This window comes from Macaca fascicularis, chromosome 18 (genome assembly GCF_037993035.2).
Source record: "Macaca fascicularis isolate 582-1 chromosome 18, T2T-MFA8v1.1".
Classification (NCBI taxonomy): Eukaryota; Metazoa; Chordata; class Mammalia; order Primates; family Cercopithecidae; genus Macaca; species Macaca fascicularis.
In genome coordinates, this window is record NC_088392.1 from 80325001 (window position 1) to 81310000 (window position 985000).

Genomic DNA, 985000 nt, shown 5'->3' on the forward strand with positions numbered 1-985000 from the left:
TCTGTAACACAGTTATCAGCAGTGAAAGTGGAAAAGGTACCTATGAGTCAAAATGACCCTCTGCCCCGCCCCGCCCCGCCCCACCCTACAAAAAGCCGTTCAGGAGTATTTGGGCTGGTTATGAGAAGTTTGTATTCCCGGGGACAGACAAATGTCTACCCTGGTTAGAAGCTGTGCTGCTCAGCCTCCAGGGTAGAAAGTTCCCCACACCCTCTACCCAAGGAGAAGAGAAGCAAATGGGGTGGCCAGGCTCCAGAATGTGGACTGTTTAGTGTGGTTTCTGCAGTCCAGGTCACCACCATGGGTGAAGCTCTTCCTTCCTTCTTTTCCACCCAAGTGGCCGAGGTCCTACGGCTGCTGTAGGGCCTCTTCCCTAGGATAAGTCAGTCCAGCCATTCCCCTTCCTTTTTTTTTTTTTTTTTTTTTTTTGAGACGGAGTCTCGCTCTGTCACCTAGGCTGGAGTGCAGAGGCGCAATCTTAGCTCACTGCCACCTCCGCCTTCAGGGTTCAAGCAACTCTCCTGCCTCAGCCTCCCAAGTACCTGGGATTACAGGCGCTCGCCACCACGCCCAGCTAATTTTTATATTTTTAGTAGAGAGGGAGTTTCAACTTGTTGGCCAGGCTGCTCTCGAACTCCCGACCTCAGGTGATCCACCTGCCTCGGCCTCCCAAAGTGCTGGGATTACAGGCGTGAGCCACCGTGTCTGGCCCAGTCAGCCCAGCCATCCTGACTTTTTGTTCTGGCAAAATTACTCTCTTCCACATCTACCTTCCAAGTAGCTAAATCAGAGATCTGGCCCTTGGGGCAGGCTTGAAGAATCCCTGCTTTTGGTCCTCAAGAGGTCCTACCAGGGTCTGGGACAATTCCAAGACTTGTGTTCTTAAAGAGGAAAGAAACCTCACATACACGGCTCTCGCAGAGCTCAGGCCAGCCCGTATCGGAGGCAAGGCTTGGGAGGCGGCCCTAAGGTTTGGGTGTGCCGTCTATGATAACAGCTAAGAGATCTGAAGCGAGTTGTCTGGGTTCAAACCTCAATTCCAGCAGCACTGGCTGTGTGATGTTAGACGACGTCCCCAGCCTCTCTGTGGTTCCGTTTCCTCACGGTAAAAGGGTCACAATAATAGAGCTGCTCTAAAAATTAAGTGAATTAGTGCATATAAGGTATTCAGAACAATGCTTGGCACATGGAGGAGTTCAACAGACACATACTGAACAGAGTAACTTAGCAATTAGTAAATATACTCATGCAGGCCAGGCGCGGTGGCTCACGCCTGTAATTCCAAAACTTTGGGAGGCCGAGGCGAGAGGACCACTTGAGCCCAGGAGTTTGAGACCAGTGTGGGCAACACAGCAATATTCCATCTCTAAAAACGTGTTTGTGTAACATATATGTATATATACACTCATATATTCACTGTGTATTTATAATATACAAAATAGCTGAAACACAGACTTAACTATTCACAATGGTTACTTCTAGAGAAGAGGGAATGCAAATTTCAGCTTTTTACCCCACATATATATTCTTGTATCATCTGAAATATTTAAGCAAATTGTAGGTATAAATTTGCCCCAAAACACATAGCAGAACAATGTAGTTTTGACTCAAAAATCTTCAAATCATGATGGAATTGTTCTGTGAAAGTAAAGTTATAGAGACAAAAAGTCTCCCTCCAGCCTAAATGCTCTTTCATATGACCTATATTACACAAAGCAATGCAGACACCCCAATCCTTTCCCCACTGTCACAAGAATTTTTCAGTGAACTGCATTCCCCTTTACAAACTAGATGATAGTTGGAGTTACCAGGCAAGAACATGGATCCAGTTCTGCTTTTTCAAAGCCCAATGTTCCTCACATAATAGCAATGCATTCTTCAACCAGTCAACTGCCCCCAACACCTGAGCTCTCTGTTGTACACAACTCAACGTGGCCTGGGAGAAAGCAGATGCAAATTTCACTTACTCAGTAACAACACATCCCACCTCATTCCTCTGCTGGGCTAGTTCTCAAGTCATCTTTTTCTAAGCTCTTTCATTCAGCTCTACCACACGTACCTAGGCTGAGTAAAATACTTTACCAGGTTTTTTTTGAGATGGAGTTTCACTCTGTCACCTAGGCTGGAGTGCAGTGACGCCATCTCAGCTCACTGCAACCTCCGCCTCCCAGGTTCAAGCGATTCTCCTGCTTCGGCCTCCCAAGTAGCTGGGACTACAGGCGTGCACCACCACACCCAGCTAATTTTTGTATTTTTAGTAAAGATGGGGTTTCCCCATGTTGGCCAGGCTGGTCTCAAACTACTGACCTCATGATCCACCCGCCTCGGCCTCCCGAAGTGCTGGGATTACAGGCATGAGTCACTGCGCCAGGCCTACTTTACCAGTTTTATTCCTGAATGAAACCTGTTATTACTATCAATAATGTCAATCAGTGCCATTTCATTCACCGTATGCCACACACGTACAAAACACTTTATACTCGCTCCACCTGTCTGCTCTTCTGCAATGGCCACAGTGTTCCCCATCTTACATGAGAGGCACAGACAAAGACAATGACTTCTCCAAGGTTCTGTAATTCACAATCAGTGGCAGAACCAACATGCCCAACCAGGTCTGGCCAAGGCCTGTGTTTCAGCCACACCACCTGGTTGCTGCCCCTAAGGCTCAATGGGCAAGTAACAGATCACTCCGATTGCAGAGGCTTCAGAAATGCCTTCCACCATGGTACAATGGACGGTTCGCTCTCAAGAGGGGAGGCGGGTGGGAATCAGCACACAGTTCTGCTAGGTTTCTCATGCAGGGCACAGACTATGTATTTTGTGCCTTGCTTTGCAGGTGAAACGTCTCCTGCCCCCTGTACAACAGCTTTCTTTGTCCTCTCCACATAAAAGTACCACTGAGTTCCTCAGGGGCAGGCAGTGATCACTGCCCTGTGCCACACCTGACTGATGTCCCAACAGGTGGACACACAGGCTCTTCTCTTATGGCCCAGGCTGCCCCCATCTGCTAAGCATCGAAAACTATACACAGGATTTGCAGAACATGAATGACATGGAGGTGACTGCTTTTTCTCCGTTGAAAACTTACTGCATTGTCCTAAAAAAGGGAATTCAGGAAAAGCTGAACATTTGAGGCTGGCTGGCTGTAATCTTCAGCTGCTGAGAAAGCCTCAGCCGCTCGGTTCCACTGTGGAAATCCAACTCCTCCCTCAAAGTCCAACTCAAGTACACCTCCTCTGCGGTGCCTGTCCCTTCCTCCCTTTCAGAAGCACGTGCTCCCTCTGCAGTCCCAGAGAATTCTATCGCCACCTCTGGAGCCACAGTGTCCCAGCCTACAGCCAGCTCAGTGCACAGCTGCCTCTCCCTGTGTGTACCTGCAGGCCCCACCTGGGCTGGAAGGCTGCCTCCTCCTCCTCCGCCCAGAGGCGGCACTCAGGAACTACTGAATGAGGGAGTGGATGAGCAAGATCAGCCAAGGGCCACAGGGAGTGGCGGGCAGCTCCCAGCAGGAACAGCCCCTGCCCTGCCAATCCGGATGTGCTGGCTCTGTTCTCAGCAGGGCTGCTAAAAGCTCCGTTATAACAGCTCCAGGCCACAACGGTCAACTTGGTGTCAGGCCCTAGAGACACCAAAACTCCTAACAAAGAGGCCGCGTATGCAGCATGCTGGTTAAAAGCACAGGCTTCGAAGTCAGAGCTTGAATTCCACTTATTACGTGACCTTGAGCAAGTTACTCAATGCATCAGTCTCATTTTGTCACCGGGAAAATGAGGACATTATCTGCCACACAGTGTTGCTGAAAAAGTAAGAGAGGTGACAGATGCAAAGTGCTTGGCACTTACCCACTCTTTTTTGTTTGTTTGTTTTTTGTTTTTTGTTTTTTGAGACGGAGTCTCGCTCTGTCGCCCAGGCTGGAGTGCAGTGGCGCTATCTCGGCTCACTGCAAGCTCTGCCTCCTGGGTTTACGCCATTCTCCTGCCTCAGCCTCCCGAGTAGCTGGGACTACAGGCGCCCGCCACCTCGCCCGGCTGGTTTTTTGTATTTTTAGTAGAGACGGGGTTTCACCGTGGTCTCGATCTCCTGACCTTGTGATCCGCCCGCCTCAGCCTCCCAAAGTGCTGGGATTACAGGCGTGAGCCACCGCGCCCGGCCCACTTACCCACTCTTACTGGTTTATTACAAAGAAGAGAACACGGGGCCGGGCGCGGTGGCTCAAGCCTGTAATCCCAGCACTTTGGGAGGCCGAGACGGGCGGATCACGAGGTCAGGAGATCGAGACCATCCTGGCTAACACGGTGAAACCCCGTCTCTACTAAACAATAAAAACTAGCCGGGCGAGGTGGCGGGCGCCTGTAGTCCCAGCTACTCGGGAGGCTGAGGCAGGAGAATGGCGTAAACCCGGGAGGCGGAGCTTGTAGTGAGCGGAGATCTGGCCACTGTACTCCAGCCTGGGCGACAGAGCAAGACTCCGTCTCAAAAAAAAAAAAAAAAAGAAGAGAACACGGGAACAGCCAAATGCAAGAGATGCACAGGGCACACCATGGGGCAGAGAGGTCAGGGCTCCCCTGCCGTCCCTGGAAGTGCCACCTCCCCAGCACCAAATGAGTTCACCAAACCAGAAGCTCTCCAAACCCAATATTTAGAGGGTTTTATGGAGCTTTCATAACATAGACATGATTAAGTCATTGGCCACCCGTGACTAGCTCAATCTCCAGCCTGTCTCGTCTCCCCTCCCAGAGGTAGGGGTGAGGCTGATATGTCCAACTCTTTACTCATGACTCATCTTTCTGGCAACCAGCCCTAATCCTGAACCTGTCCACGGGCCCGAAGCCACCTGTCATCTCATTATCATACAAAAGACACTCCTATCACCCCAGAGATTCCAAAAGTCTTAGAAGCTCTTGTGTCAGGTATTGAAACCTAAGACCAAATATTATAACCAATGATGTTCCTATCACTCAGGAAATTACAAGGGTTTTAGAAGCTCTGGGCCAAAAATCAGGAAGAATACTAAATAGACACAATATTGTATGTATCCCACTATCACAATAATTTTTTTTTGAGACAGAGTCTACCTCTGTTGCCCAGGTTGGAGTGTAGTGGTACGATCTCAGCTCACTGCAACCTCCACCTCGTAGGTTCAAGCAATTCTTGTGCCTCACCCTCCTGAGTAGCTGGGACTACAGGTATGTGACACTACAACTGACTAATTTTTGTATTTTTTAGTAGAGACGGGGTTTCACTGTGTTGGCCAGGCTGGCCTTCAACTCCTGGCCTCAAGTGATCTGCCTGCCTCGGCCTCCAAAAATCTGCGATAAGTCACGAGCCACCATGCCTGGCCACACTATCACAATAATTATACTGAGAGGATGGGGGAGAAAAACGTGGGCAACAGGAGGAGCGGGGAGGGTAAGCAACCTGAATCCTTGTCTTCCACAGTAGGACATCTCCCTGTCTTTCACACAATCTAGAAGAACGAGCTAAAACATAAACACAGTAACCTCCAAGGAGCATGGATCAGGGTGGAGAAGGGTAAAGTAGGGGATTGCTGGGCTTTGTTCTAAGCCTTGTTAATTTCTGACTCTTGGAGCTGTATGCCTGTACACCTTTGCTAAAAATGAGTATTTACCTGTAATCCCAGCACTTTGGGAAGCCAAGGTGGGCGGATCATGAGGTCAGGAGATCGAGAGCATCCTGGTTAACACGGTGAAATCCCATCTCTACTAAAAATACAAAATATTAGCCGGGCGTGGTGGCGGGCGCCTGTAGTCCCAGCTACTCAGGAGGCTGAGGCAGGAGAATGGTGTGCACCTGGGAGGTGGAGCTTGCAGCGAGCTGAGACCACGCCACTGCACTCCAGCCTGGGTGACAGAGCGAGACTCCGTCTCAAAAAAAAAAAAAAAAAAAAAAAATGAGTTATTTAATTTTTAAACAAAATCTGATACTTGACCAACAACAATAGTATATTAAGTGACACAGTTTTTTGTTTTTGTTTTTGTTTGAGAGAGGGTCTCGTTCTGTTGCCCAGGCTGGAGTGCCGTGGTGCAATTCTAACTTACTACAGCCTCAAATTATTGGGATCAGGTGATCAACCTCCTGAGCAGCTAGAATCACAGGTGTGCACCACCACATCCAGTTTTTTTTTTTTTTTTTTTTTTTTTTTTTTTTTTTTTTGGTAGAGGTGGAGGTCTCGCTATGTTGCTGGTCTTAAACTCCTGACCTCAGTGGATCCTACTGCCTCAGCCTCCCTAGGTGCTGGGATTACAGGTGTGAGCCACCACACCAGGCCCAAGTGTGTATTCTGAAATTTTTTGGAATCCAACCACTTTGAAAATGTATGGACAGCTATAAATCGTCTCCCCATAAACACACCTGGATGCATATACACAAAATTGTTGCACAGGATTTTGGGGACTTCATGCATTTCTGAAAGGTTAAAAACCTTAGGATTATAGATTTTGGTTTCTTTTTTTTTTTTTTTTTTTTTTCAGAGTCTCGCTTTGTCGTCCAGGGTGGAGTGCAGTGGCGTGATCTCGGCTCCTGCCTCAGCCTCCTGAGTAGCTGGGACTGCAGGCGCCCACCACCATGCCCGGCTAATTTTTTGTATTTTTAGTAGGGACAGGGTTTCACCATAGCCAGGATGGTCTCGATCTCCTGACCTCGTGATCTGCCCTCCTCGGCCTCCCAAAGTCTGGGATTACAGGCGTGAGCCACCGCACCCGGCCCTAGATTCTGGTTTTTTAAAGGAAATGTATTTCAAGTCAGAGCTTGTCATTTATTGCACAGCAAAATAAAAACTTCATTAAAAAAATCAGAAACGGCCGGGCGCGGTGGCTCAAGCCTGTAATCCCAGCACTTTGGGAGGCCGAGACGGGCGGATCACGAGGTCAGCAGATCGAGACCATCCTGGCTAACCCAGTGAAACCCCGTCTACTAAAAAATACAAAACACTAGCCGGGCGAGGTGGCGGGCACCTGTAGTCCCAGCTACTCGGGAGGCTGAGGCAGGAGAATGGCGTAAACCTGGGAGGCGGAGCTTGCAGTGAGCTGAGATCCGGCCACTGTACTCCAGCCTGGGCGACAGAGCGAGACTCCGTCTCAAAAAAAAAAAAAAAAAAATCAGAAACACCCACATGATAAAATGAGGTCCTGCTTGGTTTTAAACTACTTGGTGACCACCATCAGTTGTTTTCTTGACCACGGGATGCACCTAATTCCTAACTGTGAACAAAGGTACAAACACTGTTTATTGGGCTTTTGGCCTCAGCCTTGAAACAATCGGATTCTCTCAAACTCAGGAATGTGAATCGCTGTTGGGTGGATGCAGCTGTTTCCATTCTAGAAATTGACCTGGAATCATGTACTTTTCACCCATGAAGAGTCCTTCGTGTAAAACTTGAAAAGGCAAAGTCCCAAATTCCCCATATGGGTGTTTCTTCCAGTAGAGGAATTACTCTAATGACTTCTTAGCAAAACTTACATAATCAGGGCAGGCCATCAAAATACTCCAGAACACAAAGTTTAGCTCCGTTTCTGATGGACCTGTCTCCACTGTTATCAGTCTCACCAACAGCCTCACATCAAGTCAGAGGAACGGTTTTTTCATTTAAGAAGGATCTTCATGACTGGGTGCAGTGGCTCACGCCTGTAATCCCAGCACTTTGGGAGGCCAAGGTGGGCGGATCACGAGGTCAGGAGTTTGTGACCAGCCTGGCCAACATAGTGAAACCCTGTCTCTACTAAAAATACAAAAATTAGCCGGGCTTGGTGGCACGTGCCTGTAGTCCCAGTTACTCAGGAGGCTGAGGCAGGAGAACTGCTTGAACCCGGGAGGTGGAAGTTCTGGCAAGCCGAGATCGCGTCACTGCACTCCAGCCCGGGCAACAGAATGAGACTCCGTCTCAAAAACAAAAAAAAAAAAGAGGGATCTTCATGTTCCTGCCAATTTGTAAAAAAAAAAAAAAAATTGGTATCTGTTAACCAGAGGCAATAAAAAGCACCTCCCAGGCTGCTGTAGTAAGTGGATTGGTAACTGTGGTGGGAGATTCCAACCCCCGAGACCTGTGACTATGTCACACAGCTAAAGGGCTTTGCCACAGGCCTTAGGAGGAGTATCCTGGGCTATCCAGGGAGGTCCAATCTAATCCCAGGAGCCTCGAAGAGCACAGAACTGGCCAGACGCGGTGGCTCACGCCTGTAATCTCCACACTTTAGGAGACCAAGGCTGGCGGATCACGAGATCAAGAGATGGAGATCATCCTGGCTAAAATGGTGAAACCCCATCTCTACTAAAAATACAAAAATTAGTCGGGCGTCGTGGCAGGCACCTGTAGTCCCCGCTACTCGGGAGGCTGAAGCAGGAGAATCACTCAAATCTGGGAGGGTGGAAGTTGCAGTGAGCTGAGATCATGCCACTGCACTCCAGCCTGGGCAACAGTGCGAGACTCCATCTCGAAAAAATATTTTAAAAAGGGCATAGAACTTTCTCCGAGTGGAAAAAGAGAAATGTACACAGGGGAACTGGAGAGCCTGACCAGGTCCCTGGCCTAGCTAGTCCTGAGCTGATGGGACCACGTGCAAAGACCAGATAGAGGCCTCAGGAGCTGAGGGTAGCCCCCATCAGATGGCCAGCAAGGGAACAGACACCTCAGTCCTGCAACCACAAGGAACTCTATTTGGCCAAAAGCACTTGGAAACAATTCTCCAGTGAGGAATGCAGCCCAGCCCACGTGGTGATTTTTGCCCAGTGACACCCACGTCAGACTTCTGCCCCACAGAACTGTGAGATGATACAATTTCAATTGTTTTAAGCCACGAAATTTGTGGAAATGTGGTAAAGCAGCAACAGAAATGAATACAGTGATTTACGTGGAAACCCCTAGAAGAGTGTCTGGCATGGTGTTGACACCTGACAAGCGTTTCCTGATTTCCTTACATCGCAAGGCAGGGCTGGCCACACTCCATCCAAAACAATAGATGATAGACTTGTTCTGACAAAACAGATTCAGTGAATTATAAATGGCCCAGAATACCTACAGATTTTAGGTTTCAGGTAAGTGATTGCCTTTCCTTTCACTTAGAAACCTCCCAACGCTCATCTTACTGATAAACTCTAAGTACCACACAGGAGACTAAACACCAGACAAACTCAGCCCCAGATGCCCCCAGGGAGCCCGTCCCAGCACTCACTCCGCTGCACTGAAATGAGGTCCACGTCGGTTTATCCCACTAGACCAAGAACTCCAGCTCTCCATATGTGAGTCACCAGTGCTGCCTCTGCATCTCTGCTTCTAGGATGGTGCTTCTGCACTTCACAGGAAATCTGTATCAATGTTTGTCAACACTATATATGACAGTATAACTTAATATCTGCACAGAAAACATAAATTCTTTGAGGACCAGAGCCGGGTTTATTAGCCTTTATACTCCCACTGCCACTGTCTGGGACATCAGAGGCACTCGGTAGAAGTTGGTGAAGAGAAAGAAAAGGCAGAGGAGAGAGAGGAAAGCAGGACCAACACCGCAGACACAGATTCGGAGGTGGCTGGAGGAGAGGCAGGGCAGAGAAACTTCCTGGATGCTGGAATGGGGTTCACTGTGATACCTGCTGCTGGATTTCAAATGTCAAAGGTAACACTTTGCTAACCTTGACTTCTGACTGCCCTTTAGCTTTCCCAACCTCAAGACAGGGCACTTAGAAACTGCAATGTCAAGAAATTATGCTTCATCAAAGCATGGGAATGTTATTTACATGGACGTTCATTACTGCATTTTTTACATGGGACTGTAAATAATTGAAGAGATTGTTAAAGACAAAATCATGCACATTCAATAACTTTGTAAAATATTAATGATAACTGAAACACAAATTTTGATGTTCCCTAAAAATGCTAAAATATAAAACAATACTGGCCAATTAAAGATAGAAAACAATCCTAATGAAGCTCCCCAACAGACACATTAAAACTTCTGTGTACATTAAACATTTGGGATTTCAAAGGAAAACCCAGATTCATTCCATTCTTAATAGGGTGTTTAAAAAAAAAAATTCTTAGGTAATACAATATTTCATTTAAAATTTACAAAATTTCATTAAATTCATAATTTCCTTTGATCCTCAAAACAATCTCCTGAGTTAGAACAGATATTACTAATAACTAACTCCATTTTACAGGTAAGGGAACTGAAGTTCAGAAAGTACTTGAACTTAACAAAAGCTTTAATAGGGCCACATATCGAAACCAAATCCTCTGCTCAAAAGAACTAGCGTAAGTTATCTTTTACATATTATTCATACTTATATCCTGTCAATATCCAAAAATGTTTTGAGGCAGCCTGCAATAATAGACACCTATCCAATAAAAACATTAAAATGAAAAACGGGGGAAAAAAGCAGGTGACATGGGAGACAGAGGAAGGTAGATAGCAAAGACTGAGACTTATAATCTAAGAAAACTTCATCTCTGACCTTCCAGTTCCAGGGAGATAACGCTAAAGGAAACAAGATGGTTTACAGACTCATAAACTGACAAAAGAGGGGTTGCATCAGTTCTTAACTCTGAAACACTCCTGGCAGCCACAGCAAATCTCTAGGACAACATACCAATGGCATCAAAGCAAGAGTATACTTCAGTGATAGAGTGAATTAAGTTTCCTGTTTGGGACCCTGGCCAGGGCTAGAGAAAAGAACTCTGAAATGTAGAGCTCAAAAATACATCCTTGTCGTCCAGGCACACTGGCTCACGCCTGTAATCCCAGCACTCTGGAAGGCCGAGGCGGGCGGATCATGAAGTCAGGAGATGGAGACCATCCTGGCTAGCACAGTGAAACCCTGTTTCTACTAAAAATACAAAAAATTAGGCGGGCGTGGTGGCAGGCGCCCGTAGTCCCAGTTGCTTGGGAGGCTGAGGCAGGAGAATGGTGTGAACCCAGGAGGCGGAGCTTGCAGTGAGCCGAGATCCTGCCACTGCACTCCAGCCTGGACGACAAAGCGAGACTCCATCTCAAAAAAAAAAAAAAATAGGCCGGGCGCGGTCGCTCAAGCCTGTAATCCCAGCACTTTGGGAGGCCGAGACGGGCGGATCACGAGGTCAGGAGATCGAGACCATCCTGGCTAACACGGTGAAACCCCGTCTCTACTAAAAAATACAAAAAACTAGCCGGGCGAGGTGGCGGGCACCTGTAGTCCCAGCTACTCGGGAGGCTGAGGCAGGAGAATGGCGTAAACCGGAGAGGTGGGGCTTGCGGTGAGCTGAGATCCGGCCACTGTACTCCAGCCTGGGTGACACAGCGAGACTCCGTCTCAAAAAAATAAATAAATAAAAAATAAAAAATAAAAATAAAAATATATATATATATGCCCTCTGTCTTCTCCATACCCATGTGTCCCCTTCCGTGAGAGACTTCCTTTCATTTAATCCACATAAAAACCAAGCCTACTCTAAATGAAAAATACCTCGACACAGAAGCAGCATTAACTAGTTGTTTTATTAAAACATTAATAAAATCTAGAAAACCATAAAGAAAATCTGGTCACATTTTGAAGCCCTCTCCTAAGATCAGATTCCCCAAAAGAACAAAGTGCGTGGGGTATATAACAAAGATATTTTCCTAAATTAAGATAAGAATGCAAATCAAAATAAAGGCAAAATCCTACTGAGTGAAGCAAAAATTGTAATTCAGTAGCTCACAACTTGACCAAATGGCTATTTTTAATCCCTATAATCATCCAAATAACTAGGAATAGCAGAGAAAATTGTGTCTCCTTTCTACAGAGACACGTGGCTTTAAGAAACTCAAGCACATCAAATTCCCACCTTACCAAACAGATAAATTGGAAAGGAGCTTAGCATTTTATTTTTAAATTATTTATTTACCTTTTTATTTTTTAGAGAAAGGGTTTCACTCCATCACACAGACTGGCGTGCAGTGGCATGATTATAGCTCACTGCAGCCTCTAATCTTGGGCTCAAGTGATCCTCGCACCTCAGCCTCCCAAAGTGCTGGCATTACAGGTGTAAACCACAGCACCTGGCCTTACTATTTTAAAGAATTAATTACCATATTCCTTAGAATTGTAGCTCCTATATAGGTCATTCAACATGTGACGCAATTTTTTACAAGTGGTATTTTTTTTTTTTTCTTTTTTTTTTGAGATGGAGTCTCACTCTGTCACCCAGGCTGGCATGCAGTGGTGCAATCTCGGCTCACTGCAACCTCTACCTCCCGGGTTCAAGTGATTCTCCTGCCTCAGCCTCCTGAGTAGCTGGGACTACAGGCATGTGCCACCACACCCGCCTAATTTTTTGTATTTTTAGTGGAGGCGGGGTTTCACCATGTTAACCAGGATGGTCTCCATCTTCTAACCTCGTGATGTGCCTGCCTCGCCCTCCCAACGTGTTGGGATTACAGGTGTGAGCCACCACACCCGGCCACAAGTGGTAATTTTAAACTATTCTTCAAACCATTACACAAAGCCAAGTACATCTACTCAAGGCACTCTCAAATTTCCATTTACTCCCATTTTATTCCACAAAATAAAATGTTAAATTGGAACATATTTCACATGACACTTAAAAGATCAACAAAATGCTCCTGAAAAGTTCTGAGCTCAACTCCATTAATGAGAAAAAAACAAACCAACTGGACATAGTGAAGATGTGGCACATAAAACACAATTGTGAAGAATATGCAAGATATTCTTAAGGTTTCATCATAGATACTTGTCCTTAACTCTGAGATACAGTAATATACTCATGTAACTAAACTTGTTTAAAAGGAAAAAAAAGGGGAAGAAGAAAAAGAACTTCCACTTTAGAATCCACATTTTCAAAGGCCTCCATTATTTACACCATTGCCGGGAAGAGAATTGTACTCTGCTATTTGCTTGAAAGAATTAAAGGTGTAGGGCAAAGATTATTGGAAATTACGTAGTTTAGGATCCTCAAAGGTGAGAAAAATGAAGCCCAGAAGAGAAGGCCTTCCAGGAAAATTCCAGAGCCGGAGGTAGACCCAGCACATTGTTTCTGTTTTGAGACGAAGTCTCACTCTATGGCCCAGGCTGGAGTGCAGTGGAGCCATTTCAACTCACTGCAACCTCCGCCTCCTGGGTTCAAGCTATTCTCCTGCCTCAGCCTCCTGAGTAGCTGCGATTACAGGCGCACACCACTACGCCCAACTAATTTTTGTATTTTTAGTAGAGACTGGGTTTCACCATGTTGGCCAGGTTGGTCTCGAACTCCTGACCTCAAGTGATCCGCCTGCCTAGACCTCCCAAAGTCCTGGGATTACAGGCGTGAGCCACTGCGCCCGGCCGACCTGGTAAGTTTTAATCAAGTACTCTGAACTATGCAACAAACACTAGGAAGTAATAGAAAAAAAAATTAATCCAAAAACCCTCTGGAGAGTCAAAGAATTATAGATTTAAAATAGCATGAATACTTGGATTCATGGTATTGAAAAAGGACCTCGCATTTACCCGCATGTACAAACTGCCTGCCCACCTCTATCAGAGCATTTTTCAAGCTGTGCTACAGTTAACTATGTACTGCCCAAAGCCAATCTGTCCCTGCAGATCATAAGCTCTTAAAGACCAGGACTTCAGGAGAACAAGCAAAACTTCAGAGAGAAGGGAGCCACCGAAACACAGTTCATAGCAATGCGTCGGCAGGAGCTGATGACTGGAGGTGGGCGTTAGTGTTGGGGTCTGGGACAGCGGAGGGCAGAGAAGGCAAAAGGGCCTGCATGACACGCTACAGGGCTAGGAGCCACAGCTGCGGTGATTAGTTCAGTTTTGTCTTGTATGCCTGTTACTTATACACCATCTCTTGTTCAGAAAGAACTTCAGGTTGAGTATTTGGACTCCTTGAGCCTTCTGCTGTTTGTCTCCAGGACGTTTATCACTCTTAAAAGGGGAAAACTGTCCAGTTTGATTTTGCTTCCTGGGACATTACAGGTTTTTCAAAGGTTTGATGAAAGCATTCACTAAGGAGTGATTCCACTTTCTTTGGTGGCTGAGAAATACAGCGTCTGAGGGGCAGATTCAGGTCTTCCCATCAAGCTGAGGTCGAAGTCTCCCCACCCACGGACCTCACCCTCGCTCTCCCCTCATAAATCTGACCTCTAACTGTAACTGCCTTGGCCTCATTCCGTGGGTGTGGATGCTCCTGCTTGAAACGCATTTTCCAGCCCGCCAAATTCTTGGGACTGAGAGCTGCAAAGTTCAATCCGGCTTTCCAGATTTTTTCCTCCCCATTACTAACGGAAGAAACCAAGAAGCGCCGGGCAGAAGGGCCCTGCTCCCTCCAATCAGAGCCCAGCCCGGGGCCAGAGCAGGAAGCGCGGCGGTGGGACGCGCGGTGACAGCCCCTCGCCCCCCCGGGACCCGCCGGCCAGGGCAGAGGTGGGTGCGGCCGCTGCGCGACAGCTCCGGACCCGCGCCTCTCACTTCCTCCCGCCGGGCAAGTGAGAGGATAAATCACGGGGCGGGGGCAGTGCGCCCCCACCAACCGCGCCCCCAGGGCACGGACCCCCACTACACGCGCGTCCCAGGCGGGGTCGACCCAGACGAGCCACGGGGCGGCGCACAGCCCCACTAGCAGGGCGGCCAAGACCCACGCGCACGGGTCCACGCAAGGACCTATAGGTGACAAAACACTCAGGAAGCCGTCATGCGGGGACGGGAAAGAGCCCCCACCCAGAGTCACGGACCCCCTCATCCGAGGGTCCGCGCAGTCCCCTCGGTGGGTCTGGCGAAGCTGTCTCGCTGCCAGGGAGGGCGGGGAGGGCGGTGGAGTCTCCCACTCGCGGTGACCCGGACCCCGCCCCACTAGTGGGTCCTCGCAGGGCCCCCTCTGCCGCACACGGGGACCAGCCACGCCGCGGGGGACCAGGCAGAAGCCAGCGCCCGGGTCCATGCAGTCCCCTCCGCGGCAGACGCGGGGAGCCGGGGAGCAGTGGGGACCGGCCCCCACCCGCAGGGCGACCGGGACCCCCGCGCGGGCCCACGCGGCGTCGCAACAGGCGCGAAGCCCCCGGTACCACCCGAGGCCGAGACAAAGCCCAGGCGCACGGACCCCGGATCCCGACCCCGGACCCTGCGGAGCCCAGCTCGGAGCCGCCACGCCCGGGTCAGAGACCCCCGCCCCGTCCGGAGACCCCGTCGCCCGTCGCGCAGTCTCACCTCAGGCCGCTGCCTCGCAGTGCTCGCTCCTCGCCGCGGCGCCTGGGCCGACTGGAGCGCAGCTGAGCACCCGACAGAGCCGCGGCAGCCTCAACAATGGAGCCCCCGGGCGAGGCCGCCGCCGCAGCTTCAGCTCATGTTCCCCGCTCAGGATCCGGCTTGGATCAAGGAGCTGCAGCTGGCGCCGGGCTGCGGCCGGGACACACACCGCGCAGGCGCACACGGCCCCGCCCGCCGCCCGCCGCCCGCCGCCCCGCCCCCCGGCCAATGGGGAGCGAGCTGCGCGGAGTGGGCGGGGCCTGGGGGAACAAAGGGAGGTTGGGCGGGGCGGCGCTGGAACTGGGCGTGCGGGGTCCCGCGGAAGGACAGTACCCATGAGCTGGCCGGGTGCTGGCCTCCTAGAAGACCCAGCTCAACGTCCACTTGGAGTCTGCTCTACAGGACGCGCTCATCTCAAGCCCAGAACTCAGGCTTTTAGGGCAGAGAGCGAGAGACAGGCTTGCTTTACAGAAAGGGAAACTGAGGTCCAAGGAATAGGATTGCCTGCTGCCCGAAGTCACGTAGTCGCATTCACTCGTTCACCTTGTCATTCAGCAAACATTTGGAAGCACGTATGGTGGGCATTAGGAGTGAAATACGGCAGGGTGCAGTGGCTCGTGCCTGTAATTCCAGCACTTTGTGGGGCCCAGGCAGGCAGATCACTTGAGGCCACGAGTTCGAAACCAGCCTGGCCAACAAGATGAAACCCCGTCTCTACCAAAAATACAAAAGCTTAGCCGATCGTGGTGGTGCGTACCTGTGGTCCCAGCTACTGGGGAGGCTGAGGCAGGAGAATCATTTGAACCCGGGAGGTGGAGGTTGCAGTGAGCTGAGATCGTGCCACTGCATGCACTCCAGGCTGGGCAACAGAGTGAGACTCTATCTCCAAAAAAAAAAATTAATAGATGGGAAGTAGAAGCGAACTTAGGCCTTCCCTAAAGGAGCTCGGCCAAGGAGTACCTGAAATGTCTCTGCATCTCTTTAAGGTCTGATAAAGGAACCAGGAGCGAGCACTAATCACTTCCCTTTCCTGCCTCAGAGCTTTCATGTGTTTGCTGTTCCCCGCCTGAAATGCCAAGTACCAATGGTATTTATTTATTTATTTATAGAAATGGGGTCTCCCTATGTTGCCCAGGCTGGTCTCAAACTCCTGGCCTCAAGCTATTCTCTCGTCTCAGCCTCCCAAAGTGTTGGAATTATAGGCATGAACCACTATCCCCAGCCCTGATGGTCTTTAAAACCTCTTTCCTCATCTTATTTGAGCTTCCTGCATCATGTGATCCCACACCCTTGGCTTCCCTGTACTTCCATAGCTGCTCCTCGGTGGGTCCCGGGGACCCACCCCCTTCTCTGCCCAACTTGTACATGTCTGGGCTCAGGCCAAATGCCCTTCCATTTGCAGTGGGCACTGGTACAGGAAATCTCATGCCCTTCCGGGCTTCACAAACCATCCACATGATCTGCTGCCTGCCAGACATCCATCCCAGTCAGATGCCCAGCCCTGACCTTTCCCAAAGCCCCAGCTGGACACAGGGAAGCATCTCAAATTTTCCGCGGGCCAACACAGAGTGCTTTATTAGTGCCCTAACCTGCTCATCCACATTCTTGTGATTCTCTGTGAACAGCCCCTCCATCTACCCAGCTGCTCAGGTGAAAATCTCAAATCCTCCTCCAGTCCTTCCTCCCCGAACCTCTCATGCAGCCCTCTGCCTTCCTAGGACACTGAGCAGCCCTCACTCCCAGCGCCAGCTGGGGTGCTGTCTGAGTGGCTGCCTCCCACGTGGCATGAAGTGTGACCTCTCGCCCGGTGTGGTGGCTTACGCCTGTAGTCACAGCACTTTGGGAGGCTGAGGCGGGCAGATCGCTTGAGACCAGGAGACTGGGACCAGCCTGGCCAATATGGTGAAACTAAAATACAACAATTAGCCAGGCATAGTAATGCATGCCTATCATCCCAGCTACCCTACCCAGGAGGCTGAGGCAGAGGTTGCAGTGAGCCAAGATCACACCACTGCACTCCACCCTGGGCAACAGAGTGAGACTCTGTCACAAATTTAAAAAAAAAAGAAGAAGAAGAAGGAAAAGGAGAGAAGGAGAGAAGAAGGAGAAGAAGAAGAAGAAGAAGAAGAAGTGTGACCTCTCTAAGGCAAAGAAATGTCCCACTCTGATTCACTTCCCTGTGCAAAACAGGACCTGCACCCCGAAGGCACTCACTCAGGGATGCTGCTGGGATGGGTGGATGCACAGTTAAGGTCTTCATGGTGGCTGGGGCTGACCCCATCCCCATCACTCTTCCCACACACACCTGCACACTCACTCACTCCCACACTCGCACCCACCACTGAAAGCCTGGCCCCTAATCTGATTTGCCTAACAAGGTCCCTGGATGAACATAACATGCTTCCTTACCTCTCCCCTGCTAGGGCCCCACCGTGTTCTGGGATGTACTCAGGGATCAGGAGAACAAAACCTCAGGAAGTGAAAGGACATTCCAGGGTGTAGGCCTCTGCATCCCCCTCCATGCCCTCACCCCTGCCTGACACACCCTCACCCCTATACCTGGCCAGCTCCTACCAACCCTTAAAGTCTCACCAAGTTCAGAGGTGGCAGCCACACCCTAAAGTGACTGACCCCCCACTGACCTATGCCCTTGCATAGTCTTCCTGACCTTGGGTACGAGCAAAACCGGTGACTGGCTTCTAACCCATAGAGCCTGGCAAAAGCAATGGGATGTCACTGTCTGGTGCATCACCTTCGCACACTAGAGAGAACGGTTCCGCCTGCAGGCGCTGTCGGAGGGAGATGCTGTGCTGAGAAAGGACCTTTGGAGGGGCCCCGTAGGCAAGGAAGCAAAAAGCTGGGCCCTTGCCAAGCGGGTCCGAGGAAATGAATTCTGCCAATAACCTCAGCGGACCTGGAAATGGATTCTGCCCTGGTGGAGCCTCAGATGAGGATGCAGCCCAGCTGCTTAGCGTGAGATCCCAAGCAGAGGACCCGCTAAAATATGCTCAACTCCTAGCTTGCCAAAGTTGGCTTAAAGGTGTGTGTTGTTTTAAGCTTTTAAGTTTTTAGTTATTGCCTGTGAAAGTGTTAAAATATGAGACAATAACTTAGGTCCCCTCCCATCACACACATTCTTCTTTCTGGCATTCATCACAATTATAGTTATTGATTTAAAATCTCCCTCTTGGCTGGGCGCAGCGGCTCAGGAGTTCCAGACCAGCCTGACCAACATGGTGAAACCCCATGTCTACTAAAAAAACAAAAATTAGCTAGGCGTGGTGGTGCATACCTGTAATCCCAGCTACTTGGAAGACTGAGGCAGGAGAATTGCTTGAACCCAGGAGGCAGAGATTGCAGTGAGCCGAGATTACACCATTGCACTCCAGCCTGAGTGACAAGAACAAAACTGTGTCTCAAAAAAAAAAAAAAATTGTCTCTTGCCACTAGCATGAAGGTCCCATGAGAAGAAAAATGGAAACTCTTGCTCATAACAGTGCCCCAAATGCCCAGCACGGTGTAGTTCTAGGGCGGTTGGTTGATGGTGGACGCTGCTGGTTGGAGGGCCCAGCTGGCCCTGCCAGCTGCTTTCTCCCTGGTCATGTTCCATTAGAGAGAACAGAATAGTTTCTGGCCTTTCCAGAGCCCCTCTTAATGGGGATTGGCCAAGTGACATTGTCCTGCCCTGGGAGACATAAGTGGAAGTTGGCTGAAAGGTTTTTAGCCATGGTGTGCTGGGGCAGTTTGAACCAGGACGTGAGAGCTGACCGTCCATTGTTTGGAAATTTGCAAGTTGGTTGTTCAACACATTCAGTACTTAAAAATATAAACTCCCAAATTTAAAAATGCATTAGACCAGGTACAGTGGCCCACGTCTAACACGTTGGAAGGCTGAGGCAGGAAGATCACTTGAGCCCAGGAGTTCAAGATCAGCTTAGGCAAAAAAGGAAGACCCTGTCTCTACAAAGAATTTTAAAATTAGCTAGGCATGGTGGTGTGTGTGTGTAATCCTAGCCACTCAGGAGGCTGAGGTGGGAAGATCGCTTGAATCATCTGTGCAAGGCTCCAATGAGCTATGATAGTGCCACTGCACTCCAGCCTGGGTGACAGAGCCAGATACTGTCTCAGAAATAAACATATTTTATATATTAATAAATTTATAATAAATGTATATTTACATATACATTTATGTATTATAATTATATATTTAGACATAAATATATATTTTTATTTTATTTATTTATTTTGAGATGGAGTTTCACCCTTGTTGCCCGGGCTGGAGTGCAATGACGCGATCTGGGCTCACCGCAACCTCCACCTCCCAGGTTTAAGTGATTTTCCTGCCTCAGTCTCCTGAGTAGCTGGGATTACAGTTATGCACCACCACACCTGGCTAATTTTGTATTTTTAGTAGAGATGGGGTTTCTCCATGCTGGTCAGGCTAGTCTCAAACTCCCGACCTCAGGTGATCTGCCCACCTCGGCCTCCCAAATTTGCTGGGATTACAGGTGTAAGCCACCGTGCCCAGCCTATATTATATATTTATATATTATAATTACATATATTAATTTTATATAATTATATATAAATATTAATATAAAACAAAGATAATAACTCATCAAAATGCATTATTGCCTGATTATCTTACTCTTACTAAGTTCTTGAAGATTTGCATCTCCCGCGTCAGTAGGTGGAAATCCTAAATCATGGTGTGCTGCTGACTTCTCTCCCCAACTCCATAGTCAGCAATGTCATGGCGGTAGCTTGAAATCAGACGTGTATAAAATCAGGAGAATTTATACATAACATGGCAACTGTTACAAATCAGGACTTTCTCTCTTCCTCCTCTCGCCCAACATACCAGCACACCCCTGATTTTGAGGGAAGTGTTTGCTCTCTTGGAAAAGGAGAAGACACAGCGGAGGTTGCCTTTTTCTCAGCAGCAGGGATTATGATCACGAGCACGGGTGTGATATCTGCAGCTGTAGTGGCCACTGTGCAGCCATCTCAGACACTACAGGCGAGAGAATCAGAGGGATTCTGAACCTTGCACTACTGACCCAGTGAAACACCACCAGCCACCACTGACCCCCAGATCCTCTGTTGGGTAGAAAAAACAAATCGCTTTTTATCAAAGCCTCTGGTCATCAATTCTACACTTACTCACAGGATTCTGTAACTGAAGCATGTAGAATTAGTATTTGTTGAATTAGTAAATGAATAAACTCGGCCTGATTCTTGAACACGTACTTGGAAACCTCTCACCACATTCCTGCTGAGACATCCAGGTCTATGTCTACTAGGAAGAAGCTAACTACCCAATGAACCAGTCCAGGCAGAGTCTGACAGCTCTGATTAGCAGGAAGTTTTTCATCTTATGAAACTGACTTTTTCTTTTTCTTTTTTTTCTTTTCTTTTCTTTTTTTCTTTTTCTTTTTTTTTTTTTTTTTTTTTTTTTTTTTGAGACAAAGGCTCACTCTGTCGCTCAGGCTGGAGAGCAGTGGTATGAATATGGCTCGCTGCAGCCTTGATCTCCCAGACTCAAACAATATTCCTACCTTAGCCTCCTGAGTAGCTGGGACTACAAGCGCATGCCACCAAACCCAGCTAATTTTTTTGTTTTTAATTCTTTTGTAGAGACAGGGTCTTGCCATGTTGCTCAGGTCTTGAACTCCTGAGCTCAAGCAATCCCCCTGCCTCAGCCTCCCAAAGTGTTGGGATTACAGGTGTGAGCCACCATGCCCAGCTGAAACTGAAATTTTCTGATCTCTTGGGACCTCAAAAAAAGTCAAACCCTTCTTTTCCACCATAGCCCTTCTGATGTAAAGAGTTTTCATTCTCTGGAAAAACAAATCAGGGTTTATTGATCCAAGAGTTGGACCAACCCAGTTGGTGGAAACTCCTGACCTAGTTTGACACCGTGAAGGACTAGTTGATACCGTGAAGGACTAGTTGCCGGAATGAGTGACCGACTGGAGACTTCTTCCCAGGCTTCTGCATTAACACATCTTTTGAGGAAAAAATATAATCACGAACTATTCATATGCCAAAGAAAGCTTCATCTCCGTGACACCTTTGAGGCTGTCCTCTTCAAGGGAGTAAAGCTCGCCTCTGGCACCTGGGCACCTGGTGGAGATTCTGGGCCCAGTTTAGGATGTGCTGTCAGTTCGCCAGTGCAGTCAGAGCTCACAAGGCTGCTGCATGCTTTATCGATAACTAATCGATAATCACAGTTAATAATTGCATTAGTTATCGTTAATGCATGCAGTAGCCTTTCAAGCTTTTATTGCCTCACCCCACCTAAAGGCTTAAAACAACTCACATTTATTATCTCCTAGTTTCTGTGGATCAGAAGCTTAACTGGGTGCCTGTGGCTTAAGGTTTCTCCCAAGGCTGCAATCAATCCATGAGCTGGGGATGTGGTCCCATGAAAAGTCTGGACTCAGAGAAATGTTTCCAAGCTCACTCGCGTGGCTGTATGCAGGCCATATTTTCTCACCAGCTGCTGGTTCCATTGCTGGATTAGTCCATTCTCACAATTCTAGGAAGAAATAACTGAAACGAAGTCACTTCCAAGAGAAGAGGTTTTATTGGCTCCTAGCTCTGCAGTCTGTACAGGAAGCATAGCAGCATCTGCTTTGGGGGAGACCTCAGGAGGCTTCCAATCGTGGTGGTAGGTAAACAGGGAGCAGGCACATCACAGGGTGAAAGCAGGAGCAGGAGGATGAGGGAAGAGGCACTGCACACTTTTAAATGACCAGATTTCATGAGAACTCACTCCTTATCAGGACAGTACCCAGGGAGATAGTGCTAAACCATTCATGAGAAATCCACTCCCTGCGTAAGCCAATCACCTTCACCAGAACTCCACCTCCAACACTGGAGATTGTATTTCAGTATCAGATTTGAGTGGGAACACACATCCAAACTCTATCAGTTCCTTACTGCATGAACCCCACATAGGGTAACTCACAAGAAGGCAGCCCACCTCCCCTCAGCACAAGCAGGTGGGGGAGCAAGAGAAAGCGCCTGAGATGGAAGCCACTGTCTTCTTATAACCCAGGACTGAAAGTGACATGCCATTACTTTTGCTGTCTTCTGTTCCTTAGAAGCAAGTCAGTAGGTCCAGCTCACACTCAAGGGAAGAAGACCACACAAGGGCAAAAATACTGAGGAGTGGGGATTATTGCAGGGGCCACTTGCCACAGCTGCTGAAAACTGGTGTGTAAAAAAAAATGTTGGCTTGACTTGGTGGCTCACACCTGTAATCCCAGCACTTTGGGAGGCCAAGGCGGGCAGATCGTTTGAGCTCAGGAGTTCGAGACCACCCTTGGCAACATGGTGAAATCCCATCTCTACAAAAAATACAAAAATCAGCCAGGCACTGTGGCAAGTGCCTGGGGTCCCAGCTACGCAAGAGGCTGAGATGGGAGAATGGCTTGAGTCCCAGGAGGCAGAGGTTGCAGTGAGCTGACACTGGGTGACTGAGTTCCAGCCTGGGCTACAGAGCCAGACCCTGTCTCAAAAAGTAAAACTGAAAAAAAAAATAAAAAAAATCAGCCGAAGGCCGGGCGCAGTGGCTCAAGCCTGTAATCCCAGCACTTTGGGAGGCCGAGGCGGGTGGATCACGAAGTCAGGAGATCGAGACCATCCTGGCTAACATGGTGAAACCCCGTCTCTACTAAAAATACAAAAAAAAAAAAAAACTAGCCGGGCGTGGTGGCGGGCGCCTGTAGTCCCAGCTACTCGGAGGCTGAGGCAGGAGAATGGCGTAAACCCGGGAGGCGGAGCTTGCAGTGAGCCGAGATCGGGCCACTGCACTCCAGCCTGGGTGACACAGCGAGACTCCGTCTCAAAAAAAAAAAAAAAAAAAAAAAAAAGCAAAAAAAATCAGCCGAGCTCAGTGACTCATGCTTGTAATCCCAGAACTTTAGAAGGCTGAGGTGGGTGGATCACAAGGTCAGGAGTTCAAGACCAGCCTGACCAACATGATGAAACCCCGTCTCTACTAAAAATATAAAAATTACCCTGATGTCACGGCGCATGCCTGTAATCCCAACTACTCAGGAGGCTGAGGCAGGAGAATCGCCTGAACCCGGGCGGCAGAGGTTGCAGTGAGCCGAGATCACACCATTGCCCTCCAGCCTGGGTGACAGAGTGAGACTTCGTCAAAAAAAAAAAAAAAAGGCAGGGTCAGCCCTCAGACCCACTCCCCATCCTGTGATGTGCTGTCCTCATCCTGTGATGTGCTGAAGGGGGCCCTGGCGCCAGGTCACTGTGCTCTGCTGGGGCCTCTCAGACCATGGCCGTGCCAGGCTGAGTAGCCACTGGATGTTTCTGGTCAGGGCCACCCCACCCAGCAGAGTCAAAAGAGGACCATTTCCATGAGCTAAAGGGAGGCACCAGGGAGGGCAGAGGCTGGAGCTCCAGACTGGAGGCGAAGATGGCAAACCCAGGCATGAGGAGCGACAATGCAAAGCCAGCCGGATGCAGAGCCGCTGCCACCCCACAGCTGCCGTCAACCTCCTTCCTGCCTTTTCTGAATGAGACCTGTAGACTGAGCGGACCAAATACACACCAGGGGTGCCGCGGCTGCCTGAACCGGTTCTCGGAAGTGGAACTGGTATAGGAAAGGTGAAGCTCATTTGTTCAAGTTTTGATACATATTTACCCAATTACTTTCCAAAGAATAGAACAGGTTATCCTCCCACTAGCAGTAAGATTACAAATTCCTGTTTCATTGTACCTTCCCCAACGTGGATGGTTCTTTTAAACAAACTTTACTAAATGGACAGGCAAAAGGTGGCATCAGGAACTGTTTTATTTCCCTTTGATTATTTGTCATCCGGGATATTTCCTCAAGGGCATTTTTTGCCAGCCATTTCCGTCCATTTTTCTATTTTTCTATTCTTTGAAAAGGTAAGTTTCTGAATAAGATTTGAAGGAAGGCATAAACAGCAGTCATTACATTATCATTAGTATGATGTTGATGTCATAGAAAGGGGAAGGAGAGCACTGCAAAGACACCGTCCAGCCCAGCTTCATGGTCAGCACAGGGAAAGGGTCTGCATACATGGAGGAAAGAGAAGCAAGGTGGGATCTATTGAAATTTTAAAATACACAGCTTTGCAGATGCAGCTGCCTCCCAGAGTCCCCTGCCATCAGCCATGGTCAACCCCACCATGTTCTTTGACATTGCCATTGGTGGTGAGCCCTTGGGCTAGTCTCCTTCCAGATTTTGCAGACAAAGTTCCAAAGACAGCAGCAAACTTTCATGCTCTGAACCCTGAAGAGAAAGAATTTGGCTATGAGGGTTCCCGCTTCCACAGAATTATTCCAGGGCTGTTGCCCGGGTGGCGACTTCACAGGCCATAACGACACTGGCGGCAAGTCTGCAAGAAGAAATTTGATGACAAGGACTTCATCCTGATTCATCCGGGTCCTGGTGCCTTGTCCATGACAAATGCTGGACCTAACACAAACGGGTCCCAGTATTTCACCAGTGAAGCTAGGACTGAGTGTCTGGGTGGCAAGCACGTGGTCTTTGGCAAAGTTCATGGACACAGTGGAAGCCACAGAGCACCTGAGCCCAGGAATGGCAAGACCAGCAGCAGATCACCACTGCTGACTGTGGACAGCGCTGACGACTGGACTTGTGTTTTCTCTTAACCACAGCCCACTCCTTCCCTAGCTCAGGAACGCCCCCTCCACCCCATTGCTCACAGCGTCCTATCGTCTTTGTGCTCTCGCTGCAGTTCTTTGGGTTCCACAGTTTCCTTATTCCCCTCCACATTTAGCTGGACTGCAGAGTTACGGTTATGAAATAACAAAATAAATAAATAAATGAAATAGACATACCCTAAAATCCACCGATTCCACTTCCTGGTATTACCCCCAGCGAGGCACCCACGGAGACAGGATGCACGTGAGCATGCTCAGGAGAGCACTGTGGATGCCAAGGGCCAACTGGAAACAGCACAGAGGGCAGCAAGAGGGAGATATTCGTTGTGACATGCTGCACACGTGCTGGGAACTCCAGGCAGTTACAACAGCGGGCCGGTCCCCGTGTCTGGGGATGGGAAGAGCTGCACACTGCTGGGTGAGAAAGCAAGCTATGAACATTCCATGGAATATGACACCACTGTGCAGACCACCCACAGAGCAGAATCCCACTTGTGGCGTGTGGCTGTCACCCACAGGACAAGGCACAGGAGGATCCAGAGCAAGCTGAGGATGGGGCAGGAGAGGGGCAGGATTGGAGGCCGTGATTCCAGAAGATCCTGCCTTCTCCATAACGTTTACATAAAAATAATTCACAATGACAAAGTATTTACCTATTCCTTATAGAGCTAAGATGTTATTAAAACCTTTCTGGAAGATCAGGACTTTTTTTTTTTTTTTTTGAGACGGAGTCTCGCACTGTCGCCCAGGCTGGAGTGCAGTGGCCGGATCTCAGCTCACTGCAAGCTCCGCCTCCCGGGTTCACACCATTCTCCTGCGTCAGCCTCCCGAGTAGCCGGGACTACAGGCGCCCGCCACCTCACCTGGCTAGTTTTTTTGTATTTTTTAGTAGAGACAGGGTTTCACCGTGTTAGCCAGGATGGTCTCGATCTCCTGACCTCGTGATCTGCCTGTCTCGGCCTCCCAAAGTGCTGGGATTACAGGCTTGAGCCACCGCGCCCGGCCGATCAGGACTTTTTGTACGGAGAGCCTGGGCTGGGGTCGTGGATGTGCTGCTGTTGGCGCTGACACACCCGTTGCGCAAAGCAGAGTCTGCTCTGCCCTGCTGCCCAGTTGGGAAAGTCCTGGAATCAGCCCTGAACACAGGCTTCTTTGGCCACTTTTTTTGGACAGAAAAACACAGATGGAAGTCAGTGAAAAGAACATCACCTTTGTTCTTATATTTGGAAGGAAAATAAACATCCGAGCCCAGCAACAGCCACAACCAAAACAAGCGTCCGGAGTGCCCAGCTTATTAACAGCACAAAGCACTGAGGGGTGGGCTGCAGCCTGCAGAGACCAGCCTCCCCTCAGAGCAGGCTTCCCAGCCTGCAGACCCCCAGAGTATGAGCACAATGTCGGTGGTTATATGAGTCTTTTCCAAGAGAAGGGCTATCACTCTCTTCAGACGTTTCAGGGATCTTGAGCCCCAAAAGGTTAAGAATCAATGTATGGGGCACCATTAAATATCGTAGGCATGAAATAATATGAGATTGAGTTTTGTTAATTTTTCTTTTATTTTTTAGATACAGAGTCTCAATCTGTTGCCCAGGCTGGAGTGCAGCAATGCAGTTGTAACTCAGTGCAGCCTTGAACTCCTGGGCCCAAGTGATCCTCCCACCTCAGCATCCAGAGTGGCTGGGACCACAGGTATCCCTCACCACACCCAGCTAATTAGTTCATTTTTGTAGAGACAGGGTTTTAGTATGCTGCTCAGGCTGGTCTAAAACTCCTGGCCTCAAGAGATCCTCCTACCTTGGCCTCCCAAAGTGCTAGGATTACAGGTGTGAGTCACCACGCCCAGCCCACCACATCGAGTTTTTAATGTAAGCTGCACAAGAAATCAAGAAAATCTTAATGTTCACTCCAGAATTAAAAGGATCTTTTGCTTTTCACCTAGCTGGACAAGCAGTTGTCTACACTGAGAGCCCCTCACACAAGTTTCCTGACCGCCCTCACCCCTTGCAACCTTGGGCACTGACACTGAAACCTAGGACCTGCACTTCAAATCGAGCAATGCTGAGGGCAGGTGAATTTCAACTCCTGTTCTGAATGTGCTGCAGCTGCCCTCTCAAATCCAGCTCTCTGCAGACACAACCTCGGACACAGCAAATGCAGAGAGCTGACTTTCCCTGTTTATGGTTATTCTGTGTGTGGAACTGAGGCTTGGAATTGGAATCCCAAGGAGAGATGGTGCCCTGACTTCCTGCGTAATCTTTCCCACACCACGGGGCTCACCAGCCCTGGGCCATCAAGTGTGAATCCACTAAAGCCCCAGCTGCTGCCCTGGCCCTTCTGACTACAAACCCATTCACTTTCCTAACAGACATGCCTGACCTCATTAGTCAACAATGGGAAGAACGACATCTTAGTCAACTGCAAGCAATGCTCCTCGATTTTGTGAAAATTCACCTTAATCTTTTGCTGTAACCCAGCTCATGACCAAGGCATCATTGCATAGATTTGAGGCACTAGAACCCAAACCTGAACTGCTGGAAATGCAGATGCCCAGGCAGACCTCCTGGTCAGGCCTCAAATCCCACCTTCCGCACCTGTTCCTGGGAGAGGAAGTTTGTGCCCATGGTCATCTGTCCCTCTGCCGCTCCATTCAGATGTGTCCACGTCCCCATGGCCCCTCCATCCAAGAGAAAGCAACACACGTGTGTACCCAGGAAACACGTACAAAATGCCTTGCAGCCCTGTGGATTCTTACTGGCCAGATAGCCATGGACTGTGGAATGGAACATAAATACCACACGATGCAGTTCTCCTTGGCAGCAAAAATGAGCGAACAAATAACATAGACAATAAAATGAATAATTTCACAGGTACAATGAGGAGCAAACAAAATCAGGCACAAATGAGAACCTGCGTGATTCAATTCATAGAAAGTTCAAGAATACGCAAAACGAACCTGTTGTAACGGAAAGCAAAACAGTGTGATCTCCAGTGTGGGGTGGGTGGCACTGCCTTAAAGGGGCAAGGGGAGCCTAATGGGCATTGCAAATATTCTGTCCTGATCTGAGCAGTTTATAAAAATAAACATTCACACAAAGATCTGTGCGTTTTAGCATGTGCACATTATTCTGCAGTACAATTGTTCTTAATTTTTTAAAGCCCAGCATGAACCAACTGGTAGCCCCCGGGCAAGGAGCAGCCCCTGGGGCAGCCTTCTGAGCACAGGGTTGGACAAAACGGGGCAGGGAATGGACCTGGTGGAAAATAACCAGTGAGATGCTCAGAAAATGTTTGCTGAGTGGGACAGCAATCATTTACACCTTAGTATAAATAAATATAGAAAAGGTGTTTTTTGGGGGTTTTTTTTTGTTTTTGTTTTTGTTTTTGTTTTGAGACAGAGTCTTGCTCTGTTGCCCAGGCTGGAGTGCTGTGGCCGGATCTCAGCTCACTGCAAGCTCTGCCTCCCGGGTTCACGCCATTCTCCTGCCTCAGCCTCCCGAGTAGCTGGGACTACAGGCGCCGCCACCACGCCCGGCTAGTTTTTTTGTATTTTTTAGTAGAGATGGGGTTTCACCGTGTTAGCCAGGATGGTCTCGATCTCCTGACCTCGTGATCTGCCCGCCTGGGCCTCCCAAAGTGCTGGGATTACAGGCTTGAGCCACCGTGCCCAGCTAGAAATGTTTTTTCAAACAGGGAGACTGGAAGCTATTTGGAAATAGGAGGACATTTGGCTTTGGCAAACAGCAGAGCACACTGAAGTAAGTTATTTGCCTTCCTGACCATTCTGCTGAAGATGCTCTGGCTTTAGTCCTTTTCCGGGGCTTGGCGGTTCACAATGTATTTCAACAGCATCACCTCACTCGACTCGCACTGCACCCACTGAAACTTGGTAAGGAGTATATATCATCAAGGATCATTAGGAATAAAGAAACTGGAGCTCAAAAAAGAAAAGTTCCCGACAGTGACAGAAATTGAAAGTAGCAAAGCCAAAGTTCAGGGATGATTGTTTCCTCTACCAAAAAAAAAAAACAAAACAGAAATTGGATTAAAAACTGGAGTTTCTTTGATCCCTAAGTACCGATGTTTATAACGTATTCCTATAAGTGGGACTCAATTTCTGTCTCAGGCACTCGCTCTTGGCTGGGAGTAGGGGGTGAAGCCGTTCACTTCTGTCGTAGTCTGTCCCACTCACACTGCTGGAGCTGACCAGGCCGGCCCTTCCCTCGTGGGATTTGAGTCTCACACACCCTGTGAGACGGACAGGCTGCTGCCCTGTGACAGATTAAGATCCAAGGCTTGGGATAGTTATGTGAGTCGCCCGGTCACCCAGCTAGAGGAGGTAAAGCCAGGCTAGGAAACTAGGTCTCAGCTGTGCCCAGCACATGCTAAGACTTGGGGAGTGAGGAGGCATCCATACTTCCAAGAAAGAGCAGAGCCCACTGTGGCATCACCCCACAGATACTGCTGGGAGCCCAGGGAAGGCAATGCTGAGGTCCCTCCCTGAGGGTGTGGGTGTCAGGCGGAGCCCACTGTTCACAGCTGCACAGACTCTGTGACAACAAACATTTGGTGAATTGAACTAAAAAGCTAGGTTCCCAATCATGGTTGCCCGGGCACACAGTCGTTGTTGAATACAGATGGATGACACCTGTCCAGTGAGAGTAGAATGAATTTGTGTGCTGGATATGGGAATGTGCTGGAAGGCTGGGCATGACTCTCATCATTTTCTTCATTGTCTGTTGCGTTTGCAGCCAAGTCCCCTGGAGCTCAATCTGCCCTCTGCCCTCTGCCCTCTGCCCTCTCTCCCCACCCTCCTAGTGCAGCACTCCAGGATTCCCACTCAGCAGCAGGGCAGTGACCAGCTTTTACTCCCAGCCCAAAGATCTGCATGAGAACCAATGCACACCAGGTCTGTGCCGCCTCCCTGACCAAGTGGTCCCCAGGGCCTTGTTTCACCACCATCTCCGCTTCCACCACAGACTTGCTCCCGTCCAGGGTTCCTCATCTCTCCAGTCTCCCAAGCTCAAACCCAGGGTGATCTCCCACTGGGTCCCTTCTGCCATCACCATGCCTGGAAATGTTTGCTAGTCCGCACCCCACCCCCAAGTCCACACTCAGTGCACAGGTCTTTATTTATATTTTGTTAGAAGTGACAATGTCACTATGGTTATGTATGAGATCATGTCCTTGTTTCTTCAGAGACGCAAGCTGAAGAAATTAATTTGGAGGGGTTCAAATAAAAATAGAGATAAATAACAAATATGTCAAAATGTTAACAGTGGTTGAATCCAGGGGCTGGGTGTAAGTGTGCTCATTGTACTGTTCTCATATCTATGCACATATATGTGTGTGTGTGTGTGTGTGTGTATATATGTATATATATTTTTTCTTTCTTTAGAGAGGAGGTTTCACTCTGTTGCCCACGTTGGAGTGAGTGGCATGATGACAGCTCACTGCAACCTCAAACTCCTGGGCTCAGGTGATCCTCCCTCCTCAGCCTCCTGAGTAGCTGGCACTACAGGTGCTCGCCATCATGCTTGGGTAATTATTATTATTATTGTGTAGAGATGGTACTCTCACTGTGTTGCCCAGGCTGGTCTCAAATTCCTGGTTTCAAGCTATCCTCCTGCTTTAGCCTCCCAAAATGCTGGGATTACAAATACAAGCCACCACCCTCAGCCCTGTTCTTTCTATATATCTCTATATTTAGAAAATGAACTTTTTCACAATAAAAAGGTTGGAGGTAAGTTGACCTGAATTGATTGGACCCATTTTCTCATCGATCCAATTGGGGCTGTGAGAGGGAGGGGCACTGAATGGCCTCCCAAGGCTGTGTCTGGCCCAGTGCCTCTGGGGGAAACTGCCCCTGTGAGCCTGGGGCTGGGGGTTCCCAGCAGGAGGAGTCCTAGACTCTGGAAGGCAATTGCCTTTGGCTTCAACAGTCCTGCAAGTCACAAGGCTTGTTGATCACTTTCTGAGACCCATTGTGGAAGAGGCACAGGGTCAGGTCTAAGGAGATCAGGTCAGCCTGCTCAAACCAGGTGGGGTCAGGAGGAGCCGGCGGGGATCCCGCTGCAGCTCCAGAAACGCAGTTCCCAGGCGGCAGTCAGCAGTTGGGCACAAGAGGATGTCCGAACAAGCCTCCAACCCAGAAAGTTACACCTCTTACTGCCGGAGTCCCACCCCTCAACACAGAGCCCACCTCTTCAGTTCTGTAGTGAGGGGTTCTGGGAACGCCTGTGACTGCCCGCCTTCCTCGGAGGTCTCAGAGGCCCCAGTAGCATCTTCTGATGGGAACAACCATGAGAGCAGGGTGTGGACGGAAAGCCCCCAGCCCCAGCGAGATTCGCTCGCTGCCTCCTCACTCTGCGAAGGTCCCTACTACAGCTAAAAGGCAATTCATGCCGTCCAAAGGTTCCCTTCCCCTACCGTTCCGCACGCCCTTCTCACTGTCCCCAAATGCTCGTGGCACGGCCTTGAGAGCAGCGCAGCGGGCAGGAAGCCCAGGCGCCCCGGAGAACCTGAAGGGCTGCAGGTCGGGGTGTCTGCGGCAGCGTCCGCACCCCTGCAGGGCCCCAGCGGCTCGCTGAGCCTGGGGCTGGGCTCCGGGGGACTCCAGCGCTGGGGGCAAGTGGCGCTCACACCCGTCTCCTGACTCGCCCCACCCGTGGCCTGGGTTTAAAATCCACGCACCGGTCTTTCCGCGGCCAAAGCGATGCTGCCGGGGTAGGTGATGACCCCAACTGCCCCGACCCCTAGAAGTGCAAACCAAACAGGCTGACCCGTGACCACACGAGACCCGCGGAGCATCTGGGCTTCCAAGGTCCTCGGTACCGCCCGAGGCAGCGAAGGACACGCGGCTCCAGGCGGCAGGAGCCAGGGACCACCGCGGGCTTCCAGAGCGCGAAGCCGCGAGCCTGGGCGGTGGAGAGCCGGTGCCAACGTCCTGCCCTGCGCCTGTCAGGCATTCGCCGGGCTGGCGGGCGGGCGGGCGAGGGCGGGGCCGCCGCACTTTAAGAGACGGTGCAGGCAGCGAGGCCTCCAGGCCGGCGAGGGGATCCGCGCCATGGAGGCCGCCCGGGACTATGCAGGAGCCCTCATCAGGCGAGTGCCCCCGCGTCCCCTGAGCCCCGCGTTCCCGTGCGCTTCCAGTCGCCCTGCGTTCAGTGCCTCACATTCCCCTGTGCGCCTCTCGTGCGGTACCCCGCTCCGCTCATCCCCCCGCTCCCCGCATTCTCTTGCGCTCCACGACCCCGCGCACACACCCATCCGCCCCGCCGGTGCCCAGGCCGTCCAGCCGCGCCCGCGGGCAGAGCCCAAGCCCGTCCCGCGCCTCCTCACCCTCTTGCAGCTGGGCGCAGGTGCCAGGGGTGGCTCTCGCGAGGTGCGCGGGCGTCTGCAGACCGGGTGACAGCTGACGAGTGGCTGCATCTCTGGCCGCTGCTGCAGTCGCGGGCGCAGAAGAGGGTCCGGTCCCAGGAACCCCGAGCAAAGCCTCCACGGTGCGAGGGGAGCGGACTTCTGGGGGTCCTGGAAATCGCAGCGGGAGCTGGGCGCGGGAGTGGCCGGGGCTTGGCCCCTCCTGGAAGCGCGGGCTCTGGTCTCCGAGGGGAGCCCCCGACCGGCCGGCGGAGCCCGCCAGGTTGGTGGTGCTGGGAGAAGAGCTCCTCCTGCCTCCGGGTCCAAGGGCAGAGACGCTGCAGGGGAGCAGGGGGACAAGGGGCAGGTGGACCCTGCGGAGTCTTCCCTGCGCTTCGCACCCGCTCGTGGTCGAACAGGCAGCATAGGCTATTTTCGTGCTTGGGTTAATCTTCATATCCCAGCAGACCCAAGCCAATTCTTGGTAAAATCCTAAGTCGTTGCGTGGCAGCAACTGTAAAGTATAGGTCTGAAAGGGAGATCGTGTTTCTCTGAAGATCAAGTACCTGAAAAAAGGATAGAGAACCGCTTGCGGGCTTGAAGGTGCAGGCGTCCGGCGGCGCCGGATCCCACTGTGTGCTACGCGTGGCGGGCAGAGAGACCACACGGGTGAAAGGGAGCGTTCCGGCTACAAAACGCGATCTATGAGCTTCCCATCCCGGGTTCTTAAATGGGAGTTGTAGACACTGCAGGTTAGAAGCATGTTTCTCTTTTAAAACAAGCCCACGGTACAAGTCTGGGCGCTGGCAGGGGGAGCTGAGAAATACCTGCTTCGTGTGCGGTCGTTAACACGCTTAGGCCTAAAGGTCAGGGCCCTGTTTCTTTTGCGTTCTTCCAGCACCATCCAGCCCACAGTCCCACTTCCAGGAGGTGAGGACTTAGCAGTTTGGATGCGACCATCCAGTGAATTCACAACACACCGATGTTCCCCCGGTGCATGAGGGAAGGAGGTGTGGGCTGACTCTGCGCTAACCAATCCTGGGTGGCCTCTGAGCAGGATTCAGGCTGATCCTCTCCCTGCCTCTGACAATTACAACAACTCATCAAAATCCAAAATGCATCTGTATGGGGTCTCCGTGAGGTCAAGTGTGAAGTGGAAGTGACTTGCTTATGAGCTGTTAACAAATGAAACAATGGGAAACCCTGAGTCTCCTAGGACACGTTCCTTCTAGCTTGGCTCCTCCCAGGATTGAATGACTTCACCTGTTAGGGATGAACTGTTGTTGCAGTTCTTTGAAATCCACCTGCTTCCAGGCTGAACTACTGTCATTCTGTGAAATCTACCTGTTTCCAAACTAAACTGGAAGAAAACAATCTGTAATTCTTGTTGAAGGGAAGACGCTTTTTCTTCCCTGCCCTTCTCAAAAAACCCTGTCCGGGCAAAAGAGCCAGAGGCCAGGTCCTAACACATTTGCTAATTGTGCTCTTGCTGGACTTCTGCCTCCTGTCAGGGTTCCTTAATTTAAACCAGGTCCAGGATATCATAACTCTGTCTTTATCAGTAACTACATTTTGCCAAGGAAATAACTTAATCAATGTGCACAATTTCTAAAAATCAGGTACTTGTAGTCAGTGGTGAAACCTTAACCCAACAATTTGTTAGTCAGCTGGAATCATTAGGGGCCTTGGTCCTGAGGAAAGCAGCCTGAGGTCTCACAGCAAAGCTCCAGACATCAAGGAGGTCCACGCGCAGGTTGACGGTCACAGACAAAGTCTGCTCTGTTCGTGTGTCCTGCCAGTGAAAACATTCCTGCCAAACGCTGAAGTTGTTATGAAGCTGATACCTGTTATAAACCTCGTGTGAAATGGCTGCTTTCATAGCCATCCAGTACATCTTTCCTTTCCTTGAACAAGGAACTCTAGGTTTGGTGCTGCTATTTCAGTACAAATTTCACCACAGTCTTCTTAGAGACATTACTAAGGAATTAAGTTTGCTGTAAGTGAATCTCATCTTTCTGCTTCTTGAATCTAAATTCTTATTTTAATGAAGCTGCAAAGTGTTCAAAGACTTCATGGTCATGTATTGAAAACTTGATAACGTCAAGCTTTTTTAGGGAGCTTGCGAAGAACTGAGCCATGAGCCAGGCAGTCTTGTCGGGGCGAGTTCATCTGGGGGACAGGTGCGCTCCCACCTGTGTATGTCACATCCAAGAGCCCTAGGGCAGCCGGGCAGCAGGAAGCCTCATCGAGGCAGCACTCGCTTCTCTGCCTCCTGCCATTGACCCCACCACCCTCTGATGCTGTCCCTACAGCTCAGGGACTCTTCTCCAGGCCTGTGGAGCAGTTTCCCAGCCCTCCCTTCCTTCTCCTTTTCTTCCTAATGATGAGACGCAGGGTTCCCTTAGCCATCACTGCCCCCCGAATATTCCCGGGCACCATCTTACCTGTACTGCTGCCCCTCACCCATGACACCAAAACATTTGCTTTGAGGAAGACCTTAATCCTGGGCCCTTTTCCTCCATAGGTGGCATATAAAGAAAGCTTTTTAATTCTCTGTACAGCTCAGGGTTGTTTTACTGGAGAAGATTTCAGGTCTACTGTCAGTCTGTGGCTTGTTGGTGTATTTCACACACTTTTGGAAGTTGGCGGTGCCTCGCCTCCCTCAGGGCGGAATACAAAACCTTCCCTTCCTGCCCGTTTCTGGAAGACAGGCCGTTTCACAGCGTTCTGTGAAGTCTGACTTTTCCTCTCTGGATTTCTCTGAAACAGCCTATTTCCTTAAACAACCAGTTTCCTTGTATCTTCCCTGTTAGAGGTTATTTCCCTTTCTGTTTCCTGCGGTTGTCTGTCCCCACTTTCACAGGAATTGGGAGCGGCGGTTCTCACATGTGGTGTGTCTAAACGCAGGATCCTAGGGCTGCTCAGTGGCCCTGCTTTTAGGCACGGTGCTGATGGCCAGTGATAGAGATGACTCTACTCAGCGGGCTGGAGGTGAGTTGGGTGGAGACGGTGGCTTGTTCACGTAGCAACAGATTCGGTACCTGTAGGCCTGGCGTGCAGAACATCTCATTTAACCACTTTCTGTGTTACATATGAGATGGTCTTGATTTTACATAATTTGACTCAGAAATCACTCGCCTTCCTCTTTGACAAGAAGGTGGGAGTAAATTTCCTGTCCTCAGTGCCCCCACCAGCCTTTCCTCCAGCAATGACCCAGCTCTTGGTTGGGAAATGCTACAGGTGAGAACAATAGGTGTTTTTTCACTGACAATGGCGATCTTGAGGGCAGGTGAAGGCAGGGAGAACCAGAAATGGTTGCCAGCTCTTATCTTGTCAGACAGGTAAAGACCGCAGGAACTTGGAATTAATCATTTGGGCCAGGTCACTGGAGCACAGGTGCTTACGAAGGCGTGAGCATGTTCGTCCAATGAGGAAATGCAGGGCCAGGGCTAACTAGGTCAAAGCTGCGCCTTTAATCACTGGGGCTGCATCTAGCATTGGAAGACATGGACCGTGTTCTCTCATTTCTCTGATTTTGGCCTGGCATCTTTAACTCAGTAAATAGATAGTGTGCTGATAGGTTCTGCGTGAAAGTAGGAAATGCACCGCCAGACCCCATGAGACAGATGCTAGAAGCCTTGTGCAAGACTGCGTTGACCTCCTTCTTTGGGGGCAAAGAGAGGGTGTTTCTTCCTGCTGAGGCCGGGCCCTTCTCTCCTGCGGGAGCCGCCTCTTCTGGCCAGGTGCTGGGTGGAAGCTAGAGCTGGGCTCAGACTCTGGTCTAGCCTTTGCTGCCCTGACGACTCCCTTCCTGCTTTCACCAGGCCTAGGTTTCACTGTCTGTAAGGTGGATCCCAAGCGGTGCTAACGCAAGTCGCTAGCTCTCACACACGAAGGTTTGGCATCCAGTGGCCCTCGGGCCTTTCTCTCTCTCTCCTTGTGGGGACTTCAGCTCATTTAAGTCTCAGCTGCTGTGATGAGGTGGAGGTGACTCCTGGGTTCTGAATGTGAAATGTAACACGGCCGGTCCTCGCCGCCCTCTCCCCCCAGTCACCAGGGGTGAGAGTGTGCGAGAATTCCCCGTGGTGTCAGCACAGCAGTGTTGTTCATGGCATTGTGTAACTGAGAACCCTGCGTCAGTCTCTTAATCGAGGTGACAGTTCAGAAGCTGTGTGCCAGTCCTGGGGCCGTGTTGGGGCACAGCCCGGCTGGGCAAGGCTCTGATTGACTTGGTGGGCCCCTGGCAATGGTGTGTAGGTCATTCTGACAGGTCCGGACCCCAACCCAGCACATTTCCCTCCGGCTTGCCTTATTGAAAACAAATTGTGGCCGGGCCCGGCGGCTCAAGCCTGTAATCCCAGCACTTTGGGAGGCCGAGACGGGTGGATCACGAGGTCAGGAGATCGAGACCATCCTGGCTAACACGGTGAAACCCCGTCTCTAAGCCGGGCGAGGTGGCGGGCGCCTGTAGTCCCAGCTACTCGGGAGGCTGAGGCAGGAGAATGGCATATACCTGGGAGGTGGAGCTTGCAGTGAGCTGAGATCCGGCCACTGTACTCCAGCCTGGATGACAGAGCGAGACTCCGTCTCAAAAAAAATAAAAAATAAAAATAAAAAATAAAAGCATGCAGTGTAATCATGTGTTGAAGGCAGTTTTGCTTTGCTTTTCTTTTTTTGTTTTTTCATTTGGAGTCTCACTATGTCATCCTGGCTGGAGTACAGTTGTGCGACCTTGGGTCACTGCAGTCTTGACCTTCTAGGTTCATCAGGGCTAAGCAATCCTCTCACCTCAGCTTCCCGAGTAGATGAGAGTATAGGTGCACCACCACACCCAGATAATTTTTTTATTTTTATTTTTTTATAAAGACAGGGTCTCACTATGTTGCCCAGGCTGGTCTCGAACTCCTGGGTTCAAGCTATCTTCTTGCCTCGGCCTCCCAAAGTACTGGAATTACAGGCGTGAGCCACCATGCCCAACAGGTTTTGCATTGCTATCAAAAGTTTCATCTGGGAGGCTGAGGCAGGAGGGAGGACTCCTTGAGCCCAGGAGTTCAAGACCAGCCTGGGCAACAAAGTAAGGCCCTGTCTCTACAAAAATACAAAACTCAGACGAACATGATGGCTTGCACCTGTAGTCCCAGCTACTCAGGAGGCTGAGGGAGGAGGATTGCTTGAGCCCAGGATGTCAAGGCTGCAGTGAGTTGAGATCACACCACTGCACTCCAGCCTGGGCAACAGAGCAAGACCCTGTATCTAAAAGGAAAAAAAAAAAAAAGGTAAATGTTTGAATTAATTTTTTGATAAATGAGGACTTACTCCAAAGTGTCCTGTGATGTAAGCCCTGTTGGTCTTTTCTTTCTTGTGATTCCAGCCACAGTTCTGAGAGTGGTTCTGCTGTTCTTGGTTCATCCTAAGTTGATTTCAGAAACTTCATTGATTGCTATAGTGACCAATATCACACTTTTGAATTGATTTCTGGCTCACCCTTACTGTATAAACAGGTAGCTGTATGCACGTGTCTGAGGGCCTTGCTAACTCTGTGTAACTGCTTCATGGTCACTAGAAATCATTCTTTTGGATTTTTTAAATCTCTAAAACCCATGCATATTTGCAGAATATAAGTCTTATTTCTTGTTGGAGTTGAATGCCCTAACCATTCCTTCTCAAAGAGTTTCGGCAAGGACTTTGGATGTTCTAGTAAAATAGGAATAAAGATGGTTGTGTTTTTGGAATTATGTGTACATGTGTATATATAATTTTTAGTAATCCCAACCACTGAATTGCTTTATTTTAGATGCAAATATTAAAAATGCATTATTTTTAGCCGGGCGCGGTGGCTCAAGCCTGTAATCCCAGCACTTTGGGAGGCCGAGATGGGCGGATCACGATGTCAGGAGATCGAGACCATCCTGGCTAACACGGTGAAACCCCGTCTCTACTAAAAAATACAAAAAACTAGCCGGGCGAGGTGGCGGGCGCCTGTAGTCCCAGCTACTCGGGAGGCTGAGGCAGGAGAATGGCGTGGACCCGGGAGGCGGAGCTTGCAGTGAGCTGAGATCCGGCCACTGCACTCCAGCCTGGGCGGCAGAGCGAGACTCCGTCTCAAAAAAAAAAAAAAAAAAAAAAAAAAAAAAAGCATTATTTTTATGTACTTTCACACTTCTCATGAGAGACTCTTTTTAAAAAGTTTTACTTTTCACCTCCATTTTCAGGCCCCTGACATTTATGGGATCACAGACTAAGCGAGTCCTGCTCAGCCCGCTCACGCACCCAGCTCGCCCATTCCGGGTCTCCAACCATGACAGGAGCAGCCGGCGTGGGGTGATGGCAAGCAGCCTGCAGGAGCTCATCAGCAAGGTGCCGCAGAGCCCGCACCTCTCCCGCAGTCCACAGGGGGGCGCCCTGCACTCACACGGGGCCATGGTCTTGGGCTCATCAGCAAGGTGCCGCAGAGCCCGCACCTCTCCCCCAGTCCACAGGGGGGCGCCCTGCACTCACGCGAGGCCATGGTCTTGGGCTCATCAGCAAGGTGCCGCAGAGCACGCACCTCTCCCCCAGTCCACAGCGGGGCGCCCTGCACTCACGCGAGGCCATGGTCTTGGGCTCATCAGCAAGGTGCTGCAGGCACTTCTCCCCCAGTCCACAGCGGGGCGCCCTGCACTCACGCGGGGCCATGGTCTTGGGCTCATCAGCAAGGTGCCGCAGAGCACGCACCTCTCCCCCAGTCCACAGGGGGGCGCCCTGCACTCACGTAGGGCCATGGTCTTGGGCTCTAAGCCAGGGCCAGCACAGAAAGGTCAAGAAAAGCTGCATCTCACCAGGAGGAAACGGGGAGAGAAATTGGGAATGACTGCTGGTGGTTCTGGAGTTTCTTTTTCTTTTTCTGTTTTTGAGACAGGGTCTTGCCATACTGCCCAGGCTGGCCTCAAACTCCTGGGCGTAAGTGATCCTCCCACCTCAGCCTCCCAAGTGCCTGCCAGTTTCTCTCTTGGCAGTGGTGGTGAAAGTGCCGTAAAATTGATTGTGGTGACAGTGGTCCAACTCTGAGCATACCAAAACCAAGGCTCTGTATACTTTAAATGAGTGGATCGTATGACATGTGAATTATATATCAATAAAGCTGGTTTTAAAAGGGGAGGAAAAGAAAGAAGGAGAAACAACAACTTAAACTCATCAGACCTTCTCTTGGCCTCAGAGACTCTGAGAGTAAAGGTTAGGTATAAATGATCAAGGGGAACATTACATCTCTGTACCATAAAACATTGAGGTACAGAGACAAAAACCTTAAAACAGTCACTAATGGAGAATGTCACTTTGTTTCTTTGACAAGGGAGGATGCAGGGATGGAGCCGGCTTTGGAAGTCTGGGTTTAGTTGTAAAGGCCGGAATCTAGAACAGTGTCCTAGACCACCAAATAAGGAAGAACCCTAGCCTCTCAGGGAAGCGTAACTCAGACTCAGGCACCCATGGAAATGAGAAACAAGCATCCGACACACAGTCTCTGAAGCAAGAGAGATGCTCAGCTATGCACATGACGCTGTGGCTCTTACAGCAGCAAACATGCAGGAGTTTTGTTTTTATTCATCTAAATAAATAGGTAATCTTAGAAATTACTAATATTATTTAATGTAATCATTATCTCATGTATCTTAAGAAGACAGATCCATTAAAAATCTTAACTTCCTGGCCGCATTCAGTGGCATGTACCCGTAGCCCCAGCCACTCCGGAGGCTGTGGCAGGAAGATTGCTTGAGCCCAGGAGTTCGAGGCTGTGATGCACTATGGTTGTGTCTGTGAACAGTCACTGCACTCCAGCCTCGGCGGCATAGTGGGTCCGCATCTTAAAAAGAGCATTCTTCACTTCCCTGCTTCCGAGCAAAGACTGAGTCATAGACACAAGTCAAGGTTACCTTTACCATTAAAATTTTGTCAGAATCAGCCAACAGTTCTGAAAACTGTAACTTAATAAATGTCATTGGATGGTCACATGGAAATATCTGGCTTCACTCCATTTCTCTGATGCGTTGCCCACCTAGACTCTGGATGCCCTGGTCATCACCACTGGACTGGTCACTCTGGTGCTGGAGGAAGATGGCACCGTGGTGGACACAGAAGAGTTCTTTCAGACCTTGGGAGACAACACGCATTTCATGATCTTGGAGAAAGGACAGAAGTGGATGCTGGTAAGCAAAAACACTGTCACCCAAACAGCTACTCGGTAGACTTTGTACCTACAAAAGTTCACGCCCTACTTGGCTGCTGACTTGTCCACATTCTTTTTTTTTTTTTTTTTTTTGAGACGGAGTCTGGCTCTGTCGCCCAGGCTGGAGTGCAGTGGCCGGATCTCAGCTCACTGCAAGCTCCGCCTCCCGGGTTCACGCCATTCTCCTGCCTCAGCCTCCCGAGTAGCTGGGACTACAGGCGCCGCCACCTCGCCCGGCTAGTTTTTTGTAGTTTTAGTAGAGACGGGGTTTCACCGTGTTAGCCAGGATGGTCTCGATCTCCTGACTTCGTGATCCACCCGTCTCGGCCTCCCAAAGTGCTGGGATTACAGGCTTGAGCCACCGCGCCCGGCCTTTTTTTTTTTTTTTTTTTTTTTGAGACGGAGTCTCGCTCTGTTGCCCAGGCTGGATGGAGTGCAGTGGCGCGATCTCGGCTCACTGCAAGTTCCGCATCCCAGGTTCATGCCATTCTCCTGCCTCAGCCTCCTAAGTAGCTGGGACTACAGGCACCCGCCACCTCGCCCAGCTAATTTTTTGTATTTTTACTAGAGGTGGGGTTTCACGGTGTTAGCCAGGATGGTCTCGATCTCCTGACCTCATGATCCGCCCACCTCGGCCTCCCAAAGTGCTGGGATTACAGGCGTGAGCCACTGCGCCCGGCCAACTTGTCCACTTTCTAAATATGCACTTTGTAATCACCTAACAACTGGATCCACTGCCCTCAAAGGAATTCTTACAAGTGTTTCTAGGAAACTTAGTCTCTCTGTGAACTGAGACTATTTGACATAAAGCAAATAATTCCAAGGAACAGGTTTTGGCCAGTGAGTAGCTACAGATCCTGTAAAATGCACAGAATTGACTTGGCAACTCTTCATCATCTCTGTTCTTAGAAGGCTGGAAAATTAACACCGTCAAGGAAGTTAGGGAGAGGGGTGTGTGTGCATGCGTGCACATGTGTGAGTATGGAGATTTAGAAAAGTAAAGAGACAGAATGAAGACTTCGGTCTCTGGGAAAACTATAGATAATATGGCTCAAAAAACGTTCTCTGTATAAAATGCCTAAAAATGTAAAGCACAATATCAAAATATATCTTCATATAATAAACTGATCTCCAAGAAAGAGAAATCCTCAGTGCTTAAAATTTTGTGAGGCCAGCATCCAGAGAGGAACGCGCACACTGAAGCTGGCAGCTCCCCGGGCGTCTCCTCTGGGGTTCCCCCACCTGTGAGCACCCAGTGACCTCAGGGACAGATGCTGGGAGTACAGAGACAGCCTCCAGCTGACACAAAGTCGGGGGTGAGATTCGAGGGTCTGCGTAAAGCCCGGGATCTTAGAGCTCTCTCCTGGGAATTTCGGCCCCAAGCTGCCCTCATGAGGGTTCAGGCATTGCTGAGTCCCAAACCCCTAAGCTGAGAGTTCGGTTTTCAGAGATCTGGGGGAGCAGCATCAATGGAGGGGTTTGCTCATTGGATTCTCTTTGCTGCAGCCCCATTTCCAGGGTGGAAGTGCCCCAGGTAACTAGCAGGAGCTCAGGCAGTTCCCTTGGGATGAACGTCCATCCTGGCCTCAAAGAGTTTTCATTCCTAACGTTCTCACAATGCAAGTTCACAGTCAAAACACTGAACGTAAGGACTCAGGCGCCACATTCATGAGAGTAAGCAGAAGCGCCGGGCGCAGTGGCTCAAGCCTGTAATCCCAGCACTTTGGGAGGCCGAGACGGGCGGATCACGAGGTCAGGAGATCGAGACCATCCTGGCTAACACAGTGAAACTCTGCCTCTACTAAAAAATACAAAAAACTAGCCAGGTGAGGTGGCGGGCGCCTGTAATCCCAGCTATTCGGGAGGCTGAGGCAGGAGAATGGCGTAAACCCAGGAGGCAGAGGTTGCAGTGAGCTGAGATCCGGCCACTGCACTCCAGCCTGGGCGACAGAGCCTGACTCTGTCTCAAAAAAAAAAAAAGGCCGGGTGTGGAGGCTCAAGCCTGTAATCCCAGCACTTTGGGAGGCCGAGACGGGCGGATCACGAGGTCAGGAGATCGAGACCATCCTGGCTAACACGGTGAAACCCTGTCTCTACTAAAAAAGAAAATACAAAAAACTAGCCGGGCGAGGTGGCGGGCGCCTGTAGTCCCAGCTACTTGGGAGGCTGAGGCAGGAGAATGGCGTAAACCCGGGAGGCAGAGCTTGCAGTGAGCTGAGATCCGGCCACTGCACTCCAGCCTGGGTGACAGAACGAGACTCCATCTCAAAAAAAAAAAAAAAAAAAAGAGTAAGCAGAAGCAATAAAGTCAGGCCTGCCAGGACGGCAGATGTTGGAATCATCAGATACAGCGTATGAAATTAGTGTACTGAAGGCCGGGCGCGGTGGCTCAAGCCTGTAATCCCAGCACTTTGGGAGGCCGAGGCGGGCGGATCACAAGGTCAGGAGATCGAGACCACAGTGAAACCCCGTCTCTACTAAAAATACAAAAAAATTAGCCGGGCGCGGTGGCGGGCGCCTGTAGTCCCAGCTACTCAGGAGGCTGAGGCAGGAGAATGGCGGGAACCCGGGAGGCGGAGCTTGCAGTGAGCCGAGATCGCGCCACTGCACTCCAGCCTGGGCAACAGCGTGAGACTCCGTCTCAAAAAAAAAAAAAAAAAAAAAAAAGAAATTAGTGTACTGAAAATGCTCACCTAAGGCTAAATTTGACTGACTAGATAAATAAATAAATAAATAAAATGCTCAAAGAAGCATTAAAAAGTAAGAATAGCCCGGAATTGAAGACCAGCCTAGGCAACATAGCAAAACCCCAATCTCTACCAAAAAAAAAAAAAAAAATTTAAGAATTAGCTGGACAAGGTGGTACACACCTGAAGTCCTAGCTACGCAGGAGGCTGAGGCGGGAGGATCACTTGAGCCTGGGAGGTGGATGCTGCAATGAACTATGATCGCACCACTGCACTCCAGCCTGAGAGACAGAGCAAGACCCTATCTCCAAAAAAATAAAAAATAAGAAAAAACCAGCCTGAGCAACATGGCAAAACTCCATCTCTACCAAAAAATACAAATATTAGCCTGGCATAGTGTGCATGCTTGTAGTTCCAGCTACTTAGGAGGCTGAGACGGGAGAATCACTTGCACCTGGGAGGCTGAGGCTGCAGAAAATCATGATTGCACCGTTGCACTCCAGCCCCAGGGACAGAGGGAGACCCTGTCAAAAAATAAAAGTAAATTAAAAAGGAACAAGAGATAATAAGAACTGACTACACAGATTTGAAATAATCAAATAGAATTTTTGGAAATGAAAAATATAACAACTAAAATCAAGTAAATGGAGACTCAAGTTAGACAGAGCTGAAGGTAACGTTAAAAGATCTGAAAGATGTTGCCTGTGATGTAACACAAAGCAGTAGAGGTGGGGAACACGAAGGATGTTAGAGACCAGACTGAAATCTAATCTCTTCCTTTTTGGCATCCTCAGGTAGGGAAGGATTTTTTTAAAACAAGACACAATGCGCAAGTCTCTTTCTCTCTTTTTTTTTTTTTTTCTTTTTTTTGGGACGGAGTCTCACTCTGTTGCCCAGGCTGGAGTGCAGTGGCGCAATCTCGGCTCACTGCAACCTCCGCCTCCTGAGTTCAGGTGATTATTCTGCCTCAGCCCCCCAAGTAGCTGGAACTACAGGTGTGTGCCACCACACCAGGCCAACACAATGCACAAGTCATTTTTTTAAAAAAAGAAATCAATTCATTTAAGAATGTTGTCCATCAAAAGACACTATAAAGGAAGTAAAATAAGCCATGAAATGGGGAGAAGGTGTTTTCAACATAACCTGATAAAAGATTAGTATTCAGTAAATGTAAATAACTCATATAAATAAATTATGAAAACAACAAGTAATCCAATTTAAAAATGAGCTAAAGAAGCCACACACGGTGGCTCACACCTGCAATCCCAGCACTTTGGGAGGCCAAGGTGGGAGGACTGCTTGAGCCCAGGAGTTCGAGACCAGCCTGGGCAACATAGCAAGACTTTGTCTCTACTAAAAATGAAAAAAAATTGGCCAGGCGTGGTGGTGTGCACCTGTAGTCCCAGCTACTTGGGAGCTGCGGCAAGAGGATTGCTCCAGCCCAGGAGTTTGAGGTGGCAGTAAGCTGTGATCAAGCCCCTGCATTCCAGCCTGGGCGACAGAGCAAGTTTCAAGATAAAAAAAAAAAAAGGAGGGAGCAAGAGACAGAGACAGGCATCACCACAATAAACAATGATACCATTTTTACACCATTAGATGTGGTATTGCCAGATTCTTGATTTTTTTTTTATTTTTAAGATATAGGGCGGCCGGGCGCGGTGGCTCAAGCCTGTAATCCCAGCACTTTGGGAGGCCGAGACGGGCGGATCATGAGGTCAGGAGATCGAGACCATCCTGGCTAATACGGTGAAACCCCGTCTCTACTAAAAAAATACAAAAAACTAGCCGGGCGAAGTGGCGGGTGCCTGTAGTCCCAGCTACTCGGGAGGCTGAGGCAGGAGAATTGCGCGAACCCGAGAGGAGGAGCTTGCAGTGAGCTGAGATCCGGCCACTGCACTCCAGCCTGGGTGACAGAGCAAGACTCCGTCTCAAAAAAAAAAAAAAAAAAAAAAGATATAGGGCAACACACTCCTCTACTACCGCCAACAGCCACTTAATACAACAATATGCTTCATCTCAGAGAGTGAGGCACAGACCATGACCCAGCAGCAGCTTTCCTGGGCATGAACCTGAGACTCCGACACCGCCACATCAGCAGGTGTGTGTCAGAGCGTCCACGGCAGTAGTGCAAGTGGTGAGAGCAAACACTGGAAACAAATCATGTACCCCTGCAGTACACACGTGTGCCCAACAGCGTACTTCTAAGTAAATAGGCACAAATAAACTATAATGTGGTCCCTGAACAGAATGCTCTTCAGCTGTGGAAATGTGTGAAGTTCAGCTACAGGCATCCATGTGGATACACATCAGCTATGCTGAGCAAAAGATCACAGGATAATACAGTAAACAAGGCGTCCTCAAACTTTATCTCAGGACCTCTTTATGCTCCTAAAAATTAATGAGGACACCAAACGGCCTTTGGCATGATCTCGGCTCACTGCAACCTCTGCCTCCTGGGCTCAAGCAATTCTTGTGCCTCAGCCTCCCAAGTAGCTGGGATCACAGGCAAGCCACCACCACGCCCGGCTAGTTTTTGTATTTTTAGTAGAGACAGAGTTTCACCATGTTTCCCTGGCTGATCTTGAACTTCTGACCTCAAGGGATCCACCCGCCTCAACCTCCCAAAGTGCTGGGATTACAGGCGTGAGCCACCACACCCAGCTTGTATCAGTAAACTCTATAGACATCTGCCAGTCAGAGGTTCTGAACTCCAGAGACTTTGTCCCTTGGGGGACATTTGTTAATGTCTGAAGACATGTTAGACTATTGCATCTAGTGGGTAGAGACCAGAGACGCTGCCAAACATCCTACAATGCACAGGACAACCCCAACAGCAAAGACTTCTCCAGCCTCCAGTGTCAGCAGTGTCAAGGGCGAGAAACTATAAGCTATAGATAGATATAGATATTCCCAGCAGTCAAAATTGTTTTTTGTTTGTTTGTTTGTTTTTTGAGACGGAGTCTCGCTCTGTTGCCCAGGCTGGAATGCAATGGCATGATCTTGACTCACTGCAACCTCCGCCTGCTGGCTTCAAGGGATCCTCCTGCCCCAACCTCCTGACAAGCACCTGCCACCATGCCCAGCTTTTTTTTTTTTTTTTTTTTTCATTTTTAGTAGAGATGGGGTTTTGTCATGTTGGCCAGGCTGGTCTCGAACTCCTGACCTTAGGTGATCCACCTGCCTCGGCCTCCCAAAATGCTGAGATTATAGGCGTGAGCCACTGCCCCCAGTGGTTTTTGTTTTGTTTTGTTTTGTTTTTAATGTGTTTGCTTTTTGTTTTGAGACAGTCTTGCTCTGTCGCCCAGGCTGGAGTGCAGCGGCACAATCTCAGCTCCCTGCTACCTGGACCTCCTGGGCTCAAGTAATCCTCCCACCTCAGCCTCCCAAGTAGCTGGGACTACAGGCATGTGCCACCGTGCCTGGCTGATTTTTGTATCTTTTTGTAGAGACAGAGTTTTGCCATGCTGGCCAGGCTGGCTTCAAACTGCTGGTTTTAAGCTCCTGAGCTCTAGCGATCCACCACCTCTGCCTCCCACAGTGCTGGGATTACAGGTGTGAGCCACCACGCCCAGCCGATATTCAAAATTTAAATTGTTTGGAAGTTACTAATGAGCATATTTTTTGAAAGAAATTAAAATTCAGAAATTTTAAAATAGGTATTAATTCATTAAAAGTAATAACCCAATACAGATTAACTGAACTCACATTTTTTCTTTTTTTTTTCTTTTTTTTTTTTTTTAAGATAGTCTTGCTCTGTCACCAAGGCTGGAGTGTAGTGGTGCGATCTCAGCTCACTGCAACCTCCGCCTCCCAGGTTCAAGCGATTCTCCTGCCTCAGCCTCCCAAGTAGCTGGGATTACAGGCGCTGCCACCACGCCCGGCTAATTTTTGTATTTTCAGTAGAGATGGGGTTTCACCGTGTTGGCCAGGCTGGTCTGAGCTTCCCAAACGCGTTTCCCGGCTGAGAGCTCGCTGGCGCCCCCAAGAGGCCGCCGAGAGAAAACAGCCTCAGCTTTGATTTTTTTTTTTTTTTTTTTTTTTTTTTTGAGACGGAGTCTCGCTCTGTCTCCCAGGCTGGAGTGCAGTGGCCGGATCTCAGCTCACTGCAAGCTCCGCCTCCCGGGTTCACGCCATTCTCCTGCCTCAGCCTCCCGAGCAGCTGGGACTACAGGCGCCCGCCGCCTCGCCCGGCTAGTTTTTTGTATTTTTTAGTAGAGACGGGGTTTCACTGGGTTAGCCAGGATGGTCTCGATCTCCTGACCTCGTGATCCGCCGGTCTCGGCCTCCCAAAGTGCTAGGATTACAGGCTTGAGCCACCGCGCCCGGCCGATTTTTTTTTTTTTTTTTTTTGTGGGGGGGAGGGTTTTTTGTTTTTGTTTTTGTTTTTCTGGTGGTGGTGGTGGTGGTGGGTTTTTTGTTTGTTTGTTTGGGTTTTTTTGTTTGTTTGTTCGTTTGTTTTGAGATGGAGCCTCATTCTGTCGCCCAGGCGGGAGTGCAGTGACGTGATCTCGGTTCACTGAAACCTCTACCTCCCTGGTTCAAGTGATTCTCCTGCCTCAACTTTCTGAGTAGCTGGGATTACAGGTGTGCACCACCATGCCCGACTAATTTTTGTATTTTTAGTAGAGACGGGGTTTGGCCATGTTGGCCAGGCTGGTCTCAAACTCCTGACCTCAGGTCATCCGCTCGTCTCCGCCTCCCCAAAGTGCTGGGATTACAGGCGTGAGCCACTGCGCCCAGCTTCAGCGTTGATTTTTTGTTTTTTTGTTTGTTTTTGTTTTGTTTTGTTTTGTTTTTTTGAGGCAGAGTCTCCTTCTGTCGCCCAGGCTGGAGTGCAGTGGCCGGATCTCAGCTCACTGCAAGCTCCGCCCCCCGGGTTTACGCCATTCTCCTGACTCAGCCTCCCGAGTAGCTGGGACTACAGGCGCCGCCACCTCGCCCGGCTAGTTTTTTGTATTTTTTAGTAGAGACGGGGTTTCAAGGTGTTAGCCAGGATGGTCTCGATCTCCTGACCTCGTGATCCGCCCGTCTCGGCCTCCCAAAGTGCTGGGATTACAGGCTTGAGCCACCGCGCCCGGCCCAGCGTTGATTTTTAAAGTGAGAAGAGGGAGCTACAACTGCTTAGAAAGAGATGAGGAAGTCAACCTCACCCAAGAGTCCACCTCACAAAATCTTACTTTCTTTTTCCTTCTTTTTTTTTTTTTTTTTTTTTTGACAAGGTCTGGCTCTGTCATCCAGTCCGGAGGGCAGTAGCGCAATCATAGCTCACTGCAGCCTCAACCTCCTGGCCTGTTCGAGGGGTCCTCCTGCCCCAGCCTCCCAAAGTGCTGAGACTACAGGCATGAGCCGCTGCGCCTGGCCACAAAATCTTTCTTGAAAGACAAATTCAAGTCAAAGACAAATGCCTGGCATTTGTACCTTGGGGCAGCTTTGCTCTCTTTTTTATATATATATATATACATATATATATATATATATTTTTTTTTTTTTTGAGACGGAGTCTCGCTCAGTCGCCCAGGCTGGAGTGCAGTGGCGCGTTCTGGGCTCACTGCAAGCTCCGCCTCCCGGGTTCACGCCATTCTCCTGCCTCAGCCTCCCAAGTAGCTGGGACTACAGGCGCCCGCCACCTCGCCCGGCTAGTTTTTTGTATTATTTTTAGTAGAGACGGGGTTTCACTGTGTTAGCCAGGAAGGTCTCGATCTCCTGACCTCGTGATCCGCCCATCTCGGCCTCCCAAAGTGCTGGGATTACAGGCTTGAGCCACCGCGCCCGGCCTGCTCTCTTATATTTTTAAAGTGTCACAGGAGAGAGAGCTTTTGGGAGACAGATTCCCAGTCCACACATACCCCAGATCTATTCAAACAAATTCCGTATGATCCGAATTAGAGGCTGCAGCTGGAACCACAGGTGGGTTTGTCTGTATGGTGGAATGGGAATAAAGAAAGCTGGCCACAGTGAGGAGGGTTTGGATAATTTTAAGGGCGTTTACGTTTTAAGTTCCTATTCATGAGGTCACTGTCATTAGTGAATTTACCATTCACAGCTTCAGCGGCTCCCAACCCCAAAGGCTCACAAGACCTGAATTTGGGTCACGAGACCCGAATCCTGAGTGCTGCAAGATCTGTATGTGGCACAAGCCACTCAGGAAGAACCTCTCCTGGCCTGGCATTTGTACTGGGGGTGGCTTTGCTCTCATATTTTTAAAGCATTTTGTGGGGAAAATTCTATTCCGGTGCTATTTATAAACCTGGGGATGTGCAGAGACTGTCTCCTCCTACCCAGGGGGTCTCCTCCCACCCAGGGGGTCTCCCTCCACCCAGGGGGTCTCCTCCCACCCAGGGGGTCTCCCTCCACCCGGGGGGTCTTCTCCCACCCAGGGGGTCTGCTGCATGGCTTTGGGCTGTCCCATGGAGTTTGCTGTCATCCCGGGGATTATTAAAACACAGGGGTGCTCTGGGAAGGTGCCCACTCCCCCCTCACTTCAGCCATATGATTCTGGTACTTTCCACCCAGTAGCCCCTGTAAAATTGAACCAATGCTGCCTGCTTCTCCATTACCATCACTGTGTTATGGTGATGAGATGAGATTCTCTTGTCACCAGGTAACCATGGTGGCCTCCAGGGCATGTCGGTCCCCACCACTCATCAGAGCACAACTATCCACTGAGCAACGGGGTCCTAAAATCCAGGCCCTGACGCCACACCAGAGTCACCCTGCGTCCCGAACTGAAGGCAGATTAGGAAGAGATGTCTCGTGGCTAATCGAACACAGTCACAGTGTGTACAAATAGGTCCTGCCAAAAGCATCTCTCCATCAATTAGCCACGGAGCTGCTCACAGACCTTAAACAGACATACAGGAGAACCTGAAGCTGGCATAAGAGCGGAGTGATGACGTGGGAGGGTTAGGAAGGCTCCTGAAACCTGCCCCTCCCCCCATTGTCACAGGGCAGCAAGCACATCCCCACTTGCTCACCACCGAAGAGGTCGGGAATAGCAAGAGTCACCTTCGACTTGTACAGGCTGAACCCCAAGGACTTCATCGGCTGTCTTAACGTGAAGGCCACCATGTATGAGATGTACTCCGTGTCCTACGACATCCAGTGCACGGGACTCAAGGGCCTGCTGAGGTAACACACTCCAGGGGTCACCTCCGGGGGTCTGGAGACTGCACAGGTGCGGCACGGGCAGCGGGTCCCCACCCTGTTCCTCTGGGCTCCCAGGCTGGCTAGCACTGGTAGGGGCACTTGGAGTCATGTTGTCTGGAGCAGGTCACCTCTTACCCCACAAGCTCATTTCACACAACAGGAAGTCTCAAGCCAAAACAGATTTGTTTCTTCCAAAGACCATTAACTATTCATTAGAAACAAAAGCTAAATAATAAATATAAAGAGAAACCACATTCATTTTAAGAAACCACACTCATTTTAGAGCCCTTAATTCTAGGTGATGACAACTAAAATCAGAGCCATGGAGGTTGTGCCAGGTTTGTATAGAGCGGCCACCTAGACCCTGGCAAATCACACGCTTCCTGTACCCCTGATAACTTCAGCCTCACCAGTAAGGCGGCATGGGCATGTGTCTTCTCCACATAATGCCAGGGCACCGTCATCCCAAAGACGAGGGCCAGGCTGGCTGCACAGCATCCCAGGAGAGAGAACTTTTAGAAGAGAGATTCCCGATCCAACCATACCCCAGACCTATTCAAACAAATTCCGTGTGATCAAAAGGAGCCTTCCTGGGTGTTCCTGCTCCATAACCGGGTGGCACCCCTGCCACTGAGCCTGGGACTGAGAGAGACAACAGCAGTCCCTGCTCTAAGGAATCAGCTGTGTGACCTTTCACAGACTCCTTAACTTCTCTGAGCCTTGCTTTTATCTTTAAATGAGAAGGTTGGTCAGGTGTGGTGGCTCACACCTATAATCCCAGCACTTTCGGAGGCCGAGGCTGGCAGATCACTTGAGGACAGGAGTTCGAGACCAGCCTGGCCAACATGGTGAAACCCTGTCTCTGCTAAATATACAAAAATTAGCTGGGCGTGGTGGCAGGTGCCTGTAATCCCAGCTACTTGGGAGGCTGAGGCAGGAGAATCGCTTAACCCCGGAAGGTGGAGGTTGCAGTGAGCTGAGATCCACCACTGCAGTCCAGAATGGGTGACAGAGCGAGACTCTCTCAAAAATAAATAAATAAATAGAATGAGAAGGTTGCTTCCAAGCTCTTTACGATTGCCAAGGCTCTAAATACACCTATTTCTACTCCAGTAAATTGATCGTTGATCCTTAAAGAACTAATCTCTGGAGGGAGTGGATGGGAGAGCGGCTAACTGCAGTAGAAAGGTCTTCGAGTTGAAAAGTTTTGCAGCTGCTGCCATTCCAGTGCCCCCTGCACATCCCCCTGGGCAGGGCCGCCCGTTTCTCTTTGAGGGTGTTGGTTCCGTGCCCCGTGGCCTTGACAACTGCCCTGATCTGCGCTGAGCACAGCAAAGGGGAAATGCTCTCCTCTCAGGGGTCTCCCGGCCCCACCTGAGGTGGGACAGGGTGTGTGGCTTCTCTGTGGCCTCAGTTTCCCATTCAGAGCCATCAGTGGCTGACTCTAAACTACAGTCACTGTCACGTGTTGGAGTCTTGACTCCCAGGAGAGCTTCGTTTTTTTCTTTTTGCCGGGATAGGAGAAAATAGTTTGACACTTGGATTTTAAAAGTGAGGCAAGCAAGAGAGTTACAGCTGAAATAGGTATAATGAAGAAAGCTAACCTCACCTAAAATTCCGCCTCAGCAAAATCTTTTTTTCTTTTTCTTCTCTCTTTTTTTTTTTTTTTTCTTGAGACTGAATCTCACTCTGTTGCCCAGGCTGTAGTGCAGGGGCGCGATCTTGGCTCACGACAAGCTCCTCCTTTCAAATTCAAGCAATTCCCGTGGCTCAGCCTCCTGAGTAGCTGAGATTACAGGCACGCACCACACACTCAGCTAACTTTTGTATTTTTAGTAGAGACGGAGTTTCACCGTGTTAGCCAGGCTGGTCTCAAACTCCTGGCCTCAGGTGATCCACCCACCTCGCCTCCAAAAGTGCTGAGATTATAGGCGTTAACCACGTGCCAGGCCCTTTTTCTTTTTTTAAAGAAACAGGGTCTCACACTGTCCCCCAGGCTGGAGTGCAGTGGCACAATCATAGCTTACTCCTGCTTCCAACTCCTGGGCTCAAGCAGTCCTCCCACCTCAGCCTCTGAAAATGCTGGGATTATGGACGTGAGCCACCACACCTGGCCACAAAGTCTTTCTTGAAAGACAAGTTCAGCCTTCTTGTTACTAATTTTATTCTCTGATGGATCTGATGACACTGCAAGCAGCCACGGAACTCACAACAGCCCCACACTGGAGGCACCGCCTGCGGGGACCCTGTTGTGGGTGGTGGGAGCAGTGGACCCTCCTGATGAGACAGCTGCCCAGGCTCGGCTATCACATCCCCATGGGCTCGGCCACTACTGAATGTCCTGCTACTACCTTAGGAAGGGAAGGGGTTTCAGTATCAGGGTCTCTAGAACAGCCCAGCAGCCACTACTACCTTAGGAAGGGAAGGGGTTTCAGTATCAGGGTCTCTAGAACAGCCCAGCAGCCACTACTACCTTAGGAAGGGAAGGGGTTTCAGTATCAGGGTCTCTAGAACAGCCCAGCAGCCACTACTACCTTAGGAAGGGAAGGGGTTTCAGTATCAGGGTCTCTAGAACAGCCCAGCAGCCGAAGCCCAGGACGCAGCACACCTGTGCAGGTGCGGCCATCTGCTCCGCACAGAGCTTGCCGGCCACTCAACAAGCAGGCCATGCTTCAGCTGGCTCGTGGGAGCCGTGCTTCTTGGGGTGGTCTTGGGCCAGCAGCAGGGGGTCCCCAGGGAGCTCACAGAGACCTGCTCCCGGCCAGACCCACTGCTGTGGCAGCTGCATCTGTGCCAGCCTTGGGACACGTGTGCCCTGACAGTGCTCAGACAGCCACGCTCTAAATGTGAGCCTGGCCTCCTCCGAGTGCCTTTTGGTGGGGGAGTGAAGTATCCCCATCCTGTCTGTTTCTCACTTGCCCCAGATCCCAAGCTAAAGCCTCCCGATCTCACTCTGTCACAGGAGCCTGCTGCGGTTCCTGTCCTACTCCGCCCAGGTGACGGGACAGTTTCTCGTCTATATGGGCACATACATGCTGCGGGTGCTGGATGACAAGGAAGAGCGACCATCCCTCAGGTCACAAGTCAAGGGCCGGTTCACGTGTGGATAGGGATGCAGGCTGTTGCGGGCTCTTGAGCCAAACACTGGGTTTCATTTGGCTCAATGATGAGTGTTGAAGATGTTTTTATGTTCTGAGCCACATGCACTTGTAGGCACTGGTCACGCCCGTCAGGAGCAGTGCCCGGGAAAGGAAAGGGTCTGGTGGTACATGAAGTAGGGGCAGTGGGCAGGGTACCCTGGAGGGGAGGCGTGGAGGGCCCCGGGGGCCATGGGAAGGGACCACGCAGCAGGCGTGCCCAGGAGCAGTGTGCATGTGTCGGAGCCATTTGGTCCGTCATCTCCTGCAATAAACCCATCGCAAGAATGACCTTGTGTATGATACTTCTTGCATCTCCTTTATCTCTCAAAAGAGCAAAAAAAAAAAAAAACCTATCAGAACAGCAAAAAAAAAAAATTTACGTAGAAGCAAAACTCATCCAGGAATATTCTAACAGATATAATCCCTCATAAGTCTTTATTAGTGCTACAAAAATAGCAAGCTGCAAAATGTTATTGTATGTTTTTTTCACATATGAATCTTTAGTGGGCTCAGAGGGGCCCTCATACTGAAGGACTCAAATTTTGGAGGTCTTCAAGGACTTTTTTACTTTCTGCTTGTGAGAATGAAAGGACTTTACTTTTTTAGCCTCCTTTTTTTCTTTTCTTTTTGAGACAGGGTCTAGCTCTGTCACCCAGGCTTGGCTCGCTGCCACCTTGACCTCCCTGGGCAGAAGCCATCCTCCCACCTCAGCCTCCTGAGTAGCTGACATTACAAGTGCAAGCCACCACGCCTAGTGTTTTAATTTTTGTAGAGATGGGGTCTTGCTATGTTGCTCAGACTTGTCTCAAACTCCTAGACTCAAGAAATCCTCCTGGCTGGGGAGGGGGGACCCCCTCATATGGAAGCAAGAGCGGACCTCAGGCCCGGAAGCAGGAAGCTCTGGGCTACACCTTGTCCCCTCATCGGATGCCCTGGTTTACACCTCATGCTGCAGACACAGCAGCTGGTGGCTCTAGCAGATGCTAGGAGAAAAATCTTTCCCGATTAAGAAATGATGCCTTGGAGTCCTTTTCCTTCCCTAGCCATCAGCTCTGGCCATGGAAAGACACCACAGTGTGTCCTGGAACCCTAGAGGAAGATAAACTCTCCCGTCCCCTCCCCCGTTCCCGGGGCTCCCAGCGGCTGCTCGGCCGTTCCCGGCCTGGACGGTCCTCCCTTCACGGACAGTTTGCAGTCCCCTTTGAGAGGCCCCGTGACCAGCGTCTGCCTGAGTCCTGGGCTCTCACTGTGTCTAAGCCAGTTCTTGCAGAAGCTGGGCCAGGCCCCACAGCAGGACAGACAAAAGGAAAGGAGGTGGCGTTCCTCGAAGCACAGGCTCTTCTTTCACATCACAAAAAAACAGGCACTTCCAGTATTGTCCCTTCTTTCCTTCCAGAATGAGCTGCTGCTGCTGGTAGAGCAAGGGTTACAAAGACTGTTCAGACAGCCGTCTGCTGTGATTTCAAAACATTTCCTATATAAGGAGCTCCTGACAGCCCTGCCCCCTCGGGCCAGCAGGAGAGGAGGTGAGGAGGGCTGCAGCCAGGCGTGTGGCTGGCCTGGCCGAGGGGCGCTCACTCCTGCCTCTCACTGACTCTAGGCTTGCGTCACTTCCCAAGGATTCCACCAGCCTGGGCAGTGACTGCCTGGCTTCCAAAAAAGGAATTTTCACTCCAGTGCCTGATCCCGTTGACTCAGCCACTGCCCTCACTCGCTGGGAGGCCCTAGGCCTGAGTCCAGATGGTAGGGCCCAACCTGTTTGAAGGGAGGAACTGAGGAAGGAACAGGCCTGGCCTTCTCCCCATAGGAAGGGGGAGGAAATTCAGAAGGACCCCTTGGCATTTGGGAACTTCTGAAGGAGCTGCGGCCCACCTCCTCCCTGTTTCCTGTGCCCATGATTCACGGGGTGGCCTGGGACGGAGCAGCCTCTTTGCAGAACCCTCAGGGAGGCTCCAGGCCTCAGGGAGGAGGCAGCAAAGGCTGGTTTTGCTGTCATCAAAGGCTTCTGGGGGCCCTTGGCCAGGAAACTGGCGGAACTGAAACCCACTCCCTCAAGGGAAGGGTCCCAGCAGGCGTGGCTCTCTCTTGTCTCTGGTTCTGATCAGATGACGGGCACTCCAAATGTGACACTTTCTTGTTCTCATTTTAGTTTCTCTATCATCCGCGTTTAGCCTGCTAGCTCACACCAGGATGTGCCCCATGCGGGTGGGGTTGGGTGGGGGGAGCCACGGTGCTCCAGCGGGCGCTGGGGCCTGGATTCTGTGGGGCCTGGACACCACCACTACCTAAGCCTTCAGCTGAATTCCCCAGGGTGGAGTGTGTGTCCTGTTCAGGGGCTGAGTGTTCATCTGTGTGTCTTGGATGGGGCCAAGCTGAAGAGCTCGAATTGGAAATTATTCACTTCTAGAATCACATTTCAGAAAAAAACAAATGGTTCCCATGAGCCCAGGTTCCCCACTCCTGCAGTCACTGCATGGGCCTGGACGTCACTCCTGTGTTCCCTGTTTCAGGCGCACAAACACAGGTGGCTGCCATGAGCATCCCCCACACACGCATCCCAGTGTTTCCGCCACACCATCCCCAGGCTGGATTCACGGAGCGCTTTCTGCCAGGAGCAGGAAACAGGGTGCAGGCCTGGGATGAACTGAGGACATCAGAATGAAATGCTCTAAGAGCCATGACCTCATGACCAGAGACAGACTCTGGCTAAAATCACCCACAGTGACCTGACTTCGCAGCCCAAGCCGCTGTCTTCATCCATAAAATCAGGATCCAATCAACTTGGCCCAGGAACTCCATTCCCAAACAGATTTTCTTGGCCCAGACTTTAAAAATGTAAACACGGCCTCTCTTCCAGCCAGCACGTTTCAGCCGGCCGACCACAGCTTGCCCTTCTCCTGCACCACAAGGAAGGTGCTGCCACCCGCCAGGCCAGGAACCCAGCCCAAAGCCATGGCGTAGGCCTCTTAAGGACCAGGATTCCAAAACTGGGGTCCATTTCCCCAAAGGAAGTTCTCCTTTCTCCTCATGTGATGAGGTGGGGGCTGCTCATCAAGACACACATGGGGGTCGACCTCCACCTGGGATGGCACTGTCCCCATGCAGGGTTTCCTGGCTCCCACTATCTCCTGTGTTATAAATAAACGGTAGGGAAAGAAAAACTGTGGCAGCACCTTTCCCTACCACCACCTCCACAGGGACGGCTGTTCCTTGCTACAATTACCAGCCCCCTCCAGCAGCGGAGGCCACGGGGCGACCCACCCACGCTCCAGATCTGACAGCCCGACCCAGTGGACCAGGAGGACAGATCTTTTATGGTATTGTGGCAAAATCAACGTAACTTTTTTTTTTTTTTTTTGAGATGGAGTTTCGCTCTTGTCGCCTAGCCTGGAGAGCAATGGTGTGATATTGGCTGACTGCAACCTCTGCCTCTTGGGTTCAAGCGATTCTCCTGCCTCAGCCTCCTGAATAGCTGGGATTACAGGTACCCGTCACCACACCCAGCTAATTTTTGTGTTTTTGGGGTTTCACCATGTTGGCCAGGCTGGTCTCGAACTCCGGACCTCAGGTGATCCACCCACCTTGGCCTCCCAAAGTCCTGGGATTACAGGCATGAGCCACCATGCCTGGCCAACATAACATTTTTTTAAATGTAGCTTCCACCTCAGCCTCCCAAGGAGTTGACACTACGGGCGCACACCACCACACCCAGCTCATCATTTCTTTTTTTAAGATTTTTTTTAATTTTTTCAGCAACAGGATCTTACTATGTTGCCCAGGTTGCTCTCCAACTCCTGGACACAAGTAATCCTCCCACCTCAGCCTCTCAAAGGACTGGGATTATGGGCATGAGCTATTGCTTTAAAAATCTGATGGCCAGTGCAGTGCCTTTTATTCTGAGCCTCCACTCCACTGAGTGGTCTCCTCTGCTTCATGCCCCAGGGGCTCATGTGCCAAGGCGCTGGGGGACACACCCCAACTATGGGGAGTTGTGTTCCACCCAGGCCTCGCCTGAGATGCCCACTGGCTGTGACTGTTGGAGGCCAGTCTGTGAAGGTCACTGCAGCAACTCCCGCAGCCCACCCGTGAGGCATCTTCAGGACACCACTGCTGGGAGCCGGGTTCTCCCTGCCACTCCAAGCCCAGGCCAGGCACCAGGACCCCTGTGATATTTTGATATAATAAAAAATACATATTTGGCCTCTGCCCCCATTCCTGACATAGATGTCCTAAAATCTGTCATCTCCTGAGCAATAGGAATGGCTGACACAGAGCTCCTAAATCCTTTGGAATTTCCTGGGTTATGGGGGCATCTTTTTTTTTTTTTTCAAGACAGCATCTCGCTGTGTCACCCAGGCTGGAGTGTAGTGGTGTGATCACAGCTCACTGCAGCTTCCTGGGCTCAAGTGATCCACCCACCTCAGCCTCCTGGGTAGCTGGGAGTACAGCTGCAGGCCACCACGCCCGGCTAATCATTTTTATTTTTTGTAGAGATGAAGTCTCCTTATGTTGTCCAGGCTGATCTCAAATTCCTGGGCTCAAGTGATCCACCTGCCTCGGCCTCCCGAAGGGCTGGGATGACAGGCATGAGCCCCTGCACCCGGCCAGTAGCATCTTTTGAGGAGACTCTTGGTGGGCTCCTGCATGACCTCAGGATGGGGGCTGGTTGCCAGGGAAACCAGCCCTGTGATTAGTGAGTCAGGACTTTCAGCTGCATCCCCCAACCTCGAGGGAAGAGAGAGGAGCTGAAGGTTGAGTCCATCACCAGTGGCCAGTGAGGTAATTAATTATGCCTATGTAATGAAGCCTCCAGAAAAATCCCCAAGCTACAGGGCTCGGGGAGCTTCCAGAGAGAGAACACGTAGAGGCTCTGAGATGGTGGTGTCCAAGGAGGCCATGGAAGCTCCACACCCTGCCCCACATGCCTTCCCCATGAGTGTCTTCATCTGTGTCCTTTGTAATATCCTTCATAACACAACGGTAAACATATATAAAGTGTTTCCCTGAGTTCTGTGAGCTACCCTAGCAAATTAACCACCCTTAAGACGGGGATCACGGGAACGGAGATTTGTCACAGCTTGGGGCTTGCAATGGGCATGAAAAGTGAGGGCAGCCTTGAGGTCTGAGCCCTCAGCCTGTGGTGTTCGATGCCGTCTCCAAGAGGACAGCATCAGAGTGGAATTGAATGAGAGGACACCCAGCCGGTGTCTGCTGGAGAACGGGTTGCCTGTGGGGAGAAATCCCACGTTTTGGTGACCTGAGGTGAAATATTCTGTATGGAGAGTGAGAGTGGAGAGAAAAAGCAGTGTTTTTTCCACAGCCCCCCATGCACCCAGCCATTGTGACGTTACTGCTTGTGATGGTAACTTGATGTGTCCGCTTGGCCAGGCCACGGCACCCAGTTGCTGGTGAAACCCCAATCCCGATGCTGCTGTGAAAGGTGTGTTTGAAGATGAGACTAACATTTAAAGCCGTGGACTTTACCTAAAGCAGACAACCTCCAGGTTGCCCATTAGGGAGTGGCCTCATCCAGTGGACTGAAGGCCTTAAGAGAAAAGACCAGCATCCCCTCAGAGAAAGAATTCTGCCTCAGACTGCCCTGCGGGTGGCGCTGCGACATCAGCTCTTCCGGGGCTCCAGCCTGCAGCCGCCCTGCAGATTTCAGACTTCCCAGCCCCCACAGTCACACATCTGTACACACGGCTCACGGGAAAGACATGTGGGAAGACAACCAAGGCAGGATCACTTTCCAGCCATACACCAACACCTGCCTCAGTGGTATGTGCTTAGACCTCAGACTTACAAACGCTGTCTTCATCTGTGTGACTCACACCTGTAATCCCAGTACTCTGGGAGGCTGAGGCAGGAGGATCACCTGAGCCCAGGAGGTCGAGGCTGCAGTGAGTTATGACCACACCGTTGTACTCCAGCCTGGGTGACAAAGTGAGACTCTATCTCTTTTTTAAAAAAACAAAAAAGGAAACCATGCAAACTGCGGAGTCCTAATTAGGAAAAAGGAGCCAGGCTGGCGGGACCAGGTGAAAGCAGAGAGAAAGCAGATGAGCGATGGGTCTGCCTTCCTCCATGGTCCAGGACGGATAAACAAAGAGAGGAAGCCGCACGCTGTGGGTCTGTTTTTCTTTACCGCTCAGGACATGTGGCCCTCCCGAGCAGAAAACGCACAGAGCTCACAAACTTCCTGCTTATCAACAAACACCTCAATTTATCAAACACCTAGGCGGATAGAAAAACGGAAATTAGTTATCAATCAGCCCAAGTTCCATTCTATAAACTCCCCAGCCGGCCTTGGTCTCCCGGCAGGCAGCTCCTCTTTTGCTGATTCCGCCCACTGCAACCTTGCCACACATTTTCCTACTTCCTCTAATAAATCTTATTTTCTTTACCTACAGCTGTCTTGGTAAATTATTTTACCACCGCACCACTGGCCCAGTGAGTCACTGCTCACCCGCCACACAAACAAAATTAAAACCTAAAAGGTTCGACTCACTCCTATACCTAACAGAAGAATTAGGAGTCATGCTTTGACTTAGGATTTACTCCAAATGATATTTTACTTTAGGAAAAAATCATCTCTCTCCTCAAAGGATAAAATGCGCCAGGGAGCTGAGTCTCAGGTGTTATGGATGTGCACAGATACCCTCCTCCTCCAGACCCCCATGCTGTTCACCATCCTTGGCTGGAACATTTAGACATGGCAGCCGCTGCAACAGGAGCTCATTCAACTTTGTGCAGTTTTGTCTGTGTTAGGGTGTATTTTATTTTTTTTAGGCAAAGTCTTGCTTTGCTGCCCAGGTTGGAGTGCAGTGGCATGATCACAACTCACTGTAGTCTTGACCTCCCAGGCTCAAGAGATTCTCCCACCTCAGCCTCCCAAGTAGCTGGGACTACAGGTCCACCAGGCCCAGCTAATTCTGGGGAGGGTTTAGCCAAATATGTGGGTCTCTAAAACTTCTACCCACAGGTTATAATTCTATCCTCTTGCGTTACTTTTTAAAAAAATCCCTCCTGTCCAGCTTCCCTACCGCAGGGCAGTGCCTTTTGGGCTTGATCCAGCATCTCCCCAAAAGGGCCCCACCCCACTTCCTCCACAAGCCAACATGTAGAGACTTCTCAAGTCCACAAAGGGGGCTCTCCAATGCTCTGCCCTGAACCCACCCCAATCCTGCCCATTTTTTCCTGAAAAGAGTGAATGAAAATATTTACTATAAATCAGATACTACCACACCCTTTTGTTTCTTTTAAGAAACAAGCACAGTTGTTAAGATCTGTTTCAAATGAAGTTGGGTGATGGATACATGAGCGATCATTATTCTAGTCTCTGATTTGGGTATGTTTTTAACGTTCTAGAATGAAAGGGGTTTTTATTGATTGATTGAATTTTTTTTTTTCTTCCTGAGACAGAGTCTCGCTCCATCCCCCAGGCTGGAGTGCAGTGGTATGGAGTGCAGTGGTGCAATCTCAGCCTGCTGCAACCTCTGCCTCCCGGGTTCAAGCGATTCTCATGCCTCAGTCTCCCAAGTAGCTGGGATTACAGGCACCTGCCACCAGGGCTGGTTAATTTTTGTATTTTTAGTAGAGATGGGATTTCACCATGTTGGCCAGGCTGATCTCAAACTCCTGACTTCAGGTGATCCGCCCGCCTCGGCCTCCCAAAGTGCTGGGATTACAGGCAGGAGCCACCACACCTGGCCTATTGGTTGATTTTTTAAAATGCTTCCTCCCTCCCAGGGAACTGTGAATGGAGCCTTTCTTTAAAATATATATTTTTTATCTATATAAATATATATATGTATACATTTCAGATACGGGGATCTCATTATGATGCCCAGGCTGGTCTTGAACTCCTGGCCTCAAGTGATCCTCCTACCTCGGCCTCCCAAAGCGCTGGATGACAGGCACGATCCCGGTCAAGCCTTCCTTTAACCACAGCTCTGGAGACTGCGCTGCCGCTTGGGCGACCGGGGCTGCCAGGGTTTCCGGAGGGAACGGCCTCCTGACTGCGCTGGGCTTCCTCCAGGTGAGCTCAAGACCCGCAGGGCTTCCCTATGGCAAGCCGTCCAGGCTTTCTTCGGATGCAGGTGGCCGGAGAGCGCTCACGCAGGGTCAGTGCTGGCAGCCGGGGGAGCAGCACCGGCTCGGCCCGAATGAGCAGCGTCACACGGTGCACTGAGCTCCCCCGCCCGCGCCCGGACCTGCGCCCGGACCTCCGCCCGCCCCGCGCCTCCGCCCGCCCCGCGCCCGCCCCGCGCCCGCCCCGCGCCTCCGCCCGCCCCGCGCCTCCGCCCGCCCCGCGCCTCCGCCCGCCCCGCGCCTCCGCCCGCCCCCGCGCCCGGACCTCAGCCTGCCCCGCCCGCCCCGCCCGCCCCGCCCGGACCTCCGCCCGCCCCGCGCCCGGACCTCCGCCCCGCCCCGCGCCCGCCCCGCGCCCGCCCCGCGCCCGGACCTCCGCCCGCCCCGCCCGCCCCGCGCCCGGACCTCCGCCTGCCCCGAAGGTGGAGAAGGACGCGAGCTCCCCACGCTGCCCCAGGGGATGGTGCAGAGGCGTCCTCCCTGTCGGCGTCCCCACTCCACATTCCGGCGTCCTCGGAACAGCCGGCACAGGCCGGGCTCGCGTCAGCTGTCCGGCCGCAACCCCCTGCAGGGGCACTCCTTGGCCTGCTGCTGCCAGCCAGGCTGCCCCAGACGCAGGCGCTCAGGGAAAGGCAGGGGCCAGCCCGAGCTGCCGACCCAGCTGCTCCTCCGAGCAGAAGCCAGGTGAGGAGGCGAGGATGGAGGGAGAAAAACCTCATCCCACAAGGAAAGCTTGGTGACCCCGTCTCCAGGGGCAGAACTCCCCTCCCAGGAATGAGCATTGCACAACGTGGTTCCTCCCGTTGCATCTGGTTCTGAGCGAGTCCGCCGCAGCTGCAGGCCCGGGCACCCCGCCGAGCAGACCCCCCCGGACCTCCTGGGCCCCGTTTCTACTGCAAGCAGCTGGGGGCCAAGTGTGCGCCCGGGCACGTCTCTTGGCCTCTCCCAGGCTCGGCTCCCCCATCTGTAAGAAGGTGGACGATGTCCGCCCTGGACAGGACCGCGGTCGCGAGAGGTGCCCGGGCCAGGCAAGGGCCACGAGCGCGGATCTGCTGGTTTCTCCCTCGATTCCACGCGTGGGCGTGAAGCGTACTGTTGGGAGTCAGGCACAAGTGTGACTTAGTAAGGAAGGGCGAGCGTTGCTGGGATGGGTGGGGAAAATGTTTTCTGCATCACGGGGCCAGCTGGAGAGGGGAGTGGCCGCCGCAGGATTCCTGGGTGCAGCTGAGACAGCTGGGGCGGGGCGTGCTGGGCTCACACTGAGTTCAGCTCTCCAAATAGCCCTTGCGCCACTGTCCAGAACAGACGGTAAGAATTTCACGGGACTTCTGTCTGGAAGTTTGCGGTTGACAAGGCGTTTTTTACCTACATGATCACAGTAGCTTTCCCAGCAAGGCTGTTAGCTAGAGAAGGTGCCTGCCCTGCCCTGGAGCCTGAGAGAGGACGAGTTGCAGGCTTGTCCAAGAGAAAGCCCGGGGGGACCCAGCCACCCACCTCCCTGCCCCCTACTACCCTTCCTTCCAAAAAGCACTCAGGACCAAGCCTAGGACTCGCTACAAAGGTCGGTTCCTAGCTAGACTGGTGGGGACTGACTAGGAATGGAATCCAGGCAAACACCTGGCCCATCATAATCAGGTGCAAACCATTCTGACTCTATTTTTTAATGCCATCCTAATTTATAATACGTTAAACTCTGAGAAAGGCCTAGAGCGAGCCACTTTGCTAAGGCAGGCATTATTCAATTTTTCCTTATTCCTATCATCATATTCTGGGTCCTCCTCTCAGAAAGGGAAAGTCCTGCATGGCAAGTTTTCTGCCGTCTAGTCTCTCCATTCACAATCATTCGCTAAGGGCATTGGCATAGGAAGTAACACGCTGAGTCTCACGCACAACACACAGGAAATGTCCTCTTTAACCGTCAGGAACGTACATTCTAGTACCGGAGGTGGGACTTCTGAATGTGAAAGGCGGGATCCTCTGCTGGGGCAGGGCTTGGTGAGTGCAGAGGCTGTGGTGGGTACTGTCAGGCCTCTGAGCCCAAGCCAAGCCACCACATCCCCCGTGACTTGCACGTAACTGAAGAATCACAAAAGAAGTTAAAATGCCCTGCCCCGCCTTAACTGATGACATTCCACCACAAAAGAAGTGAAAATGGTCAGTCCTTGCCTTAAGTGATGACATTACCTTGTGAAAGTCCTTTTCCTGGCTCATGAACCTCCCCCACTGAGCACCTTGCGACCCCCACTCCTGCCCGCCAGAGAACAACCCCCCTTTGACTGTAATTTTCCTTTACCTACCCAAATCGTATAAAACGGCCCCACCCTTATCTCCCTTCTCTGACTCTCTCTTCGGACTCAGCCCGCCTGCACCCAGGTGAAATAAACAGCCGTGTTGCTCACACAAAGCCTGTTTGGTGGTCTCTTCACACGGACATGCATGACAGGTACAGACAGGAGGTGGTCGCTCAGCTCTCACAGAGCTACATGGTGATGTCCTGCCTACCTGGAATCTGGGACCTGAAAAAGAGCACATGGGCTCATCGTAGCCTGGAGGTGCAGACCGTGAAGATCGATTTAATCCAATCCACAGGGGTAAAAATAGCTTTAAAAAAGGATGAACATTCCATTGGTGCTTTTAACTGAGAAAGTGCAGCACAGTTTTGGATATCTTTGCTGGCAGCTGTTCATTATGAAACAGTTCAGCTGGTGGCAGGAAGGGCAGGAAGAAAGATGAGCAGATCCAAAAGATCCAGAGATGGGGAAGGGGCCGGGAGGAGGGGAGGGAAGTGGGTGAGGGTCTTTTCAGAGGTGAAGGGCAGAAGTCCCAGAGGTGGATGGGCTTTCTTTTTTTAAGCTGTTTTTACCCCTGTGGATTGATTGCGGTGAGCCAAAATCACACCACTGCACTCCAGCCTGGGCAACAAGAGCATAGTTCCGTCTCAAAAAAATAATAATTACATATAATGTAATATATTATTATATATCTCATATATATCTATATATATGTCTCATAAAATCTTAACCGTTTTTACATGTACAGGTCAGTAGCATTAAACATATTCACATTGTTCTGCAACAGATCTCCAGAATGTTTTCATCTTACAAGACTCATCTATTATCATCTATTACTTTTTTTCCTTCTTTTTTTTTTTTTTTTTTTCCTGAGACAGTCTTGCTCTGATGCCCAGGCTGGAGTACAGTGGCGCGATCTCAGCTCACTGAAATCTCCTCCTCCCAGGTTCAAACAATTCTCAGCCTCCCCAGATTCTAGGATGACAGGTGCCTACCACCACGCCTGGTTAATTTTTGTATTTTTAGTAGAGATGGGATTTTACCATGTTCACCAAGCTGGTCTCAAACTCCTGACCTCAGGTGATCTGCCCGCCTCAGTCTCCCAAGGTGCTGGAACTACAGGCATGACCCACCGCGCCCAACCTCATCTATTACTTTTTAATGGAAAAGTAATAAAAGAGTATTTTCAAACACGTGAGACCCAAAGGTAATAAAAGAACATTTTCAAACATGTGTAAGAGAGTTGTTCTGTTTCTGTTGCTTTCAAAACTCCCAGGGTGAGGGTGTCTTTCCTTACTTCACCTGCTCCCACCCTAAGTCTTGGGTTGGGAGATTCCAGAGTTGGTTTTCAACTGGCTCCCCCTGCCCATCCTGGAGCTTCTCTCCCCTCCTCCCAGCTCCTGCTTCAGCCACAAGTCCCTGCCAGCATGTGTTCAAGACCAGGGGCCAGGCTGTGGGGGTGGAGGTTGAAAGTCCACAAATGTGTTGGGGCGTGTGACAGTGGGGCTCTGGGGCAGCCCAGGAGTTTGGGCTCCTTACATGTGGCTTGATTCAACCCCCCAGTGTTGCAGAGGAAGACGCTGAGGCTCAGAGGCCACACAGCTAGTTAGGGGTTCATCAGGGACTAAGCCGAGGGTCCTGTCACCTCACTCAGAGCCCTTCCTACTAAAACGCACTGAAGACAGAAGGGTCATGCTCCGCAGGGAAAAGCACCCCATCACAGCTGTGCGTGGGATATGCACCCCATATGCTGAACTGCTGTACAGGCCAGTCAGCCACTTAGCATGAGACAGTTGTCAGATCACGTGTTACAGACTGGACTTGCTGCACTCTCTACACAAATATTTATTCTTGATTATGTACTTCATGGATAGATGCTCACTATCGTCTTATTAGAGATGAAATGGGGTGGCGAGGAGATGTTGGTTAAAGGAAACACAATTTCAGTAATAGGAGGAATAAGTCGCTGAGAGCTGTTACAACATGGTGACTGCTTAGTAACAATGTATCGTGTTCCTGAAAATTGCTAAGAGAATAGCGTTTGAGTGTTCTTGTCACAAAAGAGTAAGTATGTGAGGTAATGCATACGTTAATAGCTCGATGCAAGGCTGGGCACGGTGGCTCACGCCTATAGTACCAGGACTTTGGGAGGCTGAGGAGGGGAGATCACCTGAGGTCGGGAGTACGAGCCCAGCCTGAGCAACATGGAGAAACTCTGTCTCTACTAACAATACCAAATCAGCCGGGCGTGGTGGCACATGCCTGTAATCCCAGCCACTCGGGAGGCTGAGGCAGGAGAATCGCTTGAACCCGGGAGGCGGAGGTTGTGGTGAGCCAAGATCATGCCATTGCACTCCAGCCTGGGCCACAAGAGCGAAACTCCATCTCAAAAAATAATAATAATAACATCAATTATTACTAACATTATTACTGTTATTAATAACATCAATTATCCACAATTGTCCTCAAAGATTTAGAAAAACAAAAACAACAAAAGGGATCAATCAACATTTCCTAGCGCAACAAGTGGCCCATGCTGGGGCCAGGCCACTGATCTCGAGGCTCTGGTTGAGAGTTGCCTGCGTGTGACCGCTGATACGGCAGGACTTGTGCCCCACCACCTCCTGACTCATCATCACAGGAAGGAGGCCCGTGGAGGCAACTCCTCTGGGGCTGCCCTGCAGCTCACACTCGGCAGGGCCTCCCAGAGAGGCCACCTCAAGTCTTTGTGAAGTTGAGGCTCCTGCTTCTTAAAGTAAAACCAGAGGTGCTTCCTGTCCTTTGAAATTCTGAGCCTGGAAGGACTTAACTCATTTTAAAAATGGTAATAACTGAAAATCTAATGAATCTGCAGGCCTCTAAGGACATTGTCCTGGGTGTTCCCTGCCATAGGAGGCACTGTTGCCCCAGATCATAGCCCAGAAGGCAGTGGCCGGACTTCCCGGATAGATGCTTCCTGCCCTGGCTGGGAGTGCCCAGGGCAGCTGGGGAGAGTGGTTCCCGGGGACCTGGAAGGCTGGGAAGTGACCAGGGCCCTCCAGCTGGAGCTCACCCTCCATTCCTCTCCCTCAGAATTTACAGAGTCCAGTCACCCTTCCCCAAATTCCTCAAACTGTTGCTCACCTGTCAGTTGGTCTTAAATCAATGTAAGAGGCAAACTGTCTTCAAAGGGCTCATAGAGAATGTGTATTATGAAAAAACTATGCATGGATTTCAGAATGTTTTTACACCAAAATAAACTCACATGAACTTGTTATAACATGTCTGAATAAGATAGAGTTTGAGGCACTAAGAAGGATAAGACATCAGTTTGACAGGAGCTTCTATCAGAGCAACATCAGTTTTGTTAAAATTGAAACAAGAACAAATACCAAGACCCTCCTTGAATGACAAAGCTCTGTCACAGCCTTCCCTGTCATTACCCACTCTAGCAGCACAGCTGGCCCTCTGTATCTGTGGGTTCCACATCGATGGATTCAACTGACCGTGGATTGGAAATACCCCCCAAAAAAAATTACATCTCTACTGAACACATACGGGCTTTTTTTCTTGTCATTATTCCCTAAACAATACAGCATAACTATTTACATAGCATTTCCATTGTGTTAGGTATAAGTAATCTGGAGATGATTTAAAGTATACAGCAGGTTAGAAGCAAATGCTAAGCCCTTTTATATAAGGGACTTGAGTATCCTTGGATTTTGGCATCCAAAGGAGATTCTGAAACCAATCCCGCAAGAATACCGAGAGCCAGCTGTACTGTCCTAACACCACTGTGTCCTCCCATCTTCCACATGGTGCCATCATCCTCCTCCTAAAATCTCTTCCATGCATTTTATACTTTCTGTCTTGGCTGCCATTCCCCATCTGTTCACGTATGGTGTCCACTTTTCCACTAGATCGTCAACATGTTTGTCATAGTTGTTTTAAAGTCCTATTGGATAGTTCCAACATCTGGGCCAGGCCTGGGGTTGGTTCTGCTCATTGCTGTCTCCCAACAATAGGCTGGGTTTTCTCTTGCCTTTTCCTATAACTTCTGTAGAGAAAAACAGAAGAGATTGGGATGAATGATACTGATGCCTGGAAATGGGCGTGCCTCTTGTCTTGTATGGACATCACATCAGTGTGAGAGCTGGAGTCGATCTCGCCAGTGGTGAGCTGGGCTTGGGTTGTATGGTGGTGGTAGTAGCCCTCACAGGCAAAATCCCCTCCAGCAGCGGCTGCTGTGACCCTGGGCTTTATTTATGTTGACTCTGGGCTGTCAGATGGTTGTTTTTCTTTAAGAGCTTTACTGAGCTCACCTACCACACAATTGACCCATTTCAAGCATTCAATGGTTTTTAATATAGTCACAGATTTGTGCACCCATCACCACAATCAATGTTAGAACATTTTCATCACCCAAAAAGAAACCTCACCACCCTCACCTGCACCTGCCACTCTCCCAACCCTACCCAGCCCCTGACAGCCCCTCCTCTACTTTCTCTCTGCTTTCTGTCCTGCTCCTTTCGTAGAAATGGACTCATACAGCATGCGCCCCCCTGTGCCTGGCATCCTTCACTCGCACTCTGCTGTCCAGGCTCATCCCGTCTAGCACGCGTCAGTGCTTCATTCCCCCTTATTGCAGCACAGTACTGCATTGTGTGGGTGTCTGTGGGGCGAGGGGTTCTCCCCGCTCCTGCTCCATCCTCAGCTCTCCTGTCCCTGCTTGGCTGGCCCCGGAGGAGGCCTCCCTCCATGCTCTGGCTTGGCATTCAGTGTTTTTCTCCTGGTGGAGGCTGGGGAGATGCCAGATTCTCCTGGTCCAGTCCTGCTCCTGGTCAGGCCCCCTGAACCTGGGCCTGAGGCTTTCTCAGTGACCCCGGGGCTCCCTCTAGGCTGTCACACTCCTCTGGTACCTATGGGGAGTGGCCTGGCCTTGCAGGGGAGCTCAGACTGGGAAGTACAGCAGCCGCATCTGCACTCCTGCACCAGGAGGGGTTGCTCTGGTCCTTATCCCACTCTGGTTTCTCTCACCAAAGCCCAGTGGAGGCCCCGGGAAAAGAGCTGCCGAGGGGTGGGCTCCTGTGTCTGGGGCTTCCAGGCCCTCTGAACGGTGGGACGAGCACATGTGCGTTGCTCATGGAGCCTGTTAGCATTTGAGCCACTCTCCTTCCCACTTTAGAAGCCCCTGCTGGGCTTTGCCAAAAGTGGAACAGGTTGCATCTCCTCTCTCTTGGATAGGCCCTGTCCCTCCTTGGAAGTTGGCTGGAATTCTATGTCCACCAGGCCTGTGCCCACTGCTGTCACCCTATCTGTGGCACTCTGGGACAGCTATTTAGGGCAGAGTCTAGCTCTTTGTGTCCCTAGAGCCAAGAACAATGGATGGTATGCAGCTGACACTTAATATATGTGTACTGCATGAAAGAGAACTGATAAATTAGTGATTCTTAAACAGGGGTGCATGGCAAGATTTCCAGGGAGTGAACCCCCCACCACATCATCTCCACCCCATCACAGCTCCACCCCACCACATCTCCACCCCACCACAGCTCCACCCCACCACATCTCCACCCCACCAATCTCCACCCCACCACAGCTCCACCCCACCACAGCTCCACCCTACCTCATTTGGAAGCACTGTCAGCCTTTGATTCAAGCCAGGGGGTCCCTGGGTCGGGCTCCCCCAGCGTCCCCCATAGAGTGAGCCTCGTGCAAGGTCAAGGAGGTGTGCCTCTGTGTTGTAGGCCTCCCTCCGGGCGCCCACCCTGGAACTCTCTGAGCCCTGGGCCTGCACCCAGTGATGTGGGCCCCACCGCCTCCCTGCAGCAGGCCTCACCACCAGCACGTGTGCTCCCGCCAGCTCGGGGAGGGTGACCGCTTGGATGTAAAGAGTCAGATGTCCACTGTGTTCAAACAGGGCCCCGTGGTGCAGACAGGAGCTGCTAAAGTAAGGGGACCAGGCTGAGGGCTGTGGTCCAAATCAGCAGAGAATTCTGAGCGACCCACCAGGAAGTTCTCAGTTCAAACCCGGCCCACTACAGCGACATAAAAGTACGTGTTTGTCAAAGCATGAAAATAAAACATATTATTAGTAATATTCCATAACGTTAAACCCAGTCATGTGCCACTTGGGCCCCCATCTGCACACTCACCCCGGGCCCTGTAGATGCAGGGAGAGCCTGCCGTCGACAGCCAGCCTCCAGCGAGGGCCATCTTGCCTGATTCACACACCACCCTCAGCGTTGGGTGCTCTGGGATGCCACGTTACAGATGAGGGTCTCAAGGTGCACCGAGGCCAATCATAGGAACTACTGGCCCGTCATAAAGCACAGGCCTCCAGAGTCAGGCCCACCCCAGCAGCCTGACCTGAGAGCCCTTGTACTATGCTGGGTTGCCCCGTCCCAGGCACTCCCTGGGACTCTCTGGAACAGGCTCCTCTCACATCCATTTGGCCTGTGAGCATGGTTCTCTGATCAAATATATATTTTTTAAATACTCTATGTGAAATATTATTTTTCTTTAAAAAAAAATTTTGGGCCGGGCGCGGTGGCTCAAGCCTGTAATCCCAGCACTTTGGGAGGCCGAGAAGGGCGGATCACGAGGTCAGGAGATCGAGACCATCCTGGCTAACACGGTGAAACCCCGTCTCTACTAAAAAATACAAAAAACTAGCCGGGCGAGGTGGCGGGCGCCTGTAGTCCCAGCTACTCGGGAGGCTGAGGCAGGAGAATGGCGGGAACCCGGGAGGCGGAGCTTGTAGTGAGCCGAGATCCGGCCACTGCACTCCAGCCTGGGCGACAGAGTGAGACTCTGTCTCAAAAAAAAAAAAAAAAAAAAAAAAAAAAAAAAAATTTTCCAGGCACCGTGGCTCACGCCTGTAATCCCACACTTCGGGAGGCTGAGGCAGGCGGATTACCTGAGGTCAGGAGTTCAAGACCAGCCTGGCCAACATGGTGAAACCCTGCCTCTACTAATAACACAAAAATTAGCTGGGTGTGGTGATGTGCGCCTGTGATTCCAGCTATTTGGGAGGCTGAGGCAAGAGAATCACTTGAACCCAGGAGGCGAGGTTTCAGTGAGCCAAGATGGCACCAGTGCACTCCAGCCTGAGTGACAGAATGAAACTGTCTCAAAAAAAAAAAAAAACCAATATGAACTGCTTCATGAATTTGCATGTCATCTTTGTGCAATGTCACAGTAGTCTTCTCTGTATCATTCCAATTCCAGTATACATGCTGCCAAAGCAAGTACGAAATATTATTTTTCAAAAGAATTAGAACCCAAGAGAATACGTTAACTCGACTGCGCAAACACAGTCTAGCGTTTAGCAGGTCCCCAGACCGCCTTTATAAACTTCGACACCCCCATTTGTAACCAAGACCACTCAGGCTGACTGACCTCAGAATACTATGGGTCAGGGTTACATTCATCCACCCACCGATACTGGCCCCGGTGCCCACTCACCAGATCAGGAGGACCGTGGCTGCCCTTCCCAGAACCTACAGAGAGTAAATTCTGACAATGCTTCGCTGAAGGTGCCAGATAGCAGGACAGCTCACTCCTAGCCTAACTCAGAACTGATGCCTGCTCGCCTGGCTTGCCACTGGGAGCTGCAGGTTCCTTTCCCCAGCGAGGCAGTGGGGAGGAGCAAGTGTGTTTCTGTCCTTGAAGTCCACGTGGCAACACCCAGGGCCCAGAGAGAGGTCAACACTGGGGCACCCCAGCCTTCCCAGCCTCCCCATGGCACCCTCCCACTCTCCACTTCTTGTCCCTGCCTCTGCCTCTCCCTGCACAGTTGGCAGGTGGAATGCCCACTTCTTTCTGGAGAAGCTCCATCCTTTATCCTCCAAGAAGAACGTCACACAAAAACGCCAGGGTCTGATGTCATTCATTTTTCCAGATTTGGGGGTTTAGTTGAAAATGACACCACCCATGGCCATTACCAGCCCAGTTCAAGAGCCAGATCGGCCCCTCCGGGTCCCCTTCCCCGGGGACTTCTCAGCATTTGGAGAGGATGAGACCCTCCTGTCTTCATCCTCAGTGCAGCTCAGAAAAGGGCGGGAGAGGAAGAGACACCCATCAGCCATCTCCCACGGTCCAGGTGTGTGTAAACACCAGCACTCAAACCTGGGCAGTGAGCCTGGAATCCTTACTACACATGCATGAAACAGAAGCAGGTGTTCTGAGAAACAAGACTGTGATCAAAGGCATGGAAGAGACAGCAAGAAGAGGAGGAAAGCGGGCAGACAGGAGTGCATGGGTAATGTGGCTCACCCAGAGCACCAAGTCATGAATGCCATCACTGCCTTTGACTCAGGCGAGGAGCCCTGTCCTTGGCCTGCCCCCTCCTTACGGGGCCACTGGGATGTGCCCACAGCTCCTAGATGGCACCTCAGCCCCCAGACCTCAGGAGTCCCTGCCCAGACCTCCCCAAACCTACTCCTACGGCCCCTTCCTCCTGCAGGGTGGCCTGGGATGGCTGTGAGTGGGTGAGGACTGAAGTGTCCACAGGCATGTACCAGGAGACCCATCTCTGTGTGGGACAGAATTGGAGGTGGGGAGAAAGGCGGGTGTTGAAAGTGAGGACTGCAGGCTGAGACCAGCCGCCCCACTTCCATGTCCTGATGCAAATCAACGAGGAGCCCAAGAATTCTGATTTCTTTCTTTTTTAAATTTTCTCTCTTTTTTTTTTAAATTGAGACAGGGTCTCACGCTGTCATCCCGGCTCGAATGCAGTGGCATGATCACAGCTCACTGCAACCTCTGCCTCCCAGGTTCAAGCAATCAATCCTCCCACCTCAGACTCTGGAGCAAGCTGGGTACAGGCATGTACCACCATGCCTGGCTAATTTTTTAACTTTTTGTAGAGACAGGGGTCTCACTATATTGCTCAGGTTGGTCTCGAGGTCCTGGGCTCATGCAATCCTCCCATGTCAGCTTTGGGAAGTAACAGGATTACAGGTGTGAACCACTGTGCCCGGCCTAGCCTGAGAATTCTAAACTGGAACCCAGCTTTCCAGATACCACGGTGTATTTTTTAAGGTAGGAGAAGAGAATGTATCCTCTATGACTTTTGCGGCTTGTGTGCATTTGGCCACACCGCGTCACAAACAGCCTCGCCCAGGGGCAGTGAGGGTAGGGGACCAGAGCCTGGAGAGCCCCAGGCCAGGCGGACAGGTCAGGGCTTCACCTGCTGGCTCGCAGAAGGGGGTGGCCAACAGACACCAGGGAAGTCAGGGCTGGGATTCAAAGACAGGCCAAGGCTTCAGAGAGACCTGGAGCCATTTTAGGAAAGAAACGTGAATTCAGGCTTTGCACAGCAGAACTGTCCCCATGTCCTTCCTGGGGAGGCCTTGGTTCATTCTGCGGGGAATCCCTTGTGTCTTCCCTCTGATGGGAGGGAAGGGAGACAAGCTTTGCAGGGGGAAGGTTTCCTCCCGGTCTCCTCATCCTCCAGCACCGCGTTGCTCCAGACAAAGCGCACTCCGCAGGTACCAACCCCTGCAGACAGCGCAGAGCGCAGAGCGCAGAGCGAGCAGGAGCCCAGAAATCAGCAGGTCGTCTTGTCCCTTGTCAAATCCAAGTGACAACGGACTTCCTGAGGCCACGCTAACTAGACCTACTTTCTGGCTCGATCAGACCCCTGGACTTAAATTCCACCCAAGGACTAACACTGAAAGGGTGCCTATTTCAGCAAACGACCAAAGCTTCTAAAGTAGGCTCTTTTAAACCACTTGATGGCTGGATTTCTTAGAGAGAGAGACTAAAGCTGGAGGAAGGGTTCCTCCAGGGATGCACAGGCCCTCCGCTCCCCACACTAGACTTCGGGCCGGCCAGATGGGTTAAGATAGCCTCGTTGGAGTCAATAATTAAGCAATGGAAACAAACAGCCTAAATAAGGGTGTTGAGGACTCAGGAGAAGGTGGCTGGGTAATCTCAGGCTCAAAGTTTGAAATGGGAGCGCAGGAGCTGGGCTGTGGCCGCCTCCTCTGCTACCTGGGCGTGTGGCTGTGTAAAGAGGTGTGGGGACCCGAAAAAAGGCCGAGGAGCTGCACTGGGGTGGAGACAGCAGTGGGGAGGCGGGGACCCAAGGCTTAAAAAAAATTCCTTAATTTGGAAACATTTGCAAAACTCCAAAAGAAAAACTTTTAAAGTTCTCCACTCCCTTCCAAACACGCAAACATGTACACAAACAATTAGGATTTTCCCAAAGTTTTCATCTAAAAAGAAAGTGCCAGTGCAAATTACAGAACATCGTCGCTTCCTCCTGTGCGGCGTTTCCAAGGGCCTGGGAGGGGACGCAGAGGCTCCCCTGGAGGTCCCAGTCTGAAGCGTTCAAGTGAGGAAACTCCCGCAAAAGCCCTGATGCATGCACACCGACCGCAGACGCCGGAGCATCCCGCATTTTGGAGGCTGAAAGGCTCTCGGCGGTCCCCTACGGTAACCTTTTCCGTTAACAGAGGAGTCCGCTGAAGTGCATTGTCAACTAGAAACAGCTAGAATTAAAATCCAAGTCACCCGGCCCGGCATCCGCGGTCATTAAAATCCAAGTCACCCGGCCCGGCATCCGCGGTCATTAAAATCCAAGTCACCCGGCCCGCATCCGCGGTCATTCCTTTCCACCACGCAAAACTGGCCGGGAAGACGGACTCGCGCGCGCCCTCCCAGGCCGAAGCGCATTTCTTCGCTAACGCGTGAGGGGTCGGCTGCGTAGACCCGGCGCAGGGGGTGTTCATTTTCGGATCCAGCTCTATAGTCACCTGAGCTAAACCCCGTTCCAAAGGGGTGGGGGTCGTCGGAGCGGAAGGGCCCCTGTATCTCCGGAGACGGAAACAGCAGGACGGGGAGGCCCTAAAAACGTGCGCCCGGGGGCGCAGGGATCAGAGACCCCGAAAAGCTCCACCGCCGCGCCCCAGGGCCGTCTCCCCGCTGGGCTGGGCTCGCCGCGGGCGGCTGCAGGACTCCGGGCGCAGCGCTGGGACCCCGCGGACCACATCGGCTCCGCCGCCCCGACGCCCCGGCCCGACTCGCGTCTCCCTCGGGCGCGGCACCGCGAGGGGCAGCAAAACGGGGGTGGGGGCGGGCGCCGCGCCCCTTCCCGTCTCCTCCCCGCCAGCCCCTGGCCCGTCCTTTTCCGCCCGGCTCCCGGCAAGGGTCCCCGACTGGCGTCCGCGTCCTTCCTCGCCCGCTGCAGGCTGGGCCGCGGCGTCGAGCGGGGGCGGCGGGGCGGGGCCCACAGCCATTGGCGAGCGGCGGGGCGGGGGCGGGGGCGCGGAGAGTCGGCCCCGGGACGCTGGCAGCCGGCCGGCAGTTGCCGCCGTCGTCCGCAGAGCCAGTGCCCAGCGCAGAGCCGCGCCCGCCATGAGGGAGATCGTGCACATCCAGGCGGGCCAGTGCGGGAACCAGATCGGCACCAAGGTGGGCCTGGCGCTGCACGGGGCTTCCCCGCGGGTGGGCGGCTGCAGGGCCCCGGGTCTCCCGGCGCGACCCCCCACGGGCGCGCACCAGCTCTGCGCCCCTGGGTCCTCGGAGCCCGGTGCGGACCCGCGCGGGCCGCAGGGAGGGAGCGCCCAGGGCGTGGCCGGCCGGGGAACCTCCGCTCCTCGCTCCCCGCCCCCACCCCAACTGGGAGCGGCTGCCGGCGGCTCAGGCGCGCCTGGAATTCGGCCGCCGGGGCGCCCGGGGTGGGCGCGGATGCCGGCGTGCGGGGCTCTGGGTTCTGAGCGTCTGTCCCCCTCGCCTCGCCCTGCCCAAGTTCTGGGAAGTGATCAGCGATGAGCACGGCATCGACCCGGCCGGGGGCTACGTGGGAGACTCGGCGCTGCAGCTGGAGAGAATCAGCGTCTACTACAATGAGTCATCGTGTGAGTATCGCGGCCGCCGCGCCCTGCCCGGCCGGGACCCGCGTGGACGCTCGGGCGCCGCCTCTGCGCGCGGCTCGTTTGCTTCGGGAAAAGTTCTCCCGGGACGTAGCGGGAGGCCCGGCCACTCCCTTCGCTCCTCCGGGGCGGGAAATCCGCCGTCAGTTTATTATTCAAGCAGCTGGATTCGGCCTATCCCGAGGGCCAGAGCGCTGGTTCGCGCTGTGAAATCAGCGCAGCGGTTCCTGTCCAGCCTTCTCTGTCTGGCCGGGCGCGGTGGCTCAGGCCTCTGATCCCAGCGCTTTGGGAAGCCGAGACTGGAGGATCACTTGGGCCCAGGAGTTCAGGACCAGCCTGGGCTGTCCACACCCCGGCCCCCTCCCGCCCCGATCTCCAACGATTTTAAAATTCGTCGGGCGCGGTGGCCCGCCCCTGTATTACCACTTAACTGAGGGCTTGAGCCGAGGAGGTCGAGGCTGCAGTGAGCTGTGATCGTGCCACTGCACTCCAGCCTGGGTGACAGAGCGAGACCTGTTAATTAGAGCGTTTCTCAAGGATCCTTGGGAAAAACAAAGCTTTTTTTTTTTTTTTTTTAATCCCCAGTTTAAAATGTATCTCTTACTGGGGATTCTTGGCTAAAAATTTGAGAAACGCTCTCTTCAGTGACTCTTCTGGTCCCTTGCAGACCTCTAAAAAGACTTTAACCTCCCTGGAAGTTGAAACTGCAGGCAGTTCTGAGCAACTAGTGGAGTTTTATTAATTTATGCAGCAATGACTGGCCGGGAACATCAGGGCATGGAAGATGAAATTTCTAGAGGACACTAAGGACAGTTCCAGTATACACTGCACTTCCTGTTAACCCCTCGCCCAGCTTGGGTACATCCATTTTCGATCTGGGTGTGTGCACTGCAGGACAGGAGTTGAAGAGCAGGTCCTATTTGGAATCATTAACCTTGTCCTCACTGGGAACAAGTTCTAGCCCAATTGGCATGAAAATTCCACACAAGAACACTCTGACTCAAAATGAGAGTGACTCTGGGGAAACAGAGCCAGTGGAGTGCTCCCGGTAACAAGGTGCTCACACTGCACATGGGCACATGTATGTGTATGCATGGGGGAGGTGTCACAAAGCAGAGAATTTCATCCAAACCTGGCAATTTTCTGTAATACATAGTTTATTTCCATGGAGCTAAAGTCCTAAAACTTCCTAACAGGAAAGAGGTGTCAGGGTGAGCTGGAAAATACAGTAGGCAGGAAGTCAGGGGACTTGATTTCTCATCCTGCCTCTTCCTGGAACCTCCTCTGCCAGGTCATGCCTGGGCTCGTTCCTCATTCCAGTGTTAAGGTTCTGGGATTTTTTTTCTTTTTTTTTTTTAAGAGACAGGGTCTCGGCTGGGCGCGGTGGCTCACGCCTGTAATCCCAGCAGTTTGGGAGGACAAGGCGGGCAGATCACAAGGTCAGGAGGTCTAGACCATCCTGGCTAACGTGGTGAAACCCCATCTCTACTGAAAATACAAACAATTAGCCAGGCGTGGTGGCGGGCTCCTGTAGTCCCAGCTACTCAGGAGGCTGAGGCAGGAGAATGGGAGGCAGAGCTTGCAATGAGCCGAGATCAGGCCACTGCACTCCAGCCTGGGTGACAGAGCGAGACTCCATCTCAAAAAAAAAAAAAAAAAAAAAAGACAGGGTCTCACTCTGTAGCCCCAGGCTAGGAGTACAGTGGCACAACTGGGTTTAGATGATCCTGCCACCTCAGCTTCCAGAGTAACTAGGACTAGAGGTGCACACCACCAACCACACGTAGCTAATTTTTTTTGTTTTTTCGTTTTGTTTGTTTGTGTTTAGAAACAGGGTTTTGCTCTGTTGCCCAGGCTGGTCTCGAACTTCTGGGTTCAAGCGATCTGCCCACCTTGGCTTCCCAATGTGCTGAGATTACAGGGATGAGCCAGTGCGCCCAGCCAATTCTGTGATTGTAAGAAAGTTCCTGTACCCTCTCTGAAAAGACCCTGGGTGATCCATTTCAGGCAGCTAGAACTGGTGGGACTTGAAAGTCAATTGGTGGGAATTGAAGTCAATTCCTTTAGAAACCTGAAAGTAACTCTTGTGGATGGTTCTTTTCTCCTCCAGCTCAGAAATATGTGCCCAGGGCCGCCCTGGTGGACTTAGAGCCAGGCACCATGGACAGCGTGCGGTCCGGGCCTTTCGGGCAGCTTTTCCGGCCTGACAACTTCATCTTTGGTAGGTTCCATCTTTCTCACTTTCTTCTTTTTTTTTTTTAAATCAACTTAGTTTATATGCCAGATTTAAAGCATCATGTGTCATACAAAAAGTGTGAATGGAAATCAGTGGTTCCTAGACCCACCCCTCCTTATCCCTAGCTGGGTTCATCACAAGGAAGTTTTTTTTTTAAATCTTGACTTTTTTGGTGGGAAGGAACCTCTATATCTCTAAATGAAATTCTTCTACTGGTAGTTCTTGATTAAAAAACAAAAACCAGGCCAGGCACGGTGGCTCATGCCTGTAATCCCACCACTTTGGGAGGCCGAGACAGGTGGATCACGAGGTCAGGAGATCAATACCATCCTGGCTGACACGGTGAAACCCCGTCTCTACTAAAAACACAAAAAATTAGCCAGGCGTAGTGGCACGTGCCAGTCAGGAGGCTGAGGCAGGAGAATCGCTGGAACCCAGGAGGTAGAGGTTGCAGTGAGCCAAGATTGCACTACTGCACTCCAACCTGGGCGACAGAGTGAGACTTTGTCTCAAAAATAGCAAAAAACAAAAAAAGAAAAACTAAGAAACAGTTTTAGACATTAGCTTATTTCTCCCCATCATTATAAAGTTATTTGCCATTTGTTTTTGGTTCCTATATTGGTTTTATCAGAATTAGGTAAATCCTTTTTTTCCTCGCTTCTTCCACCTAAAAAATGATGGTAAACCTGTCTTTCTGCAGACTTCTAAAGAAAATTATATAAAATTAAATGAAGTGGTACCATTAGTGTTATCAAGTAGAACCCACAGGATAGGTGGCAGATTTGGAAGTTTCCCACCTGACTATTTTAATGTTAGAGACCACATATCTATTTACATTATTGCTTTTAAAAAAAAAATGCCTCACTCAATCAAACATTTCCAATACCTGTGAAAGGCAGTGTCTTCCAAGAAAATGTGAAGAATTTCAAGACTGATTCTGGCTTAAAAGCACTATGGTGTAGGAATCAAATACATCATGAAAAATCTACATTCCAACCCCTTTCTCAAAAGGCACCAGGAAGAGATAGTTTAATTGAGGATAACAGACAATCCCCATTATCCAAACCATTCCAGAGAGAAAATGATGGAAAACTTCCCAACATTTCCTATGAGGCTAGGTAGCTTCTACTAGAACATACAAGTAAAAGCTGTGTATCAAACTTACTGCAAAAATCCAAAATAAAATACTTAGAATATCAAATGCAGTTGCATTTTTTAAAAAAATATATTAGTAGCACATTGTGACCAATGTGCTATTAGATAGTGTAATGGTTAGGACTCTGGCTCTGCTGCCACACTACCTGAGTTAAAATTTTGGCCCTTCCACTCACTATGTGGCCTTAGACTTATTTAACTTACTTGTGACTTAATTTCCTCATCATAAGTGGGACTGTCTACCTCTTAGTAAGATGTAAGGATTAAATAAACACTTAGAATGTCTACTACAAAATAAGTGTTTGAGAAATACTAGCAACATCCCAGGAATGCAAGGATGGTTCAACATTAAGAAGTCTACTAATAGATTAAAGACAACATCTTAATAGATGCCCCCAAAAAGTGGAGTTTTTTTTGACTCCCAGCAGGAAACAATTTTTTTAAAGAGATTAAAGTTTTGGAGGCCAGGAGCAGTAGTTAATGCCTGTAATCCCAGCACTTTGGGAGGCCAAGGCAGGTGGATCACCTGAGGTCAGGAGTTCGAGACCAGCCTGACCAACATGGAGAAACCCCATCTCTACTAAAAATACAAAATTAGCCCAGTGTGGTGGTGCATGCCTATAATCCCAGCTGCTCAGGAAGCTGAGGCAGGAGAATCACTTCAACCTTGGAGGCAGAGGTTGCGGTGAACCAAGATCACGCCATTGCACTCCAGCCTGGGCAACAAGAATGAAACTCTGTCTCAAAAAAAAAGATAAAGTTTTGGATGTGTTCCCGATTTGTAGAGGACAAAAAAACTTCTATGTAAGCTGGAAATAGAAAGAAACTTCCTTTATTTACAGACTATCTACCAGAAACCCATAGCAACATTATACTCCCTGGTGAAACATTAGAAGCATTCCCAGCAGAATTAGGTATAAGAAACAGATGTCCATTGTCTCTACAGTTGTTCCATGTTCTGAAGGCTTTAGCCAGTGCACAAAAACCAGAGAAAGAAAATATGCAAATCATGTAAAGGAAAAGACAAAAGTGTTATTTGTTGATGAAATGATTCTCTTGGAGTTTCTAGATACACTATCAGCTGAAAAATGACTAGCACTTACAAGACTTTAGTAAGGGAGCCAGACACAAGATAAAATATTCAGAAATTAATTGTTCTGCTATCAGGTTACCAATCTTTCTGATTTGCCTGGAACTGGGAGGAGGTGTTCCCCAGGACACTAGACTTTGAGTGATAAAACTGTCAGGGTCCCAGCAAACTGGAACAGATAAATCACATTAAAAGCAATAATCACTGGCAAACACATTCTATTCACAATTGTAATAAAACTATAAATACCTGGAGACAAAATTTACTAGTAACTAGAGGTGAGGGGCAATTAAAACAAAATATTTTTCTCCCACCAGATTGGCCAGTATTTTAGAAGCTGCTAAGACCTAGTGTCGGTGAATGTGTTTGGGAAAATAACAGCTGTTCAGAGAACTACTTAGTAGATTGAGCAAATCAGTAATTTCCATCCAAGGGTTCCCGTTCACGGAATCTGTTCTGCAGAAATGCTCACACATAGAGATTGCAGATTGGCCTCCAGAAGAGCTGAATCCATGTGCATGCCCACGGCGGGTGTCCTCTTGCCCAGTGTCATCCTTGTCAGTTTGGAGGGACTGCTCTCTGAGTACTGTAATAAAAACCTGACTTGGATAACATTAATATTCTGTATTGTGAGGAAGGAAAAAGGACGACCCTACTTTATACAGATCAGCATTGAATAACTCACTTACTAAGTAGGTATAGACTCAGCAGCCACAGCTTCTTTCTGGACCACGTTCCCAAGTTAACGTAGCCAGGAAGAAAGCACCGCACTGGGAGAGGGAAACTGAGCAGCTGACCCTAGCTCTGTGCCCATTGGGGGTATCAGTTCCCTTCTCTGGGTGTCTTCACTTCACTGTCTGAAAGGAAGGACCCCCAAGCATCTTGGGGTCACAGACCCTTGTAAGAAGCTGCAAGAAGAAATGGCCCTGTCTCCCCACCTCCTTGTAGAATTCTGCCCAGTCTTGTGAGGTTCAGTGGATTTTTGGTGAGAATCTGAGCGGACAGCTAAGATTTCTTGAGTCTGAATTACAGTTGGTTGAGTCTACCGTAGTCTCAGTGAGCTTTACGAGACACAATTCGTGTGTTTCCAACTAACACACCTTTTAGAAATCACACCTCTTCTTTGATAGGCAGTGTGTGCACGTGGTGCACAGCTGGAAAGGCCATGCAGTGAAAACCCGCCTCCTTCGCTGCCTGCCTCCCCCGCTGCCTGCCTGCCTCCCCCGCTGCCTGCCTGCCTGCCTCCCCCGCTGCCTGCCTGCCTGCCTGCCTCCCCCGCAGGAGTCCTTCCTGAGATAGGGAAACAGTTACAAGAACGTCTGTGAATTTTTATAGATAAAGAAGATCTTAAAGTTTTAGTTATGTCAAGTATATACCTTCTTCAAACAAGGATATGAAACAACAGTAAAAGACAGGCATAAATGTAGCAGTTTACAACACAGAGTCAACTGTGAGCTCAGCTGTGGCTGAGAATTAATTTTAGCTCTGGGTTTCTGGCAACTAAATCCAAAAAAGGAAGCACAGCAGGTGACACAGCTGACATTGTCTCATAAAGGGGAATATATTTAAAAGGGAGATCTCCCCACCATCCTGAGTGATTTGTATTTATTTTTAATTTTTACTTTGCTTTGCTTTCTAAACTTTGCTTTTTTTCAGCAAAAACTAATATAACCACAGTCTTAGAAAGTTTAAAACTAGAGTTAAAAAAAAATTCCGTATGCCCATCATTTTAGTATAATCATTGTCAGCACTGAGGTATATTTTTCATCTTTGTTTCTTTCTTTTTGCTGGCTTCATTAGTTGTAATCATGGTATCATTTATATCTTTTTCCATTGGACATTATAAACCATATTCAGTTTCTAAAATCCATAATTTTTAATAGCTCCATAATGTGTAATTAATTCTTTATGCAACTATATAATGGCCAATAATCAGGAAGCTGTTTCTTTCCAATTTGTTCTTAAAATGAATATTGAACATCTTGATTCACTTCAATTTGTCAGTTTCTAACTTTGATTTCAGAATAGATTCTCAAAAAGCAAAATTACTGGGTCAAAGAGTGAAGAGATTTAAGCCCTTTTTACACACTTCCGGTTGGATTAATGCCACCAGCAGTGTCTGAGAGCACAGTTTTTGCTGCACTTTTGCCTGAAATTAAACTTTTCAAAGAAACGTAGCACCTGAATGCTTATTTTATGACAGACTCAGAGCTTTACAGACTACTTTATAGGAAGTGTAAGAACAGCTCTGAATTTGGCCCTTCTATTCTATGCTGACATAAATTGTCAGTGTAAAACAGAGAAACCTGCACACATATCACGCCAGGACTCACACACACAGGAGCCGGAAGACAGGATATGAAAATGCAACTCAGCGCACACTGCACTGTTTCCCAGGGGAAGGGTGGTTAGCTGAAACTCATGCCACACCCATTACTGCTTTTTGAGATAAAATAGGAAAAAAGTATCCAATTCTATATAGTTTAGTATGTTCACACTCAGACTTGTTATACAGGGCTTCATGTACCAGTGGCTGGTTTTATTTCTTAAAGGGTAGTAGGTGTGTAGAGATTCATGGTATTGTTTTTCGTATGCTTTTGCATGCCTTAACCGTGTCAAAAGAAAGATGTCAGTTGTCTAAAAGGTGGGGTCACGGAAAAAGCAGCTTTCATGGAGAAGGTTTCGGCAGGTCATGGCTGTCTGGCCCCGGCCCAGTCTGCCCCAGGCCTGGCAGCAACTGAGGGACCCAACCCAGTCTGGATGGGTGCCCCGAGGAGGCCTCACCCACCAGCTGTCAGCGCAGTGCAGCCCGGACCTGGCCAGGCCTCAAGAGAGTCAAAGCCATGAACTGATCTTTATGAAATGAGTGCATCACAAACTACTGAAGTGGTGAGAAGCTAGTTTCTCATAGCTGCCACTTGAGCAATTGTGAAGTTTTCTTTGGTTTATTTGAATTGAACATTGGGAGAGTGTAAGGTCTTTCTAGCTGTTGACAAATGGGGTCGCGAAGATTAAGACAAATTAAGACAGACCTACGGTGCCCATTTAGTTGTCTAACTGTCCCTGTAAGCCTTCAAAAACATTAGAAATGACCTTTGGCACATAAAAACTTCCCCAAAATTGCTTCTTGCATCTTTGCTTCGTCTGACATGCAACCCTATTTTTGATTGAGAATGTTTTAAGTTTTCAACAGGTTGTACTGACATGATACGTCTTTAATAGGAATTTTAGCAAGTTGACACCATTTTAAGAATTGTGACTTGTTTAAATGAATATGCTTATTTGTTAAAATAACATATTATGGAGAATGGAGAAGTATCCGGAATGTATAAACATTCTATATTGTTTAGCTAAATAGTTTTTAAGTCGTTCTCCAGTAAAAGAGGCAGAATTGTCTGTGAACTGGAGATGATCTGTCCTCACTGGCTTTATACCATATTGTTTCAGTTAGAGTTGGTAAATTACAATAAACCAGTGTCATTCCATTTCCAAATAGAGTGTGAAATTATTTAGGAACACTCACTCACATTAGTAGTGTACACTTTTAAGAGTGAAAGTTACCTGTAATCCCAGCACTTTGGGAGGCGCAGACGGGCAGATCACCTGAGGGTAATAGTTCGAGACCAGCCTGGCCAACATGGTGAAACCCTGTCTCTACAGAAAATACAAAAATTAGCCAGACGTGGTAGCAGGCGCCTGTAATCCCAGCTACTCGGGAGGCTGAGGCAGGAGAATTGCTGGAACCTGAGAGGCAGAGGTTGCAGTGAGTCGAGATCGAGCCACTGTACTGCCCCCTGGGTGATGGAGCGAGACCCTGTCAAAAAAAAGAAAGAAAGAAAGAAAAAACTTAGCAGTTGGACAGTGGCTCATGCCCATAATCCCAACACTTTGGGAGGCTGAGGCAAGTAGATCACTTGAGCCCAGGAGTTGAAGGTCAGCCTGGGCAACGTAGTGAGATCCTCTCTGTACAAAAAAATTTTTTTTAATTAGCTAGGCATGGTGGTGTGCACCTGGGGTCCCAGCTATTCAGGAGGCTGAGGTGGTAGGATCACTTGAGCTAGGGAGGTTGAGGTTACAGTGAGCAGTGTTCGCGCCACTGCACTCCAGCCTGGGTGACAGAGCAAGACCCTGTCTCAAAAAAAAGAAAGAAAAACTTTTCTGTAATGAATTGCTGGTTGCATAGCAGTCATGCCTATTTGATTGTTGGAAAGTTTTATGGGAAAAGAACGAAGCACCAGAAAGGTAAACATTCTTCCAGCCTCTTTCTGTATTTCTTTTTCTTCCAGATTCAGGGCTAGAAGAGGGGGCAGGAGTGCACAGACCCTTGATACTTACTCCATCACCCAGTGTGAGCTCGAAACCAGAGGGGGACTCAGAAAACCCTGGGTACCTATTGCAGCCCCACTGCCAAAGCTTAGAGTTGGCAGCCTCCTGCTGACTGTCTGAAGTCACTAACGTCACACCGTATCAGTACAGAAGATGTTCAGTTCACAACTCCCAAATATTTAACTGGAACATCTGTTGCTAGGAGACAGTAGCAAAATATTTTTCAGAAGTCACCAGCTTCCTACTTTCATCAAGAGCACAGAAAATTTCGTGGCTAATCATGCTATAAGTATTGAGGAAGCTGGGTAAATGGTGTGAGCTGCAGAGGGAGTCAAGTTCAGCGTCTCCGTCCACTTACAGCTAGCTCAAGGTCCGATTGATTGGGGTTCTATGTTTGCCAAAAGCCACCTACTATTTTCAGTTGTTGGTTTCTGCTATTTTAATGAAATAGGTCCTAGGCTATTTTGACAGCTGCCCTGGGTCTTTCCTTTGTAAAATGGGACAGTTCTAGCACTGAGTGTGGACCAGCCCTGAGCTCGTTCCTCCCAATGCCTATGTTGTAGTCTTGCCAGGTGCTGCCTGAGAAGTTGGGTGGGGAAGGGGTGGAGAGAAGTTGGTGGGGGCTTAGGAAGGACAGTGACTGTTTTTTTGTCTACTAAGAGAAGGCAGTCAGCCAGGTTTCACTGTGCAACACAGCTGGGCAGGAAGAAAGAGAATCCCTTGTTTGTAAGAGAACAGTCACATTCTAGACGCCGTCTACGGCTTGTGAAAAACACAAGGAAACGGCCACCTGAGAGTACTAAAATGGCCAGGCCCACGGGGTGTGCCGCAGGCACACAGCAGGCACCTGCCTAGCCCGGCCCCTCTGCAGAGCCACAGGGTCCTGCCGTGCCAGTGGCACTGGGCTTTGGACTGCCAAGTGGGGCAAAGGCAATAGGAGAGAAAGGCTGAGCTGACTTCTCAGTGGGACTGAGACGGAGATCTAGGGAGGCTGACGCTGCAGACAAGTGCGAGCGCCCACTGTGGTCAGTTTCAGCTGGCCAGTTCTGCTCTCTGGAAACTTCAGTGTTTAATATTTAAATGTGTGGTTTTGTTTGTTTGAGATGGGTCTGGCCCTGTCACCCAGGCTGGAGTGCAGTGGTGTGATCATAGCTCACTGTAGCCTCAAACTCCTGGGCTCAAGCAATCCTCCCACTTCACCTTCCTGTGCTAGGATTATCGTAGCTGGCCTTAAAAAAAAAGTGTTTAATGTTTCCATGTCAAAGTTAAAACAAACTGCTTGTACATGTTTTTTTCAAACAGTACACATAGATTGTATATACAGTGCAGAAAGGGAATGCTCTAATGCCTTCTACTAGTGGCCCCTGAGGTTTTATTCCCTAGGGGGATAACTGAGTGTGTAGACAGTTGGGCTGTGTCCTGTTGGCATTTTTCCTTTTTTTGAGACAAGAGTTTCGCTCGTTACCCAGGCTGGAGTGCAATGGCACCATCTCGGCTCACTGCAACCTCTGCCTCCTGGGTTCAAGTGATTCTCCCGCCTCAGCCTCTGGAGTAGCTGGGATTACAGGCGCCTGCCACCACGCCCAGCTAATTTTTTGTATTTTTAGTAGAGATAGGGTTTCCCCATGTTGGCCAGGCTGGTCTCGAACTCCTGACCTCAGGTGATCCACCTGTCTCCCAAAAGTGCTGGGATTAAGGCATGGGCCACCGCACCCAGCCCTGCTGACTTTTTTCTGTGTCCACGTGCACTTAGGCGAGCACACACAAAGCTGATTTTGTTTGGGGAAAATGGGATACTGCTACATACACCATTTTGCAGCCTTTTGAAAAGTTCACTAATGTATCTCAGACATCCTCCATGACAGTCACAGGGCCTACCATTGTATGTGTCATCATTTAGTAATTTCCCACTTACTGATGACATTTTAAAATTTTTCATTAAAGAAGAGCTGGGCTCAGGGGTTCACACCTGCAATCCCAGCACTTTGGGAGACCAAGACAGGATGATCACTTGAGTTTAAAAGTTTAAGACCAACATGGGCAACATAGGGAGACCTTCTCTACAAATTTTTGTTGTTGTTGTTAGACGGAGTCTCGCTCTGTCCCCCAGGCTGGAGTGCAGTGGCGCAATCTCAGTTCACTGCAAGCTCCGCCTCCCGGGTTCATGCCATTCTCCTGCCTCAGCCTCCCGAGTAGCTGGGACTACAGGCGCCCGCTGCCACGCCCAGCTAATTTTTTTTGTATTTTTAGTAGAGACGGTGTTTCACCGTGTTAGCCAGGATGGTCTCAATCTCCTGACCTTGTGATCCGCCCGCCTTGGACTCCCAAAGTGCTGGGATTACAAGCGTGAGCCACCGCGCCCGGCCAAAAAAAATGTTTTAATTGTCCCAGCTACTCAGGAGGCTGAGGCAGGAGGATCCCTTGAGCCCAGGAGGTGGAGGCCGCAGTAGCTATGATTGCACCACTGCACTCCAGCCTGGGTAACAGTGGAAGACCCCATTTCTTTTTTTTTTTTTTGAGACGGAGTCTTGCTCTGTTGCCCAGGCTGGACTGCAGTGGCCGGATCTCAGCTCACTGCAAGCTCCGCCTCCCGGGTTTACGCCATTCTCCTGCCTCAGCCTCCTGAGCAGCTGGGACTACAGGCGCCCGCCACCTCGCCCGGCTAGATTTTTGTATTTTTTAGTAGAGACGGGGTTTCACTGTGTTAGCCAGGATGGTCTCGATCTCCTGACCTCGTGATCCGCCCGTCTCGGCCTCCCAAAGTGCTGGGATTACAGGCTTGAGCCACCGCGCCCGGCCAAGGAAGACCCCATTTCTAAAATAATAATAATAAATTCCTTTATACTTTAATCTTCACTTGATTATCATAAAATACATGTTTTAGTTAAAATGTCACAAGCAGTATATAAAGCTAGAACTGAACTCCCTTAGGACCCCATCCTTCAAAGACAACTGTCTGTGCTTTCTTAATTGCATTGTACATGTTTTAATAAAGTAATTTTTTTTTTCATTTTGCTAGCTAGCTAGGTAAAACATTTCCATGGCATAGGACTTAAAAGGAACAAAAGGGTATACAGTGAAAAGTTGATCTCCTTCCTACCCCAAACTAGTGTTAAGATTCTTGAATGTCCTTTCAGATATGTTCAGGCAGACACATATATTCACATACATACAGTGGAGCCAACTGTATACACTGTTCAGTACCTTAGTGTCCCTCCCTGGCTCCCCAGCAACATATTTTGAAAATCTTTCCATTTCACAACTATGGCTGCCTCATTCCTGTTGATGGCTGAGAGTATCCTCTGCAAAGATACTGCCATGGATTTAACCAGTCTTCAGGTAATATGTAAGTTGTTCCCCTTTTTATTCTTATAAACTGTTCCTCAGTAAACATTTGTATATATGTCATTTTGCACATGTATGGGTCTACAGAAGTATAATTGCTGTGTCTAGGGGGATAATTTTGATAGCTGTTCCAGAGGCCACTGCCCTTGGCTGTCTCCACCAGCTCCTGTGGGAAGTGGCCTTCCCCAAACCCTCACCAGTGCAACTCAGGTGTTCTGATCTCTGTCAGTTTCATAGCAGAAAAACAGAATCTCCTTGTTTTAATTTGCCTTTCCCTTCGGAGAAGGGTTTAGCATTATTTCCAGCACCTAAGCTATTGGAATTTCCTTTCCTGTGAGCTGTATGTTTAGAGCCTTTGCCTGTTTTCCTAACGGCTGTTGTTTTTCTTACTGATTTTGTAGGACTTCTTTAGATATTTAAGGAGGGTATCCTTTGTATGTGATAGGAGTTATTAACAGTCCAGTACATTTTAACATTAAGTTCAATACACTGAATGAAGAATCCCAGACTTTTTCTTGCACTGAACACCTACAGTGCTTAGCACGATAAACGCTTCGTTCTCCCTCCAAGAGTAGGACCATTGTTTAAGGCTGCACTTGCTATGCACTGCAGAACCCAGGGGTGCCACCAGTAGACCTCACTGTGAGCAGGCCGGTGTCCCCAACTGCATGGGAGCCCCCTGTCCACTAATTAAAGATCGACAAGTGGAAGGCAGCTTGCTTCCCCGATATAGCACTTGGCAGCTCTCAGAGGCAGCCTTGGTGGTTTCACTGCTTCATAGCTCAGTGTCCCCAGGGTGTGTGCAGCATCAGGGATGGACCTGCCCACGTGAGAGCAGAGAAGCTGGTCTTTGGGCAGTGGTGTGAATTGTTGCCACCAGCCGTGTGTAGACAAAAGTCAAGTGGGAGTAAGTGGGGAGAGGTCTGTATAATGCAATGCAAGTTTTTATGATTTGAGTTAGTTAAGTCTGCAGCCCAAAATTTCATGAAAATATTTAAAACATTTTATTAAAAATTAAATTGATAAACTCATATTAGAAATTAGGTATTTCAATTTTCCCAACTCTAAGTATACTGAAGTAAATTGCCTTAAAGTGAAAGAATGAGAGTGTATTTAGTAAGTCTTGGTTAAGCGTTTTTGCTTTACATTCAGAAACAAGAAAAGAATGACTGATATAAAATGGCATGACCTGCAAGTCAGGTTGTTTCCAATTCTGCTTTCTTCAAAATCGAGTTGTTGGCCAGGCGCAGTGGCTCAGGCCTGTAATCCCAGCACTTTGGGAGGCCGAGGTGGGCGGATCACTTGAGGTCAAGAGTTGGAGACCAGCCTGGCCAATGTGGTGAAACCCTCTCTCTACTAAAAAATACAAAAATTAGCTAGGTGTGGTGCCAGCACCTGTAATCCTAGCTTCTCGGGAGCCTGAAGCAGGAGAATTGCTTGAATCTGGGAGGCGGAGGTTGCAGTGAGACAATACTGTGCCACTGCACTTTAGCCTGGGTGACAGAGTAAGACTCCATCTCAAAATAAATCAATAAACAAACAAAATTGAGTTATTACGTGAAAGATGATTGAAAATACTTTTTTTTTTTTTTTTTGAGACAGGGTCTTGCTCTGTCACCCAGGCTGGAGTGCTGTAGCACAGTCTTGGCTCACTACAACCTCCATCTTCTGTGCTTAAGTGATTCCTCCCACCTCAGCCTCCCGAGTAGCTGGGACTAAAGGCATGCACCACCAAAACCAGCTAATTTTTGTATTTTTAGTAGAGATGGGGTTTTGCCATGTTGCCCAGGCTTGAAAATACTTTTTGATAACAGGTCACTATTTGAATTTTGGGATGTAACTCTGAAGACAAAGAACTGAATGACATAGTAGAACATAATTCATTCCCATTTACATGTATCTGTAGACAAGATTTCTCATATATGTAAAAATTAAGAGGAATAGAGTTGATCCCAAGCCTTGGCCCATTCTGGCAGTATTTAATATTCACCCTTGGATAAGTGAACTAATAGAAAAAAAAAAAAAAAAAAATATATATATATATATATATATGTAGATAACATTATTTAAAACTTTGTAATCACAGGAAATTAAAAAGAATCAACTTCAACTGATTGGAATCATTTCTGATTTTAAATATATTCTATCGATATATTTAACAGAGTAAGTGTTTTTTAAAGTGATTATATTATTTCCAGAAAATAAATTATATGCAACTATTTGATTTATGAAAAATAATAATGTTAACTTTAAAATGAATGAGAAGTATTTAGTATCTAGTTTTTTCAGATGTTCATTAACCAAGTATAGTGGCACGTGCCTGTAGTCCCTGCTACTCAAGAGGCTGAAGTGGGAGAATCACTGAAGCCCAGGAGTTCAAGGCTGCAGTGTTCACCACCCTGGGTGACAGCGTGAGACCTTGTCTCTAAGTAAATAAATACAAATGTTGACAGCAGTGTATGAAAGCCATTGCATTATGTGAAACTTGTAGTGCCAGAAAAGCAAAAGCAAAAATTAGTTCCTCCCACTTCTCTTTAAGTGCATCTGTTCATATGGACATACAAACTTGTGTAATTTTTACAGCTGGGAAAAAATGCTTCCGCTAGTGAAATACTTCATTTTAAAATGAGATAAAATGAAAAATAGGATTTTAAATTTAAGAGCCAATCTTTCAGATTCAAATATTTTTTAGATAAAGGTATACATAAGCCTGTCTGGCAAAAATGCACCATTATGCAGAAAACAGACTAACTAGGTCTCTTTCTTGTTACTTGAACTCTGCATAAAATACAGACGTCTTTCAGGCATATTAAGCTCCTTTTTTCAACTGGCCTGAAAAGAATTTGAGGGCAGGAATTACTTCCTGTGCTTAGTATTTAATTATAGGGGCAGAATAAATAATTGATTCTGCAAACATTTTGCAACAGTAATTCTGGTTGATGAATGAGGGGCTCCATTAACATGAAAAAGTGTCAGTTTTGAAAATAAAATACTTAATACATAGTACAAAATTCAGAAAGCCCAAAGGAGAGAACTTTATTTTGTTGTTTTTTTGAGATGGAGTCCCACTCTTGACACCCAGGCTGGAGTGCAGTGGCACCATCTCAGCTCACTGGAACTCCACCTCCCGGGTCCCAGGTCCAAGCAATTCTCCTGCCTCAGCCTCCCAAGTAGCTGGGACTACAGGCTCCCCACCACCACGCCTGGCTAATTTTTGTATTTTCAGTAGAGATGGGGTTTCCCCATGTTGCCCAGGCTGGTCTCTAAGTCCTGACTTTAAGTGATCCACCCGCCTCGGCCTCCCAAAGTGCTGGGATTACAGGCATGAGCCACGGCGCCCGGCAGGTAACTTATTTTTTTAATGTATACCTTTTGTTCCCTTTGAATTCTACCATGTGCATGAATTAACCTATTTAACATGGAACAGCCAGTCCAAATGTATATACATCTTTAAAACTGATCAGTAGCTACTCTGACTTGCCTAAAAACGTACCAGTGCACCTGCTCACCTGCCCCGTTGGTGGGTGCCTGTTTCCCCGGCCCCTCCCTTTGGCTAACAGCGCACCATGGAATCACTTCACGCCCTCCTTGTCGGTGCCCAGGCACGGTGATGGCGCAGCCCCTTCCTGTTTAAACGGCACGGGACTCTCTTTGTTGCAGGCCAGACGGGCGCAGGGAACAACTGGGCGAAGGGGCACTACACGGAGGGCGCGGAGCTGGTGGACGCGGTGCTGGACGTGGTGCGGAAGGAGTGCGAGCACTGTGACTGCCTGCAGGGCTTCCAGCTCACGCACTCGCTGGGCGGCGGCACGGGCTCGGGCATGGGCACGCTGCTCATCAGCAAGATCCGCGAGGAGTTCCCGGACCGCATCATGAACACCTTCAGCGTCATGCCCTCGCCCAAGGTGTCGGACACGGTGGTGGAGCCCTACAACGCCACGCTGTCGGTGCACCAGCTGGTGGAGAACACGGACGAGACCTACTGCATCGACAACGAGGCGCTCTACGACATCTGCTTCCGCACCCTGAAGCTGACGACGCCCACCTACGGGGACCTCAACCACCTGGTGTCGGCCACCATGAGCGGGGTCACCACCTCGCTGCGCTTCCCGGGCCAGCTCAACGCCGACCTGCGCAAGCTGGCGGTGAACATGGTGCCCTTCCCGCGCCTGCACTTCTTCATGCCCGGCTTCGCGCCGCTCACCAGCCGCGGCAGCCAGCAGTACCGGGCCCTGACCGTGCCCGAGCTCACCCAGCAGATGTTCGACGCCAGGAACATGATGGCAGCCTGCGACCCGCGCCACGGCCGCTACCTGACCGTGGCCACCGTGTTCCGCGGGCCCATGTCCATGAAGGAGGTGGACGAGCAGATGCTGGCCATCCAGAGCAAGAACAGCAGCTACTTCGTGGAGTGGATCCCCAACAACGTGAAGGTGGCCGTGTGCGACATCCCGCCCCGCGGCCTGAAGATGGCCTCCACCTTCATCGGGAACAGCACGGCCATCCAGGAGCTGTTCAAGCGCATCTCCGAGCAGTTCTCAGCCATGTTCCGGCGCAAGGCCTTCCTGCACTGGTTCACGGGCGAGGGCATGGATGAGATGGAGTTCACCGAGGCCGAGAGCAACATGAACGACCTGGTATCCGAGTACCAGCAGTACCAGGACGCCACCGCCAATGATGGGGAGGAAGCTTTTGAGGATGAAGAAGAGGAGATAGATGGATAGCCGGAATAGAGGAGCCGCCCCAGCTCAGATCCTACAACACGCAAGTTCCTTCTTGAACCCTGGTGCCTCCTACCCCATGGCCCTGAGTGGTACACTGGTCCGTTGTGTTGGTGTCGGCCCCTCACAAATGCAGCCAAGTCATGTAATTAGTCATCTGGAACAAAGACAATACTTTAAAATAGCAGAGAATTACTTGCGGGTTCTACCCAGTCAGAAGATCACACCATGGAGACTTTCTACTAGAGGACTTGAAAGAGAACTGAGGGGCCACGAAATAAACTTCACCTTCCATTAAGTGTTCAAGCACGTCTGAGAATTAGCAGGGGAGTTAGAAACAGTCTTTTTCATCCTTTGTGATGAAGCCTGAAGTTGTGCCGTGTTGCCTTATATGAATATGCAGTATGGGACTTTGAAATAATTGATTCATAATAAATTACTAAACGTGTGTCTTCATCTCTCTAGCCATGTGCATAAATGACGTAAGCTACTTTGTATGGTTACATTGGCTACTCGGGTCACTGGTCTCTCCCTGGGGTGAACTCCTCCCCACTTCACGAAAACAACAGAGGAAAGGGCTGTTCTTTAAATGGAGGCTTTCAGCGGGGCGGCCAAAACTGTTGATAGCTGGAAGGCAATGTAGCACAAACAAAAGCCCCTCTTCCCATCCGCGGCCACCTTTTAGACGCCCACAGAATCCCAAGTCAGGTCCTGGGCTAGGGTTCCCCAACCTTCTAGCCAGAGGAGCCACAGGAAAGGCCTTTTGGCCTCCAGACAAAGCCAGGGGTGCTGGGTGGGAGCTGGGGTACCAACAGCCAGCCCTGCGTGGAAGGGATGGGCCCTTTTCTGCTGTGGCCCATCACACTTGATGGCTTCTACCACCGGCCACGCCTTTGGAGGTTCCAAAGACGGACTCCATGGGGCACGCATGGTAGGTAGCCCCGCTAGTGCCTGGTACAGACCTCACTGTTGACAATATTTCTGCTTTACTTCTTCCTGCCCTCTTGAAGCTGTGAACATGGGACTTGCTATGAGCACAGCATGTCACCCCCGGGTGGAAGCGTCAGTACCAGTGCCAGCCCCCCTGCTTTGCCTCCCATGTGGGCAGCCCCCCCAATCCCTCCTGTCCACCCGTCTGGGTTCCTGAGTGACCATCCTGGGCAGAGCCCACTCTGACCTGTGTTGGACAGGGAATGAGAGACAAAGCTTTGTCATTCAGGGCCACTGAGGGTTAGGGTGCCCCACAGTACAACCACAACACCCGTGGTGGTCTGTGATCCCAGGCCTTACATTCACTAGCAATTTTGTTAAGCTCCAGCCTTGGGAAGATGGAAACTTCATCACTAAACACAGCAGCATGACTTGAGGTGATTACGGATCATTTTGCAGAAATCTGAACTATTCTGAGACCACAATAAAAATAAATCTTACCAGCTCACCACTACATCTGTCCTGAAAACATGTTCCGTGTGACCATGGAGAGGAAAGATCCATGCGTGAGCAGGCCCCACATGGTGGTGGCACAGGTAGCCACGGCTCCTCCTAGCACAGAGGGCCACTTGCGCAGGCTGAGCAGCGGCTCTAGGCCACGCTGGCAGCCGTCCAGGGCCCAGAGCTTAAGGTGGCTCACCTCACCCAGAAACACGGGTGACACAGTGCTGTCTGGCTTTGTCACTCTTACTGTATCAAGCCTGACACACAGTGGGCCCCACTCTCATCCCCTGGGAGGACTCACAGCCAAGGCCTGTGAGAGGGCAGCCCACGCTGGCTCCACGTCTTGCAGTGGTTGGGTAAGGAGTAGAGAGTGTCTCCTACCTAATTGTCTACTGCCTGTGTGGTGAAAAGCACACCCGGCACCCTCACAACTGTGTGAGCCTCAGCCTGGAAACCATGCTTCATTGGGTACCTCCCAAAAACACCCCATGAGGAAAGGAAGTGGCCAGTGTGGCATGCCTGCAGGTGCAGAGGTCAAGCAGGGGATGCCTGTTCTCCTGGCATGCTGAGCTATGGAGTCCAAACAGCTGCTTCCATGGCCTGCCAGGGGACAGGTGGGCATTTCAGGATGCTGGAAAGTAGCCATGGATGGAGCATGCATGGCCTGGGGCCATGGCAGGGATGCCACTAGATTGTGTTAATTCTAAAGCCACTGTTCTGACATCAACACCACACAAGGCAAGCTGGAGTGCTGTTAAAATAGACTGCTAAAAATGTAAATAGTTAAAAATGCCAGTGTCTCCTCCATGTCCAAATAGCAGCAATTGATAGAAGACTTAGCAAATCTTCCTCATGCCATCTTTTTTTAGGAATTATGATAATAGGTTTGCAACACTACAGACTCACTTTTCTGGAAGCACATAACCAATAACTCCCTTCTAGTAGACAATAGGAGCAGGTTACCATTCAGTCCACTCCTGAGATGTCCCCAGAGAGCCAGGGCCCAGGGGACTCCAGCTTAGTTCCACTTCACCTTCTCTGAAATCCAGGTGACGGCTCAGGTCAGCCTGCCAGGCCTGCTACAGTTATGCGTTAACTTCTAGACCCAGGAGGTGTGGCCAACATCTGGCCATGACTGGCCTCTTGAGGACTGCACTGGGTGGTTATTGTGAATTCAGGCCAGGACCAACCCCTCAGGACCCATGTACTTTATATCCAGAGCTCAGTGCATCTTTGCAGGACATATAACTCTAGAAGGTTCCAACCTCCTGTGGGAGCTGATGAGAACCAGCGAGGCTGAGATTTTGAAGGACTCTCCTCTAAAAAGCAAGATAATTTAATTTCTTGCCATTATGTTTTCTAAAAATATCCAGAGCATGAACAGGGGTCCTTTATGTGTTCTGAAACAAGGTACAGTGTGGACATTTTATTATGTAAAGAAGCCATATTTACATAATACATTCATATTTTTAAGTATGTTACAGCTCCTGTAGAAAACCATTCCATTAAGACAGCAACAGGTGATCTGGATTCAATCTTTAAAATATTAAGTCAAATTAAAATGTTCTTATCAGGACTCCAATTTAATTTCACAGCCCATCTGCACAGGGGAACTGAGGAGAAACAGGAATGAAGAGTGGGCGACAAAGAGAAAGCATCTTCCCACACGCTAAGAGTCCAGTGCAACGATCCCTGCCGCACGGTCAGCCGACCCCACTTGGTGCCCCAGGGTCCAGCCTCGGCCACTCTGGGCTCAAGCTTTCCAGCCCATCTGGGAGCCCAATGAGGCTGTGGGACAGTGTGCATTTCCCTCAAGGCCTCCGGAAAGTCACCTGCCACCCACTGTGACCTCCGAGGCTGAAAGGACTAAGGACTCCTCTCCCCATCATTTCAGCTGGGCCAGTGGCTGGCTAAAGTCAGCGCAGCATTTCCATTCTTCTGAAGGCCACAGCCGAAATAATGCACCAGCTGAAACCACAGCGGACAGACTGAGACGGCCTCCCTCTGGGTGTCTAGTTGGCAACTTTCTCACCCGGGGGCTCCTCTTTCTCCTTTTCCCGCTCCTTGTTCCAGTCCTTAAGGCCTTCTGGAAGCGAGGTGTCCTCGTCCAAGCTGCCAGTGCCTTCCACAAATTCTTCATAGGTAGATTTTTCCGCAAATGGTCTGGGGCCCAAAAGTTCAACCATATCATTCTTATCTAATACTTCTTTTTCTAACAACAGAAGAGCAACCTGAAATATGAACAATTTCCATTAAATACAGTTACTCAGCAAAGTCTATTCAGAAATATTAATTTATTAAAATGAGTGACCCCATTCCACAAAAGGATTTAAGACCAAAAAGGGATTTAAGATATATATAAGGTTGCATAGTTTTAGAGTAAGATGTGCAAAATATCAAAGCAACCAATGTCCATCTGTAAGGGACACATTTCCATACTAGACACATTTCCATACATCTGCACAATAAACGCTGACCATCTATAATAAAGGAGGAAGCTGGCCGGGCGCGGTGGCTCGTGCCTGTAATCCCAGCACTTTGGGAGGCCGAGGCGGGCAGATCACAAGATCAAGACTATCCTGCTTGGCCGGGCGCGGTGGCTCAAGCCTGTAATCCCAGCACTTTGGGAGGCCGAGACGGGCGGATCACGAGGTCAGGAGTTCGAGACCATCCTGGCTAACACGGTGAAACCCCGTCTCTACTAAAAAATACAAAAAACTAGCCGGGCGAGGTGGTGGGCGCCTGTAGTCCTGGCTACTCGGGAGGCTGAGGCAGGAGAATGGCGTAAAAACCCGGGAGGCGGAGCTTGCAGTGAGCTGAGATCCGGCCACTGCACTCCACCCTGGGCGACACAGCGAGACTCCGTCTCGAAAAAAAAAAAAAAAAAAAAAAAGACTATCCTGCCGAACATGGTGAAACCCTGTCTCTACTAAAAATACAAAAAAGTAGCTGGGCATGGTGGCGCACACCTGTAGTCCCAGCTACTTGGGAGGATGAGGCAGGAGGATCACTTGAACCCGGGAGGCGGAGGTTGTAGTGAGCCAAGATTGCACCACTGCACTCCAGCCTAGCAACAGAGCAAGACTCCTCTCACAAAAAAAAAAAAAAAGGAGGAAGCTGTGCATGTTCTGTAAACATCTCAAAGACACACTCTTCAATTAAAAAAACAAAGATGTTCAGTGTGCGCAGCATCTTACGTTTGCTTTTCGGAGGCAACAGGAATGTATCTTTTTATGTGCGTTAAAGCACAATAGGCAGCCAGGCACGGTGGCTCACACCTGTAATCCCAGCATTTTGGGAGGCCGAGGTGGGTGGATCACCTGAGGTCAGGAGTTCGAAACCAGCGTGGCCAAAATGGCGAAACCCTGTCTCTACTCAAAATACAAAAAAATAACCAGGCGGTGGTGGGTGCCTGTAAACCCGGCTACTTGAGGCAGAAGAATGGCTTGAACCCGGGAGTCAAAGGTTGAGTGAGCCAAGATCACGCCATTGCACTCCAGCCTGGGCAACAGAGCAAGACTCAGTCTCAAAAAACAAAAACAAAAACCACAAAAACCAGACTAGGCAGGAGCCATTCGCTTAGGGCTTTTTCTGTACCCAGAACCTATCCATACACAAACAAACAAACTGGAACTTAACCTAGACGCATTCTTTGTAACTAATTTCAAATTAAGCTTCTACCAATCACGAACAGCCAACCAGCCAGCTAGTGGCAGAACTTGGGACCATGCATTGAACCACACAGATAAGGCAAACGCCCAGCAGCAGCCACTCAAGCAGTCATGCGCCGCTAACGATGTTTCAGTCAACGATGGGACAGTGGTCCCATGAGATTATAACACCTTATTTTTACTGTACCTTTTCTATGTTTAGATGTGTTTAAATACATTGTGTTACAATGGCCTGAAGCATTCAGTACAGTCACATGCGAACGGGTCTGCAGCCTTGGAGCAATAGGCCGTACCACAGAGCCTAGGGGTGTAGCAGGTGTAGTGCACTCTGATGCCTGCATGGTGACAAAATCAACTAACAAACTCCTCAGACCGTATCCCCATCCTTAAGCAACACGTGACTGCAGTTCCTTTCCTTTGCTTCTATGCTCAGCCTATAAAAGCTTGCTGCTCATGCTGCCAGAGCAGAGCTCTGAACTTCTAATTCTGAGAGCTGCCCGATTCCCAAACTGTTCTTTGCTCAAATAAACTTGTTTGTTAAATTTATTTTGTCAAAAGTTTCTTTTAAACGGTACATAAAAAAATATATGGCCAGGCGCAGTGACTCACACCTGTCATCCCAGCTTTTTGGGGCAGAGGATCACCTGAGGTCAGGAGTTCGAGACCAGCCTGCCCAACATGGTGAAACCCTGTCTCTACTAAAAATACAAAAATTAGCCGGGCGTGGTGGCACCTGCCCGTAATCCCAGCTGCTCGGGAGGCTGAGGCAGGAGAATTGCTTGAACCCAGGAGGCGGAGGTTGCAGTGAGCCAAGATGGAGGCACTGCACTCCAGCCTGGGCAACAGAGGGAAAGTCCGTCTAATATATATATATACACACACACACACACACACATATGTATTTATAAACAAAGGCAGAGATACAAAATGAAGGCAGGAAGGTTAATGTGACAATAGTTTACTTTGAAGTTCTATTCATTTGTTATAGCTGCACCATACATTTGACACTACATGTTTTACAGGCTACAGAAAAGGGTCCTCTACTGGATTACACACACGGAGGTGCGATGGTATCATGAGAGGAGGGAACAGTGTTTGTTAGATCATCTGCCTAGTGTAAAGAAAATTAAGCAGTTTAAATTATAAGCTGATCTCATAAAATAACATTTCTTTTTTTCTTTTTTGAGACAGTCTCACTCTGTCTCCTGGGCTGGAGTGCAATGGTGCAATGTTGGCTCACTGCAACCTCCACCTCCCAGGTTCAAGCAATTCTCTTGCCTTAGCCTCCCAAGTAGCTGGGATTATAGGCATCCACCACCATGCTTGGCTTATTTTTTGTATTTTTAGTAGAGACGGGGTTTCACCACGTTGGCCAGGCTGTTCTCGAACTCCTACCTCAGGTGATCCCGCTGCCTCAGCCCCTCAAAGTGCTGGGATTACAGGTGTGGACTTATTTCTTGAGATAACCCCTTACTTTGAAATTTAATCTATCTGTAGTTTGCAATAAATGTTATGTTTTTAAAGATATAAAATTATGAAAGTTTTCTTATCTTTTGAGTTTTAAAAAATATTATAAAATGCTTCAAATAGGTATAAAACTGGAAAGAATGGATAATCCCTATGTAACCACTATCAACAGTGATCAATTTAGAAACATTCTTGTTTCAACTGTCTAGATTATTTTTAAGAAAATCCCAGATGTCATATCATTTTATCCATATATATATATATATTTTTTTTAATCTACATCTCTAAAAGGTTAGGATTGTTTACAAAACCAGAATACTATAATGCTCTGATTTTTTTTTTTTTTTTTGAGACGGAGTCTCGCGCTGTCACCCAGGCTGGAGTGCAGTGGCTGGATCTCAGCTCACTGCAAGCTCCGCCTCCCGGGTTCACGCCATTCTCCTGCCTCCGCCTCCCGAGTAGCTGGGACTACAGGCGTCCGCCACCTCGGCCGGCTAGTTTTTTGTATTTTTTAGTAGAGACGGGGTTTCACCGTGTTAACCAGGATGGTCTCGATCTCCTGACCTCGTGATCCGCCCGTCTCGGCCTCCCAAAGTGCTGGGATTACAGGCTTGAGCCACCGCGCCCGGCCAATGCTCTGATTTTTAAAATATATTGTCTGCATATACGTAAGGAAAAAAAAAGCTTTACGATTCCTTCTTAGACAATTTTTAATTCTCAATTTGCTTATACACACACACACATACACACACCATAGTTGTGGGTGATCACTTAAATTTCAATAATTTAATCCAATATATCAAAAACATATATATACACACATATATGTGTGTGTGTATATATGTGTATATATATATTTTTCCCCTGAAACGGGGTCTCACTGGTCACCCAGGCTGGAACGCAGTGGCGTGATCACAGCTCACTGTAGCCTCTAGCCTCAAGTTCCTGGACTCAGGTGATCCTCCCACCTCAGCCTCCAAGTGGCTGGGATTACAGGTACATGCCACCATACCAGGCTCATTTTTAATATTTTTAGTAGAGATGGGGTTTCACCATGTTGCCCAGGCTAGTCTCCAATTCCTGGGCTCAACTGATCCACCCACCTCAGCCTCCCAAAGTGCTGGGACTATAGACATGTGCCACAGTGCCTGGCCAAAATATTATTTCAACATGTGATGATACAAAACATGATCGAGGTTTTTTTACATTCCTTTCTTCATGCTGCATCTTCAGTAACCAGCATGCACCTGACACATAACAGGTCTCGATTCGCAGTGGCCACCACGTGCTCAGCAGCCCTCTGCAGCTGCCTAGCAGGGCCGCACAGGCTCAAGGAGAGGGGAACCACCAGGGCTCTGCAGGCAGGACACCTGGGTCAGACCCTGGCTCTGCCGCTTACCCACTGTATGACCCTAAGCAAAGCTACTGCTCTCTCTCCGTAACAGCTTCTTCACCTGAAACTGAGGTAAGAGGTCACTAATGTTAGCCACCTCATGAGGTCACAGGGTTTTCAGAAAGGAAGCCTCAGGCAGTGCCTGGTACACAGGTGCTGGGTGAATGCTGGCAAGCCCTCAGGTGCGCACTCCATGCCCTCGCAGAGTCTGCAAGGTAATGGTTTCAGGAGCACAGGCCCCAGCCCCTCTCTTCTCCATAGCCTCCCTACCTCCTGGCTGGCTCTGCAGTATTCTGCACGTGGCTCATTTTCTCTGATGGACCAGAAAGTAATTCAAAACTTAGTGTTTCAAGAGCCTCACCATGCTAACCCAATTCTCCTTTCAATAAACAGACCTTGGTTGTGCAGCGTGAGTTGTGTGAGTACAGGCACTGGGACTGTGGATGGGCAGGATAACTGGAGAGATTCTCACAGCTCTGCAGACCTCCTCAGTGCCTCACAGAGAGCTCATCTGCACCGGGCTCTTCTGCCTTCCTGTCTTTCACAGCTCAACACCTGGCTATCTGGCAACCCCGACCCCTGTTCGTATTTCGACTTCAAATGCGCCTTGCTCAAATTCTCTTGGGTGTTGAGACCAAGCCCTTTATCACTCCCTTTCCTCCCCCTGCCCAGGGATGCCTTGGAGTCATTCTCAGGCTTTCTTCTCTTTCGTTCTCTATGAAGTCCTGGTTTTCCAGCTCTGCCTTTGCCTTTTTATTTCCATGACCATCCCTGCAGGCACCACCTGAGGAGTGTTGAGATGCTCCGCTGCTTCCAAGCTGGTCTGGTCTGTGTTCCTGTTCCAATATAGCTGGCATGCTGCCACCACACTCTCCTGAAATCATCTTTCATCATTCTGCTCAAGATTCTTTAAGGACTAATTAAGAACTACTATAAAATAAGGAGGCTGGGTTAGATCTTTTTTTTTTTTTTTTTTTTTTGGAGACGGAGTTTCGCTCTGTCGCCCAGGCTGGAGTGCAGTGGCGCGATCTCGGCTCACTGCAAGCTCCGCCTCCCAGGTTCATGCCATTCTCCTGCCTCAACCTCCTGAATAGCTGCGACTACAGGCGGCCGCCACCACGCCCGGCTAATTTTTTTTTGCATTTTTAGTAGAGATGGGGTTTTACCGTGTTAGCCAAGATGGTCTCGATCTCCTGACCTCGTGATCTGCCCGCCTCGGCCTCCCAAAGTGCTGGGATTACAGGCGTGAGCCACTGCGCCCAGCGATCATTTTTAAGATCACTTCTACTTCTAAAGCTGTATGCCTCAGCTTTCTACCTAGCTCTGGAGGGCCTGGGACTTGTGAGAGGAAAATAAAATCTAGGGACTCTAAACTCATTATGCCAAGGGGAAAAGTTAAGCTTGGAAACTGCACAAGAACTGCCTTCCTTTTTGTTCTTAAAGAGATGGTTGCAAAGACAGAACCATTTATCTCCCCAGGCGTCTTCCCCCACTCATTGCTCGTAAGGAAATTCCTTGTGGGCCCTAAAACCTTTACCCTGAAACAAAGTTCTGCTGGACCTCACCCTGACAATGTAAGTTAACAGCTTATCTCACAGGAACAGACAAACACCAGACCAGAAGTCAACCCTCTGATAACCTGAGACAAATGCGTATTTGACTCCTTCTTCTACTCTATGTTTACTTTATTGCATGTAAAATGCGGATTTACTGAACAAAAGATGCATGCATAACTGACATCCCTCTACCCCTCCTTTCACGTGTCACGTGGTTCAGTGGGCAAAAATCAAGAATGCAACCACTCACCTCACCGCCTACCCTCCCCTTTTTTCTCTTCCTCCTTCCCTTCCTGCCACTCTTTCCCGTTTAAATATTCAAGCCCTCAAAGCTCTCTATGGAAAAAGCAAAGGCCACAGATCCCACTGTAACTGGTGTTTCTTTTTCCCTGGGTATATCCTCAACTTTGACAAAACAAACCTCTAAGCTGACAGAGCTCTGTCTCAGCCCCTCTTGGGTCTACAGGGTCCACCACCCGCAACTGCAGCAGGCTCAGGGCTGCCTCCGGGCTCCACGCCGCACACTCCTCCTTCCCCTTCCTTCTGCTCTGTTACCTGCTCATCCTTCTGGGTACCTCGGCCCTATCTCCTACAGAGCCTTCCTGGACCCCTCTGCCCATGCTGGATTTTCCTTCCTCAAAGCCCTGCTGTATGCTTTCCGGCGTTTTGGGGATGCTGGCGCCCACTCATTTCACTGCACACTTTTGTAAACTGACAGCATGGATTCTTCTGCATCGCCTAACATAGCTTCTTGAAGACTTGCTGACTGAACAGCACAATCTTAGTGAAACTGCCTTTGCAAAATTATAACAGGAAGACAAATTTGGCATGGCTGACTGCCTCTTGCTTCTATCCTCACACACTCTACTCGCTCTTTCCCAGGTGTGGTCCAAATTAACTTCGGGAGGAATTTATAGTTTAAATGATAATAATACTTCCCCAAAACTAAACTGCCCTTGTAAAACTAATGAAAGGCCACCAAGTTAGGAGGATGAGAGGAGCCTGAATTCTACTAAGATGTAGGCATGGTTAAGTAATTACCAGCCATTATTCTGGAGGTCAGATTTGCAACTTCCCCAATTACTCCTGCAGATAATAACATCTCTATTGTAAAACTAAGGCTTGGCCTTTTGAGATAGCTTTTCAGCTTTTTGCATTTCTGACAACCAATGGCTCCACCTGGGCTCACCAACTGGTCCTGTGCCCCCCTCCAGGAACTGACTCGCACAGGAGGACAGCTTCCACGCCCTATGACTTCACCTCCGCCCCGCCCCATTCAAACAGCATTCGCCACTCCCTGGCCCTTACCCGCCAAACTGTTCTTGAAAAGCCCTGGTCTCCACGGAGACTGATTTGAGTAATAATAATAACAACTCCAGGCTGCCATTCGGTCAGCTCTGCATGAATTAAGCTCTTTCTCTACTGCAATTCCCCTGTCTTGAGAAACTGGCTGTACCTGGGCTGCAGGCAAAATGAATCTATTAGGTAGCTGTGTCAATCCCTTATAAAAGGCTTTTTCATTTGTGCTTTTCTCATTAGAGTACAGAATATTCAAAGTTTTTTTAAATTCTAATTTTTTTTCACCTGGACTCTGGAAAATTAAGAGGTTACCAAATGTGAGAAATCCACTGAGTTCAGAAAGGGTCCCTTCCTTTTGTAGGTGCTATCAAATGAGACACGACGACGACAAACACAATGCTTTCTCGTGGAAACTCAGGAGCAAGCCACAAGTAAGGTAATGTTCACGCACCAATTTCCTACTTATCAGTTCGGCTGCGTCTTTTACTTGCCCTTTCATCTTTCACTACCTATTTATTTTCGAGGTGAAAAACAATGGTAAACCAGGCAATCATGCTTCTCATTAGGAATACTGTGAACTATCTGGTGAGGGAGTCCTGATTTGTTTACTTTGTGGTTACTGACAGACTTCATTAACCATTCAGTCATATTCCTAAGAGTCACAGGAGCCGGGACAGTGTCAACTTCTGTTCACCACATTGCAACCCCCCCCATGAAGACAGAGCAGACAATGAAACATCAGAATGAATGGACCTATGGGTGAGCCAGAGAGAGGCAATTCTGCAGTCTACAATCCAACCAAAAGAGTCCATCTATCACTTCAATCTTTTTTTGCAAAACTGTAAATAATTATTCCCACAACTGGCACCTACCTTCTCCACGTCGGCTTTCTTCTCTGTGAGAAGAGCTACTGTTCTTTTATAAGCATCATTAATAAGGATTCGTACTTCATCATCTATCAATCTTGCAGTGGCTTCACTGTAAGGTTTCTCCAATACCATGTCCCCCTGACGTGGGAGGTCAAAGGAGATTTGCCCAACCTTTTCATTCATGCCAAACTGAACAATCTGAAAAATACATGATTAGCGGTGGTTATATATGATTGCTGTTCAACCAGACAAAATCTGCACAGCAGCCCGAGCCAGCTAAAGTGCACAAGGGTGCTCTGTGTAGCCAGCAACAGCAGCACGGTGCTTTAAACTCACAACTAGAAACAGAGCCAGAAGCCCAGGCATAACACCCACAACAAAGTTAGAATGCAGATCCCAACAACTGTATGACATTACTACCTGGTTTCTTTTTTTTTTCTTTTTAGGCAGTCTTGGTCTGTCGCCCAGGTTGTAGTGCAGCAGCACCATCTTGGTTCATTGCAACCTCTACGTCCCGAGTTCAAGCAATTCTCGTGCCTCAGCCTCCCAAGTAGCTGGGATTATAGGCATCCGCCACCACTCCCGGCTAATTTTTCTATTTTTAGTAGAGATGGGTTTCCGTCATGTTGGCCAGGCTGGTCTTGAACTCCTAACCTCAGGTGATCTGCCCGCCTCGGCCTCCCAAAGTGCTGGGATTACAGGCGTGAGCCACCCTGCCCAGCCACTACCTGGTTTCTTTTTGTTTTTGTTTTGAGACAGGGTTTTGTTCTGTCGCCCAGGCTGGAATGCAGTGCATGATCATAGCTCACTGCAGCGTTGACCTCCTGGGCTCAAAATATCCTCCCACCTCAGCTTCCCAAAGTGCTGGGATTACAGGCGTGAGCCACCGAGCCTGGCCTGATATTACTATCTGTACAAGGGAAAGCAGAGAAGAAGCAAGAAGCATCTGACAGACCTGAAGAAACAGAACCCCCAGCTGCCAACAGGTTCTTCCCAGGAAGGGTGGTACGCCACTCACGCTGCGAACACGTGAGACTGGAAGGACACCTGCATTTCCCCGTTCACCGAGTCCATGGGGCCCAGGGGACAGTCTGAAGAGGCTCATCCAGTGTGGACCCACGAGCCCCCAAAACTCCTCAGCACCACACAGGAGGCGCTTCTGCAAGTAAGACCCAAACTGACTGGAAAAAAGAGATGGCCCAGATAAGAGTGGGATCAAAAATAGCCAGGGGTGCTCGAAGGGAGGAAACCACATTACTAACACTTCACGAACACAGCCCGAAAAACTCCTGGACCTCCTCCCGCCTAAGAGAGCAGCAAAACAAATTTCATGTAAAAATAGGCAATAGAAAAATCCCTTATAAAGTTATAAGAAAAAAATCAGCTGAATAATGTCTCCAGATAAGAAAAGTGGGATGAAAAGATGTGTCAATACTACAGAGGAAATTCATATCTTAGTACTTCAAAACAGGCTAAAAGAAATCAGGGAGGCCGGGCGCAGTGGCTCAAGCCTGTAATCCCAGCACTCTGGGAGGCCGAGGCGGGCGGATCACGAGGTCAGGAGATCGAGACCATCCTGGCTAACACGGTGAAACCCCGTCTCTACTAAAAAAAATACAAAAAACTAGCCGGGCGAGGTGGCGGGCGCCTGTAGTCCCAGCTATTTGGGAGGCTGAGGCAGGAGAATGGCGTAAACCCGGGAGGCGGAGCTTGCAGTGAGCTGAGATCCGGCCACTGCACTCCAGCCCGGGCGACAGAGCGAGACTCCATCTCAAAAAAAAAAAAAGAAAAAAAAAAAAAAAAGAAATCAGGGAAATGACACATGATATGAAAGATCTACTTAAATCACAGCTAGAAAAGCTTCAATGAGGTGCTAGAAAAAAATACGTATCAAAGCCACCACACCCGGCCTGAAATAAACTTTAAATATTGTACTAAAAAAAGGTTTCTCAGGGCCGGGCGCAGTGGCTCACGCCTGTAATCCCAGCACTTTGGAAGGCTGAGGCAGGCAGATCACGAGGTCAGGAGATCGAGACCATCCTGGCTAACACAGTGAAACCCCTCCACTAAAAATACAAAAAAGTAGCTGGGCGTGGTGGCAGGCGCCTGTGGTCCCAGCTACTCGGGAGGCTGAGGCAGGAGAATGGCATGAACCCAAGAGGTGGGGCTTGCAGTGAGCCAAGATGGTGCCACTGCACTCCAGCCTGGGCAACAGAGCAAGACTCAGTCTCAAAAAAAAAGTTTCTCAGCCAAGCGCAGTGGCTCATGCCTGTAATCCCAGCACTTTTGAGAGGCGGAGGAGGGCGGATCACCTGAGGTCGGGAGTCCAAGACCAGCCTGACCAACATGGAGAAACCCCGTCTCTATTAAAAATACAAAACTAGCCGGGTATGGTGGCGCATGCCTGTAGTAACAGCTGCTCGAGAGGCTGAGGCAGGAGAATGGCTTGAACCTGGGAGGTGGAAGTTGCGGTGAGCCGAGACTGCACCACTGTCCTCTAGCCTGAGCAACAAGAGCAAAACTCTGTATCAAAAAAAAAATTTAGCCAGGCATGGTGGCGTGTGCCTGTAATCCCAGCAACTTAGGAGGCTGAGGCAGGAGAATCGCTTGAACCCGGGAGGCCGAGGTTGCAGTGAGCCAAGATAGAGCCACTGCACTGCAGCCTGGGTGACAGAGGAAGACTGTGTCTCTAAAAAAAAAAAAGTTTCTCTTCATAAGTTTTAATTGCTTTAAACATGGACTTCTTTTAAGAGATAATCCTTGCCTAAAAAGCCTAAAACAGTGAAGCAACAATAATATTGTTTCAGAGCCATTCATGGAATGTCAATTTCTCATGCAAATATGAACAAATGAGGAGGAAACGCCCTCCTTCATATACTCACTTGGGCATATGCACTCTGAGTTACTTTTCTCAAGTCATCTTGAGCACCAGTTGTAATTCTTCCAAAGAAGATTTCTTCAGAGACTCGACCACCTAAAGTCATACACATCCTATCCAAGAGCTGCTCTTTGGTATAGAGGTATTGTTCTTTTGGTAAATACTGAGCATAACCTAGTCCTTTGCCACGTGGGATGATGGATACCTGGTAAGTAGAAAACACAGTGTTGAAGATCCTACTACAGATGAAGACTTGATGAAAACATCTGTGTATAAGCAGATGAACTCAGTGACTAAAAATAAGCACAACAGCCGCACAGTCCATCAGCCTCAGTGGGATGTGCTCTAGTAGCAGTGACTGCTCAGGAGGGATATTTTCTCTCAGGATAGTTTCACCTTAGATTTTTGTTGCTGTTTTTGTTTTTGAGATTGAGATTGAGTTGCTCTGTTGCCCAGGCTAGACTGCAGTGGCAGGATCTCAACTCACTGCAACCTCCACCTCCCAGGTTCAAGCAGTTCTTCTGCCTCAGCCCCTGAGTAGCTCAGATCACAGGTGCCCACCACCAGGCCCAGTTAATTTTTGTATTTTTAGTAGAGAAGGGTTTCACCATGTTGGTCAGGCTGGTCTCGAACTCCTAACCTCGTGATCCTCCTGCCTCAGCCTCCCAAAGTGCTGGGATTACAGGCATGAGCCACTGTGCCCAGCTTCACCTTCGAGTTCTAAGTGGCTTTTTTTTTTTTTTTTTTAAATAAAAACAGGGCCTCACTTTGCTACCCGGGATGGTCTTAAACTCCTGACTTCAAGCATTTCTCCCACCCTGATCTCCCAAAGTGCTAGGATTACAGGCATGTGCCACCATACCCAGCAAATCTTTTTTTTTTTTTTTTTTTTTTGAGACGGAGTCTTGCTCTGTTGCCCAGGCTGCAGTGCAGTGGCACGATCTTGGCTCATTGCAAGCTCTGCCTCCCGGGTTCATACCATTCTCCTGCCTCGGCCTCCCAAGTAGCTGGGACTATAGGCGCCCGCCACCATGCCTGGCTAATTGTTTTGTATTTTTAGTAGAGACGGGGTTTCATCGTGTTAGCCAGGATGTTCTCGATCTCCTGACCTTGTGATACGCCCACCTCAGCCTCCCAAAGTGCTGGGATTACAGGCGTGAGCTACCGTGCCCGGCCCAATTTCTTGTCTTTTTGTAAAACTCAATTGAAAGTATTCCATCTTGGCCGGGCGCGGTGGCTCACGCCTGTAATCCCAGCACTTTGGGAGGCCGAGGCGGGCGGATCACAAGGTCAGGAGATCGAGACCACGGTGAAACCCCGTCTCTACTAAAAACACAAAAAATTAGCCGGGCACGGTTGTGGGTGCCTGTAGTCCCAGCTACTCAGGAGGCTGAGGCAGGAGAATGGCGTGAACCCGGGAGGCGGAGCTTGCAGTGAGCCGAGATCGCGCCACTGCACTCCAGCCTGGGCGACAGAGCGAGACTCCGTCTCAAAAAAAAAAAAAAAAAAAGAAAGTATTCCATCTTGACATTCTGACAGTTCTGATGCTGTGCAAGCGTGCGGGCTTCCTTCAACTCTGCTGCCGGACGTGGCCACGTCCTCCTTCAAAGGCAGGAGGTGCAGCCAGGATGCTCGGCGGCCTTTCCTTTCCAGTCCTCTTTTGCAAATACGTAAATTCCTTTAATTTTTAAAAAATTCAGTTTATTGGCCGGCGCGGTGGCTCACGCCTGTAATCCCAGCACTCTGGGAGGCCGAGGCGGGCAGATCACGAGGTCAGGAGATCGAGACCATCCTGGCGAACACAGTGAAACCCCGTCTCTACTGAAAATACAAAAAAATTAGCTGGGCGTGGTGGTGGGCGCCTGTAGTCCCAGCTTCTAGGGAGGCTGAGGCAGGAGAATGGTGTGAACCCGGGAGGCGGTGGACTGACTTGCAGTGGGCGGAGATGGCACCAATACACTCCAGCCTGGGTGATAGAGCAAGACTCCGTCTCAAAAAATTCAGTTTATTGAGAGGTGACATATATGGTTAAATGCACCCATGTGAAGTGTAGAGTTCAATGAGTTTTGACAAACATAATGTCAAGCCACAATTAAGATACAGAATATTCTCATGCCCAGAAAGTTCCCTTGCACCCACTGGTAGAGTCTTTCTCTCCACACCCAACCTCAGACAACCACAGACATGCTTTCTGTCCCTATGGATTAGTTTAGCTTCCAGAACTGCAAATAAATGAAATCGTATGGCACACACTTCATTGTGTTTGGTCTCTTTCCCTGTTTTTGAGATCCATAGATACTGTTGTGTGTATTAATAGTCATTCATTTTTATTTTTACTGCTGTGTGGCACTCCACTGCTACAAACATACCAAATATCCATTTCATTCTTGATGCAAGTCAGGGTTATTTTCAGTTTACTGATACTATAAATAAAGCAGTAACAGTCTTTGCGTGGGCACAGGTTTTTGTTTCTCTTGGGGAAATAAGAGTCGAATTGTTTGGTCACATGGAAGTGTTCGTCTACCTTTATAAGAAACTGCCAAACTGTTTTCCAAAACAATGGTACCATTTTACATTCCTTTTTTTGGCAGAGTCTCATTCTGTCCCCTGGGCTGGAGTACAGTGGCACGATCTCTGCTCACTGCAGTCTCCGCCTCTTGGGTTCAAGTGATCCTCCCAGATTCCAGTGATTCTCCTGCCTCAGTCTCCCGAGTAGCTGGGACTATAGGTGTTCACCACGTCTGGCTAATTTTTCTATTTGTACCAGAGACGGGTTTTGCCATGTTGGCCAGGCTGGTCTCAAACTCCGAACCTCCAGCAATCTGCCCGCCTCGGCCTCCCAAAGTGCGAGGATCACAGGCGTGAGCTACTGCATCCGGCCCCATTTTACACTCCTGTCAACAACATGCGTGCATTTCAACTGCTCCATATCCTTATGAACAATGAAGACTGTCTCTTTTTCATTTTAACCATTCCAGGAAGTATGTTCAAGTAGCTCATTACGGGTGAATTTGCATGTCCCTGATGAATAATGATATACCCTGTGTATGCTTAATGCCCACTCATATACCGTCTGGGAAACGCATGTTTAAATCTTTCACCCACTGTTTTACTGGGCTGTTTTCTTATTATTGAATTCTAAGAGTTCTTTATATGTTCTAGATACAAGTCCTTGCAGTACATATAAACGACAATATATATGTACTGCATATATATATATACACACACACACATACTGTCCTATATATGTACTCCAAGTATTTTCAGAGGGTGTGGCTTGCCTTTTTATTTTCTCAATCTGGTCTTTCAAAGAAAGAGAGTCTTAAATTTTGATGAGATCCCATTTGTCAACTTTTTCTTTTGTGGCTCATGCTTTTTGTGTCCCAAGAAATTTCTGCATACTCAAGGCCACAAAGATTTTTACCTATATTTTCTCCTAAAGTTTTATGGTTTTAGTTTTTATGATTTCAAATAATTTTTTGCATATGATGCAAGGGTTAATGTTCACCATTTTTCCTGTGAATACTCTTGCCGGAACCACCTGTAGATAAGACAATTCCTCCCCCTTGAATCATCCTGGTACCTCTGTTGGAAATCAACGAACCAAAAGTTTGTGGTTCACTTTCCAGGCTCCATTCCATCCCACTGGCCTGCGTGCCAGTCCTCCTACCAGCACCACACTCTCATCACTGTAGCTGCACACAGTCTTACTATTGGGGTGAGTAACTTACACTGTTCCACCCATTACTGAGAGGACCTTGGTCTAGCGGTAGCGTCAGTGCCTAGAAAAGGCATCCGTTACTTTGCGAGTTAGAGAATACTCTGCTCCACCACCTCTTGTGGAACCGCCCACAGTTATCCGGAGGCCTAACCGTCTCTCTGTGATGCTGTGTGTCAGTGGTCATGCTCCTGGTCTACTTTCATGTTCTACCCTGTACACCTGGCTCTGCCTTTTAAACAGCAGTAGCAGAATTAGTGAAAGTACTAAAAGTCTTTGAAATGCAGAAGTAATGGCGTAAGCTGTCTCCTCTCTCTCTCTGCCTCGGCCGCCAAACAGGGAAGGGCCCCCTGTCCAGTGGACATGTGACTCACGTGACCTTGTCTATCATTGGAGATGACTCACACGCCTTACCCTGCCCCCTGGTATTGTATCCAATAAATAACAGCGCAGCCTGGCATTCGGGGCCACTACTGGTCTCTGCATCTCGGTGGTAGTTGTCCCCCGGGCCCAGTTGTCTTTTCTTCTCTTTATCTTGTGTCTTTATTTCTACAATCTCAACTCCACACATGAGGAGAAAAACCCACAGACCCTGTAGGGCCGGTCCCTACAACCCTTTTGCCGGGTTCTCTGGGATCGCTACTGTGCATGTGTAGTTTAGTGGTTGGCCTGGGATTTGGGCAGTTCCTACTCAGATTCGGGCCTTGCCCCTTGGTAGTTTTCTTGCTTCTGGGATTTTCCTGTTAAATTTCCAGTGTTCTTCAAGTCCTGGACTATCTCCTCTACCACCTCAGGATAGTAAAGCCTATGTCTCATGCCACTGTAGTGTGGAGATTATGAAAAACCCTCAGGTAAGAAAGCCACAGGCTCCCAGTTCAAATCCACTGTAGCTGTTGCTTTATAGGAGCAAACTCTCCTCCAGCTCTGGCCTGCTTTTGGATACTCTGTGGTCCCTTTAAATAATTTTCTGTCCAAATTTGATATTTATCTATGGGACAGTTTGTACAACCATGGTTACCAGAAGTTTTGGCTAAAGCCTTCTAAATATCATTTCGTTCTCCTTTGCAGGAGTGTATCTTGCTTCTTGAGTGGCTGCAGCGAGCAGCCGCTCACACGTGCTGTGGCTGCCTAGTGCAGCCACCCTGCTTCACCTTTAAAAGCGGGTCTGCGTGCTCCAGATACCAGCCGGCAACCGCATGGCCTGCTTCATGGTATGCCACGGTCTTCTTCTCCTCAGGCTGCAGAACCTGCGTTTTTTTCTCTAAGCCTAACAAAATAAGAACAAAAAAACCCAAGCCACCATTTTAGTGACACTTACATTAAAAGACAATTATACAGTGCTATACATTGCCTTACCCAAAATGGGGTTTGGAGATATAAGTCCTTGCAGTACATATCAAGGACAATATTATATATATATACACATACCTATATATCGTCCTTTATATATACATATATGCAGTACATATATATTGTCCTTTATATGTACTGCAAGTATTTTCAGAGGGTGTGGCTTGCCTTTTTATTTATTTATTTATTTATTTAATTTATTTATTTATTTATTTATTTTTTTTTTTTTTTGAGACGGAGTCTCGCTCTGTCACCCAGGCTGGAGTGCAGTGGCCGGATCTCGGCTCACTGCAAGCTCCGCCTTTCGGGTTCACGCCATTCTCCTGCCTCAGCCCCCCGAGTAGCTGGGACTACAGGCGCCCGCCACCTCGGCCGGCTAGTTTTTTTTTTGTATTTTTTAGTAAAGACGGGGTTTCACCGTGTTAGCAAGGATGGTCTCGATCTCCTGACCTTGTGATCTGCCCGTCTCGGCCTCCCAAAGTGCTGGGATTACAGGCTTGAGCCACCGCGCCCGGCCAATTTTCTTAATTGTCTTTCAAAGAAAGAGAGTCTGCCTATCACAATCCAAAAATTCCTAATCAAGGCCAGGCGCAGCGGCTCATGCCTGTAATCCCAGCACTTTGGGAGGCTGAGGTGGGCCGATCACTTGAGGTGAGGAGTTTGAGACCAGCCTAGCCAACACGGTGAAACCCCATCTCTACTAAAAATACAAAATTAGCCAGGCGTGGTGGTGAGCGCCTGTACTTCCAGCTACTAGGGAGGCTGGGGCAGGAGATTCACTTGAACCCAGGAGGCGGAGGTTGCAGTGAACTGAGATCATGCCACTGGACTCCAGCCTGGGCTATAGAATGAGACTCTGTCTCAAAAATAAAAAAAATTAAAAAATTAAGTTAAAAAAATTTTTTAAAAATCAAATAGAATTCCCAATGTCAGAATAAAAGCAAAAGGTCAAGTTCAAAATACAACTACAGCAAAAATGCACTCACTCCCCCATCCCCAGGCCTGCTTTCTCACTTTTAAGCCACACACCCTGTGTTTTGGGAAACAAATTGAAATGTAAAATAAAATTCTGCATTGAGGTCATTTTAAAACATGCAAAATTACAGAAACCAAAACTCTGGAAAGGTCCTCAGTGCACAGTCAAGGTGTTCAGAATTATCAAATACTGGGCACAGGAAGATGCCTGCCGTAAGACACTACCTGTTGTCCATTCTGCCGGAAGGCAGGAGAGTCTGAGAAAGCAGGGAGCCAGTTCAAGACCCGGAGCTACCCCACATGGAGCCAGCCAGGCTGATGCTGGCGCACCCTCACCCAGCCAGCCGGCCCTGGGGCGCAGAGCGAGCCACAGAAGTGGCAGAGCAGACCCAGAGGGCAAACCCCAGAGACACAGGGCCCACAAGACCCGCGCTGGAGCCCACGTCCACCACAGTGCTGGCCGGACTCCAGTCTGAGCAGGATTCTTCTCTGGCCTGGATCAAGGTGGGCTCTGCCCCTCACTCTGTACCTCTGTGCTGTAAAAACTACCTGCACTATTTGTACTAAACAAATCATCACACAGTGGCAAAAGTAGTTTTGCCGTGCTCATGGTAATCCACCTGAGAGAATTTCTCAGCTGATGTTAAGAAGACTGGAAGACAAAAACAAAAGCTGTGTTCCCAATGACACAACCCAAGAGAAACACATGCCACAGGGCGGGAAGTTACAAAACGGGAGTTAAGTCTGTCTGCCGATGAACACTTCTGGCTTATCTGTAAAAACAGAAGCCTTTCCCCACAGTTCACCTCAGGAGTCATTCATTTTCTCAGTGCCTATCTCACTACACAACGCTGCCTGCGGGGCCAGCAACTGCCTCAGAGCCAAACCTGCGACTGGGTGGCTGCCTGCTCTGCCCCGCCCTCTCTGATCATTCTCCTTAACTTAAAAAAAGGCATAAATACACAGTTTTCACCTGTCTCTACAGTGAATTATTATATTTTGCTTCATTCCATTCACAACTCTCATCATCTGAGGTTCTTCTTTTCAATAACAAATTTATAAAATAAGAGGTCTGGTGATTCATTCATTCAATCATTGTTTACTGAGCACCTATCCCCGGCGAACCACATTGCTCTACCAGCCTCTACGTCCTCACTGGAAGCCCCACTAGTCTGGTTTTGTACCCTCTACTCAGCTGAACTGTCAAAAGTCACCCTAACACCCTCACTGCCAAATCCAAAGTTCCTCTTCCTCCTCCACACCCATGTGCCTTGCCCTGCTGCTGGCGCCTCATCTCCTGTCCCCTCCAGCCTACAGGTCCCTGTTACTGGCACATCTTCCTCGCTTGTCTGTTGACGCACCTTCAGTGCTTATGGTACACCATGAGCACTTGTGACCCTGCTGACACACCTCTCCCCTTGTACCAAATGCGGGCACTGGGTAACATTTCCTCTGCAACTCCCTCTCTCCCAGGAAAGTGGCTCCAAGTGCCCCAGTCGCCCACCTCACTCCACCTGGCACACCCTGGGACCCTGCCCTGGCTCACAGGCAGGACTGCTCATTCTCTACGAGCCAGCTGCCTCTGCGAGTGCCCCACGCTCCTGCAGTCTCTCAAGTCTGTCCTCATTTCTTTTACGGCTGTCACTGGTGCTCCCCCATGCTAAGCTGTGGGCTCACGGTACTCACAGTGATGACTGCAAGGTTCTCTGCCTCTAGATGCTTCCCTCCTCTTCAAAGCCAGATTCATTCTCCTAAAATACCACTGGTCATTATGTTACTTAGTGGCTCACACCTGTAATCCCAGCACTTTGGGAGGCTGAGGCAGGCAGATCACCTGAGGTCAGGAGATCGAGACCAGCCTGGCCAACATGGTGAAACCCCATCTCTACTAAAAATACAAAAATCAGCCAGGCATGGTGGTGGGCGCCTGTAATAGCAGCTACTCGGAAGGCTGTTCATTTGGACCCTGGAGGCAGAGGTTGCAGTGAGCTGAGATTGTGCCACTGCACCCCAGCCTGGGTGACAGAATGAGAACCTGCCTCAAAAAAACAAAAAACGAAACAAAACCAAAAAACCCCACCTTAATTCAATACTGGCCATAGGACAAAACTGTAAAAGCCTCTGAGCTTAACATTCAAGGCTTTCCAAAACTGACCAGTTTACTCTCCCTCCCTACACACAGGGTAGGTAGCCTGCCTCAAGTCCATTCTGCCAGGTCACGTCCAGGCCACACCCAGTTTTATCCTGGGCCAGGGGCACACCCCTCCTCTTCTGTGGAACTCTGCCTGGCGCAGGGCTTCCCCCTCCTTTGAATGCCCAAGGACTTGAATTGCTACTTGCCTTTGGGGATTAAATCAGAAGCCCTATGGAATGTTAAGAAAACACGTGCTCCCCTGTGCTGGCTGAGGAAGCACTTCCAGCTCCACGCCTGTTAGTTATTTTATTATTATTATTATTATTTTTTTTTTTTTTGAGATGGAGTCTCACTCTGTTGCCCAGGCTGGAGTGCAGTGGTGCGATCTCAGCTCACCACCACCTCTGCCTCCCGGGTTCAGGCAATTCTCCTGCCTCAGCCTCCCAAGCAGCTGGGACTTCCAAGTACGCGCTACCACCGGTACTTGTATTTTTAATAGAGATGGGGTTTCACTATGTTGGCCAGTCTGGTCTCAAACTCCTGACCTCGTGATCTGCCCACCTCGGCCTCCCAAAGTGCTGGGATTACAGGCGTGAGCCACCATGCCAGGCTGTTACAGATATTTTACAACCATCACCTGTATCTAGCACAGAGCACCATGTGATGAAACTTTTGTAAACAGGAAGGCTGTGAGCTTTTTAACAAACTTGATTGGTATAATTCACGGGTAGACACCTCACTGCTGGCTGCCTGTGCAAGCAAAGCATTTGTGAGCTGCCATCTCAAACTCACCCAGCACCACAGACCTCCATGCAGAGGGCAGGTGGCAGCAGATGGTGGGGAAGGAAGGAAGAGAGGCAGGGGAGGCATGGGAGGGGCCATGACACCAAGAGAACACAAGTATGGTGAGCCCCAGGGCTGGGCGGATACACTTTCTTGGCTTTCAGTTCTTGCCCAAACAGAGAAATCCCTGGCCTCAAATTCATTTTATCAGCCTTTCTACTTGAGTTATGTTCAGTTTCCTTACCACCAATCACTCGCTCAATTGCCTGTTCAAAGTGTTTCTGATTTATGGAATCTGACAGGTGCCTCGCAGCAATCAACGCAGCTTCATTACAGACATTAGCAACATCAGCACCTAAAAAATGAACATAGAACAGCTTACCCACCGAAATATGCCCAAACTGATCAGTCAAATCCATAGTTAATTTTTAAATCAGCAGTACAATGAATAAAGGTTTTGGGTGAGTAGAATTCTGTTTGACTTACGATAACCCTAAGCTATTCCAGCATTTAATGTAAGCCTGGTATAATTCTGGCCCTCTGAACTAAGATGAAAGTATTAGTAGTCAACAGATAATTACAGACAACTATTTACCTTAATAGACAATATGGCTCACATAATAGCAAACTAAGATAGCATCTAAAAATGCTCATTTAAATAACTTAGTTCTATCACCTGTGTTGGGAAAATGGCTTGCATAGATATTAGGTGAAGTACTGAGGTATGATGAGAAACCTAATTTTTATAATCACCTAGTACATTCAGTGAAACAACTAAATTTAAATATAGCTAAAAGCTTGTCAAATGCTTTTTAGATCCATCTCTTTAACTTTGCAGCTAAGGATATGGTAGCACAAATAAGCTACAGCACACCATCTGTGTTAAATAAACAAATATTACAACATTATAAATTTCAAAGACAAGTAAAAAGGTAAGACCCCTCAAACAAGATGATCATCTTCTGACCACACTATTGTATATAATCTTTTCATACTTCTCAAACTGTTCTATTTCATTTTGTGTTTAGAAGGAGAGAAATAGGGAATAGGAAAGGACCATATTTTACATTAAAAAATTATTGGAATAAGCACATGAAAAGATGCTCAACATCACCAGTCATTAGAGAAATGCAAATCAAAACAGCAGTGAGATGCCAAATCACACCAGCTAAGATGGCTGTAATAAAAAAAGACAGTGACAAGTGCTGGCAAGGATGTGGAGGAACTGGGACCCTCACACGTTACTGGTGGGAATGTAAAATGGCACGGGTAATTAAAACAACCTAGCGGTTCCTCAAAAAGTTAGAGATACAACATGACCCAGCAATTCCACTGCTAGGTATTTACCAAGAGAAACAATACGACCACGAAAAATCTGTACACCAATGTTCATGGCAGCATTATTCATAATAGCCAAAAACTGGCAACAGCCCACGTGGCCATCAACTGATGGGTGGATCAACAAGATGTGGAATAGCCAAACAACGGCACATTTACTTGGTCACGAACAGGAATGACGTTCTGATGCCTGCCACGATTTGGATCAGTCCTGTTCATTATGTTAAGTGAATATAAGCTAGGCACAGAAGACCACGTTTTTATTTTATTTTATTTTACTGGAGACAGAGTTTCGCTCTTGTCGCCCAGGCTGGAGTGCAATGGCGCAATCTCGGCTCACTGCAACCTCCACCTCCCGGGTTCAAGCAATTCTCCTGCTTCAGCCTCCCAAGTAGCTGGGATTACAAGCCCCCACCCCAACCACACCCAGCTAATTTTTGTATTTTTAGTAGAGACAGGGTTTTGCCTTATTAGCCAGGCTGATCTTGAACCCCTGATGTCAGGTGATCCACCTGCCTCGGCATCCCAAAGAGCTGGGATTACAGGTGTGAGCCAGTGCACCTGGCCAAAACCACGTTTTTATATAAAATGTACAGAATAAAAAAATCTAGAGAGACAGAAAGTTTGATTGATTGTTTTGAGATGGAGTCTCGCTCTGTTACCCGGGCTGGAGTGCAGTGGGGTGATTTAGGCTCACTGCAACCTTGCCTCCTGGGTTCAAGCCATTCTGCTGCCTCAGCCTCCTGAGGAGCTGGGATTACAGACATGTGCCACCATGCCTGGCTAATTTTTGTATTTTCAGTAGAGACAGGGTTTTGCCATGTTGACCAGGCTGGTCTCGAACGCCTGACCTCAGGTGATCCACCGGCCTCGGACTCCCAAAGTGCTGGAAATACAGGTGTGAGCCACCGCGTCCAGCCCAAAATGTTTTAAAATTATAGTGATGGTTGTACAACCCTGTAAATATACTAGAAACCATTAATTGTACACTTTACACAGGTGATTTTTAGTTAACTTTATTTCAACAGAGCTTTTAAAAAAACACTTAGGAATAATTCCTACAATATTTATAGAAAAAAATGACACACTGTCAGCAATTTGTCACAAAATACTTCAGAGGAAGCAGAAAGAGACGAGGGCATAGGTAAAAGTAAGGGTGGATGGGAATTAGTAATTGTTCCCGAAACCAGGTGATAGGTACAGATGGTTTCATTACACCATTCCCTCAAAATCTGTGTATGTTTGAAATTTCCTGTAATAACAAAGTAAAAATAGTCAGGCACAGTGGCTCATGGTTATAATCCCAGCAGTTTGGGAGGCCGAGGCAGGAGGATTACTTAAAGCCAGGAGTTTCAGGCCAGCCTGTGCAAAATAAGACCCTGTCTCCACAAAATCAGAAAATTAGCTGAGCATGGTGCTACGTGCCTGTAGTCCCAGCTACTCAGAAGGCTGAGGCAGGAGGATCACTCGAGCCCAGAAGGTTGAGGCTATAGTAAGTTATGATTACACCACTCAGTCCAGCCTGTGCAATAAATCAAGATCCTATCTCAAAAAAAAAAAAAAAAAAATTGAGAATATAAACTTAGGTAGCCCACAGTAAAGAAGTGAAAAGGTAACAAAGTAAACTGGTACCTGGTAACTATTCCTGATTTTAATATACTTCTAAATAGAGTCCTCGTTACTTTCCACTCACCTGAAAACCCTGGAGTTAAAGATGCCAGTTTTCTTGCCAATTTATCCTTCTCCAGGGTACTGTCCAGTTTTAGTGGTCGGAGGTGAACTTTGAAAATAGAAGCTCTTCCTTTTATGTCTGGTGGTCCTTTAGAAATCATTTTTAAGGAAAAGAAAATCATATTGAAACAGTCACACCTATACTCATGAGCACTGGACCTGCCCCAGCAAACATCATCTCACCAATAAATATCTGCCTGTCGAAACGCCCCGGCCTAAGCAGCGCAGGGTCCAGGATATCTGGTCGATTAGTGCCGGCCAAAATGACGACATTTGTTGTTGTATTAAAACCTGAAAGGTAACAAAAATGCAAACACTATTAAATGACAAGAGGCAGAAAGCAACGGTGCACCATCAGGAACATATGAGCACTGCAAATTCATAGCTACAGTAAACACATTTTCTATTCATTATCCAGTGGGTTTTTGTTGTGTTGTTGTTTGAGATGGAGTTTTACTCTTGTCCAGGCTGGAGTGCAATGGCATGATCTCAGCTCACTGCAACCTCTGCCTCTCGGGTTCAAGCAATTCTCCTGCCTCAGCCTCCCGAGTAGCTGGGACTACAGGCGTGCCCCATCACACCTGGGTAATTTTTGCATTTTTAGTGGAGATAGGGGTTCTCCATGTTGGTCAGGCTGGTCTCAAACACCTGACCTCAGGTGATCCACCTGCCTGGGCCTCCCAAAAGTGCTGGGATTACAGGCGTGAACCACTGCCCCGGCCTATCCAGTGTTTTTAAGTTACAAACTTGAATTATTTTTCTTACTATTCAGCTTTTCCTTGAAAATAATCATATGTTAGACTTAAAATTTTAAGAGTAAATTTCCTAAAGACAAATGACCAAATATTTAAATTTATTTAACTAGAAATTTAGAAGATAACGTCAATTTAAAAATGTCTTAAAATCAGATTAAATTTGCAAAGGATGCCTCTGACACACCGGGCCACGGGACAACCAACCGCCTATCTGAAGGCAGAGATCGACCTCTACCTCCCAGCTCCTCTCCACACTCAAGCGGCTCCGCGTTACTGCCATTCTCAATGTGAACGCCATGGTCCCAGGCCCTTCCCCTCAGGACCCTGGCACGGCAGGATCTCCTGGGTGCATTTCCCTCAGATGTGGTGCTCCAGTGTGAACGCAACATGGGCGGACCATTGCGGGAGGAAGGAGGATCTCTACCTTCTTATTCTGACCCTATGCCTGGCTTCGTCATTGAAGCCAGTTCAGTACTGGCACTGTGCTTCCCCTTTCTGCACAACCAACCAAGCATCCACATTTTTATCTTCCAGCAGGAAGAACACATGACATCCTGAGAAGTGCCTTTCCTAAATGAAAGAAAAGCTGGCTAGCATGGAAAGACGGCTACTCTCTTAGTAAAAAAGTATTTGAAATTTGCTAAATTCACATTGGGTTAGGCTTAGATTTTCCTTGTGCTTCAGAGATGGTGATGATTTAGAGAATGAGATGGTAATTCTTTTGTGACTCATTTCACCAATTCTTCTCTTATTCAAACACCAGACACAAACAGCATGTTAACACCAATATTAAGTTATGCAGGCTGCCAGGAAAAAAATATTTTGCTATTATTTATATTAGTATAAAAGAGCCTTTTAAAAGAACTGTTTGTTTTAGGGAATGCTTTTTTTTGTTTGTTTGTGATATTCAATATTGGAACAAGGACTCTCATTTTGGGGACATGAAAGGCATAAGAAAGTGCAGCTTAAACTCAGGAGGCTGAGGCAGGAGGATCGCTTGAACTCAGGGGTCAGAGGATGCAGTGAGCCGAAATCACATCACTACCCTCCAGCCTGGACGACAGAGCCAGACTCCATCCCAAAAAAAAAAAAAAAAAAAAAAAAAAGGGCAGTTAAAGATACAAAAGCCTTGACCACTCACCATCCATCTCCACCAGCAGCTGGTTCAGTGTGTTCTCCTGCTCACTCTGCCCTCCAAAGTTGCCTCTTCCTCTCTTCCTTCCCACTGCATCAATTTCATCGATGAAGAGGATGCAAGGGGCATTCTTCCGAGCAAGGGCAAATAAGTCTCGGACCTTGGCAAAAACAGAAAGAGAGTCATTTGACCAGAGAATATTATTTATCCTCTGAATAAGAAACGAAATAAATCGGCTGGGCACAGTGGCTCATGCCTGTAATCCCGGCATTTTGGGAGGCTGAGGCGGGTGGATCACCTGAGGTCGGGAGTTCAAGACCAGCCTGACCAACATGGAGAAACCCTGTCTCTACTAAAAATACAAAATTAGCCAGGCATGGCGGCGCATGTTTGTGATCCCAGCTACTCAGGAGGCTGAGGCAGAAGAATCACTTGAACCCGGGAGGCAGAGGTTGCAGTGAGCTGAGATCGCGCCATTGCACTCTAGCCTGGGTGACAAGAGCGAAACTCTGTCTCAAAAAACAACAACGAGAAAAAAAGAAATGAAATAAATCTTCAGCTTCCATGTGCAGACAATCTTTCTGTGATGCACACTGTAAGGTACATTTTTTTAAAGAGTTACAAGTAGCAAAGAAGCGGCAAATGAGGAGTAACCTGGGTAACTGAGTTAAGGTGAGCAAATCTTTCTCAGATCCCATAAATTACTGTATATGTAATAAACACTGATAATATCTGCTATTTTTGTAATACCAACAAATTAATATTACATATATGCCTACACAGAGACAATACAGTGGAGCTATAAACTTTACATCGAGTTGAAAAGTTCAGACTTCTCTAAGGTTCACATTTCACGCCTAAGGCAGTTATTAACAGGCTGGGACTACTAAGGGGTCTATGCAATCACACATGTACAATGAAGCCAAAGACCATCCAAGCTCACCAGCTCATCCCCAAAGAGGGGGTGACAGCCTTCGTCTGCCACCCACCCCACCACAGACCATCCTGATAGCACATACCCTCAGACAAACCTGCAGTCGGGAGGAGGAGGAAGAGCTACTCAGTGCCTCACCATCTGTCACCTGCCCCTTTAGGGAGCGTCAGAGACAACTCTCCACCCGCCCACTCCCACCCCCACCCCCCACCCCCACTTCACTGGCCAGAAGTCCAGGTCTTCCTGCCTGGATTTCTGGATGTTCATTCCCACACTGCTCTCAACACATCTCCTAAAATAACTCGTATCCTTCTCCAGCCTCCCCTCTGAACTCCAGATCTGTGACCTACAGAACCACACCTTCAAACTACATCCATCCTGTCCTGGTATGAACAGGAACTCAGCTATTCCACCAAGCCTTAAGGAGGAGTCTGCATCTTCCCCTACAGGCTGGCTGGAGCTGGGGTCCATCTCACACTCCACTGCTGCTACCAAAATAACTGCTGGAAAAGCCCCTGCTTGCTGAGGCTCAGGCCTCGTGGCAGGCACTCCACCCCGCTGTGCCGTGGGTCTCCCCGTGGGACATCACTATGTCCTCAGTGATTTCCATCCATGTGAATCTCGGTCTCTCAGTTCCCTGGCCACCTCTTCATTCACCTTTTATTTCACTCTGACAAGAACAGCACTGACAAGGTTGCCTTTTAAACCACCATCTTCAAGTCATCTCCTCTCTGAGCACCCCCTCCTATCATCTGGCCCCACACACACACTCAGGTATCTCATGCCAACTCTTTACCACTTCTCAGCTCTCCAACCCACCAGGCCCACCCTTCCCCACCACCACCCACAGCTCCTCTCCTGTCTTCAGTCTCCCCCCATCCACATTATATCTCATGGCCCATCATCATAAATGCCCAACTCCCCCTCATTCCCTATTTTTCTATGACTTACCTGCACAACAAGAGCAAAGTGTGAAACAGATTTGAAGGTGAGGCCGGACACGGTGGCTCACACCTGTAATCCCAGCAATTTAGGAGGCTAAGGCGGGTGCATCACCTGAAGTCAGGAGTTCAACACCAGCCTGGCCAACATAGTGAAACCCCATCTCTACTAAAAATACAAAAATTAGCTGGGCATGGTGGTAGGCACCTATAATCCCAGCTACTAGGGAGGCTGAGGCAGAATCACTTGAACCCAGGAGGCAGAGGTTATGCCACTGCACTCCAGCCTGGGCGACAGAGCAAGACTCCATCTCAGGAAAAAAAAAAAAAAAAAAGCCTCTTACACTTCAACAACCAAAAAAAAAAACCCAATTAAGAAATGGGCAAAGGATCTGAATAGACATCTCTCCAAGGAAGATATAAAAATATACAAATGGCCAATAAGCACATACAAGATGTTCAACATCACTCCTCATCATGCAAATGCAAATCAAAACCACGAGATACTATGTCACACCCATTAAGGTGGCTATCATTAAAAATTAGACAATAACCAGTGTTGGTGAGGGCGGGGAAACATCAGAGCCCCTTACACACTGCTGGTAGGATGGAAAATGGGCAAGTAGTTTGGAAAACAGTCTGGTGATCCCTTAAAATGTTAAACATAGAGTTACCATTCGAAAACATTATGTTAAGTAAAAGAAATCAGGCATAAAAAACCACATATTGTATAATTTCATTTACATAGAATGTCTGTACTAGGAAACTCTGCTGTGTAGTTTGCTTAGGACTCCCGATTTACATTTTTTTTTTTTTTTTTGAGATGGAGTCTCACTCCATCACCCAGGCTGGAGTGCAGTGGCGAGATCTCAGCTCACTGAAAGCTCCGCCTCCCAGGTTCACGCCATTCTCCTGCCTCAGTCTCCCGAGTAGCTGGGACTACAGGCGTCCGCCACCTCGCCCGGCTAGTTTTGTTTTTGTATTTTTAGTAGAGACAGGGTTTCACCGTGTTAGCCAGGATGGTCTCGATCTCCTGACCTTGTGATCCGCCCACCTCGGCCTCCCAAAGTGCTGGGATTACAGGCATGAGCCACCGTGCCCGGCCAGGATTTCTTCTTGATGTAATGGAAATGTTGTAAAACTGATTGCGGTGATGGCTGCACAAATCTGTGAATTACTAAAAGCTACTGAATCGTATACATTACAGAGATCAATTGTTTGGTATGTCAATTATATCTCAATAAACGTTGTCACCAAAAAAAAAAAAAAAATCCACCAATAAAGCAAACTCTTTTTTTTTTTTTTTTTTTGAGACAGCGTCTCACTCTGTCGCCCAGGCTGGAATGCAGTGGTGTGATCTCAGTTCACTGCAACTTCTGCCGCCTGGGTTCAAGAGATACTCCTGCCTCAGCCTCCGAAATAGCTGGGATCATAGGCATGCACGACCATGCCTTGCTAATTTTTCTATTTTTAGCAAAGACAGGGTTTCGCCATGTTGGCCACGCTGGTCTCGAACTCCTGACTTCAAGCGTTCCGCCCACTTCAGCCTCCCAAAGTGCTGGGATTACAGGTATGAGTCACCGCGCCAAGCCATCAATTCTTGAAATTGGTCTAATATAGGTAGCAGACTGCAGTCCTAGCTGGTGCGAGGGAAGGTGGGGTAGAAGTCACAGGCCTTCCTGAAGGCTTAGGCCTGGAGCTCAGGCCATGGACTGGTGAGAGGTCATTCTAGCACTCTAGGGCGAAGGGCCATCTCTAGCAAGTCCCCCCATCTGTGGGGAAGTGGTGGGTGTAAGGAAGCTGTACCATCAGAACAGAATGAGACTCACTCTAGCTGGGCCCACACCAACGAACATCTCCAAAAACTCGGACCCACTAACGGTGATGAAGGGGACATTGGCTTCTCCGGCTGTGGCCTTAGCTAGCAGCGTCTTCCCAGTGCCTGGAGGACCAGTGAGAATGGCACCCTTCAGATATGAAAAAAGAAATTACATTTAATGAGAATTTCAGAAAAGTAGATTGTGTATCCGCAAATAATTCCAAGATATAATTCTGTCTCTAAATCTTATTGATATACATTAAATATTAAACATTTGTGCTATGGTAGAACATTTTTATATTAGTAAGAATAAGAAAAAGATCATCAAAAATAATTTTGTTTCAAAAAATTTGGTAACAATGTGAAATTTAAAATATTTCCTTTTTTTCCTAGTGCTGATTTCTAGACCTTTAATCCAACAGTATGTAAAGGGCGACTTAGGCTAGGAATATACTAATAAACCCGCTAAGGTTTACTTAAATAATTCAAGAAGACAGAAACACCACACTCCTGATTTATGTAATTCTTTTACTCTTTACAAGTAAAATTAGTTTTTGAGCTCAAATAATTAATAAACCCAACTTCTGACTTAACTTTCATGTACAAATCAGCACATTTTTAGCATAGTTGGACATGCAACTTAAAACCTACCTGTGAATTTATTTCCACTGACCACCCACAAACAGTGTCCTCTCTTATTTATAAATAGACATACTACCACACTACCATATCCAAATACTGTGAGGAGGTAGATAATATGGTCAAATGATATTTTTTCTAGGCTTTGTAATAAAACCTTAAGGTATTTTTAAAATTTTGCTTTTCATCTTTAAAAGTTTCACAAATGAAGTAGAAATTTAACGACCAATGACGAACTTAACTACAAAGAAAGAATGTCTTTGCTCAAACAATACACCTTTTTTTTTTTTTGAGATGGAGTTTCACTCTTGTTGTCCAGGCTGGAGTGCAATGGCAAGATCTCGGCTCACTGCAACCTCCGCCTCCCAGGTTGAAGCGATTCTCCTGCCTCAGTCTCTTAAGCAGCTGGGATTACAGGCGCACACCACCATGCCCAGCTAATTGTATTTTTAGTAGAAACGGGGTTTCACCATGTTGGCCAGGCTGGTCTCGAACTCCTGACCTCAGGTGATCCACCCACCTCGGCCTCCCAAAGTGCTGGGATTACAGGCATGAGCCACCACACCTGGCCCTACACAACTAATGTAATAGTCAGCTAGGTGTGATGCAAATGGATACTAAGTAACAGTAAGTTATAAATTCATAAAATATGACTTTTTATCCATAGAAGCAAGACATAAAAATCAAGGAAATAATGACTATCTTTCAAAGGATTCCTTTAAAGTAAAATTTATTAATGGACTTTAAAAAGAAATATACAAGCCAGGTGTGGTGGCTCAAGCCTGTAATCCCAGCACTTTGGGAGGTCGAGGCAGGCGGATCACGAGGTCAGGAGATCGAGACCATCCTGGCTAACACAGTGAAACCCCGTCTCTCCTAAAAAATACAAAAAAACTAGCCAGGCGAGGTGGTGGGCGCCTGTAGTCCCAGCTACTCGGGAGGCTGAGGCAGGAGAATGGCGTAAACCCGGGAGGCGGAGCTTGCAGTGAGCTGAGATCCAGCCACTGCACTCCAGCCTGGGTGACAGAGCGAGACTCCGTCTCAAAAAGAAAAAAAAAAAAGAAAAAAGAAATATACATTTTTATTTTTATTTTATTTTATTTATTTATTTATTTTTTTTTTTTTTTTTTGAGACGGAGTCTCGCTCTTATTTATTTATTTATTTATTTTTTTTTGAGACGGAGTCTCGCTCTGCCGCCCAGGCTGGAGTGCAGTGGCCGGATCTCAGCTCACTGCAGCCTCCGCCTCCCGGGTTCACACAATTCTCCTGCCTCAGCCTCCCCAGTAGCTGGGACTACAGGCGCCCGCCACGTCGCCCGACTAGTTTTTTGTATTTTTTAGTAGAGACGGGGTTTCACCATGTCAGCCAGGATGGTCTCGATCTCCTGACCTCGTGATCCGCCCGCCTCGGCCTCCCAAAGTGCTGGGATTACAGGCTTGAGCCACCGCGCCCGGCCTATTTTATTTTTTTTTGAGACGGAGTCTCGCTCTGTCACCCAGGCTGGAGTGCAGTGGCACGATCTCGGCTCACTGCAAGCTCTGCCTCCCGAGTTCACACCATTCTCCCACCTCAGCATACCGAGTAGCTGGGACTACAGGCGCCCGCCACTGCGCCCGGCTAGTTTTTTGTATTTTTAGTAGAGACGGGGTTTCACCATTCCCAGGATGGTCTCGATCTCCTGACCTTGTGATCCGCCCGCCTCGGCCTCCCAAAGTGCTGGGATTACAGGCATGAGCCACCGCGCCCGGCCAGTTTTTATTCATTCACTTTTTATTAATTTACTTAATAGCTGCTCCATTTAACAAATATGAAGTTACTGTCCCATGCCTAGCCCTATGGGCACCAAGCCCTATAGGGTACAGCCCACCACTAGCACAGCGGGCACAAGTGTATTAGCTGGAAAGGGGAAGGTGATGGCGAGTGCTGTGTCCTCTCTGCTGGATCCTGTGCCGTGAACCTTGGTGCCAGCACAGGTGTCTTGTCCACATTCAACCCTTGAAGGGACACTGGGTGACAGCATTGTGTGACATGGTCAGTGAGCTACCGCGGCCCTAAAGCTGCTGAGAGATAGGGTATCTAAATCAGATTGGAGGAAGAGGAAAGACGAATCAAGAAAAGTCTTCCAAGAGGAGGTAACACAGATACTTTCAGGAATACATACACTATACTAGACACATTCACACAGAAAAACTGACCCAAAACAATCCTCGAGTTGGGCAGAGGCTACCCTAGTGAGCTGAGAAAGAGGAAGGACGGGAAAACAGCTATTTATAATAAGTAATCAAACTTCATAAAATTATAACTTCAGAGATCAAGAAACACTTCGAAAAGTTAATCTTCTAAAAGTTCATTTTACCTTTGGGATTTTTGCTCCTAAGTCTTGATACTGCTTTGGGTTTTTCAAGAAATTCACAAATTCCATGATCTCCAGCTTTGCCTCCTCACAGCCAGCCACATCTTTGAACTTCACATCAATTTCATCCTTTAAGACCTTGGCAGTGGTTTCTCCGACACTGAAGAGTCCACCCATCCCTCGGCCTGTCCGGCCGATGCCAGCAGGCCCTCTTCTGATGGTGTAGAGCAAGAAGGCGATGATGAGCACTGTGGGCAGCATGCTCAGCAGAAAAGAGCTGGGGACACACAGCGCAACATGGGTTAGGACTGGCTGCTCACCTCCAGCTTTCACATGTGGTGCAAGGTATCAATATAAACATATATAGCTACATCAAGGTATACCTTCCGCACTTAATACAAATGAGGGTAACTTGCAAGTGTTCTTCAAAGGCAACAGAATTCCCAAATAAGTTCCATGGCAACCAACTCTTGAAATAAATGGAGCATCTGCCCAGACTTTAAGTGGGGTAACTAGCATGGTCTTATTAAAGACAACCCCCAAAGAAGAAGTTCTGATGAGAGAAGAATCACCTAAAAATCCTGGAAAACTCTGTGAAATATAAACATAAATGACAGTTCAAAGATGGGAATGCCATTCTTTGATACAAAGGAGTTCTTTATGCTAAAATCCTTCCAAAGGTCAATTCATTGAATGTTAATACCCCAAACCGCTGCTTAATCAAGGTAAGTATAGATGTGCAGAAAATGAATGAATCAAAAAAAATAAAAATAAAAATAAAAAGCCAGGTGTGGTGGCTCATGCCTGTAATCTCAGCACTTTGGGAGGCTGAGGCGGGTGGATCACCTGAAGTCAGGAGTTCGAGACCAGCCTGGCCAACATGGTGAATCCCTGTCTCTACTAGAAATACAAAAATTAGCTGGGCATGGTGGCAGGGGCCTATAAGCCCAGCTACTCAGGAGCCTGAGGCAGGAGAACTGCTTGAACCGGGGTGGGGGCAAAGGTTGCAATGAGTCAAGATCACACCACTATACTCCAGCCTGGGCGACAGAGCGAAACTCCATCTCAAAACAAAAAGAAAATGAATGAGTCATGTGCAAAAACTAGTGAGTTACTAATAGCTTTTTTAAAATCTGGCCAAACTGAGAAAGGCCTGTTTGAGAATAAAATGTGTAGCCCTGCACCCAGGGACAGAACACAGTGAACCATAGCAGCACAGTAAACAGTCTCCAAAATATTATCTTTGAGATTACCCATCACTTTCAGCAATGTAGACAACAGGCACCCGATTTTCTCCTTCTATGCCCAGTTCCTGCTGTAAAGTTTCCAGATTCCGTTCAAAGGTGTCCACACTGCCAATATTAAACCAAACGTATTGCTATAAAAACAAAAAAACAAATACCCTAAGAATAAAGTGAAACTAAAAGGTTCAATTCACTAAAGGGTTCAACTTTTTAAGAATTTTTCAGAAATACTGAAAATTTATTAAAAAAAAAAAACAGTAATAAAAATTTGGCTTTAATAATGTGGTGATTAAACATCACTCACTGAGAACAGTTGGCAATTCTTGGCAAATAAGCATTTCCTTAGCAGCAATATCTCAGTGGCTCTAAAATTATAAACTCAAAAAACAGAATGAAAAACCTATTTGAAAACATAATCCTTTTTAAAATAAATACGCATTATTTTCCTCTTCCTCCATTCTCTAGGTATTTTATTTTAGCTCCCTATTCCCAAATTTAAAACTACTGTGAAACAGTGATAAGAACTAAAGTTTACTGGGTGTGTACTAAGTGCCAGGCATTGTTCTGGGCTCTTTAGATGCATTAGTTCATTCAATCCTGAGGACCATCCAAAGAAGCAGGTGCCATCACTGAGGACGATGTTCAAAATCCGAACACCGCACCCCTACTGTGCAACTGGAACAGATGTGCCTTGCTGTGCCAGGCACTCCCTCTTTATTCCCTGGAGCTGCAGAGACCCAGAGGGCCCAGCGCAGCGATGCCTAAGGGGCCAGATCAAGGCTATTCTACCAACCAGCATGTAATTATTTCCTATTGTACTGAGTGACTGTGAGCCCTGACTCCTGCTCCCATTCTACAGATGAGAAAACTTGCTCATGGTCACACACAAAATAAGCGGCTGGGATATGAACCCAGACAGTCGGGCTCCTGAACCAGTGTCCTAACCACAATGCCACATTGCCTCTGCACAACCATGAGGACACTGATGTTAACAGCTCACATTTATGGAGTTTAGTAGCTAGAAGACCCCATTTCAAGCACTGTGCATGTATTAGCTCCATTTTATAGTACAAAAATGGTTTCTCCTTTAACCTGCAATCATCTTTTTTAAAAAAAGTATTTTTAAAATCAAAACAGTAAGTCTATGATATAAAACTCATTAGAGAGGCTGGGCACAGTGGCCAGTAATCCCAGCACTTTGGGAGGCCCAGGCGGCAGATCACCTGAGGTGAGGAGTTCGAGACCAGCCTGATCACCATGGCCTCAGACGGTCTCTACTAAAAATACAAAAATTAGCTAGGCATGGTGGCATCTGCCTATAGGCCCAGCTACTTGGGAGGTTTGAACCTGGGAGGCACAGGTTGCAGTGAGCCAAGACTGTGCCACTACATTCCAGCTTGGGCGACAGAGTGAGACTCCATTTCAAAACAAAAAACAAGGCCGGGCGTAGTGACTCACGCCTGTAATCCCAACACTTTGGGAGACCAAGGCGGGTGGATCACGATGTCAGGAGTTCAAGACCAGCCTGGCCAAGATGGTGAAATCCTGTCTCTACTAAAAATACAAAAAATTAGCCAGGCATGGTGGCAGGCACCTGTAATCCCAGCTACTCGGGAGGCTGAGGCAGAGAACTGCTTGAACCCTGGAGGCCGAGGTTGCAGTGAGCCCAGATGGCGCCACTGCACTCTAGCCTGGGCGACAAAGTGAGACTCCGTCTCAAAAAACAAATAAAAAAGCAAAACCCTCATAAGACAGCAACATGTCATCACATATCCTTCCCACCAGTGTTACTGAGTGAGGAACATTACTGTGGTATTTCTCTCCAAGAATCTAAAAATAAAAGATGAAGAGTAAGTTTTATATTATGTAACAACGTAATATTATTTGGTAAATTATTCACTAACAAAGATACAAAAATCACATGGTTACAAAGCCCCAAAACCTGCTTAGAATAGATTAACCACAAAGGATGTAACATTCCCTAACTCAGCCCCTGCTATCAACTGGGCAATAGGCCAAATGCCTGGCTCCCATCACAGAAGCAGTGTGAACCCAGGACCAGCAGCAGGGGACCACCCAGGAGCATGTCAGAAATGCAGATTCTCAGAACACAATCCAGATAAGAACCTCTGCAGGGGTGGGGTCCCAGGACTCAAGTTTTAATAGCTTTCCAGGTAATTCTTATGCACACTAAAATTTGAAAACCACCACTGACTGACCCTATCTCATTTAAGCACTAAGCCCTTCTCTATTGTCATACAGAAGGTAAGCCATCTACCAGTCAAGAGTAGAACTGATGTGAGGCTAAAGCCTGTGTGTGTGCAGCACTGCTGCTCCATTTACAGCAGGACACTGAAAATCTGTTTCTGAAAGCTCAAAACAAGAAGTCTTTAGTAAGCAGGTAATATACATTCTCTGTAAAAACTCGGGATATGCACATAAAGAAAGCAAAGACATCCATAACCCCAACATTCAGACACAAACAGCATCAGCATTTCAGGCCTGTGCCTCAAGACTGTATAATACCACCTTTACAATCTTGAAATACAATTTTGAAAAGAAATCAACATAAACCTTAACTGTAATATAAAAGAGAAATACAAAGTTAGCACTTTATATACAACGGTATGAATTTCAACACATAAACGCTCGTGCCAACGCTGGAAAACAAGTTCCCGCCAATGTCAAAATTGCCCCCAGGGACAGCCCTGCCCCCAAGGACAACTGCTGACATGGAAACAGACACGGAACAAGGATTCCCTGTTAACCTGGTGCCTGGCATGGGCCTCTGGGTTATTTCTCATTTTTTGCTACGTATAGACAATGCGTGGGAGGACGTCCTTGCAGAGACATCTCACACACATCCCTACATTCTCCCTAGGCTCCCTTCCTAGAAGCAGACGGATGCGTGTGTGCGTGCTTCCCACAGTGCTAGAATACACATTGCCCACTGGCCTCATAACAAAGTGCCAACTTAAATCCCAGCACTGAAGTCTGAAGATAAAGCATGGTTATTAATAGGTGTTGCATAAGTAGGTAGAGAGAACAGGGGAAATTAAGACAATTAAAATGCCTTTCCTCAACACAGGGCAATACCAGAGCCCTATGACTTCACAGATACTCTGCTATTTGCTGACACGCTACTAAACAGAGAGATATAGTCACCATCACTTCTAGTTGTCCTTAAACGTTGCCCTGTCCAGGCAGGATGGCTAGAAAATGGTTAAACGCAATTATCCCAAGAGAGCTTGGCAAGTCCTGGGAGCCTCAGCTTTACCTCTCTCCCCTCCCTCCAGAATTCCCTCAATGCATTCAGCTTGCTCTGGGGTCTCTGGAAGTATACTCCAGACTGGTTGGAGAGGAAATACAAATTATTTTTAAAATAGGAAATCAAATAGAAATTAAAATAATATCACAAAATGGTTAGGAGATGGTGGGGATGCTTTTAAACTAATTTGATAAAAGCTGTCTCAAAACACAGGCAATTGAGATTTTAAATTTTTTTCCAAATCAAATAACTACTTCTCAGTCTTGAAAAGTTATAGACTATTCTGGAATACTGAAAACCGGGATTTCACTCACTGTCTCCTAAATGTAGTCAAAATGATTAACAGAAACAAAACAAAACACTCACCCAATCCCTGTATCACTAATCCATACACAACATTCCCATTTCCACTGTTAATGAGACCACCCCTGCCACACTGCCCAGTTCTGATAGATCTGGTGCGTATAACTCGTACGGTGTGAGGCAGGTTTTCCTTTCAGCTTTAAATCTGGAAAGTTAATTTACAACTAATTCACATCAATTAATAAAATGATTTACCCCATCAACAGGAGTTTTTCCTGGTGTAAAGGTCACTCGAACAAAACGCTTGTTGACGACTTCCAGTCTGTCTACCTAGAATTTTAAAAATAAGTTCACACATAAATTCACAGAAAATACTTGAGATACTCTTAAGCTCATTTAAAATGCGTATGATGTTTCAGCCATACAAGGAAAGAATAAAGAATCAGATAAGGATGCCCCCACATTCCCACCTCTAATTCTGCGGAAGCTCCCAGGCACGGCCCCTCCCAAAGGGGACTATGCTCTCACTTAGGGGCTGCACTGCCCAAACCACATCCTTACACTTGCACTACACGTGAAGGTAACCCTACACGATATGCACATTCCCTTCTGTCTGTTTTTAAACGTTAAAAATGGTCTTGTTTTATATATAAGCATCCTTCTACAACTTTCTTTTTCCCTTCAACATTGCATTTGTGAGGTTTACACAAGCTGACACTTCTGTGCTGTGGGGTATGCCATGCTATGACCACACCCAAGTTACTGATCCATCCTCCTGTTAATAGACAGCTAGGCTGTTATACATTTCTCACAAGCAATGCTGTCATGAACATTCCCATATCTACCTTTGTGGGCACATCTTAAAAAATTTCTCCAGGAAACATACCTGTAGATAGACACACTAATGCTGGGTGGCAGGGTATACATACCTTCAACTTTACCAGATATTGCCAAATTGCTCTCCAAAATGGCTCCTGAATTCACACTGCCATGAGCAAAATATTACTATTGCTCTGTAGGACACAGACTATTCCTCTATAGGACATAAACGATTGCTCTACAGGACATAGACTATTGCTCTATAGGACACAGACTATTGCTCTATAGGACACACCAACATTTGGTAGTATAAGACTTCTTAATTTTTGTCACTCTATAAATATAAAATAGTTTAAGTTTTTTTTTAAATTGAATCACCTAATCATATAGAATCCTTTTTAAATTTTTTTTAGACAGGATCCCACTCAGGTTGGAGTGTAGTGGTGCAATCATAGCTCACTGCAGCCTCAACCTCTCTGGGAACAAAAGATCTTCCCACCTCAGCTTCCTGAGTAGCTGGGACCAAGAGTGCAAGCCACCACCAGTGGCCAATTTTTTTTTTTTTTTTTTGGAAACGGAGTCTCACGCTGTGTCACCCAGGCTGGAGTGCAGTGGCGCGATCTCGGCTCACTGCAAGCTCCGCCTCCCAGGTTCACGCCATTCTCCTGCCTCAGCCTCCGAGTAGCTGGGACTACAGGCGCCCGCCACCATGCCCGGCTAGTTTTTTGTATTTTTAGTAGAGACGGGGTTTCACCATCTTAGCCAGGATGGTCTCGATCTCCTGACCTCGTGGTCCACCCACCTCGGCCTCCCAAAGTGCTGGGATTACAGGCTTGAGCCACCGCGCCCGGCCGGCCAATTTTTTTACATTTCTTTGTAGAGATGGGGTGTCCCTACATTCCCCAGGCTCGTCTCAAACTCCTAGATTCAAGTGATCCTCCCACCTCAGCCTCCCAAAGTGCAGGGATTACAAGTAGGAGCCACCACGGCCAGCCTACATAGGATTCTTAATAACACTGTTAAACACCACACCCCAAGGACTGTAGCTGATTTAGGAGCACGCGCACTCTGGGATGTGCTTATTTCCCACTGCTTGCTTTGTCAGTAAGTCTGGAAGGCAAGAATGACGAAAAGCAAGGGAGCCCCAGAGCAATCCCAGAGGGGCTGGAATCGGGGAGTGACTGTTCTTAAAGGCAGTCTCTGTCAGAGAGGAATGACTGGCACTGCTCCATCCCACAGACATCTGATGGGAAGACAGCAGGCTAACGCCAAAGAGCCAGAGGGTCAGGAGGAGCTGGAACTATGTAGAAGCTGCCTCGAGAACCTGCCATCCCAATCCAAAGGACGGCTGCAGCCCAGTCCACATGCGATGACCACTGCTTCTGAGCAGCTTCTGAGTGAGAGTCCCCACTACATCTGAGAATTACACATAAAAGATCCTCACTTTCATGAGATAAACACGTTTCAAAAATCCGACTAGATAAGAGGACTCTGGGAAGATGGTGGCATAGGAAGCACCAGGAACCCATCTCCCTACACACAGGACAACGGTACAGGCAGCATCTGTCCAATGTAAGCATTTTGGAACTCTGGAGTCCACTGAAGGTTTGCAACTTCCAGGTGAAACATAAACTGAAGTTAATCTCGGTCAACTTCAGCTCTGAGCACAGCGGCAGCTGCCCATCTGAGTAGATCACCATTTCTTACATCCCTACCTTCCTGTACAACCTTTAGAACGCATTTCAATTCTTTACACTACCTCAGTAAGTATTAATGTCGTCTTACTTTATCCGTTTCATGGACGAAAACCCAAGTATTAAGAGGTTAAGGGGTTTCCCCAAGGCTACACAGCAGGCCTAATCCTGGTGTCTATCACTATACTGCATCAATTCTAAGACACACATTTTTCATATTTTAACATCAGAAATGCAGATCCATTTTATAATTGATGGCATGTCATAATTTCATCAGCATCTTATTAGATTTGTCTTAGCAACTTATAAAATACCATGTGTCTTACAATCAATAGCATCTTAAATATGCTGAAATATGGTCTTACTTATTTCCCATTGGTTGTGGTGAATATAATCACACATGGGCAAGCCCAGCAAGCAGTAACAAAGGCTGCTCCGCAGACAGAGAAATGGCAGGGACCACATGCCCACCTGGCCCGCCCTTAGAGCCCCATCTGCTCTGACTTGACACACTCTGATTAGCTGCCAAGCCTGCAGGTGACTAAACGTAGTAAAGACCCACAAAGAACCCAAAGAGGCTGGCACACGACAGCACAGAGCAGAGGCAGCTGAGGGCACCAGAGAAAAGCGTGCAAGCAGAGGACTGCCAAGACCATGGTCAGAAGCAGTGGTGCCAAAACCCAGTTCTGGGAGATAGTGAAATAAAAGAATCTGGGGGTAAATGTGAGGACACCAGGTCAAAACACGGGTTCTCTGATTGCAGTACTTCTCAGCATTAGAAAAATCTGAGGGAAAATAACAATTTTACAATGGACGAGTCAGGTTAACCTGCTGTCACTTCTTTCATCTAATCTGATTAATTTCACCTTTGAACCACAACAGCCACCAATGCCATAAAATACTTACTACTCCTTTTGAAAGATAGTTATTGACAAAGTCCTTCCAAGTGATTTCTCTCCCGGATCTCTTGAGCAGGAAGTAAAACATGACTCCACCCCAGAACAGAGAAGTCCAGAGGAAGAACATCCTGAAATCCTTGTCATCCCATGGAAAGTCACCCTGGCCAGAGAAGGAGACAGCTTCTGTGAAGAACTAAATTCCACAATACGATCTATGCTCTGTGAGACACAAATCCCTCCAACACTACTAATGCCTCCCAACCTTCTCAGGGCCACTATCGTAACCTCAAAATTCACACAATGTATAGCATCAAACCTTCTGGAACCTGGACCACCAGTGAGAATCATCTTTCTTGCCACCTCGTTTTCCACCACCACCACCTCCTCCTCCTCCAGAAGAGCGTGTGGTAGCAGCTGGCTTTGACTCTGTTCCTAAACAAAGAGCACACATAGAAGCACGGCAAGGTTTTGGCTCTCTCAGCAATGTCTTCATGTAAACCGTTTAATACAAGACTTATTGCAGAATACACTGTGGCAAGTGATCAGTTACTGAGCGAAGCACCATGAGAAGGAATACAAATACAAAGCCTACCAATCAGGGAGGCTCCCAAGGGCTATACTTGCATCATCTCATGAAACATGCACAATAACCCAATAACCCAAGAAATTATAGGACTGTTATACCGTTCACAGAGGGAGAAAGAATAGCTTAAGTAACTTGTTGGATAATGGGTGGCAGTGTTAGGGGACAGTGAATAAGTCACATAGTTGGGATGCAAATTCCTCAGTCCTCACTCAAAGTTTAAAAGTGGGTTCTGGCCAGGCATTGTGGCTGACGCCTGTAATACCAGAATTTTGGGGGGCCAAAGCAAGAGAATCCCTTGAGCCCAGGAGTTCAAGACCAGACTGGGCAACAAAGCAAGACCCTGCCTCTGGCCAGATGTGGTGGCTCATGCCTGTAATCCCAGCAATTTGGGAGGCTGAAGCGGGTGGATCACCTGAGGTCGGGAGTTTGAGACCAGCCTGTCTCTACTAAAAATACAAAATTAGCTGGGTGTGGTAGCACATGCCTGTAACCCCAGCTACTAGGGAGGCTGAGGCAGGAGAATCACTTGTACCTGGGAGGTGGAGGTTGCAGTGAGCCAAGATCATGCCATTGCACTTCAGCCAGGGCAACAAGAGTAAAACTTCGTCTCAAAAAAAAAAAAAAACCCTGCCTCTACAAAAAAAAAAATTTTTAATTATCCAGGCATGGCCAGGCGCGGTGACTCACGCCTGTAATCCCAGCACTTTGGGAGGCTGAGGCGGGTGGATCACCTGAGGTCATGAGTTCAAGACCAGCCTGGCCAACATGGTGAAACCCCATCTCAACCAAAAATACAAAACAATTAGCTGGGCGTGGTGGCGGGCACCTGTAATCCCAGCTACTTCGGGAGGCTGAGGCATGAGAATCACTTGAACCTAGGAGGCAGAGGTTGCAGTGAGCCGAGATGGTGCCACACCAATCCAGCCTGGGTGACAAGAGTGAAACTCTGTCTAAAAAAAAAAAGGAAAAAAAAAAATTAGCCAGGCATCATAGTGTGCACCTGTGGTCCCAGCTACACAGGAGGCTGAGGCAGGAGGATCGCTCGAGTCCTACAGTTTGAGCCTGTAGTGAGCTGTGATTGTACCACTGCACTTCAGCCTGGGCAACAGGAAGACCGTATCTCAAAAGCAACAGCAACAACAAAACACAACAAAAGTAAGTACTCCCTTTCCCACTCCCACAAAGTATACATTGTTAACACTTTCTTCTGCAGGAAAGCCCATGGTTTTGACAAATGGCTAAAAAAAACACATCCACAGTTGGTATTCAACTGGCATCTTTGCTTTTTAGGGAAATGTATGTAAGGAAAACTGTAATTCAGTCCCTGTTGTTGTTGCTGTTGTTGTTTTAGATGGAGTCTCACTCTGTCTCCCAGGCTGGAGTACAATGGTGTGATCTCAGCTCACGGCAACCTCTGCCTCCTGCGTTCAAGTGATTCTCACGCCTCAGCCTCCCGAGTAGCTGGGATTACAGGCGCACACCACCATGCCTGGCTGATTTTTGTATTTTTAGCAGAGATGGGGTTTCACCATGTCGACCAGGCTGGTCTTCAACTCTTTACCTCAGGTGATCCACCCGCTTCGGCCTCCTAAAGTGCTGGGATTACAGGTGTTGAGCCACCGCACCCGGCCCAAATACACTTCTGATGTCTTCAGTGGCCATGAAGCAACCCCTCTAGTGTAGCAGGATGGGAGGCTACGGGCACCCGGTCATCCTCAGCGGCTGTGTTAACATGTGGCTCATGACACATTCACCCCGATGTGCTGCATACGAGGGCTTCTGCACCTCTGTCTCAAGCAAAGTCTGAGACAGGTATGACGTACACAAGCCTCAGCCCCCTCAATGAGGCCTAGGACTGGGAAACATGCAGTAAGCACACCACTAAAGCTGTGCAACACTCCAAACCACTCAGGGAGAAAGGAATGTCCACACAAAAGCCACCCGAAAGGTTGTATGGGTTATCATTACTCGGCCCCCACACCAAGACTCAAAGACTACCCAGCATGCACTGGGAGAACTCTAGGTGCTGCTCCAGTGTAGAGCCCCGGGGCTGTCACCAGCCCACACCAGCACTTCTCCCTCCCCATGTCCCGTGGCTCTTACTCCTTTGCATTCTTTGGGTGTGTATTTGTCTCTCTAACTAGATAACAAGCAAATTTAAAAACATGGACTGAGGCCAGGTGCAGTGGTCATACCTGTAATCCTAGCACTTTGGGAGGCTGAGACGGGTGGATCACATGAGGTCAGGAGTTCAAGACCAGCCTGGCCAACATGGCGAAACCCTCTCTCTTAAAGATTAGCTAGGCATGGTGGTGCACGGATGTAATCCCAGCTACTGTGGAGGCTGAGGCAGGAGAATCACTTGAACCCAAGAGGCAGTTGAGATCGTGCCACTGCATTCCAGCCTGGGTGACAGAGTGAGACTCCTTCTAAATAAAAAAAAAGAACTGAATTACAGTGTTCTTTACATTTCCCTAAAAAGCAAGGATGCCAATCGAAATGGGCACAGGAGACCCACCCAGTCCCCCAGCCACCGAGCTCTAAGAAAGTCTCTCCGTATCCCTAAGGTGAGGTAATGCTCTGAGGAGCAATTTTGAAAACACTGTCCTACAACACAACATGTATCAAATAAGTTGCATGTATTAGATTTCTAAGATTTTTCTCAATGTTTTAAATTATGTCCCAGGTATCTACTGAATATGCTTAGTTTGACCAGCCAAAACCTCTAAGGTGGCCTTAAATTACTTCAATTTGCAAAATGACAGGAAAATATCAACAGAAAATTAAGGTGAAATGAAACACAGGGTCTGTAGAATTTCATATGTACTTGCAACCTACAGCGTCACAACTGACTTACTATAACTTTCTTTTTTTTTTTTTTTTTTTTTTTTTCTGGAGGGTCTCTCTGTTGCCCAGGCTGGAGTGCAGTCGCACAATCACAGCTCACTGCCGGGCTCAGGTGATTCTCCCACCTCAGCCTCCCGAGTAGCTGGGACTACAGGTGTGCACCACCATGTCTAACTAATTTTTTGTATTTTTAGTAGGGACAGAGTTTCACCACATTGTCCAGGCTGGTCTCAACCTCCTGGGCTCAAGTGATCCACCAGCCTAGGCCTCCCAAAGGGCTGGGATTATAGGCGTGAGACACTGCCCAGCCTGATAACTCTTTTCTTTGTTCAGTGGAAACTATCACCATAATACATGAGGGGAAAACACAAAATTAAAATATAATCTTGTCAAAGGTACCTTTTTTCTCTCCCATAACTTCTTTAGGTTCACTAGCTTCTTTTCCATTTTTTCCATTAGGAAAGTATTTTTCAAATCCTGTTAGAAAAGGAAAAAAATACATATCGTCAAACTAAAATTCATCAGGTTTCGTGTCCATTTTGTTTTCAAAGCAGCTGATGTATCATTGAAAAGCACAAGCTGGCCAGGCGCGGTGGCTCAGGCCTGTAATCCCAGCACTTTGGGAGGCTGAGGTGGGCGGATCACCTGAGGTCAGGAGTTCAAGACCAGCCTGCCCAACATGGCAAAACCCCGACTCCACTAAAAATACAAAAAATTAGCCAGGTGTGGTGGTGGGCGCCTGTAATCCCAGCTACTTGGGAGGCTGAGGGAGGAGAATCGCTTGAACCCGGAAGGCGGAGGTTGCAGTGAGCCAAGATCACTCCAGTGCATTCCAACCTGGGCGACAAGAGCGAAACTCAGTCTCAAAAAAAGAAAAAAAAAAAAAAAGCACAAGCTAAAAGCATAACATTTCTTGTGTACAAGTACATCAAAGTCTAAATAATATAGTTCACAACCCAGAAGTGTTAAAGGAAAAAGCCTCCTTTTTGCACATCAATTTCATTATTTACAAATGTGTTACATTTGAAGATGACATATCTTCATCGCTGTAATCAGACATAAGCTGGAGGCAGGGGAATGGATTACAGAAGGAGACAGAAGACCCAACCTAAGAACGTAGAACACTACAGCCACACCTAAGCACTTACCTTTTGGGGGTCGGGAACAGAATCTTTGATAAGCAGCAATTACATCTGTCAAAAGAGAATTTCTGCTGGCCCTTGTTTGAGTTGTAACAAATCGGTAAAGCTGCAACATGACATAAAAATAAAACCATGGTTATATCAAGATAAAAAATTTAAAAGAGCTTCATTTCCTGGTCATAAAGTAGACTAAAGGTCTCTCTCTTCCACGGGTGGTTATGAAGTAACAGAGAATGACTCCCTTAGTGAGGACTAGCGTTACCTAGCACTAGGCCACTATTCCAGTAAAAGAACCAGGAGACACACATTATGATCCAGAAAACAAGAATATTTCAAAATCAGACATAATGTAGAATTGCAGTCCAATTATAATTATGTGACAACACATTCACTTTGATGATGTTTGCTTAATTTGTAGCATTCAAAAGACAAAACCTGGCCAGGTGCAGTGGCTCACACCTGTAATCCCAGTACACTGGGAGGCCAAGGCGGGTGCATCACAAGCTGAGGAGTTCAAGACCAGCCTGGCCAAGATGGTGAAACCCCGTCTCTACTAAAAATACAAAAATTAGCCGGGCGCAGTGGCAGCCGCCTGTAATCCCAGCTTCTCGAGAGGCTGAGGCAGGAGCATTGCTTGAACCCAGGCGGCAGAGTTTGCAGTGAGCCGAGATCGTACCACCGCACTCTGGCCTGGGTGATGGAGTGAGATTCAATCCAAAAAAATAAAAATAAAGTAATAGTTATAAAAATTACAAAACCAAATAAAACCACATCACACCCACTATAATCAAAAAGACAGACAAGTGTGGGTGAGAATGTGGAGAAACTGGAGCCCTGTACACTGTGCTGGTGAGAACGTAAAATGGTGTAGCCACTTTGGAAAACAGTTTGACAGATCCTCAAAATAGTAAATGCAGAGTTACCATATGACCCAGCAATGCCACCCCTACCCAAGGAAGGTGAAAACACATGTCCACACAAAAATATGCACACGAATGTCCACAGATGCCTTATTCATAACAGTCAAAAAGTAGGAACAACCCAAACGTTCACCACCTGATGATGAACAGATAAATAAAATGTGGTATACCCATACAAGAGAATACCAGTCACTCAGACAGAGGAAAGAGGCACTGACATGGGGATGAACTCTGAAAACATTACATTAAGTGAAAGAAGGCAGACACAAAAGGTCACACATTATGATTCCATTTATATGAAACGTCTAGAATAGGCAAATCCATAGAGAGATACATACCAGTAGTTGCCTAGAGCTGGGGGAATGGTTACAGAGAAATGCGAAGTGATTATTAATGGTCATAGGGCTTCTCTTTGGAGTGCTGAAAATTTCTGGAATTGGGGACAGTGATGATGGTTGTATAACTTTGTGAGTATGTTAAAAGCCAATGAACTGTACCTTTAAGATGAAGAATGGTTTGTAAATAAAAATGTCAATAAGAAACAAAACAGAATGAGATGATTTAACTTCAAATAAATACACAATTCTACACAGCAAAGCAGGACAGGAACACCAACAATGATTTTGTCTGAGTGCAATACTGGCCGGGGAGACTTTGGAGCTTATGTTGTGTTACACCCTGCCCAACCACCGGAACACTTGGCCTATGAAATAACCACTGATAACAGATAAGAACGCAACATAAGAGTTTTTTCCAATGTCAAATCCATTAAGTGTGTAGATTAAAATGAAATGTTATTCAAGCTAGACAAGTCAACAACTCCAGTCCAGGTGCTGTCAAGCAGTGGGGTGTCTAAAGGGGAATCAGAACCAGTTCCCACCCCTAAGCAGCACAGAAACAGGGAAGAAACTCATAGGGACAAATCAGTTACACTATGGCATAACAATGTAACCAAACAAAAGCTCTGAGTACAGGGAACCCGGGTGGCGCAGAGGTTATATTGCCACGTCTTAGTGTTAGTCCTTTCTGTTTCGCTGTAACACAGTGTCTGAAGCTGGGCAATTTACAAAGGAAGGTTTATTTAGCTCAGAGTTCTGCAAGAGGGGAAGCATGAGAAACAGGGTGCTGGGCTTATGGTGAGGGTCACATGCTAAGTCAAATTACAGCAGGAGAAGGTGCTCCATCAAAACATGGTGGGAGGCCGGGCACGGTGGCTCAAGCCTGTAATCCCAGCACTTTGGGAGGCCGAGACGGGTGGATCACGAGGTCAGGAGATCGAGACCATCCTGGTGAACACAGTGAAACCCCGTCTCTACTAAAACTACAAAAAAAAAACTAGCCTGGCGAGGTGGCAGGCGCCTGTAGTCCCAGCTACTCGGGAGGCTGAGGCAGGAGAATGGAGTGAACCTGGGAGGCGGAGCTTGCAGTGAGGTGAGATCCGGCCACTGCACTCCAGCCTGGGTGACAGAGCGAGACTCCGTCTCAAAAAAAAAAAAAAACAAAACATGGTGGGAGAAGGTCAATGGCAAAGTGGCCACATGCCATGAGGGAGGAACTTCCACTTTATAACAACCTAAGGTCTCTGAAACTAAGCCAGTCTCACCACAGCTCACAGAGCTCACTCACTACCTCCAGAATGGCACCAAGACACTCACGAGGGCTCCGCCCCCACGGCCCAAACACCTCCCACTGGGCCCCACCTCCCAATACCACCACCATGGGGAACACAACCTGAGTTTTGGTGAGGCCAAACTCAAACCAGAGTACCATATAAAGCAAACCTTCATCACCACAAAGTTTAGTACAGAACTGGGCACTGTGCGCACTCCATAAATACCGACTGAGGAGCCCTTTTCAGGCTCTATTTTCAAATTGTGCTGACATGGAATATCCCTAGCAATAATCAGTGACTGAATTTAACACCGAGGTTGTATTCTATGAAGAAATCATCAATGAAACTTCTTCTCCTCTGCATATCTAATCCAAGCTCTGCGTGTCTATCATTCAAGGAATAATGTGAGAGATACTAATTCACAACACCTAAGTTGAGTGCTCCGCATTTTGGAGAATTAGCCTTTACGTCTGACAACACGAGCACTTTTCAGTTGCTTTATCATCAGCCTTATTCCTCTGGGCATAATACCTGAGAACTCATCTCTCAACACATCAGAATCTCTTCCCAAGGAACCTCACCGTGAAAGCAGTACTTCTGTCTCTGATCTTCAACGGTAGCAGGAACAGAAAGGTAAACCTGTCCTGTCAGACTCCCTCACAGCACAATAATGCCCAGGTGTCACCAGGCAGATCTTCAGAGTACCAAAGAGTAGGTATCACCACTGCCCCCGCCTCCCCTCACAAATTAATCAGCTGCAGCTGTCAGCACAGAGAACTTCCTTCTATATCAGCATCTGAGTGACATTTACAGGGACGATAGTGTCACTCCAAAGGAAGGCCTCTGGGTAACACTTTTGACATAAAACTGCAAGCTCACAACGCAGATCCCTACCTAGAACTGTATGTCTGAGTCCAATATTCACAAGCAGCAAAAGAAAAGGGGTCAGGCTAGGTGGGGGCGGCTCCTAGCACTTTGGGAGGCCAAGTGGATTGCTTGAGGCCAGGAGTTTGAGACCAGCCTGGCCAACATGGTGAAATACCATCTTTACTAAAAATACAAAATTTAGCCAGGCATAGTGGCGGGCACCTGTAATCCCAGCTACTCAGGAGGCTGAGGCAGGAGAATCACTTGAACCCTGGAGGCAGAGGTTGCAGTGACCTGAGATCATGCCACTGCACTCCAGTCTGGGCGACAGAGAGAGACCCTGTCTCAAAAAAAAAAAAAAGAAGGAAAAGAAGAAAAGGGATCAGAGCTTGGTAAAACAGGGAAATGGATACAATGCAGGAAACTGAAAAAGGACCTACCGCAGGGCAGCGTGGCATGACCAGAGCGAAGAAACTGATCTAAGACTGGCAAGGGAGCCTCAAAGAGTAAAAGTCATGAATGCAGGCACTATTATTCCCCCCTTCCACGCACTTTTTTTTTTTTTAAAGACAGGTTCTGTCACCCACGCTGGAGTGCAGTGGTGCAATCACAGCTCACTGGAGCCTCAACCTCCTGCGCCAAGCAACCCGCCTTGGTCCCCCGAGTTGCTGGGACTACAGTCGTGAACCACTGAACCCAGATAATTTAAGAAAACAAAAATTCGTAGAGGCCAGGAGCTGTGGCTCAGGCCTGTAATGCCAACACTTTAAGGGGACGAGGTGGGAGGATCGCCTGGGTCCTGGAGTTTGAGACCAGCCTGGGCAAGATGATGAACCCCACCTCTCCAGAATTTTTTTTTTTTTTTTTGAGATGGAGTCTTGCTCTGTTGCCCAGGCTGGAGTGCAGTGGCCACTCTCAGCTCACTGCAAGCTCCGCCTCCCAGGTTCACACCATTCTCCGGCCTCAGCCTCTCGAGTAGCTGGGACCACAGGCTCCCGCCACCACGTCCGGTTAAATTTTTGTATTTTTAGTAGAGACGGGGTTTCACCGTGTTAGCCAGGATGATCTCCCTCTCCTGGCCTGGTGATCCGCCCGACTCAGCCTCCCAAAGTGCTGGGATTACAGGTGTGAGCCAACGCGCCCGGCCTCTCCAGAAATTTTTAAAAATCAACCATGGTGCTGTAGTCCCAGATACTTGGGAGGCTGAGGCGGGAGGATTGCTTCAGTCTGGGGCTGCAGTGAGCTGTGTTTGTACCATTGCACTCCGGCCTGCGCGACGAAGCAAAAGCCCGTATCTAAAAATAAATAAATAAATAAATAATTTAAAAAAAATTGTAGATCGGAGGGTCTGCTACACTACCCAGGCTGGTTTCCCCCTCCTGGACTCAAGCTTCTCCCGCCTCGGCCTCCCGAAGTGCTGGGATCGCAGGCGTGAGTCCCCGCACCGGCCTATCTCCCCTCACAGTGAAGACGCTGAGCTGACTACCTCAAGGGCGCTGGGATAGCAGGAGGCCAAGCCAGGTTCCCGTGGCCGACCCGGGGACCTCAACCACCACCCGTACACCACCTTGAGGATGAGGAACAGTCACCTAAACAGTGAGAGCGATTATTGGACACGTGAACCTTTCCTTGAGGCAGATCACGGCCATGGTTCTGTCCACACACTATCATTATGTCAGCAACATGTATCAGGTCCTGTGTGTGTATCTAGAGGGATGGCTACCAACAGAGGAAGAGCCTCCCGCTGATAGCAGGCTCTAATATGCAACGAACACAGAGTCCCTGCTCCGAAAATGTGACATTCTTAATAATAATAGCTAATTCTGCCAGTCCTGGAATGCCCGCAATGGCCCCATTCAGCAGACGGGAACACGGAGACTCGGAGAGGTTAGGCAGCCCGACTCCAAAACCCGTCCTTGCGACAACATCGTGCTCGTGCTGCTGACTCAAAACTACAGACGCCTTCCTTCCGTGCTCCCGGGACACGAACGCGGGGACAAGGACGGCCACCAAGCCAACATGACCTTCGAGGCTTCAGCCGCCCCAGTGAAGCGCCAAGACCTGGCTCTACTGGAGCTGCGCGTTTTCAAAACTCGAATCCCACCGGCAGGGCTGGGCGCGAACCGGCGCTCAGCGGTCGGCGAAGAGACAGCGCGGGGGGCCGCGGCCCTCGGCAGGGACGGCCCGCGTGGGGCGGCAGGGCGGGGGCCAGTGACCTTGACGCCCGCTCTCCCGAGCCGGAAGTGGGCCCGAGGCCGGGTGGAGGGCGCCGGGCGCCCAGGTAGGACTCACCGTCCGGAGGCAGGGCTGCTCGCCCGGGCCCACGCCGCCAGGCACGCGCAGCTGCTGTAGGCCGCGGGGCCAGCAGCCGCCCCAGCCCCACAGCCGCAAACAGCGGTGCGCCATGGCCGCCGCCGTGGCCCTCTCGGCCCGGGACGCTGCGCAGGCGCGGGCAGGCGACGACTGGAGGCCTCGGGAAGCAGGCTCCGCTCGGGGAGAGGCCGCCAGGCAGCGCAGCGCGCCCGCGGCTCACCGCGGAGCCCCAGCTCTCAACGCGGCGTCTCCCGCCGCCAGCCCCGCCCCGGCGCGCTGACGTCGACGTCTTCTCTCCGAAACCGGCCGCGACCTCAGCCGGTGCAGGAGAGCGGACCAAATGGTAGGAGCGTGGGGGCGGGACCGGAGGCGGGGGCCGACGGAGCGGCGTTGGGGGCGCGGCTGGAGGCGTGGCCGAAGAAGGACCTTAGAGGGCGAGGGGGAGCTGGAGGCGGAGCCGATGGCGAAGCGGGGACGGAGCCGAGGGCGGACAGGCGAGGGCGAGCGAGAGCTGGGGGCAGGGCCGATGGCGCACGTGGGGGGCGTGGCTGGAGGCGGGGCCAAGGAAGAACCGGGAGGGCGAGCGGGAGCTGCAGGCGAGGCCGACGGAGGAGTGGGGGGCGTGGCTGGAGGCGGGGACTAAGGGGAGACGCGCGCCTGGGATCCTGGGCTCCCGGGCCTGGGCAGCTGGGTGGGCCAGCCAGTTAGGAGCGAGGTGGAAGTAGCGAAGGCTCCAGCGGCGCCAGCTCAGTCGTCGGGTGTTGCTAGGCTCTGGAGACACCGAAGCGCACATTCCTGACCCTGGGAAGGCAATGCGAAGATTCACAAGCAGCAGGGAGTGTTGGGGCCGTGCAGCCTGCGCTCTGGGAACCCTGTCGGGGAACTGGTTCTTGGAGAGCAAGTCGAGTCTTTCAGGTAGTGGAAACTACACATTGTTTCCTGTACCGTGACAGCGGAGGAAAAAAAGAGAGGTCTTTGAACCGAGGTGGGGGATTGGGGGGTTTTCTGAGACGGGCTCTCGCTCTGTCGCCCAGGCTTGCGACGCTGGACCTCAGGCAAAGGACAGTAATCCTTGAGAGACAGGAGACAAACCAGGTGAGTCCTGTGATTACCCCAATGGCAGTAAAACAATAAGAAAAAGATATACCAGAAACACCATCATACCATGCTCGCACGAAAGAAAACTGAGTAGACAGATTTTAGGGCAAGGAAATTCCAAACAAAATTAATTTCAGGGGAAAGAATATCACTAAGGATGAATAGGATCGGGTTTCTTTTCTTTTCCAGAGACAGGGTCTCACTCGGTCACTTAGGCTGGAATGCCGTGGTGCAATCGTAGCTCACTGCAGCCTCCAACTCCTGGGCTCAAGGGATCCTCCCGCCTCAGCCTCCCAAGTAGCTGGGACCACACGCGCTCGCCACCACACTCGACTTTTTTTATTTTGCGTAGAGATGGAGTCTCACTTTGTTGCTCACGCTAGTCTCAAACTTCTGACTTTAAGCAATCCTCCTGACTTAGCTTCCCAAAGTGCTGGGATTACAGATGTGAGCCACCCACACCTGGCCAAGAGGATTTTTATTATAATAAAGGGGTCAATTCATTAATAGGACATAACAACGTAAACATCTTTGTTCCCATTAACAGAAGCTTAAAATACAGGGAGCAAAGACTGACAGAACAACAACTTCCAATTATATTTGGAGATTTCAAATCCTTCTTTTGATAATTGACAGAACAATTAGACAGGAAAATAGTAAGTATATAAAAGACTTACACACAACCAAAGAAATCGAATAGACATTTATAGAAAACTACTCATAACAACAGAATACACATTATTTTCAAGTTTTCACGGAACACTTATCAAAATAAACCATATTATAGGCCATAAAAATATTAAGAGGAATCAAGTCTTATAAAACGTATTTTCTAACCACAATGAAATTAAATTAGAAATCAGTATCAGAAATAGGCTGAGGTGAGAGGATCACTTGAGCCCAAGAGTTCCAGACAAGCCTGGGCAAAACAGAAAGACCTCATCTTCAAAAAAGAAAAAAAGCTAGACTAAGAAAATGAAGTAAAACCAAAGAAGAGAAAGAAGATAAGCGCGGCCGGGCGCAGTGGCTCACGCCTGTAATCCCAGCACTTTGGGAGGCCGAGGCGGGCGGATCACAAGGTCAGGAGATCGAGACCGCAGTGAAACCCCGTCTCTACTAAAAATACAAAAAATTAGCCGGGCGTGGTGGCGGGCGCCTGTAGTCCCAGCTACTCAGGAGGCTGAGGCAGGAGAATGGCGTGAACCCGGGAGGCGGAGCTTGCAGTGAGCTGAGATCAGCCCACCGCACTCCAGCCTGGGCGACAGAGCGAGACTCCATCTCAAAAAAAACAAAAAAAGAAGATAAGCGCAAAAATCAATAAAATTAAAAACTAAAAGAGAGAAATGAATGAAATCAAAGGATGTTCTTTGAGAAGATCAATACTCAGACCAATCAGGAAAAAAGAAAATGACACAAATTGGCCCGGTGCAGTGGCTCATGCCTGTAATCCCAACACTGGGAGGCCAAGGCAGGCGGATCATCTAAGGTCAGGAGTTTGAGACCAGCCTGGCCAACATGGTGAAACCCCATCTCTACTAAAAATAGAAAATTAGCTGCACATGGTGATGCACACCTGTAATCCCAGCTACTCGGGAAGCTGAGGCAGGAGATTCACTTGAACCCGGAAGGCAGAGGTTGCAGTGAGCCGAGATTGCACCATTGCACTCCAGCCTGGGCAAAAAGAGTGAAACTCCACTCAAAAAAAAAAAGAGAGAAAGAGAGAAGAGAAAGAGAGGAAGGAAGGAAGGGAGGGAGGGAGGGAGGAAGGGAGGGAGAGAGGGAGGGAGGAGATGGGCATGGTGGCTAACGCCTGTAATCCCAGCACTTTGGGAGACCGAGGTGGGTGGATCACGAGTTCAGGAGTTCAAGACCAGCCTGGCCAATATGGTGAAACTGCGTCTCTACTAAAAATACAAAAATTAGCCGGGCATGGTGGCACACACCTGTAGTCCCAGGTACTCAGGAGGCTGAGGCAGAAGCAGAAGAATCGCTTGAACCCGGGAGGTGGAGGTTGCAGTGAGCCAAGATTGCGCCACTGCACTCCAGCCTGGATGACAGAGCGAGATTCCATCTCAAAAAAAAAAGAAGAAGAAGAAGAAAGAAAGAAACCCCATCTCTACTAAAAAAAAAAAAAAAAAAAAAAAAATTAGCCAGACATAGTGGCAAGCATCTGTAGTCCCAGCTATTCGGGAGGCTGAGACAGGAGAATAACTTGAACTTGGGAGTCAGAGATTGCAGTGAGCTGAGATTGCACCACTGCACTCCAGCCTGGAGTGCCAGACTCCATCTCAAAACAAACAAACAAACAAAATTACAAGCCGGGCGTGGTGGCTCATGCCTGTAACCCCAGCACTTTGGGAGGCGGAGGCGGACGGATCACGAAGTCAGGAGATCGAGACCACAGTGAAACCCCGTCTCTACTAAAAAAACCAAAAAATTAGCCGGGCGCGGTGGCGGGCGCCTGTAGTCCCAGCTACTTGGGAGGCTGAGGCAGGAGAATGGTGTGAACCCAAGAGGCAGAGCTTGCAGTGAGCCGAGATCACGCCACTGCACTCCAGCCTGGGCGACAGAGCGAGACTCCGTCTCAAAAAAAAAAAAAAAAAAAAACCACGAGATTCCACTTCACACTCTAGGAGAGCTGTAATAAAAAATACTAGATAGTAAAAAATAATATAGATATTAAGTATTGTCAAGAGTGTGGAGAAATTGGAACCCTCATGTTAGTAGGACTATAAAATGCTTTGGAAAACTGTCAATTTTCATAGGTTAAACGTAGTCATATGACTCAGCATGTCCGCTCTGGGCATCTTCCCAAGATAATTGAAAGGATATATCCACACAGAAACCTGTACATGTGTTCATAACATATGTACATATGCTGTGTTCATAGCAGCATTATTCATGATCGCCAAAAACCAGAAAGAGCCTAAACATGTTATCAACTGAATGGATTAATGAAATGTGGTGTATTATTACAATGGATTGTTATTCAGCCATAAAATGAAGACCTGATACACGCTATAGCATGGATAAACCTTGGAAACAAAGAAGTCAGAGATAAAAGACCACATATAAGATTGCATTTATACATATGAAATATCCAGAATAGGCAAATCCATGGAGACAGAAGACGGTGATTAGGGATTGCCAGGGGCTGGGGGGGTGGTTGATAGAATGTGCAAGACTAATGAACGTGGCTGCCAGCAGCAGGCAGGATGGTGTGGACCATCTGAGCTTCTCGGTGTGTGCTTTTTCACAGTGTTTACCTTTTTGAACCATGTGAAAATATTACCTATTCAAATAAAATATAACACAATCTAAGACTATTAAAGGATGCTATTTTTTTCAGTGCTGAGATTACAAGTACTTTGAAAAAATAATTTTATGACTATGTATATTTTCCAAATATCCTGTAACAAATATGTAATAGTTTTAAGAGCAAAAAAATGTAAAACATTGAAATATAAAAGGTTCAGGATAACGATGGGGCCAGGTGCAGTGGATTATAGAATCCCAACACTTTAAGAAGCCAAGCAGGGAGGATGACCTGAGGCCAGGAGTTTGAGATCAGCCTGGGCAACGCAGCGAGATCCCCATCTCTAAAAAAATTTAAAAATTAGGCCAAGTGCAGTGGCTCATGCCTGTAATCCCAGCACTTTGGGAAGCTGAGGTTGGCGGATCACTTGAGGTCAGGAGTTCGAGACCAGCCTGGCCAACATGACAAACCCCATCCCTACTAAAAATACAAAAATTAGCCAGGCATGATGGCATGCACCTGTAATCCCAGCTACTCCGGAGGCTGAGGCAGGAGAATTGCCTGAACCCGGGAGTAGGGGGTTGCAGTAAGCCGAGATCAAGCCACTGCACTCCAGCCTGGGAAACACAGTGAGACTCTGTCTAAAAAAAAGAAAAAAAAAAAGGCCAGGTGCAGTGGCTCATGCCTGTAATCCCAGCACTTTGGGAGGCTGAGGCAGGCGGATCACGAGTTAAGGAGATCAAGACCATCCTGGCTAACATGGTGAAACCCTGTCTCTACCAAAAATAAAAAAAATTAGCTGAGCATGGTGGCGGATGCCTGTAGTTCCAGCTACTCGGGAGACTCCATTGTAATAATACACCACATTTCATTCATCCATTCAGTTGATAACATGTTTAGGCTCTTTCTGGTTTTTGGCGATCATGAATAATGCTGCTGTGAACACAGCATATGTACATATGTTATGAACACATGTACAGGTTTCTGTGTGGATATATCCTTTCAATTATCTTGGGAAGATGCCCAGGAGCGGACATGCTGAGTCATATGACTACGTTTAACCTATGAAAATTGACAGTTTTCCGGCCGGGCGCGGTGGCTCAAGCCTGTAATCCCAGCACTTTGGGAGGCCGAGACGGGCGGATCACAAGGTCAGGAGATCGAGACCATCCTGGCTAACACGGCGAAACCCCGTCTCTCCTAAAAACACAAAAAATTAGCTGGGCGAGGTGGCGGCGCCTGTGGTCCCAGCTACTCGGGAGGCTGAGGCAGGAGAATGGCGGGAACCCGGGAGGCGGAGCTTGCAGTGAGCTGAGATCTGGCCACTGCACTCCAGCCCGGGCGACAGAGCGAGACTCCGTCTCAAAAAAAAAAAAAAAAAAAAAAAAAAGAAAATTGACAGTTTTCCAAAGCAGGAGAATGGCATGAACCCGGGAGGCAGAGCTTGCAGTGAGCCGAGATCGCGCCACTGCGCTCCAGCCTGGGCGACAGAGCGAGACTCTGTCTCAAAAAAAAAAAAGTAAAAGAAAATTAGCCGGGTGTGGTGATGGGCACCTGTAATCCCAGCTACTTGGGAGGCTGAAGCAGAGAATTGCTTGAACCCGGGAGGCGGAGATTGCAGTGAGCTGAGATTGCGCCACTGCACTCCAGCCTAGGTGACAGAGCGAGACTCCATCTCAAAAAAAAAAAAAAAAAAAAAATTAAAAATTAGCTCAGTGTGCTGGTACATGCCTGTAGTTCAAGCTACTCAGAAGGCTGAGGCAGGAGGACTGCCTCAGCCCAGAATTCAAGGCTGCAGTGAGCTGTGATCACACCATTGCACCCCAACCTAGGTGACAGAACAAGACTCTGTCTTTCTAATTAAAAAAAAAGTTCAGTATAATTTTTTTTCATCAGTGTGGACGGAAACAAAGTTACAAAATGAAAAGTAAAAGCCTCTTCATTTCTCATATTCACATCTTAAAGGTAACTTTCTTTCTTTCTTTTTTTTTTTTTTTGAGATGGAGTCTCACTCTGTCACTCAGGCTGGAGTGTAGTGGCCTGATCTTGGCTCACTGCAAGCTCCGCCTTCCGGGTTCACGCCATTCTCCTGCCTCAGCCTCCCAACTAGCTGGGAATACAGGCACCTGCCACCATGCCCGGCTAATTTTTTTCTATTTTTAGTAGAGATGGTGGGGCTTCACCGGGTTAGCCAGGATGGTCTTGATCTCCCGACCTTGTGATCCACCCACCTCGGCCTCCCAAATTGCTGGGATTACAAGCGTGAGCCATGGAGCCTAGTTTTTTTTTTTTTTTTTTTTTTTTTTTTGAGACAGAGTCTCACTGTGTCACCCAAGCTGGAGTGCAGTGGCTGATCTTGGCTTACTGCAACCTTTGCCTCCCAGATTTCAAGCTATTCTCCTGCCTCGGCCTCCCAAGTAGCTGAGATTACAGGCACCTGCCACCATGGCTGGCTAATTTTTGTATTTTTAGTGTTTCACTATGTTGGCCAGACTGGTCTCTAACTTCTGACCTCAGGTGATCCACCTGCTTTGGCCTCTCAAAGTGTTGGGATTATAGGTATGAGCCACCATGCCCAGCCTTTAAAGGTAACTTTCTAGGTAGTTTTTTTTTTGTGTGTGTGTGTCCATACATTTTATATGTATTTGCAAGCATATAAAACTAATTTTTAGGCCAGGTGTGGTAGCTGATGTCTGTAATCCCAGCACTTTGGGAAGCCAAGGCTGGTGAATTGCTTGAGGCCAGGAGTTTGAAACCAGCCTGGCCAACATGGTAAAAACTCAACCTCTACTAAAAATAAAAAAATTAGCTGGGCATGGTAGCATGTGCTTGTAGTCCCAGCTACAAGGGAGGCTGAGGCATGAGAATTGCTTGAACCAGGAGGCAGAGGTTGCAGTGAGCCAAGATGGTGCCCTGTACTCCAGCCTGGGTGACAGAGCGAGACTCTGTCGTAAAACAAACAAACAAACAAAAAAACTTATGTTTACATGAATGAATGTGTACTTTATGCACCTTGATTTTTTCTTTTGCTTAACATATATTTTTATATGTTAATAACATATAGTTCCCCCCCAGTCATTAATAAGCTCTATTGTATTCTCTTGTAAAGTTTTAATAGTTTTCTCACCAAGCGTCATTTAGACTACTTCTCATTTCTTTTTATTTCAGAAGCCACCGTGAGCTTTTTTTCTGAGACAGGGTCTTGCTTTGTCACCCAGACTGGAGTGCAGTGCAACAATCATAGCTCACCACAGCCTTGAGCTCCCAGGCTCAAGCCTCAACTTTCCAAATAGCTGTGACTACAGGCCTGCACCACCACAGCTGGCTAATTTTTAAATTTTTTTGTGGCGGAGTTTCACTATACTTCTGAGGCTGGTCTCGAACTCCTGGCTTCAAGTGATCCTCCCGTCTTGGCCTCCTAAAGTGCTGAGATTACAGGCATGAGCCCACGCACCCAGCCAAGTATTCTTATTGGTACATGCATATATACACATGTGCCAGCGTCCATTCAGAGGATGGTTTCCTAGCAGAGAGATTGCTTGGTAAACAGTATTTTTTAGAAAATAATGTGTGTTTTATGGCTAGGGCTTGAGCTCGCTCACCCAGAGTTGCACTGTATATGGTTGCCCACTAGGCGTCAGGAGAGCCCCATGAATCTCTAGACAACGCCATGCATTTCCAAAAAACCTTCAAATGTGTTCACAAGGCTGGTCTGGATTTTTCTTTTTTTTTTTTTTTTTTTTTTTTTTTGAGACGGAGTCTTTTGCTCTGTCACCCAGGCTGGAGTGCAGTGGCGCGAACTCGGCTCACTACAAGCTCCGCCTCCCGGGTTTGCGCCATTCTCCTGCCTCAGCCTCCCGAGTAGCTGGGACTACAGGCGCCCGCCACCTCGCCCGGCTAGTTTTTTGTACTTTTAGTACAGACGGGGTTTCACCGTGTTAGCCAGGATGGTCTCGATCTCCTGACCTTGTGATCCGCCCGTCTCGGCCTCCCAAAGTGCTGGGATTACAGGCGTGAGCCACCGCGCCCGGCCTTGGATTTTTCAAAAAATAATTTTTCTATTCTTCGTAGTTCATCTCCATGAACAACCTAATGCTGTGTTTTCTCTAAAGTGAAGCTGACATAATCTTTTCCAGTTGTGTTCTTGGTTTGTGCAACTATTCCTGGCAACTGGCCTCAGGTAAAGGAATAGAAAAGACACAATGTCCAGTTGCTGTCTTCCAGATGATAATGAATAAGACCATGAATTATGTCACAGATGCCAGGGTGCTACCAATGCATGTTGCATGAATGACAATTGCAGAACATTTAGAAGATTCTGGCCGGGCGCGGTGGCTCAAGCCTGTAATCCCAGCACTTTGGGAGGCCGAGACGGGCGGATCACGAGGTCAGGAGATCGAGACCATCCTGGCTAACCTGGTGAAACCCCATCTCTACTAAAAAATACAAAAAACTAGCCGGGCGAGGTGGCGGGCGCCTGTAGTCCCAGCTACTCGGGAGGCTGAGGCAGGAGAATGGCGTGAACCCGGGAGGCGGAGCTTGCAGTGAGCTGAGATCTGGCCACTGCACTCCAACCTGGGGGACAGAGCAAGACTCCGTCTCAAAAAAAAAAAAAAAAAAAAGAAGATTCTTTATCACCCTTTTACTTGGTAGTGATCAAATATTTTTCTAGAAGTGTTGACCACAATAGTATACTCAAATCATAAAGTTTCTAGATGTTTCCCAATTGTGTCTTCTTGTAAAAAAATGTGATGATTGCTTTGGTACACCAAACTCCTTGTATAAGCCATCTTTTGAGTACAGTACCACAATCCCAGAAGGCATTATGTGAGAAGGCATTTGAAAGCTGAGAAGGAAATGGTTTGTGAGGAGCCTAGTGAGAAGCTCTGTAAGCTAGATCGGATAGAATTAAAGTGCCCAGAAATAGAAGTAAGGAGGAGAATGTAACATGTGTATTGAAAAGACTTACTTCAGCAATTTTTTTTTTTTTTTTTTTTTGAGCCTGTTGCCCAGGCTAGAGTGCAGTGGTGCAGTCTTGGCTCACTGTAACCTCTGCTTCCTGGATTCAAGTGATTCTCCTGCCCCAGCCTCCCAAGTAGCTGGGACTACAGGTGCCCGCCACCACACCGGCTAATTTTTTGTATTTTTATTAGAGACGGGGTTTCACCATGTTGGCCAGGCTGCTCTCAAACTCCTGACCTCAGGTGATCCACACGCCTCAGCCTCCCAAAGTGCTGGGATTACAGGTGTGAGCTACCACGTCTCACCTTACCTCAGCAATTCTATGTAGGTGTTGAAAAGAAGACACATACCACACAAACTAAAAGGGATGTGCTCTGTTTTTTCAGAGACAGCGTCTCACCTGTTGCCCAGGTTGCAGTGCAGTGGTGTGATCATAGCTCACCATAACCTTGAACTCCTGGGCTCAAGTGCTCCTCCCACCTCAGACTCCTGAGTATCTGGGACAACATGCTCACAGCACCACACCCAGCTAATTGTTCTATTTAAAAAAAATTTTCTTTTGGCCGGGGCAGTGGCTCGCACCTGTAATCCCAACACTTTGGGAGGCCAAGGTGGGAGAATCACCTGAGGTCAAGAGATTGAGACCTTCCTGGCCAACATGGTGAAACTCCATCTCTACTAAAATAATACAATAATTAGTTGGGTGTGGTGGTGGGCACCTATAGTCCCATCTACTCAGGAGGCTGAGGCAGGAGAATTGCTTGAACCCGGGAGGCAGAGGTTGCAGTGAGCCAAGATCACACTTCTGCAGTCCAGCCTGGCGACAGAGTGAGACTTCGTCTAAAGAAAAAAAAAAAATTTAGAAATGAGATCTGGCTATGCTGTCCAAGCTGGTGTCAAACTCCTGGCCTCAAGCTATTCCCCTCCCTCAGCTTCCCAAAGCACTGTGATTATAGGGATGAGCCACATGCCTGTCCTGCTCTGTTTTCATAATACTCTGGTACATCTTGTCCATTTGAGTCTCAAGGTGGTTGTGAATTTAGTAAGAGATCATGTCCTTGGATTCCAGTAATATTCTATAAGTTCTTAGAATAGCTAGGTGCTGGCAGGTAGCTAGGCACTAGCAGGTAGCTACTTCTGCACCTTGCTGTGACACCGTGGCAGGTTGAAGTCTCTGTAAATAAGATCTTCACTACCATTGTATTTACGGATCAGCGAAACACTACAGCCTGAGTTTTGTTATAGTCCTGGGGTAATAGATGAGGCAAATATCTATGACAAATGGGAAACATCCCCTCAGAATCTTCTTACCTATTGGGAGAATGGTTTTCTCTCTAAGTTAAAACAAACTTTCTGATACAGCAGTTTTCAAACTTATTTATTTTTAGCAGCAGTCTTTTATAAAAATGAAAATTTGAGCCGGGCGCGGTGGCTCAAGCCTGTAATCCCGGCACTTTGGGAGGCCGAGACGGGCGGATCACGAGGTCAGGAGATCGAGACCATCCTGGCGAACACGGTGAAACCCCGTCTCTACTAAAAAATACAAAAAAAACCTAGCCGGGTGAGGTGGTGGGCGCCTGTAGTCCCAGCTACTCGGGAGGCTGAGGCAGGAGAATGGCATAAACCTGGGAGGCAGAGCTTGCAATGAGCCGAGATCCGGCCACTGCACGCCAGCCTGGGCGACAGAGCCAGACTCCGTCTCAAAAAAAAAAAAGAAAAAAAGAAAATTTGACATGGAATTTCAGTGTATAGAATCTGAATATATGCAAGCAAAAAGTAGGACCACTGCTTGAAAAACTCCTCAGTTTACCCCCGAGCTGGTCAGTAAGGTCATAGGGCTTCCCGGATACGGCTCGAAACACACTAGACTAGACGGCTCTGTCAGTAATTACACTAGACGGAGCCCCCGCCGCCCCATGGCCAAGCCATGTTTACAATAGCTAGTTTACAACCCCTAGGAGTCACCCTTGACTCACTGAACAAGCAATGTTCAAGTGACTACCGTTTGCCACCACCTGGGTTAGACCCTGGGTACACAAAGATGAAGGAGGCTCAGGTCTCATCCTTGAGGAGCTCAGAGTCCATGCAGAACTACTTTCTAAACTTTAGGGAGCATTGTAATTGCCTGGGCTGCTCATTAATATGTATTGTTTCTGGTTTTCACCCCAGAAATGCCCATTCGAAAGGTATGGGGGAGCCTAGAAAGCTGCATCTTTAATCTAGTGGGAGAAACACAAACATAAGTGCAGTAATGAGGAACCAATGCGCTGGGTGTCAACGGAGGCAGCAGGAGGACTGCAGGATGACGGAGGGGCGTGACAGGCACCCAGGCGGGCATCATGAGGCAGGGAGGGCGTGCCAGCAGAGGGAGCCCCAAGGGGCAAGTCCCAACTGCCTGGCTGTTAAAGTCTTCCAGAGGAGTGAGCCAGAGCCAGACCTGAAAGGGCCGCACAGTAGGGCTGGTCATACAACAGCAACCTGAGAGGAGCTCGCTCACATGGTGCACTGCTTCGCATCACTGTGCTAAGGACTTCACACATGTTCTCATTTCATTCTCACAAGTCCCACCAGGTAGTGCTACTAGTATTCCCACTTCATGAATGATGTTGACATTTAGCGAGATTAAGTGACTTGTAGAAGGGGAACCAGGACTGGAACCCAGGTTTGTTCCTTTCCAAACCCATGTCTTTAACTATTAAATCCTATTGCCTCTTTTTTTTTTTTTTTTTTTTGAGACGGAGTCTCACTCTGTTGCCAGGCACGGTCTCTGCTCACTGCAACCTCCTCCTCCTGGGTTCAAGCGATTCTCCTGCCTCAGCCTCCCAAGTAGCTGGGATTACAGGCACGTGCCACCATGCCCCGCTAATTTTTTTGTATTTTTAGTAGAGATGGGGTTTCACCATGTTGGTCAGGCTGTCCTTAAACTCCTGACCTCGTGATCTGCCCGCCTCAGCCTCCCAAAGTGCTGGGATTACAGGAGTGAGCACCGCGACCAGCCTTTTTTTTGTTTTGTTTTGTTTTGTTTTTCGAGACAGAGTCTTGCTCTGTCACCCAGGCTGGAGTGCAATGGCATGGTCTCAGCTCACTACAATCTCAGCCTCCCACGTTCAAACAATTCTCCTGCCTCAGCCTCCCAAATAGCTGGGACTGCAGAGATGCCCCACCATGCCTGGCTAATTTTTATATTTTTAGTAGAGACAGGTTTCACCATATTAGCTAGGCTGGTCTTGAACTCCTGACCTCAGGCAATCCATCCTCCTTGGCCTCTGAAAGTGCTGGGATTACAGGCATGAGCCACTGTGCCCGACCCCTATTGCCTCTTAAAGGATGTAGACAAGGGAATGAACCAAAACAATCTGTAAGAGGTAAATTTCAGAGGACTTGAGGATTGGTTGGCTGTAAGGAGTGAGCAGTCACTCCCTCTTCTCCAGCCTGGGGTGCCTAAGTGATGCCACCGACCTGAAAGATTTGTGGAAGAGGCTGAGGAAGGAAGACTGCTAGCTGCCTCAGGAAATGCCTGCAAGTAGCTGGATGTGTGGGAATGAAGCTTGGGTAGAAATCTGAGATAGAGATGTTAGTTAGGGAATCAGTGGAAACTGTGAAACTCAATGAGTTCACTCAGAAAGAGAGGTATTGAGTGAGAAGAACAGAAAGATGGAGGATAAGTAGAGTGTGCAAAGGAGGCAGTGAAAGGGAGTGTCACGGAAGCCAAGGGAGTGGAGTTTCAGGAAGAGTCACCTGAGTTCAAGTGCGTAGAGAGGTCCAGAAAGATGAGGACTGAACAGTACCCACCGGAGTGGCACGTTTGATGGTTACTGACGACCTTATTAAGGAGTCAAGTTTCAGGAGCCCATTATAGCACGTCGCAGAAGAACTAAGTGGGACAACAGCAAGCTGGAGAGAGCAGGTATGGACCATTCTTTTGAATGACTAGAATGGGAAGTGAGGGGAACAATTGCAGGACATGACAGGAGGTGGAGCAGCCTGGAAGACAGACTCCCAGTGCTTCTCTGCACGGGTTGGCATTTGCCAGCATAAACTGCTAGGATGGCGAGAGTAATCCATCCTTTGCATTGTGAAAATGGGCTTTTGCAACCAGGCAGATGACTGTGGTTCTCAAGCCAAAGAAATGGAGAAGAGGCATCGCAGCCTTAAGAGATAAAGGCTAGGGATGAATTTTTCAAAATTCTCCATTTCCTGGAAGTCTTCACTCCTAGTTCCCACACCTGCTGGTGACAAGATACAGTCCTGATTTCCCTGCCTGAGAGGCCCAGCCGGGGTCCAAAGGAACAGCTGCATCCTGGTGCTGTTCCGCCAGCCGACAGGTGGCCACCCGCCCTTCTGGGTGGCATCTTTCCAGTTCTACAGAAACTATAAAACTGAAACAACAACAAAGGGACTGCTGGGCGTCGCTGAGTCAGACCCGTGTGTCACCTGGCCGCCCGCACACCCCATGCCTGCCTAGAGGGCCTTTCTGGGCTGCTGTCCTAGAGGGCTAACTCTCCGCAAGGGCTGAGGGGTAGGCCAGGTCCGTCTCTGCAGGAGCGCCCCTCTAACAAAGGGCATGGCTCCACTTACTATTTACTTAAGAACAGTACATCTGGCCGGGCGCGGTGGCTCAAGCCTGTAATCCCAGCACTTTGGGAGGCCGAGACGGGCGGATCATGAGGTCAGGAGATCGAGACCATCCTGGATAACCCAGTGAAACCCCGTCTCTACTAAAAAATACAAAAAAAAATTAGCCGGGCGAGGTGGCGGGCGCCTGTAGTCCCAGCTACGCGGGAGGCTGAGGCAGGAGAATGGCGTGAACCCGGGAGGCGGAGCTTGCAGTGAGCTGAGATCCGGCCACTGTACTCCAGCCTGGGCGACAGAGCCAGACTCCGTCTCAAAAAAAAAAAAAAAAAAAGAACAGTACATCTTTTTCTATTGGAGTGGTTGGCGATTGGGGATTGCTCCTTTGTTTCCCACAAAGCCCAGGCAATCCCCACCGGGTTTGTTTGGGGTGGGCAGGGTCCAGGTGGGTGAAACAACGGAAATGGTGTAACTCCTTTGGGGAACCACAGACAGAAGCAAGGGCTGGGAAGGGAGTTTTCTTTCTTTCTTTCTTTCTTTTAAGTTAAAAGACTTGGCCATATTTATAATCCAGGGTGGGATGCAGGGTGGAAGAAACCGAAATTTGAGTAGAGAAGACTGGCAGAGCAGATCCCCCCAACCCCGGCACCGCGGAGAGTTGGTGAAGTCGGCGTCATCTGAGGACAGAGGGCAGTGGGGAGCTTGGCCTGGGTCCAGATTGTGACAGCATCTCCTGCAGACGGGATATTCGCCTTGTGTCTGACACCGCGTCAGTACTCACGACCACTTGTGGGCCATCCAAGGCCATGAATGAGTGGTGACCCAGTGTGGGCCCCAGCAGCCCCGCTCCAGAGCCTGTGCCCTTAACCAGCACAAACCAACATGCAGCTCCACCGTATCTAACCAAAGGGCCCAAAGGCAATAGAGATCACACTTTTGGATTAATTTTCTCTACGTGGCAAGAAGCAAAGTCATCAGCCCAGAGAGAGAGGGGCCGGGAACTGACAAGGAGTTGTGGGGAGCATGGTCCAGGATGGGGGAGGGTGATGACCAAGGATGAATGTATTACCCGTAGGGGACCTGGATAAAACAAGTAAGATCATGCCTTTTCTCCAGCAGCACAGAGTCATTTGGGCTCCTACCAGAGAGGGCCGACTGCAGCACGGAGGGAGAGAATGGAAAGACCAGAGCAGGAGCAGCTCAGATTAGCCCTGATGAGGTGCAGGACAGGTGGGATGGGCAGGATACGAGGGCTGGGAATAGGAGCTAATGGAGTGTTTGGGGGCTGGGGGTGGCTGTGAGGTTAAAGAGAAGGTACCACTTGAGTGAGGTGGCAAAGAGGGAAGGACTGGAGGCAGTGCTCAGAGTGTGGGGGACCAGTGAAGGCTTAAAGATACATGTACATTCAGATGGGATTCAACAATTCAACATTTATAATAAAGAACCACGACCAAAGCTAAGGAGGGTCTCTGGTGGGCTGAGTTACTCTAGACTGAATGTTTGTGTTCCTCAAATTCATACGTCGAAGCCTAACTTCCAGTGGTGGTATTCAGAGATGGTACCTTTGGGAGGTGATCCGGTCGTGAAGGTGGAGCCTCATTAACAGGATGACTGCCCTTATAAAAAAAAGGGGACCCCAGGGAGCTCCCTCACCCCTTCTGCCACGTGAGAACGCAGCAAGAAAACACCATCTAAGAACCAGGAAGCCAGCCCTCACCAAACACCAAATCCACCAGGGCCTTGATCTCCTCAGCCTCCAGCACCCTGAGAACTGATTGATGTTTAAACCCATTTATGCCTTAAGTTGCAATTTTTTGAATTTTTGCTATCAGACCTTGGCAATTACTTTGAGCAGTAGGATATAAATAGCTCCCACATGCTTAGCGTTCCGATAATGGAACGCTAGGCATAAATGGGTTTAAGCTGCCCAGTCTGTGGAATTTTGTTGTGGCAGCCAGGGCAGCCTATGAGGGAGTGGCTGGCTATGTCCTTGAGAACTGTTTCTTTACTGTTTCTCTCTTTCTTCCTTTCTCTCTTTCTTTTCTTTCTTTCATTGCTTTCCTTTCCTTCTTTCATCTTTCTTTCTTTTTTTCTTTCTGTTCTTTTTTTTTTTTTTTGATGGACTATCACTCTGTCACCCAGATTGGAGTGCAATAGTGTGATCTTGGCTCACTGCAACCTCTGACTCTTGGGTTCAAGTGATTCTTCTGCCTCAGCCTCCCAAGTAGCTGGGATTACAGGTGCCTGCCACCACTCCTGGCTAAATTTTTGTATTTTTAGTAGAGATGGGGTTTCGCCATGTTGCCTAGGTTGGTTTCAAACTCCTGGTCCCAGGTAATCCGCCCGTCTCAGCCTCCCAAAGTGCTGGGATTACAGGCATGAGCCACCATGCCTGGCTTTACATTTTCTTTCTTGCTGGTGACTTTTACCCTCCTGTTGGCATTGAGATGGCCACACTAGTTCCAGAAGCTAACCAATGAAAAAAACTTGTGCTTTGGACCAAGGGCCTTTTTCCTGGCAGTCTCTCAGCAGACACCCTCCTGTCTCCCAGGCCTGTGCTGGGTCACATGAAGGCTCCTAAATGAACCTCAGACCCTCAGACCACAAGGCAGCCTTGCAGCAAGGGGGCGGCTTCCCTGAGGCAGTGAGTATGAGATGGGTACCACCACAAAGTCAAGGTTCTGTTAGGGAGGAAGAAGGTCCTCAGAGTGGGATACTGGAGTTTGAGATTTTTGAGGTGAAAGAGTTCAAAATGTGAGCAAGAGCCAAGATCACGCCATTATACTCCAGCCTGGGCAATAGGAGTGAAACTCCGTCTCAAAAAAAAAAAAAAAAAAAAAAAAAAGGGCCAGGCGCAGTGGCTCACGCCTGTAATCCCAGCTTTGGGAGGCCAAGGTGAGCGGATCACCTGAGGTCAGGAGTTCAAGACCATCCTGGCCAACATGGTGAAACTCCCTCTCTACTAAAAATATAAAAATTAGCTGTGCGTGGTGTTGGGCACCTGTAATCCCCGCTACTCAGGAGGCTGAGGCAGAGAATCACTTGAACCCGGGAGGTGGAGGTTGCAGTGAGCCGAGATTGTGCCACTGCACTCCAGCCTGGGTGACAGAATGAGGCTCCATCTTAAAAAAAAAAAAAAAAAAAAAAGATAGGCCCAGGGACCACAGGCCTCTGGGTAGGTCATTCTTGAGGATATTGACATCACCCAGAATTATGGCACAAGGTGGCAAGGGCATGGAGAGGGACACAGCAAGCCAACCTGCCAGACCCCGTAAGTGGAGGGGTGCTGCAGAGGAGCAGGTGACAGACAAAGAGGAAAGGGGGTGGGGTGTGCTTCTTTTCCTTCTCCTTGAACCCTGTTGACTATAAGCACCTTAATTCTGAGCAGGTTTCATCCTACTGCTCTGGGCAGGTGCCCATGTCTTTCCTATCTAGGGCAACAGCTTCTTGCCTGGCCTCCCTGCCTGCCCCTACTCCCTCTACTCCCTAGTTTCCAAGCTTCACTGCATTCCGGAATCCCCAGGGAGCTTCTCAAAGCCTAATGCCCAGGCCACACTGCAGTCCAGTTGAAGGAAAGTCCCTATGGCTGCTTCCAAGCACCAGCACTTGCCAGGACTCCTCGGGTTACCCATTATTACGCAGCCCGGGTTGGAACGACACCTCTGCCTGTCCCCACACTGCCCATTCTCTTCTCAAAAGCCAGGTGGAAGTGGTACAGTTCTTTTAGAATTTCTCTGGCAGGTCTTCTTGTTTTTACTGGAAAATCCTCCAAAGGAAAAAACAATAAAAAGGCAGTAAGAGCAAGTCATTCCCATTCATTCAAAAAACAGTTGTCTGGCTAGCACCGTGGCTGTCACCTGTAGTCCCAGCACTTTGGGAGGCCAAGGCAGGAGAACTGCTTGAGCCCAGGAGTTCAAGGCCAGCCTGGGCAACATAGCAAGACCCTGTCTCTACAATATATTTGGTTTTTATTAACCGGGCATAGTGCCTGTGGTCTCAGCTACTTGGGAGGCTGAGGAGGGAGGATCACTTGAGGCCTGGAGGTTGAGGCTGCAGTGAGCTATGATCACACCACTGCACTCCAGCCTGGGTGACAGAGTAAGACCCTGTCTCTCTCTCTTTTTTTTTTTTTTGAGACAGAGTCTCGCTGCGTCACCCAGGCTGGAGTGCAGTGGCGTGATCTTGGCTCACTGCAACCTCCGCCTTCCGGGTTCAAGCGATTCTCGTGCCTCAGCCTCCCGAGTAGCTGGGATTACAGGCATGCACCACCACATCCGGCCAATTTTTGTATTTTTAGTAGGAGACGGGGTTTTACCATGTTGGCCAGGCTGGTCTCAAACTCCTGACCTCAAGTGATCCTCCCTCCTCGGCCTCCCAAAGTGTTGGGATTATAGGCATGAGCCACCACATCCGGCTAACCCTGCCTCTTAAAAAGAGAAAAAAGGCCAGGCATGGTGGCTCACGCCTGTAATGCCAGGCCGAGGAGGGTGGATCAGGAGGTCAGGAGTGTGAGACCAGCCTGACCAACATGGTGAAACCCTGTCTCTACCAAAAATACAAAAATTAGCCTGGCGTGGTGGTGCTTGCCTGTAATCCCAGCTACTCGGGAGGCTGAGGCAAGAGAATCGCTTGCACCCTGGAGGCGGAGATTGCAGTGACCCCAGATTGTGCCATTGCACTCCAGCCTGGGTGACAGAGTGAGACTCTGTCTCAAAAAAAAAAAAAAAGAAAGAAAGAAAAAAGAAAAGAAAATAAAAAAGAAAAAAAGTTTTCAAGTCCCTAATATTTTCCAGGCACTGGGAATACAAAGATGAAAAATACATGAGTGTCCCCCACAACAAAGTCGAACAAAGACACTTCCTCAGGAGACAGAAGTATACACAGCATTGTGATAGGTGCTATGGCGGAGAACAGCTCCATGGCATCCAGTAGTCACCTCTAAACCCGAGGTGGGGAGGAGGCCAGAAGCCTTCCCAGAAAGTAGGCCCTTTCCAGCTTCGCCATCTTCATCTCCACCTGACTTTGGCCTCCCATAGACAGCCGAGCCTACTTCCTGGATCTAGCTTGAGTTAAACGGTTTTGCCTCACAAATCTCAAATTCTCAAATCTGTCTGAGCTCACCATGAATTATAAAGCCTTTTATAATTCATGTGACAACTCGTGCCATGAGCTGTGGCTCCTGTCTCCCTTTCTGGCCTCAACTCTTGCCATTTGCCACGGGACCCTACGGTCCAGCCTCCGGCTTCTGGGCCTTGTGTATTCTGCTCTCCTCCCAGGAAGATACCTCCAGGACCAGCACGGAGCAGGGCTCTTTGGGTGGAGGAAACTGAACCAGTGCCTGGGATGAAGAAGGCGAGGACGTGTGCAGGAATCACCATAGCTCAGGTAGCCTGAGGCCAGTGCACCTAGGACGGGGAGGGGTCTCCTTTAGTGTCAGCATCTCCCGGAGAGCTGTCCCCACGGCCACAGACGTCCCCGGGGCGCCAGGCCCTGCTCTAAGCTGGGACTCAGCCGACTCAGACAAGGGCCCTGTCCTCTCGCCCCATCTCATCCTGGAGAAGAGTACCCTCTTCTCAGAACAAGCATGTCACTTCCTTGCACTTTAACTTCGTTTGCGGCAGTGCAGGGTACTTTACAAAGCTATAAAGGAGTTTATCCTGGTGCAAAGGGAGACTCTTTTTCCTTACAGGATTTGCTTTAGAAAACTTGTAATCACAAATTCTTTTTGAGATATATGTAAATTTTTTTAAAGCTAAATATTTCCCCCCAGTTTTACAACTCAAGAATGTATTTTCTCAAGGACTTGAGAGTCCTCTCTTTGAAATGTCATCCCCGTCTCCCAGTTCCGTGGGAGGGTAGGAGTCCAGCTACCAGAGAACCCCTGGCTTCAAATTGTAAACCTACCTCCTGTAGTAAAGATATGAAAAATTCATTTTTCCTTTGGATAAAGGCAATTAGCAAACGCAAATGGCCACTGCATTTACTAATGGCCACTCCATCATCAGGCGAATTTAAGATGAATTCTGTGACAAATGGTGCAGTGGAGTCCCCTCCCCGGAGGGCTGTCTCGTTTACCTCGGGAGCATGTGTGGGGTAGGTGGCATCCTCCCGGCTGTTTGATACAGGCTGAGATTTCTGTCATTGCAGCCTATTTGCGGATTGCTTGTGATGCACATCACATGCTGGTTTAATGTTTGTTCAAGACCCAAACTGCAGTGGAGTTTTGAGGGTTGACAGGTTCGTTTTTCATCACACGTCCCCGACAGTAGAAACCGGCGTAGCTGGACAGGGCCTTGGGAGAATTTGGACAGTGGGAATAAAGACGAGCGTCGCTTCCTACGCCCGCCGCATCTGCAGCAAGCGCGCACCGTGAACCTCCGGGTAGCAGCGCAGATCTCGGGCTGCGCCACAGCCGCGCCCGCAGAGCTATTTTTAGCCGCCGCAGCCTGCCCGGCCACCAGACTGGGTGGGCGGCACCCAAGAGCGCCCCGCCCATCGAGGCCCCGCCCACGCCGCGCCGGGAGCTGCGCGGGCCGGAGCACCCGGCCGGGATCCCAGAGCCCGCGCACTGCGCCGGCGGCAATGAAGATCTGGAGCTCGGAGCACGTGTTCGGGTGAGGCCTGGCTGAAGGCCGCAGTGGGGCCGCCCGGACGCCGGCTCCTGCTCCCGAGCCCGGCTGGAGCAGTCCGGGAAAGGCCGGACCTCACAGCGGGCCTCGCGGAGTCCCCAGCCCTGCGCCGGCCGTTCCCAGACCGCGACCTCGGCGTCCCGGAGAGGGGCACGCCCTTCCCCGGGACCGCGGTCTGGGCGAGGCGCTGCGCCCGGTCCGGCCTCTCCCCCGGCGTGCGCAGGGGCTTGGCTGCAGGCAGAGAGGCCCCGCTGGTGGTCCACGACCAGGGCGGGGGCAGCCGGAGCGGGGCGGCCGGAGCGGGGACGGCGGGGGCTGGGGCGGCCGGAGGCGGGGGAGGGGGCGGGGGCCTGGGGCTCGCTGCTCTCCTTTGGGTCGGGAGCCGGGCAGGGGAGAGGCCTGCAAGCTGGCGCCTTTGCTGAGATTGTCATAAATCTTCTGCGCGTTTCACTGAGGGCCCACGGCGGGCTGTGAGCTCTGGAGAAAGCTGAAGGGAAAGAAGGCATTTGGGGGGCCCTGGCCCTGAACTCACTTTTAGGCACGGAAGGCCTCCAAGCCAGCGTGGAAAACCCCGAACTTTAAAAGTGCCCCCCCCGGCACACGGATGGAAGTAGAGGTCATTATCTTAAGTGAAGCCAGGCCCAGAAAGACAAGTATCGTGTGTTCTCACTCCTAAGTGGGTGCTTAAGAATATGTTCACATGGATGTAGAGAGTGAACATCAGACGATGGAGACTCTGAAGGGTGAGCGGGTGGGAACAGGGAGGATAATGAGAAATTGGTTAATGGGTGCAAGGCATCTTCCCGGCTAATGCATACCCTAGGAGCTCTGACTTGATTACTGCGAAATCTATGCATGTAACGAAATTGCACGTATACTCCATAAAATTGTGCAAATAAAAAGAAAAAAAAAGTGCCCTCCTAACCTAAGTGGTATCTTAAGTCAGTGATCTATGACACACTGAAATTATTCTTTAATATTTATTTACAGCAATAAAGATTTTTAAATTATCTGATCTCACTTAAGCATTAAGTATTTTATTTTTTGGGGAAAGAAAGTACTGCGTGGAAGGAAATTGTCATCCTTTGACTATTTTTTTATTTTTTTGAGACAGTGTCGCTCTGTCACCCAGGCTGGAGGGTTTTTTTTTTTTTTGGAAACAAGAGTCTTGCTCTGTAACCCAGGCTGGAGTGCAGTGGCGTGATCTTGGCTCACTGTAACCTCCCCATCTCGGGTTCAAGTGATTTTCCTTCCTCAGACTCCTAAGTAGCAGGGACTACAGGCATGGGCCATTACGCCTGGCTAATTTTTGTATTTTTAGTAGAGATGGGGTTTTGCCATGTTGGCCAGGCTGGTCTCGAACTCCTGACCTCAGGTGATCCACCCACCCCGGCCTCCCAAAGTGCTGGGATTATAGGTGTGAGCCACTGTGCCTGGCCTGACTTTAAACATGTAAAATTATTATAAAAATATATCAAGTGGTTTCAAAACCTCTGAAATTATTTTTCATGAAGTCTTTAGACTTGATGGGATCTACTTTTTTGTATGGCCTGTAGTGTTTCTCAAGTAGGGTTCCTTCAGCAACAAGGATGGGGCATCACTGAGCCGTCTGGATGCCGTGGACACTTAAGTCGTTGCATACCAGGGGTGCCCAAGCGGTTGGGGCTCAGTTTTCTCATGGAATGGCTGGGGTCTGCCCTAGAGGTTTGTTAACTGTCTGTGGACAAGCACAAATGAATAGCCAGCTGTGAAAAATCACAGTTGATGCTTTTGAAAATTGTTGCAGCTGCTAACTCCCATTTATTTTTTAAGGTTTACTGAAGTACACTTTACATACCATAAAATTATACACATTTTAAGTGTATAATTCATTAAGTTTGACTAAGTGAGACCATCACACAGTCCTGTCTTGGAACACTTCCATCCTCCTACAGAGGTGCCCCATGGGCATTAGCTTCCCATTTTACCCCATTTTCACCCCTGCCCCAGGCAACCAGGAATCTGTTTTCTGTTTTATGAATTTGCCTTGTTGGGACGTTGCATGTAAATGTCATCCTGCAATATGGGGTGTTTTATGTCTGGCTGCTTTCATTTCCCATGATCTTGAGGCTCACCATGTGGTAGAGTGTCAGTATTTCATTTCTCCCATCATTCATTTTGTATTCCTGGCACCCCGCCAGGGCCTGGTGCTTAGCAGGTACTCAGAAGGGGTGAGGAATCTCACACGGAGATCAGATGCCCTTCCAGGACGGGGGCAGCTATCCACCAAAGGAATCCTGGTCATCCCTGGAGCTGCTGTGGACTAGGTGCTAATTCTCTGCCATAGACTTTTGAACTTAAAAGCAAAGGGCTGTAATGAAGCCTGACAAATGTGGAATGTGGCTGGCTGTGGATGCTGTCATTGGCCTGTGGCTGGACGGGTTATGAATGATGTGGTACCATGAGGTGGCATAGCATCCAAATGACAGTACAAATTGGAAGTCTGGCTTCCTGGCTGGACTTACTGTGTAGCTTTCCCCTTGTTTCATCCATTGAAATCCCTGATTTTTTTTCCTTTGAGGATTATAGACCTTTCTTTTTCTTTCTATATTTAAAAAAAAATGTTTGTTTTACTGTTAGGTGAACATTTGATTGGAAATTAATAAATTTCCTTTTTTTTTTCCCTTTTTTTTTTTGAGGCAGAATCTTGCCCTGTCGCCCAGACTGGAATGCAGTGGTACGATCTTGGCTCACCGCAACCTCTGCCTCTCGGGTTCAAGCTATTCTTGTGCTTCAGCTTCCCAAGTAGCTGGGACCACAGGCGGGTGCCGCCACGCCGGGTGAATTTTTTGTATTTTTAGTAGAGACGGGGTTTCACCATATTGGCCAGCCTAGTCTTGAACTCCTGACCTCAAGTGATCCACCCACCTTGGCCTCCTGAAGTGCTGGGATTACAGTACTTTTGAAATGAAGACATAATTAGGCACACTTTTGATCTTACCAAGTTTTCTTCCTGTGTCCACGTCGAGAAGAAACTCTGCAGGCCCTGAGATCACTCACAGCAGACAGCAGTGTAAACACCCGGACAAAAGCAGCCTGGGGAAAGCCCATGGATTAACATGTGTGTTACCTAGACAGGGGAGAAAGTAGTTTAAATATAATTAAAAACATACGACCAAAGTATAGAAAGGGACATTTAAACATGAACAGGGTTTAAAATGTCTTCCTCCCTTGCTGGGCGCGGTGGCTCACGCCTGTAATCCCAGCACTTTGTGAGGCCGAGGCGGGTCGATCACCTGAGGTCAAGAGTTCGAGACCAGCCTTAACATGGAGAAGCCCCGTCTCTACTAAAAATACAAAATTAGCCGGGTGTGGTGGTGCATGCCTGTAATCCCAGCTACCTGGGAGGCTGAGGCAGCAGAATTGCTTGAACCTGGGAGGCGGAGGTTGCATTGAGCCAAGATCGCGCCATTGCACTCTAGCCTGGGCAACAGGAGCGAAACTCCATCTCAAAAAAAAAAAAAAAAAAGGGCCAGGCGCAGTGGCTCACGCCTGTAATGCCAGCACTTTGGGAGGCTGAGGCGTGCGGATCACGAGGTCAGGAGTTCAAGAGTAGCATGACCAACATGGTGAAATCCTGTCTCTACTAAAAATTCAAAAATTAGCCGGGCATGGTGGCATGCGCCTGTAAACCCAGCTACTCAGGAGGCTGAGGCAGGAGAATTGCTTGAACCCGGGAGGCGGGCGTTGCAGTGAGCCGAGATTGCACCATTGCACTCCAGCCTGGGTGACAGAGCAAGACTCTGTCTCAAAAAAAAAAAGTTTTCCTCCCAGAATTGAATGAGGTTTCAGGCAGACCTATAACAAAATAGTCAATAACAAAGCCTATCGCAGATAGATTTCCAGCAGAGTTCAAGGCTGCACACACCTTTGATTCTTACAGCTGCCAGGAATGTCTGGCCATGCCCGTCTTAGGGCAGGACGGGCTTTGGGGCATGGGGAGTCATGCTTAAAGCAGGCTTGCCTTCCAGCCAGGAGCAAGGAAGAGAAATTGAACATTACAGATGAGTTGAAGCCTGCTCTTTCCCCTCCCCACTGCTGTTCCACTGTTTCCCTCCCAGCAGGTAGCCATGAGGATTGAGTTTGGTGGGCATCCTTCTGAGGGCGTCTATGTTCCAGAGGTTCACTTTACTGCATCTGTGTACATGCATGTGTCATTATCACATGTGTCATATTGTCTTCTTTTCTTTCTCTTTTGAAATGGAGTCTCACACTGTCACCCAGGCTGGAGTGCAGTGGCAGGATCTCAGTTCATTGCAACCTCTGTCTCCCAGGTTCAAGCAGTTCTCCTGCCTCAGTCTCCCGAGTAGCTGGGATTACAAGCACCTGCTACCATGCCCTGCTAATTTTTATATTTTTAGTAGAGACAGGGTTTCACCATTTTGGCCACGCTGGTCTCAAACTCCTGACCTCAAGTGATCCACCCACCTGGGCCTCCCAAAGTGTTGGGATTACAGGCGTGAGCTACCACGCCTAGCCCTATTGTTTTTCGAAAATCCATCCGTATGAGATGTCTATAGATGCCTATGTAAATATATGTAGATATAGATTTTAATAGCTGTATGAATGTGCCACCATTTATTCTTTTTTTTATTGGAGGACATTAAGTTTTCCCCTTATTACAGATCGAACTGCAGTGACCAGCCCTGTGTCTATTTCCCACTCAATCAAGGGCCCACTTAGGCCCATGGATTTCAAGCTCTTCAGCCTCAGGACCTGTTGACTTAGCAAAACCCTAAACAGTTTTGCTTATGTGGGTTATATCTGTCAGGATTTACCATATTAGAAATTAAAAATGAGAAATTGAAAGAGTTAATTCATTAAATTTAACAATAATAAACCTATTATATTAACACAATGTTTCTGAATAAAAAACTATATTTCCAAAAATTAGTGAAAGGAATGGTGCTGTTTCTTTTCTTTTTTTTTTTTTTTTTTTTGAGATGTAGTCTTACTCTGTTGCCCAGGCTGGAGTGCAGTGGCACGATCTCAGCTCACTGCAAGCTCCGCCTCCCGGGTTTACGCCATTCTCCTGCCTCAGCCTCCTGAGTAGCTGGGACTACAGGCGCCTGCCATCATGCCTGGCTCATTTTTTGTATTTTTTAGTAGAGACAGGGTTTCACCGTGTGAGCCAGGATGGTCTCCATCTCCTGACCTCGTGATCCGCCCATCTCGGCCTCCCAAAGTGCTGGGATTACAGGCTTGAGCCACTGCGCCTGGCCCATTTTTTGTATTTTTTAGTAGAGACAGGGTTTCACCGTGTTAACCAGGATGGTCTCGATCTCCTGACCTCGTGATCCACCCACTTCGGCCTCCCAAAGTGCTGGGATTACAGGCATGAGCCACTGTGCCTGGCCGCTGTTTCTGTTTTTACTAATATCTACAGTATCTGGCTTAATCGGAGATAACTTGATTCTCATATCTGCTTTTGCAGTCTGTGTTTGGCAATACATAGTTTTGGTTGAAGTGTATGGATAAACCCCAGCCTCACACAAATACGCAGCTGGAAAAGGTGGGCGTATCTTGGTAGTCTTTTTAAGTAATTATGACTATTCTTTCCTGCTATGACAAAACAAACAGTAGCTTGTTAACACTTAGTTGGAACACAACACCTGAAACTATAATGAATAGAGTATTGAGCTCTGAGGCCTAGGTGGGGGGATCGCTTAAGCTCAGGAGTTTGAGACCAGACTGGGCAACATAGTAGGCCCTGCCTCTACAAAAAATACATACAAAAATTAGCCAGGTGTGGTGGCTTGTGCCTGTAGTCCCAGCTGTTCAGGAGGCTGAGGCAGGAGGATTGCTTGACCTCAGGAGTTTGAGACTGCAGTGACAGACCATACCATCTCTTAAAACAACAACCACAACAACAAACCCATTGGCCTGTCCTGTATATAAATGAATCTTTAACCCAAGTATGACTTGGAATCGTTTGGAATATAGGCCTCCACTGAGCGTGTAGCATGGGGCAGTCATCCAGCTCCTGGTAGCAGATAGAAGTTTTCTGAAATTTCAATTATCACTTTATTTATTTTTTTCTAGACAAGAGTCTCACTCTGTCACCCAGGCTGGAGTGCAGTGGCATGATCTCAGTTCACGGCAACTTCTGCCTCCCAGATTCAAACAGTTCACCTGCCTCAGCTTCCCAAATAGCTGGGATTACAGGCGCCTCCCACCACGGCCTGCTAATTTTTGTACTTTTAGTAGAGAAGGGGTTTTGCCATGTTGGCCAGGCTGGTCTCGAACTCCTAACCTCAGGCGATCCACCTGCCTTGGCCTCCCAAAGTGCTGAGATTACAGGCGTGAGCCACCGTGCCTGGCCAAATTATCACTTTAAAGCTCAAATTTTATCTTTGGCAGCAAATGCTATCAGTTGTCTTCCTTGAAGCACAGCCTTACTTTGTTAACATTCAAGAGATCATCTGCCAGATCCCCAAGTCTGAATAAGCAAAGTTTATCTGTTTATTCTTCTTTCTGTTGATTGCTCTTTCAAGAACAAGAGGCAGGCAGTGAGTGGAAAGCAGCAGAGAGACAGGGGCTGTCACAGTGAGCAGGTGCTGGCGCCCCCAGACCCCCCCATAGTCGAGGGACTTGGGCCACAGCAGCAGAGGTGCTTCTGGTGCACTTCTGTTCCCTCACACAGATTATCAAAGAGAAGAGTACTCAGGGGTCAAGCAGTCATAAAATTAATCACTTGGCCATGTAATGACAGATGTCCCTAAGAGAAACTGGCATTGTTTCCTGAGTGCACAGCAGTGAGGACTGCGGCGGCCACATGCGGTCTGGAGCCCTGCCTCGCTGCTGGGAAGACACTGGCTCTGTGCCTTCATTGCTTTTGCAGAATCAGTACAAATGTCAATACAGCAACAAAGGCCAGTTATTGGCTGGACGCGGGGGCTCATGCCTGTAATCCCAGCACGTTGGGAGGCCGCGGTGGGTGGATCACCCGAGGTCAGGAGTTTGAGACCAGCCTAGTCAACATGATGAAACCCCATCTCTACTAAAAATACAAAAATTAGTTGGGTATGGTGGCTCATGCTTGTAGTCCCAGCTATTCGGGAAGGTGAGGCACAAGAATTGTTTGAACCCGGGAGGTGGAGGTTGCAGTGAGTCAAGATCACACCCACTGCACTTCAGTCTGGGCAACAGAGTGAGACTCGGTCCTCCCCGCCCCGCCACCACCACCACCAAAAAAGGCCAGTCATGTCTCAGTAGCACTGTGACAACAGTTGTGGCCGGAAAAGGTCTTGGAGCCCCCAGGGTGTTGGCCCACACACTAGGGAGCAGCTGATGGAGGCCTTGGGTCACTTGGTGGTGGGGTGTAGCAGGCTCTTCATCTTGTTTTTGGCTGCCTACATCTTTTTTCTTCCTTTTTTTTAGAGATGGTCTTGCTCTGTTGCCTAGGCTGGAGTGCAGTAGCGCAATCATGACTTACTGCAGCCTCAAACTCTTTGGCTTAAGTGATCCTCACATCTCAGGCTCTGGAGTAGCTGGGACTACAGTTTTGTGCCACCATTTGGTGGTTTTTGCCACCAAAAAATACCTTTGGTATTTTTTGTTGACATAGGGATCTTCCTCTGTTGCGCAGGCTGGTCTTGAACTCCTGGTCTCAAGTGAACTTCCTGCCTTGGCCTCCCAAAATGCTGGGGTTACAGGCATAAGCCAACACACCTGGCCTGCCTAAATCTTTTATTTTTGTTTTTGTTTTGAGACAGGGTCTCACTCTGTCGCCTAGGCTGGAGTGCAGTGGTGTGATCTTGGCTCACGGCAACCTCTTTCTCCCAGGGTCAAGCGATTCTCCTGCCTCGGGCTCCTAAGTAGCTGGGACTATAGGCGTGCGCCATCACGCTCAGCTAATTTTTGTATTTTTAGTAGAGATGGGGTTTTACCATGTCGGCCAGACTGTTCTAGAACTCCTGTCTTCAAGTGATCCGCCTGCCTCGGCCTCCCAAAGTGCTGGGATTACAGATGTGAGCCACCGTGCCTGGCCTTAAATCTTTTTAAGACAATTTTTTTACTATGGAAATTTCAGAACTATGCAAACATGGAGGAACTAGAATACTGAGAGCCGGTGCCACCCCCAGGTTAACAGTTACCCTCAGGCAGCCAGTCCAGGGTCTTCTGTGTCCCCAGCCACTGCCCCTTCCCCTGAGTTATTTTAGGCAAATCCCAGACATCTTGTGATTTCCTCCTCCTTCATCTTCCCGACACTGTTGGTGCTTAGAGAGTCCTTTGTTATTCCTTTCCAGTCCCCAGCGCGGAAACCAGCTTCCCTTAGCCCGAAGGCAGACCCACCACACATGTGGCGTGGGTGTCGGAGTGTTTAGGACTCCTGTGTATGGGGAACCATCCATGCTGGGTGGCAGCACAGGCCTCTTGCCCCTGGGGGACCGGATTCCCCAGAGGTCTCCCTGACAGCAGCAGAGGAGGCTTCTGCCGCCTGGTTGGGGATCCCTGAGTAGGCAGTTCTCTGCTCCTCTTGAAAATAAACTTCAGCACATTCCTCTTCTGCCTAAACCAGGCAGCTGAGAGCCCTGACTGATTTCAGCAGGGGCGGGGTGTCCATTTTCAGCTTCTGGGTAAACTGCTCCCATTAGTGCCTGTGCCAGTTTGTGTCCACCAGCAGCACTTCTGTTTTCCTATTTCCTATACCCTTTCCAGTACTCAGCATTGCCAGACTTGTCTATTTTTGCCCATTGAAAGCGTGTCAGGCTATTTTTGTTCTGTTTTTGTTGTTGTTGTTGTTGTTTTAGACAGGGATTTGCTCTGTCACCCAGGCTGGAGTGCAGTGGTGCAGTCATGGCTTATTGCAGCCTTGACCTCCGGTCTCAGGTGATCCTCCTGCCTCAGCCTCCCAAATAACTAGTACCACAGGGGCGTGCCACCATGCCTGGTTAATGTTTTATTTTTTGTGGCGATGAGGGGGTCTTACTATATTGCCCAGGCTGGGCTTGAACTCCTGGCATCAAGCAATCTTCCCGCCTCAGCCTCCCCAAGTACTGGGATTTACAGGTATGAGCCACCGTGCCCAGACAAGGCTATTTTCTTTAGCCAAGGTGTGTGCTGTTGACTTGCTGTGCTTAGACTTTATCATTTTAGAGATGTTGAGATATTATGTTTATCATTTTCCTCCATTGTTCTGTTGATATATGTACTAACTTGTGTGGTCATCCTGCTGTAATTAGTAAAATTATTTATTATGTGCATATTTTAAGCAGATTGTATTTAGTTTAAATCATCAGCCAGAAAGATGCAAGTTTTTTTTTTTTTTTTTTTTTTTGAGTTGGAGCCTTGCTTTGTCGCTCAGACTGGGGTGCAGTGGGGCGGTCTCGGTTCACTGCAACCTCCACCTCCCGGGTTCAAGCAATTCTCCTGCCTCAGCCTCCCAAGTAGCTGGGATTACAGGCACCCGCCACCATGCCTGGCTAATTTTTGTATTTTTCTTAGAGATGGGGTTTCCCCATGTTGGCCAGGCTGGTCTTGAACTCCTAACCTCAAGTCATCTGCCCGCCTCGGCCTCCCACAGTGCTGGGATTACAGGCATGAGCCACTGCACCCAGCCCTAAGATGCAAGAATTTTATATGAAAGAAGCATTATTTGAGATAAGCTTAATGCAAAAATCTCTCAATGTTTAGATTATTTTGAGCTTAATGTTAGAAGGCATAGCCTATTCTGCTTAAAGTAATGATTTCTATGGGAACAAGTCTAAGGAACTTAACTGAGAAGCCTTCAGATTATTCATTGAGGAGGCTCTCCTGGGAGACTGGGACCCTTTCTGCGTCTCATGTATCTCTAGATTCTCTTTCCTTACATAGATCTGGGGGTCTACCATGTCCCTGACAGTTCTTGCCTAAACCTTAGAGAGACAAAAGGGCTCTGCTCCGACTGAATTCCTAGAGTGATCAGGACCACCCAGTCTTGGCTTCTTCACCCCTTTCTTCTCTTTATGTTGCCAGTGGAATGTGTCAAATTAGTGACACAATTGCATGGTTTGAAAAACTGAACATAAGTGTTCTGTTGTTGAGAGAGGATTCCAGGCCAGGCCCTGACAATTTAGAGGCCACCCAATGTAATAGAAAGAACAGGTTAGGGAGCTGCAAGACCTGGTTCTCATCTGGTCCCTGCTGCTGACTTTCACCTAGGACAAGAGTTTGATGACGGATGAGGGTAAAGTAAATTAATGATCACTCAGTTATATTAAAAAATGACCTCAAATATGGAACAAAAAACTTCAGTATCCTCATCATCTTTCATATTTTATTTGGATATTTCATTTCTAGAACTTTCTCCTAAGGAAGAATTAGATATGTTGAAGGACTAATGTACATAAATGTTCTCTACTGTTATAATTTATCGTGTAAAAGTGGAAGCAATCGACATAACATAACGCACCATAGAGGACTGGTGAAATACACATAGCCACAAGATGACCTAGCATACAGCCGTTTATAATCCTATTTCTGAAAATGGCTTCAAGATACAGGAAAATGTTTATCAGCAGTTATAAAAAGTGGATGGTAGGGTGGACGCGGTGACTCACGCCTGTAATCCCAGCACTTTGGGAGGCCAAGGCAGGCGGATCACAAGGTCAGAAGATTGAGACCATCCTGGCTAACATGGTGAAACCCCGTCTCTACTAAAAGTACAAAAAATTAGCCGGGTTTGGTGATGGGCACCTGTAGTCCCAGCTACTTGGGAGGCTGAGGCAGGAGAATGGGGTGAACCCGGGAGGCAGAGCTTGCAGTGAGCCGAGATTGCGCCACTGCACTCCAGCCTGGGCGATAGAGCGAAGATATGTGTGCATGTGCATGTATGTGTGTCTGCATGCATATGTGCACCCATGTGTGAATGTGATGGTACATATATGTGTGCACACATCCGGGCTTGCCTCTGGGCTGTGTCTACACATATGCTGGACAGACCTCTCTGGGCACCTCTGAAGAAATAATGATCTTGTCAGAGAATGTTTGTCCTTGCAGGAGGCTCAGAGGCTTCCTGGGAGAGAGCAAGCCCTGAAGAAAGGACGGATTAGGACAATTAGGGCAATGAAGTGACTTGCTAGCAACCCCTCAGCAGTCTGGGGGAAGGTCCATGCTGAACAGGTGTGGTGGCTCCTCTCTTGGCACCCATCAGACGTGTATCTGACCCCTGCAGGTTTCAGGCCTAAACAAGTGCAGAGCTCTGGAAAGCAATGGGTAACTTGCAATCACTCTGATGGCAGGAAATAAAACAAGGGGAGGCTGAGTGTGGTGGCTCATGCCTGTAATTCCAGCACTTTGGGAGGCCAAGGCAGGAGGAGTGCTTGAGGCTTTGAGTTCAACACCAACCTGGCAACATAATGAGACCTAAAAAATTATTTTAAATAAAAAGTTGGGCCGGGCACAGTGGCTCACGCCTGTAATCCTAGCACTTTGGGAGGCTGAGGTGGGCGGATCACGAGGTCAGCAGTTTGAGACAAGCCTGGCCAACATAGTGAAATCCTGTCTCTACCAAAAATACAAAAAAATTAGCTGGGTGTCGTGGTGGGCACCTGTAGTCCCAGCTACTAGAGAGGCTGAGGCAGGAGAACCGCTTGTACCCGGGAGGCGGAGGTTGCAGTGAGCCGAGAGAGTGCCATTGCACTCCAGCCTGGGTGACAGAGCAAGACTCTGTCTCAAAAAAAAAAAAGGTTGGCCAGGCGTGGTGGCTTATGCCTGTAATCACAGCACTTTGGGAGTCAGAGGCAGGCGGATCACTTGAGGTCAGGAGTTCCAGACCAGCCTGGCCAACATGGGGAAATCTGCCTCTACTAAAAATACAGGCCGGGCGCTCACGCCTGTAATCCCAGCACTTTGGGAGGCCGAGACGGGCGGATCACTAGGTCAGGAGATCGAGACCATCCTGGCTAACACGGTGAAAGCCCGTCTCTACTAAAAAATACAAAAAACTAGCCGGGCGAGGGGGCGGCGCCTGTAGTCCCAGCTACTCGGGAGGCTGAGGCAGGAGAATGGCGGGAACCCGGGAGGCGGAGCTTGCAGTGAGCCGAGATCGCGCCACTGCACTCCAGCCTGGGCGACAGAGCGAGACTCCGTCTCAAAAAAAAAGAAAAAAAAAATACAAAAATTAGTCAGGTGTGGTAGCGGGCGCCTGTAATCCCAGCTACTAGGGAGGCTGAGGCAGAAGAATCACTTGAACCCGGGAGGCGGAGGTTGCAGTGAGTCCAGATCACGCCACTGCATTCCAGCCTGGGCGATAGCGCAAGACTCCGTCTCAAAAAAAAAAAAAAAAAAAAAAAGATTAAAAAAGTTATTCAGGTGTGGTGGCACACGCCTGTAGTCCTAGTCCCAGCTACTGGAGGTGGGGCAACGGGAGGCTGAGGCAGGAGGTTCACTTGAGCCCGGGAGGTTGAGTCTGCAGCGACCCTGATGGCACCACTTCTCTCCTGCCCGCTGGGCGACCGGGTGAGACCCTGTCTCAGACAAACAAAAGCCAAGGGGCTGCCAGGTGCTGAGGTCTGCAGGTGCTGAGCCAGCGGTCGGGAAGGCTCGCGCGACTCCTCCGATTTGTCGGATGAGCCTTTCAGTAAAGTGAGGAGACTAGACGCAGGCCTGGCGGCCGCTTTTGCCTCCCTCCCCCTTACCCTGCGCCCCTGCCCGGCCCGGGGCTTGCTCACCGCCGCCTGTGCTCTCCCCGCAGCCACCCGTGGGACACGGTCATCCAGGCGGCCATGCGCAAGTACCCGAACCCGATGAACCCGAGCGTGCTGGGCGTGGACGTGCTGCAGCGCCGCGTGGACGGCCGCGGCCGCCTGCACAGCCTGCGCCTGCTCAGCACCGAGTGGGGGCTGCCCGGCCTCGTGAGAGCGGTGAGCTGGGCGGGGGCTGCGGCTCCGAGCGCGCCCGAACCCCCCACTCCCGCCCCCGCCCTCCCCCGCGTCCCTCCTCCCCTCGTCGGTCCGTCTGCTGCTCTGGCTGACATCGCGGTGGGAGGGCGGCGGGGGCCTTTCCCGAGATCAGGGGGCTCGGAGTAGGGGGGCAGTGGCAGGGTTTTCTTTGAGATCGGGGGGGGGGGCTTGGGGTACGGGGTCGGTGAGGGTGTCTTCTTCGAGATCGGGGGGCGTGGGGTGGGGGATCGGTAGGGGGGTCTTGAGATCGGGGGTGTTGGGGGGGCTTCTTCAAGATCGGGGGGCGCGGGAGGCTTTGCCAGGCGCCTGGCGTCTGGCATCCCCATCTGCTCTCCCAAAGGGCCCGAGCGTGCTGGATTAGCACCGCCACACACCCCTCCCCTGGCTTAATCGCCTCTAAAGCCCAGCGTCCGCAGCAAGCCTCATCCTCGGGCACCGGGGTTAGGCTTCACCATGGTTCAGCCCCCCGCGGCCTCTTCCTCAGAGCCAGGGAGGTCACTGGAAATGCGAATCTGAGCACGGCTCACCCCAACCCGGCGCCCGGATCTCGCCTCCACCTGCGGTCCACACCCTGGCCTGGCCCAGGCCCCTCAGTCAGCCCCGCTCCTGCTGCAGGGTCTGCACCTGCCGCCCCCAGCCCAACACCTCCACCCCAGCACTATGGTGGCACCTTCCTCTTTGGGGCTCTGCCCAGACCCCACCCGGCAGAGGGGCCTCCCGGCTCCACTGCCCGCAGCCTGTTGTATTTTGCCGGAAGCATAGTGCTGCCGGACGCTCCACTCTGCTGGAATTCATTTCTTTGCTCAGTGGCTCACCTGCTGGACACAGGGGTTTTGTCTCTGTCCCTTGCTGCATCCCATGATACCATTTCTTGAATAGTGAACTAATTAGTAAATGCAGTGGTATTCGGTGGTGATATGAAATAGAATTTTTAGCGTTCCACTATGCTAGTTTTGCTTTGTTTTTTAGATTTTGGGAACCAGTAGGACTTTGACATACATCCAAGAACATTCTGTGGTGGATCCAGTGGAAAAGAAAATGGAACTTTGTTCCACCAATGTAAGCAATGGCCTCAGATGAGAAAGGGGCTCAGTGTGTCTGGGTGGTGGCGCGTAAGGCCTTCGTTTAATTCTATTTCCAGCCCACCTTTGGCCTAGATGTTGATATTTTTCATAGAAAGGCTGAATTTATTTAGCAGTTTATCTTTTTATTCAAGTATAATAAGTATATAGAAAAATGCACATAATGATGAATTGTCACAAAGAACACACCTCTTAACTAGCAGGCAGGTCAAGCAACAGAATCTGACCAGGCCCTGAGACCCCTTGGGCACCCCCCACAGGATAACCGCTGTCTTGACAACCAGCAGACATTTCTGTTTTTTTAAAGATCGGGTCTTGCCCTGTCACCCACACTGGAGTGTGGTGGTGTGGTCAATAGCTCAATGCAGCCTCACACTCCTGGGTTCAAGTGATCCTCCCGCCTCAGCCTCCCAGATAGCTGGGACCACAGGCACGTGCCACCACCCCTGGCTACTTTTTAAAAAATTTTTTTGTAGAGATGGGATCTTGCTGTTGCCCAGGCTGGTCTGGAACTCCTGGTCTCAAGTGATGCCTCCCAACTTGCTTTTTTCTTTTCTTTTTTTTTTTTTTTTTTTTGAGACAGAGTCTCTCTCACCTAGGCTGGAGTGCAGTGGATCTCAGCTCCCTGCAACCTCCACCTCATGGGTTCAAGCGATTCTCCTGTTTCACCCTCCCAAGTAGCTGGGACTACAGGTGTGCATCACTAACAGGCATTTTTTTTTTTTTTTTTTCCGAAACGGAGTCTCGCCCTGTCACCCAGGCTGGAGTGCAGTGAAGCGATCTCGGCTCCTGGTTTCAAGTGATTGTCCTGCCTCAGCCTCCTGAGTAGCTGAGATTACAGCCGCATGCCACCACACCTGGCTAACTTTTGTATTTTTAGTAGAGATGGGGTTTCACCATGTTAGTCAGGCTGGTCTCGAACTCCTGACCTCGTGATCTGCCTCCCTTGGCCTCCCAGAGTGCTGGGATTATAGGTGTGAGCCACCGCTCCCTGCCCCAACAGGCATTTTTAAAGCTACTTCCCCACTTCATTCCTCTCTCACTTCTCTCAATTAAAAAAGTGTATATTGGTCTAATGCAAATGCAAAGAACATGTTGGGGAATATGCATGGGCTAGGAAAATTATTTCATAAAATAATCCTTATTTTCAGCAAATATAGAAATGGGCTACGGTGGGTGAAGTCAGCCATGCCCTCATCTGGCCTCCTTTTCTGTCCCCAGTGCCACGGCTGGCTCTAGCCACCACTCATTTACTGGTTCTGCCAACAGTATCAAGTGCCTGCCAGGTACCCAGCACAGTGCTAGGGATGGGGAATGCAAGGATTAAAAGATATTCCCTCCTGACTGGCTCTGTCATCCCACGGTTGGCAGCTAAACAACCTGCGTAGGTGGCAGCGAGCAGGAGCCCCCCTAAGTGGCTGTGTGAAGGTAGGTGACAGGGAGCCTGGCAGGACTTCTCCAGACACACTGGCAGTGGGTGCCCTTGAGCCTTAGAGAGCCACAAACAGATGGTGTTGGAGACTAAGAGGGGAAGGTGGTGTGGGAGGGAGGAGGCTGGAGAGGGGCAGGGACGAGACCACAGAAGAGGCAGAGGAGCTGGAGGTCGTTGTTGTGGTAAGAAGGCGCTGAGCATTTGTTGCAGGAAGGTGAGGTAGCCGGGGTGTGTGTTGGGAAGAATACCTTGGCAGGCTTGTGAAGAGAGGGTGGGGGGGATGTTGGAACCTAAGCCAGGGAGACCAGTAGTCCGGGCAGGTAATTGTCCAGGTGAGAGGTAACAGAGGCCACCTGGTGTGAGACATGGCGAGTGAGGAACGGGAGGCTCATGGTGCAGCTCCACTCTCTGGTTAGGGCGCCAGGCTGAATGGTGGCCCATCAGGGACATGTGTGAGAAGAGAGAGGTAAGCTTGCTTTGCACATCCCGAGTATGCAGCCCCTGCACAGCAGGCCCTGGAGTGTCCAGCCTGAAGCTGAAGGTTTGGCCAGCAGCGCTGCAGTGAGGGAGGGGCGACCTGGGCCCAGGGGCAGGCAGGGCTGGTGGGCACAGTGGGTAGGGACAGGGCTGAGGAGCAGGTCATCCAGGCGGCCATATGCAAGTACCCGAACTGGTACCTGGGCAGCTCCCCATCTTCTCAGCATCTTGTGGGAGGCCCAGTGTTTGAAACAAAGTGGAGCTGCTCTGGGTCCCGCAGCTCCCCTGCCCCAACCCGAGGGCCTCAGGAGCTCCTATGAGCTTCTCAGGCGGCCGTGGGAGTAGCCCGCCAGGATGCTTGGTGCTGTCGGCCAGCCACACTCTGCCCAGCTGGGGGCACCTTCTGTGGAAGGCAGTGGGTGCGTCCCTGTGTGCTGAGATGAGGCTCTGAGCCACCTGCAGGATGGAGCCTAGCTCCTTAGTGTACTACCTGGACCTCTGCCAGTGTCCCTGGTCCTGCTGGCTCCTTGTCCCAGGCTGCACAAAATCACAGGAGCCTCAGTTGGGGCCCCCTGGCTATTCCTCACAGCTTATGTATTCTGTTCTCTCTGCTCCCAAAATCAGTATTTACTTACAAAATTCCACCTTATGCTTTCAGAAAATTCAGTTGTATGTAAAAAGGAACAGTTTATGCTCCAGTGAAGTCTGATGGAAAGGAAACGGGGTTTGGAGCAAGCCATGTGCTTGCATCCTGAAGCCGTCGCTGGATGACCCGATGACTTGGGGATGCTATTTGCATTTTCTGAGTCTCACATTTCTCGTATAAAAAAGAAAAGAACAAACCTCAGAGAAGTAAGGTTTATGCAACACAGTGACTTGCATAAAATAGTGCACATAAAATGACAACAGCTAATCAGAGTTTAATTTGTAATTGATATTATTAGATATTTCTGTAGCATGAAATGCCCATACACGTGAGACTCTTAATAACCTGGCACTCAGTAGGAGAGAGATTTCCTACTAACCATTTGCACTGGGACAGTGAGGCTGGGGGAGGGATTCAGTGAGAGATGACTGAAAAAAATGAGTGTCACTACAGAAAGGTTAATTTGCTTTTCACTGCTTAAACTTTTTAAAACATGGTCTTTTATCAGAAGTGGCGTTTGAAGAAGAGGGTGAATTGGGTTAAACAATGAAGCAATTCTAGGGCTCTGTTGTCCAGTGTGGCAGCCACCAGAAACATGGCTATTTAATTTTAAGCTATTTATGGCCAGCCCGGTGGCTCACGCCTGTAATCCCAGCACTTTGGGAGGCCGAGGCGGGCAGCTCACCTGACTTCTCTGAGGTCAGGAGTTTGAGACCAGCCTGGCCAACATGGCGAAACCCCATCTCTACTATAAATAGATCGCACCATTGCACTCCAGCCTGGGCAACAAGAGTGAAACTCCATCTGAAAAAAAAAAAAATTAAGCTAATTAGGATAAAATTAAATTAAAAATTCCATTCCTCAGTCACGTGAGCCACATTTCAGGGGTGCATTAGCTGCATGTGTTTGTGGCTACCACATCAGACAGCATGCATAGGACATTACTGTTACCACAGAAAATTGTTAGCGTGGCTCTAGAGCTCCAGTGTTTACATTGCTTTTGATAGAAAAGGTAGACTGCGGTGGCTCGCGCCTGTAATCCTAGCACTTTGGGAGGCCAAGGTGGGCGGATCACGATGTCAGGAGATCGAGACCATCCTGGTTAACACAGTGAAACCCCGTCTCTACTAAAAATACAGAAAAAAAAATCAGCCGGGTGTGGTGGCGGCGCCTGTAGTCCCAGCTACTCGGGAGGCTGAGGCAGGAGAATGGTGTGAACCCGGGAGGCAGAGCTTGCAGTGAGCCCAGATCGCGCCACTGCACTCCAGCCTGGGCGACAGAGTGACACTCCATCTCAAAAAAAAAAAAAAAAAAAAAAGAAAGTATAAATATTCATAGGGAGTTAGTCTGTTTATAGGAAGTGGTACTGGAGGAGAAAAGAACCCTGCAATCTCCATGTGGATTCAGAGTCTGTCCCATCCAGTCATAGGAGACAGTGCTCCGTGGGCTGCCGTGGGTAGGTGAAAAGGTTTCTCTCACTTATATGAACACACAGGACTTTTTGTCCTTTTCTATAATACAACTTCTGATAGTTTTGGCAGCTTGACTGTACCTTGAAGGCCAGAGCCCAGCTCACGTGTGGAGTGGGACATGGGAAGAAGACAGATGACAGTTGCCAGAAGGAACAGCAAAGCCATGGTTTGCTAGGACTTAATGTGGTCGTATCTCCTATGCCTAAAAGTTTCTTCTGTTCTGACCCCACTAAGTGCTAATTTTGGGATGGAAGAGTATGGGCAGGCAGTTTTGGAAGAAATGCAAGAGAAATACAATCTAAACCTTTTTTTCTTTTTAAGATCACACTCACAAATTTGGTGTCAGTTAATGAGAGGTTGGTGTACACACCTCATCCAGAGAACCCAGAAATGTGAGTCATCTCCTGTGGGACTGACACATTGAATGCCAAGGGTGAGGGCAGGGCAGAACCTCGTCTCTCTCAGGGCTGGTCAGCCCCTTTTCTTCTTGCTCTTTTGCAGGACCGTGCTCACACAAGAAGCCATCATTACCGTGAAGGGGATTAGCCTCGGTAGTTATTTGGAAAGTTTAATGGCCAACACAATATCATCCAATGCAAAGAAGGTATGTACCTCAATCCTAGAAGTCCTGCGTGTGCTCTAGTTGTTAAGTGCCAGATTAAGAAGATGACATTTTTAGTCTCATAAGTCTTCCTGGCTGGACATGTTGGCTCATGTCTGTAATCCTAGCACTTTGGGAGGCCAACGCAGGCGGACCGCTTGAGGCCAGGAATTCAAGACCAGCCTGACCAACATGCTGAAACCCCGTCTCTACTAAAAATACAAAAATTAGCTGGGCATGATGGCACACCTCTATAGTCCCAGCTACTCAGGAGTCTGAGACATGAGAATTGCTTGGAGCCATGAGATGGAGGTTGCAGTGAGCTGAGCCACCACTGCACTCCAGTCTGGGTAACAGAATGAGACTCTGTCTAAAAAAAAATAATAAAAAATAATAAATAAATAAAATCCAGAGTGCTGGGGCTCTCCATTTGTGCTGAGCTCATAATGCTACAGCATTTCAAAACTCGGGTCAGGAAAGGCTGACCCAGGTCTGAGGGAAGTGCATCTGTGAAAGCCAAGGGAGCCGTAAAGTTACTCTTCTCAGTAGAGAAAGTATGGGGTAAACCTGGAGCGTAAACCCAGCCAAGGCAACTACCACTTCGAAGAGCCCAAATGTCATAAGCTCAGTTACCAAAGCAAACTAACCCACAACATCAGAGATACCAGGTGTTAACAGTGTCAGGTAGGCTATTCAGGACTTAGAGTCGTTTCCTATTTGATGGGCATTACCTGGCTTTGGCTGAACCTGTCCAGCGGTGATGCTTCCGTGGGGCCTGCCGCCGCCTTCACAGCTCTTCTCTGGCAGGATTTGGCAGTGAGCTTTGTAGAGGTGAGAGGAGAAAGGATGGATCCCAGGAGGCCATCCATGGCACTCCCTTTGTGTCTAGGGCATTGGAATGGAGGCAGAGATCGTTCTAGAAGTCCGGGTTGCCCTCCTCTCCAGCAGAGTTGATGGAAAGAGCTTGAATGTTTGGGAGGAAGATGTTCCTCACATTTAAAGGATGCCACTTGCCAGAGCAGGGCCTTTGCTTTTCACCTGGGCCCACCTGACAAGCTCATGTCTTCCCTTTGTCTGTTCCCCGTGCCCCTCCCTCTTTCTCTTCCCCCCTTTTTGGGGGTCAGAAGTGAGTCTTCATTTCTGGGATCAGTGGGTGATTCCTAAGGCTGTACTTCCCTTTCCAATGTCCTTCCGTGCTTAACTCGCCAACCAGTGGAAAACCATTTATGGCTTGCGTTTAGTCTCATCACCAACAGAAGAGCCTGTCTATCTAATTTTGTGGACTCCAGATGTGAGAAGTAGAGATTTGAGCAGCTTAGCTCAGTTCCGAGGAGGCAGGGCCATGAAGGTCAAAGCGGGAGAGCTTTGTCCATGCTGGAGGAAGGAGCCCGGGTCTCATCCATCGTTTCCAGTGCTTGGTTTAGGGCAGAAGCCCTAAATGTTTGCCAAACAAAATATTATAAGAGGAAGGGAATATTCAGTGAGGCCGCAGCTACCTTAGATCTTTTATGTGAAAAACTTGGGGTAAACTCAGTGAGGACAAATTGGCTTTCCTTTATTTCACTTTATTAGGGGTTGTGTTGAAGGCTTAGGAGAGAATCACTGCTTCCCCTAGCCTGGTGGGGAGAGGTGTTGTGCCTGGAAACAGCGGAGCGGCCTGAGGGCAGGTGCAGGGGATGGGGTTGGGGGTGTGTGGAGGTGTCGCCCTGGGCTTTCCTGGCCTCCTGGGGCAGCCTCAGCACTGGGATTTGGGAGGTGAGGGAGAGGACTTGCTGTACTGAGCTCAGCGGGGCGCTGGTTTGCTAACACAGCAGTGATGCTTAGGCACTGTTTTCCTTCCCCTTTCTGAGCTGGAGGAACTGCCTGCCTGTGTGAAGATCACTTGGAAAGGTCACTGCTGTGTCTCCTTGTAACTGCAGCGCTTCCCTTCTGCAGTTTAGCCCGTGGACTTGTCCCTTGCTGTCTGCAGCACGAGGCGGGAGGGCCCACTCAGTGCTGAAATCTTTCTGTGTTGCAGGGGTGGGCGGCTATCGAGTGGATAATCGAACACTCTGAAAGCGCTGTGAGCTAAGGAGGCCTGCGCCCGTGCTTGTGATAAATGGTGGTGAGTACAGTATTCACTCACCTAGGGGGGCCTTGCAGCCCCTTGTGACCCGTGTGCATGGTGCACATGGCGAGGGGACGCCGGAAATATGCAGCTGCTGGTGGCTCTCCAGCCCAGAGCTCCTTAGTTTTCCACGGTGACACAGAATCACTGGGTTCATCTTTCTATTTCATTCCTTGCTTCGTGGCAGGATCTAGATTCCAAGGCCATTTCCTTTTAGCAGTGAAAGCCTTTTCTGGCATTTCCTTGAGCTTCACAAACATTGCTTGGCGTCCTGGGCCATCAGCGGCTGGACTTCTAATGGCCCTGCCCCGATGACCAGCGGCCACCAGGGCCTGCTCCCTCGGGAGGATGTGCCTCCCACCAGAGGCTGCGCTGCGCTGCTCTGGGCCGCTCGTCCCCATCTGTCCCCATCTGTCCCCTGTGTGTGTGGCTCCAGGGATCCTTAAGAACTTCGTGCTGATTTTGCTCGAGTCACTGAAGCCATGCTTTGCTCTCCTTGAACCCGAGCCAGGGGGCGGCCTTGGGCCTCGCCTCCTTCGTGGCCGTACCCTGGGTTCAGCGCCTGTAGGGCACTCCCTTGCCTGGCGGCCTGTGTCTGTGTGGTGTGTGGTGTGTGCTGTGTGGTGAGTATATATGTGTGTGTGGTGAGTGCGGTATGTGGAGTGTGCATGGTATGTATATAAGTGTATGTGGTGTGGTGTGTGTATGCCGTGTGTGCGGTGTGCATGTGCTGTGTGTGGCGTGTTGTATTTGCTGTGTGTACTATGTGTGTTGTATGTATATATGTGGTGTGTGTGTGTGGTGTGTGTGTATGCTGTGTGTGATGTGCATAGGTGTGGGGTATGTGTGATGTGTATATATGTGTGTGTGGTATGTGGGGTGTGTGTGGTGTGAAGTGTGTGCTGTGTGTGATGTGTATATGTGTGGTGTGTGCTCTGTGTATGTGATGTGTATATGTGTGTGGTATGTGTCGTGTGTGCATGTTTGTATGATGTGCATATGTGTGATTTGTGTGTGCTGTTATGTGATGTGTATGTGTGGTGCATGTGCATGTGTGTATGCTGTGCATGTGTGTGATGTGTATTGTGTGCTGTGTGTGATGTGTGCATGTCTGTATGATGTGCATGTGTGTAATATGTGTGATGTGTATGTGTGTGGTGTGTGCATGTGTGTAAGATATGCATGTGTGTGATGTGTGTGTGTGGTGTGTCATGAGTGTGGTTTGTGTCTTGAGTGTGGTGTGTGGTGCACCCTCTGCCCCTCTGCGAGCTGACCCCGGTGTCTCCGCAGATGCTTCCCAGAAGAAAGGAAAGAAGCAGGTGAGGAGGTGAGGAGAGGACGAGCAAGGACCGGACGGAAGAGCGCGTCTGGCTGCGAGGGCGCGCAGGGCCGGGGAGAAGGATCGGGCTGGACTCATCGCGGGTCGCAGGTGACCCCGGGACTGGACGTCCCTCCCCTCATGAGCGTGCAACAGGGAGCAGCCCCAGCCAGCCCCGCCGCCGCCGTCTGCGTGGATGGAGGGCGCGAGGCCTTCGCCCATGTCCCTTAGGGGTGGCGCCCATCACCTTGCCTGCCATGGTGGCCCAGGCCCTTCTCTCCCTGCAGGTGGCCCGTGCCGCCCCCGCCCGCCCGCGCTGTCCTCCACTCAGGCCCGTCCACAGACGCTGGGGGGTGTACCGCCCTCCGGCCTCTCCCCCACCCCCGCCTTTGCTGGCCTCGGGCGGGCTCTCACTGTGGCACTCACGGGGCCTGGGGCCGTGGCTTTCTTCTTGGCGCCCAAATGCCTTTCCTCGAGTGGCTAAGCCTCTCCTGACGAGGCTCCTCACGCGGGGAGAGGGCTGGGGTCCAGGGGTCTCCGGGCCTTTTCTGCAGGCTGTGCCGGCCCCCTCCAGCCTGCCCCTGCCCTGGGGACATCCTGTGCCCAGGCTGGAGGCCCCGCCTCGCTGCTGGCCAGCCTCACCTGCTGGGGCTGGAGGCCTTGGATCCCTCACAGCAATGCGAGGTTTGAGTTCCTGTTTTTCTCCTTGCAGGGACAACGCCAAAGTTCTTTTTCCCACCATGTTTAAATCAAAGTTGTTTAAAACAACATTAATTTAAAAATATATATAAAAGCAACCCATGCTTATGGTTAAAAAAGAAAGTACAGGAGTCTGGAGTCCGTTGGAGGGTAAAGGACTCCCGCGCTGCCAGTGGCTCTTTTTCGCAAAGACTGCCGGAAGTTTTCTGTGCTTATGAAAGTGTGTGTGTGGCCTTTCTCTTCCCTTCCTTTATTAAACACAGATAGGCTCATGCTGGATAAGCCGTTTCGTGTCTGTCTTTTTTCTGCGTTTAAGCAGCGTCATCTTGAGTGGAGCTGCCGGTGCGCGGTCCCTGTGCCGCCTTCCCCGGGACGCAGCGCCCTTGAGCGGCCCCTCTTGCTCCCGCAGCAGCTCTGTAATGTCCCAGTGGGAATGGTCTAGAACTTGTCAACCTGGTGGTTCTGCTCTAGACAGAAACAAGGAAACATGGGATCTGGAAATCGTCTCTGAAGCAGGGTTGGAGCAAAAGGGTCGCACACTGGCTGGGGCACGCAGAGGTCCCTGCATATTTTGGGGGTACGATCACATTTTTTAGGCGAAGACAGTTGTAAATGTCAGACTCCAGCCACTTCAAACCTTTGGTGACCAAAGTGGGGTAAAAACAAGCACCTGCGTGCGTTGTGGTTATTCTTATATATATATTATATATATGCACTATATATACATTTTAAGAAGTTTTTCTTGAGGTGGTCAGTTCTTAAACCGAGGAAGTAGTAGTAGTTGATTTTAATTAGTGTAAAGTTGTTCGTCTTCGTAACTTCTGTGTTGGCTGGAAATAGGTTCATTCTTTGTTTTGAAAAGGAGTCAAGCGCAGTGGTGAGAAGGGGAAGAGGAGACAGGCGGCTCCAGCCGCGACTGAACGGCAGCCAGAGGCCGCCCTGCCCCGCTGGCCAGAAATGGACTCAGGGCGGACGTGCAGCTCTGTCCGCGAAACGCGCATCTGCACGGAGGTGAGTGTGGTCTGATCAGGCAGCAGGGACCTCGCTTGGGAAAACTGCGCAGGGCTTGGCCTCCGTGGCCCAGCGGTGTTTGTGGGGCGCCGCGCCCCGCACTGGGAAGAAACGCCCCCTCGGGCGGCCTTTTGCTCCAGTCGAAGCCCGCAGGCCGCGGCCCTGAGGACACCCGGTGCCGCTCGTGCGCGGGGTCCGGGACTCCCGCCGGCAGGAATGGATGGCAGTGAACTCGCTGCCTCTCGGCCTCAGTCTTTTGTTTTTTTGAGACAGGGTTTCGCTGTGCGGCCTCCGCCTCCTGGGATCAGGTCATCCTTCCGCTTCAGCCTCAAGAGTAGCTGAGACCACAGGCGCGCGCCACCACACCTAATTTTTTTTTTTTTTTTTTTTGAGGCGGAGTCTCGCTCTGTGGCCCAGGCTGGAGTGAGCGGCGCCATCTTGGCTCACTGCAAGCTCCGCCTCCCGGGTTCCCGCCATTTTCCCGCCTCAGCCTCCCGAGGAGCTGGGACCACAGGAGCTGCCACAGCCGGCTGATTTTTCGTGTTTTTAGTAGAGACGGGGTTTCACCGTGTTAGCCAGGATGGTCTCGATCTCCTGACCTCGTGATCCGCCCGTCTCAGCCTCCCAAAGTGCTGGGATTACAGGCGTGAGCCACCGCGCCCGGCCAGTATTTTCTTTTTTTTTTTTAAAGGCGGGGTCTCAAACTCCCGGGCCCAAGCCATCCTTGCACCTCAGCCTTGTCCCCAAATGCTGGGACCACAGCTGTGTGCCACCTCTTGGGGTCGCAGCCTCTCCCAGAGGCGCCCCTGCGTCTCCCGTGAAGACAGAAACGGGCGTGCCCCTCCCGCCGCACTGCTGTCCTTCCCGGTTTCTGGTGAGTGCTGCCCCCATTTTCCAAACACAGGCTCGAGTCCCCGGCCGACGTCTTCCTCCTGCCTTTCCCCTGGGGCTGTTTGGACATCGCACCTTCCTCTTGGCTGAGTTCTGGGTTTCCCTGCCCTGCTCTCCTGCGCGTACTCGTCCCTGGCGTTGCCACTCCTGACCTCGCCCGCGTGTCGCGTGCCCGCTGCAGAGGCCTGGCCCGGGGCCCGGGGCCTGGGGGGGGGGTTAGTCCAGAGATGCGTGGCGCGAGCCCCGCCGGCCGCACGTGGTCCCTCTGCCAGGCTTGGAGGACCCTGGAGGGGCCCTCAGAGTGGCCACCGCGGACGCCATCCTCCAGCCGGGTGCAGCCCCCGGAGGCTGCGGGTCCCGCTGCCGTCTCCCCTGCCACCTCGTGCGAGGCCCCGGCCGGGATCCCGGCCAGAGCTGCCCCCGAGGGCCTGACCCACCAAACCCGCGAGATGACAAATGCTCGTGACCGTCTGTTACTCAGGCGGTGAACTCATCGCCTCCTACTTGTCTGCAGTCGCCTTCCCTTTGGCCTCGCTCTCGTGCTGTCCCACTTCTTACCCTGCTCCAGAAATATTCCCGTCATAATGTCCCCGATTAGAAAGGTAGGGAGGGGGCGGGGCGCGGTGGCTCTCACCTTAATCCCAGCACTTTGGGAGGCTGGAGGCCGAGACGGGTGGATCACGAGGTCGGGAGATCGAGACCATCCTGGCTAACACGGTGAAACCCCGTCTCTACTAAAAACAAAAAAAACTAGCCGGGCGCGGTGGCGGCGCCTGTAGTCCCAGCTACGCGGGAGGCTGAGGCAGGAGAAGGGCGGGAACCCGGGAGGCGGAGCTTGCGGTGAGCTGAGATCCGGCCGCTGCACTCCAGCCCGGGGACAGAGCGAGACTCCGTCTCAAAAAATAAAGAAAGAAAAAAGGAAAGAAAGCTAGGGAGGATTCTTGTCCCTTTCTGAAAAAGGTCAAAAGCAAGGCCGAGGCGCCGGCACGGGTGACTGATGCAGCGGGCGGCGGTGGCCGCTCCGAGCCCAGCCTCAGCTCTGCGGAGCTGTCCCTGGCCGGCGCCCGCCCACCATGACCATCAATTCCTAGAGATTTATGTTGCCTTCAACTATTTTTTTAAACTATTCGCATATGTATTTGACCAGCCTGGGCTCAAAGTTCTTCCGTGCCAGGGCCGATGTCCTGCTTTGCCCTCACGGTCCTGGGTCTTCTCTAAGGGCTTTGGTGACTGGAGAACCGCCTGGAGTCAGAGCTGCCCGAAGGCGGCTAGAGGGCAGCTGCAGCCTCAGCTTGATGCCGGGCTAGTGGTTTCACCTTAAGCAAATGACCACCTTATTATTCCCAAGTTTTGCATCTGTGAAAGGCCGTTAATAGCAACTGTGTGAGAGGTGAGTGTGGGAGGAGAGAATGGGATGCTGAGCAGGATGCTTGCTGTACAGTAAGCCCTGGAAAACCGGCAGTGGTCAGCTACTGAAAAGCAGAGTTTCTAAAACTATGTATTAATAGTAATATAAGCATAGAATAACATCATAAAGTTTATTTTCATATTTTTCCTTATTTTATTTGCCAAATAACATGACACATTTGAAAGATTAATATTTACTTCAGCCTAACTGGTATAAAATCGTTAATCAAACTTTAACACTCATTTTTGTTTAAATTTAAGGGGTACAAACGCAGTTTTTTGGTTTTGTTTTGTCTTGTTTTGAGATGGAGTCTCACTCTGTCATCCAGGCTGGAGGGCAGTGGCATGATCTTGGCTCACTGCAACCTCTACCTCCCAGGTTCAAGCAATTCTCCTGCCTCAGTCTCCCAAGTAGCTGGGATTACGGGTGTCCGCCACCATGCCAGGCTAATTTTTGTATTTTTAGTAGAGATGGAGTTTCACCATGTTGGCCAGGCTGGTCTAGAACTCCTGACCTCAAGTGATCTGCCTGGCCTTGGCCTCCCAAAGTGTTGGGATTATAGGCGTGAGCCTGGCCAAATGCAGTTTTGATACATGGATCTGTCACGTAGTGGAGTCTGGGCTTTTAGTGTACCCATCACCCAAATAGTGTACATTACACATTAAGTTATTTCTCACCTCTCACCTCCCTCTCACCCTCGGAGTCTTCCAATGGGCATATACCACGTGTTCTTTAGCCATTCGTCCACTGATGTACATTCAGGTTGATTATGTCTCTGCCATTGTGAATAGTGCTGCAATAAACAAAATTGCAGGTATTTTTATGATTTATTTTCCTTTGTGTAGATACCCAGAAGTGGGATTGCTGCATCAAAAATTAGCGGGAGAGACAGTTGTGCCCTCGTGTCACTTCCTCCCATTGCTGACTCACTGGTGCTGCCCGTGGGGCTCTGCAGAGCACGCCTGCTCCCCCTGCCAAGTGGCTCCCTCACATCACCCCTTCCTTCCCACTCCTCCCTGCAACACATCCCACTACTTATACCTTCTGCATTGTATGGTGATGTGTGCCTGTAGTCCCAGCTATTCAGGAGGCTGAATTAGAGGCTGTCGTGAGCCATGATCAAACCACTGCACTCCAGCCTGGGCAAGACAGTGAGACCCTGTCTCAAAAAAGCTAAAACAAAAGAAACCAGAAAACTCCATACTATTTTCCACAGAGGTTGTAGTAATTTGCATTCCAACCCACAGTATATAAGCATTCCCTTTTCTCCACATCCTTGTCAATATCTAATTTTTTTGACTTTTTTTTTTTTTTTTTTTGAGACGGAGTTTCACTCTTGTTGCCCAGGCTGGAGTGCAATGGCACAATCTCGGCTTACCAGAACCTCCACCTCCTGGGTTCAAGCTATTCTCCTGCCTCAGCCTCCTGAGTAGCTAGGATTACAGGCATGCACCACCACACCTGGCTGATTTTTTTGTATTTTTTTTTTTTAGTAGAGACAGGGTTTCTCCATGTTGGTCAGGCTAGCCTTGAACTCCTGACCTCATGATCCGCCCGCCTTGGCGTCCCAAAGTGCTGGGATTACATGTGTGAGCCACCACACCCGGCCTTGACTTTTCAATGATAGTCATTTTGACTACCTTGAGATGGCATCTCATTGCAGTTTTAATGTGCATTTCTCTGATGATAGTGATGTTGAGCATTTTATTTATTTTATTTTATTTTTATTTTTATTTTTTTGAGACGGAGTCTTGCCTTGTAGCCCAGGCTGGAGTCCAATGTCGCGATCTCAGCTCACTGCAACTTCCGCCTCCCGTGTTCAAACGATTCTCCTGCCTCAGCCTCCCGAGTAGCTGGGATTATAGGCACCTGCCACCATGCCCAGTTATTTTTTGTATTTTTAGTAGAAATGGGGTTTCACCATGTTGGCCAGGGTAGTCTCGATCTCCTGACCTTGTGATCCGCCCGCCTCAGCCTCCCAAAGTGCTGGGATTACAGGCGTGAGCCACTGCGCCCAGCCGTATGATTACTCTAAAGAGTTAACTACCACACTCAAAAGAGGCAAGTAGTAAAAAATTAATGAGTACAAGCTCTGTACTAATAAATCCCTCTGCATTCATAAAGCAGCTTTGATGACAGGTCTTCAGGATCCCTGTTCTTCTGCACATCAGTTTGCTAATGGGAAAAGCCAGGTCGGGAGGCAGGGCTGTGCAGGTCACCCGACTTGGGTTCTAGTGGTGGGTAGAGCCAAGAGGAATGTGTGACAAGTGGCGTTTTCAAGCGGGACGTAGAAAGCCCAGACTGGCACAAGTCAACCATGCTCACAGCATGAGCTGCTGACTTGGCCTTCTCTATTCTAATGAGCTGTTTTAGGGCTGCAGTAATTTGTTGACTTAGAATTGTACTCCTGACTTAAAGACACAGGGCTGTATGTTGCATTTATCTGTTGAACTGCGCAGTTAACACACCATGTCAACTGATGGTTCCATCTTTACATTTATCACTTATTCTCATGTCTGTAGTAAGCCTGCTCATTCAGTCAGTAATTCCCTCCACAGTTATTAAGCACCTGTTACATGCCAGGAATTATTTTCTGAAGCTGGGGATACGGCAAGTGAAGCAATCTGACAAAGATGCCTGTGTTCATGGAACAATGTAGTAGAACGTTAGGTGGTACAACGGAAAAAATAAAATGCAGAAGGCGTAAGTAGTGGGATGTGTTGCAGGGAGGAGTGGGCAGGAAGAGGTGACGTGAGGGAGCCACTTGGCAGGGGGAGCAGGTGTAATCTCCAGAGCCCCGTGGGTAGCTCCAGCGAGTCAGCAATGGGAGGAAGTGACATGAGGGCACAGCTCCCAACTCTTTGACCTATTCAAAGATGGAACTTTGTGGAGAATCAGCTCTGCTTTGTCCTAGACACATTTGAACAGAGCTGAGACAGCCTGTCAGCTGAGAGATTGTGGGCGATTCCTGCCAAAGGGTGGCCATGTGTCTTAATCAGCTCTGAATAAAAGCTGGCCGCCATAGAGATCAAATTGAGTGAGGAGTTTAGGCAGCGATGGAGCCTTTGGCACTGAGGGCCAGAGAGAGAAGTCTCCCTGCTGGGATCTCATTTAGATACATGGGAGGTGCATATCTCAGGGACTCCCTGCAGCGGTGCTCGCTATCCTTGATCAAGCTGGAGAACAAGAGTTGTCTTTCCTTGTGTTTCCTTTTAGCGCAACTAGTGTTGAGCCTGCTGTGTGCGTGCACCCGACAGTCACTGGCTTCTCTTTACATCTCCAATAGGAAGCGCACGCTATGCTGTGGGAACAAAAACGTTTTGCCAGGTGCCTGCTATGGCCAAGGCAGATAAGGTCTTTCCCTCCAACAGGATCCAGAGGTGAACCACTGGTACTAACACCAAACAGCTGAAATAAGGGGCTGTGTCCCTTTTTAAAATAGTCAACTCATCTTTCTGAGGTTTTTCTTTTTAATTTTGAGAGATGGGGAGCCAGGTTCTTTACAGCAAATAGTAAAACTGAATTTGCCTTTGCCTCCAGTTTCGAGGAAGTGCAGCACATTTTGCACTTTTCTTGCTTTCATGTAATATTCATAATATTCAGTCACTTCACACTTCACTTTAGTGAAGGGCTGGCTTGGATTACACGCTGCTTCTCAAGTCACACTGGCTCAGGCTTCAAGTGTTTTTACTTGTTGATGCCTATGTAGTACTGGTTGTTTCACACAGTATCCTGAATCTCTCTCCTAGTTGAAAGTGACCTTAGAGAACACCTAGTCTAACACTCTTGCTTTATTTCATTTATTTATTTTTTTTTGAGACGGAGTTTCACTCTTGTTGCCCAGGCTGGAGTACAATGGTGCGATCTCAGCTCACCACAACCTCTGCCTCCTGGGTTCAAGCGATTCTCCTGCCTCAGCCTCCCCAGAAGCTGGGATCACAGGCATGCACCACCACGCCCGGCTAATTTTCTATTTTTAGTAGAGACGGTTTCTCCATGTTGGTCAGGCTGGTCTCGAACTCCTGACCTTAGGCGATCTGCCCTCCTCGGCCTCCCAAAGTGCTGGGATTATAGGCGTGAGCCACTGCGCCTGGCACACCCTTGCTTTTAAATTGAAGAGACAAATTCATAAATGCTCAGGAGCTGTCCCAGTGTTAGGTAGCTGTTTTGTTGCCATGCTGGAGCACAGTTGAGTTAGAACCATTCCAGGTACTTGAAAACTAGGTATTGCTGGGAAATAATCTACTTTGCTAATTACAGACTAGTTTTTTTCAGTCATCAGGACAAAAGGTTCTGGATCCTGAAAAAGCCTTTTTGCTAGTTGAGTACTACTTTGGAGTAGAGAGGCATCCATACTGCAGCTGCTGCACCTAGAGCAGTGTCCAACCAGTCATACCCAGAGCCCCTGGTCCAAGCCGACATTCTGTGCATCTGCCTTCTGTGGCAACTTTGAGATTGTGGTGGATGACCCCCTAGTGGCTTATCTCACCTCATGTTCCCCTTGCTAGGCAAGCTGAATTTTTAGGCTTCTTTTCCCTTTGGGATGTCTTAGATGAAAGTTTTATCACTTTAAGGCCTGGCACAGTAGCTTATGCCTGTAATCCCAGCACTTTGGGAGGCCGAGGCGGGCAGATCACTTGAGCTCAGGAGTTCAAGACCAGCCTGGCCAATATGGCAAAACCCCATCTCTAGTAAATACAAAAATTAGCTGGGCATTGGTGGTAGGTGCCTGTAGTCGCAGCTACTCAGAAGGCTGAAGCAGAAGAATCGCTTGAACCCGGGAGGTGGGGGGTGCAGTGAACCCAGATTGTGCCACTGCACTCTGGCCTGGGTGACAGAGCGAGACTCCATCTCAAACAAACAAACAAACAAAAAAACACCAAAAAACAGACACAAAGTGGCCGGGCACGATGGCACACACCTGTAATTCCAGCACTTTGGGAGGCCGAAGTGGGCGGATCGCTTGAGCTCAGGAGTTCCAGACCAGCCTGGGCAACATAGGGAGACCCCTGTTGCTTCTTTTTTTTTTTTTTTTTTTTTTTTTTTTAAAGTTAGCCAGGCGTGGTGGCATGCACTTGTAGTCCCAGCTGCTTAGGAGGCTGATGTGGGAGGATCACTTGAGCCCAGGAGCTCAAGGCTTCAGTGAGCAGCTTTGTACCACTGCACCACTGCACTCCAGCCTTGGTGAGAGTGAGACCCTGTCTCTTAGAAAAAGAAGTGACTGGGAGGGCATGGTGGCTCACACCTGTATTCCCAGCACTTTGGGAGGCTGAGGCGGGCGAATCACCTGAGGTCGGGAGTTTGAGACCAGCCTGACCAACATGAGAAACCCCATCTCTTTATACAAAATTAGCTGGGCGTGGTGGCAGGTGCTCATAGTCCCCAGCTACTCAGGAGGCTGAGGCAGGAGAATCATTTGAATCCAGGGGGGCGGAAGTTGCAGTGAGCCGAGATTGTGCCATTGTACTCCAGCCTGGGCAACAAAAGAGCGAAACTCCGTCTCAAAAAAAAAAAAAAAAGAAAAAAAAAAGGACTGACTGTTTTTCTGTAGAAGCTGCATTGCTCGGAAGGCTCTCCTGTGTGGACGTGGGCTGTCCCTCCCTTCTCTTCCACACGCCTCCCTGGAGGTTCCACACAGTGTCTGTTCAGGAGCCTGAGGTTCAGGTTAGAGCTGCAGAAATCCTCATCGTTGGCTTTCTACTCTCCCACCAACTCTTGCTGCTGGGAGAAATTGGGATGTGACGTTCTCTGCTGTCACCCTTGGGAAGGGGCTTAGGGATAGAGGCAGATCAGGGACAACAGATGATTGCTGTAGTCAGAAGGGAGCCCCAAAGCAAAGAAGAATGTATACAAGACGGACAAGCGTCAAGGGAGCCGCATCCCCTCAATTCACAGACAACCTGCCTCACTGCAGCAGCTGCAACCATTCCCAGCACGGGACTCACAGTGTCTGACCCTCTTGGTGCCAGAAGAAACCTGAACACTAGGCTGTGTCAAACATGCAGATGTTTCTTCCACTCTCAAGCCCTGAGGACATAAGCTTCCAGATGCCCCACATTTCCGGAGCGCTGTCCTGTCAGTTCTGGAACGCTTGCTGTCACTGCTTCCATCAGATGGGCTCCGAGGCAGCCACCAGTATCAGGAGCACAGCTGCAGTGCCCTGCACAGCAATGGCTAACATATTAGACACCACGTGTATGTTAACAGGATGAGCTGGAATAGTAAAAATTCAGTCCTCCAGGTAACTGCATCTGAAGTTTTTTTTTCCACCCAGGCTGGAGTACAGTGGCGCAATCTCGGCTCACAGCAACCTCTGCCTCCCAGGTTCAAGCGATTCTCCTGCCTTAGCTTCCTGAGTAGTTAGGACTACAGGGGCGCGCCACCATGCCCAGCTAATTTTTGTATTTTTAGTAGAGATGGGGTTTCGTCATGTTGGCCAGGTTGGTCTTGAACTCCTGACCTCAAGTGATCTGCCCGCCTCAGTCTCCCAGAGTGCTGGGATTACAGGCGTGAGGCACCACGCCCAGCCTGCATCTGAACATTTGATTCGTGTCGGCAGAGGCTTTTTTTTTTTGAGATGGGGGTCTCGCCATGTTGCCAAGGCTGGTTTTGAACTTTGGACTCAAGCAGTTCTCTCACCTTGGCCTCCCAAAGTGCTGAGATTATAGGCATGAGCCACCGTGCCCGGCTGGGTTTTATATTAAGCAGGTCTTAGCTCTTAAACTTTTTTGGGTGGGCAAAGGGAGAGGTTTCACATTGACATGCCTTTGGCTAACAGGAGGGAAGTATAAGCTATAATGAATGTGTGTGTGCGTGTGCATGGTGTGAGCAATGCACATTCTGCAGCTATATCAGGCGTCTTTATTTATTTGAGACTGGGTTTCTCTCTTGTTGCCCAGGCTGGAGTGCAGTGGCATAATCTCAGCTCACTGCAACCTCTGCCTCCCAGGTTCAAGCGATTCTCCTGCCTCAGCCTCCTGTGTAACTGGAATTATAGGCGCCCACCCCCACTCCAGGCTAACTTTTTGTATTTTTAGTAGAGATGGGGTTTCACCATGTTGGACAGGCTGGTCTCAAACTCCTGATCCACTCGCCTTGGCCTCCAAAATGCTGGGATTACCAGCATGTGCCACCATGCCTGGCCAAGGAGTCTTTAAATAACTCACGTGTGTAATCAAGTCCTTTCCTAAAGGTAGTTATCTTCATGAAACTGTAGACTGTGATTTACAACTGTACATCTTTTCCTCAACTGGAGCTGGTGAGAAAAAAGTTAAATATGTGTTACCCAAAGCTTTTCCCACTTATAGTATCCAAATTCTTTTTGTATCTTCAATACAGGAAGCAGGAGTCAAAGATTATGACTTGGACTTAGTCACTGGACATGTGGATTATGAGTTGGACACATACACACAAGTATCTTGACATACACGTATCACAGAGTAACTTCAGAGGAAGGGGCTCCTAAAAATGTCTGGCAACTGAGGGAAGAGCTTATGTAAATGGATTAATATAAAACTCAACATTATGTAATGTGTAAGATACTTAGAAGGTAAACCACGCATTCTTAGTTAACACAAAAACACAAGAACCTTCCTCTGCTCGTATTTTAGGAGTGTGTCCGTTGAGGGACACATTTTACAAAACAATGAAGTTTTCGGCGTCAACTGCATTTTCCTTTCGTGAAAAATTTCTCTGTAGCATGCAATGGTGTTTGATAACAGGTTACCCACAGTAGAATGACTTCCAAGATCTGAGTCAGTCTTCTCAAACCCTGCTGCTGCTTTATCAACTAAGTATGCACTACTCTAAATCTTTGATCGTTTCAACGATGTTCACAGCATCTTCACCAGCAATTTCCTCTTAAAAAACCACATTGCTCGTTCACAAGAACCAATGCCTTAATAATTTACGTTTTCTCATGAGACTGCAGTAATTCAGTCACATCCTCAGGCTACATGTCTAATTCTAGCTCACTTGCTACTTCCACCCCGTCTGCAGTTACTTCCTCTACTGGAGTCTTGGAATGAACTTCTTCCAAACTCCTGTTAATGTTGCATTTTGGCCTTCCATGAATCGCCAGTATTTTTAATGGCATCTAGAATGGTGAATCCTTTCCTGAGGGTTTTCAATATGCTTTGCCCAGATCCATCAGAGGAACCACTGCCTGTGACAGCTAAAGCCTTATGAAGTGTATTTCTTAAATAAAAGTAAAAATTACTTCTTGATCTATGGGCTACAGAATGGATGTTGTGTTAGCAGGCATGAAAACAATCTCCCTGTACACCTCCATCAGAACTCTTGGGTGACCAGGTGCATTTGTCAATCAGCAGTAATATTTTGAAAGCAATCTTTTCTTTCTGAGCAGTAGGTCTCAACAGTAGGCTTAAAACATTCAGTAAACCTTGCTGTAAACAGATCTGCTGTCATCTGTCGAGGCTTTGTTAGTCATTGGCAGGGCATTGGCAGGGTACAGGCAGAGTAGATTTAGCTTCAGACTCAAGGGCCTTAGGATTTTCCAAATGGTAAATGAGCACTGGCTTCTACTTCAGGTCACCAGCTGCATTAGTCCCTAACAAGCATGTCAGCCTTTGAAGCCGGGAAGCCAGGCATTGACTGTTCTCTAGCTATGAAAGTCCTACATGGCATCTTCTGTTTCATCTGCATTGCAAATGTGTAGTGTAGCCACGTTCTTCAAGATCATAGCTAGATCTTCTGAAGAACTTGCTGCAGCTTCTCCATCAGCAGTTACTGCTTTGCCTTGTACTTTATGTTACGGAGATGGCTTCTTTCCTTAAACTTCATGAACCAACAACCTCTGTCAGCTTTCAGATTCTTCTGCAGCCTCCTTACCTCTCTCAGCCTTCAAAGAATTGAAGTGAGCTAGGGCCTTGCTTTGGATTAGATTTGGCTTAAGGAAATGTGGCTGGTCTTTATCCAGACCACCCAAACGTTCTCAAAATGTGGTTCTTTATCCAGACCACTCAGACATTCTCCGTATCAGGAAATAAGGCTGTTTTGCTTTCTTATCATTTTTTTTTTTTTAAAGAGATGGAGTCTCACTCTCACCCAGAACAGAATCCAGTGGTGTGATCATAGCTCATTGCGGCCTCAAACTCCTGGGGCTCAAGCGATCCTCCTGCATCAGCCTCCTGAGGAGCCGGGACTACAGGCATGCACCACACACAGCTTGCTTTCTTATCATTAGTGTTCACTGGAGTAGCACTTGTTAATTTCCTTCAGTAACTTTCTCTTTGCATTCACAGCTTGGCTGTTTGGTGCAAGAGGCCTAGCTTTGGGCCCATCTCAGCTTTGAATGCCTGCCTCACTAAGCATAATCATTTCTAGCTTCAGATTTAAAATGAGAGACTCAACTCTTTCTTTCACTTAACACTTAGAAGCCACTGTACTGTAGGGTTATTGGCCTCATTTCAATATTGTTTCTCAGGGAATGGGGAGTCCGAGGAGAGGGAGAGAGATGGGGGAACGGTCAGAACACACACAACATTTATCGATTAAGTTTGCCATCTTATATGGGCCCAGTTCATGGCTCCCCAAAACAATTACAATAGTGACATCAAAGACCACAGATCACCATAAAAGATATAGTAATAATGAAAAAGCTTGAAATGTTGTGAGAGTTACCAAAATGTGATGCAGAGACACAAAGTGCGCACAAGCTGTTGGAAAAACGCTGCCGACTGACTTGCCTGCTGCAGGGCTGCCACAACCTGTAAAAATGCAGCACCTGTGAAGCGCCACCAAGCCACACATGATGGGGTGGGACACGCCTGGGCGTGGCTGGGGAAATAGTCACCCTTGTGGGTGTACAGCTCTTCAGATGTTTTGCACTAGAATGCAGGCATAAAGTCCCTTAATGTAATTTTTATTTCCAAACAACAATAATTTAAAAATCAGTTGGAGAGTGTCATCAGGTGCTTCTAGGTTCTGTGCGGTGAGCCCCCAGGTCCTGGTGCGTAGGGCTCTGGATGTCTCTTTACACGGGATAGAAACACGGTCACGTGGGAATGCCAACATGACTTACTGCTTATTGTGCGGGCTTTTCTGCTTTATCAATTATGCCTCCAGGAAGCTGTCAAAGAAAGCTTCATCCATCTCCCACAGGATTTGTCTCCATATTTGTGATACATAATAAAATGTTATGTACTCTTTACATACTCTCCTAACTCATGGCTGCTTGTCACTTGTGGTGGCTTGTCACTGTGGTGGTTAATTTTTCCAGTGCGGTCCTCGTAGACTGTATTTCTTTTTTTTTTTGAGGGGTAATCTTGCTCTGTCGCCCAGGCTGGAGTACAGTGGCACAATCTCAGCTCACTGCAACCTCCACCTGCCGGGTTCAAGCAATTCTCATGCCTTAGCCTCCCCAGTAGCCAGGATTACAGGAGCACACCACCATGCCCGGCTAATTTCTGTATTTTTAGTAGAGATGGGGTTTCACTATGTAGGCCACCATGTACAAAAATACAAAAATTAGCTGGGTGTGGTGGCAGGCACCTGTAATCCCAGCTACTCGGGAGGCTGAGGCACGAGAATCGCTTGAACTCCTGACCTCAGATGATCCGTCTGCCTCGGCCTCCCAAAGTGCTGGGATTACTGAGCTACCACGCCCGGCCTAGACTGTGTTTCTTCACAGGCTGCTGATAAAAGTACCCTGCATTCCCAATCGAGATGATTTCTGACAGTTAGTTAACAAAAGACATCACCGTCTTACGATAGGAACTCAACACAGAACGTATGATGGAAAGCCATTTTATTTTTCCCTAAATTTTAAAATAGAAGACTTTAATGGAAAACATTTAGTACCATCATGTCACCCTGAATGCCAGCAATACCTCGACTTTTACACACGCAGGAAGCCTAGTAAAAGCCCCGTCAGTAGTACACATTTCTCTGCGGTCCTTTAGCAGTTTTGCATGTACGAAATTTTCTGCTATATTGCTTTAGCAAACAGCAACAAGTTTTGTGTTTCCTATATGATGCCTAAAATCCAGTCCTATATTAATATAGTTAGAAAAATAAAAGGCTTAAAAATTTCAGAGTATGAGTTCTTGGTGCTAATAACAGAATCTCTTTAGACATAAGATCATTTTAAGCCTCCTACATAACCACCTTCTGGTTTCATTTGAAATACTTAAGAATTAAAATCTAGTAAGATTGTTAAATCAATGTACATGTTGATCATTTCTTTTCACTTGCCTTGGGAGAGTTAATTCCCACTGTCCACTGAATGAATGTCTTTCAAATATTAATAAGTATATTACAATATTTACAAGCATTCTTATACATTCCAACACTGACAGGGAGTTAAGCCATGGAGAGGGAAGCACAGGTTTCCCAATAGTGTGACTTTATGACGTACGGGACAAAAGGAACCGGTGCTCAGGCCTGGAGGGAGCTGAGAGGAGAGCAGGGATGATGGTTCAGAAATGCACACATGCTCTGAGACCAGCCAGACATCTATTTTGTTGTTGGATTAGAAGTAAAAGCTGAACAAGAAACCAGGACAAGGAAGGAAGAACTGGAAGCTATGCCTAAAGTCAGATTAGGCTAAGGATTTTAAAACCAAGCTCCACAAGCTCTTAGTGAATTACCCTATGGAAATTATCTAGCTTAGGTGAAGTGTTGAGGGGAGTGGTACAAAGGGGGGTTAAATGTAAGACTTTGTTTTGGCAACAAAAAATGATAGTAATTTGATTTCTACAACTTTGTGCCATGTGCCCTTTCTTACGCCAGTTTCTGCAGATTGTTTCATATGAACGTACCCTCCCCGTGACCTCTTTAATGCACTTGGCAAACTCCGTTAATGCTGTTGAAGAATGGATGTTCTATGCTGTGGTAAGAGGTGATCGTAATGCCCAAATCATCCCATACAGTATCATAAAGTGAAGTGAAAGACATTTACTAGATGTTTGCTTTGTGAATGTGAATGAAAGTCTTATTTTGGGGGTGTAGTTTCTTATGTTTTAATAAAAACAGTAGTCATTATTTTAAAAAGCACATTCTCCTAGGTGCATATTTATATACATATACAAATACCACTTCCTCCCCCTTGTGCCCTTCTGGGTAGTCATTTTAAAAACTCAAGCCTGGGGTCATCAAAGGGGGTAGATTTCTACTCCCACCTAACTGTCTGGAGTCTAGAGTTCAGATAGGCTCTTAGGAAGTTTTATAAATGAGATTCGCCCAGTACAATTCTTAAAGCTCTTAAACAGGAGTCTTTAAAATAATTTAAACACTTAAATTAAGTAATCAATAAGGGTTCTCTGGTGGCCCACTTTTACATGCAAATACAGACCAACTGTTAACATGCATTATTTTAGTCAACTGGTAAAGTTTATTTCATAAGTATAAGTAATTTTAAGCCATTTACTAAACTGTAAATTTCAACCCATTAAAAACTACCACCGGAGCAGTTTTGAGGTATTGCTGTTAATTTAGTAGAGAAATGTTACTGTATTTGATGTGGTATGAAATGCAGCCGCCATGCCTTTCATGACACGGTGCTGTCATGGTGCTGACTGCAGACATGTCCTATGGCTTTCCGGAAATTACTGTGCATGTGCATTAACAGATTTTCCAAACTTTAATGGCAATTTGGTTGGTTGGTCATTTGTAAGCATACCAGAATAATAAAGTATAGCCCATGGTATAAGTCAAACACACTGAGACGTTTGAGGCATACAGTGCTACCCTCCAGTCTACTTTTGTCAGAAACCCAACCTACTCACTCAAATCATTTACAAGGAAAACTAGTGCAGAAAGCACCCAAAAATGTTGCCTGTCGGCAGGTTAATTTTCTTCTAACTTTAAAAGAAGTAGATATTTTTTCTTTTAAAATTCATTTATAAAAATAAATTTCAGTTTTTGAGACCCTAGGTACCAAATTGTGGCTTAATTTACTCAAGATGGACGTACTATAAAGTGATGAAAAATGTAGCTGAAAACGCATGAGCTCCAGCTCATTTCTGCAGCGCGGCCAACAGCTGCCACTGTACGCGGTCACAACCCTTCGGTAACCAAAATATGCGCAACTTCTTGACAAACTTTTAGCCTTCCTTTGTCCTGAAACTCCCACAAAACTTCAATTCTGAGACCTCCATTATAAAACTATTAGTAACCATAATACATTCAAGATAGAGAATGAAGACCTGTCATCCACTCAGGAGACACTGATCCAGGGCACTGGGACAACACGGCCACTCAGGGGAAATAGTCACCCTTGTGGGTGTACAGCTCTTCAGATGTTTTGCACTAGAATGCAGGCATAAAGTCCCTTATGTAATTTTCATCTCCAAGCAACAATAATTTAAAAATCAGTTGGAGAGTGTCAGCAGGTGCTTCTAGGTTCTGTGCGGCGAGCCCCCAGGTCCTGGTGTGTAGGGCTCTGGATCTCTCTGTACACGGGATAGAAACACGGTCACGTGGAAATGCCAATATGACTTACTGCTTAGGGCTGTGCTGACATCGGCGTCTCTGCTAGACTGATTCTCACAGGAGAAGCTTTTGATTTTTTTGCCTTAGTCAGGAGATTATTCGAGGAACAGTAAAGAACTGAACTAAGGAAGTAGTTACTGGCTCCCAAAGCCACACAGACACAAAAGTAAGTTTCAAACTGTTGTCCTCTCTCAGTGCAAACGAGCAATTGGCGGACCTGTCACGTTTCATCAATTGATATGAACACAGCATTCAGTCTGTGGAACAATGTGATGCAGCAAAAATCTGATCTAATGCAAATTCAAGCCCATTAAATAAAACCACAGAAAGGAGTGCCAGCCCGGCTCAGTGTTCTCGCGCACGGACGCTGACTCTAAGCACAAAAGCAGCTGAAAGGCACGAAGCTCAGATCTCACTGATCGTCCTCTCCGAAGGGCAGTACTCCGAGGGGCCTGGTGGGGACGTGTAGAAAGACTGCGTTTTCCTTTTCAATCGGGCCCGTTTGTTGGCCAACACCAGACTGCGCCGGCTTGAACTGATGATTTCCGAAATGAACTTCTTGCAGTCCACACACACCTCCATGGTGCTCCAGTCCTCCATCAACTCTTTGGGAAACTGGAGTTCTTCATCTGATTTGTCCATAGACTTAGATTTTGAGGAGAACCTGGGGTAAAAACAACAGAAAACCAAACAGAAGCCCAGCATCGTTACTTATAGGTCTACTGCAGTAAGAAGAAAGTCTGTGAAATAAAGAGTAAATTTGTTGTCAAAACATCATGGAATGGATGAGTGATTTAATCATATGTCCTTCTAAAAAAATTTCTTATTGGAGACAAGGCTAAAAAATATTACTTAGAAAAGAAAGTAGGAGGCCAGGTGCGGTGGCTCACGCCTGTAATCCCAGCACTTTGGGAGGCCGAGGCAGGCGGATCACCTGAGGTCAGGAGTTTGAGGCCAGCCTGGCTAACACGGCGAAACCCAGTCTCTACTAAAAAAAAAAAAAAATTAGCTGGGCATGGTGGCAGGCCCCGTAATCCCCACTACTCGGGAGGCAGAGGCAGGAGAATTGCTTGAACCTGGGAGGTGGAGGTTGTAGTGAGCTGAGATGGCACCGCTGCACTCCAGCCAGGGTGACAAAAGCGAAACTGTCTCAAAAAAAAAAAAAAAAAAAAGACAAAAATGAAAGAAAGCAGGAAACATGTCTTATAAGATAGGCGCTGCCCAGGCCGGGCACGGTGGCTTATTCCTGTAATTCCAGCACTTTGGGAGGCCCAGGCAGGCGGATCACGAGGTCAGGAGATGGAGACCATCCTGGCTAACGTGGTGAAACCCCGTCTCTACTGAATATACAAAAAACAATTTGCCAGGTGAGGTGGCGGACGCCTGTAGTCTCAGCTACACAGGAGGCTGAGGCAGGAGTATGGCGTGAACCCAGGAGGCGGGGCTTGCAGTCAGCCGAGATAGCGCCATTGCACTCCAGCCTGGGCGACAGAGCGAGACTCCATATCACAAAAAAAAAAAAAAAAAAAAAAGGCGCTGCCCAGACTATCAAACAATACAGTCAGGATGGCTAAAGGTGACCCCAAGAAACCAAAGGGCAAGATGTCTGCTTATGCCTTCTTTGTGCAGATGTGCAGAGAACATAAGAAAAGCCCAGAGGGCTCTGTCAATTTTGCAGAATTTTCCAAGTGCTCTGAAAGGTGGAAGACAATGTCTGGGAAAGAGAAGTCTAAATTTGATGAAATGGCAAAGGTGGATAAAGTACAGTACCATTGAGAAATGAAGGACTATGGACCAGCTAAGGGTGGCAAGAAGAAGGATCCTAATGCCCTGAGAAGGCCACCATCTGGATTCTTCCTGCTCTGTTCAGAATTCCACCCCAAGATCAAATTCATAAACTCTGGCATCTCTATTGGAGACGTGGCAAAAAAGCTGGGTGAGGTGTGGAATAACTTAAATGACAGTGAAAAGGAGCCTTCCACCACTGAGGCGGCAAAGCTGAAGGAAAAGTGTGAGAAGGATGTTTCTGACTATAATTCGAAAGGAAAGTTTGATGGAGAAAAGGGTCCTGCTAAAGTTGCCCAGAAAAGGGTGGAAGAGGAAGATGAAGATGAAGAAGATGAAAAGGAAGAAGGAGAGGAGGAGGAGGAAGATGAATAAAGAAACTGTTTATCTGAAAAAACAAAACAAAACTAAAAACTTTTTTGTTTTTTTTTTCCCTGAGACGGAGTTTCGCTCTTGTTGCCCAGGCTGGAGTGCAATGGCATGATCTCGGCTCACTGTAACCTCTGCCTCCCAGGTTCAAGCGATTCTCCTGCCTCAGCCTCCCAAGTAGCTGGGATTACAGGCATGTGCCACCACACCCGGCTAATTTTGTATTTTTTTTTTTTTTTTTGAGACGGAGTCTGGCTCTGTTGCCCAGGCTGGAGTGCAGTGGCCGGATCTCAGCTCACTGCAAGCCCCGCCTCCCGGGTTCACACCATTCTCCTGCCTCAGCCTCCCGAGTAGCTGGGAGTACAGGCGCCCGCCACCTCGCCCGGCTAATTTTTTTTGTATTTTAGTAGAGACGGGGTTTCACCGTGTTACCCAGGATGGTCTCGATCTCCTGACCTTGTGATCTGCCCGTCTCGGCCTCCGAAAGTGCTGGGATTACAGGCTTGAGCCACCGCGCCCGGCCTAATTTTGTATTTTTAGTAGAGACGGGGTTTCTCCACGTTGGTCAGGCTGGTCTCAAACTCCCGACCTCAGGTAATCCGCCCACCTCGGCCTCCCAAAGTGCTGGGATTACAGGCGTGAGCCACCACGCCTGGCCAAAAAAACTAAAAACTCTTAACCACCCTTCTAGAATTCTTGGAAAATAGGGTATTCACCTGATTCCCAGTGAACATTAGCTAACCGTAGATGGCAGATCAGACAATAGGAAATTTAAATAAATTTATCTTAATCCCATGACACATCCTAAAAAACTATCTTTTGACCAGTTTTCTCATCATTTATGTATTTATCAAACAAGCCTCTCCCTCCCCAACAATTCCCTGTATTTGGGCAATTATTTATTGGGATTCCAAGGAGATGGAGTTAACCAGACCAACATCATAATAAATGTTTCCAGGAATGTCTGAGATAACCAGGAATTGTCTACTTATTTACTATTTTTTTTTTTTTTTGAGACGGAGTCTCGCTCTGTCACCCAGGCTGGAGTGCAGTGGCGCCATCTCGGCTCACTGCAAGCTCCGCCTCCCGGGTTCACGCCATTCTCCTGCCTCAGCCTCCCGAGTAGCTGGGACCACAGGCGCCCGCCACCTCGCCCGGCTAATTTTTTGTATTTTTAGTAGAGATGGGGTTTCACCATGTTGGCCAGGATGGTCTCAATCTCCTGACCTCGTGATCCGCCCGCCTTGGCCTCCCAAAGTGCTGGGATTACAGGAGTGAGCCACCGCGCCCAGCCTTATTTACTATTTTAACTAAACCAAACAGGATATAAACAGGTAGTCTATAGTAGGTTCAGAGTAAGTGTGGAAAACTGCAGCAGCTGTTATGTGCACTGCCTTGAGTTCACTGACAGTTCACACCCAGAGGTCTCAGAGGAGGGAGCCCAAGCACAGAGGCAGACGTTTCAGGCACAAGGTTCATGCTGGCCTCACAGCTTCCTCGCCTCACTGTCCACAAAGCCATGACACGTGGTTGGTGCATCAAAGCCCAGCCTCTCGGCCCTGCCAGCTTGAGGCTCGAGCTGGCCTACCTCCTTCCATCTTTCTTAAGGCCCAACACTAAACTTACCCTGCACTAAACGCAAAGGGACTGATACTCAGGTGATGTTTTTTCTTTTAAATTATCAGCTTTTGGCATAAAGCTTTATTTCTGCCTTTAGAATAATAGTAAAGTCAGTCAAAGCTATGGCAGAATATTGTAAACAGGATTTAAACAGATTCCTTTCAAAACTAGACAAGGAGGAAAGAAGGATAAGACTATTACATTCCAATTTCCAACTCCATTGAAACAAGGTCAGTTTTAAAGATGACTCTTATAGGACACAGTAAAATAGTTTTTTCTAAAGTAAAAAAAACATAAACTCTGATGAAAGTATCTTTCAAGTAGCTAGCCATTATTCCTTGAAGAGTTACCTTTGGGGAAGTTTTGGAGATTTGTGTGTAAAACTGTATTAAAACCAACCAACCAACCAACCAACCAACCAACCAACCAAAACCCCTTGAGCCAAAACCTGAACACCCCACCCCAGTCCTCAAGAGTAGAACTCTTCTTTTGCAAAGGATGATTTGACAACCCAGGCCCCTTACTCACCTGGCAATGCTCCGAAGTGGCCGATGATGGGCAGTGGAGGGTTTTTCTGACCTCATACTACTTTCACCTCTTTGCAGAGCAGAAGGTCCCAATGAAAAGATAGGAAGAGTGGAGTATGGCTTGGACGGCAGCCGCATCTGTTATCCCAAATAAAACTGACAATGAGCAGTACTGTTAAACAGGAGGTCACTAAAATTCAGCACAAGTATAAATGCACCAAGCTTAGCTTACCTTTTTGCAACACTGTGAGCACACCGGCCTGTACACAAAATCACAAATGTTACTTGGCGTGATACAGGGGATACAGCTGGGAGTTAGAGAAGCTTAAGGCAGTACAGTTGTAAGTTTCTACAATAAACTGCAAAACTCTCCCTTCTATTAGAAAGTAACACATTGACACACTGCGAATTGCCAAAAAGATAGTCTACAGAACTTTTACACTGTCTCCTATAAAGGATCAACTTACATCTGTTTGGAATTTTCTTATTTGTCTATCCAGGGATCATATGATAATCACATCTTATTTTTTTCTGTTCAAACATGACAGATTATTAGAATGACCTTAGTTACGTAAAAGAAGTAACATACAGAGAAACATTTCTAGGTTCAATATCAAATAAACATTTGGCTCACTCTCTTGAAGAAATCAGTATTCCTAACCTACAAGGACAGCTCAATGTAACGTCGCAGAATGAGTCATTTCTAACTTTACTCCTGTGTAGAAAGACGGTGACATAAGGAAGGTAATTGGTATTTCTCTTACGACTGTTACATTTATCTTTTCATCAGTTACAAAATACCTTACCTCTTACAGAACTGACAGGTATAAGACCAAGTGAAGAAGGAAAACCTCCTGGTTCGGCAACAAAAGCAGAGCTAAAAAATACAAATTTAAGAGGAAAAAAAAACATTGCCAACAGCAAATTTCCTAATATCCATGTCTGAATATGATTTACATCTCTATTATGGGGGAAGCTGAACAGACAAGAGGAGGAAGAAAATTCAGAAATGCTGTTTACAACAGCTGGCTCTGTGATGCTGACAATGTGGCTCTGTATTTAATTAGAATTCTATTTCAAAAGATAATAAAAGGCCACAGCTCTTAAGTGTCTCCTCATCATGGAAGGAATCTGCAGAAGATTCTGAAACCCTCCTCTGATTCTCAGATACATTTTCTTTTTTTTTGAGACAGAGTCTTGCTGTTTTGCCCAGGCTGGAGTGCAGTGGCGCGATCTCGGCTCACTGCAAGCTCCGCCTCCCGGGTTCACACCATTCTCCTGCCTCAGCCTCCCGAGTAGCTGGGACTACAGGCGCCCGCCACCACACCCGGCTAATTTTTTTGTATTTTTAGTAGAGATGGGGTTTCACCGTGTTAGCCAGGATGGTCTCTCGATCTCCTGATCTCATGATCCGCCCGCCTCGGCCTCCCAAAGTGCCAGGATTACAGGCGTGAGCCACCGCGCCTGGCCTTCTCAGATACATTTTCTTTACAGATCCTTTAAAAGCATAATGACTAAATGCTCACATGGCTTTTTTTTTGAGACAGAGTCTCACTATGTCGTCAGGCTGGAGTGCAGTGGTGTCTTGGCTCACTGCAACCTCCACCTCCTGGGTTCAAGTGATTCTCCTGCCTCAGTCTCCCGAGTAGCTGGGACTACAGGCATGCACCACCATGCCCAGCTAATTTTTGTATTTTTAGTAGAGACAGGGTTTCACCATGTTGGCCAGGATGGTCTTGATCTCCTGACCTCATGATCTGCCCACCTCGGCCTCCCAAAGTGCTGGGATTACAGGCGTGAGCCACCGTGCCTGGCCACACACATAGTTTTATGAAGACATATTGTTATTTGTTATGGTTGCTTGAAAACCTTCCAGTTTTTATTTCTAAGGGAGAAACGAAAATGCCCCCTCTTGTGAATGAGGCAGCACAGGTACTGTATACTAGGATATGAACATCACACATCCCAAATCCCCTCAAAGTCTGTGCCACCTGGCTAGCAGATAACTCTCCCAGGAGACCATGCATGGGACTGGCCATTCTTCTACTCTTCTGATCAATCAACCTTAAGCAGCACTACCTTTCCTTTTTTCAAGGCGGTGTAGATGTCTTTATACTGTTGGTATTTTTCCAGCTCTGCCTTCACCAGGACTTGGCGAATATGCATCACTTCTTCCACAGTAAGAGCGAGGCATTCCACTGGGTAGCAGAATTCCTCCTGAAATTCAAAATGTCACATGAATAAGAGATTCCTACCCCCTGTTCTGGAAGTGCAAAATTTCCCTTCAGATCAGACACCTGATTAGTAGCTTCAGAGAAGAAAAGAGGTTTCCCGATGACCACTGGGACAGAGCTGGCTCCCTCTGGGGACCACATCATTTCTAATTACACTAAGACTAAAGATGGTAGAAAACATGCGGGGACCAAGTGATCTACTGAAATGTCCAATAAATGAAAGTTCCTCACATTTCCTCAGGTATTTTGACTCAAGTAACTCTATTCCGTTAAGCAGGGCTTGAAATATTGAAAAAAAATTTTATTCTAAACCAATTTTGTGGTCAGTTTTCTTCTATGCTTATGAAAAAGACATTACTTAGTGTTGTGTTGTACATTATATACCAGCAGATAAAAAATAAATCTACACTGGTCCTTCTTTTGTCACCCAGGCTGGAGGGCAGTGGCGCGATCATGGGTCACTGCAGTCTTGACTTCCTGGGCTCAAGTGATCCTCCCACCTCAGCCTCCCAAGTATCTGGGACTACAGGTGCACGCCACCATGCCCAGCTAATTTTTTGTATTTTCTGCAGAGATGGGGATTCATCATGTTGCCCAGGCTGGTCTTGAACTCCTGGGCTCAAGTGATCTGCCCACTTCGGCCTCCCAAAAGTGCTGGGGTTACAGGGGTGAGCCACCACGCCCAGCCTGGCCCTGTTTTTTTTTTTTTTTTTTTTTTTTGAGACGGAGTCTCGCTCTGTCACCCAGGCTGGAGTGCAGTGGCCAGATCTCAGCTCACTGCAAGCTCCGCCTCCCGGGTTCACGCCATTCTCCTGCCTCAGCCTCCTGAGTAGCTGGGACTACAGGCGCCCGCCACCTCGCCCGGCTAAGTTTTTGTATTTTTAGTAGAGACGGAGTTTCACCGTGTTAGCCAGGATGGTCTCGATCTCCTGACCTCGTGATCCGCCCGTCTCGGCCTCCCAAAGTGCTGGGATTACAGGCTTGAGCCACCGCGCCCGGCCTGGCCCTGTTTTTAAAACTCGTTTGTGGTACCCAGAATAGCCAGAAGAAGGTGGTTAGTAATTTTTACTGACAAGCATTATTTAGTGATCAGTTACATCAGCACACCTTTACAAATCCTAATGGTAGGAGCGGAACTGGAACACGAAACTACCGGAGCGTTTATACCCAAAAGGCAGTCTCTGCAAGCTGTACCACAGTTCTCTAGATTTGTTGTTACTTTCAACAACTGCTAAATGTAGAGTCAGCACTGGAAAGACTAGAGGAATGTAAAAGAATTTCGTAATAAATATTTATGTTGGCGGTCTTGTGGTAATGGTTTCCCTACAAGCAGCTGCGGAAGATGTTGATGTAACTGATCTCACTGAAGAAGAGCCTCACACCCATCCGCTCCCCAGCCGGCCCCGCACTTGATTGGTGGATCTCAGAGAAAGCCAGAACAGTCTTGTGCATTCGGACCCTGCCAGGCTGCAAGGGGCCATTGTGGTGCAGTGACACTGAAACTGAATGTTCTCAGCACAAACACATTATAATTCACTCCCACACACACAGCACCGCTCATAGGCAGTCTGGAATCCAACACGCCAGTGAGAAAGCACATGACCATGAATGCAGTCAGTTTATGGAGTTTTAACAATCAGTTCTGTCTTTCAATCGGAGAAAAACAAAACTCAATCTAGGTTACAAACTTGTCAAACATTAGCATTTTGCTTAAAAAAGTAGTCTGAAGAACTACTGCTTCTTACTAAAAATCAATACAAAACCATCTCTGTTCAAGCAAACTTAAGGAAGATTACATTTGCTTAAAAATGCTTTCAGAAAAATCCTGCAATTGAATTTTTAAGATAAGGAGCTTATTAGTATAAGAGAACAGGGGGGTGAGTTTATTCAGAAAGATTATATCATTTGCTGTAAGGTGCCTAAAATATTCATTTAAAAAATCAATGATCACAGTTTTCTCTTTCAACAGGAACTACTTTCAGAGATGACAGAATTAAATCAGCATGCCTGATACCTACTCTGTTTTGCTCCACTCTCAGAAAAAGAGTAGTGTTAAGTGGGAACAATAAACTGAATTTTTGAGGGTTAGGCCATTAAAACTGTGCACTAAGTAAGTCGTGTTGGCTGAATACATCCAAATGATGGCATTTCTCAGCTTTTAATGTGTTTCAGAAGTTTTGCTATTATTTTTATTCATCGGTGATGAGTATGAGTAGGGTATACCTTCTGATGGCTAACTATATGACAAAATGGCTATGCTGCAACAAAATAATGTGGGGATCTAGCACATAACCAGGTAAACACTACTAGATTTATTCTGTAGTAAATAACCAGATAGCCAGATTTGTTATTGTGTGTGCTAGGAAGGCAGCGAATGGTACCAACTTAACTGACTTTATAACATGGATAACTGGGCTGGAAACCCCTCAGGCAGATGGTGATTTTTTGCATTTGTAGGGATACGCTAGCACGGCACAACCAACTAGGCAGCTTGCACCTCCTCTCTTCAGTCTTGAGTCACAAAAGGGCTTAGTAAAGCATACTTTCAACTCACTGACCCACATGAAAATCCAGTACTTCATGGGATATAATTGTTTCTGCTTTGTTTTGAGACAAGGTCTCGCTCTGTCACCCAGGCTGGAGTACAGTGGCATGATCTTGGCTCACCGCAACCTCTGCCTCCCGGGTTCAAGTGATTCTCGTGCCTCAGCCTCCTGAGTAGCTGGGATTACAGATGTGCACCACCATACCTGGCCATGTTGGCCAGGCTGGTCTTGAGCTCCTGTCCTCAAGTGATCCACCAGCCTCAGTCTCCCAAAGTGCTGGGATCACAGGCGTGAGCAACTGCGCCTGGCCATCATGAGATATAATTTAAAAATAGTAGATTTTTGTTTGTTTTCTTGTTCTTTTATAAAAAATTTCAAGCAGACTACCCTTTAGTGAAATAATTTCCATCTGGTCAAATGCTAATGTTTTAATCTTGGAGCCTTCCCAAGGACAACAAAACTTTAATGCAACATAAAAGAAAATGATAAATAGTTACTAAAATAGTTTTATTTTTTTCAGTTTACAAACATATTAATTTGACATCTCCAAAGCCAAATTAAACTTCCACAGACCTCGCAGAGCTATTAGCACTCTGGAGTGTGGGGGGCACTTAAGGCCCCAGCGAGAGCAGGAGCCCTTCCCCACCACGGCACTGCCTGTGGCTCCCACAAGTGTTTGGCCCATGTGAGTGGCCAGATGTGGCCAGGGGAAGAACCGCACTAGCACAATTCTAGTTCCCTTGCTTGCCCATGTGTCAGCGGGACTCCCAGATGCAGGAAAGGGAAGCTAAATCTTAGAGAGCGTTAATGAAGATAACAATGTGCTCTAAGACTTTAAACTCACTTCTATGCATGTCACTAAAATTGTCGAGGTTTTTTGATGATTATTCTGGCTATATTTTACCATTCAGAAGGGGTCATTAGGCAGCACGGAGATTAGGCAGCATAATGTAAAATTTTGGTTATTGTGCCACAGAGAGAAATGGGAATACTCATTTTTTTTCTTTCTTTTCGAGATGGAGTCTCGCTCTGTCCCCCAGGCTGGAGTGCGGTGGCTTGATCTCGGCTCACTGCAAGCTCCGCCTCCCGGGTTCACGCCATTCTCTTGCCTTAGCCTCCCGAGTAGCTGGGACTACAGGCGCGCGCCAGTACGCCCTGCTAATTCTTTTATCTTTAGTAGAGATGGGGTTTCACCGTGGTCTCGATCTCTTGACCTCATGATCCGCCCGCCTCGGCCTCCCAAAGTGCTGGGATTACAGGCATGAGTCACCGCGCCCGGCCAAGTAGTCATCTTTTATACAGTGTTCATAATTAGTAAAAACTTCATAAATTAACCAGTATTTGAAAATTACCAAAAATAACGGTTGCTTTTTGAGTTTTTAATAAACCAAAGAGAGGCAAATTTAAATAAAAACAGCAACTGTTAAGTTTACTCTTCTTAATCAACTATAAAACTCAAAGTGAAGGCCAGGCGCGGTGGCTCACGCCTGTAATCCCGGCACCTTGGAAGGCCGAGGTGGGCAGATCACAAGGTCAGGAGATCGAGACCATCCTGGCTAACATGGTGAAACCCCGTCTCTACTAAAAATACAAAAAAAATTAGCCAGGCATAGTGGCAGGTGTCTGTAGTCCCAGATACTTGGGAGGTCGAGGCAGGAGAATGGTGTGAATCCAGGAGGCAGAGCTTGCAGTGAGCCGAGATCGCGCCACTGCACTCCAGCCTGGGCGACAGAGCGAGACTCGGTCTCAAAAAAACCCAAAAACAAACAAACAAAACTGAAAGTGAATCCTTTCTCTGCCTAAGTGGTATATGGCCTCAGTGTTGAGATATCTCTGTTTGGGGAGAACTGATAATCAAATGCCAGCAGGTCTTCAGTGGAGGCAGCAGTGACAGGAGTTAAAAACCCACCTTGGCACCTGACCACATGCTGCCCAAGGGCACATCTAAAACGGGAAAAAGGACAGAGGTTTTTCTTGCATTTCATGACAAAGGTCAGAGAAAGGACTGTGTTATGTCTTATTTACACTGAGTCTCCTTTCCATATCAAGATGACTAAGAAAGAATAACAAAGAAACCAGCTGCGGAGTCATCTGTCAAGGACAAGGTTAGTAAATCCAGGGCTTTGGAGAGCCGGGCCCTGCCTACTGTGGCACAAAGGCTGCCCTGAGCACCTGCTGCCTGGTGGCAGAAGAGGCTTCAATATGGTCCTAGAGCTTTTTATTTCACTTAGAAATGTGAAAGTTCAAGTAATGATACATTATTCTGTGTAAAAAAACCTCAAAAAACAGTAATATAATGCAGAATTATTTAGAGTAGCTACATCAATAAAAAGGAAACTTGATATTTCTCTCTGCAGAGAAGTAATGCACACCCTGCTTGTCAAAACACAGCTTCATGACAGGTGCTGGGAGCACACAGGTTTCCTGAGCCCATGCCCTGGTTGTGCAGGTGTCTGTGGGTGGGCGGGATCCACCGTGGCTACCTGGCCTGGCAGGAGGCTGCTCTGCCCATGGAATGAGTGAGCAAATACTCTTCTGATGGTGGGGGGAGGCCCTAGAAGGAATGCACCCCACGGGTTCAGAGTGCCTGCTGCACATGGAGAAAGGTGGCAGCACTGACTCTGCTATACGATTAGGTCACCCGAGGAGACAAATACCCACAGGTCCCTCTCATCAGATGCTGCATTTTGAGTTTGTTGTCCTTTCCTAGGTATTTCCCTCTCAACTGAGACCACGGCATGATCAGTGCATCCTGCACAAGAGTGGAATCAATGATTGGAAGCAAAGTGCTATCTAAGCGGTTAATTCTCAGAGAGTGCAACAGTTGAGGTGTCACCATCAGAGATACAGAGAATGAAATAATCCCAGACCCAGCAGAAAGAGGCCAACCTTTGAGGATTTCCACCTGCTGGTAAAAGCTCTCTCACACAGATAATACATAGCCCCTGCTACCCCAAACATGGCTGCTTCAAAAGGATGAGAGCTGAGCAGAGAAGCTGTTTGTATGGTAGAAAAAAGTGGTCGAAAAGGCGTCCTTGGCCATACACTGGTTATCCTAGGAACCTGAACAACAGATAAAGGAAAAAGAAAATGGCAGGGGGAAAAGAAAAGGAGAAAATAATGCTGAACACAAGTGACCTACACATAGTGATTACAGATCACAAAAGGAAAACAGAACAAAAAACACCATGAGGATGGTACGGTCCGTGCCAACATCTGCATCCACACGTATAAATCAGTGATGAAACCACGAAGTCCCTCCTGGAGAATCTCAGCGTTCACACAGCAAGGATTTTTATCTAATTTAGGGTCCTGTGAACACTCTGAGTTTCCTCAATGGGGGTTGTTGTGACAAAGGACAGAGGCAACTCGTTACTGTGCCCAAGAAAGCATGGGGACATGTGCCAGGCAGCCACTTGCGCCTGCCTTGGATGGGTACTTACCCTCAGTTATTTGACCAAATGATGAAAAAAAAAAATACATTTTAAACAGCACAAGAAAAGGGAGGGAGATACAATAAAAATAAAAATTATCAGCCAGGCGCAGTGGCTCACGCCTGTAATCCCAGCACTTTGGGAGGCCGAGGTGGGTGGATCACCTGAGGTCACAAGTTAGAGATCAGCCTGACCAACATGGAGAACCCTCGTCTCTACTAAAAACACAAAATTAGCCGGGTGTGGTGGGGCGCATGCCTGTAATCCCAACTACTCAGGAGGCTGAGGCAGGAGAATGGCTTGAACCCGGGAGGTGGAGGTTGTGCTGAGCCGAGATCGCGCCATTGCACTCCAGTCTGGGCAACAAGAGCAAAACTCCATCTCAAAAAAAAAAAAAAAAAAAAAAAAAAATCAACAATAAAAACATTCCTGCCATTTTCAGTTAAGGAGTTACAAATACAAAATGATTCTTTGTTTTCTAAAATGCAGCTACATTTTAAAATTAATTACACTTATAAAAACAATACTTACCAAGCTACAGGGCATTACTACAAGGTATGATTTTATGGATTTCCCAAGATAAGCTATTAGCAAGAACATTTCGTTTTGTCTCCGCTGGTGCTCGGAGGCCTGCGTGGACTCTGCTCCCTGCCCTCAATCTGACCACTGTTGAGTGCTGACCAGAGGGGCTCTCCCACTGCCTGCTCACTGAGACTTTCCTCAGCGATTGCAAGCTAGTTTATCGTGCTCTCCTTCCTGCTCCACAAAAAAACAGTGCACAGCCTGACCGAGCACACACTAACAGCTCTGCTTTAGCAGGAAACAGACACGTTCATTGGCCTTTGGTGTCAGCTGAAGGTCTTAGCATAACTTCTGTTATAAGCTGAAACTACTTTATAGCTATCTGATAGTTCCTTTACATTGATAATTTTAAACTTTAAAAAAGTCTAACCTCAATAATGACATTGTATGATCACATAAAGGCCAGTTACCAGCTGAATGACAGACTGACTTCTAGGAAAAGCTGAGTGAAGAAGAGAATACCCTAATGATTAGACTTATGAAAAAAAACCACAAGTTCCCTCTTACCTATATATATATGTGTGTGTGTATACGCATATATACACACACACACACAAATATACACACATAGACACATATCTGTCACCTACGCTGGAGTGGAGTGGCACATTCTTAGTTCACTGTGGCATCAAACTCCTAGGCTCAAGGGATCCTCCCCCTGCGGCATCCTGAGTAGCTGGGATTACGGGCATGTGCCACCACATCTAACTAAGTTTTTAATTAAAAATTTTTAGAGACAGGGGTTTCTTAAGTTGCCCAGGCTGGTCTCAAACTTCTTGCCTCAGGCGATTATCCTCCCTTGGCCTCCCAAAGTGCTGTGATTACAGGTGTGAGCCACTGCGCCTGGCCCCTCTTACGTATTTTAAAGTTGTGATAACAGCTGTATATTTTGGTAAAAGCAACAACTTATTCACATGAAAACAAGTCTTTAGATTTTTTTAGTTTGAATCTTTCTGTTTTCCTGTTGGTAAATCACTGACAAGGCTATATTTAATCAAATAGCTGTGTTTTAGTGATTATTCCGGAGCTAGAAGAATTCTATCAGGAATGGCCATAAAATCATTGGTTCTTTAACTGCACTGTTTTGGAATAGAGATGAATGACCAAATATTCACCTTCTAAGCTCTTCAAAATCCTTGTCTTCACAATAACCACATTATCTCCCATCTGTTACTATTTTCATTGAAACTCTAATAATTCGTCACAGCCTTAAAAAAATGGACTTATGTATTCAATATATTCTATTATTTTTCATTCATTAATATTTGAAAACACATTAGATATTTGACTGTGGGTAGAATATTAATTACAGCTGTGCATCTTGCCTACAAATACTTCAGAAGCCAAGTGGGGCTACAGAAGAGTCTCTGGAGACCTCCACTGGCCGGGAGATCTCTTAATTCCTCCTGGCAGACCCTTGTGTGCTGCCCACCGTGCTGAGAAATAAGCACCCACTAGAAGAGCCTGCAAGTGTCTGGAAAACAGCAAAAACTGTTAGCCAGTTCAACCAAAATAACACCACTGGCCCCAAATATCACAAAACATACTAGAAAACAATGTACAGTAGTTATTAAGGGATCAAAATTCTCTCTCGCTTTATACTTCTGCCTCAACGAGATCATCTACTATAGTCACTTTATAACAGTTTTTTGAGTCAAGTTTTAACAATTTTTAAATGGATTAATAGCCTTTAAAAGAAAGCATTTCTCTAATAATAATCCATATTTTAAACCAGTGATAAATTTTCTGGAAAAAAAAAAAAGAGCTCAAAATGAACAAACACTGGTCAAGTTTCATTTAAGTTATGGATAGAGTGTGGAGAAGGTGTCACTCTGTTGCCCAGGCTAGAGTGCAGTGGTGCGATCATAGCTCACTACAGCCTTAACCTACTGGGCACAAGTGATCCTCTCACCTCATCCTCTCAGGCAGCTGGGACCACAGGTGTGCACTACCACAAATTATTATTTTTTTTGCAGAGACGGGATCTCACAATGTTGCTCAGGCTGGTCTCGAGCTCCTGGAGTCAAGCAATCCTCCCACCTTGGCCTCCCAAAGTGTTAGGATTATAGCCATGAGCCACCATGCCTGGCTGTTTTGTTTTCTTTAGCTATTAAATTATTCAAAGTTCATTCTAACTTTTGCAAGTTTTTTTCTCCTTATCATCTTCGTAAGAAAGCTAAGGATTCTTCTAGGTCTTCTAGCTGATCCCTAAGTTACTACGAAGTCTTTCCTGTACTTACAAGAGAGCGGGAACTCTGCCTGGAAGGCGGCAGGAACTGCCTCACGTTAGTAGGCGTTTCCTTTTCAATGGAATGTCGTCTCTGGGGCGGCTGCCGTCTCTCTGGCTGGGGTGTTGATGATATGGGTAGGAATTTGGGAGGCTCTAAAGATTTAACCAAATGAAATAAAACTTAATGTTAATTTTCTAACACAAAGCCCTTTGACATTTGTGACAAACACTGTATTCAAAGATGAGTTATTTATTTCATTGGATAGATATTTTAAGATGGTAATGGTAATCCTTAGGAGCAGACTCTGAGGGCTGTGACAGAAGAATCTTTGCAAAGTAAACTTGCTACAGAAATAGCAAGAAAAAAGGAAAAATATTAGGTGTGGCCAGAAAGATTCCCAAATCATACCAAAATTCTCAAGTGTACTTTTTTTTTTTTTTTGAGACGGAGTCTCACTCTGTCGCCCAGGCTGGAGTGCAGTGGTGCGATCTCGGCCCACTGCAAGCTCCACCTCCCGGGTTCACACCATTCTCCTGCCTCAGCTTCCTGAGTAGCTGGGACTACAGGCGCCCGCCACCTTGCCCGGCTAATTTTTTTGTATTTTTTTTTAGTAGAGACGGGGTTTCACCGTGTTAGCCAGGATGGTCTCGATCTCCTGACCTCGTGATCCACCCGTCTCGGCCTCCCAAAGTGCTGGGATTACAGGCTTGAGCCACCGCGCCCGGCCGAAGTGTACCCTTTTTTTACATTCTCCTCTTTAAAGATAAAACAAGGAAAACCCTTCTTTCTACATGTTTACCAAGACATTTTGTCCTTAGGTTTAAATTAAACCGTATTTAAACAGAAAAAGGAAGCTTCAGCTTTGATGTTAATACTGTACCATTGTCCTTCTCTGTCTAGTAATATTTTAAGATAGTGTTTAAAAGGAGAATGCTTTAGTGTCTGAATGGTTCTGGATTCACATTTTGAAAACATAAGGAGAACATTAGAAATAAATATGGTGCCAGAGTTTTATTTAGTGCTTCTTCCTACTCTGTCTATAAAGTAGAGCTGCTTCAACGTAGTGGGTGTGAAGAGTGAGAGTCAACACAAAGTTACATATGATCCATCTATTTAGACTGTCCCACCAAGAGAAACCACTAAAGGAAAACACAGATATAATTTCCACAGTCAAGAAAAGATACAGAAATCCATTATGTGATTCAATTGGGTCCCTATAATATTTAATGGGTCTGGCCAAATACCAATTGTGGATAACTAGTCAGCACCCACTGTTTTTGATATAATCTGTGTAAATAATAAAAACACTACCTAAAGAATTTTTATGTATGAGAAATCAAGCCAATATATAATACTTCATAATGTTCTTATAAATGAAAAGGATTATTAAAAGCCTTTAGAAATCCCTTAATTTTAGGTATCTGTGTTCAGAATCTATCTCCTAAAGAGTTACAAAGGTGTTTTCACTATCTACACAGGTTTTTGGAGATGGGTGTGTGTGGGTGGTAGATGGAGTGATAATAAATATGGTTGGTTTTGGCTTCTGGTTTAAATTTAGCCAAGGAGGTAATCTATCTAAAACAAAACATAACAGAACACTACACACACAACTGATTTATACTATTTCCCATGACTACTGTTCATAAACACAAACATGCCTGCTCTGTCGTAAGTCCCCGAGGTCTGGTGTGATGCCACACTTGGAAAATAAGTATTTCATCTCCCGATCAGTGAAATGCCTGGGTTAGTTCTTTCTACCCCAGATGATCACAGGGCACTCTGGGATCTTTGCTCCAGGTCAAGTGTGTTTTGTAATAAGATATCCGACTATAGTTCTTAGCACCACAACTACTCACTCTTCCTTGTGGACACGGCCTCCAGGACTGGCTCTTCAGGGAAAGAGGGAGACACGCTGCTGCTGCTGGTCGACTTGTGCAGGGTTTCTTCCTGAGCAAAATACAGGCGGAAAAATTGATTTCTTAGACATTTGTGCTCTCATGCTACTTAATAACATTTTCTTATTAAACAGTTATTTTAACATGAGGCACCAAATTATGTTAAAGGTTCAAGGCAAGCAGAAGACAAATTAGAAGGGGTTTTAAAACAAGACAGGTCTGGGTTTGTGCCTTGGCTCTGCCCTGATTAGAGTAATGTGAAACTGAGCATGCTTGTTTCTGTTTTTTGGAGACAGGGTCTCACTCTGTTGCTCTGGTGCAGGGCAGTGGTGTGATCTTGGCTCACTGCAGCTCCCACCTTCTGGGCCCAAGTGATCCTCCCACCTCAGACTCCAGTATCCAGGATCACAGGTGTGCACTTCCACACCCAGCTAATTTTTAAATTTTTTGTAGAGATGGGGTCTTCCTATGTTGCCCAGCTGGTCTTGAGCTCAAGCGATCCCCCCACCTCAGCCTCTCAAAGTGCTGGGGTCACAGGTGTGAGCCGGTGCACCTGGCCGGAGCATGTTTCTTATCTTAGTTTCATCATTGTGAAAGAGGGTATTTAATATCACTTTTTCCATAGGGTTATTGGAAAGATTAGATGAGGTAATGCATTCAAAATGCTTACCACATTACCTGGCACATAATAAAACAGTGGTTAATATTATTAGGGAAACATTTAATACATTTATAAAAGTAATACATTGCGAGCCCCATAGGAGCAGATGCTAGGTCTGTCTTGTTCACTGATGTATGTCCAGTACCAAACCCATCACTTAGTAAGTAATGAGTGTTTGTTGAATGAATGGATGAAAAAAATAAACATCTCATGAAATGTCATATGAGTCTAGAAAAATGTCTGCATTGTAGGCCAGGTATGGTGGCTCGCACCTGTAATCCCAGCACTTCAGGAGGCCGAGACGGGCAGATCACGAGGTCAGGAGTTTGAGATCAGCCTGGCCAGCATGGTGAAACCTCATCTCTACTAAAAATACAAAAATGAGCTGGGCGTGGTGGCGTGTGCCTGTAGTACCAGCTACCTGGGAGGCTGAGGCAGGAGAATCGCTTGACCTGGGGAGGCAGAGGTTGTAGTGAGCTGAGATCGCGCCACTACACTCCAGCCTGGGTGGCAGAGCAAGACTCTGTCCCAGAAAAAGAAAAGAAAAAGAAAAAGAAAAACGTCTACATTGTGCCAAATAAAAGTAAAATTCCTATTACCAGAGAGAAGAGATCCTGACTTGTTTTAGACTAAACACAAATGAAGTATAATATTTATTTCTGAAATATTTACTAAATACTATGTGAGATAAACATTTACTTGTAATTTCTACTTAGTGTCTATATATATATATATATATATATATATATATATATATATATATATATATATTTTTTTTTTTTTTTTTTTTTTTTTTTTTTTTGAGACGGAGTCTCGCTCTGTCGCCCAGGCTGGAGTACAGTAGCGCGATCTCAGTTCACTGCAACCTCCGCCTCCTGGGTTCAAGCGATTCTCCTGCCTCAGCCTCCTGAGTAACTGGGATTATAGGTGAGTGCCATCACACCTGGCTAATTTTTGTATTTTTTTTTGGTAGAGATGGCATTTCACTATGTTGGTCAGACAGGTCTTGAACTCCTGACCTCGTGATCCACCCACCTCGGCCTCCCAAAGTGCTGGGATTACAGGCATGATCTTCTTTTTTTTTTGGAGACAGAGTCTTGCTCTGTCACCCCTGCTGGAGTGCAATGACATAATCTTGGCTCATTGCAACCTCCGCCTCTGGAGTTTAAGTTATTCCCATGCCTCAGCCTCCTGAGTAGCTGGAATTACAGGTGTACACCACCACACTGGGCTAATTTTTGTCTTTTTAATAGAGATGGGGTTTTGCCATGTCGGCTAGGCTGGTCTTGAACTCCTGACCTCAAGTGATATACCTGCCTTGGCCTCCCAAAGTGCTGGGATTTTGGGTGTGAGTCATCACGCACGGCCAGTTTTCTTATCTTTTATACAAGGATCATAGCTGCTATCTATGGTCTTTGTGAAGACAAACTGATTTATATCTAAAGTCTAACATAGGCTGGGCATGGTGGCTCATGCCTGTAATCCCAGCACTTTGGGAGGCCGAGGCAAGAGGAGTGCTTGAGACTGGGAGTTCAAGACCCCTGTCTCTAACACACAAACAACAAAAACCCCAGCAACAATGAAAGTCTAACACAGGGTTAGCTCAATACAAAATAACCATTATAGCGACACCATGCCCAGTGTTTTTTTTTCCTGAGACAGGGTCTTACTCCACCACCCAGGCTGGAGTGCAGTGGTACAATCACAGCTCACTGCGGCCTTGACCTCCTGGGCTTAGGTGATCCTCCCACCTCAGCCTCGCAACTAGCTGCGATTACAGGGATGTGTTACCATGCCAGACTAAGTTCTTGTATTTTTAGTAAAAATGGGTTTTGCCATGTTGCCCAGGCTGGTCCTGAACTCCTGGGCTCAAGTGATCCGCCTGCCTCAGCCTCCCAAAGTGCTGGGATTACAGGTGTGAGCCACTGTGGTTGTTTTTTTATTTTTATTTTTTTTCCCAAGGAACTTGCTCTGTCACCCAGGCTGGAATGCAGTGGCAATGATTATAGCTCATCACAGCCTTGAACTCCTGGGCTCAAGTGATCCTCCTGCCTCAGCCTTCCAGTAGCTGGGACTACAGGTGTGCACCAAATGAAGTCTCACTCCGTCACTCAGGCTGCGGTGCAGTGGTGTGATCTCGGCTCACTGCAACATCCACCTCCCAGGTTCAAGCAATTCTCCTGCCTCAGCCTCCCGAGTAGCTGGGATTACAGGCATGCACCACAAAGCCTGGCTATTTTTTGTATTTTTAGTAGAGATGGGGTTTTGCCATGTTGGCCAGGCTGGTTTCAAACTCCTGAACTCAAGTGATCCACTCACCTCAGCCTCCCAAAGTACTGGGATTATAGGTGTGAGCCACCACGCTCAGCCAATTTATTTTTGTAGAGATGAGGGTCTTGCTATGTTGCTCAGGCTGGTCTCAAACTCCTGATCTCGAGCTATCTGACTGGCTTGGCCTCCCAGAGTGCTGGGATTACAGCTGTGAGCCACCCACCTGGCTCTTACAGCTTTCTTTAAGGCACTTAGCAATATGTATCAAAAGCTACACTAATGTGCATTCTTTCACTCAGAAAATTCAGTTCTGGCCAAAAAAAAAAAAAAAAAATCAAGACAGAAACGAAAGCAAAAAAGTAACAATGTTTACACAGTATTGCTCTTAATAATGGTAGAAAACTTGAAAATGAAAGCGAAAACATAATGTTCACAACAGTGTTGCTCTTTATAATGGTAGAAAACTGGAAAATGAAAGTGAAAACAATGTTCACAATAGTGTTGCTCTTTATAATGGTAGAAAACTGGAAACAGCCTACATGTTAAAAACTAGAGGACTGAGTAAATAAAATACAGTAGGTTATTCCTGTGGAACACCACACAGCTACTGGGCGTCATGTTGGAAAAGGACAGTCAATCAAATGGAAATTGCTCATGTTTTGTTAATTAAAAAGCAAGTCTGTGTCTTTGTTCTTAAAATAATTAAGGAGCTTTTTCTTTTTATATAAAACAGTTGAGTTTGTAATTGATAATGTAAATAATTAGCATCATTCTAATTTCATGAGTATTTGATCTATAATAATATATTAGCTGATCACAAAGCAATTCAGAACTAAATTATGGTTACTTAAACAGTAAACTGTTCTGTGTGATAATTTGGACCCACATTTAAGTTAAACCCCAAAGACAGCAATGGGTGGTAAGAAATTTCTGGTGGACAATGTCATCAAATGAAAACTCTGCAGGGGAGCACAGGTCATATCCTGGAATGGTGGAAGGCACCTCTTAAAAGAATATGGAGTCTCTATGGAAAGGGAGATTAAATAAGATCACATATATACAGAGTTTACCATATAGTAGGTATTTTGGTGGCTAGAAAGCATTTATTAAAATGTAAAACAAACAAACAAACAAAAAAACGTTGCTAGAATGAGTCCTGATAAGTTAACAGGTGAAATTTACATACACATGACAGCATTTCCTATATCAGGGTGAATAAAGTGTTCAGTTTGCAGTTGGAAGTGTCACTGCTTCCTCCTCATGGGGAAATTCTGGTATCTCCTTCAATTGTTTTGTGGATTTCATTACAGAGGGTGGGCAAAGAGGCTCATACAAGGGGCAGCAGAGGCAGGTGGACTCCACTGGTGAGTTCAGTACCAGCTGAGTACTAACTCAGTAGTGGGCCACTCCCTCTTGGAAAAGAAATTTCTCATTGCTCTATGAGGCCTTCAGGAGGCCCTGAAGGATAAGAAGGATGGGAGGTGGTGGGTGGGAAGGCTCTGGTCTCCATCTCCATTTCTAGCTGATTGACACTGTACTTCTGTGTAAGTCTGGTGTGAAGAAAAAGTTTTGGCACTTAAAAACATGTTTGGGCCCAGGTGCGGAGGCTCACGCTTGTAGTCCCAGCACTTTGGGAGGCCGAGGTGGGCAGATCACTTGAGGTCAGAAGTTCGAGACCAGTCTGGCCAACATGGTGAAATCCTGTCTCTACTAATAATACAAAAATTAGCTGAGTGTGGTGGTGGGCCCCTGTACTCCCAGCTATTCGGGAGGCTGAAGCAGGACAATTGCTTGAACCCAGGAGGCGGAGGTTGCAGTGAGCTGAGGTCACTCTACTGCATTCCAGCCTTGGCAATGGAGTGAGGCTCCATCTCAAAAAAAACCCCAAAAAACCATGTTTGGAAGCCAGTCATTAAATTTGAGGAGAGGGAAAATGGGGAAACAGCTGACACAACTGAGAGGCAAGAAAAAAAGAATAAAGTCAACCTTTTTTGAGACTGCCCTTTATTTGTTCTCTACTGTCTTCTACAGCCCTGAGTCTTCACTTGCTCTTTGCTCATGGTGCAGCGTCAGCCAGGAATTCACTAGACAAGTCAGCAGAGTCACCAGATGCCAGACATGCAGTAAGGAGCAGAGGTTTGAGTAAGACTGCATCTCTGCTCTTGGGAAGGCATGGGAGAAATACATCAACATGCGGTGGCACAGCCCGGTTCACATCCCACAACAAAATGGAAAGCCCTCTGCCGTCTTTTATACTCATTCTAAAACCTAAGTCCTACTACTCTTCCGTGTGGCTTCTCCAGCCTTTCAGCCCCTGTGGTGTTTACTCACTGACTGAACGACCTCCGCAGCCTCTGGACTTCTGTAGTGTCCAGTCACACTGTACACAGCCTAAGACACTGTCTGGAAGACACTGTGCTCACTCAGCACTTGGAATGATTCTCAGGTATGTTTTTTATATTCTATTTAAATTATAAACAGGAGGGCAAAGACCATCAAATTTCTGTCTCTACTTTTAGTACTTACTGAAGGCATTCAATAAATATTTGACTGGAAAAAAAGGAGTGGTACTGGAAAAAAAAAAAGAAGTTGGTGAAAAGAATAGGAGAAGAGTTTCAAAATGCACTAAAAAGTAGAGAACAAAAAATTACTATAAGATGTGAACGAAAAAAACCCTGTAATGTGATATGGGATGTATTTGACGGTCTCTGTATTTGTGGCCATTTGTAAGACAGCAGATATGACCAGAGGTAAGTAAATCTCGGTTTAGGAACAGATAGAATTCCTCAACATCTTTTCCAGTTTCACGCTTCTGGAGCTACCAAGTTTTGGAACTGGAAGAGACCCAGAGGTCACACCCAGAGGTCACAGAATCAGCTCCTCTCATCAGAGGGAGAACACACTGGTGGCTGACAAGGCCAAGTGTCCATTCCAGCACCCAGTCCATACACCCTGAGCGGGCCCAGGGCAGGTGCGACTCGGAGAACTGTTCTTTACTAATTCACACTGTAAGGAAACACAGTTTGAGTTTCCAGGTGTTCATTCATGTCTATATAAATGTCAGTTCATTAAATGGCTTTAAAATAGACCTTCTTCTGAGCTGGCTTTAACCAGCTGATGATCTGAAATCAGCTAATGTTAACAGAGTGTTTTAGAATAAACACAATTCATCTACCACTGTTAAAGAGAACTACTGTCTCATCAATAGAAAGTTTATTAAAACTTTGATTAATACAAACCCCAAACTTGAAACAGTTGATTAAAAATAAAGACTTCGGTTTATCTGTGTTTTCTAAATGTTAACATTTGAATATCATTTAGAAGTTTTTGGCTGGGTGTGGTGGCTCATGCCTGTAATCCCAGCACTTTGGGAGGCTGAGGCGGGTGGATCACTTGAGGTCAGGATTTTGAGACCAGCCTGGCCAACATGGTGAAACTCCATCTCTAATAAAAACATTAAAAAATTAGTTGGGCATGGTGGCAGGCACCTATAATCCCAGTTACTCAGGAGGCTGAGACAGGAGAATCGCTTGAACCTGGGAGGTCGAGGTTGCACTGAGCAGAGATTGGACCGTTGTGCTCCAGACTGGGTGGCAGAGCGAGACTCTGTCTCAAAAAAAAAAAAAAAAAAAAAAAAAAAAATTATATATATATATATATATGAATTTTAAAACTTCTAAATATATATAATATATATCAAAAAGGAATTATATATATATTTAAAAAGGAACATAAGGCATTCCCACATTTAATACCTTTGTTCTTTTCTTATACTTAAAAATAACAATTTTAGATTGAAGAGGAAGGGAGGAATATGCTTATTTCCATACCCTTGTCTAAGATCATTCACTCTGTTCCATAAATCTTTGAAATTTCTACCACCACGACTTAAGAACTATGATTCATCCAGGTTTAAACCAGTAGCTAGTGACAAAAGTCAGAGGTAGCTGGAATCCAGATCTCACATTTCTCTTTTCGGCAATGTATTGCTTGCTTCATAATCTAACTGATGAAAATGGCCTCTCTTTGATTAAGAATAGCGTGCCCAGCAAATCATCTCAAGATGTGGATTTGGGGCATTACCACTTTATCTTCAAAAAGAAGACCACAAAGAAGGTTACAGAGGCTGCAGATTTATCTGATCATGCCTTGCTGTGTGGTCTTGCCTCATGAGGTGATGGAAGAGGACTAGAAAAGGAGTTACAAGTAGGCCTGTGGGGTGCAGGAAGGTGGTTCCTGGCAGCTGCAGATTGGTGCCACCCAACCAAACTCTCTGTGAAGGGACTGTGATCTGTGTAGCCATGGTCACAGAGGTTCCCGGGCCTTTGAGTGCTATGACTGAGAAACTGAGTTCTTCATTTATTTAATTTTAATATAACTTAAATTTAAATAGCCACGTGTGGGAGTGGCTCCCGAACTGGAGCTCTGTCTAGATATCTGAGCTAGATGCTTTTAAAATGTAAATCGCTGTTCTTACAGGTTAGTGTGAATTTATCTAAATATTTGAGTGTCTACTGGGTGTTAGAAACTGGAGATATAAAGTAAATTTATCATGGTTCCTCCTCTGAGGGAACATGTACTCTGGTGGGACAGAGAAATAAGTGAATAATTACATGACAGGGTGTTAAGTGTTCCAGCGAAACAGAGGGATGAATGGGTTATGACAGAATCACAAAGAAGGGGTCCTGGCAGACTAGCGGTATCCGGGAGACTTCCTAAGACAAAGCGAGGCCGTGCTGACTCTGACAAGGACATGAGGGGAGATCGCAGACATGGCTAAGCACCACGCTGAGCACCGATGGGCTGTGCAGGAAGAGTCAACGGCTGCGTGTGGCTGAGGCATAAACCAGAGGCAGGGAAGGTGTGACATTAGGCCATAGGTGTCTGCAGGCGTGTGATCAGGGGATGCAAATTTTATTCTGTACGCGCCAGGGAGCCTTCCGAAGGTTTTAAGCAGGAGTTACAAAGAGCAGTGAGTGCAAGATGGAATTTGGGGAGCCAAGAAGAAAAGTCAGATAGACTGAAGAGACAGTGAGAGAGAGAGAGACCAACTGACATTGGTAATACAAATATTTCTTATTGTTATTAATATGTGAAAAACCTTTAGTAGCAAAATTATTATTGGTATTGCTTAGAATGGGGTGGAGACCAATGAGAGGAGAATTAAAGAATAATTCCTCAGATTCTACCTTGGGTGGAGCCAGCAACTAGGACAGCAAGCAGAAGATGAGAAACTAGGGGGTATGTGTGCGTGCACGCACGTGTGTGTATGTGCATGTGTGTAGCTAGGGTTTGTGTGAAGCTGGGGGGTGTGCGTAGCTAGGGTGTGTGTGTGCATGCACGCATGTGCAGCTAGGGGAGGTGTGTATGAAGCTAGGGTGTGTGTGTGTGCATGTGCGTGCGTAGCTAGGCTGTGGGTGTAAAGCTAGGATGCGTATGTATGTGAGTGTGTAGCTAGGGTGTGTGTGTGTACATGTGTAGCTAGGGTGTGTATGTGTGTGTGCGTGTGCATGCATATGTAGCTAGGGTGTGTGTGTGTGATTTGGCAAGTGGGTGAGGGAGAAGGGAGGGAAGAAGAGAATGTCATTTTACCTAAGTTGATTTTGAGGAAGGGGCAGTGGAAACCCAGCAGGCAATGCTGTATACAATACTGATATTGCAGATGGGGGCTTGAGATGGGTGTGGGAAGCATTAGCATATAGGTGGATGTTGACATCAGGAAGGATATGAGATCTTTCCCCCTCCACAAAGGGCAGTAGGTGGAAGATGAAATCTGGAGAATACTATTAGAATTTTCTTTTTTGGAGTTTTATCTGTCGGTATTATGATCACAAAAAGAACAGTCCTAAGTATGAGTATGTGGATTTTAGAGGGAGAAGAATCTATGCAAAATGTTTTTCTTAACTTTATTTTTTTGTTCCCCAAACAAACGGGAAGATATTAAGGTAATGTAAGTTGCAAAACTGTTGACTTGTTTTAACCCCACTTATAATTTAAGACTGTATATATGTGTGTGTGTGTATATATACATTTTTTTCTTTTTCTTTCTCTTTTTTTGTTTTTTGAGACAGAGTCTCACTCTGTTGCCCAGGTTGGAATGCAGTGGCGCAATCACAGCTCACCTCAGACTCGAACTCCCGGGCTCAGGGAATCCTCCTGCCTTAGCCTCCCAACTAGCTGGGACCAGAGGTATGCGCTACTGCACATGGCTAATTTTAAAATTTTTTATAGAGACAGGGTCTTGCTATGTTGCCCAGGCTGGTGTCAAACTCCTGGGCTCAGTGATACTCCTGCCTTGGCCTACCAAAGTGCTGGGATTATAGATGTGAGCCAACATGCCCGACAAAAATTTTAGTATTCTATAAATTATAGCCACTATATTGGTCTTTACTAATAACAGAAAGTAATCTACTATTTAATTTCCTGCAAATCAAATTAATTTTAATCCTAGCTTTATTGGTTGAAAAATGGGAAGAGATTAAGCAACAACTGAAGCCAGATAATCAGTAAACTGGGTCAGAGAGCATTAAGCACCCTCATCTTGGAGTCAAGCTGTGTGAACTGGGGCCTTACCTCAGACTCAGAGCTGTCCAGTTCGGCCAGAGTTGGGGCTTTGAGGAGCTTCTTCCGCTGTGCAGGCACCTGCTGTGCACTACTTAACCCGTTTTCTTTTGTTTGTGATGTCAAACCTCCATTCACCATAGATGACTCCATAAGATTCTTTGTAGATTCAGGGGTAGTTACATCTGGTAAAAAAGCAAAAGCTTACCTTTTCTTGAGCCAAGACAGGTTATCTATGTTGAAAGCATACCAGGTAACACAGCATTTCACACAAAAACACAAAGGCTTGACTCAGTAACACCTTGCCTATGTATAGAAAACTTTTTCTGGTTGGATATTGACTGTCAAATTCAATTAAAGGAAACTTTAAAATGAATAATTACATATTCATACGTGTAGATGAGAATTTATAGAGTTAAAACTGATAACTGACTCCAACCTGTTTATTTTCCAGATGAAGAAACTGGGGCTGAGAGAAGCTAGTTTACTTCACAGCCTCTAAGGATCTAGTGATATATGGATGAAGAAAGGACACACACAAAGCCTTACCAGACACATGGCTGTAAGATCTGAAAATGTTTTGGTTTAAGAATAAAAATGGCTAATAATCTATATTCATATAAACATATTTAATGTGAACACAAAAAGTCTGGGATACATTTCCTCTGATGTGTCTGATTTATATTACTAAGAGCTCAAATTTGGATGAGTAGGCAAAACGACAAATGACAGACAATGAAGCAGTCTACAGTGTGGTGTGATGGGGATGGTTTGGGTCTCTACTGCTATCTGCTCTCCTTTCGTCTGTAAAATGAGGATACTAACAGAGGCGGGCTTATTGTGAGCATTAAACAGGTTAATAATTGCATATAAAATTCTGTGCCTAGTACAGGCAGTGAACAATAAATGTTAGCAATTATTCCTACTGATTTTGATCTCTATTGGTGAATAAATAAACTAAGGCTCAGCTGGATTCGGCCAGAGTGGCACCATGGTGTCATGCCACAGCTGATCTGTCAGTCTTTGTCAGTACTGACTCTGATGGCCTGCTTTTTGGTACCACAGCCTGGAATCCTTGAAGGCAAATGGAACTACTTTCAAATGAAGAGTTAAAAATGGGCTAAATTTAGTAACTATAAAATCAGTGTATTTAGAAGTGAAAAAGAGCAGTTACTGCATGATGCAATTTATAGACCAGCACACTCAACTGCTCTTTGCATGCGGACAGTCTGTGAGGCTGCCGTAAATGGGGCAAAGGGCATGTTAAGTACTAAAGTGAAAAAGACTGACTGATGCTCTTTTAGAGGGGAAAGCACTGTAAACGAGGTTACTGTAAACATAAGAATGTGGCCCGGCGTGGTGGCTCACGCCTGTAATCCCAGCACTTTGGGAGGCTGAGGCAGGGGGATCAATTGAGGTCAGGAGTTTGAGACCAGCCTGACCAACATGGTGAAAGCCCATCTCCACTAAAAATACAAAAATCAGCTGGGAGTGGTGGTGGACGCCTGTAATCCCAGCTACTCAAGAGGCTGAGGCAGGAGAATCAAAGCGAGACTGTGTCTCAAAAAAAAGAACAACCCCCCCCTCCAAGAATGCTGTTTATAGTAGGATATTTCCCCCCAAGCAAGTAATATTTACACACCTTAAGGATGAGAGGTAGAGCTCCAGGACACATGTGGTATACAAGTGTGTTCTAGTGCAGCTTTCCCTGACATTATTTATAAGAACCATGTAAATTATTTCTTATTACAAATGATATATATCCTATTTAATATTTATGATTTCTGCTTATTTTTGAAGGATTTGAACAAGCTAGAAATAATGGAAGGAAAAGAAAAAGAAAAAAGGGAAAGAGAAGGGAGGGAGAAAGGAAAGAAGGAAGAACAGCTGTCTATTAATTTTTACATAAAATTATTAATTGAGAACTTGACAACACGTGCGTTTATTTTATTGTTACCTTCCCAGGCATTACATAGCTAGAACAAATAAAGAATTGGTGATGGTGGTGGGGAGTGCTGAAAGGGACAAAAGGAAAAAAGCAGCAAGGTTTTATACAAATTATAAATGTAAAAATCTTAAAATAAATATTTCAATAAGGAGATAAGAGAAATAGAATTGTTGATATTTTATAGGAATCTTCTAAAAGGAGATATAATGAGAAATAGAATTGTTGATATTTTGTAGGAATTTTCTAAGAGAAAGCACAAGTATTTCAAACGCACACACCTTCTACCTTTCCTAGCCACGTACTCACAGAGGCTCCCACCGTTGACCTGGCAGCAGGTCACTTTCTAATTATTACAACTGGAGTTATAATAAGAGAAACACAACCAGCTTTCCACGCTGGCCCCACATTTCCAATCAACAAAATCAGAGTTTCCCTAAGAATAGCACTGCATGCATACCATTGCACAGAGGAACACTCAAATAGTTTTGGCAGTTATTTATTTATTTACTTATTTATTTGAGACAGTCTTACTCTGTCACCAGGCTGGAGTGCAGTGGCGCGATCTCGGCTCACCGTAACTTCCGCCTCCTGGGTTCAAGCGATTCTCCTGCCTCGGCCTCCCAAGTAGCTGGGACTACAGGCACGTGCCACCACGCCCAGCTGTTTTGTATTTTTAGTAGAGTCAGGATTTCACCATGTTGGCCAGGATGGTCTCAATCTCCTGACCTCGTGATCCTCCCGCCTCAGCCTCCCAAAGTGCTGCGATTACAGGCGTGAGCCACCGCACGCAGCCCATATTTATTTTAATGTGCTGGGAAAAAAAATACTCTATTTTTTTGCTACAGAAAAGCATACTGTATTTTAAGATCCATGATTTTATTGCTTGAGAGATGTTTAAAGTTGTTTATGGCGCATTAAAAATTTTAATAGTACTGGTGACACTCAAGGCTGGCAGAAAATTATAAAGATGGTATATGAACTGAAGTTTAGGGAATGCTGTCAAATGACAGTGGCTGCCCTGAGTTCAGTCCATTCTCAATGCAGGGGATTTGAGAAATTGTCCAACAGCTCTCTAATTGCCTGAACCCTGTGCTATGAGATTGATAACTGTCATTTTAGCTAATTGACTGACAGTAGTGAAAGAAAACATCTGTATTAAATTCAAAGCTTTGAGAAAAACTGAATAAATAAAAAATGGGTTATGTAACAGCCAGGTTTCAAGATGATCTAAACACTGAATGATTTTATCTCACAACACAGATCTGCAAAAGACTTAATCGAACTTTTTTTTTTTTAGACATGGTCTCATTCTGTTGCCCAGGTTGGAGTACAGTGGTGCAATCATGGCTCACTGCAGCCTTGACTTGTTGGGCTCAGGCAATCCTCCCACCTCAGCCTCCCAAGTAGCTGGGACTACAGGTGTGCGCCACCACGCCTAGCTAATTTTTTAGTATTTTTTTTGTGTGTGTGTGTAGAGACAGGGTTTTGCCATATTGCCCAGGCTGGTCTTATTTTAAACTCCTGGGCTTAAGCAAACCTCCCACCTTACCCTCCCAAAGTGCTGGGATTATAGACGTGAGCCACTGTGCCCAGAAAATGTATTTTTAAGAAGCTTGATTACTTATATTTTTCTGTTTAAATGAATAAATTACCATTTTTACTTTAATGTATCACATGAGAAAAGCAAAACACTTGGATAGGCTTTGTATTTCTTATATATAAGATGGCATTTCTTAAAAAAAACTGGTGATATTTATATGTAAGCAAAATATTTAAGAGATGAAATATTTAGATATGGCTTTAGAAATCACATACCTTAGGTTTAGAACCTAAAATGCATACCCATGATATTAAATATATGTCTATTGCCTTATTTAGTGTGAGGAAATGTGACTGACATATAGATTATATACTTAATATCTGTATAGGAAAAACAAGTTATACTTACCATAAGTGATGTTGAATAAAGATTTTCACTAATAATTAATATTTCTAAGATATACTTAAGCAGTAGAATATACTTCATTATCTTGTACTTAAGTTCAGGGTTATCATCTACACTGTATGTTTACAATGTTTCTCACTAGTTTGTTCATTTTCTAACTCAGAAAATGCACTCCAATCTTTGCATTTAAGTTAGAAGAATGAATCAATCTTTTCTATTTATAATTCGGGCAATTTTAATTAATAGTTAAAATGCAACAATGAAAAACATAAAAGCAGCACAAGAAATCAAGAATGAAGCATTAGGAAGTCACAAAGTACACGAAGACATGAAATAAATTACAGCAAATGATAAGCAGTGAAACCAAATAAAAATTCTCTGCTACCCTTTTACACTAAGAAATTTAAGTACCAAGAGTTTTCTTTCCAAACAGAACCCATCGTATAGGCTGCAAGAACATAGAACACACAACATACCTGTACATGAGGTGTGTGAGCATGCATGGAGCATACTGTCAAAATCAGCAATGTGTGCCTAATTTAGATTAGCCAATGGCCAATGTGTTTAGGCAGCCAACCACTCCCTTCCTTATTGTGGTCCAACTAATAGAAGCATCTTTTGTAGATATTCAAAAAAGATAGAGTGTCTGTAATGTATATTGCCAACTTCTGGGGATTAGTATTGACATATGCATTACTATTTTTCTGCATTTATTTTCCAGATCAAATTTTTTACAAGGTCACTTTGCAAATGGCTGAAAAAATAAAAATTCCAAGTGAATAAAGAAAAAAGGAAAAGCTCTTCTGTGGTCAGCCAAAAATAGTAACTGAGTGATTGTAAAATATTATAGTCACGTCTGATACCTACACAAATAAGCAGAAGATTTAAAAACAGTTGGAAACTAGCTTTGTAGCTGGAAGATACTCAATAAATATTCATATACAGAATATACTAGAACTCTTTAAACATGAATTTGTAAGTAAGGTATGCCAACAATTCTTTGTATCTTGAGGCATTCCACGGCATTTAACAGAAAATCCTGAAAGAAAATATTTGTGCCAACATCTCATCTCATTTTATACTTAAAACAGTAGCTTCCAAAATTAAAAACTCTAACTTGCAAAATATTTTACTGGGATTAAGTTGGCTTTGAAAATTCAACTGGCTGGGTGAGGTGGCTTACGCCTGTATTCCTAGCACTTTGGGAGGCCAGTTGGTGAACTGCTTAAGCCCAGGAGTTCGAGAGCAGCCTGGGCAACATGGTGAAACCCTGTCTCTATTTCCTAAAATAAATAAATAAATAAAAGAAAATTCACTCATATATATTTAAAGTTTTAATTTAAAAAGGGTTGATTTTATAGACCAAATTTAGTCATTTCACTATTAATCTCTGTTTAACAGAAAGGTCTAAACTTGCACTACAAATCTGAGGCACGTAAGTATATATTACAACCAAAGCCATTACAATGCTCTTGTATTTTTATACTGTTTTATTTTTTTTTGGAGACTGAGTCTCACTCTGTTGCCCAGGCTGGAGTTCAGTGGTACAATCTTGGCTCACTGCAACCTCCGCTTCCCAGCTTCAAGCAATTCTCCTGCCTCAGCCTCCCAAGTAGCTGGGACTACAGGCGCATGCCACCACGCCCGGCTAATTTTTTTGTATTTTTAGTTGAGACGGGGTTTTACCATGTTAGCCAGGATGGTCTCGATCTCCTGACCTCATGATCTGCCCACCTCGGCCTCCCAAAGTGCTGGGATTACAGGTGTGAGCCACCGCGCCTGGCCTGTATTTTTATACTCGTAATCATGATTCAAAGTCATTTGTGATTAGGCTTTATCCACTGAGCACAAACATACAAAAGACAGTTCTTGCCCATCAACTGAGGTGCTGTCATCTGAAGTAGATAACCATTTTAAGTTTAGTTACTTAAATAACTGAATGCTTTAGAGAACAGGAAGTAGATGCATCAGAATTTTGTTTCTACAAAGTTTTTTTTCTATTCTCTTAGGGCAAAGGTCTGCTGTAGGCTTTAACCTCATTGCTCTAGAAGAGCCTGGGCAGTGACAGCCACCATAAGATGGGCACCATTTTCTAGAACCATGAGTATGGTGTGATGGTTCTTCCAAAACTGCTTGGGAGAAAACAGATTTACTGTAGTCTTGTATCTTTTTTACGTATATTGCTTTCAAATAGGCAGAATGTTTTATTTTACTGACCATGGCTTAGAAGAAGCCTTTCCATTTTCTTTTTTAACATGTTTGAACAAGCAGATGAATGAAATGTATTTCACAGAAACCACAAAAGCCACGTCAGGTGTAAAAGCGTTTTTGTTTTTTTTACCTGACAAGTCAAAACTGTAAGACATGCTAAGTGGCCGCATTGCTGAAAAAAAGAAAACAAACAATAAAAAGAAAATAATTCAGCTGTTAGGAATATACAAGGAGGACAAAAAAGGGAACGGATTAATGAAGACCCTCAGTGGCTACATGTCAGGCTCTAAGGCAGAAGCTAGTGAATGAAAATCTCAAATACATTAAAACCATGCAAGAGTCTTAGTTTCAATTACATCACTAAGACTTGAAATGGAGGAACAATAAAAGGAAAAAGTAACTTTTTTAAAAACAAGTTAAAAATGAAAGCATGATAAAAATACAAACATTTTAAATAATCACAGAATAGGCTTTCTCACTTAAATACAGATTTTTTTAAAAGTCACGTTTTAAAACATGATTTTGGGGAACATATAACATCTTTAAAATTTCAGAGTAAATCTATCCTTCAATAATTTATGTCAGGATGAAAATTTGGCTCTCGGAATAAAGGCGAAACAGTTTATAAAAAATTCTCAGTTCAGCTAGCTCAGCAGCATCACCACTATGTGTCAATAAACTATCTACTGTAGACCGTAAAACCTAGTAGTTGAAGGACGGTCAGACTGCCCGAGTTTGAACCTCAGCTCTGCCACTTACTGGCAGTGTGACCCCAGGCAAGTTACTTAACCTCTCTGTGCTGTAGTTACTTCATCTGTAAAATGAGAATAATCCTATCTTACGGAATTGTTATAAAGATTAAATAACTTCATGTAAAAAGGGTGCTTAGAATAGTGCTTGACACACAGTAAAAACTGAAAATAGTAGTCCTTCCTTATTGTAGTTTCACTTTCCATGGTTTCCGTTACTCATGATCCAAAAATATTACATGAAAAATCCCAGAAATAATTCATAAGATTTATTTATTTATTTTGAAATGGAGTCTCGCTCTGTTGCCCAGGCTGGAGGGCAGTGGTGTGATCTCAGCTCACTGCAACCTCCGCCTCCCAGGTTCAAGCGATTCTTGCGCCTCAGCCTCCTGAGTAGCTGGGATTACAGGCGCCCACCACCATGCCCGGCTAATTTTTGTTTTTTTGGTAGAGACAGGGTTTTTCCATATTGGCCAGGCTGGTCTCGAACTCCTGATCTCAGCTGATCTACATGCCTCGGCCTCCCAAAATGTTGCAATTACAGGCGTAAGCCATCATGCCCGGCCAATTCATAAGTTTTAAATTGCATGTTTCCTGAATATTACTTTTTCTATTTTATTATTAGTAATTGTGAATCTCTTACTGAGCCTATTTTATAAAATAAACTTTTTCACAGGTATGCATGTAAAGGAAAAAACATAGCATATATAGAGTTTGGTACTATCCATGGTTTCAAGCATCTACTCGGGGTCTTGGAATATATCTCCCCCTCAGATAAAAGAAGACTACTGTAATTCTCTTTCTTTTTTTTGAGACAGAGTCTCACTCTATTGCCAGGCTGGAGTGCAGGGACTGCAGTGGTGCAGTCTCAGCTCACTACAGCCTTCAAGCGATTCTCCTGCCTCAGTCTCCTCAGTAGCTGGGATTACAGGTGCCTGCCACTAGGCCCAGCTAACTGTTGTTTTAGTGGATATGGAGTTTTTCATCATGTTGGCCAGGATGGTCTCGAACTCTGACCTCATGATCCACCCACCTTGGCCTCCCAAAGTGCTGGGATTACAGGCGTGAGCCACTGTGCCCAGCCCATCATTTCTTAAAAATGAAGTTATTATGTATTTCCTGTTGAAGCACCCTACTTTTAAAATTTATTGCATATAATAACCACTAAATTGTATACTTTAAATGAGTGAATTTTATGGTATATAAATGCCATATAGCTCAATAAAGCTGTTAAAAAGGTTATTGCAGAGATGTGATGATTCAGGACAGTGAAGATTATCTATTTTCACTGCTGTAGTCCAAAGCTCTTAGCGGTACCTTTAGAAGAATGCATCAAAGAGAGAACGTCTTTCCTGTGACCCAGGCTCCTCAGCCTTCCTAGGATTGTTCAGAAACCACCACATCAGACACTGAAGCACAGGACTTCAGATATCCATTGGCCATTCTTCCTTTCCTCTCCAACAAAGCATAGTCTTTGTTTTCCATTCCAAAAACGAAATCTACCAGGACTGCCCATATTCTCCAAAACTGCTGAAGCCAAAGCAATGCCTCACTGAATATCTTTATCCTAATGTGTAAGTTAGGATGTATGTTTTAAAAGGCATTTTACTGTGTTTTAGTTATCTCACAGGAGATTGGTTAGCGATTTTGTGTTGACAAAAATAATCTTCCTTGAACTTATCTCAGAAAAGTATTCTAAAAAGAAAAAAAAAACTTCCACTCACCATTCAAAAACCTGTACTTCTAAACTCCTATATTACCTACTCTAGATTTTCCTAATTACGTAAAGCAAATAAAATATTACATATTGCCACAGCACTCTTCCATCTTCTCTAGTATCTTCTTATTCTGCTCTTTTTTTCTCTAGCACATGAATATCTCTTTTGAAATAAGGTTGACTACTGTGTTAAGAAGGGGATGCAATTATTTCTTGGGAGATGACATTTATATATTTTCCAATCTCTATACCAAAAAGAGAATAAAAATTGAGGATCATGTCAATTAAGATGTTTAGAAGAAAGAAAATAATCAGAGACATGAACAAAGACTGATGTATAAGAATAGTAATTTCAGACTTACTAGGAAAAAATGGAAAAAGCCAGCAAATCAGGAAAATAGGTAAATAAAACCCAAGTAGCTATCTGTTAGGACATCACAACCTTATAAATCATATTTGGAGTCATATTTAATGACATAGGAAGATGGTCATGCCAAATAAAACATTAGATGCAGAGAACAGAGTACTGTATATACAGTTTTCATCCTCATTTTGTAATGCACAAGTAAATTCACAGTGGATGCCTCTGGCTGTTGTAATTATGGGTAACATTTTCTTCTTTAAACATTCAGACATTTTTGCCATTGCTGCAGTGAGCTCCTACTTGCAATTACATGTAGGGGAAAAGTGATACAAATATTTAGGGAAACTTTTCTTCAAGTTAATTCTGCCGATATTATCATAACTGAATTCCCCAAAGCAAAACTGTATAGTAAGAACCAATGTAGCTCTGTAGGAAAAAATGACCAAAATCCCTTACTTTACAATTAGGGTTTAATATCAATTTGAACTCAGAATTCTAGAAGTAACACTCTTACAGAACAGTACCTTTCTATAACAGCTCAATTCTGGTTGTTGTGAAATACCAACTGTCAAGGTTAAAATAAAGACATACTTAACATAAAAATGATATTTAATTATTCTAAAGTAGGGTTTCCATTAGCAACTAAATATAATTTTAAAAAGTGAAACTGAAGAGTATGTATGTGACAAAGGCTTGCTATGAGAGATCAAATCACTAATCAAAAAGCTCCCCAGCAAAGGCCTAGGACCAGAAGGATTCGCTGGTGAATTCTACCAAATACTGAATGAAGAATTAATGCCAATCCCTCTCAAGCTCTTTCAAAACACTGAAGACGAGAGAACACTTTTTTTTTTTTTTTTTTTTGAGACGGAGTCTCGCTCTGTCGCCCAGGCTGGAGTGCAGTGGCCGGATCTCAGTCACTGCAAGCTCTGCCTCCTGGGTTTACGCCATTCTCCTGCCTCAGCCTCCTGAGTAGCTGGGACTACAGGCGCCCGCCACCTCGCCCAGCTAGTTTTTTTTTATTTTTTAGTAGAGACGGGGTTTCACCATGTTAGCCAGGATGGTCTCGATCTCTTGACCTCATGATCCGCCCGTCTCGGCCTCCCAAAGTGCTGGGATTACAGGCTTGGGCCACCGCGCCCAGCTGAAAGAACACTTCTAATTTTGTTTTACAGGCCAAAACCCCCAAAAGTACAGGCTAAAATCCTTAATGAATATAGATTCAAAATTCTGAAGAAAATACTAGCCAACTGAATCCATCAGCACAATAAAAGGATCATACATCATGACCAAGTGGGATTTATCCCTGGGATGCAAGGATAGCTTAAGACCTGAAAATCAATTAACACGATATACCACCATAATAGAATAAAGAATAAAAATCACATGATCATTTCGAATGCAGAGAAAGCATGTGACAAAATTCAACACCTTTTCGTAATAAAAACACTCAACAAATTAGGAACAGAAGGAAATTACCTTAACATAATAAAGGCCACATATGGAAAGCTGACAGCTAACATCACACTCCACAGGGGAAAACCGAAAGCTTTTCCTCTAAAATCAGGAACAAGGCAAAGATGACCACTTCTATATTCAGCATAGTACTGGTAGTTCTAGCCAGAGCAATTAGGCAAAAAAAGAAATAAAAGGCATCCAACTGGAAAGAAAGTAATAAAAGTATCCCTGTTTGCAGATGACATGATCTTATAGATAGTGTATTGAAAAAAAAATTTATGGAGTTTTCTATCTCTAACAAACTATCAAGGAGATTAGAAAAACAATCCCATTGACATCACCACCAAAAAGAATAAAATATCTAGGAGTAAATTTAATTAAGGAGGTAAAAGATTTATACACAAAAAGTACAAGACAGAAATAAATGGAAGAATAATGTTCATGAATTGAAAGACTTACTGTTAACATGTGAATACTGCCCAAAGCTATATACAGATCCAACAGAATCCCCATGAAAATCCTAATGGTATTTTTTACAGAAATAGAAGATAATCCTAAAATTCCTATGGAACCACAAAAGACAATGAATAGCCAACCAATCTTGAGAAAGAATAACAAAGCCGGAGACATCACACTTTCTGATCTTACAATATATTATAAAGTTACAATAAAAAAAACAGCATGGTACTGGCAAACAACAGTGGAACAGAACAAAGAGTCCAGGAATGAACCCACATATATACAGTCAACTGATTTTTTTTGTTTTTCTTTCTTTCCATGGAATCTTGCTATCACCTAGGCTAGAGTGGAGTGGTGCAATCACAGCTCACTACAGCCTTGATCTCCTGGGCTCAAGTGATCCACTCTGAAGCTTTGTCACCAGAAAGTACATTTAATTATTTCAACCCATGAGAGTACTCTGTACAGCCCAGTGCTGTACTATGGACACAACAACGAACAAGACAGACATGGGCCCTGTCATCACGAAGGTCACAAAACAGAAGGGCCAGGATTAAACAAGAAAAATCAATATGGAGTGGTGGAAGAGTTCAAGACTGGAAGCAAGAGGAGAGTCAGGGCTGCTGCGACAGATGACAACCTCGGCTAGGATAGTGGCTGTTGGGTTGAGAAGAGTGGAAGATTAAAAAGATCCAGAGAAAGTAAAATCAACAGGAGTTGGCCATCAGGTAAGAGTCAAAGATTATGTTAAGGTTTCTACATTGGGAAAACAAAATGAGATGGTTTGGGGAGAGACAGGATGAGTTCACTTGTGGACATGTTGGGTTTGTCTTGCTTGTAGGATATGAGAAGGCTCTATCTAGCAGACAGCTGGACGTATGAGTCTGAATTTTTAGAGACCTGCAATGTAGACTGTGAGCTGGAAGGGAGTCAGAAACAAAAACCATGGAAGAGGGTATGGTTGCTCAGGGAGAACAGAACCCAGGATAGAAACTTGAAAGTCCAAGAGTCTGAAAGAGGCAGAAGAAGAGATCAGAGGAGAAAACTAGCAGAGTGGGAGTCACAGAACCAGATCCTTTCCTGTTAAGGTATCACTATAGACTGTTTTCCTAAAGGCAGTTTCTCTGGATTCTTTGGGCATTTTTAGTCTTACAAACGGAAAGACAGTCGTATAAACAAAAATGTTTACAAACATCTTATAATACAGCCTTTCTATAAATCAAAATCAATATGTGCTTATAGTATATACTAAAAAATAAAAAATAATAACTCTAAAGGAAGTTTAGAAATAAGTTAAGTGGTATCAGGTAATAACATGCTTTCATGACATAATATCATATCTTTAAACCCATAATAAATAAACATAAGGTAAAACTATATATCTGTCATCTATATTTCTAAAATATAATACCTTGTCTTTGTATACGCAATACAATTTATAAAGTATTTTTACCATAATCCTATTTAATTCTTACATAATAGTCATATTGTAGGTTAAGAGGAATTTTTATCCCCCTTCTGCCAATGAAGAAAATGATGCTCAGAGAGGTAAAGAAACTTTGCTAAAACCTCAGTCTAGAGACTGGCAGAGCTCTTTCAATTATGGCATGATGTTCTCATATAGTTCAATATTAGAGAGGGGGAAGGATTTCCCACCCTATCAATTTCAAGTAAGTGTGAGGGGGTATGTATGTGAGAGAGTGAGAGTGAGAACGAGTGAGATACAGACAAATGAACAAGGAATGAGAACTCTTTACGTTAATAGGACTGGGTGTATAAAGATCCTTTTCCCAGGGGATGACTCTAGATTGAGTACAGGAAGCAGCGGACTCACCTAATCTGCTACGTCTAATCTCCTCTGGTGAGACAGGCCGCAGCTTTCTTTCTGCTTTAATTTCTTCTAATATTCTTTCATGGAGGCTCCGTGGCCGTGGTGGAGTTGGTTTCAGTTTTCTGGCTGAGACCTTGAAAGTAAGAAAAATGGCTAAAGACTTGAGTAATTACATAATTTTTACTGAAGTCCAGTCATACAGTACAGTATTATAAACTACATTTCATTGACTGAAACACTGCTTGATAAAAGACTACTTTCAAGTCATTAAATATTAAGGTTCCTAAAGCAATAGGGAGCTTACTGGATATCAGAGTGATTTGGTTATACATGCTCAAATTTTATTTTATTTTTATTTATTTTTATTGTTTTGAGACAGAGTCTGGCTCTGTTGCCCAGGCTGGAGTGCTGTGGTACAATCTCAGCTCACCGCAAGCTCTGCCTCCCAGGTTCAGGCCATGCTCCTGCCTTAGCCTCTCGAGTAGCTGGGACTAAAGGCGCCGCCACCACACCTGGCTAATTTTTTGTATTTTTAGTAGAGACGGGGTTTCACCGTGTTAACCAGGATGGTCTCAATCTCCTGACCCTGTGATTCGCCCACCTCGGCCTCCCAAAGTGCTGGGATTACAGGCGTGAGCCACTGAGCCCGGCTGCTCAAATTCTATTTTATGCTTATAGAAGGGGTCTCACTCTATTGCCCAGGCTGGAGTGCAGTGGTGCAATCTCAGCTCACTGCAACCCCTGCTTCCTGGGTTCAAGCGATTCTCGTGCCTCAGCCTCCCAAGTAGCTGGCATTACAGGTGCGTGCCAACATGCCTAGCTAATTATTGTATTTTTAGTAGAGATGGGGTTTCACCATGTTGGTCAGACTGCTCTCGATCTCCTGATCTCAAGTGATCCACCCTCCTCAGTCTCCCAAAGTGCTGGGATTACAGGCATGAGCCACTGTGCCTGGCTACACCTTTGAATGTCTAAGCTCAAGGGGTCCTTCTGCCTCAGCCTCCCAAGTGGTTGGGATTCCAGGCACATGCCACTGAGCCTGGCTTGCTCAACTAATTTTAAGCAGTTATAATTATGTTCCCTATATGCTAGCGTGATAGGTAATCAATTGCAGTGCAGGCTATTACTACTGCTGTTTTTTGTGTGTTTTTTGTTTTTGAGAAAGGGTCTTGCTCTGTTACCCAGGCTGGAGTGCAGTGGCACAATCATGGCTTACTGTGGTCTTGACCTCCTATGCTCAAGTGATCCTTCTACCTCAGCCTCCTGAGTAGCTGGGACAACAGGTATGTGCCACTGCACACAGCTATTTTTTTTTCCTTTAATTTCTTTGTAGAGACAGGGTCTCTCTATGTTGCCCAGGCTGGTTTTGAATTCCTGGACCCAAGCAATCTTCCCATCCTGGTCTTCTGAAGTGCTGGGATTACAGGTGTGAGCCACCTCCCAAAGTGCTGTGAACATCCCACTTTACTGTTTTTAAAACTAACATTTTTTAGTAACCCACCATAACCTTCTTAGATTGTTATTATCTTCATTTTATAACTGAGAAAATAAAGGCCCTGGGAGGCTGATGAGCTCCCTCAGAGACGTGTGGCTGCTAAATTGTGGAGCCAGTGTTCAAGTTCAGGTTCATATGGTCCAAGGTCTTTCTACTCTACCATGACCTACCATCCTACCATGACCACTCTGCCTGGGTGACACAGTGAGACTATCTCAAAAACAAAAAGAATATAATTTACAGCTGGGCTTCATCTTTAGAATAAAACGCTCAGAGGAAAAACCACCTAGGAAAGCTGAGTTCTAGAGATGACTCAACCCTAGAGTAGAATAATTCATTATGGTATCTCCAATCTAGAGAACTATGTCGAATTACATACTGGATTTAAAGGAGGTCTGGATCTGATGAAGTCGAGGATGATTTCATGAGCACTCTTTTTTAACCGAGGGGGAATATCACCATTCACCTAAAAGGAGACAAAAAGTAGAAGATTCATGTGACTATCTAAGACTCTCATGAATTTCTGGGTATAGCTGTTATCTCAAGTATGCCACAAAATTAGTGAAGTGTAATTATCAAGGATACATTTCAAATCAATAAAGTGGGGAGTAAATGGCTGAGTGATTCAGAGGAAAAACTGTGAAATTTAAGAAAATCCAAGTTTACCTTAATTCTATCACTTTGGGAAATTTCAACAAAAAGTTTCTAAAATTATGAATGTAAATGGAATAAATAATACTTGAACTTATTAAGTATTTTATGATTAAAAAAAACTTTTACCTCTTATTTTCCTCCTTGTAAAAAATGTAGGTAGGCCGGGCACAGTGGCTCATGCCTGTAATCCCAGCACTTTGGGAGGCCAAGGCAGGTGGATCGCCTGAGGTTGGGAGTTTGAGACCAGCCTGGCCAACATGGTGAAACCCTGTCTCTACCAAAAATACAAAAATTAGCTGGGCATGGTAGCAGGCACCTGTAATTCCAGCTACTTGGGAAGCTGAGGCAGGAGAATAGCTTGAACCCAGGAGGAAGAGGTTGCTGTGAGCCGAGATTGCGCTATTGCGCTCTAGCCTAGGCAACAGAGCGAGACTCCGTCTCAAAAAAACAAAAACAAAACAAAACAAAAACAACAAACAACAACAACAAAAAACCCCACAAAAACCTAGGTAATAGAAAAAAACCAGGGATAAGATTCACACTTTGTAAACGAAACTCAAGCGCACAGCAGAGGACATCTGCCTGCATCCACACAACTTCTAAGTAGAAGAGCTATTGTGGAGGACCAGTCTGACTCTGACTGTACTTGAATGTCCTCTCTTTTTAAAGCAATGTGTTAAAAACAATTTTTTTTAGAATTTTTTTTTTAAACCCAGAAAACCACAAGAAGTAACAACTTAAATTCCCATTCTGACCACTTAGAAGGCACAGTCATGACCAGTTTGTCCTATTTGTTTCCTGGTCTTGTTTGAACAAAATAGAACCTCAATGGTCACTCCCATGCCCAGTGCCTTCCCCAGACGTGACCACCATATTGAGTTCAGAGTGTGTGGCAAGCCTGCTGGGGCCTACTCAACATCCACTCTCCTCTTCCTCCCTGTGCTGGTCCTCCCTCTCCCCCAGCCCTGAATGAGGGCAAGACGGCCCAGAGCAAGCTTCAGGAATAACTGCTGCTGCTTGAGCCAAGCCAGGCATATGACTGCTAGTTTAACGAGGGTGACTGAGAAGTAGAACCAGTGGCCTAACATGGCACCACCCACTACTTGTGGATTTCATATTATGTAGATTTAAAAAAACCCCTTATTTTATAAAACAATTTAATCAGGCTTTTATATTACTCACTAGTCTACTCCTGAATAACATGTATCTTTCTGGCTAATTTTCACATGCTTTCTTTGTATCCTAAGAGCAGGAATGAGAATGGATTAACCGAGGCTAAGGCTATATGTTCCATTCCCAAAACAAGCATATTAACTGTAGTCTCCTCGGTAGTCAGAAGCTGTATCCTGGGTCCCAGTTACAGATGTGGGACAATGCTCCTGAGGGAGGCAGCAGGCCATTATGGACCTAAGTCAGTACGGGTGGAAGAAGCTCCCTTATCCAAATGCTTGGGACCAGAGTGTTTCAGATTTTTGAATATTTACATTATACTTATCAAAAAATCTGAAATGTTCCAATGAGAATGTCTTTTGAGTATCATACTGGCCCCCAGAAAGTTTGCTGGAGCACTTCAGATATTCAGGTTTGTGATGCTAAACCTGTATAAGGAGAAGTGGCTGTGTGAAAACCATTCTGCTGCTGGCTCAGTAAAATTATTTTCCTATAAGAAAACAAGCTCTCTGAAGTGAAATGAGAAATGATTCCTGGATGAACACAAATAGTAGATGCTTAAGTAAATAAGATCAGTTATAGAAACTTGGTATTATTTTTGAGCAACAATGCCTGAAACAAATAAAAAGCTTTTTTGTATTTTACTCAGTAGAGACAGGGTTTCACAAAGTCGGCCAGGCTGGTCCTGACCTCAGGTGATCTGCTTACCTCAGCCTCCCAAAGTGCTGGGATTTCAGGCGCGCGTCAGGGCGCCCAGCCCAACAAAAAAATTCTAATACATAAAATGATCTCCTTTGAAAAATTTAAAATGTCTACCCTGTACTCAATCTTGTTTCTGAAATAATTTTCTTTTTTTGCGACACGGTCTTGTTCTATCACTCGGGTTGGAGTGCAGTGGCGTGATCACAGCTGTCTTGACCTCCCAGGTTCAAGTGATCCCTCCACCTGAGCCTCCTGAGTAGCTGGGACTACAGGTGTGAACCACCATCCCCAGCTAGTTTTTAATTATTTGTAGAGATGGGAGTCTATGTTGCCTAGGCTGGCCTTGAATGTTTAGGCTCAAGCGATCCCAGCACTTGGCCTCCCAGTGTTGGGATTATTGGTGTGAGCCACCGCACCCTGCCTATTTATTTATTTATTTATTTATTTATATGGAGATGGGGTCTCACTAAGTTGCCCGGGCTACTCTCAAACTCCTGGGCTCAAGCAATCTTCCTATCTTGGCCTCCCACAAAGTGTTGGATTGCAGGCATGAGTCATTGTGTCTGGCCTTTTATTTTTATCTTAAATGAAACAGAACCATTAATGATGGCATAAGACCACAGCTAATAATCTACAAAACCAACTTACAGTTTAGTGATTGATATTGGTCCCTTAATGAAATTTCAAGAAGTGTGAGGTTAGGGCCAAACATTCTTCTTTGTATGTTGATACCTAGTTGTCCCAATATCAATTGTTGAAAAGACCTATTCTTTCTCTATTTAATGGTCTCAGCACCCTTGTTGTAAATGGATTGAACATAGGTGTATGAGTTTGTTTTTGTACTCTGAATTCTGTTTTTATATCCTACACTGTTTTGACTACTACAGCTTTGTTGTAAGTTATAAAATGGGAATGTGCAAGCCCACCAACTTTTTCTTTTTCAAGATTGTTTTGATTATTTGGAACTCCTTGAGATCCTGTAAGAATTTTAGAATCAATTTTTCCATTTCTGCCAAAAAAAAATTGTCATTGGAATTCTGACAGAGAATAATGTTTGACCCTTACCTCACACCATATATATAAATTAACTAAAAAAACTGATCAAAGACCTAAATATAAGAGCTAAAACTATTTATAAGTGTCTCAGGTTAGAACATAAGGGAAAATCTTCATGAACTGAATTTGGTAATGAATTCTTAGATATGACACCAAAATCACAAGCAACAGAAGGAAAAATAGATAAACTGTATTTTAGCAAAATTAAAACCTTTTGTGCATCAAAGGATACTATCAAGAGAGTGAAAAGACAGTCTACAGAATGGGTGTTTGTCTATACTTGCAAATTATGTATCTGTCAGGGGTCCACTATCCAGAATATATAAAGAACTCTTACAACTTAACAGCAAAAATACAAACAATCCAATTAAAAAATGAGTACAACACAGCCTTATAAAAAGAATGAAATCATGTCCCTTGCAGCAACATGGATGGAGCTGAAGGCCATTATCCTAAGTGAGCTAATTTAGAAACAGAAAACCAAATACTGCATGTTCTCACTTATAAGTGGAAGCTAATAACGGGCACATAGGGACGCAAAGATGGAAATAGTAGACACTGGAGAACTCCAAAAGTGGGGAGGTTGGGAGGGGCGTCAGGGTTGAAAAGTTACCTATCATGTACAATGTTCACTACTTAGGTGATGGGTACGCTAGAAACCCAATCTCCACCAGCATGCAATATACCTATGTAACAAACAGGCACATGCACACCCAAATCTAAATTAAAATTTTAAAAAATGAATTCAAAATGTGAACAGACATTTCTCCAAAGATATACAAATGGTCCACAAGCACATGAAAACATGTATGACATTGTAAGTCATCAGGGAAATGCAAATCAAAACCACAATGAGATATCGTATCACACTGTTAGGGGAGTCATAATTAAAAACAAAATGAACAATAACAAGTGTTGGCAAGGATGGGAGAAAGTGGGCCCCTCATACATTGCTAGTGGGAATATTAATTGGTGCAATTGCTGTGGAACACAGTTTGGTAGTTTCTCAATAAGCCAAACACAGAATTACTGTATGATCCAGTCACTCCATTCCCAGGTACATACTCCAGATAACTGTAAACAGGTATTCAAACAAAAATGTGTACACTACTATACACCGCAGCACTACTCATGCTAGTGAAAATGAAAGAATCCAATTGGAAAGAACCCAAATGTCCATTTGGGTCATGAATAAACAAAATATGATACACCTGTGCAGCCATAAGAAGGAGTAAAGTACCTCGCTGGGCATGGTGGCTCACGCCTGTAATCCCAGCACTTTGGGAGGCCAAGAAGGGCAGATCACCTGAGGTCGGGAGTTCAAGACCAGCCTGACCAACATGGAGAAACCCCATCTCTACTAAAAATACAAAATTAGCTGGGTGTGGTGGTGCATGCCTGTAATCCCAGCTACTTGGGAGGTGGAGGCAGGAGAATGGCTTGAACCTGGGAGGCGGAGGTTGCAGTAGCTGAGATTGCGCCATTGCACTCCAGCCTGGGCAACAAGAGTGAAACTACATCTCAAAAAAAAAAAAAAAAAAGAAGGAGCAAAGTACCTCAGCATGCTGTAATATGAATGACCCAGCGTGATGGCAGGCACCCATAATCCCAGCTACTCAGGAGACTGAGGCAGCAGAATGACTTGAACCCGGGAAGCGGAGGTTGCAGTGAGCAGAGATCACGCCATTGCACTCCAGCCTGGGCGACAGAGCGAGACTCCGTCTCAAAAAAAAGAAAATGCCCTGTGTGTTCCTCCAGATGCTATCTTTCATCTTCTTTTAAACACTGCTTAAAAGAAACTCGCCGGGCGCGGTGGCTCAAGCCTGTAATCCCAGCACTTTGGGAGGCCGAGACGGGCGGATCACGAGGTCAGGAGATCGAGCCCATCCTGGCTAACACGGTGAAACCCTGTCTCTACTAAAAAATACAAAAAACTAGCCGGGCGAGGTGGCGGTGCCTGTAGTCCCAGCTACTCGGGAGGCTGAGGCAGGAGAATGGCGTAAACCTGGGAGGCGGGGCTTGCAATGAGCCTAGATGGCACCACCGCACTCCAGCCTGGGTGACAGAGCGAGACTCCGTCTCAAAAAAAAAAAAAAAAGAAAAGAAAAAAAAAACGAAACTCATACTGTTTGCTCACTGTCACCATTGCTTCACCTACTACCATAAAACGTGGTGTCTCTTACTTTAATGAACGGATCAAACAATTTCTATGTTGCTAAATCTGTTAACCATTTCACAGTGCTCATCCGACCTCTCTGAAACACCACCTGCTCTTTGCAGCTGCACCTCCACCTCCCCTGTCTTTCCAGCCTTCTCTCTGGCTATGGCTTGTCCGTCGTTATTCCGCCAGATTCCCCTACTTCAGGTCCAAGGCCGCACAGGTTCTGTCCTGTCATCTTTTCTTCTCACCTTTCCAGTTTCCTGCATTCTGTTGTGTCGTCTAATGATGGCAAGTTGTTTTTGCTGTTCTCATGTTTCTTGGTCTTTGTGTATGTTGGGGTTTTTTCCCCCTACTTAGTTGCTTCCCTACAGGTTATCAGTGGCTCCCAAAATACTGGAAGCTTTGAGAGAACAGAGACTGTAATACGTCCTTCCAGAGTCAGAATAAGGTCTAGCACATAAAAAGTCCTTAACAAATATTTTAAAAATTAAAATAAAATTAACAAATACAAACAGGTAGCATAGATTTTTAAATGTTTAAAAGCATGAAATAAATGTAGATGTTAAAAATGAAAGAATATTTTCTTTCAGTCAAATTGGTCAGCCACAAAGGACACCCATTTGTATAAGGATGTGAAGCAATGGGCAAAACTTTCTGTTATAAATAATAATCATCACAGTATTTCTGAGGGCAGCTGGGGAACATGTACAGAGCACAGAGCACTGGGGTCAGAGAGAATGAGGCTGAGCCTCAGCTATGCCTTGTAACCAGCTGTCTGAACTTGGAAAGTTACTACCGAGCATCTTTAAATTTCAGTTTCCTCATCTGTAAAGTAAATCAGATTTGATATTTAGTTGAAATGTTTAGCTTATTAAAATTAACGAGCAGCTAAAATAGCCACTTAACTATCAAACCAAGTGACATGGCTGGGCATGGTGGCTCACGCCTATAATCCCAGCACTTCGGGAGGCCGAGGTCGGCAGATCACCTAAGGTCAGGAGTTTGAGACCAGCCTGGGCAACATGGTGAAGTCCCATCTCTACTAAAAATACAAAAATTAGCCAGGCATGGTTGTACGCGCCTGTAATCCCAGCTACTTGGGAGGCTGAGGCACGAGAATCACTTGAACCTGGGAGGCGGAGGTTGCAGTGAGCCAAGGTCACGCCACCGCACTTCAGCCTGGGCAAAAAGAGTGAGACTGTCTCAAAAATAAAAAACAAAAAACAAAGTGATGTTTCATAAGAACCTTCTGACATAAAATAACTTTGATTAAATTTCCTCAAAAATGTGGACAGAATTCATTAATCCATCCCGTAACTATTTATTGAGCAAGGTATTCAGTATTTGGTTGCATGTCAGGTCCATGTTCTTGTCAAAGGGGATAAACAGTGAGAATAACTAAGTTCTTGTCTTTGTGAGGGAGACAGACAATAAATCTGGAAATATATGGCAATGTCAGCTAGTGAAACACGAGAGTAAAGAGATGGAGAAGACTTTTCTAATGAGGGAAAACTTGAGCACAGGCCTGAAAAGTAAAGAGGCAAATTATGCGGCTATGGGAGAGGAGATTTCCTGAGAGAAGGAATATCCAAGGCAAAGGCTCTGTTACAGGAGCACACTAGGCACTGCTGAGACACTGGCAGAGATCAGGGCGGCGAACAAGAAGAACCCTGCAGGGAAGCACAGCAGAAGATGAGGCCTGAGAGGTAACCTGGACCCAGCCGTGTGGGCTGTGCCGGCCCCGGGAAGCACAGCAGAAGATGAGGCCTGAGAGGTAACCTGGACCCAGCCGTGTGGGCTGTGCCGGCCCCGGGAAGCACAGCAGAAGATGAGGCCTGAGAGGTAACCTGGACCCAGCTGTGTGGGCTGTGCTGGCCCCGGTAAGGACATGGAGTTTCTTCCAAGTGTGATGAAAAGCCAGTGGAAGGTTCTGAGCAGAGCATTGACATGACCACATTTTTTACTTAAGAAGCCTACTTGGTTGTTTTTGGGAAAAACAGATTGAAAGGGGCAAGCGTGAAAGCAGGAAGGCCACTTAGAGGTTACTGTCATAGTCTGATGAGAGATGATGGTGGCGTGGAATAGAAGATATTTTGGCCACGTGCCATGGCTCATGCCTATAATCCCAGCACTTTGGGAGGCGGAGGCAGGTGGATCACTTGAGCTCAGTCAGGAATTTGAGACCAGCTTGGGCAACATGGCAAAACTCTGTCTCTACAAAAAATACAAAAAACACTTGCTGGGCGTGGTGGCGCACACCTGTGGTCCCAGCTACTCAGGAGGCTGAGGTGGGAGGATCACTGGAACCTGGGAAGTTGAGGCTACAATGAAGCTGTGATCGTGCCACTGCACTTTAGCCTGGGTGACAGAGCAAGACCCTGTCTCAAAAAAAAAAAATCTCTCAAGTGGAGATGGAGGGAAGTGGTCAGAATCAGGGTATGTTTTAAAGGGAGAGCTGTCAGAATTTGCCAATGAACTAGATGTTCCACATCTAGGAACTTAAGGATTTCATGGTGGACATTTAAAAAGATTTACATACAAGGATACCCAAGATATGTTGCTTATAAAGGGATACAAGGTCATTTGTTTAATAAACTCCAGAATAGCCATAAGCTAGAAAAGAGACAGCCATTTAGAAATAATGTTGAATATATAATGACATGAAAAAAATAATCACGATATGTTAAGCAAAACAACCAGTAATAAAACAAAACATTCTATATTAACTCAGTATGCCCAAATAAAGTGCATAGAAACAAGGCTAAAGGTTATTGATCAACATGTTAACAAAATTTCTGTCTGGGTTATGGAATTATATGTTTGTAACTTTCCTTCTTTAAGCTTAATGTGCTTTCCAAATTTTCTACAACGATCAAGTATTACTTGTATAAAAATAAATAATTTTTAAAATTTAATATTAAAATTATTTTCAACAAATGCAATTACGGATGAATAACTATTTGAGTCCATTAATAGTTTTTTGTTTTTCTTTTTTGAGAGAGGATCTCACTCTGTCGCCCAGGCTGGAGTGCAGTGGCTCAATCTTGGGTCACTGCAACCTCCACCTCCTGGGTTCCAGCAATTCTCCTGCCTCAGCCTCCCTAGTAGATGGAACTACAGGCGTGCACCACCACGCCCAACTAATTTTTGTATTTTTTGGTAGAGACGGGGATTCACCATGTTGGTCAGGCTGGTCTTGACTCCTGACCTCAGGTGATCCACCCACCTCAACCTCCCAAAATGCTGGGATTACAGGAGTGAGGCACCACGCCCCGCCTGACAGTTTGGTTACTTACCATCACTTTTCGCAAGGTGTATCTTTTGCAGCGAATGTCATCCATTAGCATCTCATAAGGGGTGAGCTGATATTCAATGGGCAAAGGGTTGTACTGCCGCTCTTGGACCTTCTTGAGTTTTACCCCATTCCTCAAATCCCTCATCACCTGTACCCAGAATCGTGCCTGAAAGAACCAAGGATAGAGAGACATCAATGAATAAAAGTACTAGTTTCTTCTAAACAGTTAGTCATACAGAATAAATGAAGAGCCTGGATTACAAAACAACGAGTAAACCAACCAAAAACTATTTTAAAAATTAGATTTTGGTTACTAAAAGATGGGTGGAAAGAAAGTAGAGAATCCACAGGCTCCCCCTGCCGAGGCACATGGCTTTAAACCTAAGCTCCACCACCGTGGTAGGCTTCATTAAGGGCTCAGGTTCTTCATGCTTTCCTGCGTCTACGCCATTATGTGACTCTGCTCACTAAAGGAGACTACATTTCCCACACCCTGACTTTGGGTTTGGCTACATGATTTGCTTGGCCACTGGAACAGTGGTGGGTGTGATAAGACCAAGGGATTCAAAAGGGTATGTACAATGGGCTTGTCCCTTGTGTTTCTATTGTGGCCATGAGAATGTCAAGCCTGGGTTAGCCTGTGGTCCCAGGATAAAGATGAGATACCTGTAAAGTGGAGCTACCATAGAGGATCTGGAGACCCATGAGCTAGTAAGTGCTTTTGCTTTATGCAGCTGTGATTTTGTAGTGGTTAGTTACACAGTATTACTGTGACCACAGCTGACTGCCAGACAGCCACTTGCCAGCTATCTGACATGGAGCAAGTTGCTGCACCTTTCTGAGCCGTAGTTTCCTTATCAATAAAAGAAGTGGTACTTTTATTACTTGTTGAGAATATCAGAATCAGTGGATGGTGCTCTGTACATAGAAAATACTAAAAAAGGCTGGGTGCAATGGGTCACACCTGTAATCCCAGCACTCAGGGAGGCCAAGGCAGGTGGATCACCTGAGGTCGGGAGTTTGAGACCGGCCTGACCTATATGGTGAAACTCCGTCTCTACTAAAAGTACAAAAATTAGCTGGGTGTGGTGGTGTGTGCCTATAATCGCAGCCACTCAGGAGGCTGAGGCAGGAGAATTGCCTGAACCCAGGAAGTAGAGGTTGCAGTGAGCCCAGATCGCGCCACTGCACTCCAGCCTGGGCAACAGAGTGAGACTCTGTCTCAAATAAATAAAATAAAAAACATAAAATAATACAAAATCTGTTTATATTTATCTTATTATACTTTAAGTCTTTTGTTCTCCTGCCTATAATGTGCCAAAGTCTCTACTTGAGTGAAGTCCATCACAATATTTAGCTAAAAACCTGTAACTTGTTAAAATTAACAAGTGACATGGCTGAGCGCAGTGGCTCATACCTATAATCCCAGCACTTTGGGAGGTTGAGGCGGGCTGATCACGAGGTCAGGAGATTAAGACCATCCTGGCTAACATGGTGAAACCCTGTCTCTACTAAAAATACAAAAAATTAGCCAGGCGTAGTGGCATGTGTCTGTAGTCCCAGCTACTCAGAAGGCTGAGGCAGAAGAATCGCTTGAACCTGGCAGGCGGAGGTTGTAGTGAGCCGAGATAGCGCCACTGCACTCCAGCCTGACAACAGAGTGAGAGTCCATCTCAAAAAAAAAAAAAAAAAAAAAAAAAAAAGACATAATAGTTACTTAAATCTATTTACTGTAAAATCAAGTGAAATATTTCATAAGAATCTTCTATGTAAAATAACTGATTAAATTTCTCAAAACATCCTCAATAACGATTCATAATTAAAAAAAAAAAAGTTGGGTTTAGACAATGAGAAGCTACCAAAAAATATAAAAAGCATACCATTTCCCATCCTCTTGTTCCAAAAAGGATTTGAGGTACTTATGGTGTACCATTAGACACCTCCTAAAATATTCATATTTACAAAGATTCTTAGATTCTGCCATTAAAGATGTTCTAAAATAATATCCCTAAAATATCCGTATTTCTCTCTTGGGAATGCTTTCGTCCCAACTTCCACACTTCTCTTATTCATTCCTTTAAGATGCAGTCCAAATATCGTCTCATCTTTTAAAAGTCTCCCTTCAGGCTTTAAATTAGGGGACAGGGGACAGTTACCCACATTAGAAGCTTTAGCTATAATTTATAAAAGGATTCAAACACACTTTGTTCTTTTTGTTTTTTGTTTTGAGATGGAGTCTTGCTCTTGTCGCCCCATGTTGGAGTGCAATGGTGTGATCTTGGCTCACTGTAATTTATGCCTCCCGGGTTCAAGGGATTCTCTTGCCTCAGTCTCCTGAGTAGCTGGGATTACAGGTGCCCGCCACTACACCAAGCTAATTTTTTGTATTTTCAGTAGACACAGGTTTCATCATGTTGGCCAGGCTGGTGTTGAACTCCTGACCTCAAGTGATTCACCCACCTTGGCCTCCCAAAGTGCTGAGATTACAGGCATGAGGCACTATGCCTGGCCCATACTTTGTTATATAGTCGGTTTTGTGTGTATAATTGTTTAGTTAAAAAATCTTACGTACTACTTTTCAGAAATTAAAGTCGCAGTTATTATATAAAATAACAGACAACTGTCATCATATGCATTCCTGGAGATTATCATTTATCCCTTGTACCATTAGGAAGATTCTGAAACTAGAATCTGCTACTAAAGACATTCTAATTCTCTCTCAACTCTGCTCTTTTCATTCTAATCTTTCTAGGTAATTCACTTAGTGGTCTTATGAGGAGGAAGTTGGTGATCTACGCAAATATAACTCCCTCTGGAGTTAGTGCTTCTCTTGTCAGGCATGACACTGTTTTCAAATGAAGGTGGCTTACAGTAAGAAATTAAATTTTTACTTTAAGTTTATACTAGCTGTTTGCTAACTTTTGAACACTGGAAGTTATTTATCTGGTTTCAACGACTGGAAAACCAATTTAAAATTTATTGGCCAAGATGATATACACCTAGAATGACACTATCCAAGTATTCTACATAAAGGAAAATCAATAATCAATTTTATTCTAAAATGACAAATAATACCAGCTTTTAAGACAACGTAGGCAAGTATTTTTTTGTCTTGAAAGTTCCAAATATATTGAAGATATCTATCAATAAATTAAGAATATTGCAAACAAGAAACAACCCAAATGACCAGCAACAGATGAATAGATAAACTGCGATATATCCACACAATGGGATACTTCTCAATACTCTACGGATACAGACAACACGGATGAAATCTCAAAACAATTATGAAGAGTGAAAGAAGCCAAACCAAAAACAGTACATACCAGCTGGGCATGGAGGCTCAAACCTGTAATCCCAGCACTTTGGGAGGCCAAGGTGGGCGGATCACGAGGTCAGGAGTACGACACTAGCCTGACCAACATGGTGAAACCCCGTCTCTACTAAAAATACAAAAATTAGCTGGACGTGGTGGCATGCACCTGTAATCCCAGCTACTCAGGAGGCTGAGGCAGGAGAATTGTTTGAACCCAAATGGTGGAGGTTGCAATGAGCTGAGATCACGCCACTGCACTCCAGCCTGGGCGACAGAGAGAGACTCCATCTAAAAAAATAAAAATAAACCCCCAAAACAGTACATACCATATGATTACATTTATATAAAATTCTAGAAAGTGCAAACTAATCTATAGTCACAGAAAGCACATGACTAGTTGCCTGGAAACTGGGGAGGAGGGAGGCAGGAGGTAGGATTATAAAAAGGTATGAGGAAACGTTGGGTGTGATAAATAGGCTCATTATTTTGATTGCAGTGATGGTTTCATGGGTGAATATATATATATATGTACAAAACATATGTCAAAATTTATTAAGTTATACATTTTACATATGTGCAGCTTACTGTATATCTACTGTATCTCAATAAAACAGTTAGAAAATAATGTGACAAACAAAACCTATTAGGTCAAAAGCAACCCATTCATATAATAATGGCATGATTTATCTAGCACTCTTAACCTAAAAAGTCAGAATCCTGAAATGTGCCTTCCTCCTGACACCTGGACTTCAACAAACTTTTTTTTTTTGAGACAGAGTCTCCCTGTGTCGCCCAGGCTGGAGTGCAGTGGTACGATCTCAGCTCACCTCAACCTCCGCCTCCAAGTTCAAGCTATTCTCCTGTTTCAGCCTCACAAGTAGGTGGGATTACAGGTGCGCACCACCACGCCCGGCTAATTTTTGTATTTTTTAGTAGACATGGCTGGCCATGTTGGCTAGGCTTGTCTCGAACTCCTGACCTCAAGTGATCCGCCCACCTCAGCCTCCCAAAGTGCTGAGATTACAGGCGTGAGCCACCATGCCTGGCCTTGGACTTCCACAATCAAACACACTCTGCAACATTCACTGTTCTGTCCCCAAGGCTGTCATGCCTACCAACTCTAAGTTTTATATGAGAGCAGAGATTTTTGGAGTCACTAGGATTTAGTACTATGCCTAAAAAACTGTAGATACTCAAAGTGTGTCACGTGAATAAACCACATTATCTGTTTTACAAATCTGTCTTCTGTTTAGGACTGAGTGTTATTGGGAGAGAGACTCCATATTGTTTATTCTGCATTCCCAGGGTCCTCATCCAGATAACTGTTCATTGGATAAATAAATGTACAACGCCGTTAGTTTCACACTTAATCCTGAAAACATAGCTTAAACTTTATACACAAGAATATGTTAAGGCAGGGGTTTGCAACCCCCAGTCCACTGACTGGTACTGGTCTGTGGCCTGTCAGGAACTGAGCTGCACAGCCAGTGGTGGATGAGCAAGCATTATGCCTGAGCTGTCTCCTGTAAGATCAGTAGTGGCATTAGATTCTCAAAGGAGCACAAACCCTACTGTGAACTGCACACGTGAGGGATCTAGGTTGTATGCTCCTTTGAGAATCTAATGCCTGATGATCTGAGGTGGAACAGTTTCATCCTGAAACCACCCCTCAACCCCCAATCCTTGAAACTGTCTTCCACAAAACCAGTTTCTGGTACCAAAAAGGTTGGGGACCGCTGTGTTAAGGTATTAACATAAATAGAAATATTAATATTTTAAAACACTAAAATTCTCAGAGGCATTGGGGGTGGTTTTAATAAAACCAGAAAGCTTTTTAAAATGGGGAATAGATATTTCCTCAAATATAAGACTAAGCATTCATATTTATATATCAATTCATACTACAGTCCTTAATAAAGAGTGTTTTTTAATTTTTTTTGAGAGGGTCTCACTCTGTTGACCAGGCTGGAGTGCAGTGGTGTGATCATGGTTAACCGCAGCCTCAACCTCCTGGGCTCAAGTGATCCTTCTAACTCAGCCTCCCAAGTAGCTGGGACCACAGGCACATGACACCAGCCTGGTTAATTTTTTTATTATTACTATTTTTAATAATAATAAAAATCCTCCTATTTTAGTGATAGGGTCTCACTATGTTGTTCAGGCTGGTCTTGAATTCCTAAGCTCCAGCAATCTTCCTGCCTTGGCCTCCCCAAGTGCTGGGATTACAGGTGTGAGCTACCATGCCTGGCCAATAACTAGCATTTTAAAAAACATTATACAGGCTGGGCACAGTGGCTCATGCCTGTAATCCCAGCACTTTGGGAGGCCAAAGTGGGAGGATCACATGAGGTCAGGAGTTTGAGACCAGCCTGGCCAACATGGTGAAACCCCATCTCTTCTAAAAATACAAAATTAGCCAGGCGTGGTGGCACATGCCTGAAGTCCCAGCTACTTGGGAGGCTGAGGCAGGAGAATCACTTGAACCCAGGAGGTGGGGGCTGCAGTGCACGGGAGGCAGGGGTTGCAGTGAGCCGAGACTGCACCACTGCACCGCAGCCTGAGCAACAGAATGAAACCCTGTCTCAAAAAAAAAAAAAAAAAAAAATTATACTATGTCTTAGACAGTAAACAGATCAGAAAGCATTTCCAGCTCTTACCCAGTCAGCGTTTTTCAGCTCTTCCAAATCTGTGCTAGATTCATCACTCTTTTCCATTTCTTGAATCTTCTTAAGATTCTACAGGTTAAAATAAAACAGGCATAAAAATTTCATTAACTTACCTTCTCAAATTAAAATTCCTAACACATCTCTTCAGATAAGACATATATTCAAGTGTCAGTGAAGGAGATAGTATAGAATCTATTGCTTTGTAAACTCTAGGGCCAATTAAAATGGAACCCTGAGGATCCATTTTACTGAGGATGGACTGAGATTGCTCAGGTCTTGCCAACCCAACTTTTTTTTTTTTTTTTTTTAACGTAAGCTCTCTTTCTTTTCATCTCTACTACAAATTCCTTACTCTAAACACCATCATATTTTGCCTGGGCTTCTGAAGCAATCTGATCTCGGATGCTCTCCTCTCCTCACCCCACAGCTGGTCTCTGTCATTGTCTACTTTCATTCTTCCTTCAGATATCAGACTCAACAGAATCACCGATTCTTCAGAGAAGACTTCCCTTCCTCCCTGAGTACGTCAAAATCCTCCTATTTTAAAATTTTATAGCACCATTATACCTCTAGAGCTCTTATCCACATTGTAATTTTACACATATTAGTGCCTTCCCTCTAGACTTCATGAGGCAGAATCCCATCTTCAGAGGCCACACTGGCACTTGCTGATGTTCAATATGTATTTATCAAGTAATTTGATAAGTAAATTTTAATTGATAAAAATGCCTCAAAACTGCATCAATTCAATACTTGCAACTTTAAGAAAATCTTGGTTCCTAAAATATATTCACATATTAATTCTAAGTTTATGGTACACTAATTCTACTTACAGTAATTCAACCCTAATATATTTACTTTTTGCTGAGCTATGGGCCTGCCTGCACTAAAACTGAGTTTTTAAAAAATTTCCCCCTAATCCCCACATTGATCAAGACTGTTTAAATGCACTGTATGAAATCTAGCTTGTTTGATATGAAAATAATGAATACTTAACTTTATTTATTTATTTATTTATTTGAGATGGAGTTTTGCTCTTGTTGCCCAGGCTGGCGTGCAATGGTGCAATCTCGGCTCACTACAACCTCCACCTCCCGGTTCAACCGATTCTCCTGCCTCAGCCTCCTGAATAGCTGGGAGTACAGACATGCACCACCACGCCTAGCTAATTTTGTATTTTTAGTGCAGACGGGGTTTCTCCATGCTGGTCAGGCTAGTCTCGAACTCCTGACCTCAGGTGATCTGCCCGCCTCAGCCTCCCAAAGAGCTGGGTAACAGGCATGAGCCACCATTCTTGGTCTGAAATATTAATTTTTAAAATTTATTTATTTATTTTTAGAGATAGGGTCTTCCTCTGTTGTTCAGGCTGGAGTGCACTGATGCAATTACAGCTCATTGCAGCCTCAAATTCCTGGGGCTCCAGTAATCCTCCCAGCTTAGCATCCCAAGTAACTGAGACTACAGGTATACAACCCTATGCCTAGATAATTTTTGTATTTTCTACAGATATTCACTATATTGCCTGGGCTGGTGTCAAACTCCTCGGCTTGCGATCCCCCTGCCTCAGCCTCCCAAAGTGCTCGGATTATAGGCTTGAGTCACACCTTACCTCATCTCCTACTATTTCTTCCCACTACAGCCTTAGGGTATTTACACTGGCTGCCACCTTCTTCCTAGAATGCTTTACATTTCAAATACCCAGATTGAGTCACCTCACATCTGTTACACACTTGCGCAAACGTCCCCTTCTCAGCAGGGTCTATCTTGACCAAATTCCAAGCCCCATCCCCAGCTACTAGCAATTACTCTAGCCTACGTCTTTTCCCATATCTCCTCCTACCTTTTAGTGGTCTATATGACGTATTTATTTCATATGTTTACTGTCTACCACCTCCTGATGGATTCAGACTTTAGGAAAGAAGAATTTTTTTTTTTTTTTTTGTATTTTGTTCACTGATGGGATTCACAAATCTCCAAAATAGTGCCTTGCATAGAATAGGTGCTTACTAAATATTTCTTCATTAAGTAGACTAAGATACTTTCAACCATGCATGTTTAAATACTTAAACCTATTTAATAGCCCTTACCAGGTCAACTTTAATAAGAGGAAGCTCAATAAGAGGGAGTAATATTCAGAGAAAAATCTACGTTCTCCTCGAAATTCAGAATCCCCTAGGGAATTTGGGGAGAAGTATCTTCTCTGCCACAGAGAAACACATGCTCTGCATTTTAGGAAAATAAATCTTCACCCCAGGCTCACATTACATTTAAGTGTCTCATTCAGTCAATAGGTGGATGAATAAATAGATAAAATAAAATAAAGAAGAAAAAGAAATGCATTTCTAACACCATACAGAAGAAAAGAAGTAATTATAGTATTAAATATGTCAACAAGATTCAACCAGCAACAAATAAGCTGGTTTGAAACCTTAGCGCCCGAGAAAGTATGCATAAATGGATCAACCTTCTAACAACCCTCCTTTCCTTAGACATAATGGAGTGTAGGGTGGGGCTGACGCATGCCCACGTGGAAACACGTTCTTTCTGCCATATTCTCCCTTGTCACCCAAAGGCTGATCCCACAGAAGCAATATACTGTTTACCCAGGAGTTTATAAACCATAAAAAAATGAAAAAAGCTGAAATCATGATGAATAAACTCGTCTTTATAAGCCTATACTGTTTTTTGTGTGTGTGAGGTTTTTTTTTTTTTTTTTTTTTTTTTTTATTTTAATTCTAGACCAGGTGCAGTGACTCACACCTATGATCCCAATATTTGGGGAAGCTGAGGCAGGAGGACTGCTTGAGGCCAGGATGTGAAGACCAACCTGGGCAACATAGTAAGACCGTGTCTCTCCAAAAAAACCAAAAAATTAGCCAGGTATGGTGGTGCTTGCCTGTAGTCCCAGCTACTCAGGAGGCTGAGGTGGGAGAATCACTTCAGCCTGGGAGGTTGCGGCTACAAGTGAGCTAAGATCACACCACTGCACTCCCACCTGGGCAACAGAGAGAAACCCTGTCTCAAAAAAAAAAAAATAAAACAAAATATTAATAAAACAACAGACAAATACAACACATTTTCCTGGAATTAATGTAATGAAAGCTGCAGTAAGCTGCCCTGTTTCAGGAACAGCGTGCTCTTCCACTAGTGGCTAGAGATGTCTGCTAAAGGCTCACTACTTAACCCTCCTCAGGAACTGCCCTTGGCCAAAGGAAGCTGCTTTGTCAAAGTTACATCCTCCCTAGAGTAACCTGTATCCAGTCACTGGTCTGTGAGGAAGTACGCAGATCAGGCCTCCTTGCTTCCATTTGGGACATCTCTGAAGAACCACTCCCAGCTGCTGAGCTCCCTGTGGGATCGGCTGAGGCCTCTGCTGCATCTGTATCACATTTCAACATTTCCCTCTGCTCAATCCTGCTTTCCTTACCCCTTACAGGTGTTCCCAAAAGCATGCCCCAGTAAAACCTCCTGAATTCAAATTTTACCCCTAGGAGTCCCCCAAGGAAATCCTAGGGGAACTTAATCCACAGCATGGAACATTAAAAAAATATTACAACAGACATCTCAGACAAAACTTACATTAATTTCAAAGGTAAAATCCACTATTTCAAAGACATTTTAACTTGCACTAGATTATATATCCTTCAGTGGACAGCATTAATTTTGTCAAGAAACGCTTCCCGCTCCTTCCTCTGATAAAGATCCTTCTGTGGAGAAATGCATCCCATACGGTTTGAGCAGAGCTGACCCAGTACCTCACCTCCTATTTACAAGCTTAAGAACATGATCCAGACCAGCCAGCACAGCCTATCTCCTGGCCACTGTGACTGGTTACTAAGTGGGTATATGACCCCAAATCTTCCTCTAAGACTTTTTTGCCCCAATTAACAGAAAAGATTTCCTGCTAGAGTTGCTCAATTGGTAGAGTGTGAGAATAGGGCTGTAGACGGTAGTAAGAGACTGTCCTGGAAAGGGTTGGAGAGGAAAGGGAGGGAGCACGCCAGCCCTAATTACAGCTTTTGAGATTCTGGATCCAACTATGCCTAAAACTAGCTGTACCCTTAGACTTCCCAATTACGTGAGCCAATACATCTCTCCCCTACTCTGCCCATGCTTATTTGAGTGGGTTTCTGTCATTTGCAACTGAAAGTTATGATTTAATATGTCCTCACAGTCTACAAATATGAGTTCATGCTTTTATGTCTTAGGGGTACTTTGGTAGAATAGTGTGAGAAGCAGCAAAATATATTCAATCCAAACTCTTTTGCTTCAACGCTCACCAAAACAGGGCCCCTTTTCCACCCAACGTTAATTTTTACTATTCTCCAACACATCCCTGACTAAATGCAGTCAGGAGGATGTCACGGTTAGGCCTGCCTACATCTCTACCGTTATTTGTGCTGTGATCAAATCCCTCACTCTTTGCCACTAAGAAAAACGATCTGTTTGTTCTTTATAACATTGAAGGTAATTTAAATGGTCCAAGAATTTCACATTTCTTTGTTTTTCTGAACAGTAGCACAAACTGTAGCTCAGATACTTTCCAGCTGCGTGACTTTGGGCAAATTTTTAAATTTTGGATTTTAAAATCCTGTTTGATTTTCTCACATATTAAAGTGCAAATAATAACAGCTACCTTTTGGATTTTATAGAAGAAATACACCAGAATACAGATGAAACACAGCATTCAGCTCAGACCATAGTGAACATTCAGTAGGTATTAGTTATTATAAGTCAATGAATATCTATGAGGATTTGATTGTGAATACTTTTACTCCATCACAAAAATGTTTTATTCTAAGTGAATTTGTTTCACAAAATGATACCTCTCCTTAGCCTCTTCCTCAAATCAAAATCCTGACTCAGCAATAAATCAATGTAGATAGCTTAGAATCTATAAATACTGTAATCAAACAAGCTTGATCAAATATGTGGCTAGAAAGCTCAATTTTTCTAGTGAGCAGCAAAAACAAATGAGTTATCTGAAAGTAAATTACAGATTTTTCTTGTTTTAGATTCAAGCTTCTGCCAATTATACTTCAGCTTCTGAATGATTTTTTTTTTTTTTTTTTTTTGCTTGCAGAAATGTAATAACAGATGTCAACCTGTGCTTGAGATATGGTGAGAAAGTTCTAATTGGGAGAACCCACATGGCAATTATGCTTCCCATTTCTGACATGACCATTCTCAAGCTGGCAATTAGAACTGCTCTATGCCAACATTTTCAGTTCCTGGCAACTTAAACAAAATCCACTCTGTGAATCAGAAGTATGTCAAATGCTCGGAGAATAATTTTAATCCATTTGTGTAGGTCTAACATCAGCTCACATATAAGTACCCCTTTACTAATTAAATCCTTCTTATTCACATATATACACATATTAAAATAATATAATAATAAAGTATTTTTATGACAGCATTTTAATGATCACCATTTCCACCATTTAAATTATCTTACTTCCCTATGCCATGTGTACATGTTTTCAGTTAGAAATTTTAAAATGTATAATAAGGAATGTATTTCAAAAATTCCTGGAACAAATTTTTAATTAATTGTTGAGACCAAGTCTCACTCTGTTGACCAAGTTGCTGCAATGGTGTGATCATGGCTCACTGCAATCTCAACTTCCTGGGCTTAAGCCATCCTTTCACCTCAGCCTCCTGAGTAGCAGGGACTACAGGCATGTACCAACACACTCAGCTAATTTTTGTACTTTTAGTAGAGACAGGGTTTTGCATGTTGACCAGACTGGTCCTGAACTCCTGGGCTCAGTGGTTCGCCCGTCTCAGACTCCCAAAGTGCTGGGATTATAGGCGTGAGCAACCACACTGGGCAACAAACATTTGTAATAACTCAGTTAAAATATGCTAATGCAGGCCAGGTATAATGGCTCACAACTTTAATCCCAGCACTTTGGGAGGCTGAGGCAGAAGGACTGCCTGAACCTGGGTGTTCGGAGTGCAGTGAGCTGTGACTGCATCACTGCATTCCAGTCTGGGCAAAAGAGCAAGACCCAGTCTCAAAAAAAAAAAAAAAGAAAGAAAAGAAAAGAGAGGGGAAGGGAGGGGAGAGGAGGGGAGGGGAGAGGAGGGGAGGGGAGAGGAGGGGAGGGGAGGGGAGGGGAGGGGAGGGGAGGGGAGGGAAGGGGAGGGGAGGGGAGGGAAGGGGAGGGGAGGGGAGGGAAGGGGAGGGGAGGGGAGGGGAGGAAAGGAGAAGGGAAGGGAAGGGAAGGGAAGGGAGGGGAGGGGAGGGGAGGGGAGGGGAGGGAAAAGAAAAAGAAAAGAAAAGCAACAAATTCCTGCCAGGCACAGTGGCTCATGCCTGTAGTCCCAACTACTTGGGGGGGCTGAGGTGGGAGGATTGCTTGAGGCCGGGAGGCAGAGGTTGCAGTAAGTTGAGATTGCACCACTGCATGAGATTACCTCAGCATAGGTGACAGAGCCAGACCTTGTCTCAAAACAAAAACAAAAACAAAAACAAAACAAAAAAACCAAAGAAATACTTAAAGACTATTAAATACATTTCATGACTGACATTATTTCACAATATTGTCTATAATAAATTAAAAAATGAATATCAGACACGCAGATTATGAGCTATAACTTTTTAATTCAAATATATTTTATCTGAAAAGAGGGAAAAATATTTTATCATATTGACTAGTCCCAAATTAATATTTCAGAAATTAGGGTACAAAAACCCAGTAGAAAGTTATAGCAGTTGTTCTGATAAATGGAAGTCTCCCGGGCAGAGTTAATGGATAAGTACGAAAGAATATGATTTATGTTTGTGTCAAGCTTTATGGTGCATTCTTAAAGATACAGCACGCTTCTCCTCCCTGAGGGGTTGGTGGACGGTGGCCAAATAACAACTACAGCAATTATGAAAAAAGTCAAGAGCATTTCATGGAATAAAAAATGTAAAATGTTAAGATAAACTATAAATTCATATTCTGTACTACTTAATTCGAATTTATATGGTTCACTACAGAAATTAGAAAAACTATAAAGTCATAAAAATGAAAGCAATTCATTTCCAGGTTCTAGGAAAGAATTCCTAGAATTCCTCTATTCTTCCAGTATTTTTGTACCTATACACATATGTTCGCACACGTGCACGCACACATACACTCTCTCTGTTTAATGAATGTCTCTGCTCCACATAGCTGGACTGACATTGTCTCCTGATACATATCTGCCTTTTCTGTTTTTATACTCATCAGCTCTTCACACCTATAGAAATGCAGTGATGATAAAAATCACCATTAAAATATCACTGACAATATTTACAAATTATATCACAAAGAGATATTTTCCTAGTAAAGTCAAATTAGTAAGACCAACGACTCATTAGAAAAATGGACAAAGGAAATGAACAAGCAATTGACAAACGATTCTTAAGTATATGAAAAGATATCTGATCTAATTTATAATAGGAAAAATGCAAATTAAAACTGTTAAGGTACTGATGTTCACTTATCACTGTGAAAACACATTGTGAAGATGTAGGAGAACAGACATCCTCACACGTTGCTAAGTACAGTATCAACTAGTAAACCTCTATGAAGGACAATATTGTAATACTTTATAAAAATTATAAATGCACATTTCCTTTGACTCAGCAAGTCTACTTACAGGAATTTACCCTACAGTTACGCTCACACTCATGAAAAATAGATTAAAAATTATCCATGACACCACTGTTTGTAATAGCAAAATAATGGAAATTACTTAATAGCTGTCAATATAGGACTGGTTAAACTCATTACAGCACACCCACATAACAGATTATAAAGGCCTACAGATGTGAAAACTATTTACTGATATGAAATGATCTCTAAGACATATAATTAAATACAAAAGGAAAGTTTAAAAGTGAAAAGAAGAAAATACTGATACGCACTTGTTATACATAAAATCTCTCTGCAAAGATAAAAAAGAAATTAATAATATTTGTTGTGTATATAGGGAGAGTGTGGGTAGGAGACAAAAATAGAAGGGTACAATTTAATGTAATATTTTTATACCTCCTGGGTTTTGAACCATGTGAAATTTTTTGTTAAAAATAAATTAAGTTTTAAAAGCTGCAGGATCTGAAAGGTGGCAGAGTTCTTCCATGAGCTTTCAGTAAAATATTCTTGTGAAACATTCTAACAGGGAGAGCAGCGCTAAGAGCAATGACACGGAGAGAAGAGAGAGATTTATTCCTCACTGATGAGACCAGTGCTCGGCATGTTACCAACACTCACAACAAAACTAACAAATCAAACAGAAAAAAGACAGACAGCAGCAAGGACCCTGAACATTACAAATGATGAATGATCTCATTAAAATGAACACATGGCACACTTACAAAAAGACATCTGGTGGTGGATTTTCTGTCAAAAAGTGGTATGTTCAGCACTTGGAGGGATATAAACCTATTTTAGGTCTAGAAAGAAACTTCCAGCCAACTTAAATGCCAGAATTTTATTATTGGAGGTGTTGGCATGAGGTGAGGAATAGGCAAGGAATATGAGAAAGCTGATTAAAATACCCTTCAATCTGTGAACGAGACAGACGTCTTGGGGCTTTGTCTTTGCAAGCCTATTCAAGCGGAAAACAAGCCTAAGACATGTCACAAACAGGTGTCGCAGTGTGAGTTAGTTAACGTGCAACTGGCCCTATGACACCGGTGGATTTGGCTACTGGCTTGGTAAGAGATTGGGGGGTGGGAAATACATTTGATTTTTCAACCAATTTACAGACTATCAAGTGTGGCTATAAGATTTTAAAAACAGACAAAAACCAATTCATAACAGCCTAGTCAATTTAAAAAAACACTGTTTTTCCCCCAGCAACAGAAGATACTTTATATACATGTATGTAATTTTTCATTTTAGGTAAAATATTTTTTAGTTTTATTTAAGATAAACTGAGCTCAGTAATTTCATCAAGTTATGATTTCTTGCATAGGGCTAACTGAAATAATATATGTACAGGCATACCTCATTTCACTGCCTTTTGCTTTGTTGTACATAGCAGATACTGCAGGTTTTTTTTTTTTTTTTTTTTTTTGACATAGTTTTACTCTGTTGCCTGGGTGGGGTGCAGCGGCACGTGATCTCAGCTCAATGCAACCTCTGCCTCCCAGGTTCAAGGGATTCTTGTGCTTCAGCCTCCCGAGGAGCTGGGATTATAGGTGCGCACTACCACACCTGGCTAATTTTTGTAGTATTAGTAAAGATGGGGTTTCATCATGTCAGCTAGGCTGGTCTCGAACCCCTGACCTCAAGTGATCTGCCCGCTTTAGCCTCCCAAAGTGCTGGGATTATAGATGTGAGCCACCCCACGCCTGGCAAAATACTGTGCTTTTACAAATTGAAGGTTTGCAGCAACCCTGAGTTCGGCAAATCTGTTGGTGCCATTTTTCCTACAGCATGGGCTCATTTACATGTCTTTCTGTCACATTTTGGTAATTCTCACAATATTTCATGTTTTTAAAATTACATCTGTTCTGGAGATCTGTGAGGAGTGATCTAAGATGTTCCTACTGTCATTGCTTTGGGGTGCTCATGATAGTGTCCATATAAGACAACAAACCTAACTCATAAATGTGTGTTCTGACTGTTCCGCTCACTAGCCATTCTCCCATCTCTCTTCCTCTCCTGGGGCCTCCCTATTCCGTGAGACACAATGATAATTTAATTAGACCAACTAATAACCCCACAATGGCCTTTATGTGTTCAAGCGAAAGGAAGAGTCACAAGTCTCTCACTTTAAATCAAAAGCTAGAAATGATTAAGTTTGGTGAGGAAGGATGTCAAAAGCAAAGACGGGCTGAAAGCTAGGTTCCTTGCACCAAACAGCCAAGTTGTGAATGCAAAGGACAAGCTCTTTTTTTTTTTTTTTTTTGTTTTGAGACGGAGTCTCTCTCTGTCGCCCAGGCTGGAGTGCAGTGTCCGGATCTCAGCTCACTGCAAGCTCCGCCTCCCGGGTTCACGCCATTGTCCTGCCTCAGCCTCTCGAGTAGCTGCGACTACAGGCGCCCGCCACCTCGCCGGGCTAGTTTTTTGTATTTTTAGTAGAGACGGGGTTTCACCTTGTTAGCCAGGATGGTCTCGATCTCCTGACCTTGTGATCCGCCCGTCTCGGCCTCCCAAAGTGCTGGGATTACAGGCTTGAGCCACCGCGCCCGGCCAGGACAAGCTCTTAAAGGAAATTAAAAGTGCTACTCCAGCGAACACGAACGATAAGAAGGCAAAACAGCCTTAATTCCAGATAGAAAGTTTTAGTGGTCTGGCAGAAGATCAAACCAGCCACAACATTCCCTTAAACCAAAACCTAATCCTAAGCAGGACCCAAACTCTTCAATTCTATAAAGTCTGAAAAAGGTGAAGAAGCTGCAGGAGCAAAGTTTGAAGCTAGCAGAGATAGGTTCATTAGATTTAAGAGAAAGAGCTGTCACCACTCGATAAAAGTACAAGGTGAAGCAGCAAGGGCTGAATGTAGAAGCTGCAGTAAGTTACCCAGAAGATGTAGCTAACTGATGATGGTAGCTACATTAAACAACATATTTTCAATGCAGATAAAACAATTTAATATGGGAAGAAGATGCCATCTGGGACTTTCATAGCTAGAGAGAAATCAATGCTTGGCTTCAAAGCCTCAAAGAACAGGGTGACTCTCTTGTTAGGGGCCAATGTGGGTGATGAAGTTGAAGTCAATGCTAATTTACCATTCTGAAAATCTTAGGGCCCTTAAGAATTATGTTAACTCTACTCTGCCTGTGCTCTACAAATGGAACAACAAAGACTGGATGACAGCACATCTGTTTACAGCAAAAAAGATTCCTTTCAAAATATTACAGCTCACTGACAATGCATTTGGTCACCCAAAAGCTCTGACGGAAATATACAAGATTAATGTTGTTTTCATGCCTGCTAACGCAACATCTATTGTACAGCCCATGGATCAAGGAATAATTTTTACTTGCAAGTCTTATTTAAGAACTACATTTTGTAAGGCTATAGTGGTCGTAGACAATGATTCCTCTGATGGGTTTGGGCAAAGCACATTGAAAACTTTCCGGAAAGGATTCACCATTCTAGACGCCATTAAGAACACTGGTGATTCATGAAAGGGGGTCAAAATGCAACATCAGCAGGAGTTTGAAAGAAGTTGATTCCAACCCTCACGGATGACTTTGAGGGATCAAGACTTCAGTGGAGGAAGTAACTGCTGATGTGGTGGAAACAGCAAGAGAATAAGAAGTGGAGCCTGAAGATGTGCCTGAATTACTGCAATCTCATGAGAAAACCTGAACTAATGAGGAGTTGTTTCTTATGGATGAGCAAGGAAAGTGGTTTACTGACATGGAATCGACTCCTGGTGATGATGCTGTGCACATTGTTGACATGACAACAAAAGATTTCAAAAACTATATAAACCTAGTTGATAAAGCAGCAGGAGGGTTTGAGAAGATTGACTCCAATTTTGAAAGAAGTTCTACTGTGGATAATGTGCTATCAAACAGCACTGTATGCTACAAAGAAATCTTTTGTGAAAAGAAAGCACAGGTGATGCAGCAAACTTCCTTGTCTGATTTTTCAGAAAGGGCAAAAGCCACCCTAACCTTTAGTAGCCACCCCTTGATCAGTCAGCAGCCATTAACATTGGATCAAGACACTTCACCAGCAAAAAGATTACAACTCACTGATGGCTCAGAGGATCACTAGCATTTTGTAGCAATAAAGTACTTTATTCTTTTTTTTTTTTTTTTTTTTTTGAGACATAGTCTCACTTAGTTGCCCAGGCTGGAGTGCAAAATGGAGTAATCACAGCTCATGGCAGCCTTGATCTCCCAGGCTCAAGCAATCCTCCTACTTCAGTCTCCTGAGTAGCTGGGTCTACAGGCATGAGCCACCATGCCAGGTTAATTTTTAAAAAAATTTTTTCAAAAATATTTTTTGCAGAGACAGGATCTTACTACGTTGCCCACTCTAGTCTCAAACTCCTAGGAATAAAGTTTTTTTTTTTTTGTTTGTTTGTTTGAGATGGACTCTCGCTCTGTCGCCCAGGCTGGAGTGAGTGGCACAATCTCGGCTCACTGCAAACTCCGCCTCCCGGGTTTACACCATTCTCCTGCCTCAGCCTCCTGAGTAGCTGGGACTACAGGCGCCCGCCACCATGCCCGGCTAGTTTTTTGTATTTTTAGTGGAGACGGAGTTTCACTGTCTTAGCCAGGATGGTCTCCATCTCCTGACCTCATGATCCGCCCACCTCAGCCTCCCAAAGTGCTGGGATTACAGGCGTGAGCCATGGTGCCTGGCTGGAATAAAGTATTTTTTAATTAAACTGTGTATTTTTTTCAGATGTAATGCTATTGCACACAATAGATTATAATATATGTAAAGATAATTAATTTTGTATGCATTGGGAAACAAAAAAATTTGTGTGACTTGCCTTACTGCAATATTTGTTTTATTGCAGTGGTCTGGAACCCAACCCGCAATATCTCTGAGGTATGCCTATAAATCACTTAACAAAGTTTCTCTATATGTATTGGATTATATTGCGTAAAACATACTCATATAATACTTTGAAAAATTCATAAGCCATGCCTATTTCCAGTTCATTGTTTTACCCTATAATTGTAATGTCTAGTCAAATATTAGCAGCTAAAGATAAACTGACTCTAATAACTCATCCTCCCATCCTAGGATTTCATTAAATTTGGGATAAGATTTAACCATTCAGAAGCATTTGGCCAATGAGGTTTAAACCAAAATCCCATGTAAGTGAGAATCATTTAAACATTTAGAAAATCACAACATTGGCAAAATACTACTTTTAAACAGCACAGCTATTTATACTGATAGAGGGGGGAAAATGTTTTCTTCTCTCTAGGAAAACTTTAGAAATATTCTGGGAAATGAAAGATCAAAGAAGTCATTTTACTTTTTCAGTATAACAGATTGGAAGGCAAAGCTGAATAATTTAACATTAAGTTTTTCACAACAAAATCATTAAACCTAATTTGTACTTTTCTAAGTTTTTAATTTAAAACCAAAATAGCTAAATTAATATCTTAACAATATACATCCTTAAAAATGTACTTTCTTAAAATTCAACCCAAATTGTGCAGATTTTTTTTTTAAGAGACAGGGTCTCACTCTGTCACCCAGCTTGCAGTGCAGTAGCACTACTCTGACCCACTGTACCTTCCACCTCCCAGGTTCAAGTGATCCTCTTATCTCAGCCTCCCGATTAGTCCCAACCACAGGGGTCTCACTATGCCCAGGCTGCTCTTCAGCTCCTGGCCTCAGGTGATTCTCGTGTCTCAGCCTCCCAAAATGCTGGGATTATAAGGCATGAGACACCATGCCTGGACAATTGTGCAGAATTACACATTGAAGTAATAACAGGAAAGGCACAGTGGCTCATACATGTAATCTGAGTGCTTTGGGAAGGTAAGGTGGGAGGATCACTTGAGGCCAGGAGTTTCAGACCAACCTGGGCAGCATACGAAGACTCCATCTCCACAAAAATAAAAATAAAAAAAATCAGCTAACCACAGTGGTGAACACCTGTAGTCCTAGCTACTTGGGAGGCTGAGGCAGGAGGATCACTTGAGTTCAGGAGCTAAAGAGCTATGATCACACCACTACACTCCAGCCTGGGTAGCAGAGTGTGATCGTGTCTCTCTAGGAAGAAAAAAAAAAGTGGTCGGGCACGGTGGCTCGCACCTGTAATCCCAGCACTTTGGGAGGCCGAGGCGGGCGGATCATGAGGTCAGGAGATCGAAACCATCCTGGCTAACATGGTGAAACCCTGTCTCTACTAAAAATACAAAAACATTAGCGGGACATGGTGGCGGGTACCTGTAGTGAGGCAGGAGAATGGCGTGAACCCAGGAGGCGGAGCTTGCAGTGAGCTGAGATCAGCCCACTGCACTCCAGCCTGGGCGACAGAGCGAGACTCTGTCTCCAAAAAAAAAAAAAAAAAAAAAAAAAAAGTAATAAAGGCTATTAGTAAAATTTTAAAAATAAGGTTAAAAATCGTTCATCATGGGCCGGGCGCAGTGGCTCCAGCCTGTAATCCCAGCACTTTGGGAGGCCGAGACAGGTGGATCATGAGGTCAGGAGATCGAGACCAGCGTGGCTAACATGGTGAAACCCCGTCTCTACTAAAAAATACAAAAAACTAGCCGGGCGAGGTGGCGGGCGCCTGCAGTCTCAGCTACTCGGGAGGCTGCGGCAGGAGAATGGCGTCAACCCAGGAGGCGGAGCTTGTAGTGAGCTGAGATCCGGCCACTGCACTCCAGCCTGGGCGACAGAGCGAGACTCCGTCTCAAAATAAATAAATAAATAAATAAATAAATAAAAATTGTTTATCATGATGCTAGTTAAGTAGAAATGGGAGTTAAAGTATATAAGATAATACATCAATATAGAAAAAACAAACCCACTTATGTTATACATTTAAAAAAAATTAATATTTAATTCAACACTGTTGTCATTTCACCTGTTTAATTATACCCCTGAAGTTCTTTTCTCTTGCTGCTTTTAGAAAAAAAAAGTTTCATATCAAGCATTTATGGGGGATTGGAGTGGGGAGGAAACAATAAATGAACCTCATTAGTAATTAAAATCAGATCCCATGTGTACAGAACGTCGTGACTATCCGCACAGGACCTGCTTCCTCGCTCACACCAGCTTCATCTGGATTAAAGCCCCCCAGTAGCCACAGATTTATCAAGATTTCTGTTTTAAAGCAAAACTATCTTTAAAACAAAGGAGTTCTATTTCTTGAAACCTGAAGAACTAAAGACTAGCTTTTAGTATGTTATAACTCCATCTACTCATTCCTAGCATCATAAAGAAGATCTTCCCCAGGATGCAGTTTATTTTCTTTGCCACGATGCCTTGCTCATTAGGGGTGTCACAGAGCTCCCTGAGCAATGAGACTTAGAGATTGTCACATGCTCCGAAACTCACTACCTGGAACACAGAGGTGTTCAGTAATATATGCTAAACAAGTGTGAAAGCAGCACAGAATCTAGGGTCAGAATACTGAAGATACACACACACACAAGCAGATGTGTCTGATGCCGGCAGAAAGCCATTCAGAGCACGGGTAGTCACAAACCAAAGACTCTTCTGGTGCATCTTCCCATCAGATGCTTGTATAGTATCCCTGCATAGTACTTTCTGAGGCAGTGGTCCCAGTGTTGGAGAAGCCATTTCTCCCGCTGCCCTTCTACCTTGCTTGCTCTTGTCTCCTGGCCTTCATGTGTGCTGTTTACTATGCCTGGAATGCATTTTCCATCCACCATTTTGCCTCAGCATTTGGGTCTCAGCTTTGAAGTTACTTCTGGGAAGCTGGGCATGGTCCCCTTGGTTGCTTCCATAGCACCCTGTGCCCACTGGCCACGGACCTTCTAACACGGCGCTGGATGACCTGCTCCTACACTGTCCTCCCTGCTCTCTGGAGTTCTGCGAAGGCAGAGATCACGTTTGTCTCATTCACCATCGTACGCACGGTGAGAAAGGCAGTAAGAGTAGCACTTAAAACACGACTTCTGTGAAGACTCGATGAATATTAATGCACATAAAGTCTTACAACAGCATTTAGTGCAGAGTAAGTATGGAATAAACGTTAGCAGTATTAATCATAGTAGTACCCATCATATGGCAGACATTATATTTTTTTAAATTTAATTTAATTTTTTTTTTTTTTTTTGAGAGGAGTCTCGCTCACTCTGTCGCCAGGCTGGAGTGCAGTGGCATGATCTTGGCTCACTGCAACCTCTGCCTCCTGAGTTCAAGCAATTCTCCTGCCTCAGCTTCCCGAGTAGCTAGGATGACAGGCGCACGCCACCACGCCCGGCTAATTTTTGTATTTTTGGTAGAGACGGGGTTCACCATGTTGGCCAGGATGGTCTCGATCTCTTGACATCATGATCCACTGCCTCGGCCTCCCAAAGTGCTGTGATTACAGGCGTGAGCTACCGCGCCCAGCCATGGAAGACATTTTAAATAACCTGTATGACTAAAATGATTCTGCCAGCTGATCCTAGTTCCTCTGACAGCCAGCATCTCTCCATTCAGTAGGCTTTGTGATGTCTCCATATGGTTATTATGTTCTGTCAAGTCTTCATCAAAATCCCAAGTTCCTCCACTGTTTCTTCTACATTAAGGTTTGTAGACACCTCCTTCACATCCTGACCTCCTATCTCAAGATCAACGTTTACTGTCTATTATTTGTACAAAGTTAAAAATTAGGTCTAATTTTAAGTCCTTTTATCATCATGGGAGCTACTTTATTAAAGTTTGTTGAACCGCGCTTCAGTTTTTCTCTCTACACAATGAGTCGGGCGGTGAAGGGTAATACCACCAAATTCACAAGAACATCACAAGGATAAAAGTATTAACGTAAACAAAGGATGAGATACGCGGCGGTTATATACAAGGATAGGCCTTTTGGTAAACCTGATGTAGGTTGTCTGGGCTTAGAGCTGCCGCAGAAGGCTTTGGATCTTTCTTCCCCCAAGTACATAAATTACATTCGAAATCTTTTCAAAATTAATGAAAATAAAGCAGCATTCAATTTCAACCCCCAGCCCTCAGGTTCCCACCTCTGGAGAGCAGAACGAACATGAAGAGGCAGCTGTGTGTCCAGGAGGCCCAGGTGTGCATCAGCTGTGCACCACTCCTGGCTGCTCCTGGCTCCTGATAACTCCATAATCGGCCTCTTAAGGTTGATTCTATTCTCCTGTTTCTTCTTGAATAAAAATATGTTGGCCGGGCGCGGTGGCTCACGCCTGTAATCCCAGCACTTTGGGAGGCCGAGGCGGGTGGATCACGAGGTCAGGAGATCGAGACCATCCTGCTAACACGGTAAAACCCCGTCGCTACTAAAAATACAAAAAATTAACCAGGCATGGTGGCACGTGCCTGCAGCAGTCCCAGCTACTCGAGAGAATGAGGCAGGAGAACGGCATGAACCTGGGAGGCGGAGCTTGCAGTGAGCTGGGATTGCCCCACTGCACTCCAGCCTGGGCAACAGAGCGAGACTCCGTCTCAAAAAAAAAAAAAAAAAAAAAGAAGTTAAGGGCTTAGGAGACTCCAACGCTATTATTTATTAGGTTAAAAAAAACTTAATCTCGCTGATGGATGCCCCAGTGTTACCCTAAGCTTAGGAGGCAGCAAAGGAAACATACCTAGAAAGACTACAAGACACACTGTCTTGGGTCCCTAAATCTATGACAGGGCTGCCAGTATAAACATGGTCCCTGCCCTTAAGAAGTTCACTGTCTAGTGAGAGATGTAAGTATACAGTAATTACAACACAGTGTCACTGTTGTAAGTGACAGAAGACGCCAGAGTGGAGTGCTCATTGAATGAACATAGAGAAAAAAGAATGACTTTGATCAAAAAAAGCAATTCAGAATGGTAGACATTTGAGTTAGGTCTTAAGGAGAAGTAGACATTTCCTAGGTAGCGAAGAGGGGAAAGGGACATTTCAGGTAAGTGCAGAGGCCCTGGACATTCAAGAATGAAGGAAGTGTAGGTAGAATCAGCACGCATGGGGCGGTGATGAATGGTCAATCAAGAGCTTGGAGAGGTCAGAACTGGGCCAGATTGTGAACAGCTGCCCATGCCATGCTAAGGGGTTTACACTTTCCACCTACAAGTATCAAGAAGTCATGAAAAGGGAAATAACATTAGAGGGTTTGTCATGGCCCAGGCAAGAGATGTCAAACCACTGCATGAGGCAGGGTAAGGTAGACACAGTGAGAACATGAGGGAGGCTCTGCATTCTGGAGATAACTGAAGAGCATCAGGGGACCAAGATGCAAGACAGATGGTGAGAAACTAGACCACAATAGCTAAACCACAGATTATTTAATTCACTTAACAATGATCAAATATCTACGGAGTCCCCATTACACTGGGATATAACAGTGAATTAGAGAGAAAAGGTCTCTGCCCTCAATGAGATTATATTCTAGTGGCAGACATCAATGAATAAGAAAAGAGACCAACAAAACAACTACGGACCATCATGGCTGCTAAAAAAGAGATAACAGGGCAATGCGATTAAAACAGAAAAGGCAGGCTGGGCACGGTGGCTCACACCTGTAATCCCAGCACTTTGGGAGGCTGAGGCACGTGGATCACGAGGTCAGGAGATCAAGACTATTCCTGGCTAATATGGTGAAACCCCGTCTCACTAAAAATACAAAAAATTAGCTGGGTATGGTGGCGGGTACCTGTAGTCCTAGCTACTCGGGAGGCTGAGGCAGGAGAATGGCGGGAACCCAGGAGGCGGAGCTTGCAGTGAGCTGAGATTGCAGCACTGCACTCCAGCCTGGGAGACAGAGAGAGACTCTGTCTCAAAAAAAAAAAAAAAAGGCAGTGTGTGCTGAATACATAAAGGTGTCTGGGGTGGCCTGAGGAGATGTCCTTTCAGCTGAGGTATGAAGGGTGTGAGTGAAGAATCATACTTGAAAGGGTCAATGAAGACAACATTTATAAGAAGCACTTAATATGTGAAGAAACTAATTAAGCACCACAGGTACAGCCACACTTGAGACGAGTGTAAAGATCATTATAATCAGATAATCAGAAATGACAATCCACACCTGTGGAGCCTACTGTTGAAGAAATCCAAGATGAGTTAACGATATTAGACATCTTATCTCTCAAAGATCAAAATGTTTGAAATATTCTACCTTAGTTTGGGTGATGTTTATGTGTATGAATGATGCAAGAAAGTGCAAGAGGAGAGAAAATTTTCATCACTTTGAGTACATAATCTAGAGAACAGAAATTAGGACATTAAAAATCTATTTTACATGCCTTATAAAGTTCTTGCTGCGATATCATGAACACATGCTATACAATGCGCAATTATTTTCACTGTTCATTGATGACTAATGTTACTGCATTAGGAATTTATTCTGTACAAGGATTTTCTACCAGTAGATTGTGAAAATTATTTTATTTTTAGCCTATACTGACATCAATATAGTAGTAATGTCAGTATTGAATATTACAGCTAGCTTACCAATTTTAAAAAGTTAAATTTGTGTTTTTAAAAGGCCTAGAGCATGCTCAATTTTGATTAATTTATCTACAACAATGAACTGCTTTTCTATAAGATCTATCTCAAATTTAAGATATAAAATAAAACAGTATACAATAATTTCATAGAAAATTTTACCAGGAAAGGACTTATTTATCTGTATATACTTTGCCTACACTATAAGACTGATAACAAAAATGAGGAAAAGCTTGTTGAATAAATAGAACAAAAAATTTAGTCACACAAATTGTATTTTCTGCATAAAATTTTAAGACTAGATGGAAGCTTAACATGTCTTGCCCCCTCCCCCATTTTTATGTTTTTAGATACAGGGTCTCACTCTATGACTAAGGCGGGAGCACAGTTGTGAGATCATAGCTCACTGCAGCCTTAAACTCCCGGGCTCAAAAGATCTTCCTGCCTCCGCCTTCCAAGCAGCGAGGATTCCAGGATTTTGGGATCTTGCTATGCTGCTCAGGCTGGTCTCAAACACCTGGGCTCGGCCTCTCAAAGTGCTGGGATTACAGAATTAAGCCACTGAGCGCCAGGCCTTCCTCCCCATTTTTACTCATTTTTAAAGATGAGTAAACAGAAGTCTTGCAAATGCTATTTGATTTTAAGAAGTTACTTAAATAACGAATGGTATGATTCACCAATAAGGGGGATTTTAAAAAAGATCAGTGTTAATATAAATATTTCAAATTATGAAATAAATTAAAAAATGAGTTATTTGCTTTAAAGAAAGCTTTCAAAAAATTCTTCTAAACCAGTGTACTTCTATGATACATCAAGTTTCTACTATAATATCATCATACCCCCACTATGAAACGATGTATTACTGGAGAATTTGGCGAGCATACTGCACACTCTCAACATGGAAGCAATGATGGCTAGACCATGCTAGGAAAGTATCAGAAAAAAATCAACTGACTTTCTAGTCTTAAAATTATTTTATCTCAGTCTTTGACACTTCTATGATACTCTATCTTTTCCCATTTCACATCTCCCTCTTTTATTTATTTATTTATTTAGTTAGTTAGTTAGTTAATAGATGGGGTCTTGCCTTGTTGGCCATGCTGGTCTTGAACTCCTGGCTTCAAGCAATCCTCCTGCCTTGGGCTCCCAGAGTGCTGCGATTACAGGCACGAGCCACTGTGCCTGGCCTCCCTCTTATTTCATACCTGAACTTTACATGGTACCCCCCATCCCATTTATGTGCATATGCAGGACCCTCAACCCCAAACACCAGCATGTGCGTGCCCACACATTCCCTCATAAACCCTCTTCTCTCCAAAGCCAAATATTAGTCTCTCAGACTCACGTATTCTGTCTCCAAGACTGCTCAGAAACCTACATCAAAGTATCTATCTCCGTGTTCTTCGGAACTCTCTCTTTAGTTTCATCCAGCAGTGCATTTTATGTGACACTCTTAGAGGAAAGCAGCAATAACTTCTATGTAGTGGAACACCTTTGCTGGACTGAAGGGTGTGATGAGGATGAAAATGCTGTTAGCAGCACTGAGAACTTACTTCTATGTGAATCTCTAATCTCTCAAAGCCTTAGTTTACTAATTTACAAAGAGTCACAGAATCGTTACAAGAATCAAATGGAGTAAGGAAGAGAAGGCATTTTATAAAGGAGCTGTATGAATATAACACAGTAAAGTAGCAGGGGTTAAAGTTTTAGGTAATGATAAATAATTTTATGTAACAATAACAAAACTGGGGACTGATGATCAAAAAATTACCTGGACCACAGTAGATGAAAGGATACTACCATTAACACAATTTCATTTTCTCCAATAAAAAATTTTACATTGTAACTGCCCCCTGAGCACAGCCCAGGCTCACCAGCTACCCCTGCGGTACGGCTCTGGAATATGGTGGTGTCACTGGCAGCAGGGCACGGTGGCTCTTCTTTCATACAACCTGATGCACTCGATGGATTGCTTAGACAATGCCTCCAGCTATACTTAACTTACAAGGATATCCAACTGCTTAGGAGACACAGTAATGTGTATTTACTTTCAAGGATATCACATTGCTTAAGAGACAAAGTAACAGCAGGCCTACCCAAATCTTTATCATTCAAAGAATAACCTTAAAGGAGCTCATTGGTTGTTTAAGAAGAAAATCATCACACCATGAAAGGGATTAGAAAATAAACAAATTTGCTTTCAAAATAAATAGATGATGAACCAGGCACTGTGCTTTATAAAGTAGCCAGGTTCAGTAAATGCACTTAACACTTTACAGAACAAGTATAACATTGGAAAACAGATGGTAGATTTTATATTTTAATAAATTGCCAATTTGGCATATAAGAAATTTAGTATAATTAAAGTACTTTTGGACTATCAAATCAGATACATTATCAGCAACTGAGCTCAAATATTCTGACACTATGCTTCCACCCCAATTTATATGCACTCATGCACACACATATACACAGATATAAGGTAGTTTGAAACATTGTTGATAACCCAGTTTTTAATTTTGTTGAATCAGAGTCTAATGTTTCAAAAATTCCACTTGCTACACACTAACTCATAGGTATAAAGAGTGAGTCTTAAAATATATTTTTAAAGTATTTTGGGATCTTTAGAAAAAAGTCAAATTAACGAATAGTATTTTTTAGTGTGAAAACAGTATTTTTGAGAAAAGGTTGAAACCATTTACATACATAAACTAACATGTATAAAGATGTTCTATCATTTCAAGAAAACCTTATAGATTGTAGAGGTAAAAGAAACTTACGTTCCCGAAACCTTAGTGTTGACAGGCAATTTATGTGCTTTCTTTGTCTAGGAAATCACTCAAAATGAGAGAAGTAGTGACAGGAGCTTCGAAGGAAGAAGGGTGTTTCAACGAGGACGAAGGCTGATTACTGGCAGGCAGCAGAGGACAGACAGAATATTAGCAAACCCACCCCAATCAAAACAGGGAGATGTAGAGGAAAGACCAGCTTCCCACAGGAGGAAAGCAAGAGAAAGCACTACCCTTAAGGGAACAAGTGTCAGAAGAGCCTGAGGGGACTCTTTTCAAAATGGAGTGTAGTTTCCAGAGAATACTGGGAAAGGGTGATACGGAGATCAACAGAGTAGAAACAGAGGAGAAGGAGATATGCAAACAGGATGGAACTAATGCCTATAAAGTCCTAGCCTTGGGGTGGTGACAGGGTGAGAGATGTGGCTGGGGTGGTGTCCTAGCCTGTGGGTCGTGAGAGATGTGAGGGCCCAACCTCGGTCAGCCTGGCTAGTTTCTGCAGGCACTGCCACACAGCAGTTTCACTCCACCTGTCAGCTTTTTATTTAAATAAACTTTAATAATGTTTGAACCTCTTTCTGAAAGTGTGTTTGCATATCTGGCAAAGCAAAATTTTAATCAAGAGCAAAAAAATTTATATTTTTTTACATCAGATGAGTAATGTGCTGACAGAACAATGTTTAGAAAAAGGAACATCTCACACACAAGTGTGAATATCCAATCATCACACTTTGGAACTGCAAACGGATCAAGAGCAAACATTTTTTAAATGCTCACTGCAGTAGAGTAGTAAAAATACTAATATTGTTCTATTTAAGCTCAGAAACAGTTTCTAAGAATGCCAGTGTTGGAAGGACTTCAAGAGCTCATTTAATTTCTTCTATTAACCCCACAGGATCGTACATGTACACCCTAAAAATAATGCTCTGGGGAAGGCAATCTCAGTCTTAACAAGCTGGGAAAGGTAATGACAGCCTTAAAAAGTAATCTTTTCTACTATCTGAGAAAACCTAGTTGAGGACATGCCTTTGGGTGTTCACTCTGAAGCTTTTAATCAGATCCCACTTCTTCTGGTTCTGCTCAAGGAGAACAGCTAATCCATTACACACACACACACACACACACATTTATTCTTAACATATAATTCACCTTTTTTCCACTCTGTTGACAACTTTCCTCCTTGATCCAATTTAATAAAATTAAAACAAGAAAAAGGCAAAGTTTTTCATTGCCCTATCATAAAAAGACAGACTATAAGCAGTACCCTAGCCAGAGCAGAGGAGGGATGCTAAGAGCTCTTATTCATATACATACAACGGATCTATTTAAGGGTGATTTATTACGGGTGATCTGCCTGAGACATCCATCACCTACTTATTACCAGGACTAAGTACATCTTATTGGGCAAATAGTTTAGTTTTTCCTTTCTTGCTTACATATCCAGCATGTGTTCTTCCCCAAACTGTGGGTCATGGTAAGTTTTAGCCTAGTGCTTCTGATAAACCCTATATGTTAGTTATAAAAGAAAGGATACTGTGATAGTAAATTTTAGGTGTTGACTGAATTAAAGAATACTTAGAGAACTGGTAAAGCATTATTTTTAGGTATGTATTTAGGTGAATGTGTTTCCAGAGGATACTAGTGTGTGAGTCTGAGTGGACTAAGTGCTGCCCTCAGTTTAGGTGTTCACCATCCATTTGGACACCATCCATTTGGCTGGGGCCCTGGATAGAATAAAAACAGAGGAAGGAAAATTGGCCTCTCTCTCTCCTGGTGCTGGGATATACTTTTCTTCTCCTACCCTGGGTCTTTGGACTTGGACTGAGCTGTGCTGCTGGAATACCAGGGTCTCCAGCTTGCAGACAACCTGTCATGGGACTTCTCAGCCTCCATAATGACATGAGCCAATTCCCCTAATAAACCCCCTCTCATATATCTTGAACTCCTGGCCTCAAGTGATCCTCCTGTCTGAGCCTCCCAAGTACCTGGGATTACAGGCATGAGCCTGCACCTGGCCCCTTTCATATACCTATATATCTATATATCCCATTGGCTCTGTCTCTCTGGACAACCCTGACTAATATAGATATCCATTACCTGATATCCAACATGAACTGAGCTCTCACTTTCCGCCAGATGCTGTGCTATTTTACATAAGATCTTACTGAATCTTCACAACCAGCTATGTAACACATGGTGACTCACCTTTTAAATAAATAATAAATAAAACAAATGATCAGATGTGAGTGTCACCTCTTTTCTGAGCCTTTCTCCGTTTCTGGAAGAGGTCCCAACATATTTCAGAATGGACAGAAGAGAAAGAGGGGTGGAAAGCAAGTCACATGGGAATGGACTGAACTACTTCAGTAACATCTATTTCCATTTGCAAGGAATCTGTATGAAAATCTGTTTAAATGGTTCACACTGTTGATATTTTAATAGAATAGATTTAATTTTACCTAAGTTGCTTCTTTCCTAAATGACTTTCAGCACTCATCTAAAGGATGGTAATAAATCTTTTAAAACAATAGAGTGGACGATGTTGAAAATTTAGGTTTCTCTTCCAATAAATATCAAATGCATGCCAAGCCAATCAAACAATGCCAATAAATATCAAAGCAGTAGTACTCACCTCCTTTGCACTCTTAATTTTGGTTAGAAATGTATGGAGCTCCATTGTTTCTGCAAACAGTGCACGACATACTGCCTGATAATGATTTGGTGCATCTGATTCAGTAGGGAGATGAGCAGCACACAACTATAGAAGGGGAAAATAAAATAATGGTGCTTCGTTAATATTTGGGGGTTTTTTTTTGTACCTAAAAACAGACACGAACAGAGCGCAGTGGTTCATGCCTGTAATCCCAGCACTTTAGGAGGCCAAAGCAGGTGGATCATGAGGTCAAGAGTTCGAGACCAGCCTGACCAACATGCTGAAACCCTGTCTCTACTAAAAATACAAAAATTAGCTGGGCGTGGTGGCACATGCCTGTAATCCTAGCTACTCAGGAAGCTGAGGCAGGAGAATCGCTTGAACCTGGGAGGCGGAGGTTGCAGTGAGCGGAGATCATGCCACTGCACTCCAGCATGGCTGACAGAGTGAGACTCCATCTCAGGAAAAAAAACCCAAAAAAACAGACACACCCCTACATCTGTATTTTCATACTAGACAGCCAGGCAATTCCCATCATCCAGGGCTTCATGTACCACAAGACCACTGTAAAGTCTACACAATTACACGGGAAAAGTGGTCCACTAACTAACAGACCCAACAGCACAGATGAGTTTACTAGAATTAGCTTCTAGTAAATTTGAAAATGATAGGACATATGTAAAAGTTTTGGTTGGGAGCAGAAAGGGAAACACCATTTACTGTGTACTGATGATGGCTCCAGTTTTTAAACAGTTACCATTTATTAAGCAATTATCATGCCAGCTACAGTATCTGACATGTCATATATACGACATAATACCATTTACTCTTCAATGTAATGCTGAATTATCCTCATTTTATGGAAAAAGAAACTGAGGCTAAGAGAGTCACATGACTTGTCTGTCCACAGTTACATGGTTACCATGAGGGAGAAGGAGAATTCAAACACAGTCAGTCCCTAAGGGGTTCTGAAGCCAGGCTCATTCCAATACATGTTCAATTTTGTTCTGAAGCCAGGCTCATTCCAATACATGCTCAATTTTGTAACATAGTTAAATAAAAAGCATGTCAACAAAACATGTGGTTCTGAAGCCAGGCTCATTCCAATACACGTTCAATTTTGTTCTGAAGCCAGGCTCATTCCAATACATGTTCAACTTTGTTCTGAAGCCAGGCTCATTCCAATACATGTTCAATTTTGTAACATAGTTAAATAAAAAGAATGTCAACAGAACATGTGGACCTCAGGGAAGCTGCCTCATCAGTAGATGGGGAGTGGAGAAAAGAGGGCAGAGGGCAAAGTAAGGCCACGGGTGCTGCCTACAGCCCTAATGTCCTTTACCATACATAGTTCACAATAATCCTCATACAACTACTTGTGGGTAAAATGTGCAACTTAATATCATGCAAAGCAATTTAGAAAAATCAAACACCATTGAGTGTATCAGACTGGAAAGACATCCTATTAAGAGGCCCATACACAGGAATAATTTTATCTTTCTATAAAATAATTTTGTATCCACGTACAATCATTACATTTTAAAGTACTTCATTTGCACTAACAAGCTGTAAGTTCTCTTAATTTCTTACTACAGTCAGTAAACTGGACACTAATACAATAACTAAAAATATACATCTTATTTTTAATAATTTCTATTAATTAAAGAATAAATGACATCTTTGTAGTTTGTAATATCCTTAATAATGTGGCTTTTTGTTTTCATGTATAGTAAGCATCTTATACAATCTAATAGTTAGATCACTATCTTTCATAAAATACATTCTCAAGAAAATATCTCTAGTATGAATAGGAAACCTTCTTCACAGTACCAAAAAAAGCTAAACACTGATTTATCCGGAAGCATTAAAAGCAGAAATCTCACAAGTTTATTACTCACAGAGCCACTAATAAACATACATTTTTTGCTCAATTATTTTTGTATTTAGAAAACACCTTGCAATACAGAATTGCCATTCAAGGTAATGAAAGACAACTACTAAGGCTTTACCTTATGTAACTTACCCTCATCTTATATTCCAGTTACATAATGAAATGGCATAAAGCCACTGGGTTTCAAAGTTTTCAAATGCTATCCACAGTAAGAAACAAATTTATATATATTTACATATTATACACAAATGCATGCATATGTGCATGTTATACATACAAAAGCTTCACAAAACAAAACTTGCACATTCACTGTTGGGATTTCAGAACCCATTCACTGGTTGTAAACTGCAACTGTAAAAACACTGGTGTAAAGGTAATAGCTAGGTCTAAAGAACACTTTTTAAAATACATATGACAATCCTATACACAGACAATCTAAAGTGATACTACTAGAGTTAATAAGCAATTTCAGCAGTTGCAGAATACATGATTAACAAACAAAATCAGTTGTATTTCTACACACGGCCAGAGAACAATTGGATAATGAGGTCAAGAAAATCATTCCATTTACAATTGCATCAATTGTAAGGAATTGCTAAGGAATTTTGCTAAGGAATTTGCTAAGGAAATTTTGCTAAGGAATTTTGCTAAGGAATTTGCTAAGGAAATTTTGCTAAGGAATTTGCTAAGGAAATTTTGCTAAGGAAATTTTGCTAAGGAATTTTGCTAAGGAGGTGTAAGACTTATACACTGAAGAGTACAAAATATTGTAAAAGAAATTAAAGAACACCTAAATAAACAGAAAGACATCTTGTATTCATATGTTGGGAGACAATATGGTGAAGGCAACAACATTACCCAAAGTGATCAACAGATTGAATGCAATCCCTAACAAAATCCCAACAGCCTTTCTTTAAGAAATGGAAAGGCTGATCCTAAAATTCACATGGAATTGCAAGGGGCCCCTTGCAAAAACCCAATTTAGAGATCAGGAAACTGAGATTTAGACCAGGTAAGTAATTTGCCCAAGGTTACACAGCTAGTCGATGGCAGAAACGGAACCGAAACCAGGTAGTCTGACTTTGGAGCCCAAGTTCTTTTCCATTCTACTCTAAAATAAATGTAATTACCTTTATATTAAAGAGAATAATGCTCTTAAAGCACTTGAAACATAGAGCATGGTATACAGTAAGCAGCAACAAAATCCTTTTCATAGTTACAGAAAAGGGACATCAGGGGTTGGGGGACAAAATTAGGTTATATGACCTTGGACAAGTTATTTAATATTGCTGGGTTTCCATTTATCTCTAAGAAGAGAGGACGGGTTTATGTAACCTGTTCTATAAATCTGTCTCTCCTCTTGGCTCCACTACAGACTTCTAAATTAAACTGAAATGCTGAGGTTTTTGAAGGCTCAGTCTTGGATCTTTGGGTATCCTCTGCTTACTGTAGCTGCCCTTGTCTAGTCTAATGGCTTTAAATGCCACCTGTAGGTTGATAACACCTCAATCCCTATTCCAGGCCAGCCCTTTATGCTGAAAACGTATGGCTATGTACTTAGCATTTCCACTCAGAAGTCACAAAGACAGCTCAAACAACTCTAAAAGTCATCCTGTTTTTCCCCCATTAATATAGGGTCTTGCTATGTTGCCCAAGTTGGTCTTGAACTCTTGGGCTCTGGCAATACTCCTGCCTCAGCCTCCTGAGTAGCTGGGATTACAGGTGTGCGGCACCATGCCCAGCTGAGAGTCATCCTTGATTATTCTTTTTTTTTTTTTTTTTTGAGACAGAGTCTTGCTCAGTCGCCCAGGCTACAGTGCAGTGGCACGATCTCGGCTCACCGCAAGCTCCGCCTCCCGGGTTCATGCCATTCTCCTGCCTCAGCCTCTTGAATAGCTGGGACTACAGGCGCCCGCCACTATGCCTGGCTAATGTTTTTGTGTTTTTAGTAGAGACGGGGTTTCACCGTGTTAGCCAGGATGGTCTCGATCTCCTGACCTCGTGATCCGCCCATTTTGGCCTCCCAAAGTGCTGGGATTAGTGAGCCACCGCGCCCAGCCAATTATTCTTTATTCCCATACCACTCATATCCAATCCATCAGTGAGTCGTCTTGTTTCTACCTTCAAAATATACCACCTGACAGCTCTCTACTTTTCTCCATCTCCTCCACCATCATCACAGTCACAGCCACCATTTTCTTTCATTAGAGGACTCCTAACTTCCTCTCTCATTCATCTACACGGTTCTCCACTTGACAGGCAAAATCTTTTATAAATGTAATTTAGATTATGTTCATCCCCTGCTTAAAAGCATCCAATCATTCATTCAAACAATACTCACCAAGTGCCGACTACGTCCCAGGCACTGTGGCAGAAAGAAGACACAGTATTTGATACGGTTTGGTTGTGTCCCCACCCAAATCTCATCTTGAATTCCCATGTGTTGTAGGAGGCACCTGGTAGGAGATAACTGAATCATGGGGGCAGGTCTTCCCCGTGCTGTTCTCATGACAGTGAATAAGTCTCATAAGATCTGATGGTTTTACAAGGGGGAGTTTCCCTGCACAAGCTCTTTTTTGCCCTGCTGCCATCCATGTAAGATATGACTTGCTCCTCCTTGACTTCCGCCATGATTGTGAGGCCTCCTTAGCCACATGGAACTGTGAGTCCATTAAACCTATTTTTCTTCCCGGTTTCAGCTTATGTCTTTATCAGCAGTGTGAAAAAGGACTAATACAGTATTGAGCAAGTCAATGTCCTGTTCCTCTCAAAACTAGTAATGGGTATCTCAGACCCTTAAACATACACACACACACACACACACACACACACACACAAACACACGTTGGGAATAACAGCTACTATTAAGAAAAATAGGCCAGATGTGGTGGCTCACGCCTGTAACCTCAGCACTTTGGGAGGCTGAAGTGGGTGGATCACCTGAGGTCAGGAGTTTGAGACCAGCCTGGCCAACATAGTGAAACCCCGTGTCTATCAAAAATACAAAAATTAGCTGGACATGGTGGCGGGTGCCTGTAATCCCAGCTACTTGGGAGGCTGAGGCAGGAGAATTGCTTGAACCCGGGAGGTGGAGGCTACAGTGAGCCGAGATCACGCCATCACGTCACTGCACTCAGAGAGAGAGAGAGAGAGAGAGAGGAAAGAGAAGAAAGAGAAAGAGAAAAAAGAAAGAGAAGAAAGAGAGAAAGCAAGCAAGAAAGCAAGCAAGAAAGCAAGCAAGCAAGCAAGCAAGCAAGCAAGCAAGCAAGCAAGAAAGAAAGAAAGAAAGAAAGAAAGAAAGAAAGAAAGAAAGAAAGAAAGAAAGAAAAGAAAGAAAGAAGAGAAAAAGAAAGCAGGTGAGAGGTAGAAAATGAGGCCAGTGGTGAGGAGGGGCGATAATCTGGAAAGACTGGTCAGTAGGTGGCACCAGAGCGGAGAGCTCAATGAAGATTGGAGTGAGCCATGCACAGACCTAAGGAAAGAATGTCCCAGGTATGGGAGGGCCAGTGACTCCCACTGAACTTAAATCCCAATCTCTTCTGTGTTCCTCAAGTCCTTCATCATCTATAGCTCACACCTACCTCCCAAATCCCATTTGTGGCTCTTCTTTCCACTTTGTTTTGGTAATCCTAGACTTGTTTCTTTAAAACACACCAATCTTTTTGCTGATTCTTCACCCTCCAGGTGTTGATTTCAATGTCACCTGCTTAGAACATCTTCCCCGTTTGTCCTTTCTAGATGCACTACTCACCTCTAATTTCTCTGTTACTTTTTTTTTGAAATGGGGTTTCACTCTTGTTGCCCAGGCTGGAGTGAAGTGGCGTGATCTTGGCTCACTGCAACCTCCACTTCCCAGGTTCAAGCGATTCTCCTGCCTCAGCCTCCCAAGTAGCTGGGATTACAGGCTCACACCACTATGCCTGACTATTTTTTGTATTTTTAGTAGAGACAGAGTTTCACCATGTTGGCCAGGCGGCTGGTCTCAAACTCCTGACCTCAGGTGATCTGTCCACCTCGGCCTCACAAAATGCTGGGATTGCAAGTGTGAACCACTGCACCTGGCCTCTCTGTTACTTTTTAATCACTGCATTCTGCATTTTCTTCTTAGCAATTATTAGGATTTAAAGTACAGTAGTTCCTCCTAATGCACAGTTTCACTTTCCATGGCTTCATTTACCTGTGGTCAGCTGCGTCCGAAAATATTAAATGGAAAATTCCAGAAACAAACAAATCCTAAGCTTTAAATTAAATGCTGTTCTGAGTTGCATGGTGAAATCTCACACTGTCCTGCGCTGTCCTGCCCGGGATGTGAACCACCCCTTCATGCAGCATATTTGCTCTTAGCCTCAAGCAATCTACCTGCCTCGGCCTCCCAAAGTGCTGGGATTATAGGCGTGAGCCACTGAGCCTGGTCTGCATCCAGGCATTCGTTATTATTCAGTTTATTTCCATTGTGATTTCCTCTTTGACTCTTCGGGCATTTAAAAGTAGTTTCTTAATTTCCAAGTATATGTGGAAATAACAAAATCTTTTTATTATTCATATCTGGCTTAATTCCACTATGGTAACAGAACATCTCCTATGTAATTTTAACCCTTTGAAATTTGTTAAGACTTGCTTTAAGGCCTAGAATATGGAGAAATTTTTAAGGGTTCCATGTATACCTGAAAAGAATGTATACTCTGCCGTGGATGGGTGGCATGTCCTATTAATGTTAAGTCAGGTTTGTCATTCTCATTGTCCAAACATTCTATATTTGTACTAAGAGAGGTATTTTAAACCTCCCACTATGGTTGTAAATTTGTCTACTTCCCCTTTTAGTTTTGATTTATTTGTTTGAATGTTGTTCAATGCTACTGTTATAGGCTATGTTATTAGGTGCACATAAATTTATGAATGCTATTTCTCCTTAGTGAATTGAACTTTTTATAAGTAAGCATCCTTTTTTATCTCTAGTAATGCTTTTTGCCTTTAGGTCCATTTTATATTAAAATAATATCTGTGATACTTTTCTTTTGGTTAGAATGTTGTATTTGTCCATTCTTTTACTCAAGCTTTCTATGTCCTATTTATAGTGTCTACTCTGTAAACAACATATGACTGGATTTTGTATTTTTAATGTAGTATAAAAATCTGTGCCTTTTAAAAATTAGAGTATTAGGCTAGTACAATCCTCAGAAATACAGTGTTAGCCATGTATGTAGTTTTAAATTTTCTAGTAGCCACATCAAAAAAAGTAAAAAGAAGCAAGTGAAATTAACTTTGATTATAGATCTTAGTTAACCCAATACAATAATATATATTATTGTAATACTTCAAATTATAGCCAATACAAAAATTATTAATGAGGCTTTCTTTTTTTTTTTCCCAAGATGGAGTCTTACTCTGTTGCCCAGGCTGGAGTGCACTGGCGTGATCTTGGCTCACTGCAACCTCTGCCTCCCGGGTTCAAGTGATTCTCCTGCCCCAGCCTCCCGAGTAGCTGCGATTACAGGCATGCACCACCATGCCTGGCTAAGTTTTTTGTCTTTTTAGTATAGACAGGGTTTCACCATGGTGGTCAGGTCTCTAACTCCTGACCTCAAATTATCCGCCCACCTCAGCCTCCCAAAGTGCTGGGATTACAGGCATGAGCCACCGCACCCGGTCAACGAGGCATTTTACATCCTTTTTTCGGTACGAAGCATTTGGAATCCAGCATAGATTTTGTACTCTCAGTCCGTGTCAATTCAGACGAAACACATTTCAAGTGACTAACAGTCACATGTGGCTAGTAATTACTGTATTGAGCAGTATACATTTAGAATATTCACATTTAATGTAATCACCAATATATTTCGGTGTACAATTACCATCTTCTATCTGTTTTCCCTGTTCTATATTCCTTTTCAATTCTTTCCATCTCTTCTTTTGGATTACCAGTAATTTTATTAGCTTCACCTGCCCCCTTCCCTATTGGCCTGATATTTACAAATTATTTTATTTTTAGTGGCTTTTCTAATAAAGGTTAGGCTTTAGTGGCTTTCCTAATAAAGGTTAGCACTAATAAATTAGTGCTTTAACCTCTTCCCAGTCAATGCCGAGGTCTTGGAACACTAACTCCACTTACTCCCACACAATTTTATGCTATTGTTATATATTTTAATTCTAAATATATTCTACATCATGTAAGACATTATTATTATTTTTTGCTGTTAATATTCATTTAGATTTGTTTTCATGTTTCTTTTTTTTTTTGAGATGGAGTCTTGCTCTATTGCCCAGGCTGGAGCGCAGGGGCACAATCTTGGCTCATTGCAACCTCTGCCTCCCAGGTCCAAGCCATTCTCCTGCCTCAGTCTCCCAAGTAGCTGGGATTTCAGGCATGCGCCACCACGCCCAGCTGATTTTTTGTATTTTTAGTAGAGATGGGGTTTCACTATGTTGGCCAGGATGGTCGTGAACTCCTGACGTCAAGTGATCCACCTGCCTCGGCCTCCCAAAGTGCTGGGATTTCAGGTGTGAGCCACCGTGTCCGGCCCATGTTTAATTTTCTTTGCTCTTCAAATCATCTGCATCTCCTAATTTCTACCAGAGGTGGACTGCCTTCTGCCTGACGTATACTAATTTCTACCGGAGGTGGACTGCCTTCTGCCTGACGTATACTAATTTCCACCGGACGTGGACTCTGCCTTCTGCCTGACGTTTTAGTCAAGGTCTGCTGGTGACACATTTTCTGTGTTTGTCAGAGAAGATATTTTGCCTTTTTTAAAAAGAAACAAAACAGAACAAAACAAAAAAAGATCTTACTGTAACACCCAGGCTTGAGTGCAACGGCACCATTACTGCCCACTGCAGCCTCAACCTCCTGGGCTCAAGTGATCCACCCTGGCTGATACTTTACCTTTATTGTTGAGACATTATACTGGATAAATAATTCTAGATTTAATGTTAGAACTCTCAAGCTGGCATTCCACTCTAACATTACTCTTCCCCTGACTTACTTTTTGAAACGAGCACTGGAATGCCTGCCCAATCTGCCTCACAGTGTTATCATCAGGCTCCAGTAATAGAAGGGGGATATAAAGGCATTTTTCAACTACAATGTACCATATTAAAACACAACAAATTAATAGATTAGTTGGAATAAAAGACTATCCAGGATAAAAGTTACACATTAAAGAGGATCTTGCTTGCTAAGAATTGAAAACAAATTGTTTCGAGTTCTTAAACATCCCATTATTTGTATCAATCAAACTTAGTTTCACATTTCTACTTGAAACAAGGAGAGTTACAATTCTTCAGATAATTCTTGTCTTCTCTTCCAACAAAGTAAACAATGAGTCCATTTATGAATTGAGGTTTTCAACCTGCTAACCAAACCACAAACTCATATCTGCACTATATGATGAGGAATCATGGGTTTTATAGTATTTTAAAATGTCCATTTACTTGTAAAATGTTTCAGCAATTATTTTTCTTCTCATTCAGCTACATGGAACACTCAGAACAGTTACAGATGTGGAGAATTTTACGGGTCAGTTTTGATTAGCATGGAAACCAAGAAACAACAGGTAAGGTTGTGATATTCTCCAATAAAATTTCTAATAGAATCGGTAATCTTCAGTTTTCCTTCAATCTATAAAACCTTTAAAAATTTTTCTTTCTTTCTTTCTTTTTTTTTTTTTGAGACAGAGCCTCGCTCTGTCACCCAGGCTGGAGTGCAGTGGTGCGCTCTCGGCTTCATGCAACCTCCACCTCCCAGATTCAACAGATTCTCGTGCCTCCGCCTCCTGACTAGCTGGGACTACAGGTACACGCCACCACACCTGATTAATTTTGTACTTTTTTTTTAGTAGAGACAGGGTTTCCCCATGTTGGCCAGCTGGTCTTGAACTCCTGGCCTCAAGTGATCCACCTGCCTCGGCCTCCCAATATGCTGGGATTACAGGCATCAGCCATCATGCCCAGCCTTTTTTTTTTCTTTTAAATAGAGACGAGGTCTCATTATGTTGCCCAGGCTGGTCTCAAACTCCTGAGCTCAAGTGATCCTCCCACCTGGGTCTCCCAAAGTGGTGGGATTACAGGTGTGAACTACCATGCCAAGCCAATAACCTGTCTTCATAAGTACCCTTTTAACTATTCATTTTTCATATAACGATAGCAATAAGGGAACCACAGTAGCTCAAATTAAAAAATAAAAGGTATCCCTTCAAACTTCTAAATGTCCAATAATTTTTTATAAGTTAAGATATTTAATGTCATTGAATAAAAACTTTAAAATTGCAATTACTCTCTGGACCTCATCTTCCAAACCTGTAGTTTAAGACAGCAATCTGGCTATGACATGTTACATTACTGGTGCCAGGGCTGATTTTACAGATCTAGTTGGTTAGGTAGGTGTTCCTTTCCTCTTTCACCACTTCTTATGCATACTTCTGCCAACATACACACCACCAAAATACTGTTAGCTCACTTTCAGATGTATGAGTGGTTTTGCTTCTTAATGTAAAACCTTTTACTCTTCATGTTTTCAATCACTATTTATCAATGGTCTTCCACAGAACAAGCAGGTCATTTGTGGTCTGCAGAAAGTTTAACTGGCCTTTAAGTATGTTTACATATTTTTTAAAAATAAACCTTAACATCTAGAAAACATAAATAAAACACATCAAATTTCTATTTGTTTGTGTATTATATGTATGTATTTTATGTGTATAGCCTGTTGATTTAAGATGAGAAGCACTACACATCTTAAAAGAACTAAATAAGATATCCGAATTTCTTAAGAATAATAACTTGTATGGTTCTTTACACAGTCTTTGAGAGTTGTACCATCGAAGGAGGCCTAAGGAACGGGGCACTCAGCACACTTGAAAACTACCATTGTCACAGTGCCTCTATATTCCTGTCTCTGAAACGCTTTATGAAGAGATGGAAAATAAGAGATACACCATTGACACTGCTTATAAAACCTAGTAAATATCATATGTAAGTATATATATCATATATAAGTATAAAACCTAGTAAATATCATATATAAGTAACTGAAAACAGAACGCTTTTATGGTTAATTTGACAAATATGTTTGATGTTAATCTCTGCACATTTGGCATGGTAGATTTTATGACCTTCAAGTACACAGCAAAATTTAAAAGAGAAAAATTAAGTATAACCAACCAAACTTGCTTCATTACATATAAATACCACTAGGTAAGTCAAGAAAACCTAAAACAATCAGTTGTTATACTTGAGATGCCAAATCTTCATGTAGGTAAGTGGATCACAGTTGTTATTTACTCTAGAAAAAGGCCATACGAGGTCAACTGAAGACATAATGCCCAGTCAAGCTGACACATGATATGTAATGATAAGGGGCATATAATATCTAAAAGCGGTTTCTTGAGTTATGATTCAATCACAAATGTCCATGTTCAGGCTGCTGACAAGTCTGGGAATTATTATTAAATGCTGAATCACCATTCTTTCTTTACTATTTTTAAATAAATACAGATATGTGTCAACCATTCAATTTTTAAAAAATAACACTCTGGACACAGTGGCTCATTTCTGTAATCCCAACACTCTGGGAGGCCAAAGCAGGAGGCTCACTTGAGCCCAGGGGTTCAAAACCAAGCTGAGCAACACAGCAAGACCCCATCTCTGCAAAAAATTTAAAAACGAGCCAAGTGTGGTGGCATACACCTGTAGTCCCAGCTACTCACGAGGCAGAGGCTGCAGTGAGCCATGATCCCACCACTGCACTCTAGCCTGGGCGACAGAGTGAGACCATCTCTCCAGGGGGGAAAAAAAAGGAGAAATAGTAACTCTTGAAAAAAAACAAGTACTGCATAAAACGCTGCCTTACCTTCATGACATCTCTATACGACCGAATAGCTGAGATTTTCCTCTTTTCATCTTCTTCATCTTCCGGGCCTTCTTCTGCAGCCTCATAGCCCTCATCGTTGCTGCCGTCAGCTTCTACCGTGTTGGCCATGCGATCGATGAGCTGCTCTAAGGGAGGGCTTAATTCCCTTTCTTCATTTTCCTTCAAACCATAGTCCAGTGCTTTATAAATAATAATTCCCAAAGATTCAATGACCTAGAAACATTTAAAAAAGTGGTTAGTGGAGATGACTGAAGAGCTTTCTAGGACTAATTGTGAGGCATAAAATGGTTAGTATGATTTTTTTCCCTCAAACCAACATACAACACATACATAAACCCTTTTTATATTCTCTTAGATTTACACTTTGTGTTAAAAATCTATATTTGCCATACATTTATAAAATATTAACCGAGTTGATTTTCCACATGTCCAAAAGATATTTCTGAGAACAGATATAGTTATCAAAAAATATATTCTCTCAAAACTCTTATCCCAATTTAGATATTCACAGACATCCCAAGTATCTGAAAGACTGAAAACTCAGTTATGGGTAGCAATTAACTTAAGCCTAAACAACAAGAAAAATCTGTTATATCCATATACACACACTTCTCTAGTTCCATTCAATCACTGAAAACACATCTCTCTCAGACGATGCAAACAAATGAGAGACCTTTTGCAAACCCTGAATTTTCAAGGTAGCTCACAGATATTCCTCCCTACCACCCACCTCCATCAATATTACTACCGGGCAAATGAATCTCACGTATCAACAGTAGATACACCACTGTTGCATACCACCTTGACAACTGCTCCAGACTTTGGCCAATGCAGGAAATCCCACTTTATTTCTCAATACTGCCTTTCTGCTATTAAACAAAAAAATCACATATAAAACCTTTTAATTTTATTGTTTTCTCTCTCTCTCTCTCTCTCTCTCTTTCTTGCTCTCTCTCCAAAGAACACTGGCAGCCAGCACGGTGGCTCATGCCCGTAATCCCAGCACTTTGGGAGGCTGAGGCGGGCGGATCACTTGAGGTCAGGAGTTTGAGATCAGCCTGGCCAACGTGGCCCATCCCTACTAAAAATACAAAAATTAGCTGGGTGTGGTGGCGTGTGCTGGTAATCCCAGTTTCTTGGAAGGCTGAGGCAGGAGAATCGCTTGAACCCGGGGAAGCGGAGGTTGCAGTGAGCCGACACTGCACCACTGCACTTCAGCCTGGGTGGCCAAGCAAAACTCTATCTCAAAAACAACAACAACAACAACAACAACAACAACAACAACAACAACAACAACAGGCAATGAAGCCAAAGAATTAAAATTAAATCCTGACTTTTACAACACTAGTCAGCTGCCTCAGGGCAAATCATTTTAATGATGACTTTTCTCATCTGTTAAATGGGGATGTCAATGATACCTACATTTACTAAGATTCTGTTAAGACTATGCATGGAAGTACCTGGTACAGTATCTGACTTATTATAGGGACTCAATAATGTTCTCACTGCCCTCTCCTTCCTTCAGCCTACTCTTTTCCAATGTTTATCAGTTACTCCCAAAATAAATACATAAAATCATTCATTTTCATTATTTCATTTATAGCTGGTAATACCACATTTTTAAAAAAGTGCATCACGAATAAAAAATAAAGTCAGAAGTTTCTAACAAGTTAAACATAAGAGAATCATGACTGTAGCCCTTAAAAGCACTCACTCATTCAAAATTCTCTACAAAAATTCAAAAATTCTCTACAAAATCTGAAATCTACTTTACCAATGAAATAATATCTTCTCAATCCTAGCATTCAAAATGAATATTATCCTTAAAAATTCTTAACTTCTAAGTGTTTAAACAATACTGTTTAAAAATGTTTCTTACTGAAAATATGTAATATTTTCACTGGTTTTTATGGTCTGACCTGGCACTGTAGCCATTCTTTTCTTTTCTTTCTTTTTTTTTTTTTTTTTCTTCTTTTGAGACAAGGTCTCACTGTCACCTGGGCTGGAGTGCAGTGGTACAATTACGGCTCACTGCAGCTTCAACCTCCTTGGGCTGAGGTGATCCTCCCACATCAGACTCCCTAGTAGCTGGGAAAACAGGTACACACCACGAGGCCTGGCTAATTTTTTTTGTAATTTTTTTAGAGACAGGATTTCACCATGTTGTCCAAGCTGGTCTCGAACTCCTGGACTTAAGCAATCGGCCTGCCTCGGCCTCTCAAAGCGCTAGGATTACAGGAATGAGCCACCATGCACTGTTTTCTACTACAAAAATGAATTTAAACAATGGATCTTCTAAGTTCCAAGGCAATTGACTACTTTAGTCATTCCTCCTGGCAGAGTCCCAGGACAACCCCAAATTTGTCCACCAGCCTGTTCAGGAGAAGGTACCATTTCAGTGCTTCCCTGGCACAGGGTGCACATTGCTCTCATAGCATGTACCATTCTCACCACAGGCAGGTGCTGCTTAGGGCAAGGATTTTAACTTTCAAAGATGGCAGAGCCTAACACTGTGGTGTGCATTAGGAAAAAACTTGTTAAACTGAACCTAGAGCAGTCACTTTAACAATCAGAGCATCCCACTAATGAAAGTCTCAGAAATAAAAAAGTTAGATTACATTCTGTATACAATTTTTTAAGGCTGAGAAGGTCTTGTTGCAATTATTCCCAGTGAGAAATCACAATTAACTGAGTTTTACATGATTGGATGACTCTAACCATCTATATAACCCTATCCTTCTTTTTTTGTTTTGCTTTTTTTTGTATGTTTTTGTTGCTTTTTGTTTTTTTTGAGACAGAGTCTTGCTCTGTCACCAGGCTGGAGTGCAGTGGTGCGATCTCAGCTCACTGCAATCTCCACCTCCTGGGTTCAAGCGATTCCTCTGCCTCAGCCTCTTGAGTAGCTGGCAGTACAGGTGTGCACCACCACGCCGGGGCACTTTTTTATATTTTAGTAGAGACGGGGTTTCACCACATTGGCCAGGATGGTCTCGATCTCCTGACCTCGTGATCCACCCAGCCTCGGCCTCCCTCCCAGAGTGCTGGGATTACATGCGTGAGCTACTGTGCCCAGCCAACCCTACCCTTCTTCCTAGCGAGGGGGGAAAACCCTCTTATATAACCGTATCCCTCCCTCTAGAGCTGGGGGGAGAAAAATCACAAAACCATTGCAAATATCAAAACCAGCAATGGCTTCCAACCATAGCAAAGACCCAAGAATCACTCAGCAAGCTTGCTCTTTTCTCTACTCAGTTACTTTGCCTACAGGAGTGGATCCATTCTTCAAGAATTCATTTTATATCATCTTTCTCTTTAATCCAACACTCTTTTCTACCTCTCTAGGGCTCAGCTCCAAATAAAACAATCATTTTCCCACTTTCAAATGGACAAACTTACAGGAATCTATACTTATTTGCCCTTCCTTCCTTTCACAGTGGAGGAGTAGGTTTTCCATTCCAGTGTAAAGGTCAGCCCCACTCTCCTAACCCCTCATACCCTCCAGTGCAATCTCATTTCTGTGCTCCCTTTACAAGCAAACCTCCCGAAAAGGCGGTAGCAATGCTCATGGTAGCAATGATGATCTTATGAGGCTGCAGAAGAAGGCCTGGAAGATGAAGATGAAAAGAGAAAAATCTCAGCTATTCGTTTATATAGAATCATGAAGGTAAGGCAGCAGTTTATGTAGTGCTTGTTTTTCTCAAGAGTTGTTATTTCTTCTTCTTCTTTTTTTTTCTAGAGAGACAGGATCTCGCTCTGTCACCCAGGCTAGAGTGCAATGGTGCGATCACGGCTCACTGCAGTCTCTGCCTCCTGAGTAGCTGGGACTACTGGTGTATGCCACCACATTTGGCTAATTTTTAAATTTTTTGCAGAGATGGGGTCTTACTATGTTACTCAGGCTAGTTTTGAACTCCTGGGCTCGAGCAATCCTCCTGCCTTGGTCTCCCAAAGTGCTAGGATTACAGACATGAGCCACTATCTGTAACGAGCCCATCTCTCCTTTCTCTCCTTCCATTCACTGTTTAATTCATTTCCATCTAATGTCTTTCCTTCTGAAACCACTGAAACACAAATACTAAAGTCACAAACACTCTGGATTCTAGATTTTCTCTCAACAATTACTTCTCAATCTGTCTATAGATCCTTCCTCCTGCAACTGTTTAATTGATGGAGTTCTTCAGAGCTCATGCACTCTACTTGCTTCCACAATCTCTTGCAAAGTGCTCTTATACACAGCCAATGCTATAAATACAGTATGTATTCTGATCTTTCCTTAACTTATATTACTAATCTACAGTTTGTCTCTGGGATGCAGGCAATATATCATATGGTCTACTTAATACATCCATGTGAATAATAAGCACCTCAAACCATAATGTTTGTTTATGGTCTACTTTCTCCACTAAAATGTAAGTTCCAGGAGGTCTTAGATCTTGTCTATTTTGTTCACAGTATGTTATACAGTACTTTGGTTCATAGCAGATACTAAATAAGTATCTCATAATTAAATTGATAAGATGCTTTATAACAGTAATACATCTACTTCTGAGTTCCTTTTTGTATATATAAAATAAAATATGTAGTAGCAATCTTTTCAAAAAGTTATAGAATTTTATTCTTAAAAGTCTGGGTTGTGGCCAGGCGCGGTGGCTCACGCCTGTAATCCCAGCACTTCGGGAGGCCGAGGCGCGCGGATCATGAGGTCAGGAGATTGAGACCATCCCGGCTAACACGGTGAAACCCCATCTCTACTAAAAATACAAACACAAAATTAGCCAGGCGTGGTGGCGGCGCCTGTAGTCCCAGCTACTTGGGAGGCTGAGGCGGGAGAATGGCGTGAACCCGGGAGGCGGAGCTTGCAGTGAGCTGAGATCCGGCCACTGCACTCCAGCCTGGGCGACATCTCAGACTCCATCTGAGACTCCATCTCAGGGAAAAAAAAAAAAAAAATCTGGGTTGGGAGAGAATAGATGGCTTTATTGATCATCAGCCCTGCAGGAACACCAAATTTAACAACTATCACACAAAAGGCACCTTCGTAAGAACCAGAAATCAGTACCCGGTTTTAACCTCAGACTGAAAGATGCACCAGAGAGGGAAGGAAAGACAGCCTTGAATTGCTGACGCCACCCCTCCCCCACCTCCTGGCCTCGGCCATGGGCCGCAGAGAGAGAATCTATGTGCTTGGGAGAAGAAAAGCACAGCAATTGTGAGACTCTGCACCGAATTCAGTGTTGTCCTGTCACAGCGGAAAGTAAATCGGGCTGAGGCCAATGCCCACTTACAAAGGGAACATTTAGACCAGCCCTAGCCAGAGAGGAATCGCCCAAACGCCTATCCCAGTAGTGGGAACTTGAGTTCTGGCAAGCCTTACCACTGCGAGCTTAAGTGCTCTGGGGCTCTAAACGAACTTGAAAGGCACTCTAAGCCACAAGGACTGCAACTCCTGGCAAGTCCTGGTGCTGAGCTGGGCTCACAGCCAGTGGACTTGTGTGGTACGTGACCTACTGAGACACCAGCCAGGACGGCTAAAAGAGTGCTTGCACTACCCCTCTCCCAACGCCAGGCAGCACAGTCTGAAGCTCCGAAAGAGGCCCCTTTTTTCCACTTGAAGAGAGGAGAGGGAAGAATAAAGAGGACTATGTCTTGCATATCGGATACCAGTTTCAGCCACAGTAAGACAGAAACCACCCCTCATATTGTCTGATGCCCAATTTCTGCCACCAAAGAAAGAAAAAGTAAAAACTAAAAGGCAGAAATGAAATCCACAAGCAGACGGCCCGCGCCACACCCTGGGCCTGGCAGTTAAAGATCAACCCCTGACCTAATAGGTTATTTGCATTAAAAAAGCACTGTGAAGATCCCTGTCCTATTCTGTTCCCTTCTAATTACCAGTGTATGCAACCCCCAGTCACATACCCCCTGCTTGCTCAATTGATCATGACCCTCTCACACAGACCCCCTTAGAGTAGTGAGCCCTGAAAAAGGACAGGAACTGCTCACTCGGGGAGCTCAGCTCTTGAGACAGGAAGTCTTGCCAATGCTCCAGGTGGAATAAACCCCTTCCTTCTTTGGCTACTCTGTAACTGAAATTAAACATTTAATTCAACTGTGAATCTAAGTGATAAACCACAATAGTATTAGCATATTTGTGTTGTCACCAATAGAAAACAGATCTTTTCATGTTAAATTACAGTAGTTGCAGATGTCTCAAATAATACTCATCACCACTCTAAAATTAATTGCATCTGCCAATATCATGTAATTTAAGGTACATATGAAGAAGCATATACATAAAACTATATTATAATTTTATTGTGGTAACTATATTTTAGTATAGTTTATTTTATAATCTTAGAAATTGTGTTGTATGCATTTAAAGACATTAGGCTATGTGTGGTGGCTCATGCCTGTAATCCCAGCATGTTGGGAGGCAGAAGCAGAAGGATCACTTGAGCCCAGAAGTTCAAGACCAGCCTGGGCAACATAGTGAGACCCTGTCTCTACAAAATTTCTTAAAAAACTAGCCAGGCATTGCGGGTAGGGGGTGGGAGAGCATCAGGAAAAATAGCTAATGCATGCTGGGCCTAATACCTAGGTAATGGGTTGATGGGTGCAGCAAACCACCATGGCACATGTTTACCTATGTAACAAACCTCCACATCCTGCACATGTATCCTGGAACATAAAATAATAAAACAAAAAATACATAAAATAAAATGTTAGGAAAATAAAATCAATTTAGTCAGGTGTTGGTGGCCTGTGGTCCTAGCCACTCTGGAGGCTGAGATGGGAGGATCGCTTGAGCCCAGGAGGTCAAGGCTCTAGTGAGCCGTGATTACACCACTGCAGTGCAGCCTGAGTGACAGAGTGAGATCATGTCTCAAAAACAAAACAAATACATTATTATGAGAAGAAATTAATAGGTTTCATCAGAATACTAAAGAGGTCCCTAGCACAAACAAGGTTATAAATCTCTGATGTTAGAACATTTTAGTGGATGAAAACGTGGGTAGGATATAGAGTCATCGCCATCCTTCTTGTTTCTCTTGCTCTCCCATTGATAAGAAAGAATAAATCAAACTGAATGCTGGTTTTCTGGTTACAAAAAGAAAACTTTGTAAACTTAACTGGGATACTGTTATTGTCAGTCTCATTAACTCACAGTCCTTCCCAGAGGTCAGACAATTGTACTAACGTTGCTCCTGACAGAACTATTGTACAGCTGTCCAGCTACACTGATTTCTTACTCTTTCCTTTATATGCTCTACACTTTCTCGTCTCTAGGCCACTGTTCAATATCGTTTCTATTTTCTGTATAGCCTTTCTCCTGCATTTTGTATGTCCAACTCTACTCATCTTTCCATCCCCTTTCTCTAAAGAATCTCCTCTATGATGCCTTGGTATCCCTGATTCTACTATCACATCACAATCTCTATGAATTAATCAAAACAACTATTTTTTTCCTCAGAATCTTCATCATGTTAATTTGCATGTTTATGTGGTACATTTCACTTGTTACCTTGGATTATGGCTAATTATATACCTATCTTAATTCTCCAACAAGACTAAGCTCCTTGAAGGCAAAATCCTTCTGTAATTCCTCTTTATATCTTCATATTATTTTATAAACAGTAAGGACTCAAAAGTTAATGAGTGCATGAGCCAAGATATAAATTCTTTCCTCTCAGACATATATGGTTTAAAGTTAGATATGGAACTTATGAACATAGGAGAAATACCTGTTACTTCCATCTTTGTCATTCCAGCAGATCACTGTAGTGGTGATCCAGCCTGAACAGCTCTGAACCATCCTGGAGGAACTGCCAGCCCAAGGATACCTGGTCTGGTTAAATGTCCCAAGTCTACTCACCCCTCCTAACTTAAACCTGAGCCAGAAAGCAGTTCTAAAATTAACCCATACTCTTAGAAATACAGGCATAACGTGGCCGGGTGCGGTGGCTCACGCCTGTAATCCCAGCACTTTGGGAGGCCAAGGTGGGTGGATTACGAAGTCAGGAGATCGAGACCAGCCTGGCTAACACGGTGAAACCCTGTCTCTACTAAAAAAATACAAAAAAATTAGCTGGGTATGGTGGCGGGCGCCTGTAGTCGCAGCTACTTGGGAGGTTGAGGCAGGAGAATGGCGTGAACCTGGGAGGCAGAGCTTGCAGTAAGCTGAGATTGCGCCACTGCACTCCTGTCTGGGCAACAGAGCGAGACTCTGTCTCAAAAAAAGAAAAAAAAAAAAAAGAAACACAGGCATAAAAAGACTTGGCATTATTACACTGGCATGTGTACCAGCTGACTTATCACTTTCATTGGATTGAGGGAATGTCTAATATTTTGCCAGAGAAGCATATACCTAGTTCTTCAGACACTGTCTTGAACTGGAGACAAGGGGGGACTACCAGAAAAATGACTGAAATGTAAGAGTACCTGGACAGGTGACTTTGCATAGATATATACTTATTTATGCAAATTATAGGAGATTATTGGCCAAAACATGTGGAAATGCTTTTTAAAAAAAGAGAGAGAGAGAGAAAAGACAGCATCAGATCTAAAATATTCATCTGAGTTACTAGTCTCGAGGCCGATGGAAAACCGCTGCTCATGTGCTATCACAGTAGCACCAGCCCCCCTCCCCCTTGGACATTTCTGGGGCCTCTGACATTTGTTAAAATGAACATGAATTACAGTGTAAAGTTTTAGAGCTAAATGGAACAAGTGGTTTTAAAGCCCAACCAATTGATATGGGGTAGAAGAAAAGAGGGTACTCAATAAAACCACGTATTCTAAAATTTAAGGCTACTCCAATGTCATATCTACTTGTTTATCCTGTGTGGGGTCAACAGACACACAGATGGAACTGCTTGTTCTCTAGCTGCCAGGTCCGACCACTGAGGGCAGCCTCACTGTTGAATAGCAGCACACTAACACCAATGCTTCGTGCAGAGCACCCACCACCCATCCCATAACCAAGTCTTCCCGTCACTGTGTTATTCCCCTTCATCCAGCCCCTCTTTGTGCTGACTTTGACTTCCTAAAAGTATTGGAGTCCATATTTGTCTCCTTTGCTGGCGTGATCAAGTATGATTCTTCTTGTTATTTGCTAGAATGCAGCACTTTGCTCTACATGGAGTATGTGCTTTAAAATTCTTGTTTAACATGTGTAAATAGCAATAGATAGCATAAGTCTTAAATGTCAAATCTGCTGAAATGGAGATGACCTATATCAAATACCAAGGTTGTTGAGCACGGCGCCCAGCCCTTTCAGTACTCATCTAACAAACAGCAGCTGCTACTGCCTTTGTCGTCATGCTTCATTACCAAAATCCCCTCTTATCCAGCTTAAAAATTTTAAAACCAAAACTAGAAAAGTTTCTTCAAGTCCCCTTGTCAACCAAATACTGTGATTTCCTTATATCTGTATAGCAGTTTAGGAGTATGTTTTCCTCTATACATTAAATGATCCTAGGAAGCAGACATTAATTTTTCTCATTTTAAACATGAGAAAACTGAGGCAGTTAATATGTAACAAAGTCAGGCTGGAGTCCTCCTGACTTATGGAATTCCATATCCAGAATTCTCCTCTCCCACAGAACTGCACACCTGGACATCTCCCATTCTGCCATTCTTGGTCTAAAAGGTGGCATCAAGAATTAAATCCTATTCCATGTGTTGTATAATCATCAGAGAACACACCAAATGAGGACTTTCCTTGTTCCACACCACATAAATACAACCAGTTCAGTATTCAGATTTCTGGTAAGCTCATTAAATTATCAACCCTTTGGGTTTACAGTCAACCATAACGGCCAAGTCACACACATCATAATAGTTAAGCACACTTCTCCTTTAATGTGTGTTTCTTTTTTTTAGCTTGTGAAAGATGTTTTTCAGACCTGGTAAAAGGTTACATAAATCCATCTTATCCTATTTACTTATTTATTTTATTTTTTTGAGATGGAGCCTCACTTTGTCGCCCAGACCGAAATGCAGTTGCACAATCTCGGCTCACTGCAACCTCCGCCTCCCGGGTTCAAGCAATTCTCCTGCCTCAGCCTCCTGAGTAGGTGGAATTACAGGTGCCATCCACTACGCTCAGCTAATTTTTGTATTTTTAGTAGAGGTGGGGTTTCACTATATTGGCCAGGCTGGTCTCAAACTCTTGACCTCAAGTGATCCGCCTGCCTCAGCCTCCCAAAGTGCTAGGATTACAGGTGTGAGCCACCACGCCCAGCCCCTATTTATTTTGAACAATCATTTTAGCTTGGTAGAATCATGTAAAATCTAGAGTCTGCCACCTAACACATTCTCCATCACTCCCAGACCAAAACTGGCCAATCTGGGTATGCATTCTGAGTCTTTAGAAAACTGATTTAAAGATAAGTCCCAACTAAGAAGCCCTTCAGAATACCAGAGACATTTTCCCCATGCTGACACTGATTGCAACCTAACTTCATAACATGATCTCACATTTTTCCACTGTGTTCACAAAAATACTATAAAGCTTTAATAAAATACTTTGTCACAATCTCTAAATACTATCGTAATCCCACATCTAGTAACTCTATACCTCAAAAGCATAATTTTCTATTAACCTAGCTAATGTCCACTGTGCATAGTTCCCTTCACTAATTCAGTCAACAGACATTTCCTATGAGCAAAGTGTATGTGGCAATGGAGATACAGCAATGAAGAAAAGAGAGGAGGTCTATGGCCTTCATAGAGCTTTTCACTTGGGGAGAACAGATAATAAACTGACTCATATAACCAATTTAAACATTACAATAACGAGGTGTCATGGGAGCATATAACAGGGAACTACAACCTAGTCTGGGGTCACGGAAGCCCTCACTAAGAGAGTAAAGTTTCAACAGACACCTGAAAGATAAGTAGGAGTTACACAGGAGCAGAAGGGGTTATAGTAGAGTTCCAGAAACAGGAAGTACCGAGTATGAAGGACCAGAGGTCAAGAAGAACATGGAATGACTGAGAAAAAGCCTAAGGACTAGAGGAAGAGCGAGAATGAATCTAGACCAGCAGTTCGGGGTTGGGGGGTCAATTACACAATCATATAGGGTCTCATACAGGCTATCTCAAGGATATGGGTCTTTATCAAATAAAAGTAATACAGGATACTGATATGTTTTGTGGACCAAGATGATCTCACCTCATTTTTTTTTTTTTCAAGAGACAGGGTCTCACTATGTTGCCCAAACTGTCCCAAACACCTGGCGTTAACTGATCCTCTTGCCTCAGCCTCACACAGTGCTAGGATTACAGACATGAGCCACCACACCCAGCCTGTCTCTAAACAGAATTAAAAAATTACTCAGGCGTGGTGGCATGCACCTGCGGTCCCAGCTATTTGGGAGGTTGAGGCAAGAGGACAGCTTGAGCCCAGAAAAAACTGCAGTGAGCCATGTCGGCACCACTGCACTCCAGCCAGGGTAACAGAATGAGACTCTGTCTCGAAAACAAAACAAAAAAAATTGCTAAAAAATTTTTTTTACGTAGAAGATACACTGTGGTACTGGCAAAAGAAATAATAAAATAGATCAATGGGACAGAGTACAGAGCCGAGAAATGTACTCACACAAATAGAGTCAACTGATGTTTCACAAAGGAGCAAAAGCAATACAAAATGAAGCCAAGATTGTCTTTTCATCAAATGGTTCTGGAACAACTGTAGGTGCACAAGTAAAAATATGAATCTAGACATGGACCTTAAACCTTTCACAAAAATTAACTCAAAAGGGATGATAGAGCTAAATGTAAAATCCGAAAATATAAAAGTCCTAGAAGACAGGTAGCATTGGGTTTGACAATGATGTTTTAGATACAACATCAAAACACCAAGCTGGACTTTATTAAAGACATTTTTCAGAGAATAAAATGACCAAGTCACAGACTGGAAGAAAATATCTGCAGAACACATATCTAATGAAGAACTGGTATCCAAAATATACAAAGAATTATTAAAATCCAGTGAGAAAACAACCCAATTATATAATAGGCAAAGAATGTGAATGTACACTGCACCAAGGAAGATATATATACAGATGGAAAATAAGCATATGAAAACATGCTCTACATCATATGCCAATGAGGAACTGCAAATCACAACGAGATACTACTACACCCCTCCGAGAGTGACTACAATATAAAATACTGATAATACCAAATGCTAGCAAGGATGTGGAGCAACAGAAACTCTCGGGAATGCAAAACTGGGGGGACAATTTAGCAGTTTCTTACAAAACTAAACACACTATTACCAAATGATCCGGCCAATATGCTTCTTGGTATTTACCCAAATAAGTTTAAACCATGTCCATACAAAAACCTGCACATGAATGTTTATAGTCAAACTTAGAAGCAACCAAGATGTTCCTCAATAGGTGAATGGGTAAACAAACTGTGGTAAATCCAGAAAATGGAATAATATTCAAAGATAAAAAAGAAATGAGCTATCTATGTAACAGTAATGATGGACATGTGTAATCATATATCTGTCAAAACCCATAGAATATAAAACATAAAAAGTGAACCCTTATGTACTATCGACTTTTAATTTTTCTTTTTTTTTCCCTTTGACACAGATTCTTGCTTTGTCGCCCAGGCTGGAGTGCAGTGGCGCAATCTTGGCTCACTGCAAGCTCCACTTCCCGGGTTCATGCCATTCTCCTGCCTCAGTCTCCCGAGTAGCTGGGACTACAGGTGCCCACTACCACGCCCGGCTAATTTTTTGTATTTTTAGTAGAGATGGGGTTTCACTGTGTTAGCCAGGATGGTCTTCATCTCCTGACCTCATGATCTGCCCACCTCAGCCTCCCAAAGTGCTGGGATTAAAGGTGTGAGCCAACGCGTCCAGCCGACTTTTAATTTTTAATGTATCAATATTGGTTCATCAATTGTACTGCATTAATGCAAGATATTAATAACAGGAGAAAGTGACTTAAGATTATGTGAGAATTCTCTGTACTTTCTGAGCAATTTTTCTGTAAACATAAAACTGCTCTAAAAAAATAAAGTATTAATTTAAAAAAATATATACAGGTAATGTGGCTTAAAAAATACAGTGTTGGAGAATGGATTAGAAATGGGCTACAGCAGATGCAGGAAGATCAAACAGGAGGCTATTGCAGTAGAGTCAAACATAGGGCTGATGGTTTCCTGGGATGGGTAATAATAGTAGGTAGACAGAGAAAGAGTCTTTAGGAGGTAGAATAGACAGGACTTCACAATGCATTAAATGTAGGCAGGAAAAAAAAAATGATTCCCGGGTTTCTAGCTTGAGCTAGTAGGGATAGTGGTAGAATTTACTGATATGGGGAAAACTGGAGGAAAAACAGTTTGGACGAGAAAGATGGCAAGTTAAATACCTGTGGGAAATATAATCACAGACACTAGATAGGCAGCTGTGTGGGTGGCAAAGGAGAGCCATGGGCTAGGAACATACAGTGCGATTCCCTGGCGTATCACTGGTTAGTGAACTCACAGAGTGTATGAGACAGCCTAAGGAGAGAATGCAGACAGGAGAAGAACTAAACATTCAGTGGCTGGCCAGAGGATGACAAACCAAGAGATGGGACTGTAAAGGAGCAACAGGGTTGGGAAAGGGAGAAAAGGATGAAATCCAAAAACTGTGGTATCACAAAAACCAAAGAAAGAAAATATTTCCAGAAGGAATGCATCGTCATGTGTATTGAATGTGAGTAAGAAGAGAAACTCTACCACACGTCGACTGGATTCCGTGAGGTGGAGGTCACTGGAGGCTTTGGCAAGGGCAATCTGGGTGAGTAAACAGAAACTTGTACACAGCAGTCTCAGAAAATTCTATGAAGAAAAGGGAAAATACATGGCAGTAGCTGGAGATAAGACAGGGCGGAGGTAGGTGTTTTTTAGTCTGTCTTTTAAGACCAGAGTTTTAAGCATGTTTTGAATGGTGATGAAAAGAAGGTAGAGAGGAAAAAGTGGAAAATGATAGAAAGACAGGGATCGAAGTTACTGACAGTGATACAGCAATTATTCATGACTTCAGTCTGATAAACTAGATCCTCAAAAATGGCTAGTTATGACTCAGTGAACAAAAAGAGTAAAAAGTAATTTAAAAATTAAAATAAAAAGCTAGTCATTTCTCAAAAAAGAAAAATCTTCCCCTAGTAATTATTTATTTATTTAGACACAGGGTCTCACTCTGTTGCCCAGGGTAGAGTGCAGTAGCATGATCATAGCTCACTATAACCTCAAATCCCTGAGTTTAAGCAATCCTCCTGCCTCAACCTCCTGAATAGCTGGGACTACAGATGCACACAACCAGGCCCAGCTAATTTGTGTATTTTTTTTGTAGTGATGGGGTCTTGCTATGTTACCCAGGCTGGTCTCAAGGGATTCTCCCAAAGTGCTGGGATTACAGGCGTGAACTACTGAGCCTGGCCTTTCCCTAAAATTTAGATATGCCTCTGTTGCCTTTTTAAAGTGGTAAATAGGCATATGTATTTGCATCTGCATAAGAGTTAATCCTGCCTACAAAAACCTGCAATATCCTAACACTGAAAACTACACATTACTGAAAGAAAGTAAAGGTCTAAGTAAATGGAGAAATTATACCAAATTTATGGATTGAAAGACTAATACTGCTACAATGTCAGTTCTTTCCAAACTGACTTAAAGTCAACGCAATATTAAAATCCTAGTTAAGACTTTTAGAGAAACTGAAAAACTGATTTAAAAATGTATATGGAGGCTGGACGCGGTGGCTCACGCCTGTAATCCCAGCACTTTGGGAGGCCGAGGTGGGCGGATCACCTGAGGTCAGGAGTTCCAGAACAGCCTGACCAACATCGAGAAACCCCGTCTCTACTAAAAATAAAAAAATTAGCCAGGCATGGTGGCGCATGCCTGTAATCCCACCTACTCAGGAGGCTGAGGCAAGAGAATCACTTGAACCCAGGAGGCGGAGGTTGCAGTGAGCCGAGATCGTGCCACTGCACTCCAGCCTGGGCGATAGAGTGAGACTCGTCTCAAAAAAAAAAAAAAAAAATTGTATATGGAAATGCAAATTATCTAGAATAGCCAGAACAATTTTGGAAAGGAATAACAAAGCTGGATGACTTATACTACCTAATTTTAAGACTTACAATCACCAGGCATGGTGGCTCGTCTCTGTAATCCCAGCACTTTGGGAGGATGAGGCGGGTGTTGCTTGAGACCAGCCTGGTAGACACAGCAAAATCCTGTCTCTACCTAAAATACGAAAATTAGCAAGGTGTGGTGGCGGGTGCCTGTAATCCTAGCACTTTGGGAGGCTGAAGCAGGAGAATCACGTGGACCCAGAAGGCAGAGACTGCAGTGAGCCGAGATCGTGCCACTGCACTCCAGCCTGGGCAACAGAGGGAGACTCCATCTCAAAAAAGAAAAAAAAGAAGACCGGGCACGGTGGCTCACGCCTGTAATTCCAGTACTTTGGGAGGCCAAGGAGAGCAGATCACAAGGTCAGGAGATGGAGATCATCCTGGCTAACATGGTGAAACCCCGTCTCTACTAAAAATACAAAAAATTAGCCGGGTGTGGTGGCATGTGCCTGTAGTTCCAGCTACTTGGGAGGCTGAGGCAGAAGAATCACTCAAACCTGGGAGATGGAAGTTGCAGTGGGCCGAGACTGCGCCACTGTACTGCAGCCTAGGCAACAGAGTGAGACTCTGTCTCAAAAAAAAAAAAAAAAAAAAAAAAAAAAGACTTACAGTAAAGTTACAGTAATCAATACTGTTTAATACTGGCCTGGCCTAAGGGTCAACAGATAAACTGGGAATCCATAGTCCCACACTTACATGATAAATGGATTTTTAATGAAAGTACCAAGGTAGTTTAATGGGGAAATGATATCATTCAACAAATGGTGCTGAAACAACTGGATATATATCTGAAAAAAGAATAACCCAGACCCCTGCCTCATACCATATACAAAAATTATTTTAAAATGGATCATATATCAAAATATAAAAGCTAAATCTAGGAATATTCTAGAAAAAAAGGAGAAAATCTGCATGACACTAGTAGTGTTTGTAGATTTTTAAATGTTTTCTATTTCTACATAGTCATTGTCAATGAGGTAGACAAATACTTCTTACACAAGATACATAAAAACACTAAACATAAAATAAAAAGTTGACAGAATTGATCAAAATTAAAACTTTGTTCTTCAAAAGACAATAATAGCAATAAAAAGACAAGTCACATGCTGGGCAAAAATATCTATTTTACATATATGTTTATTTATCTTATCAAGAACTTGAGTCCACAATGTATTTTTTAAAAAAACAGAACTCAATAAGATAACCCAATAAAAAGTAGGCAAAAGATATGAACATATACCTTGCAAAAAGAAGATATACAAATGGCTGATAAGCATGTGAATAAATGCTATACCTTACTAGTCATTAGGGAAAAGCACATTACAATGAGACACCATTTTACACCCTCTAGAATGACTAAAATTAAAAAGACTGACAATAATAAGTATTGGTGAAGATGTGGAAAACCAGAACATGTACATTGCTGCTGTGAATACAAAACAATGCGACCACACTGTAAAGCTGTTTAGGAGTTTCTTACAAAACTCAAACATACATTTACCATATGACCCACCAATTACATTCCTGTTTACCCAAGAAAAAGAAAAAGCACATATCCATAAAAAGACTCATACCTAAACGCTCATAGCAGCAATCACCCAAAACTGTAACTAACCCAACTATTCATCAACAGAGGAATGGATAAACAAATTGCAATATATTGACACAATGGAATAATAGCCAGTAATACAAAGGGACACTATTACTGCACACTCAACACAGATGAATCTCAAAAACACTGCTAGCAAGAAAAGTCAGCACAAAAAACACGTTCTGTACAGTTCAATTGATGTGAAGTTGGAGCTGGGGGACTGACTGCACAGGAAACCTTCTAGGGTGATGAAATGATTGGAGCAGTGATTACATACTCATCAAACTGTACATTTAAATTATCAGCATTTTATTATATTTAAATTATACTTCAAGGTTGATTTTTTAAAAAACTGAACAAGTACTTCCACTGTGAACAGATTACCAGACTAGTAATCGTGAGCAGAGACTCTACCCACTATCCAATGTGTAGCCCTGGATCAATCTCTTACTCTTCGGTCACCCAGTCTATGGTCTTCCGTTATAGCAGCCCGAACAGACTAAGACAGTAAGAAAATACAGAATCCAAATACTAAAAGAAATACACAGGCTATAAATATGTGGAGTTCTGCTTATGCAAATGTTAAAGTTGAAGAACCACAGAGGTTTTGACTTTTTTCCTATAAGTAAGCCTCAGAGTAAATTATACTTCAACAGAAGTAAAGAAAATTTGCGGCGATAATCAACTGCCTCTGAAAAACCTCAGCAATCATCACAGGAACTCGACTGGCTTGCTTTGCAGAAACATACAATTTTGGAAATGGGTCCTTTTGAATTTTTTTTTTAAAGTTAGGCCTTAAAGGCTTTTAAGAGAAGGGGAGGAAAAAAAAACCCCCAAAACCATCAAAGACAATCAAATCTGAACCAAGCTATGAACAAGACAGGAATTTTCCACTGAGAGGAAAAAGTTTACACACACACACACACACACACACACACACACACACACACACACACTACTGACTAGTAATAAAGCCTACTTTAAAACCTGTGGGGCTGTGCGCACAATGGAATATTACTCAGCCTTTAAAAGGAATGAAATTTGTTACATGCTACAACATGGATGAACCTTAAAAACATTATGCTAAGTGAAAGAAGCTAGACACTAAAAGGCAATTATTATATGATTCCACTTACATGAACTATCCAGAACGGGAAATTCAGAGAAGCAGAAAGTAGATTTAAGGTTAGCAGCGCGAGAGGAGGAAAGGGGACTGGGAGTTACTACTGAAGGAATACAGAGTTTCAATTCGGAATGATGAGAAACTTTGGGAAACAGTGGCAATGGTTATATAGCAAATGCCACTGAACTGTACAATCAAGATTGTAAAAATGGTGAATGTTATATGTATTTTATCACAACATATAGAGGCTGATACAATTTCTTGGGGAGCATTACCATGCAGCAACATTGACAAAGGTATGATTCCCCTTACTTGCCAGGGGTTATGAAAATTTCCAAAACAAAATAAAGGTCCCAGGAATCAAGTTATCTCTCTACTCTTGCATCCGAACTAGAACTGCTTTGGAATTACCACCGTACTTCACTCTACCACTTCACTCTATTTCGAGCCCTGAGCATAGGCCAGTTTGCTTCAATCATCAAGCCTTTAAACCACCTGTCACCAGCATTTGACACAGGTGACCTCATCTTATTTTTGAATACTTTCTTCTCTTGATTCTACATTCTTCTAATTTTCTTCCTGTCTAGCTTGATGGCCTTGACAAGAGATGCTTTCACAGAGTGGGTCTTGGTGAAAACACGGTAAGAGGAAGTGGAAACAGGATAGAAACAGTTCCTTCTGGTTATCTCTGAAGTAATGTCCTTGAGAAGGTATTTGGTCAAGATGCAGGCAGGTGGACTTGGCAGTGGGACAGTGTCAAAGTTCTCTTCAGGTTGCTTCTATTTTCTTGAGTAAAAAAACATAAATGAGATTGAGAAAGGAGAAGAGGGTGCTGGAAGGTCGGAGAGAAAAGGTTTGAAATCGTATCCTAGCCATCTAATAATGTATTCTCTCTCTCTCTTTTTTTTTCTTTTGGAGATGGAGTCTCACTCTGTCACCTAGGCTGGAGTGCAGTGGTGTGATCTTGGCTCACTGCAATCTCTACCTCCCGGGATCAAGCGATTCTCCTGCCTCAGCCTCCCAAGTAGCTGGGGTTACAGGTGTGTGCCACTACGCCTGGCTAATTTTTGCATTTTTAGTAGAGATGGGGTTTTGCCATGTTGGCCAGACTGGTCTTAAACTCCTGACCTCAGGTGATCCACCTGCCTTGGCCTCCCAAAGAGCTGGGATTACAGGTGTGAGCCACCACGCCCGGCCTAGTAATGTATTCTCTTTTAAATGTCAATTTTATCATGTCCCTCTCTTGCTAAAACACTTCACTGCTTTTTTAAAAATGAACTACACTACAGCAAAGAATTTCCTCATAACTCTCAGTCACGTGCAGAAACATGGTCTTCAGGGCCAAGCATGGTGGTGGCTCACGCCTGTAATCCCAACACTTGGGAGACAGGTGGATTGCTTGGGTTTAGGAGTTCGATAAACGCTTTCTCCAGTGGGAGAGAAAGCAGTAGAGTCAGTTATTCCTGGTGTGGTGCGGACGACCCCAGCCTGTCCCTCAATACTGGAGATATTTTCTAAGAGAAAAAAACTTCCCTTTTCTTACTGCCACATGATTCCACTTACCCCCATGGGTGAAGAGTATATATCATTAGGCCTGCCTTTTCCCAGCACACTGCCTTACACGACAGGCGCTCTATTTTATACCCACTGAACTACTAAAGTAAGCAAACACTTTATTGAGTTTCCAGGCCAAGTAATGATAGAAAAGGACTTGAGAATTTCACAGGTGAGACCAGCAATCCCCAAGAAAGGGGAACAAACACACCCCACGTCATCAAAAGAGCGCAAAGCAATCACGGCATTTAAGTCAATAATCCTGTGTTAGTCATTTCCACAGAAAGTTCTCAAACTGCTTATTTAAAATATTACTATAGTACTTTGAACTAAAGTGACTTTCATCTAAGTTGCTTACAGCACTTGATTAGTAACCATTAATTAAGGTTTCACTCTATACAATGTATAATTTCCATTTTGAAAACAGTAAAAACAAGGCACTAAAAGGTTAAAAAAACCAAGATTAAAAGATGAAACTTTTAGAAGTAAAAAAGCCACACTATTTTTACTCTATCCTGATTAAATCTGAAAAATATCATTCCTGCTAACATTTTTCCTTAACTATACCTACCAAGTCCAAATTAATTATGACAGTCCAGGCGTGGTGGCTCATGCCTGTAATCTCGGCACTTTGGGAGGTCAAGGCAGGTGGATCACCTGAGATCAGGAGTTTGAGACCAGCCTGGCCAACATGGCAAAACCCTATCTCTACTAAAAATACAAAAATTAGCCAGGCATGGTGGCACACACCTGTAATCCCAGCTACTTGGCTGGCTAACGCATGAGAATCGCTTGAACCCAGGAGGTGGAGGTTGCAGTGAGCCAGAATCACACCACTGCACTCCAGCCTGGGCAACAGAATGAGACTGTTAAAAAAAAAAAATCATTAGGAGAGACTGTTGTTCTAAAATGCTTAGTTTCAGGAACACAGACAAGGAACTTGATGAACTACTTTTTCAATCATAGGTTTCATTAACAACTGTCTGCAACCCTAAAAGGTTCACATTCCCATAAAGTTTGCTCCTTAAAGGCAAATGAATTTCCTAACTCCACAGATGACTTAACTCTAACAAAACATCATGGGTACAACACAGCAGACCAAAATCCAAACTGAGTCCTTTCTATGCCAGTCAGTTTCATAAACTATAAACCATGGTAAATTTCTACTAAGAGAATCAGTATCTTAGAAAACAGGAAAAGCCCAAGGTCTGTAGTTGAGCCAGTCATTCTACGCTTCAGTCCCCTTTGGTTATTTCCAGTTATTGACACGGTTAATGAAAAGGCAGAGAGGCACGTTCAGAAAACTGCCTCTTGTAGAGCATATGAAAAAAAGTAGAAAGTAGTATTTGACAAAAGGAAAAATTTAATATTGCTGCTCCGATGTCACCCAAATGATAATGACCAGCTATCTCCAACTTAAAAAAATACATAAAAATAAAGCTAAACCGTGGTATGTTTCCCTGCTTTAGGGGAACCATGGCCCTATATTAAGTAGATAAATAGATTACGGTATCTAGATTACTGTATAATTATACAGTAATTATACAGTCCAAATATATCAGAAATCATAATAAATGTACATAGGGGCTAGGTGCAGTGACTCACACCTGTAATCCCACCAGTCCGAGAGGCAGACACAGGAGGATTGTTTAAGCCCAGGAGTTCGAGACCACATATGGGCAACAGACGATGATCTCTTATATTTAAAGAAGAAAAAGGCTGGGTATGGTGGCGCAAGCCTATAATCCCAGCACTTTGGGAGGCCGAGGCAGGTGGATCATGAGGTCAAGAGATCGAGACCATCCTGGCCAACATGGTGAAACCCCATCACTACTAAAAATACAAAAAATAGCTGGGCATGGTGGCAAGTGCCTGTAGTCCCAGCTACTCAGGAGGCTGATGCAGGAGAATCGCTTTAACTGGGGAGGTGGAGGTTGCAGTGAGGTTGCAGGTGGATCACGATCACGAGGTCAGGAGATCGAGACCATCCTGGCCAACATGGTGAAACCCCGTTTCTACTAATATACAAAAAATTACTCGGGCGTGGTGGCGGCACCTGTAGTCCCAGCTACTCGGGAGGCTGAGGCAGGAGAATGGCGTGAACCCGCGAGGCGGAGCTTGCAGTGGGCTGAGATCGTGCCACTGCACTCCAGCCTGGGTGACACAGCGAGACTTCATCTCAAAAAAAAAAAAAAAAAAATGGAGGAAGAGGAGGAATAGGAGGAAGAGGAGGAAGAGGAAGAGGAAGAAAGAAGGAAGAAGAAGAAGAAGAAAGGAAGAAGAAGAAAGGAAGAAGAAGAAAGGAAGAAGAAAGGAAGAAGAAGAAAGGAAGAAGAAGAAAGGAAGAAGAAAGGAAGGAAGAAGAAGAAGGGAAAAAGAAGAAAGAAGAAAGAAGAAGAAAGAAGAAAGAAGAAAGAAGAAGAAAAAGGCCAGGTGAGGTAGCTCATGCTTGTAATCCTAGCACTTTTGGGAGGCTGAGGTGAACGGATTGCTTGAGCCCAGGAGTTCAAGATCAGCCTGAGCAAAATGGCAAAACCCCATCTCTAAAAATACAAAAAAAAAAAATTAGCTGGGCGTGGTGGTGCACACCTGTAGTCCTCGCTACTTGAAAGGCTGAGATGGGAGGATCACTCCAGCTTAGGTGACAGAGAGAGACCCTGTCTCAAAAGAAAAAAAAAAAAATAAGAAAATAAACTGGTAAAACATGCTTATTAAAAGACAGACTCTCAAATGAGATACAGAAGAGATAATCTAGTAACATACTGTTCATTAAAAATAGACTTAAAGCAAGACACAGAAAGGTTAATATAAAAGGATGGAAACATATAATACATGCCAGGAAAAAACAAATCAGAAGAAATATCAAAAAGAAAAATGGGCTGGGCACAGTGGCTCACGCCTATATTCCAAGCACTTTGGGAGGTCAAGGCAGATGGATCATTTGAGGTCAGGAGTTTGAGACCAGCCTGGCCAATACGGTGAAACCCCATCTCTACTAAAAATACAAAAATTAGCCGGGCATGGTGGTGCACAGATGGGACTACAGATGTAGTCCCAGCAACTTGGGAGGCTGAGGCAGGAGAATCTCTTGAACCCGGGAAGCAGAGGCTGCAGTGAGGAGAGATGGTGCCACTGCACTCCAGCCTGGGTGACAGAGCAAAACTCCATCTCAAGAAAAAAAAAAGAAGAAAAATGAATTTAAGAAAAATAGTATTAAAAGAACCAAAAGAAGTATTTCAAAAAATAATGATTATGAACTTGCCTGTACCAAATAATATAGTCTCAAAATGTAAACTTGAAAATTTTACCTAAAACCGGCAGTCAGAATTACAAGGTGAAAATAATAAATCCATAGTCACAATAGGAAAATTATGAACACCTCCCCTCAAATTAGCCAGGTATAGTGTCATGCACTTGTACTCCTAGCTACTTGGTGGCTGAGATGGGAAGATCACCTAAGCCTAGGCGTTTGAGTCCAGTCTGGGCAACATAGCAAGGCCCTGTCTCTAAATTAAAAATAAATAATTTTTTTTTTTTTTGAGACGGAGTCTTGCCCTGTCACTCAGGCTGGAGTGCAGTGACGCGATCTCAGCTCACTGCAACCTCCACCTCCTGGGTTCAAGTGATTCTCCTGCCTCAGCCTCCTGAGTAGCTGGGATTACAGGCATGCGCCACCACGCCCGGCTACATTTTGTATTTTTAGTAGAGATGAGGTTTCACCATGTTAGTCAGGCTGGTCTCTAACTCTTGACCTCGTGATCCGCCTGCCTCGGCTTCCCAAAGTGCAGGAATTACAGGCGTGAGCCACCGTGCCGGGACAATAAATAATTTTTTTAAAACAATACCTCCTCCCAATAAAACTTATAAATCAGACCAAAAAAACTGGATGAAGACTGTCTGAATTATATGAATAAGCCAAATGGAACATTTACACATACACATATACTTTTGTATGACATATAGAATATTACAACATTTCATCTTTCAAAGGTTAAGCATCATTTTTAATTAGAAAACCAAAAGTTAAGGAATTGAGAAACCAAAAAACTTCACGACAGGAAAGGCCGAGAAACCTACAGGTAGGATCCCAGCAGACAAAAGGCTTTCAACAGTGGCAATAATTTAAGAGATGTCGCAATGTCATGTCAAAGCAGTCTCTGAAATCAGCTGCCTACGGTCACATCTAGGCTCCAGTACTCACACGGTGCATGATTTTGAGAAAGTTTCTCTCTCTGTAGCTGTTAGTGTGTCTATATAATGGGGATAATAACTGTGCCTGCTTCATAAGGTTCTTGTGAACATTAAATGATACACGAAAAGAGTTTACAACAGTGTCTAGCAAACTGTTGGCTTTAAAAAATGTTAGCATGCTTTAAACACAATGAGGTAGTTCTATGTGTACTAACATGTAAAAAGATGCTCAATATGTGTTAGGATTAAAAAAGGTATGCTGCAAAACGCTAAGCAAACCATGCATGAAAATGTTTATCTAAAAATAAAATACATAAATAATAAACTCATATACATATATATTTGTCTAGGAGAATACACAAATTTTTAACAGTTACCTCTGGCAAGTGGGACCAGAAGAGCTGGGCAAATATTTTGTTTCTATATTGTGTGAATTTGTTTCTATATTACTTTCATACATTTGTTTTATATATATATGTATGTATGTATGTATGTAGAGACAAGGTCTTGCTCTGTCACCCAGGCTGGAATGTAGTGGCATAATCATAGCTCACTTTAACCTCAAACTCCTGGGCTCAAGTGATCCTCCCACTTTAGCCTCCCAAGTAGCTGTGGCTGCAGGTGTGTGCCATTACGTCCTGCTAATTTTTAAAATTTTTAAAATAAAGACAGGGTCTCATTATGTTACCCAGGCTGGTCTCAAACTCCTAGCCTCAAGCAATCCTCCCACCTCCGCCTCCCAAAGTGCTGGGATTACAGGCATGAGCTACCATATCTGGCCTCTTTCATACATTTTAAATTACAAAAAATGTAAAAATCACATTTCACAACTGAGTTATTTTGCCACCATAATCCTAAAACAATAAGCCTAAAACTGTTACTGCCATAAATAGTTTGGTTTGTCCCATCTCTACATTCGTTCCTTTGCCCATAAAACAATGGTTCTCAAATCAAGTTGCCAGATTACCATGGTATTCCATAGGCTGGAATGAAGCATCAGACCACTAAGGCTTAAGAATAATAGCTTTTCTCAAGTCACGTAAATACTTAAACTAATGAGACAACTCTCTCTAAATATTCTCTCAGTCATGGCATCTGCTATACTTTTACTGGCAAATGATGAAACTAACAATATGCAAATTAAAAATAACATCCATGTACAAGTTTATTAGGCTTAATTCTATATAGCTTTTTTATGGATGTGTACGCTTACAGTGAATTTATATTATATAAACCCAATAAAGTCATTCTCTACTAGTAAAACTGTTTTTCACTTATAAGACAGATAATCATGTGTCTGGAAACTCAAGCATGGTAACTCTAAGCTCTGAACAAATTTGAAACTCATTGCTCTAAATTCACCTTTGAGCCCTTGCAGGAAAATTATAATGTAGGTTTTTTGAGAAAACACGTATTTTAACTGTCCTTTTAAAAATATTTCATGACTCTAGACACTTAAAGAAAGCAAGTATCTGAAACAGTCTATTACTAGAAATCAGTTGACATTCACTGAGCATGTACTATGTGCCAGCACTTACCTGTGTCAAGCACTTCACTTGTATGTTATTGTATGTTATTGTAAATCCTTGCAGTAATTCTATCAAGCAGGTATGATTCTTACCCTATCTCCTTCTGATCAAGAAACTGAAGCATGAAGAGGTTACATAATTTGCTCAAAGTCACACAGCCAATGAACAGGTAGAGGCACCAAAAAGTAGGTGGCACCTACACCTGTGGAGGTCAAGGAGTGGTAAAGGATTATTACACAGAATAAAATTCTGACAGACGGTGTGATGAAGTGGAAAGAGTACTGGACTGGGCACAAGCTGACTTAAATCTGGATTCCACTTCCCTAATTTCATAATTTTGAGACTCAAAAAAAACTTAACCTCTCCAGCATCAGCTACCTGCTCTGAATAAGACAATGCCAGACGGATTCTCATGTAATTTCAAGCTCTAAATATACTGCTAAATATATATTTTAGCACTGACAAGGTAGCCAAAGCAAGAGAATGAAAACAAAGGCTGGATCAACTGGCTCAGGAGCGTATTCTAAGAGAACCCAGAGAGGTTCTCAGTTTTTGAAACAAAACAGCTGATTCATCCAGGTGCACGTTAGAAATCAGTCCCAACCCCCTTCACAAGCCTGCGGAATTAGAAACCATAGAGGGAGGATCTGGTACTCCACATTTTTCACAGCTCCACAAGTGACACATACTGAGAACTACTGGTCTAACAATACACTGATTTTTCCTACCCACTGATTTAGGCATTAGAGAGAACAGAGCTCAATGTAAAGGATATATTCCACCCCTCCTGTTTCTTGAAATTAAGAATTCTTTCAAATCGCTTAATAAAAAAACTCTGCAGAGCTTTCTTAAGATACAATCACCATACAATGCACCCAAAGTACCCATTTTAATACTTTTTAATACACGCAGAGTTGTACATTCATGATCACGAGTAATTTTAGACCATTTTCATCATCCCAGAAGAAACCCCATACCCATTAGCAGTCACTCCCCATTTTTCTCCAATCGTACTCCCTCCCCTCAGCCCTAGGCAACGATTAATCTACTTTCCAGCTCTATAGATTTACCTATTCTGGGCATGTCATGTAATGCAATAATATAATATGTGGTCTTTTGTGATTGGCTTCTACAACTTAGCATGTTGATGTAGCAGTACTTCATATCTTTTTATTGTCAAATAATATTCTGTTGTATGGCTATATCACATTTTATTCATCCATTCATCAGTTGATAGATATTTAGTTGTTTCTAAATTGCCTAATTTTAGTTTTTTAAAAAGTACATTAGGTTAAAAAAACTCCATTAGAATTTTTCCAGGTAAATATATCAACGTCATCTATTCACTATAATAAGCCTTACTGCAGTATAAAAATGTACTACTTACAGTTAACAGTAGCTTTCACATGTTATTTACTGATATTAAATAGGCTGCCAAAATATAAATATGATTATCATTCCATGTTTAAATAGTAGAGATTTATATTTTTTAAACCAAATATTGTTTCTTTCAAAACCAGTTGTTAAATTCTGGTTCTGCCACCAAAGGTTATCTCTTCAGTACTGGAAAACTACTGAATTCACTTTCCAGTTCACAAATGCTCTCCTTGTCTCACTTTTAAAAAAACCTCCGTGGACTTGCTCCAGTCTACTTCACAGACCTTATTTCTTACTACTCCCTTTCTTACATTGCTAGTGCTGACCTATTAATTGTCCTTACGGGCAAATATGTCAGCTTCTATTAAAAACTCTGGAAAACTACACAGATTTTCCTAAATCTTTTTCTTTTAACTTCAGGGTTCTTTTATTAAGCCTTTAATACTTTACCCCTGCTTCAATTTAAATTTCTTTTCCTACTTTAGATATAGTCAGAAGTTTTCTTCCAATAATTGACAACTCTCAAGGCACAAACATCTTTCCCACTTGGATTCCGTGTAGTCAGAGACATGTCTTGTTTTGGTCACTCTTGTATTCTCAGAACCTAGGAGAGGTCATGGGTAGTTATTCATACAGATACATACAGAGATAGAAAGAATTTTTAAAGGCAGCTTAAAGGTAATTTTCCTAATAGCTGACATCTACTGAGCTTCTATGTGCAAGGTCCTGTGCACATATTAATGTGAATTATTTCTCATACAATACTATTAAATAGGTATTACGCATATTAACACCTCTGTACCCAATTTCAGAGATGAAGAAACTAAGATTAGGTAAAGTAACTAGAAACTAAGTAAGCAACAGAGCCAGAACTCAAACCCAGGTCTTTCTCCATAGCCCATGAAGTTGGCCACTATAGAGCTCCATTCATATAAAGTAAAAGGCAACAGAGCTAAAGACAGAAAGAGCAAGTGAGGGAGGAGACCCTGACCCTGGACCACCACCCAGATACCAAGGGAGGAGGTCTGAAGGCTGCCCACTCTGCCAGGGTGTCCAGTGGAGAAAGCAGGCATACTCTATGACCTTTCCTCAAACACACAAGTATCATCAACAGGAAAGAAAAGGCACAAAAATTGCCAGGATACATAAAATGTTTTCCCTCAGTACCAGGTGCCCTTAGATAAAAGGTGCTCTTAGATAGAACAAGCCTGTTCTGAGTGGTTTACATTTCATCACTTCTAAAAAAATCTTCTGTGCCAAGCTGAAAAAACAAAAAAGCCCAACCTGAGAAGAACTGGGGCAAGGACAGACGCTAGCTAACGTCCAACTGCCAGCTCCTTCTGGTTCTAATTCAACGACAGCCACTGCCTCTAATTCAATGACAGCCACTGACTCATTGCTCATTTTATCTGTCAAAACAGGGAAGCAGGGTCCAAATGTTTTTAAGAATTAACTTATTCTTTGCTACAGCATAGTTTAATGCAACAATGATATCCACTGTCTGTTCATACAAACTTTATTTTTATAAAACAAATTTATATTGATAAGAACAGAGGTTTGCAATTTTTAAAGGCTTAGATATATAATAAATATATTTTCAGGACTAGCTGGGATATAAGAATATTTTAACCTTGCCTCTTCTAGTAACATTTTTCCTATGCGGTAACTGAAAAGTCATCCTAAAATGCCATCTCCTAATTTCTTTTTTTTTTTTTGAGACGGAGTTTCACTCTCGTCGCCCAGCTGGAGTGGGATGGTGCAGTCTTGGCTCATTGCAACCTCTGCCTCCCAAGTTCAAGTGATGCTCCTGCCTTAGCCTCCTGAGTATCTGAGATTATAGGCAGGTGCCCCCATGCCTGGAGATTATAGGCAGGTGCCCCCATGCCTGGAGATTATAGGCAGGTGCCACCATGCCTGGAGATTATAGGCAGGTGCCCCCATGCCTGGAGATTATAGGCAGGTGCCCCCATGCCTGGAGATTATAGGCAGGTGCCCCCATGCCTGGAGATTATAGGCAGGTGCCCCCATGCCTGGAGATTATAGGCAGGTGCCCCCATGCCTGGAGATTATAGGCAGGTGCCCCCATGCCTGGAGATTATAGGCAGGTGCCCCCATGCCTGGAGATTATAGGCAGGTGCCCCCATGCCTGGAGATTATAGGCAGGTGCCCCCATGCCTGGAGATTATAGGCAGGTGCCCCCATGCCTGGAGATTATAGGCAGGTGCCCCCATGCCTGGAGATTATAGGCAGGTGCCCCCATGCCTGGAGATTATAGGCAGGTGCCCCCATGCCTGGAGATTATAGGCAGGTGCCCCCATGCCTGGTTCTTTTTTTTTTTTTTTTTTTTTTGTATTTTTAGTAGAGAAAGGGTTTCACCATGTTGTCCAGGCTGGTCTCAAACTCCTTGACCTCAGGTGATCCACCTGCCTTGGCCTCCCGAAGTGTTGGGATTACAGGCGTGAGCCACTGCACCCGGCCACATCTCCTAATTTCCGAATGAGTTGTGTCCCAAAGTTCCCTTTCAATGCAATCTGAAAACTTTAATTTTTCCCACAGAAAAAGATGTCTGGCCTAAAGAAGAAAGCCAAAGGAAAAAAACAAAGAGAGAGAAAGTTATAAGATGTTCCAATATTGGGCCACAATAGACTATTTAAATTGAAAATACAGTATTAAAGTGTCCTGAACCTCATGTCCACCTTCTAACCCCTGAGCCCTGAGCAGCAGCACGGTAGCATCAGCACTGTGGAGGCCTTGAGGGCCAGATGTGAAGCACAGCAGTGAGAAGACACGGGTATGAAGACCCCCAGGAAGCCACTCTCAAGTGGCGGCAAAGCACTACAGGCTCCTGGGCAGGAAGGCTGGTGGGAGAGGCACCTTTTCTTGAGTCCAGGACTTCCCACGTGCATTTGTTACTGTGTATAGTTTGTAAAATGGGTTATGCAACTGTCATGATTTCTTTGGCCTTAATCAAATTCACTGAGGTAGTACTTAGCCAAAATAGTATCTATAAATAATATATAGTCATTTATTATCATTTCATCCTCACTATTTTTACATATGAGAAAGTCTCTGACCTCCAAAGCATACATTCTAGAAGAGGGAGAGAGGCAATAAATAAGATTCATAAATTACAGTACATTAGAAGGCACTAAATGCTATGGAAGAAAATAACATCACATGCAGAGGTGGCTGTGGTAGTAGTCTGCAGTTTTAAATAGCACATTAGTTCAGTGTAGCCTTCACATCAGATGGTTACACAGGAGCAGAATGGAAGGAGGTGAGAGGCTAAGTATGCAACCATCTGGGGAAAGAGAGTTTCAGGCAGAAGGAACTGCCAGTGCAAAGGCCCTGAGAAGGGAGTGTGCCTGGAATGTTATGAAAATAGCACAGCAAATAGTGTGTCTGAAGGAATCGAACGAGAGAGAGCATGAAATAAGAAGTAATGGAGCACCAGGTCACACAGGGCCTTGCTGACCACTGGAAGGGCTGTGACTTTTACACTGAAGAAGAGGGGGAGCCACTGCAGGTTAGTAGAGGAGTGACAGATGGCATGACGTGACAAAAACTGGTGGCCTCTGGCTCCTGACTGAGAATAGCTCTAGTGGAGTAAGAGCAGTAGGAAGGAGTGCTGATGAGAAACGGGCAGTTTCCGGCTACAGTTTCAAAGCACAACCAAACACATTTGCTAATAGATTGACTGTTAGGTATTAAGAATCAAAGGCAACCCCAAGGTTTCTGGCTTGGTCAGATATAGAAAACATCAAGAATGGGCTGGGTGTGGTGGCTCAGGCCTGTAAACCCAGCATTTTGGGAGGCCGAGGCGAGCGGATCATGAGGTCAGGACCATCCTGGCTAACACGGTGAAACCCCGCCTCTACTAAAAATACAAAAAAATTAGCTGGGCGAGGTGGCGGGCGCCTGTAGTCCCAGCTACTTGGTAGGCTGAGGCAGGAGAATGGCATGAACCCGGCAGGCGGAGCTTGCAGTGAGTCGAGATTGAGCCACTGTACTCCAGCCTGGGTGACAGAGCGAGACTCCGTCTCAAAAAGAAAAAAAATAAAAATCAAGAATAGGTTTGGGGGGAAAAATCAGGAATTAACTTTAACTTTGAGATATTCCACTGATATCTAAGTGGACCAGTATGCTGGCAGTCAATTTCAGAGGAGCAAATAATTCAGGGGAGATACCGAGGTAAGTCATCAGCACTGAGATGAGATTTAAAACAGTGAAACCAGATGAGATCACTGTCCTGGATTTGAGTTTGAGTCTCAAGAAGAAAAACAGTTCACCAGGATTTTCTTTTTTCTGAGATAATAAAGAAATTGTCAGTATTTTACTTAGCTGAAGACTCATTTGAAGGGCTTTTAAAGTGTATTATAATATTAATATCTGTTTAATGTAATGTCACATTTTAGACAAAGTTATAATCACATTTTTCATTCACATTTTTCATTTCTTCTTTCTATGTTTGTGCATCAAAAACGAGAAGATTTGTAAATGTGGGTTTACAGATCATCTAATCCAATCCCTTTGTTTTATAAAAAGGAAGTGAAGGAAGGTGAAGGTGAAGAGAGGCTAAGTGACCTGCTTGAATTCACATGGCTCACCCACGGTAAACTACAGCCCTGGTCTGCAGACTCTCTGTCCTCTGTGTCACTACTGACTTTTCAGGTTAAGGAGTTCCAGTTAATAATAATCTTGCAAACCCTGTCTCTATCTTAATATAACTGATTATCATTCAATATCACCACAATGTCAGTAACTGCAGAGTTAGGGAAAGGACAAAGCATCTGAAAAAGCTCCTTAGGTGACTGTGACAACCACCCCACCCTCACACCCATGTGTGCCATGTCCAAGGAAAAGAAAGGATACTTGTCACTTACTGACAATACAGAGAGCTGTGGATAATTAACTTCTACTTCCTAAGACTAATCCAGTGGTTTTTTTCCTTTCTTTTTTAGAGACAGAGTCTATCTCGCCCAGGATGACCTCCAACTCCTGGCCTCAAACAATTCTTCCACCTCAGCCTCCCCAGTGGCTGGGACTACACACGCCACCACACCTAGCTAAGTGGTTTTACTGTCCAATGTTACTGCTAGGTTCTCTGGTCCCTAAGTCTTAGCTGTAGATTACTCTTCTTGTTACAAAATAAAAATAAAAGCTTTTAGCTTCATGCTATGGTTTTAAATTGGTTTAAACTATGGTTACAAAACCCTCACCAGAGTTGATGCCTAATTATTGCTTAAGAGAGGCTTAAAATATTAATAAAAAATACAACCTATTAACTGTCTCTACTTAAAAATTTAAGACCATACAGATGTAAGAATTACTAACATTATCACTTAACTAATCAATGAACAGCAACATATTAAGGAATTTAAATAGCAGACCAATTCATTTGATAATGCAGCATAAATTTACTAAGAATTCGTTTCCTTGCCAATATGAAACAATAATTTTTAAACATTTTATGTTCTATAAAGCACTTTACAAATAAATGTTGTTGTTACTATGCTTATCTGATAAAAAAGATGAGACTGTTAAAGGTCACCGTTTAATGATCCACGCTGAAGACCAGGAAATGTTTCATGCATTCGATTTATTTGATATATATAAATCTAAATATAAATTTACTAAATTCCCGCTATATACCCAGCATTGCACATGGCTGGGAAATACAACGGAAACAAGGCATAGGTCCTCTCCTGAAGCATTTTATGGTTCAGTGGGAGATACACTTTCTTAAGTGTATGCAGTTGGCCAGGCACGGTGGCTCACGCCTGTAATCCCAGCACTTTGGGAGGCCAAGGCAGGCGGATCACCTGAGGTCAGGAGTTCAAGATCAGCCTGACCAACATGGAGAAACCCCGTCTCTACTAAACATACAAAAAAAATTAGCCGGGTGTGGTGGCACATGTCTGTAATCAATCCCAGCTACTTGGGAGGCTGCAGCAGAAGAATCGCTTGAACCCGGGAGGCGGAGCTTGCGGTGAGCCGAGATTGCACACCATTGCCCTCCAGCCTGGGCAGCAAGAGCGAAACTCCGTCGCAAAAACAAAACAAAACAAAACAAAACGAAAGAAAGAAAGAAGAAGGCATGCAATTAAAATAAAGCTGACTGAGTTTTTCCCTAGGAATTAGTACAAAAGGCTACCTATGAGGCACATAGGAAGGACAACTAATATAGTCCGGGAACCTATCCAAGAAGAAAAAATAAGCCCAGGCTTTAACAAATATGTATTAGCTAGGCAAAGTAGGAAACGTGTTATGGGCAAAAGGAACAGTACTGCAAATACCTAGAAGCTAAAGAGAAGATGAAGCTTTCAAAGCCTTAAATATGGATCGATACCAGCAAAGTAAAGCCTGGGAGGGGAAAGGGATGAACCAGAGATATGTGTGATCAAACCAACTATGTTAAATGAATAAATAAACAGCCTATTAGGCAATGGGGGATCAGTTAAATAATAATGTCCGTACAATGGAATATTAAGCAATCATTAAAAATGATGTTGAAATATATTTGATAATACAGAAAATGTTCATTAAAACAAGTCTTTATTGATAATCTGTTACTGCACTAAGCTAGGTAGGTGAAAAATTAGGTTACAAACCACCATGTCCACATGTGATATAATTCTTAGGAAAACCACATACATGTCCATAAGAAAAAAAGATTAGAAGAATATAAAATGCTAACAACAGCTATTATTGTTGGGGAATGGGGTTGCAAGAGATTTTTCTTTTTCTTTCGCTTATCTTTATTTTCTAATCTTTCCCTCCTATGATAAAAACTAGTATGGTTGGCCCTGGAACAGCACAGGTTCGAACTGCATGGGCCCACTTATACACGTATTTTGTTTTCAACAAAAATTACTCTGAGTGTGTTGCCTGTCTCTCCTGCCTCCTCTTCCACCTACTCCACCTCTTCAGTCACTGACACCCCCGAGCAAGACGACCAATCCCTCCTCTTCCTCAGACTATTCAATGTGAAGATGAGGATGAAGACCTCATCTTGATCTGGTCTTGATCTGGAGATGATGATCAATCTCCACTTAATGAATAGTAAATATATTTTCCTTATGAGGTTCTTAATAACATTTTCTTTGCTCTAGCTTACTTTAAAAATACAGGTCTGGGTGTGGTGGCTCATGCCTGCAATCCCAGCACTTTGGGAGGTTGATGCGGGATACCTGTTTGAACCCAGGAGTTCAAGACCAGCCTGGGCAAAGGAGTGAGATCCCGTCTCTACCAACACAAAACAAAACAAAAATGTGCTGGGCATGGTGGTGGGTGCCTATCGTCCCAGCTACTTGGGAGGCTGAGGTGGGAGGATCACCTGAGCCCGGGAAGTCGAGCCTGCAGTGAGCTATGATTGTGCCACTATACTCCAGGCAGGGCAACAGAGCCAGACCCTGTCAATAATAATAATAATACAGGATATAATACATATAAAATATGTGTTAACTGTTTATGTTACCGGTAAGGCTTCCAATCAAAACTTAAGTTTGAGAGAGTCAGATGTGTTATACTCAGATTTTTGACTGCCCAGGAGGATCTGTGACCCTAACCCCCATGTTGTTCAGGGTCAACTGTATAAACAAACCAAAGGAGTTTACAGAACTTTTCATAGGACCAAGTGCTATTAAAAGAAAACTATACGTGTGGCTCATCTACCAGAAGTTCTGGCAAATGGCAGACTAGATATCTAAAGTTGTATCTGTGTTTTTTAGACAATTATCCAACTAAACTTTATTGAGGACCTATTTTGTATCAGGCACCAAAATACAGATACAAAAATAAATGAGGCATAGTCCTTGCCCTCAAAGGGCTCACAGCCAAGTGGAATAGACAAATACAAATACGTACCATGTGTGATGTGGTGAGGTAACTGTTAACGGAGATGGAATAGACAAATACATATACGTACCACGTGTGACGTGGTGAGGTAACTGTTAACGGAGATGGAATAGACAAATACATACACGTACCACGTGTGACGTGGTGAGGTAACTGTTAACGGAGATGGAATAGACAAATACATACACGTACCACGTGTGACGTGGTGAGGTAACTGTTAACGGAGATGGAATAGACAAATACATACACGTACCACGTGTGACGTGGTGAGGTAACTGTTAACGGAGATGGAATAGACAAATACATACACGTACCACGTGTGACGTGGTGAGGTAACTGTTAACGGAGATGGAATAGACAAATACATACACGTACCACGTGTGACGTGGTGAGGTAACTGTTAACGGAGATGGAATAGACAAATACATATACGTACCACGTGTGACGTGGTGAGGTAACTGTTAACGGAGATGGAATAGACAAATACATACACGTACCACGTGTGACGTGGTGAGGTAACTGTTAACGGAGATGGAATAGACAAATACATACACATACCACGTGTGACGTGGTGAGGTAACTGTTAACGGAGATGGAATAGACAAATACATACACGTACCACGTGTGACGTGGTGAGGTAACTGTTAACGGAGATGGAATAGACAAATACATACACGTACCACGTGTGACGTGGTGAGGTAACTGTTAACGGCGATGGAATAGACAAATACATACACGTACCACGTGTGACGTGGTGAGGTAACTGTTAACGGAGATGGAATAGACAAATACATACACGTACCACGTGTGACGTGGTGAGGTAACTGTTAACGGCGATGGAATAGACAAATACATACACGTACCACGTGTGACGTGGTGAGGTAACTGTTAACGGCGATGGAATAGACAAATACATACACGTACCATGTGTGACGTGGTGAGGTAACTGTTAACGGAGATGGAATAGACAAATACATACACGTACCACGTGTGACGTGGTGAGGTAACTGTTAACGGAGATACCACAAAGTACTACGGAAGTACTGAGGACAGAGACCTCCAGCATTTCAGAAGCTGCTATTTAACACACAAGTATCTAGGTGTATTTAGAAAGTCACATTTATCCCACATCACCTTGACCTATTTGCCACAAGAAAAAAGGGAGGAGGGGGGATTGGAAGAGACACTACACTAATTATACAAGCTAGATGTACAATGCAGTATTGATGTACTAAACCTGCTCTACAAGGAGCCTGTTGTAGGAATTACACAATGACCAGACCAAGAGACACATTATCGGATGGTCTGCTCCTGTTCTCTAGCACTCTAGGTTGTCAAGGGCAGATCTGCAATCACGTCTGACTGTATATGAATGGAGTTTTTAAGTAAAGTGAAATAGCTAGAAAAGAGGAAGCCATATACATTACCCATCTTTTAGTGAAAGAAAACAAAAATGAAGGGCAAAATAAAAGCCAAGAAAGAAAACTAGAGTCTGCTCGTTTCATTTGTCAAATAAATCAAAACAATTAACTTCCCCCTCTACTTTCTTCTTAACAACTCTTCACCAACTCTTGAAACACTTGCTTTAATTTCCTACCCTTATTTTGCCTGTCATTTCATAGACATTTAATTTTTTCACCATTCTAGTTCCAATTTTCTTTTAAATATAGTAGGAACAATCAAATATAAAATATCAATCTGGACACTTTAGGTATTTAAACCTGTATTATAGAGAAAATCAGGAAAAAATTATTTTTTCCCACAAAGTTGAAAGGGGAATGAGAAACATTTTGACAGTGTAGGCCACATAAGTAATTGTAATTACCCACACAAGATCCTCACTGTGAAATTTCCTTAGAAGGAGAAATCTGTGGCTCATATAAAATTCCATATATTACAATGATTACAGCATTGGACCTAATTTTTTAAATACTGTTTTATGGTTAATCTTAATATTTAAAATGAATGTGTATATTATATATCAATTATAAATAAAATTAATTTTTAAGAAATGACTATCAACTGACAAAATACAGTTGGGAAATTCAACATCTGTAATTTACCTTAATTCACTACATGTTCCTCAAGAAGTCACTGTAGATAGAACTTAATACCTCAGCTGTAGCCCTGCACTGTCCTGCTAACCCCCTTTCTGTTTCCTCCTGCACCTTAAGAATCAGCAACCCGTTCAAAAGCCTGCTCCAATCACCACTGCCCTGTTACTTTTATTCTAGCCAATCATCACATCTCTGACAAATGCCTTCTTCTCTTCCTGTGCTCTTTTATAACCTAAGCACCCTTTCATTATCTTTCCTCAAAACCTCTATTCACGGTTTTCTTTTTGCAACTTCCCTCTAATGTCTCTCTCTCCCCACCCCCCCCACACACACACAGAGAGAGAACCACTCTCAATAATCCATTAATAGCTTATCTATAACCCCAGAGTTGAAAGTGATCCCCTATTCTGCCATTCTGGCCAGACTTTTCTGGGCCTGTGGAGTGCAGCAGGCCTGAAGGAGAGCTAGAGGGGCTCCAGGGCACACATACGGAAGGAAAGCCTGGGGGGAGAGGGCGTTACTTCATTCCCTATGGGCAAGCATTGAAGAGGCCACCAAACAGGCATGAGCCAGAACAGCTTTCCTGTGCCTAACTCATACCAGCAACTATCGGGGAGACTGTATTTTAACTGTATCTTTGGGCCTGCCACTTTTTTAAACATTTGCCAATGAATGGTTTCATCTCAGAGCCCCAGAATAGTTCAACTGCTTCAAAGAAATGTTTGGAAGAAGAAATAATTTGCTGCATAGTAATAATTTGCTGAGAATTAAATACTAACAGCCTTAACTGCTGGTTTCTCCTGTACTAAGAGTATTCAAAAAAACAAGTAGAAGTAGATATGGTCTCCACTGTTTTTTAGAGCTGCCCAACTACCTAAAATAGCTGCTTAACTTCTTTGCTCCACTTTCCTGGGGCATAATTAAATATGCAGGCTGGAGGAAGAAGAGTGGAATCAAATGGCACAGATGCCCACATGACTGCATAGCTGGGTGTGTAGGCCCCTGGACTGCCCCAGCTCACCACCATCCACTCATGTCTAGATACAAAACTGAGGAAAACTATAGCGAAGGTGTGGGTGAGCAAACAGCTGGGACTGCATTGGCCAGGGATGCATGTGCAGAGGCGGCAGAGTTCACATGCTTTGGATTTTTATACAAGAGACTAGCTTGAATCACCAACTAGAGGGCACATAATCTTTGACATTTCAAAATTTCGAGATGTATGATGTAAGAAAACCATTTACTCCTAATATTTTTCTTATACTTATTTGACATAATTACTTCTTCCTATACACATTTATTTTTAAACTAAATTAGAAATGTACAATTATTTTTTTTTTTTTTTTTTTTTTTTTTTTTTTTTTTTTTGAGACGGAGTCTCGCTCTGTCGCCCAGGCTGGAGTGCAGTGGCGCAATCTCGGCTCACTGCAAGCTCCGCCTCCCGGGTTCACGCCATTCTCCTGCCTCAGCCTCCCGAGTAGCTGGGACTACAGGCACCCACAACCGCGCCCGGCTAATTTTTTGTATTTTTAGTAGAGACGGGGTTTCACCGTGGTCTCGATCTCCTGACCTTGTGATCCGCCCGCCTCGGCCTCCCAAAGTGCTGGGATTACAGGCGTGAGCCACCGCGCCCGGCCGAAATGTACAATTATTATAAGATATCTCAAATCTAAAATTCTTTTTTAATTCTGTCAGAAGAAATGATTCTTTCAAGAACACTCCCTAAATTCCTGGTTCTTTATTAAAAACAATATTTTGAATTCTGCTTAAGATTTCCTTTAGAGGTCACATGAAAGGCCAAATTACATTTTAATGACTATACAGTATAAACTATGCTTCTATAACAACTGGCTTTCTGGCAGTATCTGTCCTAACATATTTTTAGCATATGTACTGTTTACACTGTTTTTTTTTTTCTAATAACAATGAAACTTTATCAGACCAAATTAACTGTCAATTTAAGAAATGTTTAAATATTATCAATAAAACCGATTTTAATGACTTCCTTGGACTTTTGTCGAGACTTTTCTAACAGGTCCTTACTTTTGATATCCTTTAAAACTTACAGAAAAGTCTCGGAATTAAAGTGACTGAAAAGGTAAAAGGATGTCGATGGCTCAGTGGGAAAGCATATGCAGCCCTGATTGTCATTGGCAATCACCTGAAACCTCAAGAGGAAGTGGCTGCTGGATGAAGCACACACTGAGGGCTAGAAGGCCAAAAGACAACAAGAACCTGAGCATTTGATCAGACTGTGGAGCTGCTAAATAAAGCCAACTCTGAAACCCACCCCTCTGAAGGTCTAGCTTCTGAGCCACTTTTCATGTCACTTTAAGTTCTTTGGTATTTTTTTTTGTTTTGATATAATTTTAAACTTATAGAAAATCCTCAAAAATATACAGAAATTATCAGGAATTCCTGTATATCCTTTGACCAGATTTATCAGTAGTAACATTTTACCCCATTTTCTTTATTCACATTTTCTCTCACAAACCGCTGGAGAGTAAGTTACAAACGTTACGCCCATCTCTTCTCCAAATACCTAAAAATAAGGGCATGGCTTAAATGACCACGATATAATTTTAAAAATCAGGAAATTTAACATATAATCCACAGTCTATATTCAAATTTCAACTGTCCCCCAAACATGCTCTTTGTACTATCCTTCCTAACCCAGGCTCATCCATTGTATTTGTTGTCTTATCTCTTTAGTCTTTTTTTTTTTTTTTTTTTTGAGACAGAGTCTCATTCTGTCAGCTAGGCTGGAGTGCAGTGGCACAACCATAGCTCACTGTAACCTTGAATTCCCAGGCTCAAGTGATTCTCCCACCTCCTGAATAGCTAGGACTACAGGTACGCCCCACTACAGCTGGCTAATTTTTATAGAGATGGCATCTCGCTATGTTGCCTAGGCTGGTCTCAAACTCCTATCCTCAAGTGATCCTCCCACCTCGACCTCCCAAAGTGCTGCGATTACAGGTGTGAGCCACCACGTCCCTCTTTGGTCTCCTTTAATCCAGAACAGTTGTTCAGCCTTTGTCTTTCATTACAATGACACTGGAAGAACACAGGCCAGGTACATGGCCCCTCAGGTATTTGGTTTGTCTCATGTTTCTGCAGGTTATGCACACTTGGCAGAGATACCTGGCAGAGATACATGCCCCTTTCGGTGAGTCAGGAGGCACATGGTATGGTTTGTCCTAATACGGGTGATGTCAACTTTTATCACCGTGGCAGACAGACTCTAAGATTCCCCGGTCATCGCCACCTCCTGGTGTTCATGCCCTGTGTGACTCCTCCCTTTTCGTCTAGGTGGACCTGTGAAGTGCTTCTAACCCACAGAATACAGCAAAGGTGATGCGATGTTCACTATTACAAATACATGATTATATTACATTAGACAGCTTCCATCTTGCTGGCACCTCCTCTCCTTTGCTGGCTGTGAGGGAGCAAGTGGCCATGTTGGGAACCCACATGGCAAAGGAACTGCAGATAGATAGTCTCATGTGCTGAGGGCATTCTCCAGCCAATGGCCAGCAAAAAAAATGAAGCCATCAGTCACACCATCACAAGGAGCTGAATGTGGCCACAAGCGTATGAGCAGGAAGTCAATCCTTCCCAGACTAAGCCTCCAGATGACGCAGCCCCGGCTGACACTTGAATTAGCATCTTAGGAGACCCTGAACAGAGGACCCAGGCAAGCCAGGTCAGACTCTTGACTAACAGAAACTGTGAGATAATAAATGTATGGCTTTTTTAAGCTTCTAAATGTGTGGTAATGTTACACAGCAATACAAAACTAGTTCAGTCACTTAAGGTGGTCCTGCTAGATTACTCTGGTATACTATTTTTGCCTTTGAAATCAACAGGTATTTAATGGTGAACTCTTCTGAAACTGTTAATATCATGGTCCTCATGAAATCTTCATTGATTAGTTTTAATAATCATTGATGATTTTTACCTAAGTCAGCTATTACTATGATGACTGAAAAAGAACATTCCATCCATCATCACTCATTCTATGTTTGTGAGTTGGCACTGTAAGGAAGAACTTTCCTTTCTCCCCATTTATTCATGTATTTAAAGAGTCTTGTGGGTTGTATTATTTTATCAGTTTTATTTTATTCAGTAACTAATTTAATCCATTATCATTATTCTTTTATTTTCTGAGGTAGGGTCTTGCTCTGTCACTCAGGCTGGAGTGCAGTGGTGCCATTTCAGTGATTTGCAGCCTTGACCTCCTGGACTCAAAAGTGTTCCTCCGAACTCAGCCTCCAGAGTACAAGGACCACAGGTGTATGCAACCACACCCAACTAATTTTTGTGTTTTTGTAGAGACGACGCCCAGGCTGGTCTCAAACTCCTGGGCTCAAGCAATCCACGTGCCTCGGACTCCCAAAGAGCTGAGGTTACCGGCGTGAGCTACTGTGCCTTGCCCATTATCATTAGTTATTCTGATGCTCACGTATTTCCAGATTTGATCAGTGGGCAGTTCTGCAGGCTGACTCTTGAGTCCTTGTGACTTCTCCCATAACTTTTAAAAACTGCTTTATTGTCTGGCGCGGTGGCTCATGCCTGTAATCCCAGCACTTTGGGAGGCCGAGGAAGGCAGATCACTTAAGGTTCGAGACCAGTCCAGCCAACAGGGCAAAACCCCATCTCTACTAAAAAATAAATAAAAAAAATAGTCAGGCATGGTGGTGGGCACCTGTAATCCAAGCTACTTGGGAGGCTGAGGCAGGAAACTCACTTGAACCCAGGAGGTGGAGGTTGCAGTGAGCCGAGATGGCACCACTGCACTCAAGCCTGGGCGATAAAGCAAGACTCCATTTAAAACAAACAAACAAACAAACAAACAAAAAACAAAAAACTGCTTTATTGAGGTATAATTTACTTACCCTAAAATTTGCTGATTCAAAATGTACAATTATTTAATGATTTTCAGTGAATTTTTAAAAGTATGCAACCATCACCACCACATAATTTTAGAATTTGAATTTATCACTCCAGAAAGAAAATTCATGCCCATTTGCAGTCACTCCCTTTCTGACCCCCAGCTCCATGAAATCACTCATGTACTTTCTGTCTCTACAGTTTTGCCTTTTCTGGACATTTCATATAAACGAAACCACATAATGTGGCCTTTGTCTCTGGAGTTTTTCACAATGCCTATTTTCAAGGTTCATCCATGTGGCTATATCAATATTTTGTTCCTTTTTATTGCAGATGGTAGTCCATGGCATGGCTGCACCACCTCCTCATGCTTTGCATGCTTCCTTATACCTGGCACAACAAGATGATTTGGCCTCATCTAGTCCTTCCCCTGCCCCAGCCCTGGAATCAGCTACTTCCCTGGGGAGCCCTGGTTACTGGTAGCCGGGAAGGCTATTTAGAAGCAAAGACTTGGGTGACTAGATGTGCTTACTTGGGTGACTGGGGTGCCACTGCTTCCAGGCCCTTTCACAGTGTGTGTGCATGTCTGCACGTGTGCACATATGTTTATATAAATACACAGACACACACACACACATATACACATAAAGGGCTGAGTTACTTTTTTTTTGCTTGTAGTTGAAAGCATCCTAACAGACAGCAACATCAGAGATCAGATAAAAATTCCTTTCTTTCTCTAGGAAGGAAATGGTAGTAAAAAACAGATCAGTTGTAGTTTCATTCTGCTTCAGAACTCTGAAAGGTATACTCAAAAGGTTTCACTTGAGCCTTTTGGCACAAGAAATCTTTTCCAAGCAATGATCCCAAATGCTTGATGTTCATTTTTAATTTTTATTCTATCAATTCATATACTGGCTTAGTGAGCAGCCAGCAAGGAGAGGCTGCACAGTCGCAGGGTGCCGGAAGTTCACCCATTGAGACTGTCATCCCACACTAAACACAATCCAGAAAAATGTCAGATACGAATTTTAAAGTGTTTTTGACATATAGCCACTTTAAAGAGATCAATAACTCTGTGGCTCAGAAACAGAACAGAAAAATGCTGCAGTATAATAAAAGGGCTGAAGCCATGGTCTCCCTGTTTCTGTATCCAGAAGCAGCCAGGAGGTAGGAACCCAGATATAGGAGACATGGAATCAGGTCTACTGTGTAAGGCTGGGGCAAACCTTTCCTACTGTGAAACAAGGCTGATGAAAATTGTGAAGGCTGTGCAGATTACAATTTGTAGGAAGCAACACTGCCTGCTCAGGGATTGGATCTGTATCTCTAATACCGCTGTAGGATGAATACTCCAATCCACCCATAGGAACGGTCAATGGCCTAGTTACGTATGAAGTCCTTCTATGGATATCAGGTAAAGAACCCATTGATTTGTAGGTAAACATTTTAGTATACAGATGCTGCTTGACTTATGACGGAGTTACATCCCGATAAGCTTACTGAAAATACCATATAGTGAAAATGCATCTAATACACATAACTACAAAACATCATAGCTTAGCCTAGCCTACTTTAAACCTGTTCAGAACACGGAAGTTAGCCCATGGTTGAGCAAAATCATCTAACACAAAGTCTATTTTATGATAAAAGTGTTGAACATTTTACATAATTTATTGGATACAACATGGTTGTATGGGTACTCAAAGTTTAGTTTCCACTAAATATGTATCACTTCTGCTCCATCATAAAGTCAAAAAATCTTAACTTGAACCGTCTGTAACTGTGTGTTTCCTTTTCTGGGGAACTGTGATATTTTGAAATACATATTTGGGGCCGGGCGCGGTGGCTCACGCCTGTAATCCCAGCACTTTGGGAGGCCGAGGCGGGCGGATCACGAGGTCAAGAGATCGAGACCATCCTGGCTAACACGGTGAAACCCCGTCTCTACTAAAAATGCAAAAAATTAGCCGGGCGAGGCGGCGGGCGCCTGTAGTCCCAGCTACTCGGGAGGCTGAGGCAGGAGAATGGCGTGAACCCGGGAGGCGGAGCTTGCAGTGAGCCAAGATTGTGCCATTGCACTCCAGCCTGGGCGACTAAGCGAGACTCTGACTCAAAAAAAAAAAAAAAAAAAAAAAAAAAAAGAAATATATATTTGGTCTTCATCCCTATTTCCTGGCATAAAACTCCTAGAATCCTTGGAATGTCCGAAGTGATCGGTGTCTTTCTGTATACAATGACTGAAGGCTGGGTGCTAGGTAGCTTCAGGATAGGGCTGGTCACTAGAAAGATGAAGGCATGATTAGAGGACTGGGACTTTCAGCCCCAACCCCAACCTCCAAAGAGGGGAGAGAGGCTGACGTCTGAGTTGATCACCAGCAGCCATTTTTTTTTTGAGACGGAGTCTCGCTCTACTGCCCAGGCTGCAGCGCCGTGGCGCGATCTCGGCTCACTGCAACCTTCGCCTCCTGGGTTCAAGCGATTCTCCTGCCTTAGCCTCCCAAGTAGCTGGGACTTCAGGTGCTTGACACCACGCCTGGCTAATTTTTGTATTTTCACTAGAGACAGGGTTTCACCATATTGGCTAGGCTGGTCTTGAACTCCTGACCTTGTGATCTGCCTGCCTCGGCCTCCCAAAGTGCTGGGATTACAGGCGTGAGCCACAGCGCCTGGCCAATCACCAGTAGTCAATGATGTATGCAGTCATTCCAACATAATGAAGCTTCCCTAAAACCCCAAAGGGACTGGGTTTGGGGAGCTTCCAGAGAGCTGAACACGTGGGGGCTCCTGGCAGGTGGTGAGCCTGGTCTCCCTGTTTCTGTATCCAGAAGCAGGCAGGAGGCAGGAACCCCGATATAGGACCCAGATACAGGAGACACCGGAGCTCCACACTCCTTCCCATGTGTCTTTCCCATGCATCTCTTCATCTCCTCACCTGTACCGTTTGTAATATTCTTTATAATAAAGCAGTAAACCTAAGTGTTCCCCTGAGTTCTGAGAGCCACTCTAGCAAATCAGTCAAATCAGAGTATGGAGTAGGGGGAACCCCAATTTAGAGCAGATGGGTCAGAAGCATAGGTGAGAACCTATTACTTGCGATTGGTGCTCAAAGTGGGGGTCAGTCATGTGAGGCTGAGCCCTCTCACCCTGTGGGGTCTGATGCTCTCTCCAGCAACAGAGCATCAGAATGGAACTGAACTCGAAGACACGCAGCTGGTGTCTGCTAAAGAATCCACCAGAGAACTGGCTGCTGGTGGGGAGAAATCCCCACACACTTCTTGGTGAGCCGAAATCACAGAAGTATTCTGTATTGAGAGAGTCAAGGAGAAAAAAACTGTTTTTTTTCCAGAGGAAAGTTCCATATTTTTCATCAAATTTTCAGTGAGGTCTATGATCCGCAAATAGTAAAGGCCCACTGCCCTAATATATATCTGAGTTGACATGATGGCCTCCGGAGTCTGCCTCACTGTGTTTAGTTCTGTCATTCATTTCTTCAAATATCTGCATGACCACTAGGTGCAAGACACTGTTTGTGAGCATTAGAAACACGGCAGAAAAAAACACCAAGTCTCACTTAGTGAGGGAAGGGAAGGGGCAGAGTGAACATTTTTGGACATAAATGAGATCACATCCTGTCAATCTGTTCAAAACTCTCTAGTGGGTGCACAATTCAATTCACGGCATCATTATTCACAATGGCCAACAGGCAGAAGCAACCAGTTGTCCACCAAACAGATGAATGGATAAACAAAATGTGATGTTTATACACAACAAAATATGACCCAGTCTATAAAAAGAAAGAAGCTCTAACACGCTCCTGCATGGTTTAACCTCGAGACATTATGCTAAACGAAATAAGCAGTCACAAGAGGACAGATGCTGGTGATTCCACTTCTATAAGTAACTGGTCAAATGCATAGAGGCTGAAAGGAGAATGGTGGCTGTCGGAGAAAAGGAAAACGGGAGTTGTTATATAGTGGGTAGAGTTTCAGTTTTGCAAAATGAAAAGGTTCTGGAGATATGTTTCACAACAATATATTTAACACTACTGAACGATAAATGAGTAAGATGATCAATTTTTTATCATAATTTTAAAATAAAGGGCTGGGCGCAGTGGCTCACACCCTGTAATCCCCAGCACTTTGGGAGGCCAAGGTGGGTGGATCATGAGGTCAGGAGATTGAGACCATCCCAGCCAACATAGTGAAACCCCGTCTCTACTAAAATAAAAAAAAATTACCAGGCATGGTGGTGTGCACCTGTAGTCCAAGCTACTCAGGAGGCTGAGGCAGGGGAATCGCTTGAACCCGGGAGGCGGAGGTTGCAGTGGGCTGAGATCCTGTCACTGCACTCCAGCCTGGCAACAGAGCAAGACTCTGTCTCAAAAATAATAATAATAATAATAATAAAAATAAAACAAATCCTTTTGACCTTACTTACTTGCTAGCAAATTCTAGAGGACAAAATTAATTATCCAAGCAGGCCAGCAATAAGAGAAAATCTCAGAAACGTGGTTTTAAAAAAATTACCACATGCAGTACTAATTACTGAAATGCAACCTATATGTAATAACACAGTCATATTATCTGCTACTTGAATTACTCCTAGGTACAAGGGAATTAAATACGTAATGATCACAAAAAAACATGAATATCTGTATTAGAGTACTACTAGCTGCTGTAATAAACTTCTCCAAAGGTTTCCAGATTCACTCAGAGCTTACTGTAGCCAGCAGGGCCCTAGATGACCTAGCTCCCTGCTGCTTGGCCTCCCTCGTTCATCACCACACCTCCCCCAGTCATACTGGCCTCCTTCGTGTTCTTGGTCCACCTAGGCATCTTCCCATCGCAGGGCCTTTGTGCTGCTGCTTCTGCCTGGCTTACTCCCTCATATCACTCAGATCTCTGCTCAAATGTCACCTCTAATGACAGGCCTTCAGTTTTTAAACAAAATTGAAAAATGGAATTGAAATGGACCATCTTCTCTCTGTCCACCCCACCCCCTGCCCAGTTATACTCTATCCCTTGCCCTCCTTTATTTTTCTTCACAGCACTTAACACCACAGAGTATTTTATATACATTTACTTACATATTATCTGTTAGTGCTAGAATGTAAAATCTATGCAAGCAGAGGTTTTGTCACTTTTGTTTATTGACGTACCCCCCAGTGCCTAAAACAACTGTCTGGCACGTTAGGTTCTCTCTTTGTACAAAGAAGGAAAAGAATAAAGAAAGAAGAAAAAAGAGAGGTAAAGAGGATACAGAAGAAGAACAGAAAAGAAACACAGGAAAAGGAAAAGGGGAAGGTGTCTAATAACTTAACTCAGGGCTACTCTCCTGGTCTTTGTTCCTAAGGCTGCTCACTTTCCTAAAACCAGTGAATTATTTTCTCTCTTTAATTATCTGACTTTTTTTTTTTCTTTTTCTTTTTTTTTTTTTTTTTTTTTTTGAGACAGGGTCTCACTCTGTCGCCCAGACTGGAGTGCAGCTCACTGCAACCTCCACCTCCCAGGTTCAGGCAATCTTTCTGCCTCAGCCTCCCACGTAGTTGGGATTACAGGCATGCACCACACCATGCCCGGCTAATTTTTATATTTTTGGTAGAGACCGGGTTTCGCCATGTTGGCCAGGCTGGTCTCAAACTCCTGGCCTCAAGTGATCCGCCCACCTCAACCTCCCAATGTGCTGAGATTACAGACGTGAACCATCGCACCCAGTCAAATTTTTAAATTAACAATGTTAATGCTCCCTTTTATTAGTATTATACACATAATTAAACAGCTGACTTACTCTCATACCTGCTGAACAATGGAATAAAATATAATTTTGTTAAGGACATACAACTTGCTTTCTACTTAGCTCAAGGTAAACAAATTTCAGAAAATATTTCAATTATCTGAGAAGTCATCTGATGTAAGAATAGCACTGAATCTGACAGCTAATGTTCATTACTATGCTTGTTTAACTGTGACTCATGGACTATTTTACACAAGAGTAAATTTCCTGGTTTCTAATTTCTTGAGGAACTTGTGACAATCACAAGGTCCTGTTTTTTTGAAAATGCATTGTGCTAAGTCACCAATATTCATAGAAAGGCTTTAAAAGAAACAGCAGTTCATTTTTTTAGAAGGTCCTGTAACTGCTAAATTTCCCGTATATCTTACATGTTTTTCTTTTGAGCGGCCTTCAATAGACATTTTCCATCTCAATTCTAGTTTGATTTTTCTCTCCTAGCTAAAAATTATTGAGATCCCTAAACAGACTCAAAGTTATGGGAATCAACAAAACCATAGTTCTTGAGTTGCTGCCAGGCTCCTAAGGCAATGAATGAGCTTGGTTCTATGCCTCCCTTGCCCTTCATGTACCCTTACAGTCATGGGACTGGGTGTGGGTTTTGACAACAGAATGGAACAGACAGTTACACATTCATGAATGACTAATGAGAAAGCTAAATATATGTCTCCACCTTTAGGGTTTTCTACTTCACAGCACTACACACACACACACACACACACACACACACACACACAGTCTCTTGTTTTCTTTTTACAAAAGTAAGTCACATTCATTATAATCTCAGAAAATACAAGCAATCTAAAAGAAAATTTAAAAACTTACCTGGGAATGTTTATAACACAGAGAAATGTGTTGAGGTGATGGCTACCCCCATATCCTAATGTGATTATCACACATGGCATGCCTGTATCAAAATATCTCACATACTCCATAAATATATCCACCTACTATGTACCCAAAAAATTTTTAAAAAATTTTATGAGGCAATCACTAGTAATTGTGAATACAATCACTTATTTTTGTTCTTCAGATCATATTCTTTGCATTCTTAATACAATTGGATCATTCAGTACCTACTTTTGTTGTAACCTATTTTATACTACAATGAACCATTATTCCACATAATAAATTCCATTCTATCCATTTGTTTCTAGTAAGGTAAAGTCTTTTGTTGCACAATAGTTAGACATTTAGGTAGATTCCACCTTTCCTCTCTTATAAACAAAGCTGTAAACAAGTATCTTCTTGCTTCATTTTCCCACATATTCTTCTTTGGAAAAGGTCCCAGAAGTAAAACGACTGGATTAAACCCATGCTCTTAGACGTGTGACACGTGTTACCCAACTGCTCTCTAAAAAGTCAAACTCCAATCTCCACTCCAGCCTTTGCATATAAAAACACAGGTATTATCCTCTGGTGACTGAGTTCCTTTGTAATAAAGCTTTACATTAAGGTGATGGCAATAATAATAGCAATAGTATCTGCCATTCCAGGAACTCTTGTTCTACTTATTCTCTAATCCTTAACAACAGCCCAAGGAACAGGTGCTAATACCCTCCGTTTACAAAGAAACTGAGGTTCCATAAGGTAAAGAGTTACAAAGAAGCAAAATTGAGGATTACAAGTAGAACTCCAAAGCAGCAGTCCCCAATCTTTCAGGCACCAGAGATGGTTACATGGAAGACAGTTTTTCCACAAATGGGGGTGGGGTGTAGGGATGGTTTTCAGGATGAAACTGTCCCACCTCAGACCATCAGGCATCATATTCTCATAAGGAGCATGCAACCTGGATATCTCACATGCACGGTTCACGATAGCGTTCGAGCTTCTGTGAGAATCTAATGCCACTGCTGATCTGACGGCAGGCAGGGGTCAGGTGGTAATATGCTCACTCAGCCGCCACTCACCTTCCTAACAGGCTGTGTCTGTACTGCTCTGTGGCCCGGGGATTGCAGACCCCTGCTCTAAAGCACCCAAATGGTACACAAATATTTTAAGGAAAACAGAGTCTGCTCTAAAGTGTGTGGTGTGCTAGAGAGCTCATATTGAGGACTATCCAGAGTCAAGTTGTCCAATATTCAGGAATCTTACAAGCTGGCTGATGAAACCTCTGACAGCCTGAAACTGGCAAGGTGGGAGTACTTGTATCAGAGAAATTCGTGTTTGCAGGGTTTTTTGAGAGCCAGTTTACCAGCACACCAAATTCAAGTAGTAACATTTGTCTTCCGTCTTCCCAGCCATTTCTCCCTTTCGTTACCCTGGTAAGAAAGGCTGGCTTCAGTCTTCTCTTGCTATAAGCTAGGTAGAATCTGCTCCAGTCTCAACGATCTGAGACCTATTTCTGGGTACTTCTGTCTGCAAGAGTCAAAAGGAAGCTCCACTCTCCCTGCTCTCCAGCATCCAAAGCCTCACCACCCTATCTGAGCACCTATCAGAACTAGGGCTAATATTATTTTACCTTGTGTCCTCACTGACATAAATCAGTACAGAAGCCAGAGGCTCTCACTGCCCATCTCCTAGAAGGCTATGCCTCCTCTGCCCCCTACTCTTCTATGCCTACTGCCCACCCTTCCCCACTTCTTGAGAGGCTTCCAGTGTACCCTCCAGAAGTAACGGTTCCCTAGATCTTTAACTTCTCTGAAGGCCACTCCTCCACTTTTTTGCTCCAGCCTAAACCTGAATCTCCCCAGGGTCAATGTTGGTCCTCGCTGTTCTTTCTGTCACAGTTCTCAGGTTGCTGAACCTCGAGCTGGGAGGAGGTACTTCTTGCTCCTCACAGATTCAATGTTATTCAAGCATTTTAATAATTTGCCCTTCAATCTCTTGCCTTTTCTCTCGTTGTACTCATTTGGACAAACCACACAGTGGTTAAATCCACCTCTTCACTGACTCCCCACCTGCATTTGTACAGCTGAATGTGGCTAGAGTAAAACACAGAAAACTGCAATGACTGATTTTGCCTTAAATGTGTGGCCCTGAATCTTGGGTGGGTCATTAATGTTCCCCCCAAAACCATGCATTTCCTTGGCCCACTCACTCTCCCACTGTCCTTGGTGACTATAACTTCTCTTCTTCCCTCCTGAAACCTGACACCTCTTCTCCCATCCTCATTCTCAATGACCTTGCTTTCCATTTCACTGAGAAAACTGAAGTAACCGGAAGAGAACATCCCCAAACCTCCCACCATCCCATCTCAGCACCTCGTAGCATCTTTTGACACATGTACTGTCTTCCCTCCTGCCACTCTAAGTGAACTACCCTCATCCTGTGCAAAGCCAAGTACCCATTCCTTCACTTATGCTCCACATCATACCCCCTCTCACCAAAGCACTGACAGCTCTCCAACAATACTCTCCATTCTGCATCAATAATCTTCCCTTCTATACTGGATGGTTACTAGTGCAACAAACAAATATGTTATTATTTCCATCAATTAAAAACAAAAAGACTCTCTGGGGTCCCATTTTCCACTCCAGCTACCCTCAAATTTCCTGCTCTCTGGGTTAGCCAGCCTCCACGAAAGCGCCTAATGGCCCGCACCCTCTTGGTATTCAGGTTCTTATGAAGTCCCCTCCCACACTGTGTCCACGTGATCAACGGAATACAGCGGAAGTAACGGAATGTGACTTCCATACATGCTAGCTTCTCTCTATATAATCTTGGATCTTCCTCTCTGAAAGAAGCTGGCTGCCTTGTTAGGATACTTAAGCACTCCTATGGAGAAGCAGCCTGTATAGTGAGTGAGAAACAGGCCTCCTGCCAACAGCCAGATGAAGTGAGTCATCTCAGAAACGAGTCCTCCAGCCCAGGTCGAGCGTTCAGATGGCTGCAGCCCTGGTCAATCAATTGACTAAAACTTCACAAAACACTGGGCCAGAATCACCCAGCTAAGCCGCTCCTGAATTCCTGACACACAGAAACTGAAATAGTGAATCTTCGTTATTTTAAGTGACTCTGCGTTTTATTTTGTTTTTGTTTTTTGAGACAGGGTCTTGCTCCGTTGCCGAGGCTGGAGTGCAGTGGCACGATTATGGCTCACTGCAGCAACTTCCCAGGCTCAAGTGATCATTCCTGCCTCAGCCCCTGGAGTAGCTGGGACTACACGCGTGCACCACCACACTAAACTACAATATTGTTTGTATTTTAGTAGAGAAGAAGTCTCACTATGTTGTCCAGGCTGGTCTCAAACTCCTGAGCTCAAGTGATCCTCCTGCCTCCGCCTCCCAAAGTGCTGAGATTACAAGCATGAGCCACGGTACCCAGCTTAATTTGTTATGTAGCAATAGATACCTAACATACCCACCCTTCACAGGAAAATGTCTCAGTGACTTTCATGTATTCACTGTCTCTGATTTCTCTCGTCTCTTCCCTTCAAAACCTACTCCAATAGGGCCTTTGCCCTCACACTACCCAGCAACCTACTTGTCAATAACCACTATGTTGTCAAACTCAATAATCAATTCTTAGTTTTCCTCTTACTTGACCCATCAACCAAAGTTTCACACAGTTGATCACTTCTTCCTCCATGAAACACTTTACTTGGCTACCTGGAGAAAACACAGAAAACTATACTGACTGATGTCGCCTGAAATTCATTTCATTCACGGGCCCTATGGGTTTCCTTCTCACTTTGTGGCCACTCCTTCTTAGGCTTCTTTGCTGGCTCCTCCTGTCTCGCCATCTTCTTAATGCTGGAGTGCACCAGGGCTCAGCCCTTAGCCCTTTCCTCTTCTCTATCTACCCTCATTCCCTTGGTGATTTCAACTAGTTTCATATTTATATAGTCTTACATTGCCCTTAAGGCCCTATATCCTTACTCATCAAACTGTGGTCCCAGGACCAGTAACTTCACCGTCACCTGAGGGTTTGTTATCTCTGACCCAACTCAAGATCTACCAAATCAGAATCTAAATTTAACAAGATCTCTAGGAAATCTGTATGCATATTAAAGTTTGAGAAGCACTTCTTTTGTGATCTGCTACCCCATTCCTCCCCTGACTACATCCCCTAACTCACCTGCCTCTAACTGAACTGACCTCTTCACCACTGCTGGTCCATGCCCACCTCCGGGCCTGCCAATACTGATCCCTCTGTCTGAAACGCTTTTCCCCCAGATAGCACAATACTTTTTTCCTTATCTCCTTCAAGACCTTTTTAATCTATAACCACTTTGGGAAGTGTACTTCGACCACCTTGTTAAAAACTGCAAACCCACCACCATCACTACCACCATTACGCTCTCCATCACAGGGCCCTATTTTACTTTCCCTAGCACTCAGAACCTTTTAATATACTACAGTTCACTTATTTATCCTATCTATTGTGTCTCCACCCACTATATTACAAACACTTGAGGGCTGAGATTTTTATCTGTTGTGTTCACTGATATATCCTACATCCTAGATGAGAGCCTGGACACAGTATGTGTGCAATAAACTTTTGTTTTTTAAAGTCTTGTCTTCAATTGCTTCTTCAAGGACTTAGTAACCAAGTCTCTGACTAACGTGCCACTGAAATCTATTTTCTTCATTAGCAGGGTTATTCTCATAAATCTTTCTCCCTGTGTCTACCTGGAATCTACTGCACGTTTGTGAGAATATCGATCCACTCTGACTAGCCTTTAACCAGACCCCTCGACATGCTGCTCCTGACTCCCCACTAAGCCTCATAATTTTTTAAGACAATTCAAGACCAAAACTTCTCTTGTTCCTTCAAACATCTCATTTCTTAAATAGTTCTATTCCTTCTCTCTACTCCTTTAGCCAAATGTAGCTACAGAACACTTGACATGTGGCTAGCCCAAACTGAGAAGCGCAGAAGCACAAAATACATATCAGGTTTGAAAGACTTCGTAAGAAAAAGAGAAAATAAAATAGCTCATTAATAATTTCCGTATCTGGCCAGGCACAGTGGCTCACATCTGTAATCCCAGCACTTTGTAAGGCCAAGGTGGGAGGATCACTTCAGGTCAGGAGTTCGAGACCAGGATGGCCAACACGGTGAAAGGCCATCTCTACTAACAATACAAAAATTAGCTGGGCGAGGTGGCATGCGCCTGCAATCCCAGCTACACAAGCACAAGAATCGCTTAAACCCAGGAGGCGGAGCTTAGAGTGAGCCAAGATGGCGCCACTACACTCCAGCCTGGACGACAAAGCCAGACTCTTGTCTCAAAAAAAACAATAATAATTTTCATATCTGTTACATTTGATGTGATAGTGGTTTAGACACACTGGGTTAGATAAAATATACTATGAGGGCAAGCACGGTGGCTCACACACTGCAATTCCAACACGTTGGGAGGCCAAGGTGGGAGGACTGCTCAAGGCCAAGAGTTCAAGACCAGCCAGAACAACAAAGCAAGACTCTAACTCTACAAAAAACAAAAAACAATTAGCTGGATGTGGTAGCACACGCCTGTAGTCCCAGCCAGTTGGGAGGCTTAGGCAGGAGGACTGCTTGAGCCCAGAAGGTGGAGACTGCAGTGAGCTATGATCGTATTATTGCACTCTAGCCTAGGCAACAGTGAAACCCCATCTCTAAAAATAAATAAATAAAAACTGGAAAAAAAAAGATACATATATAAAATGAAAGTTGATTTTACCTGTTTCTTTTTACTTATTTAATCTATCTACTAGAAAATGTCAAATTATGTCTATGGCTCCCCCTGTATTTTTACCAGACAGTGCAGCTCTAGATCAGTTCCAAACAAAATGGCTCCTTCCTCCCTGCACGAAACTCTTCCCCTGGTTTTTATTTTAATAAGCAGGAGACTGGGAAAGGGAAGGTAATGCAATATGCAATTAAAACCAGAAACTAGGCCAGACGCAGTGGCTCACGCCTGTAATCCCAGCACTTTGGGAGGCCAAGGCGGGCAGATCACCTGAGGTGAGGAGTTCAAGACCAATCTGGCCAACATGATGAAACCCCATCTCTACTAAAAATACAAGAAAAGTAGCTGGGCATGGTAGTGGGCACCTATATTCCCAGCTACTTAGGAGGCTGAGGCAGGAGAATCAGCTGAACCCAGGAGGCAGAGGTTGTAGTGAGCTGAGATTGCGCCATTGCACTTCAGTCTGGGCAACAAGAGCAAGACTCCGTCTTGGGAAAAAAAAAGAAAAAAGAAAAAAAAGACAGAAACTAAATAAAATATCTGTATTGCTTTGAAATTTTCACTTTGATCTTCACATAAAATCCAGAATTTTATGGCCAGGCCCAGTGGTTCATGCCTGTAATCCTACTACTTTGGGAGGCCGAGGCAGACGGATTGCCTGAGCTCAGGAGTGCGAGACCAGGCTGGGCAACATGGTAAAACCCCATCTCTACTAAAAATACAAAAAATTGGTCGGGCACAGTGGGTCATACCTGCAATCCCAGCATTTTGGGAGACCGAGGAGGGCGGACCACCTGAGGTCAGGAGTTCAAGATCAGCCTGGCTAACATGGTGAAACCCCGTTTCTACCAAAAATACCAAAACTTAGCTGGGTGTGGTGGCATATACCTGTAATCCCAGCTACTCAGAAGGCTGAGGCAACAGAATTGCTTGAACCCGGGAGGCAGAGGTTGCAGTGAGCCGAGATTGTGCCATTGCACTCCAGCTTGGGCAACAAGAGTGAAATACCATCTCAAAAAAAAAAAAAAAAAAAAAAAAATATATATATATATATATATATATATATGTAGAATTGCTTGAACCAGGGAGGCGGAGGTTGCAGTGAGCCAAGATCTCACCACTGAACTCTACTCTGGGTGACAGAGCAAGACTCTATCTGCACAAAAAAGAAAAAAAAAATCCCTAATTTTAAGATTACATTTTTCAAAGACAAGAAATTTGGTATGTTTAAACGACATTATAATGTAACATTATCACTTGTAAAAATTCATCAAGCTATAACTTAATGATCTGTATACTTTCTCAGTGTTCTGTACTTCAATCAAATGTTTAAAAATATGCTAATGCCAAATTAATTGTACACAAACCAAATTATTTCTGTGTTTTAAGAAAAAGAAAATTCTTGCTCTTGCTTGCTTTCTAAAATGTTAAAGGAAGAAAAAGAGTACCCTCCTTTCATTTCCTGCCTTTAGAAGTCAGAGTTCAGCTACGGATTATTTAAATACTACTCCTTCTCATAAGAATCTCCTTAGCAACCTTTTACAGCTTGTCATGAGTTGCAGAATTCTCTCAATCTTCCATTCTTCAAATGGCCTGTGTCCCCTCTAGAACAAAGTATTTTAAAACAGAAAACTTAACAAGCTCTTTGTTTTTTTCCAGGAATAGAGGTATTAACAAGCTCTTTGAATAGAAATTTTAAGGCAGTCTCACAATCTCCTTCAATTCTTTTGCCAGCTCCTACCCTCTAAGCATTCTTCCCTCTTCCCTTCCCAAGGTAAAGTCACATCCTCTGTAAAAATAACAGTGGCCTCTTCCAAAGATATCTGGCAGTCATTATTAAAGTTTGCTTGTGGTGTAGAATGGAGAAAATGAAAAGAAAGCCCTGGGATCAGGTGAAGAGAGGAAAGGAAAAGGAAAAAGAAGGCCATAAGCCACCCAATCCTGGAATCCCTCTGGAGTGGAGAATCCAGATATCAGCTGAAATGGAAAAGCAAAGGGCAGAGAGAAGGCAGGATAAAAGACAGGCCAGGATCCAGGGAAGTGGGTGGTGTGACCTGGCGTGAGGTGTTGAGGTTTTACTTGCAGGTAGGTGGAAGGTAGAAGGTTCCAGAGCAGCCACAAGAGATGAGGAAGTTGAAGAATGTTTAAAAGGGAATTTTGATAATTTTATTAAGTGTTGTTACAACCTATAAAATGGATCTACTAAGATCCTTTGAGAGAGATTTTTTATTGCTATACTGTGCTTACTTACAGGCAGTGTAGTGCGAAGGTGGAGCCTTGCCTCATAATTGACCCAATGTTTGAATTCATAAATTACAGGAAGAAGAGAGAAAAGTCAGGCAAGAGAGCAGTTTAATCAAACAAGCTCAGGTTCTGTCATCTTATTCAGCAATGCAATACATTCATGTGTTATGTTTCATTAAGATTACCGGTAAACCAAAAATTTTTTGTATTCATTTTATTTATTTTATTATTATTATTTTCTTAGATGGAATCTCACTCTGTTGCCCAGGCTGGAGTGCAGTGGTGCAATCTCAGCTCACTGCAGTCTCCACCTCCTGGGTTCAAGCCATTCTCCTGTCTCAGCCTCCCGAGTAGCTGGGATTACAGGCGCCCGCCACCACGCCCAGCTAACTTTTGTATTTTTAGTAGAGACGGGGTTTCACTATGTTGGCCAGGCTGGTCTCGGACTCCTGACCACAAGTGATCCTCTGGCCTCGGCCTCCCAAAGTGCTGGGATTACAGGCATGAGCAACCTTGCTCAGCCTTTTTTTGTTTGAAACGGGGTCTTGCTCTGTCGCCCAGGCTGGAGTGCAGTGGTGCGATCTCAGATCACTGCAACCACCGCTCTGTCACCCAGGCTGGAGTGCAGTGGTGTGATCTCAGATCACTGCAACCTCCACCTCCTGGGTTCAAGCAATTCTCCTGTCTCAGCCTCCCAAGTAGCTAGGATTATACACACCAACCACCACGCCCAGCAATTTTTTTTTTTGGAGACAGAGTTTCACTTCTTTGTCCAGGCTGGAGTGCAAGGGCGCAATCTCGGCTCACTGCAACCTCTGCCCCCCGGGTTCAAGTGATTCTCCTGTCTTAGTCTCCCCAGTAGCTGGGATTATACGCACCCGCCACCAAGCCTGGTTAATTTTTGTATTTTTAGTAGAGACAGGGTTTCGCCATTTTGGCAAGGCTGGTCTTGAACTCCTGACCTCAGGTGATCCGCCACCTCGGCCTCCCAAAGTGCTAGGATTACAGGTGTGAGCCACCACACCCAGTATCCCGTCTAATTTTTCTTATACCTTTAGTAGAGACGGGGTTTCACCATGGTGGCCAGGCTGGTCTCAAACTCCTGACCTCAAGTGATCCACCAGCCTCAGCCTCCCAAAGTTCTGGGGTTACAGACATGAAGCACCGCGTCCAGCTTCTTTTTATTCATTTTATCATGTAACACTCTAGCAAAACTGAAAATTTAGAGGACAGAACTGTATTGCCTATACTTAGTAGAGGGTCTATAAATAGCAAGTCCTCAACAAATAATGAAAAAAAAAAATTTATATTTTTACCTGTAGTTCCATCTTCCTTTTACAACTCTTTATTTTCCTTTTTTTTTTTTTTTTTTTTTTTGAGATGGAGTCTCGCTCTGTCACCCAGGCTGGAGTGCAGTGGCGCAATCTCGGCTCACTGCAAGCTCCGCCTCCCGGAGCTTTACGCCATTCTCCTGCCTCAGCCTCCTGAGTAGCTGGGACTACAGGCGCTCGCCACCTCGCCCGGCTAGTTTTTTGTATTTTGTATTTTTTTTAGTAGAGACAGGGTTTCACCGTGTTAGCCAGGATGGTCTCGATCTCCTGACCTCGTGATCCGCCCGTCTCGGCCTCCCAAAGTGCTGGGATTACAGGCTTGAGCCACCGCGCCCGGCCAACTCTTTATTTTCCTAAGAGTTCCTATTTATCCATGAGAATTTCCCCCTAGATAACAGGTTCAAACTATAAGGTACTTTTTTTTTTTTGAGACGGGAGTCTCGCTCTGTCACCCAGGCTGGAGTGCAGTAGAGCAATCTCGGCTCACTGCAACCTCCGCCTCCCGGGTTCAAGCCCAGCCTCCCGAGTAGCTGGGACTACAGGCGTCCGCCACCACACCTGGCTAACTTTTGTATTTTTAGTAGAGACAGGGTTTCACTGTGTTAGCCAGGTCTCGATCTCCTGATCTTGTGATGTGCCCACCTCAGCCTCCCAAAGTTCTGGGATTACAGGCGTGAGCCACTGTGCCCGGCCACTATAAGGTACTTATTAATTACCCACAGATGCCAAGGCCACTATCTATAAACTATCTCATGAACTTTCTGTTGCTGAAGGAAAATAAGCAGTTATGTCAAATGAAACCTCTAGAAATAAAAACAGGGAAGTTCAACAGCTAAAATCAGTCAACTAGTTTGAAAGCTAGCTATACTTTTTAACCTTATATTCTAGAATGCTGCTCTTCTAAAGAGAAAATTATCCTAAGGGGAAACAAAAACAGCTCCAAATTCAGTTACAATGGGCCAAACCGAAAAGTTTGTTTCAACACACAAAAAAACTGTTTTTCAACACACACAAAAATATTTCCACTTGAAATATAAATTATATAAACATTATCTTGTAAGACTGGTATTTAACATTCAAATATTTAAATATTCTCTCATATAATACATTTGAAATAAATTATTTAAACGCTTCGGGAGGATCTATTCCACCCTCCGGCACTGAGCCCCACAAAAACATTTTTTTTTTCCCCGAGATGGAGTTTTGCTCTTGTTGCCCAGGCTGGAGTGCAATGGTGCGATCTCGGCTCACCACGACCTCCGCCTCCCAGGTTCAAGCCATTCTCCTGCCTCAGCCTCCTGAGTAGCTGGGATTACAGGCGCCCGCCACCTCGCCAACTAATTTTGTATTTTTAGTAGAGAGGGGGTTTCTCCATGTCGGTCAGGCTGTTCTCGAACTCCCACTCCAACTCCTGACCTCAGGTGATCCACCCACCTCGGCCTCCCGAAGTACTGGAATTATAGACGTGAGCCACCACACCAGGTCCACAAAAACAATTTTTAAAAATAAATAGCAGGCAAGCCGGGCGCAGTGGCTCGTGCCTGTAATCCCAGCACTTTGGGAGGCCGAAATAGGCAGATCATGAGGTCAGGAGATTGAGACCATCCTGGCTAACATGGTGAAACCCCATCTCTACTGAAAATACAAAAAATTAGCCGGGCGAGGTGATGGCACCTGTAGTCCCAGCTACTTGGGAGGCTGAGACAGGAGAATGGTGTGAACCTGGGAGGCAGAGCTCGCAGTGAGCCAAGATCGCACCACTGCACTCCAGCCTGGGTGACACAGCAAGACTCCGTCTCAAAAAATAAATAAGAATTAAAAATAAATAAATAAAAAATAAAAAGTAAACAGAAAGAGAGCCAGGCACGGTGGCTCACACCTGTAATTCCAGCACTTTGGGAGGCTGAGGTGGGTGGATCACGAGGTCAGGAGCTCAAGACCAGCCTGGCTAACACAGTGAAACTCTGTCTCTACTAAGAACACAAAAATTAGTGGGGCGCAGTGGTGTGCGCCTGTAGTCCCAGCTACTCAAGAGGCTGAGGCAGGAGACTCTCTTGAACCCAGGATGCAGAGGTTGTGGCGAGCTGAGACTACGGCCCTGCACTCCAGCCTGGGCAACAGAGCAAGACTCCGTCTTAGAAAAAAAAAAGCAAGAAAATGAGAAGGCGCCCAAATGGGAACAATTAACAGTATCTCTAGTCACAGACGACATAATCTTGTAAAAAGAAGATCCTAAGGAATCTACTAAAAAGACATTAACATTAATAAATGAATTCAGCAAGGTAGCAGGATACATGATGAATAAACAAAAATCAGCTGAGTGCAGTGGCTCATACCTGTAATTCCAGCACTCAGGGAGGCAGAGAAAGGAGGACACCTTGAGCCCAGGAGTTCAAGACCTGCCTAGGCAACATAAGAAACCCTGTTCTCAAAAAAAGGGGGGGAATTTCCCTTTTTTTGGAGTTAACAAAGACCTAAATAAATGGGAAGACATCCCATGTTCATGGATCTAAGGCTTAGCACTGTTAAATGCGATAATAACCAAATCTATCTATAGACTCAAGGCAATCCCTATGAGAATCCCAGCTGGTTTCTTTGTCAGAACTTGAGCTAATTTTAAAATTCATATGACAATGCAAAGGACCTAGAAGAGCCAAAACAAACAATCTTCAAAATGAACAACAAAGTTGGGGGACTCACACCAATTTCAAAACTTATTAAAAAGCAAGAGTAATCAAGACAGCATGGCACTGACGCAATAGGATAGAACTGACAGCCCAGAAATAAACCCAAACATCTATGATCAACTGATTTTCAACCAGGGTGATAATACCATCCAACAGGTAAAATATATTTTCAAGAAATGGTGATATGTCTATTAGATATCCACACAAAAAAGTATGAAGTTAGACCCTTTCCTTGCACCATATACAAAAATTAACTGAAATGCATCAAAGACCTAAATGTAAGAGCCAAAACTATAAAACTCTCAGATGAAAACAGGCATAAATCTTCATGATCTTGGATTTGGCAATGGATTTTTAGATATGGCACCAAAACCCACAAGCAATAAAATAAAAAACAAATACACTGGACCTGATTGAAATGAACTTCATGCTTTAAAGGACACCATCAAGAAACTGGAATGAAAATCCACAGAATGGGAGAAAATATTTGCAAATCATGTAAGTGATAAGAAATTTTATCTACACTATATAAAGAACTCTTAAAATAATAAAAAGAAAATCCAATTTTAAAATGGGCAAAGGTCAAGGCTGCAGTGAGCTGTGATTGTGCCACTGCACTCTAGCCTGGTGACAGGGTGAGACCATGTCTCTTAAAAAAAGGGGGAGGGGGGGCAAAGGATCTGAATAGTCATTTCTACAATGGTCAACAAGCACATGAAAATATGCTCAACATCATTAGTCACCAGGAAGATGTAAAGCAAAACCACATGAAATACCATTTCACATGCACTAGGATGGCCAGAATCAAGAAGTCAGATAAAAACAGGTGTTGGCAAGGATGTGGAAAAATTAGAACCCTTATATACTGAGATGTCGATAAGAGTTCCTTTGAGAAAGTTTGGAAGCTCTCAAAAAGTTAAAATATAGAGTTACCAGTTTACCCAGAAATTCTTCTCTTAGGTATATATCCAAGAAAAATGAAAACATGTCTACACAAAAATCTGTACGTGAAAGTTTATAGTACCATTACTCATAACAGCCAAAGGGTAGGAACAATTCAAATGTCCATCAACTGATGAATGGGTGACAAAATACAGTATATCCATAGTACGGAATATTTGGCAATAAAAAGGAATAAAGTACTGATATATGTATGACATGGATGAACCCTAAACATTATGCTAAAGAAGCCAGTCCTAAAAAAAAATATGAGTCCATGTATATGCAATGTCCAGAATAGGCAAATCTATACATATAGAAAGTAGATAAGTGATTGCTGGGGCTAGGAGGTGATAGCTAAAAGGTACTACATTTCTTTATAAGGTGATAAAATGTCCTAAAATTGTGGCGATGGCTGCACAACTCTGAATATCTCAAAAACCGCTAATTGGATAAACGGGTAACTTATATGGTGTGTGAATTATATCCCAAAAAAATTTGTTTTTTAAAAACTAAGAAACATCATCATCAAAAAATTAGGTAATGGTCATAAAACCAAGTAAATTACCTGATTTTGCTGACAATGGGTTTTTTGAAAACCTTATTTTAATATCTGCTAAATACAGTAAAATCTCCACCAAATTAAGAGAATTTGTCGAGACACCATACTGAACTGCAGAAGCTCAATTAGCCTCCACCTAAATGACTCATCCATCTCTACTCCCTAATCCCCAGATCTATCATACTGACTTCTCTCCACGTCACAGGCCAGCCACTCCTTCTGTCACCAGGCACTTCTGCTCCTATGCTTACCATGGGTCAGCTGGGTTTGTTCCCAAACCTATTTATACAACTGCACCACTATTATTACAGTACCAATTAATTAAATAATGTATAAACTGATGAAATGAGTGTGTAAAACACATCTGTGTAGCATGGGAGATATAAAGCATGTAAGAAAACAGCAGATGAACAATACGTATCAACAGAAGAATGACTACAGTAATTAAAAAAAAATTTCAGACTGAAATGTTTCTTCCCTTGAAGGGAAAACGGAGCTATGTCCAATCTTTTTTATTTTCTTTTTGAGATGGAGTCTCACTGTGTCGCCCAGGCTGGAGTGCAGTGGCGCAATCTCAACTCACTGCAAGCTCCGCCTCCTGGGTTCATGCCATTCTCCTGCCTCAGCCTCCTGAGTAGCTGGGACTACAGGTGCCCGCCACCACATCCGGCTAATTTTTTGTATTTTTAGTAGAGATGGGGTTTCACTGTTAGCCAGGATGGTCTCGATCTCCTGACCGCGTGATCCACCCGCCTCAGCCTCCCAAAGTGCTGGGATTACAGGAGTGAGCCACCACGCCCGGCCCTGAGCTATGTCCAGTCTTTAACATGACCTGTAATACTTGGCACCACCTGTGTTTCCTACATTTTCTTTAACTACATTATCCCTCCTTCTCTATGCTTCAGACATCCTTGTGTTCTGTCAGTTTCAAAAACAGCTAGCTCTTTCAGAATCTTCACTATGGTGTCCTTCTTCCTGGAAAGTTCCACTGGATTAACCTAAAACCTTTCCCTCAGCCTGGCTAACTCCTTCAAGCTAAGTCTGTCTTTTAATGCAAAGATGCACGTGACCCTAAGAGTGGCACACAACAGATGCTCAATTAATGTGTCAATATTGTTGTGTACCTAAGGGAAGAGATGTCGAGACAAATAGTCTAAACAGCCACTATCACTAGGTAGTAGTGTATGAAGTGATTTTTTACTTTCTTCTTTCACCCTTCATGATGTTTTAATTTTCACAACAAAATATACATCATTTCTTTTTTTTTTTTTTTTTCCTGAGACGGAGTCTCGCTCTGTTGCCCAGGCTAGAGTGCAGTAGCATGATCTCGGCTCACTGCAAGCTTGGCCTCCTGGGTTCACGCCATTCTCCTGCCTCAGCCTCCCGAGTAGCTGGGACTACAGGTGCCTGCCACATTGCCCGGCTAATTTTTTGTATTTTTAGTAGAGATGGAGTTTCACCATGTTAACCAGGATGGTCTCAATCTCCTGACCTTGAGATCCGCCCACCTCGGCCTCCCAGAGTGCTGGGATTACAGGTGTGAGCCACCGCACCTGGCCAACATCATTTCTACAAATGCTACAAATGAATAAATGTATTTTGAAAAACTAAATAAAAATTTAGCCCCTTCCCACACAGATCCTGTCAGCATTGTATTATGTGTGCTAAAAAATACTGGTTTTCTTTTATTTAAAACATTTTAATTTTTCATTAAGACAGACTGATATGACCCCGATAAGGCAAATTGTTTTGTTTTTTGAGAGAGTTTCACTCTTGTCACCCAGGCTGGAGTGCAATGGCATGATCTCAGCTCACTGCAAACTCCACCTCCCAGATTCAATTGATTCTCCTGTCTCAGCCTCCCAAGTAGCTGGGATTACAGGCACCTGCCACCATGCTTGGCTAATTTTTTGTACTTTTAGTAGCGACAGGGTTTCACCATATTGGCCAGGCTGGTCTCGAACTCCTGACCTCAAGTGATCCGCCTACAACCCAGAAAGGTCATTTTAGTAATAAATGCTGTCTGGGTGGGGGTGGGGGAAGGATGACTGAATTTCAAATATGCTAAGTGACTGTCATAATGTCCTCATCTATGTCTGATACATGAAATCTAAGTGGCGATTATCTATTTATCACACTATAATTATCCCTCTTCCAAAACATCTACTAAAATTGACACTCGGAAGCGGCAACTCATGTACAGACACAATTTCCTCTGAGGACGTACAAACTGACTTCCACACTGTGTAGCGGCCCTGGGAATTCAGGTGTGTTTGGGGTCTTTAATCTAAAAAGACAGAAAGTAGAATGCAAGCATTCCTAAACATTCCTCTTAGCCTGCTGACCACGGAGAAAATGATGTTGTTACCAGCAGTTACTGGAGTTTATTCTCCCAGTCCTCTTGGACAATACATTTCATCATTTTAATTTCTTGTCATGCAATTCCATTTACAAACCCATAAAGTGTAAGATTAGGCAAAGCCATCTGCTAAAAGAGTAGACTCAATAATAATTGCCTTGTTGTTTCTACAAGATTATTCTAAGATTTAATTAGTTTGGTATCAAATATTATTTCTCAGACACATAAAACAGCCTCATTTATGAAGCTAAAGTTGTGTATGTATGCAAATATTTTCATGTATGCACAAATACTACTCTCCTCTTTCAGGTGAGACTTTTTAGCAACTTTTGAAATCAATTGGACCCACTGTCAATTAAAAGCAGCAATACAGGGTGGGGCACAGTGGCTCATGCCTATAAGCCCAGCACTTTGGGAGGCCAAGGCGGGCGGATCACCTGAAGTCAGGAGTTCGAGACCAGCCTGGCCAACACAATGAAACCCTGTCTCTACTAAAAATACAAAAATTAGCTGGGCGTGGTGGCAGTTGCCTGTAATCCCAGCTACTCAGGAGAATCACTTGAACCCAGGAGGCAGAAGTTACAGTGAGCTGAGCTCACACCACTGCACTCCAGCACTCCAGTCTGGACAACAGAGCAAGACTCCCTTCCCCGCAACCCCCTCACCACCCCCCAAAAAAGAGGCAGTACACATCTAATTGTCACCCAAATGAGCCAGAGGGTGGAATCAATTACAGGTACTGTGCTGATTTAGCTAAAGACAAAAAAGACATTTTAAAATGTCATACTCAGTAAAAAGCAGCAAACCCCATGTACAGCCTTTCGTAGTTTATTTTAGGATGCTCAGAAAACACTAAAAATTGGTATAGCCCTGTTTGGGTCAAAACCTGTACATAACCAGAATGAAGTCCAAGATACTAACTATGATGCATTTCTTGGCTCATCTCAAGATCTCTGGGTCCCCTAAAGCAGATTTGACTTCCCAGGAGGTTCAACTATATAGAACAATTCTTGAATCATTTTGAGTAATTTAGAATCAGACTACTTCACAAGTTCCTACAGTACAGACCCTGTCCTCACCTAAGAGGTTGAAGGTTCGTGGACTGCGTTTACACTTCTGCCCAGGTTACATCTAACAGGACTATATCCGTTGGCTACAAAATGCCAAGAACTGAAGTAGCTGCAGTTAAGAGGCATATAAGGAGATACAAAGGCATCTCATGATTCCAAATGAGGCACTAAATTAACCATCAGCATTATGTAGATACTTTACATTGCAGATATAGGCTGAATAAAGGAAAGACAAATAAATGAAAAGTAGAGAGATAAGTGGTTCTGCAACTCTCTGGCTATGTCGGCTTGGGCAAATTACTAACCTCTCTATACTTAGCTCTCATCCCTAAAATGCAAATAATAGGATCTACTTCATACATTTGTTGTGATGATTAATTAATGTCTATAACAGTACTTAGCATATAGTAATCTGTAAAATTTTTTTTTTTTTTTTGCCCAGAGAATAATCATTTTTAATTTAGAAAGATTGTAACAGGTCTGAACTCTTTTGTTCTTTACATAAATAAAACAAAATATTTTGACTGAGTAATTAATACCTCTTAATTCAAACTAAACATTCTTTTGCTTCAGAGGTGGACAGAGGAACACTCTTCTAATTGAAAAATTTCTTTTTTTTAAAATTATACTTTAAGTTCTAGGGTACATATGCACAATGTGCAGGTTTGTTACATATGTATACATGTGCCATGTTGGTTTGCTGCACCCATTAATTCATCATTTACATTAGGTATTTCTCCTAACGCTATCCCTCCCCCAGACCCCCACCCCCTGACAGGCTCCAGTGTGTGATGTTCCCTGCCCTGTGTCCAAGTGATCTCAGTGTTCAATTCCCACCTATGAGTGAGAACATGCGGTGTTCGGTTTTCTGTCCTTGCAATAGTTTGCTCAGAATGATGGTTTCCAGCTTCATCCATGTCCCTGCAAAGGACATGAACTCATCCTTTTATATGGCTGCATAGTATTCCATGGTGTGTATGTGCCACATTTTCTTAATCCAGTCTATTATTAATGGACATTTGGGTTGGTTCCAAGTCTGCTATTGTGAAGAGTGCCACAGTAAACATGTGTGCATGTGTCTTTATAGTAGCATGATTTATAATCCTTTGGGTATAGTATATATCCAGTAATGGGATCACTGGGTCAAAGGGTATTTCTAGTTCTAGATGCTTGAGGAATCGCCACACTGTCTTCCACAATGGTTGAACTAATTTACACTCCCACCAACAGTGTAAAAGCGTTCCTATTTCTCCACATCCTCTCCAGCATCTGTTGTTTCCTGAATTTTTAATGATCGCCATTCTAACTGGCATGAGATGCTATCTCATAGTGGTTTTGATTTGCATTTCTCTGATGATCAGTGATGATGAGCATTTTCTAATGTGTCTGTTGGCTGCATAAATGTCTTCTTTTGAGAAGTGTCTGTTCATATCCTTTGCCCACTTTTTGATGGGGTTGCTTTTTTCTTGTAAATTTGTTTGAGTTCTTTGTAGGTTCTGGATATTAGCCCTTTGTCAGATGGGTAGATTGCAAAAATCTTCTCTCATTCTGTAAGTTGCCTGCTCACTCTGACGGTAGTTTCTTTCGCCGTGCAGAAACTCTTTGGTTTAATTAGATCCCATTTGTCTATTTTGGCTTTTGTTGCCATGGCCTTTGGTGTTTGAGTCATGAAGTCCTTGTCCATGCCTATGTCCTGAATAGTATTGCCTAGGTTTTCTTTGAGGGTTTTTATAGCTTTAGGTCTAACATTTTAGTCTTTAATCCCTTTTGAATTAATTTTTGTATAAAGTATAAGCAAGAGATCTAGTTTCAGCTTTCTACACATGGCTAGCCAGTTTTCCCAGCACCATTTATTAAATAGGGAATCCTTTCCCCATTTCTTGTTTTTGTCAGGTTTGTCAAAGATCAGATGGTTGTAGATGTGTGGTGTTATTTCTGAAGCCTCTGTTCTGTTCCATTGGTCCATATCTCTGTTTTGGTAGCAGTACCATGCTGTTTTGGTTACTGTAGCCTTGTAGTACAGTTTGAAGTCAGGTAGTGTGATGCCTCCAGTTTTGTTCTGTTTGCTTAGGATTGTCTTGGCGATGCAGTCTCTTTTTTGGTTCCATATGAACTTTAAAGTAGTTTTTTCCAATTCTGTGAAGACAGTCATTGGTGAAGACAGTCACGGAATTCAAATCAGGTAGCTTGAGATGGCATTGAATCTATAAATTACCTTGGGCAGTATGGGCATTTTCATGATACTGATTCTTCCTATCCATAAGCATGGAATGTTCTTCCATTTGTTTGTGTCCTCTTTTATTTCATTGAGCAATGGTTTGTAGTTCTCCTTGAAGAGGTCCTTTATATCCCTTGTAAGTTGGATTCCTAGGTATTTTATTCTCTTTGTAGCAATTATGAATGGGAGTTCACTCATGATTTGGCTCTATGTTTGTCTGTTATTGGTGTATAGGAATGAGTAAGCTGTAAAATATTTCTTAAAGATGCATGTGGGAATGAAATACAGAATAGGTACTTACGCCTAGTACATAGGAACTTTATTTCTAAGATGTGAACATGAGTCTTTTTAATCATTTCCCTTACTAAAGTTTAAATGATTCTATGGTACAATTTTTACAAACCAGTTCTATCAAGATTAAAGTAATGATAAAAGTTCATTTAACTTTATATAATACTTTAACCTATTCCACTTAAAATACAGTTAATCCCCCAAGGGAACAGGATTGTTCCAGTTATTCATTTAACCTTTCCTGCTAAGGGGAAAGGGCCTCTGAGTGCTACATAATTACTGGTAATTAACAGGAGACAAGAATGTGATGAAATTTGGAAAGCTGAAAAAAAACTAATGTAAAAGCCTCAATTAAAATACATGGAAATTCAAATCAGTTCTGTTTTAGTATTTTCAAATATTTAGCAATTTTCTTCAAAAGTAAGAGTATAATCCACAAAACTACTTAAACAATGGCAGTAGGAAAAATTTGTAAAACTGGAATAAAAGTTACCCTTAAATCTGGGTCTGAACTGCTTCCTTTATAGGCAAGTGCCCACGAGTAAACGTTAGTCATTCAAGAGTTTATAAATTAGTAGTCTGAGCTGTGAGCCACTACCAGGAAGGGAGAAATATGGGTCACACGCTGTTTAAATTACACGTCCTTCTCAAAGCTGTAAGGACAACATACAGATCAGTGGCTGCCAGGGGCTGGGAGGAGGGCAGGGCTAACTGCAAAGTGGCATGGGGACAAAGGGGGTGACAAAACTTGATTGTAGGGATAGTTAACAACAAAATACGCTTGACAAAACTCAAAGAATTAAATAAAAAGGTAAATTTTACTGTATGTAAATTACACCTTCAAAAAACAGAAAAAGTTATAGGGAAAAATTAAATTGCCTATTAAAGTAAAAAAAATTGCATGCCATTTAAAACAAATCATATGAAAGATTTCCCTTAATGAGTTCAAATGCTGGAAAATACTTAGCATAATCAAGTATATTAAAACATTTTCCAAACAGTAAGAAATAAGAAATAATGTTAAGAAACATTAGCTTGAGGTAAAAGATCACATAAAAGTTAATCAAATACCTATATATTATTTCACTGCTTTCTCAGAACTCAGAATTTTTAATTTTTATGAATATAGTAAAAGTGCTAAAAAAGAGTTATAAGTAAAACTACAAAATAATTCATAACATGATTTTTATGTACTACAAAAACTATTAAAAAACAGTTGAACAACTGATGTTCTCTATTTCAATTATATGAATTGATGAGGGTCCGAAAACCCGAGAGACAAAGGGATTTTGTTTTCCCTGGGCGTCTGTAAGCCTTGCTTAAGGACTTCCTTCTTGCTCCCAGGAAACCTTACACTTCCCAACCAGGAATGACACATAATATGCTGCACATATAAAGCTAGGCTTGATGCTAAACAAACTGTAAATAATTTTTGTGGCAGGCACAGTGGCTCATGCCTGTAATCCCAGCACTTTGGAGGCTGAGGTAGGCAGATCACCTGAAGTCCTGAGTTCGAGACCAGACTGGCCAACACGGCAAAACTCCATCTCTACTAAAAATACAAAAATTAGCCAGGTGTGGTGGCGCATGCCTGTAATCCCGGCTACTCAGGAGGCTGAGGCAGGAGAACCGCTTGAACCTGGGAGGCAGAGGTTGCAGTGAGCTGAGATTGTGCCACTGCACTCCAGCCTGAGCAAGAGCGAGACTCTGTCTCAAAAAATAATAATAATTTTTGCAACTATCCACCCTCAATGGAGAATCTGAGGCAGAGAAGGAAAGGGAGGCCCCATGAGCTGAGCCTGGGCACAAGGGCCACCTAACAAGGCCTCTCTGAATTCAGAAAGGCTGAACAGGCTGCCCCAGAATGGCAGCCAGCCTCATCCTTCAGGCAGCTTATGCTAGCAAGAGTTCGGTGAGGGGTTTACAGAGGGCATGGTAGAAGTAAAAAAACAATTTGCTTTGCTCAATAGAAAAACAACTTAAGAGCCAAGAGAGGCTCTAGCAGTCAGTCCCCTTTGTGACCCAGTGTAACCTCAGTCTCAGAAATGAGCCTGCCTTCTTGCTGACAAAAAGAGGCTGAAACCCATATGGCAAGGATGGCTGAGCTTCCTGCTGCCTACCCCAGGACTCTAGCTTCCTCCCACCTCCTGATTCTGTTTCTCAGGAAGAAGTACCTCTGCCATCTGTGCTCCTATACCACAGCTCTCAAACCTTTAAATTTTGGTTTTAGAACCTCTCTACACACTAAAAAATTAGAGGAGCCCAAAGAGCTTTTTTTTTAATGTGGGCTACAATCTATCAATATTTACTGTATTAGAAATTAAAACCAAAACATGTTTAAATTATGTATTAATTAATTTAAGCCCATTAAATGTTAATAACATTTCATGGAGGAAAAAAAAACTACAACAAAAAATCAGAGGCCGGGCGTGGTGGCTCACGCCTGTAATCCCAGCACTTTGGGAGGCTGAGGCGTGCAGATCACGAGGTCAGGAGATCGAGATCATCCTGGAGATCGAGATCATCCTGGCGAACATGGTGAAACCCTGTCTCTACTAAAAACACAAAAAAATTAGCCGGGCGTGGTGGCGGGCACCTGTAGTCCCAGCTTCTCAGGAGGCTGAGGCAGGAGAATGGCGTGAACCCGGGAGGCAGCGGAGCTTGCAGTGAGCAGAGATCGCGCCACTGCACTCCAACCTAGGCGACAGAACGAGACTCTATCTCAAAAAAAAAAATTAGAAGGGTGGAATTTTTTACATTTTACAAAACCTTTTAATGTCAGGCTCAATGAAAGACGGCCAGAGAGGCTGCGCAAAGTGTCTCACATATATAATCCCAACATTTTGGGAGGCCAAGGCATGAGGATTGCTTGAGCTCAGGAGTTGGAGAGCAGCCTGGGTAACATAGCAAAACCCAATCTCTACAAAAAACAAAAATAAAAATTAAAAAACAGGCCAGGCACAGTGGCTTACGCCTATAATCCCAAACACTTTGGGAGGCCGAGGCAGGCAGATCACAAGGTCAGGGGTTCAAAATCAGCCTGGCCAGCATGGTGAAACCCTGTCTCTACTAAAAATACAAAAATTAGCCAGGCATCATGGCACATGCCTGTAGTAAGTCCCAGCTACTCGGGAGGCTGAGGTAGGAGAATCACTTGAACCCGGGAGGCGGAGGTTGTAGTGAGCTGAGATCGCGCCACTGCACTCCAGTCTGGGCGACAGAGCGAGACTCTGTCTCAAAAAATAAAGTAAAAAATAAAAAACCAGTCAGGCATGGTGACATGCAGCTGTAGTCCCACCTACTCAGATGGCTGAGGTGGGAGGATGACTTGAGCCCAGGAAGTTGAGGCTACAGTGAGCCGTTATCATGGCGCTGCACTCCAGCCTGGGTGACAGAGCAAGACCCTGTCTCCAAAAAAAAAAAAAAAAAATGCTAGATCTCATCGGCTTCTGCAGTCATTCTGACAGTCTTCCTCACGCAGTCATATGGCCTCCAAAAACTCCATGATACAGTCTTAAGAGAATGAAAGCATAAAGGCAAATGATATCTTAGTAGTACTATGAAAACTGTTTTGACCTTGCAGATCCCCTGAGAGGGTCTCAGAGAACACAGAGCCCTAGACCAGTCTTGGTTCTGAGCAGCACTACTCCAGACAACCATCGTCTCCCACGGGTTCCTGGGTCTGCTTCATTAGATAACCACTCTTGAACCTGGTTCACGCTCTCCAGGCTCCCTCACACCACCACCGCCAAATGGACCATTGTCTCTAACCTAAAACACAACAGAAAACTTCTTCCTTATGCTGTTTTCTTCCTTCTCTCATGTCACCAAACTTCTAAAAAAAAAAAGTAGTTCCCACTGCCTCTACCACCTCACCACTCTGTTTTTTGTTATCTTAATTACCAAAGTAATGCACAAATACTCTTATTTTCTTTTTAAATCAAACAATATGGATAAATGACCATCCACAATCCCAATCTCCTCCCCACTGGTAACCACTGTTATCCCTAGAAAATACCCTGAACCTGTTTTTCTGAATTAAATCAATATCAGATTGAAATTTTTGTTTCCTTGTGTTTTGTCCTCTTCAAATAATATTATTATTTTTTTTAATTCTGAAAGAGTTCTAGGCCGGGCACGGTGGCTCAAGCCTGTAATCCCAGCACTTTGGGAGGCCGAGACGGGTGGATCATGAGGTCAGGAGATCGAGACCATCCTGGTGAACACAGTGAAACCCCATCTCTAATAAAAAATACAAAAAAAACTAGCGGGGCGAGGTGGCGGGCACCTGTAGTCCCAGCTACTTGGGAGGCTGAGGCAGGAGAATGGTGTGAACCCGTGAGGCGGAGCTTGCAGTGAGCTGAGATCCGGCCACTGCACTCCAGCCTAGGCGACAGAGCGAGACTCCCTCTCAAAAAAAAAAAAAAAACAAAAAACAATTCTGAAAGAGTTCTATTTAGTTAGATTCCAATTCTTTTGGTGACCTTTGTTATGGATCAAATTATAAGGGCTGTCAATTAGGAGATAAAATGAATGAATGCTTCTTTACAAAGTGAGTACTAAACTAATGTTAAGATCATGTGGATTTTATGACAATATAATAAAATAATAATGAGATAACTGTGCCTTCTATGTAAAATTTTCATATTTCATTACTTAAACACAGATGAATGCTGACTATATTTGTATCATCTTAATTCACAATAGTGTCTTTAAGGTTTATGAAACATTTTAATATATAGTATCTCTTTAAAAATTTCATAAGCTATGAGGTTAATACAAATTACCTTTAACTTTTTTTTTTTTTTTTCTGAGACGGAGTCTCGCTCTGTCACCCAGGCTGGAGTGCAGTGGCGCAATCCGGACTCACTGCAAGCTCCGCCTCCCGGGTTTACACCATTCTCCTGCCTCAGCCTACCGAGTAGCTGGGAGTACAGGTGCCTGCCACCACCCCCGGCTAATTTTTTTTTTTTTTGTATTTTTAGTAGAGACGGAGTTTCACCATGCTAGCCAGGATGGTCTCGATCTCCCGACCTCGTGCTCCGCCCATCTTGGCCTCCCAAAGTGCTGGGATTACAGGCGTGAGCCACCGCGCCTGGCCACCATTAACATTTTATAGATAAGAAAGACAAAGTTCTGGAAGAAAAAATTACTTACTCAAAATTGCATAGCTAGAAAAATACATACCCAAAAACCACAAAACTTATCTCTTCTGACTCAAATCAAATCCCACCCCTTTGTGTCATGTTGAATAGTATATCAAAAAGTCTACCAATATAAAAATATTAAGTTCTTGCCTTTTTAGATCTAATTTGGAAAAAATTGTCCCTCCTTTCAAAGTTGAATAGAAAATGCAAAAATGGGCTGGGCGCAGTGGCTCACGCCTGTAATGGTGGATCACCTGAGACCAGGAGTCTGAGACCAGCCTGGACAACATGGTGAAACCCCGTCTCCACTAAAAATACAAAAACTAGCCGGGATGGTGGCATGCACCTATAGTCCCAGCTACTCAGGAGGCTAAAGCAGGAGAATCACTTGAACCTGGGAGGTGGAGGTTGCAGTGAGCCAAGATTGTGCCACTGCACTCCAGCCTGGGACACAGAGCAAGGCTCGGTCTCAAAAAAAAAAAGAAAATATATAAATTAATGCAAAAAGGGATAAATTATTTTTGTTTCTCTATTATACCATATAATCCCTTGGGAAGCCTACATTTCATTTAAAACAACAGTTAAAACTTACTAAAACTTACATCAATATGCAGATGCATTAAAAAATTTGAAATACAACTTCTTAAATCCTTTATTTGGGCACTGCCACTAACAGAACATTCATCTAAGGATGATGAAACTGCTACTGAAAAGACCACCACACATATATGCTGACCTGGTATTTCAGTATTATGCTTGAAATCCCTACAACAAACACATAGAAACCCCTTAAATTTCACAATCAGAAATTTGAATGAAATTAAATTATTAAAAAATAATAAACCTACATGTATAAATAACAAAGCACCAAATTTATTATTAATCATACTAAAACACTGTTTCCAAGTCCCTATTTTTTCTTAAATTAAAGCAGCTCCAATGGAGTCTAACACATTTAAATGCTGTATTTATTATACGACACACTGCACTGAATTATGAAAAAAAAACCTGAAATTACTAAGGGCTCTGGTTCTTAGCTAACTCAATTCTGCAAATAATAATACAGTTAAATTTTAAAACGATAATTAAGCTATTCTTTATAACACAACCTGATGTTATAAAAATATGGACAAGGCAACTAATTTTTCTTCACATTTTACTCTTCCTAAACCCAGAAAATACACACCCGTTCTCAAAACATCTTATCAGGTCTGGGTGCGGTGACTCACGCCTGTAATCCCACCACTTTGGGAGGCTGAGGCGGGTGGATCACTGGAGGTCAGGAGTTCGAGACCAGCCTGGCCAACATGGTAAAACCCCATCTCTACTAAAAATACAAAAATTAGCTGGGCGTGGTGGTGGGCACCTCTAATCCCAGCTACTCAGAAGGTTGAGGTGGGAGAATCGCTTGAACCCAGGAGGTGAAGGTTACAGTGAGCCAAGATCGCACCATTGCACAATCTTGGGCGACAAGAGCAAAACTCCATCTCAAAAAAAAAAAAAAAGAAATCTTATCAGAAGACCAAGAACCTATAGTGAGACAGTTCAGTACTCAAGTTAGTCTAAACAGGATTGCAAAGTTGCTTTACTAAGAAATACTTGAGTATTTCACTTACCTCTGTTTCTGTACATTGTGAATATCCCAATTTACCTGTAATAAAAATGAAAAGGATTACTTTCAAAGGATTTCAGCTTTTTTCAAATCATTGACAAAAATATTTGAGCTTCTCTTGCTATGGTTTTATTATGTCTCTGAGACTATCTATGCAAATGAAAGATGCTAGAATGACCAAATATCCCTGAAGGTCCTAGTTAGAGATTTAAGTTTAAATAGGCCCATTAAAAAATAACAAAGAAAAAAGTGAGAAAAAATGGTTAATTGTAATAGAATCTAAAATATATACACATATTTAATACAGATATATAAATAAATGAAATAAAAACATTTGAAAGTCTTGCTTTCTTTTAAGAAACACCTTAAAATACTTTAAAGGTATTTTACGCATGCCTTAGGAAATCTTACGAGACTCCCAGGCTTTTCTCCAAATACATTTCCAGTTTAAAGATACAGTGATCATTTCCATGAAAGGAATAATGTTTACACTCATATTTTCTTTAATATATGACTGTTTTTCTTTAATACATGATTAGGCAAAACCATACAATTAATTTAGTGATTTTTCCAACAGAGGTTCACCTACAGAATAATGAGAACTGAACAATATTTGGCTGCACCAACATTAGTATTTTTCTCTATCACTGACACATAATACCAAAGAACATGAACAATTAATATATTTCTGTCAATGTCGCTGACTAAAACATACTTTTTAAACAAAAACAGCTATTTTAAAGATCACTTATTAAATAGTTTTACCAAAAAGAATGAATAACACAATTATACTGGGTACTAGAAAACTGCCTTTTTTTTTTTTTTTTTTTTTTTTTGAGATGGAGTCTCACTCTTGTCACCCAGGCTGGAGCGTAGTGGCGTGATTTTGGCTCACTGCAACCTCCCACTCCCGGGTTCAAGCAATTCTCCCACCTCGGCCTCCTGAGTAGCTGGGACTACAGGCAACCGCCACCATGCCCTGCTAATTTTTGTATTTTTAGTAGAGATGGGGTTTCGCCATGTTGGCCAGGCTGGTCTCGAACTCCTGACCTCAAGTGATCCGCTTGCCTCAGCCTCCCAAAGGGCTGGGATTACAGGTGTGAGTCACCATGCCCAGTCAGTATTAGAAAATTTAATTTCCTCAGAATACACTTAGATTTCACTGACCTAAATTCAAATATGCATTTAGCTCTATACCTTTCCCTCCACCCAACACTATCCTCCCACTTCTTCCTCTCCCCAGCGTTTACCCTCACACCTAGCCCACAGTGGTTATTCTATCAGCCTTGTTATATTTTTAGTGCTTAACTAGAATTTGAACACCTTAGAATCTATTATGACATCACAAAAGAAAAATCACAAACAATAGCTTTTGTATGCCTCCCAATTCTTAAAATAAAAAATAAAATTGAAACCACAATTTATTTGAAATGAGTTGGTTGGAAAAACCAAAAATGAAAAAATAAAAGAAGACAAACCACAACTCCTTATCTCTTAATGATCCTAATGAGAAACACTGGCTGAAATTGAGACCAGAAAATAAGGGGCCTAAGGTTCTATGAATTAAATTAAAAATTATATATAAGCAATAAAGACTACGTGAACATATATATAAAATGAGCTTACTATCTAAGGGTTTACATAATAGGGTTTGATAAGTATAAGACTGTTATTGTACTTATATATTTATTTATTGTTATGTAAAACTCTATATTCAATAGTGATTTGTAACATATATTTTATTTATTTATACATATGATTGTTTGTTCAGACCATTAATGCTTTTGGTAGTTAAGTAGACTTAACTCCCATAAAATTGGTAATTAATTTTACTCAACAAAGTACTACTGGACAGAAACAGCTCAAGGAAGGGTAAAGACTGTCTTTCAGCAAACATTTACTGAGCGCCTACTCTGCATAGGGGGGAAGAGAGGGAGGGAGGAAGAGAGGAGCACTCAGGCAAACTGGAACAGAGAGTAGCCTCTTCAAGAGTATATGAGTTGGCCGAGTGTGGTGGCTCCTGCCTGCAATCCCAGCACTTTAGGAGGCCGAGGCGAGCGGATCATGAGGTCAGGAGATCAAGACCACCCTGGCTAATATGGTGAGACCCCATCTCTATTAAAAATATAAAAAATTAGCCGGACGTGGTGGCGGGCGCCTATAGTCCCAGCTACTCGGGAGGCTGAGGCAGGAGAATGGCATGAACCCGGGAGGCGAAGCTTGCAGTGAGCTGAGATCGCGCCACTGCACTCCAGCCTGGGAGACAGAGCGAGACTCCGTCTCAAAAAAAAAAAAAAAAAAAAAAAAAAAAAAAAGGAGAAGATGAGTTTACATCTTCAGTAGGATATATTCTGAAGATAAAGAGAATTACAAAGAAATCTAAAATTTTTCATAGTTCGTTTCTTGTTCGTAGTATAAAATTCTGAAACTATTTTAATGTATTGCAGCAATGAGCACATGAGTAAATACACTGATATTGCTGGGAGTCATGACTTACACTATGGGAGAAGGAATACACAAACCTAACGTGAGAAGAAGAAAAGGAGCTCTGTGGTGGCAAACTGTAACTAGAGATATTACACAACTTCAAAACATTTCCTAGCTCTGCCCATCACAAGTGGGAGAAGCCCATGGGGCACGCCAAGCCCATTCCCCCTCAACAGAATCAGGATTCCTTGGGAAACTGGCTGACTTCAGGACTGGGACAGGGAAATTACAAGACAAGCCTGGAACATCTTTTTGTACCAGAAAACAATGAAATGCTTAAAAAGAATGATAGAGGGGTGTCAAAGGGGCACAAGAGTCTATAAAATAAGATTGTTTTCAATGACCTGCATTATAAAACTGAAAATGCTGTAAAAGTGCTAAACATTTTTGTGAGAATGCAACAGCTCTTGGTCATTCAGTTTGAACTGGTGAGTAACTCACGGTAATATGAAAAGGCTGTAAGAACAAAGTATTTGACCACCTACACAGCTCTGCCATCCAAATTCCTGCTCAAAAGCTAACCTAGGAATCCAAAACTCCCAATCACATGACATCAGAGCTTAAAGGAATCTTGGAAATGATCTTGCACAATCCATTCATTTTATAGTTGAGTAATCTGGTCAGGTGTGGCGTCTTGTGCCTATAATCCTAGCACTTTGAGAGGCTGAGGTGGGAGGACTATTTGAGCTCAGGAGTTTGAGACCAGCCTGGGTAACATAGTGAGACCCAGTTTCTACCAAAAATTAAAAATTAGCCAGGCATGTTGGCACAAGCCTGTAGTCACAGCTACTTAGGAAGCTGAGGAAGGAGGATCACTTGAGCCCAGGAGGTCCAGGCTGCAGTGAGCTGTGATAGTGCCACAGCACTCCAGAATGGGTGACAGAACAAGGCCTTGCCTCAGAAACCATTAATTAATTAATTAAAAACAGATGAGTAATCTGAGAGCTCAAGGAGTCAAATGACTTGCACATGACAGGGAGTTGGTGACAGAGTGAAGAGCACACTCTAAGGCTCCTGATTCCTCCTCATGTACATTGGTGTGGTTTTCTTATTCTAATCCTCTTGATATGGTTTGGTTCTACGTCCCCACCCAAATCTCATGTTCAATTGTAATTCTCAATGTTGGAGGTGGGGCCTGGTGGTAATTGATTAGATTATGAGGATGGTTTCTAACGATGTAGCACCATCCCCCTAGTGCTGTCCTGGGATAGTGAGTTATCATGAGATCTGGTTGTTTCAAAGTCTGTAGCACCTCCTCTTTCCCTCTCTCTCTTCCTCCTGCTCCAGCCATCCAGGACGTGCTGGCTTCCCCTTCGCCTTCTGCCATGATTGTAAGTTTTCTGAGGCCTCCTCAGCCATGCTTCCTGTACAGCCTGCAGAACAGTGAGCCAATTAAACTTCTTTTCTTTATAAATTATCCAGTCTCAGGTAGTTCTTTATAGCAATGTAAGAATCGACTAATACATCTCCATTCCCACTTCCAGTGGCTGTTGGGATTGAGAGGGACTGCAGGGGTACTGTCCAGGCTAACTACTGTTTCTACCGTTTCTGAGGAATGGGGAAAAGCATTCTTCAATTTTTTTTTTTTTTTTTTTTTGAGACGGAGTCTTGCTCTGGAGTGCAGTGGCATGATCTCGGCTCACCGCAAGCTCTGCCTCCTGGTGGAGGCTTCGCTTCCCAAGTAGCTGGGACTACAGGTGCCTGCCACCATACCCAGCTAATTTTTTTGTATTTTTAGTAGAGATGGGGTTTCACTGTGTTAGCCAGAACGGTCTTGATCTCCTGACCTCCTGATTCACCCACCTCGGCCTTCCAAAGTGCTGGGATTACAGGCCTGAGCCACAGCGCCTGGCCGCATTCCTCAATTTAACAACACCTTCTTCAATTAGAAACTACCAGCATAGCATCAGGGGATTTACATTTGACAAGTTTTGAGTCTTTCTTCAAAGGTTGGCCACTTCTGTTTTACTGCACCAGACCTAAGGAATGAATCCCTCTAAAACTTACAAATCCTACGACTTCACCCAGAATTTCTTTTTTTTTTTTTTTTTTGAGATGGAACAGAATAATTTCTCTTCCTCTAAGTACTTTTTTGATAATGTTGAAGTATTTTCAAAACTTAATGTTTAAATACTACTTCAGATATTTTCTTTTACATCATCACAGTTACTCTACCCTTCTAATTAAACACATCCTAATAAACTTGTTATTTGAAGGAACTAATTTACCATATTTAATCATCTGAAGCCTTTTTAAGGCTACCATTATCTTAGGTTACTGAAATTCGGCCGGGCGTGGTGACTCATGCCTGCAATCCCAGCACTTGGGGAGGCTGAGGCAGGCGGATTACAGAGGTCAGGACTTCGAGACCAGCCTGGCCAACATGGTGAAATCCTGTCTCTACTAAAACTACAAAAATCAGCCGTGCATGGCGGCAGGCGCCTCTAATCCCAGCTACTCGGGAGACTGAGGCAGAGAACTGCTTGAACCCAGGAGGCGGAGGTTGCAATGAGCAGAGATCGCACCACTGCACTTCCAGCCTGGGCGACAGAACAAGACCCCGTCTCAAAAAAAAAAAACAGAAAGAAAAAGAAAGGAAAAAAGCAAGAAGGGCTGAGGGGGGAGAATGGCTTAAGCCCAAGAGGTGGGCAATAAGCTGAGATGGTACCACTGTCCTCCAGCCCGGGCAACAGAGCCAGACACTGTCTTTAAAAAAAAAAAAAAAAAAAAAGAAATTGTTAGACGAGTCCCCTTATGTCCCAGGAAACAAAAGCCTACGCCTTCCTATAAACTGATACAGAACGGCTTTAAGAAACAAACCAGTCCTGATATAAAATGTCTACTATAAAGAATTCATAACTAAGACAACACTGTCATCTTCAGCAGACGTTATAAATCTTAAATGTTGATAATAAGATCATTTCACCACGCATCTGCTCAGAGAGAATGAAAATACTACTTTCAAATTAAAGTAGCTACTTATCTTTAAAGTAGAAACCTCAGCATATGGCTGAATTATCATGCAGTCATATTATCAATATGATTCAAATTAGCTGAATAAGCAAAAGGCAAACTATACCTACCAAAAAAACAGAATCTCTGGAACTTTTAAGATAAATGGTTCTCAGAATTATTCTCCAGCTTTTTACTATGTGACCAAATTCTAGACAATGTTTCAGTCCCTCTAACTATGTGAAATTATGTTCTTTTCATGATAAAACTGAGATACCAATGAATACACCCTGCCCTCCTGCCAGCATACCTCTCCCACCTTCAATTGTTCAGTAAATATTTATTCAACACCTACTAAGTACTACTCATAAGCACTGATGACGTACTGTCATAGTAAACAAGCTAGACACAGTTCTTGCCTCATAAGACTTACATTTTATTGAACACAGCCCCAAAAAAGCAATCAAACAAAACACAACTAGTGATAAATGGATCCAAAAGGGGGAGAAAGTAACAGAAATGACCCCATTTGGGGTGGCCAGGTAAGAGTCCTCCAAAAACTGATATTTAAACAGAGACCTTGAAGCTGGGTAGAACCAACTGCAGGGTGGGAAGAAGAACCTGTTCCGGAAGCAGGAGGTGGCGTGTGACAGGCCCTGGAAGTGTTTGGTGGATGACTAACATCAACTGTGTTTAGACAGGCAGGGGGCAGATCACACAGGCTTGTAAGGATAGTATGAGGAGTTCAGATTTGATTTTAAAGAAAATGGGAAGCTACTGAAGGATACTAGGCAAGAGGGTCAGCTGAGTCCAGGTAGTTTCCAGGTCAGTCCTGCTATAACATGAAGAATGTAGTGGAGAGAACCAGATGGAAAGCTCCAGGCCAGCAAGGAGGTTACTATCACTGTCCTGCAGCACTACACGGGGGCAGCCAGCAGGGTGACAGCAGTAAGGAGGGTGAAAGGGAGACGGTTCATGGAATAATCTGGAAGTGGAACAGGATTTGCTAATGGACTGACAAACAACATCCTGAACATGCTGCATGTTTTCAAAAGTAATATTCTCAAACATTTGACCAAAACTGATCAACAACAACCATTAGTTTAAGAGCTATAATACTTTTATAAGAAAGGAGTATATTAAATAAGCTTCCGGGACAATTTTTGTGTTATTACTAGGAAAAAAAAAAACCTCATAGTTTTGAAGTTAACAGGCTGAAATTTAGCAATAAAAAAATTTCTACAGCCTAATCATATCTGAATTTCTTTTTTTTTTTTTTTGAGATGGAGTCTCGCTCTGTCGCCAGGCTAGAGTGCAGTGGCGCGATCTTGACTCACTGCAACCTCCACCTCCAGGGTTCAAGAGATTAGATTCTCCTGCCTCAGCCCCGCAAGCAGCTGGGACTACAGGCGCCCGCCACCACACCCAGCTAAGTTTTGTATTTTTAGTAGAGATGGGGTTTCACCGTTAGCCAGGATAGTCTTGATATCTTGACCTCGTGATCCGCCCACCTCAGCCTCCCAAAGTGCTGGGATTACAGGTGTCAACATAAACAGTTGTAGCAGGTGACAATCCCAAATGTTCTAGTATTCTCTATCAATCGAACAGTTCTGGTTTTCACGCATTTCATACACACATCTGTATCCATTCTCTTTAGAATCTCCTGTCCTTCTGTGGCATCTGATCGAGTACAAGACAACCTAGCCAACAAGAGCCCTGCAGAGAGGCATCCCAGGAACTTCTCTCTTCCAAGCCCTAACTCCCTTTAGATATATCACAACTCTACCATCCATATCCATTTACCCAAATGTGTTACCTTCCCTCTGTCAAGATTTGGGAGATCTGATTTAAAAACTATAAAAACAACGTAGGCTTGACATAGACTACACTTTGCCATTTTCAGCTATTTAACCTTTACTACATATACTATATATATATATATAGTTAAATATCTTTTTGTAATGAGTTTTGTAAGTTACACATTTTTATTATACTTATGAATAAAGTATTTTTCTTTAAATAAAAATATAATGAAAAGATCATTAATTAAAGAAGGTCAAGCTGAGCACTGTAACTCAGGCCGATAATCCCAGCACTTTGGAAGGTTGAGTGGGGGCGAATCATTTGAGGTCAGGAGTTCGAGACCAACCTGGTCAACATGGAGAAACTCTGTCTCTACCAAAAAAAAACAAAAATTAGCTGGGCATGGTGGCACATGCCTGCAGTCTCAGTTACTTGGGAGGCTGAGGAGGGAGCATCGCTTGAACACAGGAGGCGGAGGTTGCAGTGAGCTGAGATCAAGCTACTGCACTCCAGCCTAGTGACAGAGGGAAACTCCATCTCAAAAAAAAAAAAAAAAAAAAAAAAGGCGCGGGGTTAGGGGACAACTATCATGAACTTAAGGAACTTAACAATTTCCCATCAAAAACATTTAAGTTTATACACGTCAGGCAATAGAACAGTTCAAATATTTCATCTAAACTATGGCTTATCTTACAGGTCTCAGATGAAATTCGTTCCAAGAGTTTATAGGGAAAGTTATAGTTACATTGTTTTATTATTTACATAAATAAGCCCTCCTAACACTCCCCAAAGGATTGAAAGGAGCTAAATTAAACGATCAATAAATGAGTATCAAACAAGTCAGAAAGTGGTAAAAGAAGGAAAAAACCAAATTCAAGATAATATAAAATATATGGAAATCATTAAAAAATATAAACTGTGGTCAAGCACTAATTACCTTTCCCTGATATTCTGCAAGTAACCCTCCAAAGTCCATTCTAAAAACCTGGTGGAGCACCTGAGATCACAAAGGTCTAATCACATTATGGATACCCACATTTCCAATTTTTTCAACCTCAAGAACCATTCTATAGACTTCCAAACATATATTTAGTATTGTTTTAGAACTTCTTTATCAATCTTGACTCTAATAATTTGGAAGTATTCATCTTTTTACAAAGGATAGCAATGGCTCAGTAAAAATGTATCTGTGCAGCACATACAAGATAACAAAACGCCCCACATATATTTCCTCATTTGAGTCTCATAACAATTTCACGAGAAGGACTGGACAAATATTACTTCCATCTTACAAGTAAAGAAAGAGAGCGGCCAGGCACTGTGGCTCACGCCTGTAATCCCAGTACTTTGGGAGGCCAAGGCAGGTAGATGGCTTGAGCCCAGAAGTTCAAGACCAGCCTGGGGAACATGACAAAACCTGGTCTCCACAAACACAAAAAAAAAAGAATAAAAGAAAAAAAAAAAAAGACAGTATAAGCATCAGAAATAGTTAAATGGCTTCCCTGAGGGTATAACTCTTCAATAGTAAGCATCAGAGCCAAAAGAATCAAAACCGCATCTTTTGTAGCCAGCTCTTAGTTCTCTCCATGTTATGGTGTGACATTCAATTAGCTGATTTGCAACTATCTGGAAGGCAGCAAAGGAACATGGTGGGAATCAACATGACTCCACAGGAAAAAATATTTTCCAGGCCAATTTAATTTCCAACAAGTATAAATCATCATCTATCTTCCCATCCTAACCTGCCCCTCCTGCCTACCCTGTCACCCAAGCACCCAGGCAAGAAGTCAGAACCTTTGAACAATCCTTCCTCTTTCTCACCTACACATAATAAGTGGAAGAGCTATACCCTGTCCTATTTCCTAAATCACTCTCAATCTGATTCTTTCTCTCCATTCCTACTGCCCTAATTCAGACCTCCATCATCTCCTGTTGGAACAGCCATAACACTCCTAACTGGTTTAGCAACTTAAAGGCTACAAAGATCTAAAGATAGTATAAAATGCCTACTGGTGTCTTGCCCTCCGTTTTACCCAATTCAATACATCTACAAAGCCCCTACATTTATCTTTCTAAAAAGAGTAATCTGCTTACATCATTTTCCTGCTTAAAACCCTTCCATGGCTCTACACTGCCTGTACAGACTATAAATATACACTCGACCATGTGGCTGGCAAAAAGTCTTTCATCATCTGATCCCAGCCAACGTGCCTTTCCAGCCCTTCTCACTCCCCCCACTCCCACACACATCCTCTGCTCCAGGCACAGTGAACACCCACTACAAAGAAGACAAACAGGTTTAACCTCACGTGCCAACTCCAAGTAATTGGTAGTGGCCACCTGAAGCATCCTGTTGAGAACTCTTGAGGCTGCTTATAAATTCGGCAGCAAAAAATGCGGTAACTGATTAGCAATTACCTGCTTTCGGCATGCGGAAGTGGGTGGCAGCACAAATGTCGCACTTGCCATCCATGTACTGCTGCTCTCTGAGCACCACGTAACATTCTCTACATATCCAAGCCTTTCCAATTGCTGCTGCTTCTGCCTCACATCTACCTTTTATGCTACAGCCCCATCCTGGAGACCCCCAGAAACCAGATCTCCTCTGTAACACTCGCCTCCTGTCACCAGGCAGGGTCAGCCACTCTGTTCTCTGGGCTCTTAGAGTTTTTCTGCACATCTTCACTATTTTAGAATTACTGCATGGTACTGTGTTAGTTTCTGCATCTATGAGCTTCTTGAAGGTATGAGTGCACTTTATGCCTCTTGGTATCATCAACATCCGGCCCAGTGCACTCAGAAGGCACTCAAATATTGGTGAAATGAATAATAAAATAATGTAATGGAAATATCTCTAATATGGTATTTTCACTAAAAATCCAGGAAGACATGACCAAACCCTGGGACCAGGCAACCTATGGGGATTGTTAGTGACATTCTAGCACTACCCATCAATTATCTCTATTTATATTTTTCTCTCTCCAAAATAAAAGATATTAAAGGAGTATATTAGATAGGAACTTAACTTCTAATTAAATTAAGGGATGGGAGAGAAAATGGGAAATATGACAGAAAAAGACCATAGACTCAATTTTTAAAAATGCATTAGGCCCGGCACAGTGGTTCACACCTGTAATCCCAGCACTTTGGGAGGCAGAGGGGGGTGTATCACTTGAAGTCTGGAGTTTGAGACCAGCCTGATCAACATGGTCAAACTCCGTCTCTACTAAAAATACAAAATTAGCCAGGCGTGGTAGTGCATGCCTGTAATCTCAGCTACCACGGAGGCTGAGGCAGGAGAATCACTTGAACCCGGGAGGTGGAGGCTGCAGTGAGCCAAGATCGCAGGATTGCCCTCCAGCCTGAGCAACAAGAGCAAAACTCTGACTCAAAAAAAGAAAAAAAAAAAAAAAAGCATTAGCACAATTAGTATAAAAACACCTAAGAGTCACGGTTTTCAGAAGCCAGCAGTTTGGTATTATTAGGAATATAACCCCTCCATATACCTAACCCTAATCAAATCCTCTTTAAATTTATACTAATGTCTCATATTGGTTTTAATTTTAAAAGTTTGTGAGATACAATCACTTTGGAAAATTTCTGGCAATACCTACTTATGTTGACCATATGTCATGAATTAGCAATTGCACTTTTAGGCACATATTCAACAAAAATGCTACATTTGTTCACCAAAAGACACAAGCAGTAATGTTCATAGTGGTATTATTCCTACTATCCAGTAAGTCGATATTTGAAACCCAAATATCCATCTAGAGTTTGAACATCAAAAATAAACTCGTTAACATTTCTTCTTCTATATTAAAAACAGGGCAGGCGCAGTAGATCACACCTGTAACCCCAGCACTTTGGGAAGCTGAGGCAGCAAGATCACTTGAACGGAGTTCAAGACCAGCCTGGGCAATACAGTGAGAGACCCTGTCTCTAGAAAAAACAAACAAAACTATTAGCCAGGAGCGGTGTTGTGCATTTATAGTCCCAGCTACTCAGGAGGCTGAGGTGGAAGGATCACCAGTACCCAGAAGTTCAAAGTTACAGAGAGCTGTGATCACATCACTGCACTCCCACCTGGGCAACAGAGCAAGACTACGACTTCAAAAAATAAATAAATAAAAACAAAACAGTAAGCAACAAGCATACCCAGCGCTAAGATCATGGTTTCTAAACACCATTCTCCAATAAAAGAAACAAGAGCTCCCTGGAAATATGCATGACTCTAGGGATGGGGCAGGAAATATATAAGATGAGCCTTGAAACATCTTGTAGTGCCAGAAAGCAAGGACGTGCTCCACCAGACAGAAGGAGGAGGAGCCAAAGGAACACAGGAGCCAAGCCTAAGGAGCACCCAACAGCGGCCACGGCGGGAACAATCTGAGTAACAAAACAACCAAAGTACAAAATGTGTGTCAATCCAGACTGATATAAACAAATGATTGAATACATAAGTAAATGGAGGAGAAGGCACAAATCTTCTTCACAGAATTCAAAATAACTTTAAGAAGATATTCATGTCTCCAGGAAGTGGTTTAATTACCTGGCCCCATCCCTGAATGCAGGCTGGAATCAATGACTCCTTTCTAAAAAAAAAACATATTAAAAAAAAGTAAAAATAGTAACTTTTTAGTGGAGAAACCTGACAAATACTGTCTTAATCAAGTGTCCAGGTTATCGTAACCACTGATGTCACAGGTTATCATGTGCCCCAACATGATGTGATCGGGGAGCCCTTCACCTCGCTGGTATTCTTCCCCCAAAACTATAACCCAGTCTAGCCATAAAAGTATCAGGCAAGTCCAAACGGAGGGACATTTTACAAAACAGCTGACCAGTGCTCACCAAGACTGTCAAGGTCATAACAAACTGTCACAAACCAGAAGAAACTAAGGAGACATGATGACTAAATGCAATATGGTATCTCGGATGGGATTTCTGCAATAGAAAAAGGACACCAAGGCCCGGCGCGGTGGCTCACGCCAGCACTTTGGGAGGCCAAGGTGGGCGGATCACCTGAGGTCAGGAGTTTGAGATCACCCTGACCAACATGGAGAAACTACTAAAAATACAAAATTAGCCAGGCGTGGTGACTGGCGCCTGTAATCTGAGCTACTCAGGAGGCTGAGGTAGGAGAATCCCTTGAACCCAGGAGGTAGAGATTGTGGCAACCCAAGATCGCGTCATTGCACTCCAGCCTGGACAACAAGAGCAAAACTCCGTCTCAAAAAAAAAAAAAAAAAAAAAAAGAAGAAGAAGAAAAGAAAAAAAGAAAAAAGAAAAAGGGCATTAATAGAAAAACTAGGGAAACCCAAATGAAGTCTGGAGTTTAGTGAATGGCAATGCATCTATGCTGCTTTTTTAGTTTTGATAAATATACCACCATAATATAAGATGTTAACATTAGGGGAACCGGGTGAGGGGCAAATAAGAATTAGCTGCATTATCTTTTCAACTTTTCTGTAAGTCTAAAATTATCCCAAAATAAAAAGTTTGGTCAGCCACAGTGGCTCGCACCTGCAATTTCAGCACTTTGTGAGACTGAAGCAGGTGGATCATTTGAGGTCAGGAGTTCAAGAGCAGTCTGGGCAACATTTTTCTCTACAAAAAAATAAAAATAAAAAATTAGCCAGAGGTGGCAGCACACACCTGTGGTCCCAGCTACTTGGGACGCTGAGGTAGGAAGAAGACTGCTTGAACCCAGGAGCTGGGGACTGCAGTGAGCTGTGAACACACCACTGCACTCCAGCCTGAGCTCTGATAGAGAAAGACCCCGGCTCTTTAAAATAAAAAAAAAATTCACTAAACATTCCCACTACATTTGGTAACACAATATTTCCTTCATAGTTTTACACAAACATCTGAAAGAAGGTATTTTCCTTTTTTCTACTTAGCCAACAAGAACTAAAAGGGAAATATATACAGCTCTAATGACACTGTTACCAAAGGAGGATGAGAACTGCTGTTATTTTATAGGACCAGCGATGCAGGAGAGTGAATCTGACCTTCCATATATAACAAGCAGAATGCAACTCATCATCTCTTACCAACATACAGTCCTTGATAGCTCAATGATTTTTTTCTTCTGAAGTTTAGTCAAAACTCTTAGTGAGGCCAATGGTTTCCTAAGAGTCCTAACTTACTCGAGGACTAATATCTGTAGATGACTAAATTCTTTCTACTGTTTCCCCCTGCAAAAGTAGAAACACAGATACAAAACCACAAATGCATTATTCCAAAATTTCTCTCCAAAACTCCTGTGACCCCTCTCTTAAAACCCAACACAAGTAGAAATATATTACATGGTAAATTGGAACCAAAAGTGACAGCAAGCCAGGCTTGGTGGCTCACACCTGTAATCCCAACACTTTGGGAGGCCAAGGCAGGCAGATACTTGAGGCCAGGACTTTGAGACCAGCGTGGCCAATATGGAAAAACCCCGTCTCTGCTAAAAATACAAAAATTAGCCAGGCTCAGCGGCATGTGCATGCAATCCCAGCTATTCGGGAGGCTGAGGTACGAGAATTGCTTGAACCTGGGAGGTGAAGGTTGCAGTGACCCGATATCGTGCCACTGTACTCCAGCCTGGGCGACAGAGTGAGAGACTCTGTCTCAAAATAAATAAACAAACAAACAAACAAACAAACAAAAGTGACAGCAGGCCAGGCATGGTGGCTCACGCCTGCGATTCCAGCACTTTGGTAGGCCAAGGTGGGCAAATCACTTGAGCCCAGAAGTTCCAGACAAACCTGGGCAACATGGCAAAATCCCTGTCTCTAAAGAACTATATAAAAATTACCCAGGCATGGGCCAGGTGCGGGGGCTCACACCTGGAATCCGAGCACTTTGGGAGGCTGAGGCGGGCAGATCACAAGGTCAGGAGTTTGAGACCATCCTGGCTAATATGGTGAAACCCCGTCTCTACTAAAAAATAAAAAAAATTAGCTTGGTGTGGTGGCACGTGCCTGTAGTCCCAGCTACTCGGGAGGCTGAGGCAGGAGAATCGCTTGAACCCGGGAGGCAAAGGTTGCAGTGAGCTGAGATTGCGCCACTGCGCTCCAGCCTGGTGATAGAGCGAGCCTCCGTCTCAAAAAAAAAAAAAAAAAAAAAAAATATTACCCAGGCATGGTAACACATGCCTGTAGTCCCAGCTACTCGGGAAGCTGAGGTGGGAGGACTGCTTGAATCTGGGAGGTCAAACTTGCAGTGAGCCAATCAAGCCACTGCCGTCCAGCCTGGGTGACAGAGCGAGACCCTGTCTCAAAAAAAAAAACAAAAACAAAAACGGGGGGGGATAGCAATCTTATCCAATTACAGCTAAAATCTTAATTTTGAAAATGAACATCTAAAGTTAAGGCTCCTCCCACACACTGACAAGGGGCCTGTGTAAATGAAGAGACCTGAAGTTTAAGCTGCATTAGATTCATGGTATATTTACCACTGTGTTTGTTTTATTTTCTCCTCTATAATGACTAGAACTATTTACCCTTACATCGCCCAGGTAAAACTAGAACATTACTTGTACATAATAAGAACTCAAAGCATATTTGTTAGCTTGAATTAACTTGACATATTTGAACTTATTATTTAAAGAGAACAATTTTTATCTTACTGTAACTGATAAGGCATTTCACCAATCTCTAATTCTACCATTTACCCCTACTACCTACTCTGGAAACCTACGCATATACTTCATATATTCCTTTCCTTTAATGATCAGGAAGGGAACACAAGAAATACAGAAAGAGCGGACCAAAAAAAATGTTTTTAAATATTTTTTTGCTGGGTGTGGTGGCTCACGCCTGTAATCCCAGCACTTTGGGAGGCTGAGGTGGGCGGATCACAAGGTCAGGAGATGGAAACCATCCTGGCCAACGTGGTGAAACCCCGTGTCTACTAAAAATACAAAAATTAGCCAGGTGTGGTGGCACGTGCCTGTGGTCCCAGCTACTCTGGAGGCTGAGGCAGGAGAATCGCTTGAACCCAGGAAGCGGAGGCTGCAGTGAGCCGAGATCGCACCACTGCACTCCAGCCTGGGCGACAGAGTCAGACTCTGTCTCAAAAAAAAAAAAAAAAAGAAAAACATTTTTTCACTATTTCAATCTTTTTCCACAAATATTCTCTATTTAAAATCAAACAGGATTTTATTCCAAGACCATCTTCCCCTCCAAATTAGCATGAACCTTGCTGAGAAGCTTGACTGATCATATCTTCTTTTCAAAACCCAAACAAAGCCTGAATGTTCCCTATACCAAGAAACCATTCTCAAGGGATCCCTTTATTAGTATGCACACAAGCATTCATTGTTCCTTTCAGGAAAACCTTCTACCAACCTTAAGATTATTTTAAATCAATATATGGCCATAATTTTTAAATTATGCTTTATACATCTAAACCAAAGGTACATCAAAAATTTTGAAACCAAAATTTAAAATAAATGCTTGTTGTCAGATTGGTATTTAAGTCCTGAAAGACTATGAGACCACACACGATTCTAATCTCTAATACCACTGCTATTAAATAATTCTTTGTGGCATCCTAGAAAAGCAAATGCTTTTTAACCATGTGAAGATCTAGATAATAACCTAAATTGCATCAGTCACTACTTCTAAAGACCCTGTATACCAAAATGTACTCTAATTGCCAGTCAGGTATACTTACGAGTACACGAAGAGTCTGCGTGTCTTTAACCCCTGAATTAAGGGTGTGAAAGTTAAAACTTCATCAACTTGTACCTAATAAACTTTCCCAAACAACAAAGTCTTATTTAAGACTACATAAACACTGCAGAAAATAAAATATTAAGCCACCTAACAAGAATCATAAACTCTCTTGATTCTAAGCAATCTATCCTCCTGTCATCACAGAAATACATCTTAACCATACTGCTCATTTCAAGACGTTATACATAATCATTTTTACTTTTAAGAGATCCTCTAAAAAGCTAGTCTTTCCTTTTTCTTGAATTTATCTCCCTGCGTCCTGTATCCCACTGCTTTTATGGCCATGCTAGCAATATGGCTCTAAGTTTTACCTGAATGCTAAATAAACTTACTAATTCTTCATTTTTTTTCCTTCATTAGTCTCATTTCCATGCCTCTGACACCTTTCACATTTTTCTATGTTTCTTACAGCGTATTTCTATTTATTTCATTCAAACTGAATCTAACCATTCTCAGATATATCAATACTGTTAAAAGTAAAAAAGAATTAAAATCAATTACTACTACATTCACTCCCCCAAAAAGTCAGTAAAGTCTATGAAGTACTATTTATTCTAAAAGGACTAAATGGAGTGATACTGCTGGTACTGGCAAGAACCAGCAGGACTCATTCAGCTCAACAACAGAGTGATAATGGCCCGCAGAAGGATTCACTCACTTGAGGATTACAGCAAGAATCCATTTCTCCACCCTGAACACAATCCTGGGCACCATCTGCTAGAGCAGTGGTTCTCAACGGGGACGATTTTGCACCCTACCGAACATTTGGCAATGGACAGAGACTTTTTTAATGTCACAATTTGCAGGGGAGGGGCTTACTGGCATCCACTGTTAGAGATCAGATCACGGATGCTGCACAGGACAGCCACCACAACAAAGAATTATTCAGCCAAAAATGCCAACAGTGCCAAAGTTAAGAAACTCTGACCTTGACATTTACCCCAATTCTTGGTAAAAACATAAAACAGATGGACTAGAGACAGTATGGTGGTGAGAAAGGACCACAGGGTTAGGGGAGGAAGGAAACTAAAACCTACTGAGTACCTGCAATACAGCAAGTCTTGCCATTTGACATATATTATTCTCACTTATGCCCCAACCCTATGAAAACAACAATATATTCTGATTTTACACAGAAGGCTAGACTCAGGGGGATTGGGGAACTTACTCACTGTCACTTATCTAAGGGGAAGAATCACAATACAAACCCAAACCAAATGCTTCATTCCACAACACTACAAAGCCTAGAGACTAAAAGATGGAGATCTGATTCAAAGAGTTACTAAACACTTAACTTCCCTAAACGTCCATTTAGAAAATGTATCAGGCTGGGCGCAGGGCCTTGCGCCTGTAATCCCAGAACTTTGGGAGGCCGAGGCTGGTGGATCACTGAGGTCGGAAGTTTGTGACCAGCTGGGCAACATGGGGAAACCTTGTTTCTACTAAAAATACAAAATTAGCCAGGCGTGGTAGTGCATGTCTGTAATCCCAGCTACTCGGGAGGCTGAGACAGGAGAACTGCTTGAACCCGGGAGGCAGAAGTGGCGGTGAGCCAAGATTGCACCATTGAACTCCAGCCTGGGCAACAAGAACAAAACTCCATCTCACAACAAAAAAGAAAAAAAAAAAAATCAATGGATGTGAAAACATAAATGTTGCAGATTGCTAACTACATATAATCATGATAAATACAATGAAAAATAAAGTGTGGTCGGCATACAGTGGCTCAATTCTGTAATCCCAGCACTGTGGGAGGCTGAGGCGGGTGGATCACCTGAGGTCAGGAGTTCGAGGCCAGCCCAGCCAACACGGTGAAAACCCATCTCTATTAAAAATACAAAAATTAGCTGGGCATGGTGGTACACAACTATAATCCCAGCTACTTGGGAGGCTGAGGCAGGAGAATTGCTTGAACCCTGGAGGCAGAGGTTGCAGTGAGCCCAGACCGTACCACTGCACTCCAGCATAGGCAACAGAGTGAGACTCCATCTCAAAAGAAAAAAAAAGAAGTGATCAAAAAAAAAAAAAAAAAATTTGGCCGGGCACGGTGGCTCACGCTTGTAATCCCAGCACTCTGGGAGGCCGAGATGGGCGGAACACGAGGTCAGGAGATCGAGATCATCCTGGCTAACACAGTGAAACCCCGTCTCTACTAAAAAAACAAAAAAATCAGCCGGGCGCGATGGCTCACGCCTGTAATCCCAGCACTTTGGGAGGATGAGGCCGGCGGATCACCTGAGGTCTGGAGTTCGAGACCAGCCTGACAAACATGGTGAAACCCCGTCTTTAATAAAAATACAAAAATTAGCCGTGAGTGGTGGCCGGCACCTGTAGTCTCAGCTACATGGGAGGCTGAGGCAGGAGAATTGCTTGAACCTGGGAGGTGGAGGTTGCAGCGAGCCAAGATCGCACCATTGCACTCCAGCCTGGGAGACAGAGCGAGACTCCGTCCCAAGGAAAAAAAAAAAAAAAAACAAAAAAAATCAGCCAGGTGTGGTGGCAGGCGTCTTTAGTCCCAGCTACTCTGGAGACTGACGCAGGAGAATGGCATGAACCCAGTAGGCAGAGCTTGCAAGCTTGCAGTGAGCCGAGATCGCGCCACCGCACTCCAGCCTGGGCGACAGAGCGAGACTCCATCTCAAAAAAAAAAAAAAAAAAGTTTTTTACTTATTTTCCCCAACTCGTTCCTACAATGGAAGTCTCATGAATACAAACGTTCCTTAAAAACAGAAAAAAGAAGTCAGGCGCAGTGGCTCACGCCTACAATCCCAGCACTTTGGGAGGCCGAGGCAGGAGGATCATGAGGTCAAGAGATCAAGACCATCCTGGCCAACATGGTGAAACCCCGTCTCTACTAAAAATACAAAAATTAGCTGGGCATGGTGGTGCATGCCTGTAGTCCCAGGTACTTGGGAGGCTGAGGAAGGAGAATCGCTTGAACCTGGGAGGCAGAGATTGCAGTGAGCCAAGATTGCGCCACTGCACTCCAGCCTGGGCGACAGAGGGAGACTTCATCTCAAAAAAAAAAAAAGAAAAGAAAAGAAAAAGAGAGACTGGGCAAGGTGGATTACACCTGTAACGCCAGCACTTTGGGAGGCCAAGACAGTTGGATCACGTAAGCCCAGGAGTTCCAGGCTGCAATGAGCTATGACTACACCACTGCACTCCAGCGGTGCAATACAGCAAGAGCAGCGGTGCAATACCAGAGCAGCCTGGGCAATACAGCAAGACCCTGTCAAAAAAAAAAAAGAAAAGAAAAGAAAAAGAAAAAAAGAAAAGAAAGAGAGAAAAAGAAAGAAAGAAGGAAAGAAAGAAAGAAAAGAATTTTTAAGTGTGCACAACACCAAATTATTCATCAAGTTTAAGAATCAAGATAACATCTTCAGAAGACTGTGTATCCTCCTGAGCCATGCAATTATTCTTAAATCCCATGAGGAAATAAACTAATATTTTAGTATGAACTTCTTAAATAATTTTAGTCAATAGAAAATGCTCAAGTCTCTATTAACAACTTTGATTAGGCCTTCTCCATAACTGGTAGCGCAGGTCATGAGCAGAACTGAGAAAGAGAATTATAAACCTATTACGAATTGTGGAGAACAACTCTACTCACTATTTTCTCCATAAAGGCAGTTTATTACACTGAGATCAACATGTTATCACTCACACTAGTGATGTAAAAAATACTCCATTTCAACATAAGGTTCAGACCAAAAAACGAAAAAACAAAAAACCCATCCACGAGAATCTATCTATCTTTGACAACAAAACTACACTATTTTGGGATTAAGTTTAAGTGACAAGACAATGTAAACTGGGGGCTTGTTCTCTCCGGAAATCACCACTACCAATGCTGCTTCTGAAAGCAGGCTGCACACAACCATTTTTCCTCTGGAAACAGCTAAATTCCAAGGTACGATATTGCTGTATTTATTTATTTATTTATTTATTTGACGGGGTCTTGCTCTGTCACCCAGGCGGGAGTGCAGTAGTGCAATCTTGGCTCACTGCAGCCTCCACCTCCCAGGTTCAAGCAATTCTCGCGCCTCAGCCTCCCAAGTAGCTGGTATTCCAGGGGCACACCACCACGCCCGGCTAATTTTTGTATTTTTTGTAGAGACATGGTTTCACCATGTTGGCCAGGCTGGTCTCGAACTCCTGACCCTCAGGTGATCCACCTACCTCGACGTCCCAAAGTGCTGGGATTACAGGCATGAGCCACTGCACCCGGCAGACATTGCTGTATTTTATAAATGTATCTTTTTGTACCAATTAATACACTATAAATTATAATTGCAAGTGTTTCTCACTAAGATTAAGTCCAGGTTTAAAAGCAATAAGCCAATCAAATAAACAAAAAACTATGTGAAATAGTTTCAAAAGATTAAAAAGATGGATTTAAATAAAAACTTGTTTACCTGACGCTAAAAAGTAAAAGATAAAAGCACGTAAATAAAAATGTGTTTACCTGACACTAAAAAACAAAAGATTAAAAACATGTTCTGGCGGAACTGAAAGAATAAGTATAACCTGGAATATTGTTTTAATCAAGTTAGACAAGGGTTTTCATTAAATGTCATTTTATTAATTCGAAATTACATCTTTCACCTTAAGCGTTTTGACATTTCCATCAACTTTCTAAAAGTGAGGGTAGATTGTTTTTCTATGTTTTTAATAGACTTGCCTCTCAAAAGAATGAATTAGATAAAAACTGATGAGAGAAACCTTTCCTCAACCTCCTCCTCCTCTTCAATGAGCATCTGAGTAAACCCTGGCTATAAATCACTGTTTAGGTCATAATCCTGAAAAATTTGCCTTAGACAATGACGTAACTAAGGCCCATTTTCTCTTTGTATCTGGACATCCTGTCAACTTTTTGCTTTACAAACCTGTTTTTCATCACAACCAATTTTCACACACAGGAATGTAATCGTGTTTTCCAACGTCCAGGAGCCAAAAATCATTATTTAGTCTATTTTTCCATTTCTCCCCAAAGAGCAGAATTCTCCTCAGGGCACATTTCTGAACGGAGGAAAGGCTGTCTAACGAGGAGCACGGCTAGCCTCCCGTGAGGAGCGCGGGGTTCCCGACAGCGGCACTGAGGATCCGCGCGGAGCCCCCGCGTGGAGCCTGCGCTGCCCTCCCCACCCCGCGAACCCGGCCGTGCGCAGCAAACACGGCGTGAGGCGCACAGGCCGCTGGCCAGGAGCAGGGCCCAGCCCACCGCTCCCAGACGCGCCGCGGGCAGCTGTCGCGCGGGCTGCACAATGACGAGCGCCCCGCGGCCCGCAGGCCCAGGCCCACCCAGGGCCGCCCCAACGCCCTCCGCACAGCGGATCTGCGCCGCCGCCCGCCACGAGGCTCTGACCTCCGAGGGGCCCCGGCCCGCCCCGGCCTGACGCCGCCCTTCCCTGCGGGTCCCGGCCGGACCCTCCCGGGGGTATCCCGTGGCAAACGGGGGGCGGAGGGGGCGGAAGGGCCGGGGACGCTGAGGGTAAGGCGGCCCAGCTGGGGGCGTTCCAAGGACTACGAGGGAAAGGGGCCCGGCGGCCTCACCCGAAACGGGGGGCGGCTCTCCCGCGTCGTCGGCCGCGGGCGCCAGGGTGACGGCGCCGTCCCTCCAGACGCGGATCTGCGCGGCCGAGCGCACACGGCGGCGGGGCTGGCGGCGGCGGGCGGCGGCGCGCAGGGAGCCGCAGCACTGGTAGCACACGGCCCACGCCTGCTCCTCGTTGATGGGCTGGTTGTAGAGCCGCAGGATCTCCTCCAGGCTCAGCGCGTCCTGCGAGCCCCCGGCCGCGCCGCCGGCTGCCTCGGGCTCCCGCGGCCCCTCGCCGCCCCCCGCCTCAGCCCGCGGCTCCCCGCCGCCCGCCGGGCCGGCCGCCTGAGCCATCCCGCGGGTGGGCGCTGCGCTCGGCAGTCGCGCCGTGTGCCGGCGTCTCCTCAGCCCCGGAGCATCGTCTCCGCGCGCCGCCGCCTCACCATCCCCGGAACCGCCACCGCCCAACGCGGCCGCGCGCGCCGCCGCCGGGACCAGGCGAGTGCCCGGGAGGCGTGGGCGAGAGGAGGGCGGCGAGGACACGGCTGCAGTCCGGAGCAGACCGCCGCCGGCCGGTAGCGACGCGATGGCGTCCGGCGCCCCGCCCCGCCCCGCCTCGCGCAGTCCGGCGCCGCCCAGCGCCCGCCCCTCAGGGGGCCGCACGGGCCGGGGGATGCACGCTCTGGAGGTGAGGACCGGGCAGGACGGCTTGGCCTCGAGGCGAGATGGCCGCACGGTCTCTAGTGAGCCGCGACCCGCAAGGCTCGCAGAGTCGCAGGTGGTGACGCGCGGTCGGGGGCCCGGTCGCAGGGGACACACAGCTGGGGGCGCGATGGTGAGGGCGGCGACGCACGGTCCGGAGGGGACGCGCGGCCGGGTAGGGCGTGCAGGGTGGTGGGGCGTGGGGGACACGCGGGGCCGGGGTCGGACGAGCGGTCGGGGGGCGCAGGGGCAAGAGGGGGTCGCATTTATCACGGAAGCCCCCAGCCGACTCTGGCGGGGAACTGAGCGCGCCAACGCGGGTCACCGCTCCGCACAGCGGGAGAAGTCACCGCATTGACGTTCCCTAGGCGCTGGACGGCCGAAGGTCTGGTTGAGAACTTGAACCCGCCTGAAGCGGAGGCCTGAGAAAATGCAGGCCCGCTGAAGCCCGCCCGCCGGCCCTGAGCCCTGAAAGCCTCCCGCAGTTTCCCCTGACCCCGCGGCCGCTCTGCGCCTTTTCCGATTTCTTGCTGGTTGAATACCTCCCTCTCCACTCCCAACTTCAGGGTAAGAACCATAAAGATGGGGATCTTCACGGGTTTTCCTCACTGACGTCTCCCAAAAGCTAAACCAGGGCCTGGAATATAAACATGTCGTACATAATTTGCAGGTGTTCGTTTCAGCGTCCTTCCGGATTCATTTGTAACATTCGTCCCTTCCCTCACTAAGGTAGTGTCTCAAGTACCACACTCATCAGAGCGTGTGGAATGAATATCACAGTGGTAAAATTGAACTGAGGGCAATTAGCCATAGAAATAAAGAATTCCGCCCCCCCACCTATTAAATATGCAATAAAACGGATAATTATTAATCACCCATTGGTAGATGAATTTAATCGATAAAATTCCACTGAGGCTAGTCCTGTGTGAAAGCCCTACAGAGTGTTGAAAGCATCAACCAAATAGGCAATGTGTATTAAATTCCTGTCAACCTTTTACGGCAGTTTTATGTGAAATGTTAGAAATCACGCTTTCAACAATCGTATCTTGCGGTAGAAACTACAACAGTCTATTTAAATTACAACCGTCTATGAAAATAAGATACTATCTTACATACAGCTGGGATGGGGAGGAGGGAGAAAAGCAACAGGACGAAAAGGAAGATGAAGAAATTGAAAGAGGGTCGTGCGCAGTAGTTTAGGCCTGTAATCCCAGCACTTTGGGAGGCTGAGGCGGGACGATCACTGACGTCAGGAGTTCAAGACCAGCCTGGACAACATGGTGAAACCCTGTCTCTACTAAAAATACAAAGAAAATTAGCCGGGTGTGGTGACGCACGCTTGTAATCCCAGGTACCCGGGAGGGTGAGGCAGGAGAATCGCTGGAACTTGGGAGATGGAGGTTACAGTGAGCCGAGATCACACCATTGCACTCCAGCCTGGGGGACAGAGCAAGAGTCAGTCTCAAAAGTAAATAAATAAGTAAAAAATAAATTGGAAGAGGAGAAGAAAGCTCTCCAGGCAATTTATTATAATTTCAGTACGAGAGATACAAAACAACCCCTTAAAGTAGTATCACTTAATTATAGGTTTCTAATCTCATTTGTAACAATGCAGTATCTATGCGTGCCAAAGCCCGGAGAGGCAAACATATAATTCCTTATGTGTGACACTATATATATATAAATATATCTCTGTCCTCTTGATTAAAAACAAACATTACCATATTTTGCTATTTCAAAAGTGTATCCAGTGTGAATTTTGAAAATACAGACTGGTTTAAAATATTTTGAACAAGCCAGGGAAAAAAATGATCTACTTTTATGGACAACACTACCACCTTCTGGCCTTATGGGATACTGCTGCCCATTGCACTTGGACAACTACAGCCAAAAACATTTTTGTCTTTGCCTTTCCCACCAGTAAACAAGATAAATGGGTTTAATAAGCTGGGGAATCTATGAGCCATTAACCTGCTAGTCCTGGCATAGGGTAGTAAATAAATCTTGAAGACAACAGTACAGGGAAGGAGGAAGTGAGTAAAGGAAATCCGAACTTTATTTTTTAAAAGATGCATTATTTTTTTAGTCATCCCTCTAATCAATGGAAAAAGATGCAGTTTCTCTTTTTTTTTGATTGAGACAGAGTCTCACTTGGTCACCCAGGCTAGGGTCAGTGCCGTGATTTCAGCTCACTGCAACCTCCGCCTCCTGGGTTGAGACGATTCTCATGCCTCGGCCTCTGGAGTAGCTAGGATTACAGGCACACGCTACCATACCTGGCTAACTTTTGTATTTTTAGTAAAGACAGGGTTTCACCAAGTTGGCCAGGCTGGTCTCAAACTCCTGACCTCAGTAGTCCACCCGCCTCAGCCTCCAAAAGTGCTGGGATTACAGATGTGAGCCACTGTGCCCGGCCAAAAGATGCATTCTTAAAAACAAATTTGCAACACTGGGATTTTCCTTGAGTGATGATTGTTTAAATATATACACATTTTGAGAGGGAGACATTACTGCACTGTATCACAGGACGGTTATATTCAACACAGGAGCTTTTTTTTTTTTTTGTCAAGTAACAATTCATGGCTATGATATACTTAAATATTTTGCCTGTGTGAGTATATATGTAATTAAGTTGAGGAAAGATGACAAGTAGAATATTGTGTGATGTTTCTTCTCTACACAAAATAAAGGAAAATCTTTAAAATCCTAGCAGTCGGGCCGGGCGCGGTGGCTCACGCCTGTAATCCCAGCACTTTGGGAGGCCGAGACGGGCGGATCACGAGGTCAGGAGATCGAGACCACGGTGAAACCCCGTCTCTACTAAAAATACAAAAAATTAGCTGGGCGCGGTTGTGGGCGCCTGTAGTCCCAGCTACTCGGGAGGCTGAGGCAGGAGAATGGCGTGAACCCGGGAGGCGGAGCTTGCAGTGAGCCGAGATCGCGCCACTGCACTCCAGCCTGGGCGACAGAGCAAGACTCCGTCTCAAAAAAAAAAAAAAAAAAAAAAAAAATCCTAGCAGTCTTCTAAGTTTAGTTATACAACATGAACGCTTGACTCTTTTTTGTATAAAGACCATAACTTACTAACTTCTAAATGATTTTCAGTACTCCTTAAAGTTTTGATAAGCTGGCCGGGCATGGTGGCTCACGCCTGTAATCCTAGCACTTTGGGAGGCCGAGGCAGGCAGATCACCTGAGGTCAGGAGTTCGAGACCAGCCTGGCCAACATGGCAAAAACCCATCTCTACTAAAAATACAAAAATTAGCTGGGCATGGTGGCAGGCACCTGTAATCACAGCTACTTGGGAGGCTGAGGCAGGAGAATCACTTGAACCTGGGAGGCAGAGACTACAGTGAGCCGAGATTGCACCATTGCACCCCCAGCCTGGGCGACAAGAGCAAAACTTTGTCTCAAAAAAGCAGAAAAAAAATTGATAAGCCTTTTACTGTTCTCCATCATCACAACACTCTGAAAGTGACTGCTGACCACTCAAAGGCTACCAGCGGTTAATATCTTCTCAGTGGAGTTCAAGCAGCCCTGTGGAATAACAGCACTGTCCCATTTTCTCATTTTCAATTCATATTTGGGGCCAGGCGCAGTGGCTCATGCCTGCAATCCCAGCACTTTGGGAAGCCAACGCAGGCAGATCACTTGAGGCCAGGAGTTTGAGACCAGCCTGGCCGACGTGGTGAAACCTCATCTCTACTAAAAATGCAAAGAAAATTAGCCAGGCATGGTGATGCATGCCTGTAATCCCAGCTACTCGGGAGCCTGAGGCAGGAGAATCGCTTGAACCCAGGAAGCGGAGATTGCGGTGAGCCAAGATTGTACCACTGCACTCCAGCCTGGGTGACAGAGTGAGACTCCATCTCAAAGAGAAAAAAAAAAAAAAAATCCAAAGATTGAAATGCCTTTATGTTCAGGATATTTTGTTCCCAATTTCAGTCATTGATTGTATTTTTACTCTGTGACTTCACATTTAAAATGTCTGAACAACTCAAATCAACATTTAAATGTCTTTTTCAAAGTGCTGTGAAGTCCGATGTGTTACTCTGAATATGGTTTTGTTTTTGTTGATTTTGTTATTTTTTAAAAATGGAATCCTTGACTTTTTTTATATTTACTTATTATTCTTGTAGAATAAATGTACTTCATGCTTCATACTCTGGAAGTGCTGGCCGCGCTGCTCTGAGTCTTTCAGGGAGCACCATCACTGTGCAGCCCATCACTGTGCATCACTGTGCAGCCCACTTTTTTGCAGACACTTGTGGACAGGTGCTCCTAAGGGGCACATTCACCTAGAAAAGTGCACCAGAAAGGAAAAAAAAAAAAAAAAACAGCATATTTTTTAATGTTGTAACCTAAATTTTCATTGCCTACAATTGTAATACTTTATACATCTATAGTGATACTTCATACTTTCAAAATGTGCTCTTCAGTTATACAACTTGAAGGGTCAGATATTGTTATTTCTGTCTTACAGAGGAGAAAATACAGTCATAGGACAAAATGCAGAAGCAGTAAATGAAACAGGTGGGACTGGAACTCAGGCCTCCTGACCAGCTCAGCTCTTTCTCCTACATTACAATGTCCGTGTACACTCACACACAGCGAGAATGAAGTCCTGAGCCTGGCCGTGGGGACTCACACCTGTAATCCCAGCACTGTGGTAGGCTGAGGCGGGAGCATCATTTGAGCTCACAAGTTTGAGACCAGCCTGGGCAATGTGACGAAATCCATCTCTACAAAAAATACAAAAAATTAACCAGGTGTGGTGGTGCACACCTATAATCCCAGCTGCTCAGAAGGCTGAGGCACAAGAATCACTTGAACCCTGGAGGCAGAGGCTGCAGTGACCCGAGATCATGCCACTGCACTCCAGCCTGGGCAATACAGTGAGACCTTGTCTCAAAAAAAAAAAAAAAAGAAAGAAAGAAAAAAAATGTTTTGAGGAAAAGTAGAGGATTGAGATAAAAGGTATTAACAGTAGTGTATCAGTGGGTTCATGAGAGACCTTGGAAAATACTAGGCTAAGCAATAATCATGTTTCACCTACTTAATGTGATTGATTCTCCTTTAAGATAATTATTTTTAAACCATTATAGATGTATGATGTTCTGATCTGAATATAAGTGTAATTATTAGCTTCAACTAGTTAAGAAGATTTGTCTTCGAAAAGACTTCATAAATATGAATTTTAGGCCAAGCCACTATTTTATGCTTACAGAAATTGGAGCCTATAAAGGTTAAGTGACTTACCCCAAATTACTGCTAGTTGGCCTGAGATAATTCAAATATATTTCCTATAACACAAACTTTCCAAATACTCTTTTATAGCCGTATTACATAATTCTGATCAGATTTCAAATGTTAGGACAAGCAGTAGCTTACTCCTTAATTCCAGTGGGAAATTAAAAACAAAATAAGGCCCAAAAATATCTATTCTTTGAGACAGTCGCTTGAGGCCAAGGCTTGAGTGCAGTGGAATGATCTCAGCTCACTGCAACCTCCACCTCCTAGGTTCAAGCAATCCTCCCACCTCAACCTTCCAAGTAGCTGGGACCACAGGTGCACACCAATACCTGGCTAACTGTTGTACTTTTTTGCAGAGACAAAAAAGAGACAGGGTTTCACCATGTTGCCCAGGCTGGTCTGGAACTCCTGAGCTCAGGTAATCCACCCACCTCTTCCTCCCAAAGTGCTGGGATTACAGGTGTAAGCACCACAACTGGCCACAAAAATACCTTTGTTTTGTAGCAAAGTTTGATGTTTGACAATAATTGCTTAAAAATGGAGAATTCTCAATAAAATCTTAACCAGAGTTTTTGTGTTGTGTAAATTAAAGAAAAATTTTCAGACTGAATCACACTTTGCTGATGAGACAATGCAAAAATATTTTTTCAAGCCTCCATTATTTAATTTTTCCTGAGTGTGTGTGTGTGAAGAGACAGAGTCTCATTCTGTTGCCCAGGCTTGATGGAGTCCAGTGGTGCAATCATAGCTCGCTGTAATCTCTAACTCCTGTGCTGAAAAGAATCCTCCCAGCCGGGCACAGTGGCTCATGCCTATAATCACAGCATTTTGGGAGGCTGAGGTGGGCAGATCACCTGAGGTCAGGAGTTCAAGACCAGCGTGACCAACATGGAGAAACCCCGTCTCTACTAAAAATACATAATTAGCTAGGCATAGTGGCGCGCACCTGTAATCCCAGCTACCCGGGAGGCTTAGGCAGGAGAATCGCTTGAACCCAGCGGGGCGGAGGTTGTAGTGAGCTGAGATCTTGCCGTTGCACTCCAGCCTGGGCAACCAGAGCGAAACTCCATCTCAAAAGAAAAAAAGAGTCCTCCCACTTCAGCCTCCTGAGTAGGCTGGGACTGCAGGGATGTGCCACCACACCCCACTAATTTTTAAAAACTTTTTGTAGGCCGGGCGTGGTGGCTCACGCCTATAATCCCAGCACTTTGGGAGGCCGAGGCGGGTGGATCACGAGGCCAGGAGATCGAGACCATCCTGGTTAACACGGTGAAACCCCATCTCTACTAAAAATACAAAAATTAGCCAGGCATGGCGGCCTGTGCCTGTAGTCCCAGCTACTCAGGAGGCTGAGGCAAGAGATCGCTTGAACCCGGGAGGCAGAGATCGCAGTGAGCCAAGATCATGCCATTGCTCTCCAGCTTGGGTGACAGAGTGAGACTCTGGCTCAAAAATTTTTTTTTTTGTAGAGAAAGGGTGTCAGTCTGCTGCCCAAGCTGGTCTCAAATTCCTGGGCTCAAGGTATCCTCCCACCTTGGCCTCCCAAAGTGCTGGGATTACAAGTTTGAACCATTATGCTTGGCTAATTTGTCCTGATTTTTTTTTTTTTTTTTAAATACAGGGTCTTGCTCTGTGGCTCAGGCTGGAGTGCAGTGGTGCAATCTCTGCTCACTGCAACCTCTGCCTCCCAGGTTCAAGTGATTCTCCTGCCTCAGCCTCCTGAGTAGCTGGGATTACAGGTGCCCACCACCATGCCCAGCTAACTTTTGTATTTTTAGTAAAGCAGGGTTTCACCATTTTAGCCAGGCTGCTCTCGAACTCCTGAACTCAAGTGATCCACCCACCTCAGCCTCCTAAAGTGCTGGTGGGAGCCACTGCACCTGACTTATCCTAATCTTTATCGAGAAAAGATGGCCTTTTCCTGTTGCTCAAAAAAGGTGTTTTTTCCCTCATGTACAGGCAGAGATCTAGAGCTGCTCCTGGCTCTTGTACTCTACTTTGACCCAATGAGAGCCTCATTTCTCTTCCAAGGTGAGTGTATAACCAACATAAAATATGACTTCCCTTTAATTCAACTAGATATTTAATGAATTCTGCACATTCCAGATGTGCTAAAAAGCTAGTCTTTAAGCTTTGCCTTAGTAATTTGTGTAGAAGGGTATAGGTAAAGGTATAGGCGTGGTGGTATGTGCCTGTGGTTCCAGCTACTCGGAGGCTGAGGTGGGAGGATTGCTTGAGCCCGGGAGGTAGAAGTTGCAGTGAGCCGAGTTCATGCCTTATATGTTACTTGTGCTTTTCCCTTAGGATTTCCCCTGAACTGTTCTGTTAACCTCAATTCCTGTCCTCCTGATCTTTTGTAGAAAGAGCCACTGATGGAACACTGTGTATTTCCCTTACGTGCCATACCTGTTCATACCTCTCAGGAACAGAAGTGTAACCCTTGCTCCCACTCTCGACCTAGCAATCTAATCCTTCTTAAGAGATGTTGGAAGAAAAATTATTGACATTGCAATTCATAAAAACATGACATCCCAGAGCTTAACCTAAAGTTGTAAGAGAGTGTTTTAAAGAAACTTAATTTTCTTTTTTTTTTTTTTTTTTGGAAACGGAGTCTTGCCCTGTCACCCAGACTGGAGTGCAGTGGCACAATCTCTACTCACTACAACCTCTGCCTCCCGGCTTCAAGCAGTTCTCCTGCCTCAACCTCCCGACTAGCTGTGACTACAGATGCACGCCACACGCCCAGCTAATTTTTGTATTTTTAGTAGAGACGGGGTTTCACCATGTTGGCCAGGCTGATCTTGAACGCCTGACCTCGTGATCTGCCCACCCTGGCCTCCCAAAGTGCTGGGATTACAGGCGTGAGCCACCGTGCCTAGCCCAACACTATTTTAATGGTATCAAAATTATTCCTTTGTGGCTGGGCACAGTGGCTCATACTTGTAATCCCAGCATCTTGGGAGACTGAGACAGGAGGAATACTTGATGCCAGAAGTTCAAGACCAGACTGAGCAACATAGCAAGACCTCATCACTACAAAAAAAAAAAAAAGGTTTAAAATTAGCCAGTCACAGTGGCATACAACTCTAGTCCTAGCTACTTAGGAGGCTGAGGCAAGAGGATCACTTGAGCCCAGGAGTTCTAGGTTAAAGTGAGCTGTGATCATGCCACTATACTCCAGCCTGGGTGACAGAGTGAGACCCCTGGCTCAAAAAATTAAAAAAGTATTATCTTGCAAAATTTGCTAAGTAATGGTCATTCTTCAACTGTGATATTGTCATAATGCCATGGATGTTTTCAGGGTTAACAAAATTTTGTGGTATTCTTTTTTTTTTTTTTTTTTTTTTTTTGTGAGGTAGGGTCTCCCTCTATTGCCCAGGCTGGAGTGCAGTGTGCAATCATGGCTTGAAGCCTCGTGATATCCCGCCTCAATTGATCCTCCCACCTCAGCCTCCCAAATAGATGGGACTACAGGTGCACACACCATGCCTGGTTTTTGTTTTGTTTTGTTTTCTGTATTTTTGGTAGAGAGAGGGTTTCGCCACATTGCCCAAACTGATCTTGAACTCCTCGCTCAATTGATCCACCTGCCTTGGCCTCCCAAAGGGATGGAATTACAGGCATGAGCCACCATACCCGGCCTGAAAAAAAAAAAAAAAAAAACACAAGAAACTTTTGAATCGATTTATTCTACCACATTTAGAACAACCGCTGCTTATCATAGACAGGCTATTTGATTCTTCCAATCAGGTTTATCAAAACTGAAGATTCCAATTTAACATCTTTAATCCAAACATGTTTTATTAATATATTGACAAAAAAAGTAAATCTTATTCATAACTTGAGTTTAAAATTTAAAATTCCATATATTACTGAAGTTAAGCTAATATAAATCTCAATCTGATTCTGATAAATTAAGATGTATATGGAAAACATCACCAAACACAATTAAGATGTATGTGGAAACCCTAAAGCACACACTAAAAAACCCCTCAAAAATTAGTGATTTAAAAAAAAGACAAAAAATAGTCATAAAAATCATTAAAGAAATTAAAACATTAAATTAGAAAGTATTCTTTTGGGCTGGGTGTGGTGGCTCCCACCAGTAGTCCCAACACTTTGGGAGGCTGAGTCAGGAGGATTGCTTGAGGCCATGAGTTTAAGACCTGTATTTGAGTGAGACCTTGTTTCTACAAAAAAATTTTAAAAGTTAGCTGAGTGTGGTGGTACATGCCTATAGTCCCAGCTGCTCTGGAGGCTGAGGCCAGAGGATCTGTTGAGCCCAGGAGTTCAAAGTTGCAGTGAGCTATGATCACACCACTGCAGTCTAGCCCCAAAGACAGAGTGAGACACTGTCTCTTGAAATTAAGACAATATAATATTCGTCCGGGCGCGGTGGCTCTTGCCTGCAATCCCAGGACTTTGGGAGGCCAAGGCAGGTGCATCGCAAGGTCAGGAATTCAAGAGCAGCCTGGCCAACATGGTGAAACCCCCATCTCTAGTGAAAATACAAAAATTAGCCATGCGTGGTGGCACGCACCTGTAGTCCCAGCTACTCAGGAGGCTAAGGCTGGAGAATTGCTTGAATCTGGGATGCAGATTCAAGTGAATCAATATCATGCCACTGCACTCCACCCTGGGTGACAGAGCAAGACTCTGTCTCAAAAACAAAAAAGAAAAGAAAAGAAAGTATAATATTCACTTAACACAGAAGAAAGCAATAGACCTGCAGGTGCTTTCTGATCTTAAAAAAAAAAAAAAACAAGAAAGCAGTAAGGGAGAAATAAAGGGGGGAAAAAAAAACACGAGGCAAAAGAAAAGTAAGATGGCAAACACAAATCCAGCCATATCAATAATAGCATTAAATGTGAACGGGGCTGGGCGCAGTGGCTCACACCTGTAATCGCAGCACTTTGGGAGGCCGAGGCAGGTGTATCACCTGAGGTCAGGAGTTTGAGACCAGCCTGGCCAACATGGTGAGACCCTGTCCCGACTAAAAATACAAAAATTAGCCAGACATGTTGGTGCAGGCCTGTAATCCCAGCTACTTGGGAGGCTGAGGCAGGAGAATCACTTGAATCTGGGAGGTGGAGGTTGCGTTAATCTGAGTATCAAAATTATTTGAGTATCAAAACTGAGTATCATATATATATAATCTGAGTATCAAAATAATCAAAAAAAAAAAGAAGTGAATGGACTTAATCAAATCAAAAAGCTGAAACTGTCAGACTGGATTAAAAAAAGAAAATTCAACTATATGTTGTCTACCGAGCAAGATACGCTTTATTCCTTTTTTTTTTTTTTTTTTTTTTGAGACAGAGTCTCGCTCTGCACCCAAGCTGGAGTGCAGTGGAGAGCAATCTCGGCTCACTGCAGCCTCTGCCTCCTGGGTTTAAGCGATTCCCCTGCCTCAGCCTCCCAAGTAGCTGGGATTACAGGCATGTGCCACCATGCCCAGCTAATTTTTGTATTTTTAGTAGAGACGGGGTTTCACCATGCTGGCTAGGCTGGTGGTGAACTCCTGATCCCGGGTGATCTGCCCGCCTCAGCCTCCCAATTACAGGCTTGAGCCACCGCCCCCCGCCTTGTTTTTTTTTTTTTTTTTTTTTTGAGACAGAATTTCACACTGTTTCCCAGACTGGAGTGCAGTGGTGTGATCTCAGCTCACTGCAACCTCCACCACCTCCCAGGTTCAAGTGATTCTCCTGTCTCAGCCTCCCGAGTAGCTGGGATTACAGGCATGCACCACCACACCCAGCTAATTTTGTATTTTTAGTAGAGACAGAGTTTCTCTATGTTGGTCAGGCTGGTCTCAAACTCCCGTCCTCAGGTGATCCGCCCGCCTTGGCCTCCCAAAGTGCTGGGATTACAGGCATGAGCCACCACGCCAGGCCCCAATTTTTTTATTTTTCATAGAGATGCAGTCTCACTATGTTGACTTGGATTGGCTCAAATTTTTATTCAATAGGTTTATGCTTGACTAATGAAAGATGAAGTTTCTTTTTTTTTTTTTTTTTTTTTGAGACGGAGTCTCGCTCTGTCGCCCAGGCTGGAGTGCAGTGGCCAGATCTCAGCTCACTGCAAGCTCCGCCTCCCGGGTTCACGCCATTCTCCTGCCTCAGCCTCCCGAGCAGCTGGGACTACAGGCGCCCGCCACCTCGCCCGGCTAGTTTTTTTGTATTTTTTAGTAGAGACGGGGTTTCACTGGGTTAGCAAGGATGGTCTCGATCTCCTGACCTCGTGATCCGCCCGTCTCGGCCTCCCAAAGTGCTGGGATTACAGGCTTGAGCCATCGCGCCCGGCCGAAGTTTCTGGGTTTCTGATACTTTTCTATTAACTAAATAGAGAGATATAAAAATACATATATATACACATATAGAGGGGACTGTCGGTATACATATTGTCAAGAACAACACCTTAAGAGACATTGTTTTTTAAATTTTACATTTTTAATAGAAAAACAACTTTTATGACGGCTAAATATACAAGGTAAATTTAATTCTTAAAAAGAAAAATTGGCCAGGCATGGTGGCTCCTGCCTGTAATCCCAGCACTTTGGGAGGCCAAGGTGGGTGGATCACCTGAGGTCAGGAGTTTGAGGCCCACCTGACCAACATGCAGAAACCCCATCTCTACTAAAAAAAAAAAAAAAAAAAAATTAGCCAGATGTGATGGCAGGTGTCTGTAATCCCAGCTACTTGGGAGGCTGAGGCAGGAGAATCACTTGAACCCAGGAGGCAGAGGTTGTGGTGAGCTGAGATTGCGCTGTTGCACTCCAGCCTGGGCAACAAGAGCCAAACTCTTGTCTCAAAAAAAAAAAAAAAGAAAAAGAAAAATTATTAGTAAGAACAAGCCAGGCGTGATGGCTCATACCTGTAATCCCAGCACTTGGGGAGGCTGAGGCGGGCGGATTGCCTGAGCTCAAGAGTTCGTGACCAGCCTGGGCAACGAGGTGAAACCCCATCTCTAACAAACACAAAAAAATTAGCTGGGCGTGGCAGCATGTGCCTGTAGTCCCAGCTACTTGGGAGGCTGAGGCAGGAGAACTGCTTGAACCTGGGAGGCGGAGGTTGCCGTGAGCCAAGATTGCGCCACTGCACTCCAGCCTGGGCAACAGAGTGAGACTCTGTCTCAAAAAAAAAGAAAAAAGAAAAAATAATAATAGCAGACTTCTAGTGGTACATGCACTGAAATAACCTTGTAAGTCTTTAAAGAAAAATATTAATGCCAGACTCTTGGTGCATAAAAAGCATATTTATTACACAGTTTATACCAAAAGTGCATTTGAAATACACATTACTCTGGTACAATAAGGTGGGAAACTCAGCCTCAATGTTAATTCAGCCTTGATCTTAATATAGTCTGTCTCTTAGTGCATACCTCATAGTTTGTCTCAAAAGTTGAAAATTACCAGCAATTTTCTGTTGATAGCTTTATTTGTAATTTTGGCAAAAGTTTTTTTTCTTTGAGATAGGGTCTTGCTCTATCACCCAGGCTGGAGTGCAGTGGCACAATCTTTTGGGCTCAAGTGATTCACCCACTTCACCCTCCCAAGTAGCTGGGACCACAGGTGTGCACAATCACGCCATGCTAATTTTTAAAATTTTTTGTAGAGATGGGGTCTTGCTATATTGCCCAGGCTGGTCTTAAACTCTTGAACCCAAGACATTCTCCTGCCTCAGCCTCCCAGAGTACTGGAATTATAGGTGTGAGCCATTATGCTTTAAAAAAAGCTTTAATTATTATTTTGCTAATTTTCTACAGTCATGTCAGTTTCATTTTTTTTTTTTTTTTTTTTTTTTGAGACGGAGTCTCCCTCTGTCGCCCAGGCTGGAGTGCAGTGGCCGGATCTCAGCTCACTGCAAGCTGCGCCTCCCGGGTTTACGCCATTCTCCTGCCTCAGCCTCCCGAGTAGCTGGGACTACAGGCGCCCGCCACCTCGCCCGGCTAGTTTTTTGTATTTTTTTAGTAGAGACGGGGTTTCACCGTGTTAGCCAGGATGGTCTCGATCTCCTGACCTCGTGATCCGCCCATCTCGGCCTCCCAAAGTGCTGGGATTACAGGCTTGAGCCACCGTGCCCGGCCGTCAGTTTCACATGAAACATCTGAGTACCATTTTTGATGAAAATTGTAGAATAGGGATCGTAATATTTTCAGACTTTTTAAACAAATTGAATCATAAGTATTTATTATATATAAAAATAAAACAAAGCAGATTTATTTTTTTATAGAGTTGGGGGGTCTCTATGCTCCCAGGCTGGTCTTGAGCTCCTGGCCATCCTCCGGCCTTAGCTTCCAAAAGTGCTGGGATTATAGGTGTGAGCCACCACACCTGGCCCAAAAAGTAAATTTTAAGACACTTTTAGATTTTAATTTTCGAAAAACAAAATCATTTTATTTGTAGGGGTGAATTAAAGTGATTAAAATAACTTGGATAGCCAACTGGTATAGAGTTACTTTCTTAAGATCAATAGATGAAGCAACTAAATTAAGAACTACACACATCAGAGTGAACGAAGATTCTTTGAAAAAATAAACTTAAAAAAGTAAAAAGAACTATGCACAGAGGTGCTAAATAGGCAGTCAGACCCCTCATATCATGTATTATGCAGCTTCTTGCAAAAAGTTGAATTGCTACTCTTTTTAATGTTTGCTTTTGTTCACTTAAAACTTTTTTTTAATATATAAAATGTTAAAATAAGTTGAGGAATCAGCTTTCACTTTTTTTTTTTTTTTTTGAGACAGAGTCTTGCTCTGTCACCCAAGCTGGAGTACAGTGATGTGATCTTAGCTCACCAGAACCTCTGTAGGCTCAAGCGATCCTTCCACCTCAGACTCCCGAGTAGCTTGGATTATGGGCGTGTGACACCATGCCTAGCTACTTAAAATTAATTTTTAAAAAACTTTTTTTTTGAGATGGAGTATTGCTCTGTTGCCCAGGCTGGAGTGCAGTGGCGTAATCTTGGCTCATCACAACCTCTGCCTCCCGAGTTCAAGCGATTCTCCTGCCTCAGTCTCCTGAGTAGCTGGACTACAGGCACATGCCACCATGCCCAGCTAATTTTTGTATTTTTAGTAGAGACAGGGTTTTACTACGTTGGCCAGGCTGGTCTCGAACCCCTGACCTTGTGATCCACCCACAGCGGCCTCCCAAAGTTCTGGGATTACAGGTGTGAGCCACCATGCCTGGCCCTTTTGTTTTGTTTTTTGTTTTTTTTGAGACACAGTGTTGCCCTGCCTCCCATGCTGGAGTGCAGTGGCACAATCTCACCTCACTGCAACCTCTGCCTCCCAGGTTAAAGCGATTCTCCTGCCTCAGCCTCCTGAGTAGCTGGGATTACAGGTGTGAGCCACCACGCCCCGCCTAATTTTTGTAGTTTTAGTAGAGACAGGGTTTCACCATGTTGCCCAGGCTGGTCATGAACTCCTGACTTAAAGTGATCAGCCCACCTCGGCCTCCCAAAGTGCTGGGATTACAGGCATAAGCCACTGTGCCGAGCCTTAAAAAACTTTGAAAACGGCCGGGCGCGGTGGCTCAAGCCTGTAATCCCAGCACTTTGGGAGGCCGAGACGGGCGGATCACGAGGTCAGGAGATCGAGACCATCCTGGCTAACACGGTGAAACCCCGTCTCTATTAAGAAATACAAAAAACTAGCCGGGCGAGGTGGCGGGCGCCTGTAGTCCCAGCTACTCGGGAGGCTGAGGCAGGAGAATGGCGTAAACCCGGGAGGCGGAGCTTGCAGTGAGCTGAGATCCGGCCACTGCACTCCAGCCTGGGTGACAGAGCGAGACTCCGTCTCAAAAAAAAAAAAAAAAAAAAAAAAAAAACTTTGAAAACGTGCTCAATTTTAAAACAAAAATCAGTATGGAGTCACTCACATATGCTTGTTTTCTGTGGTCTCACATAATCTCTCATTTAGTCACATATATGCTGATTTTTTTATCACAATGAAAAGAAAGAAAAAAGGGTTTCAGAAGATAGAATCCATGAAGAGGCTAGTAATGAATCCTCTGACCACAGAAAATCAGTGATAGACTGCAAGATCACAATTTATCAGTATCGTAACAAAGAGGTATAATAAATTTTTTCTAAAATACCCAGTTCATTTTTACAATGAATCACACTGATAAATATTTCTAAATGATTCATGTACTTTCATATGAGGTTATTAATAGTTATGCTTTTCTGGTATTAGTTTTTTCCTATTCTTGCTTCAAGGTCCAACCTTAAATTTCTGGACAGTCTCAGATATCCCAAGGGCTAGGAATAAACCACAAAAGTGATAATTCATCAACATTTATTTTTACCAATGCAATAAATAAATCTGTCATGAAGTTAATTTCTCCTAATTTGTATAAAATAATCCCATTAACCTGTGAAAAGTAATGATCATATTGATTTTTCTAGGGCTCAAACCCTTAGACAAATCTCTCTTTGATTACCTGTTAGTGTAAAGAAAACTGAAGGCATTTTATATTAATATTTAAACTACTGGTAACTGTAAACAAAGTAGCATTTATTAAAATAGAATATACACTTAATTTATACTAAATTCCAGGGAGATTTATACAAGTTTTTCAGCCTTAATTTTTAAAGGAACACATGATTTTTTTTTAAACATTACCAGTCAAGTATATACAAAATTGAAACATGCCATTCAAGCCAGATTGTGATTTTAAAATAACAAACCTCTAAATAGCTAAGTAATGTACAATGTGTAAAATTCTAATTACACACAGGTATAATTCTTACATAAATATTGGCCCTATAATACCGAGCGATATTTACAAGCAAACATGATCCAAACAGCACATGCAGATTCAGGGTAAGTAAACACTCGGACACGAACTGCCAGTCGCACTTGGTCTCCACGGCAACAGATTATTTCTTCACAGAAAGGAGATCTATTTAAGAAAAAAAAATTATTCAATTAAGAAGTGACCATACACTTTACTTCCTTATTTGCAAGTAAATCAGTATTTCAAATAATTTTTTCAGGCTAGGCATGGTGGCTCATGCCTGTAATCTCAGCACTTTGGGAGGCCGAGACAGGTGGATCACCTGAGGTCAGGAGTTCAAGACCAGCTTGGCCAACATAGTGAAACCCCATCTCTACTAAAAATTACAAAAATTAGCCAGATATGGTGGCAGGTATCTGTAATCCCAGCTACTTGGGAGGCTGAGGCAGGAGAATCACTTGAATCCGGGAGGCAGAGGTTGCAGTGAGCTAAGATTGTGCCACTGCACTCTAGCCTGGGTGACAGACTGAGACTCCATCTCAAAAATAAATAAATAAAATAATTTTTTCAAATTCTGTCTCTGCTATCAAATACACTATAATTTTGGTCAAGCTATTCAAATTACAGACTATTTCCTTATAGTCCAAACAAAATCAGAGATACCTGAGACTACACCAAAATCACTGGGAAAATCATCCCAGACTATCTAGGGCTACATTTCAGACCAAATGAATCAAAATCTGTGGCAAGGAGGGTAAGTCACTGAAAAAGCTCCCATGTGACTCGGATGTCATTCCTAAATAACTACCAGATTAGGCTGGGTGCAATGGCTCACACGTGCAATCCCAGCACTTTGGGAGGCCGAGGTGGGAAGACTGCTTGAGCCCAGGAGTTCAAGACCAGCCTGGGTAACATAGGAAGACCCCATCTCTACAAAATAAAGATTAAAAAAAAATAGCCACGTATGGTGGCACGTGCCCGTGGTCCCAGTTGCTTGGAAGAGTGAGGTGGAAGGATCACTTGGGCCCAGGAGGTCCAGGCTGCAGTGAGCCATAACTGTGCCACTATACTCCAGCATGGGCAGCAGAGCAAGACCTTGAGTTAAAAAAATAAAAAAAACACAAAATAAAAAAAACCCTGCCAGACTGATCTCTAAGATTCCTAAACTGAAAAAAGGATTCCATAAATTACACCTTACCGAAGACATGTGGCAAATGCACGTCTTGCATTTCTATACACAAAATGTATTGGGAACCCTTTAAATGTGTGACCATCAGGCACAGCCCTTCTTATGGCATCTTGAAATTCTTCATTGCCTGCTGAAATACTTGTTGTACGCTCAAATTCGTAAGACGCCAAAGCTGGTGATAAAAGGTAGGAGAGCTGGTCTTCCCAAACAGTAGTGAGGCCCAGATCCTATAAGCAATCAAGAGAAAAAGAAAAAGTGAAATACAAAAATATTTTCAAAACCAACTAAATAAAAATGTTGATCATTTTAATGTATACCAAGAAAAGATTTTTAAAAGCTATCATAATATTTTAATAATAATAATTATAGGGATGTATAGAAATAAAAATCAGATAAAAGGAACTACAGGTGATCAGATTTTACTTCTTAGAGAAATAACCAAAAAAAACCATTCAAAACAATGTCGTTCACGAGGTCCCCAAATCCTGTAGTACTCTAATATCTACTAAAAAATACTATATGAAATAGTCTTAATATGGAGGACAGGTATAATTCTTATATTTTGAGATATTTTGAGATATTTTACTTAACTTTAAAGAGTTTAGGCCGTGCGTGGTGGCTCACGCCTGCAATCCCAGTACTTTGGGAGGCCAAGGTGGGCTGATCACGAGGTCAGGAGATTGAGACCATCCTGGCTAACACAGTGAAACCCTGTCTCTACTAAAAATACAAAACATTAGCCGAGCGTGGTGGCGGGTGCTTGTAGTCCCAGCTACTCAGGAGGCTGAGGCAGGAGAATGGCGTGAAGCCGGGAGGCAGAGCTTGTAGTGAGCCGAGATCATGCCACTATACTCCAGCCTGGGCGACAAAGCGAGACTCTGTCTCAAAAAAAAAAAAAAGAGCTTAGTAAGAATGAATCTGTTTACTAAAGACTGACTCTTCCTACCACAAACTGAACTGCAGAGGTGAGAAAAGTCAACAAATTAATTCTATATGTAATTAAACAAGTATTTACTGAACATGTACTCTATAAAACTTATATAAGAGATAAAAAGATGAACACATTTTACAGGCCCCTAGGGAGCTTAAAACATATTTCTAATGTTAAAAACACATGATTCCACTTATTTTTTATTTTTTTTAATTTTTGGAGACAGAGTCTTACTCTGTTGCCCAGGCTGGAATGCAGTGGCACAATCTTGGCTCGCTGCAACCTCTGCCTCCCAGGTTCCAGTGATTATCCTGCCTCAGCCTCCTGAGTAGTTGGCATTACAGGCACCCACCACCAAGCCCGGCTAATTTTTGCATTTTTAGTAGAGACGGGGTTTCACCATGTTGGCCAGGCTGGTCTCGAACTCCTGACCTCAAGTGATCCACTCACCTTGGCCTCCCAAAGTGCTGGGATTTACAGGCGTGAGCCATCGCACCCAGCCCATGATTCCATTTGTAACACCAAATGATATCTATTGATATCTAGACATATGAAGTTAAAAATAATATTGTTACAAATACAAAAAATTCTCAAAATTCTAGATATTTTGATTATCGTAATGGATCTCTGGCATTTCCTCATTTCACATTCAAAGTTTTAACTCGTCACAAATGGTCTCAAAGGTCCATGGTTAACAATGCTTCTCCTGTGGCAAAATGTGAACTTTTGCTGATTTATAGGCACCTTAACTTAAATAGTGATCAACACTGGCATCCGTCACAGCTTCGTTTTCTTTTTCTATAAACAGTAATTCTTTCTTTCTTTTTTTTTTTTTGAGACAGGGTCTTACTCTGTCACCCAGGCTGGAGTGCAGTGGCACAATCTCGGCTCACTGCAGCCTCCGCCTCCCCGGCTCCTTTCACCTCAGCCTCCAAGTAGCTGGGACTGCAGGCATGCGCCACGACACCCGGCTAATTTTTGTACTTTTTGTAGAGACAGGGTCTCACCATGTTACCCAGGCTGGTCTTGAACTCCTGAGCTCAAGCGATCCACCCATCTCAGCCTCCCAAACTGCTGGGATTACAGGCGTGAGACACCATGCCTGGCCAAAAGTAATTCTTATAAGATACTGCTTTTATTTGTAAGCAGAACCTAAGAAAAGAAAGCTAAAGGCAATACAAGTGATGGAAGGAAATAAAAAGTAATAAGGGGCATTCATTTCCAGCAATATAATGGACCAGAGGTATCCTGACCAACTCTTGCTGAAACCATATTACAAATGCCAAGTTTTCCAAAATATATATTTAAATGCTTTGGTAAGTTGACAAGTGAATAAGAAATATATTAGAGGCCAAAGCTAAGAGTAACTGGGAACCCAGAGAACATGTTTGATAAATCAGTTTGCCTTTGATAGCCTCAAAGAACATAGAAAACAGGGCTCACCCAAGGTGGGGACTGGAACAGGGAACCCTAAAAGGCGAATTAGAACTCAATCTTGTAGGAATTTTGGATTCGAGTCCTTTGTTGGTGATACGTGTTACAAATAACTTTTCCCACCCCACAGCTTCAATCTCTTAATGTTTTCTTTTGATGAACTTAAGTCTTTAAGATATAATCTTTTCCTTTATGACTTAATACTTTTTATATCTTCTTAAAGGCACTTTACAAAGGAAATCTTCATGCTATTTGACAAGAGGCTTGATCTGGCTGGGCACAGTGGCTCACAATTGTAATCCCAGCACTTTGGGAGGCTGAGGCAGGTAGATCACTTCGAGACCAGCCTGGCCAACGTGGTGAAACCCTATCTCTACAAAAAATACAAAAATTGGCGGCATGGTAGCACATGTCTATAATCCCAGTCATTCAGGAGGCGGAGACAGGAGAATTGCTTAAACCTGGGAGGTGGAGGTTGCAGTGAACCAAGACCACGCCACTGCGCTCCAGCCTGGGTGGCAGAGCGAGAGACTCCATCTTAAAAATAAAAAATAAAAATAAAAATAAAAGAGGCTTGATCTCATAAGTAATCAGGGAAATGCAGATTAAAGCCAGACATCTACTTAGTTGAGTATAATATGAAAACAAACAGGAACCAACCTGGGGAGAAAAATGAATATGAAAAAAATATAACCCAGTATACATATTTTTTCTTTAAAAAATAATAGAGATAGTGTTTCATCATATTCCCCAGGCTGGTCTTGAATTCCTGGGCACAAGCGATCCACCCACCTCAGCCTCCCAAAGTGCTGGGATTATAGGCGTGAGCCATCAAGCCCAGCCTAACCCAGGATTTTTAAGGGGGCAAATATGTGCATAAGCATTTCACAAAGAGGAAATCCAAATAGTGGTATTCAGCAAAAATCTTAACTCTAAGGGATGTGAACAGGTTCACCATTCTTCATTTCTAAGAGGAAGTAATTCATTCTATAAGCATTAATTAATTTGGAGATTTCTGAGTCTCAGAACTTAAACTTTCACGACTTTCAAAATTATAAGGTTCATAATAGTAGGGACTATAGTTGTTTTGTTCAGGTCTAGAATAGTGACTGGCACTATCACACACACCAAAAAATAGTTAAATACAATACTACACAAATGAAAAGAAGTAGGAAACTACAACGGTTTCAGTGTGAATTACCTTCCTGTGCTCTGACACTAGGAGCCTCAGCTGCATCTCAATTTCATTACTTGTTACTGACGCGTCGATTGTGGACGCACACAGAGGTGGAAAGGGAGGAAGGGATGTTGTAGCTCCAGGAGCACACACAGATTTAATTGCTTCCTCACTCATGGGCTTCCATTTGGATTCATCATTCAAATCAAAGACACAGGTTTCTACTGCATCAGAGGGTTGACAATTTCCCAGGAACATCTGATGGTTGAAAACACAACCAATTGTTCGATATGGGTACAGTGGTTTGGGCTGTTCAGCAACTGGAGGTTCATCAGGATTGGTAGGTTTATGGATGTACCTAAAAAAATTAAATAATTTTACATATGAGAACTTAAAAATTAAGAAGGCAGCATCTTACTGAGAAAATTATTCTAACACTTAAGGCCATAACTACTTTTTCAGAACTAGAGTTTAATACTTGTTTTTCTTTATTTCCACAATTTGATTACTCTGTATTAATTGTATGGTACATCTTACAATACTGAAACCAACTCTAAACAACAGAATACATTCTGTGTATACTGTTAAGATCAAAGGCCGGGTGCGGTAATACCAGCACTTTGGTAGGCCAAGGCAGGTAGATCACTTGAGGTCAAGAGTTCGAGACCAGCCTGACCAACGTAGTGAAACCCTGTCTCTACTAAAAACACAAAAATTAGCTGGGCGTGGGAGTGCGTGCCTGTAGTCCCAGCTACTTGGGAGGCTGAGCAACAAGAGTGAAACTGCGTCTCCAAGAAAAAAAAAAAATCAAAAAAGTTTGCCTCAGATAACATAATTAAAAAAATCTGGTTATGCATTTTTAGGCACAACTAACCAAAACATCACTGGGCATGATTATCAACCAGGGAGAAAAAGGACTCAGGGAAATGAAGAGGGCCCATGGCCGAGCCTCTAGAACACATGCATTTGAAGACAAGATGAAGGAAAAACTGCGAACAGCCAGAGAGGAATAATGAATATTGAAAGACAATTACAAGAAATAAGCTAAGGAAAGAGAATATTCCAGGAAGAGAAGTGAGACAGCCAGGTGGAAAGGGGTCCCCAGAGAAACTCCAACCAGCCTGTGCACTGGGAGGAGCGTACACTGGGGTGGAGCCACACAAGTTCAGCAATTTGCAGTGGGGAGGAGCCTGGCCCCTCCTCTTCCTGAGTGGACCCTGGAAGTGAATCTGCGAGGCGGGAAGCACACTAGCGGGCGCTCTGGCTTTGTGGAGGGTCCCTGTTTCCCAGTTTTTTTCCTTTTTGTCCAATAAATTCCATTTTTCTCCCCCTTCAAATTGCCTACGAGCCTAATTTTTCGTGGCCGTGTGACAAAGATCCAGCTCTTAGCTGAACTAAGGAGGAAGTCCTACAACAGAGGTACTCAGCTCTTTCAAAATCTGATGACAGGCTAAAGTACTTCAAAAAATGTGTCCAGTGGATTGCCAACATGGAGATGGTAACCACGTCAAATTTTAAAAAGAAATAATGATTTACAACTTGAACTTATTTTCAGGCTTAGGGATGATCATCAGAAAAAAACATATGCCGGCCAGGCGTGGTGGCTCAGCACTTTGGGAGGCTGTGGCGGACAGCCTGCTTGAGCCCAGGAATTAAAGACCAGCCCAGACAACACAGCAAAACCTCATCCCTCCAAAAAAATTAGCTAGGCATGGCTGTGCACACCTGCAGTCCCAGCTACCCAAGAGGCTGAGGTAGGAGGACCACTGGAACCCAGGAAGGGGATGCTGCAGTGGGCTGTGACTGTGCCACTACACTCCAGCCTGGGCAACAGAGTGAGACACTGCCAAAAAAAAAAAAAAAAAAAGAGAGAAAACTGAAAAAAAAAAGATGCTAATCATACACAACTAGTAAATATAATTTACTGTTTACCAACATCATGTTGGTAAAGAATATTTGAGGTAAAAGTTTTCTTAGAGTTCATTTACTTAGCTGCCATAATTGAAGTACTTTTTTACGTAATCACTAAAAAGGCTCTAACTAAAATCATCAACACGTACCTTCAAGTACCATCAATATGGACAAAAAACCCTTATAATTTAAAATACTTAAAACTTAAGCTGGGCACGGTGGCTCACGCCTGTAATCCCAGCGTGATTGGGGGACTGAGGTGGGTGGATCACCTGAGGTCAGGAGTTTGAGACCAGCCTGGCCAACATGGTGAAAACTTGTCTCTACTAAAATTATAAAAATCAGCCAGGTGCAGTGGCGTGCACCTGTAATCCCAGCTACTGGGAGGCTGAGCCAGGAGAATCGGCTTGAACCTGGGAGGCGGAGGTTGCAGTGAGCTGAGATTGTGCCAGTGCACTCCAGCCTGGGCGACAGAGCAAGACTCCGTCTCAAAAAAAAAAAAAAAACTTATAACTTCATTTTAATATCCTTATACACTTAGTAGACTAACCTGTGTCCTGTTAAACTCTCCCAAAAAGTGATGGTCCCATCAGTTCCACAAGTCATAACCCATGCATGAGGTACTCCTTTTGCCTTGGTCCCAACACAAACAAAGGCTTCTAATCCATATCCAAGAAGAAGGCTGCACAGAAGGTTAGCATGATCTTCACAGTCACCCTGGAAGATAAGACAAATTAAAATGAAGTATTCGTTCTTCCATATTGTTTCCTCATTACTTACTTAAATACAAAGTTATAATAAAAATTTATTGGCCGGGCACAGTGGCTCACGCCTGTAATCCCAACACTTTGGGAAGCCGAGGCGGGTGGATCACTTGACGTCAGGAGTTGGAGACCAGCCTGGCCAACATAGGGAAACCCCGTCTCTACTAAAAATGCAAAAATTAGCTGGGCGTGGTGGTGCACACCCATAGTCCCAGCTACTCGGGAGGCAAGGCAAGAGAATCACCGGAACCCGGGAGGCAGAGGTTGCAGTGAGCTGCAATCGCGCCACTGCATTCCAGCCCGGGCAACAAAGTGAGACTCTGTTTCCAAAAAAAAAAAAAAAAAGTTTTATAAAGAACTCACACAACATAGAAAAGTAGAATTTTTTTTTTTTTTTTGAGACAGCCTTTTGCCTGTCCTGTCACCCAGGCTGGTGACATGATTCACAGCAGTCTTGACCTCCCAAGCTTAAGTGATTTTCCTGTCTCAGCCTCCCAAGTAGCTGGAACTAAAGGTGTGCACTGCCACACCTAGCTAATTTTTTGTATAAACGGGGGTCTTACTGTGTTAACCAGGCTGCTCTTGAACTCCTGGGCTCAAGCAATCCTCCTGCCTCAGCCTCCCAAAGTGTTGGGATTATAGGCATGAGCTCCTGTTCCCAGCCTGGAATATTTTAATAGATTAATAGCTGAAGGACATGAACAAACAAGCAAACAAGTCATACAGCAAGAAATGCAAATAAATGGAAAGCACTCAACCAATGACTGATAGTATCTATATGTGATAATTTCAAGAAAATATATATATATAGGAAAAATGACTGGCAAGAACAACAACAAAATGCCAACAATGGTTACTACTGGGGAGGTTATATATAATTTTCCACTCTATTTTCCAGATTTTCTTTGAGGTGATTATATTACTTTCAATTTTAAAAGTTATAAAGACCTATAAAAAACCAGAAAATATTAGCTGGGCATGGTGGTGTGTGCCTGTAATCCCAGCTACTCGGGAGGCTGAGGCAGGAGAATCACTTGAACCCGGGAGGCGGAGCTTGCAGTAAGCTGAGATCGTGCCACTGCACTCCAGCCTGGGCAACAGAGTGAGACTCTGTCTCAAAAAAAAAAAAGAAAAGAAAAGAAAAGAAAATATCTGATACTGTGTTTTGTGAAAAAAATTACTAAGATATTAAACAGTATGGCTACAATTTTGTATTTAAGTGTACGAAAACTACAGGCAAAAGCAAAAATAACTATTTGAGTTGCGTTTCAGAATGAAGAACTTTCTTTTTTTTTTTCCTCTCGAGATAGGGTCTAGTTCTGTCACCCAGGCTGGAGTGCAGTAGGGGTGATCTCAGCTCACTGCTGCCTTGACATCCTCAGCTCACTGCAGCCTTGACATCCCTAGCTCAAGCGATTCCCCCGCTTCAGTCTCCTGAATAGCTGGGACCACAGGCGCTCATCACCAGGCCCAGCAATTTTTTGTGTTTTTGTAGAGACGGGGTTTCGCCAAGTTGCCCTGGCTGGTCTCGAATTCCTGGGCTCAAGCAATCTGCTTGCCTCAGCCTCCCAAAGTGCTGAGACTACAGGCATGAGCCACCTTACCTCGCCAAGAAATTTCTTTCTCCAAAAAATTTGCATTGGTGGTGCTACAGTTTTTTTTTTTTTTAATTAACTGTAAGAAAACAAACAGCATTTTATAATTCTTAAAGTGACTTTACAAAAATGTAATAACCAATCTTTTATTTTTTAATTTACTTTTTTTTTTTTTGAGATGGAGTCTCGCTCTGTCACCCAGGCTGGAATGCAGTGGCATGACCTTGGCTCACTACAACCTCCTCCTCCCAGGTTCCAACGATTCTCCTGCCTCAGCCTCCAGAGTCGCTAGGACTACAGGTGTGCACTACCACACCCAGCTAATTTTTATATTTTTAGTAGACACGGGGTTTCACCATTTTGGCCAGGTTGGTCTCGAACTCCTGACCTCAAGTGATCCGCCCACCTTGGCCTCCCAAAGTGCTGGCATTATAGGCATGAGCCACTGCATGTGGCCAATCAACCTTTTAGACCCAATTATTTCTGAGATTTTGTCCTAAAGAAAATTCAAAAGTAAAATAATAATATCTGCAAAGATAGTCAATGTAAAAGTTCATTCACGATAACATCGAAAAATTAAAAATCAGCTTAACTTTATGGCCAGGTGTGCCGGCTTTTGCCTGTAATCCCAGCACTTTAGGAGGCTGAGGCGGGCAGATCACTTGAGGCAAGGAGTTCGAGACCAGCCTGGCCAAAAAACCCCATCTCCACTGAAAATACCAAAAAAAGAAAAAAAAAGGTCAAGCATGGTGGCTCCATGCCTGTAGTCCCAGCTACTCAGGAGGCTGAAGTAGGAGAATTGCTTGAGGCCAGGAGGCAGAGGTTGCAGTGAGCCGAGATCATACCACTGCACTACAGCCTGGGTGACAGAGCGAGACCCCGTCCCAAACAAAACAAAAGAAAACAAACAACAACAACAAAACCACTGAATAAAAAAAACGACCCTAACTTGGCAGTTAGGGAACTTAACAATAGGGCAACAGTTAAGTATATTTTGTATATTGACTCAATAAAACTTAAACACTCATTAAAAAAATAGAAATCAGCACTTCAGGAGGCCAAGGCGGGCAGATCACCTAAGACCAGGGTTCGAGACCAGCCTGGCCAACACAGTGAAACCCCATCTCTACTAAAAATATAAAAATGAGCTGGGGGTGGTGGCATGCACCTGTAATCCGAGCTACTAGCAAGGCTGAGGCAGGATAATCGCTTGAACCCAGGAGACGGAGGTTGCAGTGGGCCAAGATCGTGCCATTGCACTCCAGCCTGGGCGACAAGAGCAAAACTCCGTCTCATTTAAAAAAAAAAAAAAAAAAAAGGAAATCAGAAAGATTGTAGCAACACATAGAAAAATGTTCATAGCATAATGCTTAATTATAAAGCAAGATACAAAAATTTATTTACATTAATTATAATTATGGAATAAATGATACATATACAGGAGAAAAAATATAAAAAATGATAAACTGGGAATAGAATTATGGGTAAAGTTTCACCATTACTGTTAATGCTGTTGTTATATACATATACATACACACACACATATATGTGTATATACATATTTTAACTTGCTCTGTCGCCCCGTTTGGAGTGCAGTGGCGTGATCTCGGCTCACTGCAACCTCCACCTCCCAGGTTCAAGCAATTCTCCTGCCTCAGCCTCCCGAGTAGCTGGGATTACAGGTGCATGCTCCCACGCCCGGCTAATTTTTTGTATTTTTAGTAGAGACAGGGTTTCACTGTATTAGTCAGGATGGTCTTGATCACCTGACCTCATGATCCGCCCGCCTCAGCCTCCCAAAGTGCTGGGATTACAGGCGTGAGCCACCACACCCAGCGTAAAGATAGTTTTACTTGTTTGTTATCATACTATCAACATTTTTAGAATACAGATTAGGAAATATCCCATAATCTATAAAATTAGTTTACTGAAATCAAGTCATTCAAAAAGTGTAATTAAATATACATTTGTATGTAAAACTAAACAAAATAGCATGCCATTCAAGATTTCTTTTCTATATTCATTTTGTACTGCCATTTTATCTTTTTGTTTTTGTTTTTTTTTTGAGATAGTTTCGCTCTTATTGCCCGGCTGGAATGCAATGGCGCAATCTCAGTTCACAGCAAACTCTGCCTGCCAGTTTCAAGCAATTCTCCTGCCTCAGCCTCCTGAGTAGCTAGGATTACAGGCATGTGCCACCACGCCCAGCTAATTTTGTATTTTTAGTGGCGACAAGATTTCTCCACATTGGTCAAGCTGATCTCGATCACCTCAGGTGATCCGCCCACCTAGGCCTCCCAAAGTGCTGGGATTACAGGCATGAGCCACCGCACCTGGCCCCATTTTCTCTTTTTTAAAGATGTATTATCTGAGCAAATTTCAACACATCAATAGTACCAGAAAGCCATGGTCTGGTCCTGGTGCTGTCTCTAATTCATTCTGTAAGTTGATTTCTGACACTTTAGTACTTGTAGGTCCCTACATCACAGAAATCACAATAAGTTAAATAAGAAACCACATGAGAAAATAAAGATGCTGAGTTTTTTGTGTATTGATATTTAAATGTTATGAAAAACAGAACAAGGTTCTGACGTGGTCAAGTTGATAGCACAGCTGTCTCACGGTACCCAAAGGGGTTAGTTAGTTCCAGGACCCTTGCAAAAGAAAATCCATGGATACTCAAGGCTTATATAAAATGGTATACAGTTTTTTTTTTTTTTTTTGAGATGGAGTCTTGCTGTGTCCTCAGGCTGGAGTGCAATGGCGCAATCTTGGCTCACTGCAACCTCCACCTCCCAGGTCTAGGCGATTCTCCTGCCTCAGCCTCCTGAGTAGCTGGGATTACAGGCACGTGACACCACACCCAGATAATTTTTTGTATTTTAGTAGAGATAGGGTTTCACCATGTTGCCCAGACTGGTCTTGAACTCCTGACCTCAGGTGATCCACCCGCCTCAGCCTCCCAAAATGCTGGGATACAGGCATGAGCCACTGCACCCAGTCAAAATGGTATTTTACATATAACCTAAGCACATCCTCCTATGTACTTTAAATCACCTCTAAATTACTTAAAAATCTCAATACAATGTAAATGCTACATAAACAGTTGTTATACTCCATTGTTTTATATTTGTACTATTATTTATTATTGTGTTATTTTTCACTTTTATAAATATTTTTGCTCTGCAGTTGGTTGAATCTACAGATACAGAACCTGTGGGTACAGAGGGTTGACTATATGTACATTTTCCTAAGGCATTATTTTACAAATGGATTACAAATTCAGAGCAACTATGATATACTGCTACTTAATTCTATTATGTGTGTATAATACCTTGCTTCTACAGAGAAAGGCCAGCAGAGTGCACCACTGCTCCTGTTTACCTCCTCCTCCAATAACAGGGGCTCGTTCATAACCAAGGACATTAACAAATCTTGCTGCTTGCCTTGGAGTATCAAGAAGCCGTCCAGCTCGAAGTGGTTTAACGTAGGAACAGACTGGTCTATTTATCCCATTTTCATCCTAGGGAAAAGGGGAAAAACATCTGTAATGACATATTAATCATCCCCAGTTATAATATGTTTTTTTCAAATACATTAATGTAGGATAAAATAATTCAGCATACCATTGATTGAGTGCTTACCTTGTATCCGGTATTAGGCTGCAAAGTGCTGTGTATATAATTTCCCTTAATCCTCATCTCTCTTATTTTCATTTTATAGATGAAAACTGGGGAGCTACAGCTATCTAGCTCTGAGCGGTTTTACTCCAAAGGCTGTGGCAATAAGAACTCCGCTGAGAAACGTGTGGGCAGGTACGTAGGGGAGGGAGAGGTGCTCTAAGCTGAAGCATTCTTTCACATTACCATATAGAATTTAACAATATATAGCCAGACAGAACAAGTAACTCTTCTGATTGGCTCATATAATAGAAATGATCATAGCTTGGTTCTAGTTTGTTTCCGTTAGTGCCTCAAATTTAGAGATCCACAGGAAACAATAATTTGTTAACCAAGTCAACAGAAAGCAAAATTTCAAAAAACACTCTAGAAAAAGTTTTACGTTCTAAATACAGGATGTATCTTGGTGTTGGTGCTGAATAACTTGTATGCATATATAGGTCTCTGATGACTGTCTACCACTGTGATTTTACAGTTAGTATTACCAAAGCCCACAATCTCTTTACCTTCCTGGTTACTGACACGGCACTGTAAAAGGGCCACTTACTCTTCAACATTTGGAGATGACCTACCCTCTCTGGTAGGGCTCCTCAGGACATAAGATCTAACCCAGCCAACAGAAACACCATCTGTCTGAATTATCAGGACCACTAATGTCTTTCTCCATAACCAAAACATCTTTTTCCAATATAGTCCCATACTTCAGCAAGGGAAAAAAAAAATCTCACTTATTTACATTTGATTATAGTGAGAAAGATCATAAATTTTTATGTTGCAGAGCAAATTGGCTATAGATTCCTCTCATACCTATAGTTCTCAAAAGTAGAAGGCATCAGTTTTTTTTTGTTTTTTTTTTTTTTTGAGACAGTCTCACTGTTGTCCAGGCTGGAGTGCAGTAGCGTGATCTCAGCTCACTCCAACCTGCACCCCTCCAGGTTCAAGCGATTCTTGTGCCTCAGTCTCCTGAGTAGCTGGGATTACAGGTGTGCACCACCACACCTGGCTAATTTTTGTATTTTTGTAGAGAGAGGGTTTCACGATGCTGACCAGGCTGGTCTCAAACTCCTGACCTCAAGTGATCCGCCCGCTTCAACCTCCCAAAGTGCTGGGATTACAGGCATGAGGTACTCTGCCTGGCCTAGAGGGCACTGATTTTTAAAACAGAGGATTATTATTCTAATTTTGGGGGGATATAGAGAACTCTGATTTTCTTTTACATGAACTTAGCATTACTAATAATCTACTGTTGTATAAGAATACTAAGTCCTGAAATCACAAATTAAATATTAAAAGGATATCCTCAATGCTCAAGTGATTTACAACATTTTCTTAAAACCTAGTGGCCTTAAAGTTCAATTTCTGTAACTTATTTTAAGGTTTTTTGCACTAAAAAGTTCAAAAGGAATCAATGAATTACTATTATATTATAGCAAAACCAGCTAACAAAGGATAAAAAGAATAATGAATTATTAAGTATGATGGCCACGGTGAATCTACAGATCTTTGGTTAGGACTGAGGTGTAGGAATGTTACTCCTATTCTTACAAGTCCACTAACAGGCAAGAAAAGATGAGTACATAAGAAGTGGAAGCATTTGCCTAAGTCAATCATCAATAGTAGCATCTTAGAATGTAAGATACATCATTTTATTATAGCAATATTCTAATATTATCTAAATATATCCCCACAAGCTAAAAAATAAAAAATCGTTAACCAAGTCAATTGAAAGCAAAATTTCAAAAAACACTCTAGAAAAAGTTTTACATTCTAAAGGCAGGATATATCTGTATATCATCTATATATATTTACGTATATTTCATCTATAAAAGCAATATTGTTTTTATAATTAGATTGCTTTATATTGTTGTTCTTTAATTTCATAACTAGTCAAATACAGGAAGCAGCAGCAAGAAACAGGTCTGGCGAATCTAAATTAAATCAGCATTTTATTTACTCTGTGTATGGAAAGAGGTGGCACAAACTAAAAAGGCACCAGTAAAAACTCCAGTTTAATACAGGCTTTGCCATGACTGAGTTGCTGTTTGGCCTTGAAAAGAGCGTTCTCTTCTCTAACCTTCATACTGTTTACAAAAAGAGCCAATGCCTGGCCACTTGACAATCTTATATGGTTACTATGAGACTAAATTACCTTCTATGGTTCAAATCTTACAATGAATTCTCAGAGAGTGGAATTCATTTAAGTAATATTTCGTAAAAGAAAACCCCACGTCCTCGACTTCCTTAGTGCGTCGCAACTTTTTCCTCCTCTTTGATCCTACCATTTCTCTGATTCACTGCCTTACTCCATCCTGAGTCCTCTCTAGTTCCTAATTCCACATGGCAACGAAGAAATGCCTCATTTATATAGACAGCACGGAGCCAGTTTTTAAAACACATATCTGTGTTTATTTATATATGTGTGTATATTTTTTGTCGTTGTTATTGTCGTGAGACCGTCTCACTCCGTCACCCAGGCTGGAGTGCAATGGCGTGATCTCGGCTCACTGCAATCTCTGCCTCCCAGGTTAAACAATTCTCCTGCCTCAGCCTCCTGAGTAGCTGGGATTACAGATGCCCGCCAGCACGCCTGGCTAATTTTTGTATTTTTAGTAGAGACAAGGTTTTGCCATGTTGGCCAGGCTGGTCTTGAACTCCTGACCTCAGGTGATCCACCTGCCTCGGCCTCCCAAAGTGCTGGAATTACGGGCGTGAGCCACTGTGCCCAGCCAGGAAGCCAGTTATATTTTGATTGGTTTCTCCTTGCCCTTGTCCTGATATTGCTGTTACCTTGCCAACCAGTCATTCAATATATAAACAACGCTATCAGAAAGTCAGAAGCCATTTCCCTTATTCCCACCTCTAGTCAACCTCTCATTCCCAAGCTCCCCATCTGGAAACTAAACCACTTTTAGCCTGTTCCAAAATCTAGGGAAAGTAGGGTAAAGCTGGATGGATGCACAGGATCAGAGAAACTTAATATACTACACTATACTTATATGAAAGCATCTATATGAGGCTGAATATATACAAAATATTTGAACTGTTCCTTAGGAGTTACAAAAAATAAGTGACCCTGACCATATAATTTATGTTGGTCTGTAAAAGAGAAAAAATGGGTTTAGGACTCAGGAAAAATGGAGGCAGAGATATATAGTTGAAATGCTTCAGTTAAACATTACTGGTCACTGGCTTAGAGGTCATGGTTATATAGAATTTTTTTTAAAACCCTAACAAAAAAAATATATATGCCCAGAGCCCCCCGGTTCTGCACACAAGAGCTGGATTTACATATAACCTGCAGAGTGTCCAAATGGTTAATTATTTAGCACTAAATATCAAGCAAATACACATTCCAAGTTAAACAAAATGGATTTTCATCTACTTTAAATCAAATATATTCAGAAAGGGTTTAAAACACAATAACAGATTCAACCTGAGAAAGCTGATTTTTCAAAAACCCACAATAATTGAAATTGAAAGTAAAATAAGACATAGATTGATCTTGCCACTCACCTATGCAGTTAAAGAAAATATTACAAAATCAGCATTTTATTTTACAAATACACTTTTATTTTTTGGAATACATTTTACAAATAAATATTAAACGAAATTTACACACGTAACAGTAAATCTCAAATACAGGCATAAAATTATTCTAATATAATTTACAAACCTGTGCAAAAATCTTAACGAGTCGTGAGTTGTGTGAGGGTCGAATTTGCAAATATTCTCTCCACCACTGCTTGGCATATACAAGAAATAATCGCTCTTTCTCTGCAGTTTTCTGACGTTCCAAAGCAAGCTTGAAATTTAAAAAAATATTTTTCAATTTCTATTCATTATCCTTAATTACTACCAAATATGTAACAAATTTATCTACTTCTCTACATCATTACCACCCTAATCTGAGTCATCATCATCTTCTATAAGAGCCTTCTGACTTCCCTGTTTCTACACTTACCCCTAGTCCAAGCCAGTCTCCATACAATAGTCATAAGTCACCTTTTTTTCCTCCCAAGACAGAATTTTTTTTTTTTGGTTGGCGGGATGCAGTCTCGCTCTGGCGCCCAGGCTGGAGTGCAGTGGCGTGATCTCAGTTCACTGCAACCTCTGCCTCCCACATTCAAGCAATTCTTCTGCCTCAGCCTCCTGAATCCCAACACTTTGGGAGGCCAAGGCAGGTGGATCATTTGAGGTAAGGAGTTCAAGACCAGCCTGGCCAACATGGTGAAACCCCGTCTCAACAAAAAATACAAAAACTAGCTGGGGATGGTGATACATGTCTGTAATCCCAGCTACTCAGGAGGCTGAGGCAGGAGAATTGCTTAAAACTGGGAGGAAGAGGTTGCAGTGAGCCGCGTTCATGCCACCTTACTCCACCCTGGGCGATGGAGTGAGACTCTATCTCAACAAAACAAAACAAAACACACTGTCATTCTCTTGTTTAAAACACTTCATTCTCGACCGGGCGTGGTGGCTCACGCCTGTAATCCCAACACTTTGGGAGGCCGAGGAGGGCGGATCAGGAGGTTAGGAGATCGAGACCATCCTGGCTAACACGGTGAAACCCCGTCTCTACTAAAAACAAAAAAAATTAGCCGGGCGTGGTGGCAGGCGCCTGTAGTCCCAGCTATTCGGGAGGTTGAGCCAGGAGAATGGCGTGAACCCGGGAGGCGGAGCTTGCAGTGAGCAGAGATTGCGCCACTGCACTCCAACCTGGGCGACTGAGTGAGACTCTGTCTCAAAAAAAAAAAAAAAACAAAACAAAACAAAAAAAAAACTTCATTCTCCATCACATTGCAAAATACCTGCCCGGCCTATGAACGCTGGCCTGACTATCTCATCTTCTCCTCTCTCTCCAGCCCACTACACTCCAGCCACACGACGCTTTCGTTCCTCCGTAGGGGCTTTTGTTCTAGGCTGTTCTCAATGCTGGAAGCTCAGCCCCAATCTTTGTGTGGGTGGTTACTTCCTGCCGTTCAGACCCTTTCCCTACCTTAGTCACCTGACCTATGATCAGTCACCCAATAACCACTATATCATATCCGCTGTAATAATTCTCCACAAAACACCTTCTACTATCTGATTATTTTGTTTGCTGACTGATTGCTTCTCCTGCACCAGAATCTAAACTCCTTGAGAGCAAGCTGTCTAGCTGTCTGCTGCCCTGTACACAGCTACATGCCCAGTGTCTGGAACAGTGTCTAGCACATTTTAACACCTGTTTAGGATCCATACATATTTCTGACTTTAATTTCTTTTAAGAGACAGGGTCTTGCTCTGTCACCGAGTCTGGAGTGTAGTAGCATGATCATGGCTCACTGTAGCCTCAGATTCCTGGGCTCAAGTGATCCTCCCGCCTTAGCCTCCCCAGTAGGTGGGACTACAGGGATGCGCCAACCATGCACAGTTAACTTTTAAAATTTTTTGTAGAGATGAAGTCTACCTATGTTGCCCAGGCTGGTCTTGAACTCCTGGCCTGAAGTGATCCTTTTACCTTGGCCTCCCAAAGTGCTGGGATTACAGACTAATTAGCCTGGCTAAAATTTTTAATAGTGAAATTTTAAAGATAAAATTAGAAGCAATTTATCAGAAACAGAATAAACTTATGTTTTAGTCACTAGAAATTATAAATATGACAGTGGAAATATGAGAAAAAATATATAAAATAATGTTAAGTTTAAAAAGGAGAACCTGGCTGGGCACAGTGGTCCATGTCTGCAATTCCAGTGTTTTGGGAGGCTGAGGCAGGTGGATTGCTTAAGGCTGAGAGTTTGAGGTTTCAGTGAGCTATAATTACACCACTGCACTCAAGCCTGAGAGTCAGAGTGAGATGCTGTCTCTAAAAAAATAAAATTTAATTTAAAAAAACAAGCTACTACCCTAAAAAAGTAGAGCCCAAACATTTACTTTGTATGTCACATAAATATATGAATAACATGATTAAAACTCACGTATACCATTTTGGAAGGCCGAGGCAGGCAGATCACAAGGTCATGAGATCAAGACCATCCTGGCCAACGTGGTGAAACCCTGTCTCTACTAAAAATACAAAAATTAGGTGGGCGTGGTGGCACACGCCTGTAGTCCCAGCAACTCGGGAGACTGAGGCAGGAGAACTGCTTGAATTTGGGAGGCAGGGGTTGCAGTGAGCTGAGATTGCGCCACTACGCTCCAACATGGCGACAGCGAGACTGTCTGAAAAAAACAAGCTAAAAAAACCCTCACGTATACATATATGTATATGTGTGTATACACCATTTATTTAAGAGACATGGTCTTAGTCTGTCACCCAGGCTAGAGTGCAGTGGTACAATCACTCACTGTAACTTCAAATTCCTGGGTCAAGTAATCCTCCCATTTCAGCTTCCCAAGGAGCTGGGACTATAAGCATGTACCACCATATTTGACTGATTTTTCAAAATTTTTGTAGACACAGGGTCTCACTATGTTGCCCAGGCTGGTCCTGAATTATTGGACTCAAAAGTGATCCTCCCAGCTTAGCCTCCCATACGGCTGGGTGTTTATTTGAGTAACATCAAGATTGGTTTCCACTATGTGGTTTCAGGTATATATACCACCCATGACATATGTCAGAAGCTAGAGATTAGAGGGAGATGAGAGTTTACAAAAGGAAGGAAAAAAAGTTTAAAGAAAACAGGGCAGGGCATTGTTTGCCTGAGGGAGAAGCACTAGCATCTAACCACAGGTCTGTAAAAGGAACAACATGACAGGCAGGGTGGAGTAAAGGGTGGTGTATGGAATCAAGGAGAACCATGCCACAAGTGCCATCCAGCAAGTCAGCAGATAATGAGAACCTCCAAACTGCAGACTGGCAGGAACTAAACGGGACGGCAAATCCAGTGCAGAGGAGTGAAAACGTCTGCCGATCTCGTAAGACCCAGGAAGAAAGCAATTCGTCAGAAACCTGACAGTGGAACTAGGGAAAAACCCTTTCCAAATACACTCTAGAAGTGGCAAGCGCTCTACCCTGAGAGGGCAGAGCAGAAAAGACACAAGCAGCAAGCTTTCAATAAACGTCCGTGAAAACGTTAAAATCCCACCCCACCGAGGTTACACTTCACTCTTTTATCCTCTTCAGCTTTATCCTGTAATTTTTTCTTTTTTTAAGACGGAGTCTCACTCTGTCACCCAGGCTGGAGTGAGTGGCGCGATCTCGGCTCACTGCAGGCTCCGCCTCCCGGGTTCCCGCCATTCTCCTGCCTCAGCCTCCCGAGTAGGAGTAGCTGGGACCACAGGCCCCGCCACCACACCCGGCTAGTTTTTTTTTTTGTATTTTTAGTAGAGACGGGGTTTCACCGTGTTAGCCAGGATGGTCTCGATCTCCTGACCTTGTGATCCGCCCACCTCAGCCTCCCAAAGTGCTGGGATTACAGGCGTGAGCCACCGCGCCCGGCCTGTTCTGTAAAATTCTTATGTTGTCTCAATAAACGTTCATTGTATTTCCCAAACTAGATACAGATTCTCCTAGGAAAACAGTCTTGTCTTTATCTTCTTTCTCATCCTTTTTGTGAACCTCTGAGTGCTAATCTAGAAAGTAATAAATGGTAATTTTCTAAAAATAGAGTGCCTTCTAGGATCAACAGTTAAATACACTACTATGAAAACAGACAGACAAAAAAAGAGAAACTCATAACTATTTACCTGTGTGTTCACTACTTCTTGAGATAATGTTTGATTGAGTGGTGGATACATTTCAAGTTTTATATTTAAAATTCCCACAGAAACTTTTGATTCTGTGCCTATAAACATAAATATTTAGAACTTCAGAGATTTCAATACTATGTATATTTACTCAACCAAAGTCTAACCAAAATAACTCAGGCACTTGGTGTTTTACCACTTACATGGACTAAAGATAACATTCAACATCACCTTTAATATTCATACTAAAAATGAACCAAATCATTTTTTTAAACAAAGGTGTTTATCTAATTATAAGGAGATTAACTATTTTCTTAGCTTTCTGACGCTCTTTTTCTTCTTTAAGTAGAGGTGGGGGCTCCCTATGTTGTTCAGGTTGGTCTTAAACTCTGGAGCTCACGTGATATTCCCGCCTCAGCCTTCCAAAGTGCCTGGTGGGATTACAGGCATGAGCCACTACACCTGGCCTTTCTAACATGGTTTAAGAAACGTTTCTGACCTAAAGGATTTGAGACTCTTAATTTTTATCTTCATGAAATGTACAATGTCAACCAGACTTACATTAAATTCAAAGTCAAAGCAACTGTTAACACCTCATTCTGTCTCCACACACACACTAAAAATTAGAAAGCATTTATATTGTCACTTATAGTAACTCCCATTTGTCACTTCCCATTATCAAATTACAGGCTGAGTAGAAATTTTCAATCCATGCCTGGATTTAAAGAACTAGTAAACAAATATACTTCACATCAAAATGATTTAATGCTTCTTTAGTGAATGCTTCTTTAGAAATCTGCTTGTTTCCAGGTCACTGCTATGATTATCATGTTAGGACTATTTTTGAAGACAAATAATTGGGTATTGTCTTTGAAAATAAATTTCCTACATAAAGAACACTTTTTCTATAATTTTTATTTAAAGAAAAATACATTCTTGGTATGACTTATTAAAATCTAAATTACCGACCGGATGTGGTGGCTCACGCCTGTATCCTAGCACTTTGGGAGGCCGAGGCGGGCAGATCACAAGGTCAAGAGATTGAGACCATCCTGACCAATATGGTGAAACCCTGCCTGTACCAAAAATACAAGAATCAGCTGGGTGTGGTGGCGTGTGCCTGTAGTCCCAGCTACTCAGGAGGCTGAGGCAGGATAATCGCTTGAACCCAGGAGGCGGGGGTTGCAGTGAGCTGAGATTGCACCACGGCACTCCAGGCTGGTGACAGAGCTAGACTCTGTCTCAAAAAAAAAAAAAAATCTAAATTACTAAGTCTATGCTGTACACTGGCAAGGTTTAACTCTGTGACTAAGGTTCAAAACCAAAGTAATTCCATTATATGTTATAGATAAAACATTGGTGGGTTTTGTTTTCTCATTTTATTAGCAAATATGTGTTACACAGCAGGCAGTGTGCAAGATTCCAAGGAGACTGTGATAAATAAGATAGGCACCAGCTCTGCCCTCAAGGAGTACTTGATACTGACACTGAGCAAATTTTTACCTCTTCCAAGTCTCACTCACCCACACTGTCAAAGGCTGGGAGAACACCTACTCCGTATTTTGCAAGAATCACTGGTACCAAAGAGGATGTATTCCAGGGTGTGCTGGCTGGACGCACGTAAGTTTGTATGTGTGTCAAGAATATTAATTTTCTTTATAGCCTTACATTATATCAAATGAACTTGAAATTAAAACCCTCAAAATTCCTGTATTCATTTTCCAGAAAAAACCATTTCTCCTAAGACAAGGTCAGATTGACCGTGAAGTGCTATACTGATACTATTCTTCAAGACATTTCTCAAGACTAGGATGCTGGGGTCCAATTGTAACTAATGAAATTCTATTTTACAGGTTTCCCTCTTGGATTATAAAAGCATTTTAAGGATATAAAATCTATTTACAAATGAACCGTGGCTATTAAAAGGTTAACAATGACATATTAATCATCATACCTACACCCATAAGTTCCACAGTCAGACTGGTCACTCCATTTTCTGAGCCCAAAACCGATCGCCATTCCAGAAAATACGATGCTACTAAAGTCGTCTCACCAAATATGTCTGTTTTGATTAGCACCATATGAATTGGATCACTTATTGATAACATTGTTGTTGAATCAGCCATTCTGGTTCCATCACCTAGCAATATAATTCAAACAAAATTATATCACACTACATATTCAGTTAGGCCAATATAAAATAATACTTTTATTAAAGAATATACTAAATAATAAGCTTATGAAAAACCAAAAAGAACAATTTGCTAATGTCTCAGAAAGCGTGGAAAAAACTGGAAATACAAATATAGTCCTATTTCTATCACTAACTTTTCAGAAGACTGGCAAATTGTGATGAGTTATCCAGTAACTTACAGCATATCAGTGCTTTCTGATTCAGGAGATAAGTCTGTTCTTTAAAACTACTTAACGGAAGTATAGGCTACTACAATAAAAAGCCTTCAAGTATGTCAACATTAATCCCCAAACTACCTCTAGAAATCCCTTTAACCTCCAGAAATTATCACTGTATAATCAACATACAACTGAAAAATATAGCACATTGAATCTAGCAATTTATCCTCTTAATTGCCTTATCAGGATAACATCTTTCAAAGGGGAAAAAAATAAATTTTAGTAATGTTTCAGTCATCTTTAAATCTAAAATTCTGAAGACATATTCTGAAACTTTGCTTAGTTTAAAAATATAAAGATTTCCATACTGACAACTAAAATGTACAAAATACCTTTACTGAAAGAAGCATAGTGTAAAACAATTACAGGAACCAAGTAGCATAAAATTTAGTTATGAGAATTATATGCTTTATTGGAGAAATAAGAAAAAAAAAGAGAAAAAAACCAAAATGACAGTTATATGTTCACATCTAAATTTGACTATTTATTTATGTATTTATTTATTTAAACAGAGTCTCACTCTGTTGCCCAGGCTGGAGTGTAATGGCACGATCTCGGCTCATTACAGTCGCCTGCCACCATGCCTGGCTAGAAATTCTTATATTTCTAGTAGAGACGGGGTTTCGCCATGTTGGCTAGGCTGGTCTCAATCTCCTGACCTCAGGTGATCCACCTGCCTCGGCCTCCCAAAGCGCTGGGATTACAGGCGTGAGTCACCGCACCCAGCCTATTTTTTATTTTTTGTAGAGTGTCTCACTTTGCCCAGACTGGTCTTGAACTTCTGGCTTCAAATGATGCTCTCACCTAGGCCTCCCAAAGTGTTGGGATTTCAGCTGTGAGTCACCGTGCCCAGCCTAAACTTTGACTTTTAAAAGTTACATAACATCATTAATCTGGTTATGTTTTATAAATGAGAACGACCATGTCTCGTTTTTCACTATATCATCCCAGCACCTGCCTAGCCTAACACTATGCACATAATAGGTATTTAAGTGTGTATTACTAAAAAATCAACAATGAAAAGTCAAAAAATAATCTCCAGGGAAAATGAATCGCAAACAGAATATTGCAAGGTGGTGGATAGTAGTTTAAATTGAAAAGAGCAGTGGGAAATGAAAGGCTAGAGATTCCTCCATTACAAATCTCTCCTTACAGAAAAAGTCATTATTATTGTTTCACAATAAAACATAACAAAGATTTACTCAATTAAATGATGATTTATTACTGTTTCTTACCCAGGCTTTCTCTGTGTACTTCAAGTAAAAAGCCATCATGAAAATCTGGTTCACAGGCACATGGAACAGGTTTTGAACGAAAACGTTGGTTTCGATAATGTAAACATAAAGTAAACGTTGAACAAACTTGTCCAGGTAAAGGCTCAGGTTCTTGCAGATGTTCCAAGAAAGCTTTTCCACCCAAAACCTGAAGGTAAAGATACCTCCGTGTTGGATCAATATTAGCTGTAAAGTGTAGCAATATATATGAGGAAACTGCCGAATAACTTAAAAGAATGTGATCAATCATTAGGAAATAAAAACTTGACAGATAAAAACCCAAAACCAAAGACTAAAAAAAAGCAAGAGTAACAAATTTATTACTGTATATACCAGAATCATTTGTACCCTGGGGAGAAGATACCCATATAATATGCTATTCTTTTCTGAGTTTATATCCAGGCTACTTTCTCCCAGCTGGAAAGGCCTCAGAGCCAACATGTGGTATACTTTTGCTTCTTAGCTGCTTAACCAACATTCCTCCACCTTCACAAACCAACTCATATAATTATCAATTCAGCAAGCGTATTTGTCAGATAATTATATTACCATTTAAAAGCGAGGCTCTACAGTTTTTATAAAACATATTATTAAAACACAAGAAACTGGTGATCCTGTTTTTGCTTCTACTGTGCTATACATTAACTCTTCTGATATACTTCATGCAAAACAGAATCTATGTTTTAGCTAACTCTAAAATTTTAAGTATTTTATTTTGGGGGAAAAAAATGGAAATGTCTTCTATCAAATACCAAAGACTACAGCACATCAGTATTTACTATAAACCACAACTAAATTAATGTTAAAATATACATACTTTTTTTTAATGTTGATTGTCTATCAAAACAAATAGGTTGTTTTGGAGAGGAAGGGAGTTCTTGCTCAACACTGTCCTAGAAAGGCAGGAAAAAAAAAATCAAAACAAATTAGAAAACAATTATAGGTTAAGGAAATGTCAATAAACATGACTAAGCACTGAACCTAACAACAGGATAAGGCCCTTTCAAAGAACCCCTTATTTTCCTAGCCTAACTAAAATAATGAAAATAAAAGCCTGCATAAAAGATGACGTAACCGGTCACTCCTAAAATCAAATGCTAAGGAATTAAACTGTCTTCAAGTAATACTATCCACATAAAGCTAAAAACAAATCCTTAATGCCTTCAACAAGGTTAAACTTTCTGCATGCCTATATAACATGCTTATAATTCCACCATGAGCTGATTTTAATAAAGTGTCATCACATAGTAGAAGCTGTTATTAGGTCAATTTTTATAACAAATGGGTTCATAAAACTTCAAAAACCAAAAAAAGGTGCTGTATTAAAATACTTATTCCCTGTTGTATTATGAAGTCCATCCAATTTTCACATTATATTACCCAGGTATTGAGGTCACAGTTTTCATTATTGCCTCATTTTCAAACGAAGGCCTACTTACTAATTCTGCACTGAGAGACTATCATCCCATTATTGACCTATTTGTATGAAAAGATCTGAGGACTCTTATGGACAATTATTTTCTTAAAGAAATTTGTAATTTGTTAATCATAGAGAGTACAATCCCAAAAGAGTGCTTATTTTAAAAATATGCTTAATCTAAAAAAATTACAGATCATAGTGAAAAAGAACTTCGTTATGATTAACTAATTTGACTAAAGTATGTATATTCAAAATTAACAGACCTAGAACATAAGAGAAAATTCTGTCACTGTAGAGAGAGGAATATGATATATAACACAAATTTTATTGATACACAAAACTATTTGGTATATTCAAGGGCAGAGCTAGCCTATACCTGAAACAAGGACACTAGTAAACAGAATGACCTTAAAGTGGTTTCACTAAAAGGAAAGGCCCCACATCAGAACCTTATAAAGTGTTACACGTTAGTATATACTTATACTCTCATTTATTTCCCTAAAAGATTACTCACAGTAACAAAATTAAGTTCTTTCATCACATCATCAATGATTCCTCGACGTCTAAGGGCTTTGATCAAATCTTCTGTTGATAAATGTTGTTGATCAGGTGCCAATTCTTCCCGTATAGTCTCAGCAAGGATTTCTCTTATTCTGCCATGAACATCCATCTATGTAGAAAACTCATATTACAATGTATAACATCACAAAGCAGTCAAATACTGCTTCTGAAGCTTTAGGTTTCTCCAGCTAATAACAGTAAATGCACAATTGTTACCACAATTGAATGGGAACAAAGGTAAGCTTTTAAAGAATGAATCTTTTGAGGACAAATTCTAGAAATCGTCTCCACTGGTTATCTGGCACCTTTGTTACCGTTTCTCCACAAATAACACTCAACCAAAAGGAATCTTCTGAGAGGGAGTATAGTACAATCAAAAGAACACAGACTGGGGAGTAGGCAGATCAAAGCATGATCTTACTACTCTCATACTTCGATCTGCCTCCTGATAAGGGACTCTTACCAGCTTTCAACTTATTAGATGTGTAACCTCAAGCCAACTTATTTACCCTTTATAAATCTGTTTCGTCACCGACAAGAACGGAAAAACCTAGTGTAGTGAGTGCCCTTTCACAATAGTGTGAGGATTAGATAAACGACGCTAGACACCTCGCACAAAGCCTGGCACACAAGGGCACCATAAACGATCGCTTTTATCACCTGGTACTCAGTCGAGCGAGCGCTGCAGAGACTGGAGGTTCTTCCGGAGCTCCGCAATATTAACAAATACCGTCATTACAAATCCTTTAGTAACTTCTCTTCCATGACTTCTTTGAGAATTGCTGATTGAAGCTCCTGGTTCAACTTCGCTAATACCCACATGTTTCAGGGGTGAAGAAACCCTGATATCTGCCGGGCGCGGAGGCTCACGCCTGTAATCCCAACACTTTGGGAGACCAAGGCGGGCGGATCACGAGGTCAGGAGTTCGAAACCAGCCAGACCAACATGGTGAAACCCCGTACTAAAAATACAAAAATTAGCCGGGCGAGGCGGCGTGCGCCTGTAGTCCCAGCTACTCAGGAGGCTGAGGCAGGAGAATCGCTTAAACCCGGGAGGTGGAGGTTGCAGTGAGCTGAGATCGCGCCATTGCACTCCAGCCTGGGCGACAGAGAGACTCCGTCTCAAAAAAAGAAAAAAACCCTGGTATCTTATAGCAGAATATAAACCTCCAAATACAACTTACACTCAATTGGACTTCCAGAAGTCGCTCGCTAAGCGCTTCATTCTCACGGCCGTCCTAAAACGCCAAAACGCTCGTTCTATCGCCCCAGACTCTTGCTAGCACCTGCTCGGCTCGTTTTCTCTCTCGGAGGCCAGGACGCTCTCCTCAAACTCAAAGCTCTGCCCACCCCGCGCTGCGCACCCCGCAGTCCTCGCTAGAGTCTCGGCAAGCAGGTGCCGCGGTCGGCCCGGGGCCGCCGGGCAGGAGGGAAGGGTCCTGGCTCGGCCCGGCGCTGTCTCCCAGCGCCCGCGACTCTCACCTTACTCAGCTGCTGGTGGATGAGCTGCTTCAGCTCGGAGGCTTTCTCCGGAGGCAGCGACATGCTGGCAGCCGGCGTCTCCCCGCCGCTTCTTCCCGCCTCAGACGCCCTAACTGCGCGGCCGCGGCCCGGCCAGGGAGCGTTAGGAGCGACTGGAGCACAAAGCGCCGCAGCCGTTCGCCTAGCGCAGCTCCCGGGGGACGCAACGCCGCGTCAGGCCGGCGGCTGACCTGGAACTGAGGCCCCGGCAGCGGCGGCGCCAACTGTTTTCAAACAGTGGCGGACAAACCGGACTCGGGGCTGGCCCGCACGCTGCCTGATCGATTCCGCCCGGCGCGCCACCTCCCCGCTGGCCCCGCACCCCGAGACCTCAGCGCACCCCATCGCCTTGCTCGCTAGGGTCTGCGGAAGTGCCGCTCGCCCCGCTTCGCGGCCCTCCGGCGGCCTCTTTCTGCCCTCGGAACCGGCTCGGAACCGGCAGTTAGCTGGACGGGCCCTCAGGGCCCAGCGCCCAGGGACTCGAAGGACCCGCCTGCGCCCCGCGAGGTCCCGGGGACTCGGGCTTCCGCCTCCCTGCTGCCCTCGTTCTGCCCAGTGTCACGCTTAGTCCCCGCTGGCCACCGCCACCCCCCTGCGACCATGTTCGTTCCCTGCGGGGAGTCGGCCCCCGACCTTGCCGGCTTCACCCTCCTCATGGTGAGTCTCCGCTTGCGCTCGGGGCTCTGCCTCGCCAGGCCCCTGCGGTGTCGCCCCCCGACGCAGGGTGTTCGGCGGTGCCGGGAGAAAGAGGGCCCTAGTTTCTATTTCAGGTTCTCGGCCGGAAAAAACGGGGAGGTTGTAGCCGGAGGCAGTCGTCCCAATAGAACCTTTGTCGGCTCTAAAACCAAACGTAGTCAAGTCTACAATTTGTAGTTTGTGTGTCCTGTAAAACGTGATGTGTTCGTACATTCTAGATACACCGTACTTATGTTGTGCAGGGCATCCTTCAGTTTTGTCCTAGAAAAGTCTTTCTGCGACTAGTTTTAGATCAGTCTTAAGCTGGCATACTATCGTTGTTAACCGGAGAACTACTGATAGGGCAGTAAACGCTGACTCTTGCCGGTAGTTAGCAGTTTTATCGCTCTTCATATTCGTTCATTGTTTTAATAAAGTCTATAATGTGCGAGTATTAGAATAAGACTAGGTGCGTGCCTTCAAGGAATTTACAGTGTAGTTGGCAACATGTGTAATTAATAAGAGCAATAAATGCTAGGATAGCAGTTTGAAAGGATATGGAAAGGCCCTGAGATAATTGGGAGGGAAGGGACAGAGGGCTCGTTAAGAAAGGCTTCATAGGCCGGGCGCGGTGGCTCACGCCTGTAATCCCAGCACTTTGGGAGGCCGAGACGGGCGGATCTCGAGGTCAGGAGATCGAGACCATCCTGGCTAACACGGTGAAACCCCGTCTCTACTAAAAATACAAAAAACTAGCCGGGCGAGGTGGCAGGTGCCTGTAGTCCCAGCTCCTCGGGAGGCTGAGGCAAGAGAATGGCGGGAACCCGGGAGGCGGAGCTTGCAGTGAGCTGAGATCCGGCCACTGCGCTCCAGCCTGGACGACACAGCGAGACTCCGTCTCAAAAAAAAAAAAAAAAAAAAAAAAAAAAGAAAGGCTTCATAGAGAAGGAAGTATGTAAAAGACGGAGGGGCTGTGGGCTGGGATAGGGGAAAGTAGGCGCTTCAGAAAGATAGATGTCTGTAACACAGTCACGTAAGCATGGGGGACTTGAAGCCTGCCAAGAATTTGGAATGACACATTGAGAGAGAATAAGCTGTAGGCTCTGTGAACCCAGAAGGCACCACTGGAAATGCACTCTTTGGAGTGGTGTAAGGCTGGAGAGAGCTGGAACTGTCATTCTTATTCACCACATATAAAACACACAGCCCCAGAGAAGAGTGTTTCAAAAAGGAGGGAGTAGCCATGTCAGAAGTAGCCCAGAGGTGTGTAAGGTGAAGAAAGCGTATGTTTGGATTTAGCGACATGTTAATGGTGGTCATCTGGACAGTTACCAGTGAAGTGGTGAAGAGAAAAGCCATATTGGAGTGGGTGAATGAATGGCAGAAAGCAAGTAAAGATTTGGGTTGTATTATATATATATATATATATCTCCAGTCATTAATTCAGAGACAGGCATGATGGCTCACACCTGTAATCCCAGCACTTTGGAAGGCCAAGTACAGGAGAATCTCTTGAGCTCAGGAGTTTAAGACCAGCCTGAGCAACATAGTGATACCTCATCTCTACAAAAAAAAATAATAATAATAAAAATTAGCCAGGTGTGGTGGCCTGCACTTGTATCTCAGCTACTCAGGAAGCTGAGGTGGGAGGATCACTTGAGCCCAGGAGGCAGAGGCTGCAGTGAGCTGAAATCATGCCACTGCACTCCAGGCTGGGTGACAGAGTGAGACCCTGTCTCAGAAAAAAAATTTTTTTAATAAGAGATAAAGTTTCTGCTTATGTTTTTGTGGGTGACTTGGAGAATTTTTGCTATATAGAGACACAAGAAATGAGGCTGAGCTAGAGGGCTATGTGGGGTCAAGATCTTCTAGAATGAAAGATATTAGAGCATGTTTATGTACTGATGGACATAATACAATAGTGAGGAAGAGAAGGATGGTACAGAGTTTAACCCAAGTGTCAAAATTGTTGAGAAGGGAATTACAGGAGGTGACTAGGCAATTGGTAGGTGACAACAGTGAGAAGTGGAGAACATGCTGAGGGAACACCCTGAAGGACAGAAACCAAAGGAATTGTTGGAAGAATGCAGAGGAGGAGCTACATTAAAAGGATACTTTGGGGATAACCTCAATAAAAATTAGGCATGTATTAGATGTAGTTGGTAAGGGAATGGGAAAAAGTTTAGGTAGAGTGAATAATGTTGAACTTTTTTTTTTTTTTAATTTGAGACGGAGTTTCGCTTTTTTTTTTGCCTAGGCTGGAGTGCCATGGTGCGATCTCGGCTCACTGCAACCTCCGCCTCCTGGGTTCAAGTGATTCTCCTGCCTCAGCCTCCTGAGTAGCTGGGATTACAGGCATGCGCCACCACACCTGGCTAATTTTGTATTTTTAGTAGAGACAGGGTTTTACCATGTAGGCCAGTCTGGTCTTGAACTCCTGACCTCAGGTGATCTGCCCGCCTCAGCCTCCCAAAGTGCTGGGATTACAGGCATGAGCCACCATGCCCAGCGCACTTTTCTAAAATACAAAATATGGAGACAAATTTGGGCAGAAGTTTATAGTTTTGGACTTGCAGAATGTGAGTTTCCTGTGACCTAACCATGTGGAGACATCATTAGGTTGTGGAGCTCCTACATGTTGTGGGATGTAGGTAGGGATTTGGCAGCTTTATTATTTTAAGTCACGGGAAAAAGAGAGTTTGTGTGTGTGTTTAGTGTGAAAAGCTCACTTCAACGAATGAGTGAAGAGGCACTAATAAAGCAGATGGTAAGAAGACCCAAGAGAGCTTCTGTTCATACCTCGTAGTCTTTACACTTGCTTTCCCACTGCCTGGAATGGTCTTTCCCATTTCTCTGTATGGCTGTCTCCTTTACCTTTTTCAGGTCTCTAGTCTTTTGTCACCTAGGGTGAGTCTTTCCTCGATCTCTCTACTTAAAATTGAAATCAGCCGTGTACACACATCCTCGCACTTTGTCTCCGCAGCACTTACCACTGTATATTTTACTGTTTGTTTTATTGCAGGTAAACCACTCTGGCTCGAATGGAAGTTCCATGAGGGCGTGAACTTTTGTTGGTTTATTTTCCTGCGTTCCCAGTGCCTAGAGCAGCAATTGACATAGCTGACGTTCAATAAGTATTTGTTAAATCAATAGTCTCAAAGGTGGAGGAGGCCCCAGCAGTTGTAGTTAATGAAAATCAGTATCTAGCCATGATGCTATGACGCTTTCAGTACTAATACTATGACTGTTGTTTTCTGTCTAAACTTTTTGAAGTGCTGCAACCAGTCGTGTTGGCTCACGCCTGTAATCCCAGCACTTTGGGAGGCTGAGGCGGGTGGATCACCTGAGGTCAGGAGTTTCAGACCACCCTGGCCAACATGGTGAAACCCCGTCTCTACTAAAAATACAAAAATTAGCTGGGTGTGGTGGTGCACGCCTGTAATCCCAGCTACCCAGGAGGCTGAGGCAGGAGAATTGCTTCAAGCCGGGAGGAGGAGGCTGCAGTAAGCCGAGATGGTACCACTGCACTCCAGCCTGGGAGACAGAGGCAGACTCTGTCTCAAAAAATAAAATAAAGTGCTGCTAATTTTGGTGACTTACTGAACATATTTTTTATAATTTCAGCCAGCAGTATCTGTTGGAAATGTTGGCCAGCTTGCAATGGATCTGATTATTTCTACACTGAATATGTCTAAGATTGGTTACTTCTATACCGATTGTCTTGTGCCTATGGTTGGAAACAATCCATATGCGACTGCGGAAGGAAATTCAACAGAACTTAGTATAAATGCTGAAGGTATGTAAGACTTTACCTTGTATTGTTCTGCTACAAGGTAGAGTTGTTTTAGACTCTTAAAGTTAGAAATAGACTTTATTGATAATTGTTTTGTACCAAATGTTTACTTAGTGCCAACTTTGTGTAGAATTCACAACCCAATCACATTGTCCTATTCTTTTACATCCTGGTTTTAGTTGTTAGACTCTTGTAAATGGCAGCTCTTATGAAGGTTGAGAATAAGATCATACTTGTGTGTTTTTTTTTTTTTTTTTTTTTTTTTTTTTTTTAAGACGGAGTCTTGCTCTGTCACCCAGGCTGGAGTGCAGTGGTGTGATCTTGGCTCACTGCAAGCTCTGCCCCCCGGGTTCACGCCATTCTCCTGCCTCAGCCTCACGAGTAGCTGGGACTACAAACGCCTGCCACTGTGCCTGGCTAATTTTTTATATTTTTTTAGTAGAGATGGGGTTTCACCGTGTAAGCCAGGATGGTCTCAATATCTTGACATCGTGATCCACCCACCTCGGCCTCCCAAAGTGCTGGGATTACAGGCGTGAGCCACTGTGCCCAGCCCATACTTGTGTCTTTTATAGAATTTAAAATTTCCTTTTTTTTCAACATGGATTTTTTTCCTTCTATCCTCAGTTTTATTTCTTGTTCTTACTGGTATGTGTAACCATCACTAATAATATGGAAAGGCAAAAAGAAGATTGCATTGGACTCAGTCCTGTAGGTTTAACATATGTTACGTCAACTAAGCCTCATTCTCTTAGTCATCCTCTTCCAGTATAGGATTCGTAATAATATGGTATAGATAAGGCTCAAAGAGATTGACTTGCCTGATGCCACTAATAGGTGTAGGCTCTTCCCATACTGTAAATCTTTGTAATTCCTCATTGGACTATCAGGCTTGATTAATCAGGGAACACTGGTTATAATGCATCACAGCAGCTGGTGAGTAAGAGAAGAGCTCCTGTAGATCGTGAAGCATGGGAGCACCAGTTACTGCCTTTGATGGCTAACTGTTCTGGTGATCTTTCAGTCCTCTGTTTACCATTTTAAGGTCAAATCCAGAGGGATAGAAGAGCACAAAAGGCCTTTGGTGAATTGAAAGACAAATGAAGAAGCATTTTGGTTTTTGTGTCTTATTAACCATATCATTGTTCTTAGCTTACGATAATGAAATGTACATTTGAGAAATGACCTTATTATTGAACTCCCTACAGGACAGATGGCTTTGTCAACACAAGACTAAATTTTAGTTACTGCCTCAGAGGATAAAGGACTGTAAATGGTTAAAACCAGAATTCATGACTGGGTGCACTGGTGCACATCTGTAATCCCAACACTTTGAGAGGCTGAGGTAGGAGGAACACTTGAGCCCAGGAGTTTGAGACCAGCCTGGGCAACAAAATGAGACCCCATCTTTACAAAAAGAAAAAGTAAAAAATTAGCCAACCTGTAGTCCCAACCTCTTAGGAGGCTGACTTGGGAGGACTGTTGGAGCCTGGGAGGTTGTGGCTACAGTGAGCCATGATGATGCCACTGCACTCCAGCCTGGGTGACAAAGTGAGACCATATCTTAAAAAATGAAAGCCCCTAGAATTTGTATACTTTCCGCTAGTGATAACAGCTATCTTTTATTAAGTATTACTGTGAACTGAATGCCATGTACTTTTTTTTTTTTTTTTTTTGATACAGAGTTTTGCTCTTGTTGCACAGGTTGGAGTACAATGGTGCAATCTCAGCTCACCGCAACCTCCGTCTTCCAGGTTCAAGCAGTTCTCCTGCATCAGCCTCCCGAGTAGCTGGGATTACAGGCATGTGCTGCCACACCCAGCTAGTTTTGTGTTTTTAGTAGAGATGGAGTTTCTCCATGTTGGTCAGGCTGGTCTCGAACTCCTGAAATCAGGTGATCTGCCTGCCTTGGCCACTTAAAGTGCTGGGATTACAGGCATGAGCTGCCGCGCCCAGCCGCATTTACGTGTATTTCATTTAATCCTTACAACTGTTTTTTTTTTTTTAAGACGGAGTTTTGTTCTTGTTCCCCAGGCTGGAGTGCAATGGCACAATCTCGACTCACCGCCACCTCTGCCTCCTGGGTTCAAGTGATTCTCCTGCCTCAGCCTCCCCAGTAGCTGGGATTACAGGCATGTGCCACCACGCCCGGCCAATTTTTTTTTTTAGTAAAGACAGGGTTTCTCCATGTTTGTCAGGCTGGTCTCGAACTCCTGATCTCAGGTGATCTGCCCGCCTCGGCCTCCCAAAGTGCTAGGATTACAGGCATGAGCCACTGCATATGGCCTTACAACTATTTTGTAAGGTAGTTTTATATATGAGGAACTGTAACAAAATTATTTATTTATTAATATCTCCCTATATCTTACCCATATTAAAATTGGCCCAGTTTACCCCACAATGTTGCCCAAAGTTTAGTTTGTCCAAACCAGCACCTATAGTATGAGGAGACTTCAAAAAGTTTGTGAGAAAATGAACAAAAAGATAAAAACTATAAACTTTATTTCTGAACATCAGCTTCGTCAAGTTCAAGACACTTTTGTAAGCCATGATGGCAGCCATGTAGCCCATCCCTAAAGAACTGAGGGGCCTGGGAATTAAACCATGTCAGTGCAGTCTTTTTTACATTATTAATTGAAGAAAAATGGGTGCTCTTTGCAGATTTTTTAAGATTAGGAAACAAAAGAAGTCAGAAGCAGCCAAATCAGGACAAGGTGGAGGCGTAATGATTTCCCATTGAAACTTTGACAAAAGTGCCCTTGTTTGATGGGAGGAATGAGCAGCATCATTTTTCTGATGGACAAGGACTCTCGTGAATCTTTTCCAGTTGCTTTTCTGAGAAAGCTTTGGTTGACTTTCTCAAAACGCTGTCATGGTAAGCAGATGTTATCATTCTTTGGCCCCCCAGAAAGTCAACAAGCAGAATGCCTGGAGCGTCCCAAAAAACTGTTGCTATGACTTCTACTCTTGACTGGTTCACTTTTGTTTGGCTGAACCACTTCTGCCTTGGTAGCCATTGCTTTGAATGTGCTTTTTCATCAGGATTATACTGGTAAAGCCACGTTTCCGCCGGGCGTGGTGGCTCAAGCCTGTAATCCTTGCACTTTGGGAGGCCGAGACGGGCGGATCACGAGGTCAGGAGATCGAGACCATCCTGGCTAACCCGGTGAAACCCCGTCTCTACTAAAAAATATAAAAAACTAGCCGGGCGAGGTGGCGGGCGCCTGTAGTCCCAGCTACTCGGGAGGCTGAGGCAGGAGAATGGCGTAAACTCGGGAGGCGGAGCTTTCAGTGAGCTGAGATCCGGCCACTGCACTCCAGTCTGGGCGACAGAGCGAGACTCCGTCTCAAAAAAAAAAAAAAAAAAAAAAGCCACGTTTCATTAGCTACAGTTCCTTAAATATTTCAGGATCTTGGTATCACTTGTTTAAAATTGCCATTGAAAGCTGTGCTCTTGTCTGTAGCTGACGGGACACAATGGTTTTGGTGCTCATCGAGTGGAAAGTTTGCTCAACTTTAATTGTTCAGTCAGAATTGTGTAAGGTGAACCAATTGAGATGTCTGTGGTGTTGAAGGTTGTTTCTGCTGTTAATCGTCAGTCCTCTTCAATTAGGGCACAAATAGGATGAATTTTTCCTCAAATTGAGGTAGATGGTCTGCTGCTGTGGGCTTCATCTTTAACATTATCTCGTCCCTTAAGATGAGTTACCCATTTATAAACTGCTTATTTCTTTGGGGCATTGTCCCCATAAATCTTTTTTTTTTTTTTTTCGAGTCAGAGTTTTGCTCTTGTCACTCAGGCTGGAGTGCAATGGCATGACCTCAGCTCACTTCTACCTTCGCCTCCCAAGTTGAAGCAATTCTCTTGCTTCAGCCTCCTGAGTAGCTGTGATTACAGGAGCCTACCAGTATGCCTGGCTAATTTTTGTATTTTTAGTAGAGATGGGGTTTCTTCCCCCCAACCCCCAGAGGGAGTCTCCCTCTGGATGCTCAGGCTGGAGTGTACTGGTGCAGTCTCAGCTCACTGCATCCTCCGCCTCCTGGGTTCAAGGGATTCTCCTGCCTCAGCCTCCCAAGTAGTTGGGATTACAGGCGCCTGCCACCACGCCCAGCTAATTCTTGTGTTTTTAGTAGAGATGGGGTTTCACCATGTTGGCCAGGCTAGTCTCAGTCTCCTGACCTTGTGATCTGCCCGCCTAGGCCTCCCAAAGTGCTGGGATCACAGGTGTGAGGAGCAACTGCACCTGGCCCCCATAAACTTTTTTATTTTATTTATTTTATTTATTTATTTATTTATTTTTTTTGAGACAGAGTCTCGCTCTGTTGCCCAGGCTGGAGTATAATGGCACGATCTCAGCCCACTGCAACCTCCACCTCCCAGGTTCAAGCAATTCTCCTGCCTCAGCCTCCTTAGTAGCTAGGATTACAGATGCATGTATGACCACACCCAGCTAATTTTTTGTATTTTTAGTAGAGATGCGGTTTCACCGTGTTAGCCAGGATGGTCTCAGTCTCCTGACCTTGTGATCTGCCTGCCTCGGCCTCCCAAAGTGCTGGGATCACAGGGGTGAGCCACCATGCCCGGCCTATTTTATTTTATTTTTGAGATGGAGTCTTGCTCCATCACACAGGCTGGAGTGCGGTGGTGCGATCTTGGCTCACTGCAACCTCCGCCTCCTGGGTTCAAGAGATTCTCCTGCCTCAGCCTTCCAAGAAGCTGTGATTGTAGGCACTCACCACCATGCCCAGTAATTTTTGTATTTTTTTTTTTTTTTTTGGCATAGAGTTTCACTCTTGTTGCCCAGTCTGGAATGCAATGCCATGAATTCAGTTCACTGCAACCTCCGCCTCCCGAGTTCAAGCGATTCTTCTGTCTCAGCCTCTGGAGTGGCTGGAATTACAGGCACGTGCCACCACGCCCAGCTAATATTTTGTATTTTTAGTAAAAACAGGGTTTCACCATGTTAGTCAGGCTGGTGTTGAACTGACCTCAGGTGATCCAACCACCTTGGCCTTCCGGAGTGCTGGGATTACAGGTGTGGACCACCACTCCTGGCCTAATTTTTGTATTTTTAATAGAGACAGGGTTTCACCATGTTGTCCAGGCTGGTCCTGAACTCCTGACCTCAGGCAATTCACCCCCCTCAGCCTCCCAGAGTGCTGGAATTACAGGTATGAGCCACCGCCCCCAGCCCTCATAAACTTTTTTTTTATTTTTTTATTTTTTTGAGACTTGCACTGTTGCCCAGGCTGGAGTGCAGCGGCGCGATCTCAGTTCACTGCAAGCTCCGCCTCCCGGGTTCACGCCATTCTCCCGCCTCAGCCTCCCGAGTAGCTGGGACTACAGGCGCCCGCCACCACGCCCAGCTAGTTTTTTGTATTTTTTAGTAGAGACGGGGTTTCACTGTGTTAGCCAGGATGGTCTCCATCTCCTGACCTCGTGATCTGCCCACCTCGGCTTCCTAAAGTGCTGGGATTACAGGCGTGAGCGACCGTGCCCGGCCCCTCATAAACTTTTTTAAGCATCAGTGATTTCACCATTTATCTACCCAAGCTTCACCATAAATTTGATGTTTGTTCTTGCTTCAGTTGAAGCAGAATTCATGTTGCTCTGATAGGGGCACTTAATGTCTTATCCTTCTTAGTGCCTCAAACCAGAGCCTTTTCAGGTGTGTTATAGCAAGTCAGTACAAGTTTATTTTGGTGCAAAATGTTTTCACAAGTACACATTTTCTGTGAACTTTTTGAAGACCCCTCATATATCTGATGGTCGTGCTGTGCCCTTGAAATCTTTTCTACTCTAGAGCAGTCCCTTTTTTTTCCATCACAAACCGATTTATTGAAGAAAAGACTGGGTGTATTGTTTTATAAAATGTTCCACCTTCTGATTTGTCTGATTACGTCATCCTGTCATTTGGCTTGTTCTAGCCCCTGTATTTTCTGTAACTGGAGTTAGCTCTAAAGGCTTGATTAGATAAAAGGTTAATGTTTTGGGGCAGAATACATAAAAGGGGTTGTTGCTTTCATAGTGTATCACATCAGAAGAAAAAAGTACTAGGAAACAGGAACCTAACAACAAAAAGAATTATATAGGCCGGGCACAGTCCCACGCTTGTAATCCTAGCACTTTGGGAGGCCGAGACGGGTAGATTGCCTGAGCTCAGGAGTTCGAGACCAGCCTGGGTAACATGGTGAAACTCCGTCTCTACTAAAATACAAAAAATTAGCCCATTGTGGCGGTGTGCACCTGAAATCCCAGCTACTCGGGAGGCTGAGACAGGAGAATCGCTTGAACCCAGGAAGTGGAGGCTGCAGTGAGCCGAAATCACACCATTGCACTCCAGTCTGGGTGGCAGAGCGAGACTCTGTCTTAAAAAACAAACAAACAAAATTAGCCGGGCATGGTGGTGTGCTCCTGTAATCCCAGCTACTTGGGAGGCTGAGGCACGAGAATCACTTGAACCTGGGAGGCAGAAGTTGCAGTGAGCCGAGATTGCACCACTGCACTCCTGCCTGGGTGACAGAGCAAGATTCTGTCTCAAAAAAAAAAAAAAAAAGAATTGTATGATACACTGATGAGGAGGGTATTGCTATTACCGAAGAAGTGGTAGCTTACATTTTAAAAAGCTTAGCCTGCCCACCCCCTACAGATACATTCTTTTCAAATCTAGGTCTGTTGAATTAGACTACATGTGTTTGTCACAGATAGGTTAGAGGCTGAGTAATCTGTGCCTTAGTCTCTTTTCCCTAAATTTATACCCCTTTCCCTAATCCTAAACTTCCTTTGGACTGAATATACCTGGTGCTTGGTAGATTTGCTGAGTTCAGCATACCTCCCAGTCACACCACATCATGCCAGCCATAGGAGACAGTCTCCGAAAGACCTGTAATAGTAGAGACCTGATCCACCAAAGGATTTGCCATTATTTGCAATCTGTTTATAGTAACCAGCACTTACCCCTTAGTGCAATAGTAATCCTGTGTCCTTAGAGACTGTTTTGTCCCTGACTCAGACAGGAGCTTCTCATTCCTTTTTTTTGAGATGGAGTCTCACTCTGTTGCCCAGGCTGGACTGCAGTGGTGTGATCTCTGCTCACTGCAAGCTCCGCCCCCCGGGTTCACGCCCTTCTCCTGCCACAGCCTCCTGAGTAGCTGGGACTACAGGCGTCCGCCATCATGCCCAGCTAATTTTTTGTATTTTTTAGTAGAGATGGGGTTTCACCGTGTTAGCCAGGATGATCTCGATCTCCTGACCTTGTGGTCCACCTGCCTTGGCCTCCCAAAGTGCTGGGATTACAGGCGTGAGGTACCGCACCCGGCTGCTTGTCATCCTTAGAAGTGAAGTTGGGCCGGGAAGCCTTAAGCATCTCTAGAGTGGGCCCCTTGTAGAATCTCATGAAAGCTATGGATCCTTTTCCCAGAAAAAAAATACAAACACATTGACTCACATGACGTTTTCTATTATTTCAGATCCTTTAAAAAGTTCTAAGGAACACACGTGTACCTATTTCAGGATTTTATTACATGGCTAACATACTCCTACCTTTTACTGTTTCTTCTGTTAATCCCAGTGAGTGTTGCTGTTCTCTGGAGACAAGAGGGAAGAATATCAAAAGCCAAAAAGTTCAGTTTTCTTAAGGATGATTTTAGTTGTCATGATACCAGAAATTTTCAGGGGACAGTTAAAGTCAGAAAAAATAATTTGATACTTTCTTAGAGTTAACTTTTCAGAAATGAATTGTTCCATAGAATAAAGCCCACTGGCTCATTTTAAGGTACTTCTAAATTGTCTTATTTTAACCAGATGACATATATGTTCTGTATTTTAATTATTGAAAATATTTAAATGCAAAAGGTATTATAATTCAATTTGTTTTTTATCATAATAATTTCAACTTGCATAACTTCACTATCATATGATTTCCTTTTCTTGTTTTTGTAGTATATTCATTGCCTTCAAGAAAGCTGGTGGCTCTTCAGTTAAGATCCATTTTTATTAAGGTTAGTATGTTGTAGTTTGCCTTTTTGTTTATTAAAGTGTAATGAGAAAATAAGTAACATTAGGAATTAAGATTCAAAAATTACTGTTTTTACCGTGTGTACAGTTAAGAAGATCTGATTCTATAGAGAAATAATCTTATAATATTTCAGATGTGTTACTGTCTTTTCATGATTATATAGAAAGGAAGTAGGACTTTTATCTTGAGTGTTACATATTTTCAGTTCGGGTAACATTGGTGAAAAAATGTAAGCATATTAATATTAGAGGTTTTTTCCATTTGTATTACATTTCAGCTGGTGGCATCTACATATAAACTGTGTATATATCAAATTATATATATGTCATAAAATATTCTGAATCCGACTTCTTTCCTCCTCCACTGCTACCACTGAGTCCAAACCACTGTCATCTTCATGCCCGACTCTACTCTTGCCCAATCTACCTCTCGCCAACGGCAGCACTGACGATCCTCTAAACGTGCACCACATCACTACTCTCTTCGAAACCCTCCAGTAGCTTCTCCTCACTCAAAATTGTGATCCAGGAGAAGGGGCTTGCTTCCTAACGCACTGTGACACCAGGTTTTTGAGAAAAGAAAGGCTTTATATTGCAGATTGACTCCCAAGGAGACAGGAGTCGAGCTCAAATCTGCCTCCCTGTGCTGGCTTCAAGGCAGTGTTCTTATTAGGAAAGGTTCAGAGGTGGATTCTGAGATGAGTGGGTTAGCGATGGAAGGAAAGGGTAGATCTGGTAAGTCCTTGGGCATGCACGGTTATCTTTTCATGCTAACTCATAGAGCCCACGTGCCAGTTCAGGGGAGTGAGTATGAAACATGGCAATGGAGAGTCAGCTTGCGACCCCAGCAAGCTTGTTCTCTGCAGACTCAACTTGGCCATATTGGTTCCAGCCAATTTCAGCTGGTTCTTTTATCCCATAAGGGAAGGAAGTTTCAGTATTTTATCAAGTAGTTTCTTATCTGCTACCCTGCAAACTCAATAATTTCTTTTTTTTTTTTTTTTTTTTTTTTTTTTGAGACAGTCTCCTCTGTTGCCCAGGCTTAAGTGCACTGATGTGATCTCAACTCACTGCAGCCTCTGCCATCCTGGGTTCAAGTGATCCTCCCGCCTCAGCCTCTGGGATTACAGGCATACGCCACCATACTGGTTAATTTTTGTATTTTTAGTAGAGACAGGGTTTTGCCATGTTGGCCAGGCTGGTCACCAACTCTTGGCCTCAAGTGATCCACCCGCCTTGGCCTTTCGAATGCTGGGATTACAGGTGTAAGCCACGCCCAGCCCAAACTCAAGAATTTCTGTTAGTCTTTGGTTTCTTTAACTCTTTGGGGATGGTTTCAAATTCACAGCCCTTACTGTGGCCTATGAGGCTGTATATCTGTGCTAATACAGTAGCCAGTAGCCACATGTAACTATTTACAGTTTAATTCATCAAATTAAATTTAAAATTCAGTTCCTCAGTCACTACTCACGTTCCGAGTTCTCAGGAGCCCCATATGGCAAGTAGCCGGCAGAACAAGAGTCCTGCTCACAGGGAGCTCTGCCAGACTGCTGCTCTGCGGAGCCTGCAGCCACACTGGCCTCCCTGTGTTGTTAGACATTAAGCTCATCCTCAGTCTCTCCACTCATTTCTCTGCCAGAATTCATTTTCTTGGAGACTCAAATGGTTTGCCTCCTTTAGTGTTTTCTTAAATGTTCCCTCATCAGAAAGGCCCTCTTCAACAATCCTTTCTTCCTTTTTTTTTTTTTTCTCCTTGAAACAGGGTCTCTCTTGCTCTGTCACCCAGCTGGAGTGCAGTGGTGTGATCTTGGCTCACTGCAACCTCTGCCTCCTAGGCTCAAGCCATTCTCTGACCTCAGCCTCCCGAGTAGCTGGGATTACAGGCATGCACCACCACACCCGGCTAATTTTTGTATTTTTTGTAGAGGTGGGGTTTCACCATCTTGCCCAGGCTGGTCTTGAACTCCTGAGCTCAAGCAGTTCATGCTTCAGCAAATGCAATAGCGTGATCTCAGCTCACTGCAACCTCCACCTCCCGGGTTCAAATGATTCTCCTGCCTCAGCCTCCCGAGCAGCTGGGATTACAAGCATGTGTCACTGCGCCCGGCCAATTTTTGCATTTTTAGTAAAGATGGGGTTTCACCATGTTGGCCAGGCTGGTCTCGAACTCTTGACTTCAGGTGATCCGCCCACCTTGGCCTCCCAAAGTGTTGGGATTATAGGAGCGATAGGAGTGAGCTACCATGCCTGGCCCAGAGCCTGCCTCTCGTAACCGCTATACTAGACTACCTTCTTATTTCAAAAGTTAGCCTGCATTGCTTACCTGCGTTTTAAATTTTATTGAATAGTTATTTTATGAGCAGTCTTTGAAAAATTTTCATAAAGTGGGCTCCCCCTGAAATTTTATAACCCACATTCCAGATTTACCAGCTGTGAACGTCTTGCCATACCTGCTTGATCTCTCGCGATGTGTGTACACAGTTTCCTTCTTCGAAACAATCCAGAAGTAGGCAAGCAACATCATCATGTGTCACCCCTACATACTTCCGCACACATCTTTCAAGAACAAGGACACCATGACCACCCCCAAGAAAACCAGCATTTTAATGAATTTATTCAGGAGTATCATCCAACATACTCAGATTTCCATAGCTGTTCCCAAAATATCCTTCAATTCTGGATCCATTCATGGTTCACAGGCTGTATTTGACTGTTACATCTTTTTAGTTGTTATCCTTCAGAGTAAAACTGGCCTGCCCCGCTTTCTTTCTTTACAATATTGACTCCTTTGAGGAATCGGGGCCAGATGTGGCACGTTCTCCATTCATCTGATTGTTTCCATGTGACCAGATTTGGGTCACAAATTTCTGGCAAGAACCCTTCACAGATGGCCATGTATTGGTTATTAGGTAACAATAGATTACTTAAGTAGAGAACTGGGTTCCTTTGTCCATTACAATAGAATTTTTTTGAAATCTGGATTCCTCATGACTCATTGATTTTCTTTTTTTTTTTTTTTTTTTTTGAGACAGAGTCTCACTCGGTTGCTCAGGCTGGAGTGCAATGGCACAATCTCGGCTCACTGCAGCCTTCACCTCCCGGGTTCAAGTGATTCTCCTGTCTCAGCCTCCTGAGTAGCTGGGATTACAGGTGCCTGCCATCATGCCCAGCTAATTTTTGTATTTTTCGTAGAGATGGGGTTTTGCCATGTTGGCCAGGCTGGTCTTGAACTCTTGACCTCAGGTGATCCACCTGCCTCCCAAAGTGCTGGGACTATAGGCGTGAGCCACCGTGCATAGCCATTGGTTTCTTAATTATAAAGATGCATTAGATAATTCATTGCTGTTTATCATTCGCTTTCGGTTTAAGCACAGTAAGTGCATCTGAAAGTAATTTCAGTATATATAAATTATATATCGTTTTTGCATAAAGTTGATGAAATAGTATATAGAATGTTGGTATGCTCTAAGACTAACTTTTAGATTTTATTCTCTCAATGGTGTGCAAAGTATAAGTCAAAGCCATTCTGTGAAAAACTGCTTTCCTGGGTGAAAAGCAGCGGCTGTGCCAGAGTCATTGTTCTTTCGAGCAGCCATTCATATCAGCGCAATGACCTGCAGCTTCGCAGGTATGTTCCTGCCTCTGGAAAGTTATTTTTGATATGGTTTATACTATGATAATTTCTCTATTAAAAGGTTAAAATGAACTTTAAAAGCCACGTAGATCCTTACCTCTTCTCGCTGGAGTTTAGAAAGAGGTGGGTAAGAGAAGGTCAGGAGATGGGAGGGAGTACAGTTAGGCAGATCTTTTCAGTTCCTGTGAGCTTAGTAGAGTTGGGGCATGGGAAAACATCGTGTAGAGAGAGATAGTTGGGGAACCATGTTTTTAGTGTTTCCTGTCACATGCATAGCAACATCACAGCTCAGCTAATTTAAGAGAATGAGCAGAAAAGGTACTCAGATTTATTGGTTGATAACTTTTGAAAGATTAATATTTTCAGTTATTTCCATATATGCAACCATTTTTTTTTTAAAACATTTACTTTTTGTAGAGACAGGGTCTCACTATGTTGCCCAGGCTGGTCTCGAATTCCCGGGCTCAAGCAGTCTGCCTGCCTCAGCCTCCCAAAGTATTGGGATTGCATGCGTGAGCCCCCTGCACCTGGCCACATGCAACCATGTGTATTTGCAGAAATCCACTTGCCTAAAGTGTAGTTCCCTGGCACGTCAGAGTGAGTTCTTAAATGTAAGACAAAGTATCTCACAAATAGAACTATAAGCTACCATTATCACATAAAGTTGGTAACATGTAGAATACTCATACTCCAAGATGTAGCTTTTATTTATTTATTTTTGAGACGGATTCTTGCCCTGTCACCCAGGCAGGAGTGCAGTGGCGCGATCTCACCTCACTGCAACCTCCACCTTCTGGATTCAAGCGATTCTCCCGCCTCAGCCTCCTGAGTAGCTGGGATTACAGGTGCCTGCCATCACGCCAGACTAATGTTTATAATTTTAGTAGAGGCTAGGCTTCACCATGTTGGCCAGGCTGGTCTCGAACTTCTGAACCTCGAATTCACCTGCCTGGGCCTCCCAAAATGCTGGGATTACAGGCATGAGCCACCGCGCCCATCCCCAAGATGTAGCCTTTTTTTTTTTTTCTTTTCTTTTTTTTGAGACGGAGTCTCCCTCAGTTGTCCAGGCTGGAGTGCAGTGGCGTGATCTTGGCTCACTGCAAGCTCCACCTCCTGGGTTCAAGCGATTCTCCTGCCTCAGCCTCCCGAGTACCTGGGACTACAAGCGTGTGCCACCATGCCTGGCTCATTTTTTGTATGTTTAGTAGAGACGGGGTTTCACTATATTGGCCAGGTTGGTCTCAAACTCCTGACCTCAGGTGATTTGCCTCCCAAAGTGCTGGAACCGCACCCAGACCCAAGATGTAGCTTTTAGATCATTTCTTTTTTATTATTTTTGGGATGGAGTCTCGCTCTGTCACCGAGTGCAGTGGCGCAATCTTGGCTCACTGTAACCTTTTTAGATGGTGTAGATCATAACTTTTATCACTTATACACCTATAAAATTAGGATAAAAAAATACCAATAAGCCAAGAGTTACCTTTCAAAATGAGCTAATTTCTAGAACTTTCACAAAAGACATTATAGGCTTCATGGCGAAGGAAGAAAAGCTGTGGGAAATTTTTGCAATGGGCTTGCCTAAGTATTTCTATCTTTTTATATTGTCTCCCAAGTAAGTAAGTAGCAAATCAGCAATATTTTTTACTTAAGTCTGCTGAAACTTGTGTTTTGCCTATGCAGCAGAATATATGGAGACCAAAAGAATTTTAGCTAAAGAACCAATGTTTGCCTTAGAGTTTGTATTTGTGAGTTTTTAAAAAGTTAACTATATGATTATTTCTAGTACTCCCTTCCGGTACCTACTCACACCTTCCATGCAAAGAAGTGTTCAAAATAAAATAAAGAGCCTTAACTGGCAAGAAATGGAAAAAAGCCGGTGCATTCCTGAAATAGATGATTCCGAGTTTTGTATCCGCATTCCGGGGGGAGGCATCACAAAAACACTCTATGATGAAAGGTGAGTTTGTTTGCCTGTTCATTTGTTTTCCACTTTACTTAAAAATGAAATTAATGCAGTGAGCCGAGATCGTGCCACTGTAATCTAGCCTGGGTGACAGAGCAAGACTCCGTCTCAAACAAACAAACAAACGACGAAATTAAGTCAGGGAATGTATTGGATTACTTACTGAAACTTTGAAAACGTATTTATAAAACTGGTACTATTTTAGAGCTCTTGCGTTTAGGGAAAAGATTTAAACTTGGTTATAGAAGAACTGGTTTCTAAAAAGCCATATTTAATGCTTTATTTTGTGTAACTTTTTAGGGATTCTGATACTTATTCTTTGCAAGCTCTACAGACACACTTTTTAAAAATGTGGTAAAATACACATCCTACAAAATTTACATACATTTATCATACATGTTAACTATATTTAAGTGTACAATCAGGTGCCGTTAAGTAATTCACAGCATCTGCGTCCATCAGCACTGTCTACTTTAGAACTTTGCCATCATATTAAATTTAAAAATCTGTACCTGTAAATAACTCCCAACTTTATTTCTGTAAAATTGGTGTTGATGTTCCCATTTTCATTTATTTTAATAATTTGAGTCTTTCCTTTTTTTTCCCTAGTCAAGCTAGCTAAAGATTTGTCAGTTTTGTTTTTCTTTGAAGAACCAGTTTTGATTTTGCTGATTATTGTTTTTCTATTCTCTATTATTCTATTATTCTCTATTATTTCTCTCTTATCTAATCTTTATTTTCTTCTGCTCGCTTTGGATTTGGTTTGCTCTTCTTTTCTCTTTCCCAAGGTGTAAACTTAGGTTATTGATTTAAAAGTTTTTTTATTTTGTACTGAATGTGTTTACAGCTGTACATTTCATCTTAGCACTGTGTTCACTGCATGCCCTATGATTTGACATGTTGTGTTTTCATTTTCACTCATCTCAGTATTTTCTCATTTCCCTTGTGTTTTTGTTCCCTGTTCCTCTCTTGTCCCCCTCACAAACACTTACCTCCTTTTTTTTTTTTTTTTTTTTTTTTTGAGACAGAGTCTCGCTCTGTCGCCCAGGCTGGAGTGCAGTGGCAGGATCTCGGCTCACTGCAAGCTCCGCCTCCTGGGTTCACGCCATTCTCCTGCCTCAGCCTCCTGAGTAGCTGGGACTATAGGCGCCCGCCACCTCGCCCAGCTAGTTTTTTGTATTTTTTAGTAGAGACGGGGTTTCACCGTGTTAGCCAGGATGGTCTCGATCTCCTGACCTCGTGATCCACCCATCTCGGCCTCCCAAAGTGCTGGGATTACAGGCTTGAGCCACCGCGCCCGGCCAATACCTCCTTTCTATTTTTTATTTTTTTTTATTTTTTTGAGACGGAGTCTCGCTCTGTCGCCCAGGCTGGAGTGCAGTCGTGTGATCTCGGCTCACTGCAACCTCCGCCTTCCAGGTTCACGCCATTCTCCGACCTCAGCCTCCCGAGTAGCTGGGATTACAGTTCTGTGCCACCACGCCCGGCTAGTTTTTTTTTGTATTTTTAGCAGAGACGGGGTTTCACTGTATTAGCCAGGATGGTCTCGATCTTCTGATCTTGTGATCCGCCCGCCTCGGCTTCCCAAAGTGCTGGGATTACCGGCGTGAGCCACTGCCACACCTACCTCCTTTCTAAGAGTCAACTCACCCTTCACCTCCTGTCTGCAGCCTTGCCTGTTCCTGTCTTCTAGACAAGGAAGTTGACCCTCTGCACTCCCACTGCGCTCCACCTCTTCTATACTTTGTTGCACTTACTTTACAAATCAGTCCTCCTAAACTTTTGCTTCTGACCATGACAGAGTAACTGATATCAGACTTGCCCTCCTGCCGTTAAAAAAAACAGGAACCTGACAGAATTTATGAAACAACTGTTGTCCAGACATCGGACTACAGGCAGCACACAGCTGTTATCCCTAAGAGAAGGCAAATTTTAAAAGTCTCCAGTTGCCCAGCTTTCTGCTTGGAGATACTTTCCGGACTGCAGCACAGGGAGCGGAACCCAGGCAGAGCACAGTGGTCTTGCTGAGTGGAGGAAATGAGTTCAGACTACAGGGAGGCTGAGGCAACTCGAAATACAGGGCAGAGAATCAGAGGGCAGGGGTGGTGCTCATTAGAGTCCGGGGGTCTGTCTCCGTGGGTCTTTTTCTGAATTCTGAGCCATAGGTATAGGGTGAAACTGAGTCCAGGCAAAGAGCAGCTTCTGGATAGCTATAAGCTTGCCCACAAAGTTAGCAGTGATAAACAGAAAATACTATAAAACTCAGCATCAGACATTCGGGAAATGGAGATTTTACCCTAAAGAAACAATATTAAAATATTCAGTTGTATCAACCAGAATAAAATAGTTCCAAATAAAAAAGTAATAAAATAGCCATCCTCTGCCTTTCTTTTTAACAGAAGACCAGGGGGTGATATTGAAATGATTATCCCACAGTGTGTTACAAACTAGTAAGAGGCGAGATAAGTGAAGAGCATAGCCCTGCACTTTCCAAGTTAAAGCCTTGAAAATGCAGGCATAGCCTGGGAGCCAGCCTTCTCCAGGTGAGAGCCTTGCCTAAGGCCATCACAGCAGAGGCATTTAGGAACTGGAATTTTCTGAGCCATCAGAGCTCATGGTGGTTCCATACAAAGATTGAGAGCCCCTAAGGTATTTGAGAACCAAGTACTGGGCTAATGTGAGTGGGGCTAACAATTTCTACTTTGTAGTTTCTAGAGACAGATAACTGTGGTAAGTTAGCCTGGTATCACCTGCGACTTCCGAACGTACACATCAGAGTCTCCTCAGTGTCTCAAATCCCTTCCTTAGAACTCTGCTCACTTTTATTTCTGTAGCTCTCTTCTCTGTCAGTCTCGTGCTTTCAAGTTTTGGCATGGCATTTTTCTCATAGTTCTTGGTTTTAGGGTGTTAGGAATAATTTTTGTGTTTATTGGCAAGCAGGAAACTTTTTGCATTGGTATATCTCCATCTCATCACTAGCTGAGGTGTTTATAGTATGATAGGAGACTATGTTTTGGAGTTAGAGAGACCTAAGTTCATGTCCCGTCTCTGCCACTTACTAGATACAGAACTTTAGGCATGTTAACTACGTATTCGATTTTTGTTGTTGTTTTGTTTTTGTTTTTTTGAGACAGAATCTTGCTGTGTCTCACGCGGTTCTCCTGCCTCAGCCTCCTGAGTAGCTACAAGTGCACGCCACCACGCCCGGCTAATTTTTGTATTTTTAGTAGAGACGGGGTTTCACCATGTTGGCCAGGCTGGTCTCGAACTCCTGACCTCCGGTGATCTGCCCGCCTCGGCCTCCCAAAATGCTGGAATTACAGGCATGAGCCAGCGCGCCTGGCCTGTATTTAGCATCTTTAAACCTGTTACCTCATAAGAGTAGCTAACACTTCTGTCATATTTACTGTGTGGTCACTGTTTTAAGCATTTTGCCTTCACTACCTCCTTTCAACCTCACAACAACCTGTGAAGTAGGTTCCATTATCATCCCCCTTTTATAGATGAGGAACACCCCTGGTTAAAGTAACTTGCCCAACATATCTGGTAAGTTGAAGAGCTAGAATCTGAATGCTGGTGTCTGTCCTTGTTCCCGTTATTCCAAACTGATTCTTTTATAAAATGGAGCTAATTAGAGCTTCCTCAGGATTATTACAGGGATTGTCATAAAATTTGCAGATAATGCTTAACACATAATAATCACTCAACGTTTTTGGAAGAAGTAGGAACTTTTCTTTCCTTTAATGATTCCATTCTCTTCCACAGTTTCCCTCACTGCTTTAGATAGTCACTAGCTGTTATTTTCTTTCAGTCTCTGCTGTGGTGCTTCTGAAAATCACTGTCTTCTGAAGTAGGTTTGGGGAGTAGATCAGAACATACCTTATCTGCTGTAGCCAAGGACACAAAGGCAGCTTTTTCATGCAGCCGTGGGGTGAGGCATGATCATGCGTGTTCCCCAGTGGGTGTTACAGGGGCCTGCTCTCACAAGTAGAAAACTTTACGTAGGGCAAAGGGAGATGGTAAGTTATCTTATAATGTGGCGTCTTTTCCTTACCCAAACCAGGCAGGTTATCATAGCTGTGAAAACAGACACACTAGAATCAACCCTTGTACCTGTGAAAAAATACTGATTCTTATTTTTATTTCTTGTAGCTGTTCTAAAGAAATCCAAATGGCAGTTCTGCTGAAATTTGTTTCAGAAGGGGACAACATCCCAGATGCATTAGGTCTCGTTGAGTACCTTAATGAGTGGCTTCAGATAATCAAACCACTGGTAAGTTTTATTATAGCCTAAGCCTCTTCTTTGGTTGTGTGTATTCATTAACTTGCATTTTATATACTACCTAAGTAGACCAAATAAGTGAAGGTTCATATTAAATATAGACATACCTTTACATAAAATTTAGTTTAAGGTGAACTTTTGAAAATTAGAGGACAGTTAACCAACCTATTATTTACAGTTGTTTCATTAAAGCTGACTTTCCAAAAAGGAAAATCCTTAGTTCTTCATTGTACTTACTATTCATGTTAGATTAATTATGCCAGACACAGTCTTGCAATAATAAACAAGCCTTCTGTGGAATTCAGGAATTTTTTTAGGAAAGTAAAAAGTACTGCTACATGAGCAATACTCTGGCTATTGAATAAATACTACAGTTGATGTTTTTCTCTATTGTGAAACAAGAGCATTACACCCAGGGAAGTGAGTCAGCCTTTAGGCATAACAGAACACCTCATAAGGCTGCTTTATAAGGTGGGTAACTAGCTTTTTAATTCATGCTTTTGCAAGAACAAATTGATACAAATCACATGACACTGATTTTTTTTTAATACCATATTCTTTTTGAATGTGATTTTCCATAATAAACTTCATCTGCAGCCTTTCTGGCATATCTTTATAATTTGGAATTTAAAGAAATTTATCTTCAGTTGACATGAAGACAAACTTTATTTTTCCTTAACAATAAAACCGGGCTATAAAAGTGTCAGCCAAAAGGAACACAAAAGGAGAGTTTTATAATTCACTTTAAAAGGAGATCTGATGGTAAAAGTTTAAAGATAAAAATATTTTGTTCTTCAATTACAGAGCGATGACCCCACAGCATCTACCTCACGGTGGAAAATACCAAGTTCTTGGAGATTACTGTTTGGCAGTGGTCTTCCCCCGGCACTTTTTTGATCTGTTTTCCGTTTTATACCTTATACCCAGAACACTTACTACCAACACAACTGTTAAACATTCTAGACAAAAAAATCGTATGATCCGAGAATGTATTAGGAAATTACCTTCGCTGTAATGTCAAAGGAAAAGATAAAGGATCTCTTTGCCATGCTTTTCATCCTATGCAACAAATGTGAATTTTGTACAATAAAATTTTATTTCCAAAGTAATTTTCTCTTAAATGTATTTTTTTTAAATTTCAGACTCTGTATTAGCTTCCTAGTTCGGCTCTAATCACCACAAACTTAGTGACACGCCAGTTTACTTTTTTAATTAATTAACTAATTTTCATTGTGTATGTTAAGTAAAATGAGACGAGGTCTTGCCATGTTTCCCAGGCTGGTCTCAAACTCCTGGGCTCAGGCAATCCTCCTGCTGTGGCCTCCCAAAGTGCTGAGATTACAGGCGTTACACCACCATGCCCAGCCACAAATTTGCTTTTAAATTCTGACTTCTGAGTTCTGGAAGTCAGAAATCCAAAACTGGGTCTGACAAGGCTAAAGTCGAGGTGATAGCAGGGCAGTGCTCCTGAGGAAGGCTTTAGGGAGAATTTGTGTTCTGCTGTTACCAGCTTCTAGAGGTTGCCATATTCTTTGGCTCATGGGCCCTTGCATCTTCAAAGCCAGCAGCTTAGCATCTTCAGATCTCTCACATATAAAAGGACCCTGTGATTGCCCTGGGCCCACCCCAATAATCCAGGATAATTTCCCCATTTTAGAAGAATTTTAATCAAAATAATAAAAATGGTTTTCATTTTCGAGTGCCTGCTGCATACCAGTCACTGTTCACCCCTAATCTTTGGGATGTACGATTTCACTGACCTCTGTGCCTTGGCTTTCTCATCTGTAGCACAGGCGCTACCCAGCACTCCGTAAAGGTTTCCTTTTGTTATGTAAATCATTCTGGATTCTGTGACCTTTATCTGTTTCCATTTTGGTTAAAATATGAAATGGGGGTTGACATCAGCAAGATGGCAAAATAGGAAGTACCAGTCCTCGTTACCCCACAGAGACATCAATTTATAGACCAAGATGCCAGAAACCAGTTAAGTTGCAGTATCCCCACCTGGTGGGTGCAAAATTAAGAACAGCCACGTTGAAATGAGTAGGAAGAGTCATTTCACTTTACCCCACCAAGGATGACAGCCCAGCATGACAGCAAGAGTACACCAGCTCCTGGCTTTTCCCTGGGTTGAAGGGGGCAGACTCGGGGCGGAGGGGGAGAGAAGTGGAGAAGGTTGGAGCATGTGACCAAGATTCTGGCTCTTTCGTCTTGTCTGACTTCGAATACTGACAGAACTGGCATCCTTTGGATGCCTGGGGTCTGCTAAAAGCACATGAGAGTGGAGGATAGCTTGCCGTGCCACCAGAGCCTGTAGTACCACAGACAGGCCAGGGTGGCTGGACGCCATCAAGAGAAATCACCCAATTTGCATTTTCTCTCCCAGGAGAAATGGAACTTACACACCAGCATTCCGGCTTTTTGTAGTGCCGCCCAAGGGACTGTTGCCCATCTCATCTAACTCGGGAGCTTATAGGAAGCTGTCGTGCTTTGCCAGAGAGCCACTGAGAACAAAGGGGCAACTTGCAGCTGCAGCTCCAGAGAACGTGCAGTTCTGAAGATAGACACCAGAGGGAGCAAGAGATTACAAGATGAAAAACCAGCAACCTTTAGTTGGAAAATAACACAGTACTAAAAAGTTGAACTTGGAAAAACATTTAAGAGGTTCCAGAATCTCTACCTGGGCTAGTTGGTGAAGGTCTCCCCGGTACAAAGCCAGTATGCAAAGATTGGGAGTGGCCGAGTGCAGTGACTCACACCTGTAGTCCCAGCACTTTGGGAGGCTGAGGCGGGAGGATCACCTGAGGTCAGGAGTTCAAGACCAGCCTCACCAATATGGTGAAACCCCATCTCTACTAAAAACACACACACACACACACAAATTAGCCAGGCGTGGTGGCGCGCACCTGTAATCCCAGCTATTCGGGAGGCTGAGGCAGAATTACTCGAACCCAGAAGGCAGAGGCTGCAGTGAGCCGAGATCATGTCACTGCACTCTAGCCCAGGCAACAGAGCGAGGCTGTCTCAAAAAGAAAAAGAAAACATGAAGCTCACTGGCAAAGTAAATACAGACAAATGCAGAATCCTTCAGGACTATAATGGTAGTGCACTTTTAATTCTGGTACAGAATTTACAAGACAAAGCATAAAAATAACTGTAACTGGCCAGGCACGGTGACCCACACATGTCATCCCAACACCTGGGGAAGATAACTTGAAGCCAGGAGTTTAAGACCAGCCTGAGCAACAAAGTGAAGCCCCATCTCTAAAAATCAAAACAAAAACTATAACTGTAAAAATATGTTAAAATATCTTAATGGATACACACTATGTAAAGGTGTAACTATGTAAATCAATAACTTTTAGCTTTTGCACAGCAAAACAACCAGCAGAGTAAGCAGACAACCCACAAAGTGAGAGAAATTTGCAACGATGCATCTGACAAAGGAATAATATCCAGAATCTATAAGGAACTCAAATGAGGTAGAAAAAATAATCCCATCACAAAGTGGCAAAGAACATAAATAGACAATTCTCAAAAGAAGATATACAAGCAGCCAACAAACACGAAAAAATGCTCAACATCACTAATCATGAGGGAAATGTTCATTAAAACCGCATTGAGAACACCTTACTCCTGCAAGAATGATCATAATTAAAAAGTAAAAAAAAAACAATAGATGTTGGCATGGAGTGGTGAAAAAGGAACACTTCTGCACTGCTGGTGGGAATGTAAATTAGTACAACCACTAGGGGAAACAGTGCGGAGATTACTTAAAGAACAAAAAGTAGAACACCATCTGATCCAGCAATCCCACTACTGGGTATCTACCCAAAGGAAAATAAGTCATTATATGAAAAAGACACATGTACACACGTTTATAGTAGCACAATTCACAGTTGCAAAGATACAGAACCAACCTAAGTGACCATCAACCGAGTGGATAAAGAAAATGTGGTATATTCATCATGGAGTACTACTCTTCAGCCATAAAAAAGGAATGAAATAATGTCTTTTGCAGCAACTTGGATGGAGCCGGAGGCCATTATTCTAAGCAAAGTAACTCAGAAATGGAAAAGCAAACATTGTGCCTCTCACTTGTAAGTGGGAGCTAAGCTGTGAGGGCTCAAAGGCATAAGAATGGTATGATGGACTTTAGCAGGCCGGGCACGGTGGCTCACACCTGTAATCCCAGCACTTTTGGATGTCAAGATGGGTGAATCGCTTGAGGCCAGGAGTTCGGGGCCAACATGGTGAAACCCCATCTCTACAAAAAAAAAAAAAAAATATATATATATACACACACACACACACACACACACACACACATATATATATAAATTAGCTGGATGTGGCAGCATATGCTGGTAGTCCCACCTGCTAGGGAGGGTGAGGCACAAGAATCACTCGAACCCAGGAGGTGGAGGTTGCAGTAAGCCAAGATTGCACCACTGCACTCCAGTCTAGGCAACAAAACAAGACTCTGTCTCAGGCAAAAAAAAAAGATATAATGGACTTTGAGGACTTAGCCAGGGATGTTTAGAGGCGAGTGAGGAATAAAATACCACATGTTGGTTATAACGTACACTGCTCGGGTGATGGGTTCACTAAAATCTCAGAAATCACCACTGAAGAACTTACTATGTAACCGAAAACCACCTGTACCCCAAAAACTATTGAAATAAAAAATTTAAAAATAATTTTTTAAGATGAGTCTTGCTATGTTGCCTGGGCTGGTTTTGAACTCCTGAGCTCAAGCCATCCTCCCACCTTGGCCTTCAGATGTGCTGGGGTTACAGGCATGAGCCACTGCACCTGGCCCTACATCAATAATTTAAAGTAGAGTTGTAAAAGTGGTTTTTGTATATGATTGAGGTTAAGTTGTTATCAGCTTAAAACAGATTGTTACAAGTAGAAGATGTCTCACTGATAACCACAAAGGAAATACCTATATTCTTTCAAAATTGAAGTCAATCCTCTGCAACCCTGCTGCTGCTCTGTCCACTAAGTTTATGGGATATTCCAAATCCTTTGTTGTCATTTCAACAATGTACACAGCATCTTCACCAGGAGTAGATTCCATCTCAAGAAACCACCTTCTTTGCTCATCCATAAGAAGCCACTCCTGATCTCTTCAAGTTTTATCATGAGATTGCAGCAACTTATTCACATCTTTAGGGTCCATTTCTAAATTAATTCTTCTGCTATTTCCATCACATCTTCCAGTTACTTCTTTCACCGAAGTCTTGAACTGCTCAAAGTCATCCATGAAGGTTGGAATTGACTTATCTTAATGTTGATATTCTGACCTCCTCCCATGAATCAAAATATACTTAGTGTCATCTAGAATGGGGAATCCTTTTCAGAAAGTTTTCAATTTACTTTGCTCAGATCCATCAGAGGAATCACTGTTTATGGCAGCTATAGCCTTAGGAAATGTATGTCTGAAATAAGAAGACTTGAAAGGTGAAATTACTCCTTGATCCCTGGGCTGCAGAATGGATGTTATATTAATAGGCATGAAAACAACATTAATCTCCTTGTACATTTCCATCAGAGCTCTTGGGACCAGGTGTATTGTCAATGACTGGTAGGATTTTGAAAGGAATCTTTTTTTCTGAGTGGTAGGTCTCAACAGTGGGATTAAAATATTCCGTGAGCTATGCTGTCCACAAATGTGCTACCATTCAGGCTCTGATGTTCCATGGATAGAGTACCGGAAGAGTAGATTTAGCATAATTCTAAGGGCCCTGGAATTTTTGGAATGGTAAATATTGGCTTCAGCTTAAAGTCACCAGCTGCTTTAGCCCCTAACAAGTAAGCCAGCCTGTCCTTTGAAGCTTTGAAGCTAGGCATTGACTTCTGCTTTCTAGCTACGAAAGTCCTAGATGGCATCTTCTTCCAGTAGAATAATGGTTCATCTACACTGAAAATCTTGTTTAGTGTAGCCGCCTTCACCAATTAGCTGGATCTTCCGGATAACTTGCTGCAGCTTCTGTATCAGTAGTTGCTGCTTTACCTGCATGTTTACGGTATGAAAACAGCTTTTTTTCCTTAAATCTCATGAACCTACCTCTGCTAGCTTCCAGCTTTTCTTCTTCAGCTTCCTCACCTCTCTCAGAATTGAAGAAGAGGTACAGCCTTGCTCTGGGGTAGGCGTTAGCTTCAGAGAACACTGTGGATGGTTTGCTCTTCTATTCAGGCCACTAAACTCTCCGTATCAGCAGTGAGGCTGTTTTGCTCTCTCTCATTTGCGTTCACTGGAGGAGCACTTTTTTTTTTTTTTTTTTTTTTTTTTTTGAGACAGAGTCTTGCTTTGTTGCCCAGGCTGGAGTGCAATGGCACAACCTTGGCTCATGGCAACCTCCACCTCCCGGGTTCAATCGATTCTCCTACCTCAGCCTCCTGAGTAGCTGGGACTGCAGGCATGCACTACCAGGCCCGGCTAATTTTTTTGTATTTTTAGTAGAGAAGGGGTTTGACCATTTTAGCCAGGCTGGTCTTGAAATCCTGACCTCAGGTGATCCTCCCACCTGGGCCTCCCAAAGTGCTGGGATTACAGGCATGCGCCACCACGCCCGGCCTAGAGTAGCACTTTTAATTTCCTTCAAAAACTTTTTCTTTTGCATTCACAACTTGGCTAGCTGTTTGATACAAGAGGCTTAGTTTTGAGCCTATCTGAGCTTTTGAATGCCTTCCTCACTAAGCTTAATCATTTCTAGCTTTTGATTCAAAGTGAGAGACTTGTGACTCTTCACTTGAACACATAAAGGCCACTGTAAGGTTATTAATAGGCCTCATTTCAATATTGCTATATCTCAGGAAATAGGGAGGCCCAAGGAGAGGGAAAGAAAAGGGAGAACAAATGGCTGCTTGGTGGTGCAGTCAGAACACATACATTTATCAGTTAAGTTCTTTATCTTATGTGGGTGCAAACTGTGGTGCTCTAAACCAATTACAATAAGTAACATCAAAGATCACTGATCGCAGATTACCATAACATATAATAATAATGAAAAAGTTTGAACTATCTTGAGAATTACCAAGATGTGACACAGAGACCCAAAGTAAGTACATGGTGTTGAAAAAATGGTGCAACAGAACTTGCTTGACACAGGGTTGCCACAAACCTTCAATTTGTGAAAAAGCACAATAGCTGTGAAACACAATGAAGTGAGGGGCAATAAAATGAGGTGTGCCTGTACTAGCAACCCAAATTCAACAGCACATTAACAGGATCATACACCCTGACCAAAAGGAATCCATCCCCGGATGTGAGGATGGTTCAACATATGAAAATGAATAAATGTACTACAACACATTAACAGAAAAAGGACAAAAATCATACGATTACGTCAATTGATGCAGAACAAGCACTTGACGAAACTCAACTCCCTTTCAATGCAAAACACTCAACGAACTAGGACTCCAAGGAAATCACTTCAATCTAGGTAGTCAAGGTTATATATGAAATTCACACAGCTGAAGTCATACTCAATGGTGAAAAACTGAATGCTTTTCTTGCAAGATCAGAAATGAGGCAAGGAAGCCCACTCTTGCCACTTTTATTCAACATAGTTCTTAAGTCCTAGCCAGAAAAAATATGCAAGAAAAAGAAATAAAAAGCCATCCAGACTGGAAAAGAAGTAAAATGTTACCTGTTAGCAGAGAACATGAACTCATATGTTAAGAAACCCTCAAAATTCCACAAAATGTTAAAACTAATAAATGAATTCAGCAAAATTGCAGGATACAAAATCAACATTCCAGCATCAGTTGTGTTTCCGTAAACAGTGAACAATCCAATAAATAAATAAAGAACATCCCATTTACAATAGCATAGAAGAGAATAAAATAAGCTGGGCATGGTGGCTCACGCCTGTAATCCCAGCACTTTGGGAGTCCAAGGCAGGCAGATCATGAGGTCAAGAGATTGAGACCATCCTGGCTAACATGGTGAAAACCCGTCTCTACTAAAAATACAAAAATTAGCTGGGCGTGGTGGTGCGTGCCTGTAGTCCCAGCTATTTGGGAGGCTGAGGCAAAGAACCACTTGAACCCGGGAGGTGGAGATTGCCATGTCCGAGATGGCGCCACTGCACTCTGCCTGGCGACAGAGTGAGACTCCATCTAAAAAAAAAAAAGAGAGAGAGAGAATAAAATAGTAATAAACTAAACCAAGGAGGCAAAAGAGTTATATAAGGAAAATGGTAAGACATTGCTGAGAGAGATTAAAGAAGACACAAATAAATGGAAATACATCCCATGTTCATGGACTGGAAGACTTAGTATTGGTAAGATGTCCATACTACCCAAAGCAGTCTACAGATTCAATGCAACCTGTATCAAAATCTCAATGGCATTTTTTTGCAGACACAGAAAAAAAAAATCCTAAATTCATATTGAATCTAAAAGGACCCCAAATAACAACCTTGAAAAAGAACAAAACTGAAGACCTCACACTTCCTGATTTCAAAGCATATTACAAAATTAGAGTAATTGAAACAATATGGTACTGGCATAAAGACAGACATATAGACCAGTGGAACAAAATACAGAGCCCAGAACAAAATACAAGGCATATTACAAAGCTGTAGTAATTGAAACAATATGGAATTGGCATAAAGACAGACATACAGACCAGTGGACAAAATACAGAGCCCAGAAATAAACCCTCATGTTTACTGTCAAAGATCTTCAACAAAGATGCCAAGACTACACAACGAAGAAAGGATAGCTCTTCAACAAATGGTGCCAGGAAAATTGCATATCCATGTAGGAAAGAATGAAAATGGGCCCTTATTTTACACCATATACAAAAATTAATTCAAAATGAATTAAAGACCTAAACCTAAGACCTGAAACTATGAAACTAAAAGAAAACATAGGGGAGAAACTTCATAACATTAGGAGAAGGGCAACGATTTCTTGGCTATGACACCAAAGGCACAGGTAACAAAATATAAAACAGACAAATGGGACTACGTCAAAAACTTCTGCACAGCAAAGAAAACAACACAGTGAAAAGGAAACCTACAGAATGGGAGAAAATACTTGAAAATCATTTATCTGATAAAGGGCTAACATCCAAAATATATGAAGAACCCCTACAACTCAATAACAACAGCAACAATAAATTTTTTAAATGTTCAAATGATACCTCGATACCTCGTTTACCCTATTATTATACATTGTATTCTCGTATCGTAGGACATCTACTATGTATCCATAAAAATTAAAAAGAAAAATTTTAATGGGCTGGGTGGGGTGGCTCACGCCTGTAATCCCAGCACTTTGGGAGGCTGAGGCAGGCGGATCACCCGAGGTCAGGAGTTCAAGACCAGCCTGGCCAACATGGCAAAACCCCACTTCTACTAAAAGTACAAAAATTAGCTGGACACGGTGGCAGGCACCTATAATCCCAGCTACTCAGGAGGCTGAGGCAGGAAACCATTCTTGTTGGTCCCAGGCTTATTATACAATATATTCATTTCAATTGTCCTGAATGCATATATATATATTTTTTTCTTCCTGAGATAGGGTCTCACTCTGTCGCCCAGGCTGGAGTGCAATGGCAAAATCTCAGCTCCCTGCAGCCTCTGCCTCCGAGGTTCAAGTGATTCTCTTGCCTCAGCCTCCTGAGTAGCTGGGATTATAGGCGCATACCACCACGCCTGGCTAAGTTTGTATTTTTAGTAGAGACAGGGTTTCGCCATGTTGGCCAGGCTAGTCTCAAACTCCTGGCCTCAAGCAATCTGCCCACCTCGGCCTCCCAAAGTGCTGGGATTACAGGTGTGAGCCACTGTGCCTGGCCCTGAGTGCAAATTTTAGAGAATAAAAGCACCCAACTGCCCAGTAGATACATGAGGATGAGTGAGGTTAAAGAGGACACAAGCTGTTTCTTAGATGTTAATGTCAAATAAAAGGTCAGTTATCGGCTGGGCATGGTGGCTCACACCTAGAATCCCAGCATTTTGGGAGGCCGAGGTGGGTGGATCACCTGAGGTCAGGAGTTCAAGACCAGACTGGCCAACATGGTGAAATCCCGTCCCTACTAAAAATACAAAAATTAGCTGGGAGTGGTGGCGGGCACCTGTCATCGCAGCTACTCGGGAGGCTGAGGCAGAAGAATTGCTTGAACCTGGGTGGCGGAGATTGCAGTGAGCTGAGATGGCGCCATTGCACTCCAGCCTGGGAGACGGAGCAACACTCTGTCTCAAAAAAAAGCTCCTGGATTCACGTAACCAGAATCCTTTATTTCCCTAGAATAGACGGCCTGCATTCCATTTTTAGGAGAAAGACAGAAGAAACAGTAATCAGAGATTTAGTTGAGGCAACCCTGTGAGACTCTGTGCTGGAGCCCATGTGGGAACAGCTCGGGCTCCAGGCCTTCGGCAGTTTACTTCATTTACTCTGTGGAGAGAACTAAAGATTGGACTGAAGAGCCTCTTCCAGAATATGCAATTCTTAAAAGCAAAGTCTGACTATCTTCAGCGTACTCGACTTAATTTTTCAGGATGGCTTTCAGAAAATTCTTCAAAAACAAGAGCATTCTCTTATTATTGTTGGATGAGTCCTCAGGAGTAAGAGTGTTCATGGGGAGCTGATCCACAGAGAACAGACCATCCATTTGGCCTTTCATTGTACTTCCCCAGCCCTGTGTCCATCTTCCTGCATTTCTAAGAAGAGAAACGGGATGATTTGGGGTCTAAACTGTGCACTTTTTCTCTTTTTAATTTTACAATTTGCACACCATAAATTTATCATTTTTAAATACATAACTCAGTGGGTTTTTTTTAGTACATTCAGAGTTGTGCAACCATTACCACAATCAATTTTATATTTTTTATCTCCAAAAAAGAAAAAGAAAAAAACCTCCTTTACTCATTAACCTGGTAAACTTTATGTATTTATTTTGAGATGGAATCTCGCTCTGTTGCCCAGTCTGGAGTGCAGTGGCGCAATCTCGGCTCACTGCAACCTCCACCTCCTGGGTTCAAGTGATTCTCCTGCCTCAGCCTCCCGAGTAGCTAGGATTACAGGCCTGCACCACCACGTCTGGCTAATTTTTGTATTTTTAGTAGAGACGGGGTTTCACCATGTTGGCCAGGCTGGTCTCAAACTTCTGACCTCAAGTGATCTGCTGGGCTTGGCCTCCCAAAGTGCTGGGATTACAGGCATGAGCCACTGCACCTGGCCTAGCTGGTAAACTTTATAAGCTGTTATAAAACTCTTCTCCCCTCCCCAACCCCTGCCAACAACAAATCTGCTCTCTGACACACTATGTATTTGCTTATTCTGAGCAATCCATAGAAAAGAGGTTGTGGAATATGTGAAGTTGTGGAATCTGTGGCTTTTTGTGGCTGGCTTCTTTCATTGAGCGTATTTTCAACTTCCATCCATGTTGTAGCACATGTCAGCACTTTATTCCTCTTTCCTGCCAAAGAACATTCCATTTATGGATACACCATAATTTGTTGATCCATTCTTCAGTTGATGGACATTTGAGTTGTTCCTACTTTTTAGCTATTATGAATAAGGCTGCTATGAACACTTCTAAGTTCGTGTGTGAACATATGGTTTCATTTGTCTTAGATGCTGTATTAGGCTGGGTTCTCTGGAGAACAAAAACAGGACTTATAGGATGCACACACACACTGTGTATATACACACATACATATAGGTGTGTGTGTATACACATCTATACAGTACACACACACACAATTTACTATCAGGCATTGGCTTGTGTGATTATGGAGGCTGAGAAGTCCGAGATCTTCAGTCAGCAAACTGGAGTCTCAGGAGAGCCAGTGCTGTAAGTTCTAGTCCAAGTCCATGGGCTGAAAACCAGGAGAGCCAGTGCTGTAAGTTCCAGTCTGAGTCTGAATCTTATTTTTCTTTTTTGTTTTGTTTTTTTTTGTTGTTGTTGTTTTGTCTTTTTGAGATAGGGTCTCACTCTGTCACCCAGGCTGGGGTAATCATAGCTCACTGCAGCCTCGAACTCCTGGGCTCAAGGGACCCTCCTGCAAGGGGGCTACAGGGCTTCGCCATCACCTTTTTTGTTCTTTGCAGGCCTTCAGTGGGTTGAATGAGGCCCGCTGGCTGTGGGAAAGCCAACCCGTTTTACTTTGTGTACTGATTCAAACATGAGTCTCATCCAGAAGCATCCGCACAGACAGCCAGAAACATGTTTCACCAAACATCTGGTGGTTACACATGTTGACACAAAATTAATCACCACAGCTACACTGGCAGGAGTGGAATTGATGGGCCACATGATCACCCTACGCTTCCCTTTTTGAAAACCTGCCAAACTCTTTTTCTACAGTGGCGGCACCGTTTGACATTATCACCAGCAACGGCTGAGGGCTCTAATCTCCCCTACCTTGCCATGCCATCCTGCTGGGATGTGGCATCTCTTTGTGGTGGGAAGTGTAATTTTGATTTGCATTTTCTTTGTAAAGACTAAGAATGTTGAGCATCTTTTGATGTGCTTATTGGCCATTTGTATATCTTCTTTGGAGAAATGTCTATTCAGATCCTATGCCCATTTTTTTTTGAGATGGAATCTCGCTCTGTCGCCCAGGCTGGAGTGCAGTGGCACGATCTTAGCTCACTGCAAACTCCACCTCCTGGGTTAATGCCATTCTCCTGCCTCAGCCTCCCGAGTAGCTGGGACTACAGGTGCCCGCCACCATGCCCAGCTAATTTTTTTGTATTTTCAGTAGAGACGGGGTTTTACCATGTTAGCCAGAATGGTCTCGATCTCCTGACCTCGTGACCAGCCTGCCTCAGCCTCCCAAAGTGTTGGGATCACAGGCGTGAGCCACTGTACCTGGCCCTATGCCCATTTTTTAATTGGGTTATTTATCTTTTTATTTTTAAGTTGTAAGAATTATTTTTACCTTCTGGATAATAGAATCTTATCAGATATATAATTTTCAAGTATTTCTCCCATTCTGTGACTTGTCTTTTTACTTTTTTTTTTTTTTTTTTTTTTTTGAGACGGAGTCTCGCTCTGTCACCCAGGCTGAAGTGCAGTGGCCGGATCTCAGCTCACCGCAAGCTCCGCCTCCCGGGTTCACGCCATTCTCCTGCCTCAGCCTCCCGAGTAGCTGGGACTACAGGCGCCCGCCACCTCGCCCGGCTAGTTTTTTGTATTTTTTAGTAGAGACGGGGTTTCACCGTGTTAACCAGGATGGTCTCGATCTCCTGACCTCGTGATCCTCCCGTCTCGGCCTCCCAAAGTGCTGGGATTACAGGCTTGAGCCACCGCGCCCGGCCCTTTTTACTTTCTTGATAGTATCATTTGGTGCACAAAAGTTTAAAATCTACAATGGATATTTTTTATTATTTTTATTATTATTATTATTATTTGAGACAGTCTTGCTCTGTTGCCCAGGCTGCAGAGCAATGGCACAATCTTGGCTCACTGCAGCCTCTGCCTCCCACATTCAAGCAATTCTCCTGCCTCAGCCTCCTGCGTAGCTGGGATTACAGGCGCCCACCACCACATCTGGTTAATTTTTGTATTTTTAGTAGAGACAGATTTCACCATGTTGGCCAGGCTGGTCTCGAACTCCTAACCTCAAATGATCTGCCTGCCTCGGCCTCCCAAAGTGTTGGGATTTCAGGCGTGAGCCACAGTGCCCAGCTACGATGGATCTTTGAGTTGAGTAATACAAGCCCTGCTTCCCTTCCCCTAAAGAAGCTTGAGTCAAACCCACATTCCTCATTAACGTGTTAATGTGAGTACATTCTTTGATATTGAGTCTGTGAGAGAATGTGTGCCTGGGAATTCACAGAAATCTAGTAGCGTGGGCTTCCCCACACTGTAGAAATGGGGTTTGAGGAACTTTATTTCAGCACAGGCCAAGGGGCTCCAATGAATTTGAGTTATGCCACTATTAAGGAAATATTATTCACTATTATTCATTGCAAATATTATTTACTACTTTTATTGTAATAACACACTAGTTTAGCTAAATTTGGGTAAGATAGACTTTTGAGAAGCACAACTTAAGAAGCACATTTAAAGCATTATGCCTATGGCATGATGTTTCAAGTTCTAAATAACCACATAATAGAAACACACAATCCACAAATAAATTGGGAACTTCCTACATATGATTTCATTAGTTATCTCAGTAATTCCGTTTGGCAGATTTTGAGTAATCAAATTTTCATCTTTGTAATATATGTTTCTTTTCCTTTTTTTTTTTTTTTGAGACACAGTTTCACTCTGTTGCCCAAGCTGGAGTGCAGTGGCGTGATCTCGGCTCACTGCAACCTCCGTCCCCTGGGTTTAAGTGATTCTCATGACTCAGCCTCCCGAGTAAGTAGCTGGGATTACAGGCGCCCTCCACCACTCCCAGCTAATTTTTGTATTTTTAGTAGAGACGGAGTTTTGCCATGTTGGCCAGGCTGGTCTCGAACTCCTGATCTCAAATGATCTGCCTGCCTGGGCCTCCCAAAGTGCTGGGATTACAGGTGTGAGCCACTGTGCCTGGTCTGCAATATTTGTTTCTTAGGGAATAAACTCTTATCTAAGTAACTGTGAAAAGCAGATAATGAGTATGTTAGCAATAATTGAAACAAGATTCTTTTCATAGAAAGAAAATACTTTTATGTTCTAATTTTTTACCAGACTTTTAACACTTTTTCTGGATAAATAGTATCAATTTCTAATTATAAGCCTGAGGTTGGTGTGGTGGCTCACACCTGTAATCCCAGTACTTTGGAAGACCAAGGTGGGAGGATTGCTTGAGACCAGGAGTTCTAGACCAGCCTGGGCAACATGGTGAGACCCATTTCTACAAAAAGTAAAATAAAATAAAAAAGTAGCTGGACATGGTCATGCACGCCTATAATCCTTAGCTACTCGGGAGGCAGAGATGGGAGGACTGCTTGAGCCCAGGCGTTCAAGGTTATAGCAAGACTCTGGCTCAAAAAGAGAGACAGAGAGAGAGAGAGAGAGAGAGAGAGAGACAGAGAGAGAGAGAGAGAGAGAGACAGAGAGAGAGACAGAGAGAGAGAGATGGGGGAGAGAGAGAGATGCATGCATGCTTATAATAAGATATTCAGAAAATATAGTTCAATATAAAAAGAATACAAGTATCACCCATAATCCTTACAGCCAGAGTTAAAAATTGTTAACCTTCTGGTGTGATACTACCCAAACGTTTGAAAATACATATACAAATGCATATGTATGCATTCAAAACCAAAATTATATAGAATTGTGTGTGTTGCTTTTGAAAATTATTTAATTATATAAGTGATGAATACAGTCCCACTATAAACTGCTTCCTAGCCGGTCCTTCCCGCCCTGTGCCCTCCTCCTGAGTGCCCGTTTCCAGATTGCCAAATGCTGTCCAACTTTTCTGTGCATTCACAGTGTGAAAGAAGATGGTATGTCCGGCTTCCTATTAAACCTTCCAGTAGAAGGAACTGTTTGACTGTTTCCTCTTTTGATGTGTAAGTTCTATTTCTTTTTTCTTTATGAAAGTCTAAGCATCTTGTATGTCATTTCCACAATGCAGAATGGTGTATCAGATTATAAAGTTAGCTCTGCTGAGCAGTTTCTAACCTAAATAACATTTTTACATCTTACATTCCCTCTTCCACTTTTTAACTGGTTTGTTTTTGTTTTCTTTGACCTTGAGATGACATGGTTTTTAAAGGATATTATATAGTCACAGGGAAAAATCATGACTGATGGCAGAAATATAATTTTCTTTTTCCTTTGAGAAAAGGTAAATCAGATAAAAGGAAATAAGAGGTAAAGACGAAGCTTAATTTATCTGGCAGTAATTCAATTTAAAATTCTAAACAGATTAAAACCATACTGAAACAAACAAAACGAGCATTTTTTTCTGAGATGGAGTTTTGCTTTTGTTGCCCAGGCTGGAGTGCAGTGGCACCATCTCAGCTCACCGCAACCTCCACTTCCCAGGTTCGAATGATTCTCCTGCCTCCGCCTCCCAAGTAGCTGGGATTACAGGCGCCCACCACCACATCTGGCTAATTTTTGTATTTTTAGTAGAGACGGGGTTTCACCATGTTGGCCAGGCTGGTCTCGAACTCCTGACCTCAGGTGATCCACCCACCTTGATCCCCCCTGAAGTGCTATGATTACAGGCGTGAGCCACCGCGCCCAGCCGACAATTTTTTTAAAGTTTCTTTGAATGGAGATGCTCTGTATTTAGATGCTCTGAAAATATTTGTTTTTCCAACATAATAAATTATGTGAATATAAGTATTTTCAACAATATTTTATGTAAATTTTATATATGTATATATTATCTTTTTTAATTCCACAGCAGTTCTTAATTAGAGAGCTCAGCAAAACCGGGTCTATTGTGATAATGCAGTGGTGGGTTTATTCTCACAGCTGTTAGCAATTTGCATATTAACTAAAATACCCTGAAATGGTGTAGTTAGGCAATGAAATATCCTAGTTAGGAGAACTTTCCAAATAACTGACACTCATTTAAATGCCAACACTTTTAATTTTTAACCACTGGAAGGAAATCTCTCTCCTGAGATTCAGCTTCTAAAGTAGGGGATATTGAAACCTATGTTTTGGCATTGTTGACTGTGTTGTATTTTAATCCCTATGGGGATCGTGTGTGTGCTCTTCGATCAGTTTTTCTCTCCCTAGCTGGCCAGCTGTGTTTGCACAGTGCCTGTATGTATCACTTACTTAATGAATATTTGATGAATACATGAATGACGATGACCAGACTGCTGCTCTCCAACTGTCGTTTTGCATGTAGCACCAGGCCCTGCCCACTTGGCCATTCATGCCCCATATTCTCCCAGCTCCCCTCCCCTCCTGAGTCCCCCACCTCTTAGTTTGTCACATATAATCTGCTATGTAGAAAACCAAAATAGCCAAGTGTATTTATTAAAATTGTATTAAGAGTTAATGAAGAGTGGAGCTCAAAATGGGGGCCTAAGAAACCTGGCCTTAGGAGCCTCTGTCAGCCATGGCTGTTTCTAAAATAGATTCATCCTTCTGAAGCAGACAGCCTGAGACCGGTCATTGCTTTTTGAAATGTGTGTGTAACTTAAAATATCCTTACAATATCCTTACAAGGATATTGTAAGCAAGGCATTAGGCTGGGTGTGATGGCTCACATCTGTAATCCCAGCACTTTGAGAGCCCAAGGTAGGAGGGTCACTTGAGCCCAGGAGTTCAAGGCCAGCCTGGGCAACATGAGGAGATCCTGTCTCTACAAAAAATACAAAATATTCACAAAGTGTGGTGGTGGACAACTGTAGTCCCAGCTACCTGGGAGGCTGAGGTGGGAGAATCACCTGAGCCTGATGCCACTTCCAAGCATCTCCTGGATATGACCCTGTCTCATCATTGTCATTGTCGCCTGGTCCAAGCCACCATCATCTCTTATCGGAATTGTCTCCTGGCCCTGGCTCCCCTCTGGTCTCCCGTGGGGGACCTCGAAGGCTAGAGCTGCCTGGAAATGAGAGGGCAACGGAGCCTGCAAACCTGGTCCCTGCAGGGCAGTCACTGGGCAGACACAGGGTGAGGGCAGGTGGAGAGAGACCCAGGGCCGCCAGCAGACACTAGGGGCTGGGCCCTGCATTGCACGCCTGAATGTGGTCACTTGCTTCATAATGTGGGATTTTTCTATGTATAAAGTGTCATCCTCAGTCAGACTGTCATTGCTTTAATTTCTTATAAAACTTGTGCTATGCATTTGAAGTGCACAAGACCATTTCCCACTTAATACTGGGAAGACTGGGCTGGGTGGGGTGGCTCACGCCTGTAATCCCAGCACTTTGGGAGGCCGAGGTGGGCAGACTGCTTGAGGCCAGGAGTTTGAAACCATCCTTGCTAACACGGTGAAACCACATCTCTACTAAAAATACGAAAAATTAGCCGGGCGAGGTGGCTCAAGCCTGTAGTCCCAGCTACTCGGGAGGCTGAGGCAGGAGAATGGCGGGAACCCAGGGGGTAGGGAGTGCAGTGAGCCAAGATCGCGCCACTGCACTCCAGCCTGGGCGACAGAGTTGGACTCCGTCTCAAAAAAAAACAAAACAAACAAACAAAAAAACCACTGGGAAGATTGTTACTTTACAGGACACACTCGGCATTCCTATGTGTGGTGGGAAGGGAGAAGCTGTGAATCAACTGAGGTCAGGGGTTTGAGACCAGCCTGGCCAACATGGTGAAACCCAGTCTCTACTAAAGATACTAAAATTAGCCTGGTATGGTGGCAGGCACCTGTAATCCCAGCTACTTGGGAGGCTGAGGCAGGAGAATTGTTTGAACCTGGGAGGTGGACGTTACAGTGAGCCAAGACAGTGCCACTGCACTCCAGCCTGGGCAATGGAGCGAAACTCTGTCTCGAAAACAAATAAAGTCAGTGACAGTGGCACATGTCACACAATATAAATGTGCACACACACACTGCCTCAGAGTTTAAATGTAAGAGGAGGTCAAGTGCGGTAGAGCACACCTGTAATCCCGGGACCGCGGGAGGCCGAGGTGGGCAGATCGCTTGAGCCCAGGAGTTTGAGACCAGCCTGGGCAACATAGCAAGACCCCATCTCTACAAAAAATACAAAAATCAGTCAGGGGTGGTGGTGCACTGGTAGTCCCAGATACTCAGGAGGCTGAGGTGGGAGGATCGCTTGAGCCCAGGAGGTCCTAGCTGCAGTGAGCTGAGATTGCGCCACTGCACTCCAGACTGGGCAAAACAGTGAGACCCTCTCAAAAAAAACAAAAAAAAATAAAAAATCAGTAAATAAATTTAAGATGATACACTGAGTTTCCAGTAGGTAGGCATCTTTGAAGGCTGTTTTGTTCTGTGCTGAATGACCAGCGTTTGAAACTAAATTCAACATGCTGAGTGGCCATTCTTCACAGAGCTTTTATTTGGGGAAAAAATAATTAGTGGTTCCTGAACAGAGGCCAGCACCGCGGTTTCTTCCAGCATCCCAGGGAACTTTCACTCCCACCCCAGGATGGTTTCCCACTTCCCTTCAACTGCAAAGTGACTCCTCCTGGTGCAGCTGTGGCCAGGATCTCCCCAGCCAGACCACCCTTCCCACTGTCAGGACTTTTTTAAAAATAGATAAATTCAGGCAGATGAGTTTCAATAGAGAGAAACTCACTCTTACTTTTCAGTATCTCCCTTTTCAGTATTTGGCATTTTTAACACTTTTTGGTCTTGAGAGAAGTGTGAAGAGAGCCATTATTCAGCACATGTTGACTCAGCACCTACGACATGACAGACATGGTTCTAGGCACGTCAGGCCCCTGCCCTCCCGGGAGCTTACATTTTAGACAGGTGATAAACAAGGATGGGGAAAGTGTGCTCTGGTGGCCATAGCTAATAACAGTGGATAGTATAATTGAAAATTGCTAAGAGTAGGTTGGGCGCGGTGGCTCACGCCTGTAATCCCAGCACTTTGGGAGGCTGAGGCAGGTGGATCACCTGAGGTCAGGAGTTTGAGACTAGCCTGGCCAACATGGTAAAACCCCATCTCTACTAAAAATAGAGAAAAATTAGCCAGGCATGGTGAGGGGCGCCTGTAATCCCAACTACTCGGGAGGCTGAGGCAGGAGAATCGCTTGATCCCAAGAGGCGGAGATTGCAGTGAGCCAAGAATGCACCACTGTACTCCAACCTGGGTGACAAGAGTGAGACTCTGTCTCAAAAAACAAAACCAAAAAAAGCCAAAAAGAAAGAAAATTGCTAAGAGTAGTGTTGAAGTGTTCTCACCACACAAAAATGGTAAGTATGTGAGGCTGTGCATATGTTATTAGCTTGATTTCATAATTCAACAATGAATACATATTTTAAAACATGTTATGTACCATAAATATATATAATATTTATTTATCAAAAAAAAGGACTCTGCCTACCGTGTTGAAAAGTAACCTGGAAAAAGCAGATTCGTCTGGGATAGTCACCATCGCCAGATTGTTTTTCTTTTTTTGGTCACTTTCTTGCTCAACAATCTCTGATGCTTCCTTTAGTTTGTCCATCAGCCTTTGTGTCTGCACCCAGCCTCCCCTCCAAGCTCCACTGGGATCAGCTGTTTGCCTAAGCTCCCCCGGCAGGCCTGGCTCTCCTGGCTTCCACCCTCCCTTCCAGCCCCAGCCCTTGCTCCTGTTTCTGCACCCTTGGAATCACTCTCACCTCTCGGGCATGGTGTCTGTTTCCTGAAGTTTCTGGAGACATGCAGCGGCGCACACGCTGGCCTTCTGGACTCACTGGTGTCGGTCGCCTGCCCCGTGACCACGCCTCCTCGGATGCCACTTCAAGGGTCTCTGAGCTGCATATGGACTATTTCCCCATCCACGTCATCTCCTGGGGGACAGTCACCTCCAGGATTTAATTCAGCTGCTTTCCATGGACATGACAGGCTCTCAGAAAAAGTTCTTCTGTTGACGAAATGGAAGAGAAACCATTAAGGAGACGCATTCATACACAGCTTCTAAATAGATCTACCAGACCTCGTCCCCTACTCTTCGAAAAGATAAATAAACATGAACGCTTGTCATTCTATCTACCAGACATCAGTTTTTTGTTTTTTGGGGTTTTTGTTTTTGTTTTTTGAGACAGAGTTGCGCTCGGTCACCTAGACTGGAATGCATTGGTGTTATCTCGGCTCACTTCAGCCTCCACCTCCCGGGTTCAGGTGATTGTCCTGCCTCGGCCTCCCAAGTAGCTGGGATTATAGGCACCCACTACCACACCTGGCTAATTTTTTGTATTTTTAGTAGAGATAGGGTTTCGCCATGTTGGCCAGGCTGGTCTCGAACTCCTGGCCTCAAGTGATCCGCGCGTCTCGGCCTCCCAAAGTGCTGGGATTACAGGCGTGAGCCACCGTGCCCAGACTCACTCAAATCTCTATCATGATAAACAACATCACTGGCTGTCAGACAAGCTCGTGACTTTGCACAGCCATCCCAAGGCCGTGGCAAGGACTCGGATGTGGTCAAGAGAGTGGAGATCCAGAGAAGCTCTTCTTTTCCAAGAGGCAGTGAATGTGAACAGACATGTTTAAGAACCGTTCCCCCAGGGGTTGCTTTTTCAGTGACTGCGCCCTCAAATGCCACAGAGGAGAAACCGCAAAGGCACAGGTGTCTTGGCAGAGTCAAGAGCCTGCTCTGGGAACCCGGGGCTTTGCTTGAGGGAGGGCAGCCACGGGGGCCATCTGTTGTGAACGCCACTCACTAGACACTGCTCTGAACTTGAACACACAAGCTGAACACAACCAAAGCACCAACCAACGAGGTTGGGTATTTTTTTGTTTAATTTTTTTTTATTATTTGTATTTATTTTTTTTTAAGAAGTTCAAAATGATCATTTGGAAGCCTGCTGGAGCCAAGAGGACAAAGAATGATGTCAGATGCCAAGGTCAACAGAGCAGTGCCGTGATCAGTCCGACACCCTGAGTCAGGCACAGCTGAAGCTTCTGCAGACGACACATGAAATCCCTGAGACTGTGTCAGTTTAACCCACATTCAAGGCCATGCCCGTGCGAAATCGTGGAGACAAAGTGGCCCCGGCGGCTGCAGTGTCCACATCTGCCTGTCATCCTCCTGGTTCCCGGAACCGTCCGTCTTCTTTACCTTCTGAGTCTCAGGAAAACACGTGATACCAACAGTGGATGTAAGTCGAGTTATGGCTTAGTTCAGGCGGATCTGGAGCTGGGAATTGGGAGTAAAACACGAAGCCTTGGGCTTGGGAGTTCAGGGAAAGGTCTCACGACAAAGGACTTAGACTTGGCACCAGGTGGAGGAGGTGTCACGTTGGGCACGGGACAGAGACCTGTGCACCTCAGCTGCTCCCGGGGATTCTCCCTCTGTCTCTACTTGGGTCCTTCGTCCTCTTTCCGAGTCAGTGCTGGCCTTGGGCCTCCCACCTCGGCGGTGCTTCCTGCTGCCTGCATGGTGGGTGGCTGGAGAAGAGAATGAGAGCCCACACTCACCCAGATGTGCCCGGGGGACAGGGGGGTGCCAGTGCCATGGGCGCCCAATTAGGATAAATAACTGAAAATGGTTCGCCAACCTTGCAGCAGCTTGCGCTGGAAGAAGCAAAGCCCGGGACGGCGCCTTTGCTCTGCCCTGAGAGAATGTGCTTGGCCCACCCTCGTGAGCGTGTGGACAAGGCCGTGCTCCCGGAGCGCAGACCGGGGTCCACCCACACTGCTCCAGCGCCAGCGGCCAGAGACCACCAGCAAGTGCACACAGAGGGGTCTTCAGACTGGGGGCGAATACATGCAACACGCATGGGTGAAGCACGGCTGACTCCAAACGCCAGAAGCTACCGTCACACTCCTCCAGTGTGCTGCGCTGTAACTGTGTGTGTGCGCGTGCGTGCACACATGTATGTATGGTACAGCATGGTATAGCCTTGTATACAGTCAGCTGACTCCTTGGTTGCAAATGACAGTTGATCTCCAAATGACTTAAGATAACACGAGAAAAACTGACCAATAACACTACAGGGATGCAATTTAGCTTCAGATACAACTGGATCTGCGGTTCCCTCAGGGCCTGGACCCTCTCCAGTGGTTAGTGCTCCTGCCCTTTCCATGATGAAGAGACCCAATATAATCAACCTGCCACCAGGTAGCTGGCTGGTCACCCCCGAGGATGGTGCCATATCGAAGGCTCAGTATTGGTCTCTGCTGCTGGCAAGTCGGGCACTCAGCAGCGGCCATAGCCAGGTCAGTCTTGATGTGTGGAAGTCCACGTTGCTAGCCCATGTTTAACCTCCATCCCTGCCACCATGGCCCCTTTGTTCATGGGCCCATTGGGCGATGACAGGTGTGGTTGGGGAAAGAGGCTGAGTGGTGTCCACAGAACGGGTCATCCTATCCACTTGATTATTATTGAGATGAAGTATTGCTCTTACCACCCAGGCTGGAGTGCAATGGCAACCTTGGCTCACTGCCAAGTTTGCTAAGGGATCACCACCTCCCAGGTTCAAACAATTCTCCTGCCTCAGCCTCGAAAGTAGCTGGGATTACAGGCATGCACCACCACACCTGGCTAATTTTTGTATTTTTACTAGAGTCAGGTTTTCACCATGTTGGTCAGGCTAGTCTCGAACTCCTGATCTCAGGTGACCCACTTGTCTCGGCCTCCCAAAGTGCTGGGATGCCAGGCGTAAGCCACCACGCCTGGCCCACTTGATTATTAAAATCCTCCTCTGCTGGCTGGGTGCGGTGGCTCACGCCTGTAATCCCAGCACTTTGGGAGGCCAAGGTGGGTGGATCACAAGGTCAAGAGATTAAGACCATCCTGGCTAATGTGGTGAAACCCTGTCTCTACTAAAAAATGGAAAAAGTTAGCCGGGCATGGTGGTGGGTGTCTGTAGTCCCTGCTACTCAGGAGGCTGAGGTAGGAGAATGGTGTGAACCCAGGAGGTGGAGCTTGCAGGGAACCGAGATCGTGCCGCTGTGCTCCAGCCTGGGTGACAGAGCGAGACTCCGTCTCAAAAAAAAAAAAAAAAAAATTCCTCCTCCACTGAGGTCACCCAGTGGTGAGCACTCACATGGGATACAAATATCTTCACAGTTTTTGACCACTCAGAGAGGTCTATCCGCATAGCTCTTCCCCAGATTTCTTTGTCACCAATTTTCCAATCACGCTTCTTCCAAGTCCCTGACCATCCAGCCAAACCATTGGCTACAGCCCGTGAATCAGTACATAATCACACATCTGGCCATTTCCCCTTCCATGCAACATGCACAGCCAGGGGCACGGCTCGGAGTTCTGCCCACTGGGAAGATTTCCCTTCACCGCTGTCCTTCAGGGATGTCCTAGAAAGGGGCTGGAGGGCTGCAGCTGTCCATTTTCACATGGTGCCTGCATGTCGTGCAGAACCGTCTGTGAACCAGGCCCTTGTCTTCTCTTCCTCTGTCAACTGATCACAGGAACTCCCCATGAGGCCTCGGTGCAGGCTGGGGAGAGGAGAAAAGGCAGGTGGCAGGAGTGCGGACCATCGGCATTTGAGCCACTTCCTCATGTAACTTACTTGTGCCTTCAGGACCTGCTCGAGCCCAGTCATGTACATACCACTTCCATTTGATGATGGATGCTGCTCTGCATGACCCACTTTATGGCTAGATGGGTCAGAAAGCACCCAGTTCATGACAGGCAGTTCAGGTCCCATGGTGACTTGATGACCGATAATCAAACGTTCAGTTTCCACCAAACTCCAGTAACAGGTCAACAGCTGTCTCTCCAAAGGGGAGTAGTTATCTGCATAAGATGTCAGAGCCTTGCTCCAAAATCCTAGAGGCCTTTGCTGTGATTCACCTATGGGGGCCTGCCAAAGGCTCCAAACAGCACCCCTATCTGCCACGGACGCCTCAAGCACCATTGGACCTGCTGGGTCACGTGGCTCAAGTGTCAGAGCAGCTTGCACAGCAGCCTGGACCTGTTGCAGAGCCTTCTCCTGTTCTGGACCCAACTCAAAATGGCAGCCTTTCGGGTCACTCGATAAATGGGCTGGAGTAACACCCCCAAATGAGGAATGCATTGCCTCCAAAATCTAAATAGGCCCACTAGGCGTTGTGCCTCTTTCTTGATTGTAGGAGGGGCCAAATGCAGCAACTTATCCTTCAACTTTGAAGGAATAACTTGACAAGTCCCACACTACTAGACCCCTAGAAATCTGACTGAGGCAGAAGGTCTCTGAATTTTAGTTGGATTTATTTCCCGTCCCCTGGCATGCAAATGCCTCACCAATAAGTCCAGTGTGTTTGCTACTCCTTGCTCACTGGATCCAATCAGCATAATGTCATCAGAGTAACGGACCAGTGTGATATCTTGCAGAAGCGAAAAGCGATCAAGTTCTCTCCAAATAAGATTATGACACAAAGCCAGAGAGTTGATACATCCCTGAGGTAGGACAGGAAAGGTATATTGCTGGCCTTGCCAGCTGAAAGCAAATTGCTTCTGGTGGGCTAATGGACAGGAATGGAGACAAAGGCATTTTGCCAAGTCAAGGGCTGCATACCAGATACCAGGAGATGGGTTAATTTGTTCAATCAATTAAACCATATCTGGTATGGCAGCTGCAACTGGAGTCACCACTTGGTTAGGCTTAAGATAATCCACTGTCATTCTCCACAATCCACCTGTCTTCTGCACAGGCCAAATGGGAGAGCTGAACCAGAATGTGGTGGGAATCACCACCTCTGCATCTTTCAGGTCCTTGATGGCGGCACTAATCTCCGCAGTCCCTCCAGGGATTTGATGTTGTTTTTGATTGACTAGTTTTCTAGGTAGAGGCAGCTCTAATGGCTTCCGTTTGGCCTTCCCCACCATAGTAGCCCTCACCCTACTAGTTAGGGAGCCAGTGTCGGGGTTCTGCCAGCCGCTGAGTATGTCTGTGCCAATTCTGCATTCTGGCATTGGGGAAAAGACCACAGGATGAGGCTGGGGACCCACTGGACCCACTATAAGTCGGCCCTGAGCTAAAACTCCATTAATTACCTGACCTCCATAAGCCCCTACTTAACTGGAGGACCACGATGACATTTTAGGTTCCCTGGATCCACCGTCGGCTCAGAGCCATGCCAGTAGCCCCTGAAATGTCTAATCATTTCCCTTTCCCCAATGCACAGTTACCCTGGTGAAAGCCAGAGGTCTCCTTAGGGAAGGATGGGGGAAAGATTCACTGTCTGTAATGTAGTGGGGTTCTTCCTCAAGGGGACCCAGCCTCCCCTTCATTCAAAGGGTTCTGGGTCTTTAAACTGGCTCAAATCTCAGAATTGATTGAGAGGCCATGATTCTCTGTTTTTATAATTCAAATTAGTCCTTTGTCCATTCGACCTAGAAGGTTTCTGTTTGTATAAATTAAGTAGGAATGCGTAGGCTTCCTATCAGTTTCACTTCTAGGAACACCATGATTAACCAATGCCAGAGCTCTATACGAGTGAGATTAACCAATGCCAGAGCTCTATACGAGCGTGATTAACCAATGCCAGAGCTCTACACGAGCGTGATTAACCAATGCCAGAGCTCTACACGAGCGTGATTAACCAATGCCAGAGCTCTACACGAGTGTGATTAACCAATGCCAGAGCTCTACACGAGTGTGATTAACCAATGCCAGAGCTCTACACGAGTGTGATTAACCAATGCCAGAGCTCTACACGAGTGTGATTAACCAGTGCCAGAGCTCTACACGAGTGTGATTAACCAATGCCAGAGCTCTACACAAGTGAGACTATTCTGACTGCCGCTTTGCCTCTGCTGCCCATTATGGCAGCTACGCCCACCTTGCCTCTGATGGCTGGGTGCTGCCACCTGGCCCCTGCCACCTGAGGATCCAATTATTCTCATTGTATTTAAATTTTGTAGTTGAGTAACCACAGTTCCCACCGCTAGACCTGATATACAGAGAAGAGCAATTACAGGGCTCTTCAAAGATGCAGGTGCTGCCTTCACAAATCTATTTTGCAAGGCATTGGTCAAGGGTATTGTATGTTCTGGATCCTCCCAGCTGGAACGAGTAGGTCTAAAGTGACTAATCCACTCCACCACTCCACTCTCCCTCAGCCTTTGATCCCTTCCTCTACATTAACCCAAGGGAGAGGTCTAAAGCGACTAATCCACTCCAGCATCCCACTCTCCCTCAGCCTTTGGATCCTTCCTCTACATTAACCCAAGGGAGATCAGGCACTTCCAGCTCGTTCACAGTGCGCCATCTTTTCATCCATATTTCAGCCAAGCAAGTAAATAAACTATTAGAACACTTTTAACTCCTTGAGCTGCAACATTAAAAGCAGAGTCCCTACTTAGTAGGCCCAAATCAATAAATTCAGCCGGATCTAGCTCTATGTTCCTTCGACCATTATCCCATGCCCTTAATATCCATTCCCACGTCTGTTCTCCAGATTTCTGTTGATACAAATTAGAGAACTCAAACGGTTCTTTTCCAGCCTGTAGTGCACCTCCTCATGGGCCACACTCAGCCTCAGCTCCAGGGGCCCACCGGAACTTTACAGGTCTAGAAGCGAACTGGGGTGTTGGGGGTGGCTCCCAAGGAGAATCAACATGATCCTGCCTGGCGACTGCTTCAAGGGAGCCATCACTGCTGCCTCAGGGTCGGGCAGGGGATGTTGCCGCTATGTACACATTTCTTTTTTTTTTTTTTTTTTTTTTTTGAGACGGAGTCTCGCTCTGTCGCCCAGGCTGGAGTGCAGTGGCGCGATCTCGGCTCACTGCAAGCTCCGCCTCCCGGGTTCACGCCATTCTCCTGCCTCAGCCTCCCGAGTAGCTGGGACTACAGGCGCCCACAACCGCGCCCGGCTAATTTTTTGTATTTTTAGTAGAGACGGGGTTTCACCGTGGTCTCGATCTCCTGACCTTGTGATCCGCCCGCCTCGGCCTCCCAAAGTGCTGGGATTACAGGCGTGAGCCACCGCGCCCGGCCGCTATGTACACATTTCTATATATATATAGGGGAGTTTGTTAAGTATTAACTCACACGATCACGATCACAAGGTCCCACAATAGCTGTCTGCAAGCTGAGGAGCAAGGAGAGCCAGTCCGAGTCCCCAAACTGAAGAACTTGGAGTCCAATGTTCGAGGGGAGGAAGCATCCAGCACAGGAGAACGATGCAGGCTGGGAGGCTAGGCCAGTGTCTCATTTTCACGTTTTTCTGCCTGCTGGAAGCTGATTAGATTGTGCTCACCAGATTAAGGGTGGATCTGCCTTCCCCAGCCCACTGACTCAAATGCCAATCTCTTTTGGAACACCCTCACAGACACACCCAGGATTAATATTTTGTATCCTTCAATCCAATCAAGTTGATACTCAGTATTAACCATATACCTCCCTAAAGGCCCTATCTCCAAATCCAGTCACAATGAGAGGTTAGGGCTTCAAGACATGAATTTTGGGAAGATACAATTCAGTTCACAACAATAAGTCTCTTCAATAAGTCAATGACATTTCATGAAGGTGACGGGAGGACTAAAAGATGCCTAAGAGACGGAACACCCAAATGCGATGTGTGGTCCTTATTTGGATCCCAGTTTTAACAAACCAGTTATAAAAGATATTTTGGGAACAACTGAAGAAATTTTAACATAGATTGGGTGTTAGATGGTATTAAGGAACTTTTGATCTTGTTAGATCTTATAATAGTATTGTGGTTATGTAGAATTTTTTGTATTTTTTTAGAGCCGCACACTGAAGTATTTAGGAGTATATATGTGATGTATGGAATTTATTTTCACAGTAGTTTATAAAAACAGATACAGCAAATATGGGAAAGTAATAATTCATGAATCTAGTTGATGGGTGTATATTTGTAAAATATTCTCTATACTAAAATTATTCATATGTTAAGAAAATTAAGGCCAGGCACCGTGGGTCACACCTGTAATCCTGGAACTTTGGGAGGCAGAGGCAGGTGAACTGCTTAACCCCAGGAGTTCCACCAGCCTGGGAAACATAGTGAGACCTCATCTCTATAAAAAATAAATAGAATTAGCTGGGTGTGGTGGCGTGCACCTGTGCCTCCTTTTCTCTCCTCCTCTTTTCACAAGGATACCAGTCATATTGGATGAAGCACCCACCTTATTCCAGTGTGACCTCATCTTAACTACATCCACAGTGACCCTATTTCTAAGTAAGTTTCCATTCTAAGGTACTGGGAAGGACGTGAATTTTGGGGGGAGGCACTCTTTCACCCAGTACACATGGTCTTAAGAGCTTTGCACAGCTTACACTGATACCCTAGGCCAGGCATTTCCCAGCAGGCAATTCTCTGGTTGTCTTGCAGAGTTTCTGAAGGGCTAAATTGTCCTTGGAAATGTTGAAATAAGATTTAAACAGAATGGCTCAATATCAGACCACAGATGCAAATTCCAAGTTTGTATCAGATCTACCAAGAAGATATTCCCTGGACTATTACTTTTTTCCTTCTTCATCATATCAGTGTTTCAAGTCAAGAAAGTCTAGAGGGTTTTATAACTTTTCAAATACAAAGCATTTTTGGTTTTAGAATGTATTTGCTGAACTGTCTGGAAAGGAGTCAGAATTGAGCCATCCTTGGGACCAGCTAAGATAGAACAGATCAGACATTGCACATGCATTTGGTTTTAAGACTGAGAAAAAAATGTATCCATTTATGAAACTGAGTAGTTAATGGTTTGCTTTCTTATTTTTTTTTCCTTTTTTTTTAAAGATGAGTCTTGCCATGTTGCCCAGACTGGTCTCAAACTCCTGGGCTCAAACAATCCTCCTGTCTCAGCCTCCCAACGTGCTGGAATTACCGGCGTGAGTCACTGAGCCTGGCCAGGTCATGCTGTTCTTAAGAAACACTTAAGTTGTCTTCAGTTTTGGAAAGCTTCATTTTATCAGAGTTCTCAGCTGTCAATACTCTTTTATTAGCAGTAGTTTTGATACAAGTTCATTAAATGAATTTGGGGAAAAAAAGGTTGGCATGCAGAAACAAACCAGTTAGTTAAAGGAATATGCAGATTTTCTAGCTTTTTTTTTTTCTTTAGTTTTATCATTGACACTAAAATCAACAAAATATTAGAGAGGAAAACCAAAGGGAACTTCTGGTTTCTGGCCTTGCATGTAAGAAGCCTGGAAATCATCACTCCATCCTAACAACGGAAAAGCTGAATAAATGGAAAAAGCAACAACTCCTCTTAGATCCATCGAACAAGTGAGGTCACAGGGCAAACTGCTGCCCAAAGAATTGGAGAGACAGATGGGCGGATGCAAAGAACCACAACTCACCGGAGCAGAAGCCCCCACAGGAACCGGGACTGGAACAGGAAGGCCTGCAGTTAAAGAGGTCTGAGGATTAAAAGTACAGAGGGGCCCAGTCATAGGGAGGGCCCCACACTTTTATAAGTTTTACCCCCACAAGCTTGATCAGCTTCCTACAGTAAATACTGGAGAAAAACCCTCTCATGCTTCTAGCAGAGAGAAGGGAAAAGAAACCATTTTGAAACACACCAGAGCATTCTGTTCTTAACAAGGTCTGTTCTCAGGAGAAACTAATTAACCAGAACCTAACCCTATCGCCAACAAAAAAAAAAAAAAAAAAGACAAGACAAGACAATTTAAGGTCCAGTTTTCAACAAAAAAATCACAAAGCATACAAAGAAATAAGAAAATGTGGCCCATCCAAATGAAAAAATCAGCCAGCAGAAATTGCTATAGACTGAATGTTTGTGTACCCCAAAATTTATATCTTGAAATCTAACGCCCAGTGTGGTGGAATTTGGAGGTGAAATCTTGGGGGGTGACTAGGTCATGAGGATGGAGCCCCCATGAATGGGATTAGTGCCCTTAAAAGGGACCCCAGGGAGCCCCCTCATTCCTTTTATCCAGCGAGAACAATAGAAGGTAGAAGATGGCTGTTTATGAACCAGGAGGCAAAGCTCTCACCAGACAGTGAATCTTCCAGTGCTTTGATCTTGGACTTCCCATCTCTAGAACTGAAAAACAAATTTCTGTTGTTTATAAGCCACTTAATTTATAGTATTTTGTTACAACATCTCAAACAGACTAAGACACGGTCTCTGAGAAGAACCCAATGGCACATCCACTAGACAAAGACTTTAAAACAACAGTTTCAAAGATGCTTAAAGAACTAACATAAGATATGGAGAAAGCTGAGAAACAATGTATGAAGAAAATGGAAATATCAATAACAAGACAGAAAACCTAAAGAGAAACCAAAAAGAAATTCTGGAGCTGAAAAGTACAATAAGTGAAATGAAAAATTAACTAGATGGATTCAAAGGCAAATTTGAGCAGGCAGAAGAATCTTTTTTTTTTTTTTTTTTTTGAGACCGTTTCACTCGGTTGCTCAGGCTGGAGTGAAGTGGTGCAATCTCGGCTCACTGCAACCTCCGCCTTCTGGGTTCAAGTGATTCTTGTGCCTCAGCCTCTTGAGTAGCTGGGATTACAGGTATGTGCCACCACACCTGGCTAATTTTTTGTGTTATGAGTAGAGGTAGGGTTTCATCATGTTGGCCAGGCTGGTCTTGAACTCCTGACCTCAAGTGACCCATCCACCTTGGCCTCCCAAAGTGCTGGGATTACAGGCATGAGTCACTACACCTGGCCTGAATCAGTGATCTTAAACATAGCTATAGAGAAAAAAAAATTAAAGAAAAGTAGGCTGGGCGTGGTGGCTCATGCCTGTAATTCCAGCACTTTTGGAGGCTGAGGTGCACAAATTGCTTGAGTCCAGGAGTTCAAGACCAGCCAGGACAACACAGTGAAAAAATGGCAAAAGCTCATCTCTGTTCAAAAAAATAATAAAAAAGAGGCTGGACACTGTGGCTCGTGTGCATGCCTGTAATCTCAGCACTTTGGGAGGCTGAGGCAGGTGGATCACTTGAGCCTAGGGATGACATAGTGAAACTCCATCTCTACAAAATACAAAAAATTAGCTGGATGTGCAGCATGCACCTGTAGTCACAGCTACTGGGGAGGCTGAGGTGGGAGGATTTCTTGGTAGACGATGCAGTGAGCCAAGACTATACCACTGCACTCCAGCCTGGGTGACAGAGTGAAACTCTGTCTCAAAATAATAATAATAATAATAATACAGAAAAGTAAACAGAAACTAAACGAACAAGTGAGACACAATCAAGTGGACCAGCATATGCATTGTGAGAGTCCTAGAAGGAGAAGAAAGAAAAGGGCAGGGAGAATATTTGAAGAACTAATGGCAAAAAATTTCCCAAATTTGATGAAAGTCAAATTTGAACACCCAAGAAGCTCAAAAAACTCCAAATAAGACTAATGCAAGTACATCTATAATTAATCTCATTATAATCAAATTGTCAAAAGCCAAAGACAGGTCAGGTGCTGTCCGGAGCTGCACGCCCCGGCCATAGCGAATAATAATTGAGGATTAAACGCCTGAGCTATATTCATTTCCACCCCACACCTTCTCCCTATCTTTGCCTTTTTTCCCCTGTACTAATACCTCATTAAAGATGGCGCTCTTCCTGCTTCTTCTTCACTCACTTTTCCCGCGCCCGGGAAAATTGTTACTTAATAGCGCAAGAGCAACATGACGTCTGACCGGAGAAACCGAAACTAACCTGGCCACGCCCTCGGCAATGAGATCATTTCCGCCTTAGCCCAACCCCTTCCCTTCCAAGTGTATATAAGGCAGTGCATTACCGCCATTAAACGAGACTTGATCAGAGCACTGTCTTGTCTCCATTTCTTCTGTCTCTTGTTCCCCAAATTCCCACCCCCTCCTCCAGGGCCTGCTCTGACTATCCCGCGGGCCGGGATACGGTGCAATGATTCACAGTTACAATCCAGGCACTTTTGGAGGCCAAGGCAGGAGGACTGCTTGAGCTCAGGAGTTTTGAGACCAACCTGGACAACACAGTAAGACCTTGTCTTGACTAAAAAAAAAAAAAAAAAAAAAATTATCTGGATGTGGTGGTGTGTGCCTGTAGTTCCAGCTACTTGGGAGGCTGGAGGTGGGAACAGAATTGCTTGAGCCAAGGAGATTGAGGCTGCAGTGACCTATACTCCTACCACTGCACTCCGGCCTGGGCAACAGAGTGAGACCATCTCAAAAAAAAAAAAAAAAAAAACTGAGATATTTGAAATCAGCAAGAGAAAAATGACTCATCACACACAAGAGATCACCCAAAAGATGATCTGCAGATTTTTCATTAGGTACTTAGGAGGCTAGAAGGCAGTGACTGATGTATTTAAAGTGCTAAAAGAAAAAAACCTTCAACCAAGTATTCTGTATCTAGGTAAACTGTCCTTCAAAAATGAGGAGAAATTAAAACACTCCCAGATAAACAAAAGCTGAGAGAGGCTCATTACCTCTAGACTTCGTCTGCAAGAAATGTTAACGGGAGTACAGCAGGTTGAAAGGAAAAATAGTAACTCAAAGCCAACAGAAGAATCAAGATCACAGTAAAAGTTAATACATGGGCATTTATAGAAGCTTTGGTTTGTAACTACACTTTTTGTTTTCTACATAATTTAAGAGACTAATGCATTAGAAAATGATTGTTTGTTTATGCTGTACATATTATACACAATTTCTGAACATGTCTTTTTGTGACATCAACAACTGAAAGAGATGAGGACAGAGCTATAAAGGAAGTTTCTTCTTTTAATACGTTATTAAAGCTAAGGAGGTGTACTCTCAAGTTACAGTGGTAACTTTAGGGTGTTAAGTTAGTTAAACCCACACTTATCCCCATGGTAACCACAAAGAATAGGGCTATAGGATATACACAAAAGGAAATGAGGAGGGAATTTAAACATTCCACTATAAAAAATCAACTAATTACAAAAGAAGACAGTAATGCAGAATGTGAAGAACAAAAAGGTTATAGGGCATATAGAAAAAAAACCCCCACAATTGACAGAAATAAATCCATCCTTAACAAGACTTACTTTAAATATAAATGGAATAAACTCTTCAATCAAAAGTCAGAGATTGGCAGAATACATGAAAAAAAAAAAAAATCTTGATCCAACCATATGCTATCTAGAAGAGACTCTTATTTATTTCTTTTTTAAGAGACAGCATCTCACTCGGCCACCCAAGCTGGAATGCAGGGGTGTGACCATAGCTTACTGCCACCTCAAACTGCTGGGCTCAAGAGATCCTTCTGAATGGGCGTGATGGCTCATGCCTGTAATCCCAGCGCTTTGGGAGGCTGAGGTGGGTGGATCACAAGGTCAGGAGATCGAGACCAGGCTGGCCAACATGGTGAAACCCCGTCTCTACTAAAAATATAAAAATTAGCCGGGCATGGTGGCAGGCACCTGTAGTCCCAGCTACTTGGGAGGCTGAGGCAGGAGAATCACGTGAACCCAGGAGGCAGAAGTTGCAGTGAGCTGAGATTATGCCACTGCACTCCAGCCTGGTGACAGTGAGACTCTGTCTCAAAAAAAAAAAAAGAGAGAGAGATCTTCTTGCCTCAGCCTCCTGAGTAGCTGGGACTCCAGGCATGCACCACTATGCCTGGCTAATTTTAAAAAATCCTTCGTAGACCACAGTGTCTCATTATGTTTCCCCAGCTGGTCTCGAACACCTGGCCCCAAGCAATCCTCCCACCTCAGTTTCCCAAAGTGCTGGGATTATAGATGTGAGCCACAGTGCCTAGCACTAAGAGACTCATTTTAGGTCCAAAGACACAAATAGGTTGAAAATGAAGGATGGAAAAAGATATTACTCATGAACAGTAACCAAAAGAATGCAGGAGTGGCTATACTAACAGAAAAATAGACTTTAAGTAAAAAACTGTCACAAGAGACAAAGAAGGACCTTATATATTAATAAAAGTTTCACTACAACAAGAAGAAATAACAATTATAAACATTTATGTACCTAATAACAGACAATTAATATATATAAAGCAAAAATGCACAGAACTGAAGGGATAAATAGGCAGTTCTACAAAAATAGTTGGAGATTTCAGTACTCTGTTTTCATAATGGATTGAACAATCCAAAAGGAGATAAGGAAAAAGAGGACTTGAAAAACATAATAAGGCCGGGCGCGGTGGCTCAAGCCTGTAATCCCAGCACTTTGGGAGGCCGAGACGGGCGGATCACGAGGTCAGGAGATCGAGACCATCCTGGCTAACACAATGAAACCCCGTCTCCACTAAAAATACAAAAAAATTAGCCGGGCATGGTGGCGGTGCCTGTAGTCCCAGCTACTCGGGAGGCTGAGGCAGGAGAATGGCGGGAACCCAGGAGGCGGAGCTTGCAGTGAGCCGAGATCGCGCCACTGCACTCCAGCCTGGGCGACAGAGCGAGACTCCACCTCAAAAAAAAAAAAAAAAAAGAAAAACATAATAAGCCAACTAGATATAACAAACATATACAGGACACTCTATCCAATAACAACAGCATACACGTTATTCCCAAGTATGCCTGAAGCATTTTCCAAGATAGACCATACATTAGACCACAAAGTAAGTCTCAAAAGATTTTTTTTTTTTTCCAAGGCAAGGTCTCACTCTGTCGCCCTGGCAGAAGTGCAATGGCATGATCTCAGCTCACTGCAATCTCTGCCTCCCAGGTTCAAGTGATTCTCCCGCTTCAGCCTCCCGAGTAGCTGGGATTACGGGCACTCGCCATCATGCCTGGCTAATTTTTTTATTTTTGTAGAGATGGGGTTTAACCACATTGGCCAGGCTGGTCTTGAACTCCTGACCTCAGGTGACCTGCTCACCTTGACCTCCCAAAGTGCTGAGATTACAGGCATGAGCCACCGCACCCGGCCTCAGTAGATTTTGATAGATATCATAAAAGCGTCTTATTTGATCATAACGGTGTAAAATTTGTAATCAGAAAAAATAATAAAAAATTAAAAAGAACTAGAAAAAAAATAAGTAATAAAAGAAAGAAAACTGGAAAATATACAAATCAATAAAAACTAAACAATACCTTTTTTTTTTTTTTTTTGAGATCTCACTTCGTCACTTAGGCTGGAGTGCAGTGGTGAGACCTCAGCTCAGTGCAGTTTCAGCTTCCTGGGCTCAAGTGATCCTCCCACCTCAGCCTCCCAAAGTGCTAAGATTACAAGTATGAGCCACCACACTCAGCTTAAACAATGCACTTCTGAACAAGCAATAGGATCAAAGGAGAAATCACATACCCAAAATAACGGGACACAGAGAAGCAATGCTGAGGGGGAAACTTATAGCTATAAACAATTATGTTAAACAATAAGAAATATCTCAAATCAATAACCTATCTTTAAAACTTAAGAAACTAGGAAAAGAACAAACTAAAATTCAAAGCTAACAAAAGGGAGGAAATAAGAAGATTAGAGCTGAGACAAACAAAACTGAAACATTAAAAAAAAAACCAGAAAATCAATGAAATCAAAAGTTGGTTCTTCAAAAATATCAACAAAAAATTGACAAACCTTCAACTAGATTAAGAAAAAAGGGAGAAGACTTAAATTACTAAATTGCTAAAATCAGAAAGGAAAATGGGAAAATTACTACCAATTATACTAAAATAAAAATGACTAGGCTGGGCACGGTGGCTCACACCTGTAATCCCAGCACTTTGGGAGGCCTCGGTGGGTGGATCACGCGGTCAGGAGTTCAAGACCAGCCTGGCCAACACGGTAAAACCCTGTCTCTACTAAAATCACAAAAATTAGCTGGGTTGGTGGCACGTGCCTATAATCCCAGCTACTCGGGAGGCTGAGGCAGGATAATTGCTTGAACCAGGACCTGGGAGGCGGAGGTTACAGTGAGCCAAGATTGCAGCACTGCACTCCAGCCTAGGCTACAGGACAAGACTCCATCTCAAAAAAAAAAAAAAAGAAAAAGAAAAAGAAAAGAGAGTACTATGAACAATTGTATGACAAGAGACTGGATAATCCAAATGAGATTAACAAATTCCTAGAAACACAAAACCTACCAAGACTAAATCCTGAAGAAATAGAAAATCTGATTAAATGTATAACTAGTAAGGAAACTGAATCACTAATGAAAATCTTCTGACGAGGAAGAGCCCTGGACCTGATGACTTCCCTGGTGAATAATTCTACCAAACACCCAAAGAAAAATTAACAACAATCCTTCTCAAATGTTTCAAAGAAATTTAAGAGAAGCTAACACTTTCTAACTCATTCTATGAGGCCAGCATTACTGATACCAAATCCAGATAGATACTATTAGGAAACAAAACAAAACAAAACAAAACAAAAGAAAACTACAGACCAATATTCCTTATGAACATTGACTCAAAAATCCTTGACAAAATACTATCAAAATGAATTCAGCAGCACATAAGGATTATACACCAAAACCAAGTGGGATTTTTTTTTAACCCTGGATTGCAAGGATGGTTCAACATATAAACTAATGTAATACATCATATTAAAAGAATGAAGAAAAAAAAGTGATGCAGAAAAAGCGTTTGACAAAATTCAACACATTTCACAATAAAAACACTCAACACACTAGAAATAGAAGAAATTACTTCAATATAATAAAAGCCATAATGACACACCCATGATGAACATTATTCTCACTGGTGGAAGACAAAGCTTTTCCTCTAAAAATGGGAACAAGGCAAGGATGCCCACTCTTGCCACTTCTTTTTTTTTTTTTTTTTTTTGAGGCGGAGTCTGGCTCTGTCGCCCAGGCTGGAGTGCAGTGGCACGATCTCGGCTCACTGCAAGCTCCGCCTCCCGGGTTCCCGCCATTCTCCTGCCTCAGCCTCCCGAGTAGCTGGGACTACAGGCGCCGCCACCACGCCCGGCTAATTTTTTTGTATTTTTAGTGGAGACGGGGTTTCATTGTGTTAGCCAGGATGGTCTCGATCTCCTGACCTCGTGATCCGCCCGTCTCGGCCTCCCAAAGTGCTGGGATTACAGGCTTGAGCCACCGCGCCCGGCCTCTTGCCACTTCTATTTAACACAGTACTGGCAGCTCTGACCAGAGCAAGAAAAAGAAATAAAAGGCATACAAATTGGAAAAAAAGATGTAAAATGATCTCTGTTCATAGACCATATGGTCTTATATGTAGAAAACCCTAAAGATTTAACAAAAAAGTTAAAAATAATAAAAAAATTCACCAAACTAGAAAGATACAAAGTCAATAAATAAACACAGTTGCATTTCTATTAAATAACAATAAATTACTAAATTGCTAAAATCAGAAAGGAAAATGGGAAAATTACTACCAATTATACTAAAATAAAAATGACTAGGCTGGGCACGGTGGCTCACACCTATAATCCCAGCACTTTGGGAAGCTCAGGAGGGAAGATCCCTTGAGGCCAGGAGTTTGAAACCAGCCTGGTCAAGAGCAAGACCCCATCTCTACAAAAGAAAAAAATTGTTTTTTAAATTAGCCAGGCATGGTGGCACATGCCTGTAGTCTTAACCACTGGGGAGGCTGAGGTAGGAGGATCTCTTGAGCCCAAGGATTCAAGACCAGCCTGGGCAACATAGCAAGACCCCATCTCTACAAACAAAACAAAACAATAAATAATCCAAAAAGAGAAATTAAGAAAACAATTCCATTTACAATAGTATCAAAAATAAAATAACCAGGGATAACAAGAAGGTAAAAGACTTACACAAAAAGACTACAAAACATTGTTGAAGGAAATGTAAAAAGACACAAACAAATTTAAAGACATCTCATGTTCATGAATTGGAATACTTAATATTGTTGGGATGTCAACACTGCTGAAAGCAACCTACAGATTAATGCACTCTCTATCAAAATCCCAATGACATTTTTTGTAGAAATAGAAAAGTCAATTCTAAAATGTATATGGATTGTCAAGAGACCTCAAATAACCAAAACCATTTTGGAAAAGAAGAACAGAGCTGGAGGACTCACATTCTGATTTCAAAATATCCTACAAAGCTAGAGTAACCAAAACAGTATTGTCATAAAGACAGACATATAGACCAATGAAATAGAATTTAGAGCCCAGAAATCACGTGTGGTCATGTGACTTTCGACAAGTGAGGCCAACATGATTCAATGTGGGGGAAAACAGTCTTTTCAACCACTGACATTGGGAAAATTGGATACCCACAAGGGAAAAAAATAAAGTTGGATTCTTACGTCACACCATATATAAAATTAACTGAAAATGGATCATAGACTGGGCACGGTGGCTCACGCCCGTAATACCAGCACTTTGGGAGGCCAAGGCAGGTAGATCACCTGAGGTCAGGAGTTCAAGATCAGCCTGGCCAACATATAGTGAAACCCCATCTCTACTAAAAACACAAAAATTAGCTGGGTGTGGTGGTGCACGCCTGTAATCTCAGCTACTTGGGAGGCTGAGGCAGGAGAATCGTTTGAACCTGGGAGGCAGAGGTTGCAGTCCAGCCTGGGCAACAGAGAAAGACTCCGTGTCAAGAAAAAAAAAATGGATCATAGGCCTAAACCTAAGACCCCAAATGGTACAATTTTACAAGAGAACACAGGACAAGAGCTTCATGACATTTGATTTGGCAATTATTTCTTGAATATGGCACCAAAAGCATAGCCAACAAAAGAAAAAATAAATTGGACTTCATAAAAATTTTAAAATTTTGTATATCAAAGACACTATCAACAGAGTAGAAAGATAATGTGCAAAATGGGAGAAAATATTTGTAAATCTTGTATCTGATAAGGAATTAATTTTCAGAACACGAACTCCAAAAACTAAAAAAAAAACCAAATTTTTTTTTTTTTTTTTTTTTTTGAGACGGAGTCTCGCTCTGTCACCCGGGCTGGAGTGCAGTGGCTGGATCTCAGCTCACTGCAAGCTCCGCCTCCTGGGTTCACGCCATTCTCCTGCCTCAGCCTCCCGAGTAGCTGGGACTACAGGCGCCCGCCACCTCGCCCGGCTAGCTTTTTGTATTTTTTAGTAGAGACGGGGTTTCACCGTGTTAGCCAGGATGGTCTCGATCTCCTGACCTTGTGATCCGCCCGTCTCAGCCTCCCAAAGTGCTGGGATTACAGGCTTGAGCCACCGCGCCCGGCTTAAAAAAACCAAAATTTTAAAACGGGCAAAAGACTTGAATAGATATTACTCCAAAGAAGATATATATATTAACGGCCGATAAGCACATGAAAAGATGCTGAACTTCACTAATCATTAGGGAAATGCAAATTCAAACTACAAGATATTCCCTCAAACCCATTAGGATGACTACTGTAAAACACACACACACACACACACACACACACACACACACACCCCAGAAAGAAAAGCAAAACTAAAAACAGAATATGAAGTGTTGGTAAGGATGTGGGGAAATTGGAAGCCTTGCACATTGTTGGTGGGAATGCAAAACACTATAACCACTGTGGAAAAAGTATAGCAATTCCTTAAAAAATTAAAAATAGAGGCCGGGTGCGGTGGCTCACCCCTGTAATCCTAGCACTTTGGGAGGCAGAGGCGGGCGGATCACCTGAGGTTGGGAGTTCAAGACCAGCCTAACCAACATAGACAAACCCCGTCTCTTACTAAAACTACAAAATTAGCCAGGCATGGTGGCACAGGCCTGTAATCCCAGCTACTAGGGAGGCTGAGGCAGAAGAATCATTTGAACCCAGGAGGCAGAGGTTGCAGTGACCCAAGATTGCGCCATTGCACTCCAGCCTGGGCAACAAGAGCGAAACTCTGTCTCAAAAAAAATAAAACATTATAAATAGAATTACCATATGATCCAGCAATCCCAATTCTGGGTATATCCAAAATAATGGAAGACAGGATCTCAATAAGATATTTGTACACCAATGTTTATTGCAGCATTATTCACGATAACTAAAATGTGGTTGCAAGCCAAGTGTCCTTTGATGAACGAATGGATAAACAAAATGTCATCTATGCATGCAATGGAATATTATTCAGCCTTAAAAAGGAAAAAGGAAAGAAATTCTGGCCGAGTGTGGTGGCTCACACCTGTAATCCCAGCACTTTGGGAGGCCAAGGTGGGTGGATCACTTGAGGCCAGGAATTCAAGACCTGCCTGGCCAACATGGCGAGACTCCATCTTTACTAAACATACAAAAAGTTAGCCAGGCGTGGTGGCACATGCCTGTAATCCCAGCTACTCAGGAGGCTGAGATGGGAGAATCGCTTGAACACAGGAGATGGAGGTTGCAGTGAGCTGAGATCACGCCACTACACTCCAGCCTGGCTGACAGACTCAACTCTGTCTCAAAAAAAAAAAAAAAAAAGTATGTGCGTATATATATATACACACACACACACACACACACACAAAAGAAAAAGAAATTCTGAGATGTGCTACAACATAGATGAAGCTTGAGGACATTATGCTAAATGAAATAAGCCAGTCACAATAAGTCGAATACTGTTTGATTCCATGTATATGAGTGATACGGTGTGAATCTTGTCCCTGCCCAAATCTCATGTCGAATTGTAATCTCCAGTGTCGGAAGTGGGTCCTGATGGGAGGTGATTAGATTGGGAGGCCATTTCTCATGAATGGTTCAGTGCCATCCCCTTGAAGCTGTTCTCAAAATAGTGAGTGAGTTCCCGTGAGATCTGGTTGTTTAAAAGTGTGTAGTACCTCCCTTTCCCCTCCTGCCCTGCCCTGTGTAAGACGCCTGCTCCCACTTTGCCTTCACCATCATTGTAAGTTTTCTGAGGCCTCTTCAGAAGCTAAGCAGATGCCAGCACTGTGCTTCCTGTACAAACTGCAGAACCGTGAGCCAATTAAACCTCTTTTCTTTATAAATTACCCAGTCTCAGGTATTTCTTTATAGCAATGTGAGAAAGGACTAATACAATGAGGTACCTTGAATAGTGAAAATTACAGAGGCAAAAGTAGAATGGTGGTTGGCACTGGCTGGGGAGAAGGGGGAATGGGGAATTATTTAAGGGGTACAGAGCTTAGTAAGAGAGTTCTGGGGATGGATGGTGGTGGTGACAGTTGCATGACAATATGAATGTACTTGACACCACTGAACTCTACACTTAAAATGCTGAAGATGGTAAATTTTATGTTGTGTATATTTTACTAGAACAAAAAATAGAAAAATTGAAAGCAGAAACAAGACTTTCTTAGACAAATGAAATTTGAGGGAAATTGTTGCCAGTAGGCCTGCCTTGTAGGAAATGTTAAAAGAAGTTTTTGAGAGAGGCCAGGTGCGGTGGCTCAGGCCCGTAATCCCAGCACTTTAGGAGGCTGAGGGGGCGGATCACTTGAGGTCAGGAGTTCAAGACCATCCTGGCCGACATTCGAAACCACATGGCTACTAGAAAGACAAAAATTAGCTGGGCATAACAGGCATGATGGCATACACCTGTAGTCTCAGCTACTTGGCAGGCTGAGGCATGAGAATTGCTTGAACCCGGGAGAAAGAGGCTGCAGTGAGCCAAGATTGTGTCACTGCACTCCAGCCTGGGCAACAGAGTGACTCTGCCTCCAAAAAAACAAGTAAATAAATAAAAAGAAGTTATTATTATTATTATTTTTTGAGACAGAGTCTCACTCTGTCACCTCAGGCTGGAGTGCAGTGGCACAATCTCGGCTCACTGCAAGCTCCGCCTCCCGGGTTCACACCATTCTCCTGCCTCAGCCTCCTGAGTGGCTGGGACTACAGGCGCCCGCCACCACACCCGGCTAATTTTTTGTATTTTTAGTAGAGACGGGGTTTCACCTTGGTCTTGATCTCCTGACCTCGTGATCCGCCTGCCTTGGCCTCCGAAAGTGCTGGGATTACAGGCGTGAGCCGCCGCGCCCGGCCTCTCTCAAGAACTCCTTTCTTCCTCGGCATGCCGGTTTCCTCTATGTTTTAGCTGGGCCTAGAGATTAAGTCATGGCCTTTGTTAATAGCTACAAGCTGAGCCGAGCACAGTGACTCATGACTGTAATCCCAGCACTTTCGGAGGCTGAAGCGAGTGGATCGCCTGAGTTTGGGAGTTCCAGACCAGCCTAGGAAACATAGTGAAATCTTGTCTCTGCAAGAAATTTTTTTAAAAAATTAGCCAGGGATGGTGGTGCACACCTGTGGTCCCAGCTACTTGGGAGGCTGAGGTGGGAGGACTGTTTAAGCCCAAGAGGTCGAGGCTGCAGTGAACCGGGATCGCGCCTCTGCAATCTCGCCTGGGTGATGGAGTAAGACCCTGTCTCAAAATGAATAATTAAAAATAAATAAAACATAAATACATAAAAAGCCACAGGCTTGCCCGAGTGCAGTGGTGTTTACAATTAATTGATGACAAGTAACAGATACTTTTGTTCTTTCTCCATTCCCATTGCTTCACTTGACTAGTTAAAACCACTTTTTTTAAAAAAAGAAAAGTTACCAAAAATTGTATGAAGAAAGAACAGAAGACACCAGATGAGCCATGCATTTTTCTTTCCAGTAACACAGTGCACTAAGCACGTACGTGCATGGGTGTGACCCGCACATGTCCCCGGCGCGCCCTGTGAGGACAGGACGGGCTGTGGCGTGTGGCTGCTTCTCTGTGATCTAACATCGACTCCCTAAGCAGACGCAGAGGAACCACACCTTGGTCACAGCCCCAAGGTCACACCACCCAATTAACAGAATATTAGCATAATGTACTAAGCTGAGCTTCAGAACGCACAAATACAGATAGAGATGCTGAAGAAGAATGAAAAAAACGAGAAACTATGAGATGTCAGGAAACAGCCTCAGTGTCAATTCTAAGGCAAGGCATCAGAATACAGAACGTCTTTTCCTTTCAAATCTGCTGGACATCGTTTAAACATTTCATTAGCTTTCCTTTAAAATGCCTATGTCTGTCGCCACAGCTGGTATCTGGCACAAAGTGATTTCTCTGAAATGATGATTTTCTGTGAAATGATATTTTATCATTATGAGTTACTGCCATTCTCCCTTTATCCCATTAATGAGACTCCCTAGCTGAGTCTCATTAAATAATCTGCTCTAAACATCTACAGCTTGAATTTTCCTGAAAGTGAAGAAGAACCCCATACATGTTCTTTTTTTTTTTTTTTGAGATGGAGTCTCGCTCTGTCACCCAGGCTGGAGTGCAGTGGCCAGATCTCAGCTCACTGCAAGCTCCGCCTCCCGGGTTTACGCTATTCTCCTGCCTCAGCCTCCCGAGTAGCTGGGACTATAGGAGCCCGCCACCTCGCCCGGCTAGTTTTTTGTATTTTTTAGTAGAGACGGGGTTTCACCGTGTTAGCCAGGATGGTCTCGATCTCCTGACCTCATGATCCACCCGTCTCGGCCTCCCAAAGTGCTGGGATTACAGGCTTGAGCCACCGCGCCCGGCCCCCATACATGTTCTTAAAGGAATAAATCTGAACTGCAGCTCCAGGAAGCGCCACTCCGCAGCTCCAATCCGCATCCCGACCTCAGTGACACGTGTTCTCTTTTGTGCCCATGTGTAGGATTCTTTAATACACCCCCATGTGTGGCTTCACTGTTGCAATTTCCTCGACTCTAAAAGGGTTTGGATGACCTATGAAATTGAGCTTAAAATTATGAATGAAATGTAGCATGGCAGAAAAAGTTCAGAACCCAGAATCACTATACTGGCAAAATATTTTTGCTAGGTAGGGTTTGTAATTATAAAAGTGTAAAAGGAAAATAAATCTTGGGACCCCAAAGTCACTAAGCCAAAGGGTAAAGTCAAGCCGGGAACTGCTTGGGGCAAACTTGCCTCCCATTCTATTCCCACAGCAAGATAGCTACTAAGATAAAAAAGCTACATGCCTCCCTCACAAGGAATTTCTTTGTGGACAAAGGACAGACAGAACTCAAAGTCACCCCTCTGCCCACTGAGATAAATGCATATCTGATTGTCTCCGTCGGAAAGGGCTAATCAGAAATTCAAAAGAACGCAACTGTTTGTCTCTTATCTACCTGGAAGCCTCCTCCCCGTTTTGGGTTGTCCCACCTTTGTGGACCAAACCACTGTACTTTTTATTTCATTTTATTTCATTTTTTTTGAGATGGAGTCTCGCTCTGTTGCCAGGCTGGAGTGCAGTGGCAATCTTGGCTCACTGAAACCTCTGATTCCCGGGTTCAAGCGATTCTCCTGCCTCAGCCTCCCAAGTAGCTGGGATTACAGGCACATGCCACCACGCCCAGCTAATTTTTGTACTTTTAGTAGACACCGGGTTTCATCGCGTTGGCCAGGATGGTCTCGATCTCCTGACCTCGTGATCCGCCCGCCTCAGCCTCCCAACCAACGTACTTCTTACATATATTGATTGATGTCTCTTGTCTCCCTAACATGTATAAAAGCAAGCTGTGCCCCGACTACCTTGAGTACATGTCATCAGGACTCCTGAGGCTGCGTCACCCGCACACGTCCTTATCTTTGGCAAAATAAATTTCCTAAATTGACTGAGATCTGTCCTAGATCTTTGGGGTTTACAAAAGTAACACATGCTAGTTGCAAAAATTTCAAACAGTAAACCTGTGTAAAAACAAAAGGATAAAGCCCTGAAAACCCCTACTAATTTCCATCCCAGTCCCCAGGGTAATATTTTGGAGTGATTCTTTCCAGTTGTTTGCATGTGTGCATGTGTGTGCACATAATTTGTTCATCATACTACACTCACTGTTACTAAACTCTCTCTCTCTTTTTTCTTTTTTTTTGAGATGGAGTTTCACTGTCACCCAGGCTGGAGTGCAGTGGCGTGATCTCGGCTCACTGCCACCTCCACCTCCTAGGTTCATGTGATTCTCTTGCCTCAGCCTCCTAAGTAGCTGGGACTACAGGCGTGTGCCACCATGCCTGGCTAATTTTTGTATTTTTAGTAGAGACGGGGTTTCACCGTGTTGGCCAGGCTGATCTTGAACTCCTGAACTCAAGAGTTCTGCCTGCCTCAGTCTCCCAAAGTGCTGGGATTGCAGGTGTGAGCTACTGTGCCTGGCCCAGTAAATTCTTTTTAATTAACAATATATCAAACATCAAACACAACTTTCATGTAATTTATTTATGTATTTTTTGCAACAAGATCTTGCTCTGTCACCCAAGCTGGAGGACAACGGTATAGTCATAGCTCACTGCAACCTCGAACTCCTGGACTCAAGAGATCCTCATGCTTTGGCTTCCCAAAGTGCTAAGATTACAGACTCGAGGCACTGCACCTGGCTCATGTAGTTTTAAATATATCTTTTGAAGAATTATTTAATTCTGCAGATTTTATTTTTAAATTAATACATGTTCAGGGTAAAAAAAAAAAAAAAAAAAAAAAGGCCGGGCGCGGTGGCTCAAGCCTGTAATCCCAGCACTTTGGGAGGCCGAGGCGGGTGGATCACGAGGTCAGGAGATCGAGACCATCCTGGCGAACACGGTGAAACCCCGTCTCTACTAAAAAAATACAAAAAACTAGCCGGGTGAGTTGGCGGGCGCCTGTAATCCCAGTTACTCGGGAGGCTGAGGCAGAAGAATGGCGTAAACCCGGGAGGCGGAGCTTGCAGTCAGCTGAGATCCGGCCACTGCACTCCAGCCTGGGCAACAGCACGAGACTCCGTCTCAAAAAAAAAAAAAAAAAAAATTGGCCAGGCGCGGTGGCTCACGCCTGTAATCCCAGCATTGTGGGAGGCCGAGGCAGGCGGATCACGAGGTCAGGAGATCGAGACCATCCTGGTTAACACGGTGAAACCCCGTCTCTACTAAAAATACAAAAAATTATCTGGGCGTGGTGGCAGGTGCCTGTAGTCCCAGCTACCCAGGAGGCTGAGGCAGGAGAATGGCGTGAACCCGGGAGGTGGAGCTTGCAGTGAACCGAGATTGCGCCACTGTACTCCAGCCTGGGAGACAGCAAGACTCCGTCTAAAAAAAAAAAAAAAACAGCCGGGTGCGGTGGCTCACGCCTGTCTGTAATCCCAGCACTTTGGGAGGCCGAGGCAGGCGGATCATGAGGTCATGAGATCAAGACCATCCTGGTGAACACAGTGAGACCCCATCTCTACTAAAAATAATTAGCCAGGCGAGGTGGTGGGCGTCTGTAGTCCCAGCTACTCAGTAGGCTGAGGCAGGAGGATGGCGTGAACCCAGGAGGTGGAGGTTGCAGTGAGCTGTGATCGCGCCACTGCACTCCAGCCTGGGCGACAGAGGGAGACTCTGTCTCAAAAACAAAGAAACAAAAAACTATACGTTATTGAGTAGTAACATACAGGGATAGTGAAGTGCAAAAATCTTCAATCTGTAGCTTGATTAATGTTTACATATGTGAACATTCATATAACCCCTACCCACATTAAAGTATGAAACATTTCTAGACATCTGGAGAGAAGGTAAGCTTTTGAGAAAGAAACAAGGTTTTGAGTTCCAACAGGCTAGGAATCCAAAAGGATTAAAGCACAACATTTGTAGATTAAAATGTTTCTCAAGGAGACAAAATTTTTTTCTGGGAGAAAAAAAGTTCTCTCAGAAGACACACTGCACCCACCCTGCACCCTGCTTCCAAGAAGGGGACAGGCAGGCATTGTGGAGTGTGCTGGCCCCTGGCCCCGTGTGCCAGTGTGCCAGAGCCTCTAGAAAGGTGATTAAAGTTAAATGAAAGCCAAAGGCCAGGGCCCTTACCTGATAGAGCTGGTGACCTCATCAGAAGAGGGGGGGACAGGGGAGCTCTCTCTCCAGGTGCGCACAGAGTAGAGGCCATGTGAGGACACAGGGAGGAGTCGTCTGCGAGTCAGGAAACCACCCTCTCCAGATGTGGAGTTTGGCAGTGCCTTCATCTTGGACATCCAGCCTCCAGAACTGTGAGAAATAAACTTCTGTTATAAGCCATCCCATCTGTGGCATTTTATTATAGCAGCCTGAACAGACCAGGGCAAGAGGCCCGTGCCTTCTCTCTAGATTACCGAGGGGGAGAGTTTAAGCCTCCCAGAGATGCCCTGGCACCACACAGCAGGCACGAGGAGGGCGGTGCAAGGAGCCCCCGGGGTTCCCACCACACGCTGACTTTTCCCAGGCTCCTAGAGGCTGAGGGAGAACTGCAGGGGCCTCAGAGCAGGGGGTTTGATTCTATACACCGCAGGCCAAACAGGGCACCAGGCAGGACCACGGACTCCCGTGGGAGACGCAGCAGAAGAGGGTCGCCTGGAGTTCAGGCCGCCCCACAGCACCGCCTGTGCCGAGACACAGGTGCAAATGCAGAGGCCGCTTTGGAGAGGAGGAGGTTCACATCCTCCAGCACTGCAGAACCTTCACTTCTCAGCCTTAAATGTCCCTGACGAGCCACATTTACCAGAAAAAGGCTATCTGGTGTTTCCCACTTGTCAGGCAGGCCGAATGCTCAAGGCAAAATTTCACCACAATATTGGAAAACATGTAACAGTTATTTATTTATTTATTTTAGATGGAGTTTCACTCTTGTTGCCCATCCTGGAGTGCAATGACATGATCTTGGCTCACCGCAACCTCCGCCGCCCGGGTTCAAGCGATTCTCCTGCCTCAGCCTCCTGAGCAGCTGGGATGACAGGCATGCATCACCACACCTGGCTAACTTTTTGTATTTTTAGTATAGATGGGGTTTCTCTATGTTGGTCAGGCTGGTCTTGAACTCCCAAGCTCAGGTGATCCTCCCGCCTCAGCCTCCCAAAGTGCTGGGATTACAGGCATGAGCCACCACACCCGGCCCATGTAGCAATTTTCTATGCCCAAGCTGTGATCTGTGAAATCTGCAGTGACAATAAAACCACAGATGGGGCTCTGTGTGTGTGCATATGTGTGTGTGCCCACACCTGAACATATCTTCCCACCTATCTGCAGTTTTTCTACTTTACAAACCATTTAGATTTGGATTCTGGAAAACCCAAGATAGATTATTTTCCTCTGAAAGGGGCTAGCGAGCAGACCATCAAAAGCTGAAGTCCTTCCCTTCCCCTGTAGATCAGAGGATCATCAGAGCAAGGACGTTTCAGCAGGAGGCCACCCGACACACCACGCAGCACCTGCAGTCCTGCGCCTTCCCGAATCTGACGAGTTTCAGCTGAAGGCAGTCCTGGAGGCTCACAGCCCAGTCTGCACCACCTGTGAAGCGGCCTGACCAGCTACAGATACGCTCGCTTACAGGGATACCCCTGCAAGGAGGGACTCCGAGGAAATAAGTCATTTCCACTCTCTCCAGACACTGGTCTATTTTCTTAGGGTTTTGTTCATCTGGCTCCCAAAAGTCCTTTGTGATATCTAATCCTAGTATGTAAATAAAGGCGTGGTGGTGGCTTTGGAATATGTGGTCTAGGCAAGGCTGAACGACATTTCCTGGCTTTGCTTTCTTGTATGTTTCCATTAGGGTGGTCATAAGGGCAAACTTGTGGGAGATCTGAGGGCAGAAGTGAAGCAGGAGGTGTCATGTGTGTCATACACACTGCCACCTGCCAGTGGGCTCTCCTCGGGAGTACCGGAAGGCAGCAGCCGCAGGGCTCCACCTTCCCTGAGCCAAGCCCTGGGTCAGGTGTAAAGGTCAGCTCAGTGACAAACAGCGCCAGCTCCTCCTGCAGGACATTCGGCCCAGTGGTGCCGCGAGAGCTGCCGCCTCAGTCTATCCCTGCGGCCCTGCCCCCTCACCTTACATCCCCCTCACCTCTGCCTGCCCTTGGAGACAGCCTTGGACAGGTGGCTTACCCAGCTCCCACAGCTGCAGAAGGTCAAGTCCCTGCGACAAATAACATCATGTGCACCAGTCGATACCCCCACCTCCAAGGGGCTCTGCTTCTCTGATTCATTCCTGACTGACAGCAGAATTTGGTACTGGAAGCGGGCTGGTCCTAGAGAAACGGAATCTTAAAGATGAATTCTCTGAATTGATTCTGGGTTTTCAGGAATTGGTTGTCTGATCTGATTAGGCTTACAATCTAATGATTCTGGCTGGATGCCGTGGCTCACGCCTGTAATCTCAGCACTTGGGGAAGCTGAGCCGAGTGGATCGATTGAGCTCAGGAGTTCAAGACCAGCCTGGGCAACACGGCATAACCCCGTCTCTACAAAAAATGTAAAAATTAGCTGGAGGTGGTGGGTGCCAGTAGTCCTAGCTACTCTGAAGGCTAAGGTGGAGGATCACCTTAGCCCGGGAGGCCAAGGCTGCAGTGAGCCATGATCATGCCACTGCACTACAGCTTGGGCAACAGAGAGAGACCCTGTCTCTGTTGGTCTTTATCTCTGCCTTCCCTAAAGGGGACTGCACCCATTTTCTAGTGTGACTGTGCGCTGGAGAAGGCAAAAGAATCAGATGTGAAAGGACTAGAAGCTGGCTCAGAATTGGCACCAGTTCCTGGAGATGCAAAACACCACCGATGTTTCCCAGAGTAGGAGCTTGTGGGGGGCAGGTGACCAATGGCATTTTGGCTCATGTTCTTCTCACAGTGGTGTTCCAGTTTCGGAATGCATAATATCTGGAAGAGATGTGCTCAGGAACCTGGAGAACCCACATGTTAGTTCCCTGACCTGTGGTACAAGGCAATTATGGCAGGAGAGGCCCAGAGGAAGCCACTGACTGCCTCTACCTAAAAAAAAAAAAATCTTAAAACCAAAAGCAGTATCACATTTCTGGAAGGACTGCAGAAATTGTGCCACCATCAAAGTAGTCAAAGATGCAAGCGTGGTGATTCCTACCATATCCTCATCCAAGTCACTTATTTGGCCTGCACATAGACTGATGTATCTTTGGGGATGACAATGGATTGTCCCTCAGTCAGGTGGTGACTCCACTTGCAGCTGCTATTCCAGATGTAGTTTCATTAATGGAGCAATTAACATATTCCTTGGCATCTATATGGAGCTATTGATTTGACAGATGCCTCTTTATACCTTTAGTAAATATCATCAGAAGCAGTTTCCTTTCACCTGGTAAGGCCAATAATATACCTTCACTGCCCCAAGTCTGGCTATACCAGCTTTCTAGCCCTGTGCCACAATGTAGTCACCAGGAACCCTGATCACCTTTCCCTTCCACTAGTATATTATATCGAGCAAAACATGCAGTTGGGAAATCTGAGCAGGACGTAACAACTACTTGATACATGGAGTAGCCGCTACTTGTGCCAGACATTGAGAAATCAGCCCTCCAAAAATGTTCAAGGGTCCAGTCGTCTGGGGCATGTCAATATATCTCTTCCAAGTGAAGGACAAGTTTCGGCAACTGGTCCCTCCTACTGCCAAGGAAGAGTAACAGCACTGAGTGGGCCTCACGGGATCTTGGAGGCAGTATGTGACTCATCTAGGCCTGCCACTCCAGCCCACTGACCCAGCGGCCGTTCCAGCCGCCAGTTTTGAGTAGGGCTCAGAGTGAGAGATGTTTCTGCAATAGGTCAGCTGTACCAGCTGCTTTGCATTTGGCCTGGGTGACCCTGCAGAACTGATGGGGCTGAAACTGCCAGCGATGTTATGATAAGGAAGCAGCATGGAGCCTTTGGCAGGCCTTCACGGGTGAAGACAGTGCAAACCCTCAGATTGTTAGAATATGCTATCCTCAGTGAACACTCTCCTTCCGAGAAACAGTTTTTGCCTTGCTACCAGGCTCTAGTAGAGATTGAACGACCATGGGCCACCATGTCCTCCTGTGGCCTGAGCTGCCCATTATGAGTGGGTGCTGTCTGACTCACGAGCTATCCATTGGATGTGCACAGCCACACTCCATCTTCAGTGGAATACATGGGATCGGGCTCGAGCAGGTCAAGAAGGAACAAGTTGCATGAGGAAGTAGCCCAGATGCTTGGGCCCGTGCTCCTACCACGTGGCCATCTCGCTGTCCCTCCCATGCCTGTGGCCTTATGGGGATTCCCTATGACCTTGAATTTCATTCATATTTTAAACTCACTTTGGCTGGTGGTCACCTAACGTAGTAGGAATTAATTTTCAGTCTTGCTTTCTAAAACTGGGGTCTGTTGATGCCTGCCCTGACGTTAGTGTGTCCTACAGGATCTGTCGATCTCTCACCTGGGGCACTCTCAGGTGACTCTACTGCACTCCCGCGAGGAGGTCCAGGAGCCGTATCTGTCTCCATCTGCAGCCTCCATCACGCCCCTCAGGCTAGCAATGAGTTCCTCTAAAACACCTAGCAACACAGTCCTGACTTAATTGTGCTTCCACTTGGATTTGGATTTCACATGGGGACTCCTAGACACTAATCCTCTTAACCCACAACAATGGTGAGAATTTTAGGCATAATAGGAGCAATAAGGAAATTAAATTCCAGTCCTTTTTTTGGTCATGTCACAAATATCAACAGCAAATCCGGCTCTGATTCAAATAATACAGACATTAGTTAGGCAAACTCTGACTATAAATTCAGTAGTGTTTGGAGACTGGGTGCTAGGGTTTGTTTCACTAAAACTGGGCTAGAAGCTTCTTTTTATTTTTTGAGAGGGAGTCTCGCTCTGTCGCCCAGGCTGGAGTGCAGTAGTGCAATCTGGCTCACTGCAATCTCTGCCTCCCGGGTTCAAGTGATTCTCCTGCCTCAGCCTCCCAAGTAGCTGGGACTACAGGTGCCCATCACCACTCCCGGCTTTTTATATTTTTAGTAGACACAGGGGTTTCACCATGTTAGTCAGGCTGGTCTCGAACTCCTGACCTCGTGATCTGCCCGCCTTGGCCTCCCAAAGTGCTGGGATTACAGGCGTGAGCCACCTCGCCTGGCCTAGAAGCTTCTAAGAAGCACAGTGAGGTAGGGTTTCTGCAGGGGAAGGCTGGGCACAGACTGCTGAAGGCCCCACAGAACGTCACTTAAGGGAGTCACCTTGGCTCTAGGTCTGTGTCTTTGCCATCCCAGAAATGTCCCCTTGCCCTTGACTTGTGATTGATGTAACTCAGGGTAACTGACATGTGATAACTAAATTCACAAAATGCCAAGCCATGTAGTCAACTGGGCCAATTTGCTTGTTGAAAAAAATGACTGTGCATTCTTCTTAACCTGGCCCGTGAATGTTATATGCCAGGAGGCAGAAAGCTTATCCGGAAGTTGGCTAGTGGGCATGGAATCAAAGCAAGAGGGGCTGTCATTGGACTCAAATGTTTCATTGCCTTGGGTCCTTGCGCTGGCTGGCTGGTTGGCTGGCTGGATAGATGTCCAAGATAGGAATATTCTGCCATGTAAAATAGAGACTTCCTTCTGTGCTTCGCCACCATGCTCCCTTCATTACTAAACTCCTTCTGACAGACACATTATTATCATTATTATTTTTAAATTTATTATTATACTTTAAGTTGTAGGGTACATGTGCATAACGTGCAGGTTTGTTACATATGTATACTTGCAGACACATTATTTCTTTAGGCATGTTACTGCAGACAGCTAGACTTTGGTTTGGGAGCCATTTTGTCTTTTTAAGCGACATTCAGTAGGTCTGACCTCATCCTTAAGTGACCTTATCCATTTTCACAGAGAGGCAGTGTTCAGTGTTTTCCCCCAAGCTCCTGGAAGGGGCCTCCTGTCACTGCCACACGTTATTGACATGTCCTGTGCTGAACCTGGCCAGCACCACCTGCTGAGTCTCTTTCCTCACCTTTCTAGTATTTTCTTTTGCCTGTCACAAAAGGATTGGTACACCTGCTATGTACCAAAAATGTATCATTTGAAAGAATCAAAAATAACAATTGTTGCATGCATTTAAGTGCATAAAAATATGTGAAGTCCAAATAATATCTTAAAAAATGAAAAACTGGCCAGGCGTGGTGGCTCACACCTGTAATCCCAGCAATTTGGGAAGCCGAGGGGGCGGATCACTTGAGGTCGGGAGTTGAAGACCAGTCTGACCAACGTGGTGAACCCCATCTCTACTAAAAATACAAAATTAGCCGGGTGTGGTGGCACATGCTAGTAATCCCAGCTACTCAGGAGGCTGAGGCAGGAGAATCGCTTGAACCTGAGAGGTGGAGGTTGTGGTGAGCCGAGATTGTGCAATTGCACTCCAGCCTGGTGACAGAGCGAGACTCCATCTCAAAAAAAAAATTAAAAATTAAAAATAAATAAATAACTGGTTGCCACTGGTGCTTTCTAGGACCCTAACTAGTCTGAAAATTGATAAATAAAAGGAAAAAATCAAGCATTATCTATCTGTTTCAACAGTATAAACCATATTTCAGAACACCTTAGTAGTTGATGAAGGAAAGTACGTTTTGATTTTTACACATAGGGTCTCTCTGTTGCCCAGGCTGGCGTGCAGTGGTCTGATCATCACTACAGTCTCAACTTTTGGGCTCAAGAAATCCTCCTGCCTCAGCCTCCCAAGTAGCTGGGATCACAGTGCCTGCCACCACCATGCCCAGCTAAGTTTTTAGTTTTGTAGAGAAAGAGTCTCTCTGCGTTGCCCAGGCTGGTCTCAAACTCCTGGCCTCAAGTGATTCTCTCACCTTTGACCTCCCAAAGTGTTGGGATTACAGGTGTGAGCTACCATGCCTGGCTCAAGACAGATTGTTTGTAGAAAGAGAAACCATGGCTAGTAAATGCAGGGGGAAATGGAACTAGAAAGTTCCTATGTTGCTTTCTCTAATGAAATAAAGATTGAGGCAATGATCACCAATGGCTACTGAAGTCCACCAGGTGAGAGGGTGAAGTGGCGCTTCGTGAGGCTGGGTCAGACACCAACTGCGTCCACCAATCAATCTTAGTTTTATGAAAAGTGGGACAACTAGACCTGAAGTGTCTCCGGATGTGACACCAAAGTGCACAGCACCAGTCATGGAGGGTTCCTGCCACAAACGTCACACTGAAATCTAATGGGCACCTGGACATAGTGATCCGTTTCCGGGAATAGATGACAGAGGGACCGACAAATGTCACCACAAAGATACCATCACCACATCCAAATTGTGGGAGATTTTATAGGACAAATGACCGATGTTTTTCCTCAGGAATAAGCAGCATGGGGGCCAAAAGGGAAAGGGCACTGTTACAGAGGATCAGACACTCAGCTGCCATTTCCAGAAAATGTACTAGGGGGACAAAACTTGGATCCCTATCCAAGCAAATCAACAGCAAAGACACATTTTTTAGATAACTGTGGAAAACTGAAGACAGACCCGGTGTTAGAAGATGTTAATGCATAAATACGGATCTTGCTGAATGGGATAATGATATTGCCACCAGGCCAAAGTTGTAAAGAGCCCTTATCGGACTAATGTGTAGGACATTACACGACACCTGGAGGTAAGTCTGCAAGAAGAGCAGTGTTGAAAACGCTTGAAGCTGGGGTAACCCACGGGGTTCATGACACGATTCTCCACACCGTTGTGTATACTGGAAACATTCCACAGTAAGTTTAACAAATTAAATTACATTTGAGGCCAGGTGCAGTGGCTCACATCTGTAATCCCAGCACTTTTGGAGGCCAAAGTAGGCAGATCACCTGAGATCAGGAGTTCAAGACCAGCCCGGCCAACATGGCAAAACTCCGTAACTACTAAAAATGCAAAAATTAGCTGGGTGTGGTGGTGGGCGCCTGTAGTCCCAGCTACTCGGGAGGCTGAGGTAGGAGAATCACTTGAACCTGGGAGGTGAAGGTTGCAGTGAGCCGAGATCACACCACTGCACTCCAGCCTAGGAGACAGAGCGAGACTCCATCTAAAATAAATAAAATAATAAATAAACAAACAAAAATAAATTACATTTGAAAAAAAAAGAAATACTACTTTTGCCAGCACCAAGTGCCTGTGAGATGCCTGGGAGCCAGGCACAGGGAGCAGCTTGGAAGGGGCCACTGTACTCCAGCCTGGGCAAGAGAGCGAGACCCTGTCTCTTAAAAATACATAAATATATATAAAGTTTCTCAGCATGTAGTTTCAAATTACTTTATTTGAGGAAACTTTTCTTGATTTACAAATTTCAGTCTTCTGTTCACTTTGGATTTCTTCTTCAGGGACTCCTATTATCTGTATGTCACAGTTTCTTCCCCGTCTTCAACATTATCACTTCCTCTTGAATCGTTTTTTCAGTCTTCCTTTCTTTCTTTCTAGTAACTGTTAAATTTTAGATTCGTTGTAGATTTACAGAACAATTGAAAACATAGAGGAACTAACAGAGTTCCTCTATGCCCCACACCTGGTTTCTCCTCTTGCATTAGAATGGCAAATTTGTCACAATTAATGAACTAATGCTGATCCACTGGTATAACTAAAACCCACCATTTATTCAGCTTCCCTTAGTTTTTCTCTGTTTTGTTTTTGAGATGGAGTCTTGCTGTGTCGCCCAGGCTGGAGTGCAGAGGTGCGATCTCGGCTCACTGCAAGCTCCGCCTCCCGGGTTCACGCCATTCTCCTGCGTCAGCCTCCCGAGTAGCTGGGACTACAGGTGCCGCCACCTCGCCCAGCTAATTTTTTATATTTTTAGTAGAGACGGGGTTTCACCGTGTTAGCCAGGATGGTTTCGATCTCCTGACCTCGTGAGCCGCCCGCCTCGGCCTCCCAAAGTGCTGGGATTACAGGCGTGAGCCACCGCGTCAGGCCTTAGTTTTTAACCTGATGTCATTTTCTGGGCTGGAGCTCACCGAGGACGCCCGTTGCAGTTGGTGGTTGTATTTCGTCTCCGTAGGCTCCTCCCGAGCTGAGACTCCTCACACTTTCCTTGTTGCTGACGAGCCTGTCAGTTTTGAGGAGGCCTGGCCCGCTATCCTCTCAGCGGGGATGTGTCCGGTGTTTTTCTCACGGTTAGATGGGGTTTTGTGTTCGGGGAGGGAGACCATAGAGGTAAGGCGTTCTTTTCACACCCATGCGAAAGCACACACCACCCACATGGCTCACTGCCTGGGTGCTAAGTTTGGCTGCCTGGCTGAGGGACGGCCTCATGTAGTTTTTGTTAATATAAATAGCACATTCTTCACGTGCTCATTGTATTACTATCCCTGCGTATTCAGGCGCTAGATGCTGTGATAAGCACTTGAGATCTTATTTCTTCCTCTCAACAACCCTGCGAACTATAGGTACCAATATTATTCCCATTGTACAGATAAACAGAACTTTTACACACACACACACACACAAAATTGTGGTAAAATATACATAAAACTTACTGTCAACCATTTTTACTCGCACAGCTCAGTGGCTTCAGTACATTCCCATCCGCGACCACACCCTCCGTCTCCAGCGCCTTCTCATCCTCCACACGTGTTCGACGTCTCGCCCCTGGTCCCAGCGACACCCCGGCTTTCGGTCTTCGGGAGATGGAGCTGGTTTCAGGGCAGCAGGCCCGCCCCGAATAGTCCTGGAGCCAAAAGGGAACGAGCCTCTTCCTTCGGGTGGGGAACCGTTCACGGCGCTGCTTCCAAGGTTTCTTCCTCCTCGCCGTTTCCTGGGACTTTTCTAAAGCAGGGACCACGGCGCGGCGTGGCGTGCGCGGGCGGCGTGGCGTGCGCGGGCGGCGTGGCGTGCGCGGGCGGCGTGGCGTGCGCGGGCGGCGTGGCGTGCGCGGGCGGCGTGGCGTGCGCGGCGTGCTGTGCGCGCGGTGCTGGCGCCGTCGGGGCCCCTGAGCGGGCTGAGGGCCGTGCCCTGGGGCTGCGCCACCCCGCTCCGAGGCGGCACCTTTCCTGTAACCGGCTTCCCTGCGCCGTTCCCGACCGGAGGCTGCGGACGGCACCAGCCCCCGCGGCGTTTTGAGTGGGGAAGTGAGCTGGGGCCTGTGCCTCCAGGGGAGCCGTGGGCGGATGCGTGGCCGCGGACTGGGCTCTCGGAGCTTCCCGTAAGACACCGGAGACCCACTCGACACGGCTGCGGGCCCAGACCCGCTGGTGCGGGCGCCTCTCGGGCAGGACGACTCCACAGCCAGCAGGAGAACTTTCTCGATCGCCCTGCGCAGATGCTCCCCTCGCATGAAATCACCGCTAGGCGTTAGCCGCGGGCGAAGCCCCGGCCCGGCCTCAGGGAATACTGAGGGGAGCGCAGGTGCAGGCCGTGGGGGCGGCCGGGTTCGGGCCGGCTCTGCAGACCCAGCCCGACGCGGAGGGCGATGCTGGGTACTCGCAGAGCTCAGAGACCGCTGAGCTTCCCTCACTCATGTTCGGCTAAAATTATTCATGTCGAACTCCGGCTTAGCAGATTGTTGCTCAAACACAGATACGCATTACCTGTCATTTTTATTCAAACTTCCTCAAAGTCCATTAAGACTATCAGAAACACAAGCAAATTAATATTATTCAGGTGCTTTAGTCACTTCATCCAAAGACACTCCGGCGGCGTGGTTTCTTTGTATTTATGTAATTTTCTTCGTATTGCCTGCGTTCCACGAGCATCGGTTCATGAGACACTGCACTGAGACGGTAACGCCCGTAGGCTGCAATACGACGCCCACTTTGCGCCTGCTCACCAGCGCCCACCTCCAATCCTGGCTAGAAAAGAGCCGTTCTTTTCGCTGTTGGAGAAAGGGCAGGACAGTCATGGAAAACTCAGCGCACAAATCTGGATCCTTACGTGGATAAACTGCTTCGTCCATTTTTCCGCTTTTGCAATCTGTGATCATTGCTCGAGTTCCACAGGGTGGGAAAAGACGCTTTTCCTTGTGCTTCTTGGTACACTGAACCGAAAACGATACTGAGTGACTCCCCCAACCCTGTATTTATTTATTTATTTATTTAATTTTTATTTTTTGAGATGGAGTCTTGCTCTGTCGCTTGGGCTGGAATGCAGTGGTGCGATCTCGGTTCACTGCAACCTCCGCCTCCCAGGTTCAAGTGATTCTCGTGCTTCAGTGTCCCAAGTAGTTGGAATTACAGGCGCCCCCGCGCCCCGTTAACTTCTGTATTTTTAGTAGAGACCTGCAGGATTTCACCATGTTGGCCAGGCTGGTCTCGAACTCCTGACGGCAAGTGATCTGCCCACCTCGGCCTCCCAAAGTGCTGGGATTATAGGCATGAGCCACCGTGTCTGGCCTATACTATGCTTTTTATTTGTATTACTTTTTATTGTGGTATTATGTTTTCTTTTGATCTGTCGTAGGTTGAACCCACAAATGTCAAATGGGGAACCCACGAATATGGAGAACCACCTGTATCTGGAAAGGAGTAAATGTCTCTACCACTTGCTCCACACAAAGTTAGACTGAAGCAGATTTGTTGGCTTTAAAATCAAGTCATCCTGGGGGCATTGGAATTAAGAATTTTTTTTTTTTTTTTTTTTTTTTTTTTTTTTTTTTAGATGGAGTCTCATTCTTGTCGCCCAGGCTGGAGTGCAATGGCGCAATCTCAGCTTACTGCAACTGCTAGCTCCCAGGTTCAAGCGATTCTCCTGCCTCAGCCTCATGAGTAGCTGGGATTATAGGCGTGCACCACTATGTCCGGCTAATTTTTGTATTTTTTAGTAGAGATGGGGTTTCACCATGTCAGCCAGGCTGGTCTCAAACTTCTGACCTCAGGTAAACCCGCCCGCCTCTGCCTCCCAAAGTGCTGGGATTACAGGCATGAGCCACTGTGTCCGGCCTGAATTAAGAATTTTTAGTTTTCTACTTAGATGCCATTATTTTCCGAGCAGAATATAAGTTTCTGATTCTATTGGTTAAGATACTGGTTTTTCATCAAAAATAAGTGACCGCAAAGGGCAGTGGCAGACACGGCTTATTTCAGAGACGCTTCTCGTGGCTTCCAGAGCTGCCTTGGGCATACATGCCTGCCTGTCCTGCAGACCACAGGGTAGAGTCGCATCCGATCCGGAAAGCTCGAGTCTTGTCTTCCACTGCCCTTTCCAAACTGAGGGCTTACGTGGCCATCCCAAAAGAACATTCAGTGCCAACTACTCCTAGTATCTCACTTATTTACAGGTTTGTTGTTTTAACTCTCCCATAAGACCACAGTAGACTACAGTCGTTTTCCCCCATCACTGAACATCCACTGTCTCCTATAGTGCCAAGCACATAAGTGTGTTCACTACATATTCACTGAGCAAATGAACAATATTTCACTAATTCCAAATCGTTTGGGATGGCTGCAGCTTAGGGTGCCTTATCAGGGCAGGCAGGTGCTGAGGCTTTGTGATTTAAAATGAAGATGAAATTGTCTAAGGTGCCATAAGCGATTTTTTTTTTCCTTTTTGTGGAGAACGGGGTCTCGCTGTATTACCCAGGCAGGTCTCAAACTCCTGGGCTCAAGCTATCCTCCCGCCTCTGCCTCCCTGAGAGCTGGGATTACAGGCGTGAGCCACCGCGCCCGGCCATAAGCGAATTTTAAGGAGGGTAACAGATCTTAAATTAGTTGGGAGCTGTGCTAAGTGGATTGGGACAAACAGGCATGTCTAGGCAGGAACCTGCTGCTGTGACCCGCACACACAAGGAAGGTTTAAGTCAGGGGTGTCCAATCTTTTGACTTCCGTGGGCCACACTGGAAGAATTGTCTTGGGCCACATATAAAATGCACTAGTAATAGCTGGTGAGCTAAAACAAAACAAAACAAACAAAAAAATTGCAAAAAATTCCCACACGTTTTAAGGAGGTTTACAAATTCGTGTTGGGTCGCATTAAAGCCATCCTGGGTGGCATGCAGCCCGTGGGCCATGGGTTGGACAAGCATGGAACTTTAAACCAAGGCAGGGGCAGTGGGAGCAAGAGTCACTGTGCAGAACTGACAGGACTTTGTAACCAAACTGGACATGAAGTCTAAGTGGAGGAACTAAAGATGAATTTCAGGTTTCCAGGGGGTGCCACCAGATAAATGGAATACAGTAGGAAGAGACGAAAGGAGGGAAATCATGTTAAATTTTAGAGGGTAAGGAGCTTATGCAATGACCACTTAGGGAACTGGATATATGGTTTATAACTCTGAAGTGACATCCGGCCTGGAGTTGAAGAAGTTGCATGTCATCAGCTTACAGGTATTAAAGACTTGCGGAAACATCAGATCACCCAAGGTTAAGTGTGTTAAAATAAAAGGCCCAAAAATGGAGTCCTCGGAAACCCCAATAATCAAGAGTCAGGCAGAAGAACTGAGACGAAGAAAACCCAGAGACAAGTCTTTCGGAGTCGAAGGAGAGAGTTTCAAAGACAGAGTTCTTAATGATGCTGCCAAGAAGTCATAGAAGGGAAACCTGAAGAGCAGTAGCTTTATTAAGCTACAGTACAAGCTAAAATGGCGTTTCTGGGTCATTTCGGGAGTAGGGTAACGTGTGCAGGAAGAGCAGACGTTTCTGGGTCATTTCGGGAGTGGGGTAGCGTGTGCAGGAAGAGCAGACAGAGGTCGCGGAGTGTAGATTCTTGCCAGCAGCTTTGCTGACACCACGGAAAGATCATCTTCCCATACGACTTTGTAGTATAATAAACTTTTCATGCATCCTTCGGGAAATATCTAGCAGGAATAGTTTACGTACTCCTAAAATAGACCCAGAAAACCTGGCATATAAGGCAAAAAGGAACCTAAGTCATTTAAAGATATGAAATAGATGTATTTATGAATATTTTATGAATTTCAAAGTTGGCAAAACAAAAAAAAATTGTTATATATATACTTTTGAGACAGAGTCTGGCTCTGTTGCCAGGCTGGAATGCAGTGGCACAATCTTGGCTCACTGCAATCTCCACCTCCCGGGTTCAAGCGATTCCCCTGCCTCAGCCTCCCGAGTAGCTGGTACTACGAGCGCGCACCACTATGCCTGGCTAATTTTTTGTATTTTGGTAGAGAGGGGGTTTCCCCATGTTGGCCAGGATGGTCTCAATCTCCTGACCTTGTGATCTGCCCGCCTCGGCCTCCCAAAGTGCTGGGAATTGTTTGGGGAAAGCACAACATCCAACACAGGAATGATGCTGTGATTCTAAAAACCGCACTGAACTGCTGTACTTGATTTGAAATTAATGTCGATCTTAAGGCAACACCATTATCCATATTAATATTCTCCCAAGTAACAAAGGAATATCGTAACTCTTCTATTATTGCTTTCACCTAACCTGTACGATTAAGAATAGAAAGACTATTGAAGGGCAACTAAAAAACCTTTTTTTTTGAGACAGAGTTTTCACTCATTGCCCAGGCTGGAATGTAGTGGTGAGATCTTCGCTCACTGCAACCTCTGCCTCCTGGGTTCAAGTGATTCTCCTGCCTCAGCCTCCCGAGTAGCTGGGATTACAGGTGCCTGCCACCAGGTCTAATTTTTTTACTATTTTTAGTAGAGACGGGGTTTCGCTATGTTGGCCAGGCTGGTCTCAAATCCTCATCTCAAGTGATCCGCCCGCCTCAGCAATATGTCAGTTACTTGTTACAGAAATTATAAACCCACAGGAAAATATTCATTATTAGAAGCAGAGCTGTCCTAAGATAATGCACACAAACCAACATAAGACTATTTAACAAAAATATTTAATGCTGCCAAAAAGTATAAAAATACAGTAGGAATGGCAGTACAATACAAAGTAATCTCTCCTAATTTATTTCTTGTACATCTTTCTACATTTCATACACGCATTAAAAACACTTAACACATCCAATTAAAGGTTCTGCAAAGTCTTCTGCTGGTGGGTGCTCTTCATCCCCTGGATGTAAAGTTTACTTTGTAAACAAACAACTGTGAGGCAATCTATAGGGTTAGCGAGCCTCACTTCAGTTTCCGGAGTGGGCTTCAGGTCTTGCTTTGCACATCAATGGTTCAAAATTTATAGCTGCAGAATATTCTCAAGTCATGAATATTAGGTGTCTGTCAATCTTGGCCTAAAACATAAAATAAGAAGTCATCTATTCAATTCATATTTACCAAACACAGACGAACACAGATGCACACAAACATAAAAGGACTAACAGTGAACTGAAAAGGCCACCAAAAATCATCCCCACATGCCGCATCCAACCACACTAAGTGCCCCACTGTTATCTTGGTAAAATGGCTGAGGTGTCGGATATCACACGGGGGTGGGGTGGCGCGGCCTCATGTGGAGGCGTCGTGACTTATATTCTTTTTCAAGAATTATGTGAATTTTTAAGGTCATGTTGTTTTACTCAAGAAGTGACCTCTATGTGATACTGACAGACAGGTTTTAAAATAATGTACCCACAAGAATTTAGCAAGACTTTACAGTATGTGCTAGACTTACCAATACTTTGGAATTCAATGCAAAAGTCTAATCCAATTTGGACCTCCACTGTGTAATACTGCTAAAAATATTATCAACATAATGTTTGAACATAAAGTCGGCCTATATTTTTAAATCACAGGTTGTTAGCAGATGCTTTTTGCCCTGAAGGATAATACTAACAATTATATCTACTGAAATGAAGTGACCCAATCTTAAGCTACTATTAATATAAAAGACATAAAATAATCGACAGATTTATTGCATTTTAATGCCAAAAAGTAAAAATAAATGAGAGTTCAAATAAGCAACAGACAGATGGAATGGCTATTGTAAAGGCAGTTGAGTTTTTGATGTCACTTCACAAACTTTGCAAGAAACTGAACTTTTTAGGAGGTAAATGGTATTTCCATTCTTCCCCCAACTCCCCTCAGTACCACAAAACCTCCAAATCTAAATACTTGTCAGTATTATATCTTCACATATATATTAACAAATAGGAAATATAAATCATACCCACACATTTAGTCAAGAACTCCCAAATGCTGAGAATTAGGCTACTCCCTTTAAAGACAGGGTATTTGGCATAATTGTATCAAGCACCGTGGTGTTCTGAACAGTCATTTTTTTCTTTGATTATCCAACACTGACAGAGAAATGTCAAGTCATCAAGAAAACATTCTCATTAGATATCTGTGAGTTCAAAACTACTATGGATGTTTATTACATGAATCTTCAGAACCTGAACCAAATGGCTGAAGGTACTTTTTATTGATTCTAAGTGCTGCAAAATATATGTTTTCCATGCATCCATGTTTTTAAAAAATAACTTAATGCGACCAATCAATGTGAATGAAATAATGATCTGGTTTAGAGAATACTCTGATGTTCTAGTATTTCTCTGTTGCAGTGGTACTTCAAACTGGTGCACAAAGTTTTTTAAATGTGCTCCATTTAAAAAACAGAGAATTACTCTGGATTTTAACAGGTAACAGTGGTTGTCTATTACTTTCCCATTTAAATATTCCATTAAAAACAGAGTCGATCGGGCACAGTGGCTCAAGCCTGTAATCCCAGCACTTTGGGAGGCCGAGGCACACGGATCACGGAGATCGAGACCATTCTGGCTAACACGGTGAAACCCCGTCTCTACTAAAAAAAAATACAAAAAAATGAGCCGGGCATGGTGGCGGGTGCCTGTGGTCCCAGCTACTTGGGAGGCTGAGGCAGGAGAATGGCGTGAACCTGGGAGACAGAGCTTGCAGTGAGACTGCGCCACTGCACTCCAGCCTGGGTGACAGAGCCAAACTCTGTCTCCAAAACAACAACAACAACAACAACAGAGTCAGTGTAACATAATAGAAAAAGTATGAGGTTGGGAGTTACTGGAAGTCTACAGATTGGAGAGGGAATCTCAGTTCTGTTATGTACTAGCTGTGCAATCGGGCAAGTTACTTATTCTTTGACTCAGTTTTCTCATCTGAAAATAGGGAGAATGCTGTCTACCTAGAAGAGGTATTACGTGGGTAAAATATAGATTATGTATTTAAGCTGGTTGGCAGAACTGTAGGTGTTCACCATACCTCATGTCCTTCCCCAGTATTTTGTTACAGATATACTTACCAAGAATGAACTATCATTTATAACAACTGAAGGACAGTGTTTTTAAAAATTCACATTATTTATTTGTAAATATTATTCAGGGAGGGGGGTAAGAAAATACAGTTAAATCATTAGGAGGGTTGATTGTTTTAAAGACTTTACCTGCAAGACTGAAAAGTAAAATGGGCTACACTTGAAAAAATTCTTATAGATTCACTTGAATAAATTCTTATAGATTCACTTGAATCAATTTTTGCTATTTTTATTTAAAAAGGCAAAGGCAAGAGAAATGGGTTCAAACAAGTCAAATGAAACAAACGTGGTGCTTTCTGTGGAGACGGTGGCTCTCACACACCGCTTTATGCTGGAAGGCGCAAGGGTCGGGTGGGTGTGGACAGAGGGTCCACTCCCAAGTCAGCTCTACGCCTGAGGCCACGGAAAGCCAAACTGCACCAAGAATAGGTTGTGCCACCAGATATCCACACTAACATTCTACTAAACTGAATTGAGGCTAATCAGAAACTTCTCTTAAGGTGCAAAGATGCCCTACAGATGACTTACCTAGGTTCCCACTCCTGAATTCACCAAACTCAAAATAACTGAAGTTTTTAATAGCAGAAATTTGATATATCAAGAGCAACCTGTCTCTGAAAAATCTGCCAAATTAGAGCCACAATAAAGAACTTGATGTGTCTTTAAAAAATGGTCTGTATAAAGAAAAAAATTCCTGTGCAGTTCTTGGAGCTCCTCAAAACATACTGTCTAACGCAAAACCAGAAAGGCCTGAAGCAGTTTCTGTAACATCCTCACCAAATTGCATAATTCCCACCTTCCATCCAAAATTTAAAAAAATAAAGTAGGAAGAGTTCAAAAGTCTGAACTTTTCATTCTCCCAATGCCCAGAGAGGGTCAGGGCTTTTTTTTTTTTTTTTTTTTTTTTTCAAATAGAGATGGGGTTTTACCGTGTTGCCCAGGCTGGTCTCGAACTCCTGGGCTCAAATGATTCTCCGGCCTCCGTCTCCCGAAGTACTGGGATTACAGGAGTGAGTTACCAAGCCAGGCCCGGTCAGGGCTCTTTGAAATGTTTTCCTTGTCAGATTGTTACCCATTAGAGACAAGGCCTCGCAAACCAAGTAAACACTTCTATCCATCACTGCTTACAGTCAGCGATGGCTCTATCCTGGGCTAAACCGTACACAGCAGGAGAAAAGGCTCAGCAATGGCAGTGAGGAAAAACGCTCCCCTCCCTGAAGGACAATGAGTCTTTCCAGAACCCAGGCGCCAGGGGAGACAGCCTTAGGAGAAAGCACATGTGCAGCATTGCTCAATGCTGTTCTTGGAGCAACTGAATGTGCTAAATATTCAGAAAATTCCTGCTGCTGAGGGAAAAATAACCAAACTCATACTATTTTCCTAGAAGTTCTTACTTAAATAATACTACCCAAAGAGGAGTGAAAAGCTTAAATTCTTAATTCTGGATGAACAACACAATGGCTGTATTAGGACCAGGCACACAGAACAGAGCCACTGAGTGTCCAGTACTGGAACTGGGGAGCTCTCGGTAGAGCAGGGATTGAGGAGGCCACACAATCTGAGCTGCTTCCCACCAAGGCATGTTACCCCTTATACATACTCACTGGAACAAAGACAGCTGTAATTTCTAGTGTAGCTGCACTTCTAGGGGGAGGTGGGATTACAGGAGTGAGTTCCAAGCCAGGCCCAGTCAGGGCTCTTGGTAACGCTGTCCCATAGACACTGCTTTGAAGATAGGTATAAGGGAAAGTGGAACTGAAACCAAACAAATGAACTGGGGAGAAGGATGAGTGGAACAGGTCAACTCCAGAGTAAACCACACAGGTGGCTTTTAAATCGTGAAAAAATACATTTCTATTTTTCAAAATTTCACTAATAAGATTCTAGGCCCCTACCATCTAAATAAGTCAAAGTCAAATAAGGGCCTCTTAAAAGTAAAAGAGACTTTATTAGCTGTTGATGTATAAATGGGAATGCAGAACAGGCATTTCTGCTATGCACTGTGCGTCAAGCACAGCCAGGTGAGGGAGGGCCTCAGACACCTCTCCCTGCGGGGTACAATAGACCGAGAGGAATCTATGCCCTGGCTACACATCACTGAGAACCCATGTGTGCACCTGCTAGAAAAAAAGATAAACCAATGTTTACAGAACTGGAACTCCTGCTTGAACACAGAAAGAAATGGACTACATGCCTGATGACATTTGGCTTATAATAGAATATATATTTTTTAAATATATATATATATATCTTTAAAATGTTTATATCTATTTTATATACATCTCTCTATATGTATGTGCGTGCGTGTATAGAGCGAGCGCGCATGCACGCGCAGGAGAGAGACACAAATACATAGAGACAGACAAGTCTCCTCTATTGCCCAGGCTGGAGTGCAATGGCTCCATCATAGTTCACTGCAGCCTCAAACTTCTGTGCTTATGCGATCCTCCTGCCTCAGCCTCTTGAGTAGCTGGGACTACAGGCATATGCCAACATACTCAGCTAAAATTTTTCTTTTTTTTTTTTTTTTTAAAGTAGAGACCCAGGCTGATCTTGATCGAACTCCTGGGCTTAAGCAATCCTCCCACCTTGGCCTCCCAAAGTTCAGGGAATACAGGTGTGAGCTACTGTGCCCAGCAAAAATCTGTTTAAACATCTGTATCTGAAAAGTAAAAATCAAGGCAGACTAGATTTTTAAGTCTGTACAATAACCAGGCAGGCAATTTGGGAATGTAGGTACTCATTATGGTATAGAACAGTCAACCAAAACACTTTTAATACCACCAGGTTCTGGTCTGGAACTAGATATGTAATCTAGTCAGTGGTATTTTTTCTCAGAGGGAAATGAGTTGCAGTAGATTCTGGTCTGGAACTAGATATGTAATCTAGTCAGTGGTATTTTTTCTCAGAGGGAAATGAGTTGCAGTTGCAGTGTTTCTTTGAGAATTATCTAATTCTAGTACATGTTACACATCTGAGACTTTTCAATGACAGCACCATAAAAGGATGGAGAAATGCCAGTTTCAGGTCGATTAACAACAATACCTACTTCATAAAAGTGTGTTGAGGATTAAGTAGAGTAATAAGTAAAGAAAAAAATACAGTGTCTGGAATACAATAAACGATCAATAAATGGTGCTTTGAACTGACTGTTGAAAGCAAAGGAGTTGATATAAAAACTGGAATACCGTTTCATATCATAAACTGCTTTTTAAACCAATAAACACTTTTTGATTCATACCACCAACTTTAGTTTAAGACAAAGAGGACAGGCACAACAAGTGCACATTAGCTTAGAGTCAGAACCCCTTCCACTGACATACCATTAAAAGAAAACAATTAACACATTTTTTTTCCTTCCTTTCTCTTTTCTTGTTCATTCCTTGGTAAAAACATTAGAACAACAATGAAATGGACTAAGAACATAAAAGGACCAAAAGGCAGAAAACCTGACAAATGTATAAAGTCTCCTCCAACACAAGAAATGGCCTTTATATTGCTCTAAAGTCCTCCATGTACTTATTACATGTTACTTTTTTTAACTCTTTAAGAATGCAGAAAATGAGTATTTTCATTTTTATATGGATACATTAAACATGGAGAATTATATTTTTACATTCTATGTATGTGCAAGCACAGATAAAAGTCAGTCATAGGCTAACATAAAATAAATACTTGGCTAACATTGGAAAGGAATATATAACTTCTTGGTGTAGTTAGAGAACACGGCATTAAACCAAAGGTTGCTGTCAATCTATTAGCAGAAATAGATATGAGTGGAAATGAGCTAGATACGAACTCCTGAAAATAAAAAAAAAAACCGTTTTTTAAAATTTTTTCTTCCTTAACCTATTCAAAAAGCAACACAACACTACACCTCATTCAAGTCAAAGTATAATATCTGACTCTTAAAATCTGTTAAAATTAGAAAATATTTAATATCATGAGGACCTAAGGATACAACCAGTTTTTTTAAAGCTGTACAGCCCATCTAGAATTGCTAACTTTTTCCTCTGGCTGTTACCAGAGAAGGCAGCCACGTCTGTCTCTTTGACCAGCACACCTCACCAAATAAAAAGTCAGGATAATGATCATGGGCACAACACGATGTCATGTGTTTTCACGACATCCACCAAAAAATATGATTACTGGTAACAACTGAACACTATTTAACGCATCCACTGTCAATGCCCTTCTCAAGGATCTGCGTGGAGAAGGAAAGATGACTAACCTTAGAAGTGTACCAACAAGTGTTCATCACACTGAATGTGGTTTTAAAAATATACACGACACCACCCAGAAGGACAGAAAGCATACAGAAAGCAAAGCGTAAGCGGATGAAGCGCATTCAGCCAGCAGGGGGGTGAGGCACGTCCTCCCTGGCACTGGCTTCCTCAAGTCTTCACCTGTGTACCGAAAACAAGCCTAGTTTCAACTGGAAATGTCATAAGGTCTACTTATATGTGACTTGCAGAGTAACATACTGTATTTAGCAAAGACAAACCAATACAAACCGGAAAGAGGTTTTAAACCAATAAAAACCTGAAATGTGAAGGGTCTTGGATGCCTCAACACATGTTTAATGCAGACAGACATAAAAAAATGTCCCTCTTACCTCCTCTCCATTTCAAGGTTACAGGACACAGTAATACTGAATCAGGACACAGGCACATGTTATATAAATCTTATTTAATATATAGTACCACCTACATCCTGCTTTCATACTTTCAACATAATTTAACACATTCAAGGAGACTATGCAAATCAATTCAAAATATCTATCTACACCAATGGTTTTCAAACTTTTTTTTTTTTTTTTTTTGAGACAAAGTCTTGCTCTGTCACCAGGCTGGAGTGCAGTGGCAATCTCGGCTCACTGCCACCTCTGCCTCCCGGGTTCAAGCGATTCTCCTGCCTTAACCTCCCAAGGAGCTGGGACTACAGGCATGTGCCACCACACCCAACTAATTTTTCTGTTTTTAGTAGAGACACAGTTTCACCATGTTGGCCAGGATGGTCTCAATCTCCTGACCTCGTGATCCACCCACCTTGGCCTCCCGAAGTGCTGGGATTACAGGCGTGAGCCACGCGCCTGGCCACAAACTGTTTTCTGTTTGTTTCTTTTGAGATGGAGTATCGCTCTGTCGCCCAGGCTGGAGTGCAGTGGTGCGATCTCAGCTCACTGCAACCTCCGTCTCCTGGGTTCAAGCAATTCTAATACCTCAGCCTCCTGAGTAGCTGGGACTACCGGCGCCCACCACCACGCCCAGCTAATTTTTGCATTTTTAGTAGAGACGGCGTTTCACCATGTTAGCCAGGCTGGTCTCGAATTCCTGACCTCAGGTGATCCACCCGCCTCGGCCTCCCAAAGTGCTGGGATTACAGGCAAGAGCCACCGCGCCCGACCAAATTGTTTTTTTGTTTTTTTTGTTTTTTCTTTTTTTTGAGACGGAGTCTGGCTCTGTCGCCCGGGCTGGAGTGCAGTGGCCGGATCTCAGCTCACCGCAAGCTCCGCCCCCCGGGTTTACGCCATTCTCCTGCCTCAGCCTCCCAAGTAGCTGGGACTACAGGCGCCGCCACCACGCCCGGCTAGTTTTTTGTATTTTTTAGTAGAGACGGGGTTTCACCGTGTTCGCCAGGATGGTCTCGATCTCCTGACCTTGTGATCCGCCCGTCTCAGCCTCCCAAAGTGCTGGGATTACAGGCTTGAGCCACCGCGCCCGGCCCCAAATTGTTTTTAAATGATAACTGCCCCCTTTAAAATACTTAAGCCTTATGCAGACACCTTAAGTGGCACATAAAGAGACAAGGCAGAGAAGCTGTGGTTGAAAGTAACCTGATGACCCACCTGGACATCCAATGAGCATAGTTTGAAAACCACTGAAATAAGGTATGCTATTCATAATAATGTTTGCTATCCATGCCTCCTAGCAATTAAATTTACAACAACAATTTCAAGTTTAAGACAAAAAAGTTAAACACTGAATGGAATGTTGAAATCTGAAGAAAGCTAGCACTCAAATGAGCAGTTAAATTCATTAAACAGTATGCTTTAAAAAAATATTAAGAAGTTAAAATGACAATGTAAGGTTTGCATATCATCATACTATTTATTGAAGTAGAAAGAACCTGAAAAATGTTTACTTCAAAACTTCAGTCTAGTAAACTAAAATCATGAATCATAAAATGCTGCTTCTTACTTTTGCTTCCTAAATAATTTACCCCAACTACATTGAAATTTTCATGAAAAATGAACATATTAATAATGGGATTTACAGAAACCAATTTCTTTACAAAAGTCTTGACCAATTGTTACCTGACTATGCCAGTAAGGAGAATTTTCCTTCAAAGATATTTTTAGGAAAAACTTTTGTTTCTTTGTTTGCTTTTCTTTTTAAAATGGGGGAAACTGTAAAACATAAAAGAAGTGCAATGTATAGTAGAAATTGCTTATTCCGACTTCTAACTCCTCATATCAAACTTCTCTTTAGAAAAATGGAAAATGTATCCAGTACAATTGAATCAACACACAATTTATTTTTTTATGTAACATTTTTCAAATTGAGCTCTTAAAAAGTACAGTTAACTACAAAAGATTAAATAGATATTTATAAAATATATTTACCCTGAAATGTTTAAGAATATAAAGTGTTGCTGCCCATGTCAACAGTACATTATACATCACACACATTATTTAAATGTCATTTTCTTTCCATTAATAACGTAGATAAAACCACAATATTTATTGCTTATATCAAGTGCAGGTTAAAATCCAGATAGCCTCCAAAAGCAAATCCTGTGATAAAGGATTTCTCAATGTTGGTCAGGTGAAATACTGCGTTTGACATGTATGAATACAGTTGCAAAATTTACCAGTTTTTAACAAACATGAATGTCTTTATTTTAGACAGCCATTTACAGTTTGGGTTTCAGAGGGACCTGCAGTGAAGAGTCCTGAGATGTTGGGCTTGTGACTGTAAATATCACTTATCTGGTTGATGTCTATTCTACTGCACCGTTTCTGGGATATGAGGCGTTTGCTGCAGACAAACCCCTGTGATTAATGTAGCACTGTCAGCTACTAGTGCAGAAGCTTGCTGGGCAAAATTAATTGTTTATTTATAGGGCATTTTGCTGAAAAAACAGTGTCCAGCCAACAAAAGCGCCAACCAAAATGACTGACACAAACCCCATCTTAGTGAGAATAGGTTGCCAATATAACCACCTTTTTCTTTTTCGTTCATTCTCATTTAGCCTCTGTTTCATCTGCTGCACCTTCTGAGCTGTGGTGGCCTTTCTGTCCTCTCGGATACGTTTCCGTAGAGCACTATGAAGAAATAAAAACAAGTAAAAGGAAGTGCACACAGGGCAGGACTTGAGTACTCTAACACAGAGGACCTAGGTGCAAATAAAACCATCCGTATCCACATAGTTTTCACCCTACTTGAACACAGGAATAATGAGGGGAAAAGCTTCAATATTTTTTTTTTTTTTTTTGAGATAGCGTCTTGCTCTGTCACCCAGCCTGGAGTGCAGTGGTGCAATCTTGGTTCACTGCAACCTCCACCTCCCACGCTCAAGTGATTCTCGTGCCTCAGCCTCCCGAGTAACTGGGATTGCAAGCGTGCACCACCATGCCCAGCTAATTTTTTGTATTTTTAGTAGAGACAGGGTTTTGCCATGTTGGCCAGGCTGATCGAACTCCTGACCTCAAGCAATTCAGCTGCCTTGGCCTCCCAAAGTGCTGAGATGAGTGAGCCACAGTGCCCGGCCAAGAAAAGCCTCAATATTCTTAAATGATTCAGAGATGTACCTTGACAACCATTCCTGGTACAATTTTATATTGATAACTCCTTTTAGTGGGACCTGAAAATAAGCAAGGAACTTTCTGGAAACGTGAAATGATGACTGTTTTCTTTCCTTCTTTGTTAACTAGTCAGCAGAAGCAGGAGTGGGAACACAAGGGGGTACTGCCTGCATCTGATCCCCTTTCCTGGTCATGTTTGACGGTTAAGACTCTTATAAAAGCTATCTATCTAATATTTCCATGAATGTTCTGTTCTGTTGTGGGAGCACCTATTCTTTTCTTTGACCATACACATTTCTAGCTCCCATTTTCATAGTCGATACAGAATTTTTTTTTTTTTTTGGGTGGGGGGATTGGGTGGGGGAAGGAGTCTTGCTCTGTTGCCCAGGCTGGAGTGCAGTGACATGATCTTGGCTCACTGAAACCTCCGCCTTCCGGGTTCAAGCAATTCCCCTGCCTCAGCCTCCAAAGTAATTGGGATTACAGACGTGCACCACCACGCCTTGCTAATTTTTTTTTGTATTTTTAGTAGAGATGAGGGTTCACCATGTTGGCCAGGCTGGTCTCGAACTCCTGATCTCAAGTGATCCGCCCACCTCAGCCTCCCAAAGTGCTGGGATTACAGGCATGAGCCACTGCATCTGGTCTCAGAAATTTTGTTTCAGTGGAAAGTCTCTTGACTCCCAAGATACTTAGTCCTGTTCTATATAAATAATAATGCCGGCCGGGCGCGGTGGCTCAAGCCTGTCATCCCAGCACTTTGGGAGGCCGAGACGGGTGGATCACGAGGTCAGGAGATCAAGACTATCCTGGCTAACACGGTGAAACCCCGTCTCTACTAAAAAATACAAAAAACTAGCCGGGCGAGGTGGCGGGCGCCTGTAGTCCCAGCTACTCGGGAGGCTGAGGCAGGAGAATGGCGTGAACCCGGGAGGCGGAGCTTGCAGTGAGCTGAGATCCGGCCACTGCACTCCAGCCTGGGTGACAGAGCGAGACTCCGTCTCCAAAAAAAAAAATAATAATAATAATAATAATAATAATAATGCCACCCAGCTACTCAGGAAGATGGCTTAAGCCCAAGAATTCAAGTCCAGCTTGTGCAATACAGCAAGATCTTACCTCTCTATAAAAAACACACACAAGGCCGGGTGCGTTGGCTCATGCCTGTAATCCCAGCACTTTGAAGGCCGAGACGGGCGGATCACGAGGTCAGGAGATCGAGACCATCCTGGCTAACACGGTGAAACCCCGTCTCAACTAAAAAAATACAAAAAACTAGCCAGGCGAGGTGGCAGGCGCCTGTAGTCCCAGCTACTCGGGAGGCTGAGATCTGGCCACTGCACTCCAGCCTGGGCAACAGAGCGAGACTCCGTCTCAAAAACACACACACACACACACACACATACACACACACACACACAAACAAAAAAACGGCCAATGGCAACATGTAGGTTACTATTTCTTCCATCCCCTCTTTTCACTTTTCTGTATTACAGCAAAGGCCTAACTAGCTTCCCTACCCTCAAATTAAATATTATTGCCATGGTAATTTTTCTAGAGCATACTCCTAGACATGCAGCTTGATTTAAAACTTTTTTTTTTTGGTTACAGGGCCCAGTGCACAATAGTGCTTAAAAATCTCAAATCCCTCTTCAATGTCTCCTACATTGAGACTACTTTTTTCCTGGTCAAGATGTTTAACCTGAATTTAACTATGATAAATAAAGATTAAAGAAATGCATTGCATGAGGCATTCTAAAAGATAACTGGTCTAGAAGCTTCAAAAATACAAATGTCAAGGAAGGAAGAAAAAGGTAGGGATTAAAGGAGACCAAAGACTCACATCAACTAAATACAGTATGAATCTTTGATTAATCTTGAGATATTTTTTAAACAGCTACAGAAGTTGGGATCAGGAAAATGTTCTCAAATTAGATCGTGGTGCCAGCTACACAATTTGGTAAAGGTATTAAAATTCATTGAATCGTACACTTTAAAGGACTAAACTTTATGGTATATAAATTATCTTTCCATAAAACTGTTTATTAAAAAAGCTATATGGTGAACCTTTCAGACAAGAGAAATCTGAATTGAACTATGTATTAGAATACTTTAATCAATGTTACACTTCTTTGGTGTACTGGAACCTTCTCTCCCCAAGAGATTGTTAGTGGGAATGTAAAATGGTTCAGCTGCCATAGAAAACAGCTTTTGACAGCCCCTCAAAAAGTTAAACATAGAGTTACCATATGACCCAGCAATTCCACTCCTAGATACGTACCCAAGAGAACTGAGAACACATGTCCACACAAGTGCTTGCCAATATTCTCCTGCTATGCAGAACTTTGTTCTTGCCATTTTTTGCTGTTCTCCAAATTTGTTCCCCCACTAAAATAGAAACCTTCCCTTCTCTCCTGTCCTCTCATTTCAATTATACTCAATTATCCTCGCTCCACCCCCTCTAGCCCTTCTATTCTTACGGCATTTAATTTGAAGTAATTTATTATTTACTAATAATGTGCTAACTTGGGTACTTGTTTTATCTTCATAACATATTCCGCAACTTGAGGACGGACTGTGTTTTGCTATTTTTGTTCATCTTATGGTGCTTTCTCATGTCTTTTTCACTTTTTGTTATCATATACACAGGTATCCCTGGCTGTCTGAACTCCATCTGAATATTTGCTATAATGACTTGCAAAAATTCTTACTCAGAATTCACTCTCTGAATTGAAAATTCACTATCACAAATATGCATGTACCTGCTAGTGAAAAACATTTGTGTTCAAGTGTAGGCAAAATATGTATAAAACCAGAGAGGGGTTAGCCTCCCATGGGCCCTTTCTCAGCTTTTGCCAGGAGCCTGGGGGTATCGGTAACAAGCTTCCAATTTAGATATAATCTTTAACATATTATTTCATTTTTTATTTTCATTGCGGTATAAAAGGCAATTATAATTTGTATCTAGTATTTTGTCATTTACCATATAAGCCCAATAATGAGTCCATTAAGTGTTATATGATTACATAATTAGTGCTTTAAATGCTATATAGGAGTTTAAAAGGTTTTGTACTATATTTGGGGGAACTGATTATGCTTTCTGGTTGGGCTGAGATCATTTAAAAGAATGGAATGGAGGTTTTTGCTTTCCAAAAGTGCACTACATGATTCAGGAATGGACTAGAGACAAATACCAAGGCATGCCTTTATCTAATTTAAGAACACAATTCCAGAGAATGACAGACTACTCTCGATTTGTGATAAAATCTTTTCTTCCTAGTGGGGCCTAAAGAAATTAGTCTGTGTAATCACTTGCCAAGTGGGACCTGCCCAGGTTTTCCCATATATTTATATTTATGCAACTTAGGCCATTAATCAACGGGAATGCCTCCCGTGGACCCTATGCCTCCCGTGGACCCTTGCCCACAGAAGATCATGTGGTGTGATCATGGCTCCCTGCAGCCTCAACCTCTTGGGCTCAAGCAATCCTCCCACCTCAGCCTCCCTTGAGACTACAGGCATGCACCACCACATGTGGCTAATTTTTGTATTTTTTGTAGAGACAGGGTTTGCCATGTTGCGCAGGCTGGTCTTGAACTGCTAGGCTCGAGTGATCCACCCGCCTCAGCCTCCCCGAGTGTTGGGATTACAGGCATGAGCCACTCTGCCTGCTCCAGACTTTTCATATGTCCAAGTTGTTTCTCACTCTCAGTGAACTGGGTTTCTGGGTTGGACTGTAATTGAGAATACTGGCTTTCAAACTCAGACTGTAACCTACAGTAAGAAACAGCCTCACAACAGAGTACCCTCACACACACACTTACATATGTACACAATGTATATGTAAATATACGGAATTTATACATCACACATACATGTATAAAAACAGGTTAAAATTCTTTTTTAAGTTCAGGGGTACGTACACATGCAGGCTTGTTATGTAAGCTTGAAACTTGTGTCGCGGAGGTTTGTTGTACAGATTATTTCATCCCCCAGGTATTAAGCCTAGTACCCATTAGTCACTTTTCCTGACTGTCCCCCTCCTCCCACCCTCCACCCTCCAACAGGCCCCAGTGTGTGTTGTTCCCCTCTATGTGTCCATGTGTTCTCATCATTTAGCTCTCACTTGTAAGAACATGTGGTATTTGGTTTTCTGTTCCTGCATTAGTTTGCTAAGGATAATGGCCTCCAGCTCCATCCAAGCCCCTACAAAGGACATGATCTCGTTCTTTATTATGGCTGCATAGCATTCCATGCTGTATATGTACCACATTTTCTTGATGCAGTCTATCATTGATGGGCATTTAGATTGATTCCATGTCTTTGCTATGGTGAACAGTGCTGCAATCAACATACACGTGCATGTGTCTTTATAGTACAATGACTTATATTCTTTTGGCTGTAGACCAGTAATGGGATTGCTGGGTTGAATGGTATTTCTGTTTTTAAGTCTTTGAGGAATCACCACACTGTCTTCCACAATAGTTGAACTAATTGACACTCCCACCAACAGCGTTTAAACTTTCCTTTTTCTCCACAACTTCGCCAGCATCTGTTAAATTCATGTTATTATTTTTGATATGCTGATAATTTTTTAAAATGTTTATAATCCAATAAACTTCACAACTATGTGATTTGACCTTCAATTTGAAAAACACTGCTTTGGAGGATATTCAACAATGAAAATGAATACAAGAAAGTACTGTGTTCTATTTCTTTTGAAAGTTGAAATTCTGGCCAGGCATGGTGCTCCCGTCTGTAATCCCAGCACTTTGGGAGGCTGAGGTGGGAGGATCACAAGGTCAGGAGGTTTCACCTGGCCAACACGGTGAAACCCTGTCTCTACTAAAAATACAAAACTTAGCTGGGTGTGGTGGCAGGGGCCTGTAATCCCAGCTACTTGGGAGGCTAAGGCAGGAGAATTGCTAGAACCCAGGAGGCGGAGGTTGCAGTGAGCCAAGACTGCGCCACTGTACTCCAACAACCTGGGTGACAGAGCGAGACTCCATCTTGGAGGGGAAAAAAAAAAGTTGAAATTCTTTCAATAAGACTTATTAGGATCTTTAATGCAAAGCTATCTATAGGTATTAAAAATTACTGGGACTGATTAAAAAACAAAACTGTTCAGAGTAACCTTTATTTCACACCCCTGATCCTATGCTCTTCTTTTACATTTCTTTTTATCTTTTTTTGAGATAGAGTCTTGCTCTGTTGCCCAGTCTGGAGTATAGTGGTATGATCTTGGCTCACTGTAACCTCCTGGGTTCAAGCAATTCTTCCACCTCAGCCTCCCAAGTAGCTGGGACAACAGGTGTGTGCCAGCATGCCTGGCTAATTTTTGTATTTTCAGCAGAGACGGGGTTTCACCATGTTGGCCAGGCTGGTCTCGAACTCCTGACCTCAAGTGATCTGCCTGCCTTGGCCTCCCAAAGCACTGAGATTACAGGCGTGAGCCACCATGCCCGGCCTCCTCTTTTTTATTTCTGTAACCTTGTTTTAGCAATCAGCCTTCTCCACTTACTTTTCTGTTGGGACTCTCTCTCTGCTTTCAAACATGCACCAGTCTCATTTATCAGACACGAAAGGAAAAAAGGGAAAGAAGAAAACACCGCCACCACATGTGAAAACATGTACAGGCACATACACACACAGATCCCATAAAACAGCCTTTGGCAATCACTCTGTAACTCCGGAGTGGTTTTTCTAGTCTCCTCTGTATTCGCAGCCTTGGATGAGTGATTTAACTCACTGGGATTAACATGGCTGGTCTGAATCTTTGTAGATTAAAACTCAACACTTCTGAAATACTAAGAACGCTATTTCAGTCATCAAGCCTGTTTTTCATTTAATTCTGCAGACAGTACTAGATAAAAGGGGGAAAAAAGCAATAACACTAGGAATCTGAAAGCCGTATTACTGAAAAAGTTAAGGTAATTTAAAACTATTACTTCCTGATTTAAAGGTATTCTATTTAAGATGAAAAAGGAACCAAAAAACATCATGCTTTCTTGTGCAGTCTAAAACTACTGAAGTCAAAAATTAGGAATAACATTGCTAAACCATAATAAACTCTTCCACTGTAATCTATAATAATACATGTATTATGTATTGGAATATGTTATTAGCACTGATAAAATTTCACGTTTAATTTTTATATTAGGAAAATAGAGCAGTGAAGCTATAATGTATGGCAGACCTTGACTATTTTCATTCCAATCTAACAAATACAACCACAAGATAAAATCCCCACAATAAGAAGTATGTTTGGCAAAAAGTGAAGAAGAAAAGGTATTCAGACATGCAGGAGAGAGCAAATAAAAAGCTCATTCACTTTGCTATGTGACTTATACCAGGTTACCAGCTTCCTAATCTGTGACAGACAGTCTTAGAAATGTAGTTGTAATTTAAAATTCTGAATAGATGCCACAATCATACGGATTTTTTTAAAAACGCCTTTTTCTTCCTCCAGTAATGGAATTAAGCTTACATGTTTAAATGTTTTATTAAAGGCATATTATCAGTTACGTTATAACTATAGTACAAATGGCAGATATTCGTATTACTTTCTGTACCATACCATATATTTTAGCACCTAATTATATTAACTTTTACACTCAATCATGATTGTTTTAAAGGATTTTTGAATTGGTTTCTATTTATAAGTATTGGCTGAAAGCTCCTTGAGAACATCTTTGTCATCAAATACCCTCAGGTAAGAAACAAAGGTTGTATTAATTTGGCCAGGCACAGTGGCTCTTTGGCCGGGCACAGTGGCTCACGCCTGTAATCCCAGCACCTTGGGAGGCTGAGGCGGTTGGATCACCTGAGGTCAGGAGTTCAAGACCAGCCTTGTTAACATGGCGAAACCGTCTCTCTACTAAAAATACAAAAATTAGCTGGGCGTGGTGGGGGCGCCTGTAATCCCAGCTACACAAGAGGCTGAGGCAGGAGAATCGCTTGAACCCAGGAGGTGGAGCAGTGAGCTGAGGTTGTGCCACTGCACTCCAGCCTGGGTGACAGAGGAAAAAAAAAAGGTTATATTAATTCAATAAAAAAAGGGCCTATATTATTTCATATCATATATCATATCCACATAATTATTTATTATTATTTATAAGACATGGTCTTGCTTTGTCACCCAGGTGGGAGTGCAGTGGTGGTTATCTCAGCTCACTGCAGCCTCAACCTCCCCGGCTCAACCAATCCTCCCACTTCAGTCTCCAGAGTGGCTGGGACCACAGGCTCGCATCACCACACCTGGCTAATTTTGTTTATTTTCTGTAGAGATAAGGTCTCACTATGTTGCCCAGGTGGTCTCAAACTCCTAGACTCAAGTGATCTTCCCGCCTCAGCCTCCCAAAGTGTTGGGATTACAGGCGTGATTGTATTTTCCTAATATAAAAATTACATACCTGAAATCCTGTGGCACCTGATCCCATAAAATTTATTTCTAAAATCAAAAAGCCTCATCTTTCAGCATGTAGTTATAGAAAGCTTACCTCTCACTGTTCTCCTCCATTGTGTCTTGCATTTTAGAGGGAAGTCCTGTACATCGGTCACCTGTCAGTTTTTCTTCTTCTAGACCTATTCTGTTCCCATTGTATTTTTCAGTCATTATTTTGTTTGGTGAATGATCAAAGGCAGGAGATAAGTCTTCCTTAGAAAGTTCTTTCCATCGTTTCTACGTAGGGAAGAGAAATAAAAAACACTAAAAATTTATTTTCCTTAAATAAAAAAAATGTATGAATTAAAATCATATATTCAAGTTAAGAAAACCCAATGATGCTAAAAGATGAGTGAAAAAGAAAAAGGCATTTTGCCATACTGTAGCTTGTAACTATGCTTATTTTAATTTCAAAATTTTATAACAGGCCGGGCGCGGTGGCTCAAGCCTGTAATCCCAGCACTTTGGGAGGCCAAGACGGGCGGATCACGAGGTCAGGAAATGGAGACCATCCTGGCTAACACGGTGAAACCCCGTCTCTAATAAAAACTACAAAAAACTAGCCGGGCGAGGTGGCGGGCGCCTGTAGTCCCAGCTGCTCGGGAGGCTGAGGCAGGAGAATGGCGTGAACCCGGGAGGCGGAGCTTGCAGTGAGCTGAGATCCGGCCACTGTACTCCAGCCTGGGCGACAGAGCAAGACTCCGTCTCAAAAAAAAAAAAAAAAAAAAAAAAATTTTATAACAATAAAGCATTGGCCGGGCGCGGTGGCTCAAGCCTGTAATCCCAGCACTTTGGGAGGCCGAGACGGGCGGATCACGAGGTCAGGAGATCGAGACCATCCTGGCTAACACAGTGAAACCCCGTCTCCACTAAAAATACAAAAAAAATTAGCCGGGCGTGGTGGCGGCGCCTGTAGTCCCAGCTACTCGGGAGGCTGAGGCCGGAGAATGGCGGGAACCCGGGAGGCGGAGCTTGCAGTGAGCTGAGATCCGGCCACTGCACTCCAGCCGGGGCGACAGAGCGAGACTCCGCCTCAAAAAAAAAAAAAAAAAAAAAAATAAAGCATTTAATATTTATGTACATCAGTATATAGTTGAATATAATAATAAAATCTCGTAGACTTTTACCTATTTGAGGGCAAACTATACTAGGACCACACTCAACTATTAGTCATAGTTACATAATTTTAATATTGGTATCCAGATCCATGAAACTCACAGCATGCTAAATCCATTCAAGGCAAAGGGGTCCTCTCTCCAAGGTACATTATAATGAAACCATCAGAAGTTAGACAGAGAGAGTTCTAAAAGCAGCAAGAGAAAAGGATCAAGTCACGTGTAAGGGAATCCGGCAGGTTCCTATCAACAGATTTCTCAGAAAACCTGTTCATGCCAAGAAAGAACGGCTTATAGAGAATGGGATAATACATTCAAAGTGCTGAAAGATAACAACTACTAGCAAAGTTATCTTTCAGAAATGAAAGAAAAATGGAGTCTTTCCCATTTCTTGAAGCAAAAGCTGCAAGAATTTACTACCAATAGACTAGCCTTACAAGAAATGCTTAAGGGAGTTGCTTCGACTGGAAGCAAAAGTATAATTACTATCATGAAAACATATGATCATCTAATCTCACCGACAGAGGTAAATTAATTACCAAATTCAGAAAACTCCATTGCTATAACCGTGGAATATAATCTTTCAAATCCTCATTATGAAGGTTAAAAGTAAAAAATGGTTAATGGTAACTACAGCTACAAGTTGTTAAGGATCACACAATATAAAAAGATGTAAATTAAGCAACAAAAGTATAAGTTTGAGGGGAGGGTAAAAGTCAAAAATATTTTATGAGACAAACGTTAAGTTGTTATCAGCTTAAAACACTCTATTGTAACTATAAGATGTTTAATGTAAGCCTCATAGTAACCACGAAGAAAAAAAGTAACTACAGCAGACACACAAATAAGAGAAATAAATCAAAGCTTCTCACTATAGAAAATCACCAAACCACAAAGGTAAACAATAAGAGAGAAAGAAAGGAATAAAGAATAGGCAAAGCAAACAGAAAATAATTAACAAAATGGCAGGTGTAAGTCCTTATCTATCAATAATACCCTTTAATGTAAATAGATTAAATACTTCAATGAAAAGACATAGTGGCTGAATGGATGAAAAAACAAAAAACAAAATCCAACTCTATGTTACCTACAAGACACTCACTTCACCTGTAAGGACACACTAAGCCTGAAAGTGAAGGCATGAGAAATGATATTCCATGCAAATTAAAACCAAAGAGAGAAGAGGAGTAGCTACATTTTGATAAAGTAGACTTCAGGCCAAAAACTGTAAAAAGAAACAAAGGTCAAAGGGGTCAATTCAGCAGGAGGATGTAATGATTTCAGGTATCTATGCACCCAACACTGGTGCACACAATATAAAGCAGATATTATCAGACCTAAAGGGAGACACAGACTGCAATACAGTAACAGCAGAGAACGCTACATCCCACTTCCAGCAATGGACAGATCATCCACACAGAAAATCAACAAAGAAACACAGGATTTAAACTGCACTCTAGGCCAAATGGACCTAACACACATTTACAGAACATTCCCTCCAACAGCCACAGAATACACATTTTTCTCATCAGCACATGGAACATTCTCCATGATGGGCCATATATTAGGCCACGAAACAAGTCTCAACAAATTAAAAAAAGAAAAAAATCACATTCAGGCCAGGCGGGTGGCTCACGCCCAAGAACTTTCGGAGGTGGAGGCAGGAGGATCACCTGAGGTGAGGAGGTGAGGCCAACACAGTGAAACCCCGTCTCTACCACAAATTAGCCGGGCATGGTGGTGGGCACCTGTAGTCCCAGGTATTTGGGAGGCTGAGGCATAAAAATCACTTGAACCCGGGAGGCGGAGGTTGCAGTGAGTCAAGATCGTGCCAATGCACTCCAGTCTGGGGGTCAGAGTGAAACTCCGCCTCAATTAAAAAAAAAAAAGTAGAAAGATCTCAAATAAACAACCTGATGTAAAGGAACTAGAAAATAATAAACTAAACCCAAAATTAGCAGAACAAAGAAAATAATAAAGACCAGAAGAATGGAAATAAAGTGACTAAAAAAGATACAAAAGATCAACAAAACCAAAGATTGTTTTTTATAAAGGTAAACAAAATCAGCAAACCTATAGTAGACTAAAAAAAAAAAAAGACTCAAATCAGAGATGAAACAGGAGACATTACAACTAATACCATAAACAAAGTATTGTAAGAGACTATTATAAACAACTGTATGCCAACAAATTGGAAAGCCTAGAGGAAATGGCTAAATTCCTAGACACACAAGCTATCCAAACTGAACCATGAAGACACAGAAAGCCTGAACTGACCAATAAAGAGTGAGATTGAATCAGTAATAAAAAGTCTCCCATCAAAGAAAAGCCAGGACTTGATGGCTTCATGGCTGAATTCTACCAAACATTTAAATAATACTAATTCTTTTCACACTGTTCAAAAAATTGAAGAGAGAAATCTTACAGAATCATTCTATAAGGCCAGCATTACCCTGATACCAAAACCAGACAAGGATACAACAAAAAAGAAAACTACAGGCCAATATCCTTGATGAACATGGACGCAAAAATCCTGAATGAAATAATAGGAAACTGAATTCAACAATATATTAAAAACATCATTTACCATGATCAAGTGGGATTCATCCAAGGGATGAAAGGATGGTTCAACATATGCAAATCAATAAACATGATCTATCAAATCAACAGAATCAAGGACAAGAACCATATGATCATTTCAATAGATGCAGAAAAACCATTTGATAAAATTCAACATACCAGCTGGGCACAGTGGTTCATACCTGTAATCCCAGCACTTTGGGAGGCTGAGGCAGGTGAATCACTCGAGGTCAGGCGTTTGGGACCAGTCTGGCCAACATGGTGAAACCCCATCTCTACTAAAAATACAAAAAACAGCTGGATGTGGTGGTACAGGCCTGTAATTCCAGCCACTTGGGTGGCTGAGGCACAAGAATCGCTTGAACCCAAGAGGCGAAGGCAGCAGTGAGCCGAGACTGCGCCACTGCACTCCAGCCTGGGCAACGGAGCAACACTCTGCCTCAAAAAAAAAAAAAAATTCAACATACCTTCATGATAAAAACTCTCAACAAATTAGGTATGGAGGAAACTGTGCCTCAACACAAAGCCACGTATGACAAACCCATAGTTAGTATCATACTGAACATGAAAAAGTTGAAAGCTTTTCCTCTTAAGATCTGGAACAAGACAGAGATGCCCAATTTCTTTTTTTTTTTTTTTTTGAGATGGAGTTTTGCTCTGTCACCAGGCTGGAGTGCAGTGGTGTGATCTACAACCTCCGCCTCTAGGGTTCAAGCAATTCTCCTGGTTCAGCCTCCTGAGTAGCTGGGACTACAGGCGCGTGTCACCATACCTGGCTAATTTTTGTATTTTTAGTAGAGACAGAGTTTTACCATGTTGGCCAGGGTGGTCTCAATCTCTTGACCTCGTGATCTGCCCATCTCAGCCTCCCAAACTGCTGGGACTCCAGGTGTGGCACCAGGCTAGAATGCCTACTTTCAACACTTTTATTCAGCATAATTCTGTAAGCCCTAGCCAGAGCAATTAACCAAAAGAAAGAGAAAGGGCATTCAAACTGGAAAGGAGGAAGTCGAATTGTCTCTGTTTGCAGAAGACATAAACTTATATATAGAAAACCCTATAGACTCTACCAAAAAACTGTTATAATAAACAAATTCAGTAAAGTTGCAGGATACAAAATCAACAAATAAAAATCAGTAGAATTTTATACATCACTAGCAAACTACCTGAAAAAAAGAAATCAAGAAAGCAATTACATTTTCAAAAAAATTACCTGGGAATAAATTTAAACAAGGAGGTGAAAGATCTCTATAATGAAAATTATAAAACATTAATGGAAAAAGTTGAAGAGGACATAAATGGAAAGATAGCCTATGTTCATGGATTAAAATTAATACTGTTAAAATGTCCATGCTACAAAGTGATCTACAGATTCAATGCAATCCAGTGAAAACACCAATGACATTCTTCTTAGAAACAGAATAAATAATCCTAAAATTTGTATGGAATCATAAAAGATGCCAAAAGCCAAAGCAATTTTTAGCAAAAAGAACAAAGCTGGGGGCATCACACTCTCTGACCTCAAAATATACTACAAAGCTACAGTAACCAAAATAGCATGCTACTACCATAAAAATGGATGTAAAGACCAATAAAACAGGAGAGCATGGAAATAAATCCACGTATTTACAGCCAATTTATTTTTGACAAAGACGCCAAGAATACACACTGGTGAAGGACAGCCTCTTTGATAAATGGCGTTGTGAACACTGGATATCTACATGTCCAGGAATGAAACTAGACCCCTATCTCTCACCATATTAAAAAAATCAACTCAAAATGGGCTAAAGACTTAATATAAGACACCAAATATAAATACTAGAAGAAAAGATAGGGGAAACATTTCAGGACATTGGTCTGGGCAAGGGAAGGGTCTTTTGTATAAGACCCCAAAAGCAAAAACAGACAAATGGGATTGCATCAAACTAAAAAGTTTCTGTACAGCAAAGGCAGCAATCAACAGACTGAAGAGACAATCTACAGAATGGAAGAAAATATCTGCAAACTACACATCTGACAGGGATGAATATCCAGAATATATAAGAAACTCAAACAAAATTCAATAGCAGAGCAGAAAACACAAATAATCCAATTAAAAATAGGTAAAAGACCTGAATAGCCATTTCTTAAAAGACATACAAAGAGCCAATAGCTACATGAGAAAATGGTCAATATCACTAATCATCAGAATAATGCAAATCAATACCACACTGAGATATTACCACACCCCAATCAGAATGACTATTATCAAAAAGACAAAAAATGAATGCTGGCATGAATGTGGAGAAAGGGGAACTCCTGTACACGGCTGGTGGAATGTAAATTAGTACAGCCATTTTGGAAAACAGTATAAAAATTCCTTAAAAGATTAAAAATAGAACTATCATATGATCCAGCAATCCCACTACTGGGTATTTATCCAAAGGAAATGAAATTAGGATTTCAAAGGCATATTGGCACTCTTGTGCTTATTGTAGCACTATTCACAATAGTCAAGATACGGAATCAACCTAAATGTCCATCAATGAATGGAGGGAGAAGGAAAATGTGGAATGTATATACACACACACACACGTATATACGTATATGTGTATATATAACATATATACATATACATGTTATACACATATATATGCGTATGTTATATATACATATATACGTAATATATACATATAAACACACACACACACACATATATAGTAATACTGTTTGGCCATAAAAAAAAAAAGAAATCCTGTCTTTTGTGGCAAAATGGATGAAACTGGAGGACATTAGGTCAAGTACAGAAAGACAAATACTGCACGTTCTCATATGTGGAATCTAAAAAAGTTAACCTCATAGAAGCAGAGAGTAGAACAGTACCTACTGGAGGCTTTGGAGAGTAGGGAAGAGTGGGCATGGGGAGAAATTGAACAACAGTTCAATAGGGGAATGAGTTGTGGTGTTTTACTGCACAGTTGAATGACTATGGTTAATAATATTTAATATTTCAGACAGGGTGTGGTGGCTTATGTCTGCAATTCTAGCAGTTTGGGAGGCTGGGGCGGGAGATCACTTGAGCCCAGGAGTTTGAGACCAACCTGGGCAACATGGTGAGATCCAGTCTCTACAAATATTTAAAAATGAGCCACATGTGGTGGCATGCGCCTGCAGTCCCAACTACTTAAGAGACTAGGGCAGGAGGATACCACGAGCCCAGGTGGTTGAGGCTTCAATGACTGAGCCATGATCGTGCCGCTGCACACCAGCCTGAACAAGAGAATGAGACCCTATCTCAAAAAAAATGTATATACATACACATTTTATATATACATAAAATCCTCTCTTCTAGCTATTTTGAAATACTTACATATACATATATATTTCAAGTACTATGAAATATATTAGCATATAATAATATATAATGAAATATACATTTCAAAATAGCTGGAAGAGAGGATTTTGAATGTTTTCACCACAAAGATAAATGTATGAGGTGACAGATGTGCTAAATAGTCTAATTTGATCATTACATAATGTATAAATGTATCAAAATATCTCACTGAACCCCATAAATAGGTACAATTACTAAGTGTCAATCAAAAACAAAGGCCGGGGCACGTGGTGGCTCACGCCTGTAATCCCAACACTTTGGGAGGCCAAGGCAGGTGGATCAAGAGGTCAGGAGATCGAGACCATCCTAGCTAACATGGTGAAACCCCATGTCTACTAAAAATACAAAAGATTAGCTGGGTGTGGTGGCGGGCACCTGTAGTCCCAGTTACTTGGGAGGCTGAGGTAGGAGAATCACTTGAACCCGGGAGGTGGAGGTTGCAGTGAGCCGAGATCATACCACTGCACTCCAGCCTGGGCGAGAGAGCAAGACTCCGTCTCAATAAAACAAACAAAACAAAAAAACAAAAAAATAAAAAAAATACAGTGGCACTGCACAAAAACCACAAATTTTTTTTTTTTTTTTTTTGAGACAGAGTCTCGCTCTGTCGCCCAGGCTGGAGTGCAGTGGCGCCATCTCGGCTCACTGCAAGCTCCGCCTCCCGGGTTCACGCCATTCTCCTGCCTCAGCCTCCTGAGTAGCTGGGACTACAGGCGCCCGCCACCGCGCCCGGCTAATTTTTTTTTTGTATTTTTAGTAGAAACGGGGTTTCACCGTGGTCTCGATCTCCTGACCTTGTGATCCGCCCGCCTCGGCCTCCCAAAGTGCTGGGATTACAGGCGTGAGCCACCGCGCCCGGCTAAAAACCACAAATTTTTTAAAAAAGATTTCAGCCAAGGTAGATTTTGCTTGAATCTTAATCCATTTCTAATCCACAGGTATGTAACACTGGAGTACTGACCACAGTGGTGCTTGAATGTGATCTGGAACCTTCTTGCTCCTTGCCACTGTTCAGTCTAGGGTGGAAACAACAGTGAGATTTCCAAGTAGGTCCTTATGACGCTAAAGGACTTTAACTATCAGGGTTGTGATATCAGGTACACTAGCAGCCCCAGGCAGCTGGCTAGCCCACCACTGGGCTAGGGAAACACCCTCCAGCATGCCTCTAGCATGGACTTCAGGAGTATATGGCAACCCAAACCAGGATTCGGACCAAAATGAAGAGAAATTTCCGTTTCTTCTATGAAAGAGGATGTCATCATCTACCCTGGGAGACAGTTGTAATTAATGAGATGGCATGTGAAGAGCCCAGCATCATGTCTAGAAAATACTACGTTTCCTCACTTGTCACCATTCCTAGGGACAAAGGTAGAGGAAGAAGAGTGCATCTGGGCCCCTGCAGATGAAAGCAGTGACAACTTACATGCCAGAGAAGAAAAAGGCATATATAACCTACACACTGCGACTAGTCTCTCGAGTCCTTGAAAGGATGAGGACATGACCACCATCCACGTATCTGCCAGGGGCAGGTGGTACAGGTAGAAGCAGTAGGAGCCAATGGTTTTGATTAACTATGACTACACTGGCCCAAATGACTCAGTAGGGACAGGGATGGCCTTCTTTGAAGATCTTATCCAGGAAGCAAGGAGTCTTGGATCTAATTAATAAGGAATACTTGGCCAGGCGCGGTGGCTCACGCCTGTAATCCCAGCACTTTGGGAGGCCGAGGTGGGCAGATCACGAGGTCAGGAGATCGAGACCATCCTGGCTAACACGGTGAAACCCCATCTCTACTAAAAATACAAAAAAAAAAAAATTAGCCGGGCGTGGTGATGGGCGCCTGTAGTCCCAGCTACTCGGGAGGCTGAGGCAGGAGAATGGCGTGAACCCAGGAGGAGGAGCTTGCAGTGAGCCGAGATCGCACCACTGCACTCCAGCCTGGGCGACAGAGCAAGACTCCGACTCAACAACAACAAAAAAATAATAAGGAATACTCTACTTATTGCCCGAGGAGTTTAATGATTTTAAACAGAGATGTAATATTGCAACTTACAGTTTTTTGGAACTTATGGAACATTCATTCCCTGGAGTTACTCTTGTGCAATATGGTACTGTTAAAAGCAATGCTTGTATTTAGATCTTTAAAAAATCTCTGGGAAATCCATTCATAGAATGGATAAACTAGTTTCTAATTTGTCTCATTGTCATCATGTACCAGAGGTATTAAAAAGAAAAAAGCACGCCTGGCACACTGGCTCATGCCTGTAATCCCAGCACTTTGGGAGGCCGAGGTGGGCAGATCACTTGAGATCAGGAGTTTGAGACCAGTCTGGGTAACATAGTGAAACCCCTTCTCTACCAAAAATACAAAAATTAGCCGGGGGTGGTGGCGCGTGCCTGTAGTAGATCAGTAGCTGGGATTACAGGCACCACCACACCTGGCTAATTTTGTATTTTCAGTAGAAACAGGGTTTCTCCATGAGACCAAGTCTCGTCTTTCACTCAGGCTAGAGTATAGTGGCACAATCTCAGCTCACTACAACCTCAGCCTCTAGAAGATACTACATTTCCTGAGCCCTCACTCGTCATCTCCCGGGCTCAAGCAATTCTTCTACCTCAGCCTCCCAAGTAACTGGGATTACAGGCATGTGCCACCACGCCCAGCTAATTTTTTGTAGATCTTACAACATTAGTTCTGAATTGCCAAACTAGATATTTACTCTGGGAGGTTTACTGTCATCAATACTGGGAATTTGCTAATCAATATGTGGTAATACCAGCAACCAGCTTAAGTATTTATGCCTGACCTTGTGCTGAAAGGCAATTACAAATAGCCTATATATCTACAGGAATGTCAAGGTCATTGAAAGTTTTCTGTAAATGAATACATACTTTAAGATTATAATTATATATATTTACGGACTTAAGATACAATCACTTTGGTGGGCTGGGTGCGTTGGCTCACGCCTGTAATCTCAGCACTTTGGGAAGCTAAGGCAGGCAGATCACCTGAGGTCAGGAGTTGGAGACCAGCCTGGCCAACACAGTGAAACCCCATCTCTACTAAAAATGCAGAATTAGTCCAGGAGTGGTGACAGGCACCTGTAATCCCAGCTACTCGGGAGGCTGAGTAGGGGGAATTACTTGAACCTGGGAGGCGGAGGCTGCAGTGAGCCGAGACTACGCCATTGCACTCCAGTCTGGGCAAAAAGAGCGAAACTGGGTCTCAAAAAAGGAAAAAAAAAAACAGTAGCACGTGTGGTATGTATGTATTAATCCAACTTTATCAGTAATCACTTCATATGCCAATGGTCTAAATGCACAAATTAAGAGACAGAGACTCTCAGAATGCCAAGACCATTTCTGCAGAATTAACCCCTCGGAACGGGCAGCGGGCTTTTCTGACCCTGAGTACCTGAAGGACAAAGATGTCTCCAATGTCCTATCTGGAACGGGGCAGAAAATGCCGTAGAACTGAGAGTCTGAGGACTCTACCATACCAGATACATTAACAGAACAAAATCCTTCCTAGCCACAAACTGCACTGTCAAAGACTCCACAAAAAAGTGTCCAGAAAAACTGATCTCTGTGATAAAAAAGGATCCATCCTCAGATAAAGCATGTATTCTAAAACTAAAGAGACAAAACTTAAAAAAAAAGCAGTGGTAGGAAACACACAATCCAAAGGACCATACACTTCCCTCCCAGTGACCCACCTCACCACAGCCAGGAAGCAGGCTGTGAGGCATGGGGAAATCTGACTGAACTACTTGATTTTCTTTTTGAACTCCAGATTTAAGTTGGTGAAAGCTCACTGCGATTAGAAAGGGAAATTTTCCTAATCTTAAACATCTGAAATAACTTTTACTTCACCTAAATCACTGGTCACTGCCAAAGTAATCCCAGGAAACCCAGTGTTCCCAAAGTCTAGTGTCTGAAGCAGGACATGTTCTGTGGGCTGAGTTTTCCACACATTGAGTATTTTGGCTCTGAGTACCCTAAGGTTTATGTTCATTAAGAATATTTTAATGCTATTTAAAGATTTGGAAAAAATCTTTTAAAATAAACCTTTATTCTGACACCAAGGGTCTAAGTTATATTCCTGTATTGGCTAGTAATCACAGAAATGAAAGTGCTAGTAAATATGTTCACATACGAGAAATAGAATGAAAAGTCAGTCTATCTTATATTACGCATCAATTTACAGTATCTGCTTACGTCCAATACGATGTGATTAAACCATACAAAAAATGGAGTCTGTGGTTGTTTCTATTTTACATTTTAACTTAGTGCATAACACAAACTTCTGATCAGTCTTTGAATTTAGGTTCTACAAATATGCAGTAAAAATAGCTTCATGAGAATAAAGCCATCAACCAGAAGAATGTAACATTTTGCTGGAATTTCATTATATCTGCCATAAATATTCAAGTTGCTTGTTATAAAGTCAAATATTATATAAACCAAGTATTAGTGTGTAATGAGGGCAAAAGTATCTGAAGTTTCCAGCTACTTTAATAATTAAAAGCTTAACCACCCCCAAAATGAAAAATTCAGTTTCTTTAATGAAATCTTGTTTCTACAAGGGCTTTTAAGTAACAGACAGGATTTAACCTGAGGCTGAGTATATATGAGGAAGCTAGCTAAAATTTTACAATTTTAAGACAGCCAATTGGATTTACCACAAAAATTCAAACATACTTTTTGAAACAAAGACGACAAGGGCTCAAGTGGAGTGCAGTTATTTGATGCTGTGTGTATTTAACAAATAGATATGATTTTAAATGTGTATAAAGTTTACCTGTATACTAGAATCTCCCTTTATACATTTTGCTCCTTCTATTATAGCCATGTATGAGAATCTCAGTTGATCTGGGGTCTGAATAAGACCCATTCGGTATTTTCTCATGTTCAGTAACACTTGTTTAATGTTAATATCATCTCCTTTTTCCATCTGCAAGAAAGGCAAATATCAGACAAATCTTTTGTTACTGGAACCCAGGAAACAGAATCAATGCAGGATCATTGCTAAGATTTTTGCTCTGCATTTTCTCCTCTGAAAGAACAATGATAATTTAACGCTGCAGCTATAACTGTTACATACACAGCAACTATCCCAGCCTACTCATCCCTCCCCACATCTCAACCACTCAAGTAGATGGAGGACTTTGATTCTTCAGCTGATTCACAATTGATTCCAAACCAATCATAGTAATCTCATTCCTTCTGGCCAGTCATTGGTTAAAGGAAGGATTTATAATCAGTTCTGACTAGTATAAGGACTATTTTTTTTAAAGTCATGGCAGGAGTCAACCTTTCTGCTCACTGCCCTTCCGCCTCCTTCATGTCTGCACTACAGACACGATGTCTGGATACACAGCACCCATCTAAAGATGGTGGGAAAGAGGCCAGTAAGGAAAAAATAAAGGTCCTAAAAAGAGAAAAAAAGATTTAGGCTGTATACAGGCTGGGACTGGGATTGACTGGTGCAGAAAGAATTAGCCCTTAGGGGCACAGACAGGAACCTCAGGCGAGTAACAGTAATACTGACATTTATGGAATGCTCAGAAAACACCAGGGACTCTTCTAGTGTCCCTTAATGTATTAATTCATTGAATTCTCACAGCAACCCTGTGAAATATGTCTATCATTATCCCTAGTTTTTAAATTTAAAAAAATGAGATAAAGTATTTGTCTGAGGAGGAAGTCAGTATTACATATGAATTTATATTTGAAAAAATGAGGGGAAGAGACCTATTATTTCTGTAATATAAAGCTACCAGGAAGAAAAACATCTTCTTAGGAATCTCTAAAATCATCTTGGATACATTTCTACCAGTCATGAATAAGACGCAGTTGCAAACATGGAAATGAGATTTTTAGGTTTTTCCAAAAGTAGAAGTTAAAAGTTGAAAAACCTCAGTTCTATGATACAACATCAGTGCTTCTTCCTTGCCAGTGGAAGCAATTAAAAAAAAAAATCAATGAGATTAAAATGAGATCGCAAGAAGCACTTACCAAAACAAGACAAGTGTCTACCAGAGAGAAGGTGCCAGAGCGCCCAATGCCTGCACTACAGTGGATCACCGCAGGCCCATGGTCAGGGTTCAAGGAGCCAGATTCTCTCACTTTAAACAAGAAATTGAGAAATGAAGCTGGTGATTCAGGGACTCCAAAATCTGGCCAGGTAGTATAATGAAAGTGAGATATTGTTCTGGTTTCACCACTCTAAAAAGTGAAAATCAAGGGAGGACAAGTTAGTTCTATTTTTTTTTCTTTTAAAAAAACTACTTCAGAAAGATCATGTGTTTTGTGTAATCCTTTACAGCCATATGGGCTGTTTATACTATGATTTTTCCATTTGTTTTCTGACAATCCCATATACAAATTAGGGAAGATTTTCTTCAGTGGAAATTTGGGATGTATTAATAATAGCTAACACATACAACACTTACTATTTTGGAAGCCTGTTCTAAACACTTTCCTTATTAACTAAATCCACACAACAATCCTATTAAAACCCATTTTCCTGGTGAAAAAACTGAAACAAAGGGTAAGTAGTTTGCTCAAGGTCACACAGCTGGAACATGGCAGAACCAGGATTCGAAGCAACCTGGGGCAGCCTTTGGGTTCTCAGTTACTAATCTGTTACCATACACGTTACCAATATTTTCTTTAATTCATGCATCATGAATGGACTACTTTTTTCTATTTTAAAAAATGTCTGCCAGGCGCAATTGGCTCATGCCCGTAATCCCAGCACTTTGGGAGGCCGAGGTTGGCAGATCAACTGAGGTCAGGAGTTCGAGACCAGCCTGGTCAACATGGTGAAACCCCATTTCTACTAAAAACACAAAAAATTAGCCAGGCGTGGTGGCGCGTGCCTGTAATCCCAGCTACTTGGGAGGCTGAGGCAGGAGAACTGCTTGAACCCAGGAGGTGGAAGTTGCAGTGAGCAGAGATCATGCCAGTGCACACCAGCTTGGGCACCAAGAGTGAAACTCCATTTTCAAAAAAAAAAAAAAAAAATTCTACCAGTGTAATTTTACATTCTTTAACATTTTCCTTTTTATGAATTTGAGAGTTTATTTTTAAAATATAATTTCCTGTTTAACATGATTATCTGTTAGATTCTGCTACACAGGCATAGGGGAGCAACTCAAGAATTAATCTAAAGAACCAATCTTTACATTTTTAATTGGAATTGTTCCTCTAATTGTTGCCTTTCCCCATGGCAATAATTTCCAGTCCTAAAGCTGTTTATATGCTTTTGCTGATGTGCTAAAATGGTTTACCAACATGCTAAATGTTTCCTGTCTCTTAGGCCTGCCTGGCAATCACTAACGCTTCCTGGATATTCCTGATGATCTGTATTTCTAACTCATTATGAAAATGTTCTTCAGCTTTCTGCCAATTGCCTTTTGCCCCAAGGAGCACTTCTCTGCTTTATATTCTTCATTGGTGTAAATTAAGCAGTGGTCTTCCACTAATACATCTTTGCGCAATTTTTCAGTTTTATTGTAGGAGGTTTTTTTTGAGGGAGGAGGCATAGAAACAACGTAAAAAACCTTGATGTTTAATGGTGTAATAACTAAAGACTATTATTATAATATCCTGCTCCCAACAAAAATTTCCAAAATTAGAAGTTAGCTTTCACTTTAAAAATATACATTTTTGGCTAGGCGTGGTGGCTCACATCTGTAATCCCAGCACTTTGGGAGGCCGAGGTGGGTGGATCACCTGAGGTCAGGAGTTTGAGACCAGCCTGACCAACACAGAGAAACCCCATCTCTACTAAAAATACAAACTTTTCTGGGCGTGGTGGGGCATGTCTGTAATCCCAGGTACTTGGGAGGTTGAGGCAGGAGAATCGCTTGAACCTGGGAGGCAGTGGTTGCGGTAAGCCGAGATCGCGCCATTGCACTCCAGCCTGGGCAACAAGAGCAAAACTCCATCTCAAAAACAAACAAACAAACAAAAAACCCCTATTTTGCAGTAGAAATTGACTTCTACATCCCAGACTCAGTATATAAGGTATAATACTAATAAAGTACAGTGAAATAAATTTTTTAAAAAGTACATACTTTTAGTGACCTTTTAACATCCAGCATTAATAATTTCAAATACAGTGTGATCCACAAGTTCTCAATATACGAAAAGCAATAAAAAATTTCTCCATTACGAATTAAAATGATCACGGTTTCTACGTTTTAAGACATTTCTTTTTAAATTAATTATGGTAAGTGAATAAAGCCAGACTAAAGGCTATATACTATACTATTCCGTTTATATGACATTCTGGAAAAGGCAGAATCACACAGAAGCAGAAACCAGATCACTGGTTGCCAGAGGCTGGGGGCAGAGAACACGACTGACTGTACACAAGCAACACAAGAACATCTGGGGCAGGGGAGCGGTGACAGAACCGATCTACGTTTCTGCTGTGGGCAGTGGCTACATGACTGAATGCACTGTCAAAAGTCACATAACTGTACACCAAAAGGAGTCAATCTTACTGTAGGTTAAAAAAAAAAAAAAAAAGGTAAATTTATTGCATTAAAAAAGAGAATGCAAAACATTCTAAAATAAGAAGGGTAAACTCTCGTGTCCTTTTACAGAACAGCAGGTGGGCAGTTAACATGGCAACACCGACAGGAATGGGCTAGAGGCAGGTTCTCGACAGCGGGGGACACAGTTAACTCCAAGTCAAGTTTTCCTGTAAACGAGGTTAAGATTCTAGTGACATTAATAACCCACTTTGTTTCTTACTTGCTGTGGCCATCGGCAGGACCAGACTCAGTCTGTGTGGGCCCTTCTGTGGTCCGCTCTGAGCAGGAGCCTGCAGTGCTCTGTGGTCTCTGGCCCAGAGCTCCTATGGGGTCCTGCATGTAATTACTTCATCACGTCCTGGCTCAAACATATGGTCGCCCTACAATCTTGGGCAACGGCTTGCTTTCTCTTTGCTTGTATGATTTTGGCTCAAGACTAGTGGTCTCAATTTTTTTCAAATTCAGGTCACACTGTCTGGGATACTGGAAGCCAGTTCCCAGAAATGCTCATGACTGTTTGTATAATAAAGTCTTCCCCACTAATAGATTTTTGAAAATCAGTTGTTGTTTTTTCTCCCCCTACAGAACCAGGACTTTTTGAGAGGTTAACTTTGATTAATTTATCCTTACAGAAACAAGATTCAAAAAACACAGCTTTCCAAAATCATGTAATTCACAGTTACAAAGGACCACATGAAGGCATAAGATTAATATATTTACTACTCTGGTAATAGAAACATTCATATGCATGACTGGATGGACCCCTTTCCCTCTTTTTCATGCAGGAAAAAAAAAAAAAAATGAGGGGGGGAAAAAAAAGGGTTGCCAAAGGATACAAAGCTAAAACAAAACTCATCTTTATTCCAAACAAGGTCTGCATTTAGACTTTACAATTTTTGGCAAACTCCTTATTTTCAAAACTGCAGAAGCACCCTTTTCTTCTCCTTGGTCACCAAGTCACACTGCTTCCCCTCTGATCCCCAGCCGCTGCCCCCCAGCCCACCAAGTCACACTGCTTCCCCTCTGATCCCCAGCCGCTGCCCCCCAGCCCACCAAGTCACACTGCTTCCCCTCTGATCCCCAGCCGCTGCCCCCCAGCCCACCAAGTCACACTGCTTCCCCTCTGATGCCCAGCCGCTGCCCCCCAGCCCACCAAGTCACACTGCTTCCCCTCTGATCCCCAGCCGCTGCCCCCCAGCCCACCAAGTCACACTGCTTCCCCTCTGATGCCCAGCCGCTACCCTCCAGCCCACCAAGTCATACTACTTCCCCTCTGATGCCCAGCCGCTGCCCCCCAGCTTCTCGCTGCTTCACCCCACTCCCTACACACACCCGGGCTGCACCCACAATTACAGGCTGTGCCTGTCTGCAGCTGCTCCGCACACGCCCGCCAAACTTTCTGTCTAGAACTTCCGCACACGCCCGCCAAACTTTCTGTCTAGAACTTCCGCACACGCCCGCCAAACTTTCTGTCTAGAACTTCCGCACACGCCCGCCAAACTTTCTGTCTAGAACTTCCGCACACGCCCGCCAAACTTTCTGTCTAGAACTTCCGCACACGCCCGCCAAACTTTCTGTCTAGAACTTCCGCACACGCCCGCCAAACTTTCTGTCTAGAACTTCCGCACACGCCCGCCAAACTTTCTGTCTAGAACTTCCGCACACGCCCGCCAAACTTTCTGTCTAGAACTTCCGCACACGCCCGCCAAACTACTTTCTGTCTAGAACTTCCGCATACGCCCGCCAAACTTTCTGTCTAGAACTTCCGCACACGCCCGCCAAACTTTCTGTCTAGAACTTCCGCACACGCCCGCCAAACTTTCTGTCTAGAACTTCCGCACACGCCCGCCAAACTTTCTGTCTAGAACTTCCGCACACGCCCGCCAAACTTTCTGTCTAGAACTTCCGCACACGCCCGCCAAACTTTCTGTCTAGAACTTCCGCACACGCCCGCCAAACTTTCTGTCTAGAACTTCCGCACACGCCCGCCAAACTTTCTGTCTAGAACTTCCGCACACGCCCGCCAAACTTTCTGTCTAGAACTTCCGCACACGCCCGCCAAACTTTCTGTCTAGAACTTCCGCACACGCCCGCCAAACTTTCTGTCTAGAACTTCCGCACACGCCCGCCAAACTTTCTGTCTAGAACTTCCGCACACGCCTGCCAAACTTTCTGTCTAGAACTTCCGCACACGCCTGCCAAACTTTCTGTCTAGAACTTTGCATTATGTATACTACATTCTGCACAAAATGTCAGCGGCTTGCTGTTCTAAGGCAAAATCCCATTTACATTTTTAAAAGAGAATTCTAAATTTAAAGTCTTTTTATAGGGATGTCAAACTTGCATATATGAAGCCAGGATAATAACCTGTGAGTTGAGCAGGTGTAACAACAGGAATTGTTAGGCCACAGCAATTTAAGTGTATGCCCTGTTCACAGCCTTCAAATGCAAGTTAATAATCATCATAAATACATAATGATTATACATTTTCCAATTATAAAAAATCTATACAGCTCTATGACCCCAGGCCCAATTACTTTCACACTTTAGGTATATATGGAGGGTACCAAGATTTTGTTTCTAAAAGACTTTCACTAAGCCCCAGTTCTGTCATCTGTGAATAGGGTTAATACTACTACTTACCTTACAAAACTGTTGTAACGAACAAATGAAACAATTAATGTGAAGTGCCTGCCATATCCCTGCACATGGTAAATGCTTAACAGATACTGGGTATTTTTAAAACAACTATACTCACCAATTGCCTTTACTGTGGCCCCTAGAAAGCTCCAGTCAATTGTAAAACTCAACACATTTTCAACCTCTTCATTGGGTATTTCCTCTACACCTAAAGAGTGACAAAGTTTGTCAACCCTATGTCCTAACCAGATGTCCAATCTGTACCTTCACTATCACTGCCTTAGTTGGGTCTCTCATCAATTTTTGCCAGGGTCAGTATGTCAGTGATAAATATTTACTGACTGCAATTCATTGTGAAAGACAGATCGAACTCACCAGATGAGGAGGAGCGGCAGAAGCGGCTAGGGACAGGCTCGCATTCTAAGCAGAGAGAAAGCAATATGCAAAGGTATGCCACCCCCCCCCCGCCCCAGGGAACTAACCTATTAGACAAGCCTGTCTGTTAGCATGGACTAATCCTGGATACCCGAAGGAGAGGGAGTTAGACAAGGAGGCAAGGACCAGGCTGGGCTGGGTCATGGTCTTGTGCACTGGACAGACACTTTTTTTAGTAACCAACGGGAGCTACAGAAGGATTCTTAGAGGCCGGTGGAAAGACTGTATCTGTGTTTTACAACAATCACTCAGGTGCAATGTGGTTAAAATGTACTCCGTGCAAAGGCCGGGGATTGCCAAGGCAGCAGATAACTCCCAGCCCCTTGGAAGTTAAAAACCTCATTATGGAGTCAAGATTTAGACAGAGAGAAGTACTGAACAAGCAGTAGAATGATAATATTTAAACGACTGAAAAAGTATAAGAATCACAGCTGTTAGGGATAAATGTGTCACAGACATATGTCAGGCGAGACCTAAGTAAGAAGTGGGCCACAGGGGTTACTAACGACGTGCAGGATACAAAGGCAGAGAAGAGAGAGGACATTCTAGGTGGAATAAACTGTTTAAACGATTTTGAATCAAATCCCAGCTAAGCATCATAATAATTAGACTCTCATCTTGCTTAATCTATAGGGACAGGGAAATAGAAGACAGTCAGCATTATAACAGTATTCCTGGAACTCACTAAACATAAAGCTGGCCAACAACATTACAAAAATAGTGAAGGGCAACTAAAAAGAAAAAACTAAAAGACAAGTACTCTAGATGACCTTGTATTTTTAAAACCCCTCAAAACTATCCCCATAGCTTAAGCCACAGGCCACACTGCAGAGATGCAATCTCTTCATTCAGGGGCAAGGGTCCAAACTTTCAGCTTTAAGTAAGTCACTGTAAAGGGCTCCTGGTATGTCACTGTGCTGCTCCATTAGACTGGAGGCGGCGCAGGGCTTGCTTAGACAACAGCTTTACCTTTGGACCTGTTAACAGACATAGGTCAGACTCCCTTAGATGCACACGGGATCTCTGCACCGCGGAGACCTCAATAAAGACAGAGATCTGCGGGTTGAGGTTGGCTATCAGCCCCCTACTTCATCATCACTTTTTCTCACTCCCTTGGTTCTTTCTTTCTCTCTAAACTTATCCTTTTCAACTACTCCCCGTTTCTGTTGTCCCTTCCAATTCATTACTATTACAGAAAGGAAACTGATAAATTAAAAAGGTAATTGCGGCTCTCGCATTATGTCTTAGACGCTGTCATGATATTAACTCACTTGATCTTTAGAGCAATCCTATGTAGTAGGTACATCAACACCCTCATTTCATAGATGATAAAGCAGGTACTGTTTATCATCCATAGTGAAGTAATGTGACCCAAGTCACTCAGCAAGAGTGGCAGAGTCAGGATTTAAAGTCAGGCTATCTGATTCTACAGTTTATCTACTTAGGCAAATGTAATTCTGCCTTTCATACTGAAATGCCACTTTATCCTACTAAAGAATAAAGAATCCCTAGTTCTAATTAAACATTATAAAGTAGAACACAAACAAATTCTTGCTATTATATTATGGTATGTTCTAAACCCAGGCCAATAAAAAGTCCAGTGATCATGTCATTGTACCACACAGTTGCTAGCAACTAAAACACGGTGGCTGGCCAACTCACATGACGGCCTCAACTCCAGAAAGATGCTTCAGAATCAGTATCTCTCTTTACAACAATTAGCATCTTTTCAAAAGGACTTATCCCCCTGTCAAAAGTTAGGAGATGGCCGGGCACAGTGGCTCACACCTGTAATCCCAGCACTTTGAGAGGCTGAGGCGGGCAGATCACCTGAAGTCAGGAGTTCGAGATCAGTCTGGCCAACATGGCGAAACCCCATCTCTACTAAAAATACAAAAAATTAGCCAGGCATGGCGGTGCACACCTGTAGTCCCAGCTACTCGGGAGGCGGAGACAGGAGAACCACTTGAACCCAGGAGGTGGAGGCTGCAATGAGCCAAGATCATGCCACTGCACTCCAGCCTGGGCAACAGAACGAGATTCTGTCTTAAAAAATAGGGGACCAGGAGAACTAATGAGTTCAGTCTGTCACTTATTAGCTAAGTAATCAGTGGAAAAAGTCCTATAACCGAATGGATTTTAACGTAACTATTCATTTTTATAATGTAAAATATGGGGATAATAAGAATATTTACACTGTCCACACTAACTGAAGACTATTGGTCAAATGATATACGTGTGAAAGCATTTTGGAATCTGATAAACAAAACACAAAAATCATTTCATTTTATTATTACTTCAGTTACCATCAATTCTCAATAAGGACTGTTCCAGAAATAGGGAAACACATCTATGCCCTTCATCTAAATCAATTTTAACGCCATAAGCAAATGAGTAATTACCTGGGATAAATACCAAGAGAAGATGATTCAGAGAACTTTGAGAACCTTGTGGAAATATAGTTCTGTTTCTGGGAATGAATAATGTACAGCTCAGTCCAGTATCAAAGAGTTATTGATGTATCTCAATGCAGTTTAAGACACATGTAAATGGAAAGAGTTGGGACAAAATAAATATACTAATGAGAATTTATAAATAAATCTAAGCATTATCATTCCTAATTTTGAGCCTTTTTAGGTGACTGAAGAGACTGCATAATAAGCTTAGTTATGGATGTCATGGGAAGCTGGACAGAAGGAAAACCAGAACCTAGGCCTCACGCACACAGCATGCACCTGTGTTTACTCAATGCAGCAAAAAACACAAGTGTTTCAAGGGATCCACCATAAAAGGGATTGCCACACATCTAAAAAGCACGTGTGTATACGTGTGTGTGTGTGTGTGTGTGTGTGTGTGTGTGTGTGTGTGTATATATATATATATATATCTCCCTTCTCTTTAAGGCTTTGTGTTGTTAGTGATCACTTAATTTACTTAATGGTTAACTAAAACAGTATTTCACTTAAAGACTACATACATTCCTAAAGTCATATGAGGCTAAACATTTTCCTATTTTCAAGCTATCACAGTTTCTATTAGCATCTCAGAATTACTCTCATTTCATTATTTTCTAGTTTATTCTAATTATAACACAAAGAAGGCAAAAGAGGTAAATGGCAAAAGGGGGAGAAATGCCCCAATCATCACCCCGGCAACAGCAGGTTCATAACCCACTATGTGTATGTATCTCAGCCAAGCCCCAAGGAACACTTCGTATGTTTCTGGGGAAGAAAAATGCAAGTAAGGCCTGGCATGGTGGCTCATGACTGTAATCTCAACACTTTGGGAGGCCAAGGTGGGAGGATCGCTTGAGCCCAGGAGTTTGAAACCAGCCTGGATAACAAGGCAAGACCCCATCTCTACAAAAAAAAAAAAAAAGAAAATTAGGTATGGTGGCTCATGCCTGTAATCCCAGATACTCAGGAGGCAGAAGTGGGAGGATTTCTTGAGGTCAGGAGTTGGAGGCCGCAGTGAGAGCTATGATCATGCCACTGTACTCCAGCCTGGGTGGCAATGCAAGACTCTCTCAAAAAACCAACCAACCAACCCACCAAACACCCAAGTAAATGTTCTTGAGACCACATGCTACATTTATACATGTATGTGTATGTATGGATATACGTATGTGTGTGTTACATATATATAAAAAACACCCAAGTAAATGTTCTTGAGACCACATGCTACATTTATACATGTATGTGTATGTATGGATATACATGTGTGTGTGTTACATATATATAAAAAACACCCAAGTAAATGTTCTTGAGACCACATGCTACATTTATACATGTATATGTGTGTATGGATATATGTATGTGTGTTACATATATGTAAAAAACACCATTTTTTCACAACTCAGGACAAATTTTTGTGTTGTGAATCACTTAACAATAGCTTTGTAAGTTATTTTCTTGACGATTTTGCTATTCTTGGCTGTCACAGGTCTTGGGAGCTATTGTTTCCTGGGCATCTACTGAGGTCAGGTGCTCTGCATACACACCTTCATCTGACCTTCAGGACAGCCCTGGAGGGGAGGCGCGGTAATCTCCATTTTACAGATGAGGAAGGGCTCAGGGAGGGTGGGCAACAAGTCTAAATTATACCTCTACTAAGTAGCAGAGCTGGATCTGAATCCAGGTTTGCCTGGCTCTAAAGCCCTCTCTATTAATCCCCATGTATTTCTATTAATCAATTTTCAATCCCCAAATAACAACCTGAACTTTGAAATTCGTAGTTTCTACTGTTTCTTTAGAGTCCTCAGAAAGCTACTACGTGCGGGCACACAAAGTGATGATGACTAGATACTATAGGCATTATCCAAATGCACGTGCTTATCAAACTTCAAATCTAATAATAGAGAATAATTCTTTAAACCACCACATAAAGTCCAGACTTTTGGGCAAGAAAGGTCTTACATTGATATTTTCTAATTGTAGTAGATGTACTGTATAATACGACTTCACATCTTCTGACAAGAGCTTCACACTGAATCCTGTTTCTTTAAACAGCATCTCTTGGTCATCTGTTGGCCAGTACTGTGCACATTTAACCTAAATTTAGAAATATGTATATTTTTTTTTAGTTTATAGACATCATGAAACCATAAAGTTAAAAAATGAAAACAAACCACACATATACATGTTATGTTTTTTCAAGTACCCAAAACTAAGAAGCCACTACTATATTCTGCACTTAATGTATTTTAGTAAGATTGAAATTTTACAGCCGGGTGTGGCTTGCGCCTGTAATCCCAACACTTTGGCAGGCTGAGGCGGGAGGATCACCTGAGGTCAGGAGTTCAAGACCAACCTGGCTAACACGGTAAAACCCCATCTCTACTAAAAATACAAAAATCAGCTGGGCACTGTGGCGGGCGCCTGTAGTCCCAGCTAGTTGTGAGACTCACCTCCTAAGCAGCTGGGATTACAGGCACCTGCCACTACACCCGGCTAATTTTTGTATTTTTAGTAGAGACAGGGTTTTGCCATGTTGGCCAGGCTGGTCTTGAACTACTGACCTCAAGTGAGCCACCCACCTCAGCCTCCCAAAGCGCTAGGATTACAGGCATGAGCCACCACGTCCGGTCTTATAAGGCATTTTTAAAGTGTTTCTGTAACGTATAAACTAAAAAAGCCACAGATATCATATTCATAAAATAAAAATTATCATTTTTAAAGCATGATTACCTATATTTTAACGTCAGGACATTCACTTTATGTTTCTAAAATTATCAAACCCTTGCAATAATTTTATCTTCAAAATAAATGTTGCTGGCCGGGCGCGGTGGCTCATGCCTGTAATCCCAGCTCTTTGGGAGGCTGACGCAGGCAGATCATGAGGTCACGAGATTGAGACCATCCTGGCTAACACGGTGAAACTCCGTCTCTACTAAAAATGCAAAAAATTAGCCAAGTGTGGTGGTGGGCGCCTGTAGTCCCAGCTACTAGGGAGGCTGAGACAGGAGAATGGCGTGAACCCGGGAGGCGGAGCTTGCAGTGAGCAGAGATCGCACCGCTGCACTCCAGCCTGGGCAACACAGCAAGACTCTGTCTCAAAAAAAAAAATAGGTTGCTGAAGAGGCTTTATTTTACAAGTATTTTCCACAAATGCCTATGAATCTACTACTCAATATTCCATCTAAGGCCAGGCACATGTGACTCACGCCTGTAATCCTAGCACTTTGGGAAGCTGAGGTGGGTGGATCACTTGAGCCCAGGAGTTTGGCCTGGGCAACAGCGTGAAATTCAGCCTGGACAACATGGCGAATTCCTGTCTCTACAAAAAATACAAAAAATGAGCTGGGTGCGGTGGCGCACCCCTATAGTCCCAGCTGCTCGGGAGTATGAAGTGGGAACATGACCTGAGCATGGGCAGTCGAGGCTGCACTGAGGCTGTGCCACTGCCCTCCAGCTTGGATGACAAAAGTGAGACCCAGTCTCAAAACAAACAAACAAAAAAATGACATTTAGAAATAACATTGTATATTTGCTTACTAAAATTAAACTGGGGGAGAGAATGAGAAGATAAGCCCCTTTTACCTAGAGTTTGGCAGAACTACTGATACGAAATTCAACTCCGTGACAATAAACATATCTTCCCAAATGCCAAAGTATGAAGCCAGCAGACTGAAGCAAGGCAAAATAGTCATTTCGGTAGGACAAAAATACCAGAAAAAAAATATTTTAAAAAAATGGCCATTTCTCCTTTTCCAAATAACAACTACAAACAATAAAAACGTCTCCCAAACCAATAAACACTATGAATTAATTCTTTAAAAGGTATTAAAAGACAAACAAAAAATGATATAAGAAGTAAAAGACTAAAAATTAGAACAACTCAGAAACAAGATAGAAGATAGAAAAGTTCAAATAATAGAACACATCATTTCAGAAATGAGGATTAAACCGGAAGGAAGAGAGAACTAAACACAATAGATAATAATGCCTTAAGAGGAAAACAATTTTTTTTTTTTTTTTAAGAGACAGGGTCTTAAGAGCTCTGTAGCCCAGCTTGGAGTGCACTGGGGTGAACCTGGCTCACTTCAGCCTCAATCTTCTGGGCTCAAGTGATCTCCCAACCCCAGCTGGCACTCCAGGTGCATGTCACCGCACCTGGCTACTTTTTGTAATTTTTGTAGAGGTAGGGTCTCACTTTGTTGTCGAGGCTGATATTGAATTCCTGGGCTCAAGGGACCCTCCTGCCTCAGCCTCCCAAAGTGCTGGGATTATAGCTGTGAGCCCTCAAACCTGGCCAGAAAAAACAAATCTTTTTTAAGTAAAACAGAAATAGATAAACAGGATAAGAGAATGTGACGAACAAAAAAGATAGGCAAAGAAAATCCAACATATGTATAATAGGAAGACCCAAAGAGGAACATTAAAGCAAGCAAGGGAGCAGAACAAATACTAAGGACTGTAACTCTAATTTCTTTAACAAAAAGTATTTAAAAACTAAGAAAAAAGTACTTGAAGTCAAACACTCAATAAGACATCGTGTACCTGTAAAAACTGACCAAGAATGGCCAATCACTAAGACGTATTTTTGGTAAAACGAATAATACCTGAGGAAAAAGAAAAAAGGAATTTATTGGGTAGTGTAGATAAAAAGAGCAAGAGACTTATAAAGGAAATAAGATGTCCATTAGACTTTGGTGGAAGACCAGAAGGAAACGGAAAAATGTTTAAGCTGTTCAAAGAATAGCACGTGAGTCAAGGATTTTATATCCCGCCAAACTGACTTTCAGATATTAAGACAGCAGATGAACCATCAGTGACATGTAAAAAAATCGGAGACTATAATGCTCACAAGTCCCTCCTTAGGATCCACTAGAGAATGAGCTGCAGTCAGAGTGACTGGGGAGACATCCAGACAGACTGTTGATGAATATTAACTAATGCTTTGCTTATAGAACTAAGAGTCTACAAGGGATATAAGGGAGAGACTTACATTTGTAAACTACAACTCAGAAACATCAGGAAGAGAAAAAAAATATTAAAAATTGTAAACCATTTTCAGTAATTATTCTGGTAGTAGATGATATGATGATTATGGCTATGTTTTGTATGTGATATGGGAAGAAGGAAATGATCATTACAAGATAGCTTGTATCTCTCATCTCTTTGAGAACCAGGATTATTGGTATGAAAAAGGAAATAGCAGATATAAGATGGAAGGGGCTAAGCAGCCCTTATAGCCCCAAATTTAAATTGGAAATATTATGAACTCTTAAAGTAGGTTATCTTAACATATACATATTGTTCCTTAGCTTTTGTCCACTGAAAAGCCCTAAAAACAATGACCAGTCCAGTAGCAACACATATCCTTATTTTTGCTGTGATCTTGAAATACTACCGCCCATTAAAAGAAACCAAAGCTCCGCAGAGAAATGGCTGGCTCCAGGTCTGGGCAGCAAGCGTTCGAGATGAGCCTGCAATACGCAGTCATTACAGATACCAAGAAAAAAAAAATTTTTTTTTTGAGACAGGGTCTCTCTCTGTCACCCAGGCTGGAGTGCAGTGGCAGGATCACAGCTAACCGCAGCCGTCTTCCTGGCCTCAAGCGATCCTCCTGCTTCAGTCCCCCAGGTAGCTGGGACTACAGGCATGCGCCACCACGCCCAGTTAATTTTTGTATTTTTTGCAGAGAGAGTTTCACCATTTGCCCAGGCTGGTCTCAAATTCCTGGGCTCAAACAATCCACCTAACTCCCCAAAGTGCTGGGATTACAGGTGTGAGCCACTGCACCCAGCCAAGGAAACTATTAAAAAGGTTTGTTAAAAAGGACTCAGGGCTGGGTGAGGTGACTCATGCTTGTAATCCCACCACTTTGGGAGGCCGAGATGGGCAGATCACTTGAGGTCAGGAGCTTGAGACCAGCCTGGCCAATATGGTAAAACAGTCTCTACAAAAATTAGCCACATAGTGGTGGGTGCTTGTAACCCCAGTTACTCGGGAGGCTCAGGCGGGAGAATCGCTTGACCCCAGGAAGCGGAGGTTGAAGTGAGCCGAAATCATGCCACTGTACTCCTGCTTGGGCAACAGAGCGAGACTCCATCTCAAAAACAAAAAGGACTCAGGACCCAACCTAAAGAGATTGCTGCTAGCCAATGACAGGATAATTTGATCAAAAATAAGGAAAATAACTGCAAAGGAGTAAAATGAACCCAATATGTCTAAACCCATAATAATTCATCCTCTCCTGCCACTCTCCACCAGAAAAACTCCTAATTGGTCATCTGTTGAGGACAGATGACCTCAACAGGGAATCCACTTTTTTTGGAAAACTGCTTTTAAAAGAAGTAATGACAGAACTGGATTATCACCATCTGTAACCCATAATGAATTAGGAAGCTGAGCACTGACCAATAATGGCTATTAATAAAAATAAAAAGAACAATAATCAGACATTATGGGTCTCTTGATGAATAGCACATTACCCACCACCTCTGAAGTAATCTTCCCCAAAATAATTAAACCTGACACTGGTTAACCATCCAGGTCCGACCACCATAAACATGATTTCTAAATTCTGGTGGCAGTGTTATCTTATTAATACAGTAATTATACTCCAAAATGAGAAAAATGAAATTTGCAAATCATTTAGTCTGCAATGCTGCTCAAACTGACAATGTCATAATCCTTAATTTATTTTTTTATTTTTTTATTTTTTTTTTTGAGATGGAGTCTCACTCTACCGCCCAGGCTGAAGTGCAGTGGTTTGGAGATAAGAGTCTCACTTGACCATCCAGGCTGGGGTGCAGTGGCACAATCTCGGCTCACTGCAACCTCCACCTCCTAGGTTGAAGCGGTTGTCCTGCCTCAGCCTCCCAAGTAGCTGGGACTACACCCGGCTAATTTTTGTATTTTTGGTAGAGACGAGGTTTCACCATGTTGGCCAGGCTGGTCTCAAACTCTTGCCCTCAAGTGATCTGCCTGCCTCAGCCTCCCAAAGTGCTAGGATTACAGATTTGAGTCACTGTGCCTGGCCTAATCCCTAATTTTTAAATGATACTGAAGATCAGGAAAAATCACTGTAAACGACTATGCTGACACTGCCGGAAAATCTGGCATGTCATTGCCACATCTGATTAGAAGTGGATTAGGAAATTTTCATCATCAGTAAAAACCAGCAATTATGAAATGTAGAATAAAGTAAGAAATCTGAAGTAGAACAGTACAAGATCTTAAAGCTGGAAGAGGGCTTACTGACAACAGGTCAATAAGGATTCCTAGGGATCCCAAAGATCTATATATCACTGCTGGTCAGTACTTATTCCATTATATTTCTATCTTGGAGATGAAAGGTCTGCAATTGTTATATAAATACTTAAAATAAGAAAGGAAAAGGATAAATGAGTTTTTCTGGACAGAAACACTTTGACCACTAGCCTTTAGCAATTAAAGGCCAAAACCAAGGAATGAATATTGGCCCCAAAAGGAAAATCTTTATATGCTACTGATCACATGCGGTATACTAAGCTGTAAATATTAAATATTACTCACCGACTCTTTCTCCACAATGCGGTTCAGCATGACAACGGCTTTGGTCTTCTGCTGCCAAACCATAAGCCAGAAATGGCAGCATGTGTTAGGAAGTGGACCCTGTGAGGAGAAAGGAGAAAGAGCAGATGAGGGAAGCAGACAGAAAGAGCAAGGCTCCAGGAAGGCCTCGTCAAGTCTGCTCCTGGGATGTTACAAGACAGACAGTGGATGGGCTTACAAGAAGTAAACCAAGACTTCCAATCCACCTGATTTCAAAACCAGGTCTGTGCTACTTAGGATTTCTGGTTGTAAATTATCAAAATTGACTTTTATTTTCTTAGGCAAAAAAGGAATTAAGATATCAGGTGGCTTTCAGAGTTGAGGACTAGAGAGCCAAGCTTGGGGAGGAACCAAGGGTTGAGGCACAAGCAAGGTCCTGCCACAAAGAAAGTCAACCTGGGATGCTGCTCTTGATACTGTCACTACTATCCCCTTGCTTTTGCTGGCACTGCCATATGAAGGTGGCTATAGTATTCATAAACAATTTATAGGCAAACCAGAGACAAAATCACAAGTAGGAGTGTCTGACAGATCATGTTCCAGCTGCAAAGAAGGTAGACAAAGGAAATTTCTGTCCTCTTCATCTTCCACAGTCAAATGACAGGACCTGCCTCCCACACATCATAGAAGATCCACGAGAAAAAGTCCACTATCACTGGCCAGCCAATCAACTCAAGTCAACTACAAAAAGATTTCTAGAAAAAGTAGGAATCATTCAAGTACCTGAACCACAATGAAACTGTTAATCTACAAATGCACAGTATGTATGGCCTCAATGGAAGAGTATTGGGCAGAGTCAAAAAGGGACAACAGTCCATGTTACAACAATGCCATGGGGACAAAAGCAAAATATTTCATGTATTTCCAATTGCTTTCACATTTTAATGATAGCATAGGGTAAAAGAAAGGACTAGTAAGAGATGAAAAGCCTATGTACAAATTTTAACTAGTTTTAAACGAGAAGGTTAAAATGAGATGTAGTTTTGCTACACCTAAAATAACTCTGAACATGCGTTCAACTCACATGGAATGTAGCAGAGTGGGAAGAGTTAGGGGCAGAGTCAGGAGTGGGGGCTAGGGCTGCCCAGAGCTTCAGACCCACGTGCAACAAGGGGGTCAAAGTGGTTCTAGACTAAAAGCATTTTTTATTTTTTGAGATGGCGTCTCTTGTCACCGGGCTAGAGAGAAGTGTCGCGATCTCAGCTCACCGTAACCTCCGCCTCCCAGGTTCAAGAGATTCTCCTGCCTAAGCCTCCCATGGAGCTGGGATTATAGGCGCCCAACACCACACCTGGCTAAATTTTGTATTTTTAGTAGAGACAGGGTTTCATTATGTTGGCCAGTTTGGTCTCGAACTCCTGACCTCAAGTGATCCACCTGCCTCGGCCTCCCAAAGTGCTGGGATTATAGGTGTGAGCCATGGTGCCTGGCCGACTAAAAGCATCTTTAGGCCCGGTGTACTCCTTGGTATGTAGCAGATACTCAATAAATATTACTTAAATGAATAAACCAAGGTTAAGTTGTAAAAATGCTAGAAGTCTAGTGAGGATCCCGACAAACTACAACCTAATATTTGAGAATAGCGTTTTCTTCACTCAACTTGTTTTTCTATTACTTGATCTACTTCCAAAACAAAACACAGTCTAGAGGTAAAAACAGCAATGAGGAAATCCCCAGTAAAATGAATGCCTTTTTCTTTATTTAAAAAAAAAAAGGCCGGGTGCGGTGGCTCAAGCCTGTAATCCCAGCACTTTGGGAGGCCGAGACGGGCGGATCACGAGGTCAGGAGATCGAGACCATCCTGGCTAACACGGTGAAACCCCGTCTCTACTAAATAAAAAATACAAAAAACTAGCCGGGCGATGTGGCGGACGCCTGTAGTCTTAGCTACTCGGGAGGCTGAGGCAGGAGAATGGCATGAACCCGGGAGGCGGAGCTTGCAGTGAGCTGAGATCCGGCCACTGCACTCCAGCCTGGGCGACAGAGCGAGACTCTGTCTCAAAAAAAAAAAAAAAAAAATGGATGTAGCAATTTGCCAGTGAGGTCACTCCTTGGTGTATACACACAATCACATCCCATGCCATTCCACTGGTGATCCTAAAGACTAAATAATAAACAGGAACATAGCTGCTATAGTATAAAGAACACTGGTTTTTCTTTTTTCGAGATGGGAGTCTTGCTCTGTTGCCCAGGATGGAGTGCAATGGCACCATCTCAGCTCACTGCAACCTCTGCCTCCTGGATGCAAGCAATTCTCCCTGCCTCAGCCTCCTGAGTAGCTGGGATGACAGGCGTGCACCACCATGCCCGGCTAATTTTTGTAGTTTTAGTAGAGACGGGGTTTTACCATGTTGGCCAGGCTGGTCTCAAACTCCTGACCTCAGGTGATGATCACCTGCCTCAGCCTCCCAAAGTGCTGGGATTACAGGTGTGAGCCACTACACCCAGCCACAGGCTTTTAAATCAGAGGGACAGAGATTCACATCTCAGCTCTTCTATTTACTAGCAATGCTACCAATTTTGTTCATCTGCAAAACAGACATAATACACCAAGGAGGTGATTTTTAAAAAAATACTAATTCATAAAACTCAGAAGAAAAAGATGACTGAAACAATAATCTACAAAGGACAATCAGAAGAGCTGGGGTAATAAGCATTTTGCATCTCTAGTTTTCTGTATCCTCCATTCTAAACAACCTGCTAGGTGCAAGGCCAAGAGCTAGACTGAGATGCAGTCTTGGCTCTTGAAGAGCTTGCACAGGTGGCAAGGAGAAATACTTGTATGACTAATGGACACAGTTAAGTACCACAAGAATATGAGTAGATTAAACCCAGGTTTTAGGGAGCAGGAAAGGCTGAGAAGGAAACTACAGAAGAGCCTCAAAAAAGGTCCTAATACAGAGAGGGAATTCAGAAGAATGGGAGGCAGTTAGGGTCCATTCCAGGCCCTCTAAGCATAAGGCAAAGTGCATGAAAGTTTAGGGCATATTTGGGAAAGACAAATAGATCAGTGAAGTGGAAGTGGAGGGATGCAGTCGGCAATTACACCAGTAGAGTGACAAGGATGGTGGCAAGGGGAGACCTTAAAAAGCTGCTGCAATAGGACAGGTGTAATTGAAGAGAGCTCTGAAAAAAGGGAGGGGCAACAGAAGATCAGAAAGAACTTGGCAGACAATGACGACAGTTTCAATCCCAATGAGAAAAATAGGAAGGCAGCTGCCTTGGTAAAAAAGATAGAAAACGTGCAGATTTTGAAATCCAGTAAAAATATCCAACAGAGACCTGACAAATATAGAGAGGAACTCAGGAGAGAACAAAAAGCCAGACACAGGCTTCTGAGTTCTCGCATTAAATGTGCAGGGCTCCTTCAGGACACACACAGCGACAAGAAGTTCAAAAACAATCACTAGGAGGCTGGACGCAGTGGCTCACACCTGTAATCCCAGCACTTTGGGAGGCCAAGGCAGGTGGATCATCTGAGGCCAGGAGTTTGAGACCAGCCTGAGCAACACGGTGAAACCCCGTCCCTACTAAAAATACAGAAAGTAGCTGGGAGTGGTGGTGAGCACCTGTAATCCCAGCTACTCGGGAGGCTGAAGCACGAGAATCACTTGAATCTGGGAGGCAGAGGTTGTGGTGAGCTGAGATCACATCACTGCACTCCAGGCTGGGCAACAGAGTGAGACTCCATCTCAAAAAAAAAAAGTTATTTAATATCTCTGGATCTCCTTAGATTCCTTGTGTATAAAGTAAAGGTAATACTATTTACCACAGAGGGTTGTCTTAAGGTTTAAATTATACAAAGCATGTAAAAACACTATTACAAAATGATTAACTGTTAATTCATTTTATTTCCCACTAGAATGTAAAATTTGTAACAGTAGGGTGGTAACAAGTCTGTTTTACTGAAACAACGCCTGCCACACAGTAGGTCTCAGTAAGTCTTTGCTGGGTCAGTGAATACCCAATGAAATGCTGGCACCAAGATTCAAGCACAGGTACCATGACAGTAGTCTACCCTATCTTAGGTTACAAAGGTTAAAACCATGGTCTTAAAGGGCTGTAGTGCAGACTGGAGGGAAGGAAAAAAAAAAAGGCTAATTTAGAATCTTGAGAAAGACCTGTGTTTTTAAGAACTCAGAAGAGAACAAAAAACAAAAAAAAGAAAAGGAGAAAAAGGGTACAGAGGGCGAGAGTGTTGTGATAAGGGATCTAGGGTGGTAATTCTTCTCTATTTTGTAATGTTATTAGTTGTTCCTGGAGATCCACAGGGGACTGGTTCTAGGACCCAATCCACCCCCACCCACTGCAGTATACCAAAATCCACACAGGTCCAAACCCCGCTGGCGGCCCTGCAGAACCTGCAGATACACAGAGTCAGCCCTCTGTATGCATGGATTTCACATCTCATGAATACCGTATTTCCAACCCGTTTTTGGTTGAAAAAAATTTGCCTGTAAGTGGACTAGTCCAGTTCAACCCTGTGTAGTTCAAGGGTCAACTGTAGTTATTTCAAACAGAAAATAAAATTTTTAACTCTAAACAGTAGTTTAAAATACGAATGCACATTTTAAAAAACTTCTAATATTACAGAAAGGAAGAAAATGGAAAATTAAAGTCTCTATTCCCCAGCTCCAAAAATAACCACTAATGGTGTATGTATGATTAACTTCTTTAGCCAGTCCCTTACAGATTGCTTGAGTCTGATGCGTTAAAATAAGACTGCAATGAACATGATCACATATGTCTTTTTTTTTTTTGGACAGAGTTTTGCTCTTTCGCCCAGGCTGGAGTGCAGTGGTGCTATCCTGCCTCACTGCCACCTCCAACCCCCAGGTTCAAGCGATTCTCCTGCCTCAGACTCCCGGGTAGCTGGGATTATAGATGGCCGCCACCACACCCAGCTAATTTTTGTATTTTTAGTAAAGATGGGGTTTCACCATGTTGGCTAGGCTGGTCTCAAACTCCTGATCTCAGGTGATCCATGTGCCTCAGCCTCCTAAAGTGCTGGGATTACAGGCGTGAGCCACCACGCCTGGCCTATCATGTATGTCTTTATGTCTGACTGTATTTCTCTAAGTAGACTCTCTTGGTCGGTCAGAGTATTTGAAGACTGAGTACTACACACTTTGAAACCTCTCCTGTCCTGACAGGGGAAAGGCCCATTCCCTGGTTGCTGAATGAAGGGAGCATCTCTTCATGTGCAAGGTGTCCACCTTTGTTTCGTTCTTTGAACTAGGAGTTTATGTCCTATGCCAGTTTTTTCCATGGGCTGTTTTTCTATTTTTGACTTGCAGGAGCTGTATTACCTCAAGTAAAATAATGCATTTTAGTTTCCTTTGAACTGATGTAGTCTAATAGCTCATAGTTACATTAATCTGCCTATCTTTTTACTTATCAAATATTTTTGTCTTTCAAGTAAATCATTCTGATTCAAGTTACGTTTTCAAAAATATCAAATATTATGGTGTATCTCTTGAATATTTAAAAATCTTTAGGGGGAAGTGACAGCACCATTAATCAAGTCTTTATTACTTGATGAATAAAGAGTAGGTGTGGATACACAAAAATCTCTCCCATTATCTCAGAATGGAAGGAAAATCATGCTTGCACACAGGTGTGGCTGATGTGCTCAGAGGCAACTGGACAGAAGGCCAAAGGGAGCACAAGGCCTTGCAGCTGGGCCTCTGGAGCACCTGGTCTCAGCACCTGCACAGGTCCTCAAAGACGACCATACACCATCCAGGGCTTGGCGTACTCTCTGAAGATATATGCGAGGCAGGGGGAGCTACAGAAGAGGTGTCTAGGGCCTCTGGTTTTGCCACAGGGTATGGGAAGAGAAACAGAAGATGCTAAGAAGCATTTGCAGAGCTCTGTGTCAGATACAATGTAAGGAACAACCTGCCCAAAGAACTGGCCTAAGCCATTTCATAAGAATTTTCCTTCACAGAACATGTAATATTAAAAATAACTTGCCTTTTATCTTAAATACTCAAAGCTTCAAAACTTTATAACGTCCAAAATTCATTACATCGTCAGAAAAAACTGAAATACCATTTCATTTCCAAAAGAAGTCAAGATATACTTTTCCCTATGATTTAAAGCAGAACAACCACAAACATATCATTTTCAGACATTTGCTTGGTATCATACTACTTGCCTGTGTTAAGATGTAACTCCTTTGTGCCTCTTCTATGTCAACTAAACTGGCATTAATATAATCATTCTCAGCATTCTGCAGTTTAACACGGCTGTGATCATCTGAAAACAGAGAATGATAAACCACAACTGTCATTTCAAACTTACTGTTTTCTTATCTTCATATTAATATTCTAGGTATTTACAAAAGGATAGAAGAAATAAGAAAAATGGATTAGCATCATAAGAGAGTTGAGACAAATCCTAAACTATTCTCTACTTTTGTTTAAGAACTATAAAATGTAATCTTGTTTGTTACTACAGTGCTGGAAGGGAAGTGCTTCTGTTTGTAGCACATTAGCCATTGTGACTTGAAAAATTGAACAGAAGTAAACATAGTTAAATGAATAAAGTACTTACCTTCCTGAAAGTAAAAGGATCATTCAGATTCTTGGTACCTAAGAATTGATTGATCTACCTACAAAACGGTAACTGGTCTCAAATAGATGAGACTACATTTCCGAGGTTACTATATTTCACCCTCTTCGTTGCTCAATAGATAAGAATTCCACTATAAATACATTTTAGCACTGAACTGTGTTTAGGTTAAATGCTGAAAATATTTACAGACAGTTGGAATATTCCAATTGTATTTTTAAAAAGGCCACTGAAGATACTTCACTACTTAGACTCTGTTAACAGTTTAGAGATATTTCTAGTTTTTAAAAGTAAAAATCTCATAGATTGAGAATTTATGCTAATTTAAATATGTGAAATACAAAATGTGACCTTATACATTTAGATGGAAAAGGAAGACAAGCATGACACCAGGAGAAAAAGCCCATGAATTAACTCAGAATCCTCAACACACAACTGCCGGATGCATATCACTGAATTATAAAACTAAAAACATGGTGTTTGATGTTTAACTCTAGAGAATGCATACTATTACAAGTTGTCCCCTCAAAGAAATCCATACTAAATAGCCGGTCTCTCTTTACTTTTAAACGAAAAAACTGTTTATATTATCCCCATATGAAAGGAAATGTAAAATGGCTTTAGTTTCACACATCAATTTATCTGAGATGTTTCTGCTGGACTAAACCCAAGACCTCTGTAAATATTACATGTCATTTGCCAACAGGAAAAACTAAGATCTTGTTATAGTAAATCACATATACTAGTGTTCTCGGAAAGATGATGTCAACAAGCACTTTTTTAAAAATCACTTTTTTTTTTTTAACAGTTTAATCACCCTTTAACCGTTATATTATGTAAAACAGTAAAAAGGTCAGCAACCAAATTAAAATAAAGACCACATATCTCCTAGACAACATATCAAAAAAATAATGCCTGGTTTTAGAATGCTACATGATTTTAAAATTAAAGTTCCACTAAAATATCACACCAGAGGAATGTATTTCCTCATGTTGTAATCACAGAAAGAACACAAACCAAAGGCTACTCATATCTATTGCACAACTGAAAACAGCCATTTGGCTAACATGCGGTAGGAATCCATAAAACCCAGGAAGGTCTACCTCACAGGGTGCTGGGAATCTGGTTACCCCACATGGCACCACCCCACACCCTTGCCCAGCTATGGAGGAAGTAAACCTAGAGAAAGACCTTTAGCCAGAGTGTTTGATACCTCACCCGCAGGACTCTGAACTAAAATCCACTGTTACTTTCCTTCAATCTGTAAAATATGCACCAGGGGTTACCTCAATGCTCTATAAGCACAGTAACCACAAACCAGAAAGGCCCAGATCCAGTCCTGGGGGGCAGTATGGAGGAGGGCACTACCTGCAGGGCACTGGGTCTACAGGGCTCAGCCCCTGGCAGCAGCCTCGCTTCCTATTTCACATTAATTTATAGAGTCAACAAAAGCAAAGGAACAGTGAATTTTCTCAGGATTTTTTTTTTTAATTTTGTTATCAGATAATACTAAGAAAGGTAATCCTTGGGAAAACTCTATAGCTATTTACAACTACAAATGTTATTTGAGCCTACATTTTCTTCTCAAGGCTGATTAAAAACAAAACTCAAATACCTACACATCACTAGATATTATTTTAATTCTTCTGTTCTATTAAGAAAAATACATATGAAGGAAAAATGAAAAACAATTTAAAAAGAAAAATCTTAAAGCAAAAGAGAAATAAAACTTTAAAATAAATTAAAAATATATTAAAATTACAAAAAACAAAAATTTAAAAAGATTAATATAAAATTAAGAGCATATATAACTTTTTGATTTAGAAGAGGCTGTAGAGACAAAAATTAACTAAAACATCACCTTAAAATAACTATTGCAAAAGATTGTGAATATACACATTTCAGGAAGTGAAACTATGAAAGCCTTTTTATGAGAAACTGTGACTTTATAATTCATACTCTTCAGTGAAGATAACAAAGAAGGGCACTGCCTCTTCTCCAGTTAAGGATCGTAACACATAGTTCCGAGTTTGTGAGCGCACACACAGGTTCCCTCACAACCTGAGTCACAGGTCTCTTTGCCCTGCCCAGATACTGTCAGTCGGCTAGCTCCAAATCTGTAAACGAATCATTAAAAACCATTAAAAATCATTAAGAACTTTTGACTTCTGAATGAGAACACACAGAAAGGCACATCCTTTCTCCTCTTCCACAGGAACCTCTGAAATGAGATTATTGTGACAGCAGCATCCCATAACCTTTGGGCTACAGGAGTCCCAAAGCCCACAGAACTCTACCATCATTGTAAGTCTGGTTATCTCACCCTTTCCTATCTTTTAAAGGATCCAATAAACGGAGAAAAATGAACATAGTTCCAACTCTTTTGCATGAGATACCACAAAAACAACCAAACCACACTTCACAGGAAATCTTATTTCTCAACCTCTACTAGCACCAGTAGCAGAACTATCAAGAACACACACTTTTTTTTCTACAGGCATCATCTGCCTTAATTCTTGTCACTGAGTGAATGAAGAAATGCAATACCCAAACAGAACTGTGGTTTATAACTTGGATAAAAATTAAGCCAATTTCTGACAAGGAGTCCCTTCACCTCCTACCCTTAAACAGCGTGTTTTCTGAGAAACAGCTCCACCTCTCAAGAAATGACTAGTGCTAGCTGTGGCTATGCTGACAATACAGATTAGTTTCCTCTTTCAATACTGTCACCAGAAGCTCTTAAAAAAAAAAACCACAGGTTTCACCAAATATATCATTATTGTAAAGACATCTCCTTTTGGAAAGTTTTCCAGGTCAAACAGAAAGGAGAATTTGTATTCATTGTAACTGGTTACAATTCATCCTCAACAAGTTACATCACAGCAAACATCAAGCGTCCTTAACTTACAAGTCAGGCAAGAAGATGACCAATTCTAATAGTACAGCGTGAACCAGTGACTTTTCCCCTTTAGATTTTCCCATTCTCAACTAAGGGTAATCAGTACGTTTTCAAATAGTGATGTCCAAGAACTCAAAGCATTTTCTAGATATGTCAACTCTCTTCAATCCTGCAAGTAAAATGGTCGAACAACAAATATTATGCGTTCTCTCTCATAAACTGAGCAATGAGCCAAAAACATAGCTAGCACTGAACACCAGGTTACCATATACTCCCCCATATTAACGGAGAATACAAACCTTAGTACATGTAGAATATTAACTTTTCAATTGTTTGCTCTGCAAAGAAAGTTTCACTTGATGAAAGGTTTCTAATTGACCACAAAACCAACCAGAACCACTGTCTAGAATCATTTGGTGCCTACGACATGTCACGTTTGTGTGACACTAGTCATTGGGTCACCTCTCTCAGTCCTCACAGCCCTACGAAGTGCACGTGAATATGGACCACACCCATCTCGGTCACTCAGGGAAGTAAAGTCATCGCCAGTGTAACACACTAGAACACAAAAATGAAACCTAGGTTTGTGCAAGTTAAGAGATTACACATTTCCTGCATTCTGCATTCCCTGTCTCCCTGATCCATCCAGCTGGTGTCTTTACCATCCTTTCTATACATCCTAAATTCTTGCTGACATCCCCTTTCATGCTGCTCTCCACTCAGGTGTGATTTCCAACTCCTCTCTCACATAAACCCCACTTCTGTGACGACGCAGTCCATGACATATCTCCTCTAACTAGACTCTGATGAAACGCCTCCATGATGAACTGGTGTGTTCCCCGCATTGAACACTTTCAGTAATCACACACAATTTTTAGTCAACAAATATATTTTAACCTATAGGGATCTAAAGGTAAGACATTATTTGTTTGAAGCTTTTAAAAAGGAAAAAAGAAATTCTATCAAGCGGTGACTCTGAGTACTGATACTTTATTGCATAAAATACCATGGGAAGCAGCTTGAGCAGCTGCTACCTGAATAGGCCTAGTGAGATCAGCAGGAAGCGGAAATTCCAGCAGAGGACACATCATAAAGAGGAATGACAGGGAACGGTGTAGTGTGCAGGACTGGCAAATTCAGAAAGGCTGATGAGCTAGCTAGAAAGAGGGGTCCCCAAACACATTAAGGGCAGACCCTGAAGGGCATGTGGGCTGTGCTACAGGCACAGGCTCTGGACAGGGCCCCAATGAAGTTATTATTATTTTTTTTTTTGAGACGGAGTCTCGCTCTGTTGCCAGGCTGGAGTGCAGTGGCGTGGTCTCGGCTCACTGAAACCTCCGCCTCCTGGGTTCAAGCGATCCTCCTGCCCCAGGCTCCTGAGTAGCTGGGACTACAGGCGCCTGCCACCTCGCCCGGCTACTTTTTGTATTTTTAGTAGAGATGGGGTTTCACCATGTTAGCCAGGCTGGTCTTGAACTCCTGACCTCGTGATCCGCCCGCCTCGGCCTCCCATAGTGCTGGGATTACAGGCGTGAGCCAATGAAGTTCTTTAAAGGACAGGTGTAAACACATTTGATTTTCACGAAAATAACTCTCAGCAGCATATAAGATGGACTGAACAAGGAGGACGGCAACTTCATACACCAATACACTGAAAGCTTAATCAAGAGGTGATGAGGCCTGAATCAGGTAGTGGCAGTGGGAATGGAAAGAGTATTTCCAAGGAAGCACCATCCCAACCTTGCTAATAAAGTATACGTTGTTTAGGAAACATTTGTAAGTTCAACCTTTTCCAAACAATAGTTTACTGTCCTTGAAATTGTCAGTGTCTTTCAATCCATCATGATTTCAAGATCCTAAAGTTGCCAGGACAATGTCACTAAATTCTGATTCCACAAATCTCCTAAGTGAAAAAGTCCTCTTTAATCTGTCCCCAAGAGTCTGCGATGAAAAGAACACCTGAGAAGTGTCTTTACAAAATAGGTAAAATTCATTAGCTTGGAAAACGGACATTTTTCCTCTTTGGTAGCTTGTATAAAATAAGACATACTAATCTTCACTTTAAAATAATCAGTAAGTATCTCACCATTTTTTCTTTTTTTTTTTTTTTTGAGATGGAGTTTTGCTCTTGTCCAGGCTGGAGTGCGGTGGCGCGATCTCGGCTCACTGCAACTTCCGCCTCCCAGGTTCAAGTGATTCTCCTGCCTCAGCCTCCCGAGTAGCTGGGATTACAATTCTGTGCCACCACGCCTGGCTAATTTTGTATTTTTAGCAGAGACGGGGTTTCTCCATGTTGGTCAGGCTGGTCTTGAACTCCTGACCTCAGGTGATCTACCTGCCTCGGCTTCCCAAAGTGTTGGGATTACAGGAGTGAGCCACAGCGCCCAGCAGTATTGCACCATTTTCTTTGAAACTCAGACTCTCTGCTTCTAGGAGAGATAGAACCTAAACAAATTGAGGGTAGAGGGACTTAGGGGAAAGGATTTTACTTTCATCACATCCAAAGGCCCATGAGACACCATGCAAACAATGTGGACCAAATATCTATAATCGGTGATACAGCATTAAGCATAAAGTACATGAGTAATAAATGCTACCAAAAAAGGTAGAGTAACGGGATTCACAGCACTGGGGAGAGGGGCAGACTGCAATTCTAAACACGGTGGTCAGGATCGGCCTTGTGACTGACCACCGAGGTGGGTCACATGTAAGCACAGATGTGGAAGGGGTCAGTCTCACGGATATTTTAGTTAACAGTGTTCCAAGCACAGAGAACGGCCAATGCCTTAAGGTGGTACATACCTAACATGTCAGAGGGACATGAAGAGTGTGGCTTGAGCCACGGGGACAAAGGGGAGAGGAGCAGTCTGCAGTGAGGTTCGGAGAGTTGAGAAATCCTGTACTGATTCATTTCTCTCACCTCCTACATTTGACTATCAGGGAAAAAGGGCTGCTACTTCCATTTTCTCAGTGCCTGCCTGGTAGAGTGTCATAACAATTTAAGTCAGCAAGTATTTTTTTTTTTTTTTTTTTTTTTTGAGACGGAGTCTCACGCTGTTGCCCAGGCTGGAGTGCAGTGGCGCGATCTCGGCTCACTGCAAGCTCCGCCTCCCGGGTTTCCGCCATTCTCCTGCCTCAGCCTCCTGAGTAGCTGGGACTACAGGCGCCCGCCACCGCACCCGGCTAATTTTTTGTATTTTTAGTAGAGACGGGGTTTCACTGTGGTCTCGATCTCCTGACCTTGTGATCCGCCCGCCTCGGCCTCCCAAAGTGCTGGGATTACAGGCTTGAGCCACCGCGCCCGGCCGTCAGCAAGTATTTGCACTGTTTATATGATGAATTCCTGAAGATTTTCACATATTCAAATTCCCACAGCTGCTAGAATTTTGTTAGAATGACAAAATCACTATCAACCCATTCTGAAGCATAAGCATTAAATGAATTGACGTTCACTGACTTTCTTAAGCGTAAACTAATTCAGCGCAGAAACCTTCAGGACTTTTTAGTACAGGTATCTGGAATTTTGCGGTGCAGATGAAAAACACGGGTGAGGGGAGTTCGAGGGATCTAAAGATGTGGATTCTGATCTCTGCTTTGGCTCTACCAGCCTACATGATTTCAGACAGAGCCACGATTTCCCAGAAAAGGGTGACTACTACTTGAGAAACATTATCAGCATCCCAGTCGCTGACAGTCCTCTGATAAGGGGCACTCTGGGGTCTGTTCTCTTGTCTGTCAAAATCAGTGGTCCGATTGGACCAGTCCTTCTTGATTATTTTCACTGACAAACCCTCCTTAATACCCTAAGAGGGTATTAAAGAACAAAATTCCTTGGTAATTACTATTTTACCTTAAAAATTTACAGGAATTTCAAAATTCTACTTGATCATGTATCTGCATTTTAATCTAGAAACAACCAGCCCTCGCCCCAATCCGCGTAGAGCTGACTGTCCTGGACTCCAGCACTCCCCCTGCACACTTCTGCAGCTCCCTCAGCCCAGCGTTAAGTGCTCTAGGGCAGGCCAGCCCACCCAAGGTGCTGTGGCTTTTAAGAGGGGCCTCTTAGGGCAAGATTCTGATCAGCTCCGCTGGGGGAGGGCAGCAGGAGCAGCCAAGCCTGACCAGCAGCAGCCTTCTTGCCAGAGTTAAGCTCTTTGCAGCCAGGGACACCGTCGGGCTCACCACAGAGCCCCACTCCTAAATTCAGAAGCGTGAAAATACACTGCTACAATCAACAGACCTTATTCTGATTTCTCCAGTTCTACAGGCACTCATTTGTGTGTGTACAGTTCCATGCCATTTTACCACAAACAAATTCACATGACCACCACAAGACATACCTATTCCATCAGCACAAGGGTTCTGTGTGCTCCTTGGCAGGCACAGTCTTCCCCATTCCACCCCTAAGCACCGATCTGCTCTCCCTCTCGAGAAGTCTCATCATTTCAAGAATGTTACATAAATGGAATCATGTGCTATGTCATCACTGGGAACTGAATTGTTTTCACCCAGCGTAAGTCCTCTGAGAGCTATCTACGTTGTTACGTCAAGTTTCTTCCTTTTTATTGCTGAGTAGTATTCTGTGTTATGAATGCACAATAGTTAACCACTTACCCACTGAAGGACACGTGGGTTGTTTTGAATCTGGGGCTACTACAAATAGAGCTGCTGTGAATATTCACGCACACACTTCCGTGCGGACAGACGACTGCGTTTCTCTGGGATAAATGCCCAGGAGTGCAAGCGCTGGGTCATACAGGCGAAGCATACGTTCAGCTTTTTAAGAAACGGCCAAATTACTTTCCAGAGTGGCTGGACCAGTTTACGTTCCCACTAGCCATATATGAGATCCAGCTTCTCTGCATTTTTAGGGTTTTGTGATCTCTTTATTTTAGCTGTTTTAGCAGATGTCTAGTGACATCCCACCACCATGATTTGAATTTGCATTTTCCTAATGGCTAATGAGGTTTTTTATATGTTCATAGGCTTATCTGCCATCTGTGTCATATCTTTTGCCCATTTCCTAACTGGGGTTTTTGTTTCTTTTTACTGTTACATTTTGAGAGTTCTATATATAGTCTAGATCTAAGTTGTCAGATATGTGGTTTACATTTTCTCCCAGTCAGTACTCATCTTTCGTCCTCTTAACAGGGTGCTTTGAGGAGCAAAGGTTTTTTATTTTGATTTAGTATAAATTACTGATATTTTACATGAATTGCGCTCTAGGTGTCATAGCTAAGAACTCTTCATCCAGCCTCACATCCTGAATTTTCTCCCATTTTCTTATGAAAGCTTTTACATTATGATCCATCTATGATCCATCTTCAGTTAACTTTTGTGTAAGGTGTGAGATTTCATTTTAAATTGCTTTGCACCTCTGTCAAAACATCAGTTCACCATACTTTTACAAGTCCATTTCTAGATTCTGTTCCACTGACTTACATATTCATCCCTCTGCCACTACCACACTGTTTTGATTACTGTAGCTATGCATTAAGTTTTAAAATTAGGTAGACTGCTGCTTCTAGTTTTTATTTTTCAAGATCACTTTAGCCATTTTATTTTAGTTCCTTTGCCTTTCCACATAAAAGAATAAGCTTTTTATCTACAAAAAAATCTTCCTGAAATTCTGACAGAAACTGTGTTGTATCTTTAGGAACAATTTGACACCATGAGTCACTACAGATCTACAGAACAATCTGGGGAGGACTGACTCACTATGCTAAGTCTTCCAATCCATGAACATGGTAGGCCTTTTCCATTTATTTAGGTCATCTTTTGATTCCTTTTATCAGTGTGTTTGGTGCTTTCCAACATACAGGTCCTACACATATTTTGTTAGATATATTCCAACATATTCCATTTTCTTAGAGCAATTGTAAACAACAATGTGTTTTTAGTCTTGGTTTCCATGTGTTTGTTGCTAATATACAGGAATACAGTTGGCTTCTGTATGCTGACCTTGTATCCCACAACCTGGTTTAACTCACTCACTAATTCCAGGACATTGCTGGATAGATTCTTTAGGATCTTCTACATGTCATCTGCAAATAAGGTCATTTTTATCTCTTCCCTTCCAACGTGTATGCCTTTTATTTCCTTTTCTTGACTTCATGTATTGGCTAGGATTCAGTACCCCAAGTTTATATATATTTTTAATTTGTATTTTTGAATGATTTTAAAACTTACAGAAAAATTCCAAGTAAAGTACAAAGAATTTTCTTCCCAGGTCATGACAGCAAGTTGCAAACATAACTGATTATTCCATTTTTTAATCTTCTACAATGACATAATCCTACTTACAGTACAGTCATCAAAATTATAAAATTAACAGTAATACTTTACTAATCCAGACACCATTCAAGTTCCACCAAGTGTCCCAATAATGTCCTTTAAACAAAAGGATACAATCTGCTCTTTCCTGGAATTTTTAACCTTTTGAAAACTCTAAGTTGTTTTACAGTGTTCCTCCATTTGAGTTGTCAGATATCTCTCTCCCTACAGAAGAGTTCAGTTTGTATCTGTCTGGCATGTTCATCTCAGAGGGATGCTATGTGCTCACTGCATCTTCTCGGGTGGTTCAGGATTCTGACGTGATAGGTCTCATTACTGGTCATGATCACATATTTAAGGCTGGTGTTGGCCAGACTTCTCCAGTGTAGAGTTACTATTCCCCTTTTTATATTTAATAAGTATTTTATAAAGAGATACTTCAAGATTATGTGAATATCTTGTCCTTCACCAAATTTTCACCCACTTAAGTTTAGCATCCATTTCAATATTTATTAGTTGGCAACCTATACAAAGGTAGAACTTTCCCTATCCCTCATTTATGTATTCATTTGTTTCTTTACATCAGTATAGGCTCATTAATTCCTATTTTATTCAATAGGTTGTAATCTTATTTATTTTCATGCTTAGATTATCCCAGATTTGGCCAGTGGACTCAGGTTGGCTTCTACATCCTTCTGACACATCGTCGCCATTTTTTGAGCATGTCTTTACGTTCTGTCACTACAAGACATTCCAGGCTATTCTTACACTTCCCCTGTCCGTGACCTGAAACCAGTCATTTCTCCAAAGCTCTGTTTTCCTCCTAGTGGAAAATAAAATTTGGATATCAAAAGCTAAAGCATACCCAATGCTAATCAGCTATCACTGCTCTCAAAATTTCTCAGTGGACAGGGATAAGACATACATGTATATACACCTATGTTCGTACCTATCTGTGTATCTATACTCACTGAAACCATGCATTCATTACTACCTGGATTCACTAATGCCAACCCAACATCACAGGCTTCATCTTCAAGGACATTACCACCTTTACTTACATGCCTTCCACATGTGGGCCCAACCCCAGGTGCTTTTAATTATTCAGGGAGAGAGAAGGAGAAGCTTAATGATATCTTTAATACCCCCTTTACTACCCTATAACAAAACTATGTATAAAGTTTTTGTTATCAGTCAAAAAAAAAAGCTGCACCTGTTAAGGAATTAACAACATAATAGGACAAAAAGGTGAATGCAGGAAGAAGGTGAGAAAGAGATGAATAGGGGCAAGAAATGAAGCACACAAGAAACAGATCAAAGTAATCTAATACAACCCTCTATAATTCATTCACAAATATTCTCTAGAAGATCTGACAGTGAGAAGATCCACCCTCTGCATGAATACCTCCAATAACAAGTATACCAGTTCAGAGGGCTCATTCGTAGGTTTAAAACAGCTTTTAAGAGCTAATGCTAACCTGATAATCACCAATGCTATTATTTGCTCATGAACCCTAGTTCTATATTTTGGGCTTAACACAGGATAAAGAACTCCTTTTTCCATATAAAAGTTCAGGTATCTGAAGTCAGCTATCGCGCTGTTCTGTTTAGGTTTTCTCTTTCCCTGTCTAATCAATGCTAGCTTCTTCTCTAAGAGTTCTAGTTCTTCTTCCTTGGAACCACTCCAGTGCATCAATGGCTCACAGGAATAAATTATTAACATCATAAATAGCTTTGATTTGGCTTTGATTAAAATTGAAGTTTTAAAATTTTTTTTGGAGATGAAGTTTTTTTTTTTTTGCTCTTGTTGCCCAGGCTGGGGTGGAATGGAGCAATCTCGGCTCACTGCCACCTCAACCTTCCAGGTTCAAACGATTCTCCTGCCTCAGCCTCCCGAGTAGCTGTGATTACAGGTGCCAGCCACCATGCCCAGCTGATTTTGTATTTTCAGTAGAGACGGGGTTTCACCATGTTGACCTCAGTTAAGACTGACCAACTCTGTCAAGATTGAGCATGAACAATCAAACAAGAAAGAAAGAAGTTGCATATAAACAATATAAGGAGAAAGAGTGGGCACATAAATACAGGTATACAAGGAATTGAAGCGTGAATTGAATACTGCCAACCATTTTATGGCAATAAATATGATTATGAGAAAAAATCGAAGAGATTCCTAGAAAAATATAACTTACCAAACTGACTCAAGCAGAGGCAAAATCTGAAGAGTCCACTTACAGTTAAAGACATTAATAAACAAAACCCACAAAGAAAACACTGGACCACGTGATTTCACAGGCATGTTTCATCATAATGCAAATGAATGCAAGTGAATATAGATGTAGAAATTCTAACAAAAGTTTAGCAAACTGAATATAGCAATGTATTAAAAAGATAATACATCATGTTCACATTAAGTTTATTGCAGGAATGTAAGGGTAGCTAACATTAGAATATCTTTTGTAATCCTAGCACTTTGGGAGGCCAAGGCAGGCAGATCACTTTTTTTTTTTTTTTTTTTGAGACGGAGTCTTGCTCTGTCGCCCAGGCTGGAGTGCAGTGGCCGGATCTCAGCTCACTGCAAGCCCCGCCTCCCGGGTTCACGCCATTCTCCTGCCTCAGCCTCCCGAGTAGCTGGGACTACAGGCGCCCGCCACCTCGCCCGGCTAGTTTTTTGTATTTTTTTTTTAGTAGAGACGGGGTTTCACCGTGTTAGCCAGGATGGTCTCGATCTTCTGACCTCGTGATCCACCCGTCTCGGCCTCCCAAAGTGCTGGGATTACAGGCTTGAGCCACCGCGCCCGGCCGGGCAGGCAGATCACTTAAGGTCAGGAGATTGAGACCAGCCTGGCCAACATAGCGAAACCCTGTCTCTGCTAAAAAATACAAAAATTAGCCAGGCCTGGTGGCAGGCACCCGTAGTCCCAGCTACTCGAGGGGCTGAGGCAGGAGAACTGCTTGAACCCGGGAGGTGGAGGTTGCAGTGAGCCGAAATCGTGCCATTGCACTCCAGTCTGGGCGAGAGGGCGACTCTATAAAAAAAAAAAAAAAACAAAAATGAGGCTGGGTGCGGTGGCTCACGCCTGTAATCCCAGCACTCTGGGAGGCTGAGGTGGGTGGATCACGAGTTCAGGAGTTCAAGACCAGCCTGGCCAAGATGGTGAAACCTCGTCTCTACTGAAACTACAAAAACTAGCTGGGCATGGTGGCAGGCACCTTGAGAGGCAGAGCAGTGAGCCGAGATCACACCACTGCGCTTCAGCCTAGGTGACAGAGCAAGACTCCATCTAAAAATTAACAATAAATACAATATAATATAAATATTTAAGACAATATATTTTCTTTGCAGTACTGTTTTAGCTGCTTTATACAAGTTTGATAAGCAGTATTTTATATATTGTTTATTTTTAAGTATTTTTAAGTTTCTACTATAATTTTGTCTTGACTCATGATTTAGAAATGTTAAAATTTCCAAATTTATGAAAATGTTTATCTTTTTATTAATAACCTATATTTTAATTGCATTAAGATAAAAAATTATGAGCTATAAGATAGGAATTCTTTTTTTTTTTTTTTTTTTTGGAGACCGAGTTTCATTCTTGTTGCCCAGGCTGGAGTGCAGTGGCGTGATCTCGGATCACCGCAATCTCCGCCTCCTGGGTTCAAGCAATTCTCCTTATTCAGCCTCCCGAGTAGCTGGGATTACAGGCATGCACCACTACGCCCGGCTAATTTTTGTATTTTTAGTAGGGATGGGGTTTCTCCATGTTGGTCAGGCTGGTCTCAAACTCTCGACCTCAGGTGATCCATCCGCCTCAGCCTCCCAAAGTGCTGGGATTACAGGCATGAGCCATGGCGCTCGGCCAGGAATTCTTAAATTTTAAGATGTACTTAATAGCCTAGTCAATGGTCTATTTTTTACAAACAGTCCATGTAACTCCTAGAAAAATGTGCATTTTCCAATTGATGGATATAGGGTTCTATGTATTTTTCTTCTTATATTAACGTTAACAATATTACATAAATCTATTTATTTACAAATATCTTGTCTCATTAAGAAGCCCATGAACATGGATTTGTCAATTTCTCTCCACAACTCTACTCATTTTTGCTTAATACATCTTGAGGCTACTTTACTAGCTGCATGCAAATCTCAGAGCTGATACTGACATCTGCATTCAAAGTAGCTATGCCACTTGCTAAGATCATAGGGGGAGCAGGCAGGAAGCATAGAAGTTTTCCCTTCCTTCTTCCCCCTCCAGTAACTCATTTAAAAAATATGTTTATTTGAGAATCTTTTTGTTTTGTAGCAGCAAGAAACCATGGACTATGTAACCTGACACCACCAGAATCATGAGTCTGTTAATTTCCTTTAAAGTCTGACTGTTTCACAAGGATGAACCTTGAGGACAGTATGTCAAATGAAACAAACCAGTCACAGAAAGACAAATACTGCATGATTACACATATATTCAGTGTCTAAAGTAATCAAACTCATAGAAACAGAAAGCAGAATGCTGGCTGCCAGGGGCTGGGACAAGAGGAAAACACGGAGTTGTTCAATGGATTTAGTTTCAGTTATACAAGATGGAAAAGTTCCAGAAATCTATTGTACAACAATGTTCATACAGTTAACAATATTGTTAATACACACCCACAAGAAATTTATGTTATGGGTTTTTAACACACACACACACACACACACACACTTTCATGGCCAGTGAAAAGACATGACAGTTGACTCAATTGCTGGCACTCCCTTTTAGACCAAATAGTAAACTGGGATTTCTACCTGTACTGCAAATAGGAAGGTTTCAAAAATTTGGTGGTAGTCTCTAACAGCATAAAGACATCTCCCAAAGTAACCATCACAAGCTACTCTCTTTTCAAACAACCAAGTTCTTGTCCATCTCTTCTACACTGTCTCACAGTTAACTGAGACAACTAAGGCATCTCTAGGTTGTAGCAATTAAATGAAGACTGTGGACCTCTTCAAATCCTTTCAGTTTTCTTCATTTTTTGAGACAGGGTCTCACACTGCTCAGGCTGGAGGGCAGTGGCACAATCATAGCTCACTGTAGCCTCAAATTCCTGGGCTCAAGCAATCCTCCCTCCTCGGCCGCCCAAAGCGCTGGGACTACAAGCATGTGCGGCTACCCAGCCTAATTCTATTTTAAAATATCCTTTTTTCTTTATGTTTCTCATATTCAGAACTCCAAATGTAGCTTCCATATGTCAGTCTGAGGAATGGTGCCATGGTGAGTGTAAAAGAATCATGTAAGATTGTTTAAAAATAAACATTTCCAGACCGGCTGAATCCACATCTAGAAAAGAAAGATCTGGGACTCTGAATTTTTAAAAAATTCTTTTTCCATTCCCCTTTATTTACCCAGCTGGGGCTACCATTCTTTTTCTTAAAAGCCATCCCTGCCTCCTTGGGCAGAGCCTCTTCTCAGCTCCATCGATGCACTGTCATATCTTAAAATATCTGTAACATGCTTATGTGTTAATCTCCTCAAGTATACCGTAAATTATTCAAGGGCAGACCACATATATTCATCATTGCATGCTCAATACATAGCACAGTATCAGACATGTAGCTGGTTTTCAACAAATGTTTTCTGAACCAAATCAACAACTGTCAAGTACTATGTATAGAAACGCATTTAAAAAATTTTTAGAGACAGTCTTGCTCTGTCACCCAAGCTGGAATGCAGTGGTGCCATTGCAATTCACTGCAGCTTCAAACTAACGATCTCGAGTGATCCTCCTGCACCAGCCTTCCGAATAGCTGGGACTACAGCCATGCATCACCACGCCCCAGCTAATTAAAAAAATTTTTTTGTGTAGAGATGGGATCTATGTTGCCCAGGCTGGTCTCAAACTCCCAGCCTTAAGCAATATTCCTACCTCAGCCTTCCAAAGTGTTGGGATTATAAGCATGAGCAACAGCACCCAGCCAGAAACACATTTTTTTTTTAGACGGAGTCTCACTCTGTCGCCCAGGCTGGAGTGCAGTGGCGCGATCTTGGCTCACTGCAAGCTCTGACTCCTGGGTTCACGCCATTCTCCTGCCTCAGCCTCCCGAGTAGCTGGGACTACAGGCGCCCACCACCACGCCCAGCAAATTTTTTTTTTTTTTTTTTTTTTTGAGACGGAGTCTTGCTCTGTTGCCCAGGCTGGAGTGCAGTGGCGCAATCTCGGCTCACTGCAAGCTCCGCCTCCCGGGTTCACGCCATTCTCCTGCCTCAGCCTCCGGAGTAGCTGGGACTACAGGCGCCCGCCCCTGCGCCCGGCTAATTTTTTCTATTTTTAGTAGAGACGGGGTTTCACCATGGTCTCGATCTCCTGACCTTGTGATCCGCCCACCTCGGCCTCCCAAAGTGCTGGGATTACAGGCGTGAGCCACCACGCCCGGCCCCAGCTAATTTTTCTGTATTTTTTTTTAGTAGAGACGGGGTTTCACCTTGTTAGCCAGGATGGTCTCGATCTCCTGACCTTGTGATCCGCCCGCCTCGGCCCCCCAAAGTGCTGGGATTATAGGCATGAGCCACCGCGTCCAGCCCAGAAACACATTTTTAAATGACATAATGACTATCAGTTAGAAAAGGCACATCAACACCATCCCAGTTTTCTAAAAATACACATTCCTGAGCCCCCCTGGACTTAGTGAATGAGAACCACCACCTCCACTGGATGAGAACGCCACTCACGGGAAAGAGGGTGTTGAGCTGGTATTTGCAGAAGGAGAACTTTGATTGAGGTGGGTCAGAGACAGGAGGGGAAGCATATTTCAAAAAGGGAATGACATATTTGAAGACACTGAGGTATTAAAAACCAGTCACACTGGAAGAACTCCAAGTGATTCAGTTTTACTGAAATGAATAATTTCTAAGAAAATAGCTAGAAAAGATTCAGAGAGGTGTGTAAAGGGTCGATCCCCAGAAAGCCCAGCATCATAACGCTAAAGAAGTTTAACTTCTTCACAAACATTGTGCAGCACTGTTAGAGAGGGGAGTGGAAAACGCACTTGCATTATACAAAAATCACTCCAGATACTATGAAAATGGACTGAAGTGGGGACAGAAGGGAAACAAGGAGACTGGTTTGGAGGCTTAATGTAATGATGAGGAAAAGCATAGCAGGGCCTGAACCAAGTCAACGTGAACGGAGAAGAAAACGGATTTGAAATATATTATGGGCCGGGCACAGTGGCTCACGCCTGTAATCCCAGCACTTTGGGAGGCCGAGCGGGCAGATCATGAGGTCAGGAGATCAAGACCATCCTGGCTAACACAGTGAAACCCCATCTCTACTAAAAATACAAAAAATTATTTGGGCGTAGTGGCGGCGCCTGTGGTCCCAGGTACTCAGGAGGCTGAGGCAGGAGAATGGCGTGAACCTGGGAGGCGGAGCTTGCAGTGAGCCGAGATGGCGCCACTCACTCCAGCCTGGGCGACAGAGGGAGTCTCCGTCTCAAAAAAAAAAGAAAGAAAGAAAATTCATTATGGAAGCTGAGCGTGGTGCCTCACACCTGTAATCCCAAACACATCAGGAGGTTGGGGCACGCGGACTGCATTAGTCCAGGAGTTTGGGACCAGCCTGGGCAACATGACGAAACCCCGTCTCTACAAAATATCTAAAAAACTAGCTCAGCATGGCGGCATGCACCTGTAGTCCCAGCTACTCAGGAGGCCGAGGCGGGAGGATCACCTGAACCTGGGAAGCGGAGGTTGCAGTGAGCCGAGACTGTGCAGAGCCAGACCCTGTCTCAAAAAAAAAAAAAAAGAAAGAAAAAGAAAACAAAAAAGAATACACCATGGAAATGGAAATCAGTATTACTTAGTGACGTGGGAGCTGAATGAGGGAAGAATCTGTTTCCGGCTTCAGAAAACGTGTAAATAACGGCACCACTTATGAACACGGGGAAAAGGAGAAAAGGCAGCTGTGGGGCTAAGGCCAGTGAAGTGTGTCAGGGAGGAACAGTCACTCAGTGTGCAGACATACTGAGTCTGAGGTGGCTACAGGACACCCAGACAGAGATGATGACTTGGATACACAGACCTGTAGACAGAAAAGTCCACAACTGCAGATGAGATTTGGGGTTATAAGCAGAGATGGAAACTAGACTCACAGCAGACGAGATCACTCATCCAAGTGTTACAGTGAGAAGGAGAGAGAAACAGACTCCTGAAGAAATAAAGGCAAAGTAAGGAGGAGACACCCTGAAAATAGGGGAACGGCCAAAGAGGAAAATCGGAAAAATTACGGGGTTAGGAAAAAAGGCACGGTCGGCTGGGCGTGGTGATTCACACCGGTAATCCTAGCACTTTGAGAGGCCGAGGTGGGCCAATCACTCGAGGTAGGAGTTCGAGACCAGCCTGGCCAACATGGTGAAACCCTGTTTCTACTAAAATTACAAAAAATTAGCCGGGCGTGGTGGCGTGTGCCTGTAACCCCAGCTACTTGGGAGGCTGAGGCAGGAGAATAATGTCAAAAGTCACAGAGAAGGAAAGCAGTGGAAAGTCTCTCGCTGCATTTGACAACTGGAGCTACAGTACTTTCAGAGTAAGTTTCAGTGGGGACGCTGGGGAAGCAGCACAGGCTGAAGCATGCATGGTGGGGAGGGTGGAGAGACAAATGGCACAGTGATTCTTTTAAGCCTGTGTGTGCCTGTGCACAGGTAAGAAATGTCCATCCATGCAGGCAAGAAAGGACGTGGGGGCTGGGGTGGGATATAAGGGTTGAGACAAAAGAGAGCGAACCACATTTATACAAAAGGGAAGAGGTCATGAGACAGAAAGAGGCTGAAAACACAGAAAACGCAGTGATGAGGAGGAGCAGTGCCCATGAGGAGGATGGGAACGAAGGATTCGGCTAGGACAGAGAGAGGGGAGGCTTCTCTCCTGGGACTTTAGGGAAGGATGGGGGCAAAAGAAAGTGAGTTTCCAGGTGCTAGAACATGAAGCTGAGGTGGTGTTTCCTGATTTTTACAACTTTCATCCGTAGAACTGAAAGCAGGACGATATTCTGAGTGTGGTGAGGGGCTCGGAGAGATGATTCACTCGCTGCAGAGCTGGAGCAGAGTGGCAGTGGAGCTGAAGAGGGCATGAGGACAGCAAGGCAACCCCGAGCCCACCTGACACCGGAGTCCACCCAAGGCACACGCTCATTTGCCCAAAGGGCAGAGAGGACGAACGACTGACTTTTCCCAAGCTGGAGCTTCACAAAACGGTGAAATTAAAAAATCCACAGAGTTATTTTTTAAATATAAAAACAGCAAGTGGCCGGGCGCGGTGGCTCAAGCCTGTAATCCCAGCACTTTGGGAGGCTGAGGCGGGCGGATCACGAGGTCAGGAGATCGAGACCATCCTGGCTAACACGGTGAAACCCCGTCTCTACTAAAAAATACAAAAAGCTAGCCGGGCGAGGTGGCGGGCGCCTGTAGTCCCAGCTACTCGGGAGGCTGAGGCAGGAGAATGGCGTAAACCCGGGAGGCGGAGTTTGCAGTGAGCTGAGATCCGGCCACTGCACTCCAGCCTGGGCGACAGAGCGAGACTCTGTCTCAAAAAAAAAAAAAAAAAAGTCTCCATTCCAGTTAAAAAAAAAAATTATCAGCAGGTCGTGGTGGCTCATGATTGTAATCCCAGCACTGTGGGAGACCGAAGCAGGTGGATTACTTGAGGTCAGGAGTTCAAGACCAGCCTGGCCAACATGGTGAAACCTCATCTCTACTAAAAATACAAAAATAAGCCGGGCGTGGTGGTGCACACCTGTAATCCCAGCTACTCGGGAGGCTGAGGCAGGAGAATCGCTTGAATCCAGGAGGCAGGGGTTTGCAGTGAGCCAAGATCACGCCACTGCACTCCAGCCTGGGTAACAGAGTGAGACGCCCTCTCAAACAAACAAACAAACAAAAATCCCATTTAGATCAATTTGATAAAACTAATTACAGGACTCAAATGTAGTGTAGTACATCCAATAACTGCAATTACAACAAATATATATAAATTAAAGGCAATACCAGGTTGGGGAAGGAGGATGCAAGCAAGGAGACGGTGGCCCCAGAAAGGCAGTGCAAGTGACCTTGTGACGGGAATGCTCCACTGGTCTGCATCCAGACTGTGGTGGTGATCCCAGTAATCTACACGTGATAAAACTGCACGGAACTTACACACACACAAATGAGTGCATGTAAAACTGGTGAAACCTGGACGGACTGTATTGTTTCAGGTTTCCAGATGTAATATTGACTGTAGCTATGCAAGATGGTACCACTGGGGGAAACTAGGTAAGGGGTATACTCGATCTTTCTGTATTATTTCTTACAACTGCATCTAAATCTACAATTTTCAAAATAAAAAGTTTTTTAAAAAATTAAAAGCATCAAAGCAAGGTGTAAAACTGGAAAATACTGTCTTCAAAACTCATGGTAACATTAGAGAATTATTCTCTCTAGCTCAGTGATTCTCAGAGATTTGGAGGCAGGGGAAGGGCACCTAAGTATTAGAATTACTGCCCACACCCGCTATTCCCTGAACACACACCCACACCAGAACTGCCACCGCCATGAGCCACGTTTCAGAGGAAGTGGGTCATATCTTCAAGTGCGCTGCAACTAAAGAAAATGGAAAACCACTCTTCTAGCTACTTATCTTTAAGAACAGTTCTAACTGGTGGTAAAGAAAAAAAGCATGTAAGAGAAACACAGTATTTAATAGTAATTTATAACAAACATGAACTATTTTGAGAGACTGCTTCTCATTTGATTTGCCCAAAATCAGCCAATACACCCTTCTTGGAAATGTACTTGGTCAACATAAGAAGAACATTCTATTCGTGTAAGAATAAAAATAAGGACTTTTTTTTTTCCAGTAATTGATGGATTTTTCAGTGGTACATCCAGACCCTAAATATCTTGCCTATAACCAATGACTACAAAGTATATAAAAGTATACAGTCTGTGTCCTTGAACAGAGTGAAATCGTTCAACTTACATAGGAGATCTTAACAGGCAGCACCATACCCTAGTCAACAGGGGAACAACCAGAAACAAGCAAAATCCAGAGCATGATCAATCTGATACTGTTTTTCAAGTCCCTACTAACAAGGAGCCCTAAAGAGAAAATCTAAATTTAGCCCACTAAAATCAAACATAGGGAAACATACTGAAGCAGGAAGGAGGCCCAATTTAATATCTGAATAAGCTGCATGAATCAGAACAAAAAATAAAATCACTGCATGACGAATACACCAAAACTCTAGTACAATTGTGTGTGTATGTGTATACATCATAATCTAAATGTCTAACAATAGGGGAACTTATGCAAGAGTGGTATTTCCAAAGCCACTGTCAAAGCAATTAAAAATTGTGTCTATAATTTAAAAAGTTTACAATGTACTGCTAAGAAGAGCTACAAATAAGTATGTGCAAGATTCTAATTTTCCATTTAAAATGTTTATTTTTAAAAACTCCAAAGAATATAAACCTGTTATTATTTATTTTTAAATAAGTTTGTTCCTTATACTTTTCTCTGTTTTCTAAGTTTTCTACAGTGAGTACATACTACTCTTATAACTTGGGCAAGGAAAGAAACCAAACTACACCAATAACTATTTTAAGTAAAACTTACAAAGGCCATGGAATAATATGAAAAGGAAATATATATGGATATTATATAGACATCTATAATTACAATTATTTTAAAGAAAGAAAAATTGTGTATAAGAAAAACAGGTTGGTGGGAAATACACCAAAATAATGGTGCCTATGTTTGAAGGATGAAATAATTATGGGTAATTATTTTTCCTTCTACTATTCTACGCCTTTAAATTCTTCTTTAAAGAATGTGTCTTATGTAAACAGGAAAAAAAAAATATTGTATTTATCAACACTGACCCCAAGTCCTCCTTTCACTACATCCTGCGTCCTAAAACAAACCAAAAAATACACATGCACACAAACCCACAAGTACTTACATGGGCTTACATCTCTGTATCTGTTTCGATTTCTGTTTTCTGGAAACTTGGCCACTCTATGAGGATAGTCATGGGACTCATTTCGAATTTCCTTAAAATAACAAAAATATATTTTAATATCCCTCTTAAATTTTCCACAGCAAAACATCATCTTCCCAGCCAGTGTAAAATAACATTAAGCACTTATGATATACCAAGTACTATGCAAAGCACGTTGTCTACATCACCTCAGTTAATCGTCACAATACTAATGGAAACAATTTCTTTCCCATTTTATCTGAGGGATGAAAGGTTTTCAAAGGTTAAAAATCCACCAAAGGTCCCACAGCTAGTAAGTGTCAGCCCCAGGACTGAACCAAGGTCCTCCAGATGCCAAAGTCTGTGCTCTAGATCTGTTTACTTACTGCTAATGAGGCTCTATTCAATACCTACAAGCAAGCATCAAACTCTCTATGAAGCAGAATGCAACGGAGGTATCTATGGTCAGCCACATCACAGTCAAATTCTGACGAAAACTCATACCATCTACCTAAATTTTGGAGTTTCTACCTGAAAATATTTATTTCTTCATCTTCATGCTATTTAACTGTTACTTTATTTTGAACCCAGAAATATCCTCAAATTTTATTTCTATCATGTTTGTCATTACTTCTCCTTAAAAAAAAAAAATTATTTCTAAAGCCATAAATGTTCAGCAACAGGCCTTGCACGGTGGCTCACGCCTATAATCCTAACACTTTGGGAGGCCAAGGTAGGCGGATCACCTGAGGTCAGGAGTTCAAGACCAGCCTGGTCAACATTGTGAAACCCCAGCTCTATGAAAAATACAAAAATTTGCCCGGGTGCGGTGGCTCACACCTGTAATCCCAACACTTTAGGAGGCTAGGGCAGGGGATCACCCTCAGGTGTTCGAGACCAACCTGGCCAACATAGAGAAACCCTGTCTCTACTAAATATACAAAAAATCAGCTAGGTGTGGTGATGGGCACCTGTAATCCCAGCCACTCGGAGGGCTGAGGCAGGAGAATTGCTTGAACCCGGGAGGTGGAGGTTGCAATGAGATGAGATCATACCACTGCACTCCAGCCTGGGTGACAGAGCAAGATTCTATCAAACATAACATAACATAACATAACATAACATAACATAACATAACATAACATACAAAAATACAAAAATTAGGCTGGATACAGTGGCTCACACCTGTAATCCCAGCACTTTGGGAGGCCAAGGTGGGTGGTTCACAAGGTCAGGAGTTCACGACCAGCCTGGCCAAGATGGTGAAACCTCATCTCTACTGAAACTACAAAAATTAGCCAGGCACAGTGGCAGGCACCCGTAATCCCAGCTACTTAGGAGGCTGAGGCAGGCGAATTGCTTGAACCTGGGTGGCAGAGGTTGCAGTGAGCCGAGGTCGCATCACTGTACTCTAGCCTGGGTGACAGAGTGAGACGGCAAAAACAAAACAAAACAAAAATTAGCCAGGCATGGTGGCGAGCACCTGTAATCCCAGCTACGCAGGAGGCTGAGGCATGAGAATCACTAAACCCGGGAGGCGGAGATCGCAGTGAGCTGAGATTGCACCACTGCAACAACCAGCAGGCCTGAGGCTCATCCTAGGTGCCTTCGGGTTCTCTGCACTTCAACGTGGAAGACATTCTGTAAGGCTATATCTGCACGAAGCTCCCACTACTGATGTATCCAGAATGGTCAGGTTTGATCTTCCAGGAAACAGTATTCCAAGAATTAAAGTAAACACAGAAGTGTAACAGAAACCAAAAAAAAGCATGCTTTAATGGCAAAAACTAAATTGTGCTTTGCTCACACTATCACATGTAAGAAGAAGCTTTTTAAAAGTTAGGTGCCATTTTGTTTATTTGTTTTTATAGAAACAGGGTCTCACTTTTTGCCCAGGCTAGTCTAGAACACCTGGGCTCAAGTGAGCTGCCTGCCTCAGCCTCCCAAAGTGCTGGGATTACAGGTTTGAGCCATCACTGCCAGCCAAGTATCTGAAGTTTTTATTTAGGGAACATGATGCACAAATTTCTAATATATACATTTTTCTGGACGTGAATGGACTGGTAACAGTACTTTTGCAAGATACAAGACACCGTTATTAGCCTGCAATGTGGAAAAGAAATCTAATTGTATCCCTTTCAAATGGAAAGTTAATTGACTTAATACCATTTACTGGTTTCTGCATTTATCAGTAACACCTGTTCTATCATAAACCAAGTTTCAGCACAGCAGGGGTCTGTTTCTGGATCCTCATTCTACGTCACAGAACCATTTGCTTGCCCTTGAGACAGTATCAAATTTTAGTTACTACAGCTTTGTAATCAATGTATCTGGTAGGCAAGTTGTCCCCTATTTATTCTCCCCATTTGCATTGCAGTTCATGATATTTTAATTAATTTTGTAGTTTTCTTCATAAAGGTATGCTAAAGGTTAGCATAAATGTATGATAAAGGTTTATTCTCAGAAACCTGATAGGCTTTGTCGCTACTGTAAATGGGATTAAAACAAAATAAAAACCTATTGGCCATTACTAGTGTATAGGAAAGATACTGATTTGCGGGGAAAGGAGGTTTAAAACAACAAGCAGCACAGGACTCCCTCCACTTCTTCCACCTCTGTTATACACACCCATTTTCCACACTTAAGGCCATCTGTCAGGTGCAGATTTCTATTTTTAACTCAGAGAAACACACTTCTTTGTGTGCACTATACAAAAGACGGTAGGGCGCCCAGTATAGTGGTAGGGAGATTTAAAATTTACAAAACACAACACAACAGCCAAGTTCTTGGGGTTAAGAAATATATTCATAACATAAACACATTTTATTTTCTCAGCTAGTAAGATCTCTTGCATTGAGTCCATTCTTTCAAATCTCCAACATTAATCATTTGTTCTTACTTTATAAAAAAATTTCAGTGAACTTAGAAGAACCAGTATTTCAAAAAGCAGCTCCCAGAGATGCATAATAGCTGTTTATTCCAATATGCTCTTTCTCTTTCTTTCTTTCTTTTTTTTGAGGCAAAGTCTCACTCGGTTGCCCAGGCTGGAGTGCAGTGGTGCAATCTTGGCTCACTGCAACCTCTGCTTCCCGGGTTCAAGAGGTTCTCCTGCCTCAGCCTCCTGAGTAGCTGGGATTACAGGCATGCGCCACCATGCCTGGCTAATTTTTGTATTTCTAGTAGGGACGGAGTTTCACTACCTTGGCCATGCTGGTCTCGAACTCTTGACCTTAAATGATTTGGCTGCCTCAACCTCCCAAAGTGCTGAAATTACAGGTGTGAGCCACCGCGCACAGCCCCAGTATCCTTTCTTTCTTACTAAAGGTATCTGCTTTTGCTTTCGGACCACAATGAGCCCAGCTGAAAACTATCTGCCCCAGCCTCTAAGGTCCTGTGACAGTCTGGCCAATGGGAATCAGCAGAAACCACTGGGCTGGGCTGCAGGAAAACGCTGACAAAGAGGACTGGCTCCAGGTACCTTTGTCCTCACTGCTGCCTGCCTGGAACACAGGTTTTGCTGTCGGGGTGAGGGGTGGGAAGAGGCAGGAGCCATCCTGTGACTAGCTAAAGTGTACATTCCTAAGAAAGCTAAGCAGAAATATCAGCATTGGGTCATGGGTGACATCAAGAAGCCACAGTAAGAGCCCTGAATTCTCTCTCCAGAATTCATATCACATGAGAAACCTAACTCCTATTTGTTAAATCAGTTACTGATGAAATTTCTTTCCAATGTAGGTAAATTAGGTCTATAACTAATATACACAGCAAAACCAAATCTCAAGAACTAGATCTGTCACTGATGAGGCATTTTCAGGAATACCCAAGACACAAAACTAAATAATTTTATAAGCACACTGGCCGGGCGTGGTGGCTCACGCCTGTAATCCCAGCACTTTGGGAGGCCGAGATGGGCGGATCACGAGGTCGGGAGATTGAGACCATCCTGGCTAACACGGTGAAACCCCGTCTCTACTAAAAATACAAAAAAATTAGCCGGGCGTTGTCGCAGGCGCCTGTAGTCCCAGCTACTCGGGAGGCTGAGGCAGGAGAATGGCGTGAACCTGGAAGGCGGAGTTTGCAGTGAGCCGAGATCGCGCCTCTGCACTCCAGCCTGGACGACACAGCGAGACTCCCTTTCAAAAAAAAAAAAATGTATTAAGTTCACTGCATAAGCTATAGAATATATTGTGTCTGTCTAACTGGCACTGGGAAAGCAGACAGCTGAGCTGTTCGCTGGGTCTATCACGTAAGGCAAAGCCAGCTCTACTTGTCTGCTGGCGCTAAAACTTTCCCCTTCGATCACAGAGACATTCCGACTGTTTCCTTCCGGGCACAGCAGCTCCCATCTGTAATCCTGGTGTTTTGGGAGGCCCAGGTGGAAGGATCACTTGAGGGTAGGAGTTTGAGACCAGCCTGGGCAACACAGTGAGACAGCAGCTCGGCCAAAAAAAAAATGTTAATTAACCAGAGATGGTGGTGTATGTGTGGAGTTCCAGCTTCTCGGGAGGCGGAGGCAGGAGGACCGCTTGAACCCAGGAGTTCAAGACTGCAGTGAGCTAGGATCCCGCCACTGCACTCTAGCCTGGGCAACAAAGTAAGGCCCTGTCAAAAAAAAAAAAAAAGAGAATGTTTCCCATCAGCAGCGAAGCCTGTTAATCCAAGGTTTCTAAGCCTCAGCACTACTGACATTTTAGGCTGGTAATTTTGGCTGGGGGGGAGCCAGTGGGGGCTGTCTTGTGTTTTGCAGGATGTTAGGAAGCAGCATCCACCGCGTCTACCCATTAGATGTCAGCGGCACCCTCCCCGCATCTGTAACAACCAAAAATCTCTCCAGACATTGCCAAATGTCCTTCGACAGCAAAATCCATCACGAACATACCCCCCACCAACACGCAGCTGAAAACCACGGTTCTCATTTAATACCAAACCACACCTTTAACCAAAACCAGATCTAAATGGCAGGAATCTTTGCTTTAAAGTATAATTTAACCAAAAGTTTTAAATCTTATTCTTTTTAACATGATTTCTGCTCAGAAAAAGAAGGAAGAATTGAGTCACTAGTTAATTTCTTTCTTAGTGGCGATGATCCAAAACGTAGGCAACTCACAGAACAAAGATATCTTTCACAATTATTTATAATGTTGAAAGGCTTTAAATAAACTAAATGTCTAATGACAAAGAAAAGACTGGTTGAACAAATCGTGGTATATCCAACTGAATAGCATGCAGCTCTTTTAAAAACAGGCTTCATACCACACTGGTAGTAGCATAAACTCACAGTCTCATGGAAAGATAACATGACATAAACAAAGGAAAAACAAATCAGTAAATGGAACTGAGCTATTATTAATACACGCTATTTGGTAAAAAAAAAAAAAAAAAAATCCATTTAGCTCCTTAGCTGTATCTGACATTTATACACACGTGCATTGCCTACATTAAGACCACCCACCACCTCTTTTTCCAAAGTCGTCTAACTTTTGGGACATTATGAAATGGTCCATTCTAATCAATCGCCTTACAGCTTATCTCTAGGCCCAAAGATTTTAAATTCTAAACACACCTACTTTTTTTTTTTTTTTTTTTTTTTTTGAGATAGTGTTGCTTTGTTGCCAGGTGGGGTACAGTGGTGCGACCTCAGCTCACTGCAACCTCCACCTCCCGGGTTAAATGGATTCTCCCACCTCAGCCTCCTGAGTAGCTGGGACTACAGGCGCCCGCCACCACACCTGGCTAATTTTTTGTGTGTTTTTAGTAGAGACGGGGTTTCACTGTAATAGCCAGGATGGTCTCGATCTCCTGACCTCATGATCTGCCCGCCTCTGCCTCCCAAAGTGCTGGGATTATGGGTATGAGCGACCGCGCCCGGTCTGAACATACCTACTTTCAATGTGTTTACTTTCTCCTATTATTTCACCTCCTAATATTTTCACATAATACCGTTCAATCCCTCTTGAAATTTTTATGTGTATATATATATATCTTGATACATATGTATGGCTTAAAATAAGGAACTAAACTGATTCTACTATAGAAGCAATTTTGCTGGGCTCAAATAATGCTGGGTTGAAATGTAAGAGTAAGACTTTCTCTATTCATCCAGCTACTCTGCGTTTCATGAGCAGTAACTATGCCTCAATGGTACTATGTAAATTTAGGGACTCAAAAGTTTCAGGACTTCTGCTTGAGAAATTCCAACAGTTACTTCACATAAAGTCATCACTAGACTTTGTTTTTCGTTGCAACAAGCTTTTCAAGAGGGTCACAGAATTCAGAAGGTTGTCTTTAAGCAGACATTCGTAGAATCCTCAAACTAACTTGGTGTTATAGGATGGTCTTTAAAGACACTGAGGCCAGACACTGTGAGTCACGCCTGTAATCCCAATACTTTGGGAGGCTGAGGCAGGAGAATCACTTGAGACCAGTCTGGGCAACACAGAGAGACCCCCATCTCTATTAAAAAATTTTGGCTGGGCGCGGTGGCTCAAGCCTGTAATCCCAGCACTTTGGGAGGCCGAGACAGGTGGATCACGAGGTCAGGAGATCGAGACCATCCTGGCTAACACGGTGAAACTCCATCTCTACTAAAAAATACAAAAAACTAGCCGGGTGAGGTCGCGGGCGCCTGTGGTCCCAGCTACTCGGGAGGCTGAGGCAGGAGAATGGCGTAAACCTGGGAGGCGGAGCTTGCAGTGAGCCGAGATCCGGCCACTGCACTCCAGCCTGGGCGACAGAGCGAGACTGTCTCAAAAAAAAAAAAAAAAAAAAAAAAATTTAAAATTAGCAAGGCATGGTGGTACACATCTGTGGTTCCAGCTACTTGGGAGGCAGAGGTGGGAGGATCACTTGAGCCCAGGATTTCAAGACCAGCCTGGCCAACATGGTGAAAAACTCCCACCTCTACAAAAAAATACAAAAACTAACCAGGCGTGGTGGTGTACACCTGTAGTCCTAGCTAGCTGGGAGGATGGGGTAGGAGGATCACTTGAGCCTGGGAAGTTGAGGCTGCAGTGAGCTGTGATCACTCCACTGCACTCTAGTCTGGGTGACAGAGTGAGACCCTATCTTAAAAAAAAAAAAAAAAAAAAAGGAAATATTCTAAATAACTGATACTTTTTAAAGTGTAAAATATTTACATTTTCACAGAACTCTTTCTTTTTTTTTTTTTTTTTGAGACGGAGTCTGGCTCTGTTGCCCAGGCTGGAGTGCAGTGGCCGGATCTCAGCTCACTGCAAGCTCCGCCTCCCGGGTTTACGCCATTCTCCTGCTTCAGCCTCCCGAGTAGCTGGGACTACAGGCGCCGGCCACCTCGCCCGGCTAGTTTTTTGTATTTTTTAGTAGAGACGGGGTTTCACCATGTCAGCCAGGATGGTCTCGATCTCCTGACCTCGTGATCCACCCATCTGGGCCTCCCAAAGTGCTGGGATTACAGGCTTGAGCCACCACGCCCGGCCCACAGAACTATTGCTAAAACCCATCAGTCTCCTAAAACAAAAATAGAAGAAGTATCATTTAACCTTTTCATCACATTAATTTCAGCCTCAGGGGACTGGTAAGTAAATACAACTCTGTATCTCTATCTGGCCACAGAGTGCTTTTAGTTTCCATGTGACTTCCTTGGAGAGAAAGGAGGATCTTTACCTTTTTTTTTTCTTTTTTTTCCTGGAAGCCCACTGAATTTCTGATACCTTCACCCCTCACCTTTTTTTTTAACTGTGTGAGATCTTCTACAGTATCTTTACCTTTTAATAAATTAATATATATTCACTGTTAGGACTGAGGACTCCACTGATGAGCCAAAAGGAAAACTAGTCAAGTCTACTACCACAAGATTCAGAGATAATCTAAACTTCCCAGATTTTTCACTTTATGCTTGAATCAATACACCTTTCATTTTTTTAATAAACATGGGACTACGTAAGCATATTTTTATATACCCACTTTAATCTCTTAAAACAATAAAGATATCTTTTCCTGTCAATACGGTTTCATCATCATTTTTAAAGACTACTGTCTTAGTCCATTTGGACTACTGTAACAAAATATTAATACCTTAGGCTGGGTAATTTATAAACAACAGAAATTCATTTCTCACAGTTCTGTGGCTGAGAAGCCCAAGATCAAGCCGGCCACACACTGGGTGTCTGGGGAGGGCTTGCTCTTTGCCTCAAAGATGGTGCCTTCTTGCTATATCTTTACATGGTAGAAAGGGAAGCAGGCTCCTTCACGCCTCTTTAATCCCATTCATGAGGGCTCTGCACCCAAGACCTTCCACCTCCCAAAGACCCCACCACTTAATACTACTGCATTGAGGATTTAGGTTCCAATATATGAATTTTTGGAGGGATACACATTCAGAGCATAGCAACTACAAAATGCAAAATCTTTTGTTATAGAATACGCTATCATTTTACCCAATTCCATCGGCAATTAAATTTCAAAAACTTCACGATTACTAGAAACAATATGATGAATATCCTTAGACATTATTATACATACTTCTTCAACTTCCTGGCACTTCTTTTTTTAAGAAATAGAGATGAGGTATCACCATGTTGCCCAGCCTGATGTCGAATTGCTCAACTCAAATGATCCTCTCACCTTGGCCTCGTGAAATGATCAAAGGCATGAGCCACCACATCCATTCCCTCTTGGTAACCCTTTAAAAATGGAAGTCTGGGGGCCAGTGGCTCACGTCTGTAATCCCAGCATTTCGGGAAGCTGAAGCAGGAGGATTGTTTGAGGTCAGGAGTTATAGACCAGTCGGAGCAACATGGCAAAACCCTGTAGCTAAAAAATAAAAATTAGCCAGGCAATGGTGGTGTGCACCTGTACTCCCAGCTACTCCGGAGGCTGAGGTGGGAGCCCAGGGAGATTGCAGCTGCAATGAGCCAAGATTCTGCCACTGCACTCCAGTCTGGATGAGAGCGTTAGACCCTGTCTCTAAATAAATAAATAAAGCAATTTTGAGGCTGGGCATAGTGGCTCACGATTGTCATACTACCATTTTGGGAGGCCGAGGCGGGTGAACTGCTTGAGGCCAGGAGTTTGAGACCAGCCTGTCCAACACGGTAAAACCTCATCTCTACTAAAAATACAAAAATTAGCCAGGTGTGGTGGTGGGCACCTGTAATCCCAGCTACTCGGGAGGCTGACAGGAGAAATGCTTGAACCCAGGAGGCGGAGGTTGCAGTGAGCCGAGATTGCGCCACTGCACTCCAGCCTGGGTGACAGAGCAAGACTGTCTCCAAAAAACAAAAAACAAACAAAAACACTCTGGGCCAAGGCAGGAGGATTGTTTGAGGCCAGGAGTTCAAGACCAGCCTGGGAAACATGGTGAAACCACACATCTAAAAAAATACAAAAAAACCCACTAAAAACAAATAAAGCCAAGCATGGTGGTGTATGCCTGCAGTCCCAGCTACTTGGGAGGCAAAGCTGGGAAGATCACTCGAACCCAGGTCAGGGCTGCAGTGAGCAGTGACTGCACCACTGCACTCTAGCCTGGGTGACAGAGTGAGACCCTGTCTCAAAAAATAAAATACATAAATAATAAAATGAAATGAAATAAAAATGGAACTCCTGAATCAAGGGCATATTTTGCCAATATTTTTCAAGAAAGACTGAAAGTGAGGTTTTTGCCTCACACTCAACAATATCGGTATTTTTTTTTTTTTTTTTTTTGTCCTCAGCTGCTGTCAAGATTTTTCTGTATTGCTTACTCTTTCAGACTTAAATTTACCTTAAATTTAAATTTTCTTTCGGCAGACTTAAAAAAAAAATATAGGTATGTGCCAAGTCTTCATCGGAACTGGGTTAGTTTCTCCATTTGAGTCTTCCTTGTCACTTAACAGAGTTTCGCTTCAGTCTCCTCTGCTCCCTTTTGGGAACGTCCGTCAGACTCAGGGAAGTGCTCGCACCTCACGCTCATTTCTCACACCTTTTTCCGGAGTTCTGAGAGATTTTTCTCAAGCCACCTCAGTATTCTGCATTATCTACTCTGCTAGCTTGGTACGGAACATTCCATTTTAACAATTGTGTGTTGTAACTTTAAAAACTCTTTACAGGTCGGGTGCAGTGGCTCACACCTGTAATCCCAGCACTTTGGGAGGCCGAGGCGGGTGGATCACGAGGTCAGGAGATGGAGACCATCCTGGTTAACACGGTGAAACCCCATCTCTACTAAAAATAAAAAAAAATTAGTCAGGCGTGGTGGTTGGCGCCTGTAGTCCCAGCTACTCAGGAGGCTGAGGCAGGAGAATGGCGTGAACCTGGGAGGCAGAGCTTTCAGTGAGCCGAGATAGCACCACTGCACTCCAGCCTGGGCAACAGAGCCAGACTCCGTCTCAAAAAAAAAAAAAAAAAACACTCTTTACTGTTCTCAGTTTATTTTCTTTTCTCCACCTGCTCTTGTATTTGGACACCTGAATTACAGCTTCCTCTATCTCACACTACTTTGCATGCCCTCAATGATCTTGGGGTGAATTTTTCATTTGTCTAACAACGTGTGTTTGGTCATCTTTACAGAAAGTGCATACATACATCAGTTCCTAACCCACACCTGTGTGGCTCCTTACACTGTTCACTATCAATTCCTTAAGTCTCAAACATGTGGGAAAGACCCTTCTCTAGTGTCAAGTAATCACAAAGGTTTCTTCTTACCACTGTGCTTTGGTCACTTCAATGATAAATCAGAAAACAACAACAACAAAATCTTCCAGCGTATGGGATTACAAGACCTTAATGGTCCTGGAAAATTATACTCATTTGTCATAGTTTTTTTTTTTTGTTTCATTTTTGTTTTTTTGAGATTGAGTCTCGCTCTGTCTAGATTGACCGGAGAGACTGGAGTGAAGTGGCGCCATCTCAGCTCACTGCAACCTCCGCCTCCCGGGTTCAAGCGAATTCTCCTGCCTCAGCCTCCCAAGTGGCTGGGATTACAGGTGCGCACCACCACGCCTGGCTAATTTTTGTATTTTTAGTAGAGACAGGGTTTCACCATGTTAGCCAGATTGGTCTTGAACTCCTGATCTCAGGTGATCCGCCCGCCTTGGCCTCCCAAAGTCTGGGATTACAGGCGTGAGCCATCATCTTCATTTGTCATAGTTTTCTATCGCCTTTCTTGCTGTCAATTTTTACCACTATTTACACAATTATGCCTAACAACTCTCCCTTTCTTTTTAAAAAATCAAACTTCAGGCCAGGCGTGGTGGCTCACGTTTGTAATCCCAGCATTTTGGGAGGCCAAGGTGGGCGGATCACGAGATCAGGAGATTGAGACTAGGTGATCTGCCCACTTCAGCCTCCCCAAGTGTGGGGATTACAGGCGTGAGCCACGACGCCTGGCCCCGATTTATGTTTTAACAAGTGAAGCTATAAAACAAAGGCTCATATTCTGAATTTTACAGTTTTAAGGCTGGGCGCGGTGGCTCACGCCTGTAATCCCAGCACTTTGGGAGGCCAAGCCAGGCAGATCACTTGAAGTTAGGAGTTTGAGACCAGCCTTGCCAACAGGGCAAAACCCATCTCTACTAAAAGTACAAAAATCAGCTGGGTGCAGTGGCATATACCTGTAATCCCAGCTATTCAGGAGGCTGAGGCAGGAGAATCGCTTGAACTCAGGAGGCAGAGGTTGCGGGGAGCCGAGAACGCGCCACTGCACTCCAGCCCGGGCAACAGAGAGACTCCGTCTCAAAAAAATAAGTTTTTTTTTTTTTTTTTTGAGACAGAGTCTCGCTCTGTTGCCCGGGCTGGAGTGCAGAGGCCGGATCTCAGCTCACTGCAAGCTCTGCCTCCCGGGTTTACGCCATTCTCCTGCCTCAGCCTCCCGAGTAGCTGGGACTACAGGCGCCCACCACCTCGCCCGGCTAGATTTTTGTATTTTTTTTGTAGAGACGGGGTTTCACCGTGTTAGCCAGGATGGTGTCGATCTCCTGACCTTGTGATCCGCCCGTCTCGGCCTCCCAAAGTGCTGGGATTACAGGCTTGAGCCACCGCGCCCGGCCAAAAAAATAAGTAAAGTTTTAATTTTATTTTACTTATATTTTTGAGACAAAGTCTTGCCTTGTCGCTCAGGCTGGAATGCAGTGGTGATCACGGCTCACTGCAGCTTTGACTTCAGGGGCTCAAGTGATCCCTCAACCTCAGCCTGCCAAGTGGGTGGGACTGCAGGCACACCACCACGCCCGGCTAATTTTTTATATTTATTTGCTATGCTGCTTAGACTGCTTTCAAACTCCTGGTCTCAAGCAATCTGCCTGTCTCGGCCTTTCAAAGTGCTGTTATTATAGGAGTGAGCCATGGCGCTTGGTTTTGAAGTTTTTATTATAAAATCTGTATTATTGCAACTTAATTTCCATCATTATCGGGGTAAAATAGTTATAATATTTTATTAAATAATGTCAAATCATATTTTTAGTATTTCGTACATAGCTTTCTTCTACGTACGGCAAATAGAAAACGTTACATTCTTAGACCATATTCTCCGTTGAACTGCTACAATGTAGAAGCAAATAAGAAGAAACTGGAAAAGAATAATCTTGTTAATTTTATAATTTTATAAGGTAGGACCTTAAAATAATCCCAAATTGATAATGAGTTTCCACTTACGGGATAACATATCTAAGTTTCTTTCTTTAGGTCTCTGAGTGAATCCTAAATTGTATGATGAAAAATGTTCCCTTTTTAGTCAGATGTTTGTGCATATACTCTCTATAAAGATGCTCAGAAAAGGACACAGTGAAGAATCTTGCATCCTTTGAAACACCATTACTTCAGGATGGTAAAATAACCACTTACTTCTAGCCCTAAATATGCCTGCCACTGGCTGGGGAGAGAAGATCTCCGGTGGAATAAGTTCTTTTCTTCATCACATTTGTTTTCTCTGAGAAGAGAGTTTAGAGAACAGAATAGCTCATTGTCACTGAAGCCTACCGTGTGTCAGGCGTGTGCTCTGTGCTTTCTGTATGTTATCTAAGAGGTGTTACAAATAAAAAAACAGACTTCCAAGACTATACTGCAGTGAGGCAGTAGATACAGATAGGAATTCAGGACTTAACTTTAGCACTTTTTTTTACTTATATTTACATATATTTATATACATATGCTCCCTATGTATATATGGATTACATGGACATGGCAAAAATTAAACTGTACAAAAGGGTATATAGTGAAAAAGTTAAGTCACTTTCTCCTTTCCCTCAATCCTTTGCCTTAGGTGATAACTGTAACCGGTGTCTTTTATATTTTCCGAAAGATACTCTATCCTTATAGAAGCCAGACTGCTTGCCTGTCTTCCTCCATCCATATATCCATCCCACCCTCGCAAAACAGATATTAGCATACTGTTCTGCACTTTGCTTTTTCACTTGGTATATATTAAAAATACTTCCATATGCCGAGCACGGTGGCTCACGCCTGTAATCCCAGCACTTTGGGAGGGTGAGGCGGGCGAATCACGAAGTCAGGAGATTGAGACCATCCTGGCTAACACGGTGAAATTCCGTCTCTACTAAAAATATAAAAAAAATAAAATTAGCTGGGCATGGTGGTGGGCGCCTGTAGTCCCAGCTACTCGGGAGGCTGAGGCAGGAGAATGGCGTGAACAAGGGAGGCGGAGCTTGCAGTGAGCTGAGATCGCGCCACTGCACTCCAGCCTGGGCGACAGAGGGAGACTCTGTCTCCAAAAAAAAAAAACCAAAATACTTCCATATAGATGATAAGTTATTTTTAACAACTGAATAGTATTCATTACTTAGCCAGTCATCTACAATGGACATATAGGTTATTTCTAGGTTTTAGCTATTACAAATAATGTTGCTATGAATAACCTCTCAAAGAAGCTGTATCAATGCATACTGTCACCAATAATGTAAGAAAGTGCCTGAGCTTCACCTACCCAATTACATTAACAACCTTTTTGATCTTTGATAGGTGAAAAATGGTATTATAGTTATAATTTGCAATTATGTTATTATTGTGAAGGTGAACAGCTTTTCTTGTTTTTAAACGCCATTTGTATTTCCGCTCTCTTTTTGATATGTAGTTCTTTACGTATTAAGAAAGTTCGGTTCTTGTCATATATTGCAAATATTCAAAAATTTTTATCTTTTGATCTTTATGTTATTTTTTCATGTCAAAAATTTAAATTTTTATGAAATCAAACTTAAATCTTTTTTCTCTAGGTTTCTGTGACATGGCATAAAAAATCCTTTTTCATTCTGTTGATTACAAAAAATTTTCTCCATTGTTTTCTTATATAATTTTATGGTTTCATTTATTTTATGTTTAGATTATTGCCCAACCGGGACTTTATTACAGTACAAAGAATGAGGTAGGCCAGGCGCGTTGGCTCACACCTATAATCCCAGCACTTTGGGAGGGAAGCAGGCAGATCACTTGAAGTCAGGAGTTCAAGACCAGCCTGGCCAACATGGGAAAACCCCATCTCTACTAAAAATACAACAACTAGCTGGGTGTGGTGGTGCACACCTGTAATCCCAACTACTGAGGAGGCTGAGGCAGGAGAATCGCTTGAACTCAAGAGGCAGGGGTTGCAGTTAGCCAAGATCATGCCATAGCATCCCAGCCTGGGCCACAGAGCAAGACTCTGTCTCAAAACAAACAAAAACAAACAAACAAAAACACACACACAAAAAAAATAGAACAGAAGCAGTTCCCACTGTTACGAAGTCACTCCAAATTTCTAGAGCTACCCTGACGTACCAGGTCCTTTACTGGGACTAGAGGCGTACAAACTCTAGGAATCCTGTAGCCTTAGCTCAAACCACAGGAACAATTCCTGTGTACTATAAAGCAAACTGTAATGAGAAATTGATAGCTTTCAGAGTATAAAACTGTTCAAATATAGTGAAAGAATAAAATAATTCAGTATCAGATTTTCCTTAGGGGAATTAAAGCAGTTTGAAATAAGGTTATAAATGATCAGTGACATGAACCAAATGAAACTGATAGAGCAAATGGCATATTAAATCAGATGTCCTGGATTTGAAAAGTTATTCATTGCATTCCCTTCCTCCATTCCTTTCGTTTGAAAAGTATCCAACCTGGGCCGGGCGCGGTGGCTCAAGCCTGTAATCCCAGCACTTTGGGAGGCCGAGACAGGCGGATCACAAGGTCAGGAGATCGAGACCATCCTGGCTAACACGGTGAAACCCCGTCTCTACTAAAAAATACAAAAACCTAGCCGGGCGAGGTGGCGGGCGTCTGTAGTCCCAGCTACTCGGGAGGCTGAGGCAGGAGAATGGCGTGAACCCGGGAGGCGGAGCTTGCAGTGAGCTGAGATCCGGCCACTGCACTCCAGTCTGGGCGACAAAGCGAGACTCTGTCTCAACAAAAAAAAAAAAAAAAGAAAAGTATCCAACCTTGAACCAGATTGTTTGTTTGTTTGTTTTGAGACAAACAGTGCTGGGATTACAGGTGTGACCCACCAGCCTGGCCCCTGGAATCGGTTTCTTGACCACAATTTCTTATCCTGGGGATCACCAGGTGGGCCTATGAACCTACTAACATCACATGCTGAGTCTGGGGGGACTGTATTTGTGTGGACATTTCCTCTCATGAACATGTTTCATTTTAAATGTGTCTAAAGGCATCTATGATCTTTAAAAGCAAAGATTTCACTGTTAAGTCAAAACAACTTCTTGAACCATTAGTACTACTGTACCATATATAGACCATTAAATCGGCACTACGATTAAATACATTTAAAATGGCATTACATTCATTTTTAAAAGCTATTTCAGACAATGGCACTGTAAGGCAATGTTATTCCAGTTAAGAATATAACAGTCTGGGCCGGGCGCGGTGGCTCACGCCTGTAATCCCAGTACTTTGGGAAGCCAAGGTGGGCAGACAACGAAGTCGGGAGATTAAGACCATCCTGGCTAACACGGTGAAACTCTGTCTCTACTAAAAATACAAAAATGTTAGCGAGCCCCTGTAGTCCCAGCTACTCAGGAGGCTGAGGCAGGAGAATGGCGGGAACCCGTGAGGCGGAGCTTGCAGTGAGGCAAGATGGTGCCACTGCACTCCAGCCTGGGGGACAGAGGGAGACTCTGTCTCAAAAAAAAAAAAAAAAAAAAAAAGAAGAAAAATATAGCAGGCTGGATGCCATGGCTCACGCCTGTAATCCCAGCACTCTGGGAGGCCAGGATGGGTGGATTACCTGAGGTCAGGAGTTCAAGACTGGCCCAGCCAACACAGTGAAACCCCATCTCTACTAAAAACACAAAAATTAGACGGGTGTGGTGGCAGATGCCTGTAGTCCCAGCTACTTGGGAGGCTGAGGCAGGAGAATCGCTTGAACCAGGGAGGTGAAGGTTGCAGTGAGCCAAGATCGTGCCACTGCACTCCAGTCTGGGTGACAGAGTAAGACTCCGTGTCTCAATAAAAAAAAAAAAGAATGTAACAGAAAAGTTTAGTTTTCTTCTACTAAGGAGAGTCAGAGCTTATATTCTTTGAGTTAGTCTGTGGAACTGTATCTCTTCCTCAGTTATCATCTGTTATGTCTTAAAGTTTATATGTTAAACTGATTTAGGATTTCGTATATGGCTAATCACTCTTATCCAAAGTAAGGTTGGTATTATTAAAAGTTCCAGTTTGTTAGTTGGTTTAAATATCCTCTGACTCTCAACAGCTTTCCATTAAGAAAAAACTACCTTAATGGGGCATTAAGTTAAGGAATAGAAAGTAGAGAATTTAGATGAGGATTTCCAAGGGAAACAAATCATACATAACGTTTATTTGAGACAGTGAAGAGCACACTTATGTTAATTTGAACTTTGCATACCCAGACCTTATCTGTCCATCTCTCCGGTTTACCCAGACTATTTTGAGGACCAAAGCAAAGAAGGGGAGAAGAGAGTGGGCAGGTAAGAGGACAAAGACAAGGCAGCTAAAAGAACACGAGGAGACTGAGAGAGCTATAATGGTTCTCCAACTGGGAATCAGGAATCCTCTGCAGAGTAACAATCTGGAAAAAGTAAAAAGGGATTTTAAGATTCTGGTTGGCCAAGCACTGTGGCTCCCCAGCACTACGGGAGGGTGAGGCGCGAGGATCGCTTTAGCCCAGGAGTTCGAGACCAGTCTGGACAACATGATGAGAACCCGTCTCTACAAAACATAAAAAATTAGCCAAGCATGGTGGCGTGCATCTGTGCAGTGAGCCATGATCTCATCACTGCACGCCAGTCTGGGTGACAGAGTGAGACCCCTTTTCAAAAAAAAAAAAAAAGATTCTGGTTAAAATCAAGAAATCAAAAAAGAGGCAACTAGAAAAGCTAGGGGACAAATGCAACTATCTGGATTTCTGTAATTATAGATATCGGTAATCTATAAAACACATGTTAAAGGCAAAACAATATGATTTCCAGGTATACATTCCCCATTGGGGCACCCTTCCCAAGGCTGCTTTCCCTTCAAGCAGTGGTCTTTACCTTTTGAGGGATCACAGACATATCCACTAAGAAACTGACAAAAGCTAAGGAATCACCTAGAAACGAAATACCTGTGAACACACGTACATAAAATTTAGCAGTTTCAGGAGATTTGCAAATACCTTTCAAGTCTGATCCTGGATCCCAGACACTGTTTTAAAGGCCTCAAGTCCCAAAACGACCCTACCTATTATAACACATCCACTCCCTCCTGGCCATCAAAATTAAGATGATTCCCTCTGTGCCACTGATCTCAAACAGATTATACGAAGAAAGCACTATAGGTAGTCACACGGGTAAATTAGGACAGTGCTGAAATGAGAATCAGAAGGACTGGATTTGAGTCCCAGTTATGTCACTAGCAGATATTGTAACATCAGGTAAGTCACAACAGTGTTAGCTCAGTATTTCCTCAGCCATAAATGAGGGGTTTGGAATAAACTAAGGTGCTGACATTTTAAAAGGAAGCAGCTTTCCTGTGTTTACTGAATATTTACCAGGAATCTAACATGTTTCAGGTCCCACAGGTAGGTGGTGGGAAAACAAAGACGACGACCACCCTCAAGGAGCTACACAGACAAGTAGCTACAAAACAATGCGGTTCACATTCTAATAAAAGAGTATAGTGAACTAGGCCGGGCGCGGTGGCTCAAGCCTGTAATCCCAGCACTTTGGGAGGCCGAGATGGGTGGATCACGAGGTCAGGAGATCGAGACCATCCTGGCTAACATGGTGAAACCCCGTCTCTACTAAGAAATACAAAAAACTAGCCGGGCGAGGTGGCGGCGCCTGTAGTCCCAGCTACTCGGGAGGCTGAGGCGGGAGAATGGCGAACCCGGGAGGCGGAGCTTGCAGTGAGCTGAGATCCGGCCACTGCACTCTAGCCTGGGCTACAGAGCGAGACTCTGTCTCAAAAAAAAAAAAAAAGAATATAGTGAACTAAGAAGCGAGAGAAGGAGAAGTCTTCTCTTGCCCGAGAAGACTAGAGTCTAGTCTTGATGATGTTTCCCAAATAGATACGGTAGGCATGGAGTATATCCAACATATGAAGACTCCAAGGTGTGAGACAGCAGCCAATCTTCAAGGCAATTCAGAGTTTGTGCAACCATGTAAAAGCACTGAGATCAGACAGCAGGCAGGAGAATGTGTAACTAGTAGGCAAGGGAAGTGTTTTAGAATAAGACAGCTTTGGCCGGGCGTGGTGGCTCAAGCTTGTAATCCCAGCACTTTGGGAGGCCGAGGCGGGCAGATCACGAGGTCAGGAGATCGAGACCATCCTGGCTAACATGTTGAAACCCTGTCTCTACTAAAAAAATACAAAAAACTAGCCGGGCGAGGTGGCGGGCGCCTGTAGTCCCAGCTACTCGGGAGGCTGAGGCAGGAGAATGGCGTAAACCCAGGAGGCGGAGCTTGCAGTGAGCTGAGATCTGGCCACTGCACTCCAGCCCGGGTGACAGAGCGAGACTCCGTCTCAAAAAAAAAAAAAAAAAAAGAATAAGACAGCTTTGATTCACCTGCCTAACTGGCTGCCCCACTGTAAGTATGAGAAGAACAGTGTGCACTTGACATCTGACTTCTAAAAATTAGCTGACTCACAAATGGTAAAAACTGTTCTCTAACAATATTTGAACTACAAATTTCTAATGAAGAAAAATGGCGGCCGGGCACGGTGGCTCACGCCTGTAATCCCAGCACTTTGGGAGGCCAAGGCGGGTGGATCACAAGGTCAGGAGATGGAGACCATCCTGGCTAACACAGTGAAACCCCGTCTCGACTAAAAATACAAAAAATTAGCCGGGCGTGGTGGTGGGCACCTGTAGTCCCAGCTACTCGGGAGGTTGAGGCAGGAGAATTGCTTGAACCTGGGAGGCAGAGCTTGCAGTGAGCCGAGATGGCGCCATTGAACTCCAGTCTGGACAACAGAGCAAGACTCTGTCTCAAAAAAAAAAAAAAGGAAAGAAAAAAGAAAAATGGCCAGGCACAGAGGCTCATGCTTGTTATCCTAAGACTTTGGAAGGTTGAGGTGGACAGATTCCTTGAACTCAGGAGCTGAAGACCAGCCTGGTCAAGATGGTTAAATCCTGTCTCTACAAAAAAATACAAAAAAAAATTCTACTCGGGAGGCTGAGGCAGGAGAATGGTGTAAACCCGGGAGGCGGAGCTTGCAGTGAGCTGAGATCCGGCCACTGTACTCCAGCCTGGGAGACAGAGCGAGACTCCGTTTCAAAAAAAAAAAAAAAAAAAAAAAAATTAGCCAGGCCCAGTGATGTGGGGGGGCTGAGGCAGGAGGATGTCTTAAGCCCAAGAGGTTGAGACTGCAGTTAGCTGAGATCATGCCACTGCACTACAGACTGGGTGACAAAGTGAGACCCAGTCTCAAAAAGAAAAGGAAGAAAGAAAAAGAAAAATGTGGCAGGGCATGGTGGCTCACACATGTAATCCCAGCACTTTGGGAGGCCGAGGCGGGTGGCCCACCTGAGGTCAGGAGTTCAAGACCAGCCTGACAAACATGGTGAAACTGCGTCTCTACTAAAAATACAAAAATTAGCCGGGCTTGGTGGCAGGCACCTGTAATCCCAGCTACTTGCGAGGCCGAGGCAGGAGAATTGCTTGAACCCGGGGGGCGGAGGTTGCAGTGAGCCAAGATCGTGCTACTGCACTCCAGCCTGGGTGACAGAGTGAGACTCGGTTGCCAAAAAAAGAAAAATGAAGTCAGTCAGGAGTTCCACTGTTTATAAACCCTGATTAATCAACCAAATTCCAAGAGGCTGAGGTGAGAGGCTCACCTGAGCCCAGGCGTTTGAGGTTGCAGTGAGCTATGATCGCACCACTGCACTGGCACTCCAGACTGGGCAAGAGTGAGAACCCATCTTTAAAAAAGAAAGGAATTTAAAAATAAATAAACTCTCTCTGAGTCATCACTTCTTAGAAACATCCCATAACACAGCTTTTGTGATTCCCCAGTTTTACTCTTTTCCTCAGTAGGCACATAGACTCCATTGCTTCTCTCTGCCTTTCTCAAAGGTCAGCCTGGTGCAGACACCAATCAGCAGTGACGAAAAGAAAAGCCAAAAAGGGATCATGAACATTAATCAAAAAGTCAGAATTAACCTCATACAATGAGACCAAATTAAACTTTTTCAATTGCACCCTTTGTTTTGTTGTTCTTGTTTTAGAGACAGGGTCTCACTCTGTCACCTAGTCTGTAGTGCAGTGGCACAATTACAGCTCCCTGCAGCCCTAACCTCCTGACCCCAAGGGATCCTCCCACCTCAGCCTCCCAAAGCACTGGGATTACAGGGATGAGCCACCGCCTGGCCAGCACTCTTTCACGATCAATTCTTCCACCTGTTGCTCTTGGTCCCACTGACTCTTGCTTTCCAAGATTTCTGGCTCCAACAATCATCCCTTCTATTTCAACCTCCACCTCTCTCTTTAGGTTCATCCCTGCAATCACATAAATATATCAAGTTGCCCTTTCCTTGTAAAAAGTCATTCATTCAGCACATATTTTCAAGTGCTTACTAAGCATCTGGTGCTGTGCAAAGCACTGGCACTGCCTTCACGAAGCTCTGAAGAGGTAGTAAAAAATATAAACTCAGATTAACAGTCTGTTCTGCTCCAACCTAAGAATTCATTTCTAAGAAACCTCCTATTATCAAAGTCATGAAATAAAAGATACTGTTCAACAGGAGCAAAAAGGAATAAGGGACCAGAGTTTCAGACTCAAAATACTAAATTCATTTCTCCTGCAAGAATTTCAGCAAGGTATCAAGTTCCCCTACTACTAAGTCCGGCTTTTAGTTGTATCCAGTTTTTGCTCAAGAGCAAAGCCTTTCTTTTCCCAGCTTCATTAGCATTACCAAAAAAAGCACAACTCTTCAAAAACATCATCAGAAACATCATCCACTGTTGTGCTAAACAAAGCAGAAAGCCACCTTAAACACTTTTTTCCTACTCAAGCTGTGTTACTTTAAAGATACTGGTTTGCTTAATGCAAATTGTGTTCCCGAAATCATTTGCTGCTGTATGACATCCAATTCCCGCTACGAAAGGGGAAGTCTTGGGATGCTACAGAAGTACGCAACCGGGGCTCATACCCAGCACGGGCAGGTCAAGAAGGCCTGCCAAGGAAGTGAGACTTCAGGGATGAGTAGGAGGTAGTTTAAGCAAGAAAGGAAAGAGAAGGGGGGAAAACTGTGCCAAGGCAGAGAGAACGACATTTACAAACGCCCTAAGGGGAGAATGGACACACACACTTCCAAGAATACAGCACAGTGGAAAAGAGGGAGGAAAGCAACGGGGAAATCAAGCGAGATGCAGGCCGTGAGGTCTTGTGAGCTGGAGGAAGGGCTGAATTTACACTGTGAGCAACGGGAAGCTGTTAAAGCGTTTAAGTGAGAAGTCACACCGTTTTGCTTCATTTTAGCTGCCTCTCCCCACTTCTTCAAGTTGGGTTTCTAAAGAGAGCAGTGTGCACTTGGTGGTTTGCATTTCTTCCTACCCTCTCTCCTGAACTCTTCGTATCTGTCTTGTGTAGTCTGCTGACACGACTCCCTTTAAGGTATCTGTTAATCTAGCTGCTTGATGTAATGGCCATCTCAGGCTGGCCCTTACCTGTCAGGCGGCCCTGCTCACCCTCAACTCCCTCCACTGCCTTCCTCCCCACCTCTGCGGCTGTTCCTCGCCAGTCTTTTTTGCAAGCTCCTCTTTCTCTACCCATCCTTTTAAATGTTGTCAAGATTCTGTCCTTGGCCTTTGGTATTTCCAAACGCTCTGTATCTTCCCTGGATGATCTCATCAATGTCTTAAGACCTCAAATGTCACCCATGTGTTCATGATTTCCAAAACCACATTTACTCAGACCTCTCTCCCGAACTCCAAATTTATACATTCAACTAGCTTAATTTCAGTGTCTCGCAGGTACCTCAAATTGAATTAAACAGTTTCAAAACGAAACTTGCACATAACATATACCCCTTTACCATTTCATTTCAAATTTCTTATCTCCCCTCCATCCCTCCTGCCACTGCCTAAGTGCAGGAGCTCATCATTTCTGTTCAGGTTTACTCCAACCGACTACTGCCTATGCCGCGTGCCTACACTTTCCCCATCCAGCCTGCTAGCAGTCAGAACGATTTTGCTAACAAGTAAATACGATCAGCCGGGAGCGGTGGCTCACACCTGTAATCCCAGCACTTTGAGAGGTCGAGGCAGTGGGATCACCTGAGGTCAGGAGTTCGAGACCAGCCTGGCCAACATGGCGAAACCCTGTCTCTACTAAAAGTACAAAAAAATCAGCCGGGCATGGTGGTGTGTGCCTGTAATCTCAACTATGCAGGAGGCTGAGGCAAGTGAATCACTTGAACCCGAGAAGCAGAGGTTGCAGTGAGCTGACATCGCACCAGCCTGGGCGACAGAGCGGGACTCTGTCAAAAAAAAAAAAAAAAAGCCGTTAATATGATCATGGTATTTCCAGGCTTACGATTCCACAGTCAGTTCCCATTAACCAGCTCAAATTCCTTAGTCTGATCTACAAGGGCCTTCTAGGCTCTGCCTTATTCTCCAGCATCTCAACTTCACACCAGTTTCCAAGCTAAACTGTGGGTGATTCTCTCAGCATTCCTTCAGTGCCTTTGTGCACTCCCTCCTTGCTGGAACACTAATTCCCTTTACCTCCCTTGTCCTCTTTCCCTGGCCAATGTCTTTCAAGACTTAGGTGAAATCCTCCCGCCCCCCAGAGGCTTCCCCAGAATTCCCATGTGCACCCCTTTTTCGGAAACACAGGACTCCCAGGTACACAACTCCACAACACCCTGTGCTTCAGGCTAGCTTTACATGTATCACTTGAACGTTTTCATCTGCTCACCTATTTACAGGGCTGCATCCTGAAAAACTGGGACTCTTGTCTTTTAACTAGAATTCTCTGTGTCTAACACTAGCACGTAACAAGCATGTTAGGAACTAATGAACGAAAATATGGAACTACGATGAGGCCCCAAAAGAATAAGCCCTAGAGTGTGAGCACCTCGAGGGCAGGAACCTTGTCAGGAGCATTCTCTGCTGAATCCCCATGGCCAGGAGCAAAAGCTGCAACTCCACTGGGGGTCCGGGCATATTTGTGGAATGGCTGAATGGATGTTCTAACTCTAAGGCCACAGGAAAACACACAGTCCAAACTTCCTGACTTGCTTTCCATTACTAACTTTCTTGATTTGTGACCTACTTTTACTGTAACACCAGTATGCATGGTCATGGTTTCATGACCAAACGAATGGTCTTGTTTTCCACTAGGAAAAAATAATAATATGAGTATTGACCAACCAATTAAACTACAGGATTCCTCAGTAAGAATCTATAGAAGGATTTCCTGATCTCTTTGAAAATGGATGTGAAATACTCCAGTGGATGCGAGTAAGTTTATTTTTCTGGAAAGAGGAATCACAATTCTTATTGAATTTTCAAGGATATTAATGATACTAAAGAAGATCAAATTTCTTAAACCAAAATGTTAAGCTGAATTAAGTTACATTCACTTTTCTCTTTTCAAATCTATTTCGATATATATAACCTAAGCCTTAGATACAGCAGCTTCTGCTAAAACAAATGTAACTGGAGAGGATGCAGCTGGCAGGCTCTCTTTCACATTAAGATTCCTACTAGAATTAGCGTTTCAGATTGTCTATAATTGGAAGAGTCCTTAACAGCATTTCTTTAAAACTTGGAGCCCTATTCTAACAAACTCTGTATCATGGGAATCAGGATATTTATACTTCCCACTAATGTGTTCAAGAACAAAACGTTACTTTCTGAACACATTTTTCACTGTCATCTAATTAAATGGAAAGGGGAAAAACCCAGGATCATCCACATTTACAGGAAAGCCCGTCTTTTCTTTTACTTTACACACAGAGAAGCAAACATCAGAAGCAGCATTAACTTAACCGTCACCGAATTCAATCTGGGGAATTAAACGGCGAGGATTAAACGAAGGAGAAAGCAATTAAATCATTTTAAAAGAAAGTTTTGTTTGAATTAAAAGGTAGTCTAGTTGACATAAAAAAGCGAATCACAGGTGTTTATACTACATATTGCATCTATGTGAGCTGAACAGGCACGATTTCGGCGACAGGCGTCGGAACAGGGTGCCCCTGGGAAGGGGACAGGGCACTATCTCAGGGCAAGAAAAGGTTGTTTTGATTTGAGGGGGCTTGCAAGGGGGGATTCATTTGTGACACTCGTTTGGGAGCACACATGAGATCTTCGTTTCACTGCAGGGAAAGCATACCTCAGTAAGGAAAACTATAAAGAGAAGGACACGCTATCACTGGACGAACTCAAGCAGAGCCTCTCTCGTTCCGGGAAGATTCTGCGGGGGAAGACCCCACGCGGGGCGCCCCTGGGCTACGGGGGAATGTGAAGACGGAGGGTGCCGGGAGCGCCGCCCTCGCCCGAGGCCACGAGCCACCCCCAACCACCGCGGCTCCGCCAGGAGAGCGGGCTTCGCCTCGCGGAGGGCTGCGGCGGCCGGCCCGGCGCCCACGGCTGCCTGCTCCGACAGGTCCTGCGCGAGCGCCAGCTGGACCCGGACGCCGCGGCCCCGCTCGCCCGCCCCCGCCTTCGCCGCTCCCGGGGACGCCGGCTGCCTGCCCGGCCACAAAACACCCGGCCAGAGAAAAACCACGAGCTGTCCGCGAGCAGGAACCACGCACAGCGGCGTGGGAGCGACGGCGAGGCTGCGGGGTCCGGCGCCCCCCCAGAGTCACCAAGGACCCCGACCCCGGCCCGCTCCACGCCGGTGGCGTATCCACGCGCTCCCCGAGAAGGCGCTTTGGCGCCGCCCTCCAGAACTAACTGCGCTTGCGCTAACCAAGAGGCTGCTCAACCCAAGCATGCCTTTTTTTTTTGCCCCAAAAGGAGCAAGAGAGCGGTCAGCGCAGGCGCGCCCCTGACGCGGCCCGCGCCGCCACTTCCGCCCCGAGCGAGAGGCGAGAGGCGGGGGAGGCGGCAGGGAGCCTGCGGGCAAGGCACGAGCCCGGGTCTCGGAGGAGGTCGGCGACCGCCGCGCGGGTCCGCGACTCACCAAGTACAGAGACTGCCAGCGACGCTGAGTATCCAACTCCTCGAACTCCCGCTCGATGGTGGTGGGCATGGCGGCGGGAGCGGGCTGGCGCGAGCAAAGCCTGCGCCGGCGGAGAGGCTCAGGCCCCGCACGATCCGGGGAGAGCGCTGGCGCTGCGGCGCATGCGCGCTTCGCGCCGCGCCCCGCCCCCACGCCAAGCCCGGCCGGGCGCGGGGAAAGTACCTGGAGCGTCGGACGTCAGCGCGCAGACTCGGCGCCCGAGCGCCGTGCGGAGTCGGCGGCGGGGCGGGGCGGGGCGCTCGGGGGGCGGGGCTCGGGGCGCCCAGGTGGGAGGGGGCGGGGCCAGGGGACCACCCGGCGGCCGTGGTCGCGGCGCGCAGCACGAGGTGGCAGCCTCTTGGGCTGGCCTCTTCCGACACGAGGGAGGCGGTGGTGTGGGTAGCGGGGTTACTGGAACAGGACCCCCTGAGGAAGTCCCCAGAGAAGTCGCCGGCACGCTCCGCCTTCTTGCTTTCCCATTTCTCGTTTTCTTCTCAGCCTTCGTATTTTTTTAAAGTGCGGTATTTGAATTTCATTTTAAACATCTTTAGGTCAGTTTAGCGGCCTGTGACCAACTTGGGAACAGATTCCTCATTCTTTTCTGCCCTGGTGTCAGCTCCTGTAAGCCTGCAGATTTTATGCCAAATAAACCGCTGGAGCAAAAGGAAAGGCAGCCTGTCCCGAAATCTGGGAGAATACACGTTGTTAAGAAAACGTTCTACAACTTACGAATTAGAGTGAACTGTAAAAAAGAGCACGTCCTCTTTTACCAAACAAACGTACTAGTTAGGGAAGTCATCTTGCTCCAGATTTAAGATAGTTCTTTTTTAGTGCTTGTAATATCCTACTATATAATCTTCATAAGAAACGTGAAGGGTTAGAAAAGGTTTAGCCGTGCTATCCAGTATTGGGATTTAAATTTTAAATATTAATTCAGTTCCTCAGTGGCACCAGCCACATTTCAGGTGTGGTATAACCATGTATGGCTAGTGGCTGCTACGTGACAAAGTACGTATGTAGAACGTTTCTATCATCAAAGACAGTTCTTTTGGACAGAGCCGGCTAAGAGGACTAAAATACTTGGGGGCAGAAAAATGTCCTTAATCACATAAAAGAATGAAAACCCTAGCCAGAAGGTAAAAAAAGAAAGTTGGCTACGGAACTAGAAGAAATCGTAGTAACAAAACATTAAGCAGTCAGCAAGCTTTCTACTTACATAGTTGGTTTAGGGATACAGGAAAGCTTCTCCCGAAAGACCCCACAAAGTCTAATGGGCCTTGGTTTTGAAATTCTGTCGTTGAATCTGATTGTTTTGATTAAAGGCGTGGTATCTCACAGAATATCCTGTAACCGTTCGCATTAGTCTGCTCATCAGATTGCTTTCCAACCGAAGAATACTGTGTTCTACCAAGGGAGAGCAAGTCTCCCACCTAAAATCACGGTTGGCAATGGTGGGGGTGTTTCCCTGAAAGGAAGGGCATCTTTGTCTCAAAGCAGCAGTTCGTATCTCCAAGTATTCAGCATCTCTTTGGAACTCACTTGTCAGCCTCTCTGGTTGGGGAGCTGTATTTGCCTATTTAGTTTGCTGAGTGCAGCAAAGAATCCAGAGCAGCGGTTCTCGCACCACCATCATTTGCATCTGCTGTGAGCTTCTTTGAAATGCAGATTTGAAGGCCTCACCCCAACCTACTGAGTCAGAATCTCTGGGGTTGGGGCCCGGGAGACTTGTTAAACAAGCTCTCCTGGGGATGCCTATCTCCCCGAAGTTTGAGAACGATTGCTCCAGAAGAATACCTATACAGGGCTGCATTGAAGCCCGGGGATAAAAAGAAAACAACAGAGGCCGGGCGCGGTGGCTCACGCCTGTAATCCCAGCGCTTTGGGAGGCCGAGGCGGGCGGATCACAAGGTCAGGAGATCGAGACCACGGTGAAACCCCGTCTCTACTAAAAATACAAAAAATTAGCCGGGCGCGGTTGTGGGCGCCTGTAGTCCCAGCTACTCGGGAGGCTGAGGCAGGAGAATGGCGTGAACCCGGGAGGCAGAGCTTGCAGTGAGCCGAGATCGCGCCACTGCACTCCAGCCTGGGCGACAGAGCGAGACTCCGTCTCAAAAAAAAAAAAAAAAAAAAAAACAGAGATTAACTTGCTTTGAGATATCCTGCTGACAAGATATGACTTGGTCTCTCTGACATATGTGACCCCAGTCCAACGAGTTCCTAGCTTGCTGTTTCTGAAGGACCCCAAACCTAGACTTTTGCCCCCTTTGAAGTCAAGATCAGAGGTTCTCAGGATTTTAAAATGTCGAGCGTCCCTAGTGCCCCCAAATTGTTCAGATTCCTTTGATAGTAGGCATACTTTTATGTGCATACTCTTTATATGTTTGAGGAAATACATAATGAACAAAGTGTGTTAATTTAAAAAATTACAAATTCATTTAAAAGAATTATGAAATTGGCCGGGCGCGGTGGCTCAAGCCTGTAATCCCAGCACTTTGGGAGGCCGAGATGGGCGGATCACGATGTCAGGAGATCGAGACCATCCTGGATAATCCGGTGAAACCCCGTCTCTACTAAAAAATACCAAAAAAAAAAAAAAAAAATTATGAAATTAAGTAGTCGTGTATTTTTAAATAATAGTACATATATGTATGAGATACTCATTTTACAGATAATGCTTGGTGGATTATATATTTGGATTCATAGCAATGTCTTCAACTCACTCGTTGGCCCCTTCAATCCCTGTTTGGGAACCAGTGCTCTAGCCCAGAGGAAATGAAGCATAGCAAGAGTTTGGAGTCCCTTCCTTCACTGGAACAAGGCCTGCCTTCTGCACTTTAGTATCCTGTTAAAGAGGCTCTCTCCCCTTGATGTATAATGTATACCCTTTCAGAGAAAACTCTACTTACTACCCACAGCCCCTCCTGTGGTTTGAATAATGGTGTCCCCTCCAAAATTCATGTTGAGACTTAATCCTCATGGTGGCAATAGTAAGAGGTGGGCATTTTGGGAAGAGATTAAGTTATGAGGGATCTGCTCTCATGAATTTGATTAGTGCCTCATAAAAGGACTGGAAGGAATTAGCTTAGGCCCTTTTTGCCCTTCTGTCCCACCGTGTGAAGACCCCTGGGTGGCACCATGAGGAATGGGCCTTCAGCAGACATCAAACCTGCTGGTGCCTTGACCTTGGATTTCCCAGCCTCCAGAACTGTGAGAAATAAATTTCTGTTGTTTGTAAATTACACAGTTGCAGAGATTTCATTACAGCAGCACAAACAGACTAAAACGGCCCTTACAGCTAGAACTTCAGAGGGACAAACATATCAAAATACAGCCCAAAAGCCTAGTGTCTACAAGAGCTGTACATTTATAGAGGTGGGCAGACATTTGTTATACAAATTCAGATTGTACAGATTGCAGTGAGAATGAACTTAGGTATATATAGTTTTTAATAAACTTTGAATTGAAATATACACAGAAATGCACACAAATCACAAGTGTATAGCTCAGCTATGTTTGCAGAGTGAACATAACTATCCATCAATACTCAGGCCAAGAATAGGAAATTTATCTTGTCCTCCAGAAAGCCCCTGAAGCACCATCCTAAATCCTCCCCTCCCCCTTGAGTAACCAGCCCCATGCCCTCTAACACTGTAGATTAGTTTTGCCTTTTTTGAACTTTGTTTAATTATATAATATGTGCTTTTTAATGTCTGACTGCTTTTGCTCAACAAATTAGTGAGAGTCATCCATGTTGTAGGAATAGTTTGTTCATTCTTGCTGCTAAATAGCATATGATTGTTTGAGTCTACTATCATTTATTTGTTCTGAATTTGGTTGTTTCCAGTTTGGCGTTATTAAGAGAACCATTAAGGATATGTTTGTACTTGTCTTTTGGTAGACATATACTCATTTCTTGTGGGCATATATCTAGGAGTGGGATTGCTGGATTGCAGTGTATCTGTATGTTCAACATACACTGCTGAACAGTTTTCTGAGTGATTGCATCCCCTCTTGAGCTTGGACACAGGACAAGGATGGCCACTATCATCACTTCTGTTCTACACTGTATAGTCATAGCAACAAGTGAAGAAAATTAAGAAGTGGTATAATGATTGGAAAGGATGAAGCAAAGTTGATGTTATAGCCAATATATTGTACACATAGAAAATCCAAAGTAATCTACAGGTAAACTATTAGATTAGTAAGTGAATGTAGGCTAGGTGCAGTGGCTCACACCTGTAATCCTAGCACTTTGGTAAGTCAAAGTGGGAGGATCACTTGAGGCCAGTAGTTGGAAACCAGCCTGGGTAACACAGTGAGACTCCATCTCTAAAAATAAAAAAATAAAAAAATTAGAAAAAAAATTGAATTTAGCAATGTCTTTCAATACAAAGTCAATATAAGAAAAAGCAGTTGTATTTTATTTATTTATTTATTTATTTATTTATTTATTTATTTATTTATTTTGAGACGGACTCTTGCTCTGTCTCCCAGGCTGGGGTGCAGTGGAGCGATCTTGGCGCCACCACGCCCAGCTAATTTTTTATGGTTTTAGTAGAGACGGAGATTCACCGTGTTAGCCAGGATGGTCTTGATCTCCTGACCTTGTGATCCACCCGCCTCGGCCTCCCGAAGTGCTTGGATTACAGGTGTGAGCCACCGCGTCCGGCAGAAAAAGCAGTTGTATTTCTACATAGCAGCAGCAACTAGAAAATTTTTAAACATTGGAATATAAACTATTCAGAAAAATTCTTAACAAAAGATTAGCTAAACCTCTAGTCTGAAAACCACAACATATCACTCAGAGGAATGAAAGAAGAGCTAAATAAATGGAAGGATATACGATGTAATATATTGGAAACTTTAGTATTGTAAAGTTGCCAATACTTCTCAAAGTAATGTATGACTTCAGTGCAATCTCAATCAAAATCTCACCATATTTTTGTAGTGGAAATTGACAAACTGATGCTACCATTTACAAATAAAAATGCAAGGGGCCAAAAGTAGCCAAAATAATCTTAAGGAAGAAGAAAATGGAAGTTTTACCTCACCAGATAATAAGGTTTACTCTAAAGCTACAATAATTAAAACAGCGTGTTCTTAGTGTGAAGATAGACAAATAGAAGAATGGAACAGAACAGAGTCTAAAAATGAACTCAAGGGCCAGAAGTAGCCAAGAAGAACAGATCTGGAAGACATTATCCCTCCAGATATCAAGATCTCTTTTAAAGGTATGTGGTATTGATGCCACGAAAGGCAAGCTGACCAGTGGAACTAAACAAAGTCCAGAAACAGGTTCGTACATATTGCCATCTGGTGTGTCTTTGTGCCTGTGTATTTCACAAAGGCTAAAGTAATGTCTTTAATAAATGGTGCAGCATCCAAAAGAACATAACTATATGTTTCCATTTTATATGAAGTTCAAAAATAGACAACAGAATAGTGTTACCTGGGGGATGCCTCTGGTAGGGTGGGGGTGTTGCCTGGGAAGGAGCATGAGAGAATCTTCAGGGGTCCTGGAAATATTCCATATCTTGATTTGGTTGGTGGTACACTGTTGTATATACTATACACATATTTGTATGTGTGTGTATAAAATGTCATTGAGCTCCACATTTAAGATATTTTGGACTTTATTATATGTATACTAACCTTAATAAAACTAAAAAAATCCTCACTCAAGCTAAGAGTGAAAAATTTTTTAATTTAAATGAAAATAAATGGTGCTATTTCATTTAGAAATGGAAACCAGGCACATTATCTTACACAGTATTTCAAAAACTACCATCACCTAGTGAATATAGCAAAAGACTGTATATGGCTTCAAAGCCACACAGTGCACCTAGATTCTCTAAAATTGCCAGCAATTACAAGGTGATAGATACGAGCCACATGGGATTAAGATGGGGATTCACTCATTCCATATTTTGGAGCCACAAAGTTGTATCTGCTGCCTAGGTTTGGACCAAATGCAATTAATGTATCTAACAAAAAATCCTAATATTTATTCAGCTTCATCCATGGTTTTAGTAAAAGACCAAATAAATTACTGTTAAAAAAAAAAAATTTTTTTTCGGGTCTGGTCGTGGTGGCTCACGCCTGTAATCCCAGCACTTTGGGAGGCCGAGGCGGGCGGATCACGAGGTCAGGAGATCGAGACCATCCTGGCGAACACGGTGAAACCCCGTCTCTACTGAAAATACAAAAAAAAATTAGCCAGCTAATGTGGCGGCGCCTGTGGTCCCAGCTTCTGGGGAGGCTGAGGCAGGAGAACGGCGGGAACCCGGGGGGCGGAGCTTGCAGTGAGCCGAGATCGCGCCACTCACTCCAGCCTGGGCCACAGAGCGAGACTCCGTCTCAAAAAAAAAAGAATAAATAGCCGGGTGTGGTGGGTCATGCCCGTGATCTCAGCTACCCGGGAGGCTGAGGCAGGAGAATTGCTTGAACCCGGGAGGCGGAGGCTGCGGTGAACCCAGATGGCGCCGTTGCGCTCCAGCCTGGGTGACGGAGGGAGACTGTCTCCAGACAAAAACCTTCCAACAAGAACTGCCCCACCCCGCCGCACGGATGTGTGGTGGACCTTCCGATGAACTCTCACGGTACTTAACTAGTCAGTCATCAGTGTATTGACATTAAGCCCAAGGCTTCCTTTTTCACCCTCTCTCCTAGGCTGGATCTGGGCCCTTTAGATAGTTTTCCTTTGCCAGCGGACACGTGTTAGGCTTTGTCTGCCGGGGAGTGGAGAGACGCTGAAGGAGAACGGGCCTCCCGGGAAGCGCACAGGGGAACATGCTGGGCTGACTCCAGTGACCAGCGGCGTCCCCCAGCACGTCTGTGGCAGAGAACCAGCCGTCAGACATCTCCCCTACACCCAGAGGCAATAGAGTAGATTGAATGGGGGCCTCCCAAAAATGTGTCTGCTTGGAACCCGTGAAAGTGACCTTCTATGAAAAAAGGGTATTTGCAGATTGAGCTACAGATCCTAAGATCAGATCATCCTGGATGATCAGGGTGAGCCCTAAATCCAATGACAACTGTCCTTCTAGGAGAAGGGCAGGGAGAGATTCGAGACAGGAAAGGGCCATATGAAGATGGAGGCAGAAGTTAGTCACTCAGCCACGGGGAACACCTGGAGCACCCAGCAGCTGGAAGAGGCAATGAAGGCTCGTCCCTGAACCCTTCCGAGGGAGCAGAGCCCTGCAGACACCTTGGTTTTGGACTTCTGGCCTCTAGAACTGACTGAGGATAAATGGTGTTTTAATCCACCAAGTCCATGGTCATTTGCTATGGCAGCCAGCTGTACAAGGTTTCCAGCTAGTTCCACAAATGCATCCCCACAGGGAGGGTCTCCATGCAGTGGGCTAGAGGCATGCCTTCTCTAAGGAGGTCTAGGGCTCCTTAGAGCTTCATCCCTTAGCTTCTCAATGAAAAAAAATCCTTCGGCTTCTCAGTGAAAAAACTTTTGAACTGAAGTACCTTAAAATTAAGGATTTCTGTTCAGCAAATGACAGCATTAAGAGAAAGGGTGAACTGCGGAGTAGAAGTTTTGCAATGAATACATCCCAAAAAGACTCAGACCCAAAACAAAGAATGCCTACAAGTCAGTATGAGAAAGATAGCTTAATAGGAAAATGGGCAAGATATTTTTGAGTAGGCATTTTGTGAAGAGGATATCTAAATGGCTAGTAAGCACGTGAACCTTACCCTCATTAGTCACTAGAGAATATGCCAGTTACACCTATAATAAGATATTACCTCACCCCACCAGAGTGGCCGAAACGGGGAGTAGCTATGGGTCTTACACCTGCAGGGTGAATGAATGTTGACTGGGGGAGCGAGGAGTGTAACTGGGCCCTTTGAGATTTCAGCACCCTGCATTTTTCGTGGCTGAAACCATGAACATTCTGATCAGGCCCTTGCCTACTTGCACATGTTAACTGCCTGCTTTCTGCCAATATCTCTTGGTCCCTCAATATAATGATAAACTGCTGATGTGCTGTTTCTTCGTCAAGAGGAGGAGATAATTTCAAGGTCACAAAACATTTTTGCAGAGGGAATAGATGCCATTAAGGATGTCACAACCGGCTGCTGACGTCTAGAAGCACCAGTGTCTCAGTGTTTGGCCCCAGCTGTTCATGGGGTACACAGGTCTGAGTTTGGGGTTCTACAGTAGAAGTACAATCCTAGCAAATCAAGCCACACTAAACCATTCCAGAGGACAAAGGGTGGCATAAAAATCTGTTGGAAGGGAAGTTACCAGAGAGTGACAGATATACACTTTACCACATTGTTAAGATAAATATCACAATTTTGCCTTGATTAGTCTTGGAAGGAAGAATAAATAATGGATAAAGGAAGATGAAAACTAGGTGACTCTGATCAGGATTCTAAAAATGATTCATGTGTGTTTTGTTGTTGTTGTTTTAGAGCAAGGATCTCACTCTGTCTCCCAGGCTGGGGTAGAGTGGTGCGATCATAGCTTACTGCAGACTCCAACTCTTGGGTTCAAGAAAGCCTCCCGTCTCAGCCTCCAGAACTGGGACTACAGGCATGCATCACGCCCGGCTAATTTTTAAATTTCTTTTGTAGAGACGGGGTCTCACTATGTTGCCCAGGCCAGTCTCAAACTCCTGGCTTCAAGTGATCCTCCTGCCTTGGCCTCCCAAAGCATTGGGATTACAGGTACGTGCCACCATGCCAGACCCTAAAATGATTAGTTCTTGAGTACTTTGTTAGAACCATATTCCTTTGTATGTGTTAGATGATTCTCAAGTCTCCTTAGTTATTGAAATCTAGGGCTTTTTATTTATTTTGATAATTTTGAGTCTGCATCCGTCACTGTCCCAGAGGATGTACAGTTGTGAAACAGTTGGCACACTAAAAAAGGTAATTAGAGAGTTTAAGGACAGAACGATTCACGGAGTTGTGAACAAGATTAGAATAAATCAGTAAAGCAGGACAAAACACTCAGGGTTAGCAACTGTGCAGAAATTCTACCAATCCATGGGTCTGAAGGTGCAAGGGACAGGGGCAGTTACCAAAACCCAGAGAGAGGGCAGGAGAGGGCTGCCAGATGGGCACTGTGGCTTTCTTTGGAGGAGCACAGCCAGGCCCATGACTTCGGCAGGAACACACACTGTATTCCTTTCCTACTGCTGCTGTGACAAACGGCCACAAGGAGTCCAGGGGCCCTGGCTCATATTCAACTAGTATGAGGGCTCATAGAAGTGAAACAGTGTTGAAGCAATGAAAGCTTCTCCAGCTCAGCTTATCACATCTGAATTCAAGACCTTGTCTACAGGCCAGGCGCAGTGGCTCACGCCTGTAATCCCAACACTTTGGGTGGCCGAGGTGAGTGGATAACCTGAGGTCAGGAGTTTGAGACCAGCCTGGCCAACATGGTGAAACCCCATCCTACTAAAAATACAAAAATTAGCTGGGCTTGGTGACGCGCCCCTGTAATTCCAGCTACCCGGGAGGTTGAGGCAGGAGAATCGCATGAACCCGGGAGACGGAGGTCGCAGTGAGCCGAGATCATGCCACTGTACTCCAGCCTGGGCAACAAGAGCAAAACTCCATCTCAAAAAAAAAAAAGACCTTTGTATAAAACTGTCTTCTTTCCCTGTTTTCCCTCTCACAGCTAATGGCATCACTTATTCAACCAAGCTACAAACCTGGAAGTCATCTTCAACATCTCTCTATCCTTTATCTTCTGTATCTAATGGGTCGCTGGTTCTATTGCGTCTTGCCTCCTAAATCTCTCAAATCAATGCTCTGCTCTCTGTCTCCCCCTGCTGCTGCCTTAATAAAGATTTTCTCCTCTTGCTGTCTCCTGCTGTATCCGGATGCTCGAACTTCCCTTAGGTACCACCGTTGGGTACCACCGTTGGGTACCAGTGTGGTGCCTCAGTATGGTGCCTGATTATGATGATGGAAAGTCAATGTGATTGCAAAAATAACAGTGAATCTTTGTTGGACGTTCTATTGTTTCCAAATTTCCTATTACATAAAAATACATAATATCTTTTGCAGACATAATTCCTCCCTTCTTCTTTTTTTTTTTCTTAGATGGAGTTTCGCTCTTGTTGCCCAGGCTGGAGCGCAATGGTGCGATCTCAGCTCACTGCAACCCTCGTCTCCCAGGTTCAAGCGATTCTCCTGCTTCTGCCTCCTGAGTAGCTGGGGTTACAGGCATGCGCCACCACGCCTGGCTAACTTTGTTTTTAGTAGAGACAGGGTTTCTCCATGTTGGTCAGAATGGTCACGAACTCCCGACCTCAGGTGATCCACCCGCCTCAGCCTCCCAAAGTGCTGGGACTACAGGTGTGAGCCACTGCGCCTGGCCCACCTCCCTTCTTTTTAAGAATTTTTCCTGCCGGGCGCGGTGGCTCCAGCCTGTAATCCCAGCACTTTGGGAGGCCGAGACGGGCGGATCACGAGGTCAGGAGATCAAGACCATCCTGGCTAACACGGTGAAACCCCGTCTCTACTAAAAAATACAAAAAACTAGCCGGGCGAGGTGGCGGGCGCCTGTAGTCCCAGCTACTCGGGAGGCTGAGGCAGGAGAATGGCATGAACCCGGGAGGCGGGGCTTGCAGTGAGCCGAGATCCGGCCACTGCACTCCAGCCTGGGCGACAGAGCAAGACTCCGTCTCAAAAAAAAAAAAAAAAAAAAAAGAATTTTTCCTTTGGATAAATACCCAGAAGTGTAATTATTGGTCCAAAAGGTTATTATCTCCATTTGAGTTTGTCTAGAAGCAAACCCTGAGATGGAGATTTGAGCACGTGTCCTACATGGGAGGTGATGCCAGGAAACACTAGTAAGGGAGAGGGGAAGGGAAACAGGGAAAAGAAGAAAGCCAATGGCATGTTTATTAACAACCAGTTAGCACTGTGGGCAACAGGAGGGCTTCCAGCATGCTGGGAAACTCTCGGGGGCAGTAAAGAACATATTGTCAAAGTTTCCAAACCAAAGGGCAAGGAAACTCAGTTTTAGCCACAAACTCCCCACCTGTCATGGTTTGAAGACTGTTTCTAGAGCTAGTTAGCTCTCTGGCACTCCTACTTTGCCCTGTGTGTAATCTGAGCTTGTTTCCATGGCCAGAAAAAAAATTAAAGCAGAAAATAGCCTCTGGGTGTAGAAGTACGTGCTGCAGGTATGCGGGAAAGGTGCTTAAAGCACCTGCTGCCCTTTTTTTTTCTTTTGAGACAGGGTCTTGCTCTGTCACCTAGGCTGGAGTGCAGTGGTACAATCTCAGCTCACTCTTGGGCTCAAGTAATCCTCCCACCTCAGCCCCCTGAGTAGCTGGAACCACAGGCGTGTGCCACCATGACCAGTTAATTTTTGTATTTTTTGTAGAGAGGGGGTCTTGCCGTGTTGCCCAGGCTGTTCTTGAACTCCTGGACTCAAGTGATCCACCTGCCTTGACCTCCCACAGTGCTGGGACTACAGGTGTGAGCCACTGTGCCCAGCCAGATATTTTTATAGCTTTTGAAATCCACTGTTAAATTGCTGTATGAAAGAATAGAACCAACGTAATGCTATAGGCAGCAATTTAGAACTGTATGTTTGCCCACATCCCTATTAACCCTGGTAGTTGCAATTTTCTTAACAGAATGTCAAATGTACTTCACTGTTTTTTTCTTTTGCTTTCTTTTTTAAAATAAAAAAAAGTAATAGAGTCCTACTATATTGCCCAGGCTGGTCTTGAATTCCTGGGCTCAAGCCACACTCCCGCCTTGCCCTCCCCAAGTGCTGGCATTAAAGGCATGAGCCACTGCACTTGGCCTGGTTTCTTTTTATCCACAGCTACTTCCCACTTCTTACTATTATATGCTTAAGTACATATCAGGCTGTTTCTAAAATGAAATACTATCGTGTTAATAAAAAACACAAAAGAATTGATGTTGTTGCAAAAACATACTTTCTCCCGGGTGAAACAGAGTTCAGACAGTTTTTTTTTTTTTTTTTTTTTGAGGCGGAGTCTCGCTCTGTCGCCCAGGCTGGAGTGCCGTGGCGCGATCTCGGCTCACTGCAAGCTCCGCCTCCCGGGTTCCCGCCATTCTCCTGCCTCAGCCTCCCGAGGAGCTGGGACTACAGGCGCCGCCACCACGCCCGGCTAATTTTTTTGTATTTTGAGTGGAGACGGGGTTTCATTGTGTTAGCCAGGATGGTCTCGATCTCCTGACCTCGTGATCCGCCCGTCTCGGCCTCCCAAAGTGCTGGGATTACAGGCTTGAGCCACCGCGCCCGGCCCAGACAGTTTTAAGTAACATTTCTTTGGCTAGAAAAATTTACATGAAGTATATTGTATATTCTTGTTATGAGGAGACACATTCAAATCTCTGAATCTTAATGAATTCACAGCCATATGAATCATCATCTCTGAGCACCTTTCCCTTTCTGCTCTGGGGCTTCTCTGATGCTGTAACTTGCAACACCTAAACGAACACACCAGTCATTCAAACATTCTTAACTCAGATGTGCACAGGAGTTAGCACCAGTGGTGTCTCACTCTTCACCGATGTGGATTTCCCCTTTCACACCCCAGGCAGGCAATTATTTGATGTTGTTCTGTTTTGCTTTTGTTTTGTTTTGTTTTGAAACAAGGTCTTGCTCTGTTGCCCAGGCTGGAGGGCAATGGTGTGATCATGGCTCACTGCAGCCTTGACCTTCCGGGCTCAAGTGATCCTCCCGCCTCAGCCTCCTGAGTAGCTGGGACTACAGGTGCATGCCAACATGTCCAGCTAATTTAATACAAGTTTTTTTTGTAGAGATAAGGTCTCACTATGTTGCCCAGGCTGGTCTTGAAGTCATGAACTCAAGGGATCTTCCTGCCACGGCCTCCCAAAGTGCTGGGATTATAGATGTGAGCCACTGCACCGAGCCTCCAGGTGGCCGATTCTCAGCTGCATTTCTTAAGGCTCCTTAGAAAGTCCCAGTGGGGGCCAGGTGTGGTGACTCACGCCTGTAATCCCAGCACTTTGGGAGGTCAAGGCAGGTGGATCAGCTAAGGTCAGGAGTTAGAGGCCAGCTTGACCAACATGGTGAAATCCCATCTCTACTAAAAATACAAAAATTAGCTGAGTGTGGTGTTCGGCACCTGTAATCCCAGCGACTTAGGAGGCTGAGGCAGGAGAATCGCTTGAACCCAGGAGGCGGAGGTTGCAGTGAGCCAAGATCGTGCCATTGCACTCCAGCCTGGGCAACAGATGAGACTCTGTCTTAAAAAAAAAAGAAAAAAGAAAGAAAGTCGCGGTGTGAACAAGCATCATTTGTGCCTGGCGATGGACATGAGAAGGCTTTCTTATGTTTGCTTTTCCTCCTCACCCGTTCATCCCCCTTCCCTGCACTGCTGTGCTCTAGAAGCACTTTCCCAAATAAAGTCCTTGCATACAAGCCTTGCTCTCAGAGTCTGCTTTCCGGGAACTCAGGCTAAGGTAATTAGTCACAGACATGGGCCTAGGAAGCAGATTCTCAGGATGGGATTTTGGAGCTGGGAAACACAGAGCTAAGAAACACAGGCTGGAGTGAGTGGCATCTGGCAACATCACGATTGCTAAGGATCTCACCTTGGTGGCTTGGGATGAGGTGCAGGGGGAAGGTAAAGCATTGGGCTGTGTGGCAGCTCTGGCACCTAAGTGGTATTGGGGCGAGGGGAACTATAACGATTTTGGAGATTCCTGGTCTTTGTTAAATGCTCCGGAAGTCTTGAAAAAAAAAAGTGAAACAGGTTTCCGCCCGCACCTGTCAGCTTGAGGCAGGTGTGGAAGCAAAGGGGCTCCGTAACTACATTCAAGGAGACGCTCATCTTACTCATAGAGTGTGTGGATGAAAGTCAGGCACAGCACTGTGTTATTAGGAAAACAGAGATGAACGCACAGTCACAAGTGGTCTTGTCCTCAAATCATTGACTTGAGAAATACCTGGGTGGAATTAGACCAGCCTGAGAACCTTGCAACCCCAAGTTTTTTGGCTTCCCTGGGCCAGCGGATGCGCACCCCCATTCTTACTAGATTCACAGAAGCCCTCACATGAGAAAGCGTCTCAAACAATGCTGTGCTTCTCGAGAGCACCCCCTGCCACCACTTGTGACCTCTATACTGAGAAGCAGGGTCTGATCCCGACACAGCTTGGGCAGGAAACACAGTCCAAACTCCAGGCACAAATCCTATGTATCCAAAGAATTGTAAGACCTGGCTAATGTGGACCAACAGGAAGAAGAGGAAAATGGGCAATTATAAGGCTTAAGGTGTTGGGCCAAGAAAGAGGCAAATATAAGGATGAGTAGAGGAGGATTTATTGATATAGGAATATACTCCCTGCTTTGGGAGTCCCAGTGAGGGCATCTGAACCCACTTCTCATCCACTGCTCAGATAGTTTCCTGAAGCTTGGGCAGGATGATGCCCTACAATGAATGAGGTGAGGATGCTTTAGTTTCCTTGGCAGAATACTAGAAGAGCTCAGGGAAATTAGACATTAGAATAGGCTGAGTGTGTGGGATCACAGAACCCACTTCCTGGCTGTGCCCTTGGGGAAAACTCAGAGGAGACTCCCTTCATAAAGTGCAAAGACCTACAGGAGAAGGAGGCCTGACCATCTTTGAGAAGCTTGGTAGGAAGTGTGCTTTGTAGGCCAGAGCCAGCCAGTGGAAGACGCTGCCAATGGATGCCAGGTATCAATGGGCATGATGGGATTCTGAAATCACAGAGGGGAGGCAACAGCAGAAGGGGAATGAAGTTACTGTCATGGGCAGCAAGGCCAGCATGGCAGTTAAGCTGCTGTGACCTGCTAGGATCTGTGGGCTCCGTTCCAGGGGCTGAGATGGGTGAACAACAATTAGGTTGTGACTTGACTTGGACAATTTGAAAAAAAAAAAAAAAAAGAGGTGCTGGGAAGCTGAAGTTTGAAATTAGCCACTGCAATGGAAAATCACAATCCTTCGTTCAATTTCCAAAGCTAGATCTGTCCGTTCACAGATCTAATGCACACTGATTGAAGGGAAGCCTGCCAGTTCTCTGTAATGAAAGACTCTGCGCCACCACTAAAAGTACAGATGAAAAATATTACCCTAGTCCTTCACCAACAGAACCTACAGCCGCCCAGCAGCCCAGTGGTGCCAAGGAAATGGATAGAAAATCCGAGTTGAAACTTCAGATACCGTGGGACCTGAAATCCCATTTTGTTCCTCCAGTTATACTCAGGACTTTTGAAGGGCAGATGATACATGGACTTCTGACCCAAGGATACCCTGTGGTGGGTTCACTGGGTCCAGGAACATAGCCTGTCATTATTTTCTCAGCTCCCACATGTATAATTAGGATAGATAGATACCTAGTAGTTGACAGAAATCTTACAATGATTTCTTGACGTGTAGACATTGGGAGAAGACACAGGGGAGAAGTCCCTGAAAAATCAGAAGCAATGCTAGAAGGAATTGCAGAGATTAGCACCACCAGAAGCAACTTCAGAGGTGGAGGGTGGCGGTCCCCTTCAATTTACCGAAGTGGTGCTTACAAAAATTACATGGATTGTGGCAGATACGGGTGGACTACTGTAACCCTAACTAAATGGAGCCCTGCTGGGCGCGGTGGCTCACACCTGTAATCCCAGCACTTTGGGAGGTTGAGGCGGGCGGATCACCTGAGGTCAGGAGTTTGAGACCAGCCTGGCCATCACGGTGAAACCCCGTCTCTACTAAAGATACAAAAATTAGCTGGGTGTGGTGGTGCGCACCTGTAGTCCCAGCTACTCTGAAGTTTGAGGTAGGAGAATTACTTGAACCTGGGAGACGGAGGTTGCAGTGAGCAGAGATCACGCCACTGCACTCCAGCCTGGGTGACAGACTGAGACCCTGTCTCAAAAATAAATAAATGAATGAATAAATAGGCTGGGCGCGGTGGCTCATGCCTGTAACCCCAGCACTTTGGGAGGCCGAGGCGGGTGGATCACGAGGTCAGGAGTTTGAGACCAGCCTGACCAACATAATAAAAACCCGTCTCTACTAAAAATACAAAAATTAGCTGGGCATGGTGGTGCACGCCTGTAGTCCCAGCTGCTCAGGAGGCTGAGGTAGGAGAATCACTTGAACCTGGGAGGCAGAGGTTGTGGTGAGCTGAGATCAAGCCACTGCACTCCAGCCTGGACAACAGAGCGAGACTCCATCTCAATAAATAAATAAATAAATAAATAAAGCCCCAATCATAGGTGGTATGGACTGTAGTATGGACTGAACATTGTGGTATGTGGTATGAACAATCAACATAGTTTCCAAAGCTTGTTGTGTGACGTGGCTACTGAACCATTAATATCATACTTCTCAATATCCGCCGATAAAGAAGATCAAAATAGTTAGTTTTTACTTGGAATTAACAGCATTCATCACACTCACTGTCTTGCCCCAGAACCTCTACTTTCTGTCACAACATAGCCCACCCAGGTCTTGATCTTCTTGGAATCTGCAGAATGTCACATCAGCCCACTGTTTGAGGTTGTCATGTTAACTGGACCTGGTAAGCAGGAAGTCGCAAGTCCTCTGGCTGCCTTGGTAGGAAGTGTGCATCAGAGTGTAGGAGGTACACTGTAAATATTAAGACATCCAGGCCGGGCGCAGTGGCTCACTCCTGTAATCCCAGTACTTTGGGAGGCCAAGGTGGGCAGATCACCTGAGGTCAGGAGTTCGCGACCAGCCTGACCAACATGGAGAAACCCCGTCTCTACTAAAAATATAAAATTAGCCAGGCGTGGTGGTGCATGCGTATAATCTCAGCTACTTGGGAGGCTGAGGCAGGAGAATCGCTTGAACCCGGAAGGCGGAGGTTGTGGTGAGCTGAGATGACGCCATTGCACTCTAGCCTGGGCAACAAAAGTGAAACTCTGTCTTAAAAAAGGAAAAGAAAAAGAAAAAAGAAATCCATCTAGTTGGGTGTTGTGGTGCACACATGTAATCTCAACTACTCAGGAGGCTGAAGCAGGAGGATCCCTTGAGCCTAGCAAATGGAGGCTGCAGTGTGCCATACTGTACCACTGCCCTCCATCCTGAATGACAGAGTGGGACCCTGTCTTAGAAAAGAAAAGAAGAGAAGAGAAGAGAAGAGAAGAGAAGAGAAGAGAAAAGAAGGCCGGGCACGGTGGCTCAAGCCTGTAATCCTAGCACTTTGGGAGGCCCAGACGGGTGGATCACGAGGTCGGGAGATCGAGACCATCCTGGCTAACACGGTGAAACCCCGTCTCTACTAAAAAATACAAAAAACTAGCCGGGTGAGGTGGCGGATGCCTGTGGTCCCAGCTACTCGGGAGGCTGAGGCAGGAGAATGCCGTAAATCTGGGAGGCGGAGCTTGTGGTGAGCTGAGATCCGGCCACTGCACTCCAGCCTGGGCGACAGAGTGAGACTCCGTCTCAAAAAAAAAAAAAAAAAAAAATGCCGAGCATGAGATTGTGCACCTATAGTCCCAGCCACTTGGGAGGCTGAGGCACGAGGGTTGCTTTAGCCCAGGAGGTCGAGTCTGCAGTGAGCCATGACCATGCCACTGTACACCAGCCTGGGCGAGACTCTATATCTAAAAATTTAAATTTAAATTTAAAAGATGTTGTGATAAGCTAAGGTTAATTTATTATTGTTGTTGTTGTTGTTGTTGTTGTTGTTTTTTTTGAGACGGAGTCTCGCTCTGTCGCCCAGGCTGGAGTGCAGTGGTGCGATCTCGGCTCACTGCAAGCTCCGCCTCCCGGGTTCACGCCATTCTCCTGCCTCAGCCTCCCGAGTAGCTGGGACCACAGGCGCCCACAACCGCGCCCGGCTAATTTTTTGTATTTTTAGTAGAGACAGGGTTTCACTGTGGTCTCGATCTCCTGACCTTGTGATCCGCCCGCCTCGGCCTCCCAAAGTGCTGGGATTACAAGCGTGAGCCACCGTGCCCGGCTATTGTTGTTGTTATTTTGAGACATGATCTCACTCTGGCACTTAGGCTGAAGTGCAGTGGCGCAATCACAGCTTACTGCAGCTTTGACCTCCCCGGTTTAAGATATCCTCCCTCCTCAACCTCCTGAGTGATTGAAGCTACAGGCATGCCCCACCAAGCATAGCTAATTTTTTAGGTTTTTTTTTTTTTTTTTAGAGACAGGGTCTCCCTATATCGCCCAGGCTGTGTTGAACTCTTGGCCTCAAGTAATCCTCTTGCCTCAGCCTCCCAAAGTGCTGGGATTATAGGTATAAGCCGCCACACATGGCCTAGGCTTGTGTTTTAGTAGTTTCATTTAAATGTCCTGCTGCAATATATTTATTCAATCCCCTGTTGTTGGACATTTAGATTGTTTCCAACTTTTCACTATTAGAATAACAGTACAGGGCCGGGTGCTCACGCCTGTAATCCCAGCACTTTGAGAGGCCAAGGTGGGCAGATCACTTGAGACCAGGACTTGGAGACCAGCCTGGCCAAGATGGGGTAACTCCATCTCTACTAAAAATATAAAAATCAGCCAGGTATGGTGGCACGGGCTTGTAATCCCAGCTACTGGGGAAGTGGGGGCATGAGAATCGCTTGAACCCATGAGGTGGATGTTGCAGTGAGCTGAGATTGCACCACTGCACTCCAGCCTGAGCGACAGGCGAGACTCTGTCTCAAAAAATATACAAAACCACCCCCTCAAAAATAAATAAATAACAGTACAATTAAGAGCATTTGGATACCCGTTGTCCAGTTTCCTTACAGAGACACCGGACCCATCCCCTTCCAATCAGCAGTGCGCTCTGTGTGACTAGGGCAACCGAGTCTGGAAATACAAGTCAGCCTTGAACACCAGGGCCACTCCTGGTATGCAGCATCCTGGACAAATGCACACAGCTTGTTCTAATACAAATGTGTACACAACTTGTTTTTAAAATGTATTGCAGCCGGGCGCGGTGGCTCAAGCCTGTAATCCCAGCACTTTGGGAGGCCGAGACGGGCAGATCACAAGGTCAGGAGATCGAGACCATCCTGGCTAACACAGTGAAACCCCGTCTCTACTAAAAAAAATACAAAAAACTAGCCGGGCGAGGTGGCGGGCGCCTGTAGTCCCAGCTACTCGGGAGGCTGAGGCAGGAGAATGGCGGGAACCCGGGAGGCGGAGCTTGCAGTGAGCTGAGATCCGGCCACTGTACTCCAGCCTGGGCGACAGAGCGAGACTCCGTCTCAAAAAAAAAAAAAAAAAAAAATGTATTGCAACATTCATAGGCCCACATGATATATATAGATTTATTGATAAATTATGATGGATTTAGAATAATAGAGAGATAAGAGGGATTTCTGTATTTTACCATCCAGCCAATGCACATGAAGGTTCTCTGTAGTATCCAGGCACCATCGCTTCTTGCTCTTTTTTGTCAAGTGCCTCTCCCGGCTAAAGTCGTATCTCCAGGAGGAAAAGGTAGCAAAGCTATCAGCACTGCCCATGCTGTGGCTCTCAGGAACTCGTCTGTGCTGGAGCAGTGTTGACCTTCCTGTCTCTGCAGCTGCCTGGGACTTAGACCCCACTGGTGGCGTCCCCACTCGTGAGGCTGCAGCATCGCTTGCTGCCGTGCATGCTGGCTTCTGCTGATGCTCTCAAAGCTGCTTCTGGGCTTCCTTGATGATCACCAATGCCAGTCCTACCGGTAGGATGCAGGAGAATACAAAGGCTGGTGCCTCTTCTGGTCATTGTAAATTCACTACTTGGGATTTCATATCATGAAGGTAGAACAGAATCTTCCATCCATGTCTTTCCTTGAACTCTTTAGCATAATCACTGCAGTCTTAGAAGGTGATCTCTCTCCAGGTTGAGCCCAACCTGCTGTCCACACCCTGCCACCAGTGCAGTGGGGGGTAGCGAGGAGCCCACATCTTCCCAGCAAGCCAGAAACTCATCCTGAAGGACTTGAGCCTGACCAGGTAAAATGAGAGATGGTCACATTGACTGGAGGCAAGAGAGGACACCCACAGGTCCCATTAGCAGTGGATAGCAAAGGTCACCACGTCCTCAGAGGACACAGCACGCGGCCTGCCGAGGGGCCGAAGCAACCCCTTTGGGTGCCAGAGGCAGGGGCATAGGGTATAGGACACTGCGGCCCCCCCCCCACTGCCCTCAGGTCCTGTGGCCCATTGGCAGCATTGCACCCAGATGGGCCACGCTGGTCCGCACACATGCCTGTCAGTAACTCAGTGCTCTGAGCTGGTCAGGAACCTGAGGCAATCAAGAGTCACCACAGCCAGTGTGTCGGCGACACTGTGGTGGCCCGGCCACTTGAGATTCAGGGGGAGAGGCAATGTGCCAGTAAGAGCTTGCATGGACTCACTGCCCTCTGGGAACAGGGAGTCTTCCCCACCCTCTTCCCACCCCTCCAGCCCTGGCCAGCACTTTGGGCTGTGGATCTGCACTCAGGGTGGGAAGCAGAGGGTGAGAGTGTGCTCTGAAGGGAGAAATGGGTACAGAAACCCCGAGAGTCCTGGTCTGGGCCTGGGGTACCCATCCAGTCAGCCAGGCCCAGTGGGGGCTTGGAACATGTTACAAAGGTGGCACAAAGCAGGCTTCCGAGGCACAGCACCTGCGTCTAAAGGCTGAGTCCTACCTGCAGCAGTCGCTGAATGGTGACTTTTTCGGTCCATTCACCCTAGCGAGGGGTTGTTCTTATTACCACTGCTGGGGGAGGGAGCGAGGGTAGAAAGTCTTGTGCCTTCCAGCCAGGGGTGCCCCAGCACTCTGTTTAGCCAGACTGTTAGTAAATGTACAGTAGCTTATAGAATAAAGAAAGGGAAGTTCGGGAACACACTGTCCCCATCCACTAAAAATAACTTTGAATGCTTATTTTTTAGTAATACTCTTTTAGCTCTAGATTTGCTTCATAGGCTCTTGAATCCTTGACTCTCTCCAGCTAAGCTCTGATACTAACTTTTAAAATGCTATTCTAAGGAAGGCTAATGTTTTTACAAGGTTTGCCAAAATAGATAGGGATGACTTTTTAAAATAACAGTTCCAGGAAATATGTAATGACTTTTTTTAAACAAAGGATTCAGAATCTGGGTTGTGGAAAATGCTGTATTGATGCTTCCTACAACATTTTTGGGAATGTTTTAAAATGAAAGTAATGATTTAATTAACAAAAATATGTGGCTTAAGGGACTGCTTGTGGGGGGCTTGGGATTGTTTAAAGCGAATTTTTCGGCTGAGCGCGGTGGCTCACGCCTGTAATCCTAGCACTTTGGGAGGCCGAGACGGGCGGATCACCTGAGGTCAGGAGTTCGAGACCAGCCTGATCAATATGGTGAAACCCTGTCTCTACTAAAAATACAAATATTAGCCAGGCATGGCGGCAGTTGCTTGTAGTCCCAGATATTCAGGAGGCTGAGACTCGGAGGTGGAGGTTGCAGGGAGCTGAGATCGTGCCACTGTGCTCCAACCTGGGCGACAGAGCGAGATTCTGTCTCAAAAAATAAAATAAAATAAATAAATAAACCTAATTTTTTAAATCTTTTACAAGTGGGAAAGAAATTTTCCATACATTATGAGAGTGAACAGTAATTGTTTCTTCGTTACATGGATTTTTAAAATCGCTCAAATTTTAAGTCTTTACCCATCCTGGGTTTTTAGACTCTAGGATCAGCTTTCTTTTTTTTTTTTTTTTTTTTTTTTTTTTTTTGAGACGGAGTCTCGCTCTGTCACCCAGGCTGGAGTGCAGTGGCCGGATCTCAGCTCACTGCAAGCTCCGCCTCCCGGGTTCACGCCATTCTCCTGCCTCAGCCTCCCGAGTAGCTGGGACTACAGGCGCCGCCACCTCGCCCGGCTAAGTTTTTGTATTTTTAGTAGAGACGGGGTTTCACTGTGTTAGCCGGGACGGTCTCGATCTCCTGACCTCGTGATCCGCCCGTCTCGGCCTCCCAAAGTGCTGGGATTACAGGCTTGAGCCACCGCGCCCGGCCGGATCAGCTTTCAAATGAAAACTTTATGCAAGCAGGTTTGCCTTTCTAATGTTTTTCCAAGGAAGAAAAAAGAGGAGACAGGAAGGAAGGAAGGAAGGAAGGAAGGAAGGAAGGAAGGAAGGAAGGAAGGAAGGAAGGAAGGAAGGAAGGAGGGAGGGAGGGAGGGAGGGAGGGAGGGAGGGAGGGAGGGAGGGAAGGAAGGAGGAAGGGAGGGAAGTAAAGAAGAAGAGATGAAGGGAGAGAAAGAAAATATAAGCTTCTGGATTCATAATTACAGACCCTAGCTAACCATATCCACTTTATGTCTGTGTTTAAAGGACAGGACAAACAGACGACGCTTTCAGCATGAATTCTCCGTGACACCGCCTTGCCAAGACTACTTGTATGTTACTCTCTGCTTTACATGGCTAGGTTGTTTGAGGGCAGGAGTTGGTGAGAATTAGTTTGGAAAACTGACTTCTCTCATTCAGACACAGCTTTTCTGGAGCAGAGTTTTTCAGAACATTTACTGGCAGCATAACATAGATGATGTCACAGAAGTAATTCCTGCACTGCCGAGCTGCTTACTTCCCCTGTTAAACGCTGCCCTGACGTCAGCGGCCCACGCCAGGAAGACTGCCAGAGCTGTGCTGCATTCACAGAGACTCCTCACCACCCCCAGGAACGCCACTTTTCAGTAACATTAATTTCAAATTATAAGTTATATTGTTCTAATCAAGACTTGATTTACTTGAGATTTGAAATTTTAACTAAAACTTTTAGAAGTTAATTCATTTCAAATGATAGAGCCTGATCTCATGACACCAATGTCATCTATAGTAGGGCTGGGAAAAGACATGCAGTTGTGGTTTTCATATGTTTGTTTGCCACATGCAACATATAAAAAGCAAGGTGGTACTGAAAAATACAGAATAATCAAGAATGTTAGCATTTTTTAGGAATGCATATTCCCTGCCCTCAGAAAGATGTTTTAAAAAGGTATATAATTCCTTTTTATTTCTTTTTTGTTGTTGTTGTTGTTTTGAGACAGAGTCTCACTCTGTCGCCCAGGCTGGAGTGCAGTGGCGTGATCTTGGCTCACTGCAAGACTCCCGGGTAGCTGGGACCACAGGGACTTGCCACCACACCTGGCTAAATTATTGTATTTTTAGTAGAGACGGAGTTTCACTGTGTTAGCTAGGATGGTCTGGATCTCCTGACCTTGTGATCCGCCCACCTAGGCCTCCTAAAGTGCTGGGATTACAGGTGTGAGCCACCGTGCCCGGCTACTTCCTTTATATTTCTAGTCCTAATTTTCAACATGTTTTGGATATAAAATGGCATTTTGTTATACCTTAAAGGTCTTTTTATAGTTCTGTTATTCTAAGAATTCATAGCTCTCATCAAAGGAGAGAACTGGACACAGGACTTTAGTGGCCAAGAAAGCCCTTCGCTATTAACACTCTTATTCACGTTATATTGCAGTACTGTGTGGGGATGAGTGAATATCTGGACTTAGAAGGTACTCTGCTATTTTAAGGATGAGGAGCACCAGTTCATTTTCAGTAAATCTACTGTCAGAAATCATTCTGTTCACATCACTATCAAACATAAATCCAGCCAGGCGCGGTGGCTCACGCCTGTAATCTCAGCACTTTGGGACCCCGTCGCAGGTGGATCACGGGGTCAGGAGATCGAGACCATCCTGGCTAACACGGTGAAACCTCGTCTCTACTAAAAATACAAAAAATTAGCCAGGCGTGGTGGCATGCCGCCTGTAGTTCCAGTTACTCAGGAGGCTGAGGCAGGAGAATAGCTTGAATCTGGGAGGCAGAGGTTGCAGTGAGCCATCTGGCCACTGCACTCCAGCAGCCTGGGCAACAGAGCAAGACTCCATGTCAAAAAAAAAAAAGAAGAAGAAGAAGAAGAAAAGAAAAAGTCCCAGACACGAGTGCCTTCTGTTTTATCGGTTTTTTGTTTGTTTGTTTGTTTGTTTGTTTGTTTGTTGAGACTGAGTCTCCCACTGTCACTCAGGCTGGCGTGCAGTGGTATAATCTTGGCTCACTGAAACCTCTGCCTCCCGGGTTCAAGCGATTCTCCTGCCTCAGCCTCCCGAGTAACTGGGATTACAGGCGCCCGCCACCACGCCTGGCTAATTTTTGTATTTTTAGTAGAGATGGCGTTTCGCTATGTTGGCCAGGCTGGTCTCGAACTCCTGACCTCAAGTGATTCGCCTGCTTCGGCCTCCCAAAGTGCTGGGATTACAGGCGAGAGCCACCACACCCGGCCAATACTATTTTTTAATTCTAGCTAATATGTACAAATTTTATTGATCTAGATGTACTTTAGAATAAATTTTAAAAGTCCATCAAAATCTTATTGGTCGAAACTCTTTTAAACATATAGATTAATTTGGGGGAAATTGCCTTTACAGTATTTAATCTTCCTTTCCATTTGTTCCAATCATCTGTGCAGAGTGCAGGGCTTATAGAACTCTCCTCACATGAATTCTACAGAATTTTTCTTTTTTTTTTTTTTTTTTTTTTTTTTTGAGACGGAGTCTCACGCTGTTGCCCAGGCTGGAGTGCAGTGGCGTGATCTCGGCTCACTGCAAGCTCCGCCTCCCGGGTTCCCGCCATTCTCCTGCCTCAGCCTCCTGAGTAGCTGGGACTACAAGCGCCCGCCACCGCGCCCGGCTAATTTTTTGTATTTTTAGTAGAGACGGGGTTTCACTGTGGTCTCGATCTCCTGACCTTGTGATCCGCCCGCCTCGGCCTCCCAAAGTGCTGGGATTACAGGCTTGAGCCACCGCGCCCGGCTCAGAATTTTTCTTAATAATAACAGCCAATACGAATTGGACTCTTATTATAGCAGAAACTGTTTCGAGTACTTGAAGTGTATTAACATTTTAATCCACAACCTTATAGATAGTTGCATCGATTAATATTATTCCTACATAGGAGCCGGCTTCTTGGCGGACGGGGAGGCCCAGCGTCCCCAGGCGAACGGGCTGCAAGTTGGGGGAGGCCGGGTGCGGCCCCGCGAGTGGGCGGGGGCGGGAGCGGGCCCGCGCTGCGCTCCTGCCTGGTCTAGTCGCCTCGAAGGCTGCAGGCGCGGCGTGGCTCGCCCCCGGGGACTTGCCAGCCGCGAGTGGGGCCCAACTAGCTCTTCACCACGCTCCACTGCATCGGCACGGGCTGGTTCTGGGAGGGGCGCAAGGGCACCGATCCCCGCGCCAAGGAGGTGACGGCCGTTAGGGCAGTGGACCCGGAGGAGGCCGAGGACGCCCACAGGAGACCCCTGCGCTCAGCTGCGCTGCAGCCCCCAGTCCACGCTGCTCCTGCCGCCCGCTGTGGGTTTCCCGCGGAGGGCCAGAGCGGCGGCAGCCCGCAAGACTTGCAGAACTCGGTGCCCCCGGAGGAGACCTGCCCGCCACCGCCCTGGGGAGGTCCCAGAGGGCCTCTGCCGTCTGCACTCCCAACGCAAGAAACTCCCGCGACGCGAAGCCGCCAGCGTGCTGCCTCAGAGCAGGGCGACGCGGAGCCGGCGGACCCCGGGGTGGCGGGGCAGCCCACAGACGCGCAGGCCGACTGGAGCAGCTCTTGCAGCCCCTCCTGGAGGGCGTCGGAGGTCGCCGGCCGCGGCCTGCGGCTTCCAGACAGGCTTCTGGCGCCTGGGGATCGCGGCCATCGGACTGGCCAAGGAGGAGCCCTCGCCCTCCGACCTGCCCGCGCGCGCGCCCCGTGCCTGATCTCCAAGAACAGCCCGTCCGCGCCGGGGGACCGCGGCAAGCCCTTGGAGGAGGCGGCAGGCCTGGCCAGACCGGGACCCGCGTCCCGCCACCTATCGAGGAGCTCCGGTAGCGCAAGGCGACCGCGCGCTCCGCCGACACCCTTTCTTCCGGGGTTCACGGGCGCCGCCGGCGCTGGAAGTCCCAGGGGCACCGCGAGGAGCGCAGCTCCCAGGATCCTGACATCGTCAGTGCGCAGAGCACGCGGTCAGGCCTCCCCCTACCCCGGCATCCCTCACAAACCCGCGGAGTCCACGCAGCGAGCTGCGCGGGAGGCCCGGTGTTCGTCCACGCCGGGCGGCTGGCCTTCCGGGAGCGCAGACAAAAGTGCAGGCAGAGCTGCGGCCACGAGGCCCGCCTCGGAGCTCCACGAGCTGGCGCTGCACACGGCGGAATCCCCGCGACGTGGGCCCGCGCAGCCGGGGACAGAGGGAGTCTGAGCTCCGTGACAGCGGTGCTGACCTGGAGGTGCCTCGTGCGCGTTGGGCCTGCAGGCCTCGTCTCCTCCCACCCCTGCGCTGCGCTGCGCTGCGCTGCACGCGGGGACGCGGGGCCCTGCGACCAGCTCCCCTCCCCTCCCGGCCCCGCTGCAGCCACACCAGGCAGCGGAGCCCGACCCGTCTGCGGACCCGCTCGGCCCGGTGACTGCTCAGACCAAGGAACACAGCAACCATTGGGCAGCTCTGCCTCCTCCTTCCACGGGTCGTTGGGGAGGCGACAGGGCAGCCCCCAGAGGAGCGCCCTGGCCGGGCCTTCTTCCCCTGCCCCGGGCCGCGGTGCTCTCCGCCCGTGGTGGCCATAGATTTGCCTTGTGGTGTTGGCTCAGGAGCTGTGTCTGCTCATAAGTACTTGTGTCACCCAGAATGTTTTGTTTTTTAAGAAAATTGGTCTTTTCAGTTGGGTGCTGAATGGTTTTCCAAATCATGTCTCGGATTATAACAGAGAACATGGCGGCCCAGAGGGAAGAGACACAGATGCTGTCATCTAGAGCAAGTGGGATGAGATTGTTGATAACTTTGATGATATGAACGTAAAGGAGTCTCTTCTTCGGGGCATCTATGCTTATGGTTTTGAGAAGCCTTCAGCCATTCGACAGAGAGCTAGTATTTTCTTTTTTTCTTTTTTTTTTTTTTTTTGAGACGGAGTCTCGCTCTGTCGCCCAGGCTGGAGTGCAGTGGCCGGATCTCAGCTCACTGCAAGCTGCGCCTCCCGGGTTTACGCCATTCTCCTGCCTCAGCCTCCCGAGTAGCTGGGACTACAGGCGCCGCCACCTCGCCCGGCTAATTTTTTGTGGTTTTTTTAGTGGAGACGGGGTTTCGCCGCGTTAGCCAGGATGGTCTCAATATCCTGACCTTGTGATCCGCCCGTCTCGGCCTCCCAAAGTGCTGGGATTACAGGCTTGAGCCACCGCGCCCGGCCGAGAGCTAGTATTTTCTGCATTAAAGATCCAAAAAGTAATTCCGGCACCGACTACATGGGAGCCTGCACTGTCTTGCTTGCACTGGTGGAACAAATGTTCGAAATGAAAGGCAGAAACTGCAGGCTGAAGCATCACATACTGTTGTTGGTACACCAGGGAGAGTGTTTGCTTTGTTAAACAGAAGATATTTTCTCCAAAATGGATCAAAACCTGTGTTTTGGATGAAGCAGATGAAATGTTGAACCAAGGATTTAAGAATCAAATCAATGAGATTTTCCAAAAATTAAATACAAGTATTCAGGTTGTGTTGCTTTCTGCCACAGTGCCAACTGATATGGTGGAAGTGACCAAAAAATTCATGAGAGATCCAATTTGAATTCTGGTGAAAAAGGAAGAATTTAACCTTGAAGGAATCCGTTTTATATTAATCTTGAGAGAGAGTAATGGAAGTTGGAGACACTCTGTGACTTGTATGAGACACTGACCATTACACGGGCTGTTATTTTTCTCAATACAAAGCACTCTGTCAACTGGCTGACTGAGCAAATGCATGCCACAGACCTCACAGTTTCTGCTCTGCGTGGCGACATGGACGAGAAGGAGAGAGATGTCAACATGAAGGAATTCCGATCAGGGTCAGCCCATGTTCTGATCACTACTGATTTGTTGGCTTTTGGGATTGATGTGCAATAAGTGTCTTTGGTTATAAACTATGATCCATCTACCAATTGTGACAACATTTGCAGAACTGGCAGAGGTGGTTGATTTAGGAAGAAAGGTGTGGCTATAAACTTTGTTACTGAAGAAGACAAGAGGATTCTTGGTGACACGGACACTTTCCATACAGTACTACAGTGGAGGAAATGCCCATGAATGTGGCTGGCCTTATTTAATTCCTGGCATGAGACAGTTTTGGATGCAGGGCTCAATGTTGTTGAATGGGTGATCACAACCTGCATTATGCCTCTTTCTCTGGGAATATTTGAATCTTGTCTCAATACTCATAATGGACCAGAAATACAGATTTTGATAGCAAAGTGGCATTAGTCATGAGGTCTTGTGAGGAAAGTCATTGGCTTTATCCTCTTTAGATGGGTATAAAAGATGGGGTCTGTAAAATCTTTCTTCTTTAGAAATTTATTTCACAGTTCTGTAGAAATGGTTGTATTCAATGTTCTCTATCATTTAATAATATACTTGTGGACTAAAAGATACAAGTGCTGTATAAAATCAGCTAACTATGTTACATGACCATATCTGTCTTTACTGCGTTTGTCATTAGCCTGAGTAGAAAGGCCTTTCAAATTGTTTTTAAAGAAAGCATTTGAATGCATTTTGTTTGGTATTGTGTTTTTTATTTTTTTGTTGTGAGACCGTGTCCCACTCTGTCACCCAGGCTGGAATGCAGTGGTGCCATCTTGGCTCACTGCAGCGTCGACCTCTTGGACTCAAGTGATCCTTCCACCTCAGCCTCCCCAGTAGCTGGGACTACAGGCACTGGCCACCACACATGGCTAATTTTTGCATATATTGTAGATACAGGGTTTCACCATGTTTCCCAGGCTGGTCTTGAACTCCGGGACTCAAGGAGTCTGCCCACCTTGGCCTCCCAAAGTGCTGGGATTACAGGTGTGATTACTGGCACCCAGCCTTTGGTATTGTATTTATTCAATAAAGTATTTAATTAGTGCTAAAAGAAAAAAAGACAATTGAACTTGTTTCCTTACATATTCTTAGGTTAAGATGTTTTCATAAAACATTGAGAGGCCTCTGCCAACTTCAATGAAGACTTGACTTGGAAAAAAAAAATATACACACACACACACACACACATAATTCCTATATAATTTATATTTTTGTTGCCATGTTGAGTAGGATGATTCCCGTTTGCATTTTCTAGTTGAATAATGCTGATATAGGAAAGCTATTGATTTTTGTAAATGTGTTTTGTAACTGGTGCATATCTCTTTTTTGTTTTAACAGGTTGAAGAATCCTGGGCAACATGGCAAGATCCCACCTCTACAGGAAATTTAAAAAATTAGCCAGGCACAGTGGCATGGAGTGAAGTCCCAACTACTCCAGAGGCTCAGTGGGAAGATTGATTGAACCCAGGAGTTTGAGGTTGTACTGAGCTATGATAGCACCACTGAGCTCCAGCTTGGGTAATAGAGCAAGACCCTGTCTCAAGAAACAAACAAACAAAAAACAACAAATAAGTTAAAGAAAGTACCAGCCTGTAATCCCAGCACTTTGGGAGGCCGAGGTGGGCGGATCACGAGATCAGGAGATCAAGACCATTATGGTTAACACAGTGAAACCCTGTCTCTACTAAAAATACAAAAAAATTAGCCGGGTGTGGTAGCGGGCGCCTGTAGTCCCAGCTACTCAGGAGGCTGAGGCAGGAGAACGGCGTGAACCTGGGAGGCGGAGCTTGCACTGAGCTGAGATCCGGCCACTGCACTCCAGCCTGGGCGACAGAGCGAGACTCCGTCTCAAAAAAAAAAATAAATAAATAAAATAAAAGACTGTAATTAGGCTTTGATAGTCTAAGACAAAGAGAAGTGAGGAAGACCCAACGTGGGTGAATTTCTGCAGTGCTGTGTTCTTAAAACCTGGGTTTTAGCGTGCACGTCTTCCTCTCTATAATTTCACTATAGTTTGAGATAAGGAGGTGCGATGTTGTTGTCTGAAGGTGGCTTCTGAGTCCATGATTCTGTGAATTTCTTATCTGAGTCTCAAAAAGCTTTAAATTCTCAGTGTGTTGAGAAAAAAACTCAAAAGAAAATTATATGGATGACTCCCCAGACTCAAAAGTAGTAATATTTGCCTTTTCTTTTTCTTTTATTTTTGTCCAAGATGGAGTCTTGCTCTGCACCCAGCCTGGAAGGCAGTGGCACAATCTTGGCTCACTGCAACTTCTGCCTCCTGGGTTCAAGCAATTCTCCTGCCTCAGCCTCCTGAGTAGCTGGGATTACAGGCGTGTGCCACCACGCCCAGCTAATTTTTGTATTTTTAGTAGAGATGGGGTATTTTTAGTAAAGACCATGTTGGCCAGGCTGGTCTCGAACTCCTGACCTCAGGTGACCCACCCACCTAGGCCTCCCAAAGTGCTGGGATTACAGGCGTGAGCCACTGCGCCCAGCCTGCCTTTTCTTTTAAAGTCTGTTTTAAGTTGTGCTAAGGCTTTATTTCAAGGTATCTCATAAATGCTACCTTTCTCCTTAATATTTTCACTTTGTTTTGTTTGTTTGTTTTTTGAGACGGAGTCTCGCTCTGTCGCCCAGGCTAGAATGCAGTGGCTGGATCTCAGCTCACTGCAAGCTCCGCCTCCCGGGTTTACACCATTCTCCTGCCTCAGCCTCCTGAGTAGCTAGGAGTATAGGCGCCCGCCACCTCGCCCGGCTAGTTTTTTGTATTTTTTAGTAGAGACGGGGTTTCACCGTGTTAGCCAGGATGGTCTCGATCTCCTGATCTCGTGATCCGCCCGTCTCAGCCTCCCAAAGTGCTGGGATTACAGGCTTGAGCCACCATGCCCGGCCAATATTTTCACTTTGTTAGCTACACTAGAATTAACTCAGACCTGTTAGCAATGAGACTATCATGTTCTTCCATTCTCCTGAAGTTGCCCATTCTCAGGCAGAGATTGTGACAGTGTTATGAGGTGGTGCCATTTCTGGTTTCATTTGTTTGTTTGTTTTGTTTTTTATGAGACAGAGCCTTGCTCTGTCACCCAGGCTGAAGTGCAGTGATGCGATCTTGGCTCACTGCAATCTCCACCTCCTAGGTTCAAGCGATTCTCTTGCCTCAGCCTCCCTAGTAACTGGGGATACAGGCATACACCACCACGACTGGCTAATTTTTGTAATTTTAGTAGAGATGGGTTTCACTATATTGGCCAGGCTGGTCTTGAACTTCTGACCTTAAGTGATGCACCTGCCTCAGCCTCCCAAAGTGTTGGGATTACAGGCGTGAGCCACTGCACCCAGCCCATTTCTGGTACCTAAAGCTTTTGTGTTTCTTTCTCTCTCCTCCTAGTCTAACACTTTTAGAAATTTTATCATTTCTTTTTTCTTATAATGAAATACTGAACTCCAGCTTTTCATAACATGCCAGGCGTGTAACCAAAAAGGTGCTTTCTCCTTCTGCTTGGAAATTATAACCTTTCTTTCTTTAGGACAACTCTGTCTCACAGGCTTATGTTTATGATCTACAAATCTTTATGGTAGTCTCAACTCAGAGTTGCCTTTAAAACAGGGTCTACCAGCCATGTAAGTTATTTGAGTTCACGTAGACACACAGGAAAGGTTGATTGTACTGAGCTCAGGCAGGTCCATTTGTTGAACTGAAAGCCTGAATCTAGCCAGTGATATTTCCACCCCAATTCTGTTGAGAATTAGTTAATAACCTTCAGCTTGGTATAATGCTTGTAAAATTTATTAGATTTGAATAAATAAATTGGAGAGAACCCTGACTTGGAAATTCACACATACATATATGCTACTATGGGAGAGAAAGGTACAATGAACTGTGAGTTTGTAAAATGTCACATTAAAGAATCATTATTTTGGCCGGGCGCGGTGGCTCAAGCCTGTAATCCCAGCACTTTGGGAGCCCGAGACGGGCAGATCACGAGGTCAGGAGATCGAGACCATCCTGGTTAACACGGTGAAACCCCGTCTCTACTAAAAAATACAAAAAACTAGCCGGGCGAGGTGGCGGGCGCCTGTAGTCCCAGCTACTCGGGAGGCTGAGGCAGGAGAATGGCGTGAACCCGGGAGGCGGAGCTTGCAGTGAGCTGAGATCCGGCCACTGCACTCCAGCCTGGGTGACAGAGCGAGACTCCGTCTCAAAAAAAAAAAAAAAAAAATCATTATTTTAAAACTTTAGTGACTTTAGGCCGGGCGCGGTGGCTCAAGCCTGTAATCCCAGCACTTTGGGAGGCCGAGACGGGCGGATCACGAGGTCAGGAGATCGAGACCATCCTGGCTAACACGGTGAAACCCCGTCTCTACTAAAAATACAAAAAACTAGCCAGGCGAGGTGGCGGGCGCCTGTAGTCCCAGCTACTCAGGAGGCTGAGGCAGGAGAATGGCATAAACCTGGGAGGTGGAGCTTGCAGTGAGCTGAGATCCGGCCACTGCACTCCAACCTGGGCGACAGAGCGAGACTCCGTCTCAAAAAAAAAAAAAAAAAACTTTAGTGACTTTAATAAAAGCTGCTAAAAAATAAACTCAAGCTGGATCAAGGATTTAAATCTAAGACCTGAAACTATAAAACTTCTGAAAGATAACGTCAGAAAAACCCTTCTAGACGTTGACTTAGGCAAAGATTTCATGACCAAGAACCCAAAAGCAAACGCAATAAAAGCAAAGATAAATTGCTGGGACTTAATTAAACTAAAGAGCTTTTGCACAGCAAAAGGAACAGTCAGCAGAGTAAACAGGCAATCCACAGAGTGGGAGAAAATCTTCACAAGCTATACATTTGCAAAGGACTATTATCCAGAATCTATAAAGAACTCAAACAAATTAGCAAGAAAAAAAAATCCCATCAAAAAGTGGGCTAAAGGACATGAATACACAATTCTCAAAAGGAGATATACAAATGGCCAACAAACATGTGAAAAAATGCCTAACATCACTAATTATCAGGGAAATGCAAATCAAAACCACAATGCGATACCACAATCCTGCAAGAATGGCCATAACAATTGAAAAATAATAGATGTTGGTGTGGATGCGGTGAACGGGGAACACTTCTACACTGCTGGCAGGAATGTAAACTAGTACAGCCACTATGGAAAACAGTGTGGAGATTCCTTAAAGAATTAAAAGTGGAACTATCACCATTTGATCCAGCAATCCCACCACTGGGTATCTATCAGAGGAAAATAGTCATTATACAAAAAATGTATTTACACATGCATGTTTATAGCAGTGCACAATTCACAATTGCAAAAACATGGAACCAAACCAAATGCCCATCAATCAACAAGTGGATAAAGAACTGTGATACACACACACACACACACACACACACACACACACACACACACACACAATAGAATACTACTCAGTCATAAAAAGGAATGAATTAATGGCATTTGCAGCAACCTGGATGAGACTTGGAGGCTGTTATTCTAAGTGAAGTAACTCAGGAATGGAAAACCAAACATCATATGTTCTCACGAATAAGTGGGAGCTAAGCTATGAGGATGCAAAGGCGCAAGAATAATGCAATGGACTTTGGGGGCTCGGGGGAAAGGGTGGGAAGGGGATGAGGGATAAAACACTACAAATTAGACCAGGTGCGGTGGCTCATGCCTGTAATCCCAGCACTTTGGGAGGCTGAGGTGGGTGAATCACCTGAAATCAGGAGTTCAAGACCAGCCTGCCCAACATGGTGAAACCCCATCTCTACTAAAAAAACAAAAATTAGCCAGGTGTGGTAGAAAGCACCTGTAATCCCAGCTACTTGGCAGGCTGAGGCAGGAGAATCGCTTGAACCTGGGAGACAGAGGTTGCAGTGAGCCGAGATAGTGCCACTGCACTCCAGCCTGGGTGACAGAGCCAGACTCAGTAAAAAATAAACAAACCCAACCTACAAATTGGGTGCAGTGTATACTGCTCGGATGATAGGTGCACCCAAATCTCACAAATCACCCCTAAAGAACATATTCATGTAACCAGACACCACCTGTTTCCCAGTAACCTATGGAAATAAAAATTTAAAAATAAACAAATAAAAGCTGCTAAAACCACGCAGCCTCCTTCACAGTGAAAAAGGTGTTGTGTTTTCCACGCCCATTTGCAAACTTTGTGCCAAACTAAATGTTAACAAGAACTTTAAAGAAAAGTTTCACCTCCAAACCGCCGTGCTCTGAAAGTGCAAAAACGGCAAAAAGTCAAACACAAACAAGCCTAAAGCTTTGTGAGGTCAGAAGAAACCATAGGTCATAGAAAAATACACTTTCCCTTTCACGCTCTCGGTGTCATACTTGGGGGCTGTCATGAGAGCGAGGGTGTCTGGGCTTAATACAGTCACCGTGCAGCACCTAAGCCATGATACCTCAGCCATCTGCGGGTAGCACGAGGACGACGCTGAACAGGGATGGAGTGTGCACATCACTGAGAGCGTTTTTATGTTGACTTTCCTCTCTGCATCAGCACCAGAACGTCTTCCTGTTAGCTTCAGTGGTCTCTGTGTTGTCAAGGAAAATGACCCATAGTAACTGTCTACTCATCAGCTTTGCCTGAGTCACACTTATAAGGCTCTTGATGTGTAACAGGTTTATTAGTTTCCAAGCAGGCAGCATTGATTGGTAAAGGAGGAAATGACTCCATTTATACTATCAAGCAGCCTCTCTTACAGTAATCTTTTAGGCATTTCAACAGCAAAGTAGGCAGGCGTTTACCAAAAAAGCTTTCATAAGCACATCAAAGTTCATGTTTTAGCTGCTTAAGAAAAAAAATTAACTATGGGACATTTCCATAAACAATAGAGCAGGCACAGTGGCTCATGCCTGTAATCCCAGCGCTTTGGGGGGCCGAGGCAGGTAGATCGTCTGAGGTCAGGAGTTCTAGGCCAGCCTGGCCAACATGGTGAAACTCTGTCTCTACCAAAAATACAAAACATTAGCTGGGCGTGGGATTACAGGTCCTCGCCTGTAATCCCAGCTACCTGGGAGCTGAGGCATGAGAATCACTTGAACTCGGGAGGTGGAGGTTGCAGTGAGCTGAGATCACACCACTGCACTCCACCCTAGGCAACAAAATGAGACTCCATCTCATAAATAAATAAGTAAATAAATAAATAAATATTTTGTCTTAATTACTAATTTGTAGAAGTCAATGTATCATTCAAGGCAATGAAGTTTAACATAATGTTCAAGAGCTCAAGATCATATACAAAGACCTGACCTCAAATTCCCCTCAAATGAAAAACAGTATGCCAGTAAGCTTGGTAAATAATTCATGGAAAAAAAAATACATTTCTAGAAAATGAATTTTTAAAAAATTTTATTCATTAGATTGCACTGTTTATAATAGCAACAAATTGGATGCCAAGCAGTAGAAGACTGGTTAAAATACTGGCACATAGTAAATGCTCACTAAACACTTACTGAATGAATACATGGATGATAATAGTTTCCATTGCTTCCAAAGCTCCCTTGCTTCCCTCCTATTCTCCAGGTTCCTGCTGATTCTGTGAGCCCCAAAAACTCTCCAATAAATCTTGTCTCTGTTTATGATTGCAACCCAAAAAAGCTGATGGATATATAATATTAAATGCGGTAAAAAAAAATCACTTTATACCAATTCCATTCTACAAACAATATTACATTTCAGTTCAGTATAATTATAAAGGTATAGCTTTAGAATTAGTTTGGTTGTTTCCTGATATACCAAATCCCACTTCAACCCTTAAGAAGTTTAAAAATAAAGTGAGCTGTCATCACTTGACATATGTATCAGAATGGAACACTGGTAATTAGGAGGACTTCTCGGAGATCATAGGCTCCAATGGAGAGAAATGTCCCAGATAATCACAAGGTGAAAAAAGGCACACCAGTGACAATTATGAAGACGCACAGGTTGGTGGCAGGCATACTGATTTAGTCGCAAGTAGAATCGGCCAAGTAGGACAGTGAAGAAGGATACTGAAGGATATTGAAAGGATACTGAAAAACAGGGTCAAGGAAAGCAGAAGGCACTCTTTACTGGAGGACTTAACACAAAATAGGTAGCAGGGAAATCCAAGATTATCCTAATTCAAAATACGGGACCTGAAGGAGAGAACTAGTAGGGGAAAGCAGTTCTATGCTGTAACTTTATACTCCGCAAGTACTGCCATCCAAACGACCTGCATTTGGGCTGGGTTCCGTGACTCACACCTGTAGTCTCAGCGCTTTGGGAGGCCAAGCGGAAGAATCATTTGAAGCCAGGAGTTCGAGACCAGCTTGGGTAACAAAGTGAGAGCCCGTCTGTGCAAAATAAAAAGTTAGCTGGGGCCAGGCGCAGTGGCTCACACCTGTAATCCCAGCACTTTGGGAGACCGAGGTGGGTGGATCATCTGAGGTCAGGAGTTCGAGACCATCCTGGCCAACATGGTGAAACTCCATCTCTACTAAGAATGTAAAAATTAGCCGGGCGTGGTGGTGGGGCCTGTAGTCCCAGCTACTCAGGAGGCCAAGACAGGAGAATCACTTGAAGCTTGAACCCGGGAGGCAGAGGCTGCAGTGAGCTGAGATTGTGCCATTGCACTCCAGCCTGGGTGACAGAGCGAGACTCCATCTCCAAAAAATAAAAAGGTAACTGGACGTGGGGGTGTGCACCTGTAGGCTTAGCTACTTGGCGGGTTGAGGCAGGAGGATAGCTTGAGCCCAGGAGCTGGAGGCTGCCGTGAGCTGTGATCATACCACTGCACTCTAGCCTGGGCAACAGAGTAAGACTCTGTGTCTAAAACAAACAAACAAACAAACTGTATTTAATCTTCAAAGTAACCTTATGAGGAAGGTATTATTATCCCCAATTTAAAAGTGGGAGACCCAGACATTAAAGGTATGTATTTGTCTCAGCATGGGAGGCTCAGAGAGCAGAGACTGAGGCAAAGGCTCATGTGCTGTATGTTATCAAGGAGACGAAGCCCAGGGAGCAGGAGTAACAACCAAGGGAAATGAAAAAGGGAAGGAGGAGGAGTCCATTGGAGAGCATGGTGTGGGGGTCAGCCACCCTGGATCCCACTGCACAGAAGCTTACCCCACAGGGAGTTCATGCCCCACGTGCCTGGCCTGTGCATGCATGGGCGCTGAGAGGGCTACGACCATGCACCCCTGGCCTCATTGTCTACTGAGAACTCTGGGCAGAGGGCACTACGGGCAGGCAGGGTGGCGTGAGGTTACCTCTGCGTGAAGTCAGCTGGAGCCTTGCAGGGCTGATCACTGCAGAGGCAGCTGCATCTACAGAAGACCTAAGTGGTACCCAGGAGGTGCTAGACACCATGCTGTTCAGCAGGTCTGGGATTTGTTCTGAGTCTTCTAGTACATCTGGATAAGGGATGAAGGGATAAAGGTAAAGGAAGTGGTGGTTGAGTTAAATTCCAGGCTGTAGACAGTCTGAGAGTCATGCAGTTTAGGAGAATCCCAAGAATGTTCTTAGTATGACACAGGACTTTCCACAGTCTTATGGTTTGTGCTTCACAGGTAGACACTATATAAACTGTTCACGTACATGAGCACGATTTAAAACTTTAGGATACAAGAATGTATGAGTTGGCTTTCATTCATTTATGATTTGAACAAATATATTTGCATTTGCCAAAATGTATTAGTCCCTTATTCTACCTTGACAAAACCATGATCCGGGTACAATGAGGCATGAGAAACCTTGTTGGCAATTTTGCCTTCGTGCTGTCCAGAGGCAGAAGCATCGTTTCTAGGTGGGAGCTCCTGATTCCAAACCTCTTACCTGGAAGCAACCTTGAGTGGATGATAAAATCTCCCTTCTCACCTCCATCTTTTACATTGAAAACACCCTTAATTTAAGTGAGAAATGGAATCAGTATAATGATGAATGAATCACAAACACACACACACACGCACACACACACACGTGACCCTCTCGCTTCAGCCCCCCAAGTAGCTGGGATTACAGGCGCCTGCCACCACACCTGGCCTAAAAATATAGACTAAGGTTTGTTTTTTAATTTAATTTCATTAGCACTGCAGATTACTCCATGAATATTGAGTTATTATTAGCAAGTTCTATAAGTTGACTGGAAAACATCTATCATAAGGCAGGGCAGCCACTAACGGGCAGACACAGGCGCCGTGCAGAAGAATCCATTAGGTTGTCCTCCAGCATCACTGAGAAAAATGACTGTCTGGGAATTCATTGTGAAGACCTGGACTCTGCAAGGACTTCATAAATACCAATGTCAGCATATCCATTCATCACATAGAGTGGCTAATATGTATTTTTCAGGCAACTTTCTAAGAATTAAAATGTATTCATATAGAAAAATATCTGTCATTTATTTTTGTTGGATTCTAATTTATAATCATGAAAATCAATAATCTAATTTGAATTTACTTGCTCTTCTTACCATCATCTAAATCATTATTAAATGAAGCCAAGTGATATGCTTCTCTTCATCTCTAAGGGGAAATGCACATCCAATTTATTTTAAAACATTTTGCAAAGCAACATCACTTTCGGAAAACACTTAATAATTGCCTGGCAAATTATTCTCTATGGCCTGGTGCTATTCTTGTTGTATGCAAGAGCTCGGTGCAGGAAAACCTCAGGGGACTGAATAAGGAGCATCCTCCCGTTCTAAAGATGGGCCAAAGGGAAAGAAGCCCAGACTCCATAATCTTTCTCCCAAAACGTGGACGTTCAATTAGCTAAGTTTAGCTGTCCTGGCCCTTCCTGTGCTAATGGCTTGGTTTGTTCCCATCTCTGTGTTGCACTCAGGGGCTGAAGGTGCCCTTTTCCATGCAGCGCAGACAGAGCTATGGAGGCACAGGGGAGACAGGGCACCCAGCTGCAGGGGAGTCCGAGGACTCAGTGCTGCCTCAAAGCCTGCGCTCAGCATGGCTCTTCCTCCTTCCGCACAGGAACTGCTTGCCCTCCTGTGTCCCCAGACCTAGAGGAGATATTCAAAATATGTAAGGGCCAGGACGGTGAGGGCACTGATGAATCAGAACAGATGCCCACCAGTCACTGAACGGGGACTTCCCAGCTAATGGTCAGCCCTGTCCAGACCCCTAACCCCTAACCTGCCTCCTCAGCTCTCCATCCACTCAGCCCCTTCAGAGTGTTTCTAGATACAAAGAGCAGCCAAATGTGTCAGGAGACACGGCCTAGGGCAAGACATGTGGGAGCAACATTCTGGTCTGGACCAATGACAAGGGACGATGAGCCTCAAGGAGGACGGTAGGAGAGAGAGAAGTGCCAAAGAGAGTAGAATAAAAAAGAGACAGGCCGGGCGCGGTGGCTCACACCTGTAATCCCAGCACTTTGGCAGGCTGAGTGGGGGCGGATCACTTGAGGTCAGGAGTTCAAGACAAGCCTGATCAACATGCAGAAACCCCGTTTCTACTAAAAATACAAAAATTAGACGGTCCTGGTGGTGCACACCTATAATCCCAGCTACTTGGGAGACTAAGGTGGGAGAATTGCTTGAACCTGGGAGGCAGAGGCTCCAGTGAGCCAAGATCGTGCCACTGCACTCTAGCCTGGGCAACAGAGGGACACTCTGTCTTAAAAAGAAAAAAGAAAAGAAAAAGCAGCTAGACAGATAGACACACACCCCGCTGGTGGGATACACGCAGTTGGGCCAGGTCTGCAGGGACTCAGACGATCTGCTCTGGCGCTCGCCCAACAGCTTGGAGTGGTCCGACTCATCTGGCAGGCAGGGGGCAGTCAGAGGGTCTGCTGTTTTGCATGTTTGCACCTGGGGCATGGTCCTCAGAACAGGCAGGAGAGTAGAAGAGGGGGTAAAGCCCTTCAGGGTGCCGAAGGCCGTGTTCATATGCCTGACAGTATGTTCCTCTGCCAGGGCGACTGGCAGGTGCGCGTGCCCGGGAGGATCTGGGGAACGCAGGGTCCTGCACGTCCAGCTGGAAATGCCATACTTCTTCCTCCTCTGTGTAGCCTTCTGTGTCCACTGCCTTTAGAGAAACCTTGTGCCATTTCACTGTGTGTGTTTTGTGACTCGCTGTCTATTGTGGCAGCAGCACACACACACATTTGCAGATAGATTCCAGAACAAGAGTGGTAATTGACCGTTCACAAAAGCACTCGGCTCCCAGGTCATAAGCCACATTTTCTATATTATTTCTCTTTCTTCCAGGACAGAACTCCTGTGAGGAAGAGTCTGGCTCACAACCGTTTCTCCAATCACCTCCCTCGAAGAACATTAGGGTAGGAAGCTTCCTGGTGAAAGGACCTTTGTTCACCTGGATGCAGTCTTTGGCTCTGTCTCCCCTAGACATTCCTGGGAAAGGGGGAGCACATCTAAGGAAAACAAAGCTGCAGCTGGCCTCGTCAGTGGGACTTACCCTTGGAAGGTGACACCTAGCTGAAAGGCAGCCTGGAAGTGGTTTTTGTTCTGCAGTCAGCAGAGTATAATGACAACTATTGAAGAACCAGGCATACGACTAGTTGATTGATAGAAATGGAGCGTGGTGTAGTGCCTGGCCACTCACAATATGATCCATGGATCAGTATCAGCACTACCTGAAGCTTCTCAGAAAAAGAAGCACTTGGCCCCATCCCAGACCTATTGTGTCTGCATTTTAACAAGACCCCCAGGTGAGCTGTAGAAGTGAGCTGCAGTTTGAGAAGCCCTGGTGTGGTGTGCAAAGGTGCTGGACTTGGAGTTGGAAGATCTGGCTCCTTGTGCCAGCTCTGAGCCTTACTAACCATGTGGCCTCAGAGCCTCAGCTTCTTTATCTGCAAAATTGAGATGATCCTAATAATCTCTTCCAATATTTCCTTACACAGTTGCTATAAATCAGCCTAAAATAAATACATGAAAGCATTCTATAAATGTACATCACTCTGATTAAAGCACTATGATAATAAGGTCACATACGTTTAGTGTGGATCGATTCCTGTGTTGATGTTACCTAAAGCTGTATGTTGTCGCTGGCTTAGACAGTTGCTTGCAGACATGAGCCTTGATTCTCGGAGAATCCAAGTATGAGAGTGAACTGATTTAGGATTGCTGAATATGTGACATGTCTCGTACCAATTTCAGCCTCGAAGGTTTGCATTTAGGATATCTGCAATGCCAGACTCCGTGCTACTGCCAACCCTTGCTGCCTGCACTGTTTCTGTCCTCCATTCCTTTCTTTCACTTGAAGTACAAGGCATTAAAAAACAAATAAATACCCCACGGAGATATTATTTTGTACAATTTCCTCATATATCTAAAGCATTATAATAACCCCCACACTCCTAGTCTTTTATCTATAGCAAATATTGGTGATCTGAAAATTTTGCCTAAAATAGAAGATATTCTCCGTAACTATGAGAAATTTTAAGTTGAAACCTGATACTGTCCTGCAAATTTCATAATCTGTGCATGTAGTGGCAGCAGCGACATCTGCTTACCATCACTTAATTATTAAAACAGTCTTTCTAGAGCCCGATTCTCAACTCCATCTTAGAGGTGGGAAAATGGAGGTAAGAAGTCATTTTAGGTCATTTTAAGTGACTTGCCCAGGGTCACGTGGTAGGCAAGTGTTGGAGCCAAGTCAAAGCCAGGCGATTTCATTCCCAACCTCCATACTGACCCCAGCTTTGTCCTTCCAGGAAAAGGAGGAAAAAAGCACTAGGCCAATGGTCTCAACCTTGGCTACATGCTGGAGTCATCTGAGGAGCTTTGAAAACTACTAACGTCACATAGACTGGGAAAAAATATTCACAGCTCATTTATCTGACAAATGTCTTGTATATGGAATATATACAGAATTCCCACAAATGAACTAAAAAAAAGAGAAACAACACGGTGTTTAAAAATGGGCAAAAGACTTCAATACATGTTTCACAAAAGACAACACACGAATAGCCAATAAGCAAATGAAAAGATGCTCAACATCATTTGCAATCAAAGGACTGAAAATAAAATGACCATGAGACGTCCTTTCACACTCACTGGGAGGGTTAACATAAAAAAGATGATCACACCGATGCTGGCAAAGACGTGGGCAACGGAAGCTCTTGCACATGGCTGTGGGGAGTTTAAAATAGGACAGCCATGTGGGAGAACTAGAGCAAATCTTTATAACAACTTTAATCTTCAACCTAGAAATTCCTTCCTACGTACTTAATGGGGAGAGAAACGAATAGGTTCCCAAGAGAGACTCCTCCAAGAACGCTCATACAACATTGTTCCAGTTTATCCAGTGTGACTAGAAAAATCCCCTACGCGGGTGAAATACAGCCAGCATTTTTCATGCCCATCGATCCCGCCTGTGCTCAGGAACGGAGAAGGGGCATAGCAGATAGAAAAATCCCCTACGCGGGTGAAATACAGCCAGCATTTTTCATGCCCATCGATCCCGCCTGTGCTCAGGAACCGAGAAGCGGCATAGCGGAGAGCTCTTGTCTGCCCCATGAGTGCCAATGTCGAGCACAGCTGGTCCCCAATGGCTCTGCCACTCACGCGCCAGCACTGGGGCTGGGCGGCTGAAGACTGGGCCAACCAGGACTTCCGTTTGGAGTGTCTGCAGTGGCCTCCCAGCATGGCGGGCTCAGAGCCCTAACGCCAGTGTTCCCAGAGAACTCCCAGCTCTGGGAAGCTGCCCAGCCTTTTTATTTGCATGGCCTTTTTAAACATAGCCTCAGAAGCAACATAGTGTCTGTAGTAGTCTACTCGGTCTACTGTCATAATAAAATGCCACAGATGGTGGCTTAAACAACAGATATTTATTTTTTTCTCACAGTTTTGGAGGCCGGAAGTCCAAGATCAAGGTGCCAGCAGGGTCAGATCCTAGCTTGTGAACAGCCACTTTCTTGCTGTGTGCTCCCAGTTCCTTCCCTCTGCACCTGTGCGGGGAGGGAGAGAGACTGAGATCTGGTGTCTCCTCTTTTTCTTATGAGGACATGCCAGGCCTGTTGAATCAAGGCCCCACCCTTATAACCGCATTTAATTGTAATTGCCTCCCTAAAAGTCCTACCTGCAAATACAGTCACACTAGGGATTAGGACTTCGACATGTGAATTTTGAGGGACACAGTTCAATCTCTTACTAGTCTCTATTAGTTGAAGCAATTGCAAACCCGCCTGGCTCCAGTGGGAGGGGCTATAGAAACCATTTCTGATGAGAGTGTCAAGGACTGTGGCCCTGCTTCAAAACCTCAGCCTCATTCATAATAGCCCAAAACTGTAAACAATTCAAAAATCAATCACCATCAAAATGGGTAAACACATCATGATATATTCATGTAATCAAACGTTACTCAGCAATAAAAAGGAACATACAGCCACATGGGTGAATCTCAAAAACACTGTTTTGAGCAAAAGAAGCCAGACCTACCAAAAAAAACAAGCCATGTGATTCCATTTATATGAAGTCTAAGAAGAGATAAAACTCATCTATTGTGATGGAAGTCTGAAAGTGGTTGCCTCTCAGGGTTGGAGTTCATTGCAAGGGGCATTACGGACATAACTTTCAGTTGTGATGGGGATACTCTGTATGTCGTTTTGGATGGCGGTTACAGGGGTGTCTACAACTGTCAAGTGTCTTTGAAGTAAACATCTAATACATGTATATTTCCGTGTCATGTAGATTATTCTCTATTTACAAAAGGAATGATGATGACGATGCTGGGTCCTACTCCCAGAGATTCTCATTCAGTTAATCTGGGGCAGATCCTGGGCAAGAGGATCTTCAAAAGTTTTCCACGGGATTCCAAGGGAAAGTGAGGCTGAAGACCCCCATGCCAGGCCAGCACGGTTCTCAGCGGGAGGGAGGCCGACAGAGCATCCTTCGTGAGAATCAATGCTTGCTGTGTAACAGATGGCCACACACTTCGCGTAAAACAACTCAAATTTGTTCTTACGGTTTTAAAGATCAGAAGTTTAACATTTGTCTTAAGGAGGCCCTGGAGAATATGCATTCTGCTTTAGTCTGTTTGGGCTACTATAACAAAATACCACAAACTGGGCGACTTCTAAGCAACAGGAATGTATTGCTCGTAGTATGGAGGCTGGGAAGTGCAAGATCAAGACGGATTTGGTGTCTGGTGAGGGTTCATCTTCTCACTGGAAGGGGCAAGCTAGCTCTTTCACAAGGATGCCAATTTCAATCACGAGGGTCCACCATCGCGACCTAATCACCTCGCCAAGACCCCACCTCCCAATATCATCACTTGGGGGTTAGAAGGAAACACATGAATTTGGGGAGACACAAACATTCAGACCATAGCACCTGCCCTGCCCCTTCCAGCTTCCAGGGCTGTCTATTTGCTCTGGAAAGAGTTACCCTATCTTTCAAGCAACTGCGCTTTGTTGTAAGCACTGAGAGCAAACCGCCTTTTGTTCTGGAGAAAGACACTATTGTTTGTCTTCCACAGCTGTTCATTTCACCAACATTCTTGAAAAGGTAACCCAGAACAAAGGGAAGCCGGCGTCTCACTGCAAGACATGACCGCATCACTCTAATCACAACACCTCCTCTGACACTGACCCTCCTGCGACCCCCTTACAAGGACTGTTCCGTCACACGGGGCCCACCCAAATAAGCCAGGACCATCTCCCCATCTCAAGGCTCTTAACTTGCTCACATCTTCAAAGGTCCTTAACCATGTAAAGTAACCTATTCACAGGTGCTGGGGAGTGGGACATGGGCATACTTGGGGGGCCATTATTCAGCCACCACACTGTGCCATTTAAAGTGAACTTTGTTGAGATGTCGGAGCGAGTACTAAATCTCTACCTAGAATATTGGAACCCAAAGGGCTCAGAAAGTTTCCAGAGCCATCTCAAACTATTTCTTAAAAGTGACCTACAAAAAAATTTCCGTGTCTCCCTAGATTATAGCATTACACAGCAGCTGTCCCAAATAAACAGGCCCTGGGGTAGTGGTCGCATTAACCGAAAACTCAATTTTCTTTCTCAGGTCCCAGGACAACAAGCCCCATTACAACATAAGAACTTGGGAACAGTAACTGCCCTTTGTGACAAGGGGAAGAGGACGTGCAAACGTTAGTTACAATAGCAGTGAGGAGTACCGGTGGCGGCATGCACTCCTATTTCTCCCTTTACAGAAAGATTGAAGTGGATCCCAGCTGATTCTTACAAGCATGTTGGTAGGACTGATCATGGAGCATTCTGTCTTCCTCCCTGTCTCTCTCCAAACATTTTAAAGAACTTGCTGTGTGCTGGGCAAAGAATGCTTGCGAAGACCCTGCGCTTCCTTCCCCACTCTCTCATTCTTCCAGTGTCTTCCAGAGGCAATTCCTGCAGTTCTTGCAGTGGTTGCCAGTTTCCCTGCTTATGGCCAATTGCTCTCCTCGGCTTACAGGATGAAGTCCAGAGCCTCCAGTCTGGCATCTGGGGTCCCGTCTTGTCTATGCAGTGTTCTCCCCCAGGACTCAAAAAATGAATCTCACACCTCAACAAATTCCATCTGAATAGGGACACCCAGCCATTTTTTATTGTGTTGCTTAAACACGAAATTCTTGACATAAAGCACCATAAAGTTTCCTTCCTGCAGTTTACAGTGGAGGACGCTGGAGCCGCTGGACACCACGGTGGTCGCCACGATCACAACGGCCCGAGAACTTCTCTGGCCCTGCAGTTTACAGTGGAGGACGCTGAAGCTGCTGGACACCAAGGTGGCTGCCATTGCCACCACGATCACAATGGCCTGAGAACTTCTCTGGCTCAAGGCCTGCCTCCTGATGCCAGCCACGTCTGACTCTGCCTGGCTACACTGACCTCTTCCTGCCCAAACTCCAGAGGCCCATCTGTTCTGCTACTTACCTGTCACCTAGGAATGGTCTGATCTCAGTCACCTGACAAACTTCTGGAAAGTCAAATGTGTCACACTAGAAGAAGGTTGGATCCCTGAAACCCATCCATGAAGACCTGAGCAGTCCCAGGATGTCGGCTAAGAAACTACTGGACTAGGCCATCTCTGAGGTCCTTTCCTCCAGTGAAAGTCTGTAATTCTGTAATTTTACTCCAATTGTGTCCTTTCAATACATAATACAAATTATAGTGGGAAGAAAAGGTCCCAGGGAAGTCATCAGGGAAGACCCGCCCTTCCCTAGTCCCAGCCACTGCAGGTGTCCCAGGCCTGCAACACACACCCTTCTTGGCAAGGCAATCCAAAACGCTCTCTGACTCCGTCACAGGAAAGAGATTGAGCCCTTCATCCCTGCCCCAACTGTTGCTGCTTGTACACTAGGAGAGTGGCTAGAATAGCAAGGGTTTCCCTCAACAGAAAGACTGTTGACCTAAGGTAGAAAGGTGGCTCTCCTGGGCTCCTGCCACCTGGCTCTGCCCTTCTCAGCACTGCTACTGCCTCTGCAAGAGCCTCCTCTCGCCTTGGACCTCAATCAGAAAGGAAAACATGCACTCGGGGCTTCTTTTGGTTTAGAAAGGCTCTCCCCTCCAGAGCAGGCGTGAGGAGCAAAGGACGTCTGCATGACGTTGTCTCCAGTGCTTGCCAGGGGGAGACAAGAACACCACTGCCCAAAAGTTCCAGAGGGGAATGCCACTCAAGGCCATGGGCCCAGGCAGCCCGTTACTGTGCAGATGGCAGCCTCCTGGTGCAGAGGACTGATGTGACTCCTCAGAAAGCCGAGAGGTGCCATTCTGCAGCCGCCTTCTCCATTCTAGCAGCACACTTTTCTCCCCCACCACACCTCCCAGGGGAAGAGGACCCTCCTCATCCTCTATACTCCTCTTGCCAGACGAGTCTCCCTGGGTGTTTCACATTTTTGCACGTCTTGCAGTCTTTGCATGTTTGCCTTCCCTTTGTTCTGAGTTACCTTTTCAACGACGTTGGCGAAATGAACAGCCTTGCAAGACAAACAATAGTGTCTTTCTCCAAAGCAATGGGCAGTTTGCTTGCACTGCTTACGGCAAAGGGAAGTTGCTTGGAAGATAGAAAAAGCGGCTCTTTCCAGAGCAAATGGGTAGGCAGGCTTACTGCCCATTGTCAAACATTCAGGGCCCCCACGCTCAGAGATTGTCCTGAATTGCAAGCCACTGCCTGTGCAGGTGTCATCCGGCCCCACATGCTGGGACTCAGACAGGGCAAGGAAATGTGGGTACTATGGCTCTAGTGATTGTTGCAAATAATAACACGGCTTCTAGCTGGGCACAGTGGTTCATGCCTGTAGTCCCAGAACTTTGGAGGTGCTGAGGCAGGAGGATCGCTTAAGCCCAGGAATTTGAAGCTGCAGTGAGCAGTGATTGCATCACTGTACTCCAGCTTGGACCACAGAGTGAGACCCTGTCTATAAAATAAAAATTAAAAAACAAAACACAGCTCCTGCCAGTATCCATATCCACGAGTCTGTGACAGCCCAGCGCATTAGCTGGCAAGGAAAGTCCCAGACCCTCCAGGGCGTTGACACTGCCTAGTGCTGGGCTCAGGGCTCATCAGCCCTCTCCTTTCTCCCGCCACAGTTTACTTCTGTGAAGGCCTTCCACGTCCTCAGCACTTCAATTTTATTTTATTATTATTTTATTATTATTATTATTGAGACAGAGTCTCACTCTGTCGCCCAGGCTGGAGTGCAGTGGCACGATCTTGGCTTACTGCAGCTATCACTTGCCAGGCTCAAGCAATTCTCCTGCCTCAGCCTCTGAATAGCTGGGATTACAGGCACCCATCACCACATCCAGCTAATTTTTGTATTTTTAGTAGAGATGGGGTCTCGCCATGTTGGCCTGGCTAGTCTCGAACTCCTGACCTCAAGTCATCTGCCTGCCTCGGCCTCCCAAAGTGCTGGGATTACAGGCATGAGCCACCGCGCCTGGCCAATTTTATCGACTCAATTAACATCAAATTTAGAAATGTAAAGATGTTATTTCCAGTTTGACGATAAGCTGTCTGCCCGGTGACAGACCACTGAAAAACTCAGCTGTGGCTGACACCTAGGAATTTGCAGTTACAGGACTTTTCCAAGTTCCATATGAGATGTCGCAGTGCCACCTGCTGGCTCCTGTCTCACAGGCACGCCACACATGCAGACGGTGGGTCTTACCCCACGGTGCACGCACAGTTCACGGATGAACCTGAGGAAAGCAGGGATGAAGCTCACAAATGTCGTGCAGAACAAAAGGAGCTGGGTAGGAAAAGTGTAGATTGTGTAATTTCATGCACAGGTAATTTCATACAAAACAAGTGAAATGTCACAAAACAAGTGAAACTAACTGTACGAGTCAGGTTTTCACAGATAACTAATAGGAGATACATGGATATATTTTAAAGGAATTTATTTAAGGGAATTGGCTCATGTGATTGTGGGGCCTGGCTGGTCTATAATCTGTAGGGCAGGCCAGCAAAGCAGAAAGTCTGGCAGGATTTCTGTGTTACAGTCTTAAGGCAGAATTCCTTCTTCTTCCCTGGGAAACCTCAGTCTTTGCTCTCAAGTCCTTCAACTGAATGCGTGAGGCCTACTCTCATTATTGAGGGTAATCTCCTTAAAGTCAATGGATTATAGATATTAGTCACACCTACAAAATATCTTCAGAGCAACTTCTAGACCTAGTGTTTGAGCAAACAACTGGGCACCATAGCTTAACCACAGTGGTGCATAAAAGTAACTGCTGCAGGCTGGGCGCGGTGGCTCATGCCTGTAATCCCAGCACTTTGGGAGGCTGAGGTGGGTGGATCATGAGGTCAAGAGATCAAGACCATCCTGGCTAACACAGTGAAACCCCGTCTCTACTAAAAATACAAAAATTAGCTGGGCGTGGTGGCGGGCGCCTGTAGTCCCAGCTACTCAGGAGGCTGAGGCAGGAGAATGGTGTGAACCTGGGAGGTGGAGCTTACAGTGAGCCGAGATCGTGCCACTGCACTCCAGCCTGGGCAACAGAGCAAGACTCCGTCTCAAAAAAAAAAAAAGATTCTGTTCTTCCAGAATCACTCTCAGTATAAAATCTGTATCAGTCAGGGTTCTCCAGAGAAACAAGACAATATTTACATCTTTCTGTCTTATTTCTAGGAATACAAAAGTGTTTTATTTTAAGCAATTTGCTCATGTGATTGTGCAGGCTGTTAAGTCTAAAATTCTTTATTTATTTATTTATTTATTTTTTGAGGCGGAGTCTCGTTCTGTCGCCCAGGCTGGATTGCAGTGGCCAGATCTCAGCTCACTGCAAGCTCCACCTCCTGGGTTTACGCCATTCTCCTGCCTCAGCCTCCCGAGTAGCTGGGACTACAGGCGCCCGCCACCTCGCCCGGCTAGTTTTTTGTATTTTTAGTAGAGACGGGGTTTCACCGTGTTAGCCAGGATGGTCTCGATCTCCTGACCTCGTGATCCGCCCGTCTCGGCCTCCCAAAGTGCTGGGATTACAGGCTTGAGCCACCGCGCCCGGCAAGTCTAAAATTCTTAGGACAAACTGGTGGGCTGGATATGGGCTAGGAAATGATGTTGCAGTCTTGAGTCTCTAACCTGTAGGGTAGATTAGGAACTCAGGAAGGATTTCTGTGTTACAGACTTGAGGCAGAATTCTTTTTTTCTTTAGGAAACCTGAGTCTTTTATCTTAAGGCCTTCAATTGGATAGATGAGGCCCAGCTACCTTATCAAGGTTAATCTCCTTTACTTAAAGGCAACTTGTAGGGACAAGAGTGACTTTTTCATTTTTTATTTTTATTTTTTTTTTGAGATGGAGCCTTGCTCTGTCACCCAGACTGGAGTGCAGTAGTGTGATCTCAGCTCACTGCAATGTCCGCCTCCCCAGTTCAAGTGATTCTTGTGGCCACCACCGCGCCCGCCTAATTTTTTTATTTTTAGTAGAGACGGGGTTCCACCCTGTAGGCCAGTCTGGTCTTTAACTCCTGACCTCAGGTGATCTGCCTGCGTCAGCCTCCCAAAGTGTTGAGATTATAGGCGTGAGTCACCGCCCGTGGCCAATTTAAAATGCCAATCTACCATGTAAGCTCCCACTAACCCTGAGTTTGAGAACGCTTCCAAAATGTCTAGTTGATATATTACTATTTGTGTAGGAACACCTATTTATTGTACGTTGCCTCCAAAACAACCTTTGCTGTTGCAGAAATCACAGGCTGACACCATAGCCACCTGCCCATTCCTTCCAGAGCACGTATGCTTTTTTCCCAAGATATAAGCTGTGTGTCTGGGGGGTTGTGGAGTGGAGACCTACCTGTCTCGCAGCCACCCAAGACCGCGAGACCCAAGATTTCTGTCTGTAAGTTCCCCTAGTAAGTCAATAAATACAATCCCCTAATAAATTCCCCAAAATAGAATGCTGTAATAAATCGCCCAAAACTGACAAACTGGATTTGTCTGCCTCTTTCTTCGGTTTCTCAGCTCCTTCAGCAGTTGGGGGTCGCTTTGCATATATTAATATGACCCTTTCACGGAACACAACTGATTGCAGATATTAATCACATCTACAAAATACCTTTACAGCAACATCTAGACTAGTGATTGAGCGAAGAACTGGGCTTCATAGCCTAACCATGGTGACACATAAAATTAATCATCACACCAACCTATGTCGTTAGGAAGGAAGTCGGTAGTTACTGCTTGGGGAGGGGTGTAAAGACGAGAAGGGACCACAGAAGAGCTTTAAGGGTGTGAGTCATGCTCCCTTTTTCGAGGTGGTGATGGCTGCATGAATGTGTTTAGTTTGCGAAAATCCAGTGAGCTGTACATTTATGATATGTGTACATTTTGGAATCTATATTACACTTCATTGAAAAGCAAAATGTTAAGAAAAAAGATAGTAAGACAAAAAGCAATGGAAACAAGAAAAAAAGCCTTACATCAGATATGGAGACTTTACAAATTGCAAGAAATTAACATATATAACTCTATAAGTTTAAATATTTTGGTGAAATGACTGATTATTTATTTACTTGAGACAGTGTCTCACTCTGTTGCCCAGGCTGGAGTGCAGTGGCACAATTTCAGCTCACTGCAACCTCTGCCTCCTGGGCTCAAGTGATCCTCTTCCTGCCTCAGCCTCTTGAGTAGCTGAAATACAGGCGTGCGCCACCACACCTGGCTAATTTTTTTTTTTGTAGAGATGAGGTCTCACTATGTTGCCCAGGCTGGTCTTGAATTCCTGAGCTCAAGCAATCCTTCTACTTTGGCCTCACAAAGTGCTGGGATTACAGGCATGAGCCACCATGCCCAGAACAAAATGGCCGATTTTTTAAAGGAAGATATAAATGATCAAAATTGTCTCCACAAAAGGTAAAAAATCTGAAGAGGCCATGAATAAAATAATTTTAAAAGGTAGTTAAAATTAACTATACTTATCATCACCAAAGGCATCAGGCTGATAAAATTTTGTGAATGTCATCTACAAAATTTTCATGGAATCTTCTACAAAATCTTCATAGGAATCTATTTAAACTGGCCCAGAGCAGGAAAAAAATGTGAAAGCTTCTTAACTAATTGTAGGTTATTTATTTATTTATTTATATTTTTGAGATGGAGTCTCACTCTGTTGCCCAGGCTGGAGGGCAGTGGCACAATCTCAGTTCACTGCAACCTCCACCTCCAGGGTTCCAGCGATTCTCCTGCCTCAGTCTCTCGAGGAGCTGAGATTACAGGCGCTCACCACCACACCCAGCTAATTTTTGTATTTTTAGTAGAAACAGGGTTTCACCATCTTGGCCAGGCTGGTCTCGAACTCCTGACCTTAAGTGATCTGCCTGCCTCAGCCTCCCAAAATGTTGGGATTACAGGTGTGAACTGTCATGCCTAGCCTTCATTGTAGATCGCATTCTTTCCAGCATACGAACTGGAAACCTCCAAATTTGCTTTCCCAGACTCTTATTAGCTCTCTATTTCTAGTTGGGTTCTGCCATTGAGAGACACAGGGGATTCAGATGTAGGAGGAAGAAGACCTTTTATCCAATTCGTGGAGGCAGCTCACACAGCTGAGCAGTGGTGGCAATGGGTGAGCCTGGCTTCCTGCTCAGAGGTGATTTGAACAGCAGCAGTAGCAGCAGCACTCAGCACTAGCACCGGCAGTAGTAGCAGAGGATCCGTGAACCTCAGCTGTTCAGAGTTTGTGGGCTCCTATGGCTGCTGCTCTGCTGGATGCCTGCAGTGTAAGCTGGAGTATTGGCTCCTGGCTTTCTGCCCGTTGGTGGTAAAGGTGCCAAAGTCAGCAGCCTCAGAGAGTCAATCATGGTAGCTCTGGGTAAAACTATTTTCCCTTTCACACTTCCAGCCCAGAGTTTCCCGTAGTTACTAGTCCCTGGGTAATCTCACATATTCCCTTTTTGCTCTTAATTAACCCCTCAGATATATTTGTAACCAGTTTCCCGTGTTAAATTCCTTTTTTTTTTTTTTTTTTTTGAGATAATGTCTCCCTTTTTTTTTTTTTTTGAGATAATGTTGCCCAGGATGGAGTGCTGTGGCACAATCTCAGCTCCACCACCACTCCTGGAGCTATTTTTTTGTATTTTTATTTTGTATTTTTAGTAGAGATGGGGTCTCGCCACATTGCCCAGGCTGGTCTTGAACTCCAGAGCTCAGATAATCTGTCCGCCTCGGCCTCCCAAAGTGCTGGATTATAGGGTAATTTAGCCACCAGGCCCAGCTGACACAACCACTTTGGAAGACAGTTTGTAAGTTTCTTGTAAAACCAGGCCAGGCACAGTGGCTCATGCCTGTAATCCAAGCACTTTGGGAGGCCAAGGCAGGAGGATCGCTTGAGCCCAGGAGTTTGAGACCAGCCTGGTCGACATGGTGAAACCCCACCTTTACAAAAAATAGAAAAATTAGCTGGGTGTAGTGGCACTGTGCCTGCAGTCCCAGCTACTCGGGAGGCTGAGGGGGGAGGATCATCTGAACCCAGGGAATTTAAAGCTGCAGTGAGCCATGATTGTCTGCCATGACAGAGTGAGACCCTGTCTCAAAAAACACAACAAAACCCCCAAAAACAAAACTAAACTTACTCTTACTATATGATCCAGCAATCATGCTTCTTGGTATCCATCCAAAGGAGTTGCAAACATGTCCACACAAAAACCTGCACGCAGATGTTTGTAGCAGCTTCACTGACAATTGCCTAAACACAGAAACAACCAGGATGCCCGTTAGTTGGTGAATGAATAAACATTGTTACAGCCTGACAATGGAATATTATTCAGCACTAAAAAGAAATGAACTATCAAGACAAGACATGGAGAGAGCTTAAATGCATATTACTCTAAAGAAGGAAGGCAATCTGAAAAGGCTGGCCACTCCCAGATTCCCATTATATGCCATTCTGGAAAAGTCAAAACCATGCAGTCAGTGCAAAGATCAGCGATTGCCAGGTGTTGTCGGAAGAAAGGGATGAACAGGAGCACTAAGGATTTTCAGGGCAGTCAAACTATTCCGCGTGATACCATAACGGTGGATTCATGTCATTATGTATTTGCCAAAACCCATAGAATAAAACACCAAGAGTGTTTTGAGATAATGTCTCCCTTTTTTTTTTTTTTTTTTTTGAGACAATGTTGCCCAGGATGGAGTGCTGTGGCACAATCTCAGCTCCACCACCACTCCTGGGGATATTTTTTTTTTGTATTTTTATTTTGTATTTTTAGTAGAGACAGTGGTCTCGCCACGTTGTCCAGGCTGGTCTTGAACTCCAGAGCTCAGATAATCTGTCCGCCTCAGTTTCCCAAAGTGCTGGATTACAGGGTAACTTAGCCACCAGGCCTGAACTTTGGGTGATAATGACGTGTCAATGTAGGTTTACTGATTATAACAAAGGTACCACTTTGGTATGGGACGTTGACAGTGGAGGATGCTGTGCATGTGTGGCAGTACGGGTACATGTGGGAACTCTATTTTCTGCTCAATTTTGCTGTGAACCTGAAAGTGTTCTAAAAACTAAAGTCTATTTAAAAAAATCCACTGTTTCACCTAATTCAACGCTTCACTTCCACTCTGATAATCTCTGGCAACCACTGATCTGTTTACTGTGTTTATTTACATTGAATTAAAAGAATTTTTAAACTGTTTTGGTATTTTAATAATAATCAATATATTTTGATTGGACTTTCATAGTGAGCACTTTCTTTGGATATGAGTGTCTTTGACCCTCAAAAAAGTTATAGTTGTTATCAGTTATCATAAGAGGTGGGGTACACCTCTTAAGGTAGCAATACAATCTTATTTACGGTTGAAAAAGGTCATTTCGCCACTTCTGTTTGCAGGTTTCTGTGCAATCCGTCAGGGGACAGCTGGGACCAATCATTTAAAAACCTTTCCAGCCTGCTAATCTTACCATACCTCACATTCTTGTCATTCCTGGCCAAAATCCAAAGGGATTTCCTACAGCCTCATTTTTAGTTTTTTTTTTCTTCTGTACTTTCGCTCCCCTGACGCAAGCTTCCACCGTCTCCATCCTAAACTTTCCCACTACGCCCTCCAGAATGCCTTTTCCTATAAGCAAGCCCCCTGAGTCGCTGGCGTCTCGGAAGAGGCTCCTCCACTCTCCGTTGTGGCGGAATCCGTGATCCGAGCCAGGCGTCCTCCCGGGGGTCTGGTCCTCTTCACCTCCTTTCCCCGAGGACTCCGCCTCCCGGCGAGCAGGCGGCCCAGTTCCCCGGCTGCTTCCTTCCCCCGGGATGACGTTTCTACCGGCGGGCTCTGGTAATTCCTACTGTTTCCCTACCCCGTGGTGGCTCCTGGAACCCCCGGGCCCGGTCTGCCGGCAAAACGTTGACGCATTTAAACTAGTACTTCCGATCCTCTCCTCCCCGTCCAGCCTGCGCTCTTCGGCGGCCGAGCCTGGACTGCCCGTCATGCCCTCAGGCGTCTCCCCGGCCCTCCCGGCTCCTCGGCCGTCCCTGCGGAGCGCGGCTCCTGACCACGCCCACGGCTCGCCGCCTCCACCCGCTCCGCGCGCCTCGCACGTGTCTGGGGGAAACGAGGACCGCGAGAGCAGTCTTCACTTTCTCATCCTTCTTCATTTCACAGTATACAAATAACCTCTTACTGCTTCTCATCACAGGTAACTCGCCTTTTGCAGAGCAACCGCCGCCGCCGAACGCTCAGAGCCCGGAGGCACCCGCACCAGTCCCGCAGGACGTGCGGCGCCGAGGACAGGGCGGGGCTTGAGGGGGCGGGAGGGCGGGGCGAGGCATGACGGCCCGGGGGGTAGGCGGGGCTTACGGGCCAGGGGGCGGGGCGAGGCTTCAGGGACCGAGGGGTGGGGCGAGTCATGATGAGCCAGGGCCTGGGCGGGGCTTGAGGGGCCAGGGGACGGTGTGGGGCTGGACGGGCCCGTGGGTGGGGCGGGGCTTGAGGGACCGGGGGTGTGGGCGGGGCTTGATGGGCAGGGGCGGGGCGGGGGCGTGGGCAGCACGCGCCGTGCGCTCCCGGGCTGCGAGGTCGGGCGAGGCTGCGGGCCGCGCGCCGCCGCCGCTGCCGCCGCCACTGTCCTCTTCGGAGGCGCGGGCCCGACGGAAGCCATGTTTGTGGCTCGCAGCATCGCGGCGGACCACAAGGATCTCATCCACGATGTCTCTTTCGACTTCCACGGGCGGCGGATGGCGACCTGCTCCAGCGATCAGAGCGTGAAGGTGCGCGCGGCGCTTGCGGGCGGGGCCGAGCCCGGAAGGAGGGGGAGTGGGTGGGCGGTGCGGGGAACACGGCTGTGTCTGGGTTTCAGTGACGCCGCGGGAAGCTGTGGGGTGGCGGCCGAGCCCTGGCTGGACGGGGCGGAAGCCCTCCCCGCCCGCGTATTGTGGGGTCACGGCGGCCTCGCGGGCCGCGCTCCCGTGCGCCTGCGCAGCTGGTGCCGCGTGCGCGCTCCCGCCCGCAGGGGACGCCGGGCTTTCGCTCGGGCAGCGCTGCGGTGGCTGCGGGCGGGAACCCGGGGGCGGGAACCCGGGGGCGGGAACCCGGGGGCGGGAACCCGGGGGCGGGAACCCGGGGGCGGGAACCCGGGGGCGGGAACCCGGGGGCGGGAACCCGGGGGCGGGAACCCGGGGGCGGGAACCCGGGGGCGGGAACCCGGGGGCGTCCCGCCGTCCGCCTGGGCGTGGCGTGTCTTGCCCGCACTGTTCACTCGAGGACCTGCAGTGGGACCTGGTGGGAGACTCTGCCTGGCCGGCGCTGTGTCGAGTTCTGTGCCCCGCCGGTGTTCTCTTACTGGGGCACATGGTTTTCTCCCTGGGTTCAGAGCAGAAGTTCACTTTGTTACGCCAAGGAAGAAAAATACAAACCGTTTACATCCAATGACTTCTCTGCTTGCTGCGCAGGAATGGGAGGGTTTGTTTCTTGAAGTTCCTGTAAAAGTCTGTAGACACTTCCGACAAGCAGAATTTCTTTTTTTTTTTTTTTTTTTGAGACAGAGTCACTGTCACCTAGGCTAGACTGCAGGGGCACGATCTCGGCTCACTGCAACCTCCGCCTCCCGGGTTCAAGCGATTATCCTGCCTCAGCATCCCCACGTAGCTGGGATTACAGGTGCGCGCACCACGCCTGGCTAATTTTTTGTTTGTATTTTTTAGTAGAGATGGTGTTTCACCATGTGGGCCAGGCTGATCTTGAACTCCTGACCTCGTGATCCGCCCGCCTCGTCCTCCCGAAGTGCTGAGATTACAGGAATGTGGGGATGCTATATGGGATTTAGGGACCTCCCAGATGTGTTGCAGGATGAATGAAAGCTGGAGTGCGGCTTATTTTGGTTCTCGACAACTCCAGAGTCACTGAAAATCTAAAGGACAGTTTTTCCTTTTTCACATTCGAGTTTGATACCAATGATCTCTCAAAGATAAACTTTTTATAGGTAGTGTTGCAGTTCTTAAACGATGTAGTTTCTTTTTTTGAAACAAGTTTATTTTTGTTGTAATAAACTACGTTAACCGTTTTAAAGTGTAGAATTCAGTGACATTGAGCACAGCATTCACATTGCTGGGCAGCGTCACCACTGCTCATCTCCAGAACCTTTTCATCATCCTAAACTGAAACTCTGTACCCGAGAGCACCCTGTTGCCTCCAGCTCACCCTCTGGTAACCTCTTTTCTACTACTTTCTATTAATTTGCATATTCTAGGTACCTCAGATAAATAGAATCATAGAATATTCGCCCTTTTATATTTGGTTTATTTCACTTAATTTTTTTTTCTTTTTCCTTTTTTTTTTTTGAGACAAGGTCTGGCTCTGTCACCTAGACTGAAGTGCAGTGGTGCGATCTTGGCTTTTTGCAGCCTCAACATCCCAGGTTCAGGCCATCCTCCCACCTCAGCCTCCCCGGTAGCTGAGACTACAAATGCACGCCACCACGCCTGCCTACAGATTGTTTTTGTAGAGGCAGGGTCTTGCTGTGTTGTCCAGGCTAGTCTCGAACCCCTGGGCTCAAGTGATCCTCTCACCTCAGCCTCCCAGAGTGCTGGGATTACAGGTGCGAGTCACCTTGCCCAGCCCGCTTATGTCCATTTATTCCAGAGTACTTTTTTTTTTAAAGGAGGAGCCATGTATTTATTTGTATATATTTTTAAATGAACAAGTAATATATTTTTCTTTTTAGAGAGTAAAAAAATTACAGGCTTATTGCTAATGTTTGTTAATATTTATTGATTTCCTCTGTTTTTCCTTTAACGTTTTAAATTGCCATGGTACAGTGTGTGTATATACATACATGTCTTGTGAGAAATAGTGTTGTACTGAAAATTTTCATTAGTTTAGCATTTTATGTATTTTGAATGATTTTCTTAGGCTAATTCCAGAAGAGAAATTAGTGGATATTTTAAAAACTAGTGAAGAGAATTGGCAAATTGCTATTTTTCAGGTTATACCGTTTTTATACTGCCAGTGATAGTATTGATTTCATAGTGTTGTTGCCCTCGTTACATTTTTAATAGGTGAAATGGGCACCTTCTTACTGTAATCTATATTTTTTCTGGGTAATAAGGTTCAATTTTTTTTTTTTTTTTTGAGACGGAGTCTTGCTCTGTCACCCAGGCTGGAGTGCAGTGGCCGGATCTCAGCTCACTGCAAGCTCCGCCTCCCGAGTTTACGCCATTCTCCTGCCTCAGCCTCCCGAGTAGCTGGGACTACAGGCGCCGCCACGTCGCCCGGCTATTTTTTTTGTATTTTTTAGTAGAGACGGGGTTTCACCGTGTTAGCCGGGATCGTCTCTCGATCTCCTGACCTCGTGATCCGCCCGTCTCGGCCTCCCAAAGTGCTGGGATTACAGGCTTGAGCCACCGCGCCCGGCCAAGGTTCAATTTTTTTGTCTTGAGATGGAGTCTTGCCATGTTGCCCAGGCTGGAGTGCAGTGGCTATTCACGAGCGTGATCAAACTCCTGGGCTCAAGTAATCCCTCCTGCCTCAGCCTCTTGAGTAGCTGGGACTACAGATGTGCACCACCATGCCTGGTTTCAATATTTTTGCTTTACCATTTGTTACATGTACAGTTGAGCCTATAGTTTGTAGATTCTGTATTTTTTGAATTTGTCTACTCTGAAATTTACTTGTATCCCAAAAGTCACACTGCTTTTGCAGTCATTTGTGCATGTGTGCGGAGTGGTGAAAAGTTTGAGTCTCAGGACAGACGTTTCCCATTGATATGAAACCAGGCGATACTCTATTTTGGCTCGTACTGTAAGCAGGTGTTTTTTGTGATCTATTTAGTGCAATGATTTTTTCATTGTTTGTTCTTTCTATTGGTGATTTCGCTGTTTAAAATGGCCTCCAAGCCTAGTGCTGAAGTGCTGTCTGGTTCCTATACAGAAGGAGGCGATGTGCGTTAAAGCGATAGTACGTGCGTTAGAGAAGCTTCCTTCAGACATGAGTTATAGTGCTGTTGAGTGAGTTCAATATTGATGAATAAACAATATGTATTAAATAAGTTCTCTTTAAACAGAAACACACATTAAACAAGGTCATGTACTGACTGGTTGACAAAAATGTAGACCAGAGACTCACAGGAACCTAACCTAGTATTTCCCCTGGGAGCAATGTTTCTGTGGTGGAGGCGACACTGTAGAAAACAACTACTTTGAATAAGGAGATTTGACTGTAACTAATTATCTCTGTTATTTAGAGCTCAGCTTCCTGAATCCCTCAGTGCCTGGCCCAGTGCTCGACATATTCAAGGTTCTCTCTCTATATATATATTTTTTGAGACAGGAGTCTCGCTCTGTTGCCCAGGCTGGAGTGCAGTGTTGTGATCTCAGCTCACTGCAACCTCCGCCTCCGGGGTTCAAGCCTCAGTCTCTCTAGTAGCTGGGACTACAGGCATGGGGCACCACGCCTGGCTAATTTTTGTATTTTTTGTAGAGAGGGGGTTTCACCACGTTGTCTAGGCTGGTCTCGGACTCCTGACTTCGTTTGCCTTGGCCTCCCAAAGTGCTGGGTTTACAGGCGTGAGCCATCGCACCCGGCCTCCCAATAAATATTTAATTGAATGAATGAATGTTTACTTGCTGGTTGTATTCTTTTGTGAATTATATGTTCATCCCTTTGCTTGTACACCGATTCAGTCTTACAGTTTTTCGTATCAATTTGTAGGAATTTTTGTATAAAATATCTGCCTTTTATTTTCTTGTAGGTCTGGGATAAAAGTGAAAGTGGTGACTGGCATTGTACTGCTAGCTGGAAGGTTAGTGTTTATTTTTACAGTTATTAATAATACAGAAATATTTACTGTTTATTGCATAGTTACCAATGAATTGTTTTGAGAAAATGATAAAATTAATATAGTAGTTCTTTTCCTGGAGAGACATTTTACTGTTTTTCACTATTAAAGTAACAAGTGTGTTTCTCAGAATTTGAGAGTAAGAAAATCTGTAATTATGTAGCATTCTAACATAATTATCTTAGTAATTCAGAATATTCGTTTTTCCTTTACGTATTTTAATAGTTGTAATGTTATATACATAGTTTTCTCTTTAAAAAAAAACCTTTACTCAAGTAGAAATTTTTTTCTTTTTTTGGGGGGGACAAAGTCTTACTCTGTTGCCCGGGTTGGAATGCAGTGGTGTGATCTTGGCTCACTGCAACCTCTGCCTGTTGGGTTCAAGTGATTCTCCTGCCTCAGCCTCCTGAGTAGCTGGGACTATAGGCATGCACCACGATGCCCGGCTAATTTTTGTGTTTTCAGTAGAGATGGGGTTTTGCCATGTTGGCCGGGCTGGTCTCAAGCTCCTGACCTCAGGTTATCTGCCCTCGGCCTCCCAAAGTGCTGAGATTATAGGCGTGAGCTACCGTGCCCAGCCAGGTAGAAATTTTCATACCTTAAAAGTCATCCATTTTAAATGTATAGTTCAGTGAGTTTTAGTCAACTTACAGAGTTGTGCAGCCATCACTGTGATCTGGTTTTAGAACATTTCTCTCAAACTCAGACGTTTACTTGTGGCCTCTTCCCACTCCAAGCCCCAGGCAACCACTGATCCATTTTCTGTCTCCATAGGTTCCTCTCACCTACCCTCCTCTGCCCTTTTCTTGAGCTGGAGTTTTGCTCTGTCGCCCAGGTCGAAGTGCAGTGACGTGATCTCGGCTCGCTGCAACCTCGGCCTCCTGGATTCAAGCAATTCTCCTGCCTCAGCCTACTGAATAGCTGGCAATACAGGCACCTGCCACCACGCTTGGCTAATTTTTGTATTTTTAGTAGAGACAGGGTTTTACCATGTTGACCAGGCTGGTCTCAAATTCCTGACCTCAAGTGATCCGCCCGCCTTGGCCTCCCGAAGTGCTGGGATTACAGGCGTGAGCCACCGTGCCCGGCCTGGTTTATCCTTTCTAGAAATGTCATAGAAATGGAATTCTGAAATACATAGTCCTTTGTGTCTGGTCACTTTCCTTTTGCATGTTTTGAGGTTCATCCATATTGTGTCGTGTAAGTTGGTTCCTTTGATACTGAGTAGTCAGTTGTATATATATTGCCACGTTTTGTCTGTTCACCAGTTGATGGACATTTGAGTTGTTTCTAGTTTTTGGCTATTACGAGTAATGCTAAGAACGTGCCATGTAAGTCTGTGGACATACATTTTCTTTTTTTTTTTTTTTTTTTTTTTTTTTTTTTTTTTTGAGACGGAGTCTCGCTCTGTCGCCCAGGCTGGAGTGCAGTGGCGCGATCTCGGCTCACTGCAAGCTCCGCCTCCCGGGTTCACGCCATTCTCCTGCCTCAGCCTCCCGAGTAGCTGGGACTACAGGCGCCCACAACCGCGCCCGGCTAATTTTTTGTATTTTTAGTAGAGACGGGGTTTCACCGTGGTCTCGATCTCCTGACCTTGTGATCCGCCCGCCTCGGCCTCCCAAAGTGCTGGGATTACAGGCGTGAGCCACCGCGCCCGGCTACATTTTCATTTCTTTTGGATAGATGCTGAGGAGTGGAATGTAAGTCTGTGGACATACATTTTCATTTCTTTTGGATAGATGCCGAGGAGTGGAATTGATGGGTTATGTATACTTAGCTTTCTAAGAAACTGCCAAACTCTTCCAAAGTGACTGTGCCCACCAGCCGTGTGTGAGGTTCCAGTTTCTCTGCATCCTCACCTGCACTTGATGATACCTTTTTTATTATAGACGTTTTAGTTGTTGAGAAGTGACCACAAAATCATTGGATTTTATTTGTATTTCCTTAATACCTCATGTTGATTATTTTTTCATATGCTTATTTGCCATTCATGTATCTTCTTTTGTGAAAGTTCTATCCAAACTCCCCCCCTCCTTTGAGGTGAGATTTACATATCATAAAATTAATACTTTTAAAGTAAACAGTTAATTGGCTTTTACTTAATTTACAGTGTTGGGCAGCTATCACCTCTTTCTAGTTCTAAAACATTTTTATCATTCCAAAAGGAAACCCCTATCTCTTGCTTTTAAGCCTAACGTATTTCATATGTACTTTTCTGTATCTTTAAAGGCTTTTTATTAACAGCCAATAAAAATACCATTTTACTTAACTAATGGATATTTAAGTTTCCATTTTATTGTTATGAGCATCTTTGTGCAAACCTTATTCTTTAGTTAGATTGCATTTTACTGTAAATCTAATAAAACGTACCTGCCTTAGTGTGCATTTTTAACTTTATAGCCCTGTATAAGTAAGAAATAAAGATGGTACAGAAAACACTGGACAAAACAAGGTTAAAAAATAAGGGTGCAAAATGTACCTTTAGTTGGTGACATTACCATGTTGAAGTTGTTGGTTAAACTATTTTTATGTTGTTGACTGTAAAAAATTTTAGCTATAGAGTGTGAAACACATTTTCTGCATGTTGTTTGTTATTATACAGTATTTTCCCTGAGAAGCACCTAGCAAATTTTTTTGATGGTGACATTCTTTAAGATCTTTATATCCCTTCTCCGATCCCCTCCACTCCCACCCCTTGGCCAACATGAGGGGTGTAAGGATTTGGGCTTCCCCTTATCTGCTCTTCATACAGTAGTCTATTATCAATAGACTATATTGTCAGTTAAAATCATTTGAGCGTTTTATGGCTACAATCTCTATATATTATTAGACTTTTGAAGCAAATTTTTTTTTTTTTTTTTTGGAGACAAGGTCTTGCTCTGTCACGCAGGCTGGAGTGCAGTGGTGCAATCTTGGCTCACTGTAGCCTCAACCTTCCAGGCTGAAGTGATCCTCCCACCTCAGCCTCCCAAGCAGCTAGGACCACAAGTGCTGCACAGCACCACGCCTGACTAATTTTTTGTAGAGATGGGGTTTTGCCATATTGCCCAGATTGGTCTCGAACCCCTGGGATCAAGCAGTCTGCCCACCTCAACCCCCCGAAGTGCTGGGAATACAGGTGAGAGCCACTATGCCTGGTTGAAGCAAATTTTTTAAAAAAGTATTTTTTTCATTGAGCTATAATTTATATATCATAATGTGCACCCATTTAAAGTGTACAATTTAGTGATTTTAAGTATATTCATTAAATTGGCGACCACCACCACTTCTAATTTCAGAACATTGTTTGCCACCTCTAAAGGAAACCCAGCACTCATTTAGCCGTCACTTCATGTTCACTCTGCTCCCAGCCCCTGGTAACCACTCATCTACTTTCCATCTCTGTGGATTTTGGAGCAAATAAATCTAATGTTATTTATTTTATTAGATAGGTATTTTCTGTAGAAAGAATTTACAAGTAAAATGGTGGACTTGTAGAATCCTTGTTTTAAAGGTTGGTTACGCTAAACTCTGAAGCAACTCTCCAACTATCAGCACTAGAAAGTAGTAAACTTTATCTGGCTAGATTTTTGTTTTATTAGTAAAATGTGAAAAGAACTGAACTCCAGAAGCGCTATAATCCTAAGTATAGAATGTCTTCTAAAGGTTAAAACATTGTGGATTTAACTTTTTATTTACATGTTATGTTGATCAGTTTTCTCCTCTTATAGAAGTAAAACCATATTCTGTTTCCTCACATAAAACCAGTGTTTATGAAATATGAATAAACTAAGTTTTTAGGGAAAAAGGAGCCCTGGAATAACGAATATCTGTTCTTTTCTTTTTCTTTTTGATTCCCCAGACACATAGTGGATCTGTATGGCGTGTGACATGGGCCCATCCTGAATTTGGACAGGTTTTGGCTTCCTGTTCTTTTGACCGAACAGCTGCTGTATGGGAAGAAATAGTAGGAGAATCAAATGATAAACTGCGAGGACAGAGCCACTGGGTGAGACATTTGTTGGTATTCTGGGGACTGGGAAGACATGAGTAGCCAAGGAGCACTAGTCCCAAGGGTACCTCAGATAATTGGTAAAATATCACCACTCCCCTCTATTTTTACCAGTTCTAAAGTTCTTCCTTCCATTTTTTTTTTTCTTATTTCATTTTCACTTGGGTCTGAAGCAATGATTAGGAGCATCATTGCATTGCTTATAACTTTTATGATGAATCCAGAATATTTGCATTGTATTTGATTTTACCTATTAGTGTATTTTATAATAGTCGTATATGATTTTTAAGTATTCTGGCTCACTGCAGTCTCAAACTCCTGGCCCCACCTCAGCTTCCTGAGTTGCTGAGATTATAGGCGTGAGCCACTGTGCCTAACTCTAAAATTCTTTTTGTTTTTTAACCTTAAACTCTTAAGGGTTAATACAATTCTTTTTTTTTTTTTTTTTTTTTTTTTGAGACGGAGGCTCATTCTGTCGCCCAGGCTGGAGTGCAGTGGTGCGATCTTGGCTCATTGCAAGCTCTGACTCCCAGGTTCACGCCATTCTCCTGCCTCAGCCTCCCGAGTAGCTGGGACTACAGGCGCCCGCCACCGTGCCCAGCTAATTTTTTGTATTTTTAGTAGAGACGGGGTTTCACTGTGTTAGCCAGGATGGTCTTGATCTCCTGACCTCATGATCTGCCCTCCTCGGCCTCCCAAAGTGCTGGGATTACAGGCGTGAGCCACCGTACCCGGCCAAGGGTTAATAAAATTATTTTAAAAATGTTTCTTCTGTTTTGTGGTTACTTTTGTTTTCTTAGAAAATATACTCTTCTCGGCTGGGTGCAGTGGCTCACGCCTATAATCCCAGCACTTTAGGAGGCCGAGGTGGGCAGATCACCTGAGGTCAGGAGTTTGCGACCAGCCTGACCAACATGGAGAAACCCCGTCTCTACTAAAAATACAAAACTTAGCTGGGCGTGGTGGCTCATGCCTGTAATTCCAGCTACTCAGGAGGCTGAGGCAGGAGAATCGCTTGAACCCAGGGGGCAGAGGTTGCCGTGAGCTGAGATCGTGCCATTGTACTCCAGCCTGGGCAATAAGAGTAAAACTCCGTCTCAAAAAAAAAAAAAAAAAAAAAAAAAGAGAAAATATACTCTCCTCATGCCTGTAATCTCAGCACTTCGGGAGGCCAAGGCGGGTGGATCACCTGAGCTCGGGAGTTTGAGACCAGCCTGACCAACATGGTAAAACCCCTTCTCTACTAAAAATACAAAAATTACAAAAGTTAGCCAGGCATGGTAGCAGGTACCTGTAATCCCAGCTACTCTGGGGGCCGAGGCAGGAGAATCATTTGAACCCGGGAGGCAGAGGTTGCAGTGAGCCGACATCGCTTCATTGCACTCCAGCCTGGGGGACAACAGCGAGACTTCATCTCAAAAAAAAAAAAAAAAAATTCCCTCTCCCTTATCTGCATCTGCTTTTATCGCTGTCTTTGCCTGACTGGATGTTTGAATTTGGGCAAGAACATAATATAATCTGTGTGCTGTTGAAGTTCCTCATCTATAAAGTGAAAACATTGAACTAGATTATATGTAAGACTCCTCCTAGCATTTTCATATGAAGGTATTATCATCTGCAGGCTTTTTTACCCCCTTTTATGATTTGTTTTTTGTAATAATCATGCACATGGTATAACTTTCAAAAGAAACAAAAGGAAGTATGTAGTGGGAGTGTCCTGCTGTTACCCCTCACCTACCCTCCCTAATGCATGCTACTACATTAGAGCCAGTCGCAGTTCATTGCTGTCTCAACCTCCTGGGCCTAAGCGATCCTCCCACCTTCGCCCCCCAGGTAGCTGGGACCACAGGCGTGCACCACAGGCTAATTTTTTTATTTTTTATTTTGTAGAGATGGGGTTTCACCATATTGCCCACGCTGGTCTTGAACTCCTGGACTCAAGCAGTTCTTCCGCCTAGGCCTCCCAAAGTGCTGTGATTATAGGCATGAGCCACTATGTGGGCCATGATGCAGTTTTTTATTGTGGTAAAATATGTATAATGTAATATTTCTCATTTTAGCTGTTTGGTTTTCTTTTTTTCCCCCCCACACAGAGTGTTGCTCTGTTGCCCAGGCTGGAGTACGGTGGTGGGATCCCGGCTCACTGCATTCTCCGCCTCTGGGGTTCAAGCGAATCTCCTACCTCAGTCTCCTGAGTAGCTGGGACTACAGGCATGTGCCACCATGCCCAGCTAATTTTTTTGTGTTTTTTGGAGAGACAGGGTTTCACCATGTTGGTCAGGCTTGTCACGAACTCCTGACCTCAAATGATCCGCCCGCCTTGGCCTCCCGAAGTGCTGGGATTACAGGCGTGAGCCACGGTGCCCGGTCCATTTTAACTATTTGTAAGTGGTATAATTCAGTAGAATTAATTACGTTCACAGTGCTGTGTACCCATCACTGTTATCTATACCCAAAACTGTTCATCATTGCCAACATAAACTCCGTATTGTTAAAGAATGCCTCCCCCTTCCTCCTCCCTCTACCCCCATTCAACTGTCTATCAATTTGACTAGGTACTGCATATAAGTGGAATCACAGTATTTGTCCATTTGTGACTGGCTTGTTTCACTAAGTAAAATGTTTTCAAGGTCTGTCCATATTGTAGCATATATTAACTTTATTCCTTTCTGTGGGTGGGTAATATTCCATTGTGTGTGTATACCACATTTTATTTATCTGTTCATTTGTAGATGGACCCTTGGGTTATTTCCGCTTCATGGCTGTCGCGAATACTGTGAGCATTGTTGTAAAGATAAACGTTTGAGACCGTGCTTTCCATTATTCTGGATATATACCTAGGAGTACAATTGCTGGCTCATATGGTAGTTCTATGTTTCACGTTTTTAGGAACTGTCCGACTTTTCCATAGCAGCTACACCATTTTACATTCCTACCAGCAATGCTCAACGGTTCCAGGTTTTCCACATCTTCATTAGCACTTGTTATTGTGCTTTTTATTGTAGCCATCCTAGTGACTGTGTTGTGACGTGGTATCTCCATTGTGGTTCTGATTTGCATTTCTCTAGGAATTACTGATGTTGACCATATTTTCATGTGCTCATTGACCAATTGTATGTCTTCCTTGGGAAAATACTATCCATATCCTTTGCCCGTTTTTTAAAATGGGTTTTTTTTGTTGTAGGAGTTCTTTATATGTTCTAGATATTAATCCCTTATCTGGTATAGGTTGAGTATTCCTTATCCATAATGCTAGGATTCAGAAATGTTTTCGATTTCGGATTTTGGAATATTTGCATTTATACTTTTACCAGTTAAGCATTTGCCTACTTATTTATTCACTTAATAGAGTTGCCCAGGCTGGTCTTGAACTCCTGGGTTCAAGCGATCCTCCACCTTGGGCCCCCCCCCGAGTGCTGGGATTACAGGTGTGAGCCACCATGCCCGACTCCAATTAAGCATTCTAAATCCAAAACTTTGAGATTCATAATGCTTCAATGAGCATTTTTTTTTTAGCATCATGCCAGTGCTCAAAAAGTTTTGGATTTTGGAGCATTTCAGATTTCAGATTTTTGGATTTCGTATGCACAATCTGTAAATGATTTACAAATACTTTCTCCCATTCTGTGGGTTGCCTTTTTCACTCTTGATGATTTTCTTTGATGCACAAAATATAAAAATTTTGAAGTCCAGTTTATCTATTTTTTTCTTTTGTTTCCCATGCTTTTGGTGTTATATCCAGGAAAGCATTCCCAAATCCAGTGTCAGGAAGACTTTCCCCAGCGTTTTCTTCTAAGATTGTTATAGAATCCTCAATTCAGGCTTTGTATCCCCAGTGCGGAGCTGAGACCAAATACTGAGTCACCGGTACTTGGAGATAGAGAAAGGTTTATTTGATTTGACTAAAGCAAGAAGGTGGGAGGGCAAGATCTCTTAAATCCATCTAAACAAAAGGAAGCAGTGGGTAGTTTTTAATGTGACTAGAGAGTAAGGGATGGGGAGTTTCACAGAATCTAGTGGAAAAAGTCTGTGTTTTTTTAGTCTCCGGTAATGCCTTGAGCAACCAGACATCTGGTTGTTAGCAGCTGGTAACAGTGTCCCTGAAGCCATTCATTTCTTCTGGCAACATTTTTCTTTACGTGACCCTGAAGTTATCTCTTCCTGCTTGACAAAAAAAAGCAGTACATCAACAGTTTATCATTATATTGTTTGCAACAAGGAATATTTAGCAAAAAGTGAGTGATTAACATGTGCAAGCAAGCAAGGGCCTGACAAAAATTATTTATTTCAGTCATTAAAAAATGCTAGGGTGCTGAAATCTAGTTTTCCCAGCACCATTTATTGAAAAGACCGTTCTTTCTCCTGTTGAATGCTCTTGACACCTTCGTTGAAAATTAATTGGCTATATATATGGAGGATTGCTTTTTGGGCTCTCTTGTGGACCACTGGTCTGTAGGTCTCCTTGTCCTAATAGCGCACTGTTTTAATTCCGGTAACTTTGTAGCTTGAGTGGCTACTCAGACTGTTTTACAGCTCTTCTAGGGGGAGGAGTATGTCTGATTGCCTTTGCACTAGGGATTCCCTAAGCCAAACAGCTGCTTATGGGGAGGAGGGAATAGAAATTTATAGACTTGTAAAGGATTTTTTGGCATTAAGTCGGAGGTGTGTCAGTTCAGTATACTATAGGTTGGATTTGGGAGTGGTGGCATAAGAAGGACTTTTCTTCGAACTTCAAGATACTTATTTGTATTTAGTTTAGTCACCTTTCATTAATATATTAGCAGTGGCGAATCCATTTGTGTGTGCAGCAACCTTATTTCTTGCTTCCTCAGAAGAAAGAATTCTACCTAGGGGCATAAGGCAGAGTAAGAGACTAAGGTAAGTTTTAGAGCCAGAGTGGAAGTTTGTTAAAGAATTTTACAGCAGAAATGAAAGGAAGTAAAATACACTTGGAAGAGGACCAAGTGGGTGACTTGAGAGAGTCAAATGCGTGGTTTGACCTGTTGTAACTGAGCGAGTTGTGGACAAACGCCACACTGTGAGACTAATTCAGGAGTCCTTTTATTGCCGGCCACCGAGAGACGGCTAGCGCTCAAAATTCTCTAGCCCCGAAGAAGGGGCTAGATCTCTGTTTATACCATGGTCTAAATCGGGGAGGGGGAGTTTAGCTGAAGCATTTTTTACAGAAGCAGAACAGGCAAAAAGTTAAAAAATTAATTGGTTACAGAAGCAGTTACAGAAAAATAAACAGTTCCAGGCGCAGGGACTGAAACTGTCACAGAGAGATAAATGCAGGGGCTTTAAGTACCATCCAGCGAGCGCGTCCCCGGGAGCTGCTGATTGAACTTGCCTCAGTATCTTACCAGCAAGTGCGTTCCTGGAGTCCGCTTGCCCTCGCTACGCCTTTCACGGGGGGAGGTAAGGTGGGCTGCAAGTGAAGGCACTGAAATGGAGTCTCTCGGGCTCTCTCAGCTAAGAGAGGCAATCCGGTTAAAGCAGACCTTTGACTTGGGTGGTCAGACGTTGGCGTGCTTCCCGGGGTTGCGTCTCTTCTCCTCTGATTCCCCCCTGGGGTGGGCAGTCCGCGTGTGCGGTGGCCCGCTCGTGCTTGGGAGGGCTGCGTGTGCGGTGTGTTTACCGGAGTTGTGCATATGCTCGCTTGAGGCCTTCTTCCCTTACCAGAATGTTCCTAGAAGGTCGTACATCGGCTGGGTTCCGCCATTTTGCCTCTTAGTGCGCATGCGTGAGCCGCTCGTCCGCCGCCTGCGGTCTCCCCAGGCGCTGCCGGTCGCCGGTGTCCGGGGTTTGTGTCTGTTCGGAGACTGCGTTCGCGGGCGTGGCTGCAGCCAGTGGTTAGTTCAGAGAGAGAGTTTAACCACGGCCTGCCCGTCACCGCATGGTTGCTTGGTGTTCCTGGTGGGGTGGGGTCCTCTGCTGCCCTGCTCCTGTCTGACGACCCACTGTAACACGTGCGTTGATTTTCTCAGCATCTGTGTTTGTATTATTCAGTGGGGTCTGTAGACAAATGTTTGCTAAGGTGTTATCTTTGAAGTGTATGTAATATCATCCTTTTAATATTGAGACTCTTGTTTTTTGAGACGGAGTCTTGCTCTGTCGCCCCGGCTGGAGTGAGTGGCGCGATCTCAGCTCACTGCAAGCTCCACCCTCTGGGTTCCCGCCATTCTCCTGCCTCAGCCTCCCGAGGAGCTGGGACCACCGGAGCTCACCACCACGCCCGGCTAATTGTTTTGTATTTTTTAGTAGAGACGGGGTTTCACAGTGTTGGCCAGGATGGTCTCGATCTCCTCACCTCGTGATCCGCCCGCCTCGGCATCCCAGAGTGCTGGGATTACAGGCGTGAGCCACCGTGCTTGGCCAATATTGAGACTCTTTAAGAAGCATTTTGGTAACCATAGACAGTAATCTGTTGATTTCTAAACTTTATTGACTTTTTTTTTTTAAACAGAGTCTCGCTCTGTCACCCAGGCTGGTGAGTGGCATGATCTCGGCTCACTGCAGCCTCCGCCTACCACATTCAAGCTATTCTACTGCCTTAGCCTCCCTAGTAGCTGGGGTTGCAGGCTGCTGCCATCACGTCTGGCTAATTTGTATATTTTTAGTAGAGATGGGGTTTCACCATGCTGGCCAGGCAGGTCTTGAGCTCCTGACCTCAAGTGATCACCCACCTTAGCCTCCCAAAGTGCTGGGATTACAGGCGTGAGCCACCGCACCTGGGCTTATTGATGTTTTTAGTAAGGTTTCATCTTATCTGTGTGCCAGAAGGTAACTTTTAAATGTGATGTTGGAATTTTACAGTGATCACAGAGCTTGCTTTCTACCATTCTTTTGGTCTCTGTTAAATGCCTTCACTTAAAAGTGCATGGTAGCTGCGTGCAGTGGCTCACACCTGTAATCCTAGCAACTCGGGAGGCTGAGGTGGGAGGATCGCTTGAGGCCAGGAGTTGGAGACCCATCTGTGTAACATAGTGAGACCCCCATCTCTAAAAAAAATAAGAAAAACTAGCTGGGCGTGATGGCAGGTGCCTGTCATCCCAGCTACTGGGAAGGCTGAGGCAAAAGGATCACTTGAGCCATGATCATGATACTGTATTCCAGCCTGGGTGACAGAGCAAGACCCCGTCCCTGAGAAAAAAAAAAAAGAATAATAGTGGTCCAAATGGGATTAACAGAAAATTACTCTTGAGAGAAGAAATTGCATGCCTTCCTTAAGTGTTTTTTTTTTGTTGGTTTGTTTGTTTTTTGAGACAGGGTCTTGCTCTGTTACCCAGTCTGGAGCACAGTGGTGCGATCTTGGCTCATTGCACCTTCTGCCCCACTGGCTCAAGCAGTCCACCCACCTCAGCCTCCCGAATAGTTGGGGCCACAGGCGTGCACCACCACACCTGGCTATTTTTTTTTTTTTTTTAAATTTTTAGTAGAGATGGTGTCTTGCCATGTTGCCCAGGCTGGTCTTGAACTCCTGAGCTCAAGCAATCTGCCTGCCTCGGTTTCCCAAAGTTTTGGGATTACAGGTGTGAGCCATCATGCTCAACTCATTTACTGTTAAAGGATCTAATACCTGCAGCATGCTTTATATGACAAAACTACTTGTCTGAAAATTCTAACATTTTCTGTTTTTTTGTGACCAGTCTGCTTAAGAGAGATTACTTATATAATAAAGGTAGGCTTTTGGAGGTAGACATTTTTTTTTTTTCATTAAAGGGAGTAATTAATTATAGCTAGCTAATTTGTTAGTGATTCCCAGCTATATATGTGGTATTTTGCCATGTACTTGTAGGAAATTGTGGCCCAGACACATACCCAAGCTCGTATACCTAGTGAATGACAGAGGAGTTTCTGTGTGATTCCAGAGTCTGTGTGTCTTTCCCACTCTACCATGCTTGCTTTTTGTATGGAATTTAAATTGTTAATTTTTTTTTTTTAGGTTAAAAGGACAACTCTGGTGGATAGCAGAACATCTGTTACTGATGTGAAGTTTGCTCCCAAGCACATGGGTCTTATGTTAGCAACCTGTTCGGCAGATGGTATAGTAAGAATATATGAGGCACCAGATGTTATGAATCTCAGCCAGTGGTCTTTGCAGCATGAGATCTCATGTAAGCTAAGCTGTAGTTGTATTTCTTGGAACCCTTCAAGGTAAGTTTACATGTTAAACCTCTGATAACATCCTAGTAAAATAAACTAGTAATTTTTTTTTTTTTTTTTTTTTTTTGTGAGACAGCTTCTCCCTCTGTCCCCCAGGCTGGAGTGCAGTGGCGCAGTCTCGGCTCACTGCAAGCTCCGCCTCCTGAGTTCTTGCCATTCTCCTACCTCAGCCTCCCGAGCAGCTGGGACTACAGGTGCTCGCCACCATGCCCGGTTAATTTTTTGTATTTTTAGTAGAGAAGGGGTTTCACCCTGTTAGCCAGGATGGTCTTGATCTCCTGACCTTGTGATCCGCCCGCCTCAGCCTCCCAAAGTGCTGTGATTACAGGCGTGAGCCACTGTGCCTGGCCCATAAACTAGTAATTTTTAAGGTAATAATTTGATAATTCTCTCAAAAGTGCTTTTTCTCAAGATATATAGATTATATGTTCTCCGTTTTTCACCCAGGCATGTCACTTGTCCCTGTTTTCACTCAGCAGAGGGAACCAGCATTGTAAATATGTTCATGTGAACCTTTTGGATGTTTTCTATGCATATACGAATAACTAATGAAGTCATAAACAGACATATGCAAACACGCCCAAATATTTACTAGCACAGGTAGACACAAAACACACAGATGTTGAAACCCATACATTTGATTGATTGATTGATTGGTTTATTGAGACAGTGTTGCTCAGTTGCCCAGGCTGGAGTGCAGTGGCGCTGTCTTTTAGTAGAGACCATGTTTCACCATGTTGGCCAGACTGGTCACCTCAGGTGATCTGCCTACTTCAGCCTCCAAGAGTGCTGGGATTACAGGCGTGAGCCACTGCACCCAGCCAGAAACCCTTACATTTTCCTTCCTTGCAATTAGCTTTTTTCACTTAAAGATACATTGTGGGCATTTTTCTATATATTAATATATCTAGTTCTACCTCATTTCTTTTTAACTGCCATGTAAAGCATGATTGCATGTATATTACCATAGTTGCTTTTTATTAAACTATTTTTAAACAATTACAAGAATCCCTTGGTAAAGAAAAGAATTGAAATAATCTATAAGAATACAGAAAGAAAGGTAAAGTTCTTTTACCCCCTAAAAGCAAATGCTGTTATTAGTTCTGTTTTCAGACTTTAATTCTGGTAGTCACTAGTATATTTTTAAAGGATTTACTTATACCTCTGGTTCTTGCTATGTTATCTTTTTTTTTTAAATTTTTATTCTGCTATTTTTCCACATGTTCTTGCTATGTTATCATTAAACAATATCCAAACTGATAGGAAAGATGAATAGAGCACATTTATACAACTTTCCACATCCCAAGGTATAACTAGATAGATACCTTATTTGTGGTGATGTTGATAGTTGTTTGAGTTATGTTGGTAATTATTATAATTTCAAATAATATATATCTCTATACATATTTATCAATTTTTAGACTATTTACTCCCCTCTCTCCTTTTTTTTTTTTTTTTCTTGAGATGGAGTCTTGCCTTGTTGCCCAGGCTGGAGTGCAGTGGCATGATCTCTGCTCACTGCAGCCTCCACCTCCTGGGTTTAAGTGATTCTCCTGTGTCAGCCCCCCAAGTAGCTGGGATTATAGGCACCCGCCACCACACCCAGCTAGATTTTTTTGTATTTTTAGTAGAGACGGAGTTTCTCCATGTTAGTCAGGCAGGTCTTGAACTCCTGACCTCAGGTGATCTGCCCGCCTTGGCCTCCCAAAGTGCTGGGATTACAGGCGTGAGCCACTGTGTCTAGCTTCTGTGCTCTTAAAAAAGAGGAAATTAGTTTATTTTGCTTCCCCCTCATATTGCCCCTTCCATTTCCTCATTTTTTTTTTTTTTTTTTTTTTGAGGCGGAGTCTCGCTCTGTCACCCAGGCTGGAGTGCAATGGCGTGATCTCGGCTCACTGCAACCTCCGCCTCCCGGGTTCAAGTGATTCCCCTGCCTCAGCCTCCCGAGTAGCTGGGATTACAGGCACCTGCCACCATGCCCAGCTAACTTTTTGTATTTTTTAGTAGAGAGAGGGTTTCACCGTATTAGCCAGGATGGTCTCGATCTCTTGACCTTGTGATCCGCCTGCCTGGGCCTCCCAAAGTGCTGGGATTACAGGCGTGAGACACTCAGTCCATTTCCTAATTCTTGTATTGCTTGTATACTGGCAAGATTTATAATATGTACATTCTGTAAACATTTAACACATACGTGTATTTTGTCTTTTGACTACAAATTGATTCTAAAAATTAAGCAGCAGCCAGCTTTACAATCTAGATTATGTAAGTATTCATTTGAGATGCCAATATCTGTTTCATGAAAGCTTTGTTGTTCCTGTAGAATAAGCCGGTATTACTTATGATGAGTGCTCTGTTTCCTTTCTTGATTTCTTTTACTTCTGGCTTATACTTAGCTGTCACAGATTTTCTGTCACATGTTGTCTTTAGATTTTTTTTTTTTTCATTCAAGCAGTCTTCTTGGCCTGGCCTCCCAAAGTGCTGAGATTACAGGCATGAGCCACTGCACTTGGCCAGTCCTACTCGACACTCAGTGGTCCCTTTATTTTTTTTTTATTTTTTTATTTTTTTTGAGACGGAGTCTCACTCTGTCACCCAGGCTGGAGTGCGGTGGCCGGATCTCTGCTCACTGCAAGCTCTGCCTCCCGGGTTTACGCCATTCTCCTGGCTCAGCCTCCCGAGTAGCTGGGACTACAGGTGCTCGCCACCTCGCCCGGCTAGTTTTTTGTACTTTTTAGTAGAGACGGGGTTTCACGGTGTTAGCCAGGATGGTCTCGATCTCCTGACCTCGTGATCCGCCCGTCTCGGCCTCCCAAAGTGCTGGGATTACAGGCGGCCTCCCAAAGTGCTGGGATTACAGGCTTGAGCCACCGTGCCCGGCTCAGTGGTCCCTTTAAAAATGAGTGTTCTTGTCTCAAATTGGGGATATCTTATGATCCTTTAATAATTTCTTTTTATTCTCTCGTCTCTAGTCTGTCTTTCTGGCACTCCTATTTGATTATTCCAGGATTTACTCTCCATTTAAAAAAAATTGTTTGGAGATTTGGTACTCCATCTCCCAGATCTCCACTTTGTTCTCCAGGTGTACATTTTATCCCATCATTGAATTTTTGTGTGAATGGCAATCATCTTTAATTGTTCAGACTTTCTTTTTCTCTGGTTACTTCTTTTTTATACCAGTCAGTTTTTGTTACATGTATTACACTATTTCCCTGCGGTTCCTAGTTAAGAGTTTTTAAAATTTGCATTTGTTTGCTGAATTAGCTAATACTGGATACTAGCTCAATTATCATTTGCCCTGGCTATGTTCTATGAAGTTGCCATGAACGCTGAATTAGCTAATACTGGATACTGAATTGCTCCTAGGGGAAATACAGGCTTTCCACAAGTCTCTCACTACATTTCTGTCAACTGATCAGTATATAACCTTTTTGTGTGTCTTTCTTTTTAAAGGTAACTTACATGTTGTTGATTCATTAACATCCAACTCACAGCCAACAACACAGACTACTCAGGCCTGAACAAGGCATTCTGAATACACATATTTTCTCCATAAAGCACATCCCGGCCTTCCTGTGTTTAGGAACGCTAGACAGCGCTTCAGCAGCATCCACGGGATTTTAAACTGTGAAATCACTTTTAAAAAGCACAAAAATGTGAAAACCGTGAGGCGAACTGACTAGACTGTGAAAAGGACATTCGTTTACCAATGAGAGCCAAAGGAAGAGGCATCTCTGCTGGGAAACTGGGCATCAGGCAACTGGATTTTTTTGCAGAGCTGCTTTGTACCTGCCAATCAATGACCATGAAAGCCTGGGCCGGGCACAGTGGCTCATGCCTGTAATCCCAGCACTTTGGGAGGCTGAGGTGGGCGGATCACTTCAAGTCAGGAGTTTGAGACCAGCCTGGCCAACATGGCAAAACACTGTTTCTACTAAAAATTCAAAAATTAGCTGGGCAGTGGTGGTGTGCGCCGGTAATCCCAGCTACTCAGGAGGCTGAGGCAGGAGAATTGCTTGAACCCTGGAGGTGAAGGTTGCAATGAGATCATGCCACTGTACTCCAGCCTGGTCAACAGAGTGTGACTCTGTCTCAAAAAAGAGAAAAAAATAATAACAAAGAAAGCCTGAGAGAATTGGGTTTTATGGTTACAAATAAATTTTAGGCCAGTTTACAAATGCAGAATCTCTAAATATTGAGGATTGGCTATATGTGTTTTCTCAAAGATCAGTTCTTTTTATGTGCCTTGGTCTTTATCTTCTGCACTGCTTGTTTTTCTTTGGTGTCCGCTGGTCTTTGCTTATTTTTATTTATGGGTGAGTGACTGTTACTGCTAGTAGAGAAAACTGATATTGGCATTTTTCTCCTGCTGGGTGCTTTATTGGGTTAACAACATACTCTCTCCACTGGGTAGGCTGACTGCATTTTGTGGAGTGCGTGGAGTGGGTTGGCAGCGTTTCCTAAGGATGTGTGAGCCAAGAGCAGGCTGGGGCACCCTCAGACTCACAAAGCAAGAAAGATTTTCCATTGAGCACGACGAACCATTTGAACGTATTTACTTCCTCCCTGCCCCTTTCCCCGTTGGTTTTGGAGTACTCCTTTATTTCCAGCTCTTAACTTTTCTCTTTCAAGTTCTAATTGTCTCACTAAGACAGTGTTTTTTGACCAAATCACTCCATGATTGTCCATAACTCATTTCTATTTTTTGCATTTATTAATTGGAGGTTGGATCTTCTGGAATTTTCTTTTTTTTCTTCTCTTTTTGTTTTTTTGAGACGGAGTCTCGCACTGTCGCCCAGGCTGGAGTGCAGTGGCGCGATCTCAGCTCACTCCAAGCTCCGCCTCCCGGGTTCCCGCCATTCTCCTGCCTCAACCTCCTGAGTAGCTGGGACCACAGGCACCTGCCACTACGCCCAGCTAATTTTTTTATATTTTTAGTAGAGATGGGGTTTCACCACATTAGCCAGGATGGTCTCGATCTCCTGACCTGATGATCCGCCCGCCTCGGCCTCCCAAAGTGCTGGGATTACATGTGGGAGCCACCGCGCCCGGCCAACCTTCTGCAATTTTCTAGTTGCTGATGGTGATATGGGCTCTTTCTTCCTTTGTATTTTCTTTCTCAGTCTGATCTGCTTCCTGACTTCCTGGAAACCCTCCAAGTTTCTTGATTTCGGATGGCACTCTTTCTAGATTTCTAGCCCAGTATGATGATGATATTTCGTCATTTCAGTGGAGTTTAGGAGGGAGGCAGAGATCCAGGTGATCTGTCTACACTATTCAGTCAGAAAGCTGGATGGTTTTTCTCACTGTTTAGCTGTGAATCATACTTAGAAAGTGGTTTAAATGTGAATATCTTATATCTGGTTGTACAGTTTAGGTAATCCTCAATTCAAGTTGCTGTCTGGACATTTCGTGACTGGATTTAAAAATATTTTTAAGGCCGGGCACAGTGGCTCACGCCTGTAATTCCAGCACTTTGGGAGGCTGAGGTGGGCAGATCACCTGAAGTTGGGAGTTGGAGACCAGTCTGTCCAACATGGAGAAAACCCCTCTCTACTAAAAATACAAAATTAGCTGGATTTGGTGGCACATGCCTGTAATGTTAGCTACTCGGGAGGCTGAGGCAGGAGAATCATTGAACCTGGGAGGTGGAAGTTGTGAAATCGCAACATTGCACTCCAGCCTGGGCAGCAAGAGCAAAACTCTGTCCCCCCACCCCCTGCCCCCACGCCAAGAAAAAAAAAAGAAACAACAAACATAATTTTTTAAATCTTACATTATTTAACTGGGTGTGGTGGTGCACGCCTGTAGTCTCAGCTACTTGGGAGGAGGATTGCTTGAGCTCAGGAGTTCAAGTCCAGCCTGGGCAACATAGTGAGACTCCAATCTCAATTAAAAAAAAAAAAAAATCTTGGCTGGGCGTGGTGGCTTACGCCTGTAATTCCAGTACTTTGGGAGGCCGAGGTGGGCAGATCACGAGGTCAGGAGATCGAGACCATCCTGGCCAATGTGGTGAAACCCCATTTTTACTAAAAATACAAAAATTAGCTGGGTGTGGTGGTGCGTGCCTGTAATCCCAGCCACTTGGGAGGCCGAGGCACGAGAACCGCTTGAACCCAGGAGGCGGAGGAGGTTGCAGTGAACCGAGATCGCGCCACTGCACTCCAGCCTGGCTACAGAGTAAGACTCTGTCTCAAAAAAAAAAAAGCCCCACAAAACTGACGTTTTTAGTAATTTAGAATATGTTACTATAAATGTACTTTTGGTCCTCATTCACACTATTAATGTTATTAAAAAAAAACTAAATACTTGTAGAACACTGAAAAAGGAAGTTTGTGGCCGGGTGTGGTGGTTCATGCCTGTAGTCCCAGCTACTCAGGAGGCTGAGGCAGGAGAATCACTTGAACCCAGGAGGTGGAGGTTGCAGTGATCAGAGATCTTGCCGCTGCACTCCAGCCTGGGTGACAGAGTGGTGCTCTGTCTCAAACAGGAAAAAAAAAGCAAAAGGAAGTTTGTGAGATACAGAAATTTGCTGTGAAATTTACGTCTATTTGAATGGCCAAAAATTTTTATAAATAACTCATAATTTTATTTTATTACTGCAGCATTTTGTAGTTTGCCTGGTAATTTTCTTAATTAGATAATTTGATCTAATTACCTGAAGCTTTAGTAATAAAGAACTAAAATTTTTTATCAGTTACCACATTTTGTTTTTAGCTGTAAGAGGTCAGTAGTTCACAATATTGAGGCTAAAGATTAAGCAAGGGTGCCAGGTTCACAGAGATGTTAATCTGGATGAGGGAGGCAAAGGAAATTATATTCATTAGGCATAGAAATTAAAAAGTCATTCAACTGTTGGTTCAGGAGAGCCATTCTTTCATTGCTTATCTTTTGCTCTTTCAAAATGAGGTTGACCACAAATGAGTCTGGGGGGGAATGATGTGGAATCATGACTTCTGCAGGGGTAGGCTTTTCCGCTTTTCCTGTGTCTATCTGCTGTTTTTTTTTCTGAAAGAGGCTCTCGCTCTGTTGCTCAGGCTAGAGTGCAGTGACACGATCGTAGCTCACTGCAGCCTCCCACTCCCAGGCTCCAGCGATCCTCCTGCCTCAGCTCCTAAGTAGCTAAGACAAATGGTACACGCCACCGCAACAGGCTAATTAAAAACTTTTTGTTTGTAGAGAGAGGGTCTCATGATGTTGCCCAGGCTCTTCTTGAACTTCTGGCCTCAAATGATCCTCTTGTCTCAGCCTCTCAAAATGCTGGGATCACCGGCGTGAGCCACCCTGCCTGCGTGTTTCTTCTTTTTGTCAAAGCACTTACAATCTTTTTGTCATGAAGTTAGTCACAGTAGGGTTACTTTTTGTTTCATAGTTAATGACCGAAAATTTCAGGAGGAAAAATTACTAAGACCTCTTAAGTATTTTTTAGAAATATTTTGAATGCTTGAAAGCTTTCTTTCAGGCAAAGAGCTCCTTTCTGTCTGAGCCGTAAGAACATGCTAAAATCAGTTCTTAAGGATGGAATCCTCAGCTCCCATGTGTGGCATTCTCAGGTGCACACACTGGCAGTGTGGCCATGTCAGCAGTGTGGCAGAGACCTACATGTCACTAGTAGTGACAGGCTGACTGTAAGCTGGGTGTCTGCTTGCCTCCAGTGTGTTCATTCTCTGACGTGTGTATTTCTTTTGTTTCTAGCTCTCGAGCTCATTCCCCCATGATCGCTGTAGGAAGTGATGACAGTAGCCCCAACGCAATGGCCAAGGTTCAGATTTTTGAATATAATGAAAACACCAGGTCAGTCCTGCTTTGGTTTTAATAATTGTTCAGAATTGCATTTCAGTTTTTTAAAATGTTATTTCTTTATTCATTTACAGAATTATATATCATTTGTCATATGTTTTCTGATTTACTATAATATACCAAGTTCTGTGCTAGGCTGGGATAGTACAGGCATGAGTGATAAAGAGGAGAAGGTAGACCAGCCTGGCCAATACGGTGAAACCCCGTGTCTACTAAAAATACAAAAAATTAGCTGGGTGTGGTGACAGGTGCCTGTAATCCCAGCTACTCAGGAGGCTGAGGCAGGAGAATCACTTGCACCTGGGAGGCAGAAGCTGCAGTGAACTGAGATCGTGCTGTTGCACTCCAGTCTGGGCAACAAGAGCAAAACTCTGCCTCAAAAAAAAAAAAAAAAAAAGAGGGGAAGGTAATTGATCTCCCAGTACTTACCATCTTGCAGTGAAACAATCGTAGTAAAAAACAGTGATGAATTTTATGAAGTGGAAGAATCAGGGTGCTAAAGAGCTTACACCTGGGGAACCTAATCTGGTTTAGGGACTAGGAAGGTTCGCCTAGAAGATGACCGATAGGATGAGTAGAAGTTAGCCAGACAGAGGACAGAAGCACTCCTGGTGGAGAAAACTGCATGTGGTAAGGCCCGTGAGCAACAGAGAGGGAGTATATTTATACTGTCGTTGGAACATACTGGGCAAAAGTGAGTGTGGAGAGAAATAGGCAAGACGTGTGTCTATAAGAAGTAGTGTCTAGTGTTTCAGTTTTATCTTACAGGTAATTTGAATAGGGAATAATGGGATCAGATGGATCTTCCATAGATGTGACAAGTGTGTTGGAGGGAAACATGGTGGGTTCAGGGCTTGGATGCTGTGAAGACAGTCCAGGTGGGGGAGTACGTGGCTTTGGGATAGTAGTAGCAGTGGCGTGGAGGTAAGTGGACAACTTGAGAATAATTGAGAAGTGGAATCAATAGGATCTGGTGATTGATTGGATATGAGAATTGAAGTAGAAGGAAGCAAGTGTTAAAATGTTTATTTCTAAGGTTCTGGCCTAAGAGTTCAGTGTGTAATTTCAATGTGTGTAATTTCTTGAGATAAGGAACTCTGGGAACAAGGCAGATTTGGGTAGAGTGTAGCAGCATGTGAAGGTAAGTTAATTTTGGTCATGCTGAGATACAAGTGTCTGCAAAGCTTTTGAGAGCCAAAAGCACGGTCTCAGAGGCACACTACTCAGTCTTACGGGAGAAGAGAGCACCTGTCACGTGATCAGATGGGTTTCCCAGGTACTAGACAAAATTCTTGGGTCTAATAGTCAGATCTTAGGCAGGGCCAGCATTAGAGAAGGAACTAGTGTTACTCCCGTGGACTCTGCAATTCCAAATGTTACCATCTGAGTTGCCAAGGAGATCTTATACCTTCTGCCTTCCTAGATTTTTGATGTCTGCAGAGAGGCTTGGTCTTCAACAGTGCTGTCCAGCAGAACGTGCTGCTGTGATGGGAAATGGTCTTAGAGATTTTCATGGTTTTTTAAGCTGTGAAAGCTATAAGCCCTATTAATAGCACATTTTATAGAGGCTTCATGAAGTGTTGGGCTTGTTAAGTAAATTTCAACCTCAGCTGAGCAGAATCAATATGTAGACATAAGCCCGAAAGTTAAAAGGTGTATCATTGGCCAGGGGAGGTGACTCATGCCTGTAGTCCCAGCACTTTGGGAGGCCGAGGTGGCTGGGTCGCTTGAGTCTAGGAATTCAAGACCAGCCTGGACAACATGGTGAAACCCTTTTGCTACAAAAAGTACAAAAACTAGCTGTGGGGATGGTGGCGCACGCCTGTAGTTCCAGCTACTTGGGAGGCTGAGGTGGGAGGATCACCTGAGCCTGGGAGGTCGAGGCTGCGGTAGGTCAAAATTGCACCACTTCACTCCAGCAGTGTCAAAAAAAAAATTCTAAAACATAGGAAAAGAAAATGTATTTCGTAAATAAGATTGGAGTAAAAAGATAAATAACTTGCAGTTAGTTCTGAAAGAAAATACAGGGAAATAGAAATTACCTAATTTTTTTTTTTTTTTTTTTTGAGATAGAATCTCAGTCTGTTGCCCAGGCTGGAGTGCAGTGGCACAATCTTGGCTCACTGCAACCTCTGCCTCCTGGGTTCAAGTGATTCTCTGCCTCAGCCTCCCGAGTAGCTGGGACCACAGGCGCCCGCCACCACGCCCAGCTAATTTTTGTATTTTTAGTAGAGATGGGGTTTCACCATGTTGGCCAGGATGGTCTCGATCTCGTGACCTTGTGATCCGCCCACCTCAGCCTTCCAAAGTGCTGGGATTACAGGTGTGAGCCACCGCGCCCGGCCTGCTTATCTTTTTCTAAGTAGTATCACCATTTAGTAGACAGGAGACATTTGCCAAATTAGCCAATGTTCGATATACTTATTTGTATTTGTAAGTGAAAATACTAAAACAGATCTAGCATTGATAGTGATAATAGAAGTGCCATGTGTTTTTATAGGTTACAGGGCATTTTTATATGTATTATGAAGTTTGAATCCTACCCACCACCCTGTAAGTGGGGGAGACAGATTTTCATTAACACTATTTTACAAATGAGGAAACCGAGACCAACAGAGTGAATGGCTGGTCTAAGGTCCAGAGTCAGGACCAGAAACAAAGTATTTTTGTTCATTCCTTTCATACACACTCTCATTGAGGATCTTATCTGGCTCCTCCTGATAGGAGAAGCTTTAGATAACCTTAATTATTTTTATTTTTATTTTTTTTTGAGGCGAAGTTTCGCTCTTGTTGCCCAGGCTGCAGTGCAATGGCACGATCTTGGCTCACCGTAACCTCTGCCGCCCCAGTTCAAGCGATTCTCCTGCCTCAGCCTCCCGAGTAGTTGGGATCACAGGCGTGCGCCACCACACCCAGCTATTTTTGTATTTTTAGTAGAGACGCGGTTTCTCCGTGTTGGTCGGACTGGTCTTGAACTCCCAACCTCAGGTGATCCTCCTGCCTCTGTCTCCCAGAGTGTTGGGATTACAGGCATGAGCCACTGTGCCCGACCACCTTAATTAATTACAATATATAGCTTGCCTCAGGTAAGAAAAAAAATCTCACTTTTTCAACATTTCATAAGCAGCAGGGACTGTATTAAGAGCTGAAGGAGCTCACAGCACCTAGGATATGGACGAGGATGGTGACCTGCTAGAGATGGCAGCACGTACCTGCCTGGCAGGGCAGGAAGTGTCAGGTGGGAGATGGTGATGTTTGAGATTAGTCGAAAGACAGAGGGTGTTCTGCAGGCAGAGAGGAGGCAGGAACAAAGACAAGGGCACGGGGTTGGGCCTGGTGAGGTGGTGGCGGGGGAGGCTAAGGCAGGGGAGAGGCAGGGGAGGGGCAGGGGAGAGGCAGGGGAGGGGCAGGGGAGAGGCAGGGGAGGGGCAGGGGAGGGGCAGGGGAGGGGCAGGGGAGAGGCAGGGGAGGGGCAGGGGAGGCGCAGGCCAGCAGGGCAGGCAGATTTTGGGGAGTGCTGCTTGCCAATCTGGTTTCCATCGTGGCAGCATTTGGACTTTCGCAGGGTCCAGTAGAGTTACCAGGTTGTATTTACCTTTTAGGGAGATGACTTTGGCAGCCGTGTGGACGGGGAGCAGGGACTCAGGGGGGAGCAGGGACTCAGGGGGGAGCAGGGACTCAGGGGTGAGCAGGGACTCGGTGGGGAGCAGGGACTCGGTGGGGAGCAGGGACTCGGGGGGAGCAGGGACTCGGGGGGGAGCAGGGACTCGGGGGAGCAGGGACTCGGTGGGGAGCAGGGACTCGGTGGGGAGCAGGGACTCGGTGGGGAGCAGGGACTCAGGGGGGAGCAGGGACTCGGGGGAGCAGGGACTCGGGGAGGATCAGGGACTCGGTGGGGAGCAGGGACTCGGTGGGGAGCAGGGACTCAGTGGGAGCAGGGACTCGGGGGGGAGCAGGGACTCGGGGGAGCAGGGACTCGGGGGGAAGCAGGGACTCGGGGGGAGCAGGGACTCGGGGGAGCAGGGACTCGGGGGGAAGCAGGGACTCGGGGGGGAGCAGGGACTCGGGGGAGCAGGGACTCGGGGGGAAGCAGGGACTCACGGGGGAGCAGGGACTCGGGGGAGCAGGGACTCAGGGAGGATCAGGGACTCGGGGGAGCAGGGACTCAGGGATGAACGCAGTAGCCCACGGTGGTGTGGAATGTGGACGTGCACTGTCCGTGGGATGAAGAGGGACCAGGGAGACTTGTCTAGGAGGCACCAGCTGTAGGTCACGTGAGTCTTGGTTTCTGACCTGGCCGATGGTGGTACCACTCGTTGAGATGGGGAGTGAATGTGGTCAGCACAGTTTATTTCAGACATACGTTTGAGGTGCTTTTGGAACATCCAGGTTGGAATGTGTAAAGGCGGATGGGTAGAATAGCTGAGATTAGTTGTCTGTTGCTGCACGACGGCATTATCACCCAGTGGCTGAAACAGTACAGATTCGGTATTTCAGTGTCTGTGGGTCGAGAGTCAGGCCAGACTGGGAAAGAGTCCACTGCGGCGCTCACCTGGTTGTTGGCAGCACTTGTATTCCTGCCACAAGACCCTCCCTGTGTCCTCACAGCGTGGCAGCTGCTTCTGCAAGGCCAGAAAGCGGGAGAGTCTTCTCATAAGGCAGGCGTCACAGGCTTGTGCCTTGCAGTCACACAAGTGTTGTCCCGCCACCTTGCCACGTTCCTTCCCCTGGGTAGAAAACAAACCATGGGCCGCACTCACACTCATGGAGAGGAGCCTTTACAAGGGCATGACCACCAGGAGGTGCGGGTCATGGGAACTCTTAGAATCTCTCTGCCACAGTACTGGTGTTACTCCTACTTTATGGAGAACTTCTTGCTGAAGGTCAAGTTACAGCCTGGATTCAAATACGTTTTGGCTGCAGCATGTGTGCTCTTAGCTCCCTCTGTCCTGTTTCTGGCCTTTGGTAGAAGGTCCTGAATTGCAGGGGATAGATTTAGGAATTACTGGTTTATAGGTACTGAAACCATGAGTGTAGAAACTTCAGTGTCTGTGTGAATCATCTGGGGATCTTATTAAAATGCGTATTCTGGCCGGCCGCAGTGGCTCACGCCTGTAATCCCAGCACTTTGGGAGGCCGAGGCAGGTGGATCATGAGGTCAGGAGATTGAAACCTGGCTAACATGGTAAAACCCTGTCTCTACTAAAAAATACAAAAAAAAAAAAAATTAGCCGGGTGTGGTTGCGGGCGCCTGTAGTCCCAGCTACTTGAGAGGCTGAGGCAGGAGAATAGCGTGGACCTGGGAGGTGGAGCTTGCAGTGAGCTGAGATCCGGCCACTGCACTCCAGCCTGGGCGACAGAGTGAGACTCTGTCTCAAAAAAGAAAAAAAAAATGCATGTTCTGCTTGTGTAGGCCCCGGGAAGGGGCTGAGATTCTGGATGTCCCAGAAGTTTCCAGGCGACTGCAGACCACACAGTAGAAGAAGGATGTGGATGAGATTGCTTAGGGTGATTGGATGGGTGAGAAAGGTCAAGGAGAGAACCTTGAGGTGTGTACCAGCTTGGTAGATATTTTAGGAAGAATGTTGGGGTGAGAAGAAGGTCAAGCACAAAACGCTGCAAGCGCCACTATTTTAGAAGAAGGTAGTAGAAAGGTGGGATGGGGAGATCTCTCCACCCAGTCTCCTGCACTCAGGGTTTCGTGCTGCGGTTCTGTCCGGGATATTCAATCTTAGAAGAACCTAGTAGAAAACTCTGATCTACCACTGCCTTCATTATCTCTTATTCTGTGTTTCTACGTAAAGAAATAGAATTGCAAAGATGAAATAGCCTTTGCATAGTTTCCTTTTATTATCACCTAACTCAATTCCTGCTGGGCGCAGTGGCTCACGCCTGTAATCCCAGCACTTTGGGAGGCAGAGGCAGGTGGATCACCTGAGGTCAGGAGTTCGAGACCAGCCTGATCAACAGGGTGAAACCCCGTCTCTACTAAAAATACAAAATTAGCCGGGCGTAGTGGTGCACACGTGTAATCCCAGCTACTCAGGTGGCTGAGGCAGGAGAATCACTTGAACCCAGGAGGCGGAGGTTTCAGTGAGCCGAGATCGCACCATTGCGCTCCAGCACAAGAGCGAAACTCTGTCTCAAAAAAAACGGAAAACCTAAAAAACCTCAATTCCTGTTACCAGCTTTACTTTTTTATTTACACTGAAATACTTAGGCAATGCATTACTCTTTTCCTAAGAAAGGTGTCAGTGGCTAATAAATCAAGACCTTATTCCTTTTTTTTTTTAAATGAGTATTTTAATTCAGTTTCAAAAAATGGTACATGACTTTGATGAGAAAGTATAAAATTAAGAAGCTGTTCTGGAAATCCAAGAAAAAGAAATAACAATATGTTCAGTGATAATTTTCTGGATTTTCTTCTTGCGTCAAAAGCTATATATTTTCTCCTCACAAGCAGCTGCTCCAAGAACTAAGTAGCCCTCTTTATCTCCCTCTAGCTGGGACAGACTAATTCCCCTCCCACCACTTCTCTTCTTTCATTAACACTGCGTAGGTGTTAATGGCCTGGGCTCTCAGCAAAGACCAGAATTGTCCTTTAAGCCAGCAGCCCACAGGCAGTGGCACCCAAAGCCTCACCCCCATCCCCAGGGCAGAAGCCACAGAGCTGGCATTGTTTCCACTGTTTCAGGAAGAAGGAGCCAAGCGCTGACCCTCAGCACAAATCAAAGCCCAGTATGGAGAGAGAATAACTGCTGCTAGGCCGAGAGTAGGCAAGCTGTGGGCAAAAAAGGGGAGTTTTTCCAGCCACCCCATTTTTAGAAACAAGGGGAAAACTAGACCCTTTTCCACGATTATAATCTACAAGGTAGTCTACTGCTCCGCGGGGATCTGAAAGTACAAAAGGATCTAAACAAATAAGGAGAACTTTTCCCAGGCTGGAGATAGGAATGACAAACAGAAAGATGGGTGAATGTAACGTGTAGGAAGATGATGCTGGGAACCTCCGTTCTTCACATGGCTGCCAGCCCCATAGAGGACAACACAGTAAGAACCAGGACAGCCACTCCAGACTGGTATACGTGGGGAATCTTGAGGCCTTTTCCTAGGTCCCACATCAAGTGTCGGATCCCATTCCAGGTGTGATACGTGAGAGGGAAGACGAGTGCAGACTTAGCTGTGTGGATCAGTGCTGGCCCCAGACACAGGGACTTCACGAGTTCCAAATAAGACTCAAAGTTCCCGGGGAGTAACAGGGCCGGCGTGCCAAAAAGAGAGACTCCTGCACTGAAAGCAATACCAGTGCCACGGCGGCAGATGGACATCACCACGGGAAGAGACCAGCTGTAGATAGTGATGTGGGGAGACACAGGACGGTTTGAACCTATATTCTTATTCCAGAACCGCTCTTATCTCTTCTTTTGCCGTGGTTCCCACGGGAACAGCATTTCTGATACAGAGCTGAGGGCCAAAGTGGGCTTGGAGGTAATGACAACCAACACGTCTCAGCAAGAGTGCAGCCATCTCGGGTTTCTTTTTTTTTTTTGCAACAGAGCCTCACTCTGTTGCCCAGGCTGGAGTGCAGTGGTGTAATCTCAGCTCACTGCAATCTCTGCCTCCTGGGCTCAAGCCATCCTCCCACCTCAGCCTCCTAAGCAGCTGGGACTACAGGTGTGCACCACCACGCCCAGCTATTTTTGTGTTTTGTGTAGAGGTGGGGTCTTGCTGTGTTGCCCAGGCTGGTCTTGAACTACTGGGTTGAAGCATTTCTTCCACTTCAGCCTCCCAAAATGCTGGGATTACAGGTGTGAGCCACTGTGGCCAGCCAAGACCTTTTCTAGTTAAATTTTTATTAAACCATTTGAAGCTCAGTGTACATTATCAGAGGAGGAAACATGGGAGGTTGTATTAATTTCCTAGGGCTACCATAACAAATTACCACAAATCAGGTGTCTTAACACAGAATGTATTCCCTCAGTTCTGGAGGCCGGAAGTCTGAAATCGAGGTGTCGTCGGGGCTGTGCTTCCTCTGGAATCCTTCCTGGTCTAGTCCGGCTCCTGCTGGCTCCAGTTCTTTGCCTTGTGGCAGCATGACTCCAATCTCTGCCTCTGTGTTCACATGGCCGCCTCCTCTGTGTCTCTACGTCTCTCCTCTTCTTTTTTAAGGATACTTACTGCACATTGGATTTAGGACCCACCCTAAATCTAGGATGTCATTCTGAGGTCCTTAATTACGTTTTCAAAGACCTTTTTTGAATAAGGTTACGTTCACAGGTTCTGGGGGTCAGGACCACTGTTGAGCCCACTACAGAGGTGAGCGCTACATGACTGTGAGCAGTATGAAAAAGGTGCGATGCAGTGATGTGTGCATCTTTGTACATTTTATTTCTAAAATGTTTAAATTGTTTGTTTTTCCATTAGGAAATATGCAAAAGCTGAAACTCTTATGACAGTCACTGATCCCGTTCATGATATTGCATTCGCTCCAAACTTGGGAAGATCTTTCCATATTCTAGCAATAGCAACCAAAGATGTGAGAATTTTTACATTAAAACCTGTGAGGTGAGTTTTCGAAGCATTTATGAATTTGAAAATACTCTTGCCTCCTGATTACCTTTGTTTGTGGAGGAGAGAGTAGAGGTAACTATGATTTGGTTTATATTTCTGCTCTGGAAGTTTTACTTAAAAATGTAAACTCTGAAATATTTTTTAAAAATGGTCTTTTACAATTGCTTTTAAATTAATGTCATTTTTGAAGAATGGATTATTGAGTGAACATTTTATATATAAATATATGTCTTTTTGGAAAGAGGAATTGAGTAAAGAGTAGATTTATATTCTCTTAATTGTGCTTTATTTAGGCTAATACTAACAATTCTCCGAATATAACTGATATTCTATAAATATTTAATGACAAGTGGCAGTCTATTTAGGGAAAACTAAATTAGTATTGATACAGTCTTGTGAATAACATATTTAACTTTAATTTTGAATTGTGAATTCCAGTTCTTTTCTTACTGTTCTTTCATTCTTTCCTACTTGCTGCCCTGCCCTTTTTTTTTCTTTTTTTTTTTTTGAGGCAAGGTCTCGCTTCATCGCCCAGGCTGGAGGGCAGTGACATGATCTTGGCTCAGTGCAACCTCTACCTGCCAGGTTCAAGCAATTCTTATGCCTCAGCCTCCTGAGTAGCTGGGACTACAGGCGCCCGCCACCACGCCTGGCTAATTTTTTATTTTGTATTTTTAGTAGGGACGGGGTTTCGCCATGTTGGCCAGGCTGATCTTGAACTCCTGTCCTCAAGTGATCTGTCCATCTTGGCCTCCCAAAGTGCTGGGATTACAGGTGTGAGCCACTGCACTTGGCCTTGCCCTGCCTTTTAAAATTAATTATTGTCATCTGTTTTATTCCTCGGCCTTGTGTGGGAGAATAAAATCATCCTGTTTTGTTGTTTCTTTCTTCCATGAAACAGTCACTGAATATCGTTTATGTGCTGGGATCACTCCAGGCCTTGGCGAGTTAAATGGAAATGACATTGGCCCAGCTCAATGGCCAAGGGTGGGGTTTATGCAGATGAGTACATTATTATAAAGTGATGTGGTGGTGAGACCACTTGTACTAATTTAGAATTTTATATGTGTGTGTGTGTGTATTTTAAAACGTTGCTTAGAATGCCTCAGAAAATGTTTTTTATTAACAGGAAAGAACTGACTTCCTCTGGTGGGCCAACAAAGTTTGAAATCCATATAGTGGCTCAGTTTGATAATCATAATTCTCAGGTCTGGCGAGTGAGCTGGAATATAACAGGAACAGTGCTAGCATCTTCAGGAGATGATGGCTGTGTAAGATTGTGGAAAGGTAAGATTTCAGTGGAGGGGTAATTGTTGGTTTATATTTCTGCTCTGGAGTTTTTACTTAAAAATGTAAACTCTGAAATATTTTTTAAAAATGGTCTTTTACGGTTACTTTTAATGTCATATTAATTTATGTTATTTCAAACATCAGTTTACCTAGTTCATAGCAGTTAATCACTGAATTGTTTTTCAAGTTATATGGAACAGAGCAACTTTTAAAACTAAAGTAATTACAACAGAATATGCAGTATCTCCAGTAAAAAGATACCAGTTGTCATATATGTACCTTACTTGACTGCTCTACAGACTCAGGCTAGGACTATGGTCGCTCTTATTTTATCAAATAGATTACTTTAGACAATCAGTCCTTAATAGGAGAAAATCCAGTATCTTCCCTGCTTTGTGCAAACGTTAAGAGCCTTGGGGCCCTGATTGTAAGCTTTTTATAAGTGCCAGGCTGAGTGAGAAGGTCTGGACAGTTGACACTGACTGTGGTCTCTGTAGCGTGGTTCTGCACTGCTTTTTGGATGATTATCTGTTGGGCAGAGATTTCTGTGATTTGTGCACCACCATAATGAATGGTGTCCCATACTTAGCATTCAAAATTATAGCTGTCTTGGTTTATTTACTCTTTAGCAGTTACTGTTTCCCAAAGTGCAGTTTGGGTAAGCTTGAGGGCCTCCCATGTTCGATTTTGGGCTTTGGCAAAACCAGCTCAGACCTTCCTTTCTTCAGTGTAATTTGATTTCAAGGGCTTTGCTGTCCTTTTCTGCCTCTGGGCTTTAGTCAGGACCACCTTGCCATGCTCCCCAGCAGGCTGCCTAACTTGATTTTCTTGGGCTCATTGTCTTCAGAGACCAATTTTGCATTCAAACTAATAAGGCCATTTTGGATAAGCCACTCAATCTCCAAAGGTTTTTTACCTACATCCATTTCAGAAGACATTAGGTACCCATACAACTTATACTTGCATAATTAAGAAGACAATTTCATTACCTTACATATGTAAGTGAAATTCATTATAATGAAGACTTTAATATTATAATGGAGATTTTAATATTAATTTCATAATGTGATAATACGGTAGCTCAGAAAATTGTCTCTGCTATTATCTGTAACATGGGTGGTGAAAGCTTTATACTTTTAAAGTTATTGATACTTTGAAAACTTCTAAAAATTTGTTAAAACTAAGACAATATGTCTTCCATTTAAAAAGTGTCTTTAATGTTTATCCTGAAAGAAATGTAGCCCCTAGCCTCTCCCTCATTTCTTTAATTGTAGTTTAAGGACATGGGTACGGATTTGTGCCCTTAGGCATTGGTATTAATCACGTTAATGTATTTGATTATTTTCCTTTCAGCTAATTATATGGACAATTGGAAGTGTACTGGTATTTTGAAAGGTAATGGGAGCCCAGTCAATGGGAGTTCTCAGCAGGGAAACTCAAATCCTTCCCTAGGTTCAAATATTCCAAGTCTTCAGAATTCATTAAATGGATCTTCTGCTGGCAGGTAGGCTGTTCATGGGAAAACTGGAAATTCTCTTTGTTTTAAATCATTCTGGTAGCTCTACTTAAGGTGGATTATTTCCTGGATTATAAGATGGAGTGGAAATGTTCACATGTGATTATATTAGCATTTAAGAGTTCATTTCGTTACCTCTGTATTTGGCTTACTTGGTCATAACATTTGCAGGTAGGTTATGAGGTCATTACATTATATTCTGAAGCTTTAGTGGTCTATCGGTAGAAATGTTACAGGTTTAAGATTCAACTTCACTTCTGCAACAGTGAGAGGAAGGTTATCTGGTTTAATAGTGAGGGTTTTAGTCCAAATGAACATTAGTGTTTTTCACTGCTTGTAGTGTGGTCTTTGCATTAGGTCAAACTGCAATTTTAAATAAAATACATTTATTAAGGCTTTTTAGAAGAGAGTACATTAAATTATTTGGCTTTTGTGTTTAAAGTTTAATGGAAATAAGAGGAAATAATAAAAACTGAGATTGATTTTTAGAATAGTTAGCGTATGTTACATTCTTGTGTATCATAATAAGGAATATTTGATGTCATCTAAAGAGTCATCCTTTTGTTTTCATGTTCAAATTTTAAATATGTGAATTTGTAAGATAAAATTATTTTAATATGTCTTTGTGAATAATTTGGGATAGAATTCAGGAAACGTCAAAACACAGCCTAATGGACTGTCCTGTTGTTATCCTAAATAAAATAAGAAAATTGTATTTAAAATTTCAGCTATTTTTATATCGTTATGTTTTTATAAAGAAGTCCTGCTTTTGATTTCGAGGTTTTAAGTATGTGCATCAGAACGATTTCAGGTTACCGTGGAAGATACCAGATTATAAAGATTATTTCATGAAACAAATAAGTAGAGTTGATTTTTTAAGGCTGGTTCTTGGTCACTGCCTGTACTGCGTATTTTCTTTTGTAAATAGCTTCTGTTTTTTGATCTGTATTCTTATTGTGCCGATAACCATCTGTGTTAGATCTGTGATGCATTTCCCTTTTCCATTTGTATTATGTCCTTTAACAGAAAGCACAGCTGAGTACAAGCTAACTGGAGTAACTTTGCTGTTTTGCTGCTTGTTGCATGCACACAGGAATGGAAAGCGAGCTCCTTGTCCCCTTCCCCAGCGCCGTTTGACCTCTCCCAAGATACACCAGCAGCCTGCTTACTACTAAACGCAATCCTAAAGGCCTTTAAAAATACAGTGTATATTTTTTTGTACTAGTCAGTTTTTTGACACTATTTGAAACTTTTGAAATATAAATGGAGAGGCTTTCTGTTGAGACATTGTCACCAAAACAATTTTTTGAAATATTCCTGAAACTAATTTGGGTTTAAAGATTAAAAGGGTTGTTACCATTCTTATCTAAGTAGTTGGGAGGAGGGGAAATATCACTTTACTTCATTTGGAAAATATAGACATATTTCTTTTGCTTTCTTAAAACAGCTTAAAATGAACTTTTATAATTTTAATTTGAAGATTGAATAAATATTTTTTATAAAGATTGTTTTGAGTGATTTACTTTTTGTAGAATTGCTTTATACATGACATTCAGTACAACTCTGTCATTTCCTTGTAGTATTTAAAGAATATTAGTAAAGGAGTGAATTAGTAAAGTAGTAATAGTAAAATGAAGGAACTTGACTGTACAGTTGTAGCCAGGTTAAGCATTTGGTATTGTTTCATTTACAATTTGGAAGTAAGATGGAAACACTTTTTTATAAGTTTTTAATTCATAGTCACTAAAGAGATAAATGTTTCTTATATACATTTGTATATTTTTATGGTGTTATTTATTCCATGGCTTAGTTTCCTTCAAATCAAAATTTGGACACACACTATTAAGAGAAGCCATTAAAATTTTACTAAAATTGTGCATGTAAATTAATGTCAGCATTCCATATCTCAAGATTTTCTTAATTTAGTTGGCTGTTTAAATTAGTTCATATCCTGTAAAGCTCTGACCTTGATAACAAAGCTATAAATATTTAAGCTTGCTAAAATGTGTAAGTGTTACGGGTAAGTTACAAAATGGAAGAAGAGTAACAGTAGGGCACGGTCATTCTGTGAGTCCTTTCACTTCTCGAAATTTGGTAGCTATCCTAAGGCTTTTGCAGAAAAATAAGTGTTCAGTGTTTGTAGTTCTTCAAACGCATGTTGCAGTAGCCAGCCATACTGTGTGTGTTCTCAGTATCATGTATGCACTAAAAAATGTGTGCTTGCTGCTGTTGTGAGTGAACCATTGCTTAAGAGAAAAAGCTTATTAGATTTGTAAATGTACAGAATAGCATCAGATGTTTCTGAGAGATTAGAAAGTGTTTTGAATTTATAAAATTAATGTTTTTCTTTGTAACATTTATATTGATTTTTTTTGACATTTTAAGTTTAACAGATTGTATTCCTTTCAAGTTTCTATACTTGCTTAAGCAATCTTGATTTGAGTAAGGGTCTTGATTTGTGCTATTATGTTCTGTTAGTTTTGGCATGAATATACTAAAGCTTTTTTTTTTTTTTTTTTCTAGCATGTGTTTTCTCCTCTTTGGTTCTCTCTGTATTTACTACTTTTCTCTTTTTCTTGTGTTTTTTTTTTTTTTTTTTTTCCCTGTTTTTGTTTTGTTTGGTGTTTTGTTCCTGTCTTCATTGTTTCAGGTATTTCTTTCCCCCTCTGGATTCCCCACGGGCTGGATCGAGATGGTCCAGTTATGCCCAGCTCCTTCCTCCTCCTCCTCCTCCTCTGGTAGAGCACTCTTGCGATGCTGACACTGCCAACCTCCAGTATCCTCACCCTCGCAGACGATATCTCTCTCGGCCTCTTAATCCCTTACCTGAGAATGAAGGGGTTTAAAACACTGATTTAACATTGAAAGGCCTTATTCAAGTGCTTGTAAATGCTTTCATTTCTGGCTGCTTTTTGTTTTTCTTCACTTTCTTTCAGAAGATTTTTCTAACTTAGGGTCTGTCTTGCATGTATTACAACTGGAATACGGTGTTTCGAACCTAAATCTGTTTGTGCGTCTCCATCAAAGGAACGTTGGCTTCACTGGGTGATAACCTTTGATGAAATGAGATATGTCCAAGTAACGTTAACTGTGAAGTTACACACAGTAGCTGACTTCAAAGTGCCTGTTTTGTAAATTTTATTTTGAACTGTTACCATAGTCTTAAGTTGTTTATGCTTTATCAGACTGGCTAATGTGAAAGCATATTCTTACGAAGCTGATTCTGTCTTTGAGACCTTAGAAAATGGATTTCATTTTACAGGCTAATGTTGCAACTGACTAGTATGTAAAATAAATCATTCCTGTGTATAAAGCAGCAAAACCCAATGTGGACTTTTTGGTCTTTTTTTTTTTTTTTTTTTTTTTTAAAGGAAATTGCCTTTCACTACTTGGAATTACTGTTTAAAGCTTTTGTAATTATTATCCAAGTAGGTTATGTAATAAAATATATTGTAAAATACACAAATCTCTTGCCTTATAAAAACAGAATGTATTTTACTTAAGATAGTTGCTAAGGCTTACTCTCCTTTCACTATCTCACAAAAAACCCAAACAAAAATTAGGAGATGTGAGCAAAAATATTACATTTATTTAAAAGGTAGAAAGTCAGTATGTAGACTAACATTTAGAATGCACAGATGTTGACTTTCAACCTAGTCAGTCAACATTAGAATATTTTCTAAAATATTTTAAGATGAGAATGTACTTGATAGAAATTGTGATAAAATGGTTAAAACTAGTAATATGCTTGTTGGTTCAGTTCTGTCAGGAATTGTCAAGGGTTTAACCTCTTATGAGGGCTAGAGAGACAGAGGTGCTCTGAACAGTATTTCATGTGTCTTATGAGGTAATCACATAGGTGACATAATTGTTATAACTATTCTAATTTTCAAAGACACCTTTCCTTGAATACTGTCATATCTCTAGTACTTCTTAATATGCAAAGGATTAAGAGCTATTCATTTTATTTATTTTTTTATTTTTTAAGACAGGGTCTCACACTGTTGCCCAGGCTAGAGTGTAGTGGCATGATCATGGCTTACTGCAGCCTTGAACTCCCGGGCTCAGGCAATCCCCCGACCTCAGTCTCTTGAGTAGCTTGGACCGCAGGTGCACGCCACCATGGCCTGGCTATTTTTTTTTTTAATTTTTCTTTTTCTTTTTTTTTTTTTTTTTTGAGACGGAGTCTCGCTCTGTCGCCCAGGCTGGAGTGCAGTGGCGCGATCTCGGCTCACTGCAAGCTCCGCCTCCCGGGTTCATGCCATTCTCCTGCCTCAGCCTCCTAAGTAGCTGGGACTACAGGCGCCCGCCACTGTGCCCGGCTAATTTTTTGTATTTTTAGTAGAGACGGGGTTTCACCGTGGTCTCGATCTCCTGACCTTGTGATCCGCCCGCCTCGGCCTCCCAAAGTGCTGGGATTACAGGCGTGAGCCACCGCGCCCGGCCTTTTTTTAAATTTTTCGAAGTGAGGGGTCTCACTTTTTGCCCAGGCTGTCTCAAACTCCTAGGCTCAATCCGTCATCCCACCTTGGCCTCCCAAAGTGCTGGGATTATAGGCGTGAGCCACCTCACCTAGCCTATTCATTTTAGTTTAAAGAACATTGGAGTTTTATTGTCTAATCATCAAAGTGTTTTGTCTCTAAGGTTAGCATTTCTATGTAAATATCTCTTTCAGATAATTCTCAAAGGTCTTCCTCTGGTTAATTGACTTGCTAGGCTTGTAGCCTTATGGAGGATCAAACAAGAAATCTTAATGCTGAATCTAACTCAGAATGAGAAGGCATGTCTGAGCTTTCAGTCATAGAGGTACCTGGGGTAAGAATGGGATAACGAAATGGAGACCATTCTCCAATTTAATGTAGTGAATCCTGAGCATCTACCATGTGCAAGATACTGTGCCAAGCACTGGGGTATGTAAAAAAATAGAAAGGTAGTCTGCACACAAACTTACACTCGTGGGAGAAGGCATTTCTAGAATTTACCAAAGGTAATGGGTTCGGCTTTGTAATAATGGTAGAAATTGTATAGTAGGCATAAAAGAGAGAAGTTATTTGAGCTGGCAGAATTTGGAAGGGATGTCTGATTTCAACAGGTAAAAGAGGGTAGGGGTATGTTTACAGAAGAGGATATAAATAACAGTCTGGTTCATTTAGGGAACTAGTGGGACGTTAATCTGGAATCATACCTTGTGGTTACATGGGAGAAGGTTTTGGGTATTGGTGGCTGAGGCATACCACTTTAAGCAGTTGGTAAAAGGGGAGCTGAGAGATGTCTGAACTTAAAACTGGATAGGCCTCACTTCTAATTCCCTGGGAGGCACCCTGGTCATGGGGCCTCTGCAGGCTCTACTCAGCTCTATTCAGCGTCTAAAGAGATTTGGAAATCACCGTGGGAGTTCTGTTCCTCCTCTCCAGTCGGCACGTGAGGTGAGATCCTGAGGTATAAGATAATAGCTAATGTTTGCTGAGTATTTCCATGAGCCAGTACTTCTCTAGATACCTTACAGGAGTAGCTTTAAATCCTCACAGTAAACCTCTGAGGCAAATGCTTTATCCCCTTTTTACAGACAAGGATACCAGCAGGTTAAAGTTACTTGCCCAAGGCTGCACAGTTTGGAAGAGGGAGGTAGAGCCAGGATTCAGATCCAGGCAGCCTGGCGTCAGAGTCCAGGCTGTCTTGCTGCCGAGACTCTGAATCAGAGATCTCTGTCAATAGAGTCCTATCAGGTTGCTGAGTGTTGTGCGGAGTGCTTTGGTGACGTGAGGATATTTATGGAGGAAGGACATTTATTAACAAGGATTTGGTGTGAGTGACAGTCTGGAACATGTAGACATATTTAAGTAGTTAACTGTGTTACCGCTTTGTAGAAAGAGGTTAAGATACTCTGAGAAAGAAATGTGGCTCATTACACTCCAATACACCCTTTCAGCTCTAGGGCTAACGAAGCATTTGGCTTACTTTTTTGGGATTCAGAAAATTTTGAGATTTTCTGCATTCATCTTTGCTCATTGAGTGTGGACAAAGGTAGAATAAAGGTAATTACTCTTTGCAAATACCAAGGCTGCAGGGTTCCAAGAAGAGGTGTAAAGAACTGTGGAGATAATCACTGAGTTTGACAATTAGGAGTCTATTCCTGATAAATGTTAAAGTTTTCAGGACCCAGCTAGACACCATGAAATGCGTCAAAATCAGGTGTAAAAAGTGGAAGCCTGGCTTCCTCTATGGAAAAAAAAGTGGAGACCACTAAGGGAAGGAGCCAAGAATGGTCATTAGGTGATGAAACAGAATCAAGGAAGGGGTGTGGTGTGTGTGTGTGGGGGGTGTACGTGGGTGTGTGTTGTGTATGGATGTGGTGTGTATGCGTGTGTGGGGTTGTATGTGGGTGTGTGTGGCTGTGTGTGGTGTGTTTGATGTGAGTGGTGTGTGTGGCATGTGTGGTGAATGTGTTTGGATAGAGAGGTGCTGCATTTTTGTAGGCAGAGAGAAGGAAAACAATGGCGAGGATATCCAAGAATGACAGCTAAGCCATGTTTGCAGGAGGCAGAAAGCGGTCAAGTAAACAGACGTCTTTCCCCACCGAGCTAACCTCAGGTCTAGGGACTTCTAAACTTTGCATTTTCCCGATTCTCTCCTCCAAAGTGCGCGGGGCATCTTTCAGTAACTTGAATGAAGGGGTTAGCTTTGGGAAAGAGGGACTCTTTTCCTTCTGTGACTATATGGAATGAATTTTGAGATAAGGGACCTTACTGAAAAAGAGTGAGATACATTTTGAGTGAAAGGCGTGGTCTCAGTGAAGCAGTGTAGTAGTTAAGGGCTTGTGCCGAGCAGATGGCGGGGATGGGATTTGTGGCCTAAGAAGGATGGACAAAAGTAGGAAGCTACTTAGGGACAAATTATGCCTCACCTCACTTTTTCCCAATCGAGACAAAGCCTACTGTGTCACAGAGAGGCGACTAGATGTGGCGAACTGTCATGAGACTTGGATCCCGAGGAATTAACTGAAGGTGAAACCCGACGCCTCTCAGGTCTACCAACAGGAAGGTCTGCATCTGCCCACGGAAGGACGAAACCTACCGGGGGGATGTGTTGGCGGGGAATACTTCTTTGCGCATAGAGTGACTGGCGGTGCCCTGGAGCCCCAAACTGAATAAAGTAAGCATTATTTTCAAATTCGCGAAGACCTTGAAGGCGGCGCCAACGGGAGCAGCCCCCGAGTCCCAGCCGGCGCAGAGCTCCAGCTCCTCCTCCTCCTCCTCCCCCGGACGCGCAGGGCGCGCGGCTTCCTCGCTTCAAATCCAGGAACGCGCGGTCCCCACCAATCACTGGGCTTCTTCCCGCCCCATTTCTTCCTGCTGTCCAATCAAAAGCCGGCTCAGTCTCCTCCCCTTGCCTGGTGCTGCGAACAGACGTAAACCAGAGGCGGGCGCGGTACGGCCGTTCGGGGCCGCAGCCGGAGCGGGGGCCGTGCGCACGCGCACTTGCAGCGCCCGGGACACCCCATCGCTCTGTGGACATTCCCGCTTCGCGCTGCCGTCCGCAGTCGGGGACGCGGGCTCGGTGAGAGGGACGCGGGCTCGGTGAGGAGGGCCGCCGGTGCTCGGCCTGGGCGGGAGGCAGACGCATGCCCCTTTGGCCTACGTTTCGGCTGCCGGACCGGCGGGACGGCGACGGTTGGGCCGGGCGGGGGCGCGGGCTGTGGGGCGGCGAGGCCGGCAGGGCGCGAGCGGGTTGCCTGCAGCCCTCCCCGCGCCTCCACGCCTGGCCCGGCCTCCGGCCTCCGAGCCGAGCTCCGCCCGGTTGGGGTTAATTGCACGCCCGTGTGTCGCTGCGCTTTGGCCGGGCGTGATGAGAGACTGTCGGGGGATCGCGTCTGTCTCTCCTCCCTCCTGTCTGGGGCCTCCCACCTCTGGAGGGACCGGCCCTCTCCGTGCTTCCCTCTGAGCGTCTCGCCAAGTGCCTGTGCGGCGGCCGGTGGTGTTTGCTTTCTGTGCATTGTGTTGGGCGGTTCTGTTTCTCTTTTTTGTTTAAAATTCTGACCCAGGAAGTAACTTTGTGAACTTAATGCTGAATGCCCCTGTCTTCCGTGGACTCGCTTGCTTTGGTTTCTGCTAGGTTGCGTTCATTTCTTCCTAATAGTTTACCTGCATTCCTTGCCTATGATTTCATTCTCAACAGAGCGTGAAATGAGACCAATGTTAATACACTCTGCTTGTACTTTGCTGTTAATTTCAGAGTTTGTTTAGTAAAACGTGAGGACCTCTTCAAGGCAGTCGTTTGGAGAACAGCTGTTCATATGACCGTATTCCCATTGGCTGTTAGTATTTTGAGGTCATTCGACTGGCGTTTTTACTGCTCCAAAATCAACTTTTTCTCCAAATTTCAGCTTTCTGGGCAAAACCGGTAAGCCTTGAACAACAATATACCAAATGCCTACCTAGTTTTAAAGTATATCTTAAAGTGCCAAGAGTAAATGATGAGTTTTGGGGAAGTTTGGCTCGGCTTTGGGTTCCACGGCACGTGCTTTTAAATGTGTTTAATCGTATACCTAGACCTACGATTACTGACTATAGTCATATGTACTATGGAATGTAATGTACCTAGGAATGTAATTAGTGAACCCAGATGTGAGATTTGAGGTCACTACTCTAAGGAAATAGCAAGAGAAATTGCAAATATACCTACTCAGTTCAAATATAGAAGAAGAGATAACATATTGTCTTCACTTGAGATGATGGAGGAGGGGTGGGTAATGCAATAATGTGAGAAATTAAAGGAAATTTCCTTCAGGAATGTGTTATGTCCTTGAATGGTTTGCAAGTGTAATCTTTTCTGGAGAAGAGACTAGGTACTAGGTTACGTCTTGAGGAATCTTCCCGTGGGCTTTGTTACCTTTGCACCCTTAGCAAGGGTCTGTTGAAGCACTTACCACTGTCGTAGTTGACAGGGATTGTCAGCTCCCTGAGGGGCGCTGCCTTTTACTTCTTTTTGCATTCTTGGGGCCAAGTAGAGTGTTCCTCATGGTTTGTGTTTCATAATGGTTGTCGCATGAATGATCTTCGCATAATTTCTGAGTTTTCTTTGGATTAGGCCCCTTCTAAATAGGAACAACTGTTGAAGTGTTTTGTATGCATTTTAATAGTTTACATGTCTGTATATGAATGAATAACTTAGTAATTACAAGGCTAGACTTGGGGAGGCTAGTTGGGAGACTTGTGTGATAGTTCAGAATAAAAAGTGATGAGCAACCGGCATTAGGAATATAGAAGTGGGGCTCGGCTCCAGAGGGGTATTTGACATTAGAAGCATTAGAGTTTGGTGAGAGAGCAGGAGGGATCAGAATGGTCCTCGGTGTCCGTCTTGTATTGCCAGTTAATAGGGATGGATTTGGGCGAAGACTGAAGATAACGGCAGGAATGAATGGAGCAAAGGTAACAAGTTTGCTTTTGTATTTTGTATTGCATTGGGGGCTAAGGTAGATGTCAGAGAGCCATTTGGAAGTGTGATTGTTCCCTCAAGTTATCCATGGAATTGGTTCCAGGACCTGCTCCTGCCCCAGGACACTGAAATCCTCTAGATGCTCAAGTTCCTTACATAGATTGGTGTAGTATTTGCATATAACTGATGCATATGCTCCTGTATATTTATTTAAGACAGAGTCTCACTTTGTTGCCCAGGCTGTATTGCAGTGGCTGTTCACATGCGTGATCATAGCTCGCTGCAGCCTCAAACTTTTGGGCTCAAGCTGCCTTCCATGATGGCCTCCTGAGTAGCTGGGACTTCAGACACCACCGGGAGGTGGAATTAGTGCAGAGGAAAGAATACCCTGCAGCCAGACTTGCCTGGGTGGGAATCCTCTGGCCTCATTTGTGCTGTGTGGACTGGAAACATCTCAATTCTCTCAGCCTCATTTCCCTCAATAATAGGAATGATAGCTACCTTACAGATTTGACATGGGGATTAGAAAAATGTATGTGAAATAATTAGCACATTACTTGATAATAGACACTGAGTATCAGCAAACTAGGGGTTACAGATTCTTCCTTACAACTCGTTTTTTCAATTTGTATTTCCACTTCTCTGTCAGGTATTGGGAATATATGGATGAACAAGATAGACATTTCCCCAAGAAGCTGCTCTTCTAAATATATAGGGGTTAAAGTTAAAGTTGAGGTTACCCACTGCCTGAGAATGTTGTCATTCATTAGTTTCACAGATACTTACTGAGTACCTGCTGTGTGCTAAGCATTGTTCTAAGTGTTAAGGAAATAGTGATGGACAGATAGGCAAGGCCCCTGCTCTTAGGGAGAAATTATTTCACTGGAAGAAGACAGATAAATGCAAGAATAAATAGGATAAAACTGGATGGTCAGTCATGATTCCTCTGGAAGCCTGTGATAACGGGAGCATGGATAGGTGTGGTGGCAGTTCAGGGGATAATGAAGAGGAAGGCTTTTTTAAAAGGTGGGAGAAATAGCAGCATGCCCAGCATGGGAGGGCTTGCACAGACAGAAGACTCGATCACGTTAAGAAAGGGGGCCGGTTGGTAGAGTAGTTGTCAGTGCCGTGAGGGGTTGGGATCGAGTGCAGAGTGGAGAGGTGGGCTTCAGACGGGGGCATGGGCACGTCATAAACTGTTGTGGGATAATTTAGGAATCAGACTGAGGGATTGAGGAGGATTTATTATTTAGGTGCACCAGCCCAGTCGGATTAACATCCAAAAAGTCTGAGCCCTGGACAAGTCTGAGCCCTTCAAAGAGTTAAGCTACCTTTTAAGCATTTCGTGGGGCGGGCGGGGGGGATCTGTACAGGGAATGGCGGGGCTGCAATCTTGGCTCACTGCAACCTTTGCCTCGCAGATTCAGTTGATTCTCCTGCCTTAGCCTCCCAAGTAGCTGGGGTAACGGGTGCCCGCCATGACGCCTGGCTAGTTTTTGTATTTTTAGTAGAGACGAGGTTTCACCTCGTCTTTGGCCAGGCTGGTCTTGAACTCCTGACCTCAAGTGATTTGCCTGCCTCAGTCTCCCAAAATGCCGGGATTACAGACATGAGCCATCGCACCTGCCCCATACCCTCTTTAGTGGTCATAAAACTTTTTCTTTTTATATTTTGTAGAGTAGTTAGTCCATACTGTCTAAAATCTGTGCTTTAATCCAATTTGTCGTTGATCCTAGTACACTCCTGTGTTACTGAAGTAGCTCTTTTTTTTTTTTTTTTTTTTTTTTTGAGACGGAGTCTCGCTCTGTCACCCAGGCTGGAGTGCAGTGGCCAGATCTCGGCTCACTGCAAGCTCCGCCTCCCGGGTTCCCGCCATTCTCCTGCCTCAGGCTCCCGAGTAGCTGGGACCACAGGCGCCGCCACCTCGCCCGGCTAATTTTTTGTGTTTTTAGTAGAGACGGGGTTTCGCCGTGTTAGCCAGGATGGTCTCGATCTCCTGACCTTGTGATCCGCCCATCTCGGCCTCCCAAAGTGCTGGGATTACAGGCTTGAGCCACCGCGCCCGGCCTGAAGTAGCTCTTTGAATAGTCTTCCAGGTGTTTAAGTCCTCTCCCTTCCCATACTATAGATTGATTGTGCCAGTCCTTCGTTGGTTGCAGAATACAGTTCAAACTTTCCAATACACCATTTCAGACTTTTAGAATCTGGCTCCATTCTGGCATTCTAGCTTCGTTTCCTGTGTTATTTTGTTTACCTGTTGCCAAAATACATTGGAGTATTTGCTACTGCCAGCATAGACATAGCACCTAGGGTGGGTTTTCGAGTCAGACCTGGGTTTGAATCTTATGAATTACAACCTTGGGAAAATTGAGCTAATTTAGTCTCTCAGTTTGTTTCTTCATCTGTAAAATGGGGTAATACCTATATTGTAAGATTTTCTGTGGATTCAGTGAGTTAAGTTAGTAGATATGCAATAAAATTTAACTCTTTTCCTTTTTGGCTCATGTTTGTCATCCTAAATAAACTCTCTTATCCCATACTCTGCCTTTTAAAAGTTCTTCTCAGTCTTCAAGGCACATTGCCAATATCCTCTCTTTTTTTTAGCTTTTCCTGATTATTTATCTTTTAGTCCTCCTGTCATTATTTCCTTTACTGATTTCCATGCAGTGTGTATATGATACGTACTCTGAAAAATTGTTGAGACTGTCTAACATCTTCAGAGTACCGTGGTCAAGTTCTCTAGTAATAGCGTAGATTTTGTGCTGGTGTTTTCCAGATTTAGTCATTTGTGTACCCCTTTTACCCCTTTTACCTTGTCCATGTGCCAGCTATACTTTAACTGAAAATTTTTCTTTGAATGTGTTCACTTTTTAATTCGCTCTTAACGACACTCTGAGATCCAGGCTAGATTTTTGCTAGTTGTACTTTTTCTGTTCTGTATTAGAATGAGTACGTAACTACCAAACTTTTAAATATGCCCTAAAATCATTTGTATATACCATCAGTGTTCTGCCATCTTTGCTTTCTTTATTAGATAAGTTTGTAGTAATTCTTTTTCCTTGCTACATGAAGCAAAGAGCAAATTAAAATGTGTTGTATTACGTTATTATAATTATAAGAAGATAAGTTTAATGTTTAAGGTTTCTATTCTCATCTATAAAGTAGCAGAGTATTAGATTTATTTTACCTCAGACTATTTGCCTATTTCCCCCTTACTGATGCTACAAAAAGGATTTTTTTCCTAAGATTTATTAGTTTTCTAAGATGATGCTTTTAATCATTTAAAAACATTTTATAGTAATATGTGACCTATTGAAATACTTTTGTTATTGCAGTGAGATGGAAGATTTTCGAGGTATAGCAGAAGAATCATTTCCAAGCTTTCTCACCAATTCATTATTTGGTAACAGTGGGATTTTGGAAAATGTCACTCTTTCTTCAAATCTTGGCTTGCCGGTTGCTGTTTCCACACTTGCTAGGAATAGATCCAGCACTGATAACAGGTAAGATTTGTTTGAGCAGATTTTTTCCAGGTCCATAAAGCCGACAGCATGCTGATACTTATGTTTCTCAGTCAAGCTTGAGCTTTTTGTTTTGCCTATGAGGGAGATGGCCAAATATGTGAAATGAATATGGAAAAGACAGAATTTACTGTCTCTTTCCCCATTGCATTGCCTTTTCAGTGAGTAGGTTTGGGGTTTGAGCACCAATTACCTATTTTGGTGTATTTTTTTTCTTTTGTCTATAGTGTTTTGGATTTTATTAGTTCAGTCATACTAATGGCTAGTAATGTAAAACAAGTTGTGTTAGCGAAGTTCAAAGGAAAATTAATCATAAGGTAATAGGAGTACCTCTTGTCATCAGGGGAGGAGTGCAGAGCTTTGCTGCAAGAAGGGACAGAGATTGAGATTTGGGAAGCTATTAGGACTTGGGTTTTTGTCCTCCCACCCTGTGTCTCTGTATAACTCATTCTCTTCTCTCTCTTTTTGTTTTGCTAATTAAAAAAATTTTTTTGTAGAGATAGGGTCTTGCTGTGTTAGCTAAGCTGTTCTTGAACTCTTGGGCTCAAGTGATCCTCCTGCCTCAGCTTCCCAAAGCGTTGGGATTACAGGTGTGAGCTACCATACCCAGCCTCTTCTCTTTTTCAATACATTGGTTTTATTTGCTTTTCTGTTCATGTTACAGAATATGGCAACACAAATTCTCAAAAGACATCTATGAATTACATTTTTAGCTACACTGAACTGTCTCCTAATGTCTCATGAGTTTCTGGTCCATCTTAGGTTACGTGTCTGTTCCAAATCCAGTCACCTGTGACTAGAGTTTTGGGTCATTGGAGCTATTTAGAGGTCTGACAGAGTCTCACTTTTTAATTCATTTCAGCCAGGTTTACTCTTTACTAGATTTGTATGGCTGTCTTTCTCTTTCTCTTCCAGCTTTCAGTCTGTCCTAGGTTTGTGAAGTAACTCTTCAAGTAACTCTTGTCATTCTAGTAACTTTCATCTCCTGAAGTCAAGTTTCTCTTCCTTAGAAACTCAACCAGGCTGGGCGTCGTGGCTCATGCCTGTAGTCCCAGCACTTTGGGAGGCCAAGGCGGGCAGATTACTTGAGTTCAGGAGTTTGAGACCAGCCAGCGAAACCCTGTTTACTAAAAATACAAACATTAGCCAGGCGTGATGGCTCATGCCTCTAATCCCAGCTACTCGGGAGGCTGAGACAGGAGAATCGCTTCAACCCAGAAGGCGGAGGTTGCAGTGAGCTGAGATTGGGCCAGTGTACTCCAGCTGGACAACAGAGGGAGACTGTCTCAAAAAAACCCCCAAAACTCAACCAGCTTTTATTTTCTTTACTTTTAAAATTTCTGTTTTATTACCCCATTGCTGTTTGGTTAAATACACCTTGTTTTGTATCTTCAACTGGACTGTGTATAGTTTATACATCCATTACATGTAGCGTCTTGCGTAACGTATAAAGTTTGCCTATGCTTAAACTTTCCCATCTTCTCTCAACCTAAACATTTAGTGAGGGGCATCACCTTGACCTTTGGGATGAAGGGGTTGTATTAACGCTGTCAGCTCTTATAGCTTTAAGATTTTTGTGACTGTATTGTTGAATACAGATAAACTCCCCATTGCTGAGCCACAGGTTTCCGTGCTTTGCACAGAGGATGATGGTTTGAAATACAGGGGCCCTGTTTGTTTTTGTCCCTGGTGGTTGGTTTTACTGTCATGCAGCCCTATGTCATGATGACATTTAAATATGTGTAATTTAATTCTTAACAATTAAATCAAAATTTTTTCTTGTGTAGGTATCCTGATGTCCAGTCATCTTACTTAGTAGAAGAGAGATTTTCAGTTCCATCCGGGTCATCTCCCGAAAGCCAGAGTGATGCTGAACCAAGAGAGAGGTTACAGCTTAGCTTCCAGGATGACGAGTAAGTTCATGCCTTCATTTGCTTGTACTATGTTAAAAGTAGGTCTTACGCAGTCTTGTGGGAAGTGACAATGTGATTGTGTCTGTAAGTAATTCTGATTAATTCTAGGAATCTTTAAGAGTTTTCTTTTCTTTTTTTTTGAGGCGGAGTTTCACTCATTCCATTGCCCAGGCTGGAGTGCAATGGTGTGATCTCGGCTCACTGTAACCTCTGCCTCCCGGGTTCAAGCAATTCTCCTGCCTCAGCCTCCTGAGTCGCTGGGATTACAGGCAGGCGCCACCACACCCAGCTAATTGTTTTTGTATTTTTAGTAGAGATGGGGTTTCACCATGTTGGCCAGGCTAGTCTCAAACTCCTGACCTTGAGTGAACTGCCCGCCTTGGCCACCCAAAGTGCCGGGATTAGAATTACAGGTGTGAGCCACCGCACCCGGCCAAGAGTTTTCTTTATGCTTTTTAATCACAGTTTTAGTCTTTCAAAACATTTTTTTTTGATTCTAAAATTAACGTGTGCTATTGAAAAAAACAGAGAATATAGAAAATTATTTGAAGACAGTAAAGGCCTATAATCCCACTAAATAGAGAACAGCCATTTAGTACATTTTTATTTGTAGTCTTCCATACTACAAATTTTTGTATGTGCATTTATGCCTTTAAATCTTCTTTTTACTTCTAATATGAAACTATAGAAAAAATGAAATTTTTTTTATTTTTTTAACAAAATAAGTTAAACTCTTATTCTGTTTATTACACAAAAAATTAAGATGCAGTATTATGTTCAGCTTTCAATTACTATTAATATGAATCTGTGTCATAATGTTAATGGACTGTATACTCAGATCTATGTTGGTCATTTAGATTATTCCAGTTTTGCTATTATAAATGTAATGAACTTCCCTATATGTACATTTATATATACATTTTTCACACCTAGGATATTATTAAGATTTCTAGGGTTTAAATTGCTGAGGTAAAAACAGTGTATTTTAAAGACCATGACAAATTAACACATTGCTCTTGGGAAAACTTGTGCCAGCTTCTTCTCCTAGTAGACGTATGATGAAAATGCCAGCTTCCCCCAGCCCTGCCCGACATTTGATGATGCTAGTTTTAATCTTTGATTTTTGGAGGGAAAAATAATTTATATAATACACATGTGTGTATGCATGGAAGAAAGTCTGGAAGTCTAAAAAACCAAAATGGTAATGGTGGTATTACAGACAATCTTGTTTTCTGTGTTTAAATTTGTATTTGAGTATTTATGGAATTGAACCTACTTTAATGTCTGTTCATTACTTATATTTATGTTGTGAATTGCCTCTTGATAGTCTTTATATATAAGTGCTTTCTTTGTATTAAAGATGTTAACCCTTGTATATTCATTCCTTCGCTGCGCAGTTTTGACTGACCTATTGTGTGCGCCACACACTTTTCCAAGTGGGTAGGAAATGCCAGTGATTACAACAGATGTTAAACAAGACACTAAAATATGCTAATTTTATAGTATATTAGAAGGGAAAAGTACTAGAAAAAAACAATATGATAAGGAGGGTTATTAGGAAGGCTGAAGGCAGTGTTCAGTATGGGTCTCATTGTGGACATAAGATATGAGCCAAGGGCACAATGGCTCACGCCTGTAATCCCAGCACTGTGGAAGGCTAAGGCAGGTAGATCACCTGAGGCCAGGAGTTTGAGACCAGCCTGGCCAACATGGTGAAATCCTATCTCTACCAAAAACACAAAAATTAGCCAAGTGTAATGGCATGTGGCTGTAATCCCAGTTACTTGGGAGGCCGAGGCAGGAGAATTGCTTGAACGTGGGAGGTGGAGGTTGCAGTGAGCCGAGATCACACCACTGTACTCCAGCCTGGGCAGCAGAGTGAGACTCTCTCAAAAAAAAAAAAAAGAAAAAAGATTTTTTTTTTTTTTTTTTTTTTTTTTTGAGACGGAGTCTTGCTCTGTAGCCCGGGCTGGAGTGCAATGGCCGGATCTCAGCTCACTGCAAGCTCCGTCTCCCGGGTTTAGGCCATTCTCCTGCCTCAGCCTCCGGAGTAGCTGGGACTACAGGCGCCCGCCACCTCGCCCGGCTAGTTTTTTGTATTTTTAGTAGAGACGGGGTTTCACGGTGTTAGCCAGGATGGTCTCGATCTCCTGACCTCGTGATCCACCCGTCTCGGCCTCCCAAAGTGCTGGGATTACAGGCTTGAGCCACGGCGCCCGGCCAGAAAAAAGATTTGAGCCAAGACTTGAGGGAGGGAGTTAACTATGTGGACGCCAGGGGGAGCAGACTTCAGGCCAAAGATGCAGCCAACCTGAAGGAACTAAGGCAGGAGCGTCGCCCGCGTGGTTCACAGAGCACAGGGAGGCTGGCGAGGTGGTGAGCAGGACCTTGACTCAGAGACCTTGACTCAGAGATATGGGAAGCCACTAAAGGGCTACATCTGAATTGTGTTTTAAAAGGCCCACTCTGAGGATCACTTGAGCCCAGGAGATCCAGGCTGCAGTAATTGCACCACTGCACTCTAGCCTGGATAACAGAGTGAGACCCTGTCTCAAAAAAAGGCCCACTCTGGCTGTCACATGGAAGAGACTGTAGGAGGCGAGAGGGGGCAGCATGGCACTGAGTCTTGACTGTCTGGAAGTGAGGCAGGTGGAAGAGAGCAACCAGGCCTGGTCCTCAGGATGCTTCACGGTGAGAAGCTGGGGACAGGAGGAATCAACAGCGAGATTAAAGAGTTAGTGATTAGAGGCAGGAGGAAAACAGAGCATCCTGGAAGCCATGTCAAGAGCATGTATAAAAGGAGAGTTACCCAACTATGTCAAATAAAATGAGGGCAAAGAATTGACCCTTGGAATTAGCATAGATTAGGTCATTCGGAACCCCAGTAAGTAGTTTGGTGGAAGCAGGGACAGGCACCGTGATGGCCTACTCAGAGTGGGTTTCAGAGAGAACGGGAGTTACTGTCAGAGGCAGTGGACAGCTTGTGCAGTTTTGCTGTGAAAGGGAGTAGAGAAACGAGGTTATGATAGCTGGATGGTTGTAGTGGGTGAAGAAAAGTTTCACTTTTTTTTTTTCTTGTGGTGGGAGAAGTTGCTGCTTGTTTACGTGATAACAGGAATAATCTCCTGGAAAGGGTAAAACTTGCCGATGTAGAAAGGGAAGAGAATTGCTGCAGTAATGTCTGTGTCAGTAAGAGAGGGTAGGCCACAATGTGCAGTGCGGGGAATGGCTTTAGCTGGGTAGGACTGCGGACAGTTCCTCTGCAGGAACAGGTGGGAGGCTGTCCTGGGTGGGTGCATGTAGTGGTAAGAATCTGTGGAAGTTACCTTTTCAGTGCTTCAGGCTAAAAGTAGGGTTAGTGAAGTAGGAAGTATAATCATCAAGTCAGAGTGAGGGTGGAGGAGGAGGAGTTTGGTGGTTTAAAAAAAAGATGTAAAATTATCACATGGGAGCATAGGAAAATGAATGGACAGGGTTGAAATGTTAGGATTCCTAGACGACATCAAGGGCCCAACTTGAGGGCCATGGGCATGACTGTTCGGGGTGATTGTGATGTTTCTCCAGCCACATTGAGCTTAGGAGTGCTGGTGAAGAGGAGGCAGAGAATTGGATTTAACCAGGGTTGTAGTTTAGAAAAGGAGTAAGGGACAAGGTTGCTGAAATTGGCCATGGGCTTTAGGTTAAGGAGGAGGAGAGGGTATGGACAGTGGGAGGGAGAGTGATGTGGTGGTACAGATGGGTTGGAGGTGCAGGTGGGGTCAGCATCATATAGTTGTGGTACTAGAGGCAAGAGGGATAGTAGGTGATTCAAAGCTGTGAGGCTCTAGGGAGAGTGACCTGGAAGTGGCACTGAGGGCAAGAAGGGCGTATATATTCCATCTCCACACCAGGTGATGATGCCACGGCTGTGGGAGAGATGAGGGTCCCCCCTTGTCAGAGCTTGGGGGTAGTAATGTCCTCACAGGATATTCAGGCTTTCATTAAAGCAGTAAGGTGAAAGGAATGTTGAGAGAAGGGATTCAGGAATGGCAGATCTTGTCAACCCAGCTCTGTAAATTACAGAAGGCACAGTAGAAGGGTTTCGTTTGTTGGGGAGTAGAAGGGCTGGGCAGTCTTAAGGGGCTTGGAGTGCCAGCAGTGAGGCATCCTGGCTGGTTTTAGGAGCTGAAATTCGGTAGTTAAAGGGCATTGGGAAGGTAGTCCCACTCACCTGTTGCTGTGAGGAAACCGCAAATGTCAGGGATGGGAGGGCATCTTGAGGGTATCCCCTTGACTGTTGCTGGAGGCAGGAGCTCTGGAAATGGTCCTGTTGGTCCTTGTTGATGGAAGACGGGAGGCCTGGCGAGATGGAGTCTTAGACTCAGTGCCTGGGGAGAGGTAAGTGCTTGGAGCTAGCTCTTGAGTTTTGAACAGCCTGAAGCCCTGAGTTGTTGGTCTGAGTATAGGGCTTCCTTGGACGCTGTACTGGAGGGCCGGCAGCCGGGAGAGGCAAAGCCCCAGTCTCCTGGTGAGGGGTGACTTCTTTGACCCCTTCTTGGGGAGGAGGGAATTTGTGTTTCAAAATGTCTTTATTCTAATCTTGGAATAAATTAATATTTTAGCTGAGTACAGAATTTTAGGATGAAAATAAATTTTCACACAATTTTGAAGATATTGCTACATTGTACGTGAAGTCTGGTGTAATCTCAATACTTGGTTTTTTATCTGAACTATGTTTTCTCTGGAAATTTTAGAATCCCGTCTGAGTCCCTTGTGGGTGGGGCTGTTTTCCCCCATTCACTAAATTCTTTTTTTTTTTTTTTTTTTTTTGAGACGGAGTCTCGCTCTGTCGCCCAGGCTGGAGTGCAGTGGCCAGATCTCAGCTCACTGCAAGCTCCGCCTCCCGGGTTCCCGCCATTCTCCTGCCTCAGCCTCCCGAGTAGCTGGGACTACAGGCGCCCGCCACCTCGCCCGGCTAGTTTTTTGTATTTTTTTTTTTAGTGGAGACGGGGTTTCACCATGTTAGCCAGGATGGTCTCGATCTCCTGACCTCATGATCTGCCCGTCTCGGCCTCCCAAAGTGCTGGGATTACAGGCTTGAGCCACCACGCCCGGCCCCATTCACTAAATTCTAATTGGCATTGATTTGGAGATCAGTTCTAGATAATTACGGCTTTTCATCAAGTTTTTCCTTTTCTTTTTCCAGAGCTACTGTTTTGGATTGCCTGGGTTGTTCTATTTCTATTTTTTTCCCTTGTTTTCTGTTTTAGTGCAAAAAGACATTGTTCTAGATAAGTTTCTTTTTTTTTCCTGCTCATTAAATCATTTGGCAATCATAATTTTAATCATGAGAGCTCTTTTGTTGACCTTTTTTTAAAATGGACCGTTTTTGTGGATGTACACTTGACCCTCCAACAACCCGAGTTTGAACTGTGTGGTTCCACTTACAAGCAGATTTCTTTCAACCAAACGTGGATGGAAAATACAGTATCTGTGGATGTGAAACCTGAATGTAGTCAGTGCTAACTGTGGGACTTGAATATTGCTTATTTTGGTAGACGCAGGGGTCCTGGAACCGGTCCCCCATGTATACCGAGGGTTGAGTGTAACAGCTACATGGATACTTCTGAAGATTCTAATTAGAAATTTTGAAAGTTCTGTAAACTGTTCCTTTTCTCCAGGGCTGCTTGTATAGTTTGTTCATTTTTATTTTTGTCTCTTGAACTGCTCCTGTTTTTCTTGTCTGATTTGTGGCTGGCTTCTAGGCTGCCTAGCGTGGGCATCCTTATCCGTTGTGTATGTAACTCGCGTTTCTCATTGACTTCCCCGCAAGAGGGACGTTGTTCCTGGCCGTTTACTGTAGAGTGCGCAGGCTGGAGTCTTAAATTTTATGCCAGATGTTTAATGCTTTCTTCTGGGCCATTGTTCCTGCCGTCACTTCGTTCTCCACAGGCATTTTCTGTGCTTTGATTGCAGGCAAGCGCTTCCCTCCCCCTTGCCAGGTGTTCGCTGTCGTGTGTGCGAGCATGGCTGTTGTCTCTGGGGTGGGGCAGAAGGGTGGGCGCTCCTGCCACACTTCATGCCGGGCTTTCAGTCCCCCTCTGCTGCCGTCCCCGGCTCCCTCCTGCCCTCCTCCTGCCTGTAGTCACGGAACATTTTTGTGGTTCTTCCCGGCTCCCTCCTGCCTCCTCCTGCCTGTAGCCACGGAACATTTTTGTGGTTCTTCCTGGCTCCCTCCTGCCTGTAGCCACGGAACATTTTTGTGGTTCTTCCTGGCTCCCTCCTGCCCTCCTGCCTGTAGCCACGGAACATTTTTGTGGTTCTTCCTGGCAGATTTGTTTCCTTCTCTGCTTCCGGGCCCCTCCGTTCTTGGATTGCGGCTTTCTTTCCCCCTGCACACCCCGTCTTTCTTTCCCCTGCACACCCCATCTGCTTTTCGGATTCCAGAATCTGGGGTAAGCATGGGTGAGGACTGGTAGTTCTTACCCAGATTGCCTCACTTTTATAGCTTTCCTTGCTGTCATTTTATTGGACACTTGGAAGTTGCTCTTTCCTGTTTAACTTGAAACTTGTGACTTAGTTTGAAAAGTTGTTTTGAGCTAATAAAAATAGAGGATATCTGTAGTTTTGACGAAGTAGCTTTTTTAGAGGGATGGTGGTGAATGTGGAGTGCTCTACTCTCAACTGACCCTGTCATTCTAAAGTTCTGGTGGTCATACTGCATGCTTTTCTCAGGGTGGGGCTTTAAAATATGGAATGGACCTAAACGTCCTGACTTGTTGTTTATTTATTTCCTGTCACCATCTTGCTCCCCCACCTCTTTTCCTTTCTGTCCTTGCTACCCCTTGACTTTGTAACTATGCATAGTCTTTCCACCTATGCCTTTCCTTTCCTGTACTCAATGAAGTTTTCCTGTACCTACCCACGAGTGCACCTTTGGCTTAAGCTAGTGACTTTGTATGTACTACAGCTCCAGTAAAGAGATGGAGAAACTGGGAAGTAAATTGTAGTTAGGGTTGGAGTGTTGCCTCAGGCATGAAGGGTTGGGATTTGAGAAATATGGAAGGGCTTTTAAAAAAAATTCATCCTGGCCAAATTTGAGTCTGGCTCTTGGTATCAGTATGTCATGTAATGAATTTGTTGCATTTAGAGGCTTTTTCCTGAAGTTCCATTCCCACTCCTCCTCTTTCTGTGGTGATCTGCTCTAGACCCAAGAGTTTTTGGAGTAGGGTGGGAGGAAAATTGCCTGTAAGAAAAATACTTTCATCCACACAGAAAACAGCAGAGGCAGAAAGAAAGATAAGGACAAGAACCAGGACTAGGGATAAAAGTAAAAACAATTGAAACCTTTATTAATTCAGAGATTTGGCTATTTTGGCAAATATGCCAATATCCTTTAAGTCTGCAGATTTTAGAAAGCTGTATTATGTAGCCTGGTTTCAAGGATACTTATTCTGGAAATAAAAAAACCACTTTTTGCTGCTTGAGAGAAAGAGCAGCTGTATGACGTTCTCTTTGATTTTGGTAGACTGTATGTCACTGGACCCAAAAGGTTGATTCAGTCCCCCGAATACCGTGCAGTGTTAGCAGTTGTACTTTTCTGGCTAGACTCAAATGTTTCTTTTTGTTGCTTCCATTTTTTCTTTTTAAGAGGTGAAACGCATAACTGATTAATAGATATTTTGTAGATTTACCCAAGGTAACTAACATTTTATCATTCTTCTGTTTCCTAATAAAAAAGTTCTATCTCTAGGAAAAAGAGCTATGTGGAAAGTCAGCGTTTGTCAAATGCTCTCAGCAAACAGTCAGCTTCCCAAATGGAGACAGCAGGACCAGAAGAGGAGCCAGCCGGAGCTACAGAATCCTTGCAGGACCAAGATCTCTTCAACAGGGCTTCACCACTGGAACAAGCACAAGGTACTGAACTATTGGAAATTATTTCTTAATGCATATGTTTTTATTTCCTTTTTCATTTCCCCAGCTTTGAAATTTTTTTTTTTTTTTTTTTAAGGAAGAGTCTCACTCCTGTGGCCCAGGCTGGAGTGCAGTGGTGTGATCACAACTCACTGCAGCCTCAACTTCCTGGGCTGCTCAACCTATCTTCCCACCTCAGCCTCCTTAGTAGCTGAATCTACAGGCACACACCACCATGCTGGGCTAACTTTTTGTGTTTTTAGTAGAGATAGGGTTTCGCCATGTTGCCCAGGCTGGGCTCGAACTCCTGGGCTCAAGAGATCTGCTGTGCCTTGGGCTGCCAAAATGCTGGGATTATGGGCATGAACCACTGTGCCTGGCCATTTTTTTTTTCCTTTTCCTTAATTTTGAGATGGATTCTAGCTGTGTTGCCCAGGTTGGTCATGAACTCCTGGGCTCAAGCAATACTCTCACCTCAGCCTCTCGAGTAGCTGGAACTGGATGCATGCATCGCCACTCCTGGCTTGGATGTATTCATTTTGTACTATCATACTGTAAACTGAAAGTGCTTTGGTTTGCATTGTACCTGGTAATATCATGTTTACAGTACTTTTATAGGAAAAGGTCTCCTCTTAACCTTGTTGACTGATTTAAGCTGAAATTCTCTTTGCCTTGGAAACCATGCTGTCGGATGGCCACAGCATACTTTATATTCAAGACAAGCCTATTTTTAGTGCATCTTCCACTTTTCTTCCACTATTTAATTTATATTCTTATTGAGAGTCAATTTTGTTTCTAAGCTTATTTTTTTAAATAAAACTGGTGAATTATAAGTTCTAAAATAAATTATTGTTTCTAAGAAAACTAGGTTGAATGTATTGGAAATACTCAAGGGTAAGGCATTTGAAAAATTACCCTTGGGCCAGGCACGGTGGCTTACGCCTGTAACCTCAGCACTTTGTGAGGCCGAGGTGGGCAGATCACCTGAGGTCAGAAGTTCAAGACTAGCCTGGCCAACATGGCGAAACCCTGTCTCTCCTAAAAATACAAAAATTAGCCAGGCATAGTGGTGGCTATCTGTAATCCCAGCTACTTGGGAGGCTGAGGCAGGAGAGTTGCGTGAACCCAGGAGGCGGAGGTTGCAGTGAGCCGAGGTTGTGCCACTGTACTCCAGCCTGGGTGACAGTGTGAGATTCTGTCTCAAAAAGGAAAATTGCTCTCAAATTAGATGTGGAGAAGAAACTACAAAAATATGGGGGTTCAGGCACAGTGGCTCACGCCTGTAATTCTAGCACTTTGGGAGATTGAGGTGGGTGAATGGCTTGAGCCCAGGAGTTCAAGATCAGCCTGGGCAACAAGGTGAAACTCTGTCTCTACAAAAAATACAAAAATTAGCAGGGCATAGTGCTGTGCGCCTTAAGTCCCAGCTACTTGGGAGGCTGAGTTGGGATTGCTTAAGCCCAGGCCGTCAAGGTGATCATGCCATTGCACTCTAGCCTGGGAGACAGACCCAGACCCTGTCTCATAAATAAATAAATAAAAATATAGGGAAAGTTGTTTAAAAAAATTATAGGTTTCTGCTGTCTGATTGCTCTTAAGTACTCTGCATTCACTTTCTTTCGTCAAAGAAATCAAAACTGGAAATTGAAAAGTTCATTTTATGTACTTACATAGCAGTGGTATTCTGTAACTCCAAACTAGTTCAGTACTCAAAAGGACTTGCCTGATTGTATGTTGTAAGATTGATGAATGAGTGCACATTATATGTTAGAAAAATTTTAAGGGAGGTTTGTGTTTCTCTTGATGAAAAATGTTATATATGTGAAAGAAAAGGGGGATATTATAACTCAAATAAGCAATAAAAGAAAAAAATAGATGAATTGGACTTCAGAATTGAAAACTTTTGTGCTTCAAAAGACACTATCAAGAAAGGGAAAAGACTGGGCCAGGCGCAGTGGCTCACGTCTGGAATCCTAGCACTTTGGGAGGCCGAGGCGGGTGGATCACCTGAGGTCGGGAGATTGAGACCAGCCTGACCAACGTGGAGAAACCCCATCTCTACTAAAAATACAAAATTAGTTGGGCGTGGCGGCACATGCCTGTAATCCCAGCTACGTGGGAGGCTGAGGCAGGAGAACCGCTTGAACATGGTAGGCGGAGGTTGCGGTGAGCTGAGATCGCGCCATTGCACTCCAGCCTGGGTAATAAGAGCGAAACTCCGTCTCAAAAAAAAAGAAGTTGTACAAATGACCAGTAAACACATGAAAATATATGCAGTATCATTAGACGTCCAGGAAATGCAATTCAGAACCACAATGAGGCTGGACACAATGGTTCATGCCTGTAATCCCAGCACTTTGGGAGACTGAGGTGAGTGGATCATTTGAGGTCAGGAGTTCGAGACCAGCTTGGCCAATATGGTGAAACTCCACCTCTACTAAAACTACAAAAATTAGCTGGGTGTAGTGGTGCACGCTTGTAGTCCCAGCTACTCGGGTGATTTTTCTGAGGCAGAAAAATCACTTGAACCCGGGAGGCGGAGGTTGCAGTGAGCCGAGATTGCGCCACTGCATTCCAGCCTGGATGACAGAGAGAGACTGTCTCAAGGAAAAAAAAAAAAAAAAAAGTCTGGGCATGGTGGCTCACGCCTGTAATCTCAGCACTTTGGGAGGCTGAGGCGGATGGATCACAAGGTCAGGAGATCGAGACCATCCTGGCTAACATGGTGAAACCCTGTCTCTGCCGAAAATACAAAAAATTAGCCAGGCGTGGTGGCGGGCGCCTGTAGTTCCAGGTGCTTAGGAGGTTGAGGCAGGAGAATAGCGTGAACCCAGGAGGCGGAGCTTGCAGTGAGCTGAGATTGCGCCACTGCACTCCAGCCCGGGTGACAGAGTGAGACTCCATCTCAAAAAAAAAAAAAAAAAAGAAAGAAAGAAACAGTAAAAACAAAACCACAGTGAGCTGCTGCTTCACACTTTATAGGCTAGGCTAACTATAATTTTTTAAAAAATGGAAAATAACGTGTTTGCGAGGATGTGGAGAAATTGAAATCCTCCTACATTATTGGTAGAAATGTAAAGTGGCACAGCCACTTTGGAAAGCAGTTTGACAGTTCCTCAAAACGTTAACTGTTGTGTTACCATGTTACTTGGCATTTGCACTCTTAGGTATATACCCAAGAGAAAGGAAACCGTATGTCCACACAAAAACTTGTGGGTTTTTTTTGAGACAGAGTCTTGGTCTGTCCCCCAGGCTGAAGTGCGTGGTGTGATCTCGGCTCAGTGCAACCTTCGCCTCTTGATATCTAGTGATTCTCCTGCCTCAGCCTCCCGAGTAGCTGGGATTGCAAGCGTGCACCACTACACCCAGCTACTTTTTGTAGTTTTAGTAGAGGCGGGATTTCACCATATTGGCCAGGATGGTCTCAAACTCCTGACCTCAAGTAATCCACCCGCCTCAGCCTCCCAAAGTGCCGGGATTACAGGCGTGAGCCCCTGTGTCCGACCTCACACAAAACCTTGTATGTGAATATTCATAGCACCATCACAACAGCCAAAAAGTGGAAGCAATTCAGATGTTAATAAACTGATGAATGGACAAAGAAACTGTAGTATGGCCACATGAGTGGAGTATCACTCATCCACAAAAAGGAGCAAAGTACTGATACGTGCTTTAATACAGGTGAGCCCTGAAAACATGCCAAGTGAAAGAAGAAAGACAGGAAGGCCACAAAGTGTATGACTCTGTTTATCCATAGGGAAATCTATAGATACAGAGTAGCAAATAACAGAAAGTAAATTCCTGGTTGTCAGAGGCTGGCAGGTAGCGGGAATGGGGAGTGACTGCTAATGCGTATAGTGTTTCATTTTGGAATAATGGAAATCGTGGTGATGGCTGCACAACCTAGTGAACATACTAAAGCCCCTGAATTGTATGCTTTAAAAGAATGAATTAATGATATGTGAATTGTATGTATCAATTTAAAAAACCTCCCATGTGCTTATCCGTTGGTATAGGATTTTGTCATACTTCATCATCTCTCCTTTTTACTACTTTTTTCTGATATTTTATTTTATTTTTTTATTTTTTATTTTTATTTTTTGAGACAGAGTCTCGCTCTGTCGCCCAGGCTGGAGTGCAGTGGCCGGATCTCAGCCCACGGCAAGCTCCGCCTCCTGGGTTTACGCCATTCTCCTGCCTCAGCCTCCCGAGTAGCTGGGACTACAGGCGCCTGCCACCTTGCCCGGCTAGTTTTTGTTTTGTATTTTTTAGTAGAGACGGGGTTTCACCGTGTTAGCCATGATGGTCTCGATCTCCTGACCTCGTGATCCGCCCGTCTCAGCCTCCCAAAGTGCTCGGATTACAGGCTTGAGCCACTGTGCCCAACCTTTTTCTGATATTTTAAAATTTCTGTTGCCATTTGTGCATATTTCAGTATGCATCTCCTGAAGGGTGGATATTTTCTTATATAACCACAGTGCTATTAACACAGCTAACGAACTTAGTGCTTCTTTTTTTATCATCTGATAGAGTTGTTCGCATTGATTTGTGTGAATGGGGATCTGAGAGAGGTTTTGTTATGCTGCGCACCTTTGTTGTGTCTCATGTGTCAGTGCCTTGTTGAAATAATCTAGATCAGTCACAGTGCAGTTTGTCCCACTATTTGGGTTTGTCCCTTTGCTTAGTCATAAGGTGCCATTTCTCTTATTTCTCTCTGCACATCTCCTTCAAAGCAAACGTTAGCTGTAAAGTCTTGATTAGATACATATTCAAATTCTTTGGTACAGTTTTTTTTATGAATCTCCACCCTAACATTTAAAAACATTCAACCAACCTGTGATGGACTCATATACATCATTTAAAAGTGCTTCTATTCTATTTCAAGAGAAAAATATTTCTTGTTATTTTTCGGTATCGTTGCGTATTTAGCTGATAAAATAACTTGGTCTCTCAGTTTGTTTTTGTTTTCTTATACAGACTCACCTATTGATTTTCATTTACAGTCATGGATGAATGATAAGGAACCCAAGGTAACTTTTTATGTATTTGTTATTGTTTTCCGGAGTATTATAGGGGAGTGAAAGTTCATATTTCACATATATAAGTGTTAATATGAGTTAGACGTCATCTACTTTTTTCTAGTAGAACTCTAACTTACCCAGCTTCAGTAAAAATGGGAGTTTCTCTCAAGTAATGAGAAGGTTCAGGGGTAGTGCTGGTGCCTGGGACTGTATTCTTGGGCTTGGTGATGTCGGAGCTGAGTCCATCTGTTTGCTCTGCTTCACTCTGTACTGGCCTCATCTAGAATGTTAGCTCCATGAGGGCAAGCATTTCTTTGTGTGTGTGTGTGTGTGTGTGTGTGTGTGCGCGCGCGCGTGTGTGCGGGCACGTGTGCGTGTGTGTGTTTCATTGTATCCTGAGTGCCTGAGTGCCTCGAATGGTTCTTGGCCCTTAGTTGTCACTTAATAATTTGTCAAATGATAAGCAATCTGTCTCATTTGTTGGCAACACAAGCCTATACTCTTAACACTTGTGATCAGAAAAGAGGAAAAAGACAGCTCTAACGAGCTCACTTGGCTCATGTGTCCTCCCCTCTGCATATCGCTGTGCCAGGGGGTGGGTTGGGATGAGCCTGGATCTAATGTCCAATTCTGTGCGTGTGCTTGTGCATGAGTGTGTATACATGCACAGATAGAGGAATGCAAGTGACAGCCCTACTGGACCACGTGAAGTATAAAGGATGGTCTCTTCAGAAGAGAGATGCTGAGAAGATAAACAGTTTATGCCCAACATTACCACCAAACCTGAATTTCAGGCATGCAGTCATGAATTTATGAGACTTGCTTACAAAATATAAACTAAACACTGTTAAAACTGATAAAAAAGAGGTACACTTTTTGTTTTACTTTTGTAAGAGTTGTAAAGTTTATAGAATGATTGCAAAAGGGTCTAAAGTAAAAGTTATTTCCCTGTGCCAGTGATTGGCAAACCATAGTTTATGGCTTGCATCCAGTCTGCTGGCTGTTTTTGTGAAGTTTTATTGGAATACGGTTGTGCCCGTTTGTGTATGTTTTGTTTATGGCTGTTATTTGTGCTACAATAGCAGAGTTGAGAAGTTGTGACAGAGATTGTACAGCTCATAAAGCCTGAAGTATTTATTATCTGGCCCTTACACAAAATGTTTGTTGGCCCTGCCCTATGTGCTCACCCTGTATGTGACCCCTAGTAAGTTTCAAGTGTGAGAGATGCTTTTTAGAGGAAGTGCAGGTGTAGTGAAGTTGAAATTAATGTTTGAAATTAATAATATAAGGGACAGTAAAACTGGAAAGCAACAGAAGTATAGAAACATGAGATGCTTGATTAAAAAGAGGAAGAAATGAGAATAGGGGAAAATAAATGTGTTAGAAAGCAGACTGAAGGGAGCTGCTACCACATGTAGGTCTCGTCTCACCTGTGGAGCTGTGCCACTTTATCAGAATGGAGACATTTTCCAGGGACCAAGCCTGGCAGAGTACACGGCATTCTCAGTAGCCAACGTGACCAAAAAGACAGGGACGTTTTACATATTGTTCTTTCCCATATAGGTTTTTTCCCCAATTTTTGTATTATAAAAACTTTCGAAGCACAGAGCTTACATTGCACAGCTGTTAACATTTGCCATATTCTAAGTGATCATCTATTTTAAATAACAGTTGATTATAGTAGTCTTTGATGCCCCTGGTGCTTAAATATTTGTGAGAATAGCTCAGCACTGTCCTCTCTAAATGTAAAACTGGATTAAGATTCCATGTTTCTGTCTTAAAAATTGGTGTGCATTTTGCAATATAATTCCTATGCTGGTGTTATTTACATATATGTATGTAGTATATATGACATATAATCACGTTATATTACATATAATTACATTTTCATTCTGGGCCTTGGGTATGCTTATTAAATGGCTGTGTGCCCTTTAGGGTTACCTGTTCCCTGGTTGTGGAGCAGAGAAATTGATTATTCCAATGTAATGGTGCAGAGAGTTCCTTAGATACAGGCTGCCGGGTCTAGCTTTGTTATCTTCACTTTCTTGGAAGCCTTGTGTTGCTGAAGTTCAGTTATGTATTTGTGTACTTACTATATTACGAGCCTCTCTGAGCATGTGCACAGTTTGAGAGAAGCCTTAAGTTTTAAGGATGCTCTATTGGGTAGGTCAGGTGAGGGAGGTGGCATGGGGGAAAGGAAAGTTATTAATACATGTACAATTGCTAGCCCTTTATTGCCTAAGCTGTGATTTACAGATAGTGAACACATTAGAAGTTGAGAACGTACTTGGTCCTTTTTGTAGCCTTGTACTGTGCTCTTCAGAGCCTTGAATGTGCTTCTCTTACTTACCATTTTGTTTCTTACAGATTGTTGTGCTCGATGCGGGAAAACATTTTGAAGACAAGACTCTAAACAGTGACCTAAGCCACACTAGCTTATTAGAAGATGAGAAACTTGTGTTGCCGACAAGCTTGGAAGATTCCTCTGGTACACTGCGAGTACCCTGTGTTTCCCTGCTCTTCACCACTCCACTTTCTTCTGCTTTGTTGCAGTAGTTATGATGCCAACTGTTTGGGTTTTTTGTCCTTACCTTTTCTTCCTACCTGCCGGCACTCAAATGGCCACTTCTATTAAGTGATGGAATTCAAGAATTTATTTCTATATATCTATCCTGATATGATTATACTCATCCTCAGTTTAACATTGTTAGGGTATAAAGGAGTCACCTGGAGCTGCCATTTGGTATATAGCACTGTGTTTAGAAATTAGGGGAACCATGAAATTTTTTTTTTTTTTTTTTTTTGAGATGGGATCTCGCTCTGTCACCCGGGCTGGAGTACAGTGGTGTGATCTTCGCTCATCACAACCTCCGCCTCCCGGGTTCAAGTGATTCTCCTGCCTCAACCTCCTGAGTAGCTGGGATTACAGGTGCCCACCACTATGTCTGGATAATTTTTGTATTTTTAGTAGAGACAGGATTTCAGCATGTTGGCCAGGCTGGTCTGAAGTCCTGACTTAAAGTGATCTGCCTGCGTTGGCCTCCCAAAGTGCTGGAATTATAGGTGTGAGCCACCGCGCCCGGTCAGAACCATGAAATATTTGGCCTCTGCTCTCAGACACCTTAGGTGCAGAGAAGAGATGCAGAGCCAATTGTCAGATTGGGTTGCATAAACCCAACAGGCCCCAAGTGTGCCTGGGAATTATAGGGGGTGAGAAATTAACTCTGATTGAGGCAGGTACTGAAGCTTTCTAGAAAAAGGATGGAGCTTGTGCCAGGCCTTAGATATGGGAGGAGGAGGACATGTCAGGAAGCAGGAACAGCATCAGCAAAGGCCCTGCTGTAAGCACGTGGGTTGTGTTTTGGGGAACAGCCAGGGGTTTTGTGTGGCAAGTTTACAGCACCTGTAGGAGGCCACATTGGTAAATAAGCCCAGAAAAGTGTGAAATGGGGCCACATTATGCATGGCTTTGAAAGCCAGGCTGACGAGCTGAGTCAGCATCACGTCCATGGAGAGCAGGTTTTGCCACCAAAGGAGTTTTCAGACGTTTTTGGATTTTGGAATAGTGGATAAATAATTACTGACCTGAATGTATCCACTCTTTGAGTGCTTTAGTGTGCTAGATTCTTGGAGACAGAATTGCTGAGACATAGGTAATAAGTGTTGTTGAGACTCTTAATGATTGCAAAATTGACCTCTGAAATGACATTGCCGACTTAGAAGACCAGGACTGATTGAGAGTTCATGTTTTATTTGGTGCTTGCTGAGCTGGGTGCTACAGCATTGAAAACCCCTGCAGTGGCCTTTCGCCTTCCCTCTCTCCTCCCTCTTTCCTCCCTTTTTTCCTTTTACTTCTTCTGTGATAGGCTCATCTATACTTTTTTGATAGAGGTAACCATTTGCCACACCGTTTTCTGAAAAGTCTCCACTCTTCTCATTGATTTGTGATGCCACATTTATTGTATCCTAACTTTGGATAACATGCCAGGGTCTGTTTCTGTCCTGTCTTCTCAAAGAGGTTCAATATTTATCTTGTATTAAAATGTTCATAATGATTTATGATTGACTAAAGTTACAATAGCTTTCTCATGTCAAAAAAACCCACCAAAATCTTAGTCCATTGACTCATTTATGTCTTATCAGCCTTTTTAATTACAAATTATTGCTTAGTCACCACTTTAAGCATATTCTATTTTTTCTCGATTTTATCAATAGATGATGATATTGATGATGAAATGTTTTATGATGATCATTTGGAGGCTTATTTTGAACAACTGGCAATTCCAGGAATGATATATGAAGACCTAGAAGGACCAGAACCTCCAGAAAAAGGTTTTAAGTTACCCACAAATGATCTTAGTCAGGTGTGTTCCAGTCTTTTTGATTTTTCAGAAATTTGACATTAGAAAATTACTATTGGTCTCCTTGGATGTTCACATGAAATGTAAGCCTTTGGTTTTCTTTGGACTCTCTGTTTCGCAGGTATGAATTGATGAGATATGCTCACCTTTCTTCCTTCCTGGTACCTTTCCCTCACTTACAGAAAATTAAAGCAGTAACACAGTGGACAGCTACACCGTCTTCCTCCAGTTAACCAGTTGCTAAAGTTTGCCACTTTTGTGTTTTCTTTCTCTCTCGATAAATACTTTCTTCTCTGAATCATTTGAAAGTAAGTCACAGAGAGTATGACATTTCACTGGAATACTTCAGCATTTATCTTTTGTAGATAAGGACATTCTCCTGCATAACCACAATTCTGTTACCTAACTTTGATATAATAATTTAAATTACTGTACAGTCCATATTCACATTTACCCAGTTGTTCCCAGAATGTCCATTATTCTTACAATTTTTTGTCTACAATTTAATCGAAGATTAACCTTGGCTTTGGTTATCCTGTCTCTTTATTCTCTTTTAATTTGGAGTAGTTCTTTCATGACGTGATCTATTTTGTAAAATCTAGGCCCTTTGTTTTGTAGAGTGAACCATAATCTAGTCAGGAGGGAAAAATAACCATAATCTGTTTTCCCTCCCGACTAGATTAGATTAAACATTTTGGCAAGAATACAGATTAAACAGTTTCTCATGAGTGGATTCATGGTAAACCAGGCAGTGCTGTGTACTTCTCATTGCCCGACACCAGGAGACGTTTCTCTCTCCCACAATTGGCGATAACTGTTTTTGATAATTTTGGCTAAGGTGATGTCAGCTCTATGTCTCCTTGTGAAGGTAGCTTTTCCTGTTTGTTATTAATAAGTCATCTGTGGGATGAGATATCAGCCCTTTGATCATCTTATTCCCCGACAACCCTTCACTAGCTGGCTTCAGTGTCCTTGCTGACTCGTAGAAATATTGATTGCTCTCGTGGTGACAATGGCAATTTTTCTAATTCCTTCTACATTTATTTTCTGGCATCCTTCAGTAAAGCCACATTTTCTCCCTCAAAATATTTCATTTTAATTTAAAAGATTAATACAGCTAAGATATTTTTTCAACAGGCAAATGAAAATGGTAGCTTAAACTGCAAGTTTCAATCAGAAAATAACAGCTCTCTGATTTCCCTTGACTCACACTCTTCTGAAACAACTCGCAAAGAGTCTGAGGAAAGCCAAGTTTTTTGTCTACCTGGGACTAGTAAGTATAGAAATATGATTCTTTTGTTCTTAAGTTCTAGTTTTGAATTTACCTTTTTTTTTTTAACTTTTTTTTTTTTTAATTATACTTTAAGTTCAAGGGTACATGTGTATAACGTGCAGGTTTGTTACATATATATACATGTGTCATGTTGGTGTGCTGCACCCATCAACTCGTCATTTACATTAGGTATATCTCCTAATGCTATCCCCCACCCAAGACAGGCCCCGGTGTTTGATGTTCCCCTTCTTGTGTCCAAGTGATCTCATTGTTCAGTTCCCATCTATGAGTGAGAACATGCGGTGTTTGGTTTTTTGTCCCTGCGATAGTTTGCTGAGAATGATGGTTTCCAGCTTCATCCATGTTTCTACAAAGTACATGAACTCATCCTTTTTTAATGGCTGCATAGTATTCCATGGTGTATGTGTGCCACGTTTTCTTAATCCAGTCTATCATTGATGGACATTTGGGTTGGTTCCAAGTCTTTGCTATTGTGAATAGTGCCACAGTAAACATATGTGTGTATGTGTCTTTATAGCAGCATGATTTATAATCCTTTGGGTATATACCCGGTAATGGGATCACTGGGTCAAATGGTATTTCTAGTTCTAGATCCTTGAGGAATCACCACACTGTCTTCCACAATGGTTGAACCAGTTTATAGTCCCACCAACAGTGTAAAAGTGTTCCTGTTTCTTCACATCCTCTCCTGCACCTGTTGTTTCCTGACTTTTTAATGATCGCCATTCTAACTGGTGTGAGATGGTATCTCATTGTGGTTTTGATATGCATTTCTCTAATGGCCCGTGATGATGAGCATTTTTTCATGTGTCTGTTGGCTGCATAAATGTCTTCTTTTGAGACGTGTCTGTTCATATCCTTCACACACTTTTTGATGGGGTTGTTTTTTTCTTGTAAATTTGTTTGAGTTCTTTGTAGATTCTGGATATTAGTCCTTTGTCAGATGAGTAGATTGCAAAAATTTTTTCCCATTCTGTAGGTTTTCTGTTCACTCTGATGGTAGTTTCTTTTGCTGCGCAGAAGCTCTTTAGTTTAATTAGATCCCATTTGTGAATTTTGACTTTTGTTGCCATTGCTTTTGGTGTTTTAGACATGAAGTCCTTGCCCATGCCTATGTCCTGATTAGTATTGCCTAGGTTTTTTTCTAGGGCTTTTATGATTTTAGGTCTAACATTTAAGTCTTTATTCCATCTTGAATTAATTTTTGTGTAAGGTGTAAGGAAGGGATCCAGTTTCAGCTTTCTACATATGGCTAGCTAGTTTTCCTAGCACCATTTATTAAATAGGGAATCCTTTTTTCAGGGATCTTTTGTCAGGTTTGTCAAAGATCAGATGACTGTAGATGTGTGGTGTTATTTCTGAGGGCTCTGTTCTGTTCCATTGGTCTATATCTCTGTTTTGGTACCAGTACCATGCTGTTTTGGTTACTGTAGCCTTGTGGTATAGTTTGAAGTCAGGTAGCGTGATGCCTCCAACTTTGTTCTTTTGGCTTAGGATTGTCTTGGCAATGCGGGCTCTTTTTTGGTCCCATATGAACTTTAAAGTAGTTTTTTCCATTCTGTGAAGAAAGTCATTGGTAGCTTGATGGGGATGGCATTGAATCTATAAATTACCTTGGGCAGTATGGCCATTTTCACGATATTGATTCTTCCTATCCATGAGCATGGAATGTTCTTCCATTTGTTTGTGTCCTCTTTTATTTTGTGGAGCAGTGGCTTATAGTTTTCCTTGAAGAGGTCCTTCATATCCCTTGTAAGTTGGATTCCTAGGTATTTTATTCTCTTTGAAGCAATTGTGAATGGGAGTTCACTCATGATTTGGCTCTCTGTCTGTTATTGGTGTATAGAAATGCTTGTGATTTTTGCACATTAATTTTGTATCCTGAGACTTTGCTGAAGTTGCTTATCAACTTAAGGAGATTTTGGGCTGAGACAATGGGGTTTTCTAAACATAACAATCATGTCACCTGCAAACAGGGACAATTTGACTTCCTCTTTTCCTAATCGAATACCCTTTCTTTCTTTCTCTTGCCTGATTGCCCTGGCCAGAACTTCCAACACTATGTTGAATAGGAGTGGTGAGAGAGGGCATCCGTGTCTTGTGCCAGTTTTCAAAGGGAATGCTTCCCGTTTTTGCCCATTCAGTACAATATTGGCTGTGGGTTTGTCATAAATAGCTCTTACTGTTTTGAGATACGTCCCATCAATACTGAATTTATTGAGAGTTTTTAGCATGAAGGGCTGTAGAATTTTTTGTCGAAGGCCTTTTCTGTATCTATTGAGATAATCATGTGGTTTTTGTCTTTGGTTCTGTTTATATGCTGGATTACATTTCTTGATTTGCGTATGTTGAACCGGCCTTGCATCCCAGGGATGAAGTCCACTTGATCATGGTGGATAAGCTTTTTGATGTGCCGCTGGATTCAGTTTGCCAGTATTTTATTGAGGATTTTTGCATTGATGTTCATCAGGGATATTGATCTAAAATTCTCTTTTTTTGCTGTCTCTCTGCCAGGCTTTGGTATCAGGATGATGTTGGCCTCATAAAATGAGTTAGGGAGAATTCCCTGTTTTTCTATGGATTGGAATAGTTTCAGAAGGAATGGTACCAGTTCTTCCTTATACCTCTGGTAGAATTCGACTGTGAATCCTTCTGGTCCTGGACTGTTTTTGGTTGGTAGGCTATTCATTATTGCCTCAATTTTAGAGCCTGTTATTGGTCTATTCAGGGATTCAACTTCTTCCTGGTTTAGTCTTGGGAGAGTGTATGCGTCCAGGAATTTATCCATTTCTTCTAGATTTTCTAGTTTATTTGTGTAGAGGTGTTTATAGTGTTCTCTGATGGTAGTTTGTATCTCTGTGGGTTCGATGGTGATATCCCCTTTATCATTTTTTATTGCATCTATTTGATTATTCTCTCTTTTCTTCCTTATTAGTCTTGCCAGCGGTGTATCAATTTTGTTGATCTTTTCAAAAAACCAGCTCCTGGATTCATTGATTTTTTTTGAAGGGTTTTTTGCGTCTCTATCTCCTTCAGTTCTGCTCTGAACTTAGTTATTTCTTGCCTTCTGCTAGCTTTTGAATGTGTTTGCTCTTGCTTTTCTAGTTCTTTTAATTGTGATATTAGGGTGTCATTTTTAGATCTTTCCTGCTTTCTCTTGTGGGCATTTAGTGCTATAAATTTCCCTCTACACACTGCTTTAAATGTGTTCCCAGAGATTCTGGTATGTTGTGTCCTTGTTCTCACTGGTTTCAAAGAACATCTTTATTTCTGCCTTCATTTCGTCATGTACCCAGTAGTCATTCAGGAGCAGGTTGTTCAGTTTCCATGTAGTTGAGTGGTTTTGAGTGAGTTTCTTATTCCCGAGTTCTAGTTTGATTGCATTGTGGTCTGAGAGACAGTTTGTTATAATTTCTGTTCGTTTACATTTGCTGAGGAGTGCTTTACTTCCAACTATGTGGTCGATTTTGGAATAAGTGTGATGTGGTGCTGAGAAGAATGTATATTCTGTTGATTTGGGGTGGAGAGTTCTGTAGATGTCTATTGGGTCTGCTTGTTGCAGAGCTGAGTTCAGGTCCTGGATATCCTTGTTAACCTTCTGTCTCGTTGATCTGTCTAATATTGACAATGGGGTGTTAAAGTCTCCCATTATTATTGTGTGGGAGTCTAAGTCTCTTTGTAGGTCTCTAAGGACTTGCTTTATGAATCTGGGTGCTCCTATATTGGGTGCATATATATTTAGGATAGTTAGCTCTTCTTGTTGAATTGATCCCTTTACCATTATGTAATGGCCTTCTTTGTCTCTTTTGATCTTTGTTGGTTTAAAGTCTATTTTATCAGAGACTAGGATTGCAACTCCTGCTTTTTTTGTTTTCCATTTGCTTGGTAGATCTTCCTCCATCCCTTTATTTTGAGCCTGTTTGTGTCTCTGCATGTGAGATGGGTCTCCGGAATACAGCAAACTGATGGGTCTTGACTCTATCCAATTTGCCAGTCTGTGTCTTTTAATTGGAGCATTTTGCCCATTTACATTTAAGGTTAATATTGTTATGTGTGTATTTGATCCTGTCATTTTGATGTTAGCTGGTTATTTTGCTCATTAGTTGATGCAGTTTCTTCCTAGCATCGATGGTCTTTACACTTTGGCATGTTTTTGCGTTGACTGGTACTGGTTGTTCCTTTCTTTTTTTTTTTTTTTTTTTTTTTTGAGACGGAGTCTCGCTCTGTAGCCCAGGCTGGAGTGCAGTGGCGCGATCTCAGCTCACTGCAAGCTCCGCCTCCCGGGTTCACGCCATTCTCCGGCCTCAGCCTCCCGAGTAGCTGGGACTACAGGTGCCCGCCACCTCGCCCGGCTAGTTTTTTGTATTTCTTAGTAGAGACGGGCTTTTACCGTGTTATCCAGGATGGTCTCGATCTCCTGACCTCGTGATCCACCCGTCTCGGCTTCCCAAAGTGCTGGGATTACAGGCTTGAGCCACCGCTCCCGGCCTGGTTGTTCCTTTCTATGTTTAGTGCTTCCTTCAGGAGCTCTTGTAAGGCAGGCCTGGCGGTGACAAAATGTCACCATTTGCTTGTCTGAAAAGGATTTTATTTCTCATTCACTTATGAAGCTTAGTGGCTGGATATGAAATTCTGGGTTGAAAATTCTTTTCTTTAAGAATGTTGAATATTGGCCCCCATTCTCTTCTGGCTTGTAGAGTTTCTACTGGGAGATCCACTGTTAGTCTGATGGGCCTCCCTTTGTGGGTAGCCCAACCTTTCTCTCTGGCTGCCCTTAACATTTTTTCCCTCATTCCAACCTTGGTGAATCTGACAATTATGTGTCTTGGAGTTGCTCTTCTCGAGGAGTATCTTTTTGGCGTTCTCTGTATTTCCTGCATTTGAATGTTGGCCTGCCTTGCTAGGTTGGGGAAGTTCTCCTGGATAATATCCTGAAGAGTGCTTTCCAACTTGGTTCCATTCTTCCCATCACTTTCAGGTACACCAATCAGACGTAGATTTGGTCTTTTCACATAGTCCCATATTTCTTGGAGACTTTGTTCGTTTCTTTTTACTCTTTTTTCTCTAAACTTCTCTTCTTGCTCATTTCATTCATTTGATCTTCACTCACCAATACTCTTTCTTCCACTTGATCGAATCGGCTACTGAAGCTTGTGCGTGCGTCACGTAGTTCTTGTGCCATGGTTTTCAGCTCCGTCAGGTCATTTAAGGACTTCTCTACACTTGTTATTCTAGTTAGCCATTCGTCTAATCTTTTTTCAAGGTTTTTAGCTTCTTTTCGATGGGTTTGAACTTCCTCCTTTAGCTTGGAGAATTTTGATCGTCTGAAGCCTTCTTGTCTCAACTCGTCAAAGTCATTCTCCATCTAGCATTGTTCCATTGCTGGCAAGGAGCTGCGTTCCTTTGGAGGGGAGAAAGGCGCTCTGATTTTTAGAATTTACAGTTTTTCTGCTCTGTTTTTTCCCCATCTTTGTGGTTTTATGTACCTCTGGTCTTTGATGATGGTGACGTACTGATGGGGTTTTGGTGTGGATGTCCTTTCTGTTTGTTAGTTTTCCTTCTGACAGTCAGGACCCTCAGCTGAAGGTCTGTTGGAGTTTGCTGGAGGTCCACTCCAGACCCTGTTTGCCGGGTATCCGCAGCGGAGGCTGCAGAACCGTGAATATTGCTGAACAGCAAAAGTTGCTGGAAGCTTCTCTGGAAGCTTCGTCTCAGAGGCAGACCCGTCCCTCTGAGGTGTCAGTCTGCCCCTACTCAGGGGGTGCCTCCCAGTTAGGCTGCTTGGGGGTCAGGGACCCACTTGAGGAGGCAGTCTGTCTGTTCTCAGTTCTCAAAGTCTGTGCTGGGAGAACCACTACTCTCTTCAAAGCTGTCAGACAGGAACATTTAAGTCTACAGAGGTTTCTGCTACCTTTTGTTCGGCTGTGTCCTCTTCCCAGAGGTAGATTCTACAGAGACAGGCAGGTCTCCTTGAGCTGCAGTGGGCTCCACGCAGTTTGAGCTTCCCGGCCACTTTGTTTACCTACTCAAGCCTCAGCAATGGCGGGCCGCCCCTCCCTGAGCCTCAGTGCCACCTTGCAGTTCGATCTCAGACTGCTGTGCTAGCAATGAACAAGGCTCGGTGGGCGTGGGACCCTCTGAGCCAGGCGTGGGATATAATCTCCTGGTGTGCCATTTGCTAAGACCCTTGGAAAAGCGCAGTATTAGGGTGGGAATTACCTGATTTTCTAGGTGCCGTCTGTCACAGCTTCCTTTGTCTCGGAAAGGGAATTCCCTGACCCCTTGAGCTTCCCGGGTGAGGCGATGCCTCGCCCTGCTTCAGCTCACACTCGGTGGGCTGTACCCACTGTCCTGCACCCACTGTCTGACAAGCCCCAGTGAGATGAACCTGGTACCTCAGTTGGAGATGCAGAAATCACCCGTCTTCTGCGTTGCTCACGCTGGGAGCTGTAGACTGGAGCTGCTCCTATTCAGCCATCTGGAAAAAAAAAAAAAATTTCTCTGGTATGATTTAGCATATATTAACTCTTCTAGTCCCTCAGGTCTTTAGACAGTCTAAAACTTTTCAAAAGAGCTTTTAATAATAGCTAAGTAAATTAGTGTTAGTAGAAATACTGTAGTATATATTTCTTGGATTGAATATTACAAATAATTATATTCTATCCAGACATCAATAATTAAATATGAATTCTTTCTGTATGGTAGCAGTTTATCATGTTTATTATTGCCTCTTACTGTTGCTTATTTTCTCTCTATGAAAATGGCTAAATTTGTCATAGGAGTGCTAAGTATTAGGTTTACATAAAATAATTTGACTAGCAAGAAACACTTATTATGTTCGATTACTCAGATTTGATGTGGCTCCGTTAACGTTTTTCTTTATTTTTTCAGGTAATTCTGTTGGTGCTGGAGGTAGTAGAAGGCACACAGGTGGTCTGTTACCATTTTCCTCTGGTACTTGGGGAATTGAGAAAGAAATAGAAAATGTGAAGGGTATCGTTCCAGATCTCCGCAGCGTAAGTTATGCATTTTTCTTACATTTCCCATGAAAAAAGGAACAAGGTATCTTTTGTGTTTATATGATATATATTTTTTTAAAGTAACAGTTACTGTTGACTTCTGAAAAATACAGAAAAAGTAAAAAAGTCACTACTGATAATGTTTCAATATGTTTGTAAGTATCTTTCATACAATTATACATTTTCTTGCATGTAAGTATTTAATGACTTGCATTTAGATTAGTCATTTGGAAAGTTCTTTAGCCCAGTGTCCAGTCATTAAATGAAAAGCAAACGGATCTTTTACCTTGCTCAAACATACTTGTTTTTCATTGTTTCAGTTTTTTCTGTTTCTTGATAGTACCCCGTTTCTCCTGTGCCTGAAGCTTGGTAGTTATTTCGGACTCATACTTATTCATTATGCCCCTTTTTTAGTAATGTTATTACAGTTTTATAAACTGTGATTTGAATTTTGCATGTGGGTTAATTTTTTCTGACTTAGACCCATTTGTCCAGTATTGATTAAAATAATGCTTGGTTTTTTGCTTTATTCTGTGCATCTCTGTTTTGTATGTTAAATATATTTTTAATTTAAATTTTAACTTGTAAAATACATATAACATAAAATTTGCTATCTTAATCTTTTTTTTTTTTTTTTTTTTGAGACAGAGTGTCACTCTGTCGCCCAGGCTGGAGTGCAATGGTGCGATCTTAGCTCACTGCAACCTCTGCCTCCGAGGTTCAAGCAATTCTGTCTCAGCCTCCCGAGTAGCTGGGATTACAAGTGCACATCACCACCTGGTTAATTTTTGTATTTTTAGTAGAGATGGAGTTTCACCATGTTGGTCAGGCTGGTCTCAAACTCCTGGCCTCAAGTGATCTGCCTGCCTTGGCCTCCCAAAGTGCTGGGATTACAGGAGTGAGCCACCACGCCTGGCCACTATCTTAATCATTTTTAAGTGTACAGTTCAATAATGTTAAGTACATTTACATTGTACAGCCAATCTTCAGGACTCTTCATCTTGTAAAACTAAAACTTTGCCCATTAAACAACAAACCTCAATTCCCTCCTGCCTTCCAACTCATGGCAACTACCATTCTACTTTCTGTCTCTATGCATTTACCTACTCTGGGTATGCTCATATAAGTGGAATCATACAATATTTGGCCTTCTGTGTCTGTCTTATTTTATTAAGCATGAGGTTTTCAAGGTCTGTTCATGTCATAGCATATATCAACATTTCATTCTTTCTTATGGCTGAATAATATTCTACTATATATACCACATTTTATTTATTCCCTCATCCTTCAGTGGACACTTGGGTGTTTCTGTCTTTTGGCTTTTGAGTGTAATGATGCTGTGAACATCAGCGTACAAATACCTGTTCGAGTCCTAGCTTTCAGTTTGTTTGGGTATATATGTAGGAGTGAAATTGCTGGGTCGTATGGTAATTCTGTGTTTAATGTTTTGAGGAGTTGCCATAGTGTTTTTCATAGCAGCTGCACCAGTTTACATCCACCAGCAAAACACTAGGATTCCAATTTTTCCACATCCTATTTAACACTCTTTACTTTTTTCCCTTTTTAAATTACAGTTATCCTAATGAGTGTGAAGTAGTATCTCGTTGTGGTTTTGATTTGCATTGTCCTGAAGACTAGTGATACTGAACATCTTTTCATGTATGTCTTCCTTGGGGAAATGTTCGTTTAAGGCCTTTGCCCACTTTTTAATTGAGTTTTTTTGTTGTTGTTGAATTGTAGAGTTCTTTATGTCATCTGGATATTAATTCCTTACCAAATGTCTGAATTGTAAATTTTTCTCTCATTCTGTAGATTGTCTTTTACTTTCTTGATATTGTCCTTTAATGTGCAAAAATTTTAAATTATGATGTAATGTGATCTATTTTTATATTACTAGCTGTGCTTTTGTTTTTATGTCTGTGAAATTGTTGTCAAATTCAGTGTCATGAAGATTTTCCTGTTTTCTTCCAAGAGTTTTATAGAGTTAGCTCTTACATTTAGATTGTTGATCTGTGACTTTGTGAGAGAAAAAGAAAAAAGGGAAAAAGAGAAAACGATGGTTGAATTTTTTTATTTTTTATTTTTTATTTTTTTTTGGAGACAGAGTCTCTGTCTGTCGCTCAGGCTGGAGTGCAATGGCGCGATCTGGGTTCACTGCAAGCTCCACCTCCTGGGTTCATGCTGTTCTCCTGCCTCAGCCTCCCGAGTAACTGAGACTACAGGCGCCCGCCACTACACCCGGCTAATTTTTTTGTATTTTTAGTAGAGACAAGGTTTCACCGTGTTAGCCAGGATGGTCTCCATCTCCTGACCTCATGATCCACCCATCTCGGCCTCCCAAAGTGCTAGGATTACAAGCGTGAGCCACCGCGCCCTGCCTGTTGGTTTGTTTTGAGTTTATTTTTATATGTGATGTTAGGTAAGGGTCTAACTAACATCATTCTTTTGCATGTGGATATTAAATTTTCTCAGCACTATTTATTAAAAAGGCTGTTCTTTCTTCCTTGAATGGTTTTGGCACTTTTATCAGAAATCAATTTATCATGTATGTGAGGGTTTATTTCTGGCTTCTCTGTTCTAGCCCATTGGTCTATTTGTCTGTCTTTTTGACAGCGCCAGACTGCTTTAATCACTTGTCTTTGTAGGACATTGGGAAGTGTTAGTCCTTCAACTTAATTCTTCTCTTTCAAGATTTTTTTGTCTGAGGCCCTTGGCAATTCTATATGAATTTGAGGATCAGCTTTTCCATTTCTTTAGAAAAGGCTGTTGAAATTTTGAGAGGGATTTTGTTGAATCTGCAGGTCACTTTGGATAGAATTGATACCTTTGCAATGTTAAGTCTTCATATTCATGAAGACACAGGATGTCTGTCCATTCTTTTAGGTCTTTTGGTCTTCTTTCTTTCAACAGTGTTTTGTAGTTTTCAGTATGTCTTTCACTTCCTTGATTAGATTTATTCCCAAGTACTTTAGTCTTTTAGATGCTGTTGTGAATGGAATTGCTTTCTTAATTTACAGTTTGGATTGTTTATTGCTGGTGTTTAGAAACATCTGATTTTTTGTGTGCTGATCTTGTACCTTCTAGATTTTTCTCCAGTGTTATCTTCTAGGAGTTTTATAGCTTTGCATTTTACATTTAGGTCTGTGATCCATTTTCAGTTAATTTTTGTGAAAGGTGTAATGTCTTTGTTGAGATTCATTTTTTTGCATGTAAATACCCAATTGTTCCAGCACCATTTGTGAAAAGACTATCTTTGCTTCATCGTGATGCCATTGTTCCTTTGTCAAAGATTAGTTTGGCTATACGTATGTGGGTCAGTTTTCCGAATCTCTGTTCTGCTGATCTGTTTGTCTGTTCTTTCACCAGTAATCACTGTCTTGGTGACTACTGCTTTATTAAGTAATGAAATTGGACAGTGCCTTCTCTCTTTATTCTTATTTTTCAAGATTGAGTTGGTTGTTCTGGGTCTTTTGTCTCTTTGTGTAAACTTTATTTTTTTTTTAATACTATTTTTTTGTTTGAGACAGAGTCCCTCTCTGTCACCCAGGCTGGAGTGCAGTGGCATGATTTTGGTTCACTGCAACCCCTACCTCCCGAATTCAAGCGATTCTTTCTCCTCAGCCTCCAAGGTAGCTGGGATTACAAGTGTACGCCATTGTGCCCAGCTAATGTTTGTATTTTTAATAGAGATGAGGTTTCACCATGTTGGCCAGACTGGTCTGAAACGTCTGATTTCAAATGATCCACCTGCCTCTGCCTCCCAAAGTGCTGGGACTGCAGGCATGAGCCACCATGCCCAGCCTGTGTAATCTTTAAAATCAGTTGGTCAGTATCTAAATTAAGAACTTGGCTGGGATTTTGATTGGTATTAAATTGAATGTATAGGTGAAGTTGGGAAGAACTGACGTTTTGACAGTGTTGAGTCTTCCTATCCATGAACATTGAATATCTCTCTATTTATTTGATTTTCTTTTATTTCTTTCTCAGAGTTTTGTAGTTTTCTCGCATGTAGATGTTATATATATTTTGTTAGATTTATACCTAACTTATTTCATATATGGGGGTGTTAATGTAGATAGTATTGTTTTAAATTTCAAATTCTACTAGTTCGTTGCTAGTGTATAGGAAAGCAGTTAACATTTATGTAATAAATATGTATGCTGTCATCTTTTATTAGTTCCAGGAATTTTTTTGTCAGTTCTTTTGGATTTTCTGCATAGGTGATCATGTCATTCACAAACAAAAGACAGTTTTTATTTCCTCCCAATCTGTATACATTTTATTTCCTTTTCGTGTCTTAATTGCATTAGCTAGGACTCACAGTATGACGTTGAAAAACAGTGGGGGGAGGAGACGTCCTTGCCTTATTCCTGGTCTTAGTGGAAAGGCTTCTGGCTTCTTACTATTAAGTATGATGTTAGCTAAGGTGTTTTTTAAGGTTTTTTTAACTTTTATTTTATTTTTATCAAGTTGAGAATGTTTTTCTCTAGTTTACTGGGAATTTTTATCATGAATGGGTGTTGGATTTTTGTCAGTTTATTTTTTTTTTTGCATCTATTGATATGATCACATGTTTTTTTGTTTTTTTTTTGTAGTCTGTTGATGTGATAGATTACATTAATTGATTTTTGATTTTTTTTTTTTTTTTTTGAGACAGAGTCTCGCTCTGTCGCCCAGGCTGGAGTGCAGTGGCGCGATCTCGGCTCACTGCAAGTTCCGCCTCCCGGGTTCACGTCACTTTCCTGCCTCAGCCTCCGGAGTAGCTGGGACTACAGGTGCCCGCCACCTCACCTGGCTAATATTTTGTGTGTGTTTTAGTAGAGACGGGGTTTCACCGTGTTAGCCAGGATGGTGTCGATCTCCTGACCTCGTGATCCGCCCGTCTCGGCCTCCCAAAGTGCTGGGATTACAGGCGTGAGCCACCGCGCCTGGCTGATTTTTGATTGTTGAACTAGGCTTGCATACCTGGGATCTCCTCGGTTATGATGTATAATTCTTTTTATATATTATTTGATTTCCTAATGTTTTGTTGAGGAGTTTTGAATCTGTGTTTATGGGAGAAATTGGTCACTCGTTTTATTTTTTTGTGATGTCTTTAGTTTGGGTATTAGGATGATGCTGACTTCATAGAATCTGTTAATAAGTATTCCCTCTGCTATTTTCTGAAAAAGGTTGTAGAGAATTAGTATAATGTTTTCCTTAAATGTTTGGTGGAATTCACTGTTGAACCTATCTGGGCATGGTGTATTCTATTTTGGGAGGGTATTCATTATTGCCTTTATTTCTTTAACAGATAGGGGCCTACTCAAATTATGTTTCTATTGTGTGGGTTTTTTTCTGATAAGAAGAATGTATATTCTGCTGTTTTTGCGTGAAGTATTCCATAGACGTCCATTATATCTGGTTGATTGTTAGTGTGTTCAACTGTGTGCTTACTGAATTTCTTCTCACTGGATCTGTTTCTGATAGAGGAGTGTTGAGGTCGTCAGTTATGATAGTTGGTTTATCTATTTCTCTTTGTAGTTCTGTTGGTTTTTACTACCTGTATGTTGATACTCTCTTGTAGGTGTATACACGTTAAGGATGGTTATGTCTTCCTAGAGAATTGATTCCTCTATATCATTATGTAGTACCCTGCCTCATCTCTGATAACTTTTCCTACTTTGAAGTCTGCTGTGTCTGAAAGCAATATAGCTATTCCTGCTTTCTTTTGATTAGTGTTTTAATGCCATATCTTTCTCCATCCATTTACTTTTAATCTACATATTGGTTTCTTGTAGACATATATACTTAGGTCTTGTGTTTTGATTCTCCTCTGAGAATCTCTTCCAGTTGGTATGTTTGTTTGTTTATTTATTTATTTTTTTGAGGCGGAGTCTTGCTTTGTCGCCAGGCTGGAGTGCAGTGGCGTGATCTCGGCTCACTGCAACCTCCAACTCCCTGGTTCAAGTGTTTCTCTTGCCTCAGCCTCCCGAGTAGCTAGAATTACAGGCACGCACCACCACGCCCAGCTAATTTTTGTATCTTTAGTAGAGATGGGGATTTCACCATGTTGGCCAGGATGGTCTCGATCTCCTGACCTCGTGATCCACCCGCCTTGGCCTTGCAAAGTGCTGGGATTACAGGCGTGAGCCACCGTGCCCGGCCTGTTTATTTTTATTTGTTTATTTTTTTGAGACTGAGTCTCACTCTGTTGCCCAGGCTCTAGTACAGTGGTGCGATCTCAGCTCTCTGCAACCTCCACCTCCTGAGTTCAAGCAATTCTCCTGCCTCAGCCTCCCGAGTAGCTGGGATTACAAGTGTGTGCCGCCCCACCCGGCTATTTTTTTTGTATTTTTAGTAGAGATGGCGTTTCATCACGTTGGCCAGGATGGTCTCGAACTCCTGACCTCAAGTTATCCACCCACCTTGACCTCCCAAAATGCCAGGATTACAGGGGTGACCCACTGCGCCCAGCCAGTTGGTGTATTTAGACCATTGACTTTGAAAGTGATTAATTGATGTAGTTGGATTAATGTCTACCATGTTGTTCTTGTTTTTTTTTTTTTTTTCCTATTTTTTTCTTCCAGTCGTATTCTCTTTGTGGTTTTATTTTAAGAATTTATTATTATTATTATTTCTATTTTGAGACAGGGTCTCTATGTTGCTCAGACTGGAGTGCAGTGGCAGAATCATAGCTCACTACAGCCTCGAACTGCCAGGCTCAAGCGATCCTCCTGCCTCAGCCTTCTGAGTAGTTGGGACAACAGGCACATGTCACTACACCTGGCTAACTTTTAAATTTTTTGTAGAGCTAGGGTCTTACTATGTTGCCCAGTCTGGTCTTGAGCTCCTGGCCTCAAGGGATTCTCCCACCTTGGCCTCCTAAAGTATTGGGATTACAGGGGCCAGCCACTGTGCCTGGCCTCTTTGTGGTCTTAATTCAGCATTTTATGATTGCATTTTCTCTTCATTAGCATATCAGATATAATTCTTTTTCGTCCCACTGTTTTTAGTGGTTGCTCTAGAGTTTGCAATATATATTTACAATTAATCCATATTCACTTTCAGATAACATTATACTGCTTAACAGGTAGTTTGAGTATTGATAATAACAAAATATTCCTAATTCCTCCCTCCCATTCCTTGTATCATTGCTATCATTCATTTCACTTACATATAAGTATATATAAGCATATATGTGTGCCTATATATAGACACACACCCTCACATATATATGCTTATACATACATGTAACCATACATAATTGAATACGTTGTTGCCATTATTTTTCTGAACAATGTTATTAGACCAATTAAAAATTAGAAAAATAAAATTTTTGTTTTACCTTTACTTATTCTGTCTTTGATGCTCTTCCTTTCTTTGTAGATTCAAGATTCTGACCTGTGTATTTTTCTTCTCTCAAAATAACTTTTAAAAAAATTTCTTGCAAGGCAGGTCTACTGGCAATAAACACCTTCCGTTTTTGCTTGTCTGAGAAAGTATTTCCCTTTCGTGTTTGAAGGATAATTTCTCAGGGTACAGAATTAGAGATTGATGGTTTCTTTCTTTCAGCTCTTCAAAGTAGTTCACTTCACTGCCTTCGTGCTTAGTGGTTTCTGAGGAGACGCCAAATGTCACTCTTTGTTTCTCTGTGCGTGAGGCGATTGTTTTCCTCTCTGGTTTTTCTTCAGGATTTTTTTCTTTATCTTTGATTTTCTGTAGTTTGAAAGTGATATGCTTAGGTGAAGTATTGGTTTTGGCTTTTATTTATTTTTTCCAAGTACAGCCCTATTGCCTTTTTCTTACTTGGTGTTCTGTGAGCTTCCGGGATTTCTGGCTTGTTGTCTGAACTAATTTGGAGAAATTCTCATTCATTAGTGTTGCAGATATTCTGTTGCTTTCTGTTTGTCTTCTCTTTTTGATGTCTCAGTTATGCAGATGTTATACATTCTGTAGTTGTCCTGCAGTTTTTCGAGATCGTTTTTTCATTCTTTGTTGTCTTTGCATTCAGTTTTAGAAGTCCATCGGCGTATCCTGGAGCTCAGAGTCTCTTTCCTGTGCTGTGTCCAGTCTGCTAATGAGCCCAGCCCAGACATTCCTCACGTGTTACAGCTTTTGATCTCTGGCGTTTCTTTCTGATTCTTTCTCCCAAGTTCCATTTCTCTGTTTACATTGCCGCTCTGTTCTTGCCTGGTGTCTGCTGTATCCATTAGAGCTCTTAGCATATTCATCATAATTGTTTTTGATTTCTGGCCTGAGTATGCCAACATCCCTGCCATATCTGGTTCTGTTGGTTCTGATGCTTGCCTTGTCTCTTCAAACTGTGTTTTTTTGCCGTTTAGTGTGCCTTTTAATTTTTTCTTGTTAGCTGGACGTGATGTACCAAGTAAAAGAACTGCTGTAAATAGGCCTTTCATTATGTTGTGGTAAGATGTTGGGGAGGGAAAGTATTCCGTAATTCTGTGGTTCGGTCTCAGTCTTTCAGTGAGCCTGTGCCTTTAGACTGTGCACTCCACAAGTGTTTCTCAGGTTTTCCCTCCCGTTAGGACGGACAGCGAGGCTAGAGGGAGCTGGAGTTGGGTATTTCCCTTTCCCCAGTCTACTTAGGCGCTGATGAAACCCCAGCAGGGTTAGGTTTTCTTGAGGGCGGATCTAAGAACAAAGTGCCCTGTTACATTTCAAAATGACCCCTTTCTCCTCTCCATACTGGAAGCCCAAGGGGATTTTTCTCCATTATTTGCTGTGAGAACTTGGTCGTGCTGGAGGTAAAACTCACAAAAGCATGGGACCCACCTGTGACTGGATCCCCTGGAGTTTTTAACTCAGACTTTTCCACACTGAGCCCGCGGCAGTTCCTCAGTTAAAAGTTAGCTGTTCCTTCTCTGCTGCTTGCTGTGGAGGTTTCTGCTTGGGAGTATATCCCCAGTAGGTTAGGATTCTCTGTGTTTGCCTGTCTCTCCCGTTTTAGAGGCAGCAGTTTATCCTGTTACCTTCTCTTACGGATCTACGAAGAGTTGTTGATTTGTCAGTTTGTTCATCTTTTTACTTGTTGTCAGGATGGAGTGGCGACTTCCAAGCCCTTTACACACAGAACTGGAAGCTAGAAGTTGTAACTGCCTTCTTTATTCAAGATTAAGTTGCTTTGCGGATGAGACAGCCAGTTTTCCACATTATGTTTCTTTTTAATCTTTGCAAGTGTTGTATATGAAAAGCAGTTATCTCGTTTTAAGTGGCATTTGTCATTTTTTTTTTCTCTTGGGGTATTTGTATTTTAACTTAATTTTATAAGGTTTTTATGTTATGGAAATATATTGATCTTTATATATGTTTTAGGCTTTAATGTGTGTATGAGCTTCCTAGGTTGCCAGAGCAAATTACCACAGGCATGCCTAAAACAACAGAAATTTATTTCCTCACAGTTACGGAGGCCAAAAGTCTGAAGTCAAGGTGTTAGCAGGTGGTTCTCCCTCCTAAGTCTCTCAGAGGAGAATCCTTCCTGGTTCTCGCAGCTTCTGCTGGCTCCTGGTGTTCCTTGGCTTGTAGCAGCAGCACCACTCACATCTCTCTGTGTGTTCATGCGGCCTTGTCCTCTGTGTCTTTGTCTGAAATTTTCTTCTCTTGTCTCTGATGCAGACATTGGTCGTTGTGACCAATTCAGTATGGTCTTGTCTCAAGATCTTTAAGTTAATTACATCTGTAAAGACTTTGTTTTAGAATAATATCACAATTTATAGTTACCAGGCTTACGGCTTGGATATATCTTTTTGAGGGGACACAATTCAGGACATCAGAGTGTTATACTTAGAAGATGTTATTCACTGAAGAATAAAAGACAATCCATCTGTATTTTTTCCTAGTATTTTTATATCTAAGTCTTTAAGTCATCTGCAATTTGTTTTGTTGTTTGTTTATTTATTTTATTTATTTATTTTTTGAAACGAAGTCTTGCTCTTATCCCCCAGGCTGGAGTGCAGTGGCGGAATCTTGGCTCTCTGCAACCTCCGCCTCCCGTATTCAAGTGATTCTCTTGCCTCAGCCTCCAGAGTAGCTGAGATTACAGGCGCCCGCCACCACACCTAGCTAATTTTCGTATTTTTAGTAGAGACGGGGTTTCCCATGTTGGCCAGGCTGGTCTTGAACTCCTGATCTCAGGTGATCCGCCTGCCTTGGCCTCCCAAAGTGCTGGGATTACAGGTGTGAGCCACCACGCCTGGCCTTGATGTTTATTTTTATATAATAAGTTGGCAAAGCACCCAGTTAATAAATGGTGGCACTAGGATTTGAACCTATGTCTTTCTTATTCGAAAGTCATCATTTATTTAGAATGACCTCCTTTTAGTGTTGTAACTTTCAGCTGTGCCTTATCAGGTTGTTCTTATTGCTTGTCTTATTATAGCAGAAAGGACTGCTGTTAATAAGTTTCACTGGCATGTGATACCGTGGTGGCAGCCAAACGTCCACAAACAGTATTGAAGACACTTGAGCCCCTTTTCAGCAGTTGTTATTGTCGGAAAGAATAAGAAGTGCCGCTTGGAAAAATGTTTTGGAGAGCATAGTTTGAAGGCACTGGATAAATTTGCTCTGTCTGATACAAATTTTATTGGACTGGCCAGGGACATTTGTAGTATAAATTGCTTCACTTCTATTAAAAGATATTAATATCAAGGGCTGTTTATCCATATTAATTTTATGAGGCTAGTCACACTAATATAGGCTTACCATGTTTGTAGAGACTTTTATTGGTAATGATAAAAGTTGAGCTGACAACGTTTCTATCATCCTGTAATGTAATGCACACATAGAGCCCACTTTTGGTATGTAAATCTCTTGATGTGTTTCCGATGACCACATCACAAAGTCTGGTTTTGGTAAGTTTCTTATCAATGGTTCATATATTCACATATAGTCTAGAATACAGTGAATACTGTGTGTTCTGTTCCTTCATATAATAAACATTTTGTATCAACTGTATAATTTTTCTCATAAATTTTAAAATAAGTTATAAAAAGCAAGACTTACTGTTGTTCTGTGAAGAAATCTGATTTTTTTTTTTTTTTTTTAAAGGAAAGTACAAGTAAAGATGTTCTGGTGAAGACCCTCAGGGCTACTGACCTGAAACTTAACTCTGATAATTTTCATGATGCAAGTGCCAATAGAGGTGGTTTTGACCCAACTGACCCTGTAAAACAGGGGGTGGAGTGTCCTCATCAAAATAAGACAGTTTTGCACATGGATGGATGTTTAGACACTGAGACTCCTACAGTGTCCATTCAAGAAGATGTGGATGTAGCCTCTTTGAAGCCTATTAGTGACAGTGGAATTAATTTCAGTGATGCCCTTTGGTCACCAACTTGTGAAAGGCGAACATGTGAATGTCACGAGTCCATCGAAAAGAATAAAGACAGTAAGTGGACTTTTAAAAAAATAGAGTGAAAGAAATAAATGTTCGTACATCTTAATAGGATATATTTTCATGTGAAACGTGCCCGTCTTTCCTATTGAAATATTTTAGTGTTTTATAGTTTAAACAAAATTTTAAGTCTACTAGTACAGGGAGGATTGCTCAGAAGTGGTGTCTTTTCTCAGAGATGTAGTTAGAACGTACCTTTCTAGCTGAGTCTTTTCCTTTATTCCTCACTCTCCATTATAGATTTTTGTGAGTAAGGCTGGCTGGCCTTCCGTCAAAGAGATACTTTTCTTTTGGGGAAGTGGTTTTTCCTTTTTCTAACTAGCTTTGGCAGACTTCAGTACTGTTGGTAACTAAGGTAGTCATCTAAATTAAAAAAAAATTGAGAATGTTTTATCATTTTAGTTGTTACATGTGTCATTTGATATTTTGGGAATTTTATTTTTCAGAAGCAGATCTCCCACAGAGTGTGGTCTATCAAAATGAAGAGGGTAGGTGGGTCACAGACCTCGCCTATTACACATCTTTTAATAGCAAACAAAATTTAAATATGTCTCTAAGTGATGAGATGAATGAAAACTTCAGATCTGGTTGTAAGTATATGGATAAAAGTTTATTATAACATTTTCACTGTTTCTGATCTTTCTAAGATTATTCTCTATATGTTGGTCAGTCACATCAGATCCCTTCTGGACTATCACTGGATTCTGGAAGCGCTTCACTTGTTTTTATAGGACCTCAGGTTTTAGCCAGTCTTAATCATTGTAGAATGAGCCGAGCCATTTCCTTAAGCAAAGCCAATGAGTGAGAATAGCATTTGTATACTGCTGTGTAGACACCTTAGTATTGCAGGGCTGGAAGGGACTTCAGGTTTTGCCTGTCCCTTTAAAATTTCTGACCCGAGCAAAGGAAATGTGCTGATAAATCAGCAGTTACAAAAACCAGTCCATGAAAGGTAGAAGGTGTGGTAGAAATGATGGAAGAAAAGTAACCAAAAAGATAATGAAATCTCGAGGGATAAAAGCGTTAACAGAAGCAGTTAGGTTGTTGATCAGCATCATCCCTGACAGTGAATATAGAAAGTGGTTTAGGTCTACACGACGCCAGGTCACGGGATTTGGAGCCGCAGCCTGTGAAGATGTTGTGCCGCAGCCCTCAGGGCTGAGCTCTGCTGTAACTGGAAGGAGCCGCGCTGCTCATGGGCCTGTCAAGCCTGGCCTTATTGTTCATAGGCTTGCGCCCGAGGAAGAAATTTTCCCACTTACTGCTTGTACTAAGCTTCTTTCAAAAAGTCTCCTGATGTGGAATTACAGCAATAAATGAGGTAGTATGCCAGTCCTTAACTGCTTATCAGCCCAGAATGATGAGACAGGAATGCAGTACACAGTCATCAGCATCGTGAGAAACTCAAACCAAAAGCAATGGAATTCAGAGAAGAAACAAACGTTGCGTGAGTAGGTAGCAAAAGAATAGGAAGCCACTTTTGAGGTAGAGTTTTCACAGGTAATCCTTTGGGGTTTACCTGCATGAGAAATTTCAAATGGAGAGAAAGCCCAGTTTGGAAGGGAATGAGATGGTGAAGTGTGGGCATGTTTGAGAAGGTGCATGGTCCAGTGTGGCCAGCCTGTATGGCAGGATAAAGGGAGGGTGGCCAGAGGCTAGGAGGTGAAGCTGGAGAGGTCAGTGGGCCAGGAGTGGATTGAGACCATGCCCAGGATTGAGGCTTGTCTGGAAAGCATCAGGACTCGTTGCTTGTGGAACTTGCTGGGCGAGTCTTCTTTTGGCAGTCAGGGTCATTTGGGAGAGTTCTTAGGATGTTGTCGAAATCTAGGTGTCCCAGTGAAAATGAAAAGAATAGCTAATGAAAGACGCAGAAGTAAAATGGTTAGGATTTGATGGCTGGATCTCAGGGGATGGTAGAGAGGCAGGAAGAGAGGAGGGTCTGTGGTCTGAGTTACCTGGGGCAATGGCGATACTGTTACCTGAGGCAGAGAGTCAGAAGAACGTGTAGATTTTGGGTGATTGTGGTTTGAGGCAGAAGTAGTCATTAGTGGAAATAGGGGTCAGAAGTGTGAAGCTGAGTTGCAGTTAGGACTTACTCAATGATATCTTGATCTAAAAATGATGATGCAGACTGAATGGTGGATATTTATCACCTAAAAGATCATGGAATTCTCATGTGTTGATGGTGGGAGTGTAAATTGGTACAGCCATTTTGGAAACCTGTTTGGCAGTGTCTTGTAAAGGTGAACTTGATGAACTTCATACTTTATGACCTAATAATTCTGTACCTGAGTACATACACAGCAGAATAGGGTATACGTATTCACCAAAAGACATACTAGAATGTTTATAGCAGCACTATTTGTATCAGCCCCGAATTCTCAAATTCGCATTAGCAGTGGAAGTTTCCAAGTCGCTGCGGAACCACCCTCCCCTCCCCCAGCCGTAGAATGGATTATGTTTATTCATACCCTGGAATATTAGGTTGCAGTGGGAATGAGATGTGAAGCTACATGCAACAGCATTGGATGAATCTCAGTAACGTGGAATGACATGAAGCTGACTGAGAACGCAGACTCTGTAATTCTATTTGTGTACAGCTCGGCAGTGCAGTCCTGCAGAGCCAGCCGCAGGGCAGTGGTTACATGTGGATGGGGAGGTAGCATGGGAAGCAGGTGGTTTGGGTACTGACAGTGTTATGCTTCTTAATCTGTGCTGTTGGCTACGCAGATGTGTTCAGATTGTGAAAATTCCTTGAGCTGTACACTTCACCTATCGTAAAAAGTTTTTAAAAATTAGCAATCAAACTGAGAATAAAAGATTTGTAATTCATATTATAGGTTTAGAGCCCATTCTCCTAATATATAAACAGTTCTAATAAACAATAAGAAAAAGACCAACTACCTCAAAATTGGAAACAATTTATAGAAAAAGAAAAATGGTTGTTAAATGTACAACAAAAAATGTTCATTTTTACTCATGGAAAGAAATGCAGTGTAAATCCACCCAGTCATAGTATTTTTCAGTTACTTCCTTGGTAGTGATCCAAAAGTTTGGTAATAAAACTGCCTTAGCAAAGATGTGAGAGACACAGGTATGCTAGTCCATTCTTGGCACAGCCTCTGGGTATAATGACATTGCAGCATCTAGCAAAGTTACACGTGTACTGTCCTGTAACCGAGTAGTTCTGCTTCTGGGAATTTATTCTTCAGATTCACTTGTACAAATGGTACATGATGTATGTGCAAGCTCATTACTTGCAGCATTGTCTGTAATAATAAGGTTGGAAGCAATGTAGATGGACAAAATAGGGTATAAATTAAGGTGCATCCATACAAGGAAGCACCCTGTGGCCATACAGAATGGTAAAGGAGCTCTTTACTTACTGAAATGGAATGATCACCAAAATAAATTATGTAAAATCCACCTCCAAGCACATAAAGTATTGTAACATTTGTGTAGAAAGGTAGGAGAGGGGAGGATGTACATACAGACATTTGTGAAGACATACAATGGAAAGATAAAGCAAGATACTGACTACAGGAATCTCTAGCTACTTGAACTCAAAAATCAAAAATTCAGATAGACATTTCAGAAATATTTTAGCTCTTGGTTGCATCTGAGGGTGTGGGAAACGAGGGTCGGATGGGGAGATAGTTTTTAGTGTATACCCTTGTAAGTCTTTGGTTAACTTTGAAAAGCTCTTTATTGTGGTATCAAACATACACCTTTTAAATTTGAATTATTAGATGTATTACTATTAAAAAATGAAAAATGGTATTGGAAAGATTGAATGAAACCAACCTGGTGCTTAGGGAATGAGTGCTAGTCTGGTTGGAAAGGATGACTAGCGTGGGTGGGGAGGAAAGGGAGACGGGGAGATGGAAAGCTATTAAAAAGGTTGGTGGACAGAAAAAGCTGATGGGTGCTGGGAGGGATGGACTAGATCCAGGGAAATAGGGGTGGAGGTAGCATTAATGAAATGGGAGCCTTTGTACTGAAAAGGAGAAAGGAACTTTAAAAATGTAATAGAAGGAGATATTCAGAAGAGGAAGGTTGGAAAAAAGGGTGTAATCTTATAACGTCCAAGTCATTTTAAATGAAAATTTGCCTACTTACAAACTTTATGCAGGACAGTTCCTTAAGACAGCCTGCCTCGGCTGGGTGCAGTGGCTCATGCCTATAATCCCAGCACTTTGGGAGGCTTAGGTGGGTGGATCACGAGGTCAGGAGATCGAGACCATCCTGACTAACCCACGGTGAAACCCCGTCTCTACTAAAAAAAAAAAAAATACAAAACATTAGCCTGGCGTGGTGGCGGGCGCCTGTAGTCCCAGCTACTCGGGGGTCGGTGGGGGGGCAGCGGTGGGCTGAGGCAGAATGGCATGAACCCGGGAGGCGGAGCTTGCAGTGAGCTGAGATCGCGCCACTGCACTCCAGCCTGGGTGACAGAGCAAAACTCCTTCTCAAAAAAAAAAAAAAGAGAGAGCCTACCACCTCTTCTTCCCCGTGCCTGCCTTCCTCCTTGCTGATAGCTCAGCTCCGTCTATTCCAGGTGCTCCGTTGCTGCTGCTTGTGACCTGAGAGTTCAGCAGTGGGGGACACAAATGGGCTGCTCCCACGCTTGGTCTCAGAAGCATTCAGTCAAGAGGCTTGTTGTTTTAGGTGTGCCGAAGAATTGGCATAGATTCTCGTAAAATACGAAGTTCTTTTTTCTTACTGGCTGTGATTGATTTCTGATGAGTAGACAACATAGTGTTAATATAGATGTTTCTTCGAAGAATCCCTTACAGTTCAGAGAAAAAGCACTTGGGATTATAATAAATACTATTTTGAGCTGCTCGGTTAATTATTTAAAAACCAGGTGATATTTAACTCCTCAAAGTACATTAAGTTTCTTTTGGGTTACCTTCCGTATTAGTTCGTTTTTATGCTGCTGATAAAGACAAACCCGAACCTGGGAACAAAAAGAGGTTGACTTGGACTTGTAGTTCCACATGGCTCAGAATCATGGTGGGAGGCAAAAGGCACTTCTTATGTGTCGGTGGCAAGAGAAAAAATGAGGAAGAAGCAAAAGTGGAAACCCCTGATAAACCCATCAGATCTCGTGAGACTTATTCACTATCATGAGAGTAGCATGGGAAAGACCAGCCCCCGTGTTTCAGTTACCTTTGCCTGGGTCCCTCCCACAACATGTGAGAATTCTGGGAGATCAATTCAGATTGAGATTTGGGTGGAGACACAGCCAAACCATATTACCCTCTTCGGGGCCGAGTTTCCTAATTCCCTTCTCTTGGCTGTCAGATTTGGTTGGTTGGTCCTTTCATCTTTTAGGGCAGTGGTTTTTAACTTAGCTGGAGTCATAGATTCCACAGCGAATCTTCATAGAAATATATTTTATGGAATGTATGATTTTGCATGTATTTTGAGGGCCTCATGGTTCTCCTGATGCTCGTTCCTAGGTTCTATGCTGTAGGTTAAGAATGTGTTTTTTTTAGGCTGGGCATTTTGGCTTATACCTGTAATCCTAGACCTTTGAGAAGCCAAGGTGGGTGAATTGCTTGAGCCCAGGAGTTTGAGACCAGGCAGGGAAACATGGCAAAACCCCATCTCTACCAAAAAATACAAAAATTAGCTGAGGGTGGTGGCACATGCTTATAGGCCCAGCTATTGGGGAAGCTGAGGCGGGAGGATCGCTTGAGCCCGGGAGGATCGCTTGAGCCCAGGACGTAGAGGTTGCAGTGAGCCAAGATTGTGCCACTGCACCCCAGCCTGTGAAACAGAGCCAGACCTTGTCTCAAAAAAAAAAAAAAAAGTTTTTTGTGTGTGTGTGATAAGAAATGGTCACTTAACAAGGTGAAGAACTAGCACTGTTCTGACAGGTAGGAAGCCTCAGCAGTCTTTGGTGCTTTTCCTGAACGGAAATATCCTGTCTGCTTTTCTTTTGTCTTAGGTTGTGAATGTGGGATACAGTCTAGGTTCCCAAAGGAGCAGTGTGGATCTGATTGGTCCCTCATGGACACATGATAGTGGGGAGCCTCCATCATGTTTGGGCCATGAGTGGACTGTGCCCTCTGGGTCACCATTCACTTTTCTCCTTTCTGCTCCAACCCTGCATTGCCAGGCAGAGGCCCAGAGTGCTGCAGCCAGGCAGTCTAGCATCTGGCTGGCAGACATTTCACCAACACATTTCAAGTTCTTGGCAATTCTGATGCCTCAAGCAGGGTCTTGGGCCTCCTAGTTTGCTACGAATCCACCACTCCCAGTTGTGTTTCTGGCCCTGGCCCTCTTTGCCCATTTGCCCCATCCCTCTGAGGCATTTCAGTGGTGGTCTTCGGCCTGGGGTTGAGTGTGCGTAGGCTGGTGTTCCTTTCCCAGGGGGAACTGAGGTACTCGGCAGGAACCTTGAGGGCAGACATTAGGGGACTCCTAGTCTTTGTCCAGATCGGGGTTTCCTGGGATGGGTGGCAAGCGGGTCCTGGGGCACCCTTGCAGCCATCTTCATGACAAGCTTATAGAGGGCTTATCAGTCTGATGACTCCCGATGAAATTCCACCAGCATTCATGGACGAGTGCCTCAATGCAAGAGTGCCTAACTCTCCAAAGCAAAAATTAATTTTAGAAAGAAAAAGCTTTCATTGTAAAGCCCGTGAGTAAATTGGGGTAAGTTAGTGACACAATCAACTGCAGCAAGGTGTTCTTTAGCAAAAGTTTGACAACCGTAGACTTCAGCATTTAATACAGATGCATCAATCATGAGTGCAAGCTTTTACATACTTGTTACAACTTTATTTCCTTAGTATTTCATTTTCCTAACTTGTGTCTGTATGCTAGTGTTTGTTTAGGTATTAGTGTAATTTATTTATATAAACGTATTCTTTTTAAGCTGAAGCATTTGATTTGATTGCACAAGATGAAGAAGAATTTAATAAAGAGCATCAATTTATACAGGTTTGTAATTATTTGTTTTATCCAAAATTTAAAATTTTTCCTGTATTAATGTAAGTGTAGGCAAAATGTTCATTTCTTTCTGAATATACAGTTAGTATAGAATTTCATATTTTTCTTATGGCTAGACAACTTCTGCTTTTTCCCTCATACTCTAAATTATTAATTGAAGATCATTGACATGCTGAAATATATCTTTAATTCACTTAAAATTGCTTTAATGGCATTAATGGATATTTCCATAGTTTATGTTTATTTTTTGAGACAAAGGCTTGCTGTGTCACCCAGGCTGGAGTGCAGTGGTGATCACAGTTCACTGCAGCCTCAAGCTTTTGGGCTCAAGTGATCCTCCTGCATCAGCCTCCTGTGTAGCTGGGTTTGCAGGCATGTACTACCACACCTAGCTGTTTTTTTATTTTTTATTTTTCGTAGTGATGGAGTCTTGCTACGTTGCCTAGATGGGTCTCGAACTCCTGGGTTCAAGCAATCCTTCCATCTTGGCCTCCCAAAGTGCTAGGATTACAGGTGTGAGCCACTGTGCCGGGCTGTATTTCTATAGTTTTAAAAATACGTTTTAAAGTGAGGCAGTCCTACATCCTGTTTGTTTTTTATGAAGATTCTTATTTATGACAATCTTACTTCAATCTTATTTTGAAGATTCAAAATTTATGACAGTGTTTGATGAAGCAATAGATGAAGATAACATTCTTATTATTTTTCAGATGGGGTCTCGTCATGTTGCTCAGGCTGGTCTTGAACTCCTGGGCTCACACAAGTCTCCCATCTTGGCCTCCCAGGTAGCTGGGATTACAGGAAAGTGCTGTCATGAGCAACTCAAGATCGTGTGTATTATAACTCAAGTGTTCAGAAATACTCATTTTCCTCTACTGCACTTCATTAGCTGTGGTAGCTGATTATGCTTCAGTTTGTCCAATTTTTTTTGTCTAGTTTTTAAAAAATTACTTTTTAAATTTTCTTGGTAAGGCTTTTTTAGTTTTTGTATATTAGGACAACAGAAAAGTGACTTGCTGGGGGAAAGAAACGAAACAATAACTTTCTCCCTAGGAAGAAAACATAGATGCTCATAATGCTTCGGTCGCACTGGGCGATATGTCCTGGGGAGCTACAATTAATCACAGTCTGTTGAGGAAATCACATAGCACATCAGATTTGGATAAAGATGATGCCAGTTATTTACGTCTATCTTTAGGAGAGTTCTTTGCTCAAAGATCTGAAGCGCTTGGTTGCCTTGGTGGTGGTAACAATGTGAAAAGAGTAAGTATGGAATCTGCTGGGAGTACTCACAGTCACCAGATTTCAGATTTTGAGTATTATGATGGCAGAGTGACTTTAAAATGGAGATACAACAGGATGGGACAGAAGAGTGGTAAAAAACTTAGGTTTCATCGTCAGTCAGCCCGTTACTGCAGTTCTAGCTCTGTCTTTTAGCTAGTTCTAGGACATTGAACAGTTTAACTCCTCTGTGCCTTAATTTCCCATTTCTTAATAGCACAATTTTATCGGGCTTTGTAAGATTTAAATGTGATGGTTCAGGTAAAGCATTTAGCGCTAAGCCAACGTGTGGTAAGTATTTAATAGTTGTTCATTGCTATTGTTATTGTTGGTTGGTGTGAAGAATTCTAAAATTGATTTTTAAAAACTATTGTCTAAAGAGATGTTTTGAAATATAGAAGTGTTTTGATGTAATTAAATGTAATGCATGTACAATTAAAAAGACACAAGTTATTCAGGTAGTGATAAGTCCTATAAAGCATGAGTGAGAAGAGGGAGTTACTTTAGCTGTACTGGTCAGGTTGACGTTTGGGGGAGGACATTGAGTTGGCATCTTAGTGATGAAAAGGAGGCAGCAGGCCGGGTACGCTGGCTCACGACTGTAATCCCAGCACTTTGGGAAGCTGAGGTGGGTGGATCACTTGAGGTCAGGAGTTTAAGACCAACCTGGCCAACATGGTGAAACCCGTCTCTACCAAAAATATAAAAAATTAGCCGGATGTGGTGGCGCGTGGCTGTAATCCCAGCTACTCGGGAGGCTGAGGTAGGAGAATCGCTTGAACCCGGGAGGTGGAGAGTTGCAGTGAGTCGAGATCACACCACTGCACTCCAGCCTGGGCAACAGAGTGAGACTCCATCTTTAAAAAAAAAAGTGTTTTTTTTGTAAGAAGAATTAAGACTTCTCCCTCCATTAGTGACCTGGCCTTTGTCTATGTGCAGGCCTGGAGGCAGGAACCAGGGTGGCATATTGGAGGAATGGAAAGCAGGCAGGCAGAGCTGCTCTGAGGAGCAGGGTGGGAGGGTATGAAGGGAGAATGGCAGATGATTCCAAGGGCCAGATCATGAGGGCTCCTAGTAGGAGGGGGTTTTATCTCAGATGAACTAGGGGGAAGTGATTAAGGCTCAGGACAACTTCGTTGTGGTGCTGGCCCATCTCCAAGTGCAGCAGGCTGCCGCCATATGTTAGGTGCCCAGGTAGTGAGAGTCAGCAAAAGACAGAAGAGGGAAAGAAGCAGGCAAATGCTTAGGAAATGGGAGAGACGTGATGAAGGCTGGGGACAAGGATGACCTAGTAGAAGCAGAGAAAAGGGCAGTAATTCAAGATTTATTCTATAGAGTCAAAGAATTTGTTGATAAATTCCACAGAGGGAATTAGGGTTATTGGAGGGAGTGTTTATCAAAACTGGATTTCATTAAGAGTATGATTTTGAAATAATAGACGTAGTGTTAGAAGTCACAGCTGATTCATAGAACTTTGAAATTGAACTGTGGTCTTGCTCAGTGCAGTCAATTGAAAAATGAAAATAAATACTTTAGAAAGGTAGATTTTTCTGCTTGGATTGATTGTGACTTTGAGATTATGACAGAAGTTGAAGAGTAACTGAATTCCTTATTAATGGAATTATAGTAAGGAAAGGTAAGACGGACAGAGCACTGGATCATGAAAAAAAATTGGTCTGTTATTTGGAATTTTTGTTTTGGTATAAGTAATGAAGTTTTATTTGCATTCAAGTTACTGAATCAAGGGAAGAAATTCCCAAGTGGAGACCAGTAAAAAATTGAGTGCATTTAATGAGGTCACATTTTAGTTCTGTCAGGTGACTGCTGTATAAGAAAGCCAAGTGGAAACTGCCTACTCTTTAGCAAGCTCCTTGAATGCGAACCTTCCATACAAGTTGGTAGGAGCGTCCCTAATCCTAATACACATTTTTCAAGGATGTGTTTATTCTATAAAAGAAAGTACATTTGTTGTAATTTCCAGGAAGCAGGAGTTTTTATCTTTTTTCTCATTAATGTGTCACTGATGATTAAACAGTGCCTAACACATAATAGGTGTTCAGTAATAATTATTGGAGGAATGAAGTATCATTTCTGTGTTGTTTTTTTGAGACAGAGTCTACTCTGTTGCCCAGGCTAGAGTGCAGTGGCTTGATCTCAGCTCACCACAACCTCTGGTGCCTCCGCCCCCTGAGTACCTGGGACTACAGGCGCACACCACCATCCCTGGCCAGTCTTTATAGTTTTAATAGAGATCAAGTTTTGCCAAGTTGGCCAGGCTGGTCTTGAACTCGTGGCCTCCCAAAGTGCTAGGATTACAGGTGTGAGCCACTGTGCTCGGCCTCATTTCTGTGTTGTTTTAATTTGAATTTCTTAGTAAGGGCAATTTATTTGACGATATGAGTTCTAATGATTAAAAGGTAGCTAGTATTAAGGAAATGAAAGGTTCTACCTGGACCTTTGAAGGTCTCATCTCTAGTAATTTGAGGTTAAGTGGGAAGAACAGTTTTTTGATGTCATTTAGCTGTGTTACCACTATTAGATAAAATAGTCTGGAATTTCTCAAAGCAGTTGAAAATCAAAAAAATAATTTACATTTAATTATTTTGTAGCCGTCATTTGGCTATTTTATTAGATCACCAGAGAAGACAGAACCTATTGCCTTAATAAGAAAATCCGATGTATCGAGAGGTGATTTGGAAAAAGAAATGGCTCATCTTAACCATGATCTATATTCAGGTAAAGGATTCAAAGAAGGGGCTTTTAGGAATCTTTTTTTTCCTTAAATGTGTAACTTAGGGGTTAAATGTGTGACCATGTTCTTTATGAGTGAAAATGTATATAACACTTTGTAGTTTCTCAGTGTTAGTTATAGATTTGATTCATATGTAACCTCATATATCCTTTTAAATCTAAAGTGGAAACAAGTCAGCCAAAATCTACCTAAATTTGTAAAAACCACAGTAAATAAAATAATTTCAAATGGGCTAATGTTGGCTGTTGAATTATTGAGTTAGTTAATTGTAGATATATTTATTATTTAGGTTGACTTTTAAAGAGATGTTTTGAGATTTAGACGGTGATAATCTATGATAAATTTTTATGATGAATATCTATAATATTTTTAATCCGATGTTCTTGGTCAACTTAGAATTATCAAGCAGCTACTTTTTGTTAGTACAATGTCTTGTGCTACGTATCACCTAAACTTGTATAAGATAAGCTCCATTCCTTAAAGAGCCTGTATTCCAGTAGGGAAGTTGGGATGGGGGGTCCGTGTATACAAAGTCAGCTCATTTTCCATTTCTCTAAAGATGCACTCACTTCTTTCTTTCTTTCCTTCTCTTTTTTTTTTTTGAGACAGTCTGTCTTTTTTTTTTGGAGACAGAGTCTTTCTCTGTCACGCAGTGGCGTGATCTTGGCTCACTGCAATCTGCACCTCCTGGGTCAAGCGATTCTCCCACCTCAGCCTCCCGAGTAGCTGGGATCACAGGCTCATGCCACCACGCCCAGATAATTTTTTGTATTCTTGGTAGAGACAGGGTTTCACCATGGTGGCCAGGCTGGTCTCAAACTCCTCAAGTGATCTGCCCACCTCAGACTCCCAAAGTGCGGGATCACAGGCTTGAGCAATTGCACCCGACCAAGTAGTGCTCAGTTTTAAATTCAACTTATTGTATGTTTGTGAAATGTTTAAAGCTGAAAAATATTAAATGAGTTTATATGTGCATTTGCAAAGGAGATAATAAAATCAACAATCCTCCTTCAAAGTTTGGACTCTGCAGCATTGAGCCAAATTAACTGTGTTGTTGTTCTCTGTCCAAGTGACTATACATTTGAACCGTTTTAGTGAAGGCAGCTGACATCTGGGGTACAAAGACATCTTCCTTGGTTATTAGTCATTTTGCCTGATCCTTATTCCACGGACTGTGTTTGCCAAATAGTGTATACTTATAAGTTGAATATTATATATTTCCTGCAGGAGATTTAAATGAACAGTCCCAGGCACAGCTAAGTGAAGGATCAATTACACTTCAGGTTGAAGCAGTGGAGAGGACTTCACAAGTGGATGAAAATGATGTGACGTTAATGGCTGATAAAGGCAAAACAGAGGTAGCTTAAGCCTTTTGTAAGGAAATCTAAGATTGTATTGTTGTAGTTCTTATATAGGATCAAGACGAGATCACCTGTGAAAAATATGTGCAGTTTAGCATGTTTTCTTTCCTGGCTTCAAATTTCTTGCAAGTGTCCTTTAAATTTTTATTTTGAAGTTTTTGTTGTGATATACACACAGATGAGTTTATAAAACAGATTTGTAGTCAGTGAATGAATGATCACAAGGCATACACTTGTGTACACGTCAGATCAAGAAAGAACATTGCCAACAGCCCAGAAACAAGTTTTTTTGCCGCCTCCAGTTACCTGACCTTTAACCCTGTATTAATTTTATCTGATTCTGAACTTCACATAAAAGAAACCATGTGGCATGTGTTCCTTTTCTTTGACTTTTTTCACCTCACCTTACATTTGTTTAGATGAGTATAATAGAAACTTATTTTTATTACTGTATGGTATTCTGTTATATGAATATTCTGTTGCTTTTATATCCATTTGTGAACATTTGGGATATTTCCACTGCTGGACAATTATAAAACAATGCTCCATGAACAGCCTAGTACCTGGGAAGTGTGCACACATTCATGTGAGTTGTGTGTGTATGTTGTAGGGTTTGCGTAACTTCACTTCAGTGGTTTTGACAGTTTTCCAGAGTGGTTGTACCATATAGATTTGTTCAAGAGTGTGTGCTTCCTGTCACTGCACATCCTCGCCAGCACCTGGCTTTCCTCGTTATTCTGGTGGGTGCACAGTGGGGCCTTCTTGTCTTCATGTGCATTTCTCTGATTACTAAGAAAGCTGGTTCTTGCTCATGTTTGCTGTCATTTGGAGGCTTCTTTTGTGAAGTTCCTGTCCAAGTCTGTTGCTCATTTTTCCAATGGACAGTTTGTTTTATTTGATTTATAGGTGTTCTTTACATTGGATAGGAGCCTTTTGTCAGTTATGAGTGTTCCATGTGTCTTCTCCCAGTCTGTGGCTTGCCTGTTCACGTTTTTAGTGGTATTTTTATTTGTTGATTAGTTCATGCTTTCATTATATCTCTTATGTGTTAACTTTATCATAAATCAAGTTCTATGACATTGTCGGTATATTTCTAGAGTCTCTGTTGTGCTTCTTTGGTCTGTTTGTCTTGTGTCAAGATGACACTTGAATATTGTAGCTTTATTATAATAAGTCTTGCTATCTGGAAGAGTAAATACTCTCCTATTTTTCCTTAAAAGTCTCTTGGCTATTCCTGGCCCTTTACATTTCCGTGTGTGCCTTACAGTCACGTGGTCAGCTTCTACACACCAGCCACTAACCACCAGCAACCCTGTTGGACTTTTTTGGGGATTAAATTTAATTTATGGAACAGTAAAATTGACATCTTTATAATAATGAGTTTTCTAATCCATGAAACTTACATATTACTTCATTTATATGTTTTAATTTCCCTTTGTATTCTGTGAGTTTTGTGCAGATTTTTCACGTCATCTTGTTAGATTTCTTCCCAAGTTGTTGAAACTTTTACTTTTAATTTTTGTAGGTACATAGTAGATGTATAGATTTATGGGGCATACGAGATGTTTTGGTACAGGCATGCAATGCATAATAATCACATCATGGTAAGTGGGTTATCCATCCCCTCGAGCATTTATCCTCTGTGTTATGAGCAATACAATTATATACTCTCAGTTATTTTTAAATGTACAATTATTTTGACCCTGTTGTGCTATCAAATGAAACATTATTTTAGTATTATGTTTCTTAACTTTATTTTCTGTTTGTTTTGGCTAAACAAATACACAATTGTATTTGTTTTTTAAATATACTCACCTTATATCCAGCACATTTACTTATTAACTCTAATTATCAACTCTTTGGATTTCCCATATACATAGTTTTTCATCTGAGAATAGAAGTTTTATTTCTTCATTTTTAATTTTTATACCTTTGTTTCTTTGTCTTGCCTTCCTTGACTGGATGGACCTCAGAACAGTGTTGATGTCATGATGTTGGGTTTCCCTGATTCAGTGGGAACTCTTTTTTGGTATTTCATCTTTCAATTTGATGCATGCTGTAAGGTTTTTGTTTTGTTTTGTTTTAAATTACTGGATCAACAAAGTGGTCTTCTGATCTTTGTTCACTAGTTTTTTGTTCTTTTTTGGTGTCAGATGCTTTTCTGGATCTGTTAAGAAGAACTTGAGCTTGCTCTGTTTTGTTGATGTGATGAATTTTATCAAATGGTTTTTGAATATTAAACTATTCTTTTATACTTGGAATAAACCTCACTAGGATTGTAATGTGTTATCTTTTGATATATCATTGGATTGGGTGTGCTAATAGTTTGCTTAGAATTTTGCATTTTTGTGAGTGAGATGAATGACTTTTCATATAATGTTCTTGTCTGGTTTTGGTTTCAAGGTTTTACTGGTCTCATTTTTTCTGTTTTCAGGAAGAGTTTTTGTAAGGTTGGTGCTTTTTAAAAGATTTTGGTAGAATACATTAGTGAAATCACTTGAGTCTGGTATATTCTTTTTTATGTATTTTTATCTTTTTTTTTTATTTTTTGAGATGGAGTCTTGCTGTGTCGCCCAGGCTGGAGTGCAGTGGTGCGATCTCGACTCACTGCAAGCTCCGCCTCCCAGGTTCATGCCATTCTCCTGCCTCAGCCTCCTGAGTAGCTGGGACTACGGGCACCCACCACCCGCCCGGCTAATTTTTTGTATTTTTAGTAGGACGGAGTTTCACCGTGTTAGCCAGGATGGTCTCCATCTGCTGAACTCGTGATCCACCCACCTCGGCCTCCCAAAGTGCTGGGATTACAGGCGTGAGCCACCACGCCCAGCCGTCTGGTATATTCTTTATCTAATGCCTTTAATTGCAGATTCAATTTTCTTTAATAGTTGTAGTACTATTCTGATGTTTTAATTTTTTTATGTCAGTTTTAGTAAATTGTAGTTTTCTAGAGATTATAAGCTTCCTCTACACTTGAAAATTTATTTTACTGTCATGCTGACCATAATATCCTCTTGTGATTAATATTTTAGGTTGTTAAACTATGTCTCTTTTGTTATTTCTATAATTGACTGTTTTGCCTCTCTTTTTCTTAGTCTCACCAGATACTTTCAGTTTTGTTAATTTGTCAATTTTATTTATTCTCAATTTTGTTTGTCTTTCTATTTCATATTTTCTGGTCTGCATTTATTTCCTTCTGCTTTCTATGGATTTAATGTGTTGTTGTTCTAACTTTTTGAGATGGATGCCTAGTGTGCTTATTTTTCTGCCTTCCTGCTTTTTCAGTGGTGTAAGTGCATTGGATGTGTGTAGATTTTCTAATTTTTGAAATAATTGATTTTAGGCCAAATGTACTGTAGTCAGAGAATGTTTAGTTTTAGACCTTTGAAATTTGTTTAAGTATGATATACAGCTCAGCATTTGTTCAGTTTTTGGAAGTATTTTCTGTACGCTTGTAGGGAATGTCTGTTATGTGACTTAATGTCTGTCTCACTTAGGTGAGATTGATTTAGATCGGGATGCTCAAGCTGCCTGCATTCTTAAAATTATTGTGCTATTCTTTTAAAATCTCCCACCATCATTGTGGGTTTGTTCATTAATCATTAGAGGTATAGCAACATTTGCTTTAAACATTTGAAGCTGTATTTTTAGGTGCATACAAATTGCGCATAAAATTTGTTGCATTAAATTCTTCATAAAATTGTTTTGGTGCATAAAAATTGTTGTTGCTGACAAATCAAATCCTTTATTGAGCATGTCTTCCTCCTAAATCTAGTCTGAGATTAACAATGTCAATACCAGCTTTCTTTGGTTAGTGTTAGCATGTTATATTTTTTGCCATTATTTTACTTTTAATCTTTCTGTGTCCTTATATTTCAGATGTTATAGGGACGTACTGTTGGATTTGTTTTTCAACCAGTCTGGCAGTCTGTATTAGGCTGTTACTTGCATTGCTATCAAGAAATACCTGAGACTGGGTAATTTATAAAGAAAAGAGATTTAACTGGCCCATCGTTCTGTGGGCTGTATAGGAAGTGTGGTGTGGGCGTCTGCTTGGCTTCTGAGGAGGCCTCTGAAAGCTTGCAGTCATGGCAGAAGGTGAAGCGGGAGCAGGCACGTCACGTGGCCAAAGCAGGGATGGGGAAGGTGCCACACACTTTAAACAAGCAGGTCTTAGGATAGCTCATTGACTACCGCAAGATAACACCAAGCCATGAGGGGTCCACCGCCATGACCCAGACACCTCCCACTTGGCCTCACCTCCGACACTGGGGATTACATCTCAACATGAGATTTGGAGGGGCATCCAAACTATATCACTGTGTTTCTACTTACACTTAATGGAATTTCCAATACATGGGGGTTTGAATCTGCTCACTTTATTTGCTTTTTATTTGGTTCGCCTAGACTTTGTTCTTTTTCTTCTGGCATTCTTTGAGATCGTTTAAGAGTTTTATATGATTCCAATTTTCTCCTCTGTTGATTTGGTAATTATATATATTTATATTATTTTAATGATTACCCAAATAATTATAACCTGTCTCTTGGCTTACTGATGTTTAGTAAAAATTCTTTGTTTTCTTTTAAATGTCTTACTTGGCATTCCAGGCATCACAAAATACTCAATTTACTCCATACTTAAAAAGCTTTTCTTGTATTATGTTTTATTTCTATACTTAACCCAGTAAGATATGATGATGGTTTATAAATAACCAATATTTCTAATGTTTCATCTGAGATTAGTTTTCTTCTTAAAGAATATCCTTACTTTTTTTTTTTTTTTGTAAGGGACTGCTGATAATGAATTTTGTTTGTTGTCTCTCTGAAATGTCTTTATCTCCCTGTTACTCTTGCTGTGTATTTTTGCTTGCTATAGAATTGTTAGGAGCAACTTTTAGCACTTTGAATGTATTTTTTCATGTCATTTCATTTTAAAAGTTGGCTGTTGGTCTTTTGTTATTTTTCTCTTTGGTTTTTATCCATCTTACTGTGATGTGCTTGGGTAGCTTTTGTTTTACCCTACAGTTTAGAGGAAAAATCTTTGAAATAATTTGAGGCTAAGGGAGATGATATCTTCCAGACTGGATTTATGTCTGCTTCTGACAGGGAGCAAGGAACACTAGCAATTGCAGATCACTTTCATTCATTTATTGGAATCAAGCTGATTGGAGCTGAGCCTCATCCTTATGAGAACCAGTCAGATGCTGATTTACCTTTATGGCTGGAGTGTATCTCTTTGTCGTCTCATCCCAAAGCATGGATGTTTTACTGTGGTATCTTTCTCTCCCTCAAACATATACACACGTGCACCTTCTAATCCCCCAGTGGGGGGATTGGCAGACTCAGTTTTTTATACCTGCATTCCCACAAGAACAACTTTGCTTAGCCTTTTCTTGAAGCAGCAGATACGCTTAGGGAACAGCATCCCCAGTGTTGGGCTTACCTCTCTGGGTTGCTTTCTTCTCTTAGATTTTGGCCCCATAAATTTACACGGCTTTTTAAGCTCGCTAGTCCTTTCAAAGATAAGTTTTTGCATATGCTATTCAGTTCTAATTGTTCCTAGCAAGAGGTTGGTTTGCTTTACTTAGTCTGCTATTACTGGAGGCAGAGGTCTTAATTATTTTTGTTGTTGTTGTTAAATAGTTTATGTTTCTTAACTGTTGGGCCCATTTCAGTTTTTTACTCAGGGTTCCTATTTATGTCTTGCTTATCAATAATTCTAACAGTTGAATGAAATTACCAAGAATTATACTTGTCGTCACAATGACTCAGTGGCTTTTCAATCTCAATATCTTAAGTTTTTGGTTTTAAATTATTATCTGATTCAATTTTACCATGTCTTTCATTCCTGATGATTTTTTAAAAACAAAGGTAATCAATTTGATAAATAACCTGGTACTATATAATTAAAGTTGATGGCAGCTGTCTTTTTCATTAGGATATTTAGCTGGTATGCCCTTAATTTTTTTGTTGCCATTAAATCCTACATCGTGGTTATAAAGATCAAATTAGTACAGTAGCCCCCTCTTTTCCACAGTTTTGCCTTCTGCAGTTTTGGTTACCCGTGGTCAACTGTGGTGCAGAAATATTCAGTGGAAAAGTCCAGAAATAGTTTGTAAGTTTTAAATTATATGTCATTCTTAGTAGCATGATGAAATCTTCCCACCAACTTGCTCCATCCTGGTAGGATGTGAGTCTTTCTTTTGTCCAGCTTCTCTACCTGTATTCACTTGTTGCCTGTTAGTCACTTAGTAGTGTTTGGTGATCGGATCAACTCTAGTGATATTGCAGTGCTTGTGTTAAAGTCACTCTTATTTCATATGGCCCTAAAGTGCAAGAGTAGTGTTGCCTGCAATTTGGATACACCAAAGAGAAGCTGTCAGGTGCTTCCTTCAAGTGAAAAGGTGAAGGTTCTCGACTTAATAAGGAAAGAAAAAAAAATGCTGAAGTTGCTGAGACCTATGGTAAGAATGATCTTCTTTATGTGAAATTACAAAGAAGGATAGAGAAATTCATGCTTTGCACTCCAGACTTCAAACGTTCCAACCACAGTGAGTGAGAAGTGCTTAGTTAAGATGGAAAAGGCATTACATTTGTGGGTGGAAGGTAGGAACAGAAACATGCTCTGATTTACGGCAGTTGGATTTGGTACTATCTGAGGTTTCAGGTATCCACTTGGAGGTCTTGAAATGCGTCTCCCAACGATAATGGGGGACTAATGAATGTTCATGAAACTGGGGTAAATTGATCTGATGTTTAATTTTCTCACTTCTAGGACACTTTCTTTATGAGCAACACACCCCAAAGATACAAAGACAAGCTACCAGACAGTGGCGATTCTGTGCTTAGGATCAGCACCATTGCGTCAGCCATTGCAGAGGCATCAGTTAATACGGATCCTTCCCAACTTGCTGCTATGATCAAGGCACTTTCAAATAAAACCAGAGACAAGACTTTTCAGGAAGATGAGAAACAGAAGGACTGTTCTCACGTGTGTCATTTCTTAGCTTATGATTTAGAAAAAAGTAATGGATCCAATGTGTTTGATATGGAGAAGTACCTTAAAAAAACTGAAGTTAGTAGATATGAAAGTGCATTGGAAAACTTTTCAAGGACTGGTATGTCTGATACTTGGGATTTATCTTTGCCCAAAGAACACATTACTCAAGACATTCATACAGTAGACTTAAGTGCTACTAGTGTAAGTGTGAGGGAACCAGAAGAAAACACAGCAGCTATTGTTTATGTTGAAAATGGAGAGAGTGAGAGTCAAGAGTCATCTAGAACCGTAAACTCTTCAAATTCAGTTACAAATGTGAGAGAGAATAGCAGTGCAGTAGTTGACGTGAAGACACGTTCCATTGACGACAAATTACAAGATGTTGGTAACAATGAAAAAACTACCTCAGTTTCCACTCCATCTGATAGTTATTCATCAATGAGGAACTCCAGAATAACATCCCTTTGTCTGTTAAAAGAGTGTGAAGAAATACGAGATAGTAGAGAAAATCAGAGGCAAAATGAGTGTGTCAGTGAAATAAGCAACAGTGAGAAGCATGTGACTTTTAAAAACCATTGCATAGTCTCACCTAAAAATAGTGGTAAGTGTCTGAGTTGTTGGTCACATTCATAAAATTACAAAGTTTATTTTCTCTTCTCACTGGAAAATACCCCTTTCTGATAGATTTGAAAAATCTCTCTCCTGAGCATGGTGGACGTGGCTCAGAGGATGAGCAGGAGAGCTTCAGACCTTCCACATCACCACTGAGTCATTCTTCTCCCAGTGAAATTTCCGGAACAAGTTCATCAGGGTGAGTGTGTACCTTCTTTTTAAAAAAATAAAAATAAAAATTTGTGCTCAGCATAGGAAATTGGGGAAAAAATGTGTAAAGAAGAAAAATTACTCATCTATGCATTCATCTCTCAAAGGTAACTCTTGTAAGCTGTGAATTTCTTTCTATTTTTCTATGCAAATTTTTGTATACTGCTTTTTCTTTTACTCATTATAACAATCATTCTCTGAATTTAAAAGAAAACTAGTAATGTTACAGACTACCTAATGGATCTGTCGTGGTTCATTTGATGCTTCTGGTGAATACTTTATATCTTAACTTTTGCTATCTAAATGATATTGCTATCTAAATGAATAACTTTGTTTATAAAATTTTAATTTTATGAATGTCTTTTGTGGCTTTATAAAAGATCTTTTATGTGTTTATTGAAAGAGTATAATAAATGGAAAAATTTGCCTAACCAGCAAAATTATCAAATATGTTAAATATAGTTTTGATTTGTTTCAAAATATCGGATTTCAAAGATACCTATTAGCTGTTTCCCAAGGTGCCGTTAAAGTTTTTCATGTTCATCTGAAGCGACATGGTATGGTTCAGCTGGTGCTAAATGTCAGTGGAAAGCTGAGTTCTTTCTGTGACTCCTTATGGATGCCTCAGTTTGAAACACTTTCATATACACAGTCACTTCTTATGTAATAGTTGATTGCCTTTTTTTTTTTTTTCTTTTGAGATGGAGCCTCACTCTGTGGGCCAGGCTGGAGTACGTTGGTACAATCTTGGCTCACTACAACCCCTGCCTCCCGGGTTCAAGCAATTCTCCTGCCTCGGTCTCCCGAGTAGCTGGAACCACAGGCACATGCCGCCTTGCCTGGCTAATTTTTATATTTTTAATAAGAGATGGGGTTTCACCATGTTGGCCAGGCTGGTTTTGAACTCCTGACCTCAGGTAATCCACCTGCCTCAGCCTCCCAAAGTGCTGGGATTACAGGCATGAGCAACTGTGCTCGACCTGCATATTTTAACAGATTTATTACTAGTCATCCAGCCCAAAGCAAATTTGAAGATGATCTGGCTGTGATACGGTGTAGTATGTTTACAATCTTTGGCTTACACGTTCTTCCCTTATGTTTCTTACCGGTATTGCTTTACTCTCCCTATGGAAGACTAGAGGGATATCTGAGACTAGCCTGATTCTTTTTGGCTTTGAATTGACTTGATGTTTTTGCAAGTTTTTGCCAAAATTCTTTATTTTTCAAGTCTAATAATTGTATTAGGCTATATGTCTGTGTTGATTCTTCGTTGTTACTTTGCTCTATCATCATACAGTATACCCTTTCAGTATGTCTCCCCTTTTATTTTGCATGTGTTCTTGCAGTTCACTTTTCATTATTTTAGGTAATTTCACCTAAATGCATTTGTTCTTGTTAAGCAAAGGAGTCAAATGAATACAACACATCATCCAGTGACTCAGAACATTTTCCGTGCTATATCATGCTGTGTGTATGTGTTTGTGTGTGTGTGCGTGCGTTTGTGCGGGTGTGCATGTGGATACAGAAACCCATGTAGGTGCATGTCATGGGGGAGCTAGAGAAGGCCTGAAGCAGTTTGGTAGGTAATACTTTGTTGCCATTGGTTAGAAATTTACTAACTGGTATTTTGACAATACCGTCTTGATTTGGGACTTTTTACTTTTATTTTTATTTTTATTTTTATGAGACAGAGTCTTGCTCTGTGCCCAGACTGGAGTACAGTGGTGCAATCTCGGCTCACTGCAAGCTCTGCCTCCCGGTTCACGCCATTCTCCTGCCTCAGCCTCCTGAGTAGCTGGGACTACAGGCGCCTGCCACCACGCCTGGGTAGTTATTTATTTATTTATTGTTATTATTTTTTTGAGACAGAGTCTCACAGTCTCGCCCAGGCTGGAGTGCAGTAACGCGATCTCGGCTCACTGCAAGCTCCACCTCCTGGGTTCATACCGTTCTCCTGCCTCAGCCTCCCGAGGAGCTGGGATTACAGGCGCCCGCCACCAAGCCCAGCTAATTTTTTTGTATTTTTAGTAGAGGTGGGTTCACCATGTTAGCCAGGATAGTCTCAATCTCCTGACCTCGTGATCTGCTTGCCTTGGCCTCCCAAAGTGCTGGGATTACAGGCGTGAGCCACTGCGCCCAGCCCACACCTGGCTAATTTTTTGTATTTTTAGTAGAGATGGGGTTTAACCATGTTAGATAGGATGGTCTCGATCTCCTGACCTCGTGATCCACCTGCCTCGGCCTCTCAAAGTGCTGGGATTACAGACATGAGCCATGATACCTGGCCAATTTGGAATTTTTTAAAAGTTCAGAATTCAAATTTGAATTTTCCATGTGCGTCCATTGCCTAGCTGAGTATTCTGAACTTTGTACAAAGAAGAAAGATGGTGGAATCCAGTCAAGTGAAGGGCTGAATTCAAGCTAACCAGCAGAGCATAGGTGTGGAGACTGTTTCCAAAGGTGGCTTGACGCTTATTTCCTATCCCCTGTGCTCTTTTGCACTGTGACTGTGCCGCTTTCCCTCAAGAGGTGCAGTCCGTTTGCCACTCCTTGCGTCTCGGCTGGCAGCCCTGTGAAAGATGCTAATGGACAGAATGATGAGGAAGTGACTCTGGTGTGTTTGCAGATAGATGTAAGACTCTCTGTTTGTCGCTTTCTGATCTTTTCATTTCACGTTGTATAGCAGGGACATCTTCCAGAAGCAAGGCTGGAACAGCATGCTTTTGAATGGCTGCATAGTGTTGTGTTGCATGTTTGTGCTCTAATTTCTGTAGCTCACTTCCTCCTGGGGAATCGGATCTAAGATTTCCCACTTATTGTCCACAGTGATGTGATGACATGTCCTTTTTGTGAAGTCTTTATATTTATCATTAATTTTTTTTCTCAGGATAAATTCCTAGATGTAGAATATCTTGAGTCAAGAGGCCTTTGATATATACTGCTTAACTGCTCAACTGAAAGTTGTACCACTTGATAGTCCCACAGTGGTGTGTGACTGTTCCCATTTCTTTGCATTTATCTGCATGATTTTTTTTTTCCTCTTTGCTCGTTGAGGGTTGGAATTCTTCTGTTCATTTCTCTGTATGAGATACTTAGTAAATTTTTATTTTTTTTATTTTATTTTATTTATTTATTTATTTATTTTTTTTTTTTGAGACAGAGTCTCGCTCTGTCGCCCAGGCTGGAGTGCAGTGGCCGGATCTCAGCTCACTGCAAGCTCCGCCTCCCGGGTTCACGCCATTCTCCTGCCTCAGCCTCCCGAGTAACTGGGACTACAGGCGCCCGCCACCTCGCCCGGCTAGTTTTTTGTATTTTTTTGGTAGAGACGGGGTTTCACTGTGTTAGCCAGGATGGTCTCAATCTCCTGACCTCGTGATCCGCCCGCCTCGGCCTCCCTAAGTGCTGGGATTACAGGCGTGAGCCACCGCGCCCGGCCAGTAAATTTTTATAGAATGAATAGCTAACGTTGCTGTGTGTCTTTCTATGGTATTTATTAATGAAAATGCCACAATACAGTTACAGTTGCTTAACAGAGGCTTCATTCAATGGGAATATTTTTTATAGTTTTAGATAATTAAGTGTAAACCTTGAATTAGAGGTAGTTATTTGCAAGATTATAGGCTCATAGGAATGGTTTTTTGCTTATGTAGATAGTTGAAGGACTGGAGAACTGCAGGTGTGAGCTCCTCTTCTCTTTCAGGTGTGCGTTAGAGTCCTTTGATTCAGCAGCTCAGCAGCAGCAGCCTCCCTGTAAGCAGGAGTTGTCTCCCTTGGCGTGCTCGCCTGCTGGGGTGAGCAGGCTGACGTATGTGTCTGAACCAGAGAGCTCCTGTCCTGCCACAACCACAGATGATGCCCTGGAGGACCGCAAGGTGGGCAGCCACTTGGATTATTTATTACTAAGGCTTTCAACTCTTAAAAGTGTTACAGATGTTTGATTCAGACAACAGTTCAAGCCTATATAACTTCTGTGTTGCTCTTTTACCTTTAAAATGATTTTTGTATTCGTGTGCACATATTAAATCCCTACTCATGCTAGTAGGCACAGAGGTACAAACATTTTAGGATCTGCCCTGGAAGAGCTCTGTCTGGTGAGGCACACTGTGTGATGAAGTGCGTCATGCTGCGCGTGTACTATGGGGACCAGAAGGTGGTGGTTGGAAGTCTCACTGCCTTTGCTTCAGCAAAGGTTTCTGCAGGGATAAGTACACTGAAGCCACACTTTGCCTGACTGCTAGGAGTTAGGCAACAGGGAAGCAGAGTTAACACATGGGGAGGTGGAAAGCTGTAAGATGCAAACTGATCTGAGGCACTCCGGGAAGTTTAGAACAGCCACAGTGAATCATGTCAATGGGGACAAGTGGATGAGGCTGGAAGAGGGGGGACCAAACTGGGAAGGGTGCTGGGTTTAAAACATGGGAGTTTGAAGGCTTTTAAGCAGGTCACTGTCATGATCTGTTTTGATTTCATTTTGTTTGTGTATTTTTTAGAGATGATCTCGCTCTGTCACCCAGGCTGGAGTATGGTGGCACGATCACAGCTCACTACAGCCTAGGACTCCTGGTCTCAAGTGATCCTCCTGCCTCAGCCTCCCAAGTAGCTGGGACTACAGGTGTGCACTGCCACACCTGGCTAATTTTTCATTTTTTTTGTAGAGACAGTGTCTTGCCATGTTGCTCAGGCTGGTCTTGTACTCCTGGGCTCAGGTGTTCCTTCTGCCTTGACCTCTCAAGTAGCTGGGACTACAGGTGCCTACCACCACACCTGGCTAATTAAAAAAATTTTTTTAGAGGTGGGGTCTTGCTGTGTTGCCAGAGCTGGTCTTGAACTCCTGGCCTCAAGCGGTCTTCCTGACTTGGCCTCCCAAAGTGGTGGGATTACAGGCATGAGCCACCAAGCCCAGGCTGGTTTGATTTTTTAAAAGCTCACTCCAACAGCTGTGAGGAAGGAGGGACCAGTAGGAGCAAAATTAAAATCGGAGATTTGACACGAGACCACTGTAGTGGTTTAGGCAAGAGACAGTGGATGCTTGGGCCAAGACAGTAACAGTGGGGATAGAATAGAAGAAGAGCAGAGAGAGTTATGTGGGAGAAGCTAGTGTTACCTGTTGTTGTGTGTGGAATTGTTCAGTTTTTTAATGAGCGGACTGACTGCTGTGGGTATGCTGCGTAGTCTTCCTCCACCAAGCTGCTGGAGAGTTACTGAATACACAGCACAGTGTTAGGGCGTTACACCCCTTCCTTTGAAAGCTGTCTTTTTCATGTTGTTGTTAGATACTGAGTCTGCGTGTTCTTAGCGTAGTGGTTGAGAGCTGGGTTATGGTGTCAGATAACTTATCTTCTGCTGCCTCCTCAGACAGATTACTAAACCTCCCTCAACCTGTTTCTTCATCTGTAAGGAGGAATAGTATGTGAGGGCAGTGCTTGTCACCTAGTAAGTCACCACGGGATACATGTTATTTGTTATTATTACTTGGCAGATAATATAGTCTTTGTTTCTTAGTGTCTGTATTTCTGAAGCTTTGGCCAGGAGAAATTTATAAACCAAGTACCAGAGCAATCAGTGAAGGTTACGTCTGTCTAGTCTGTAAATTTCAGCTGGTCTGTCCTGCAGAGCTGCAGATGTCACTCCTCAGATTATGCATTATGTACAAAGAAATGAGTGTGGATGTTTACCAGGACTGTTAACTTGATGCTTCATAGAGCCACACAAGTTTAGAAATGGGAGAGGACTTAGAACACATAAAAGTTAACATCTTTGGCCGGGCGTGGCGGCTCATACCTGTAATCCCAGCACTTTGAGAGGCTGAGGCAGGCAGATCACCTGAGGTCAGGAGTTCAAGACCAGCCTGGCCAACATGGTGAAACCCTGCCTCTACTAAAAATACAAAGAAATAGCTGGGTGTGGTGGCGGGCCCCTGTAATCCCAGCTACTTGGGAGGCTGAGGCAGGAAAATGGCTTGAACCCGGGAGGTGAAGGTTGCAGTGAGCTGAGATTGCGCCATTGTACTCCAGCCTGGGCAACAAGAGGGAGACTCTGTCTCAAAAAAAAAAAAAAAAAAAAGTTAACATCTTTGAGTGTTCAAGGCCAGGCAGTAGCATGGGCAGATGGTGGAGTGGGGCCCTGCCAGCCTGCTGAGCCGCCGCCTGACCTCAAAGTCGTTATCATTTCAAGCTTGCTCGGCCCCCACTCCTTCGCTACTAATTTATTTAGATTTTTATTGTAAAGTTTATAGAAATCCCTTAAATCCGCAAAAAGTTACTAGACTCTAGTCCTTTATCTGTGCAAAATTTTCAGATATTCTTAGTGTATACCTATTTTCCTCATAGTATAATTCCTTTTACAAAACAACAAACACACATTTTCTAAGTCTGCATTTCACAACTGCAAGACTACTATTTTTGTGTAAAACAATGTTTTTTCAAAGAGAAACCTCATGCACATCTCTTTGTTACTTGAGCTTTTACCAGCATCGTTTCAATTTGTTGTATTAAGTTTTTCTGTGGATTATTAAAAACAAATTTTCTTGCACTCAGAGTGATATCACCAGCGAGTTGAGTACCACAATTATTCAAGGCAGTCCAGCCGCATTGGAGGAACGGGCTATGGAAAAATTGAGAGAAAAAGTTCCATTTCAGAATAGAGGAAAAGGAACATTATCATCTATTATCCAGAATAACTCTGATACAAGAAAAGCAACTGAAACCACTTCTCTGAGTAGCAAGGCTGAGTCTGTAAAACCTGACTTTAAATGGAGTAAAGATCCCTCCTCCAAAAGTGGAAATCTGTTGGAAACCAATGAGGTAGGTTTGACATCAAACCCTGAAGAAGTGGACCTGATCAGGCTGGCTCTCCTGGGCAAGTCAGGTCTGAGCTGTCAGGTGGGGTCAGCCACATCACGTCCTGTGTCCTGCCAGGAGCCTGTAGATGAAGATCAAAGAATAATTCCTAAAGATAAGTCAACTGCTGGCCGTGAGTCCGGGGGCCAGGTTTCTCATCAGACCACCTCTGAAAACCAGTGCACTCCTGTTCCCAGCAGCACAGTTCGCGGCTCTGTGGCTGACATGCAGAACGTACCTGCTGCTGTGCACGCACTCTTGGCGCAGCCCTCTCTCAGCACAGCTCCCTTTGCTCAGCGGTATTTGGGAACGCTCCCTTCGGCTGGAAGCACCACCTTGCCTCAGTGTCATGCTGGCAGCGCCACAGTCTGTGGCTTCTCAGGAGGCCTCCCCTACCCAGCCGTCGCAGGAGAGCCTGTGCAGAGCTCGCTGGCTATGGGGATTTGTCTGGGGTCAAATATCGGCTCTGGATGGACGGGCCCCTCTTCCCTCTGTAACCCGTATTCTAATACCTTAAATCAGAACCTGCTAAGCACAACAAAACCTTTTCCTGTGCCGTCTGTTGGTACCAACTGTGGAATTGAACCATGGGATTCAGGAATGACATCAGGATTGGGTAAGATGCTCTTTCTCTGTTTTGTTGCTTGGTATTATTTTCTCAAATGACACCACAAAGCTGGTTTGTTCCAAGGAGTTACTGGTTTGCATTAATTCCTTGTAAGTTTTGTGCTTCTTCCTAAACTGAGAACACCATATATTTCTGTGCAAACGTCCCTGAAGTTGGCTTAGAAAAATGCTACACTTATGCAGGTGACAGGCTGCCTGTGGCTCTGCCTTCCTCGTCTCTTTTTTGCTCTGCCGTTGCAGTTTTGTGATTATTTCACCTAGGAAATGTCCAGTTTAGAGTTGAATCCCAGAATGAGCGAGTGCCTCCACCTTGTGAGTCTCTGGGTGGCTGTTGTGGGGAGAGGCAGCACTCTCAGGTGCATGTGTGGGGCAGCTTCTCTCGGGGAGCTGTGCTTTTACTGACACGGTACACACGGCCACTGGGCTACTGTCTTCTCTGCCCTCCAGAACAACTGCATGAGGACGTTGGAAGATAGGTGGCAGCAGTAAAGTCTGATAAGTGTCTACGTCTGGAAAGTTAGAGCCTCTGGAGTTCTTTGTTTTTGTTTTTTGTTTTGTTTTGTTTTAGGATAAGCAGTGACTTATAATTTATGAGAGGAAAGGAGATTACTTACAGGCAGTAACCTCAAAGAATTGATTAGCTGTAATTGTGAGTTGGATCCAGTTTTAATTTTCTTTTCCTGGGCTGGACGGAAGCAGGAAAAAATTGTAGGCAGGTGTCTGAGGCTCATGCAACATCAGGGACTCCCTCATCAGGAGCACTGTGACTCTAGCTCTTAAGTGTAAACGGCCGTCATGTAAACTCATTGCCGTTTAACAGATTTGGCTTATAATCAGGGGTTTGCTGTAACGTGCATTTTTGTGCCTTCTTCTCACCCAGGGAGTGTCCAAGTGCCGGAGGAGTTGAAGCTTCCTCACGCTTGCTGTGTCGGGATCGCTTCCCAGACCCTCCTCAGTGTGCTCAATCCAACCGACCGCTGGCTGCAAGTCAGCATCGGGGTCCTCAGCATTAGTGTGAATGGTGAAAAGGTAGCTTTCTACGTCTTCCTCATTTAACCTAACAGTTGCATTGTGATTAGGTGCTTGGTTTCCCCCATCTCTAGTGCTAGGTTCTCCCTTCACCCCTTTATTAATGCACACAGTCATTGCCATGCTCTCTTTCTCTCAGACCCCTTTTGTTGTAGTGCTTGTAGAGTGTAAAGTGAAAGAGTGTTTTGCATTTTCCATCATTTATTGTTTATATTTTATTGTTATTTATTTGTAAAATCCTATAAATTTGCTTTTAGTGCTGTTATTTAAATCATCCAAAGCTCGGAGTTTCTCGTTGCTACTTGTCAGTTTTGTTAAAGGTGATTGAATATAAGTAACCATGACTTACCAAAAAAAAAAAAAAAAGAAAGCAGCTACTCTTGGAGCTTATGCTTTCATTGGCAAGGGAAGACTTTTTGACTAATTTATCTGATGATTTTCTTACATGAGCTTTTGAAATACTTGGAAACGCAGTTTTAATATGAACTCCTAAGACAAATGTCCCTTACATGATCAATTATAGTTCCTGTAAATCTCTCCTGGTTACAGTGACCATTTGAACGTCGGTGAGTGGGGAGCGGGGTGTATGGTCAGCAGCTGTTTTGAAATGTCCCAGTTTTATGACTGTTACTTGTGAGTCAGCACTGGTGCATGGGTTTCCTCTTCCCTCCTGCCTCTTAGTGGCCATTGTTTGCCTGGTAAAATAAGATCGCCTCCCCCCACGCCTTCTCGGCTTCTCCCCTCTACTCCCAGTCCTCAGGTTAAATGAAAAGCAGGTGGTTGAAGGAGAGGGTTGAGAGTGGAAGGTGGGCTGTGAAGACTTTTTAGGGGCATCCTGGAGTCTGTGAATGAAGCAGTGTTGTCTGTGGAAGTGGAGAGTGGAAAAGAAGATCCCCATTGACAGTGAGGAGGGAGGGAGGGTGGCTGGAGTCTGTGAATGAAGCAGTGTTGTCTGTGGAAGTGGAGAGTGGAAAAGAATACCCCATTGACAGTGAGGAGGGAGGGTGGCTGGAGTCTGTGAATGAAGCAGTGTTGTCTGTGGAAGTGGAGAGTGGAAAAGAAGATCCCCATTGACAGTGAGGAGCGAGGGTGGCTGGAGTCTGTGAATGAAGCAGTGTTGTCTGTGGAAGTGGAGAGTGGAAAAGAAGATCCCCATTGACAGTGAGGAGCGAGGGTGGCTGGAGTCTGTGAATGAAGCAGTGTTGTCTGTGGAAGTGGAGAGTGGAAAAGAAGATCCCCATTGACAGTGAGGAGGGAGGGTGGCTGGAGTTGTCACTGCGGTTGAAGCAGTCAGGGCTCTGGGACCTCAGTGGTTAGCCTGACTCTTCTTCCCCCAGCCCCCGCCCACCACTGTGTTGTGTGTCCTAGAGAGACTTACAGGGCTGTGAAAGAGTGACCCTTGTCAGTGTCCTTTTTAAGACAAGTGAGTGTACAGGTCAATGTGCTTGCTTGGAGATGGACTGGGGAGACAGCCCTGGTGCAGCAAGAACATTCAACTCATGAAGGATTTGACTCGTCGTACTTTAGAGACCATGAATGACAAGGTTTTGACATTTTTGAAGGATAATAAATGTCTTAATTTGGCAGTTTGAGTGATTGGGAAAAGGAATCTTAAACTAGGTGATTCTACTTGATTTTCATTGTGAAGTCATTAATAACGAACTTTGTGGCTCTTTTTTGAAGGTGGATCTTTCAACATATCGTTGTTTAGTTTTCAAGAATAAAGCCATCATAAGGCCTCATACCACAGAAGAGATAAAAGTGCTTTTTATCCCATCCAGTCCTGGGGTTTTCAGATGCACATTCAGTGTTGCTTCTTGGCCGTGTTCGACAGATGCTGAGACCATCGTACAGGCGGAAGCTTTGGCCAGCACCGTCACTCTCACTGCCATTGCCGAGAGTCCTGTTATCGAGGTACCCGTTTGTAAATGAATCTTTGTCATACCTGGCGTTTTAAAGAAGACTGTTTAACGTTAGAAGTAAAATTTGGGAAGAAGAAATTTGTGGACAAAGGAGCCACAAAATTAGTTTCAAGCTGAACTTTAGTTCTTAGTATCTTTTTATTTCAAAATTTAAAATTATTTTTTATTTTACAGAAACACAAGTATACTTGCTAAGATATCTATAAAGCAGAGTATAAGGTTAAGCAGTATTTTCCAACTGATTTCTATTGTATAATTTGATGTCCACTTAACAACGTGCCAGTGGTTCATATTCTTTTTATATTTCTGCACCTGGAGATTATTTGCCAGCTAGAAAAGTTTCCCTTCTCTAGTCACCTATTTTCTGGGAGCCAAAGAAATTAAGTCTGGCCAAGTTAGGATAATAAGTGGTTATTAGATTATGTGCTCATTTAGGATGATGACTCTCAACCGTGGCTGCACATTGGAATAACACTGGGGTCTCTTAAATGTACCCCAATACCTGAGTCCCGCTTTGACTGAATCAGAATGAGGGAGGGTGTGGCTGCCTCTCGGTAATTTTTAAATCTTCCCAGATGATTATAATTTGTAGCCTTAGTTAACAACCACTGCTTTATAGAGCTGTCTCCTCTTAGTTATAGTGAAATCAGAACTAACATATTGGAAAAAATTAAGGAATGTGAGAGGGAGGGATGAGAGGGTGCAGAGCAGAGGAAAAGCAGAACAGGACTTGATACAGTAATGAGTCGCTTAACAATAGGGTATGCCCTGAGCAATGTGTCCTTAGGCAGTTTTGTCATTGTGTGAATATCGCAGAGTGTGCTCACACAAACCTCGACGGCACAGCCTTCTGCACACGTAGGCCTTATGGGACAGTCCATTGTTCCCATACAGCTTGTTACTGTACTTAATACTGTAGGGCAGTTGTAACACCATGGTAAGTGTTTCTATAGCTAAACGTAGAAAAGGTACAGAAAAAATACATGATAAAAGGTTAAAAAATGGTACGTTTTATAGGGCACTTACCAGAGGACTCAAAGTTGCTCTCTGTGAGTCAGTGGTAAAGGCCTAGGACATTACTGTACACTCTTGTAGATGTTATAAACACTGCACATTTAGGCTATATACCAAATTCATTAAAAAAAAGTTATACTATGATGTTATGATAGCTCTGACATCACAAGGTGTTAGGAATTTTCCATCTCCATTATAATCTTACGGGATCACTGGCCTGTATACAGTCCATCATTGACCAAAACATCATTATGTAGCATGTGACTTTAATTAAAAATTAGTTGATTTCAGCTGGGCACTGGCACACACCTGTAATCCCAGCACTTTGAGAGGTCAAGGTGGGTGGATTGCTTGAGCCCAGGAGTTCGAGACCAGCCTGGACAACATAGTGAGACCCCCGTCTCTACACAAAATTTTAAAAGTCAGCTGGCTCTGGTGGTGCATGCTTATGATCCCTACTACTCCAGAAGCTGAGGTGAGAGGATCACTTGAGCTCAGGAATTTGAGGCTACAGTGAGCTAATGATCACATCACTGTACTCCAGCCTGGGCAACAGAGCGAGACCCAGTCTCAAAAGAAAAAAAAATTAATTTCCTAATATGTGAATTGAACTTAACATATTTAGCTAACCACACTTAACAGGTGTTACTGATATCCTCCTAAAGTTAATTAGTTGTTTCAGGCCAGGCGCGTGGCTCGTGCCTGTAATCCCAGCACTTTGGGAGGCCAAGGCGGGCGGATCACCTGAGGTCAGGAGTTTGAGACCAGACTGGCCAACATGGCGAAACCCTGTCTCTAGTAAAAATACAAAAATTAGCCAGATGTGGTGATGGGCGCCTGTAGTCCCAGCTACTCAGGAGGCTGAGGCAGGAGAATTGCTTGAACTCAAGAGGCGGAGGTTAGAGTGAGCTGAGATCATGCTATTGCACTCCAGCCTGGACGACAGAGCAAGACTCTGCCTCAAAAAAAAAAAAAAAGATAAAGTTAATTAGTTTTTTCATTCTGCAAAGCTGTAATTGTGACTTGCGGTTTAGAAGTGGGTGTTGGGGATGAGACACAGGGTAGCCGCTCTGGGAGACGGGTGAGAATCACCAGCGTTTTCCCCACAGTACACGTTCTTCAGGGGATGCTTAGTAACCCAGCTCAACAACTTTATTTTCTAGGGCATGGAGGAGGAAGTCGATTGGAAATGTTCTCATAAAGTTTTTTTTTCATGTTTTCATGTTCCTGTGTCCTTACGTTGGTATCTGCACATACTATAAACTTTTAGTGATCTTTTTTCTTTTTGGCTAAGTGCCGTTTTATATACTTCTCAGTCAGCTCTGCTCTGCTTGCCTTTCTCTAGGTCAAGGTTTTTCAGCATTAACACTAGTGCCATTTTGGGCTAGAAGATTCTTTGAGGGTAGCGAGGGCTGTCTTGTGCAGTGTAGGATGTTTAGCAGTGGCCCTGGCCTCTACCCACTGCAAGTCAGTAATACCTCTTTCCCCACTGTGGTAACCAGTAACGTCTCCAAACATGGTCAAGCCACCCCCTATAGGAACCACTGAGAACCGGTGTTACTAACCTCCTGCATTTCAGTACATTTCACTAAACCAGCTGTTGAGCCTGCCTTTAAGCAGCTTACCTTTCTGTAGCAGACATGATAAATCACATTTATGCAATATTTGGCATTGCCGTGTCCCGAGCGGCTCACATATATCAGTGGTGTTTGGTAGTGGAAGGCAGTGGTTCCCTACTGGTGTGCTCATTGGAACCACCTGATGAACTTCAAAAACTGCTGATGTCTGTGTCTGAGCTTTGAATCCAACAGACAGACGAGTTTGGGAACCACTGGTATAGGGAATGGTTCAGTATTAATCAAGCTAGTTGAAGCTGCCTTCTTGGAGGAGTGGAACCAGAGGAATTAGGCCCTGATGGCTCAGCAGGGTTTGCCTGGGGAACCACATTCCCGATGAGAGAGCGTTCGGGCATTTTATACAGAGACCACATGCATAGAACTGTTAGATTACGTTCTCAGCATGATAAAGGGTCTCCCAGGTACATAATGCAAATGTTACAGTTTAAAGTATGTGCACCTTTGTTTTGGCTAGGTATTGCCAATTTGCTGTCTAACTTACGTTCCTAGGAGAAATGTATGCAGGTTCCTGTTACTGCTAACCTTTGGTATTGTTAGATTTTATTTTATTTTTTTAATCATTCTGGAGTGGTATGGATTTTTTTTTAATTTTAAATTTTTCTTTTATTTAAAAATTTTTTGTGGGTATCTAAATAGGTGTATGTATTTATGGGGTACATGAGATGTTTTGTTACAGACATGCAATGTGAAATAAGCACGTCATGGAGAATAGGTTATCCCCTCAAGCATTTATCGTTTGAGTTACAAATAATCCAGTTACATACTTTAAGTTATTTTAAAATACACAATTGTTGGCCAGGCACGGTGGCTCACGCCTGTAATCCCAGCACTTTGGGAGGCTGAGGCGGGCGGATCCCAAGGTCAGGATATCGAGACCATCCTGGCTAACATGGTGAAACCTCGTCTCTACTAAAAATACAAAAAATCAGCCGGGCCGGGTGGCAGGCGCCTGTAGTCCCAGCTACTCAGGAGGCTGAGGCAGGAGAATGGCGTGAACTCGGGAGGCGGAGCTTGCAGTGAGCCGAGATCACGCCACTGCACTTCAGCCTGGGCTACAGAGCGAGACTCCGTCTCAAAAAAATAATACACAACTATTATTGGCTATAGTCATCCCATTGTGCTGTCAAATAGTAGGTCTTAATTCATTCTTTCTATTTGTTTAGTACCCATTAACCATCCCCACCTCACCCCCAACCCCTACCCTTCTGAGCCTTTCATAACCATCTTTCTATTCTCTCTGTTTGTAAGTTCAATTGATTTGGTTTTTAGAACCCACGAATAAGTGAGAACATGTGATGTTTGTCTTTCTGTGCCTGGTGTATTTCACTTAACATAATGGTCTCCAGTTCCATCCATGTTATTGCAAATGACTGGATCTCATTCTTCCTATGGCTGAATCGTACTCCATTGTGTGTATGTACCACATTGTCTTGATCCACTTATCCGTTGATGAGCACTTAGGTTGCTTCCAAATCTTAGTTATTGTAAACAGTGCTGCAACAAACATGTTTCTTTAATATACTGATTTCCTTTCTTTTGGGTATATACCCCGCAGTCGAATAGCTGGATCACATGGTAGCTCAATTTTTAGTTTTTTGAGGAATCTCCAAACTGTTTTTCATAGTGGTTGTACTAATTCACATTCTCACCAACAGTGTGTGCGAGGGTTCCCTTTTCCCCACATCCTCACCAGCATTTGTTATTGCCCGTCTTTTAAATATAAGCCATTTTAACTGGGGTAAGATGATATTTCATTGTAGTTTGGATTTGCATTTCTCTGATGATCAGTGATGTCGAGCACCTTTTCATATGCCCGTTTGGCATTTGTGTGTCTTCCTTTGAGAAATGTCTATTCAAATATTTTGCCCAGTTTTTGATTGGGTTATAGATTTTTTCCTGTAGAGTTGTTTGAGCCCCTTATATATTCTGGTTATTAATCCCTTGTCAGATGGGCAATTTGCAAATATTTTGTCTCATTCTGTGGGTTGTCTTTTCACTTTGTTGCTTGCATCCTTTGCTGTGTAGAAGCTTTTTAACTTGATCCCATTTGTCCATGTTTGTTTTGGTGCCTTTGCTTGTGGGGTATTGCTCAAAAGAAGTCTTTGCCCGGTCCAATGTCCTGGAGATTTTCCTGAAATTTTTATTTATTTATTTATTCATTCATTCTTTCATTCATTTAGAGATGGAGTCTCGCTCTGTCGCCCAGGCTGGATTGCAGTGGCGCAATCTCGGCACACTGCAACCTCCACCTCCCGAGTTCAAGCTGTTCTCCTGCCTCAGCCTCCCTGGCAGCTGGGATTACAGGCACGCACCACCATGCCTGGCTAATTTTTGTATTTTTAGAAGAGATGAGGTTTCACCATATTGGCCAGGCTGGTCTTGATCTCCTGACCTTGTGATCTGCCCTCCTCAGCCTCCCAAAGTGCTGGGATTACAGGTGTGAGCCACTGTGCCTGGACCCAATGTTTTCTTGTAGTAGTTTCATAGTTGGAGCTCTTAGGTTTGAGTTTTTAATCCATTTTGATTTGATTTTTGTATATGGCAAGAGACACGGTCTAGTTTCACTCTTCTGCATATGGATATCCAGTTTTCCCTGCACCATTTATTGAAGAGACAGTCTTTTCCCCAGTGTATGTTCTTGGCACCTTTGTCAAAAATGAGTTCACTGTAGGTGTGCGGATTTGTGTTTGGGTCCTCTATTCTGTTCCTTTAGTCTGTGTATCTGTTTTTATGCCAGTACCATGCTGTTTTGGTTACTGTGGCTCTGTAGTATAATTTGAAGTCAGGTAATGTGATTCCTCCAGTTTTATTCTTTTTGGTTGGGATAGCTTGTCTATTCCAGGTCTTTTGTGGTTCCATGTAAATTTTAGGATTTTGTTTTTCTATTTCTGTGAAGTAGTATGGACATTTTAACAATGTTGATTCTTCCAGTCTGTAAACACGGAATGTTTTTCTATTTTTTGGTGTCCTCTTCAATTTCCTTAATCAGTGTTTTATAGTTTTCATTATAGAGGTCTTTTACTTCTTTGATTAAGTTAATTCCTAGGTATTTAATTTTATGTGTGGCTATTGTAAATGGGATTACTTTTTAAATTTCTTTTTCACATAGTTCAGTGTTGGCGTATAGAAATGCTACTGACTTTTATATGTTAATTTTGTATCCTGTAACTTTACTGAAAGTTTTTAAATCAGTTCTCATAGTTTTTTTTTTTTTTAAACATGGTCACTTACTTTAATAACAATACATATACCGTGTTATCACCATGGGATATAAATTCAGGTTAGACAAGATAATTTCCCAAGTGTAATAGCATTCTGTAGTATATAAAAGTTTGTGTATGCTCTCTGGCCAAACCAGCTTGCTCAGAAGACCTTCATCAGTTTCATTATAGGTAATTTGTTTAGTTTAATGTTTACAGTTCTTACGGAGAAAATAACACACATTTAAAAAGCGTTCATTTTTTCCATGAGTGCTTAAAATACATATTTCTATTTCAAGGTGACATTTAAAAATTATTCTAATATAACAGCAGCAAAAATATAGTCTGTAGTTACAAAAGAAGTAAGCTAGAATCCGTAAGTTGTGCTCATGTTTACAATTGTGATTCTTTAATAAATACTATCACTATGCAGCTCTATTGTAAGCTTTCAAGATTTGGTTAAACACACCCACATACATACTGCCAGTTGTGGGAGGCTTTACAAGTTATATTCCCTGCACTCTTTGGACAGAGTTCTAAAAGAGCCAGCCAGTCCACAAGACAGGCATTAACTGGGGCAAATAGGACTCTTGTATAACATCTAAAACATGAGATTCTGCAACAAACTGGGGGCACTACAGGGTTGGCCTGGTATCTTCTTTAGAACTAATTTCATCACACAGTTTAAGAAGGTGGACATTTCAACACCATCAAGAGCATTTAGGTGACATGTTTCTTTTACGCTAACTTGACTTCCTTGAATGGCCTAGTTTGTAAACTGGTCACTAGTAATTTGGTCACCAGGCAAATCAAGAAAGGAAGTCAGTATTCAAAATGCCATGTTACCATCTGAACTCACTCAAATAGTTCACTTTCAACATTAATATGTAACTTCAATAATGAGATGTCTAACTAAAGCAGACTCCTCCAACAAGACGAAGACAGCATCTCATTTAAATGCTCATCTTTTCCTTCCGTATTACCTTTGACTAATGTTTTAGTTCTAAACAGTTTTTACAGTCCCAACATTAACATTGTAAACAGATTTATCAAGCTATTTATACATCTTTTTGCTCACCATTGCTTCATGAATCTCTTGCTTTTCCCTCTGTTACGGACTCTGTTATCTAAGTTTTTTTAATTTTTTTTTTGAGACAGAGTCTCGCTCTGTCACCCAGGCTGGAGTGCCGTGGCGCAATCTCGGCTCACTGCAAGCTCCGCCTCCCGGGCTTACGCCATTCTCCTGCTTTGGCCGCCCAAGTAGCTGGGACCACAGGCACCCGCCACCACGCCCGGCTAATCTTTCTTTTTTTTTTTTTTGTATTTTAGTAGAGATGGGGTTTCACCATGTTAGCCAGGATGGTCTCGATCTCCTGACCTTGTGATCCACCCGCCTCGGCCTCCCAAAGTGCTGGGATTACAGGCGTGAGCCACCACGCCCAGCCCTGTAATCTACATTTAAAGTGAATTTACTTCATAGTTTATTTCATGTTTCTAGTTCTTGGGATACTAATGCTTCTACTAGTTACTTTTGCTGAGTCTTTCTGATTTTCTTCCAGTGGCTTCTAATTTTTTGATATTTAAAAAATTTTAATGTGAGCTCACATTCATTGAGGCTGCTTTTTGCTTTAGGAATCCCATGACGTGTCTTAGTCTTTGGAAGTGTCTCTAGAGAGTACTTTTGCAGAAATGTTGGAGGTGTTAAAAGCCTTTGTGATTTTTTTCAACTTGGGGATCCCCTGTCCCATGTGGCCTAGGCCTAGGCTTTCATGTTCTTGCAAATGATCTTCTATGCCACCCATCTCTGGACAGGTTCCTTGCTGACTCCATAGACATGTGAACAGTTTTTGCAGTTCCCTTTTCATTTCATTCCTTTGAATTTCTGGGCTTTATGTGCAGATTTCAAATTCCATTCTAGCCTCGCCCTGCTCATAACAAGCTTGAAGTCACATCTTCTGTTCTCTGGAACGTATTAAAGCTCTACCACCTTGAGGGCAAGTCTGGAACCCAGACCTTCCTGGGCCACCATGGAAATCAGCTCCCACTTAGTGGTCTGCCTTTGATCTCCACTTATTTTGTGTTTGGGTAGCGCAAAACAAAATGGGTGCACGTGTGTGTGTGTGTGTGTGTGTGTGTGTGTGTGTGTGTGTGTGTGTGTAATACCGTCTGTCCTCTGAATCTGTGGGTTTTGCATTCTTGTGTTTTACCAACTTTGGATCAGAAATACTCAGAATAAAAAAAGGGGTAGTTGCTTCTGTATTGCACATGTATAGACATTTTTTTCTTGTCATTATTTCATTATTCTCTAATAATAATAAAGTGTAACAGCTATTTACATAGCATTTACATTATATTAGGTACTGTCAGTAATCTAGAGATGGTTTGAAGTATACAGGAGGATGTGCCTAGGCTATATGCAAATACTGTGACATTTCCTGTCAGGGACATTCATGAATTTTGATATCCAGTGAGGGTTCCTGTAGTGTCAAACGTTTCCACATATGGGTGTGTGAGGGTCTGAGTTTGATTGGTTCCCGCATTTAGGGAAGTGAGTCTGTCATGATCATAGGCACTTGTTTTAAACTTTTGATATGTCTGTTTTGATACCATTTTAACATTTGCAGATTACATCTGAAAATGCCAAGATATTCATAGTATTTTTGAAAGGAATTGAGAAGTCATTATTCTAATAATAGAACTCATTGAAAAGGGGTCTATAATTTTATAAAATTATCAGTTCATCTTAAGATACAGTCTTTTCAAAGTAACAGCAGCTGAATTCTATAGTATATTTGGGTACATCGACTACCTCAAAAGAATAAATTAACATTTATTTTTGTAGAAAATAAGCAGTTGTTAAATAGCCTGGGAAAATGTAGTCAGTTTTACTTAATGCTAACTCATAATTTATGGCTAGAAATGGCAGTCATATGAACATACATGTTGTGCTATTTATTAATATATTACTTTTCAATCATTCCCTTTTTTTGGTAATTAGGTAGAAACAGAAAAGAAAGATGTTCTTGATTTTGGTGACTTGACTTATGGAGGCTGGAAAGCTCTCCCACTAAAATTGATAAACCGAACGCATGCCACTGTGCCAATTAGACTGATTATTAATGCTGTAAGTACGAACATACAGTAAGAAACTGTTTACAGAATGCACTGATCTTATGAAAGCACATTTTTTTAAGGATTTTGTTAACAAGCTTAGCATTACACTGTTGGCTTTACTGAACGGATTCTTGTATTTCTGAACAGAACGCCGTAGCCTGGCGCTGTTTCATGTTTTCCAAGGAACCCGTCCGAGCTCCTGTGGAAGCTGCTCCTTACACTGATGTGGTCACCCGGCTAGTAGGCCCTTCTGTGGTCAACCACATGATGCCTGCTAGTTATGATGGACAGGTAGGAGAGAACTGGCTTAGAATTAAAGAGGAGATTAAGCTTCTAAACTGCTTTTCTTTCATTAAGATTTTAATCTTAATACCAGTTTACATTAAGTCAAATTTTTCTTTTAATTTTAATAGGATCCAGAATTTCTGATGATTTGGGTTCTTTTCCATAGTCCAAAGAAACAGATCAGCTCTTCAGGTATCATGTTTATATTGTGTGGGAACTGCTTTAATCTGTAGCTAAATAAACTACAAATTTGAGATGTATTTCCTTTATCAGTAAGTGTCAGTACCTCGAAATTTGTCAAGTATTTTATGTTTTTTTGAAATTGAGGCAGATGGCATGCTGTTTTGGGTCAGTCCTGTGTAAGTGTGGGTAACTCCTGCAGGTAGCACTGAAAACCTTTTCAAATGTTTTCTATTAATTGATCTTATCACGTTTACCAGTTGAATGTTTTCTTTCTTTTTCCACCTTTCTCTTCACTCATTTCTATTCTTTTAACTCTTAAAAATCTTCTTGCCTAAATGTTCTTATTGCCCCTAAGGGCACTGTGTGAGACTGCTGATGGCATTTAGAATTAAATAACTCTCTGGTCTCTGAGCTAAAAGAATGTATTTTTTTATTTTTTTTTTAGAGGTTCTGGACTCAGCAGAAGAATTCTTCGCAAAAGTTGATATAGAAGTAGACAGCCCAAACCCTACGCCAGTTCTTAGAAGTGTGAGTCTCCGAGCAAGAGCGGGAATAGCTAGGATCCACGCTCCCAGGGACTTGCAGGTAGCCTCAGTCCTCCTTTCTGCCATTACTGCTTTCATTCATGCTGATTTCACTTTGTGACAGTTCGTTGAAATGTCTATCTTGCCCCATCCTCCAGACGATGCATTTCTTGGCCAAAGTGGCTTCCTCAACAAAGCAGCACTTACCTTTGAAAAATGCTGGGAACATTGAAGTTTATTTGGATATCAAGGTATGCACTTCCATCAGAGTGCCATACGATAGGCTTTCCTCAGACTGCGAGAGCTCCTTGCTTTCTGCAGGGCTCTTGTGCCCTTCCTGGCCCAACAGAGTGCCCTGAGCCTCAGATGAAAGAATCACTGAAAGTTTTTAAAAACTGGGTGTTACATAACGTAAAATGTATGCTGTGGCGCTTTTAAGTTTGAAGTCCAGTGTCTTGAATATGACAACCAAGTTCTTAGATTAGTTCCTGAAAAACATGCATGTCACCCTTTGGTTGGAGTTGGTGGAGAGTGATCCACACACGTTGACATCATTTCTGAGATCTGAGGGTGAGTGAGAGGGGGTTAGTGATCCAAAATTGGGGGTGAGGTGGAAGATAAGGTTTGCTGTAGAAGAGAAAGAAATATCCTTTCCAAGAGAACAGGGCAAGTTGAGACCGTGACAGATGAGAAGAGGACAAACAGCCTGTCCTAGTAAGTGAGACGGGCACGTGCGGCAGGAGCCACTGAGCACTGAGTGAAAGCTGAGGTTTGTACGTTGGCATTCAGTTATGATTATGTAACTATATTTAGGTCCCAGAACAAGGAAGTCACTTTTCAGTGGATCCAAAGAATCTATTCCTTAAACCTGGAGAAGAACATGAGGTTATTGTTTCATTTACTCCAAAGGATCCTGAAGCCTGTGAGGAAAGGTAACACAAAAATGTTATAATGGGCCGGGCACAGTGGCTCACGCCTGTAATCCCAGCACTGTGGGAGGCCGAGGCGGGTGGATCACCTGAGGTCAGGACCAGCTTGGGCAACATGGCCAAACCCTGTCTCTACTAAAAATGCAAAAATTAGCAGAATGTGGTGGTGTGCACCTGTAGTTTCAGCTACTCGGGAGTCTGAGGCGGGAGAATCGCTTGAACCCAGGAGGCGGAGGTTGCAGTGAGCCGAGATCACACCTCTGCACTCCAGGCTGGGCGACAGAGCGAGAGTCCGTCTGAAAAAAAAAAGTTTTAATGACAGTTTTACTCGTCTCTCAAAACAGCCACTCACATGTGCTTCAAAATTTCACAGCCTGAATGACAAAGTCCATATATTTCTTACCTAACAGATGGTATGACTCTTTTTAATCTCCTTTCATTTAGCTTCAGATTGTCTTCTCTTTTTTAAACTAAAAATCTTCTTTTAAACCACCTGAATAGAAATGAAGAAATTATTATTTTCAAGTATATTCTGACAAAAGTAAATAATAAAAGATCAATTTGATGTTTCTCATTTTTTTTTTTTTTTTGAGACGGAGTCTCACTCTGTCGCCCAGTCTGGAGTGCAGTGGCTGGATCTCAGCTCACTGCAAGCTCCGCCTCCCGGGTTTGAGCCATTCTCCTGCCTTAGCCTCCCAAGTAGCTGGGACTACAGGCACCCGCCACCTCGCCCAGCTAGTTTTTTGTATTTTTTTAGTAGAGACGGGGTTTCACTGTGTTAGCCAGGATGGTCTCGATCTCCTGACCTCGTGATCCGCCCGTCTCGGCCTCCCAAAGTGCTGGGATTACAGGCGTGAGCCACCGTACCTGGCCTGATGTTTCTCACTTTTTCTCCTGAAAGTATTAGTTGACCGTGTCAGCTGTTAAGATCTTTCTCCATTTCTTCTCTAAGCCCATGACTTCTTGGCACCCAAATCATGAGTGACTATCAACTTAGAGTCAGAGTCCCACTGTCATGAGTACTGAGCTTGCTTGTGTTACCCTAGCTTAAAGTATACTCTCCTCTGACACACACATGGCTTATCCCCCTGCCTGGGTTATAGAACACTTCACCGTGCGCTCAGTCTCTTCTTGTGACCTTACAGAAGAGAAGAGTCTGGTCTGCACCAGCGTGAATGCCACTGCCTGGAATGCTTGCTCTCAACCTCCCTGGGCTGGCGCCTTCTGGGAGACTTTCCTCCACTGTTCCCAAATGTCTCATAAATAGCATTCCCAAAGCACAATGGCTTCTCACACCCCCCACGTGCAGGTGCCATTGTGATCGTCTCTCTCCTTGTCTGTATTCTTCTCTGCAGCACAAATCTAAGGGTGGGAATAGCATCATATCCCCAGCACCTAGCTCAGTCTTTTGAACAATGGAAACATGTAGGAAATAGTTGGGAAAAGAATCAAATACAGGACCTTCAACTCAGAATTCTTTCTTAGGATGTTGAAAATACTTGTGCAGCCATTTGGACCTCAGTATGAAGTCATGTTAAAAGGTGAAGTCATTTCTTCAGGAAGTAAACCTGTGTCACCCGGACCTTGCTTAGATACTCCATCGATTTTGTCCAACAAACAGTCTCTGGCTTGGGGAGGCGTCCCTCTTGGTAGAGCACAGTAAGTGTCAAGGACTGACAAATAGTCACTGTTTATACATATTTCGGAGCAGACCACAAGTTAATGTTTGCAGGAAAATTTTGTCATAATAGACACTCTTCAGGCTCAATTGTGCAGAACTGGAAAAACCTCCTAGATGGGCGCGTGTCCTGATTCAGCTTTTCTTTCACATATATTCCAGTCCTTCAAAGAGCACCTGACACATGACCAACAGTACAGTTGCTGCTGAGGAGGGAGTATCCCCTTAAACTCACTGCCACTCTGTAGTTGTCAAAAGCCAGCTAAGAGACAGATTTATGGAGAGCTGCACAGAGAATATGCAGTACATCCATTCTTCTGAATGACCTAAATTTCTCAGTCAGCAACCGCATGGTTTTAGCAAAACCCATAGAAGTGTTTTTAATGCACTAGACTTGGGTGTCAAACTTCCCGACCACACTGAATGGAGCATGTAGGGGAGAGGGGTACCTTAGGAAATGGGAGGTAGTATTTACTGTAAAATTGTTTGGTGGGGGTTTTTTTTTTTTTGAGACTCCCTGTATTGTACAGGTTTATCTTTAAAAGGATCTCTGGAAGAAACGTCTCTGAGAAGCCTGTGGCAGAAACAATTACACGTCACTCGAGCAGTAACTGGCTTGTTCTTGACTTTCAAGTGCGTTTCACTGATGATGTGACTCTGGAGACCTAGCCTCTCCCATCCCGCCTGACAGCTCTATGGAGACGTAGCCTCTCCTATCCCGCCTGATAGCTCTGTACTTGAAAATGATAACCACAGACAGGGCTTTACAAGTTATAAAATAAATACATGAGAATGAAAACTTTACAAAATAATGTTTCTTTCAGGTAATTCTTCCCCAGTCATTGTCCCTGTGGAAGGCTTTTCCTGGAGGTGTCAATAGCCAAAGTTGTCTGCGTTTCTCTTAACACAAGGTAGATGAGACGTAGACCTCAGCTGCTGGTTTATTAGCTGCTGATATTCTCCAACTTTGAGTAAAACAGAGATTTACTCATGTATTCTCTGTTCTCCAGTGAAGACAGGATTCACATAGTTTCCACAATTGAAGTGTTTTTATCAGTCAGGTGCTATTATATGTCCATTCTTTTGCATTGTAGCTTCTTTAAAAGTAGAGTTAATTCAATATACTGTTTAAAAGACTACTTTGTGCAAATGAGCCTCTTAGCCTAGGACCCCTTGTTTCCCTGAAAGCTCGCTTGGATAAGCTAGGTATTCCAGCTAGGGGTGATATTGACTTAATGACTTGATGAATTTCTTCACCTGGATTTTCATTGATGGATGTTTTATATGACAGATAATACCTATACACGTAGTATAAATAATAAGGTCAGCTGCAGAGCTATATCTGGAGAGAGATTAAACCAAAAAGCCTCTATAGGGTGAGTCTTGAGGCTACATTTTCAGAAACATAGAGTCTAGGACTGTGGGGAGACAATTGCAGGCTGCTGAAATGGCTCGTGTAGGCAGTTCTTCTCTAGACGTTGTGGTTGTTTTTAATTGGCTTTGTTCTTATAACAATAGCAATATCCATGGAGAAAAACTATATTTAAAATGTGTAATTGTTTTTAGGCTTCAGAAACTAGCTTTGAGAAATAATTCTGCATCCACAACGCAACATTTACGACTGCTAGTTAGAGGACAAGATCAGGACTGCTTTCAGGTTCGTAGAGTACGCGGGTTCTTGTGCCTTCTGTCTGGGTCTGCAGCACTTACCTATGCAGACCCTTTTGTGTTGTTACCTTTTAAGAATTGGTGTTAATGGTATGTTTTGTTTGTGCTACTGCTGTGTTTTATGCAGTTACTGTTTTTAAATTGTAGCTTCAGAACACTTTTGGTTCAGAACAGCGATTGACCAGTAACTGTGAGATCAGAATTCACCCAAAGGAAGACATTATCATCTCTGTATTATTTGCACCTACTCGATTATCTTGCATGTTGGCTAGACTAGAAATCAAACAACTTGGAAACCGATCACAACCAGGCGTAAAGTTCACAGTAAGATCATTTTATTGCTTTTCCCTTCCCCTGGAGTTTATGGCGTGTTATAACTATTGGTTTAACGTTGTAAATTATATACTCTGCCTTTTATAAGTGAAAATATGTAATTATCTAGACTTACAAGCAAGTTAAGGAGTAATTTATATGCTTTGTAGAATTGGCAAGTTATAATAGCAGCCAACATAGTATTCTTACAGGTATTAGTCTTTCTAATGCTTTTAAGTTTCATTTTATTTTGTTGTATTTTTTTTTATCCTGTATCTCCAGTGCTTCTGAGCGTGATAATCAGTTTTACCCTATCGTCATCTTCTAAATTTCACTTGGTACCTCTTAAAGTAGGCCTTATTCTCAACAACTTTAACAAACCCCATCCTGTGGAACAGAGACTCGACAGAGACCTGCAGGCCCAGCAGCGCTCCTGGGTGTTTATTTATTTATTTATTTTTTATTATACTTTAGGTTCTAGAGTACATGTACACAACAGCAGGTTTGTTACATATGTATACATGTGCCATGTTGGTGTGCTGCATCCATTAACTCGTTATTTACATTAGGTATATCTTAAGTTTCATTTTAATTTGGACATTTAAAAATATACCCAGAGTTTTAGGAACACATCTTTGGGTAAATCCACTTGGAGCTGTTTAAAATACTAACTTTCACGTTAAGTTTTATTTTATCAGTTGTCAGCACAAATACTGTCTTAGTCTGTTGAGTGGGCTATAGCTAAATACCACTGAGTAATTTATAATAAACAACAGAAATGTATTGCTCACAGTTCTGGAGGTTGGGAAGCCCAAGATCAGAGCACCAGCAGATGCGGCGTCTGGGGAGGGTTGCCCTCTGCCTTTTTGTGCCCACACACGGTGAGGAGGATGAGAGTGCTGCCTCCAGCCTCTTTTATAAGAGCACCAAGCCCATGCATGGGGCCGGAGCCCTCCTGGCTTAATCACTTCCCCAAAGGCCCCCCTCTTAGTACTGTCACATTGGAGACTAGGTTTCAACATGTGAATTTGCTGGGGGACATCCCCATTTAGACCATACCAAATACCCATTGACTGAATTTGCTAGCCCCAAGACAAGAGTTTTTATGCTTTTTAATTGCCAGCATAATATGTAAAAAGGATTTGAAGCCATTTGTGTAGACACATTCAGAGTAATTAGAGATAAAAGTGATAAATCGTAGAGGAAAGAAGCAACGGCAAGGCAGTCGGAAGAAATTCCAGCTACGTGGTTGTGTGTGCCTTATAACTGCACAGGTGTTCGGCAGTGGGGCTGGAGCTCACATTTTGGTTCTATATCCTACTGTTAAAGAGGGGATGTGATAAATTACAAGATGAACAATATCTAAAAGTTTTTAGAATTAGATATGTATGACAAATACAGCTTTATTTGACACTGGAGCTTGACCTCTGTTTTCTGTGGAGTCACTTGACTGGCCCCACGAGCTGTGGTGGACAAAGCTGTTTAAAGATGTTAGTGGGCCGGGCGTGGTGGCTCAAGCCTGTAATCCCAGCACTTTGGGAGGCTGAGACGGGCGGATCACAAGGTCAGGAGATCGAGACCAGCCTGGCTAATACGGTGAAACCCCGTCTCTACTAAAAAATACAAAAAACTAGCCGGGCGTGGTGGCGGGCGCCTGTAGTCCCAGCTACTCAGGAGGCTGAGGCAGGAGAATGGCGTGAACCCGGGAGGCGGAGCTTGCAGTGAGCTGAGATGCGGCCACTGCACTCCAGCCTGGGCGACAGAGCGAGACTCCGTCTCAAAAAAAAATAAAAAAAAAAATAAAAATAAAGATGTTAGTGGTCAGTTTTACAACTGTCGTGCTTCCACGTGCACCCAAGAGACACTCAGAGCCTTCAAGGTCTTTGACGATCTGATTTTGTGTAAGGATAAAACTTGGTTTGTGGAGAGGACTAAACGGACTGTATTTTTCAGGCCTCTTGAATATATTCTGATTTGTTTAGGTTTACTAGCCATGATTTTGAGGTTGTTCTCAAGGAAGAGTCTCTGATAAGTCTCTAGTGATTTAGGGCAGAACCATTTGATTTAATAATCAACCAAGCAGGGGTTTGGCATCCTTTGAAGACAACCCAGGGTCCTGGTGGGATTCCTACCTGCAAAGATGGCTGCCCTGACCTCTCCAGAGGTGGACTGCATGGGGTTTGCCTGTGGGGTGAGTATGGCTTTTATTTCACAAGAAGACTCAGAATTAACATTGCTGTGCCTTTGTAAAGATAAAGTAGCCTGGCAGAGTGGCGGAAGAGCTGTTAACATGGCAGGAGGATCCAGGGAGCCGGCCCTGTCTCTGTTACTTACACTCACCTTGGCATTTCCTCACTCGTCTCATCAGAAGCTGCTTGCTGTCCCAACTTGCCAGTTTGATTGTGAGGAACAAATGAAATGATCTGTGTTTTGAATACCGTAACCATGATAGGACTGCAATAAAAATGTATTGATTATTTGTTTCATGTTGATTGTATTCCGGGCACTACCCTCAGTCACTGTGTGGATGCTGTAATCTGAATGTGTCTCCCAAAGTTCTGTATTGGAAACTTACTCTGCAGTGCCACAGTGTTGGGAGATGGATCCCTCTGGGAGGTGTTGAGCTCCTGAGGCTCTGCCCTCGGGAATGGATGAATGCTGTTACAAAAAGGCCTGAGGGAGGGAGTTGGGCCTTTTTGCCCTTCTGTCTTCTGCCATGCGAGGACACAGCATTTCTTCCCTCTGGAACATGCAGGATTCAAGGTGAGATCTTAGAAGCAGAGAGCAGCCCGGCCGGCTACAATGGCTCACGCCTGTAATCCCAGCACTTTGGGAGGCCAAGGTAGGTGGATCACAAGGTCAAGAGATAAGACTATCCTGACCAACATGGTGAAACCCCGTCTCTACTAAAAATACAAAAATCAGCTGGGCGTGGTGGTGGGCGCCTGTAGTCCCACCTACTCGGGAGGCTGAGGCAGTAAAATCGCTTGAACCCAGGAGGCAGAGGTTGCAGTGAGCTGAGATTGCGCCACTGCACTCCAGCCTGGCAACAGAGCGAGACTTTGTCTCAAACAAAAAGAAGCAGAGAGCAGCCCTCACCAGAAACCAGCACCTTGATCTTGGACTTCCAACCTCCAGAACTGTGAAGAGTAAATTTCTGTTCTTTATAAATTACCCAATCTCTAGTATTCTGTGACAGCAACACAAACAGACTGAGATGGTGGGTTGTTACCCGATCTATAGTATTCTGTGACAGCAACACAAACAGACTAAGATGGTGGATTGTTACCCGATCTGTAGTATTCTGTGACAGCAACACAAACAGACTGAGATGGTGGGTTGTCGCATTTTTTTTTTTTTTTTTTTTTTTTTCTGAGACGGAGTCTCGCTCTGTCGCCCAGGCTGCCGATCTCTAGTATTCTGTGACAGCAACACAAACAGACTGAGATGGTGGGTTGTTACCCGATCTGTAGTATTCTGTGAGAGCAACACAAACAGACTAAGATGGTGGATTGTTACCCGATCTGTAGTATTCTGTGACAGCAACACAAACAGACTGAGATGGTGGGTTGTCGCATTTTTTTTTTTTTTTTTTTGAGACGGAGTCTCGCTCTGTCGCCCAGGCTGCCGATGTATAGTATTCTGTGACAGCAACACAAACAGACTGAGATGGTGGGTTGTCACATTTTTTTTTTTTTTTTTTTGAGACGGAGTCTCGCTCTGTTGCCCAGGCTGGACTGCAGTGGCCGGATCTCAGCTCACTGCAAGCTCTGCCTCCCGGGTTTACGCCATTCTCCTGCCTCAGCCTCCCGAGTAGCTCGGACTACAGGCGCCCACCACCTCGCCCGGCTAGTTTTTTGTATTTTTTAATAGAGACGGGGTTTCACCGTGTTAGCCAGGATGGTCTCGATCTCCTGACCTCGTGATCCGCCCGTCTCGGCCTCCCAAAGTGCTGGGATTACAGGCTTGAGCCACCGCACCCAGCCGGATTGTCACATTTTTATCTTCAAAACAACCATCTGAGATACGACCACTCTTGCCATTTTGCACTTGTGTAAACTGAGGCTGCGAGAGATGCGTGGCTGTGATTTTGCATCTTGCTTGCTGGTCAGGGGTAGACACAAGGTTCAAATTCAATCTGGCTGAATGCAGAGCGCACGTTTATGTACCGTGCAGTCTCTAGGGTGCTAATAACAGCTCGGTGTATTGTCATCTGGAGCAGTGGTTCTCTACCAGAGCTTGTGTTACCCGCAGGGGACATTGGCAGAGTCTGGAGTTACTCTGGTTTGTCGTAACTGGGGGCAGTACAGGAGTGCTACTGGCACCAGCTGGGTGAGGCCAGGGAGGCTGCCGAACATCTGAGGAAGCTCAGGATAGCTCCATCACAAAGAATCACGCTGCTCAACATTTTGGTAGTACTGAGGTTAGGAGCAATAGTGTTTCCTGTTTAGTCTGTGGATTTACGGTGTGAGTCAGATTTGTTTCATTTAATCATTCTTTTTTCTTTTCTTTTTTTGAGACAGAGTCTTGCTCCCTCACCAGACTGGAGTGCAGTGGCATGATCTCAGCTCACTGCAACCTCTGCCTCCCAGGTTCAAGCAATTCTCTTGCCTCAGCCTCCCGAGTAACTGGGACCACAGGCGCGTGCCACCACGCCCAGCTGATTTTTGTATTTTTAGTAGAGATGGGGTTTCACCATGTTGGCCAGGATGGTCTTGATCTCATGATGTGCCTACCTCAGCCTCCCAAAGTGCTGGGATTACAGATGTGAGCCACCACAGCCAGCCAATCATTCTTTTTTCTTAACCTTGTTACTCAGTAGTAATTTGTGATTTCTTAGGCAGAATACTTAAATAATGAGTATTTTCAAAGGTACCTTTTCCCTTGTTTTTTACTATTTAGTTTCATTGATAAAATTTACTTGTACATTTCTATGGATAAAGAAAAATTAGAAACATTTTGGTATTGAAACTACCAGAGGTCACTGAGTGAGGGAGGATTTGTAGGGGCTTCCAATCTGAAACCCTTTTAAATGTTGTTTGTTTGTTTGTTTATTATGTAATTATTTATTTATTTTGAGACATCATCTCGCTCTGTCGCCCAGCCTGGAGTGCAGTGGCGTGATCTTGGCTCACTGCAACTTACACCTCCCATGTTCAAGCAATTCTCCTGCCTCAGCGTCTCGAGTAGCTGGGATTACAGGCGCCCGTCACCACACCTGGCTAATTTTTGTATTTTTAGTAGAGATGGGGTTTTGCCATGTTGGCCACGCGTGTCTCGAACTCCTGACCTCAAGTGATCCGCCTGCCTTGGCCTCCCAAAGTGCTGAAATTACAGGCGTGAACCACTGTGCCAAGCCTGAAATGCTGTTTATTTGCACTAAAAGTCAAGACAGTACAAACTGATGAAAAAAATTACTTTTTCAAAATGTTATTTTGGTTTAGTACATACCAACTCGGAATAAGTTATGATGGTTTCAAGTTTGCAAGGAAGTATTTGCAACCTGTTTTAGTACAACTTGAGTATCCCTAATCTGAAAATTCAAAATTCACAACACTCCAAAATCAGAAACTTTTATTTTTTTATTTTTTATTTTTTATTTTTTTTGGAAACGGAGTCTCGCTCTGTCGCCCAGGCTGGAGTGCAGTGGTGCAGTCTTGGCTCACTGCAAGCTCCGCCTCCCGGATTCACGCCATTCTCCTGCCTCAGCCTCCTGAGTAGCTGGAACTACAGGTGCCCACTACCACGCCCGGCTAATTTTTTTGTATTTTTAGTAGAGATGGGGTTTCATGGTGTTAGCCAGGCTGGTCTCGATCTCCTGACCTTGTGATCCGCCTGCCTCGGCCTCCCAAAGGGCTGGGATTACACGTGTGAGCCACCGCGCCCGGCCCAAAATCAGAAACTTTGTGTGCCGACACGATGCTCAAAGGAAATGCTCTTTGGAGCATTCTGGATTTTGGATTTTTTGAATTAGGGATGTTCAGCCAGTAGAAAGCAGACATTCCCACATCTGGAACACCTCTGGTCCCAAGCACTTGGAGTAAGGGATACTCAACCTGTAATTAGGAATGGAAGATAATTTTTGAAGGTGTGCATTTCAAAGTATGGCAAGTTTCCAGCAGGGTGAATGTTTTCCTTACATTCGAATTTATGGGATGTATTCTGTGAAGCCTTGCTTCCTGCAAGGATTGAGCCCTGTGGAAGCAGCAGCAGATGGATCCCCAAGCCTGACTCTAGTGTGCTGCTTCCCCCGTTGACAGTGTGTCTGTCTTTGAAAAGTTGTTTGAGTTCTTTAGCTTAGTCCCTTTTGCATGCTTTTCTCTGACACTGGCTAGACTGCACACTAAGAGGATTATAAATACAGTTTCCCCCAAAAACATTTTATTATGAAAAGGTTCAGAATTACTGAAAAGTTGAAAGGATTATACAGTAAACAGTCACATACTCTATCACTTAGATTCTGTAGTTAACATTTTGCTGTATTCTTCCACATATCCATCCATCAGCTCATCTTTTTCAAATTTATTTGTTTATTTACTTATTTTTATTGTACTTTAAGTTCTGGGATACATGGGCAGAATGTGCAGGTTTGCTACACAGGTGTATACGTGCAGTGGTGGTTTGCTGCACACATCAACCCGTCATCTACATTAGGTATTTCTCCTAATGCTATTCCTTACCTAGTCCCTCACCCCCTGACAGGCCCCGGTGTGCTGTTCCCCTCCCTGTGTCCACGTGTTCTTATTGTTCATCTCCCACTTATGAGTGAGAACATGCGGTGTTTGGTTTTCTGTTCCTGTGTTAGTTTGCTGAGAATGATTTCTAGCTTCTTCCATGTCCCTGCAAAGGACATGAACTCATCCTTTTTTTTATGGCCGCATAGTATTCCATGGTGTATCTGTGCCACGTTTTCTTTATCCAGTCTATCATTGATGGGCATTTGGATTGGATCCAAGTCTTTGCTATTGTGAACAGTGCTGCAATAAACATATGTGTGCATGTGTCTTTATAACAGAAGGGTTTATAATCCTTTGGGTATATACCAAGTGATGGGATTGCTGGGTCAAATGGTATTTCTACTTCTAGAATCTTGAGGAATTGCCACACTGTCTTCCACAATGGTTGAACTAATTTACATTCCCACCAACAGTGTAAAAGTGTTCCTGTTTCTCCACATCCTCTCCAGCACCTGTTGTTTCCTGACGTTTTAATGATCGCCATTCTTTTTGTTGTTGTTGTTAGTTGTACTTTAAGTTCTAGGGTACATGTGCACAACGTGCAGGTTTGTTACATAGGTATACATGTGCCTTGTTGGTTTGCTGCACCCATTAACTCGTCATTTACATTAGGTATTTCTCCTAATGCTATCCCTCCCCCTACCCCCGACCCCACAACAGGCCCCCAAGTGTGATGTTTCTCATTGTTCAGTTCCCACCTATGAGTGAGAACATGCAGTGTTTGGTTTTCTGTCCTTGTGATAGTTTGCTCAGAATGATGGTTTCCAGCTTCATCCCTGTTCCTGCAAAGGACATGAACTCGTCCTTTATTATGGCTGCATAGTATTCCATGGTGTATATGTGCCACATTTTCTTTCTTTTTTTTTTTTTTGAGACGGAGTCTGGCTCTGTTGCCCAGGCTGGAGTGCAGTGGCTGGATCTCGGCTCACTGCAAGTTCCGCCTCCCAGGTTTACGCCATTCTCCTGCCTCAGCCTCCGGAGTAGCTGGGACTAAAGGCGCCCGCCACCTCGCCCGGCTAGTTTTTTGTATTTTTTAGTAGAGAAGGGGTTTCACCATGTTAGCCAGGATGGTCTCGATCTCCTGACCTAGTGATCCACCCGTCTCAGCCTCCGAAAGTGCTGGGATTAACAGGCTTGAGCCACTGCGCCTGGCCGCCACATTTTCTTAATCCAGTCTATCATTCACGGACGTTTGGGTTGGTTCCAAGTTTTTGCTATTTTGAATAGTGCCACAGTAAACATATGTGTGCATGTGTCTTTATACTAGCATGAATTATAATCCTTTGGGTATATACCCAGTAATGGGATGGCTGGGCCAAATGGTATTTCTAGTTCTAGATCCTTGAGGAATCACCACACTGTCTTCCACAATGGTTGAACTAGTTTACAGTCCCACCAACAGTGTAAAAGTGTTCCTGTTTCTCCACATCGTCTCCAGCACCTGTTGTTTCCTGACTTTTTAATGATTGTCATTCTAACTGGTGTGAGATGGTATCTCATTGTGGTTTTGATTTGCATGTCTCTGATGGCCAGTGATGATGAGATTTTTTCATGTGTCTGTTGGCTGCATAAATGTCTTCTTTTGAGAAGTGTCTGTTCATATCCTTTGCCCACTTTTTGATGGGGTTGTCTTTTTCTTGTAAATTTGTTTAAGTTCTTTGTAGATTCTGGATATTAGCCCTTTGTCAGATGGGTAGATTCAAAAATTTTCTCCCGTTTTGTAGGTTACCTGTTATTCTGATGGTAGTTTTGTTTGCTGTGCAGAAGCTCTTTAGTTTAATTAGATCCCATTTGTGAATTTTGGCTTTTGTTGCCATTGCTTTTGGTGTTTTATTCATGAAGTCCTTGCCCATGTCTGTGTCCTGAATGGTATTGCCTAGGTTTTCTTCTAGGGTTTTTATGATTTTAGGTCTAACATTTAAGTCTTTAAACATCTTGAATTAATTTTTGTATGAGTTGTAAGGAAGGGATCCAGTTTCAGCTTTCTACATACGGCTAGCTAGTTTTCCCAGCACCATTTATTAAAGAGGGAATCCTTTCCCCATTTCTTGTTTTTGTTAGGTTTGTCAAAGATCAGATGGTTGTAGATGTGTGATGTTATTTCTGAGGCCTCTGTTCTGTTCCATTGACTGTATCTCTGTTTTGGTACCAGTACCATGCTGTTTCAGTTACTGTAGCCTTGTAGTATAGTTTGAAGTCAGGTAGCATGATGCCTCCAACTTTGTTCTTTTGCCTTAGGATTGTCTTGCCAATGCGGGCTCTTTTTTGGTTCCATATGAAGTAGTTTTTTCCAATTCTGTGAAGAAAGTCATTGGTAGCTTCATGGGGATGACATTGAATCTATAAATTACCTTGGGCAGTATGGCCATTTTCACAATATTGTTTCTTCCAATTCATGAGCATGGAATGTTCTTCCATTTGTTTGTGTCCTCTTTTATTTTGTGGAGCAGTGGTTTGTAGTTCTCCTTGAAGAGGTCCTTCACATCCCTTGTAAGTTGGATTTCTAGGTATTTTACTCTCTTTGAAGCAATTGCGAATGGGAGTTCACTCATGGTTTGGCTGTCTTGTTTGTCTGTTATTGGTGTATAGGAATGCTTGTGATTTTTGCACATTGATTTTGTATCCTGAGACTTTGCTGAAGTTGCTTATCAACTTAAGGAGATTTTGGGCTGAGACAGTGGGGTTTTCTAAATATACAATCATGTCATCTGCAAACAGGGACAATTTGACTTCCTCTTTTCCTAATTGAATACCCTTTATTTCTTTCTCCTGCCTGATTGCCCTGGCCAGAACTTCCAACACTATGTTGAATAGGAGTGGTGAGAGAGGGCATCCCTGTCTTGTGCCAGTTTTCAAAGGGAATGCTTCCAGTTTTTGCCCATTCAGTATGATATTGGCTGTGGGTTTGTCATAAATAACTCTTACTATTTTGAGATATGTTCCATCAGTACCTAGTTTATTGAGAACTTTTAGCATGAAGGGCTGTTGAATTTTTTGTCGAAGGCCTTTTCTGCATCTATTGAGATAATTATGTGATTTTTGTCGTTGGTTCTGTTTATGTGATGGATTACGTTTATTGATTTGTGTATGTTGAACCGGCCTTGCATCCCAGGGATGAAGCCCACTTGATCATGGTGGATAAGCTTTTTGATGTGTTGCTGGATTCGGTTTGCCAGTATTTTATTGAAGATTTTCCCATTGATGTTCATCAGGGATATTGGATTAAAATTCTGGTTTTTTTTGTTGTATCTCTGCCAGGCTTTGGTAGCAGGATGATGCTGGCCTCATAAAATGAGTTAGGGAGGACTGCCTTTTTTTCTATTGATTGGAGTAGTTTCAGAAGGAATGGTACCAGCTCCTCTTTGTACCTCTGGTAGAATTCGGCTGTGAATCCATCTGATCCTGGACTTTTTTTGGTTGGCAGGCTATTACTGCCTCAATTTTAGAGCCTGTTATTGGTCTATTCAGAGATTCAACTTCTTCCTGGTTTAGTCTACAGAGGGTGTAGGTGTCCAGGAATTTATCCATTTCTTCTAGATTTTCTAGTTTATTCGCATAGAGGTGTTTATAGTATTCTCTGATGGTAGTTTGTGTTTCTGTGGGATCAGTGGTGATATCCCCTTTATCATTTTTTATTGCATCCATTTGATTCTTCTCTCTTTTCTTCCCTATTAGTCTTGCTAGCAGTCTATCAATTTTGTTGATCTTTTGAAAAAACCGGAATTCATTCATTTTTTTGAAGGGTTTTTTTGTGTCTTTGTCTCCTTCTGCTCTGCTCTGATCTTAGTTATTTCTTGCCTTCTGCTAGTTTTTGAATGTGTTTGCTCTTGTTTCTCTAATTCTTTTAATTGTGATGTTAGGGTGTTGATTTTAGATCTTTCCTGCTTTCTCTTGTGGGCATTTAGTGCTATAAATTTCCCTCTACACACTGCTTTAAATGTGTCCCAGAGATTCTGGTATGTTGTGTCCTTGTTCTCATTGGTTTCAAAGAATATCTTTATTTCTGCCTTCATTCTGTTACTTATCCAGTAGTCATTCAGGAGCAAGTTGTTCAGTTTCCATGTAGTTGTGCGGTTTTGAGTGAGTCTTAATCCCGACTTCTAATTTGATGGCACTGTCATCTGAGAGACAGTTTGTTGTGATTTCTATTCTTTTACATTTGCTGAGGAGTGTTTTAATTCCAACTATGTGGTCAATTTTGGAATAAGTGCAATGTGGTGCTGAGAAGAACGTATGTTCTGTTGATTTGGGCTGGAGAGTTCTGTAGATGTCTATTAGGTCCACTTGGTGCAGAGCGGAGTTTAACTCCTGGATATCCTTGTTAACCTTCTGTCTTGTTGATCTGTCTAATGTTGACAGTGGGGTGTTAAAGTCTCCCATTATTATTGTGTGGGAGTCTAAGTCTCTTTGTAGGTCTCTAAGGACTTGCTTTATGAATCTGGGTGCTCCTGTATTAGGTGCATATATATTTAAGATAGTTAGCTCTTCTTGTTGAATTAATCCGTTTATCATTATGTAATGGCTTTCTTTGTCTCTTTTGATCTTTGTTGGTTTAAAGTCTGTTTTATCAGAGACTAGGATTGCAACCCCTGCTTTTTTTGTTTTCCATTTGCTTGGTAGATCTTCCTCCATCCCTTTATTTTGAGCTTCTGTATGTCTCTGCATGTGAGATGGGTCTCCTGAATACAGCACACTGATGGTTCTTGACTCTTTGTCCAATTTGCCAGTCTGTGTCTTTTAATTAGGGCATTTAGCCCATTTACATTTAAGGTTAATATTGTTATGTGTTAATTTGATCCTGTCATTATGATGTTAGCTGGTTATTTTGCTCATTAGTTGGTATAGTTTCTTCCTAGCATCGATGGTCTTTACAATTTGGCATGTTTTTGCAGTGGCTGCTACCAGTAGTTCCTTTCCATGTTTAATGCTTCCTTCAGGAGCTGTTGGAAGGCAGACCTGATGGTGACAAAATCTCTCAGCGTTTGCTTTTCTGTAAAGGATTTTATTTCTCCTTCACTTATGAAGCTTAGTTTGGCTGGATATGAAATTCTGGGTTGAAAATTCTTTTCTTTAAGAATGTTGAATATTGGCCCCCACTGTCTTCTGGCTTGTGGAGATCTGCTGTTAGTCTGATGGGCTTCCCTTTGTGGGTAACCCGACCTTTCTCTCTGGCTGCCCTTAACATTTTTTCCTTCATTCCAACCTTGGTGAATCTGACAATTATGTTTCTTGGGGTTGCTGTTCTCGATGAATATCTTTGTGGTGTTCTCTGTATTTCCTGAATTTGAATGTTGGCCTGCCTTGCTAGGTAGGGGAAGTTCTCCTGGATAATATCGTGAAGAGTGTTTTCCAACTTGGTTCCAATTCTCCCTGTCACTTTCAGGTTCACCAGTCAATGTAGATTTGGTCTTTTCACATAGTCCCATATTTCCTGGAGACTTTGTTCGTTTCTTTTTACTTTTTTCTCTAAACTTCTCATCTCACTTTATTTCATTAATTTGATCTTCACTGATACCCTCTCTTCCACTTGATCGAATCGGCTATTGAAGCTTGTGCATGTGTCACGTAGTTCATGTGCCATGGTTTTCAGCTCCATGAGGTCATTTAAGGTCTTCTGTACGTTGTTTATTCTAGTTAGCCATTCGTCTGATCTTTTTTCAAGGTTTTTAGCTTCGTTGTTATGGGTTTGAACATCCTCCTTTAGCTTGGAGAAGTTATTACCAAACTTCTGAAGCCTAATTCTGTCAGCTCATCAAAGTCATTCTCTGTCCAGCTTTGTTCCGTTGCTGGCGAGGAGCTGCGATCCTTTGGAGGAGAAGAGGTGCTCTGGTTTTTAGAATTTTCAGCTTTTCTGCTCTGGTTTCTCCCCATCTTTGTGGTTTTATCTACCTTTCGTCTTTGATGCTGGTGACCTACAGATGGAGTTTTTGTGTGGATGTCCTTTTTGTTGTTGTTGATGCTATTCCTTTCTGTTTGTTAGTTTTCCTTCTAAGAGTCAGGTCCCTCAGCTGCAGGTCTGTTGGAGTTTGCTGGAAGTCCACTCCAGACCCTGTTTTCCTGGGTATCACCAGCGGAGGCTGCAGAACAGCAAGTATTGCAGAACAGCAAATATTGCTGCCTGATCCTTCCTCTGGAAGCTTCATCCCAGGGGGACACCAGCCTGTATGAGGTGTTATTTGGCCCCTACTGGGAGATGTCTCCCAGTTAGGCTACACAGGGGTCAGGGACCCACTTGAGGAGGCAGTCTGTCCATTCTTAGAGCTCAAACACGGTGCTGGGAGAACCACTACTCTTTTCAGAGCTGTCAGACAGGGACATTTAAGTCAGAAGAAATTTCTGCTGCCTTTTGTTCAGCTATGCCCTGCACCCAGAGGTGGGCTCTATAGAGGCTATAGGCCTTGCAGTGGGCTCCACCCAGTTCAAGCTTCCCTGGCTGCTTTGTTTACCTTCCCAAGCCTCAGCAATGGCGGACGCCCCTCCCCGTGTCAGGCTGCTGCATTGCAGGTCAATCTCAGACTGCTGTGCTAGCAGTGAGCAAAGCTCTGTGGGCGTGGGACCCGTGAAGCCATGCGTGGGATATAATCTCCTGGTGTGCCATTTGCTAAGAGCGTTGGAAAAGCTCAGTAGTTGGGCGAGACTGTCCCGATTTTCCAGGTGCAGTCTGTCACAGCTTCCCTTGGCTAGGAAGGGTAAATCCCCTGACCCCTTGTACTTCCCGGGTGAGGTAATGCCCCGCCCTGCTTTGACTCATCCTCCGTGGGCTGCACCCACTGTCCAACCAGTCCCAATGAGATGAACCAGGTACCTCAGTTGGAAATGCAGAAATCCCCATCTTCTGTGTCAGTCATGCTGGGAGCTGCAGACCGGAGCTGTTCCTGTTTGGCCATCTTGGAACAGAATCTCTCATGATCGCCATTCTAACGTGTGAGATGGTATCTCATTGTGGTTTTTATTTTATTGTTTATTTTTTTTTTGAGACAGAGACTTGCTCTGTTGCCCAGGCTGGCGTGGTGCAGTGGCGCGATCTTGGCTCACTGCAATCTCCGCCTCCGAGGTTCAAGCGATTCGCCTGCCTCCGAGACTCCCAAGTAGCTGAGACTACAGGTGCATGCCACCACGCCCAACTAATTGTTTGTATTTTTTTTTCTTTAATAGTAAAGGGGTTTCACCTGTTAGCCAGGATGGTCTCGATCTCCTGATCTCACGATCTGCCCACTTCGCCCTCCCAGAGTGCTGGCATTACAGGTGTGAGCCACCATGCCTGGCTGATTTGCATTTCTCTAGTAACTAGTAACGATGAGCTTTTTTTTCACATGTTTGTTGGCTGCATAAATGTCTTCTTTTCAGAAGTGTCTGTTCATATCCTTTGCCCACTTTTTGATGGGGTTGTTTGTTTTTTTCTTATAAATTTGTTCAAGTTCTTCGTAGATTCTGGATATCAGCCCTCTGTCAGAAGGATAGATTGCAAAAAATTTCCCCCATTCTGTAGGTTGCCTGTTCACTCTGATGATAGTTTCTCTTGCTGTGCAGAAGCTCTTTAGTTTAATTAGATCCCATTTATGAATTTTGGCTTTTGTTGCCATTGCTTTTGGTGTTTTAGTGATGAAGTCTTTGTCCATGCCTATGTCCTGAATGGTATTGCCTAGGTTTTCTTATAGGGTTTTTATGGTTTTATGTCTTACATTTAAGTCTTTGATCCATCTTAGTTAATTTTTGTATAAGTTTTAAGGAAGGGATTCAGTTTCAGTTTTCTGCATATGGCTAGCCAGTTTTCCCAACACCATTTTAAAAATATGGAATCCTTTCCCCATTTCTTGTTTTTGTCAGGTTTGTCAAAGATCAGATGGTTGTAGATGTGTGGTATTATTTCTGAGGCCTCTGTTCTGTTCCATTTGTCTGTCTTTCTGTTTTTGTAGCAGTACCATGCTGTTTTGGTTACTATAACCTTGTAGTATAGTTGGAAGTCAGGTTGTGTGATGCCTCCAGCTTTGTTCGTTTTGCATAGGATTGTCTTTCAATTATCTCTATGGGCTCTTTTTTGGTTCCATATGAACTTTAAAGTAGTTTTTTTTCTAATTCTATAAAGTCAATGGTAGCTTGATGGGAAGAGCATTGAATCTGTAACTTACTTTGAGCAGTATGGCCATTTTCACAATATTGATTCCTCCTATCCGTGACCATGGAATGTTCTTCCATTTCTTTGTGCCTTCTCTTATCCTTTGAGCAGTGGTTTGTAGTTCTCCTTGAAGAGGTCCTTCACATCCCTTGTAAGTTGTATTCCTAGGTATTTCATTCTCTTTGTAGCAATTGTGAATGGGAGTTCACTCATGATTTGACCCTGTTTGTCTATTATTGGTGTATAGGAATGCTTCTGATTTTCGCACATTGACTTTGTATCCTGAGACTTTGCTTATCAGATTAAGGAGATTTTGGACTGAGATGATGGGGTTTTCTAAATATACAATCGTGTCATTTGCAGACAGAGACAATTTGACTTCCTGTCTTCCTATATGAATACCCTTTATTTCTTTGTCTTGTCTGATTGCCCTGGCCAAAACTTCCAATACTATATTGAATAGGAGTGGTGAGAAAGGGCATCCAACCCCTTGCGCTTCCCAGGTAAGGTGACGCCCCACCCTGCTTCGGCTCACCCTCCGTGGGCTGTACCCACTCTCTAACCAGTCCCAATGAGATGAGTCAGGTACCTCAGTTGGAAATGCAGAAATAACCCGCTTTCAGTGTTGATCTCACTAGGAGCTACAGATGGGAGCTGTTCCTTTTCGGCTACCTTGGCAGCCCCCAGTTCATCTTTTTAATGCATTTCAAAGTAAATTAAAAATATTAGTATATTTTACCCTATAAACTTCTTAAGCATATCTGTACTAATCTTTGTATTATTCCTCTGTCATCTAAGCTTGGCTTTTGAAATAGTTAATTCTTAGCATTTCAGAAGCCAGATAATTTTGCTGGTCTTTTGTTTGTTTTTTCCTTAAAACAAAGTCTTTAATATACCGCTGAACTGGAAATGAGGAACTACTACTCAAAGTACACAAACATTAAAATTTTTAATTGTATTAAATCTTTCTGAATTTTCTTCTGACTGTAATTCAGTGTTTTGCTTTCTGCTTAACATTAAAATAATTTCACATATGTATATTCTTTTAGATACCTTTGTCTGGATATGGAGGAACAAGCAATCTTATTTTGGAAGGTGTTAAAAAATTATCTGACAGTTACATGGTAACAGTGAATGGCTTAGTACCTGGAAAAGAAAGTAAAATTGTTTTTTCTGTCCGCAACACTGGCTCCCGAGCAGCTTTTGTTAAAGCAGTAGGTTTTAAGGATTCTCAGAAAAAAATTTTGCTGGATCCTAAAGTATTGAGGATTCTTCCAGATAAATTTGTACTCAAGGAAAGAACACAAGAAGTAAGTATAAAAGTTTCTGTGCTAACAACATCAACTCATTTTAAAATTAAGTTAATAATTATGTATTTTAAAGCCAAAAGCTAAAATAATATTTGAAAATAATGTAGGAGTGGACATACTTATGTGATGTTGGAAATGCCATGCACATGCACTTGTGTCTATGTCAGATATTTAGACTCATAAGATTGTTGAATCAGAATGAAATTACTTAAAAATATTTAATATTTACTCCTGATTTTTTTTTCTTGGCATCAGGATGTTACTTTAATATATAATCCATCAGACAGAGGAATCAATAATAAAACTGCAACAGAACTATCAACTGTATACTTATTTGGTGGAGATGAAATTTCAAGACAGCAGTATCGCAGGTAGATGACTTATCTTACACAATGCTGGGAACCATTCAGTAGAAATAATGAAGGCTTCTGTGGCTTGGGATGTGGAATTTTTAGAACATTTCACTATTAGTGAATTGGTAGATGAAAAATCATGGTAGAATTTATGTGGGTGATAAGCTACCACAATGTGAGGAAAAAATACCCGTAGGAAACTCATCTCCTATATTTCCTCAGAATGTGCCTTCTTTTCTAGATGAATGTATTGTGCCACTCTTCCCTTACTCATTAGCTGCATCATACTTCATAATAGGACTATTTTTATAATGTACTCTTGATGACATGTCAAGTGACCGTGTCAGTTTTATAAAAGATTAGAAACTACTGAATGATTATATTGTATAAACAGATGACTAGTTAGTAATATTTCTGGGAATGCTGTGAATTATTTGAAAGGATCAAGTCGAATTTTCGAAATGTATAAGATGTTTAGCTTGCAGCTATTTAAAAAGTACAAACTACTGTAAAATCTGATCTATCTAATGTAAATATAGGGCAGGCTACGTGGCTCATGCCCAGCACTTTGGGAGGCTGAAGTGGGAAGATTGCTTGAGGCCAGGAATTCAAGACCAGCCTGGGCAACATAATGAGACCCTGTCTCTAGAAAAGAAATAGAAAATTCAGTTGGGTGTGGTGGTGTGCCCCTGTAGTCCTCACTGCTTCGGAGGCTGAGGTGGGAAAATCACAGTCCCAGGAGTTCAAGGCTGCAGTGAGCTATGATTGCACTCCAGCCTTGGCGACAGAGCCAGACCTCTCAAATAAATAAATAAATAAATAAATAGATAGATAATTTAAACATAGTTTGATATGCTGAACTGTTGGAAAATTTAGGATGTTGATTTAGGTTTAAGTGTGATTCAAAGATATGAATTCTCTCATTGTAAAGTGTAGTTTCCTAGACTAAAGGACCTAAACACAGGATGAGTGCATCTCATGGTGTGTCACCTGCTAATAAAAAATCGTTAGAAAGGGGGTGTGGAGGAATACGCCTGTCTCCTTCCAACCCTTTGTGCTTGGCTGTGTTTTATTCTGATACAGAATTTGGGAAATTGTTTTGTTTTTAATTTGTTGAGGGTCATTGGAATGTTTTACAAGAGGGAATTTAATGGCGGCTTGCTACATGATGTTAGAACAAACCAAATAAAAAGCTTGCCTTTGGACCTGGTTTTGTTTCTTTTTAAAGTATTTTGGAAATAGAAACTGACATTTGGAGAAATCATATTATGAGGTATTCTGATGTTTTTCTTTTTCTCAATTGGGATATAGAAGTCAGCGTATTGTTTTCAAACTCCTCTTTGACATAAAATTATAGTAGTGAGATTTTCTTTGTGGACATCTGAGTATTATAGAGAAATTTACATTTCAGTTTTCTCACTTCAGATTCTCTGGAAGGAGCCAGATAAACATGGTTATATGGTAATTGAGATATTCCCCTTCAAATCTTCCCATTTTTTAGCATGTTCTTTTGTGTTCTGAGACAAATTTCTAGCTATTACCACATTATCACAAATAATGAAAATGTAGGACCTGAAAAGAATCTAGTTTTACTCTTCTTTTAGGGAATTCTTGTTTGATGTTAATATTTAACTGAAACTGATAATTTTACTACCATGTGTAAATTTCGAGGGAACTTCCAAAACAGATTTTTCTTTTAGGTGTAAGGTCTGTGTACTGATATTTCAGTATTAGTGGGATTTGCCAAATGCATTAGTGAAAATCTAATTAAAGTTATTTTATATATAATGGCACTTTTAAATAATAATAAAAAAAAATCTCTCATGCCAGGGCCCTGTTACATAAGCCAGAGATGATAAAAGAGATACTTCCCGAACACAGTGTGTTTCAAAACATTAATTTTGTTGAAGCGTTTCAAGATGAGCTATTAGTAACTGAAGGTAAGAATTTCGGCGTGTCTTGATGTATTAAATCTTTTGGGTCGTTTATAGTATTATCTAGGTCCAGTAATGTGATATAAGAAGGAAGTGTTAGTTTAGATACAGTGTCAGGCAGAGTTTGAGCCACAGCCCTGCTGTATGAGTTTGAACAAATTACATTATTGAATATCAGTTTCCTTATCTTGTAAATGGGAGGAGGAGCGACATCTAGCTTTTCATCCATACGGAGTTGTTAACAAGGATTCAGTGAAAGAGCTTTGCTGCTGTATAAATGTTACATGTTACTAATACTTTCTGCACTTATTCTCTAGGCAACCTTGTAAACAGGAAGAAGAAAATGGTCATTATTAAATCAAATTAATTGCTACTTAGATTTGATTGTAAACTCGCACTCATTTTGAGGTTACTGTTCTATTGTGCCTATTGTAAGATTTATGGAAGATGCAGTGGTGGCAAAAAATCTTCAAAATAGGTAGTGATAAGGTGACACTAACCTAGATGGTTAGCCCTGTTTATACTCAACATTTCAAATATTTAACAGTATTTATTATTCCTACAAAATATACATATATTGAGACATACAGACTGTGTAAAAATGTATATACGGATTTTCACCATAGTGTTGTTTATAATAGCAAGAAGCTAGAAGTAACCTTAATGCCCAAGAATAGGGAGTCATTTAATTATGCAGTAGAATTTTTTTTTTTTTTTTTTTGAGATGGCGTCTTGCTCTGTCCCCCAGGCTGGAGTGCAGTGGCACGATCTCTGCTCACTGCAAGCTCTGCCTCCCGGTTTCACGCCATTGTCCTGCCTCAGCCTCCCGAGTAGGTGGGACTACAGGCCACCACCACACCCAGCTAATTATTTTGTATTTTTTAGTAGAGACGGGGTTTCACCATGTTAGCCAGGATGGTCTCGATCTCCTGACTTCTTGATCCCCTCGCCTCTGCCTCCCAAAGTGCTGGGATTACAGGCGTGAGCCACCGCGCCCGGCCACAGTAGAGTATTTTGAAGCCATTAGAACAATAATGTGAATCTGTTCTGAATGACATGGAAAGCTCTTCATTTATCACAAAACCTTTTTGAAGTTTGCATAGTAAGATATCATTTTGCTAAAAATTATTACATATATTTACATAAGTAAAATTACAGGCATATACACACCAAAAGAATAAGTGGCTAGTTTTGGTGGTAAATTTCTGGTGGTAGTTTTTCCCTGTTTTTATTTTCTACTTTTTTAGTGATGGATTATATTTTGCTTCTGAAATATGAAGTGATGAAAGGACATTTATGCCTTGGTAGGGGTGATGTTGAATAGTCTGTGAACTTTTCAATAAGTGGGTGTCTAGATCATCTGCTCAAAGGGAAGGCAAGGATGAGTTAGTTAAAAATGACAAAAAGAGGCCGGGCGCGGTGGCTCAAGCCTGTAATCCCAGCACTTTGGGAGGCCGAGACGGGCGGATCACGAGGCCAGGAGATCGAGAGACGATCCCGGCTAACACGGTGAAACCCCGTCTCTACTAAAAAATACAAAAAAACTAGCCGGGCGAGGTGGCGGGCGCCTGTAGTCCCAGCTACTCGGGAGGCTGAGGCAGGAGAACGGCGTAAACCCGGGAGGCGGAGCTTGCAGTGAGCTGAGATCCGGCCACTATGCTCCAGCCTGGGCGACAGAGCGAGACTCCGTCTCAAAAAAAAAAAAAAAAAAAAAAGACAGAAAGACTTGAAATGGACTTGTTAGGAGTGTGCTAGGGGACCAGAGCAAAGGAAAAAAGCCTTGGATTTGAAGTGGAAACTGAAGACCCATCCGTCCCACTGCAGCCCCACCTCTTCCTCAAAGGAAGGATCCAAATACGAGATAAGCTGAACTGTGCTATGGAGATGGAACACTAACACTTAGTAACACGGTGCAACTGTGGTGAAGACTGTAGGGTGGCAGAGTTTGCAGTGGTTCAGAAGGTGGCATAGCCCCACCATACAACGACAGTCCTCTCGTTGAATGGTGGATGCATCCTGAGAAGACAGAGTGCCAGTAGGTCTATGGACACTGGATGCAGAGGTACTGGATGCAGTCCTTGTCCATGAGGGGCTTACAGACTCAGGGGAAGACAGATGACTCAGGTGTGATGTGAAAAGTGCTGTGATAGAGAGAGCTATGTTTATAAATCTGGGAGGGCACCTTACTTAGAATGAGATGATTCTTGAGGTATACTTGAAGAAAAAGGAGGAGGTGGTAAGGTGAAGATGAGACCTGAATAAGGGCGAATGCTCCAGGTAGAGCTGCATGTCCAAAAATTAAGTACACATAATGTATTAAGAGTTGTGTTGACACAGCCAACCAAGAGCTCAAGTAGCTGTCAAGATCACCCATCTAAGATGGGGTTGAGCTGGGACTCAGGCCAGGTCTTTGGGACACCAGAATTTCACCTCAAGGAATACTGTATTCCTTGTGATTATATATTTATTGTCCAGATGAACGGAGAAAACAGTTTCACTTTATTTGTTGGTTTGTACCATAGATCACCTGTGAGTACACTGCAGCTGAAGCTTTTATGTGATGAATTTCAGTAACATTTCCTTGAGCATGTTACTGTTCCAAAGATTTGTAACAATCTTGCTTTTACAAAATGTGTAATTTATGGCACATATTTTTGTAGTTGATTTAAACTTTTTCAGTCAAGAGTCTTGGTTAAGTTATAAATCTAAATTTATAGTTACTGTGTTCTTTTAAAATTTCCACGTCAAAATATATGATACTCAAAGACCATCTAATTTAACATTTCTTGTATATACAAATTTGGGTGGCCTAACCTAGAGATGTTAATCTTGAATACTGTTTCACTAATCTAATTATATTAGTAGTGCTGGTTTCTAGATTTACTTTAAATTGAATGTCTGTGAGACTGCTACTTAAAAATCATGGACTCTTAACTTCTGTGCTTCAGATTCTTCCTCTTTGCAGTAGGGGTAACAGTACCTATCTCAAAGAATTGTTTTGAAAATTAACTAAATTAATATATATAAAGAGATTAGAACAATGTCTACATTAAGCTTCATATAAATGTTTGTTGCCGAATATATCTGCAAAAGCTTTCTTATTTTAATGCTCACAACCCCTGATACAGATCGTTACTCTGTATTGTAGTTGAGGAAACTAAGTTCAGAGAGGTTAAGTAACTTGCCAAAAGTCACAAAGTAAATGAGTGGCAAAGGTAGTTCAAATTCAGGTTCCAAGTCTGAGCTGTCAGCCACTGGTGCTGAATTCACTGTAATTTTGTGCCAGGAGGTATACTACTAATCCTAATGTCACCTCCCCCAACCCAGGAAACTAATATTCTATAGCTGTAAATATACAAATGTATCTGTTACTTTGTGGTGTGCTTGTGTGAACATTAATGTATTTCAAACATTATTTTCTATTTCAGTATATGATATTCCCCAACGGCCTAATGATGTTCAGCTCTTTTATGGAAGCATGTGTAAAATTATACTTTCAGTAATTGGAGAATTCAGAGATTGCATTTCTAGCAGAGAATTCCTTCAGCCTTCTTCCAAAGCTAGCTTGGAATCTACAAGGTAAAAGAAATGACCTGATTTCAGGATGATTCGATTCATAGCAAAGCTGATCTTTTTTCCTGTACTTTACTATTATTATTATTTTGTCTCAAAATTTTTATTTCACCTTTATTTTAAAATTTAAGTTGAAATAATTTCAAACTTTCAGGAAAGTTTAGAAATAGTGCAGAGAATTCCCATATACGCTGCACTCAGACTCACGTTGTTTTACCACCTTTACCTTATCATCCTCTATTTATATGGAACATTTTTCTGAACCATCTAAGAGTTTCAGGCATGATAACCAATTAGCCCTAAATGTCCTAAAAACACTCTCCTATGGCCGGGCGCGGTGGCTCACGCCTGTAATCCCAGCACTTTGGGAGGCCAAGGCAGGCGGATCACAAGGTCAGATCGAGATCATCCTGGCTAACGCGGTGAAACCCCGTCTCTACTAAAAAAAAATACAAAAAGCTAGCCGGGCGAGGTGGAGGGCGCCTGTAGTCCCAGCTACAGGGGAGGCTGAGGCAGGAGAATGGTGTGAATCCAGGAGGCGGAGCTTGCAGTGAACCGAGATGAGGCCATTGCATTCCAGCCTGGGCGACAGAGCAAGACTCCGTCTCAAAAACAAAACGAAGAAAACAATCTCCTACATAGCCCTGGAAAACTCATCCAAATTAGGACATTTAATAGCAATACACTACAATCATTTAGTCCACAGGTTCCATCCACACGTTGTTTGTTCCAATAATGTCCTTTATATTATAGTTAAATGACAAAACAACAACAAAAAATAACCTTCATCTTTGCCGCTTCCTCTCTGGTCCAGAATGTAATCTAACATCACATGCTGCATTTAGTTATGCTGTCTGCTTACTCTCTTTCAGAATAGAGTTCCTTAGCCTTTCCTTATCTTTCCTGACTGAGATAATACAGAAGGTTCGATTATTGTATCAGATCCACGAAATCAAAGACTTCACCCAGAATTAAGCTTACTAGTAACTTTAGGTGAAGCCTGGAGAAGTCTGGGACTGGTGGTGGCGCTTCCTAGGTCCTTTCGGCCACATTAATACTTGAGCTCTTGTTCAGTTTTGACACCAGGTCTCTAAATTGTGCGTGTGCTACATGGCTTACCCGAAAGGAGGAGCTGTATTGAGCATGAAAGTTCTATTTTGCACTTTGATAATTACATGACTTATGTGGTAATTTTTCAAATAACTGTATCCCATAAAATCAGAAGCTTCAGGTTTCTTTACCAGAAATAATTCTAGACAGAGCAGATACATCTTGCAAAAAGCATTCCATAGATAAGGACATCAGTGTGTTTGCTAGGAGATCTGTCACTAGCAAGATCACTAGCAGATTTCACCAAATCACCTTTCTTTTTTATTGAGCATTCCTTGGTAAAAAGGAGAAAATAGATTGCAGGCCAACTGCTAACCCTTTCTTACCAATGACCTTGATGTTTTTTTGGAGTCCAGGCCAGTTACTTTGTAAAACATCCCACAATTTCAGTTTGCAGATTCAATTTTCACACTTTTGGCAGGAATGATGCTGTTTGTTTTCTCAGTGCATCTTCTCAGGCAGTGTACAATGCTAATTTGTGCTATCACTTAGTTAAAAATGGTGCCTGCCAGATTTCTCCACTGTAAGCTGATGAATATCTTAGAGGGAGTTCCTTAAAGATCATGATTATCTGTTCCTTATCAAACTGTGAGCATCCATTGATGCTTGTTGCCTGAATTATTTTCATCATGGTTACCAAAGGGTGATTTCTAATTCCATCTTTCTACATGTATTAATTGGCTTTTTCCTATGAGGAAGAGATTTGCTTTTGGCCTTTTTGTGTAATGAGTCACTGATACTGGAGTGGGCTCGTGGGTGCAGTGTGGGTCCTTCACTGTCGTTATTTGGTCCTGCATTGCATTCTGGCTTCCGGTCCTTTTGATGGGTCCCCGTCCTTCTTTGAGCACTTTCTTACTCATTGGCACAGCAGGATGTTTAGGCTCATCCTGTACTTTCCCTGCGCTCCCCACCCCGCCCCCTGGAATAACCATTTCTCTCAGAAGCTGAGAGTAGAGAATGAATGGTGTTAGAAACCAGGGTGCAGGCACTAGGTGTACTCATGCTGTTGAGATACCCTTGCTTCTAGGCTCTCCCTGTGGACAAACCCAGGAAATGTGGACTAATACACAAATCCACACACTTCTGTATTTACTTGTGTTTATAAATATGTTAAATGAGCTTCCTCTGAAGCCTCCAATTCTAGTCTAACACCACAGTGCCTTTCCACATTTATACCCTTTTCTCCAGTACTGGGAACCCTGGCCCCATTATCCTCAACATATTTACGTTTTTACTTAATCCTCCAATTTTTAACTAATCTTTCCATTGCACGGCTGTCTCCCTGAGCTCAGTGCCGCTGACCCAGACTGGCTGACTGTTCCCTGCAAGTCCCAGTGCAACCACCCACCCCTGTCACCCCTATACTTCATGTATTTTTTTAAAGACAGGGTTTTGCTGTGTAGCCCAGGTTGGCCTCCTGGCCTCAAGTAATTCTTCTGCCTTGGCCTTCCTGGTAGCTGGGACTACAGACACCTGCCACCACTCCCAGCTAATTTTTCTTTTATCTTTTTGTAGAGGTGGTGTCTTGCTATGTTGCCTAGGCTGTTCTCAAACTCCTAGCCTCAAGCGATCCTCCCGCCTCGGCCTCCCAAAGTGCTGGGATTATAGGCATGAGCCACCACACCCAGCCTATACACACTGTAAACTATACACAATATGAATAATTTTTATTCGCTAAAAAATACCTGATATATAATGCACTTTTAACTTTTAATGTTTTTAGATTTATGAAGAATTAGTATAAAAGTATGTGATACAATCTGGTCTTTTATCATTTTTAACTTGTGTCTCTGTCTCTTGTCTAACTTTTTCATTTTTAAATAATTTTTTAGCTACTTGGAAGCTTCTGGGAGACATGGTGGCAACATCTCTTTGGATGTTTTACCAGTCAAAGGTCCTCAAGGTTCTCCTCTTCTCTCACAGGCGGCTCGCCCGCCTCCGGATCAGCTGGCCTCCGAAGAGCCGTGGACTGTCCTGCCCGAGCACTTGATTCTAGTAGCTCCTTCTCCTTGTGAGTATGTCAGCTGTGACACCTCAGAGGTTTGTTCTGGCGTCTGGGCCTGTACTTCCTTTGTACCCATGGCCCATCCAAGACACACATGGGCTCTTGCACATTGAGCTGTGCCTTGCCCAGGTCCTGCTTCCACTGTTGGAGACCCCACTCAGACTTGCCTAGAGCAGAGTCCTTGTCCCAGGGCCACACTCCTCAACGAGGCTCCCAGTTCCCCAGTGGCAGAGCCACACCCCTGCCCACAGAGATACAGCATTGGTGCAGAGTAGAGTGAATCTGCTACGCAGGTGTGTGCTCAGGTTAAGACCAAGCAGTGACAATTTCCAGGTTTCCTTTTTCCTTTTGTTTACCACCAAGGATTGGAAATTTCTGTAATTGCGCAGTTGAGAAAGCAGTAGCATACTCATGTATCTATTTAGGGTTCTGGTTTATTAGTTGTTAACATTTGTCTTTTTCACTGTTGTTAAATGTAAGTAACATTTTATTTATCTGACAAAATAGGTGACATGGCAAAAACTGGACATTTTCAGATTGTGAATAACTCTGTGAGGTTATTGAGATTTGAGCTGTGCTGGCCAGCGCATTGCCTCACAGTCACACCGCAGCATGGATGTGTCGCCCCAGAGTAAGTCTGACTTCTGTGTTCTCTGCGTGTTACTTAGATGCTGGCTTGGTGACTTTGTAAAGGTCAAATAATATGTCACTGTAGTTTATCCAGTTAAATTTGGCACCGTGCTGACTCTGCACAAAGCGCGTGCGTGGTTCTGCAGGTCAGCTGTGGGCTCCAGTGGCAGGCGGACTAGTGGAGCAGAGATCTGCACACGGCTGGTTATGTTGTCACCCAGGAGGGTAAAGGGACACACACATTTGAGGTGGAACAGAGTCCCTGGTGTGAAGACTTCAGAGCGTTTCCTTCTTAGGACTCTGCCCACAAAATGACAAAGCAAGGAATGCAGCTGGACATGGGATGAGGAATCGCGATGTGTCCCGAGCCCAAACACTTCTGCCGCTTCTTATCTTGGTTTGGGTTTTGTGTTCTGTTTTTCTGAATGTTTTTCAGACAAAGCTTCCTCGCTTTTAGTATGTATGAGCCATAACCTTGCTGACAGTTTTCTATGTAGAGTATTCTAGGACAGAAGGACATCTCTTGGGCCAGCCATTTACACACGGCCACAGCCTGTCCACAGCCTGGTTGTTGATAGGTGGGAAAGCCACAGCTCTGCGGCGTTTCGGGACCTCACCTGGCCAGCGCGTGGCGCCCATGCCTGTGTGTTCCCTTCTATCTGGGATTAGCAGCTTTGCAGAGAGACCACATGAAGTTTATTTAGTTTTTGCAAAATGATATGCTGAAATTTTAGGAGAGTTTACTTGACTGAGACTTTGAGCTGAGGCATGGTTAGGGATACTCCAGAGAGACATTGTGGGAACCAGAGCAGTCAATTCGGCATGCAGCAAGTGTTTCTCATGTGCCACACACCCTTTCAGCTAACGGCAGAGCAGGTTCCTCACAGGCCGCTTTTTCTGTAGCCTCATGTGTTCGTCAGGGGAAGACAATCTTGCCCTGTCATTTTTGACATGTTGACGGAAATAGCTTTTCAGTCTGGTGATTTCTTTAAAAATCACAAGTCTGATCCCATTGTCCACTTTTAAACTCTTCTCTGGCATCCCCTGGCTCTTGAAGAGACTATTGAGCCCAGAAAATATGAGCAGCCGGCTCATATAGAAACACATTTTTTTCTTCATTTCTTCTCCGTCTCCCCCACCCTTTTTTCCAGTTTCCTTTGCAGCTGCTTCATTCTCCCCATGCTGCACCTACATTCTTCTTTACTGTCACGTGGCTCAGAGCGCTTCATTCTCCCCGTGCTGCACCTACGTTCTTCTTTACTGTCACGTGGCTCAGAGCGCTTCATTCTCCCCGTGCTGCACCTACGTTCTTCTTTACTGTCACGTGGCTCAGAGCGCTTCATTCTCCCCGTGCTGCACCTACGTTCTCCTTTACTGTCACGTGGCTCAGAGCGCTTCATTCTCCCCGTGCCGCACCTACATTCTTCTTCACTGTCACGTGGCTCAGAGCGCTTCATTCTCCCCGTGCTGCACCTACATTCTTCTTTATTGTCACGTGGCTCAGAGCGCTTCATTCTCCCCGTGCTGCACCTACATTCTTCTTTACTGTCACGTGGCTCAGAGCGCTTCATTCTCCCTGTGCTGCACCTACATTCTTCTTTACTGTCACGTGGCTCAGAGCGCTTCATTTTCTCCGTGGCACCTACATTCTTCTTCACTGTCACATGGCTCAGAGCTTTTGTAGTCTTGGTCTTTTGCGCTAGAAATTTTTACCGTGAGTTGCTTTTAAAATGATATTCCTCAGTCATGGTTTGTTTTCACATGAGTTTTCCCCTTGTGTCATGGGTTCGCACTGGCGAGTTCCTTGTTAGCCGTCGAGTCGGGTGGAGGTGGGCCGAGCGCGTGGGAGCCGCGTGGAGTGAGCTCTGTTCTCTGCTCTGCCTGAGCAGTGAGGAAATGGCCATTGGCTGGTAGACAGTATTTATAACTCCTGTGATTACTGCTGTTAAAATGCAGGCTCTTTCTAATTTTCTTACTAATTTTTTTTTAAAGGAGTAAACTACAAATTCTTGTGAGTCCTAATTCCTCCTTATCCACAAAACAGTCAATGTTCCCGTGGAGTGGTTTGATCTATATACACTGTGATGCTGGACAGAAGGTACTTTTAAAAGTGGTTTGGTTTTTCTTTGAGTGACAGTTGTGTTAGTTTGTAGCTTCAGTTTCATAATCCTTATTAGCACTTAATTTCAGAAATCAAATGGAAGTATACTTGGCGCTTCATATTTGTGGGTTCCACATCCAAGGACTGAAATTATTCAACCACAGACTGAAATTATTTGGGGGAAAAATAATACAAATAAATACAGTATAACAAATGTTTGCATAGCATTTGCACTGTATTAGGTATTATAAGAACCCTAGAGGTGAACTAAAGTGTATGGGAGGATGTATGTAGGTTATGTGCAAATACTGTGTCACTTTATATACAGGACTTGAGCATTGAGGATTTTAGCGTCCTCAGGGGATCCTGGAACTGATCTGCCGTGGATACCGAGGCATGATTATTTGTATTCTGAGGCCAACTAGTTAGAGCATTGGTATAGAATTTTTCCATAGTGATCAGAACAGTTATCTTGGGGAATGGGTGTAGAGAGTGGAGCCTAGAACTGATTACTAATTTTCGAAATTTGCTTTAAAAACAAAGGTAGTGGGAGAGAGGAGACAGAGTCACAGATTTACCTTGAGATCTAAATAAATAAACTTTAATTCCTAAATTTATTGATGTTTCATTTGTTTGGCATTTCTTTTCTCTACCATGATTTAAAAATGGAATTGTTTTGTTTAAAATGATAGGTATGTTTTTTGTAGCTTATCCCTGTCTTTGGCTCATTTCAGAAAATTGTGAAAGTTCAGATTCGAGAAGATTTAACTCAGGTGGAACTTTTAACTCGTTTGACCTCCAAACCATTTGGAATTCTTTCCCCAATATCTGAGCCTGCAGTCAGTCATTTGGTGAAACCAATGACAAAACCGCCTTCCACAAAAGTTGAAATAAGAAAGAAGAGTATTACTTTTTCTACAACAGAACCTGGTGAAACTTCAGGTATTGTATCACAAAATTATGTAATTCAAATGTCTGCTGATATATTGAGTCTATGCTTAATTCTTAGCCATAATAAGTTGGTGATAAATACAGATTTCCTCCTCCTTCAGGGGGAAAGTGGTCACTAGCAATCATTTCCATGATGGGCTGGATTTGGGATCTAAACAATCTTGATATGTGAAATCTTGGCATTTACTAACTGTGTGTATTCCAGGAATCCTAGCTTTTATTTGATGGTCAGAATCTTTCCTGTGCAACTCTCACAAGATCCTTGACCACAGTTGTTAATAAGTTAGCAGATGAAGAAGGCAGGCCAGTGGTGGAGCCCGGCTTCATCACTGACTCACGTGACCTTGAGGCTCCAGACAGGTCCAGTAGACTTGCTCAATTTCCCCGTTTGTAAAATGGCCTTTGGAATTAACTCCTTCCAGAGAAGGCTTCGAGGATAAATTCAGTAATTCCTGTATGGGCAGACCCTGACTTACGGTGGCTCGATTTACCATTTTTTGACCTAGTGGTGGTGTGAAAGCCATGTGCATTCAATGAAAATCGCACTTTGATTTTTGACCTTGCCCTGGGTAGCGACACATGGTGCTGCACCCTCTTGTGATTCTGAGCGGCGGTAACCCTGAGCCACAGCTTCTAGTCAGCCGCGATCACAAGGGTGAACAGCGGATACTGTATTCTGCAGTGCACTGTCTTCAGTAAATGACATGAGATATTCCACCCCGTGTTATAAAATGAACTTTGTGTTAGAGGATTTGCCCATCTGTGGGCTCAGGTAAGTGTTCTCAGCACGTTTCAGGCAGGCTCGGCTAAGCTATGATGTTGCGTAGGTTAGGGGGATTAAATGCATTTTCCACTTAGGTTCATTGCAACTTAGGATGGGTTTATTGGGACATGAGGAGCATTCGTGTTCAGTGGTAGTGATACATGTACAGCAGTTAGCATGCTGTTTGTTGTCCGTTAGGCACTCTGTATTGCTGACATTCCTCGAGAGTCCTGAGATCATTTCTTTTTGTCCCTGTCTGTCTCTCTCACTGCTGGCTCAGGCTAAATGAGCAGTGTTGTCAGGGGACCTGTTAGAAATGATATGGGCGCATCTCTTGCCTGGCCCTCTAACTCCTTGCCTCTCCATTGATGTTGTCTACCCCCAGCCTCAGCCTCCTGCTTCCATGGTCTTCCTCCCAGACCTTGTTGTTCAGCTCTGGAGCTCCCCACTCTGAGCCTGGCACTTGCTGACTGTCGCCCATCTCTTCAGCTCACTCACCCAGGGCTCACAGCAGTTTTCTGTCCTCCCTGAGAGCCCCCCTGCCTAAGGGCCCTGCCTGTTTTGTGCTCTCTCCCAGCCTGCCCATGCCCCTCTCCTCTTGTCACTCCTTGGACTCCTGAGTCTGTCCTTATAGTTGCTGTTTCCCAGGCTTCCGTGACTGTGGGGTGCTCCTCTCCCTCTCTGTTCCTGCCTGGCAAGATCCCAACCCTGGCTTGTCCCAGGAGCCTGGCTCCTCCTGCCTCCACCCTTGCAGTGAAACCATGCTGGAGGGAGCTGCTCCGCCTTGCTGGGGGTTCCTGGTGCCCCTCCACCTGAGGCTTTGCTGCCTCTGCTCCTCTGTGTGTCCTGCAGCTCCCGCCACCCCCGCAACTGGGGGCCCTTCTCTCCTCTGGGAGCTTCTGCCCGCTCCCCTGCTCCTGCTGTCACTCTTCCTAACCCTTGACTTTGCCTCACGCGTGAAAAACAGAGAGGCCCTGAGACTCAGTGAACGGCTTCTGTTTCCGTCACAGATGAGCCCTCTGCCTGGAACCGGGCCTGTCCCTTCTCACCTTTCAGGGGCTTCCTGTGGTCCCCTCTCTCTCCAGAGCCATCAGCTTCTCCCTCCTTGTTGATGCGTCTCCACCAGCACCCAGTATACTCCACCATTACCGGGTTAAGAAGCATCTTCCTTGGCCCCCACACCCTTTCCTTGTGGCTTTCCCCGTCTCAGCAGCCCCCTGCCCTCACTTCCTTAGGCTTTGGCTGCCGTCACCTCATGCCCGGAACCCCATCCTGTGGAGGTCACTTAAGAGCTCCATGTGCCAAATCCAGGGTCTGTTTTGTGTCTTGGTTGACTTGACCTCCCAGCACTGTCGACTGCTCCTCCACGTTGGAGGCTCCTCCGTGCAGCTGCTGTGCCCTGGGGCTCAGGTTTTCCTGCCTCACCTGCTCCTGCTCTGATCCCTTGTTGACGCCTCTCCCCGATTTCTGAAGACTGGCAGGGTCCCGGCCCGGCCTCCCTGTGCGCTTCTTTCTCTGTGTTCCCCTGTGTGATGGTGGCCTGTGGCCTGTGGCCTGTGGCTCTCATGACTTCCCATGTGCTGGGGCCCAGGCACCACACCCCGGCGCCTGCTTGGCTCCCACATGTGGGCGTCTCACGGGCACATCAGGTGTGGTATGCCCAAGAGAAGCCCTACACCTCCTCCAGGCTCAACCATGGCAGTAGATGGCACCACTGTCTGTTCATCGGTTGTTATTTCTGAGTTCTCTTCTTCCTCCCTCTTCCCACTCAGTCCATCAGCAAGTCCTGTGAAGCCTGTCTTCCAAGTAGAGGCCACACATGCCCACGTCTGTTTCTCCCCTTTGCCACTGTCCAAGCTGGAGGCAGTCACCCTGTGCGTCATCTCACAGCCAAACTGCTGCAGCCATGACTTACCTGGGCTTCCTCGTCCACTTCAATGCCTTGCAGTATCTTTTCTACAGAGCAGTCTGTAACGCTTTAAAAATGTACATCATCTTATTGCTCCTCTGCATAAGCCCCTTGGTATCTTTGCATTATACTTGTAATAAAACCTAAAACAGAATATCTGACATACCTGGTTTTTTAAGAAAATACTGTGGTTCTTGTTGAACTCCTTTAGGGATCTAGTGATTGGGTTCTTTTAACCCCAGTATGAGGTAGTAAGGCCTGTCACAGTCATCTGCCTGTTCTCCAGTCTCTGGGTTTGGGTTATGATATATGTGTTCCTTTTAGAGAGCTGTCTGGAACTCGAGAATCACGGCACCACAGACGTGAAATGGCATCTGTCATCTTTAGCTCCACCTTATGTCAAGGTCAGTCATGACTGCCTCAGATATAATCGTTTTAACGTTTAAACTTTTTCCAGGACGTTCTAAAAACTGACTAGGAGCATAGGTTGATATTGTTGGTTATTTGCTTGTTTGTTTTCTGAGACAAAAGTCTAGCTCTGTTGCCCAGGCTGGAGTGCAGTGGTGTGAACACTGCTCACTGTAGCCTCAACCTCCCAGGCTCAAGTGATCCTCCAGCCTCAGCTTCCCATGTGGCTGGGACCACAGGTGTGTACCACCACGTCCAGCTAACTTTTTGTTTTTTTGTAGAGATGGAGCCTCACTTCACTGCCCAGTCTGGTCTCGAACTCCTGACCTCAAGCGATCTTCCCACCTCAGCCTCCCAAAGTGTTGGGATTACAGGTGTGAGCTGCTGCACCTGGCCTTGCTGGTTATTTGTTCCACCAATTCATTTAGTTGGTTTTCTCTTTAGATGAGGATGATATATGCCCAGTCTTTTTCACAAGATGGTTTTGAGAGTCAAATTAGAGAATATGTGTGGAAATACATGTTTGCTCCATTTAATGCTGTCTCCTAGCCCTAATTTTATCTGAAATAACTGTATTTTGAGAAATACGTAAAAACCGTATTTCTGAGCATTGTATGTACACATGCATGGCTTTCCCCTCATGTTCTGAGTGCTGTCGTATGTTCCCAGCCAGCGGTGCAGGAAAGGGAGCTGAGCACTCTTTGCCAGTGAGTGGCAGCCTACTGTCTGTGGCAGTAGTCTCCACCAGGGCACCGCCTGAATTCAGTGGGTTTGTCATTGGTGGTGTTTAGAACAGGGGTGTGGTCTCTGCCATATATTTTGTGTGATAGTAACAGTTTTGAGCCATAATACTAACCAAATGTGTACAAAAAACAGTTTCTGGACCTACTGTGAAAAAATTAAAAACTACTTGGGAGGCTGAGGTGGGAGGATCGCTTGAGCCCAGGCTGTCGAGGCTGCAGTGAGCCATGATTGCGCCACTGCATGCCAGCCTAGGCAGCAGAGCAGGTATTACCCTGTCTTAAAAAAATAAGTAAATACAAATTAAAAACTGGTATTGCATAAGTTATTAAAATGCACTTTCAACAGGGTCTTCAGAGTCTTTGAGCAAAAGATAGTTGTTTGACATTGTGAGCCTCACCATAAAGATCACTATAGCTAGGGAACTGATAAAAGTCGCCTTGTGTGACCTCTCCTTTGGTGATGTGAGTCAGCATGATGGCCTTCTGCAGAGCTCAGTCAGGTAGCACTCCCATTTTGGGAATACCTTGCGTTCTCCTTTTCCACTGCTAAGTGTGGTGGTGTGTTCTCAGCAGCCATAGAGGTAATAGTGTCTCTGTGGGATTGATCCGTTGGCTTTATGGTTTTTAATTTGTTTAAATGATTGCTTTGCAGGGAGTTGATGAAAGTGGAGACGTTTTTAGAGCCACCTATGCAGCATTCAGATGTTCTCCTATTTCTGGTCTACTGGAAAGCCATGGGATCCAAAAAGTAGGTTTCGATATTTTTTTCCATAGGCAGTTAGTAAGAACATCATGTAAATTGTCCAGGAGTGCCTCATTTGATTCCACCCATTTAGCTTGTTTCACCCAGAGCAGTGCTACTCACAGAGCCAGTGTGCACCCAAGAGAAGAGCCTGCCTCACTCACAATGCGCTGTAGCAGGCAGTCTTAGTGTGAAGAGCAGTCCGCTAAACAACGTGGCGCACTTAGCAGTAAAGACCACAGACTGCCAGTGCTTACAGTCGTACTACGCTGATGGAGATGAGAGTTTTGTCTATCAGCCGTAGCCAGAAAAACCTGCCATTAGCCAAAAACAGTTCAGTGTTTGTGGCATAGTCAGCAGTGTATCTACATGGGTGACAGATCCCTCCAGCTACTATGACCCTCTTAAATGTTAATTCATTTCTTTTTTTTTTTTTTTTTTTTTTTTTTGAGACGGAGTCTCACGCTGTTGCCCAGGCTGGAGTGCAGTGGCGCGATCTCGGCTCACTGCAAGCTCCGCCTCCCGGGTTCCTGCCATTCTCCTGCCTCAGCCTCCTGAGTAGCTGGGACTACAGGCGCCCGCCACCGCGCCCGGCTAATTTTTTTTTGTATTTTTAGTAGAGACGGGGTTTCACTGTGGTCTCGATCTCCTGACCTTGTGATCCGCCCGCCTCGGCCTCCCAAAGTGCTGGGATTACAGGCTTGAGCCACCGCGCCCGGCCTAAATGTTAATTCATTTCTATACCTGACATATTCCCTTCAAATGTCTCCTAATAACACTAATCCCCCACCTGGCCTGAGCAATATACTTTTTCATTCTAATTGCTGAAGCTCACTGGCTCATTTATTAGACATTCAGACTGAAAGTAAGTTATAGAATGTAGCTGTGAACTCAGAAATGACCGTAAAAGAATCTTGAAGCAGCTGTAGCAGTTGTTGCAAACTACACACTTTACTGGGTCTGTATAACAGCCTTTCAGAGGATTTCTCACTTTTTTTGGAAAGACACACAGTTCTACACGTGTAGTTTAGTTCGTTTCCCAAACCACAACAGAAGCAAAGCAGAACGGGATAAATACACTGCTCGAATAGAGTTCAGCGTATGAGGCGGGATAAACACACTGCTCAAATAGAGTTCAGCGTACGAGGCAGGATAAACACACTGCTCGAATAGAGTTCAGCGTACGAGGCGGGATAAACACATTGCTCGAATAGAGTTCAGCATATGAGGCGGGATAAACACACCGCTCGAATAGAGTTCAGCGTACGAGGCGGGATAAACACACCGCTCGAATAGAGTTCAGCGTACGAGGCGGGATAAACACACCGCTCGAATAGAGTTCAGCGTACGAGGCGGGATAAACACACCGCTCGAGTAGAGTTCAGCGTACGAGGCGGGATAAACACACCGCTCGAGTAGAGTTCAGCGTACGAGGCGGGATAAACACACCGCTCGAGTAGAGTTCAGCGTACGAGGCGGGATAAACACACCGCTCGAGTAGAGTTCCGCGTACGAGGCGGGATAAACACACCGCTCGAGTAGAGTTCAGCGTACGAGGCGGGATAAACACACCGCTCGAGTAGAGTTCAGCGTACGAGGCGGGATAAACACACCGCTCGAGTAGAGTTCAGCGTACGAGGCGGGATAAACACACCGCTCGAGTAGAGTTCAGCGTACGAGGCGGGATAAACACACCGCTCGAGTAGAGTTCAGCGTACGAGGCGGGATAAACACACCGCTCGAGTAGAGTTCAGCGTACGAGGCGGGATAAACACACCGCTCGAGTAGAGTTCAGCGTACGAGGCGGGATAAACACACCGCTCGAGTAGAGTTCAGCGTACGAGGCGGGATAAACACACTGCTCGAGTAGAGTTCAGCGTATGAGGTGGGATAAACACACCGCTCGAATAGAGTTCAGCGTATGAGGAGGTACCGCAAAAAGAAACCCAACAAGAAAGACATCCCGTGTCAGTCGATCAGAAGACTTAACCTTGTTAAGGCAGCAGCACTCCCTAAATTGGTCTACATGTTCAACACAGTCCCAGTCAAAACCCAAGCTGGGCCCAAAGCATTCCACAGTTAATGCTGTTCCTATCAAACTACCAACGTCATTTTTCACGAAACTGGAAACAACTATGCTAAAATTCATACAAAGCCAAAAAAACAACCTGAATAACAAAAGCAGTCCTAAGCAAGAAGAACAAATCTGGAGGCATCGTGCTACCTGACTTAAAACTATACTGTAAGGCTACAGTAACCGTAACAGCATGGTAGCAAAACAAAAACAGACATACAAACCAGTGGAACAGAGTAGAGAACCCAGAAATAAAGCCACATACCTACAACCATCTGATCTTCAACAACTCAGCAAAAATAAGCAGTGGGGAAAGGACTCCCTAGGCAATAAACAGTGCTGGAATAGCTGGCTCACCATATGGAGAGGAATGAAATTGGACCCCTGCCTTTCACCACATACAAAGATTAACTCAAGGTGGATTAAATATTTGAACATAAGACCTCAAACTGTTAGAATCCTAGAAGAAAACTTAGGAAACACCATTCTGGACTTTGTTCTTGGGAAAGAATTTTTGACTAAATTCTCAAAAGCAACTGTAACAAAAAAAAAATTGACAAATGGGACCTAATTAAAGAGCTTCTGCACAGCAAAAGAAACTATCAACAGAGTAAACAGACAACCTACAGAAGAGGAGAAAACATTCACAAACTGTACATCTGACAAAAGTCTAATACCCGGGATCTATAAGGAACTTAAAACAATTGAACAAGCCCAAAACAATTCACCCCATTAAAAATGAGCAGACGACATGAACAGACACTTCTCAGAAGAAGACATACAAGCTGCCAACAAACATGAAACAATGCTCCAATCACTTATCATCAAGAAATGCAAATCAAAACTACAATGAGATACCATCTCACAGCCGTCAGTATGGCCGTTATTAAAAAGTCAGCAGCCTGGGCAACATGGCGAAACTCTGTCTCTGCAAAAAATACAGAAATTAGCTGGGCATGGTGCCACGCACCTGTAGTCCTACCTGCTTGGGAGGCTGAGGTGGGAGGATTGCTTGAACCCAGGAGGCAGAGGTTGTAGTGAACTGAGATTGTACCACTGCACTCCAGCCTGTGTGACAGGGTGAGACCCTGTCTTCAAAAAAATAAAATAAAAAGTCAAAAAACAATAGATGCTAGCAAGTCTGCAGAGAAAAGGGAATGCTTATACACTTAGTGTGAATGTAAATTAGTTCAGCCACCATGGAGACCAGTTTGGAGATTTCTCAAATAACTTAGAACTGCCATTCAACCCAGCAATCCCACTACTGGATATATACCCAAAAGAAAGCAAATTGTTCTACTAAAAAGATACATGCACTTGCACATTCATCACAGCACTATTCACAGTATCAGAGGCATGGATCAATCCACTGTTGATCACCCGTGGATTGGATAAAGAAATGGTGGATTGGTACATGTATATCATGGAATACTGTGCAGCCGTAGAATCAAATCACGTCCTTTGTAGCAACATGGATACAGCTGAAGGCGATTATCCTAAATGAATTAACACAGGAATAGAAAACCACATGCCACATTTTCTCACTTACAAGTTGGAGCTAAATATTGGGTACTCACAGACATAAAGATGACAGCAATAGAAACTGGGGACTACTGGAAGGGGGAAAAGGGCTGAAAAATTAACGATTGGGTACCTGGGTGATGGGATCATTCATTCCTCACACCCGAGCATCGTGCAGTATACCCAGGTAACAGACCTGCACATGTACTCCCTGAATGTAAAGTAAAAGTTGGAAAAGAAAAAAGGAACAACAATGGGCCCATAGTGGTAAAGATATAGGTGTCATGCATCTATTTTAAAAAGAAAAAAAATTGAAATTAATGAGCTAAGCAGTCAGTTGAAGAATGGTGAAAATAATAAATCCAAAGAAAGAAAAAAATGTTCTAAAGCAAAACATAGTGAAATTAAAAACAAAGAAATGAGAGAAGATTAACATCTCCAAAGCTGCTTTTTTGGAAAAAATAATAATAATAGACAAACCTTTGGCAAAATTGACCACAGCAGGAAAAAGACAATTTTACATAAAAAGCATTTGTCACACGAGAATCTAGCAGAATGAGATTAATCAAAAATTCAAAAAATTTTTTAAAGAATTAAAGGTAAATAAATGTGTTAGAAAAAGAATGACTTAAATATCAAAGATTTTTTAAATGCCTCTTTCACAAACCCCTCAAATATGTTTTCCAAAATGGTCTTTACGGGTTGTCCTGTGAATTTATACACCTTATACCATTGTATAACTTTGTCCCCTGCCCTGCAAAAAAATTGCACCAAAATCTAAGCCCACTTTATTCTTTGTTCATTCTAAGATTTAATGCACAGTTGTAATTAATCTAAATTTAGTTAAATAAAACATAGAAAAACTAATTTAAAAATAAATTCATCTGACTTTTGTTTTAAAATTGAAAGACTGATTCTGAAATCTATATAGATATACAAGAGACCTAGAATAATCGGACAATCTTGAAATAGAACAAAGTTGGAGGATTTTACACTCCGTGTTTTCAAAACTTACTACAAAGCCACATTATACAAAACAGTGTGGTTTTGACGGTACCATAGAACTATGGAATAGGATTGAGAGTCCCAAAATAAACCCTAATATTTATAGTTAATTGTTTTTTTTGTTTGTTTATTTATTTTTTTTTTAAATAAGGGCACCAAGACAGTTCAATGGGGAAAGAATATTTTTCAACAAATAGTGCCTGGGAGAACTGGATAGCCACATGCAAAAGAATTCGAGTAAATTGGCCGGGCGCGGTGGCTCATGCCTGTAATCCCTGCACTTTGGGAGGCCGAGGCGGGTGGATCACGAGGTCAGGAGATTGAGACCATCCTGGATAACCCAGTGAAACCCCGTCTCTACTAAAAATACAAATAATTAGCCAGGCGTGGTGGTGGCGGCACCTGTAGTCCCAGCTACTCGGGAGGCTGAGGCAGGAGAATGGAATGAACCCAGGAGGTGGAGGTTGCAGTGAGCCGAGATGGCGCCACCGCACTCCAGCCTGGGTGACAGAGCGAGACTCTGTCTCAAAAAAAAGAATTAGGGTTGACTCTTACTGTATTAGGGTTCTCCAGAGGGACAGAACTAATAGGATATATGTATATACGAAAGGAAGGTTATTGGCCGGGCGCGGTGGCTCAAGCCTGTAATCCCTGCACTTTGGGAGGCCAAGGCGGGCGGATCACGAGGTCAGGAGATCGAGACCATCCTGGCTAACACGGTGAAACCCCGTCTCTACTAAAAATACAAAAATTAGCCAGTTGTGGTGGCAGCACCTGTGGTCCCAGCAACTCGGGAGGCTGAGGCAGGAGAATGGCGGGAACCCGGGAGGCGGAGCTTGCAGTGAGCCGAGACTGCGCCACTCACTCCAGCCTGGATGACAGAGCTAGACTGTGTCTCAAAAAAAGAAAAAGAAAAGGAGGTTATTAGGGAGAATTGACTCACACGATCACAAGGCGAAGTCATACGATAGGCCGTCTGCAAGCTGGGGAAGAGAGAAGCCCAGTAGCAGCTCAGTCTGAGTCTAAAAGCCTCAAGAGAGGGAAGCCAACAGTGCAGCCTTCAGTCTGTGGCCAAACTGTCAGAGGGCCCCTGGCCAAACACCAAGCACAAAGGCTGAAGAACTTGGAGTCTGATTTCCAAGGGCAGGAGGAACAGAAGGAAGCATCCAGCGCAGGATAAAAACGAAAGCCAGGAGACTCAGCAAGCAAGGTTATCTCACGTTCTTCCACCCGCCTCCTCCTAGCCTGCTGGCAGCTGATGTGCTCACCCACATTAGGGTGAGCGTTCCTCTCTCAATTCGCAGACTCAAGTGTCAGTCTCCTCTGGCAGCGCCCTCACAGACACACCCAGAAACAATACTTTAGCAGCCATCTAGGCCTCCTTCAATCTAATTGAGTCGACACCTAGTATTTGTGGGGTTTTGTTGTTGTTGTTGTTTTGAGTTGGAGTCTGGCTCTGTTGCCCAGGCTGGAGTGCAGTGGTTCAATCTTGGCTCAACCTCTGCCTCCCGGGTTCAAGTGATTCTCCTGCCTCAGCCTCCAAGTAGCTGGGACTACAGGCGCCCACCACCACGCTCGGCTAATTTTTTGTATTTTTAGTAGAGACGGGGTTTCACCATGTTAGCCAGGATGGTCTCGATCTCCTGACCACGTGATCCACCTGCCTTGGCCTCCCGAAGTGCTGGGATTACAGACATGAGCCACCGCGCCCGGCCTGAGTTGACACCTAATATTAACCATCACACTTACCTAGTACCATGTACAGAGATTCACTGAAAATCGACCATAGACCATAAACATTAGACCTAAAGCTATAAAACCTCTAAAAGACAACATAGGAATAAATCTTCATGACCTTAGGTTAAGCACTGGTTTCTTAGATTTGACACCAGTAAAGCACAAGCCACAAAAGAGAAAATAGGTGAATTATCAAAACCAAAAACATTTGTGCTTCAAACAAAACCATCAAGAGAATGAAAGACACAGAATAGGGACAAAAATTTGCAAATGATATTTTTGACAAAGGACTTGTATCCAGAATACGTGAAGAACTCTTACAACCCAGTAAAAAGACAAATGGCCCAATTTTTTAAATGAGCAGAGGATTTGAATAGACATTTTCCCAAAGAAAACATACAAGTGATCAATAAACATGTGAGAAGATGCTTAGAATTCCTAGTCATTAGCAAAATGCAATCAAAACAAGAAATAAAGTATCACTTAACACCTACTAAGATGGCTGTGAGTTTTAGAAAAACAGAAAATAACAAGTGTTGGTGAGGATGTGGGGAAATTGGAGCCCTCATGCATTGCTGGAGGGAATGTGAAATGGTACAGCCGCTGTGGAAAATAATTGGGCAGTTTCTCAGTAAGCCAAACGTAGAATTACTGTATGACCCAGCAGTTCCACCTCTGGATATACACTAGAAAAGTTGAAGCAGATTTTCAAACAAAAACGTGTTCACAGCAGTGTTATTCATAGTAGACAAAAAAGTGGGAACCACCCAAATGTCTGATGGATTGATAAACAAAATCTGGTATATCTGTAAAATGAAACATTATTTGGCAGTGAAAAGGAATGGAGTTACTGGTACATGCTATATCCAGATGGATGAACCTTGAAAACATTGTGCTAAGTGAGAGAAGCCAGTCACAGAAGCCTACAGATGTGTGATTCTGTTTATGTGAAATGTCTAGGATATGCACATCTACAGAGAGAAAGTGGAGTGTGCTTGCTAGGGGATTAGCTGAGATACTGAGTGTTAAGAGTTCCCAGTATGTGCCTAGGGTGTAACATGCAGTAATACTGGTTTTCCCCTCCTCTGTTCTCTTGTGTTTTTGGTATTTGAAGGGGTATAGTTAGGATTTCGTAGTCCCGTAGTGCCCAGTGGTGGTTTTACCCTTTCCTTCCTTCATCTTCTCAGAGTCCAAGTCCATAGTGGTGTAATTCTCTAGTCAGATGCTCTCCTCTCCCTGACCAGTCCTACTTTTGCCTCCAGGCTCTCAAAAGCCTTGAGCTCAGGCTGACTGGGTTGTTACGTTTAAGGTTCTGCGTGGGCAGAAATTAGGCCACTTACGTGTTTTAATGTTGAAGTCCAGACTCAGAAATACTGATTCATTGTTAACCTGATTCATTGTTAACTGATTGATTGTTAAGTGATCAGTATTATCAACACTAAATTATTTGATAAAGCTAAGGCTCTTAATATTGGTAACTGTTATAAAATGCTGTTTTTAAACATTACAGTTGTCCCATGATTGAGCTTTTTACAGATTGTACACATGCAGGGTGTGTTTATCACTGAGCTATGTGCCCAGGGTCACCGGCTGTGACTGACATTTGGAAGCTAATCATCATGCGAGCTGCCACTGTGGAGTGTCTGATGCTTGTCTTGTTCTGCCTCCTGTAGCCGCCGCCCCCCTCCCTGTTGTCCATCTTCCACAGCTCCTGGCCGCTGTGAGGCCTTTGTCCTGGTACTGCTTGGCCAGCAGAGGGTTCCATAAGCATTCGAGGGAAGACAATTGCGAGTCTGTGGTTGGACCTTCCTCGTGTAGGTGTTGTACTTGACAGCTTTAGTGCTTTCTGATAACATGTCCCCCCCACAGTAAAGCATTTATTGTACATTTTAAGGAATATGTCATATAAAGCCTTAAGCAAAAAGTGTTTTGGATCTGGTATAGTAACCTGTTAGAAATGAAATTGTCCAAATTCTTTCAATTAGTGGGAAAACTAGCCAGTGCAAAAGCATTTGTTCGTTTAATTTTTTTCATACCAAGTCTTCGAACTGGTAATCTAGCTGCCACTGTGTTGAATGATCAGTGTCTCAGTTTCTCTTCTGTGTGTATTTTGTAGGTCTCCATCACATTTTTGCCCAGAGGTAGAGGGGATTATGCCCAGTTTTGGGATGTTGAATGTCACCCTCTTAAGGAGCCTCACATGAAACACACTTTGAGATTCCAACTCTCTGGACAGGTGAGTAGTACACTGAATTTAAGTAAATCATTGTGTGTATTTTAAAAACAGAAAGGAAATTAACAAGAAAAATTGGCCTGAAAATGCAGAATATAGTCCCATAATCCTAATTTTCTTGTTTGTCTGTATTAATTGGCATGTTTGATGTCTGGGTTTGTCTATATTGTTCATACAGCCCATGAAACCCATGTTTGACTTAATCATGTAAGAAACTCTGTGTGCGTGTGCATCATGCATGCATGTGGGCACATGAGAGAGAGAGGAACCAGGCAGTACAGAGTACAGAGCTTGCAATTTAGGGGATTTAAAAATCTTAAATCTCCTTTTAAAAATTTTTAAAGGAAATGGTAGAGTTCAAATAAGTAAATGTCCATATAGTTTCTTAGTTTTCATTTCTTCTTCCTTATCCTGTGATTTTTCTGTACAGAGCATCGAAGCGGAAAATGAGCCTGAAAACGCACCCCTTTCCATGGATTCCCTCGTTAAAATCGATCATTTAGTGAAGCCCCGAAGACAAGCTGTGTCGGAGGCTTCTGCTCGCATACCTGAGTATGTTGGTTCTGTCATTCTTACGAGGTTTTTACCAGTACTTTATTGAGGAATAGAGTCAGTAAAATGCTTGATGACTTTACCTGAGTTCACATGCGTTACCAGCACTCCAACCACAATACAGAATATTCCTCTCGCCCAAAAATTTCTTACGTGTCCCTTTGCAGTCAAGATCTGTCCTGTTCTGATTTCTGTCATCATAGATTCGTTTTGCTTGAACTTCACGTATATACGTATGTATGTATATATTCTTTGTGTCTGGCTTCTTTTTCTCCACATACTATTTTTAAGAATTAATTCATGTTATTGAATGTACCTATAGTTCATTTCTTTTTATTGTTTGGTATTCCATTAAATGAACATGTCACAATTTATTCATTTTCCTGTTGACTTTTGGATGTCTTATAATTTGGAACTCTTATGAATTAAGGTGCTTTGAACATTACTTTATGTGCATTTCTGAAGATGACAAACATTTTCATTTCTTTTGAGTAAAAATACCTAATTTTACCCAAAATTGCCGGGTCACATGATAACCATGTGTTAAACTTTAAAATAAACTGCCAAATAGTTTTCCCTAAATAGTTGTACCATTTTATGTTCCCATAAACAGCATATGAAAGTAGATTCTTAAAAAGCTTTAAAATGTAAAACTTATACCAGCCGCATATATAGCTTTAATGAGAATATTATTTAGTATTATACCTAATGAAAATATTTCTTATGATCCTTAATTAGTAATTAGGTCTAATTAAGTTCTGGAGGAAGATGCCTGGAAAGACAATATATGTAAAATATCTGCTGAATTTAATATAAATTTAGTCATTTATTTTTTGGGAGCCAATAATGCATTTGGAAGAAATTAGAGCCCTTTAAAGAATGCGTGTTCTTGGCACACTCCCTCTGGCTGTTACGCCTCACTTCTTTCTCGCCCTCTGAGCCCCGTCCTCCACGTCTCCCTTCTGGAGACACAGCCTCGCCAACCCACAGCTCACACTGGCTGGGGGGAAACAAACAAGAAACGGGGAGAAGTTACAGAGGCAGCTTGGTCTGTGAAACCTGGGAAGGACTTGCCTGAAAGGGGACATTTAAGTTGAGGAGGATGAGTGGAAATGGCCTAGGTGAGGAGGGTGGGAGAAGTTCCCAGGAGCCGTTCGGTGTGAGAGGGGAGTGGGGGGGCAAGGCCAGAGCTGGGCCTAGGAGGTGGCTGCTCTTCTGGAGAGCTGGGAAGCCGGGAGTGACATGATCAGGTGTGCGTGTATAGGACAGTCCCCTGGCTGTGGTGTGACTGATAGGATGGAGGTGAGGAGGGGCTATTTTAAAGGAGTCCAGGAGTAAAATAGTGTCAAGGAATAGGAAGAGAACGGGCAGACTGGAGATAGGAGGGCCTCTGCGATGGACTGGATGAAGGGTGATGGCTGTGAGAAGGTCGGCTTCCGGATACCATTCAGCAAACACAAGTGGAGGGTCAGGTTTGAGGACAAAAATCACAAGTTCATTTTTGTATTTGTGGAGACTGAAGGTGTTTGAGCTATCCTGAGGGACCATTGTGTATTGACTGAATAGATAGGGCTGTTAGGGGGTGCCCCTGTGAGGGGAAGGTCAGATGCACAGAGAGTTGGGGGTGGAGGGGAGCCTGCGGAGACCCAGGAGTGGCTGGAGAAAGGGGAGGCAGATGTGCAGGGTTCAGGAAGCCCAGGCAAGAGCCAGTGCCACCGCCAGCAAACATTGCCTGGAGGCCATACCTGCATCAGGCGCTTGGAGCAGCCTGTGTCCCGGTGATAGTGAAGTACAGTTGGTACTGCAGCGTGAGGGGCCAGGTGAAGTGAACTGAGGTAAAGGGCCACCTTCATACAAACTGGGCTTCTGGCCGGTAGAGACCCAGGCTGTGAGGAGAGGGAGGCCTACCCTGCACACTTCGTGAGAGGATTCCTGCTGTCATCTTCTTCACGTAAATTAGATAAGTTGTCATTACAAAACCTATATTTGAAAATAAATCGCCAGGAAAAACACAAATTAATGGCAATACTACATAATTTTAATATATAAAAATAGTTTTAGGCCGGGCGCGGTGGCTCAAGCCTGTAATCCCAGCACTTTGGGAGGCCGAGGCGGGTGGATCACAAGGTCAGGAGATCAAGACCACAGTGAAACCCCGTCTCTACTAAAAATACAAAAAATTAGCCGGGCGCGGTGGCGGGCGCCTGTAGTCCCAGCTACTCAGGAGGCTGAGGCAGGAGAATGGCGGGAACCCGGGAGCCGGAGCTTGCAGTGAGCCGAGATCGCGCCACTGCACTCCAGCCTGGGCAACAGCGTGAGACTCCGTCTCAAAAAGAAAAAAAAAAAAAAAAAAAATAGTTTTAAGTTACTGTAGATTTCAAATTCTTAACTTTTACGTCTATTCCCAAAGCAGGCAGCTTGATGTGACTGCTCGCGGAGTTTATGCCCCAGAAGATGTGTACAGGTTCCTGCCGACTAGTGTAGGGGAATCACGGACACTCAAAGTCAATCTGCGAAATAATTCTTTTATTACACACTCGGTAAGTTGGAAATATTACTATGGGTTTTGGAAAAATAAATGCATTCAACTCAGATAACAAACATTTTCCTGATGATTCTATAGACTATATTTAAGTTGTAGTAATGAGGTAATTTTTAAAAATGCAATATAAGGCCAGGTGCAGTGACTGACACCTGTAATTCAGGACTTTGGGAGGCCAAGGCAGGGGGATTGTTTGAGCCCGGGAGTTTGAGACCAACCTGGGCAATATAGTAAGACTCCATCTCTACCAAAAAAAAAAAAAATTAACAGGGCATGGTGGCACGTACCTGTAGTCCCAGCTACTTGGGTGGGGGCTGAGATGAGAGGATCGCTTTAGCCTGGGAGGGTGAGGCTGCAGTGAGCCATGATTGTGCCACTGCACTTCAGCCAGGGTGACAGAGCAAGACCCTGCTCCTATCCCCCCCCAGAATTCCTTAATGTTGTATTTGAAAATAAACCCACTGGAAGTTCATCACCCTTTACTTGAAAATCAAAAATTTGTTTTTATATTTTAATTTTTAACTTTTTCTTTTTCTTCTGTACTATTATACACACATATTTCTGGACAGCCTTTACTTTAGTTAAAACTAGATTAAATTCATGTTAAAATTTTCTTAAATATGTTTTCATTGCATTAGCATTTGTTGTCCTACCTAATTTTGTGGCAATACCTAAATTTACGAAATGTATCTGTAATACATAAATGCATGGTATGCTTATATATGCTAAAAGATCTAATTTTCCTAACTTTATAAAGTGTTTTCTATTAAATTCCAGCTGAAGTTTTTGAGTCCCAGAGAGCCATTCTATGTCAAACATTCCAAGTACTCTCTGAGGTAAGTATATCGCAGATCACAGGGTTCTCATCAGCGATGCAGGACTTTTGTTTCTTGGGAGTTGGGGCTTGTGAGGTCTCCTCTGCTGCAGGTCCTCCAGATTCCTCACCAGCACCGAACAGCGTTAATCAAATGAGTGTTCGCAAGTAGAAGCAGAGAAAAGGAGCCTGCAGGGGACAGCTCCGACTGTCCGTGGTGCACTTAGCAGTGCCGCAGGGCGCAGCATTTGGGCTGGTGTGACTTCTCCCACCCAGGATTTGCAGCCACATAAATCTTAGAGCTGTAATCATCTTAAGATTGACTTTTAGAGTAATTCCTGTTTCAAATGTTATTTCACTGGTACGCTGAGAGTCAAGGACTTAGATTTTCATTAATTGGGACAAAAACCTTTCCAGGTTAATTGGGAAAACTTTTATTGTGTTTTTCAGTTGCCATTCTTCAGACCCCGCTTACTATTCTTAATCAGGGCCTCATTTTCTTATCATCCTTGCTAATTTTCTTTTCTATATGATGCACGTTTAGGTTGAACTCTCGAACTGGGTTGTCATTGTTATTTAGAACTTAATCGTAGGGTTCTGTTGGACTTAATGCTGAAGAATAATTTTAATTTCATCTTTGAATCTTTTAAGTCATTTAATTATTGTAAAGTCTCTCATTTTAGCATTAGGAGACTATTCCAGAAACATGTTCTATTCTATGAAAATTTGGACCACTCTGCAATCATTCTAGGCCTGCCATTTATTCACTTACTAAGACCAGTGGTGCTCTACAATTGAAGCTCACTCACAGCCCTGGATACTGGAAAGGTGGCTTGATTGAAGACTGTTCCTTCTACCTTACTCTTTCTTTTTATTCTTATCTCTCACACCACCTCTTCCTTCTGTGGACTGTAAAATATTTTAATATGCTTGAGGGCTAAACCCTTCCTTTCGCTCCCAGGAGACTGAAGGCACAAACTATAGATTTTAGTTCTGAAAATTCAACAATGAATACATCTAAAAATTATAAACTTGATAAACTCTTTGGCCTCAATTTCCTTATTTGTAAAATGGGGATGCCAATGCTAGCTACTGACAGCATAGAATTGTGAGGAATATAAGAGATGTGGTAATAATGCCCAGACATAGCAAGTGTCAGTGTCAGTATCTTCATCATCATCATCATCATCATCATCATCAAATCTCCCCTGTAGGTGACCTTGGCTGGCAGGATGCATCAACGCTCACTCTACAGATTTTGATAGAACCTCATTTTATTATCAGTGTGTCTTCATTTAATCCCTGTGACAACTACATAGAAGAGAAAGGCCCAAGTTTAAAAATCAGCCAAATTCAAGTTTTCCAACTTCTGTTCTCCAAGTTCTCCTGTCATAGTAGTCTGTGGATCTCTCCAGTTATTGTAGGCTGCCCCAATTGATTTGAGACTAGTGAGTGATGCTCTAGTGTGTGTAATAATAGGTTGGAACTACTAACATACATGGTAGCACGACTGCAGAGGCAATTAGTTTATTCAGAAAAAGATCATTTAAATTTCTAATTGTTGTAACTATTTTTAGTAACTGAGTACAAATAGATACTGAATAAATTATCCTGAACACTGTTATTATCTAAACTCAAATTTTATCATAACTGCATTATTCATTCTGCTTCCTCAGATTGGGTCACATCCCACATCTTCACCAGCAAAATGTTTTGCAGGGTATATTTTTGAACATGCAGTGGATCAATGGAATACTTCTGTAAAAACTGGCATACATCTGTCACAAATTGGAAGGACTTTAGATTTTTATTTCAAGGAGCTCTTCTTACCTTAAAAAATATTTTTTTAGGCCGGGTGCGGTTGCTCACACCTGTAATCCCAGCACTTTGGGAGGCCGAGGCAGGCGGGTCACGTGAGGTCAGGAGTTTGGACCAGCCTGGCCAACATAATGAAACCCCATCTCCACTAAAACTACAAAAATTAGCCACACATGGTGGCAGGCGCCTGTAATCCCAGCTACTTGGGAGGCTGAGGCGGGAGAATAGCTTGAACCTGGGAGGCGGTTGTTGTAGTGAGCTGAGATCACGCCACTGTACTCCAGCCTGGGCAACAAGAGTGAAACTCTGTCTCAAATTTAAATAAATAAATAAATAAAATATTTTTCAAAGCTTCTAAACAAAGTTTCATTAAAAAAATTATCTTGAATAGCACCAACTTTAAAAAAAGAATATTTACATACACCCCATCCTCATCTGTAGTTTTGATAAAGCATCATTATTTAAAATAACTTGTTAAATTGCAGCTTTATGTCACTGTTCTCCATTTTATGGCTAGGTATGAGGCAGTCAAAACTTCCCTGCAGTTAAACATTCATTTTCCAACTTCCATTATTGAATACGTCGTCATTTCAGATTCTTTTTTGATGTTATATTCTTTGCTTAATTTGCCTTCACAGATTTTTTTTAAAGAATTGCTTTTCTGCCAAAATTTGTGGGCCAATTCAGATTTGACTCTTTGCAGAGAAAGAACCTAAACCTATTTCATCACAATAGTGCTACAGATGGCGGAGTCTATTTCTGACATGGAGTGTAGGGACAAGACCAGCCGAGTGGGAATCAGACAAGGGGATTTTTGAAAGATGCCTAGAACATTTTTAATGAGAAGCTCGTCTCAATGAGATGACATTTTGCTTAGCTTCAACTTGTTTTCTATAAACCACTTTTGAGAGATGAAATGTGTTTCTTGCTGGTCATGTAAAAGTAGACATTTTTGTGGATGTGAACTTGTAGACTTGCGGTCCCAGTGCTTGAAATTAAGAGTCACAAATTAGAGCACTGCCTTCCTGTGCAGCCTGTGTCATGTTAATGGCATCAGAAGGAACTTAGAAACATGAGAAACTATTTTTAAATTAAGCAAAATTTGGACAGTTCAATTAAGTTAGCATTTAAAATAGTATCGCAAGGTGCATAGTTTGTACTCTGAACATATTTAAATCTTTTTAAACTTTGATGCTTTGAAGATAAATTTGAATGAAATAATTTTATACTTTATTAGTGGCAGACACTTACGTTATTCCGATTATGGTGAGTTTCCAGAAAATCTTCATCGATACTATCACTATGGGGCTATAGGGTAAATGCATGATAGTATCGATTTCAGCAATAGCTTTAATAGCAGCAGCTCGTTGTAAATTTGGTAAAGTATGAGTAAGAAAATCGTGTGTATGAAGTACTAATTCTGTGATCTGTTTAACCAAATGAACTAAACTCTGGGTTACAGGAAACTTTTTAAGTAAATTTTAGGCAAAGAAAGGTGGAAACACTGGCTCCTTTATAACAGAGAATGGCCTGTGTTGACCTTGGAGAAGCAGCAGGACAGTAGAGGCAGATGCCACAGGAACCCCAGTGACAGTTCTTACCACAGAACTGAAGTCATAGGCACTTACGGCATTGTGTGCTGTTGTATTTGTCCCAAACACGAGACACTGTGACTTTAGACAAAGGCTTACAAAACATAATTGCCAGATGAGAGCAACAGTTAGCTTGCCTTGGCAGTGGAACAAAATCTGTGTTCTTAAAGCCCTGAGAAGCAATTCCCAGCCTTTCGTTAATCACAGTTTTCATTTGTTAGATCACCCTGTGCTCTATGACACCATTAACTACACATTTCCAAAGTAATAATAGGAATATAGTCATCTGTAGGGTACAGGAGCTACTTACTTACAAAGAAGCACTTTTTCCAAGGCCCCGGGAGCCGTGGGGCTGCTCTCTGTAAGCCCCGGCACTAGCCCGGGAAAGTGGCTGTTCCTCGTAGGCTGTCAACTGGTTCCAGCTGAAGGAGGCAGAAGAGTTCCCCCAAGAAGGCACAGGGGTTTTGCCCGGTGCGGAGGTCGGTAAGCACGAATGTATGATAGATTGTAAGTAAGGTAATAGGGAAAAGGAAACATTGCTAACAGGTTTTTTTTGTAAGGGTTCTTTTTTGAGGGTTCTAAGTGATCTCTTTCTTATCTTTTTTAAAAGAATTTGTTTCTGTTTCTACTTAGTCCCAAAAAGCATCTTTCTCTTAACCTATTGTTTCATGCACATCTAATCCCAGCTGAGGTGTGGTAGCTAATAGGTTTCGCCTCAACTGTGCCCTCATGTCCTTGCACAGTGCAGGGTGCACAATCCTGGCAGACCTTGCCTGTCATTCGAGAGAGAAGGACAGTTCCTAGAAAAGTGACAAGCCAAGGAACAGAGTCATCATTGAGCTGCAGTGACTTCTCACCCACGTGTGGGAACAAATTTTATTACCTTTTTCAGCTTCTTTGATAATGGTGTTACCTTGCATGTGCTAATGTACTGGCTTTTTTTTTCTGTAGAAAGTGTTCCTTTAAAAAAATGTTCCGGGCCGGGCATGGTGGCTCACGCGTGTGATCCCAACATTTTGGGGGAGGCCAAGACGGGCGGCTCATCTGAGGTCAGGAGTTCAAGATCAGCTTGGCCAACATGTGAAACCCTACCTCTACTAAAAATACAAAAAGTAGGCCAGATGCGGTGGCTCACACCTGTAATCCCAGCACTTTGGGAGGTCGAGGAGGGCAGATCATGAGGTCAAGAGATCAAGACCATCCTGGCCAACATGGTGAAACCCTGTCTCTACTAAAAATACAAAAATTAGCTGGGCATGGTGGCGGGCGCCTGTAGTCCCAGCTACTCAGGAAGCTGAGGCAGAAGAATTGCTTGAACCCAGGAGGCAGAGGTTGCAGTGAGCCGAGATCGTGCCACTGCACTCCAGCCTGGCAACAGAGCGAGACTCCGTCTCAAAAAAAAAAAAGTAACCAGACCTGGTGACGTATGCCTGTAGTCCCAGCTACTCAGGAGGTTGAGTCAGGAGATTGGCTTGAACCAGGGAAACAGGTTGCAGTGAGCTGAGATTGCGCCATTGCACTCCAGCTTGGGCGACAGAGCGAGAATCCATCTGAAAAAAAAAATGTTTTGAAAGAAAAGAAAGAAGTGTAGTTGCTAGAATTTGTAGGTTCCACTAAGCCCTTTCCACGTAGATGGGGCCTGCAGGGAGCTGGAGCTGGGTGTACACAGCCTGATGGCCTCTCTGCTCCCTAGATGTGTTTCTGCTCTGCGTGCCTTTGCAGGTAAATCCATCATAGCTAGAGAGAGGATCTGAACTAGACCTCCCCACTGGGTTCAGAGGACTTTCCCACTACCTTTTCCCGTGTGTGTGTGTGTGTGTGTGTGTGTGTGTGTGTGTGTGTGTGTGTAGATTAAATTAGTTCTTAATAATAGTACTACAAAGTACTTTTTAAAGTATATCCATCTTGCTGGGAGTGTTCTATAGCTGTATTAAATGTTGTAGTTCTTTCTAAATTGCATTCCAGTTTATTCCGTGTATCTGTAAATCTAAAGCAGATGATATATTTTAATCACAGTAGACTTAAATTTTCAGTTTAATATAGAACAGTTCTGTATTCTGTGATGAAATTTGTTAATAATGAGTTCTTCCAGAGATTTGTTTTGGGATATTTTATTATTTTTAGTAATTCATACGTTATAATGCCTCTTAAATAGGCAAATGGTACTATATATATCCAAGTATTGACCGCCAACATGAAACAGAAAATTGTAGCTAATGCCATGGGCCAGATTAGATTTGTTTTAAAAAGTACGTTATCTTTGACATGGTAAAACAAGTGTAATGCATTTGGGAAAAATAACCCAGCCTTTAAATAAAAATATAGAAAGATATACATACACACCTTTGCGCTATATAGATATATTTAAGAACATCCATTATCTGTATTATCAGTTATATCCAGGAAAAGGCTTTGAAATACTGAAGCTGTTTTCTAAACCTCGTGCCCGGTGTACTCTTGTGCACCCAAGAGCCGACACTGCTGGGTTTTTCAGGACAGATGCTGGAAACCGAAACGTACATCACTTCTGGTTGCCAGGCTGTAAAACACACAGCTCTGAGACCAGACTAAGGGGTGAAGTTCCTTCCCCGAGCTCAGAAGGTCCACTTAAAAACGGCTAAGCCTTGAGGTTGATGACATCACATGGGCTGTGTGTCATACGTGTGTAGCCTCATTCACACTGTGAATAACTTGTTAAATTGCATGTTTTGAGGTGTATTTTGAAGCTCTTAGGACATAGTTTTAGGGACAAAAACAAACCCCCCAGAATACTATTTTTAACCATAGGGCACTCGTTACCTGCCTCTATATACTGTAATCTGAAAGTAAAGTTTCTAGAATATTTTTGATGAAAGTTTCGAGCCGGGCGTGGTGGCTCACGCCTGTAATCCTAGCACTTTGGGAGACCAAGGCGGGCGGATCACTTTAGGCCGGGAGTTTGAAATCAGCCTGGCCGACATGGTGAAACCCCGCCTCTACTAAAAACACAAACGTTAGCTGGGTGCGGTGGCGGCGCCTGTAATCCCAGCTACTCAGGAGGCTGAGGCAGGAGAATTGCTTGAACCCGGGAGGCCGAAGTGGGGTGCCATTGCACCCCAGCCTGGGCGTCAGGAGTGAAACTGCGTCTCAAAAAAAAAAAAGTTTCATATGAATTTTAGAGCAAAACCTGCACAGCCCATTAATGATAGGGTTGGGACAAGTTGTTTTAATCTTTCCAGTACAATATGCTATCTGGACTGAGTAAAATGGGCAATTAGGGTGTTCCCGAACCCTTTCTTAGGTAGATAGCTTTTGCAGGCAGAATATAAAACTGTATATATGATAGTTTAGACATCTTATTTTCCTTTTTGTATATTAATAGTTGCTGGATAGCCAGGAATATATATGTATGTAATACTGTTTTAATCCAATTTTAGATTTTTCTCTCCTTTGTGTCATTTTCTGTTTAAATAATAGCATCAAAGAAATTATAAATACATTTAAGCTGAATGTGGCTTGACCGAGCTCTTTCGTCAACACCTGAGCCAGGCGCTGTGCTGCCTGGGACAGGGTTGCAGGTACTGTCACGACATGCCGCTGTCATGTGCCTCTCTCTTTCCAGAGCCCAGCATTACATCAACATGCCCGTGCAGTTCAAACCGAAGTCCGCAGGCAAATTTGAAGCTTTGCTTGTCATTCAAACAGATGAAGGCAAGAGTATTGCTATTCGACTAATTGGTGAAGCTCTTGGAAAAAATTAACTAGAATACATTTTTGTGTAAAGTAAATTACATAAGTTGTATTTTGTTAACTTTATCTTTCTACACTACAATTATGCCTTTGTATATATATTTTGTATGATAAATTGGATATCTATAATTGTAGATTTTTTTTACAAGCTAATACTGAAGACTTGACTGAAATATCATGTATCTAGCCTACAGTATTGTACTTAACTGTTACAGGTGAGAAGCGAGTTCTCTGTTTGCACTGATTATGATATTCTGAATAAATATGGAATATATTTTAATGTATATCCAGAAGTTTTTCAGTAAGCTTGTCTTTTTCTATAATGTCATACAGAAATTAAATATCACTTTATTGTGTTAATTATTTTCAAGCTTCTGTGTCTGTTCTGTGATTTTTATCCTCCATCGCACAGTTTCCTTTCTCCTAAGAAATTCCTTCTCTGTTCCACTTTTAGCCAGTTGCCCAAAGTAGAAAGGACAACTTGCTTTTCAAGCAGCTGGTTATTTTACCGAGAGGGGAAGCCTTCCTAGTCTGTGCAAACACGGTGAAGAGGTTCCCACGTTGGTATCTTGAGTCTTTACATCTCCTCTGACCTCACATACTGTATGTAAAGCTAGACAGGACAACTGCTGCAGAAGCTGGCACAGATGGGGTAGGTTCCAGTGGGACGCAGGGAGGGAAACAGCAGGCCCCGAGAGCTGTCGATGGTAGGCTTGAGGTCGAGGCGGTGACACGGTTTTTTGTTTTTTGTTTTTTGTTTTTGAGACGGAGTCACGCTTTGTCCCCCAGGCTGGAGTGCAGTGACGCGATCTCAGCTCACTGCAAGCTCCGCCTTCCGGGTTCACACTATTCTCCTGCCTCAGCCTCCGGGGTAACTGAGACTACAGGTGCCCGCCACCACGCCCGGCTAGTTTCTTGCATTTTTAGTAGAGACAGGGTTTCACCACGTTAGCCAGGATGGTCTCGATCTCCTGACCTCGTGAATCCGCCCGTCCCGGCCTCCCAAAGTGCTGGGATTCCAGGCGTGAGCCACCGCGCCCGGCCAGTGACACGGTTTTACCCAGGAGGGACGTAGTTATTAATTGCTCTTCTCACCGTTATTCGAGAGTCTCCTTATGAGGCTTTCTGAGCCCCAGCTCATTGCCTTTGTCTTTGAAGCAACAAAATCCCAGATTTGTGTAGTTGCTTGGGGATGATCACAGTTGGATATTATGTGGAGCAGAAAGACCTCGGGGCTTGTGGAAAGCTGGCCGGAAGACTTAAACCAATTACAGTTTAAGAGCAATGACTGTGAGCTCGAGAGAAAAACAGATCCCTTTTTCCTTTTTCCACTTCACTTTACTTTTGCTGAGTAATTTTTGCTTAGAAATCAAATTTGTAAAAACATTTTTTTCACAAGTTAAACAGGTGGTACTTTTACTGATACTGCTTGACTTCTAGATTTTGTGCATCAAATATGGGATGACCTCATGCTTGAATTTGTGCTTACTGGACAACATTCAGCCTTAAAAGTTTTAAAACCATGCTATTGCTTTTTAAGACTGTTTGCCATGGTCTTTTAAGTGTTTGCCAAGGTCAGTTCATAGCAGTCATAATAGTTTCAATTCTGTGCAGCTGTTACTTTGCCTTTCAATTTATACTCAGAAGGTCAAAAAACAGGGTTAAACGACAAAACTATAAAGGTGACTCTTATTTATTTGTTTTAAGACAGAGTTTAACGCTGTTGCCCAGGCTGAAGTGCAGTGGCACAATCTCGGCTCACTACGACCTCCATCTGGAGTTCAAATGATTCTCCTGTCTCAGCCTCCCGAGTAGCTGGGATTACAGGCGCCCACCACTATGCCAGCTAATTTTTGTGTTTTTAGTAGAGGCAGGGTTTCGCCATGTTGGCCAGGCTGGCCTCAAACCCCTGACCTCAGGTGATCTGCCCGCCTCGGCCTCCCAAAGTGCTGGGATTACAGGTGTGAGCCACTGTGCCTGGCCAAAGGTGACTCTTCTTTAAAAGTGTCTTTTAGGGATCTGCAGTTTGTCCTATGCCTCCGTGATTTGGAAACATGATGCTTGGCGTTTGAAGAGCAGGTGGGTATGAACAAATGATTTGTGCAACCAGTCACCACTCCTAAAGCAAATGCAGACTACGCTGTCTTCAAGACAGCTGCCAGCGTGAGAACAGTGCCCGGGCAAGGTTGTTGCAGAAGCTTTAGCAATCTCCGTTCTTCCCCGTCCCTTCCCACACTGATGTCTTCAATCTCCACCTCTCCTCTGAGCTCCGGACTCGTGGGTCCAGCCAGATGCTTCCATTTGGTTGTCACGTAGGCGGCTCAGACTTGTGATTCTCTCCCTGCCTCACGGGCTTCGCCTTGCTTTCCTCATTCTACCATCCCATTTCCTTACCCTCAAGCCCTCACATCGCTCCCTCTAAATGGTGCCTCTAACAAATCCTCATCCATCCGTCTCAGCACTGGCCACAGCAGCCTCAGCTCAGTCATCTCTGAGGCCACTGCAGTCATCTCCTCACCAGACCACCTGCTTGCTCTTAGCTCCAGATCCTTCTCTCCACGGAAGACGGGGTTATCTTTTGAAAGAGGTAAACCAGAGCCTAGGTTCCCTGCGTATATGTGAGGCTAGTCACCTGCACATGGCATAAAGCCCAGATTCGTCCCTGTGGTCTGGAGGTCCTCACCCCCGGCCACTGCCATCCCCCCTGAGCTGCAGCTGAGTGGCCTCCCTGCTCTTCCAGCCAGCTCCGTGCTCATGTCTCAGGTTCTTCCCCAGGCTTTGGCGTGGCCAGCTCTGCTTCTCAGAGAGGCTCTCCTGCCCCATCCAAGGCAAGCTCTTCCTCCATGCATCACACCGTCTGTTGTGGTGTGGCCTTCATGTCCGCCGCATGTGTTCCTACTTGTTTGCTCTCCCTCCTGTGGAATGTAAGGTCTGCATGACAGGACACCTGGCCGACCCTGCGCGCCCGCATCCTCAGCACCTGGACAGCCTCGCGTGGCCCGCGGGAGTGTGACTGACCGCCGAGTGGCTCTGGTGCGTTTGCCACACTCTCCTGTTCTGGAAGGCTGGCTGCCCACCATCTGCCCTGCTGCAGATGCCCAGCTGTTTCTCCCCACTCCCAGTAAACACTCTTCTCGAGAGAGCCTCCACCTTTGCCCCAAGATTTCTTAGCGGTTTCTTATGCGTCTCCAGGACATATTTCCTAGTAGTAACAGCTAAATGTTTACTGGTGCTTCAGTGTGCCAAGCAGTGTCCTAGGTGCTCTGTGTCTGCTGTGGTACTTAATTCTCAACAGCTTTATGGAGAGTGGGCTTTTTATGGTGGAGGGACCTGAGAGTGGAGAGGAGGGACACAGCCCTTCCTCCTACGGTGGTCTGTCCACAGTGGCATCTGTGGACAGAGATGGATTTGTAGGAGGCTGGGGCTGGTCTGGCCCACGGAGTTGATACTTGCATTACGTAAAGAAAGTAAGGCTCAGAGGGGTTAAGTAATTCACCAGAAGTCACACGGTTAAAACGTTTGAGCTAGGATTCAAACCTTGTTTTTTTCTGACTTAGGGTACCCAGTCACAGATGGTGAAAACTATTCTCAGCGCAGAAAACATGGAGCATTGGTGTACGGCTGCTTCTAAGAGTTTGTGTTTGGTTGTAAAGCAGACCTAAGATTGCAAATTAATGTGTCCTGCAGCTAAGATTACTGGAGTCCACAGGAGTGAGGATACTTCTCTTGTCAAGCAGGTAAGACATTCCGCAGGCAAAACTTAAAGTTCTGTACAGCTCAGTGATGATTAATGTGCATCATTACTGATTTAATGAGTCCAGAGACGAGACTGTGTAAGAGGGCAGCTGTTTTTAGTTTTCAGTAAAACTGAGGTTGGGATGATTCTTTATATGCAATACATAGATTTTATGGGACACAGATTTCTGGGCAGAATTACACTGGGCTGTTTCTCACAACTGTGAACTTGTTCTCTTAACTAACATTCCCCCTTTTCAATTCAGTATTAAGTTTTCAAATTTTGATACTTAACATGATAGATTATTTCATAGAAGATTGATGAAAGCCTTGCTCTAAAGTGAAAAACTGTTTTCCCAGCCTCTTCCTGTATTAGATCATTTTTTAATATGTCTTTTTCATTAATGAAAACCCACTTGTCAGTTCTCTTAAAGGTACATTTCCTGGCCACTGCACGCTTTTGATACCCAACTCGGTTAGGATGTGTGGGTTTCATATTGATGCTTCCTAAACTCTCAGAGCAGATTCACTTGGCATCTGATAAATTTTACTCACTGTTTAACTTTTATGCAAGTTTTTAGGTTTGCTAGTTGGCTTTTATTGAATTTCAAAATGCCACTTAGCGAACCCCACAAACACAGGCCCAGCTTCTTGTCAGTTCACCTGTCTGTGTCACAGCCATACACACTTAGGACTCCTTGCTCCACACCCCCTTCCAGGTCCAAAAATCCCACAGGACCACGATAGGGGAAATGGTTTGATACGAATTTATTTTTAAGGATTAGTTTGTTGACTTGTTTTGTGTTTTTACACTATTTCCTGTATTACCTGAGCATGGATAGGAGAATGAACAGATAACTATGAAAATGTTCAGAGCAGTGCCATTCTAAAATAGTTCCTTTGCAAACAGGATTATTAGAGTAAGAAATAGGCAGATGCCCAGGTAGCTTCTAAGGGGGCCCACCATGGTCCCCACATGGCCTTGTGCAGTCCTTCCCTCCAGCCCCTTGTTTCCAGCCAATAGAAGGCCTCCACATTGAGGGAAATTTCACCTGCCTGATCCCATCACAAAAGATTCTGACTCTTGTCTGGCTACCAGACCCTCCCTTACTGGCCTCAGTAAAGCAAGCTGCCATCCCAGGGAGGGCCACATGGCAAGGAATCAAGTGAGGTTGGAATTGACTGGCAGCTGGCTGCGAACTGAGGCTCCCAGCCCAGCAGGCCGGAAGGAAGTGGATCCTGCTGGCACCAAGTGAAGGCACTTGGAAGTAGGTCCTTCGTCAGTCGGGCCTCAGATGAGACCCCATCTCGGGTGACACCACAACTGCAGCCTGAGAGCCCACAGCAGAGGACCCAGCTAAGCTGTGCCCGGATTCCCCATCCCAGACGCTGGAAAATCGATGCTTGTTGTTTGAGGCCTAGGCACCTGTGTAAATTCATTCCACAGCATCAGATAACTAACACAGTGGGTGTTTAATTAAAGAGAAACATCACTGCAGATATAACCAGCTCTTTGAAATCGGCCACTTTGGTGGCAAATAGTTGCTTATAAAAGATTGAGACAAGCCAACAACTGTTGATGTTTTGTGATTAAAAACTCTTTTAACCTTTAACAAAAAACACACTCCCATCTTTTGTTTCACTTTCACTTTTTTTTTTTTTTGAGACGGAGTTTTGCTTTTGTCACCCAGGCTGGAGTGCAGTGGTGGGATCTCAGCTCACTGCAATCTCCGCCTTCTGGTTTCAAGTGATTCTCCTGCCTCAGCTTCCCGAGCAGCCGGGATTACAGGTGCTTGCCACCATGCCCAGCTAATTTTTGTAGTTTTGGTAGAGACGGGGTTTCACCGTGTTGGCCAGGCTGGATCCTGACCTCGTGATCCGCCCACCTCAGCTGCCCAACGTGCTGGGATTACAGGCGTGAGCCATCGCGCCGGGCCACAGTTTTAATTTTATGCCTCGGTGTAAAAGTAGGCACACTGATAAAAGATCCTATAAGTTAAATTCATGCCAGTGTAAAGGGCTAGAAGGATTCAGAACTTAGGGAACAGTAAGGGAGATTATGGAAATGAAAGAAAACGTGACCCATCTGGTCTTTAAGGGATTTGCTTGTCGAGATGGGAGAGGGGTGCAGTGAGGATGCTAGCACCCCTCAAAAGAGAGCCCGACTCTGCAGGCTGACAGCCAAGGCCTTGGGCTTTGGAGAGTGGCTCTGAGTGAAGGTAGAGTTGAGCAAGCAAAGCCACAGTTGGAGTCAGAATCCTCCCTGATGTGTTCGTGACAGTTTCTCATCCTGCTGTGTCCTGTGCCCACCCAGAAGATGCACAGGAGCACATGTCACTGGCAGGTAGGTTCTGTGAGCATGTTGGCATCGACAGCCAGGCCAGGCAGCCCTCTTCCCAGTATGACTTCAGAGGGGGAAGGACTCCGCCAGCCCCAACCCCTCTGGGTGCAGCCAGATTCTGCTTACGTTTTGGTTGCCCCACGAAATCGCCCTTCTGTCAAATCTGTGAGGAGAGGCAGTCATTTATGCCTTGCTATGCACGAGACGCTGAGGCAGGGCAGGGAAGGAACCCTCATCGTCTGAGCAGACTCCCAGAGGTGTCCTCAGGATGTGTCTAGCGTGGACAGAAAGGCTGCGGGGAGATCTGGGGAGGGTGCAGAGGCCAGGCCTTGCCATATCACAGTTTTGCAGAGGCCACCTCTGTGTCCGTGCGACGTGTACCTTTTCAGTCTTGGAAGTTGCTGTTCAGCAGCCTCCCTGGCCCTGTCTTTATGGAAGCGTCTGGAGAGCTCCATGTGCTCTGCTGGTGGAGCCTGCTCGCCCTCGCCCGTGTCTCTGCAGCCTCGTTTCCCCTCACTTGCTCCTCATGTCACGTCCGCCCTCGTACGCCTGGAGTGGGGTAGCCTCTTCCCGACCTGGGCCCCAACACGTCCTGTCTTCCAGCAGGACACCTTCCTCAGCAGGAGGATGTCTCCTTCTTGCCTGCCAGGTCCTCAGGGAAGATGGTCCACCCACTAGTGAGGAACTGCTGGGCCATTCTCTGTGGAGCGTCTGTTCTGCTCATTAAACCTGAAGTACCGTGAGGTAGGGACCAGGGCTGTGGTCACCTCCGAAGCCTTGGTGCCCAGAGCACAGCCAGCGTGTGGCGGGGCTCAGACCTTGTGAGAGAACGGATGCGTCGTCCAGGGAGGTCTGTGTCTTTAGGCAACGGAAATGTCAAGAGGATGTGGACACTGGTTTAACGTAACAGTGCATTTATATCTCAAGCCAAAAGCGCACCATGCGAGTGAAGAGAGGCGTAAAACTGCAGTCGGGAGCAGGCCAGGACACTGTTCACCCAGCTGCATACCACATGACAGCAGGGGCCTGCGATGGCCACCTGGCCCTGGAGGACGGGAGGAGATGAGCTGCGTAAGGTCTGAAAAGGGAGGCCAGCACGTCATTCACAGCTTCCTTCATTGTTGATAGGGAATTCCAAGAGAATTCTTCCTGGAAATGATAAGCAGTAAGATGTGTATGTAGGAATGCGACGGTGCCAAATTGATATACACAAATCAGTGGTCTTCCTCTACACAAGGAAATAAATGGTCAGCCAGAAAACAGAGGAAGACAAAACAGCAAAAATAAGCTTAGAAATGTGTGAAGTGTATACAAAGGAAACTGTCAGGTCCCCTGGAGCACATCGGAGAATTGAGTTGGAGTGACTTGCCGGACTGCACCGGGGCCTTCTTCCATAGCATGAACAGCGCCCACGAGTGGGGATGGGGCTAGGGCCACAGCAGTCCAGGCAGCATTTCCCCCAGCGGAGGGGGAGCTCTGCAGGTGCCCAGCCTCCCACGCTGTTTCAGTAGCTTGTTAGGAACTCTCCAGACCTGGGTAGTGGCCCAGCCGCCCGTCCCTGCCGTCACTGGGTCTGAGCATTGCCTGTCCTTTGTTTAAATCCTACATTTAGCTGGCAGAGCTCACGCCTGTAATCCCAGCACTTTGGGAGGCCGAGGTGGGCGGATCACAAAGTCAGGAGATGGAGACCATCCTGGCAAACATGGTGAAACCCCGTGTCTAATAAAAATATAAAAACAAAATTAGCCGGGCGTGGTGGTGGGTGCCTGTAGTCCCAGCTACTTGGGAGGCTGAGGTGGGAGAATGGTGTGAACCCGGGAGGCGGAGCTTGCAATGAGCCCAGATCACGCCACTGCACTGGGCAACAGAGCAAGGCTCCATCTCAAGAAAAAAAAAAAAAGAAATCCTACATTTAGCATCTACATCTATCTATATTAGGATTTTACATGTCTTTTTTTTTTTTTTTTTTTTTTTTTTTTTTGAGACGGAGTCTCGCGCTGTCACCCAGGCTGGAGCGCAGTGGCCGGATCTCAGCTCACTGCAAGCTCCGCCTCCCGGGTTCACGCCATTCTCCTGCCTCAGCCTCCCGAGTAGCTGGGACTACAGGCGCCCGCCACCTCGCCCGGCTAGTTTTTTGTATTTTTTAGTAGAGACGGGGTTTCACCGTGTTAACCAGGATGGTCTCGATCTCCCGACCTGGTGATCCGCCCGTCTCGGGCTCCCAAAGTGCTGGGATTACAGGCTTGAGCCACCGCGCCCGGCCGATTTTACATGTCTTTTTAACTGTGCCAGAATTTTATGAGGGTTGTTATGGCAATTTTTTTTGTTTTTTTTTTTTTTTTTTGGAGAGACAGGGTCTCGCTCTGTGACCCAGGCCGGAGTGCAGTGGCACGATCATAGCTCACTGGGACCTTGAACTCCTGGCCTGAAGCGATCCTCCTTCCTCAGCCTCTCAAGTAGCTGGGACTACAGGGTGCACCACCACACCTGGCTGATTTTCGTATTTTTTGTAGAGAAGGGGTCTTGCTATGTTGCCCAGGCTGGTCTGAAACTCCTGGGCTCAAGGAATCCTTCCACCTTGGCCTCCCAAAGTGCTGGGATTACAGGCGTGAGCTACTGGTCTGGCCCAGTTCTTGGTGTTAGTTACAAAGTTGCATAGATTTTGAGTAGTCAGCCCCTAACTCTACCCATTAGCCCGATTTTACCCTGGGAATGTGAAGCTTATCAGGAATGCGTATTTTGTGTTAAAGTAGAAGATAACAATAACTGAAGCTGTCAGTTCTCTCTAAACCAATTTCTACATTTAATGCCTTTCCAGTATTGATACCTACAAGGTGTTGATTCAAGTAGAAAAGTGGTTCTTAGGTTGGCATGGCAGTGCCGACAGGACAGCCAACAGGGTGTGCTGCAGAGGGAGACTGATGGCGTCTGGTTCTCCCGGGCACACCACACAGGATGTCACTGTCAGCCTCCTGGTGCCGACATCAAGGTGAGGAAATGTGTGCTCCCTCTGAGAGATGGTGGGAGCCTCCTGTTCCTAGGCTTTCTCTCTGGAAGGGACCAGTCCTCAGGACTCACATGTGTCACCTTCTGCTGGTGGTCCATTTCTGCCATGTTTGGTGGTTGGGTTTAATGCAGGAGGGAAGCTATTAGGAAGAAACAATAGCAACAACTAAGCCTGTATGTCAGCCTCTGCCTGCTGGAATCCCAGGTCTTCTCTCAGTGGAAACTCGTGGGGCCACATCCAATCCTAACAGTAACTAAAGCAGCCTGAGTGAGACTGGCTTATGAAAAGATCAGTGAAACAGAATGGAATCCAGAAAGACTCAGATACACACAGAAATTTAGCAGATGGTAAATGGCAACATTTCAGTGAGAAAGAGATGGGTTAGCCCAAAATATCTTCCAGGTGAATCACATGTTAGAAATAAAACTAAGAGTCCCAGAAGAAAATATGAGAGAACAATTTCAGTTATTCATTTCCAATCAGAAACAAAACTAAAGTTTTCTCTCACCAGCGCAGCATGTGAGTTCTCAGAATTCACCAGGTAGCTTCACGCAGGAATGTTAGCTTTGCACATGAAGTGTGTTCTAATTTGGTGTACACCGTGAGGAAACGGAGGCTGAGCAAGCGAAGCGGTTTAGTTACCTTCTGGGCCGGTCACCTGGGAGGTCCTCTGTGAGAAAGAGATCTGGACAGGTTTCTCTGGTCGTTTTTAGCTCAGGACTGCTGTCCAGCACCCGCCCTTGCTAGGATACCTTCAGTGGTGTGGCTGCTGGTTGTTGTATTGCAGACAAATGTTTGTCTTTCCTTCTTTCTGTTAGTTTAATAGCAATCTTAAGCCACTTAAGAGGTTTTAAATGTTTCCAGTTATTTAAATCTTTAGACCATGAAGAAAGCCATTGTTTTCTAGGGTGCTAAGGAGGGTGGTCGGCCAGTTCCCTTCCAGAGCCTAAGCCTGAGGCTACCCCTAAAACTGATTAAAGATCAGTTACTAAAATATGTGAATCATGCAAAGATGACGAAGAGAATAAAATAAAAAAGATGTAAACAGCATGTAAAGTGTGATACTTTTCTGTAAGGAAAATTACTCCTATTGGATGCAGGTGCACCGAGAACACGTCAGGGAACATCTGCAGGCAGAGAAAGTAGGGTGCCTTTGAGAAGGCGGATGGCAGGATGTTTGTTGTTCATGTTACGTCTTTCTGTCATGTTCGATTTTTGAATAATATGTATTATTTCTGTGGTCTGAAAAGGTGGGGGAGAGACCAAAAGTCAGAGAATATAACCAACCCAACACACCAGAAGCTAGTGAAGCCGTCTGAATGGCTCATCCCAGGGTAAGTTCCCATGTGCTAAGCTGGAATCAAAAGTGTGGGGTCTTCATGGCGCCCGGTGCATGCACAATTGGGTGGATCTGCTGCCAGCACGTGTTGTGCTGTGCCTGCACTTGGCCTGTCTGCACGTGCTGTGCCTGCACAGGGCTTGCATTGGTACCAGGCTGGGGCGGTCTGGGGAGGGCCTGGGGAAGGCCGACTAGGGCCTCCACTGTGGGACACAGTCCTCAGACCTGGCTGCTTTACTGTACGTGACACATCAGATGGGGGTGCAGGTGTTTTCTGTTGGCCAACAATGGGGGAATCAGGTAGGTGTGCCCCGGCATCCTTGCTCCTCGGTGCAGTGCGCAGGGCTCGCGAGTTAAAAGCAAGCGCCCCCGCGGGTGGGGACGGGCCCGGGGCGGTTCTCGGCTCCACCGTCCTGCCCAGCTTCCCTGCGAGGCGGGCGGCAGTGGGACTCGTTCCACAAAGGCTGCCTCTCACCGCGGCCGCCGTGTCACCGCAGAGCTGTCAGGTACGTCAGTCACGCCGCTTTGTGGGCATGTCACTGGCGTAATCCCAAGATGAGGTGGCCACAAAGAGCCGTGAATGAGGTGGTAATTGCGTTCAAGGGAAAAAGAGTTAGAGAAAAAAGACTTTCCTTTCTCACAAGATCCGTGAAGGAAGTGACAGCTCATATTTTAAAGCTGGAGCAAGATAATTGTGGTGCGAGATCTTTGTGTTCTCTGGAAAATGCTGCGTGCGCACGATGAATATTCAAACGCCGGTTTGCGCTGTGAATCCCAGATCGCGGGGCCGGGCCGTCTGCAGGCCGCCGGGGTGGGGGGTCGGCGCGGCCGCGGGAGGGGGCCACACCCCGGGCCTGGGCGCGCTGCGGGGACGCGCCCCTCGGGAGCCGCTGGGAGACGAGTCGGCGCCGGGCAAGCAGCCTGTGCCGGGGAAACCGAGTCAGCCGTGCTCGGCTGGGGCTCGCTCCGCACTCGGTGCCAGAAAACGCCCAGGGGAGCGGGGCGGCCCCAGGGCCTCCTTCCGGAGCGCGGAGTCCAGTCCCCCGTGTGGGGCGCCCGCACCTTCCCCTCAGCGGCCGGAGCCACGGGGAGGCCCGGGCAGAAGCGAACCGTCGCCGCCCGGCGGGGCCCGGGATTGAGGCTGCAGAGCTGGGGGTCCCCGTGGGCCCGTGTTTCAGGGGTCCGGGGGCGCGTCCGCGGGGTTCCGGGGCAGCAGCAGGAGGCGCCGGCCCGGGAGGATCCGGATCCGGACCCGGACAACCGCGGTCGCGGTGGGAGGCGGCGCCAGGCCACGCGGGGCGGACGGAGGCGAGAACAGGCCGAGGCGGGAATGGCGACCCCTCTGCGGGGGACCTCGGGAGGAAACGCCCGGCCCGGCGCGGGTTGTGCGGGCGGCTGGGTGCTCCGGGCTCAGCCTAGTCCTGCATTTCAGGGGCTGGAGGCGGAGGGGAGCCGCGGAGCCCGCTCCCCACGGACAGAGGCTCAGGTGGGGAGGCCGGGCCCAGCCGCAGCCGCGCTGCCCCGCTCCTTGGCTCCAGCGCCAGGGCTGCCCCGCCGCGCCCCCGGCTTTCTGCCTCTCACCCTCGCCCTCTGCCCTCTGCCCTCTGCCCTCTGCCCTCTCTCTCCTAAAGCCAGTCCTTCCTGTTTCTCCCGGGGGCTTCCCCGGGGGCTTCATCTGTGTCCCACCCCCGCTCTGGGGTAAAGAAAGGGCCCCGCGGCCGGGCGGCCTGGGTTTAAGGGTCTGTCCACCAGACTTATGGTACTTTACCTCTCTGTGCCTCAGTTTCCTCATCTGAAAAGCAGAGCTCGTACTAGCCCTGACCTTGCAGGTGCTGAACATCAGATGAGCTCATACAAGGGAAGGGGTCGTGTTACCGGTAGAGGGTTGTGACTGCGCGTTGTCCAGGTTGTTGGCGTTTTGAACAAAGAGATGGACAGAACGTGCGGCAAAGCAAGGAAAGAAGGAAGCCACGAAAGCAGGGATTTACTGAAAAGGAAAGTACACTCCACAGTGTGGGGGCGGCCTGAGCAGGCTCAAGGGCTGCCCCGGAATCTTCTCTGTCCAGATACCCGCTGGAGGTTTGCATTGGCCACTCACGTGCTCCCCTCCTGTAAATAAAGTGGCGGCCCGAATCGGCCTGATTGGTTGCAGAAAGCAGCTAACCCGAGGCTGAAGTTACAAAGGTCGCTTCTGCGCAAACATCTGATTGGTTGCAAAAAGCTGACGTTAAGAGGCTAAAGTGAAAGTTACAGAGTTGGACTAATATGCAAACGAAGACTGGCGGCAGTGAGTCTGACTGGTTGTGGGCAGCCAATTTCTTTTCCGCCGCACAGGGAAGGTGGGAGGTTTGCAAAGGGAGTAACCTCTGGTCCTTTTGTTACTTAGGCATGGAAAGTTAGCGTTTTCCTTTCAATTTAGTTCTAGAAAGTCCGGCGTGAAACGCGTTAGGTTCCCTGCCCCCATACCCTATTCTCCTGCCTCACTTAGACCCGTGAGTCCTAGAAAGGATGGCCACCGCTGGCCGCCACATCGTCGGGGTCTCATGCATCCCTGCTCTTGCACCTCAGGAGGCGAGGCTGGGCTGCCCCTTTGGAAGTGCTGTGTTCTGTTTTGGTTTTGCTCATTTGGTTGGTTGGTGGGAGTTGGCGGGGCAGGGGCAGAAAATGGAGCCCCTGGAGAGCCGTGGGCCCAAGCCCTGGGGTGCAGCCCACTGTGAATCCATGCACTGAGACGCCGCCACCTGCCCCGGTGTGGGTGCCTGTGCGTCTTGCTTTGTGGTCATCCTGGCTGCTCCAGCACACAGGTGTCTAATCTTCAAGCAGAAAGAAGACGTGGTCACACCCCAACCCCTAGACTCTGTATGTGTGTGAAGTTTTCAGTGTTGTCTCAGGCGTTGTCTCAGGCGCAAGGAGAGGCGCTCAGCACGCAGGAGCGGCGGCACCAGGCAGGAAGTCACCAAAGAGGGAGTCCAGGTCAAAAGGGACTTGGAGACACAACAGAGGCAACCACAGAGACCTTGTCTGAATCCTGACTGGAACAAGCCACCCGACAAAAGACATTTTGAGACAAGAGAAATTGAAACACTGACAAGGGATTAGATATTAAGGGAGTACTGTTAATTTTGTTGGGCGTGATAGTGATAATTTTTTTAAAATTTCTTGGCTGGGCTGGTGGTGAGCCAGCGCTCCCAGCACTTTGGGAGTCTGAGGCGGGAGAATCGTGAGCCTGGGAGTTCGAGACCAGCCTGGGCAACATAGCACGACCTCAACTCTACAGAAAATTTTAAAACCTAGCCAGGCATGGTGGGAGGCCAAGGTGGGCTGATGGCTTGAGGTCAGGAGTTTGAGACCAGCCTGGCCAACATTACAAAAATTAGCCAGGCATGATAGCGCACACCTGTAATACCAGCTACTAGGGAGGCTGAGCCAGGACAGTTGGTTGAACCCAGGGGCAAAGGTTGCAGTGAGCCGAGATCGTGCCACTGCACACCAGCCTGGGCGACAGAGCGAGACTCCATCTCAATCAATCAATCAATCAATCAAATGTCTGCAATAAAAAATGTTTTAAGTTGAAGAGTAAGATCACAAAAATAATACTCAGATATAACAAGTTTTTCTTCTGTGACTCATGAAGGACTCCAGAGGCCAGGATGGGGGCGAGAGCCACTACCTCCATGTGGCACATGGGTTGCCCGGTGCTCCAGGCCTGCCCAGCCTCGGGGCCTGGCACCTGCTGCTCCCTTGGCCTGGAATGTTCTCACCCAAGACCCCTGCATCTGACTGTCACCTCCTTCCTTGTGTGTTCCTCACGTGTCTTTTTCATGAGGTCTTCCTTCACTTCTCTGAATAGAACTCCCTCTTCTCTTCCTCCCAATCCCTCTGCCCTCCAGTTTGACACCAAAGTACCTTTCACCCACTGAGGTCCTGTGTCACAGAATGAAACTGTGGGGGCAGGGTTTTGTTCTGCTCACTAACGGATATCCTCGGATAGTATGTATGTATGTATGTATGTATTTATTTCTGTTTCTTTTTTCTTTTCTTTTTTTCCTACTAAACAACCAAACAGGCAAAACCTAGCACAGTGTTTAATGGTGGGAGGTCCCTGATGGATCTCCGCCGGGTCTCTGCCAGGACTTGAAGAAGCGGCTCAGGTTCCAGGCTTCTGTCAGATGTGCTGGCTGTCTAGGCTCCCAGGGCCTTCTGTTCTTACAGCAGGTGGCCGCCAGGCCCCTGACGTTTCCCTGACACGCAGGCTGCCTCCAGGGCCATCGCCGAGTCGGTGCAGACTTGCAGACCCATGTAAACCCAGCGGGCCCCTTAGAGGTTTGGGAAGGAGAGGTCACCATTGCTGGCTCTACAGTGACTGTCCTGACTTGGCCCTCACTGGGCATTAATGCTTCAATTTCACAATGCGCTTGGGCAGATGTCCCCTGGTCCTAAGAGAGGCCCCGCTCATCCCAGGCGCACTTACTCAGTATTAGAGAGCGCCCATCTTTATCTTAAGTGAAAAAGAAAGAAAGAAAAGAAAGAAATAACAACGATGTAGACCAATTGAGCCTAGCAGACACATACAAAACACTCCACCCAACAACAGCAGAATATTCATTCTTCTCAAATGTACACAGATGTACATAGATCAGAGGTTATGCCACAAAAGAAATTCTTAACAAATTTAAGAAGATCGGGCTGGGCGCGGTGGCTCCTGCCTGTAATCCCAGCACTTTGGGAGGCCGAGGTGGGTGGATCACGAGGTCAAGAGATTGAGACCATCCTGGCTAACGCAGTGAAACCCCGTCTCTACTAAAAATACAAAAAAATTAGCCAGGCAAGGTGGCGGCGCCTGTAGTCCCAGCTACTTGGGAGGCTGAGGCAGGAGAATGACGTGAACCCGGGAGGCGGAGCTTGCGGTGAGCGGAGATCGTGCCACTGCACTCCAGCCTGGGCGACAGAGCGAGACTGATAGAAGTCATACAAAGCATCTTTCTAAACCACAGTGGAATGAAACTAGAAACCAATAGTAGTAGGACAAGGAGAAAATTCCCAAATATGTGGAAATTAAACAACACACTCTGAACAACCAATGGGTCAAAGAAGAAACACAAAGGAAATTACAAAATATCTTGAGAAAAAATGACAATAAAAACACAACGTAACAAAAGTTATGGGAGTAGCAAAAGTAGTACTAAAGAAACAGTTTATAGCATAGAACACGTACATTAAGAAATAACAAAGATCTCAAATCAACAACCTCACTTTACACTTCAAGAAATTAGAAAAACAAAAACAAACTAAAAACAAATTTAGCAGGGGGAAGAATACCATAAGCAGAAAGTGAAGAACAGCCAGCAAGTGCAGAGATCACACGGTGAGAGAGGAAGCAAGAGGGCACAGGGGATGGTGCCAGGCTCTAGTTAACAACCAGCTCCCACAGAAACTAACAGAGCAAGAACTCATCATGGCAAAAACAACACCAAGCCATTCATGAAGGATCTGCCCCCATCACCCAAACGCTTTTCACTAGACCCCGCCTCTCAACACTGACACATTGAGGATTAACTTTCAACATGATGTTTGACGGTAACGAACAAACCATATCCAAACCACAGCAGTGCCGCTGCTATGGAAAACAGTATGGAGATTCCTCAAACAATTAAAAATGGAATTAACATACAATCCTTGAACCTTGAGGATAGTACACTAAATGAAATAAGCCGGTCACAAAAAGAAAAATGCTAAATGTTAGTTTCATTTATTTTGTTTTTATTTTTGTGGATTGCTTTTACATTTTTTATTTAATATTAATTTCTAATTATCTTTTTTTTTTTTTTTTTTGAGAGGGAGTCTCGCTCTGTCGCCCAGGCTGGGATGCAGTGGCCGGATCTCAGCTCACCGCAAGCTCCGCCTCCCGGGTTTACGCCATTCTCCTGCCTCAGCCTCCCGAGTAGCTGGGACTACAGGCGCCCGCCACCTCGCCCGGCTAGTTATTTTTTGTATTTTTTAGTTGAGGTGGGGTTTCACCTTGTTAGCCAGGATGGTCTCGATCTCCTGATCTCGTGATCCGCCCGTCTCGGCCTCCCAAAGTGCTGGGATTACAGGCTTGAGCCACCGCGCCCGGCCTGATTTCTAATTATTATGTAAAATGTTTATATGGTTCTAAAATCAAATCTAAAACAAAGGAATCGAAATCAGCAACAAAGTAAAGTACATTCCGATTAGTCTAACTTCCATCTGTTGTTTCCAATACCCAGTTCCCTCCCTCATTCTATAAATAACAATTTATATATATATATATATATATATATAGTGGTTATTACTATTTTAGAAAGAGAATATTCTACAATAATTAAGACCATAGGCTTTATAGTTATTAATTCCTTCATTTAGCAAGTATTTAGTTCACATCTATTATGTGCCAGACTTGTGTTAGACCCTGGAGATACAGTAATGGTCTATGTCATCATAGAACTTCTTTTTTAAAAATTGTGGACAAAAACATATAAATTTTACCATTTTAACCGTTTCTAGGCACGCAGTTTAGTAGTGTTCACTGTAACTACCTTGTGTGCATCAGAGTTCTAGAAATTTTCGTCTGGTAAAACTGAAACTCTAGACCCATTGAAGAAAAACTGCTTTCTCCCTTTTCCCAGATGATTAAGATCCCACCAATAAAATCTTTCACCATGTGTCATGCGGTATATCTGTCTGTAACCTTTACCAGACCAACTGATACGGCTGACTGATGAAATTGAGTTTCAGGTTGTAACCAGTGCATCCTCTTCATTATCAACATTAATATCAAATACATTTACCAGGCCATCAGGTGAACCTGAGACTACCATGTTGGGATTGCTGGCATGGAAATGTACTTGAGTGACATCATCGCTATGTGTCTCTGAATATGCACCAATCGCGTCTTTAGTTGTACATAAATCCTGAGAATTCATCCTTGCATCCCAAAACAACAACCATGCATCATCATCAACTTTTCTGTACCAGCACAAATAATGTGATCACTACAGTTAATATCAAAATGGATAAAAGTATTGGAGGGGTAATCCTTGAAGAGCTGGACAGGTTTTTCACTGGCTACTCGAGCTTCCCAACATTTTACAGTGCCATCAGTATATCCTGAATATACACTGTCACAGGAATTCGCAAAAATTTCACTCGATTAAGAAGTCCAGGATATCCACTAAATTCTCAGAGTACATTTAATCTTTCTCTATCATATATTCTGATTGATCCATTAGAATATAAAACAGCAACCAAGTTTTATTTTCCTGCTTGCACAGTCTTTGATATGTCTATGCCAAGAAGTTAAGTGGGTTTTTTGGTTCCTGAGGAATGTTTAACAATGTGCAGGCCGGGCGCGGTGGCTCACGCCTGTAATCCCAGCACTTTGGGAGGCCGAGGCGGGCGGATCACAAGGTCAGGAGATCGAGACCACAGTGAAACCCCGTCTCTACTAAAAATACAAAAAATTAGCCGGGCGCAGTTGTGGGCGCCTGTAGTCCCAGCTACTCGGGAGGCTGAGGCAGGAGAATGGCGTGAACTCGGGAGGCGGAGCTTGCGGTGAGCCGAGATCGCGCCACTGCACTCCAGCCTGGGCAGCAGAGCGAGACTCCGTCTCAAAAAAAAAAAAACAATGTGCAGATTAGCAAACTGTTCCTCAGTCTTTTCCATATCAACAGTAGCATCCAAGGATAGTAAAACTCCAGAAATCCCACTTTTAGGTATTTACTCAAGAGAAATAATAACTTATGTCCATACAAACACTTGTACACGTGTTCATCACAACTTTATTTATAACAGCCAAATACCTCAGCAGTTGGCCCCCAGTGAGTACTGGAGAAAATGCAGGCTCCCAGATTTCTTTCTTGATTTCTTTTTCAGATTGTTTACTCTTGGCATATGTAACTCCTACTGATTTTTGTATGTTGATTTTGTATCCTGCAACTTTACTGGATTTGTTTATCAGTTCTAACAGTTTTTTGGTGGAGTCTTTAGATTTTTCTAAGTGTAAGATCACGTCATCTGTGAAAAATGCTAATTTGTCTTAATTCTTTCCAATTTGGATGTCATTTATTTCTTTCCCTTGCCTAATTGCTCTGGTTAGGACTTACAGTATTATGTTGAATAAAAATGGTGAAAGTAGCCAGGTGCAGAGGCTCACACCTGTAATCTCAGCACTCTGGGAGGCCGAGGTAGACAGATTGCTTGAGGCCAGGAATTGAAGACTAGCCTGGGTAACATGGAGAAACCCCGTCTCTACTAAAAATATAAAAATTAGGCAGACACAGTGGTGCATGCCCGTAATCCCAGCTACTTGTGAGGCTGAGGCATGAGAATCACTTGAACCCAGGAGGTGGAGGTTGCAGTGAGCTGAGATCACACCACTGCACTCCAGCCTAGGTGACAGAGCGAGACTCTGTTTCAAAAAAAGAAAGGGTTGAAAGTAGGTGTTTGACTTGTTCCATATGTTAGAGGAAGGGCCTTCAATTTTTCCCTATTCAGTACCATATAAGCTGTGGAACTGTTATATATAGCCTATATTATTTTGAGGTATGTTCCCTTTATACTCAGTTTGATGATGGGTTTTATCACAAAGGGATGCTGAGTTTTATTGAATGCTTTTTCTGGATGTGTTGAGATGATCATATAGTTTTTGTTCTTGGTTCTATTAATGTGATGTATCACATTTATTGATTTGTATATGTTAAACCATCCTTGCATCTCTGGGATAGATCCCATTTGACCATGGTGAATAATCACTTTAATGTGTTGTTAAATTCAATTTGCTAGTATTTTGTTGAAGATTTTTGCCTCTAAGTTCAATCAGTGATATTGACTTACCATTTTCTTTTTTTGTTGTGTCCTTGTCTGGTTTTGGTATCAGGGAAATGATGGCTTCAGAGAACAAGTTAGGAAGTATTCCCTCTACTTCAATTTTTTTTTAGGGGTTTGAGTAGAATTGGTTCTAGTTCTTTGTAAAACGTTTGGTAGAATTCAACAGTGAAGCCATTATATCTAGGCTTTTTTTTTTTTTTTTTTTTGAGACATAGTCTCACTCTGTCGCCCAGGCTGGAGTGCAGTGGCATGATCTCAGCTCACTGCAAGCTCTACCTCCCGGGTTCACACCATTCTCCTGCCTCAGCCTCCCGAGTAACTGGGACTACAGGTGCCTGGCACCACACCCGGCTGATTTTTTTTTTTCCTGTATTTTTTTAGTAGAGATGGAGTTTCACCGTGTTAGCCAGGATGGTCTCGATCTCCTGACCTCGTGATCTGCCCACCTCAGCCTTCCAAAGTGCTGGGATTACAGGCGTGAGCCACTGCGCCTGGCCGCTTTCTTTTTTTCACAGAAAACTTTTTATTATGGCTTTTATCTTCTTACTCATTTTTGGTTTGTTGAAGTTTTCTATTTCTTCATAGTTCAATCTTGATGGGGTGAATGTGTCCAGGAATGTATCCATTTCTTCTATGCTTTCTGATTTGTTGGCATATAGTTATTCACAATAGTCTCCAATGATTCTTTGTATTTCTGTGGCCTAGTTGTTATGTCTCCTTTTTTGTTTCTAATTTTATCTATTTGGGTCTTCTTTCATTTTTCTCTTAGTCTAGCTAAAGACTTTCATCTTTTCTTTTTAAAAAAACACAACTTCTCATTTTGTTGATTTCTGTATTTTTTTTAAGTCTCAATTTTGTTTATTTTTGCTCTGATCTTTATTATTTCTTTCTTTCTACTAATTTTGGGTTTGGTTTGTTCTTGCTTTTCTAATTCCTTGAGGTGTATTTTAGGTTGTTTATTCGAAGTCTTTCTACATTTTTGATATAGCCATTTATTGCTATAAACTTCCCTGTTAGTACTGCTTCTGTCACATCCCATAGATTTTGGTATGTTGTATTTTCATTTTCATTTGTTTCAAGAAATTTTTAAATTTCCTTTTAAATTCCTTCATTAACCCATTGATCATTCAGGAGCACATTGTTTAATTTCCATGTGCTTGTGAAGTTTCTGAGGTTCCTCTTATTGATTTCTACTATTATTCCATCATGGTCAGAAACACATACTTGATATGATTTCTGCATTTTTGAATTTGTTGAGACTTGTTTTGTGGCCTAAGATATGGTTTATTTTGGAGATTATTCCCATGTGCTGATGAAAAGAATGTGTATTCTGTAATAATTGGGTGAAATGTTCTGTAAATGTCAGTTAGGCCTAGTAAGTCTTGGGTATAGTTTAAATTTTTTTTTTTTTGGCTTTCTGTCTGGATGATCTGTCCATTAATGAGTAGGGTGTTAAAGTCCCCTACTATTACATTTCAGTCTATCTCTCCGTTTAGATCTGTTAATGTTTGCTTTTATATACTCGGGTGCTCTGGTATTGGGTGCATACATATTTATAATTGTTATATTCTGTTGTTGAATTTACTCTTATCGTTAAACAGTGACCTTCTTTGTATCTTTTTAGTCTTTGACTTGTAGTCTGAGATAAATATAGCTACATCTGCTCTTTTTTAGTTTCCAGTCCCATGGAATATTTTTCCTACCCCCTCACCGTCTATCTATGTGTGTCTTTATAGGTGAAGGTGGTTTCTTGTAGGCAGCATATATTTGGGTCTAGTTTCTTTATTGATTCAGCCATTTTATGCCTTTTATCTAAGAGGACTGAGTCCTTTTATGTTCAGTGTTATTAATCATAAGTGAGGATTTACTACTGTCATTCTGTTGCTTGTTTTCTGATTGTCTTGTACATCCTTTCTCCTTTTCTTCCTTTCTTGCTACCTTCTTTTGTTGTTAACTTATTTTGTCTTGTAGCATGTTTTAATTTGTTTCTTCTTATTTTTAGGAAATCTATATAGGTTTTGGATTATGGCTACCATGAAGCTTATAAAAAGCATCTTATAAGTTTTGAAGAGATGACAACTTATCTTAGATTACAAAGAAAAAAAATAATTCTGCACTTTAACTCCATCCCCCCATATTTTAACTTTTAGTTGTCTCAATTTACATATTTTTACATTATCTATTTCTTAACAGGCTGCTATAATAACTATGATTGTTTTTGATATATTTGTCTTTTGGACTTCATGCTAGAGCTATGAGTGGACTGCACAACACAATTGCAATATTAGGGTATACTGGGTTTGTCTGAGCTGAATATTTAATTTTACCTGTAGGTTTTATACCTTCAAATGTTTTTCATTTTTTATTTTTTTCTTTTGGCATTTTAGTGTTTTTTTTTTTTCAGATTAAAGAACTATCTTTAGCATTTCTTGTAAGATGGGTGTGGTGGTGGTGAACTCTGTTTTGTTTGAAAAAGACTATCTCTTCTTCATATTTGAAGGATAACTTTGCTGGGTACAGTATTGTTGAATGGCAGGGTTTTTTTTTATTTCATCACTTTGACAATGTGGCCTCACTCTTTCTTGGCTTGTGTGGTTGCCATTGAGAAGTCTGTTGCTGGACAAATCGTAGCTCCTTTACGTGTGATTTACTTACTTCTGTTCTCTTGCTGGTTTTAGGACCTTTTCTTTGTTCTTGACCTTTCAGAGTTTGTCTTATTTGAGTCAAATCTGGTGATCTCTCACCTTCTTGTACCTGGTTATTTATATCTTTCTCAAGGTTTGGAAAGTTTTCTATTTTTCTTTTTGAATATACTTTCTACTCCCCTTACTCTTGTTCAACTCCCTCTTGAACACCAATAATTCTTAAGTTTGTTTTTTTAAAGTAATTTTCTATATTTTATAGGTAATCTTTGTTCATTTTCACTCTTTTTTTGTCTTTTCTCCTCATACTGTGTATTTTCAAATAGGCTGTCTTTGACCTCATTGATTCTTTCCTGTGATTCATCTATTCTGCTGTTGAGAGCCTCTAATAACTTTTCAGTTCAGTACGTGCATTTCTCAGTTCTAAGAGTTGTGTGTGATCTTTTTAATTATTTCAATCTCTTTGTTAAATTTCTCAATTGCTTTTCTGTGTTATCATGAAGATCATTGAGTTTCCTTAAAACTGCAGTTTTGGGCTGAGCATGATGGCTCACACCTATAATCCCAGTGCTTTGAGAAGCTGAGATAGGAGACCTACTTGAGGCCAGGAGTTTGAGACCAGGCTGGAAAAAAATGGTGAGACTACATTTTTACATAAAGATAATTAAAAAAGAAATTAGCCAGGTATGGTGGCATACACCTGTAGTCCTAGCTACTTGAGAGGATAGCTTGAATCCAAGAGTTTGAGGTTGCAGTGAACTAAGATTATGACACTGCATCCCAGCCTGGGCTCTGTCTCTAAAAACAAACAAAAAACCCCACAGTTTTGGATTCTCGGTCAGAGAGCTCACATATTGCCATCTTATTGGGGTCAGTCACTGGTTCCTTGCTTTTTCTATTTGGGGAGGTCATGGTTCCCTGTTCACAGTTGTTTCTTGTGGATGTAGTCTACATCTTTGCATTGAGGGGTTATTTAAGTAAGTCGTCTTTGTCTATTGGGTTTGTGTCTGCAGAGCTTCTTTACCACGAGGTTGCCTGGTTCCTTTACAGTTGTGGGTGGTGCCTTAAATCCAGGTCCACCCAGCTGTAATGAACGACATGAATGCTGCCCTTCTTGAATGGGGGAGGCCCCAAAGAGGATGTTCCACCAGTATGGGAGGGCTGGCAAGGGGTTTGTGCCCCGGAGAGCTGTGAAGTGAATCTTTTACATGTGGTGCTGCTGAACAGCCTCTCTGATTTGGTGTCTTCTTTAGCCAGGTCACAGAGCAGAGTTTCCAGGGCTGGGGATGGTGGTCCTGCCTGCCTATTTTGTCTCTGCCTGTCCTCAAGGCTATTTCTCCCTTCAGGCACTCATAATGCTTTCCATGGGCTAAGGCAGGGTCAGATGTGCCAGAGAATCCAAGACAGTGGGGGAGCTGGTTGTCCACCTCGATCTCACTTTTTCCAGTGTAGAAACTATGAGTTGAGAGGAAATTTTTCCACGTGCTTGGCGATAGGCAGAATGGGGGGAGGGGCATCACAAATGTGAAAGTCCAGTTCTCTCTGTCTGCTCAGAGTTTTTTTTTTTTTTAATTTTTATTTTTTTTTGAGACGGAGTCTCGCTCTATCACCAGGCTGGAGTGCAGTGGTGCGATCTCGGCTCACTGCAAGCTCCGCCCCCCGGGTTCCCGCCATTCTCCTGCCTCAGCCTCCCGAGTAGCTGGGACTACAGGCGCCCGCCACCTCGCCCGGCTAATTTTTTGTGTTTTTAGTAGAAACGGGGTTTCACCGTGTTGGCCAGGATGGTCTCGATCTCCTGACCTCGTGATCTGCCCGTCTCGACCTCCCAAAGTGCTGGGATTACAGGCGTGAGCCACTGCGCCCGGCTACTCAGAGTTTCTTTATCTGTGGCTGTGGGAACTGTCTCATCTTCATTTTTGAGTTCTGAGATATTGCTTGGGAGAATCTCAGTGCCGTATAGATATATTTTTCAGTTTTCTGGGACAGGAGGTTGATGGGAGTGAAGCCAGCTTGCTTCTACACTGCCATTTTGTTTTTTTTTTGTTTGTTTGTTTTTTGTTTTGTTTTGTTTTTTGAGACGGAGTCTCGCTCTGTCGCCCAGGCTGGAGCGCAGTGGCGCGATCTCGGCTCACTGCAAGCTCCGCCTCCCGGGTTCCCGCCATTCTCCTGCCTCAGCCTCCCGAGTAGCTGGGACTACAGGCGCCGCCACCAGGGCCAGCTAATTTTTTTGTATTTTTAGTAGAGACGGGGTTTCACCGTGTTATCCAGGATGGTCTCGATCTCCTGACCTCATGATCCGCCCGTCTCGGCCTCCCAAAGTGCTGGGATTACAGGCGTGAGCGCCCGGCCTACACTGCCATTTTGAAACAGGAAGTTCTTGCCTTCAAGTCTGAAGACAGTTTTACTGGTTGTAGTATTCCTGGTTGGTAGTTTTTTTTTTTTTTTTCTTTTAGCCCTCTAAATAGATCATTCTACTACCTTCTGGCCTGTAATGTTTCTGCTTAGAAATTACTGATAGTCTCAAGGAAGCTCCCTTGTATATGACAAGTCACTTTTTCTTGATACCTTCAAAATTTTCTTTGTTTTTGACTTCTATATATTATAACCAAACTGTGGACCTGTTTGTGTTCATCCAAGTTGGAGTCCTGTGAACTTCTTGAATTTGAATATCTGTTTCCTTCCTCAGATTTGGAAAGGTTTCAGCCATTGTTTTTCCAAATAAGCTCTCTGCCCCTTTCCCTCTCTTATCTCTGTCTGGGACTTTCATATGACATGTATTGGTTGGCTTGATGGTGTTGTATAATTCCCTTAGGCTTTCTTTACTTTCATCATTCTTTTTCCTTTCATTTCTCTACTTTAATAATTTCAAAAAACCTGTCTTCAAGTTTGCTTATTCTTTTGTTCTTTGTTTGCTTGATCAAGTCTGCTGTTGAATCTCTGTACTAAACTTTCCTTTTTCTTTCTTTCTTTTTTTTTTTTTTTTGTGTGTGTGTCTGGCTGTATCCCTCAGGATGGACTGCAATGGCATGATGTCAGCTCACTGCAACCTCCACCTCCTGGGCTCAAACAATCCTCAGCTTCCCAAGTACCTGGGACTACAGGCACATGTCACCATGCCTGGCTAATTTTTATATGTTTTTGGTAGAGATGGGGCTTCACCATGTTGTCCATGTTGTCCAGGCTGGTCTTGAACTCCTGGCCTCAAGTTATCTGCCTGCTTTGGACTCCCAAAATGCTGGGATTATATGTTTGAGCCACTGCACCTGGCCCCTGTAGTGAATTTTTCAATTCACTTACTGGATTCATCAGCTCTAGAATTTATGCTTAGTTCTCTCTCTCTCTCTCTCTTTTTTTTTTTTTTTTTTTTTTGCAGTTTTTATCTCTTTGTTGATAACCTCATTTTGTTCATGCATTGTTTTCCTGATTTAATTTAGTTGTTAATCTGTGTTCTCTTGTAGTATATTGAATTTCTTTAAGAGAAATATTTGAAATTATTTTTGAGGTAATTCATCGACCTCTATTCATTTAGAGTCAGTTTCTGGAGATTTATTTTTTTCCTTTGATTCAACCATGTTTTCTTGCTTCTCCGTGGGTCTTATTATTTCATGCTGTGATTTGTGCATTTGGAACACAAGCCACCTATTGCAGTCTTTTAGGTCTGGCTTCATAAAGGGGAAACTTTCCCCAGTCATCTGGGTGGGAGATTCCAGAGGCCTGTCCAGCCTTTGGGATGTGTCCTCTCTGGGCGTGTGTGTAATTTCCCAGGTTTTCTGGTTTCTTTTCAGGAGCTTGTGATCTCTTGCTCCCTCTGGTGTCTGCCTGGAGTATTGCAGATCGCTTGGGGCTGCTGAAGCCGCTGAGCTGGTTCCCTGTGGCTCCCAGGATGTCCAAAGTGTATTATCAGCTCCAGGGCGGTCCAGTTCCAGTGGGACAAAACCACTGCTTCAGGCGGCCCCTCCCTGAAAAGTTGGAATGTTGGACACGTGTTCCACTCTCTTCTTTCCCTTGAGGGAGAAGCTGTGAACCGGATGCTTTCTGCTGATTGTGCTGCTTTGAGGAATGGCTTTCGGGGTTGAAATAAAATGGCTTTTCGTACCTTCTTCAAAGTGGCTGTTCTGGCTTTGAGTTTGCCTGGGGCGCTGCCACTTCTTCAGTGGTTTCTGGAGTTCTCATTCAGACTTTTTGGGCCATATATTGTTAAGTCGGCGTCTCGGGAGGAATGATACTTGAGGCGTCTTATCCCACCGTGTTGGCGATGCCACTTCCCTGTGGTGACTTTTTATGACAGCAATAGAAAACAAGTATGAGCGTCACAGGGAAGCGGTGAATAAAGCCCACATGGTGAGGAGCTAGACGACCACTACTTCTAAGGAGTCATGTCCTTTGCAGGCCTGAGCCTCATCCCCTTCCTTCACTGTGGACAGAGAACTCGGCCAATTGCCAAACACACACCGAGTGTCTCTCTTGCATAAAGTGCTGACCGATGTGCGAAGGGTCCCAGTCTGCGCATTCTGGTGGTGGCACTCTTGTTGGGGATGCAAAGGGTCCCCAGTAGTTGCAGTCACTGGGTGAGAGGTGTCCCGATGTGGGGACGAAGGAGGGGCCTGTGGCCTGATGCAGGCCGGCGAGGCACCATGGGAGGGCGGGGCTGGAGCCAGCTGCCGGGGGACTCCAAGAGTGCAGTAGTGGGAGGAATATTCCGTGGTGAGATGCGGGAATAGGAAGTGATGTGTGTGTGTGGCGAGGGTGGTAAAATATACACCTCATACATTTACCATTCTAACCATTTTTAAGTGTCCGGTTCAGTGGTGTGAAGTGAGGTGTGTTTTTGAGTAGGAAGTGATGTATTTTGGCAAGGGTAATCCAGGGTTGGCTCTCTCAATGGCTAAAGGATTAAAATCCTTTCAGAGAAAAAAATAAAAGGGCTGCTTACCAGGTAATAAATCCTCAAACAAGTGTGCATTGCTTATAGTATTGGCTAAGGAGATGATCATTTGACTTGAATAATCTTGCAAAGTGAGATGAGCAAGTATTATTATTATTTTTTTTTTTTTGAGACGGAGTCTCGCTCTGTCACCCAGGCTGGAGTGCAGTGGCCAGATCTCAGCTCACTGGAGGCTCCACCTCCCGGGTTTACGCCATTCTCCTGCCTCAGCCTCCCGGAGCAAGTATTATTATCCCCACTTCCCAGGTAAGGAAGCTGAGGGTGTGCTTAAGTGACCGGCTCTAATTGCACAGGACATGGGGGCGTATCCAGGACCAGAGCCCAGGTCTCTACATCCTTCCTCTAGGCCTCTTTTCTCTCCCCCTCGATGGCTGGCTTGCCCCCTAAACCGACTCTTTCTCGGTCTATGTACAAGATTACCTCCCGAGAATGCAGGGTTCCAGAGTTGGTTAGCGGCAGGTTAACAGCAGTGATTGGACTCCAAGCTACTGGAGCCACACATTCTGTCCTCAGGGTATCACCACTCCATTGTAGCCATCAATGAGGACAGGGCTTAGCATGTCAAGACGAGGGGTTTGAATTTCGTGTTTCTGTGCGTTCTGTTTGTTGGGAAGCACTGTCCCTTCAGTCTTGTGATTCACAGTGAGACCCTCTGCATGGTGCTGGTTGCCAGAGGAGTCAGCATGTCACCATCGGCACATGGTGCCTGGGGAAACACAGAGAGAGTGAGCTGCCTGCTGGCTCAAATACACTGAGCCATAAGAAGTCTCAAGAATAGATCTTGGGGGTCCGGGGATGCGTGGCTGTTCTGTAAGTGCTGAGATGACCTCGAAGCCTTGTGGGCATGGGCTCCTTGGGACCCCTTTGTGGAACCATGCAGCAGGACGTGAAGTCAGCCTGGCCTTGGAGCCCAACTCTCAGCTCTGGGCAGCTTCCCCACAGCAGTGTACTCAGGTCCGCGTGTCCAGTCCTGGTGGGAGCCCTGGCTTTGAAGGGGGTGCAGAGTCCACGTGGCCCAGCTCTCTCCCTAAGGAAAGAATCCTCTCCCTGCCTCCCACGGGGGTCCTGGCCTTTGGCCATGTAGTCCTAGAAGTGAGAGACCCACTTTGGAAGGCAAGAATTTTGATGTTGGGTAATAGCTGTTATCTATCATCACCATCCTCTTCTCCACCTCCACCTCTTCCTCCTATCCCCCCAGACAGCCAGCACCATCCTGTGCCTTGCAGCACTGAAGACTCTGCCTAGATCACACATCCCAGGAGGTGAGGCAGTGGGGAGGGCTGAGGGCGAGGCCTGGGTCCCCCACCTGTCGGGCTTTGTGCCCTGGCATCACTGCTATTTAAGCAGCTTTCTCTCGCACACAGACCCCGGGTACCTGCCGGGAGCTGAGGGCATCAGTTCCAGCTTGGTCCTCACAGCCACCAGGAATTGCAGGTGTTAAGAGAAGGCAGGTAGGAGTGGCCCAGAGAGAGTTAGGATTTCGTCCCAGCTTTGCCACTAATTGGTTGTAGGATCTCAGGCAAGTCACGCTACTTCTTAACAACTTCTCTTTTTCTGTTGCAAAATGAGAGACTTAGACCAGATTTGATTTGTTTGTTTTTTAGCACAGTTGTGTGCATTTTCCATAGGTTGTGCTCTTTGCTGGATGCCAAAATGAGAGGACGTCCAGGCAGGGGCCTGAGCCACACACCATGGTTATAAGTGGGACGGGGTGAAAGCACAGCCACGGAGGCCACGGGGTCAGGAAGCCCGTTCCACAGCAGCAGCCTGGTGAGGGAGTTGGGAGCGTCTGTGCCAAGGAAGGGGCACACCGGGCGGGAGGTGGGCACTACAAGCCCTGAGGCCTGGAAGTGTGTGAAACCCCATGCCCTGTGGGAATGGAAGCGTCAGAGTCCCGGAGGAGAGAGGAGAGGCCGGGAGGCCACGTCAAGCTGGCTCTGTTGCCCAGACTGGAGTGCAGCAGTGCGATCACAGCTCACTGCAGCCTTGAACTCCTGGCCCCAAGTGATCCTCCTGCCTCAGCCTCCCGAGTATGAGAAAGGGTTTTTCTGAGGCAAATGGCTGATCCGATTCGCCCCATGGGGAAGCTGGGGCTCTGGGAATCCCGGCACAAATGGCAGACAGAGGGTCTGCAGGAGAGGAGCCCAGTTCAAGGGAACAGAAAATCGGGCCGCCCGGATGTGTCTGGTGGGGAACACTGAAGGGGAAGGAGCCGGCTCAGGGTGTGGCCCGTACATAACGGCGGAGAACCCCAGGAAGGGTTCCTCCAGCCGTGCCTCTTTGAAGACATTTGCTGAGCCCTCCACACGCCTCTCCTCCCAGGTCTAAACATTCCCAGTGTCCCCGCTGTTTCCCACGGCATGTGGGCCCTCAGCCTGCTCTGGGTAGAGGGAGGGCCTTATGGGCGTGGACACCAGTCCGAAGTTCTGCCTTTGGTCCTCCATGAGGCATTTATCACACCTGATCACACACAATTTTTTCTCAAATATAACACCATAAAAATCCAAACAATTTGGTCACACAATTAGTCCAATTATATCCTAATGAAAAAGGAGGACAGATTCTTATTGAATCTTTGCAAATAATGATGCAAAAATCCTTGGCCGGGCGCGGTGGCTCAAGCCTGTAATCCCAGCACTTTGGGAGGCCGAGACGGGCGGATCACGAGGTCGGGAGATCGAGACCATCCTGGCTAACACGGTGAAACCCCGTCTCTACTAAAAAAATACAAAAAACTAGCCGGGCGAGGTGGCGGGCGCCTGTAGTCCCAGCTACTCGGGAGGCTGAGGCAGGAGAATGGCGTGAACCCGGGAGGCGGAGCTTGCAGTGAGCTGAGATCCGGCCACTGCACTCCAGCCTGGGCGACAGAGCGAGACTCTGTCTCAAAAAAAAAAAAAAAAAAAAAAAAATGATGCAAAAATCCTTAACAAAATATTGACTGAATCCAATGGCATGTAAAAAAGATACTCCGCCATGATCAAGTGGGTTTCACACCAGGGATGCAGGGATGGTTTAACACATGCAAGTAAATAAATGTGATACACCACATAAACAGAATAAAAACAAAAATCACATGATCATCGCAATAGATGCAGAAAAAGCATTTGACAAAACCCAGCATCCATTTATGATTAAATCCCTCAGCAAAATAGGCATAGAAGGGACATATCTTAATGTAGTAAAGGCCATCAGTGACAAACCCACAGTCAACATAATACTAAATGGGGAAAAGTTGAAAGTATCTCCCCTGAGAACTGGAACAAGACAAGGAAGCCCACTCTCACTACTTCTATTCAGCATAGTACTGGGCGTCCTAACCAAAGCAGACAAGAGAAAGAAATAATCCAGACTGCTAAAGAAGAAGTCAAACTGTCACTGTTTGCTGATGATATGATCGTATACCTAGAAAACCCTAAAGACTCTCCCCAAAAGCTCCTAGAACTGATGGAATTCAGCAAAGTTTCAGAATACAAAATTAATGCACCCAAGTCAGTAGCTCTGCCATACACCATCGGCAACCAAGCTGAGCATTAAATCAAGAACTCAATCCCTTTCACATAGCTGCAAAAATAAATAAAGCAAAATACTTAGGGATATACCTAACTGAGGAGGTGAAAGACCTCTAGAAGGAAAACTACAAAACACTGCTGAAAGAAATCATAGATGACACAAACAAATGGAAACACATCCCATGCTCACGGATGGGTAGAACCAATATTGTGAAAATGATCATACTGCCAAAAGCAATCTACAAATTCAATGCAGTTTCCATCAAAATACCACCATAATTCTTCACAGAACTAGAAAAAGCTATCCTAAAATTCATATGGAACCAAAAAAGAGCTTGCATAGCCAAAGCAAGACTAAGCAAAAAGAACAAATCTGGAGGTATCACATTATCTACTTCAAACTATACTACAAGGCCATAGTCACCAAAACAGCATGGTACTGGTATAAAAATAGGCAAATAGACCAATGGAACATAATAGAGAACCCAGAAATAAACCCAAATACCTGCAGCCAACTGATCTTTGACAAAGCAAACAAAAACATGAAGTGGGGAAAGAACACCCTATTTAACAAATGGTGCTGGGATAATTGGCAAGACACGTGGTAGAATGAAACTGGATCCTCACCTTTTGCATTATACAAAAATCAACTCAAGATGGATCAAGACTTAAATCTAAGACCTGAAACCATAAAATTTATAGACGATAACATTGGAAAAACCCTTCTAGACATTAGCTTAGGCAAAGACTTCATGACCAAGAACCCAAAAGCAAATGCAACAAAAACAAAGACAAATAGATGGGACTTAATTAAACTAAAAAACTTCTGCACAGCAAAAGAAACAATCAGCAGAGTAAACAGACAACCCACAGAGTGGGAGAAAATCTTCACAATCTATACATCTGACAAAGGACTAATATCCAGAATCTACAAGGAACTCAAATTAGCAAGAAAAATATCAACAATCCCATCAAAAAGTAGGCTAAGGACATGAATAGACAGTTCTCAAAAGAAGGTACACAAATGGCCAACAAACATGAAAAAATGCTCAGCATCACTAATTATCAGGGAAATGCAAATCAAAACCACAATGCCACTTTGGGAGGCCAAGGCAGGAGGATCACTTGAGGTCAGGAGTTTGAAACCAGCCTGGCCAACATGGTGAAACCCCTGTCTTCACTAAAAATACAAAAATTAGCTGGGCATGATGGTGGGCACCTGTAATGCCTGCTACTCGGGAGGCTGAGGCACGAAAAATGCTTAAACCTGGGAAGTGGAGGCTGCAGTGAGCTGAGATTGTGCCATGGTACTCCAGCCAGGGTGTCGGAGTGAGACTCTGTCTCAAACAAACAAAGAGCAAAACCACAATGCAATACCACCTTACTCCTGCAAGAATGGCCACAATAAAAAAAAAAAAAAAAAAATCAAAAGAATAATAGATGTTAGTGGGGATGTGGTGAAAAGGGAACACTTTTACATGGCTGGTGGCAATGTGGACTAGTACAACCACTATGGAAAACAGTGTGGAGATTCCTTAAAGAACTAAAAGTAGGAAGAACTACCATTTGATCCAGCAATCCCACCACTGGGTATCTACCCAGAGGAACAGAAGTCATTATACGAAAAAGATACTTGCACATGCATGTTTATAGCAGCACAATTTGCAATTGCAAAAATATGGAACCAGCCCAAATGCCCATCAATCAACATAAAGAAATTGTGTTATATATACACCATGGAATACTACTCAGCCATAAAAATGAATGAAATAATGGCATTTGCAGCAACCTGGACGGAATTGGAGACCATTATTCTAAGTGAAGTAACTCAGGAATGGAAAAACCCAACATCGTATGTTCTTATAGGTGGGAGCTAAGCTATGAGAAAATAAAGGCATTAGAAGGATACAATGGACACTGGGGACTCAGGGGAAAGGGTGGGAGGGAGTGAGGGATAAAAGACTACAGATTGTGTGCTGTGTACGCTGCTTGGGTGATGGGTGCACCCAATCTCAGAAATCATCACTAAAGAACTTAACTCATGTAACCAAATACCACCTGTTTCCCAAAAACCTATGGAAATAAAACATAAAAATAAAAATACATTTATAAAACAAATAAATATTACTAATAATGATGCATGGATATTTTATTTAGGAAGCTAATAGGGATTTATTTATTTATTTATTTATTTATTTATTTATTTATTTTGAGACAGGGTTTCTCTTGTTGCTTAGGCTGGAATGCGGTGCTGTGATCTCTGCTCACTGCAACCTCCACCTCCTGGGTTTAAGCAATTCTCCTGCCTCAGCCTCCCGAGTAGCTGGGATTGCAGGTATACACCACCACGCTCAGCTAATTTTCATATTTTTTTGAAGAGATGGGGTTTCACCATGTTGGCCAGGCGGGTCTCAAACTCCTGACCTCAAGTGATCCGGCAGCCTCAACTTCCCAAAGTGCTGGGATTATAGGCATGAGCCACCGTGCCTGGCCGCTAATAGGGATTTTAAAACAGGAAATAGACATGTTTAAATATCTTGGTAAATATATCTAGATCATAAGGATATGTGTGAAATTGTGTATAGCTTTGAAAATAAAACAAAAAAAGACAGGGAAAAGAACTGGAGAATTTAAACCTAAAAACACAAACAAATTTACATCTTATCAAAAATAAAACGTCTGCCTGCATTATATGCAACATAGAAAAAAATGAAGAAAAAGGTGTATTCACTGTCTTTAAACCAAATTTATCAAACTGACTTGTTTAATCACTTTGATTACATGAACTTAGTTTCTTATGGAAAAAAATGCTGTGAGGGATAGTAATTTTGAGGAGAAATATTTTTTCTTGAAAGGCTAACACATTTAAAATATTAGAAGGCCAGGTATGGTGGCTCATACCTTAACCCCAGCACTTTAGGAGACTGAGGTGGGAGCATCGCTTGAGGCCAGGAGCTGAAGACTAGACTGGGCAGTATAGTGAGATCCCATCTCTAAAAAAATAATAAAAAATAAAATATTAGAAGTTCAGTTTCTGTATTTTCTGGGGATTTTGAGGATATTAAATTCATATAAGCACTTATCAGCCATTCAGGACGAAGTTCCTTTGCTGTAAGAAACTTTGTAATCTAATTTATCAATACATTGTTGATGTAAGAAAAGATTTCAGACACCAGGAGAGGTGAAGGCTTTTCTCGCTGGAGGCTCCCAGACCCGCTGAGTGCGTGTGGCTTGTGTGATGCGTCCTCACCCACGGGCCACAGCCAACCCAGAAGCACCACTCATGGGTCCAGATCCTAAAACCTGTTCTCTTTTCCAGGGGGCGCAACACATCCTTTTGATGGAGTTGAGCTCGCAGGAGGACAGGAGGAAAAGAACAAGCCGGATTTTCTGTCCTCTCTCCGTGGGGAATGGACCCCTCCTGCCCCAGGAGAGACAGATGCCCCAGGGCAGACCGGAAGACCCGGCTGTCAGTCATTGCTGAGAGGACTTGCCCATTGGACAGGGCCAAACCGGAACCAGAACCGTGGAGAATGGACCCCTCCTGCCCCAGGAGGATCCCCCCAGGGCAGACCGGAAGACCCGGCTGTCAGTCATTGCTGAGAGGACTTGCCCATTGGACAGGGCCAAACCGGAACCAGAACCGTGGAGAATGGACCCCTCCTGCCCCAGGAGGATCCCCCCAGGGCAGACCGGAAGACCCGGCTGTCAGTCATTGCTGAGAGGACTTGCCCATTGGACAGGGCCAAACCGGAACCAGAACCGTGGAGAATGGACCCCTCCTGCCCCAGGAGGATCCCCCCAGGGCAGACCGGAAGACCCGGCTGTCAGTCATTGCTGAGAGGACTTGCCCATTGGACAGGGCCAAACCGGAACCAGAACCGTGGAGAATGGACCCCTCCTGCCCCAGGAGGATCCCCCCAGGGCAGACCGGAAGACCCGGCTGTCAGTCATTGCTGAGAGGACTTGCACATTGGACAGGGCCAAACCGGAACCAGAACCGTGGAGAATGGACCCCTCCTGCCCCAGGAGGATCCCCCCAGGGCAGACCGGAAGACCCGGCTGTCAGTCACTGCTGAGAGGACTTGCCCATTGGACAGGGCCAAACCGGAACTAGAACCGTGGAGAATGGACCCCTCCTGCCCCAGGAGAGACAGATGCCCCAGGGCAGACCGGAAGACCCGGCTGTCAGTCACTGCTGAGAGGACTTGCCCATTGGGCAGGGCCAAACCGGAACCAGCACCGCAGCAGACACCACACCAGGAAGGAACGCAGCAGCGCGGGGCGTCAGCGAGGGAAAGGGCTTGTGCCGTGTGGGGTCCGCCGTGGGCTGAGACTCAGTGTGTCCGCAGCAGGTTCAGCGACCTCCAGGCTCGTTGGCAGGTGGAGTTCTGTGGCTTTGCTGGGGGAGTCGCAGAGGCATCTTGGCGGGACCCCCAAAACCTTCAAACAAATTTGCAAAAAGATGAAACATAACTTTCTACAAATATAGAGTGAACACGTGTGCTAGATTTAGCGAGCTCGTTAGCGAAGAGCCAGAAGGAGGCTGCAGCTCGTGCCCATGTTCCTCGTCTGAAATATCTTTCTGGTGGGCTGAGCTGCGTCTGAGAGTTTACACAAGAAGTCACACTGACCGTTCCTACAAGGTGGCAGAACATTCCAGAACTCCTTGACCACATTCTCCACATGGGCCTGTGACAGTGAAACAGCTAAAGAACGGACACAACCAGCTCCATTGTTGTTGAAGGGGCCTGTACCCGCTCCTGCACGTAGGCCAGGATAATTTTAGAGCACTGAGATAAAACACAAAACCAGCGATCATGCAGTTTTTGAAACTAACTCTGGGATTAAAAGGGAAGTATGTAAACAGCTAACTATGTTTTGTTAAGGATTTATAGAGACGGGGAGGTTTAGCTACCGTCACATGAGAGACCATTATGCACGGACAAAGAAGTTTTGCAAACTTCCCCCAGACGCTGGTTGGAGCCCAGACAATTGCGATTGTCCGTCCCCTTCTTTCCCTCTCACATAGAAGACAAGCAAGGCAAAGCCCACATAATTCCGAGATGGATCTCTGGGACGTTAGTTTCCACCATCTTCTCAATTTTCTGACTCTCCGAGATAAAGTCTCCTTTCTTGCCCCAACTCCGTGTCTCTCGATGTATTGGCTGCCGTGTGGCCGGCAGAGCAAGTCTGGACTCCGTCACATCCTCCCCATGCACCTGACCTCAGTTAGAAATGAAAGGGTTCCACCGTCCGTCATGGCTGCGCCTGCAGGAACAGCGCGTGGAGGAGCCAGCTGGCTTTGGATCCTGCTCTCTGAAGCCCGCTGCATTCTGAGGGTCCGTTTGGAAGAGGATGCAAAGCCTGTGTTGTCTGTGGTGTTGCCCATTTCCAGGGATATGAGGCCATCGTCCAACAGAAGCACACACAGGGAGCCTCTGGCAGTGGGAAAGCGCCACAGTGAAGCCTGCCCTGCTTTTTCACAGAGAAATGTTAAGAACCCAATAAAGATCCTCCAAGTCGAAGTATTTGTGAGACGGGAAGTGCTCTCAAAACCCAGGGCTGAGGTCAGTGGAGCTGCGAGAGAGGGGGCAGGTAGACCCAAGCAACTGGAAAATGAGAAAACGTCACTGTACTAACATAAAAGCCAGCGTGTGGATACGTAGAGAAAAATAAATGTATTTATACATGAAGTAATTTTATCCTCAGAGGCGGATTTAGCTGAGGCGTTCTGCGGCTGCGGGGAGAAGGGGACTTGTTTCAGATGAACAGTGTCCGTCTCTAAGGGCCACCTGCGCCTCAGCCGGCGCCCAAGGGCACTTTGAGCCCTGGAGAGGTGGCCTCTCAGCCACCCACATGCCCACAGGCAACAGTCACAAACTTGGGACACAAAAGTAAAAAACAAGTGTGGGGCGCGCCGGAGGGAGCCCTGAGGAGGCTGACCCTGGACGGAGCCCACACCTGCGGGAAGGGGTGGCAGGGCCAGCCGCCTGCTTTCTGCTGCTTTTCCCTAGAGGACGGCCTCAGTCCAAGCCAAGCAGAGGCAGCAAGAATCTGGACTAAAAGCCTGCAACTTACTGCCTCGAAGAGCCAAGGAACAGAATTTGGGCAGCTCAGAAATCCAGGAAAGGAGAAAGCCAGAGAAGGGGAGTCCTACCTTCCGTGGTCACCTAAAGCTCCCGACACGAATAATCAGCACAGCCCTTACACTAGTCACCATTGTAATCCTAGGCTTGACTTACGTAGGAGGCCCCAGCTGGGCTGAAAGCAAAGTTGAGCAAAATCATTCAGTCAGCCTCCCGACTGCCATGCCTCACGAGTTTTAAAAATCACGTTGTGAGCCTGAGTCAGTCCTTCAAGGCAGATCCTGAGTGGCTGACTGGTCCTAAATTCAAAACAGAGCCACGGGGCCATTGGCTGGAAAACCCACGTGCTTGTGGAACTTCGGGACTCTCTGCTCCTGTTCCCACGCCACCCGAATCAACAGCTGCCAGGAAATCCCATGTCACCTCCTGGACCTTAACCCACAGACGGTACCTCCCTTGACCAATCGTGACTAAACAAGCACTGGCCAATTAAAACTAAGCAAGCGTACATCCCTCATTTGAATAAGCAGACCAGAGTGGGAACCGGGGGGGAAACAACGCTTCTCCCGGTTTTCTTGGCGCACACCGATGTTTTGTACCAAAGGCTGTGTTTCTCCAGCTGGCAAACTGCTTGCTAGAATGAAGTCTTTTTTTTTTTTTTTTAAAGAAAATCCTTTTTTGTAAACTTTTTGACAATATCTACATGGCCTAGCAGCGTATCATGATGTGGTGATGTTATTTATTCCGAAATTATGCTGAGAGAAACTGGTTATTGGCAGAAATTGAGTATATATACACATAGTGAAACGGTGACTGTAGTCAGACAAATTAACATATCCATCATCTTACATAGTTACTCATTTTTTTGTGTGGCAAGAACACCTAAAATCTACTTTTTCAGCGAAAATTCCCAATACAGTGAGGTCTTATTCCTCTAGCCCTCGTGCTGCCCTCCGGACTGGCCTCCTCCTTACCTGCTTTGTCTCCCATTTCTTCCCCAGCCCTGGGAACCACCGTGTTATTCTCTATCTCTGTGCATTCAACTGTGAGGAGACAGAGGCCACAAGAGGCTGAGTGACCTGCGGGGTTGCTGGGTGAAGACGCCAGGATTTGGACTCAGGCCCTGACAGGTTCCTGGGCCCTAGGAGATGGGATTTTGTCCTAAGCACGGATGTTGAAAGACAGTTTCTACATCTATATTAGGTGTGTAAACTATATCTTATCAAAATACAAGGGCTCTGAGAAAATGAGTCAGGGGTTTGGGCTTTAGCAGGCGTGTTTGGTGCATCCCTGCCGAGGTGGGGGCGCGCCTCTGCTCAGTGAAGGCACAATCCTCACTCCGGCGAAAGCGGAGCCTGTGTAAGCGACGCCTGAACGCTGTGAGTGGATTGAAAGGTGTCATTGTGGAACTGAAAGGGTTACTGTAGCTCAGCGATATTTGCGGCCGGACTTGGGAAACAAATGACCAGCATGAGAAACCATTTCAGGACTCCACGAGGAGCGTGAGGAAGGGGCCAGCCGGCCGCTAGTCTGTGTGAGGTGGGCACAGGCAGGCCTCACAGATGCTCACCTGTGGCCAGTGGCTGGGACACGTGTTCCTCTGTGCTGTGAGGTCAGCAGCGCAGTCTCCACACTGGCGACTGGCTCACTTAGCACAATGTGTAGATTTTTTTTTGACTAGGCCATATTTATAGTGGCTTTAAAAAATCATGTACACATCTTATACCTTTAATTAATATAAAGGGTTCACATACATATTTAATACCTGTGTTTATTATTTAGTGTGTGGTTATATTTTCTCTACAGCAGACATCCGTATGTTCCTATTCCTAGCAGATCTGCAGGGCTCGCGTCTTCATGCTGCGTCGGTCGTCTGTCACGCACGCGGCTCTCACCTTTTGTGTTGACGGACAAACTCGATCTGTACCATCGTTGAAGGGCAGGCCATTTTGTTTGTGTGGTTGCATGTTCTCCTGGAGTTCTAAATTTCTTGTAAAGAATATGATGTTTAAAATTTTGTTATTATTATTCTATTTTGACAGAGTCTCGCTCTGTTGCCGAGGCTGGAGTACAGTGGTACAATCACTGTTTACCATAGCCTCGACCTCCCAGGCTCACCCAATCCTCCCACCTCAGCCTCTAGAATAGGTGGGACCACAGGCGTGCCACTCCATGCCTGGCTAATTCTTTTATAGTTTGTAGAGACGGGATCTCCCTGTGTTGCCCAGGCTGGTCTCAAACTCCTGGGTACAAGTGATTGAGCCTTCCAAAGTGCTGGGATTACAGGCATGAGCCACCATACCTGGATGGCATTTTAAATTTTATCATCCTTTAAAAAGTTTCTTCCTAAATGAATTCAATTTGAAGTAGGACTAAGATAATTGAGTGTACATGAGCTATTTTCTGTGTTCTCCTTTGTTTAGAGTTTCGCAATTATCTCCCTGATTGGAATACATAAATAATACTGACCTTATTATCACATTGTAATTCTTTGGCTTTCATTGTTAATTGCATTTGTCAGTGTCTTCAGTATATGAGACTATTGATCAAGCCATATAGGACGTATAAATATGACTAAAGCTTCCAGTGGTTTGTGAATGTTATGGACAGCGATTTGTTTCCAGGTTGAGATTATCTGTTGTCTGTCCCTGCAACCATGGGGTTGATTTGAATAGAAAGAACTTAGCCAGGGGCCCAGGGTGGGTGCCCCACTGTGAGGGGGCTACAGAGAGCCTGAGTGCCCTGCCCGGCACCTTGCACCTTCTCGGGGGTCCCAGCAGGCCCTCACCCCCCAGAGGCACATCTTCCATTCGGTTCTCATATCAGGCCTATTTCCAAAAAATTTTCTGAGACACTTTGTAGTATTAAGACATAGAGGCAGGCCGGGCGCGGTGGCTCAAGCCTGTAATCCCAGCACTTTGGGAGGCCGAGACGGGCGGATCACGAGGTCAGGAGATCGAGACCATCCTGGCGAACACGGTGAAACCCCGTCTCTACTAAAAAATACAAAAAAAAAAAACTAGCCGGGCGAGGCGGCGGGCGCCTGTAGTCCTAGCTACTCGGGAGGCTGAGGCAGGAGAATGGCGTAAACCCGGGGGGCGGAGCTTGCAGTGAGCTGAGATCCGGCCACTGCACTCTAGCCCGGGCGACAGAGCCAGACTCCGTCTCAAAAAAAAAAAAAAAAAAAAAAAAGACATAGAGGCAAAAGGGCTCTCGGACAAAAATAGTCCAGAGACTTTTTGGAAAAAAGAAACGTAATTATTCCAGCTCCCTGGCGTGTGGTCATTACTGCTTTTCTGGAGGTGGGAGAGTGGTTATTTGTTTGTTTGACAGCTTCATTAAGATGTAATTGATACACAGTCAGCCTTTGCACAACACAGGTTTGAACCGCCAGGTCCAACTGACATGTGGATTTTCGCTGGCCTCTGCCACCTCTGAGACAGCAAGACCAACCCTCCTCTTCCTCCTTCTCCTCCTCAGCCCACTCAGTGTGAAGACGAAGAGGATGAAGACCTTCATGACGGTCCACTTCCATTTAATGAATAGTAAATATATTTTCTCTTCCTTATGATTTTCGAATAACATCTTATTTTCTCTAGCTCACTTTATTGTGAGAATATACCATATAATCTATACAGAATGTTCATTGACTCTTTATGTTACAGGTAAGTCTCCTGGGTAACAGTCAGCTATGAGTAGTTACATTTTGGAGGAGTCAAAAGTTATACTCAGATTTTTGACCACGTGGGAGGTTGACATCCCTAACCCCCACATTGTTCAAGGTTCAAGTGAACAATTAACTGCACATATGTAAGGCATGCAATTTGACGAATTCTGACATTTGTATACACTAGTGAAACCATCACCACAATCATAACGGACACAAACCACAATTCCTCATGGCCATTACTGCCGGATCACTCTTGCAGGAATACAGACAAGAAAATGATCAAAGCCAAGCTGCAGTGAGTTTCTATTTCATACCCACCAGAATGGCTGCAATTAAAAAAAATAGCCAGGTAATAACAAGTGTTGGTGAGGATGTGGGGAAATCAGAGCGCTTGTACACTGCCGATTGGAATGAAAATGGTGCAACTGGCCAGGCGCGGTGGCTCAAGCCTGTAATCCCAGCACTTTGGGAGGCCGAGATGGGCGGATCACGAGGTCAGGAGATCGAGACCATCCTGGCTAACACGGTGAAACCCCGTCTCTACTAAGAAATACAAAAAAAAAATAGCCGGGCGAGGTGGCAGCGCCTGTAGTCCCAGCTACTCGGGAGGCTGAGGCTGGAAAATGGCGTGAACCCGGGAGGCGGAGCTTGCAGTGAGCTGAGATCCGGCCACTGCACTCCAGTCTGGGCTACAGAGCGAGACTCCGTCTCAAAAAAAAAAAAAAAAAAAAAGAAAATGGTGCAACCGACTTGGAAAACCGTCTAGCGGCTTCTCCAAAAGCTACCGGTGGAGTTACCGTATGACCCAGCAATTTCTTTTCTGGAGAACTGAAAACATATGTCCACATAGAAACTCGTACTCAAATGTTCACAGTGGCATTATTCATGATCGCCAAAAAGTAGAACAACCCAAGTGTCCATCAGCTGGTGACTGGGTAAACAAAGTGCAGTGCCTCCATATTGCGGCATATTCAGCCACGGGCAGGAATGAAGGGCTGCCACGCACTGCCACACGCACGGACCTCTAGAACCTCGTGCTTGAGTCAATAAGCCAAAGGCCATGTGTTATGTGACCCCACTTCTGTGAAATGTCCGCAATAGACAAATCCAGAGAGAGTAAATTCGAGGTTGCCTAGGGCAGGGATTGGGGAGGGTGGTGAGTAGGGGAGGTAGGTAAAGGGCACAGAATTTCTTTCTGGGGTGAGGTGACATATTCTAAACCTGAGTGTGGTGCTGGTTGCACAGCTGCGTGACACAGTAGAAGCAGTGGAATTACATGCTTTAAATGTGTGAATTGTGTGGCCTGTGAATTATAGCTCGATCAAGCTGTTCTTTACAGAAGTGCTGATGACCGGTAACACCACCGAGTCTCCACGGTTGCTCTGCGGAGCCCTCTGTGCCCCATCCCATTTAGGGGCCCTAGACAGACGCTGCTGTTTCTGCATGAGGAAGCTTAGTGAGGTTCAGGAGCTTGTCCAACATCCCCCCACTTAGCCAGTAAGGGGCAGAATCTGGTGATTAAAAAAACACACAAAAAAATCCCTAGCTTTCTTATGGTGTAATTGACATATAATAAACTGCACCAGTTTTTTTTTTTTTTTCCAGATGGAGTCTAGCTCTGTCGCCCAGGCTGGAGTGCAGTGGCACGATCTCAGCTCACTGCCACCTCCACCTCCCGGGTTCAAGCAGTTCTCTTGCCTCAGCCTCCCGAGTAGGTGGGATTACAGGCACCTGCCACCACGCCCAGCTAATTTTTGTATTTTTAGTAGAGACGGGGTTTCACTGTGTTGACCAGGCTGGTCTCAAACTCCTGACCTCGTGATACACCCGCCTCTGCCTCTCAAAGTGCTGGGATTGCAGGCGTGAGCCACCGCGCCCGGCCACACTGCCCTGATTTAAAGAGCACAATTGCCTAAGCTTGGGCACGGGTGTACCCCTGTGAAAGCATCACCATCATCAAGACAGTGAACATGTTGCGAAAGGGACCCCAGTTCACTCTGCCAAAAGGAAAAATAACAAGCTGAAAGCTGAGTCCCGCAAGAAGCTGCCTTTCCTCCTATTCCTGAGCAGGTAGCTGCCGAAAGCAGGTTCAACATCTCCGCAGGGAGCTGCTGTGTTCACCGTCTCTTATGTGAAGTGCGGGTCTACTTAGCAGGAGACCAACACATGGTTGGCTGTTGCCCTGTCTGCTCCTTTTCTCTTGCAACACGTGGATTACCACACCCCTCCTCTTTCCCCTCCAGCCCACTTTTCCCCTTTAAATATTAAAGCTTCAAAATCATCTTTGGGAAAAGGCACAGACCACGGACTGTTTCTGGGATTCCGTCTTTTCTTCTTCCGGGCATGTCCTTAACCTTGGCAAAATAAACTTGTAAATTGATTGAGACCTGTTTCAGATACTTTTTGGTTTACAATATCCATGCCCCAGAGTTCCCTCCTGCCCAGTCCTAATCTCCAGCATCTCCCTGCCCCCTACCCTGTCCCCAAACAACTGGTGGTCTGTTTTCTCTCATTGAAGATTCGTTGGCATTTTTATATAAATGAAACATATGGTGTATTTCTTTTTTGTCTGGTTTTTAAAATTCCGTGCTGTTGTTTTGGAATTCTTCCAGGCCGTATGCAATACGCATATCAATAAGTCATTCTTTTTGATGGCCAAGTAGTATTCCACTGTACTGATTACACCACAGTTTCTGTATTCATCTGTTGATGAGCATTTGGGTTGCCTACAGTTTGGGACTCTTACAAATATAACTGCTATGAACAATTGTGTACAAGTCTATGTGGATAAGCAGTTGTCTCCTCTTATCCATGGGGGATGCCTTCCAGGATGCCCCCGACAGTGGGTGACCGAAGCCTCCAGTAGTGCTAAAGCTGACTGCCGTGCATCGGGACACGTCTCCACTCAGGACTTCCATTCACAAACTGAATGCTTTTTCCATCTTAGCTAAGCACTCGCTATACACTGTGGCAGTAACTTTTGCCATTTGAGGAGCAAAACTCAAATGAATTTCTTTTTCCTTCTTCACAGTTTCACACATAGACGCTTTGTTCTTGCTGTAGAGCTCAGCAACCTCAGCGTGTGATTTTTTTCTTTCCTTATTGAGTCAAAAACACTCACCTTTTCATTTGAAGGAAGCAGTTGATGTCTTCTCTTTGGCGTATCCCAATTGCCAGCACCAGTCCCCTTGCACTCTGGGGCCGCTCTGGAGTAAAACAAGGGTGGCTTGAGCACAAGCACTGTGGTACCGTGACGCACGTCAATCTGATCCCGAGACAGCTCCTCAGAGGCGATGACGGTGCGGACGTGCTGGAGAAAGGGAGGATTCACGCCCCGCCGGGGACCGAGCGGAACAGGGCAGGCAGAGTGACGCTACTCAGAAAAACGTGGAATTTAAGACATGAATTGTTTATTTCTGGAATTTTCCATGTAACATTTTCAGACCACAAGTGACTGTGGGTAACTGAAAGTGCAGAATAAGGGGTGGCTGCCGTGTGTTTCCTTTCTCCTGGGTAAATACCTGGGGCTGGAGCGGCGAGGTCATAAGATGGGTCTATCAGAACTTCTTAAGAATGGCCAGGCTGGCTTCCAGAGTGGCTATTCCTTGTTGTAGCCCCCATAGCCAGCGGTGAGAACACAGCTAGCGTTTGGAGTTCAGCTGCCCAGATCCGAAGACCAGGAGGGCTACGGTCACGCGTGTGGTGGGGCTGATATGCCACTGGCGTGCGGCCCCCACAGCCCCTGCAGCTGCTCCCCTGGGCCCGCCTCCACTAGAAGCAAACAGGCCTGACCGTTGAAGGGGATGCTCCCCCTTTCTCAGGTGCGTTTCTCACGGCTTCCGTGGGAGCTGTTGCTTGTCTGTCACCGTCTACCAGAAAGTTATAAAACAAATGAACCGGCCGGGCGCGGTGGCTCACGCCTGTAATCCCAGCACTTTGGGAGGCCGAGGCGGGCGGATCACAAGGTCAGGAGATCGAGACCACGGTGAAACCCCGTCTCTACTAAAAATACAAAAAATTAGCCGGGCGCGGTTGTGGGCGCCTGTAGTCCCAGCTACTCGGGAGGCTGAGGCAGGAGAATGGCGTGAACCCGGGAGGCGGAGCTTGCAGTGAGCCGAGATCGCGCCACTGCACTCCAGCCTGGGCTGGGCGACAGAGCGAGACTCCGTCTCAAAAAAAAAAAAAAAAAAAAAAAAAAAACAAATGAACCAGCCGCAAATGAAAATGAAATTAGGAGTTCGCTTTTAGTAGAATAATTTGTTATTTTCCATTAACTTAGGCTTATGATTGCACTTTATATTTCCACCTATAATGTGTTGATCTTTAAAGGTGTTCCACACCGAGCTCCTTGATTTCCCATCAGAGCCTAGAGGGGGACCCAGGAAACCCCTGGCAGCTTCTGGGACAGGGAGTGAGCCAGGGACGAGGAGATTGCCGCTCTGCTCTTGTGGTCCTGGAACAGTGACCACATGCCTGTAGGTGCTTGAAATAAAGAGACAAATACGGCCGGGCACAGTGGCTCATGCCTGTAATCTCAGCACTTTGGGAGGCCGAGGCGAGTGGATCACCTGAGGTCAGGAGTTCGAGACTGGCCTGGTCAACATGATGAAACCCTGTCTCTACAGAAAATACAAAAATTAGCCAGCTGTGGTGGCGGCGCCTGTAATCCCAGCTACTCGGGAGCCTGAGGCAGGAGAATGGCTTAAACCTGGGAGGCAGAGGTTGCAGTGAGCTGAGAATCAGCCACTTCACTCCAGCCTGGGCAACAGAGCGAGAGACTCCGTTTCAAAAAAAAAAAAAGAGACAAATACAACTTCTGTTGTCATCCTTTACTGGGGAAGCAGATGGTAAAAAATAAAAATGAACAGAGGTAGGCACACATGAAATTAGTTGCTGTGTAGAAGGAATAGGAAAGACGAAAATTGGAGGAATCAGACAGGGTGCTATTATAATTAGGGTGACTGTGTAATTTATCTTTTGAACTAGGATAATTTTTTAAAAACTTTTAATTTTGAGATAATTGTAGATTCACACACTGTTGCAAGAATTAACACAGACAGAATTCCATATGCCCTTACCCACTTTCCCCAGCAGAAGTATTTAGCATAACTCGTCCACTACCACAGCCAGATAACGCATTGATGCACTCCCAGCCCCGCTCAGAACTTACCAGTTTCACATCAAACCGTGATGACTTTGTGACAGATGTGGACAGTGACTGCCCACGGTCTCCCGTGCTTTTTCTAGGAACCTACAGAACCTGTTCAGGGAGATAGAAAGAAAAACGGGACACAAGACAGTTCTTGCCGTGAGGACTTTCTGTCTACTGGAGGCACACCTCAGAATTCAGACAATTCTATGCAAAGTGGAATGCATGAAGTGAATGACAGAGTACTAGCATGCAGACAGCATTAACCTCCACTTGAGAGGCCGGGGACAGTGTCATGTTGGACAAGACAGCCGAGTTCGTCCTTGGCCCCTGGGTGGCTGCCTCTTGCCGTTCCTGGCATAGGTTAGTGGCTAGGAGCCAAACTGTCTGGGCTGACATCTTGCCTCTCTCCTCACTGCCTGTGTAACTGTGGGCAGGGCGCTTGACCTCGAGCCTCCATTTCTCTTCTGTAAGAATGAAGGAGTAACAGCGCCTAGCTTGTGGAGGGTGGGGAGGGCTGCCCGAAACACACATACAGAGAGTTCAGAACGCATGCGGCCTTGAGGGCATGTGGATAAATGGCTACTTTGCTATCACCCACAGGTAGAAGATGCTTCATATGCATTCACTGACTGGGTATGAAAGTGGAGAACCCGGCTAGCCATCCGGTGGGAGCGAATGGAATATTTAACTTGGGGCCAAGTTGGGCCTACACAGAAGACAGGTTGCGTGCGTCGTGTGGAGCTGGGGAGGAAGGCTGTGGCTGGAGATGCAATTCTGCAGGGTTACTGGCGAGGATGGGATAGTGTGAACCTCGGGGGTTCAGGTGGCCAAGTCAAGTCAGGTGAGAAGAGAATGCAGGACGGGGCGACAAGCTCTGCTCTTCTGGGAGTTAAGAAGGTCCAGCAAGGGCTGATATTGTCCAGGTGGGTTCTCTGGGAAGCGGCTCTGAAACAGGCTGGTGCTCAGCAAGGGGAAGAGCACTGTGGGCCGGGGACGCTGGGCCACCTGCCATCTCCACGGTGGCCTCCGCCCATCCCTGCAGAGTGCCGTGGTGTGGATGGCCTTCAGAACTGTCCTGGCCATGGTGAGGGGGCCTGGCCCTCACACGGCCAAGACAACAGATGGTTGGATGGGGGCTGTCCCTGGAAGGAGGGGTGATGGGGGAGTGAGGTCCTCTCTCCGGAGGGCAAGGCTGGTGTGCACTGAATATCTTTCACATGGGAATGTGGCTGACTGCTGTGGGGTCTCCAGGAGGGGTGAAGGCAGGAGAAGGGCCTGGCAGTGAGGAGCATGAGGGTCTAGGAGCAATTGGCCATGGGGTTTAGGGATCTAAGCCTTTGGTGGTGCCCGGGAGACTGGGAGCACGCGAGGACATTTCCTTGTCAGTACACGAGGTGAGGAGGTGGAGGCAGAACCGTGAAGGGCCTGCGGCAAGGAGCCACGTGGCGCAAGGAGGCCTGGCTGGTGGAGTAAGAATTGGTGGGAGCGGCAAGGAGCCACGTGGCCCAAGGAGGCCTGGCTGGTGGAGTAAGAATTGGTGGGAGCGGCAAGGAGCCACGTGGCCCAAGGAAGCCTGGCTGGTGGAGTAAGAATTGGTGGGAGCGGCAAGGAGCCACGTGGCCCAAGGAGGCCTGGCTGGTGGAGTAGGAATTGGTGGGAGGGTTTCCTGGGACCGGCACACAGGGCTGTGCTGCCCTCACTGCGGGGTGAGGCTTTTGCCCTGAGGCTTCTCTGTGCGGCCGGAAGGTGCACCCAGGCCTTCGCTTCCTGGAGCTGCCACCTCTCCTGCAGCTTAGGTGTCCGGGCTCCGTGCCGTGCTGGCGAGATCCTTGGCATTGGGAACATAGTCTGTGCTGGGGCTGGATTCTGAGCAGCAGGGACTGGGCCTAATCGGCTTCCCTGTTGCTTTCCAGAGCCCTCAAGGGCAGGGTGTGAGGCATCCAGGAAAAGAGAAGGCAGTTCCACCGACTGGAGAGCCTGCACCGCTACAACGGAGAGCCAAGGGGGCCTTCAGGACTCAAACAGGGAGGCAAACGTGGATCCCTTAACTGCTCGCTGGAGAACCCAGAGGCTTCGCTCACAGCAGAGAAGCCAGTGCGTAGCTGGGCTGAGCTTTGGCGCCACAGTCCGGTGTCTGAAGCCTGGAGCGGCCTGAGGGCACTTCTGATCTCCTCACAGGCCTCAGTTTCCTCTTCAGTGAAACCAGGGTGGATAAGAATGGTGCCACCTGCAGAGATGTTGGGCTCAGAGATGAGCAAGATCATGGAAGCAGAGCATTAGCCCCTAGGCTGTTGGGTGCGTGTTTGCTGCTGTTACAACGGTTGCAGGTGGGTGAACCCATTTGCGTAAAGTCCAGCTGGAATTGAGCAACTCTGTTTTGGTCATGATCAGCAATCCTGTTCCAAAACACATAGCTCCCGCCTGGGCACCTCCCCTGCCTTCCTCTGACAATGAGGGCTGCCAAGGTCGGGGCTTCAGAAGGTGGCAGGGGGAATCAGCAGAGCCTCCACTGCCATCAGCCAGCACTGCCCCACATCCAGACGACACAAACAGTGGCAAGGCCTCCGGGCTGGGTCAGCTGCCCTTGCTGTGGGCTCTGGGGGCGGCCACAGCCACTCTACCGTAGCCACATGCAGGCGTCCTCTGGCTGTGGAGCAGCCGCTGGCCCATGGCCGAGCGTGCACTCAGCTGTGTCTCAGGGGACAGCCTGGCCAGGTGGAGTCCAGGCCAGTGGAGGAGACAGGCCTCTGTCACCCAGCCCAGGCCCAGGGAGAGTAAGGCGTGGACAGGTGGCTGGCAGCTCCTACAGCAGGCGGCCGGGATGGTCCCCCGATGCACAGGGGTAGTCTCCCTGAGGTCAGTTCTAAGCCACACATTCCCAAAAACACGGCTGAAGGAACCCATCTGTGAGGCGGAGGCTCTCACCTAATACCTAGGGGTCCTGGGCCCACCCATCCCGTCTGTGCCTGGCATTGTCCCTTCCTTGGAAGCTGCTACTCCCTGACTTGTCTCCCTTTGCCCTGGTGGCTCCTTTACAGCTGGGTCGTCTTTATTTTTGTATCCACAGGGCCTGGCACAGGTAGGGGTTAGTAAGTCCACCTGGCTGCCCACCAGCGCCTCGGGCTGGCCCAGGACAATCGCATCCCGCTGAGACCCTCCCGCCAGCTCTGGGGCCCAGAGGCTCAGCAAGTGGGCTTCAGGCTCTGCCCAGGGCTGCGGTCGGGTTCAGGATGCAAAGACCTGTCCTCAGGAAGCCCGAGACTTACAGGAAGGTGCGAGGTGAAAACCCCTTCAGTTTCCACAGGGCCTTCGTCCCGAAGATCGCCCTCGAATCAACTCTTCAACTTCCAGCACCCAGGGGTGCTGCCAGGTCGGTCATTCTCGCCTCGCTGCAGGCCGAGGGCCCAGAGCTGCTGGACCGTGGGTGAGATGCGAGCAGCCCGGAAGTCACACCCCTGTCCCCTCCCCAGCACCCCCCGACGGTGACACAGTGCCCCGCGTGCCCCGGAAACCTGCTGGATCTTTTCACGTGCCTGAAAGGCTCACCTCGCTCCCAGGGAAAAATTGTGAGCCAGGTACACTCTGGCAGGGAGAAAACAAATCCTTCTGAACTTTGGTGCCCTTGTTTGTTGATCACAACTGTCATGCATGCTGTGGGTTTAAGCAATCCCACTGTAAAAAACCCATTGCATATTTACTGATGGGTGTGGGAGGCACTGTGCAGGGAGGCCTGGCTCCTGGAGGCTGGCTGTGGAATTACTGTGGAAGGAACTGGCGTTAATAGTTCTTACCTGTGACTTTTAAACAAAGGCCGTCATGGAATAAAGGAGCAATATTATTTTCCAAGTCATGCTGTGAGCTAAGAAAATTCTGTTTTCTATAACGTAACTCTTCATGACATGCAGGTGTAAGGATGACATGCCAAATATAAACACCGCGATGAAAATGAGATATTCCTCCACATGCATGCGTTACATTTTGTGAATTTTACAGTATGTGTTTTCTTCTTTGTATTTATAGTTCTTCAATAATTATTACCTCACTAAAGGATGTGAATTACATAAAAGTTGGAACCTGATTTCTAATTTTTTTCAGCTTACTTCTTGTATTTAGGAGAAATGTTTTTGTGTTTTGCCACTGAGGCGTCCTCCAGAAATGAGCTGCCCTGCTCGCTCCCCAGAGGAGACTGCGACCCGCCCGGCCAGATCACCAGCTGCTGTGGTCCCGCCCGGCCAGATCACCAGCTGCTGTGGTCCCGCCCGGCCAGATCACCGGCTACTGTGGTCCCGCCCGGCCAGATCACCGGACTACATCCCGCCCGGCCAGATCACCGGACTGCTTCCCACCCGGCCAGATCACCGGCTGCTGTGGTCCCGCCCGGCCAGATCACCGGGCTGCTGTGGTCCCGCCCGGCCAGATCACCGGACTACATCCCGCCCGGCCAGATCACCGGACTGCTTCCCACCCGGCCAGATCACCGACTGCTGTGGTCCCGCCCAGCCCGATCACCGGACTGCTTCCCACCCGGCCAGATCACCGGCTGCTGTGGTCCCGCCCGGCCAGATCACTGGCTACTGTGGTCCCGCCCGGCCAGATCACCGGACTACATCCCGCCCGGCCAGATCACCGGACTGCTTCCCACCCGGCCAGATCACCGGCTGCTGTGGTCCCTTTGTGCAAGCGCCCTGCGCCCAGAGCCCAGCAGGGGTCCGAGAAGCTGTGCAGCCATAGACCAGGCCTGGAAGGCAAAGAGCCAGGAAAATGTTTTAGGCTCATTTTGGTTTCAAAATTAAGTTTTGAGATTCTTTTAACTATCAGACATTTCGCCTAAATTTCATGTTAACAATGTTTTAGGACTCGATTCTAAAGCCACACAGGTACAAATACCAAGTAACTCAGGCACATGGTTGCTCATCGTGGCCTCATTTGTAGACGCAAAAGCTGTTTGTGAGCAGGGGTCTGGCTGGGTGAACCACAGTCCACCCACAGTGGGGCTGAGGCCCCGAGGAGGGCCAGGCACTACCGTGCAAGGATGAAAAGGGAGAGCTCAAAATGTGGCTAAGTGGGAGATCAAGATGCAGAGGTGTGTGTATTCGATGCTCACTTTTGCTAAGAAAGGTAGAGAAACATGAGTATGTTCTAGCAACTTGCTTGTATTCATAAAAACGAACATTGGAGGATAAACCAAAATCTGCCCGGAAGGGAAGGGACAGAGTGAAGAGGACAAGGATGGGAGATGGAGGCTTCTTTCAATAGAGCGTGCAATGGGATTTTGACTTTGGGGTCAGGTAAGTACCATATTTTTTAAAAAAATACTAAAAGCAATAACAATTCTTAAACATTAAAAAGAAACTGAAATGAATGAACCTGTATGGTTGTTGACATATGTACCCAGAGAAAATGGCTATTTTTTTTTTTTTTTTTTTTTTGAGACGGAGTCTCGCTCTGTCGCCCAGGCTGGAGTGCAGTGGCCGGATCTCAGCTCACTGCAAGCTCCACCTCCCAGGTTTACGCCATTCTCCTGCCTCAGCCTCCCGAGTAGCTGGGACTACAGGCGCCCGCCACCTCTCCCGGCTAGTGTTTTGTATTTTTTAGTAGAGACGGGGTTTCACCATGTTAGCCAGGATGGTCTCGATCTCCTGACCTCGTGATCCGCCCGTCTCGGCCTCCCAAAGTGCTGGGATTACAGGCTTGAGCCACCGCGCCCGGCCGAAAATGGCTATTTTAAGAGACTTTAAAACACAGTATTTACACTACCCATCCTTAATGGAAACTCCTCTGGACAGCAGCAGACCTGCAAAGAGACAGAGCTTTAACCTCATTCAGTAGTCTTGTCATTCATAGGAACATGGGATTGCTAACTGCTAAACCATTGCGTATATAATAGATAAACCATTTTAGATATAAAACATATAATATAAATGCATGGGTGGCCGGGCACGGTGGCTCAATCCCAGCACTTTGGGAGGCCGAGGTGGGAGGATCGTGAGGTCAGGAGATCGAGACCATCCTGGCTAACATGGTGAAAACCCATCTCTACTAAAAATACAAAAAAATTAGCCGGGTGTGGTGGCGGCGCCTGTAGTCCCAGCTACTCTGGAGGCTGAGGTAGAAGAATGGTGTGAACCCGGGAGGCAGAGCTTGCAGTGAGCTGAGATTGCGCCGCTGCACTCCAGCCTGGGCGACAGAGCAAGACTCTGTCTCAAAAAAAAAAATAAATAAATAAATAAAGCATGGTATGTATTTTATATGTATATTAAACATATTCACAATTTTTACATATATATCTTGATAAAGCAAATAAATTAGGTTACAGTTGTTATCAAACAAGAGTTTTGGAATATAAAATATTATGATGCAAAGGTGAAATCCAAGTATTAGGTAAAGTCCCTTTGAAGTTAAATTTAAATCAGAAGTATTAGCTTCACTCGTGATTTTGAAAAATTCATATTTCCAGCTCTGTCCACTAAAAATATCTGCAAGGAAATGTAATGGGCCCCCTTGAAAAAAAAAAATATATATATATACAAGCGTAGATACAGCTGCTGTGTATCCATGATTTGGATAATTATTTCAATGTTAATCTTGTTATATTAAACAATGTAATTAAGAAAATAAAAACCTGAAGCTTATATTCAAGTTATGATGTCATGTCTATAATATACAAATTGAATTGAATATCCGTAATTATTGTAGATTAGTCAATATGAATAATTCAATCCTCAACATGCATTGTGTTTTATTGTTCATAATGATTAATTTAAATAATTATCAAATTTCAATGTTGTTTTGGTTGCATGGGTGAAGACTTTTATAACAATACTCTGTATTGCATCTATAGAAGAGTGCAAGTCAATTATTTAAATAATCTCTTCAGGCCGGGCGCGGTGGCTCAAGCCTGTAATCCCAGCACTTTGGGAGGCCGAGACGGGCGGATCACGAGGTCAGGAGATCGAGACCATCCTGGCTAACATGGTGAAACCCCGTCTCTACTAAAAAATACAAAAAAAAAACTAGCCGGACGAGGTGGTGGGCGCCTGTGGTCCCAGCTACTCGGGAGGCTGAGGCAGGAGAATGGCGTAAACCCAGGAGGCGGAGCTTGCAGTGAGCTGAGATCCGGCCACTGTACTCTAGCCTGGGCGACAGAGCGAGACTCTGTCTCAAAACAAACAAACAAACAAACAAAAAAACACATAAATAATCTCTTCACTGGGAATGATTTAATATATGCAGGTAAGCATGTACACATGTATTTTCCTAGGAAGAATGATTAGAAATCTTGCTGATTCTAGAAATTTTGTAGTCTGCTCAGAGAAAGTAATTTATTAACTTCAGTAGAAAATATGCAGCGGTAATTTCTTCCTCTTTGTCTTCTTTTCTTGTTTTGAGATGGAATCTCGCTCTGTCGCCAGGCTGGAGTGCAGTGGCGCAATCTCGGCTCACGGCAACCTCCGCCTCCTGGGTTCAAGTGGTTCTTCTGCCTCAACCTCCTGAGTAGCTGGGACTACAGGCGCCCACCACCACGCCTAGCTAATTTTTGTATTTTTAGTAGAGACGGGGTTTCACCATGTTGGTCAGAATAGTCTTGATCTCTTGACCTCGTGGTCCACCCACTTCGGCCTCCCAAAGTGCTGGGATTACAGGCATGAGCCACCGCACCCAGCCCAGCAATTTCTAATTTTAGATAAACTAAAACCAGAAAGTAGACCTTATAGTAATGAAAATAAAAAAGAAATCTCAAGATGATAGAGTTGATAAACAGCTAGAAAGGCATTACCTCACAATTTAAAAGTAAATTCTAGATGGATTGAAAATTTTAGTGTAAAAAATAAAACTATAATATTAGAAGAAGTTTTAGGGGAGTATTTCTGTAACTTTGGATGGGAGAGAGGCACCTAAGCAGGAAAGGAAACCAAGAAGAAGGAAAAGACAGGCATTTAAAAATTTTTTTTGGTAAAATATGCATAACACAAAATTTTCGATTTCTAACCATGTTTAAGCGTACAGTTCAGTGGCGGTAAGTACCATCGCACAGCTGTGCAACCATCACCACTGTCCACCTCCGTAACATTCCCATATTCTCAACACACAACATGTATATACTGCACAGCAAAAGATGTCATAAGGAAAGGCAAGAGATAGTATGTTGAGTAAAAACTTTAGCAACACTTGATATTTCTGGCACACAAAGCTCTCCTATTATTTGGTAAAAGACATTCCAAAAGAAAAACGGATAAAATAACATGAATAGACATTTCACATACACCGAAATCTAGATGACTAATAGACATCTGAAAATTGGTTGATGAAATGCAAATTAAAGCAATAATAAAATACCATTTTAACCCATCAAATTGACAAAAATTAAAATGAGTCTTCATCCTTACATTGCTGGTATGAATAAATTGCTGAAAATTGATGTGGGGAATACAAATTAAAGCAATAATGTGATACCATTTTTCTTATTAAACCAACAAAAATTAAAATGAGTGAAACATCCTTGCATTATTTGTAGGAGTGTGAACTGCTAAAGCTTTTGGAGAATGTAATCTAAAAATATCTGTTAAAACTTGAAATCCAGCCAGGCTTGGTGGCTCACACCTGTACTCCTGGCTACTTGGGAGGCTGAGGTGGGAGGATTGCTGGATCCCAGCAGGCTGAGGCTGCAGTGAGCTGTGATGGCACCACTGTACTCCAGCCTGGGCAACAGAGCAAGACCCTATCTCAGAAAAAAACACAAACAAACCAAAAAGCAAAATTAAAATCATTTGACCCAGCAATCAACCTTTAAGAGTCTATCCTATAAAAATTAGAGAATCAGTGGTGTGTGTGGGGTGGGGAGGGGGAGGCAGGTGTGTGTGTGTGTATGAAAGGTTATCGCAGCATTGTTGCACTGGCCAAAAAAAAAAAAAAAAAAACCCAAATGACCTGATGTCCACCAATAGGGCTGTACAAGTTAGGATATGCTACTTTATCCAAAGGAAATAAGCCAAATAGCTCAAAAAAGTCAATGGCCTAAAACAGGTTTCCTTGTAAGACTGCAGGAGAGCTGCACAAATTGCTCTCAGGAGACCAGGGGGAGGGTCCTTCTGGGGATGGGATGTGTGTTCACTCTTGCCACAGCTGGAGGAAGCAGGTCTTGAGTCTAGGACTGCAAAGTGATGAGAACGAAGCCCTGGTTATGCTGGACTTCAAGGCATGCCTGCCCAGAAGGGTAACAGGATATTGATGAACTGTGAAAAGTCTCTGCTACAAAGGGAATGATTGGATAAACTGTAGTTCTGTCTAACTATGGAATAGTATGTATTCCTAACAAAATGAGTCAGACTTATGCTGGGAAGATTGCTTGTGGTCTAGTGATTAGCAAGTGGCAGAGTGAGATGCATACAATTATCTCGCTGAAAACAACAGCCAACAAACATCTGCATGTGCAAGCATTTCTGTTTGTATGAGCACGTGTGGAGGGACACACTGGGTACATCAGGGAAGGGGAATTGAATGAGGGAATTGAATGAGGGAATTGAATGAGGGCTGGGGATATTGCATTAACTTTAAAAATATGTATCTTGGCCAGGCGCGGTGGCTCAAGCCTGTAATCCCAGCACCTTGGGAGGCTGAGGAGGGCGGATCACATGGTCAGGAGATCGAGACCATCCTGGCTAACACGGTGAAACCGCGTCTCCACTAAAAATATAAAAAATTAGCCGGGTGTGGTGGCGGCGCCTGTAGTCCCAGCAACTCGGGAGGCTGAGGCAGGAGAATGGCGTGAACCTGGGAGGCGGAGCTTGCAGTGAGCCGAGATCACGCCACTGCACTCCAGCCTGGACGACAAAGCGAGACTCCATCTCAAAAAAAAAATATATATATGTGTGTGTATGTGTATATATGTGTATGTGTGTGTGTGTATATGTGTGTATATGTGTGTGTGTATGTGTGTGTATGTGTGTGTATATATGTATATATATGTGTGTGTATATATGTATATATGTGTGTATGTGTGTGTATATGTATGTGTGTGTATATGTATATATGTGTGTGTATGTGTGTGTATATGTATGTGTGTGTATATGTGTATATGTGTGTGTATATATGTATATATGTGGTATGTATATGTGTGTATATGTGTATATATGTGTGTATATATGTGTGTGTATATATGTATATAGGTGTGTGTGTATACATGTATATGTGTGTATATATGTATATATGTGTGTGTATATATGTGTGTGTATATATGTATATGTGTGTGTATGTATATGTGTGTATATATGTATATATGTGTGTATATATGTGTGTATGTGTGTGTATATATGTATATAGGTGTGTGTGTATATATGTATATGTGTGTGTATACATGTATATGTGTGTATATATGTATATGTGTGTGTATATATGTATATATGTGTGTATATATGTATATATGTGTGTGTATATATGTATATATGTGTGTATATATGTGTGTATGTGTGTGTATATATGTATATAGGTGTGTGTGTGTATATATGTATATGTGTGTATACATGTATATGTGTGTGTATATATGTATATATGTGTGTGTATATATGTATATATGTGTGTATATATGTATATATGTGTGTGTATTATACATATACACACACCTTTGGGTAGTCTCACTTGTTAACATGGGCATACTTGATTTTCCTAATTTCAAAGGAAAGTTATGTAAAAAAAGTAAAAATTATTAAAGAAAAAACCTTTAGTTTTTCTAGTTGAGGATCTCTACCCCAAGACCATTCCAAGTAATAAAAAGGAAACACGATTTCACAATGTGTCTGCGTGTATTTCTGAAGTCTGCTGGAATGAGATCTGTGTCTCCCGTGCTCATTTGCAATGTGAACTTGCCGCTTTCTCATGGAGAGATTGTGGCAGGGGGTCACATTCCAGGGCGATGCTGGGCCCGTGCCAGGCGGGGCCCTTCACTGGCCTGGAGCCCGGTGCCAGGAGAAGGGAGTGTAAAATCCTGAGAAGGCCCTGCAGCGAGAAGCCCAAGGCCTGTGGGGAAGCCCCAGAGGATAAGATGCCTTGAAGGGAGGGAGGCGAGGAGCCCAGGCTGCCGAAAAGTGAGGGAAGAAGCCATCTCACAACTGGATCCTGGTGCCCTCACCCTCGCTGATGCCACGTGCGCCAGAGACCAACTGCCCGGCTCAGACTTACCAAATTCTTGACCCACAAAAATATGCACATATGCCGGGCGCGGTGGCTCACGCCTGTAATCCCAGCACTTTGGGAGGCCGAGACGGGCGGATCACGAGGTCAGGAGATCGAGACCATCCTGACTAACACGGTGAAACCCCGTCTCTACTAAAAAAAAATACAAAAAAATTAGCCGGGCGAGGCAGCGGCGCCTGTAGTCCCAGCTACTCCGGAGGCTGAGGCCGGAGAATGGCGTGAACCCGGGAGGCGGAGCTTGCAGTGAGCTGAGATCCGGCCACTGCACTCCAGCCTGGGCGACAGAGCGAGACTCCGCCTCAAAAAAAAAAAAAAAGAAAAAAAAAAAAAAAAAGTAAAATCTCATTTTATTAATAAAATTAATAAGTTGATAACTTAGTTATAGGGCAGTGTTTTATGCAGCAAAGCACATGACAACCACCTGGTTTCTTTTTTTTTTTTTTTTTTTTTTTTTTTGAGACGGAGTCTCGCTCTGTCGCCCAGGCTGGAGTGCAGTGGCCGGATCTCAGCTCACTGCAAGCTCCACCTCCCGGGTTCACGCCATTCTCCTGCCTCAGCCTCCCGAGTAGCTGGGACTACAGGCGCCCATCACCATGCCCGGCTAATTTTTTTTTTTTGTATTTTTAGTAGAGATGGGGTTTCACCGTGTTAGCCAGGATGGTCTCGATCTCCTGACCTTGTGATCCGCCCACCTCGGCCTCCCAAAGTGCTGGGATTACAGGCGTGAGCCACCGCGCCCGGCCTACAACCACCTGGTTTCTACAGGGAAAAAAGTCTCCTCTACATTTGTTTACATAATTATTTTTTATATTACACATTAACATATTTTGTCTTTTCTTTTCTTTCTTTTTTTTTTTTTTTTGGCACTCAGGCTAGAGTGCAGTGGTGCGATCTCAGCTCACTGCAACCTCTTTCTCCCCAGTTCAAGTGATTCTCCTGCTTCAGCCTCCTGAGTAGCTGGGATTACAGGCACTTGCCGCCATGCCCCGCTAATTTTTGTATTTTTAGTAGAGATGGGCTTCCACCCACCACATTGGCCAGGCTGGTCTTGAACTCCTGACCTCAGGTGATCCACCCACCTCCGTCTCCCAAAGTGCTAGGATTATAAGCATGAGCCACTGTGCCCGGCCTTTTTTTTTTTTTAACCAGAGATCTTTCTCCTTTCTCTTTAGAGGATCACAAAAACAAAATAGGAGGTAAAGGAAAAAGCATTAAGTTTTATGTAAAAGGTATTATAATATTGGTATTTGTTTGGGAGAAACACCTATAACCAGGAACACCAAAATTTTTTTTCCAAATAAGCTACATTGCCCATTATTTTAGTAGGTAGTACCTTGTATAATTGTTATGTGGTTTTTATTATTCTTTTACATGTCTTAAAATTCTGCCAGCAAAGCCTTCAGTACTGCTGAAGAGACGCTTTTCCTGCTCACTTGGGAAGATTTGCCTCTGAATTACAAAATGAACAAAAGAGCAAAAGCTCTGTCATCCTTTTCTTTCTTCTCCTCTTTATCCTTACCCCTCCCTCATTCCGCCTTCTCCCTGCCCTCTTCTGCTTCTCCCCACAGTCCGTCCGAGCACTTCCGCATAAACCACAGGGTCTGACTCCAGGTCTCCCAGGAAGGAAGCGGCACTTGCAGGCACGTGTGCTCAATGGCAGGGTGAGAAAAAGGGCTGGAGCCCAGGCAGGCGCTCTGTTCTCTGGAGGGAGGGCTCACAGCACGCAGACTCCGGCTTGGGCATCCCTCTGGGTGAATTTGGCTTCTGGTAATTCCCACTCCCCTAAACCACTCTCTTAAGCCCTGCAGAGCATCTCAGTGGCCCAGCCTACTCACAAGTTGTCCCCTGTTGAGTGGGGTAGGAGGAAAAGATCTCGAGCAGGAGGCACAAGGGAAGATGGTCCAAAATGGAGATGGGGTGGCTGGTAGGAAAGGTTTGCATACTGCACACAAATGGCCACTACAAATTTAATTTCATCAAAGTTATGCTTTAAAAATGCAACCAAAAATTCAAGACGAAAATACCCTAAGACACAGAAATCCCATTCTAATGCAGACACTAAGAAAAGCTCTCATACCTGTGTGCAAAGAGACAGGTACAAGGGTGTTCACTGCAGTAACATAAGAGGGCAAAACATGGAAACACCTAAATGTCATCAAAGGATAAGTGGTGAATGTGTTGTGAAATATTCACATGGTAAAATACTATTGCCAGTTTAAATCAATGAACTAAAGCCACATGTGTCAACTTGAATGAATTTTGATAATGTAATGAGTGAAAAAGTCATACATACACTGTGATGACGTTTATATAAAGTTTAAAACCCCACAAAACAATACATATGGTTTAGGAATATGTTATATGCAGCGTAAGTATAAAAACATGGGTAGAAAGGAACAACTAATGTTGGAAGACAGGTTTCCATTGGTCTTCACATGTCAGCATGTCCTGCCAGTCAGTTACTGGTGTCCTTGGTTCTGAACCAGCTCCTGTTTCAGCTTTGGAAAGTTGTAGTTAAAAATTTTTTTTCTTATTGGTTCTCATGATTCACTATGTTTTATTCCTTCTTGATTATTCTTAGTAAACCTGTACTCTCTATGTAGGATCTCCTTTTCTCCCCGTCCGTGTTATTGTTCATCATGTTTATCTCTGTTGTTCTCTACATTTTTGTTGTTGTTTTGTTTTGAGATGGAGTCTCATTCTGTCACCCAGGCTGGAGTGTAATAGCACGATCTTGGCTCACTGCAACCTCCGCCTCCTGGGTTCAAGCGATTCTCCTGCCTCAGCCTCCTGAGTAGCTGGGATTACAGGCACACGCCAACACACCCAACTAATTTTTGTATTTTTAGAGACAGGGTTTCACCATGTTGGCCAGGCTGGTCCTGAACTCCTGACCTCAAGTGATCCACCTGCCTCGGCCTCCCAAAGTGCTGGGATTACAGGCATGAGCCACCACACCCGGCCTCTACATTTTTAAAAATAAATTTGATTCCTTTTTCTTTTTTTAACTGAGGTGAAATTCACATAACAAACTAACAATTTTAAAGTGAACAATTTAGTGGCTTTTAGTGCACTCACAATGTTGTGCAACCACCACTTTTATCTAGTTCCATAACATTTTCTTCATTCCAGAAGGAAGCCCTGTGCCCGCTAAGCCATTAGTCTCCATCTCTGCCTCTCCCCCAGGGCCTGGCAACCATCAGATGCTTTCTGTCTCTGTGGATTTACATGCTCTGGATGTGTCAGGCAAATGGCATTATACAACATGTGACCTTTTGTGACAGGCTTTTTTCATGTACTATAATGTTTCCAAGGTTCAACCACATTGTAGATTTAAATTACTGCTGAGAGTTAATTTATTTTAGCCTGAAAAACTTCCTTTATTGTTTCTTGTAAGGTGGGTTGGCTAGCAATGAATTATTTCAGATTTTATTTCTCTGATGATGTCTTTAGTTTACCTTCAGGTTTTCAACATTTTTATTTTTATTTATTTATTTATTTACCTTCAGTTTTGGAAGATAGTTTTGCTGGATATAGGATTTTAGGCTGACAGTCCGCCCACCCCCACCCTGAGCACTTTGAGTATGTTTTCCATTGTCTTCTGGCTTCCGTCGTTTCTGTGATAAGTCATCTACTAATTTTACTCGGGCTGCCTTGTGAGTGTTGAGTTGCTTTTCTCAGGCTGCGTTCAAGATTTTCTTCTTGTCTTTGATTTTCAGCATTTCTACTACAAAATGTCTGTCTGTGGATCTCTTTGAACTTGTCTAACTTGGAGTTTGTTGATCTTCCTCAATGTCTGGGTTAGTGTTTTTCAGCTAATTTAGGAGTTTTCAGCTAATACTTCTTCAAATATAATTTCTGCTCCTCTCTTTCCTCTCCTTCTGATACATTTGTGGTATGCTTAATGTGGTATGCTTAACATTTCTCTGAAGTGTTGTTTATTTTTAATAATTACTAATTATTAATTCTTTTTTCTCTTTGTTTTTGAGAGTACATAAACTCTATCAACCTATCTTCAAGTCTGCTAATTCTTTCTTCTGCCAGGTTAGCCTCTCCAGTGAATTTTTAAATTCAGTTATTGTGCTTTTTGACTCCAGAATTTCCATTTGGTTCCTTTTCTTACAAAAATTTTTCTATCTCTTTATTGATATTCTCTATTTGATATGACGATGGCATCATACTCTACTTATTTCAGCATGGGTTCTCTAGTTCTTTGCTTTTTTTTTTTCTTTATTGATATAGAGTCTCTCTCTGTCTTCCAGATGGAGAACAGTGTTATGATCATAGCTCACAGCAGCCTTGAACTTCTGCGATACTCAAGTGATACTCCCACTCCAGATTCCAGATTAGCTGGGACTGTAGGTGTGCACCACTGTGCCCAGCTAATATTTTTATTTTTGTAGGGACAGGCTCACACTATGTTGTCCAGGATGATCTTTAATTCCTGACCTCCTCCCACCTCAGCCACCCAAAGTGTTGGGATTACAGGTGTGAGCCATTGTGCCAGGCCTCTTTTAGTTTTTTAACAGACAATTTCTGTTGCCTGCTTTTTTTCCGGTGTCTGAGCCATGATTTCCTTTTCTTTGTATGTTTCCTAACTTTTTGTTAAAATTGAGTGTTTTAGAGTTTTGTTAAAATTGTACATTTTAGATCAAATACTGCAGCAACTCTGGGCACTGGTCATCTGTCCCTGGGGCTTGTTGTTGTTATTTGCTGGTTTTTTCTTTAGTGAGTAGCTGGATTACTTCATTACTTCAGTGAGTCAATTTCTCCAAGAAGTGCCAGACCTCTCACACTGCTCCTCGGGAGGCGCAGATTTGGGGACACTTGGACCCTCTTCTTCATCTTTTCTGCACCGCCCTCAGGTCTGTTCTTTACTTAGCATCCAGAGTAATTCTTTTTTTTTTTTTTGACAGAATCTCACTCTGTCACCCAGTGCAGTAGTGCAGTCTTGGCTCACTGCAGCTTCTACCTTCCAGGTTCAAGTGATTCTCCTGCCTCAGCCTCCAAAGTCACTGGGACCACAGGCACAAGCCACCACACCTGGCTAATTTTTGTATTTTTAGTGGAGATGGCCCCTATTGCTTCTTTAAATTGATCTCATCAGGGATTGCATGAGGATGAATCATCTCCACACATCCTGCATGTCCACCCCACTGCCCAGCTGCTTGTTGCACACTCCAGAGGTATCAGGATGCCATTGTTGCTGTAACAAGCTACCACAAACTTGGCAGCTTAAAATAACACACATTTATTGTTTTACATTTTGGAGGTCAAAAGTCCAAGATGAGTGAGCACGACTGTGTTCCTTCCGGTTGTTATAGGGGAGAATCTACCTTCTTTTTTTTTTTTTTTTTTTTGAGACGGAGTCTCGCTCTGTCGCCCAGGCTGGAGTGCAGTGGCTGGATCTCAGCTCACTACAAGCTCCGCCTCCTGGGTTTACGCCATTCTCCTGCCTCAGCCTCCCGAGTAGCTGGGACTACAGGCGCCCGCCACCTCGCCTGGCTAGTTTTTTGTATTTTTTAGTAGAGACGGGGTTTCACCGTGTTAGCCGGGATGGTCTCGATCTCCTGACCTCGTGATCCGCCCGTCTCGGCCTCCCAAAGTGCTGGGATTACAGGCTTGAGCCACCGCGCCCGGCCGAGAATCTACCTTCTTTCCTTTTCCAGCTTCTAGAAGCTTCCTGTATTCCTTGGCTCATAGCCCCTTCCTCCATCTTCAAAGCCAGCAATGCAGCATCTTCAAATTTCTCTCTCTTTCCCTCTCTCCATTTTACCCCTCTTTCCAGCATCACATCTCCTGTGACTCTGACCCTCTTGCTTTCCTCCTGTAAGGACTCTTGTGATTACATTGTGCCCACTCAAATAATCCAGGATAACCCCCTCACCCCCAAATCCTTAACTTAATCACACCTGCAGGATCTCTTTCCCCACGTAGAATAGCACATTAACAAGTTGCAGGGATTACCACATGGACATCCTTGGGGGCCGTTACTCAGCCAACCACACCAAGCATGCACATATCCTACAACCCAGCAATTCCACTTAGGGCCGTCTGCCTTAGAGAGATTGCTGTAGTTACACAAGACGATGTGCACAAGGATGTTTACTATAGCATTGTGTATAATGGTGAAACATTGGAAATAACTTCTTTTTCAGCATAGTACAGTGATTAAAAAAGCAATTCTGAAGCCAAACTTCTTTGATTCAAATTCCATCTCAGTCATTCACCAGCTGTGTGACCTGGAGCAATGTATTTAACTTCTCTGTAGCTGGTTTTCTCGTCTCTAAAAGGGTTATCGTAATAGATCATATATCATAGGTTCATTTTGTGGACTTAACTACTTAATGCAAATAAAGTGCTTAGATAGTACCTGGCATACTGCAAATGAGTGTTTGATGTTGTTATTACAGTGGAAGAATGCCTAAAAAGTGAGATTGGTTCATTTAATGCCACTCTCTTCAATAGTTAAAATAAGTAAGTCATCCCTCATGTGAGTGAAATATCTCAAATATATATATATAGTTTATTTTATTTTTTGAGATGGAGTTCTGCTCTTGTTGCTCAGGCTGGGATGCAGAGGTGCAATCTCGGCTCACTGCAACTTCTGCCTCCCAGGTTCAAGCGATTCTCCTGCCTCAGCCTCCCAAGTAGCTGGGATTACATGAGTGTGCCACCACGCCTAGCTAATTTTTGTGTTTTTAGTAGAGACAGGGTTTCACCATGTTGGCCAGGCTAGTCTCAAACTCCTGACCTCAAGTGATCTGCCCACCTCAGCCTCCCAAAGTGCTGGGATTACAAGCATGAGCCACTGCACCCAGCCTCGAATATATTTTATTGAGTGAATAAAGCAAGATGCAAAAGATACATACTGTATAATATCATTTAAGTCATTTTGAGGACACAAAGCAATTGTATAGATTGTTTATAGATGTAATAATATGTAATAAAGCACAAAGTGGGTATAATGCACAGAAACTTCACAGTAATGTTTACCTGGGAGGAAAGGGAGAGAAAGAAGGACTTAAGCTACAGCTATACTTTTCTTTATTAGTTCCCTCGTTCAATTTTTTTAAACAAAAAGATGTGAAGCAAATAAAGCGAAATATCAGTTTCTGATTTATCTGGCTGAGGATGTAGATGTCATAGTATTCTTTTACTGGCACGTTTGAACCGTTTCATAATTGAACATTAAAAACTCAAGAAGAAGTTTACACTTGGAAGTTTTGTGTGTTGGTCTTTGCTGTCCAGCATGCTGGTGGCTGCCTGTGCAGGTGCAGATCAGGGCTCTGTTGCCTTCCAACTGATGCCAGGTGGGTGGAGCTCCTTTCCCCAAGGCCGCTCATCGGTGCCCAAGGAGACCGCGCCTCCCTCCTGCTGGGCGCGGGTGGTTACGTGCAATGCTCTGCCAGTGGTGAGGTTGGTGCTCTGCGGCAGCCTCCGGATCAGTCTGGCTGCTTTCACACCATCTCCCTCCTCCCAAAATGATCCTTTTAGAAAGGACGTCAAGTGTTCACACGCCTCCAGTGACTTCCCATCTCCTTTGGAATCCAGTCTCAAGTTCTCATCATCATCTTAAAACCCTGCAGGACCCGGGCCCGTTGGCCTCTCTCTGCTCATTTCCTGCTTTCCTCTGGGTCACTGTGTGCCTGGCACCAATGAGCCTCCTTCTGCTCCTTGAGTGAGCCCAGCGTGCACCTGTCTCATGGCCTTGCATGGCCAGAATTCTTGTCCCCGTATCCTGGAAGTTCTCCTCCCCGGGCAAGTCTCTGCTTCCAACTCACCTCCTCCAGGATGCCTCCCTGACTTCCTGCCGATAACGGACGGCCCTGTGCTCTCCGTCCCGGTGTCTATTGTCATTTCTTCCAGGGACACCAGCACTTTCACTATTACCTGTCTGCCCTACTGGGATGCAGGCTCCATGAGATCAGAGACTTTGCCTGTTTGGTTCACCAGCAAATCCCCTAAAAGAGTACCTAGGATCGGCCGGGCGCGGTGGCTCAGGCCTGTAATCCCAGCACTTTGGGAGGCCGAGACGGGCGGATCACGAGGTCAGGAGATCGAGACCATCCTGGCTAACCCGGTGAAACCCCGTCTCTACTAAAAATACAAAAAAAAAAAAAAAAAAAAAAAAAAAAAAAACTAGCCGGGCGAGGTGGCGGGCGCCTGTGGTCCCAGCTACTCGGGAGGCTGAGGCAGGAGAATGGCGTGAACCCGGGAGGCGGAGCTTGCAGTGAGGTGAGATCGCGCCATTGCACTCCAGCCTGGGCGACAGAGCGAGACTCCGTCTCAAAAAAAAAAAAAAAAAAAAAAAAAAAGAGTACCTGGGACAAGTTGCGCTCAATACATGTTGGCTGAAGAGCTGATTGAGATCAGGGCAGAAGGCCCCACAGTCAGGTGCTCTGTCTTCCCGCCTCAGCACTGGTGCCCTCATCGAGAGCCTCTGGGCAGCTGCGTCTCTGGAAGATGACCTTGGTCTCCAGAGAGAGAGTGTGTGTGGTGGGGGGAGGTCTCTTGGTTGCTCACGGGGAAGGGGCCCAGTGACCACATCAGTTTCTGAGCAGCTCCTGCCCCATGTCACGTCTCCTCACTCCAGCTGCCTCTCAAGAGTTTGCAGGGAGGGTCAACGCACACCATGATCTAAATATGTATCCATCTTCACAGTGCTTTTCTTTTCTTTTTTTTTTTTTTAGAGATGGAGTCTCACTCTGTCACCCAGGTAGGAGTGCAGTGGCATGATCTTGGCTCACTGCAACGTCCACCTCCTGGGCTCAAGCAATTCTCCAGCAACAGCCTCCCCAGTAGCTGGGACTACAGGCACCTGCCACCTGCCACCACGCCCAGCTATTTTGTGTGTGTGTGTGTGTGTGTGTTTTTAGTAGAGATGGGGTTTTGCCATGTTGGCCAGGCTGGTCTCGAACTCCTGACCTCCAGCAATCCACCTGCCTTGGCCTCCCAAAGTGCTGGGATTACTGGTGTGAGCCACCACGCCCAGCCCGGGATGCTTTTCTAAGTCAGCTCCGTGCTCTTTCCATTCTCCAAATATCCTCTGAAATCTTATGTCTGCTGTTGATCTCCTCTCCCTTCGACAAGTGGGTTTGTATCTTTTCAATTCTTATCATTTTAGCAGTTTTCTTGAAGGGAGAGCAACAAACACAGGCAGCTCATCTACCAGGCTTAACTGGGAGTTCTTGATCTACAAACTATCTTTTTAAAGAGTATATATTATTAAGCTTGTGACAGGTTAAATGTGATAATTGAAGAAACAAATATGGCATTATAGATGTTGAGTTCAACATCACAATAAAATAACTATCACTAATATTGACATTCGAGACGGCCAGGACGGCCTTCTTTTCAGTCCTGTATCGGCAATGCTTGGGCAAACCTCTTTGACATGGGACCACTCTTAATTTCTGGTTGTGTCTGCTTATAGGATACTGGCTTAGTCTCCCATCGGTCCATTTTATGAGGTGAGTTGATAAGAAATTAGTAGTTTTACTTTAATGAATATATTTTATTTTGAGACAAATTGAATAGAATGTGCAGAGGATTCTCATGTCCCCTCACCAAGCCCCCATGTCCTGCGTTGTAAACCTCTTGCATTACTGTGATATACTGTGATATACTGATGTTGCACCTGATGAGCCAAGAGTGATACTTTATTGCCAACTAAGGACCAGGGACGAGCCTGGGTGGTGGCAATCCCAGCACTTTGGGAGGTTGAGGCAGGAGGATGGCTTGAGGCCAGGAGTTTGATACTATCCTGGGCAACACAGTGAGACCCGCCTCTACAGTAATTTTTGAAAAATTAACCAGGTGTGGTCGTGTGCACCAATAGTTTCAGGTACTCGGGAGGCTGAGGCAGAGGATCGCTTGAGCCCAGAAGTTGGAGGTTTAGTCTTGCTGTTGTACATTCTACGGGTTCGGATGATTGTATAATAGTGTGTATCCACCATTATAGTATCAGACAGAGTAGTTTCACTGTCTGAAGAATTTCTATGTTCTGTCTATTCATCCCTCCCCCAACACCCAACCCTTGGCAACCCCTGATCTTTTACTGTCCCCACAGTTTTGCCTTTTCCAGGGTGTCATAGAGTTGGACTCATACAGGGTGTAGCCTTTTAATATTGTCTTCCTTAACTCAAATAACGTGCATTTAAATTTCCTCCCTATCTTTTCATAGCTTGATAGCTCATTTCTTTTTAGTGCTGAATCATATTCCAATATTGGGATGCACCACAGTTTATTTATCCATTCACCTACTGAAGACATCTGAGTTGCTTCCAAGCTTCTGCAATTATGAAAAAAGCTGCTCTAAGCATCCACGTGCACCGGGAGAACGCCACAGAGTATGAGTGCTGGGTCCCATGGTAAGGGCAGTTTGGTTTATAAAATTGTTCATGAGGGTTCACTTAGCTAATATTTTCTTTTTTTTTTTTTTTGAGACGGAGTCTCGCTCTGTCGCCCAGGCTGGAGTGAGTGGCGCGATCTCAGCTCAAGCTCCGCCTCCCGGGTTCATGCCATTCTCCTGCCTCAGCCTCCCGAGTAGCTGGGACTACAGGCGCCCACCGCCTCGCCCGGCTAGCTTTTTGTATTTTTTTAGTAGAGACGGGGTTTCACCGGGTTAGCCAGGATGGTCTCGATCTCCTGACCTTGTGATCCGCCCATCTCGGCCTCCCAAAGTGCTGGGATTACAGGCTTGAGCCACCGTGCCCGGCCCACTTAGCTAATATTTTCTACACTTGTGCTTCCCCTAGTGTTTGGATCGCTTCATCTTTGCATTGCCAACATCTTAAAAAACACATTTTGTCCTAAAATGAACAAAGCACAGGAACACTGATTCTTTTCACCTTACTCTAATGATGTCTTTGTTTCTGCATATCATTCGAGATTGTTCCCTCGGGTTTAGCTGAGACCGACTCCTTTCTCGTAGGGTTACTGGAACCTCTTCAAGGCTTCCTGCGCTCCAGTGGACTGTTACCGGCACTTCCTTTCTGATGTGCAAAACCTCACTTTGGCCAGTGGGGGTTCTTTGTTTTCTTTAGCAAGATCTCACATATTTTGAAAAACATTCTCTGGCAACCGCAAGATGTGCTGGACCCGTCTTGATTTTCCCCGTTTTCACCATGGAAGCAGCGACTTTCCAAGGATTTTTGGCCACTGTTTGTGGAATGGAGCATTAGAGGTTGAAATCCAGGGCTCTCTCTCCAAGGGCCTTGGGCTTCCCTCTGAGTCCAGGCTGCACACAGGTAACGAGGGAAGCAGGGGCTGCCCGTGCTCCAGTGACAGCATCGGAAACCCTTTTAGAGTGTGTGAACTCGCACTGATGTTCTCACTCAACTCCAACTTTACTAAGCCATTCTTTATTTTGTTCTAACACTAAAGTATGTTTTGAAATTGTAAATTTTATCCCTTTTGAACACAATGATTTTTTTAAATAAAATTACCCCCTCCAAAATAAATTTAGAGATGCTTTGTGTCAGTTAAGTACCTTTGATCTCCCAGCACTTTGGGAGGCCGAGGCGGGTGGATCACGAGGTCAGGAGATCGAGACCATCCTGGCTAACACGGTGAAACCCCGTCTCTACTAAAAAAAAATACAGGCCGGGCGCGGTGGCTCAAGCCTGTAATCCCAGCACTTTGGGAGGCCGAGACGGGCGGATCACGAGGTCAGGAGTTCGAGACCATCCTGGCTAACACGGTGAAACCCCGTCTCTACTAAAAAATACAAAAAACTAGCCGGGCGAGGTGGCGGGCGCCTGTAGTCCCGGCTACTCGGGAGGCTGAGGCAGGAGAATGGCGTAAAAACCCGGGAGTCAGAGCTTGCAGTGAGCTGAGATCCGGCCACTGCACTCCAGCCTGGGCGACACAGCGAGACTCCGTCTCAAAAAAAAAAAAAAAATACAAAAAAACTAGCCGGGCGAGGTGGCGGCGCCTGTAGTCCCAGCTACTCGGGAGGCTGAGGCAGGAGAATGGCGTGAGCCCGGGAGGCGGAGCCTGCAGTGAGCTGAGATCGGGCCACTGCACTCCAGCCTGGGCAACAGAGCGAGACTCCGTCTCAAAAAAAAATAAAAAATAAAAAAAAAAAGTACCTTCGATCACCTTCTCAGAAGATGCCTTTTTCCAAGCCAGCAGCCATTTCCAAGACCTGAGACATTCAAAATCAATTTTTAAAGCTCAATTAATTACAATACATTTGCACAGATCACACAGCCTAAAGCCACAGCTCATTGGCAGAGGGTATTCTCATCTGTGAAGCAGAGAGCTTAACTCACACATACTGAGTTACTCGCAGTTGGCAGTGATAATATTCAACCGGGGCGGCCGTTAGGATGGAATTTTCCTGAATTGGCCTCTCTTTTGTGGTATATTGGAAGGACTTAATCTCTGGACCTGTGACGCTTTTCTTAGCCTCTCTCCTCCTCTGCCCTCCTAATTGAGGAGGACTCTCTCAGGGATTTTCTGCTGTAGGCGAGTCCCCCGTTGCTGGAAAACCCTGGCTTCATGGGGTGCGGGGACTGATGTGTCGTCCGTCCCTGTGAAGCTTTATGTGTTTAATTGTCTACTTTTTACGTAGGTCATGTGTCTCCTCATGCCTGTGAGCCAATGATTTACTCTTATTCTTAATGTCTTTATACATTGATTACAACAAATCCTCAGGAAACATCTTTCTGGAAGCTCCTGGAATTCCTGGGCAGCTGGACATCAATGCCCCCGACACCTAGAGGGCCTTGTCCTTGTCCTCCTGGCTTTTATGTAATTTTCCTTTTTTTTTTTTTTTTTTTTTTTTTTTGAGACGGAGTCTCGCTCTGTCGCCCAGGCTGGAGTGCAGTGGCGCAATCTCGGCTCACTGCAAGCTCCGCCTCCCGGGTTCACGCCATTCTCCTGCCTCAGCCTCCCGAGTAGCTGGGACTACAGGCGCCCACAACCGCGCCCGGCTAATTTTTTGTATTTTTAGTAGAGACGGGGTTTCACCGTGGTCTCGATCTCCTGACCTTGTGATCCGCCCGCCTCGGCCTCCCAAAGTGCTGGGATTATAGGCGTGAGCCACCGCGCCCGGCTAATTTTGCAAATAGCACCACGCTAACCCTGCTGTCGAACTGTGGTGGACAGAGGACGGTTTTGAAACGGTTTTCATGCTAACCCTGCTGTCGAACTGTGGTGGACAGAGGACGGTTTTGAAACGGTTTGCATCAGAAAAGTCCTGCCCCCAGATTTTAAAGAAAGAAAACCTTTCTTTTAGTAAAGGTCACGGCTATATTGCAAGGCCAGCCAGTTGCCAAGAGGCGTTCTGGCCTCAGCTTCTGGAAGCCTCTCCGTCCGCTGAGTAAAGCATCTACTGAACCCAGAGGACACTGCGAGGTGAGGCCAAAGACACAGGCAGAAGACCCAGGACTTGGCCCTAACCCATTAGTCCACTTGCGTTTCTGCTTTGGTGTTGGGATCTCAGGGGAACGTGGGATCAACCCAGGCCAGGGTTCTCCCAGGACCTTTCTGCCAGGCTTCTTGAGAAAGACACACTCTTTCGTCAGGGTCACCAGACAGGACGGGAGACTGGAGCACCTGGGGCCACTGCTGCCCTATGGAGAGGCCCCAGCTGAGAATCAGACCCAACTGAGGCAGCAGAGCGGGAATGGAGAGAGCCAGACAAAGCCACAAAAACCTTCATTCAAAACGGGCTTCAGACCTGCCTAAAGCCACATCCACCCCTTGAACTTCACAGATAAAGTGAGCCAAGATTTTCCCTTTTCAGCGTCGATTTGAATTGTGTCTTACCACTTGCATTCCAAAGCATCCTGCTGAAACAGAACTTCGGGGTTTTAGATACAAAGTTGTAGGCAGTTTGCGAGAGGTGGCTAAAATGAACTCATGCGATATTAGTTTGTACTACCCTATCTGCCCTGGCAGGGAGGTGACCAACCTGGTCTAAATAGAAAAAAACATGCGTGGCATTATACTTACTGTTGGCCACCACCCTCTAAGGTCAACTGGAAGTGTCCAGAGGAATGACAGAGGACTCAAGGACACAGCACATGATAAATGGTTGGACGTGCCACAGCTGTCTGCTTGGAGAAGGAAAACGTGGGAGAGAACTGCTTCATATAGTGATCTTGTGCGGAGGACGCCGGTGGCTCTGCACGCACAGGACAGCTGATCCAGTGGGTGGATCAAGGGGTGGAGTGAAGTTCAAGGGGTGGATGTGGCTTTAGGCAGGTCTAATCCAGTGGGCTGTAGGAGGTCACCTGCTAAACCCAGGTCTCAGCTCAGTGCAGGAACAAACTCCCCTAACTCAGCATGGTCCCCATTTAGTGTGGGCTGCCTGGGCAAGCATGAGCTCCAGGATAGTTGGAAAACTGCTTGGCGACGAGGCGCTAGAGACATGTCTGAGATGGCTTCACCCTTGAGGGCACGTCCCTTGAGAGTCTAAAATTTATAAGAATGTCAAGCTATTGGCTTGTGCTTTAATTGAGATTAGCTGGCAGCTAACTGAGAATAAGTTGCCTGCTTCACAGTTTGGGCCTGACTGAGGGTTGGCCTTGCTTCTAAATGTTTTTATCACGCCTTCAGTGGCCAAGGGAATTGAAGGGAGGCTTCTGCCCAAAGCGCTGAGATAGAACGAGCCGTGCGATTCCTACTCTTTCCTCCAGGACTTGTTTCTCCAAATCACACTTGGCCGTTTGAGCTTTTCTCTGTCTTTCGTGGGTGAAGACTTTGTGGTCCTGGAGACATGGGTCCTGATTTGAGATTTTGCCTAGAAAAGGTAGGATGAAGCTGGTGGGGACTGAGGCAGTCTGGAGCACCTACTGACTTCTAAATGGGAACAATTCTTATCCGAAATCTTTTTTTTTCTGTGTTGGCTACCAGAGGTTCACATCCCATTAAAACGTAAGCCGGGTGAAGCAGGGACTTTGGTTCACAGCTGCGTCCCAACACATTGAGCAGGCCTGGTGCACAGTAAGATCCCCCGTAAGTATTTGTTGAATGAAAGAGCGGAAGGTCTTAAAGGGCCTCTGAGATTACCCAACACATTGTGCAGGCCTGGTGCACAGTAAGATCCCCCGTAAGTATTTGTTGAATGAAAGAGCGGAAGGTCTTAAAGGGCCTCTGAGATTACCTGGTCTATGTCTCTCCTTTTCTAGGATTTCACCACTTCCAGAACTGTAAGAAGTAAATTTCTGTTGTTTATAAATCACCGAGTCTAAGGGATTTTGTCATAGCAGCAGGAACGGACTGACACAATCAGCACACACATCAGCAACACTGATAAGAAATGTGATATATCCACACATTTACTTACGTGGGCACTTCACACTTCTACAAAACTTTCATTTTTGGTTTAGTGGTACAAGTGCATGTTTGTTACGCAGGTAAACTTGTGTCATGGGGGTTTGTTGTACAGTTTATTTCATGATGCAGATACTAAGCCCAGCGCATTCCTTGCTTTTCCTGATCCTCTCCCTCCTCCCAGCCTGCACTCTCCGAAAGGCCCCCATGTGTGCTGTTCCCCTCTATGTGTCCACGTGTTCTCATCATTTAGCTTCGACTTATAAGTGGGAACATTCAGTATTCGGTTTTCTGTTTCTGTGTTAGTTTTCTAAGGATGATGGCCTCCAGCTCCATCCACATCCTGCAAAGGACATGATCTCTTTCTTTTTTACGGCTGCACAGTATTCCGTGGTGTATATGTACCACATTTTCTTCGTCCAGTCTACCATTGATGGGTATTTAGGTTGACTCCATGTCTTTGCTATTATGAATGGTGCTGCAATGAACATACATATGTATGTGTCTTTATAATAGAATGATTTATAGTCCCTTGTGTACATGCCCAGTAATGGGATTGCTGGGTTGAAAGGTATTTCTGTCTTTAGGTCTTTGAGGAATCACTACACTGTCTTCCACGATGGCTGAACTAATGTACACTCCCACCAACAGCACTTTACCCTTTTTACTTCAAGCATTTAATTTAATCATTGCCATCTAATGGACTGCCCAACAAATAGTTCACACTTTAAACGGAACATGAGGTTCTTAAGTCTTGCAGGCTGAACTGGACAGAGCAGAGAAATTCCTGAGGCAGAATCTGTGACTCAGGCCTAAAGTCTCACTATGTGTCCCCACCTTTCCAGGTGGAACGAGGTTAAAGAACGCCACAGGCAGCTTCCAAAGGTGTGTCAAGGAATGGAGTGGAAACATGCGGGTTTTTTTTTTTTTGAGACGGAGTCTCGCTCTGTCGCCCAGGTTGGAGTGCAGTGGCCGGATCTCAGCTCACTGCAAGCTCCGCCTCCCGGGTTCACGCCATTCTCCTGCCTCAGCCTCCCGAGTAGCTGGGACTACAGGCGCCCGCCACCTCGCCCGGCTAGTTTTTTTTGTATTTTTAGAGACGGGGTTTCACCATGTTAGCCAGGATGGTCTCGATCTCCTGACCTTGTGATCCGCCCGTCTCGGCCTCCCAAAGTGCTGGGATTACAGGCTTGAGCCACCGCGCCCGGCCTGGAAACATGCGGTTTAAAGCCTCAGTGCAGTGTGAGTGTCTGCGGACAATGAGCTTCGGGCCCTCCTCCGCGGCACTTCGTTCAGCCCAGGGCAGTGAGCTGAGCCCTTCCCTGTGGAGGGAGGGAGGCCTGCGAGGTGTCTGGGGAGTCTCCTCCAGTGGGCAGACTGCCTCTCTGCTTTTCCCCGCCTGAGAGAGCTGACTCTGCTGCCGAGTGACCCCACCTTACAAAGTCCTCCCACATCCAAGAGTTCCCTTTGTGTAAAACCTTAAAAACGTGGTGTGTAATATAATGTATATGAAGTTCACATACAGTTAGTGGTTTTTACATCTGCATATACCCCTGCAACCACACTAGATGGAGACAGATCATTTCCCTCTCCCCCAAAGGCTCTCTTGCCCCTTCCCTCCCACTACCATCCCGAGTGACCACAGATTTAACTTCCGTCATCGTCAGTTAGCTTCTCCTGTTTTGGAACATCACACAAATACAACCATATGTTACTATTCTTTTGCACCTGAATTCTGTCACTCAAATAAGTTTTTGTGACATTTATCCATGTTGTGTATACCAGCAGTTTCACAGGTTTAAAAAAATTTATTTTATTTTAAGTTCCGGGGTCCGTGTGTAGGACATGCATGTTTGTTACATAGGTAAACGTGTGCCATGGTGGTTTGCTGCACCCATCAACCCATCACCTAGGTATTAATCCCGGCATGCGTTAGCTATTTAACCCAAGGCTGTTCCCACCACCCCCGCCCTCCCCTGACAGACCCCAGTATATACGTTGTTCCCCTCCCTGGGTCTATGTGTTCTCATTGTTCAGCTCCCACGTATAAGTGAGAACATGAGGTGTTCGGTCTTCTGTTCCCACATTAGTTTGCTGAGGATAATGGCAAATTGACAAGAAAAAAATAAGTAACCCAATTAAAAACTGGGCAAAGGACAGGAACAGACACTTCTCAAAAGAAGACACGTGTGGCCAACAAGCATATTTTAAAAAGTTCAACATCACTGCTCATTAGTTTCATGGTTTTTAAACTACTCTGTAATCTTCCCTTATACGGGAGTACCAAAATTTATTTATTTTTTATCCCCTAATGGACATTCGGGTTATTTCCAGTTTTTTTCTCTTGCGTTTGAGCAAGTCAGCATGAAGTTCCTTGTGGGTGCCGTTTGTAGGACGTCGGCCCTCAGTCCTCTTGTGCCCTTGTAGGAGGAGACTCGCTGGGATGCAGGTCCTACTGACTCCTTGCCCTGGTGAATGTGTTTTCAACCTCAGCCGTTCTAGTGGGTGTGCTATTTCGTGAGTTCAGTGCAAACTGAGCGCCTCTTCCCATGTTTGTTGGCTACTTAAGTATCTTCTTCTGTAAGGGAACTTTTCAAGGAATTCGCCCTTTTCCTATGGAGTGCGTTCCGGTAAGGAAAGCCACATTGCTATGCTCTCTACAAATGACCCCTCTCCGGAGGGACAGGGAGATGCAGAGGCACACGATCCTGCCTCTGTCAGTGTTTGATGAAAGAGCGGAGCCTCTGAAAGCAGCCTGGGACCAGGGATTTATGATGGGTCGCTGTGGCTGGTGAGAAGCCGTGGGAGGCCGTGGCCCTGGGACTGGCAGGCCCACAGGCAGAGTAAGGACAAACTGCACTCACGGGGACACCTGGAGCCCACGAGGACAGGGCAGCCCGGGACGTCTCATGCTTCGTCAACCTCAGGGATGCCGGTGACCTGAGGACAAGGAAGGTGTCCTTCTCCACAGGTGCCCTTCTCACATTCCTCACCCGGGACTGGGGATGCTTCGGGGGGGAGGCCCAATGGGGACAAGGGGACCTCAGGTAAAGGAGGGCTGAGGGCTTCACAGCACCTGGAACCCCACGAGACGCTGCAGACGGTGACTTGCCTTCCTCCTTCCAAATCTCACACAACTTTCTCTGCAGCCAACTGGACCTGGAACCTTGCAGGGAAGGAATTCTGGGAAGCATGGGACCTGCAGGGCTCAGCGGACACAGTGTAAAGTCACCAGAGCTCGTCCTTGCTTGCAAGGCAGTGAAAAGGACCGAAGGAAGCTAAGATTTATTGAGAAGTAAATAAACATTTATTTATTTACCTTTTGGGCCAGGTACCTTGCTCAACACTTAACTAGCTGGCAATTTATACCCCAGTAGGAAGCCGACTGAACCGTGTGTCAGGGAGAAATGGAGAGTTCAGAAGGGAGGCCTCAGAGGCCACCTCATGCCAGCTGCCGTCACTGCAGCCTCAGAGACCCAGAGCTCAGGGACGACTCAGCCACCCTGGGATGCTCTGTGGGGTACAGGGGACTTGGGGGCCATGTTGGCAACAGGACAGTTAGAGCTGTGGCTGTAAAGACTGAGACGCGGGAAGTCTGCGCAGGGCTGGAGAACCTTTAGTTACCGTAATATTTGTGAGAGATCTGACAGTACCTGTGTCACAGCCCAGATGGCGTCATCATTTTTCACTGATGTAATGTGTAGATACCATACACACATATGTCTGGCTGGATTGCCTTTGAGGTCACACATTTCTTTCTTTCTTGCTGTGTTTTCCCTTTGTCTTTTCTCCCCAGCCCCTAAGGAGGGAGCAGGTGCTGTGGCTTTTGCTCAAGGAGAAAGCCCTGCAGTGAGGCTGAGAGCAGAGGTTGCCTGCAGAGCACCTCTCTTTCCATCCTGTGTGTTTTCAACCTAATCCCAAAGGAAGTGAACGAGGTTGAGTCCCGGAGCAGCGGGGGCCACGGGATCCCAGGGAGGGGATGGGTGTGCAGATGGGGACATGGCCAGTGTCACAGAAGATCCCACGAAGTCGGAACTATTACCTCCAGTGTAAAGAGAGACGCTGAGGTGTGGCGACGCTGCGTGTCGGGGCAAAACGCACAGGACACGTCATCAAGGCTCAGGGACAGAACCCTTGGTCTGGGTGCTGCTCGTCGTAGATTCTGGTCCTGAGAATCTAGAGCGGGGCTCCCACTTCTCCAGGACCAGAATTACTCACATGAAACTTATCTTTCTCATTTCCTTCTATTTCTCATGTAAATTAAAGAGTACAAGGAATAGGATGAATCATTTTGGATAAATTTCATCTAAATGTTATGCATGAGATCCAAGAAACAAAATTGTATTCTCAGATTCACATTCAACTTGAGGTCACTTGGCCCTCAAATTCACTTTTTCTCAACATTCGCTCATGTTTGCCTTTTCTATCTATGTCTCCTTAGATGACCCACTAGCAAACTTTTATGGACTAAGTATGGGTATAAGTGACATGAGATAGGCTGCAAGGGATTGACAGTGAAAAACAATCTTTTTCACCTCCCACTCTTTGAAACCAATTTCAGTTGATTTCCACCCAATTTTAGTAATTTTTACCTCAATATTGTTTACTTGTCTATCCCAATCCTAAGGGGCCATTCATTCCAAAAAACCCTTTGAGCCCCTTGTGTCAGGCACTGTTCCGTGTACTGGGGTCCGAGTTCTCCACCAACGGAGCAAAACGAAGTCTCCACTCTCCTGAGCTTCAATCTGGGCCCTTGGAATGAGCGAATGGTCAGGATGAAGCCAGTATAGAATTGCACTGCATTTTACAGAGAGCAAACATACGTTTAAGTACCTCGAACTCTTCCACTGCTATGGGGAGAGTGTGTGTGTCTGGTGTGCGAGGGAATAACTGAAGTGGAAAACAAATACAGGGAGGACTGAGTAGAAAACACAGGGACAGGCCAGGTGCGGTGGCTCACGCCTGTAATCCCAGCACTTTGGGAGGCTGAGGCGGGCAGATCACAAGGTCAGGAGATCGAGACCATCCTGGCTAACACAGTCAAAACCCGTCTCTACTAAAAATATAAAAAATTATCCAGGTGTGGTGGCAGGCGCCTGTGGTCCCAGCTACTCGGGAGGCTGAGGCAGGAGAATGGCGTGAACCCAGGAGGCGGAGCTTGCAGTGAGCTGAGGTCGCACCATTGCACTCCAGCCTGGGCGGCAGAGCGAGACACCACCTCAAAAAAAAAAAAAAAAAGAAAGAAAACACAGGGACACATATTTTCTAGAAATAGAAATACAGAGCCACAGTTTCTATTTATAAATAAAATAAGAAAGGGCAACGCGAGATTGAGATTCATCACAAACGGTAGAAATTGAGATTACAATTTTAAAATTCAGCCTCAATTTAACGGGGTTAAGTTAGACACAGATAAATTATGTGCCAGTGAAATAGAAGACATTGTTTTGTGGTTTTGGAAAAATCTTTCTTCTTCATTGTCCATGGGATGTTTAGACGGAAAAAGTCATTTCTTTTTCTACCTGAAGAGGGCAAGAGCAGCTTCTCCAACCCCAAAGCACGTGAGTTTTGCATCTGTGGACATTAACTATAAACTAGGTACGTGCTTGTCAGATTAGGATAACCTGTGTGAAGCACTTACCGGCTTATTGCTCATTTAAAAAGTTTACCCAGGCAGCCAGGTTCAAAGTTCCCCTGCTACAAGCTTCTCAATTAGACCAGGATCTGGGCATTCCCAGCTGGAGCGGGCTCAGCGCCGGGCACAGGGCAGATGCCGGCTGGTCTGCTGGCTGAGCTGAAGAACTTCTGCCAGCGCTGCTGTAGGTAGGTGGCAGTATGGCATGCTGGTTCAGCTCCCAGCTTTCTATGCAGCTAGTTAGGGATGTAAAACCATCTCTTTGTGGTCTGAGGACAAATTAGTAAATCCTTCTAGCCTCAACTTCCTCATGTGTAAAATGGAGAAGTAATAGCTCCCAGTTATTGTGAGGACTCAGTCAGACAATCCATGTAAAGCGCTTAGCACAGAGCTCTCCATGAATGGTAGTTGTTATTACATCACATGTGAGCACTGATCAAAGGCTCGCGGCAATTGCCATCACAGCTGAGAGCTGAGGGCTTAAGGGAAGCTGAATTCCGCCAACATTTCACTAACTAAAAAGTCACTGACAAATTAGACAAAACGTAGGTTTCCAAAGATTCATTTCTCTGATATTATGGAAATATGAGCTGGACAACTTTTTTGGGGGGGTGTGGGGACAGCTGAAAACTTTCACTCCTTTAATCAGCTGCATCTATCTTCAACCCAGCCTGAAACCCCTGCTTAGTGGAGCGCTTTGCTATGTCTGCAGGGGGTTAATTTTGGCAGAGGCGAACTAATTTTGGTCGACTATAATAAAATTGGGTTAAAATGCCCATATGCTCCGGCTGTAACCAATCCCCCATCAAACATGGTAGGGTTGGCTGGGGGCAATGCGTGTACTTCCGAACAAAATGGCATCTTGTCTGCACTCAGGTGGAGGTCAAGTCTCAAATGGTCTTCACAGATGTAGGTCCTTCCAGGAGAAAGGGTCACAGCGCGAAGATTCCATCTCACCTTCTGGGTAGGAGCCATTTCCTTTAAAAGAGGGCGGGATATTAAGAGGGCGACCAGGTGGGGTCCGGAGGCGCCTCGAGCTCCGCAAGACTCCCCGAGCACTGACCCGTCCCACTAAGTGTCCTGCAGCCCGACTGCGCATCTCTAGGCGGCTGCCCGAGGTCCCGCGCCCGTGGTGCACACGCAGTCCGCCAGGTACTCTGTGCTCCAACGCGCCCTCAGCCTCCCGAGACCGCCCCCGGCCTGCGGGCGGCGAGCCGGCTCCTCCGGGCACCCCTGCCGCGGACTCCGCGCTCGACCTGGAGTTCCCCGTGCGGCCGGCGGTGGGCGCGCGCCACGCGGGCCCGAGCCCTGGGCGGGAGTGCAGCCCGGGGTCCCGCGGCCTCCGCGCCGCGCACCTCTCCCACCGCCCACCCCCGGCCTCCGGGCCCGCCCCCAGCAGGGGTCGGCGTGGCTCGTGCGCCGGGGAACCCCGAGCCCCCGCCCGGCGGCCCGGGCCCCCGCGGCCTGGCCGTGCGCCGGGTCCCCGCGGCGGAGTGGGAAGGAGGAGGAGAGACTGGAGGAGTTGGAGACAGACACAGCCGCGGCGCGCAGTCACGGCTGGAGACAGACGGCGGCGGCGGGAGGCGGGACACTCCCCCCTCCGGCGACTGGAGGCGGGACACCTCCCCGGCGGCCGCGGCGCCGCGTCCCCTCTCTCCCCGCGCTGAGGCTGCGGACCGGGCCCGGCGGGACTAGCAGGCGAGTGCGTTGGCCCTGCCCGCTCCTCGCGCCGCCGCGGCCGGCCGGGGATCCCCTGCAAGCCGCGGAGGAGCCGCCGCCTCCGCCTCCGCCGCCGCCAGACAGGCTGCGGGTGCCTGGGAAAGTGGAAGCGGGGCGGGGAGCGCGGGGGAGGCCCGGGGGTGAGGTCCTCAGCTCTTAAAGAACCCCGGCGCGCCGCGCTCCCCGCCGGCCCGCCGCGCGCCCCCTGCCGCGCCCCGCACCGCGCCCCTCCCCTGGCCGGCAGGGCCGGTGGCCGCGGAGCCGCACTGCGGGCAGTCCCCGCCTCCGCTCCCGGGGGCGGCCCAGGTGAGTGCGGACCCGAGGTGGCCGCCGTGGTCGCGGGTTCTGGCCCAAGTTCACCGCGGCGCTCCGGAGGGAGGGGCGGCCGAGGGGGGCGGGGGACTCGGGGACCGGACGCTTTGGGAACTGGACGTCCGCGAGCCTGCGCCGTCGGCGGGGGCCGGAGGGAGCAGCCGGGCGCCGGGCGCGCGAGGTCTGTGAGGCTGCGTCCGGGTGGGCTTGTCCGTGGGCACGGCGGGGGTCCGGCGCTGGCCCGCGGGCGGGGTTGCGCCAGTGGAGGGACTTGGCCGACCCCCACCCCGTTTTCTGTTTCCCGGTGCCCTGGGGCGCGGGTGTCCCGCGGTTGCAAGATTGAATTCTGCACCGCCCGGAGGCTGGGATGGGCGCGCGGGTGGCAGCCCCAGCCGTCTCGGAGCCCCTAGGCCTCGGCGCGCCGCGGCGGGCGGGGACTGGAGGTCAGCGGGAAGCGGGAAGAGCCTGCAGGATCTGGCCGGGGAGTTTGCGGGAAGGAGGGGGGCGGGCCAAGCCCCGCAGCCCCGCAGCCCCGCAGCCCCGCAGCCCCTCAGTCCCTCAGTCCCTCAGTTCCGCATCCTGCACCGCGCGCTCCCCGCCCCCCGACCCCTCGGGCCGGCTTCACCCGGCGTCCTCCCGGGTCCCCCCGGGTCCCCGGCGCGCGCGTTGACGTCGGTCGCGGGACCGCCCGGAGCTCCCGGCATTGGCTGGGAAGTCGATTGTCTCGGGCGGCTGCTGTTGCACTCAGGCTGGGTCTCAGAGCCGCGGAGGAAGCAGGCGTGCGTTGAATTTCTTTCTGCCCCTCACCGTGGAATAAACAGGAAGCGACGAGCACCCAGCCCGGCCCGGCGCTTGCCTTTGTGCCGGGGTCTGCGCTGCGCAGCCTGCAGGAGGCTTCCTGGGACCCCTGCCCGGTGCGCCGCCCGGTGGGCCTGGGGGCGCGCCCTGTGAGTACGCGGTGGAAGACAGTGGGCTCGGCGTGGGTTAAATCGCTGTCGTGGCGGAGAGGGCATTTGCTTGTTTTTAAACTTTTTTTTTTTTTAATTGGAAAAGGAGGGGTTTTCCCGATGAGGTAGAGGTTTTCAGGACGACAGGGACGCGTGGTGGGTGGGCGGCCCCGGCAGAAGGCGCATCCGAGGGCACCATGTTCTTGGGTCACCTACCTGGAGGGACACCTCGTCGCCAGTCAGGGCAGCGAGAAGCTCTTTAAAGCAAGCGGGGCTCCTTAGTTCTGCCCAGGCGCAGGAATGATTGCTGTGTGCCCCTAGCCACGTGAACTAGCGTGATTTTTATTTTCCCCCCGAAATTTTTTAATTAGCTAGAATTGCATAATTTTGATTTACTTCTTTTCTTTTCCTCTGTCCTGGTCTATTCCCTTCTCTTTTTCTCTTTTCTAATTATTTTGGCATCTTCTCATCCCTGGACCAGCGCTGCTTTCTAAATGTTAATTATCCTTGCAATACATATTTATTGAGGGCCTACTATGTGTTAGGCGTTGTGGGATGTGAGGTAAGAGTAGCTGTGCAGAATGTGGGTTCTGAGCGCTTGTATTAGTAAGTTATTTGCAGTAGAGGTGGATGGAGACGGTGAGCAGCACTGACTCTCAAAAATAGGGTCCTGTGGCTGGTATAGGGTTGGTGCCTTCTCGAAGGGCTAGTGCTGGGAAGCTTCCCTTTAAAAACGGCCCTTTCTGCCGGTTTGGCTAGCCAAGAATGGCATTCTCGTCTCTGTATCTGCCCTGGAGCTTCAGGACTGAGTATTGAATGACAGAAGGTTCTGCAAAGTATGCACAGGGAGACTGCCAGTGCATCAAGTCATGTCTGAATTCTGTATATGAGTATTGTCTTTTCGAGTCTTTAACTCGAGTGTATTGTCAGCTGTAACTCTGCCTTTGTACTCTGCACAGTTCTTCTGGAATACAGTCTTTGTGTTCAGTCAAAGATCGTAGTGTCAAATCTGAGTCATTACATAGACAAATGAGGACATCTGAGTATTACCCATGTATATTTATTGAATTACACTTGGTTTCCCATCAACCCTTGAAATGTTATTTGATGGACCTTTCTAAGCAGTGCTTTTGAAAACAGGGGGCTAACTTCCTTATGATCTTTGAAAGCTTAATTCTTCTTAAGAGCTTCATTTTGCTATTGACGTTGAACACACTGTTAGGAGTTAGGGCTGGGAATGTAAATGCCAGTAAGGGATTTGCTGTAATGGAATTGTAGCTACCTTCCTCCCTTGTTTTAAAAGACCTCTCTAATTTCTTAACGTTCCGCTGTTACCCTTGGAAGGGCTTGCCACTGTTGGCCATGGTCCTGGTTCGTGTAGGTTTGTATTTACATTGGAGAAGACTTCCCGGCAGGTTTTTAGGGCTGCCTCTTGAATCCTCTCGTGGGCTTGGATTGCAAGACCGCAGCCCTGCAGTGGAACACAGCCAGTGCCAGCTGCTTATTAAGGGATTTTGTGCCAATTTGTTGGCACCTTATTTGAGACTCCTCCACCCCACCCCCTCCCACTGGAGTATATACATACATAGACAAATACTTGTTTTCCCCCAACTGCTGACAGTGTTCTAAGAATAGTTTTCTTGCCTGGCACGCGGAGAGCAAGGGCCCGTCTGCAGAGGTGTTTACAGTTTGGGACTGTGCTGTAGTCTTGGTTGACTTAGCAGCCTGGCAGATCAGCCTCACAGCTCCTGGGACGCTCTCTGTTTTTCCTCTGGGCTGCTGCAGGGTAACGTCCCTGTCTGATAGGGAAACAAGGTCAGAGGAGAGTCAGTTTTGCTCTTTGTGGATAGTTTCTGGCAGGCGGTCCAGCAGAGACAGACCCCTGAGCTGCTGACCTCTTTGCATGTAACCGGCATCAAGTCTCCTTGTGGTGGTGTGTGGGAGGCGACTGCTGTACGTCATCACGCAAAACCAAAGCCACCTCAGGGCTCCGGGCAGGATCCTTGCAATTGTAGACTGCTCCGATCTTTCTGGTAGTCCTTGCCATGTTTCTTCTCATCTTTCTTTGGAATCTGGGCTTATGCAATCTCTGTGATGTGTCCTTCTTTCTCTGTAAGACTTTAAATAGAGAAGGGAAAATAAGTTATCACTCAAGAAGTGATAAAACAGTGTAGAAGAAGAGCATACCATTTTAACCTGGAAACATTTTTGGAAATATTTAACGGAATGTGTAGGGGCACATGGATATTAAATGTGAATAGCGGCAAAATTGCTGTGTAGTCCAAAATTATTCTTTCCTTTCTTCCTTCCTCTCTGTCTCCTTCTGTATCTCCCTCTGTGTCTTCCTTTTTTTAGGTCTCAGAAAAAATCTCCTGGAAGCCATTATATTCTGATGTCAAAGGGACGTTCTGCCTACGCGAACTGTTAGTCTGGAATTACATCTTGACCTATATTATGGGTGTGCATGGGAGGTGAATCTTAAGTTTCAAAATAGAAATGCAAAGGTTCTGCCTACTATTTGAAAATTTAGGCCACAAGACCTGCCACTTTTTAGGGAGATTTTTTTTGGGGGCATTGTTTGCTTTGTTGTTAGGCAAGGAAAGGACTGAAGCTAGTACCTGTACTATTAATTACTCTGAAAATATTGGCTTTGAATTTCCAGGTAATGTCGTTTTTTTTTCCATCACAGGAGGAATTGAAATTGATGTCTGTGTTGTCACATATCCGTGTGATTTAAGAATGGATTGCTTTTCTTTGAGTTCCCACTAAAAATGGTACTTTGGCCTTTTAAGCTGTTTTTGTGAAGACTTTTCTTTCCACCAAGCTTGTTTTCCAGATAGGTCTTGGAGATTACAAAGAACATAGATATAATTTCTCCCTTGATTGGCAGCTGCGAGCTTTCCCGGACAAAAATAATGCTGCACTGTGCCAAATGGTTGACTTTTCTAGAATAAAAACTCTAAAGGGTATGCAAAAAGTCCTCTGGTTAATATATTGGCATTCCCAGAACCCACTAACACTCCGGCAGCCTGCCAGACTCCACTTAACGAGGACACAGAGTGTCTGGCTCAATCCCCATGAGCAGACGGGGGTGGGGTCTGCATGTCCACACCCTTTATTAATTTTTAATGACTGTACTTTTGTTTTGCAGATTTTCCTCTGTACCCCTTTCTCAACCGTCTCCTACAACGTCACTCCCCCCATCCATTTATTTACTCATTTACTTGGCATCGGAAAAATGTCGAGCGGTTCAGGGTTAAGAGTCCTGCTGAGGGATCATTTCTGTTTGCATGGGTTCTTTTGTTGTTGCCTTTTTTCTTTTTCTTCCTTTTTTTTTTTTTTTTTTGGAAGAGGAAGAGAGAAAAGGAACAGAAAAGATGACAACTTTTTTTTTTTTTTTAAAGGATGCTTTATTGTCTGCTGGAAAAAGAGAAGCATTTACGAAACTTTAAGTTTGTCAGACAGTTTATGTGACAGTGCAAGTTGGTGCTTGCCAAGCTCCAGACAGATTGTTAATGTTACATGACAGGGATAAATAAATTACCGCTGTCTGCAACACGCTTGCACTGCAAACGCACTCTGCAGCCGGCGGCCGGCTGGGCGCCGCTCATGGGCCTGGTGTGCAGGCAGCTGCGCAGAGGGCCTCTGCCTGCCGCCTAGAATGCTGTGCCTCGGTTCGGAAATGAGAAGGATGTGCCTTGCTTTTATTTTTGGCTCTACTGCAGGGCAGTAGAATCCGAGGAGCAACTCTGTGTCCTTTATTTTGCTAGGCTGCTCCGCCTTCTCCCCTGCGCTGGCCCCACCTCTGGTCCACACTCCCGTTCTTCCTCCGAGCAGGGAAAGCAGGCACCTAGCTTCTTCCCTGGAGACCTCAACTTTGTGCTTGGCTGCCCAGGGCCTAAAGTATCTCAAAGCCAAGTTTCAGGCTGTTTACAGTTGTGTTATTTCTGCAGGTGCAGACACTGAGAACAAATTGTCTGCGATAGATAAGCCTGTACTGGCCTGGGAGGGCCTGGGTGGCACTCCTTGGGCATAATGTACTTTCATCTGGGCAATTTGGAAGCTCAGCTGGCAGAGTGACAGGTGTAATGAACTTAATGGTCTTGCCCTAGTTGTTTGCGGACACACAGCTCATGTTACAAAGCCGCCTCATACCGGGGTCCCCTGCCAGATGATTTGCTCTTCTCTTTGTGGATGGGACTTGGGGACTGGACGACTGAGTGGCGTTAAGGTAGGGAAGCGGGTGGGTGTGAGTGGCGTGTGTGTGCCCTCATCTGCTCTGAGGACCTAGACAATCTCCTGAAGGTAGGCCTTGAGAGAAAGGGATCCTTCCCACTCCCACTGGCTGGCCATCCTCCACGCCAGGTGTCAGGAGGGCACTTTGTGCAGATGTGCTTCGACTTCCTGCCTCTGGGGTTTGCAGAGGGCAGGCTTTCTGCCACGTCGTGTGGTTTCCTGGTGTGCTGCCCGCCTGGCTGCTGGGATTCTCCAGAAGAGGGCTGGGCCGGCAGTGCACAGCCAGGCATTGTTCTCAGAGTCCGTGGCCCCAGGGACCAGCAACCTGTGCACAGAGCTGCACGGGAATTTCCGCTGGAAAGTCTCTGCTTCCGAAGGCAGTCGCCGGAGAGGCTGTAGGAGGCCAGGCTGCTCTCCGAAGGGCTCCCTGACCTCTAACCAGGGCACGTGGGCAGATAATAACAGCAGCTCCAAGTGCTCCTATGCCTCTCCTGTGTGCCAGGCTCTGTTCTGAGGGCTGCCATACACTGACTCACTAATCTAATCCTCACAGCGGCCTGTGACGTGGGTCCTCCTGCCATCCCCATGTTACAGAGACGTCAAGACATTGCCCAGAGTCAACCACCGTGTGAATAAAGGGTGGAGCGGCCTAGGCAGCGTGGCTCCAGGTTCCGGGACCTAAATGAGGTGGGGCCTGGGTCAGGAATGCTTCATCTGGGACCGCTTGCCGGCAGGGTACCATTCTCTTCTTGTCCCCATACAGGTCCCACTGGGACTCTATCCAGCCAGCAAGTTCAGGGTTTCGTCCCTCTTGCCTCTCCGCTGTGGCCCTCCCTCTCCAACTCCCTCCCCTGTTTTAACCCCAGTCTCTGCTCTCTGCCTGTCTTGCCTGTGGCAAGAGCCTCAGTTTTGAGGACTGGACCATGGCAGCTTTGTCTCTACCCACCTTATCCCTTGAGTTCCTTGAGAGAAAGACAGAGCAACAATCAGTAGGAGTGTTGGTATTGCCAGATATTTCTTCTGCACTGGTCCTTAGAACCGCTTCCGTCAGCCTCCCCGTGGCACCTCTCGATGTAGCCTGGTGGGGTGTGACTGCCCGGTTCCTGGGAGCAGCTAACCGCCTGGGTCTGGGGGTGTGTGCTGGTAATGCCCCCGCCAGCTGTCCATTCACTTGGGAGGATCCAGTTCGTCCCAGGACAAAGAGCGCTATAGTTTCTTTCTTTTTGTTTTTGTTTTTTTTGAGATGGAATCTCACTCTGTTGCCCAGGCTAGAGTTCAGTGGCACAATCTCGGCTCACTGCAAGCTCTGCCTCCCGGGTTCATGCCATTCTCCTGCCTCAGCCTCCCAGATAGCTGGGATTACACGTGTGTGACACCACGCCTGGCTAATTCTTTTGTATTTTTAGTAGAGACAGGGTTTGACCGTACTAGCCAAGATGGTGTCGATCTCCTGACCTCATGATCTGCCCCCCTCGGCCTCCCAAAGTGCTGGGATTACAAACGTGAGCCACCGCACGTGGCCTACAGTTTTTTTAAAAATGAAAAAAAGTTATCCCATCTTTAAGAATCTCTCTTTTTTTTTTTTTCATAGAGTCTCCCTTTATTACCCAGGCTGGAGTACAGTGGTGCAATCCATCTCAGCTCATTGCAACCTCCGCCTCCCACGTTCAAGCGATTCTTGTGCCTCCTAAATCGAGTAGCTGGGATTACAGGCATGCACCCCTACATCTAGCTATTATTTGTATTTTAGTAGAGACGGGGTTTCGTCATGGTGGCCAGGCTGGTTTCACACTCATTACCTCAAGGGATCTGCTGGCCTCAGCCTCCCAGAGTGCTGGGATTATAGGTGTGAGCCACTGCACCCGGCCAAGAATTTCTGTTGTGCTCTATGGGGTGTAGGTAAATGAATAATGCATATTGACTTGTACATCCTGTGAAGTGTTGTCCACCTTGGACAAGCTAAATCTTCGAGATTGTGGGACCTAAAGGGAGGACCCAAGAGATGCACATATCATGAGTCTAGCAGGACAGTCAGCTCTTTGCAGACTGGTCCCCAGTCACAGGCAGGAAAGGGTGTCCCTCACAGCTCTGGAGACAGTCTCTGGAGAGACTGTCCTGGTCCGGGCCCTGTCTGCTCGGTCCGCAGCTCTCAGCAGCAACACATTGTCAGGACCCAAGATGCGAGGCCTGTTTTGGGGTAGCTGCTCCTGGCGGTATCTGTGGGACAAATAACGTCGTCTTTTCCTGATTACGTGTGTACTGAAGAGAATTAGGAAATAGGGAAAGAAGGAAGAAAATAAAAATCCCTGAAATTTTCTATGATCTCACTGCTAGAGATGATTAGTAGGTTAGTAGATTCCAGGTTCATTGATTAATTAGAAAGTAATTTATGTACTTTTTAAGAAGCTTAACATTCTTTCATGAACGTTTTTCATGTGATTTAAATATTCTCCAAAATCCCACTTCTGGACTGTATAATATTCTGTTCTATGGTTATATTGTTGTTTTTTTAAAACCAGTTTTAGGACATCAAGGCTGTTACCAGTTTTCTGTTACAAATACGATTGCATTGAACTTCTTTAAACATTTTTTTTTAGAAATGTATTATGTAACTTTATAATTTAAAAAATGGAGATGGAGTCTTGCTCTGTTGTCCAGGCTGGAGTGCAGTGGTGTGGTCTTGGCTCATTGCAACTGCTGTTTCCCAGGCTTGTGGCATCCTCTCCCCTCAGCCTGCTAAGTAGCTGGGACTACAGATGCTGCCACGCTTGCTTTTTTTTTTTTTTTTGGTTGAGACCGGGTTTCACCATGTTGCCCAGGCTGGTCTCAAACTGCTGGGCTGAAGCAATCTTCCCGCTTTGGCCTCCCAGGGTGCTGGGATTATAGGCGTCAGCCACTGTGCTTGGCCTGAACTTTTTTTTTTTTTTTTTAATTGTTTGGGTAGATTCTTAAAAAGGAAATTAGGGGGTATAAGACTCTTAAGTGTCCTCCAAAAATATTGCCAGATGGAGCTTTCAGAATGGGAGAGGCAACTTACATTCCTACAGACAAGAGGGTGACTGAACCCTTGTCAATGCCGAGTATTATTTAAAAAAGCTTTGCAAATTTGGCAGTAAACGATATGATGTTTAAATTTTCTTCCTAACGATACGATGTTTAAATTTTCTTTCCTATCTTTTTATTTTGAAAATCTGACTTTGTATCATCTGGGTCATCGATGAAAAGAGTTTTGCTGTTTGCTAGAATTTTGTTAAGGCCAAACATCGTAATGTCAGTGGATGATCTCAGTAGGTGGGGTAAGACCTTTGTGCTTTTTAAAATTCAAGTTAAGTAAAAGTAGAATCAAATTCTACTCAGGTAGGTTCAGGGCAGTAAACATTCTAATAATGTGTCTTTTAAGCAAATTACAGGATATGATGGGTATAGACTGCTCTTGGTCTTCCCCCAGCCTCCTCATCCTCCCTCTTTAGGGGTAGCCTTGAACTCGCAATGGAGAATGAGGGCCAGGAGAGGGTGGAGTCAGCACCTGGCTGTTTGGATAGCCCCACCCCACCTTGTTCAGTCGCTTCTCTTCATTTCAAATGACCCCTATTGGACCTCACGTTCTTTGCTAGTCTTGCCCCTAGGGACGCAGACAGAAAATTCATCACGGGCAGACAGAAAATTCATGATCCTCCATATTCCGTGCTTGTGTCGTCCGTGGAGGACCTGCACTTCCTCTGCAAATGTGCTGATCTGCTTTCCTCCAAGGCATCAGCCCTTCCAGAGCTGCAACCACTGAACAGTTTCTGACCTCCTAAGCTGTTGCTCGTAAAGCTTGAGAGAGATGGAAAATCACTCTACTAGGTGGTGATGAACTAACTAAAGACAGTCTTTCATTGAGGGGTTGGAAACGGCTGGACTGGAGGGTGCCTACCGTGCTGGAGGGAGCAGCATGGCACCACTTTCTCTAGGCCTGGTCATGATCAGTGTGGTTTTGTTCACAGGCACCTGAGCGTGTCAGGTGGGGAGACCCCCATGTACTATGCAAGGCGCTCACCTGCTCTCTCGTGTGCTGGGGATGCACCTCCCCTGGCGTTGCCTGGTGGACGGTGAGTGGGCCCCACAGGACCTGGTGGGCACGTGTATTAGTCCGTTCTCATGCTGCTATGAAGAAATACCCGACGCTGGGTAATTTGTAAAGGAAAGAGGTTTAATTGACTCACAGTTCCACATGGCTGGGGAGGCCTTGGGAAACTTACAGTCATGGCGGAAGCGGAAGCAAACTTGTCCTGCTTCACTTGGCAGCAGGAGAGAGAAGGGCAGAGCGAAGAAAGGAAAAGCCCCTGATAAAACCATCAGATCTCGCAAGAACTCACTATCGTGAGAACAGCACGGGGGAGCCGCTCTCATGATCTGTTCCCTTCCCATGAGGTCCCTCCCCCAACACGTGGGGATTACGATTTGGATTACAATTCAAGGTGAGATTTGGGTGGGGACACAGAGCCTGAATATAGCACAGTTTTGTGTTCTGTGCCAAAGCTTTCAAGGAGGTGCCTAGGTGTGTGAGCCTGGGCACTGCAGGTGCAGGTGGCAGAAGCTCAGCTGGCGATGCTGTGCCCCATCTCCCTGGGCTGAGACTGCAGACTGGGTCCTTCTCAGCTCCGCCTGGCCTGTCATCAGCACCACACTCTGTCCCAGGTGCACACCTGCCCTCACCTGTGGCAGTGCCAAGACCTTGGAGATGGATTCCAAAAGGCTGGAGATGGGATGAGGCCTGCGGAGTGGAGATGGAGTGTGCCGAGGGCTGCTAATGGGGTGGCAGTCCTCCAGTGGTCTGGCCAGTGGGGTCCCTCAGTGTCTTTGGGGGAGCACGCCTCTGCTGTCGTCCTTGGCGGTTCTCCATTTTCCCTAGCGAGGTGGTGGCTCTGATGTCACTGGGACGGTGCTTGCCATTGATCCAGGGGGCTTTGGGTGCCTGACAGATCCACCTGTGTTTTTGTGTTTGTTACTGGCTGGGGCGTGCAGAGCTGACTGATTTCTGTCTGATTTGACCTTGCTGTCTGGCTTGCTCCTGCAACACAGTCCCTGCTTTCCTGGTGGGGACAGGGGCCTTCTGGACACGATGTGTGCAGGACTCGGGGAAATGTCGGCAGTTGGTTGGCTTGATTGAACATTTGTTTTTCTGCTACTTTGGCTATTAAGATAAATCTTGAACCCTAGGCCAGGCACAAGGCTGGAGTTTGAGACCAGCCTGGGTAGCATAGTAAGACCCTATCTCTACAAAAAAATTTTTTAAAATTGTGCCTCTAAAACACTTAGCTTTCCTCCTATTGGTGTTTGAATATGACGTTCAAGATTGTTTACTTCTAAACTAGATGTCCCGGGATTTTGCAGTCTTTCATCTGAAGAGTAATGTAAAAATAATAAATAAATGTTGTCTATGTACAGTTACAAATAGCTATATGTAGTAAGTTTAGTCCAGAAAAATCTTGACATTTGTTTTCTGATAAAGTTGAACTTTAAATGAAGCAGAGCAGTTGTTGTCTGATGGGGCTCTTGGGGCATTACCCTCTCATGTGAATCCTCGTCCTTTGGTTGCTGTAACATTGTTTGTTGGAGTTTTGTAGCCGGGGCGCATTTGTGTTTGAGGGAATGGCTTCTGTTCTGCCATCTGCGTGGAGGAAGCTGTTCCCCTTGGACCTACCGAGGAGGCAGCGTCCAGGCTGAAGCGCCGGCCTGTGTGTCAGCCGCCACGGGGGGACTGCATCAACCGCCGTGTGCTTGGGAGAATTCGGGTAAACGCGCTGCGTCCTGGCTTCCTGAGGGCTTGCCATGGCCATGGGCAGTTGCCCAGTCATCCTTCTAGCCGTCCCTCCTGGGCCCCTGTGCTGTCGGGCCCCTCGGAGGCCGTGCAACCTGGGAAAGGTCACTGACTCTAGGTCTCAGTTCGCCCTTCTCTGAAATAGCTGTTTGCCCACCTCGTAGGTTTTTGAGAGGATTAGAGAAGATCATATGTAAGCAGATGAGGTGGGACAGGCCAGCTACCACAGTGAGTCTCAGTAAAAGGCACCTCATGAGCCACGTGTGTACTCGTGAGACATGTGCCCTGCGCTGGCACAGTCAGAGACCCAGTTCCCACCTTTTGGGGACATAGAAACCAAGGAGAAGATAGAATGTGTGTGGCGGAAGCAATTAGCAAGTACGAGTGGTTTTACAATCACGTCTTGAACTAAGCAGTGTTTCAAGAAAGGCTTTAGCTGTGGAGGAGAGTGAGGCCCCCAGGCCCAGAGGTGGTGGCTCTGACGCCTCCTTCGCTCCCTCCCTTCCTTCTCCTTCTACTCTTTCCTCCTCTGTGCATTTTTATGGAGCACTCAGGATCCACGCACCAGGCACTAGATAAAGACATGGCTCTGTCCCCAAACCGGTGGAAGACAGGTGTGCCCACGGTTGCCACACAGGGCTAACGATGCACCAGGGAGACAGAGGAACATGTGAGTAGACCTGCTGTCTCCTGACTTCCTGAGGGCTCTGTGTGCTTTGGTCAATCAGTGGAGACTTCATGGAGGAGGCCAAATGCTGTCGTCTGAATGTCTGTGTGTCCCTGAAACTCCTCAGTTGGAACATAACTCCACTGTGACAGTATTGAGCGGTGGGGCCTCTAGGAGGGGATTAGTCACGAGGCTCCTCCCTCATGTGTGGGATTAGTGCCTTTATAGCAGAGGCCGGAGGAGCTTCTTCACCCCTGCCCCACGCGAGGACTCACAGAAGGCGCCATCTATGAAGAATGGGCCCTCACCACACACCGGATTTGCCGGCACCTTGATCTTGGACGTCCCAGCCACCAGAACAGGGAGCAGCACATTTCTGCTGTTTCTAAATGACGCCATTGAAGGTATTTCGTTACAGCAGCACGGCTGGACTGAGATGGAGACCTTGGGCTGAGACTTAGTGTAAGAACAGTTTTTTTTTTCCAGGTGGACCAACAGGGAAAGAGTGTACTAGGTCAGTGGGTTGCAGCGAGAAAATACTAGAGCACACATACTTATTTTTACTTTATTGTTTCAAACTTTGTATATTTTGTGTACAATGTACTATTACCATAGCATATGTATATAATTTATAAATAAATGTACATGACCTGTGTGCTTAGACATTTTTGCTTGTAGGAGTATATGCTTCAGAAAATTGGGGGCCCACAGGCGGGCAGTGGGAATATGTGTTAAGACGGGGGAAGGCAGGGCAGGCCATGCATGGCCGCAGGTGGGGGAAGAGGTGGGAGGGTGTCTGCGGGTGTCATGGGTAGATGCTACTGCTTACAATGCCTGAAATTTCAAACTCAGACTCTAAATTACTCTTGTAGCTTTTAGTTGTCATTAACGCAAATCCACGGACCATGTCTTGCTCCTTTGCCGCTGACTCCGCTAGGCTCCTTTTAGTTGTTGTTAACCCAAAATCCACGGATGGTATCTGCTCCTTTGCCGCTGACTCCGCTAGGCTCCTCTTCCTGGTCCGTCCTATCTGAACCCTCCAGGGCGAATCCTGACACAGGTCGGGGAGGGGTTGGATCCACCAGTTGGGTGATCAGAAATGTTGATGGGACTCTGCTTTATTTGTGTGAGAAATCTTCCTTAGGAGGGGAGATTATTTATCCATGCTCGGAGCAGGGGCACCCTTTTAGGGCCCACATGCATTTATAAGAATGGAGACTTGTCATTGGGTGAAGCTCATTCCGGACATCCAGGTGCTGCGGGGCTGCAGGGGTGAGTGAAGGTTCCTTCCCTGCCTGCGTGGAATGCACGCCACGGGCAGCGTCGTCTTCAAGTTCAGAGGCATGTGGATGTCTGTGGCTGAGGCCAACGGCAGGTGCTGCGGGAGGAAGTGGGAGGGAGAAGGGCAAGGGGGGTCTGGACAGGTTTTGCTGGAGAAGAAATGGCAGTGGACACATGGCTTGTGTGAAAGGTGGGCATACGCAGAAAGGCCAGAGGCTGGGAGCGCGAGTGAGCCGGGCGCGGGGCACTACGCTTGGTGAGCGTGTCGGGTGGCCTTTGCCCTCTGGGTCACCGTTCCCCCGGACTGCAGCCCTGCGCGAGGGGGTGTGAGTCTGGTCCTGGTGTGGAGTGTTTCTTCCCGTCTTTGTCGAAAACCAAATCAACCAGCCACGAATGGTAAAGAAAAACAAGCCCGTTAGAACACCTACCTGGATTTCATACCCAGTTGTTTGCAGCGGGGAGCTCTGTCTCGACCACAGTGCTTTAATAGTTGATATTTGTTTACATTTCACAAAATGCTTAAATTTCATACTCCATGCAGTTCACGCCAGGAAGCCAGGTTGATCACTTTCGCATGGGAATAATCTGCCTTCTATTAGCAAAACGTGTAACTATTTAAAGCTTTTCACAGACAACATCTAATTTCATGTTCCTTGGCTTTGAGGAACAAATAATTAATGACATGTACATAGAAGTATAATTAATGGATTTGTTTCTTCTCTAATGTGGCTATTAGCTGAATGGGGAATTCAGGTCAGAGTTTATGTTATTTTGATGTGTGAAACCTAATTGGAAAGTGATGCCCAGTGGTTGTCCAAGCCACATAGCGGGCTGTTTCCTGAAGGACACTGGTCCCAGGGATGGCAGCTTGGTGGCTGAGCAGGCACCCACCCAGTCGATGTCATTTTGGGAGGTCAGGGGTGTAGCACTAGAAACAGAATTCAAAGATACACATAGTTACATCAAGGGGGCTGAAGGGGCAACCCGGGAAGGCCTCTCCTGGTGGGCCGTGCAGGATGGAGTGTGGCCTGAGTACGGCGCAGGCTGGGCCACCGCAGGGGCCTGCTCTCATCTCCTCCCTCTCAGAGGAGCATCTTCTGGGCACTCTTGTGGGACTTAGGAGTGTGTCCTAGGTCCTGAGCGGTGCAGAGACTCGGCCTGGTGCCAGCGGTGGGGTGGGTCCACCAGTGTGGCCCCTCTCGTGTCTGTCCCATTCACCTCCCGCCTCTGTCTGCAGCCTGTGCCCCTTTTTGCCTGGCACGGTTTGCACTTCTGTCCTGGTACAAGTTGTGCGGCTGTGAACGCGAGGTGACTTCAGTTCCGTTTCTCCGCTTTCAACAACATCGCCTTCCTTGCCCCCTGGCCTTGTCCGGTGGGCGGCTCCCGCTGCCCCGTGCTGTGGCCCTTGCTCCCGGCTGCCGCTGGGCTCCACAAGCCTCTGTGTCACCTCTTGCTGCCGCATCTTTCCCCAGCTCAGCTAGTCACTGTCGTCTGCGGCTCTGGCTGCCAAGTCCTCTGATCCCCTGCTTGCGTTCCAAGTGGAAGCCGTGTGTGCCGTTCACACTGGCTTCGCAGCTTCCCGCTCTCTCCTCCACAGCCGGGGAAGTGCCGCCTCCAGCCACGCTCCCTGGAAGCTGCGTGTGGGAGGGGCGCGTGCCGGCTGGGACGCCTGTCCGAACTCAGCTCTGGACCCGAAGCTGACGGTGGACACAGAAGGCTGCCACGGCTGCTGGCTCTCCCTGGTGTGGTCCTCCTGGTTCCCTGAAGGGAACAGGAGCCAGCGTCCCCATGACCAAGGCTCCAGCTCATGGTTCCAGTGATGAGGTGGCAGGTGAAGCGCTTTCTCATCTCCCCTGGTAGGTAGTTGTGGGATCAGTGAGGGCTCCAGACGACGGCAGAGGGCCTGCTTGTTACCACACACAGTGTGTTAGGGGCAGAACTTGCCGCCAGTGGCTCTACCTCTGTTGCGGGCGCCTGCCCTGAAGGACATGAGCGGGTGGGGTGCTCTTGCGTCTGCTTAGACACGGGTCACTGGCTGCGAAGAAGGCAAATGCCGTGCCATTCGGATATGTTCTCTGCTGCTGGATGAGGTAGTGCTGCTGCGATGTAGCAAATGCATTGTCTTGCCAACTGTTAAGAAGTGGCATCAGGGGACCCTCTGGCTTGTTCTCGGGTTGGCAGAGGGGCCCACCGCTCAGAGCCCAGTGAGGGGCGGGAGAGCTGTGTTTGGAAGGGGGCCAAGGAAGCCGGCAGCTCTTACTGGAAACACTCTCCATCCTGTGACCAGTTTGTCACTGTCTCTGGTGCTGTTCTATGGAGACCTTCTCTAAGCAAAGATTCTTTGAGTGTTTTTCCCCCTCCCTCCTGGGGTGATGCAGCCTGAGAGCAGAACCTGCTGGTAAGGTGTGGCCAGCTTCAAAGGCCAGAGGAACGGGGTCTGGCCCTTAGCTGTCCGTGGAGAGAGGTTTCTGAGCCTAGAACCTTGTACTCACAGCTGGAGAGCTTAGAGGCAGAGTTGTGTCGCAACTATTGAGACTGATTGTGTATTTCCACTGAGGACCTCGGCCCGAACTCCAGACCCCAGGCTTCTACACCTACCTGCCTACCAGGCATCTCTACTTATAGGCACCTCCAAGCCAGCATGTCTAAGACTGAACTCTTACTCCCCCAGCTGCTCCTCCCTGGCCCTCAGCTCCCGAGCCCTGTCACTCCCCACAGTCCCATTCCGGTCACCAGCATCCTCGTGTGCCCGGGGATTCAGGCCACACATCTCAGTCCCGTTCCAGTCACCAGCATCCTCGTGTGCCCGGGGGTTCAGGCCACACATCTCAGTCCCGTTCCGGTCACCAGCATCCTCGTGTGCCCGGGGGTTCAGGCCACACATCTCAGTCCCGTTCCGGTCACCAGCATCCTCGTGTGCCCGGGGGTTCAGGACACACATCTCAGTCCCGTTCCGGTCACAAGCATCCTCGTGTGCCCGGGGATTCAGGCCACACATCTCAGTCTCCTTCCGGTCATGAGCATCCTCGTGTGCCCGGGGATTCAGGCCACACATCTCAGTCCCGTTCCGGTCACCAGCATCCTCGTGTGCCCGGGGGTTCAGGCCACACATCTCAGTCCCATTCCGGTCACCAGCATCCTTGTCTGCCCGCGGATTCACATCTCAGACGCTTCTTTCATTACCTTTTCCCATAGCCCGGTCCATGTTTGAAACCTGTTTTTTCTGCCTCCAGTGTTCATCCCAATCTGACCGCTTTTCACTGTCGCCACCAGCAGCGCTCGTGTGTCCTCTGACCCTGGGTGTCTGCAGGGCCTCTGACCGGGTGCCGTCCTCCCCACCCGCGGTAATCTAGTCTGGATGCAGCAGCGAGTGACCCTTGTGATCCTCAGTCCCTGATGGCGCGCCCCATGCCGCTCGGGCCTCCCTCCTGCTGAGGCTCCTCACCGCGCACCTCCTCGCCCCACAGGCCTCTGTGGTTGCCCTACCCAAAACTCCCTGGGTGTGCACGCTGGTCCCCTGGCTTTGCCTCGGAGGCCTTCCCCGGCCCGTGTGTCTCCTGCACGGGGCCTGGTCATTGTGAGCTCCAGGAGGCAGACAATCGTCTTGTCCCTGTCCTGGCCCGGCATCGGGCTGCCAGGACTGTTTGTTGAATAAACAGATGGACTTTTGAGCAGACACCCTGGCCAGGGGAGGAAAGAGGGCAGGTCCACAGACTCGCAGGCCTGGATGGGGCTCTGGACTCCTCCCTTCTGTCACCTCCTGGGTGGGTGCCGGGTGTGGGTGTGAGGCCGTCTCGTCTGGGTGGGTGCCGGGTGTGGGTGCGAGGCCGTCTCGTCTGGGTGGGTGCCGGGTGTGGGTGCGAGGCCGTCTCGTCTGGGTGGGTGCCGGGTGTGGGTGCGAGGCCGTCTCGTCTGGGTGGGTGCCGGGTGTGGGTGTGAGGCCGTCTCGTCTGGGTGGGTGCCGGGTGTGGGTGCGAGGCCGTCTCGTCTGGGTGGGTGCTGGGTGTGGGTGTGAGGCCGTCTCGTCTGGGTGGGTGCTGGGTGTGGGTGCGAGGCCGTCTCGTCTGGGTGGGTGCCAGTGCCGGGTGTGGGTGCGAGGCCGTCTCGTCTGGGCCTCCATGGGTCAGGACAGGCCTCGGTGCAAACAAAGTCCTGCAGAAAGGCTGAATTATGAGCAGCAGTGAGAGGGATGCTCCCTTCCTTCGGTGAGCCCCGCCCCGCCCCATGGACTGCTACTCACCTACATTCCCTTCTTGTTTTACTGTTTTCTGTTAAGTAAACTACCTACCAGAAACCAGGGGAAGCGATTGTTGTTCAGATCAACTTTTGCCCTTCCCTTCTCTCCTCCCAAACTTAACTTGCTGGCTACATATATTTTGGATAAATTAGTTATTTATTTGCTTAGAAACCAATTTATCAAGCTGTAAAAAAATCATCCGATTAGGCCGGGCACGGTGGCTTATGCCTGTCATCCCAGCACTTTGGGAGGCCAAGGCAAGTGGATCACTTCTTGAGGTCGGGAGTTCGAGACCAGACTGACCAACATGGAGAAACCCTGTCTCTACTAAAAATACAAAACCTTAGCTGGGTGTGGTGGCACATGCCTGTAATCCCAGCTGCTTGGGAGGCTGAGGCAGGAGAATCGCTTAAACCCAGGAGGTGGAGGTTGCAGTGAGCCGAGATTGTGCCAGTGTACTCCAGCCTGGGCAACAAGAGCAAAACTCCATCTCAAAAAAAAAAAAAAAAAAAAAACCATCAGATTATTAAAGGTTATTAAATTCCTCATCTGTAGATGCTTTCTCTTTAGACAACATGTCTCTATCATAACTTTGATTCTCCTAAGCAGTTTTCATCTGTTTTTGGGATCAGGAAGAGTTCAACGTAGAGAAAATTACGGTCTGTGAATCTCTTTTCCAGCTTTTCAAAGAAGACTAAATGTTCGACAGCTACCTGGAAGTCTGACTCACCCTCCAGGCATCTGACTGTGCTTTTATTCTGGTATGAGTTTTGTTGCCTTGGATTTGAAATCCACAAGGATTGTGAAAACCAAGTGTGGAGGAAGGAGAAAAACCTGGGAAAAAAACCCCCACATTCTAAGTAGTGGTGAGGACTATTGCGATTCGTTCCTACTGACGGCCTTTAGCCTGTGTGATGCACCAGTAGCCACGTTGCGGATGCGATCAGCCGTGGTTGGACGAGTCGATTTTATTTCCTTCCCAGTCTGAGGACACATCTGCCGTCCAGCCCCGGGGAAGTGTCCATCCAGCCCTGGTTGGGTTGCTTTTCTTGCAGGCTGGGCTCTGATGCTTGCCTCCGTTAGGAATCTGTTCGAACCTCCACCCGGAGAACAGACTGAAAGGAAGTACACCAGGACATTAAAAATAGAGGTCTTGGCATATAGTGCTCAGGGTGGTTTAAAAAATTCTGTCTTTTCATCTTTTCCATATTTTCTGCAATGATCATGTGTTCCTGTTTTTATAATGAGAAAATTCCCAGTTAACTAGATTTGCTAAGGGTGTGGAGTAAAAAGTCAGTTTCTGAAAAATGGTGGAAAACAATTTGATGTGTGTCTTTTTAAGCATTTTGGAAGCACGGTGGAGTTGCTATGGGGATAGCAAGGTTTACTCTCTGCAGAGAGCGGTTCCATCTGGCACCCGTCGCTCCCGAGCTGGGCTGGGCAGTTCTGTGCAGAGCAGAGCTTCTCGTTAGATGTGGAAACAGTGACACAGAGAAGCTCTGTTCCGTCTTCTCCCCCCGGAACCATCATTTCGCTTTGATCTAACAATAGAAAAACCTTTTTTTTTTTTTTTTTTTTTGAGTCAGAGTTTTGCTCTTGTTGTCCAGGCTGGAGTGCAGTGGTGCGATCTCGGCTCACCGCGACCTCTGCCTCCCGGGTTCAAGCGATTCTCCTGCCTCAGCCTCCTGAGTAGCTGGGATTACAGGCACGCGCCACCACGCCAGGCTAATTTTCTATTTTTAGCAGAGATGGGATTTTTCCATATTGGTCAGGCTGGTCTCAAACTCCCAACCTCAGGTGATCCACCCTCTTGGCTTCCCAAAGTGCTGGGATTACAGGCGTGAGCCACCACATCTGGCCTAGAAAAAAAACATTTTAAACTCCTTTCTGCACCCTCTGCTTCCTCTGGATGCTGGCGTTGCCTGTGTGGGGCCCGGCCCGTGTTTCTCAGTCTGGAGGGTTTCTGACCTGCTGTTGGAGTGGGGGTGTCTCCTGCACATTGTGTTCCATGTTGAACTTTCAGATCACAGTTGGAATTAATTTTCTTTTGCAGACGTGTTGACATCTTCCTCTGAGCTTTCGTTTTAATTCCCCTTTGCTTTGTCCTTGGACCTGTGGGCTCTCTCGCTCCATAGGCTTGCTTAGAACCAGCGTGGTTCCATCTCGGTTTAGAGATGAGGATTGTAACATTCCATAAGGGGCTGTGCTGGGGGCATAATGTGTGCAGGTAGAGTCCTGTTTCATATTTAATGGGGAATGGAACGCGGTGAACTAAGAAGCAACAGGCGTCTCTGTCTTTGTGATCTTGGGTTGCCCTTGGAGGCCCCACTCTCAGGACGCATGCTGGGCGTGCTGGCTTGGGCTCTGGAGGGCAGCTTGCTTTTGTTCTGAGCTGTGGCCTTTTCCAGTCTGAGTCCTGCTGCCTCATCTTGAAAATGGGATCGTGACATCTGCCTGCTTGCAGAGTGACTCTGGCTGTCAGATAAGACGGTGCAGGTTCCCGCTGTGAAATGCAGGGGACTAAGTGCATCACCCACGTCCTGGGCACTGGCAGGGTCCCTGGTGTCCTGCCTGCCTCCTCCTGTGACCTGATCGGATGTGGCTCTCTGAGGCCACCGTAGATGGTCTGTTAGTCCCCAGAGCTTCTGGTTCACATGCTTAGTACTAGGGAAGGTACTGTGGTTCACGGGCTTGTAGGCAGTGACCGCTGACTGGCTGATTTGTTCTTGTGTTGGAGACAGAGGTGACAGTTTAACTCCTGGTCCCAGGGCCAAGTGGAACTGGGGTGATCTGTTCAATGGAAAAAGCAGTTAGTTGGAAAATATTCAGGGAACATGGATTCTTGTTCCTAGCTCTGTCTCCAAGTAGCATTGAGCCCCGAGCAACCAAATTCCCTCAGTGGATACAATTGTGGGACAGCCCTGCACCAGTCACTGTGACCACTCAAGACCTCTGGCCTCAGTTTCCCTGTGGAGACCGACTTCATGGAGGCATTGCGGTCCAGCACTCTGCATGTGTTCCTTCATTTGACCCGTGTAATTGATTTATGAGGCTGGGAAGTGTAGTGATCAGTCCTATTTTACAGATGAGGAAACTGAGGTCTAGGGAATTTATGCACCTTGTTTGAGGTCACATGCTGTTAAGATCTCGTCTCTAAAATGGGAGCTGGGGGAGAGTCTGGTGGCCTCCTGGATGCCCACCCTTGGTGTGTCTGCCCCCTTGCAAAGTCATGGCGCTTGGGCTGATTGTGAAGGAAACGGATGGTGGAGTGAGGCTGTTCCCAGCCATCCTTATGTACAAGCTTGCTCTGAAAATCCACCTAAAACCCCAGGAACTACTGGGAGCTGTAAACTAACAGCAGTTGCCAGAATATCTGCCTTTCCCAAGTCTAGAGGGCATGAAATCACAGAGCTACCTAAGTATGAACCCAGGATTTCGCTTCCTTGTTTTCCAGTATTGGAACTGGAGACGGATTGCTGGATGAATGGATGTGGTTTATTGTGAAACGAGAAGGAGCGCCCTCTTAAAAGCATCCGGAGCTGGTCCCCTTCGTGCATTGCCTCTTGTTGATGATTTTTTGCTCAACTAGAAGGATATTAGAGGTGCCTGTGCCGTGCAATCTTTTACGATTTATAAGCGTCTTGAAGCACTGTCGGATGGACCTGTTGCCTCCTTTATTTGGGTTGTCAGTGTTCACACAAAAGGAAGACTTTCTACATCTACTCTGTGCTCTTTCTGTGATGAGCTGGGTTATTTTGGAGAGCAGGTGGGAGAATGTGCACATGTGGGACTCAGCACCCACAGAACTGAGGGCCGGCGTGGTGCAGGCCAGAGGGTGTAGGCTGCAGAGTCCTGCCAGCCTGGGTTCACATCTCTGAGGTTTGCAGCAAATCTGGGTTACTTTCAGGATCCTGGAGGGACTCATTGCCTGGGGAGGGGCCCACACATAGGCAGCCTCTCCTGGGTGGTGACCACGCCTATGTTTCTGTGTGGAAATGTGTATTTATAACGTCACATTCCCGGGGAGCTCACTGAGGTGCCTCCTGCTCCTCTTCAACAGCCCCAGCCCCTGCTCCTGCCGAGGTTGTAGTGGGAGCGGGGACGTTGAAATTACAGCTTGTGAGGCCAGGCGGGTGGCTCATGTCTGTAATCCCAGCACTTGGGAGGCCCAGGTGGGCGGATCACCTGAGGTCAGGAGTTCGAGACCAGCCTGGCCAATATGGTGAAACCCTGTCTTTACTAAAAACAAAAATTAGCTGGGCGTGGTGGTGCACACCTGTAATCCCAGCTACTCAGGAGGCTGAGGCAGGAGAATTGCTTGAATCCGGGAGGCAGAGGTTTGCGGTGAGCTGAGATCGCACCACTGCAGTCCAGCTTGGGCCACAGAGCAAGACTCTGTCTCAAAAAAAAAAAAAAAAAAAAAAAAAAAAAAGATTGCTGCTTGTAACTGCGGGCTTGAGAAAACATATGTGACCCGCGAGGCCTGCGGTTGGAGGGGCCTGGTGTTAGGGAGACGATACTGGAAATGTTAATGCAGCTAATCCAATGAGATTAGCCTGCTGAGCTCAGGGATTTGAGGAAACAAAGGGGAGTGCAGGGGCCACTTAGAAGTTTAAACAGACTCCCTCTCCCTTTTCACCTACGTCTTGTGCGAGGATTTCAATAGCTCCTAAATAAGCTTGCCTGAATGGCTGTGGCAGTCTTTTAAATTCTAATTAGCTAGTGAATTAACCAGGATGAATTTTGATTAGTCAGAATGAATTATAGGTATTAATGATCATACAGTCTTAGAACAAATGAAAGGAGCAGTTGTCCAGAGGGAGCTTGGGCCAGCCATCCTGCTAGAGAGACCTTCAGTAGGCCCAGGACGGCCGCGCTCGTTCACACTCTGTTCCACGTTCTTGTAACGCCTGCGCCAGTCACAGCATGGACTGGGGACCAGATGCAGATGCCCTCGCTGTCCTTGGCGGGCCTGGAAAGAGTGGAGCCCCAAGTTGCTGGCTGGCAGACCTCCAGCTGTGGCCCGTGGGGTTTGCTCCGTGGTGGCCCGCGCCACGCAGGCTGTATTGGCCGTGAGATGCCGCGGAGCCAAAGGCTGTGACTGTAACTGTTTGTGCTGCAGCAGCCTTCGCCCCTTCCTGACTGTGCTGTGTGCTTGGTTTGCCGTTTGGTTTGCCGTGGGTACGTCTGGGGACCCCCTGGCAGCGTGCTGGCCCGTGCAGCTCTCCTCGTGCCAGTCGTAGGGTCCCTGTTCCTGCTTGGCCAAGGAAGGGATTTCCTAAGTGTGTCCGTATTTCTTTGGCTTTACCGTGTTTTGGATGACCTTGGACATAGAAACTCACTGCGCATTAGTTAAATGACTAGGCCAGCGTTCTGAGAGACCTGACTCCAGACCCACGTCAGTGGTGGAGACGGGCGCATGCAGGGCCAGGGCGCTTTGAAAGAGTCACACATTCGCCTTCCAACACAGCAGCCTGAGGCTTCCCTAGTCTCGAGGGTCGGCTTGCTGAACTCTTAGCCCCTGGTCCAGCAGGAGCTGTGAGCCTGCAGGCCCGGCCCTGGTGTCCCTGTGAGCTGGTGGAAGGGAAGCGGGAGCGGGAGCTTTCACACCGCCTCCCCCACACATGCCCACATCCTTTCCTGGGCCCTTTCTCGCCTCTCCCATGGCCACCCTGTGGGTTCTTTGTCCTGGGAGGTGCTGCTTCAGCCTCCCTCGGCCTTGAGGCACTCCGAGACAGCGTCAGCACCTGGGCTAGAGGTCCCTGCTGCCCTGTGCATCCTCAGAGTTTGTCTGTAGTGTGCGTGTGTGCATGTGTGTGCTTGTGTGCACATGTGCGTGTGTGTGCTTGTGTGCATGTGTGTGCTTGTGTGCACGTGTACACACGCATGTATGTGTGCACACTGTTGTTTTCTAATGGACGGTGCAGGCATCTGTTCTCTTCATGGACCAGGAACTCAGTGATCAGGGACCCCCTGTTTACTTTGAAATTCCAGGTGCCCCCCAGAGCGCCCAGCACATAATAGGTCTTCAGTGACTGCCAGATGAGTGGATAAGTGAGACAGCAGCTTTCGAGGGATGACGACGGATTGTGGTCTAGTCTCACAATTTTTGCCTAACAGAGAACTGACCCTACTCGAGGCAGGCCTTTTTTTTTTGTTTGTTTGTTTTGGAGACGGAATTTCGCTCTTGTTGCCCAGGCTGGAGTGCAATGGCGCAATCTCGGCTCGCTGCAACCTCTGCCTCTTGGGTTCAAGTGATTCTCCTGCGTCAGCCTCCCGAGTAGCTGGGATTATAGGCATGCGCCACTACCCGGCCAGTTTTGTATTTTTAGTAGAGACGGGGCTTCCCCATGGTGGTCAGGCTGGTCTGGAACTACTGACCTCAGGTGATCCACCTGCCTCGGCCTCCCAAAGTGCTGGGATTACAGGCGTGAGCCCCTGCGCCTGGCCAAGGCGGGCTTTATTTGTGCTGGGATTACAGGCGTGAGCCACTGTGCCTGGCCAAGGCGGGCTTTATTTGTGTCTGTTGGACACCTCACACGGCACCTCACAGGGCGCTGGTTCATAAAGACCCAAACAGTGTTGAGTTCCATGCTGCCCCGGTGTATGCTGTGTGCTTTCGCTGTGTGGATACACGCCGAAGTTCATTCCGGAGGCTTCCAGGGTAGCCTCCCGGGTGCTGCAGCAGGTCTGCCGCTCATCATCACTCTGTACACAATGTCTTCATACGCTGAGGATTAAATGGAGCAGTGATCCTGCCTCGAGGTAGACAGCAAAACCCAGGCTATGTGGGAGTCAGAGTGGTGGGACCGAGGGCGTGTCTGAAGGACGGGTGTGGGGGCAGAGAGAGCAGCAGGTGAAGGCCGGGCCTCCTGCTAAAAGCCGGTGTTGCTGGGACTCCAGGGTCAGCCTCCCAGCTCCTCTTCCTGACTGACCGCTGGCAATGCAGGGGTGACCGCCCCAGCCTCCCAGCTCCTCTTCCTGACTGACCGCTGGCAATGGAGGGGTGACCGCCCCAGCCTCCCAGCTCCTCTTCCTGACTGACCGCTGGCAATGGAGGGGTGACCGCCCCAGCCTCCCAGCTCCTCTTCCTGACTGACCGCTGGCAATGGAGGGGTGACCGCCCCAGCCTCCCAGCTCCTCTTCCTGACTGACCGCTGGCAATGGAGGGGTGACCGCCCCAGCCTCCCGCTGCAGGACGCTCTGCCTTTGGTGGAGAATCTGCCTCCGTCCCCACAGTCCCCTCCCCGACTGAACATCCTGGATGCTGCTTTCACAGGGATGTGTGAAATAGGTCCTATGCCATAATTACTCCTGTTGGAGACCGAGATTGCAAAGATGACAGTCGTGTTGCCTCGTGCGTCTAACATCTTTTACTGTGATTAAAAGTAAATGTCATGGGGTTCACGTCCCACAGACCTTTGTGTACTGCAGAGGTCAAACTGGGGCGGGTTTCTCACACACGTCATCACGGCGAGGCCAGTGTCCGTTGGGGTGTCTGCAGGCGCGGGGCTACGTGGCCTGTCTTTATGAACACCTGGCTTCCTTCCAGAGTGATGTGAAGCCGGCCGCAGACACACACATCATCTGAAAACAGTAACAAAAGACTGGGGTTCTAGGAGAAAGAGAAAATAGTTTAACAGAGCTTCATTAAACCAAGGAAGTGCTCCCGACTTGTTGACTTCCTGGAATCCCTTGTTTTCACGTCTGTGGGAAATTCATCAAAACAATTTTGTTTAGGATTCCAGTATTTCAAGTTTTACCCGGTCACCCCAGTGCTTGATTTGGTCGGCTGCGTTTTCCAGTTAAGGATTAAGATTTTAGGAAGCTCTTTGAAGAGGCTGTTTGATTCCTGCTGGTGCTTTGGTTTCAGGCCTGGAGCTATGGCCAGGTATTGGGTGGCATCTGACTCGTCTGACTCAGGTAGGGCCGGCAAGAGCTTCAGGGACTGCGCTTTGACATGGAAAAACCACCTTCATGCGGTTCTTAATGATGGATTTTTAGAACAATAGTACAGAGGTTGGTAATATTTTACCCTTTAAAATCCCCTGTAGTCTGTATAGTATAGAGAAAAAGAAGTAAGAACTTAATGCAAACGTGGTATTTTTTTTGGTAAGCCACTCTGCATTGTTATTTTTTAATTAAAAACTTAAAAAATAGGTTTATGGGGTACAAGTGCAGTTCTGTTACACGGATAGATTGCCCTGCGGTGAGGTCTTGGTGTTCGGCGTAACCGTCGCGTTAGTGGGGTACATCGTACTCGTTAGATTTACTGTTTTACTTCACTCTCATAAAAGTAGTTTTGAAGTAGTTTATTTAAATCTTTTTTTTTTTTTTTTTTTTGAGATGGAGTCTTGCTCTGTCGCCCGGGCTGGAGCGCAGTGACCAGATCTCGGCTCACTGCAAGCTCCGCCTCCCGGGTTCCCGCCATTCTCCTGCCTCAGCCTCCCGAGTAGCTGGGACTACAGGCGCCCGCCACCTCGCCCGGCTAGTTTTTTGTATTTTTTAGTAGAGACGAGGTTTCACCGTGTTAGCCAGGATGGTCTCGATCTCCTGACCTCGTGATCCACCCGTCTCGACCTCCCAAAGTGCTGGGATTACAGGCTTGAGCCACCGCGCCCGGCCGTTTATTTAAATCTTATCCAACAGCTTTGGCCTTTCACGCAGCTCTGACCCAGCTGTTCGACCTGGGTTTCAGCTGTTACACGTGGGCACGTCCTGGCTCGCAGGAGCTTTTGTGGGCTGGGTGCTCCTCTCCCTACCGGCCTGCCCTGCGCCTGGCGCCTGCCCTGCCCCTGTGCCTTCATTTCCACATCTCTCGGTTCTGCAGCAGCTGAGTGTCTTGGGGCTGTTTTTTTTTTTTTTTGCTGGAAGCACTTAAAGGCTTTATGTCTGACTCCAACTGATGAGGCCGTGTTTTCTTTGAGAGCGTTTTGCAGCTGGACTTTCCGAGGGAGTAGGCCACCTTTCCATGGGAAGCATGGTGTGGGAGGCAGGGCCCCCTGGAGGCGAGAACCAGGGAGCTGAGCTGTCCCCGGCGTCTGCCACTTCCAGCTCTTAGCCTTGGGCACATCACTGACTTCTGTAGAGTGGACACTGGAATCTCTCTCAACCTATGAGGAGGATTAATGAGACAAAATACGTGAACAGCACTTGAAACTTTATGTCAGCATCCACCCACCCACCTACCCATCCACCTATCCACCTGTACACCCCCCCACCCACCCACTCATTCATCTGTCCATCTATCCATGCACCTACCCACCCTTCCTCTGTCCATCCACCCCACCCATCCATCCATCCATCCACGCAACCCAGCCACCCACTCACGCACCTGCACATCCATCCATCCATTTACCCATCCATCTACCCATCCGCCCATTCCTCCATCCAGCCATCTACCCATCCACCCATTCCTCCATCCATCTATCATCTCCCCAACCACCACCTACCTATCCACCCATCCATCCATCCACCATGCACTCACCAACCCACACATCCACCCACCCACCCACCCACTCATTCATCTCTCCATCCATCTCTCCATCCATCCATGCACCTAACCCCCGATTCCTCCATCCATCCATCTACCCATCCACCCATTCCTCCATCCATCCATCTACCCATCCACTCATTCCTCCATCCAGCCATCTACCCATCCACCCATTCCTCCATCCATCTATCATCTCTCCAACCACCACCTACCTATCCACCCATCCATCTATCCACTATGCACTTACCCACTCACACATCCACCCACCCACCCACTCATTCATCTCTCCATCCATCCATGCACCTACCCCCCGATTCCTCTATCCATCCACCCACCCACCCACTCATGCACCCACACATCCATTTGTCCATTTGCCCATCCATCCATATACCCATCTACCCATTCCTCCATCCGTCAATCATCTCCCCAACCACCACCTACCCATCCACCCGTCCATCTGTCCACCATGCACTCACCCACCCATTCATCCACCCACCCATCCATCTACCCACACACCCACCCACCAATTCATTCCTCTATCCATCCACTCATCCACTCACCCATCTACCATCCATTCATCCATCCATCCGCCTACCCATCTGTTAATCCATCTACCCCCGTCCACTCACCCACTCATTCCTCTATCCATCCATCTACCCACCACCCATCTATTCATCCATTCGTGCACCCATTCATCCACCCATCCAACCCACTAATCCACCTCCCCACCCATCCATTCATCCACCCATCTGTCCTAACATCCACCCACTGATCTACTCATTCATCTGCACATCATTCATCCTGCCCACCCTCCACCCTGTCAGCCTTCCTATTGATCTGTCAGTTATTTGAGTTAATTGCCAAACATAAATATAAAATGTTAGGGTAAAGACCCCAAGTTTTCTCTATTACCTACCTATGCCTCTCTGTTTGTTGTTATAATTACGAATGAATCCTTGAAATCTTTAAATATCTTTATTGACCCCTGTGGGGTGTACTCTGGTTAATATTGTAGTCATTTACCTTTACACCTGCAAGTGTTACCATCAAAAGCTTAGGCCTGGCCTTCCCTCTTCCCTCAGGACACGTCCTGTGTCAGTACATCCACATCCACATCCACATCCACATCCACATCCACATCATCCACATCCACATCCACATCATCCACATCCACACCCACACCCACATCCACATCCACATCCGGCAGGTCTTCCTTCTGAACATTCTGTGTGGAACTGGAGCTTTGGGCGGGGCTTGTGGATTGACCTCACGGTTGAGATTTGCTGTCTTCGTGGACAGGTGGGAGTGCTCATTTTAAAGTGAAATTTAATGAATATTTAGAAAGCAGGCATCACATGCCTCGTTAGCAATTTTGTGAGCTTCTCTGGGAGAAACAAGCAAGAGCACGGAATCGTCTGGTCCGTCTGTGGCCCCTGCAGTTCTGTGGGGCACTCTCCGCACATGAGGTTCCTGGGGAGCAGTGTCATTTGCCTTTTTATGGTCGACGGCACCCTCTGTTTGGTGGGGGGCATGGGTTCCCTTAAGGGGGAGCTGTGCCTGGGTCAGCGTCACGAGGGAAAATGTGGAGAAACCTCAGGGGCGACCAGTCCACGTGGAGCTCCTGGGCAGGAGTCATCCTGAGTCTACAGGACCCATGTGCACCTGGGCTGTGCGGGTGCACGTGTGACTTCATCCCAGCCCCTCTGTTCTCAAGAGCTTATTCAGTATCAGAAATAATGGGGAGACAAGAGGCAAGAACAGGCACATGAGGGCAGCTGTGTTTAGTCTTGCGTTGGATTCAAGTGATACCAATTTTGGGGGCCTGCCTGAAGTTTTTGCTGAGTTTATTCCAGCAGGAAATATTACCACACCTAATTAATATTCATACAGGACTTTGTCAATTGCTGTGATATGGGGCATTGGCATTATTAGCATCGTCACTTTTCATATGTGAAGCCAAGGTCAAGGGGATTAAGTGCTGTGCCCAGGTCAGCCCAAGTCAGAAATGCAGGGCCGGCTCTCAGGCCTACATTTTGGACCCTGGTTGTGTCCATCTCACCATGGCCCGTGTGTCCCTAAGAAATGTGGAAAGCAGCGTTTCTCCGGTGGAGGGAACCGGAGCAGACAGCATCATCATTTCTGCTTCAAGGGGGTAGAGGCAATTGGAGTTTCCCGCATCACCCAGCTCAGAATGGCAGCTGCTGGCCTGCAGGTGAGGGGCAGGGCCCTTGCAGCTCTGCCACCTGGCGTGCACGCTGGCTGTTCTCCAGCCTCTCTTCGTCTCGGTTTCCTTGTCTCGGGTTGTCGACTTTTGCTTTTGGCCTGGTGGAGACGAAGGGAAACAGTGTGCAAAGTGCTGAGCCCGTGTCTTGCACGGAGCATCACTCGGGACTCAGCTCTGCAGCTATTATTACTCTTTTCTGAGGAGTCAGTATCTGCCTGGAATTACAAGGCAGGCACTGACAGATGTATAAGTAGATGCTCAAGAGCAAATTAAAAATGCATTGTTAAAAATGGATTCAATGTGTGAACAAAGATTGGCATGAAGGTTGCGTCCCTGTATTTTTAGAGGCTAATTAAAGTGTGCGAACAATGATAAATTCAGATAACCCGTATCGCCTGAAGTCACCACAAAGCCTTCACTGAAGAGCTAATTGCAGCCTCCAGAGATTTGGGTGGTCTGCGACCATCGCCGGCCTCACGCTCTGCCTGCTTTTGCCCTTGCTGAGACGGCTCTGTGCCCTTGGGGCCCCTGCGCAGCCCTGGGGATCTCGCCGCCCTGGTGCCTGGTGATGTGCATTCCGGTGCGTTTCTGCAGTCCTGAGTTTGGGATAGACAGTAACACTGTTGTGTTACCACATGCCACTTGTCTAAATCACTCCCAGAAATCTGGTCAGGTTTCTATAAAGTGCTTGATTGGTGATGAGGAGAGGCAGAGTGATTTATGGTGTCCTGGCCCTCCAGCTATTGATGGGTGCACACACACCGAGGTCAGTGCCGTATAAAATGCAGATACCACAGCCACTGCGGGGTGGCTGGCCAGCTGTCCCGGCTGCAGTCGGTATTGGAGTGGGCAGGAGTCTGTAAGGAAATGTGATCCAGGGCCTTAGGATCCCCTGTCTTGTCAGTGTCTTGGAAAATTGGCCTCCAGAGATCAACTGTGGAGTGCACCGTGTCCGAGGCTGTATCCTGCTGTGACGTTTGGCAGACCCGGTCTGCACACCTGATTTTCCATTAGTCACACTAGAGAGGAGCATCTGTGCTTCATAACCTCAGGGTTAAACCAACAGCCCTGCAGGTAGATCACGATCAATAACAGGAGATCTTTATAAACTAGGTTAATTTTGTTCCTGAAAATCTGTAATGTCTTTTTTATCTACCAGTTTTTTTTTGTTTGCTTTTTTAAAATGTCCTAATAGATGAGTATTCATTGCACACAGACACAATGATGGTGGGTAAGGACAAAAAAGACTTTGGGTAAACTCTAGGCCTCTACATGTCCTGATTAGAAACATATCCTTTCTCACCAGTCTTTTAAATTCCAGCCACAGGCTTGCTGCTTAGGTGCCAGGAGGTAGTAAGAATTACAGATTGTGTTTTTAGGGCAGCGGCAGGATTTTAAACTCTGTGCCTCCCCTTTCTGTCACTAAGCCACCGCTTTTTTATGAAAAGCTTTGTTTTGAAATAATTGTAGATTTTCAGAAGACTTATGAAGATCTTGGAGAGAGTTCCTGTGTGCCCTGCCTCCTGTAAAGGCATTAACATCCTATGTGATGATGCACGCGTATCACAACTAAGAAATTAACATTGGTAGAAAACTGCTAATGAAAACCATAGACTTGACTTGAATTCCACTAGTTCTTCTAGCAACTAATGTCATTCTTCTGTTCCCAGGTCCAGTCCAGGATGCCATGTTGCCTCTAACCACTGCTTTTTATCCTTTGTTCTTTAAATAATTTTATTTTTAACTTCTTATCATGGTAAAATTTTCAAACTCTGTAGTAGAGAGCATGCTAGTGGGTCCTGTTGACGGCTGCCCGTTTTCAGCCATGTTGCGCGTGTCATGTGAATGAAGGGGTCTTGGTGGCCCAGCCCCGGCAGCCCCTCCACACACGCACAATGCCTGCAGAGTTTGCGCCTGGCGGTGTGCTTGTCTTGCATCTCCAGTCACCTTGTGTCTTGCTGGTGGCGCTCCAGGGTTGCTACTGTAAGCACCTGGGCATAAGAACTGGATTTGGGCTTCCCCCGATTTCTGCCACAATTTTCATAGGCCATGGGATTTGCTGGAGCACCCGCTCCCTCCAGAGCCTTTATTCATGACTTACAGTTGAGGTTTATTATTCAGCGTGACCCAGTGGTTCAGAAAACCTGTCCAACTGCACACAGCCCCCCGACCTTTTTTTTTTTTTTTTTTTTTAAAAGATAGAGTCTCCCTCTGTTGCCCAGGCTGGAGTACAATGGCTTGATCTTGGCTCACTGCAACCTCCACCTTCCAGGATCAAGCAATTCTTCTGCCTCAGCCTCCTGAGTAGCTGGGATTACCAGCATGTGCCACCACACCTGGCTAATTTTGATTTTTTTTTTTTTTTTTAGTAGAGGCAGGGTTTCTCCATGTTGGTCAGGCTGGTCTCGAACTCCTGACCTTGTGATCCACCTGCCTCAGCCTCCCAAAGTGCTGGGACTACAGGCGTGAGCCACCGCGCCAGGCCGCAGCCCCACTTTTTTGAGATACGTGATTATAAGAGCCAGACTAAAACAAAGTGTCTGACAGAAGGAAAACTGCCTTATTTCCACGTCATACTTCCCCTCCATGCCGAGGGTCCAGTGTCACCTCTGCATGTCCAGTGTCCTCCCTTGCCCTGGCAGAGCTTTGTTTCTGTGCCTCTGTGGTGATTGGCTGGTGTCGGCACAGCAGTCACCCCATAAGATGTGATGCAGCAATTGTGGGAGGAACCACTGGCCTGCTAGTAGGTTTGTAAGTTTAACTGCTAAGCTACTTGACACCAAGATGTTAATAGCTCTTAGTGTTTGTAAAGTGTTAACTGCTTGCGGTTATTTACGTTTTTGAAGTGTTTTATTTTAAACATGGACACATAATAATTGTATATATTTATGGGGTACATAGTGATGTTTTGATACATATGTGTCATGATCAGATCAGGGTAATTAGCATATCCATCATCTCAAACATTTGTCATTCCTTTGTGTTGGGAACATTCAGTATCCTCCTAGCTAGTTAAAACTGTATATTAAGTTACTGTTAGTTATAATCATCATACAGTGGCATAGAACACTAGAACTCCTATCTGGCTGTAATTTTGCATCCTTTATAACTCTCTCCCTATCCCCCTTTCCCTACAACCCTTCCCAACTTTTAGTATTCTCTTTTCTACTTTTTACTTCTATGAGATCAACTTTTTACAGCATCCACATGAGTGAGAACCTGTGGTGTTTAACTTTCTGTTCCTGGCTTATTTCACTTAACATAATGCATTCTAGTTCTCTCTATGTTGTGGCAAAATGATGGCCTTTCATTTTGTATGGCTGAATGGTGCTCTGTGGTGTATATATTCCACATTTTCTCTCTCTGCTCCTCTGTTGTGGATCCACCTAGGTTGATTCTGTATCTTGGCTATTGTGAATAGTGCTCAGTAAACACGGAGGTGCAGGTGCCTCTTCCATATCCTGATTTCCTTTCCTTTGGGTAAGTGCCGAGTAGCAGGACTGCTGGATCATATGGGAGTTCTAGTTGTAGTTTTTAGAGGAACTTCCATGTGGTTCTATAGTGACTATACCAGCTAACATTCCCACCAACGGCGTGTAACGGTTCCCTGTCTCTGCATCCACACCAGCATTTATTTCTTGTCTTTTTGATAGTAGCCTTCCTAACTGGGGTGAGATAGTACCTCATTGTGGTTTTGGTTTGGGTTTCCCTGATAATTAGTGATGTTGCACATTTTTTCATATATTAATATTTGTTAACCATTTGTATGTCTCCTTTTGAGAAATGTCTGCACTCAAATTTGCCCATTTTTAAATTAGATCTTTTTTTTTTTGCTGTTGAAATGTTTTGAGTTCCTTGTATATTCTGTATATTAATCCTCCATCAGATGCATTGTCTGCAGATACGTCCTCCAATTCCGTAGGTCATGTTTTTACTCTGTTGGTTGCTTCCCTTGCTGTGCAGAAGCTTTTAGGTTGATATAATCCCATTTGATTATTTTTGCTTTTGTTGCCCGTGCTTTTGAAGTCTTATTTATAAAACTTTTCCTTGGACCAATGTCTGGAAGCATTTCCCTGTGTTTTCTTCTGATGGTTTTGGAGTTTAGTGTCTTACATTTAGGTCTTTGATGCATTTTGAGTTGATTTTTGTATACGGTGAGAGGTAGGGGTCTAGTTTTATTCTTCTGCATATGCATATAGTTTCCCCAGTATTATTTATTTATTTATTTATTTATTTATTTATTTATTTATTTATTTTACGCTCCGGGGTACATGTGCAGGAAGTGCTGGTTTGTTACGTAGGTAAACGTGCCCAGCACCATTTATTGAAGAGAATGTCCTTAATGAGTGTTCTTGGCCTCTGTCAGAAATCAGTTGGCTGTGCATATGTGGATTAGTATCTGTTTTCTCTATTCTGTTCCATTGGTCTATGTGTCTGTTTTTATGCCAGTAGCATGCTGTTTTGGTTATTACAGCTTTGTAGTGTATTTTGAGGTCTGGTAGTATGACACCTCTAGTTTCGTTCTTTTTGCTCAGGATTTCTTTGGCTATTTTGTGATTTCATATGAAACTTTGGCTTTTTTTTTTTTTTTCTACTTCTGTGAAGAATGTCATTGGTATTTTGGTGTTTGGTAGAAGGAAATAAGTAAAGATAAGAGCAGAAATACATGGAATTGAGACAGAAAAATACAAAATCAATGAAACAAATAGTTGGATTTTTGAAGAGGTAACAATATTAACAAACCATTAGCTAGACTAAGAAAAAAAGAGAAAAATACCCAAATAAATAAAATCAGAAATGAAAAAGTGAAACATCACAGTGGATACCAGAGACATATAAGGGATCATTAGAGAATATTATGAATAACTACATGCCAATAAAGTCAAAAACCTAGAGGAAATGGCTGAATTCCTGGACACATGCAGCCTACCAAGGTTGAGCCAAGAAGAAAAAGAAAACCTGGGCAGACTAACAAGTAATGAAGTTGAATCAGTAATAAAAGTCTCCCACAGCAGAAAGGCCGAGGACTGAATGGCTTCACTGCTGAATTCTACCAAACCTTTAGTGAAGAATTAATACCAGTTCTTCTCAAACTATTCCAAATAAATTGCATCAGAGATAATTTCCTGACTTATTCTGCACGGCCAGCATAACCCTGATACCAAAAGCAAATAAGAACACAACAAATAAAACCACAGGTTAATATTCTTGGTGAACATAGATGCAAAAATCTGCACAAAATAAAAGCAAACCAAATCCAGCAACACATCAAAAAGCTACTACATGATAATTGAATGGGATTCATCCCAGGGATGCAAAGATGGTTCAGTGTACATAAATCAAGAAACGTGATAAATCACATCGACAGAATGAAGGATGAAAACCATATGAACAGCTCAATAGATGCAGAAAAAGCGTTTGATAACCTTTAGCACCCATTCATGATAAAAACTCCCAAAAAACTAGGTGTAGAAGGAATGTGCCTCAACACAATAAGGGCCATAAATGACAAAGCCACAGCTAACATCGTACTAAATGGGGAAAAGCTGAATGCTTTTCCTCTAAGAACTGGAACAAGAAAAGAATGCCCACTCTCACCACTCCTACTCAACATGTACTGCAAGTCGTAGCCAGAGCAGTCAGAAAGAAACAAAGGGCATCCAGATTTGAAAGGAGGAAGTCAGATTGTCCCTGTTTGCAAACGACATGATCTTATATAGAGAAAAACCTGAAGACTCTACCAAAAAACTCTTAGAACTGGTAAATGAATTCAGTGAAGTTGCAGGATACAAAATTACCATACAAAGATCAATATTGTTTCTATAGAGAACCAACCAGGTGGAAAAGAAATCAAGATGACAGTTCCATTTGCAGTAGCTACAAAAAAATTAAAATACCTAGGGATAAACTTTACCAAGGAGGTGAAAGACCTCTGCAAGGAAAACTACAAAGCATAGATGAAAAGAAATTGAAGAGGACACAAACAAATGGAGAGTCATCCCGTACTCATGGATTGTAAGAAGTACTATATGGTTCACATGACCATCCTGCCCAAAGAAATCTACAGCTTCAATGAAGCCTCTGTTTACATTTTAAGGAGATGATATCTTGAAGAAAAATTGCTTATCCCAAATCCCAGAGTTCCTGACTTGTGGCCCATTATTGAGGGGGCTGTGATGCCTTTCTCCTTGGTCTTCAAAACAAGTTAGTCTCAGTGTATGGAAACTCAACCCTCATGACTAAAAGAAGCAAGCTGAAGAGAATGTTATTTGTATGGTTCTATAGATATATGATTGTTTGGAGGGGACTTGGGTCCTCCAAGGAGAAACGGTCTGCATTGCAATGTCTCCTTGTATTAGAATATATCTCTTGCCAGCCTCATTGGTTTTTTTTTTTCAGGTGGAGTTTCGTTCTTGTTGCCCGGGCTGGAGTGCAATGGTGCAGTCTCGGCTCACTGCAACTTCCGCCTCCTGGGTTCAAGCGATTCTCCTGCCTCAGCCTCCCGAGTGGCTGGGATTACAGGCGCTCGTCACCACGCCCGGCTAATTTTTGTATTTTTAGTAGAGACGAGGTTTCATCACGTTGGTCAGGCTGGTCTCTAATTCCTGACCTCAGGTGATCCGCCCACCTTGGCCTCCCAAAGTGCTGGGATGACAGGCATGAGCCACCGTGCCTGGCCTTCATTAAATTTTTAATGAAAACTTGATGTTGTTGCTGAAGCTCAAATGCAGACACACATTCATGCCTTCCACAGTTATTCATTGTGCACACTTGGCCAGGTGTACTGTTAGGTGCGGGGACCCAGGGCAGGCCACACCTCATGTCTGACCAGGTGACTGACCTCAGGCAGCCTTTGATGCACAAATGATGAACTTCCAGTTGCTTAATATTATGACAATGACAGCTAGAAACAATAAGACTGGTGACGAGGTTGGTGCTGCAGCTGCACCCTGGGAACGCGGTGGTGCCCCCACCATACTGGGCATAGCTGCGCATGTGAAGGATGACAAGGGGTCCTGCCAGTGTGAGGAACAAAGATGCTCTTTGCTCCTGTGAGGTCAAGGCCTCATTTCACGTGACATGTAGAACCAGTCTCACTTGCTGTCGGCCCCCCACATCCACAGCTGTTTCTGTGCAGCGGTGTCTGGCTCTGAGCCCTTCTGCAGAGCAGCGTTGCACTGTTCCTAGAATCGTGTCCGCGTAGTCTCGTTAGGCTTTGCTTCTCTTTGTGTCTTGTTGTTTTGCTGGTTTTCCAAACCACTAGCTGCACCACGAGGCTTCTGTGAGCAGATGGCATGAGACAGGTGAGTGCTCACGTGGAAACTGGGGCACCGGGGGTCCAGGGTGCAGGCCTGGTTCACTCTGGGCACCCTGTCTCTGCTCCTGCTCCCAAGTCCTGGTGATATTCTGCAGATACAAATGTGCGATCACACGGCCTGGGCCCCAGTCTCCGAGGAGCCTGGTGGTGGTGGCGGTGGCCATTTTCAGCCTTGGTGTGCTGTCAGGACCCAGGAAGGTGACAGGAGAAGGTGGGAGGTGAGGAGGAGTGTCAGACATGGGGTGGGGGGTGTGAGGCTGGAGACCAGGACCGTTGCCTGGAGCCTTGCTGTGATCGGCTGTGGTGGGGAAGCTGGACGCTTTTTCTGGGCGCCACCGCTGTCAGCGTGAATGTGCTCAGGCTGTCGACTGAAGGGTGTTGCTCACTCTTTTTTGAGAAGCCTGGTGTACATCTAGGAAGAGTCATGTTTTAAAAGTCTTTTTTCCTTTTCCACACCTCTGCTTGAAGGAACTGCGAGGCCTGCAGGGTAAATGAGCCGTGCTAGGATGGCCGAGAGCTCTCAGGCTGACTTAGTACTCGTGGTCAGGGCCCCTTTTCGGATTGATTAGGACACGTGGTGCTAACGGGGTTGATTTGTAGTGGGAGGTACAGTACGTGGTACCCTTCGAGGTCTGCAAATGAGGTGGGGAGAGGAAGGAATGCATTCAAAGAAAACAGAACGTGGAATTCAGAATAATCTTTTTGATATTCTCCTAAAGGCACAGTGATCCGAGCCTGCCGTGTTTTATTTGTTGTCATTAGAATAAGCTTAAGTTCTGGGTATTGGGGCATCTCTGGCACGGGTTGTACTGACCCTTTGGCCCTCAGGTGTCGCTGAACAGGAAGCTGCCGGGTGAGTTTTTGATAACAAATCTCATGGCAGGATGGTGGCACCCCCTCGCCTACTCACCTGCCCTCCAGGCCGGTACTCACTGAGTGCCCAGTGTGTGCTCAGCCGTAGAGCGGAGGCCACAGAAGGCCCTGTGCTTGGGGGCCTGCTGTGACACGGGGCATCCCAGGAATCCAGTACTCAGATGAGTCAATGCGGACCTGCTGCTGGGAGAGAGTGCTGGAGGGGAGGCCTGTGGCGGAGAAGCGTAAACCCCGGCGAGATTCCATCGAGGGGAAGCCCAGGGATTTCCAGAGGCAGGTGATGGAGCTGAGGGCTGAACACGGACAGGCGGTGTCACGCTGTGAAGGCGGAGGGCACAGCCCGAGGCCCAGGGCAGGCAGGGGGCTTTGAGGGCCCAGAGCTGTGGGGTGAGGAGTGAGGGTGCCCCGATGGGCTCAGAGTTTTCTTTTCTGACACTGAGTTGGGATCTCACAGGCCTTGGGGAGCCATTGGAGTGTTTTCAGTGGCAGTGACAGGGTCTGTCCGCACTGGGCCACGGTCTGGAGACTGGGCAGGGTGGGGGTGGGAGGAGTTTCCCTGGCCTAGCTGAGCAGGGCTGGCACAGGCAGAGGATCCTGCCTCTTCAACGTCGCTCTGGACCTGCAGTGCCAGTGACCCTCCATGCTTCTACCAGGAAGTCCAGCGGCGTCTTTCCGTTCATGGCGGTTACGGAATTGGCTGTGTCCTTACTCTGACCTAGAGTGAGCCTCAAGAAACAAAAATGTCCACCTATTTTCAACAAATTAAACATGTAAAAGAACACACTGGGTGTGGTGACCCACGCCTGTCATCCCAGCCCTTTGGGAGGCTCAGGCAGGAGGAGGATCTCTTGAGCCCAAGAGTTCGAGACTAGACTGGAAAATGTCGGGGAACCCCCCAAAATTAGCTGGGCGTGGTGGCACTTGCCTGTGGTCCCAGCGACTTAGGAGGGTGAGGCGTGAGAATCGCTTGAGCCCAGGAGGCAGAGGGGGCAGTGAGCCGAGGTCGTGCCACTGCACCCCAGCCTGGGCAACAAAGACCCTATCTCAAAAAGAGTTAAATAAACGAAAAACCCAATTCTTCTTATTTAATTAGGGCACTGAGACTAAAACAGTAATCATCAGATGAAATGATAGCAGAAAATATGAAATATGAACAAATGATTGAACCTGTGAGGGCTCAAGAGTAAGGGGCAGAGACACAGCCGGGGTGTCTGCGTTCAGATACTTTCAGAGCCGTGCTGTGTGCTGGGCACGGGGGCTGCAGACAGATGCCTGGCGCCCCGGGATGCTCCACACCCAGGAGCTGCTGCCGGATACATAGCAGGAGCTGCTCCCGGCCGAGGGTCTGTGCTGGGAGAGGCAGAGGCGGACAGTGGAAAGTCTCCACTCTCAACAAAGAGTGAGTTTGAGGTATTGGGGTCAGAGACAGTAGCATTAGAACAGGGAGTGACCATATGGGTGCTGGGGAAGGTTCTAGGCTGAGGAAACTCTGTGCAAAGGCCGTGGGTGAGAGGCTGCCTGGAGTGGTCAAGGCCGCATGGCTGGAGAGGAGCAGGGGGTGCAGAGGGCACATGTGCATGCGTGTGCACATACAGGCGTGTGTGAACGTATGTGTGGGTGTGTGCGAGGTCCCACAGGGCCCAGGGTCCAGGTGGAGTGGGAGCCCTTCCAGGTTTGGAGCAGAGCAGTGTCTGGGCATGGGTTTCAAGAGGGTCAGGGTCTCTGGGGAGTGGATCACGGTGGAGGAGAGGCAGGGTGCCATAGGGACTGTTGCAGCGTTGAGGCCCTAGGGACGGCTCCCCAGGCCAGGGCTGCGGGGTGCTGGGAGTGGAGGAGGAACCAGAGGATGCACCACGATGGAGAGCTGGCCTAGGGAGATGCGGTGCATCTGAATTTCTCCTGAGCACCCGGAATTCCATTTTATCAGGGTGAGGATGGTTAGGGAAGGAACAACTTTGATCATGGCTTTTATTGTGAGGAGACAATTTGTCATCAGCGTTAGTGTTATTGTGGCCTGACTTTTATCACTCCTGTTCATCATGATCTTGTTTCTGCCTAAGTTTCGTGCTTGCTAGCCTTTCAGAAAGTGACGTACCACTTATTTAGGATATTATGTGTCAATTGTTGTCCAGACATCAAACAGTTTCTTTCCAAGAAAGATGCGACGTAAAGCACTTTGATTCGCTGGGGGAACAGGTGCTGTGTGTGCACAAGGTTTGGCTGCCCTATTATTCTAGGGAAAATGAGAGTGATTATGTGTGTTGGCAGGACTCAGATCACGAACTGCCCTGGCTGTGGAGGGAGGCTTGGGTGAATCTAAAAGCATCCCCCTGCGATTTGAGGTGAGTCCGCTCTGTGTTGGGAGTAGAAATTGCTCTTCTTTTAAAATAGGGTCCTGTTCTTGGCTCTGTTTCTGAGTCACCCTCCTGGGGTCACAGATCAGCTACATGGGCACAGTTAGGAATGTGGTCTCAGCCTCAGCCTTGGACCCCATCCCCCCATCAAAATCTGCCTTTTAACAAGATCCAAGGGGATTCTCGTGCACCTTAAAGTTTGGGAAATACTGAGTTAGGACAGTTTTAAGACTTTCTGAGGACCTCTTGCTTTGGGATCAGTATTTTATTAGGGCAGCTGGGTTTAAATCCCAGGAATGCCAGCAGGTGTGTAGGACTGGTGTGAACAGTGCTGAGTACTTGGGTCAGGTTACAGATCGACCCCACCAGCGTCCTGCATTCTGGCACCCCACGGATGTTTGCGTAGAGAGCCCTTTGAAAATGAGAGCCCTGGTGAGCTGGTGTGTGTGCTGGCGTGGAAGAGAAAGAGCCGCTTTTTCCTAAGGAAGGCGTCAAAAGCAGGGGTTAGGTGAACGGAGGGAGCCCAGGTGCGTCAGTGTCCAGTGGGGCAAGTGTGTGTGCTGGGGAAGGAAACCCGTGTTGTTGGAATGAAGTCGCTGTTTGGTGGAATTTGGTGCACTTATTTGGAAAATGGTTCCCCAAGAACTCAGAACTGTTGCCTTTTCCTTAAACATTTCTCTTGTCAGAGTGATGAGAAAATTGCCTATGTGGGAACTTGAGAAGTGCAAATTTGTTAATACCTCCTTTGACAATGGTTTGTATTCAGAACTGTTTATGAGCTGTCACAAATCATTTCCAGTTAACATGTTCCTGCCGTGGAGTCACGCCGTGCTGGAGGGTCCGGGAGGACAGAGGCGCACAGCCTTGAAGCCCCGGCTCAGAAAGGCCTGAGCCCGTGTGCCGTGGGTCTGGTTTTTAAGCTGATGAATTGAATCGCGGAGAATAAAAATGGCCTGATTTCTGTGGAAAAGCTCTGCTTTGAAAATTTTCTTCCTTTTAATGATCTTCAGAAGCCCAGTGTCAAGGCCTAAGTGTGAGATTTCGCCATTCTTTTGATGGCTGGGACAGAGCGGAACTCAGTGCCAGTTCTTTCGTTGGTGATGATGATGTTTGTGAGACTTGGGGATGACACTTTTGGCTCCTCACCGGTAGGACGTGGACGTGCGGTTGCTTTTCCATGAGCAGGGCTGGGTTTTCCTGACCTGCCTGCCCTGCCCCGTCCACGCTGTGCTCATGGCAGGCGTGTGTGGGGTGGCAGCCTGGGCTTCCGAGTGTGGCCTGCAGCCTGGATGTGAGGCACTGAGTGGTCACATGGGGGACGATTTTATATGTCTGGGCGCTTTCTAGCAGTGGCTCCCACCTGGGGCGATTTTGCCCCCAGAGGTCATTCGACAATATCTGGAGACATTTTTGGTTGTCACAGGTGGGAGGTGGGAGGTGCTGCTAGCATCTACGGGCAGAGACCAGGGATGCAGTTAGGCTGCCTGCAGTCCACAGGACTGCCTCATCACAAGGGTTTGTCCAGCCCAACATGTCTGTCGTGCCCAGATTGAGAAACCTGCTTTAACAGTAGTGGTAGTTTGGATAGATGGATAATGGTAAAGATGAGAAAATACACAATGGGGCTGTGTGCAGTGGCTTATGCCTGTAATGCCAGGCTGAGGCAGAAGGATCGCTTGAGCTGAGGATTTGGAGGCTGTGATCACACCACTGCGCTCCAGCCTGGGCAACAGAGCAAAACCGTGTCTCGAAAGAAGGAAAAAAGCATACAATGGCCAGATAGTGGTTGAAAACATGTTAGCTCTCCAATGTCTGGTTCCATTTCTTTTTGTTTTTCATTTATTTACTTAGTATTCAGAAAAGAAATTCCACTGTCCAAAATCCATTTTTTTTTCCAACCAAGACAGTTGAAAATTCCTACATTCTAAATAATCAGATAACTTCGGTAGGTACCCTTACTTTTCTTCTGTGCTTCCATAGTATTTTGCTTGACAGAGAATGTTAGGGTTTTCTTTTTGAAGCTCCTGGTTTGTCTTAATAAGTTAATTCTATGAAATCTTTTTTTTTTTTTTTTTTGTTAACATTAAAACGGAATCTGCTAATGAATGGCCATTAGGGATGATGGTGAACACTTGAAATGAGAGGCATTTATTTGAAGATTTTATGGTCATGGAATTGGCTATTTATTTTATTTTTGCTTTTATGATTTCAAAATTCAGATTTCTTTGAGCAAATGTTTAGAGATGACAAGAGGGGAACTCAGGGAGTGGAATAATCTATTGAGTGTGAACCTTAGATTAAATTCTTTTTCAGAATTGTCCTTCCTTCCTTTTTACTGGGTCCCTTAAAAGCTTTTGGGATCTGATTGTATCTTATTGATATTTGCCAGTTGATAAATTTCTTGTTCATTAATTCAGTATTTAGGCCAATGATGTTTCTTGCTAGCTTAGTACGAAGTTCAGCCTTTCATGATACGTGTTTCCTCTTTCTTTAGCTAGATTACTGATACTGTTCAAACGGGGCGGGGAGGGATTACACCAGAACAACTAGCCTCTTACGCTGGTGAAATGGTCTTCCCAGAAGCACCATCTAAAGGCAGGTTGTGATTTTAATCCAGAATGGCCAAGGGCTGCCGCCGTGTGCAGCTTCTGACCAGCTTGCAGGTCTCCAGGCGGGTCCGATGAGTATTTAGGTCAATGATCTTGTGCTCGATTCGGGGTGACTCAGTATTCCTGAAACAAATGCTGTTTCTGGCTGCTGCCATTCTCGCAGAGCACCTGTGCAAGTTCCTAAGACTTCCTAAGTGAAAGGGGAATTTGCGCAGTTTGTGGATTCCTTCCTTCCTTCCTTCATCCTCTCCTTCCCTCCCCTCCCCTTTTCTCCCTCCTTTCTGCTCTGTTGCCCAGGCTGGAGTACAGTAGCATGATCACAGCTCACTGCAGCCTCTTATTCCACAAGTGCATCCTCCCGCCTTAGTCTCCTGAGTCACGGGGACTACAGACACACACCACCATTCCTGGCTAATTTTTTTATTTTTTGCTAAAGACAGGTTCTCAAATATGTTGCCTGGGCTGCTCTCGAACTCCTGGGCTCAAGCGATCCTCTTGCCTCAGCCTCCCGAAGCGCTGGGATTATAGGAGTGAGCGGCTGCACCCAGCCCCTCCTAATTTCTGGTTGACTTTTGAGTAAGATAAGTTTTAGTGCTAAAACATCCCACATCGGTAGCTCTTAGAGAGGTACTTAGTGAAAGAAACCACGTGCCTTAGAATGCTCGTGTTATGTGTGTGTAAAGCATACGTTGGTGTGTGG

The 985000-nt window shown here is 44.7% G+C and overlaps 12 protein-coding genes, 7 long non-coding RNA genes, 3 other non-coding genes and 4 pseudogenes across 116 annotated transcripts in view; 13 read left to right on the forward strand and 13 right to left on the reverse strand.

Moving 5' to 3' along the window:
• Positions 1-14557: 14557 nt before the first annotated feature.
• Positions 14558-15558, forward strand: LOC102128446 (uncharacterized; annotated as a pseudogene).
• A 16382-nt stretch (positions 15559-31940) lies between these two features.
• Positions 31941-53717, forward strand: CIDEA (cell death inducing DFFA like effector a). 2 transcript variants are annotated; one of them, XM_065534261.2, is made up of 5 exons: positions 31941-32399; positions 38469-38613; positions 40293-40439; positions 50093-50274; positions 53255-53717. In XM_065534261.2, exons 2-5 carry the CDS (start codon positions 38482-38484, stop codon positions 53400-53402), a joined length of 609 nt encoding a protein of 202 aa, XP_065390333.1. In that variant the 5' UTR covers positions 31941-32399; positions 38469-38481; the 3' UTR covers positions 53403-53717. The 2 variants fall into 2 exon arrangements, with proteins under 2 accessions (XP_065390333.1, XP_065390332.1); XM_065534260.2 differs by having other exon boundaries at positions 31941-32001.
• A 17224-nt stretch (positions 53718-70941) lies between these two features.
• LOC123570091 (U6 spliceosomal RNA) lies at positions 70942-71043 on the reverse strand. Its single transcript, XR_006694102.2, has one exon. It is a non-coding gene; the product is annotated as a U6 spliceosomal RNA (small nuclear RNA).
• Positions 71044-75105: 4062 nt separating this feature from the next.
• TUBB6 (tubulin beta 6 class V) lies at positions 75106-96256 on the forward strand. Of its 2 annotated transcripts, none has more exons than XM_045377955.2 (4): positions 75106-75214; positions 75552-75660; positions 77786-77896; positions 95578-96256. In XM_045377955.2, the coding sequence occupies exons 1-4, from the start codon at positions 75158-75160 to the stop codon at positions 95613-95615; spliced, it is 315 nt and encodes a 104-aa protein (XP_045233890.1). In that variant the 5' UTR covers positions 75106-75157; the 3' UTR covers positions 95616-96256. The 2 variants fall into 2 exon arrangements, with proteins under 2 accessions (XP_045233890.1, XP_005587282.1); XM_005587225.4 differs by lacking the exon at positions 95578-96256 and adding an exon at positions 91488-93004.
• LOC141409067 (uncharacterized) lies at positions 79883-92010 on the reverse strand. Of its 2 annotated transcripts, XR_012427370.1 has the most exons (3): positions 91337-92010; positions 83718-83970; positions 79883-80755 (listed from the first exon to the last, which is right to left on the reverse strand). It is a non-coding gene; the product is annotated as an uncharacterized lncRNA (long non-coding RNA). The 2 variants fall into 2 exon arrangements; XR_012427369.1 differs by lacking the exon at positions 91337-92010 and having other exon boundaries at positions 79883-80759.
• On the reverse strand, positions 95373-179603 carry AFG3L2 (AFG3 like matrix AAA peptidase subunit 2). Of its 3 annotated transcripts, XM_074022960.1 has the most exons (18): positions 179445-179603; positions 169733-169861; positions 140530-140629; positions 139781-139858; positions 136265-136380; positions 135956-136108; positions 132792-132866; positions 128975-129099; positions 127725-127998; positions 124739-124876; positions 121041-121194; positions 119328-119435; positions 119107-119232; positions 116320-116430; positions 111985-112100; positions 107120-107320; positions 104241-104435; positions 95373-96213 (listed from the first exon to the last, which is right to left on the reverse strand). In XM_074022960.1, the coding sequence occupies exons 4-18, from the start codon at positions 139794-139796 to the stop codon at positions 95995-95997; spliced, it is 2127 nt and encodes a 708-aa protein (XP_073879061.1). In that variant the 5' UTR covers positions 139797-139858; positions 140530-140629; positions 169733-169861; positions 179445-179603; the 3' UTR covers positions 95373-95994. The 3 variants fall into 3 exon arrangements, with proteins under 3 accessions (XP_073879061.1, XP_005587286.1, XP_065389615.1); XM_005587229.5 differs by lacking the exons at positions 169733-169861; positions 179445-179603 and adding an exon at positions 146215-146473; XM_065533543.2 differs by lacking the exons at positions 169733-169861; positions 179445-179603 and adding an exon at positions 141782-141935.
• LOC123570098 (U7 small nuclear RNA) lies at positions 163831-163892 on the forward strand. The gene has a single exon (XR_006694108.1). It is a non-coding gene; the product is annotated as a U7 small nuclear RNA (small nuclear RNA).
• PRELID3A (PRELI domain containing 3A) lies at positions 166659-189788 on the forward strand. Of its 7 annotated transcripts, XR_012427364.1 has the most exons (9): positions 166659-166737; positions 168933-169058; positions 179468-179636; positions 180645-180734; positions 181979-182185; positions 185106-185176; positions 185286-185388; positions 187403-187489; positions 188783-189788. XR_012427364.1 is itself a non-coding variant. In XM_065533556.2 (8 exons), exons 2-7 carry the CDS (start codon positions 168988-168990, stop codon positions 187454-187456), a joined length of 558 nt encoding a protein of 185 aa, XP_065389628.1. In that variant the 5' UTR covers positions 166659-166737; positions 168933-168987; the 3' UTR covers positions 187457-187489; positions 188783-189788. The 7 variants fall into 7 exon arrangements, 4 of the variants coding, with proteins under 4 accessions (XP_065389628.1, XP_005587284.1, XP_073879090.1 ...); XR_012427365.1 differs by lacking the exon at positions 168933-169058; XM_065533556.2 differs by lacking the exon at positions 181979-182185.
• Positions 189789-191271: 1483 nt separating this feature from the next.
• Positions 191272-218198, forward strand: LOC135968166 (uncharacterized). Its single transcript, XR_010582716.2, has 3 exons — positions 191272-191394; positions 217402-217457; positions 218063-218198. It is a non-coding gene; the product is annotated as an uncharacterized lncRNA (long non-coding RNA).
• On the reverse strand, positions 203571-394626 carry SPIRE1 (spire type actin nucleation factor 1). 4 transcript variants are annotated; one of them, XM_045377824.3, is made up of 18 exons: positions 394144-394626; positions 372618-372652; positions 298412-298645; positions 286653-286778; positions 262176-262253; positions 256204-256368; positions 247544-247630; positions 245673-245802; positions 239222-239263; positions 233000-233172; positions 223456-223546; positions 221609-221751; positions 218242-218415; positions 212652-212789; positions 211379-211449; positions 210805-210832; positions 210574-210710; positions 203571-206935 (listed from the first exon to the last, which is right to left on the reverse strand). In XM_045377824.3, exons 1-18 carry the CDS (start codon positions 394478-394480, stop codon positions 206677-206679), a joined length of 2448 nt encoding a protein of 815 aa, XP_045233759.2. In that variant the 5' UTR covers positions 394481-394626; the 3' UTR covers positions 203571-206676. The 4 variants fall into 4 exon arrangements, with proteins under 4 accessions (XP_045233759.2, XP_045233760.2, XP_045233761.2 ...); XM_045377825.3 differs by lacking the exon at positions 239222-239263; XM_045377826.3 differs by lacking the exon at positions 218242-218415.
• Positions 207787-208566, forward strand: LOC102118298 (high mobility group protein B3 pseudogene; annotated as a pseudogene).
• On the reverse strand, positions 284668-284769 carry LOC123570125 (small nucleolar RNA U13). Its single transcript, XR_006694130.2, has one exon. It is a non-coding gene; the product is annotated as a small nucleolar RNA U13 (small nucleolar RNA).
• Positions 394627-410364: 15738 nt separating the features above from the next.
• Positions 410365-438556, reverse strand: CEP76 (centrosomal protein 76). 4 transcript variants are annotated; one of them, XM_074022961.1, is made up of 12 exons: positions 438319-438556; positions 436790-436945; positions 435673-435748; positions 434817-435041; positions 433128-433309; positions 431170-431267; positions 427178-427306; positions 423159-423347; positions 418016-418182; positions 415579-415912; positions 412022-412239; positions 410365-410988 (listed from the first exon to the last, which is right to left on the reverse strand). In XM_074022961.1, exons 5-12 carry the CDS (start codon positions 433186-433188, stop codon positions 410850-410852), a joined length of 1335 nt encoding a protein of 444 aa, XP_073879062.1. In that variant the 5' UTR covers positions 433189-433309; positions 434817-435041; positions 435673-435748; positions 436790-436945; positions 438319-438556; the 3' UTR covers positions 410365-410849. The 4 variants fall into 4 exon arrangements, with proteins under 4 accessions (XP_073879062.1, XP_005587295.3, XP_045233763.2 ...); XM_005587238.5 differs by having other exon boundaries at positions 433124-433309; XM_045377828.3 differs by lacking the exon at positions 431170-431267.
• A 329-nt stretch (positions 438557-438885) lies between these two features.
• Positions 438886-461830, forward strand: PSMG2 (proteasome assembly chaperone 2). Of its 3 annotated transcripts, none has more exons than XM_074022985.1 (8): positions 438886-439014; positions 442657-442828; positions 444835-445700; positions 450768-450826; positions 454352-454470; positions 456260-456433; positions 460592-460712; positions 461526-461830. In XM_074022985.1, exons 3-8 carry the CDS (start codon positions 445592-445594, stop codon positions 461616-461618), a joined length of 675 nt encoding a protein of 224 aa, XP_073879086.1. In that variant the 5' UTR covers positions 438886-439014; positions 442657-442828; positions 444835-445591; the 3' UTR covers positions 461619-461830. The 3 variants fall into 3 exon arrangements, with proteins under 3 accessions (XP_073879086.1, XP_073879085.1, XP_005587293.1); XM_074022984.1 differs by having other exon boundaries at positions 445487-445700; XM_005587236.4 differs by lacking the exon at positions 444835-445700.
• A 6441-nt stretch (positions 461831-468271) lies between these two features.
• On the reverse strand, positions 468272-517980 carry LOC107128087 (uncharacterized). Of its 7 annotated transcripts, none has more exons than XM_074022986.1 (6): positions 517178-517497; positions 507756-507932; positions 491141-491190; positions 490484-490543; positions 488213-488401; positions 481006-481140 (listed from the first exon to the last, which is right to left on the reverse strand). In XM_074022986.1, the coding sequence occupies exons 2-5, from the start codon at positions 507917-507919 to the stop codon at positions 488223-488225; spliced, it is 453 nt and encodes a 150-aa protein (XP_073879087.1). In that variant the 5' UTR covers positions 507920-507932; positions 517178-517497; the 3' UTR covers positions 481006-481140; positions 488213-488222. The 7 variants fall into 7 exon arrangements, 5 of the variants coding, with proteins under 5 accessions (XP_073879087.1, XP_073879088.1, XP_073879089.1 ...); XM_074022987.1 differs by lacking the exon at positions 481006-481140 and adding an exon at positions 485993-486125; XM_074022988.1 differs by lacking the exon at positions 481006-481140 and having other exon boundaries at positions 488231-488401; positions 490484-490527.
• A 4434-nt stretch (positions 517981-522414) lies between these two features.
• On the reverse strand, positions 522415-677462 carry PTPN2 (protein tyrosine phosphatase non-receptor type 2). Of its 33 annotated transcripts, none has more exons than XR_012427360.1 (12): positions 622040-622231; positions 596483-596573; positions 574919-575019; positions 568720-568818; positions 563134-563268; positions 561121-561188; positions 558402-558491; positions 553113-553322; positions 551896-552048; positions 540082-540263; positions 532001-532102; positions 522415-522781 (listed from the first exon to the last, which is right to left on the reverse strand). XR_012427360.1 is itself a non-coding variant. In XM_074022978.1 (12 exons), the coding sequence occupies exons 6-12, from the start codon at positions 568780-568782 to the stop codon at positions 522760-522762; spliced, it is 867 nt and encodes a 288-aa protein (XP_073879079.1). In that variant the 5' UTR covers positions 568783-568818; positions 574919-575019; positions 596483-596573; positions 664653-664757; positions 674837-674949; positions 676897-676985; the 3' UTR covers positions 522415-522759. The 33 variants fall into 33 exon arrangements, 26 of the variants coding, with proteins under 26 accessions (XP_073879079.1, XP_073879080.1, XP_005587301.3 ...); XM_074022978.1 differs by lacking the exons at positions 558402-558491; positions 561121-561188; positions 622040-622231 and adding exons at positions 664653-664757; positions 674837-674949; positions 676897-676985; XM_074022979.1 differs by lacking the exons at positions 558402-558491; positions 561121-561188; positions 622040-622231 and adding exons at positions 664653-664757; positions 674837-674949; positions 676873-676985.
• On the reverse strand, positions 610600-613754 carry LOC135968170 (uncharacterized). Its single transcript, XR_010582720.2, has 2 exons — positions 611884-613754; positions 610600-611565 (listed from the first exon to the last, which is right to left on the reverse strand). It is a non-coding gene; the product is annotated as an uncharacterized lncRNA (long non-coding RNA).
• Positions 677257-716180, forward strand: SEH1L (SEH1 like nucleoporin). 4 transcript variants are annotated; one of them, XM_005587251.3, is made up of 9 exons: positions 677257-677458; positions 681436-681486; positions 685364-685510; positions 693459-693670; positions 701372-701470; positions 709901-710041; positions 711177-711334; positions 712691-712841; positions 713880-716180. In XM_005587251.3, exons 1-9 carry the CDS (start codon positions 677348-677350, stop codon positions 713890-713892), a joined length of 1083 nt encoding a protein of 360 aa, XP_005587308.1. In that variant the 5' UTR covers positions 677257-677347; the 3' UTR covers positions 713893-716180. The 4 variants fall into 4 exon arrangements, with proteins under 4 accessions (XP_005587308.1, XP_005587306.1, XP_073879064.1 ...); XM_005587249.3 differs by having other exon boundaries at positions 715504-716180; XM_074022963.1 differs by lacking the exon at positions 701372-701470.
• Positions 687512-691250, reverse strand: LOC123569982 (uncharacterized). Of its 2 annotated transcripts, XR_006693866.3 has the most exons (3): positions 690877-691005; positions 690277-690360; positions 689543-689674 (listed from the first exon to the last, which is right to left on the reverse strand). It is a non-coding gene; the product is annotated as an uncharacterized lncRNA (long non-coding RNA). The 2 variants fall into 2 exon arrangements; XR_010582714.2 differs by lacking the exon at positions 690277-690360 and having other exon boundaries at positions 687512-689674; positions 690877-691250.
• Positions 708462-709003, reverse strand: LOC107128089 (succinate dehydrogenase cytochrome b560 subunit, mitochondrial pseudogene; annotated as a pseudogene).
• A 4147-nt stretch (positions 716181-720327) lies between the features above and the next one.
• On the forward strand, positions 720328-863202 carry CEP192 (centrosomal protein 192). Of its 17 annotated transcripts, none has more exons than XM_065533539.2 (46): positions 720328-720430; positions 721086-721253; positions 725624-725791; positions 727597-727722; positions 735443-735618; positions 740593-740645; positions 743004-743124; positions 744852-745000; positions 746135-746270; positions 753183-753307; positions 764357-764696; positions 765149-765292; positions 771589-771653; positions 772716-772925; positions 775553-775679; positions 776923-777053; positions 783829-784654; positions 784738-784864; positions 788576-788747; positions 791412-792330; positions 793222-793370; positions 795054-795284; positions 804142-804267; positions 804405-804548; positions 804671-804734; positions 805171-805310; positions 805408-805500; positions 806063-806181; positions 807664-807837; positions 809423-809513; positions 809672-809848; positions 825739-825999; positions 826255-826370; positions 828183-828292; positions 831715-831865; positions 834802-834980; positions 835482-835605; positions 837597-837702; positions 838440-838647; positions 841653-841732; positions 843132-843227; positions 851675-851794; positions 852222-852343; positions 854754-854883; positions 855663-855721; positions 862711-863202. In XM_065533539.2, exons 2-46 carry the CDS (start codon positions 721147-721149, stop codon positions 862847-862849), a joined length of 7731 nt encoding a protein of 2576 aa, XP_065389611.1. In that variant the 5' UTR covers positions 720328-720430; positions 721086-721146; the 3' UTR covers positions 862850-863202. The 17 variants fall into 17 exon arrangements, 16 of the variants coding, with proteins under 16 accessions (XP_065389611.1, XP_073879055.1, XP_005587309.3 ...); XM_074022954.1 differs by having other exon boundaries at positions 735455-735618; XM_005587252.5 differs by having other exon boundaries at positions 720328-720410.
• Positions 728301-761617, reverse strand: LOC135968168 (uncharacterized). 2 transcript variants are annotated; one of them, XR_010582718.2, is made up of 4 exons: positions 760638-761371; positions 752687-752769; positions 731933-732089; positions 728301-730421 (listed from the first exon to the last, which is right to left on the reverse strand). It is a non-coding gene; the product is annotated as an uncharacterized lncRNA (long non-coding RNA). The 2 variants fall into 2 exon arrangements; XR_012427366.1 differs by lacking the exons at positions 728301-730421; positions 731933-732089 and having other exon boundaries at positions 751370-752769; positions 760638-761617.
• Positions 863203-871767: 8565 nt separating the features above from the next.
• Positions 871768-897185, forward strand: LOC141409068 (uncharacterized). Its single transcript, XR_012427371.1, has 3 exons — positions 871768-871903; positions 873172-873255; positions 896523-897185. It is a non-coding gene; the product is annotated as an uncharacterized lncRNA (long non-coding RNA).
• Positions 879836-896488, reverse strand: LOC102129786 (WD repeat-containing protein 89-like; annotated as a pseudogene).
• An 11024-nt stretch (positions 897186-908209) lies between the features above and the next one.
• On the forward strand, positions 908210-912180 carry LOC135968165 (uncharacterized). Its single transcript, XR_012427367.1, has 4 exons — positions 908210-908474; positions 908715-909037; positions 910028-910441; positions 911182-912180. It is a non-coding gene; the product is annotated as an uncharacterized lncRNA (long non-coding RNA).
• Positions 912181-941842: 29662 nt separating this feature from the next.
• LDLRAD4 (low density lipoprotein receptor class A domain containing 4) overlaps positions 941843-985000 on the forward strand; it is a 449266-nt gene continuing 406108 nt past the window's right edge. For 6 of the 17 annotated variants that reach the window (XM_005587261.5, XM_074022995.1, XM_074023003.1 and 3 more), the window contains exon 1: positions 942980-943205. The gene's annotated coding sequence lies outside the window, so the exon portion shown is untranslated. Of the gene's footprint in view, positions 942253-942979; positions 943210-985000 lie in introns of those variants that run through there. The other 11 variants (XM_045377669.3, XM_065533564.2, XM_045377677.3 and 8 more) reach the window with 3 other exon arrangements.

Bases quoted from the DNA above. Each gene is read 5' to 3' on its own strand.
- CIDEA (XM_065534260.2), top strand. From the start codon at position 31,964: ATGGAGGCCGCCCGGGACTATGCAGGAGCCCTCATCAG. The intron at 40,440-50,092 runs GTAAGCAAAAAC...CCATTGTCACAG, and splicing joins AAGGACAGAAGTGGATGCTG to GGCAGCAAGCACATCCCCAC. The intron at 50,275-53,254 runs GTAACACACTCC...ACTCTGTCACAG, and splicing joins GGACTCAAGGGCCTGCTGAG to GAGCCTGCTGCGGTTCCTGT.
- CEP192 (XM_065533539.2), top strand. From the start codon at position 721,147: ATGACCGTATTCCCATTGGCTGTTAGTATTTTGAGGTCATTCGACTGG. The intron at 805,501-806,062 runs GTATGCACTTCC...AACTATATTTAG, and splicing joins AAGTTTATTTGGATATCAAG to GTCCCAGAACAAGGAAGTCA. The intron at 852,344-854,753 runs GTATGTTGGTTC...CTATTCCCAAAG, and splicing joins GCTTCTGCTCGCATACCTGA to CAGGCAGCTTGATGTGACTG.
- LOC107128087 (XM_045377838.3), bottom strand. From the start codon at position 517,974: ATGCGAGGGGAGCATCTGCGCAGGGCGATCGAGAAAGTTCTCCTGCTG.
- AFG3L2 (XM_005587229.5), bottom strand. From the start codon at position 146,328: ATGGCGCACCGCTGTTTGCGGCTGTGGGGCTGGGGCGGCTGCTGGCCC. The intron at 124,877-127,724 runs GTAAAATGAACT...TCATATCTGAAG, and splicing joins TAGGAGCAAAAATCCCAAAG to GGTGCCATTCTCACTGGTCC. The intron at 116,431-119,106 runs GTGAGTGGAAAG...TTCATTTTTTAG, and splicing joins TTTAACTCCAGGGTTTTCAG to GTGCTGATGTTGCTAATGTC.
- TUBB6 (XM_005587225.4), top strand. From the start codon at position 75,158: ATGAGGGAGATCGTGCACATCCAGGCGGGCCAGTGCGGGAACCAGATC. The intron at 75,215-75,551 runs GTGGGCCTGGCG...GCCCTGCCCAAG, and splicing joins GGAACCAGATCGGCACCAAG to TTCTGGGAAGTGATCAGCGA. The intron at 75,661-77,785 runs GTGAGTATCGCG...TTTCTCCTCCAG, and splicing joins CTACTACAATGAGTCATCGT to CTCAGAAATATGTGCCCAGG.
- SPIRE1 (XM_045377824.3), bottom strand. From the start codon at position 394,480: ATGGCTCAGGCGGCCGGCCCGGCGGGCGGCGGGGAGCCGCGGGCTGAG. The intron at 245,803-247,543 runs GTATGTAATTCG...CTTACTTTCAAG, and splicing joins CCAGACCTCCTTTAAATCCA to GTCTCAGCCAGAAAACTGAA. The intron at 233,173-239,221 runs GTAAAAAAAACA...CTTTTTTACCAG, and splicing joins TTACAGTTTTGACTTGTCAG to ATGTAACTACCCCTGAATCT.
- PTPN2 (XM_005587243.5), bottom strand. From the start codon at position 622,108: ATGCCCACCACCATCGAGCGGGAGTTCGAGGAGTTGGATACTCAGCGT. The intron at 553,323-563,133 runs GTAAGACCTTTC...TTCACTTTTTAG, and splicing joins TACAATTAGAAAATATCAAT to AGTGGTGAAACCAGAACAAT. The intron at 532,103-540,081 runs GTAAGCTTTCTA...ATTTCTTCATAG, and splicing joins ATGGAGGAGAACAGTGAGAG to TGCTCTACGGAAACGTATCC.
- PSMG2 (XM_005587236.4), top strand. From the start codon at position 438,958: ATGTTCGTTCCCTGCGGGGAGTCGGCCCCCGACCTTGCCGGCTTCACC. The intron at 442,829-450,767 runs GTATGTAAGACT...TTGTTTTTGTAG, and splicing joins ACTTAGTATAAATGCTGAAG to TATATTCATTGCCTTCAAGA. The intron at 456,434-460,591 runs GTGAGTTTGTTT...TATTTCTTGTAG, and splicing joins AAAACACTCTATGATGAAAG to CTGTTCTAAAGAAATCCAAA.
- SEH1L (XM_005587249.3), top strand. From the start codon at position 677,348: ATGTTTGTGGCTCGCAGCATCGCGGCGGACCACAAGGATCTCATCCAC. The intron at 701,471-709,900 runs GTCAGTCCTGCT...TTTTTCCATTAG, and splicing joins GAATATAATGAAAACACCAG to GAAATATGCAAAAGCTGAAA. The intron at 711,335-712,690 runs GTAAGATTTCAG...TTTTCCTTTCAG, and splicing joins CTGTGTAAGATTGTGGAAAG to CTAATTATATGGACAATTGG.
- CEP76 (XM_005587238.5), bottom strand. From the start codon at position 438,381: ATGTCGCTGCCTCCGGAGAAAGCCTCCGAGCTGAAGCAGCTCATCCAC. The intron at 435,042-435,672 runs GTATGTATATTT...TACACTTTACAG, and splicing joins ACAATCAACATTAAAAAAAA to CTAATATTGATCCAACACGG. The intron at 433,310-434,816 runs GTAAGAAACAGT...TTATATTGCTAG, and splicing joins AGTACACAGAGAAAGCCTGG to GTGATGGAACCAGAATGGCT.
- PRELID3A (XM_065533556.2), top strand. From the start codon at position 168,988: ATGCCCTTCCAGGACGGGGGCAGCTATCCACCAAAGGAATCCTGGTCA. The intron at 169,059-179,467 runs GTGCTAATTCTC...CTCTCCCCGCAG, and splicing joins CTGGAGCTGCTGTGGACTAG to CCACCCGTGGGACACGGTCA. The intron at 185,389-187,402 runs GTATGTACCTCA...TCTGTGTTGCAG, and splicing joins TATCATCCAATGCAAAGAAG to GGGTGGGCGGCTATCGAGTG.